This window comes from Lepisosteus platostomus, chromosome 19, assembly GCF_059453375.1.
Source record: "Lepisosteus platostomus isolate fLepPlt1 chromosome 19, fLepPlt1.hap1, whole genome shotgun sequence".
NCBI lineage: Eukaryota > Metazoa > Chordata > Actinopteri > Semionotiformes > Lepisosteidae > Lepisosteus > Lepisosteus platostomus.
Window position 1 is genome coordinate 3,022,076 of NC_142629.1, and position 1,127,554 is coordinate 4,149,629.

At 39.2% G+C, this 1,127,554-nt stretch overlaps 6 protein-coding genes and 4 long non-coding RNA genes across 50 annotated transcripts; 5 read left to right on the top strand and 5 right to left on the bottom strand.

Moving 5' to 3' along the window:
• The first annotated feature begins 2,477 nt into the window (after positions 1–2,477).
• Positions 2,478–32,645, top strand: gsg1l (gsg1-like). The gene is made up of 5 exons (XM_088612417.1): positions 2,478–3,271; positions 13,792–13,839; positions 22,040–22,192; positions 27,397–27,508; positions 30,524–32,645. Exons 1-5 carry the CDS (start codon positions 2,944–2,946, stop codon positions 30,822–30,824), a joined length of 942 nt encoding a protein of 313 aa, XP_088468543.1. The 5' UTR covers positions 2,478–2,943; the 3' UTR covers positions 30,825–32,645.
• Positions 32,646–58,716: 26,071 nt separating this feature from the next.
• fbxl16 (F-box and leucine-rich repeat protein 16) lies at positions 58,717–88,965 on the top strand. 4 transcript variants are annotated; one of them, XM_088613130.1, is made up of 7 exons: positions 58,717–59,065; positions 72,697–72,846; positions 75,654–76,310; positions 80,737–81,245; positions 82,137–82,221; positions 82,716–82,779; positions 83,114–88,965. In XM_088613130.1, exons 3-7 carry the CDS (start codon positions 75,660–75,662, stop codon positions 83,260–83,262), a joined length of 1,458 nt encoding a protein of 485 aa, XP_088469256.1. In that variant the 5' UTR covers positions 58,717–59,065; positions 72,697–72,846; positions 75,654–75,659; the 3' UTR covers positions 83,263–88,965. The 4 variants fall into 4 exon arrangements, with proteins under 4 accessions (XP_088469256.1, XP_088469258.1, XP_088469257.1 ...); XM_088613132.1 differs by having other exon boundaries at positions 58,717–58,946; XM_088613131.1 differs by lacking the exon at positions 58,717–59,065 and having other exon boundaries at positions 72,511–72,846.
• Positions 88,966–91,112: 2,147 nt separating this feature from the next.
• septin12 (septin 12) lies at positions 91,113–184,109 on the bottom strand. Of its 2 annotated transcripts, none has more exons than XM_088613129.1 (11): positions 184,088–184,109; positions 168,885–170,225; positions 125,227–125,427; positions 113,998–114,126; positions 104,872–104,953; positions 103,817–103,954; positions 101,136–101,253; positions 99,287–99,382; positions 98,618–98,714; positions 93,796–93,847; positions 91,113–92,661 (listed from the first exon to the last, which is right to left on the bottom strand). In XM_088613129.1, the coding sequence occupies exons 1-11, from the start codon at positions 184,092–184,094 to the stop codon at positions 92,502–92,504; spliced, it is 2,421 nt and encodes an 806-aa protein (XP_088469255.1). In that variant the 5' UTR covers positions 184,095–184,109; the 3' UTR covers positions 91,113–92,501. The 2 variants fall into 2 exon arrangements, with proteins under 2 accessions (XP_088469255.1, XP_088469253.1); XM_088613127.1 differs by lacking the exon at positions 184,088–184,109 and adding an exon at positions 183,664–184,025.
• Positions 184,110–205,023: 20,914 nt separating this feature from the next.
• Positions 205,024–240,623, top strand: LOC148644903 (cytoplasmic phosphatidylinositol transfer protein 1-like). Its single transcript, XM_088612167.1, has 10 exons — positions 205,024–205,515; positions 207,934–208,118; positions 217,897–218,045; positions 224,207–224,295; positions 224,772–224,779; positions 225,941–226,012; positions 226,160–226,255; positions 228,493–228,648; positions 231,577–231,640; positions 237,616–240,623. The coding sequence occupies exons 2-10, from the start codon at positions 208,071–208,073 to the stop codon at positions 237,879–237,881; spliced, it is 948 nt and encodes a 315-aa protein (XP_088468293.1). The 5' UTR covers positions 205,024–205,515; positions 207,934–208,070; the 3' UTR covers positions 237,882–240,623.
• LOC148644904 (ectonucleotide pyrophosphatase/phosphodiesterase family member 7) lies at positions 240,579–251,511 on the bottom strand. Its single transcript, XM_088612166.1, has 6 exons — positions 251,188–251,511; positions 244,594–244,739; positions 243,400–244,026; positions 242,853–243,105; positions 241,996–242,113; positions 240,579–241,740 (listed from the first exon to the last, which is right to left on the bottom strand). The coding sequence occupies exons 1-6, from the start codon at positions 251,444–251,446 to the stop codon at positions 241,680–241,682; spliced, it is 1,464 nt and encodes a 487-aa protein (XP_088468292.1). The 5' UTR covers positions 251,447–251,511; the 3' UTR covers positions 240,579–241,679.
• A 16,109-nt stretch (positions 251,512–267,620) lies between these two features.
• Positions 267,621–912,372, top strand: rbfox1 (RNA binding fox-1 homolog 1). Of its 32 annotated transcripts, none has more exons than XM_088613235.1 (17): positions 267,621–268,048; positions 377,436–377,468; positions 457,575–457,628; positions 587,593–587,640; positions 700,433–700,474; positions 840,916–841,158; positions 862,868–863,011; positions 863,735–863,788; positions 865,482–865,574; positions 867,289–867,349; positions 871,109–871,162; positions 885,649–885,781; positions 890,768–890,810; positions 894,298–894,362; positions 894,988–895,037; positions 908,758–908,833; positions 910,436–912,372. In XM_088613235.1, exons 1-17 carry the CDS (start codon positions 267,812–267,814, stop codon positions 910,482–910,484), a joined length of 1,479 nt encoding a protein of 492 aa, XP_088469361.1. In that variant the 5' UTR covers positions 267,621–267,811; the 3' UTR covers positions 910,485–912,372. The 32 variants fall into 32 exon arrangements, 30 of the variants coding, with proteins under 30 accessions (XP_088469361.1, XP_088469369.1, XP_088469359.1 ...); XM_088613233.1 differs by lacking the exon at positions 894,988–895,037 and adding an exon at positions 900,504–900,556 and having other exon boundaries at positions 267,623–268,048; XM_088613240.1 differs by having other exon boundaries at positions 267,625–268,048; positions 910,358–912,372.
• Positions 860,868–862,874, bottom strand: LOC148644906 (uncharacterized). The gene is made up of 3 exons (XR_015928573.1): positions 862,787–862,874; positions 862,606–862,676; positions 860,868–861,049 (listed from the first exon to the last, which is right to left on the bottom strand). It is a non-coding gene; the product is annotated as an uncharacterized LOC148644906 (long non-coding RNA).
• A 187,455-nt stretch (positions 912,373–1,099,827) lies between the features above and the next one.
• LOC148644907 (uncharacterized) lies at positions 1,099,828–1,102,263 on the bottom strand. Of its 2 annotated transcripts, XR_015928449.1 has the most exons (4): positions 1,102,214–1,102,263; positions 1,101,485–1,101,535; positions 1,100,188–1,100,697; positions 1,099,828–1,100,083 (listed from the first exon to the last, which is right to left on the bottom strand). It is a non-coding gene; the product is annotated as an uncharacterized LOC148644907 (long non-coding RNA). The 2 variants fall into 2 exon arrangements; XR_015928448.1 differs by having other exon boundaries at positions 1,099,828–1,100,697.
• Positions 1,102,264–1,112,307: 10,044 nt separating this feature from the next.
• On the top strand, positions 1,112,308–1,114,672 carry LOC148644908 (uncharacterized). 5 transcript variants are annotated; one of them, XR_015928374.1, is made up of 8 exons: positions 1,112,308–1,112,431; positions 1,112,571–1,112,623; positions 1,112,829–1,112,885; positions 1,113,274–1,113,356; positions 1,113,516–1,113,560; positions 1,113,656–1,113,783; positions 1,113,991–1,114,042; positions 1,114,431–1,114,672. It is a non-coding gene; the product is annotated as an uncharacterized LOC148644908 (long non-coding RNA). The 5 variants fall into 5 exon arrangements; XR_015928373.1 differs by having other exon boundaries at positions 1,113,274–1,113,337; positions 1,113,991–1,114,046; XR_015928371.1 differs by having other exon boundaries at positions 1,113,274–1,113,337.
• A 710-nt stretch (positions 1,114,673–1,115,382) lies between these two features.
• Positions 1,115,383–1,119,150, bottom strand: LOC148644909 (uncharacterized). The gene is made up of 4 exons (XR_015928500.1): positions 1,118,413–1,119,150; positions 1,117,120–1,117,248; positions 1,116,344–1,116,394; positions 1,115,383–1,115,662 (listed from the first exon to the last, which is right to left on the bottom strand). It is a non-coding gene; the product is annotated as an uncharacterized LOC148644909 (long non-coding RNA).
• Positions 1,119,151–1,127,554: the final 8,404 nt, after the last annotated feature.

The window sequence follows — 1,127,554 nt, forward strand, 5'->3', positions numbered from 1 at the left end:
TCATAATTACGCAATGGGGAAAATATTGTAATTGTCCGCACTTTCTTCTGAAGACGTACACTACTCCAACCAATTAAATGTGTATGCATACAAAATAACCAAATTCCACAGATGTCAGATACATCTCCATTTTTATTAATAAACTAGATTTGAAACCACTTGCCGCGTAAAAGAAAATAAAACTAGGCTTTGGCAAAAAAAAAGTGCATTTAATAAATACTAATCCATTTATGAACACTTTTCAGACGCTAAAGTAAAATATCACATGCCGTATGTAATGTCCATGACAAATAAAATTAACGAGAACCCCATGCACATCACACATTACTGGCCTAATAAAACCACTAGTGGAACTGAGTTATACATTAAAAGCTAAAGGTAAAAGAGAGATCTTGAAAGGAGTTCTGAGAACATCGACTGTCAGAGTCTCTAATGGATTTGGGCAGTGAGCTCCACAGACATGGTGCTGCACGCCAGTGACTCCGTTGCCCATAGTGTTGAGTCTCGTCTTTTGCAGAATGAGAAGACCTAAATAAGCAGATGTCAGATTAAGAACTGGACGATGCTCATGCAATAAGTGCCTAAAATAACCTGGAGTTCAACCATTCAGTGTCTTGTACATGAGTATGAAAGCCTTAAAGTCTTTCTACTCAGTTTCACAGTGAGCCAGGACAATTTATAGAACGTAGATGCTTTGTGCTGGCGCAGAGTCGTTTTAATTAATGAGCTGCAGCAATCTGGACATACTGAAGCCCATCATGTGCTATTAAAATACCCCAATAAGTAAGGCATTACACTAGGCTAATCTTGGTTAATAAAGACATGTATCAGATAGGCTGAGCAAGGATCTTATCCCAACTTTGTTGTGATCACAGGTGAAGGAAAGATACCTTTGTAGTCAACCTAACATGCACTTCAAATGACAACAAGGGCTCAAAAATAACATCAGGCATTTTTAGCTTCCATCAGAGGCCTGATCTCAGCAGTTTCAACAACATCACTGAATCCACTAACCTCCGCCTCGTCAGTTTAACGTTCAAACATTCTGCTGCATCAATATCTTAATGTCAGACACCCGTTTGCAGAAACTGCAGCAGTGGTATCTGATTGGGTCTCTATGTTCACAACACTGCAGCCAAAATAAAAAAAAACAAGTGAGTGATGGTGAATAATCGTGATTTATGAGGCACCATGCAAACACAGTAATAACTGAAGTGGAGCACCCTCAGTAAGTGAAGTAACATCAGAAATAAGACAGTCGAGGTTTACAGATTGGCTCCTCTTATCCAAAAGGAGAGAAAGGAATTAAGACTTTAAACTCAGACTTCAAGCCTACAAGAACATCTACATCTTCTACCAGTGAGCCCGAGACTTTTTCGTGCAACACAGTACGATGCTGGAACTGGGGATATTGACAGCTGTGCTTAGCTCCAGAAGGAGAAAAACAACCATCAGCACATTATAAGCTATCTTACCAGGGGCTAGCTCAGGACTGTGTCCCAGACTAAACCCTGACTCAAAAGTTTTAAAGAGCTCATTAGAGGCAAAACTACCACAGCCTGTTTCATAATTTCTGGAAGAGAAGGAAAGTGAAAAAACGACAGAAGTTAAGTGCTCAGTGCTGCAGAAGAGGCTTTTGTAACACAGGTGTAATAGCAGCAGACGTCAAGCCTACAAGAACACAACTGAATTTGATGAGGTTAGAAACAAATGACCCAAGAGCAGAGACACTGGCTTTGACTGAGGGGTGAATAGACTCAAGGACAGGGATAGCACGGTTCATTTTGGCTTACAATAAAGTCACATAAGCACCATCAACAGCAATTAATGACACATTTTCTTTCATTTTAAAGTGAAAGTGGTGTCGTTTTTAGCCAAACCAATATAAAAGATAAAAGGAAAAAGATCTTGCGGGCAAAGAGCTCAGATTGATCGGAAAGGTGAAATATGGCCATTTATGGCAACTTAATTAAAACTGAACAAAATAAATTGTTAGAAGCCACAAGCATCTGTGATTATCGTGAAAATGAAGCCTAAAAGAAAACCAAAGATTTCATGCATGATAATTAGATTTAACAATCTAAAAACAGCTACAGTAATAATAGTTGTTGTTAGCGTCTTAATTTTGATTGTAACTTATCTTTACATTCAAGCAAAAAAATGATTATATATACAGAAAAATACTATAATCATAACGCCATTCGGATATTCACAGAGATGTTGTTTTGTGTTAAAATCAACGACGATAAAAATGTTTTCAAAACTCTGCTGTAACTGTATAAATGGAGTTTGTTTCGGATCGGGCATAATGTATCCGATTCAAGGTCTACTGCTGCAGGAAAAAAAAAAATCTTCCTGCCATTTTTTCCTAAACCCTTATTCTCGCCGGGACTTGAATATACCCACAGGTGTCTTTCGGAGTGAAGTCACTGCCCCCCTCTGTCACTGTTTGTCTAATGCAAGCTGATGCCGGCTCTGTTAAAGCGCTATTTAACAGACACCGCATGTCTGAGGCTGCGAAGACAGTTTGAGAGGGAGAGATCGAGGACGAAGAGAATAAGGATTGCGCGCAACGCCAGGCGAAAGGATTCCCAATCCTGACAACTTGAGGACGAAGACGGTTAGCGCACGCTGGCTCTCTGATGTCCTGCTTTCGTCCAAGAGACCCTGAGCTTTTTTTTGGTGGGGGGAGGTTGGCTTGTTTCTGGACGGTTTTGTAACGAAGTACAAAAAGATGCGAGTACCGATCACGCACTGTTGCTTCTCCGCTGTCGGCTTTCTTTAGCGTTAACCGGTTACTAGTTATTCCCCAAGGGCAATCATGCTGAGCAGCAGCAGTTCATCGTTAGCGTTCCATCTTCGTCTTTTCTTTACAGTGATGTGGGAGGAAGGACATATCGAGAGCTTCTAAAAGATTTATCTGTCCGTGATTTGATCAGTTGGATGAACTCTTCACTCCATCTGCAAAGACTTTCTTGGACAATGAAGACCACTCGGAAATGCAGGGCGCTGCTGTCCGTGGGCTTGAATCTGGTGGCTCTGTTTTTTTCCACTACCGCTTTCATCACGACTTACTGGTGCGAGGGCACACAGAGAGTCGCCAAGCCGAACTGCAGCAAAGACCGCCTGCGAAATTGCATCAACTACGGGGTAAACGAGACGGACCAGAGCAAGGTTCACTACAGCTGGGAGACTGGCGACGACAGGTTTCTGTTCAGGCATTTTCACACCGGCATCTGGTACTCGTGTGAGGAAAACATCAACGGAGGAGGTAAGAAGTCTTTCCCCCCACCTCTCTCTCCCTTCATCTGCCCAGCGCAGTCTGCGAACGGTTCAACTTCTGGCTTCTTATCCGCATCTCTTCAGCAGACGCCCCGCATCCACCGCCGACAGCAAGCAAGTATAGAACTCGCTTTTCTGCTCCCAGCGCAGTCATTTTAAATTCGCCAATTCCCCACGTTTTTCTTAGACCCGTCTAAAAAAAAAAAAAAGAAATACTTTGCGGGAAGCGTGTGTTTCATCGCTGACGGTTTCGTCTGTGAAATGGGATCAGAAGTAACACGCTCTGCACAGCCCCGCAAACCAGTCGAGCATGCTGAGCTCTTGAAGGTCTCAGAAGTGCGCAGATGTTCTGAAATCCTATATCATTACAAATACTGGTTCTATTTTTTCCCCCCACTGTATTTTCTTTTTTACTTTCACGTTTTTGAAAATAACCCTTCGGCTAAAGCGTTATCAATTAAAGTGGGGTTTCTTTTAGGGAGAACTTTATCAAGAGGGGCAGTGTTGCTATGGTCTAAGAAGATCGGGGTGAAATGTATGGCTCACAATCTCTAAAGTTATGCTGCTTCATATTAAGTCTCACATACTATAGAAATACATTATGTACAGAGCTATTTTAATTCCTTTCTTTTGCCTGACTTTTTTTTTACAAAATTTCTTATCAAAGCTAAAGTTGATTCTCTCCGGGTTGTCTTTTAGTGTGGAATCGGTGTCGGCAGTAATTGCGAGTCAGAAAGTGTGTGATGATTTGAAACCAAGTGAAGAGAAGCACACGCACACACAACACAATTAAACTTACAGCACACAAGAACAGCAGTTTAAATGATGAGACAGTGTCTATACCAGGGCTGGTCCTGGAGGGTCTGCAGGATTTGTATGTCTCTTTAAAGCATCAGTGCCCGCAGAGCTGTGAGATGTTGTTAAATTGATCCAATTAAGCCAGCAATGAGCTGATGTATATTTGTTAAATATAGTTGGATTGAAAATCACTAGACGCGCTTGACCTAGTCTCGGAGGAAAGCTCTGGATTAGAATGATTCCAATCAGACAAAAAGGAATATATTACTACTGCCAAGCTGCAATCAAATAATGTGACATTCTGAGGTTAGTGAAATCAGCAGGCAGTTACACCTTTAGGAGTAGCCAATAGAGTCTGCTGCTGTACAGTAAATATGCTTGCAGCTTACAGATAAACGGTCTACAGTTTCCTAAAGGAAAATCTATGGAATGGTATGTAGCTTGCGTGTCAAAGTCCTACTTCTATGGGTTACGATCTGGCACGTTTGGCACTTTTAAATGACCGACAGCTGGAGATTTTGAGAACCTGTTGAATTGGCCCTGTGACGTTACATCATTCCAGTTAGGAGCTCTGGCGCACTGAGCTCCTACCTGATGCTTGCAAGGTCTGAATCTGAGGGCAGATGTTCTCCAGCTCCATTCTGGAGTACATGCCCACTCCAGATTTCTGATATGATCCGATACGAATCTGATTCATTTTAAAATGCTTCATTGTATCTGCTGCATCTCAAATACTCACATCCCTCACCTATTTTAAAAATCTAGGATATGCATGTGTGTGTTGCTGCGTGACGGAAAAAAAAAATGCAGATTGTAAAATACGTGCGTGGATACTGGTCACTTAGGGTCTGTACCTGGACTGACTCTGCTAACCACATATATAAATTACCTGGAGAATTCAGGCTCTTTCAAAGGCAGTGCAAATAATTCAACATTATGAAGGAGATTTCAAGATATTTAAATGTCATGTTGCTGTTTGGTGTCTCTCTGGCCTTGGTGACCCGTGGGCTCATTCGAAGAAGGGGGCAGAGTGGGCTTTGCTCCAGTGTGAATCAGTAGCAGACTGAGGGCAGTGCTCCTTTATAAAGGGAAACACAACCGAGCAAAGCAAGCCTTCGTGAAAGAACTGCAGTTTGACTATGGCGCATTTTGATGACATGGTCCTGTTGGTCCTGTTTCTTGACCAACCACTTGAATAGATCAGGAGATGTAAAATGTGTCCAATCTACAGTACAGAAATTGCCTGGAATTCTAGTGTAAATAATCATGCCATGATGCATAAGTCTTCAACATGCGAGCAGATTATTTTGAATTCTCAACATTAGCTATGAAAAGCCACTTAATCGAAAGTAGGATCAAATCCATTAACCTACAGTTTCCTCTGAAGTAGCAGCAGACTGAGCAGATAATACTACCTCTAACTTGCATACAGCTAAGTAATTTTACCGGCAGAGGAACAATCATGCTGAGATCTGGGTGGTCACAATCATTCATTAAAATATCGCAGTCTTATTAACCTGTAATGAAGGGGAGCAAGTGTTTTCATCACTGTGTGCAGCTGAATGGAAAATACCTCTTCCTCTTCTTGGGCCAACCAGAACAGCAGGGAGGGGTTAAGTTAAGGCTTCACCCTGTCTTTTCAATTCAAATAACCCAGTAGCATGTGCCCTGTTGTCTTTGTGAGGCTGTTCCATGGCAGGACGTCTGTATTTCAGTGTGAATGTCTGCTGAAAGCTCTGGGCTTCTGGATAGAGAAGGCAGCACTCATGTTTCTGCCACCCTTACTACTTTGCACAGAATTCATTCCACCCCTGCAGCATCCCTGCTCCTTAAGGACTGGTGCCTGACACCTATAATAAACGTCAACAGTGAGTTCTGTATTTAGCCACACAAAGGATTCATTGTTCTAAAGCCAGGTTAACCAAGATAAATTCCTCCTTAGTATACACAGTTCAGGTGAGGGATAGAATATAGCTTCCTTACCATCAACTCGGCTCATTGTTACTGTATCTTATTACAGTAATCGCAGTGACAGTAGTCAGTAATCGCCAGCGATGGGATTCTTGGTCAAGAGCCCACAAAGTCCTTCCAGTTATTTTTGTCATCCTTTTTTCCAGTCCCAGAGTAAAGCCTTTGCTGATGATATTGTGTTTTTTAAAAAGAAACAGGGAGAGGATAATATCTTTAGGTGCTTTAAATATCCTAAAAAATATGTAGATCTGGTAAAATGAACTAAAAAGGTACTTCCCTGAAGGAACACAACTAAAAGAAAACACTTTTGGTCTGCAAATACAGCTTCCATTGGAAATTCTTGAATAGACTTTAGTAGCAGAGTATCGTTGTGCCTTATTACTGCTCCAACAGTCCTGCTGAGCTACAGAAATTGGGTAGGGGCTGGGAGAGAGATCAGTTTATTAGGGATTACATCAAAGGACTAAATGAGTTTCTTTTCCTTTTTTAACCAGATGTTCCTATCCAGGCCTTCCATAAACATATCTGTATATGTGAAGACAGATGTACCAGCGGATAGACCATGCATGGTATTTGCAGGACGGAGGATGAGCAGAAATAGATTTAAAAAGCTTCTGTGTTGCAGCACACAGGTGCACGTACTCAGACAGAAACATATGCCAAATTGAAATGCATAAGCTGCATATTTAATAACCTCGACTACCACCGTACCCATATGCATGCTTAATTTAAAAAAGGGATTTATAGACAATAAAAAGATCAAGGAAATGAATTAGACGGTCTTGGCAGAAAACCCTCTTTAACAAGCTAGATACAATTTAGGAAACAGTTCAATGCATGGTATCTGGTGCTTGTGTCTCCAGCTTTCCGCTCTTCTGTCTGAACTACCATGCATGTCTGATAGAAACATGATTGATTTTGATTAAGAATTCTGCCAATTAAAAAGCAGATGGAACCTTGTCACATGTAATCAAGCCTCAGATTAGCTGGTTTTGTTTTATTTTAATACAAGCACCGTTTCTTCAGTTTCTGTGGATGCCATTACTTCCAGTAGTTGCAAGACATATTTATTTGAACTTTGATTCCCTTTATTAAAAAGCCCGAAGAGAAAACACCTTTTTTTTTTGCAAGAGCAAGAAATGGACAGATTCTGAAGAGTGACTCCAAGTCTTCTACTTCGGTAGTAAAGCAGGCGAGAGGTCTCTGCGGCAGCAAATCCTATCTCATGCTGTACACATTTCTTTCTCAGTTGCTCCATTGCTTTCTTTCTGATGCTCATAGTGTAATTCTGAAACATGAGTGTGCTGTTGCTACATCTGGTGCCCTACTTTTAGATTAACAACCAAATTGAATAGTCTGTATATAAGAAGGGAAACAGAATCTTCCAAGATAAATACAGTGTGCCTTTTAACCTCATTTTCTGTTTGTTTTAACTGTGATCTCTTTATGTTTCTAGGCGGTCCAATATGTGCAGTCTCCTATAAAACATAATCTAAACTATTTTGCTATATAAGAAGAGTTAGAGACCTGCCGCTAGACTAGATGTAATTTCTCAAGAAGTATTCTTCAAAGACTTTGCAAACCTAAGTGATCAGTGTGAGGAACTGTGGTTTGCATCGGGCCAGGGTTGGCTTTGAATTGTTTTAATTATGTTTAATTTTAATTAGGTCTGTGTAAGGAAAGCTAGTTGGAGGAACTATCCAGCTTGATATAAAACAGTGATACAGAATTCCAGTCCTGGAGGGCAACAATCAGAGCTAGTTTTATAATACAACCGACAGGTCTAATTAGGCAAATAAATCATTCATTTATTCAATTAACCTAGAATGGAAATAGGAAGTCACTGTTAACCCAAGGTCCACAGCTGTGCTCTCCTGGGTTAAAAATGACTCAGAAAGCTGTCCAGTCCTGATCCAGGAGGACCTGTGTCTCTGGCATTTTTCATTCCAGCACAGCTCTTGATGAACTAATTCAGTTCATTATCAGAGTGATTGAACGACTTCTTCCAGCTCTTCAGATACTGTTGCGTTAAAGGGATTGTGAAAAACCTGCAAACGCACCAACCCAGAACCAGGTCTGCATAAGCATGTTATTTGATTTCACTGTCGTGATCCATTTTTTTAAATGAAAAAAAGAATGCCTTAGCACGCTGTTTGAAAAACCTTCACATCAGCTCTTTTGCAATTTACCAAAATTTCCAACTATTGGTAGTATCCATATGGAATTCAAGAAACATTTTGTTGTGAGATTTTTTGGGACGTTAAAGGGTTACTGTAACACTATTTTTATATTCTAGGGTTAGAAAGAATGATTATCGATGAGCGCATTTAAAAACACTATGAAAGTAAAATGTACGCAGTAACTTGTAAAACCTTCAATTAAACCACAAAATAGACACAATTTCCCGATATGAGCAGCACCTTCATTGTCTGCAATTCAGAAAGAGGCAACAAAACGTCTGGCGACATGAAAAAAACCTTATTAGATTGTAAACAAGCAGATTTGTGAATACATCTCTTTAAACCAATAGTAATATGAACACTGAGATACTATTACTTAGTATTTGTCAGCAAAACCGTCTAAAATTAGTATTAGTACTATTTCAGTATTATGCCAACAAATACACTGCTGCATAACCTATACTTATGTGCTCATACATCCTATTCAATTAGTCATTGCAGTGACTAGTGAGCAGGAAGGGCCGCATCATGTCACAATTCGCTTCAACTCTCACTCTCACCCGTGGAGAGACCAGCGGTTTGTGAGACTTTCACAAAGTTCACCATTTCGTGCCTGATTCAGAATTTGTCAAACTTTTTGATACTGTTAATTAATTTATTTGGTTACAAAAGATTCAATTACGGGTCTGTGAAATTGAGACTGCAGTCTCCCTTAAACAAAATGTTTAAGTCTAATTTTAGCCATAAATACAGCCTCATTAGATCTTTCTACACTTCTGGTAAATGTGTAGACATGACCATGAAAACTTTACTTTCATTTAATAAGTGGACAGCATGTTTGCATCGTTTGGAAGGACTTATGGGCTCCCATCACAATCAGCTACAGATGCGGTAGACAAGCTAAAACGGCAGCTTCGAAGTTGCAGCAGCTGTCTTCCTGTAATGCTTAGGGGAAATTCTGTGTGGCAGCCAGATAATTGTTTTGTGTCCTTTTCATCCAACATTACAATCCAATTCTCTGTGCAAAACAGGTGAAAGAACAAATACGTAAAAACCCCAAATCAGTTTCAGTTTCAGACAGCTTAATTGTTCTCACAGGAGTCAATGTGATCGAGCTTGAAGGTCTTCTGCTCTTTGGTAGGTATTTTTCTGTTTCCCAGGCTCGTGTTCTAATTGGACTTGATTTAATGTCGCCTTCTCGGTGCAAAACTAATCTAAGGAAATATCCCATTTCCTCTGCCTGGAAAAGGTTTGCCACCACAAATGTGCACTTTTTTCCCCATTTGAGATTTATTCAGTTTTTACTTAGTTTGCTTATACTGTTGCTCGGTTTAACTACACTTCTGCTGCGTTTCACTCCACTTTTAATGACCAATGCAAGGGTGATCTGTCCATAACATGTAACCTTCAGGCAGTGATTTCAGATGAAGTCTTTCTGCCTTTTGTAGCTGTGCAGCGCCACTTTGCAGATTCTTAAGAAGGACAGCTTTAGTGCAATTTTCATTGGGTTTGAAAGAAATGAGCCGCAGGGCTCCTTTATCTTGGGAAGAGCGCACTTACTCTAGCTCCAGGCCTAGCCCTCAAGTCAGCTTGCAAAAACACCGAGCACAGTATATAATGAAAAAGGATACACAGGGAGATCTCGAAATGCAGAATTAGTTGCTCTTGTATTTCTACTGTAGCCGTCATTTGCCAAGAAATGTCAAATTCAGGCTCCCTGAGTCCTTGAGTGGTTCTAAAACCACGACTGGGCTGCACTGACAGTGAGGATGGCCGACGATAGTGACTGCTTTGTGTCCTGGCTGGCCTCAGCTTTGCAACTTTTCAGCAGCTGCAAAATGTGATCTTCGGCGTGGACATGAGCATCCCAGAGCAGCTGTATGTTCCATCCTCCATGAAAGAAGCCAATTCTGTCTTCAGTTATAGCTGCCACTGGCCCACCAAGTTAGGATTTCACACTTCACTGAGCAGGGTGCAAAACTGGTGCAAAATGTGATTCTCCCCTAATCCTCTTGAAATGAAATTCTTTCTTTTTGGTGGAAGGATAGAAGACTTAAAACTGCCAAATAAAAAATGTCAGGCTTCTTCCATATACAACATTATGTGCTGAAGCATATACATATTTACCAGAACTGTTGTAGTACTCAATACTTTAGGTATGTTATTGCTTGTACAGTAACTGCTGCTGTTTATAAGTAGTTACTATGGCTCCAACAAGTTATTGCATACGTCTTGTGTAAAAAGTTTATTAAATCATTAGTGGGTAAGTCATTTTCTGTTGCTTGTAACCCCCAAACTGGAGCACATTTGTTAACTGAATGAAGGGTGCAGATCTGCCCCTGCCAGGATTCAGCTTGGGCTCAGAGCTCACACGGTGCTGCTCCCTAGATTGCTGAGGCCTCCACTACATCCAGAGATCTGGTCTCCTGCTGTAGGAGGGACCTACACATCTTTTTGCTTCCTCTTGTTTCTTAAGGCCCCTTTATGAAAGCCAATACTGAACTGACTTGCCAATGATGACATCATTCTAAGGATGGTTGCCCATAATTTATACGTATTTTGTATAAAACCTAAGATATTAATAATAGTATGGTGTACCCACAGCAATTCTTAATTAAGGTGACTCCGATATACAGTAGCCCCTATAAATTTGCGGCAGCAGTTCAATTATCTTGTAATCGTAGGGTGTAATAATTTCTTTTGATCTGCAGCTGAGGAGTGTGAGGTATTCAGTGTAAAAGACTACACAGTTTTGTACTGACAGTCACATGAGGCCTTTGCAGCCTGTGTAATGACAGAGCCTGATGTAGTATTCTTCATCTTTGGACCATTATGCATTAAAATCTTCTTCATTCAATCTTAACGATTCTAAGTTTTGTTTCCAGTTTTTACTCTTTTATATTTGGCCACAGTTTCCAGTACTCCAGTAAATCCAATGCAAGACATTAAATGGGGGGGGGGAAGTTTGCTTTAAGTATAGCTTAGCCTGCTAAAAAAAAAAAATCAATCCAAAATTAAATGCTTTAGAATGAACTCAGCTTATATTTGCTTTATAATTGTGTTTCCATCTGGCGAAAACGTGCAGCTTGCTCCCTTCTCCTTGTACAGTGCATTACACTGGTGAAGGTTTCTAATTTCTAAAGCTTCAGAAGCACAAGAGTGCGAAACTATATCTGACATGCTAATATGTTGTTGTAGCTGAGAGAAAAAAAATAAAATTGTAATTGCATTCTGTAATCAGTGCCTTCCAGTTGCAAAGCACTGAAGGGTCTACTCACTTTAAAGAGCAGGGCAGGCAGGAATGTTATTATAAATAGAGCCATCTAAATGTGACAAGTTTTGAATTATAGCAGATGTTCTGCTCAGTCAGCTATGGTATACTGTATTCCACTGAATTTGATCCATTCTTTAAGTGTCTGTGTTGCATACGGGAACATAAGGTGACTGAGACATGGGGTAGCTTGTTAAGGCACAGGGATCTTGCTGGCTGTCAGTCTGATTTGTTAGATACAGGCATGAATTTACTGCAGTGCTTTCTTCAGACAGGGTTTTACTTCTGCAGTGACAATCATAAGGGCAACAATTGTGTTTATGCTGGTATTGCAGCTACCACAGCTTTCTTGTTTTGTTTTGTTTTTTGTCTAAAAGGTATATTTGAAATGTATATTCATCTGGGACTCAAGTGCACAAATGTGTCATTACTCTCCAGCAACCCGGTAGTGGTTAAAAAAACTGTCTGCACGATATTGCAACCTAACGTCTGACTGAGGTACTCGCCTGGCTCTTCTTTGCTTTTCTCTGACATTTCCTGAAGACTTGCAAGGCAAATACAATAGGAGTTAGGAAAGCACAGCATTACATACAAAAGTACAATAAGGCATGATGCAAACTGTGGAAAATCAAAGGGATGTGTAGCAGATTCATGGAATATAGATGGTAAAAAGAGATGAAAACTGGTCAATTTGGTCAAAATTTAGATGGATCTGAACCATTGTCTGCCACTGTGAATTTTCAAGTTATGAGGTTTCGTCAGTCCATTTAACTGTTGTGCCTTTTTAAACTTATTTTGAGATGCTCCATTACGAATTCTTTTCATCTTCCTCTCATCTTGCTGTACCTCAGCTGCTTCATAAAAAAGCCCAGGCAATGTTATACTTCTGTGCTGTAGCATGTCTCACAAATCAATGCTACAACAGCGCTGGCACCCTCGTTAGTGAAGAGGCGACCTGTAGGTGAAGGCAGACAAGATATCTGTGTTTTGCACAGGATGGATGCCCACTTGGTTTCATGGTGCCAATCTTCCATGTACTAATCTACAGAACAGCAGCTGGAAAAATACTGAACTTGAAAAAGCACAAATGAACTGAAGGTCTGCTCTGCCCACCGATTTGCTTAGGGATCATACCAACATGTAGTTCTTTTATTTGTTTCTGACGTGCATAACATAGTGCATGTTTTCTTTCCAAATGTAAGTCTTTTTCATTTTCCACTGATGCGAGCTGAACATAACCACCACCGCCTGATGGGTTTTTGATGTCAAAATGCCTCTGAAAAACACCATGTCCTGAGCTAGGTGATTCCTCTGGGAGCTGCACTAGAAAGATTTCTTCAGCCCTGATTGAATGAGATGATCAAAAAAAGATTCAGAATCTCTACAAGTCACAGACAGAGCTCAGCTCTTATATGAGCATATTCCAAAACCGTGTCCTGTTAAACTGTCAATATTGAAGGAAACACACTCCGTCCATCACTGATGAGCAGCTCCCACCTAGTAGACATGCAGCAGTGATTTAGTGCCACTGTCATGCCCTCTGCAGCCAGAGGGCGCTCCTTCTCTGTCCTGTCTCTCATTTCCAGTTCTTTGCTGTCCTTCCGGTGTTTCTCTCTCTCTGGGGCTGTATATTTCTGGGTCTTTCATTCTGCCTTGGCTCAGCATTTACGTTCGGATGTCCTGAAACCCGCCAAGCACCAGGCCGCCCCACGTCTGCTACCTGAGGCCATAGGTTTCTATATGGCATTCCCTGAACAGCTGAGCTAACCCCCGTCTCGCTGCTACACATAGGGTCTTTTCGCTCTCCTGTCATTCCACGGCTCGTCCTTTCCGACATCCGTGACAGCCACTACACAGTAGATTACTTGTAGTGAGAAATTGCTTTACCAGTTAAAGGGGATCTGTAGTTAGAGTGGGATTTAGTCAACATCTTATGAACAGCACAATGGGATGTTTAATGATCAAGCAGTCAAGAAGATCAAGTAGTCAGAAACTTTATTTAATGTCTCATCCATTGGTTTTAAAATTCAAATCCAGCTGGTAGAGTGACACCTACTGACTAGCACCAGCATTGCTTGGCCAAGGAGGTCTGTTGAGATCAGGCTATAGGCTGGAAAAGGTGCCATCCAGCCAGGGGTTTTAGGGAAGAAAGCTGACTCTCAGAATTCCTATGGAAGAGGAAGAGAGAAACTAACCAGAAACTTGGAGACCCAGAGTTGACATCTTAGCCCGCAGAAATGTACCATTTCTCCCAAACCTTTACTCTGCTGTTTTCCTGTGTCTTTTCAGGTGAGAAATGCAGAAGCTTTATTGATCTGGCCCCGGCGTCGGAGAGGGGTGAGTAATGATTATCATTACGCCGGCTATCAGCCCTGTCTGACAGCGGACACAGGAACTTGTGCAAATACCAGATCTGTTGTCCTTGTCAGTTTGCTGTTCGGTCGGCGTATTTATTATTCACTGGGATTGAAGGTGTTCATATCTGAAAATGGGACTCACATCTCTGCGCAAAGATATTTGTGTCGTCTCAAGTTTGCTGCCAAATTAGTTTTAAATGAGAGTAACCTTTATTTGCATTACCCATAAGTTTGCCTCAGACATAATATGGTATTCATACAGTTTTTTTCTCTTTAATGATAATGCAGGTCATACACAAAGAATGCAGTGTTCAACAGACAGCATTCAAGTGTAGGCAACACCAATCCTCAAAGACCAACTTTGTTTCTGGTTTTCATTTCATCTCAGTCTGCAATGACTTAATTGAACCAATTAAGTGGACAAGAAGGGCTGAAGAGTACTTAGATTATAATTCTAAATGATCTCTAAATTACTTAATTGAGCAAATTAGCCAATCACAGTTAATTGTGATTAAGTGGAATTGTTCCATGTCTTTTGCTGTATAATAACCTGTTACACACTGAACAGCCCACATGTTTTTTGTACATATTCATTAAGAGCATACATTTAACAGTGTTGAAGAAAAAGTGAAAAATGTTTACCAGAGCTTTGCAAAAATTGAATGGAAGCCTGTAATGTAGTTCACTTCACTCATTATATACGTAGGGTTTAATGCTTATAGAGGAGAATATGAGCCAGAGCCTATCTCCACCATATTGGCTCTGGGTCCAATTCACAGGGCAGAGCCAAGATGGAGGACATGAAACACACTGGCCAGACACAGGTGCAGAGCATCATGTAAACCAGGAAGGGTGAGAGAAACTGTTGTCTCGGAGAAAAAGGGCCCCTTGAAGCAGGTGAGGCTCGCATATAAGAACATGAGGATGTTTAGAAGTTCTTTCTTTGGAACGTCTATTTCTTATGATCGCTGAGCAAGCTTTTAAAATTTGTTTGGAGCCCTTTTGTGGTGTGGAAAGGGATAAGATGAGAAAAAGTGGAGATCTTTGAATTCTTTCCTTATCGGTTTGAGCAAAGATAAATGTACACCATCTGTAAGACGTTTCTCCGTCATGACTGTTGAAGGATGCACCGGGCTGGAGAGCTTTTTCTCCCCCCAACCAGTCAGATCACAAAGCCCAGGGAAAAGACAGTGGCTTGATGGCGGTTAGCACACCAGTAGGAAAACCCATTTCAGAAAATCTCGGTCCCAATCAGTGTTGCTTTTCAATGAAACTCCAGAGATAAATTATTAAGGGAGAGCCAGCGCACTAATTGAGTGCCGCACTGACATTCTTCTGGTTTATACCTTCACTTTCCAAGGGTTATTGAAGCAGTATGACTGCTTTGAAAGCCTCTTTCTGTGCAGATGGGCGCATTGCTTTCTTTCAGCTATCAATCATTTTTTTTATTTAGATAATGTTTAAAACCTCTCTTTTCTCCCTTTTTTTATTCTTTTTGCAAGTACTGGAGCAATCTGTCAGTATCTTTCAGACGATGTAGGTTGTCCCTGGCAACAGCCTGTATGAATGCATTCAGGATTAATACAATCGGTCTATTGAATTTTCTTAGTATTATGCTGACAGTAAAATGATCATGTTTGTTCAAATTGTAATGCATCTAGAGAATATCATTTAGCCCTTTTGGTGCATTGTATTTCTGTTTACTACTAAATGCACTCTGCTGATACTTATTTTACTATAATTGGGTAATTGCAGTATATATATTTAATTACACTATCCCCGATTGATTTGTCTTAGTTCTCTGTTGTAGGTTTCACAAGAGTTGTCAAGTGAAACAGCAGCAGCAGTGAACGTGACTGGCTGTGCTTGCAAGTGGCGATACAATCAGGTAGTTAAGAAGTCATGAAGGAAGCTGACATTCTTAGAAACAAAGGGCTGTTCCTGAAGCCTGTTAAGCCCTCTCCCTGCATTTCAATGCACTCTGGCAGACAGGACTACAGCATGGCCGAAGCACACTAAAACCTCACAAGAAATTTTGCACTGCACCCTCCATGCCGGCTTTGATTGTCCTTGTGTCATCATCGCCATAACTAGGGAGATCCTTTCTTTAAATTGAAATAAGTAGGTGCCGCTCTTCGGTATTCTTCATTCAGGTCTCATGTTAACAGAGATCATGAAGAAATATGTAGTAAACAACATTAAGTTTCAGTTGGGTTGTTTCTGTGGAGGTAAACACAGCTCTGGTGTCAAGCACACACCAGTGCCTGGGACTAGATTTCACAAATCCGTTCAGCCTGAATCTCCATCTTGAGAGCACCGGTATAAAATGCTAGAAGGTGGTTCTTATCAGTTATTTACCATTGATTTCTCTTCGTTCTGTATCATTACAGACTCATTTATTCATATTGAATTGAAATAAATATGCAGAAGGTAAGAAAGCTAGGCCAGCCTCGCTCCTAAGCAAACGAAAAAAACATCTACGATCATGAGCTGCATGTTTGTGATTGCAGTCAGCTTTTGCTTCGCTCTGAAGAAAAGAGAGCAATGACAGAAGCCAAGACCTGGTGCGATTTTCATTAACACTTCAATTAGTAAGAAATGAGGGTTTTCTTTATGGGAAATGCTGCGTTTATTCACTTCGGGGGGATATTGCTCCTAAAACAATTGGATTAAATTCCTTTCAGTGCAACAGTTCATCTGAAAGGCTTTCCGAAGGAAGTTCATCATCTTGCAGGGCAGCTTCATGTCCTGTGGCAACAGCTGCCTCATCCTCTGTTTTTGGCCTCTTCTTTCCGAGCATCAGCTTCTGCAGTGACTGCAAAACATAAGGCTTGTGGCACAGGTGAGAGAGAAAGAGATAAACTAGTCTGCCAGCTGATGAATTAGCGGTGCACATTTCATAGTAGGAGTGAGCGAGATCAATATCGCAGAATTTTATCTAACGTTGGGTAACAGAAGCTGAGCAATTTCATGCCCAGCCGAGCTTGTTTCTGCAATGGCTGGGATGTTTGCTGGGGATGCTTGCAGACTAATTATCGCCCTCCACCTGTCATGCAAATCCGTAGCTATGAGTTATCAGCGCTGAAAATGAGCAGCTTCAGCTTGAGGCCGAGTACCAAATCACTGCCTCTGTGGTTGTGTTTGTTCTACACGAATAAACTGAAAGTAGAAGCTATGAAAAAGACAAAGGCTCCTCTGCTCACTCATCTGTGTTCCTGTCCACAACATGTGGGGAAGGCCACTAGACAGCTTTGCTAGAAAGACAGCAGTGATTGGGGGTCCTGGACTTGTAACTAGAAGGTTGAGGATTCAAACCCCTGAGTGAAACACTACAGCTGAACCTATAAGCAATGTTCATCACCCAGATGTCTTGTAAAAATACCCAGCTGTATAATTGCTGCAAATGTACAGGAGGTTGCATTGGATGAAAGCATCAGATAAAAACAACTGGTAGTTAGTAATAAAGAAATACTTTCCAAAGAAATCAGTGTGACCAGGGTCTTGGATTGTCTATGTTATAAATAATCTACAAACGCATGGAGAATAAATGTTGCACCGAGCTCAAAGACCTAAAGAAAACACAGTTTTATTTCAGGTTAGGTTTATTCCAGGGCAAGAGTGGAGTGATTAGAAAAATAACAGGATTGATGTTTGCTTGCTACGCTTCTGCGGCATGACATCTGAAGGCATAAGCATCCAGCCTTTACGCCTACCAGGAAAATATAAAGGATCAGTGAGAAATGAAAGAAAGGTTTATTTGAGCAGTTAGAAAATATCTCTACACAGACAAAATCTTAGAATGTTCCGAAGCAGGCTTTAACAAAGTTATGGCAATCCTTTTCCTGAAAACTTACAGACTTATCCATTATACAGTAAATGCATTAATATGTTATTGATATTTTAATGACTTTGTTTTATCAAATAAGAAAGATTTTAGTTGCTATACCAGGGAGCATTGGCTATTATATTCCCTGGCTATTCAAATTGTGTTACTTTATACTTTTATTACGTCTCTGTTGTCATTGAACAAACTCTTTTATTTAGAAGGACAGCCGGTCACATCCCATGATCTCCTCCACCAACTTGATCGTCCTCCCTGTCAGATTTGTTCAGGATGTGGTGTGAGGGACTGAAGAATCTAGACATGACCTCAGGCAAAACAGCCCCTGAAACTCGACAGACCACACAACCCAAACCAACATACAGTTTTGCCCATGTGAACTGGCAAATAATAAAAAAGACTGCTTTGTCATTATGCAAACTTTTCCTGTCAGTGATTGCAATTTATCTGTTGCTCTGAAAATGGATGTCCTTCGTCACAATATGTACCTCCTTTTTGTAGTTTGATAGCAACTTTCGTCTGTATTTTCTGCTTTTCACGAAGGAGCTTATGTGCCTTGTTTTCCTGTAGCTACATATTCTCAGTGTCATCCATCAGTCTAACTGCCTTTTTTTTTTCTGGGACTTTGAAAGGACGTTATTCAGTTTTGACAAGACAGTTATATGTGCTTCATGGATGGTTTTGCCATGGCAGCTCAATTCATACGGAAAGCATACCATACAAGTGTGTGCAAATGTGAGAAAGATGAATTGCCTGTAATTAGTTTATGATACAAAATAGGAGAGATGGGATGCCATGTCTTCTACGGAAGGCCAAGCCTTAATTAATTGTGTAATTATGCGGCCAAAAAGCAGTCTCTACAGAATGCCAGATCTTAATTAATTGTGTAATAATTATGGGGCTAAAATACTGTTTACAATATCTGTAAATGAGACCTCAGTGTAAATCTGATTTTGAAGTCTACGTGGCAATACCAGACTTCCAAGCAAGCAGACAATGGCCGCAAAACACAAGAAAACAAATAAAATCTGAATTTTGGCCAAGGCAGGTCTCCTGCAGACAGGTCTCTTTCCTGCCATAAAGTGAAAAATCAATATGTGGTCACTTTCCTTTCCATTTGAATTTTGGAACATTAGAGTGCAATTTATCCCAATAGCCAAATGGGGGAAAAGGGAAGAATCATAGAATCAAAGAAATTTAAACAAAGAAACACGTTCATTTTATTTTAGAGACGCAAGCTTGAAGACAACTAGGAAAATGAGTCCATCTGTTCAAGTCAATGTCCACCTGTTTGAAAATGCTATTAAAATTGTTTTCTGTGAGAGCAGATGAAGAATAATTCTCAATGCCAAGGTATGTGAAGTGTTTGACAAACAGACACAGACAGAGGCCAGTGCATAGTGCATCCAGTGTATAATTGAATGGCACTAATACAGATGGACTGTTCAGGTTTATATCCTGATAGAGCTCCAAAATCTGCAAAATTAGTTAGCAGATGGGGCCAGGTTTAAGATACATTTTCTACATATAACAGGCTATCATCTGCATAAAGAAATATGCAATGCTAAGCATTATTAAGGCCAATAGGGGTAGAAGCAGCAAGTTTATGAACAGTCAAGTTGGAGCTAGATGTTCCAAAGGTAAGGCAACCAATGGTGGTGAAAGGGGCATCTTGGTAAACGACCCAAGGAAATAATAAATTGAGAACATTTGTTGCTTGTTAATACTGTAGCTGGAGAGTTAGCAAATACCATTTTTACCACTGTGTTGAAATTTGATCCCAAAGCCATTAAACCCTTCTGTATGATCCAGATATGACCCTAGATATTTCCACTCAATCCTGTTTTTTTTTTAAAGCTATTATTAACTTCAGCCAGAATCAAGGCACTCAATATTAATCCCATTTGCTGCAAACCTGACATCCCTCCTACATGAACTAAATTATGACAATAGTCTGGACAAGCAATTTATATTGACCCTCAATTGTCACTGCACTGCAGCAGAAAGAGCTGTTTGCCAGTTAGGAAACTGCAGATGAAATTAAAAACAAAGTTCCCAGATTTATTGTTATTAAAATGAGTAGCAAGGTGCAAAGCTGTTTATTTATCAAGCGACAGAAGCACTGCCTGCAATATTTCTTTGTCTGGGGCAGCTATATGCAGCAATGCTCCCACAACATTCCTCCTGATGAACGCTTTCAAACTGAACCATTCATTTTGCTGTCAGCTGTCTTTTCAACAGAGGTTTCAATAAAACATTACCACTTGTGATTTGTACCAACACATCCTTGATGAATGGCAGAAGACCCTATTGCCATTCTTTTGAACAGCTTGTGTGATCCTCCAGTGTCTGTCTTCTGGTGTGCAGAAAACACCATGCTGAAACACCAAACAGTGTATTGTTGCAGTGTGGAAGGAGATTTGGCAATTACACTGTGTGTAAAAACATAAGTTTAAGAAATGTATTTTCAGAATCTAGTATGTGTTGCTGAATTATTTGATAGTTGCCACTGGAACTTAGGCAGAGGAATTATAGTTGAGAGATACAACAGAAAATTAACCTGTGATTATGATATAATCAACTGTTAAATCCCTTTAAATATTTCTTATTACCCTTGCACCTACGTTTAGCGCAACCCCAAAAATATTGTGTAAATGTGAAAATAATTGGTAGATTCTCAAGGAAGAACCCAAGTGAGTTTGACATCCATAGCAAGTTAATACCTTTAAAGAAAAACAAAAACAAATCTATGCACTTAAAACAGTGGGCTGGAAAGGGATAAAACCCATAATATCTCTTTCTTTAAACAGACACATACAAACCGAGTGTGAGAGTTATTCGGGCAGTGGCCATTTTATTTTCCAAATGAATTTTAAAATGTCCAGGTCTGTAAAGAATTGCAGTTGCCGAGATCTCTGCTCATTACTGTCCTTCAAGGCTTCGCAATGGCCCAGTGCCCAAGTGCAGCAGCAGCTGTCCATGGTGCTGAATGCAGAGAGCTGAGAGGAGATGAAGGGATTGGAGGGTAACAGTATTCTTCTACAGTAGCTAGCACTGGGGCTTTCTTGCACAGGTGTACACTTGTCTGTCTGCAATCCCTTTCTTCCTCTGGGAAATCCATTTCTGACAAAGCTCAGAATCTTTAGATATCACAGGTAAAAAATCATGATAAATGTCAGCTATTTCTCTTGTGCCTTCCGTACATCAAAACATTCTAACAGTGATAACATAGTCAATTTCAAATTGCATAGGCATATTTTACAGCAGAAATCCCAAAACACTACTTTTGCAACTGAAATCGCCCCTTGATAATTAAGGCATTCTGCGATGTGTGAGCTTTTGTGTTTCACGTTTGAAACTCATAAAGTAACACAGGTCGACATAGAAACAGAAATGTAGAATTTGAAATGTTCAGAGGTAAATTCTACAGGTTAGGTCTGGATTTATATATTTAAGTTGTATGCCACAGGTCTATAGAGGATATGCAGTACAGAGCGTTACCAATGTGTGAACATGTTCTCGGTCTCGAATGGGATAAATCCAAATGTTTTAATTTAGAATTACCTTTACTTTCTATCAATAGTAAAAAATAGATGCTGAAGCTGCACTGTGATTGTGTGATAATCAGCCGTCTGTCTCTTCTGTGCTCTGTATGGCTTTTTCATTTTAAATCATTAAACAAAAAGACGTGTGCTTCACCAGTGGTTTTGCAACAGGATCAGAATGGGTTCATGCACACACTGTACAGTCTATAGAACAGTCTCTTTTTTTATACTGATAAACTCCATGATGCACGTATTATAAGTCTTTCTAGGCCCATTAACCAGACATTTGACAAATAAAGAAAAATCTATCACATTTGTCTTTCAAAAAAGACCATTTTGATGTGTCTTAGGGGTTCCACATTCAGGCAACAAAGACTATATAATGCTTTCAAGAAAAAAAATGCTGTCCTTATTGCACAGAATATTGCGGCGCTAAGACTTGGAGAACTTGGCAAGGCCAAGAGTCATCACTGTATTTCCTGCGGACATTTTACTTCCAACCTTCACAGATCAGGTGGTCCTTTTCTTTCTGCCTTAGCTGTGGAAGAATAGCTCTCATGAAATACCCCGCCTCTCCTCATGTTCTTAGAGGAATAAACAGCTCATGAAAACAGTTAAAGTTGTCCTTCAAAAGTCAGATTTGGTGCCAATGAAACACTAATCGCATGACATTCTGGCCCCAGTGAATGATTGTATTTATACCTCCTTCTGTGACCATGTTAATGGCTCTGAAAAGACAAGAAAATATGGATCCTGAAACAAATGTTAAGTAATGTGTCTGTCTTGTACTTCAGGTGTCCTTTGGCTGTCGGTGGTGTCTGAGGTGCTATACATCATGCTCCTGGTCGTTGGCTTCAGTCTAATGTGCCTGGAACTCTTTCACTCAAGCAACATGATAGATGGACTGAAACTGAATGCCTTTGCTGCTGTTTTCACTGTGCTCTCAGGTAACGTGCCCTCAATGAAGAGGCTTTTACTTTAGATCTTATTGCTGAACTTAAAATGAATCAAGTCACTGTTTTGGTGCTATAGAAAAAATGCTTCTGGAAAAGACTCAGCAGGCCACGTTATATATAAATAAGCATGCAATTTGTCCACAACGTCTGTTATCCTTACAAAGTTTGACTGTGTTCATTTCAGATATTGTTTCAGAGGGACAGTGAACCTTGGAAAAAATAAGATTAAATGCTTATGGCCAGAGTCTTCCAAGATGCTGTATTTTTCATCCTGTATGTGGCTGTTTTTCGCTACGTTAATATCACTGTATACTCTCTGTCAAGTCTTCTAATCTGATACAGCTATGCATCTCTCTTTCTTTACCCTGGCAAAAAGTACTTGCAAACAGGAAAATATTAACGTTATCTTCAACAAAAATGTAAAAGCCACCAATCTGTAAGTGTAAATCTGTCTGTTGGAAACCCCTCTGTCAATAGGGATGGAAATACAACGGAAAATATATTTTACAGTTTATTATAATCCATTTTATCATTGTCTAGGACCAGGATCTAGATATTAATAGATATGGCAGCTGCTCTTGCTTTTTTTTATGAAAAACAGAATGGAAACAGAACTGTAGTAAAAGCACAAATATGACCTGTCTGTTTTTTATCTTCTGGTACAGGCTACATTGTGCTTAATCCCAGCTGTCAAGAAGTCAGAACAGCTGCCAGTTTCAAATTAAGATTTGTTTGTTTGGGGGCCTACAGCACTGTGCTTTTTATCCTGTAAAGGCCCTTTAATTCCAGTCAAGCATTAGGCTAGACGTGGAGTGAGCGTCTCGGTCTAATTTGTTTTCCCCGCTCTCTTTCTGGATGAGACTCATGGCAAGTGTGACTCTTGAGTTTTTCTGACCTGCAGAAAGAAAATGCCCCCCCCCCCCCCCCCAAAAAAAAGCAATCTTTGCTAAAAGTGTTGTTGGAGATTCCTAAACATTCCAACATCTCTCATACAGTAGGTGCTCAAACAAGCGGACAGATTATTTTCTAAATTGCCATAAATAAATGTGGGTATTCTATATTGTTTGCATGAACCATCACATCGCTGTCTCTGCACACAGATACACTTGGTGAAGAAAGGGCACATGCCAGCCCCCGCTATGGGCATCTGTCTTATTCTGGCATCGATACCTTTCAAGCTGATGCCACTGCACTTTGTACCTCATTTGTGAAACCCATTTGGACCCCTTGGTCAGTGTTTTGTTTATTTTGTTCTTCTTAGCAAATACTGTAGCAATCAGTAAGCAGTCCAGGAAAGGAATGAAGAAATATCTGTCTGTCTGTAAATCAGGCTGGTGGTCTTCACATCTTTGTTCCACCCTGTCCATGTGGCTCTCTTACAGACGTGTAGGCTCCTTCACTTTTGTCTTTCTGTTTTACCCCCAGGGACCACCTCTGACTACGTAATGACTAGCCCCCCCGGCTAAATAAAAATTAAACATCATGCTGTTTTACACAGTAAATGGACAAAATTCATTTTCAGATTTGAAAATATTCATATGCATTCTCTTGTATCTAACCCCAATTTCGGCTTCTGACTATTAATCACAATAATGTGATCCTACACTCTTGGCTCCTTTTTCCTGATCTGTTATCAGGGTGGGTTGCACAAGACTTCTCTAACCTAGACCTCTTATTAATCAGAAGGGAACCTTTTCCCTGGAGGAGGCTGGCTATAATTAGGAATGACATCTATCCTTCATGCTCTGGATTAGAGTGATCAAACTGTATTGACTAGGCTGTCAGGAGCAATTCATTACATAAACCTGTGGCATTATATAAGTCTGGTACAAGCCATGTGTTCAATTAATCCCTCTGATGCTCTATAACATCCTGTCTCCCAATCTTAATTAATGTTTCTGTCTTTATCTCAACCAGAATACACTCCACTGCAGATACAGTATATATTGTACAGCAACATACCCTTCTGCTCAGATTTGCACATAGTTCACCAAATTCTTGTTCATTTTGGAAGTAAATCTTGCTGGTCTGGAACCTGTAAAAAATATAATGATCAGATTTGGAAAACGTTTTATCTTTCATATGAAGTGTTTAATTGGCCTGGCTGTCAGCCCTAAAGCAAAGTAGTTTTGTATAAGTTATTAGTAGTGACTCCTCAAATAAATACATCCATCTCTCAAGATCGAAGAACTGCACTCCACTGTCTCATGGTTTGTATAACTTTAAAGTGATGTTATACAACGACACTATTTAAGCATTCATATCTTCACCTGGCTCATGTTAGAGACTCATCACAAGGAAGTGGGAAATGTCTCTTCTAGCTCTGTTCCTCCAGCTGAAAGCTCCTGTCGTCTAGTTCAGACCTTTTCCAAACAGGCAGATGGGTGCATTTCAAGGGGTCTCCAAAGTCTGCCAGGGCTCCTTGATTTTATTTTAAAGAACATTTGGCATTTTGTTAAAAATATATATTTTTTGACAGATATTTCAAATTTCGTCAGCTTTGGAGATACCCTTTGTGAATTGTTTAAAAAGTGACTGAATAGTTGTATTATTTTAGCATGTTTTCATTTCAACCACAAGGAACATCACGTTGTGCTTTCCTAAAACTCTCAGGGAAAAAAATCAATTTCCAAAATTTAAGTTTTTTCATTTTTTTTAGGGTAGCTGTTTAACAAATGTGAAGAAAGCAGGTTTCTCAATATCCACAGTATTGTGGGTGGGAGTGAGATTTTTCCAGGGGAGATATGCTGTACCATTTAAAGAAATTATTGTGCTGAAAGTATACGTTTTCCATACTTTTCACCCATTTACATACTTCTACACTTTTAATTACTTTAAAAAAAGACTTAAAGAAAAAATAAACAGTAAACTAAAAACAGCTTTACACAGTATTTCAGGTTTAGAATTTATCAGAGATTAGTATTTGGGAATCAAAAAGATATAGTTTCTTAAATCATCAGTTTATAAGTCATGATTATCAGCCATACACCTTTAATTAGATGAGCGTCTTCACTTTGTCTGTTAAGCAATTCATTTATTTATGTTTCAATGTATGAACATTAGCTGTAAAAGTGTATTTTAGCTCCGTCTTTCAAGCACAGCCTGGTCCATTAACTGTGACATTCTCCCAGGTGGCACATTAGACTCTTACCGTATTGGAGGTAAGATAAATCAAATTGGAAAATTAAAAAGTGCAGTGCCTCAACTTGGTTGCATAAACACGAATGATTAGAAGAAACACTGGGATAGAAAATTTCCAGGTTCCATGGCCCAGGCCAGTGGTAACATCTGTCGTGCTGTTCTTCACCTCTGGAGTGTTCTCCAGCTCTCTCAACAACCCCACCAACATCCCTTTCCCCTTCCGTGAGAAGAGAGTTACAGCAGGTTGGCCTAATGGAGAGAAATGGGCTGATTAACAGATAGGAAACTCTTTACCTATCAGTAATAAATGGGTTTTAGGGACCTGAATCGTTAATGCGTATTTAAGTAGTGGTATTTCTGAATGATGTTGGATGTAGTTGCTGTAGTTACCAATGTTTTTTTCTTTGTTTTCCTGAAAGGGATTTCAATGAATACAGGAAGACTACATCAATCAATCCATCAAAGGTTAGAAGTTCTCAGGCCGTTATCTTACTGTGCCAACAGAGATTTCCAAAACTGCTCTTCTAATTTAGTCATGAGCGATAGACCCATATATTGTAGCTTATTAACAGACAAATTGTTTCTTCTGTGTCACATTGGAGCTGTACATATATAGGGGAAGAAGAACATTACGTTTTTATTAAATAACTGAGTTTACTACACAGCCTGTTTTACTGGACAATGGCAAGACTCCTATTCCCTGCTTAACGTACACATTCAACAGCTGACAATGTGTAAATAACCACCCACCCCACACACACCCTGAGAAAACAATTATGAATAAGGCAATAGCAGCTACAGTAGATAGACTTGTAGTTTTAAAAGCTTTAATATCTGTGATATTCTGTTTATGCCATAGTTACAGTACAAATACATTCAGACCATCTTAAACCTTATCTTCCTGGGCAATGCTAAAACTGAAGCTGTAGAAATTTGTACCAAGTGAACAGACATCTTTGTTCAGGGCTTGACACGATTAGTTGGGTAGAAAAGTTTTTTTTTTTAAAGATACCTGGATTCTATTTCTAGCGGTCTTTTACTTTTGTTCTCTGTGTTAAAAGGCTTACAATCAAAAGGGAAGCTAGAGAGCAATGTGAAATCTTCAAGTCATGATTAAAAGGTGCAGTTAGCCACTGTGATTGAACAGAAATAAGGTAAAGGAGAACAAAATGTGATATGATATACCAGTACACTGAAACGGGGTGCTTTGATAAGATAAAAGATGGTTTAATTAGATCTCCTATTAAAAAGCTATTTGGTTGAGTTATGAGAAGAAACACATTCTTGACAGGATCCTACTCTGAATGCAATTAAACCCGATTATTCTTACAATGCAAGTCATAAAGACAGACTTGGGAAACCAAGAAGATGAAAAGAGCTGTCTTAAGCGTCACTTATTTTCACAATGAGCATGTGAACAAAGTCATAATGAATAAACAACGTCAATTGGAAGAGGGAACCTGTTTTTTATGAGGATGTGGGGAAAATGTATCACTTTTTTAATAGCTGATGTGCAGTTTTAGTTAATTTAGAAAGTGTCTTGAACACTTTCATTCTTCATTAAAGGTCTTATTTAACTGATCAAGAAAGAGTTCTCCCACAGCGATATACTCAAATAGCTCTATACGGTTTTCGTTAATGTTGTTTTCTTAATCTTACTACTCTTTAATGATTCTATGTGAACTTTGATGAAAAACGTTCTGTTTTAAAATGTCGTGTCCTTGTCCTAAATACACATTTATGGTGCCACAAGAGGCTAACTGGGGTTGTGCGTGGTTCCTAAAAAGCCCTCTGAAGTGGAGAATTATGTAAGTGGGTGAGAAGCATGGAAAACCTGATACTTGGTGGGTTGGAACAGAGCAAAGATACAGTACGTCTGCTTTGCTCTCTGGTTGGCCATCAGTAACGAACTTCCTTCAACACTGCACTGTGCTATGACTTCTTACATCCCTACAGCAGTGTCTGAACTCCGTAATGACAGATGAGTATTAGAGGAGTATTGTCATTGCACAGAAGCTGTGGAGTCATCGTGCCAGTGTGTGGTGTTTTTTTAGGTCTCCTGGGGATGGTGGCCCACATGATGTACACACAGGTGTTCCAGGTGACTGTCAGCTTGGGGCCAGAGGACTGGAGGCCACACACCTGGGACTATGGCTGGTCCTTTTGGTCAGTATGATTGCTTTTGTGTTCAAGTTTTGATAGAATGCGTCCCGGGTTGGTCAACACTGAGGTGTGGCGACACATTAGGAAGTCTGGACCTGATCCTGGGCTTCTTACAGAGCTGTGGTCTACATGCAGAGAGTGGCCAGTTTGCACGGTTGCCCCATTCTTCTCAACCTGTTTATTCAGGGGTGCCCATAGGTGGACTGGATGAAAGATCAGTCTCCATTTCTAAGAGGAATGTGACAAGTTGTGCTCATATGAATAGAGAACAAAAATACTCTTCTTCTGGCTCCCAACCCTTATTCTAGTGCAACAGTGTGTGTGGGACATGAACACAAACATTTCCTCTTAAATTAATTCAGATAGTAATAGTTCCCCCCTCAAGCAGCAATCCATGTTAATCACACTTTAATGGGTTCCGTATTAAAGAATGAACAATTTGCTGCACAATTAAAAGAATAATCCCAGAAGAACATCAGTTGTGACCACAGCATGTTTTATAATGACCTCACTGAACCCGTGAAAGAGCTTAGAATAAGAACAGAGATTTTGAAGACTTAATTAATTCATAACTTGCTGTTTCTTAGTCTATAAAGATCATTAATTAAAATGTAAAAAAAAAAGTTTACTATTAATGATTAAATCTCTTTAAAGCATTTCTTCACAACAATGAAGTAGACCATGACTTATAGCAGGTGGTATTTCAAGAAAAAAATATACTTTCCCCAGTCTACGGCTTCTGAACTCGAGAAATAAACAAAGCTGTTCAGTGAGAACTCTGTGACCCCTGCAGTGATTTTCCACACAGCTCTGAGTGCTAATTACCCCTGCGATCCAAATCTAAAGTCTATTCGGAGTATATTACCATCGCACCATAGGCAGTTTTTTTCAGCACTGATTGCGGACATCCAAAGCTCTCAGTCTCGTGCTCTCCCTGTGAAAGACCCTGATTATGGAGGATTATTTAAACTGGCACAGGAGCTATGATTAGCCAATTCTCTTCCTTTTAAACTGTGCATGATCAGAATTTCAGAATGGAAGTAATTCTTGTTATCAACAGCCAGTCCATCAGTAAACAAAAACTGATTCAGCCCCACTGCTTCAAGTCGAAACCTGTGGGATATGAACTACAACTGGCTTTTTCCAACCAAAAACAAACTTGACTGTGAATTACTGCTTTTAGTAAGGACCAGTCTGCTTTCACCAAGGCTGTGATTTTAGGCTCTGCTTGTGTTTTGGTTATAACTTTAAGAAATAGAATGCGTTCAAGAGCTAGGGTCATAGAAATTAATACTTTGAATGTGGGTGTGCAAGTAATTACTTCCTTTCACTCTTGTTTTTTTATTATGATAAACAGCTTGGACTTTTCATACAGTTCTCCTGTGGAGGACAAATGCCAGCTGAGGTTTCCATAGAAACGAGCTGAAAGAAGAATGTCGACCCTGAGAGTTTTGTAAACAGGCATAATATCAGATAATAGTAATAAAAAAAATAATCATCTGCAAGTGCGTGGAGCCCGGATTTCATAGCATGGGTCTAAGAAGTGTTCCCCTCTTTTTCTTTGTTTTATGTTTTGCTGGTTATGGTTTCCTTGGAAATTGCACCAGTCATAAATGTTTGAACAAGCAATCTGTGTTTTGTGAATTACTGCGGAGACTATATTGACTTTGACAGCAGTTGAGTCAAAGTAGAGGTTTCTTAGGAACAGAGGGGCCATAGAAACAAGGATGTGTGTCATTCACTGATTTCCATTCAAAACCGAATGGTTTTAAATCCACTCCTCCCTCTGATCTTGAGACCGATTTTCAAAAGCGATTTTTGACAAGCAATTCTCTCTTCGACATTACAATAACATTTTTTAAAGGTCTGAAACATCATGAAATAGTGATGCGACGTGATATTGGCTCATTAACCTTTGAAAGGGAGTTTTACTCACTAAGCTATGGACTCACAAAAAATAAGACTGAGAAATAGGTGCACATTTCCCCCTGCACCGTTTCGGATTGTAAGCTTCCAGTTTGTTTTCGATCTTCAGTTTATTAACACCACCCCAGCTTGTGACCCTAATTCAGTTAAATCTGAAGACTGTGGCTGAGTGTCTGGATTCTGTTCACAGAGAGGTCAGGGTGGTTTAGTGCTGAAAAAGTATTGTCTGTAAAGAATGTTTTTTGTCAACTCCAGTGTGCGAGCCAGAATATAAACACAGTACCATCCGGTGGAATTGGTATTCAATTTTTTACTTGTAAATAAGCTGCACTTGTCCGGATGATCAGGACAAAGAGAAAATAGAAAATGAAGTTTTGTTGACACTGATATTGATCAATTGAAGGACAATGATCATTTTGTTATGATACTTGTGTACGTGGATATGTCATGAAACACCTTCACAGTTCTGACTGCGCAGGCCAGGAAGATGCTATTTGCAGTGGCTGAATTATAGAGTTTGCCTCATCGGTGATTTTAGCAACAAGCTGCAATTGCTTCATTTTGTCCTCAGCTGTCTGCTGAATTACTTTTCTCTGCCTGCCTGTTGCAGACTCTGAAAATAACTTCTCATTGGTGTAGCTCCTTTCCCTTAGGCATTTAAAATTTTGGAAGCTTGTGGTTTCTCGTCAGTCCAAGTCATAAAGAATGCAGAAAAATGTAAGCGGAACAGTGACTCCTGATCAGGTGAAAATACCATTGCTTCCACCTGGACTGGTGAATCTTAACCCAAAAAATATTTTTGTCAAATAACGTGAGAAAGCCTATGTGGAATCTGAAAACATACAAGGAATATTGGCATTGGCGTTAATTAAGGTTATAATCCCTGTTTAAGACCTTTAAGATGAACGGTAAGTCTTCACCTCCCTATCAGTGAAGTCAGTAAAGTCCGAATTCCCACCTTCTTTCCTGTTAGAGTTGGAGACATTGCCTGTCATTGTCTGACTCTAAATGTAAAGAGTTGTGAGGTTATAGACAGCGCCTCCAGGTCACAGTCTGACCCTGTTCCTCTTTTCTTTTCCCGTCTTCGCTCAGCTTGGCCTGGGGCTCCTTCACCTGCTGCATGGCTGCCTCCGTCACCACGCTGAACTCTTACACAAAGACTGTCATTGAGTTTCGGCACAAGCGCAAGATGTTCGAGCAGGGCCTCCGGGAGGAGCAGACTTTCATTGACCAGGAAGCTCTCAGCTACTTCCGGGACAGGTCCGTTCAGTCCATCTCCAGCTCGGTGGAGGTGTTTCCGGGCCCAGGGGCCAGTGGGGGCAAACCGCTCGGGCCTGCAGCGTCTATGGACCTGGGAGAGATCCCAGAGTCCCTGGGAGAGGAACAGTGCTGAGGGCCGAGAGGGGCAGAGAATGGAGATCCGCTCATTTCCAACAATCAAAAATTCCAAACCAAGCACGCAGAGGGCACCTGTGATACAATCTCCAAGACCAACGTTTCACAGAACGTCTGATGATGGACTTGCATCTCACCAGCTGTGCTTCTGATCTGGAGGTTCCCTTTTCTGGCTTGATGTGTTTTTCTTGGGCCAAATATAGATCAGAATTTGATGTTCTGCTTCTTTATTTTCTTTTCTTATAAAGTACAGTAGACAAGATCCATTTTATTCTTCAGTACTCAAGAATGGGTAGGTTGGTTTACCTGCTTAGATGGACTTTTGAACATACAGAACGTTGGTAATTTTCCTACAAGACCTGTTCATTTGTAACAAGGTCTGTTACTTTGGTTGTGGGTGGAGTTTCTAAAAACGGAGAACAGTTTACTTATGTTTTTTTTTGTAATTATTACATTGTGAGGGAATTTGGGATAGGAAAAGCAGGGGTCATTATGAAAAAGAAGTGGGTGTGTTGGTTGTAATGATTGAGATTGTCACTGCCCTTACATGGTAATCATTTCAAATGGCTTGAAGTGAAAAAATTGCAGCACATCCATGCAATGCATTCATCCAGCTTGACGCAATGTGTACTATTTCAGTCTGTTACTGTTTAAGTGGATGATTGGCTTTTGTCAGTCTTAAAGCAGACATGACTAATATAATAAGACATAAGGCATAATATTTGACATCTCTGGGCAATTACTATGAAACATCACTGATGTGAGGGTATAGAGGCATATTATTAGGAAATTTGGTGTGTGCAAAATACCAAACCATTCTGTGTGATTGTATACGTTTAGAAAATGCATATTTTATGTAGATAAAGATAGTGTCTCTTTTTATATCTGTAAAAGACATGGACGAAAAAGCAAATTTACATGTACGTGAAAAAAATTACAGTTAGACTGACAATTACCCAATCCATACTGTACGTTAAGACTGCTTTATTTACAGAGAATGCCTTAATCTGTTTGCATTTGTACAACCATTTCGTCCTTGTTTAACAAAAAGGCCTGTTGTTTACTTTAGAAACAATCTTTAGTTAATGAGGAGCGCGTAAAACGCAGCGCAGTAAAGCTGAAAACATGCTATGAAGCGGAGGGATCGGGATGCACCCATGTATGTTGCACAACACATTTCCCACAAGTCTTCAGCAATCTTTGCTTTTCTTTTCCTTCTGTCGGGAGTGTCCCAGACTCGGAGCTTTATTACGAGGTGGAATATCTTCAACCAGGAAGCATGAGCAAAAGACTTGCCAATAAACAACTTCGCAATCATGCTTGAGCAGGAAAAATAAATGACATTCACAGTCTTGCTAGAGTTTCCATAGCATATTTGGTGGCCCTCAGCTCCCCTCGTGCCTACAGTATATTTGCATACAAATCCAACTTTCCCCATACATGCTGCATCCACTCTTATAAACTAATTCATAGACATGGCTTTCATATCACGTGAAAGATGTGGGATCCGTAACTCAATATCTGTGATACACATGTAAGTGAATGTGCTTTTCATTTTACGGGAAGAAATAAAAATCCATGGCAGGATTCAAGCCTCTGCAAGACTACGGTACAGAAAGGAGATTAATATCCTGTGCTCCTCCATGCAGTCTGCAGCTTGGATAGAAATTTGCAGGAGAGTTGTGTGATGTCCTGCACTGTTTCTCTCTCATTGTGATGTTCATAAGGTCTCAGTCTGTATTCAACAAGCACAACGCTGGTTTCCAGAATCCTATTTTCATTACGTACAGTGTAAATAATAAAAGAAAACTGAAGGGAATGGGACATGGCTGTTTTGCTTCATTCAAGGCTAGATCGACACTGTAGGTTTATCAGGTTTTATAATTCCAGCAAGGTGTTCCAACAGGACAATCTCACTCTTTCTAGGTTGCAAAAGCTTAATAAGAAAGACAGGCAAAGTGATATGATCAGTGATAAATTGCTTTTAGAAACAGGCAGAAGAATCGTAACCCATCATAGGAGAAACAGCAGAAAATAAATAACTTTAAAAAATAAACCTCTAAACAAATCCTCACTCCCTAGGAAGATTAGATACAATTTCAATTCTTTGCAATATTGCATTTAGTTAGTATAAAACAAGTAATGCTTACTGAATTTAAGAAATTCCACAGAAAACATGACCAGAGAACATATCTTAAAAATAGTTTCATTTATTTGGAAGGGTACTGTCACCTGTTTCCAGTTCCTAAGCTCTATTAATTCAAGGCCAGACAGCAAATACTGTATGCAAAACAGAAATAGTACTGGTTACATAATACTGCTGCAAGTTTCTTTTGTTTCACTTCTCCATTAAAACAATTTCACTGCATGTTCATTAAATATTCCACAAGGGTTTTGAACTGGACATCTCAAGTCTGTTTCTCTTTATCTCTCCTGTACCTGTTTGGTAAATTCCAACAGAGATGGAATTTTTTCAAAATTAAAAATAGAAGGTATTGGAGCTGTTTTGGCTAATTTTCAGCAACCGATGCCAATAGAGTTTCAGCAGAAACATCTCCAGACATCTGGTAGTCAGAGTTACTTAGTTTCTAAGCTGTAAATTCAAGATAGCTTTCGGAACCTGAAAAAACCAAGGCACAAAGTCTCAATTTTCAAACACATTGACAGCCCGCAAAAAACAAATTGCTCACTGAAGCAAATAACTCAATTTGCTGTTTTACAGTGGAAAAAAGTTGGATCAGCAGGATGCTGGAATAAAACTTAAACACTTTGATTAAAATCAGTCTAATTGCTCTGAAAGCAAAGGCAAGTGGGAAAACTTGAGTGGAAGCTGATCTAGTACTTTTCAAAACTAAGTCCTGCTGGCAGGCGAGACAGTTGCAGGAATCACTTTCATTAACAACACAATTGCCCACATTTACAGTGACTGATATTCAATCTGTTCCTTAAATATCCTGAAGGAAAAGGTGTGTTGTAAAACGCAAACCTAGACTGAGGCTGTAGTGTCAACTTTATAATAACAGAGAAAGTGCGTGACCCTTTTCCTTTGAATTGGTGTCATTGTGCTCATTAAGAAGCTCTTTTCAAAACCACCAGCAGACAACAAAATAAACCTTTTTTTTCTGGCAAAGAGCAAATTAAAACTTCAAGCCATCTTTCAATCATGAATTACAATCCTGGTTGCAAGCTTCTATCCAAGGGAAACTTGGAAACCAGTCCTGGTCTTGTGACTTGCAATTGGAGTGTACATTGAAAGGTTTGATTTAATTCTGATTTAATTAGTCGTCTTTGCATATGAAACGAACAAGCCCCTGCATATAACAGGGATCTCAGCCACCTGGGCTGAGGGAGGTCTCCTTTAGCTCAGCTGGCAAGTTCCCTGTTGCACGACACCGGCGACCTGGGTTCGCACCCAGGCAGTGAGGGACGAACTGGCAGGGCAGAAACCTCAAGAACAGGATGTACAGGATGGCCCTTCACCGAGGACGGTGAATTAAGCAGGGAGAGAATGTAACGAACATATCCCTGCATATAATGGGGATCTCAGCCGCCTGGGCTGAGGGAGGTCTCCTTTAGCTCAGCTGTCATGTTCCCTTTTGCGTGACATCGGAGACCCAGGTTCTAGGGATGAACGGGCAGGGCAGGAGCAGCAAGGGTGGAAAACCCCAAGAACCATCACACATAGCTTGTGGCATCAGAGAACAGAAGCTCAATCAGAGAAAGATGAGTTATTGAATGTATTTCTTGCAGCTTTGACAATGTGAAAACAAAACAGATTGCCTTGGCTGAATCCTTTTTGCTGTTGTCTGAAGTGTCTGAAAAAATGTGGAACCTGGGTAGGTAATGAAAATGTCAATGTGATTCATACACCTTTTACCTTTCTCTTCTTTGGTTATGTGCATCCTTCTTCTGTAGATATGGTACAGGATGAGAGGCGGCAGCCTGAGTTAAGACAAACACAAACCTGCTTATATGAGATGTGATTAACAATTTAGAAAAGCAACTTGTAAGGTGAGCAGCATCTGCAAGACAGATCCATCTTCATTTGAATTTGTATTGAGTAAATTTACTTTACAAAAAGCTTTCACACTTAGGGTACCAACAGTACATTTGTTGTTCCAATACAGTGAGGATACGCAACATATAGCCCTTTCAAGCAATTCTATTGCCGACCTTATTAAAACCATCTCTTTAATTATTCTATTGATCCTCTACTCAGTTTGATTGAATAAACTAAACAAATCCAATAACTGAAGCTAATTGATGCCAAACTGTCTAATGGAATGAATGACCACTGAAAATAACAACAGTAGGGTTTCTATAGTGCCATTATAAAGCATGGAAGTATGGCTTTAATTCTAAACATACATTATTTCTCTATAATCTTATGCCTTTAAAAGATATGTCATGAATTAAGGAAAACTAAATCTTTGTGTAGCAATTTTCTTACATAATGTAGGATACTATAAGGTTGAGCTTTACCTATTTACCTATTACCTATATCCAAATTTAGGATAATGACAGCTTTGAAGCTGAGATAAACTGTGGTTGCCAGTAAACCTTGCCATGGATTTGCAAAGTAATGGCAATATTAATTTAATGCTTCCAAAGTAACATAGCACCTTTAAGCCTTTGTTATTAATTGAAAGGAAGATCCAGTTTTTACACTGTCAAGTGAAATTCCTTGAAATATAACAAAAGGTGCTGTGGCAAAATGGGATATCAGGGTTTATAAGCTGAGTAAAATGTCTCTGAGAGAAAGTGATAATAACAAAGAAGAATTGACCTGAAAGAAGAAAACCACAACTAGCTTCACAATGTAAAACATCAAAACCTTCATTCTACTAAATAAATCAAATAAAGCATTTATGAGATGATATAAATATTCAATTGATTAGCCACAGAAACCTAAGAATGGGCAGCAAAAAATGTTTTTCGTACAGTTGCTTTCCCTAAACAGATTCCATTGTTCCGGTTTCATGTCATCATTCAGTAATGAAATTGGCCCCTAATTCACAATATTCCTAAAGATTCTATCATAAACTGACCTATCCTGAGAAGAGCTATACTGCAGGTGAAAACACCACAGTGATAGAAAAAGTAGGTCGTGCTTTCACAGTTGCAACGAGGAGTGTATTATTGACCTTTCTGCAATGAGTAGTACAGTTACCGTGGTACATTAAAATCTACATAAAGCAAAATTTAAAGTAATTAGCTGTCTGCAACATGTTGCACACAACTGGATGTGTTTGATAGATTCATGATATACCTCAAAGCAATGTGCATCTGGTGCTGTTCCATAATACAGTTAATTATAAGCTCAGTTTTATGCATCTTTGACTGAGAAGTTGCCATCTGCTCACAGGTCTAGATAATTCGTAAGTTTCCAAAAACTGTTTTAGAGACGTGCCACAAGCACTAACTCTATTTTGACACTTTGTATAGGAAAAACTTATCTCCTTTTTAAAAATAAATGCTGGCTCTTTTCCATTCATCAGCATTTATATCAATGGTCAATAATTAAGTTTCACATTCAAATGGCAAATGTTTTGTTATGAACAAATTAGTTATTTTGATCACAATAACGATGCACTTATTAGACAAAAATGAGAGTTTGAGCAAAATTCTTATGTAATAGGTTATTTTATGCAATAGGTTTCTTTGACATTTTATACATAAACATATATTTAAAGGTAAAAAGTAATGAATTCTGGGGTCTAAGATATAACATTCCTCTTTTTCAGCTAAATAAATGCCTTTAGCTTACATAATGGCATACATTACAGTACAGTATTGGTCCTCTGCTATTACTAAACATTTATCTTTTCCAATAATAATAACAGTCAAATACATATAGCTCACACCTTCTGGGAGTGTATGTAAAATGTTTTTTAGCTAAAGCTTGAAATCAAGAGTTAAGCTTTGGCGAGATGAGCCAGACAGTCTTATCAGTCTCTGCACCAGGAAAACAAGTAAGCAGATCCACCAGCTAATACAATGCAACAGGTCTGTGAAGCAGAACTATGGCATAATGAAAATTATTTTTTGCATGCATTTCTCTGGAGCATGATGATACTAATGTTCCCTAATAAATGTTCTAATAAAAATACAATTCTTAATCTCTTCCAGGAGGACAGGACAAGCAGGAGAAGCTAGAATGCCCAAGTTTAATTTAAGTTCTTGGTATTATGCATAATGGAGTGACATTTGAGCAGAGATTAATTGGAAGGTTTTTCAGGAATGTTATGAAGGAGGCTGGGGGAAGAATTAAAGTGCAGTCATCACTAATTAAAGTTAAGCTGTATCAAGCGTGCTCTAGGTCATCAGGCTTGTGATTGGCAGGGCTGCAGGACTTACTGGACCAAACCGTCTGCACTGTAAAGCTAGACATACTGTAGAAAGTGGTTACATCTAAAAGAATAACCTCAAAGGTTAGAGACTAAAATTTATTTTCAGATCACTGGTGCTGTTCTTTGTCATCAGGTTATGATTAATGTTTCCATCATTGTGGTAATTGTTTTGGAGAGCTTCCTCTATTTCAGTCCAAGGCTACATAAATTCAATTGGTAAAGGTTCTCCTGCAGCAAAATGTTAAAGCTGGAAGCTCAGACGCTGGCAGAAAGGCGTTAAAGCACTTTCAAACCAGCCTGTTGACAGGCTGCAAGCAGGGGCTTGTATTGGGCAATTATGATCAATTGAAAAAAGGTTCAGGAGATTCATAGATTTTTGGGTGTTGCAAATTAAAAAATGCCTTCCAATAAAAACACAAGTAACAAATTAGCTGTATTTAGCAACAATTTAGGGCTCACAAAGCATCCCCACCTAATTTTGGGGTTGTTTTTGCACTTCAGTCTATTTAACACTCTTTTGTAACAGGAGGAATAATCCATACCAAGATTGTACGGCATTATACCACATAGAAAACACAGATTAAAGGCATAGTCTGCAGCACCACCTGAAGAATGTGGTAATATAAGAAGATCAACTAGTGTCTAGTGTATTCCGTTAAGAAAAGTTCTTTTTGAGACTTGAATTAAAATGATTAGAAAATGACACAGGAATCTAGGTGACTGTTGAATTCAAACTGATCATCTAAAAAGAAAGTATTCATTTCTAACCCCATTAAGAAATCCTGCACTTTTCTTCCTTGCACTCTGTTTTATTTGAGATGCAACCAGACGGGTTTTCTTCTTTCATCAAATTTCAAAATGACAAACACGACAAGATATTTCTTGATTTAAAAAAAAAAATCAGAAATGTCAGAAAATAGCTGACAGATTTGGTTATACCACAAACAGCACAGAATAATGAATGCAAAGACGAATCAAATCAATAAGCCAGCATCACCAGTGATTCTCTGGGTACACATCATTCCCAATTATCAGTATTCGAATAATAATAGTTATATGTGTTGGCTTTATTTACTCAATTTATCGTTTAAATTAACATATTACTTAGTTCAGTCCAGACCAATCCGAAATTTCAGATTGAGCAATGAACAGATTAGGTTCGCTCTCTGAAAGAAATGTTGCTCGTGCCAAGAAAATTCAAAGAAGAGTGTTCGAGGGTGGGAGGATTTAAAATACTCGAGTCACAAAGAGAAATGAGTATCTTTCTCCTATTTGCAGAAACTGTTGACAAATATGCTAACAAATTACCTGCCTCTGCTCTCAGTACAGAGAGAAAAACAGAAAGACCCCCCCACCACCACCCCCAGCCAGTCTAATTCACTGTTGCTATTTAAGTGCCCGAGTGCAGGGAACACTAATAGATTTTCTACTAGGCTGTTCATTGTCAAAAGGAATAAATTGGGCTTTTTCAGGGTCGGACAGCAGCCAAGAAAAAAATCAGAAAGTGTCAGGAAGGCCAAAAGGTGGAGAGAGGAAGGGTAGGGGTATGTGCTCTTCTCCAGAGAAGAAGATGAGAGAAAGGGTTCTGTGCTTAGTGCAAACATCTGAGACTCCTTTTTGAAATGTGGAAGCCAATGAGATTGTCATGATAGAAGCAGTGCCTTAGGAAGATGCAGGTATGGTGCTTTAAAACACAACAGAAATGAGGGAATATAAGGTCACAGATGATGGAATTAATACTCAGGGGGAGTGAAATTGCATCTGAGGGAAAGGAAAGGGGGTGACACAGTCCTGGGTTTAATTCCTGGGGTGCTACAGTGTCTGCGTTTGTATGTTCATGATGGTTTCCTCCACGTGCTCTGGTTTCCTTCCTCCCACAGTCCAAAGACATGCTGATAGGTTTATTGGCTTTGAGGAAAACCGTCCCCGATGTGAGTGTGTGTCTGTGCCCTGCGATAGACTGGCGTCCTGTCCAGGGTGTACCCTACCTAACGCCCAGTGCTTGCCAGGATAGGCTCCAGCTCCCCCACAACACTGAACTGGATAAAGTGGTCATAAAATGAATGGGTGGATGGATATCTCTTTGTGCCATTAGTCACTTCTCAGGGGTAAGTAAAAGGCTTATAAATACAGCTGGAAGGAAAGGGGTTCTTCTATGTCTAACCTCCAGTCTAGAAGAAGGGGGTGTGAAAGATACATAGAGTAGACCTCATTAGTAATGGATTGGGATGTCTGGGGGACTCTGGGGCTGCTGGAGAAGATACAGTTCAGGCTGTACTGAAGTATATCACAGGTGCTGAACAGACAGGCTCACTAGGAAGACTCATGAGTTTACCCGAATCTTACCGTGGTAGCTGGAAGAAGGATTGTGGTTGACTCCTCAAAAGACCAGAGAAGGTAAGGTGTTTCACTTCAGGTGATTCGGAAGATGTCTATAGGATAGACTATCAATGTGTTTGAGGCTTTTCATTATTTGGTTCAGTTCATTATGGCTGCCTCTGTAGGATGCCTTTGAGCCCAAGAATATATACTGTATATATATACACAGTATCTGGTAGATCTGCTCTGGATTGATTCCAGAGAAGCAGCATTATGTATTGATATAATATACACTATGTGTTATGTATAATAGATCTGGACACAACACCGCAAGCTCTTCTCTACAATAAGGTAATTCCTCCATTGGCATTTTTTCTTCCCTTTTTCTGCATCATTTGAGCTGGATATTGAAAATACGCTGTCCTCAGTGGCCTGCCCATCATTTGAACCCCTCACCTCAAGCTCCTCACTAGTTTTAATGAGCAAAAGTTTTAAGCAACAAGACTCTCTGAAGCTATTCTTCAAAGCAATTTGAATGCAGAGACAGAGTTAGAAACACAGAAGGGCCTGCATTTATTTCCTTTAAGCTTAAAAGACTGACAGCCTGGGTTAATTTAAGGTCTTTCTATCTAAAGGGATTCTCAAACTGTTAATTAGTTAGAAATCAAGAAAATGAATATCTAAAGTTATCGATAAAAATTTAATTGTTACATGTCCCTTTTAGCAATTCATTTATAAACATCCTTATTAAAGCAGTGTACTGTACATTATGAATTTTAGGAAGTCGTGATTCCTACACACATCAGTGCACTTCACGAACTGCATAAGATATTACTTGATCTTAATGGATATTACATTTTCACCAGACTTATTGGGCAGGAAAAAAGAGCTGCAGATTGGTAGCACTTTGCATTGATTGTGAACATCATAGTGCAGCAGGAGTCTTCTCTGGTTCTGAGCACTTTTGAGATTATCTGTGACAATGTATCACCAGTCTCTCTCTTCAAAAGGGTTCTTCCTTGATCAGTCCAGGGGGCGGAAAGTTCACTGTAAAGTGCCACTTCCTCAACAACAGTAGGGTTACGTTGTGTCTTGAGGATTTTAATTACCAGTTCATTATTCTCCTTCCTCTGTGTCACCAGAGACTGCAACAGATATCGTAGTACATTCAAATAAAAGAAAATGCCTTTACAAACTCTGCAAATTATTGCGGCTTAAACATCATTATTTGTAGGGGTTTGTCTGCAGTGTCGCTTTGAGGTGTAATCAGTTCTTAAATAGGACCGAGTTACTAAGAGACTTCACTTGTGAATTAGAGGGACATTTAGATTCTGTTTTTTACTGCATCAGTGACCATTCTAATGGATCCCAAAGATTTATAGTTCAACATTGAATAGACCATTATTTCCTTTCCTCTAGTGCCATACGGCAGGCAGTGACTCATCCTGAAATTTAAAAGCCTGCACGATTCAACTTTATTAATGCAGCATTATAAAGTATTTATTCCCGTGGAAGCGATTCTGAAACACCTACTCCCCTTCTCATTCACTGCCCTCACTTACTTTCTTATTTATTCCCAAAGAACAGATTAATGAAAAGTCTTGTCAAGTGCTGAATCACCTTGACTGTCCAATAAATAACAATAATAAAAAAAAATGTTGTAAACTTAATCATCACCTGTCAGAGCATCAAGGTGTCTCTGCAATATTTTGTTTTCCAGTTATGTTTCAGACAAGCTGTAGATGAGTAAATTACTTCCTTAAGTAACAAGTATAATAAAGGTACCAGATCACAGTGGACAAAGCAATCAGTGATCAAAGCAATTGTAAAAATCGTCAAGGATGGAGAGGTATGGTCAAATGTGGTACAAGACAAGGACAACACATGGGAAAACATTACAAAGATACATATTTGCTTTGGGAAATTCTCATATAGAAATTGCTCCATATTTTTATTTAGTAGCATGTTGTACACATGAGTATGGCACTACAACTAAACATGATCTCCTGTTTGTACAGCAGACAGCTTGTTGAAAAACAAATAGATAACAGATTCTTGGATCTGTTATGTTTTCTGTAAGCAATGGTGCTAGAGCATGTTTGTCCTAAAGACGTCCAGAGCCATATGGAATTCATAACAGACTTTTATTGGCTTTCCTTTAGTCAACAGCAACAAAAAATGAGAGAGATTTCCATTGCAATCCAGTTATTTTATCACACACCCACCCTGCAGTCTTTAATAAAGAAATTGTCTTGTGACCAAGAGCCAGCAGATATCAATGGGCTTGTTTGCGAAAAAAATTCTGTACAGAGTGACAATATCGGGAAGTTAGCCAAAGCAAGCAGAGGGCCAGATACAGGTGGTGCATGAATGAAGGGAACAGTGATCCAGGCTCTGGAGTTGTAACTGGAAGCTTGTGGGTTCTACACTGCTGTTGTACTCTTGCACAAGGTACTTCACTCCGACTGCTTCAGTAACATACCCATATCTGTATAAATGGGTGCCAATGTAATTTGCATTAGATAAAAGTTTCAGCCAAATTGATAGTAAGAATCAGGTTAGCTTTGGAATCAAACAGGACAGAGAATAGAAGATTGATCAGACCTGAGGGGCTACACATGTATTTCCTTATTTCATCTAATCAACAGAAATAAATCAGTGATTTTTGAATACAGATACAGTGGGCATGATTAGCAAGAAATTCAGATGTTGCACGGTTTACTTGATATGACACGACTTATGTGTTCTGCTTGTAAATGACAAACAGCTGTTTCAAATGTGTGAGTAGGAGGGTGCTCACTGGGATTTAATTGGATTCAATGGCCTTACAACTTGTAAGCAAGAAACCTCATCAAAACTCACATTAATACTTGAGAAGTATTGGTAGGTTGTGGTAGGTGGGGGTGTATTTTATTATTATTTCTCTACCCATCCCTCTTCTTAACTGTTTAGTCCAGTAGACGGTCACAGAGGAGCCAGAGCCTAATCCAGGAAGCAACAGGTACAAGGCAGGATGCAACCTGGATAGGAACCCAATCCATCAGAGCGCACACACAGACACGTACACTCACATTCACACCAGGGTCTATTAACTATCTGCACCTCTTTTGATTGTGGGAGGAAGGAAACCAGAGTACCTGGAGGAAAACCAAGCAGACACGGGAATAAAAAAAAGCGAACTCCACACAGATAGCCCCCCAGAAATTGAACCCAGGACCCCAGCGCTGCAAGGTGGCAATGCTAACCTCTGCCCCATCATCCCATATCCCACTCTCTGCTCAGAAATTCTCCAGCGCACGATCAGCTGAATTTAATCTGAACTCCTGACGTCTTATTGTAAAACCAGAATTTCAAAGCAGTTTTCAGAACCGGATAATAACTGCAGCTGCATTTAAACTCTTCACTGGTGCGCAGACCAATAGATCACTGGAGGCTGACAGATATGATTGATAAGTACTTCTCCTTAAGTAACTTGAAAATAAAAATAGAAGACACATCTAGACCGTATCTCTCATCTTCCACTTCAGATTGTTCTCTTTCATTGTTCACATGCAATGGAGAGAGTGATTTATTGTAGTCCATGGGAAGATGCCACATCACTGTTATGGCCTTATCTGAGGCATGAGGCAAGAGAGCTGCATCAGGAGATTAAAATGAAGAACTTTGGCCCAAACGGTGCGTCTTATCTAATGGCTATCGCCATGACTCAGTGGTGTCTTGTCTGGGGACCAGTCAGGTTGCAGTGAACAGTATCCGTGCGTTACAATATGTCCTCAAGGTCCTGTTGGAAAGCTTCCAGAATTGACAAAACTCCACAGACTGGCAGTGTGAGGAGGTTGTCTGCATCTCTATGAGGTCACTGGAACAAGGTATTCTAGTGGCCCAAGTGACAGGATCCGAGAGTTTCTAATAATATACTGAATTACTAATACTTAGTAAATATATATGATTTATATGGCATATTTTGGCGACAATATCTTTTACAAATTGCTTGAAGTTATGCTAGTCTGTCTAATTTTTGATGCTGTAATGGATTTATTGATTTAAACTTTTTTAAACTTTTTTAACTTTTTTAAAGTGATCTGACAAATGGATCTTCACTTTAATGTACTATGTAATTGAATAATAAAGGTTATTTCAGTCTAGCTCTATGAGTTGTATCCATTGAAAATACCTAATTTATCAGTCTTCTGGCAGTCTGGCCACTCTGTACTTTCTTCCCGATGATATCAATTCTCTGCACATAGCGCCCCAGAATGATTCAGTATATAATACAGAGAGATGTCCATGCTGTTACATCTGTGTTGTCGATGTGTTCAATTTTTATTCATTCTCATTATATTAAAGCCAAAGCAAAATACATCTCGTCCTCTTAGACTGGGTAATTTCCTGCAGTGCCATCCTCAGTGCTATTTTCTTCCAGAGGGTGCTTCCAATCAGCGAGTCATCTGTGTGGTGTAACAGGAAAATACATTTCTCATAATGAAAGACTCGTATTGGCAAAGCTATTGCCTGCGGGTCAGGAGAGAGTCAGGGACACAACCCCGAGGCTAATTTTCACCTGTCAGTCTGATTTGTACTCCACTCCAAATAAAAACGTGTTACAGAAAACAGGGCCCATCAATCCCCCACCTGCAGCTGAGCATCGATCCCGACCGCTCTTAAACATAGCCGTTCCCAGTCAGTGGGGCTGCAGGCCCTGAGAGTGGCTGGGACTTACTTTTGAGGGACAAAAAATAAACACTCATCACCCTTCCAATTCTGAATTTTTCAGGTGTCTTTCTATGGAAACCACATCTTAATCTTAATTGGAGAATGGACTTGCCATTTTAGCTGTTTTCCCCAAAGTTTTGCAAGCATTTAATGTTGCATCATGCTTTACTATACCTCTCTATGCTTTATTGCGCATTTGTATAGTTTTGCAGAGCTATGTTGCATTTTCTTTGGTGTTTGCTGTGGTACTGTAAAGTTAAGTTAAAGGTAGAGCAGTACGTTTTGTCACAGTTACCAGATTTTAAAGGCCCAAGAGTCATTCCCTCTTTCCAGGGGTCTCACCATCGAATCTTGTTTGTTCTTTGATGGGTTTTACCAGTGGGACACCCGTTTGATTTTATCCTCAGCATTTAAGTGGGAATTCTGCAGGGTGCCTTTGTTATACTGAGCAATATGCCGTCACCTAGGGAGCGATGTCACTGATATCACTGCAGAGGTCCTGAAAGAATAAGATTCAGAAGCACTATGTGGCTTCTCACCTCCTTAATGTAGCTCTCTCATATATACCCATTTTTAATTGATGTACAGTACATGAGAAAAAGCAAAACAAGCTTTTTTTTTGGAAGCAATTTTATCAACTGTAAAGACATTATATCAGTACTTACATAGCCTGCACCTTCTAATTTTATCTTCGGGCCAGACTGTTGGCAGAGTCATTACAAAATGACAGCCGTTTCAGTTCTGTGTTCGTGCTGCGAACCTCTAAACGAGCTCTTTCTTTGAGGTGAAGGGGTCAGAGGGGCTCCCAACTGGAGAGTAAAATGTGTCGATGGGCTGAGGCTTGTTTCCCCAGTCTGCTCAGCGCCCTCAAACCCTATCAGCACTTCCAGGCTGAATTGATCTGTCAGCACTCCCAGGAGAGCCAGTGTCCATTCACACATTCATACACCATTCGCTCATGTCTGAACGCTCTAACAATCAGCGATTAGAAAGAGGTAACAGCCTCCTGCACAGCAAAACGTCTTCAGCAACTGCAGTCCTCAAGGGTTACCAAATCCCCTGATTTCTCTTATTCCCCCTCTGATCTTAATTACTTAATTGAAGTAATTATTTGGATAGTTTGTAGTCAAATAGCCTGTTCTGCCAGATCTTAATCTGTTGCTAATTGAATAGTACAAGTAAAACTGGCAGAAATAAGGCTCTTAATGACTGCAGTTGACTACTGCAGCTCTAAAGGATCAGTATCTTTAATGAAGCTGAAAAATCTAACTGAATACCTCTCTGTTGGCTGGTTTGCAATAATTTGGTTCACTCCTAAATAAAAGAATGCAGCCTTTTGTTGATATAATAAGCATTGTACTTTCACACCTCCCACTTCTCTTTCCTATCTCCTATCTCACTATAGTATTGCAAAAAGAGAAGAAAATGCAGGAAGACATGTGGGTCCCAGAGACTAAAAAAAAAAAAACTGTTTTAATTAAGACCTTGTCCTGAGAGAGTGTAAAAAGCAACTTCTGCTTACAGCGTGCTTGGCAGCAACTGACTCATCAGTAAGCAAATACCTTGCTGGGCCTAACAGAATCATCATTAGGGACTGCATTCTCCCAGAATACATGTACAGTTTTAACACAAAGCACTGTTCATCGTGAATTTAATTAATTAAACCTTATACAGTATAAGCAGATTTAGGATTCTTTGGGGTATTGCTCTGTATAGCCTCCCAGCCCAGACTCCCTCTCGCCGATGAACTGAATTATTCCGTGAGGGCGTCAGTGTAGCATTACACATTGGCCTTGCTGTGAGACATGCCCCTTTTGGCATTACCCTGCTTTGGAGTGGGAAGGGCAGTCCTTGCAGCAGGGTTTGGGTCCCTTATGAGGACCAGTGGCATTCTGGTTAAGGATTCAGGATGGACAGGTACATGGTGCTCGTTCAATCCCAGTAAAATGGGCTCACCTTGTGGTTCTGTCCCAGGTGACTGTCCGTAAATAAGACATCTGAAGGGCATTTCCAACTGACCTAGTGAATGAAATCACAAACTCAGGCTTGAGGCCTTCTATAACAAAGCAGCATTGCACTGTCTGAACATTTTAGCAAAATGCAAAGAAACTGCTTGCTTTGTAAGTAAGGGTGGATGAAATGTTCTTTTTGTCATTAATTAGGAGAGATTAAAATATGGATGCCCATATGTCGGATTATCTAACGCACTCGAGACAGTTAGTTTAGACCTGAGATGGTTAATTTGCTGGCATAAAAAAGTACTCGCTTGCTAGTGGATGAGTATAGAAGCAGTAACAGGGGTCTCTATGTCCACAGTGATCTGAGCCTACTTTCTCTGCAACTCCAGCAAAAAGGGAGTGCAAGGAGACTTCTAAATTAAATATTCATGTCAGCTATTTGAGCAATCTGCTGGAAAAAAGAAGCAATTAAGTCTCCTCAGCACAAAACAGCAGTGTCTTAAGTAATCATGGGATTAGATTAATCTGCATATGTTATCGTGAAAAACATCACGTTTATTTTAGCTTTTTCAAAATGAAATATAAATAATTACCTGAGATGATCTTACCCCTCTCAATCTCTGTGTTCAAGATTACAAAGGTTTGACTATTATCCTGTCATTGTAAGATACTTTTTAGAGGCCAAGAACTAGCATCTTTGTAGTGATTCCAGTGCTGTTATGCAGTTTCTAAAGTGGGCAAAATTATATTCCAACTCTTACTAATATATTCAGTAATGGTGACTTGCATTGTTGAAACTGTACTCTGCCCACACATTTTCAAATCTTATTTTCATACTGTAGTGACTCCATATGTTGCTTACATAAGGTAATGAAGATCTAAAATAAGATTTTAAATTGTGCTAAAAATAATCTTTCGTTTATAGACAACCACATCACTGGGAAGGAAGTGATCAAATCAAGTATATTAAATGGCTGTGGTTTAATACATAATGCATGAAGCTCCCTGGAATTACATCAGTTCAGATCAGTCAGCTCTCATTAGGATCTGTAACTCACACCAGCAGGAGAGACAATAGATCAAATACAGCACAATGCCAAAGATTATATAAATCACAGCATTGTAATCACACTTGAGGCGTGTTTGCCATCTCTCGATAACACCGGAGTCCCACCCTTCATGCATGCAAGGTGTGAAATCGTCTGTCTCCAGGCCACACCCAAGTCAAACGACAAACCAGCGACTTCCCTGCGCCATCTTAAGCTCCACAACGCACAACCCTGCACCTCATGGGCGGAGTTTTACCCAGAGTGCTTGGCTGACCAAACTATTTCCTTAATTTAATTAATACAAGCTCCTTCTCAGACACGCATCCCATCTTCTTGGAACAATTTAGGACATTATCTCCAAGACGGAAACACAAACCAAACCGGCAAAAGTCAACAAAGGCACAGAAAACAGAAGCTAGCAAATTAAAAATAGGCAGGAAAAATGAGGAGCGCATTCATCCGACGACAGTATCATCGTTTTCTCATTGCTAAAATGTAGTCTAGCGGTTCCCATTTTCCAATGGAACGATTTCTGAAAAATATGCAACCGAATGGAATTTAACTGTAATCATAATATGAAGTGGTTGCAGTCACATCTGCAAATATGAGCATATCAGATTTTAAATTTACACACCACTGGTGTGCATTTATCCTGCGTTTCTGCTGGTCCAGGAATACAAGAGTACATTACTTCTTTTGTTACTGTTCCACACGGCTGATGCTTTGATCTAAAGCCACTTCTATTTCTCCAGCCAGAAACTCTACTGGGAGTGTGGATCTATTACCTTGATTAAGGCTACAATCACACCTGTGTCCCGTCAAAGATATGAACCCACAACCTGCAAGATATAAACCTCGAGTCCCTAAGCGATATACTAAACGACTGTTGCTCCGGCCTGCATGAGTGCTGATCAAACATTTGCAAAAGATGATTGTCGAGCGTTCCCCAGTTTCACCTGCATGTGATCTCTGGAATTAATTAAACCCAGTTGAGAGTGCCTGTGGAAGCGGTTTATTCTGAATTAGACACTGATCAAGTGAAATTGTGAAAGAGCATTGCAGCCCCTTGTCTTTAAACAAATCATTGAGCTGTGTTATGACAAAAAAAAACTAACAACAAATACCAACGGACAATGCAGAAGACCAGTGTCTCACGAAGTTCCATTTTTGAATTTAGAAAACTTTGTTTCAGCTCACAGATTGATGAAACAGATGCTGTGCCATATTGTTCTTGCTAATGAGCAGGGCAGCCAGGTGAGGACAAGCTGCCTGCATTGGCGATCCAGTTTAATTATGGTTCCATTAAAACAGAACACACAGTAAGCCTCACAGCCAGGAGGAAAAAATGATTTTCAAAAAGGGGTAATTGACATCACGTTAAAGAAACGTCTAGCCACTGGTGTCTTGCTCTGCATCCTCTTTGTTTTGTGCCAGTCTGTGCTGCTGATCTTTATTTACACTGCTGATTTATACCATCCCAAAAGGGATCACAGTGTACAATCATGCTGTTGTGGTGACACCAGTTACCCACTTACTAACTTATGTTAGGAGCATTCAATTCCAAAACCCAGGGACTGATCGCTTATGACACAGATGGTTTGATGCCTGTCTGGACTGTGAGGACTGGCAGTACATCAGTAGCAGTGATTCAATTGCAGGGTGTCACTGCACATGCTAGAGCATACTGGTCCAGCGTTCAGTGTTTAGAGCTCCAGACTGCAGGACCCATGGAACTGGCTTGTACTTTGGCAAACAAGGTACCTCACTCAGACAGGTCTGGTCAATACTCTGGGTGTCCAGGTTGTCATTCTAAATGCGGACCTGTATAATTGCTTTATGTGATAAAATAAAGGAACAGAAAATGTTCATAAATCAAAAGTAGTTTTGTCCCCCAGCCTCTAAAAATACTGAAGTTCCAGCTAGAAGACCTGAGCTTTGCTAATCCAAAAACCAGGTAGCTGCTTGTCAATCCTTTTGAGATTTTAAGACTCATTAGAAATAGTCTTAGTGAATACTCAGTTGTACTCATGAGTCAATTGTCGGTTGATCTGCAATTTCTTTTTCTTGACAGAATACAAAGCTCTATAAAAATGTCAGTAAAACTGCATCGTTGAGCACCTTAAGCAAGCAGGGAAGGATACAAATTCGCTCCCTTGCGATCTGTCTCCAAACTGCCGTGCTCTGAGAATGGAGTTGGGAGCTTGGCTTTAAAAAAAAAAACTAATTACACGCCTTTCCCACAGACAGATTACTGTACACTATACCTGTATACAGCCTCTTCCCCCAAGACAGTTGGTCAAATGACTATTTAGTCCCTTCAAAATAAACCATCACTCTTGCCTGTGCTGACAGCCTAATAATATTCCCATCGAGCCAACTAATCTCATTATGCTCATTTAGGCAGAAACTGCAACAGCTGGCAGATGTAATGAATATTACAGCAAACCAGATTAATATTTGCCCTAATTGTTTTCAAGTGCACTCAAATTGCCATTGGATTTTGCTTCGCATCTATCATTGCATATTTTGCTTTGTTTAATGCTTTCCATTTGAGTTTCCCTACTGGTGCACAGACTAAAACAATGCAGAGAGTTGTCTCCTGTGAAAATACAGCACAGCTCGTAATGAAGGAAATGGTCTTGAAAATGAAGTTGGCGATTTCCCTCTTCTGGAAAGTGCAATTATCAAAGGCTAATGCAGAAAGAAAGCAATAAAATACAGTGCTCCCCTTGGGGGCAAAATGTTTCAGCACAATAGGGAAAATAACATACAAGGATCCTAAAATTAACTAAACGATAAAGAGGAAAGTTTAAACTGGTAAAAATCAGGCATAAAGGGACTCACGAGAGGTTCCTGTAGCAAAGGTGCTCATTCAGAAAGCAGACAGTCCTGACTGGGCTGTGGGCCCTACAGTGTGAGGATTTTATTCAGTCTTTGTCTCTCCCTTGCCAGTTTAAAGGCTGTCTGTAGCAGTAAGCTAACTGGTGGAAATTCCAAACTGGGTGATACAAAGAGGAAAAGTAAATGATTTTTGGAACTGAGTTCATGTGGGTTTCTGCTGGGTGCTCTGGTGTCCTCTCACACTCCAAAGGCATGCTGGTAGGTTCATTGACATCTGGGAAAACTGGCCCTGGGAGTGAATGTGTCTGTGTGTGCCTTGTGATGGACTGGCGTCCATCTTGTGAAAATCTGGCTGTACTGGATAATGTGGTTAAGAAAATAAAGATGCATGGGCTTTCAAAACTTTTTAAAAAGAAAACCCCGATACAATACTCAAAAACAGAAAAGAAAAAGGATGTTGTTGCACTTCAGAGACATACAGCAGGTGCTACACCAGCTATACAGTTTACCTGTGTGTCCGTCTTCAGAAGGAACTAATTACTGACACTGTCTGCCACGAGAGCCTTTGATACAGAGAGGCTTTAATGTTGTCAGAACTTCAGAGGAAACAGCCGGTGACCCATATGGCCTCTTCCGAGGAAGGACGTGAGCTGTAAGACACCTGCACATCTTGCCACACACCTTCAGACAGATTCACTTGCAGTCCAGCAGAGACAGTTCAAAGAAAGGAAGCACAGCCCCTTGATCAAGTACGTTGCTGATCCCTAATTGGGAGATTTCCAGGGGGACCCTCTCCCCTCATAGGAAGCCAAAAGGTTGCAAGGGAGTCAGTCCCAATTGAGTAAGAAATCATATAAAATGACACCAAGAGACGCTATAGACCTGAACAGCTGAGCACATGTGGTCCAAGAGGCTGGTTTGTTAAGCTGCTTCTCCAGCACACTGTACATGCCGAAAAACTACTCAGACTTCCTGTGGAAAACTTTAGGAACACTTGTTATTCCAATATGTTCCTGTTTCTATGTTAAAAAAAGAGAGAATAAGAGTTAAAGATCAACCCCACTTTTTGCTGCGCAGCACTAATATAGCTACGTTTCTGCTGCCATCTAGCGTCAAGGAATGAGATCTCCGTCTCTCACACATACAATGAACCCGCACTCGTTTATTAAATACTTATAAAATCAGACTGTGGCACGACAGAAGGTATTGTCTATTTACAGAAGAGCTTTGGTTGCTTAAAAAGAAACTGCTGTAATGTGGAGGAGTACGAGTTATAAAAAGTATTCTGGATAAGCATGTGACGTGAAAGGGCAATAAAAGGGTATTATTACCAGTAAAATGCCAATGAACATGCCAAATTAAGCTTTCTGCATATACTATGGTATGCCAAGATTTCTTGGAATGGAAATCGAAGTCTGTAGAACAGTAAAGTTACCACAAGAGGGAGCCATACTGCCATGAGCTCGACCACATGAAAATTCTTTGCGGAATTCAAATGGGTTCAATCACGAATTTTTTATAAACCAGTATTGTAAAATCCACATTTTCTCACATAGGCCTGCTTCAAAGATGGTTTTCTTAATAAGTGTAATGTCCTTCAGCACAGAAACACCCGACCGAAATACATGATTTTTAATGCTTGTATTTCCCCTATCTACTGGGCACTGAGACCCTGAGGTAACTGAAGAAAAGAGCTTGTTTTTTTCTTTAAGGTCTGGGTCCCGGAACTGAATCAACAGGGAAGACTCCTGCACTGCCCCACAAGATTTACACACAAACCTTTTTTCACATAAATATGCTAATACATGTGAGCTGTGTATGGTTACTTCATACAACTACATTTCACTAGGAATGACAACACCCAAGATGAAAGCGTCATGGAGTGAAATTGTGGCTTAACCCAGTTGGCTGAGGGCTGGCCTCCCGGGCAGAGGACAAGGAGACCAGGACCCCCATGATGGGTGACCAAGGAGCAGCTGCAGAGGTGGAGGTGGGATGCACGAGACGTGCAAGAGAGAAAGATAGGGATCTCGTTGGTATTTATAGCTTTTGGGAGAGGAATGGATTATCAGGAGCGATTGCTAATTACTGAGGGCTGAGTCTGATTGAGCTTGGTTCTTGTCATCCCTCCGGAACTTTTGTTAGAAACTCCATTTAACAGATCTGTCTTTAAAATGATTGACCGTATTAAAAAACAAAAATCTCAATACCAGACTGAAGGCCCTGAGGTTTAGAATCTAATAACATGAGCTGCAAAAGCAGACGAACATGCCCCTTATTTCATGAGTCAAGCGAGGCAGAATCCGAGTAGGAAGGTGAGTAAGAAAGCTGACATTCAGCAGACCCGTAGAACGGCACTCGGAGTATCACACAGCTGGGTCGTGCACTCAAACTCTCGCCCTGACTGCGAACACCAGGCCTTTCATGTGCTAAATTTAGTTACGAGATTGTGTTTTTGTCCGTGTTCATTTGAATCGAGTAGGCTTTCACACTTGAGCACATGAAGAGCAGAATTCTCATTCTGAAGTGACCTTTAGCTCCCTTGTTTTGTTTTTAAATCCTAATCTAGCAGTTTGATTGAGAGACTCATCTAAGTCACTAATCAGCCAACTCCAAGACTCCCGGAGTGCTTATATCGGTGTGTGAACGGATGACTTCTATTTTTCTTTCAATTGAAATGAGGGGATTACAAACTGTGCTCCTGTTTCCACTGAGTTTTATGACAACTAGACGTGTGTATGTGAAGGTGGGGGGGGGTGGGGGTGGTACTGAGAGTAGCAACAGCATCTACAAGATGGAAAATAACACAAATCGGGCTCCGATTCACTCCCAGGCACCATTCACTGCCTGCAGTGCTGTGCTGCCACAGACTTCCTATCCTCATGAGCTCTAGACCCACAGACCAGATGATCAAGTAAGATAATCACCCAGGTTTATGAGGGATGCTGGGAGACAGCATGTCAGCAGTTGCTGTTTCTACTGTAGTCCTGCGCCTCATGTAATGTACATTATTTTTGCTCCATTTTGTAATCTACCAACTTACCAGTTCATGGATCACTCTGCTTAACATAGTGCAATTGTATTTATCTATGGATATCATGTGTAAGGAGCTTTATATATGGAATACAGTTATTAGAAATGATAAGTATCTCAGACAGCAGAACACATTTACATTGTCCATTTAATTCAACATATGCGTTTGGTCTTTCCCTCGCTCTTCTCCTCAGCTTCCAGTGAAACCCCAGACATACCAGCCATGCATGAACAGGGTCCAAGCACTGAAGAGAGTCTGCAAGCTAAATTCTCTCTTTTCATTGATTTACCGGATGAATGGCAGATTGCAGACTTATTCAGCAAGGGGGGGGGGGGGGTGTATTTTAAGCAATAAGGACAAGCATTTTGTTTTGTATGCCCAGCACACAGGTCTGCACAAAAGCAAACACTGGTTTACATGCAAATGCCATATGTAAATTCCCATGCAGTTAAGTATCTTATACACTGCATACGAATGGACCATGGAAGATAAGAGAGATTCTGAAAACCGAGAGACGTTCCCACAAAGCACGCCTCTTACATGGTGAGAACAAAGAAGGGAGAATGGCATCAGGGTGACATTTACCATGTGTGCAGTGAGCTGGGTCCTGTTAACAGGCATGAGCGATATGGCATTCTGAGCAAGAGGCCCTGCCCGGAATAGTGGCCCGCAGGCTAACTGGAGAGGCAGACAAAGGCCAGCCTCCCTCCCCTATCCTCCCCCCTCCTCCCTCCCTGCCAGTAGAACATGCTTCCTCTTGGGCCTTGCGCATGGCTGCCTTTGATCTGCAGTCCAGTCTGGGCCCCGTGCGTCAGCGCTGACGTCAATCCCACGGAAGAGGGGCTCCTGCCGTAGGTGGACAGGGCTGTGGGTGGGCTGGAGCAGGAGGCATGAATGAAAAACCAGCCAGAAAAATCGCAATTGTCAGACCGGGGGAGGGGGGGGGGGCTCTGCCCGCATCACACTGCCCTTTGTTTACTTGTCTGTTTGAAAAGAATGGTGCCCGGCTCTCTGAGCATTTGCCCTGTGTGCCAGGGCTTGGTTCCAAAGAGCCCCTCACCCCACCGCCAGGGGCAAGGGAGACGGCCCAGGCGAAGCTGTTTATACAGGGAGCTCTCCGGGAGAGGAGACTGAGAGGGAGGCAGGGCTCCATCCCTCCGACACAAAGCGAGAAAGCCCTGCTGGAGCTGAGCATGCCTGCGTGGATGACCTTTCAACTGCAGACCTGCAATTAATTACACAGGCCCACAACCCTTTCTGCAAAAGCGTTCTCAGTTTCAGACGCACTCCCCTGTAGCTGCCTATTGTGTCCTCTGAGCCGAGGATTGCTGCTAATTCTAGGGACCAGTGGGTGGATCTGGCAAGTGTGTTTGAGGATTTTGAATACTTGAGGCCAGGTCCCTTTATAGTATTTTTTAAGAGATTAAAAAGGCTCAGATGTTCCTTTAAGTCCCTGAATGTATCTGGTCGGTCTTCCCTGGATTAATCCCAGAGCAGCAATATTTTTTCCCAGCATATAATGATCACAACTGACACGATATTTAATTAAAGTAACATATAGGATGGTGTCATTTTACAGTGAACCCTATCAAGAACACATCCTGGAACTATCAGGAATTTACTTTTAATTATCCTCTGAATAAACTGTCACAGAGAAAGAAGGCCATTCTGTCAAGTTCCCTTGCAGAGTATAATGCAGTCTTTAAAAAGCATCCAATAGTGGTCTAGTGAGAAGCTATTTGATGCCTTCGGAGCGTGCTGCTTCCTAAAATGACTCCAATTAATATCTGCATGCCTTGCGTGCACGTGCTTACTGGAGTCAAAGCACCTTGTGGTAAGATTGCATCGTTTGTGCACAAAATGTTCATTTCAGGCCGAGAACCAACTGCTTTCTGACTCTGCTAAAAACAGACTTTCCAGGAAGGTTCTCTGAACTGAATCAGCTCTCTTCAAGGGAAACAAGTGAGAAAATAGCCCGGACATTGTTCTACAACGAGGATCTAAAAATAAGAGTGTCTTGTGTCCAAACCAGTGGAAGTAAAATAACAACAGGCACACTGAGATACCCACACACACATATATATGCAGTTACCTGGCAACCAGAGTTACTAGGAGACTGTTTGCAAAGGAAGCTGATCTCCATGGCAACGGCTGTGTCTGAGTCATCCGCAGTGCAGTGTGTCCTTGGAGCAGCTAGCTGAATGGCTTTTTATGTCATGGCCAAGACGCTTAGCGAAATAAAGCAAACTGCTATCATGGCAGACTGGGCATGTTGACATGTCATCGAGGGATCCAAATCAGGGTTATAACAGCAAGGGTAGAGTAATGAAATTCAGAGAGTTGAAAAATCGGGCATGAAGACATCAGGGTCAAGTAGCAGATTGGACTCATGGAGGCGTGAGATGCAGAGTTTTTGCACAGTTTAAGATGGCTGCCATCACTCTGATCTGTATCTGTTTGCTTAATAAATTGTGCATTGAGCGCCCACCACATGGTCAAGTCAAGTGGTTATGGCTGTGGACCAGGGCAATACCCCTTCCTAACCAGCTCTCCGAGCTGGGCGGCAGACTCATCGTGTCCCGTTCCTTCCTCTTTCTCGGCTGCCGACACCGCAGCCAGGGAGAGCAGTGCCGGGGCATCAGTCCTGTCCGCGGGCAGCCACCCTCGCCCCTGCTTGCCCGCTGGGCTTTTTCAGCAAGTGAGCACGGTCACAGGATTCAAGAATAAATCAAGCCAACAGGGGAAAACAAAAAGGTGCCGGCCTCTTGTACAGCTTTCAAAGAAACAAACAAGGGATCACAGTGCGGGACTGCAAAACGACTCAGACAGAAAACACGGAATCCTCACAAATCCATAATCGCTTCCCAGTTGTTTCCGGGAGCAAAGAAGCAGGGTGAAAGTTTGCGAACGAATGATGCGTTCGTGTCCAGATGGTCTCCCTCACCGCCATTGCAGAAGAATGTTACAGCCCTGGTTCAGATTATAGTATAATCAAAACCAGACGATGTCATTGATAAACAGAAGATTTTGCAGGGGAGCGGATGTAGGAGTCGCAGCGAACTTATGTTGGAGTTCAGGACAACCTCAAAAATGTCTTATCTGTAGCCCGGAGACAGAGAAATAAAGCAACTGCATTGGTTTTATTGACTAAACACTTTATTAATTAAGTTATAACCACTGCAAGGAAGTATCCCCTGTAACACACATGTTATTGTGATGAATTCCTCAACATTGTTTTATGATGCTTTGAAACTATAATAACAAGTAGAATTAGATCCGGACTCAAACAGCTTGGAAAACCGGAATAAATCTATTATTGCGTGGACAGCAAAACTCTTTAATAACATTGGAATAAAGTACAACCATATACTTCCTAGCACAAAATGAGTTTGTGCGTTTCGCTCTACAGATGAACATGCACCTCCCTTGAAAGAAGCGGGCTTAGCGCCCTATAGTTTTTCAAAATGGCTCAATGCAGCGCGTTGAAATTTGGATTCTCCTCACAATGTGATGGCTCCTGGCATGGTGCTCATTTGACACAAACATGTCCTTTTCACCAGAAATACAACCGTGCCCCCCCCCGGTTTCACAAACATAGAACGGCACACACATGCAGTAAAGAAAGCACACAGCCGACCCCTCTCTTTCAGCTGTGCCAACTAAGGTTCCAGTCGGTCGTGAATTATTTAAAAGGTGCAGTTCTTCTCCCCTCTAAAAAAAATCCCTCTATTATTGATGCTGTGGGACTGAGAGCAGGACTCTAATAGGCGTATAGGATTTCTCAATCTGTTGTGTAGCACTGCCCAGCGAGAAGGGGGGGAGGAGAATGAACAGACTGTGTGAGCTATAAATAGAAAGCTCTGTGTCTCTCGGCCGCTCTCTGGTTCTCTGTGGTGAGTGTTACAGGATGCTCGCTGCATACAAAACAAACTATGTAAAGGTAGCCCTGAAGGATTCCAGGGTATGGATTATTGCTAGCAGCAGGTAACCAGGCATGTGGAAATGTTTTCCGGGAATCTGGGGGAGGGACAAGGTGGGTAAATAAGTGGCATATTCAACCCCAGGTTATTTAATCTTTAGATCAAAGCGGAAGTGTGGATGGGCTATATTTCTGCCTTCGTCTGGATTGGCAGCAGAGTTCTGTGCTATAGGATTTAAACCATAACAAGCCAAGAAGAGGACATTGCAGACATCCAAGCTATGGGCAGGAATAAGGGGCCACCACAAACAGCCAAGGAATTCTGTTGCACCCTTAATCTTTGTGTATGAGGGCTTCTGGAGCCTCAGATAGTCTTAAAAATCACACAGCACCAAAATACACTGATCTAACAACAAAGGCGTTGGTAGGCCCTGTAGACGGCCAACTTCAAGGCTCACATTTCTTTATCAGGATTCTAAAAAACTGCTGGCTTTTACGCTTGTATATCGGGGACATGCTGCATGATGTTTCAGAAGAGTCTTGCTGTTTTAGGTGAACATTTCTGAGCCATGACCCTTCCAAGATAGTGGAATGATTTTGGAATGGAATATAAACTATACTGAACACACTTTAGAGTAGGGGTCTCAAACCCTGTTCCTGGAGAGTCTTCTGGTTTGTGTTTCACCCTTAGTCAACATTGCATAGTTGGTCTACTTATTTGATCAGCTGCATAACTGTAATACTTCTAACCAGGCTGCAAGTGATGTACAGTATAGGCAATTGTACCTTCAATGAAGTGAATGTCTTATGTAATCAACTGTAAAAGATTCCAAGAACATTCTACATGTATCCAATGTAGAAAATTAGCTTGAGTCCCTGGTTTCTGAAAGTGAGGGGTGTGTGAAGGGTTGCCCAACACTTTAGGAAGTCTGACACTTTTGGTACAGTCATATGCCTCATCAATACCAAAACCTGCACTGGTCCAACTATCGCTAGGATAGAAATACTATTGGTGTTCTACATCATAAATATACTGTATATTTGCATTGGTGCTTTGGGACGATCAAGTGAAAGAGAGAAAGCAACATCACAATCAGCGTAATCCTGTTTGTGTTCTGTAATTCTTAGAGATTATAGGTGACACACCAGCAGAGATCTCAATAATAGTCTGACTCAGGAGGCTGTATACTGTAGTGTCCTCGAGAGTGGAATGAAGCAAATGCACTCTGAAATTAAGCAACTCAAAATTTAAGCAGTCTTCTACTGAGATGTCTTGCAAGTATTACTACACTATAGCATTACACAATGTTCCATGCTGCAGAGCCTGCATAAATCTTTAGCCCTGAAAGGATATGGATCTTCTCAAGACAAGCAATCATGAGACATGCGAGGCCATGATTAGAGATTTCATATGATGAATCCATTTTGCACTATCAGAGGACAGCGTTACATCTGTAGCCATAATGCAGCCTTTAAATATGGTATTTCAAATTATTGCTATTAAAATGTAATCTTTAATTGGAATTCCTATTTTAAATGTCATGTTAGCAAACTTCTACTGCAGTGACTGCCAGGGAGAAGGAGTGTGTTATGATGTTAAAATTAGTGCAATTCCACAGCACCGTGATGTAATTCAATAGCAAGATGCCCGAAGACATGAATTATTGATATGAATGCTGGTATCTCTTTAAATGGGTTTGGTCTGTTTGTGTGCGTGTGTGTGTGTGTAGGAGGCAAGCTGTGTGCGATGGAACATTCAATGAATAGGAATTAGATTTCGTTATTAGGGCTTGATCGCCGCATGTTGTATAATCCCGACATTTCAACACTACTGTATGTACAAAGAGAACAGACAGTGTGTTCACTCCTTCCCCTCCTCCTTTGTACTGCTATAGGATTTTTCCACTCTTTCTTCGATTCTGGAAGAAAATAACGGGGTGGGTTGTTTGTTTTTTGTTTTTACCAAATGCTAGCTCTGCAGGGTTGTGGAAAAACGTAATTACACCTCAGAGATCCCTAGTACCGACGATGGACATGCGTTTATTTTAACAGAAAGGTAAGAATGATGTTGGTCTTTTAAACACAAATTCTGATGTTCCAAAGGATGATGTGCGGTTTAAGTGAGCTCCTACATGAAGGCATGGTCTTAATATACAGTAGGTAGCCCAGGAATCGAGATGAAATTAATTCAACGTTGTCAAGTGTTTGGCGCATCACGGATTTGTAAACCGAATAGAGATTTTAGAACTAGACCCCCGAGGTCTTTGTGATGGGACTGGCACTAGCCTTCTTCCATTGAAAAAAAAGAATTGTGACACCTCTGTTTTGGCGATGCTGTGAATGTGTATATATGCTGCACACGTCTTTATGTTTTATCAAACCTTACGCGATGGTAGGTGGGATGAAACATTACGCGATTACCAGTTAAGCGCCAATGATGTAACCTTTTAGTATTGCGAGTCCCTGCTCTGTTCGCACCACAACAAGCGAGCTCCCCAGCGAATTCTATGGATGAACCGCTGAACAGAAGTCATTTGCTAGATGAATCCCCCTTCGTCCTCCAGGCATCTCGTGTTTTTAAAATGTACAGTATGTGGTCCGTGTGATTTACTGCATGTCAGGGGTGATGCAGCCATTCACAGATGTTTAGCCGTGCGTTTTAAAGGGGTTGTAAGTTAAGTTGATTTAAAAAAAAACACTGCAATGGATTCGTTGAAAGATGTACCTTGAGATCTACAGTATGTTCTTCGGGCTACAATTAATAGTGCAATGTATGACTTTCGGTGCAATTTATTTGCTTTTTGGTGGAATTCCAACAAGTTACCGCCACAATATTTTAGATCTTGTTAAGGAAAATGCCAGCATATACAGTAGCAATTAAAATAATCTTTAATTTGTGATGCCTCACCCTGTTTCAGTAAAGAAAGTTGGAGTCCTGCTTTGCTTATCCTCACAACTTCCTCGAATGATAAGCGACTTGACTGCAGTACATTGGGGGTAATGTAGCCTTCGGACATCTTGCTGTTGAATTACATCACGCTGCTGAGGAATTGCACTAATTTTAACATCATAATACACTGCTTCTGCCTGATAGTTATTGGTGGAAACTGCAGTAGATTTGTATACTTACAGAATTACTCAAATACAATCCTCAAGAAAGATGCTAACATCATTTAAGTTGTTCTAAGAGAAACAAAACCATGGGTCTTTTAACCTTATTTATTGCTCATTGTCCTGAAATATGGTCATGAACTAATAAAATGAGAAAGGTCAATACCATATAATACCAAAAAATAAAATATATTTAATCCCAATGGAGAGTGGCATTTTTGTAGTAGATATGGTATGAAGTACATTGAAACAAAAATACTATTTTATATTCTAATAATAGAATCATAGATTTATCAATTTTTCAACTATGTGCAAGACCATGTTGAATACCAAACAGTACTTTACATACTATAATTTCAAGATATTTTATGAAGAGGGTATATTTAACCCAATTTTCAGTGAAGATGTTCTCATTTCAGAACCATACAGTATACTGTATATCAGAGGATGTTATGGTTCCTTCAGTAAAAATACTATAAACCAGGTCTTCACACAAATGTAAGTGTCCCATTAAGGTGCTGAAGCATTAATTTTATAAGATCCGTTTCAGATTTAAAAAGTTAAAGATAGAGGGTGGATTTAAGAAAACATAAGATCAAGAAGTCTACTTGAACTTGAAGAAAGCCACTACTTCTCTAATGCCTTATATGAGTGAGTGAAAAAGAGAAAATTGTTTAATGAAGTTGTACATCACTGCTCTTCAGGGTACTGTATTTCATCTCCTCTATAATCTCCCAACAGCGAACTAGATCCTTGAACAATTACTCTCATGGTCCTCTTTGGCTCATGTGAACTACAGCGATATCAGAAATGTTCGCATGAAGAAGTCCAGCTTTGATCTGGCATAAATACAAATTTAGGGGTTGACCCAGTCAGGCAAGCAGGCTCACTGAGTTTAGCCTGAGGTCTGTCAGCTCTGGGCGTCTGCTTCCACAGAAAGAGCTGGACCTATAGGAAAAAAAAGCAATTGCACACTTGGAAAATTCCCATTAAAGTAATTTGCAGATTGTCTTAACAGGCAGCAGTTAAACACAGATTAACTGTCTAACTCTTTCAAGCAGTTAAAGGGGCTTCAAACCATCTAGTTAGCTCTGTCTTTTCGTTGTTTGTGGAGATCCTTCTTTCCACAATCACGTGTGAGAATATGAAACAAGAGGTGTGGCCATGTTGTCAAAACTGATACCCTGGTTTCTTTCAAGACATTTGAGAGAGTTTGAGAGCGGGATGGACTGGGTGTCATACGTACTGTAAAGTTCCTCATTTACATTCACTCTCGGGTAGTTTAACACCTGTCTGAACCTGTTGAAATCATAGTCAGATAATTGTTAGAACTGATTGTTCAATCAGGAGCTGTACGAAGAAGTGAAAACACACGGTACACTTTAGGAATATTATATGAAGTATATTATGTGATAAATAGATGAAGGTCACCCAGAAGTAACATGATTATAGTGCCCAGGACTAGACCCTGTGGCACACTGCTGGTAAATGATTTTCTGAGGAGACCTAAATGAAAGAGTAACAGACATGATCAATGAAGTTAAAGGCAGCAGAGAGATCTAGGGGGATCAGAAGAGTCAGTATCACTAACCAGTAAGCTGTCCCAGGTCACCCTTAAAAGGGCCATTTAATGATGTTTAGCCATATATTGGTACAGAAGACCTTCTAAAAGTTTGCAGAAGAGAAACTGACAGTAATATTTACTCTGATCCACTGGCACACTGACGAACATTTAAACATGCTAAATATTTTGCAAGGCAATTCACCTTCATCAGCCAGTGCATGACACTCACTCTCTGAGCCCCAGGACTATGACCTGTGACTGTGTGAGGTCAGGTACGCTCTTACTACAAGGAAGACAGTGCCAAGCCTGTGAACAGCTGAAGATCTACTGTACTGTAAACGTGGCAGAAGCTCCATTGCTTGTACAAAGACACTGATATTTCTCATTGTGGTGAGAAAGGAAGGCCAAAGCATTTGAAGAAACCTGAAAAGCAGCCACATCCACCAGTATTCCTCCCTTGCTCTGCTGTCATTGTCAGTGTGCAGGTGGATATGTGCCGTGTAGCCCAAGAACACTGCCACCCTTTAAACGTTTTCATGCAAAATTCTTCAAAGCTTTTTACTGTTTTTTTTTTCCCTGTGTTTGCATTTGCCATCAACCAGCGGGTAGCACGAACATGCAGGGATTATTTGGCAGCAAGAGGCAATATGTTTGATGGTCGTTACAGAGTCCTCAATAAGTGCTGGTAAAGATGAAGAATGAGGACTCACTTTGGGAAAAAAACACCCACCTAATGGAGCCCAGTGGCTTTAGCGCACTTTACAGTAGGATCATTCCTTCTGTAAGCTATTGAGCTGATTTACAGCTTTGTGGAAATGGAGTGACTGGTGTACTAATCTGGAGAAAACAGTGCCTCAAGGAGACAGGCAGGAGGAGTGAGTGATAAACCAAGGACAGACTCATAGGCATTTATTGAAGGGGATTTCTTTTGTTTTAGTGTGGTGTCTTGGGCTATGAAAAATATACAGTATATCACTCACGTCTTCATAATTATGCACTTACTCAAAGCAAGGGATGGTGTTACAGTGGGTGTTATCATCAGTGACCCCTCCTCAGAGAGTTTCTACACTTTCTTCAGGCGGGGTAGCAGACTGGCCAGTTTTAGATTTTGTTCATGTCTTGTTGGTGTCCGGAAAAAAAGATGAAACATTGCCTTTTGTCACATGGACTGTTAAGCATGATGAACAGACATTGAAATTGAAACCTATTATACAAGCAGGTTATAATATATAATAAACCTATGGTACATTCTATCCGTTTAAAGCACGTCTGTAGCCAACCTGCCCAAGTGTGCTGAACAGGAGAAGCCAGGGAGGGTGGAGATCTGTCAGGCCTATAGGGTAGACCACAGCGGACAAAACATGTTCATGTTGACACGATAGTAAAGAGAGGCAAAGAGCCAGACTCACAAAACCAAAACACAAGGAACTGAAGTAGCAGTCAGAGTTGTAGCTAAAGAACTAAAATGTCTGTACAAGAGATATTTCACAACACCTAACGCAAAACATAGAAATGCGCTGGGTTCTAAAGACAATAATAATGTAATACATGCATATGCTGTAGGACGGAAAGTGGCAATTCAGTTTCTTGATGTATAAGTTTTGATGTACAGCCCTGCATCCAAGAATTAGTTACTTTTTTCTAATCATCATTTCTATCCTGGGTGGGTCAGTGGTGTGGCAGTTAATACTACACATCTCCCAGTGTTTCCTCAGCCTGAATCTAGTTTCCTCCTTCCTACCAGAGATATTGTCCCTGGTACCTGGTCCAGGGCAAGGTGCTGCCTCGTTCCCCAAGTCAGCTGGGATGGCTTTTCGGAAAGAGCCCAACAGGCGTCGATTCCTATGGGAATCTCCAAAGAGATACTTTCACTTGTATGCAAAAGTGATGTCTCTTGTTGGACTGGTACATTGTTTATATACACATTATATAATCTCCCTTGTAAGGTATATTACTGGAACATCATGAAAGATGTTGGAGAGCATGAAAAAAAAAATGGACCCATGCGATAAAAATCAGTCAAAACTAAATGTAGGGGTTCCGCTCAAAAGCATCTGAAAGTGGGAATAAAAGAGAACAGTGATCTCATCCCGTATAAGTGAGAGCCTCTGCTGCCATTAAAAAGCTAGTTCCTCTAAAAATAAGCCTGAAATCCTTTTGCCTTCCCACTCCCTCCAGGGCCAGTGCGATCCGGTACAAACATGCGTCACGCCACATGCCACTCTCCTCTTAGGAGAAGGCTTACTTACCAGCAGCATGACCTAACGCCTGCAATGCTGGACTAGAAAATAAAAATTGTATACTGGCTCTTGCATGATTAATGCAAACATGAAGCACTGTTTGGGGGCAAGGTAGCTAATTGTATTGATTCGCTTGGTGGGATATTTTCTCCCCCCCTCGCTTCCTGATAGAACACGCGATCCCATTCGAACGTTACGGACGAGTGTGGGATTTTGCGTGCAGCGGGAGTCTCTTCAGGGTCTGCGCTGGGTAAATGCTTCAAGCCCATTGATTCTCCCTCGCTACGACCACTAGGGAGCTAAAGAGCCTGATGAGGTTTTCAAGAAAGCAACGGAAAACAAAAACATCTGCCATGGGGGGGTATGGGGACTGGGGCGGGGGGGAACCGTGACCAGCCCTCAGTTTGACAGCGCTCTGCTTTCTGTTGGTTCCCCATGTTTCGTGCTGTCAACAGTGAATCCTAAGCTGGCTGTGAGCGGGGGCCTGACCCCAGCAGGCGGGCTACACCAGCTGGTAAAGAGGCAGAGAAGATGGGGGCACACGGGGGGGAATCCTATACACCCCCCTCTGGGCAGGCTTCCTTACTCCAGCCTGCCAACAGCTCTGGAAACATTTAATTACGGCTGTTCTGCCACTCCACTGGCACAGAACAGTAAGGCAGTTTTACAAAATTGTTTCAGCGATGATAACCTGAACTGTCCTTTCAATTTAGCAAATGAATGTCAAAGGTTTGGGCTTTTACATTAGCCTAGATTACAATAGTCAAGCTCCTGCATTAAACGACATTTGCTACACTATTATGCTATGTACAGTATGTACTGTAGGTGATGAACAGTAGGAGGCTCCGTCTATAAAAACTTACAGAAAACTCTCTGGACACTAAAATATTCATCATTGGTCCAGATCAGTGAAGAGTTTCTCTAGCAGAGGCTGTAGAATAGGCCCTGTGTCTTCCTTGTTATCTCTGGATTTCAGTGGGCTGTTTCCATCCTCTGCAGTTGAAAGTGCTTGTGCTTGAGATATTTTCCAGATTCTTCAGCATGATATACTACCGATAGACAATCCTGAGTGACAGTCGTCACACAAAAGACTTCAGAATGAACGGCCTGCAAAACATTCACAGACAAAGACAATAGTGTTAACTAATGTTCCGATGCCAAAGACCTGAGATTTAATGAGAACATCAGACTATAGACAAGGTCAAAACTTCTTGTGAGGCTGTAAAAAAATCAAACCAGTGTTGTGAAAAGTAAATACCGTAGCTCCTGTCTGTCATTGAAGGTGGAAGAGATGGCAGGAATGCATTTTTCCTTTAACAAATTGCATTAACGAGTCTGATCCTAATAGCAATAAAGTTGAATATTTTCATATTGTTAGTAGACTCTAACATCTCACATTGAAATGGTTGTAAAGATGGCACAACCAACCTTTCTAAATTGTGAAACGTAGTTTGTTCACTGAACTGTAATGCTACATTCAATAAATACAGAATTGATCTGGATGCAAGTCCTGAAGCCTTTCCTGGTTTTGCCCCACCTCCGGTCAAAGGTCAATATGGCCGTCACTGCAGCACCCCTATCCCTAGAACTGCTCAGAAAACAGGCTGCACCCACATTTTCTCTGACAAAGCTGGGCAAGCTTTTCTTCTGACGGAGGAGCTGAAACCGTGGACATCAACATGCGTCACAAACACCAATGTGGAAAGTTGAATGCTGGCACACCTAAGTATGCATGTACCCTTACTGTATACAATCCACTCCCAAAACACTAAGTTTTTTAAAGCATGCAGCATGTCTTTGCAATATGCTTATGTAATTGTTTCCGCGTTTAGCAGTATTTTGTGATCAGCTTTTCAGTACTCCCACCATGTCAAGAAAGCGCAGAAGTGACATATGGTTTGCAGCCTGGACTGTGGCCACTGTAGCACTGCTTGCTCCCTGGCACTTTCCCTGGAGCTGTAAACTCACATCTGATGCTGTCTGGCTAAAAGATTTGGACTCATTGCGATTTGGTCTTGTACGTACTCCCTCATATTTAACACAGAAGATCGAATGCATGCTTGTTTTTGCATATACATGAAGCAATCAGCACTGGAAAGCAACACCCATTGTATTTTCTTACAGCTGTCTAATTGACAAACGGTGTTGGAGAGTACCAGCCATCTCAGTTGCTCTCCTTGGTCCTGAAACTGCAAAGACACATTTCACCAGCTCTCTCTTTCACCCCATCATGTTGTAACCCCACATTTCCTTCTCAAGCACTTCCGCAGGAGACCAGAACTCATCTGCTTAACCAACTTGTAAAGGACTTTTCAGGTCAAAGATAAAGTAGATTAGCGAGATTAGTCCCGGACCAGTGGAAACATGATGAGATCAGAGGCCGTAGGAGGTGCAAGGGCAGAGCTACAGTCGGACACTGTGTCTGCTTTCTGATGGGCGTCTTTACAATGGGTTCCTTTGACAGAATTGTGCATGCCTTTTTAAATTTAGAACCCGAGGAAGAAAATAAGTATTCGAATAACAGTCTCCACCTGCCTTTTAACTTTGTTATGAAAGTGATCCCTTGTCATGGAGGCGTTTCTATGAACAGAACTCTTGACTGTATTTCCCTGCATGGCTCATGAGTTCAGTTTCCTTTCTGGTACAGCTGAGATTAATTGTGAGACGCAAACTATCATTATGACCCTACTCAGCCCCAATCGTCTCCACCTGACCTCAGCACAGAAGGAGAGCTGTCAGGAAGGGCAGCATCAACTGCATTCAAAGGTAGAGATACATAAAAGTAAGAAAACAAGCTTGGTTTGGTAGACAGATTCTTCCAAACACCTCAGAGGTAGAAATCTGCTGCTGATTAATACATACTGATTGGCTATTAAAAGTCTGTAAAAATCAGTTTTTACTAATACTATACTTATTCTTAGGCCATTACTCGTATTCCATCCTGCCAAACCCTAAAACATAACTTCTTTTTTTTTTTTTTTTACAAGGAAGCCAAGAGATTGGGCAGAAAATCACAACTGTAATTCAGAGTAATGAGGCATTTAACACCCTTTGGGTCTTCTCCTGCCGCTGTGCTCTTAAAACGGTTGTTGCTCTTGAAAAGTAGCATCAATTAGACACTCTGATCCTCAGAAAGAGCCAGTTGTTTTCTTATTGACAATTTTTATCTTTATCTGTGAAACCTGAGTGGAGTGCTCATTGCAAAGAGATTTTTAAAGCCTTAGTTATAGTTCAGTTATTTCAAACTGCATTTTTACATGCACTAGAAATATGTATGCATTTCAACACTGCAATATGAACACAATTACATATAACATATGCATCTGTCCACATGCCAAAATATTACTTAATATAACTTGGTCTCCTGCATTACTCCCCTGGAACTGCTCGTAGGTGGAAAGAGCTGTGTGGGCTGAAGTACTGAACTGCAGAATGTGGATCTTTCAGCAGCAGTGAATGCTAGATTTTCAGCACCTTATCCATAGAGCTAAGGAGCAGGAGTTAACACTGGGCTGTGATATTTTACGTTTAGAGCAAGTTTTTAAATCTACTAGTTGAGAAGCCTGGTCAGGCATAAGTTGGTCCGGCTGCATCTTCTAAAAGAAAGGGCTCCTGTTGCTATCTTTATGTTGGACCTTGTGAAAGATCCCCCTTTCCGATCGAGTGGCAAGGGGTCTTTCACATGTACTGTAGCGGTCTAATTCCCCCCCGACAGCAGTGGCAAGAGCCTCACTCGGTCGAGTCCGGTTGGCCAGGTGCGCTCATTAACCGTCTTCTTGTTTACCGGCGTCCTGACCCGGAGAACGACCAAGGCCGCTGCCAATATCACCCAGCTATAATCTTTCTGCAATTAGTTGTACAGGGCTCCCCCCCCAACCTCCATATCGTCCTTAAAATGCTCACAGTTTTTCTCAACCATGAGGGTCTGTGTAAAAGACAGCCTCTGACTGCCACGGAAACTGCTTTTATAGGGAGCGGTAGACTCCAGGTGCAGCTAGCTCAGTGATTTCCTGGTGAGAATGTGAAGAATGTGGTTGGCCCAAACGAGATGACCCCGCCCCTTAGAGATTCATCCGTACTCCCAGCACCTGCTCTGCTACCAATCTGCAAGATTAAGTTAAGGAGTCCCCATGTCCCCTTTTTTTTGTGTATCACGCTCAAAATGTAACAGGTGAACCATGCATCTAGAACAGGTTAGGTTTGAATCCTTCCTTTCCTGTTCTCTGCTGTTCACCTGTCCAAAGTGTGTTTTCAAAACACTTGCTATGCTCCTCCCAGCAGTAGTTTGAGACTGTGCAGTTTGCAGTGGGTTACTCCAAATTCCACCAAAGCATCACGCGTGCAGGGGCTGCTGGCTTCCATGCCAGGAATTAAATCCTCCAGGTAACTATTCAGATGTGCATCTTGCCTAAGACTATTTCAGAGGAATCCCGTTGTAACTGTGGTGTATGCAAAGGCTGACGTTCTCAGGCAAGGCCTTATCACTGCATCTCACAATAGACAGGGGCAAATCTGGTTCCCTATGAAGGAGCATGGAAGGCTTCTCAAATAAGAGGAAAGTGGCAGTGAAATAAAATGTCTGCAATCACAAAATCAAAAGAGAATTGCTGTAAGAGACAGTACACTCTGTATTTGAGGTAACGTGCACATTATCTGCTCCTGATTTTAGATTCTGCACTGCTGCAGCAGGCTGCTAAATATAGACTTGAGTAACCTTTCAAACATAACAAATCCAACAGATTTTATAATTACGAACAAAACAAGATATGACAATGGCAACAAACAGTCAATATCAATCTTCTGTATCCTTTGGACACCACTGAATGGAAAACAATATTGTAAAATCAATCTGCAGTGCAGAAGAAGCTATATGAACATGGCAAGAAAATCAGTCTGTTGCTTAATTTTATGACTTGGCATCATAGATAAATCTTTTCCATTTTATCAATATTTTTTGCCTGCGAAGCTTCTATTTCTTAAGCGTAGTTCCTGACATTTACTCTAAGATAAAGAATGATTGTCCCCAACTTCTAAACTAATACCTGTTAATTTTCTTATTGCCTGGAACAGAATTGCGTTTTTTCTTCTAGGTGAGAGGGGGGTGTCATGATTCATTTTGGTTATGATGATTACACATGGAGTAAACCTCCGACACTACATTTCAAATCTCATTTGAGCCCTCTGTAGTTAACACCTCCATCCTAAACACAAAGTGTGTCATGGGTTTTATTGTTACAAAACAATGATATGCATTTCACTCTGGACCTGCTCACACTGCTGGAGCTGTTCTGCACAAATTGAGATTAATGATGGCCTGAAAGCTGTTGTTTGATGGTGTTTAGTTTACAAGTTAGCAGTAAAAGGATGAGAGGTCCTTCTCTGCTGTTAAGTGGCTAGCCAGTGTGTCTGCACAGCCTTCATCTCTCAGCTGTGTGCGCATTGCCAGCTTAAAACAGCGGCAGTGTTTTAAGCAACTACATTGCAGCACATATACTCTTTGTAGTTTTTCTTGCTGAAGCCTGCTCTGAAAATGTTCAAATCGTGGACATTTTTAATCTGTTAATTTAATTTGTCCTGATACTTTTTTACTGTATCTGCCATTCACTGTATCTGCAACAGATGGCTATTTGTTCCATCACAATATAGCCTAAATTTTTTTTGCCCATACTTGACTTCACTTGTTAATGTCCTAAATTTCCTAATTTCCTTAATTTCTGGAAAACGGTACCGGGGTATACACACCAAGACCACCAGGTTTCATAACAGCTTCTTCCCCCAGGCAGTAAAACTGCTCAACAGCCAACCACAACAGACGCCTGCAGTTACCCAAACAGCCGCGGGCGAATAGGCAACCTCCTTGAACTGACAGGTGCACCGGCGCCCTCCTGTCACTTGCACTCTCAGGACACCTACAAAGAGCGCTAAATACCTCCTATCCTTGTGTTGCTGTCGCACAATCTGTAAATTGTATTGGAAATTGCAATTGTGTAATTTATTGTATCCTAATGTTAATCTAATCCCTATAAATTCCTGTCCTTCAACTCTTCTATCCCTCTTAACAAGCTCGCGGACAAATTATTTCACTGATGACAACCCCGCTGTATGCTGTACTGCTCGTGCATTGATAATTAAACCACGATTGCTTGATTGATTGATTGATTGATTGATTGATCCTAGTAACCTTTGAGAGCACGATCCCCTGAATTGGTGCAAAGCATAATGCCATTTTAGCACTGCAAACGTTTGCATGAACGCATATTCCTTTCACGGATGCAAATGTGACAAAAGCAGATGAACACAAATGCAATTTGCCTTCTCAGGTATCGTGAGCTCTGGTGTCTCTATGTTTGGAGTTCATTATATGTCATTTTCACCGAGTAGCAGTCGGCTCTCCAGAGAGCTGATTCAGTTAAATACAAGAGATGCAAGATGCCCACACTGACGTCTGTTCTTGTGTCTAAGATACAGAGAGCCTGTACACCTGCCTGGAAGCCTTAAGGGTGTACAGCACACTGTGGAAACAGTACCAGACCTCAGTATTATCCTCTGCAGAGTTGCTTTTTGAAGCCTGATGCTTAGGGTTTCCAAGAAAAGCACTCAAACACATATCTTTCGTATGACATGGCCTCATGCCATTGTGCTATATTTGTGGTCTCATATACAGATGCACAATTCATCCCAATTGCATTGTCCAGGATCTTTTTGAAATCTATCGCCACAAAAAATATTGGTGCTTATGTACTGTATTATGTCAGGGTGCAAAAAACAGACACACACCAGACCCAGTGTAGTATTCCATAAATATTATTAATTTAATTGTCAAGTAACCCCTAAGACTGTAATGTTTTTATACTGGATCCTGCAGGCCTCTTGAAAAGTAAATAGTGCATACTTTACAAGAACGTTTTGCCTCAAGGAGGCTCATGTGAAAATAGATACTGTTTAAATTTGACATTTCTTTTATTTCTTAGGCTTAGCCTGGTATTGAATTTTTTCACTCCTTCAGGGACAGCGAAGTGTGGCATACATAGTGCTGTGAGCAGGCGAGCTTGTGTGGACATTCTGATATTTGTGCTCCACTGCAAATTCCCACACAGAGGTCTCTGCTCATTGTCACACAGAACATTCTGGGACAGTGGGATGAATATAAATGTTTTCTGCAGGGGTAGAAACAATGGGATTTCAAGCAAAGTGTTGTCGCTGGAATTGATTGTTTTGAATAGCTTTTGGACAAGTGTCTGGTGGCAATATTCCATGTGTTGTATCTCTATCTGCAGTATCTGAACATTATAAGCTGTATATATGTACTGTACAAAAGTCTAGATTATGGATTGTGGGAAGTGTCTTTCAGATCCAAAATGTTTTATAAGGACACAATATTGTTCATTGTTAGATTTTACATGCTAAACCTAAGACCTTCAGGTTGTAAGTGGTGGTAAGTGGTCATGATTTTTCTTGTACGCATATCAAGCCTGCCTTTTAAAATCACTTTTCACTTGAGTGTGGCAATGTAATGATTGACTTTTTAATGGGAAATTCAGCCATGTACAGTAATTACAAACTGCTTTTACCAATAATGCGTCTCAGTTCACAACACCTCCTGAGCTTAAATCAAGAGCCCATGACTAGTTTACTACATGCAGAATGTCTTCTCTGTAGGCCTGCATGAATTTCCAAATGACACCAGGCATTGCCGAGGTATTGTGTCGTGCACGACATCATGATCTGGATAGTGTAATGAGTTTTTGTACCAAGAATGGTTCAGGAAATAACAACAGCAAAGTTTCACAGTGAACAAATATCTTCGGCGCTTCAGTTGGGAGATTCCTGTAGGATAGGAGGTAAACCTCTTAATCACATTCCCACTTTTTAGGAGTACATCTTCAACTGATGCAAAGTTAAAGAACAGTTTTGTTGCTGTTATCATAAAGTGAATATGGGGAATGCAACCATACATAACTTTGCCTTCTGTTGCACCTTGATAGCAGACTTAAAGGGGTTCTCTAGCTTAGGATGTATTTCACTAGTGTACACTGGTTATAGTGAGCCATCCTCTTGAGTCTGTGGTTTCAAGAGCTGTAAGGTTTGAATGTGGCACTGGATATTTTGTCTGTGGCTACAAGCTAGAGGTTCTGTCTTATTTAATTAGAGAAATAGAGGATAAAAGGTGTTATTTACCTTTCTTTGGTTTCTAAATCTAAATGCAGAAGGGGAGACCCGTGGAGTTTGATGTTACATGTATGTATGTGTACAAAAAGCCTGGCAGTCATTTTAAATCACAAGCGGACGAAACAGATCATATGATCATTAAGATAGTTTGCAAATGCTGCGAATATAATACTTGTCAGCAGAGCTGCGTAAGAACGGCTTAACTGAAATTATAGCCCAACGTTCAGAACCCGTTCGAAGGAGAATAAACATGGAATTGTACAGTTATTTCATTTATTGTGATTCCGGAGAGTTTTTTTTTCCCGTCAGCATGTCAGCATGGGTAATGAAAAATATAACAGACCAATGCAAGAATAATACAGGCGGGTTCGGTTTCGGGAAGCCGTGTTTTGGTGGAAGGGAATACTGCAGCTTTAAGAGTGGGCTGGTCAGTGTTCGGCTGTTGTCAATGGGTTGGGTTCGGCTCGAAGCCTTTTCGGGAATGAATGCTGCTGCTGCTGGATTGGGATGTATTTTAGAGGCTGGAAATCGGGCAGTGTGTGTATGCAGTGAGATATCCATTGTAATTATTTGCACTTTCTTCCCCGCTATGCTTGATTTCAGCCTCTCCCGTTGGATGAAACATGATGAATAACATTATCCCCGCTTTTCCCGATGGGCGCCTATAACATGGCGATTTCGAATCGATCTAAAGGCAGGAGATAAAAGATACAAAACTCATCGGACACCGGAAACAAGCGGGATATTGTGAAGGTAAGGGATTCGTGTAATTTCCACAGTTTGCCTTGCAATCAATCCCAGAATGGCTGCTCTGAGGCTTGATTTTGAAGAAGCAGCTGCTGATCTCGGCGCTGCGAGTGCAGGACATCACCTCATCTGTACTGCTTGGACTTGAGGTCTGTGACAAAGGGTAAAACAAAGACAGACCTATTTCGAATACACCTCTAAGTCATGAAGGTGACGGTCTTAGCGACAGTATGGAGACACGTCTGTCGATGTTTTGCTGTGAACGGGTTAAGGTTTGTGTTTTCCAGGGGGGGGTATGCTTTCTGTGATCATAATGACATGCTGTACCAATGCGGCTTCGATAGACTCCAGAATTTCATGTCATTTTCCGCTCTGTTGGTTAATGTATAGATAGGAATTGCAACTCGGGTTAAGACAGCAATCTAGCAAGACATTTCCAAAAGAATAAAACGTGGATGTTCAGCGTGCATGTGCCCACCTTCATATGTATTGAAAATGCATTTGGAGCTGTAATGGACAATGTTTAAACGGTACTTCAGCTGCATTATGTAACACCAATTATGCTAGCTGTTTTATTCTAAACGTGAAGATACTGTACATCTCTGTACAGCTAAATTCGAGGCTGGAGAAGGGACCATTAGGTAAAGCGTGTTTCATTTACCAACGCGAAAGACATTTAAATCGGGTAATTATTGTGCGCGTAACGTCGCCCCGAGCAAAAGTGTATACGTTTATTTTTCAAATAAAGGTTGAATTAAAGCGTCCAGTTAACTATCTGCCTTTAGTCTTTTTTTGCTTGTAGCGCGAACCGAGCGTTGTTTCGCCGCGAGCAGGCGGATGTGAAAATACACACGATCCCTAAACCAGGCAGAACTTCTGTGTTACATAATTGCAGATGGATTGTTACGATCATCCCCCCCCCAGAAGATACACTATCGGCAAATGAGCTACCAGGTCCTAGCGGACAGTCAGAAAGGTGAGGGAGAAGCTCCCAATTGAAATGTGTGCTGAAGATCAGTGTAAGAGCGAGTCTCTTTATTCGGTACAGTATACAGTACAGTATGTGTTCTCTAAAATAAATCTCTGCATAAAACAGTCGCATTTCTTTATTGCCTTTTCTTTTTTAAGCTATAGAAGCATTCAGCGGAATGCACAAGGACCCTGGTTTAATTTTCAAAGCTCACAATTGTTTTTTTTTTCCGTAAACTGCACCTGCTTTGCATTAACTTCAGCTAACCACATATGTGGGGCATGCAAAGTGTCATGAAAATGAGATTTTACTTTTTTGTATACAAGCCATATATGATTCTTCAGCATCCAGATCAAAGGTTCCGCCCGCAACACGTTCAAGCAAAGTTACTTCCATGACATCCCCGAGTCATGTGTGTGAATGACTTTCAGAGGAGACTTTCGAACCTGCGTTTGCCCCAGGGCAGGTGGCTGCGTTGCTTTGCAAGATGAATAGTGACATTATACAGTTCTTACAAAGAGGTGCGCATCTTTGCATTGATGCTGAATTGGAGTGATTCCCAAAAAAATTAAAAAGACATACAATCATAACAAAAAAGTATCGCCAATGTACAGTATTTTACCACTTGGTCCTGGAAAGTGCAGTCCCTGTGCCCTCCTATGAGAGATGAGTGATGGACTCGGCTCTCTGCAGTATTGTCCTTACACCAAGTGGACCCAATCAGTGGAAGGTACTGTGGTACTGGCACCGGGACAGTGGTGATCTCTGCGGCTCGTTACCCAGAATTCCCTTTCCTCTTGGGCTATCCCAGAGTCCATTGTGCTCTCCCGGAGGACTCCCAGCCTGGAATGCTGATCCAGGCCGACTGTCTCCCCTCACTCTGATGCCCTCTTGGAACATGGCTTTAGACTTCTGAAGCCAATGTGCCAGTTCGTCCCATCGGGACTTGTGTAGCTGGAAACCCCCTCCTGCCCCTTTCTTCTGTTTTAAAATCCAAAATGTTTTTTTTTTCTTTTTCTTTTAAGAGACAAAAAAGCACACATTCTCTAGGAAACATGGAAATGAAAACACAGAATTCTCCTCCTTTTGTGTGCTCTTCGCCGTGTGGTTTAAAATAGGATGAGAGCTAAATTAAGAAGCAGTTCTGCATGTTCCCATATGACCACTTACTGTATCATTAAAGTCTGTGCTCAGTAATGCAGGCCTTGCATTGCTGCAGGACTCTGAGCTCCTGATATTCATATCTTCACAACATTTGCCTGCCAGTGTGACAGTAAAGACGGACTATTAGAAGTCATTCTCACAACGATGCTTTAGCCAGCCTGTCTGTCAATCAGAGAGAGCTCTTGGCAGTGCCACCCAAAGACTGGTGTGTTCCCTGGTATCAGGAGCTCTCACCCCCTCTGGCTCCTGTCTTTCATTTGTTTCACAAGTCCCTAATGCTGACAGTTTAATCACATATGGTGACATTGATTTGGCCATTTTAGATGGGATTGTGATTTTGCGAACGATTGAATGACACGTGGGACTTTTTCTATCTTTACATCCACCTATTTCACAGACCGGCCTTAAATAGGCAGGTTTATTTTGGTGCCGGCTTGAGCTGGGATAGCGTGCTGCCAGAACAGCAGACGTCACTCTCTCCCTGTCCTCTGAAATCATCCGGCCTGTCACGTTCGGTCTGGAGGCTCCTCAGGAAGAGGCATCCAAACCTGGGGGTTTGATTTCCCGTTTCTGGATGTTTCTAATCTGGAATCTTAAACCTTTTGCAGGACGCCTTGGCTCCTTTGGGAGATGCTGTCAGCTGACCACTCTGCCTGTGCACTTTCTCCCCTCTCTGCAGCTCTCCATGCTGAAGATGTCCACTCCCAATGATCTCAAGTCACCCTGCGTACCGAGGAACGGCTTGGTCAAGCTCCCCCCCAATGGCCTGGGGTCTGCCAGCATCACCAAAGGGACGCCTGCAGCCAAGAACCGCCTGTGCCAGTCTTCCTCGGTGCCCACCATCCTGCCTCCGCCCAGCCTTCCCTACCACATGGAGCCGCTGTCCACCGCGGCCTCCCTGCTCAGCCCCGACCCCGACAGCGGCTCGCCCACCTGTGACCAGCCCCCCCGGCGGAAACTGTCCAAGACCTGTCTGGAGAGGCAGCTGGTGTTGGACGAGAAGGTCTTGAACCGGCTGCTGTGGTACTTCACCACAGCCGAGAAGTGCGTCTTGGCCCAGGTGTGCAAGACCTGGAGAAAGGTGCTGTACCAGCCCAAGTTCTGGGAAGGCGTGACTCCCATCCTGCACGCCAAGGAACTCTACACCATCCTGCCCAACGGGGAGAAGGAGTTTGTGAGCCTGCAGGCCTTTGCCCTGAGGGGCTTCCAGTCTTTCTGCCTGGTGGGCGTCTCCGACCTGGACATTTGTGAGTTCATCGACAACTACCCTCTGTCCAAGAAGGGCGTCAAGTCAGTCAGTCTCAAGAGGTCCACCATCACAGATGCAGGTCTGGAGGTGAGGGCTTCTAATCAATTATTGTTCTTTTTAGAAAAAATGGAAAATTGTTTCTTGCTGTGTAACCACGCTGTTTGGACTTGCCGGTTTTGCCTCTGAGTTCCTGTGCTCCTGTCCAGTGGCTCATTCATGTCCTCATCAGCTTGGACTTCCTCACTGACTTAGAGGAGGAGCAGTGCTGGTCTGAGGAGCAGCGTGCCCCTCACTGATGTCACTTCAAGCCTGCGGGCATGCAGAAGGGTCATGGGGGGGTTCTGCCAGCAGCTATATTAACCTGCAGCTCACAACTGGCAGCCCACTGGAGCTCAGCAGGTGTGAGCCTGGTCAGTACCTGGATGGGAGACCTCCTGGGAAAGCTGAGGATGAGGTGTTAGTGGGGCCAGCATGGGCACTCACCCTGCGGTCTACGTGGGTCCTAATGCCACAGTATAGTGATGGAGACACTGTACCATAAAAAGGTGCCGTCCTTCACATGAGACGTAAAACCGAGATCCTGGTGCTGTGTGGTCAGTAAAAATCCCAGGGCGTTTTCTTGAAAAGAGTAGGGGTACTGGCCAAATTTCCCATAGTCCTTACCAATCATGTCCTCCTAATAATCCACATCTCTGAACTGGTTTCATCACTCTGCTCTCCCCACTGATAGCTGGTGAGTGGGGAGTGTACTGGCGCACTATGGCTGCCGTCACATCATCCAGGTGGGGATTGCACACTGGTGGTGGTGGAGGGGATCCCCATTACCTGTGAAGCGCTTTGAGTGGAGTGTCCAGAAAAGCCCTATATTATTATTATTATTATTATTATTATCCTGTGGGAGTTCTTATCCACGAATCACATCCCTACCGCTGGCAGCCTTGAGCCGGGTACGACACCCATAGCTAGCTAGGGCTTGGAGCAAGCACTTGTACCAGTGGAGCCACTCAGGTGCCAGCACCGATTACAGGTTCAACCACTGTGGCATTGTTTTTTCCATTCAGAGGGATTTGCTATCGTTTGCCTGTTTGGGAGAGTTTCTATCGGGAAGCTGAAGATTTAAAATAACAAGAATTACAGCTTCCTTTTTACCATGCAAATAATGGAGCAGAATGTATTTTCTAGTTTGAGAACGATTTAGTTTGAGAATTCGGTACTGCGATAGCTTCAAGGGAACATATGGTTGCAAGAACTGGAGGTACTGAAATAATGGTCTGTGTGGAAAGACTTATATGACAAGGAGTTCCCCCTGAAAGAGTCTGAGGGTTTAGTCTTCACTAGAATTGTTTTTCCGTGCATGTCTGAGAGATTTTTTGACAGATCAATATCAAACCTTCTCCCTTCCTTCTTGTTTCTGTATTTTTTTTTATCGATTGCAGTTTTATCTGTAGAGGCGCCCTTTCCCTGCTCGTTAACACAAGTTTCAGCGTCCAACCGTGGCACCACTTCCCCACATCTGACGGCTTGTCTTGCTCAGTAAAGTGAGAAATGCTCCGAAGGTGCTTTGCGTTCCCTTCTGCAGTTTTGGCTGTGGCTTGTGTTTCAGTAAATAGGGATGATTGGAAGGTGCCATGGAGAGCCAGCTGAGACCACAGATGCAATCATTAGGGAGGAGTTCTGTCAGCATTTGAGTAGCATTCAGTTTCATTTGCTGTCAATCTGGTCATGCTTGAAGTCAACACAGATATAAAGAAGACTTACCAGTGCCATAGTCAATTAATATACTGTATCTATACGTGCATGTGCTGTATATACCCATGCAATTCTGAATCTTTTTTTCTGCTACGTTAAAATGGATTGCTATTGCCTATCTCTTTGACAGTCCTTTGAATTCAGTGATATTGCCAGAACTCAAGTCCTGTTCTTGTTCGTTTTATCGGCTTTTTGAAACATAGCCCTGAGAGTGTGCATAGTTAAGAACAGAGACTGGAGTCTGGGATCCAGGGAAGGCTGGGTGTCTTCTGGCTCTGCTGAGGTTGTGCAGGGGAGGGGGGAGCAGGTGAGACCCCACAGGGTCCTGGAACTCCTCCACATCAAAAACTGGCTGTTAAAAACTGGTTGTTCTCTCAGGCGTCCTAGCAGAGTGGCTGTGCTGCAGCGCTCCTCCTGTCCAGCAGACAGCTAATACCGAGCCGAAAGATTGTTGGCTTGTGTCTGCTGTGTGTCATATTCCTGCAAAAAGTAACTTTTCTGAGCTCCTGCTGTTGCACCAGGAATGGCTGGCTTGGGTATCCAATGGAGAGAGCACTCGATCACAGGATAAGGAAACAAACGGCCAAGCCGGGCCTAGAAAAGTCCAAGGCAGCAACTGTTCCATTGATTGATTTCATGTTAGTTATAATTGTTTTTAGTGAACACGATATATTCAGCATTCTTCTCCTTAGTAGCAAACCTGGAGTGCAGAGGTTAGGTGTGTAATTTGTCATCAGCCATATGGGAGTCAAATGAGATCATGAGTGTGTCGTTTACCTCATCGACAGTCAGGGTTGTTTCTTCTCTTTGTGAGCCTTGGAAGCTGGACCCAAAGGATTTCAGTAAGATCTTGGAAGTGTCCTAGAGATAATATATTCACCTCGGTCCCTTTACTGACAGACCTCTGGGCTGTTTGAGAGGCATGAAGTACTAAATACCTGTAACACAATGATGTGAGCATTGTTTAACTTTAATATTAAAGTTAACTGACAGCCGAAATGCCAACTGTACGTTTAATCAGCCTTTGTGCAACTTTGCAAAGGCTTACCTTTTTCTTTCAAATTAAAAAGCAGTTCATTGAATTGAATAGAAGCCGTTCAGTGAAAATCTATTTCACATATTTTTATCAGTGACTATTTTAATCCTAGGTAGTGTAGATTTTTGCTGGAATGCTATTTCTAAATATATACTGGCGTGTAATGGGCACAGGGAATTGCAGATACAGAATTTGCTGCAGGCTAGCTTTTTAATTAGGATTAAAACAATCCCCTCGCATCTATGCTGAAAACATCATTATGACTGAGGCTAATCGTGCCCCAGCTTCCTATTTAAGAGCACAAAGATAAACAGGAGTCTTTTTTAGATGTTTTTTTTTTCAATTTCCTGCTAATGAAAGATTTTGCTTTCAAGCAATGATTTTTTTTTGTTACTCCAAGGAAAAGCCATCTCTGAATGCTGTCATTCTGAAATGAAAGATAAGTTGTACGTCTTTTTCCTTAAATTCAGTCCTATTTAGACATTGCAATCTCGATTCCTGCTGTTCAGGGACAGAAAAACCACGTTTTGAAAGAAATGTATTGAACATTACTCTATCAATATTACTGGGGCTAAGCAGTCCCCACCCAGTTAAGTATAGAAACTGTATCCTATGACACAGTGAAGGCTGGGAGTCTTTTGGCTCTCCTCAGGTCCTTCAGGGGGGAAGCAGGTGATAGCCCACAGGGTACTGGAGCTCCTCAAAGCTTTTGTCAGGGTGACAATCAGACCCATCCATTGATGCATGTCCCCAGCCCACAGCAGTCCGTTTGCTTCATGCCCAGTACTGCCTGCTTTAGGTTTGTCAAGTCGATGCAGAAGCGAAGGGCTCAGTGGGGCTCGAACCCACCCTGCCTTCACACCTCTGCATCTCTCCTCACACCTGGCTGTCTCCGTTCACCTGCATCTATTTTACTTGATGAATACCAAATATCAAGAAGCGAGGAAGGAAGTCTTCTCAAAGAGATGTTTAGTTTAAAAACTACTGCACTGTTCTCCAGGGGTACAGCTTGTTAGAAGTATGAATATCCAACCAAGAGGTGTACAGTGTGCAATTTTTCTTATACGTGATGTATGTAAAAAGACTGTAGATATAACTAAAATAACTCAATCTTGGTTGTACTCATATTGGTGTAGCATACTGATAAGAGATTAGCTCATGTGTTTGTAGTAGATAAAAAATTGTGCCATGACAAGCATAGCCTTCAATGCTTCTTACTTCAGTGTGTTCCACAGGCAGTAATTACTTTTTCAAAAGAATTGACTTAAACATGAAGGTTTGGAGGACCGAGTGCTGGTGTCTTTGCTGCTTGAGACACGGAGGTGAGGATGGGAAATGCATTTAGAAACAGCTTGAGGAAACAGGTGTGTTTCCTCCCAGAGGCTCTGGCTTGTCTGATTGTTGGTAGCACGAGCGGTACGAGAATCCATCACAGGGTCCACCGAGAGCGAGATGTACCTCATTTCTCCTCCAGAACAGAAGGAGCAGCTTCACAGTGGCACTCCAAGACTCCCTCTACCCTCACCACCCTCTGTGTCCTCAATCTGAGCCTTTGAAAGTACCATATAAGTTTTTTGCATTTATGATTTGGGTTTTAAATCACAAGTGATTATCGTTTGAGCAGATATTCCATAAATCCCAGTAGCAGTTGGTAAAAGCAGCAGTAATGTGCCAATGCCTTATAACTGAGTGGGTCTGCCTTGCCCCTCTGTGTCTGTCCCCATGCAGGTGATGCTGGAGCAGATGCAAGGCCTGGTGCACCTGGAGCTCTCAGGCTGCAATGACTTCACGGAGGCAGGGCTGTGGTCCAGCCTGAACGCGCGTCTCACCTCGCTCAGCGTCAGCGACTGCATCAACGTGGCGGACGACGCCATCGCCGCCATCTCCCAGCTGCTGCCCAACCTGTCGGAGCTCAGCCTCCAGGCCTACCACGTGACCGACACTGCCATGGCCTACTTCACTGCCAAGCAGGGCTACACCACGCACACCCTGCGGCTCCACTCCTGCTGGGAAATCACCAACCACGGCGTGGTCAACATGGTGCACAGCCTGCCCAACCTCACCTCGCTCAGCCTGTCCGGTTGCTCCAAGATCACCGATGACGGGGTGGAGCTGGTGGCGGAGAACTTGCGGAAGCTGCGCAGCCTGGACCTCTCCTGGTGCCCCCGCATCACGGACATGGCCCTGGAGTACATCGCCTGTGACCTGCACAAACTGGAGGAGCTCGTGTTGGACAGGTGAGTGAACTGTTGCTGCAGGAGGAGCTTGTGTTGGGACAGGTGGGCCAGCTGTTACTGCTGGTGGAGCTTGTGTTGGGACAGGTGGGCCAGCTGTTACTGCTGGTGGAGCTTGTGTTGGACAGGTGGGCCAGCTGTTAGTGCTGGTGGAGCTTGTGTTGGACAGGTGGGCCAGCTGTTACTGCTGGTGGAGCTTGTGTTGGGACAGGTGGGCCAGCTGTTAGTGCTGGTGGAGCTTGTGTTGGACAGGTGGGCCAGCTGTTAGTGCTGGTGGAGCTTGTGTTGGACAGGTGGGCCAGCTGTTACTGCTGGTGGAGCTTGTGTTGGACAGGTGGGCCAGCTGTTACTGCTGGTGGAGCTTGTGTTGGACAGGTGGGCCAGCTGTTAGTGCTGGTGGAGCTTGTGTTGGACAGGTGGGCCAGCTGCTACTGCTGGTGGAGCTTGTGTTGGACAGGTGGGCCAGCTGCTGGAGGAGCTTATCTTGGACAGGTGGATGGACTGTTCCGGCTGCAAGACATAGGTTATAGAATGCATCTACTGTACATGAATGTATCTTACAGAGAAGACCTTTCAAGCTTAGGGTTAGGGTCTGGGGTGTTTTGCAAGAGCATGCCATCACCATGAATTATGGAATTGGACATTAATCAATGTTTTCCATTTCACAACCCCATTAGCAGTATAGCATGTAGATATGCATATTTACATATAATCTCTTCTACCTCCTGGGTTTGTGTCATTTTATGTTAGTGCAAATGTTAAGAAAATACAATGGAACATTGGAAAAAGAAAACAGTGTGGAAACTTAATGAATCTTTATTTTGTGCTACACAGTTTGCACTTCTCTGCAGAGTAATTGTCTTCTGGCAGGCTGACCCGTGGTTGTCTTGGCAGGTGCGTGAGGATAACGGACACAGGGCTGGGATACCTATCCACCATGTCTTCTCTGCGCAGTCTCTACCTGAGGTGGTGCTGCCAGGTATGTCCATCAAGAACCTTTGTCCATCATTTCAGATAGGAAAGCTGTCCTGCTCGTCCAGTCTTCCTCAAGGGTCTTCCAATTACATGACATTCCCTAACTGCCAGCTGAGGAATGCCATGTGATTGGAAGACCCGAACTGACTGGATATGTTAACTGCTCTACCCCGCAGTATTGGCAAACTGTGCAAACATCCCATTCATGCAGCTGATTTAGGGCCACAGTGCTCATGTTTATTTAGATGGATACAGGTATAAAGGCAACTTGACTTTTTGATCTGCACAACTGGAAGGTATGTTTTTTTTCTGTGGCATTCTCTCATTTTTTCATTTAGTAATTGATTTGTATTATTTTCACCATTTAAGATGGATGGGCAAATGTAATACCATTCTCTGTCAGACAGCGATAAATTTTTTTTTGCCAAAAGTCTGCCTTCTGTCCAATTTAGGGTTCTGTACACAAAGTGGTCACCACTCCGTTTTCCTTCTTTTCAGGTGCAAGATTTTGGTTTGCAGCATCTATTTGGAATGAGGAGTCTGCGCCTCTTGTCTCTCGCAGGTACGTTTTGCCTCATCTGTGTCTCATCTCTGAGCTTTCAGGGATGAAAGACTCGGCCTAAACTACCTTTTTATCCCTGCAGCGTAAAGTACCTTCGTGATCTTTTTTTATATGAAATTCTAGAAAGAAACCCTACAGATTTTATGGATTGTAAATGGCAGAACTTCCTTAGAAAACCCCAAAATCTTACTTTCAAATTGTCTTTAAAAGGCCTTAATGCGTGTACAGAAGTTTGCGTAGGAGGAGAGAGAGGTTTCGTTCTTAATTGCCTCAATCTTCGACGTTCCTCAGAGGGACCCGATTTTCGCAAGCTCGCTCTTCCTTTCTGTCTTAGGCTGTCCTCTGCTCACCACGACGGGCCTGTCCGGCCTCATCCAGCTGCAGGACCTGGAGGAACTGGAGCTGACCAATTGCCCTGGGGCCACGGCTGAACTCTTCAAGTACTATTCACAGCACCTGCCTCGCTGCATGGTGATCGAGTAGCCAGTGGGGGGCGGCACTGCGCCACGTCGCCCAAACCTTGTCCTGCAGTCAAAACCGAAAGCTGCCCAGCCAACTTCATTCAGATCCTGAGGGTGGAAGGACGAAAGAGGGAGCAGGAGGGAAGGAAGGAAAGAAGGAAAGCCCAGCCTGATCTACTGACAGACGGAGGCCTAAAAACTTTCCGAACGGAGGGACGGACTGCGGAGAGGAACGCGAAGAAGGGAAGGATGAAAATCAAGACTCCACACACACACACGCGCGCGCGCACTCACACATGAACCATGCAATTCCACGAATCCTGAGAACTTTAGCTTCGGTGTGACATCATTCCGTGTTTTTTCAAAGGTTGTGTGTCTTGATCCCCTCCGGCCACCTCGCGTCCTGGTCCCGGGTGTCCGGTGCGAATGGGCGGAGCAGTGGGGAAGCGAGAGGAGGAGGGCGAGGCAGGCAGGGGGGCCAGGCTTCGCTGGGAGCACTGTACGGCACGTTGTGCCGGCGTGGGTCTCACGCACTCTGTCGTGCTCTCCGAGGTGTTTTTCTCCTCCACCCCCCCCCTCCCCCCATGTCTGTGTCTTAACAACCGAAAAACAATGGCTAAGTAGATTTTTTGGGGGGGTCAGAGCTGCACGCTTACCCGCTTGTTGTAATGCTATTTTCTTAAGTATTATTTTTAAATCTTAATTTCTGAGTAAGCAAACAAAAGGCTCGACATTTGTGGTAAGCAATCAAAGGTCTCGAAGAAAGGGGACCCACGGTAATTAAAGGGATGACACTGAACGGGGACGCCGCTTTAAAGTTCAAGTTGCTCGCTTTGTGGGTGGGCGAGGAGCCAGCGCGATCTTTTGACCAAAGGATCCCGTGGGGGTTGTGATTTCAGAAATGGCTCAGGGGTTGATGAGGGAGGGGGTGTGCCACGGGGAAGAGGGTAGTTAACGAGCTCTGATTGGTGGACTGTGCTGTATATACGTTAGGTAATACACCCAGCTTGGCCTTGTTGTGAGAACTCCTGTTAATTTGAGGTCAGGTGATGTTGGTGGCCTGCATGCAGGTTTGAGTGTCTGTCACAGTTTAGCAGATACAGGAGGTAAGAAGGTGTACGCTGAACTGCATGTCTCCAGCGCTCTTGTTACCACCCCTGTGGGTCAGCGAAGTCAGCCCTGGGGCTCTCAGTAGCAGGAGATGTCGCACGCTGTCGTTACTTATGATCTTATGTTATTTGCATTTGCAGTGACACTGTATTAGAAAGGGCGTGACAGCCCACAACTATCATAGACATGGAAGCACTCGACATCAGTCATATTCTTCCAACAACAAGTAAAGCAGCACTCTCCCATATATGCTTGTGCGTGTATATAAACAAACTGCTGTATTAGTAGCGTGACATTTGGAAGTTTCATAGACTTATCTCAATAGCTATCCCGCACGTAGAAAAGGATAGCCACCAGTGGAGTGTGCTTATCTCTGTGTCCAGACTGGACTGAGCTCTGGGCCAGGTATAAATCTCTGGTAGAGGCAGGACCCTTCACCAAAGTGGAGTGGCGTCCCTCCTAGGCAGCTCTCCTCCTCTGCCAGACCTGCAAGGGGGCACTCTTGCTCCTCATTCCATTTCACTTTATTTCATCTCCGTATCCCAGCAGGCCCAGCTCAATATAGTAACAATTTTACTCACTTCTTTGTTTTCTTGATCTCACAGAGATTCTTTGGAGGTTTTTCTCCCTTTGTTTCTGTTCTGGAAGAAGCGGCGTTGGGAACCCTGGGGCTTTCGCTGTCCCCGGTCTGTTCCCTCTTCTCTCGAGTTGCTGATTCAGGGGGTTTTGCAGAGCACAGCAGTTTGCCTGGTCTCAGGTTACAGCTCACCTCAGCTCCTGGGCGCCTAGCTGCGTGTAGCACTGTGCGAACTGCAGAAATACTGGAGGGGCAGTAGCTTCCCATTTCAAATCAAATAGAGGTTTAATAAAAGGATAGATTTTGATGTTTCTAACTAGGTATTGTAGTATGGTAGGCTGAGTTGTGGGTCCCAGGTGTTGTTAGCTGGCATTTGACCCAGGTGGACTTTAATACAAACTCCTGTGGGATTTAGGTTGGGTCACAAGACCTCCGAATTGCTGTCAGTCAGATCGCACCATGACTCACTGAATGGGACTGGATGGAAGACTTGAGGCGATAAAAATTCAAAAGCAAAAACTGCTAAAAAAAAACTCGTTCCATTGTCTAAATACATATGCCAAGATTTCTTAAATATTGGCTGGAGTCGCATGGCTGGTGCGTTATCTTCTACCTGGTACATGTACAGATCCATGACTTCTGTAGTGTAAGATTCACATTCCCCATGACAGACACGTGCTTCCTCTGATGTCGACTGCAGAAGAGGTGGTTCGTTCTCTGTACACATTCCCTTTACCACATCTTAGAACATATTTCCATAACTTTCTGAGGAAAAACAATGCCGTTTGTTTCAGGACCAGTGCAAAAGATCTGTAGTTCATGTTGTGTTGTTGGCCTGCTCTGGTGTTAATGATATACAATTTAAACTGGTTTCCACAAGGGTGATGACTTAAGGTAGCTTGTGGTTTCCTGACCAGGCCATAAGTACAGTACAGGGACACAGTGGACTTGTTCAGTCTTTTGGTTCTGGAAGCATAGAGCCTGACTTGATTTGTCCTCTGATTTATGATGGCTCCTTCTTGAACGGGGATGTTTTTTTTTGTAAGCAGGGAACCCTCTGAAAATATGAGCTGGACAGTTTAGACATTACCAGCCTTTTAACCTCTGCAGTGTGAGGTTCGGAAGAAAGGTAGGTATAGTTCATGCATATGTGAGTTTACGCAGGTGTTTGCCCCAGAGCTGGGAAGAGGCTGTGATGGATTAGTGGGTGTATATCTCCCAAGCGCCAGAGCATAAATCCTCATTTGCCACTCCAGCATGAAGGTGGTCTAGAGGAGGCTCAAGCCCTCTCTTATGCTTGCTTATTTATTTTCTATTTATTTTTTATTTATGTATTTATTTATGAAGAAGAATTCTGGAAATCTGAAATGGCCCTCCGGTGTGCTCAGCCAGAAATGGTGAAGAATGAGAGCAGGACAGACTTGGGGGCTCTGAATCTGTTCTCGAGGCTGCACATCCCGTTTCGAATCCAACACTGCTCCATCTGTTGAGTCAGCTGGACTGTGTGCAGAGGCAACAGTGTTAACAGTCAGAGCTTCTGCAGGATTCTTCTCTTCCTTGGCCACTGGTGGTTTAGGGAGACCATGATGGACGTCTGGGATTATTAGTTCACTGGGGGAGGGGGCCAGGAGTTACACCACCATGTTGCTTCCATGACACAAATGTTATTTGGGGTCGGGACTGTAATGTGTAGTAAAATATTACTCATGTGCAAAAATATTTACTGTATGCACCATGTGACATTAAACTACAACCATATCTGTCAGACCTCTTTCTATAGGATGCTTTTCATGACAACTACCCATAGGCACTGTAAAAAAAAGAAACCGTAAAGAAGTAAATAAAGTAAATGCATTGAAACACAGCAGTAAGTAATTAAAAGTCCACAAAAGGACTCTTTAATAAGGTTTTCTAACTGTACTATACAAATTTAAATTTGACATACTGCAGTTATCTGGTTGATAGAGTGACTCTCTGGCCTTAGGGTAGATGAACCCTGGTCTGTTTGACATTCACCTGCATAGTCTTTGCAGTCCAAGCCGAGATCAGCAACTTTCTGAGGTATGGCAGGAAATGGCTGGGCCTGGGCCCGCCTTGCTCCGAAGGACAGACGGTTGGTGTTCTCTGCACGCATCGGGGCTGGGTTCCATTCATCCAGCCTTTCACCCGGGGCCTGCTGGGACTTGCAAGTCCCGCCAGGAGGAAAAGTCTCGGGCTTCCAGAGGAGGAAGCGGAGATGTTCAGTGAGCATTAGACAGCCGAAGCGAGGTGGGCGCTGGCCTGACTTTGGTCTCTCTAACACCCAGGTGTGAATATTAGTTTAAAGTGTGAATTTATTCTTCTTTTTTTTAACACAGATCAAAAATCCAGGCCATAAAAGGGTTAACGGAGAAAAGACCTGGCTGAGGGTCGGGGCGGGAGGGGCAGGACGGCATTGTGAATACATTTGGCTTTTTTTATTTGACCGGAATCCACCTGAGCTTATTAATATCCATTGAAAGAGAAAGATTCAGTATATATATATATTAAGTATATATAATGTGTAAAATACTCATATTAATGGTAGGGGCATGCATGCTGGTTGAGGGGTGCTTCTCCACCCCCCGTGTTGGCTCCTCCCCCCCGGCCGACACTCCAGTCCAGCTGTACAGCAGGGGCACGCTCAGGCGCGGCCTCTCTCTCTCTCTCGAGTTGATTTAATAGGGAGCGTGGAAGTCAACAGAAAGGAGGTTTGGTTTTCCCTCCTTGATTTGTCTAACCTTTCACGTGCAGATACCCATCCCCGCTCACGACCAACGAGAAGTTTGTTTTCCGCACATCTTCCCAACTAGTGTTTCTTTAAGACCTGCACGTGGTAGCAGTATTATCCAAACACACGCATCTGCCCCCGTCTGGATAACCAGATCTGCAGAAGCAGGGCTGCAGCTGAACTGAAGAGTAGTGCTCTGGCCCTGGGGAATTACTGATAATCGCTTTCCCTGGACACTGTTTAGTATCCCAGCCTGCTTCACACTGTTTCAACAGGGAGGGGATTTCAGGTGGGAATACAGCTGTACAGGCAGCACTCACTGCTGGGTAATATCACTCCTGGGGAGAGAGCAACATGCAACAGCAACAAAAAAGCTGTGAGATACTGTTTCTGTTTGATAAAAAACGTCGTGGGCGTCTGTCCGGCTGAGGTTGTTTTATCTGCTGTTTATAATCGGCCTATGGAGTAGCGAAGGAGTTGGCTCAGGAGCGGCTGGGCCCGGCTCAGAACTCCTTTCTGTTTCATAGACTTTCACCAGTGAATCCTTGAATCATCAGATAGGATTCATTACAGGTAATTAGAATTACAGCAAATCAAGTGTGGTATGGAAATAGGAAATGATTCCCTGTCGTACCAGATTTGCTCTCCAGAGTTGAAATATAATTCCTCCTCTTTTTTTTTTTTTAGCAAAAAGTTGCAATGCTTTTAAGGATTTGTTTCAGCCGTTGCATAGCAGGTTATGCCAACATGTTGAAGGTTTATCGGATTTAAGTAAAGTCTGGCAATATCATTACTGCAGGTACTTTGCATTTATAATGTTTACTCATTACTCTTAACTGATTTAAATAATATTTTTAAAATAAACTGTTACTATAGGGTGACAGCTTTCACCCATTTAATTAAAGAAACTAACAAATGTTGGAAGGCCACTGGGCCCATCTAAACTGTATGGTTGTTCAAAGCTTATTAAACAAGGCTATGTAACGTTTTTAAATATTCAAACATTGAACATTGAACTAAACACAAAACTTGAACTAAACACATCAAAAACCAGAAGTTAGGGGACCCCCTAGACTTTATATTGAGTTCCTTCATGTTGAGAAAACATCAAAACAATTGTTTTTTTTTTATTTGGAAGTTTTTTACTAATTAAGAAAGTTTTATTGTAACGCAAAAATAAATTTGAGCTTCATCACGTATAGTACATATCACATGGTCACAAATTTCCGCAACCAGTTTGAATGCCTCTATGAATAACACTGGTTCATATAGCTTAGGAATAAGGTAGGTCTTAAAAGCTGCACACTGATTATTATACAAATATAATTCTGGTTCTTTTCCATTTTTTTTTTTAGTTATGACAAAGTCATGAGTTTTCTGGCAGTTTTTTCCTTCTGTAAATAATGATGTGGTGACATTTATTTGACAGAAACGTTTTTAGTAATTTTATCTCATGGCAGCAGTGCCTTGTCAAACAAGCGTTGTCGTTTTCAAATGGTTTGGTTGCAGTCTGCACCGTTTTAGTAAAAGTTGTACAAAAAAAGAGGAGGCTTGCTGTGTCTTTTTCTTTAGCATTGGTTTTTGACATGCCTCATGTTGTCTCCTTTCCATTTTTTCCACTTATCTGGGCAAATGGGAAAGGTATTATGTCCTTTTTAATGAACAATGCAGCAATACCCTAGTTGTGAATGTTCCTTCTCTTGATTATGTGGGGCATAAGCACCATTTCTGTTTGGAATATCCCCACCCACATACATTTATGAAAACACATGTAAAATTTTACTGAAGAGTTTTCTATACAAAGAAATATATATTTATTCAGATTTCCAAAACCAAAAGCATCATTAGCTCGCTGCATTGTATGTTTATGTCCCTGGCATGTTTTTAAAATTTTATTTCCTTGGATCTTTTTAAAATATAGAAAATGTAAGTTCAATGGAATTTTAAACAGTGGCTTCTATGAGTAAAGCTCAGTGAAATCTCCTGGTTCTTATATGCCCTCTGTATGGAATTTTTGCTTTTCAGTAAATTGCAGATAATATTTGATTGGCATCTTTTCCAGTAAATGTCCGTGCCTGCTTTTGTCATAATACAGAATTAAACATTTTAATAAAAAATCCCTATATTTCAGGGAAGCCCACAGATGATTTTACAGAATGACTTATGTTAAAGTATCTGGAGTGTTAGTGTACTGACAAAGAGATGCAAGGCTTTGAATACTTCTATAAACTTATAGGTTTAGCTGTTTTTTTTCCAACAGTTGTGCTGTGCACTCCAAAGATCTTTCAGTACAAGTTCATGCACACTGTAATAAAATGTGCAGCGGCTGACTGCAGTTCCTCTATAAAGGCATGTGGAAGCAGAAACTGTCCAACACTGCCACCTACTGCCTTTGACTCAAAAGGGTTAGCTGTCAAAAGAACATCCCAGATGCGAGTTTCTGTTTCAGGGTTCATTTTCATACGACACCCCTTTACAAGTTCTGAGAGTCATTTTGGTTTGATCAATATGAATAACTTTGAAACAAGGTTTGTTCCCCTCGCGACTGAACTACTTGTTTTGAGTTTATTCTACACAGGAACCTGGCTGAGAGGTGATCCCAATCCCTTGTTTCCAAATCTGTTTGATTCATGCTCCACTCTTCTGGAGAGCCTCATTTAGCCTCCAGTGTGTCTTTTGCATTTTGGTTGCTTTTGAAACACACTGTTGTACAAGAGATTTGCTAACAACTGTTAATTAATGCCATTTAATGTTATTTCAACATGAAATATCCACATTCTACTATGCAGTTCCAAAAAAATGCAGCATTTAAGCTTTTATTTCTAAAACTTAATTTCTAACCCTGTACTCTGAAATGTACAGGATGTAGCATTTTACTTCCTCCTGCTTAGACCCCAGAATTGACTTAATATTCAGTAATTAGTTTAAAGTGGGAGCTATTCCCTGAAAGCAAACACCAAAAGTGGGAATCTCTAAATGTAACCTGTACTACTTAATTTCCTTTATTTGACTGATGATTTTGTCTGTTAGCAACTGACATTCCCACTCATTTCTAAAGGGGGGGTATTGTACTGGAACAATCTCGGTGAAATACCTTGCTCAAGGCTACAAGATCAGTGGCTCACCCAGGATTTGAACCCATAAGCTTTGAGTTTATAACCCAGAAACCTAACCACTCTTTCATACTGCTCACTGAACATACTCATAGAAAAGGAGGAGAATTCAATTATTGACCATCATGCATATCAAACCACGCATCAATGAGTCACCATATGCTGCAGCGGACCAAACTGCTTGTGTGGTATTTGCCTTTGGAAAAGACGCGTTTCTGCTCAACCAACCCTTTTTAACATATAGCTCTTCCACACTGATATTTATGGTAACTTTTACCATGTTTCATGGGAATGTGTGCTGAGTTAGTAAAAGAATTACATGGTTCTACAGAGTATGGTAATTTAATCGCAGACAAAGGGTGTTTTATATGAATATTCTTTTTTAAAAAAGAGAATCACATTTGAGCTGTTAGTACAGTACAAAACAACAGAGACATTAAAAACATTAGTCTGTACATGGGCTGATACGCAAAGGGCAGAAGAAACTCCAGGCCTGATCCACTGCAGGGCTCGGAACCGGAGGCCACAGCGAACCCTACAGGTGGGGGCAAGACTCTGCACAGCCTTGGGGACAAACAAAATAATTTGCTTGAGGTGAGGCAGGCGATCTAAGTTAAACATAAGAACGCAGCTGCAGTCAAGCAGAATCGATCTGTTCTGATGGCAGAAAAGTGCTTCTGCTGCTTTTCATCTCCCTTGACTAACCCCACAGAGGGCTGCAGTTCCTCCACATGGACACAGGCGACACCGATGTTCAAAAGTGTTAACAATATGCAACAGTTTCTTATAATCCCGAACAAGCATAGAAAAGACCTGTAAATCCTTTAAAAAAGCCCCAGTGAAAAAAGCAGAAACCCTTCTGAGGGTGTAATACAACACACAGAAACTTAACGGGCCTTGATGTCAAGCCAAGGATAGGTTCTATGGAAGGACACAACAATAAGAGAAAAGTCTTCGCTGCTAGTTCATACATTGTCAGTAAGACTTCCTTGACTGCCCCTGCTACACCTGACTCTAAACATTTCAGTCTGCTTCACAGTCCAGAGCAAAACTTAGTCTAAATATTCTGTCAAACCTTTAAGAAAAATGTCAGCGAGCCCAGCTGCCCACCGCCAGGTTGTTGTTTTTTTTTAAAAGAGTCCTGTCATTTTGCAATACTGATAACATCCCAAGCAGAGGAACGTCTAAAGAGCAGACCAATATATCCAAAAAAAAAGCAAATGGATGAATGTGTACCAAGGAGTAGCTGGTTTTAAAAAATCCTCCCGTCTTATTGGAGTGAAACGTGTCATCGCCGCTCATGGGTATTGTTACAGTGGTATTCTGTGTTACAGAGAAGTATTCAATGTTCTGAATGAGCTGGGATCTGGGGGCAAAAAGCGGAGTGAAGATCTAAGCTAGAGGTTTAGCCTGTGCATTCTCTTCTGTCCTCCCTTGAGAATTCAGCACGTTGCAGATACCATTTTTGTCAAGCTACCAGAGTCACAGAGCCCCCTCTTTGTATTAGTAGAAATGCTTTACTTAGTGGTAACGTCTGCAGGACAACAGGACTGTCCAAGGTGTGGTCCAGTCCTGGAACATTTCTTAGCAAGAGAGGAGTAGGTGTTGGTACACAAGGGTCTTCCTGCCGTGCTGAAGGAAAGGACAGGGAGAAAGTGAGAGGATGAACCTGGATTCATCGGCGTGGTTGTCCTCTCTTCCCCCATCTCCCCTCAGAGGTGACTCTCCGCCTCGCTCTTCCCCAGTGTGCCATTCACCGGGGTCAAAGGTGAAAGTCCCAATCCGTTCATGTTGCTTTCGTTGAGCTTCCGCACTCTGTAGGTCTCGTAATGGATGTTGTGCGTGACATCTTTCAGATCCTGTAGGTGGGACCTTCAGAGAAACCCGGAAAAAAAATAAACGATGAATGAGTTGAAGGTCTCAATCAAGGGGAAAGCTGATGCCTGGTGAAGAACTTCCACTCTAAACACCTTTGAGAACAACACAGTGGTTGTTAAGGAACCATGTGGCTCACAGAAGACAAAGAAACTGTTGTGTTTTACTTGACATCAATGGGCATCAATCCATCCACATGTCCAATTTAGGCTAAAATAAATGAATTCCATCGATGAATGAGTAGTCTTTTCTAACCAGCAAAATAATAATATTTTTCCTTATATATTTATCTACTCTCCTTGAACCAGGGTATTTCAATGTTAATTTGCTGTTTTAAGTATTCTAACTCTTTAAGACCTAATCTGCAAACCTAAAAAAAAAAACAGAGGTAGAAATGATGGTTATGGTGACTTTGAAGCTGTTTCAGAGCAAATCAGGCACACTGATAACATCAAAATCTGTTGAGATGTTTTGAACAGGTCTATTTCGCATGGGAAATCTCCTGAATAACAAGAAGCCGAGCTATTCAGAAGGCTGTGCCTCAGGGCCTTTGTATGACACACCAGGAGGGGTCACAGAAAGGTGACTGCTTCACCTGAGACAGACTGAGGTGGCCTGGCATTAACCTATCCACACCTCCTGCTCCGGGATTCCAGGGGACAATGCACCATTGTGAAGCCATCCTCAGTCACCGAGAGTTCACAGGAGAAATTATAGTCTTAAACTCTGCCTCTAGTCCAGTTCATTCAGCACAGGAAGCTGAACTCCCCATTACTGATAATAAACTGTATTCTGGGATTACTCTTATGGTTACGAAGATTACTTTTGGGGGTAAACATTGTAAGTCGATGTGGTGGTGAAAGGAGAGAAAACGTATTCTGCACAATTCTATGTGGGTTAGAAAATGAGCAGTTCTCAAAAATGCATAATGCTTTTATGTAAAAACCCCATACCTTCTCACCTTTATATTCCTGTAACTTGTCTGAACTGAGTTTCTGAATTGCTTGCGTCACACTATAATCTCAGACAGAAGTGCCTCTTAGCTCTGGCTAAAGGGTGACACTTCAACACAACTGATAAAGAACACCGGCTCATGGACAAGACAAAACCCAGCAACCACACTGTCCCTACCTGATAAGCAGATCCCTCAAGTTGGCAAACTCGCAGTGCGCAACATTTTCAACTGTGAAGGAAGCACAGCGAACAGGCATGTTAAAGCTGACAGCAACCATACAGCAAAGCAGATAACAGAAGGAACCTGTTGACAGAGTTCATTAAAACATTTTCCCACTTTAAAACGACATCCTTGGCAGTTGATTTGAAGCATGAAATTTGAAATCTTTGACCAGCAGACGTCTGCTTCCCCAGAGGTGACGCAATCATTCCAGTACGCAGGAGGCACTGAATTTATCTTAAAGTGTTCTGTCACAAGTAAGATCTAAATGAACCAGTCTGACTTTTTTATTTAATACTATGGCACACAGGTCATAGAACGATGACCCAGTAATGCTGAAAACCGTTAAGTAGAGTCTACACTTGAATTGTTTATGATGTATTTTTCCACGTCTCACATCTGCTTGCTACTCTTCATGTCCTTCAAGTGCACAGAATTTCTACTCTTCTGTTTACACTTGGTGAAGTGTAAAAACATCTAAATCTTGTACATAATGCAATGTAGATTTTGTATTTTTTCATCATACCATCCCAATATGGTGTGCCAGTGGCCCACTAGTTCCCCAGAATTATAGGGTGCTGACAAGCCCAGTTGCTACTAGTTTCTCTGAGTGGTCAGTTGAAACCTTGCAGCTGTAGATGACTGGTTGATAAAGTCAATATCACGAGGTGACAATGAGGTATCAAACCTCTTGGATCCTGTTTTGTTTTCAGTAAAAAGAAACATTTCAAGACTCATTTCAAAGATGAAAGATGTGAAACTTAATCCGAGGTGGAGCACAAAGTAGCCCCCCCCCTTCATACAGTAACATCGCAACATATTTCTCCTGCCACCCTGCAGAGTACTGTATTTAACTCCATCCATTTTCTAATGGCTTCCTCCAAGTCAGGGTCGTGGGAGGGGGGAGCTTGAGCCCATCCCGACAAGCAACAGATGCAAAGCAGGGTACATCCTGGACAGGACGCCGTTCATCACACAAATACAGACACTCACACCAGAAGCCACTTAACCTACCAGTATGTCTTTGGACCGTGAAAGGAAACCGAAGCACCCAGAGGAAACCCATGCAAAACACAGCGAGAACATTCAAACTGTTTTAATTATCTACATGACAGAAATATAATGGAATTAAGATCTGGTCTCTTTAATTAAATGGTATAATCTATTATAGTTATAGAGTATCTTGTCCGCTTACAGCTTCATCAGTATCCGTGTTACACTGTTGAAATGGCAAAGAAGTTGAGAAGCTTGTGTTATTTACGTAACGGGCGATGGAACGGGTTACTCTGTTAGACTGTTAAGACTCCACCACTTGTGTAAAAAGTGCTGCACAGACAAAACGCAGACTTGTCAGAAGCTGAGTGGGCAGCTTCTTCAGGTTCAGAAAGTAATGATCTCTGGGGTGCATGATCTCCTGCAGGGATTTCTGCTGTGACTGGAACGAAGGAGGAAGACGCACGGTTTGTACCCATGAGTGAAGTGGCGAGTTTGAACGTGACCAGCTGGCTAGTTGGCCAGGCCGAGGAACTGGGAGGCCGAGAGAGCCTACACTGACCCAAGGCTCAAACTGTTAAACAGGTTGTCTACAGGGGTCAGCTCACTCCCTGGAGAGTCAGTGTACTCCTTTGGGACAGAGGTGGGAATTCGTTGCTAGACAAGAAGCTCCATGCTGTCCATGGTGAGCCTCGGGAAGCCTTAAGGGTCTCAAACAAACAAGGGGTACGCCGAAGGCCAAACCACTCAGCCAGCACTGGTCTTAGTGAATCAAGTCTTAGTTCAACGGTGCAACAACACTGGTGGTTCGTCTACAACATATTCTTTCTTAGGTACTTGCAAGTACACATTCACAGTGAATTGAGGATTTTTACTTAAATTTATCTGGAAACAGAATGTGAAATAATGTGGGACTGCAATTTAGATTGAAAGTCTATTCATTTCTGGAAACAGCCACTAGATGGCACGTTTGTACATTTGTAACTTCATTTGTTAATAATTCCAGACATGGCATTTTATCTCACTTTAATGGTATCTGTGTGGGCTTTGTCGGATTCTCCACTGACATTCTGCAAAACCTCTGCTTGGCTCGACGAAGCCTTCTGGTAAACAAATTCAGCTGGTTTCCGAGTTTTCAGAGCTCCTCACCCAAGCTCAGATCCAGCCTGTGGGGTGGCAACAGCTGCTTGGAGAGATCTCTGTACGTACTGTACAGTACGTGCAGCATCAGCCCCAGGTAGGAGACAAGGCTCATGGACTCCCAATATAAAAGAACCTTCTAATTAGATCATCTTAACAATCTCTACACTTCAATGTGTCTGCTCTTAGATTATTAAAGGGAGAAAGTGGCAGCCGAGCACTTTCCATTCATTCTGGAGTAGTCGGCTGTCAGTGCGATCTGTGCTCATCACCTCCCAGTGCTCTAACACAGTGTGAAAGCTCACCTGAGCCTCTACAGGCTGCCTCTTATGAGAGCTCTGTCTGACAAGTGAAGCTCCCTGTTTTAAATAACCCCCAAGGGCTGGGGAGCTCATGGAAGTGGTCACCCTGCCTCAATACCTGTCCATGAAAAGAGTGACTTGGGTACACCTCTCTACCTTAACCTGCATTGGGACTGCACGTGCTGACACACACACACTCCCCCACACTTTGTCCCCTGAGATACCCAGATATGACACTCCATGTCACATAATTATAATCCCAATGACATTTTTAATGACATGCGTGCGGATATTGAAAAAGCTGTTACATTCCCAGTGAAGGCTCTTTCCTACCATATGTCAGGGGCACTACAGCTGAAGAATATTTGTATTTCGGTAGTGTCATAAGGCACCACAACCTCCCAAATGTGCCGGGTTTAGTCGTTTCTGGAAACAGTTAATGACTCCCTCCACAGTGATACCATGAGCAAGCTCACTTCCACCGGTCCAATTTCATTCACTGACAGGTGATGAGAAAAACAGGTAATGAGAGATTTTAATTTGTTCCCTGCAGCAACCTGGCTTTTTAAAAATATGTATTTAACGACCGCTTATAAAAACTGAAGATGATCTAGAGTGAAGTAACAACAAAAATGTGCTGTTGGGAATGTATGCATATTTTCTGCTTGGATGTCATATTTTCCTTTGATGGTTTCAAAAGAATATATTAGTTCCAGACCACCTCCTTCATCAGACGGCTCATCAAGAGAGTACCTAGATATGGGCGTAGAGAGATCTGCAGCAGTGCCATCACAGGAAGTCTGCAACCTGCAGTTGGCATGACTTTGTCTGGGGGTAAAGTACGTACTGTATGTACCGTGGGTGGGCAGTGTTCAAGTGAGAGGAGAGCACTACAGCACATGGGCTCAGTTTTTACATGCATGTGTCATGGTCTATACTAGAATTTCAACATAGATAGCAGCTCAGTGGCTGACACGTTTCTTTCTTAATCACAGAATTCCAGACCCTGGGCTTAATCCGTTAGTCTTCCTTGAATCAAAGCAGCCAGACACCCCCACAACAGCTGCCTCCCATTAACCCAGAAACCCTCACCCTCTGTTTTGTGATGGGGCTGCTGTGAGTCCCCACTCATTTCTGTTCTGTTTGTGAAACAAGCCAAGTACGGTTTTAGCTGAATCACGGACTCTCCCTCACTTGTAAACTGCCGCCTTCTCAGTGCCTCTCTGAAGGAAGCTGCAGAGATTTCCAGGTCCTTGTCTGTGCTGCAGCTGCCGTATCCCAGGGTAGAAACCCCAGCAAAGAGCCCTTGTGAGACAGCTCCTGATATCAGGCAGACTGAGTGGCTACTGGTGCAGAGGGTAGCACTGCAGTGTGGTAGGATCTGTGAGACCTTACAGCATTGATTTAAAGCAGCTGCGAACCAAGACAAATTCCTGAATTTTTCACTGCAAGGTCAATGCATTATGTGGGACTCGGGATAATGAAGACAGCAGATGTTTGTTACCTGGCCTTTAGAGTACTCTATGAAGCCCACTACAATATGCATGCTGTGTGATGTATAATCCAAGCAATCTTGAATGTCTGTAGGGGTGAGGCCCAATGACATGGAGTGAAATGAACCAACGTTTTTTGTTCAAAGCAGCTTGTATTGCATTTTTCCACATGGGTGCACATGATCCAGTCCATAAAGTAGCAGTTTTGAGATGGTATCCTGATCCCCCCCCTTGTGGTTGGTGGTTATGTACTGAGCTACATTAGGCAGTGGGTTTCCTGGCCAGTGTAAACACTGCTGAGCACTGCTACAAATCAGATAGGCTAACCAGCAGTCTTTATTGCACAGCCCTGGGACCAGGGGAAAACTGAATTCTCTAATTTTTTGGAGAAATTATTACTTGACATTAAAGAGCAAGGTCTGGAGAATCCCTACATTAGGTGCCCAGTGCTACACGACTCAAACACAGAGACAAAAATGAAGCATCCTTCTCTCCAAAGACTCAGACTGAAGAGGCTATGCTTTGGACAATGTTAACACCGCAATGTTTCCAAACACCCCCCTTTCAAATGTCCCCCTAATTGACAGAAGGGGTAAAACTTGAAGGCATTGCTTTTTTGGATGGTAAGTACAGACATCTGAGCTGATTTCGTCAAGCAATGAAAAGGCAATATGTCATAAAGCTACAGCAGGAAGAATATATAAACACCGTATGTATGATGGCAGATTGGGACAACACAGTATTCCCTCTGGGCAGATGTGGGAAGATGTGGTTTGGGGATAATAGGCTCAGCTCAGAGGCGGACAGTGTGGGATTTCACTTCCTAAAAGATCTCCAAAGCCAAACCTTACCTTCAATGATCCCCCATTTAGTCTTCCTGCCCAGGACCTTGTTTCCATTCACCTGATGCTCTTTGTCTGTGCCCACCACTGCAAACGGGATCTTTTCCTGAAACGAGAACGCCACCATAACCATTTCAGATCGACCGTCATGATCAATTAAATCCAGGTCACTTCTGGTAACCAGCAAATCAATCAACAACTAGACTCCGGGCCCCCTCAGCCAGGTGAGCTGCACCAATTAAACAACTGATCTGTATCATGCTTCTACTTCATATTAATTATGGATTGACCAAACTACTGAAACTATCGCAAGGGATATGATGGGTTTTGCTCAATAAGAAATCCTTTAAAAATATTTATCTATGAACATTGTAACATCGTACAGTGATTGTAACATTGTAACATCGTACACTATTATCCAACAAGCTTCAGTATCAGGTGTGGCTCACATTAAAGCTTTGTTTTAACCTGCCTTTCATATTGAGAAATAGGGAAACACCCATAATATTCTTCCCATGAAACTGTATAACTCCTCAGAAAGCACATTATGCAAATATTGCCAACTGTTTCAGTCAGAATCTTTCAGTTTTTCCCTATTTGTGAGGATAGAAAAACACGCTATTAAAGAAATGTTTTTCACTGGGCTGGACAAAAAAAACAAAAGAAACAAGGTCTTACCCTGATTTTATCATTCAGTATCCTGTCCTCAGCATCCTCATCATACTCCCGTTGTGGAAACACTCTGATCCCATGGGTCTGCAGGTCCTGCCGGATCTGCGGGTTAACAAATTCAAAATTGTTTCCCATGGAGAAACAGACCATCTTCGAATGGCAGGAATTGTGTAAGAGACTGATTAATGGTTTGACAAGGATCTGCAGCTGTGTTGTACTGTCAGTACCAGGCAGGGATTGCTTTGCTGTGCAACAGCTAACTGTCATGATCTTCTACAGTCGCATAAAAATGCAAACAGAAGCAATTAAGGAAGCTCTCTGCTTCGGCTTGATCACAACCAAACAAAATCTGAATTTCAGCACAGCAGCCTTCCAACCTGAACGGTTGCACAAGGTGTGTTGCTGTCCAAGAGGGAAAGATTTAAAGAAGTTTGTTGATGAATCTCCAAATACAGCAGCGGGATTTCTTGCAGTGACACAGATGTGTCGGAGGCGCTGTTATGAAAAGCGGATAATGCAATAATTAGCAGCAATGTCTAAACCCTTAATTAACTGGCAGTTAAAATATGTTTAGGCCACTGGAGACTTTAGATCAATTCAGCGAGGGCAAGCTGATGTCCTGTTTGGAAAGAAAAGATGGCAAAGGGCCAAGCAGGAGGGCCAGGAAGACCATGTGCTTTGCTTATTGATCCCAGCTGAATACTCTGCCAGCAGTCACACAGAGGCAGTATTTGTAACATTATAATTGCCCAACTGTGGTATTTGTGCTTTGTGAGCGAGGTCAAGGGTCAAGAGTGCTTTGACCGGTAGATAAATGCAGAATCACACGGACTCCTTTCAAGAACTATCCGAAGCAAAAGGGATTTCAAGTGCTCCATGCCCCCGTCTCCCGCCCCAGCCAGCTCCATGGTAATGATTTTCAGCATTATTTAACTTGTGGAATTTGGAAATTGTTCAGTGGCAGTAAACAATCAGCTTTAATAAGGGATTAATTGGGTGTGTGTGCGGTTGGGGTGGGTGTTTATTTTGGGGGTTGAAAGTCAACCGGAGGCTTTCTGAAGATCCCAAGTTCTGCTAACGACAAAATATGATTTTGGTCAGGCTGTAAACCTGCCAGGAAAACAATCTTTCTCTCTCTTCTTGTGAGTCAATAAATATAACTGGAATTATTATAATAAGGATGCAGCTTGATGAAGCACCGTGGTTCCCAGCCCTAGAACTGTTTTCCTTCCACCTTAACTGTAAATCTTCAGCACTTAATTGATGACTTAATTGATCTGATTTCTTGTTAAGACTGTTATTTAATTAGTTTCTTTGGCCAGTCGCAAATACCTTACTTCAATGGCACCATATTCAACAGTTTCTAAAGACAGAACTTTTCAGCCTGCTTGACATTATCTCTGACAGAACAGCTGTGGATCAATGTATCAGACACAATGGGTGTTTTTCCCCTTCTGCAGAGGTCCTGTTGGCTACATTACAGTTCTGAAGCTCCGAAATAGGTACAGGGTTGAAACCAATTAGATCCCTGTTCACTTTTAAGAGCTGAAAGCACATCTACAATTATTATCCCAAACAGAAAAGTGAAATCTATTAGCATTAGTAATGCAGAACTTGGCAGGAGACAAAAAAAAACACAAGACAGAGTGTTCTTCCAGCATCGGGGTTGGGACACGCTGCTCTAGCAAGTTGTTGCATGATCACTTCTGGTTGTGGAGTAAACAGTGATTCTCACATGGCTCATACCGGAGCTACAGCTTCAGCTTGGGCTTGGGGTTTGCTCCTATAGCTGTCTAGCTGGCCCCTCTGCCATTCAGAACCACTCCCTGTTCTTGCGGGCACGCCTGGTACATACCCGTTGCTTGAACTCCAGCCTCTCTTCCATGGTGAGTGTGTCTGCTTTGGCAATCACTGGCACGATGCTCACGATTTTGCCCAGTCGCTTCATGAACTCCAGGTCGATGGGACGCAACCTTCAAAAGAGAAGTGACACACTGAGCATCCCCCACGATACTCCCGATATAGTCCAATAGAGCACCATGCTTTTTAAATTAGAAGGCTGTCTCTGAAGCGTCCATGGCTGAGTTATATATAGCAAATGTGCCCATTAACCTGTCGAATATCTGTTGCTTTATGTCAGGGTAATGAATCAGATTTCTGTAGATGCACATGTCCTGTCTGAGCACGAACCCTGCCAGTCCCCTCCATCAACCTCGAGACCCGGAGTGGGAAACTCTGTCAGCTCTCCCCCTGCCCTCAGACACTCTTCGGCCAGCCAGCTTGAATTACAGCTTTATGCTGGTCATAAATCAGTCTTGATGATTTTAAACAAATTGTTTTCTGATTTGTAAATGGGAGGAATGTCACCGATGATTGGAAAGCCTCAACTGCCAGAGAAACATGAAAAAACTGAATTTATGTAGAGCATACATTTTTCTTCTTTTTACTTTTTTAAAACAACCGCCGCTGGCAATAGCAACTGCTACATGTCTGTAAACTAAAATATCAGTAATGCAGTGATGTGGTTTACACCACATAAAAGAACAAATCTCTGCTGCTGGAAGAGCACAATTATACTGTTCTGAACAGCGATGGACATATCGTCTAGGGAGTGAACTTTTGTGCTGCAAATCATTGCTGCTCAGCAGGCTAAAACAACAGATGCTTTAGTTTAAATCCTTCATCACTGCAATCCCTGTTCATCCAAGCTGTTTGATGTTTGCACCCCAGGCTATCAGCGGCGTGATTATATTTTGTCCATCCCACATTGACACAAAGCACAAAACAGCGGAAAGCAATATGGCACAACACAGGTGGGCTGCACTGCCCTAAAATGAACCTTCCATGCTCAGTGTCTCACATCACAGAAACAGCCATGATTCGGTGTTGCAGAGAACCTGAACTGCCGACTGCAGTAAAAGCGCTATTGGGCCCAGCTGGAAAAAACTGGGAAAAAGCTTGTATGCTCTCATTAAAAAGGCCCCGTTGCATAACTAAAACTCTGTTCCTTTTCTCGTGTCAGGTCCACCTTTGCTCAACATTCCGTTTAGCTAATCCCATTATTGAAAGTGACATGGGCATGTTAGCTGTGTTTTTGTTCAACACGGGGTCTGTGACCTTACATTTCTAACCACAAATCCATCTTTGCTGCATTTTCCTCTGACTGATCACACAGGCAGAATGATCCGTGTCAGTAATGAGAGTGGGGGCACCAGTTCAAAGTCTTCCAGGGCACTTTGTGCTTTTTGTAGAGCACGACAGCTGTGGAGGCAGTGTGGCACACAGATCCCTTTCTCTTCTCAGCTGCCTGAGCAGCCAGTAGGTCCATGTGCTGCCCATATAGAAATCGGACCACAGATTAACAGAATGTGTGATCTACGTTATGGGAAAAAAAGGGTATTTGCTGTGCACTCAGCACTGAAATTTAGTGCAAACTCTTAAGACATGCTAGCTCTGTTTGCTACAAAATTCATGGATTCACAGCACAGACATGCATAAGATCTTAAACTGATATTATAGAACCTGTTGGATTCTTACTGTCAGGCAGCAGCTATAGGCAGCAAAAGAGTCATAAAAAGCAGCAATCCTGTGTTTCTCCTCTGAAAAGCTCCACTCAATTCTTTTAACAGCCTTGATGGGAAGAATGTGAGACATAAGTTGGGCTGAGATAAAAACATATAAGTAAACAGAAGGCCTTAACTACTTTAACCTATTTGAATCCTTATCTTGTGTCCTTTACCTGTTTGTCAGGACTGAAGCATTACCGGCTGATGTGACTGACTAATGCATAATATAAATTCAGACCAATAAAGTTTCTCCAAGATAATTTACAGTTAATGAGCGTGAATTTGACTCCTGGACCTGGGTCAAAATTCTAACTATGTGATTAAGGGGCAGAGAAGCAGGAGCCCGAAGGTGTTCCTTTCCCATTGGGAATAATGTGGGAGCTGGCAGAGGTCATTCACTAATGATCCCAGGCACTTGATAATCTCAAGAATGCACCTTTTACTTCTCCTCTCACCTGCACTCATACCGTTTGACCTCCCCCTGTGTTGCTGCAAAAAAGCCCATCCATCATTTGGAAGAGCATCTCAAAAACTGTTGCTCACAAGAAAATTGGACATGTCAAAAGCTATCTGGCTCTGAAGTTAATATCTGACCTCATCACCCAGGGGCTTTGTGTTTTGGAAAGCACTTACTTGCCTGAAGAGACAGAATTTCAGAGGGTTGTAGTGGAGCTCTTCTTGCATCTTCACAGGGCTCCCAGAGCACGTGTGACAGGAGACCCTTGTTTCTTAGGCGTTCTTGTACGAGGGAGGTCATGAGGTCAAAACTGCACACTAGTACACAGTCCCTGCACAAATATGTATTCTTTCTTCTGGTGGCAAAATATAGTGCCTTCTGGACCACTACAAATCAGTGGGCCGCCAATAGTAGAATTGATTAACTGTTTCAGAAACAGACATGGAAAAAACATAGCAGATCCCCAACATGTGACGCCCCGCACCGAAATGCACAACAGGTGAACCAACGTACCAATGGCCTGTCGGCGGCACAAAGTAGACACAGCAGTGGATCCTGGTATCCGGGATTCTCCTTTTCCTGTTGATGTTGAGCTCCTCCTTCAGGTATTTCTCATACTGCTCGTTGATGTACTTCACTATGGGCTCCCAGCTGAAGAAGAGAAGGCGAAAAATGGCACCCTGGCTCCGTCTCCATGTGCTCCAGGAGCCCATATAGCCTGCCAGCTTTCTACCAAATCATGCATTTGGTCCACACAACAAAACATTTACAGAGCCGTAAATCTGCATTGAACAGAACCAGCTTTGTTGTTCTCTACATATTTACTTGTAGAATGTGATCAATCCTTTAGCAGAGTTGTGGTTTAATTCAAAGACATATGCTTTATATATGAGATACAAATGAGATATTTCTTTCTGACTTTGATTTACATTTCTTGCAAATTCTATTTTAGCTTCAGACGTCTGCAGACACACGTTCACACTAGTGGAGGATGAAGTGGAAACTGCCTTAATGAGGCTGATTAATAGGAACCCCGATGATAGCAGACACAGGCCACAAGATGCTGCAGGATAAGCGCAGCTGAGAGATCACCCATATTTAGTCATAACTGGTGTTTCAAGTCACCGCATAATGACACATTTCTGTTTACTATGCTTTTTAAAATTATCCAAATGGTGAACATCTTATTAATGTTGTAACACAGCATGGACCAGAAGTTTTAACCCATCTGTAAAACCAATAATGAATTCAGTCTTTGGCAGCATAATACTAAGGGGCTCAGTTGTGTAACTGCAGTTAGTGATTTGGCAGATGCTTAGATTGAATCTAGACCTGTTGCATCACCAGAGCAGTAGGTAGGACTTTAGTATCATGATTTGTGTGGACTGTTCATCTACCACCTATCCCACCTGGCAGAAGCCCAATCCTGGCTCAGGGTAGAAAGAGCAGGAGCAAAAATGAAGGGGCTCACATGAGCAGGTACCCCCACAAGCCCTATTATTGGATGAGCTCCTGGCAGGACGCTGACATCATGTAACATGTGTGCAGTTTTGCAGTGCACAACTTACCAGTCCTCATTGTTGATCTGGTCTCCAAACCCTGGTGTGTCTATCACTGTTAGCTTCATTTTCACCCCCTTTTCTTCAATAACTGCAAAAAAGAGAATGAGAGCCAGGTTTTTTTTTTCCACTTGTGTTGATATATGGTTTCTGGAACATCTGTTTTTGAAAAAGTAAACTCAGAAACACATCTGAAATAAGCCCCATTAATAAACAATAACATACCAGCATGAGTAATTATAATTGGACTCGGTTTTGATTTATGTAGCATTAGATTTTCATTGTAAACAGAGAAATGATCTCATTCTTCATGGTGTCCTCTAACGGAACAACACCACCTACAGACTTGATGTAAATTCAAGTTCAGGTCTTCTTTTTTTAAACTAACCACTTGGGGGCAGTTTTGTCTAGCAGACTGTTCAGCATAAAACAGGCTCAAGGCCATTCTGTGTGGTTGCTTTTACAGCTGTTATGAAGATTTTCTGATGTTAACACAGTGTTCATAAACATTTGATGAGTGTATTCAAACCCACAGAGACAAACACTCTTTCTTTTACTCAAACATTCATCTTTTATCTCAAAAGGCATTTCCCCCTTTTTCTTGAACTGAAATAACCACCCAGACTGTGCTGTTATAAAGTCCAAGTGGTTCCAAAATATGCCAATTGGGGATTGGGGCTAAGATTGTATATTTTTCAGTGGACAAACAGTACATAAAAAACAGTACCCCCAAACAAAGGGGGAAACAGTGATGCATTACTCTGAAAATAGCAAACATCCCATTTTTTTGTTTTGTTAAAAAAAACACCCCAGTGAAAGGGAAAAGGCCTGCCTTTCGGCTTTCAATTCTTGGCTTGACAAGTCTATAGCTCAGCACTGACCTCAAGAACTAATCAATTATAAGATGAAAGAACACAGAGTTTCAGCTGTGGAGGTGCCCGAGGTCTAAACCCTTCTCGACGTCACACCTCACTGGGCAAGCTCAGTGGAGAAATATTTTTCATTTTTAGGGGAATAAATCCTGAAGTCATCCAGTCTACATATTACAGGTACAGGCTGTGAACAAAAAATATCTGCCTTCAGCACTCTCTACTCTGGGAGGCAGAAGATGTTTTGAAGATTATTAATACAGCACCACCATTACACACCTCATAGTGTAAACCGTTCAGATACAAACCCATGGGTCTAAACGATTAAGACACACATTCCTTTGTTTTGGCCAAGAGAAACGTACAGTGATTGCTCCAGAGACCCAGAGTCAGCATAGCTGATGCCTGCAGGACTTGATTTCCTAAAAGTGGATATTCACTTATTACCCACTCAGAACAGTCACTCCGAGTGGCTTCAGTAGCACATGAATATGGCTTGAACATGACGAGACTCCCACTGGATTTTGTCAGAGAGAAACAGCCCCAATTTCTCAACGTTTCAAAAGCAAAAACTCACAGCTTCCAAAAACACAGATAATCGTTTCACGTTTGGATAAACATTTGTTTTTGGTCTTCCCAGCTGTGAAAATTCTTAAAGCCACTCATCTGTATCTATTGCTGTGAAGTTCTTCAGAGGCAGGACAATAAATAGACAAAGTGTGCTGTGTGATTGTGCTTACCCCTCTCTTTCACTTTTCAGTCCCCTGTTTGCACCTGAATCGTGTCTGTGATTCGGTCAGTTCTACTACTATAGAGCTGGAGGACTGAAGTAGAGACACAGGATGGGCTCGTGTGGGCCGAAATCATGAAAAGGAGAGAAGGGGGTGCTGCAGAAAGTGAGTTTCTTGTTCCTCAGTGTGAGTGAGGCCTGGAGTTGGTCAGTTTTTTGTCCCTGGGACAAATTACAAATCCTATGCTCGACTAATTTATGTTTGTCAGAGCCTTTCTCTCTCGCGACCAAACGGAAACCACCCATCAAGTATTGGGTTTATAATTTACAGCTGGCAGGTGGTTCGAAGTGTTGATTTATGTCTGGCCTAAGTCTGCTGCAGTCTCAGAGCAAATGTGAATTAGTCAAACGGCAAATCCCTGTGTATTCCTCAACATTGGGTCCTGTGATTTACTCAGTAACGAGTCATTATTTTTTCTTCCACATGATTATCTGCACTTTATGTAGCAAGAAAGCAGTATCGATGGTAAAGGTGAAAACACCTTCTGCCCAGAATGTTATCATTTCGAGCCCTGGCTGCTGCAGTGAGTTAAGGTCGCCACCCCCAAAAAACATTGTAACAAGCAAATTCCTAAAATTAAATAAAAAAAAAGAATTTTGATATATTTTACATAGATATTTGAATCTCAACAAAACTGGAGTGAAGTGATAAAGAGTCCGTGTTGGGATCTCCTTGAGCTCTGTTCTTTAATTAGAATGTCAGAATGATGTCACAAGGACACCAGAATGATGTCACAATGACATCAGAATGATGTCAGAACAAGCTTCTTGTTGATGACTGCAGGAACAGGAATAAGAGTGTACTAAAGAACTTATTATGACCATAGGACTTTGACCATGTGTAGAGGTACTGGAGATTTAAATGAAAATCTTCAGAAATATCTGAAAAGGCTATGAATAAGCTCTGAATTTGCAGAGCAATTTCCAACAACTAAATCTGTAACTGCAAAACTGTGACCTCTGTTTTATCCAGTAAAAGTGAGTGAACAGACAAAGCAGCCAGCAACTTCAGACTTTAGTTAACAGTTTACGTGACAGGACAGCATGCTTATTTAATAGCACTGTGCCTTCATCTTTAAATTACTGGCAAAATTGTGTTTTAGACTTGTTTTTTCATTTCAATGAAAAGTCATTTTAAAGTCATTTAAATGACGTGTTTTGTTTCTGGGTTAATCAAAACCACACTTGAACTTGCATGATTTCTGACACAGTGGTTTTAAAAACTAAAGTGCTTCCTTATTCTTGTAAGTTCCTTTTTGAAACTATATGCTAAAAGTGATGAGGCCTGGTCATTAATTGCTCACTCAACGTCTCAATGTATATTATAATGTATAAAGTTTAATTTCTAACTTTTTATAAATCAAAGTAGAATTCTAAAGTTAACTTTTCTGGTCAGCCTCTAGGTGAACTGCTTTGGGGATGATGAATAGTTATTTAGAGGGTGAAATATCTGAAAAATTATGATGGCGACCAGTCACAGTTGACCTTTTCGATGATTTGATGGAAGCTGTCATGACTCCAGATAAAAACCTCCCATCTCCCCCTACAGTTCTGGTAAGGATGGTGCCCCTACCTGCATGTCAGGTTTTTACTGCATCACATAAATCTTTTGTAATAAAAACTGACAGCTCAGCTCCTCTGTCAAAAACTCCAATTTTAGAGGATGCACTCTGCTCCCTCTGCCTCAGTTACCTCCCACAGATAAGTTATTTACGGCTCCAAAACTGCACCGTTGAAAAAAAGGGTCTAAAACGCAGAGGAGCACAAAGGCCGTAGGACAAATTTCTCAGATAAATCTCTGAGGTCCTGCAGGTTGAAGGGCTGTTTGCATTGCACCTGACAGATGGGGATTACACTGATGAACTCTTTTCCTTTAGTTACCATGCTGCAAGACTAGAACTTACTGTACAGGATTTTAAGGATGACCAGATCACATTAATTCTTCTAGTCCGTGTGACTTATTCCTCTGTCTTGTGCTTTACTTTGAAAGATGTTCATTTATGAATTACAAAGACAAAGGACTTGCAGGTATGTTTTGTACCTATCCCAGGTGTGACAGAGCATCTAATCTCTGGCATTCTGGACTTCAGGGAACGTAATCGAAGTACGCAGCATCCTGCAGAGTCTCTGTCCTGTCACTGCGAGCTGGACGAGTTAGACATTGTGAAAGCAGATGTGACTCTCTGTGCCTGAGCTCTACAGATGAGAAACAGGGAACTGGAAAGGGGAAAACGGAGGAGGATCTGATGCCTGCAGAACTAAAAAAACAAACAAACAAACCATGAGACTTCCTCTAAACTGGGATGCTGCATTAAATATAAAATAACTCGAGGCAATTCTAGGTAGCCAGCATCAGCATTTCTGTCTGGAATATCCTCACAACAGTCTGAAGCAGCTTTAGAGAAATAATGTACGTTATAGTTTTTTGAGTTACTTCATAATTTGCTAAAGATAGGAATATTTTAAAGTGATAATTTCAATAAATCTCAGACGATTTGTAAAGATCAAATATCTGTTCATCATGAATAAAATAATTCAAATTTCACTCAAGATGAAGAGAACACTATGGGCATTAAAAAATAAAAAGAAAGTTTATTATGCTTTTTTGTAGGATAATCTGAATGATTAAATTATATATATATTTGAGTGCTAATATAATTTCTAAAAACACAGATGTGCTTTAATATCCTAGAACAATTTCACCACCATTTTTTTTATTAAGGTGAATAACAAGCCTAAGCAAGCTGACTGCTATGTTCAGCACTGAGGGCTCCCTGGCTGTGGTCTGTGGACCCTCTGGTGGTCTGTGAAGCTACTACAGGGAGTCTGTGGAAAAGAGCTCAGAAATTCTGATGTGGAATCAGAATCACGGTCATCACTCCAACCTGACAACCCATCTTTGAAACCTGCAACACAGCACATCTCATTAACCACATGTTCATGCACACGCACTGTTGTGCTTCCCAAAGATATCTGTTGAAGCGATGACTAGGAATTTCATAGAATTTTGTACATTACAAATGTTTACAGAGTGTTGATTATTATTCAGTGATGATGTTAGATTTCCATATATAACATAATTTACAATAATTGTAGCATGTGGTGGTCTCTGAAATTGTCGGGGAGTGGAAAAGGTGTCTGTGCTCTTGGAAGGTTTGGGAACCCGTAGTTCAGTCACTGCTGCACTGTACCCTGCGCTGATTCTTGTGACTTCTCGAGACAAACGCTCCACTACCAGACACATGAATGGTGATCTGCAGCCTCAACACACACTGTATCCTTTGTTGTCGGATGAGCATGTGTCAATACCTTGGCTAGGGCTCAGACCAACAGACCAGTCATCAAGGCTTTCCCATTCTAACTGGGCAGCAAAGACCCAGTGGCGCTGCATGATTCTACCGGTGGCTTAGTCAACGAAAGGCAGGATTTACACTAATGCTGGCTGGCACTCCTGGAATCTAAGGAAAGGGACACACCTTTGGGTGTCACATTACATACAGGAAACCCACAGCCAGCAGAACAGCCAGCTCTCTGTTCTTCAAGCCGCCTTTCATTTGACGCGATGCAAGGCCTAGTAAAATGTTTCTGAAGCTCCGACTACAAAGCAGAAGCAATTATACTGCTTTCAAAAGAAGTTAAGGCATGTCACCATACAGGAGGGATAGCGCGTCGGAAAGATGAACCAGACTTTAATGGCATCCCAGTGTAAATGGTCAAACACACCCCGTTGCGTCTGCTTCTAATTGTCTTACACGTCTTACACAAGCACTCAGCTGTAGCTTTAAACAATAAGACCAATGCATTGCTTTTATGGTGGAGAACTTCATATGGGGTTTTGCAAAGTCAGTACATGGTCATGCTTGGTCTCGTGGCATCACTCTTGCACTTCTCCAAATGTTTTATTCCCCCTGCAGCCCTCCATCATCAAGCAAACAAACAGCAGCTTCATCTTCTTGTTCTATCATAGATGTGTTCTGAGATTAAACCTCTTGTCAGTGTGAGGTACTCTTTCAACATTCACACTCTTTCTTTCGGGTTGATTTATTATGCCTTTTGTCAGTGCTACCAAGGGGCTATTATCTTGTTACACACCAATGATCACCCACTCACCTGATCACACTGATGCAAATTAATTCTCAAGCCTGCACAACTTTGCAGGAGATAAAAATGGAAGGCAAAGAGATCTCATTATTACTGCGAAGGTAGGAACCTTTATGACAGTATATGTTCCTTATATCGTGTAATGAAAGCAGGAAATGAGAATGCATGTCCTGCATGTCTGGTAGTCAAGACAGCTAGAAACTAAAGTATGAAGACCTCATTAGGTAACTGACTTTTTTTAATGACAGACACAAAAAAATTGTAAAATAAAAACCAATTCAGACTGCAAGACAGAAAGCACAGAAAGCATTCAATCACTGTAAGATCTGAACCAGATGGTTACAACACCAAAAATACACACTAAGCCTCTTTGTCAACAAAGAAGAAATTACTTTGTTACCCAAATCCCATGTCTTGGCCTGTAGCCTTTTCAAAAGAGACCTATTGAATGATGAATCACATGCACTGCTATCGGTTTCCTGTTAAAAGCAGGCAAGATATTTTTGATTGGTACAAGGAGACACCTCTTTAACTTGTCAAACGTTGACTGATGATAAGTTTCAACAGCTCCTTTCAGGCCTAATAAAAGCCATGTGTGTCCCAAAGACAGCTCAAGTGGTATCTCTTCCTCTGCAGGCAACTGAGACAAGTACCACAGCAAGGTCTCATACCCTCAATAACCTAACACATACGCCAGTCTGACCAGACTCTGGTCTCCTTTTCCATTCAGGGGTAAGTCAAGAGCTGTGTTTGGTCCCAAAACTGTGACAGGAGGTACATTCCTTAAAGGGTGCACTACCACCCTAAAAAACTTGAGAATCCAGTGCACCTCAGATTCGGAACATATGCAAGAGGACAGAGAGGCCATCTATACTTGTGGGCGAGGCCATTGTGATGGTGTCAAACATAGGAAAACAACATGCAAGAGCTTTGAGATGTAGCTGTACATTCAAAACTGAAACAATAAGGCCATTTGTTGTTGCACGTGTGCATCGTGCAAGCATATTTACAAGGAGAAACTAGTAATCTAGGAGTTGCTGCCAAGTACTTGTTGGCAACTACCCCTAGGAGCGCGTTGCTGGCAAGTGACAGGACACCCCTGCAGACACAGGGAGAACATGCCCATCCACGCAGACACACAGAGCTGCTGAGCTCAGAAATGACCCCCGGTTCTAGCACATGGGAGGGTGCAACAATACACAGGGGCAATGCTCTGCACTCCCATGTCACACAGAATACCAAACATCTCCAGGCCTGTCTTTGCAAAACTAAAGAGGTACCCATGTTAGATGTGTTCTATTTTTCAAAGAGGAATCAAGACACTGCAGATACTGCCATTGCCACATGGCAGTATCACAGAGACGCATGCTAGAGGGGTCTATAATTTGGAACAGTTTCTAACAATATTGTGATCCTGCATTCAAAATTGAGACTCCAAGCCAATTCTCACACCACCCAGGTCTCACACATCCAAACACTATTTCCTTCTTAAATACTTTCTTCTATCTCCTTCTTTTTAAATTCCTTAAATTAACATTAATTAATTGCACTGAAAAGATTTACCACCTGCATTATTTTATGGGCTTTTTAATCGCTGTCTTTTGATAATTGTAAAACTGTGATAAATGTATTAAAACTAGTTCAGTGCACAACAGCACAACAGGGCAATCTGCCCTTATTAATATTGCACTACAGTCACATGAGACCATTGCTTCCTAATAGTACTGCTGTGAAAATGTGAAAATTTGCTGGAGGCTATTGGAATCGAAGAGTTAATTCAGCGAAGGACAGATTACAATGCATTGGCACCAGAATGTAACAGATATGTAATATTTGTGGAATCTGTTACAAACTACAACACTTATAGGGCAAAAGGCTTGGTACCAACTAATGAATGAAGAATGAGAATGGACAGGATCTGCCTTGACACTCTTCCCCAGTTGGCCATGGTGGTGCCTGCAGAATGTAAACTGAGAGCCAGTGTGTGGTGCTGTGCAGGGGCTTGCTGATTGCAGGGCGTAAAGCTCACACTCAGATGTGCACTGTGGCAGAGAGCATTAAAGTGCTAGGAATGACCCTGTTACACTATGAGTCTCTAAAAAAGTCTTCATTTCCTTTAGAGCAAGGAACCAGTCTTTAGGTATATAGGGGAAAGAATCAATCCCATGAATCATATGGGCTGTGTGGCTTGTGTGCTCACTGGTGATTGTGCTGAGATATTTCAAACCCAGAGGCTGATCACATGTGCTACCTGTAATACTCCTTGGTAATTCCCAGAGCCTACAGGCTAAACAGAGCACTGTCTTATTTCTGACCTGCTGACTTCTTCCCTTGATATATTAGGCATGTGTGTTTTTTATCACGTGAAGTGACATGCACACACTAGATGCTGTCCCCTCAAACTAAAATAGACAATCTAGAAAACCAGTGAGCAGGCCTAAATGCTTAAGAATCACCTAGTGGCTTAACTAGGTGATTCTTAAGCAAGATCATAAGAATAAAAGATGACAGGCAAAACACTGTAAGGATAAAAATAATAAAAATGTTATGAAAGGAAAATTCTTATAGATAAAAGTATTACACTGCTTGCTACCTAGGATAATCAATCATACATACAGCCACATTTTATGACCTACAGCAGGTACACTAGATTTACTGATGACAGAGAAAGGCAGTCTCAGACAAGAGAAGGGAATGATTGACCATGCTCACATTTCCAGGACAAATCCCCACAACTGCACTGTTAGTGTGAATATATGAATTAAAGACACTAGTGGATAAAAGAGCTGTGCTTTCTCTTGGAGCTTCTCTGGCAAGCAGACACAGATAAAGCTCATTTTGATAGCGTGGCTCCAAGCCAGCAGACCTGAGTAATGATAAGCCGATCTCTTCAAGCGATCAAAGCAAAACTCTTCGCACACAGAGGGGAAGCTGCTGGATCTCTATCTGTTCTAGCAGGATAAACTGGGATGTGGTCATAGCTGTTTTATTTCACAGCAGAACAACACATCATAGCCAAGAATCCTTCCCTCTCTCCAGAAGGATTGACTGCCATCATCATTTTAAATCCCAGAGCTCTTAACACTTCCACATCTGACAGCGTTTGCCCTTGACTGTACCTCGTTCATTGCATGAACACTTCAGGACCCCACAGGCTGCCAAAACTCGCTACCAGATCTATAACATATGTTGGGGTACAGACAATGATAATTGATCATTACAAAATATCTACCATTTTCATTGAAATCTTTCCTGGATGTTAACTTGAAAGTTTGTGTATGCAGCTTTATTAGTTTTGTTTTTTTTTCGTAAATGAAGTGGCAAAGATAACTGGAAATGCAGGTCTTATGAAGGCGACCCGTGTCTGTTACTCACCATGGCTGACTGACTGCAGGTTCACCGTCTTGGGAATCTTCTCCTCATAGTTGGGCGTGCATGACTTCCGGCTCACCTTGGATTTGAACAACGTATTCACCAGCGTTGACTTGCCCAGACCACTCTGACCTACAGAAGGAAGAATCGGACTCCGTGATTATTCATGTTGAGATATCAAGAGCGGCTCATTAAGCAAACCACTGGACCTAGTACAGAAACAGACACTTTCAGTGCTGATGCTGAAACTGTCTGTCACGTTTTCCTAATTGTTCAAGCTTCTCTGTAAGACAAGCTCTTGGAGCAGGAACTGAACTTTTTGCTTGCATTCTATTGCTGATCCATGGCCCACAGTGGTACTGATAATCCCATTTTTCTACACAAATTGTGTTGGTGAAAAGGTGAAAAGGGCATTATCAGGGAGTTATTTGTACCTTTTCATTTAGCTCTGATTCAGCAGCAAGAATAATCCACATGTCAGTTTAGAAGTTAAGACAGCTGAGCACCGATACAACTCAAAAAAGACATATCATCATCTGGACTAGAACTGAAAAGCAGTCAGGGGAACTGAAGTGCTTGGGTACATTATTTGGCAATTGTGCTTTGATGTAAGCAGACAAGTTCAAGCAAAGGCATAGCGTTGTACATTGCCTGTTTTTCTAACAGGAGATTTGGACTTCTCAGAGCAGGGGGGTACGTCTGCAGACAAGCCAGAAAAGGGAAGACTGTGATCCACACGATGCTGCTCTTGTTGATGGATCCAGAATCCAGACATGAACTGCTTTAATGTGGAATCTACCAACAGATGGCTTTGTATAGCAAGTGTATAACTTTAGATATTACTGATACATAAGCCACATGGAATGTGATCTTCTATCCCAGTGCTCCAGTCTGTCCTGAAAATCCCCAAGCCTTCCGATTTTAGAGTAGTTTCTAATTATTCTTAAACCACACCTTAGTTTGGATAATTTAAACAAATGTTCGAAAAAACAGAAAAATCCTGCAACTGTCCATGACCAGAGCTAGGCACCCCTGGAATCCCCTTATAGCAGACTTCTAATAGCATAATTTTCCCCCACAAACCCAATCCCTATCGTTTTTATTTCGAGAATGAGAAAGCTCAGTAGAAGATATTTTGTCTGGTATCACAGGCAGAGAAAGTGGTCTTTGTGTGCAGTGGCCAGAATTTGTCTTGCAAAAGACAGATTTTGTAGAAGTATTAAACCAGAATAATTGGGTTCCTAGAGGTCCAGTAGGTATGGTCAAGGCATTTAAAAAAAATAACACCTTTCACAAACTGGAAGAAACAATACGTTTGTTTTAATTCAATTACTGACCTAATTATTCATGCCAGCTCATAAAGAATGTTGGGGTCAGAGAAAGAATCCAAAGAATTGTTTAGATGTAATGATTGGATCATCAGCAATCCTGCCAGGTATCAGTTTTCCACAGAAGAAAGCTCATGAAATGCCATTTATTGTATGCTGAAACATTAAGACATACATATGCTGAACTTTATGTATTCCATGATAGATTGATATAACCTTTAAAAGGTCTGCTAGAGAAACACACACTGTATCACAAGGATACATTCATAAGAACTTTTGGAAATTACTTGCACAGCTTTTCCAACCAAAGAAAACTCAAAAAGCAAGAGTAACTTTCCCTTATAGACATGGCTGTCTAATGACAGGAGCATTATTCGCTCACAAAGAACAAATTTATTAAACCACTGTGAAAAAGTAAAAGCACGAGTAAATACCAGTACTACTTAAAAACCACAAAAGAGAATTTATCATATGCTCTTAGATCATGCCAAGCTCTAAAACATAAGGGTGTAAACCCATTCTTCCAGAACCACTTTTTGCTTAATTTCTCTCTCTTTGATGAAATTATGTGTCCAGTGAAAGCAGGGCGAGAAACAATTTTACCTTTATTACTGTGTAGACTACACATGATGGCAATTGTAAGTGACTATGGTACAAAGGATATTAACTACATACCACTCTGATCTAGTCTTGGTAAGATCCTGGTAAACCACATGAAAGCTGAAGGCATGAAAGGGAACAAGAAATATTTTAATCTGCTGATTTTACTGAACATTCTGCAGATTTCAATGAAGGATAAGATCAGAAATGAAGAAATCCGTAGACGATGTAGGGTGGTGGATGTGGTTGAGAAGATGCGAGAGGCGAGGTTACGGTGGTATGGACATATCATGAGGAGGGACGTTGAGGAAGTAACAAAGAGGGTAATGGAATTTGAGGTGGAAGGTAACGGAGGAAGAGGCAGGCCTAGAAAGAGATGGATAGATTGTGTGAGAAAAGATATGGAGGTATGTGAAGTGAGTGAGGAAGATGTGCTCGACAGAGACAAGTGGAGAAGAGCAACCAAAGCAGCTGACCCCAGGACAGTCTGGGACTAAGGCTGTGAAAAAGAAGAAGATGATTTTACTGAACATTTAGTGTTTGTACCTCTGGTACCTCTTGTGAAGAATTTATTTTGATAGATTTTGTAGAAGTTGGCTGTTGATTGGCCAGTAAGAAACAACACCCAGAAAATAAAAGATGCAGAGAGTTAATAAAACATTCTCATGACTAAGCTCTAAGAAAGAATTTGTTTTTATTTTTGAGCGGTTTCCCATTGATAAAAGCAGGAACATTTTGGTCATTTCTGCAATGCGGCAGAGGGACAAAATGGAAAAAGCTGAATTTCAGCGATCTGTTAGTGTGGAATAAATTCAAATCCCTTCTAAAGGGAAGCAGTTAAGTAAAACTACACCCTCCCTGTGGTTCTCTCTTGGCAGGGAAAAGGTTCAGGAAGTGTTACTAATGTTTAATATGGGAGAACGGAAGAGCCACTTAATTATCAGGCATTAATACCAGGTTATTATAATCATTTCCACACTGCGCTGAGACCAGAGGCTGAGATGCTATCTGGTGAGGAGCATGGAGTTCTGAGGGGGGCAGGAAGATGCAGGGAGTGGGAGGTCTTGCCTGGGTTTGGCTATCCCTGGCCGCTGAGCACATTGCTTCCGTGTGTGTGTGACTCAGCCGAAGGCCCTTCTGCCCTGCCCTGCTGGGGAGAGACTGCAGGACCGGCCCAGGTGACTCCCCTATCCTGCAGAACAAAAGAACTTCCTTGTCTCCCGCGCTACAGCCCATACGGCCATTTCTTCACACAGGGACCCTGCCCACTGTCCCCTGGGGCTTCTAGAAGAACATGCCATTCATCCTTCTTTTCGCTGCGAAGATCTGAAACACACGCTTTTTTATTCCATCCCCACATTCTGTCCCCTTCCATTTGCGGTTCAGCCCCAGTAGATGCATCGGAGTGTTAGGTTGAGTTTAAATTGGCAAGCTGTGCTTATTTATATCTATATGCTGACGGAAAAAAGAAACGCAACACCTCCTCCTCTACACTCTGGCCCCCCTGTCTGCGTGGAACAGGCTGAAGAGTGACTCGTCCGTGAGGAGGACCTGATGCCACTGATGACGAGTCCATCGCAGCCTCTGTCTGGCCCAAGCCAGTCGGGTGTGAGCAGAGGGCCCCTGACAGGTCGCCTTGCTCTAAGGCCAGCAGCATGGAGCCTCACTTTCCTGTCAGTGATGTGGGTGTTGTGTCTGCCGGCAGGTTCAGCAGCACTATGGGTGGCAGATCTGAAACGATCTCTCAGATGGACCAGTCTGATGTGTCGGTCCTGCTCTGGTTCGGTCACTCAAGGCCAACTGGATCTTGGACGGTCATCTGTCCCGTCGGTCTGCTGACACCTTCTCTGCAGTCGGAACACAGTGGAGCGGCTCACTCCATAGTGTCTGGCAACGCTGGAACATGGCCCTCTCCTTTGCTTCTGGTGACATTCAAGGCATTATGGAATGCACTGGAAACTGACCATGTGTGGCCTTTTCCTTGTAGTGACCGAAGCTTTGAATTAAGGCCATATTAAAGGTGACCTGATCGGGCATTGTTCCACCTGGACCCTGTTGGGTAAAAGTGCACCTAACGAGCTTTCGTGTGATTGAGAAGTTGCAATGCCTCACTGCACAAGCTGTATTGCTGGACAGAGGGCTTAAAACAAATTGACAAGTTTTTGTGAAAGTACATAAGCTATAACTATAGTATTCTCATTCCAGAAAATGTTGCGTTTCTTTTTTCCATCAGTATTTTTTTTTGTTAGCAAGTAGATGGATGGCTAAAGAGCTAGACAGAACATTTAATCAAGACAGACGGGAAATTTCGATTAGTTATTTTACGTGTACTACCAAGGTCCACTCTGAATCATTAAAACAGCTCATGCAAATAGATACATTTCCAGAACAGCTGAGTTAGGCAAGAAATGATGAGAAATTACTCACATACTAAGTTATTTTCTTCCATACCATTTACACATTATATGTTTTAATTTTTAATTCCATCACATCACTTCCATTCTGAAATCTTTTGCATCTGTGCCATTGCAGGGGATCTGACAACGATGATAACACAGCTGCAGTATTTAGTAACCCTTAAAGTAGCTAGGTTTTGCTCTACAGATAATGAAATACCAGCACTCTTGAGTAAGCACAAGTAATTTGCACTTAACGTCACAACGAGTAACATCTTCTATATTGTAATGTCATCCAGACTGTGTGATTTGTTGATGGACCTGTTTAGTCTTGTTGTTAGTTTCTCACTAAATGTGAATCAGGCTTCGTGTGGAAAACACTATGGCTCAGTATACTAAATAAGAAAGCAATCACTGGGCTAAAAAACAAACAAATTCAGATGTTTTTGCTCCCTCAAGACTATAATACAAAACCTTTATTGTATGTAGATACACAGATCCACGTTAAGCACTTCCTATGAGTGAGATCTTCTCCATATGGATTACGATGATTAGCACATTGTATTAATATGAAGGAATTGTTACTGTGGGTATTTTTAAAGTTTTCCAAATGACCACTGTGTATTTGTAGTGTGACTTGCACGAGCCACATGGGGCGTTTTCTACACTGAGTGCTTCAGTGTCTTCTTTTCATATTTCACTTCCACTCCAGTATTCAGGTAGTATGTGCAAAACAAAATAAATGAAATGGGACCTGGGCTGCCCATTCTTAGTCAGATCAAATGTATACAACACCTGTGTCTGCTGATCACCCCCCAGCACAGGAAAAAGTTCTAGCCTAGCTCAGTCCAGTTCGGTCCAGCACAAGTGCGACCATGCCAAAAGGCAGAGAACCTTGCAGCCTCCAGAGCCAGAGATCTGCCACCAACATGGCAGATATGACCTTTGGAGCTGAGGGAAATCACCCTCTAAAGCACTGTTTTATGTGGTTTATAGAAATGTCCAAGAACAGTAAATATCTATAAATGTCGTGTTAATAGTATCTGCCTTGGCCACACTGTAACTGATCGGTCATGTGAATAAAGCTCTTTGATTTTCAATTTGAATTTATTGCCCAGAAAATACTGCCCTTATCTTATTAACTGCAGACATAAAAACATGTTTAAGTAACACACTATTTACAATTTGTACAGGCATTTAACTTCAAAGGGTGCCTCTGCTGATAAGACACAAGCAATGACAAAACACTCTGCAATGAGACTCCAGGGAAAAGCGGACAGGAGTTATTCTGTTAATTTTAGCACTGTGTTTCTGCTGTGAAAAATGGGATTTGGAAAAAGGCAAAACTCAGAAGCTCAACTATGTGTAATGGGCGAAGACGTCTGGTGCACTGAGTCTGGGTGAGGTGAGAGAGAAGTTATTAGAAGGGAAAAGCACATGCACATTTTTGGTAAAGACTGTCCCTCAGGGGCTGTGATTAGTCAGAGAGCTTTTGATGTCACCAGCAGACACACAAGAGGAGCAGGATTTCGGTCTCCAGGACTGGTAGAAACACCTTAAGGAGTCGAATTCCAGATGAGACAGACAGACGCCCTGGAGCCCATGTGAAACAAGTGACCATGCCAAAAGGGAAGGAAGGAGAAAGTGTGCGCACACAGTGGAGACTGAGGAAAGAGCAGAGAGGATGAATTTTGCATCTTTGCAGCATATTTGTGTGAGCTTCTTGCAGAAACCTGATCACTTGATAATAGAACTCAGCAGAAAGTCATGGCATTTCTTCAAAACAAGAAAGAAAACAAATGAAAAAAGTCCTAGCCTTCCAAAGATTCTTGGCTTCCTAAATGGTTAATACAATAAGGCTGTGCAGTGTCTCTGCAACTTGCAGGGTTATTAACTAGCAGAGTGCACAGAGGAGAAGATTATAAATGCCATCAGGCTGCTCTCCTGGCACTTGAGCAATAAAGATAATCAATCACACTCAAGACAGAGTTTCGCAATTGTGATATGAAACTAGAAAAAACAGAGCCTATATCAAAGGACAACGGCCAATTACATGCAATTAAAGATTTTACAGCAGCGTTCTTGCTTATGATACATATCTCACACTCAGATTAAGCCTAAGCATTTCGCTAACGATCCACAATAATATTCTCTACACTTTGTGCTTTGTTTAATCAGAAGCAGATGCACCCGCAGCCTGGAAAACATACATGATATACCTTTTGTTGCCAAAATACTGTAATCCTTTGCAATCATGCAAAGGGGCCCCACAGGGGGGTTCTGAAGTGTATATGGATCTAGATAAAGCTCTTTGAGTCACTGAGTCGGATTCATACAGATTGGAGAGATGAATCAAATCGAAAGACACTAAGTTCTGAGCAGTTACAGTGATAACTCCCATCTACTAAACAAATACATAAAGACCTAAGGCTTTTGTAGGATACAGAGCTGAAAAGGAAACAGCTGTCTTAAAATACAACTCTGCTCATTACAACTGCTGCCTCCTGCAATTAACTGAATGGTAAGTAAGCTTTTAGAAATCTGCCTCTCCCTTTCTTTGGACTGGTTGTAAAAACCAGAGGGAGATTTTTTCTTTTTTTTTTTTCAAATTCACATTACTTACGACAAGGCAGCTCAGGAGGTTCATTTTTTTGCACGGTTGGAAAAATCTGAAACAAAACTGACGAGCACAGGCCTGTTTAAAATACAACGGATGTGCCAAAGCACAGGAGTTTCTGTTACACACTGCGGTTGTAAACACTGCAAAGCCAATTCGTTTGGAAATACGTATTCAGAGACAGGTTTGTAAGTATGCTCAGAAGAAAGGAAGAATAATCAGACCCAAGAAGAAGGCTGTGACACTGTGAATTGCAGCAGGGAGCAGAACAGGCTCTGCTTTTCCACATTTCTCAGGGACGGATTAAGTCTGCTATTGCTCGTGTAAGTGGCACTGCAGGATGCAGAGGGCAAAATGATGAGCCATTCTGCCACTGTGGGATACAGGACAATGGCGCAGCAGAAGACAAGAAATCAAAAACCCATTTCATTTACTAGAGGCTTCTGCTCTCTTTCCGGTTGAAGGCCAATAAATCAATTCATCTGGTCTCCCAACAATAGCCAGTGTCTAACGGTGCCAGACACTTTCTGACCCTCTAGAACAGAATGCAATTGATCATCGGTAAAAGGCATCATCATGAAAGCTTTGACTGCTTATCTTCACGCTCTTTAGAGAATGTATATCTTTTCCCCCTTAATTCAAAACCATATGCTAGAGCGTTTCTGCAACCGGTTGAGGTCATGATCAGCTCTCACTCGGTTACTGCAAACTTTGCAGCCCTCCGGTTTTCCATTTCATAGCTTTACTGACTGTTGCCGAGCCGGCTGCTTGTGTTTTCACAGCCCTGGTATCAGCCTCCGTCACTGCGCATCCCTGCTGTGCAGAGAAGAGTTCATCTGGTCTCCAGAGCCATGACTCACACACGGCTCCGGGGTGCCCTTCGATCACGGCTCCGAGAAACTGCCTGCGCCTGTGCCGCTCCGGTTCACAGGAAGTGAGAAATTAAGACAGGCTATCGAAACAGACCTTTGCGCTACACAGCCACGCGCACACTTTATCTTTGCAACGGCAGTCTATGAGCAGCAGCCTTGTTATTCTAAAGCTCTAACATTTCAGAGTCAAACTTGATTCGAAAAACAACAACTTTATATGAGCCACAGAACAGTGCAAACCAACCTCTGTAGCCTCACCCTGGATGAGTTCCGTGTGTTTTTTGAAGAGCACGAATCAAGCACTGTCAGTTATAGAATTAAAAAACAGTCAGTTTTTAAATGTTTGGTAGTTTCTTACTGCTCGTTTTAATGGATGTAAATCACTCAGAATAATTTGCAACATGCTGGCGGTTGGCTGCCCTTATCCTTGTTTGAACTGCCTTTTAATTAAATCTGTACCCTCTGGATTGTCCTAGGCCACTAATGGCAATGTCTTTTTGGCTTTCATCACGACTGCTCTATGTGGCATGGGCCAGCTATTTTTTGACAAACTACAGCATCATCAAATGCTAACAACCCCAAAGCCAGACTTCAAAACATACTAAATAATATTTATCATAGCCGACACATGCTTTGGACAGGAGAGGGAAGACTATTAATGGCATAATCGCATCAGGGCTGGAGTTCCATGCTGTCCATCAAGCCAGTGAGAATAGCAGCTGTTGAAATGCACAGAGACAGCTGGCTCTCTCTGCAGTTCACCCTCTGGATTGGTTAAATTAACCTATAAGGTTGAACGGATTACAGAAATAATATTTTAGATCAGCCTACATGGAGTAACTAGTTGATATATATTTGTTCATAAACATTTCACAGACTTAAAAAGCAGACATTTAAAGTCAATATTCAAATAAAGGCAGACAAGATGTGGCTGAATCCTACCAGGCTCCATATTTTGCATTCTTTACTGTAATGACACCCGCCATGCTAATTCTGTTGCAAGCTGCTTGGCCTACTTGGACTGCATGACATCCAAGAAACTAACATGATATAGCTGGCACAGTTAGGAACACAGACTGCTTGGCAGCAAACGGCTACATTAGCTTTTGCCAAATAGGGCTTACATAAAACCACCAGATCAACCTCTGGTACTCCTTTCCTTCAATTGAAGAAACTTGCCCAATTTGAACGACCCAGAAACGAACTCCCAAACATTTGCAGTGACTGAAAGTGTTTCTGTCGTCTTGAACAAGAGGTTCAAACTGGCACGCAATTACAGTAGACCAGAAGTGCACATGCTTACAAACAATAATTGTACACAGGACCCCCCACCTCTGTCTTTCACGCTGAGAGCAGATGGTGTGTTGTGAAGAAACAATGCAAGCATGACTGCATGCGCTCTAATTGGTCAGGCTGGAGGGGGTGGGGATTGTCAGACAGGCAGGTGGCTTGGTGAAAGTTATTTGGTCTTCCCGGCTCAGACAGTCATAACACCCAGACTGGGATAAATCCACTGAAGGAAAAGGCTCCTATCCTAACAACAGGGCTTCCAAATGAAGCCCACAGCCACCTTAGGCAACATCCTTTTGTTTATATGCCTTCCAGTCCAATATTTTCCCAAAATCACCTGACTAGAGAACATGAGCAAAGCTCACCAAGAATGACCCTGTGTCTTATCTTTCCTGCTTAGTTAACATGCTGTTCTTTCTTTACCAGAATCCTTTAGACCTCAGCAGTTCTGGCACCTAAACACGAAACCTCTTCTGTGAAAAATGATCTGTTGAAAAGTCCACACTTTCGCAAAACTGAAGAAGTACTTTTTAAATGACCACATTTTTAACAGAACACCTTCATAGCATTAGAAAAAGAGATAACCTATATACTTCACCATGATGTTCCTTCACATGACCCAGTGGGCTACACAAGATTTCAAAGCTGCAGCGCAGGCCTGCTATGTGCTAAAGGTGTGCAACATTCTGCACTAAAGGTTATTTACTGGCACACATCTACCAGAAACCCGAGACATTCTGCACTTCAGTCTAACAGTTTAACCTCTGATCTACTTCCACAAGGCGCAACAGTCGCTTGCTCTTGGGCTCTAAACCTCCAGAGATTCTCCAGTAATTCTAACTCAACCTTACAACTCTAAATCCAACCATGTTTGATAACCTTTCTGCTTATTCTCTATCTAGCTCTGTAATAACCACCAGAGACACCTGAAAACCTCAGTTCTGCCTCTGTAATCTCACTGAATTCACCTTTATGATTAGCTGCACATGTTGAGGAAGATATGAGCCTTATACTCAAAAGACACTTAAACTCCTATTGTCTCCTATAGGAATTTAAGCTTCTAATTATTTTGATATACGGGCTACAACGCTGGTGTCTTAAATAAAGTCAGGCTGGTTGTGCTATCCCTCAGATACATACAAGGCTGTATGCATTGTACACTCAGATAAAATACAATAACAGATATAAAACATCTCCAGCACAGTAATTTGTAAGAACTGACGTCTACAACTTTGTCAAAAGCTGTGCTTCATCTCTCCAGCTCCTGTGGAGCAGTTTCTATAGTTACATAAAACCTCCTCAGAGTGAAGGAGGGAGACACTGAGCGGTTTGTTTAAAATATACAGCCTGTTGAATCCATACTAATTAAAGTAATTAATGAGCCACCCTTCCCTTCACTGCAAGCTTCCGATCCACACAGGAGTTGACGATTAAAGGAGAGGTGTTAACACCAAGGAATATCTTATAAACCCCTGACGACGCTGCTGGATTTTCAGAAGAGCTCGGAGTTCCGCCTGAGTGAGGCCAGACTGGCTCCCCCCTCAGACTCAGCCTGTGAGCAGGAGGCTCAGAGTGAAGTGCTCTCCACTCCCTCCATCCTTCCTGTTCACCTGTTGCCATTTCCTCCACGTGAGCCCACAGCTTTCCACCTGCCATTTTAAATACAGCCTTGCAGTCAGCCGCCGTCCACAAATCTTGCACAGGCGACTCTCGCGTCGCACTTCTGATTAATAAGACACACGCCCTTGACTGCAGTTACTAAACGTCCAAAAACGGCAAAGAGTCTCAAAACAGTCTGCTCGGTACTACCCTAGCTTTACAAGGCTCTCAAAAAATGTTTAAGTGAATTTTTCCGTACCACTAGTGACAAACAGGTTAGCAGAATGCTTTTGTTCATTGGCATGAATTGGGACAGTTGCAATGAGCTGTATTTAATAACAGTTTCAGACAGATAGGTATGACATGGCTGCTGTTTAGACACAGTCTGCACACGTGGAGAGGGGGCGTATTTCTAATTGTGGACTTGGCGTATTATAGTCCACCAGTTGATATAAAGTTTTAGACTCTGAAGTGGGCCAGACTTATTTATAAGGACCGTGGAGAAAGCCCAAGCCTTCCACGCTACTTACCCACGACCATGATGTTGAACTCAAAGCCAGTCTTCATGGCCTTGCGTCTCATCTGGTCCAGAACGGCCTCGATGCCCACATATCCGAAGAGCTCGCGGCCCCTGATGGGTCCCTCCGGGGCCAGCTCGTTCTGGTGCTCAGGCAGCTGGTCTGGCTCTTGGTCTGCCATCTGGACTCTCGGCTCCAGCCCTTGCAGCGCGTCTGGGGGGAGACAGAACAGCAGGCTGTCAGAGCCAGGACTGGGACTCTTTACAAACTTCACTTTTGCAGAGGCTCAGCAAATGGCGAAAGAATAAGAGAACATGAGAATGAGGGGAAAAAAATGTCAATAGCAAATACAGTTATATTTCTGCTTCTAGATTGGCAAAAAAAAACTGAAAGAAAGTTGAGCTGGCCCTAGAAAAAGAAATCTACTCCATTTGTTTTATTTGGAACTACTCTGAGAACAAGCAATAGTATGTATTAGGACTTGGAAGGAAGCTCATTCTTTCTCATTAAACAAGAATAGTCCTAGTAAGTGTGAACTACTCGTAAACTCTTCCCTAAAATACTTTTTATCTATTTAATTCTATTGCCAGATATCTGACAGGGAGGAGGTCTATGTAATTATTATCCTTAAGTTTCTAACATTTCCTGTTAAATATAGAAATGTGTACTTTGTTCAGTGTTTGTCACATATCATTCATTTTTAAATTAGGGAAGTTACAAAACACAAATGAAGCAATTATTAGAAAAGGCAGCTGCAACTGTAATTTCTGTTGTCTGAGCAAGCCAGGCCGGGAGTGGTGCAAGTCTTCCTTTAGACTAACAAACCGCCCAGCCTTCAAAAGATGGAATCACATTTCTACAACAAGGATTGTTGACGTTTATCATGCCAGCCAAGGAGGAATAAGTATCATATTCTTGTATTTCAAGTTACAACTTACAGTGGAATACCCTCCAGGTTGAGAATTTCTCCCATTTTTAAATTTGGCCACGTTCTGTTGTTGAACAAAAGCATATCCACCCAGTTCCTAAACCTGCGCAATGACTCATCTTCCTCGCTGAAAAGGCTCAGCTGCAGAGTTTCTGCAGAGTTTCCCCTCCTTCTCACAAGCTGGGCAGCCATCCTGACTAGATTTCTGGATTTCATTCTCTGGCTTTTTTTGTTTTATGTTTCATTTTCGGTCAGCATGTATTTTCCAAGCTGGGCAAACATCTGACAAAGAACGGAGCACTGTGGCGATGATGGTTTAGGATTCGAAGAGGAATAACTGAATAAAGCTGCATTCATTAAACGTTCCAGTGTGTTTGAAATCATTTAGCACAACAAACGTAGTTCCCTATATGGTTCACTTTTAAAAGGGGAAGGATAATATTTTGTGAGTTCAAGCTTCTTTTGCCAGAAATTAAATGGAAAGACTTTATTTGAATGCATTTCAATTAGTAGCCAGAAATTACCATAGTGCTTGGGGCATATAATTAGCTACTTTAATACTGTCCAGTAAAGATGTATTAACACTGCTGTAGTGGCATGCAGCGTGGGAAATACAGGTTAGCTCCAGTACAGCACCGAATATCTGAATAGCATTGCATCTGTCTATGTGCTGCAGGCCGCCATGAGTCAGAGGTGGCTGTTACTGGGTTAATATTCAGTCCCACCTCACTGAATGAGTAATGTAGCTCAGAAAGGCAATGCAGGAACAACTCCGGAGTGCTGTCAGGTTAAAAGAGGATTGACTGGACCTGACAATCCTTTTAAGCAACTTATCAAAGGCTCTGTATTTCTATCACATAAACTGTGGCTTAATTGTATTATGCCTTACTAAAATAGCCTAAAGGTTTCTATAGAAATGTCCCATTTCTTGAATGTATCTTGTATCTTGGAAGATGCAGCAGACCACTGAAATATCATGAATTTCTAATGTATCAATATTATTATAAGCAGCACTATATGCATGAGTGTTTATATCTCAGTCTCCTGGAGATTCCCCCTTCAGTGGGACTACTTTGTTAGTGTGTTTTTTTTTTTATAGCAGTGCAGTGACGAGGCAATTTGAAGCTACATGAAGATGAATGGCGATGTGAACATTCTGAGGACGGCAGCATTAACAAACACAGTTGAGCTGCGTTACAGCAATCTATCTGCACAAAATTCTCTGGCTCTGTATAATAAATGACATGATCTTCTAATTTCGAAAATTAGCTGTGATAGCTAGAGCAGTGTTCTGCAAGAGGTACATCTCCCTGCACTATAAAACTGTCCTGCTCCTAAACAAGACGCGTACAATCCATTTCATTTTCAATAAATTGAAAGATACTTCACCACAAACATAACTTGAAGTTAAGTGTTTGAGGGGCCTTGGTACATTTCAGCAAGAAGACACATCCTCATTGATACAAATGCAAAAACCGCAGCTGACTGTGCCACCTGGAATGGATTTCAGAAGGTATCTAGCACTAGGAATTCCAGAAAGAGACTGCAGCACCAACCTTTTTAATAGGTCGTTAAAAATGAAGTCATAAATCAACCAGACGCTTTAGCCCAGGATCATGCGGGCTGAGAGCCCCTCAAGCCTCTGTAAATGTGGTCTTAATGGAAGACACATGGGGAGCTGGGCCATGGGGATCCAGCTGTGTTTGGGTCCCTTGCTCACCATGGGGCTGCCCCTGAAGGAAGCTGTGTGAGGTTCACTCCACTTCTTTCTCGGAAAACCTCTACCAGCTTCCCCCCACAACCACCCACCCCCCCCCTCATCCCCCCACTTCTACTGTCTGGGAGCAAGATGCCCGCAACGGATCAGAGCTCTTTCTTCAGGAAGGAGGAGAGACATGCAGATCAGGGGGACCAAGTCTGTGCTTTCAAAGAAAACCTGGAGTCAAATGATAAGAGCCCCCCCTCCCCACCAGGAGAATGACATTTGAGGAGAAAGCAGGAAGAACAGCATTGGCCAAAAACTAGGCAGAATTACTGGTGAAACAGTCAACTTCCTGTTGGTAAAAGTTCTTATGAGTCCTGCCCTCCACACGCACTATTGTAAGAGATCAGGCTTCGGATTCTGAGTTCGCCTCCTTGGTTCAAAGACACCAAATTTCCAAGATCATTTCAAACCCTTGCCATATGACATTTGCAATCAGGTATCATGTAGCCCAGAGCAGGATTTCCTTTAAAACAAGTGCTATTTTTATCTGCATGAAAGATTCACGGCCCCGGATCCTTTTTTTTAAAGAAGGGTCTTAAGAAGAAAACCAGCCCACTCTCCTTGCCAGAATTGCCTTTCTGCTGGTCGCACTCTAAATCGTTTTTCATGCTACATTCTTCTGTAGGACTCTCAATGATCGAGTGACATGGTTGCACATTCTCACTAGGGATGCAGGATTTCTGAAGCGGGTTTTACAAGGAGAAAACAGGGATTTCAACTAGCACAGCATTCTGTCAGGCAGAGGAATAGAAAGAAAAACAAGGAACAAGGACTCCAGGCTGGACTCAAAACATGACGATGACTGTGTGTTGAATTTAAGACCGATACCCTGTCTGCCCTTTTGGGTCAGGAAAGAGAGATCAATGCAGGCCCTCGCACCAACGATTAAAAAAAAATCTATGAACTCCAATTAGTACTGCGGCTAGCTTTATCTTGCTATCGAAATGAAGGACCATTTTAATTTCAGCAGCCATTAACCTTCCGGCTCAGCTGGATGATCAGTTGAGGCCGAGACGAAGGGACGGATCTTATTGGAGGTTCAGTGTGGTGTTGTTTATCTTTGAAAGTGAAGTGGTTTTAGCAGTACGGTTACAGCAATCATTCTAACAGAACTTCTTAAGTAACAGGCGAGAGGAAATGAAAATAGTACAGACAACAGCTGGTTTATTAGTCAATGCTGGGGTGAAATGTGATGGTAAGTTACCAACATCATCCGTCCCGAAATACCACCGCAGGATGAACCTGCTTTTGTGAAATGCAGTACTGTACCACTCTGTTATACATCCTTCAGGAATGGCATGCACAGACCGCAGACCAGACTGGGACAGCAGTATCTGAAATGCAATGGCTATTCTGCATAACAGCCCATTGAATTCAGATACAGGGAAGTGATTGTTTTAAGACAAACTCTGTATAACAGCAGCTGGAATGCAAACTCTGTAACATTACCATGAAAATAAAGAAAGTGTGTGCCTTTTCTTTTTAGTTCTGAATGACGCTTCAGGCAAGCTGGTGCATTTGAACTGAATTTCAAGAGAAGTGTCTGAAATCTTTCTAGTATGAAAAAACACGAATTTCAAGAAGATCGGTGCAGCTAAAAACTACAGTTGGCCATTTTTCGGGGCTAAGATTTAAGAGGCTTTGCTTATCTGGCAGCCAGGATGTCTAATAAGCCCTTCTAGTTTCTGGCCTTTTCTGTGAAAACTGGCCCCAGCAGAGCTGCGCTGGGGGGTGGGGGGTGGGGGGCTGGGACAAACAGTCAGGACAGGGAGAGGGGGAAGGGAGGCCTGCAGCACAGACACTCCAGCGACAGCCAATCCCAGAAAATAAGCCATTAAGGGTTGGCAGAAGAGAACAAAAATGTCAGACAGACAGGCCAGTGAGGCTACAGTAGGGTTTTTCTCTTAAGTACAGAAAACTGACTGGCAGCCCCTCCCCCTAGCTTAGCTGCTTTGGAAGAAATTAATTCCTTTGCAATGGATTTCCATCCGTAGTTTCTCACTTTACTGCCGTGCCATGCCATGGGCTTTTAAAGATGCACCATCTGCAACTTAAGGAGCGTTCGCAGCAGACTTTATGAAAGGTTACCGCCTGGCTTACCTCAGAGGCAGTGCTCAGCAGTGATGTAAAATAAAGATGGCGTCATACCATGTGTAAACTTTGTGCTTGACCAATACCGATAAAGGCATGCTCATGAAGGAGATACCACTATCCAACTATGATTATATTGTGGGGATATAGGCAAGCCATCAGTATCAAAAGTTAATAGTTTCAGGAACATAGCAGGGCATTAAATGTGGAAAGGACAGATTAAATGTTCTTGCAGATTAGCTATGCATACTGCACAGGTGTGCAGACACAGCCGTCAGATCTCGTATTTGAAGGTAAAACTAAGAAGGTGCCTGTGTTGAGTTATATATCAAGATATATGAAGGCACGAAATTAAAATGCTTAACTAGCAGCCAGGAAAGAGATGGGCAAACACACTGTGGGACGCAGGGACAGAAAATGAAGATCTTTTTCCGAGGCATGAGAAAAATAAACAGAGAACACGTGTTGAGGAATGGAAGAGGGGGGGGGTAGAACTGCGAAGAAAAAGAGAAGTAAACTGTATCACATTTTATTCAGATTAGAAAGAGAACCACTGATTTACTGAAGAGGCGGAATGACTGCCCTTCAGTCAGGCCTGAGCATATTTGAAAGGGGACCTTTCAAAATAATTTATATCTGTTGGTTCACACATTCCCTTTGTGCAGTGTTTAAAAAACACTCTGCCATATTGTGCACAATCAAGCTGTATTGAAGAATCCAGTTAAAATTGGGATTTAGAAGTCATTACAAGTAATAGTTTATCTTTCTCTTCCTTTAGATTTGCGAAGAGGAGGTTACTGTTCATTGACACACTACAGTGTGTGCTTAGTTTCTGGTGTAGAGCTGTGAGTATTCATATTTAGTCACCTAGACCCTTTCATATCATTGAATGGTCAACTTAAATGACTTTAGAAAGCCATCATCTTCTAGTGTAACTGAAGGGTTAATAATTCCCTTTAAAACAAAGTAAGAGTTTAGGAAAGAGACATCACCCAATGAATATTCATTTCCCTAATGTCAGCTCCCTGACTGTTCTATTCTCATGCCCTGTACATCTTAAAGCTGTATTCTCACTTACTGTTTTGCATAATGGGTGTCTGAAGGGCTAATCACACACAGAACACATAACCCCTGCAGGTCAGCATCTGGGTGTTGGTGACGTCATTAGGGGGGAGTCAGTTCTTTGTTGTTGTTGCTGAAAAGGGTTGGTATTGGGCTGCCAGATGTACTGATTTCCTCTGGATCTTTCTAGCTTGGGGTCTGGGAGTCCTAGGCTGCTTTTGAGTGATCTGAATTTGGACATCTGCCTGTACTACTAAACTAACAAAAGAGTTTACCACAAGTTTCTTTGTAGGTAGAGTATGTCCACTTTTGGTCACTGACTGCTAGTCAAGGATTCAAATATTGAAAATGTACTTTAGTCCTTTCATACCATATTCTTCAGTGACTTCCTCCATTAAAAACAAAATATGCAGGATATTTCTACAGGTTGTCCACAGCAAGTATTGTGTGTCATAAGATAATAAAAGACAGATACAGATACAATTAGAAGCTGACTTCACAGTGTCACAATTCAGAAAGCATGACTTAGTAATATATATTACTATATAGAGTATATACAGTACATAGTAGTAACATATAGCAATATAAAGCAATAATAAGGGCATGGTTGTATTGTGCAGTACATTAACAGCTGTAAAAAACTGGGAATGCCCAGTTTAAATGAAGAGCTAAAAATACCTGAAGCCCAATGGAGTAAAGAAGTGATTTATCATCTAGCACCTCTTCACAAATATTAGTTAAGTGGATCTCTGGAAGAAGGCTTCACTGAGCATAGTCAATACTGTTCCACTCTCTGCTGATTGATATACTCATCAATTTCCTCTAGCCAAAAAGCTAATTAAATTAGGCCTGGGACTGATAAAAGGCAATATCACTGACCACTCCGTACTGTTCTCTCTTTTTAGTGCATTCAGATGGAATCTCTGCATTTGCTAGTGTGTTGCAGTGATTCTCATGAGTGTTTGTTGAGTGTTTTATCTGCTAAATGCATTTGATTTTCCGTTACCTGGGTATGGCTATTTAAGCAAGTGTGAAATGAATTCTTCAGATGCACTCTTTAGAAACTCTAAAAAAGGAGCTCTGTGTAACCAAGTTCTCCTCAAGCATACACTTAAACCACGGGAGTACGACCCATGAATTCACTTTAATATGGCACTCTCTTCTGTGTCATCACTGCATGCACTGAGTCGATGTGCCTTAGCCTCTTATGCAACTGTAATGGTCTTAGTGGAGTTTTCACATGGATGACCTCATTGGCTTCCATGCACATCCGGCATTATGTCCTTACGTAAATAATATACTGTACATCCCAGGCTGACACAAGCACAAGACAGGCACTGTTGAAGCCAGTGCTCAGGGCCATATTGCACACAGCTGACAGTCCAACAGACTTACAGGCTTTCAATAATAATCGGCTTTTATGTACAGTATATATTTTAGATTTTTTAGTAAAACACAATCGGTTTTTAGTACATAACTTCATTTCACTGCTTAAGTTATGTTTCTCATCAGCCGCTAAGTTGCTGTTGCATTTGATTGATACATGAATCAAACAGCTCTATCATGTCTTAATGACTATGCATTTTGGAAAGTGGAAATGCTCATGCCTTTGTTTACTGCAGCTTGCAGAACTTAATGTCAATTTAACGATACAAACTGTTCCTTTTTTCAGCGAACAATGCCTCATTCAAACAAGTTCGTAGCAATCTCAAAACTGGGATTTATGAAAGTGTCAAATTAAAGACTTGCATTAAAGCAAAAATGGGTTTTTGGCTTGTAATTACATGCAAAGCACCATCAGGCTTGTTATTAAAACCAGGAACACTAAGTAAAGCAATTCCCATGTGAACATTTCAGAATGAGTTAATTAAGTGTGTTCTGGGTGCACGCCAATTCCTCACTGCCCTGTTTGGGGTTGCCTTGGGTGCTACAAGGGTGCTTTTGTGAGTTTTAAACTGTTGCATAAAGTACTGTACCCTGCAGTTTTAAAATATTGAACACAGTTGTTTTCTTAAACAAACACAGCTCATTTTCAAGCCTCGTCTCTAAAGAAGAAAGAAGGATGGCACTTCTGCCTTGCTGTCAGAGTGCATGCGCTCAACACATTTAGTAAGCACATGAAAACAGACAATATGAAGTACAGGCCCTGTAATACACCATAATATGCGTAGTGATACTTTAACTATAAACAAAGCTATTGTTCACATTAGTTTTTAGTGCATCCTAGGAAGAATATAAGAAACTAGACAGGCTGGCATAGGCACTAAGGAAAGTTTTGAACAAACTAAAGGCACCTGAGTAAACCAGAAGAAGAAAAAAAACATTAAAAAGCAAAGCTTAAGATCTTCCCCTGTATGAACTCCTCACCACTGCAGCTGAAATCCATTTCACACCCATTGTTCAAAAGAGAGGCTCTGGAAAACCTTCCATTCAACTGCACAGCAAACCGGTTCCTACCTTCTCTCATTCACAAACTGTCTTCGCCCTCAGCCCAGCCGGAACTCAAATCTCCTGCCACCCGATGATCGGAGCCGCTAAGTTTAGAAAGTTTCTGGGATTTATTCTCCCTCCTTCCCCTCCCCGGAGTCTGCTGTCCAGGAGGAGCTGCGACTTGGCTGATAGATCGTGCCGAGTGGCTGTGTTCTCTCCCCTCCGCGTCCCTGTCTCTGCCTGAGCGAGTGAGCGAGTGAGGAAGCGAGGGGGGACAGCACGGGCTCTCGCACAGTCATTCACATGCAGATTGGCAAGGAGCTTCCACTGAACCAGAGTACTCTGACCCAGCCTCCCCACACCCCCCCCCCCCCACACACACACACACACACCTCCTCCTGTTCAGCAGACGAATTTACACATGAGTGGAGCCGCAAGCAGCCAGAGGTGAGAGGCACCCCAGCTGAAGAACAAACTAACCAAATAACTAATCTATAAAAACGCAGTTTGGGAAATAGGCAGGGCTCCACGGTGGCTTCTTCCTGTTGGCTTTATTAACTTGAGGGAGAAGCTGCTTCACTGGAAAGCAGGAGGGTTAGGCCCTGGTATATAATCACAAGTTACAAATGTCAAAATACATCTGGCAAAGGCCACGGCTGTGACGCAATCTTCCTCATCTAGGGCTTCCTAACATCACCTCAAGCAAAATGTTCTTTTAACAAGTCAATTCAATGTTCAAAAACTCAAAACGTGCCGAAAAATGTTCCCGGATCCAGGAATCACTGCTGTGGTACTGTCGTCATCTCATTCCCTACCGAGAGACGCGCTGCCCTTCCTTTCGGTCGTTGTGGGTGTTGTGTAACGTAACACTGCGTATTGGAACATTAATTCGTGATGAGCCGTTGCTGTTGTAAAAGGCTTGTATTAAAACTTTAAAAGCAGAAGAATTGACTGCTCTGTACAACTGACAAAGTAAGCCAATAGCGTTTTTTCCCGGAAATATTTTTAAAATCAAGAACTGGAGGCACGTCTTTACACAAATCCAGTTGGGTGCTGCACACTGGTAGTGGTGGAGGGGAGTCCCCATTACCTGCTTTGAGTGGAGTGTCCAGAAAAGCCCTATATAAGTCTAAGCAATTATTATTATTTACAAAACGGGTTGCAGGACTGTGCAACACGTTACCCAGACATGTCGCTGAAGGTGATACCCTGCTCTTGTTCAAGAAATGGCTGGGTGAGATTCTTGGATCAGACAGCTGCTGACTGCAAAACGACTGAAACGGCCTAAATGGCCTCCTCTCATTTGCAGCTTTTCGCATGTTCCTACCTCACTATTCATCTTCAAGAAGAATACTGTTAGTCACAAGTCCTGCTTTGATCAACGGGTGTTGACATAATTTCACTTTGGCAGTGCAAGCAGGCAACCTGATTGGATGTTTTTACACGTGACTTGCTTCTGAGGCTGCAGGTCACTGATGACCACTTTCTGCAATTATTTCATGGTACAAGATTTTCATATTCCGGATGAAAACTACTTTTCATCAAAAAGAGCTTTAAAAACGTAGTTCTCTTAATTCTCAAAATGGCACATGTGGGTTCTAGCAACCATTTTCAAAAGTCAAATGGTCGTTTATGAATGAAATCCAACCCTTTGGGAGAGCATTTAATAAATGCCAGAGCAAAGACTTAAGTGATATTTTTGGGGGTCTATTTCACTATTCTATTTCACTATTCCACTGTTTTATTTCACAGGGTATAATCAACTTTACAACTCAGGGCACCATTATCAGTCCGTTCATTACCATAACATTGCTCATTCCTGGCCAGGAATTGGTGTCCCATTTTAACCTTGGATGGGACGTCAATGCCTTGCAGGGCATGCACACACAATAGGTGCCCCAGTGAAGAATTAAGTCAAGAACCCAAGAGGCGTGAGACAGGAACACCAGCTGCCATGCCACTGTGTTGTGTGTGTATCACAAAGCACTCGGGCTTACGAGCTGCACTTATCATACAATCTCCTCTTACTTCTGCAGAAGTCAGCAAGCCAGTTCCTGTTTAAGCTCCGTTGCTGTATACAGATGCATGTAGAGCAAATAATCCAAATAGATCTTTGTATTTCCCTTAACCTAGAACAGGGAAATCAAAGATGCAAAAGAGAAGCTCCTGCCTTAATCAGATGGTATCATGCAGGTCCTCTATATCGTGAGGTACCATGCAGTACCATAAAGTACAGAGACTGTTACATATACTATTTTATTTCTTGCTTTGGCAAGGTATGACTCTGCAGCTCAAATAACTTAAGATGATGCTGAAATGTCACTTGTTGTAGAGCAGAGTGAGAATTTATTTTTTTTAATCGAAAACGGAAATTTATGATTAGACATTCAGACCTGAGAAGGCATTAAAAAGGTGGAAAACAAGCTTTTTCGTGCAGAAAGAACCGCTTTTTAAAAAAAAGTAGCCCAAAAACAAATGCGTGTAACACACTTTACCGAAACCCATGCCTTCCAGTTTGAACATTAGTCTGCGTTAGTGTGATATATCAACCGAAGGAAACAGTGCTGAGTTGAGGCTGCCTACCCATTACAGAGTGATAGGTATGTACAAAATAAACCTAACCCTGCCTGCATGACACGTGGAAGAAAAGAGTGTAGATACCCATTTCTTACCTAGATCTGGAGGAGACAGCAGAGGAACCCTGGAAGTGCCTGTGCTCTGAGTTAAGGATGTGTGCCCCAGCTCTGCTCACACTGAAGGGGTGTGACTTGCACTAACCACAGACATTGGTGCGAGGGTGATGCGTTTCCTCGCCTGCAGGGTTTGCACTTCCTGTTTATAGTCTGCCACTACCTTCAAGTCAAAGACTTTTATGCAAATCCCCCATTTCCAAAAAGCCAGTGTTAACACCAGTGTTAACTCCATCGCCCTCCCCACTTTAAGGATTAGTCCTCTGCGCTGGATGTGATATAAAAATTCAAGAGTCTCCCAACCTTCAGTTTCCTGTGATTACAGCTGCAGTCACAAGTTATTGATATTTTACAAGAGACCCAATCCTTTCTCTGCTTTACGAGTACGGAATATTGCTCAGCCAATTACAACCACTGAACTGTTCGGTCATTAAGAAACATCTTAGAGCCCGATATATTCTAACTGTGACACCTGTGGGAGTTAATGTGCCAGCATCTGTTCTGATGACGTAAGCAGAAGGCTGAGACTCGTTTGACTTCTTCAAGAGAAAAGACTGATGAGACATGAGAATTCCTGACTCTTTGCATTCTCATCCCACAGTCAGTCTGATCTCACTCATTGCCTGTTAGGACTGGCTGTACTGGGTGAATGCATGACTCTGTTGTCATGTTATTCTTTATTTAAAAAAAAAGAATATTATGATTATTTTAATTTAAAAAGCCTCCGCAGTAATGAAGAAATCTCCAATTGTGCTCTGATGAATCACAATCTCCTTTGATAGCTCAACCCAGATAGAGCTCAAAGCTCCATTGACATTCCTACTCTTCCACAATACAATCTTCAAGAACATGAGTAGTGTTAGCTTGTGTCAGTAAAACAAGAAGTTACGTAACTTACAGATGTTCTCTTGACTGGGCTACAAAGTAGCTTCTGTTCTATGATAAGTTTGCAATGATTTATAGTATTAGATGATTTTCAGACAAGGAAAGGGAAATTATTATCCTTCCTTTCAAAGCAAGAAAGAGAAACTCAAAATTTCTCTGTGCTTTGGGATATGCTGACCTGGAAGTCACCTGTGTGACATGCACTTTGTGGACCTACCGGAATAAAACAAGAAAGTCAGGGAAATCAGGAGAGAGGAATAAGACAAAGAGCGGGAGGTAACTACCAGGAAAGTCCACTCCAGTCGAGGACAAAAGTGAAAGACCAGACCTTTCTCAGTGACGCATCAGGAGCAGGAAGGTACGTTGTCTACTGATACTGAATTGGAGTCCAGAGGATTAATTTCAACTACACTGGATGCATTCTTTCTATGGGATGCAGGGCTCTAGCTAATTAAGCTAATAACTCATTAAATTATTTACTGTAGCCCTCAAGGTTGTTTAGGGCAGAAGCCATTCAGCTCCCTCTGAGCCCACTCAGCTCTCTTCCCAGGAATCACCCCTGTGTCACCATGCTGAGACCTCCAGCCCCTGACTCACTGGTACTTCAACTATCTGTTCAAGATCAGTGATATTAGCACGTACATGTAGAAACATGTCACAACATAAGAACGTAAGGTTAGTTACAAACAAAATGAAGCCATCCTGTCCTTCTAATTTGTTTAGCTGGTAGTAGCTGATTGGGTGGAAGATCTCATCCAACAAGTTCTTGAAAGAAATGAGAAGCTGAAGGCTGAAGACTGCATAGCTTGTTCTAGACCCCCACAACTCTTTGAGCAAAATGTTTCTCCTGTTCTGAGTTTGAAATGTACTTCCCATCAGTTTCCACTAGTGTTTTTTTGTGTTTCACAGTTGGCGATGAAAAAGTCCATTGGGTTGACTTTGTTAATGACTTTGAGTATTTTCAACACTTAAAAGGTTCAGCTATTTTAGCCTGTGAGAGTAGGACATTCTTTGGAGCCCAGGAATATAACCGGTTGCTCTTCTCTGAATTGATTCCAGATTTTTGGTGACCTATTCTATATGAGGTCTTACAAGTGAATTGTAATTTTTTTACATAACATTCATTGATGTAATTTTAAATAGTTTTTAACAATATCTCCTAATTATGCTAGCCCATTTTGACCCCCCACAATTTCTAGAAGATGAAAATGATGGTGTTAATTTAGGATAATAATATTGTCAATATAGAATACATTTTTTCATAGATAGGCCTTTCAGTCTTACCTTATATCTGTCACTTGTTTTTGCTATCTGTATGTAATACTCATTTGTCTCCATTAAATCATATGCCAGGTGAGTCACCCACTCTTGATCTTCAAAACTTTCTGATTTTTCTTTGCAGCTTCTACAAGTGTTTGCTGAATGTCCTATTTTGTGAAATACATACACACATGGGCATAAAACCCCCTGTCATTCACTCAGAACTCTTTGTCTTCTGGAATCGACTGTAGCGTGGGCTCAAAAATCAGTGTACTGGCTTTCCGCGTTTCAAAAGATGACCTCTGCAGGCACCTCTTTTGTGCGGGCATCAATATACTGGCGTCAGCATCACCAGGTCAGTACCCAGGATGTACTGTATGCATCTTCTAGATCATCTGAAATGTGGTTCTAATTTTGTACTTAACAGTTGCCGGGAAAGTACAATTTCATTAATATCTCCAGGGTTTTCTGTTTTAAATGAAATTGAGTATTTACACACAATCACAGTATAGTTTCCTTTAACAGCTTCATGAAGACCCTGTGCTAGCCTGTGTGAGCCAGTGTTCAGCTCTATAAAAATGCCTTTACAGCTAATGGAAAGCTTTATTGTGAACCAGTGACCGCAAGAGGAAAGTGCTGATGGAGATAATGTTATTCTTAAAGCGGGGGATACAAATGGGACTTACTTGAATGTTTCAGAAGGAAAATGTCTTTACATTATGATGTCTGTTTTTGAAACAAGCAATTTAACAACGGTTAGACATCTTGCTGATCCTGGTATTTGTGTACAATTATCAAAACGTGACCTTATGTTCTGTATTTGGACCACAAAGGGATTGTTTCAGGTATCAACAAATAATGCAACAAAAACTCACACACAGACTAAAGGCAGCTCTCTCCCCACCAGCCTGCAGTCCCCAATCAACTGGGACAGCCCATACTGCAGAAGACAATTCCACATTGAGACGCACGGCCTTCAGCCTGAAGAAGAAATTTCACATCATTCTAAGCTCAGTGTATTCACTCCCCCAACAAAAGATCTAAGAATCCGAAAGCTATCTGTTGTCACGGAAACAAGATAAATACGTTTGCTGCCAATGTCATTGCTGCTGATGAAAGCGTTTTTCCTTCTTGTTAATTGTTCTCTACTGTCCTATCATCCAAAAAAAAGCACACAAGTCTATTTCTTTACTCAACAAATTACTGAGAGGACACCTGGGAAAGCTAAAGCACTCAAGGACCCTGCTCAAACAGCTGAGATCCAGAATTATATTAAATGAGAAACATTTATATGTTGAATCACAAAGGTGCGAGTGTGTTCTGCCACAGGGGCCACTGAAATGCCACTGAACCGGACTATCGTTCTGCCTTTAATTGAAAACACATGTCAGAACAGCTGTGATTAACATATTCACATCACTGCCAAGGAAACTTTAAATAAGATGCAGGAAGTATCAGGTTTCCTAATAGACTACAGCCACATACGGAGTGGGGTCTTGCCTTGGAGGCGACCAGCATACCCTGCGGCGTCAAAGGGGTTAATTCAATTATGGGTGCTTAAGACTCAGTCACAACAGGCCTCAGAAATGTGTGAGGAGAGATCGCTGGGTGCTGGGAGACTGACCTTGTTGTTTCCAGGTCTGTTTGCGCTGCTTCAGAATGAATGCATTTCTTACAGAGAGCAGAGGGAGTGTGTGTGTGAGAAAGGGGGGCTGGTTCAGACCCAGTGACAAGGAAACAGCCACACAGGAACATCTGTTACCAGCAACGCAACAAGCTGCTGAGAACATGGACAGGGGTAAAGAGGCCATGGTGAAGGGGTGTGTCAGTACAGAGTGCAATCCTAATGACAATAAGATCCACTGGTCTTATGGGTCTATCAAGAAGCGACTCCCTGACTTTGAATTTGTTTGCACCACTTTTTAAAGGTGGTTTTTGCTATGGACTCCAGAAGAAGCCATCCAAAAGGCGGAACTAGACCATAATAACAGTGCTGATAAAGTCTTGTGAAAGCTATTTTTACTTTTTTCTGATTTATAAATATTTTAGTTGCAGGAAAACACTGTATATTTCATTGGAAACCTATGTCAGATGGATGGCTTCCATCTTCTGACTGCTCCTTTTCTGTTGTGGGAGCTTTAGCATGGACTGAGGCTCGGAAAAAAGGTGCAGAGCCCTACAGGACAGACCGATGTGGACAACGCCCACTGATGCTCTGTAGGAGTTACTCAAATTTATTGTGCGTTCCATTCCTCAGACCTAGTAGGGCTGGTCACACAATTACCACAAAGCCTTCAGCAGCTCCGCACTCTGCGTTTGATTTGGAATAGTTTATTCTGCCAGCAATTATCTCTGCTTTATACAAGAATGCTACGGTACAACTACAAGGAAGGCAAGCAGAGGAGGAGATGTCACATGCTCAGAAGGACAAGGAATATAAAGAGCCTCTTAAAGAGCTACTGCGAGATAGTTCACACGCTTGAGAATATTCAAACTGCATGTTGTCTTCCTTTCTCATGGAGATGCTTATCTCCCCAAGCCCAGGCTGCTGGTTCCTATTAAATCTCATCAGAAGCATCACAATCTCAGAGCCCTGTCTGAATGGCCTCCTTATCTCCACTGATCCACAGCACTGTGTCCCTGACTACTCATCCTGTACATCTGCATTACAAAGTACTCTTCATTACCACAGGAGGACACATGGAGGCACAGCATTGCTCCAGTAGCGAAGATGTACAAAGATTGATCTCTACCAAGGGCCACCTGCAACCAACCAAAGCGTCTGCCTGGACAGCTTGCTGATTCGTGGTGAAGTCCCATTCTTAGGAGGCCTTCACCCTGCAATAATCTTGACCGTCTCAGAAGCCATCTAAATCCCCGATAGCCGAAATGACAATATGATTCTGAAAACAGAAAGAAACTAGAGAGGAGGAGCAAGAAGAAATCCAGTCCAACACTGTCAAGCACGATTTTCCAGGAGCACCTCTATCGAGTTTCCACATGCCAGCCGTGCCCTGTCTTCACACATACGGGAAGCTGGCGGCAGGGCCTGGCAGTGTGCGCGGGACAGCAAATGACGAGTGGTGGGCACACAGCACCCTGCAGTTGTTATGGCACCGCAGTCTGGGAAACAGATTGTCCTGCAAAATCCCCTCTTGCTTGCTCAATTAGCTCCCAATGCGAACAGCTAATACACTAGCTGCCCTTGTCTTCTTTTGGGCTCTTCTAAATGGCTGTGCTTTTTTTTTTTTTGCAGTATCGTTGTGGTTTTCAAACAGCAGTCTCTGAATCAGAAAGGGCCTAGGCTGTAAGTCCTTGCTTCTAACTTGTTTTAACTTGCTCCTGGCCAGGTCCCCATTACTAAATAGCAGCAACACTGTCCATGAACTATAAAGACCAAAATCTGATGGCAGGAAAGTAACAAATACTGACACTCCTACCGAAAAGAAGCCAAAAAGAAAGAAAGGATTTAAAAGGAAGTCAAAAGACTTTATAGTAAAACCATCATGTTTACTTCATCACTGTGATGACTGACAGTAATAAATAACTGATGGAGCACTCCTGCTCATCAGAGGATGAGCAGGAGAACACAAGAACACTGGATTCGGCGATTCCTCTCGCTAACTGAAACACTCAATCACATAGACGAACTCACCCCGCGGTCCTGGAGAGAAGCACTCACTAGACAAGGCCTACCGTCGCCTCTCTCCCCGAGTGTTTGCCGCTCGCAGCGCCGAAGGAGAAAGAGCCGTGGCTTCAGCAAGACCAGCAGTGAGCGCACACACACAGGCCCCCCGTCTCACTATCAGGTTCACAAAAGAATACACCACCCAGAGAAAGGGAAAGCCGCAGCAGGAAACGGCAAGCTGTGTGTGGCTGTTTGTCCAGGGAGGAAACAAGGGCCAGCCTGCAGGACACACACTGCACCGATTAACCCCCCACGCTCACTCAGCGCTGACACTGCTGCTGGGACAAGACCTCTCCCTCCACCGCCCTCCAGCATCTGTTCGCGAGAGAAGCTCTTTGGCTGCTCGGAAACAGAGATCGCAAAGCGGGATAGGTTTTGTAAAAGGACAAGCACAAAGGGTGTAAGAGTCAGCACCTGAAAAAACTTGACAAGACTCTTTAACATATTTAATACACAATTATATATACACATAACACACCATTACAAGCATCCAATCCAGAGATGGATAATATAAAGAACAAAACTGAAGAGAGCTATCCTGACAACACTAGCTAGAGCCCTGATCCTCATCTCCACAAGAACAGAAAGAGAGATGTGTATTGTTCACTTCCTTCATTTTGAAATAAAGACAAACCGAAAATTCTGAACAGATCGTTTGATTCCCTGTGGGGGCTATATCAAACGACATCAAAGTATGTACGGTGCGATGCTTTTTCTTCAAAAGACAAATCCAGGATAATGGCCTAAAATTGTTTCAATTTAATTTTACCTTATTGTTAGATGTTGTAAGTAAGCTTTGAGCACAGAGTAAGCACAAACACCTTTATGGGCCATTGTATTAAAAGGTGTTGCTTTGTTTTGGAAAACATTCACATTTTTTAAACTTTTGTCTTGCTGTAGAATTTTATCGCAGAAAAGAAGTACCAAAAGGAGTTACAAAGACTCCCCCCTCGCACAGATAAGGTTCTACCGACCTTGGTGAGGGTTAAGAGTACAAAAATCTGTGTTTTAGCATAAACACGTTACTTTAAATCTTTGGTAAAATAAGATCAGTATTTAATATTCGAGCCCTTTGATTTCAAGTAAATTAGCAGGCCAGTACAAAATCATCACAGATAATCTTGTTCAATATGGATCAGCTGATTCGTGTGGAGTTAATCTAGCAGGGAGAATCTCTGCAGGAAGCTGGGACACCTCTCAGCCCTTCTGGCAGAAAGGAAACCTTTTCTGCTCATCCCCTCCCTTCCAAAGACTTTCCTCTGCCCCCTGCCTCTCATTATCCTGACCAGCAAAAAAACTGTTTCCAAGTTCCCGAAAAAATGCAGCATCTGGCCCTGAATCTCTGAGATAATCTTCTAACAGAGGCAAAATGGCACACTCGTGGGGACTTGAATGGAAAACAGGGCTAATTCTGTAAATGAATATAGTGACACACGAAAGCCATGTGTCATTATGCATTGATATCACCATTGCCTTTCCATCACAATAACACTTAGGGCTAATTTGGCCCTAATCCTTTGGAGACAAGCTATACTGCTTTGGTTTCAGATTTCAGAAAATGGATTTGATTTAATTGCATTAGTCCTAGATTAAATAAACCTGGACAGAGCAAATATAATCTAAACATGTTTCCAATCAGTCAAACCACATTGCATGCGTTGTGGATCAGTTTAGCCTAGAATAACTCTTGCTTTAATATCTTCACTGTTGTTGGAAATTGATTGCATTTAAATGAATTCTATAATATATGGAATGATTTATAAAGGTTTTCTCCAGAATTGTTTTATAAGATTCTCCTGTTGCATCACAGGATCTCAAAATCGTAAAAGACAGTCAAAGTCAGCTCCCACAAGGCACGTGACAAACTTTTCATGAGCCTGTTAAATTCTATGTACTTTCTGTGAAGAGTCACTGAGAATAACAAGTGCTGACTTGCTAACAAAAGTCAGAGATTGGGGGAGGGATCTGTGAACATAGAAAAAATATGTCCACTTTCCTTCCAGAGGATTCTGGACATCCATTTTTGGTTTGCTCATCCTGGTGACGGTTTCTGGCTTTTGAATATTATTTTGAAAAAATAAATGGGATCCAAGCAGTAGCTGATTGAGCTACAATATGTCATTATGATCTCCTCTTGTATTTTTTTTAGCCTCATCTGCAGTCTTGTTCCCTCGCTGGATAAAGGCCTCAAAGCCCTACTCATGCTTAAGCTATTGCCAATAAATTCCTCTCAGCATGACAGACTGTGTACACTGAAGTCGTTAGCCCATGCAGAGAGAATCGAGTTACGTTTCTGTGTACAGACCTCCAGTGCCTATATTTCCATGTATGGAAACAGGCCCATTCTACATGATGAAATTCAAGTGAAAAGGATTTATTCCCTTACCCCTGTTTGTTTTCTGATCAAATCCCTTTGTGTGTGTCTGATCTGTATTTGCTGATCTGCCGATGCAATGCAGCAGTGTGGAGAAGCCTGTGATTTTCCTGCATGGAAGCCCCGCTCTCCGATTTGAAGCTCATATTTTTTCATGTTGTGCGTAAGGGTGGATCAGAATGTGGCAGCTGTCAGTAAGCTCAGGTATAAGAAACGTAAGAGCTGGTGTGATAAAATAGGCAGCACTGTATTTAGGGATTCCCCATTGGTGACACAGGTAACTTAACTCATTTACAGATGGCTTACAGCAGGGAAAAATACATAGCTAGGCCTGACCCCTGAGCCATGAGTCCATGGAGATGTAATTAAATGTGAAGCCACTTACACAGACGGATCTTGAGCGAAACTGAGACCAAATATTTATTCTACTCTCTTCATCAGGACTAAATAAAGACTAAAAACAAAAGCCATTTCTTTAAAATTCCTGTTTCAACCGCTCCAAAGATGTAAAATGAGAACCGCTTGATAGGGGCACACAAATAAGGGAAATTGTCTGTTGTTCCTTTCCGTAATGTAATAATAACTGTGTAATTGTAACACAGAGGGGATATGTCATCAGTTCTTTCGCTCATTGGCTAAAATGTAATAAGAAATTTTTAGGAGCTGTTACTATAGCCTCAATATTTTATTTACAGGCTGCCCTATACCTCTGATAGCAAAATCTACAAAATTATGTTAGAAGTTAATCTCTGCGTAGAAAGTCTGTTGCCACTCCCCCAACACTCATCCGAATAAATTAATAAAACATTCTGCCACTGAATGGTGCAATTACACATTTAATTTACTGTTTCAGCTTTTTATTAGATTTTTCTGATTTATAAGATTTTCTGCCTGAGCCTGCAAATTGAAAGTTTAACGACTTTGTACTGCTGCCACCTTGTGGTTATATCATGAACGTATTCTCATCACTGTACAGCACTGCGCAAAGAGAAGTGACGGTTCTTGGAAATCACGGTTGATGATTCTTTCAGTTAAGGAGATATTTGTAGCTATACTTGGCTAAAAAATTGTTTTCCCAAAGCTTTTCCTACAACGTCTCTCTTTCCTATCTCTTACCTTCCTTCCGTCCTGTGGTAGAACTCCCTACATTCTGTGCATAATTTTCCAGAAAAGTTGTGAAGGAGGATGTGCTCATCTTCACGGCACTCAGGAGTAAACAAAGTCAGTAAAAATGCCTGAATTTTGCCTTCCCATGCAGGAGATATTACTTTGCCCCTTTGTCTGCCTGTCTTTGTCTATGCCAGCTTTCCTCTCAAGTCCTGAGCAAATACTGTTGCCTGGTGATACTTGACTGTGATTCATAATGGCACAACTGCCTAATAAGGTGTCGCCATGGAGAGGCTATTGTGTGCCTGTTCCAGGTGATGTCGCTAGCAGGTGATACAATGTCTCTCCAGCCTCCTGCTTAATGCCAGGTTACAGCCTCACATGTTTCATTCCCACACCACGATCAAGATCCTTACCAAGTGTGGCAAATGTACTGAAAATCTGAATGCTTCATATTTTCCAAGTGAGAATTAAGGACCACAACAATCATGAAAAGCTCACCTCAGATTTCACAGGTAATACTTGTGTTTTCAAAGAAGACATACAGTATAAGAAGACTGATATGCCATCAGAGTAAAGAACTGTATTATTTTACTCCATTTTGGGAACAAAAAAAGCTCTTTTGAAACAGATTATGGTTGTTAAATAAAGAAGAATATAGAAGAATAAAAACAAATTACATAAATTTGGATTTGTTTCTGCACGATTTAATAGATAATGCACCTGTGGCTATTTCTAATATTCTTTACATTTTCTTGTGGGTTTACTACCCTTTTAAGATGCAATTTCCTCAAACTAACAAGCACATTTTTCTGTGTTCTTAATTGCAAGTTTGGATGAGTATTTTGTGTTTGTCTCCTCAGTTGTCTCATCTCTACTTTGATTTCTTCGACTGTTGAGGCCTGCCCATGTTTACGCTGAACATTAATTTGTAGTGTGAGTCACAGACAGGAATGCACTCAGTAACATATATAAAACAAGAAAAACAATCATGCACATCTGTCTGTAACTCATCAATCTACCAGTATGAAAGATACAAGGTTATGAAATGCACTGGGATCGGAGACGCAGCTGTAAGAGAAGGGCCCTGCACAGTGAATAATGTAGAAAGGACAGAAATGATTCTTACACAGAAAAGCTGCTCTATTAATTCACTGTCTGTGTTTACATCAGCATGAGAGAGACACATTTCATGCAAGGAAATGTGAGGATGTTGGCTTAAGTGATCTAGGAGCATAATTCAGCTTCTAAGTGGGTTTTTAAATTCAATTTGCACTCACACTTCATTGGATTGGTCTGTTTAGGAATGAACAGTACGAAAAAGGGCTTAGTTTTCTTGATATAAATACATTTAACAAATATGCCGTAGAACAAGAACACTTCAAACTGATTAGAAAAAAAACAGTTAGGATAATCCAACTTATTCATTTACTGCACAATTGCCAATAATTAATTCTCAAAAAGAGTGACTTCATGTCTACTGTGCTGTGCTATCATGTTTTATAAACTCCATGGATATCCCTTCTCTGTGACCCTGCCAAGTATATAACTTTGTGGTTTGTTTGTTTAGTAGGAAGCACATCTGGTATCTGACCTATATTTCCTCGAGTTCATGCCAGCAACTGGGAAGGACACAAAAACGACATCGTGTTTCCAGTGTGTGTTTATGCGCGAGTGGTTTGGGGGGGCTGGGGGGCTGGGGGTACAGAAGGGTGGGAATGGTTTAAATAGACCCCACTCACACACCCCACCCGGTTTTCTCTAAAGGTCACTCAGCAAGTTCAGCAAGAGGTTGGGGGCTTTTTCCCAGCGTTACAGTGGTAACCGCATGGTCTCGCAGGTTTATGAGGCTCTTTTAAGAGCTACATGTTGTTACAGGACAGGCCAACTGGTGTGTGCCTTTGGAGTCCTGGCTTGCGAACCACTTGCAGAATAATGCCGGCAAACCCGCGAGGAGATTTCAAGGAATTGCAATGTGCTGTGAAATCAGATCCCCCCAACACGGGAAACGATCTGAAAATGAAGTCACGAGATTGAAGAAACGTCTATTTTCAGACTCACCAGGCACCCGCCCTTAGTGACCAAGGCTCGTTTCCGACCGGAGCCTCTTCACACGTTTGCGGCCCTGACAGTACTCAGTCTCTCCCATTGCCGAACTTAATTTCACCCAGACATCCTACACCACTTACACCATGCAGCCTTTGTGGCTTTAGAAAAAGAATCGAGAGTGGAAAGACGCCGCAGTTTCCCCATATACGATTCTTCATCTCATTTCTAAGCCCTGCATTAACAGCTGAGGAGTTGGGACATTTTCCAGTGCCAAGTGCTGTGTAGCCGCCGATCTCTCCTCCTTTAAAAAGCCACAGCAGCAGGTAGGCAACACATGCAGTTCAGTTCTTCAGATAGAAATGATGCTGATCGATTGCTTCAGCAAGAGGAACTGTGCTCACTCCTTTGTAGAGCACATAGCTGTATATATAAAGATTTATAGGAGTTAGCAGGACTATGTGGATGAGACTTGATTGGCTGCCACTGTGCGACTGGTGTGGACATCTTTCATCAGAGCTCTCAAGGGCACTTAAACTCTCTCCGGCAAAGGGGCCAATAAGAACAGTTACAGATGATAAGAGGCCACTCGGCCCATCTATCATGTTTTATAGTAAGGAGCTCGCTGAGCCAGGGATCTCGCCCAGCCTTTTCTTGAAGGAAGCCGGGGTGTCAGCTTCATCAACACGGCTGGGTAACTTTTTACACCACCTCCCCCATTTCAAATGCACCTCCACTTTGTTTCCGCTTCTTTCAGTGCTGTCACCAATGCTTCAGGTGTAGTCAGTTTGGCACCTATCTTGACTCTGCGGATCTGGTACACTGAAACAGCGGATTGAAGGGTATCCAAGTGCACTAATCCCACACAAGTGCGTGAGCACCTCCTTTCCTTTCTAACTGATCTTATTTTCCTGTCCTGTCGGCTTCCAACTTCTTTTTAACTTAAACCCGTGTGCTTCACTCTAACTGGTTCTGAAAATGGAAGATGGCGTTTTTATTTTTTAATTTTCTCCCAGGGACGTGGTTCATCACTGGTGGTAACTGGAGGAGATCCAACCTGACAAGCCATCAGTCTTTTATCTCACATTATCCCAGGGCTGCGTGCCACGAACTGATGTATATATTTGATACAGGCCTTCAACAAAAATGTACTACAGTTCCAAGCCAAACTCAGCTTTCTTCTGTTCAGCAAGTGAGGCTGATGTTGATGGAGTAATCCCGAAATCCTGAGGCAGACAGAGGTGGGATCTGTCAGTTGCCTCCTAAGGCCCTTGTATAAAGCAGAGGTGTGAGTGAACTGAAAGACATTGACTATCAGTTCCTACTTCCCCCCGCATTCCACGAGCTGCTCGGAGAAAGGAGGAGGTGCACTGCTCAGGAGATATAGAAGTGTATTTTCTGATTAATAATCACCTCTTCTTACAGTTCTCATTAATTATGAGTTACAGACATGTAACGTACCCATGACACTAATTCCACTGTAGTTGTGTTTATGTAAGGCATTTAAAATGTAACTTGTAACCTTCACTTTCACCCTAAAATTCAAACAATATGCAATCTCTTAGTGCATTTTTTGTAGTTTTAAAAATATCCGTCTCTTAAATGACGACAACTGCTATTGGATCACAAGCCTTTTTACTTCATTAAACACTTTTTTAAAAAAAATATTTGACAACGAAAGAAAACCAAACAATAAAATAAAACAGTGCACCAAAACTCACTATTTCCATAGCTCAGCTGATGAACTATGGCATGACCCGGCAACAAGCTGTCCGTGTTAAAACAATAACAGGATCCGTGTTAGCCTTACACACAGTGTCCATCAACTCACGGGAGTGTCCCTGTTTCAATAGATTCCTGGCCCTGAGCCGGCTGATGCGTCTTTCCACCAAGCAGAAAGAGCATGAGATCCAGCACCCAGCAGATGATCCCTATCTTATCGGGCATGTCTCCCATATCTACAAAGAATTTATCTACAGAAGGTGTGAGGGTGAAAAGACATATCCAAAGAACAGAAAAAAAAAAAGATGTTTTCTCATGAGAAACAGGCATTTGGTTGAAAAATTAGTTAAGAAAGGCCATTAAGACTTCAGCCTTCCTTAATATGCTGCAATTATGCTGTCTGGCAAACTGCTTGCATGAAAATCCAATACCTGCAGACAAGCCCCCGTGCCAAGTGATCCAATTTGAACAAGCTGTCAGGGATTCACATGAATGACAGCCTCTCTACAAAGACGAGACCAGCCACAGCCCATGAGAGGAGCTGTGCATGTGGCAAACGTGATGCTTGTTTCATGCACTCTTACTTTATCTGGTGTGATAAATGAGTTTACGTGCTCTTGAAGCTTTGTCCTGTAGAGTCCTGATTTATTCTTCAAAAGCCAGTGATGACAATCTGTGGGTAAGTGGGCATAGTTTTATATGTCAACAGATAAATGAAGAACAGCAGTTTCTATACTTAAACCATTAGGTCAGTGTGGCCTCAAATATTTAAAGAGGATCTATATTGCATGTTTAGCCAAAACCTACTTCCTCAGCCTAAACAAAGTGCTTTCTGAGGTCAAGCTAATTAAGGACATTCCAGAACTTCTACATCCAAGAAGACCAGAATATCTGTAGTTCACTTCAGTGAATACAAATAAAACTAAACATTAACACAATTTACAATTTATTTCATCACCTGACCAACATTAACAGGGAAGAATAAACAAGCTTGGGTTGAATGCATCCTTTTAAGTGCATGTGAATTTGATGAACAGATGCTTCTAATCCAAATCATTTCACATGCTGTGTGTTTCACGAGCTGAACGTTTTAGTCCAAGTCAACAGCATGCTGCCTGTTCTTAGTTGAACACATGCTCATAGCTCCAGTACATTGATAAAAAGCACACAGGTAAAACAATCTTTCTGGTAGATTACAGAAAGGACCGCAGTAATAGTCTATTAGTTATTAAGGTTAATAATTTAACCCGAATGAACAGCTGAACCATAACTTCATTCCAGAGAGGTGAAGTGTACAGGATCCAGCCATAACCACTTATGTCACATTTTGCATTTAAGTTAGTCTTTATAATTTGTGCTAACCAGGAGGTTATGCGAAGTCCACACTAACAATTTAAGACAAAGCCTTTTGATTGCAGCCCATGTCTTATCTTCCAAGAGCACCTGACAAAAAGAGATCAGGCTCAATAACCTTGTGCAGACTGTGTCTAAAATCCATGTTTCTTATCGATTGCCGCAACAAAGGGGGAAATAATGTTAAGTCAGTAGAGTTACAATGGGTTTCAACATGGAAATCTAAAAAATGAGTTGCCCCAAGAAGAATCCATCCAACCAAGATTAAAGAAATATATCAAAGCAAAATGTCAATTTCAGTGCTCTTTATGTTTTCTTTGCCTTTTAGTCTGACAGATAGCTTTCTGAAGTCAGGAGCAGCTGTGCATTTTCAACACAATTAGGAGACCGTGTGTGTGTTGGGAGGTGGAGGGTCTTAGTGTTTAATGCTTGGTTATCATGAACACTTCTGCACAATCTGCCTCAGCTACAAATGGTGGAGGTTTTTTTTTTTCTACCCAAGTGTGCAGGCTGGGCTCAGTCAGTGCGTGGGTTGTCTGTGAGTGTTCTGAGACGCAAGCCAGTTGGATGTATCACTTTTTAATACTGTACCTTTAGCTCAGCCGTCAGTCTGTCCAGACAAGGAACCATTTGTTTCTAGCAACGGTGGTTTATTCCCTAGTACACCATCGTACGCGTTTGCTTGAGTGAACTTCCCCAGGCGTACCTTAACGAACCTTGGTTTGTTTTTCTGTGCGTTTTGAAATTATCTTCCCACTCAACAAGTCTTCCAGCCTGGTACCTGCCTTCCCAACTCCCCCCCCCCTCCTGTTAAAGCAAGACCTTTTCTAGACAGCAGGGAGCTGTAATGGGATAACCCTCTGAAAGCTGGATAGACAGGAACTACGTGGTGTGACAATAGCGCTTCTGTCAAAGCAAACTGGGAAAAAATGCATTTCAGAATTCCTTCCCAAATCCAGGCTGTCAGTGAGGATACAGATCTGTATTGGGAAGGCTGTGGTCTCTGAGTACAGTCCTGCTGTGACTGTCGTGAATGGAGTGCCAAAATCATTTCCTCCCTCTCATTTCTTGACTTCAGAGCTCATTCCTGTAACCCCATGGGATTAAGTTATCTTCACTTTATAAATCTCCAGGTAAAAAGATAATGAAACAAGAAACTGTTCTGCCCTGGATAAGCATAAAAGGAGACATTTCAACACAGCCTTTGAAAGATTTGTATACAGATCTGTAGTATTTGTATCATGTAGTATTTCTGACAGTTCAGAATTCTTTATCCCCTTTTCAGAAATACTAAGAAATAGGTAATGAGAAAGACTGGTTTATTTTCCGCACTACTTAATTTATCCATGAGAGATTAAAAAGGATGATAGCAAAAAAAACATGTTTCCTAATAGAACCCCAATGCAAAATCCAGTGAAGGACAATTCTGATCCAAATTAATTCCAGAGCAAAGGACAAAAACCAGGAATGTTACTCCAAACATATCAAATGCAGGGATACTATTGCAAGGTATAATAATAATAATAATAATAATAATAATTGCTTACACTTATATAGCGCTTTTCTGGACACTCCACTCAAAGCGCTTTACAGGTAATGGGGACTCCCCTCCACCACCACCAATGTGCAGCATCCACCTGGATGATGCGACGGCAGCCATAGTGCGCCAGAACGCTCACCACACATCAGCTATCAGTGGGGAGGAGAGCAGAGTAATGTAGCCAATTCATAGAGGGGGATTATTAGGAGGCCATGATGGGGTAAAGGCCAGGGGGGAAATTTGGCCAGGACACCGGGGTTACACCCCTACTCTTTTCGAGAAGCGCCCTGGGATTTTTAATGACCACAGAGAGTCAGGACCTCGGTTTTACGTCTCATCCGAAGGACGGCGCCTGTTTACAGTATAGTGTCCCCGTCACTATACTGGGGCATTAGGACCCACATGGACCGCAGGGTGAGCGCCCCCTGCTGGCCCCACTAACACCTCTTCCAGCAGCAACCTTAGTTTTTTCCCAGGAGGTCTCCCATCCAGGTACTGACCAGGCTCACACCTGCTTAACTTCAGTGGGTTGCCAGTTGTGAGTTGCAGGGTGATATGGCTGCTGGCACCCATGGTTTAGTGCTTTATTATTGAAACACAACTTATGGAGTGCTAGGAGATGGCAAAAGCAAGCATATGTATTATTTATTAGTGGCAATTAATAACATGTGCTCAACTAAGCTGAATACAGGAACTATCCACTCTTTAAGCGCTAGTGTGTCTTTCACAAAGAACTACCACATTACTTACAGGTCACTCTTTGCTATCTGCACTCATCTACACTGAATTCAGGTTACAATGAGGTTGTAACCTGACATTATCAGAGAGAAGTGTTGTGAGTCAACGGGTGAAAAGCTGCCTTATCAGATTTCAAAAAACAAAAAGTACAGGCTTAACAAGGGGTCATTTTAAGGCTCTAAACATCAGGTCAGATCCAGCCTCTAATTTAGAATGACTCAGTTTTTAATGTTGTCTGATTCAGATTCAACACCAAGCATTCCGGCATGTTTTTCCCGTAAAACATGGTACCTTTATGTTTTCAACTAATCAAAACGCTGCACACCTGAGTCATGAACTCACTTCTACCATACCATTTGGTTGTTATCGTTTTCCAGGTGCTCATTTGGAAAGGGGAAAAAAACTTTAAAAGACATTAGACACATGACAGGAGGACACACAGGAGAGCCTGGTTTCTGAGCAGGCTGTTCAGGATTAGGAAATACCTTGGTAGTGCACGTCTCACAGAAACTGGATCTATACATTCTACAGTATGTCTACCTACACATTGATGTAATACTGGCTGACTGCAATGGGAGACATTGCATTGGTTTGGCAGATGTAAAAACAAAAATTAACATATTATCCCCATTACATAAAGGATGATAAACATAATCTCATTGTCCTATTTTTCATAGGCAGAGACTCCTTTAGAGTCTTCATTTACAGAAGAACAAATACACTATTGAATATGTGACTGTCCTCTTGAAATAGCACTAAACATAAATGAGGCTGCAGAGCTGTCACGACAATGTCCCCAGGGCATGGTATTCCCTGGAGCTGTCCTGCACATCTTCCCTTGAAGGTGTACATTCTTCAGGGATTATACAATGAACACTCCTCCGACCATAACAAACAGAGATTAGTGGTGAAAGAAAAGCAAAGTGGGCTGTGACTCACTGCAGTGGAATGAGTTTCTAACAAGTTGTAACTGCAAGGTCTGAGCAGCCACAAGGTGCTCATCCCAAGCTCATCCCAAACTGACCGTAACATAAGCACCCCTTTTTTAAACTGCTGTTTGAGATACTACTGTCAGCCTTTGCCAGCTCTCTGCATGTCACTATATTCCTCTTGTCAAATCCAGCAGCAAACAGCTCGGCAGATGAAATTCAGAGCTGCTATCTCTCACACGATGGGTGGCTCTGCGGGTGACCTGCCACAGACAGACATGAAGGATAGAAATATATGGTTCACACATGCAAACACAACCACTAATTATCAGGAGGGCAACAAAGCAAATGTATGCACCTTTAATCTCGGTAGTGTCAGGTTAAAAAAACTAAACAAAAACAGATTTGCGTTTCCTAGATATTAAACCAATTTAAGAAGTTCTCAATTAAAAAAGATAAGACAGTATACAACATATTAACTAATAACATGACTTGAGGTGTCCAGCAGACTAACCTTTTACTAATCTCCTAATCTTTGATTCCTGCTTTCATGAACTCTGTAATCAGGATTCAATCCCATGGGCACAGCCCAGGAAGTTAGCCACATTTTAATTTCAGGAGCCCAGTAGCCCTGCTACTCCTAGATTTCTGAAAAAATAGATATAGCATCTTCTGGGTCATTGTTTCTCCTCAGCTCATTGGACACCCAAACAATTTTCTTCTCTTCAGATACAGTAAACGCAGAAAGAAAAAGTCTACTTCCAATTTACATTACTTGAAGAAATGAAGAGTGGTTATCAATAGGCTGCTACTCTCGCAGTAAATGATGTCCTTTTGCCCTATCAGCAGTACATCTATACATACAAGGAGTGGAGATACAGGCCATTAGTTGTACTAATGGCCTCCTTGGCTCTCAGTGATCCGTGAAACCTTGGGTTCCCTTGCAAAGAACACACACAGGGGCTCCCCAGACTGTTTGTCTGGAAGCCAGGGCACCTGGTGGTATAATCAGAGCCTGAAAGCAACACTGGGAGAAAATCCACAGTTCTGTTTTTCAGTTGTTGTTTTTTAAACCATACGCAATTCTTAAAAATTCCTTGGGCGCTTGCAATTTTAAAAAAATATATATAACATGTAGTAAAACAGTAAAAACAGGACATTCCAGCAATAAAGCAGTGACAAAGAATAAATATAGAACTTCAGAAAGAGAGTGTTTATAAAATTCTTCTAAATATTATTATGCATATTTCTGGCAGGGAAATACTACTTTAATGTGCCATAAAATATCTTGAGTGGTGCAGCGCTTAAGGAAGGGCTATAATATCCAACAGTGGCTCTCCTGTTGGAATCTTGCTCCCAGCCTGTGCCGAACGACTGTCAGCCATGATAATCGACCTTGACACCAGCATCCCCTGAGCCAAGATCTCTCATCCAGAAACCAGCCCAATATCCCAGAGGCAAAAATTCTTTTCCCCGAGAACAATTAATTCACTTCCTTAAATAAGATTTTCTCCCTGAATTACCGGGTTTATTGTGAGACTTGCCTTCAGGCAGCTGGTTTTTTAGTAAAACCTTGTCAATGTACGGAACATTTTTTCCATCTGGTAAATTATATAACTTTCACCCATTAAAAAGCTCACAGAAGCTTATTAAACTTTGTGCATTGTTCCCAGATTTGACTAGGACTAGGACGCTTGTTCCAGAACCCAAGGTGTTGGTTTAATAATAGAGCTGGTATTCTTGTTTCAGACAGCTTGAACCTTTTTGTGACTCCTTACTGGTCTTAAATGTGCTTCACCTTAGTTTCTACACGTGTCCTTGTTTTGTGTTTCACTGTTAATTACAGCATATAGAATTCCACAGGGTAGACTCTGCTAATGCTCTTGTTTACCTTAGAATTGCTGCCCTCATAGACCATGTGTTTTCCATCACACACACGACAAGATTGCTCTCTACAGCATGTTATTTAGTTAAATGCATACTTCCAGGGACTCTAAGGACAACACAGACTAGTGTCTTACATCACAGATTATGCAGATATTGAGATAAAAGCTCAAGCAGATATTGAGATAAAAACCAGGCTCTCACCTTTCTATTAAAATGCAATCAAGAAGATTGCATGCATGGCACGAATGTCTGGCAGGAGGAACAATTCTGCATCGTCTAGTTTCGTAGCACAGTTACCTGCTACTGAGCTACTGGGCCTCACTTGGCCCATTGATGTTTGCTTATTACTGACAATATATTTTTCTTTTTTGGCTACTGATGGGACACGGAATTTAACCCCAGATGGCCCCAAGGGGCTTTTCATTCCTGGAAAAATCAGGATCCGCAAATGCCAGCTGGGCTTTGGTAAATGTTGTAATACAGATATTACTCATCAACAATGCGTGTAGTCCACTGATAGCTGCAACACATTTACAATCACTAGTGGTGATGATATACCTCAGAACCAAAGCGAAGCAAGATACCTGTAACTGAAGCTCAATGGTTGGAGATCATGAGGCACTACAACATTACAATCCCACTTTAAAGGAACAGGCTTTCTGGGCTGATAGAGAGGACCATCCAAGGATGAATCCATCTTTATCCCATCAACCAGGCCATGCCTCATTGTGGATTTACCTCTGTTGAAGTTACTCAGTCTCTTTCTTTGTTTCTGCTTTCTGAGTGCAGCTATTGTCTCTCATTGTGGTGCACTGACCACCAAAGTGCCTCCAAACAGATGCTGTAAGGCCAAATATTGTACAAATGTAAACAATTAAGTAATCTTGCAGTAATTTGTGGCTCTGAAGACAACACACAAAGACACGCACACGAAAGAAAAAGAAGATTTACAAGAGAATAGATTTCCTGAAGGCAAACCAAGGCAGAAAAAATACAACATAATTACCATGCATTTTCCAAAAAAGCTGTACAATTAAAGAGTGCATTCAGGAAAATGTCTGAAGCAGAGGGACAAGGTCAAAACCACACCTACTTCAGAGATTTTGGCCGCACAGATTGCAGTCCACCTCAAAAAACTGCAGAACTTCAGATTTTTTTTTGGGGGGGGGGGGGGTGATTTGCAAAAAAGCCTTTTAAACAAAGCCTAATCAAAATTCACAGTGATCACACAAAAGACACAAACCCAGGCCTTCAGGCCTCTTAACAGTTCTTAGAATATAATCCTACAAGCCCTCGTACTTTCACGAGGGATATATGCCCTGACGAGACCATTACACACCTCCTTCCTCTCTTAACTGACAGGGTTTTAAGGACTCAAGCTCCTGCTTGCCTAACTGTCAAAATAAACATGTTGTTTTGAGGCCTTTTTCCTTCCCAGTACAGACTGAAAAAATCCACATCTCCTCTTGCACCAAAACAGACCTCTCTTTGGAAAGCTATCAAGTGCTATCAAGCCACTGCCGAACAGTCTAAAAGCCGTGTTTGGCGAGAGTCATTCGCATTCGCAAAAGTGCTCCAGCAAAAGCCAGTCAAGCCCTTGTTTCTTTTCAAATTCAAGTCAAATTTGCTAATGTGCAGCTTTCAAATGAATAGATTTCATAAAAAAAACAGCAAGGATTTAACAGGAACACACCCATCGGCCCTCACCTTGACCCCCTTAGGATAAACCCCATGTTTCGTCCAAGCACCTGTTCTGAACTGCTGTTAGGGGGGTGCTTTTTACTTCAGTTAAGCACACATTTACAGCAAAAACCCTCACGTTTTCTTCCCCACTCTGATGGAAACGGAAATAGTTTTGAAACCGAGGAAAGATGACGTGCTGCTTAGCTTCTAAAAGGCAGACTCTGCGCCTGACCGTGCTGGCACAAAGCATTCCCAGCAGGACTGAGTGCTCAGCGTTCAAGCTTCTCCGTCTCCCTTCAACATTGCGAAGCCGGGGAGAAGACAGACAGTGTTGAGGGTGGCTGAAAGCAGGAGTGCGTTGAAAGGGAGCATGTCAAAATGCAGCTGTGAAAGAGGTATTGGGAGATCAGCGCTAGTGCTTTGTGTATAAGGATGCACACGAGAAAAGCATGAGGCCTGAGTCCTGGTGACTGGTGTGAGCTGTCAGCAGCACAGCACTACCCGGCTGATAACAGCACCATTTCCAGTCCATACCCTCCAGCTCAGCACCTGCACAGTTACCAGTGGAACGCAAAACCTGACTTTGCAAGATCTATAACATAAGACAGACAGAATAAATCAACGCAGTGAAAGGAAAAGGAATATGTCAGGAAGTCAAATGAGAGCTTCTGTATCCTTCCAGGCTCTGTAGCTCCCTAAATGTGCACAAGATGGGCCGGGTGGCCTGGTCTTGTTTATAGCCTTTCTTTATACAAAATGAGCAGCCTCTTGACATGAAAAGCTGTCCTGCCTCACTTTTCTTAGATTTCTTAGAAGTTTGGGAAATCACATTTCAGTGCATTCTCTTTTTAATGAAGAAGAGAAAAAAAACCTGCAGTGGATACGTGTGTACACGCCTCCACCTTTCCTACACGTAAGTTTTCGAGATGGGCAGCAAAGCTGAATTTCAACACAGTAAGGGAGACAGCAGTTATTGTGTTTTTGTTCAGCCAGCACTCCTATGTCTCCTGGACAGGCAGCCTGTGGATCTATACAGAGCCTCCTGTGAGGGATCCATTTCTACATACCTGCAGTCATTCACACTTGCCTGTGAAGTACTGCACTGTCCTGTGAGTATCACCCCAGCTCTTGTACTGACCTGCAGGGTTCAATTAGCAAGCTTAGATGCATAATTAACAAGCTCCTGCAAAATATCTCAAAGGGTAAAAGTGAAGAAGAGACAAAGAACTTGGATGTTTGACAACGTCAAGACAAAACCAAAAACCTAGCAACAGAGAGCAAACTGATAACCCCCGAAATTCTAAAAATAAACTCATTCAGAGCATTGTCGAATTTGCTTCTAAAGGACAGTTTGTTTTACTATATGAATATTCCAGCACATTTATAATGAATTCCAGCAGAATACTGTACACTGCCCAAGGAAAAGCATTGAGCATACAAGAATTTGTCTGTGTTTCAAGCCACAGTTTGAAGCGTTATTAAATTAGGATACCAGCGATAACTTCTCAAACATGAAATGGTGCCCAGCTGTATAAAGAAGAGCCTAAAGTCATAATAATCCCACAAAAAGAGAAATCATCTTTGAAGTGGATGGTCAATTTCCAAAAAAGGTTTATGAAAGAGTAAAAGCCTGCCTGTTCATTATTTTTACTTTAAAGTCCATGACCCCAGATTACCCACACGTCAAAACTGCTGGATGTTGCCACACTTTATTTGGTGAAGGCAATTTAGAAACCAAAAATAGCGCTTTCAATAAAAGCTGTCATCTATCCAAAAGCATTTCTGAGATTTCTACTGAATGAAAAAACACACCACTGTGTGCTAAATGTATAAATCATTTTTACAACTATTAGTTATAAAAAACTCTAAATGTTAGTGGCTATGAAATTACAGTATACAACCCAATGTGTTCCAACACATTCAACCATTTTTGACCATCAAAACCTTGATTGAACTGATGAATAAAATGATGAGATTTTCTTCTACAATGCATTTTCCGAAACCTAATAAGCTAATATTTTCAAACTGATGTTTCATTCAGGGGATCCCAATTCCTGGGGTCTGGATCCCTGCTGGTCTCTTTAACTTATAAACATCTCTGCACCAGGGAGAGAGGTTAATTTGATCCAATTAAGGCTTAACTGGACCAGTGTAGACCTTTCTCACAGCCCTCAGCTGGTGATAATTTAAAGAGACAGAAAACCCACAGGACTGCGGCTCCTGAGGTCTGGACATTAGGATGCCTAGTTTAGTTATTAATAGGAGAAAACGTGTATTTTGCCCTACACATGCCTGCTTTGGATCTGTGTAGATTTTTGCATTTTTCACTTCTACAACCACACCGATCATCAATCATCGGCTCATCGATCCAAAATAGGATATGCTTTACGGATATTAAAAAAGAATCAAAACAAACTAAAAAGCCACACGCTGATTAATAATAAGAGTTTCCTGCCTTGTACAAACACTGCTGCAACAGAATGTCTTCAACTGAAGCTGCTTGAATATTACCAAGAAGATCACTATCTAGGGCCAGAGCTCACTCTTGTGTAATGACAGCTGATGAGACCCGAAGCAATACAAGCTCATACCAGAGATGCAGAAGGAGGGAATACATCCAGAAAACTGAGAAATGAGATCTGATTTACCTTAAAACACTGCCAAAACAGAAAATACACAGGTATGAACCTACAGCAGCCCGGACCCACACACTCACTTCTGCTTGTATTATATCTCTATAATTACAACAAAATAATGATCTGCAACAGCCCACTGGAAATACAGCAGATGTAAATCTGAACTAAGATGTTCAACTGTAATCTGTTCCAGGTAATTCACTGCTAAATGTTTTTTTTTAAATATATATACGCAGTAATTTATACTCCTCAAAGAATGATACTTGAACCCAATGAAATGATATATGATATATAAAATGATATCCCTTAAATAAAGAAAAACTAATAATAAAACCCAAATTATACAATGAGCTGATAGTTTAGACCATATATGAAAATGACGCCATAAATTGTTTCAATTCGAGCTGAGAACATTAAGAAAATCTGATTTTCAGAGAAAGAAAAGCTATTTGAAAAAAAAGTTCCCAGAAAGAGTGCTGGAACTGAAAAGGTTAACAGGGGAGGGTGACTGAAAACATCTGCTGGCGAAGAATTTATTCCCTCAATCACTGTAATTAAATCCAGAATAAATTGTGCTCCATAGGAGAGTGCAGAACCTCCTGCCTGCTCTCGGCAAGAGTCAACATGAACCAGGAAAGCAGGAGAGCTGTGAGGAGACGCAGAAAGAGGAGGTGTGATTGGGAGAGTGAGACCAGTTCTGGGCTCCATTCACACACAAAGGATAAACGTGTTAAACTCATTCACACAGCATGCTCACAGCTTTGATTCTGAAAGTGAAAATACTCGTCTCTTTCTTTTTGTTTTCCAGCTGGGGTTTGCTGGCTGACTCCCATTTCACTGTTTCAGCATACGGTTTGCACAGTAAGCAACCGGTTAAGGGACAAAAAGAAAGTATCATCTCAAACAAACAAGACCGCACCACCTGCGACTGAGACTCAGTTTCTTTGCCAGACTACAAACCAAGCTCAAATTCACTTCTTGTTCATAGAGGACTAGGAGACAGCCAGCTCTCTGCAGTGACTGATCACCTAGAAACTACCGAGTCTCAACAAATAAAATGGAATCGTGATAAAGTGGGACTGAGAAACCACCAGGTATTTGGTGCCCCACTAAAACCACAAGGGTGCTTTAAAATACTGCAAGCGTATGGGACCTACAGCTCCAGACGTCTACTGTTTCAAACTGGAAATTTAGTAAATTAAATATTTTGCTTTTGCTGGCGAATGTCCAGGCAGTTTTTTACGTGATTTCTAAAGTTCCCCCATGTAAACACAGGAGTTTCTGTCAATCCTGTAGGTTTTCCTCCTTGTGTCCGGTTCAGAGATTCGGAGAAGCCCAAGCCTTGTTTTGCTGACAGATCTGGTTTCGGTCAGTAGATGCAAACAGAGGAACAAATGGAATGTGGCAAGCGAGGAGAATCTCCATCCAGGATGTTTTTCTGGGGAGATGGGTTATTTTTCTGTGAAAGGAAACAATTAGTTGGAAACAACTGAAAAGACGCTTAATTAAAAAATGTGGCGTCTACGACGCAAATGTGGGATCAGGGTTTGGTCAGAGGAGACTTGTGCTGGAGCACAGGCAAGTGACAGGAACCACTGTGGTTGCAAACTATTGTACAGACAGGAGTGCTAATTAATAACAGCTTTCCTGTCAGCTTCAGCAATAATATTTGGCTTTCATTGGCAAATCCAAACGGTGAATAATGTTTTAATTGCTCATGATTTTTTTGAAATTATATTAAAAAATGTCTTGGAGCAAGCCAGAAAGAAACCCCACTGAAATGCAGAATCTGGCAGAGTAAAAGGCATATTTTTACAGCTCTCAGCAGCTCCCTCAAGTTCATTTCAATTAATGTTACAGCCAAATTAATGGTGTGGTCATGGCAATAAACAATGACCTTCTCCCCTCTCAGGAAGTGATTTCAGTTGCAATCTTCTCTGATACAGGGGATGAAAATACGACTGTTTTTTCCCCAAAAAAAGTTCTGCTCAGAAAACATGTTGTCATGTTGAAAAAAAGAATGTCCTGACTGGATTTGAACAAATCCCCAAACCATTTTTTTTGCAGTCAGTCACTGCCTACAGAGAAAGCATGCTGTAAATGTTGTCGACAGTGTACGCCTATGAAGAAAAAAAAATTTTTTCTAGATTTTAGGCTTTAAAAACCATACGAGAAGGATAATGTCAAGACAAAAATGCTCTAACGGACAAATGAATGTACGATATTCATAAGGAGACATTGGTATCTCATTTCCAATCCAACAGTTCTCATTGATCAAGAATCAGCTCTGAGCAGCTGTCATTCCTGGAACTCAGCAAGAAAAATCTCTGACCTCAACCAGATTTTTAAGGAATGTTAAGCAGGAAAGGTTTTTTAAATCATTTTTCATTATATATAGGTCAATTCCTTGCACCAGATGTGGATTTCTGAATATTTGCAACGTCCAACACTTTGTGTTAGGCAGACACGGTTTTTAGCTGATGTGTAAATGAACACAGGGGTACAGCCTGAAAATTAGAATAAGCTGGTGATACTACGGAGCATATGGAAAAACACCATGACCTCTATGTGACAGCTTTTATGCAATGTTTCACACTACAAAAGACACTGTAAACTAAGACACAGCATCATACTTATAAAGCATGTACTGACACCCCTATCATTTTTAAATTAAATACAATTTAGATTTAAATGAAAAATAAATGTTTAAACAGCCACCAGTAACACAAACAATTGCATGATGAAAGATTCGAGTGGAATCACACAGCTTCATTTTTTCTTAAAATATACAAGAAAGTTTGCCGACAGGAGAAAAAATGGTCAATTTCCGTTATTATCTACATATATTTCATAGTACCTCTTACATGCCACTATTTTAATGGGATTTATTCCAGAAAGAATAAACATTGATTTCATGTTCCCGTTCACTGGTTTGATTAATTTGCAAAGAAGGTATCAAAGGCAGATTACATACAGAAGCACTGAGCATTTTACATTTACTCATGCTATTCACCAGATGATAAGAAAGATAGCTTAAAAGCAAGGTTAAAGAGTTAGGTATAGCTTCTTAATTTTGATAAGTCCATCCATTTTCCTGGTCTTCGAAGTCATTGAGGTATGCACGCATTCTTGCTTGAAAGATAAGAAGTCATCGATAAACAGTTGAAATTAAAATTGCCCAAAATAACATTTGGACCACAAACAATATCCTCTTAAAGCATGCGCGCTTCTGTCATGGTTCATGTTAACTGAGACACAAACCTCCTGCGAATCCGAGACTCAAGATTCTTCAGGCAGTTCAAAAATCAAATACATCTTCAATAGCCGTCAGACAAACTATGGTCGTGTAATTACAGGGAAAGGAAGAATTTAATCCCTTTCAGGATTTGACAGTGTTCACTACCTTTAAAATGCCTTTGAAGAGAAGGCTGCACCTGAAGACGCATATGAACTTTGTGTAGTGTTTGAAATTGGCATAGATTAGCAAACAGGGCAACACCTTAGTTTAGAACTGCAAAAATAGTTTTATCTTCTGTCCAAATGTATGGTAAAATGTTAATCTGTTTGTCCTGGCCAATTTCCACACTTCCTGGACAGAGTATCACAGTACAAGGAAACTTTCTAAATGTTTAGGAAGAACGAGTACTGCAAGATTTTTAAAATTCAACACTTACATGATGGAATGGAGCTCCTGATAGATGTGGGACTTACAAATATTAAATAAAATACGTCACCACATTGTTACGGTAAATGCACCAAAGATTGGCAAAGATTTTTTATTTTATAATAAAACCTGATGCTTTATAGACCATATTACTGTACTTTAGTATCCCAGGGAGAACACATGGACCTCATCAAGCAATTCACAGTTAACTAAACTAAGGAAAAACAAAACAAAAGAAACAGCTTCATCTATGCATGTGGCAACTTTTTCCTTTCGGGTCCAGTCACAAGAAATAGGATAGACACAACAATAGTTCTAAACAAATTCCTGATTCCTAATCTATTGAATGAAAAACCAGTTTTAAAGAGGACTGTGTGGAAGAGAAGTCTTAGAAATTATTGTCTGCATCCTGCTTTATGACCACACAATCCTTAAATTCTATCCTTCAAGGCAATGTGGAGCTCCACTGACATCTTTTAGTCTGAATACATGAAAATAGAAATAGAAGGTGCCCTTCAATCCAACCAGATACTGGCTTCCTTTGAAGTGATTCAGAGGGTTTTGCACTGTAATTACTAGTCCTATGATACATCCATCCATGTGATCCTTATCGCTATTTACTGGGAAATAAAAGTGGTTCAGGCAGGAATGTCAAACAAAAGAAGAAAGCGTTCTTTGCAGGTTTATGAAAATTGAAAAGTCCTTTGGGTGCTAAAAACGCATCAGCAACAGGGTAATTCTTTTAGCTGCATGGCTTAAAAATATACAGGCTGAAGAACTGAAGAACTTCTGCTTTCAAATGAAAGAGTGTTAAGGAAATGTTACAAGCAGATACTCCTTAGTTAAACAGTCCCCTCCCATTTCATATTAATTAAAATAATTTCTGATCAGCTATTCCATTAATAGGCACAAATTCACTTATGTCAAAATTCAGATTATTATTATCATGGGACGTCTTTGTTTGGGGAAAAATATTGGAAAAGATCATCGCAGACCTAAACTCTGCCCAGCAGAGGCTGAGAGAGAGGGACTGGAGTCACGGGTGTAGAAATACCAACATAGAAAGCTCAGGCCTTGGCCAGGACTAGGAATTTTAATTGAAACAATATAAACCTGCTTAGCACTGATTGATTTACTCAAGAGGTGAGCGATTAATAAAAGCTGAGGTCTCAGTGATGTTTTGGCAGCTCCGTGCAGTGATAAGCAAAAAGGATTACTGCAGCAGTCCACATGAAAGTAATGAAACTATTTTGTTGAACCTTCCAGAAGACTCAATTCCAATCATGGAATAAACCTGTTTTCGGGTAATACCAGTCAGCAAGAACAGCAGAATAAAAAACACAATGGACCTTTCCCAAAGGTGAAACGCAATGTGGGACAAAGAAAGTGTGCCTACAGAGAGTTTTTGTGCTGGATATACAAACATGTTCTTGTCATGCTAATTAACTGCCAGAGCTTTGTAATAGCTACTATTGTTTCTGATTGGTGATTCAATCATACAAAATAGCCTCCTTATCCAGCTAGATTGTCTTATTGAATTTCACAGTCACAGGACTTGATGTCTGGGGAGTTTGAAAAAGAATACACAAATCACTCCACTTACTCCTTCAATATTCAGTGATTAGCCTTTCTGTGAAAGGACGCCGGAAAGCCACACTGTTACTCCTAACGTGCGATTCTACTTCACGCATGTCAGCTATTTCAGAATCTGCAGCCTTATTTTTTCTGACTTAATTATAATCACCAGGAGCTGAGCACTGGTTAAATTCACTTCCTGGTGAGCATTTGCCGTCATTGCTGTGTTAGAGCAGTGCACTATTGTTCTGTTCTGACGTCACTCCTCCAATGTACTCTGAATAATGCAGGCACAGTTAGTCACAAGCAGCTGTATAATTAATTGTGATAATGGGTATTCTTGAACACGTGGAGACAGATATAGTAACCAGGATAATTTCTGAAATTCAATACTATCTTGTTCTGAACTCAAATTCTCCCTACGTTTTGCACTGAAGTAAACAGTTGGAACCAGTCACATTTTCTGCATGCATCTAACTGCTATGATATATCATTTAAGGAGAGGCAGCATAGTTACATATCATTTGCAGTGGAATACTCTGTCCTCCAAGTATTTTAAACTTTATTAATGCAGCGCGGTTTTCTGCAAACTTGAGAAGAATGTTGACAGTGATAATGAGGAACTGCATGAGAAGGAAAACCTCAGAGCTGTGGAGATATATTAATCTCCACTGAATGCATTCCTCTGCCTTTGCCAAATAATGTTGTGGAAACAGCCATGGTTCACTTAAGGGTTACTATTGTTTCGACAAAAGCCGCAAGTACAACGTGGATTACTGACATGATTAAAAAATGCCAGGTGAATGGTGCTGTGGAACAGGCTCGGATTCAGTTACAGTTCCCTGTACCTCTCAGGTGTTCCTGACACGTTCCATTTCTTTCACTTCAGTCTATCGGTATCAAAGTACACACTCCTCTTTAAAGTGAAAAACGACTCAAAGACAAAAAAAAAAACAGAAAACAAAATATCCCAGTCTTTGTCGGTATTTGCGCGGCACCCTTTTTCAGTGCGTGACATCAGATAAGTGGTATTCCCAGAAAAAAAAAATTGTAAGTCATCCCATGGCGCCAATTTAATAAAAACAATCTTGACGAACAATGCAGCACTGTCACACAGTTAGCCCTGAAACATGCCTTCCAAAATGATCAAGTAACCCAGCTCACTGTATCTTTATCTTAAAATCCTGTACAATGCTGGTAATTGGTAGAACTCAAACACTGCCTACAATTCTGAAAGATACGTTTACATAACAGAGGCATTGTGACTCCTTGTTATTTTCCACTGGTTTGAAATATTATTTATAATAATGGGTGTTCCTCAATCCCTTGAAAATTGCATGAGAATCTCAGATTGTTTGCAGATATTAAGTTGCTCCTTAGATGTTTAATTGTTTCCTGTAAACCTTCATTCCCACAGCACTAATCACCTTTCTTCTCAAAACTAGTGAGTTGTATTTACAGACTCTCATGGGTTATACCTACTGCCCAATAAAGAATAATTCTAAGAATTTTTGTTCTTGCACAGTGTACCTTTTTAAGGGTGTTTGTTTTAATGGTTACAATTAGTTATTCACTGATAACGCCAAGCACAAATCATGTTGTAAACAGGGTTTTCACTGCTTTGCAAAACATTTAACCTACCCTCTAGCTGCTCCAGAACAAAGATAACTTTTATATACCGTAATTTGTTGCAGGTTTTTTAAATTAGAATAAAATAAAAATGACTTTTCATTCAGGAATCTTATAGAAAATGAGTATACCATGGGCTAGACATTAACTGTACAGGCAATAGCAATTCAATTGAATTGAGTATGGCAAAAAACATACTGAACATCTTCCAGATAAAATGGGTAAAGAATGAACACCCTGCATTTTGCAGTTAGCAAATAACCAATATTTCATTTGTGGAGAAAAACATTCAGCTTCTAAATGAAGCTCTGTAAGAGCACATCATCTTCATCAACTGGAATGACCTGACCACCAGCACCGTCTCAAAGCACCTTCTCAGACCTCAGGCCCACCGCCTCTATCCCACAGGAGGAAGCAGCTCTTGAAAGACAAGGACAATCGAGCCCATTGAGGCGTCGGCTAAGATAAATGAGAAGTGAGGGTTTTTGACAGCACACAAGAGTCCCTTCAGCTCCATATAGCCAAGTTAGCAGACGTTCCAAGAAGCGTTCCGGGTTTTTTTTTTCCTTCCTGCCACTTCGAAATGGTAAATTGCACTCCGTAAAAAGGGCTGGCTGGGATCCAAGACTAACATTCCAGCGGGCATGAGGGCCACTGCTTGCATTGCTGCACGTGACCCTCCACACTGCTATCACGGAGATCACCTCTGCCACCCTGCGCTGGCCTGCTCTCAATAATCACTCCTACTTCCTCCACAACATGGCTAATCTTAATGTGGAACTGGGGCTTCTGCTGTTCCTTTGCTATATGACCAAGGATTGACTTTGCCTCTTTTTTACTTCAGTGCATTGCCTAGATCCACTGCCTGTTCTCCACCCTAGTGGTTCAGACAGCGTCTTCAGGGAACCGCCTAACTAAGCCATTAACTGAACTATTTTCTCAACGATCTCATTTCTTTTTTAATTGTTTTGCTCCTTTTGTCCTGGGTTTCATAAGTACCATTAAGTAAGGCTGAATTCTGGCCAAGGCAGAGTGGGTTCTATCTTAAACCTGTAAGCACAGACTCAGGGGTGTCCAAGAATCTCCAGAACTTAGTAACGAGATACTTTGGAATTCTAGTGTTAAAAGATGAAATTACTTGTGAATTAAGGGACTTTTCAACCAAATCGTGGTAGTTTAGAACTCGGCAGGACCAGAAAACAGAAAGTAAAGTGATCCACAGAGACTACAGCGGGGAACTGCTGCTCTAGCACGTGATTATCGGTCACAAAAACAGGAGACCTTACTTTAAGAACAGAGGGCAAAGAGCACAGTGTAAAACATGAGTAAGAAAATGAAGAACGGTTTGAATGGTTTGAAAAAAAATCTAAGGACTTTGTTATTGCTATTGTTATGTTTAGAAAGAACGGAAGTAAGAAACAGAATTGAAGACTGCACTGATTTTGCGTAAGTGTCTTAGGGAACAAAAATGTCATGGGTTCACCTGATCTTCGTTTACAGGAAACGAGGCTGGAACTGCTGAGCCGGGTTGGAGGAAACAACTTGGCTGTGGCAGTTGTGTATCTCATTGCTGGATGTGTGGTGATGACAGGCAATACAACGTCATTACCACTGTCGCTGTGTTAACAATTTATAGATACAAGGGGAATTTGTCCTGTTTTTTTTTTTTGTAAAGCATCTGCAAGATGTTAAAAGCAAATCACGATGACAGGATCACATTAGCCCGAAGAAAAGCACACTGTAACAGAAATCTGCTGCAGTGTGCCGGCCCGTTCGTTTAACTAATGGTCTTACTGAAAAACAACTTTCCCAGTAAAAATATCACAATTTTTATTGTGCCATCGCATGTACTGACAGCAGCTGTTAAGAATCGGAAGAACTGCTGCTACTGCCAAGAAAAGAACTCCCTTCCCACTGCTCTTTAAGGGCAGCACATCTTCAAGAAGCTCAGAGCCCCACATTAGGATGCCTTAAATTGAAGTTCTTACCCTCCCTCCTCTTCATTCGCAGGTCCTCCTGTGGAAATGGCAGCTCCTCTCTCTCGGTCGCCTTGTCATCGTGGTACTTCTCCCCAGGTCTGGTCAGGCTCCTGTTGTCAGCTCGTGAGAATGAGGCGATCCTCTGGAGGATGGAGCCCACACTCTCCTTTGGCGGAGCAACTGCCTGGGAGAGCTCACTGCTGACCGCAGGATTTTGGAGAACCTTCTGAAGGGCAGGCTCTGGCAGAGACTCGGGGCTTAGCAGAACAACCTGTGGCTGCGAGACGATTTTAAACTGGGGGGTCTGGGGCGGGGAGAGGGGAACTGGAGATGCACTGACACATGGGACAGGGAAAGATCCTGGAGGGTGAACAGGCACTGTTTTGGCCATATTACCATAGGGTGATGCCCTCTCTATGTTGTCTAAGCTGTTTAATGCAGCAGGGCTGGAAGAACCAGGGAGGCTGTTCAGCTTGGAGCTGGATCTTGGGACAGCTTTGGGCACAACCTCGGGAGGAGCTTCTTGAGGCCTGGCCACCAGGTTATCCAGATCCAGAGGGAACTTGTTGAGCCTCATGGGCTCCTTGGGTTTTGGAGCCCGGGTGCTGGAGGAGAAAGACGGCTCCCGTTCAAGTGGAAAGGAATTCTGTCGGTGAGATACAGAATTCCAGGAAGGTCCAGTGTTGCCATACCTTAGGCCTGGAGAGCTTGCACTTGTTATCCCTCGACTTTCAGCGATGTGGAGATCCAAGGAGGGCATGGAGCCATGGTTCAATCCAATCGGCTCAGCAGCTAAGACCAAGGGAGGCTCCACCTCGGAATGGAACATGTTTCCATGGGATGAGAACTTCTTCAAGGCAGGGCTGCAGAGGCGCTGAGTCTTGTAGTCGCCTACACCCATTGGGCTTTGGGGAGGGCTGGCATAGGAGGTAATTTTGGAAGAGGTTTGATATTCTAGGCTAGAGGAAGAGCTATGAAGGCTGTCATTGTCACTCCCCGGACCTGATGAAGAGGAGAAGCCATTGGGGTTGAATTTAGTCTGAAAGGAGGAGACTCGAGTAATGCCGGAACCTGCACTACCGTTGGTTTTGGCAACGGCCATTGAGCCACGGTTAAAAGACAAGCTGCTGACCATTTTATTCTTCAGAACTGGACTCTGGGCGGGACTGGAGCCGATGCTGATCCGCGACTGGTAGGATGGAGGAACATGGGTTCCTGGTCCTCTGCCATCAGTGGTCTTGTTTATGATGAGGCCAGCGGGGGTGGGACTGAAGGGAGAGTTGAGTGGAGAGGTGGGAGAGAAGGTGGGGATCTCATCCACATCCTCAATGTCGAAGGACCTCTTCAACGCTGTGAAGACAAAGAGGCACACTTTAAAGACTGCAAAGGACCAGAAGACAAGCAGTAAGGCCTTCAACCTCAATAGAAATTTGAATTAGAATTCAACACTGGATAGGAGGTCCATCTCCAAACCACACTGCCTCAGACCTACACTTTGTTCTCCTGTACTGACACTATATGCCTCCATTTGTTTAAAGCATTGCGTTTCACTCACAGGCCCACACAGTGCATACACAGAAAAGTCCTTCAAAGAACTTTCTTGTGTCTCCATCATGAAATGTCTTAAGCAAACTGCATGGAAATTAAAGTCATGTTATGTTATTGGCTTTGATCTATCAGGACCAATGCCAAACCATTCGGAGAGTAAATGTTTATGAAAGGATTAATCTAAGATCTTGTTTCATGTAGAAGCACAAAGATGAAGCTACTAGTGAAAGGGTTGAGTAATTTGGATTCCCCAGTGCGGTATATTTTCAATGAGCATGGAAAAAAACCCCAATGATTTTGTAATCACATTTCTTAAGACAACATGATGCTGTGCTCACAGATGTTGATATTGTAATGTGAGATTTATTTTACATTTATTTTAAGAAAAAGATTAATAACTATTAATAAATGAAGAACAGCATTATGGATTCCGGGTGACTCAAAGTTTATCCCTTACTGAATAGAAATTCCCTGGGAATGTAGATAATGTGAATGTAAGCCTTCAGTGCTGCTTTCTCAGAAGCAGTGTTAGCAGTGGAGTGATAATTATAACCATGACTATTTGATCTTTCTTTGAGGTTTGCATGACATTACTGAACAAAGGCACACTTCAGTCCTGGAGACAGGTTGGAAAAAAGAACTGATCTGCAGCCTAGGGCAATGAATGAACCCTATTTTTATCAATTACTACACAAACAAGCTAACTGGATGACTGGTAAATGCAACCGTTAACCATGTTATTGTCAACACCACAGAACAAGGTCTAAAGAAGTGGTTGTATCCAGGTGGTTTTGTAATTGAACACTTTGGTGTAGCACTTGAGGTTTTATTTGTCTTCCTTTGGCAAGGACTTTTTAAAAGAGGTGCACAGGCAAAGGCAAATACCAGTGAGTGAACCACTGTCCTGTTCAGATCAGAGCATGCTTGTGTTTACAACCACAGTCAGACTCTCCGAGTGAAGCACTGTAGTTGAACCTGGGCCTAGCTACTCAGTATCTCACTACACCGTGGTCTAAAAATACCACGATCCTTGCCTTCCAGACAGGAATACACTCACAAAACACATCGAAAATTAAGAAACGCCCCATAATCCTTGGCTTAAGCTTCACTCGTGCAAGACAGAATCCCGCATTTTCTCTTCTCTAGATTGCTAAAAACCACGGCTGTTTAAAGTCAATATATTTTAGCGAATACAAACTGCTTTTTTCAGGAAATAAGCAAATATTAAAAGACAGTTCAAGTGGGGAGTGGCGTCAGCATGCGCAGGCTGCAAAGGAACAAGTAGTAGGTTTATTCCAGGCTGAAAAGAGAAGAAAGAAAACACAACGTTTCGGCTGTGGAGCCTTCTTCGGGTATCAACCGGTGTCAAGGCCTCACAGGCTCCACAGCTGAAACGTTGTGTTTTCTTTCTTCTCTTTTCAGCCTGGAATAAACCTATTACTTGTTCCTTTGCAAATATTAAAAGACGCCCAACTCTTCTTTTTCAGTTTTACCAATTCCCAAGGTCTGGGAGCACTCCAAGCAATTATGCTTATTACTTTAAAATGTTGTGGATGTCAAGATGTGCTCAACATCTCTGCATTTGAACAGATGATTGCAAGTTCATAGCAGGACCCAGCCACTGACAGAAAGAGCAGTGTAGGAGGCAAGCAAACTACGTTACTGTGTTGGCTGCCCCAGGCTCCTTGGTAAAGGAGATCTGTTGTTCTAGGCCGGGTGACTCGAGCAGAAAGAGGCAGGGGCTGGCGGAACACAAAAGCCATATTATCTAAAAACCCTAACTGGCTGAAGGCATGTGTTGAGCCCTGTGCTACCACCATCAGTACCAGTAAAGCAGGTGTGTTTTGAATCACAGCAGTTTTCCAGTTAATCGTGGTGTTCACATCAGGGACTCATGCACAAGCATTATGAAGCATGTGTTACAAACAGAAAAATCAGTCATCTCTAATCGGAGTATGACTACAGCATTATTGTCTTTCATGTTTCAATTTTAATTAAAAATATTTTGGCAGGGGTCAATGATGAGAACAACTGATTATGTTTTAGGTTAGGTTGTGTAGCAATTAAACATTCCACTAAAATGTATAAACATTGATTTACAAACTGAAACACTTAAATCATTTTGCTTTATCAGAACTATAATGCACCAGTCTTTTCATCTATGGTAGAGAATCTACATGAATGAGTTTAAACTCCAGTCCTTTTTTACACCCATCCATTAGCTGGTCTTCCAGTGTTTTTTTTTCCCCAAGTCAAAACTGATCTGCTTTAGTTTACTTTAATCCTCCTCGGCTGTCACTGCGATGCTACAGTTGTTATTAGTTCACATCCTGTGCGTGTCTGCAAAGTGTGCCGAGGGGTGGTCTAGCCCAGCACTTGAGCGAACAGTCCTAACTGTGATGATGGATCTCAAGTGTTTCTGCTGGGAAATAAAACTATAAAGGCTGAAAAAAAGAAAATGGTTGAAAGTAGAAAAGGTGTGGATAAGACTTCATTTAATAAAATGTATATCCAATGCACTGTAATCTAAACACATTTGAGGTGGTTTAGTTCTTTTTTCCCCACAAATCCCTTCAAATGTGGTATTGTCAAATTCCATTTGAGGTCTCTCATCTCTGTAAGGCACAGATTGAAAAAAAGTCTGACACGTTCCACCTGCTTTTACTTTAGTGTGTACACAGTATAGTATATCTAAACTGAGATTCTGAGTTTGGCAATTGGTGATTAAGGCACACACACAGTGCATACTGTGGCAGGGTGAGTTGCTGTATGTTCCTGTAATAAATTAACCAAATTGCTATGGTGACTGCTGATTGCAGCTGACTTGTTGCAGGATTTAATAAGACAGTATTGTTCACACTATCACATACGTTAATAACACAGCAAGTTTGATGTATAAAATATGGCAAGTCTAATCTACTTTCAGGTCATGTGCTATATCATTAGACTCTGAAGCTATGGTCTGCAGCTAAAGCAGCATTTGGCTTTCACATTTTGGATTCAGTTGATTGCTTTCCAAAATGGGAATGATTCCCAGAAGACCATGTGCACATACAGAACATTTTGAGTCTCAGAATCTGAGGTCACAGAAGCTTTGAAAGGAAACTAAGAAGGGGTTTCCCATATCCCAGATCCTGACTGCAGCACAAAACCATGTGGCCAGGAGCTCCGGGGCTTGGGTTGAGGTGGCTGGGAGGGAGAGAGCAGACACTGCCTGCTACAGCAGGGTGCACCCTGTACCTCTCTGGGCTGTCACTTGTCCTCCAACTGGCACCAACAGCCTGACCTCTGTATTCAAGGTGTGCACTAAGGCAAAAAAAAAAAAGTCTCCAGGTCCTCTCAGACAAGGGAAAGAGCCTCTTGCTCAAAGTTGGGTGGAATAATAAGTGGTTGGTCCAAAACTGAAGGGTAAAAAATATTTGTGAATAAAGTAACTTTCCATTAAAATGTTTCATGAAATCAAGAGAACAGACTTCAACAGATGCTGTTCAATACAGAAGCACTGTAATATGGTCTTGCTTTTCTCCTCCTTTTTGCAATGCAATTAGCCCTGGCCACCTGTTGGAGCAAACCTCAGTCGGCACATGACTGGACAATGTTAGAAAAGCCAGGCAGCAGGCAGGCTTGTCAGGGCTGTTGTGTGGCCTGCTCTCTGTGCTCCCGGAGGAGAAACACCCCAGCCTCTCACCGGAAATGGCCGTTCTTCCTCTCGCACAAAGGCTGAATTCACAAACGGGGGATCTTCTGGGGCTGTGGGCGGAGGTTCAGATTACGACAGCTTGCGTTTTGACCCAGAATTCCAGAGCTGAACAATGACAGCAGCTCAGCGTATAGCTGCCTGTCCCTGCTGGATTTGTTATGACATTCACCGTGAAGAAATAATCCTGAGGAGGAACTAGGCCTGTGGGTTTTGTGCAGTGAACAGAGGTCCCTAACAGACCCCAGGAAAAACAAATAATGGCACTTCTTTATCCTCGCAGAAAGGAGACTGCTCTTTTCATCCATCTCTGTCTCGGGACTGTCCATCTATTGATATAATAGCAATCTACTCCTTTTCCAACATTACCTCAATGTGACAAAACATTATGTTTGCATTCAGGTATAAATATGCTTTTTAAAAAGCAAACACTTTTAGTAAGCACTGGCCAAATCTGTACATACTGTATCGGAGCATCATGCAGCATTTACTCTGCCTGACCTCTTTAAAAAGCTGTATTATTCAAGATAGGGAATACTGGAACAGAACTGGCTTCAATGCCATATTTTTGCATGTTTTCTGCAAGGGTGCATAATGGCATGGAAAGAAGATAAAGTGCTGATTTTATCAAATGTTGTACTTAGACTCACCTCCGGTAAAGTTTTCATCAGAACTCCTGTACTGTACTTGATACCACAGATTAGAGCACAGCACATCACAAGGCTAATGAAGTCAGTGTTTAAATTAAGAGCTCTTCCCTGTTTTTTAAACTTCCATATGGTACACATCTGTAAGACTTTAATAGCTAATAAAATCCCCGCACGGTGTCCTGTCACATTCTATACACATCCATTCCTGTTTATCAAACAAATGCTTTAAGTTCCAACATTATTTCCACAGCAAAGCTGTAAATTTGTAAAAGTGTGCAAGTAGCATCCAAGACATCTGTCCATACTGACCTAGCCTGCTGCGATTTAGGAAGTCAAGGTAACTGAGCACTTGTTTTCCTATCTGCTGAAAGCGAAAAAGTGCAGACAGTTGGCACGCAGAAATTTCAATTTAATTTCCAGAAATGAAACACTGTTTCACATAACATGCACTTCCCCAGTGCAATAATTCACACTGATGTAAGGAGGGGTTGTCTTTACTATGCCTGGCATGTCTTACTAGTGCCTTAGAATGAGAAAAAAATGATACCACCTCATTAATCTCAGAAAGTATAAGTCTTATTTTTTATGCCTTGGCTGACAACAGCATTCACACAGGAGAAGACAGCAGACTGTAAATCACTGCCCTGCAGCAACAAGAAAACTTGACATCGATCTAATGGGTACTTCAGTCTGCCTTCTGTAACTTCGCCAGGGGATACGACAGGCCAACAGAAAGGCTGCAAGTAGCTCTAGACACCTTTGGACTTGCACATGCCAGCTTGCAGCACATTACCAACTCCGCATTTTGAGTCACTTAAGGTGCCAAACAGATTTAAATAGCCTTAAGGCTAAACAACACAGGTAGACAATTTACACTCTTCTTGGGTTGTGATCTACAGTGTCCTCCAAAAATCTTGGGAGGATGAAGTCTAAACTGGGATTTTCACTATGAACTCTACAACAATCACTTCTCATGAAAACAATCATGACAGAAATGTACAATACATATTTTTGATCAAGTCCATTCAGTTTTACCGTTAATTAAACAACCTGAAAACTCTGAACCTCTTTATTTCGAAGGAATGTCTGAAATGTATTGGGACAATTGGCTGACACGTGTCTCCTTGGTCAGGTGTTTGCTGTTGTGTAACTAGGTACATAAAAGAGCCGTGAACGTCACAGCAAACTATCTTGCTTTGATTTCAGCAATGTGGAGTTTGTTGAAGATCAAGAACAAAGACTTTTCTGTGAAATATAAGCAAGCAATTTTGAAGTTGAAAGAGTAGAAAAAGTCAAGAAACTGCAGATGTTCCAAAGAATACTGCTTCATCTGTGAAGCATGTTTGAGGTAAATGTCATGGCCTGCCATGGACACCTGGAACTGACTGGCTCTTCTTTCCTGATGATGTAACTGCTAAAGACAGTGGCAGAATTAATTCTGAAATTTACAGAACAAAATGTTTCTGATTTTGCAGAAGAAAATGCTTCCATATGCCCTCAAGAGGCACATCAGGCAATCAAGGAGTTTAACAAGAGAAAAAAAAGTGGAAAATATTAGATGGGTCAAGTCGACCTCCAGGTTTAAATTAAGCTGAGCAGCATTTCAAACTTCATATATACTGAAGCAAAAAGTCAGACTACCACAAATATAGGCAGGAACTCAGTGGTTACAGCGAAGACTTAGCAAAGCATCTCAAATAATCACACAAAGAGTTTGATGAGCTCAATGGATAGCAGACTTCTAACTGACTCAAAGGGCTTTGTCCCTAAATACTGACTATCACTTTTTGAAATGTATTTAAAGTGAATGTGTTTTGCTGCAATGTGAACCAATGTATGCATGGAATTACCCAAAAATAAACTGCATATTGTCCCTGTAATCTCATGACTGCAAATACAAATTGACTTGACCGTAAAGCAAAGCTGACTTTGCTGCTCCAGTGTTCTTGGAGGGCACTAAGTATTGTGTTCTTTATATGAGTGTATATATATATATCTCTAAAAAATCCCACCTTTCAAAACAGAATGGTGCAAAAAACAAATAAGTGCACATGTCCTTCACACAGAGGCACTTGTAGACTAACCCAAGGGTCAGGCCACAGAGACATGTGATAGCCTACCTTGTCACAAAATGTTGATTTAAGGAAGTACCATTAAAGCGTCGCTGAAGTAATTCAAAACATTACCTACAATGCCACCTTAAATAACCTCAGCACTGACATTTGACACCACATGTGCTTCTAGGCTGGAGACCCAAAGTGGATGACCCCTGGCTTCAAACCTACAATTCACTGCCAGATGTAACCAGCTCTGACCAAAGGAGCCAAACTGATTGGTTAGTCGAGCTGACCGCCTCAACGCAGGCCAGGGTAGGGGCACCACGGGCAGCTCTGAATGAAAGGGAAACACTCAGCCAATTCATGAAGGACTGCTCTTCCAGGCCACCAGCTGTTCTCTATATCTTGGGCAGGTGATATAGTGCGGTAACAAAAGATCAAAAAGAAGATCTCCAAAATTCATGTAAAGCTAAAAGACTTGAATACACTTGGAACTGAAAGAAGCAAACTCTTAAGCCTCAGTGGTCTGGAACGTCACTCGTACCACACTCTCCTCAGGTGAAAGTTGGTGTTCCCTATCCCCAATATGGCTGTGTTCTCAACAGGCAGGGACTTGCTCTGGACAGTTTTTATGCCCTCAATCCCTGCATTCTTCTCAGGTATTTACAGAACACCCCACTGCTCCTGCTGTTCACATCAGGTGTGAGCTGTTTACCTGTGGAAATGTCCTTCCCACATGCACATCTGGATCCAGAATTCCTAGCTGCCATTTACTGTGGTGTAACCATGGAGACAAGAGAGCCCAAGTACCTGCCTGAGGCCTAGAAAAATCTGACAGTATTGCCAATGTCTGGCTTTAATTTTCTTTTTCAGAAACTATACCATCATTTTCAAGTCTCTCCTACTGGAAGTGAAATACCTCATAAATTAAATGAAGCATTTCAAAATGATTAAACAACATCAACATATGCTCAATTCTTACCATAATAGCACTTTTTATAACTCATATAGTTTAATATGTGCATCTTCACAATTGACCTCTCATTTAAAAAATACACTGTAGTATTTGTATGACACAACTGACAGTTTATGCTTTCTTGTGACTTTATGTTTGAAAGCATTATGCTTGTTTAAATGAAAGAGAAAAAGAAAGAAAAACACATAACCAAAAACAAGTTTCGGCCTCTTAAAATAAAAGAGCAGGGCTGATAAATAATCACCATTTTCTGAAAGTTATGCAGCTCATTAAGAATATGCGGCTTCAGGCTATTTAAATACCCGATTGTGTCATTCAATTAGAAAGTCTTTGCCAAGTTGCCTGTTGTGTTGCCAAATATTTGTACTGTGTAGCTAGGAGTACTTTTCAGGAGTGGTATACAGTGTCTGCGTGCTCTCCAGTTAGAACACACTCCACATTCATTCAGGTTAACAGCAGAAAGAAAGGTTTTGGAAACAGATGCAGGCACTGGCTCCCATAAAGCATACACAATAATTACATAGCACACTTGGGAAAACTGCAACATAAATGCTGTGGATGAAAAGGGTAAAAAAGCATGACCTTTCAAAACAGGAGTGAAGCTTTTCTGTCCATGTCTGAGGAAGCTGACATGTTTTGCTCTGCTTAACAAGCAAGCCCGTTTAAAAAATAAAAAATAAACAACTGCACACAGAGGCAATTATGAGTGGCGAATGCAGCCAGGTGGCCACTGGTGGATGTGATGAAGGAGTTAAAAACACAGCGGTGAAACGCGCACAGCCCCCCCATCCCCTCCCCCACTAACAAGTCTCAAGCCCCCAAGCCCAAAGTGGCCTTAGACCCGCTGCTTTAAACCCAACTGGGACACCAGTGTCTGAAAGGAACGCGAGAGAAGGCCTGCAACCCGATCCTTTATTTTTATTTTTTGCCACTTGTCAGCAAACAAATAGAAACATTCTCTCCTACCAGTGTGCCAGTGCAATGAGATCACGAGGCAGCAATTAGAATATTCTAACTACATGCCTTAGATCGACTGAGCCCCTTAACTATGGAGGTCTTAAATTACATAATACCAGACGCCTCTCCCATCTCAGTTACATTCACCCCATCTCCATTGCAGCCAGCTATTCCTGTCCCTTTGGCCTTCCCAGTTCCTCTGGTTTAATCACAGGCTGACGTTAGCTCTCACCCATGACAGCTTCTCGACCCGTTCAGCTTCTGTCCAGCTAACGAATCTGGGACACCTTTAGATTGAGCCTGGCTCTGACATTTCCATCACAGGGGCTGTGCGCTGCGCCTGGCAGTTGGTCATTTATAATCTAGCCTCTAACAAGAGCTCAGTGTCCTTATTAAGACTCCCTGTAGCAGAGGTCTCCAATCCCGCTTCTGGACAATCGCTGTGTCTTCTGGTTTTCATTCTGGATGAACTCTCAAATGTGTAATTGGACCCCCTTACTTAGCTTCATTAGCCGAGACGTTTCACATGGATTTTTGCCACTGACTGAATTCAGCCTCACAAGACTGAGATTCTCCAGGACCAGAGTCAGAGACCCACAGAATACAGTTATTTGCCGGGGGACTGGTGCAGCTGTCTTCAGATCGCAACCTTAGAGCAACATTGCAACCTTTGTCTAAATCTCATTTGGAGCGGTCATACACGACGAAACCCCACTCAAAACATGCCTTCAATCTGCTCTTGTGTTACAGTACAACTGAAGAAGAGAGGTTTACAGCTTGGTATTCTTGAAATACCTCCAGATGTATATAAAAAATATATATATAAAAAAGAGAGATTAAGAAGCAGAAAACTTTTAAATTAAAACTAATCAACTCCAAAGCCTAACCACAAAGATAAAAGACATTTTCAATGCACATGGCTCATGATTTGTGCTGGATTCTTATTTTGTTACAAGGCAGGAGGATCACTGATGGCATTTAATTGTCTGGCATTCATTTAAATTTGACATTTTCTGTACCAATAAGGATTAATAGGTCGCAAAAGCCCCTATTAAAGCCCTTCATCACTAAACAGTCACAGAAATAGTGCTGCCCCCTGGATCTCCATGTGTCTCGCATATAACAGGGTCCCGCAAGATTTAGAAGTAATTTAGTAATTACAGCAAAGACCGCCACTTAAGATTTAATGCACATAAGCTGCAGTGGTGCTTGAACATTCTTACTTTGAGTTTTTTCCTCCAATTAGAAAGATGCTGCACACTCAGAAACATTTGCTGAAACTGTGATCTGTACCTCCTTGGTGCAAACAGCTCTGCAAAAGAGCTAACTTTTGATTGAGATAAATTTTCATGTAAGAAAGCAAAGCGGAAAGGAAATGAACATTTAGTTTTTATTGTACATCACTGGAGTTATGAAACAGTGTGGACACTTGAGATGGACACATTCACTCAAAGACCAAGACAAAAACGGTTGATCACTGGGGCTGAACCAATTGCTCTTCCTCATTGAATTTTACACCTTTTAAAACACACAGATGTTACGAATCTGATACTATTCTTCCCTGCTGGGTCTCTGCCTGTGACAAATTTGCTGTTAAATTTTCATTGTTCTCTCTAAATGCAGTCCGATGAGATATCAGACACGGGAAAGGAGTTCTAAGGGACACAGATAGGTTTCTATAAACAGACTTATTTGGCTTGCCATGCTGGGAGGTTCATTTTTATTCAGTGTGTAGCAACAAAGGAATGCAGGATGTCAATGACAGGCATCGCGTTACAAACCCTTCTATTGGTACCAGGGTTTTTTTCTTGCCAACATGAAGGTGGTTTCAGTAGTGTAAAAACAGACACCAACAAACAAGTATGAACACATCTTAGCTGGGGAGCAGAGTGGCAGGTATCTTGTCATATTCTAATAAATGCTTTTTAAGTTGCCAACATCCTTGATCCACAACAGTTTTATGGCAGTAGAACAGTGAGTAACATGGTGTGCTCTTGCTTAGCAAAATATCAGGGGTGGTCGATGTACCTCCAAGCAACAATACAACTTTTAGTGATAATGCTGGTAATAAATTATTTTAGGTTAAGATAGGAGGAAAGAAGTCCTACACACATCTCCTGAGCATCTTTATATCAGATGTTCTCTCTCTATCAGCATTAAAGGTGGTCTTAATCCCATTCCATCTTAAAATCATTACAAGCTGCAACATTGGTTTTCCATTTTAGTAAAAGCTTTGTTTTTTTTTACCTTTCAAGTCTGTTTATTTAAAGTTTGCATCTGATTAAAAATGAGGAGTTTTCCAGAAATCACAGACTCTGCTCTGGTGGCATTTCTATATAAGACACATACTGTATACCCACAAGCACGCACACTCTAATAGTTTTGGACAGTCTTTAATGATTGTAATTATTTATTTCAATGGAAGAGTCCTCTAGCCTTCTAGGCTCTACTCAACTGGACACATAAAATGTCTCATTATTCCTATGATGGCATGATGACGGTGCTCCTCAATGCAAACCATTTAGTGTGTGTTTCTATGTGGATATGTAATCAGAGTCCAAGCAGTTCATTCTCTCTCACCTCTTCAAGCCCATTCCTGGGAGTGAAAATAAACAACTAAGATTTACACCCATCGACTGCCAATCAACAGGAGCAGTACGTTCCTGGAAAGTGATGAACCATCCCTATCACAAAAGTCCCACACTAGCCACTCATGATCCCAAATTCTAGGGGAAACTCTTGACCTATTGAGCTATGTTAACTGGATCCAATCCATTCCTTTTTGTAGATCCAAGAACTAAGCCTCAGTCTTTCACACACATGTGGGTAGGTTTAAAAAAGCAGTCCCTGGGGGTACTTCCCTCCATTCTAGGTAGGACTGCATAATTTCACAGTTGATCAGTTAGGGGTTGCGCAAGGCTGGCTCCTCAGATGATGGGTGTCTACAGTTATTTTCTGTATTGTCAGAAATCAACAAGACAACCATTCTGAAAGTGCTTTACTACCTAAAGGTAGCGCAGCTTCATTGTGCTTTGGGTTGTAGATCTATAGGTGTTCTCTAAATAAAAAAAATAATAAGTGCTTTTAACTACAGACTTGCACTTAATTTGAGGGATGTAAGAGTTCCTCAAATGTCCATTTGCTGATCATTCAAATCACAAGCATCTAAAACATTCAGGAAAGGTTTAACAGGATTCTGTTGGATCCAGCTGCATAATGTGTATTTGTGGTTACTTAGTATGCATTTCAAGAAACAAAAAAGATTTGAAACATCATCCAACATCTGAAAGAGAACCTTTCCACATTTAAGTGTCAGCAGGCTCCATACTCATCAACTACAAAGCATACTCTGCAAACAATCTTTTTTAGGTTTGCCTAAAATAATACATTATCTTTAGTTTGTTTTCAAGGGGAAGACAAAGAGCACAATTTGCTTGGAATGCAGCTCTTTAAAAATAAAGATTTGCATACTGTCTACCAGGCTTGTAACAACACCTATTTTAAATAAACAAAATGCCGATTTAGTAATTTACTTAATCTAAAGATAATGTAACTGTGTCAAATGGTACTGAATAATAATAAAGTGTAATAGGAGATCAATAGATACACTCTCCCTGGAATTCCCACTCCAATAAAATGTATTTCCTGTAATGATCACACAACAAAATGTTTGAATTTAAAAAAAAGCATTACATCTAAAACGTAGCATCTCTCAAAGTTAAATATTTATGTGTGTCAGGAAGTCTCTTACTTAGGTAAATGGAGTTACCTAAAAGCACAAAAGGCCAACAACTAAGCAGAGAGAAATAATGCACAAATAGGATTCCTCCATGATTAAAACCTGATAATAATGAAATAATTGTTACCAGCTTTCATCTTGACCAAATTGAGCAAAATACTACCATATGAAGTTGACATTTTTAATCCATATCATACATTTATGTCTGTATATAAAGCTTGGAGCGTAAAATCTTAATGGACATATTTAACTGTCCACTATTTCAATGTCAGAGTACATACTTTTCCCCCCGAGTCCTGTCCTCGGGGAGCACCTGTGTCTATCGAAACTGTATGATTCAGACCAAGCCGCAGGGGTTATGCGCTGGTGTGCAGTTAATCTACCGGCTTTAAAAGGATGAGTAAAAGATTCGTGTAACCGTTTCACTAAAACCTTCGCTTCGTGTAGGAGGCAGGTACTGTATGAACGCCTGTCTACTGGGATCAGTTAGAAGTTTTTTCCCCCCCTGTAATGAATGGGGCATGATCGAACAGCCATTTGTTGTAGAATAAAAAAACCAACCCGGCCATTTTCAAAATAAAGAAGAAAGGAGCCGTACCTTCGTACCTTCAGCCGGAATGTAACGAGAAAATACAATTCCAACAGTTTATATATCTCATGATGGCCTTTAAATCTCCTCACAACAGACAGGATTGGCTGGTGTCGGTCGGAACTTTTAAAAGCGCACTTGGTGAAAAAGCTCCGTTGGTCGTATTGCACTAAAGAAGATAGATTGTGTCTCGGTGAAACAAAAACTAGCTTCACCAAAGTTAACACTGCCAACAAGCAGTGCTCACTCAATGCTCCGTCTCTAGGCTGATAATTTGGACAAAACTCGCGTTTATATTTACGATTTGAAGCCGTAAAGGCAGTTGCCAAACTCTAAGGTTAACTATAAGATACACTTCGAAATACCAGCCATTCTAAATAGATATGCAGCAAGTTACAGAGTTTCAATATAGCAGTGTAACACAACGGTAACAGTCCTTCTGAACAATTCAAACTGCAACTTTAAAGAACGCACTTGTTTCCTATGTCATCTGTTACGTTTTTGGAGAGCTTTAACCGGGTTACTTATGTGGTGTTGCTTATTTACACCAGTTAGATTATTATTAAAGTACATACCCTCAAAATCTGACAATATTCCCTCTAGATGATCATTCACAGACAGGTCTGACATCCTGACAGTTCGGTTCCAGTGAACTCCAAGATAAAAGCGCAATAAGCACGAGGTTTTAGTGCTCCGGACTGATTGACGTGATTTTTAATTGTTGAAACGTCTCGCAAATTAGAATTCTTCCCTTGCACCAGCAGTTCTTAAATGAAATCGGGAAAAGAAAATGCGCAAAAAAAAAAAAGTCGCAGGAGCTGTGAGTGCTTGCGTTATCCTGTCCACATCTGAAAGCGCTCAGCGGCACCGTCTGTTTCACCCGCTCAGGCTCGGCTCGGTGAGAACAAATGGCCTCTTAGCCTCCTCCCCTCAACAAAACTCTGAAACAGCCCAGCCCCAAAAGGAGATTGGCTGGATCACACTTCATGCTTCACCTACCCCTCATTTAGAAAATCCCTTTCTCCCTCTTAGAAAAGAAACGGGTCTCCCCTTGCTACTTTTCTGTACACCTTAGAAGCATCTGAGCTCTCTTTGCGTAATAATCCTGTTTCCAGGGAAACATTTCTCGCAGGTGAGATTGTCGCCATGTGATTATCGGAAGTATCGGAACTTTATTCCCACAATTGTCGCCTCCCTATACAGAACAGAGACTTTCATCGGACCAGGGCAGAGTGAGAGAGGGAATGATTTACCTTCTCGGCGAAACTGAACGCAATGCGAGAGAAAGCTCACAGGTCCCACAACTGGATCTTTCACAGGTCCTGGCAAGGCTGTTCTTTGAGACAGCTGGAGACGGATCGGGAATTAACACCTACCCCCTCCCCTGGCAGCGTGTGATCGCGTTACTAGAGGGTTCTGCAAATCACGTGATTATCCCGAAAGTGTTTCATGATGTCCAGTCAGGTAGCTTTCACTGCACTTCACTGTGTCTGATATTGCATGTCCTATCCAGTGCTGCAGCATTGTAAATCGTCCCATTACCGACTACACTCATACTTTTTATTAATGCAGCCTGCTATGGTTCTTCAGTCTTATATTCTATGGTATTTTATAGTTTGTGAGACTTTGTAGCCCAGTGCAGAACATAAGAAAAGAGAAGAGACCATTTAGCCAGTCTAGCTGATGCAGTAGTTAGTAGCTGATCGATCAAAGGATTCTCAACCGGTCATTTCTTGGAAGAAACCAAGGTAGTGGCTTCACCAACGTGACCTACCCCTTTGGGTAAAGAAGTGCTTCCTATTCTTGATTTTTAACCCACTTTCAAATAGCTCACATTGTTCATTTCCAGTGACGAAAGCTTAAAAAACCCTAGAATCAGCCAAGTACAGTACATGTTCGTGAAAATTAGATTGGAACAAGTCTGCAAACATCCTAAATGCCAGCAGAAGTTCAAAAGAAAAGCCGAACTGAAAGATTGCAGCTTCTGAAGTGTATTGTGGCACAGACCCATGTGTTTACCCAGTGAATTCCTCTAAACACTTTGGAAGCCAGATACAGAGTTGTAAACTCGCTGTTTACAAAGAGAGATGCTTCAAAATGAGAAACAGCCACCTCTGGCCTTGTTTGTTTTAACACTCCATTTGTCTGCCGCAGGTTGCAGATTTAAACTGGCAGGGATTGTTTAGTCTCGTTATGTCTGTGGTCCCCGAAGGGAGAGGAGGAATGTAGCAGAAAGCTCCCTGGTCAGACCAAAAACGAACCATTCCGTTATTTTACCAGATGCTCCAACGGAGAGCAAATTCACGTTTACATTCGACTTTACCGGAACAATCTTGAGTGAAGTACCTTGTGGAGGGGCATTGCCGCAGTGTCCTATCCAGGATCTGAACCCACAATCCACCGCTCTGAGCTCCTCCATGCTCCTGCCTAGAGGGGGTCGTACCAGTACGGTTTGAGGACACAGAATGGTTTTTAAGAGTTTCCAGAGAGAGAAGACCATCTGGTCCAGTCAGTACATTTAGTTTCTAGGAGCTCATTACTCCCCAAAACACGTCCAGCCTGTTTTCAAAGGATCCCGGAATATCTGCTTTGCCCCTGATGCCTATGACATCTTGATTTCCTCTCCTGACCTGTGCTCGGCCTCTCCTGCACCTCTTTCTCTGAAAGCCATGACCCATCCTTTTTTCCAGCTATATGCAGCTGCACATTGCAGCTCACAGGAAAAATATTATTTTTTCCTCGTTAAATGTCCATAGGGTGTCATGGATCCGAATCCAACTATTATCTCGGACACCCGTCCGTTTGGATTTTCACCTTTCCCGAAGTCTTCCGAAGCCGACCACCTAGGTCTGTGTTGAATCCTTCCTGCTAAAAGCCCTGCACAGTTCATATGATGACTCTGTACTAAAGCTACTTCTTTTTACTGGCGCTGAGGCAGGTAATTAAGAGTTTAAACCACCCTGAGAGCTGTGCTGAAGGATTAATGGCAATCTCTTTTAAAAGTTTGGCTTTGGTTCGAACAATCTATGAAAAGATTGATATGCTGCTGTCACTTGTACTGGAATCTAGATGATATTCTCCTACACAGGCGGTAGTGAGCCTCCCTTTGTGCAGCTGGTGGAACTAAATGACTTTGATAGGAACAGCTTTCAGACGGAACTATAAAAATACCACCATAATGGAGACGTTATATACAATTACAGTGTACCTGGCTTCAAGGGTTTTGTTTGGGAAAACAAGTGTTTTGGATTTTATACACAGCCCGGGAGGCAGGAGGGTGATGGAATCCAGGACTTTCGAAGTGAAGGTCACCATGCTTGCCTGACTTCATGAAGTCTTGCATTGCTCTCTGATCACTATCAGCACTTTCCTGTATGACTGCAGCCACCCCCTCTCCTATTTTCCTGTTCCTTTGTCCAGTTCCTGTTTTTTGCCGTTTTTAAAATAGAATTCTTGTGCGTGTGGTGGGGGGTTAGGATCTCCTCTGTTTAGAGCCCATAACTGCCCGCAGGTTGTGCAACATACCCACACTGAATTGATATTTTCTTATGGCTCCTGCCCCCGTTGTTGTCTCAATGTTTGGAACATACCTCCCCCAATCCAGGAGATATAATTTACATAAAAACATATTTGGAGCCTGCTGCATGCATAACAACACTCTTTCTGTGTGTGAGAAACGTGCTCTGGAAAATGTGTGATTGTGTTTTGGGCGCAGATTCTTTCAATTGATGTTTTTCTCTTCCAAATAAGTAATACATGAGATTAGAAGACTGCTGCCCTTATCTAAGACATCGGTTAAAAATAGCCGAAAGTGGCAATCACACTGAATAACTATTGAAAGCAATGACAAAAGGCTGCCTTTTCGTGACTTTATTTGGGGAGTTTGTTTTCTAACCATGGCTGTCGGGACGATCATCCAGAAGAAAAGGAAGCAAGATTTTCGATGCTTCCTTTCCATTCCCATCTGATGGCGATAATTATTGTAATTACCCCCCAATGCTCTTGAGAATTGCCCAAGGAGGGGGGTGGGCACTGGAGAGGGTTTCTACTGTATTGCTTAGGCTCCCTGCCAGGATGTCGCTGTTTCTCGAAACAAATTCCTCTGGAGCTCCGCGTCTCACTTTCAGACTCCGCACAGATTAGGAATCAAGTCCCCAGGGGTGAGACACTAAGTTCTATATCAAACAAACCCTCAATTAAAACCTCTAGCTGCTGTAAATCATGTGATGGGTTTCCCAGGCTTGTGCTGCTTCGGCCTCATACTGTGAAGTCAGGACAGGATCTCTAAATGCTCTCATTAGCTGTGTGGCCCAGGCACAGGGATTAATGTCATTAGCCTTTTATAGTTACTTCTTAATATTACTGTATATGGGGTGGTGTTAGAGGGACAGGCCAGGAAAGCTAATTTAGGCCTTTTCAAACAGAGTCGAACAGATTTAGCAGCCCTGAAGGAGATGTACAGATTTTTCTATGTGTTTCCTTGCATTATACCCCTGTTCTAAAATAAAACTTGCCAGGAAGTGTATTCTAATTCTTGGCAGCTGTAGTTTATTAATGGGTTCCATTCTGTGATATTAAAACACCAATTAAGTGCTTTGAAGTGGAGTTATGTGTAAAGGAAAAGGAAGTTCACTTCCCAGAGAAAATAATATTCTGTTGTGATTGCTGAAGTATAAAACGATGGTTATCTCTTCATTGAGATACTTTTTGACGTGATCAGCAAAAACACAAAACACAGCTAAACAATGCAGAAGAGCACTGAGCAAGAGCACAATTCCATGGTTTATGCAATTCATTTGGTTCTCTTTGATGACTAGGACTTAATCGTACAGTGGAATTTAATTCAGGTGTGACACCCTTGAAGTTCAACAAATAGTAGAAATCCTATAGCACATATTAAGGTGTTCATTAATTTAATAAGCTCCATTCATTTTCAGGAGCACTGCTAGTGTTTTCTAGAACTATCTAAAAAGAGTAAAACCTGCATATGCATTTGAAAGCAGCTATGTTTATTTATTTAATAGGATGTTTTAAAAATACACACTCAGAGCAGAGACATTTTATCCTCATTAACCAATATATTTTTATTTTCCAATATGTTTTTTTTTACTTTATTCGACCTGCCTTTGCAAGCTCCCAATTATTGTTTTTTTATTATTTATTTTATTCTGTTTTAATGTTTCGTTGTCCAGCAAAGGCCAAAGAAATGTAGTTTCACAGGGGTCATTTGTTTGTTTTGCTAATTCTAGGTAAGCCCACATATTGCAACATGTTTCTCTTTTTGTTTTGTAAAATGGAACAGCAATAAACTTCCTTTTTCTGGAAGCTGGAGTGGAGAATTAATCCTATGCATGTGCTTTTACTGCCCATTACTATACTGCTGTGGGCTACACTTACGGTAGATTGCTACTAGTGCTACGGTCCAAGAAAGGCTGTTTGGAGCTTCATAAATCAATTTGACCACTAGTCACCTGTTTTGTGTTGCTTATGGTGAGGAGATGGTACATTACATTTGCCATTTTCTTTAAAACAGTCTGAAACAGTAGTCTTTGAAGAATCAGAGAAAGCAATACATTTAATATCCATTCAGTATTCCACAATATTTCAGGGTACATCACACTTTTGCAAGCTGCAGCACAATTTGATTACACACTGCCTTGGATTACCCCACGTAAAAAAAGCCAAGGATGATTTGAGACCTGATAACATTTCAACACATTGTACTGTACATCCCAGGGACTCTGTGGCTCCAGTGACCTCCTGGGTATCTGCAGGCTTGTAGAGCTGTCCGCAAGGAGCCTGTCCCTCTTCCTATCCGTGTCATCGATGGCTTAAAAAGACGAGTGGGTCAAGGGTGGGCACGTCAGAGGAAGGAGTCTGCCTGGACCTCCTCATTCTCCCCTGTGTGAGGTCGCAGCAGTCACAGTTGTGAGGTGAGGCTTGAAAAGTTGCGTTTGGAGGGGGCAGATTGGGTGGATACAGGTATACGTTTTATAGAATGAATTTGGGGAGGGGACCTGCTTTGAGTAGTCAACAACCCTTTAGATTTCCTCAGAATCAAGAATGCAGCATGAGGCAAAGGATCCAAGTGGAAAGAGAACGTGAATTTATAACACTTCATACACAAGGCTTCACACGTGTTTGGCACGTGCTACCCAGCCATGTTGTTCATACCCTGACTTCTTTCAAGATGTGGCTGGATGAGATTCGAAGACCAATTATTTACTAGCACCTAAACAAGCTATGTGTCCAGACTGGGCTCCTTTTGTTTGTAACCATCTTATGCTTTAATATAAACTGGAAAGATATTAAACCTGCTGTTTATGAAAAAAAAACCCACCATATGTCCTTATTTCTAAAACACACTAGCCCATTTTATAAGTACGAATGCAATCCTACGCCCTGGACTTGCTTCTGGAATTCCAGAATAACCAGCACCTGGTCTTTTTCGTATTGCTCCCGGAATACATGCACTTTGGCAGCTGTCTTAGCATTTCAGATAAGACAGAATTCAATCAGGCTGTCAGATGTACATTCCTTATACAAACAGCAGCTCTGGTGCTGAAAAAAAACGTTTTCTGTAGGTGAGGCCAGAGTTGCTGGACAATGTGTGACCTTTGATGGTTGACCTCACCTGCTGATGGGTGAAACTGGAGATGAGTGGTGCTCATTGAAGTATTTGCCCTGTAGGTGCTCAAATGGCTATTAGGCTTCAAGTTGGTATAAAAGGATGCAGTGGGTCAGACAGCTCAGAACTAAGGGGATAAGTTCCCCAGGAGCCTTTTCTATACGATCTGTCATGTTCCATTTCTCTGCTGTCCATTAGATGTCAAGTATTATTCTCATTTGCTCATTCATGTAGGCTTACCGTATGAATGTCATAGAGTTTGCCATCTGTTGCTTAATTATATGAAGGCATATGAAGGTATTTGATCAAGATTTTAACTTTTCCAAATCATCGTGTCAAGATCAGTGGAAAACTGAAATAAATGTTGAAATAAACCTATCATCTGTATTCATATCAAACACCTGCCATCCAAGCATTGAGCCACAGAGGCAGATTTATATAATGGACATTTTATAGGATCAGAGCATTTTATGCATGTTCTGAGCCACTACTTCCGAATGGATTAGAAATAGAAAGGAATGTTAAAAATGATTCATTTTTACCAACTTCTATATTTTTGAGTGATGTTTTTTTTTCCGTAATGTAGTCTATTTGAATGGTAGAAAAGGAGAAAGCGTTTTCTTGATCCTAAGACATACAGTGTGCACAGCCTACACTGAACTTGATGACGACTCCTGATCTTGGCCAGTCAGAGTGACAGCTGGGAGAGACTGTGCTCTGCCCAGTCTCCCGGCTCTCATCATACACCCTCTTTCCAAGATTACTAAGCTTTTGATTGTCAACACCAGGCACCTCCTGCATCTTGCTGGAGCACTGAGGGATACAATGGTCAGAGGTTAGAGATTTGAATGGAACACAGGGGATGAACCTCCTTAAAAGATTAAATGTTAGAATAGGGTAATTTCAAGTCAAGCCAGACCAAAATCATCTATTATTTGTGTCACAAAATGAAGTCATTGCAGATTTACTCTTGGATGTTGATAAAGTAGAAGCAAGCTGAAAAAATACATACAAAGTTTAAGAAAAGCGAACTCTCTTGGCATTGCTTTGAACCCTCAAAACAATATACAACAATACCGTTATATTATAAAAATAGCCCAAATCCTTTAAACTGTAATTGACAACAAATACATTTAAAGTTTATGTATTATTTGTGTCACTTATGGTATATCTGTCAATATCACCCCCTACAAGTTACAGGGTAATGTTATGCTGTAGCAGGACAGCTCCTTTGTAGCTACACTTTGCTGAAGGTAATTAAAAAACCATTAACCACACAGTGTCACTGTTAGCAGTTCCCTAGACAACAGACTAACAGTAAGAACTTTGTCATCAAGGAACAGCAGCTCACTAGCTCTGTGAGAAGTCTGTTGTGCACTCTCTTGTCTGCTCAAAATCTTTAATTAGAGCACAGGCATCAAAACGTTTGCAGTTCTCAGCAGAGGCTCCTTTCAGAAGCTCAGGATCACCTTTGGCTGCTGTGGGACAAAAGGTTCCTCCAACTCCTCTTCTAGAGCCAATGTGTGACCATTCTGCAGACGTGTGTGAGCCACAGATAAATGCAGTTCTGCAGGTTGGTGGCAGCAACTCTCGGGCACAGCAGCTAACAATTTGCATACAGTAACACAGGACATCGTACCACAACATCACTTGCAGGTCCTCAATATGTCACCAGTACTCAGCCCTGCCCTTCCCATTGACTCTGAGGTCTTCCTATCAGGTTTCGGAAAACACTAAAACTGTCAATTTAATCCTCATGCCCCTGCATTTCCTGGCTGGCCAAACATGTGCTCTGTTAAATCTGGTTAATCATTTTCGGTTCAGAAAGCTCTAAATTCCCAATGTACCTTGTGCATTCTGTTTTTGTTGGTGCTCTGCTTCTTATAAGTTATTTTTGTTTCTTTGAATTAAAACACTTACTGTATATTTCTTCAACCTGTATTTCAGGTACTTTTCAGGGTAACAAGTTTTTTTAAGAGCAAACAAGTTGCTGGGAATTATTGGAATGTTTCCAAATATTAATCTCTCGCAATTTTAGAAAGAAGAACTATGTGAAAAAGCTTTTGCATTTTCTTTGTGTGAATAAAATCAAAGTTAGCAGCTCCAGACAGGGATTTCTCCATTCTTAGGGATCATGCATGTGACATAATTTTTCTTTGAGCAGTGAAATAAATAATAACTTAGCTTTGACCATGTCTTAAAACATTACTCAAATTGTCTACCAGTGTTTTTTACTTTGACTATTATAAATACAGCAACATCTGGGTGAGAAGAACTCAAAGTTGTCATGTAGCAATTTTTAATTTGTATTGATGAGAATTTTCAGACACTTCGTTACACAACCTGTAACCTACACAATTATGATCACTTTTACAGACCAAACATAAGCCTCTTACTGTCATGGTGTTCCTCATCAAAAATCAGGGTTAAAAGTTCAGGGCATGATACAGTAGTTATAAGAACTGTGTTTCAGCATGGAGAAAAAAAAAAGCTTAATGAAAAGAGTAGAACATATAGGAAGAAACTGATTCTCTCAGCAGCGTGTTTGACTGCAATGAATACAGAATACAACAGCTTAATAACTGTGACCATGTTTTGTAAACATCTGTTGTTATACAGAGGTAGGTTATCTATTGACTTTTCTGAACTTTTAAGATGCACAGATCCTGTTACAGGCGTCAGATTTCCACATCACACATACACATCTTGAAACAAGAGCTCGATTGTCATTAACTGAAGGAGCAATGCACTCCAGATACTCACAGGAAAGTTCACTGAGTGATCAACATTTCCAAATCAATATAACTTTTACTGTATTTATTCTAGTGGTCTGCAAGCTTCTTTGCCTTGGTGCCTTATCACACATGCGTTCTACAGATCCTAGCAGCTGTGAAATAGCTTGTGTGAATCTGCCATATGACAATAGATACATCATGTCAGCCTGTCTGAGATTGATGTTTCTCTGAAGTGCTACTGTAGGATTGTTTTTTTTATTTTATAGGGGGAGACTTTCAAGAATGGCCAATATATCCCAAGTTCCTTTGGAGGACCCTCGACAGAGGTGTTTTCTCAAGAAACAAACTAGGGTTTATGTTGTAGGGATCAGTGGGACTGACAGAATAAAAAGGGCTCAGTGACTGGAAAAGTGAAAAAACACAATCCCCCAAATATTGACATATTCTAACTCCCTGATGGGTGTGTGTTTTTAAAGGATTCTGTTTCACTACTATTTCAAAGGTCATATGGCAGGCAGCAGTCCATCAACATCTTGAATAAAGAAAATCAGGGGTCTACTATTTAGTCACACTGGATTTCCTTGGTACAAAAATATACATTTTGAATATGAATATTTTGCATTTTTATTTTGAGTCTATGATATGACTGTGGATCTTCGGACATAATCTGACATTTTTCTAAGATCAGCATAAGGGGAAATTGGAGTAAAAGTTCAGTGCTGGACAACTTCATGGTAGGAATGCACAGCTCTGAAGAACAAATGCTCGTAACAACTCCTTTCTTTTTCCTTTTCCTTTGATTTTGTTATGTTAATTCTAAACAAGGAAGGCGAATAATTGGACCAAGCAAGTACATGTTCGTCAGCTCTTTCAATAAAATAACGCACACACAAGGCTTTAGAATCAGGGGTTTAGTACAGACTACCATCTAGTGGAGGAAAAAGTACAAGCAAGTTTTAATTGCTACATAAATATCCTGAAGCTCCAGTCTTAGTAGTGTAGTTAAATACAGTACACAACAGCACTGCAGCACTGCTGAGACAGTAAACTCTTGATCCTCCAAATATGGGTATTGTCATATACCATACAGGGTGAAGGCACGTTTTCAGTGTAGTATCTCCAAAAATCTGTAGTTCTTAAAGGTTTTGATGAGACAACTAATGGGCTAAATGCCTTTGCAAGAGAATGTACTACCTTAAGGTGAAACTGTAGTTTGTTTTCACCTGAAATTGGTGTCCTTGTAGTCTCATTGGCTTTGGTAACAATGCCTACTACAGTACAATTCACTGTTAATATACCTGCTGCCCCAATCACCTTCCTTCTGTATCAGAGCCTAATTAAATGCATACTCTACCCACCTTCATGAGAACATGCATGTATTTAAGTGCAGGATTATTGAGGCACAGCCCTCACGAGGATAGGCAGCCTGAAAATGGGTGGGTGGATTGTTATATCGAGTCTCACAAAGGAGCTAAGTTTCACATTTGCCAGCAGAGGGAGTGGAAGCAGCTCTTTGCTGCAATTAGGAATGACCACCTTACTTAATTAGGATTTTGTTTTTACTTCCATGACTTAAACATAGCACTTGTCTTAATTAATTATAATAATGGTAGTCACCGTATTTATTTTTAAATGTTTAAGTGGCATTTCCTAAACTCTTTCTAAATAAGTGTTAAACAGAAACTACAGTATAATAATCCTGTGAAAACTCTTTGAATTACAGGGATTGTGACACGAGTAAAGTGGTTGGCCTTCTTATTAGTCTTAGGATGGAGAAAATAACACTATTATGGACCTTTGCAGATTTACGGATCATTATGATACCATTATATATTATATTTATAAGAATTTAATATGTAATACTCATATTGTGTAATGAAAATGTGCCATTTATTATACATGAATTATTAAAACCACTCTTGGTTTTATTTTTATTAAAGCAGCATAAGTCTGACTGCACTCTTTCTTTAAGATTAGCTGCACGGATACTTGATCACAGTGAAGTGCATGCCCAATTTCTTTGGGCGGATTTTACTCGCATTAAATAATTATGTAAATTAAAGAAGTCGTCTTCCATGTGATGTAAACCATCAAGGCCAGTCGGAAAGTTATTTTTCACAATTATGGTTAAGAGAATGTGATGATAGGTGTCTTCTAGTGTTTCCAGGGCTACATGCAGTGAAGCTGTCTGTGCGCTCTCTGTGACTGACCTCTGCACTGATTCCAGTTAGACCAGTTTCAAGTCTGTGGGTAGATACAGTCTCTACAGACAGTATGTTCAAGAACACAATAAGGTGAACAGCAGCCAGGACATGCTGACCAGAAGGAACACCTGTTTTGCATAAAGGCAAACCTGTTGTTGCATTATCATAAACACTAATCGCGTGGGATAAATAGAGTTTTACGATAAGATAAGGTAAGATCATTTTATTGGCCATATACAATTTCTTGTATTTGGAATTTGTCTTTTTGCATACCCCATCTTGCTCTCCATGAGACATACAGACAGGGAGAGAAGCTTTTGCTCTGGGAAAAAAATGTGCAACTTTACAGTGTATCTACGCTATAAAGACCTGGTTCTCCTGGTTAGTCATGCCATTCTTCAATCCAATTTTTAAACTTGAAGATTCAGAAAAAAATAAGCAAACAAAAACCTTCTACTTTAATGGCAGAGCTTGGTTATAATTAGCTGGTAATTTACAGCTGGAATGCAATCTCTTCTGGAGTAGGGATGGAATGAAATGACTGCATGAGCATACAGTACATTAGTGTACTAAATACATTTTTTTTCTAGATGGCGAAAACTGCTGTGGTTTAATGATACTAAATTTATTTTCAATACTATATTAAATGTACAGAGAGTACAACTGATGTTCTTTATGCTTGTCAGTACAGAAGGTGCATTGCTTATCTCAGTTGTTGCACATCTATCCTGGCTTTCTTTTCATACAAGTTAAAACAAAAATCAATTATAAGGAAGAAAATGCTGTTCTGTATTGAGATGACCTTAGGGGCTGACTCTCACTTAACTGCTGATATAGGACCAGAAGAGCTTTTCACATTCTCAACAACCGCTACACTTAAGGTACTTCTGAAAGAGCCATAATATACGATTATTGGAGAAAAGCAAACTATAAATTTGTTGTCTATATTGTGTTGGGGTTTTTTTTACCCACTAGATGAAGTAAATAAAACGCCTTGTACCAAGTTGAATTGGACAACCAGCCAGTAAACGTACTGTAAGAGGATTTTGAAGTGAGGGGTTTGTTTGGATCTAATATAGCAAACTGCAGAGGCTCCCCTTAAACAGATCACGGCTGGAACTCTGCTGAGCTGCTGACACAGTCCTTCGCAGTGAGAGTGTCATTCTGAGAGCGTGGAACGCCCTTGGTCTCTGCCACTTGTAAAGGACTCCCTCTCCTGCCTCTCGGAGGGAAGTCACAGAGACACTGGACAGCATGATTAATGGAGTCTGAGTGTCCGCGTCACTAGGTATTCCCCTTTAAGGAGGGACATTGACATTGTCGGGTAGGGGGGTGGGGTGGGCAGGTGATGAATGGGTAGCTGGAGAGGTTACACAAACCTAACTGGAGAAACATTTAGAAATAGCAAAAACACAGATGGCAGGGCAGGGCTGTGTGCAGCAAGGGAGGCTGGGAAGCCTGTGAAATACTGGACCAGCTCTTGGGTTCTGAAGATACCCCATAGCCAATGTGGAAACAAAACTTCTCCTATGCTTCCTAAACAGTGGAATTTAAATTACTTTAAATCATTGCGAGACTCCAATCAGCATCATTTTTTTTTATTAGGAAGAAGGATGTTGCACAATTGGTGAAATTCAAACACTGAGGTAACAGCCTTTGTGTTCAGTGTGCTGTCCAATGTTTGCAAAGGCCAAAGGTGGGTTTCTTGCAGTTGCCATGCCTGCTTGCTTCTCTGGATGTTCCAACTGCGCAAGTCCTGGATAAACATCCTTGAATTGAAAGTGCCGAACATCAGGGGCAATGTTCTTGAAAACCATTACCTTCCGGCTTTCTTGAGAAAGCAGCTCCTAGGTTTGGCAAAATTGTGAAAGGCTTTAAAAAAACCAAACTGCCTATGGGTACTTACCTCTGACATTTAACAAATTTGCTGTGTTGTTTTGTATTACAAAAACATATGTAAACTTTACAGTATGTGGTTTTATGGCTTAAAGTGTCCAATGTCCATATCTTTATATATTGTATGCCTACCCCAAGATTTTCTTTAAATATGTTAATGCTGTCGCTGGAGGTGAATCAGAGCTCACTGGGTGCAATTTTTTTAAAGACACAACTCTGCAAGACAAACAAATCAGTCCCAGATACTCTGAAGTTATACATTTCTGTGACCCTATGGTTGCCTGTTTGGAAAGAGTAAGATTTACACACACGAAAAAAAACCTCACCGCATTTCTTAATGAAGACTTTAAACATTCCACTTTTGCTGCTCAATGTATAAAGAGGTTTAGTTATTTTCCAAGGGGCTGTAGTGGAGGTAGCCTGCACTTGAAGGGGTTAAAGATGGCGGACCCCTGGTCATGGCTGCAGGCCAGCTGCCTATTTATATTCATCAGTCTGGTTCAAAACACCAGGCTTCCTCCAGCTCTGCCCAGGTGACAGCACGCTAGGTCACAGTGCTCTTATCCACCGCTGACAAATCAAGACAACTGTCTATCAAAGATTTTTTAATTATGTCAGCTACCTACCTGCGCATTGCTTAAATCAAATTGTATAATCTCTTTTGTTGCATGCAATCAAGATTTATTGTATCCACTATTATCACAATGCGCCCCCTCTCTAATTTTCTGCAGCAGCAGAGGTACAAATCCATTAGTACAATATACATTTTCTCAAATCTACATACAGAGTTAATATTTATAATACACATTTCAAAGCTGTGGTTCTATCTGTTTTTTGGACGTCCTCCTGCCCCTCAGTCGAATAATGAAAAGCACATTTAGTTTGAAGGTACCTGAGCAGTGTAAAATGTAATGGTAAATGATTGTTTTTATAATATCATGTGGGAAGCATTTTCATTAGACAAATCTCTTCTATTGTCTCTTTCTATATGCAACAAATTGATCTCCAGTCAGAAGTAAGAACCAGACCCTTGATGCTTCGTGTAACATTTTGCTTCACTACACCACCTACTCTTTGCTTCCAGAACCATGAATTCAGATCAAAGGAAGACATACTGAGGCAATGTAGCAGCCTAGTATTCCATTCTTGGCATTTTTCAAAGGGATCTTACTGTTGTGGAAGAATACAAAGTGGAGCAATGTTATGAACACAGATTAGGTAAATCAAGAGAGCAGGCACAGCTCCTTTTAAATGCATTGAAAAAGCTACCCTGTTTTCCCAGCATGCTTCACACAGAATTAGTTTACTATCTGGAATGACAGCGTTTTTTTATTCCACATGATACATTTATTCAAAAGCATTGGATTGCTTCCAAATGGACAGTGAAACATGAATCATAAGACACGAATAGGAAATATGTGGAAGCTCATTTAAAACTGAAAAGGGGATGCAGTTCTTTACCAAAAGGACAGTAGGAGTATGGAACAAGCTATCCAGCTATGAAGCTGGATCTCTCTCTCATCCTAGCGCTTATCCTGCATCAGCAGGGTCCGCTTGTCGGCACGCCCGTCTCCATTTGGTGGTTTGAACCAAAAGCTATGAAGCTGGATACCCTGGTTTATTTCAAGAAGAGGCTGAATGAGATCCTTGGATTAATTAACAACTAACTACCAAAGGGGCTAGATGAGCCAACTCACTTGTATCAAATGCCATTCATTTGTAACCTTAATGCACGTCCCTAAATTCTATTATTGCCAAGGAGTTTCAGTGGAACAAGAAATCAAGACGTTTTGATCACAAACGGACAACCATTCAAAAAAACCCCAGAACATAATGTAGACTAATAATGTCTACTTCTGCTGACAAAGTCTGTCTAAAAACCCTTAAAATAAATCTCTAAATAATGTTAAACATTTTCAGAACAAAAGATTCACAAGGGTGGAAGAGGCAGGAAATTACTTTATTTCTCCAGTTACTCTTATTTATAGGGCATGCTTGAAACATAGCCACACCATTTCTGCAAAATTACGATTCAACCAAAAAGTCAAAAGCAACAAAACTCCTTTCCATTTCAAGGCCTTATGATACAGTGTTACTATTTTTACACCTAGGCTTGTAGCACCAATTAACACTTCCTAAATTCAGTGACTGCTGAGAGGGAGTATGCTTGAGTTGTGCTTGTATGGGGGGGTGTTTCGGTAGTTGACATACAGTATATGGTAACATGATTTCACCTCAATTCCCTTCGGTACTAAATCGCTTATTAATGAGGTTTTATGATTTGTTTATTTTTAGATTACATTATTATCAGGGATCTGCATCCTGGAAAGGAAAAAAAAAAAATCTGACAGGAAATTCATAGCCAGTTGGGCTGCGTCATTTTTTCCGAATATTTTAGCTAGCTGGGGTGCAATCTTAATTTAGTGTTCAATAATTAAGGCGGAGAGCAACAGAGCTGTGGAGCTGACAACACTTTGTCAGAGATGGAAGAGACGGGGGAGGGGGAGAGTAACATATTAAAAAAGGTGTTACTGGCTAACGCAATTTGATTAAAATATATGTCACGCCAGCAGGGAGACAATTTTTCAAACTATGTCCAATACCAAGGAGTAAAAGGGCCTTTTGGAGTGAGAGGAGTAACTTGCTTGATTTATATTATTGTGGATGCTCCGAGACTGAGAAGGAGAGGGCTCAACATGGAACTGAAATTAAGGGGGAGAGTTATCTTACTTCTTCGTGTGTCTCCTCTGTTCTTCTCCCTGTTGTCCTGTAGACGTGAACAGGGCACGAGCACCAGTTTGTGTGAGTGTTGTCGCTGTCGTAGTGTGAAGCGTATGTTCTCCACGAGGACCTTATCTGGGAGACTGAAGGAGCAGAGAAGCTCACAGAGAGCAAGAGGGCTGTGTTGTGGATAAAGAAGCAGCTAATTGAAGGAGCCAACCACAGAATGTAGCTGACAATGATAAAAATCACATTTGTTGTACTTTAGAGATTGTGTTTAGTAGTTCAAGATTATTTTGTAGGCAGTAGAATTGCCACCTTGTAGCCAGAGCACGGAAGCTCAGCAAGGCTGGGCCCAGTCCATACTGGGATGGTGAGACTTCTAAGGAAATCCAGCCTGCTGCTGTAAGTGATTCTTGTGGACCAGTATGTAGCATTATTCTTTCTAGTCCAGAATTTCCAAATCAGCACCTGGGGAAACTGTAGGAGAACCATTCTTTGGATGAGAATGAGGCCCTGGTCATTTAAAGATTTAAAGATCCTATGGCACTGTTAATAAAAGTGAGGGTGTAGGGGTAACTATTACTTGGTTATAAAGTGTAGGAACTTTAATCCCATTGCCCTGGCTATAGTAGCACTCTGGGGTACTCCCCCTCAATTCAAATGGGACTTCTTTACCTCCTGTGCAGCGAAGCAATTTGGGATCCTTTGGGATGAAAAATGCAAGGACATATCAATCAATGGTAATCCAAAAGAAAAGTGATTGAAAATGTAGTGCACAAATTAAAGGACAATGAATGGCATCTTATTAGCTTTACCTCAAAGTCCAAGCCATGCTAGATGTCGTCTCCACTGGTGTGAGTTTGGTGCTGTGCATGAGGGCAGGGGTGTCAGTGTGTTAATTAGGATGAGCTGTGAGGGCGACTTTATCAGACTCACCTATTCATTAAAGCCCTCCAATCTGAGCGAAAGATGTTTTATTTATCAACAGCCAGAGGCAGATTCACCAGGACACCTGCATTGCATTTCATAGTCCTCTGACTCTAACCTGAGTCTGTTGCTCTTAAGTTATTAGAAAAATAATCAGAAACGTTTTATAACAAGGATATTTTTTGATGCAATAAATTTACAAAATAAAATACTTGTGCTTGAAAAGAAAATATAAATTCAAGTATATATAAACCTATACTTATATAAATATACATACAGAAGGTCTGAATCCTTTGTATGAATATAAGAACTTTGTCCCCCTCCCCTCTCAAGCTCTGATCCCTGACTCCCCAAATGGGTGTTCAGTAGCTGCACACTGACGTCAGTACAGGAGAAGTGCACCAGTTCTGCCTGGAAAAGGCCTGGCGCTCATTAATATTCCCGGCTCCAGTCTCTAGAGTTCTCTTTGGGAAAAAAAAATCCGATCATTAATAAGAGAGAAGAAGGTTCCCCATTTTGAAATGATTGTTTCGTGACAACGGTGAAAAAAAGGAAAAACTACAATTCATTTCATCTCCATTTTTAAAAGACACAATATTAATAGCAAGTTGGTAACTGATGTTTTTAAGAGGAATTGTTATTTTTTCAGCTCCATTTCCACTGCTTTTGAACTTCAAACACGTGCCAACAAGTGACCTGAGGGTTCTTCGGTGGATGTTGTGTGTGTTAACAGACCCTTTAGAGTTATCTGAAAGCTGCCTTAAAGCAGAACTTCACTCCCTTGGTTACATTTTCCAGAGTTCTCAAGCTGTGACCTTAGGACTTAAAAGCATTTTCCACCGACAAACCCACAAGATCAGTATAAAACAGACGATGCAAACTACATTTGTGCACCTGTCTGTAACATTACTAAAAGTACACATTGAAGTAAATGCCAGGAGGACAGAAATGGGCAAGCAATTGGTTTCTTAAGTTAAGGTAAACAAGAGAAAAAAAAACGAACAGACCGAGTACCAATTCTGAAACCCTCAGGCTTAGAGTTGACGCCAGGGCTGTGTTTTAATAAACACCTCAGAACCCAGCAGCGACCGAGCCGGATGCCATGATCACATTAACACCAAACTGCTAATCTTTTTGCCTGTCACAAAAACAGTAGGCGCTGCTTAGCCAAATGGGCCAAAGGTAGTTTTAAACCCCATGTTAATTCCACAATGCGAATTAAAATCTTGCTTTGCAGGAAGGATGAAGTCATATTCCAGACTGCTTGTAACTAAAACGTCTAAAAAAACTCCCACCCACACTGGTCCTGGCGGTACATGTCTGTCTGTTTTCACTTTCTTCCCAAGTCGCTCTTTTATTTTTACATCTCTAGATGCAATCGTTCTTCCCAGTCAGTGTCTTGCTGCCCAGCCCGACAAAATAATCAGAAGAGGTGCATCCCTCTTTGTAAACGGTTATTGAGAGAAACACAACAGCAGCTACAAAATCAAACATGAAAGTCAGAAAAATACATCTTTCACAAGGACAAAGAAGAGGGGGGAGAGCGATTTTAGACATTCTCCATTGATAGACAAAGTCTGAGTGCTCCTCATCCAGACTAAACTTTTGCAGAGATTTGTAATCCCCGACTGATGCAAACTATGGTGTGTTATGTTTGATAAAAGCAGGTTTGAAATTTGCATGTTGATCCTGGTTAATTTGTATTTCAAGGTATATATTGTGAATCGTATGTTCTATTGTCATCTTTAAGAGCTGCTTGCATGTTGTGGAGTATCTGTGCAAGTGCTTGCTGATAGATAGAAGCTGGCCAGGGTGTGAGCTGCTGTTTATCCCTCATGTGCTGGTGAATGGAGGGACTGCAGCCTGCAGGAAACTCAGCTCCTGATTCTGAGTGCCAATGCCCAATCAGGGTCCCCTCGCTCTCATGACCAACAGATAAGGTAGGAGTGCTTATTGCACATTGGCACTGCTGAGTCTTGAAGCAGTGCCAGGACCTCGCGGTGCCCCGGTTTTGAATTTTTCTTATTATTTCCCCAAATGTTGTAATTTTTTTTCAGTTTTTCCCTTTACTGCAGTGGTATTGATTGCTGTGCCAGTGTTTTCTCTCAGGAGGCTGGAAGTGTCACTTTATTGATTTACTTGCTGCATTAATTTAAAACGATTCAGTAATATTTCACTCAGCCTTTCTTAAAGAAGAATAACAAGAAAGCTCTTTCCTCCGGTAGTCTCACAAAGCAGACTGCTTTATGCAGTGGTCTGGAGTGAAAGGTCACAGTGAAGTCTTTCTCTCCTGGGAGGATTAAAATATATTTTTTCTGTACTTATATCAATGTGAACTCAAAGGCAACTCTGAGCTGAAACTGTTGAAAACTATTTCCCAGATGATGCCTCAACAAGTCATTATCTTAAAGACAAAACCAGATGTAATTGCTTATTTAGAAATTTGAAACACAGTCTCAACCTCCTAGAAAGTCAAACAGACATGCTGTTGGTAACCCCAAACCTTCTATAAAGCCTAACCTGGAGTGAGTATCTTCTCAGTCCCAGTTTGGGTAAGTGTTAGCTTCCGCTTCAAATTAGACATCCAAAGAGATTATATTTGCGTATTCCCCATAACTTTAAAGATAGTTTTGAAGTTAGTTTATTTCAATCTCCCCTTTTTTCACAGACTGATTTTGCACGCGTGGTGATTAATAAACTCTATTTAATTTTGAAAGTTTTATACTAAAATGTAATTTTTACTGTTATAGCTGCCCTTTCTAGATTCAGAGTGCAAAATCTGGATAATTCATAAACTTAGCATCAGAGCAGTAAGAAGCACAGGCTTTTCTGGAAAAGTCTTTAAGCCACAGACAAACTCTATTACCGTCCTTGTACTGGCTAGACTTTTTTATGCATGGATTTTTGTATGTATCTTAAAGAAATGTTTTAAAGTCTCTAAATAATCTGAAAAGACGAATCCTTCTTCTGTTTTGGTTGGTTTCTGGTTTCTGGTCCCTGCTGAGCAGCGGGTGTATGTATCAGACTCTGCATCAACCTCCTCTTCAGTTGGCCTATGGATTTGGTACAGTAGCTCCACTTGGATGGAGATGCACAGCAGGGTAGGTGGTGCTGTGGGAGATGATGTCATTAGTACTTTTTTTAGAGGCCGAATCAGGATGTTCCTGAGGCTGTCCAGAACCACATGATCAGCAAAAGGTCAAGTGCACAAAAAGACGAGAGCTGCATTGTGGACACAACGCGTTAGGAGGAAGGTCATCTGAATCCATTGTTCCTCACTGCTGAATTTCCATTTCTGAACTGCACTGGGGGGCCTTGATGAATATTCTCCACTGCGACTGTGTAGTCAATGACCTTCAGTTTCTTAAACAACCCTGAGTATTGCTGTCCTCTGGCGGATCACGGTATTCATCTATCTTAGGGGTATTGTGACTTTGTTCTGTACTAAATGTGGGCTAAAATTATCATTGCACATAATTCTGCAAGGACCACACTATATCGATGCACCTGGAATGCACACTTATAATTTAACTCTCAAATGCCATGTGAGCATCTTGCCTGAAAGAAGAGGATCACATGCATAAGTTGGAGCCTCAATTCCCTGTTGTCCAGAAAGCTCCCACCAATATTATTGTATTATTATATTTGTTGAAACTGGAATGGCCACCCACCCAAATGTTTTTCATCGTAACAGATTACTTGTAGCAAAAGCATGAAGGGAACCAGATGAAGCTCTTCAAGTCACACTCCTCAGTCATTATTGGTTGCCAGAAAACCAGTTTCTGCCACAATTAACACAGTGCCTGCGATGGTGTCACAGCTGGATCTGTGGTATTAGGATGTCTTACTCCCAGAGAAAAGGCCTTAATGCACATTACTACCTGTAATGTGCATCTCCCCTTTCAAGCTGAACACCATGTTGTTTCTTACCTAAAAATGGAAGAAGAAAAAACACTTCTATTCCAATGTCATATTTGGACATTTATCCTTTTTTTGTGCTTTATGTGCAGTCAAATGGTACACTAGTACATCATTTACCTTCTGATCAGTGCCAATGGGATCTGCATATAAATGATGCTAAACAAGACAGCCTGTACAGTACAAATTGTTAATGATCTAAACATAGAATATCCATCCATTCATTACCAGAAAGTTGAACATTCCTAGTCAGGGGGACAGCAATCAAGTCTATTGCAGAAGCATGAGGTGCAAGACAGGACCCCACTTTGGATGGGATACCAGTACATTGCAGGACACTCACAAATATACAGGGACAATCCGGGGGCACCAGTCAATCCAGTCTGCATGTCTTTGAAAGGGGGAAAAAGAAGAGAAGTTCATGCAAACCTAATGAGAACATGCAGACTCCCCTCAGAAGGTGTCCCAAGCTATAATAAAACCCAGGGCATAGGAGTTGTAATGCACCCATCGTGATAGCTCTTTACAGTGCTTCATGCAGTTCAGCTAACAGTTTTAATTGAGCTATTTATTAAAGGATCCATGGAAAATAGGTTGTCATTTTGAAGAATAAACGCAGCTGCTCGACAATTAATTCTTCGGTGCGAGTATATATCTCATCTGCTGAATCTATGTACAGTCGAGCTTGTTTTTCATGTCTGATCGGAGACAAATGTTATTGTAAAAAAAATATACAAGGAAGACCCGTACAATGATTGACGATGTCGCCAAGCAGACCTACCTGCCTCTGCAAACTGATCATCATCATCATCATCATCATCATCACCGCGTGTCACCTTTCTTGCCGATGAAGAGTTAAAACAATGATTTTTATTTGCCTCTAGAGGTCAGTGTGGAGAAAATTTAAACCTGAAGGGTTGGGACTAACATAAAGACGGAGATACAGGGAGGAGGGGGGTTTGATAAAGAATATTCGTCTCTAGTCACAGTAACTACACATGACTTGAGCAGTTGTAAGGTTTTCATCTTCCTGTTTCTCCCAGCCACGCGCAGTAAACCAGGAGCGTGTCAAAAATGCTCTTTTATTTTCGGAAGAAATGGTGTTCTGATATAAAGTATTAAGTTTTAAGGCTACGGGAGAAACGGAGAATAACCAGCAGGGCTTTAGAGATTGAGGTGGGATCTCTGGGGCTCGCTATGGAGACGACCTCTCAACGCTGGCTGAAGTGAAGGAGCAGAGCACGAGTTTTCTGCAGATAACCATTAGCTGAAGTTTGTTTAGGGTTAAGGTATTATTTTGTGTTATTTTTGTATCGAGTCGTTTGTTTGCGTTTTTTTTTTGGAAACATTAGTGAGTGATGGACTCGTGAGATGGGAGCTGCACGCCGCCTTTTGGTAAGTTTCCAAAGTGTGAATGTCGCTTGTTAAATTAATCTGTATGCCCGGTAATGTGTCCTTTCGTTAAATTGTTTTCCTTTTTCTCCGAATAGGCTGGGGACTAGTGCTATTCTTTAAAACTAGAAAGGAAAAACAATATCTTTCTTTTCTATCCGAACGTAGTTCTGTTGGTTTATAATGGAGTGATAACTTGTGTAATAATATCTAATTTGCCTGTAATTTCACATTTGTTTTCAATGAAGTTGAAAAGAGTCGCGTTTATCGTTTTTGTTTTAGAAAGTCTGATTTTCTAAATAGGTCCTTGCAAAAAAATGCCCCTTTAAAATACTAAATTGTGTCTTGTGTGAGAAATAAGTTACATTGAAAGCCTTCCGGTCCCTGTTACTCAGCTTTGTTACTAAGCACAGTACGTGCTGTATCAGCAGACCAGGAACATCTGTTCTGAGATATTTAGCCTACTTGTTTAATTTTATAATGAATATTTATTTTATATCTCTGCGATATTTGTTAATTCATCTGATCTCATCTAGTTTTTTTTTGTTTCTCTTCCCAATTCTACCTGTAAAATTGTTACGGAAATTATTTTCATCCCTGATGTTAACCCCCCCCCTCCAAAAAAAAAACCGTCAATTGGACGTTAATGTTTGCTTTCTGCGACTTCACTTCATATTATATTCCTAATGGACTTTTTCTTTGGCGCGACAGGATTTATCTTTGCATCGATTTTCCAGCTCTTAATGTTTGCTAAACACACAACTTGTACAACAGCTGCGGAGCTGAGGAAATATAGCACGTTGGCTTCTGTTTGTGCAAGAGTTTGATGCTGGTGACTAGCTGTGATGGTAGCTGCAACATCTAAGCCTGGAACGCCTCCACTTAGCGAGGAACAGCAGAAAGATATAGTCAACGCACTGTAAGTGTGATGTGTGCGGTGTATAGAGACCACAGATAAGCAAACGGATGAATACGTTAGGCAGTGACATCGGTCTGGTTTGGAACCACAGACAGTATGTGTGTGGTTTTGTCTATTGTGTCTACTGTGTAGATTGTGCAATTTTCTTCAGCACATCATCACAGTTGCTTGGGGGGGACTGCAGCCTGTATTGGCCACAGACTCGTGTCCGATGGAGGTTCCCTGTACCTGTTCTTAATGAACCGTTTTTTCTTCTGGCACGGATGTCAGCAGACCAGGACTTCTGGTGGCCTATAGCTGGTCTTGAAGCTAGCTTATTAAATGCAGTTGTGCTTGTCATAAGATTGGAAGACTGTGTGGCTTGAAATTCACATTGTGTACCTTTACTTAAGCCGATCTGTATTGCCCATATTGTAATATTGATGCAAAAAAAATGGATCAAGTTAATCTGAGTATCAAACATTACTGACCTGGAAGTGTTTAGTTTCATGCTTTTATTTCTATTTAGATGTTCTAAAATGTGTTAAGCCTGTGGTTTTACAGCAAACACCACACCTTGAGTAGATGGAACATACACATGGGTCTAGTAAAACAGCAATTGGTCTTAATACACTTCCTCGTTTGTGAGAGAAGGTCAACAAACTTCTCACAACTGGCTGGCGTTTCTCTGGGTTGGCTTTGTTTCAGTCTGTACCCTGTTAATCCAGAACCCCTCACGTTTGTCTAGTGGGAATACAAAACATTAATAATGATAAAGATCTGTTTACACTGCAGCTGTTGAAAGAGCAAAGCAAAACCTCTTTTGGAAGCCCACTAACAGCTGTGATGAACTAGTTAGTCATGAAAGATTTGTTTGCACATTCATTATGCAAATTTCACAATGATGTGTGTAACCTGAAGTGAGGTTGGAAAATGTCTGTCATACAATCCTTTCTTAAAACCTAATGACCTGGTTTGCTTAATGTCACCTGGAAGAGATAAGGGTACTAAGGTGAAACTATGAAGATTTCAAGAGAAACACACTTTCATAGTACACCCAGCCGGAGAGATTAGCCCAAAAGGCTGCTGGCCATCTAGTTCAGAAAATAATTTATTGACCTTCTCTTCAAAGCCTGTGTGTTTATGTGCTTAGAGTAATGAGGTGCTTTTCGAAAAGACGGAAATTAACGCTTAAAGCCAAATTTTTTAGCTTTAAAAGCTAAATTTTTTTTAAAAGAAAAATTCAGGACACCATCATGTCTTTTGAAGCTCTGTTATCGGTTATGTAACCAGAACTGCTTCAGTGTGTTGCAGAGCCCTTTCTGTGAACCTTGCAGTATTCTCATGAAATGATGGATCAGTTTGGCTTGTGTCTTTGCAATTAATTTACTGTTAAACGTCCTGTCCACACCTCTCAGTGATTCCTGATGCTGGAAGAGTCTGAACAGCAGCAGGTCTGTCCTCCCAAGAGCCGTGTGCTGCCCCGTGCAGGTTTTGACTCTGAGGCTTGTGTTCTCTTTCAGAGTGTTCAGGAAGTCCATCCAGCAGCGTGTTGATCTGGCGTCTCTCAAGTCCAGGGTCTTGAGTCTGCAGTAGTGGTCTGCTCAGGCAATTCAGTGCCTTCGATTCATCTGCTAGCTGCCACATTGTCTCAAAAGCCATGCTGGTGAAAGAATACCGGATCTGCATGCCACTTACGATGGAGGAGGTAAGGCATCTAATGTGATCGATTTGCTCTTCTGTATGCTGCTGTGACATTACCATCACTAGTTAAAATATATATGTGAGCGAGCACGCAGGAGTACTGGCTTTAGTTGTAGCTGACATTTTGAATAGTGCTCTGGTGTAGCTAATGTAAATCTCTTTATGCTGCTCTCACATCAGGGCACTAATCGCAAAGGCCTGATGCACAGTAAAACATATTTGGGTGCACACTGACAACTGTATTAGCCAAAGCAGTAAATCTGTTTGATCTGCGCATAATTGCTAAAAGCGGGAATGAAGCCCTACGGACCAGATATTTACAAAGGAAAGTGTATGCAAAATTCTGTGTATGGCATCAGTTGGTGTTGTGGCACACAAGCGGCCCTTAAGGAACATTGGGATTGCTCCATTACACGTCCGAAGCTTCAGGATTAACAGTTGCTTTCATTGTATTCTTCTGTGTTTCTGTGTATTAAAGAACTGTCATGGCAAGTATTTCTAGAACTCTCAAGAAAAAGGTATAAAAACCTCAAGAGAAAGGTTTAAAAAAACTCACTACGTTGTTTTCAGAAATCCAGAACTGGTCTTGCCTTTCATGTTACACGCGCATTTGTGATGGATATTCTTTCAAACGTCCATACATTCTGCATGAGCCCAGGATCATTACCCTGTGATAAAAAGTTGGCTTTTGTTTTTTGTTTTTTTCAAGTTAAAAGCAGCTTCCCTTGCTACAGCATTGTAGCTTGGAGTATCGGTTAAGGTGGGAGAGCAGGCCAGTGTCCAGGATTGCTGGATATTATTTGTGGTCACTTGCAGTGCCCGTCCCACTTCGAGATGTGAAAATAAGAGCCCAGGGCAGGTACTGACATGGAAATGGTAGCCCCTGCTGCTTGCTGCTGTCCATTCCTTCCTCCTTCTTCTGTAGCAAAGGGAAGGACCCTTGCAGGCTGTTAGCCAGCTTGGAAGGCAGGCAGGCAGGCACTTTGCGGTTTGAACGCAGGATGATTCCTCGCTGAGTCACTTCCTCTGGAGCCTTTCCTCCTGGCAGTCCCGTGTTCGCGCTATGTCAGATATTGCTGCTCTGGAGTGAGACTGCCTGTCCTGTCAGAACACCCGGGGGCATGGTGTTAAATACAGAGCCTCCCAAGCAGGCTGTGGGAAGCTCCCATTTCTCTGCGTCTTGGCAATGGAGACAGTGGGCTCCGTGCATGGTGTGGTGGGGTGCAGACGTTTTTTTCCCCTCTCTCTGCTTCATGCTGTTGGACGTGTTTTGGGCTTTTGGTTGATACTTTTATTATGACCATGATGATGGATATTATTACTACTAGTGCTGCTGCTGCTATTCCTACTTGGTCCAGTAATGTTTATTTCACTTTATGAACTGGTCTTGTGGTGTAGCTAACCTATGAACAGCAAGAGATTTCTGGTTCTGGCGATTATAAATAAACATACATGAAAATTATTTTACATTTATGTTACAATATGAACCCTATTCATATTTAGGGATCTCTAGTTTAGGTAAACAGTGTTGGTTATTACGCTACATTTCTTGTTCTCAAATTGGCGTCCTGTGTAGAGGTTTGTATGTTTTCCAGGGTGTACTCTGCCCTGTGCCCATTTCTTGCCAGGTTAGGCTCTGGTGTTCCCTGTGACCCTGTACTGGATAAAGTGGTTAGAAAAAGAATGCTTTCTGTCTTCTGCCTGTAAAAAGTCTCTCCTGGAAAGTGAAAAAGTTTTTTTTAATGACATTGTGTTTAATGTACTCTGTAAAGATTTTTACCGCTCTTTTAACTGAAAAAGAAGCCTGTAAGGTCTGATAAACTGAGATTGCTTTTCTGCCAGTGAAACAATGAATGAGGGATCATTACTTAGTGAACTCATGTGGGTGGGGGTGTTATTTAGTCCAAGGATTGATCTGTCCTGTTTTACAAGTTAATGAGGAATTTATCAGATGGAAATAAAAACAGTTGTTAAGACTGGTGAGAAATTGTTTTAGCACAGAAAGATCAACTATGGCATTTTTATTGTAGTTTGTACAGTACTATTAGAGTCATTTTACATCTCTATATACAGTACATGATCAAAATCTATTTTGGCCTTATTAGTACTAAACTGTTTTTCACACTATATTGAATGGACCGGTTTACTATGGAAAGAATGGGATTTTACTTAAGTAGAGGTCAGCAGTGTCTGTTTTTAATAAAGCTCTTGGCATCAGTTCTCCTGTTTGCCATTTGAGTGACCATAGACGGTGTAGGAGTTGAAGTTCGGTGCTTCTAAGGTGTTTTCAGTAGGTTTTTCTAATGTGATTCCAAGATTCTTATTAAACAGCATAATGTAATACTCTAGTGTTGCTCTTATTTCATTTTTCTTTTCTCTATATAAATCACTTTGAGATGTTCCAAGAGTGAATAGTGCAAATAAAATCGATTTATTACATGGGTTATTATTCTCATTTAAGAAGAAAACCATGAAAAGCAATAGAAATAATCCACAGCTGACAAGCTCTACCGGATTCTTGAGACGGAGGCTGAAATTCCCAGGAATTTGAGCTCAGTCTGAAAGTTGTCTGTTGTCCGCATGGCTGGTGGGTGTTTGACGTCAGATGTGCAAATTTTTTCCTCTCTGTGAAATTAAAAACATGTCTAAGGATATTATGACAATAAAACTGAGAGGAGGGTGAAGGTTCACCAGAGATATGTTATGCAGTTATGTTTTTATTTTATTTGAGTTAGATTTTATTTCATAATTTGCTTTCAAAAGCCAACTTTTTAGTCTAACAAGTTTTTAAAGCTGAAATATTTCAGTAGTATAGCATTATGCAGTACTGTATGTGCATTTGCAACTAACATTAGTGATCTTGGAATAAATGAGTCATGTGTGCTATGAGATTTTAAACTTTGTCTAAGTCACAGTTGGCTTTATGTCTAAAACGCAGATGTAGACATTTAAAATCTTTTGATTAAAAGGAAGAGGGTCTTGTGTTTCTCATTGTTGTTTGCTATGCTTAGCAAGGCATCGTTGGGCACAACACTTTCTCTGAACGAAATGGTTTCAGAGCAGAGCGAGCCATGTGAAGCTACTTCTAAAGTCAGGATTGTATAATTCTCTGTAAAAGAGGCACAAAAGTAGGCAACTCGCATTTGTATTCCTGTCAACAGCAAATCATACTTATTCAGCAGCAAGAGGCACTTCACAGAATACAAGTTTGCGCGTAGGTGTGCATTAACGTTTCTGAATATCCTGCCTCGCATGTCAAGGTGTAGTCACTTTTTTCCAATGAAGATTTCCTATTGGTTTCTCCATTCCCTGTGCAGTCCTGTTAATGGAGCAGTGTCTTCACTAGACACTGTTACAGACCGCATTTAGGATGTGCACGCTGATTGATTGATTTATTTCAATATTTAACGTGCAACGTCGCGGCTCCGCTCCTGGAGAACAAGACTGCCCAACCGGGTTTTGGGCTCCGACTTGTTTTAAACTCCATTGTCCGTCTGTGGAAAGCTAATGCTTGCCAGATTAATATCCACAAGCTCCTGTTGGCTCCTATACACAGAGACCTGCAGCTGGTGAGAGTGGAAACGGCTCAGGTTGCTGTGCAACAGTAGCCCGAGACCCTGAATATGGTCCAGGGCTCTACATGGATTTTTTGGACCCATCTGTTTTTGCTTGAGCTCCTGTTGCACTGTTGGGCACTCCAGACCACGCTAGATACAGAAGGGCTTTCTCATTCTGGAATTAGTGGCTTCTGGAAGGAAAGCAAGTCTCAGTCTCTGTGGACTGTATGAGGAAGTGGACTTAGTTCAAATGTATTGCGTTTTAATTAAAACTCTGAATTTTAGTTTGCTTTCTGTAAGCCCGTGTTATTGTAGTTTTACTGTTTTCACATCACATTTCTAAAACAAAATCAGTATGCATAACAGAGCATTTTTGCTGGATTTGATGCACTTTTTATCTTTGCAATAAAACTTGAATATGAAATCTGCTTTTCCCTTGAAATTAGGTTTCCAATAACGGGATCGGGTCATTTGATATCACCCATTTTAATGTAAAAAATCTTTGTGACACAATTCCCACATAATTGATTTGAGTGCATACTTGACATGGACCTTGAATTTCATACTAAAATTGTAGGTAAGCCACTACAGTGATCACCATGGAAACTTAGTGACTATACACCATACAGTTGTCTTTTTCTAACACAGCAGGCTCTGTCATCTGCAGCGCTAAATAAAAGAATACTGAGTAAGGCACCTTGTTTTCATCTTTGCTGTATTCATCCAGGTAATTTGTTTTGTGAACAATTAATGGGCCATTCTTTTGTTATGAATAAGAAAAAAATAGACACACTTGCTTTTGTGTTCAACTGTACAAAGTGTAAATGTACGGCAGATTCCCTCTCAGGGAAAAGAGGTAGCATCACAACAGTAGTGAGAGGGTTTTTTCTTTTTATGCTTGGCACAAGAAGCAAGTATTTCTTATACAGTGGAAAGCCCTATAACAGTAAAGTTCAACTGATTCTCAGAATAAGCTTGTTCTTAATGTGGTCGGGGCCTGTGTTGTCGGAAACGTGAAATACCCGATTTCCTGTATGTATTAACAAGGTACAGTATGTTACCATAGCGATGTTTGTCATCATGGAAAGTTCAGTCCATCTTGATTCTGGCAGGCTGAACTGTCTGATTGTTTAAAACAGGATTTACTTACTCTTGAACCTGAGGAGGTATGTGTATACTATCCCTGTCTATCAACTCTGCTCTACAAGGTTTCCTTTAAAAGGGCATGTGTCATCTTTCACAGTTGCCTTGAATTAAATCTCTTAACTTTCCAGTCCTTGATATCATGTGTTCATCTTTGACATCTAGATCCATTTCAGATGGGAGAAGTCCCCTCCCTGCACACAATTTAAGATGATAAAAACATATTTCCCTCTAAAATTGAATCAAGTACCAGAACAATTTATCTTGCATTCAAATGGTTTTCACTAAAAAGAAACCATGCCTGCCATGTTACTTATTTTTAAATGATTGAAATGAATGTAAAACCATCTGAACCACTTTTGGAGGCTGCTTTCATAGTTTTATTGGAATGATAAAGCTTTACAATTGAGGAGGATAACTAAAATAAATGTTATTTTTGTATTTCTTTAACAAGGCCTTAGCCTCAGACCTTAGCCTTGCACATGTTTTTAAAACATTAAATGAAGATCCTGTACAGATGTTTGTCTGTGCTGTTTGCTGAAGAAAAATACACTAAATGTGTTTTGCCCCGTTGTTAGTCTGCAGGTAAAACCAACAAAACAAACTCCACCAAAAAGGCAGGGACCCAAATGTCAATAGAATTTAGATTTAACAACAGGTGTTGGGAAATACATGACAGCATTGTATTCCAAACAGGTTTCCCTTCATAACATTGCAGATCATTAAATTATAGGCCCTTTTATTGAACGCAGGCTGTGGGCTGTGTAAAGGCGAAAGCTGTCTTTTATTAAAGATTTTGCCACATTTATTCTTTGGTGGCTTCAGAAGCACATTCACCAGAGTTGATGAGTTAACTAAAATTTCACTGGCTATTACAATTTGGAGCACAGTTTAAGAGCAGACTGTTTTTGACAGTCTGCGTAACGTTTGACCTCAATTAAAGCAAACCTTGAACCAACCCTTAAATGATAAACTCGGTACTTGATTGGCTGGACTTTGTCTTGCCAACAAATCATTAACAGCAGTTTCCCAACTTCTATTGAATCAATTTGTGGTACATGTTCTGATTCACCCTAAAGTTTACAATTTTCATGTGGGTATTTAGTACAATAAACCACAAGACATTTGCACAGAGATAAATTATGCATGGTTCTGGCACTGTGAGAGAAGCTTTCTGCGTTTGATAGAGAGGACTGAATGAGGTCCTTGGATCAAATAATTAGCCACCAAACGAGTTGGATGACTCAGAACCACCTTCCAGCAGTGCAAAGTAAGAGCAGAACGCAAATAAAACTTGATATCTCACAGCACAAGTTAAAGCATTTACTTGTATCATCTGTTGGCAGTGAAACAACTTTCAGCCAGTGCTGAAATCTTCCTATTTCCCTGCAGGGTTTACATGGTAACGACCTTTAGTAAAAAATTCTATTATCTTAAACTAGACTTTACTGATTCAACAATATTATAAAGGAACCAAGGAATACATTGGGTTGGCTTTTTATTAAAAAGTATTTCTGGTTTCGCAGGGCATTTCCCTGTGTAGGAGAAAGGATGAATTTTAAAATGTCAAAATTAAATTGCACTTCTGTTTCACTAATAAATAAAGCCGGACTGTTTCTCAGAGCTTAGGGTTAGGAAGCTTTGGTAGCAAAGTGCATTTTGATTGGCTAATAAGATGTCATGAAAACATCTTGATGATAGAATCTCTTTTTTTTTGTCACAAATGCACTTTATTTAAAGGGATCCTCACTCAGTAAGTGATAAAAAGTGTTTTTATAAGGTACGGGTAATGGTTTTTAGTGACTGTTATTCAGTTCTCACAAAAAGAAAGTCTTATTTTGTTAAAGGAGGTAGCTGCATCAGCATGTGTAGGCTGCAAAGGAACAGGTTTCTTCCATGCTGAAAAGAAAAAAGAGACAGCATGTTTTGGCTGTGGAGCCTTCTTCTGGTGTGTCTTATTTTGCCTGCCTGTGATAGACGTGTAAAGCTGTCATTTCACTGTTGTGGTGCTCTCCCAGCTCAGTCAGCTGCTTCTCAGTAAGGGCCCTGTGATGCCTCTGGGCTCCTTTTCACTGGATCAGCCACTGTGAGGTCAGCAGGAGCTGATCTGTAAGTACTGTATGCTGAGCTCTAGCACCAAGGGCGTCCTGAATACATTGCTGCATATTTCATCTAGTCTTTCATCTGCCCAAGATCCAGGGGCGATTTCTTTGACTTCACTACCTCTTCTCACCCACCCTGCAGAGGACTTAACTCGGCACAATAGAAGAAACATGTTATGTACAGCGGACCGGGAGTTTTGGACTGTAAGATTGTATGTGCTAAGGGCAACTTCAATGCAATTGGTTTTATCTGCCTTGTGAAATGTCATGCTATCGGCACTCGGCAAATCGGCAAATTTGTTACTGCCAGTTCTGTAAGGACGTTTCCTCCCAGCTGCCAGAATCTGACTGGTTGCTGTTCATTTGATCTTTTGTGTCGGTCTCTTGTTTTTTAGCGTACAGTTTGAGACCTTTTTTTAGTGCCACTGCAGTAGGTGATTAGTGTGGAGTAGAAAGTGCTGACGATGACACTGACCTCTTTCAGACGGCAACATGCCACCCATCGCACATCTTGCCTGGTCTTTCTTCTCGAAGCTCGCTTGGTCTGTTTTTAGCGCTGCCTCTCTCTGCTGCCCGAAGCTCAGGCACACTGGTTAGCTTCCTGGTCAGCTGACAAGGCTACTGAGCGTATGTCTCCTTTGGTATCCTCTTGAGTCAGGAGTTTGGAGGACAGCGATTTTAAAAAGGTTGCTTGTGATGCTTCATTTTTAGTTTTGAGAGAAGTAAGAATGTAAAGCATCACTTCCTAGCTCAGTAGACGGATACTACACTGTCCACTAGTGCTCTCGTGGTTTGTCATCTGATCCATGCTTGTTTTCATATTAAACACTTGAAGGTTCCTAAATATTGAGAGCTTCCGTTATATTCCTGCCATTTTGAGGAAAAGGGTCTTAGAAACTTTTGTGACTCTTTAAAAAATCTGTCCTTCAGTTGCTTTTTCCCCTTGAAATGATTCAGCTGTTTATACCCTGTGAATAGATTTTTTATCTTCTGAAATACTCCACAGTGTTTGTGATAAACGCCGAAAAATTGTTTTGTTTTAAATACTGTGATGGATGGCCCCCTCTCTTTCAAACACAGATGCTGCCTCTTATCCAGAACAAGTGTTTTCTTCATTTTATTGGAGCATGGATGTCAGTCCTGTTTATTTTTGTGGTAAGACCAGTAAAACGTCTTTTGGAGAATTTTTCCAAAGGGAGGTGTGTTCATATTTAGCTTTCTGCATAACCAAGTATGTCATTGTGTGTAGTAGCGTATTTATCAGGAGAAATAAGGCTGAAAAGCACTGTGGCAGCTCTGTGAAGCAGGTTTTGTGATATGAGGGCTACCTGATTAATGTGATCTTAATCAATGGCGGCAGACCCACCCCACTCCGTAGCTCCCAAGTGATGATGGATCATTAACGGCTGCTGTACTGCTGCTATTTTTAGCCTGTCCTTGACATCAATCTGACGTCAGGACCTAAGTATGAGATGGTGATGTATCGGCTCCTAGGGTTGGTGGGGGTTCGAAGTGGGGAGTAGGGTGGGGGTACACTGAGATCCGGTCCGTAACCCTTGCTGTGCTGAACTGAAGCCTCTCGATCACTTGTGGAGGAATGACTCTTCCTTTGATGCACCTCTGTGGTGCCACTTGTGGGAGGAAGTGTTGGTTCCTATGGAAACGCAAAAGCGTTAAAAACAGAGGAGAAGAAAAAAATATTCCTGTATAACATGCTATAATGGCTTAATATAATAAAGGACAGTTTGTGTTAATGCTGTCAATGTTAACTGGTCTGCACTGTAGAAAAGACTACAGCATCTTTTATGCAAACTTTTCACAATGGCTGATCATTAGTAAGAACCTATATCGTTCACTTTTTGTTCAGGCCTGCTTGCTCGGGAGAGCGGTGGAAATGGAGATGATCAGGTCCGTGGACATGTACAGTGTTCAACTCTGTTGGCAGATCTAGTCACCGGTTGTTTTCGAGACATTCTGGGGATATCTGGTTTGGACCTGCAGTCTTCATATTGCCTGTTAAAACCACCTTGTATTTGGCGCTTTCCGAACAAAGAAAGGGCGGCCTGCTTAGCAAATGTCTTGTGATTAAGAAGCCAGTGGGAAGGGAAAAGAAACAGAACATTTATTTTAGATTCATTAAAACCTCACCTTCTGTCTATAGCACCTCTTTTTAATTATAGGTGGTAATAGAAAATCCTTTATTCCAGTGCCCTGTTATTTGCCAAGGTCTACAAGTACACCAGATGGTGCTTTGCGCTGCGGACTAATTAATAGACTGTAGACAGTCTGTATGCGCTAATAGCTGCTGAGAATTTATAAAACGGGTTCTGGTCTGACAGGCATGGCAGCTTCGGACTACATATGGGCTGGATTTCAGTTCTTGTGTTGCTGTCTTAGATTGAGGAGAGTGTGAAAGATTTGGAATAAGGATTTATCTGCATGCAAGTTTCTATCAAGAGCAATTCAGTTGATCAGCTTGATGACTGTAAAGGTGGCAGGCAGTTTGAGGGTTATTAAATGCACGTGTCATATCAGTGTCTTAATCAGCAGAGCTGATATAGTTAGTTTTTTTTTATAATTTCCAATGTATTTTCGCTCATAACGAGTGATTAAAAGGAGCGCCACCTCTCCTCTCCATTCTAATGAAAACGTATCCTCTCCTGTCATACTGTACTACTGCAATTTCAAACATGCATATGGGAACTCAAGATTTTTGGTATGGAGTTTTTGGATAATATGCTTGTAGGTCCGTACACTTGTTGCCTGGTTTTCAAGTTCACTCACCCTATATTATCAAATAATAATTGCTTTTTGAGCTTCTATCACCCCAAGTTTGTTTGATTTGCTTTGAAGAGTTGGTGCTCTCAATATATGAATTCACTAGGGTGTCGACGCCCGTTCCTCATTTGTCCTAAGCTTTCCTGTGCTCATCAAACCTGATTCCAAGCTCCTGTCATTAACGGACTGTCTCTCCCTCCAGTACAGGATAGGGCAGCTGTACACCATCAGCAAGCACAGCCATGAGGAGAGTGACAAGGGAGAAGGGGTGGAAGTGGTGAGGAATGAGCCCCACACTGATCCTGTGCATGGAGAAGGACAGTTCACGGAGAAGAGAGTCCATCTGTCCAGGTAAAGCCAACAAATGCTGCGGTACTAGATGATGAAGCATTTACAGTAGGACTGATGTAAGGAGACGGTATTGAAACAACCCCAGTGGTTTGATTCAGAAGCAGCGATGACTCTCGTTTCTTTCGATTAACGGCATCGGACTGTTCTGAAATTCAGTGAGTGGAGTTTTAGATTCAGAGGTTCTGAATTCAGCATGCTGGTTCAAGCAATCCTTAAATCCTGTCTCCAGTTTTACATATGCTTTATTGCATAAAACTAGTGTCCCGTGTGCTGTTTCATAAGTCATGGGAAGGGAATAGTGCAAAATATGATATTTTGTTGAACATGCAAAACAATAAACTTTACTGTGAGTTTTGGATGCATAAGCTATTAGGAGACAAATTCTCATCACGCACCACATAATGAACAAAGCACATTTGTGGTGATTACAGCATTCTGTTTTATTACATTTTAATGGGTTCACTGTCTTTCACCGATAACGGTAACCAGTTTCTGGAACTCGGTGTTCTTTGAGCTGTAGCAATGGTCATAAAAGGGAAGCATATCAGCCTCTCATAATATCTGTGTGTTGTAGGAGCTTGTTTGTGCATTATTACTGTGAGGCTGGCTTTCCCTTTGCCTCCAGGGAACGTAATGGAGATTTGTCCATATTCTAATTTTATCTCTATTTTATCATGCCTTGTTTGTACATGCGCGTGTGTGTGTGTCTATATACATTGTTTTCAAAATGCTGGATGAAGAACAATCAATAAAATGTTCTAGAACAGTATAAATCTGGGAAAATCATTCTTCCCTCTGGCACCGATTCTCTCGTATTCATTTACCATTTTTGCAATTTGAATAGATTAGCTTGAACCTTTTCATACATCCATCTCCAGATTTATTCACATCCCTGCTACATTATAAATGAAAGTTGGTTTTAACAAAATGAGCTCCTGTGGCTCTCTTGCAGTGTGATAGCTACTCAAAGGTAGTTGAGTTTGACATCCCCTTAATGTGGAGCCCTCGCCAGCGTGCGTGCGTGCGTGCGTGCGTGCGAAAACTGGCTCTTCTTAAAGTGGAGGCATACAATTCCATCTTTGAAACAGAAAAAAAAACTGACCTGATGAAAATGAGGGAACATGTATAGATTTATTCCGTGCCGAAAAGAAAAGATACAACATTTCTGCTGTGAAATGGCTGAAGCATTGTCTCTTCTCCTTTCAGCTTGGAATAAACCTTGTTACTTGTTGCTTTTGTAGCCTATGCATGCTGACATAGGTACCTACCTGGTGAAAAGGAGTAATAACACATGCACACACTAGCCAAAGTAACAATAACCCCTAATGATGTACTGCTCTTGAGGAACGTGAGACTGAATTCTATAGTCTTGGCTGGTCAGGACCATCCCCAGGTCTCGGTTCTTTACAACAGGTGGCTCAGCCTGGCTCACCACTTAACTTCGTCCTGCAAGAAGATCGGGACGTCCCGAAGAGGCTCTCCGAGCTGCTGGTTGCCCAGTACTGTATCTGTATTTTGCATGTACTGTATAATTGAAATATGCGCACAATCAATATTTTACTAGTTTTATTGTGGTTCCAAAGGACTATATTTATGATTGTGCTCCGTATTCTTAGGACATGCAATTTTCAGATTGACTCATTCAACATGGATATTGCATTTTGGAGATCATTGTCGTTGGCTGCTGGGTACCTGCGTTATGTGGAGCAAAAGTATCAAAACAAAGCGGCACACACTTAAAAATGATGATCTCATTAACTTTTCATGTATCTAGTGCTTATCCATCTCTCAGAGCAGCTCTCCCACAGTGAGCCGGCACGACTTAGCACTGATCCCCTCTCCAGTCTTCAGCTACACCTACACCTACAGCACCCGCTGTACGATGTGACATGAGAGGATTTGAGCCATGACAAGTGCAGTAATAAGAATATATTCGCCCCGGTTAAGAAGTATCCATCCATTTATACAGATTTCTGTCCGCCTATTCTTGTTTTTCTTTATTTAAACCAGTGCTATGTAAGTCTAAATACTCTTGAAAGTGAATATGCCTAAGAAAAACATTGTCGTTACAGTATCAGTTATCAGCAATGTAGCTATCGGCTATCGGCCACTAAAAACCTACAACTGCAGGCCTAATTGAAATTAATAACCTGTTGGTGTGTGTAATCCTGATTGACCACGAAACTCCTTTATTCTGATAAATTTATTCTTTTATGAAAAGCACATCACAGTAGGTGTTTTGGAAGTCGGGGTACATGTACAGTAGAGTGTCAAAGATGCTATCAAATTGGCATGACCGATCTAACAGCAGCAGAGTGGCCGTCTGTTCTCAGATGTCAAGCAAGGCTGGGTCTGGTCAGTATTGGAATATGAGACCTGCGAGCAAAACTGGGTTAGGTAGATCGATCGGTAGATCTCAGTCTTTCCTAGAATCCAAGATTTCCATACCAATTCCCTCGTATGGTAACAAGCCATGCTGCGCTATAGGAAGATCTATCCTTGGGGAGTAGGAGAAGTGGGTCCCCTCTTGTGCGTGGAGTTTGGGATCCTTGGATGAAAAAGAGCAATGCAAATGCAAGCGATCCATTTTTAATTCTGATTATCTGTGTCTGTCTCGTCCTGCAAAACAAGCTGCGAGACTCGCTTGGCTAATTCTTACGAACTCAGCCAGTTGCAACATACTTTTTTAGCCCTGAGTCCATTCATTTCCAGCCAGGATATTACCTCTGGCTTTTTCATCCCACCTGTTCACTCTCTTTAAGCTGCTTGCTTGATGTAACCACATCTTTCTCCTGGTATAGAATTTTTGTATTGTGCAGCTCCTGTTGCCAGGCAACCCTGTGTGGCATGAACTCATGTTTCAGTTTGTTCTCGAGATGTTAAAGCAAAAGGGCCAAATCTCCGAACTGGAGCTATTTTTACTACCCTTTCCCCACACGCCTTTGTAATGAAGTGCATTTTTAATAAGCTAGCTGTTGTTGACAACCACGTTTCTGGAGAGAGGGCTTGATTGAATTCCTGAATGTTTCATTGCCCCTCCATAAGGGAACAACACTGCTGCCATATTGTTACAGAGCTTTTCATGCATGTAAGAAGAGTTTAGAGCAGTTTTATTTACTATACAGACTAATGAGCAAAGTATATAGTACTGTGTTGCTGCACAATTTCAAATTTCTCACTTGCAGTTCTTTATACTGTGGTCTTTCTCTCTCTATCAGATCTCATGTTGCTGAAGTCTTGAAGGGGGTTCTCAGGGTGAGCGTTCTTGTGCAGACTAGTCACGCTGATGAGTTTGGTGAAAAGGGGCCTCCAGAAAAAAATGGCGCGTTTGAAAATTCCTGCACGGTGGATGAGGGTCGAAACAAAAAAAAAGGAAGGAGAGAGAGAAAAATGTGAGCATGATGCCCTTGAAAAAACGAGAAATCATTAGCCGAATACTTCAGATTTCCCAAGTGTCGTGCTGCAAAAAGTCCCTGCCTTTTTTAATAAAGGAATTACTGCTATGCGCTAATGCAGGCATGCTTTGCTTTTCTCTTAAATATTTTGGTGGGCACGTATCAAACCAATATCCCGATAGAAAGTGATTTTAACTTGGGGCGTAATGCCAAAGTGTTGCATTTTTAACCATAAATGGCAGAAAAACCCCCAGCTGATCTTTCCCATCTGAACTAACATAGGACTGACACAGAACGAGCTTAGGCACCTCCTTTCTGAGCCCGATTCCCCGCAATGACTGCTTTACCAGACGTCACAGTGGGATAGATATTCTATTCGATTTTTGCTCCCTCTCTCCTCCTGCGGTGCCTGTTTGATGTTGGAAGCATCTGGGAAGCTAAAGACTACCCAGCGTGAGCCGGAGCAGCAGCCACTGAGCCGAGCAGAACTTGTTCCTCTCGCAGCGTGGGAACTGATTATCCCACACCCCGAATTAACAGCTCATGCTGCACTGTAGGCAGCTCTGCACACTCCAGCTCCCCGGGCACAGGCTGAGCCACAGACCTGCAGGTTGCAGGAGGGCAGTAGACGCTAACAGGGAATGAGGCAAAGTCTTTTCTACACAGGGAATTTGGATTCCATAACTTGAGCCCCATTTTCATATGTATTTAAATTCTCGTTCTCGTCTTTCATTCTTTATCACACTTTTTAGATAATATAGCATTCCATACGTCAGTAAAGTTACATACCCTGAGCATAATTAAATCTAACTGGTGCTTTTATTCATTTAGAGTCCAGAGTAGTTGTATACCCACTGGAGTCTCAGGATAGTCTGTTGATCAAATAAAATGACTGGTGTTTGCCATTTGGTGTTAAAAGGTGGTAATGAGATGCAGTCCAGCTACAATATGTGCTAGAGTAGTAGATGTCTTCCACCATTGTCAAGACTTTCTCATCTTTAAAATATATTTGAACATGGCTGTATGAATAGTAGTGTATGGTTATTGTCATCCCTTATAGCCTTAAAAAGAATGATTTTATTTGGTTTTGTGAATGCATAGATTTTTAATGGTCCCAACTTAACAGAATTCTCATGCTTTGACCTTGGTCGAAGTTTCCAAAATATTTTCTACACCTCAGTAGATAATTGAATTGTCTTTTGTATTCTACTAAGAGAATTAATCTGTTTTCTCCGTTTTCATTAAAAACAGTAATATTTTCAAGTCCTCTCTTGTTTTCCTTGCTCATGATTTCAGGTACTCACAGAGCAGTTTATTCATATAGAGTATTGGTGCAGTAATGGAGACCTTTTCACGCTTTACAGAGAATAGACCTGCTTAGAAAGAGAAGTTATTAATGACAGGTTTAAAGGCTACTTTTTAAAGGCTTACTTGTCAGGTAATGCATGAAAAAAATTTTACACCTTATTTCCTTTTTGTTTTTCCAGACACCGATTATAAAGTAATTTTGCACGTTTCAGTCAGAATTTTAAAATGGTCATTTGACCAATTTCCTTATACAGACGTATGTTTTATTTTAAAAACTTGTCTGGTTAAATCCCACCTTATGCCCCTCTGTGTATACCCCACAGCTCTCCCCTGGCTAGTGAATTACTGAATGACGGCTGGAATATTATCCTTTTCAGAAAAATGGTTTGGTCCGTTTCAGAAAGTGCCGTTTCATAAATTATATTTGACAACCTGCCCAATAAACTAGATTTGAGTAAGGTTAGGATCATTGATGGAATAAACAAGCTTTCATTAGTGCACAACTTTTGTATTTCTGGTGTGGCGTCAAATACCTTTGGCGTAGTGTGACCGATTTATAATGCAGCTAGAACACCAGGAATATTTGATCTTGAAATACCACAAGAAATGAAGAAAATCTAAGCCTCTTAACAGGATGCTGCTGATTAAGTCATCAGTACCTTGTCAAGGTTTATTGCTCTGTTTTTTCATTGTCCTTAACACACATGAAATGGAAGGTGATCTGAACGCTGCAAATATTTCACCTGACAGACAGCACAGCCATGCCTTGTTTTTTAGATGCAGTTCTCAAAATGCTGCTCCTGGACTTTTAATCAGAGTGCCAGTACTCTAGGTTAATAACCAATCCAGTCTCAGCCTGCCAGTAATGGTGTGGCTTTTAATCACTTCTAATTGGTGACACATACAGTACCTCACTCTCCAGAGGCACAGACTCATCTAGCTGTTGAAAATAGTAAACCAGGATTGACCGCCAAGTCTATTTATAGCCCCGCGCACTGAAAGGATTCTATTCTGGGAAACATTGTTATTCCACCTCACCCTCCCTTGGGGGAGTTGAGGCAGGGGGGGTTGATGTAAAATCAGAAGCAAGCGTGATTGGATTTTCTCCTCCTTTTGTAATCAGAGGAGTACTCTGCCTGTAAATGACTCCACTTATCACCATCTTCCTTTTGAAAGGCTCAAAATATCATCCTTTTTAAATCAATTTCCGACATGGTTCGCTTTTGCTTGCAGCTTTAATGGTATGTACAGGATACCATGCATTTTCTGAGCAAGGAAGAAAGGGTTTCAAATATTTTGGACATAATCAGTGGACTTGATAAAAACAAATAATCTTGGATGACAATCTCGTCCCTAACAATCTACACTACCGATTGATACTTGAGATCTGACCAGGTTAAAGAAAAGAAATGTACAATTTTGTAATCTTAGTTCAGACTATGCCTGCCTATTTTTCAGTAAGCTTCCAAGCTGGGCTCGTGCAGTGGTGCCTCGTATATTTTACATCACAGAAAAGGCCTGGAACTACTACCCTTACACAATTACAGGTAAGATAGCTACTGCACTGCATCAGCTTGGCCCTGTGTACTTGTGTCCCTAGCGCTTATGGCATTGGAGAGTCATTAAGTTACAAAGTTAGAAAGATCTGGACGTAGTTCAAGTTATTATTCATTCCCTTTCTGTTGGACTGGTGTCTCCCTCAGGGTTTTGGGGTAGTTGATCTTGGCACCTGGATTCCAGACCGTTGCAAGATGTTGCGCCAGTAAATCTTTAATTATCAAAGTGTCCTGCAGCACCTGATTTAATTAGGACACAAGGATCAAAGACATTGGAAGGTTCTAATCACTGTAATGGTTCCCATATTGGATTCTGCTCTCCTAATGGCTATAAGAAAGGACCCAAGGGGGAGGAGATATTTAAGGAAAAAAATTCACATTTTGTATTCTGCCATTGGTTTTTGTTTGTACTAAACTTTTTTTTCCCCTTCTTTTCATGCATTCTTTGGAACACATTTTGAATATAGAATACACGGTAAGTTTTTATATTCATAGCATTAAGAATGAACCTGCAGCTCCTAAAATCCTTTCATTCACCCGGTCTCATGTTAATACACACTGCTTTGTTGCTTGGTGTGATCCTGAGCAAGAAATGCCTGCTCGTAGACAATCCTCAGAATGCTTTTATAGTCCTTGCCTCTTCAGAATAAAAAAAGGTTTCTGGAAAAACTTCCAACACAACCTTTTTGCTTTAGCTTGCTGCACATCTGAATCTTGCAGCCGGCGGGAGTAACTTCAAAGCATGCATTGTTCTGTTGTGTTAAATGGGGAAAAAAATACATACCTTATTTCATCACATAGTAATGAATCGGAAACGGTGTGGAATATCAAGCTGAGCCATGTCTCTAAGGCACTGTCTGGTCTAATGCTTAAATAAGCCTTCATCGTAAAACGGTTCAATTACAAAATAAATGAAAAGAGAAGTTTAGGCGCTGTGCTCCTTTTTTGCTTTCAGTGCCCTCGTCAGATCTCTTTCCCATTGCTCTGCTCATGTGTTAATGTGAAACTATGTGGAATCCAGTAATGAGGGACCAGTGCAAACTCATGGCTAGATGGCTGTAATAGAGCTATGCACTGGAGCGAGATTGCAGGAGTGTCAGGGCTGCGTTAGTGATGCGTTCGGCTGCCTTTCATCTTACCCCGGAGACTTTCAGCACAAATTAAGATCATAGCTTGAATGGAGAGGCGAGAGAGGCAATAAAGTGATGCAGTAAGCGTGTAGCTTTCTTTTCGTCTTGTTGAATTGCATCGCCTCTGCTGAACAAGGCCCAGTATGCGTGATTTGTTTGTTCCGTGAACTGGATCCGGGAAGAAGTCAAAGTGCTTTTTGAACACCCCATTTTTGTCTTTCATTCGTCTCCCCCTTTAGTTTGCAGTTTAATAAAAGAGCCCTGTGACCCTCTTCTGTTTTAAAGTGTAAAATCTCTTAAGAGAGAGGCCACATGCCCTTTTCTGGGGTGGTGTGGAAAAATTGTTTGACCAAGCATAGCTAAATTTTGTGGCAATGTCAGTACCAGCGGGATTTTTAATTAGGGGCCCGGCAACGAGCAGCTTAATCGGGTTTCCTGCAGCGGCTCCTACAACACTACTTTAATAGTACAATTATCTTACCTCGTTCTTTGCTTTCTCCTTTCAGTGCTCTTTTTTGCCAAAATTCTCAATCCACGTAGAAACAAAGTATGAGGACAACTGTGGGAATAATGACAATGTAAGTTAACATGGATCTTTGGCATTTTCCTGAAACACGTGAATATTAATTCATTCTTTGCATACTGTATGTATAGTGAAGTAAAGCGTGTACAGCACATCCCAGGTGAAAAAGTACATTGAACTTTTTTTTTTGCATTCTGTTCAGATTTTCAACATGGATAAGAACAGCTCAGACACAGAGGTGTGCTTTCTGGATATCGCATATGACGACATCCCAGAACGACATTACAAAAGCTCAGAGGTAAGGAGGGAGTTGAATTCTTTGGGGAAACTCTATAACCAGACAGAGGGAAGCAGTGGAGTGCCGATTTCTCTTTGTTTGGTATGACAGTGTCTTGCTCTCATAGCACCCGTGAGAAGTGATGGTTTCACCCCAGTGCACCTCTGTTCACCACCCCTTCAGAATCTAACAGCTAAAGACAGGTGCCACTACTTCTCTCAGAACTGGTTGGCTTTACAAGAGAACCTGTATGATGATGACTGGCACCGGTACGGCTGAAACAATCTGCTTGACTGTTATGCTCTAGGAATTAAGAATGAAGTGTGTTGAAAAATGTATCAGTGTTTTAATCATGGGAAATCTGGCTTAACCAGGTTAAGCCTGGCCGCAGGATGAGGAAGCTGGGCCCCATCCAGTTTGAAGAGTGTCCAAGGGACAGCTGCACAGGTGGAGATGGGAGGGAGGAGTCAAATGCAGAGGAGACGAGGGGTTACATACAGTTCAGTTTTTGTTAACTTGAGCAAATGACATCGGGCCGATCGAGCTTGGCTACTGTCATCCTATCACTTTTGTTGCAAATTCCACTCGAGCTAAAATAGCACAAAAATCTAGAAGAGGAGTCTCAAAGACACGTACTGTAACAGTGGTGCTGAATTTGCAGGATGAGAATTCTCATGCGCTGCCTTTTCAGGATGAAGCAGGAGCCTCAGACTCTGAAACCTTTGCCTGACTAATCTGTTGTGATGGAGCATTTTTTAAATGAGCAGCACAAACACGAGCATAAAGCAGAGAGAGAAATTCTGCAGGTTTTGTATTCAAGGGACTATTTGCAGATTTATAAACTGGGTGTAACAGGCAATGAACTATACTCAGAGGACTGTTGCTCTTCACATTTAATTAGACTATAAAATGAAAACTACCTGCAACATGAGTGACAGTTGGATTTAAAAAAAAATCATCTGCAGTTTTCCTGTCTCAGGGTCTTTGAATGGGCTTCGTAACATTAATCTTCATGGCTTTTTTCTTAATCAAACTACTGAGTAAGTTTGAACAAAAACTGCTGAGAGAAAAATATTGCAGGGATTTGTCCAGTGAGACAGGATTGTACTTTGCGTACTACTCAGTCTATCAATTTAAAATATATCAAGGTATAATCAGCCTAATGTATTGTGCGTCGTAAAACGAGGAGAACATTCACCCTGAGAATACAATTACCTTGCCTTTTGAGCAGGAGATCCAGAGAGGTTTGTTTTTGAGGCAATTTAACACACAGCATTTCCATTGGAGATGACTAGTGGTAATAAGCATCTCGCAGCCCAGTCTGCCTGTTGCTTGAATTAGTAAGTAGTACCTAAAATAGCTCTTACGGGATAAGTCCAGTCCTCTATCAAAGAGCATCATGTCTCTAACCACATAATAAGCACACAGAAGAGACTCGTAAAAGCTGCTTTGTAGCTTTAATGAAAAGTACTCTTGAAGATGGCCAAAACATCTTTGGATGTGCGGTGATTTTAAGATTTGTTCAAATGTTTTTGCACAAAACAGATTTCAGAATAACATCATATCACAGCTGAAGGACGAGAGAATGGATTTTTTGCCTCTATGTGGCTGCCTTTTTTATCACTTGCTTTTTTACGTATTGCTTTATTTGAAGTAACAAAATATCAGCTATATTGCCTGTAAGACATTTGCTTCCATGCTTAAATGCGGTATGCTGGGTTATAGTTCTGAGATGGGGAGTAGGAATTAAAATGATGTTCTACAATTTATAATAATTTGTTACATTTACATAGTGCTTTTCTGGACACTCCACTCAAAGTACTTTACAGGTAATGGGGACCCCCCTTCAACACCACCAGTGTTTGGCCAGATGGGAATGGGAAATTTGGCCAGGGCACTGGAGAAGCACCCCTACTCTTTAGAAGAAGTGTCACCCTATAGAACCAATCTAAAACCAATCTGGTTCAGTATTCTACTAAGGAGATCCCAGTATCTATAAATATCAGATCCGTAGTTCATCGGTGGTTCAATGAGTTTTGTGTTCTTACCACAGCAGCTTCAGATTGTCTTCACTGTGCATGATCCTGACGCAAGAGAGCGATTGATCTCCTCACCCCAAAAGAGTGATACCTGGGGTGCAGAAGATTCTATCAGTGGATTAGAAGTGATTTTAGTCAAAGGGTAATCTAAAAACAAATATGAGGGCTTAAAGGCTTGTTTTTTTTTAAATGATCACTGAAAAAATCCATGTCTTCCAGGACCTCAGGTGTTTCTCCTCTGTGAAAACTGGGCGGGGTCCTTTGAAGGAAGGCTGGAGAGAGAGCTTCAAGCCGGTGATGTGCTCTTACAAACTGGTGGGAGTCAAATTTGAGGTGTGGGGTCTGCAGACGAGAGTGGAGCAGTTTGTACATAAGGTACTGTACCTTTTCTTGTTATTTTGAATGTTTGCACTGCATCGTAAATTCTTGACTGCGTATCTAATTTTTTTTTTCGCCCTGGGAGGTCTGGACATGTTTCATCTGGATTGATGTAGCAAAGTTGCCTTCTCCTGTCTAGACTTGATGGTTTCACAACAGAACCAGTATTTGTTGTTTCATCCTGAGACCTGTGTGCCCTAACAATCTGAATATACACAGACATGCTTTCAACATTTTACCAGTACCCTGTGATTAATAGTTTTGAAGTGATACATGAATGTTTCTCTGAATAGAAATGGTGCTTTCTCTGATGCATTGATCCAATAATATCGGTTTGCCTGGATTATCGGGGTTTGCTGCGTTTCATCAACGTTTCATAGGCTAAAATGAGACTGCTGTGGTTGTGATCTCTGAGTCAGTATTTTTTTTTTACTTTTCCCAGCTTCTAATTTGACTTTATTTAATTGTGCCAAGGATGAGCCCACGGATCTTCCAAGTTGTGCTGTTAAAATCTTTTTACATGATATGAGTGAGGGCTTAGATTCCTCAGTAATATGTAGAAGGAGAAAGATGGTTTGTATACACGTTTCTGTTTTTTCATGAGAACTTCCAGGTGCTGCAAGTCTTCAGTTGTGAATAGAGACAGACATAATTATAAACTGATTTATTCTTTTTAAAACAATGGAGACAATCTTTAAGGACTTGAGTGATCTTTATAAAGAAGAGCAATAGAGAGTCTTTTGCACGGTGGAGAATTAACTCTTCCAGCTACAGCCTGATAAACTTCTAAGGTTTCCATGGCTACAATGGCTTGTCTTATTAAAGGCACATTTCATATTTTCACATTTGAAATGCAAACAGGCTTTGCTCTTTAAAATGAAAAATAATTGGAAAAATAAATGGCAGTCATATAACCATCATAGGTAGACTCATAACATTCCTTTAAAAATCTGATGTATTATCTGGGGGTTTAATATACAAATAGATCATTTGAATGCCTTTTAGTGTTTCTATTTTAGTCGCAGTACACATCACAGGCTGACAGTGAAGCAAATGTTTAGCATCCTCCAACAAGGAGCCAAGCTGCTCCTGAAGTGAACTTTAGTCGTGATGAAGTTTACACAATTTCCAATATCCTCTTAATCAATTTTAGGAGGCAAACATTTATGAGTCACATAATTTTATATTACTGTGACAGGCAGTTTGTGGTTTATAGTCCAAATGTGACAAGTCTCCAGGCGGAAATTAGTACATATTGCAACAATAAGTATAAAAAACTGGAGGTGTATTCAGGCCACTTAGATCAGTAACCAGTTATTTTCAGGCTAGTGAATCTCCCGACTCTAGGAAGCTCTGTATTTATCCGAGGAGCAATTCTAAGCACTGCTTCACACTAGGTACAAGGAGAGCAACAGGCCAAATGTGGTTTAAAGAGCTTGTGCTGTCTCCACCAGACAGAACTGAGGATGATCGCAAGACCCAGCACTGGGGTAAATGGAGAGTTCAGGTGTAACAGCCCAAATGGCACTAACCACGGCTACTGCCTTAGCTAACAAAATGTTACGAAATCACTGTTTTTTTCTTTGATTTGAATATGCGCTTTTAACTGTTGTCGCACACACTTGAGAGATTCGAAACATGTTAAAAGTTTGCCCTCTTCTTATAACCTTTGAAAAACAAAGAATGCATGTGCAGTACCTTTTTGGTAATGAAGGCCTACAAACCCAAATAAACTTAGAATAATGAGATCCGTTTTGTAAGGTGAGAAAAGACATATGATTGCACCCAGAAAAAGTGTGAGTCACCGCCTGGCCTTTTCCAAGATAACGATGGATGGATGTTAATCCGGTTTGTACCAAGACTGCATTAGGACAATTGGATTGCAGTGTGAAATAATGAGGGTGCTGTCAAGGTGTTCAGCTTTGCAGCCCTGCGTCATTTACTCTGGCTTGTGGGTGACACACAAAACTGCTCAGAGCCAGATGTGTGACAGAGCTTTTAGAAGATTAAAACCTTGTGTCACACAAGGTCCTTGTTAGGTGTTCAGGACCAATTAATTTGCTTTGTTTTTTTATTTTCGTTTCTCATTTATGCAGTGGCATATTTGTGAATTTTTGTTATGTACAACACTAACCCCCAAAGAACGCTTTCTGATCATATTGGTCAGTCTTATAGAAGACATTGCACAAATACTCACCGATTTGTACAGCCTCGCCTGTTGAAGGTGTTTTAGCATTTAAATGCTGTTTTAATAACCTGTCTTTAACAGGTGAGCGCTCATACGGTGTTGCAAGTCTGAACTAAACATCTTTTGCCTGTGCTCGAGTTGTAGGGAATGAGAGACTGGGAGCAGTCAATTCCCTCTCGGCGTGCTTGTGTTTGTTCAGGTTTCGCTTCAGCAAAGCCCTTGGCTCGTCTTCCTCTCTTGTTTTCGAGCGCTTTTGTCCGCCTCTGCCTCGCGGGGAGTCAAGATCACAGGGCCCTGCCTCCCTCCAGGGGTCACAGCTTCCCCCAGCTCAATCATCCATGTGGGCGACCCAAAACAAGGGAAGGAAACTGATGACATAAATACAGGAAAGGCGAGCGCCTCCCAGTGCGCTGTGTCTGGAAATAGAAACCTTTTAACGCTGCAGTTTGTGTCACAATGAGCCCCGACCACCGTTCTGCAAGGAGGTGCAAATTGAGGGTCTATTTATAGCTCTCCTGCCCATCTCCTGTAACCTGGCCAACCCTCCCCACTGCTGTGTCTGAGCTAAGCACCGCAGAGCCCCGTGTGAGCTCTTCACACTCTGCACTGCAGCAGAGTTTCTGTGCACATTAGATAAATGCACATTAAGAGGTGCTGCTGTTTAACATAATTGCACCGAAGACAGAGCTGATTAGCAGGGTGTCACTAATTAATGTGGTAAATGTTTCCTCCTCCAGGTCATCAGGGACATTTTGTTGGTGGGACACCGGCAGGCTTTTGCTTGGGTGGATGAGTGGTACAGTAAGTACTGTAGCTCTTCTACTTTCTAGCCACTTTCTAAACTTTGGCTGGGATTGATTTTTTTCAAAGTAGAGGCAAGGTCATGCACCAGGGTAAACCTCCATTCTTCTTGCCTTGCATCTTGAGCGTCCTTAGAACTCAGTCCCCCTGAGGTTGCAAGTGAAATAGGAATAGATTTTCTCTTCGTTCGTTCTCTTTAACTTTGGACCCCTATTGGTTAATAGTCTGTGATGCAAGGTCAGCACACAATGGCTTGCGATCTTAAAAAGAAGTCCCAGCAACGGACTGTCGGAGCAGGTTTTCAGCTCGGTACTGAAGTACGTGTGTGGTGCTGTGAGCAGAACCACCTGCTGAGCTTGTTGGAGGAGGATAGAAAAGTTATCCGTCTCATTTCAGAGGCATTCTGCTTCATTTGTTCTGGGTTTGCAGTAATTCTAAACAAAAACTAGATGGCACCCAAAATAAGATAGCGTCTAAATAAGAAATCTAAATGAAGTATAAAATGTTCATCACTATTTAATCATCTCTTACCTGCTTTTGCAGTCCTCTGGGGGAAATGCCTCTTATTTAAAAGTTAGTCCCAGCCACTGTTAAACTCAGTCTGTATGCCTTTGGCAAGACTTTCTCTTTGCTTTACTACTAACTCTACTGAGGCATCACATAGGCAGTTGGTGCTTTGTTTTAATTGCATGCTCTAGTCACAGTGTACTGTAAGGGCTGTGCTAACCATACTAGTTTTAGCCCTTTCCGTTTATCATTTATTTATCAAAACCTTTTTTTCAGGTTCACCTTTAGGAATATCCATGCCGGCAGTTCATGCATTTCGAGTGCATGGTTTGAGCAGTGGCTCGGCAGGTGTCGTTATAGTGGGTGATTTTGGCCTTTACCTGAATGCTCTTCCCACAGTATAACTGCAAGTGTCAAAAAAAAATAAAATAAATAAGCACAGGACAGCCAGGATACTGGCTCCTACAGGCATAGTGACAACTGCGGTTCTTGTGCAGTTACTACAATTCTGCTAATTACAGTATTGTTGACAATGAGTGTTTAAGACCCCAAACTAAGGGAGATGCGCTATTATAGTGTAGTATCTCACATTTTTGTTTGCCAGTCATTAAGAATGTTTTTTTCTCTTCAGGGGAATACTGACAGTCTAGGTGTAAGTAATGACAGTGTGCTGTGTTCTGTTGCTTTCTGAGTAGTCTTTCTAATGGATTGTTTTGGAAAGGGTTAAAAGGTTGCAGTTTTTTCTAACTAACAAGAGCACTGGGGTGTGTATATGTTTTTCTTCCCTGTACATCATTTAATATCAATGACAAGACTCTCTTTCTGCACTGCTCATAGATTGGGCATATACACTTATTTAACTTAACTGCATTTTTTCTGCACCTGCTAACAGTAACTGCTAATTGCTTTACTCACAGTGCATTCTCTGCTCTTAATGATCAAAAGTGTTCGGACTTGAATGAAACTGGTTGTATCAGAGGTGACTGCTGATTACAAGGAAAAGGGTCAATGTAAAGACTAACTTGTGTGGAATTTGCCGCTTGCAGATCTGGCCAAGATTTTTGTGAGTTAAGAGACACTATAGTGGATTTTTCTTTAATTGTATGTGGAAATGCCAGTGGTGTACTCTGCTCTTTAGCTAAGATCAGATCACTTTATTGGCCATATAGGATTTCATGCCTTAGGAATATCTTTTCGTATACCCCAACTTGCTCTCCATGAGCCACACAGACAGGGAGAGAAGCTGGGAGTCAGAGCGCAGGGTCAGCCATCTATACGGCGCCCCTGGAGCAGTTGGGGTTAAGGGCCTTGCTCAGCGGGCTTCGAATCAGCACCCTTCCAGCCACAGGCCCAGATCCTTAGCCACAAAGCCACTGGCAGCCCGTGTGGCATTAGTTGCAGATGCTGCAGAAGGAGAGAGAAGGAGTTGTGGTCATGCTCTTCTGCCATGACCAGTGGCACAGCAGCTGAATATGGAGCACATTCCCAGCTCCACAGACCTGAACAGAGGAGTGGTGTTTCATGTGTGGAAATCACTGCAAGAAGCCACTTTTTTTTTGTCATGTGGCTTGGAGGTCTCAAAATTTAGATTAGTCTCCCACAGCACTTCAGCTGCTCTTGAAATTCTGCCTTGCTAGTCACGCCTCCTTAGATTCTGCTAGCTTGAACAGCAAGAGTAAAGTTTAATTTAATTTACTCTGTTCATTTTAACGGAAATGTTTTTTTCCGTCTAAGGGCTTAAATATCTAGTTCATCCGTAGAAGGTTAAATCAGACAAGGAAGTTGCTTGGGAGAGAAGTATTGAAGGGCGAAGGCCTAGGAGACAGTGATAGATCGCGCTTTGTATTAGAGTGTGCAGCTCCTTTTAGATTATCTAATTACGTTTACAGCAGAAGCGAGCGAATGATTTACAATAGGCTTTTTTTTCCCAGAACGCATCGGAATGGCGCGTGTCGTACCGGCGCGTGGCTCTTTAATCGGTGCAGTTTAAACACCACTGAAGTGTTTGTCTACTGTGAAGAGAAGCCTAGCGCGTGTCATTGGGAAGTAGCTGATCATATCTCCTGGGAAAGTGCCCATGGCAAGATGTTTGCATTCAGTTTGTTGACAGGTATTTTGAGGGTAAAGTGATACAACCACTGGATATGTAGTGGTCTGGCAGGCAGATGTAGGTCAAACCTGGTAAAAAATAGCCTCAGTGATAGTAGTGGGGACAGGCCCCACAACAGCTGCTGTGGCGGTTAACCTTGGCTTTCTTTTCTTCACCACAACACTGAAGCTTTTCACTCTCCTCTTTGTTTTATTTTAACATGCACAAGTCAAGCCTTTATGTCATTGATAAAAAAAACAGTAGTGTGACAAAGTTACAACTTTCAATTGGCACACAAATGAAAACAGTTCTGTTAGCTAAAGACCATGTTTTTGACTTTTCACATTTCCCCGTCATTCAGCCTGATGCTTTTTAAGACCTAGAACCTGATGTAGAAGTCAGGCAGTGCTCAATTAAAAAAGGTTGTGTTCCTCTCCGCTGTCGGGGCCATTTTAATGTAAAACCGGTTAGAAAACGGAGCCTTATGCTGTTAAATTGATTAGACATGCATCCGTTTAATCTCACAAAAAGTAAAACGTACGTACTGAGGATCAAAAGAAACTATCACTCATTTTAAGCTTGCAGGCTCACCAAGCCTGGTGAAAATCAAGAGAGAAAAGCGCAGAGCTGGACCAATATGTCCCAGTAGTCAGTAGAGCAAGACCTTCATGCGATCGCTATGCTGTGAGGGCACACTACTTCAGTCAGCAGTGTAGCATGTGACAGCATAGCTGAACATTCATTAACAAGACTGATGGCCACACAGGGGCCCAGACACAACACAGTATGTGTGGGTGAGCAGCAGCTTGGCTGGACTCGCCAGCAGTGGAACCAAGCGAGTTCCTTGGCAGTGAACCAAGGTTTTGTGCCGACCACCTGATGGATGCCGGTGAGCATGATGCAGTGCGCTGGTGCGCTGGCTGTCGGGAACAGTCGTGGAAGTCCAGCTGCGATGGTCTGGGCAGGAGTGTCTAGTTGCCACAGAACGCTTGTGATGATTGATGGCAGCCTGGCGCTACGTGAGGGACCTCCCTCGCTGCTCTTCCCGTCTGTACATCCTGGCGTAGCAGAAATTCCAGCAGAACCTCATCCTCATGCGGCCCATGAAACAACTGCTGTCCTGTGAGATAAGAATGAGACAGTTAAGCCATGGATGTCTTGCTCACCAGATTTGAGCCCCATTGGACATCTGTGGGATGAGCTACAGTAGGATGACGTTGCATCTAGGGCTCAGAGACCAGTGACCTGGCCCATGCTTGTCCAGGCTCTACAAGACTAATGGCACAGGATCCCACAGTTTAACATCTTATGCTAATGTTGGCTTTGTCTGTTGTTTTGGGGATCTTGAATATCTGAGTAAGGATTACCTTAGTCTTCTCTTGTTTGAGACTGAAAAGTTTTTACCCTGTCAGTGTAGGATATTCCTTTGAGCCTGGGGAATGTATCTGGCTGCCCTTCTCTGCACAGTGTAAATCAGCCTAATGGTTTTACTTGTCTCGTGTCTGTGCAATAAAATGTCAGTGCTCCTGCTACAGTTATTTTTAGTTTGCAAGACTTGCACAACTATATCATCATGAAGTTATAAGTGATGTGATGTTTCTTTTGACTCTCAATATATTAACTACATAAACGTGTAGAGTGGATTTAGAGGTTTGCGGTGTAATTTCAGAAACAGTGAATGAGTCCTTGCATGCCAAAAACTTCAGCACTGCTTTACAGTCAATTTGACAAATTCCTGTTGCTGTTCGTAGTTTTTCTTTCAAAGGAAAGGGCAAAGTCAAATCAAATTCCGGGGCAACCCAAGACTTATATGCAAGCCATTTTAAAAAATGGAAAGTGTAATGGAGTCACTTTAAAAAGCATCCCTCCTTTTTAACCAGCACTCGCAAACTGGTCGAGCTTCCTGTAGCTCGGTTCTGCACTGCCCTCTAGTGGAATGGATTTGTATCCCAGCCTTTAAAAGTGCAGTATTTGTAGTACAAAGGCGTGCCCTGTTTTTGAATTTCAAAGGGTACACAAAAGTAAAATAAAGGCTTGACTGTGACTTTCTTACACCCTTTAATGTGAAATGGATAAGCAGATAATGTGACAATCTTCACAGCAATGTCTCTGGAGGACGTGCGTAAATTCGAGAATCTGATGCATATGGCCACAAATGAGAAACTGGGATGCCAGGAGACATAGCTGACACCCGGCTGATGTATGTTTTCTTTCCTTTTAATTTTTACATTTTATTTTAAAGTTGTGCTTTAAATTTGTGGATCTCACCAGACTGAATTAAGGGGGTGGCAAGAAGACAATCTACAGCCATGGTACCTTGATTGTCTCGTTCTCTTAAGAAGCCAGTTGATTCATCATCATTATCATTGTAATATGGCACCTCATGGTCTAGTTTCAAGACTCATTTACTAAAATCTGAAGTGATTAGTTTTAACAAACTTAACCCACCATCTGTTTGTCTTTTGTGGTAGGCCTCCCCAAAAGTATCTCTCACCCATGATTGTGTGTTATGTAGTAATTCTTTGCATTTAAATAACACTTTTCATATGGTAGGGGAATCACTTCCCCCCACCACCGCAGTGCGGCACCCCCCAGGTGACACACAGCAACCATTTTGCACCTGCAGCCCCCACTGCCCAGCAGCTCAAGTGCAGAAGTGAGAACGTGCTTCACCAGTTGAAATAAGGGGGGAGTTTAGGGAGGAGAGAGAGTGCAAGCTAAGAATGAGGAGTGTTATTTAGCCAGGACCTCGGGGCTAACACCCCTGCTGTTATGAGCAGGGCCAGGGGATCTTGGCTTTGGATATTTTGATCCCCAGGGAAGTGAGTCACAGGACATACTTTACCAACACCTCTCACAGTGGTAGCCTTCTTTTCCCTGGAAGTCTGCCATCTCACTACTGACTGACCTACTACTGACCTGGCCCAGCCTGGCTTAATTTCACAGCTCTGTCAACAATGTGGTAATGATGCCCTGTCTGATGAATGCTTGACTATTTGTCTAAAGCAATTTCAAATTGTGTTTTGAAATGTTGTTGTTCAGCCTCAATTATATATAGGCAAGCATGTGCTACTTAATTACCGTATCTTTAATTTTTACTCTTAAATGAATTTGTAAATGATGGGAAAAATTGTCATCTACTGACAGATTTGCCCATTAAAAGAAAATGTCATGCATTTATTGGCAGCAAGGCAGATTTTTTTTCGTACTGAAGCATTTTAAGCCCTGATGTAAATTTCACCCATGGTCTCCAGTTTTCAAGCATTTTCAGTGGCACGGTGTGTTTCCCCCCCCCCCCCCCCCACGAAGAAAGTTTGCCCTTCTGTAACAGAAAGTGACCGAGAACGTGAGCTCACCTGGCGTTTCTCCTCCCGGGCAGACATGACGATGGAGGAGGTGCGGGAGTACGAGAGAGAGACGCAGGAGGCCACCAACGAGAAGATCGGCCTGGTGACGCCCACCATCTCCATTCACGAGGTGTCCAAGCCGCCGGCCACCCGCAGCGCCCCCGCCAGTGCGCCGTCCACCCCCGTCAACGGAGACCCCCCGGACTTCCTGAACGTCCCCAAGGACCGGCCCCGCAAGAAGTCCGCCCCCGAGACTCTCACCCTGCCAGAGCTTCGAGAACGCGCCCTTCCCAAATAGCATTTCCGCGGGTCTGGACTTACCGAGAAAATGTTCTCTTTGCCGTTTTTAAGAAAAAGGAATTAAATCTCTCTATATTGATGGGGGTAAAACAATAAATGGGTTTAAAGGTTGATCTTGACAGCTTTTTTTGTTTATGTTGAAAGATTTTAATCATCCGTTTTGTCCAGATTCGGGTTTACATGTTTGTTTGGTAGCGGAGAGACAGTGTGGCTCACACCTGGAAATGACACGGGTGCCTTCTGTTTTGCTTTTCTGTGAGAAGGGATTTTTCTGTGAGAACTTCCTTTTCGCCAGAACGGAACATAAAGTTCGTGCAGAAGCAGGCGCTTGTGCCAGTTGTGTTTGTACTGCCGTTTTGCACAGGCCCCTGAGCAGGCATCTTGGCAGAGCTGCAGAATGCAGATACACTTACATTCTAACTGGAGATCTGGAAATGAAATGAGCTTTAGTTCATTTAGAGTGCAGTACTTGCTGGGTAGCAGACGTTAATTTATTTTTTGAGTTAATCACACATGATTATTTTACAAGCATGAGCAGGGCTTTCAGATCTGAATGCTGGGAAGTGATTGGAAGAGCCGAACGGATGTCCTTCCACTATCATGATACAGAAGGGAGATGGTTTTGATATTACTTCTCCTAATGACTTTGTAGCATATTCTGGAATTAGACTGTTTGGGACTTCAAAATACAGTTCCCTCCCTTAGGATACTAATCCAAAGACAGTAGGAAGTTCAAGGGAAAGAGCTGCAATATGTTTTTAAAGGCCTTAAACAAAAGCTCCTTTGTTATTGTGAAAAGTAGGCGATGCATGCTTTTTTTCTGGAAAGGAATTCTGATATTTAGGGTCTAGTTTCAAACTAAATATCATAGTTGTCTTTTGAAAAGACTGAGTGAGATGCTACACTGAAATGCATTCTGTCCACAGTATGAAACAAAGAAATGCTGGTCTCTCCACATGTTGTGGATGCTAGTCGTGTTAATCTTAATTGCAAGTCTTTGGAAACTTTTTTTTTGTACTTTCTGTATGCTTCTTGACTTTGTTAAACCATTGATTTCTTACCAAGTATGGTGATTTCTGAAGTTGATCTTTAAAATGTATGCTTACAAGTTGTAATGTTTTTCCTTCATGAATGGTTTTAGAGGCTCCTGAAAGGTACAATGTACAGGCACTTCTTCAGTGCCCTTGGTTCACTGCTTCACAGCCTGCGTTGCAAGAGAACTGGACTTTTTTCGTCCCCTGCATGTCAAGAATCTGTTTTTAGTTATCAGGAAGTGCTTGTACAGTGGCAGAGGCATATGTAGTAATTCTGCTATTATGCTATTTCTTATATTGACAATAGAATCAGGTATAGAAAAACTTGAAGTTCTCATTCTGTTGCAAGCATCTTTTCAAGTGATCTTTGATTATTTAAAAAAAAAAAACTCTAGCCAGACTAGCATTGTCAGTTAAGTTAATTGGTCAATTAAGTCATTATTGACCAACTAAATGAATGTAGTACCTGTTGAATCCATGTGCTACAATGGGAGAAATGGAAGAGACAAGATATGCACCCTGTAATATGACCCTCATAGGCTGAAGGTTACATTTATTGGCTTTTTAGTTACTGGCACTTGAAGACCACTCAGAAGGACTGAGAAAGGAACAATGTCAGCTCCTGTATAATTGGATTTCATCTCTGCTTTTCCTTTACAGCAGGGCAACCCTTTACATAGCCCTTGGGATTTACTCCTTTGTAGTAGTTTAATACAGTTAAAGTTAGTTATATCTTGCTGGGTTAGAAGAACTGCCCTCTTATTGTTTCTTGCACACACAAGAGCAGGGGTGTCATAGTCCAGTCCCGCAGGACAACAGTGTCCTCTTTTTATCATCCTAAACTATGAATTGCTCTATCTGTCGGATAACTGGATATTTTTTACACTTTCCAAGGTCTTTTACAGCAGATTGAAGATGCAGCAGCTAATGAAAAAAAATCGAAGCCTAGAAGAAACGCTACATTTATCCAGTCAGTCAAAGGCGCAGATCACTGAGGATAACAGGATGGATTGGAAGCAGCTGCAGCTCTCGGGGAGTGAGTGTGCCGTGCCTGTCACTGCCCCCCCCAGAGTTGGGAGCGCTACCCTCTGCAGGGCTGTCACTGCCCCCCTCAGAGCTGGGAGCACTACCCTCTGCAGGGCTCTAACCTCCCTTTAGAAAAGAATTGCCTAAAACCCAGTATTTGTTCTGCGAAGGAGACAAATACATTCTGTACCTCATTTCTGTATATTGTGCTGAAATGGCCAGATATTACAGATATCTGAGTCCATTGAAAATGTGCCACAGGATTTGGGGATTTTTGTTTCTTTTATTTGCTTTATGTCAGAAGAGTTCTGAGTATTTATTCCCAATGCTGTTTACATGCAACACCCTTGCTTCAAGAGCCTTTTTGCTGGAGCACTCTGCTAGGTTTTGTTTTCTGTGCAGATGTGACCACTCTTTCGATTGAGTGCAGCGAGTAACTCCTGTCAGTGTTCACTGCGTGATTAATAAACAATCTGCTTTCTATGGCCGCCCCATTATTAATTCCACTTCTGTTACCTTCAAATTCAAATCCAGTGGCAGCTGCATGTGTGGCCTCTATGAATATCTGTATATAGGTGTTAATTCTCCATCTGTGGCATTGTAGGAGGCTCTTTGGTAGCAGGAGGCTATAAAAACAAACTGGAATGTTTTTTATTAAATTTTTTCCATGCTGTACAAAAGCTCTCTCGTTGTGTTTATTCACAGTTTGTTTTAATAAGTAGCATTAACTATACAATATTTATTGTGCTGAATATCACTTAAGAGAACCTTAAAATCTATAGGATTTTGCAATTCTACCTTATGCATCTCTGTGATCCTGAATCACCAGTTTAAACTCCAGCATCTAATATGGCTTTTATGTTAGGAATTTTTAGGCTCAGAATGTTTACACCAGTATACAGTGGTATACTCCTGTATTTTACTACAGAATATTTTGTTAATTTTCAAGTGGATATTTTTGCACAGAACATCTTTTGCTGATGTGCACAAAATGAGTAGTCCTTCAGAAGTGGTTTGTAGCAAATAAATGGTGGCGAGTTTGTACTTTCTCTTGATTTCTGAAGAAATATGGAAATGACCATGTTAGGTAATTATTTTAACTAAACAAACCTCACAGACCACAGGAAAGACTGGTGTGTTGAAATACATGAGTTCTTGCAATACATGTAACATAGGATTAACTTTGGAACACTGCCATTTTCAGGTTTTGCCCGGGTTTTTTTTCTTCAACGTCATTTGGAATAAGATTGTTGGTTTCTTAATGTTTGCAAAGCTTCAGAAGATGATGATAGTATTGCTAAAACTTTGAAAGGGAGGACACTCCAGCTACAATAACAAAGTATTTTACTTTGATGCTGGTGGCTTTATTCTGATATGCAGAGGAAAAAGCACTCTGGATTGGTGGCAGCACTGATGGCGTCTTAGGATTTGCGGCTTGATTATATATGAAGTTCAGGAGGGGAGCTGCATCAGCATGCGTCGGCTGCAGAGGAACAGGTAATAGGTTTTTTCTATGCTGAAAAGAGAAGAAAGAAAACACGTTTCGGCCGTGGAGTCTTCAGGAGTCTTCACACCTGAAGAAGGCCCCACGGGCGAAACGGTGTTTTCTTTCTTCTCTTTTCAGCGTGGAATAAACCTATTACTTGATTATATATGTCCTGGTTTTCTTTTTTCATGTCCAAGAGGATTATCTGGAAGACAGGTCGTTGATCCCAAAGGCTTGCCAGGTTACAGAATCAAAACGAGGTGGTCTTCTTTTCTTCATTCCTGGGCTTTTCTTCTTTTTGGGGCTCTGACCTGATGAATAGGAGCAAATATAGTCAGCTTTTCAAATTTGAATCATCTTTTACCTTTAAAAGTGTTGCACGCTTGTATTTGTATGAATTGCCTTAAAGGGGATTGCTTCATAATTGTTTTTTTATTCAGAAGAGGTCCATGTTTGGTTGAAATAACACCAGCGTTATCATTTATTTCACTGGATTCCGGGAAGTGCACCATTTCTTATATTTGAGCATCTGTGGTTGTTTTTCTATTCCTGCACAGTATACTCACCCTTTATTTCTTTTGTAAACAGCGTGCCCCACATAGGAGATAAATAACAAAGACAGGACACCAAGGAGTGAACACAACATGATGAGTGCCACAAAGCTCGCCGACAAGGGGCTTCCTTCTGCAACAGAGAAACACAACTGTCAGCTCGAAGTTCCTCTGTGAATCAGATTTGTTTAGTCCTCTGAAGCAAGCGTTTCCTGCAGGGTTTTTCTGGGATTCGAAAATGTTGGTTCCAGGAAAGCGGCACACCTTCAGTCAGAAGAATCTGAGGGCTAGGATTTTTTTCCGAATATTATCGGTTCAGAAACCAAACCATCTTTAAGTTATTTACTCTTAATTGCTATTTTTAAAGTTTCCTGTTATCATTGCTGAATTATAATAGCCCTAATTTACATTTAATTAATGTACCACAGGCACAGTGAATATTTTCATGCTCAGTCACTTCAAAATGCCTGATGGTCACCCTGTCTGGGATGGGTCCTCATGTGTAAGCTGTGTGTTCACGATAACTCGGTAACTTGTGAGGCAGTTTGTTGTTTTATGTGTGCTTTTTATCACAGAATTGGCTTCATATGTCTTATGGCACACAACATTTATTTATGATTAAGTGTGCTGAGAATATAAACAATGAAATGGGTACCCCTTTGAGTACACGTAAGTCAGTCTTCGTGAGGATGTGGTACAATTCCAATTTATCTCAGATGAGTCCCATTTGTTAAGATTCATCTACGGTGTCGTGACTGGGGTTGTTCAGGGGGGTTTGGAATGAGGTCATAATGAACTTAAAACTATCCTCTGTGGTGCTGTATGCTACAGAGCTGCAGTTGAGCTGTCTTTCTTTATAAAGCCCCCCCTACCAGGTTTTACAGGGCTGGGGTCCAAGTCAAACTTCTCCACCAGCATGCCCTCCGTGAAGGCCAGGGAGCCGTTGTTGGGAGCAGGGGTCACGCCGAGCAGTTTGCACATCAGTGGGTAGATGTTGACGCTGTCGAAGGCCTCTGCCAGGTAATTCTTTTTAAAGTCTGGGCCAAAGGCTCGGAAAATCATTTTCATGTCCATTTCTTCGTTGCTGAAGCCATGGTCTCCTTTGTTGACGTAAAATATTACTCTCTGTGGACAGTGGAACAGAGATCTTATTAAAGAGCACAGTGCTCTTTCGAAAATGAACACGCTGAGCTTGAGTATTTGTTACATCAAGATTATAGAGTTGGCAGTACAATAGGACCCTTACAGGAACAGTTTTTCTTGTGCCTGGTTTATTGAGGCATGAATCTAAGGTGTCACTGGATTCGGGGAAGAAAACAAAACTAAGTTAGAGATTATCTTTTATGCAGAATGTGGTAACCTGCCAAAGACTATTTTTAATGACGTACTTTAAGCAAAATAAAAATGATTACAACTTACAGAGTTCATATTGTACCCCAGATCTCCAACAACAATAATTGGTTGTATTCTGTCATGCTTAGCCAAATGGAAGCTCTCAGGAAGCTCAGCTTTCTTGTAGACTCTCAAGTGCGGGTGAACATTCTTTAGGGACAGATAGACTTCTTCTTCTTTGCCTGCCTTGGGTGTGATCATCCCAAATCCTCCATAGTCCAGTAAGTCAAAGTGGACCAGTTTAATGAAGCTCATATAGTTGGATAGCTTGATTTCCTCCACCACTGGGGCCTTCTTGATGGTGGTCATACCGTGGTCAGAGGTTATGATGACATTGAGGCGGTCCTTCAGGTTGTGTCTCTCTATGGCCTCCAGCAGAAAGCCAATAGTCTTGTCGATCTGCCGGATGATTGCACGACGTTCCTCTGTCTCAGGACCTTTTTGGTGCCCCACCTTGTCCGGCTCTCCGTAGTACAGCGTGACAAAGTCAAAGTCCTCTTTGGAGAACCAGTCCATGACTGTCTCAATGTTCTCTCGCCACTCTGTCTCGTTAGAGTCGGGGTGATTGTACGACTCCACCAGGGAGCGGTAGACAGACTGGCCACTATAATTGGCTCCTCCTCCAGGATAGTGGAATGATGCGGTCTTTAGTCCCTGGGAATATGAGCAACAACAAGGGCATATATAACCAAAAACAAATATTTAGAATCATCAGGAGTGATGGAAAGGAATATTGCATAGAGTCTAAACATTTTCTTCAGTTCTACAACAGTAAAAGAACTGTAAAAATACTGTAAGTCGTTGAGGAGGCAATAGGGGATTAGTAATAGAAGATGAAAAGGTTAAATTAATATTTCATGCAGTCATGAAGACTGCTTCAGCACTAGATAAGACAATCATAGGGCACAACAGTTGCTGCAAGGCTCTTTAGTGTTCTAAATTCAGCTTTCTTTTGGTTCTTGAACAGAAATAGGAGGAATATAAAAATACTGGAAAACAAAGTAAATTGTTGTCAGTCACTCTTGGACAAAATATCGCTCAAAGCAAATGTATGCTCTTTACCTTGCAAATAACCGGATACAAGTGTCAGGCATCAGCCTGAATTATCTTCAGGAATTCATCCACAACATGCACATGTATTCACAAATAAACACATTTGTAGCCCCTATCCCTTTGCCGTGTTCATTGAAATATGACAGGGAAGAAGACTTCAGGACCCACCTGATTCTGTGCAGTGATCCACAAAGGCATGACTCCATTGTCCCACCACTCTGACCTGTTCTGAGTGGCCTTGTGGGATAGCTTCAGAAGAGTCTTAGGGTTAAACATCATGTTGTGAACAACACCATGATCTTCAATCCACCTGCCTAAAATCAAGACATTTTGAAAAGAGCAAGTGCAACATTAAGACTGGCTCAGAGAGTCATTTGCACCACTTCAGAAGAATGGGGCCCACTTCATTTTCTTGCCACAGGGCTGTTTCTTCACAGGGCAGGGTATTTCGTTTTTTGTTGTTACGTTGCAACCAGTACCCCCAAAATAATTTCAGTTTTAACAGTTTCTTTCGTAATTCTACAAATTAGTCCAGTCCTGGACCTGTAGGGACCGTGCGTCTGCACGTTTTCTAGGTCCCTTGAAAGCAGCAGCTCCTGAAAATCTTGCAGTTAAATTGGTCCAATTAAACCAGTAACCATGCAAATGAGCTCATGAAGAGTTAAGATGGCATGCAAATCTGCAGAGACACTAAGCCTCCAGGAACAGTGGACAGGCCTGCTTGTATCATGGTCTTTACACAAGAATACTGTACGTGCAGCACTAAGAAGTATTTTGCTGTAGGTTTTGTTGTAGTTACCAAGATTTAGCTGCCACAAGGTGGCAGAAAAGGTCAAGAAATCCATGATGTTTTCTGTCGCTAGGTGGAGCAACTGAAGTCAAACTAAAAACAGTGTTGCACGTCATGAATTACTAAATTGAACATTTTGGGCTCGTCTTATAAAACTGTAAGTATACATCATTATATATGGGAAAAAGAGGAAGTATCTTATTTTATTTTTGGAATTCATTTATTCATATGCTAGGTGTGTAAGCCTGATTCTCTTGATAAATGTAAAATGTGAGTATATGTATGATATCTTGAGTGTTATTGAACATTAGGAGACATCATTGTACACTTTAACTTCTATAGCCCTGAAATTTTAAAAAGTGAACTTTACAGTATTTTGTGAATACCATAGAACAATATATTTAATATGAAGGGCTAGATGACCATTTCTGGTATTGATACTGGATTAAAGTATTAAACAATTTCCCCCAGTTTTAAAATGATTTTGCTTTTGGTTTTTCAGGTGTTCTTTTTTTCTTATTGTGACACATCCCATGAAAACCTTCCTTGGGTTCAATTTGGTTTCTTAATTAAATTCAGAAAAAGCTGTTAACTACTATATAAGGATGTTTGTTATTATCTTCATTATCCTGATTGAGCGTCGGATTTTCTTCTACCTCCTCCTTAATTCAAATGCAGAGCTGACACATGACGTTAATTGTTCATCCCTGATCCTATTTTAACTTGCATTTCATTTTTGCAATTGACTAATTTAGTGTCTAGTGGGATCTCTTATTGTTCTGCTTTTTATTTTTTCTCCAAAGCTTAACAAAAGATGTCGGATACATTTTCATTGCAGCATTAAGTATCCATCATACAGAGAGCTAATCTTAAATTTAAAAGTCCATAGTTCTACAGGATAAAATAGTAGCTTTATACTCACAGCACTCAAAATGTCCCTTAATTAAGATGAAGGAACAATCTACAATTCAGTAAAATGTAAATGAAATTAATACCTAGGATGCTCAAAGTGGTTATGTATTTTGCAAACTGATTTGGGTGCTACTTTTGCAAAGTATGTAGTGTTCTGGTTCTGATCCAGAATCCCCTGGCTTATTACAGTACATCTAGAGCTCTACTGAAGCAGAGGAGCTACCCATGCATGCTCCACATTTTGTTCATCATAATGACAGACCAAGACGTCTGAGCTACTAACTTCCCACATAACAAAGTCTTAATGCTGCTAACAGTCAGAAAAAAAAACATCACCTTGCATCTACAAGAAATAAAAGATAAAAAAGAGCACATGATATATAATATATACATACTACATGATCTATATTACGCAAATCAGTCAGTGTGCAAAGTACCCAGGTGGATTGTTTCAAAAGTCAATGTGAGCTCCAGGTTAGAATTTATGGATGAGTCGGCTAAAATATTCACTCTGCTGTGCACAAAATAAGGGTATCAATCTGGCAAACTGCTTTAGAATGCGTGATGTGTAAGGCTGTCTTCTTAATGACCCGCCCCCATGCAGCACATATACAATGTAGTGCAAAAGGTCAAATGTGTAGTTTGCACGTTTTCTCCTTACCTTTCCTGCATGAAAGTACTGTGTATGCGGAAGTATTGTCCTGTTTCTTCTGGCCAATTCAGGAGAAGAGAAATCTGACTTATTGAGACTTTCTCTTGGCTGTAAGAAAACTTACAGCAATCGAAAGCACAGCTGAACTCTTCAGCTACATACTGTAAATCCATTTTGTTAATAAAACTCAGGGCTGAATCTTAACTAAGCCTATACATGTTACCTTCAAGAAAAAGTCCAGAAAAAAGTTGGCCCAAGGTAATAGCATCTGTCTGGGTACCATTTCCTTGTGTACTGGTACGGTATCTTTAAGAGTGATTTTTCTACCAGTTGTTAGTTTGTTTTCATATTAAGAATCGAACACCAAGGTTCTTTGGTATCTATTTAAGTGAACATGTTTGTGCTGAATCAAGGCTGTGGTCACTGCCAAATGGAAGACCAAATTGTGACACCCCTGACTTGAAGGTACCCATCGAAAATCAGGCATGAGTTCTAAATCCACTCATCTGTGGATGAGCACTCTACTAAACTACAATTCCAGATCTTTAGGCTAAAGTGGGTGATTCTTGGTCATGAATTCATAGATTCAGACAGGAGATTCTATGTATGCAAAAATTGCAGCAATGGTGCTATTCAGATGGTTTATCTCAAGCATATTAGAAAACTTCCAGTGCATTAAATGATCCTTTCAGTTATGCTGCCCCACAATCCATCTTATTTCCTCTTTTACTCTACTAATAAACATGAACTAATCCCCTCTTTTATTCAAGAAGCTCCACACAGATAAATTAACTAGTACATACTGGTTGCCTCAGCACATTGTAGGGGTGCCCTGTGCTTACCCAGCATTTGCAATTAAGCCCTACTCAGCACCTGCCTGTTCATTTTCTGATTCTTCTTTATCTTTCTCACACATGTGAAGCCGAATAGCTGATCTGGGAAAGGGAGCTTGCAATTAGATGGGTGAGACTCTGTGTGCAGGGCTCTGCACATGTAAATGTGTTAACCACAGAGCTCTGTCTTTCTGCTGGCCTGCTTTTATCTTTTCTTCCTACCAGCCAATGCAGGATAAAGGCTTTTGCAATTAGGATCCCAGCAGCAGCGTCTCCAGGATGTGCAACATTTTTCTTGGCAAAATAACGGGGGAATACAGAGTTTCCAGCTGATCTAAGCATTTCCTCTAAGCTGCTTTATGGCTTCTGCACCATCCTGGTCTGCGTGTGTACAGTCTCCCGTGTTTTGTCCCATTTCTTGTCTTCCATTGATTTCTGCACCTGTATAGTCTAATCTCTCTCTCCCAAGTTAAGGTAGCATTAAACTAATTGGACATCAATTTTTTTTTAAAAGATCTTGCTTTACCAGATACAGTCACGCACACACACTCCCAATACACACTAAAACGCTTTCCATTCATTTTTTTAGTACAGTATGAATCCCCCTTACTGATGTTGTGTCACTGTTGAACAAACCAGATTTGGGATTGATTGTATTATATAGTCTTCCCAAAGGATTTAAGAAGTGCTAATTGGCTGCCTTCAAATACACATATTACACTTACAATGTGAAGAAAGAGACATTAAAAACAATATATTTTTTTGGTTCAAAGCAGGGCTTTTTTTCAGAGGTAGATAAATATCTTTAAAAGATCCAGTATGCTTCAGTACTCTACCCGCTATTTGTGTATTTAATGTTAGCTGTTCATCTATACCACAAGGGCGTTTAGAATTCAGTTCAGGAAACGGACCAGTTTAATGCTGATGTAATCCTGTTGGTTCTCTTCACTCTGCAAACTGCCTCTCCAGCAGTGTGTGCTGCTCAATCTGTTTAATGCTTCAGGTAGCAGTGCTTCAGTAAGCATTATTAGCTGATAATTTGTGATCTTGGATCTGAAGACCTTGAGATGATAGCTGGCTGGTCAAAGATCATCGGTGAAGGCTAAGCTCTGGCTTGTTGCCAAATGGAATTTCCTTCCAGGAAAAGAAAAGCTCCCTACAGGATTCTGTTTTCAAGCCAGAGTTTCATGACAAAAACTGAGCAGTGAAGCATGTGCAGGTGTAACCTGCCCGATGATGAAAAATGATAGTTTATATAAGGTGTCAGATGATATGAGCGATCACATTGCACTGAAGTTTAAAACCTCCATACACAAGCTCCAGCACATCAGGGGACACTGAGCTATACTGTAGCTAAACAGTGTCACCTGTCAAATGTAAATCTAATGTGAAAAGAATAGCGCTTACAGCCTTTAATTTTTTTTAAATGCATTTCAAATACAACTCTATTTTGCTTTCGAGTTATGAAAATATGGTAGACATAAAGTTTTATTTGACTTTCTAGCTTAATTGCCCATAACATGATCTCAATTAAAAGCAAGAATTGAGTGTCCATCTGCGTGTTACGAAGTGCAATGGGAAATTAAGGACTCTGAGGCACTGACCATGAGAGAAGAGGAGTTCTTTTCCAGCTGAACCCCGAGAGAGAGGTGTGTGGAAATCCATGTCATGGATGTGCAGTATGTTCCTGGAAATGCCCGGACAGAGGGTGGTTGACCTCTGCTTTTATGTTTGACAAAACCAGGGCACCAGCTGAGGTGCCAGCGCCTCATCTGAGCTGTCCTGTTCTAGATAAGTCCGCCTGGGTTTTTGAACCATATGTGATACTTTGGCTAACAGTAAAAATACACACAGACACAACTGTGCTGCTTTGGCTGAGTAAGTCTGTTTTTTTTTCTTTTCTTCATAGACACTTCAAACTACCCAAAAGAAAATTATAAAATAACTAGAGATGTGCTGGCAGTAAACCAAAGCTTTTTACTGCTCCAAGGGCACATTCAGATAAATCTTGAATTCACTCAGAGAATCACTGGAAATAGGATTTTCTATGCTGCTCCTGTTACTTTTACTTTGCAGTTCTGCAGGTCCACATGATGTTATTTGCTGTAGTAGGTTACACTGTGTTATGATTATTGACCAGACCCAATTTTTGATCAGCTTATCGTATTCCATTCTTTCGTCCATAAAGCATAAAGCTTCCCATTGCATGCTTCACAAGAAAAGGACAGGACAGACACTGTTAGAAAGCAGGAAGGGAAATGAACCACCAATTGTCAATGTCTCAAAAGTAGCAGCAAGAATTTTTAAAAGCCTGTCCTTTTGCCTTAAAAGCCCAGTGTGGAGGGATTTCTGGGCTACGATGCTCTGTAGTTGTCTGTTTATAGACAGAAACTAAATTTATTATAAATGCGTCCATTTTTTCAATGTCAGGATAATTTGTTTATAACGAGCTCTTGCTTGTTTTCTGTTGGCCGTCTTTATTTGAATCTGTGGGAAAAGCTCTGATATTGGTTAGCATTTACTCTGTAATTGTGCTTGTAACATTTTTAGTAATGTCAAGTACTATATATTGCATTTTATAGAGGATCATCACCTCAAACACCGTAGCTAATGTAGTGCTATTGAACCAAGTCTAAAGCAGTATCCCTCCACTACTGACTTCCCTCACTGTAGAACAAGCACATGGTATGGTAAGCATGAGCACTGTGCATTAGTACACATCACAAGAAACAGAGTGAATATACAGTATATAATCAACAGTTTATATAGTGCTATGCAGAGTATACTGCAGGAGGTCATATTACTCCAGAGACCACAGTGTAGTCCCTTTACACTTTTCTTTCTCAGTAGTTCTGATGCTTTCAGAGAACTGGCAGAAAATTCTCAGTAACAGGTTATCTGCTGTGGTGATACTGTAGATTGGGAATCTCCTGCATCTTTTACTTCGTAATGTTCAGTTTTTCCTCAGGACAACATAGACTCGTCTTTCTGTAAACTGGTGGCACAAACTTTGCAGGGGAGAAGTGTTTATGTGCTCTGAGTCCTCAACAAACCTACTTGGCTGGCCACAAGTTGTCCTGTTCTCTATTTTTTATATTCGTACCCCATTGTACTGTATGTTAATGGCATATTTTAATCTATAACTCTGATTTAAACTGAAAGGTTCACAAAGTAGGGACCTTTTTGTGTCCTAATACTTAGGTTTTGCTGTGCTGTTACAATATCCCAAATGTAAAATAATCTCAAGCAGCAGCCTGAAAAATATTCTATACTTCACTAGAGTTCACACATTTTGAAAAAGGTGCAACACGAACAGGGCAGACAGGAGTCCATCACAGAGAGTGTGTTTGAATATATGTGTTCTGAGATCAGGCACGCTGAGTCAATGTTCCTTACTTGACAGCAGTACATTACATTAGCTTTGGCAAACTCATTACATGCATGCGAGTGAGAATCAGCAAGTCAATAAAACAGTTAAGCAGGTGGTTCTATAAAGATATTGCAGTGTGTGGGCTGAAAGGCCTCCAAGGTGAGTTGCTCTGTTCTGACAAATCAGTGTGCCCAGAAAGCCTTACCTGTGATGGTGGTGAAGTGAGATGGTGATGTCATGGTGATCATTGGAGGGGTGATATATTTTGCCTTTACTCCCTCGTGCACCAAGTAGTCCAGGTTAGGCGTTTCAACATCCTGGTCATAGTCCCATCTAAAGCCATCGAAGGAAATCACCAGCAGCTTGTTGAAGGTCTTCCGTCTTGTGCCTGGTACTGGCCTGCCTTTCGCTTCCTGTCCAAGAAGGACAAGTGAGAGGAAAAACCACCTTGAAATCGTAGCCATGGGTGTGAGTGTGAGATGCGAGGGCTCAGAGAGACCTTGTCTGTCTGCCTCATGCCTTTTTATAGCAGGGAGAGGGCAGGAAGATAAGGTTATGTGTCAGAGTCTTAACTCCCCGAAGTGCTAAAACAGACCGCTGTGAGGTCTGGGGATGACCTTTGAGCTCATTTCTACATGAATAATATTCTTCAGATGAGAAGGTTTTCTTACAAGGATAAATATGCAGCGCTTTTCTTCTTTAATGAATCTTATTGTAAGTTTTAGTATACGTTTATTAGAATGTATTAGTACCCAGTAAACATATCCTATCTGCTTTATTTAAAAATGACTGAAAGTCATGGGCTCTCAGAATACCATAATGGAACATATAAATATGCTTCAATTTTAAAGTCCATTTTGGCTTTTCCTTAGATTTTGGTATAAAACAATCAGATCAGGTTATTTATGGTGATATCCAGTACTGACTGAATGACCGGTGTAATTTTTTCATCTTCATCCGCACTGAGAGTGTTCCATTTACAAGAACTCCTTTTATGAAACACCTGATCAAATGACCTTGCAAAGCTGTGAAGAGTGTAATTCCAAGGCCGCTAGTGATGCAGTATTCTGAAACTACAGACTTGAAAGCGAATTTGTCATGACACAAACCACAGGGTTGTTCAAAATCTACCACAGAAACTTTCAAAACTGCATCTATGAAAGCAGAAAATAAAATCCTTGCAAAAGGCTTTATAAGGACCCTATCTATATGACTTATGAAACTGATGCCCAGAGACTGGGCCCTCTGTAATTGAAACATTGAAGAATTCATGGATGGATAGATTCAAGATGGATTTGATCCAACAGGCAGGGGCTGAGGGACCTGGACAGCACACTCATTACCTAAGGATGACAAATGAATATCTTCTTTTATTGACACTTGGAATGGCAAAAGTAACTGTACATTTGTAAAAACAGGCTGAACATGGACATGAATTCTGACTTGGTTTTGAATTCATTTTTAATTTGATGCATTTGTAGAATATCTCAGCATGAATAGGATGGTTTCAAAACAAACTTTCTTCAAAGCTCATATCCAGAGCAATTCAAGTCAAATAAAGAAACTTGGACCAGCCAGAAGTTCTAGCAGCATTTGTGTCCTTAACATCTTGAGCCACTATGATACTCAGACTGTTATGGACATAAGACATTTTATATGGCTCCATTACAGAGATAACTTATTGGCTTGTATGAAAACATTTGTCTGTAAGTTATATTGGCCTAAATATTTCATGAAATATACATGCTGAGCAGTTACAGCAGAAAGTTCAGGATTACAATATTTACTTCTGTCCTAGTTCACCAAAATATAACCACAGTTGGAAATTTTGTCAATAAGATGGACTTTGCACTGTATTGTGTCAATTTACCGCATGTGTTTAAGGTAATACGAATGTTATCCATGACGGGGTGGAGGAAAAGAAAGGGGTATTGATGGGAAGGGATGTTATGTTTAGATCATTGGCTATTCCCTTCACGTTCATTTTCCAAATGATCGTTTTGGAAGATTTCTTATCGCCAAGAAGAAAGACAGTGAATTAGGAATGCTGCCACACTGCAGTATAAAAAATAAATGAGATGACAAATCTAATGAACAAAACCTTCCTATCAGTCATGACAGCAGCTGCAGAACAAATAAGATGTTTTGTGACAGCAGGACTGTTTTACACCATGCTGCATTCATTCTTTAGGAATAAATTATGAATCAGAAGGTCACAGCCCCATATACTGTATATCTGGGATATATGCTGAGAGAAGGAGAGAACCAAGTTGTGTTTTTTTTAGATGTTTTTCAGAGATTCATTGTCAAGATTTGGAAACCCGGGTCATAACTAAGCAGAGAGGCAGCAAAAGTTGGCAATAGTGTATAGGTCCTATTGAGAAGATCTGCATTTACTGGCCTGAGAGTCAGGGTATCTGGGTTACTAAACTACAGTACTCTTCACCTCACTACCTTCAGCACCCCATCCAAGTGGATCCCTAGGTCTCTTGAAATCATTTCATGCTTTCAGCTTGGAAAAGGAGTCCATCTATAGCATGTCCTCTAGCTAGGAACCAGTATGTGAGAGGACTAGGCAACCTGTATTTTAGTCCTTAGGCTCCAAACTGCTGATGAAGCCTCCTTTTTAAGCCACCAACTGAGCAATCATTAAGCAATTTCGTTGCATTACTGTACTTCAACCATCTTTTTCCTTTTTCACAAGGCCTGGGTAGAAGGTGATGTGTCTGGAAGGGTGTTTGGCATTGACATACAGTACCAAGGATTCTATCTTATCATAGAGTACAGCATGCCTGTTCAGTTGTGCTTCTCACATGACCTTACACAGAAAAGCAGTATTCTTCTTGGGAAGGGTTTAAAAACGTTTTGTTTTGCAGTCAGTGGATCCGGAAGTTAATTGTCCAGGGGCTGTTATGTGGGCCTTACAAGTCAAATGTAGAAAGTTTGCCAGCAGGCCTTGAAGGATTTCATTTGTATGCCTTGACCACGTAACCTATCCAGTCACACTGTTAACATTCCCTCCAAATTCATTTACATGTTTCACAGCGCACTGTGACGCCAATGAGCAAATCACAGAATGCAGATAAAATATCTGCTTACATATCATTCAGTCCAGGGGTATGCAATAGTCCTTATAAAACATGCCAGATAATCTTTGTAAATAAACGACATGAACAAATTTTGCTGATTATTTACTTCTTTATTTGCTTCTGTTCACTCATCACTAACTATACATTCAGTTCCAGAAGTTCTGTCCTTGAATTTTCTTGTGCAAATAAGCAGTTTTGAGTAAATGTTCTATTTTCAATGGACCTAACGGAAATACCCCCAACATATTACTTTTTTTAAAGAAATGCATAGGCCCTGTCTGTAGCAAGTTATCTGTTATATGTTGTTATCCTCCAGACCCAACTAGGGAATATTCATTGGAAAGAAAAAAGAAAACTGACTGATGACTCAGTCTCTGTTTCCAAGTGTTGGACCAAACTTGTCCACTCAGTCTGTAGTGTGAAACCAGAACAGATGACATTGGGTGGCACTTTGCAACCTGTTTCTCCTCAGATTAATGTTTTACCGATAAGATAAAGGATATGAGTAATCCAAGCTGTGATCTAATCACAGCTTCTTTGAAGACCAGTTTGCTGCAGTTTCCCTGCAGTAATAACCACATGTAAATTCTATACACGAGGCTTCTCTTTTCCTCTTGACATGGCCATTCAGTCACAGGCCTGTTTACAGAGCACATGGGCATTGCCCCTGCTGTGTTTTTTATTATTGTGTGTTGAAAACGTAATTAACAGATAATTGGGCTGAGAGAGACAGCTTATGAAAATAAAAAACAAAACATTCTTCCTTTAAAAAAGTATCTGGTTTAGGCCCAGATGTCTGAGCTACCCTCAATCAAAGGCTCAAGAGCAATATTCCAACTCCTTATCACGGGTATCGAGCGTGTGATAGGCTATAAAGTGGTTAATGCATTTCAAAGTGGAATATTTATAGACCTCGTCTTATTTGCTTTCCTTTAAGTCAGTCTTTCCTCTGCCCTGCATTGGAAATCTGCTCTGCAAAGACTCCTTTGCAAGGCTAATGTGCTCTCTTCTTAACTATATTGTTATTAACTTTAATATAACACGCCTTTCATTATCGCTGCTCAATTATCTGATACACAAGGACAGCATTATAATGAAGACAGAATGTCTTTTTTATTGGGGCTGGTGAGAGAAATAGGAATTGGTGTGCGTGTGTGTGTGTGGGGGTTAATCAACGTGCTGAGGCATGAATAACAATTGAAGGGTGGTGAAGTAACTATGCTGAATAATTTTTACTCCAGAAACCTGTGTGGTATTTAACACTGACACCTTGCTTCTAAAAGTGCTTTCAGTTGTACAGCAGACTGAATAAGGCAGATGGTATAAATACACGATCTTGTCTTCTGAAACAATTTACAAACCAGTGCCATTCATCCCACCTAGCCCTGTGGTATCTAGTATCTGTTTGACCTGAGGGTCCCATCCTGCTGTTTTCTGAAAGAAGACAGGGTATTGGCTTCAATGAAATTGGCTTTGTTCCTAACTCCGACAAACCTTTGAATAAAAAGTACCTCCTGTTTTTAACTTTAAATGAACATTCCCTATCGTCCTCATATTACACTGTTGACCCTGAAGGCACCCATTAGATTGTTTTTTGAAGACCCCTCTGAGTTTTCTCTGTTCAAAACAAAAATGATTCAGTTTTTTGGTAGCCCGTCAGTGTAGAAAATTCCACATAAGCCTGGGAATATGGCTGGTTTCTATTTTCTGGACTGATTTCAGAGCACTGACGTCTTTTTGTAACACGATGTCCAAAATTGAACACACTATGCTAAATGAAGTCTAAGGCATCATATAATTTGAACATTATTTGATTTAAAATGTATGATTTTAATATCTCATAACTGTATGCCTGTTTTTACAGCTTCCCGTGTTGTTTACATGCAAATAATTTGGACATTTAATACTATTTTATAATTAGGTCCTTAAAGCAAGTGTTTCCTATCTGATATCTTTAGTTTGTCACTACTTCTTAGATTTACTACTCTGCACTTCCCTACATTGAATGTCATCTACCCGATTGTTACTTAGTCTTTAATTCTACTTATTTTTAATTTACTGTACTTTGCAATGTCTACAGTGATGCTAACTTTCTCATTTTTGTATTACCTGCAAATATTATTTAATGTAGCAGCTATAGCAACAAAATCATGCATTAATGTAAGTTTGGAGGAGTATTGATTTTAACGGTGCTCCTTGTGGTACTCACCCATTATTAATTCAAAGCATTATTTACATAGGTTCTGTTTTTTCTATACATTGAACATTTCTCAATTTGAATGTGATTACCTAACAGCTGTAATTGGACAGTCGTTTATGAGAAAAATGATCAAAAGTCCTCTAAGATTATAATATTAAAATACACGTTTAATTTCTTCTCTTTTCAGCATGTAATAAACCTATTACTTGTTCCTTTGCAGCCTCCGCATTCTGACACAGCTCCCCACCTGAACTACTTAATAATATTAAAATGACATGATGTACAGGGTAATCTTTTCTCTCTGTCCTCTGTAATGTTTTCTATCATGTCATAACTGCTATCCAGGATTTCAGCATGCCAGTTCTGCACCTGGCTGTAATTTCACAATGCGCAGAGTCCCTAGGATTCTGTGAGCCTTACTGAAGCCTTTTAAATGTATTTTCTTTTTATTATTGTAATAATGCATAGGTTTTCAAAAACACAATTTTTCTTTCGGAGACTGTCTTTTCTTTTTCTTCCGGGCACAGAGCCATTCCCCCTCGCTGCTTGTGGTAAACAAACTGGGTTGTCCTTACGGTGATTATCTCCGAAAGAAAGCAATTACCGCAGTTTATTGTTCACAAGTCCAGTACACATCAGATAATGTACTGCTTACTCTTCATATTTTCTTATATGTCATCTGAGCAGCGATAAGGCCGAGCTTATCGGGTGTAATTTCCCTGAACATAGTCCCTGATCAACTGATCTTGACTAAACACTTTGGGATTCTTTTCTTTATGTTTTCTGCGAGCTTGTGTGAAAATGTTATGCTTGCTTTTTCCGAATTCTTTGGGGGTGGCCATGGGCTGGTTTTGGCACTGAATAAGAGCCTCAAATCTATTAGCTGCTAGTAACGAAATGACTGGGTGACCTCCTCACATCCCTAATCCTTCCTGCATTCTGTCTCCCTGCTCGGTGTTCATCAGTGTGATACCAGCCTGGCACCAGAGAGACAAGTTTACACAAAGGCAACACCTTCTGAAACAGCATGTAGAAAGTGTGTGTCACTCAGGTTTCTCAATGGCTGCTTTTCATTGAATGCATCTTTTTTCTTAGGTTCTGGTTCAAACAGAGCTGTTGTGCCTATACACATGAAAAAAAAAACACCTTACAAACAGCTTTTGAAATGGATGTCTTCTGTAATACATCCCTGTATCCAGCAATCTCACACCCCCATGGCAGTACGAGCACTTGCTGTGTCATTTACAGGTACTGTATGTGCAGCACACAAGATTGGCAGATTCCTCACAGCAGGGGATCAGTTTCTCCTCCCAGAATAATACAGTGAGAGCATGCGGAACGTAACCTCAAGAGGTGAAGAAGTCACTTACATTTTAGAACTTCTCTGGGTCTTTAATCAGAAAACACGAGGATCATTTCAATAATTAAAGCTGCCTAAATTTAAATCTGTAATGTCATTAATTTAATTTAGGACTGTAAATTGGATCTTTAAACATGGCTGCCAGGGTTAGAAGAATTCTGAATTTCATTAAAATTAAAATAACCTCAAATTAATTTGTGAAACTTTGAGAAGCTGCATCCTCCGGCTATTTACCTGTTAAAGGAAGTCTATAATTGCCCAGAATAAAATATTAGCATACGTTAAGTAGATCTACCTCAAAGTTAAAGATTTGTGTTAAGAAGATCTTATCAATAGTGCAAGCGTATATAGTTTGTGAAGAAGAATTATAATTGGTTTAACTCCAGACAGTTGCAATTCTTACAGTTAATATAGAAAAAGCAGAAATTCAGGAACACTATGAAAACTCTTGAAAAGGAAAATTCAAATGTTAAATGTTATAAGCAAGCAAAGGTATACTGTACAAATATTTGAAGTGATAGTTTCAAGAAGTTGAATAGGGAATATTTAATGCGACATTAGTGGCTTTATTGTCTTCTATGAGATGACAGATGTGCAAGATTGATCTGAATAAGAAATTCAGAACAGAATGAGCCTCTTACAGTAAGTGTGTTAGAAAAGCAAATTAATGTTTTGGTATAGATTAGGAACAGCTGTCTGAATCACAGAGGCAAAGAAAGTTAAAGTTTGCACCCACTGTGGGGATTGATGAAGAAATTTATTAGAAGCCTATAACTTATATCTTGCATTTGAGAAAAAAAGTTAGACTATAATTATTTTCCCATTTTGTGTATATGCTATTATATTTTGTGTATATAACTATCTCCAAATTGGGAATTTTATAATCAGTTGGGAATTTTAATTTTTAGTTTTTCCAAGGAACCAAAAATCATTCGTTGCCTTATGCCTAGCAGTGTACACTACATACAGTAGCGGATCCAAGATTCCTAGCTGCCTTCTTCCAAAGTAAATGAACTAATTGATTAAGATGGTGATCAAGGGGATATTATGTGATGCTGTTTCTTTAAACATGATGTTTTGCACATCAATTATAGTGTCCCAGTTCACAGAATAATTGGTTAAAGCTCCTGCCCCCCCAACTGAAAACAATTTTCAACTTGACCTCCCAGCAATCATAAATGCAGCAGCCTTCCCATGGAGCAAATGTGCTGACTGCAATTATTATCCATTATTCTCAAACACTCCAAATAATTGCCATGGAGTCAGGCATGGAAGTTTCTGGGGAGTGTTTTTCAAGAGGAGAGTTTATGGTGGGTGTAGGTGAGGAGAGGGTGCTGAGAGAAAAGAAACGTGTTTACTCCCAGTTGCCTCACTACGCTTGCCTGTCTTTCTAAATAAATATGTATTCAATAAAGAAAGCAGGCTGATAATTTATTTTGAGGTCTACTTTTACTGCATAGGTTGTTGTTTGTATAGGATAAATCAATCTGATTTAAGTCAGGTTAATCAAGGGTCTGGTCCTGTTGGGCCTGATCAGTACTGGGGTGGGAGACCTCCAGAGGAAACCAGGTAGCTGCTGCAAGTGGTACAACAATAGGTGAAGCTCTTCCCTCTGAAGTGGAGTACCACGGGGGTCTGTATTAGGACCAAAATGATCTTTCTGCTTCGAATCCATGATCTAGATTCTGTTATAGCAAGCATACTTGTAACAAATGACAGGAGGGTTGGTAAACACTGTAGAAGATACAAAAGAAAATCAAATTCAAGACTTGGCCTACACGTGGCACAGGACATTTAATTTATACACATGCTGGGTGTAGTATGCAAGAAGGAAAAATACAAAGTTTGAAATACTGAGCTTGAAGTGTCCAGTGACTTAGGAAGCCTTAGGTGTTTATTTAGACACACCATTTCCAGTGTTGAACAGAGAAGACCATGAGGGTCCTCATTCAAGTATTTAAAATCCATCAAAGTGTTGACAAAGTCAATCTTATGCAATTCAGAATCAAGATCATAGATCTAACTGGAAGTAGTTTTGAAACTGAGAACAGGAACAAGCTGCCTAGCCATGATATTGAAGCTGATGTCATGTTGTCCTTCAAGAATTGGCTGTTAGGCATCCTTGGATTGGTTGGCTACTAAATCAATTTCAGTTTTGCCTTTTTTGTTTCTAAAACAATCTTACTTTATGACCTGAATTTCCAAGCAAATGCCCCCTGTGTGTTGTCCAGGGTTGTAGGAGGTGCCATCTTTTGGATTAGTCATTATACAAAGATCCTGACTGCTTGATCATTAAAGAGCTCATAGCACTGTTCATAAGATCAAGGGTGTTAACCAGTTGTCCAGGCTAAATTCCTCTGGGCTTGCCCCATCTGGAGTACCTACAGTTCCCCCAGCTGTAATGCAATCATTCAACTCTAAATATTCAAGACATTATTATTGATCTAATTTATATGTTGTACGAATTCTCCTCAGAACCACAAGGTTCTGAAAGGCCATCTTGTCTTGTCAACACTTTAACACTTGTTTCATCAGCAGAATGATCAAGGTGTTTTCTTTGCTGTTGGGTTAATACCTGCTCCTTAACTCTTCATGCCAGCAGAGCTGTGACCCATTCACCTGTGATTTCTCCTCTTCCACATGATGCACACTGAAAACAAAACGTAGTACAATGACAGAGAACAATGTTGCCACATCTGTTTTCATTTCCCCATGAATGAACCTTAAACACAGCCTCCCACGTCCGCCTTCTGCAAAGTACATCAATAAAACAAGTTCCTTCCTGCTCTTAGTGTATTCAAACATACAGAATTAGCTATTTTAATTCCTACTGCACACAGGTTAATTATACATTCATTCCTAGCTCAAGGTAGTTAAGATTTCTAGGTGATTCATAAACTAAGATTGTGTGTAAATACTTGTGTTATGCAATACATACTGTATGTAGAACAAGCATTCACATGCTGTGTCTGAGGTTTGGATTTATTTGATAAAAATTGTTATATTGACAAATGAGAGCTATGTTTACAGTATATAGTTTATGAGCTGAAATTGACTACTACTCTTCAAAGTCAGACTGATTAAGTTTCACTAACTGCATCAGGCCATTCTCATCGGAGACTGTTGAGACAAGTAGCAGTTAGCATCACCCTGCCCTGTGATCTTTGCATTAGCTAAGGACTGTACCATTTCATCCCATCTGACCTCATACTGTTGAGCAGTCTTCTGGTTCATTCACCTATTAAGCCCACGACACTCACAGCCTGCAAAATACTGTATGTGTGCAACCACTTCTGGCTTGGATAAATAGATTATTATTTTAACCTGGACGCTTGAGAGCCATAACTTCATTACATCTTTTATTACTCTCTCTATTTGCGTCTAAGAGCCTCAACAAAGCAGGGTAAAATTTATCATTTCATGCCACTAGACAAAAATAAATATGAATGTTGTAATGGTGTCTTCACACAATTACTTCACAAGTAACATTTTATCCCAGACCTTAATTTAAGCATTGCTTACTGATTAAAAAGAGCCATCAAATACACAAATATAAAATGCTAAACTGACAGTCAGGATTGGTCTACTGATATGAGCATGTAAAAAAAAAGAATAGAAAAGAAAGAAAAGAGGAAAATTCTTTAATGTAATAACCTTATGAACCACAGCCTCTGAGTCCTCATAAATACTGGCACTTTATTGCTTACTTTGAAATACATCTGCCATCTCAACTTGGTCTTTGCACAGGTTTATTATTCAGATAAAATGGGATTTCTAAGCTTGTCTACAGTACATTATTACTCAATAAATCAATGAGGGGGAACTCTTGTCTTATACAAAACCCAGAGTGGACAGTGTTCAGGGCAGTCGGTGAAAATCAGGTTTATTTTTTGTTTGGATGCTTTGGGCTGTAAATCAGCACCAGATATGTGCTGTGGAGGACGTTGAGACTGAAGGGGTAATTCGTGTAGGCGGTTTCAGTTTATAGTGAATGTAAATTCACGTTGGAGAGCAGATTCTCAAAACTAATAATGTCTTTGTGGCCCAGTCTAAACTTTCCATTTCAGTTACAGCAGACCAAACTGTTAAATTAGAAAATTACACATCATTGAAAAAAGCCTATTGATGGCAATTTGGTGATCAGCTACCAGAATAGTTATAGATCCACTCATTTAATTAATTTTTTGCAAGTCTGTACTTTTTCGAACTCCACAGACATCATTTTATCATCAAACCTATAGCAGGTTAAGGAGGAAGACTGTAACAAGATTTTGTATATTTTCTAAAAGTATATGATAGTGTGATATTAGTAGTAGCTCTAGTTTAAAAAACATTAAAAGGATGCTAATTAAAAAAGCTGTGCGATGATAGGGACTATTCTGTGAATATTCTCACTTTACAAACGTTAGTTTGAAAGTTGTGTTTTCCTTACCCAGAGTCATAAGCAAGTGTTGACTTGGGGGTACACACAGTCTGTCTCATCAGTATACTATAAGTACCACAGTTTAATTCCATTTAATTAAAAGCTTCAGTACACTAGTTTCATTATTAAACATGCATCCTACTCCTCAGCTAAACTCTGTAGAAAATTGCTCATTTTTCTCAGTGGAGCATGGATATTGTATTATTAAATACAACAGAACTGAAGGCTTAATTTGCATGTGTATGAACCAGGAATGCTGATGTCAAAAATTCTCTTTTATAAGATTAATTTTCATTTCAGGGATAGTTCAGATGTGAACACAACACCATTCTCAGTTTTAAGCCTGAGAAAACACACTCATTGACTAGTCTGATGTGTCTTAACAGAAATGTTCCACAAACTCTGAAGCACTTGAAAATACAGAGACCTTACTCATTGATCATAAACCCAGCAGTAAACACAAAGGAAGCAACAGTAATGTCTCTGAGAATGCATCTTTAATTTAGTGTTGTTAATCTTTCTGTGGTGCATTCAGCACTTTACATATCGAGCTAGAAAATCAAATTTAATTCCAAAGCAATTCAAAGGATTTCATATTATCAATGTCTGTTGCTCAACACAAGTGGCAACAGAAGCTCAGTATAGAGTACAATGGTTGTGGAAAAAAAAGTAATAAATGATTCAGCAGTTTCATAGAGTGTCATTTTCATCATATTGTGTTTCTCTTTTCTTAAAATACAATCCTTTTTTTAACTGTCCAATCCTGACACTGGGTTCTAAGACTGGTGGCGGAATTTCTCCAGAGTGTAATTGTGTCTCTGGTAAAACTCAAAACATTCATCGTAATTGCTTTCTATTTCATTTATTGTGTTATGGCAGCTCCCACACAATCTAGCCTCAGCCTTTCCACACCTGGGAATGGCAGCTGAACTTCTGTGCCACTTTCTAATCTGATTAGATAAAAAGGTTGCCAGCTCAGTTCTTTGTCTTCAGAGATGCATTTGGAATTTTGCTTACTTCTCAAAACTGCACACTAGAAAATCTTTGTTTTTTAGATACCCCGAAGCACAGTTAGAAAACCGGGCAATTCACAGCTTCATAATATACAGGCCTGGAAAAAAAGAGTATCTGATGCTAACAAATTAACCTTGTGCCAGCACGTCAGCATTGTACAGCAGGTTAAGTCTTAGATGACATATTTTCAAGAAACAGCATTTGAGATCATTAAATTAAAATCTGTTTCTTGGAGTTGGCTTTTTGTCCTAAGTTGGCCATGTTACTTTGTCAGTGGATGTGAAAAGCTCACACTTGTCTCGGATTCAGGTGATGGTTATGAATGGTATCCACCTTGTTCAGTATGCAGAATCGATTTTTACTATATTGTGGCCGTACGCTTTCTGAGTTTCAATATCAGTAGTATGCATGCAGGTCGCTGCTCTGGCCTCTGCATCGGGGAGAGGGGAAAGGAAATCACACAGGGACTGGGACTGCTCCAAGTCAGGTGGAGTGGCAGTCGAGCTGATTAGAATCCATTAATGAACCCACCTGTCCCTCTTCTCCACTTAGCCGCAATGTCAAATTACAGGGATCAGTGGTTTAAAATGATGTGCTTAGATCATGTTCCTTTTTCTTAGAAAGTAGATCTTAATTAATATCAGGTGTTGGACAAGAGAAATCAAGAAGTAATTATACTTCATGACTCATCTGCTTGTTGTACAAAAAACTAGTTTGCACTCTCTTTGGTAAGAATGCATTGAAAAATCTGCTAAATGAATATAGAGGCAACATTTGAAAAACCTTTTGAGGACATAAATCTGAGCTCACACATTATACTCGAATAGTCAACAGCAGATTAGCATCGCTGATATGGGTTCTCAATGCATATACTGTATCTTGAATTAGTGGGTGTTTTTTAAAGCATCGCTCATTACATTTGGCAATCTAACAGACAGGCTGACTCCTGGGGCTCAGACAGGCTTTTGACTCACATTCATACTTGTATTTTCGGGACTGAACAGTCTTGTCACTGTACATTGAAGCTGCTACACTTTCTGTGATGGTTTAACCTTATTATCAGAGGGTAGCTGATGTTTTTTAATTACATATGTGCGCATTAGTCAAAGCAGAGCTCTGTCCCCTTTTCCTAAATCTCTGTCTTCAAATGACAATTTGTTGCTGCAAGGGATTTATTGATTTTTGAGGAATACCTGTGGTACAGGACACACCAGCTAATTAAGGAAATAACAACAGACCGCCCAATTCAAATAGGCGAGAGACAGTGATTCATTGCCTTGTAATTGGGAGGGAGTGTTTTCATAAACTCTAACCATGGCTTACCCAGTCATTAGGAGAAGCTGCATTCAGTGTTCCTTCCCTTTATTGTAATTAAATATTGTGTGTTTTGTGCTTGTGTACAGATTTTAAATGTGCAGAAATGTTCGTATTAATTTACATTTTCAAGGTTGTGCTGCCATTAAGGCTAACTCTTACCATGTCAAACATTGACATTTTTTGTGATCGCATTGCTCTTGTCACTTATGGTAGTATAGCCCCTGTGTACAAAATGTGCAACAAAAACAGTAAAATAGTGATTACTGAAGGACTGCAGAGCTGGTACTTTCTGGAAAAATTAAAAATGACTCATTTCAGTGCCGGCATTTAAAACTTACCATGCTGTAAAACAACACTAGGGTGCCTCTTCTTGGCCAAAAAACCATGATGCTAATTAATAGTTTTGAAATCTGTATCCATGCCTTGATATTCAGATTAGAAAGCTATAGCACTGAAGTGCTGTCCGTGGTGCTGAAATGTGCACAGCTTTCTAGCCGTTGTTGATGCAAATTCTAAGGGAAGCCAGGGGCTGTTTTTAATGCTGATGTGTTTGAAACCACAAATGTATTTCTCTTTTAAAACCCCAAATGTGCCTCAGTATCATTTCATAATGGTACAAGTTATTTTCAAATAGGCAAACACTGGGTTTTCAGGAGATCCTGAAGTAATAGCACATCATCTTTTATTGCACAAGACCGCGGAGTCATGCAGGAGCAACACAAAAGAACATTTTTTTTCCTTCTCAGTAGTTATTATGCTTGTCAGATATGAATGACAAGAGCTCTCCCCGCTAATTTTCTGATGCTGGTATTTTCCATTTTTTTACTCCCTTTTCAAGACACAGAGTTCAAGTCGATTTGTTCAATAATAATAATAATAGTAATTTGTATCTGATAATATGTCAGAGACTCTTAGAAATTGTTAATAACTGAATTTTCTTTGCCCTGCTTATGGAAGCATCAACCATAAAGCTGAACAGATGACAGAATACATTCTTTTTCAGTGGCTGCTTTATCCTTAGAGAGACATGATGAGCTGGAGCCTAACTTAGCAAACACTGGGGAGCAAGATGGAGCCATACCCTGGACACTATGCCAGTCTATTGCAGGGAACACTCACATGCGTTCACACTCATACAGGAAGCTATTTAGAGATACCAGTTAACAACTGTGGAAGGAGATCAGAACACCTGGATAGAAGTCCTGTAAACACAGGGACCGGATTTTTACAGAACTCTGGGACGGTGAACTGACAGTACAATCAAACCAGCATATATTTTCAAATGCATTTGCTTTAACTGCAATTAAAGGTGGACTTTTGTGTGTAGTAAACAGATGAAAATCATTTTTACAAGGCACATTTCTTATACTAGGCTGGTACACATGTACACATGTATAGAAATGATTCCAGCACAAGTGAATTTAATTTGTCCAAATCATCATTATTACTTTATTTCCCAAACTGTCTCTCTCTCTTCTCTGCCTGGGGTGCTGTTCTCGTGATATAGCTGCTGTGTGGTTTGTCATTGCACAACATCTGCAGTGTTCCACCTCAAAGGTGACAGCTTTAGGGGCTAATTGCTGGTTCTGCTTTGGTTTTTTCATTGAGTGATTTGCGATTAAAAATGCTATATGATAACTGCATGAGTGTGCTTTACTTACTAGATATCCTGAACCATGCACTGCAAATTCACATGCTATGCTGTTCTTGAGTGTAACCTTGGTAGCAATAATGCACACACCCTCTACACTGTTAGTCTACTCTAGTGAGAATTAATTGAATAACAGCCCTTTGCTGACAGTGTACTGTACATGCAGTACATTATTTTCAGACAGAAGCCATGTCTTTTTTCATTGCAGGAAATGTTTGTTTTGCATATTGCACTAGTCTCTTCTTCAGTGAAATGCAGATTACAAGATTAAATTAATGCACAGAATTAAGCATTTTCTTTCATTTATTGCAATAATATTACTGTTTGCCTATTGTGATTTCACAAACACGTCACAATAATGGGAAATTCACTTGATAATCATTTTGAATGGGGGTTGGACAACTGTCAACCGACAAAAGACAACTGGTCTTGAGTGTTTTCAAAATTCAGCACAAGCGCAGAAACTTTCAGGTGTTACTCCTCTGATATTCAGTGAGGGTTCATTATAAAATTGAGGGAATCATTTTGAAGTTTTCTTAAGAACTATCACTTTAAATATAGCTAGTCGCTTGCAAACTCCTATGGTATGCTAAAGTTTATCACGATTTCGTATGTAGAGTTTTCTGGTCAGGGTAGTTGAAAATTGTGAATATTACCTTTTTATTTTGCACTTAGTTTAAGGTACTAACAGGAGAACATGCTGTGCTGGTACAATAAATGACATTCTAATTTTTTTAATGCTGCTCAAACCAATATTACTCACAGACCTTTAAGTAACTGATTATATTTTTACCCCAAATCTATCATTAGTACTCAAAAGGAAGTCTGATTCATGCTTAAGAAAAACAGGAGGCTTGTTCACACAAAAAAGTCTACTGTATTTACTGTTCTTCTGCTGCTTCATCAATGTCCATTTGCTCCATTTTTAAGACAATATCAACCTGTAAATAAAAGCCATCAAACAAAACATAAATGGTTGTTATGCAGTATATTAATATTTGAACGTTTTAAATGATACTTTTTGCATGGAGTAATTTCCTCATGGACACCCACAGTGGTGCAATACATTTTACCTGTGTAAGACCAACCCAAATGCCTCTTATTGATGAGCCTGGTGGAGCACATGAATCAAAATTGAAATCTGGGAAAGAGGACAGTTGATCTCTTGGGGATTATCGTCTCTCTAGGCTACCTTTGTAAACATTGAACTGAATGCACATGTCCCATCTAGTACTTAAAATCAGTCAATGAAAAAAAAGAGAAAATTAAAGCATAACGCGTCAATTGGAATTGAATCGTTATTGATAACACAAAAGAATATGTTTCGTTAATACCAGTCAGTCAGTCTATCATTTAAACCCGAATGACGGTGTTTAATTAGAATTGATTTCAGCTGGAGCCCCTTAGCCAGGCTGGTCTTGTCCTGAAGACGGAAGATACCTGGGTATGCAGTCTGGCCACCTCAGGAACTCGCTTTCAAACAGGTGAGCACGGCTGGAACTTCACGCCGGTCGGCGAGCGCGTATGAATTTGTATTAATAACATATATAAATGTAAACCTGGAAGAGAGAGTTCGGTATTGCTGACGCGGCTACAGAACTGGGAGGGATTTCATCAGTTTCAGCACCGAGATAAAGACGGCAGCAGTACACGTTCACACACACATTACAGTACAGGCTCACCGTGGGGGTCTGGGTTACATTACCTCCGCCGCACCTCACGATAAAGCCAGCTAGCTGCTCAGGAGTTAATCGGGAGAGAAAAGAAATAAGACAATGGCAAATCTTTCCTGCAACGCGGAGGACGCGATTCGTGTGAAAGCGAGGGATGTTAAGCTGAGGAGGGAGGACATAGAAGATTCTCAGCCTGAAGCTAAGAGAGTCAGATTGGAGAGCAGCGAAGGAGGAATCAGTGTTAACGAAACGGAGATTCAGTGTGCTAAAATGAATGGGGGTCAGCCGTTACAGATACCAGAGGAGACAAGACTACAGCCCGCTGGAGATGCACAAACCGTAAGTAGCTGACGATATGCATAAAATAAATTATGCGTAATTTTACGTCTTTATTTCCATTTATTTTGACAAAGATTTTGTGCTTCTTTGAGTTAATTTTAAACGTATCCCTAATTAGTGCTAATGTATGTAAATAGGACACCTGGTTAACAAGACTGCAAATATCTCATTTGGGTTACGTGAACACTTTTTTTTCCCCCTACGAGAAGAACTCATTTTTGTTAATTTAACCAGAAAGTAAACCACAGATACGTTGCTACAGATTCAGCCTTGCATTAACAGCGTGTTTGGCGTCTTCCAGGTGCTATGAGCTTCGATTGGTTCCCAATTTGCTATGTGAATCTCGTTTGTCTTTGACTGTGCAACAGGGCACGCTGGATGGGATGCAGGTCGTTATTTTGCTGGTCACTTGTGCACTTGTTCTGTAGGGTTCTTCACCAGGTTCAGACAATAAATCTGATGAAAACAGTGCATGGCTGGTGTTTCTTAGTCGATTGATGTCGGAGGTTTGTGGAAGAAGCAGGCATGTCCATCTGTGATAGCATTAACTTACATCTGTTTGTTGTAATACTCATCAGGTGCGCTTGATATCGGTGCATCAGGAGTGCAAACTCCTCTCGGGGAGCTAAGCGCAGATGCTGCTAACTTCACGCCCTTCCTGTGTTTTTTACGCTCTCTTCCAACATATGCTGACAATTGCGAGCCACCATTCTCATTCAGAGAATATAGACTGGATCTGCCTACAGCCCATTTGATTTATCGACACGTAACATATTGGCTGGCTTTATAGTAACCCTTGGAAATCTCCCTGAGTGGTGTCAGCGCGTTTTAATTACAGATTTAGCTAAGACGCCACGAGAGTCGCCTCTTACTCGTGAATACCCTATGTGGGCAAATATACCCACTCTCATTTGCCCAGGTTGAGATGTACAGTAGAAACCGTTTTCAAAAGAGAGGAAGCACAGAAATAGTTTTGTTCTGCAAGTTTTTAAATCACTTTTTAGGGGTTCCTTACAATGTTTGATGCGGGGAAAAATGTATGCCCCATGTAAAATCGCAGTGGACCATAGGAATGTTTTGTAAAATGTTTCAGACTAAATGTGAAGCCAGGAATTCTTTATTTCTTCACGTACAGTACAGCACATTCTTCCATAACTGTAATTTGGTCCTGTGGTCTTGATCTGGTCCTGTATGGGGATTTGAAGAAAGAGTGTGCTTTCCTTTCCTTCCACACTAACTTCAGCGTTTGACACTGCAAGGTGCAGTGAATGAGGAACAGGGAGGGGTACACCAGTGTGGTACACTGCCTTCATCTCCAGTCTCCACTTGCTGACTCCAAGATTTTTTTTTTTTTTAACTGCAGCAGCATCACAAGCTTCCTAAAGTTCCCATTGCATTGGTGTACACAGCTGGGCATTCACATTTACACAGCTTCTCCAAAACTCTTATACTGTACCTATTTAATTAACCCCCTTGTATAAAGTCTGTGTGAGATAATCCAATGTTTTTTTTTTTCAGCTTCAAAAGTGGTTCCTCCCGTGATGAGAGCTACAGTACCAGTCCCTTTTCTGACATAAGGACGAAATGTATTGGTTTATTTCAGCTCTTTTTTTTTTTTTTTACGATACAGCAGAGCAATGGGTGTGCAGTGGTTGTGAAGGTTGTTGTAAATTGACCTTGTTAAAGAACAATCACTTTTTATCACTTTAGCACAATTAAATAAATTGACTCGGACACATTCTCAGCCCTTTTAGACTAACATAATCAACCGACAATTGATTATTTGATTCTGCTGTGGCCCTCTAATCTCCATCTTTAGTTACTTTTGAAATGGAATGAATTATGAACCTGGAACCTCCAACATTACACTCATACATGTGGTAATGCAAACTGGCATGTGGGGTTTTACTAATCCATCAAGCTAAAAATGATTTTTTTTCCCCCCACAAATCAAGTACTGCCACTTGAACCGATGTGCATCTACAGCTCCCATTGCCGTGTAAGGTAACTTGTCTTGGAATTGATTAATGAAGAAGTATTAAGGTTCACGTGGCCTGTATTTACCTGAGTAATATGCACAGAGGTGATTTTGTAGTCTTGCTTTTCCAGAGATTAACTCTAGATTGTCTGCTGTAATGTGAGGCATTTGGCATTGTGAGTGATGGTTCTTTGCCTCTTTGTAGAGCCTGGCTTTTAATTGCATTGGAATCGGGTGACACTTTCCAATAAGTTAGCTGTTTAGTGTTATGGGCAACATAGTAGCTCAGCTAGATTGCTTTAGAAGCTAGATTGCTGCAGTGATAACCTACATTAGTGCTGCTTACAAATCATATCTGACTGAGCAATTACTCAGAAAGACACTTTATACACTCATAGTGCATCTAATTCACACTTAATAAGAATGGATCTGTTTCCTACCCCTTTTACATCTTTTGCAGTAAAGTGTTTAATGAAAAATTTAATTGAGTAGTTATTACCAAGAGCTGAGGGGGGGGGGCATTGTGTAAGATTAAACAAACTCAATTGTGTTCAAATTCAAGTTTGAACTGTACAGTTTTCTAAAACTGTATTGTGGTACGAATTTGGATCCAGGACCAGCCTCTTTGTAGAGAATTTGCTTTGTGAACTCAGAGATAACGTGCAGTATTGTCACTTGTTCCTGGTCTGTCAGCACCTGGATGATTTTTTTCCTAATGCGATCTTGAGGACAGAAAGGTTGCATTTCATTTGAAATCAATACTGACTGTATTCAGTTTCACAAAAGCTGACAGGATGCTAAATTAATGTTGCCCTTTGCATTTTCCACTGAATGAATACACCTAACTAATAGAGCCTGAAGTTTAACTGCTGCAGAATGCAGTTTAACTTGCCCCATTTTGCTTATATGCCCATTTATGAGAAGTGATCGGTTTCTCACATTGCACAGATTTAATCACAGAAGTGCAACAAATAGCATTTTATGTACATGCACATCAAAAGGGGAGAGTTCATAAGAGTCCATGCAGCTCCCTGCAGGGTGGGTCTTTATGTGGGGATGTCAGACAGCAGTTTGTCTTTTGCATATGGTTCTTATATCCACTCTGACTTCATGCGTACTCCCCAGTGACAACATTTTTCAACTTGTGCCTTAAAAGAAAAATACCTTCAAAATGATGAGTTTTGATTCTACAATATGCACATTTAAACTGTACCTCACAAAGGTTTGTCTACTCTGGGGATGAATGGAGGAGCCCCTGAAATTACATGAACTGTTTGTTTAACGGTTTGGATTCAGCAGTACATAAGTTTCCCCCTTGAGCCCAGCTTTGTGTGGAAATTGAATTTCAAACGTTCTCTACGTACATATTAAAAGGCACAATTACTTGTGATTGCAGTGAGAAAAGCCAGTTTTCTAGTGGTCACCTACACTTGTGAGAGCCTTGTACCCAAATTGATTCTCGTGTTACTGTTGCCAGTACCTTATCCTTTTGTATTCTGTGACATGCATGTCAGTGTGAGAAACCTAAAGAGATGGCAGTATTTCAATCGATTTGTGAATTGGCACTGATGTAGTCAGGTTTTTTTTTTTAATCCAATGATGTTCTGCTTAGAGGCAAGACTTGTTGTCAAAACAGTCTATTTTAAATGCACAAGTCATTTCCAAAAGGGGCAATTTAAAGTTGAGTACATCTCGCATCCCCACTCACTTTTGACAGCTGCTTCCCAGCAATTATCTGTTTTACAGTCCTGTGTCATGTGATCTACTGTATTATTAGATGCTTTGTTACAGTCCAGGTTGTCTCCATGTTTTCCTCGCACACTGCAGGGTGCGCCCTGCAGGTTGTATTCCATTCCAGTTGCTGTGGCGAACTGAGTTAGGTGAACGCAAGATCAATGAAGGCTGAGACCTTGTAATATGTACAGGGATGGAGATAATGTGTTGCAGAGTCCCAGCGATGTTATGCACTATATAGATCAAGGTTTTTTTTCAATAGTGAGTGTGAGGTAAGCGTTTGCAGTCATGAGTTTGCTGTCTCTGCATTGTCTCCTGATGTGGCTGGCCTGTTTGGGGCGGGGGGGAAATATGAAGCAGAAGAGATTGTTAATCGCGTTCCATCATGGAGAAGGAAAGGGGAAAGTGATCTAAATTACTTTGGCCTTCTTAATGAGGCAATTCAATTCACACTTGACATCATAGTCTGTTTTGCACTGTATTGCAGTGCGGCCTTGTCTGTATTGAACACTAGTGTACTGTAAAAGGTATCGGGGTTTCTAGCCTGGGGGTATACAGGAATTGGTCCTGTTTGAATCTGTATTTTGTGGTCAATTGTACTTTTCCTTCTTGCAATGAAGCCTGAGATATACATTTAGTTTTTTTTTAAGAGGTGGGTACAGCATGAGGTTGTTCAATCTGATGGGAGTTCTAACTGAACTATATGACCAGAGACCAAGTGTGAGATTCAGATCAGGTTGTAGAGGATCGTTTTCTTGTCTCACCCAGCTGCTGTGGCACCAGTGTGGCTCCTGGAACTGCTCCAACTCAGTTTTGTTTAAAGGCATAACAATCAAACTAACTTAGTGTTGCAGTTTGTTTGATCTTTAGTTTGTGCACGAGGAAGGTGGGCATAATGTTCTCATTAACTTCTCTCTTTTGAACAGTATTAACATGCTTTCTGGATTGTTCAGTTAACGTCCAAAGTGCATTATGAAAATGTTCCTTTCAGTAACAATGCTCCAACAAATTGACATTGCATTACCATTTGCATCAGCTTTGCACTGTGCTCTCACGTAGACAGATACTTAAGGTAAAGAGTTTTCAAGAGACTTGAGTTTTTATGTTTGCTTAAGAAATCAATACTGAGCAAAGATTTTCAGTTATTCCTCTGGTTTGTGATTTTTTTTAAATTGTCTGGGGCTGATGGTACAAGCACTTCCGTGTTTCTTGGGTTCTGAGGAACATTTAAAAAGGAGTATTTCAAGCCCCTTTGGCCTCCTAGTCTTTGGCAGGCAGCAAAGGACTCTCTTGGCTTCACTGATGTTAGTCGTTGTGATTTAAATTGTAAATGGCAAGAAATGAAGATTTTGGTAATAAATTGTATAGGAATCTGGTTGTCCATTGCATTGCTGGTGTTCTACAGCAGTTCAGGAAGTTCCTTTCTGTAAGGGTATACTACACCAGCTGCAAGAAAAAGAATGAAGCGTACTGTTAATGTCTCATTGTGGCTGTGAGTTCACTGTTGAGATTAAAATGAAGTGTTCTGCGAGCTGATGCACTTTGAGCTCAGAGAAAATGGGCCAGTGCTCATCAGGGGAACCTTTCTAAATCAGGGGACACTGATAAGCTAGGAATGAACTGCAAATCTTGAAATAATGGGGAAAAATTAGATATTGGCAGCGGGAATTGTAGCCGAGTCTCGGCTCGTTTTACTTAACTAGCAAGATGGATTTGCAAGGGCTGATGTTACACCTTGGATGTTCTAGGGAGTTTGAAGGAAAGATGTTTGCTGGTACAGACCAGTCACTAATAATAGCTGCAGCCACTACCTGCCACCACAGCAGACACTCTGGGAATAATACCCAAACCTGGGACTTTCCTAAAGGGTGAATTGACCTTGTAATATGTACAGGGATGGAGATAATGTGTTGCAGAGTCCCAGCGATGTTATGCACTATATAGATCAAGGCTTTTTTTCAATAGTGAAATAACCACAGAGTTTCATTACCATTAATCTTTAAGGAATTTGTGTGGAAATTCAAAGATGAGGATGTTTATTTTTAAGTCTTTAATGTTAATATTGTGCATTTTGTTTAGGTGCAGCAGGCATTCAGTTCAGACTATTATAGCATTTTAAAAATGAGTGTATTGTGTACAATATAATCTGAAGTTGATGGAATGGATAAGGAAACTGAAATTGTTTTGGTTTATTTTTTAATCGATTTTAAAACATTTGAAAAAATGTTCAGAATGACAAATCAATTTGGAATCAAGGTAATATTGTTGTAAAATGCCAAGAGATGAACAGAAACGGATTGAGATGCTGCCACGATGAAGTGGTGCATTTTAAGTCCGTTTCCTATTTCATTCAGTGGTTGCTTTATTTGCATGAATTACACTTTTGGTAAATATAGGGGCATAATCATTTGCCATTTTGAAGCCAAGTGAATGTCTCCTGAACAATCTCTAGGAATAGAACACAATTGAGTTCCTAGGAAATCAGCTTTAATGGAGATTGAAGTGGAGTGCATTAGGGGTGTAAAGCACAGGAGTGTGTTTGATATGGCCTGTTAGGATATAATTGGGATATAAATGCTTGCTCCCTGGAGATGTATAGCTATACAAGGCTCAAAAAGTCCTTTTTCAGAAACTAGGATAAAGCTGTCCAACTGCTGTTACCTTTACTAAAGCCGCCTGTCATAAAGACAAAACAATTTGTAATGGCAGGAGACCTGGCCATGTTTGTTGATTCTTATTAATTCTAGATAATTGAATTTAGCGGAAATTGGTTTTTATAACTCCTCACAGCTAGCTGTTACTGCAAGCCCCAGTAAGTTATCGGAAGCAGTACATTGTTTGCTTGCAAAATTGCTTCAAGGAAGAAGAGGTTAATTAATATTGCCTATCTTTAGCGTGCATGGAACAGTTAAGAAACGCCATCGGCAGTTTGCAATACGTCACCCACCCACACAACCCACCCCCTCCAACAATAATAGTAATTCTGCTGCATGTCATTAGCTTGCATGGATTAGTATAAGGCACCTCTTCTTTTTAACTTTCTTTACCTTTTAAAAATGTGTATTTTTTTAATCTTGCAGAAATATCCTTAAAAAAACATACAGCGGTGGTTCTTAACTCTAGTTGTAGGTAACCCGTCTTTTGGTTTTTACCCCAGCTGAGTTCTTAATCACAGGCTAACTTATTTTCAGGTTTTAAATCGGCAAAACAAGATTTGTAATGGGTACAAATACGAATACTAATTAGCTAGTTTTAGGACTGTCCTCATCCAGGAGTGTGAGCTAAAATATAACCAATTGGGCTTAAACAGAAGCAATAATGTTGAATAGCTGTGGCAGTGTGAGACTGGCATTCCCACCTGTGTCAGATCATCAATTGATCACCTGTTAAGAGCTGTACAGTCAGATATTATGGAGTAAAACCTTAATTACCAAGATTAGGAGAGATTGCAGAAAGGTCAGTGTGCTGAAGTTACTGGAAATTTATTCTGGAGTGCATTTTAAAAAAAAACTGAAGGCTGAAGTGTAGGGGGGGCCTGAACCAGCAAGCATAGTTTAGGAGCCAATTAGCAGTGGTGATTAAAGAGTTGAGAACCACTGATATATACAGTAGCATTAAACCATATCTGTCAGCAAGTGCTCTTGATTTTAAATTTTGAAGGCTGCTGAAGTCATTGGAGGCTAATCATTTTAAGCAGAACTGCTGAGCATGAAATGAAGTGTAAACATGTGAACTGCTCTAGTTTAGATGCATCTTAATATTTATAGCAACAGTAATCGGACAAATCTTGAATGGATACTGAGTGACCAAAAGAGGAGAAATGAGTTTGTTTTGTCCAATTTTAAGTTTTTCTTTCATGACTGTACACCACAAAATCTGAATATACAGTACATTTGAATCAAGTTATATGTGAATTGAGTTTCAGTGCCCAAGGTTTGAGTGTTCTGCAGTCTTAAACAGAAACTAAAGAATAATTGGGCATCGTTGCTAAAACAAATGGATCATTAAAGATTAGCTGTGAGAGCCTTTCTATTCTAAATGAATCTCAGGCATATGGCTGCAATTTGTTTCCATTGTTTATGAAGTGGTTTCTGGGTAATCACTATAATTTTGTTGTCTTACATTTTAAGGAAACCTGTTCCTCCTGTTAATGCATTGACTTCTGCAAACGTTCTGCAGAGCTCTAGTCATCAGAGAGATCACCTGTGCTGTCAAAATTGACGCACTAGGAAGGCTTGACATTAACAATCTCAAGTGACCTTTTCATAGAATACATTTTTTTTCTGAATTCTTAAAAGCCTTAAATACACTGTTCTGTGAACCATAAAAACGAGTACTTGACATTATGGTTCATTTCTATATTGTGCTCCCTTGACATCAAGTAACTATGCTTTTTTAATTGTGACAGTACCACGGATACATTGTCATTTACATTGAACATTGATTTCATGGTGGTTTTTGTTGTGCTTGGATTAATTAATCAGGGTGTGGAATTCTCCCTCCTGTAACGGCTAATAATCAGGTAATTAGATCATAATCCCCCTCCCCGTAACATAACAGCAGGGTGTCTTTATTAATACTGCAGTGTAATGGGAGGTGTCAGATGTTAGAAAATGTTTGTTTTGGCTGTCTTAAATTGACAGTGAATTGCTAATTTTCCAGAAGTTATAGAAGAATGTACTTATAATAAATGAAAAGACTAAGAACTACAGTGTTTACTGGATAATTAAAATGCAAAAGGTTATGTTCTTGGCACTTCAGGACATAAATTTAGTAAAATGCCTCGCTACAAATTTGTTGCTGTAAAGGGAATGAGTAATGGTAAACACCTGAGCTTCTTTCTGCTGGGTTGTATTATCTTTCCTTTAGTTTTTATTGTTCAAGTAGTCAGCAAAAATGCCACAAATCCAAAATGTTTTCTACTACAGTATAATCCAGACCGGTTTGATAACTGAGCAGCAGTTTAGTGTCTTCTGTCAGAACATCAATGTCAAGGAACGACCGAAATCTTAGATGCCTCGTGGCTTTTGGGATTAGTTAGGGACGTTTTCCACATAAAAAGACGGGGTACTTTTAGAGCTGGCAATAAGATTCCTCGGGACTCTCTGGTGTCTTCTGGGGTCCTTTCCCCTTGCTTCCTCAAGTACTCAAGCTAAAAATTAAACTAATGAGACTGTTTTAATTTCTTCAAGCAGTTGGAGCTTGCAATTTTTTTTAACCTTTTAATGTGCAAATTTGTCAGATTTAAAGGGTTTAATTTAGCAAATGGTTTCAATTGGCGAACCGAGGGCTCATTCGAACAGAACCCAGTGGTAAACTGGGTTTCCGGGGCTGGAATGTTTCTGTTGGTCTGTGGCAAAGGGAGCAAAGCAAAAACCAACTGCTTTTCAGAAAGTCTTGTCCCCACTTATCCAGCAGTCCTGAGCCTATCCAGAGAGCTGGGCGAAGGACTTCTCTGCCCTGGCTGAGAGGGAGAGCCATCGAAATGGTTGAGGGGTCCTCGATGTTTCTCAGAGGTGTGGGGTGACCAGGGCTTGCCAAGGAAACTCATGCACGTTTAGGGGAGCATGTGAAAAATCCATACTGACCGAACTGAATGCAGGATGCTGGAGGTGTGATTAGCATGATACTGCCCTTGTGGCATTTATCTGCTTTCCAGGGAGGTATCGCTGATGGTAACCACTGGGTGGCTGAAATTTCGTCTCCACAGGTTTCTGGACGATAGCTTATATACAGCATTCATTAATTTTGATGTTATTTTTAAATGTATTATTTATGGATGGGTGCATGATAAATAGCCGGACTATGCAAAGCTGAGTAAGCACCCTTCATGTTTAAATAATGCCATAAATCTGTTTTCCCTGCACTAAAACTGACAGACTGACCTAATGAAATCCTTCCAGCTGTACTGATTTGGACAGCCCGCTCCTTACAATTGGGTAGATGCACACCTGTCTACCTTTTTTTAGTCTTTTTTTTTTTTAGTGCTTGCCTTTCATTTCATAATATTTGTCCTTAGAATTTTCAGGGGTGATGGATATAAAAATTGTGAAATACTGTATACTGCCCAGATTGGTGACCACTCCGTGTTTTTGTGCCAAGACTTCTGAAGGTTAGGCCAGCAAAGCTCAGCAGACCTAATGTAGCATTGTTTCAAGTGGCCTACATATTGATGTCAAATAATTATTACTTCAGTGCGTGTGCTGTCAGCATATAATAAGCCCTGAGTTGGAGTTTGTGCTGTGCAGTGAAATGAGGTGAGAGAAGAACTCGGCACTGGAAACTTCGCAGACTGAAAGGATCTTATTAAATGAGAACTTTATCTTGCACTCTTCCCTGCGCAGCGCTGTAGATAATTAGCACTAATGATCAGCGCTAAGCTATTTGGTGTAGTGTACATTAATATGAATGGATTCTGTTAACTAGTTGCATACAATGGGGAACCACAAGTGTCGTTTCACTTGGAAAGTGTCTAGTAAGATAGTGCTATGTGATGGCAGACTTGCAGCACAGCTCTGGTGCTCATATTCAATTTATTTTTATGTAGCGCCTTTCACAACAAGGTTGCCCCAAGGTGCTTAACAATGCAAGTGATCTAACATCTTGTCAATACAGAACAGAAGACCTGGAGACAACAGAGGAGAGGAACCAAAAACTCCTTAGTAAGGAGAAAAAAAATCTCTAGGGGTCCAAGGTCACCTGGCTGCCCAACCCCTTTGGGCATGCTAACATTATATAATTAAAATAAAAAAGGAAATGAATGAGGGTATGAATCCATCCATCCATCCATCCATCATGTCTTTTGTGTGTTAGTACTCCATGCAGATCTCTGTAGACCGCTAAACGATCGCTATATCCACGATGTCTCTCTTGGGTACATGGCAGTGCTGCAGCATCCTACCTGGACAGTGCCCAGCCCGGGCGCCGGGGGGGGGGGGGAGAATAGGATAGTTTGGTCTGAACAGATCTGGTGGGCCAACATAGAGACACAATGGCATGTACAGCAGCACCAGCAGGCTATAATATACAGTAAGGGATGGGCGGTGCTAAGAGCTGGAGTCCCACAGTTTTGCACTGAATTTTTCTTTTAATACAGAAACGGTAAAAAGGTGCAGTTAAGGCTTAAGGTGGAATGACACTTGGGCCAGTCCCTTCTGATCACCCCACCTGCACCCACCTGCAGGGGAATACAGTGGGAACAGTCCCTCCTTAGTCACTTGCCAGTGGGTGCTGTTCTTGTAGCAAGGGAGCCTCAGGCATCGGCAGGGTCCTTGCTCCTGGCTGCTGTGCACTAGGCTCTGGACTCTGGTGGGATGCAGGAGGGTTTCTCAGGATCTGTAAAACGCACGTACAGGTCACCTCTAGCTGGGGTTGGTAATAAACGAAAAACTGCTTTCGGTAATCGGTTGAAAAAAGAATAAATGCTCATTCTTCTTTTTTTTAAAAAAAAGAGCAAAATCTCATACGCCAAAACCTGTGTCCCTGTGCTTGTTACATTTACACAGGCTCATATGAACCCTTTAGACAAAGCAATTGGAATATAAATGTAGTGCAAGACAAGCAGTGGCCGTAATGGCGGTTTTTACGATGAAGGTTTGTTTTCCATAAACCCTAAATCAATCTGTCACTCCAAGGACTGGTAAAAAGAGTGAGAGAGATTAAGGCAGTGTTGTGATTCATGGACAGAACATTATGGCTTTCTTTTAGATGGGTCAAGAGCTGGAGTGGAATTATGGTGCTGCAGACCTACTTTTAATTATCTTCATTTACAAACTCTGGAAAGAAAACTTCACACCATCTGCATATCCCTTAATTGTAAAAGCCTGCCTTGTGGTAACATTTTGCTCGTCAAAGCCTTCTTGATCCTGTCCAATGGGAATGGAACTCAAAAAGTGTTGAGCTTTGCATACAGCTATCGCTTTAAAAATAGATGTTTCAAAGCCCTTTTTCAAGATCTTTAGCCCCCTAAAGGAAGGCCCCTTTATGATTCAGTGCAATTGCAAATGAACAAGAATGACTCACGGAATTCATTGTTTTGATTAAAAGACTTTGACTAGATTAATTTTCTGTTCTTGGACTTCAGAAGCATCAGTATCGGAGTGACAAACGAGGATAAATATTTTCCTTGAAAATAGACTGCTTATTTTGTCAATATATTTCCTTTACTTGGCTAGACTGAAACCTGTCCTAATTCAAGACTGGGCTGCCAAAGAAATCTGACAAACGCCACAAAAGACTCATCTAAGAAAAGGCAGAGATGGGGAAGAAGAGGGACCCACAATTACATTTAAGTGCCTTTTGTATTGGTTTGTGGTTTGTCTATTTTTACAGACGTTTTATTTTGACTTGGAATCGACTTGCTCATGCAGCTGCAAGAAAGATATGTGTTTCTTACCTTTTTTTTTTTCTTTCTCACTCTCTCTCAATGTGTCATATGATTTTAGCACAGAGTAAGAGGTCAGAAGTTTAAATGCTGCCAGGGGAGCTCTGGGCATAAACCATCTGCCAGTGTCCCAGCATGGGGTGTATCGAGTCATCGAGTCTGGGGTGCGAGACCGTGTGCAATGTGTGTGCGCCGAGAGTGATGACATGCTTGGGATAAAATGTCAAATGGAGCTTCCATCTGCTCCTTGATTATTGAGAACTTAAGAAACCTGAAAAAAAAAAACATTGGCTGAGTAGCATAACTAAACAGCCAATTTGTACTTATTATAACTTATGAAAATATTTTCTCATGCATGCCACATAGTGTCCTAGTAGGAAACGTAGTAGGAAGTTCTAGGCTGTAGAAGGGCAGTTAAGTCATCTTAAGACCCCAGATTATTATAATCAAAGAGTACAGCATCATTCATTTAGAATTTGCCTTTTAGTAATGGGTGTGTATATTCGAAGGAGCTGCAGTAGTGCTAAAAGATGCAGTAAATGTGGGGGAGAGCCTGAAAGCGATGGTGTGTAGGGTGGTTTTTTTTTTTACTGGGAATGACTCCCAGACAAGCTCCATGTGTTAGAGGCTCTTCCCTTTTGCCATTTGGGCTTTGCCAGCTGATTTGGGATACAGCTCGTCCCTCTTCCGAGTTAGTTGATCCCTTACAAATGAGTGCAGCAGAAATAGTGTCTGTAAAAGCAGCAGCAATGCCCAACAGGAGAGAACGCCAAGAGTGCTTGACTCTTGTGTAAGCAAGCTTCTCTTCAAGACTTTTCTAAAGACACATTTTTAACCTTAACTTTGGAAATGTACACACCGATGTTAAAAGTTAATTGTGAACATGTTTCCATCTAGCCTTAACGGTGTCCTGTAAAATGCATGTGTGCAGAGCCGATGGGGAAGGGCGGGTGTGGTACTGTTCACGCTTTATCACTTTCTTCAGGAGTCTCCGGAGCGGTGCAGCTTATGTCGTCTGGAAATATTGTGGTGAACAGATAGCAACACTAATTGAGAGAAGGTATAGGTGGCATTTTTTTGGTTGGCTCTTGCTTCCTGCTCCTTTTAAAAGAAAGTTCAAGTAGGCAGCTGTGTCACCATTCCCAGGCTGCAAAGGAACAAGTAAAGATTTATTCCATGCTGAAAAGAAATGCAATGTTTTGGCTGTGGAGCCTTCTTTGGGTGTCATCTTTTCTTCTCTTTTTAGTATGGAATATACCTTGTTCCTTTTAAAAGAAATATAACAAAAAAAAATCAATGCTGTATCTTATCTGCAGTTACCAAAATCAAATACCAGACAAATAAGATATCTGTCTAGATTAAGAATCCATTAGATCCCACTTTTCCAATATTTACTTAAAACATCTTTAAGAAACTTTCAATAACTTATTCCAGGGCAATATTGTCTTATGCACATTTATCTTGCACCTTCCGATAGTGATAGTGTTTTTAATTTTATTCCGTGACCAATAAAATAGTTTGCTTCTGGGTGCAGATATTCAGCAAAGCGCAATTTATTTCTGCCAAGCCAGCTTTGAATTGAAAGCATGGGAGAGGCACTTGTCCTTTCTGTGAGGAATGACTGCTGGAGAATATAAATAAAGCTGGAACTTGCAGCGAATGTGCTGTATCAAAAAAAAAAATACTGGTTAAGAGGGCTTTTGCCTGTTTCCTCTAAACAATAGGTGGGTAGTTAATTGCTTACATTGACTTGAGTGGTATTAGAACAAGAGCCACAAGAGATGTTTGGAAATTTAAGGGGAAGAAAGGGGGCATTTCTTAACACAAAGGGGAATGGGAGTATGATACAACTTACCCCCATGTGGTTGGTGAAGATGATTTCCTGCCTTCTTTTCTAAAACATGCTTGCACGTGTTGTTCAAATTAGCTACTTACTCCCACATGGGCTGAATTGCCTCCACTAACTCTCATGCATTTGTAACTAAAGAAATCTGAAACTCAGAAATCATTGCTAGATGCCCCAAAAGCAGGGTGAATGCTTAACTGAACTAGATGCAAATGACCAATACATGCAAGTGTAATGCAAAACAAGCCCACCGTTGCTTCCAGTTCCATGAAAACTTTCACTTCCATGAAAACTATGAAAAAAGGTATCGTTTTCTTATTGACTGTATCCCTGATGGCTCCACTCTCTTCAGCTTGCATTACTCAGCTTCCTCCCAGCGTATTGACCAAAATGAAAGGACAATAACCGCATCATTAAAATTTATTCCCCAGAATTTCAATTATTATTCTCGCTCATTGAATAAATGGCTTACGGAGATGCAGAGTCATGGTTTCCCAGCAATGTGGTACACAAAGCCTACAAATTCCCTCTCTGCTGTGACATGTTGCCCATTAAAGATGTAAATACCACGCTCATAGAAACATTTATTATCTCTCGGTTCTCTCGGCCACTTTCTTTCATACTGTTCCTGTAATTTTGATTGCAAACGACAAGACACACTTGACGGTATTGCTCAATTCGGACTAGATGTGTGGTACCCTGCAGTTTTTGCAAAGCTGTTGAGTTCGCAGCTCTTTTAAACATAAGTTAACCTTGTGTTGAGCTTGTACTCGAACACGATGAGCACACAAAAAGAAAAACAACTTATTTTGCACAATGTGCTCCTGCAAATCTGTTCCCTTGGTGGTATCGGATAATTTCCAGTTTTTCCAGTGGTGTCACATGTTCAGTCTTCATTATGAATTGGGTTTTCTTTGGGTATCTTCCAAGATGCTCGTTTCATTTTGGTACTTAATGAAAAGAAGGTGGAGTTTTTTTTTTTTTTTAGTAGATGCAAGGCTAATTGGTATTTCTACAGTTCAAAGTACCTCAGCTGGTCCGGGAGACACTGGCTGCAGGTTTTTGCGAGTTCTCAAGTCTGCACCTTTTGCCAGTTTCTAAATTTTCTTTTGAGCTCTACAGATATTTGTCTGACGCCTGTTGGTACTGTATATCCCTGAAAGGCTTTTCGGTTTCCATGGTGCCCAAGCCTCTTCAAAGTGTAGCTTTTGTGTGTCTCCACTATAAAGGAACTTTATGTGCTTGTCATAAACTCTCACACTCATTGTCCACCGAGACCTCGTAAAATCCTGAGGTGAATTAAGAAATGCATAAATGCTTAAATTGAGTTGTAAAACTGCTTCTTGTTGATATTATAAAAATGTACATTTTGGTAAGGATTAATAAAACATCTGTTCCAGTTATCATATGGCACCTGGGGGCACAGAACTGCACCAGTTAGTGGTTTTTATTTTTCTACTATGTTTGATTGTGGTTCCTGTGTTGCTACACTTTGATTTTTCTGAATGCCCTCCTCCACTATTTTAACAGCAATTAGCAGCCATTGAGTCTTCACTAGATCCCAACAACAATAATACTCCCTGCCTTCAGAGCTGAGGGTTGTCTTTATTGTATATAGTAATTTCAAATATTGTGCTTGTGCACTACAAACAATGCATGTTTGGATATCGTAGTTCAGGTGGGGATCTGCATCAGCATGCGTAGGCTGCAAAGGAACAAGTAATAGGTTTATTCCATGCTGGAAAAAAAGAAGAGAAAATGCAATGTTTCAGCCATGGAGCCTTCTTCAGGTGTGAGCAATGTTTGTATTTTTGGATATATATCCAAACAATGTATGTTTGGATATCTCCTTCTACTGTTGTTGAACACCTAATCCCCGTTTAGCTGAGATGCCTGTTTAGGTGTCTGTAAAACAAATTGCCAACAGTTATAAAACTATTACACACCGAGTATATTTCAAGCTGTTGTTGGGACTGTGGCTGTTATTAACAACTTAATCTACAGTAGAGGCTAGTTAGTGTATTAAGGTTTAGATGTATATTTAGGAAATGTTCATGTTATTTGCAGCCCCTAATCTTAAAGCAATACCAGAACATCCACTCTGCACTAAACTATCCGAATAGTCCGAATACCAGAACATCCACTCTGCACTAAATTATGAAACTATGGGGACCTAAACATGAGTAAAACATCGACTCTGCTTGAGGGGTTTATTGAAACAATCGATTTATGCACAGTTCAAAAGTCTGTGCTATGACTAAAATGAAACTACTGTATGTATTGCACTTGCTGAATATTTTGGAGTTGCTAGGAAGAGGTTTTATTTCAACTTGACCAATGAAATCTATAATGCAGCAGCAATGAATTATAAGTGTACACCTAGATGACTTGTATACTTTGATAATCCATATACAAATTGTGGCGACAGCTGTCAAGTACCATGTCAGTCAATTACTACCTATTATGAAACTGTAGCGATACATTTTCAGTATGGTGAAAATCAATATTAATAAAACCTATTAAATTGTTCAGGCCTAATGGATGGATATCTTTTTCTTGAAGATCAATGTCACAAGGTAACTGTATAATACAGGGCAATTTTATGAAGTCATATTCTTCACACTGTGCTATTTGTATGTAAACTGAGTTACAGAGTAGTGAGTTTTTTTTTGTTGTTTTTTTACTAGGGTGGATCAACTATGGTTTCCTCCCACTGTCCAAAGACATGCTGGTTGGTTAATTGGCTTCTGTAAAACTGACCCTAGTGTGAGTTTGTACTGTATGCATCGGTGTTTGTAACCATCTACCCAGTGATGGACTGGTGTCCCATCCAGGGTGTGTTCCATCTGGTGCTTCCTGGGATAAGCTCTGATCCATTGGGACTCTGGTGTATAAGCAGTTATTGAAAGTGATATGATGTGAGAAATGGGATCATGGAAAGCATACTACCTTGGACAAGGACGGTGTACAACAGAGGACACCATATTTGTCTAGGAGTGCCATCTTGTGTATTTTGTGTACAGTATGTATGAAAAAGGAAACAGCAATAAATTCTAAAAATGGGATAGCTGCTTTCCCAATTAAGGATCTGTAAATTGAACCAGTGAAGCATTTGCCAAGTGTACCGAGAGCCAATCAATCAAAGCACAAAGATCACAATGATGAGTGTGATGGCAGCTGCCAGTGATAAATCTTATGGCAGACATGTATGATATGTCCTCACACTTCCAGAGAGCTTTGGAGGCTCTTCTGTAACGTGGCCATAATTCAAGATGGGAAGAAAAGACATTTGAATCCATGCACACCTAGAGAAATAAGATTTTGATGCAATTAAAGAAACTGGTCTAACCATGATTTTAGCATATATTTTTCTTTTCAAAGGCATTGTCCAACCGAATGCTTAGATATTCCTAAACTGTGCGTTCCACTTTTTAAAAAAAACTGTAGTGATTGTTTAAGCTGCTCAAAATACTGTTTTATTAGTAGCATACATTTTTATTTAATCAGATTTTAACAGATTCACAGAAATCCTACTGAATCCTTTTGAAACCTGCAGTATTGACCAATAGACTTTCCTCCTTAGGGTTGCCTGACCAATAGGATCTCCCCCAGTGGGTAGGTTTACTAGCAATCTCACTTGCACTCGTGGTGGAGTTTGTCAACATGTTTGCTGGTGCTTTGTGCCGAGACTTACATTCTCAGTCTCAAAAGAGACCAGTGGGCATGGTTTTGCATTTAAAGATGACATTAACACGGCAAGGAGCAGTGCTCTTTTAATACATGTATATTCATCAGTCAAGGACGCATTTTGGAGCCTTATTTAAATTCACAATGCATGTTTCTCTCATTTTGCTGAAAGAACAGGCACAGTTTTATTGAACTAGAAAAATCACACATGAAAATGAGAATTTGGAATGAATTGTGGGGCGGTTTTTCCTTGGTGGCATGGTATCCTATCTAATCAGTATACTTTTCTGGATTAAAGAAATACTTCCATGCTAATTGTTAAGCCTAATGTGAAATAGTGATTGCGAATGTGCAGTGAGTTAGCTTTGAAATCAGTAAACATCCTTTAAAAATATAAAGTATAAGGTTAATTGAACCATAATGAATTGACCATGAGAAAGAGAGCACAGGAGTTTTGGGTGTCTATTTTAAGAGTCCCTGTTATAGGTTTGATTTTTTTTTTTTAATTTAGAAATGGATTTAATTTTTGGGGATTAAGAGCGCAAGGAAATGGATGTAATAAAGTGACAAGAGGCTTTAATCATACTGACCTTCTCATTCCTATGCCATGATTTTCTGCCAGTAAAATCAACTTTCATTCCCAGAGAAGAATAATAGACATGCTCTGCACCTGATTCTGGACTTATGCAGTGTTTCATGACTATATCAGCTGATAGTAGCTGGCAAGGCATGAAGGAAAGAGCAACTCTTCATGAAGGGTGTGCTGTAGGAAGGCAACTCAGGCCTGTATTCACAAGAGCTAATACAGAAAGTGAAGACATTTAACAAGTGAGAACAAGCAACTTAAGGCAGTGGGTCACTCCAAATGTACAGTAGGTCATTAGTTTGCACCTTCTGGAGAACTCTTGCAAATTTGCATGGGTGCTTCAATAAAACTGTTCTAATTCAAATTGGTATACAGAGCAGTTTCATTTCTTAAATTATTTATCTGTGAATTGTTTTATTTCAACGAGACATTGCTCCCGATACAAATGAATAATCGTCAAAACAATAAATGCTGTTGCATTAGCAAGGAGTCCCTTGCTAATTTTTAAATGCGCTGAGGGTTCGTGCCTCAGCATTTTAACAAAAGCCCAAAAACGTTTGCTCTCTGGGGCAAATTGGAGAAGTTGGATAGTTTTAAAAGCCTTTAATTTAGCTAAAACATTAAGTACCACCTTTCTTATGTTTTTCTGCAGAATTTAAGTACTTCTAGCTTCCCCCGTTTAGGAAGGGGGAGACCTGTTAGTAGGGAAATGGCCACTTGGAGGCAGTTCAATGTATCTGAAATGTTTCTGGGGAGAAACATGACCTTCTCTATATTCCAGGAATAGAGAATATACTTATATACAAAGTAAAAGTGCAGTGATTAATTCAATGTACACTTTTAAACTAGTCTAATTTAACTTGTAGCTTTTATGGGTTATTTTCTCGGCTACCAATAGCTATTTTTGATTTTTAACATTTGCCTTAATTTTTAGGTTGTATATTTCTTTTTCTTATGAAATAAAACAGTCGCATGTTCTCCCTGTATCGGTGACCTTTTTGTTGCCGGTTACTTCAGACTTTCCAACCTCCCCCAAGATCTGCTGCTCTGTCTCGGTGAGCTTGTGTGTTTGTGTGCCCTGCAGTGTCCTGGGGATCCCAGGTGTATGTAGTTGTAGTCTGGCCTTGGAGCCTATCCTGGTAACGCAGGGTACATGTGTTTAGAGCCTGTATTGGGAAGCAGTGGCTTGCATAGTATCTGTGTTTACTGATGGTTCCTCACTAGGGCTAAATTTGTTGTTCAGCACCAGCCTTGCTGTGAGTACAGGACATTGGGGATTCGGAATCTACTTTTGCTAAAGTCAAATTCTGGAGAGTCAGAAGGATGAAGAAAGCATTAGAAACTAAGGATTTAAATCCTAATAATCATAGATGAAGATAACAGGGGTGTCTCATTATACTATACAACACTTGAGGACAAAGTCTAATCTTGAAGTGCACGGTGGGAGCTAAATTACCCTGTGTGGCGAGTGCTTGCTATGGTCACTCCATTGACGGGACGCATTTCTCATTTACATTTTAATCCGATTAGACACCAAAACAGCCCTTGTTAAGAGATTGACTAATGCTTGGAGAGACAGCAGATTGATTTTTTTTCTGAGTCTGATGAAAGCCAACAATGAAGCCCTAAACAATTGAATGTTATTATGAAAGCCCAATCACTTCGATACAAAACTGAATGCTCCCCGCTGTAATTACATTAAATAGTTAGGCAGCAGTAGGCCAACGTCTGCCAATGCAGTGGCTTGATGGGGGAGAAAAGTGCTTTGTTCCTTTCTTGCTTTTTCTATAGTACAATTGCACAGAATTATATAATTTTAAGCCTAGCATTTTGGTTCTTGAAATCTCTTTGGGAATATGAGATACAAGGTTGGTCTTTTTAAACGGGTTAATGTTAGTTTTGCACATCTAATTGACTGTATTGCCAGAATGTTTTCTCATAACTGTAATTCATTGTATAGTTTCTCTTTGCTTGGGATACTCTCCTCTCTGGTTGGGAAGTTCAGAACAGACTGGCAGAGTTTCAAACTTGCCATCTGTTTATTATGGTTCCAAAATGGTTGGTTTAGAAATGTTTTTAAGTCTATATAGTAGCTGATCAAATTCTGTTTGTGTGATTTACTGGGTTGTGTTGAGAAGTGTGCCAGCATTTCCACAGAAGAAGAATCTGCACATGTAAAGTGTACTTTCAGCCTTTGTCTGGTTTCCTCTGAAAAGAAGTGGTTTGCAAGCCATTTGGTACCTTCTGACCTTGGAGATGTGTGATGGAGCAGCAGAAGTGTAGAAAATTTTAGATTTGACTCCTCTAATTGACAGTATAACAGTTACTCCCGTTCTTACCCATCACTTCTTCTGTAAGAACATGGTTTTGATGTTTAGTGAGTAGAAACCATCTTGTTTGACTTCTTTGATATTTTAATGTTAGAGATGCACCATGGAAACAAGAAATTTGATACATAACCACATGGGGCCACGGCCAACATGCCCAATATACACTGAGAGCACCTCTTGTGTACAACTAGGATCTATGTGTGCAAGCAAAGCACTTTTATGACACCTGGAATATCCATGGAAATCTAATAAACATTGAAATGGGCCATAATATTGCTCCACAATGCCTTGTCCTCATGTCCCAGTTCTTTGAATAGAGCAGAACAGCTCCCCAAACCCATAAGGCAATCGGTGTGTTGAGCTCTTGAGACAAAACATTTTTGCTGTGTCAAAATTGAGCAGCTTCCTGTGTTAACAGAATCGGTCACTGTCATTGCCTCACTATACCTCACTATACCGGTGTATGACCATGTGAAATGATTTTTAGCTCTCATTATAATACATTAACATTAACATTAAGCTTCCTTTCAGGGATCTCTTTATTGCACTTTCTTGCTGGGGATAGAGGTTGGAGGCCAGTTTATCTTGACTTTATCAACATACGTTAGTGATGGCTATAAATAAATATTGGAATTAAATACCTCTGGTATTGAGCTGAGTGTACTGTTTGCTTGGCTGTTTAAAGCTGCTGTTTACAACAGATATTTCAATGTAATGTGTAAACTACTTGCATAGTTTGAAGTCTTGTTCAACCTGTTCATAAAGGTGAGATCAGTCACAGCCCATCTCTTTCTATCCATTCGACTCAACCTCAGATGTTCATGTTTTTCTCAAACCTTAAAGATGACCTTTTTGATGTGGTAGAAATAATCGAACATGAGAGTTAGAATTGACTTGGAGGTCTTGATCTAATTTAATCTGGGCTGAATAGACCTTCCAACATTTTGAACAAGTGTTGGGGAAATGCATCTGTCAGGTTTCCAGGTGAGCCACTGTTACTGGTTTTTAGGAGCCATGTTGTACAGTAGTTTTGAGCACAGGTTGAACAGCACTTTACTTCAAATACTCCCATGTTTCAGCCCAGTTTTACAATGCATATTGCTCATGTGCATAACAAAAGTGCTTTCTTTAAAAAAAAGTTTTCTTCAATGCAGTTTAGTTTATAAACCAGACTGTTTAAGGACTGAAGGTGTTTGCCTTTGCCTATTAGAAACTTTAATTCCTGATTTGGTGGAGATATCGAATGCCATGTGTGCTCCAGGCTGGAGAGGGGCTGAATGCAGCTCAAGGGATTTCAGGAGGAGTAACTTAATTCATGCTATGCTGTTGAAAAGCAAACCTGCATACAAGCTCGCATTCACACGCCGTAGTTTTCGATTATCGTATTACCCTGCCCATCACTCTGGGAGGCTATGGAACTGTAGCTGAATTTAAACAATCTTTCTCGGACAGGCAGACTTTGGGTGGTACTAATCAGCTTTGTTAATGAATTTTGTAACCTGCACATTTTTAAAATGACACTCCAAACTATAATCTACAGTAATATCCTGCTTATAAAAGGTTTGCAAGTAAAACGGATATTGGGGACATTTACGATTAATAATCATCTTTTTTTGGGGGGGTGGTGGGCTGTTAATTCCCTGTAACTGGTTCCTATGCGTTATGAGGTTAGCTTTTATTTAGCAGTCCCTTTCATCACTGAAAATAATACCAGATTGCCGACAAAGCAAAAAGTATTTTCCATGCAGTGAATCCAACCAATGGTGTACAGTATGTTGCTTTCTTATGCAATGAATATGGGCAGGTCAATCCCCTGATATTTGATGCTGGTGTTTGCCCAATTTCAGATCAGTGCTCTTTTGTACAGGACTTCTCATTGCAGCATATTGATGTAGATTTAGGGCAGTGAAGACATTACTAGACTCTTGTTTAGTCACTGCTGCAATCCATTGAATTTTCCATATGTGGGAATCCCCTGTCGCCACGTTCTATAGCACAGCATCATCAGCTGACTAAAATGCACATAATGTGGAAAACCTGCACTTGTGACATTGTGAAAAGAGGAGTATGAGGTTTCACAGAAATAACAAAGGCAGCCTTCTGCTATAGATTCAACTCCTTCAGGCTACACAAGGTCACTAAAAAAGCAATACACCGAAATCTCAGACTAAATGGAAAGCTTGAATATAAAGTATCAGCGGGGATCTAGTCAGATGAAATGATACCTTGATATTTTTAGATGTCAAGGGAAGCCAGCTTCTGTTTTGAGAATCTGACCGTGGTTTCACTGTTGTAATAGGAGAGTTGGTTTGGTCTGAAGGAAAGAAAAGGGGCGAGAGCCAGGAAATTCTGTCCTAGGATTCTAAATATGCTTCTGACTTGAGTGCCCTTGAGCGGGGATACTCAAATTGCCAATGCTCAAGAAGGAACTGTTGTTCCAGAAATAGGTTTTTTTTTTGCATCTCTGGAAATCGCTCCCGTCTTCCAAAGATACAGAAACTACTTTGAAAACCTGTCAAGCTCCTGTTTATAAAATGAGAAACTTTACTCTTTTAAAAACTATCAAGCATGAAGACCTAATGGGGGGTCTCTTCCCATATTTCTAAATTTGAGGTTTTTAGAATGTAATTATAATGTTGGTGTTCTCAAGTGTGTTGGTGAAAATGCCTGTTAAATGATCATATGCATTGTTTAAAATTTTTGTGGTAGCAATTCGGTACTTTTAATAGTTGCATACAGCGTCTCGGCACCTTCATTTTAATTCGTACCATAATGTTTGCCAAGCCCTTTAATTATTGAGCTAAGTTTAGAACAGGTTGATTTAATAGACTTAATCTGAATAAAATAAAGGTCCAAAAAGTCTGCAAGAAACAGATGTGGAAGAAATAGCCTGGGGACTAAGGTGTAGGAAGGCAGCCTGTGATGTGAACTTGTGCATTGAGCTACATCCCTGTGGCTGTTCATTCCTGGGAATGTACTCCTGAAGGCTCCAGCTGCCGATTCCAACAATTAGTATTTCAACATGTCAATGTATTTCACAGTGCCTGCATCGGGGGAAATAAACCATCAGCCATTGATCTGGACATCCTGGTTCACACATGGTGGTTTTGTCTCATCCATGATCCCCCGGATAAATGGGATGGCTAGAGCTTGGGCAAGAATCTCTGTGAACAGCAGAATCTTCTGCAACCGTTTTGCATATGACCACTTCAGAAGTCATAAAAGCCCTCGGTGAAGCCTGACACTGTGCCAGCTCCCTCCTCGGATGTTAGACGTGCCGTGGGAAGGCTGCCAAGCTGCACTATTGAGTCTGTCACTCAGTCACACTCTCGCTTTGCCCTGATGGCTGGCACATCTGACGCCTGCCCGTCAACATGACAGCTGAAGTGCCTCTCGGTGTCAAAGACTGAGCTGAGCTCAGAAGAGAGCAGACGCAGAAGTCTGACACCGGGGATGTGTGCGTGCACTCCCTTTTGTGTCATTCATTTGTGCAAGTCTGGCCCCTTTCAGTGCGTGAGTGACCGTCTTTCACACCCTGGGCCCTTGAGAATAAGAAATATCCACATTTTATTTTTACTATCGCTTCCTAAAGTTCAGACGGAGCCCAATGGTGTGTGTGTGTGTGTAAAATCCTGTAGAGGTACTGTAGGTGTACAATGGGTAAAATTGCTTAAATAAACATCTTAGGAATTAAGCTTAAAAAGCCTATAGTTTAGACTGGAGCATTACCTTCTGTTGCTTGATCTTGGAAGCTATTTAAGGCTGGGCTGGTCACTACTTCGATGAGAAACCTTCAAGGAAAAAGCATTCTTACTTCAAGAAGGGTGTCACTCTTCCCTCTGGACTGCAATTTTGAAACCATGGTAATGGCCTTGGGACAATGTGCTGTTGGAGTTCTGTCCTTCATGTGAGATGTTAAACTGAGATCCTGCCTACTTCTGCCTTTAAAATCCCACGGCACTGCTTGTAAGAGTAATGGACTTAAGATTAAGGATTGCTTTGGCAATGCTGTATCTTATTGGTCATGCCAGCAAGGTCTTTGAATTTGCCTTTTCCCTGGACTTGTACAAATTGTTCATCTCTACCTTAATTTTAACTTGAGAAGCAGTTTCTCACTTCTCCCATTGTTCTGCTTTGTCAACATCCAGATAGATACTGTTTCATTGGTTCCCCCTCCTATATCTAAAGTGCTTCAGGATGGGGGGACAATACAAATGCAAGGTACTGTATTAATTATGAATTATTAAAACAGCAGCTACATGCGGAATAGACCCATACTCTTCATTTTGAACAATTCTGCCCCACCACTGCAAAACCTTCAATAATGAGGCAGGTTCAAGCCGTTTCCAACTAACCAGATCCCCTCTGGTACATCATAGCAGGTCCCATGCTGGCTGAGCAAGGTGCTGCACTGGAGAATACAATCTGATGAACATCTGGAAGCTTTTATTAAAATCACACAGGACCAACCTTAGAACTCTCCCTCCGTGAAAATCCATACAGGATCCATGTGACGCACACTATTTTGTGGTACAGTACTTTGGTGTGTGTGCAGTTTCACAATTTTGGGGCACGGACTTTAGCTGCCCACGCCGGAATATGTTTCCTGTGATTTTCTGCTACTGAATGTAAATTACACTATGGGCTCTAGTTATTAAAGCTGTCCATCTCTCGACAGAACAGAACAGATGTCTTTGATTTAAGAACTCGGTTCCAATTTCCCAGTATATTCCTGTCTTTGAATATGGTAAATATTTAATAAGACTCGCTTCCTAGAATATTATAAATGATTACCCTTCATGACAGACCAAAGAAGTCCACGCCATTGGAGACTAATGGCTGCTAACAGCCAAGTGTCTGTCCCTCTTCAGGTCTATTAACTTCATATTTATCTTCATCTTTTACAGAAAGTACTTCTGTACAGGTGATGGAATGGCTTCATAATTCTTTCTCTCATTGCTCAGGCTAGTGCTTTAGACCTAATAATAAGGCTTCTTGATCTCTCCCCCCCCTTCGCCAGCTAAAAGCTATTTAACCCCTTGCTAGCCAAAGCATTGTACATGCATGACTGAATCTGCATCATTGAAAAGAAAGGGTATGCATGCATAGAGTTTGTAATGCTAAAATGTAAACAGTTGTGTGTGCGTGCATACACCACCTGTATACGCGAAGAGATGGAAAAGAGTAAGATAAGCTGTGAATTCAAACCAACAGTCCTTGAAGGATTCTGACACTGATTTTGCCAGACTCCTTGCAAATTGTAAGTAAACTTAAATGCATCTGCAGTCTAGGATGTTTTCTTTAAAAGCTTGGATTGCATGAAACGGCACTGTTTGCAGGATTAGATGCAGATGGGGGGGGATATTGCTTAAGAACAGTTTTTGGCTTATTGGAGTACGAGGCTGACATGATGGCTTCAAGACCTTGCCAATCTGAGGAAAAGTGAGAGAAGTGGTCACTCTGCTGATATCCTGGCAATGGGTTTTAGGTATATTGTACAGAGTATCTACTGTATTAAGACGTCAAAAAAGGACGGTCCTGACACTGTTCAGCTGGCTACTTCTGAACTCTGATTCATAAACTGGAAACCCTAGGAAATGGCCTATTGGAATACCAGAACTTGTTTTGCGATGTAATAATCCCAGAAATCCCGCAATTACATGGCATTTAGTCATACTGTATATTCATAAGTTCTTATTGTTGAAGTTGGTTTAATTTTTGAGAAGGAAAATAAGGAAGAAAGTCTGTTTTAATAATGCTGCTTTCATACAAGTTACATATGAGAAGAGGCTATTTGGTACATATAACCAGGGCATATTTAATTATGTTCTGTTTTTCTATATCCTTTTCAAGTAAATAATCCTATGTTATGGTTTTGGATCTCCTCTGACTCCGGTACTCCAAGATCAAATATTAACATTGAGGCAAACTCACAAATGAATATAACATAAGAGCAAGTAAAGTTTTTTTTTTCCATGCTGCAGGGCGAAGAAAAGACAATTTCAAACACCTGACGAAAGCTCCACAGCTGAAACATTTCTTCCCTTTTCAGCAGGGAATAAACGTTAATTTTCTTTTCCAGCCTACGCATGCTGATGCTACCACCTACTTGAAAATGACATTTCCTCACACCCTGTAGTCTTGTTAAACTTTAAAGATTGGCATCATAAATGTATTTGTGACTTTTTTTGTGTACTGTTCTGGCTGTGAGTAACTCTTCTTAGTGCACTTCTCACTGTACTACTGTAAGTGTGTTGTATCGTTCGTTACACTGTGCTGTGTTGTTGGTGTTAAGCTGCTGTTGCACTGCAATTTCCCTCACGGGATCAATAAAGTATTTATCTTGTTCAACAACTGCATACAGTAGTAAGTTTCTCTTTATGGCGGTTGTGTTTTCTACATTGTCCAATTGTATAGTGCCTTGTATTTGTTGGAATGTACAGTAATTATATTCAAGGTTGGCTTGGAAGTGGTTAGTTTTGTTGCCTCCCAGTTCTGGGACCCTGTATTGGGTTCCTGGGGTGCCGTCTGTGAGGAATTTGCATGTTCTCCCTGTGTTTGCGTGGGTGTCCTGGGTGCCTTGATTTCCTCCCACAGCCCAAATTCATACTGGTAAGTTAACTGGCTTCTGGGGAAAATTGGCTCTAGATGTGAGTGTCTGTCTGCCCTGCAATAGGCTGGCATCCTGTCCAGGGTCTACTCTGCCTTGTGCCCATTTGCGGAGATGGTCACAGGAGAGCCGAAGTCTCTGAAATGGAAGAAGCAATTGGAAAATGACGGGATGGGATTGTAATCAAAATGCATTGGTATTCATAGTTGACAATCCTAAATAGCCATAATAAGGGGTATTGTTCCCAATATTGTTGAATAATTTTTGGGGGACTTTTGAAGTAATTTGAATTATTATACATCACACACACGCTTTTCTGGACACTCCACTCAACCACTAATTTGCAGCCCTACTCGGATGATGTGATGGCAGCCAAGGTGTGCACAGTACGCTCACCACATACCACCTCTTAGTGGGGAGGAGTGCACCCCTACTCTTCGAGAAATGTCCTGCAAATTTTAAAGACCAAAGTCACAACCTCATTCAATGTCTCATCCGAAGGACAGCACCTTTTATAGTACAGTGTCCACGTAACTATACTGGGACACACAGACCACATGGTGAGTGCCCCAAACTGGCCCCACTAACACCTTTTCCAGCAGCAACCTTAGCTTTCCCAGGAGATATCCTATCCAGGTACTGATCGGGTTCACGTCTGCTAAGTTTCAGTGGGTTGTTTAGTTGTGAGTTGAAGGGTAATATGACTGATACTTGGTAAAAGATTTTTAATTCTCCTTGCTGGACCTTCAGTAGATTTTTAAAAAAGCATGCTTGCTGTTAAGGCCTAAATTTCAAGTAAAGATTGGAAACGGGTAAAATTTTTAATTTTGCTGTCGGCAGGTGGATGCACTTGTAGGATGACGTCTGAAGCACCGTTTCAAGGTTAATAAATGGTATGCTGGCCGTTATTTCTTCAAGTTTTACTTTTTATAATCTAATTGTAATGCTGGTCACTAGATCCAGCACTGTTTTCAGCTAGCTTGTCTTCTGCCATATAGGTTTGTTTGTGCTTGGAATAAATGAGCGACATGCAGGCAGAGATGGAAATTTTGATAGAGAGAAACTTTTTCTCTCCTTCTCGGTCAGCGGTAGTGTGATGCCTCTGCACACTCCAGATGCCACTTCCCTGCAGGGGGGGACAGATCAGGCACAAGAGGGTGGCTAGTTACTGACAGGGGCCTGCTCAGCAGAGCACTGACAGCTCTATTAACTCGGGGTAACTAAAGAGTGGCTGGAACGTGCTTTGACAGCCGACGCACGCCGCTGAGCACAGCTCTGTGGATAACAAGCTGCTTCAGTGCCGCGGGCGAGGGAGAGAAAACTTTGGGACTCAATTGTGATTTGCTGTTCGGAGCCGGCACACTGTGACTGGATTATCTCTTGCTGTGTTCAAGTTGACTTCAGTCACCCTGCTAGATTTGCCTCGGGTGACTGTTGTCTTTAGAAGCATTGCCTGGGGTGCATGCTGAGCGACTTCATTTTCTAAATAAAGGTGCAATTTAGAAGATGTGATTGAGAGAACGGGTTTCTTCTTTTTTTTTTTCTCACCTTTTCAGATGTTGGGCCGCGTTTGTATAAAAGTTACCGACCTGCTATGATGACGGGATAGGTTTATGACTTATCAGAACACGATATCTGCCAGATAAACCTGTCCGAATTTCACCGTGTTTAGCAAAGTGGAAAGCACTTTCTGAATCGGGTTTTGAAAGTTGAATAATTAAGACTGGTCTTTGATTGCCCTTGTGTTCACTGTGACAGTGGCTTGCTACTTCTTAGAGGACACATTTACAGTATATTTAAATGATCAGTAATCCCATAAAACATGCAGGATGCTTAATTAAAAATATCCAAACAATTGCTTGATATATTTTCCAGTGCAAGCCCTGATAGAAGACTTGATCTAGGTGTAATAGGGAGATCACATAAGAGCCTTTTTATGGATTGTTTCAGACATTTTGCTAATGTCAGCAAATTAGGGAGTTAAACTTGTTTTTCCATTATGTTGCCATGAATGGCTTCCTAGTGACTAGACTTTGACTAGGTCAACCTAGTGGATTTCTTCTTAATGAACAGTGAAACATGAACCAGATGACACGTGGACACGGAGTTGTATTTCTAAAGGAATAAGTCACCTAAGATTGTTAGTAGGATATTAGAACCCCCATGCAAGTTAACCCTGGGGAAGCCACACAGGTAGCTACACAGCTTGAGAGAGGAGCTGTCTAGGGTGTTTGTTTTGGAAAGTGACATCACAGAGAACCAAGAATAACCCAGGTGAATGAGATATATTGGTGGTGGTTACACTTCCCAAACATTCATGAAAATTATTTAAAACCAAGAACAGGAGGCACCACTTTGTGTGGAACAAGCTACCCAGCTCCTGTATGTCCTTGAGGGCGATACCCTGGTGTCTTTCAAGAAATGGCTGGATGAGGTCCTTGGGTCAATTAGCTACTTACTAATGAATAGGTTGAAGGGCTCTGTCTCATTTGCAACTTCTTAACTGGCTAGCCTTCCTCTGCAGCGTGTGGCTAAGAACTGCTTTGAGCTGGGATAATCGCATGCTGTCAGTAATGCGAGATGTGAGATTTTGCTAGATGAAATACTGCAGATCCAGCTGACATCCACATAGTAGTCAAATTGTTTTTTTCATCCCAAACTGTGCATTAAGAATTAACCCTCAATCTGAGTTTTATTTCTGATGGTTAGGGTCTCAACATTTTAAAATCTCCAGGCACTGGTGTGAAAAGAACCCTCCCGTGTGCGTACAACAAGGCATGGTCAGAGGAGGCTGCTTTGACTGCTTCGACTGGAAGAAGGAAATACTGCAAGCTAATTTTCTCAGTTTTTTAATTAAATTTGCTCCATTATCTTACAAACAGGTGATTCCCCCCCATTTTAAGAGTTTTTAGAATTGACAGACTAGCCTTTGCTTCATGTTTTTGCTGTACCATAATGCCAAGACGTCACGCGTTTCCCAAATAGCTGCATGAATGTGCCATTTGTTATTGCAGCTTTTGCGTTCATGGGGAGCTTGTATCCTGATCAAAGTATGTGAAAACAATGTGCCAGACAGGTAATGTGATCTGTAATTTGATTACTAATATAGCTGATCCAAAGCCTGAATTTGATCATTTTTGTTTTCTCGGATAATTTGGGTTCTTCATGGACTGGGATTGTCTCCACAGTGTGACAAAAGCAGTACACCACTTAAAACAAGACCTCAAGGAGAGGTCATGGATGGTCTTAACTTTGTGGATCCAAAGTTGGTCCTTGTTGTGCCTCCATTAAGTCGGGTTACAGAGCTGGGACCTTCCTTCGTTTAAGTGGAGGCAGCTTGTCAATCAAGGGAACTGGAAGTGGAGCTTAGGGTATCCTGGAACTGATGGTGGGGAGTTTTGTCTGTGTGGAGAATACTTTTATTCTTTCCCTTGGTGTTTCTTTAATGGGGGTACCCGGAGACTTCTATTTATGTATAGAACTCTGGTGAACTTTTTTGTGAATTTTTTTTCCTGCTAGTACTGTGTTTTTTTTTTAATGATCCTGTGGCTTTCCTGATGTACTTGCCGGGTGGTGATTTCACACAGGATTGATGATGGTTTCGGCTTTTAGCAAACGCCACCCGTATTAACTAGGAAAAAGGGGGCTTCTGTCAATTTTTAAATTATCATCCAGACCACAGATGCCATTTAAAAAAAGGGGTTATCTTATCTGACTAAAGATTTTCCTTTTGCCCATCTTCCCCCCCCCAATCCCAAATTCACTTTGTGGTCTGAAAGCATTGATGGTACTACTGGGAAGGACAGCAACTCAAATATACAGTAAATGGTGAAAAGGACATTTCTCAGGGAAAAAAAAAAACATCCCCTGGGCAATAGCATGCAGTGCCAATTTATTTTGAGTTGTTAGAAAAGCAGGACAGCAATAATGGATCATTATGGGATCATCAGTGTGATATTATAATGCTACCTGTGATGGTTTACCAGAACCATAATTCATCAGGCCTGACAGCTTTGGGTATACTGCGCTCTCCCTCTCTGGAGCGCAGTGTGTGCTCGCTGGCACAGGCACAGCGATATCTGTGCGCGGGGGTGGTTAAAATGAGATGGATGGTGCAGTTCACATCCGATGGATCCTGTCATCCTTCACTTCTCTATTTCTGTACCCTTTCTTGACTCGAGAAGCAAGCAGGTCTTAACAACTCCTCACCCACCTTTGTTCTGCCTTGAGTTTATTTTGGCCGGCCAAGTTAAGCACTTGCTTAGTGGACTGGGTAATCCCTTGTTACTGTAGCTGTCAACAGGTGCAGCTCATCGGTGAGGCATTGGCCCAGGGGAGGAGCCAAATCAATTTTTAAAGGGTCTGTGGATATTCGCAATTTCTCGTCCAGTGACTGTGGAAGCACGTTTCCTCAATCAAACCACTGTGACAAAAGGATCATTTCATTTGATTGCCACAGAACTTCTCGGCTTAGTGATTTTTTTTTATTTGTTTTTTTACCAGTCTTCAAAAATGTGTGGCACATTGAACAGGAGCCAGCTTCTCCATAGCTTCAAACATTCACCTCATGGTTTTCCATAGTTTTTTTTTTTATTCCAGAGCGTCTTAAAGATGTTCTTAAACCAGAGGAGTAAAAAGGATAAATACAGGAATGGCGCAATTATACAACACATTGAAATTTTCCACTTACTTTCTCTATCAATGGTAACCTGTGCAGAATTTCCACTCTTCATGTATGGCGATGCAAGATACTAGTTTCATTTCTTTTCACCTTGCCACAAGGCCTTATAAATATTCTGGCCAGTGGAATCCTGAAATGGGACTTGAAGGGAATTTTATAGGAAGTGATAGTAAGCAGTAAAAAAAGTACACTTAAACATTTTCAGGCAACTGGTTGTTTTTTATTTGAGTTTCAGGTTTTCTAGATTAATTAGCCAACATAGCACATGACTTCTAAAATTGTGATTTATTTTGAAATTGAAGAACATTCATCTTCTTTTTTTATTAAAGAACAAGATGACTGCACTGAATAATGCATTACTGGAAGAGAAAAGCTGGGAGGTGAGGCTGGAATTAATATCTTCTAAATCCAGCTGAACCTCGTTATTAAAAACAAGTAAGATGAAAGGGCCAGTTCTGTCAGAGATTTCCATTATAGAGGTTCATTAAATAGGCAGTAAATCACATTAAGAGGTATTCAGGGTATTGATCCAAGGAACTGCTTTACAACCAAAATGTTTGGTCTCGGTTACTATGCAAATATGCAAAGCATTTTGTATTTATTTGAGTCGGTGCCCTTAAGTTATGTTCTATAGACACTTGTGTTAGTACAGAACAATTGCTTTCTATTGCATCAGCTACAAATGCAGTATGCTTGAAATGAAATTAAGAGTAATGCTAACAATCTTGCATGTTTACTTGTAAAACTGCGGTGATGGATTTAATAGTTCTTATACTGAGTCGGCAGAATAGCTGTTAATGAATAAAAAATAGATTAGGGTGTCTGTGGCATTTGGCTGCAAGCACTTTGTCGTTGGGGGTTTGTATATAATTTAAAAAGCAATACTGTTTTTTTTTTTTTAAGGGGACTGGTCAATTACAGCAGTAGTTCCCATCATGCTCAGCTGCATTTTGGACGCCATCATTGGAGCTCTGACTTGGCTGAACCTCACAGATGGAGCTGTTTGCTTAAAAAAAACTAATGCTTTGGAGAATAACCCGGGATATTCACAGCGTTTCATTACGCAGTAGGAGGAATTTTAATGATACCGATAGCCCCATGTGTGGTGGTGGTCTTGTTAGTTCTTAAAAATGAAAACCTGTCTGTTCATCAAAATTGAACATCTTTCTCAATCCTTCAGCTATTTATTTCTCAGCCGGGCCATCTCGGTTAACATTGGCTTGTTTATGCCTGGTTTTAATCTGTGATAACCAGGCGCTGAAAGTCGCGTCAAGATTTTACTACTCACTTGTGAATTTAAGGGACCAAGGCTAGAGAGTGGGTAGATAAGCGAGTCTTCTCCAGCTATGTTCTTGGATGGGGAAAAGGAGAAAGGGGGTTATCACCTCAAAACACTTGTTGCACTTCTGTTTTTAGAAATCATGATGACAGTTGTTTGTGAGCTGTTTAATTATTTTTGGTTTATTTAGTCCTTTTTAATAAACGTGGTCTATGAAGCAGAAAACAAATCTGAAGAATTATTCTTTGTGGACTTTCTGCACTTTGTGCTATTCTTGTCTGTATGGGGACAGACAGCCATGACTCAGTAAGGGCATACTCATGCCTCAGGATACTGAGCATCTTCCTGGAATGATTGGTGGGGGTCGGCGGTGGCCTGTCTAGTGAAGTTGTCAAGGACAGTTCAGAATCCTTTAAGCGCTGATAGTGCTATTCTGGGACTGAGCCACAAGTCTTGGACAAACGAGACTCAAATGACCTTTGGTTTTAACTTCGCCTTTTGTCGTCTCCTTCCTCACGGTTTTGTGATTTTTATCTTCCCTCTGAAGTCTCTTATGGCTTCTGCACTTGGAAAACTCGCTTTCCTCCTCCTTTGTTCCATTCAGACAGGGTATAACTTGAAGGCAGACATGGGGTCAGTAACGGAATGATTTTTAAATTAAGTATATTGGGGAAACTGTAATGCAATAGCGGTAATGATGTTGCTGTGGCATGTTCTTCAGTAATAATGGACATCCCTTGTGTGCTTTATGGCAATTACAGACTCAGGAGATCCTTTATTATCTGCAGCAAAGATCCATTCCCTCTTGCTTCAACTCGGCCATTCCGGTATCTGTCTTGTTTAATTGTTTTCCCTATGTGGACAGCATGTGATGCATCGTGAGACTGCGCAAAAAAAAAATGAAACCTTAAAAATCCACATGGCATTTCATTAGGGTCTTGTTACAGTCTGCAGCATTTTCTGGTGCGGAAAGTCTCTGTGTGTGCAGCATGCATCTGCTCGAGCACTGTGCTCTGAAACAAACTCATCAGCAGGATCGATTTACAAAGATTAAGTCCAGCAGTGAATGCAGTGGGACGCATGACAGTTTACTCACTAGTCATGCACCTATGACATGTCTGGATAAAGTGATCTGCTTGCAGAGGGAAGTGCTTTCTCATTGCCTTGAGTGTGGGCCATGCAGTACTTATTCTTCTTGATGTGGATGCAACTGGTAAGGAAGAGGTGCGTCTGCATTACTGGAGCTGTTATTTCAGTACTGGTGTGTACTGTGACACGGGCTGCTTGGCTAGAGATCCCACCTCAAGTAAACGTGTTAGCATGAATCTTGAAGAATAACTCAATTAAGTGTTGAGGATTATTTCCATTTCTAGCAATGTTCAGAGGCATAATCAACTGGTTGTACTGCAGAGCTAACAGATGTACCCGCAATGTCACTGGCAGGATAAGCTAAACATTTAATTGTCTAGCAGGACAGAGGAGTTAGGACATCTCTGAAACGGCTGTGCCAAGGCAAGGATTTCAGGCAGGGCTTGTGCTCCGTGGCTGGGTTAATAGGATACAAGCAACTTTATTTCCCCTGTGACTGCTTGAAGAACATTTCAAATACCTTTTATTTCACCGTGTACTCTAGGGAAATCTAGATCCCTATACCTACTATTGAGCTGGTGGATGCATAAACAGTCCTTCTACCTCAGGGTCTGTATATGAAAGACGGCCAAATGACTTGCACTCTTTAACCTTCTGTTTCTGCAGTTCAGAAGGGCTCAAAAAGCTGATGCTGTGCATGAAACTTTCCACTTGTCTCATTTCAAACTATTTTGCTTTAGAAGTCTTGTAAGTTTCTAAAACAAAATGCATTCCTTAAATTCTTTTGTAAGTGAATTTTATAATTCAAGTCATTTTTGTGATCCTCTAATGTTTAAACTAGAAATATATGTATAGTGCAACATCTTGAGAAAGAAATGTAACAAGAATGGCTTGCCTGCAAAGAGTTATGTGATGGAAGAGCTAGTTGTAAATACAGTTCTAACTTTAGATGTTTTCATCTTTCACCAGAGTCTTTAGTTTCTCCTTCCGTACCCAGAAATAGACTTGGCACATTTGAAATGATAACCACACTCCGCTTGTAGGACAAAAGCATTCATTGAAGAAGCTTGGCTACAGCTCTGTCCTGGATGGCTCTGTGTGAAACTTGGCAGACACATTAATAAGGCCAAGGTTAAAACTGGTGTGCGGTGTTTGTGATTTACAAATAAATTGGTATTTTAAGCAGCTTGGTTTCTTGTAAAAGTATCTATGCCAAATGGACTGAATCCCACTTGTACTCTCTTGGTTCTTTGTTGTGCACAAATCTGATCCAGCCTTAGAATTAAAAGTCAGTGTTTGGCATTACAATATTGCCAGACCACCTAAAAGCATGTTTTCTGTAATGTTGCCACGACCGACATGCTCAGTCAACATTCCACCATGAGCTCATCTTGGCTGCTGAACATGCTCAAACTAATGCTCAGCTCCACACTGTTAATTAAGATGTAATCAATCTGAGATTGTGTTCATTAATAAACGGTGGATTAGCTGTAATTTCCATCTACACTGGTCTTATTTGCTGGTGGCAGAAATCAATAGTTGAGACACGCACAACCCCGTCTCCTGGGGCTGGGAGAATATCGGCAAGATATTGCGGAGTTGAGTCGAGGAGAAACTTTATTTATTGCTGCACAACAATAGTGGGATTTGCTTTTGGTACAGCAACAGAGCACTGATGAAGCACACTATTTAAAACTGAATACAAATTGAAATGACAAGCCCAGCACGATCATAATTGCATGCATACAAAAATATTAACTTACATGTAGCAAACAGGATTGTAAAAGAAACTCTCACAGCAGGCTACAGTACATAGCTGAAGGAGAGTTCTCTTTGTATGGCAGTGGGAAAGCAGGTAACGGCTAAGCTTGAAGTGGGTGGTTCATTAAAGCATTTAAATTATCTTGTAGGAATGGGCGAACCCATATGGACAAACCTTCTGTGTGACAAAGGTACAGTATGATATACAGGTATATAAACTGCTTGTATAAGCAAATTTGGTAATCTTGTTTTAGTTCAAGTGGATCTTCAGTCAATGCTTCCCCCTTAGATCTTATCGGATCCATCCAGATCTCCAACTATTTCTATAAACCTGTGTTATCGCGACATAGACGTACAGTACATGAGATTTTTGTTCTTATTTTGCTTTGGTTTCAACCACATCAAAGACTAAAGGCTGTCCAGGCTATGCCTTTAAAAAAAAAAAAAATCACCACTGTTGTCACCCCCCCCATCTTTCCACACAAATAAAAAACGGGTAAGAAATCTTCAGACTTTTTGTTCTGAGAAGAATGAAATAAGGCCTGTGAATTGGGAGGGAGAAATATTGAAGACTGCTATAGATGAGGAGGAACAGATATTAGCGCTTGGTAATATCGAATAAACCTTGCAGTGGGACAATCTCGTACCCCCTTTGAAAACGTTTGGAGAATAAAATATTATCATGGAGTTGGCAATTCAGGTTTATGGGAAGAGAAAATAAATCTGTTGGCTTGAGGATTCAATATCCTTCTGATATTATAGAGCCCCAGCTCGCTACCCCACCACTGGTTTTCAGTAGTCACGGAGTAAGAAGTCTATTACAGAGGGGCCCGACCTCTTTGGTGACTCATCTCAGCTGATATTAAAGTCCTCACCTGCTGAGAAAGCAGTGTTGATAGGCTTGTTAAAAAAAAAAAAACTGAGATTATTTTTACGTACTGAGGACACAATTTTGAAGCAGCTCTAAAGGTACAGACTATTTTTACAGTGAAGAATAAAAACTGTGATCTTCAGCCGGAAGAAAACTTGTTAAATGAATGCTTTAAGTATCATTCGTCAACGATTTCACGTAGGTGAATAAGTACATTGGAAGACCTGTATATGTTTTCCTTTTGGAATGAGAATTGTTTCTGAAAGGTTTCCATGTCATATCAACAAGAAATATTAGCCGTGAGTATCTTTCCACAACAGAGGAGTCAAGTCCCTGAACGATGAATGCAATTGTTCTCCATTGCATTGTCTCCAAGTGAAAAAGAAACCAAGTTTGTAATGTTAATGCTAGGAAAAATGTAAGCATGATCAGCTTTATTTAAGTCATTTACACATGACTGCACTGATGATTCTTATACATTTATTTAAACGTTTAGCATCTCCGTATCCACCCCCTGAAAACAGTGCTGTCTAAATTGTATTTGCAAGTCAAGGTTGTTGAAATAAAGATATCTTCTGTTTTTCACAACTGAGCTTTTCCAGCTGTGACTTAATCCTAATTAATGTTGATCATTTGTGTTTAATTCCAGGCATCGATTTACCCTGTGGCTATTTCCATAAAGGATTTGCATTTATCTAAGTGTGCCCCATAGCACAATCGGATGAACACAGGACACGAACAGTGTAGTGGATGTGACCTTAAAGCTAATGCTTGTTTGAGTTGGACAAAATGTTGCTCTTTGTTAATGCAGGGTTTTCCATTTTTGTGGCAATTATGGCAATGTTAATCACTTCAAAAAAGTATATTAAAAGGAAGCTTTGTATTTGGCTCCCAAATTAGTTTATGACCAGTTGTTGACATGGCCATAATCATTTGGGAAGCATTTGTACCTGCTATTTTAAGGTGAATTGTAAAGACTGGTTTTTTTTTAGGTTTCTATATCATTTTTGAAAAATGAAAATATTGACAATGTGCTTCTGAGTGTTTTGGAATTCCACACTTGGGCTGCAAGAGGGACCTCATGTGTGACAGTTCATTGAGAATTGATCAAATAAACGAAGTAAAGGACGTTTCCAGGCAACTCCTCTGGTCACTTTTCATCCTCATCAACTGCTTTATGTCCAAGAGCATCAGCTTCCCAGAGAATTCCGCAGCTCTGACTGGCTGTGAATCAGCTGCTTGCCAGTGCCTTTAGTGCCCCATATGAGCTGGAGAGACAGGCTTGGGCTGAATCATATCCCTGGCAGTGCACTGTTCTTTTTCTGCTTCATCTTCAGAACAAAAGGTCAAAAGAGCGCTGCACAGTCTAGGTCTAATGTGTGTATTTAGGGGTGTAGGCGAGTTAGATATCCATCGTCTGAAGCGCACGTCAAGTCATTTTTATTCAGTCAACCGCCTATAATTGCACAAAACAAATCCCCTGAGGCTTTCTTGTTTAGAGTCAAGTGCAATATGCTTTTCATTTTAAAATGATTCCACAAGACCGTGCTCGCAGAAATCATTGGGGAAAATACTTAATAATGACTGTCCTCATTAGAGCTTTGGAATTGCCCTTGTAGAGCCTTTATTAGTGCCCTTATTAAAAGGAAACACTTTGTGGGTTTCACACAAAATTTATAAAGTATTTGGAGCCTGTACAGGATGGCATTTTCACTACCTGGTAGCTGACCTTAAGATTAATTGCTCATAAAAGCTTGACAAATGGATAATTTGGTGTTTTATCAGTTTATTTACTGTGCATAGTTTTGAACACTTTTCTGCAACTCTTAAACTGTTACAAATGTAGCTTTTTTTTTTGTTTAACTTGAACTATTTCAGCGGGAGCACATGGCATATAGAGGACAAATGCAACATGCAAATGGAGTTGTGCCAACAAGTCTTGGTGTCAGGCAGTGCGATCTCTGTGATCCAATGAGCTTTCCACATCTGGCGCGGACAGGTTATGATGGTACAGAATACTACAGTACATCATTATGTTAGTCAATAGGTCAAATTTAGTTATCAACAATAACTAGCCTTGACATTTTGACTATTTTTTTAGAGCTACATTAGAAATAAGACAACAGCCTTTTTTTATATGCTGATTGGTTCTTTTAAGCCTATGTAACCATTCAAACCATGTGGACACAGTAGTTTGAAATGTCTTTTCAAACTGTCAATCAAAATTTCATTGACTCAAATATTTTTTAGAAAATACTAGTATTTGATAGCCATCCTGTTTTTTTCAAAGCCTAAAAAGTCCCTTCCTTCTCACTGTGACTAAATTAAATGGATCAAACGGTGAGATTGTCCATTTCACAAATAATCCTGGAATGCGCACATGCAAAATTTTAAAACCGCTAATTGACTTCATCGCTATAAATGGAAATGTTCCTCAGCCACTGGTCAGACCAAGAAAGCAATAAGCAGACATGAAATTCAGATTAAAACAGTTAACTTTAAAAGGCAAAGCTTTTGAAATGGTATTTTGTGCTCAGCAGAACTGCAAATGTTTAAAAGTACCTTGCCAAATATTGAATTTGTGGGTGCACACACAGGTGCATCTGATGAGACGGTGACAATTCTAAAGTAGAGAGGTATGTACACATTACAGAGATGTGCATCTCACCCCATCCCTGATTTCATCAGTTCTTATAAAGCCAATCTGTACAACATTGCACTGCTGACATGCAGGATTATGAATTTCAGAGTCCGTCTATTGCATTTAATGTCATTTTCTTGCAAGGAAAACGATTTCCACTCCAGAAGTATGAACCATGAAGTGGGTCGCTGTCTTTAAGTAAAGTGCTTTGGGGATCCTTTGTGATGGGAACTGCTATACACATTCAATGAATTGTCATGATTTATGTTATTGTGGAAATGCAGAAAATGACTCGTTTAGAAAGGTAAACAACACCCACACCAAGTGCTGAATGTACAGTAGGTGATTTTCTAAAACTGTCTCCATAAAATACTGTACCACGAGAGGAGTTAATCAAGTCGGAGGCGCTGCCGTTACTCCACAGCCTTATCCTCATGGACTCGGTTCCCAGCTGGAGGGGCACCTGTACCTGTCCGTTTGCTGTTTGGATTTTTCCAGGTGCTCCAGCTTCCAAAGACCTGCTGGTAGGTTCATTCCATGAGAGAGATGAGATTTAGCACCATTTCTGATTAGTCTGTTTTGTGTGGAGTAACTCTTCTAGAAGCCCAACTACTGTACATCGTTCTCGGGGTAAGCTTCAGTTGGCGTTTTTGTACTCCTCGTCTCGCTCATCTGCAGCCCTGTCTTGTACGAAGCTAATTTGTAGAGATACACAAGGACTGCATTTGATGCTCAAAGACTACATTCAAATTCTATTAAACACTTTCAGTGCGGCTAGTGTGCCTGAGTTCAGTGGAAAGTCACAGTCTCTATACATTTTCTGTTAAACTGCCATTGACGTGACTTTTAAGACACCTGAGCGCTAACTTGTTTATTTTAGAATACATAAATATTGTAACCAAGAGGGCTGTCTGTGGTAATGTTAGATGCATTTGCTCAATCACGGTTCCAGAGAATTCACCTATTTGAACTTCACATGAAGTAAAATGTGTGGGTTTATAAAATGCTGTGGTGGTTAGATTAAAAACTCAACAGGCATTATGGCTAGTTTATTAGTTTGTGATGTATAGCTTACAGTATGTGCAAAGATTAAGTCAAGAAGTCTGTTTTCAGTAGCACACAGCTACCTTTTCCAGGAAAAACTGGTCTTCAAACAGACCAGCTGGATGATACTGTAGAATGCTACGCTTTTAGAATCCATGCATTGAAAGTTATTTAGAAGCTCGGTGAATGGGAGAAACAATAAGAGATAAGTGAGTTTGCTGCTTTGCCATGAATAATGAAGTGTCTACTTGTGTTGTGGGGTGAGTACAGTATAGATTTGAGACGATACTGCAGCCTGGAAACTTCATTTTCATTCCCAACATGAAAATGTTGGCCTGCATCGCCTAGGTGTCTGGTGATGAGGTAGATGGAAGGGGGTGGGTGGGGTATGTTAGGTGGTACTCCTCTATTTTCATTCTAATGTGTTTGTTGTCTTTGCTAGATCAGAGTGTATAAGGTCATGGACCAGGAGGAACACTGTCAGTTTCTCAAATTCATAAGACTCAGTGCAGTTTGTGAAAGCATTGTTCATAGTGTCGTTGTCCTTTGTAAGTGGAGAAAAGCAATGTAGGTGAGCTTAATATCTAACTGGATCTTTAATGTTTTTTGGGATAATTTTCTAATCTGCACTTATTAAAAACATGCATTAAAGAGTGATTCAATGCACAACAATGTAATTCAAAGTGACTATTGAATACTTTTTCTGCATTAAAACTAATTTTTATTTTATTGCAATAAAGCCTCAAATTTCTGACTTCTAAAATTGTCTATTTATCTATTGCCACCTGACCGGTCAGAATTTACCGGTGCTGCCTTAAGATTGAGACCTGGGGGGGGGGGGTATTTTAAGTGATGGGCATGCTTAGGGAATTTAAACCTTTAATGAGTTTAGCCTTTTGACTGCAAAAAGTCTAACCTTGGCCTTTTAAAGTGCGATTACAAAACCTTGACAGATGTTGCAACAACACTGAGGAAAGAAAATAAATTAAACAGGTCTGTCCTTTATAAACTGCTCTTATTAGGAAAGTTTTCCCTGTGAGTCTAATTATTAAGTAAAGTTGGATCCAATTATTCTGTCTTCTCAGCTGGGCTTTAATAATCTTGTTCCCTCTTCAATCAAAATAGATGCTGACTAATCTAGACTAAACAGTTAGATTTACTCATTGTCTTTGGCTCCGTTGGCATGTTTTTTCCACATTTTCTACTAGGATTAGTAATAAAAGGTTAATGTACTATATTACCTTTTGTAAGATTCGTAAGTCTCCCAGGCTAGTTTAACCCCTGTCACTTGAAGGTGCTTGCTCCACTAGATTGAGAATGATAAAGAAATGCATCTATTCTGCAAAACCAGCTAGAAAATGTTATGAGCCCTATGGTGTCTGATACAGTAATGTACTGGACAGTGGATTTCTTGTTTCTAAACTTTGCAGGCCTTTATCTAACAATCTTAACTTGTTTGTGCAAAGGGCAAATTTACATTCCACCTCACATACTCGGACAATCATATAAGCTTCATGCGTTTCTTCATGAAATAAGTTTTCCCATTTCAGCCTTTGTTCATAAATATTGTGCTATTGTGTTGATCATTTGCCTTAGTTTTTTACAGCAAATTATTACCATGGGAAGAAAAATACATGAAAATTTTAAAAGGAAGAAAAAGCCATGTTTTGTTTTTGTTGCCTCAGGGCTAACCTACAGGAGCTTATAAAAGACATGATCTCTGTCTTCATGAGCTACAGGACAAGGGGTGACCCTTAGTTTGAGCCTGAGCACTATATACTGTAGTTGTACATGTGGGAAATACACACATCCTGAGCAAGGTGCTGGGCTTTCCAAGAAAGAATAGTTGTACGAGATAAAGATACAAAAGTGTAACTGTTGTTTTTCCCTCCAGGGAGGAGAGCTGTGTGGGTAAGAATGTGCATTAAAATAGCTTTACAAGTCTCACCCTGAGAAGGGGGGGGCCTATTTTGTCCCATCGCACATTTTCTGTGTCCACCGCTAAAAAGGGTACTGCAAACTCGACACTTTCTTTCCTGTGTGTTTATGTAGATGGTTTTATCTTTATTTACAAAGGATACACCATTTTGGTTGGTGTTGCCAGGACCATGTCATGAGCCGATTTGTGACTTGGACACATGAACAGCTGGCTAACTGGGTCATAAGGGCTTTAGTTGGTCCAGGTTTCCAAATCTTTTGGTGTCTCGGCAGCTCCTTGAATCTGCTTTCTAGGACATTGGTGCTGCTTCACCTCTGCACTGCTGAGGCCCTGTGCACACACGACCATGGTTCCAGGTCCGGATTCTCCATATACAGTACAGGGGCTATAGCTGCAAAGCCAGATTAGTGTTTGACTGTCCTATTTGTATACCCAACAGGTTTGAAATGGGGAAAATAACTAGTAATTTTGAATTTATAATAGTTCATCTACAGTATAAGGTCTATAAATATGCATAAGGAATTCTTGCTATGCTTGAAAATGTTTTGAAGTTTTCCAATCATCCTATTGCTGTTTTGAGATTATTGCCTGGGTTGTGTTTACTGTGAGGGGAGGATAAGGTTACGCCTGAAAAACTTTAAATCAACGAATTAAATTCTAGGCACTAAACCAATTGTGGGAACAAGCTTCCTTGGAGAGATGCTGTACTACTGGAAAGGCTCGCTCTGGTTTGGTGGCATCTTAGACTTGCAATTTTCTTGCATCTGATAAAAGCCAGATCCATTGCTTCCTGCTGTCTTTTGCCGAGTATGAGTGCAAAATTCCCACTGTGCCACATGGGCGGAAGATTTGAAGTGATGGGGTCAAATCTACAAGGAAATTGCACTCGTATTAGTATGTACATTTCTAATTAGACAAGTCCCTGCCTTCCAAGCTGACCTTTTGTGAAATTAACATATCCCTATTGCTCCCCATTAAAGAATGGCTGCTAACTTCCTGAATCCCTTCTAAATATACAGCTGCTTGTCAGAGAGTGAACGCAACCGACCCCATCTTGACAAAAGCGGTAGTTGACATGAGCCCGTTCCATCAAGGGGTTTCTTGAGCACTTGGACACTAAAGTACCTTTTAGTAGCCATGCAAATCCAGGTGAAAGTCAACTAAATCAATTCACTTTCTTTAACATTGTGATTTTTTTTTCCCCTGAGTTAGAGGTAGATGGAGGCTGTGGGTGCTTGAACCACAGCGCTGTGTGGAAAGTATCCGTGTTAGTGACAAGTATAAATGTATTAATTGGCTGGAGCCTGTAACCTCTCATTCATTTTTCTTCAATCTCAAGCATCACGCAGCTTTTTTTCCCCACTTGTATCTAAGCTCAATGAGGTTTTCATTGCCTCTCCTTTATTTTTGTTCTAACGTCTGCTGGACAGAAGTTTTGTACTGTATGTCAGGATTTGGTGTGGTTTTAGGGTTATGCTTTTTACTTTGGGATTGTTTCCAAGCTGTTTAACACTTTGAAATACTGCATCACCAAAAGCAAATAAGCATTATAGCTTTTTGCCAGCTTAACATTGTTGAAGGTAAAGGTAATTAGTTTATGAAGTGCTTGAAAATAAATCTATGAACATTTTATCTACTAATGCTTTGGTAGATCAAAAATGTTACCACTGGATTTCATCAGTTGCAATATGTTAATGTGTAAATTAGCCCTGTAAAAAAAAAAAATTCTGCCGCAGCACTTGGTTATAATTTACTGTGTTCTGTGGCAGTTTTTGAAGTACAGATGAAGCAATTATATAAGCCATAGCTCAGCAAATGTATTTACAAAGTTGCAACCTTAAGAACCTTGATGTTAACAATGGGAAAACTGCCTCCAGATTTTACACCTAATGTATTTGCAACATTTCAAATTTAGACTAATGCTTGCCGGTTATCACACTCTTAGGATAAGACCTTTGTATAGGAGTGCAACTCAAATAGGTTAATACTCAGTTTTGTTATGTCTTCCTAGTTACTGTACATCAGTGTTGTTCTCCTGTCCTGGCTGTCTGTGCAGTCTGGCCAAACACTCTGAGAGCTGAGAGGAAGCAACAAACTTTGAACCCTAAACAGAGCTTCACACTGTTTCCCCACTCATTGGCTGGAAGTGCTTTTCTTACAGAGCCTGTCAAGTTCCTTCTCAGTCAGCAGTGTTAAGACTGATTAAGCTCACTGGGTGGCAGGAACGTCGCTGCCAACAAACTAAACAACTGGATTGGGTGGAATTTCCCCTTAAAGTCTCATTGTTGAAGATGCTACAAGTATTGATCCGTAATGGCGATGAATGTTTCCTATCTCTGACACGCACTTTGGTCAGCTCCCTGCAAGTGCTGTGGGAGAATTGTTCCGTTATGACAAATTTCACCTCTCGGCCCAGAGCAAACAGTAAACATTACCTGAAATAACATGTTTCCACATGTCAAAGCATATATTTTCCTGTCATGCTTTCTGTGAAGGAATCGTGAGACCACTATATCTGGCAGTAGCATTCTAATTTGAAATTATGCAGGGAAATAAAGATTTTAGACCCTACATATACTGTACCAGACTTATTATTATTATTATTATTATTATTATTATTATGAGCATATTTGTTGGTTTAATGTCAGATTGTGATTTTCATTTGGGTGGTACTAGACCCCCTTCACTTTTAATTCAGTGTTCCCCACCCAATGACTCTCCTAAACAAAACTGATTTTAAAATATATTAATGCAGAGAAACTGTAGTGCTAGAAAATAAATGGAGCCAGATGGCATTTTGTGGTTTATTCAACAAAAAACTACGGACATGTATTTGTGTTCAGAAGTAGATGGATTCATAGATGAGTTTAGTCACTGTAAATCTCCCATAGTAATTGGTCTGGACATTAATAGTTGTCTGTCTTTTTACATGAAGACCGGAAACAAGAAACTGATTGGAGGCGCCCTTTTGTGTTCTAGTCCAGGGATTGTCAGTCCTGGTTCTGGTATGTTTTCCAGCTGGGCCCTTAAACATCAGTGCTAATCTGTGCCTGTGACTGATCTGTTTAATTGTGTTAGTTTAAATCATTTCTGCACCCAGATTTTAGTTTGAAAAAATACCGTAGTTATTTACATTACATTATTTTCTGGCAATGTCAGCATGCAGAACTTGATGCAGTCGCTTCTCTACTTTCTAAATAAGAGACCAAATTCTTAGTTCCAACTAAGGTCATCAATGGATGACACTCCTGCTCCTGAATGAAGACAGTCCTGAAACTGGCTAAATACCAACTACAAATCTCATTTAGCTTTTTAACACGTATCCTGTAAATTACTGTGAATGAGGACTTGGACAGAGGGTAAACAAAAAGACACAGCTCCAGTTCTAGTAGAATATTTTAATGGGTAAACTGAATCTGCTATCTCTCTGCTGTTGGCCTACTACCCAGAGGAGCCATCCTTTTGAGCACTTCCTAGAAAATATTTATTTTTCCCCTTTTAATTCTTTCAGCTTTTCATCCCCCGTCATGTATATATGGTATAATAGCCTCCAGTACTTTCTTTATCTCAGCCTGTAGTGGATCTAGCAATGCTTATTGTGTAGAGTGTTTGAAGCAGGGAGGTAGAGTGACCTACTAGGTAGGGATGATATTAAGTTTTACAGCCTGATGCCAGAAACTTTCTCCTTCTGTGCATTCCTGACCCATCTAGTTGTTTTTGTACATAATTATCCAGATACTGGTGCCTTAAAAACTGTGAAAATATTTTAAAGGTCAAGCACCTAAACAAAGCATTTTAATGTTTCTGTGCCTCGCATTGTGTTTACGTAACGTTAATTATGTGGTTCACATACTGAAGGTGAAGCTTTTTTTTTTCCTCTGGTGAAAATAAATTATTCAGCCTGTGGCTAATTAATATTACTTGGTAGAAACCTCATTTTAGAGATGTTAACTTTTTTTAGGTTGGATATTTTATGAATTTACGTGTGACATTAGCTAATACTCTTTTTTTTTTAAATGTGATTCATCTTAAAAAAGAGACTTGTAAGGGCATTGCACTGTTATTTAACAAAGATGTTTATAATTTATTAGTGCACTGAGCTGGCATGTCCCATTGATATTTATTTATTCCCCTATTGTGTGATCATCCCTTTTTTCCTTTTGTAGCTTCAGCAAGGTTCTAGTTTGGAATCAGACTGACAGTGAGAGAGGGTGAATGTCCAAAGGTATTTATTCATTAGCTAGTAACAGCCTTGGGGGCAGATATGGCAGCTTCTTTTCATGTTCTTTCACTCACAGACCAAGTCACTCAATTTTCCCTAGTGTTGTAAGCAAAGCAATGCAGAGTGTTTTGGCGTATCACAGCAATGGGGCATGAAGAAAAATGCAGGAAGAAGTGTTTTGTATTGTTCCAATCTTTTTGCCTTAAACACTAAAAGGGTACTTCTGCACCTGATTGCATCCGGAAAACCCGTTTTACAGATGTGCTTGCAAACTAAACCTTGGAGGGAGCTTTTTAAAGATCTGGGAATTATTTTTTTTTATTCTTTGTGCTAGCACGTTTTTAGTAAATGTCTCATTTTAGGCATGTTCAAGGTGGATGCTGCACATTGGTGGTGGTGGAGGGGAGGCCCCATTACCTGTAAAGCGCTTTGAGTGGAGTGTCCAGAAAAAGCGCTATATAAGTGTAAGCTATTATTATTATTATTATTATTATTATTAGATATTTAGCAATGTAGTAGATTATCCGTCTTCCACTGATTTCTTTTTCTCCTGGCTGAGACCTTTGGTACTGTAGGTACATGTTCAATGCCCTCTTCCCATCAATGAAATAAAGTAAAATGAGAAGCATCTTTAAAAAGTCAGAAAAGGTAACAGGCCTCCCTGTAAACTCCATGTAAATGTGGATCTCCATCACAAAGCTGTCACCTTCAGTTTTTGTTTTTCTGAGCAGTGCTCTTAAATATTTATCCTGCCACCTCAAATAAATATTACAATTCCGCGTGCTCATGTGGTTTTACATTTCTCTGCAACAGTGACGCATCTGATCTTTCCTGACAACAAATATCTTTCTTCCAGATATGGGGTCATTGTTCCAAACCAAAAAGCTTGAAGAGTGTTGGATTTCCATCATAAAAATAGCTCCATTCTGTGGGGTACATCGGATCTAGAGAGCTTATCGTACCTTGTTTTAATGAGCACTGAGAGGCATCCAGCTGGTGAAAAGGACAGAATAATAATAATGGGTAACAAATTGGTAAGAGATCTGGCCCTCCAAAGCTAAATTTTTAATGTACACCATTTTTAAATAGCTTTCTGCTTGGACCAAGACTCTGTAGAACTGAATCATGCAGATTGTGAGCCCTGAGGCAATGTAATATTTACTGATCACAGCTCTACATTATTGTGATTTAATGAGGGACTAATATAATTCATACAGTAGGAAGACCACAGGCCTCCTACTTATCTGAACTAAAATGATATTTTGTTAAAGATTAATTGGAGATGTAGCCTAGTTATTGTAGTCAAATCTAAAACAGTTCTTGTTCTGAATAGGTGGGAGAGTAACAGTGTCCTGTACAAGTATTTTACAAGTGGGAAGTTCTTGAAGTTCTGTATTTAAGTGTCACGTCATTCCTAATGGGTATTAAAACATATGGAAGAATCTGATGGAATGCATGTGTTTCTTTGAGATGTATGCCGCTGTTTACATTTTTGATGGTTGTTATTGAGGGAGGAATTAGTAGCCATATCACCCTGCAACTCACAGCTGGCAAGCCCCTGAAGCTAAGCAGGTGTGAGCCTGGCCCTTCTGGGAAAGCTAAGGCTGCTGCTGGATGAGGGTTAGTGAGGTCAGTAGGGGATGCTCACCCCCCATTGAAAGGATGGAGTTCAGAGTTTTACTCATGTACACACTGTTAGTGTTGTAGTAACCATCCTGAAATAGACTGTGGTCTACTGTATGTGGGTATAGTGATGAGGACACTATACTGTAAAAAAAAAGACGCCATTTTGGAGTCCTAACTCTCTGTGGTCCTTTGTGTAGATATGACCGGATTCAAATTTGGGCTTGGTCAGTAGCTGAATAAAACCAGGTCTCCTCCTTAAGCCCAGCTTGATATTAGTATTGCATCTCTGAAGGTAAGACCCTGTGGCTGTGAGGGTTTTCTCCCCCTCCACCTTACTGGCCCTGTGGATGATTTGGTGCATATAACAAACATAACTCTAAAAGCACAATTTACTGTTTATACAAGCAATGAGGAAAAAACTATGTATGAAGGCTTTAGAAGCGATGTAAGTAATTTAAAAAAATAAATCAATATACTGCACACTGTCAGTGACCTTTGCAGCAAAATAATTCATGTTAGGTTTATAATGGACAGTTAAGTTTCTTTGAGTGTTTTCTAAATATATTGACAAACCGAAAGATGAAAGAATACAACTAGGTTTCAGTATTGACATTTTATTAATGTCTAATAACCACAATAATGGAGGTCTTATCAAGTAATGACTGACCGAGTCAGCAGATTGAAGTGAAAAGACCAAATGGAACTTGGAAAATGCATTACCGGTACTACAGATGGCTGTTCATTTTTTAATAAATAGAAGAAGGAAGAAGCAAATGAGCTTTAATGCTGTGTAGTATTTCACTGGATAATTTTAACACGGAGAGACATGAATTTTTAACAACAATTACAGAGAAGTTATAATAAGAAAAGGGTCAATTTTAGCAAAACAACTTTTAGCAGAATGGCTAATTCTGCTGGAAGGGTCTCCAAAACTTCAAAAAAAACTCAGTTAAACTGGCAAGTGTTTTCTACTGAAAGTGCATTTAAATGGGCTCTATTGAGAGAGCGAGAGGAAAAAAATTGAGAGTGATCCTTTTTTAGTTTTATTGATCCAGAGTAACTTTCAGAGACCTGGGGGCTGTTTCACAAAGGTTACTCGGTTAACCGGATAAATGTTGACAAAAGCCTGGATTTTCTATTTTCATGAAGCAAGATTGAATTGTAACTGGTTAAGTAACTATAGTAACATATCCTCTATTCTTAACCTTTTCCAGGCAGGTTAAGTCAAACTTAGCCTGACTTTGTGTTCAACAGCTTGACTTGCAGATCAGTCGCCACCCTGAAAATGTCCCTTTTCTTCAGGGAGTAGAGTAGTTTATAGCCATGTGTACAGTACATGGGATCCTGCTGGCAGAACTTTGTTGAAAGAAAGATCACAAGCTTACTAAAGTTTTTGAATTTTTTATTTGAAAGGTACTATGTATTTCAGCAGATGAAGTATATGGATTGTAAAGTATCTGTTAAGCCCATATATTGTAAATGCTGCCTTTTGTAGCTCAGTGTTAAAAGAAACTCTGACTCATGGGGCTGGGATCCCTTGTGACTGGTGCAGTTTTTTTTTTACTGTGTTGGTAATTTGGAGAGCTTTGGTAACGGTAAAGTGGTGTTTGTACTAAAACCAGTTTTTGTGTGCATTCATAACATTTCCCAGCCATTCGTTAGAATGGCTTCAAATGGGTTTTATGAAATAGCTGTAAATGTAGCTACAGTATGTACCTAATATGCATCTAAACATTTCTTGTAGCATTTTCTGATAGGTGCTCTGGACTTCACACACCTTCATTAAAGCCCCCATAGGGCCAGACAAGTTTTTTTTTTTAACAGAATATCCGTATACTTCCCATTGAAAGGATGGAGTTCAGTCTTTTGCTCATATACACATTGTAAGTATTGTAGTAACCATCCTCTTTCTGTGAAGCTCAAACTGTCTGAAATGTCATTCTGGGATCTGTGCAGCACCTCTGACCTAAAAATGTACTGTAGACCCATCTTTCCTTTCCTCCCTGATGTAAGAAGATGACCTCAAGTGGCACCTGCAATTCTTGGGAACCGTCATTTTAATTTTTAGTAGGATTACATTTTTTTTGTTCATTTTTACTTGTGGTCAGCTGAAAGAATTGGCGTAACGGACTCCAGTGGAGCGGGCTGTGGGCCAGAAAATTCTTCCAAAGCCTTGTCAGTGTGGAGGTCTCCCTTTTAAACTGAAAAATAAACTGTTATTTTTGCAAACAGTCACATTCACATCCTGCAAGATCTCCGAGACTGAAATAGAAGTCGACACTACCTTTCTCTGGCTCGTCTTTCCAGCTGTCAGGAAGAATATGTGGGGGAAAATGCTGCATCCGTCAGTATTTTGTTTGGCTCCTGCTTGCTTTGTTTTTCCTGCAGGCCTTGGTCTCGGGAGTGTGAGATGAGTAAACCTGCCATCCATTCATTTAGTTCCGTTTTCTCAGCACACTTTGATTGAGGTGCTGCGATATCGGTCTGAGCATTGATTGATATTGTTGGAATACTTTGCACCAGTGCTGAACACGGACATGGCCAGGTAAAAGCAATAAAAGCTGAGCGGCAATGACAATTCATATGTGAGAAGACTGATAGAATTTTATTTTCTCTCCTTTTGCATGACCTCCTTGATAGCACAGTATGCCTGAGTGAGTCTGTGTCAAAACTCAGTTTTTTTTTTCAAATATAACACCGTTCCCTTGAGGAAGGGAACTTGTGACTATGATGCTTGGTTACTTCATTGTTTATTATAGCATGAACAGTGTAGTTTTATTCGATTTCTGATTTTAAGGCACAATTAACAGAAATACCTTTAAGGAATGTTAACATCTCAGGTGTTCCTTCAAAAGCTGAAGTGACCATAGACATGGGGTAATAGAGTACTGAAATGTCAGTCTCATGTTAACCTTTAATTGGAAATTGGGGAAGTGCTCTAAGTGCTTAAAGCTCCAGACATTTTGAGCCTGATGGTGAATCTTGGCATGTTCCATCTGCTCTCCTTTACATTTATAAACCATGTGAGACACTTTTGAAAGTTCATTAGCCTTACTTCTATTAAACAACTTATAGAACTAATTAACGAAGAAGCATTTTCAGATTGCACAGCCTCTTGAAACTGACGCACCAGAAAGTTTATACCAACAGTTTCTTCCCCATTGTACTTTCTCAGTCTGCCTGTCCTACGGGAGTTAGTGGTTAAAACGATCTATTTACATGAAAACATTCCAAATTCATGCAGCTGAGCAGCTTGGCTACAACCCCTTCCTACTGCAAGGGTTTTGCAGTAATGTCTCCACCTGTGGTTTCAGCCCACAACCCTCAGGTCAGTCCTACTGTATGTAAATTTGCACACCTACCCTCTCTCCCTGAATGCATCACTTAGATGCATTGCTTGATGAAGCCTTTAGCAGCTGATCTAGAATGCTGCTCCTGCCTACTGGTTTTGGAATCTAAGGCATGATTATCTTAGTCCCCCCAAAAAAATAAAAAGGCTGGTGGTGTTTGGCAGTGCAGCTCCTGGCACTCTTTTCCTCTGCTGTTTTGTGCAAGATTTTCTCATGCTTCAGTTTTTTGTCCTCCCAACTACATATTGGCCAGGTTAACTGGTGTCTCTAAGTTGTGCCCATGTGTGAAAGTCCTGTAATGGACTAGTATCCTCTCAAGCACCCTGTGCTTCATGCTGCAGCAGCTCATACAAGGAATAATCAGCTGCCTGATAATGGATGAATAAATCCAAACCCGCCAACACTTTTGTGTGAAACTAGCACTTAAGTGACATGCCGTTCAATCTGGTGTGAATAGTCCCTGTAATTAATTGTGTTGGAATGAGAAATACAATTTAATCAGGACTTCTCCAAATCAACTTATCTGATAGCATGAGAACTCCTTTCCTTTAAGCTATTTTGGGATTCACAGGGGTACTATAAAAAGAGAAAGTGCTTTAACAGGGTGTAAAAATGCCCTACTAGCCAGGAAAACATTTCTAACAATGGATACCGTTATCCTTCCCAGGGCTATAAGAATGATATTTTGTGGTTCTGGAAAGAAAGTGGCAATCATTGATGAACTCTGAAAGTAGCGTTACCTTTTTGAATATATTTTCTTTTGGTTGCTGCAAAAAATAAAACGTGTGCCAAATGCTTAAGATGTCAAAGAAATTTCGTACCACTGGGCATTACCACAATTACATTTATCACTTTGGAGTGAAAAAAGTGGTCTAGATCAGCACGTCCTAAGTTCTCAGTCTGTTTCCTCAAATCAACAGCCTATAGTATGGCAAAATGAATTTAACCTAGTTAAACCCAGATTGGATAAATTTAACCTAAGCTTTCTGCCTGTACTTTATTAATGTTTTATATCTTGCGCCATTCCTATTCCATTTATGAAATGATCTTCCTCTAATGCTCTGGAACTTTTTTGTGGGATATGTAATGGAGGTGACCAGTCCTGGTCCTGATGATTGGTATTCCAGCAGGTCTCGCAATATACCCTTAAATCATTTATAGTAACTAATTAGTTCAATTATGTTTACTACATTGATCAGGAACAACCAACAGTACCCCTCAAATGAGAAAGTAAAATTTATTTAAAGGTGACCCGTAACACCAGGGGTGATGGGATTCTCCAGGATCTGGTAAGGCCAACTAAATTGTACTACAAAAAGTTTCATTGATAGATTAATTTTTTAGAGCTTCCGATTTCGTGGTTTCGCCTAGAATCGGTCCGTCTTCCGATATGTTTTTCTTTTTTTTCCCCATAGTTCTTTAACTTTTGGGAGAACATAACCTTTTCAAAATTGTTTTGAGTAGTGAACTCTGTTTCATAATCAAACCCTCATCAGAGATGGCAATTAACTACTGCATTTTCATAAGTAACATGAGATCTCCAGCTTTTAATTGGACAAAGTGTCGCAAAGGCTCCCACCTAGCAACTTTCGTTCAATTGAAGCCCAGGAATGAAATCCAGTAGGTGTGTGGTTTCCAGGGGTCTATACTGAAATATACTTTACTCACAGACCAGACAGTAATAAAATCTTAATCGTGAGCTGCTTGGATATAAACAGTACTTGGTCTCCTAGAGATGGCCCTTGGATTCCTTTGTTCAGATCTGTGATGGACGAAAAACATAAAATATTAATACAAGGAGCCTGTTGGTGGAGTGAAATTCTCTGCGTTCTTTATTAACTGACTGATCCTGATGGATCATTAGCCTTAAGCTCATGTCTTGACTGATGAATTAGAGTCCTGAAGACCTCTATATCCACCCCGTTACAAATGCTACAACCTCTTCAGATTTGGAATCGATGTAATTACCCTCTTTCCATCTTTAGAAAGAAATGTACTGAATTTATAGATTGTCCTTGTGTGTGCAGGGCCTTCTGCGCTGCAATACTTTACTGTTCTTACATTTCAAAATGTCTTTCCCGAAGACTTTTTTTTCATCTTTGCAAAGCTCCTAACCTTTTTCCCTCAAATGTCTTGGATTAAAGTAATTATTATAAGTCTTTTGTGCATGACACCTTGCAAGATGTCAAAGCGAATGAGAACACTTGGCACTAAATCAAGCATTACTTAGATATGCATTTAAGAGCTTATTTTTTGTTATACAGTCACAGTCATACTGCACATCCTAACAAATCAATAACTGGACCCTGGCAGAAGCTTATCCCATAATTTCTAGTTTTTCTCAGGAGTCTTGTTTTCTTTACTTGAAATTAAATATTGGTCAGAAGTGTTCTGTTTTTTTCCTAAATGGGTATTTCTTCTAACAGATTGACTGATTAATCTTTTATGATGTTCTGCTTTTGGATTGTGGCGTTTGCCTTTGTCTGTGTGCGATAGAGAGATGAGAGTCTTAAACCTGTGTCCAAAGACCCTTGTGAAGCTGTTGAAGATTAGGATACTGGCAGAAATAGCACAGTTTGTTTATTGACATTTGCATAAACCTCTCTGCTTCATTTCCAGTGCGAAGTTCCAGCTGCAGACAATGGTGAGCTCTCTGAGGCTTGCCTGAAGAGTAGAGCCTCAAGTGAAACAAATGGAGCTTGCAGAGGCTGTTATTAAAAGTGTTTAGCAGACACTTTTTAGAGGCTGTGATGTGTTGATATTGGACCAACTAGCGTGTATGAGTTTAAATTGTGTATAATACTTTGCATTGCTCACAATATTATGGAAGAAAAAACGGGTAATATCTTCTGTTGTACAGTACATTGCTGCTGTTTTTTTATTACAATGTTTTACTATTTTTTTTAAAGCCTTTAATCATATGGGATTAAACATTAGATTAACGGTCTCTGCATTTAGTCGGTTATAAACTGGAACAAACGAGTTGGAAGTCGAGTGTTTAATTGATTTGCCAAGTTTCTCAGGCAGAAGAGAAGCAGTAAAAAGCTGCCACTTGGCTTTCCTCTAGTCCTTTGGTTTTCACCTCTCACTGGTCACAGCCATAATCCAGCAAGCTCTATAGGTCATTCTCCAATCCTCAATTTTTAAAAACCTGGCACACGCATGCAATTGTGATCAATTTATAAATCGGTTTGTTCAGTTAAATCGGAGAGAGCCAATCTGGAGTCCTGACAGGGTTTTGTTTTATTTTAAATACAGTATGTACTGTAAACTACAGTACTTAATAGATGACAATTATTTACTTAAGTGGTTAAAATTAAATTCTGAAACTGCTGATCTATAAAAACCTGCAGGTCAGGGACTCTCCCCGGACCTGGTTTGGCCACTATTGGACTAGACCGTTCATTAAAGCTTATGCACTTGTAACAAAAGAAGCCACATCACAATCTAGAGTGATCCTTTATCTTGACCAGCAAGCTAGCTAGCTAGGGTCCTGTCTGGAAATGGGCAAGTCAGGTTTGTTTGAGTCCTTCGGACTGAAGAAGCTTCATTATAAATTCTTGCCTTTTCTCAGGTAGCAGTCTTGCCAGCTCATTGGAAGAAAGAGTGGCAGGCTGGGAGCTCTTTCATGCAATGTGAATGTCTTTTATTCGAGTAAATGTGTGAATTATCCTAAAGTGCAGTGTGCACGCAGTGGAGACGGGGATATTGTGCCTCTCAGGGATTTAGAGAGGAATTTGCTGATTCAAGCAACAGTGTGTGAAAAGTGTGGTGAGAAAATGCAATTTGTTACAAAAGCTGGATATTTAAAATGCATAAAGTATAGTATATTTCTCTGATATGCTTAGGTCTGCAAAGTAGAAAGGATAGTGACTTAACCGTGGTTTCTCTAACCTTAAAGTAAATTGACCCAGAAACTTACCTTTCCCAAATGTAAAAACAACCGAACAAAAAAAATCCTCTGAGCAGATTTACTTGTTTAATTTTTGTTTTATATATATGAATTTGTAGCTTTGGGGGTGTCAGCTAAAATGGTTTTCTACAGTGTATAAGGTGTTTTAACACAGTGATGAATATGAATCGTTTTAACAGTGCTTGATGGGATAGAAATCGGTGTTCTCTACCAGTGAGCAGTTCAAGCCAAATACAATACAAGAGGATTTGTCCATAATTAGCTTAGTTTCCCCTCCCCATGCTGCATAATAAAATGGGAGGTCCTGAATGAAGTCCATTCTCTTGGCTCTCTGATTTTGCCTCTTTGAATCCCTTTCTTGCATCTATTGCTCAGTGCAGTTCAGAGAGGCCATAAAGTAGGATTCTTTTGTGTGTGTGAACACCACACACAGCAAAGTGACTGAACAGCCAGACCATAGCAGGGATTACTGAACTGTTGCTTCAGGGCTATCAATAAATTATTGAGCACTGCTTTGTTTCTTTAATGTACTGTAAGTAAAATGTGTTTCTGAGTATTCAGCCTATAGTTTATGGATTGCTGAATAGTTTGTGACTGAATGCGTGTCAGGCTTTGAAACTTTGATACTGTCCAGTTACTGTTAAAGCACTCTGTAATTTGTTTTATGATTTTCTTCCTGAGAATAAGTTGTCTGTTGCTTAGGCCTCCCCATGATGATAACTTGTACTTTGATAAAGCAATATTGCAACTTGACTCTGGGCCAGTTATAATTACAGCTCTGGGTACTGCACTGCTGTTAACACATTATAACTACAATTGGAGGTACATTTTGTTCAATTACAGTGGTCTATGATTACAATTACCACCATAAGAAGCAAAGCATGTAATTCTTATTGAGCAAGAAGATCCAAGTATACTGTATAGTAGATCATAAAGATTTATTAATAGAATTTAAAATGCTGTGGAAAGTATTGTTTAAGTTACAAGCAGTCTGTAATTGAACAGATGTATAGGTTAAATGGCACAGGCAAGGTTATCTAGTTGTGCCAGAGTTATACAGTACTACAAATAGTTTTATAACCGTTTGAATAAGTGCCCTAGCCTTGAAACTTGAACATTATAAAGAAACCATCCTCATTTCAGAGTGATTGTCATTTGAAATTCATTACCCTTTTCACCTTTTTTTCATTTTGTATCTTAATATTTTTCACCCATTTTATCAGACTGATGCATTTAAAACATCTTGCTAGAGTTTCATTCTCTGGAATGAACAATACACAGGTCACGTTTTTTTCAAATACCGATCAATAACTTCAGGGCTTATGTCTGTGACAGGAAAACAAATTTATTTCATTAGCAGTGTACTGAATGACTCCTGAAAAGTCAAGATGACTAAGGAAGACCTAAGCAGCACAAACACTAAAACCTTGATGTAATGCTAATTACTGTCACAAAACTGATAATTTATAATCTTAAAATTGGCAGTGTTCATTTGTTTTCCTTGAACTTTGAGTTGATCTGTAAATTTATCTCTGTCCTTCGTGGCCGTTTTCAAAGAAACAAGTAATTATTATTTTTTGCATCTTATACTAGGAATAGCTTTCAGCGTTATGGAGTCTTTTAAAAAGTGTGGTTGCTATGGATCATGGGAATGCCTAGACCTATCTCGTTTTGCCATTTGTAATGAGATGAAATGGGATCTCAGCTGCTGTACATACTGTGTGCTGTTTTGTATTTTAAAAAATAGCAGTTTTTAAAAGTCAAAAATGCTCTAAAGAGGTGGAGGCTGAGTGTACTTTGTACACTAATTCACTGAATAAAATTATTTCAATTGGCTCACTCCATGATATGGAGGAAAGACTAGCAAATCCACAGAAGTTCATATGAGTCAGTACTGAATTTCTTCAAACTTGGCCATAATTTTGTATTAAAAGTACTCAAAATCAGACTGGGGAGTCTCCTGTGTAGAGTTGGCATATTCTCCCTGTGTCCACATAAGTTTTCTCCATGTTACACTTATAGCGCTTTTCTGGACACTTGACTCAAAGCCCTTTATACAGTAGGTAATGGGGACTCCCCTCCACCACCACCAGTGTGCAGCCCCACCTGGATGATGCGACGGCAGCCATAGTGCGCCAGAACGCTCACCACACATCAGCTATTAGTGGGGAGGAGAGCAGAGTAATGAAACCAATTCAATATGGATTATTAGCAGGCCATGGTTGGTAAGGGCCAATGGGAAATGCGGTCAGGACGCTGGGGTTACACCCCTATTCTTTTCGGGAAACGCCCTAGGATTTTTAATGACCACAGAGAGTCGGGACCTCGGTTTTACGTCTCATCCGAAGGACGGCACCTTTTAACAGGTATAGTGTCCCTGTCACTATACTGGGGCATTAGGAGCCACATGGACCACAGGGTGAGTGCCCCCTGGTGGCCCCACTAACACCTCTTCCAGCAGCAACCTTAGTTTTTCCCAGGAGGTCTCCCATCCAGGTACTGAGCAGGCTCACACCTGCTTAGCTTCAGTGGGCTGCCAGTTGAGTTGCAGGGTGATATGGCTGCTGGCTTACATGCCATAGACAATAGACATAGACAATATTAAAAGATACCTCTAAATAGGCTTGCCTGAGGGAGGGTCAATGCATGGGTCCATGAGCCCCACAATGGACTACAGTCATTCCTGAGGTGTGATCCCACTTTGCACTCTGTGCTTGCTTGTTCAGATTTCAGCTCCCAAAGGATAAAGCTGCTGCCAGAAACGGATGGATTGGAGTACTGAACATTATCTCTGTTTGGCTTCAGACCTCTTTCATGTGAACAAATCCTGTGAACCGTGTAAGCACCTATTTATATAGGTGGTAGCCTTTGGACTGTGTTCCAAAGACTGTCAGGAAATTGATTCTGGCTCGGTCTAGCCCTTGGGATGGAGGGAAAAGCGCGTCTGCTGATAACACTTTGAAAGTGTAGCAGGTGCGCGAAGAGGACATTAATGAAAGGGTTAGGATGAGTTCCGTCTGCCAGGTGTTGCCCATTCAAAAACGGTACACAAAACACCCAATGAGGATGTATTTAGCTTCATTAAAATGTTTTTAAGGGAAAACTCCTCGAGGAACTTGTAAAATGGCTTCTCGTATGCATAAAACACAAAGTAAAAAAATAACTCATCCTGGTACTGTAGCTTGATGTTATCAACTTAAGGGCAATTGCTAGGGAAAAAAAATGTCCTTTATAAATGAACTAATTACAGTTTGTCAGCCTTGATCCGAGTAGACCTCTTTAAGCCCACTATTTAGAGAAACAAGTTAATTGAAGTTATCTCTGGTAAATGTCGCTGCTGCAGTCAGAAACATGTTTCAACTCCGGTTCCTTTGTTACATCCAACCTGGCAATGAGCTGCCTTTTATTCTGCTTTCTGAAGATGGAGTCTTTGAACATTGATCAATAATAAATGGCTTGTATTTGAATATTGCAGTGTTGACTGTTTTTTTTTAAAGCCAGTAGACCTGAACGAAGAAGAGAAAATGAAGTTTTTTTGCTTTTATCTGGTTTTATCAGATGTTCAGTCCTTTGTGGATCTGGGCTGTGACGTTCTTACTATGGTTCAATCTCATAGTCCAATAAAAGCTACTGTACAGTAAACTGCGGTGCTCTCAACATCTGACTTGTTCCTCTAATTTTATACAAATACTTTGAGAGAAACTGGTAAAATCATTTTAACCTCCCCTCCAATTTGAAATTTTCAGTGTGAGTGGAGATGAACAAATGACTACAGTGCTTTATGGGGTTTGGGGGTAAATAGATACAAACTCATTGGGCAAAATTACATAACTTTTATAAAAACATGAGAGTTTGGCAGCCATCTTATGTCTCAGTTTAGGTTGGCAAAAATCATATCTGGGAAACATTCCCACACCCTGTGAAATAATTTTTCCTGTTCTATCCAAAAAATGATTTGTTTTGAGGTACAGTAAGTGAATCTGGGGACCCTACTGTACATCCTAGAGAGGAAAATGATTTACTTACTGTATTTCTGAAAGAAAAAGGGGAAACATTTTAGCCATGACCTTTAAACTGATAAGCAGATTTCAGATGCCATGATTCTACTCTGCTAAGCACATTTGCCTCTGTAAAACAAACGGTGAATGAAAAGTGGCTGAATCCCGTCTTTGGTTTCTTCTTGAGGTCGTCTGTTTTGCAGTGCGTTTAAGCATGCTTTGATGACAGAAGGGGATGATGTTTGGTTTGCCAGGTGAGACCAACATCTCCTCGGCTGCTGTGAAGTAACTCGTGGCCTTGTCCTCCATCAGCGGTGTAGTCGCACTGAACTCCCTCCTCGCTCTGCTGGACCTGCCAAGCTTCAGAGGATGAGGCTTGTGTTTCAGCGTTTGTTTGTATCCCTCCTGAGCCCAGGGATTCAAGCTGTCAGCTTGTTAAAGATTAAATGAAACTTTGTTCTTTTGGCTGCATTCCCTAAGGACAGTAGTGTGGTTTTTTTTTTACTCTCCCCTCACCCTCTTTCTCTCTGACAAATATGTGATGACAACAATGTGCCCTGGCCTCCACTATGAGACTGGAAATTTGAAGAGCAACAGCGTCGGTCCCAGTCGGCTTTCCTTAGCTTGTCGTAGTTCTCTGACTGGGCAGCCAGGATCAAATCCCTTTTTCTTTATAAATCATGAGTAACCATGTGGCAGTTTGGAAATCTCGGCACGCTTCATGACTGTCAAATGTCAAACCCAAAACGCTTGCCGTTTTAAAAAAAATCTTTCTTTAAATTTTATTAACGGAAACATTTATTATTCAAAGCATAACTAATGCTGAATATTGAACCCTGTTTTGAGAAAGCTGGTGCACAGAAAAAAGAGCAGCCTTTTGTGGGGGGGGGGTGAACAAGAGCTTTTTGACAAACCCAAGTTCCTCTCCTACAGTTCAGAGTGCAAACCAATCTGCAGCCATACGCCAAGTCTCCCGTCATCTGACTTCTCTGTTTTTGGACAAAATGACTGGAAACAATTGCATTGTTAAAACCATTTGGTAAGCAAATGAAACTTAATTTTCAAACAGACCAGGAATTAAACAGTCTTTAACCTGATAATGAAAGAAATTAAGTTTATGGTTCTCAACCTCTGGAAGCAGAGCAAGAGAGAGAGAGAGAGATCTCATCCACAGTACGATCCCGATGTTAATTCTGTATGTAACCTTCTTGAAATGCATTTCAGAAAGCATAGTTGGGCTGGTTGGAAATAAGTCTGCTGATAATGTCTGATAAGAGAAGAATTTTTTTTTCTGTGGGTCCCAGTCTTGGAAGATCATTTATAAAGAGGCTTCTGGATACAATTGTCATGCACAGAGACAGTTCATGCCATAAGAAGCTGAAATGTGTGCAGAAAAGGTCACATGCAAACAGCATCTGACAGGTCTTTGCTATGTACATGGCTAACAGCTAGGCATTCTCAGAGATTACCTGCTTTTTTGAGCATTTCCCAGAAGAAAAGGGATATGGGAAAGGTATCCAAAGGGCAAACATTGCTGTGTTGTCAGTGATTTTATAAGTCAGCTCCTCATTATCTGAACCTGATTTTGTCACCTGCCATCTATCCGTTGTTAGATTCTATTAAGCTCTAGGATTCCCCCTCCCCCTCCTTCCTGCATCACCTCCTTCTATACTGATCTCAAAAGCTAAGCATGGCTGAACTGGTTCCTGAAATGGGAGACTCGCAGGAAAACCTAGTTGCTCCTGTAAAAAGTGTTAGTCGGTGGCACTCTTCCCGGAATGGTAGGGGTTTTAACCCTAGTATACTAGTTAACTTCTACTCTGGACCTGGACAGTCCTAGGCGCCTCAAGATTCCCTTAATTGGGAAGTCCAGTTTCTCACTTCCTTACCTAATTTTCACTTTGGAGTTGCTGGTGCATAATGGCTGCCGTGGGGCTGCAGATCACTGGCGGATAAAGTGGGAGCCCCTCCCAGATGCAAAGATCTTTTATGCTTCTTTGAGATGAAAACAATTATATTCATACAACTAATTAGCTGCATTAGAAGGTAATGGTAATTTGTAGCAAGGTCAGAAAATCCGTGGTCTTGAAATAGTCTTGTTTATGTAACAAGATGGAATGACTGCACTTGGGATATTGAGGAATCGGGTCAGGATTCCCAATATGCAACCTGTGAGCCAGGCTCTCGCCATGGAGTCAGACTGTTTAAGTGCTATGATACTGTCAGGGAATCCCATTCCTCCTTATGCAATTGTGACCAATATAGTTACATTTGCATTGACGTCCCTGGAAGCTTTTTTTCTTGTCATAACATAGAGGGTGTAGTCTTTGAAACAGCCTCTCTCCCTTTAGGATTGTGTTACGTAGGGAAGCACTTCATGTGCTTGTAAGTGGGTTTATTTTGGGATAATCTATATTGATGCTGCTATTTCCGTACTTGGTGGCAGCCTTGAGGTGACATTAGAGCTCATCAATCAAGGGTTCTGCGTTTGCTCTGCACTGCTTATTAGTTTGACAACTTCCTGGATTTGTCTTGGCAGCTCATGAGGCTGGAATCTGAAGGTAAAGACCGACTGTGCAATGAGGCTGATGATGGTGGCACCCCCAATTCTGTTGTTGGAAATTTTGTGTGGAATGGTACTCTCCTTGAGCATGGTATCAGTGTTAAATACGTACAAAAAACTTCGGCAAAATCATTACTACTCCACACTTGTGCATTCGTAAAGTGTTTGCAATTTGGATTCAGTCGGATAAGTGCATAGTAGTGGAATGGTTGTATTTCTAGTAACCAGTGAAATTTACACTTCTGTATTGCTACCGTTATTGTACAGTATGTGTGTCCTATTTCTAACGTGCTAAATTTTGAAGCAATATATCTTCATTTTATCAGTCATTCATAACAGCAGGTGGTAGTTAAGATGCTGTAGCCAATTCACAAATTTAGTATATACAGTACCTGTAGTATTATGATTCCAGCGATTGTGATAAATAGTTCTGTTGAGGCTTTTATCAAACGTTTTTCACTCTGTCTAATGGTCTAAAAGTCCCAGAAAAATTGAAGGGAGGGCAATACAGAAATATTAGATTTCTCCGAGCTCAATGAGAAGTTAGTTGAGTCCACTGGCTGCAGGATTATTTGGCCAGTTCTGTTGTGTTGGCTTATGAGTGATGAGGCAATAATCCTTAGCTATGAGCAGGCAAGAGGGCATCACTGAGTGCAAACCAGCAAGATTCAGTCAGAACAGCAAGTAGACTTTCAGGATTGATTATGGTATGTAGACCATAAATTATTGTAACATATTACCTTGAGTGTGGGTAGATCACGATTATTTCAAGCAAAAATTGCTTGGTTCCCAAATCACAAAATGTGGTTGCCATTTCTGCTGCTCTTACTGTGTGTCCTTTCTCAAAAATGGAAAGTAATCCTGATCACTTCGAGCCTGCATCTGTTTTTCTGTAATGTCTTTTGTTTTCTTAACACCAATCATCCTTCACCATCTTTTTTTTTTTTTAGTGTACAGGGGCCTGCGAGACCTGTTAGTGCAGGAAGTTGAAGATTAGTTTTATTAATGGAACATAACATACTCACAGATATGAGCATTGTTGTCCTGTCATTTGATTGCAATTGGTGTAATTGTCACACAATACCACATGATGCATCGTACCTGGATTTTACGGTGAAAAAAATGTACTTGAAAATTAAGGTGAAAGCATTGCAATACAGTAGGGTTGGAATCGAGATGTCCCAATGTAACAGGTCTGAAAAAATTAAATACACACTTCGGTATATGACGTTTTTAAAATACTTGTAAATGATAAGGTTATGTTGCACATCTGTAATGGAAATATTTAACCACGAGAATATTTAGTGCCTCTTGGGAATACAAGACTGGTGACAAAGTTTTACAGTATGATTGGCATACAGTAAGTGTTTTTTAGCAAGCGTTTGAACCACACTTTTTTTTTTCCCTCACCGGCATTGAATTTTAATGAAAACTGCAGTGATCACAGGGGTTTGCTGCACATCCACTTATTAGTCAGTTTGTTCTTGTATCTGACACATTGCTGACACCCTGCAACAGTTACATAAGCTTGGGGAATTTGCTTGAGATTAAATTTTAAAATAAAACTTAATATGCATTTATTGTTTATGGGAATAGTAATTTCCAATTTTAATAGAATCTCACCATTTCAGAGATAATGATTTTTACGTGCACATTTTAAATACCAGACCTGTTCAGCAACAGTTGCCTTTCCAATTTGGGAACGAATTGACGGTTGTGCGGAGCATATTTACATAACTTGTTTTACATGAATGTATGACTGTGGGCCTCAATCACCAGTGAAGTTTACCTTCTCATTTAGACCAGCTTGGATACATGCATTAACAAGAGAGAAAAAGTCCATTAATATCTCAGATTGTTGATGTTTCAAAGATGTGGCTTTAGGTTTCTTACTAATCATTCATTTGAATGATTTTCTGGCATTCTTATTCTCAAGCAGCAAACTCGCTGACTGCGTTCCTTCATTTGGTTGTGCTTTGCAACAAAGGATAAGCAGACAAAAGTCGGGTCTGATCTTGGGCACTTGTGGTTGTTCATCAGTTTGCTATGCAGTCTAGCAGATCATTAGTTATGGTGAAAATTACTGTAGGACTGTTTTATATTGCTACAGCTAACACCTAGTTCTAAAGAATTTCAACATGTAAAAGTTTTTTGTGCATTTGTTTTCGGCGCTTATTGTACTGCATAGTTGTATGTGATACTGTGCAGTATCTTACACTGAATCTGTTTAAATGATACTGGACAATGCTGTGGAATTGCAGAGTACCTTAAGTATCATTTACAGCAGTTCACTTGGGCTCAACCTTGTTTTGTGCCTCTTAATTCACATTTTTAATTGATAAATGCATGCAATTAAAAACTAGTTGCAAGAAAAAAAATGTTCTATCCAGATTATGTAATGTTGCCAGTGAATGTCTGTTTTTAGCTTCTCAGTAATAGTGTTTTATAACACTTTTGATGCAGAAAAGCTCTCAAGGGAAGCTGTATCGCACAAGCAATGTCTAGCACTGTATTTCAGGAATTATGCATTACAGGAATTATGCAACACTTTGACTGGCTGGCCTAACTCTTAAGTACTGTATATTCTTGTAGTAAGATCATGTATTGAAAAACTGAGAGAAGAATTTGCCACTTGAAAATGTGGCGATTAGTTACCATTATAACTAAAAGTACAAAGCTTTTGAAGAAACTCAGATGGCACCTTATTTTTTAAAATGGATATTTTGCTGTTATTTCTTCACCTTGTTAGGTGGACAGAGTTTCATGTTTTAGGGCTGGAATTTTAAATTTCTGAACCTCATACAGTGCTAATATACCAGCTTTGTCCCTTCTCAATTTCATGGCTTGTCCTACCTTACCTATTTTTGCATAGTGAATATAAACCAATTGTCTGAAATGGTGTGATTAATCTTGGTGGCAGTGTTGTCCTGACTGTGGCCCCTCAGCTTGGTGTAGCCATGTCTTGATGGTGCTCTTGCTGCTGTTTTGTCCTTTTCAGCTGGCAGCTCCAGTGATTGTTCAGGATGAAAAAAAGATGAGAGTTGAGCATCAGACAAGTTTGTAATCAAAGGTTGCAAACTTTTGCGTTTGGAAGAGCATGGCCTTAAATAGTCACGGGTACTAATATTATTCAATTATGAGACCAAAAGGCAATTGCAGCAGGCTAGAGTGCTGGAAAAATGAAACGTATAAGGCAATGGCTTCATCTTATTCCTAGCCCTATGAATAAACAAGCAGTCAAACCTTTTCAGCTTTTGTGAGCTCCAGGGAAAGTCCATTTGGAAGCTGCATAAAGAAAGTCAGTTATCAGTGATTATACCGCTACTGTAATTGTTCTGTGTAGTCTTCCTGTTTTGTAGCACGTGCTCCAAGCTTCTGTGTTTCTTCATAGCATCTCCTTGTGCTTAGTCTGAGATGTCCTGAGAAGTCTTCAGCCCTGGAGACCTTCTCCTGTCTCCTGGGGTCCACAAACAAGGATAAGGGATTGGGTGAAATCCAGTCTATAGTAAGGAACTGACCAGATGTCTCTCATCTGGCAACAGAGTATCTTTCCCCATCATACCATCCCCTCCTATTTCAAAATCTTTGTGATGTAGTATGTCAATCCTCTTTTGGCTTTTAGTGAGAAACCTTGGAAATGTATCACTCTCCTTCCTTCTCAGAATCACAGCTTTAGTCAGCATAGCATGTCAGTTCACACTGTCAAGGGTGTGCGAAATATCTGCTCAGCCACACTTGCCGTCTTTGCAAAGCAGCAACAGTGTGTTCAAAGGTTTCTTTTTATGCAGCGGAGTGCTTCGCACTTATTACTGGTGCAGACAGGTCTCCTACTGGACTCACAGGTGCCTTAAGGGAAACGTACTGTAGGTGTTCCTCTGCCGGCGTTGTCGACCATCTTCAGTTGATGTACAGTAACTCCTCAATCTTGGGGGTTGATTTTTTTTAATGGTTTTCAAATTTAAGTTTGAATGTTCCTGTAACTTCAATAAGTTGAACCTCAGTGCTCTTGGTCTGCATTTTGTCTACAGTATATGCCCAACAAACGTTTTTAATTACAAGTAGAAAGCATGACACTTTAGTTCCTTCAGCTTCCTAAGCAAATGACCAAACATACAGCAGAAGCTCATGCTAGAAACTCATCTTGCGGTCTGTGCAATAACGTATTAGACCCAAGTTCACGTGCAATGAGGGAGGTGGCTCTGGAACAGCCTGAAGCAGGTGGGGGCAGTGCCAACACGAATTGCTCCCCTGACTTTGAAGCTGCCTGGAGCAGACTCGGGGCAACTGACATCACTTGTCACTCCTTCAGGCTATTCCAAAGCATTTCGGCACAATAACTGACGAGGATGATTCCTGCAAGCAAAGCGCCTTCACAAGGCCGAATCATTGAAGCACCACTTGGAGAAACTACATTTCTGCTTTTGGTTTTTGAAGGGGTGGGGGGGTTGATGAACTTGGGATTACAGTATATCATCATGAGTAATGAAGATTGGTTATGACTGGTTTTAAGTATCCAAATATGAAAAGGTTACAGTATATATATATAATACAGGAATGTACCTCCCTCTAAAGGAATTGACTTCAAATTAAACCTGCACATGATTATTCTGGTTATTCAGAAATCCCACCATAAGCTCTTGAAGCTGATATGAGAGGTGAGGAGTAGGAAACAGCTGCCCGCAGATTACCATTTCCTAGAGCTGAACAGAAGTGTCAAGATGACCCTCCAGTGTTGATGAGCAGATATCTTTTTAACTAGGGTGTTTAGCTGTGGTAATCTTCCAGGGGCTTAACTTTCGGCCTGAAGCGGCTCTTTACAAACACTCGCAAGGCGCTGCAACGCCGCCTCTGGAGTGAGTGTACGTGTAGCAAAAAGGGTAGCAGGTGTTATTTAGACTAAATTGACCTTGAAATTGATTTCTTTATTTTATGACGCACCGAGGAGAGATTAATAATTCTCATTTTTGCCAGCTGACACAATTTACATGGTAATGGAGGTGCTATCCAGCCAAATGAATCGCTGGAAAGTAGCGGGGTTTCATGAAGATGCATTTTACCTGCACGGATTTCAGAACCTGAGGGGGAGAGAGAGGTTGTTTTTAACAACATCTGGGAGCATGGGACAGAATTTATTTTTCACTTCAAAGGTGGAACTTAAGAGCTTAACAGTTAAAGGTGCCGCAAGGAGACTTTTAAACTTCTTATGTTGAAGGCCTGAAGCCATTTTTGTATATCTTAACCTTTCCAGTAAAAACCAAGGTTCCTGGATTTTGCGCTTTTAGAAAAGCGCCTTAAACACTTTCATCTAAACCTATTGCACCTGCCGAAATGTCTGACTCTTAAAACCTAAAACCTTTTGTAAATGGTAGTTATGTTAAAAACGGCAGATCTTTTGGGAAGCATGTAAGAGCATGGAGAATTGTTTGTTTATATAATTGATTCTAACTACATCCTTCCTTAGACTTCTTAAAGTGACCCCACAAAGTTCACAGACAAACTGAAGTAAGAATAAATTTCCGTTGAACGGTAACTTAGTTTTTAACTGCAAGATTTTTCAAAACTGAAAAGAATAGTAAGGCAGAAAAACACGTATCCAATTCATTTATTTGCAAGAGGCTGGTGTCGATCGATAAATTTTCCTGCTGGGTGAGAAAACTAAATTATCCAGAAAATGTCTCGCCGTCAGCTATGTATATAATGTAGTGTTTGACATTAAAGCCACCAAATGACTTATTGATACCTGTTTGTCAAATTTCAGTGTGTTGAAGCTGTTCGGGGTGGAATGTTCTACACTGTAGCCTTTATAAAGAATATAAGTCATGGGATATTAAAATGCTTTGATCAGTGTATGTTTTATTAATGAAAAAACATTTACTCAATATACTGTATATGCATTTGATGCATTGCCTCTTTTTCTGATTTCTCATTCTTCTGTAAGTAAAAAACAGGAGCTATCAGTCCCCAGAGGGAACTACCAATCTGCATAAATTATTGGCGCTGTACAGGATCTTTTATTTATTTCTGCACAGCAATCAGGATGTACATTGATGCTGGAGTCGGCACTCATGGATTGCATCATGCAGGGCTACTGAAATTAAATGTATTTAAAAAAAAGTGTTGAGACAGAGGAAACTAATTGTGATTCTGCATTATACTCAACATACTGAACACTCTCTCTTCTGGGACAGAGTGTACTGCATTGCTGTTTTTTAAGCCGGAAATCACATTCCTCTCTAAAGGAACAAGTAATAGGTCTATTCCATGCTGAAAAAGAAGAAAGAAAATGCAACGTTTCGGCCGTGGAGCCTTCTTCAGGTGTCCCACACGGCCGAAACATTGTTTTCTTTCTTTTTTTTCAGCATGGAATAGACCTATTACTTGTTCTTTTGCGGCCTACGCATGCTGACGCAGCTCCCCACCTGAACTTCCTCTCTAAAGGATGTGTCTGAGGACTGTGAGCACAATGCTATGAGTCCTTTCTGGTACTTGTAATACCGAGGACAAACATGTCTGACCTCTACCACTCAGCAAAACCAATTTGTCCAGGTCATTTTCCATTTTAGTGCTCTTTAGGGCTTCAGGTTTTCATTGTTGTCTTGGTAATATAGATTTAAAATCGGGGAAATGCAAACCTTTCTTGGTTTACTTCAGGCTGCTGTGAACAGACGCCGGTGTATGTTTTCATTCTATCTCGGCTCTTAACCACCTAAACCAGCTGATTTTCTTCAATAGGCCACTTCTCTCATCTTGGGTTACTTGTTTAAAGATATGCCCCAGCCCTCCACAACTAGGACTGCCCCCCCGGTTCACTTTCTGGGTTGAAGTGATTCTCAAAGCTGCAAGGGGGACAGGCACTGCCTGTGTATCTCCTGTGGAATGCAGGGAAATGTCTAACGTGATGTCAAAGTGCCATCTAGTGACAGTTAAGAAGAAGAGAATGTTTGAGAATAACATTGAATACCATTTAATGTGGTAATATGCTGATTTATTGTGTTGGAAATGCTAGAGGGAATTGAAAGCAAAAAGATACACAAAATAATGAATGACTCAATGTTTTTCACCATTATCTTAAAGCAATTAAATGCATTCAGGATCATATTTGTTTTTCCTGCCACTGTTCATGCTGTCCTAGAAAAATAAATCATATTCTAAACCTATTTAGAAAACTGAAGATCCATGTTTTTCTTAAACCCAAGCTGCAAAACAAAAGCCTGCTATTGTAATGTTCTGCCTATGGGTGTATTCCTGACTTCTGGCAGGTAGGGGTGATTGATGAAGGGCAAGTGAACAGGGCTGAGAATCTGCATCTTTTTAGCTGGGGAAACACTCGGGTAAATGTGAAAACATCTGAGGACTGTACCCTTTTTTCTGCTGAATCAGTATTTGCTTTGCCATTAGGAAATGTATATCTCTGAAATTGTGCTTAGGCTGTGGATTATTGCAAGACAAAAAAAATAGAACAACAAATTGTTAAACCAGCCAAAAAAAAAATGATTTGCTTTGATAAATATCTTTCATTAGTCTCGGGTATGAAATCCTTTACTCGTAGATGCCGAATTTCTTAAGCTGCAGGTACAGTAGGTAAGATGCAGGAGCTGCGTCAATTGGCCATGCTTATTCCAGGTCTCAAACCAAGACAGGCTTTACATTTTGAAGCATCGCTACCACACCAGCTACAACTATTAACTACGATTATTGCTGCAGCTGCAAGTAGTCATTCATCGGTTTTATTCTGTAATCCAGTGCCAAGAGGGGATTTTCAACGTACCTTTTACGGAGGTGGTGCTCTCCTCTGTTTCGAGCACCCCATCAAGGTGAGCACTTTATCGGTTGGCTTTCTCAATTAGTAGGTACTTGAATAAAAGATATACGCATGCTCAATAGCATGAGTAAATAGCTGTAGAAAGCTAGCTCTTCTGCCCTATTGAAGATGTGAATGAGAGTCCATTCAAAGTTGCTGCTTTATTTGCTGTCTGTGAGGCAGGTGGCGCCCTTTGCAAGTCAGTAAGGGCTTAGCACACAAAACCGCACTCTGTTAGCTGGAAGCTGTGATCCTATCAAATGGGCATCTTAATCACTTCCAAACTGACTGTTTGTTTTGATCTCTTGCAGAAGGTTCTGTAATGATACTTAAGATGAAGAATTTTTTTTTATAGATTCCAAGCTTATGTACATTTTACTGTAGTCATTTCCCCTAATTTTGAGTACTGTTAAATGTTAGATTGAAAGTGCACTAAAGAGGGTCCCTCTCATGTATAGCTGTTAATCTGTGGAACATTTTTTCATTTTCTCTTTCTGAGCTGTTTTTTTTTTTTGCAGTGTTGATTTACAACTTCAGCATCACATTGCATTCTGCTGTGTATATGCCACGTTTTACTACATTTCTAGCATAGTTCTTTGACTGTCACTTTTTAATCTGATTTACTAAGCCCTCTTTGTTTATCTGCTACTGCTTTTGTGCCGTTGTTCTCAGTGGTTCTTTCCTGCACTTCTGTGTTTCTGCAGCGGTGCAGAACAGTACACAGGTGTCAGGGCAAATGGAAAGAAAGGCCTTGTTGAACATCTTCTGTCTTCCCTGCATAAGATTATGATACAGCCCTCCTAGCTTGAAATCTTCAGCAGGCAGTAGCCCACTCAAAGGCCTTGCTTTTGGAGTTGACATAGCCAGCGTCCCTTGGGCTTTCAGAGGGGAGGATGAGGGTGGTGATTTATCAATCACTGAAGATTTCCTGCAAAGCGATTAGTGATCTCTCTTCCTCCCTGAGCTGGGAGGCAGATATCAGTGTCATGGACTACTCTCTCAAGGGCTCCAGTCTCCCGCTGTGTAAAAGCCCTTTGTCACATGGCACATTGCTGTAGCCCCTGCTGAGGTGCTTCAGCCCTGATACTTTTTAGCTGGTTTGAATGGAGGTGGAGGGGGGGTAGGTTATTAAGACTGGATGATTTAACTTGGGTTGTAGTCTTAAAAAAAAAAAGCTTTAAAACAGAAGTTCATGTTGGTTAAAAATCTCAGGTTTTGGCTGCTTTTTGTTTTGCTTCGAGCAGTACTTAGTATCCTATTTTTATCCCGAATGTTTAAATGGCATTGTTCAGGTCTCGGAGCAAGCCTGCCTCTCTTGACACAGTGAGTCATCAGGTATAAGCAACAGGGCTGAAGTGTATTTGTCCATTTATTTTCATTATATTTCAAACTTTTTGTTGTGCATTCATCTCATTTTAATGATTTAGAGGCTTCTCTCACAAATGTATGAGTATTTTTCTCTAGCTCTGGTCTGTTTTAATTGATCCCTTTTGGATTGTAAAAGTGTGAATTGAAATTTTTTAATCTGTTTAAATCCCTTGGAAATTTCTGCACGGCAGGGTTTTTAAAGGATTGTGAGATGGGGGGGGGGGGGTGAATGAGCCACACTATTTCAGTCAGATATTTTATTCCCTGGTTCAGTATGCTCCTAAGAGTGTTTGTCGATTTGAGTATGATACTATTGGTCAGTACCCAGTCTGAATATTTTATTACATGTGCTGACATGCTTGTGTCCTTTTAGTAACTAAGATAAAGGTAAGTGCTCCAAAATCAGTTATAAAATCAGTAAATGGAATGTATGTACTTTAAACTGATTTGAAAAGTCTATGGATCGTGTTTAATGATGAGCAGAACATGGAAATGCTCTTTTTATACTGAATGTATATGTTGCTCTCTCCCTGAAGCCTGCTTTTCTTCCTGTTTGCCACTAATTGAGGTGGCATTCTAGTCAGAAAAAATGCTCTTTTAAATGGTTTGCACAAAAGCTATGTTGTAGATGTTAGCAATGTTTCCCTACAGATCTTGTTTTACATACCCTGTTATAAATGCAAGTCTGGAGAAAACAGGGACATTTGTTAGAAAAAGGAATTGTGAAACCTTTGATCTGTGTTGTTTATTCCCATTGGGAATGGACTAAGGAAAGGTGTTTTCAATCCTGAATCCAGTTAATTCTAGAGTGGATGGAAAAATACTTTAATCTTTTACACTATTTATAGCATGACTGTTGTGCAGCAACATGACAATAAGATCAAGATATTAACCCTTCTGGACAATTGGAACATTAGCATGGTTCAGTGAGTCCGAATTTGAAATTATATGAACAGCACATTTCAGCTGATTTTTTTTTTTTACATTTGAAGACTTGTTTCTTGTAGATTAGAGCTGAATAAATATGCTGGGGAAAATAGTGTTCTCAATGTAAAATGCTACAATAGAAGTGATTATCTTCTGCGTCAAAGCTGAAAGCCCTTAAATTATGCTGGGCAGTTTAATTTACCTGGGTTTCAGATTATGGAAATCATAAGGAAAAGAGATAAGAGAATGGAGAGTCAGGGAAGATACGCCTGCATAACAAATGTCAGCTTGAGAGTTTCTTCTAATGAAGCACTCTTTTAATCTTTCAGGTTAAACCCTCTTTCATTTTAACAAGATTTTATAATTAATATCTTCCTGAAAACAGCATACGTAGCACTGTGCTTTCCTCCCAATATCAATACTGACTTTTCTCTATCTTTTTGCTCCTACATATTTAAACCTTCTCAAATTCTCCATAAAGGGAGACTTTTATGAACTGACAACTGTGGTTCCTTACATGTGTTCATTCCATCATGTATCGTTGCCATTTGGATGAAGATGGACAATACCCAGCAAACAAATGCATATTTATCCACATTGAACTATTTATCAAACTGTGTATTGTGCTGAAGACCTAAGGGGACGATCTTCAAAAAGGTGATTACCCTAAATTGATTTATGAAAATAACCTTTAGATTCAGGTTTCTGTAGAGAAACATGGAGCAGTTCCCCTTGTTGTTCACTAACTTTGACCTTCCCTTTTTAGTGAGAGAATTGACTGTACATTCCACTGGTGGTTCATTCCATTAGCTTGTTAATGGCAGTAGTCATTAGGTAGACTGCGTCCCAACAGTGTTTGCTTGCCTCAGTCAGGTGAAGTGGCAATACAAGCTCGCAAACCCGAAGAACGATGGGTGATTGTGCTTTGAGGGAAAGCCTGAGGACCAACATTAAGTGATTGGGAAGGGTTTTTAAAATCACTGTCATCATTCCGTGCAGTTGTCCAGGCAGCCCGGGAGAATGATTGAACTGGATGACAGCTCTACTTGGATTGGCAGCTCCTATTATTTTTCCTGGCATTTTAGTCAGAAGCATGCCTCTGTGAAAACCGATGGTTCCTATTGATGGTAATAAATGCGAACATTCTGCGGAGGTCAAGAACTCTGCTCTGCTACAGTATGTTGCCTCACAAACGGTCTGATTTTTCCCAGACCCCGAAACATTTAGCGATTCCTTATTTCATTTCTTTTGGTTCCAAATTCCAGCGTTTTCTGAAGGAAGGAAAAAACCAAACAATGATTCTCACAAAACAAAAACATCATTAAAAGACAGCTAACACCATGTGTTAAACTCTGTATCCTGAAAAGATTGCATGTGCAAGTGTCGCTATTGTTTTCTGTTTGCTATATACTGCATGCTGCATATAATCAAAAATATAACCGAGTACAGTACCTAAAATCCTGTTGGGGATTCTCTGCTTTAGAAAAATAAAAGTTAATACTAATCAGCTGTGAGTATGTAGATCTGGTTGGCATGTACAGTTTCTACTTTTAATCATGTTCCAGAATTACTCTTTGCCACAGATGTTTATGTGAATATGTTCCTTTAAGATCGCTAAGTATAAATTACCATCAGGCAGAATTTTGGGTAATCTGTATAAATGGAAAGGTCAAGAATGTTAAAAAGAGAGATGCCTGAGTAACAGTTTGATTAAATACTGTATTTAAAAATGGAATATCTTATTGATTTTACATTAGCTTTTTTTGTTAAATACAGTACGTCATGTGTGGCAAGTTATGAAAGAGTAAGAATGTTCTGTTCTGAGAGATTCTTTGGCATACAGGCAAGTGTTTTAAGTTGTATTTAAGTTTAAGTAATGCAGATGTAATGGGAATATCGTTTTGTAACTTTAAAGTCCCCTTCAAATTTTAAAAGTAAAAATCAGAAATTAGCGATAGTCAGACTGCCATCTTGTGCATGCTGGGGAAATCTTCTTGAAGTGCATAATTTTTTATCTTCAGAATGATGATTGTTTTAATACATGCTTATATTAAATCCCTCTTTTTGGAGCCAGCAGACTGCAAACAGCTGTCACAATTTATGCCCTTAAGAAAACAGCATGAAAAGTGATTAACCTGGAATTTAATTAAACCCTACTGCTGTTACCCAAGTGGCTTACTCACAAGTTCTTGCAAAGATTAAAAGATACTTGTCAATCCCAGATGCTTCAGCCTTTCATTATTCTTTTTTCGTGATGAATTTAGCTTTAAAAGAATCGATCACGTTAAGGGCTATAGGCTTGGTGTCTCATGGTCTCGGAGGCAGCTGAACCACCATAAATAAAGACAATACTTTAAAATCAGGTTGTCTCTGGCATTGCCATGACTCAAAATTACTTTCACTGTGTGAAACATTACTAGTTTAGCTGTAGTGGTGAATTCACAAATAGACTCCACTTTGACAATAAGATGTACTGTACGTCTTTACACCAAACCTATTTTGTTGGTCTTACATGATGTTGACCTTAGTTTTCAAATCCTTGCTTTACAGGGAAAATGTTAATGTCCAGACTCATGATTCAGTCCATGTGGTCCGGAGTAGAGGAAATGCTGCATTTAGTTTAAGAAAACTGGTGAAGGTTATCCAAACATGCATATTAGGGTCAACAAGAGGAATAGGACCATTGTGTACCAATGGATAATGACTGCAGGTGTGGACAGAATATAGGAAGAGATGCATACCTATGCTCTTGCATTTAATTTGTTCCAGTTCAGGAAGCAGCTTGACGAGGATGTAGGGTCAATGAGCTAACAGGGCCCGGATGAACTGGATGGGCTGAATGACCTCAACTCATTAGTGAGCTTTTTCATGTCTTTGTACAGTAATTCTCCTTGGTTCTGGAAGGCAATCTTCACATACTGTATGTGCAGTTTGGCCAGCACTGTACATTTAAACAAAGCAGAGCTGATTCACGCTACTTGTGTTCAATCCGTTACGATGTAAAAACTATCAATAAGAAATGCATATGGGTTGTTCAAAGAAACTGGTGGGAGTTGCTTAATTAGCTGTTGTCTGAAGCTAATTTAATTTATCTATGTGCATCGGTGTGCCGTGGATGCATAAACAAGGACAAACAGGAGTCAAACACAAGTATGTTTTTGATTATTCTATTAATATACGTTTGAATTTTTTTTAGAGCCTCTATGGATGCCATTGTTCCACTGAAAGTTCGCAGATAGGTTGATCCTTGGGGTATTCCTTCAACAAATAAACAGCATCTCAGAATTTTAATCTGTCAGACCCACTGTACATCACGATCTACTGTAGAAAACGCATGTCCCTGAGTGGGAGAAATGACACAGACCCATGCAGGCTCCGTCACGTACAGTACTTGGTGAAAGTATTACTAGTTGTCAGAAATGGTGACCTCTAGTACTGATCAGATGCATGGTACCTGAGGTTTAAAAATTAGTGTTTGAGCCAGCTATGCTATCAATCGTTCCACTGGTTTATTTTAAATATCGCATTAGAAGTGCTATTTTTCCATGTATGAGAATCTTTTTATGAATGAACAATTCTGTGCACTTGGCCCAGATTTCTGTTAATAATGAAACAAGCTTAGTTTTAATGTGCATGTTTTTGGTAATTCTTAATAACATTCTGTTATACATCATATTTATATACTGTATATATCATATTTCTAAAGCAAAAAGTAGAGACAAATAGTTTATATTGCAAAATAATTAATTTGTTGTAGTGTTGTTTCAAGAGCTTCTAGTAATGGATTATCCATTTTGCAATCCCCGGCTACACTCCCTCTTTAATAGCTCATTCTGTTGACTGTTTGAGGTTCCTTGTGTTGAGTCTACTTTCAGTGCGGAGTGCTTTAATTTGTTTTAGTCTTGGGTCATTAAACCTGATTGTTATAAAAAGGTATCAGTAAGATTTTAATGTGCCTTTTAAAATCCATCAGAATTACTGTAGCACCTTTGTGTTTTTGTTTAGAAACTTTATATTTAGAACATGCAATATAACCCAAATGCACAAAGTGAGCCATGCTTAGACTTGGATTCTTTGTGATTTACTGTGCATCAGGGATGCACAATTTCAGTTCTGCAGGGCTGCAGTCCAGCATGGTTTCTAAGTCTTTCTTAATCACTGATGAAATGTCAAAGTGGACCAGTTGCCAATAATCTAATGGTAAAGAGCTCAGGTGGGATGAAAACCTGTTGTCTCTGTGTTCCTGCTGTATAGAACACTTCTGGGTCTTAATATGAAAAAAGATTGCAGCTGGGTTCTTGACAATGGACAGTGGAATACGCATCTTAATTTGCATGTGTGGGTGACTGTTTATTGTAGTGCTTTTCCAATCCAAACTGAAGATGAATTGACTTCCATCACAGAAGTACTGACAACAGCCAGGGCAAATCTAATTGGCTTTGCAAAACTGGATATTTAGATTAACGGCAAACTCCTATAAGGATTGTCCTTTGCTTGGAAGTTCTGAAATTTCAAAGGCTGGTTCATGTTTTAATATAATGGGTGTTATCAACATTGGCTTTCATCCAGGAATATTTTTGATTTAGCTGTTTCTTCAAGTCTTAACCCTTGTGAGAAACCACACAGAGTTCATTGTTATAGGTCCTGACATTAGTCTTCTGATGTGCTATAAAAGAATTGTCAATTCCATTTTCATTTTATTCAGTTTATGCAGTAAATATTTTTGCAGACCAGTACATTGGTTGGACCTGATACTTGTGTAATGTTGAAAATCATTTAATGTTTGCATTTATCAAATGTCTTGGTGGTTGAAGTAACGGTTTACTCATTTTGATTTCTTTCTACATTACGTGGCTCCTAATCTTCTAATTTTGAAAGACAACCCCATTTTTCTTAATTGTACTGATGCATCGATTAAAACGAATACAAATTGCATTGCCTCCTTATTAATGCTGCTTTCAGCATTTCTAGTAAGACAATTAGTTGCCTCTACAAGGGATGGAACTAATATTCATACAGTACCTACAGTATAACTCATTGCGACTGCACGCTCTCAATATGCCCAAATTTTGAAGGGTGTTCCTTCTATCTATTTACATCTGTGATAATTATCTGATTTCTGTAACTGAGCTCTTACAAGTTGTTCAGAAAAAGACATGTAAAAAACAAATGCCAGATCAGTGTATACCGTGATTTTAAAATTCTTTGCACATCTGTAGTAATTAACTGTTATTCTGGAAGATGCCCTAGAACAGAATGTTAAATAAAAAAGAGAGAGAAGGAAACTGCTTGTGGAGTGATGAGTCCCCAGACCTCTGGGTCACCGTAAGCACAGAGTTAATTAGGAAGACCGAAGATTAATCGGTCACGCATGGTTATTTTGAACTGCCAGATATGTTTTAATCTCTGTGTTCTGCCTGAGGCCCAGGCATCATTATTTCTGAAGGAAGAAAAGCTGATTAAATGCCTACTTTTGGCATCGTCTGTCCCTAATTAGGTGGTCCAGGGGCCCAAAGTGCTCGACCACTAAGCACAGGAGACCCATTTAGTGGCTGTGCTCTTATTATAAATTAAGGCAGTTCTGCAATTCGTTACTAGCAGGTATTTGCAGTGGAACCAGTGAGGTTATTAGTTCTAGAGGCCTTCGGATAAATAATTTCTACAACTGCAGTAAAAGCAATTACTGTACTTCTAAATATTGCTGTATTAGCCAAGGTTGTTCTCTATTTAATTTCAACAGAAATAGCCTGACTCTTACTTTCCATAAAAACAAGCTGCTGAATTTAAGAATTTCAATGGCCTTTATAGGGGAATGTGCACAAAATCCTGTCTAAATTCCGCTAAGAACTATGAAACTTTGGAAGTTAAATAATTCAATGATCTTCTGGCTGCTACCAGATGTGAAATAGGCTTACAAAGCCATAAAATATCTGATATTGTTCGGCCTGTAAAAGCAGAATTTTTCTTTGACATCTCTCCACCTACTGTATGTCTGCCTGATGTCTTTTGAATCCTCATGCTGCTGTTTTTATATCTCCAGATTACAGTAGATGGTAACTGGTGACCCCATCTGTAGTCCACTGTTCCTCAAGATGTACTGTACTTATTTGCACGTTCAATAATTAAGAGTTCACCCACTAGAACAGTTTTTATTACAAATTTTGTAATTTTAAGTATATAATTATTGAATGCTGCAATATCCAACATAAATAGAGCAATCCTGCAGTTGTTCTCTGAAGCCCCCCAATCATCAATTTGAGAATCTTCCTCTAATTAAAAATATTAGTCTAAAACATGAAAACCGCTCTTAGATATTTAACGTCTTCAATTATTTGTTTTCCTTTGAAAATTTTCAATCGGATGAAAAGTGCTGTATAGGTAGTGTTGAACAGGGCTTGCATTTCAGGCCAATGTAGGGTTTGGGTTAGAAGAACCATTAAATGTTGACTCCAGTTATACATTCGTTTTGCACATTGTGACTAAATGAAGTAAGTTTATCCATTAGAACAGGTTTTCTTACAAATTTTGATCTATGTCCGTTTAAGAATGTAATTATCGCTGCAATATACTGTACTGTACAACATACAGTAGGTAGCCAAAAGTCTCTTGAATAAAAGCTGCAGATAGAAGCATATTGTCACTTGTCCTAAAGTTCCCTTGCAGCCCACAATCCAGCACTGAGTCTAAGTAGAGTTGGAACACTAACCCTAACCCTAGCTGGGGTTTAAATAGAGCAATCCTCCAATCATTCACTGAAACCCCCAATCAGATTTTGAAAATGTTCCTCCAACCAAAGAAATTTGTTAAAAACCAACAGAACAATTGAAAACAGCTCTTGGATATTTGTCTTCAATTTTTTTTATGCAAATGTTCAATCAGCTGAAATATGCAGTAAAAGTGGTCTTAAATGTAAGTGTGAATTTCAGGCCATTTTAGGGTTTTGGTCAGATCAACCATTAAATGCCGACTCCAGCTACTGTATATACAGTACTGTAGCTTCACACTTGGCTCCACTACAATTCATATCTAATTCTCATTAAAAGAAGATGGGGCTGTGGGATAAGCTGTTAGGCTGATTGAGTTTGATTGAAAACAAAGCATTCAAAGACTGCCTCTTTGTTAAAGAAGCATGGCTATGCTAACTAAATGGAGAAACCCTTGAACGGAACCATCTTAAAGTTCAGGACTGGAGAATGTAGGCTTATGGGTAACATTTTATTCTTGACTATATGGCCAAATTAAGCACCATAGGGTATTATCTTCCCCTTGCAGCCAATACATACCTTTTTGAGCTCATTTTTAACAGCTTATTTTTTTAATAAGAAATTTCAGCAAATTGAATCTGCTCTTAAGAGACACTAGATGGAAACCAAAAACTATGACCCTCGAATTCTTTCAAGATGTTTGTTGATATTGGCAATGCAAGCTTGACAACCCTTATCTGAGAGACTTATTATTCCCTCAGTCTTTCACAAAGTGTAATAACATCTGGAACAGTGCAGACTAGTGCTGTGGAAAAATAATTTTAGAGGCTCCCCATGTCTCTTCCCCTGCCTGCAGACTGACACCTTCCTTTGACTGCTTAGCAGGTTCTTTTCTCATTTCCCATTCTGTCCTCAGTTGTCACTGTGCAGGTCAGTACATCATCCTGTCAGCAGCAGCACCAAGTGGTATTACGCTGCTCACTTTTTCAAATCACTATTTTATCAAGGGAAGTAATACATAATCATTTATAACTGTTCTTCTACACTTGTACCAGCCTCAACTCATGGATAAAAAAAATGAAAGACTTGCTTTAACTCGAGTAGATAAAATATTTGAGACCCTTTTCTTAGAATGATAAAACTGTTCAAACTCCATGTGGTAATTGTACAATTACTGTCTTTTGTGATTCTGACAGGGATTCACTTTGCAATCAAGTATGCTTATCTCCTTTGCTCTCTCCACAACACAGCGGCCTTGTCAGTTTTCGGTGTTAGCAGTAGATGGCAGAGTATTGTTTTCTAATTCCTCTCAACCCTTCTCCTCTGACTCCTTCAACAGCAGCCTGGCTAGAGCAGCTGCCAGAAGCGATTTGCTTTAATAAATGTCCCACGTTAGCCTGGGTGACATTTAAGCATTCAGAAGGTGATAGCGAGGAACCCATTGAGCTTTGGTCTTGAATGAAGTTTGAGAGAATGCCATTTGACAGAGCCGGCCTTTCTCTAATCTCCCACTGAGGTCCCGTGCAAGGGAAATTATTAAAAACACCACCCCTGTACACAGGAGGACCTCCGGCGTTGTGCGAGTGCATCTGCAGACTGTTTTGCAACCATATAGCATCCTGCTGCGGCTGGCTGGGGAATTATTCCTTCAGAGACTTCCGAACATCTGCGTCTTTTCTCCCTTTCAGACACGTACTGTGGTAAACTTGCACTGAAGCACTTACTCGGTGATTCACAGAAGATAAGGAGCCATGGCGAAGCAGAAAAAATGAATGTGGGGAATGTGGCAGAAGGGCTTTCGTGCCGTCAGGAAGACACTCCTAGTGAAACCCTTCATGGCTTTGTCACGTGTTCTGCTGGATGCACTGGGGAATCCATTCTTGGAGTTTTTTTCGGCAGATTACAATGCTCTACATTCCCCCTTTACAATCAGTTTTATCAGTGCTAAGAGACCAGTGACGGATACAAAGATTGTTCCGTCTGAGCAGGAATCCTTTTTTATTTTGGGGAAAAAAAAACAGCCTTAATAGCAATGGAAAACCAAATACTCAATCCCCTTGGATATCGAGCATAGAGGATTCATCGACAGCCCATCTGGTGGAGCCGGGAGGAGACCCTGTGAGGCTGTACAATGACAGAATGATTATCTGTCCTCTCCAGTGTTAAGGGTTAGTGTGGGCCCTTAGGACACGACCCACTATTGAACCCCTCATGGAACAAGCCTGCAATTCCATAAGTACATGAGAGACCTGTGTATAACTGAACTGTGCAGCTAAAATTTAAAAAACAGTAGCAACTGATTTGAAAAAAATCAGGTCAACAGGGACTTGATTCATTTGTTCTGTCTTGGTATTGGATCTAAAAATAATATAAGAGGTAAAGCCCAAATGCAGATATCCCCAAAATGGGAAGTGCTGGTCTCAAGTGATTTACAGTACTTGATAACTCATACTTTTTTTGCAGTTTTTCCAATAGGGATTACAACAATAAGAGGCGATATTTAAGGTCATGACATCAGAAAGGATCAATATTATGTAAAAAGAAAATATTGGCATATTCGTACTTGAAAATTCCTTTAAGTCTGACTGAGGTCCTGAAGAATGTCAATTGTACTTTTATGAACTGCAGCTAGTTTACAAGACCTCAGAAAGCACTGCTAGCACTAATGAAGTAAATCTTCACACCACGCTATTTAACCCTGTGGGGAAATGACAGCAAAACTAACCCTGCTCTTCACCCCAGTTGAATATCTTTATCCACTAGGGGGAGACTTCAAGCAGCCTGCGCCTGTCCAGTCCAGTGTGCACACAAAACAAGTCCTCGATTACATCGCCGGCGACTACATCTACAGCAAGACAGGATGCCAGTCAGCGCGGAAGATCTCAGTGTTTCGCTTCCATGAATTAGTTAGCCACGGTGTCCAGAAACAACCGTGCATAATTTCAATCATCTCCTTCAAAAAAAAAAGAAGGCAGAAGAGGGGGAGAGAGGGGAAACTGGGAAAAATAGACTATTAAGGATGTTGCTGCTGGCTGTGATAACATAACTCATAATGCCACCCTAATTAGTTACATTATAGAATCGTCAGGACTAGAACATTTGGTCTCCCACGGCAGCTTGCCAATTAATCTTTTGCTTTTTTTTTCTTTTACCAGGCGTCATCTCAAGTCTAATTGCCATATTTCTAGACTGAAAGAATGCTGATGAAGCACGCAGAGGGGGAGGAGGTTAAGGATTCACAGTTGTGACATTTAGCTGTGGCATGTATTCTTTTGATGTTCTTGGGACTTAAACGATGTGTTATAGGTAAGGATATGAGCTTTCATGACCTCAGAAAATGAAACAGAGAGGCTTTCTATGAGCTTTTGTGTTCCTGTGCTTTAATTGCATTATAAACTGTTAGTAGAGGCAGTGACTGAAGGTTATCTGGCTTGTTCTAATGCCGTGCATCTCAAAATGCTCAAAGTCCATGTATTTTAATAGCTCCTGAACCCCTGACTGATAACGCTTTCCTCTGTTTATCAGGAAATATTCATTTCAATTGACTAACTTTTGTTTCTCTGATCAACGTATTTGTAACCTAGTTTCCTTTTCAAAGCCTGAAGTAACCGAAAAGGCCACCTGGCTTGGTTTTTCCAGGCCTCTCCCCATGTGACATAACTGCCAATTCAAACACCTGCTTTCAGCCTCTTCACTTTGAGTGGAAATTTAGCTCAATTCATGGCAATAAATCTCAACACCAACATGCTGTTGAGTTCTGATTTTCTTTCTGGAGTTATTCAGCAGTTTACACGATAAATACTCTACCGATTCTGTAACCAGCCTCACAAATCAAATGCCACCCACTGGTAAATAGATATAATAATACTACGAATGTTTTCCATGCTTTATTACATCTCCTATTGCTTCTGGGTGGTACATTATGTGCAGTCAACATAAAAAATGCACCTCTTCCAAGAATGTTTCATCAGGCTTGTTGCTACAGAAATGTAGCAGAATTTCCAGTGTCACTTCTGCACCAGTTTGCAGAATTAATTTTAGAATTTTTACCCAATATTAGTTAGATACAGTATAATTGATCACGGGGGTGCTTTGCCAGGCTTCTGCCCTCTTTTTAAGACATTAACAATCTTAGAATCCTGCTAATTAGAAAAGTGATCATGAAACTGAATTATTAACATCCTGGTATTTATACTGCTTAAGCAAATACACGGTAAAATGACAAAACATTACAATGATAAAAAAACGAAAGTGAGAAATGGGTTTCCATCTCCCCATTGTCACCTCCTATTTTCACAAGCTCACAAAAAAGTAGATTTTCAATTAATTACGTTATTTCACAGGTTTAATTGTTGTTTCTGCAGAGATAAATGAGGTGGCTTGCTATAATTTTTCTTCATCTAGTTCTTAATAAATTCTCTTGTGGTCTGCTGAGAAATCTTATATAGCTTGAAAGTCACTGTCATGATTCATGACATGGACTTGCTTTTCTGTCCCCCTCCTCACCCTCAAGTGGGTTTCCCCCCCCTATAAATACATCAGTTTAATTAAGGAAAGTAAGAATCTGCCCATTGGATAAGGTGTGCCTTATGTCTGGGTACATCAGTGAGCAGAAAGGCAATTGTACAAGCACGTTGTACAGAAGTGCTTCATGCCAGGACCTCAGCAGTGCAGTTGAGCTACAGTACTTGAGATCTGATCTGAATCCTCTTTTAAAAAGACCGATTAGGGCTTATCTAGCCTTGGGACAGGCCAGCGTTCACACTAACAGTAGTTGTGCTAAAGACTTGTAAAGTCATTTGAGGAAGGGTTGTACACCGTTTTTCCAAGCTGCACGTGCTTCGTGAACAACTCAAACTCTGCCTTTTGCTATATAATCTACAGTATATATTCATTTTAACTCGGACACAGTTGTAGCTAATGCAGCTCATTCCTTTCATGGAGTGTCACTTTGGTGAAGGTCTCTCAGAACAGAGCACATGGTGCTCCTGGTTTCTGTCCATAAGAACAGAGCTTACGAATTCAGTCATTTGTCTCTGAGGACTGTGAAGCTCATCAAAATTTCTAAGGGCCTTGTTCAGGCTACTGCTGAGTCCAAGAAGCTTCCCCCCCCCATTTTCAGTTTTCAGTTTTCATGTGCATACAGTTTCTTTAATAAACAGGAATGTCATAACACCGGGCAGCTCTTGATTTTATATGGACACTTGAAACAATATGACAACTTGAACAATTTAGTCTTCTACCCTGTCAATTTGTAAAGTTCAGTGTGCTCTACTATTTGAGTAAAACTAGATTACCTGAGTTGTGTAACTGTGTTGTGCAGGAGGGACTTAAAAACTAAATCTCAGCTACTGGACTTAGTCTGGTTTCAGCAGTCATGAATTGATCACAGTGCCTTGAAAATGATGTTTTCTTTCCTCAGAATTAAAGCAACTGTTCTGCTACTTACAGTATGTGGCAGCTTGATTTGTATAGTCCAATTTATAAACTCACATTTCCTATATATCTGTACATTACATTTTGATTTTCTTTAAACTCTATCTCTTTTAGCTTGCGGCTAGACAGTTCTTTACAGGCCTCTCCAGTCAAATTCAGGTATAACATTTCTTACACGACCTTATGCTCCTTTCCAGTATTACAAGATTTATTGCTGTCTAACCCAATTGTTGCTATTATTTTGCCCGGAATAATGCAAGTATAAATAACTGTTCACTGGGTGTATTAAGTTGCCTGCTTGAATCATCATGAATGGGTCACCTTCAGTGGCTCAGGCAGCTGGTTATTTCTGAAGCTCATCCAATATGGAACAGTTGGATATTTAATATATGCCAATATATTCTAGATTTGCATGCATCAAAACTAAAATCAGTTCCTCGTATGTCCAAACTCATGCTGAATAACGGCTGATGAGACTTGACCGAAAATGCTGCATGTTTAAATACTTATACATATTTATAGGATATCAACATCGATTTACGTTTTAAACTGGACGTTGGTTTTCCGCCAGTAAATGATTCTCCAATTGTCATCACTTGATGTGAAACGCGTATGGGGAAAAAAGTTAGAAAACGTCAGTTTAGATTAAAAAAATATCCAAATGGCACTTTTGTCTTCAGAGTTGCCTAACAAAGCTGACACGTATAGCTTAATACACATTTATATATTATAGCAGCTACGAGTAACTAAGCAAGCTTCCATGAACCGAATGGCCTCTTCTGATTTGTAATGCTTCTGTTCTTGTTAGAAAAAATGAAATCATTACGTATAATTGTCGCCATCTGAACTGACATTGATGATCCAATTCGGCTGCAGCTGATTTTTTTTAAAGGAGATGAAGAATTCCAAGTTCAGGGTATATGAAAACACTTTTTGAGTCCTTATGACATGTTTATAGGCCTAAACACACAGTGCAGCCTGCAGAGAGGGCGACCAAACCATTACATAAATACATCTGAGAAGTGGCCGTTATCGAAAATATAATCCGTGCGACTGGATGAGATTTGGTTCGATGTGACTGGACGTGATATGGCGCATTAAACCGCTTTACAAATATATCGCGTTCGTGCAGCTGGGCTTGCATGCTTCCTCAATCAAGGGCAGCTTCCCAACCTCCTTCCAGTGACCTTGTGTTAGCTTGCGCTACCTTTTGAAATAAAGCAAAGTGGAATGAATGTGTTTGCTGCAGTGGTGGTGATGCTTCAGCTGAAAGACTCCTGGTATTTCTCTACCTTCAAATGTGCATTATTGAATCCTAGGGGGCCCTGGGAATATTATTACAGAGAAATGTGACTCCATTGGGTGCAAGCAAACCTTAGATGAAGAGGAGAAAAGACAAATAACAATTGCATTAATGCCTGCTATCCTCCAGCTACGGTGGTGGCTGGATATCTTTCACTGTCGTCCTCCAGGGAAGGCAGAAGGCAGCTCTCCTCCCTGAGCAATATCGCTGCAGTATGAAACATGATATTTACTCTGTAAGGTGTAGACAAACAAGTTGGTCTTGACATTTTGAGCAGTGTGTGCACTTTGAAAGTAATCTTTGTGTCTCTGATAGGAACCCGAGTTTCCGGTGTGAAGCAAATGCTACGGTTTCCATCTCTCTTCTTTCGACAGTCTTTCAGGTCCGTACAGCCTGTGGTTTTGATCTCAACCCCTGCTGCCTCAGTCATTTCTTAGCGCTCTGGCAGGACTACATACTGTGCTGTTTGGCGTGGGTGATTTTGCCAAATGAATTATAGTAATCATTAGTGTTTTTGCTTTTTAAACTAGCAATCACTTTTTTGTATCTGTATTCCAGTTCTTGAAGGCCTTTTAATTTGTTTTCTTTACCCTAAAGTAATTTTCTAGTTTTCAATAGGAAGACATTTTCTTGTGTACAATTTCTAATGTAATTTCTTAGTCTACAGCATTAGATTTTGATCACTGTAAATGACCTCTGCTGTCCCGTACTGCTTTATGATAATTTTTAAAGTAGTTGACACTTAAGATTTGTATACATTTTAGATTTAGGAAAATACTTTTTTTCCATTGATTTTGCATTTAGCTGAGAACCCCCTTCTAATTTTTCATTTTTATATTTTAATTAGATTTTTATGATTAGAAGCTCGTAGAGTTAAGGGGAATTAAAACAATTATTCTTTCAGAAATACAGTACTATTAATATACCGTTTTGAACAACCTGGAATTTTATAATTACCAAGTGGCAACAGAGAACAATGCAAAAACCCTCTAGCAGCTAAATTTTCTCAAGGCTGAGTCCTTCTGTAAATTTAAAGCGTTTTGAGATGAAATCTGGGGCATGACCCTGCATGTTGGGTATTAGTAGGGATTGCAGTATTGCTGCCATGTCAATTACAGTACTTTGTCATTTGGGAAATGAACAGCTTTTGTCTTGAAGCTGTTGCATAGTCTTGATTTTTCTTATTCCCTTTAAGATATAATCACTTTATTGGCCATATACAATTTCTTGCATTAGGAATTTGTCTTCTCGCATACCCCAGTTTGCTCTCCATGAGACGCACAGACGGGGAGAGAGAAGCTTGGGGTCAGAGCGCAGGGCCAGCCATTTATACGGCGCCCCTGGAGCAGCTGGGGTTAAGGGCCTTCCTCAGGGGCCCAACGGAGTACGATTCCTCTGCCGGCCGCGGGATTTGAACCGGCAACCTCCCAGCCACAGGCGCAGATCCTTGGTCACAGTGCCACCGCTCCGCTCTTTGTAGAGGTAAAGGTTTGTTGTGAACTTCTTGACATTTTTTTTCAACATTATATATCCTTTCCATCCAACTCTCTTCAATAACAGTATAGACTAAAAAAACCTTAGCGGTGTTTCAGATCCCCCACCTGGCAGATGAGGGGCGCAAGATAAGATACTGTAGTTGCTGAAGGGGAGACCTGTTCTCACAGGCATACAGTATGTACGGACACATGACGTTAACCTGAACAGCATGCCTCTGGACTGTGGGAGGTAACCCCCTTTGGGAATGGAGAAAGTCAACTCCACCCAGAACGCATCCCAGGCCAGAATTGACCCCAGGACCCACAAGTTGTGAGGCAGCTGTGCCAACTGTCACACCCCTGTTCTATCTACCTGTAATTCCTGTATGCATTTCTACAGTATATCAGGAATTGTTTTGTCTCTTCCCTACACATTTTATCATTCTACATACGGAATAAAAAAAAACCCAAAAGGCCAAACTAGCAGTCAACGCTTAGTAGAAATAATACGAAACAACACGATACTAGTTCAGTTAAAAATAGAAGGTGAAGTGTGTTACCTGAAAATTCTGATTAAGGATCTGCGCTTAGCAAGCGTACGTTTGAAGCTGCATTCATTGGTTTACAATAAGGTGCTGGCTTGAAGGAAATCTGCCTGCCATTATGTGTAAGTGTACTTGATTTTCCCCTGCAATTATCCTGCACCACTCCTGGCAGCGTGCCTGTGTGGCAGGGACAGCCGCTGTTAGCAGTGACTAGATAATCCCACGCACGTCCCATTGACAAAACCCAACTTTTTATTTGCCACTGGAGATGATTGTTGTATCTGCCCTGAAAGAAAACGTTGACAGTTTAATTCAGTCTGCCTTCTACGTTTAGTAGCTTCATTTTTCATCAAATGTGACAATGTCAGAGTCCCTTTTCCTAATATTACATCTACCAGAAATAAAGTACTTTCATCTGTAATGGTACACTAGAACTATTACACGTTGATATGGAATTGATATTCAATTTTCTTTGAAGACCATAAAGTATTAACTCATGGTGAGTTACTGTAACCCCTCTTTAGCTCTTAAAGAGAGATCTTTTTATAACCAAGACAGAATAGAAAAGACATTCCTATAATTCAAAGACTTATAGTACATACTCAGAAATAAGTGAGGAAAACTAATTTCATTATTTATATATTTTGTAATTATATATTTTGTCCAGTATCTGATACAAAGTGCCTGTTAATGTCCGCTAGAATATGGGAGATTTCAGGGTTTGATACCAAGTACCAGGTGGACATCTTGAGAATGTCCTATGCTGAACAGCAGCTGAAAGTTACAAAACCAAGCAGTGCATACAATATGACTGCACTTCCCTTGTTTTAACATTAGCTCATTACAGAGCAATCTGTCAGTCAAAAGCAGACTCGGCTTGATTACTGCCGGTTAATCTAAAGCATCACAGTACTTGCTTTGTAAACATGGTGCGAGTGGGGCCAGGTTCAGCATGGGGAGACGGCGATGTTGGCTGAGGCAATGCTTGCCTGCCTGTGCAGGAATGGTTGGAATGCTTGAAGCTTTATTTTTTTTTTACGAGAAATAACATGTTTACCCTCCTCTGATTGTAATCTCCAAGACTGAGTATCCACCTTTCCAGGAAAGATAAAGGTGTATCTAAACAGGCTACATTACTCATGCACGTCCTTTTAAAAAAAAAAGCACATTATCCTCAACAGTATGCTACAGTGTATTTGCAGCAAGTGATTTCTTTCTGATGCTGACGGAGGGTTACTGGTGAGATTCAGACACTTTAATATAGTTCAGATTATTGCAGACAGTACACTAGACACACAAGCATGCTTTTAGATGTCGTGCTCTTGTTGCTGTCTCTAGTCAAGGGTAGCATCAATTGGAAGCACTCAATGATCGTTTTCAATTCCTGTGTTATGACATTACCTTCTCATGCAACACTGGGAGGTGCTTTATAATAGCAGACCTAATAGCTGGTCATTCAGTTCTCACTGCCTCGGATAGTCAAGCTAATGGCTATTAGCAGTCTCCAGTGCTCACTGATGAAACGGGAGCTGTAATGGACTGCCGTACAATTGCTGTGCCTTTTTATGAGTCTCCAAGTGTGATAAACGTAGTCTAAACAGCCTTACTATGTGGCTGGCTACTGCAAGCGTAGAAAGCTACTGTAGCATTACTGTTAAGATCATGCCAAAGAACTGAGTATGGAAGGTTCCCAGTAAAATGCCAAGAATTGTTTCATCCACAGGGAGGTCAATCATTCATTTTTGCTGTGGTAGAAGTCTGTTTGAGGTAATCGTAACCAAGTAAGGAATGAGTCAGAAACAGTCTTGTCTAGAGTAATGACCATTGAAGAAAGTCGTTTAAAACTGAACTTTCAGTCTTTTAACACATGTACAAATGTAGCTGTTCTGCCCATAGACAGTGTGTAATTTATTTTCAGATGTAGTTTGTTTAAGCGACATGCTAGAAACTGTAATGTTTTTTTTGGCTTGTTGAAAAATAGCTTGCACTTTCAGGAGTTAATATCTTCCCACTCTGTATTCACCGTGCTCTAAACATCTCGAAACAAAACGTTTTCACAACTGGATACTGAAATACAGTAACTCATGCTTTCATGAGTATTATCCGTCTTTTAAAACCGTGAACTTTCAGAATCGTCAGGGTTTAAATATCACCAGCAAAGATTTACATTCTCTGTTGAAGTGCCTCCATCAGCTGTTTGACATCACCTCTCCTTCTCCATTGGACAGAGCCAAACTGCCTGTCTAATGTCTCCTGCTGCTGCTGGGTGATATCGGGGACCAAAGCCAGACCAAGAGGCTTATCAGCCATGGGGATTGGGGAACTTGTCTCAGAGCTGGCTCAAATGGTACTATATGTGGACCCTTCAATAAAACCTTGCTTTGAGAGGCTTGACAGATGCATGTCTGGCTGTTTTGAGCTTGTTTAAAGTGTATGAGTCCCTTATTACCTATACTGATGGTTTTTCTTTGAGTCTAGCAGTAATTTTTAATGCTTTTTTAAAACAAAGTCAGCAGTAATGAATGCTGCCCTTTAAATAACCCAGGCGATCCACAGTCCTACCCATATTGCAGCGGGACCCTTATTAATGATATTGCAGCCCTGTATTTTATCACTGAAGTGCCGTTTTTATCGTCATAAAATTCTGTTGTGCTAATCATAAAGCAAGCAATCAATCAAAATAGCAATAAAGTCCCCCAAAAGCTAATTAGCATAGGTCTTAATTGGCATGTTAATGAATTTTTAAGCACTTTTCATAAATCTGTGCAGCAGCCTTAACAAGAACCTCTCTGACATTCACTGGTAGTCATTTAACAAGTTGGAATGAGATCCCAAAAGTGTACTTGCCCACCTGTTATGTCCAGTGCAGGACGTAGGCCCCAGCTTTGCCAGCCTTCACAACTGTTTTGGTTAATGTTAAAAGTGCACTTGGTGCGGGATCTAGTGTCGATGTATGCGGTTTCCAAATGTTCCTACCAGTATGATAATCTGGAACATACAGGGAGGTGAGCTTTAGCAAGACCTTCTCTCTGTCCCATGTGTGTGTACATCTTTCCAGTTTATCTGAAATTCTGATGATTACTGACACTTCTTCTCTGAGGCAGTTGAATTTATTACCACCCTGAATATTCTAATATTTATAAGCTGGTAGATACATACGGTACAGTACTCAGACTTCTGTGGTATAGATTATCATCTTTTGAAAAGCCAGCAAAGACCTCATTTAATGAGCATGACCTTACCCTATTTTTACAATTTCTGCTGTCACAGCGAAACATGGCACTTTGCTCTTGAGCAGTTGCAAAGTAGGTACAGTAGTTGCATACAAAAAAAAAACTTGATAACATTGGAAGCTGAAACCAATGTTTTTCTGCTGAATTTTATAATTCATATACATTTTTGGCCTCTTGTAAAAGAATGTGGTTGGCTAAGCACAAACAAATTAATAGTACACACGCCAAAGTTTTGTCATTCGAAAATGTTCATTTTTGCAGCACCCTGAAAAATACTAAATTCTCAAATATATATTTATAATAAACCAGTTATGTGTCTCATACTATATGCACCATACAGCAGGTTATAGCAGCCTGAAGCTAAGCAGGTGTGAGCCTGGTCAGTACCTGGAGTGGAGACCTCCTGGGGAAAACTAAGGTTGCTGCTTGAGGTGTTAGTGGAGCCAGCAGGGGGCGCTCACCCTGCGGTCCATGTGGGTCCTAATGCCCCAGTATGGTGATGGGGACACTATACTGTAAAGAGGCACCGTCCTTCGGATGAGACGTAAAACCGAGGTCCTGACTCTCTGTGGTCATTAAAAATCCCAGGGCGTTTCTCGTAAAGAGTAGGGGTGTAACCCCGGCATCCTGGCCAAATTTCCCATTGGCCCTTACCAATCATGGCCTCCTAATAATCCCCCTCTATAAATTGGCTTCATTACTCTGCTCTCCTCCCCACTAATAGCTGGTGTGTGGTGAGCGTTCTGGCGCACTATGGCTGCCGTCGCATCATCCAGGTGGAAAATACCAGTTCGCAGTACCTATAGGCCACTTAACTACTGCAGTTTAGTGCTTAACTGGACATTTTAGACATGCCAGTATATTCTAGCCTGTGTATTAGACGGAATGTGGTACATAACCAGCCTTACTGACAATTGTAGTCAAAGGTCATCTCAAACGTTAAGTAGAAACTGTGAACTTGTGTTTCCATGTGTCCGCTGTGTGTTCAGCGATTTCTTGGGGCTAGGTCTAGGGCAGGCCCTTGAAGGTGCTGTCAGAGTAGTTTGTGTGCTCCGTTAACAGTAAGGCTTCTTAAATCCCTTTCTTATCACCTGCCTGAGGATGTGTCCATACTTCTGCCCTTTAGTTTTCTTGGTCTGATTTTATGAAGTACAGTGGCTGGAAATTTTTTTTTTTGCTTGAGCCCTTATACATGTATATTTAGCTGAAAGCCCTTTACTGGCAACCCCCTAGCAAAAGCAGTTTCTACAGTATATACACTATACATTTACTGCATATGCATGTAGATGTGCGATTTGTACTGTATGGACTGCATCTTTTATTAACTTTTAAAGCATACCCTTAAATATTCTTCTCATAGCCTAAAATCATCTGCTTTCAATTCAGATTAATTTTCTTTTTTGAACCTTCCTTTTTAAGATTCTATTTTCAAAGGCCGTTTGTAAGGAGGAAACAGTTAAGTGGGGGGAAGCAACATTTTATGGCAAGCTGTTAATGGTACTTTACAGCCTGCGAATGATGCAGACCTGAGCATTATCGACCTGCTCCTTGACAGGATTCAATTCCACCTCTAAAATATTATTGAATGAATTTCAGCTGGGTAAATAAGACCAGATTGTTTATTATTTACCATACTCTCCTTTGTCAGAATGCCAGATGATAATCAATTAAAGAACACTAAAACAGAAGGGTTTGTCATGTCTGGGTCTTTTCTGTGCATAGAAATGGGCCTTCATTAAATCTGTTGATCTGAATAGAAAATTTTGAATACATACTGAAGGTGCATGTTTTTTTTTTTTAACCGCACCACTTTGATCTGTTTTGCTGTAAGAATGAATGGATCAACGCTTTGTAGGAAATCCTATTCTCCGAGCACGGAGAAATTCCGTAAGCAGTGTGCTTTGGATCATATCTGGGTTGGAGATTGCATGTGCTTGCTGTGTCCGTGTGGGTTTCCTTCAGGTGCAGAGCCCAATGAGAGGTAGCACTGTTTCAAGTCTCTGCACCGTTGCTCGTCCACAGATTATCTCCCTTGCCCACCGTACGCCTGATGAAAAGAATAATCTGTGCAGCCTCTGTCATTGTGTATGTTCTATTTGGGGAAAGTTAATGGTTGATGCAGTGCAAAATCTTTGACACTAATTACCTGCACTGTAGGAAGAGAGCTGCAACACTGTGATGAAATTTTAATATCGCAGAGTAATGGCCTTGGGGCACTCTTGCTCCTCATGAATCTCTGATTTCCAAGTTGTCATTGTATTGTTCCTAATATACAGCAAAGCGGATGTACTCTTCTGAGGTCAAACCTTGCTACTTGGCAGTGTTTTTGACCAAATTTATTCTTGCAATGTGTTAATTTAAGAATCATAGCACGGCCTTGAACAGAACTATCCACATATCGATTGCTGTCTAATGCGCCTAAACCCAGACGTACCCCCTGATCGCATCGCAAAGAAGGTGCCGATTTCTCAGAACAGAACATTGCTGCACCATAACATCTGTCGCTTGGTTTGCTCTGTTGCCAGTGTGTGGTGCACCAACTCAGCAGGTGTCGCACGTGCTGACCTCTTGGAACTTCTCTTGCTTGATCTTTTAGACCCAGCAGTTGTCTCTAGTGCCCAAGGCAATTCATTCGGTTGCTTACTTATTTTTTATTGTGATACCGGTTCAGGTGTGTTGCTGACCCCCCTGTTCTTTTTTTATTTGAAAATGCAATGCTTGTGGAAAGGTCAGAACTCGTATCCTGACTGTTGCCAATTCCCAGCTGGTCAGGTTCCCCCACAAAGCTCTGGAATGAGCTTCTGTCCTAGCCAGAAGCAAGGTCTCTAGAGCAATGAGGAGTCTTTACATGTATATGGAGCATTCCAAAGTGCAGCCACTCAATAATATAAAAAATATATTTTGAGCTTAGTAGAATGGCAGAATAGGTAAGAAGCACAATGCATTTAAAGTAAGTATTCAACAACAAAACATTCTAGGCCAAACCTGAAGGAGTGAACAACATGTTTTGTCGTCTTCTGAAAATAAAAAAAATGCACTGGTTGGTGGATAAGACATCCTGAGGCAGAAATTTCAAGCACCTCGTCCCTATTCCGATGAGGAGCTGAAAGTTTCAGATGGTGAGGACATTAGGGTTCACCTTTGGAGCTCATTCTAAACGCCAAACCAAGTTTTCCCAACTTTTAAAATAGTGTATTGATTTTCTTTTCAGTAAATGGATATCCTTTTATTTACCCTAATAATCACCCTAATTCAACCACTTAGTGGTCTTCATGATAAATTTAAGAAGATGATGAAAGCAATAAGTCAGTAAGTCTTAAATGTCCCCCCCAAGCCCTATGTGAAATGTTTTTCTCTTTTTAATTGCGTATGTTTCAGTTATCACATCCTTGAATTTTAGTTAAGGGAACTTTATTGAATAAAAGAGGCAGTAATTGAATTATTAGGATTCTTCAAGCATCCCTCATTTGTATGTAAAGGATAAATCCACATTTACAATTTGAGTAATGCAATGAGATTAATGAAGCGCTTTCCCCTTCAGCATTCTCGTTGTGCAGCTCTTCCTCCAGCACCTTCAAGACTTTTATAAGAGACTGCACAATGAAACGGAGTCTAAATGTATCCGAATTGAACGACGGTAGTTCTAACTACTATCACTCCTATTTGTGGACTAATATTAAAATGGGAATATCTCTTACCAACAGGGATCCTTTCAATAGTTTCTCGTTCCATGCTCGGCAGCCTATCACTTTTAAGTGAGTAATGTTTGGCCTCCGTAATGCTGTGAATTTGCTCACATGGAAGAAATTAAAAATGGAGTAATGAAAGTGTGTTCCTCTGGTTTATTAATTTGAAGTAAATGGAATTCCTGATGGTTGGGGAGAAACATGAATCATTGTATTGTGTGGAGTTAGGATTCTTGTGTGCAAAAATAGTTTGCTAATAATGAAAGCGTTTACAGAGACAAACAGCCCTTTGATTCAAGCACAATGTAAATGGAGACTTAATAGAGTGATGGCAACAAGACTCTTTTCAAGCTTTTCATTAAAGCTAAAATCACATTGTGCGCACACGCTTCAGTGTTTTTGGAAAATAGCATAGCTGCTAGGATTATGTAATGGGGGGGGGAAGGTTTATGTTTTGCTCTGGCTATGTTAAACTGGAACCCACTCATGTTTGCATGCTTATAATAGTCCAGTGTCAGGGGGTGCCAGAAGGAGCTGATTATAAAGGATATTTATTGCTGTCGAAATCATAAAAAGACATGGATTTATGTCCCATCTTCTTTATAGACATATCTCCCACCAGGTTTGGACAACCCAAGTTAAAACATCACTTAGTGACGCTCCAATTTGTTTGTCAGATAACCTAGGTTAACATAGTGGACAATGTGATCTTTCTTGGCACATTATCATCAGGCCATAGATCGGTTTGCCTCATCCCTCCAGAGCCTCAACATGGTTTAAAAGAGACTGAAATTACAGTACATCCACCACGAAACATGGTGACAGACTGAAGACGTAAAACGTAAAAAGAGGGGGGAAAAAACACTGCAGAAACAGGTTCTGCTCCTATAGGAAGCCCCCAAGGTTACTAGAATGTGTGGAGCATAATTCAATTGAGTATTTTAATTAGGTTTCTTCAGTAGCAAGACTTGCCCTTCTGTACCTAATTAATTTATATTGCTAATTATAAATGCAGCTTTGAGACACTGTAATAAAATTAGACCAGAGATCTGATCTATGGAAATGGTGACAAGTCTTAAAGGTATATGGCCATCTTTGCAAGGCTAACTATTATTTAATAAACAGGTTTTTAGCCGTCATGTTATTTAACAAACTACTAAGTATCTCCTACTGTATGTTAAGAATGTATTTTATTATTAGGTAAAATGCACCTAACACCTCTTTGCAGGAAAAGTTTCATTCTCAGATTATATTATAGGAAGAACAAATAACTAATGAGAGCTGGCCTGGAATTCTAGGAATTGGCAAATGCAAATTTTTCCTGTTAAAACAGTCTCGGCACACTTGTCATTGTTTTCCGCATGTGAACAGATGGAGTGCCCTTTCCATATTTGTATAACTACTGTAATTTTTTAAATCAAAAATGCTATTTCCAGAATGTCTAGTATATACTGTACATTGCTGTACAATTACAGATAATTTCAAAATATTTATGCTATTTATGTACAATAATGAGGCCGAAGTACCAAAGCAAACTTATGACTCAACCATCTAGCAGAAGATATTTTTATTACATGCTTATTTTTGATTTTGAAGCTCTTTGCTTGTGATTGGAGATGGTATCAAATCCAGGTCTCTGAATATTCCCAGACCTGAACTTCCTATGGGGATGTTCCATGGTAAATCTTAATTTCTCCATTTTTGCAGTTTTCCTGTGGGTTTTACAGTACATTGATTATTTTATGGATTCACCTTTATAGTTGATCTCCCATGGTTTATGAAATGCCTTCCCTCTCATCCTGTGTGTTGCCATGTTCTATTTAACTACACATTTTTATTCTGCTTTTGTTAGTAGTATACTAGTAGAGAAAGTTTTTAATAAGTTTGGTCTAGTCAAAGATTACCACAGGCAATGGTAATACTGTATAGCTGAAACATATGGTTCCTGAGAGGCAGGTGCCCCCCTGTCCCTTGAAGATCTTGTTCATCATGTGAGAGATTTGATCATCCAGATGCATAATTAACCAAGCCGCAGTTAAAAATATTGTGGTTATACTTTATGGTTTCTGCACTGAGGATGCTCATCTTAGGAAAGCCTTTTCTCTAGCAGCTAATGACTCAGCAGACGGACATTAAGATTGGTTTTATTCTTGGGTGGTTCACGTGTTCCTTTAAACTTTTCTTGGCTTCATACCTTTACCAGTCCCATTTGTTGAGATGTTTAATGATGAACAGTTCTTTCCACAGCAGCGCATTGCCCAAGCAATGAGATATGGAAAGATCTGGCATGCTCTTTCCTACAGTATGTCTGTCTGTAAGCAAATCCTGGCTTTTGGAGCTGTCCCTGTTTTGCATATTGTTGGCTGCAAGTAATCTGAGAGTTTGATAACATCAGTGAACTTCCATGTTTTTGTCACTCAAACTTGGCCCTCATAAAGAATGAACTGCAGTAGAAGAGGCTGACAGACGTTTCCACTCAGGTGTGTAGTAAAGAGGCAATAACGAAGGCAAAGTCCAGTCTTCTGGCAGGAGCAAAACATTTTGGGGACCTGTCATCTATCAGTGCAATTTTGCTTGTCTTCATGGCTTTTCCTTCATATAATGTGTATAGTGATGCACATTTCGTTTATTTGCAAGGGAAGAAAACATTATGAATTATGGAGGGCTATTGATCATTAGGCTGAATCTAATACATTAAGTTAGTATGGATTTATGATTGAAACATCACAAAAATAGTTGTCTGGATATACTGCTGGCCACCACTTACTGGAATGAAAAGGTTGAGCGATTTTAGTAGTTTATTCTTTATAAACTCTTAGTGCAGCAGCTCTTTTCCAAAGTGCAGCAGCTGCTTTAGAGTCTAGTGGAGAGTTAGGGTGAGCTTTATTCAAAATTCACAAACATTATGCAAATAAGTCTTTCTAACATGCTGTTCGCGTAAAGTGTGCTCCTTGCAAGTAAGGACAGAAATAACTCCAGTCTGGGATTTGCCAGGGACATGAGAGCAAATCGCATGCAATTGCTTTGGACAAAATAATAAGCCAAAGCTAAAAATATACAGTACTAAAGCCTTAAGAAGGCGAATGAATGGGTTTGTTTTTACCCTATTGAAATCTCAACTTATTTAAGAGAAATAAATGTAACTGTGATATTTTCTATGTATACTTTATAATTTTATAAACACTATATACAGTAGTACAACATACAGTATAACATCTTTGAAATTATGTACGGGGAGTCCCTTAGACATAAGTAATATACTGTATATATTAAAATTACTCAAGCATTTTAAATCCCTTCCAGGTTAACTCTCACATGGTTTCAGTGGTATATTAGAGGACAATGAACAAGATCTGAAATGCTTCAGCTTGATCTCTTCTGTCTTGTATTGACTGTTTTTTTTTCCCCCCAAGTATGCAGTTTGTCTCTCTTACTTGTCAGGAGATATAGTTGTGACCTTTCCATTTCCTGTTGTCTGACATTTTTGTGTTGGAATCTACAGCACTGCATTAACAGAAACCCTTTGTCTTCCCACTAAACTATTATCCAGTATTTTAAAATGACAGAATCCCCAATGTACCAGATACTGTATGCAGTCTGTTCTTCCAAATGACCAAACAGACAATCATTAAAACAGAGATGGGGGTGGGGGAAGCAATATAAGATGCAACTGCATTTTTCAGTTGCACGGAACACGCTTAATATTTTAAAAATACACCATGTGTTCGTTTCAAACAATTTTCCCTAAACATGCATGTGAAAATGTCATACCACTGTCCCAACTGTTACTTCTGAACACGGTATAAGTAAAGGGCCAAATCATTACTGAGATAACCACAATTTTAACATGGGGAAAGCTTTTGTTTTTCTACTTTGCCCAAAACACCAACACTGTGAATATGAGCAGAGTGGCTAATCTTTTCCCACTTATTTGTGATTGGAGCTGTGATCTGGCTTTGCATTGTTCAGATATTTGACAGATGAATTGCTGATTATGTTGAGCAAGTGACAGCTGGAAACAAGGTATGCTGTTTTGGACGGTTCTAACACTTGCTTGGCCACAACTGTTGGCCACTCCTGGCAGGCTGTGAAGGGAGCCCAGAATCCACACTAATCAAAATGCAGACAGACAGCCTGCAAAAAGCAGAACAGATGTTGCGTATTTTAGTATTCTGTCACTTGGGCTCGGCCCAGTTTTCTCATGAACATGGTGTCACGTAGTTTAAGCACCTTAATTAATGTACACAGCAAAAAACACTATTGAAGTTGACATGACGTCAGGGAGTTTCTCAACAGAGGGAGCAGGTTGTGCCATCAAGCTGAAAGCAGTAGAGGGCAGTCTTAAGCAAAACTGTGGATTACAGTGCGCAGGGAGTTTAACTTGCATAACAAAAGGAAAGCTTGCGGGGTAAACAAGTTGTTTAAATCAAAGTACTTATGCTTGATTTTAGAAATGTGCATCTGTTGAAATACACTTTTCTTCCGTTTATAACCATTGAATAAATCATGCATATTTGCTATACCAGCAGTCATGAATTAAGTATTGTATTTGGAACATGAGAGAAATAATTATATGACTTAGTTATCTAGTCTTATACACTAGTTATCTGTAATTATGCTCTTGATTTATTTTACAAGTTGGGCATCCGCCTTTCAATGTGAGGGAACTGACTCGCTTGGTACCGACAATATCCCCATAACTAAGGGTATTTTAAAAACAAAACTCATTCAATTGAATTTTGCAGTTTTTTTCCATTTGTCAGTTATTGCTTTTACTTACTATCTAGCTAACTGCTTCTGGAAACATACCTTAGAACAGAAACTGCTCAATGCAGCATTCAGAGGTTTTTATTTGAGAATCTGCAATGTATAATGAAGTTAGTTTTTGAAAGTCATGCAGAAGTAATATATAATGAGTTTGATGAATCCTGGATACAAACATGGACCTCCATTCCAGTCATCCACGAATTCACACCCTCCTGCTCCCTATTCCGTAGTATTGACACTGCGACCCCTTAATCTTGTGGGATCCCTCACCTTGGCCAACCGGTCACCCTACCCACCTGTTATCTTGTGTGCAAAGGTAGAATGTTGAGTTGTTACATTTGGATTCCTTTGTTTGGGGCTCACTCGGTTACTGCTGCATCCTATCAGTTGGCCGGCCAGCCAGCCCTCAAATGTCATTGTCATCAAAAGTAACTATTTCATGACTTCCATGTAAGATTGTGCACAATGCATAACATTATTTGCCTTTTATATAGGGGCTAAAGAGGTTTGTCAATTGTCGAAGTAGAATTGTTCCTCAGTTAGACAATAGTGAGCTCTAGTCATGTGAAATGAAAATTAAATTGTGGTTAAGATTGTACATAAATAGCCATTTCAAATAGATTTGTCACTGCAGGAGTGGTGAAATATATTGCCATGCCTGATTCAGCCATCTTTCTATATGCAGTTTATTTGATTTTGTGTGTTTTGGGCATAAAACGTCTGTATCAATTTATAGCGTGTCAGTTTCTAGCCACCGGCTGCAATTCTGGGTTGTAAATTCTGCCTTTTTATTATTGGTAAGTGATAGTTCTGCCTGCCGTGTGTATGCTGTTGAAGTATTCTGATCTTAAGAACAGCAGAACTGATGTCATAATTACAGATGTTCGGCTGCTTAAACTTGTTTTAAATCTGTTTCAATGGGATTATTTAGCTAAATAGACCAGATAAACCCAAATCGAAGGGATAGGTTTTATGTAAACCAATGATTTTATTAGTGAGGATCACAAATTTTCCCATTTTCTTACTTGAAAGCCTGAGAGACTCTTGCACTTGCAGTAAAGAAATCGTGAGAATGTTCCAAACGGCAATTGGAACAGTACGAGTGCATGATTTGCATATTCTTTAAAGTGAAATGGTGGCATACTGTAGGTTAGTATCTGTGTTATACTGAGGAAACAAAACACCATTAATAATAAGGGAAACCTTTGGGAACTGATCCCAACAGTTTACTGTGCCTCTAAAGTGCCTCTACTCCTTGTAAAATACAACAGCATAGAATATCTACAGTAAATTTGACAGTAGAAAATCATTTCTTTGACTTGCTTGTTTTTTAGGAGAATTTAGTTGGCAGAATTGGAAGCAGTTTGGGTGCCCAGACAGTTTCTCCTAGTGTACAGTACTTTTTTAGAGCTAACATACAGTACCTTGGACAAACCATTACCTATTCAGATGATGAGCTGTAAAGAACTTCTGTTGCACTGTGTAAAATTTTCAGTTCTTTCTCAGTACATGTTCTGTACTGTGAGGGAATATGCTTTTTCGGTTTATATTGTTTTATTTCTTGTGTTCTTGAGGTATCTAAATCGCCCTTTTTCATTCTTCTGTTAGCTGTAATTTTGCTGGGAGCTTTAGTCTGCCCTGGTAGGCATAGTTAACCTAGCTGGGTTGCTTTCATTTAACACAGTTGAGCACATTTTTCCAGAGAGATTGTTGGTTTCCAATTAATGTCTTGAGAGCACTTTTAAGGAATAAATTAATTGTCATGGAAATTGACCCTTGAGTTTTTGTTCTGGTATCTGACTCCTGACTGTTTTAAAGGAGAGCTCAGCTTATATTTTATACTTTGAGAGTACTTTATAATCCATATTCAAGATTCATCAATATGTCTACATTTTGACCTTATGATCTCCCAAAGGAATCTTACACATACATTCAGTATTGAACAGCAAGATCATGTTGATACTAATAGTTTGTAATCAGAAACAGGTATAACTCAATGCTTATGCATTTACAATTTACTGTGAATATGGCTGCTGTGACATGTCAGTGCTGCAATTCTGTAAGTAGAAACAATGATATTAATGTAGAATACACTGATGGTGGGGGGACTAAATTAAACCAGTAACCAGGGTTTTGACATTTAAAGAGATTTACTATCAAATTGATTCTTTTATGTATTGTCATAAAATAAATCGTTATTAAATTTAAGACAAGACTCATCTCTGTAACGCAAACAACTGATGGTAAATTTTGAAGGGCTGAAAATAAAACCGTTGAGACACATGAATAGTAAAGTTTGACAGCCTTATCCGCGAACCGTCTTCAAAGAAACGTATTCCATTGATCTGAGCAGCCAGAAATGTAGTGTGCCATTGAGGTAAATGGAATATTCTTATTAATGTCAGACTATGGTAGGTTTCATGGGAAAATGGAAATGTGAGTGCTTATGTCATAAATGATGATTTTTGAATTTGACATTTAAAAGTTTGGGTGGCTGGTAGGGGTAGGGATATTAGAATTACAAGTATTTAGACTGTGCTTTAGCTACCATATTTTCATTCATAATTTGTTGGTGGGTCTTAGGTGTAACATTGACAGCCAAGTTCCAAACAATGTAAGTGCGAATACCTTCTTCAGAGCCCAAAATGACAATGTACATTTTAGTATGTTTTTCATTCCCTGATATGGCCCAACAAACATTTGTTTGAGGTGCTTCTATTAATTTCTTTAAGCACTGATTGACCCACTGATCTCAAACCCTTGTCCTTGTGACAATCAGTGCGTTTTCCCCCCTTGTATGGCCTTTGGAGCTCTCTACTACAGAAAAGGCCAGTGCTTAAGATTACACTCTCTACAGTTCCAATAGGTCCACCACGTTCTCAGCCTCGTTACTCACCTTTGCAAATGGCTTAATGAGACCCTTTATGTGTCATTAATTCTCTTTTGATTGGCCACGTTGATTTAATCCTCTTGTTAATGACCCTGCTTAAATGTGCTTTCTCTTGCTTAAAGAGCTTCATGCATTGAGTTCCAGCTATTTATGTAATTTGTCTAATGCAGTGTATTAAATTGTGTGAGCCGAAGAACTCGGCTTCCTCTATATTAGCTGATCAGATTATTTCTAGCATCATGGAGAGAAGCTTGCAAACACTGCTCTTCAGACCTTTTAGTGCTTCTGACCTAAATTGCCCACCTCCCTACTGGGTCAGGCAGGTATCTTCAAGGACAGAATCTTGAGTTCCAATAAGACGAATGCAGTTTGGTGGTGTATTAGCTAAATTCTGAGCTTCTGTATCATGTCAAGATGTCAGATCACAAATCAGATTACAAAGGTCGGGATCAAGGTGAATTTCCCTTTCCTGGTTGTATCTGATATTGTTTGACTGCAATTTTTATTTTTGCACATGCTATATCGCCACGCTGTCTTGAGTTCTGTTGGGAAGGTGAGTCACTGAATGCACAAAACATTATCGGGGTTTTTGACCTCGGAGTTGCTCTGCAGTACACTCTACTTCTGTTCAAAGTCAGGTGAGAGGAAAATAGAATTTGGCGTTTAAAACAATCACGCAGGGAGGCAGACTTCATCCAACCCTCTGTAGATGTAGTCTGAGAACCCATTCTAAAAATGTTAAATTTTTCACATTACTAATGGTTGCCTCTTGTTTAATTAATATACTTACCAAATGAATTCTTGAATTGGAAAAAAATCCATTGTATTTCAAGGGCAATGATAAAAATAAATTTGACTAATGGTATTGGGAAAAGTAACATTCAGAGATGAAATCTAGCAGCAAGATACTGTATGTAAGTAATGTATATTGTCCTGAAGCAGAAATAAACCTTTTTGTAATGATGACAAACCCAATGTGTCACTCAGTTCCCATCTGAAAAAAGTAGACAGATTGTAAGTGACAACCTGGATCTCAGAAAGATGATGATCAGTCACATCAGTAAAAGCACACCCTGCTGGTCCGTTTTATTCTTGTAAGATCACCAAGAGGCTATTTGAGGGACCTCGGTGAGCTGGCCAGCACAGTGTGGCTTGTTGCTTTGCTCCATAAACCCACAAAAGGAGAACCGAAAAGCAGGTAATGCACAACGCACGATGCATCTGAATGACTGCTTTCCATCACTAGCTTTTGGGCAGGATTTACTAGTAATTAATCAAACGGATTTCAGCGAAAATTGAATTTCTTTGTATTGCTATTATCCTTCTTATTTGAATGCAATGTATCTCTGACAAGAAATAAAGCTCACATTCATGATTTTCTTCTCTTGCTGTGTGGGGAAAATAGAAGAACAGTAAACCCAGCTGACAAGCAGTCATTTTTTAAATATTTTCTATTATAGCCGTGATCAAAAAGCTCCTTATTCCTGTGGAGTTTTGCTTGAACCTGAAGTTTATCCTGGTAGCTTAGGGCACAAGGTACAGTAGGAAAGCACTCTGGGCAGGATGCTAATCGATCAAATGGCACGTGCACACAGGGACAGTTCACCTGAGATGCCAAAAGGGTAATAAAACAACAATACTGTATCAACAGAGCTGTTTGAAGTGGTTTAGAAAAACCATAAGATGGTCTGAAAAGTTCAAATGCAATCTGTCTGGCTCATAAAAACTAAAATATCAAGTGCCCTCAAAATGACTCAGTTAAAAAGGCATGACAGATCTTCATGAATTGAATTTTTAATCTTATTTTAAATTGACTTTCATTTAAAGAAGAAATACAGAGAAGCTGGGCACTCCCACAAGCACAGGGTGCGAAGCAGGGCTAGGTGTGCATGAAATGGGTGCCTCTGAGGTTACAGTTGTGAGGTCTTTGGCTTAAGTGAAAAGTTATTAGCATGTTAATTTTTTAGCATTACCTCAAAAATCTATTACCCACGATATTTGAATAACAAATTTATTTTGGAGGTGGCGGGAAATCCAACAGATTAGAAACTGCATATGGACTGCAAAGAACTATTGCAGATGAAGGAAAGCTTCTGCTAATTGTTTTTCCAGGTTTAGTAGAGTCCATTAAATAAACTTTAGTATGGAGGACCGTCAGGCCTTTTAAAATTAGTCCCAGCTAATAGTGACAACATTTTGGAAGTAGGACATTATGAATGTTTTAGCTTCTACGACACAGAAACCTAAAAAATTGAAAACTCCAAAAATTCCACTGTATGTGGACAATGAAGTACAGTACATTCTGATACTGAACTGGTATTTCAAAATAACCAGTATCTACATCCACACATGCTCATGCACAGTAAAGATACATGTTTAAACTATAAATGGTTAAACTTCATATTATACTGTGTTCGAACACTCTCATTTCTAAATGTATGAACCTAAATACCCATCTAGCTGAGTCTGAGTAAGTACTTTGGCACTACATAAACTTTACATGATGTCATTGTGTATAATTTAATGACATTATCATCCACAATACATTCTTTAGGCAGAACAATACCTGCACCCTCTGTCAATGATTTATCATGGGCTGTGAACTATTACTTTGTATGCTATATTGTATCATTATAAAAACGGTACTCTGTGACTTTTAGAAAGACTAAATGACTCAACATTCTGTGTTTCCCTGGAGACTGAGGACCTACTGTATATAGTGATGAGCCTGAGGTTGAATAGATTTTTCCAAAAGGAATTATAATGAAGAAGAAAACACTTTGACAACTGCTACTGTAGATTGTTTCCTACTGGACATGCCATTAAAATGGCCTCAGAAAATGTAGCTTTTGTTCTATTCTGTCTTGGGAGTTAAAACTAAGCTAATGTCTAATGAATATGGAGTTCTTCATGTATATTAATGTCTGGCAAGGAGACAACAGCATGTTCTTAGACTGTCATGTATGCTGAAAGTTTGAGGTGCCTTCATTAATTTGATAAAAAAAATACTTTGTAATAAGTTACTGCACCACAGCTGTGACTTACACACTGGAACAGTTTTCTAACCACATTTAGTATCTTAAAATCAAATCTCTAGGAAGCCTTTTGTGTTCTAGAATGAAAAGATTAATTTCTCTTTATCACTATAATAGTCACAAATTTATAATTGAAAAAATACTTAGTTAAAACAAGGAGTAAAATATCTGCTAATTTCTCCATGCTTACAGAACAAAAATATTGCCTCAGTGAGTTTTATGAAACAGGTGAATTCTTTAAGAATACATTTGTTTAAGCGTTTGGTTTTTAATGGCAGTACAACAAGACTTTAGAGCTTATATATATAAACTGGGATTTACACAGACTGCAAGTGAATAGGTAAGAATAACGATAAAATGGGAGTAAGTGGCTCCTTGTTAGTTGCCTGGCTGTTAAGTGTTGCGGTCTGTGGTTCTGTAACTGGGGAAAAAATGTTCTGTTATGTTCAGGTATTGGAATTTCTTAATTGTTGTACAGTATAAGGGTATTTCATATACTGTAGGTCATCAACTACAGTCATTATCCTGTATTTATAATTAAAATGTTTTGAGGACAATTCCATTGAAAAAGCTTAAGACATACTGTATGTTGAGAAGATTAAGAGATTCTTTCTTTGGCTTCTTTTTAGGGACATTGTGGGGCATGTAAATGGTAACATGGACAATGACAAGTCATTATTTTTAAATACTTTAAGGGTGGACAGAATAATTTCTACAAATCCGTGTGGTGAGGTTTGCGTGTTACCTTTCCTGTAACTACGTTTCCATGACAACCAACCCAGTCTGCACAGGAGAGGGGAAGAGCTAAAGAGGTCTCCAAGGACAAGTGTTCTTGTCAACAAGCATTCTCTAGGTTAAGCATCCACTGAGAAAGCTGATGGCTCTTGAGTCCTTACACCATGATGGCATTGCAGGTGCCTGGCTGGAGAGGGGTAGATGAGCATGTTTACTCTGATAATCCATGTTAAAACACACTTTTTAAACCTTAATGACGGCCCGCTCCGATCACAGGGCACTATGGCAGAGTCTGTCTCTCATCGTCTTTGCGTAACTTTGTGTGCTGTTTATGAAATGTTACCTGTCATGTTGCATGCCACTTAACTTAATTAACGTCACTTGGTTTCCTTTAAAACCAAGATTTCCATTCTAATCAGAAAATAGTCCCTAAAAGTCCCTCAAGTCCAAACATTTAAATAACTGCATATACTTCAGATTTGTTTCACTGAACAGGAAATGAAAGCACTGTTTTACTAGGCTTGTCCACAGTAATTTAATATCCTTGGAGTGTTTCCTGAGGATTCCCTTAACCCTTAGGAGTTACTGTAATAGCATGATTACATTTTTCTTTGTGTTTACAGTGTATTTACATTATGTACATACAAAGTTTTATTCCTTATGTACCTTTGGTACTTTTATTTTCAAAAGACTCTTTAGACTACAAGCCTTGACATACAGTACTGTAGCCTACTATGTTTGATGGTAGGACTGAGATTATGTACTGTTAAAATTCACTTGATTACTTTGAAACTTTTTTCTGTGTTAAACTAAAGCTGTTTAAACATTTTTTAAGAATGGTTTCATCACATTGTTCAAAATTAATTCTCACTCAACCTAAAATGCCCTTTCAAAAGTATGAAAACAAACTCCTCCTCGGAGATATCACACTTATGTTGTAGACAAAATCATTTCTAAATGATACAGCTGCATGTATTTGACAAAACCTTTAATTAAATTGTACAGAAGCTTTTTATGAGAAAATAATGAAGCAGGAACAAACTGCAGGCAAATTGGATAGGATAAAATTAATTGTCCTAATTTTTTTCTTCATTTAACTTTTTGATTGGCCTATTTCTTTTGCATACTCTGAATTAAATGTAATGTTTTTGTAGGATCCAAATTTTGTATGACCTGTTAGCTGTGTGCACAAATGCACAACAGCTGTGTGGAGCAGGTTGAAACAAGCCAGAGTAGGTGAAATCTTTACCAGTGAATCTAAGAGAAAATAATTTTTTAACTTAAGTAATTACGTTTTAATTTCGTTGCCTAATTTGGTTCTGAACAGAAGGTTACAGAAATGCCTTTAGCCAGAAATTTTAAACAAGCTCCATGCAGTGTTTTTATTCTTTTTTGACTGATCAGGGTATTAACAGCTGTTTTAATTATTCTTAACATTTTTGTTAGTGAGGGGGGGAAAAACATCTTAAGAACATGATCATAAAAATGATATATAAGCATTTATTAGATATCCCCGTAAAATATTAGATGTTAACCTTTCATATGCTGCGAAGCGTACATTAAAAAGCAACAAATGACTATGGAGAAACCAGCTGTTTGTTGCTTTATGACTATTAAGTATGCAGTATATGCTGGTTTAGACTGAGTTGCAGAATGCCACTGAATCAAGCTTGCACAACACATCCATCCCTACCAGTCAATGTGCTGTTTGGAAATTGATGTTTGGAGACCGGATTAAGTTTGAAACCACACATACTGTACCATAATCTTCTTGTTTGTGAAAGAGACTAAACAGCAGTGTGACAAAGCCGCTGAGCTTCATTTTCATTCAGGATAGTAGCGCCCTTTTAAGCACTGAAATAAGTAAATGATATAATAACAATATTGTGATGCCTATAATAGTGTTGATAACATCATTAGTTTAGCATAACATCTGTGCTTCTAATCTCCTGTACATAGTGGGAATTGACTGATTTCACAGCAGCACTCAGAGGTTATCACACCTTTTTCAAGGTGTCATGGGCCTTGTGATTTCCAGCTTGTACTTCATGTAACTTTCACCTTTGTCAATCCATTCATTTGCTATGAGGTAATTCCAAATCTATCGGTATGAAATCCTGCATACTGTAAAATGATATTTGTATTCCTCTGAGTTTTGAATGACTTTTCCTTGTACAGCAGAAAGAGTTGGATGATTCCCAACTGTCTTTTGCAAGTTTGTGCTAAAACACATCACTGCACAAGCGGGCGATAACAATATAGTGGGGCTCATTACAATGAGGTGATTTGAAAGAATTGTGAAAACAGTTAGAAACTAATTGGCATCTCTCCCCACTGCTGCAGCGTCTCCATTTTGAAACGACAGGATTAGAACAGCTCCTTAACTACAGCCTACACCTTGACCTTATTCCTAAGTGGATGCCAAGGGCATTTACAGATGCACACTGGTGTGATAGAAATTGCCCCATAGTCCTTTATTACCATACATCGTAGCCCCAGTGATCATCCATTCACAGACAACTGGAATGAGGTCATCATAGCTTTTGCCAATGAGAATCAACCAGGTTGGTGCGTAAACCTAACTAATTCAAAAGTGATGTTGCTCATTTTCATAGCATGTATGTGAAATATAAAAAAAGCTAATGTATACTAAAAGCACACATAATAGTAAGACCGTATTCATATTAGACTAAAGAGCTTGGATACGTTTTCAGATGTTTATTAGTGACCTACTGTATATCATTATGAATTAAGAACACCAAAATATTTTTGTGCAATATCACAATTTTAGTTATTTTCGGCATTTCACCCTTCACCCCTCCTGGTGTCTGTGCCTGCTTATTGGGACGAGTGAAAAAGGCATGTGATTTTACCTCAGCTGTCCTGCTTGACTGCTGTGGCAGTACCAAAAGGCTGATTTTAGTATAGACCATATACTGTAGAAAATGTATCTGGCAGCTTTGGCCTCCTTAGATTAATTTTAGCGAGCAGGCCAAAGGTTTTTTTTTTTTTCCGGTATATACTGTATCGCAGATAGCAGAAAGTTCTGTGTCTTTTCTGGTTGCTCTCGTCTGCAGTTACAGTACATTGGCCAAAAGCTTGAGTTGTCAGATACGGGGTCTAATGCTTCAGTAAGGTTTGCCTGCTGTTAAAATCACCTACACTGTACACTCTCTGAAAGCTAAGGTGAGAAAACCCATTCAGTGAGATCAGTGATGTAGCATATGCCATAACTACTCTTAATCCTGATTTCTGAAATGTTTTCTACTAAATTTACAGGAATTTAGTAGATCTTATTTGATTATTTGGGATTGCTTTCTTGAAATTGTATTTTTTTCCCCCCTTTTGTAGGTTTTGACGAGCTTACCCATAAGCAAGAGTCAGGTAAGAAGGCAAATATGATTCTTTCTCTGGCTGTAAGTCCTTGTATAAACTAATGCCGATGTGTTTGTTGAGTGGATTGGTTCAAAGTTGGAGCCATTTTGTCTTTTATGTTGGAGTTCTTTCGCAAAGCCATTTTTCATTTTGATATTAGAGCATTTCACTTAATGACATATCACGTTATTATGATGATTTATACGCTGACATTGTTAACCTGCGATGGAGCTGAGACATTTAACTAGCATTCTGTCAGTTCAAGGCAATACTTCACAGCACAGACATCCATCAGGAATAACAGGTGTTGTGATGTGGTCCGAAATGATGATATACTGGAAGTAGTTGGGACTCTTTGGCATGTTTGCCCTGTAGGTGTTTGATATCTGTTCTTTTCACATTCCAAGATCTTTGCTTTTTCCACTTGTTTCATGTTGTAATTGAGCTCTTTGTGTGACATAGTAGAAAATACTGATCAGCTCAAAATGTTATCTTTTATTTTTGCTCTCTTCCTGTTTTGTTGACATCTTTAGTTTCCCCTCGCTTCTCACTAGGTGTTGAAAAAGAATGCTATTGGCTAGACAGTCATTGTATAAAATGTTACAATCGCTGACAGTGATTACTAAATGAAGTTAGAACAGTTGTTCTGTATGTCTGTTGCTGAATTTCAGAGATTGCTTGACTTATTTTTTACGTCCTGATCAAAGAGATGTTTCCGCAAAATTATACAATATTATACAAACAAGGTAAGATAAATCGCCAAAGCTTAATGTTTTCAACTCATGTTGCAGCCTCATTCCAGAAGATCTAGATTTCATGATGCTTTTGACTTAAATGTATAAGAACAGTTTTTAAATGCACAGGAGCTTTCTGATTTTAGTAATGAAAGCATATGGTGATGGACACGTGCAGCAGAGTTATTGGAAGACTGTGCTCAGGAAGAAAGAGGAAGTAGATGAATGCAGGTGCAAGTACAATTCCCTAAATACACTTAAGGGCAGTGGCTTTGCCTGTGCCCCATCTTGTTGCCTGCTGTTTGTCTGGCATGTCCAGAGCTATTCCCATGGAATTACTGGCTCCCCCTGGGATGAAATGCATGAAATAACAAAAGCTGCGCTACATAGTGTGTGTGTGTGTGTGTGTACAGTAGGTAGACATCTGAAAGCAACTGCAGTGGAATGTCATTGTCATACATAATACAGCTCATCTCTCTGGGGCTTGGAAGTTCAAAGTGGCAACTTCTGACCATTAAATTCACTTACTTGCTGTAGCCTTGTACTTTTACTGCAACATACAAAACACCCATCTTCTGCCTTCTGCGGGGTTCAAAGGGTTTTTTAATCTGCGAAACAACACCAATGCAAAATGTTCTGAAAAATGCACATTTTTTCTGTAGTCAGTACAACATTCATCTCAAGCATATTTTAAAAATTGAGAAGGTAAACAAAGACCCATCTTTGCTTATTTTCTATACGGTAGCATCTTTAACTTGTTTCTTATTTAGCATTCAGTAGCTCATCATTAAATGTTTGTTGCGGAGCTGGAAGAGGATGAGAGAAACAAATATTACTCAGTTAAAACGGTCTATTCTGAAGCTGACTCACAGGTTCCTAAAAGGATGGCCCCCTCCATTAAAGATAAGGCTGTGATAAGCATACTTAATCTGTTTTGATTAGCATATGCATTTGGAGGAGCAAAACGTGCTGCACCCTAGTAAAAGCATGCCACAGAAATGCTCAAATCCTATGGGTACAATTCTTCTTTAAATGAAAAGAACTCCTACAGTGGCACGTTTTAGTTTCCTCTCCCTTCCTTATTAAGTGGCTCAATATTCTAAAAAGATTTCTGCGGCTTCAACCCGAGACGTTATCGGCCCCCTGTTGTATTTCCACTTGATGCCAGGTGGAGGATATTGCCCTTAATGATTTGTAGCTAAACTTTTTTTTTTCCAGGTAATTGTTATTACTGAGCTGTATCAGTTCAGCAAACACTTTCAATTTATGCAAATTGGAAGACATTGAACTCGGCGCTTTCTCCTCCATTTATCATGTGAACAAGTTAATTGGGTAATTCATCTCCTATATTGTATATGAGAGCTCCATGCTCCTTTTCTTGTCGGTGGTTGCTGTGGGGGAAATTGCCTTCAATGAGATTGCTACCAGACCCCAGAGAAAGCAGATGCTCCCATGAAATTGCCAAAGTGTTTTTTCCGATTCTCGTTCCTACAGGCAGGTGTGGCACTGGTTGAACTTCCCTTCCGCTCTGTGTAAAATGTCGCTCGTGAGCTGTTTCTGCAGCTCATTTGTAAAGAATGCTGCACGTTGCACCTCTCCCCCTCTGCACACATGCTTTTTTTCCCCCCAGTCTTGCTTCAGCCATTGCGAAAATGCCGAGACACGAGTTTTAGAGTGTAGGATACAAAACCTGGGCAGGATCATTTGTATTTAAACAACTTTTTTTTAAAACATTTGAGATTTTCGTAACCCTCATAAAAACCTTAAAGAAAAGTTTTGATGTCAAGTGACACAGCAGTATAAGTGACTGGGTTTTGTATTATTATTAAAGAGCCCATGCTAGACTTGTCCTCTCCCATTGTGTTTCACCTTCGCAGTGCAGCAATGCCTCTTTGCATGTTTTCCTCATGGCAAGTGGGAACAGCTTGTTAACTACATGCTCTCCCTGATCTAGCGTGATTGAAAAACGTTCCCCAGGGTGGAAAGGTGGGTTCCTGTATATATTACATCGACTATAATCCTGCAATTACTGACCCTGGGCCAGGTAAAACAAAATAGCACTGCCTTTTCTTTTTGGAAGCTTCACACTTGAGAAGAGACATCCCTGAGGTGCGTGAAAGCAGTCAGTCTACAGTTTTGCGGTTGAACATCTTGCAGGATGTACACAGTAAAACAAAAAAGTACGTGTGTAAATGTTATTTCCAAAATTACCTGCTTATGCTGGTTTCTTTGTTCTAAATGTTTTTTTTCCCCCTTTGTGGAAACTGCTAGAGTTTAAGTATCGCAGGAACAGTATGTTTTTGCAGTCTACACCTCTTGGATACTCAGCTTGGCGTGACATGAGGTAACACTGTGCTAATGACTTTAGTGATAAAATTATCCTGTCCGTACCCTGATTAGCAGAGGTAAGTCTTAATTTGTGGCAGGCATCATTTTCCAGTATTGTGTGTGTGTCGAGTAGTTGTTTTAGAAGTCAGTTCATTGTGTTAGCCATTTGACGAGTCATATTTCTCATCACTTTTACTGGCTGTGAGACCTTATTCTTAACTATTGCCAACTAAAACCATGCTATTTCTATCGCACGCCACAGCTTTTTGTGCAACCTTTTAATTTGACGATCTCCAGGCTGTAAAATACCACCGTGAGTGAGGTGTTTATTTTGTTTCACTGTGGTAATGGAAATATTCAGCAGCCTTGTGCCTGAGCAGACTTTTATTCTGTTCATTGATTCTGCATTTGTTCTACCAGTCATACAATACCTGTGCATAATCTTTGCTGTTGTACTGGAACTCTAGCAGAAATAAAAGACATGAAAAGAAATGTGATATACAGTACCTGTTTCAGAATAGCCCCATGTCTCACTTATTTGACATTAAGTGATAAAGTGGTGTAATGTTTCTCACCCTGTATCTGAATTTCAGTGTCTGTGATTCTGTTGTGTGTAAATCACCTGATCCCTTGTGCTAAGATGTTGCTTTGCTGTATCTGCAATAATGGCATGGCTCCTCAGAGTGTGCTTCCTTTAATTTTACAATGCTCCATTACAGCAGGTGAGCAGCATTCCTAATCCCATTGTAGCGCAATTGGTTTTGGAATATTGCTTCTCTAGAACCACATCATTGCAGCTGTAATGTGACTGTACGATGCTTTCTTTTCCCATTTCAGTGTTTTATTGTGAGGCAGGCTTGGCATTTTTTAATGTATGGCCTCTTCCACTATAATTAAATTTCTCTCTCAGCATTATCTCTGCCCTCCTGTGTGACATCATGGACCAAGTGCCTCTGTCTAATCAATAAGAATCCCTATGTGCGTTCCAAAAGATTTCTCTCCTCCCTGTACTGAAATTTGGAGCCAGATTGTCTCTTTCAGACTTGATCCATAAACACTAGGAAGCTGCTGCTAAGTTATGACTCCAACAGAAGCAGCTCCCTTCCATACATGTTACGATTTCATTTTCAACACTGCTTCCCTTAGTGGTCATCTTGTCCTGAGGGGCTCATACAAGATAAATGTTTTCTTCCTTGCATTATGCACAGAAATGTACAGCTCTCCCTCCTGATGTATATCAGAGGCTGTCGTTTAAAATAAACGACAATAGGTGTTTAGGAAGTAAACTGCATCAAGGATGGAGTTTGAGCTGAGGGATCTGAAGGGGGTAAATATATGAATCTAAGTACTGGTAGCTGCTCATGCTCAACCTCTCAAGTTTAGTAAGGGCAATTACCTGCATGATGTAAAAACATAAATATGGAGATGGAATCTCAAGTATGTTTCCTTACCCAGCATTTGCAGGCGTGTATTATACTATTACACTTAACCCCATGTGGTCATGAAGGAGATCATAGCTCCTCAGTGTGTGCAGTGCTCTCCATAACTCACGGTAACCTAAAACCAGCCAATGATGAGAGAGGACAAACACCCACAGTGTGAATTATGGGTGCAGACTGCAATGCCCTTTTTCATTTGTCTCTTGAACAGAGACATTGTCACACAACGAGGTCACTGCGAACACAGAGGCTTGTTTGGTCTGTTGAACTGTTACAAAAGAAAAAGGCCAAAGAGGGAAAGAAGCAACTCATTATGATTGCACTTATTTTTCTTCAGCAATTTACAAATGGTAATGAATCTTCAAATCTCTTCACAGTTTAACTGAGATATGTTGAAAAAGGGGGAACTAACACACTGATATTTTTATTACATTTCATGTTAAACTGCACTTTGAATACTTGTCCGACAACTCTTGTGTTCCAGATCGTTTCTGAAGTTCTAACATCTGGCAGTAAAGCTTTTTGTTGCCATTTCTATTGTTAGCATAGCCACCAGGAGCTGTGTATTACTCCAAACTGTTGTTTTTCCTTCAATTACAAAATGCCCAACTAGACCCATTATTATGAGAAGTATTCAACATTTGTACATAAAGCTTTTGTGAAATACTTTCTTGCACTGTTAGAGTGCAATACAGAAATCTGCACTCAATGTAACAATACGAGATGCACCCAATCTTTCAACCTGATGCCCCTTGTGAGTACATGTGCGTACAAAACGGGGATCCTGGGCCTAATACAGTATGTCCAAAACAAAACCACCATTAACTTATAAGTAGTATTTCCCGTGTGCTGATTTTCCAACCAAGATGCCAGCACTGGATTTTGCGTGGCTTGAAAGGAGCATGTCAGAACTAGATCAACCGGTAAAAGAAGAATTAAAGTTATGCCCCATAAGCAAACAAGCCCCTTCCTTTCAGAGATCGCTGCATCCCACGTTAAGATCATTGATTGCAGTAACAGTAGGGTTTTGAACAACCCCTAATCCTTCTTGCCCTGTGGCTGCAGCAGAATACTGAAAAAGACAGAGCGAGCGCTGTGGGTAATGATGGGAGAACGCGTTAGAAGATGCTCAGCTCTGGGGTGCCTCTGGCTTTATCAGAGATAACGAAGTGACTGGGGAGATGGCAGTGTGTGTGTATCTGGGGGGGGGGGGAAGGGGTGGTTGAGACAAAGCTCTGTGTCGATAAGGGAGAGCGAACAGCTGAAGCTAAAATAAAGCTGTATCATGGCATCCATCGCGAGGCAGTGTGGAGAGAGGCAACTGTCTCTGGGATATCAGCCAGCTGATCGCTCTAATGCTGACTGGCTGAAGGGGTAATGAGGTGGCTTATCTCTTTGCAAAGGCCACTGCATTTAGAGTTAAGTTTTGGTGGCCTCTTAAAAGCCAGTAATTAATGGCTCCTGAAAAGATAGAAATGTTTGCCGCTTAGACAGCAGTTGCTGCTTACTCTGTTCTGTGTGTGTGTGTGTGTGTGTTGGCGGGGGGGGTGTAGTAATGGCAACGTGTGCCCACACTGTGGTGTGAGCCAGCAGTAGCATCAGCTGTGTGCCAGCTGGCACTGGGATCCCTGGGGCTTCGGGCCCAAGCCTCCTGGAGCCCATGGGTAAGCTCTGCAACTGGGTCCTCCTCTCGGTAACCCCATCCTCCCCTGCTCCATATGCACTTACATCCTTTTGTCCTTTTAAAAAGGAACGTGATCTTTCCACATATCAAAAAGGAACATACAGTATAGACTTTTTAATCGTTCCAATTTCAAAATAGAAAAGATGAATACCCAAAGCCATAAGGAGTCATTCTAACCTGGCTAATATTGCGGATTCAGAGCATGGTTTGCACTGGTTTTTGTTTGGAATGCTGAAGTAATTTACTGGACCCTTATTTATTCCATATGTTGTAAAAAAAAAATGTATAAATGAGCAGTGTAGTGGATGGCTCTGGATTTTCAGTGCTGCAATGTATTTTGATTAACTTTTATTGGAATGCGAGCTCATTTTGCCAACGGGTTTTATCTGGTTTTGCATATTTTTTATTACAGTGCATAAATGCAGTCATCTGTCTGTTAAATAACACTGAACAGTCATTATCTGTTTTAAAATAGGTTTGGCAAGTGCCTCCCATTGTAAAACGGTGACTCTCATCATCTGCAATATTACAGCTCATTTGAAGTCCGGCGCTTGGGATAATGGGAGGTCAGCAGTCGTGTGTGTGACAGTTTTGGCAGCAGCATGCAGGACATGTCACAGCCTGATTGGCTAGTCACAGGCATGACCAGAACAAAATCACCCACTGTCTGGACAGTGGGAGCGTCGTGTTTGTTACAACAGTTGACAGTTTTCCCGTACAGTGCCGAGCTTTTTAAAAAATAGCAGCATTTACATGGCCAGATACATAACATGCCATTTCCTCACTGTATTTTATGCAGGTTTAAAACTTTGTTGGCTGGGGATTTGCGCTTTGCTCACGTTAATGAGGAAAAGAGATCCAGATTTCAGCCAGCCAAAGTCCGTCAACTCTGAACCGTGGAGTTGTCTGCATGGCTGCAGTAGAGCTTTTTGCTTTCATTTGGTGCCAAGTCTCCATTTCAAAAAGCTATAAAAAGAGGTTTCTCGTTATTTTTATACAGTAGGATAAAAACAGCTGAATTTGAAACCTGCTTTATTGATGGAATTCTGGGAGGAAATTGAAACCTTGACCTTGCAAAATCACTCTATCAAAGTCACCCCCTCCCCACCCCAAGACCTCTTTTATTAATTCTCCTTTGTACTGTTCTCTGCGCCTGTTAGTGTTTGTCACATCCTCACAAATATTGACACTTCTGTAACCAGCTGAGTAATCTTAATTAAAATTTACCCCAGATAATTCCAAAACTAAATAGACTGCATTTATTTAGTGCAGCTGTGTTGGAATTCAACCGCTCCCCCCTCAAAAATAAATGAAGCAAATTAACATCGTTGCCGCGCCTGGGTGAAACTGAGCCCGTGTCTGTCTGTGCCTCAGAGCTCCCAGATTTGATTCCTAAAGAAGTATCAAGGCACTAAGAAGTGGAGCGTTTAATCGTACCTCTAAATCTCCCCAAAGTGGTGGTGTGTCCATAGCTTCCTAATGACACCTGAGCCTTACAAAGTGCCTCTCAACCTTCTGAAGAGGCGAGAGTCTAGGCAATTGAACAGGAGGGTGTCTCTTTAGCCTGTACTATTTATTGTTTTTTTTTGGCCCTTCAAACCTTCCTGCGATCAGTGTTAACCAAAAACCTTTCTCTCTGTGGGGGTTATGAAAAGCCCCTTAGAGAGGTGCTGGGTAAACCAACACTCAATCTCATCTGTGCACTCTGTTAATTTAATCTCAATTGGGTGGACAGAACTGACCACATTTAATTTATAAGCACATGGTATTCCAGTTCAGTTCTTCTTTAATACGCTAAATCATTTTTTTGCTAATAAATCACCCCTTTATGCATTTTAGATTTTTTTTCAAAGCTCTGTGTAGTGGACCTGTTTACATCCATGCAGTAGATTTGATGAAGGACTCTGCAATTTATCAGTCAGGTGGAGCATAACCAAGCATGAGAGCACCACATTAAAGGTTAGAAATAGGAAGCCATTCAGCCTCTCCTGATCTTATGGTTGTCAAACACTTATTTATCCCAAAATCTCGACCTGCAGTTTTTTTAATGGTCTCAGTTTTAACAACTTAGTTGGATAGCTTGCTCTAGAAACCCACAACCCTTTTTCTAAAGAAATGCCTCCTGCTTTTATTTGTGAGCTACGTGTCTCTGTTGGTCCTGTAAAATAGGGTGACCACTGCAAATGGACTGAAAGACCTTCAATAAATAGGTAGAAATACATCCCTTATACTTCAGTTATACTTTCAAAAGGATCTTGTGTGTAAGGCTCAGACCTGTGAATTAAATTCTGTTTTTAGAAGTAGAGTGCAGTGAAAGTTCATTATCCACACAGTGTTGTATAAAGCATCTGTCAGTCTCTGTAAATACACGTCCTGTGGCATCAATTGTTTTGACTTTAAATGTCACAAATGACTTGCAATAACTTTGGTTCTTATGATAATTGATTACACAAATATAATTTACAAAACAGCTGGTAATACCCAATTACAGAGACCAAATGTCTTTTGTAATAAACCGTTCATAAAAAATACTATGTAATGTATTTATGTGATGCATATGGATAGACTGTTGGTGCAAATGTTTTGCAGTAGATTAACAGCATTTGCTATAAATACACAGAGCTGAATGACACCTAATAGTAATAAACTGATGCTTAGCATTACTTTTTCTACAGCATATAATACAGCTTGTGAACTACATGAGCAACTACAATTCATGTCCTACCCTGTGTATAAAGAATAAGGAGCTGTATCCTTGGTGATAGTGTAGATGTTATTCACTTGGAAGTTAGATCTGTGTTTAATTTTTTTTTTATTGACTAGCAAAATTCAGATCTTAAAACAGTTATTTTCCCCACTTGTGTTCCATGACAATACAGCACATCAGCCGCTGAGCTGCTTACAATTATCATCTGTATGCCCATTTTCCACTTTGGTGACCTGGAGCAGCTTTCTCGGACTATCCAGCAGTTCTGCACAAAATGGTCAGACTGTAACGCCTTAAAAAATAGTTGTGCCAAACGGAGGGACTAGAGAGAGGAACTGTGGCTTAATCTGCAAGCTCATCCTGTGCTAATCCAGCCTATAAAAAGTGCTAGAGATTTATTTTTCTTTTACACAGAGGATCTTGTCCTTTACTCCATCCGCTGGCTCTACATGGGCTAATGGAATCAAAATTGCCGTAATTGGTCACAGGTCGCAAGAAACACAGCAGATGCCCCAGTGCTTCTCTTGAACCTCCCTGGATCATACTGGTGTCCGTGGCCAATGCCTTATTAGTATGCACAGTTTAATGGAGCTTTCCCGAAGTAATTGGATCATTGAAATGGCGGCAAAACCCCGATGTATCTCCGAAGTCTGAGTGGTGATTAGATAGTGCCTGTTCATTCTGACGGGCCTTGAAAATTCTGCCTGCTGTGAAAAACTAATTTTCTGCAGGGGGAATGTATTAAATAAGCAATCCACATGCCACTTTACCTTTTTAAATATAGGCACAGGAATCGAAAAACATTTTTCCTGACTTTGACGTATGCACTTAGTGGCTCTTTTTATTTCATTTTCTTTTATTATCTGTAGTGTTCAATAAAAATTCCAATATGTCTCTGTAGCTTGGACTTCACTGAGGTTTATAATAGTTGGGATCCGGGGATATTCGATGTATATATCGTATGCTGTCCAAGTCACATCTGGCCAGAAAATGCAACATCAATTGTTAGTTTTTTCCGAGCTGGTAATTAAGGTCTCATTCAAATTTGATGCTCACATTTGTTTTCATCTTCGTCTGTATTCGAAGGTTTAGAAATGTTCTGCTTTTGTTAAATATTTGCACAATTTGTGCATGCCCGATTTGAAGCAGCCAAGTTGATATAGCTGCACAACCCAAAATGAACGTTTTGAATTCTTGATATCACGCTGATACGCAAGTATGTCTTTTGCTGCCCAAAAATACAATTAGGGATTTTCTTTTGGTATTTTCACTCGATATATTAATGAGCAAGTGATTGCAAGCCATTACTGAAAATCACTTTTAATTTTGTTCAGCACGGTTCATTAACTATTTATATATATATTATGAAAGATATTAACAAACATTGCCTGCAATTCCCCAAAGAAAAAATATAATTGATGTACCTCTACTCCTGTGCTTATTGGAACTTTTCTCAGTGGTTGGAAAGGATGCTCTTTGCTGAATATCCTGATGTCCTCTGCTTCTGTCTTTTTGTTTTGTTAATGGCCACATCTTTAATAAGCTGGGTTGATTGTGACTTTCAAAATCATTCAGTGAAGCAGGCAGTGTTGTAGACAGTGTTAAGTTAAACCCAGTGTGACTTCTGTGTTTCATGTGATGGAGCAGCAGTGCCAGAGCATGTTAGAGAGAGGGTGCACCAGTGGAGTAAAGATTGTGCCATCATGCTGTGATACTACTAATGCACTGATGTGTGAAGAAGAGGGGGATTCGAATTACGTTGAATTTGCCCCAAACCCCCTCCAATGGGAGGTGGGACAAAGTTGAAAAGGTGACTGAGAACTGAAGAGCAAATGTAGTTTCAACAGAGAAAATTAACTTTTGGAAAGGCGAGGGAGGTAGTGTAGAACTTGCATTCAACTCAGCTGCAAGACGGATAGTTTTGCAGTGTGCCATCAGCTTGTTTACCAATAGTAGTCACAGGATGTTTCAGATAGGTTAGGATTCATATATTTTGTTTTACTTCCGATAAGGATTTGAAACTAGCCTTACATCCCATTTTTTAAAATGGGAATTCTCTTAGTTGCTTGTGATATTGTTTTTTTTTATCCTGAAAGTGTGCTTCAACAAGCTGTACTTGGTTAGCATTGCTGCATATGCCACAGATGTTATGTTTTTGATTGCAGCCAGATACATCTTCAACTGTGACAAATGACAACATCACAATTTCATCCGCTTCATTCGGGGAAGCAATTTTTTTTTTTCTGAACACCATTTTCAAAGAAGTTATCTAAATCGTGTTCAATTTTTAACAGGAGGAACAAAGCAGCCTGCCTGTCAGAAGCAATTTAAACATAATGGACATCTCAATTGTAAAAGATGGGCCATGGTTCTATAAAGTGCCGGCGACCAATAGCACTTGAAAATGGTGCATTATTTTACAGGCATGCTGGAGATTATATGGCAGTATAAATAAACTGAATAGGAAATTAGTGAGACTTTTATGTGTTTTATATCACATCCCAGTCACAGCATCCCTTTAAGACCTTTCAGTTTGATTTCACTATGATTCCATCTTCATTTTTTTTTTTTTAGAGTTCTCAGGAGTGGGAAGCCTGACAGCATTGAACAACACAGCTCAGAAAAATCATTAAAAATATTAATTAAAATGCAAGCATGAGGCCACTGAGCACTGCAATCTATTGCTTCAAGGTCATGAGTTGCCAGGACTGAATGTCTTGAGTTCTGAATCTCGCTCTGTACATTCTCTTTATTTGAGCTTGGTTAAGATCCCGATTTGTTGATGGCATGAGTGCTGACAAGGTCGCGGAGCTCGGCTCGACACCGAGGGGTTTTTCTCTTTACTGTGAGATTCAGCACATCTAGTTGTGCTTCACCTGGTTTCTGAATTCATGTGCCAGTCGGAGTAAGTGGGGAGTGATTAGTGACAGTAACAGAGCTTTGCTCTTGTAAACTGTAAAAGCTGCAACATGGAGGTGTGGACTAGTTATCCAGCCAGAGCACACATGGCCAGAATGCTCTGTCTTCTCTGGCTTTTTTTCATTCCCTGATGTTCATTCAATAGAGTCTGCTTCTCCCTGCACCAGACTAACTTAGCCTCCCACTGTGAAAACTTACAATGAAAAACATAACATGAAAATGTTTGATCATGCTCAGATCTGGTTGCTTTATTGATGCACTTAATGGCAATGGGAGGGTTCCGATACTGAGCCAAGATGCAAAGTGATGTCATCACCTGGGCAATACTGTTGTGGTAATAAAGAAACCAAGTTAAACTGTCTTGTCTATGTAAGATCACTTTATTGGCCATATACAATTTCTTGCATTAGGAATTTGTCTTTTTGCAAACCCCAGCTTTCTCCCCATGAGACACACAGGCACATAGACGGAGAGAGAGAAGCTTGGGGTCAGAGCGCAGGGTCAGCCATTTATACGGCACCCCTGGAGCAGCTGGGGTTAAGGGCCTTGCTCAGGGGCCCAGCGGAGTAGGATTCCTTTGCCGGCCGCGGGATTTGAACCAGCAACCTTCCAGCCACAGGCGCAGATCCTGAGCCACAGAGCCACCACTCCGCCCTCCGCTCTTCCCCAAAACTGAACTTCTTTGGTAACGTAATTCTTTCTTCAGTTGGAATGTTGCTATAATATTTAGAGTCTGTTTTGTCCTTACAGAGAGAGAACTTTCTCACCTGTGCTTATTAAGGCCATATTTTTAAGTTGGGCTGTGAAAGCATTAAGAATGCATGTCTTCATTATGATAACTATTGTAGATAAACAGGTAATAAGAGGCAGCTTTATATATTGAAATCAGTATTTCAGAAATATCAAAAATTGGATATTTCTGATTAGGCTTGTTTCTAAGCATCTTAAGCAGGAACTATGGATTTATCTGTGTTTTTTTTGCCCTCGGCAAGGCTGTGGTTTTTTACTACGTCTACCAGAAGCCTAATAATGCTAATTAAAGAATGAGAACCAAACCGTACCTACTGATATTATAACTACTAATCCAGTTCATACTGCTTCACTGTCTCAGGCTCCTGTTCCCCCCTCTGTTTGCCATTAGCAGTTTCAGAGGTGAGATTCTCTCACAATCCCTCCACGTTCTCCTTGGGTTTAAAGGATTAGACAGGTGCTTCAGCTGAAACTGAGAAAGTGTGAGCTGAGAGTTTTACATTTAGATGGAGGTTATGCTGTCCCCATGGCCAGGGCTGCTGTGATGCATTGGGAACAGATCCCCTGGGATGAGAGCTCCCAGTGGGAGTGGCGGCACGGAGGCAGAAGAGCACACAGCCGTTCAGTCTCTTCATTCTTTATTCCCCCAACCCCCTCCCCCCCCCTCCCCCCAAAGGCGTTTCGCGTTGAACCCCCCGAGCTACGATATGCTGGAGGCTGAGAAAAATTGCGTTGGCACATTTCATATGCGTACAGTAAATGAGCTTGAAATACACAGATCTGTGCTTGCATTTGTGTAACAGTGTAGGTAAAAAAAAAATCAGAGTCTTGTGCTTGATTATTTATTCTACTAGTAGTTACTAGCAAACCCACCTTCAAACTATTGCATTCAATCCTATTCATCTGCACCTTGAAGTGACTGCGATTCACGTCGTAGACCTCCCATGGCGTACTAAGTTACTGGCAGTCCTGGCTTCCACAATTAAATTCAACTCGACCTGAGGACCTCACCATGTTAAGACCTCTAAAATCAGAATGGGATATGAGCTATCTGCAGGATGTCAGCACCTTTCAGCAGTCGAGTTTTGTTGCTCCGGGCCTGCGTCAGTTCCTTACATCAGCATAATTTCTCGATGGCAGTGGCATTCCCTCCCCTGGCTGGCATGTCTTTACCTATTTCTGCACGGCACTGTCCTCTCTCTCTCTCCCTGCAGGGGGGGACGTGGGCTGACACATTGCCACTTGAGTTCTCTCCCTGTCCCCAGCCATTGCTGTCACTTCGGCAGTTTTCATCGCTGACCTGGCTGTCAGGTTGGGTCCCCGTTCCGTCTGCCACCCACCTTGTTTGTCTTTTCAAGAGAGCTCAGGGATGTGTGTGTGTGTGTGTGTGTGTGTGTGTGTGTGTGTGTGTGTGTGTGTGTGTGTGTGTGTGTGTGTGTGTGTGTGTGTGTGTGTGTGTGTGTGTGTGTGTGTGTGTGTGTGTGTGTGTGTGTGTGTGTGTGTGTGTGTGTGTGTGTGTGTGTGTGTGTGTGTGTGTGTGTGTGTGTGTGTGTGTGTGTGTGTGTGTGTGTGTGTGTGTGTGTGCCCGTGCTAGGAGGTAATGATGGGGGACAGTGGGAAGGACACCAGGGCTGTTTCTTCTAGGTCAGAGGCCCATGGTGTTAATCTCCCAGAAGCTGGATTGCTTCCCCCATATTTCTGCTAGATCGGACTGGGGTCAGTTTGTTAGCACACACAGGACACCTGTCTGAGCTGTCTGCGTTTCTGTTTGTAGTGTCTTGGTTGGGTAATTAACAAGAAAACACAACCTTTTCATGGAAGATGGTTTGTGTCAAGAAGAAACATGAGACCGGATGCGTCTGTTTTGCAGCAGCGTCGCTTATTTCAGGCACTGATTCCCTCCCCTCCCTCCACAGCCTCTACACAAACTCTGAAACCTCCTTATGTTTATTTAAACACTGCACCTGCCACAGCTCACTCTACCCAGGTGGTTAATGTTGACTTTTTTTTGTCCCTCATTTGGTATTTTGAGACAGTTTGAGTATGAAGGCCCAGTGACCTCCAAAAGCCCAATGGCAGGAAAAGTGATGTCCTCTATAAAGGTCTGCTGCTGTATACCACTGTAAAGACACAGCAGACATACAGTAGGGAGGAATGGTAATGTAGGATGACAATGGTGTATAGGCTAAATATAAGAACACTGCAGACAAAACTGGAAACAGAAACACAACCGGACAGTGAATTTTAATAAGCATTCATAGGAAGCATAGTTAAAATGCCACATGTTCAGCAGATATATGCAAGTTTTTCATAGCTGGGTTTAATGCACAGGCATACTTTTCAGTAGTTGCAGAATACTCAAAAGGCCCTTAAGTTTGTCTTTCGTTTTAAATAAAAATCTAGTAACTGCTTTTTCATAAGTGGAAGACAAAGGTTGTAGATAATAGTGGGATTTATGGTCATATTGCTGACCTTGGGCTATACATTCATACTAGCCTTTGGCAAAGCCTCAGGGTATGCCTTCTGCATCGGTCAATTATCTGGTTTTGGCGCCTGTGCTGAAAGACTGCATTACAATTAAAAATGTTCTGCTTGTTACAGCAGCCAAAAAAGACCACTCCTGCCTGTTCAAATGACTCCAGGTTCGGTGGATTTTGCGAGTTCACTCTACAGTTCAATTAAAATCGGTTTTCTTCTAATCAAATTGAATATTTGGTCTTTTAAAATGGAAATAGAAAATGGCTGCCTTAATTTAAGTAAATTTATTTTCTTTACCTTTGACTGCGCAGCCAAAAAAGTAATCTGGTAAAGGAAACTTTCATGAGGAGTTTTGAAAATGGAATATTAACAAAAGTACTCATGACGCACTGAAGGAAAATTCTATTCAAGTTACAATAATTTTAAACCATAGCTTGTACTTAATGGGTCTTTTATTTAAATCTGTCAATCTGCTTTATTAAACTCTCACATACTGTGCACCTGCTGTTAGTGATTGGGGAAAGTTTATAGATGTTTCTGCTTGGCTACACGGCCTTGGTTAATTCATCATTAAGTGGATTTTAGGTCTTCAGATCAGATAGTCCTCTTGGAAACTCTGCATTAAGTGTCCATTAATTAACCTTTAATTAATCTATAATTACATAATATTAAGCTTGTTTAGTTGAAACTGATGTGCCTTTGAAGTCTGGAAATGCACTGATTGGGTAAATCAAATCTTGAGTAACATTAAGCATTAGGTAATGTTTGGTTGGCTACAATACATTGAAAGGAAGTGACAACTAACACTACATACAAAACTAGAATTGCCAAAAGGACTATTACAGCAATTTGTTCTTCATAAAATATTATTTTGAAATCCATTTGGGTAACTTAATATGCTTCTGTGTATCTTCAGTTTAATTGCACATGGCGACAAATTTGTATTAAACAAATGTAATTCTGTAGTTCAATTAAGTAGCTACAGCATAATCATCCATAAAATTATAAGTTTGCTCGAAGTATGTAAATTGAAAAAGGAAAAAAAAATCAAATGAAACATTTGTTTATTTCTGTTATCTTTCATGGCCACTAACATCCACGGTGCGGTTTGTATTTACATAGCTGAGCTGTCTATCAGACTGTGCAAAAAACGGTTTGCTTCCTTGTTCTGTGGTACGTTCAGATTTTTTGCTGCATTTATTAATAGCTTCAGTGATTTTAGATTTTAGAAGTGCATGCTTGTGCGTGTGAACACGTGCCATTTTTTAATTCTTTCCTACCACCGTTTTAATGTTTGATGGAACTTTTAAAGGTTGTGAAACACAATAATTTGACGAGGTTAATTAAGAAACGCAGAAATTATTCCTTGGATGGAGGAGCCTGTTTTTCCCAAGAAAACAATCCAAAATTGATATTTGAGAGCTATTGTACATTAGAACACAAGTCTGCTTTGACTGTATTCTCATTTTGATAATGATTGTTATACCAGTACTTTTCCCAGTGAGCAGACCTGAAAATACCAAAAAGTGGAACAATACAGGGGCTAGAGATTATAAGTGACAGATCATTTCATGTCCTCTTTCAAAAACCTTTGTGCACAAGCTTAAATTCCTGATCTTTCCTTGATGTAAAGATGGTTTTCTTGCTTACTTCTCCCCCCCCGATTTGTTTGCAACTTGTCCAAGAATGCAAGATTAATGAAACAAAATAATCCACCAGAGGAGGTGATGTCTACTTTGAATGTCAAGCAAATGTCTCGGTAGGAACAGATTTCTGGTCATGTTTGAGCACATTGATTGATATCCAGGTATCTTGTGCACTGCTGGTCTTCTGGAAACTCCAGACCAGTTTTTTTTTCCCTTCTGTCACTGTGGACCCCATAATGAAATCCTCTTGCCAGCCCCCAGCCCTCACTAGTCTTGTCGGAGCCACATAACCCTGTGTTCACGGCCAGGCTCGAAGATTGGAGCCCCATTAATTCCGAGCAGCCTCCCTTTTTTTCTGCTTAGCTAACAGTTGGTGACACACCTGCTGTGGGCAGTGTTGCAGAAAGGTGAGCAGGACCTTCACAGACAGGCCAGGAGCAGCACACTGCCGAAGTGATGAGCGAGTGATGGATGGGCTCTCTCGTGCGCACGGCGCTGCCGAGCGAGAGAGAGGGGGCTGGGGGAGGGGGGCGAGGAGTGACGGGGAGTCGCAGGCAAAAAAATCGGAACAAAGAGAAAAGGGAGATAAAGGAGACAGCAGATTGAAATCAAAAGGAAATTAAAAGAAGAGTCGGACAAAAAAAATTTTCCCATCAAAGAAAAAAGTAAAAATGTGAAGTTTATCAAGCAGTGTTGTGAAGTTGTATGTAAATACATTGAAGAAATATTATGGGGTTTAAAATGAACAGATTTCTATACACATAAGAAAATACTGTTCAACTTCTATCTAGGCACATAGCCTAAAATTTGGACAGACGTTGATTTTAAAGTACAAAGTAGTGCTAAAGGGATAATAAAATGACTAATCTTAGAAATGATTGTTGATATACAATAGATATCTTCCTGTGCGTACGTTGTCATTTTATGTAGTGTCTTGGTGTAGCCACGATATGCCTTTACTATTAATGACTTTAATCATTGAACCAGAAGGATCACAGATGAGCCCTGTGTATATATCTACACATTCTGATGACTTTGAAAAGGCACACGTGACCACAAAGCCTGTGTTTAAAAATGCTTTATTTTTTTTTCAGAGGTTTCAGAGCTGCGGTTAATAGTATGTTCTGCATGATTCGTTTCTCTAGTCAGTGTCCTGCTGAGTCCTCAAGTGTCCTCTGTCCCTTCTGTGTCCTCAAGTTTCCCTGTTCTCTGCCGCTGTCTCAGGGGAGATCCCCCATGGTCACACGCACACAAAGCACGTGCTGACTAGCAGAATGGAGCTTCAGAACAGCAGCTTCACTCAGCTGCACTTGTTGAACCTATCTGAATTGAAGTCTACTCCCTCTCCTTGCAAAGAAGTTTTGTTCGTAGGTCCTTATTTTCCCCCCATGGGCCCGCTTCCCACTCCATTGTTAGTGAAACAGTTGGGCAATGTGCCCATCGGCCCACTGGGTAATCTGGGCCTAATATGTCAAATACACAGCCAATAACTTGGTAGAATATAACACTACAATGACGTGGACATACTGTAAGTATTTTTGTCTGCTGTTCACAACTGTGAACATGCAGTACATTGCTAGTCTGTTTCTATCAAGAATCCTTTGTAGCTTGTTCATTTCTCTGCGTTTTTTCAGAACACTGTGATAAAGGTTACTGTACTACAGCAAGTTTCATACATCTTTTGTACAATAAACAAAAAAGCAAATTTTGGCCCCTTAATGTGTCTGTCTTCTTATTATGCACTCCTCATCACTACTACAATGGAAGGAATGATTGAAGGGTAAAACTGTGAGCTGTCAGATACGCTGAAATCCCTTCAGTAATTACCAGGCCCAAGAAAGGAGATCCTGCTGCAAGACGTGATAGCAGACGTGCCGGACATCACCTACTGTCTTATTGGAGACCAACTTCACCCTTATTATATCCGTGGGGGGCCAGATGCCTGCAGTGAATTTTTGAAGTGTAATGTAGGTGATTGAGATGGGGGAACTGTGCCTTGGAGCCGAGATGGAGCAGAACAGCACTTCTAGTATAGTACCGGACATCAGCAAGAAACGAGAACTTCCTTTCCTGTGTCAAAGGTGCAGGTACAATGATACCTCATAAAGTGGCAGTTTAATATACAAATTGGGACCAAAGTTAAATGAGCGATAACTGTTCATGGGCCTGTGATTTTTGTAATACTTTTGAGCCATTGGTATGCTCTACCTGCCTGTGCTGCTACAAGGTGTGGAGATGTATTAAATACATGAGGGGGTGGGGAATGGCATGGAATTTTTCAGAACTTTAAATGGGTCAGTTTTCATTCTGTGGTTTGTTTTGGAATCCAAATATCCTCAATGTGGGATTAATAAAGTATCCAAAGCCTGCGGAGCTCTTGAGTTTGTTTTTTACAGCCACAACTAAATCCAGGAGAAATACGGACTGAGGTAGAGCTCTAATTTATTCAAAGGACATTTTATGAAATGGTTTGCCTTCATTAAAAAAAACTTTTTTCCTAATGAGATAATATGCACACTGATATTGTTAAGCATATGAAATGTCTGCCAACTTGGGTATGTCCTTGGTACACCTCATGATTGTTATAGGAATCTAGACATCACTCTCTAGGATAGTTCAAATTCAGTGCTTTCAGGCCGTGATGGAACACTTAGGTAAAAATGAGATTTTAGTAATTGTGGAAAAAGCAGAAAAAAAGCCTGGGCTTGAAAGAGCTGAAGGGGGTTAAGTGTTTTGCAGGCTTGGCTGCCAGTGGCATAGATGAATGACTGGAGCTGTCCTGGTGGGTAATGAAGGAGTTGAGGTGACTCTTTTGTCATTGATTATGAGGGTACAGAAGGGGCTGTCTGGGGGAGGCAGGGGCGCCCGGAGAGCACACCTTTGGCTGGGTCCCGAGAACGAGGTGTGCTGGCGACGGCCAAGATTTGACGGATCGAGGAGGCAGTGTGCGTCTGACCTGTCCTTCTGAAGCAGGACAGTTCAAATCGAGCCCGAGGCGTGGAGAGATGCTAGATGTTGAGCTGCGTCGTCTCAGCCCCGAGCTTGTCCGTCTTATTCTTCCATTTTTAATTTAGTTTTTCATTACTAACAGCCCCTGCTGTCCACTTTCTCCATCACAGCAGCCGTCTCTATCTTCCCATTGCCAGCCAACGAGAGTGATGGAGCAGATGTTGAGTGCTTGCACATAGCAGCAGCTGGAGGCTGTTCTTGTAAAAAAAAAAAAGATAAGACTGTCAGTCTTCTTACCTCAGTGTTTTCTCACTTCTGGACTGATACTTATCATACATGTAGACTTTGACAGTGAGAGTTTTATTAGGCAAATATTCCTGAGAAACTCAGACCTCATATTTAGAAATAAACAGCATTGTGTGGTTTATTTTTAATATCCAGTATTTTAATTGAGAAATTGATTGATTGGGCTGACAGATCTTTAACACCTCTTGGGAAGATTCTATACCCACTGTCACAATTACAAATTACTGACACTTATTTAATTTTCCTTCTATTTCTTGCTTTGTTTTTCAATTGCTGTTTAATTTTTAGGGTTTTTGTTTGGGAGGCGGATATAAAGAAGTTGTACTTTTCTTACAGATTTGTCAACTCCAAATCTGGTTATATTAAGGGAATTCATAGTCAGAAAATTTTAAAGAATATTTAGAATTATACATACTGTACATCTAACCATAAAGACACTTTATGAAAGTGAAAAACATTTCAGAACCAGATTTAAGTTTTTAAAGTTTATTTTTCCATAAAATATTTTTTTTATGTACTATAACGTGTATCTTTCACAATAGTAAGGAGCATGTCATGGTAGAAAGATTAACATCCGTGATCGTTTGGTTTAGAAGATTACTGTAGCCAGAGGCCACAAAAGAAAATGAAAAAGGAGAATCTGACAATGACTCATGTAGCAATAAAATACAGGGGTTTCTTTAGAAGTCAGTTTCTTCAAAACATTGCACACCCACCTGTCTCTCTCAAGCACAGACTGCAGGAAGGCAAAGGAAAAGAGGAGTCTGAGTGATACAGTGCATTCCAAGATTGTGTGTCGATGTGCTGTGTGTATTAAGCACAGACAAGGCTAGTGAAATTCTACAGCTGGGTTTCTCACTTAATACTTCCTCCTTAGGCCCTGGGTGCTCTGTATAATATTAAGGAGGGCAGCCAAAGCACAAGGTGTCTTCTGTTATTCTCTCTGGCTCTGCAAATTGCTCTTCTCACATTCTTTAAGATCCCTTTATTAGCCATTTACAATTTCTTGCATTAGGAATTTGTCTTTTTTTTTTTTCAGCTCGGCAATAGTTAATGGAATTATTTTTTAGTGCTGGTTAAGACCAGGCTAGAAATAATCAGAAAGACCGCGCACAAAGCAGAAACTGCCACAAAAAAAATGTCCGCTGTGCCCTCTGGGTCTTTGTACTTGTTCACAGGAGGGTGCTGACCCTCACGACACAATAGCAATACCTCCTTAACTTCCGACTCGTCCCTGTCAGACGACTGGACATTGTGCGAAGCTCTAAAAAAAAAAAATTGAAGGTGGTGATTTAAAAAAATGAAAAGAGTGATGTATTGTTTGAGCTAACAAATCATCAGAGCTTGTGGTACCTTACCCTTGGTAAAGGGAGTCACTGAGAGAGAGAGAGAGAGAGTAAGAGAGAGAAAGAGGGAATGAGCAACTGACTAAAGTGGATCCTTAGACTGGTGTCTTGAAGGCTTGGCTAGGAATCGGGGGGGGCTAGCTTTTTTTTCTCTTCTACCCCTCCCACCCTTGGCTCATATGGTGAGTTGAATCATTTTCAGTTTGAACGGTTTCTGTGCTGCGATACAGAAGAGCTGATGTCCCTAGTTTACTGTGGAATGAGCTGGCGTGCTTTTTCTAGGGAGGTGGGGAGCACTGTGGGCAGAGGTGACTAGAGGGTCCTAAAGATGGCAAGCCATATTTTATCTGGGAAGATGCGCGGTATCTCTGTCGCCTGCGTGTTTCACACGATTTGATTGTGCAGGTTTTTTTTTTTTTTGCAGAGTGGGCCATTTTGCATCATTTTTGTTTCAGGCTTCAGTGATCTGAGAGCAGTAATGTGCCAAGCAGTGCAAACGTCTCTGGAAAGTGCTGCTCGAGAACGATTCACTCTCAACATTATTTGATTGCATTGAGGTTGGTGAACTGACAAAAATATTTAGCATGCTGTCAGTTGCTTGCTATGTGCATATTATACAGTGCATATTTCCAGTTTAACTGTGTGAACATGATACAGGATTACATAATTGTAGTTTGATATTACATATTGTATGAGTCTCCGGTATCTGTGGAGTATTGTACAGTACTTTGGGACAGATAAACCGATTTACTATACTATATCTCCATTTAATAATTTGCTTGGTGCACCATCATATAGTTAGTATCACTATCGTTTTGTGTTTTTATTTGTATAAACTGGGGTGAATTGCACAGTCAAAGCACAAAATAAACATTGTCTTTTGGTAAAATCTAATTAAGTCTGTATACGCTATGCATTCAGGACTAACTATTGCAACTCCTGAGGACTGCATGACAGAAGGAATTCCTGCTGTTAGCAGCAGTAAGTGTCATCCAGCAGGTCTGGTGCGGAGAGACTGCTTATACAGTAAATGCTAAGAGTCAGGATGTGCCAGTCTTTGACAGGGAAGAGTCTCACAACCTAATTGAGGATGGATAATCCTTGCAATATAATTATAATTAATATAATCAACATTAAGTTATGAACAAACCTTCAAGAAGATCTACGTGTTGCTTTGTGTGTTTTTTTTTAAAGACAAATTGCAAATGGTTGACCACAGCAGCAAAAATAAACTAACACAGTTGTCCCTCTGCCTGTAGTGTGCACTAACACTGCTTACTGAGAGGCACCCCAGGGATTGCAAGGCTCATGTTTATTTTGAGCTGGGTGCTATCAATGAATTACCAAGACAGTGAACTCGGAGCGAGTCATGACTTCAATTACATTCTAGAGACATGCATAGTTATCAGAGCATCTCCCTCTTTGCTCATTTGCAGCCCTGAGCTGTATGCATTTCTGAAAAGTTTCTGATTTGCCATTGTGTTCATTGTGTTGGTGTCCAGCTGAATAAAAAATGAATGTGAATGTGAGGCCCCTGGGAGTTTTAGAAAGTAAATACTGTAAGCAATTCTATGTGCACTATACAGTATGTACTGTAAGTCTGCATTTAACCTGGGTGATTTTCTAACCGACCGGTAAGCTTCAATACTGCAAGCAGTGCAGTAAATTATAGCCTGATTGCTATCCTGATATTCCTTAATGCAGTCGAAGTGCTCTAATATTTCTACAAATGAATTTCTTAAACATCAGAAGCTTCATTTGTTGTATGATAGGACTGTGAAATATGTCAGCACAATAAAATCTTTTCTGTTCTGTCCAGTGCGATTTAGTATGCTGAGCTCTTTTGCCCACACAACCACTGCTTACGTAAATGTCCTTTTCGAAGTGGAGTGTGCCACGGTAGATCTCCTTTTCTTAATCCTTGATTAATTAAATGCCTCCATTCATTAACTACTGTCCTTTCAAAGCTCTTACACAAGGTAAGTATATTCTATACAGAGACATCCATGTAGCTAATGTCTACTGAGCCCTGGGACCTTGATACATGGTTACATGTACAACACTGTTTCTTTAGAATACAGAAGTCACAACACTCGGAGGTGCTCATAGCTGTCCTCTTTTGTGAAGGTTTAACCTTAGATTGGAAGCATAGGCATTCTTGAATCCACTGCCACAACATGACAATACCTGTCCTTGGAAATCGCTCGTATTCGTATGAGATGCCTTTGTTCCCTACTCATTTGCTTTAGTGTACTGCTGCGACAGCACAGAAAAAGGACAGAGGAGCAAGACCATAGCTAGCTAACCTGCTAACTGGATTGCTTACCATGCTGTTATCTCAGCACAAGATGGTAATATTTGTAAACACTGGTCGATGGTTTGGGTATACTCATATCTCCAGTAGAGTGCCAGAGGAAAGCAATAGAAGATAAAGTGCAGTCTGGTGCAAGAGCTGCAGAATTAAATTGTACAAGTTCACGATTCATTTGGAGTGCTGATTGCAATATCGCTGTTATGGGAATCAGAACAATATGATACCGCAAACCTCTGTGTAACGAAGCAACATGCCCAGGCTGTGTAATAGGATTCATTAATCAGTTCATTAAATTCAAATAAATATTGCTCCAGATCTGGTTTGTTAATTTTGCTTTTGTTTTAAGTGATTAATGGGATTGAAATCTTAGTTAATAAAGGATTATTAAAATTAAGTCTAATTGTAATTCTTTGTGCACCAGTATAAACTTTATTCAAATACACATGCACAGATAAAATGACATAAATACATTAAGATAAAGACACGGCAATTAGAGATCGTGGGAGCTAGGTTACCTATGAATGTATTAGCCTGGAGATTTTCCTTATTCTTACAGAGTGACAGTTCATCAAAATTTATATTTGTTATATTCTATGGATTTATCTAGCTGGAACAGATTTTTCTCATGCACCCAGACAGTTACAGTTCAATCAATTCTGTGAGTTGTTCTTAGTTAATTGCAACAATGATCGGTCTGTGATACTCAGCCCCAGTTTTTACAAGAAGAGCTGCCTGGTGTTAAACACCTCTAAATAAGATGAATAGGGCTTATATTACCATTTCAAATGTACCAGAACAAAATCAATAAAGCTTTTTCAACTAAGAAATTAGAACTACTCTGAATGTGTTGTGTATTTGTACTTCTTGTGCTACCTTGACCAATTAAGGATGTTAATAATTCCTGGTAAGCACACATTTCAATTAAAGATAAGTGGGTTGCATTGACTCTTGACTCTGGTCCTGACTATACAAGTCTCATTCTGATTAATTTAGAGATGAATTAAAGAAAAAAACAGAATATTAATGGTATCCTTTACTAACAAGAAAAAATAAAGATTACGTACATATTAATCCCGTATACGTTTGAAAAAAATCCACCGACCAGTTTGTGAGATTGGAAGTCTGGCGTTATGGAAATGGGTTAGAACTTTTGGTCCCGGGTTTTCACAGAAAGTATTGGGCATCTCTTTTAAGATGCTGTTAAATTATGACATAATGGCTTATTTTAGTGCTGTCTATCAGTTTTGCAACTGAAAAATCTTGATTGGTACCGTAATAAAAAAAACGTGTGGTAAATGGTGGCAAGTTAGCATTGCTGCCTCGTAGCACTGGGGTTCTGGGTTCAATTTTGGACTTGGGGTGCTCTCTTAGTGGAGATGGTATGTTCTCCCCATGTTTGTGTGGCCTCCTCCAGGTGCTGTGGTTTCTTCCAGCAGTCCGGAAACATACTTGTAGGTTCATTAGCTTCTGGACAATTGGCCCCGGTGTTAGTGTCTGTTCTGTTCTGTCCAGGGTGTTACCCTGCCTGGCACCCATTGCTTAAAGATCCCAGTCTCCACCACTACCCTGGATTGGAAAAGCAGTTAGAAAATGGATGGGTGTTAAAAAAAATACCTCTCGAATCCGCATTAAGAATTCTTAAACTTAACATCGGCCTTGTGACTGCTGTATGAGAAAATGGATCCACATGCTTTTCTAAGAAAGACATAATTCAAAGTCCAAATCAGCGTTGATATTGTTTTCTTTTTTCTTTGTATTTTGTAAACACAGAATGGTTTTCAGAATTTATACTGGAGAGCTGTTACCTTTTTAGACTCTTGGCATCAGTAATGTTGCTGCCATAGTAACATGTACCTCAACCAGATGGCCCGTTTGCTCCACACTTTTCCCAGTAGCCTTTGTTCTCACTTTCTTGCTAAATACCCAGTTTTGATCCAAACATCTCAATATTTAGTTGCTACTAGAACGTGTAAATATTATATTCCGTTAGAATTATTTCTAATCTTTCATGATTTACATTTTATCAGAATGTGCATGTTTAACTTTGGAATAAGCAAACATTCGCCTAAACCATCTATTTTGAGGCTGAGATTCTTTCACACTGTGTATCAGATTGTAACATCATGTTCAATTCATATTAAATAGTAATCAAGCTGCGTAATATGAAATATTAAAGCTTAAATACAAGTTCATTAGCTGTGGTTGTTTGAGTTAGCTGGTGCCTTTTAAAATTTAGTGCATTCAGTAGACTCGTAGCTTTAATAGACTTTGAACTTAATGACCCACAAACCTATAAATATAAGACATGACAGCAGCTAGGCCATTTTATCAGATTTCAGAAGAACAGGAAAGCAGGACTGCGTTGGTAGTTGGGTGGGAGACATCATAATAAATTGAGCTGTTGGATGAGGTGTTCCTTGACCACAGAGTAGCTCCTTTCCTTCTGGACCCAGTAGTTAAGCCAAGGTCCTGTCCACCACACAGGCATTAAAAATCCCTGTGGCAGAAATGTTCCTGAAAAGCAGAATGAAATTGAAAGTCATCCTAACTAAAGACTGCTACGCAAAAAATACAAGCAGCACCTCCATTATTTTCTTCACGCCATTTATGAGTAAGAAGTGTCCAATCGCTTGCAAAGAATTCATTTACTACAGGCACCATCCTGGTGGAAACCAGCTTCGCTCAAGGCCATTCATCATCATGTTTTTCTTTTCCACAAAGATCTTTTTGTTTTTACTATAAAAATGCGAATTGACTTATTAATCTATCAGTGATGAAGCTCCTGAAAAAGAATCCTGCTATCTTTTTTTTTAAGGGTTTAATAGTGATTAACATTTTTTGGAACACGGAGGGCAAAGGAAGGAGGAATGTGAAAGCAGTAAAGAGAAATGAGAAAAGCAGATATCTAATGCGCTGGAATATATTTTTCTGATGGTATATGTTCAGTGGAGCCCTCTGTTGCTTAGCTTTTGTGTACCCCTCCCCTAACCTTATCTAATTCATTGTACAGAAACTAACCCTTAGATCACAGAACATATTTAGAAGATGGCTGAAGTAGTTCAGGTGGGGAGCTGCGTCAGCATGCGTAGGCTGCAAAGGAACAAGTTAAAGGTTTATTCCATGCTGAAAAGAGAAGAAAGGCTGTCACACCAGAAGAAGGCTCCACAGCCGAAACGATGTTTCCTTTCTTCTCTTTTGTTCTGTTCTCCCCAGACCTGACATCATAGCCTTATAGCATGGCTGTTGGACAGGCTTATGGAGATGGCATTAAGTCTTGGGCGTCCTTGCTTTTTTATGATTTCACTTGCCGTGCTTCCTTGAAACATCCTTCAACATTCATTAAATCAAATATAAAGGTAACACCAATACACCAAACATGCAGCCAGCAATTTGTAGGTGCCTCAAAACTTTGATTTAAAGAGTTCTTACCAAACAAGCTTGTGACTACATGTGGCTGTCTCTCAGCCCTTCTTTCCAATGAGTATAATAGTTGGTTTATTGATTGTCGCTATTATGCCATAACAGGATAAGTCCTTCAATTATTTGTTTTCCATATCCCCCCACAGAATTCTCCTGATGTGTGCAGTACTACAAGTTTCTTAATTCTGGTTTCCTAGAAGGTGCAAAACCCATGCGATGTGACTGTAACATCATTTTGAGCCCAATTACCCTGTGTGTGTGCAACAATACTTCAATATGGGAATTATAATGAAGTTTACGTCTTCCATTACAGTAAGCGGTCGATTTAGTAGTCCTTATCAGCTACTTTACCCCCAACTGACTTACACAAGAAATCTCGGCTACCTGCAAAATTAAGTAAAGACTTTTGTAACAAATGTGTTTCAGTAATGTAAAGGAATTTACAGAATGAGCGTGTTACAGGCTCATACAGTATATGGTTTCCCCATATGCCGTGGTTTTGGGTTTATGAAGGCAAAGCAACTTTATGGCAGGGGTTTGCCATACAGCAGTGGAGCCCAGTTTGCCTCTGAAAATATGAAGACACAGGCCAGCCTCAATGCCCCTGGGTTTTAAGTGAAAGGGTCCTGGAGCTGCATGAATTCCTTGGTCAGCCTGACAAGCCCTTTCTTTAGATCAGTGGCTGATAAAGGTGAAAATAAAAAAAAGGCTGCGCAAGACATAAAATGTAGCATCCCTGCCTTTCTAAGAAGGTTTTAGAAGAACTCTCCCTTGTGTAAAAAAGAGAAAAGGGAAATAGTTTTTCTTTTTTTTAATTACACCAACAGCTTTTGATAAGTGTTCTTTTTGAAGTCCGGTACTTCCTAATTGTCTCGACTAATACCTTTGGACCCCTGTGCTCTGTTTCATTATCGGTGACATTTGATTTAGTCAGCTGTTCCTTTAGAGTCTGCACTCTGATGGGTTTAAATGGATGAAAAATTAGCAATAAAAAGGGATTTTTTTAATGGGCATCATGGGACTTCTGGAGTGTGCAGTCAATTTGTTTGTGTGCTTATCAGTGCTGCGCTTGAAGGTTTCCTTGTTAATGGAGGCTGTGTTAACATAACATAACATAACATCGCTTTATTAGCCCTATACAATTTCTTGCATTAGGAATTCGTCTTTTCGCATACCCCAGCTTGCTCTCCATGAGACGCACAGACAGGGAGAGAAGCCTGGGGTCAGAGCGCAGGGTCAGCCATTGTACAGCGCCCCTGGAGCAGTTAATGCTACAGTATTACCCATACCTATCTTGAGTTAATAAGACTTCATTTTTTGTTTCTGTTACTTATCTTAAATTTTAATTGTCATAATTTTTTTCCATCTACGACATAGTTCTGGATAATAGGACCAGGTTACTAAATTCCGATTGATCGAAACGTAACCCTGTCCTTAGATTCCAGGTAGACTATTCGTGTTGCTCTGGTGAAACAGAACAAATTAAACCCGCAGCAGGTTAAATGTGTTGGCAACATCTAGGCCAGACGGTGCTTCTCCTTTAGGAATGTAATTTTAAATTGAGCAAAGCACTCATTCCTGGATTCTGGCCACCTGAAAGGGAATGCTGCAACACAACTTGTCCTCAACTTTGTCACAAATGGCTCTTCGTATGCATTTTTTTAATTCCAAGGGTCCAGATGTTTGTACTTGTCTGTGTATACGGCTAACGCAGAATTAATGGATGTTAGGGGACTGGAGCCCTGACATATAGAGACCGTTACTGGCAAAGCTTCAGAAGATCACACAGAGAGAGGGAGTTGTAGAGAGAGGGAGAGAGGAGCTACAGATGAAGGGCACCCACTGTTTAGAGATGCACAGGAGGGAAGAGGTATTCTTAGTATCAGAAGGGACAGTGGAGGACATGCCATGACTGTGAAGGGACAAGAAGACTAATTAATGAGCCTTTGGGAGCTGGGGCCAGTTACGACAGCCTTAAAGCTGCAGTGCTCTGCATCTCAGCCTGGGCTTCCTTAAACATGCTGTACTGTATGTAGCCTTTTGTCTGAGTACTTCTGTACTACACTACATATGATATATAATATCAATGCCAAATGTTAGTGTACCTTAGGAATAATCTTCAAGGTATCTTTATTGGGTAAAGAAGCTTACACTTTGAAGTGTATACTGTACATGAGACAAAGTAATGAATCATGCTCTTTTTATTATATATATTTTATTGTTCAAACATCTACTAAACAAACCCAACATACGTTTCTTAAAGTTGAACGTCCTTCACTTTATGAAATGAGCTGGCTCTGTGAGGGTGAATGCTATTTCTAATTGAGCTCATGGATGTACCCAACACTTACACCTGAACCCCGGATCATACTGAATTAACACTGGTTTATAGTATAGTAAATACCTATTTCTTTGTCTCCTTTTATGGTCTTCAAGGTTTAGTTCTTTGTATTATATGACAACATTCTTAGTGCTATTTGATGTAATATGTGGACAGGAAATTGACAGTATATAAACGACCTCACTAGAAATTCTCCTTATAAGATAATTCACAATTTGGCAAATGAACTTGAACTTTATTGCCATATCTAACCGGTACATGTAGTAGTACGATGGAATTCTTACTTACAGAAATTCTCTCGATTGTAAAAAGTGTAAAACACAAAGTGCAGACAGGGCATTAAGACAATACACAAATAAACAGTAGGCAATATACAAGTAAACAAGCAAACATTTTGAAAGTAAGCAATGCAGCCATGTGAACCATGACTGCAGATGCACAATAAATAAATAAAATTACAGTGAGGTAGATGGTGTAGGTGTGGGCTGAGGTGAATGACCAAGTGTGTTCGCCAACCACACCGCTTGTGGGTAGAAGCTTTTAAAGAATCTGGTGGTAAGTGATTGTGAAACTCTGCAAAGATAATTATGGATTTAACGGAAACGTTATGACTATAACCTTGAGAAAAGAGGTTTCCTGTTGCAACTTTGTCTATTTGTGTTGTGTTCGCTAAATTGAAAATTCCAACTCCTAAAGCATCGAAACACCAAACACTGAGGTTATTAAAAACTACTCCTGCTCCTAGAAATCCATAATAAGAAGCATGTTTTTAACCCTAACCCAATTAGATAGAGGTCTCCTCCTGATGTGATTTTGCCCTTGACAGATAATAGATTCCTTTTGTGCATTTTATCTGCAATACGCAGGTTCCAAAAGGAAACAATGTCTAAAAATAAGTTTAGAAAAGGAATAGATCTGCAATAACCATGCTAAGCATTCAGTATGTTAAGAGCACTATGAAAGCATCCGAATTCCTTTGACTGAGCTTCACGTTAACTTAAAGAGCAAAACTGCTCCAGTTAATTGGAAAAAAAAGATTTTAGAATTCTCCCAATAATTTTTTTTTGTAAACAAAATCGGAACCGCTTTCAGTTTCTGCCCTCTACTGGCCATTGGGCGGCTGCAAAGCTGTCCTGCGTTTCGGTGTCCTGTATTCTGTTGATCAATAGAAGCCTGTTCTTCTTTTCGGAGGTTTCTGACAGGCCTCTAGGCCTGTCAGTGATTTCCGGGAGGTCTGGCTCACTCGTCAGCCACATTGCAACATTGATTTAAATAAAGACGTGTGAATAATGTTCCTAATTAGCGACTAGAACTTGTCATCATTAGTTTGTTTACAAAGGTAACACAGGCCTTGATGCTAGCAGATGCCAGTGCTGTTGGTAGCTTTGCGTACAGGCACGTGGAGGCAATTAGTGGGATGGAGAAAAGCATCTGCTTTCTTCATGTCTCAGAACCACTTCTTGGGGTAAGCTGGGCTCCATAAAGAGATACCATCTTCATCTTTGTGGTCTGTTACCCATCTTAACTTCCTCTTGTCGGGTATTTGATAGCCATCATGTTGTGTTGAGAAATATTGCAATATTGAGAAAATGTTTTGAAAGGAAAAGGGAGAAACGCAGTTACTGTACATCGAGCCCTGTAACTGCATACACTGTACAGTACATAAAGTAAATGTCCTTACAGTATATAGCAGTTCCGCTGCATAACTGTGGGTGTCATGCTCTTAAGACTCCTAACACAATTTAAAGTTTCCAACCAGGGTTTGCTAGAAAATGGTTTAGAGAGACGTGTGACAGTACTGTATTTGCAGCACTCAACAGTTCTTATTCTTAATTCTTGAGAATTCTTACTCTTATTGCAAGAAATATACCCCTTTATAAAGAGATGCATTACCTAGTACAAAGAAATCTATGAAGGAAAGAATTGCCCTCTGTAACTCCAAAGTAAAAGTAATGCCTTTTTTGAATGGTTTTCTTTGTCCCCATCTGGTATTGTGCTACACTGTTCTGAGAGCTACTGTATATACTGTACAGAAGAAGGCCTTGAAGTGACACAATATTTGAACCATGTTATTTTGGGCCTGAGTGGTTTTTTTTTCACCCTGAGAGACTTACCTTCTGATTCCAAAATAATCTTTCATGGGCATTGATTGATGAATTGCTGAGCTCTTCGGCTGGTGCAGCGTGAGTGTTTGTTCACTCTTGCGCTGTCAGAAGACCCATATGGAGTATGTTAGGACAGCAGTAGAGTTAATTCTTCCCCACTGCTTGTACAGGGCAGGCAGTGGCTTTAGCAGGACAGATGACTACATCAGAACATGTACAAGAAACAACTGAAGCACATTTCATTAGGAATGGCAGGATAGCACTATAGTGTGCGACAGTAAAATGCCGAAACACGTTGCTGCTCTCTGAACTTGCTGTATTGCAAATGTGCTTTGAGTGACCATGATACATAAATACAGTGGAAATTGATAGCTTAGCTGGTACTCAAGGTTTATATTTTGATGGTATCATTACTGAATATTATGAGAGCTTCAGATCAGCTTTGATTGCAGATTTTGCTGTTTATTGTTTTTAAAAATACTGAAAACTGTAAAAGAAAAAAATCAGAATCACATAAACTGACAACACAATATGTCTTAGAGATATCTTAACACCACACAACGAGACTTCAGGGTGCATCTCATGGTTCTTAGCATGAACCCCAAAACTCAAAGATGTAGTTTCTTGGAACGTGTGTATTCTTACACTATCATCAAAAGATGGATGAGCGAGCTGGGATGTACTGTCATAGAGATCAGCAACAGCATAGAAGGTTATGGGCCTTTGGTTCCTGTCCGCAGAGGATGCTGTCGAAGACACTGGTTGCTGCCAGTCAGTGATGTACATTGCATTTTTCGAAGGTCTTCTCGATCAACTCTGTTTGAGAATACTAAATTTGATTCAAGTATCAACACATACTGTATAAATGCAGAGATGGGGGAAACCCAAGTGCTGGGTGGCTGGTGTGTCTGCATTCCATAACAGCTCTCACCAGTTCCTCAGCTGATCGGATCCTGTGCTTTGAAGGGAAAAAAACCTGCAGAATACCAGTCCTTCAGGATCAGGATTGCCCAGGTCTGTGTTAAGGGGTAATACAAAGTCAATAATGATTTACCTTTTGGTCTGTTTAGCTTTCTGATCTCAAAAACTACACTACAAAAAGAAGACAAATTATGCTAAAAATAAGTTCACGCCATCACTGCCTTTTCAAATGTGCAAACATTTACCATGGGCATTTAAGATAAGTAGAAAATACATGGAATGTGGAGAAATGATACAGAACTAAAAGAATCATTTTATTTTTTACAGCCGCAGGTATACAGAATACAGATCCAACTCTTACCTAGGTTTTTGGCCTTTGTTTACTCTGATGTTTAACACAGTGCAGAACGAGTTCATGTGAATTTAGACTCTGCACCAGTGGAATTCAGTGTTGTCAGAAAAGCCACGTTGAAAGGTCACTGGTCTAATTGGGCCCTTCTGCTGACAGATTCAAATTAACATATTGAAATTACTGGGGCTGAAACCAGTGCATGCGTCTTGTCTAAAATAATTTCCTTCCTTGGGTCACTGCAAAGAAAAAGTAAAAATATAGGCTGTTGTCATGCAATTTGCACAATGGAGCCTTCGTCTAATTTAATGTCTGGAATATGCTGAGCAGTCCTCTGTGAGTCACCTGTGACAAGTGACTTCCAAATGACTATGTAACAAAGCAGAACCTATTAAAGTTTCGGTTTCCCTTTTGTAATTTCATGTTTAGTGAGGAGACTTCCCTTGTATAACACGAATCAATTACTATATGGATGTCAAATGTTTTTGATAAGTTCTTTCACAGGGCCAATTGAATTGTTACCAGATTCTCAGATCTATGGAGAACCTTCGGAATTTCCCATTATTTGGAAAAGTCATCTTTCACTGGAGGGGTCCTGTAACCGCCAGCTGCCAGAGGTCACTCATGTTGAGGTCCACTGGCTATTGAGTTCACGTGGAGGGAATCTGCTGATTGTCCCAGGCTGTGGCTGAGGGTCTCCACGGGCCCACTGGCTAGAAGTCATAAAGAGCAGCTTCAGAAAGCTGAGAGTCAAAAACTTTCTTCAGTTCCAAGGAGAAACCCTTCAGCTCTTAGATTTTTTCCACACTGAAAAGTCCAAAAAGAGCTCTTCCTTTCCTTCCGAAGAGTCCATGCTAAAGACTAAAGCTAAAATGTTTTGCTCTAGATGTTTTAGTAGCCTGTTTTTGTATCCCAACGAAAAAGTTTGAAATGTGCAATGTGCGATCTTCTCCCTCTTTTCTCTTTCCATCCCATCAGAACGTGCAGTAGAGATGGCATAACATCTCCTGACAATGATATGACTTCATCTCTACCGTATGTGTTGGCTGTAGCAAAATCCATAAGACTATGAATCTGCTTCCTGGATATCTTTCACATTGCACTCAGTTTTCTCAGTGTTTCTCAGCATTATTGCATCATGAAAGAATCTAAAACCATCATCATAGCCTTCATGCATTCTAGTTTTAATGCAAGGAAAGAATGTCCAAGCCACGTGTAAAAAGCCATGTAAAGTTTCATGGAAAAGACAAGTCATTTCTCTGACTAAAGCACACTGTATACAGTCTACATTTAGAACGCAGGATCCGTGCTTATTTTGGCCTCAGAGATTAGCCAGAAATGTCAGGACACGTTAATCCTCTCTCAACTGTTTTGCATTCACATTCGCACCTCAGTGCTAAACATCAGACTCCAGAGGCAGTTTGCTCTCTGTTTTACTCCCTGTTTATACCAAGTTCTTCATTCTTGCTATTCTCCAGTCTCAGTGGCATAGTCACTGTCAGTGCCTGTGACGTCTGAAAATCTGGAAAATGTACTGTATTTTTAACATCAGAATTAGAAATAAAAATAAGAACAGAAGATCACAACAGTCACATTTTTATTGTTCAGGTTTCTTAAGAAAAATAATAAACATAATGTAGCATCACATTTCTGAGTTATAAAGGGGCTGAAGATAACATTGATTGCACATCACGTTCAGGCCAGACAGACTGGAGATAACACCTTTTTGACACATCTTCAGCTAAACTGGCTGTCCTGCTCTGGGTCTAACAGCACAGGCTCTTGTGGCTCAGAAGAACCAAGATGCATTCAGGATGCCCAGACCTCCACCTCAGTGTCCAAATCAATCATTGAAATCTGTCACTTCAATAAGAAAATAGCTGAATGAGCTCAACACAACTGGGGAGTACAAAGCTGGGTTCACTCTCCTTTGCAACAATAACTCCACTACACTATCTCCTAGCAAGGCTTTATAGTACTTTCATCTGGTGCCATTTCTCTAGCAAAGTTTTAAAGTTAAATGTATTAAATAGCAATGAAAAACAACTGAAAGCACAAAAATGCATTTGGTTACAGGAGGTAAGAAAACACTTGCAGTTTGGGTAGCAGAGAGAAGTCTGAGAAACAATGTTGAGACAGAACAGATGGAATGTAGTGGAACACGGTGGAAACTGTATTCATGTGCAGTGAAACAGGACAGCAGCACAAGTAATCAATAGATGCGTGGCAGAAAGCAGATCGTGTGATCTTGTTTGAGCTAGTCATCTTAAGCTGTTGCTAATTCTGTATAAATACACATTCAGTTTTTTTGTTTGGGGGGGCAATAAACAGAGCTATAACCCCCATCTTGGAATTTCTGTACTGTTCGATGCTGGCCTGCATAGGTACTGTAATTACTGGGAGTGGGTATATTGATTTTCCTTCTGTTGTCAAACGTATCAAAATACCCAGCAATTAGCTAATCATACGTAGCCTTTAATAGATCAGTTAAGCACTGATTAGTTTTATCGAATCAAGTAAATCCTATAAAGTGAGGTTTCGTGATCTGTTTATTTCGATTTTGTATGCAAATCAGCTTTCCTTGTAACTGATTACATGTTACAATGACAAAACCTACACCATGTTTAATTATATACGTATGTCATACTCACAAAGTTGACACTCCTACAATCATTATAAATACATGGTTTGTTGGAGATTAGGCAGAACTAAAGGGGAACTTCATGTGAATTCATTATTGCTCCACAAACAATCAAAGTCCTCGTCAATTAATAATTTGTCAGTTCTTCCATGGTACTCATAACATTATACATTTCATACTGAAAAGTTATAGTAGACTAGAGATGATGGATTTCCAGCTGATAGCCGTGAAGGCCTGGTGCCAAAAAAGCAGCAAAACTTTGGTCATTTAGATGCTGCCTTTCAGGACAGACTGATCAGATCAAGAAAGATTCCTAAAAAGTTTGAGAAAATTCCTCGAAGAGGGTAAAATAAATAATGGGACTGAGGCAATTTTAGATGAGTGCTCAGGGTGATTTTGTGTGTCATTTGTGTATGGCAAATTAATTGAGGTTATTTTTTATCATTAGTTCCAGAAATTGTTGAAGTCATCCGAACTTCTAAAAAACTTTGATAAATAGAAAACAGCTGTATAAATGTTTGAGGCATTTTTGCCACCAAAAGATTTTTTGTGTGTGTGTGCATGTGAAATTTCTTAATTGGGCTTTAAGTGACTGAGCGCAGTGCTGTATGTTGATTGATTTTCAACATAGAGAGGAGGCTTAAAATGTCATTTCTAGCTGCCATTATGTAGCAATTTGGGATCAGCATGCTGTTCGAACTCTAAGGGAGAGTAAATGAGTTAATGAACCATTCACTTTCCAGTAATTTATGTGCTGCACTTCACTAATTGCTGAGTCAATTAGTCAGATTGTGTTCGTAAAAGAAAAGACGAAACCTAATGTTGTTAGAGCTCATTTTTCTTCTGGAATGCGGTTTTCTATGGTGTTTGCTCCTCTGCTCTCTCATATTTGTTTTAGCGTGCTATCCATCCCCGCAGCCATTTTTCACCAGCACAGCAGCGAGATGCCGACGGAGAAGCTGAAAAACTCACTTGCTCGGGGTGTCATGTTTTCACAGGAACTGGGAGCCTGATTAAATGGCTGATGTTAAAGAACAGGTTAAACAAACCAAAGACATGAATGTTGAATGTGGCTGTTCATCTGGCCCGAGGGAAAGTCTGATGCATGCATATATAAAGGAACAGAGCAGAGATTTGAGATGAACAGCCAGTTGCAGGCTGACTAATAATTAGCAAAACCCAGGCCTTTTATAATTCAAAAGCCCAAGGGCTTTCATAAAGTATTCTAGAACGGATTAAAAATGTTTTGTGTGTTTTAAACCACTTGCACCCTTTATTATTAGTCAAGCCTTACTGTTGTTTTAAAGTAAATAAAATATATTATCCTGTTTCTGACACGGAATGATGAAGAACCACTTATTAAAGCATGATGTCACTGGGAAAAGATGAAAGATGAAGATACATTTTTTTAAGAGTGACTGTCCAGTGAATACAGTGTCCCTGCAAAAGAAGCCTTCTAGGAGGCGATGGTATGTACCATTAATACATCATTTGTAACAGCGCTGTTGGTAACTTTATGAACCCCTCTTGTTCATACAGTCAGCACTGCTCTTCCCTAGGTATAGAGAAACCTACTGTATTTTGACGCTGCCACACAAATATGTGTATCTACATTTGGATGTGTGTGTGGAGACAGAGGGTCATATGGAGAGAACAAACAAACTTAGTTGTCATCCTCCAATTGTCATCCATTGTTTAACTAGCAAGTGCAAAAGCTGTCTCATCTGGACCTGCTTATGCTGCGAGAAGCATCCATGGCTTTGATAGTGTAAAGATTGCACCTGGGTGGGTCCACTTGGTTAGAGAGGTGTGACTCCGCCCTGCTAGTTCTGACAGTGAAATGACGCACTTGCCTATGGAGCCAGTAACCTGCGTATGATACTCTGCCGATATAAAAATCCGATGAAAATATAGTAAATTATGACGGGAGTCTTTGTATCATACTGTATTTCAGATGTCACTTTTTTAAATTAGCCGAGTCCCTGCTGGCTTTCAATGCTTTCTTTAAAATGATAAGCTACTAGTTGAGTACAGCTGAAAACAAACTTTAACTTCAAAATTCAGTGCTTGAAATGTTTCTTACGGTGAAAATTAGATATTTATTCAGTTAACAGTATCACTGCTTTTGTCAAATAAAAAATATGAATTACTGAGGCCCACAATACCCACAATTTCTGAAAGTTTACCTTTAAACAGTTCTTCCCGTTCTGTGGCCCGATCTATAATCACATCTCCTCATCTCGCTGGTCATGTGATTCATCTCTTCTGGCTGACAACACTCTGTAATGAGCTTCCGTATTTTCTCCTTTGAATTTGAAATGGCTCCTCTTTGTACAACGGGGCTGGTGAGCAGCTCTGTTACTATTCAGGGAGCTCTGCCTGCATCCCGCTGTCTTCGGAAGAGGACACCTGTTAAATTTCCACCATCGTCTCGAGCCGTCCTGACCCTTGTTATCATTACGTTCTGATTGTTCTTTAAGCTGCATGTTATTATTGTCAAATCATACGCTGCCTTGAATGCTGATTATTACTTTTTGCCCTTCACTGCCAGGTGCAGTAGTGTGGGCTCCAGAGAGCTGAGACTGTGCTAACGTACATAACAAAGACTGCAAAGTAGGGCAGCCAGGTGTCGGGGAGAGGGCTGCTTCCAGTTTTCCTTCAGCTGTTCAGACCAGTTTGGATTCCACCATAGTCCGATTGTCTTTAGCTTTTGGCTCTGCAAATGGTTTCTGATTCTAATTTTAAAACCATTTAGAACGTTAAGAATGAAAGAGAGATCAAGCCCCCTGCAGCCAGTGAGCACAGTATCAAAACTGTCTCGAGTCATAACCCGTCAAAGTATTGCTTCCTCCAAGGGAAATTCAGAGAGTGCTGAAATACAGTTTTGTTCAGAACTTTTTTGGGGCACATTTTGCTCTAAAAAAGATTTCTCACTTAGGCAACCTCATAAGAAGCAAAACGTGAATGTATCAAAAAAGTTCCTTTCACATAATTTGGTGCACTAGATTTGTTTTGGAAAACCAGTATCGGTGAAACTAATAACAAAACAAATTCGGAAACCTGCAGGAAAGACATTCACCGTTTGAAAAGGGGCAGAGATGCGCTTGACCAGAAGACTATATCTGGAGGCTGCAGAGTGGATTTATTTTCTGCAGGTGCTGTGTTAACCTTCTGTGCCTCTGGCTCGCATTCGGCAGTGAAAACAGAGAACATCAGCCAGTCAAAGCTTTCTCTTTTACGATATTTTATGATGGAACTTGGATGATTGGATTTATGATGGGAAAAAAACCCCCAAGCATAGTCCCTCCTCTGAGCAAGTCCCAGGACACGTAAACAAGTGTGGTCGAAAATCAGACCATCATTACCATATACAACTTACAGTATGGAACAAAGGAGTATGAAACATTTATTTTGGCCTTTTAATTATTTAATGAATTTCCTATTTTCAAGGGTTGTGCTTTTTTCCTTCATTGCATTAGTAATGGAAACCTGAAAGGAGTTTATGCTGTCTCATTTATGTGCATTTAATTAAAAAAAGATTTGATTCCAAAATGTGATTTCTGAACATTTTTAGTTCTACCAGGGGTCCGTTTCCCATAGGTTAATCTATCCGAGTGCGCGACGAGATATTTATGTAAGACTCGACATGGAGAAAGCATGTCCGTTTTGAGAGAGGTCTCCGTTCTCTTATTCGGAAGTGAGAAAACTGCAGGAAGCTCTCCTGCTGCCCAAGATAGACAGGTTAATCCTCCTCAAATGTGGAAGCCTGGCTAGGAGGTCATGTTATTTGTTTGGCCCCTCAGCTCCTGCTGGTCAGAAGGTGGAAGCTGCCAGCACTGTAATCCCATCAAACACAGCACATGTGTCTCTAAGGAGCAACGCACTGCTGGACAGCCCATCTGAAAAGTGAATTCAAAATATGCAGCGATGGAGAACATAGTTGTGCATGCCACAAAGAAATATGTGCTAAATATGTGAAACACAGACAAATTAATAGGCCGTCTATAAAATTTTAAATTCCCCTGCTCTCCATTCTCTTTAGTGTTCTTTTTTATTTTCTCCCTTTGCTCTTGATTGCGTCTCCAAACTAATTATATGGAAGTAGAACATCTGGAGATTTAGATATCAAAGCTGTGTACGCTAGCACTGTTTTGAACCTCATTTTATTTATAAAAAATAATGTTAACAATAACCATTAGCTTGGAATGTCTGCCATATAACAATTATGTCGAAATATTGTAGTTTCTGGTCAGATGTTGTCTAGGTGCTTATTTCAGAGAGTTAAATGAATAATATGGAGATTTTTCTCCATAGGGAGTCAGATGGTTTCATTTTTTAATTTTGTGGAACCACAATGGAATATGTCAGACAAAAAATTCAAATAAGGAAATAAGACTATTTCTATTTTCCATTATCTACAAAATGTTTATATGTTGCAGGCAAATTGTGAAATCTGCCTTTGCATAAAATACTTAAAATTTTCAGGATTTTGTGAAATCACTGAGGTGCATCTCATTACACTTACCCGTTTTACTCAGTCATTTCACGAAATGCCTAAAGTGTCTGGAATAGTGCAAAATGACTGCCAGCATAAACAGTTTATTAAGTATCTGAAGGTGGGTTAGTTTAAAATATGAGTACACAGTTTTTCATATTTGCATTCAGACATTTAAGAATGTTGACTGCATTCCAATGCATATTTTGTAAAGTAGTGATATTGGTTTTTAATGAGTGATGCTTCTCTCAAGATTTGGGATTCAGCTTGGCAGCCACAGCTTCCTAGTCACAAAGAGTCCTGGACTAAACACACAGTGTTTAAGTACTATAAATACTTCAAATATATTATCTATTGTATAGCCAAATACATTTCTACAAAAGTATTTGAATTCAGCACGTATTGAAATACATACCCGTTATCAATGTAGTTTCCAGATCCTTTTGAATATTTTTCCCTGTATCTCTGTTAATTGCTGTTTGATGGCCACTTGCATGAACAATGTCAGAAAATGCAATTAGAGTCAATTGTAACTGATAAATTGTGGGAAGTAGTTATTCCATCTGCTCGTTTATGAGTGAGGTAACTGGAGATGATAAAGTGCAATCAGCCTTCACAACATCAACCAACAAAGTCATCCTATCATATCAAAAGCATTACTTGTAAGTAAATCTCCAGTTTCGGTTTCACATATTAGACTGCAACCATTTTTGTTAGATAAAATATGTCAAAATACTAGCCATTAAATATGCTTAGACGGTAACAAAGGAAGATAATATGGACTAAATCAGTCTACCCTGATTTGACTTTAAAAGTTAAAAAATGCTCACCTACTTATTCAGTTACTCAGTGGACAAACACTGATTCACTGTTGCCATGAACACTTTTGTCTCTACCTGCTTCAATCAACAACAGTGCATCACTGGAATTTGGAAAAAACTAAATAGCTTGTAAAATAAACTTCACATAAAAACCTGAAATACACCCAAATAGTGTTTTTTATTGATGTGCTAAAATGTCATTGTCAAGCAGCTCTCAACAGGTTAAGTACCACTCTCCTCAAGGCTTAGATAAAGACAGGCAGCAAAGCTTTTGCAGAGTTTTACACATATGGTCAACACTATGGCTTCTGGGAAGTAAGGTTCATGTGACAACAAAATAGAGATCAAAGGTTTAGCTAATGGAAATGCTTTAATCAAAGGTTTAGCTCTATCTGGAGATTGCAGTCCACTTGGCCTACTGTTGATAATGGAAAGTAGTTGAGAAGAAAACTAAAACTGTCCAAAAGTGATGCAAAGTTTGAGAGGAAATTCTCATATATGAGGTGAGACAAAAAAGTAAAGAAGCAAAAGGTTTCAGGGCAGCTACAGTGCATGCCTTTGAGACCATTTTCTGCTAAGGCACACCTTTCTGCTCTTCAAGAAACATTATTTCATCAAGTCCTCCAGTATTTGCAGCACAGCTGTTTTCATGATTCCCAGTGTACTAGATCAGTACAGTTCCTGTCACATAAATACACATGGACCTTGATATATGCTTAAGAAATAAAGAAAAGTGGAAAATAAAATAAAAAAGGATGAATTAATAAAATAATCCATGTTATTGCATCGCAAGCAAATGTATGGCTATAAAGAAAAATGTCTATTTTAGGATCATATAACACTACACTCTAGAAAGCTCCCAAGAGGACGTTACTGCAACTTTGTCTCCAGATCCTTTTTTAGAGTATCAATACAAACCTTTTGATCAAGTCATGAGACCTTTGGATAAAAAGAAGAAATAAAGGGTACACATTAATGCACATTCTAGATTAACAGAACCTAAATGGGCATTACAGCAGAATCACCGATTCTATAAGAGGTTGTTCATACCAATGAACAGACCACTAATAGCTAAAAAGAACAATATTCAGTCTTTGGAGGCACTGAAGGTTGTTATCCTTGCTCAGGCTGTATTAGGATGGTCTTCTACCTAGAGTGCGTTTCAGTAAGCTTGCCTTTTCTCCCACCCTGTCTTGAGAAACACTCTAGAGTATGTTTTTTTTTATCTAATTACACCAAATTGCAAAATAAAACATTATAATAGTGTACTATTACAAGTCCATTGCTTATATTACTTGGAGGTCATAATGAAGGTTTATGAGGAGGACAAGCAATACTGTCTTCCATTCGCTGGCTCAGCCACTGGCCTTGAGACTATTATTTCCCAGTGTCTATTACATTAACCCCCAACTCTACCATCAATGCAGAAGCCTCTTGGTTTCCCAGAGGAGAGTTCCTTTCTTCATCCGTTTTGCAGCTGGTGGATGTCCTTCAAACCAAGAAGGTTAAAGCCACACACTGTCAATATCTGGAGCCTTGCTGCCATTGCATTATTGAACATTTTGTATTTTATGAATTCAGAGAAAATTAAAATCAAACCTTTTAGTTGATAGGTTTTTTTCCCATTGATTCTTCAATTGACTATTCTCCAGTTATGTTTCTCAATTTCCCTAAGCCCCTTGGTCTGATTTATGACTGTAGCTCATTAAATTATTTTGTATATAGATTATAGTATTGCTATTTTGATTACTACAAATTATCTTATTTTGATTTAAGCATGTTTCTTGTTGCAGTACAAAATTATGCAATTATTTCCTTTAGAAAAAGTTCATGTATGGCATAGCATGTCTTCAGACAGCTGGGGATTTTGGTTCGAATTCAGCCATGAGACAATGCGATCACCACTTCCAATCTTTTATATTTAATGTTTCTTCCCTGATCTATAACTTGAAAATAAGCTTTCAGTGCTACCATTGAGAAATCAACATTTTGAGTGGGTTTCCCTTGTGAAAATGAACCCTCAAAATGAAGTTAGCTGTATTTGTTTTGATCTACTTGAGTTGTGGTACAACTTGCTTGGGACCTGTAACCTTGTCAGTGTGCAAAGTCCTTATATACCAACTGAAATGTCAGATTTTAAAAAAAGCAGTAAATTAAAACCCAGTGGGGGAAAAATGACTCCAGCATAGAGCTGGCTAGCATCTCCATTTATCTCTGGCTTCAGCACGAGTAATGTAATCCACTAGAAGTCAATCAATGACTATTGGTCTTTGGCTTCATTCATTAAGAAGTAAATGAAAAATTAGACTAATTGGTTCCACCTTAGCATTTACAACCTGCCTGCTGACACTGCCTTGCGTCTAATGATTCCCATTCATGTTGCCTAATATATATTCCTTGGCACATTAATATTTACATGTTGTTTGCCAGTAGGCGAAACTCACAGTGTGTGACTTATGCTAATGCATGGTAATGTATGCAATGAATTAATAGGGTGTCAGGCACCGGCTTACCTTCTTTGTTTGCTGAGCAGATTGTAGTATCATCACAGCCATGCAAAGGAGCTGGGCTTTGACAGGGAAGGAATTGTACTTTCTGCAGGTAACCTTTTTAGTGACGAGCACAAGTGTCTCAGATAGCCAACTGCCCAGCGTAATCCTGTTATGCTTCATCTGTTAGCCCCATTATTGGTGCTAAAAACTATATGAAAGTGACACATTCTAGAAATGTATTCCAGCAATCTAATCAACTGGATGTTATACTGACACATTGTAGGAGGATGATATGGTTGTTTTACCCGTGTGCACACAAGCTAACAGCAACAGCAAAGAAAAGACAAAAACTGTCTTTTTTTCTCTGGAATTTGAATACTACACCTGTAATCACCTGATATTCTGCTCTGAAGTGATGTAGAGTTATTTATATAAATTGCCATTTAGCACTTGATGTACATACTGTATAGTGAAATCTAGTGGTCCAAAGGATAGAAAGGGATTTCTAAAACAAAGCAACAATTATTTTGTACATTTACTCAGATAAACAGATAGCTCATGGATTTATTTTTAAGATGAAGGTATGATGACGTGTCCAAGGAGTACTGCACAATGTCTTGCAGCTGTAGCTCTGTTGCATCACTGACTCCACCCCCAAGGCTTCTGGAAGTTTAAGGCGATTTAAGACATGGAGGCCCCTCCTCTTCGTTCACCTGCAGACGTCGGTGATGCCTTCTGGATTGTGCTGCAAGCCATCTGCACATACTGTACCAGAGAGAGACTCTTCTTTTTAAAATCTACTGTATAATTCATTAAAACCAGGTTTCCAAATCTGAAAAAGTTCACAAGGGCACAGATCTTTAACTCTGCCGGCATGGTATATAGAGTTCTGCAGCTTGATCTCACCTCACCGTCTCTCACCTCTCATATTGCCGCTGCATATTTCCTGACAGTCTGGTAAACCTGGAAATGAGGAAGAGGATTATAATAATTGGGTCCAGTGCTTCAGAGCACAGAAATAAACCAGAAGAAACAAGATTAGCAGAATATCCCTTTGAAACCATTAGAAAACTTCTGTTCATTAAACTAATCGATATCAAAAACATTCTTCAGAGGTAGAGTAGATAACGAGGCTTTTTACGTAGGTTGGGGCTTTTTATTTTGATAGGAACAGGTAATGAATCTAGATTCTCCTTGTGGAATAAAATATACCTTAATAGCTCCACTAAAGCAAAATTATATGAACTGGATGATTTGGCCTGAACACTGCAGGAAAGCCTTGATCTGACTGAATTTCAGCATGTGATAAATGCATGCCTAATAAAGCTTTAGCTCAGTACTGTCTCGCTGGCTTTGTGTCTCAAAAGATTTGGCTTTGGAATACAAAGCTCTGACTCAAACTATTCCATTGGCATTATCCAGTCCAGCCAATTAGGCTTCCAGTTGTACGATACGAGCCAAACCATAGCAGCCAGATGTGGAAATGCTGCTTCAAAAGGATTAACAACCAATCTCTCTCTCCCCTTCTCTAAATATGCATACAAGTGTATGTAAGAGTAGTGTATGAAGTGGCCCCTACTGTAGGAGCCACTATTTCACTGTGGTGTTCTGAAGAGAATGAATCCAAGCCCAGTTGGCACGAATTGAGAAACAAATGGAGAGATCCACTCACAGAACCACTCAAGGAGCAAAGGCACCAAATGAGAGGGACTCATTCCAGAAGGTAGAGGAACCAAAAGACTAAATGAGAGAGGCAGAGATGGGAGGCGGTGGCGGACTGTAACCGGAAGACAGCTGCGAGGACAGATAGCGTTGAGCGTCAGACTCGGCCAGCTTGCCAGGCAGGTTCAGCCATTGCAGCTTGTAAAATTCCATTTGTTTTCCCGACGTTTGTTGCCAAACGGGCTGGGGTGGGGGTGGGGGTTGGGGGGGGTGATTGCAGCAGCCTGTGTTCCCTCAACCCCCTTCCTGCAAACGTTAAATGCAATTCCACCCCCTCGATCTTGTAATGGCTTCCAAACGCGTGTCCCCCGCTTTCATCGTTCTGTTTGCAAACACAGCGTGCAAAATAGCACACGGGGTGTGTGTGTGGGGGGGACGAGGAGGGAGTGAGTGGGCGACAGCGAGAGACACTGCAACTAGATTAAAGAGTGTAGATGCTGCCTTTTCTCCGTCTTGCTTCAGCAACACGGAAAATTGGTATTTGCTGTGGCAGGCGTATGCTGGAGATAAGGGGGTGGGGGGGAAGGGGGGAGTCCTGCCAGTTCCCAGTCACACAGCAAAAGAAGATTCTGTTCATGCTGGAACCTGATTTTATTTTAAATCCCTATTTTCGTTTGCGATTGAAACCGGTTCGTTTGTTGCTCCTGGAAGCCGGCACGTACTGTATGCCACAAAAGAAGATGGAGCAGAGGCAGGCGCTTGTATGAGAGCTGTGAGAAAATCGTTCAAGGAGCTGTCGGACAAGCCTGTAGGATCCCGAAGTTGTAGATGCTCTCTTTTGCAATCTTCCTTAAGTCCTCATGTCATTGGTTTTTGTGCTTATTTCTTATGTAATATCTTTCCATTTTTTTATTTATTAATGCCAGATGAACTCAGTAATTTCCACAGCAGGGCTTTCAGTTGATTGAAGAGATAAAGTGAACAATTGGGATAGGATCAACAGTTGTGTACCCAACCTCTAGCTGTCTGGAGACACCGTAAGGAAAAGGCAATTGCTGCACTATACTGCTTGACTACTTTCAAGTCATAATGCAAAGTGCAAGAAAGTTGTTCACCAAAGTGGCATATGCTGTAGTTAGTGTTTAAGACCTTACAGTTGTGCACCAGGGGGAAAGAAATAGCCCTTGTGACTGAGGGGTCCCAGGGAGATGACAGCTCTTTGCCATTCAGCTAAGATAATTCTGACCTCTGTGAAGAAAATCGATAACTCCCCAAGGACATGGGAGATGCTTAATGCGACTTGTCTCAAAGATTGTCTGCTTTGCCTGCTGTATGCAACAATCAGAAACGCTTTCTAATAAAACCAGCTATTGGAAGTGCCTGGCCCGGGACAGGAGATCAGTGAAAACTGACCCTGGTGTAAGTGTGTGTGTATGTGTTTGCGTCAGTCTGTGAGCCCCTACAGTGGAATGTTGTCTCATCCAGGATGCATCCTGCCTTGTGCCCATTTCTTGCTGGGTTAGGGTTAGGTCTGGCTAAAGTGACTAGAAAATAGAATGGCATTACATTACAATAATTTACTACATTTACAGTAAATATGCTTGGTTTTAGTCTACCAAAGTGGGTTTTATGCAAAAAGTATTTGCAGAAGGTATGTCTTGAGTAGGCTTGCAGGGTGTTACTTTAAGCTCGCTTCCTAGCACAAAAACGTTTTCTGAACATTAACACATTACTTGCTAATTTTATGACTTGTCTTTTTACATATTAGTAACTAAAAAAAATCTACACTTACCTCAAGCACAAATGTTGCCTCTACATTGTTTTAACAGTTGCATTTGACATTTCTCTGGGAGTCAGGGATCCCAAATCTGTGCTAAACGTAGAAAATTGTTTTTTTTTCCCATTGTTTTTAAATTGTATCCAGCCAATTGTTAAAGTCAGCATTCAAGTTGTTGAGCCCCCCAGCAGTAAAAGGCAAGACCACTGGGCCTTCAGCACCTCTTATGCTATGCAGACGTATTTGGTTGCCATTGAAAACCAATCATAGTGATTTACATCTAGGTGTACAGGCCCATTGAAAAAATGCTGTGAGATTTATCTTCTCAAGGTGCAAGAGAACCCAGCTGCAACACTGGTTTAACAACAAACAGTGCCTTCTGAAGCATAAATAAGTCAAATTCAGTGTGGTGCAGATAGTACTGTGTGCTTGAACAGCTCAGCAGTCTTGATCACAGCTGAGTCTTGGTATTTGCAATAGGGGGGATATTTCAGAGTTTTCATTCCGCTATGGCAGGCACATTTCATGACGGATGACCTCTTCCTTATCATTTGGTTCTTATCACAGATAGAAAGTACCTCTGATTTCAAGCACTTTATGAGCCAGTGAATTTGGTAAACAATTTACAAACTTCAGGAGCTTCTTGGAAGGCGTTCTTGGTTATTTAACCCTTGGTTAAATATCCACAACAGACTAAGTGGAAATATTTGCTTCTTGATATTTGGGCGCTTTGAGAAAAATCATTAACTGCACAGACGAGTGTATTTCAGTCAGTGGTGATGAGAGGCCGTATTCAGTACAGCCTGTGCTTTCCGAGAAAAGATGCAAGTGAAAGAATTAAGCTGCCAAACACCCGAAGAAAAAAATGACAGCAGACAGGGTGAAGCTACAGCGGCTAATTAAAAGGGATTTAGAGAGAGTGTTGCTTTAATGAAAGCTTGCAGCTGTGTCAGAGATCACCTAATAATGCATCCCTATCCCCAGGTAACCATGGGAGCCTCATTCCTTCTTCGGTAGCACCTGGCTCATTTTTATTTGATAAGGAAGTTTGAGAGAGGTCATGCAATCTGAACAGGACACGTACACCGAGCTGTGGCTCAAGAAAAAAAAAACCTCAGGGTCTGTGGTGGAGAGGTGATGTTTGGGAATGGGATTTATAAGGGCTGAGCAGGAAGGAGAGGAGTTCATGATTCCGAAGTCAGAGCCCCACCAGGGCAGTTTCATTTGTAGGTTTTGAATAGATTTTTTTTTTCCTTTTTCTTTAGCTCGATGCTGAGAGGAACAACCTGCAGCTATCAGTCAAAAGAACAACAACAACAACAAAAAACAATACATACTGTATGCCTATGAGACAGAAAATTCACAGACATAGAGAAGGGCTCAGTCCAGAGACTTATCCATATTCATGTATTTGTTCTATTAACATTAATGTAATTAGCAGAGGCTTAAACAAAGGAAAGGAACAAAAGGCCATTCGCTTGCAGTTGCAGGGTGCATTTACACAGAATGAGTCTTCTGGGAAAACAAGGTGTTGCAGGGTTAGCAAAGTCCCCTGTCAAGATGTTTTAACAAGAAGGTCCTCCACCTACTGTCAATTTCATAGTGCTGGCCATTGTTTTAACAATTGAGCATTCAGGTTGTGCTGATGCTAAATTATCAAGACAAAAATTATTAATTAATTTAATAAAAACGACTTTGTCTCTGCAAATATCCCTTTATAAGGGCCCCCTTTTTCTGAACAATGGGGCTTCTGTGTATGTTGATTGGTATTAACTGCAGATAGAGGTTTTAGGAAGGATATTTGATTAATTTTACAACAATTCCGGTCACGATTTGCTCTTTATTTTCTTTCAGAATTGATGGCATTTTTTTATCATCTCTCAGCTACAGTGTTCTTACAATGTTTGTTTTTTTTGGTAAAATTAAATGGGATGTCATCTTTTTCCCCCAACACGAGTAAATGGCTGTTCTGTACATTCTACATGACGTTGTGTTGAAATTGTAGTAATATTTAAAACATAACATTAAAAGCGGGAGTTACGGAGACAATGGGGTCAATCATTTTTGACAATATGAGTTTGGATTTTATTCCTCTGCAGAAAAGATTTCAGAGTAGGGGTTTGTTCTGTGGGAAACGTAATTGCAAAAAGAGAGCATTAAACAAACAGACAGGAGAGGAAGACAACCAGCCAAAGCCCTAGAATCCCCCTCCTCCTTGAAGCTTGGATTGGAAGTGGTGTGGAACACTGAGAAAATAAAACCTGAAAGAAAAAAGTGTGATTAAATTAAGTTGCCCTTACTCGTTAGGTTGACAGTGGTGTGTGGACAAGGACACTTTTTTTTCTGTAGCTTTTATAGGAATGTGATCATACTGAAAAACCTTTGAAGGGGCTGTATGTGAGATGGAGTCTGTTCAAATTCAGTTAACACGCTGGTGTAGAAGTCTTTCATTCGTGTCCTCTGGTTTGTGGAGGGCAGTTATATCCAGAATTTGTCACAGTGTCAACAGTCTTAAAATACTTTTTTTGGAGTACTTTTTTTGTAAACATTGTTCTTCATTAATTTCTGGAAACTCCTATGCCCTGGCCAAGGAATCTAAAGCACCTTTGTCAAAATTACATTAAAATAATGACAGTATGTACAGTTGTCACAATTTATATTTAGAATTGTTTGGTTGACTTAAAATCTGTTAGTAATAAACTGTTTACTAGTGATCTTTAATATTTTTCCAAGTTTAAGGTTAATTTTAGCTGTTACATTATAATATAGTTGGTGGGGTTTTCCTTGTTTTGTGTTTCTCTTGAGACAGTTTATAAGAAAAACGCTTAATAGCAACTGTGTTCTCTTGTCAGTGCTCAGCTGTAGTGCCAAGATCAGTATAAAAGAAAATAAATAGAGTACCTGGAGCAGCTAAAGTTGTGCTTTAAGAGGCTATGAGTGCCCGAAGGGATTTTGTCTCCTGGGACACTACAGCAAGCCTGTTTGCATGATACATAATCAGAGGCATGTCTCAGCTGGATTGATATGAGGTGGTCGATTCACATTAACCCAAGGAACGAGTCTTCCTTTTGAATTATTTTTTTATCCCATGAGATAAAATGTTACATGGGTGGTGTAAGGCTGTAGGACTCAGATCTATGGCCTCACACAACACTTCCATAAGTAAAGCATTTCGGCTGCCGTGAGATTTGAGGTGCTTGTCGATAATGTCTCCTTGTTCTCGGCTACAACCCTCCTGCCTCGCACTTTAACCATCTGATCAAGTGAGTTTTGTTTCTCCTGAGTGTGCCATCTTTCTGAAGGGCTATTCTTAAAACGGCCTTTATGTGATGTTTTTTTTTTCAGTCTCCTGAATGCAATCCAGGGAATTCAATATTCCATTTTTAGAAACATTACTTTTACCTGATACTTTAACTGGCAAACTGATTTTTGATGGAAAACCACCATAGCAGCATTGCAGAGATTGGGCAACTTGGCTTGTATTTGTATTATGAAGCACTGATCACAAGTGGTTGAAAAAAAGAGAAAATTAAATTATGTTTTACCCTACAGAGTAGTCAAAGCTTGGCATGGTGATTTTGAGTTTAACCAATATAGGGCCAGGATTCTGAAACCTGGTGCTGTGAGACTGCCTGCTGGTCCTGCCAAGCTGAGTTAGATAGTTGACCCATTAATGGCCTTAATAATAGAATTTGAACTGTATGACTACTTAAAAAAAACATGACGATGGCAGCCTTTTAACTATTGCTTTTCAAAACGGCTAGTAAAATGTTTTGGAGTAGGAAAACGTTGCAAATAGTCCAATTAAGCCTGTTTTTAGTTCAATCAAGGCTTCAGTTAGGTAATTTAACTCAGCTGGAATGAGAATCAAACAGGTGTTGGGCCTTCAGGACCAAGGCTGAGATCTCCGGTTATAGAGGAAAGTAACAGCAAATAAATGCCCCAGTGTTTATATCCCAACTTTTGCATTTTACACTTAAACATGTTGTGGTGTCTCTTTGGGTGTTTCCATTCTCAGGGTTTGCTGCCCATGTGTTGAGCTGTGTCATCAATTCAATCTCCAGTTTGGGGGTTGAATGAGCTAAAACCTTTTTTATTGTTTGTTTACCTCTGTAATGCACAATCAGCTGTCAACAATGTTTTTTAGCATGCCAATAAGCTTAACATTTTTAATTTTCATCTAAACGGATTTCAGGAAGAATTAATAAACCCCATTTCAGCTTAGATGTTAATTTTATTGGGAGAATTACCCCCCCCCCCCCCCCCCAACACACACACACCCTTATCACACTATGCAGAAAATAATTTATGCAGTGGAGAATAACCAACCATAAAGTTTAATTTGGCTTTTTTAATTGAGTTGTTAATTAGTACCCCCTCCGCAATTATATTCTATATGAGTAGACTTCAGAGTTGCAGCTTTCTTTTTTGTTCGTCTCTAATGTTTGAAGTTTCTAATCTATCTTCTTTTCTTTAAAGCAAGTATCTCTATGAATCGAGCAAATTGGTGATTATCTTCCAACTGTGCGGGGACTTCAATGAATGTTAATTACTTCATTGCTTAATGATCATGCATACTCACTTCGTATCACCACAAAAGCAAGGGTTGTTCTGGTTATTGTAGTTCTGTTCTCTTGAAGGTGACCTGTGCCCACCAGTGGTGACCGTGACCTGATCTCTGGCGCGGTATTATGTTTGAAAATCAAACCACTAACTGCTGTAATTTATAAGTTCAAAACTACTTAATTGCTGGCATTAATTATTCAGCTGTTCTATAGTAGTTGCCACATTAATTAACAAAACCCATTATCATATGTTATATCTCCAATCTGCTGCATAGTCAGTGTGAAATTGCATTGTATATTTCATGTATTAGGAGTTAATTACACAGACTAATTTATACAATATTATCATATGCCATAGCTGCAAAGCAGCTGCAGGAAGTCAAAGGGCCGTGCATTGTCATTATTGCTGTACAAAGCAAAGTGCAGTTTACAAATTCTAATTCAATTGAGATATATATGAATGGGCCTGCAAAGCCCAAGCCAAGGACATGGTAATTGGCCAATAGAAATAATAATTGTCTTTTGTATCCATGTATTTATTCACCAAACCAGCTGTGCTAAAAAAACACACACACACTAACAATGGCAACTTGAAAAAAGTACAAATTGATTTAATCAGAAATAATATAAAATTACAGGACAAAAATGTTGCATAGATTAAATGCATTGTCTCGCTTGTGTGATAATTTATGGCTGTGCATTAATAGAGAGACTATAGGTTTTGGGAAAACCAGAGTGGTTCTGATAAGTGTCTGCCACAAGAACCTTGACACCCTGGTAAGAGTGTCTGCCATTAAATGTTTCCTGTGAGAGGCCTAATGCCTTTCACTAATCTAGCCCCCTAATGCTGCACGAACTTCACAAAAGACTGTGTTTTAATGGTAAACAGTTGTAAAGGGGCTTTACTGTTAGTTTAGCACATTACCAATTCACAATCGCTGTGGGGATTTTGGTACTTGACATCTTTGCTTTTCTCGAACACATTAATCTTAACAGTCTTCATTTTCAGAGCTTGAAAAGCTCGCACAGACAGCCTGTTGTGTTAACATGTCTCAGAGTGTGCTACCATGAGTGTGTGTATGGGGTTTTAACCCTGCATTTAGCTGGCCAAACCTGGTTCTGTCGAATTGGATTCGCTTAAAACATAATGTCTGCATGGCTCACACTCTTCATCATTAAGTGATTCTCATAGTATCCTTTTACTAGTTAAAGAAGTGAACAGATTGTTGCAATCAGGTGTATATTGTAAATTTGAAATACACACCAAAGCTTAAAACAATTTTGCCCTTCATATCCCCTCCAGTTTTTAAAACCTTAAAAAAAGTAGTTGTAATTGATTTAAAAAACAGCGCAACGTTTGCTGCAGGGATCTGAGTGAAGTACCTGGCTCAAGGGTCCCACAGCAGTGTACCATCTGGGACTTGAACCCACAACCTTCCAGTCAGGAATGCAGAAATTATTCGGAGGCTGAAGTCATTCCTTTCCAGCTTTTATAATTATCTTAGCCACCCTGTTCATTTTGAAATAGTTTTTCACAGTTTTGCATGTTTTGCTGTTTGGCTCCTATTGGCTTCAGACTTCATCACATTACTACTGCCACCTAGAGGTAATTACTGATGGCTGCCTCTTGGAAATTTAATTTCGATGTCTCAAATCATATATAAATTCATTCATAAATTCCCCTTTTGTTAAAATATAAACCCAAACTTAGACTTCATATTAAAACTATATAGTTATTTTCTTTCACCTATAATAGGAAAAAGCTGCTGGTCCATCAGTGTGCACTCTACATTTTCAAATATTTCCATTTAAATGAAGCGATTTATCTAGTGCTGGAGATAAGTCACCCTATTCAAATGCTAAGAGAGTTTTCAAACCCCCTCTCTCTCTCTAAAATGGCAGAGGTATTTTGCTACAGCTCCACAAGTGATCTCCATCATATTTGGCTGCTCATATTAGTAGGCAAAAAAAAAAACCCTGAGAGAGGACAGAACTAGTGACCCTTCCAGTCTAGTCCACTTCAGGATTTTGATATAACCAGTAGGTCAGTTGCTATGGTGATGCAGCAAGGTATAAATTGAAAGAGGGCACCATAGAAGAGCTCATAAGGAAAGTAGATGGGAGACTGTGCAATTTCACACTGACTATGCAGCAGATTGGAGACCCATTGTGAAAAGACCTTTGCTAACCTATTACTAAACAGTAATCCCAGATCTGGAATTCCAGATGATTAGGCTCCTTGTACTTTTTGACTAAAACAATAGCTGTATGTGTGTTGTCCAGCCTCAGTTTTAATTTGACGGGTAGCATTTGAACTAGATCTGCACTGAAAATTTATCTATTTTCAAAACTAAGACCTTTGAGAATGAATGACTATAACATGATGGCGGGAATCTCGATAGGAGGCTTCACAAACAAATTAACTCATGAGATAAAGGAGGGTGCACATACACTGGACAAAAACACTACAGTTAGTAACCCAGCAATAACACAAATCTTGTCTTTTGCCAGTGATTGCAGTAAAAAAAAAATCGAAGTGCATTTGGTTTAGAAGAGCAACTTTCTAATTTTGACCTTTCTGCCTGTGTATGACTCACCACGTGTTTTAGATCTTTGCAGATTCCTAGCACATGCTGATGCTGATTACCTCTGTTAAAAACTGAACACAGGGCTTACAGGAAGGGCTTTGGTCAGTATTAATAAGTGTTTCCATTACACATGTAACTGTGGCAACTCCAATGAACAGGTGCTGCCAAATTGCAACTGATCCAACTCAATCCAGGTTCACTTTCTGTGTGACAGAAAGTAAAACAAGCCAGAATGTAAACTGTCGAAATTAAGTCCAACAGACGCACTGCTTAGCCTAATATTTTAGGTCTCCTTGATATCTATAAAAATATGTGCTCTGATATGCGACTTTGAGTGCCTGGCAACCACAGAATGTATAGCTCCACATCTGTGATCTGAGAGTGAAGAATTAACTCCATTGGAGTCTGTGTGTACTATTCCAGGGCTCTGATCTGTGATTTCTACAGTTCCAGTGTCTATGTACAGCTTCAGGGATCTGATCTGTGTGTACAGCTCCAGGGCTCTAGTTTGTATGCACTGCTCCTGATTTCTAGGTTCTGTGTACAGCTCCAGGGATCTGGTCTGTGTATTCTTATCCTGAAATTATGTCTCTTATGTACAGCTTCAGGAATCTAGTCTGTACAATATGTACTGCTTCTGAATTGAAGTCTCCATGTACAGCTCCAGGGATTTGGTCTGTGTGTACTCAAGGGTTAAATTGCTGTCAAAGGTATCCAACAGGAGTCCCTAAGGTTAGGAACCTTACAAAGCACATTTGTGGTCGCTCGTTTAAGTATCAAAGCTGCTGTACCAAAGAGCCAATCCCCTGATGTAGGGGGAACCATGCCTGAGAGACTGGGGCAGTGGTGCCACTATATCAGGCTCAATAAGCAGCAGGAGCCCTGTTCCAACACAGCATGCAATTACAGGACCACAGGTTTTAGTTACTTCACTAAAAATATTAGTGTGTCTTAACTCAGGCATGTACATGTTCAGTTAACACAGAAGCTGCACTTAGTGGACATATACAGTAAGTGGAACAAGTAATAAGTTTAATCCAGGCTGAAAAGAGAAGAATGAAAACAAAGTTTTTGGCCATGGAGCCTTCTTCAGGTGTGAGCCACCTCACACCTACAGAAGGCTCCACTGCCGAAACGTTGTGTTTTCTCTCTTCTCTTTTCAGCATGGAATAAACCTCTTACTTGTTCCTTTGCAGCCTACACATGCTGACGCAGCTCCCCACCTGAACATATACTGTACAGTAAGTGCACATTAACAAAATGTTATACTTTAGTGCATCATTATTGTGAGGTGCTGAAAGTGAGTTTGTGTGATTTTTGTGGATAGCATGGGTGGATTGTGAACAGCTTTAGCAGGGCAAACCGAATAAGGTCTGACCACCCACCTCATTTGGTATTTTGGTGCAAGAGTTTTGTGTGTCCTGAGTGAATCCCCACTGGCATTTGGCTTCGCATTCATTCATTCATCTACAGTGTGCACGTTATGGTGCAAAAAACTGGAATGGGAACCTTACAAAGAAGTTTCCTGACTTTCTTAAAAGTCTTCAGGAGCGGAGAAGGAAAACACTTCATCATGCTGAGCCTTGCCTGTTTTATTCATAGAATTCCATTGTTTTGTATTGCTTCTGTGTTTTTAATTTCACTGGAAACCATATCCTATAGGGCTGAATAATTTATATGGCTGACAGTCCAGCTGTGAGTAGACAGTGTAATATTTCTATTGTGTTTGGATGTTAGTTATACTAGCAGGAAACAAAATAGTTGCCATCTGTGCTATTGTGCCACAAGCAAAAACAAAAGAGGAAATTTAAACCTTTTGATTGCTGGCAGTTGTCCAGGACAGGTCTAATTTACATGCCATCAGTGCTTTCCACTCATAATTTATGTGTAAGTATCTAAACACACAGGCACATGCAGTTGCCAACAAGCACTAGGTGAAAATGTGCTGAATTCAGGGGAAGGGGGGCTCATTTAGACTGTCAGCAGGATATGGTATATGCTACTCAGCTGGTGATTATTTAGTCATTTACACTACTGTACAGGGAGGCATAATGAGCTGGAGTGGAAACAAGGGAAAGTGAAGAAAAGTCTTTGCGACCGGCTGAGTGAGAGACTCAGCTGTCTCTCGGAATCCTCTAATGAACACTGACATGCTACCAGAAGTGGCAGAGCTTAAACCCTATCAAAGCTGCCAGGGTGAACCACCTTTTGAAACATTTGATGGGGTTTTACATGGGTGTGAAATGGTTGTTTTCCAGGTTTAGCCAGCAGAAGCAAAGGAAGCTGGTGATTTTGTTAATGAGACAGATGCCACCACTCAAATGTGATGATGGCGGCGGGAAAGGATGGCTATTATAATTCAGCAGCAGGTGATCTGTGGTTTTGGAATAGCAGTGCAATATGAAAGCAGTTCATTCGGTGTGCTGTTTTTTTTTTTAAAACAAATTTTGAGAAACCTGGGCCATAGTTTTTGCAAGCCATCATAACAGAACTGTTCTGTCTCGTCATGGTTAACACATATATCAGCCTGAGGAAAGCAGTCACAGCTCTTTTCAGTGAGCAGCTGGGACACATACAGTACAGCACGGAGGAGTGTAGAGGAAGAAAGTTAAAAAGCATCTGCAGCATACTGTAACTCCTGGGCCCTGTCACAGGATCTCAAAAACTCATGCAACATCATTCTAATCAACAAGCTTTTAATACCAAATAACACTGGAAGCCCATTAAATGCATAATGAAAACCTAATTTAGCTTGCTGTCACTCTGCTGAGCAGTAAATGGGTTCTAATTTGCAAAAGATTGAAATTGCATTGAGGAATTACAGTAACTAAGCGAAACACTCATCGGATTTTCAATTTTCTGATAGCGCTCCTTGTAATTTCTTGTAAATGCATTTGTAGCTGCACGCTCTGACAAATGTCATGGCTCATCCTTGTGCCTTTTGTGCACTACGTGTCTGTGCATGGGTGTCACTTTTTATCGCAGCACAGTTAAGAGTTCAATGTTGTAACTCGCACCACGATTAAATTATAGGAGAGAAAAAGAGAGGGTTGGGGGAATTGAGTGCATTTGTTGGAATTCACATTCGGAAACTGACATGACAAACTCTAGTTGTGAGCTTCTCCTGTTCTCCCCGAGATAAAAGGCAAGTATTATGTTTTCACACTAGAGCTATGGATGTGTATATTCTTCCTCGGAATTCTTTCATGTATTTATCATAATTTAAAATTTATGAAATACTGTCCCTAGAGGGTTAGTGAGCTCAAAGAGAAGCATTTTCTGACAATTTAATCCTAATGTTTTAGGGTCTGAGAGCTTAATGTGAAATTGCAGTCCAAATGAGAAACCTATCCAGTTCAGATAATGGCCCCTAAATTGGATACAGTACTTTAGCAAAAGAAAATTCCATGTTCCAGCCCACGAGATACAGTACGCCATTTGTTTTGTGAAGTACCTGAAGGCTGTTGGTGTCCCATCACAGTTTTTGGGAACACAGTCATTTTTCAGAACAGATTGAAGACAGGTTTTCCTTCATTTACTGCATTCAGATATTCACTTATATTATTGAGTTGTTTATCAGTCAAAAACACAACAATAAACACTCTCCTTTATTCTGCAAGATACTGGATAGAAAAGCCCAACTATAAATTGTAGAAGGGAAAAGGTGACTTGTACCTTTTCTTGTTTGTTATTAATATTATCAGCTACAGATTAGGTGAAAATTGTCCACTTTCCTGGTTTGTAAGATGTAAGATACTGAGTCAAAAAAAGGTTCTGGAAAACACAGAATAAGGTAAAAATGCGATATTCAGAATAGCTCATGGAAAATGACGATACGACGATTGAAATGAAATAGATAAAAATGAAATATTCTGGGTAGCCATGGAAGATGATGATATGAAGAGAATGATGTGAGATAAACACCAGGCTACTGTGTACTAATGCTGGAAATGTTCAAGCTAGAAAAATATCAAATATTGTTGTGCCTTGAACACCTGAAAGATGAGTATCAATGAGATGGGAGTGGTGATGGAGGTACATTGTCAGTGAAACGCACAAAATAATGTCCTGGAAAAGTCCAACTGGATTATTCATGAGAGAGTAATAGCACCCTGCTATCAGTATCTACTCTGAAACTCAAACATGCTCTGATTGCAAAGGTTTCTTTTTTTCCTAAGTTTCCTTACTTACTTCTCCACAAGCCCACGTGAGCATTTAGCCAGTGCTTTTTTTCCCCTGGCTGGGGTGAAAATAAACCATGAAAATGCCAGCACAGACAAGTCCACCTCAAGCACCAACTGCACTCACGCCTTCCGTAAGAAATAGAATGTACAAAATGAAGACTTTACCACTAGCTCATATAAAGTCAGTTTTATCTTCTGCGCCTTAAGGATTGATTAATGTTATGTCCTCCGTCAGCACTGCCCTGTATTGATTGATTTTGACATTATTACAGTAGCAACCCATGATGGCAGTTTAACGACTGCTACATTAACCTATAATTATGGTGTAGCAACCTGCAAATGTGACTTTGGAGGACTCTCGGTATGTATTTCCTGGGACAGAATCTAGATGAAAGGCTTAATGATAACCATGCATTAGCAATACTTATTGTGCAGGTATTGGAGCACGAGCTCTTACTTTTGATGTCACAGTTGAGGATTAGTAACAGATATACCATTTACTAATTAATGGAATACATGACAGAGCAATGAATGATGTGGTTATAAGAAATCTCTAGAGAATAATTGTGAAGTCTACAACAGCATTAATGATTTTCTAATGGCAATTACAGAGATTCATTCTGGACTCACAAGCCAACACTGAAATTTAATTTTTTCCAACTTGATTTTGCATGTGCATTTGTTTTGTATCTAATATATACATAATTGCACATTAAATATTTGTAAGGAGCGGGATTTCAGACACTAATGTGATCTGCACGGAGCACGCACGAGAGGGAGGTGGCAAGGGAGTGGGCCAGCAGGTCTGATTCCCAGGCAGCTTCTCTCGGGAAAAAGGGCGCTTTCAAAATAAAATTCCAGTAGTTTCCCCATGGGCAAACTGATCAAGTGAGTCAAGAATAAGGTTTGTTTTTAAGTCATTGTGATGTTGTCATGTAGCTTGCATGTTGTTTTTAAGACTCAAGTATTGTTTGACAATGCATATCTTTATGTCCCAACTTGGGTGTAGGGAAACAGCTGGGGCTCTGGGCTCCTAAAGGGAGTGTAAGGGGTTGATGTCACCACTGCAGATGATGCTGACATAGCCCTGGGCAAGGTTCTTACTCCTGTGTAAAAGAGTACCTGCACTGCTGGAGGTTTCTTGCCGTCCATGTGCTGTCGTGTACTTTCAATCACTTAAAAAGTACAGAACTATTGGGTAGGATCCATTCCTGGTGAACCACAAGAATCAAGTATGGGCTTTATTTTACTCCATGAAGAAGTGAAGATTCTGTAATATTGCCCACAATGACAAAAAATGTTAAAGCCTACACTATTACACTATTAAAAGATGTAAGGTACTGAATGTTTCCAAGTACCTTAACATGCCGTGTTCATAAAACTTATTTTCCTAACATTTTACATTTTTCAATACATAGCTTATTTCTGAAGTTAATTTGTGTCCATTTCATTTTATACTGTAGATTTAAAAAGGAATGTTTAATTCTGGGATTAACTGGACATTTAAATCTCCCGTTCACCTCCCTCTTCTTAAAAGTTGTGTACTGTCCATACATCTGCGTTGTTATATACCAATTTCACATTTTATTCTTAGGGAATGCCTTTAAGGACAAGCAACTCACAGTGTCCTTCTCATTCTGGAAATGTAACAAGCCCCAAACAACAGGGCCATAGTGTGTAAACACTAGGAAATTAAGACTTTTGATTTTTGATTGCTGTACATCAAAATCCCAGAACACCAAGGGATGAGCTTGGATTAAATTCTAGCCATACTGCCTATCTCCAAGCTTGTGATGTTCTCCAAGCAGGCTAGTACAGTAATTCCACTGAATAAATAGCTACAGTAAGGAAATCAATCAACTGCACACAGATACAAAAAACAAGAATCTCAAGGAGATTAAATGCCACTGAGCCTTACAGGCAAATATTTCAACTCTGTTTGTGGCAATACGCAGGGCAGGTCATGCAATCAGAAAGTAGCCAAGCTGATTTTAGTCTCATCCATTCCTACTGAGGTCAAGAAGTATTAAATGTCCACCACCAGTCTAGTCCTATGATGCCTCATCCTTGTGCTAAAGAAATGTAAAAGCAACAGTTTGTGCTGAATGTTTTTCCTGTTTACAGAGCATCAGTGCAGCTGTTTTTTAAATGTGATTTGTTGTATAGTATTTACCGATTAATTTTGAAACAATAAAGCTTTGCAAGGCCCTCAGAAGCTTCAATGTTGTCTTTTCTTTGCCCCAAACAAGATTATTTCAGCTGTTGCTAGGAGAAACAAAAACAGCAATTACAGAAAGCATTTCATTATGAGTTGCATCAGTGAATGAGTGTTATAAATTCTATAGCCAGACACCAAACAAAAATAAAACTTGCCTCTCCACTGAAAGAAAAGATTTTTTTCTTGTGTAAAAAAAATCAGAAAAAAAGTACACAAATGTGGACAGAAATTTCCTGAGACATCTATTAAACATTTTGTATTACCCACACAACACTTTGAATAAGAAAAGAGCGCTGTATACAGTATGTTGCTTTATGTAAATCAAATGTATAATACAATATCAAACATTTAATACATGCATGCAGAAATCACATTCATGTTTATCGTGGTAACTAATGATCTGAAAAGCACTCAATCTCTTAAGTGCAATACATTGTTTAGCCAGTGAATTGTTTAATTGTTGCAATGTCATTACTCATCCTTTATACACAATTATGTAGTGAGTAACAAAATAAACCAGAGCCTTTGCCATGTTTCATCACCATTGAGTTTTTAATTGTATTTGTGAGGAACACCTTTTTAATACAATATCGAACAGATCGTGACACTTAAGGAGGAAAAAAGCTTATTGCAGCCCAATGGTGGAATGTGGAAATCCTTACAGTTGCCTGATTGCAGGAGTGAGGGATGCCAAGAGAGAGACAAAAACAGGGCCACAAGGAAATCGAGGATTAGCTCCAGATAAAATCTTCCCAGAGGACATCAGTGTGTGTAGCCTACAAATGATAAATTCAATTTGTATCTTGCTGAGAAAGTCTCACAGGCCCAACTGTACAGCCAGGTCTAAAGAGAAAATGTGTCTTTGGAAATAACAATCAAATAGACAAGGCCCTCTTTACTGGTACTCACGGGGTAATGGGAAAAGAAGCCTTTAGCACCTCTGTTCTCCTCCTTGACAGGATGCCGGTTGCTCTGGTAGGAGTGAAACTCAGCCTCTTTGGAACCGTGGAGTTTCAGTACAGGAAAGCACCCCTCAAGCAGAGCGGTGAGCTGTGGGCTCCCCTGAATGTCCACCTCTGTTATGATAAAAGAAGAAGAACCCCAAGGCTCTGGGAAAGCCACTGGAAACCAAAAGAAGCATGGACAAAAACTTGAAAACACTGCATCTTAAAAAAATGCTAGTTTTACTTTCTTTAAGTGCTTGCGAGCTTGACTCTCTTTCATCTTTCTATATTATGGATCTGTATTTAAATATTTAAATGTTGGCGGAATATGACCTCTTTTCTATTAAAAATATAATCTAACATCTCTTATTTTTTCAGCTTTCCAGTAGCACAGTGCAAGACAAGTGGTACTAAGTCATCTTGGAAATATAGAATACTGCAAGTTCTTTGTTTTGCAGATGATTTAAGAAGGGACTTTGTGGAGGAATAAACTTTTATAACCATCCCTCCAGCAAAAATATACTTACTACAGTTTTACAGCAAAGCTGCAGAGAGTTATAGCTTTGAATGAATTAAATGGGAGAATAATGTTCCTTATATCCAAGACTGCACAAATATAATGGCATGTGAACATTGTGACCCCATGTAAAATGTACATACACTTCAAGTGGGTAAGATTTACAGTTCATGGCAAACCTAACTTGTCTTATGACTCATTCTTAATGTGCATTAGCATGGACCATTTCAGAGAGATCTGAGGAGTTACTCTTTCCTGTTGCCTCTAATGAGAGCTTGTGTTAAATATTTCTTCTGGACCTACTGAAGTAGGATCATCCTAGGTCAATATTATCTCTTCGCTGTCACTGTTGTAATTTGGTAATTGCCTTGTAAAGCACAAGGAAAATTAACCCAGATGTGTTAATTGCCCCAGTGCTATTTAGGTCAATATAAAGCAATTTAATAGGTCCTTTAAAGTAAATAGCAAACCCCTTATCTTAATCAATGTGTGTGTATATATTATATAGAGATGTTTGAATGGAGAGATGTAAATGAGTTTTATTTCACATTCAGAAGGAAATAATAGTGTTTTTGCAATGTGGCATTCTTTCCAGATGTGTGGAGGGCAAAGGGAGAGTCTCTATAGTGTATACTAAGGACACAAGAAAGATTACAGAGGATGAGGCCATTCAGCATCTTAATTGATCCCAGGATTTCAGTCAGCCGTTTCTCGAAAGAAGCCAGGGTATCAACTTCAGCCACTTGGCTGGTTAGCTTGTTCCGCACTCCCACTATGTAACTACATAAATGGATTTACTATGCAAATCCACGGCAGAATTATCAGCAGTTACCATATTTTCTGTGCATAAAATTGTTTTATTTTTGCTAGTCAAGTTGTTATTCCGTTCATTCGTTTTCACAACTTTCAGAACTCTTGAAGTCATTTCGTTTGACTCCTGGGAAATACGGTTCACTAAATCACAATTTACCATGATTTCACACTGGTTTCCTGTGCTGTAATCATTGCATTAAAATGGCAGAACTCCAAGACTTGTGGCTGCCTAGTTAATGATGGCAGAGTTTCCCTGCAATTTGCTGTGGTGGAGTCGTTTTGAAAATTTCCACTTCCAACCAGGAATCAAGTCTCCTGCCCCGCAATATTTCACACTTACCTGCAGTAAATATGAATCAGTTCCTTTGGCCTCTTTCCTTGCCAACTGAGGAATCCTATCAGCATGCCATTATTGGGCTCAGCAGTTAACGTCAGGATCACTTTAATAACCTTTCTATACCTTGTTGCCGCTGATAAACAATCAGCTGGCTGGGTATGACAAGCAGAGTGAGGAGGGGGAGAGAGAAAGTGATTTCTCTCACACGCCTGTGACAAGATGCCATCAGAGATCAATGTTGGCTCTTTCACTGTTATTGTATCACCATGTCTCCCATGTCTCATTTCAGTTTCTTCATGCAAGTGTTTGAAGCCTTATTTCTCAGGGATGGGGCTTTAAGTCTGTTTTTGTTAGATCTTTGTCCGGCCGTGATTGAGAACGTGCTTCTAGAGTGCTTTTACATTTGATGTTGTTTCTCCCTTGTAAACTTTTTGATCCTGGTAGCTGTAATTGGAAATATTTGTATTTAGGAGACTTCACTTGCTATTAAGTAAGCATTTTGGCTGTAGCCATTGTTTTTGTTTTAATATTACCTGCTAATCTAATTAAAAATAGTGTTTTTTTTCTGTTTTACAATTCATATAAGAACACAATTGAGTGCAGGAACAGTCTGTTAGGTACTTTGCAAATTTGTTCAAACTATTTTTGGATGTTTCATTAAACAACCATGGTGTGTTTCACACGTACAGTACTGGATTGCTGTAGGGCAGTCTGATTCTAATCTCTTTCCCTGCCCTTTTTGTGCACACACACTCCTTTAAAAATCCTCACATTCAGATGACCTGTTCAGTGAGGTAAAAACACACCAGATCCACTGAGAGATAAAGTAATATTGCGGGTATGTAATTGCTTCTCAATGTCCCTCAACCAATAAACCTAATGATACTCTCCATTGTCAGCATAATAAAATCAAATTAATGTATAGAACTCCGACTCACATAACCTACAGTATATCCACGTGTAGTTCCTGTAATTGAGATGTGTTTTTAGATGACATGTTCTGCGTCCCCTCATCTTACCTAACTTTTGCAAGAGAACAGCGCAGAATGGTGGGCCATTTGACTTAGTTAATTCACACAATCTGCATAGAAAAGTTGGAAAGAGCCGTTTGTAAATGTATGTGACCCCTCTAATTGCATTTGATTGCATCACCCCCACCTGCTGGATATGATACTGCATGGCAATACTTCTGATTTTGCTCAGAACTCGAAAAACTCAGAAGTTTGCTGCCGAACTGTTGGAACATGTAATAGACTTACAGACATAAATGCACATCACCTGTGCCTAGAGTGGGAATTCACATTTCAGAGGCATAGAAATGTGAGTAGTTTTGCAGCACTTATTGTTTTCATGATCTCTTCCCTTAAAGGCTTCCCGTGTGAAGACTGGTGATATCACACTGTTTAAGAAGCAACCAAATCTCTAAATGACAGCATTGTGCATGTAGCTAGAAAAGGTGGCTATATCCAACTTTCATTGCACCTTTTCATTTTTTCCCTCATAAGACCATTTTGTGCACTGTTCAGTATGTGTCACCATCATGGAATAACATTAAAAGCAGCATTGTACTTTGAAGAGTATATTGGATTAATCTTGCTAAACAAAAGGGCTATTAAAATGTTATTAAGGGGGCCTTAAATGGAAAGGGCATTAAGTTTACTGCTGTGAGTTTTAGCATTAGTGCAATCTGTACGTGCTGTCTGCAGTGCTGCAGCTCATACTGTATGTGGGTGTCTCCATGCAGCCTTGTGCATATCATCAGAATCCTGAAGCTGTATCTTTGGCAATAGTAGGTGTGTTAGCAGAGTTAGGATCTGTGTAGATGTGTCAGGCATCTTTGAGACAAAGATCCTGCACAAATTCAAATGGCACTTCTGCTAGGATGATTGATTTCATAAAAGCACCAGTGGGTTATTTTCAGGGATTTTCTTAATTGTGTCTAGAAGCGATAGAGGAGGGTTGATTAAAGGAAAAGAAAAAATATATTCATTCAGTGCGTGGCATTTTGCAGCTGTCAAGTGTGTGCTTGCCTCCTTCCGTCATGCACTGGTACACCCTCCTTTGTTTTTTGTGCTGTAAAAGCATGAAACCTGAATGCTTTAACTGCTTGGTTTGGATTGAAGGATAGTGGAACTGCTTTTTAAAAATAAAAACATATACATACTGTACCAACCCATAAACACAATATGTTTCATTGTGTGCTATTTCATGACTAATCCAGTCTTCATCAGTTGGCGTTTCAAGCATTCTTTTGACTGGTCTCTTTAACATCTTTTTAATTTTTGATATTCTCTTACTTAAACCAGATTCTCTGTTTTTTTATTGCTGGGATCTGTCTGAAGTGACATCATCGCAGTACCTGCAATAAGCTTTTCAGTGGGTTTTGTCACAACTCTAGGAAGCAGCTGGTGAGGATGGCTTCCGATGGCGCTCTGCTGTTATGCAAATGAGCCAAGCTGTTGTTAAATCACTCACTTTTTATCTGCATTTTCATGTACTTACCTCCGTGTCTGTTGTCAAACTGCATCCCTAAGGATCGGATACTCCGCCTGCATTATGGAGGTGAATCAATCAGGAACCCCTTTCTATCTGTGTGCAAAAAATCAGTAAAGTTGATCAGTGATCAATGAAGATGACAAAATGTGATTGCTCTTATCTAATAAAACCAATAGCACTAGTCCCTTTCTTTTTCTATTAATAATGTGAATAGCACTTTGACAAACACTTGAAACAAGCATGATTGTTCTATGAAGTGTATTGATTGGTAAATCAAACCTGCTGCTCCTATATAGGAAAATGTCTCCTGTTTGTAAGACGTGATCATACTACAGTTTCCTGTATCAATACAGCTACAATACAGGGAATCTGAGGTGTGTGAAGAAATATACCTGAAGGTAAATAAACAGTATGGCAATTTATATGTGCGAGAGAGAAAATAGTTTATTCAGCACCAGGGACAGCTCACCATCACATTTTAAGAATCATTTCTTTAAAGGAGCTAAGGTTACAAGATTATTTTGCAAACAGCAACTATATGGAGTTCAACAAATAATCATAGATCATTTTTAAATTAGCTGTGTTTAAGTAGAGCAGAGCATTTGCACATTTTGTAAATTAAATTTAAAGTTTTAAATTTTAAATTAAATTTACTTTTAAACTTTATAACATAATGTTCCAGAAATGCTCTGTAATATCATTTATTTCCTACCTTCCTGAAAACAGCCTTGATTTTGGGCTCTTTAAGGCCATTGTGGTGATTATCCTCCTCCCCAAACACCCACACACACAGTGAGTGACCTTGAGCTAGCGTTCTGCAATAAGGACAAATTAAGATTAGGTGTTTCCTTATTGAGTCAGGGAGGTCTAATACAACACATTCGCTTTTTACACTTTGTCAGTGTCACCAAAATAAAGAAGAGAAGGAAGGAGGAGGGAGGAGGAGAAAGAGATGGAGAACAGACCTGACATGGTGTGGTAATGGAAGAGAAAATTGTTTTGTGAAAGTGCCAAGAAGCGAGTATTAAACAGAAGATCAATACTCTCGCTCGTTCACGTTGCCATTTTCTACAATAAATGTTAGTGAGTCGTAATGACTATGAGAGCAGCTGTTCAGTGTTTAATGACAGGGGCTGATAAATGGGCTCAGATATGCCGATCAATAGCCTGCCCTTGTAATTCTCTGTCCTAACTTCACATCCGTACCACTCAGAGGGAGGGTCTTCTCCCCCATTACCTCTCTCCAAAATTCTCTTCCTAGCCCCAACAGAAGCAGTAGAGGCAGGTATGGCTTTGTAGCAGTGCAGTTGTTTCCTAGATAACATACTCAGAAATCAGAACAAAATGGAAGTTTGAGGGCAAAAGGCAGAAACGTTTAGGGTTAAGAATTTTAAGAAGATAATAAGTTCATATCTGGGGAAAAGTATTAACTTTTCTCTTCATTTAACGTCCGACACCTTTCAAACCTGTCCCTGCTCAGGTCAATATTGGTCCCAGGAGAACTCATACAGCACTTGTCTCTCTGTTGTATCTCGGCCTTTTTATTCACATGAGCGAGCATAGGAAAGTTGGCAATGAAAAGGAAGCTATTTATCCTGTTTTTCATCTAGCCATCCCTTAAAAGAAATGATGGCCGTCAGGTTCAACGACATGTCTAGACAGCAAAGCCACACTCCCAACATAATTTGTGTAAAGAAGTGCTTCCTATTCTGTTTCAAATGCACTTTTCCTTTCTTTCTTCTACTGTCGTCTGACTCACGTTTCACTGATCCTGAAAATATCTCCTGTGTTGGTTTTGTCAATGCCTTTGAAAATGTAGAATTCCTGAAATGAGGCCCACCATTGTCTTTTCTATGATAGATGCTGAACAGAACTCTAGTAGTACTCTAAATTAAGTCCTACTATTGCATTATAACATTAAACCCCTTATTTTAAAGTCTACAATTTCAACTATGTATCCCACATTTCTTTGGCTCTTTTGTTGCACACTTCATCTGTGGTCAGACTTTACCTAATCTAAAAAAGCTTCTTTAAACAGCTTTTTGTTTTTCCTCTGCATGAAACCTGTCCCTAGAAAATGATAACGGTATCAATTTTCTTCAATTTGCAACCCAAATAATCCTCAAACAAAGTTAAAAAACTGTAACTGATTAATCCTTCAGTTTGCTCCAGCTCTATCATGTAATTGTAAGTATATTTCTTATGGGCTCTTTTAAATCTGAATAAATTCTGTGGCAATGGTCCCTTTATCGTCTTCAGCTGTAACCTTTTCAAATAAGTCAAGGAAGTTAATTGGACAGGACAGCAATCTTCTAAATCCATGCTGGTTATCTCACTGACTTTTTGATTGCTCTACAGCTGTTCTCTCAGCTTGCTTTCCCCTATTGATTCTATAGTTTTTTACTGAATAGCATCAGGCTCACTTCTGTGAAGTAACAATTTTCCACTGTAACCTAAATTAACATGCAAGGTCTGCAATCCCAATTAGGTCAGGAGATGAGCAATCGTGACCTTAAACTACAATGTGAAATTTTGTACTTGTAACCATAGAGTGTTTATTTAAATTTTTCTGGGAATGTTTGAGGCCTCTCTTACACGGTTTCGGACACAAAAAAGACATCCGCCCCTTTGTCATTCTCTTATAATACAGAACAAAATTGATACTGTATGTCTTTGATTGAATTGACTAAATATTGTAAAATATATTTTAGGGGAATGTTTGAACTTTTCCAGTAAGATTAAGAAGCTCTTTGTATTTTTGTCATACCAGCTTGAACTAACAAAGTTCACTGAGTGTTGAGTCTCATCGTCCCAAAGCTCCAGTGCTTGCTCTGTGAGTTACTCAGTGACTGGAGTGGCATGTGCAGTGGATGTCATTGCCTTCGAATGGAAACCTAATGAAGGAGCTGTTGTCAAAACGAAAGTTTGTATTTAGAATTAATTTTCCAGAAAAATAAGGACCTGCTATACGAATATATAGTATATTTCCTGTCTCAACTAAGATAATATTTCCATTCCATTTTTTCCCCCCATAAATAATATCCCACTGTGCCATCTGCTATGCATGACATCTTCAAGGAGTGTGCCATTTTCTTTATTTACATTGGTAAAGTACAATGCTAAGGTTAGGAAATCTTGTCAACACAATGGAAAAATTAAAATCTAAACATCACAGGCAGCTTTCCCCCCTATCCAAGCATTCTTAGGCTCATTCTGTGTCTCTATTTTAATGCTATCACTGATGCAGTTCTCTACACTTTGCCTACAAACTACATTAAATCCCATTCAAATCCCCCTCATTAAAAAACATCCTCCTCATTATGGAAAAAGCAATTCTAGATTCCCTTGGGCAGAGTTAAAATGATGAATTGCATTTGATTCAAGGGCTCTGTCAAATGTATTGGTTACTGGTGTACATAATCTTCTTTGTCCTCATAAATATAAGGTGTTGTAGTTGCACAACCTAGAAATTATAGAAGTTTTTATTAATAGTTCTTGTGCATACAGTTCTTATTTCATGTCTTTTAAATGACACTATTACACTTTTATTCGGAGTTTGTTGCAGGATAGTGGAATGAAATAATAAGTGGAATTCAGAAGACATCTTGAATTTAAAAGCACAATGTCACGCCTGCTTCACTGTCTACTTATTTCTATGTGCAGAAAATAAGCCTGTGTTGCTCATGATGGCCTTTAATATTTCTCTAAACTCTATTTTGATGTTTTTAAAGTCCTGTACGAGAAGGACACTTTTACTGCTACTTTACAAGTCAAATTGAAAATATCACTTATTTGATATCATTTGGGATTTTGTTAAAATAGAAGGAAAAACAGAATAATTGTAAATGAATCTACTGTAGTGGCATCATATTTAACTCTTTGCTAAATTAGAAAAAATGCAGAAAATGGCCTCGCTTAAAATGAAGCAAGCAGTAAAGTCTAGATATTTTGTAGCACTTTGATCTTCCGTACAGTCAAGCCCTCACAAAGAGACATAAAATAACCTGTATTGTAAAATAGTATTTTACAATTATGGAAGATTTACTGCAGGATATATGTATTGCGCAGTAATTACATTGCTAACACCGAGCCATACTTTACGACTGGGAACGAAATTGCATAGTGATGGCTTAATAACCGAAAGTCTATAATGTACTGTTAATCAATATTGCAGTTCCTGTAAATCTGCCAGCTCAATTCACATACCGTGTTACAAGTAATTCAGGGAACAGTACAGCATCTCTTGCTCCACATTTCATAAAAATAAAATGTTCACAGAGTAGGTGAGAGAAGTCAAAAGAAAAGCAGATTTGCTGTTATGAGTCCTTTTCCTCAGAGTCTGAGAGTGGGAGGGATAGGGTGTCTGACCCTTATTTTCTGCTGCAGGCCAGTCATGACCTTAACTTCTCATATTATTTGATATACAGCGCAGGGCTCAATAAAAGACAGCTGAAAATCGATCACTAGTTTTCTGTGAAATTTTAGTGACATTGAAAAAGTTTTTTTTTTCTTCTTCAGTTAAACTTTTGTTCCCAAAATGTTTCCATTATCTCTATAGAAGCTGTCATCATCAGGGTATTTCTAAGATGGATGGCTCGGCTTAGTTAAGTGATCTCTTTAAATAAATAGCATTTTAAAGTGACTGTGATATCTGCTAGAATGTGTGGGCACCAACATGTGCTTGAGGGTCAGCCTAATGCACAGTGAATGTTCTGTCTTCGCAGAAAGCACCATGATGAAGCCTTAAAGGAAAAAGCTGTAAACCCCATTTATTCTGACTATATTGTCTTGTAGCATGTTTTAGAAATTTAATTTTTTGCATTATTTTAACTTCTGTGACTCGTTTGTTTTATTTTTGCAGCCAAAGACACAATTTAAAAGGCAGTACTTAACATTTGCACCAGATGGATTTTATCCATTCGTGGTTAATGTGCTGTTGCCACAATCATGCACAATTGAATTTCACTTGTTGTTCTTATTTAGTATTCATGTATGCCTTGTGTATTTGTGTAGAGTAGTAAAATATTGGAAAATTATGCTCTTGCAGATGTTTTTTGATTTAGCACCTTTAAGTTTTTGTGGGTCATCTGTGGAACACATTGTCTTTTTAAAATACATATACAGTATCTCAAAGGGAAACTCTCCAAAACATATATGGTATATCGAAAATCTTCCTGCCTGATTTCAGTTCCAGAACTTGTCACTTGCTCACCACATCAGTAGTGCCCTGTTGAACTCTGTTCCATCTGTAACATCGAGACCAGTCTGGAGACAGTAACAGCTCTTTTGATAGGCTAGTCTGCCTTTCAGATGCACTGAAGCACCTCAGGTTCCACAGGTGATTCTCAGTGATTCTTGACAGAATCAATGGCACATCACTGATGTGTGAATGACAGATGCCGGCTCCCAGTGCTCGCTGAATGAGGTTAAACAAATTGAGGATTCTACCCAACAGCAATTGTCTTTCTTTTTCACAGCATCTACTGAACCTGCTTTCCTAACATGTTTTGTCTGCAAACTGCAGAATGTAAATGCACACCAGTCTCTCAGTTCATTGCATTTAAATGCCTCGTTTGTCTGGATCAAATCATCGACCGAAAGGCTTAAGGAAGACAACTGATGTCTTTAACTATTGTCAAACTCTTCAGAAACACCCCAACCCGTACCCTCAAACTTATTCCCTGTTCTTCAAAGGTTTATTCCATCTGCTACCACATATTTGGCATAATAAACATCTGGGTAAGCTGTTTGTTCACATACATTTCACAGGAGAAAAAGCTGCAAAGGACCAATTAGCAAAATAAAATAACAGTTGTCACAAGCTCTGCCAGCTTGAAACTGCGATGTACACAGACTTTCTTCCCTCTGAAGAATATCTGTGGTTCCTATTGAGTTCCCCAAAAACTTTGTTTACAAGTTTTTTAAAAAAAACAGTATCCTAAAAGGTTTCACCGCAGACCTTTCTGATGGTAAGGTCTCTGAATTTTTAAGATGCACTTCAATTGAAAACCTTTAAAAACCCTTTTTGATGGCTGATCTCAGGTTTTGCAATCATGAATCTTTTGTGCCTTTGTTTTTATGGCGGCTATTTTCATGTGGTTGTAAATCTTAAATCAGACCTACTGTAAATGTTTAGCAGATCAGGTTCTTCGTGTATAAAATAATTGCATTTGAATCAAACCCTATTAAGGGAGTTGAAGTGACTCTAGTAGTAAAAGCACCTGCCTAGTGTGGTGATGAGCATCACACTCCAGGTCAGGGTGGGCTCATGCTATCAAACAGAGACCAGAAAGCTACTCTGCCATGTTGTTGAAGCAGTTGCCCTGGTGTTACAGAGGTGCTGTCACTTGGGTGGGGGGGGGTTGCCAGGTATATCACCAGAGTTCAGTGTACTGGTTATAGGGCAATGGTCTGGAAGGTTGGTCTGTTAAGTGCAGGCATTGGCATGTGGTTGCAACAGAGCATTGTGCTGCACATGTTGCAGGTTAAGGTCTATTTAAATAGGTGATTGTAGACTCCTGAATAGATCAGAGGCTCTGAATGGAGTACTTTTTCTTGGCTAGCTCCCCCAGGTAAGACAAACCGTTTAGATTGATTTTTATTAAGGTTATCTGAAACAGGATAGATTTTAGACACTGATGGTTCAGATATAGATGTGTGAACGGAGTAGGACGGGTGGGTTGTCGTAGTGGTTATTTCTAGCAACTCCCAGGGATCACTAGAAGATGACACGTCCACAATGGAAGGTTGTAACAAACCCCACCGCTGCTGTGTCAGAGGTGCAGGTTTGTGTTATGGTAAAGTGCCCTGGGCAAACAAGATCCACTAGGTTAAATTCAGGTTATTATCAGTTAAGGTTATAGTATAGGTTACGGTTAGGTTTAAGAATGAGAGGGACAGGCTGAGTTTTCTTTGCCCAGAAAGGAGTTACTGTTAGTTATAAATCATGGAGAGGATGATGAATCGGTCCTCCTTCTATACGGTATGTACAGTATAGCGCTTTGCAAAGCTCTCCGATGATTGAGGGTTAATTAGTCTGATAACATTTATTTTGAGGACTTTTACATTTTGCACTCTGGATCAGGATTCCTTTCAGGAAAGACAGTCAATTTGTGTAGAAAATTATTCTTTGGGAAAGCTGTTATAATGTGAAGTTATGACATTTGAGAATGTATCTCTAGCCTGAAACCTGTTTTCTGTACTGTTGCTGTGACCTTTAGCCCTCTGGCCTGAGGCACTACTTTTGCTGCTGTAGATCATCTGCCTGATTACAGATCTTCAAGTTCCTTCCATCAAACCTTATGCTGGTAGATGCCAACTGGCTCAGAAAATAGTTTTACTTTATATTATTCATTCTGCTTTTGTGGTTGAGTTGTATTTTTTTAAATTACAGTTCACATTTTCTTTTTTTAAAGAACTCACTTTCAAATCTAATAATATCTAATAATAAAGATATGGAATGGATTGTTGTCTCATCAGTATTTGATTTTGGCAATGGTTGTTATTGAGGACCAAATTGCTTTGTAAATACTATGTAAATATGTAGTATTAAGCCTTCACTTGGCTATTTCTCAGTAGAAACAGGTTTTAAATCACAGATTTATAATCATCACTAGATTGTATGCAGTTGATCCTTAATGTGGTAATTACTAATTTATCAGTTAAATCTGTGCGGTAACATATAGTTAAATAAAGTACCGTAAACTTTTATTTTTGCTGATCTTTTCTTCTGTGTGATACAATGAGTTTAACGTTAAAAATATCAAAAGTTCTAAATATACAACCAATTCATCTATTAGGCAAACATTTTCAGTCTCTGCATTATGTTGCTTTTGTGACAGTTTAATTAATTGGTTCTGTTTGTGCAAATTATCAGGTTCACTTTCTTAAAAGAAAATAGGGTTGTGCCTTCTGGCAAAATCAAAGTCATACCATCAGCTTACAGTTGGTAGTTCAAAATCACTTTTGGCCCTGAGGGGAGTTTGAGTCGAAAGCTTTTGATAAATCAGATTACCACAACTGTGCTTGTGTAAACACACAGAATGTGTGAAACCAGTTCATTACCACAGAAGGCTAGGCATCGATCTGGTGCTTCAAGTCTTTCAGCCATCTCCCCGTGCAAGAGGTGATCACCTGCTATTTGCAGGATTTTGCGGAGACGGATGATGACTTCAAAGCTTCTCTGGGTCAGCGGGTCAGCTCCCCTCAGGCTTGAATCGCAAAGCTGTAGTAATCTAAGGGCTTCCAGAGAAGAGTGAATGTGCATTCATGCCTGTAGATGTTGAGTCTGACTGTGAACTGAAATGACTTCAGGTAGAACACTGTGCAGCTTTATCTTCATAAAAACAGTGTCTAAATTGCTTTGATAAATGGGAATGGATAGGTTTTAGGGGGGTTACCTTCTTAAAAATGACAAGAAGGGGTTCCTGTAACGTTTGTTTTTTTTCCCCTTGATGAAGTATTCAAAGTATGTCAAAAATTTGTAAACCCCCCAAAATGAAATTGACTCTTACCTCAACCCCTCCCCCACTACTGTCCCCCCTGCCTACTGTCATCTTGTTAGATATACAATATCACAATTGCCAAACCAGTGCTAACAATTTCGCTCATCGCCGACTTTGATTGTGTCCTTGTCCCTGTACCATACAGTCATTGCAGTAATGCGAATGAGATAAATAACAGTGTAGCACTGCTAAGTGTATAATTATTCCTGATTTATCTAAAAGGAGTGCAATTATGTGCATGAATCGTCCTTTGAAAGATAGTCCATTCTAAATCAGGCTGTTATTTAATTTGCAATCATTCAACTGTAATCTCAGTCTCGTCTTAAAAGTAGGGGTGTTTCTTGAATGTAACATTTTATCTTTTAATATTACCACACCACAAGCATCCACTTAGAATATAAGGTGTAGTGAGGAACAATTATTGATTAAGAGCTAAAGATATGTAACGAAGAATCAGTGAGATTTTAAACCTTGAGCTACACAGTTACATTAGTATCTTATTTGAAAGCTGATACCAGTTACAGATGTATGCAAGCAAAGTCCAAATAATCTGCATAAAATATCAATGTTTATTTCCCAAAAATAAGGATTCAAAATTCTTTGAAAAATCTCCTCTTAAATATAAATACTGTTTCTTAAGGTCTTCAGAACTGCATGTGATTAAGTGACTTCAGCCAGCGCACTTGTAAGCATAAATATGTTTTAAAAACAGGATTAGACGAAGAATATGTTTGGAAAAATAAGACGATTATCTAGAGGAAGAAATATAGTCGAACTGAGACTTGAGATCTTCAGAATGTCCAGCACTCTTTTTATCAGAGGGCAAAGAGTTCTTTATATAAAACTGCCTGCTGCGCTTCTGAGCACAAAACTTCAGATATATTGGCAATATTGAGTTCTCAATGTCCTTAGGCGTTTGAGGGTTTTTAAAGGGCAAAGGTACTTCGCTGTCATTTTCTGCCAGAGTACAGGGGGAGCCGGGGCGCAGCCTTAAGCTGCGGAAAACAACATTCAGTATCAGAGGAGCAAGGCTGGAGCACAGGCCACACACGGTGAAGTTAATGTATGCCGGTAATATCGAAGGTCATGGCCCCATTGAGTTCAAGGTCATAGGCTCTCAGGGAACACTTAAGAGTTATCTTGATGAGACTTGACAGGTAATAGAAGGTGTTACAATTCAGCAGGACAGGGATTTAATCTAAGTCTTCCTGGGCAAAGGTCAGGATTGCCAAGGCTATTGTATTGAAAGGTTCTGAAATGACTATTCTTGGAGCCACCTTGCAAAAACCTATATGCAATGTCTTCTGTGTCATTAAATGACTTCTTTTTTCCTTGCTGCCCATACTACTATCCAATATGCTCATACTTGCCTAATTTAATAATAATGCCTAATTTCTCAGAAATTTGTTTTGAATCCAAGCAGCTATGTTTTCTGCTCACAGAAATCTACAAAAAAACATACAATCAGTACAAATAAACACTACATGAAAAACAAGTATATGTTGTTCCACTCATACTGTACTGTACATAGTCATTATGCACCATTCCTACAGAAATCCCCATAGTGTACCAGAACCTGTAGGTTTTTCACCCCATACAGTCGACTCTAAGCCATTATAATTTCATGTTATCCCTTCATTTTTTTTTCACATAGTCTGCTGATTGCACTTGCCCATAAACCAATATGCATTTATTGACTTGATTGATTGAGCTTGATTGAATGTGGGATAAAAGATGTCCTCATTGAATTAAGTCTGCATCAGTTAGTTTTCTTGATCATGCAGAACATGCAAGGGATCAGAGGAGATATGGACAGCTCTTGATGTAAGCAGCTAATCTTACATCAATCAAGTAACTGCCCCACTGTCTTAAAGCACACCCTCAAGAATCTGGACATCTTGGCTTTTTCGTTTCACAGAGACTGTTATCTCAGATGGTTGTTCCATACTGCATGACGCTTTGTACCACAGCACTGAAAAAGAATCTGACCTCTTGCGCCAAAAACCCAGTTTAGTAGTGTTAGTAGTCAACAGAAACGTGTACCAATAGTTGTGTGAGTCCTGTGCTAGGCAATCTGTAGAGGGCAGCTCCAGGCAATTGACACCAAAGGTTTTGTGGTGGCACTGTCTACCCAAACACTGTATGCTACTTGTCAATAGAAATGTTTTTATATAATTAAAATAGATTTTAATTTAAAGAGAATGCTTTGTTTAACATTCAGAATGTAATACTGATCTCAAAATGAACCTACTCCCAGGGGCATACTATACTTGGTATACAGTACTCAAATTATGCCAATGTAATGTGTTTATATTGACAAAGTGTGTTTTGTGTTCCGACTGGGATTTTTATTTCACTGTACCACAACAGTGTTTGCGCATCTGTGTTTGAAACGCTCTGCACACAGCACTTCTCAGAAAACTTTATTTTCTTCAACTTTTCATTTTTGTGGACTGCTCTTCAACCTCCTTTGAAATGTTATGAGATACAAAGCCCATTATTTCATTATTGCTGGGGCACTGTGTTACATAAAAGAAACCGGAGTCGCAAAAGTACAAAGCAAATCCTCTTTCTGTTTTGGTAGTTTCAAGTAAAACAACACCAACTTTTAGAACAAGGGGTTTTTCATAGTGTTTATAGAAATATGGATGAACACAGTGCTGAAGCTGTGTTTTTAGCTTTAGATATGCTGATGCTCACTTCCAAATGTCCAAATATTCCCCTTCTTTGGTGATGTCTATCTTTTCACAATGTCACGTCAACAGCCCTATTAGTGGGATCAGTGACCTTTTTGGGTTGTTTGTTTTCCCTCGGCCTTCTTCCTCTTTTTTTTGTCTTTATGTCAGATGGTCCTGACCTTTTCTCACTCTCTGACTTTCAGAAGGCTGGCACTTCTGGGAGCGCACTTCTCTCTTCAGGTGTAGATTGATAGACCGCCTGAGGTCCATATGGTAATGTCTTCAAACAGAGGTAGATTTAACCTGTGCCCCGAACAGGTGGCCATTGTGTCTCCATCCTCTCATTTAAGATTGATGGCTGCACTGATTAAATCCCATCCGCGAATGCACTCCTGACCTCCAGCTGCAAACACTAACTCCTTGATTTAAACTATATGCATTTTTTATTTCTAATAAGATGGTCCCTGTTTCCTGTTTCACTTTTTTTTGAAGGGCTACACTAAATTGACATTGTTGTTGTCATTTTGTTTGAGTCAAGAAAAGATCAGAGGTTTTAATCTGTCGGTGTAGGACATTCCTAATTATTAGGCTTGGGGCAGTGTATGGTTTCTCTCTGGACTGATTCCAGAACAGCAATAGACAAACGTGAATAATAAAAAGGAACAATGTATATGAGATGATATCATCCAAAGGAAACTCTTAGTAACACCATATGCAAGTTAAAGTATGCTGATTTGTAATGGGAAGGGTATTGACCCTGTAAGGAGCACAGGGGTAATTTAGTCAGAGCTAGGCAGAAGAATAAGAAATCACAGCTGGGCTTTTGTATGTTTCTGCTGTTCCCAGGGGATTATAACAAACAGCAATATTGCATCCTAAATGTGTCAGCCTGCTAAAATATTTAGCACAGGTGCTTTATAAAAATCATGACTGACTAACAAGAAAGAGAGAGACTCTAATTTGGCCCTGGAGGTTTTGAGTTTTTCTTTGCTATAAATATTAAGCATTAAGGCTTTATTAACAATTGTATCTTCACCAACTGCTGTCTGAATGCTGTCAGTGAATACTGAAGGAGGAAATCATATACTGTATATGTATATATTCATTAGAAGGAACACACTTCCTTTTTGCGGTGTGTGTTAAGAGCATGCAGTGCAATTGGTTGTGGGTATTAATATTAGTCTGGCATGCAGTCCCAGTACTACTGGAAAGGAATTTCACAGGACTTCCTAAATTGTCCATCCTAATTCTGAGATTATTTTCACAGTCTCTAAAACCGTTTTTTACCTTTAAGTTGTGATCCCTGCTCCTCAGTACAACACTTGTGCTTTATTTGACCAACATTATTTCAGTACTAGGCATATTTCAGGGTTAAATAAACATGGCATTTCTGAATTAAACCACACTTCTTTAACCTATTCCAGAAATCCATTAAATCTGGGCTGAACAGTACAGCTCTTCCTTATTAAAATTCTGTCTTTGTATTACTTTGTTTACTTTTTTGTAATCCAGATCTTATTTACTGCTGACAGCATGACTAATTGCCAGTAAGCCAGCGACGGCTGATGTATTTGACCAGCCTTAAGATCTTTGTGTTGATACCTAATGTGTTGGGAGCCATTAACTTAAGGTTGCCAGCAGACTTTCATATTCCTTCTGACACCCATCCAGCCCTCTCCAGGAAGAACTCTCGGCAACACAAACAAGCACACAAGAGCAAGCCAGAGAGACAGAGAGAAAAGTCAGAGGAGGAAAACAGGCTATCAATCCCGCTAAAGAAAGTCTTATCACTCTTTTTAAGTCAATTGGATATTTATTTCTGACAAATGGCTGGGGAGGAGACAGGGCTCACTGTTTCGGTTCTCTGTCTGTGATCTGATCAGATTAGACCTGGCCTGCGAATATCCCATTTGTGCCCTTCATTCATCTAGCTGAGATATGTTGAGCCTTGCTAATTAAGATTGGGCTGGGGAGAGGCTGGGATTTGGTTTATTGGGTATAGTTTTTTTTAATGCAGTGATGCAGGAGGGAGGGAGATGGGGGATGGAGGAGTGGAGGTGGGGGGAGGGGCTCTGTCTGGGTGATAACAGAATCGATCAAAACAAGCTCTTGACAAACCTTCGGCGCTGCCTTTATGGCCGTTTTCCCTCCTGACAGTCTTTTGTTATGGGAGCCTGGGAGATATTTTTTTTAAGATGGTTTGAAACGAGCCGCAATGCCAGCAAATTTCTGTTTGCACCACATAATGAAGTTCCACTGACAGCATTTTTAAGAGTGTTAGGGGTAAAACAAACATTTTATCTGCTAACCATTTGGGCAATTTAATAAAGGGCAGAGCCACATCCACAGTTTCAGCAAAGGGTTTGTGCTGCTCTGAATGGGAAGAGGGCCCGGAGGCTGGGGTTGTGGTGCAGGGCAGTGGTACGTGCACAGTTCAGGTTGGGGAAAGCCAAATCTTCAGTTTGGCCAGGATCAAAATTCGCTGCTGGGAAATACCTCACATCGAGACAAGTGTGACAGGCAAACTCCGTGTCTTTCAAACAGATCTGCACTTGCGGCACAGACTTCCGAACGCCAGTGCCCAGCTATGACTTATAGTACATCTCCAGTAGGTTCCCACACAATAAGAAGCTGAGCTGGGCTTTTAAATCACATGTCTTTCAAACACAGACGCAACATATCTTTCTGCTTGTGGTTCCCCTTCACTGCCAGTCTTAAATCACAAATCATCATACAGAGGTTCCCAGGAGACCAAAAACCACCAAGATACTTCTGCAGGACCGAAATAGAAAGAAAGATAATGTTAGAAGAGGGGGGAAGACATTAAGTGCCCTTCCCTGAGGTCACAGACATAACCCTTTGGGGAAGGGGGGTCTATTGACCTGCATGAAGTGTATGGTAATACCTTGCTGCCTGCCTACAGGCTAAGCCATGACTTCGCACTTTCCATTACAGAGCACTCTAGAGGGTCATTATTTCACACTGCTGACCTCACTTAGAGTGATTAGTTGCATAGTAGCTCATAATGAAGGTCTCTTTACAACAGAGCTATTTGTATGATTCCAGGCCCTTTTCAAGAAACAACTGGAGAGCATATCTCAGGACGATTCAGAGGTGAGGATGAGGTGAAAGGTGGGAGGTTTCTGAGCGAGCTCCCCATATAAATCAAGGTCAGCTGTGATAGCCTATGCCCAGTTCAACTTCTCAAAACGCTCTTTTATTACCTGCAGTAATAACAGTAGTAGTAATACAGTAACTTTAATACAGGATTTTGGCTCATTTTGCTGTATTTTTAAAATCCACTATTTTCCCCCCAAAAAAAGAAAAAAAAAAGACTTCACTAACAAAATTCAGCCAGTTATTTAGCAGAGACAAGCATTGTTGATTGAGACTATTTAAGCACTCATGGAATTAATCCAGGACAGTTTTTTAATCTATATTAAAGGTGGAGAGATGGGTTAGACATCGAATTCAATTGAAGTAATGCTCTGGGACCCATTACATATCTACTTAAGCAGTCATTCAGTCATTATTGCTCTTCCACGTGGCATTGATCAGTCTGTGAAATAACCTTTCTTTGGTCAAGGAACGGTTATCATGCCGTCTTTCTTCAAGTGTTTCAAAATATAAACCCCTTTTTGTTTCAGATTTTAATTGGAGTGTCCTCCGGGTGCAGCAGACAGCCTGAAGACTCTGTGGATGTGAGTTCAAGTTGTGCTTGTCTTTATGCTTTTTGAGGTGAAGGTCCACTGACGTCATCATGACACCCGCGCTGTCAATTTAAAGAGGGCGGGAGAGGAGGCAACGTTGTCACACAGAAATACCATGATATGTGAGCTCATCTATTAATGTGCGGCAATTTCTCTTCATTTCTGGCCTGGGATGCATCTCACAGGCAAGAAACGTCCCTGGCCATTTTGAAAACGTAAGCACAGTTGGTGTAGCCTTTGAGAGCTCAGAGGATTGCCAAGTGGGCCATTAGCTTTACTGGACATGCCGTCACTGACAAAGTAAATCATATCAGAAACAGTTGTTTTCATATTATGGGGAACTCTGCAGGCTTCTCCAGACAAACCAAATCATGTTGGAAGATATCCTTTATGATGGCGTGTGTAGGATAAAAGGATTGCTAACATTATGAGTGCACATCCAGTTTGAAAATTGTACAATTTGATACTGATTTTCAGCTCATCACTCCTACATCTGCCAGTTATCTGACATGTTCATTTTTTGCTGCACATAAGTAACTATTTGTGATCAGGTAGCAGTGCTCTGTGTCTAAGGCTGCAGTGTGTCACCCTTCTCAATAAACAAGAAATTCACTTTTTTATGAGTTCCTATTTTCTCCAGCTTGTAAACCAAAAAGGTCTGAGAACATTTAGTTATACATTTCTAATGTAATACCATAAAAAGGAATTTGAGCAGGAAATTGCTAATAGCATCTGTGATACATCCTGAATACAATTTTAAATTGTGCCTCAAAGTTAGGTTTTTAATAAAATTTGTAACATAAAAGACTTTAAATCATGTAATGCTTGGATATCCTAAGTTTGAAATATAAAATAAAATGTCTGCTACAGCTAGGGCTGGTTTAAACCTTTTCAAATCCATTATTAAATTAGTTTATTGCTGCTATGTTATTATATTGTGTAAGTAAATTATTTGTAGTATGCAATGTGTGTAGGATGGATTTTTCAGCTGCTATCTTCCGATTTTTTGTAATTAGAAAAATTATTGAATTGGTGTCCAGAATGAGCTATTTGGTAATAATAATACAGAGGCAAAATCACATTTCTATTTGTCAGCAGGAGTGACAGGAACAGTTTGTTGTAATGTGCAGCAAAGTGGAATCAGGCCTCTGTCCGTCACAAGAAATTAGGTTGCCAGAAATCCCTCACTCAGAATTACAGCACTACGTAGCTGCCTGAATGGTGAAGTGTACTTGCAAATGGGTGTAAGAAAATAAATGTGATTTTTCTCTAAAACTTGGATTATGTCCCAGCTCCACAAATAAATTTCCATTGAGGACTTCTTCCATGATGCTGAAGTTGCATGATATTTATGAGTGACAGACTTAACGTGTTTTTGAAACTGACTAAATCGATTAATTACCAGATTCATTTAAACAGTTTCATCTTCACATACTGTAGTAAACATTATGTGGAGTGCATAAAATTGTGAAAGCCATTTCTAGTCTGATGGATCATAAAATGTTCCTTAGTGTGACCAGTGCGTGTTTTATTCAAGTGAAGTTCAGGCCTTACAAAGGAAGTACCTGAGGGCTTTTCTTGCTGAGCTGGTCATCACATTTGGTTTAATCCAGTTCATAAAGAATGCCACTCAAATAACAAAGACCACTTTGCATTGCAGTGTCAGAATGTTAGGAGAAGTTATGAAGTTAGCTAGAAATGTCATTGGTGATTGGCTCTTCAGTTAATTAATGTTCACAATTACTGTACTTTTATAGGAGCAGGCAATTTTTTTTGCCTAGGTATATACTGTATGATATATATTTAAGGGTTTTCCATACCCGGTGCTTTTCAGAACAGAAAAAACAACAAAAATGTTTTTTACCAAAACATCTTTGAGTTGAACATTTATCTAATAAAACAAAGGAGATCTGTTCCAATTACTTGTTTCTACTAGTTTTGATGACAAAGTTTGCCATCAAACTACAGCTTATTCCATGGATGTTGGAAGTGGTATAACGTTTCATATATACTGCAGTACAGAACAGAAGAAAGATTACAAATGAGAGGCGGACATTTATTTGGTTGCTAGTCACTATGATGTGTCTGCAAGGTTTTTCTTAAAAGGAGCCAGTATATCAGCTTCAGCGACATAGTTTGGAAGCTTGTTCCACACTCCCACAGTCCTTTGAAGCTACGATTTATAGCCGGAGTGTGATTTAATGTTTTTCTTAAATGTGGCACTTCAAAAAAGCAGTTCCTGTTCCTAAATGTTTCTTCTGGGTGAAATGGTAGTTAACAATGGCTGTCAGACTCCATGTTAGCATTTTCTTCTAAAGGGACCAGACTTCACCATAAGCTGTCAAATTCTTAAACTGCGAATTATTGCCTTCTAACTTTGTCCTTTCATAACAGAAAAAGTCTGGTTATATGTGAATGCAGGTTAAATGCTGTGAGTAGAGTCCAGAGCTTTTGAAGTAATTGGGAATGCTGTTTCTCCTGAAGAATATAATTCCCCCCCCCTCCAGAGACAAGTAGCATCTTATACTAGGATTTCCATTTCAACCACTGTTTGTATATATATATTTCAGCAAATTGGTGGTTGCCATGTGAACATCAGAATAACACAATGGTCTGAAAGTCAGCAGTTTGCAGATGATTGTCTCTCTTTTCACTCCAACCTTGTTTGTCAGCCTTGATTTTTTTTTTTTGAGTCAGAAAATTTAAAGCATTCTGCAGACAATGTACGTCTTGACCTTTGTTTTGCTTTTCTGTACCCATGGTTACACATGCTTGTTTTTCACTGTCACAGTAAGACAATTGGGCAAAGCTATCCTCCCGAACAGTGCAGAGTAGGAACCAGCAACGTCTCTGACATGAAATGACAGTAACAAATTCAATTCCGGGATGAAAATCAAAAATAAAAAAGTTGGTGAAAGTGTACAGGCGTGCTTAAAATTGAAATATATAGCTAAAACCACACCATATCGGATGACTCAGTTGAAGTTAGAAAGGGATGTGCTGATACCAAAATTGTGATAGGTGGAAGTGCATTTATTCCACTCTTGTTTCACTCTTTTTTGTATTCCTACTGTTACTGACCAGGACATTTGTTAATTAATTAAAATTATTTTCACTCCACACAGTATTTTAATTGTGATATTAAGGCATTATAGACAATCTAGGAAAAATTGCTAAATTTAATTGCTGCATTGCTGAATAATCATGAGTATCATATTGTCGGGAATGGCTTTTTTTCTTCAAATATTAAAAAAAAAAACAGTTGCTGGCCTTGGGGTTTTTACTTATGGCTTGAGCTATTGTATTTTGCTTCAGGGCCAGAAATACACATTTAAGTTTTATAATTAGAAAATTTCCCTGGCGTGCTCCTGGATAAAGCACTCGATTGTTTTGAAGGCTGAGGAGCTGAACTGTCTGGTGGGATATGGGAAAGGAGATCAGTTTTGAAAGTATTTGGCAGATAGCCTTAAAACAATTTGCAAACAAATGTGTTTCAGAAATACTGCGTGATATATGGCGAATTAAAGGATTAGGGAAATGGATAAGAGAGAGTTACCTCAGCTTGGAAGTGTTTTGTAAGGGAGTGTGATGTGATGTGTGTGTATATATACAGTATATTAAAACATTTAGAAGTAATAGGTTTATTCCATGCTAAAAAAGAAGAAAGCAAACACAACGTTTCGGCCGTGGAGCCTTCTTCAAGTGTGAGGTTGAAGAAGGCTCCACGGCCGAAACATTGTTTTCTTTCTTTTTTTTTCAGCTTGGAATAAACCTATTACTTGTTCCTTTGCGGCCTACACATGCTGACGCAGCTCCCCACCCGACCAAAATTAACACATTTACTGTATTTAAGCAGCTGACTGCAGAGTGCTGCTTTAAAAAACGTTATAAATGAATTATGTGCAAAAAACATCTACTGCAGAAACTTTGCCCGATTCAGAGGAATGGGATATTTCTGCTAGCATGGACACACTTTTGAAAACCCATTAAAATAGAATGACATAAAAAGTAAAACTGTCTTAACAAACAAGCAGAATATCACTGCACCAACTGATCTGTACACTTGTAATAGGCGGTATCTTTCTTAGAGTTAGATGTTTAAAAAACAATTTGTACGAAGAACACTTTTTAATGTCTTCTCGGACAAGGAGGAAATTAATTTACAGAATTTGATCAACTGAATTTCGTAGCCCATACTGTAGCACTTTCAACACCAAAGCAGGTTGTCACATGTTCTCTGAAGAAACCTCTTTTCATGTGAGGATGCTCTGGTCTCTTGATTTTTAGGTTTAATTACAATACACAAGGTACTTAAATTGACTCGTCCTAGCAAATACCTTTTATAAGTTGTAGGAGTAATGATTTCATGAGCGTTCTCTAAAGGTTAGTAGCTTAACCGCCTTCTAAACTGTTTTTGTCAGAGTTAAAAGCCTCATTCTGGTCAGTATTAGGATGGGAGAAATCCAGGTTGTCATTGTAACTGGCGCTGGTGGACCAGTAGGTGGGACTCTTCTGTCTGGACCGCGGTACACAAGTTAATTGGTCATTAAAGATCCTAGAGTGCTGTGCAGAGCAGTAGGGGTGTCCGGGCTTAATTCCATTCTGGACTTGTACATCTGGACTTGGACTTGTGCATTAAATAGTATTCTTTGTACATGGTTTCCCCATAAGTAAGTTGGTAAAGTGGTTTCTCATTTCCCAACCTGGTCTGATATGCAGTAGAACAGCTGGTATGCACTAGCTGATGAATGTCACCCTGGTGGGGCCGTACTCTTGATGTGAGTAAAGGAGTCCCTCTGCTCTATGTGAAGCACATTGGGATTTCTTGGGATGAAAAGCTCTGTATATGCAACATATTGACTATGAACCTAAGATTCCCTGTTGTGTAATTGCATGTGTTACATGCAGTATACTGTATATTACAGAAAACCATACCATATTTTTTAATGAATCAGAATTTTTTCTCATGTGCTAAAGACCTTAGGGACCTTCCAGCTTTCCTGCAGTTGTAGTAAAAATATAGCTCGTCATGAAAGGCAGTTAGCATACCTAGACAGTGAACTTTATATTCCATGAGGGCTCATCCTGAGCAATCTGCCCTCTCCATAGTAAATGAATTAGGTGGGCAGTCAGCCTACAGTTTGTCCACGGGGTTTTGCATGTCCCTGGAGCCTGTGAGTTTAAAAAGACAAGATGTAAAAGAGCAGTATTTGTGAAAATTATTATTTCAGTTCCATTTGTGTACTGCTTCATCTAGATTATAAGGAAACCATGGTTTACGACCGGCATTCCTTAGTTCCTTGCAGAAGATTCTAAATCTATTTGTGCACATTAAATGTGCATAAGTTTTGTAGGAAGGAGGAGAAAAGAAAATTCAACTGAGACATGCCCTTTAAATGTACCCATAGAGTGCAATGATATTATTGCCAAAAAAAGTGAGTCCCTTTTGGCCTTTGCAAATTAGCCTAAACTGATAGAGCAAGGCCGAATCATGTTAATATTAAAGTGGTGGAACAGTAGATTCTATTATCTCTGAAGGTCTGTCACCAGACTCGCTCTATACCCCCATTATCTAATTATTGCTGCTGGAATTGCATTAGAGCCCCAGCGATTTGTCTGCTATCAGAAGAGTAATTGACATTTTGGTTACCATCTTGTGTTTAGTAGAACTTGCCCAGCCAGGTAGTGAAGAGTTACCTCTGTCAGTGCGCATTAACTTAACACAAGGCAGAAGCAAACAGAGCAGCAAGGCTAGACAGCACTTGCAGTGAAGCTTGCTTCCATTTGGAAAAAAGCTTAGAAAATTACAGTCCCATTTGTGTCTATCAGTAAAATAAATGGGCTATTTATTACTTTCTCTTATTCATTATATGCCACTATAGTATTATTGAGAAGAAGGTGAAAAAAATCCACAGCTACCAAACTCAATATAGAGGTTAACACAATTTACAAAGTGTATTTGGTAATTCAGCTGTTTGTACTTAAATGATTAGACCATTCTCATTCTTTTTTTTTTTTGCCTCTCTTGATTATGTAGGGGGCGTTAATTTCTTCTTTTTGAAAATGAAGATAAAGACAGTTTGCAGACTCCACAATAATTGTACTCGGCGGTTAACCTCTTCGGGAAAAAAAAGTCTTTTGTAAAAATGTAAACAGTGGAGGATTCATCCTCGGTTAATTTGATTGTGTCCTCTGCCCTACATTTTTAGCAGAGCATGCATTTCTGCCGTGGGTGAGAGTCTACTAAAATGTGTAGGTGCGAAGAAAGCTCCTGTTTGAGTGATTTAAACTGCAGCGGTCCTTGGGTTCACTGCTGTTTGGGAACCTGGAACAGCTCCCTGTGGCACAGTCAGTATAATCTTCACATTCAGCAGATAGCTGCTGACTGCTTTTTCCTTTCCTTTTCTTGTCGAGGAAAACAGGATCAGGCCCCCTGGTTCTCTTGTGAGTCTTGGGCAGAACTGTCTTTCTCAGACCAGCACACTAGTGATCAGGAATGTCTGACCTGTTCTGACTACACCAAGCTCATCAATATTTATTCTCAGTGTTATTTCAGTGATCTTTAAAGACAAGCTCCACAAAAGAGCTTTAAAGTAGCAATAGCCCATAGCAAACCATCTCATTTTTTATGTTATTAAATCTAAGAGACTAGTGTGAGAGGAGGTAACATTTTCTGACACAATCTTCTATGTCCTCTTCTTCTCTGAATCCAGACCAGCAAGCAGACTCATGATTTGACAGAAAAGTGGCTTCAAAGTCACAGCGTCCTGTTTCTGTGGGTAACTTGTTTGGCAGTTTTAATAAAATTGTTAATGTGCTGAGATGTGACAGACAGCTGCCTCTTACTATTTTTTCTAGATATAATTCAAATATGCTGTACAGTAGCTTTTAGATATATCACCAGAACAGCAAGGAATGCTGTCTTCACTTCTTAATAGATTATCTCACTTGTTCTGCAGCCTTCAAATAAGATCTGCACTGCTATACCTTAAATTTAAGATTAGAAAAAAAGTGTTGTGAGCATTTAGGAACAGAACTTGAAACCTACTGTATGCGGCCCCAGAAAAAAGCGAACATCTTCAAAATTGGAGGGACCCTTAGATAAAAATCGGTAAATTATATCATGGCATTGCAGTTGGGGATAAATTCTGAAGGTTGTAATGGCAAGCCCCAACTTGAAAATAATTAGAAATGAGAAATTTCCATAATTAGAAAAGTGAAAAAAAAGACATAGAAAGATGTACATGATTTCCATCCTTAAGAAAAGCTTAGTTATTTTGCCTTCTTTGCCTTTGAGCTCTCAGATGTTAGAGAACAAATTGTGAAGTGACCTTTGGTATTGCGAATGTGACCTATTTATCAAAAGACAGCACTCTGGGAGCAGTCATGCACTCTGCTCCACCATTGCGACTTGATGTATTAAGAAATATCTAACACAGTCCAACAGCATGTCGTTTTGAGCGTGATATTGACAGGAACTTTGTGTGAACCTGTTGTTAACCCAGACATGATAAAAACCAGTCTGGAATCAACAAAAAGCAGAATCAGCAAGGGTGCTCTCTAGCATGTGAGTTCTGCTTTGTAGTCAACCTGCGTTGGACTCAAAAGGGCATATCTGCATATGCGCAGTGTTTCCTAAGTTAATGATTGTATCATTAATGTTGACATGCCACAACACTCCACTTTTGAGATAGACCTCATCTTTCCACCCTGCTGCTGTTACCTTTCTTGTCAGTTTCATTTACTTGAGCAGGAATCATATCCTGGGAAGCGCACACTAAAGACGTCCTTACTGAAGCCAAGGACAGTCTCTCAGCATGCCAGGTTTCTGTTGTGGCGAGAAAGGCTAAGAAAAAAAAAACAGCTAGAAGAAGGAACCGTCTTAAAAAGCTGCAGTGTGACACAACTGTGACAAATAACTTGTATTTTACTATTCTCTCCTCTTTAGACTGGTGGTTTTAGTTTGAATCTTTTGAGGGGAAATTCTGTCTCTTTTGGAAAACCAAATTAAGAAAAAACAAACTATTTCCTTTGAGGATGTCCCACTGGAAAATAATATCAAGAACGTTCTAGAAGGTTGAGCTTATAATATTGACTTTAAACAATCTTCCCTTTTTTTTGTCTTTTTGATTTGATAAGCTCTGCTTTCTTTTTTCCAATCTATTTCTCACTCCACGTGAAGGATCCTCTCAAATTCTCTTGGACTAGTTTTCAAGCATGTGTATTATAATTTCCATTTTGGGATTGCTGTAAAATAATTATTCTAAATACCTGGCATAGCACAAAAAACAGAACAAATCAAATGCTCAAAGTTCTTATTGCAAGTGATACCTGAAGCCAGCTTAGATTTCTCAAAGTAATATTGTCCTTAAAATGAGATCACATCAGGTGCTCATTCACTAATCCGAGTAGAATGTATGGGTTACCTGTTTTCCTTCCTATGAATTTTCAAATATCTTAAAAAGTCTACAATTTTTGCTTTATTCTGTTTGCCCAGATGTTTTCTGTGCAAAATGGTTATTGGGGTTAAGAGTGCTGATCTTTCAGGAGAGAGACTGTGTGTTGATTGTCATTGAATTGTTTAGTTCGCTGTCCCAGTCAGTCTTCATTCACCCCTGGCTCAGCCAAGGCACTGATTTAAGTGTCTGGTCTGATCGTGTACTCTGCACAGCAGTGTTTCATTCAAGAGATCTTTGATATTTGATATTGTTATAATATTTTGCTATATCTAAACACAACGCCAAAAAAAAGTGCAAATTAACTGCAAGACTAAAGATGCAATTCTCATGTTTTCAAAGTGTTCGAAAAGAATGGTGAGATGAGTGATTGGTACAGTATGTACACCTGGTAAGATATAGTTATATACTGTATGTATACAAGTTATATACTGTATACTGTATATATAAAATATAACATAGTGTTATATTGATCGTATGATAGTAACATTAATGCAAATTTTTTTAAGAAATGCTTTCCTTTTTTGAAGGAGTCTCCTCTTTTTTGAATGTTCAAATATGGTAACCCTCCAGTAACACCAACCTCTTTTCATCTGAAAGTACATTTGAGCTCTTTAAATACATTATCTGCAGATTCAGAACGTTTGCTTCTGCCTTTAATACTGTATACAAAACTCAAGAGGGTTCATTCTTGTTCTGTAGAAGAACTACAGTACTGTATGTACAGAAAAATGCACAAAAACAGGTACTGGAATCATCTGATATACTGTTTTGTGTTTGTAATTTTTTGCACATTTTTGGCAGTTTCTCTTCAAATCCTATGGCTGTTGAACACACCTACTTGATTAATTTCCAACAGAGCAGACAGCATGCAATTCTTTACCATTTGTAACAGCTTATTTGCTTGAATATTGATCACACATTCTTAACACAAAAACTAGTAACAAAATGAACTTAAGAAAAGTAAAATTGTGAGATCAGTTAGTTTATCTGGAAGTCTCCAAGTTCTATCCCGTGCAGTATTTCAATCTGTGTTGCCCTAGGGTATGATACATTCCTCAACATTTGATAAGCCAGTGCTATCTTGATTAGCTTCTGTACTGTACTATCTGTTCTCATAGGCTCTCTGGCAATAGCCTAATCCTCTGATCTTTTCTTTATTTTTGCATTGTTTTTTTACAATATTTCCAACATGGCAATGTTTACAAAAGATACACTTCTGCTTCTTTTCCCTTACTTAGTCTTTATGTTGTAACATTTTGCATCTCTTCCATGAAAGACTGCAGGTTTACTCATCATCACTGTAAAGATGATTTTTTAAATAGATACAAGTAGAGGTGAATTCCACGCTGAAAAGCAATATTCCAGATGGTTGTAGAAGATGGCTCGTTCCGTTACAGATCACACGCAGGTGCAGCTCCCCCACCCAACCTGTTTTTTTTTTAACATTAGATTTTAATGCGAATTTATTTTTTTTAAGTCACCAAGAAGACAAATAGCCTATCCTGTCGCATTATTCAGGGTCCGCGTAAGCTGACAGGTTCCCCGCTGTGATTACCCAGTGGCTTTCTTCAGCCTGATCACCTCTCACTGTTCTGCAGATCCAGCTTGAGCTAAATTTGGATGGGCCATCGTGCTCAGAGAGAAATCCAAATTCGGAACAAGCACTTTGAACAAGATTTTCCAAGTAGACGGTGAAGAGTCCATATGTGGGCACTTCTATTTTCAGCCCCCAGCTAAACCTTAGATGGCATTTGCTACATATTTAATGTCATGTTTCATTTAAATCAAAAAAGACGTCTAAAAAAAGGACAGAAAAAACAGTCATCAAGACATTTTTAGTTCAGCACTACAAAGCTTTCTGCCATTTGAATCAGCCACCTAGGTTTAATGTTGTTTAGGGATGGAAATGTACTGTAGCTTAAAACAGCTAGTTAAAATGTCCAACACTTGTTAACATCAAACTCTGCATGTTGTCTTTGAAAGAGCTTTTGCACTGAGAACCATTTGCAGCCTGCATGGAGCCTATACTTTTTAGAAAGCAGTAATGAAAGGACCAGCTGAGTGGCAGTTGAAAGCACTAAGAGGTCAAGGCAACAACAGTACACTGTATTTATGCAATGTTTATTACATATCTCCTTTTGCATTTTAACTCATCCTTAATAAGACATTGTTGCACGCCGTAGTGTGGTTAAAAATTCACTGAATGCAGTAACAAGAAGAACACTTAGGAAAATGGACTCAGCAGGCGCAAACGATTGAGCTGCAAAGCATGAATTTATTATGTTGTAATTAATTGCAGAAAATGCTGCAAAAGAAAGGAAAACGTCCCTTCCAAAACAAAAGGGATTGGGTGAAAGTTTGATTTATCTTTGTTTGTTCCATATTTTGTCTTTTTTTAAAAAAAAGTATGAATTTTAAATGTTTCAAATATGGGACAGGACCTCTTTGAAATGCTAAAAAAAACAAATGAATATTGCATCCTAAGAAATAATTAATGAAGGAAGAAGTTGCTTTTAGATTGACGGCTCCTGGTTTGCTCTAGGGCTAAATTATCCTGCTTCAGGAGGATCCCTCCAAGCTCGGCTGGTTTGGGATCCTGTGTCCATCTTTGCTATAGCCATTCCAGCGTGGTGCGGCCAGCGAGAGGTTTGAAGCACCGCGGAGAGCTAAATCTGGGGCTGGGGCTGCCAGCAGTGTCTGTGAACACTCAGATCTGAAGCTGAATAAGGCCACTGCTCTTTTCAGGGTAGGGAGTGTACAAACCCAGCTAAACAAGCAAAACAAAAAGGGATCATTTGCTCCTAGCTAATCTGCAGTTTTTTACGGTATTTGATTGGGTTTGCATGGAGCTTCAAGAGTAATGCATGTGAGAGCTAGCTGCAGGTTAGAATCCCAAGATAGAGGGAAATGTTGGCCATCGGAGAAAGCAGTAACTTCAAAATCACCTTCAACCTTGTGGAATGGGACTCATGTGTCCGTGTTACCGTGACATACCCTTTAGGATCCAGAAAAAAGTTGACTTCTCTTGATGAAGTCTGCTTGCAGAATCTGTATGTTACTCTGTACCCATGTAGTGGTAGGAGCTGTGAACTACTGCTGAATTCGTGTGCTAAACTCGAACCTTCACGCTTGCTTTAGCTCAGATGCTTCTCCCTCCCTGTACTGAACTCCCGTCTTCTTAAAAATGTTTTAAGTGCTTTCTGAGTCCTGGAGTTTCTTGAGAAAGCTACCTCAAAGACAGGAGGGGGAAGGTGTAGAGAAAAGTGTACATAAGCTGTGCAGAGCAATCTCTGAGCATTACAACAATAAGCCTCAAATGTGTTGTTCCTTGTATGCATACAGTAAAGCCTAGTTTGACGAATGAACACTTCAGGCTCGAATCTCTTGGTTTCTACACTCCTAAGGTGGGAGACCTGGTCTTTTAGCGTAACGGCTATCTTGCTGTCTGGGGAGAGAGTCATATGGCTATCCCAGCAGGGGCAGAGCTGCACAGACCACTCTGGTGTTGCCTGGTCACTTTTATAGGAGTTGTGGATACATAGAAAAATAAAACCCAAGCAACAAAATCAATGTGTTCACTTTTCCGTAATATGCATTATGTTTCTTTTTTTTGTGTAACAATGCTTCTTTTGTTTTGAAATGTTTTAACATAGATTGATTTAATCTGTGGAGTCAACACATTTTATCCGTATCTGTGAGGTGACTAGGTCAGAAGTTTAGTATAGCTAAGGCTATCAAAGCTATCACGTACTGCTAAAAGACAGCTGGGGAGTGTAGGTCTGGGTATCCTAATTTATTGAAAGAGACAAGAAGTGAATGGAAAAGTTCCATAATGTATGGATATACATTAGGTCCATAATTTACTGTATATGCACTGGTGTGATTGTACATACTGTACAGTTGGATATGGTTGGGTTTATCAATGCATTTTTCAGAAATGTAACTCGAATTTGTTTATTACACAGAAGAATGTCTGTTCTGTACGTGTTGCTTTCAAACCAATTAAAATGACTTAAGTAACATGATATACAGTACTTGTAACATTTGTTTCTAAAAAATCCATACTTGCAAAGTGATTTTTTTTCCATTTCCTGGCAATTATAGAATTGTATGCATTTAAATGTTGCAATGTAAATGCCAACAATGAATGACTGTAACCTTGGCTGATTGGCTTACAGCCCCATGACACAAGGCTGACTTATTTCAGGTCTTTTATATGCATTTGTACTTTCAATTTTAAACCTTTTTTGTGTTTCTTTAATGGACGATCTGTCTATAATTGCTCTTTGGATGTCTTTTCATTTGTCTGTTGTTGCTGTGGTCTTTATTTTCAGATGCACAGCTACTTGGGGCCATGTGTAGTGTTTTATTTCAGAAATGCTCTTTGTTCTATGAGTACAATTCTGTCTTTGGCTTTTGTGAATACTTTTGCTGTTCATCAGGGTAGCTGTCTTTTCCAAGATACAAAACAGAATCAGGTCTTCCAGGTGTGAGGGATATCTTTCTATCTACAGGATAGTGGGACTTGTATTGAACATTCTGACTTCTGTGTAGTTCTCTAATTATTTCTAGTCATTTTGCTTTCAGTTTTGTGGGAATTGCTCTGCTGTGCTCTGTGAGGAAGATGAGACACACTGTGCATTCTAAGAGTCTTTGAAGACTCTGTCTAAAAATAAAACATAAACGTTCCATCTGTTGCTATGCTCAACTTAGTTCCCCCAAGACCTTGGCAGCCCTATAAGCAAAATGTTTTTCTTTTCTAATTATGTAAGTGTCCAGACATTGAGAATGGCTATTTCTCATTTTCAATACTAGCCTGCAAACAAACACATTACATGATAAATGAGGATCCAAAAACTTCCCTTTGGACCGGTTTTGCTCTCAACTGGTCAGCAAAAAAAAGCACAGTACATTGTCTTATGTTTTTTTGATTATTATATTTGTTTGTTGGCACAGAACCATTCACACAGTATTGTTAACTGTAGTTCTCCTTGCAACTATAAAATAAAGTTGATCTTTTTTTTAAGTGTTCTATGCATCTTTTTAGATATTAAAATATGTGTAAAATATGTGTACGGAATGTGTCTTGTTTTATGAAAAGTGGAGTAATCTTCAGACTGGGCCACAATCAAACGAATGATTAGCTTATCAGCTGACCGCCTGCACATTTGTCCTAATCGCTTCTATATTTTCATTGTCATGACCGATGTGATTGCAGATTAGAGGGCATTAATGAAAACGACATGGTGCCTTTGCCCTTATCCCAACCTTCCTTTTCAATCCAGCACCTGCCCCCCGGCCCCCCATCCCCTGCTCTCCTCTTCTCCTGGCTCTAATTTGTACCCGGATCAGCACTGAACAGCGCCACAGCAATACGCTTGAAATCGGGAGGGCTAACTGGCTTTTGTGATTAAAGAATTTACTTTTCCGTGGATTACTAAAAATGAGAGGAAAATAATTGCCGGCATTATAATGAATAGTTTAATGCTGCCACAGTTTGGGTTCTGTGCCTCTCTATTTCACTGATCTGTCTTTCCATCACTGAGGGTGAGTCAGCTCCTTTCTAATTATGAGTGATCAGCCGCATGCTAACCTGTGCTATGGATGCCTAAAACTTTTTAAACAGGCTGTTTGTTTAAAAAAAAAACAATACTTAAATAATGATGAGTGAAAAAGTAAAACCACCCTTTCAAGTGTAGCACTGTCAGATGTTTTAGAAAAATAAATATTTCTCTTGCACAAAACAAATGCCAAAAACTGAGATCCAATTGATTTCACTGATTATTTTAAACACGGATCTTGAATGAAATCACAGTAAATGGAGGCCATAAAACAAATCAAAGAATAATGAAATGTTTTTAGTATGACACAGAATACACTCTCAAAAATTTTACAAGGTTAATATTTGAAGTAAACTCCATGAACATTACCACAATCCTGTCAGCCCTGACACACAAACCTGTTCTCGACCACTCTTCCTCTGCTACGATGATTGGTTCAAAAGATATTCTACTGGACTCGGGTGATAAAAGGAGAAAAAGCTTAGTATGGCAGGCTTTGGCTTTGATTTCCTTAAATTGGGTTTAATCCCAGCATTGTGTGGTCTTGCATTATCCTGCTGAAGGTTTGATGTTTGTGGATTGACTTGGAGGAATAGCAGAACTCTTGGCTCAAGACATTTTCAATGTCTCACATAAGGCTACATCAGTCTGCACCAGAAGTGTTCTTATGTTAAAATAGATTTCTTCTTCATATTTCTACCTACCCACCCATTGTCTAGAATAGTGAAACGGTCCAAATAACGCTCACCACAACCTCTCCACACACCTTGAATTAAACGGCACACAAGCATTCAGTAATAATAAGACTCTTCAACATTTTCTCTGGACCTTTTCTCTGACTGACTGAAGACAGTAATGTTACTTTTCAGTTCTCTACCTCTGAACAGCCGAGAGGTATAAGCATCTATAATGTTATAGATCTATATTGTCCAAACATCTATATTGTTATATGCATACAGTACAGCGTCATTCTACTGAGGCTAGGTTATTTCCTTCTGGAATTTCACTGCCATCTGATCTGTAAAAAGATTATTTAGATGGATGATGCAGATATGAAGGTCCTGGGTCAATAGGGTGACCTTCTGTCTTATTGGACACGGACTTGTCTGAAGATGCAAAACATCTCAATAGGCATCTCTATAGGCAACCTGTCTCATACAGTACACAGGCCACATTGAGTCATGATGATAGCAAATAGGAAATCTTCATTACTCAAGATCCTTCATCGAGGTCATGATCGTATCTTTCACTGTTTTTGCATCCATTAATATAACGTCTTTTGGCTGTAATTGCACTAATCAACTCATTTGGCGATTGTAAAATACCAAACAATGAGCACATGGCATTTCATGGCAAAATCATATCACTTGAGCTCGGAATTTTGTCTCACAAAGCAAAAACCTTTAAGAAATCAACAAACCTATCTGCTCACTATTCAAAGTAAAAAGTGATATGAATGTGCTTAATAAGCTTCTGGTGAACATCATAATCTATTGAATTTTTATTAGGAATGAATGTTTTGCAGTGCTGGAAAGTTCCCCATATGTGTCCCACGAAAGAATACACAAACGTCCTCATAAATGTATTTCAAACATCCTCATATGGTCTGTTCTTGTCATAGATCTCCTTATTTCAGGCGAAAGGCACAATGATATAAGATTCAGATGCTTTAAATTGATTAATCACAAATGACTGAATTAATTGATGACATGGATTTAAAAAGTTAAATATTAATTAATGAGAGTCTGAGTTGTGTTGTTGAGCTTTCTGGTGTTGTCAAACTTATGTCTGTTTTTACAGTGATGGTTAGATTGACATTATAATTCAATTTTAAATGCCGTATAAAATGCAGAGGTAAGAATTAGTAATAAAAACTTTTAAAAAGGATGTTCAATTTACGAGGGTGTGACTCATGCTGTTGTAGACTCATTGCTGATTTTGAAGTCTATGAAATAGTTATTTTGATTTTTTTTTCTCAGAGCTGAAAAGGAAGGTTAAATGAGACGTTAACAAAGGAGACAGCTTGTGGGAGCCCAGTTTTTGTCACCATAAATGTCACCCTGTCATCTGCTTGTTTCAGTATACACGATTAGAACTTACAAGGATTCCCAATTGGTATCAAAGATGAACAGTGAGTAGGGTGCAAAAGTATTTCAGTCAAAACTCAATTAAATCATGAAGGATTTTATTTTAAAATTTTTAGACATGCATGCATGTGTTAAGGGGCTCCAGCTGAACTTGTCCTTGTCCTTTTTCTTTTTCATTTTGAATGTTTTGTTAGCCTGAAACTGTTTCTAAGCACATTTTCAAACTAATCATATTCCAGACTTTAGTGGCCCAGTTATTTACCTGAGGTCTTCTTCACAGAACTTCTTCTTGCTTGTAATGTTACACATTAATGTTACAAATTAAATAAATTGCCCTTTCAGAATCAGTTCTTCTATGTGCCTGTGTGTAGACGTTATGTGACTTCTGCTTAAAATTGCATGAAATCTCTTTCATTTTCAATAAAACTGAAACAGACGTTCATATACAATCGTACTGGGGAAGCAGGGCCGCTTGAGTTATAGTGAAATTGCATCAAAGAGCCACTCTCGGACATGTGCTTGTACTACTTTCACCATCTTAGCAGAACCAATGATTATAGTAAGCAATTTCATTACTTGAGATGAAAGCAAGTAACATACCATGTAATTTTGTATTTCACCTTGGTTTCAATTCATTTAACACTCGCTTTGCTCCGGTATAATTCCATTGTTTTATATTTAATCATGTTGAAAATACAATTAAAGAATAGTAGGTTAGATCTTTCAATATACCTCAACTTTGCTTTGTGAGCACCTTGCTTAAAATTAAAATCACTAAAACTTTTAAAATTCTACCACTGTGGCAATGAAAAACAATGTCCGTTTAGACTGGAAATGTTTATACTGGGACGATTACTTTCAAATCCAGGCCCAAACATGGACTTTATAGTAAGAAAGAGTCAATGGATGATATTAATCCAAGATACAAAAAAGGCAACACTGACTTTAAAACCTACAGTAAGTATTCCCTCTCTGTGACACATCTGAGATGGGAAGTTTACCTCAGACACCCAAGGTAAATCACAGAGAAACATCAGAATTCCTGTTAATGATAGATGGAAATGAAAGGAGAATGCAAATGAAGATTGACAGGCTTATTTAGAGCAGCTCCTGTTTTATTACTGCTCAGACTGATCTCCTCCTTTCCCTGATTTAAAGGGTGAAGGTGGGGTTCAATCACCAGCGCACTCCTGTATGGAAATCAGTAAGTCATGGGAAGATGTGGGAGGGAGCTACAGTATTTGCGTGGCATCTGCCCTTATTCAGAAGGTAGCTACGCAACCCTAGGGCTAAGAAGGTAAATGCTGGTACCTTGACCAGGCTCTGAAAGCCCGGCAGCTTCTTTGGGGAAAGGGAATAAACAGCTGGAATCCCTATAATTCCAAGGAAATCCAGCTTTAATACCCTAATGTATCGTGAGGAAAAAAAAAGGAAGGCAGAGTTGTCAGACAGGGACAATGTGGAGTTCACAATTTTGCCCATCAGGAAGTTCAAAAACAAATTGTAAATGAAACCTGAAAGTTCTGCCATGTCTGAGTCCAATAGCAAAAAAAGGTCTTTTTTAATTTCTCTTCTGTGTGAATGAGCAGTATTATGTTTTGCTACCAGCGATTTTTGCCTGAGCTCACAGGCTAACATAATATTTCGTTTGCTTCCTCTTGTCTTTGGCTGAGACAAATTTCTTCTTATCCCCCTCCTTAAATTCTACACTTAATCCAAACCTTGTCTTTTCTTGAACCGGAAGTTCACTCTTTTTTCTCCATGAAGGATTTTATTTTGGGGACTATCTGACATTCTCTAGATTTATTTATGGCTTCACAGTTCAATGTATTTATCCATCCAGGCGGTGTTAACTTATTTATTTTGTTCTGTTTCACTTTTTGTTTCTTACAGGTCATTTATTGGGTCACCAAAACTACATTCTTCTTCAGCATTATGGTCTGCTGCTCAGCAGCTGTGGTGTCCTTACCTGAACGAAGTAATCAATTAAACTGCGATCCTGCTGCCTCCTTTTATTGGTGTGCACCACAAACAAGCGAAGGGCAGCCGAGCGATGAAATGCACAAATTAAAGTAATTGATCACCAGCAAATACCTTGATTTAAATAGGCAGCTTATTTCCATTTGAAAAGACTGCTGTTTTTATTGTTGTGTCTTTTATTCATTAATATCCTAAAAGCCAGACTGAAATGAAATCATTTCAGAGAAGGTGGTATAGTGTCAGCTTGATTTAGAAAAAAATATATATTAGCAGCGCAGTGTTCAGTGTAGATCATCTTTTGTTGTCTAAAGTTTTACAGCATCTGTGTATTTTAAGAGACATGCCATGTCAGTTGCTTGAGAAACAAAATATTTCAGTGCCTCTCTCCATTTAAAAAAAAAAATATTTTCAAGCTGATCATTATAGCTTTAACATAAACTTCGGCTGGGTTCCTTGCACAGCAGTCTGTCTGGGTTCTTAACCAAGAACTCAGTCAGAATTAGATCTGCTCTGTCAACGTAAGTAATGCTCATCCTGGGTGAGAAATGAATGAAAATCCTTTGTATGTTTTGGCTCTCTGTGCCAGAGCTCGCTCAGCTCAAGCACTAAAACCCAGCTATGCCTTTCACAGATTAGAAAGCTCAACACTGACAACTCTTACAATATGCGTGTATTTTTCTTCCACTATCTCAGAATAGCACTGGAGTCCCAGAATTGCAGTAGGCAGGCAGAAACTATTTAAGCATTACTTAGTAACAGTACTTTACTGAAGCATGTGAATTCTTCCATATAGTTTCAAATAGGAATCTGCACTTTCTACCAGCATTACTCATGCTTGTCTTCCTGGACTTTAGGTCAGGTTTTCACACTGTCCATCATGGCATCCATCTGTACTGGATAGAAAATTAACTATGGATCACAGGTGCTTCCCTTCCCTGGTTTTGCTTTTTTGGCTTCTTGTAGTAAAATGTGTAAATCTTGATGTTGTCCTTATTGCTCAGGATGTTCCACAGGGTTCTGTGCTGGGACCTTTAAGATTTATTTACAGTGCATGTTGCCAGTATGATGGACATAGAATTCACCACTATGCTGATGACATTCAGATTTACCTGTAGACCAAATCAGATGCTACTACTTTGCAGGTCTAATATTAAGATGCATACAGTATGTAGCAAAACTTCCTTTATCTCATTTTGAGTCAGATTGTGCTTATACAGTAGATGACTGCTATGTTGTTTTTGGTTCTGAAATCAAATCCTCTATAGAAATTAGAAAGTCTCGTGTTATTTAAAGTGCATATTAGGAACATCACATACGTGCCTTTCTTTTATCTATGTCACATTGCACCTCCCTGTCTGATGCTGAAATATTGGCACATGCTTTATTTAATTAAAATTAGACTACTGTTATAGCTTATTGGAGTATCTTCTAAGATACTAAAGGCTTTAGTATATTCAGACTTCTGCAGCTAATGTCCTAATTAATAGCACTGTACATCAGCAAGTAGCTCCCATCCTTTGTAAATTGCATTCCCTGTGAAATTTAGATTAGAAGTTAAGGTTCTCCTGCCTGCTCTTGTGTAAGGCACTGAAAGACTCCAGGTTAAGGACTTTTTCCTTGACTATAGTCCTGTTATTAATCAGAGATGTACTGAAGTTCTTACTTCTATCATAAACCAGTTTCCACAATGTGCAATAGAGTCTCTTGCAGCACTAAATCTGTGGAATTCATTGCCTGAATGCATTTAAACTCCAAGATTGTCAATGTTTTCAAAACGTCTTTTCTTTTTAGTGAAACAGACCCCTTTCACTGAAGGTTTTAATATATAATTTAGTTTTATGTTTGGTTTTACTGGTCATCTTGCATTGCTTTTTAGCTCTTGATTTTTGTTGGTAAAATGTATTTTATGTGTACTGTATGTGTGTTATTGTACAACACATTTTATAAAAGGCCTTTAACTGTACCTATAATGTAATATTATTGCCACACACCTAAAAAGGTAAAACACTGTGGTTTACCTTTTAGCATGGAATTCTGCTTGTTACTTTTCAGTTTGCACACTAACACAACTCTCTACCCTAATCTCAAGGAAGAATTTCACAGATGCAGCACCGCCTGTGCTGTACAGATTCAGTAAGAGTGCTTTTACTAGGATGGTTTCATAAATGGCTCACTGATGGTTCAGGAGGTCATGCACCAGGGTTTAAGCAGCGTGATAGGGAGTTAGATTGGTGATATGAAAAATGATTGGAGTAAAGAGCTGGCTTCTGTTGTGAATCATGGACGCTGCTCAGATGCATGATGAAATACTGCTTTGGAAAACAGCTGGATTTTCCCCCATCTCTTCTGCCATTTACCTTTGGTGTATAAACTTGTAATTCCTCTTGAGAAGACTGGATGCTCCTAGTTGTCTATTTTGTGTACAACTTGGAAAAATGAGATAGCAAGCAACAAGATAAGGTTTCTGGGCTGTTGAATTAATGTGCCACTGAATGCAATACTGTTTTCAGCCCAGCAATGTGAATTTCATGCAGACTCCCTGTGCAAGCTGAAAGGAGAAAGATGAAGAGTGTTTTTATCATTTAAAGGAGTGCTGTTAAGCACCACCATAGAACTAGTTTTTTTATTACTTAGTAATATTGTTTGTGTCTCTTTTTTATTTTAACGAGAGCGCAATTTGGAAAATAAAGGTCCCTTCACGTGAACACAAAAAAGAGGTTTTTTTGGATCTTCACAAAAAGTATTAGCGTTGTGTATCTGAGATGGGGGTTCTTTGTGGGTATTCAATCCTGATGCTCCATTAATGGTCCTGATCGAGGACACAGGGGACAGGTATGATGACAAGAAGTGACAAGCTCCTCCTGACAGGAGATATCGGACATAGCATCATGACTCACTCTTTTTATCATATATGCAGAAGCACTGTTGTTGTTTTCATAGTTCTCAATGACTAGTGTTTTAATTCATTCATTTCCACCTGAGAAACCTACAGTATCATTGACAGTGACCAGGAATATGTAATATATTACACTGAGTCTTACACATGGGCAATGCTAATCAACAGATACTGTATGTTAATAGAAAGTATGGTTATGCAGATAACATTTTCTTATTATCTCAGAACCCCCAATTCAAAACCTGTAAAAATACCTAGTTATTAGATTTTGATACCATTTTGTCTAATTACGTTTATTGTTACCACATGAGATAGAAAAATTCCACACTTATCCTGACTTAATCATTAACTTCTGCTTCATGAACATCTTGTGAAGGAATATTATACGTCTTTTCATAAGAGAAGGTCCTAAAAACTTTGAGATGTCTTAAGTGAGGTTGTTTCATGTTGCCTTTGTTCCAATAGTTCATGACACGATTTACTTACAATAATTAATTTTTTGGCATGGGTATTAGTCTCTTGTGCCTGTAGCCAAAGAAATGGTAGATGAAGGTAAGTTGGTTACAGGAGGTCTTTTGTAAAGAGTTACTTAACTGGGCACTGAAAAGGCAGGTGCATTGTAGGAATTATTCCCCTGGTTTGTAATTCCATGCACAAATGCAGTCAGACAATGTCTTTCTGCAGTAGCTTTCAGACATGCCTATATTCCTAGCCTCAGGAATATTGGATTACAAAGCCAAAATGCAGTTCTGAACAATAACCTTTCCCCTTGTTCTCTTCCATTGCCATCATCATCTATAATTGGCTGTGTGAAAAGGGGACGAAAAGCCTGTGTTGCTGTTGTTTGATTCAAAGAAATGTTCCCTCAGCCCCCCTCCAGTCTCACACAGGGAACATGAGTCTTTTCCTGAGTGAATCTGGCTCATTGAATTTCCACTCTTTTGAGTCACCCAGGCTAATAGTTGTCAAATTGTATTTTTTCCAAATCGTCCACACTGAAATTGAGTTTTCAGTGGTCACAAGGGGAATGTGTTGTTGCACACCTATTTTGTACATTTCTTATGTGTGTCTCTCTATATGGCATTTAACCCCATTGTTGCCTATTCAGCATTGCTTTCAAAGCCAGTTATGATGCTTTTCAAGTGAACGGATGGTAATTCTTTTAATTTTCATTAGCTGGGTGTGCTTCACCGATCTGGAGACAGAACACATCTGTTTATCCACAGCTCATTTCAGAGAAAGATTCACAGAGTACCTCAAGGAAGTGCAGCCACAGGGAGATTGTATCAGATTTTCTTCTTATTAATAGCATCCATGTTCAAAGTTAACATTCTGATGAAACAAACTGTACAGTATACTGTATACTATATATACAGTATATTAAAAATTGACATTTGTGGAGCATTTCAGTCATTGAAGAAGCAAATCAAATAGTTAATTAAATACATATTTAATTCATCATTCAGTAAATGTATGTAAATGTAAATACATTCATTGTAAAGTATATCTGTATTATAGCTCTGTGAAATACTTATTTTCTGTGGGTGAGGTTGTCTGCACTGATAGTGCCAGCAGAAATGCCAGTTACATACAATGTTGCTTGATGCCCATTCACTTGGCCTCCACTACCCTCTATCACTGTCACATTGGGAGTTAACCTTGATGGTGAATCAGGCTGCATCCTTTATATAAAGACAGATAAATACAGGGATAAGGAATAATCTATAAATGGAGACTTGGAGATTATTGTGCTTGTGGAGCAAAGCAGGTAAATAGCCAACGTCCTGAAACTCCAGTTTAGCTCCTTGTCTGCTGTGATATACGGCTCTGAAAAGCCCATAAACTCTGGGAGATTGGATATCTTGTTTAAACCTGTTATTTGCAGTGATTTGCCTGTGAAGTTTTTACAAGGCAGCTTCTGAAAGGGCTGTCCACAACCCTTTTTTGCAAGCCCTGCCACGCTCCACCTGCCCCTCTTTGGGCCTCCTCTCCTGTTATCTGACATGGTGAGCAGGGTCCAGCCCTGTCCTCCTCCTGACCAGAGATGTTCAGACTCACTGCTGCAGCTGCAAGGGCACAGCATTCAGTCTGGCTGCCCAGCCTGGTATCACCATTTGCAAAGAAACACGTGTCCTCTTTTCCTTGCAAATCGTATTTCCTGCATAATTTGAAAAGCATACCACTTAAACAGCTGAAGAGCTGAAATGAAAAGAATGCAGGGGACATTTTTTTAGATTTATAATGAACATGACTCTAATCGTCAGAGGAATTATTTATAACCTGTAGTGTTAATTGAAATTGACAATCTATCTAATGCAGTGTCTCTAAGGGACCCAACAGAAGGCAGCCATAACCATGTTTCTCCCAGAAGAAGAGTTTATTTTATTTATAGGTTAGTTCAGATGGTGATTTGCTTATATATCTCATCAAAGTGTTTTACAATTAAAGGAAAAAAAAACTGTTTGATGTCAACATCTTAAGAGATATGTATATTTATAGGTTTGGGTATCATAGTGCAGAGCCTTGAACTGCTTCTCCTGCTGAGAGCAATCTATTGAAGACACAGATAGCAGGACCTAGGTGGCCTTTCCTGTGCCCTAGTGAGAAGTATTTTACAAATCCATCCAAGCATTTTGATATAAGGAGTGGTAGTTCCACTCAGCTCAGAGCCAGTATGTTAATAACAAGGAGATGAGTGAGTAGGGGTACATGTGCGAAAATATAAGGTCAGTAAATCTTGGCCGCTTTCATGTTATAAAAATGCACTGTATGTCAGTGTCCATTGCTCCATTCATGAAGCAGAAAGTACTCTGTATTGAATTATATCATATTTCCATCTTTCTTTGTCATGAAATTCACTTTTTCTTTTTTTTTTTTTACTTGATAAAAAAACATTCAGTCATCTCCCACTTGCCCGGTTTATAACCAGAGCAGAGCGTTGTAGAGTCATGTCTTAAAATATCAAGGTCAGGTGCAATTGGGTATTGCTCTACCTGCAGTATCCTTGTATGCAACATACAGTACAGTTAAGTAGAAATAGAAGCATGATGAAGCTCCTGTTATTTTATGTGTTGTGAGAATATAATTTGGCTGCACTTAGGCACTGAGTGAGAATGACAGCCTCCTGTTTACAGGGGATGTGAACAGATGGACTGGTTGTTGTTGCTGAGAGTTCACTTTCTGAGCTGGTCAGGTGGAACCAGACAGAACATACTCACCTGAAAGTGAAGGGGGAATAATTAGTTGAGGCACAATGCTGAAAAGTGCTCTATTTTGAGCTATTATGTATTGCAGTTTTTAACTACACATGGGAAGTGATGTTCTTCATTTAGTGCCATTGAGTACATTTGTGCATAACAAAATACCAAAAGTAAAAATTAATTATGATATACGTGGTGGTGTAGTCCATTTATTCCTATTTCTAGCACTATTAATAATCTACAGTAAGTACATCTGTGCATGCTTTTTCTCAACTCATACTTATTGAAACTTATTGGCACGCTCTATCGTGCACATCTTTAAATGGGAGATAATAAAGAGCCGAAATAAACTTATCAACATAACTGAGATTTAATTAGAAGACTAGATGGCAGTTGATTGGCTTCAAAGCGAGTTTCCATGGTGATTTCTCTCCATCCTGAATAGTGACATTCTCTTGCAAGCCACCGTTCGGGAACAGCAGTCAGTGGCTCACACAGACGGAGTCAGAGCCAGCGTGACTTTCCTGTCAGCCTGCCAGGGAAGGAAGGCCGTGCCCCAGGCCCCCACGGGTAACATCCATCCTTGTGTAAACGGGATTGGCTTCAGAGTGCCTAATATGCTTGGTCATCTGGTGCCAGGTGCCTGAGTGCCACGTCTGTGTATTTACCCAAGTTCTTGCCACCATTGTTACATCACAGAGTTGTGCCATCTGTTCTTTGTAAAAACTATGGACCAACTTGAGAGAAGACCCTTAAAGCTGCAGTTGCCTACAGACAAGCTGTTGACAGGCTAGTGATCAGCATGAGAATCCTGTGCTCTGTAGATGCATGTTTATTTTCTAAACTATTAGAACGGTTGTCTGTTCACTCAGTTTGGTGCTGTTCGTCTTGCCTTACCTGCTGGGATAAGTATTATTTATATGTTATCCGAACTGCTGGGGTTGCTGAAATACATTTTCTAGGTTTAATACAAACATTGGAATATGTATTCTTGGACCACATCCTTGGAACCCAGACTTTATACAATCAGGCAAATTCCTTGGCATTACAGAAGTTCAGCTGTGCTTGAAGACCAGTAGACTTTGTTTTCTTTACCAAAGTACATGCAAAACCACCTCAATGCAACCTTTGGCCACAGATATCAAAACTCATTTAGTATGCTAAAATGGTTAAATGCCTCAGGTAACGTCTTCCGGAACTGTCTTCTGTATGGATTTGCTTTTCATCCTTCAGGTTCATGAAATAGATGCTAGTAGGATATCCTTGTGAAACGAACGTTTGCAGCTCATGCTGGTGTGCAGCTCACCGCATTTATTTTTCCCTGAGAGGAGAAATAAAGCTGTTAACTGTGAAACGTGCATCCCTTAGAGAGACATTCATCTCACTGTTTATTTCTGAATAATAATCAGACGTTGAAATTATTTCTTTGCACATTATTACGTCTTGGTTGTGCAGCGGTAAACCTTCATTTTTTTTTCTCAAAAATGAATTGGTTCTGGTTCTGCACATGTATAGAAGAGGTGTGCAGATCAATAGCCAGAGCTGCTGCTGATTTTAGCACCTACAGAAATGGCTGACAGGGGGTGCAGGACAGCAATGGAAAGTGTGATCGGGGGTTGGAGCCCATGGGGCTGCAGTGCTTGAAAACTGGAGAATTGACAGACAGACTCTCTCTCTTCCCTGCACGGGGCTGCTGTGTTGCATTCTGCGTTTCTTGAAGACAGCCTCACAGCACGGCCATCTGTTCTCAGATTGTGGGAGCCTTTCGCTGTGCGCACCTTTGGTGACACCTCTACAAGGGAAAAGAACAAGGCTGGAGCGTTGGGCAAACGACTTGATATCTTAATTTCTCTGCTCTTCTGTATAGCGTGGCTTGACTTGTCAACAGAGACACTGAACACTGAGATCCAAGCGTGAAGGGGGAGGAGCACCTAGTGATTCAGAGCCACCAAAAGCTATACTGTAAATGCTCCTTGATTTGTAATATATACATATAAATGAAATGGGTGCACAATGAAAGGGCAAAAAAGTGTTATTATCAGTAGTTTATTTTAATATACTGGAATAGGACACTAAACACTATTAATATTAAAATAAAAAAAACGTTTGATTTTAAACATTGAGATTATCCACATGGCCTATCTGATCATTTGCTTTACATGGCTGTAATTTTCCATAAAAAGTCCCATTTAATGTGGCGTTTCTGTTGCTTTAATGCAGACCAATCAGAAATTCATGTTGAATGAAACTGCTTACTCCTCTTACATGTTTCTCAGTGCATTTTTCATATTTTCTCTGATCCACATAATCCTGTTTTCTCCAGTTATATTCATATCTGAGCTCCAGGCAGGCCTCCACATAACCTACTATTTTCCACATGCTTTTTCAATTCCAAAGACACTTTTGCAAGGTTGACTGTATGCTAAGTATCATTGTCATGCTGAAATTGGATGTTAGGATCAATGAGCCGAGTTCCAGGTGGCAATGAAATACACAATAAAATGTGTCTCTGCCTTGTAGCTGTCAGGGTCCTATTGATTTTGAGTATGTTTCTCTCCAATCCAAAGAGAAAAATGCTCACCTCCTCCATCTTGCTAGAAATGAACAAATCCTCCACACTTTTTCCTGATAATGTGCCGCCATTATTGTTCTCACTAAATTTGGATTCTTACTTTGTGGTTAAGAATAACTTTGTGCATCCATAATGTACTGTACAGTACTCTGTTCATATCTTTTAGCGAGCAATAAGTGTTAAATGGTCTTGTGGTTATTTACTGTAGCATGTACAGTAGTTGTCTAGTTTGCAGTGGTTTAAACAGAAAGGTATTTATCAACACTATTGAACATCTCGGCTGGTTTGCAGAACTTTAATGTCCAGGACATATGGTGATTTTCATTAGCCTCTCACAGGTAAGCTAAGTATGTAAGAATGTGTAACAGGGCCCAGCGTGCAAAAGTCTGTTCCAGGAAGTGATGTCACCCCCGTCTCCCCCCAGACATCTCTGTACAGTGTGCAGTGGGGAATTCTCTAACTGCAGGAGGGCCGCCCTTGTGGTGTAGCTGAGTTCAGCACTGTCTGGGGCATAGTGGGGGATCCTATCTGTGCCTATGGCAGCCGTGATGGGATCTCCAGCAGGTGTAGAGCTCCCTCCTCACACACATGCTGCATGTAAGATTGCAAACAAGAGGGACTCTTCCTGCCTCACCCTGATGGGGTAGGAGTGTTCCTGTTACCTTGACAGAAATTAAAGTTTTATTTACCATATTTTCACAGGGAAAGAATGGCATCGTTTTTCAAGAAAGGGATCATGTTTAAAAATGTAAACTCTGATGTAGTTAGCAAACGAGTTACGTTTGCAGATGATAAAAGTTAACATGCCAAGAGATTCAGAAAGTGGGTATATAACCTACACATATTGCATGAGTGTTTCGAAGCAGCAGGGAGCTACACACTAAAGGGATCTGAGAGTTTGTGTAGATTCTTCTATAGCCTCATCAAAATGTGGAGAAGCAATCAAAAGCAAACAGAGTGCTAAAGTTTATGGCCAAAGATGAGAAATTAAAATAATGGAAACACTTAAAGGCTTAAACTATACAGTGCACTAATAACATGTTGCTGATAATGTTGTGTTCTGCTTTGGTCACCACACCACAAAAAAGATACTAGAAAGAGTTTAAAGGAGAGCGATTGGAATGATTCTTAGGATAATTTCATCTGTAAATCTTTTCAGTCTACAACAAGTGCGACATAATTCAGTACAGCATGAAAAAAATGGAACATACTGTACTTAGGGTCAGTCCAAGGGAGTACTTCCTGATAATTAATGAATTAAAGACACAAGGTAACAATTGGATACTAAAAGGGAGACGCTGCTTTAAACAAAGAGGTTTTGGTTACTAAAACAGGCTTAGCAACTAAGTGTTTGAGACCCAAATTCTAGGCTCCTTCAAGAAGTTTCTGGATAAAATCTTATGTACTGTATGTTTAAATGGGTCAAATGGTCATATCTTATTTGCGGCCATTAGTATGTTCTTGGCTATTGTAAAATAAAAAGTGCAATTGAACTAAATTAGGTCAATGAAACAGGCCTCTGAAGGTAAAATCCTGTTAAAGCCTTTATGGGTTATATGGATCTTGAAAAGTCAAGTCATGTTCAGCAATTTGCCTGGGAGATTTCTCCTGGAGACCTTACTTTTATCACTAGTACAACAAGGTCAGAGTCTAAGAATGGCCTTACCCTTACACTAATCAAAGGGCTAGGAAACATAAGAGTCAAATTAAACCGGCATGGAAGTGAATAATTGCCCTCTGTATTTGCCAGAACATTGCAGAGGCCTTGTACAAGATTTGCAAGTTCCATGTCATCTAGTTAAAAGTGATTAACCCTGATTACTTTCACAAGAAGAATCCATCACTCCATTATTAAAATCTCATAAAGAATTCATTAATATTAAAATGACTTTAATCTCCTGCTGCACAAATTAACAACTCCGCATAGAAACAACACTGAGTGTCTATGGGGAGTCAGCTACTGTTTGTGGCGCTGGGTAAGTGAGTATGGGGCAAGAGAATCCACATGCATTTTGTCACGAAATTTGGAAAAAAAACATCCTAGATGATTTCTAGCTCTGTAAATAAACATATCGACATCCCAGTTTTTGTGAGGAAGAAAATCTTATAATTCTTTCTGATCACTCTTGCTCAAAGGAAAATGTACTCTACAAGGGTAATTTAATATAGCCACAATGGAGTGTCAGTGGAGCATTCCAATGAGTTTCAAATGGCTTTAATTTCCTTCTATACAGATAAAGAGTGACAACGCAACAGGAAAACAGAGCAATTTGAGAATTCATTGTTTAGTTCCCTTCACAGTACATTGTTCGCAAACACCCACTCTGGCTTCCAATAGACTTGGCTTAGCAGGCTGAATGACTTGTAATGTAATAAAGTGTAATAAAGTCATTTGTGTAGTGAATTTATAGCACAGTTCTTACAGTGTCTCCATCCTCTTTTTTTTGTATTTGTACACATTATTGCTTTGGGGCAGAGAGGTGATCACCCTATGCCTCTGTTCTTGCATTGCTTCTAATATCAAAGTGGCACAGTCTCCTGGCAATTTTACATTATTTGTTTAGTACAGGGTGCTAAGCAGACACACTTCCAGCTGAGTTATTACTTCATTATTCTCCCTGCTGCCTCTAAGCAATATTTCCCCCTTTTCCAAACTGAGCTGAATCCGACTGGCCTGAAATAGCCTCAAGTGTGCCCACATGGTAGGCCTGCTGATGCCCACCTCTCTTCCATATTCAGCTCCACAGCTAATCCAAACAGCAGGAAACAAAGCATTTAACACCACAGCTCTGAGATCTCAGAAGGCTGCAGTGGCATAATGGCCAATCCTTTGGATTTAGTTTGAATATTTCTGAGCCATTAAGACGGACAATTAAATTAGCTGGGATGCTGCACATTAGTCAGGAACGGTCCTGGTTAAATTGGCCTACATCAGTGCTCCTGCTAATCAAAATGCAATTTTGCAGTTCCCCGTCTTCAGATGCTTGCTCTTAACCATGCTGAGCACTTAGCAGTTATGAGTCTACTTCTGAAGCTGTTATTAACATTAAAAGAAAAGATTTCCCCAGGAAATAGTTGAAAGAACTCCTGGAACATCTTGAAAAACCCGTTAGGTTTTGTACAATAATATCTAGTATGTTTTATTTTTTATGAGAAAAATATTTGTTTGTGAAGGAAGGCTGGTAAGGCAATGCTAACTGAATCAATGGAAATTAATGGGTTTATTAGGATCCCTTAACAGAGTAAAATACATTTCACATTTTCATTGCATCTCTGTGCTATTTTATATAAATTCATCAGGTCAGTGAAGCATTTAGACTTTAAAATAATTGCCTTTTTCTTTTTTTAGGTAGGTTCTCACATTTGCTTGCATGTTAGAGACATCTCCTCCCCTGTCTCCAGTTATGTCCAGCTGCAATTCCATCGGTTCACATTGTGGAATAATTCCAAACACAGGAGAAAAGCAGCTACATGTGTAATAACTGTAGAATAAATTAATTCTTGTGAAGTACTGGAAAATTGCAAATGCCTGCTCTTACACTTCTCAGTCACAGAGGTGATATTTTTTGCATGGCAGTAGAAGTCATGAAGTATGTAGCTGGAATTTGTGTTCCAGGACATTCCTCTTTCCTCAGGTTAAATACTGTATATCATCCACGCCACAGTTTTGCAGTTGCTAGCTCAATGGCTGTGTGCAGCCTGTGATCAGAGCAATAAAAGTTAGAAGAAACATGCTCACTTTTTGCATTCTTATATGCATTAGAGTCAATTTTGTTACATTCATTTCAGAAACCTTGCCTTTGTCCTTGAGATTAGTGGTATTGAATATTATTCATGTAATATAAGGAAATACAAGCAGAAATGTCCCAGCCAGTTTCGCATTTAAATACTTTTCTTACTAGTACAGTATATATTACAGTATTATGTCTTTATACTTTCAAATTATGATAAGTGGAACTTAATAAAAATTGCTGTTGTTGAGTACGATTGGAAATAGTGCTTAGGAGAGTCATTGGTAAAAGCAAGACTCATCCAGAGACAGGTGACACTAACATTGTGAACTCAAGTCTCTATTCAAGGAGTATTTCTGAAGTCCCTCACTAATTCATATATGAGTTAAGATATGTTGGTATGCATTTTTAAATTAATGATACAAGAGCAGTAAGATGAAATGAAACTTTTCTTCTAAAATGCTACAAAGGTATCCATTTTTTACAATTGTAGCTAATATTTTTAATTTTCCTGTTAATTGGGGATTTGTTTTTGCATGTATCCTTTTTCTTTTAATTAGTATTTCAATCTAAAAAACAAATTAATCATTTTTATCAACAGTGCATGTACAAAAGAAATTTCTGCCTAGCTCTTTTATTATCAAAATTGCAACAGGAAAAATATTGTTTGATTTTCGTGTGTCTGACTATAGTCTTTGAATGGTCTAGAACACGGAACATTTGGACAAAACTGGCAAAGTTAATCCAATAGAGGATTTCAGGGTGAACACTGAAAGAAATGCCTCGGAAGACAAGTGGAAATTGTCAGGAAGGGTGACAGGTTGTCTGGAATAAGCTATTCTATCCACATTGTCTGTTCCTTGCGATCTTCAAAGAGATCGCTGAGTGAGATCCTGAGATCTTTCTGCTTGTGACCAACTGAGCTGGTCTGGCCAAAAGCCAGGTTGATCTTAGTTCTCAAACTGGGAATGTGGGAAAATAAAAGGGGAAATGATACATCTCAGGAAACAGAGGCTGAAGTTCTAGGGTCTGGTGCATCTGATTGATATATTTTTAATTACTCACTCTGCTTTTTTTTTTACCTTTGGATGTTCCTTGCCCGAGTAGATCTCACTTGCCTCCTTTGCAGGTTTAACAATTAAGGGTGATCCTAATGACCTCTTCAGAAAAGAACTGACAAACCCTCTCTTTTGATTAGCCCAGCTGTGGTCAGAAAATTCTGTATCATTACAGAGACTCCGGAAACAAAAAAAAGTTGTACTTTTTAATAGGTGTCTCATAATTCTACACGAGGGCAAAAAAACAACAACAACTTTGTACTGGCTGACCTAGATCTAAAATGTTAAGGGCTTTAAAAGAGTGTGGTTTTATGGCCTGGCTTTAAGTTAAGACATCATAAAACAAATCAGACACATGGGCTCTGACGTCCCATGATGTATGACAGCGACTCCGGCCTTTCATTAGCCACTTTTCAGTAGGAATTTAATTTGTTCTGTGGTGAAGATTCATCACAGGAGATGAAAGCAGAATTGATTTTTATAACTCCTCTCACTTGCTTCCCTTTTGCCTGTATTAGCTGTATTAGTTTCAGGGAGTGTTTATGGGCATTATAAAGCATTTAAATCTTGATGTATTAAGGTACTTGAGTGTCTCTCAAGGCATTAGGAGAGGAATTATATGGGGATTAGTCCTGTTATCAATCTAGCAATCTGGCACCTAGCACAGAACAAGGCCAATTGTATTCTCATAAAACCCATAAATAGAGCTTCATTATCTGTGTCTAGGTGATGCAGGAGCAGTAAATGGGAAAGTGACAGGATGCAAGGCAATTGTCCTTCTTCTCTGTCCAGAAACATGCTGCTGTAGTGTTCTGTCACGAAGGTCTCTGGATGTGATGTGATATCTGAGCAAAGCTTCTCTTCAGTCGTCTCCCTCTTCATTCTAAAAGAAATCTCTCGGCAAACCTAAACATCTGGACTGTCCGGACCGCGTAGCCTGTTTGCTCACATCCCAGCTTTGAATTTGATCCTCTGTTGAACTGGAGTTCTGGGAAATATTTTCTTTGTTGCGATTCGGGTATCAGAACAATTTGAATGTGTTTCATTCGCGGCATTGATAAATCCATTTTTATTAAAGTCAATTAAGAAACAACAAAAACTCAACATAAAGTAATGCTTTAATTACCTGTAATCTATGCTAAATATTTAATTGATTTGGATCAATTTGTAGGTTTTGAATTAACCTTTCAGTTTTGCACAACAGGTAGTGACAGGTAGTGTTAGCAGCTATATGGAGTAGAAATTAGGGCTCAAATCCTGGATAGGATTGACTGCTGTTGTACAGTACCTCTGAGCAAGGTGCTTGACCGATTGCTCTGATAAAAGCATACGTTGCTTTGGAGGTAAGCGTTGGCCAAATACGTTTATTATCATTGATGCAACTTCAGTGAAATCAATCAAATTTAAATAAATGTGAACTGGCTGGATAGCCTGTGATGCTAGTGATCACATTACAAACCCCACTCCAGGCTATCTGCCTCCCCCGTATTAAAGGAAAGACTGAGATTATTATTACTGTGTTTGTCTCCTATTTCCTTTATCAATGGTTTGGACAGTTTATTAACATTAGTTTTTGTTTTACTGTGAAAAATACATAATGACATACTGTACAATATAGTACTATATATCACATTAATGACTAACATTAACATGATATATTGTAAGTAAATTTAATGAGATATGAAAAAGTATGTCTTTTCTATAATTCATACACTATATGACAAGTTTTACTAAGCACTTAACATTTTTCATTTAGATGCCATGAAGATTCAATAAAGTCATGCACAGTGTACAGTGCTTAGAATGTTTTGTTTCTTGAGGGGTAATGTTCTGCTTTACACAGCACGCATCCAGATTGTAGAAACTGTTTTTATTATAAGTCTTGTTGATTGACTTACGACACATTGACATAACTTCAATGTCAAATGCAAAGACGTACAATGTGTTCAGCATGGGAAAAATTAAAATGAAAAACTTTTAATTGTATCTAATTGCCTGAATCTTCCTGTATGTTCTGGGCCATTTACCAATGGTAATAACTCAGATAGGTGGTAGATCGTGCCATTCTTAGCAATTATAATGCTGTTTATTCTTATTATTTTTTGGGGTGGTGTGCTGATACATGATATATGCTGGGAGTTAAACTGTCCTCAAGGGTCATTATACTACAGAGCAGGCTGAAAACATGCCTGCACTTGGAAATCCCTCAAATTCAAAACCTTCATTTATAATAATGTGTACTATAGCTGTTGAGCTAGGTGCTGTGGTTGGATTGTTATATTGAACAAAACTTTCCACATCTACCTGCATTTAAGCTGCTGAAAACACCGGGAGTAGAACACATGAGTATTAATCTGAATTCAAAATAATCGTAATAATTTGTTGAAAAGTATAGTATGGTACATGCAGACCAATATTGCATTGTCAGCATGAATTCATTAGATGTTAAGTAGATGACATGGAAAGCAGTGTATGTACAGTATAAAAATATGTTCTCTGCTTCTCTGCTAATGTTGTCAGTCATTTCTTTCTCAAAGAAAAGGATGTTCCCAGTTTGGAATCTGTGTCAGATATGCCTGAACTCCAGATGTAATCCTTTCACCAAACACTACTCATGAGCTCCCTGATAAGAGAAAGAGAAGTAGCCCATTGGGAGGAAATGTGTGCGTTAGTTCCCCAGTGATGGCTAGATCACTGAGATGAAACAATTTGCAGCATTCTGATTCGCAGAACTAGTTATATTTACATTACAGGTTTTAAAAAACAGGCTTTAGCATTTTAGAAGCGAACTCCCCTATGTGCAATGTTATGCGGTTGTTAGTAATGTATAATCAGTCAGATCTTGTTTGCCTTATTAACTACTGCTACTTAAACTGTTCAAAAGCCAGTTCTGCTCTTACTTGATTTATCTTTCCTTTTATTTTTCATTAATTGTTTTTCTTTTTAAATCCGTGAGGCAGAAACAGAAGATGTTGGGGAAAATATGTTTTAATGGGGTTGGTGAGACAGAGGGACAGTAATTTGGTCTAGAACAGAAATCAAAGCTATGCCAAAGTGTTTCAAGACTTGATTCAAATCAACTGCAATCATTCTTCATTCTTAAAACCAGACAATTATATAACTGTGTTTTGCTTCAAAATCACTTTCTTGTAGACCTGCTCAGAATAAACATGGGAGAAGCTTACAGTTAAAGCCCAAGTGAAGGTCAGGACAGGATATCTAAAAAGCAGACAAGATGCCTCCTGAGTGCCAAATGATTTTACTTTTTACTTCATTCTGTTTTAATGCTGTGCTGGATTAGCAAGGTGTCTGTGATCTTTAAAGAAGGATGTGATTTAATTTTTTTTTTCAAGTTCTTCTGAAGGTTATAGTATAAGCATTCATCAAATCTGTGTGCTTCAGCTACATTCCAACAGAAAGATATTCTGCCACCAAAGAAATGACAGAAAGCTCTGTGTGAATTATGTATGTAATATCAAAATATCATATTTAACATTGAGGATAACTCAGACAAATGTGTCTTCTTGACAGTATTTTTAGAAGTTTCCTCGTTGTATTTTAATCACGAAGAGTTTTATATCAATACACATCGTAATCCACGAAGTTAAAAAAGATCGGTGCACTGCACGTCAGTCTGTCTTTGCTTGTGTATCAAAAAATGTATTTATGTTCCAAAATGTGCCCTAGTATGTTATTCAGGTCATGCAAGAGACGTATCTTAAATGCAGCGCTCTGTGTGATTTGTGAATGATGAAGGTGGGTAAGTGCAAGATGGCAAGGTTTGGACAGAAAAAGAGCTGAGGCCATGTCTGAGTTGGGTACTTGCAACTTGCAACTTGGTAAATTGCAGTCAGTGTGAGTGGAATCCTGATTTAGATTGATACAAAGCCAAGTTATGGGTAAATTACCTTCACCAATCTCATCTGGATAAAACACAGGTAAATAGCTAATAAATCAAATTTTCATATCTACCTTAATTAATAATGGTGGCTGACAGCTTTTTTGAATTAATCATGTAACTTTAATCTGTTATAAGCAATAAAATCAGTAGTTACCTTTGTGTGGTGCCCAGGGACATCTTACAAAACAGCCAGTTTTTCAGTCCATAGCTCATGAAAAAAAATGCCAACTGTTAGATACACACAGGAGTCAAATTTGCTTTCCCACAGTACTTTCCTTTGTCTACAGTGTGTTGTGCTGAATGTGATGGAGAAGAGTATAATCTGGAATAATTGTACAAAGTGTGTCTTAGAATTTCTCGGCGTGCTCAAGAATTGTTCAAGAATCCCCAGTCCGTTCTTCTTGTTTTTGTCTCGGTTGTCGTAACGCTTTTTAATTTTGAGTGGGTGATTAAAAACTTGTGTGAAGGCGCTTTTTTATTTGTTGTCATGGAAACAGCCAACGATAAAGCCCGTAGAAACGTGACAGAGTTTATTGAATTATTTTTAGTTGTTCTACAAAGGGCTTTACCCATGAACATGTTGGTGCTTTTTAGGCAGAATGTTATTTTAACGACATCCTTTGAAATTCAAAGCTATTCGTTCTAAACGGGAAAGGGTGCTGGGGATCGGTCTCTCCTAGTGTCTTCCTCAATCCAGGATCCTCGACTAAACTGCTGTCAGAATGAAACACCTTGATTGAGTTTGTTCATTGCTTCATTTTTGCATTAGAAAATCTGTGCATTTTTTTTTTTTAGTTTTCCTTGACTGATGAAATGACATTACTAGCTTGAATATGTCAAGTTCTTCAAGATGTAAGAATTCATTCTGAAAAATTGTCTCAGACATCATTTCATTACTGGATGAACGTTTCTGACATTTTTTTTTTCTGGCTCATAAACCAAAGCTGCAGACTAAGGAACGGCTGGAGTAAAGTAACAGGCAAAAAAAAAAGCTGAAGTGTACAGATAACACTGAAACAAGCAGGTTGGAAAAGTGCATCTTTTCCCTGACACTTTATCTGACATGCAATCAGTATTTAGTATTCATTAGTGCAAGGGCTGAAATATTTTATTTTTGAGCCATGATTTTTTGCCCAGTTGTCTCAGGTTTCATGCAAACAGATGAAATATGAGTGCCGAGTTCCCCCTAGACGACAATGTCAGTTAAACTGTGCAAATGGATTTAAAATCCCCTGTTTAGATATAAAAATTTAAAATAAATGAAAGAATGAAAGATTTTGGTTATTACTGTTGTATTCTTTATAAATTCCACTATGTAATGAAATCACCTTGGAGAGTGAGGCAGAAGATGAGTTCAGTTTTTCTTTTTCGCACGATAAAGTTAAGTTTTTTTATGATATTATCATTACAGTAGTCAAAAGATCTTTATATATCTTATTATGTATTACCATCTTTCCTGAGAGGTGCAGTGCTGCAAGAGCTCTGTGCTTTCTGGTGTGAAACTCAACAGCTCTGAGCTGGTGTCTCACACTTGTTAGCCGTCTTTGTTTCAGTGCTTCTCTAGCCAGTACATTTCAAGGTTTGGAGAAGCATTCGCTCACTTTATGGAAAGGATCACAATCAGCTCAGGAGCACGGAATATGAAGGCTAGGAATTCTTTGAGGTGAAAACAAATAAGCAAGTAGAGGCTGTATAGTGGCTAGCAAAAGTATTCACAACCCTTGCATTTAATTCAGATTTTTTTTAATTCATCAACACAAAACACTCTATAATGTCAAAGTGAAAACAACGTTCTACAGATCCTCCTTAATTATATAAATAAAACAGAGAATAACTGCATACAGGTACATATTAGTTGTAAAAAAGGAGTGTGAATACTTTTGATAGCCCCTGTGTAAATACAATGTGATATTCAAGAGTAACTACACTCTTTAAAGAATGAAGTGAAGGTAACTTATTGCAGTTTTGCTTGTTGAATACAAGAAACCTTGTAGCAGCAATAAATGTTCTCAATTTTCTATTAAAGCAAATTGACCTGACTCACTTGCACATGGACACAGAACAGTAGAACTACGAAGGTCTGAGCCGCACAACAAGTTTCAATATGTCCAAGCTGGGCAGCCGTCGGCGTGCGGATAATAATGAAAATAAGCCGCAGGTTGGCAGTGTTATTGAATCTACTACTATAACTTCTTTCAAGAAAGGATGAGATCCTGAGATGAATTAGCTCACTAAAAACAAACAAGCAAGGTGGACCAGACAACCTCCTCTTCTTTGTAAACTTTAAGTTATGTTCAGTCCGTGCCCCTGATAATAGCCCACTGCGGCTGAGAGATCAGATAGCTTGGGCTGATTTTAATTCCGTGGAGGTAGAAGCAATGCGTTTTACCTCTACGATAAAGTTGATACCTTGATTAAAACCAATGATTTCTACCCAGAAACAACTAATTACATTGACAGCGCATTAGCAGAATGCAGAACCTGGGAGAAGATGAACCAGTAAATCACGGCAAGTAATTATATAAATTGAAGCATCTTGTATAAACCTGAGATAACATGTTGCCTGAAAGTGTTATTTATATGGGGTCAAGTTAATACTGTAAAAGCAACCATTATGGCAGGTAAAGTGCAGGGAGGGTTTAATTGGATTTGGCTCATCAGTGGGGTGGGCTGTGCTCTCTATGAGCCTGAGCAGGGCCTTAATGAAGGTGTCATTAGAAACTGGCAAGTCTAGCGTGCATCACCTCCTCTGCGTGCTGCGGAGTTGCACAATGGGCACACTGTGTCGTGATTTCTTCCCTCCCCAGGCCTGGCTGTTAGCGCTGCTCCTCTTCCTTGCAGTTGTGTGAGCTGCTTTACTAATAACCGCCATGTCCCTACATTGCGCATAACAGAGTTTAACAGCACACTTGTGGCCCAAGTTCAAGCTCTTTTCAAAATACTATGGCCTCCACGGATTCCTCTTCCAAGCTGATGACAAATTCCTATATATACTGTAATACAGTATATACTTACTAAATGGATACCAGATATTCTATGTGTAGAAAACAAATCTGCAGTCATAAAATAAAAGTCAATTTACAGGTGCTCCAATAAATGTGCACAAAGAGTATCCTGAAAAGAGACGCAAGGAATTGATTAAAAACTCAATGTTGGCAATTAGAACTTCTATTTTACTTCAGTACAGTAGCTACCCAATTCCTCACCAGGTACATACTGTATGACTTTTAAAGTTCCAAGTAATATGATTCAGAATTGGAAATCTAACTTTTTCTTCAGTATTAAAGTTAATAAAATGCCTGGCATTTACATTCATAACCTGATCTTTTTGTAATCCCCCAAAACACAACCCCACCATATACAAATCATATTTGTATTTATTAACGTATTTGTTTATCTAAATAATGATACTGCTAATCCTACAAAGATATGCATCTTATCGACGGCCGCAGAGTTTTAATGCAATCCCACCACACAAACAGTATGTTCAATAAAAATTACGGGATTTAAGGCTTCAGGTTGCAAATTGATGGCAGCAGCAGACATCCGATTTGAGAAAGCAGCTTAGCACTATTAATAACAAATGAGTCTTTTCACCAGGAACTTCTTTGCAGATTATTTTAAACAGATAGCAAACCGTTTCATGCTGGAAGAACTCGAGGGAGGAAAACTGAGCTCCCAAATAGAGAATACATAAACACGATATTACAATGTCATTAATTGCTTTGCTCTCTGCTGAATGTTTTAAAATATCTGTTAAGGTCCAATGTCTACAGAAGGGAATGTTAAAACAAAGGGACCATGAAAGGCTAAACATTAATGATTATTTGTGGTAAATTTAGCTGCTCATCACCTCCCTTTTAACTGCAGTGATCCTTCGTGGGGTTTACCTTGGGCAATTTAAAAAGTATGGTATCTGCAGATCACAAATCCCATTCTGTTTTTGATTAGATTTTTGGAAAGCCTAGTTAGTGTTGCATATACTGTAAGTGATAAATTGCACTTAGGCCCTTTTCCCCATTTTTAATTGATTACATAAAGGATATTTATAGGCACTAATAAGAATCCATCTGTTTGCGAAGTTACAGTACATAACCAGAAATGGTTGGAGGGGAGAAAGGTTCAAAGACCAGGCAATGAGGTGAATCCAGAGAAACAAGGATTGCAGTAATGTGAGGTTTTGAGCCCTCGGCTGTTTCCATGACACCTCCTTCACTGCGCAGTTTGTCAGCTTGTTTCTCTGACCAAGCCCTGTGAAGCTCTATCACTTCTGAAGGGGTTATTTGATCCTCGTATGCGCACATACTACATGTAATCGTTATGTACCTAATGTATAACTTCAGCCAAAGATGAATTTGCTTTTCCACCAGATTATTTTTTTAATTCCGTGAGAAGATGTCTGCTCTTGACCCAGTGCAAAGTTTCTGTTGCTTTTTTTGCCATTTGTCATTTGATATGTACTGTATGTGGGCTTTTATATATGTGGAACCTATGTGACATTTCTGTACAGTGTCTTAGCTCACTATGAATAAAGAGGATGAGGTCTTTAGTCACCTGAACCTCATTCAAAGATTTTTTTAAATGAAAGTATTTTGTTTCCCTAGTTGTGACATTTAGCATAGCTGTCCAGTGCCCAGCCCGTTGTGTCTGTGAGCACAAGAAAAAGTTTCCTCCTTTTGTAAGTGGTGACATAACAAACTGTCGACAGCAAATCATGAATCACCTGCATTTCCTTTTGTACAGTATATGCTGTTTTTGTACTGTAATACTGAAAAGGAAAATCGTATTCAGGCAAAACAGAAGAAAGCAACACTTTCCTCGTTTTATAACTTTAGAGAACCACTAATAATAATAATAATAATAATAATAATAATAATAATAATAAACCACTAGCCACTGTATTCCATGTGTACTCAACAGGAAAAAAGGAAAATAATATGTACAGTAAGTGATGTGACCCGCTTTGAATGAATGAGGACGAAGATAATGACAAAGATCAGAAAACAGCCCTGTGGTTCAAATGCTGTTTTATTGCTATTTCCTGTGTGGCATCGAGTGGCTCTTAATGCAGCTTCTCCTTTTCTTGACACAACCATCAGTATGTTGTGCAGTTCAGGATTTCGAAATTAAGCTAATCAATTTTGTTCTATCTCATCCCAGAGAAACATTTGTATCATGGCAAAATCAGCAATGGTATTTAATTCTATAACTTTTTGTTGTTACTGCTGTTTGTTAAAAATGGTGTGCATTACTCATCAGTCTCTTATTTCCAGAACAAATCTTTTAAAGCCCTTTCGGGAATTTAATAACTCCCGTTATATGACTCATTCCCCTCGTGAAGAATCAATGGATTAGTGAACTAAAGAGGGGTATACATGCATTACTGCTGTATTTCACAAACCTCAATATTTTTTACAGAAGGCAGTTCACCAACAACCTCACCCCCTAAAAAATAAAAACATCATTTAATAGCAGTCTGTGGCAGCACTGCTACAGTATAATGAGATTTTCTGTACTCAACGTTAAGTTCAGTTTGACATACATCTGTCTTTAGTCAATACAAGTTAATTCTATATAACTTTCTTTAATGCATCAAATCTAACGGTCATCTACAGTACAGTAATAACCTTTTTTTCTGGAATAACTTAAGTCTATAGATTAATCTCTACTTTAAATGATAAAGAAATCTGACCTCCAACAGTTTTAGGAAAAGAGGCTGTTGATTTTCTCTGAATCACTGCAATATTCATCAGTCTGTTAATATAAAAAAGCAGTGATCTAAAATCAGGAAGCTAATAAATGTCTAGTATAGGTAGCAAGGTCACAGATGCTGATCTGTAAATCAAAGACTAAACTGGGCAGTAGGAACTGATTTGCAAGGCAGAATCTGTCTTAGGAACTTAAAAAGTGACAACTTCAACTGGGATAATTGGATTTATACATTTTCTTCCTTCTCAAGTATTTCCTGTCAAGCATTTAAAATGTCGTTTGAAACAACATCCAATTGTGTGGTATTTTACAGCGTGAGTTAACATGAATATTGCATTGCAGGAGCAGGAAATCCTTCGAATGGCAACCAAAAGGCTTTATAGATTTTAAATAAAGATTCATGATACGTTTTCAGAATCAGTGTGTATAGTGTGACTATCTGCCTTACTTTTGTAAAACCCTGTGTGTAGAAGGTTCACCTCCTCAGAGTCATTTAATGCTCAGTTCTGAATCTGCCCTGTCTTTAGATGAATTGCTGTTGAATTTAAGTAATCTTTGACTTTGAAGCTCTGACAGGCATCCCTTTTTCTATTGTTGGGGGAGTGGGAAATTTTACTTAAAAAAATACTTTCACTTTCAAAGGCATGGATTTGATCATGCTAGCCAGATAATATTAGCAGCATGCCAGAGAATAAAACCACTGAAAAAAATGTAAGTGACCTAGATTTTCTTCAGGACTAGGGCTTTTAATTTGTATTTTGGACATACAAAATTGTTTCAGGTCGGCTTCTAGTAAATATGCAAAGTGAAGAGCTAGCAGACCAGCTAATACAAACAGAAGCTTATGGTTTAAAGGGGCCAGTAGCTACATGACATGACACTAATATATCAGCTGCCATGTGCTCCTGGATACTGATGGGAATTTGCATAATTGCTGTGAATTATTATGAAAATGCTCTGCATGTCATGGACTTGCACATTTAAAATGCTTTGCTTCTAAATGCTGATGGGACGCTGCTATTTCTGCAGTCATCCAAAAGAAGTAAATTAATGGGTGGTCAAACCAGGGAACAGATACATAAGGAGGTAGCGATTTACATATTGGGGCAAGTAAATAATTTCCAGACCTTAAAGATATAATAATATATCTAATATATATATTATAATATTATATAACTGTAATACCGTTTTCCACTTCATGGCTGAAATTTGGAGTGAATTCAAGTGTATATTAAAAAAAGAAGAGAAACAACAATTATTGTTTGCCTTTTAAGAATTTACTTTAAAGAAGCACCCAATTCTTTTTATTAAAAAGGAACCACATTTGAGCTTGGAGATTAAAAGGATAAGATCATAAAATTAATAAAGGAAAAGTAATAGTTACCTGACAGCCAGTATTTAATAAATATATACCGTACAGTGTATTGCTGAGCTTGTAAATCTTTATCTTGAATATGAAGACATTTATTGCCTCTATAAAACTCTTAAGACCAAAACTTGGTTCCTGGCAGAATGATGGCACCTTTTTAATGCACCTGTGCTATTCCAGTTTTACTAATAAAATGTTTGCATCTGTTTTTAAGCATTTCGTGCACTGAATGACTTGCTTTGTGATACGTAAAAAAAAAATAAAACATGGACAAGTACTTTTTAAAACTAGGTAGATCACTTGGTTTTTATTTTTGACTTCATCGGTTCATCAAGAGTTGTAAAGGAAACTGTAAACTGTTTTAAATCCTCTGCTACGCTTAACTTACTCCCTATTTACAGTAATTATGATCAGATATCTTATAAAGCAGTACTTCACTAGATGCACAATACCAATCTAAATAAAACACAGGAAATTAAATGTATTGAGAAGCTCACATATGTGTTTATCTGTAATGACCAGGTTAGGCAAAATCCCAAATCTGTGTCTGTGTCACAATTTAAGTTTCCAAGAATAGATGAACAACTTGCACCTGCAATAGGTCTGTGGAAATGCTACAGGTTGGACTTTCTCCCTGTCAGTATCAGTGTCTACAGCAGAAACTTGGAAAGTAAGTAAGTAAGATTTGTGGTCCGTTTTTGTTGTTTGTGTGCTAGATGTTGCATTTCAGGTTGTGTTATTGTGTGTACAGAAGACAAACACAAGACACAGTTTGGCATCCCTTCCTGTTTTCAGGGGATTTCCTTAAGCATTGGCCTGCTCAGAAGAGTACCTCAGCCTACCTCCCTAGCTGGAAAAGAAATGCTTTGCCTCCTCTTGTCACGCCCTTGTTATAAATCTTTCCCAAGCTGGTAGGTGACAATCAAGAACACAAACTCTTAATGTTAAATAATTGAATGATTATTCAGCTTTCACCTACATTAATCCTTTTAAGTATCACCTCAGAACATTATTAAGAAACAGCTGCTGGGAGTTCAAGACTTTCTATGCAGTGGTATAGATCCATCTTTGGAACAAATCATACATATCCTGCCATATGTCACAGCTTGATCTGAGCTAGCTGCTCGTCTGATATTTGAATAACCCCAGTCTGTATGAAAGATTCCTGCCATAATGTTAGCATTATCCAGTCTTAAACCCCCCAAAACCCTACCCATCTGTCTTCACAACTGCCCGGATACAGTAGGTCTCAATTCCCCTCATTCGCTGGTGAGAAAAAGAAGCCCCTCAAAGTCTTGTATTTATTTTTACCAGGTCTCCTTCACACTGCCTGTTCCTTGAGATAGCCATTACAAAAAGGATGAGATAGACCAAGAGACAGATAGGACCCCGTGAAGCTCACAGAGCTTTGGTTTCCTGGCTTTGTATTCCTCGGCTGTCCAGCAGTGAATCCATGTTATTACAGAGCTTTATCCTCGGCGTGCTGCCTGCAATCCACTTTGAATATTAAGTGTCTGCCACGAAAAATGCTTCAGTCATGGAGAGTGCTGTGGCCAGCGGGTTCCTGTTACTACCTAAAAGCCTTCAAGCTCTCGCTATTGATAATGGCTTTTATTTCACAAGTGTCAGATTACCAGGTCGAAAAGCACTGTCTCGTGACTGACAGCTGGGTTACAGTATCCAGAGTTTACCTGTGTCATCAAACAGCTGAATGAGCGGGACTGGCTCTCAGGATGAACCGGAAGCTTGGTAGACCGGAAAGATAGGGAACGCTTTTGTCGCGCTGTGAGGTGGTATCTCCATATCATGTGTCTTCCCGGTTTTCGTTTACTACCTCCCTTGGCGTAGTACTCTCCTGACACGCAGCCGGACACAGCCTTAGGAGCCCGGTATCTTTTTTTCACATCAAAACTTAAGCTCAGCGAGGTCTGCTGGCTGGTGTTACACATCCATTAAGCACTTCAGATGGCTCCTGGTCCCTTTTCAGCAGGATGTTGGGGATGAAGTGTCTGTTTCAAGTCCCAATAAAGGCCTTTCTTTGTCTGCAACCATTAAAACCTACCTACCCTCGTGCGCCAGTGGTTAACCTTCTCCGAGTACATGCATTAAACTCGCTTTCTTGACAGCTTTGACAAAAGGATAGGTCAGAGTCACTTTGCCCAGACACGTCAGTCAAGCTAATTCATTCAGGGCTTCAGCAGGATTAACATCCGGCGATAGCAGAGGACAGACAAGATGTATGAAGTCAGTGACATGCTCTCCACACCAGTCCACAACTCCTGTGGATTGATGGGTGAGACTGACTTGACATTTTATTTAGCAGAACCTACTCTTGTGAAAGTTAAAGCCTGCTTCTCTGATTCTAATGGACAGGGACACAGAAGCATGATCTGAACAAGAGGAAATAGTTACAGATAGTTAAATGGCTGCAAATGGTAGAAGTGTTTTCCAGAGAATAAAATGCAAGCACGATAGCTCTGTTTAGCTTCTAAAATGTGTAAGAGCTGATTTATGATCCTGGGATTATGACTCCTTGCCCTGGAATGTTGTAAATCAGGATGTGATGTGTCTGGTGAAACCTGCACGGTGTATATAACATCTGTCAAGATAAAAAAAACACGAGAGAAGACTTGAAAATTTGCTACTATGGCAAAACTAGTTACTAAATTCACTAAAAGTTTTGTAATTTAAAATATTTTTAATATGTTCTTGTAATATATTTTTATTAACTGCATATACAGTATAGACTATAGGTGTGTTAGAAACTCTGACCTATACAGGTACTTCTAATTTGAAACTTTGATACTCATATAGTGTCAGTCGTCATGCCTGGTCATGCCTTTTTAGTTTCTTTGTTCATTTAGTCTGATTCTGGGCATATAAACACAGATTAAGCAGTTTAACATTGCCGGTACATCCTCTTGGGCTGCAAAAAGCACCAAGAAAAAAGAAAAACAAGGATAATTTATTTTGCCAGACATCGGATTGACTCTCTGAATGTTAAAGAGGCATATTTTTTACACAGAATACAGTATGTAAATAAATAGGTTAATTAAATATTGAAATAAAGGAAGCGGCTTGAGTGGATTGGCTTCCCCGTAGACTTCCAGTTGTTGCTTGGGAAATTAATCTCTCACAGAAAAACAGAAAGTCCTTAAAAATGACTGGACCGCAAAACCTTGATAAAAGAACGCAAGGCTCAGTAAGATTCCACTGGTGCATTACAATGCATCAGTCACACACATTGCTGAACCCCATAAATCTGCCCTGTACAAGGCACCTGCTCACCTCCAAGTCTACTCCTTCCTAGTTATGCATACATGTTTTTATGGTGCATCCTGAAAAGTACACTTTTCTCAGTGCTTTTGTGAAGGGATTTGTTTACAACTGCCCTGACCACAGGCAGTCCTTTCATTAGGAATCACTTTGTCTACAGCACAAACACTAGCATTTTGTAATGCTAACAAGCAACCCAACTCAGATGTGCCAGAGCATAAATATCATGGTTTGAAGGATAGAGAGCTGGTTGAAAACTGGACAACAGATCCTGTTGCTGACCTCCATTCACTCTTTTCTTCCTCAACATTTGAGGTGTTTTGGGGTGGGGCTTGTCCCAAAAATACAAGGGACTGTATATAAGAGGGCCCGACCTGTTTTCAGTGGTTTTATACAGAGCACATGCTACATGTTTTTTAATACATTCAACTTGCATCGTCTGCACATTTGTTTGTTTTCATGGGACTATTGTATTGGGGACCATATGGCTTATTATTACACATACCTGCAGTCTGTGTCCTCATCCCTCTCCCCGACCTTCGATGGGCAGATGAAGGTAACTTTTTCTACATCACCGCTATTAAACTTGCCCTGACCTCCTAAGGGATGCACAATAACAATTTCTTGTGTTTGCCCTAGGAAAAACTGCTTTTCCATATACCCAGGACAATTCTCAGCCCAGGTTTATTGTGGAAAGCCAAAGCACTCATGTCAGTAATACATTGAGACTATAGCACACTAAGAATTCCCCTCAGTATTTCAATGTTTACCCGAAATGCATTTGAAATGCTTTTTCTGCAGACCAAGCAAGATGCATCGTACCAATGTTAAGTATTATGTAAAATGTTAGATCCCAAACGTAAGCTTGAAATAATTTATTATCAGATAATATCACCAACAAGGCAACCGGCCTACTTCTAACTAGTTTCGTTGCACATTAAATCGCAAGATGAACACATACTTCTTAAGAGCTGTGTTTCGATTTTAGCAACTCTCAATTCAATTGAAATAATTAGCAATTCAAATCATTTGCAAATGGTCCATCTACAGCCCACCGGTCTTAAAGACAGCCGCAAATATTGAATGAAACATTGTGAAACGTTGTCACTCAATATTTGAGAAAATAAAAAACATTCATGTTCTGACTTTCTGTGAGGCTTTTACAGCACCTTTTGAAGGGTCTTCCTTATTCTTACCCATATACTTCATTGGCACTTTTTGTACTCTTTGGCTTTTGGCATTTCCTTCTCTGAAATGACACTCTGAACCCCAGTCCTGCTTTCTGCCTCATTGCTACACGACTGTGGAATGATCTTCCAGTCCATGTACTGTAATAGCTTGCAAATTAGTCAGCACTTGCAAAAAAAAACCTGTCTTGAGCCATTTGCACAAGCTCTTAATTATGAAGAGTTTGCTGTATCAATTTGTGTATACTGTACCTACTTTCAATGTGTTTGCCTTTTTTATTGTAAAGCTCCTTGAGATAATGTGTCACAATAGGCACTAGATAAAGATCGTCATCATCATCATTGTTGTTCCACGGGCAGAAAAAATAAGACAGTGGCCAGCCCTGGGACAGTGGGATCGGACACATGGCCATTGGCTTTTCACTTGCTGTTAGGGGGTCTTGGTCACAATTACAAATGGCAGCAACTCCAGACAGAGCAGGATAGAGTCAGAAATAGCTCTGGACCAGTGGTGCAGCATGTGAGGTCTGCCGCATTGCTTATTGGAAATATTATTGTTAATCTGCCTGTGCTCTACAGCCCGGGCACAGGCATTTGGCCCAACTAGCCTGTCACGAAATTAGAGGACCTCAGTCCCCAAACGTCAATAAGGAGACACAGGGAAAACACTGTGAAGCTAATGATGATTGAGCCCTGGCTGCAGTGGAATAGGTCACAAGGGTGGCAGGATGCAGCACTAGGAGAAGACAGCAGCTAATGATGTCAAGCTGTACTTTAAAGGTCAGCTGAACTTTTGTAGGCACCGCGGGGGGATGCAGGAGACAGCTGTAATATCAGGATAACATGCATTTATTATGGAATCGTTCCTCGTAAACCTCAGGACTGCATATTACCTGGCAGTTCATTAATAGTGGTGGGGGAGGGCCGGCAATTGTCTTGGGAGAACATTTATTTGCATTTTTCTAATTTGATGTTCCGAATTACACCGTTAGCACAACGGGTCATAATAACAGCCTGGAAAAAAAAATATTTGCTTTCAAAACAAAATATTACTAACCCCCTCTCAACCTAGAATGAACGGGTTAGTGCTGATCAGTTCATGACTCATCCTGAAGTGACTACCTGTTACATTACACAAATAAAACAAGGAGAAACTTTTCATTTGGTGTACATGTAGTATGCTGTATAGCAACTGCATTGTAAATATTATAATTGCCATTTGTTTGTGTATGGACCCTTCCAGTTTTGGAAGTTAGAATGCATTGGTGTTCAGAGATTTATACAGAACACAGGCTTTATGGGACTATTCAAATATTTTAAGCAAAGATATTGGACAAAGTCAAAAAATATTTCTGTATGGAAACTAATGGCAAATGAAATGTAACAAGTCAATATAAAAACATATATAGAATAATAGCAGCATTGACACACAGACCTGTTCAGCCTATGATCAGACTGATGTGGGACAGTCAACCACTGCAGCTACAGACATGGCATTAGTGACTTGTTCCCACAGATGTTCTGTTGGCCTCAGGTCAGGATCAAAAGATGGCCACAGCATGACTTTGATATCATTTTCTTGATGTCATGCCATTGTAATCCCAGTGGTCTGTGTGTTCTTGCATTGTCTTGCTGGAAAAGTAAGACATTTGGGATTGGCTTGCGGAAATGGAAAATGTTTTGCCTCAAAGACTGTGTCACTGCATTTCTGAGCAATAAGGTTGCCCTCAGGGCACCCCAAAGGCATTCATGTGTAAAAGTATATTCTTTCTCAAATGATCTCCTCCTCACCATTGGCTTGGCCGATGCAACGGTCTTGCTTTGTGTAACTGTCAGCACGACATCCCCATACCAATTGTCATCCTGCAAGTCCGTCAGAATCTGGCAACCTGGATGGGCATGGTTGTATCTTTTGCTGTGCTTGCATATTTTGCATCAATATTTATATTTTTTTGCATTTATACATCAACTAATTTGGGTTAATGTAATTTAATTTGAAATGCCCAGCACCTGATTTGTTTATAGGATCTACAGGACTTGAGTGTTTTGTTACTTTTCAAACAATCTGCAAATGCATGGGCTCACAATTTAAAGTTTAATTTAAGATTGCATGTAGCACGTGCCAAGTGAACTATTGATGTATAACACAGAGTGTTACGATTCCCTTGTGTTTAACTACAGGTAGGCAAGTGCACTCTCTTCTTCAGTATGGAGTTCAAGCAAAATGTGCATAGCTTGGAGCAGAGCATTTTGCATTTAATCCTGTAGGACATGATCCTTACTGTCTATAAAGTCCAAGGATGCTGCATTTCCTTTAAAGCAGTTTGTTATGGATTCAGTATGCATACGGGAAAGCCATTTGAACCCTTCTATTGGATGCGATCCAGTTGCTTGCACATTTTTCTTCACTAGGTCAGTGGGCCTGCTACATCGGCAGACTGGTCTATGAAGACAGTGTCACTTGGCAAAGGCTATAACACATCACAGTTAAGGTCATTGTTTATTGGATTCCCCTGAACAGCAGAGCTGCTGGGCAGCCTTTGGAGACAGAGGCTGAGATTGGGAACATCAATAATAATAGCTGTAAAGATAATGGAGCTGAGGGTGAGGAAAGGAATAGAGATATACAACTGGATGCTGAAGTATACAGTTTTAATTGCGTCGGCTGCCATGATTTTGTCACACCTAGTATAAGTCAGAATTTTAGGATATTGTTCTCCCTCTGGCACTGTTGAGACCTTTATTGGTGCATGATTTATTTGAATTTTGCCATCGGTTCACCAGATCGCTTAAGTATTTTCTCCTCCTGGGGTTCTCCCTTTGATTGCCTGACAAATATTATTTTGTTAGGGACAAACAGATCGTGGTTTCGACCAGCTTGGAGGAAAAAAAACCCCCAACAGCAACAAACCCCAATTAATCTGAGTTCACTCAATTAATATAATGAGTTCCTGCATCTCAGTTTGGAAGTCAGCGAACGGGATCGGCGAGTGCTTAGTGAGCAGGTATTCATGCCCCACCGGCCCTGTCTCGTCCAATTCCTCCAGCTGTGTGCCGGGCTGCTAGATTGAGGGTGAAGCTCCGGGATCCTGCTAGCTCATTCAGAGCTCAGTGCAGTGTGGAACCCAGAGAAGCATGACACATGATGAGCCCAGGAACTTCCATTCTCCTTGTGCAGAAGCAAAGAAAAGGAAACGGTGCTGTAAATGTTATACCAGGGCAGTTGCTGAACCAATAAAATCCAGAACCATGGCCATTATCATTAGCTAATGACCGCGCTGGGATCATAAAGTGTTCTGAGGCGAAGCAAAGACTATCTGAGGATCTTGTTTCGATTATGAGCAATGTAGAAGGCTGAAATTAAACCATTATAATTTTCTGCAGTTTCTGTTATGAGACTTTCATCTGTGTTTTTGTTATGCTGTATCTCTTTTTATGTATTTGTGTGTGTACGTGTAGCTTTTCCTCCTGTTGTGAGCCCTTGCAGGGGAGCACTGCAGGCCTGATTAAGACCTTTGAGAAACTCACTGGGTTTTCTTTGTAACCTCTGTCAGGCTTATCATCTTAAATTAACCACTGATAATGTTTCTCCTGAATAGAAATGCTGTGGTACCTCGTTTGACTGTTGAAAATGATTATATTCCTGAAATTACTCCTTGTCATTCTCTGATGGATGCAAAGGCATTTTTAATCACATTAATTGCTGTGATAATTCAAGGTTTGTATTGATACTGTAAGAAACCTACCTTATACAGTAGCACATTGGAGGAAGAACTGCAAAGACTGACCAGGTGCTGGAATACACAGTGGGTTTTTCTTATCAGAATATTTGATATGTAAACCATACTTTTGGGGTTGTGTTACTTACACATAATACGTTTAGTTACTGTTAATTTAGAGAGATTATATGAGTTGTTAGACAAAAGATAAAAGCGGGCCTGGCACAATAATACCATCTGGTGTGGAAAGATAGCCCGATGTATCTCTTGTAGAACAGCATTGTGACGAGACCCAACAATTCTCATGTCACTCATGTGATGTTTTACAGTTGCTGTGTGTGCTGTATTAGTTATTGAGTGCACTCTGCCAGTATTTCATGATCTTGCATTATAAATTTTACACATGATTAAAGCCGAGTTACTAAGGTATTTGTAGTTCTAATACTTATTGTTACTTGGTAGACTTTTTCTTAGAAGACACACTTACATTTCAACATCGTTCTCGACGATTTTGCTTGATTTACACACCCAAGCAAGTCTGCATATGTGAAGCATTGAGCATCATGGGGAAACGGGCAACTGCAATAATGTAGTCTTAATAAAAACAAAGCGCAGCTCTGAACCAGACAGATTCTTCATGATCTCTAATTGGCTGCTTCGTGCTTCTAATGTCACTTCTGAGATAAGCCTCCAATATAACATTCGCACTGCTGAAGAAATTAGAAAGTATTAGCTTTTCTTTAAAATCCAATCCTCCCACTGCCTCCCAATAAACTGACAGCAGATTTCATTTCGTCTTCACCATTCGAGATGAAACTTTTGCTATTATTGAATGTCAGCCTAGGAAGAGGTGATAACTTAAAGCTTTTGCCATTGCAATGCAAGTGTCAGCTCTGTGTTTCTGCAAACAGGTTGGACTGCACTTAACTAACTCAAGTAAGACAAAAAAAAATAGATTGCAGTGTCTAATATTTGAGGAATAAACTCTAGCTATTAAAAATAAGTATTTAAAATTAAATTACTTTCATTGGGCTTTTACCTCTTGGGTGGCATGGTGGTGCAGTGGTTAGCATTGGTGCCTCACAGTGCTGGGGGCCTAGTTTCATTTCCTAAAAGTGCTGTCTGCATCGAGTTATGTTCTAACCATGTCTATGTGGGTTTCACCTGGGTGCTCCGGTTTCATCTCACAGTCCAAAAACATACTGGTGGATATTTGGCTTCTGGGAAAATGTGAGTTGTGAGTGTGTGCGTGTTTGTGTCTGTGTCTCTACCCTGTGATGGGCTGGTGTCCCGTCCATTGTTTACCCTGCCTTGTGCCCGTTGCTTGCTGGGATAGGCTGTGGCTTGCCTGCGACCCAGAATTGGAAGAAAAGGTTGAAAAATTGATGGATTGATAGTCTTTCAACTCATTGGCTCTGGAGGGTTAATTCCCCAAAAATGCATACTGTAGTTTTTCTCATCCAGGTGATAATTTTAGTTCCAGCTGGGACTGATAATAATTGGACTTTTATTGCCGATCTGCTTGTAAAAACAGTTCATTTGTCTCATTCTGTGATTTTAGAAACAGTCTGGCACACAAACCTCAGCTCTCCATTGACTGGTATTTTTTAGAGTGGGAAGAGCCTGCCAAGTTACAGTACTAACATCAGGCTTGGTGTGAGTCTTAGATGGCGGGATTAAAGACACATACAGTGTGCACATCATATCTGCTGCAGCTGTCATAGAGAAGAAATTAACCAGAACAGAGGGCAGAGTGGGTGACTTCTGAGTTTGCTTGCGAATTCTGTTCCAAAAACATGAAAGTGACTTACCGTATAATCACACCCGTATCTGCTTCTGCAAAGTGAAAGTAAAGAGATGATGGAGTTGTTCAGGGTTTCCAGATCTAATACTCAAAGCAAGGGTTAAGACAGACACAGGACAGGTTTCAGTTGCAAAAACTATTTTACAGACCATAAATCTGTACAATGTTGAATTAAACTCAACTTACAGTATTCCTTTAATTTACTCAATTCATTATATAGTCTGCAGTTCTGATACAGTTTATATCTGTCCCATTGCTACTAGTGGTTGTATGAGGTGAGAAGGCAGACTGAGCTAGCAGTTCACATAGAATATGATTAGCGAATGTACTGTTATACACCCACAAGCCTTAATATGATGTTTATTTGTATTATTTATGTATTATATTTGTTGTGCATTGCTGTGAATATGGATGTGAGCTTTATGCACTATACCAATTGTACTGTTTAATTCAAAATTGTCCTTATGCCTGGTGTCCTAAATGCAATTGTAGCATTAAAAAAGTGAATTATTGCAATCTTTATAACAATTATGTAATAATTGTGTGAAATTACATCAGAACAATATTGAAACACTTTTCCAAAGTATGCATGATATTGCCATTGATAAGCTTTGCAAGAGCTTTTTTCCAGTATGTCCATAAAGGTGCACATACAAAAAATCCTTTTTACTGTGGGTTCACCTTTCTCTTCATGATTATTACAACTCCACTGGGGCAATGAAGCCTTTCTTGAACAAGACAGAGTACTGAGTGCAATTTGTAAAAAGAAGAAGACAGAGATTTGTGTGCAACCAGCATAAAATATAAAAGGTCTCTCTGGTGCTGGTCAGAGGCTAAAACAAAATGCGTTTAGTCTATTAGTCTCACATTGCGCATTAAGATTATATCAGTGTATTTTAACAATTGTGTAGTCATGAAAAACATCCAGTCATTTGGAAACCATGTTTGTAAATATATCTTTGCCATTTATTCTACAAAGCAAGTGTTTTTCTTTTTCCCTTTGTAGCTGGGCTCTGACTTATAACATAATAATATGAAAACGTTTTGAAGAGGCAATCTGACAGTTGTGTGAGTACTGTATATATATATAGTATTATACAATCCATTATTGAAAAGCGTGGTTAAGGTTGTTTTTAGGATTAAGATGTCAACCTTGAAAGTCACATTTTTTTTGATTTCTTGAACTTGAGGCTCTTTTTGTTATAATATGAAGATCTTTCTGAGTAAAATGATTTCTAATCCGACAAGTACGCCAATTTAGGAGTGAATGCTTGACTCAAAGGCCAGAACAGATCCCCACAGATTCCCACAGATCACATGCACAGCTTTCCTGGGCTCACAATACTGAACTGGCTGTTCGGGTTAGCTATTTGGCCCATTCTGTTTTTAAAAATGTATCGGAAAAGTGCAGGAAAACAAATATCTGAAACTCCAGCCTTTAAAGATTGAGAGCAAAAAAATAGGAGAACAAAGGGAAACTTAACTTTAAATGTGAAAAGCAAATGTTTGCTTTTGATCCCACTGAAATCATCTGAGATCTAACAGTTTTATATACTATAATAAGTCTAAAATTGAGACCCCAGTATGTGGGAATTCTTCTCTGTTTGGTAAGACAAAAGCTTTCCTTCCACACTAACTGTACAATTGTACTGTTATTATACTCCACAGAGCTTTTTGTCTTAGTTATTCTATCAGATACAGCTGGCCTTTTACTTTGACAACCAAATGGTACATTGTTGGCGTTTTCTGTAGCACTTGTATATTAATTAGACTGAAAAAGGTCTTCTTTATTATTCTACTTGTCACAGTATTACAGGACTAATCTTACCTCTAACTATCCTTGCCATCAACTGCTTCTTTTTGACTAATTAGATGTCTGTGTCCAAGGCTTAAATCAGCTACTGTACACTTTTCAGCTGTGCTGTAGCCAGATCATTTATGTATCCAGGGTAGTGTGTCTTTCCTCAAAAAAAGTACCATTCAAGAGCTTTAGAGATTTATTTCAATAAGCTGTTATCTCCAAACAAAACTTTTGTCCAGAGACAGTCTCTGCTATTGAACAGATGTTCTATTTTGTTTCACATGTGTTTTGACATTATAACCACATGAGAGCTCCAGTATGAATGCCGTATGAATTACTAAGACAAAGAGGATTTCTTTTTTTAACGTGTTTTTTTTTAATTAAATTTGCAATCGCTTGTTGTTCTCTTTTTTTATGCCTGCCCAATACAGAATTGGCAATTTTGTCCCATTGCAAGGCCTCTATTGCAGGGGTGATTAAGGGCCTGTGGATGCACTTTCCTGACCCACCCACTGTTCAGAGCCTTGGCCACTTGCCATCTGACACAATGCTTTCCAGGAGGGTGAGTACCAGCAGGAAGAGTGGCACGTCTCTCACTCTTACTGCAATATCACAAGTGCCAAGCAGGTCCAACGAGTTACTGCCCCATGACCAGCCGAGGAAAACCTGGCCGACTCACATCCACACAAAAAGCCAGTGTTCTTGGCTGATGGGGTCATCCTGGTCGCCCTCAGCTGATTACATGATTCTAACTCAAAGTGGCCGAACCAGAATTGTAGGTCTCAGGCCGTCCTCTGTATGCTGAGGCACTCAGTGCGTCCATCAGATTAAGAGGGACAAAACTGGATTGTGTAGGTGTGTCCGATCATATCATGCTAACAAGACTAATAAAGTTTAAGAAAATGTCAATTCATTTGAAGTTTATTCGTTTGAATAAAGGTGAATAATTCACGACTGGAATAAAACTGTTGTCTGTCTCCAATGAGGAATCCCCTATTTCCTTTTCTCTTTATTAATGCAGCTTTAAATCTTTTTCTTCAAAGTGAGAGTGCAGGACCTTGTCTTCAAAGAAGCTCTGGCCTTGTAGTCGAAAGGAAGCCCAGGAGGGTGTTTAAAGATTTTCAAACTTCTGGACTTCTGCAGTATGATACTTTATTCATTCAATTTAGAGGCCTCCAAGTCCACTATTATATGTCAGCCACAGTTTATGTCAAACTCACTTATTTTCTTTTGAACGGCTCAGAGACATTTAAATTATTGATCTATAAAGTATAAAAGAAGCCCTGGGCTCTGCTGTACCCTAATATAAACTTGGGGCAAAGAAATGAGTCCAATCCATTCTCGTGAGCTGCACAATAAGGGATGACTGTATCCTTTTGAATACTAATGACACTGAATTAATTGTAAATAAATGATGTAATGTGCATTTAATAATATATATTTTCTGTTCAGTGAAAACCGTTGCAACATAGCTCCTGTTAGTAATGGGCTTTCATACAGGATATTTTCCTCCACTAGCAGTGAGAATAACAATACAAAGTGCATCAGCAGGCTGCCAGTGACTTCTGCTACTGTATGTGTTCTATTATTACTATGTGAGAGATAAAATTGGGAGGTCATTATAAATCCTTTGGCTGCAGGATATTTTCACAAAAATTCAGTATGTGACTCATACACATGCTTTTGCGTGTTTGTGCACAATTTTTAATAGTTGACTTATTATCCTCATTATTAAAGTATGAGGGAAAGCTCTCAAATTTTAACCTAAATTTGCAATTTATTTAAAATGTTGGTGTAGCTGCTATAGTGCATTCTAAATGTCTTTTGTACCAAATGAGTGCTATTCCACAGAAGGGTTAAGTCACCCATGCATTAAATGTGAAGTATATGTACAGTATGTTGGATGTACTGTATGCATTCAGGTTTTGTTTTAGTAAGCTATTGGATAGGATCAAATGAGTAATGTGCTATTTATTCACATTTCTTCAATTGGTGTTTACAGATACAGGTGTTTACAGTTTCAACATAAAAATAAACATCTGGTAAATTAAAAAAATGTTTCATTTTTAGAGATGCATAAGGGTGTTATTGACTTCAGGCATTGTGTGTCATTTTAATTGTATTAGAAACTGTTCCTTTTCTATAGAATTTCTCATACTGCTGCTATTGCTGCCTCTGCAAGTCCGATGCAATCACTATTACTCAAAGAACAGCATATAGCGTCATCTTTACGTACACTGGATGAACAAGAGCTTTGTGAGTGGTATGATGGAGGAATAATAAATACGTCTACATAAAAATTCTCTAGAAGAGCGGATGCCACAACATCCTGTTGTTTCTAAGGCAGAACCTTGGATGATATTCAATTTTTGACAATGCTGTTCTCACCTAGCACAGCTTCTTACTGCTGGTGTCTCAGCTCAGTTCAGGGCTTCATTACCTGGACTGCACAGCAACCAGCAGCTCCTCATCATCCTGATTCTGTAGGAGAGTCGACGATCACCGGTGCTGAAATTGTACTGTCAGTCGGAGGATGGACTTGTTCTGCTTTGTGTGGTGAGCCTTCAAATAGCTGCTTGCAGCTGTCTCACACTGTATCTCAGCCAGATACAATTGAGCATGAAGCCTTTGGCTTGACCTTGTCTCTTTCATTCCAATTCCTACACTTTTATTAATACTCTGTAGGATTTTATACATGAGAAATGTATCTTTGGTCACTCTTTACAACCTAAATTGAAATGAAAAATGATTGTGCATCAACTTAACATTTAAAATGGAGAAGATGAAAACGAATGACCCCCCTTTTTCTTCAACAGAGATGCATTTGACATTCAGATAGAAAAGTCACAGATTGCTCCAACCATTAACTGACACTCCATTCGTGAGCTGCACCATGCAAAGTGGATTTTGTTTGCTTGGTTGGTCAAGTCTATTATGCGGTGTTCTATAGCCCGCAAAGACGTGCCTGCTGCTCAGTATTGCAAGCCCACAAAACATTTGTAACATTCTGGCAGCTGGCAGTTGTGTTGTCTCTGACATTATGTCTGGAGCAGTGCATTTCGGCAACCGATATCTATCTGAAAAGATGACAGCCATCAGCCATGGGCTACTGGGGATCTATTTGTCTTGTTGAAAATCAGCACTCATTAGTTTTACAACAGTCAGCACTTCCAGGGCTCAGCAAATCAGGATATCTGTCGCACAAGACAGACCTCTTTTGCACAAACTGACAACTCTGAGCTGTGCAGAGTGTTCAGCTCCAGTGCAGGACTCCAGCTGGCTTTCTGCTCGCTGCCTGGTGAAGCATGTGAGACCAGGAGAATATTTTTGTCTTTTGTTTTTCTTCCCTGTGGAAATTCGGTGGAAACACATTTCCTTTTCAAGGAGCTAAGCTCAAAAATGGTTAACATATTATCAGATGTGTAGAGTATACTCGGAATTGTGATCTATGCTGCTATATTGACAGGGAAACTAAGAATGTCAGAGCCTGCTCAGGCTGAACTGTCTCCATGTACTAAGCAGTTCAGTCAGTGATAATGGATGAGTTGGCTTTGGAAGAAAATTTTGGATTTACAGTAGTTGCATTTTGCTGGTACTCAGGATTTTGCAGTCTGTCCCATTCAAAGGTGGGTCGCTGTTTTAGGGTGAAAATTACATTTTGTGAGAATTGGCACAGATCTGAATGGACTTACAGTAACATCTAAAATAATACCAAGTTGAATAAAAACTAAATAAAACTGCATAGTTCATTACAACGTCTGCATGCTTTCCATAGTTTTTAGGTTGGCATGCCCTGATTAGTAGGTGAAAATTATTTATTTTGTTCATCTTTAAAAGCGCTCACCAGTTTATTTTCTACTCCCTGCTGGTAGCTTATCCGTCTGTTTTTCAGAAGAATGCTGCTTTTTTGTTTGTTTGTTTTTTTTGCGAGGCAGTAACCATGGAAACTTGCAATTATATGGGGTGGTATCACAACAGCAGAAACCGTCAGTGCAGGGAGGCCAGGCAGTGCTCAGGTCTGGGGTGCTCAGCAGAATGCTGGGCAACTTTGGTTTGGACTGGCTTCTGGAAGAACTGACTGAGAGCTCAATGAATTGTGCATAGCGGAAGACAGAATGGTATAAATAAGTAAATATGAATCAAAGGCTTCCTAGAAGCTACACAGAAGGTGAACTACTGATGTGGTGACTGCTAATTGGAATAAAGGTTTTGTGAAATGGGATTTCATGGCTGCCTTAAAATACACCATTTGGAGTTACAATATTCAGAGCTGCTTGTGGTGAGATAGGTGGGGATCTGGGTGCATGGAGTTAGTTCTTAACGAAGCGAGGCTAATGAGCAATGTAGGCTGTCAGTTAGCTAAGCTCAACTGACAGTCGTGCTGCTCCAGGAAAGTTTCTTTGACCTTTCGAGAAATTCCTCCTTCGCTGCCAGTGGCTCCATAGGTCTGCCGGAGCAACACGGTAGAGGCAGCCAGAACGTTTTCCCAAATTGTGTAGCGAATGTTGACACATGAGTATGGGTACTTCTGTCGCTGTTTTGGGTGTGTGGGTGTAGGATTTTTCATTTTTTCCATTTTGAGACCCGCTTATAAACAAATATTTAAGCACAGTATTCCGTCAAGTGGTAAATGTTACGTTTTTAATTATGCCAATGTCATTTTGTTGCAAACAAGCACAAAAAATAATGGGAGGAGGGAAAAGATCAGGAGAGAGAGCGTGCATTATTTGTGAATATTTCATGGAGGTTATTTATCATATGTATGATAAAATGATGCATAATTCAGGAGTGCATTATTGGATCCTGCTGTTCTTATATAGCTAACAGCAGTCTTCATAAAAGCTGGGAAATTGTCTATCAAGCCATTGAAAGGAGTATTCAAGCATAAAGTATAAGCTTCTCCCTGACTTCTTAAAAGATGTAGTCTCATTTCATTTTGCTTGGCAGAATAATAGTTGTGAGACGTTTTTTTTTTCCTCAACTGAAATAATACAATTTGCTCAGGAGAGGGGAGTTGACAGCCTAAGTATTTAACAGTGTGGGGACTAAATGCATTGACATTGAGCTCTACTGCTTGGTTTATACTGCTGGTTGTGTGGATTACCCTTTTCTCCAGTGCGGTGTGATGAAACAGTGAAACAGAAAATGCCATTTATTTACTTTTTATCTGAGCCACTTTTTATTGGTTTTAATTTTTTTTTACACAGAACAATAGACTACAACACCACTTTGTGTCAGTCCTCTCCATTGGTGGTACCACCCTCCGGCTGCCACCAAAAGGCCCCCTGAGGCACTGATTTGACTGCATCGGCTGCAGCACTCCAAGCCTACATCACATATTCTGTCACATGGATCTGAGCAACAGAAACACCATAGAACTCCTGTCAGAACAGGAGAGGATCTCACGCATACAGGGCAGGGCATGAGGAGGCTCCCAGTTTAGCACCAACAGTCTTTTAGCTGCACTGAGACTCGCCAACCCAATCTGATTCTACCACTGCGAGGAGCCAGGATATGAGGAGCCAAATCACATCATGCCATAACGCGACCCCAGGCTGTAGAATTTCCAAAAGTGAAAACACTGAATCTGTGAAAAGTGACAGCATTGTACCTCGTATTGCTTTGCCTAAATATCTGCAGAGCACTCATTGCTGCAGAGTCCCGGTGCAAATAAATGGTGGCTACCACTGCAGTAATAATTCTGCCTAGATCTATGTATGGGAAATGGCGGTGTGATGTCCAAGCAACAGATTTTATCTGCACATCCAAAAGGTCACAAATGAGAAGAGGCCATTTGGCCAATTAAATTAATCTGGCCCTATTATTCTACAGTCCCTTATTCCCATAGCTAATACTATTCGTACTGGGATGCCCTCCCACTTGGTTATTAATTTCTCTGGAAAAAAACAACAACTATTTTCTAACAAGGTTGGTTTCCAAAAAGTAGGAGCCTTAGAAGAAAATGTGTTGTCGTTTAAAAATGCTGCCTTTGTTTCCAATTCAGTCAGTTTGCGAAGACGAGACTTGCACTGCTGCGAGGTGAATATGCAGTACATGTAGGGGATCCTTTAATGAAGCCTTTTTCTATGCTTTAAAATGCAGGACACATCAGCTTAGCCATGGTGAAATTCAATAAACCCCTCACCTGAAGGATTCAATTGATAAAAAAACAGTGTAATCCAAAGCATCCTAAAACAAGTTTCAGATTATTAAGTGTTGTTTTATGGTATCTTTGACTATATAGAGTACCTACTGCGTATTAACTATGTAGTTACTGGATGGCAAGTTGTGACCTTTCCACATTCTTCATGCTGTTTCTTTCAGCTTTTGTGCTGAAGCGCATACTGTAAGAGACCACATATCTTAATATCCTTTAGCTCATCATTCCTGCTCACCATGATGACGTTATTTATACTGTGGAACTGACAGAATGTACCTTCCTTGCTTTGGGATGCCTTCTGCTTGTCTATACTTTTGTCAGTCTGCTTGTCCTGGTGAGGGTCGTGTCAACGGCATCTTTTTCAACCGTGACACATTCCAGCTCCCCCTGAGGGATTCCTGAGTGCCCCCAGACCGTGTGTGGTATAGTCCCATCTGTGTGTCCCGGGTTGGCCAGGCCTCTGCCTTGTGGAACCTTTTCAGTGCAGCACCCATGCAAGCATCTTAGACAGGCTTCCTCACTAGGTACTTGAATCACCTCAACTGGCTCCTCTCAGTCTGGAGCAGGATCCATCTTAATCCCCACCATATGAAAGAAGAAGAAAGCACAAACACTGTACTGTAATGTCACTGATGAGCTTAGGTTTGTTTGATTTTTTTGACGAGGGAAATTCAATCACCCATCTTTACTTAAAACGGCATGTTTAGTTCAGCTGTTCTTAATTGCAGTCTGGTTTCATGTGTATTGTTGCTTATATGTGCTAATACCTCAGCCTGTTGGATGATGGAGAGTGATAATAAGCTGATCTGATGATGTGTTACAAAGTAGGTGAGCCACTAATGACTCTGGTATGAAGTTTTAATATGTTTAATGTGAGGTGTTGTTTTACCATATATGTTGGTTCCAGAAAAGGCATATTGCACAATAAAAGGATACTTAAACAAAGTATGTTACACAGAATTAGCATGAAGATCTGTGGTAAAAGCAGACTAAAGAGTAGAAATTCATAGTGAAATCATTGGAAAACGCAGGGAGGTACTGTATGGAAATAATTACAAAATGTGGGTGCAATAAACTTGAAACAATGGGAAACCTGTATAAATGCCACACTGATTTAATGTCAAATTAACACAGATTCCCTGTAGCAGCGGGACACAACTCCGGTCCTGGAGGGCCAGAAGGCTTCTGGTTTTCTTTCCACCTGAGCCCTTAATTACCTATTTAAACTCATTATGTGCTGAAGTGGACAAATTGAAGCATTTATTTGTTCTTAAGAAGCTGGGGGTTTGAAGAGAGTTATAAAACCTGCTGGACAGCAGCCCTAGAGACTAGAGAGCTGGCCCACTGCATCCCTGCAGGATGACACACAGGTCTCTTGAAGTTTGTTTTTCATGTCCTTCTGCTCCCCGATGTCAACAGCAGACGTACCCTCCCCCCCCCCCCCTGCTCCACAGCCCCAGGGCTTCAAAAATAAAACTTTCATATCTTCATCATGTGAATGCATGTCTTTTAATATGCTATGGCACCATCTCTGGATGACTGCTGAAACGTCATCCTTCAGAAAAGGTTCTCTTGAAGTTAAATCTTTTATAAATCTTGACAGGATAGTTCATTGGATTTTACTATGACTTATACAGTACAAAATGGAGCTTCTTTTGTGTTGAAATTGATGTAATTCCTAGCTTTATTCAATATCTTTGAAATCGTTCCAATCAGAAGACAAGCAACACTAAATCACATTCTTCAAATCATGCTTTAGAAAAAGAAATGAAAATAGTACAGCTTATCTTAATCTAAAGATAAATTCAGTTTTAGGTACTAGTTTAAATGTTAAAAATGCTGGAATATTGTTTATAGTGTATAATACATTCTTCTGTTTGGCTTGTGCTTCTCACAATAGTCTGTCACAAAGTATTCCTGCACAACTGCTTGTGGTTACATGTGTTGTTAAATATCTTCTAAAAACAGGCATCTTTCCAACGTTTTGCCATGATTCTCTGTCTCCTTCTGGAAATGCATGGGAAACCTGTATAAATGCCACACTGATTTAATGTCAAATTATATGTGTTAAGATATTACAATTCGACTGCTCATTATTCTGTATTGAAAGGCACATGCTTTTTGAAACCCTCTTGAGGGGTTAACCCTTTTAACTCTAATGATAATGTTTTTACTTCAGAAAGGAGAAAGATGAAAAAGTCACACAAAGAGGGAAATATCCATATTTATGTCACAAGGTCTTAACTAACAAAGCCCCTAGCCTTTCTCAATTGCTAGTTACATCAAGAAGCTACGTGGACGTATGATAAGAGCTCAAGTATTATCTAGAGAGATAAAGATACTATCTGTTTTAACTGTCACCACTTATTTTGCTGAGCTCTAAAGGCAGCCCTTTTCCTATTTGCAGAAGCCAGATTTTTAGAAAGCTGTATGCTGGAGGAATTATAAGAAAGCTCTGAAGATAAAATACTTAACTGTTAAAATATTGAAGTTCGGATTCTGCAGTGAAACAGATAAAAAAGGAGCATGTTGTAGCCTCAGATCTGCAAATGCAGGTTTAAGAAAGAGTAATGTAGAGTACCGACATGAGTGTAAATCTGTAGATTTGTGAAATTTGAGAGAAAAAAAGGTCGTGCACTCTTTAAAATGCTGGCTCTGACGCTCTTACATCAAACTGTTCTTTTTCAGAATTCAATGCACCTGTATAAGATGGAAATAGTGTAGAACAAACTTGAACATCCAGGTCTTTTTATATTGCCCTTATACTGTATATACCACCGGCAAGGGTATAATCCCTTTACAAATTATGTACAGTATATCATGCATAAGGATTTCCAGCTGTAGAGCACTGATGCATCGTATGGGGGGAAACATGGAAAAACACTTTTAAAGATACAGTAAAGATGCATTCAGTTACTAAACAAAACCTAAATGCTTTACTATTCCCGTATATCCTACCATCACCTGAATGTTAATTATGTGAGGTCACCTCCTTGCTTTTGTGTACTATTTCTGCTGCTGTTTTCGTCTTCTTGGAGGAGCTGAATGCCCTTTGAAATACTCATCATTGAGTTTTAACGTGCACGGGGGACTGTAGGATAGTGCAATGTGTAAAACAATTAGATACCTCGACCAGCGTCTTCCCTTTGTCTGTAATGTCTTTGAAAAGGGTGGGCCATGAGCTGTTTTATCCAGTAGAACTCATTTTTTTTTCTGCCACAGTAGAGTGGGATTAACTAGGATAGCTCTTTACTTTGATAAAAAAAGGGTGAATTATTTGCAGAATCTCTCAGAACATCCCACTGAAATCCAGCCTCCTGACCAGGATTGGACAAACAGAACATTTGCTGTAACAATCTTTACTCATAGAGAAGAGAGCTTTAAGAGCAAAGCTGCTCTAAGTGAGTCTTACAAAGAGCTACCTTTTAAAAATAGTGATTTGTTGAATACATTGGAAACGGGGAAAGAGAGAGTGCAAGCGGAACCGGTTCTTTGCAGCAAAGCTCAATTGTATCCCAATAAGTCAGAATTTCTGGCTGCACAATCTGTGGCTCAGAAATGAGCTTTGTTTGCTGATCACTGGAATATTGTTTGGAGCACTTTTCCCTTCTGCGGCTTGTGATTTTTTTGGTTAATAAATTACTTTAGCAGGAAGGCAAAAATGAATTAATAATAACTTCCATATGGTCTCCCATAATCATTGCCTTTTCTTGTAAATTTAATGACAGGGCACCCCAGAGCTTCCTTAGCGAATCAGAATTTCCCTTTCATGGCAGTAATGAAGCAGGCAAATGAGGTATTCCACATTAAATTGAGGGTAGAACTACAGACGGTCTTAATGCAGAGAACCCAAGGTCATTTTGGATAGAGGCATTTAAGCCTGATGCTCTGAGATCAACCACATAGCTGCCTGTGACCACTGTGCAACAGTCACCCCTCCCCCACCTCAGGTCCATGGTATTGGATTCAAACCCTTTGCTGCAGATCTGAGGATCATTGTTCAGCAAACACAAGAGCATATGGATGCTCAGCACCAGATGGTTGGGACTTTTGAGTCCCAGGTGAATGAGTCAGGCTCCAATTTGGGGCTCAAGAGACAGGGTAAAAGAGAAGGTTACAGGGTAAGGAGTTGCTGGGCAGATTGAACAGGCAGTAGATAATTTAGCTGTAAGTGTGGAGTCAGATAATAATCTACAGGAAGTCAATATTTCACATGCCACCTAACGTACTGTATGCCTACAAGTATTATTCAGTGAGGGACAGTGTGTGATGTGTGTCTGCTTTCTGCAGATGGAGAGGTACTTTGGAATGTGCTTGATCTCTTTCTGTTCTGCGGGTCATTTGTGCAACTTAAATCTCGAGGCTGGGTTTTGTGTCTTTGAACTCTGACCTACAGTATGCACACGCAAATCATGATAAGGCATATTATTGATGACAGTATCTCTTGATATCAGTCTAGAACTTCAGGAATTAGGAGTACAGTGCATTTCCTGCATTTTCTCTGTCTTTTGATTTACGCTTTACGATTTACTTTCATTATCCAATGCACTAACCTTTCATATTTTAGTAGCTATCCAATGCAGACTGTATTTTTAGGATTACTTCATTCTTTAAGTTTTGAATTTTAGGTTGATAATGATTCTTTAACCCTAAGGTTCACTTAAGCGATTGCTGCCCAGCAAATTATCTCCAAACCTGAACGTTTCACAAAGCATTGGAGCAACTAGAGTGTGATACAGTGGCTACAGAGTGCACGTTTTTGGCAGCTTATGTACACTACACATTTATCTTGATTTCTGCTAAAGCTACGTTTATCAAGGTAGATAAGGGGATGAAGCACATATTCAGTAATTTTCCAGCTTCTCAGACATTCTTTCCCCATCTAATATTTTGATAACCAAGCACACGCATAACTGCAGTCTGTTGAGATAACAGTACTCCTTCATTCTTTTCATACATCAGATCATCTAATCACCTACCATTCTGGGCCACCTCAGTTGTGATAAAATATGATTAAATATTTTTCCTAATTTATGTTTTTTGTATTGGTTGTCCCTTCAGAATCTAGGTCTCCTCCCAAAAGAACTCTCGTCAAGATTAAATCTTCTCTTTGCTTTTAAACATCAAATATGTATATTATTATAGACAGAAGGATATACAGCTCTGAGACCGATTGGTACCACCAAATGGGAATTTGTTCTAAATTTAGTTCTCTGGTTAAACAAAGAATTGATTGTTTGAATTCTGCAAACACAGTGGTGTTTAATGACTTGGTTTAACTTGATTTTTGAAAGGAAAAAAAAATGTTTTTTCAAGCAAGTGTTAAAACAGATTTTGAGGGGATCTGCCAGTTGGCGTTGGTTTGCTTGCTCATTATGTGTGGAAGAATGCTTGCCAAGTGCATCGGTCTGAAACTAACCAGCAGTGTTAGAGGAAACCGAGAGCCCTGATCAAGCAGATGATCTGGCAATATGAACCAATTTGTAAAGGAGATTTACAAGTTGGGGGGCATAACTTAGGTTTTCACCTTGATTTGAATATCAAAGCGGAAATGGTTTTTATCAAGCATTACTGCAGTTCTGTAAGCAGGGTCTTACCGAGGGAGGTCAGAGTACACGTGTAAAAAGCTTCTATTCTGCTGTCCTTACAAGAAAGCGCTGAGCTGTAGACGCCATTTCTCACATCGTGTTCTGTTGCTCCAGTGAAAATCCAAGGTGGAGATCCCAGAGAAGTACCTTCTTACTGAGGAAGTGTTGTCATTTATTTTAGCTGATGACTGCATCTTAATTCCTTGAAGAATGCCCTAATGGAAATGCATTCAATGAAGGTAATACAAATCCATACAACAGGGTTCAAATGTGATATTGTGTTCCAGGAAAGAGGGACCAAATCTCTAATCCACTGGAGTGGAATCGAGCCTCAATTAAACCGTATCTATCTATAACCCTGCACAAATTCTATTTTTGAACAATGACATTCAGTAAAACCCATTACAATACTGAAATACTGTACTTGCAAAATTAAAAATAAGTGCTTATATTGTAATATACAAAAATCAATGTCTGCCAATATTTCCCCGTGCAGAATAATGCTCAGAACAAGGGCAGACAGGTTTTGTATTTGTCAATGTGACATTTGTGTATCGGTGTCTATGCAAAAGTAAATGCTCAGCTTGTGCAATGTGTGTTTGCAGAAATACATAAAAGAGGTTACAAACAATAGAAAGCTGATCGAGGGGTCTGGGGTCTAGAGAGATCGATACTTAATGCGTCGTGTATTGTACCCTAAAACAAGAAAACAAGTTCTGTTTGATTTCTGATTTTGTGATAAAAATGTTTTAGAATTTCGAGAGTGTGATAAGTATTACTCCAATAAAATTGCAGTGTTTTGAGTGCACAACCTGAGTGCTCCAAAAATCTTCTCATTATTAATTATTGCACTTTTCGGCGATGCTGTGCACTTTCCGTTAAAATCTCTGGCGTGAAACCTCCTCAGTGGCCAAAGTGGTAAAGGAGCAAGCTGGACTCTAAGATCACGGGTTCAAGCTTGAGCTGTGGTGTACGCTTGGTTGAGTGTTGCCGAGGGTGGGATCAGTTGGCCAGGGCTCTCTTGGCTCTCAGTGATACAGCGCCCCCCTATGGACTCCCAGAGTCTTGCAGATTTGTAGATGCTGCCAGTGAGAGCTGTGCCTTTCCTCCAATGGCAGACTCTCCCAGATGGGGCTGCTTGACCTGTGGTTTGTTAAAAGGCAACTGGCTTGAAGTTGCATGGGTCAGAAAAGTAGGCCCACACATCCTCATTCCCCACTGTGTATATTATTAGGTATTACTAGGTTTGTACCTGCAAACCAAGATTGAACAAAAAAACACAATTGGCAAGTCCAAACCAAGAGGACATTGCAAAAGTAACTAGCAAATCTGAATTTTGAAAAGAAAGGAAAAAATGCTCTGTTTTCTCTGGGACTAATTTTCCCAGACAATCTCATGTCAAGGATGGGGCTTGTTTCAACAAAACAGTGTGAAATCGGTCCACAACATTGCTAAACTGAACCTGCAAAAAGCACTGAGTCCTTTTTTAAAGTGAACTATGTTTGTTTCTTATGCGAACAAAAAATAACCAAGTTCTTTTCTCTCGTTTTACTCCAGCTTTACTTTCCCAAGCGAACAGAGTTTGGCAGCCCAGACCACAGTGCTCAGGATGATGCAGATGCACTCGATTAATATTTTCCCAAACAAAAATCTGCCATTATATTTCATTTAGTTTTTTTTTACTCCGCCTCTGTTTTGAAATTCATGCTGCGCTCTGGAAGAGTACAGAGGTTTTGAGTGATGTTAAATTACATAAAAGGGGCCCTCCTGCAGGACCCAGAGAAATTATGCTCACCTGCCCCAACTTGTGCTACACATTACATATGATTGTTACAACACACTCAGTACAGGAATTAACAATATAGAATTTACAATGGCTAAATCCATCAATTCAAATTACATGAATTGAAAAATTGATGGTTTATAGAAAAGATCATTTAGATAAGTGCTGTTTAATTCTGCTTTGAGTAACTTTAGAAATGAATGAAAACTAAGGGAAAAAACAACCCTAAATAACTGAGAAATAACATTCTACATAAGATATATACTGTATATACTGTGTAAACCTTTTTTGATTGTGCAGTCTTCTTTAGAAATGTATGGGCTGCTCAGATAGGCTTCATGTACAGTACTGTAAACAAACTTGAAAAGCAGATTAAAAGAAGCTGATTACATTTTCATCTACCATTTCCTTGAGAGATAAATATGAAACGAAAAGAGAATGATCACTTTACTTTTCACACGCACAGATAAAGGCTGGAAATTAGACTACAAGAAACAAGAATTCCTTGGTGAAGCTTGTGTGCAAGTGGAGAACATTTTAATAGCTTCTTAAGGTACTTGACTTTTTCTTGTCTGTGAAAGAGTGCTTCACACTGTGTGCTAAGTTATGTCTTATAATGACATACATTTTCCACTAGAGGCCAGCCGTCTAAGAAAAGGAAAAAATCCCCAGCATTTCAAACTTAAAACAGCACTGAACTTCAATGCACAGTGTATGTACAGTACACTTCTCTGCTTATCTCTTAAACTAATTCTCTTGATGATGCTGGAAACCTTCTTCGTGCAGAAATGTAGCATCATGCTGAGTTTGGAGAAAGCAATGAAATGAGACGACTTGATTACAGGGGTGTCCCAGAGGGGTCTTTTTCAGTGGGAAGATTAACACAGATCCATGTAGTGTGCAATTACAAGGATTTAAATGGTTCAGATAACAAATGAATATACCATTCACTGTGACGCACTTCTCATGCATGTGTGTGGATCATCAGAATTGTTAAACCATTCAGTCTTTTCAATTAGATCAACACTTACCTGTGGCATTTTCTTGCCTTTGAACAAAGAAGAGTCCAAAGTTCAGAATCGTTACGTGTAAAGACTGAAATAAAGGGATTATCAGAACAGTATTATTTCCATTACTGATATGGGGAATCGGAAAGTAAAACTGATTTTTGATAATGACTAAGGGCAGTGGGGATAAATGGAGACCTGTGACTGGAAATGCGAAAAGCACTGCTCATGTATTTAAAATGTATGTTTTCGAAACGGTATCAGTTCAGCTAACTGATATGTATTTATTGGTAAGAGACTCACATATGACTTTCCCCATAGAACTGTTCATCTCAGACTTAGTCATGACTATTATTATTATTTGACAATGAATATAGATTTACTGCTAGGAACAATTGATATGTATATTATTACCATACTGATAACTATTGCTATTCCTTTTAACCAAGGGGAAATATAGTGAAGGAATATTTTTATGTCTTAGTGGATTAAATTTTTTTGCAACATAAAGATTATTTAGATTATATAGATTCATTTCGCTGCATTATTTGATAACACAATATATTAGAATTTTATTATTATATTATTATCCAATAATAGTAATGCATGTGACCCACTTCCTGGGCGATCCCTTAGCAATATACCGCTGAGGTATAAAGAGCTGAATTCTCAGTGGAGCTCAGAGATCATTTTAGTTGCAAATTTAGTTTCAATGTGGTGATTATTATTACATTCAAACTCTGCTACAATTTACAGTAGCCCTCTATTAAAAACTGCTTTTTGGTCGAGGTAATAAAGAGACCATGAGGTTGTGCAGTTCAGTGCAAATACAGTGCAAAATGGGAGTCAGGAGTCGAAGAAGGAAAATAAAAGCTATAAAGTCTTTTTAGAGGTTTCTGATTTAGAGGGACAAAGTAATGTTTTTCAATATTTATGAAATCTGTTAATGAAAGGATATGCCTTTCCTTGCGTGCTCAATAGAACCTACTGCATGTCACATTCTTGAAAATGTTGAAATGTCAATTTTGCCATATGGACAGCAGAAATATCGAAAGCGACACCAGTTCTGAGCTTCAGCCAACATCTCAGAAAGATACCACAAAGGGCAGCCACGGTGATCAGGCTGAAAGAATAAGAAAGACCTGCAAAGTATTGGGTTTTCCTAGGAGATCTTCCATCCAATTACTTGGATAAGCCAAATCCAGCTTAGTTTCCAATATTTGACAAACGTGAGCTCTGAGGTTGTTTTGCTGTGGGCAAAGTCAACATCAATAAGTAAGTCTATTGCAATATAGCTTTCATAAGGCTAAACACTGTAACATAATTATTTTGTAGGAGCTGAGGGGTTTGATCCCACAACAGATTCATCAAGTGCTCTCATCCAGAGATGAAGGGTATAAGAGAGAATATGATAAGCAGTTATAATACTCAGTTATGTCTCCTTTATGTTCGTTTACTGTGCAGCATACTACTTTCACTTGCTAGCTCATAAAGAAACAGTGTGTTCCTTCCACGTTCAAGATACAACAAACAAATACAGCGTTGATTTGCAACTTCCCAGTATTTAATAAAATGTACAAAATGATCTTGGGATCTATGACATTTAGACCATCCTTCTTTCCAGAAACCTGCTGATTTCTACATCTGCGGGTCTGGGTTTTTCAGTGAGCACGCTCACTGTGGAAGACTAAAAAGAAAAGATTTCACAAAAATAAGGATAAACGATTAAGTTGCAGAGGCAAACAGGAAACACTAAGGTTTAAATAAGAGCAAGGGCATACAAAATACCGTACAGAGGTACTGTATGTAGGCAGGAGATGCTGTTTATATCCAAAAAGTGAAAACGCAGTAGTGGTCAGTGCCACTGTGAGTGCAGTGCAGAGCCTCAGAATGCAGGCCTGCCTGTAATGTGCTCTTCTAGAGGGAAAGCCTGAGTTGCATAAGGACAGCCACATGGTCTCCCACAGCGGTGAGTCACAGTGCCAGAGAAAACACAGCGACAGGGTTATGAAGCATGACCAGCCCAAGACACAAAACATTAACCCTGTCTGCCTCCACAGAACATCCAAAAGTGAATCATTGTCATTTTCCTTGTACATATTTCCTGGACGCCTTTGCATACGTAAGGTCTGTCATCATCATTAATTAATAAGTACAATGTGAAAAGATTTAGCACTTCCCTGTCTACACTTCACAGTGGAGCTAAACTGTAAGTTTAACATTTGTTTTCCATTTTTCACACATCTTATATTCCCTGATCTTTTTCATGACTTAATGCTGCGGTTTTTTTAAATGTGCGTGTACCTTTTAGAGGAGAAAATGCTGGGTGTTTGTATTTTTTATTGCTGGATATTTGTATTCTTTCTCTGTATAAGAAAGTTGTAAACTTTACTATGCATCATAATTGAGGTAAGGAGTGTGTGAATACAGCTGCAGCATTTCAGAGAGGAACAGCTACAGGCTTGTCCTTGGAGATTTAGGGGCCTGGCTACAGCTTCTTGGAGGAGGACCCCAGAACCCTCTCAGATTTGCCCTCTTGCTGAAAAGAATCACAATAAGCATTTGACTTCTCTCTGAAAACAGCTTTAATATTGGTGTCCTGGTTGTCTGGTCTGGGATAAAATGCACTTAAATTATTTATACTGTTACACTGTAAATCAAAATTATATTAAGGTTAGAACATAAAATACCCCTAGCAGTGCTGTTCTCCACTTACAGTATACAGCTATAGTAGGTGGACTGTATCTGGGACATGAACCCAAAACCTGTCAGTCATCAGACCAAAGGCTCATCTATTATGGAATACCACTTTGATAATGTAATGTATTACTGGAAATATTTGGATTACAGTTTAAGATTTGCATGGAAGACAAATGTAATATATACCTGAAGAGAAAGTATATTTTTCAATAATTCATGTTGCTTTGAGATTAAGGTAATGCTATGGGCATTACAACACTGTCCCTTCTCCTGGAAGCTAGCAGTATCTCTGCTGACCATCAATAATGCATCACTGTCAAAATCCACACAGTAAAGCCTAGACAAAAGTTTATTAGAGTTTCCAGATAACTTCAGCAGAACTTGAAGTTCCTTATTTCTTCTTCCTCACAGTGAAGCCCATAACTGCCTTCCAGGCACTGTCTGCCCATATTCCATCTTAAATTTTAATGCTTCAAATATCAAAACAAGACGTTCTGTTCTAAATAGAATTAATGTGGCTAATTATAGAATATAACATTAAGGGGCACATAATGCTTCTACTGAGATAGTTATTAAAACGAGTTTAGAGCATTAAATCCTACCAGAGGGACTCCAGGGAAAATCAGGATTAAAAGATCTCTTACTGCATCCAAGAACTGGGAAATAAAATGTGCTTCATAATTTATAATCTGCTTGGTTCCATAAACAAAAATAAAACTTTGCTTGGCTATTGATGTTTTGAGGCTTTAAAGGGATGGTTATTTTCTGTGAAAATGCTATTTATGGTGTGGACCTCCATGGGGTATCCTCCTCCCAGTATCCAGACTCATCCCAGAAATAATATTGCGTGACAGCAGGAAGGAAAATTGAATGCAGAGTAAATTGTCGGGAGCCAAAGGCCAACGTAACCTTTACAGGAGGAAGAAAGTCTTTAAAGTAAAAGAGAATTTCAGCTGCGGTTATGCTGAAAGCAGTAACCCCAATAAAACTGTGAAGGGAAGTTTGATGATTTGAAATTGTGCTACAGTAGGTAAATTACATCTTCTGTCACAGGATTAAAGAAATAGGCTAGTTACTGAATGACCTGCATCTTCTTTTTGGGGGGGGGCATGTATGTGGTTTGCAATAAAATGTAGTGTTGGGAAACCTGCTTAAACTGGAAAACATACTTATTGCTGACTCTACATTCCTTCTGCTATGTTTATAGTACATAGCCAATAGCTATATTATGTAACTCACATTTCATTTAAAGTCAAAACTGATGACAGTAACATGTCTGATATATTTCATTTTTCACGCCCTTGGCTCAGTAACTGAAACACACTAGGAATTTGTTCTGCGTTGTTTACTGTACATTCAAATATTTATCTTCTGACCACTTACTGTATGCATCATAATTTTTGGTGATTATAATTTCCACTGCTGTACGAGTATTTGTATTTTTTGAATGATTTTAATTTTTCAGCAGGGACTCCAGTCAATTATATATGGTACTGGACTGTGAGCATTGCTTACTGCCAGGGATTGTAGATTTCCCACAGTTGGCTTTGTCTCATTTAGGAAAGTTTTTCTCCCTCTGTAAAAGTGTTTGTGCCACAGTGTTAAAGAGTGGGCCACTATTTACCTGAGAGAAGGGCAAAACTATTTATAAACTGTGTTTTTACATTTTTACAAAAGGGTTTGAGGCGTTTATGAATCATTGCATCTTTTTAACTATTTTTTTTTTGCTTACAAGCTTCTTAATTAGTTTACTTCTCAGACTGCTGTCAGAGTGTTCTGCTGACCTATATTTTAGTGATGAAATAGAAAGTGATACAAAGAAATATGTTACATTTAACACTGTTCTAAAAAGGCAGACATTGCATAACATCATGTTGCTTTCACCTTTCATATTTTTCAGATACAAAATGTGACCTGGAGGTTCTGAGGCTTACCTAAGACCTAAAACAATTTAATTAAGTATAGTATACCTTTAAAAATCCCCTTTAAGTAAATAAGGAAAAACACAACATACATTTTTCAAAACTTAATTTTTACCACCCAAACCTCATTGGACGTTACTCATAATAACAGGCTGAAAATGTAAAAGTGTAATGAGAGAATACTCAGTTCTTTGTCTAGTGGTTTCTTTCGGTGAATCATTCTGATACTGGTTTGAGTAAGTCTGGCTTCTCTTCCTTGGGGGCTAAAAATAAAAACAATCATGAAAATTAAAATTCCGTCTTACTGCAGAATGCCTGCCTCTCGCTTTGTGCCTTGAAAAAGGACCCCGTTTCTTTTCACAAGCTCGACAGAGACTAATAAGAATATATAATAAATAATCACCTAAGCAGGCAGGTTCAGAAGAATGACAAAGTAAAAATAAAAGATTGAGCACCTGTTTTACTTTGTATAAATGTATAGAACAATAGCGAGAGTGTCATGAATAAATTACAAACTATTACAGGCATTATGCATTATGTAGGAGGCTAATAAATACGCATAAATGGTTTTAGGAGGACTATTTCAAGTGTACTTTTTTCCCCATGACTGTCTTTCTTTTGTGCAATCTCCATCCTCCTGTCTCTCTCCCCCTCTCTTTCCCTTGCACTTGAAATTGGCTGTCATGTGTGGACACACAGGACTATGCAAGGTGCCCTCTTCTGTCATGTGGTACATATTTAATGCTTGAGAGAACAGGGAAGGGGCTTGAGCTGTGGTGTGCGTGCACGCATATATGTGAGACAGAGCTAAAGAGGTAAAAATGGACATGTGACAGAGTAAAGGATACTTCTCACTTAATAATTGTTATTGCATATGTATTATATATTAGATTTATCAGAAGTGAAAAGAGGGTTTTTTTTCCTTATTGCCCCTGCTGGTCTCAAAGTTGTTATTCCTGTATTAGGTGTTGAAACCGAAATGTGTCTCCAGCAACCATTTTTAATTGGGTCTGCTGTCAACAAGAAGAATAACATAAAGTGTGCAAAATACTCCCATCTGTAGACACTTACAATTGGGATACCCTACCATTATGTGGTATTTAGTTCTTTAAAAAACTTGCAAATTCAAAAATAATCATTAAATTGTTTAGAACAAGCCTCCTCCAAATGGAGGAATGGACTATGCTTATCTGAATATCAGTGAAATTGTGAAATGCAAATGGACTAAAAAACATTGAATTTCACACTGACGTTGAATTACCATTGTCCACATTTGGGTCCACAAATCTGAAACATTACAGTCCAGCTCATGAGTGAAAAATAACATCAGAAATTCTGTATCCTAATTTCTCCTGTTTCGGGTATTTCTGCATCATACTGTTTAAGCCCCATGCAATGAGTGTCAAGTATCATACTGCTCAATGTATAGAAAGCTAAGCCTATTCAGGTGTTCCACCCAGCAGATGCAGAAATCAGTATCAATGTAAGATACGTTTCAAGACAAGTTATAGGAAAAAGGTGATTGCATTTTTAAAACTATTTTTACAGTAACCATTTCACCTTAAGTCATAAAAATTTACTACCAGAATCAACTGCATGCTTTAATATTCTGCCTGCAAAGAGCAGTCTGATTTCTGTTCGCAGTACAGATCTGCTGCTTGGTTATGATAATGCGAGAGTGGGATGAGGTGGGTTATAAACATCTCCTCTTCCAGCACTTCAAACCAGCAGGAGTGTTGGGAAACAGTTGAGGTCCCTAGTGTTAGACAAGTCCTTTAGTCTGCCTGTGTCTGCTGCTACGCTGTGGGAAATGTTAACCCAATTTATGTAACCTGTCACCAAGCTGGAGCAGCAGATAGAGCTTTCCCATTGATCTACAGAAGCTACCTAAGGTTCCTTTCTGACATGCTTTTCAGATTACCTGTGTCACCCAAGACCTAAACACGTTTGGCCTAATACCTGTCAACATTTTAAGAATGCGGACAGAAATGGATGCATGTGGTGGGGGGAAAAATACCATTTCAGCTGCTGTGTACAATGCACCTCACAAATCTATAACAGAGCAAGCCAGAAGTTTCAGATTGAGCTGGCCCTCAGACACTTCACCCTGTGGACAAGGGTAGATTACAAGTTAATGCATGAAAATATTTGGCTGCATTCTATTGTTCAGTGGTTAAAATGACAGGAAGGAATGAAACGACATCTGCTAAGCCTAGTGTGATATTAGATTAGAGCAACACTGTACATGGGTTAACCTGCCGCCCGAGCAAAGGGAGAATGGTTACAATAAGCAAAGACACACATGCACCTGGAGGGGATGAAAGAGGCAGTTCAGACTGTGGAGGAACCGGGGGAAGACAAGAGATGCGCAAGCACAGCGAATGGACTCGGCAAGCACAGTGACAGATGTCTGTAGTCATTTATATTGGCAACACGTGGGTACGATTCTCCAGCTTCCACTACCTCTCGCTCTGCTTCTGCTCGCTTTCTCTCCCTCTCTCTCTCTTTCTCCTCGCTCTCGCTTTCCCCCCACCGAGAAACAGGAGGCACTTTTTTCTTTTTTTTTTTGCAGTCCCGACCACAATGAAATCTTGGCAGCTAATTGCAGTCGTGGGAGATGCCCTTCAGGTAAGGCGCACACAAGCTGGGGGAGAAGGGAAAATAAGCGCGTTGTAAAGAGGAGGATTTAAAGGAACGGGGGATGTTTTCAACGCGCTTCTGTGTTAATTCCGCGGCTGGCGTTTTTCCTTCTTTTTCGATAGCACCTTCTTACTACATAAAAAAGGTTAGTGCTTCTCCGCGAACGGTTGTTTTCTCGCCCTGATACAGTATGTGCGTGTGTGTGGAGGAATTCTGTTGTGATGCTCTGAATGGGAAGCTGTCGGCAGGGATGTGGTGGAGCACTTTCCAGCCAGGTGCTGCTGTACACGGTCATTCTCCTTAGATATTTAGCTTTCAACCAGCTGGGTAGGTGTCCGGGGTAAGGGGATAGAAGGTTTGATAGTGATGAACGCTGAAAATAAATGCTATGCTTTTTATTTCTTCGGCTTTTGAAATGCAAAAATAAAACGGGCATTTAAAACATTTCTTTTTCTGTTCTCTCTCTCCTCGGTATTCTTTCCAAATGAAAAGTGTCCAGGTCAAAAAGCTTGTCCTTTGTTGGGCACAGTTGGCAAGAGAGCTGACAGAGAACAGAATGCCGTTTCATTGTTTTACGTGTTTGCAACTTTGTAGTACCTGTATATCCTGTCCACCCCACAAGTACCATAAGATTCGCCACTTCACTTCAGTGCAATGTGTTAACTTTATTGGAAAGTTAAATTAGAATAGAAAATGTATTTTAGCATTACACGAACAAGCTGCCTTGCGCGCATTTGACGTTTTTTTGTTTCCATATGATATCACAAATGTAAGTGGTGTGCATGAAATTGTCAATTACCCTTTTGCGTAAAAAAAACGCAATTGAGCCATTTTTACATGCAGTGAAGTGTGAAATTCCACATTCGAACGACACCACGCATTTCTAAAATAAGACAGATATAATGGGCGTATTTTATACGTATAATTATACGACCTGAGAGCAATGTCTTTTTTTTTTTACACGATGTGACTTCACTCACCCCCCCAGCTTGGAGACAGTTGTCATTCGGGCCCGGAGAAGTTGAGTTCCGTAGAGACAAACACGTATTATTTAAATACCCATCTCTTACAAACCTGTACCATTTTCTTTCTGATGTCCCCCTGCCCGATCTTAACGTTAGGAGTTGCGTGCTGCTCGTAAGCGCATGGAGGTGTTCGGAAGAAAACAGACGCGGCGATGTAACATGTTTTCTCTGCGCAACGTGAACAAAATGGCCAAATGATTAGCTGTAGCTGTATGAATACTTTTTAGAAAGGCAAAATCTCAATTAACTCATTCTTTGGGGGGAACAATTCGGTAGACATTTTTTGATCATGAAGATGCTTTAGGTTCCACGACACGAATCAACTGTTATCTTTTGATTGGTGAAATTGTCTACAATACCTCAGTTAAGGGCTTCAGCCGTGGGGAATGGGAGTTAGCAATGACAGTGTATCTCCTGTATGGTTAAAAATAATCGGGACACAATAACTATTGTGACGTTTCTAATTAGCATACGTCTTATTCTCATTAAATCTTATGATCCTAATATCACCTTCTGCTGCCGTATTAGGGATTAGGTCCTATAGTTCAAGCAAAGCGTGATTTTACTCGATACCTCCTAAACACAAATTATTTAGCCTATTATTTTTCTGTGGTTTCATGTGAGAGGATATCTGTACGTGCATGGAAATGTTTAGTTCCAGCATGCCTTTTTATTATCCTGGCTAGTGGTAGTAGAGTTGTTAAATCTGCCCAAGAACATAGAATCACTCTTGTCCGCTAATTAGAACTGATTATAATAAGAACACGTTGATGCTCCTAACTTGATTTGCATTGTGTCTGTGATTCCTCATTAGTCTAGCGGTGCAGCTGGTCTTCATCTCTTCGGGTACTCTGTGCATTGTGCGCGTTCCTATGCAAAAAAAAAAAGTAGTAGTTTGGTGGGGATAAATCTACTGTATACTCAGTGTTGTTTTTTTTTTTTTGCTTGAATGTACACATCTGCAAATCATTATCTGGCTTTCCCTACAGCAGTTTGGAACTAAAAAGTTTCCCACTTTGACAGAGAAGAATGCTCATCCTGCAACAGGGTGTCTTTTGAACATCAAACACAACATCCCTACGAGTTGTTAAAGTATCTTTGCTCATTGATGCACATTATATGAATGCTACAATGACCCAGATTTTTTTTGTCATTTTTACCCTGCTAGTGGAATTTCTAATATAAACTGTTCTTCAACGATACGATTGGGGATAAATACACAGAGCACTGAAAAAACAAATCAAATACCTGTTTAACTTCACAGATGAATTCATCATTGTTTTGAATTGCATGCAGGCTTTCATTTTATTCTTTCTGCCATTTGAAACCTTTATCAGCCATTTCTGACTGGCGATATTTCCCTCATACAATTAGAAAAGTGAGGGCCTTTGTGTTCTTCAACTTTTTGTGAAATGTAGCTTTATGACCCTAGATATTCTAACACATTATGGCATGAAGAGGATGGGGAAATATTCATTCTCTTCCATACGAATGTATGGATAATTTTAGTAACTACTTTTGTTAATTCTCCCATATGCCATTTGCAAATATAATAAAATATAATTAATTTGAGTTGAAGCAATCTCTCTTATTCTTAAATGTCTCTGCCAAGTAATTATCTCTGTAATGATTTCATGTCTTTTATCCAAAATGAAATAGACATATTACCCATCTCTCATTTCAAAGCAGTTGCATCAAGAGGCACTTTTCTAAAATTAAAAACTGCTCACGGGTTCAAAACAGTAAGATCCACTGGCACTGTTACAGTTTACATGCAGCTTTGGTTTAATCACTTTATAATTGCCAGAAGAGGTATAGATCGAGGTGTCCCCGTTACATTATTTCAGTTTTCTGGGTTTTTTTTTAAACCTCCAATTAACGTGGTGATCACATCAACTGTGTATTAAGCAAGCTGTGCTTCCTATGTTCTGCTGTACCAAAAGATTATATGAATAAAGATGATGTACAGTATGTACTTTACAAATTACAGTACATACAATCATAAAAAAATCACTTTTTTCTTTTCCTTATGAGCAATACAATGTCAATATAATAATTTTTAAGAGAGTATTTCATAAATGCAAAGCAATGTTCTTAGTATCATTTATTTCAATCTTTTTGAATTCTGAATGTTCTTTCAGAATACACTTTTCACTGATAGAATCTATCCAGACGTCTTTCGAGTGTTTAAATTGCAACAAAGTGGCCTTGAGGGTTTATGTCTCAGAAAATGAGTACCTTTACAGTACTGTATGTGCTACTGTATATGCCTTTAGGAATAAGTTTCTCCAGTCATGCTGAGAAGGGTTCTGTGTTTGTAAGGTTACATTTGCTTGAAGGTAGTAAATTTTACACTTACTTTACAGTTGTTACATGTTTCCAGTATGACTATAAAAGTGGAATTACAAGATGGCAAAGGGCCCCATATGTATGTTATGATGTCTTATGTAAGATTTAGCATTTATTTTATTCATGTAATTAGACACATGAAGGATAAGAGTTTGGGGCATTATTTTTAAACAAGAATATACAGAAGAAAGGTTTATGTATGTCATGCATTAAAAGTAGGCCAGTTATGCATTTATGTAATTATGTCCAAGAGCATATTTTCTTTAAAACAAAAACAAGCTTTAGTCACTAAATCCTCATTCTGCAAGACATAAAAAAGCAAGGAGGACACAAAATGCCTGGTTACTGTAATTGAAAATGGCTAAATACATTTAAGTTACTTTTTATTATTTATTTATGACAAGTAAAAATGAATTTATTTTATCTCTGCTTAGGGAGCGAACGTAGAGTTAAATTACTATGTTTAAACTGTTGATTGTCTGAAAATGCAGAATATGTACAGTACATATGAATGTATGTGTGCATACTGTATATTGAGAATGATAAATTTAGAAATATGTACCGAGAAACGAAAAAAGGCATATTTTTATGTTATGCACGAGATTTAAATTTAAAAAAAGAATTGATTTCAGGATGCTGTGGATACGATACTATCTTCAGTTGTTTACAAAGAAATGTAAGTATAGCGTTGCAGGATGGTTGCAAGAGAAATCAAGTTAGCAACATGTTTCGTGTTTAGAAGCACATTTTTACACAAAGGTTTGTGGGAGAGTGGACCAAGCTAGCCAGTTAAATTGTAGAATCTGGTTTCTTTTAAGAGACAACAGGACAAGATTTTCAGATCAAATAGCTACCAGAACCTAACAAGCTGGAAGGGCTTAATGTTACAAATCCAATTGTTTGTATCCATTCTTGTTGTTCATACTCCATTGTGCCTTTTCAGTTCTCTCTTGTTTAATTCATAAGGCGTATTTTTTGGCATAAATTACTAACAACAAAGCAAAGCACCAGTGGTTACTGAATTTATGTAACAGTCAATTATAATAAATTATTTCTTGGTGTTAATTACATTTGGTGTTGTTGCTTTTACTTATCTCTGTTTGCATTTCAGTGGCAGTAAGTGGCAGAATTCCTGCAGATACACTTCAAAGCACACTTCTGTTACCGTTTGTAAAACCCTGGAGGACGTGAACATCCTACCCTGTGATCCTTTATCACTCTTTAACCTGTATCATCATTAACAAGAATGCAGAAAAGGTGCTAAGCCGTTCGATAGTTTGTCACATCTTTGCTATCAGCAGAGACTGACGTTCATGGACAATGACAAGTTGCGAGTACTCGATGCCCTGTTCACAATTTGGCCAGAGGTCTTTCTGCTGTCCCAGTGGGAGTCTGTGTTATTTTTGTACTGAATCAAAGCAGATATCCTCTTCTTCAAAACTGCTGTATTTGGCACTCTTTTTTAAAACTAATGGATTTACACAGCTTTGGTCAGTCTCTAGGAAACTGTTGATATGAAGAAGAAAAAAGAGGTTTGCATTGAGTTTTCCTTACTTTAAATATTTTCTTTACCTGCCAGGCATTTGTCCATTGCTCTCCTGAGATGAAGTCATGCAGTCTGGTGCACTGCCAGAAGTACTGAGTGGAATGAATGGCTCAGATGCTCAGAGAAGACCTTGGACTTTGCAGCTCTATTAAGCATTCCTGAGCTTTGAAGTTTTCAGACATTAATACAGGTGCAGCACATGTAGTGCTTCAGAGAGGGTGTTAATTCTGGCTCCACGATAATGACCTGTCAGGTAGAAGGGGGTTTGGTTTAGAACCCTTTAGCACACCATTTGCTTCACTAAAACTAGGCACCTGTTTATGAAGAATCAGTCCACTGTTATTTCTCTTGTTTACATATTCAAGTGAGTTGAAATGCTGGAATATGAATACAAATTTGCATTTGAGAGTGAGAAGTGTTGGGTTTGCATGCGTTCAGTGTAAAGGCCTGAGCTGTGTCCTGTTCTGTGGTTCTGCCCTCCCTCGCCCGTGTTTAGTAGTAACAGTTAAACCGAGTACCGTCGCGCCTGCCTTGTGTTGTACAAAAGACACTATTAATAATGTTCATTAGCAAGGCGTGCGATTCCACTTACTTTCTCTTTGCAGCAATGGGAATCATTACCTGAAGGAGCAAAAGGAGTTTCTGTGCTCTTAAGTGTCAGTGGCTCTGTATAGGCAACACCAGCAATGGAACTGTACGTGTCTCTCTCTAGGCATGTGAGTACGGAGACTGCCACTGTTAGCTGAGATATAAAACACTGCTGGGAATTCTAAATTGCATGGGTATGCAATAATTCTGGTTTATAAGAAAAACTGGTATGTGTGCGTACTTGTGTATCTTGTTTATTGAAACATGACAGACTTAAAACAATGCAAAACAATTTCCAGTCTAAATCTTTAGCTTTGGAAATGAAACATCCGAGGATTTGATTGACTGTGCAGGAACAGGAAATGCCATTAACTCAAAGTAAAGATGATGTGCTCCCTAATGCACACTAGATTTTGAGAATGCCCCCCATAGTCAAATGTACACACCCAACTTCAGTTTGATATTAATTAAAGGAGAACTGCAACGCTATTTTCATATTTCGGGGTTAGAAAGAATTGGCATTGATGAGTGCATTTCAAATCACGATCAAAGTAAAATCTCCAACCTGTTTTTATTCACTCGTACTGTAGGTGACATTACATCAGTCATTACGGAGACTACTAAAGAGGAAGGGCAGATGTCACATGTCACAAATTGTGGAAACTTAATTTCGCTTTTACTTTTACAAAGTTCACAATTTTGTGCTTACTTTGGATTTTTTTTAAATATAATGTCAGTGAATTTGTTACCGAGATTTAATAACTGGGCTGAGAAATTGGGTCTGCAGTTCCTCTTTAAAGCAGTTGAACCGATATAGAAATTAAGAAAGGGAAAGCACTGATGAAGATTACATGTCATTGAAGGCAGTCATTAGTGTGCCAGTTGAGTTGATCTAAAGATGCTTCTAGTATTCTGTTTCCACTGTTCGCTAAACACTTACCAGCTGCATCAGACTTTAAAACGAGCTGTTGACTGTAGTGCAGACTGTAAAAAAGGGATCGTTTCTACTGCCGGACACAATCCAGTGGGGCTCACCAGCCATAAACACTGGACATCTTTACTATATGATACATCCTGGCCTGGCAAAATAGGCTCTGCATGACCAATTTATTAAGGATTAGTGTGCTGGGATGTTCAACCAACAGTGGAATAGAGAATTGGGATATTACAGTCTGCTAGTATTCAGGGATTTTTTCAGTTGGTAATGTAAAATTGAACAAAAATTTAAAGCTAAATAAACTTTGCAGCATGTAATTAAATCCCTATCACTTTCTCAGGTGATTCACAATCTGACTATTTTGTTTCTGATTTGGGTCTTTCAGCTCTAGATATTGCGGTTTACAGCCTATTGCCACGCAGACTTTAATATTCTTTGTGTCAAGTATTTCAGAAAGTTTGGTTCAGCTGATTAATTAAAAGAATAATGTACCTTTGAAAGTAGTTTGTTAAAAATAAGTTATTTGACCTAGTGTGATTAATGACAATGTCGTATTGATTAAGGACAAGATATTTTATGTGTCCTTTACTACAGGCACTTGTGAAATATCAGGGGAAATAGTGTTGCATAGACTGTGCTAAAATCAAAGTGCCAATTGGACCTTTGCAAAACTTTTTTCACAGAGTTGGTATGTGATAGCTTTATTTCTGATAAGCTGTTTATTCAGCAGGAATTGTAAAAAATTATCAATGATAAACTTTCACAGGATACGTACTGTAAGCACCCAAGTCTGTCCTTTGTTTATACATTCATTTTCTTTACAATCTTAAAATCTTCTTAAAGGACAATCTTAAAATCCATGTTTTAAAATGTCTAGGATACAATACAGTCATAAGCTGGCCATATATTCAGTATCTATTGCTAAGAGCACTTTTTCTGGAATGAACCCAGTTTCTTTAAAAAGTATCACAATATGAATACACCCTCAGTCAGGAATTCCTGCCCCTAGTCCTAGAGTTTCCATTCAAACAGAACTCTTTAGTTCATAAAGTCCTTAATTTAACTAATCTGTTACTTGACTGAATCCTTTGCAACTTTCTTTTACTCAGCATTTGGTGATCCTAACTTACATATGATACTGTACACTGTACCTAAAGAGCAACCTCCAACATATTGAGCAACTGAAAACAGTCAAAAAGACTTCACATTAATGTTATTATTGGTCAGTTAAGGGTTCAGTTAAGTATCTGAGAGTCCAACTGGAAGCAGAAGTAATAATAATTATTGTTATTCCTTACTCTTATATAGCACTTTTCTGGACACTTCACTCAAAGTGCTTCATAGGTAATGGGGACTCTCGTCCAGCACCACCAATGTGTAGTCCCAGCTGGATGATGCAACGGCAGCAATAGTGCACACAGTACGCTCACCACACACCAGCTATCAGTGGGGAGGAGAACAGATAAATGAAGCCAGTTCAGAGAGGGGGATTATTAGGAGGCCATAATTGGTAGGGGCCAATGGGAAATTTGGCCAGGATGCCGGGGTTACACCCCTACTCTTTTCAAGAAACACCCTGGGATTTTTAATGACCACAGAGCGTCAGGTCCTTGTTTTTACATCTTATCTGAAGGACGGAGCCTTTTTACAGTATAGTGTCCCCATTACTATGATAAGGAATAATAAGGACTGGAAACCCCTGCTCTGTGCAATGTTTTTAGTGGCTTAAAATGGCGCCCCAGCTTGGCCACATGTGGGCAGTGGAAATATAAGATGAATAGCAGTAAAAAGCTTTGCTCCTCTAATGAATGGGCCTATATAGAGTCTCTCGTTAATTAGACACCCGCCTCTCTAACAAAATCCCCTCGTTTCTCTTTCCCTACAAAATGTAATTGATTTTTTGTTGTTTGTTCTTGTATTACACAGGGAGCACTGGAAGCATTTTTGTGATAAGTACACATACAAATGGGTATATTGTAGTGCCTGCTGGAATAAACACATTGATGCATTTTTAACAAAAGAGACTAGTATATGGCTCTTGGGCCCTGGATTCGATTTTGCCTGTGGCAGCTTATTTGAGAAGTTTGTTTGTTCTCCCTCTGTCCATGTGTATTTTCTTTGGGTGCTCTGGACCCTTTCTACCTTCTAAAGAATCTATGCCGCTTGGTAATTGTACCCATGTGCTTGTGTTGTGTGTGTTTACCCTGTAATAGACTGGCATCCCATCCAGGGTATACAGTAGTTCGGAGTTATGCCGTGTGCTTCAGGAATTAGCTCTGATAAAGAAGGACAGCGGATAATATATATATTTTGTTGTTATTGGCTTTATAGATTATATCATGATATCGTATAAAGCAATTTACAGTATAAGAGAATATCTGCTTGTTTAATATGTTAACGTTTTTCATGAATGAAAGGTTTTCATGTGTTTGTTTTGACAAGGAGTCCTTGTAAATAATTGGGTGGCGATAACATTTATTCCATAGCAGATTGAGTGATTGCATGATTTAGTTTGAGCTTAATTAGCCACACAGTAGGTAACTACTTCAGATGTGTTTATTAATGCCTCGCTTCCATATGCAATGAAAAACAAGGCTTTAAGTCAGGGCTTGATTCTGAAACATGAATGAGGGCAGCTCTCAATGTTTCTTTGCCATGTCTTCAAGTATCAATACCTTACAGAACTTGCACCTGTTCTTATGTTTTGGTTATCTGCAATATTTCTAAAGCATTTCTGTTGGTCCTAGGACTCTGAAAGCATTGAATTTTTATTTTATTTTAAAAGGGCATCTTTAAAATATATCCCTTTTAACTTGAAAGTGGTTTGTTTGGTCACAGCTGTATGTGTACTCTTGAGAAGCTCTCAGGTTGGTTTAATGTCTTTACTTTAAAAATGTCCCTTATTTTTTAGAAACTGAAAGGATGCTCCAATATTTTGTACTGTGGCATATTTGTTTTTTTGGTATTTACAGCATACAGAATATCTTCTGTGCTTTCCTGTGCCTGGATGAAAGATAATCAAGATTGTAAAAATGCTTTTAGTTTGATTAAAAGGCTGTTATTAAGAGAGGTCATAATGTAGCTCTCAGCCATGAAGATTTGAATCTGCTCCATTACTGTTCATGTTACTGTTTAAAGCAAGCTTTTAGGTGCTCATTTTGTGGCCTTTTAACCTTTAACTTTTATTCTGAGGTAACTGAGAAAGGACCATAAACTTGTCCATAAAGTGTTTCTGACCTGCCCCTTTCAGACAAACACACATGAGTAGAAGGTCTTTCACCTTCCAGTTATTCATCGGGACCTGTCTCCTCTGTAGGTCTGTTTACGAGTTATGTAAGGCCTCCCTGCAACCTGGCACTTTTTCTTTCACTGAGGCTGATTCAGTTGACATTTCTTGAAAAGAAAAGCTGTTTTTCCTTGTCAGTTTTCAGGGCAGACTGTGGGTCTAGCTTGTTGTCTTTTAGTTTGAGTTTGAAGGTTAGAGTGACAAAGAGCATGAAACACTAGAGGAGTGCATTCTGCACTGGTTCTGTTATTTTACCTGATGAGATGCATAACAATATGTTATGATGTCCTATTATAACTGTGTTTCATGGGCTAAAGCTAATCAGAGACATCTTCCCCTCTTTGTTTTTTTCTTTTGGATAGTTTTGCCATTTTTTCAGACAAAGCTGCATGTGAAACTAATTTAAAAATGTAAGCTGAACAAAAGTGTGACTGCTCACACAAATTCTCTAGACTATTTGCACAAGTTATGTGCTAAAAGCCTTCAGTGTTCAGTCCTTCATGTAATATCTGTATGAAGAGTATGATTTACAAGAGCAGAGGTAAAAAATAATTCACCACAAGTTACCCAAGAAACATGTACATCAGTCAAAGATCAGATAAAAATCTTGGATTGACATTTTGTTATTAAATAACCGTTGCAGTCATGTACACAATTTATAATAATTTAAAAACAGGCAGGCAAATACCTACTATTTTTGCATAATAAATTCTAAAAAATGTTTTTCAGTAGTCTTAATAACATGGCACCGATTTTTTCAGGTGTATGAATAATCTCTAGGTCATTGTATATGTAGCCTGACAATCAGAACTTCTGCCACGGACCGTGATTCAGACAAAGATAAAAGTCAAGAAGTGCACTTAGATTTTGAAGATGATATAATGCGAGTATGAGTGGGAAAATGTGTAATGTTTTGCCCGGTGCTTGGTGATTCATTGCTGAAGCCCTGTACCGTTCATACTCTGACAAAGCCGTGACAAAGCTTAAATAGCTTTTTTGTTGTCTGTTTTTCCAGAGCTTTTAACTATGATTCCCTTTAATAAACAATTCAGAAAAACCTTGGCATTTGTCATAATTATTTGGGATCTCTTCATTATTTTTCTTTCCATAATTAATTTCCCCAATCTGTGAGGCCCGATTTTCATGTTTCTGAACCCCATTGCTGGAAGCGCTTTCTAAAAACCAGATGTCCAATTCCCAGCCATGCAGAGGATAGGGCTAGACTTATTTGGTCTTCATTAGACCTCTTCTTAAATCGGTTTTTATGGCTGCCAAACCATCTGCTTAAAAACTCTGAGGAAAATGCTCGTAATTGTGATTACTGCGATCCATGCACATGAACTGTCTTTTAGGTTAGAGTTATAACCAGCAGTTGGAGCTAGCATTAGGTTTAGAGTTATATTGTACAGTAGTCAGAGTTATGGATACAGTAAGTATTCAGGTGATAGGGTTGGACATACAGTTAAAGTCAGAGCAAGAGTTAATCTTGGTTTTCCAAAGTCTTTGGAATGGGGGATCAGATTAGAGTTAGATTTGAGGGTAGGGTTATAAGGGTAGTTACAGTCAGAATGGGTGTTAGGTGATGGGTCAAAATTTAAATAGATGTCGGGTTACAAAAGGGCTTATGGAAAGGTTGGGTTTTTTTGTTGTACAAGATGTGTTAAGATCACATTTATTTATGTGTCATTACTGTATATTCAGTTTTCAATTGAGATTTGTTTTGTTATGACCTTTGTAAAGTAGGCATTTACTGTAGTGTTTCTGATTTTTTTTTAAGAGCATTTGGGATAAACAGTGGAGATGTATTGCAATGGTCTTGAAAAACTGATAGACACACACAAAGCATTGTAGAACAGTTCACACAATAAAAATAGAAGCTAAAACATTGTCACTGCTACAGTGTGAAAACAATTAGCCAAAATGAATCAGTTTACCACTACAGGATGGCGATGAATGAGTAATGTTCATTTGTGACATAAAATCCTTAAAATTCAGTGCTTGTCTTATAGTCCCTATATATAATAGTATATACTGTATAATAAATAATAATCTGAATGTATTTACTGTATTTAAATCACAAATAAACAGTCATTCTCACACTCTCTAAAGCTGCTTTTATATTTAGGCTTTAGTGTGTGTTAAGTCTAATTGTGTGTTTGCTGCAAATGTTTCTCCATTAAGAGAAGAGTATAATTTTGTTTAATTCCCCTAATAAATATTTATACACCTGGAATTTGCATAACCTGAGCTAATATTGTAATATAGTGTAACATAATCAGTAGCTTGTTCTCGGCAATACTTTTGTACCTTTTTAGCTTTCTTGTTGAGTTTAAACATTGTCCTCAAAAAACGTCTTGAAGCAAAGCATTCAAACAAAACTTTGATGAGCTGATGTTTAATATTTCTGTAAATTTTGAACTATTAACATATACTGGGATATCTTGGGAATACATTCTCTTCAGCAGAATGAGGCTTGGTTACAGTTACAGTTGGCTTTGACCATACAGTTTATAGTGGTGTAATTGCATTATATTGTAAAATCGTGTTTTTTAAAGTAAAAATAATATACATGTTAGAGTCCTTAATGTGTTTATTAAAATCTAAAGTATTTTTGCCATAGAATGAGTTATATTACACTCATCTTCAAATTAACAAGGAGAACCGTTTCATTTGCAAAACTCTTGGTGTGTAGAAATGATCACGCACACACACTAAAGCCATCGTCCATGCACAAACCACATGCAAACACTCCCCAACAAGTCAAACCTCATTGAGCTTATAAAGTATTTAGTGTATTCTGCTCCCCTGTACAGCCATCTGTTGTAATGACAGTACAAAGTGTTGGAAACAAGAACAAATGCATGTTTATGAGAGCACTCTATAAAATCTTAACGAAGAGAAGACACCAGACACAGCTCAGCTAGTGGTACTGGATAGGGAGCAAAGCTAAACCATGCACGACAAGAAACATGACAAATGAGAAAATCTACAGTAGCTTGTCTGGTAGCTAACTGATCCGGGGATCTTATAGAGCCAAGTCTTTAAGATGCTGAGGTACTGGCTTCAATTGCATTGCTGGCTAGATGGTCCCCACAGCCCTGTTTACAAAGAAGTGCCTTCTCTCCTCAGTTCTAAAAGCACTTTTCCATGGTTTCCACTTGTCTCATCGGGGTCTTGTTTCACTGTTTTTTGGATTTTGATTTTGAAGACGTCCACTGTGTAGACAGCCAGTAGCTTTTCATGACTTTTGGACCTCAGTTGACTCGTGTTCAGCACAGTAGCTTTTGATACATCTTAGATGGAAAAAAACGGGAAGATCATTTTGGTCTGAACCTAACATTGGACAAAAGCGATAAAAGACCCAGATTCCCAGACATTTACAGTATAATAGATTGTTGAAGCTGAATATGGGTATATTTGTCACTTGGAGTTAAATGATCAATTAATTGAATTTTCTTGGTCACTTGTCTTTTTTACACATTAACTGAAGATAAAACTAGGGAATATAACTTTTATGCAGAAACGGAATGCAGTGCTTGAGTTCTCATTTCAGTGGGGTTTGATGCACAGTGTCATGTCTTCTATGTGTGTTGGTTTGAATGTACTTCAACCCATGGTGCAAGCATATGTACCCATAAACCTCTTGTCCCATTATTTCACCATTTTGTCTGGAACAGATTCACAAGAGGTGTGATTATGATCCCCATGTGGCTGTGATTTTGCAGCAGAAGCTTGTAATTTCGAGCAGCTGGGATGATGCAGGTCTGTAATCGATAGGGTGTGATGTATCTGGAGTTCTCATTATTGTAATGTACCGACATCTCTTCAGTGACCTGAGAGCCCCGAGCTGGCTGATTGGACTGTTGATTTATTGCGCAATCTTGTAGGGCAAACTATAACTTCGCTTGGAATAAGAAATTGTACATTTATGGTGGTTGTTCCAGTCCTAGGTCATTAAGACCTTCTGATGTAATCGATAGTCGTGCTTGGTGATGGCTGGTGAATGAAGTAGTCAAGCAGAATATTAACAGATAAGAGAAATAAGAGCTGGTTTAGTGACCCCCTTGAATTAATGTAATACCTCACAGATGATTTAATAAAGGTATTGATATCCATATTTCTTCCTTGGCTGTCATTCCTTTATACTTCCATTGTACTTTTTCAGTGCAAGCTTTTTCATTTCAATTTGAGTGTTTTCTGTCTGTACATGGATTAATGCATAAATACTCTGATTTTTGTGCCATGTATCTCTAGGAACAGGAAGAAATATTCTGCTGAAACTTCAACTGCAAGTAACTTCAGCAGTCTGACACACTCGTAAGATTATGAGCCTGGTTAGCTTAGGAAAAAGCTCCAAATCCCTTCATTGGTCACCTGGATCAAACTGGTGTTTATGTAGTGGCAACAGCACGTAGAACATCATATCCTGGGCATTCTGATTCAGGAGTGTGTAGCTCTTTGGATGAGTATCCACCAGTGCATCAAAACATTCTGTGCAGCTCACCCTTCGTTCTCTGCGCATACGACTCAATCCATTTAGACAAAACGTGCTCAGAAAAAAGATGTATTCATTTATTCCTTGCTGAGTAATGAAAGGCGATGAGGTTAAAGTTGAGCATGCTCCATTTTCCCCTTACAAATGTTGGTTTTGTTGTACCATTATTGCAGTGGTGATTAAATAATGAGTGTGCATTTTTTTTTAAACTCAGTCCAATTAATGGAAAAAATTAAGAACCTCTTCAATAAGCTGGTGTAGCTTTGTCCCAGCAGCAACTTAGACAGAGGCATTATCTGTTTTATGCTCCTTTGTTAGTTATCTTTTAACACTACTATACCTTTAGAGCAGTACAGAGTTCGACTAGAGAATGGGTTGGGGTGGAGGGGTTTTAAAGGAGTGTGACAAAAAAGATTCAGTGCACGTGGATATTTTGTTCTGGAGCTATTGTTAGGCGAGACGAAAATAGCCCAAAAAATTTCATTTTTTGAAAGGTAACTTGTAAATGGAAAAAAATAGCAACAATGGGCTTATAAACAGTGTTATCAGATACCAGATGGGGGAAGGTCATTTCTACCACTGTTTCGGATAGTGTTAATAATAGATATCTATATATGCCATTTGCCTCCATACTGAGTTTATTTCGATAATGTTCAAGAAGAAAAAGGTCATGCAATTTGTGAACAAGACTTGCACTTTTCCATTGTTCAGAACTTCAGATCAGTTTGCCTTCTTATTTGGTATAGTGGATGGGGGTTACCTTTGACACAGGTAGATCCAGCAACTGGCGCCAAGCATTGGCTAATTATAAAGACAATGCTTTGTTTAATGTTTTTAATGTCTTTTAATGTTAGCAAATGTTTAAAAAGGAAGCTTTATTGCATCCAAAGTGAAGTATTTCTATGACTTAATTTGTTTGTTAGGATAGAGATTACAGTTCCTAGCACACTCATTTATTTATGGATTCACAAAAAGCACACAACAAAGGCTTGTCTTCCTTGCAACACACCTTGCTCTCTAAGAAGACTTAGAAAGACATTTCAGAGTGTTTTTCTTCATTACATTTATAGGAAATTCTTTAAGTTTATTGTCTGTTTGTTGCACCAGCTGCTTATTAATTCTCTTAGCTTAAGCTACGTCCCGAAGACAAGCAATTATATTGAAAGATGCTTACAATTCTCACTTTGGAGTAGGCAGTTAAGTATGCAAACATTTGGTTTTGTTAAGCTTTAAAATGTTCATTGTTTGAAAGTTTCATTACAAAAAATAGCTCTAAAATACCATCTATGCAGTAAAAACTTTTCCAAGTCATTTTGGTTAATGCATTGATGTCTTTTAAAGACAGGGAGACTGGGTGCAACAGCAGTGTTAAGTCATCACCTCAGTGCTGGAGGCAGTGTCTTATACCAAAACAGTGATTTTAAATGAAATAAGAACCCATGAAACAATATATCACAACTGTTTGTCTCCCAGTTCAAATGGCACCTGGTGATATGTTTGAATGAAACACAAATTGAGTTTTTATATAGTTTTAATAGGAGTATAATCATTCTTACAGCAGAAAAGTGAAGCTCAATAGGAGTATAATCATTCTTACAGCAGAAAAGTGAAGCTCATGCTGAAAAACAAATGGCATTACTTCTGGAAAAAGGGACTTTGAATTTGCTGGTCCTGGAATGCGAGCTGAAAAGACAGATAGGTAACAAAGTTGGCCAAGGTATTTTAGCCAAAACATGGTGCTATTTCTGTCATGAAGCTGAAGATGGCATGCAGGTATACTTCATACTGGTGGCTCAGGGAAATCAATTTTGATTTGTAACAGAAAACATGATGCATAACAAAACATGAATGTAAGTTTCTGGTGTATTTACAATTGGAGAATGGGGGTTCTAGACAAAAAAATAATCCTAAAATACTGAGTATTTAAAGATTGTTGCTAATGTAAAAGGAACAGCTCTCCATTACAGGTAAATATAATTGAATTTGGGCAGTGCTTGTGCTTGTACAAATTGAATTTGTACTGTGCAGCAGGTGGGATTGCTGGATACACTATACAGTGTGATTCAGTCGAACGTGCGCACTTTGGTAATGTATTGGAGAGGCCAGCAGATGGTGGTAAAATATGTCAAAGTGTTGAATGTTAGAGGTTTAATTGTGTTTTAGCTGTGCCCTAGACAAAAGGCCTACTCTTCCAGTGGTGAAAGCAACTGTATATACTGTCCTTGCAAACTCCAGCACCTTCCATCCTTAAACTCACAGCTTCTAACTGGAGCTTCTAGATGGATTTGGTGAGGTCTGCTTCAAGAAGATAGCTTCTTTTTTGGGGGGGGGGAATGCAATTAAAATTACCTAAATAATAGAGTGCTAGAAGGCAGATGAGAGTTGTTAAAGTATGTAACTGTTATCTGTGCAAGTCTTTATTTGAGCTCATCCTTAATTATTTATTTAATCTTAAGTAGCATTACCAATTAATGCTGTACTGCCCAATTTAGACTATTATGACGATATATTGAAGTCTTGGGACGAATGGAAGTAGTAAGGTGCCTTATCTTTGTTGGAACACACAGTCTTCCTTGGGCTCTAAAACATTTTATATTTAACTTAGTGTAAAAGACCTATCTACAGCATACTCCTGCTGTACAAGGCTCTGTGAAAAACACTACTTGTTGGATACAGTATGTAGAGTCTTCCATAGTGTGATCAAAGGTCTGTATGCATGTCTTTGTCATGATATATGTGACTATTAAGCCCATCATATGTACTGTTTGAGTCAAATTTCAGGGACATTAATGGTATTTTTAAGAACCTTAACATTCTGAATTTTATTCATGTTACATTTAAATTGGAAGAATAGTGTTTCCATGGCATTGTTAATACATGCATATACAGGATAAGCTCCAGGAATTAATTTAACTGAAGTGTTGCTTCCCAAAAGATAATTAATTAATATTGAATTAATTAATATTGATGACTTTCTTAAATAAATGAAGACAAGTAGACACGTTTAATATGCCATCATTTATGAAAAAAAGTAAATGATTAGTGAATCCCTCAAAAGCTGTCATTTGCTCATAACTAATATTTCATTTTGTATTGTGTGCTCTCACAGTTCAATCAAAAAGCAGCTTAAATTCCAAAATCAGAAAAAGCTATGTCTTTCTCTCCAGCATCTAAGGTTTACTGCGTCTTTACTTAACACCAGCAATATACGTTTTCTCCACTCATGAGAACTGCAAAAGGTGATAATTTTATGGCAAGTACAACAGCTGTGATCTCCCAGCTTGGGGAGAATGAAATGAATTATATTCGGTTCAATTGAGGTCAGCATTCCACTTGCCGGTTGAGTTCGTGGCTTAGAAAGTAAAGCAAGCTTGTTGAACATCATTGAGAGATTGGCAAACGTATGTGGATTGTACTGGAAGCCTTTAACAACATGGCGGTTTAAAAAGTCTGGTTTTGTGAAGTTTAAATGTATCTGAAATTTGTTCACGAATAGCAAGTTAGGAAATATATGTGTCTTAAATAAGATCCCTAATCTTGTCCTCTGGCACACTGAAATAGCCAGATGCCTTTGATTTAGTGCCGCTGGTGTGCTTATCTTTGCAAAGGTTGGGACAGAAACCCCTAGCCTCTGTTTAATAATAATTGAACTGTTTTAAATAATGCTTTTAACTTTTGCGCAGTCCCATGGCCGACAGCCCTTTGATGACTACAAAGCGAGTGCTGAAAAAAAAATGGCAATAATAAACGCTGGGCCAAAAGATGGCTTTTTTCTCTTTAACTTTGTAGGCATTAAAGCATGGGGGCGAGGGGGGGCAGGCGTTACCATGGCTGCTGTGGACTGGGGGACTCGCGCCTTTTGGTCTGAATCCATGCAAAAATGTGTTGCTTTGCCACGCTGCATTTCTGTAATGTTCACACTAAAATGGCTTCTGGGATTAGCAAATTCTGTATTGTCATTTGTCCTGTCTTCCATCTGACTTTAAACATCCCACCCTGACATTAGAACAACCTGTTCTTTTCTTGTTAAGTGCTTAAACTATGATTCTGAGTACATATTTTTATTGCTGGTTGTTATATAATCTGTCAACTCCTGTAGTCATAAACGGGGTTATTACTGTATACTCTGCATGCTGTTCTAGGCTCTGTCTTTACTTAATTTTAAAGTTAAAGAGGTGGTGATTGTAATTAAGGAACACTCCTCTGGGACAGCATTTCAGGTAAAAGCATTTGTTTACTCTTTAATCCAACAAGGCTGAATCACTATTTCATTATGATATAAATGTAGATTGTTTCCTTACATTTACATAACAATTACTGTGTACAGTTTGAACTGAAAGTCCTTTCACATTTTCAATAGTGCTTTTATCACTCTGTGCTTTTTAGCTCTCTGTGACCTGGCAGACCCACACTAATCAATCACTTCTCAATCCCATTAAGCGTTTGTCCAGCCACTGCCTGAAATTCTGTATAGGAAACCAAACTCAGTACTTCACCGCTCATTAATCATGAATAGAAATATGCTTTTCTCTAAGGATTACAGAGCCACGGAGTTCCAGAGTTTATTTAATAAATGTTATTGCAGTTTCAGTTTCTTTCCTTTGGAAAGAAAGAAAATTCAGAGTGTGTACATCCATTTATTTCACTGAGGTTTATGGGAATCAGAATGTGGTTTTCCTAAATCTCTAGAGTTTGAAAAACTGTATTATAGCCTCAGGATAAAAATGTTTGCTCTAGCCACAGCATGCTTCTCTGCGTTGTTGAAAAGAGTTTTTCATCTGCTGATCCAGGCGGCAAAGACAGGTGGGCTCTCAAAAATTGCTACACCTGAAAAATGATATTTCTCTTTGCACCATTTATCATGTACATGTTGCATGAGAGTGCATCTCTGTGCTGCTGTAGACTAAGGTGTTGTGTTTGTCATGATAATTGAGCAGAATTAGCCAATAGACAGCTTCCAGCATACAGTACATACTGTACAGTAGGCATTGTATACATAACTCATTAAGAATGGTGACTGAAATTATTTCCTTATTGTCACCAGTAATTCCTGTCTATATCTGCTCATTTAGGAGGGCGTATATAAAATGGGCACATCCAAGAACATTTTGATCAGATCACTTATGGGATACAGTAAGTGCTTTAGCACCTCTCATGGCAATGTCACAGGAAAGCCTCTCTGTCTCATCTGGCCACTTTTTCTCTTTGGGTTTCTGGGTTTTTATTTAAAATGGCAAAATAAGTAAGGACATCAGAGACGAATGTGAGTTTATGTAGCAAGTTGTAATGACAATGACAAATATTTCTGTAATTTGCAGGTTAGTGGCCAAATACTTACAGTTCTGAAAATAATAGCTGTTGCTTTATTATTTAAGAGAATGCATTTCCATTTTTTACTGAATGTGAGCAAAAAAGTACTGGCGTTGTTTGTGAGATTCTTAATGGATAACATGGGCTCTGATAAAAGCATTTTTATTTATATAATACGAGAGCCATCTAATGTGGCATAAAACGCAAAGAAGAAGGTGAAATACACATAACGCTGCAGTTTCTCCCCAAAATAATGCGTTTGAATAAAGTACCACTAAATATGTGTGGAGTAAAATGAGCAATTAGGTTTTTTTTTCTGTGCACAAATATACTGTACATTTACAATGTGCGGGTTAAAAAAAAGTAATTGAGCTTTTCTATTTTTGTAAGCAATCCCAGCCGCGTGCTTTTTTGTGAATAAGCAAAGCATCAGTACAGAAAGGAGCTGGCATGGTTTTTACTTCTCAGACAACCAAGCTCTCAAGTACAACTACAGAAAATTTAAAGTGGAAGACTTTAATATGGACTTGTATATAATATGTTGTGTCTGGAGGGCTGTGGTCTGATTTGTTTTTTTACCGTCTACAGTTGTGATTGGACACAATTGTGTATCTCCTTTACTCGGGGCCAGGAATTCCAATACAATTTAGCTTGTCCACAAGATGCATTGAGCCTGAGGTTGCATATAGCTGTGACTTTTTTTTTTCCTTAATGATGAGGTTAGTGATTACTCTCTTGTGCAGTGAAATTAAAATTGATCCATGGTTGCAATGATACCAGACTGCTGAGCTGAACTTATGTTGTGGTAAGGCTACCTGTGGGTATGCTTCTTACTCTTGCTGGTGGTTTCAGCCTTCAGTTTTTAAAACATAATGCTGGATGTATATTAAATCAATATACGGGACACCCACCACTTCACGTCCACAAAATCCCATGTCCAGAAAATCTCCAACAAGACCACATAAATAAAACACACAGACAGCACACAAATTGTGTGTGTGTGTGGAGGGGACGATTATAATTCTATTCTATTCTAGATAGAAAAACATTGTCCCTGCCCCACAAGTTTTTAGCACCAAGACCAATCTCAGAACATCAAGGCTAGCCATTCTGGTTCCAGGTCCAAGCCACACACAATTGCCATCTAGCTAACTACAGTAGCTGCAAGATATTCATTTATGTTACGTTTATGCCAGTAGTGCTTAAGAAATTTACTGCAGCAGGGCTTTTACTGGTTTACCTAAATAATGAAAGAATCAAAGTGTGTTCATAACGACAATGAGAACTTTGAAGATAAAATTGCTCTAAGCCTCAGGCTCTCTAGGCTTGATTAAGTTTTAAAATCGTTCAATCACAAAAGAAAAAATACAATATTTTAACTTGGACATGAATGACCACTTGCATGGCAATTGGGATGGAGGATTTCTAAATGTATTTGTTATTAAGGTGCTGCTATGTTCTCTTTAAAAGTCTAGCATACCTAAACAATAGTGTTTAGAAGTCTTGAAGAAATAAATTAAAAGATAAAAGGACACATTTAAGATTATAGTGTTTCATCACATCACTTTCAATAACTACTTTTCCAGTTCAGGCTGAGATTGGCCTGGCGCCTATCCTGGAAAGCATTGAGTATAAGGTGAGATACAACCTGGATATGACACCAGTCCATTGCAGGGCAGACACACACACACTCACACCAGGGCCAATTTTCCCAGAAGGCAGTTAACCTAGTAGTGTGTTTTTGGACTGTGGGAAGAAATGGCAGCACCTGGAGCAAACCCATGTGAATACAAAGATAACATAAAGACCCCACTCAGATAGCAACCCAAGTCAGGGCTTGAACCCAAGGCGCCAGCGCTGTGAGGTAGCAGCGCTAACCAGGCCACCCCAAGGTTAGAGTAATCAATGAGAAAAAAATTCAATTTTTTGTTTCTGCTCCACATATTGTGTCTTATACATTTGCCAGTCACAGACACACTGAGCAAAAGAAAAATCAAAAACATAGCAACATTCTCATTTTTCTGTGAATTATGTTGGCACAGTTTGTAATTGTAGTTCATAATTTCTAAAATAGGCATGGAATCGATGGTCAAAATATGTTATACAAGTCCATTTTTAAGAAAGCACACGTAGTGTTTAAAAATGTAAATATCTTCTCATAAACTAGCCACCCACTGACTAAATCAGATTTTTTTTTCATTAAACTCCTGGATTGCTTCATGAATATTTCCCTGTTCAGATGGAGTATGTGCTCAACATGTATTGTTCAAAAGAAGAAAACTTTATGAATATATTTGTTTTTGTCGAATTAAAAACATGGAATGCCATATAAATTAGGTCTGCTCTTTACTGGTGCACATGCAAATCTTCTAAGCTTCTTTGTTAAACGTCAAAATAATCAACTAATGTTACCTCAAATGATGATTGCCAAAAGGATGTTAAAGTTGTTTGATCTCAGGATTTATAGTGCAGAACACTCCTTAAATCTTATGTATCTATGCTTCCTTATATGAATACAACAATGCAGCATTTGTGAAGGAAGACGGAGCCTGGCACTGTGCACACAAGCCTGACAATCTATGATTTCTTCAAAACGTTCCAAGAAGGAAAGTTTGAGCGACAAATCTGCAACTACTTAATCAAAATATGCAAAGCATCTGGGGGACTTCATCAGATCTCCTTGTTTTTTGAAGATATGTTGTAAGTGTAAATTGGAGCAAATGTTTAGTGTTTCTTAATTGCAAATTGCTTATGTTTAGTGCAATGTTTAGTTTCTGCAACTGTATGTTTTATTCACTGTTAAAGGAGGATATAGGCACTCTGCTACAAAAGAGCTCTAAATTCTGACTTCTCCTCAAGCTGTGCACCAATTATTGCGTGTTGTCTGTGCCACTGTGCCTTTTCTTATCTCGCATAGGAGGAAGGTCTACAACTGGTTATCAAAATGCTAATGTGTGAGAAAGGAAACATTAGTCATTCACAGTAAAATGTTATTAAATATGGTCTATTTAATCTTGTAAAAGTGACACTATCTCTCCAGAATTACCAGATGTTGCTCAGCCTGTGCCGTCTTCATCCCTGTGTGGAGAGGATGCCAGAAGGTGGGGGCCACTGAACGGAAATTGTGCGTCGTCCTCAATCAATTTAAGTAAAAATGATGGGGAAAAAAAAGAATCGCAGCCTATGGACATCTTTAAAATGTTTTTCTTTTTATTCAGCACAGGGGTCTGGTGCATGTGCTAAGAGTGGCTATTGTGTTAAAGGTTTGAATGAAATGTTCAGAATTATTTTAGAAACGAGCACTCGAGTTTAGCAAAAGTTTTGGTAAACAATGTGCTATATTTTCAGAGTAATATCATTTATTGTACAGTTATCCATTGGACTTGTTCTGGATGTGAAACACATGCTCTGCCTCCGTGCTGCAGGGAAATACACACCTCGATTTTGTTATCCTTATTTTCGAGATGGAGATTCCTGGAAATGGAGAGAATAATGAAGTGATTACTGAGGAAGAATGCCCTGGAAAAGTTTCAGCAGAACAGGACCCTGTCATGCTTAAGGGAGTCCTCACTCAATCTTAGTCACTTTGCTTGTCTTTCCAAGCTGGCTGTATAAATATTATCCTGCTGTGTGAACTGGTGTGTGTGGCCCAGCATGATGCACAAAGCCAGCAGTCAGATACTGTGGTGATGTTACTGTCTTCTCCGTTGGGGGCTTGCAGGTGTGTTACAGTCAAAGCTGCTCATCTTAATATGGCTGTGCTCTGCAGTCTCTGGTGAATCAGTTTGCTAGTTTTCATTTTGCGGTTGCTGTGTGTATGTAATTCTGCAAATGTAATTCTTCGCATTTTGCCTCACTGGAATGGGTGACAGCCAGGGTCAGTGTCCCTTGGTTGTCTGGGTCTGTAACCAGGTATTATGCCTTTGTTGGGGCCAAGAAGTCTCATCTTCAGGTACTTGGCCATGACTCACTTGTCTTGCCAGATGGGGTGCTTGAGTTACTGTACCTCTTTCACTTCAGTCTGGTCTTTCTCTTGAGCTCTCACTGCTTGGTTGAGCCAAGTACTACTTCTTCAGCACCCTTCAGCTCCTACCAGCAAAGCTGAGGCTGCAATCTGCAATTTCTCAATTGTACTTCGCCTTAAATGTACTGTATGAACTGTATAACTTGTATTCCTAACTGAAAACTTTCAAAACAAATTTTAGATATGCACCTGTAGTCGTGATCTCATTTTGATGCTGGTATAAACTTAGAAATCTAATCCATTTGACTGCTAAGATATTAGAATAAAGCTCTTTGTCCTCTTGGCATACTAGATCTGTATATATTTACGTATTCCTGTTTAAAACAGCAGGATTGAAGCCCAAGGGTTTTAGATTTTAGCTGTTCTTGTAGATGTTTTGGAGGTCAGTTAGATCAGGTTTCTCACTCGGTAGACAATGAGTCACAATATACTCTTTTTAATACAAATATTTATATTTTAGCCCCTTTGCTTGTGATTGATACTGTAATAATCCTGCACATTACTGTAGTCTACTTTCTGTGTACCAGAGAGTTTGCTTTAATTAGTTTGCAAGCTGTCGATGATGCAAGTACATTCTTGTAACCAAGCAATTTCAGCATGTAGTTTTAGCCTTCAATAAATACACCGGCTTAATTAGAATTGTAGAGGAATTGCTGCGCAGATGGAACATTAGGGTAAATGTTAACGGAGCAAGCAAAACTTTATCCGCAAAGCTTAAAATTCCACTCGTTGCTTTGTTAAATGTGTAGGTGTGTTGTGCTTAAGACCCTTTTACAGGACATCAGGCTTTATATATTAATTATAACGTAGGCTGAAAATGTATTGTATTATAGGATGGGAAAGTGTGACCTGCTCTGTGGTGATGAGAAACCAATTTCTCTGCTCTGTTTCACACACTTCTCCAACATGCTTTTGTTACCCTGTCGGGGTCAATTGATTTTCTTTTACAACCCATGGAAATCCAACATGCTACGTTATGCGCTATGTTTCCTCCCCTCAGAAGCATTCTGAGGGTAGCGTCTTCTTTTTTTTCGCTGTCTTGGATTTATCTTCTGAATGTGGAAACGTGTTCTGTGAAAATGACACAAGGAGTGTCTGGATGTGTTGAATCGTGTTAAATGTAGTCTGTCCACAAGTAATGGAGAGTTGGTTTCGTTGATTGTTCTCAATGCCAGACTTTGCAGAGTGTTTGAATAGTCCTAGACCTGCTTCATCACAGTTCTTGAACCAGTATTGTTTTAGTTTTGGCCCAAGTTAAATGCTGATATAAGCCAAGGTAATACAGTATAAGCTGCCATTTTCTTTTCTCTAAATGTTTAAAACAACAAAGCAAAACTTTGTAAGCACTGCGTAACTGCTACATGTTCATTTCTTTAAACATGTGTCTAGGACTGGCAATCAACCGGTCTTTTGACTGTATTAGTTTTCCGGAGTTTAGACCATTCTACCATACAGTGGCATTGGAGAGTGAGGTGTTGCATAGATGGCAACCCCAGAGCCAGTGTGTGTTTCATATTGAACAGTGGCCATCCAGACTTTAATACCTTGCCAAGGTTGACATTTTACAGAAATGTGACTGAAGCAACAAGACAAGGAGCGTAACAAAAAGTGCTTTCTTTCCTTGTTTTATTTTATCTGGGAACTGAGAATTTCTTTTAAGCAAAAAGTCTAATGTAATCGATATTAAAAAAAGTAAAAAAAAACTAATTGTAGACAGTACAAGACAAATCTTTCAGCAGTATTCATCATTTTTTTTATAAACACACCCTTTTCTGTTAAGTACCATAATGCGTTCTTGCTGTAAATGTACTGATTTAGCAGTTAAAATAAGCATTGGAGACATTTAACATTTTTCTTTTCCTTGGTACTGCAGATGTTTAAAATATAAATATAGGCTGGAAGCTTTTTTTAATATTGGTATACAGAGAAAAATCCATTGTTATTCATTGAGTATGCTGAATTGAGCTTTAGAGGTAGTTAACTTGCAACAGTTCCCCTGCATTGCAAATAAACTAGCTAAAAGTGCTCACAATGGACATCCATCATGCCTGACAGTGCACTAGATAAGCTGAGGGATCAAATTGAATTAAAAGTGTAATTTGTCTGGAATGTCTTGCTTTCCTTTTTTCTCATAATGTCACTTCTGCCTTCCTTGCACCGTAACCTTTGTATCTTAACACAGTACCGGTATTGATGTGCAACTAAAACACAGCTCAGCAAAGCAAAGAAAAAAAACATAGAAAAAGTGAAAGTAGATCCTTTGGTCTCCTTGGAGTGATATTAATACTCACTGTACTCACTGCATTCTGAAGCAGCACTAATGTATTCACAGTCCTGGGAATGGCCCATATTAATTTAGCACAGTCTTCACAGGACTTGGACAGAAAGTAAATGAAGTGGCCAGCGTTGTAATTGAATGTTCCAGCTAGTAGCCTGTAGCCGGTTTCGACCGCAAAGCAATAGCATTCACAGTCCTACGATTAGAATGCAGCAATGGGCTAGTATAGCCCATTCAGAGCTGATATCCCTGTGCATCTGGTGCTTTAATCAAACCAGAATTATGTGTTAACTACAAAAAAGCCTGTTAAAGACAGTTACACATGCCTACTGTAGAAAGGAAAAGTAGTCTTTTAAAAGGTGGGAATTTATTGGAAGAATTTAATCCTACCTTCCTTTGAATCACGAAATGTTTTGTTCAGCTAAAATACTGGGTATTGTCAATACAATTTCTGAGTTTGAATTTAACCTCAGAACTGAGATGCCCAGCAAATACATGGCTTAAATAAAATGTGCTGGGCTCAGGTGAACTTCTTTCATTTTATTTTTACCTTTACATTAATGCATAACGAAGCGCATTTGCTGTAGGCAAAAATAAAAATACTTTAATATGACAAAACAGTTCTCAAAATACAGTATTATTTAGGACATTTAAATAATAGAATAGTCAAGCTGTGATTTTCTTCAGCAGAGGTTAAAAACATGCACTTTTAGGGCCTGCTAGATTAACAAAAAATGCCCTGTTACCACCCTTGCAAAAACCATTATCCCAGCCTGGGTGAGATCAAGTTGGTTTCTCCAGTGTGCTTAATTGCTGTAGGCTCATCTTTTTCGAATTCAGAAGCCTCTGTTTTGGTTGATTTTTTTTTTCCACATTAGAGTTGTTGCAATGCCCAGCAGAGCAGAAGTGTGATTATTGTGCAGCTTCCCAGCTTGGCAGTATTGTAGGTTTTTCATGCCTTGGTTGCAACTGAGAAAACATTAATGCCGTTTCCATAAGATAGCCAGTTTGAAGACAGATATCAGTGCTGGTAGGATAAATAAATCAATTAAAGGCAAATGAATTTAAGTCTTAGAGATTATCATAATCTTTGTTTGCAGCATGTTCAGTTTGCTAGTGCTATTTGTGTAGAATAATACATGAGTATTATCTTGTTTTGTTATATATAATTGCAATCAAAACTACTCCCTTGTTATTTAGGCTCAAACAGCATATGAAATTCAGTTTTCATTTCCGAGTTTGTACTGGAAACAAATTTGCATTTAATGACTAAAGTTATTTTGGGGCTGTTCTAAAGGAGGACATTCCCCTGGGTATTCCCTGCTGTGTATGTTCCTAAGTACCTGAAAACGTTTTCACATCCTGAAATGCAATACAGGTGACCATCAGCACGTTTGTAGGTTAAAGACCAACTTCCTGATTAAAGATCATTACAAACTCTCTGGAATAAACAGTTGAACTCTACCGTGAGTAAAGGGCGGAAAGAAAAGAAAATCTTGCAAGGGAAAGAATCTTACAAAGTTCAGAAAAATATCCTACGGTCAGTTGGAAGAAGCTCATATTTAACCTGCTGATTTCAAAGAAAGGTGTTAGCAAGTTTGCTTTTGTTTTGTTTTTTGCTATAGTTTCCTGAAATTCACGTTTAAAAAAGAAAGAGTTTCTGACTTACTGTACTAGCATCCTTTAGTTCTCTGAATAGCTGAACACTTCATAATTATAGTGTGTCCTCTCTTCAATAACTACATTCTTCAAATAAATGCTTTGAAACTAGAAATTTGGTCAATAATACCCTAGGCCACTTTCATGATTGTTGATAAGTGTTGCCTATTTTATTCCAACCCAACATCAGTGAGTTATCTCAGATCCAGAGCAAAGATTTTAAATCTAAGCATGAAGTAAATATTATTGCATTACAGAAAAAATAAAGGAACATAAAAGTTTCATGTAATGGGAAAATAATTTGGTGTGGGTAATTAAAGTTCTTAAAATGTTCACATTAAACAAGATAGGAACATTCATTTGAACTCCGAAGTACAGCCAGCTCCCAGTAGTTGTTCCATTATAGTATGTTATTTGGACTTAAATAAGCATTTTTTAAACCCTCTTCTTTCACTTTGGGTTATTATCAAAGTAACTAAAATACTCAAGAGGGTTACAAAAAAGGCAATTGGAATATCTCCACAACTGTGTCGATGTAACTCTTTGAGTTTCTGCCATGTCATTTTAAAACAATAGGATAGTAGGATAATGACTATTAGTTTTTCAGAAATAAGTTAAGCATATTTAATCTGTAAACCTTTCCTCACTGGATGGGGGCAGTTCCCCCTGTCTTTTTAAAGAAGCACAGTTAATTCTGACCTAGGCCAAGTTCAGCAGTTTCTCTTTGCAGAAAGCTTTTCACCAAATACAAATCTTTTGCCTTCCACAAGCATTGATGTATATTTGAAGAATGCTAATAAATGTTGCAAGCAGGTTTGTAGTCCCATCCCTTAAGGAGATATCTTTGCTTTAAATAAATTGTCAGTTATTGTACTGTATACTACATTTGTGTACTGTTGATCTGCCATATCCATGCAATGTGAAGGCAAACTTATACAGTAGGTGTCTATAAACGCTTGTTTTGTAACCCCGAGCAGAACAGGCAATGCAGTCTGAGCTTTTTTTGCAGCCTTTTCAGGGAATTACAGTTCACATTACCTGATGATCGTGGGTCCCTGAAGCCTCAGTTTCTGGTCAAGAACCATCACCATTGCCCACAGCCTGCCTAATACGTTTGCTTGCCTACAACCTGTATCAAGCTTGGACAGTTCATCCATCTCAAAGTTAGAGAGGCATGCCCCAAATGCACAGCTGCTCCAGCTTTCCAATAATGTAATTAGATGGTAAAATATGTAGATTTAATTGAATGGGAAAAAAAGAAAACTATAATGAAAGGAGGGAATATTGTGACTGCTTTGTTTATGAGCTTTTGACATTGACTGATGAGCCTCAGTTTAACACTCAGGTGCTTCTGCGTCACTGTAAAACCATGACCCTAATTACATTAATATTGTTGATAGCATGAAAACACATTTCATTTAACTGTCACTCCTGGCAGCCTCTACATGTAAGCTTTGGTATTGAAAATACTTAAATCAGATACAAAAAGGTCTCAATTTTGTAATTCCTACAATATATCGTGATGAAAGTAAGGAAAGGCCACACCGATCTTCACAAAAGGTTGGCCACACCTCTGATCACGTGGAAACAGAGTGAAATTTTTAGTTTACATTAAAAAATAAGTATACAAAATGCATCTGAGAGATATATGTACTGTGTTTCATTAAAGTTTAACAGAGGTGGAATCAATTCAACCTTCGAAGGTCAGAATTTACACTGGAAACAGAAGCAAACTCTTTGTCTGTGGATAAACCTCCCGCCTTGCAAAGCTGCCCAATGAGTCATCATCTTGCTCTGACAGAGTCCACACAGATGGTCAAGCACAGGTACCATGTGTTATTTGTCAGATTGATTACAATGCTATATCATGCTCCTTCCTTATTATTCAAATTGTTCTGATATCTTTTAATTTCAGCTGAACACCTTTGTGTTCCTTCCCCAACCCGTGAAGTGACAGATTGGGATTTTGATGTCATTTTATGCTGAGTATCTCCTTATGGTGGGGCTTAGCTAAACCTGCGGTCCTGATCCCACACCTGAGACACGGGAGGGAAACAGTAAAGAAATCACACATCAGGTTTGAGAAGGATTTGAAATTCAAGCTACAGTGCGTGTATCTTAAAAAAAAAAGATCAAATCTGTTTTTATGACTTACGTTTTTAGGAAGAAATTCAGAACTGTTTCCTGACAGTGGCTTGTGCAAGAGCACTGAATACATTAAGTTTAAAAACAAAAACAGGCTGCAGATTAATAGAAACAAAAGTGGGATCAATAGGGGAGGTCAAGTAGAAAGAATGACATGGTAGCTGCCGCCCAGACAGCCTCCTCTACACTAGCTTGTTAGAGGCTGTCAGCACTGCTACATAAAAGCATGACCTTTCAATGCATTGGATACCCTGGCAAGCAGTTGCCTGTGATCTCTAAATGAAACTCACAGGTGGTGGGGAATACATGTGTGAGGATATTTATTTGAAAACAAGCTTTGTCATTGATCTGACAGTGTGAATAAGACCCCCCCACCCAAGTACAGCTTCTTTGTTTCAGTAACCATAGCGTGTTGTATTTTTAATTACTCCTCTGAGTTTGTGACGCGTAGTTTGCACGGCTGGCGAACTGAGAAATGTTGAATGGCTTGCACGTTCGGACCCCAATACGACTTGAGAAGCCACAGATTTGCCACAGCACCTTTGAGCATAATTATTTGCGGATGTATTTCTGTAATTTCTCGCAAGGTACACTGCGCAAAACTTGACAGATGGGGAAATAAACCTCAAGGGAGTGTATGTGCTATATAAAACTTAGAATTGTGAGGATTTAAGGTAATAAGACTAAAGGTTTTATTTTTATTTATTTTCTCATGCGCTCAACTTCAATGTGCACCAGGTCTGTGGAAGTTCAGAAGCACATGCAAGCCTCACACAACCAGTGTATTGAGAAATTCAGATCCCTAGTGGCCTCCCTTTTCTAAACCAGCAGACGAGATAACATAAGTTATAGCTCTGGCATCCTAGGCCCAGTTGTCACAAGTTCACTTGCGGCCCACAGGGACCCTTACCTTATCCCTTGTTTTCAAGACCAGGCACATTTAACCTCATTTCAGAACAGAAAGGGTTCATGGTTCACTTTGCTTCAGGTTGTCTACCAAGCTTAAGATGGAGAATAGTCTTTTGTAGTTTAGGTTTTGCATTAATCATTTTGACTATCCATTCCCCTTAGTTTTGCTTTATTGGTTTCCTGCTATAAAGATCATGCAAATAGCCTGTTATACAACCATTAAATCTTCTGCAAGGCTGTTTTAGTCAGGTTGAGATGTAATGAGCTGTAGATTTAGTGGCTTTTGATATGCTTTTATAGACAACCCCCTCCCCACCACCCCCAAACACAGACATGCACCTCTCTTCTGCTTCCCACATTCATCCCCAGAGAGAGATGTGGCTCTATCCATAACAAAGTGTTGGAGTAAATGTCAGATTGTGGGGTTGTGGTGCTTCAGGCAGTCCTTAATGCCTGTGTTTTTTTTTGTGAGACAGACGATGGAGGCTGAGCTGTAGTCTTTATTGAAGTAAAAATTCTCTAGGGGGACTGCAAAGTATTGATCTGCACTGAAATGGTGAGAAAAGTCAAAACGACTGACTTCATCTCTTTCACTTGCATGTTCTGTGAACGGCTTTTTTTATTTTTGTTTATATCCTTATCTTTTTAAGTAAGGACTTTGTCTAAAAATGTGCGCAGTGTCAAGCAGACATGCTGTCTCCTTTAAAGAATGGCAGTGCCTGTCTGTGTTAACAGTGGGAGTTGAGTTAAAGTTTGTTCTGTAATTTTAATGTACTGTACCTTTTTTAATACCTTATTGTGCTTGGAAGTACAATGCTAACGCTCACTTGTCAAACATAATGTGAACTGCGCACACACAAGATGTTCACTCAATGAATTGAATTTCTTTCTTCAAGATTCATTGTTACCAATTATTTCACAGACAATCTCACTGGTGCTGTTGAAATGTTTTTTTAACTGCTAATTGCTAGGGAAGCATGAAGAACAATATGCAAAAAGCCTCTTAGTAATTCAACATTAACTAAGCATTCCTGAGGAGAAACCAGGAAATTGTAATAGATTTCACAATAGAGTAAATAAAAACTGGAATCAAAAAGGGAAACATGGGGAATAAGGTAAAACTGTGTCTTCATTATTTTTTATTTTAATTAATGTTAAGAATTGGTGTATTCTGTTTAGACAGGGTTTTTTGGCCATCCACTCTGGACACAGTTCCTCGTGTCAGAAGTATAAGTATTTGTATTTAACAATGTGAAAGCATTTATTTTAATGATGTATGCAATGGCGGATTAAATATTAAAGTCTCTGCTCTTTAAACTGTATATTGATCCAGATGGTTTTATTTTCTTTCAAGGGAAAGTGCTCGTCCTCTTATTTAATGATGTGAGGAGAAGCTTTTAAGGCATGTCATGTCCTGAGAGCAGTGCCAAGACAAAATCTTAAAAGGATAGGGAATTCATGAATGTTCTAAATAATCACCTTTCTTTTAAATATCAATATAAACTGCCTGTTTTTACACCCTTCGAATCAATAAGTAATGCATTTTGCATTAGTTTATTTAATAGAGAGCACCACCTGTGGATTTAAAAAATTGACACATGCAGCACAGTAGCTGGGATTTAAGGGCTTCAGCGTGACAACTGTACAAAAACATGGTTCTACATTCTTCACAACGTGGTGATCCATGGAAATCATCAGGTACTGCACTCTGCATTTTACAATTGTAACATGCAAATTACATGTTATGTCCCTGTGGACACGAAAGGTCAAGACCCATCAGCTCTTTCACTAAAAGTAAGGTTCCTGATCCCAGTGTCCTTCCTTTACTGAACTTCATTCTCACTTTCAATGCTGAATTCAGCTGCCCACACTATCTGCTGTGTAGCGGGAACTACCAGTGCAGAACAGCAGTTGCAAGATGCCCAGTTCTCCGCTGCAGTTTGGTAGCTGATAAGATGGGTTCCCTCCTTCATGTAAAGGATCCTATTGCCTGTAAAGTGATGTGCAACTTACAGTATAAGGTTGTTGCTGGATTGTAATGACTAAACACTCTGTTTGAGTAACATTCACTGCTCCTTTCCTGAGTTCAATGATGTCAGGGTGCGGAAAAATGATTAAAAGTGGTTTGTTTTAATGGGTTGTCCACCACAGTGGATACTTCCTTTTGATTTTCCATATTCAACATTGCATATAGTTTCCTGTTAGGACTGAAACTAATTACACTAATGTCTGCAAAACCAGAAACACTGGTTTGTGTACTGTGGGTAGACATGCATATCTTCCGGATAAGAAACAAATGCTTGTATCAGAATGATTGATAAGCCGTCACATGAACTGCTCTGGAGAGCTGAAAGCTTCTTTTTCCTAATCAGTTATTAATAATATTTATATAAATACTTTGAGTAAAGAAGTACTCCTGGAAGAACAACACAGTCAACTGGAGATGTGAAAGGAACACATATTCCGATTCTTAAATGTAAACACTGTATTTGTGTTTTTGAACAATTTTCCATCCTTCCTCCCATTATCGGAACGTTCATCGTCCTGGTCCTAGCCCAGAATGGCAGAGAACAAGCACAGTACACAACTCTGAGTGTCCACACAACCCCTGCTTTTATCTTCCTACCAACTCTTTGCCATCTGTTGAATTTAATTTAATTACCACAATGGAGAATTTGACTTGTCTCTTTATTCTTTAAATGCAAATAAAAGCAGTGTGCATATTTAATTTTGTAGATTTTATTTTTTCCATAAACTGTGATCTAGAGACCCCTTTTCTCTGCAGCCTCCAAGGGGGACACAGTTCTGCAAAGAGTCGAAGAATAAGATAGAAATTGAACAATTGTCTAATGTGGGGGGGGGAGTTGTCATGTTTGTCTTCATCTTTGAAAAGGTTTCCTTTATTCAGCTAAAAGATTACATAAATATTTGATCTTTGGGGCAATTCCAGAAGTATTCAGCATTGCTGAATGCGTGTTGCGTGTAGCTCAAAGCAGGGGCTCCAGACCTCTGCCCTCAGATTAGAAATAACATTTGCTGTCTGTGAGAAGTGTGATGCAGGGTTTGTCCCCGATATGACGGACTAAGGCTCGAAAAAACTATTGGAATGGTTTTCCCTGCTGGGCTGAAGGTTCTGTCCATTGTCTCTGCAGCATTGAGTGTGACAAGCGGTAAACATGTGGAGGCTGTCTACTGTGATTGATACTCTCATCTCCCTGATTTCACATGTTTCTTGATAAATGGGCATTTTCTTGAACCGCATGATTCACTTGAGAGACAGTTGCCAAGTATTATATTCCGCTAGCACTCCAGCTGTGCCGTGCGGCCCAGGGCCACAACTCCTCCCTGTCATATTGTGAAAGAATTTGTATTCTGCAGAATGATTTGCAGAGGCAGTGAAGTGAAGGAAACAGTTTTTCTTAAGATTCCTTGCAAACAGTCTGCATTAGCTTTATTACTATTACGGGTTCCTTTTCTGTTTTTCTTTTTCATATTGATGATATTAATGGTGATGTTTATGATAACGACATGTCTGTTTAATTGTGGGTAATTCATGGTTTCTAGACAGCACTAAGTGCAAGGTTGTTTCATACTGACAGAATTTTTGGAATATTCATCAGGATGTCATATGAGACTGTGAAATTAAAGTTCATGCAGGGGTTCTATTACAATTAGGCAAAACACTGAGCTACTGTATTTAGAATAAAGATCAAAAGAATATTTTAAATTCTACTCTAATGCTGTATCTCTTTATAGTTGCTCGTTACCATGAAAATCGTTTGCATACGAAATGCTATTGGACTGAGTTAAGTTTTTGTTGTTTTGTTTAGTTATTGATATGAATGTGTGCACTCCTTCCCTGTGTAGTGAATCTTTTTCACAGCATTTGACAACCTGTGAGGCATTTCTTAACTCAGCTGACAACACTGTGTAGTGAAACATAAAACTGGTCATCTGAGAGTGTTTGTGCGGCGAAGTGTTGTGAAGTGTGATTTATGAATGAGAGACATGTAGCACCTGATAAATTTAACAATTGCAGTCTCAAAATATGAATTTGGATGATGCTTTGTACACAGTAAATATTTCTGAATGCGAAAGGTACTTCTAGCTGAAATCTTATGGAAATAAACCCATTTCAAAATGAGAGAAGCAGAAGGCAGTCTTCTGAATGATTATTTTTACTGTAGTCTCCAAAGTGTGTTCCATCTTTCAAGCAATATAATGGAAATTGAACTGTCCTGATGTGAAAGAAAGACTAATTTAGTAATGACACATCTTAAAGCTGCGTAATTAACTCAGAGCACATAGAGTAATTTCCTGCCGTAAAACGTACATTATAAAAATAAGCAGTCATAGCACTTTGTCTCATGTCCATAATGTGCTTCTTGTACCCACTTGTCTGAGGTATTCTCTACTAATGGTTGGAAAGAGCTCTTTAATAAGGACATTCAGATTGAATCCTGCAGAAAAGAAGAACGATGCTTATCGGCACATTTAATTATGTTTCTGCGTTCATCCATTTAAAAGTACGTGTCCCTGATAGTTGGAAGATAGTATTCTACCTTGAAGATACAAAGTGCACCTTATTTTAAAATCATCGGTAATGATTTTTCGTAGTCTGATTATTGTGATTCAAAAGAATGAGCTCACTTCTCTTTCGTAGCCTAATCTATAAGGGAGTTATTTAAAATGTTTTAATTAACCACCTTGCACATGGAGTACAGGTTTTTAAAATATGAGAAGTACCTGTCATCACCAAACTGCAGAGTAAGATGAACTAACTGTGGCTCTGGAGTGTAGTTATGTATATCTATCTGACTGGATTGCGACTGCAAAATGTTCAGTTCTCAGGCTAGAATTCTTTACTATGTGGACAATGATGCTGTGTGGCTCTGGAGAGTGTAGCAAGGGCAGAACTGTATACTTCAGCAGGATGTGTAATGGCTGTCAACAGCCGTGACCCACTGCTATGTGACAGCACACCTGTTGGGACAAGAGTCTGTTTGGCACTCCTTTATTAAACATCTAAACCTAAGATCACACATTATTTATTAGCCATATACAAGTTCCTGCATTAGGAATTTGTCTTTTTGCATACCCCAGTTTGCTCTCAATTAGACACACAGACGCACAGACGGGGAGAGAGAAGCTGGGGGTCAGAGCGCAGGGTCAGCCATTTATACGGCGCCCCTGGAGCAGCTGGGGTTAAGGGCCTTGCTCAGGGGCCCAACGGAGTAGGATTCCTCTGCCGGCCGCGGGATTTGAACCGGCAAACCTTCCAACCACAGGCACAGATCTTTAGCCACAGTGCCACCACTTCGCCCAAACCTAACTTCCCAACACGGATTAGAACTTCAAAAAGTCCAATCCAATGTGCAAAGTGCCAGCATTCAAATTTTGGGAAGGGGGTTTCAGCTTCTCGGAGGGATGCTCAGTCATATATCCAGTGAGAAAATCAGACGGTGATCCTGATCCACTCGTGTCCCCTGGTTGGTGTTTCAATGTTGATTCTGAGGAAATCGACTGGGTTGACTTTGTCAATGCCTCTTTGAATATGGAATGAAAATGTATTTGTGTTGTGAAAACAAAGACGCCTGATGTTGAATATCTGACCCTGGGTTTTATTACCCATATTGTTATTCTTACAAAGTGAAATGTTTTACATAGGATTGTATTACATACTGTACTGGTGCTGGATATAATATTGTTTTCAGATCACTGGCACTACAACCTGTGCTTGCTGCCCTGACATGCAGTTCTTGAAGCCACTCTGAATTATTTCTGCTATTTTTGTCCTGTGCTATGCTATTAGTCCTGTGCTATTCTTCTATTTATTCCTGTGCTATCTGTAGCTCCCAATTTTACCATCACATTACCACAGGCTTTCATCTGCGCACTGAACTAGCTGTCTTAATCTATGTTTCTGTTTGGGCTGTTTCAATGATAGAAGTGGCTGACAGAGACTTTAATTTATATTGAACCTTTCAAAAGTTACACGTTCAGATGAAAAAGGCTTTCCTGTGGTGCATTAGTTCAAGAACTTATTAGTTTTCTTGACTGCTAAAAAAAACCCCAAGTAAAATCAATAGGTAAATTGAAGTGACACACTGGCAAGTATTTCATAGCATAAAGATATACTGTACTACTAATGACTTCTGTGAAACTCCCTGTAAGGCTCTTCCTTGGTACATGTAACTGCAAACATACAAAGATGTACAGCACCATTGCTGGAACTGCGAGTAATCACTTTTTGTCTTGATTTATCGAGGGCTGACTTTGCTGTAGCCCTTCTTTTCTCTTTTCACTTACAGTAGGTTTGAATGTTGCACTGCAAAAATGTTTTCTCTTTGCACACCCGCAGTAAGGATTTACTGTGAAATGGCTGCCAAAAAAAAGCTATGTAGTGTAAAACTAGATGTCTCTAAGCAGCTGCTCTGTTGAAAAGCATATAACTTTCATCTCAACCTTTTGGGTATTGACTGAGGTTTTACAGGAGCTTGTCTTTTCTGTAGCCAGGTTGTTATACATGATATTCCTACACTTATATAGCAACGTGTCTGGGGATAAGCAGTGACTCCCAAAGAATGGGCAGTGGGGAGTCTGAAAGTAAAATAAAGTATAGATAAGATCTTAAAGTTAAGTGAATGTACTGTATATAGACATTGAAACTAAACTAAAGAGTTCACATTGTCTACAGAAATGCTCTCACTTGCAAATCTTTGCTGTGCACAATCTTTGAACAAAGTGCAGTGCAAACTCTCCTAGCTCTTCATAGAAAGTACTTTCTATTACTCTTACAGAGACACAACTGAACTTTGGACCTTTGTAACAGTAAATAAGACTGGACGCAGAGCAGTTTTTTAGAACATCAAAAACCAAGATTGAAAATGAGTGTAATTTATTCTCAAGAGATTTCTCAGAGGTGCACAGACCTTAATGAAAATGAAATAAGTATGACAGTATATAAGCATTCTGGAATGTTCTGTTATGTAACTCTGTGCTAAAATTCAGACAGCACTTTCAATTTGAGGGAATCTCACTCTTGTTTGCTGTTTGGGTCCAAACCACAACACTCAAAACACTTCAGTGTTCAAGAGTTTTGGAGCTCCCTGTCTCCCTGAAAGGTCTGGTTAAATGGTTTTAATTTAGTCCAGAGAGAAACATTACACCACTATGTAATAACCATTAAAGGCTGAACTGTGTTGTGGTTTTGCTTATCATATTTATTTTGAAATTCAGTGCTATATACTGTACTGTAAGAGTACTCCTTGTAGTGCTAATTTGTAATCAGCCCCTCTATTTGTGTGGAGGAAAATGACTGTTTTTATCTAGTTAATATAATATTTCATCAGGACTAAATTATTCTGTAATGGAAGTGAAAGATGAATGATGACACTGAAGCAAGTGGTTTTATTGAGGGTCATCACTATTATGGATGGGTTAGAAACTTCAGTAATTCAACAGTGACCTTCCAAACTCAGTCTCTAAAATATGGCAGTGCAGATGTAAATGAATTAAAATCTGTCTCACAGGTTTGGAAGGAATACATGTCTCTCAGCCTGGTCTGTTTTGCATAAAAATGAGCTGGCGTTTCTAGAGATAAAAACACTCCTGAAGGAAGTTTTTGTCAGGGAAATCCATTTGCTTGACAAAATAGTCTCAGTACATTCCCTAGTTATCTACAGAAGAGATAAACATGACAAATTATAACATTCAATTGTTCTGTAATTCTTATAATAATCAAGATCTTTCATTTTCTGAATAATGGCATTGTTTAGGAAGTCATCTTCACCCTCTAATACAGAGCTGTCACATTTTAAACCTATTTCTTGGATATAAATGTACTCTGTCTCAAGAGCAATGTAAGCCTTCAATTTATCTTCAGGGAGATGCCCTACTATAATATCCAAGTTCAGAATATGAAATGACCACTGTGTGCAATTTACAGATGCTACCTTTTCTTGGCCAAGTTTGAAATTGTCATCCACTTGGATCCACATGGCCAACACCTTATGACTGTACATTGCTTTGAAGAACAAAGTGCATACTAGTACCTTGCCTCAGCAGTCAGGACCCAAGAAAAATGAACCAGTTGGAGGCCAACTGTGAAGGACTCTGCTGATCCATGACAGCTATGTGACGTGTATTTCCTGAAGGGACGTGTGCATTTATCACCAGTACTGTATGTCAGAGAAAAAATAAATAAAATGAACTAAATTTACAGAACAAGTAATAGGTTTAAGAAAGAAAACAACATTTCGGTTCTTCTTCAGGTGTGAGAAAGACAAGGCAGTAGGCAAAGGTAATGTAGCGGGAGAACAAAGGCTGGGAGAGAGGAGGAGCGAGAGGCGGGAGCAGGGGACAGAAAGAGAGGCCAATCAAGAGCTGTGAAGTCAGAATAGGTGTAGAGAGGTGTGAAATGAAACCTCCAATGAATGGAGAAAATTTAGAAGAAAAGTAGTCTGTCGTTAAGAGAAGGGGGAAGGTGTGATCCTAGCTGCAGGATAATTTTGGTTTCTGTAGTCTTTCTGATGTATGAGTTTGGAAAACTGTCTTTGACAACAAAGACGGAGAGATTAGAGTGGTCGTGGCCGTCAGAGGTGAAATGAGAAACAATGGGCTTGGAGAGATCTTTAATCTTCACAGCTTCTCATGTTCTCTGAAGCGGTCTCTGAGTCTCCTTCCTGTTTCTCCAATGTAGATGGCTGGGCATTTACTACAAGAAATACAGTAAATAAGGTTGCTGGAGGTACAAGATGCCATCTGGGTGATCCGGTATTGTCCTGAGGGGCCTTGAATGAGAGTGGTGTTAGATGTGTACTTGCAGGTGATACAGCGAGCTCTGTTGCAGGGGAAAGTGCCTGGTGTGGATGGTTGCTGAGGGCGGTCGAGGGAGCTGTGAACAAGAAGGTTGCGCAGATTAGATGGTCAGTGATATGAGATGATGGGGCGATCAGAAAAGAGGGCCCCAATGGAGGGATCATCCTGTAGGATGGAAGAGTTGTGGTTAATAGTCCTGGGGATAGGAAGTGTGTTGGTGTGGTAGGGAAGCACCAAAGGAATGCAGTTGTTAAGGCAGGAGTTCCTGATTGAGTTGATGGTCCGAGGGGTGTTTTTGGCTCGGGCAAGGGCCCTGTCAATAACACTGCTGGTGTTGTACAGAATGTACATTGGGGATTTTTATTAAGTAATTGAATGCAGTTGTTAAGACAGTTAAAGGGGCTCGGACTGACCCCTTGACCTGATGCAAACAGCATTGTATGTTGTACATATTACAGTAGATTACAGTAGATTAGTATTATAAAATTTAATATTTATAATTCAAAGTTCTGTTAATCTTCTACCTACCCCTGGGGGTAGAGACTTTGTCTTTTTCTAAATTGCTCAGTTTTGATTTTACTACTAGTCCTGTCCCGATTCCTTGTCCGTTGCACCATTTTAACACCTAGAAATCTAAAAGCTGTCTACTGTAGTAAAGGTCACAGCCTGAGGCTTCTCTGGTTTCATGCAGTGTCGTAACATTCTGGCCTCCTCGAGTTGAACCTTTGATTTCAGCTAAATTCCACTGTTAAAGAAAGTTCACTGAAATTGCCAAGTAATTTAAAGTTATTAGTTTTGCAAGGCCCAAGAGTAATTAAAGCTCCTGAACCTTTGTATTTTAATTAGAATAATGCACGAATTCATTATATATAAATTAAAGCAACTGATTCATGACAGATGATGTCAAAAGCCCTTTCTGTAGGCTGCACTGCCTTTCGTTGCTTTTTCCATTTTTTGAAGAGCACTAGTTTGTAATCCTCTTTTGGCAGAAGACAGCTTCTTTAAGACTCGAAATTTGGGGTCAGACAACATGGGCCAAAGTGGTAAGGGGTCATAGTTTTTAAAGATCTTGTTTTTTATCATCAACGCTGCAGAACTCTTATAAAAGAGGACTCACTTTCTTGGTTATAGAGTGGGAAAGGCTTATTGCTGAATTCACCTTTGGCCATGCTGGTGCTAATTTCGGGCACTGTATTTCTTCTTCCTCTAGCTGTATTTGCACTTTGTGCTTTGCTCGCAGGGTGTTAAGATTATCCATGACTTAATCACCATCAGATTTTTTTTTTCAGTTGTACATTTTTTTTTATGGCAGTTGCATCGCTTCAACATCCCAGTGGCAAGTAAATGACTGCATTTGCTTACCACAGAGGAAGAAAAAGAGATCTAGAAAGCAAGTTTCCGCATGCTGTGCTGTACTGTACTGTATGTCAGACACAGAAATCTAGACCCCCAGGTCAGGTGGCTGTCCTTTTGCTGCAGTGCTAACAGAACTTAAAACGCTCCATTTTCGACTGATGGATGCTTTAAACTCAAACTCAGCGGCAGGTGGACATCATGGCAGCAGTCACTTGCCTCATCTCAAAGGAATTAATGAGGCTACCCAATTCACTGCACTCTCGGCCAGATTTCTTACCAGATTTAGATGCGTCTCAATTTTATGTGCTCATACAGTATTTTGTGTCCTGCTTATATTGCTTTTAGGATCCGCATGGGGACAATGTTGTCCTAAATAATTGCACAAACAACAGAGGGTTACTCTCTCAAGATCAGGGCCTGCTGTGAGTTTGAACATCACTCTTTCTCATGTCACCTTGATGGAACAAAAGGAAAAAATGTTTTGAGACCCACAGAGGAGATTTTATTGACTCAAAGAATGATGCATGTTGGTGGGATTTGGACCAGATTATCGCTCCTACCACCACTGTTGCCTTTCCGTATTCCCTGTCTGCCTGTTGAATGTTGTTCCAAAGGTCTGTTCTCATGTGTTGATGTTATCGAGCCATTTTGCAGGAAGTCTTGTTTTTGTGTCACTGGATACAGCTCAGGATTTTCTTGTGCCATGATAGTTCTGGCCCACCGCCATTAAAATGTCTCTTACTCTTTGAATGATGCCACATGCTCTTCTTTTGAACCTACTGTACCTACTTTCAAGTTACACACAGCTTTCATGATTCTGTGGGACAAGGTTTCACACCCTTTTGGATGAATATTTTACTTACCAGTGGGCTCAACTACTTTGAAGCAGCCAAATCCTTAATCTTCCACAAACACAGCAAACAGAGCATCTATAGTATTGTTTCATTTTTATTACTATACATACATTATGCACACACTTCGCATATGCACAAAGAATCAAAATAAGCATAATATACTTGACAAAACGCACAAAATAATTTTACAGTATTGTTTTAATTTAGCCATTTAATTGATCTTGGAGGAATATACATGGGTGCGACCCAATAACAAATGAGTGTATCTGAAATTTAATTTCTCTGACAGCGGAGGCTTGTGGGGGATTTGTGCTCATCTCTGGGGTTGTTTGGTGGCATTGGACAAGAATTAATTATCCACAGTAATTTGCTGGGTACGGAATGTCAAGTAAACGGCTGAGCCTCGGAGACGTCCAATAAATGCAGATTAAAAGGAAGTAACAATCCATTTTCTGTGATATTGTTCAGATGGATAATGAAAAAGGGGCACCTGCTCTTTGTGTGATTAGGGACACTGATTAAAGATCTTTGTAAAAAAGGCAGAGCTTAAATCACGGTAGTGAATGAAATTATATGCTCTCTGCCATTGTTAACAAAGTCTACTGGGGGATGGATATTACTTTGTCTCGTCATAAACTAAACAAACTGTGCCATCACCACCACCCCCAGGGTACTGTTTGGGACATGTGGCTGTATGTGTTTCGTCGTCCATGAAATGAGGTTAGAGCACTGGGGACTAAGGGGGTACATATGACTGGAAATTCAGATGATAAATTGTTTAAGGTTTTCTTAAAAAAACAGTATGATTCACTGTTAAAATCAGTATTGTAGGTGAGGCATTATTTCTCCTTTATCAGTTCCCCAGGCATCACTGTGGAATATGGGAAACTGCTGGAAATCAAAGAAATGGACTAATGTCGATGCAGTGCCTATTTTAAGTCACTTTTACAGTAAATAAGGTCTAGTTAAGCCATGTCTTGGCTTGTGGGGGTGGAGCTGTAGGGAGAGGTGCAGTTAGGAAAAAGATCCATATAAACCAGCATCTGCAACATGAGCCACTTTGTTTACTGGAAGGGAACGTCAGCCGCACTGTGAGCACATTGAAGCTCAACAGGTGTGCACTGTGGAACCGGTCAATCGCCTTGGTGCCAGGTGTCTGTACATTATATTAAAATGTGCTGTTAAAGGCAAACACAGCAGCACCATGCAGGCTGTGACTGAGGCTTAAGACAAGAAGCATGACTTCATTGTTACCCATTTGAAAAAAAAAGGGTGATATTTAGATGTTGTTGCACCTCTAATAAGCTGCTATAAGGTTGAATCATGTGTTGTAGTTTAACTCAAGCACCGGGGCTGTAGGCAGCACAAATTCAGATCTTGCGTCAATTTTATGGCTAATAATCTTGTGGTTTTAATTTGAGCATTTTGTTGTTGACTATTTGAACTGTAAATATGGTGATTGGTGATGACATGCCAATGTTACCTTTGTGAAATGTTGCCACTTTTAATCTCCCGGGAAAACAACTGATTGAAGAGGTTACAGTAGTTAGGCTTTAATAGTACAAAGAAATATCAGCTCGAGGGCACTACGATGTCTGTCTCATTTATTTTAACTCAACACATGGGCCGTCAAAGTGTGTATGACAGTGAACTTTTCTTTTGCAAAATAGGCAAAGTATGAAGGAAACAGCTCTGGCTTCTCTGCGCATGGAAGTGATCCTTTAACGTAAGGTCTTCACCACTACTTTGACAGCTGCCATCAGTGGGCATGCCCTCTGTTTGCTCAGATTCCTTTCTTGTATTTTCCTTCCAGTTTTGCTTTCTTAAACAATAATAAATTGTAGAAAATAATAATTTAAAGAGCTGTTTGTGTGGCTGGAGCAATCTGTTTTACATTTTCCGTTTAGTTTTATGTTGTTACCACTCGGATTTGGACTCTTTTCAACAGAACTCTTGGTTCCCCTGGGACTAGGTGGAAGAAAGAGGGAAAGAAAAAAGCCCTGCCTTCAATGTCATCACTTTGAAAAAATCCTGCAGCTCCTTTGGACAGGAGGAGTGCATTAAAATCCCCTTTCGAACTGAGCTGCGGAGGTTGACATCTCATTATGGGGCTCAGCTGTTTCACATTCACTTTCACCCTGCTAATGAAGGAGCTCGTTGAATGGATAATTCAGAGCTTGATTCCCCCACTAGTATTATCGAGGGGCTTGGGGAAAAAAACATTCCGTAGGGTTACTTAAAAAATGTTACTTTGACCTGTTTAGGAGTCATGAGCAGTGAACTTCACAGAAGTTGTGGCAATGATCGGGAAGATAGTGTCTGAAGTAGTTAATGCACTGTGGCTTGTGCACTTGCTATGCTGTAGCATGGTGTGTTTGTTGTACTAAGGCATTGATTCCTTCCATATTTGAAGGTCATTTGGCTGCTGCCTGGCATCTGCAATCATTGACGATCTGAGCTCGCATGCTTGGGAGGATTTATGTTAAAAACACATTACATTCTTTGGTGGGATCCCAGTTTCAAGAAGGCAGGTTTTTCTGTGCCTCATAGAAAGTGTTAGCTGCCTTTTTTGGTTTTCTTTCGAACATATACAGCTTATTTTGCTCATTTATTTTATTTAGGAGTACAAAGTCTGCAAGAAGCAGGTGTTTGTCATTAATAAATCAGCGTTGCAGGATAGGTGCAGACTGAGGTTTCTCCCCGAGAACATTTACCGTATATAATGGACTGTAAGTGGTGCTTTGGGTCAAAATACAGATTATGTTTTTGTCTGCAGCTGGAACACTTCCTGATGGGGTATTTTATGTGTAATTTGAAATTAGTTTTTTTTTTTTGCTGTGACAGAGTTTGGCCTCTTCAATAGGGAATTCTCTGTGGACTCCCCTTGCTGAAAGCACCTCTCTCTACTGCAGGTGGAGACTTGGAGGTGAACTAATAGCTTCCCACCCCCCACAGAAACCTTCAGCTCTCGGTAATAATAATGCACACATTGTCTCATATAAAACTTTTCTTAATTTCGTTAGATGTGCTACAGTAATACACAATTTTTTCTTTCCTTCTTTATCTGCAGGAGAGCAGGGAAAAATTTTTGCCTAGTTGTGTTTTTTTTTTTCAAATACAATCATTTGCATTGTAGAATACAAACAACACAAGTTGGGAGTGTAGTCCAATGTTCTTCAAGTAATATTTTGTCATGATTAAATATGATGTATTTATCTATTTGAAGCGAAAAATCAAGAAAAACAAAGAGCACCAGCAGCATAAATATATTTTTCAGAAGAAAATGAATCTGCTTTGTGGTGTACAAATGTTGAACATATCTGTAAAGATTGTGCCACAGCTCTGGGTTTGAACCTTTAACAATATTTACTATATAAGTCAGTTTGTTCTATGTCTTGAGAATGTTTCTATAATAAGTCAAATATTTGTTTTCCAACTGTTGTGCTTTTTTAGGGTTGTATTCAAGGAGAATCCTTAGTTATAACCTCCAGGTGTCTGGGAAAGTGAGCAAATAAATATTTTCACTTTCAATAATTTGAATAAATAATTTCCCTTTGATCCCACTGGGTGTCCTCCAGTAGATCGTCAGCGAGCAGGAGAAATGAAATTGAGTATTTTCCATTCAGCAGAATTCTCCTTCCTCTCCATGTGGCCTTGCCATCTTAAACATTCACACTCAGGGACCATGGAGAAGAGTGTTTGTTTGCTCGATGGCAGTCTCAGCAATTCTATATAAAGGCATTAATGTCTAATGTTTGCGTTAGATTTATATTCAGTAAATGTTTTCGGACATCTTTTTTTCCCCAGTTCATGGCTTTTGTTCAAAACTCAGAGGAAATATCTTATCATTCCACTTCCAACTATCAACAGCAGTGAAAGGTGGCAGCTATTTACTTTGCTAGTGGGTAAATACCAGTCTCCCTGTTCACATTTACCCAGCTCAATGGCATTCAATAATATTTGGGTTTTAGAATTTGATTTTTTCTAAGCTGGTAGCGGATATTATTCCTTGTGCATTGGTATTAATTGCTTTTTTTTTTTAGCACCGGCAAAGCTAGACAAAATGATAAAGGCAACTTTTTATTCTTTGGTTTTTACAGTATCACTTGCAAGGTGCCCCCTTAGGAAAAGCCATGGACTCTTCTATGTTGATTGTGAAAATGTGTTGACAATCCTGTTCATGGATGCCCAGGGAGTAAAGCATTAGAGAATATGCATTCTTTTCTCACCCATTCATTGATAGAAAACTGCTTAAAACTAGTAAATGACTTGGCATGCCAGAGCTTATTCCAGAAGTATAAGACTGGTCTGGATGGAGATGAAACTACAGATATGGCTTTCATAATGCGAGTTGACATTTTTGTTATTAGATGAGAATCTGTCCTTTGCTATTCTAAAAGAGACAAGTTAATCGATGAGTGAGCTATAAAACCAAATAAGATACTATTGGAAAACCAACATGTTCATAATGAACTCATAACAATGGACACACAAGATACTATTAACACTCCAATTCCTTTTTAATAGTAAAAGTTAATCATGTGGTTGACCTATTCTAACTGTTAATGATTTTTTAAAAGCACAATCTGTTGATTTCTGAGACATTAAATTGTTAATTCTTGATATTATTACCTAGTAGCCAGAAGCTAAGCAAAGATACTCCTGGTAAGTGATTTGTTACAGTGATATTTATAATTTTATTTTAAATACTGCTGAATTTAGTTCGGAGAATAATTAATCCAAGACAGTCAAAGACTATTCCAATGTGCTTCCCATAACATGCAGTTTAAAAAACTGTTAAGTGAATTTTGACAAGTAATGAATACAGGATAATAAAAAAAGTTCTCTGACTTTTTGGTTTCTGTAATCATCTCTGAATCTTTAAAGACTCAAAGAATAGGGCTACTTTTGATAACTCCCTTATCAGACTTGATGCAGTCTGTAGGTTTGTTTTCCCTAGAAGCTTACTTAAACGTCTTTGAGTAATACTTGTTGTAAAAGGAATATTTTTATGCTTTATAGTCTGGGTTGCAGCTGCAAAAAACAGTTGTCCACAGCATTGAAATAAATATAAGAGGGCTTGTTTATTGTTAATTATTAGATATATCTATAGATAGTATCTAGCTTTAACATAGTAACTTTAAACATAGTAACATTGTAACTCTCTTTATAGTTCATTTGAAACTTGGGGCTTCTGCAGAAGTTAATGGAAGTTACTGTATAATTATTGCAGGAAACTACTTACATCACTGCAACTGCAGCTCTTTTCATGGACTGATCTGGATCCAAAGGTATACAGTAGGCCATTGTGTGAATATCAGATTCCATCCTTGCTCACACTGAAAGGACGGTATCACATCACATACTGTATGCAACATACTGTATGGATCTAAGAAAGTTTTAGGCATCACGTTCAGAAGATGTGCATTGATATAAATTTAAAAACAAAACATAATAAAATCCTCCTGGTCTCAGCACGTGTTTGTCTCGGCCCATCAGTCAGTTTCCTGAAAAACGAGTTGCGAGCTTGTCTGCCCCAGCTGATGCTGTGGCACCAGCTATGATCAAGGCAGTCTTCTGAATGTGTTGAATAGAGCAAACACAATCCTTGTCTAAACCCAGCTAACACATTATTGAAATATATTTAATGTATTTACAATGTCACCTTTGGCATTAAAGGTTTACTAGAGCTGGTTTACATTCTTCAAACATCCAACAGCCAGGGCCTTACTGATATTCAGTTTGGGAGAAAGCAAATCTGCAGATACTGAGGAGTTCTCTGCAAAGCCATGTGTTTGAAGTCTGGTTTCATGGCTCAGTCATCTGCCAGTCTCCAAACTGAAGTCTTGCCTCAAACAACCTTCAGCAAGCACAGCGTGCGATACTAGACTCAGGGGAAAGAGCTGGAATTCAAACAGCCAGAAAGAAGTGGCCGAGAGTATCTCCCTTTTCGTTAAGGAGAAAAAAAAAGAATTTAATGTACCCTCATTAACTTGAAATGACCCCCTTACTTTCCTCCTCAAAGCTCTGCAAACAGTCATTTTGAACTTGCCTGACTTTAATTACAAATAACAATCTGCCTCAAACTTTTAAGAAATCTCTTCATCTTACTGCTAGCATTGATGATTATTCTAGTGCTAGTACTACCATTGATACTGATATTAAGGTATGGCAGAGCAAGGTAAGGAATTGTAATAGAAAAACTAGCAATCGCTGTAAACCACAAAGGACCATTTTTCAGTCCCTTGTTGTTCATGGGCTGGAAGACAGACTCAGGTTAATAGGTAAATGTACGTGGCCAGGAATGAGTACAGCACATGTGCTCCTGTTAGTCCTGATGTTCTGTGCTCATTAACGCTGTATCTTTGGGTATCAGTTACACAACCCCAGAAGCCATCATCTGTGTACTTGTAATGTTACTCTGTTAGGTGTTTCATTGCCTTTGAGACAAAGCATGGCAGTGAAGTCGGCCTTGTTTGTATGTGCTTTGCAGCTTTCACTGTTGTGTGGGAGACACACACACACACGTTATCAACCCTGTCCCTGGCAGCTTGCTAATTCCGGGCAATATATTATTTCATTCGGCTGCAAATCCCAAAGTAGGCCATCGCAAGGAAGAGAAAAAAAGGTCTACTGCCGCATTCTGTAGAGATCTGAAGTTTTATGAAATTGGATAGCTTAAGCTGCATTAATCTTTTAGTCTGTCATCAGATGCCTACTGCTTAGGGCTCTTAGATGGCTTTTTACCTGCCTAATTTAAGCAGTTTATTGAATGTATTATTTAGTATGTGATTTCTCCATCACCAGTGGGATGATGGGTTGTAAAAAAGAAAAAAAGTTGGGATGTAATTACAATCGAGTTCTCGCTTGAAGGTCTTTTTTTAGCGTTCCTATTTGCTCTATACACATGGGGTCCCAGCGTCCCAGGCGTGAGGGAATGTGGGAATTGTGAGTGTCATATTGGCGGCACGGTGTCCATGACTGGGCGCTTCTACCCACAGCTTCAAAGCGCTTTGCAAACTAGGGACTGAACGGTGTCCAGGACTGACGTCTCGCACACTCAAGGCGTTTTCACCATCTGTTCGAGTGGACACGTGTGGGAGGCAGGGAAGAGGCACGTACTGGACAAGGAGCAAAACCAGAGAAAGAATCATCTTAGCAGTTGGGTCTCCAGCAGTTTGAAGTCTGAGGTACTTTGGCCACAAAACCTTCTGAGAAAGGAATTTAAAAGCTTCTCTCTGCCGATCTAAAATCCCCCTTCATCATTTAAAGAAAAGTATTCTCTTAATTAAAGGATACACTTACTGTACGGAACACGTTTTGCGTCATCTAGCATTCCAGTATCTAAAAGGTAATATTGAAATCATACGATTTTAAGAGTATGATTCAAATGAATCCCAGAAAAGTTCTCTTTCAAAATGAAATGTGTTATTCTGGGTTTCATCTGCAACACCTTTGTATAGATGGATGCTTACTTTCAAAATATTAAGATTAATTGCCTGATTTTGTTCAAGGTTCAGCACTAGTTTGGGGGAAATTATTGCTGCTACTACTGCAATTGCATTTACTATTATGTGGTTAATAAAAAAGCACTAAGGTTTAGTTTGTCAGCTGCTCAGAAGGTTGTGGTGTTTTTGTCTCACCAGAGCAGTGGCTGGTATTGAAGGAGCTATGATCATGACGCAAAACCAAAATAAAACTGGAAGAGCTCAGCTCCAGGACGTACTGTACATGTAACATTTATTCCATTGGGATAGAAGTTTGCTTTCTAAAGGGTATGGTGTGATTTTCAGGAGATTAGTAGAGACTAGATGAATATTAAAAACTCAAACGGCTAAAAAAATGTGCAGGATTAGAGAGAGACCTTGGAAGTGTGAATGCAAAATAAGATTGGTGTCATAGATCAAGTCTGCATGTGTGTGGGTGTGTGTGTGTGTTGGAATGGGATGTTTAAAGGGCAGCAGGCAGATACAATCTGTAGAGTGCTACTGGAAGATTTATGGCTATGAAGACTTTTTTTTTGTCAGGGAGAAAAGTTTGAAAATGATCTGGCTAATTTCTATGCTTCCTGAATAAAACACATTTTAAATAACATAAAAAAATCAATACATATGGTAAATTACATGAACACGGGCACTGAGGAGACATTTTTCTTTTCTGGTTACCAAATACATACTGTAGTTAAAATGGCTTTCTGTAGCGTGGTGATGTAGCTCACTCCATGCGTCAGATGATGCGTACAGTGAAACTGTGTTTAATTGAAATGTTGGCAGGTGCAGGGAAAAAATCTTCAGCTATTTAAAGTTATTATAATTTGAGTTGAAAGCCACAGTTGGTACAGTGCATTTAAAATGATAAATTCTATGTGCTACCCGTGAGTTGTGTGTATTTTATCGATGCAGACCTATTAAACAATCTAGGTGTTTGATATATTTTGTAGCATTAGCACTAGTGACAGGTAATAGCATGGTAAGTTTATAATAGGTATTTAACATGTGTGTGAAATATAGGCATTACTAACAGGCGCATTTGAAGCATCTGCTTTTTTGAAGTCTTGCAAGAAAATAGTCTCTCTAGTGATTGGATTGACCAGGAAGTGCTGAGTACCGTCTCTCTCATATTAATGAGTTACAAGACACTTTCCATGCATCATGAATTCACGCAGACTAAATTGATTCTGTTATTGATCGTGTTATATGAGGTGAAAAGGACCAAGCATATTTTTATAGGAAAGTGCATGCTCAATATACTGTAAAGCACATAATAATAGCTTTGGTCTTAAACTGCAGAGTCCAGACTCCCCCAGGCTTGTCAGTAGAATCTCTTCCTCTGCCTCCAACACACACATTTAATGTTCACAGCACACAATCTTTGAAATGCTTTGGTTCATCCTGTAGCATTTATCCATACTGCTGTTCTCCAAAGAGCTTCTCTTTATTAGGTGCCTTAAATGGCACATTAAAAGATATCTTTACCAGTTTCTTGTATAGTGTATAACTAAATGTAAAATCCATTCAAGAATATATAAAGTGAATTTTAAAAAGCATCTTAATCTCACTGAAATATGCATCCTTTTGTGTAATCTGGGGGAAAATGGAATGAAAATGTAGGTCTAAATGAAATTATGAGATTGAAATTTATTATTGGCATGGATTATTGTGGTTTTAACTATAGTGCTAGAACAGGTATTTCTGGGTTTTTTTTCTGACAGAAGCACTTAACAGAAATGTTCTGTTTGTTCATCATATGGGCCTTTTTATACAGTTTATACAGTATAGCAGACTGGAGGATGGACCAGCTTTGTTGATGTTAAACTCTGGTTTAGGTGATATTAAAGAACAAAAGCTTGGATCTTTTAACTGCTATACAGGACATACATTGGCAGGTATTGACTAAGTTTCTAAAAGAAAGAAAGGGACAACGTACTTAAGTGGCTTTCTCAAAACAAAATACACATTGAAGTCACAAGCATGTGTGTGTCATCTTATAAATCGTAACTGTTTATCTACTACTCTGGCAGCAGGTAACAATGCTGCCAGGCATTGTTGGGTTGTGCTCTGTGTAATGACTGCCATCTTCTGGCCAGGTTTGGTCATTACACTGCAAGGATCATCTGCTGTTTTTGTTCTCAAGACTTTGTCTTGGCTTGAGAGAGGCAACAGAGGAGGTCACACATGTCTTAATCATATAGCTTGTCTTTAATTGAAGGACTGTCAAGTTCTTGTTTAATGCGCTTCTACTCTCTCTTTATTTGTAAATTCCGAAGATGTGGTATCCTCATACCTCAGTTCCCAGTTAGTCAAATAGTTAACCCAGTCACTAGTCTCTGGTGATAATCCCAGTACTGAGCAGTTGCTTCTGCCAATCAGAACATACCTTTCAGAACTGGGTTTGCATTTTGATGTTGGCAGGAGAGTTGAAATTCTGGTGTAAATTAGGTCTAAGACTTACACATAAGTATGGAATATAGAAACATAATGTGTTTCTGGTTCTTTTATGAGGGCTGTTCTGAAGCTGGGAGAGCTGTGAGCACAGTGACTCAGCAGAGTGTAAACAAGTCTAGTGGATGATGATATTCCATCTTTTGCTCTGTTCAGAGTGACAGCTCCCAACAGCCAGCCAGTCACACTCATACAAAGAGAATTTATGCTACTCTCCTCCATAGAGAGCTGTGCAGAATTAGAGCACAGCCAAACAGTTTAAACCACTATAGCTGCACGGGGCAAATACTGAAATGCTCTATCACGAGAGAGACACTTGACACTTGTCTGCTATCAACCCACACCTTTCAAACTGACCTTCACTTGAGCAGTTTCCATACACACCATGCATTTGGACAGCATGAAGCAAATGTTGCGAAGCAGTTACCCTTCGCTGTTCTTTGTACTGTCTGTTTTTACTGTTTCTGAGCTGCTAGAGGAGGGTGCTACCCATCAGAATGTGTCTGAAATTAAAATGCCACCTATGCTTCTTTGTAACCTATTGGTCCACGTTTTTAATTGAGTCCCTCACGAATGCTGAAAACAATGCGAGGTGATTTTAATGTTGTTTTCCAGTTTTTAAAACAGAGCAGACAAGCTCGAACAAGGGAATAAGCTAATAAAAAAAATACAGATAACAGAGAGAGACTCATCCTTTTTGCTCAACGAGAGAGCAATCTACTGTAGCTGCACTTCCTTCCACAAAAACAATTTCTAAAAGTGAGTGCCTTCAAGAGCTGTTTTTTGAAAGGAATCCCAGTTTCCGCCCCGCCTTGAAAAATACATTTCTGAGTTATAGATGGACCTGTGCCATGCCTGAAGTTAATGGCAATCATATCCGAAAGCTCATTAGTCAAATATACCCAGAACCTGGTGTACATCATCCAGGTGGGGCTGCACACTGGCGGTGGTGGAGGGGAGTCCCCATTACCTGTAAAACGCTTTGAGTGGAGTGTCCAGAAAAGCGCTATATAAGTGTAAGCAATTATTCTTACTACAATTCTGATCAATGGCCTTTAAGAGGTGTGTTGATCTAAAGACCCTGCACTGTCGGAGATGTTGATGGGTGCTCCCCTAGCACAATCCATGCCTGCTCAGATGTGTGAAGCACAGACCCCACCAGGGGATGTGTGAGTGACTCCCCCACCTGCTGGCGTGGGCTTCGCCTAAACAGCAGCCAGTCCTCTCTGGCAGCCTCTGAGCTCCACCTCTAAGCCTGGGTTTGCTTTATAATTTTCTGCCTGTCTGCTCCCCTCGTTCTGAGTTTAGCTGAGGGTGTGCGGACTAATTACTTTCTTACGGTGACAGGCTGGTTAGGCATAAGCTTGACTTTCACTCTGAGCGTCCCGATAGGATGGTGGCTTGTGTTAAGGCAGAGCTCTTTCACACACTGGTGTCTTCCTTTAACCTGCCTGTGGCCTCAGTCTGACGGGCTCTGTCATTTTGACCTATAACAAAGAAATGTCAGTAATCGTAATTGAAGTTGGATGTGCAGGTTGTCAGGCCCTGTGATTTTGATCGCCGCAGCACCTCCAAACATCCGGAAAATGCCGACGATGAAAGGGCTGCTGTGTTATCTTTGCCACGAGAGCTTCGTGTTTTACCTTTGCCGAGGTACTCTGCCCTGCTGTGCCGCTGTTTTGAGACTGTCTCTCCTGTTTTGTGAACAGATTAGTTTGGATTGTCTGCAGGAATTCCCCAGGCCGGTTTTGTACCCTTACGCTCTGATTGTTATAATGCACGTTGGGTGTTTTGTGCAGTAGTCATGTGCAGCCCTCTCACGAAAACAATGTGATTTGTGCAGGCAGGCTGAGCCCATCTTCCTTGCATAAAAATGTAGATTCGATTGAGTCTGTATTGTAACTAGTACATTTAATCGGTACCAGTTTGTCAGGAGTCTTTGAGGAATAAGTTATCAGCTGAATGTGGTGCCTGTGCTGCGTTTCTAATGCCTTAAAAACAGCTGTTGATGTGTAATCCGTCACAATCCAGCCACTGCAGGCATTGCCTTCTCCCACGTTACAGTGAAGTAAAAGGCCACTGACCTCTGGTGGCGTTTCGAGGAACTTCAGTTTTGTTTTTCACTTTCATGTGGTAAAGATTGTTTTAAATAGCAAGAATACATTTAAGTTGTGTGCTTTGGTTATGACCCTTTCGCCATTTCAATATTCTTACCTTAAAATGACGTACAGGTCGCCAATCTGTGTGGGTTGAAAGATGATGTAAAGACCTTTAAAATGCACATAACATATAAAACAACTAACAGGCAATTCCTCTCTTCCAGGATTCTAAAGCTGAGTGCAGCAGCTGCATAGATAAGGAAGACAGCACTGTGAGTAGAGGCCAGATTTTACACTTGTGTGTGCTCATTGTCTTTCATGTATTCAGTTTGTTGCGGAGGATTAAAGCCAGGAGTCTGTGAATAGCTGATAGCCTGGCAGGTGTGCAGTGTGAAGCGGAGGATGTTTTTGGCAAGAATAAGAAATTCTGTGGAAAGGGAGCTTTCACCTTATTCACAGTGACTGGAGTTTACATCTCTCTGTAACAGGGACAGGGGCTGCTGTGACCAGCTTTATATACTGACTTCTGTTTTGCCGTCTTTGAAAATGCAACATCATAAAATGAAGGTTATTTAATTTAGTATATTTTTTTAGGTTTTTAACAATCTTATGTCCCTTTGAGTTTTTGTTGGTCTGTTTAATTCTTCGTAAAGCCTGCGGATGCTTTGGTGTTTCGCGCTCCATCGTGCTTCCTGGTCTCAGTGAATGCATTTCGCGTCTGATGACTCCTCGGTCCCCTTGCATCGCCATCGGTATTGATCACAAAGTAGTACATAACATCGACACTAGATGACGCTGTTAGATGCTTTGTATTTTTCCCATGACTGTGGCAAGTCTGATCTTCTGCGTCAGTGACATGTAAAAGATAAAAACTTGACAGACAAATATAGGATCTCTGATCCGAAGCCTGTAAAATATATTAGTATGTATGTAAAATAGCTAGTATGTTATTGCTTTGCAATTTGTTAATGCATTGTCCCATTTTCCTTTTTTTAACAGGATTATTTTAATCTTCCTGCAGCAAGTGAAAAATGACCATTTTTTTAGAACAGTAATGTAACAAATATATCAAGGACTGTAAGCACCTGGCATAAGGCATGAAAACTTGGTTTTAATTGTGTTTATATTTATATGGTTTACCAGACCTCAGAAATAAGGTTTAGACAAGCATTCTAACTTTTATTCCTAGGAAAGGAGAACCGTCACTGACCAGCACAAATGGTACTATAGATGGAGTAAATATTGAAAGACACTGACTGTATATTACATTATAGTACATTATATTATTACAAGGGAGACTCTGAAAGATACAGATTTCATTCCTCGATCAAGGATCAGAAGATTTGCAGAAGTATTCTTTTGCTTTGTGCTCCAAAACCAAGATTGAACCATAAGTGTTAGGAGAAGAAGAGAGATAATTTACAATATTGATCAAAAGACGTTTGCTTTGTTTCACAAATCAATTAAAGATGGGAAAAACATCATTTGAAAGTGAGGTCTATTTCAATTTTTTTCTCCCTCCGTGTCTGATGCTGTGATATTTCCAGTGTCATCTATATTGTTACATGTATTGAAAGATGACAAAAAATAAGCTTTTGTCAGGAAAGTTCTGAATTTGGGAATAGCTACAAGTCCATTCAAAGCTTGAAAAGCCTTCTTGAGCTGTCACACTGTGTAGGCTGATGCACAGTAGAGGGCTCAAGAGAGTCCATCTTCTAGTTAAAAGGATAATCGTGCCAATCATATTACTGTATACTTGTCCTCCCTGTCAAGTCTTTTACTTTGACATATAATTACGCAGTTTTACTTTTTACAGTGACAATCCTGCTTGAGATGACTGATCTAGTGTTTGAAGCAAGCCAAACTAGTAATCAGTCTTTTTGCGAAAAAGGCTTGGAGTGACTGCATTTGACACACAACTGAAAACAGTGAGCTGGACCTCCGTTTGAAGTGTCTGTTTAGAGAGGCCTGCAAATAATTCAAAACACAAATATTTATAAATACTTAAAGGTGAACGATTTTCTGCTTCCACAACACATGCAATACTGTAATAAAATGCCTTAAGCTGCACAGTTTAAAGTTCAGATGTGCATGCATGTAACCTTTATTGACACACATCAAACTACCTGGGTCTTTCAGTTCTTATTTTTTATTTTAAATGATTGAGGGTCTGCAAGAGATGAGTGGCTATCCCAGTGTCGAACCGAAGAGCTACAGGCTCAGGTGTCACCTAGACTGACAGCAGGCATATTTATCTGAGAAGCCTCAATCAGGTTTTTAGCTTAAAAGCAAAGGTCATACTTTTGGAAGGAAAATTTTATGGTATGATATTTATTTGATTTTATTTCTCCTTTTCGGCATCAGAAGCAAAAAAGAGAGCGAGATGGGATATTTCACTGTCCCTGTCATACAGTCGCCTTTCCCACTTAAATTGAGAGCCTGCCTACAAAGACTGCCTTCTCCACTGCTGAACATATCATGTTTGTGTGTTCAACACCCATAATGCAAAGGCCACCTGTCAATAAAGGTCACACATTCCCCCGTTCTTTGGACTGAGGTCACAGTATAATTATGCAGTAAAACAGTGAAAATGTCAGGACAGTGACAGACCAATTACAGCTTTCAGTGAGGATTCTGCTTTCTGTTTTGTGCCTGCTACAAACTTTGGAAAATGAAAAGAGAAATATATTTCAGAATATCAGTCGTACTGTGTTGCTTTAAGCATTAAATGAATGCCTTGATTCACTTTAAGAAATAAACTGAAAGGGTTTGTAAACCTTCACTTCACTTAATTAATCTCTGCATACATCTGGGTTTATATCTGTGCCAATTAGAGAAGATGTGTTATAAAGAAGCAATGAATGTTATTGTGTGGCTTGTACAATTAGTAGCTTAAGAACTTAGAGGACTGTACTATGGAAGAACATCTACTTGAGCAGTTTGATGAAAAAGAATAATTTGAATCCTTGGATTTTTTGAGTGATTTATAAATAGTTCAAAATCTGAGCTTTGATAGGCAATTGGAACTCCTAGTGTTTGTGACTAATATCTTTGGGGGCTCAGAGCATTCTTCTGAGGGAGCTATGCGCAGTGAGGACACTGGAAAAGCACAATGCTCTGTATTTCATATCCCGCAGATCAATACAATTTACAGACAGAATGTTCTAGATCTCATACAGCCTTGGAGAACATTGGGAGGGTTAACCTGACTGATACACTGATGTCTCTGAAAAAAAGGGCCCACATTGGACAGGTGACAGACGTTTACTTCACTATGGCAGAATCTAAAACATTTTCTCTCTTTGCCACAGATATTTCAGTATTTGGTGAAGGTGGACTACCTATAGATCTGCCAGTTAAGGAGAGGATAATGTTTTAACTCCTAGCTTAGGTTTCGCACAAACAATTTTTATTTCTGATTCTTCTTTATTATGTCCTCTACAACAGAGGCTAGAGTGCTTGTGTACTCATTCTCTCAGTAAATAATTCCTCCATAGGGATCTTTTACATTTTTACAGTTGACTTTTTAACAAATGGAATATTTTTAAGGTTTGCGCTTCAGAACTAAGAGGAACAGTAAACATACTTACCACCTGAAGCTCCTGTTTTCATGCATTTTCATAGGATAATTCCCCATTAATTTTAAACGCAAGATAAGAAGTTAATTTTCATGCAAGCAAATTCCCTGCACTGTCCCTCCCCTTATTTTCTGTATCTCTGTTACTTCACCTGACTGATTGTCTTACTGTCTTCACTTCTCATCACCCTTGATGTTTTTGGGCTTGGTCAGTGCACACAAAGGCTATTTAGCGTGATTTGATTCAGCTCGTTATTATCCATGAAGACATGGTCATCACGGTTGAAACAAAATGTGACTTCAATAAAACAGTTGCATTTTTTTCTGTTTTGCACACATTGACACGTTAAATCTACTGATTAAAACTCTATGATTTAAATGCGATGCGTTTCTTTAAGCTCTTACACAGTAGTTTTTCGGTAGTGTTTTGTTTTGTGTCTTCCACGCCAGAGCCAAGACATCTCTGCTCTGTACTGTAAATAAATTAAACCCTTCTGATTAACAAACATCTTGCTGTTTGCTAGCTATCCCAGAGTATTACTTGTCTGATTCTCTGCCACCCTTTAAGATCTGCCAGCGTTTTGTATGCGAGCTCTCTAATATCCTGCCCATATGGCGTGCATTTCGTCTGTCGTTTTTCACAGGGCACTAAATGAAAAGCACAATAAAGTTCTTTCCCTCATCATAATTGTGAAAAAATGAGAGCCATATGATACTGGGCACTTAGGGGAAAGTTTTGTCCACACAAATTGGTCTCATGGGGAGCACAGAGCTGCTTGATTAGCATCAACACCATGAGAGATAGTGCAAGCTGCAGAACTGTCAAGTGTCCAAAAGCCAATTAAAGTAAGAGGCAATCCGGCTGGCAGCAGGGGTATAAAAGCTGTGTACACTGAGATGTTTCACATGACTGCTGGTCTCTCCTGTCCCCCTGAAAGGAAACAAAGCGACAGGGAATATGGTGACTTTTTTCATTATGTCTCGGACACAAATTATTAGAAATATAATACCACAACTAATGGGATTTTTTTCCTTAATCCTCCAGCGTATGTGGGGGTATTTGGACGTGTGACTAGCGTATGCCTGAACACAGGGGATCGGGGCTGGTTCTCTTCTGGGCTGCGCCCTGTCACAGCCGCACAACCCCATCTGGTGGGTTAATACGGCATCTGTGAGGGTACACAGCAGAGGGACAGGTCAAGGCGGATTTTGTGTTAGAAAGTAGTAGCAAACACCACATCACACAATGTTTCAGTGGTGGGGGCTTCTGTACACTTTCTTTCTACTTTTCAGCGTGAAATTAACCTTCATTTTTCCAGATGCGCATTCTCACTCTGTCCTCTCTACATGAAGTACACCTGTATTAGACCTTGCTTATAATCAGTGGAATATTCACATTCATTAATACAGGAGCAGCATTGGGGACCTCTTGCTATTTTGCCACAGTAGCCTTTATTGCAGGGGAGGTAGAGTATCGATGCCTGGAATAGTTCTTCTTTTATTTCTGACCACCTTACTTTTTCTTCCCGATCTCTCTTTTAAAAGTGCCTGCAGCAGCCCGGGCTAATGAAATTCCTAAGGAGGCATGTACATTTGTACTTGTATTAAGATTGTGTGCATGCTGGGTGTTTGCTGCTTTTCAACAATGTAGCTCCTACAGGCCCTGATTGAACTGAAGCTCTGGTTTCCTTCTTGTCTGAAGCCACTGTTAGATGTGAGTGCTTAAGGCAGGGGGTGTGGGGGTTCAGGCCAGCAGTATACAGGATTTCTTTTCCCCGCAGAATCCCCCACTGTATTTCCTCCTCTGTGTTATTATCCAAGAAGAAATGAACATCAGCTACATAAATAACATACTGAGAAACAGAAGATACCGGATCACAGAAGTCAAGGGAAAGCTCAATGTAAAAGGAAAGCAAATGCTAGCGCAGTATCTTAACTTTATCGAAACACTGGATTCTATATTTAAAACACTCTGTAACTTGGGTAAAAGTCTACAAGCTTCTGACTGCATGAGCAGAAAATCTGAATCCCTTTTCGCCATTTTTAAATGTTACAAATGCATATTTTTCCATGTTTAATTTATAGGTTTTAAGATTGGGGTCTGCCCTCTGCTGGTAAAAGCAATTATAATTACTTATCAAGGTTTATCCCGTTGCAAATAATTGAAAAATGAACAAATTATATTACTGTCTCACCTGTAAATCTTAGCTATAGGCATAAGTACTTTTATATAAAAACAGAAGAGGTCTCTATTCAGACTCCTCCTCCTATAGTGGAGATAAAGAAAATTAGATTTGTTGAAATTAGATCAGATGTTGGATAAACATATCTAGGCTATTTATTGACTTTTTGAAGGTCCTTTTAGGTCCCATTCTAACTCATCATTTCATGTTGAAATGTGACCTCAAAGACATTCACAACGATGGGGAATTAATGCTAGAAATCCAGGATATATCTATATGGATTTTTATTGACTGTAAGCAAAAATACAGTACTTTGCTTGGATTGAGTCGAGAGAAGTTGACAGCATCTGGCAGAGCAGAGGGTGAATTCCAGGAGCTCTTGTAATTTCATGTCTCATAGCAAGAAGACTGTTTCATCTGTATTTTGAATAAAAGTTTCTTAGGTGCCATTCTGGAGTTTCATTCATGTTTGGTACTAAGGGCAAAATAAAAAAAAAAGAGTTCTTTAGAATGAGCAAGGTTGTTCTAATGTGTCAATCATCGATGAATGTAAAACACCCTGCTGTATGACAGACACGGTGTTGTGCAATTCTCAATCACTATTAAAATGTTATTGTTCTGTAGTTTAAGAGTATAGCACAATGCCTTGTTTTACTGTGTGTTGAAGTCAGCTTCTTTCTAACAAACCTGGTCAGTAAATATCTTCTCATGATCCTTGTGCACACTTGTGCTCTTTACAAATTCTGTAGACTGCTGTAGAGCTACCGTACCTTGTGTTTAATAACAAACAGCTGTCCACCCGAATTGGTCTTTACTTCCTAGGGAAATAAGAGTAACACTAGCTTGGAGTTACATGCATGTTGCCATTTACTGTAAGTTGAACATACAGTACTCTTGTTTCAGATGATAATGCTTGAGGTGATATTAATTGCTTTTGTAACAGTGTTTTCATTATCTAGTGCTTCCCAGGACTCTCCTGGGTTTTATTTCTGTGGAGGGTTTTCAGTAAGGAGTTTTTTTTATTTAAAAAACAAACCAAATAATTAATGCTGCACAAAAGTACAATCCCTACTTGCCTGTTTAATACTGGGACTAGTCTTTTTACTACCTACAGTGCTAATGTTAGGGAAAGGGGACTTTTAAATAAGCTTGCCTTGCTGCCTTAAAGTGATTATGACCATTTGTTCTATATGACAGGTTATCATATATTACAGTATGCAATATCAGTGCTAATGATGTTGATTACTGACATACAGTATGTATTTGTGATTGTAATACAGTACGTTCGATTTTCAACCTCACTCCCTAATTAATCAACCTCTGGAGGTTGTTCAGTGTTTCCAATACCTACTGTAGGAACAGTAATCGATGAGCATTTAAACTTTACCGCGAATACCAATTTGCATTTTTAAGAAGACGAGTCAGAGTATTTTTCAGTCAGAAAGCTGAACTTTTTGGGGGCAAAACATTTTAGAGTGAGTTTATATGTGAGTTTTATTTCGAATGTTATTAGAAAACATCCTTACTTTTGCTATCACAGTGTGGTATGGTAGTCTAAGAATTAAGAGCAAAGGGAATTTGGCTACAATTGTTAATACTGCTAGTAAAACAATTGGTGGACCACAGAACCAATTTAAAGAGCTGTAATATATTACAGTTCAAAGGAAAGCTCAGCTTATCATTAAAGGCCCCTTCCAACCTCTATAGTCCCATTTCCAACTGGCAGGAAAAAAAGTACAAAAAATCCTTTGTTCCCTGTGCAATTGTTATATTAAATGCAGCTGAGTGCCTGTTTCCTGTTGAAGCTATCGGTTTAGTGTAATGCTAGTGTGTGTACTGTACAGTATCTGTACAGTAAATGTATTGTTGCATTGCTATTTTTTGTGTGTGTTTTTTTATGGTGATGCCAAAGACAAACTCTCACCCTTTTGGATGGACAGGAAAGTTATTTTAAAGATGTAGAAAGTTGAGAGAGTTGAGATATTTTGTTATACCATTTCTACTTTAACATACTGTATTTGCATCATGATCAGGGAGTGACACTTTAAGAGAAGACTTGTAGTCACTAAAGTTTAGGGTGTGCTGTAAGACACCTTTCAGTAATAACAATAGCTTCTTCTCCTGACTAAGATAAAGTTTTACACCTTCACTACAGAATTCCTTTGTATGTTCTTTCATCTTTGATATCTGTGAAAAAAATCTGTTTGCATTACCAGGGCATGTACATTAATTGCATAAGTACACTTCGGAAAATGACATAAGATTTAATGAGATTGTTAAAAAATAAAACAGACTGAGGGGGAGTGAACAAGCAGAGAACTGAAGCAAGGCTGAATCTCAGACAGACAGACCCTCATGTCTCAATTTCCTTCTGGGACATGGTGTGGGTTTCACATAGCCCCTGGGGGAGCAGGACCACGATAGTCCTGCAGGCCTGTATACCTTCAGACCTATTTAAATACAGTTAATGTCTAGAAGACATGAAAAAGGTTAGAAATTGAATTAAATACAGTGCTCCAAAGTGACCAGGCTGTTCATTAAAGCCAAAAGGCACAAATGTCATTTTGGTGAGGCTTTCCGATTAGACGACGAGTTTTAGCTTCATAAAACTTAGTTCTTTTTGCAAGCCATACAAACTTTTAAATAACTCTAAACGTGCTTAGTGAATTAAGCACATTAATAAGGGTTTATTATGCAGCTAAATTGAGTGGAAACAACCCCATTATGGTGACAGATGAAGTATCTGTGTGAGTGAAAGATTGCTAAGGAGCAACATGTTTGGCTGAACATTGTAATAGGATCACTTTGCATTGATGCTTAATTGGTTTCCAGGCTATGAAATTGCACACCCAAGTGTGGGCATGAGAGAATATTTCTCTCTCTCGCTACGGAGAAGTTTTCTCAGTACACCCGCATTACATAGCGTTAGATGAATATATGAATATAATAATAATTGCTTACACTTTTATAGCGCTTTTCTGGACACTCCACTCAAAGCGCTTTACAGGTAATGGGAACTCCCCTCCACCACCACCTATGTGCAGCATCCACCTGGATGATGCGACGGCAGCCATAGTGTGCCAGAACGTTCACCACAAATCAGCTATCAGTGGGGAGGAGAGCAGAGTAATGAAGCCAATTTATAGAGGGGGATTATTAGGAGGCCATGATTGGTAAGGGCCGATGGCAAATGTGGCCAGGACGCCGGGGTTGCACCCCTAGTCTTTTCGAGAAACACCCTGGGATTTTTAATGACCACAGAGAGTCAGGACCTCAGTTTTACGTCTCATCCGAAGGACGGCGCCTGTTTACAGTATAGTGTCCCCATCACTATACTGGGGCATTAGGACCCACATGGACCCCAGGGTGAGCGCCCCCTGCTGGCCCCACTAACACCCCTTCCAGCAGCAACCTTAGTTTTTCCCAGGAGGTCTCCCATCCAGGTACTGAGCAGGCTCATACCTGCTGAGCTTCAGTGGGGTGCCAGTTGTAAGTTGCAGGGTGATATGGCTGCTGGCTTTAGTTCAGCTGACTTTATTTTTTGAGAAGATGTTACATTTACATCTATATTAAGGAAAGGAGGAAAAATATAAATGTCTGCTTAGAACTGATGCTTTTGGTCTGATGATAGATGTTTTATTAGTAAAGGATTTGAAAGCTTTTTTAAAAAGAACAAAAGCAGAAGTCAGAAATCAGCTCCCTGCCTAATATAGTGAAAGAAAAAAAAAGTTACTGCCTAGTTGTAGACAAGGAATGCAGTGTGTTCATTAAAAAATAAAACGCAATGAAGCCTATTGCCTTTTTATGCTAAGGTATGATATATAACTACCAAAGAAAAAAGTTCAGAAAAATAAGATGGGGGACAAGGATTAACAAATAAAGTGGGAAAGTTCTTCACAATGTGTGGATTAATGTGGATGGAGCAGGATAAGTGCTATTGACAGAGATGAGAGAGGCCCATTTGAAGTGCAGACACAGAGGAGAAGAAAAGGAGAATAGTTAAACTGCTTGTGTTTATCTAAGAGGTTTCACTGGAAAAAAAAAAAAAACTCAGCCCGGTCGATGTTGGCAGCATGTCAGTATGAGATGAGATGGCTTTGATTTCCAGCCTGCACTATGTGAACTGCGCTGGTCAGGGCCCGTGTCACTGTTAAATGTAGCATACTTGCAGTAAAGCTGGTCCAGGGTGCAGTGAGCAGACAAGCTACGCCCAGTAGGGGGCGCAGTGAGCAGAGAAGCTGAGCTGGGGTGCAGTGCAGGGTGACTGGAGTGTCCTCTTTTATCTTGACTTTACACAAATCTTTGAGTGATCCCCTCATTTGATTAATAGGGCTTTTATATTGTACTATAGATTGACACTGATCTCCCTGCAGGAGGACATGTTTATCTTTAGGAATTCCCTCATGTTTATTATGTATGCATGGCCTTTAATTTGCTATGCCATAGTCCAAGTATATTAAAAAAAAACATAGACAGCTTTCCATTAATACTAACTATAATGCATTTTATCTCTAAGGGGAAAAAAAGATTTTTGCAATTAATCCCCATTAATAAAACTGTAATGTGCCCATTCCAGACAATAATAAATAATATGCATATGTATGTATCATAATCTTAATTATTTATAGCATCTGAGTAGTACTCTTGACTGTCATTGTTCAATTGAACACATTTTCTTTTGACTTTCATGTTTGCATGAAGAAACAAAGGTCAGGCTTTTCTATTAGGAGCAAATTAACTCAACTCAACAGTGTTTTCATGATTTATATTATGTGATATGTGGAATGAATAAGTACTATGGATGTTTTTTTTTCTTATACTGTATAATATGCCCTTATGGGATTGCATTGTGGAATTGTGTTGAGTAAAGCACAATAAAATATAGAATATTCCCAGAGGTCTTTTGACAAGCTACAGCAATGTGCCGTCACTGTGCCCGCAGAAAGAAACTATACAGTACCTTGTTTAATCAAATCTGGTCATTGTCTTTCAGCTCCCTCAGCCATCAGATGGCACTAGAGGATAGTACATAAACAAGACAAAACCATCCGCAATAAAATTAGTTAAGAAATACGCTAATCTGACTAACTGGCAGACCATTTCCTTTCAGCAGGTAATGTAATATTTATACACTATCATAACACAAAGATGAATCTTGTGAAATGAGATTCACAATAAAATGTCACTTAGTGATATTTAAGGTGATCTGGAAAAACAACTACAGTGCTTTATTTCAGTGGGATCACAAATGTAGTTTTAAATGGTGATTGTGAATGTGTAACCCAGACACTTATGGGTCTAAAGTAGTTAAAATAATGGAGAAAAAAAAAAGAAAGAAAAAAAGACTATGTTTCAAACTTTAGAAGCGCTCTTTGATCCAGCATGTTTCTCCTGTGGGTATATTTATCTGTGAGATGGCACCACCAGAGTTCGCTCTCATGTGAAGACTGTTAATTATTAATTGTAGCTCTCCTCTACAATAAATTGCTGGGAACTCATCCTGAAGCCACTCAGAATCCAGAATGCGGTTTTTCAATTGTGAGAAAGATAAAGTCTACACATTCCAGGATTTCCTGCTTGGAGTACGGTTTCCTCCCCATCTTCAAATTGATATGGAGTCTCTGTTATTGCAAGTCTGCCAGTTGGTTACAATATTGAAGCATATTTCAATGAAGGTCATATCTCTGAAGTTACTGCTTGGGTGATATTCAATAAAATGTGTAAGGGACTAAAACTAATGATGATAGTATCAAAGCAAATAAAGAATGTGGACAAGACTTCTAAAAGCATTTGCACAGTGATATACACTATCTGTGCAGCAGCCGTATGTTTCCTGTTGTATTTTTGTCTGTGCCGTTAGCTGCTATTTTACACTGGAATGGCTGAATTTAAACCCACAGGAGCATGAACGAACTGGCAACCTATATTCATCTCCTGCTTGGGAGGGTTTGAATGCATTTTGCATGATCTTAAAGATTTGTATGATTAAAAACTACAGAGATCTAAAAAAATGCCAAAGCACAGATGTTAAGCATACAGTATGTGAGAAAGGTTAAGGAAAGAACAGTGCTGTTTGAAGGAATTCTGATATTACTTCAAATAATCATAGGAGGCCCAGGTATAAAGAGTTAATAATTCCATATCTGTCTCTTTTTTTGTTTATTAATTTCTCTGGGGGGTCTGGGACAGTCTGGATGGTTTGTATGTTCTTGAAACCAGCAACCATGTCACCTTGCAACTCACAACGCACAGCTTATTGAAGCTCAGCAGGCCTGAGCCTGGTCAGTACCTGGATGGAAGACCTCCTGGGAAAAACGAAGGTTGCTGCTGGAAGAGGGCCAGTAGGGGGCGCTCACCCTAAAGTCTGTGTGGGTCCTAATGCCCCAGTATAGCGACGGGGACACTGTACTGTAAAAAGGCGCTGTCCTTCGGATGAGACATAAAGCCAAGGTTCTGACTCTCAGTGGGCCTTAAAAACCCTGGGGTGTTTCTCGAAAAGAGTAGGGGTATTTTCTCGGTGTCCTGGCCAAATTTCCCATTGGCCTTTACCAATCCTGGCCTCCTAATAATCCCCATCTATGATCTGGCTTCATCATTCTGCTCTCCTCCCCACTGAGAGCTGATGTGTGGTGAGCGTTCTGGCGCACTATGGCTGCTGTCCCCATTACCTGTAAAGCTGTTTGAGTGGAGCTCTTTTAAGAGCTACATAAGTGTAAGTAATTATTAATTATTATAAACCAAATGTTTCTTCAACAGCTCTTTTATAAAAAATCCTGTTCATAAGACTTACCCTTATTTTTTTCTTTTTCATTTTCCATCCTTGTGGAGGATAAATGTGCTGATTGATGACAAAATACAGTACGTGCACTTGGCCTAAGCAAAGCAGCACCAGCAAGCACAGAAATGTCCAGAAAGAAGTTGCTCTTTCTGCATTTGACTTCAGTGGTTCATGGCTGGTTCTGAAACAGAAATCAAACACTAGGCCATTTAAAAGATCTTAGGCCGAAAACCATAAACCTTGAATGAAAAAAAAAACCCTTAATGCTTCTTTTTCCTTTTTTGTTTTCCTTGGGGTAATAAAAAATGAAAAATTGCTTGTAAAATGTCAAAAACATCATAAAGAATAGATCTGAGGGGTTGATTAATGAAAACCTTTGCCCAGTGGCATAGCAGGGTTGATGTGGCTGCCGGCATAGTGCAACTCCGAGTGGTAATATCTCATGAACGGCGTAGCATATTCCATCACAGGGACCTCTGCTAATTTTCCTGCAGCCAGCACGCTCTTCAGCTCTGATACATATACACAGGGAAAAACAGAAGCAGTAAAGCGCCCATAACACCTTTCTTATTCCCTTTAATGTTGTCTGCAGGCTAAAAGAACACAAAGATTAATGGCGGAATCTATCTTGCTCAGGCAGCAGAGGAGAGGGGTCCCTGTGAGTCGGCCGTTAATGGAAGAAGTTCAGAATCATTTAAATGACCACCAGGATAGGAACCAATTAACCTGGACTCCTTAGCACAGGGTAGCAGTGCACTTATTTCAGCAGGACACTCCAAATCCAAATCGAATCAAGATAGCCTGCACTTTTCCTTTAGGATCTGCAGAGATTATGTTCACCTTTTGCACTTTCACACGTGCCTTGTGGTCTTTGGTTCATGTTTACTTTGGCCTGTTTTGAATATAGAGTTATCTTGTAGTTGTGCTTTAAGGAGTCTATGCAGTGGCTCTTCTCAAAACCCTTTGCACGGAAGCATTTCTTTACCATGTGTTTTGTTTCTCTGTTATTACTTTATAGTATGTGTGAGGTACTGTATAGCTGTCATACATTAATATAGTATAATTGATGTTTAATATTTAATGATATTTTTAAAAAGCCGCATCTATTCTTTATTTTTCTTTTCTTGAATTTTTAATATTCAGAATTATTTTCCTTTTGTTCTGTAGATGTAGGTGTACAATACTGATCAAGATCAGCACTTTGCCTGTTTTCCGACAATCCTTTAACTCATTTCTTTTTGTTTTGCGTGTGAAGTGTGTGAAGACGCCTCAGTCATGTGTCATTTCAAAATGACAACTGGAGAGACTTGTTTCCTCAGTGATTTTCAAAAAGGGGAAAATAATTGCAGGTGAGAAAGATCTACAGTAATGCAAACTGAGTATCAAGGTTTGCAAAAAAAACAGCAGGGTCTCAGGATGTTAAAACTTGAACTTAAAAATGCTCCTACATGACAAATGTGTAAAACACTGTGTTTGCTCCTAAGGGAAGGACACAATAGTTTGTTTTACTTAGGTGATGCTATTAACATTAAAGTGTGTATGAAGGACTTTTCATGTTCACCTGTACAGTCCTTTCAATTCGGGTGACTGATATTAGGAATGGTTTGCTAGCTAGGAGACATAAGATACTGTAGAACTGATTTCGGTACACAAAAACCACCCCAGTGCAAACCAGTTTAAGCAATTTATCATGTACTTCTGGACATAATAAGGTAAACCTCAACTAAACTTGACATCTTTTATAAATGAAACCTGCACGTACAAATAGGAAGCAAACCTAGAATATCTAGAAATAAATAGCATTAAGTAGGTCTTCTGGCTGTTACATTGACTTCAAACACCAAACTTCCATAAATTCTGAGTAGACTTTACTTCTAAGCATTTCAGTAAGAAAAAGGTCTACCTGTGGATCCAAATTAAAGCTTCTGTCCTTTAATTTACTGACAAAGTAATGCAGCGCTGTTTCATACCAGTAAAGTTACATTACTATATTCAAATTTATTCAGCTTTCTTGAAGTTGAAAGAAGTCTAGGTATTAAACTGCAGTTATTCACACTGAATTATTTTGCCTTGAAAGAGTCCTCCAAAGCAAGCTGTTATTCATTTAATAATAATTCAGTTTTATAACATTGTTGTTCTAAGTGGCAAATGCCTTAAAACAAGGAACTGCTTTTCTGCTCGGATGTTACTGAGTTTAACGCTGTTGCATGTTAGACAGATTATAAATTGACCGGGGAAAATGTGATCATCATTTCAAGTCAGTTTTCAGTAATATTCTTATTTCTTTACAATTAGCTAAGCTTGGTTTTCAATAAGTTTGCTATTCCCTTATGGGCAGCTACATTCCTTTGCAAAGTGGCTGTTACTAAAAACAGAAACTTCTTCTGTATAGCGCAGCATCCTGGCATTGCCGTGCTGTGTTGGAGATGAAGATAAGAACAAGAGAGAAATAAAAAATAATACAACTTTTTTCATGTTGATGAACCTACCAGAAAGCCCAACAGATGTAAGAGTTACATTAGCATACGCTTAATATACAGGGGGTATTGTGTACAGCCTGCAATGCTATTGTTCGCTTTATGATCAAGTATTGAAGCATGAGACTAACATTGCGCTGGTGGCAAATTTGGGGGTGGAAAAGGATGCTAATAAGTCCTTGTGTTTGTCAGTTTGTGGGAATATTCTGTTATCGTAGTCCAGGTGGGGAGCTGCGTCAGCATGCCTAGGCTGCAAAGGAACAAGTAATAGGTTTATTCCATGCTGAAAAGAGAAGAAAGGAAACGCACCATTTCGGCTGTGGAGCCTTCTTCGAGTGTCACACGAAAGGAAACATTGTTTCCTTTCTTCTCTTTTCGGCATGGATTAAACCTGCTATTTGTTCATATTCTGTGATCTTCTTACTTTAAAAGATATTGAGTTCTGTTCCACTGTCTTCCTGACCAGGGAACTGTAGAGGCAGCTGTTTCCGTGTCTTTCTTTTGTTTAAGAAAAGATTTATCCCTCCTCTTCTGTGAGACTCTCACAATGTTAGAAGCTGAAGCTCCGAGCTGCAGCAGACGTGAAATCCTTGTGTTGACCCGTTCGTTTTCCATTAATGTTTCTGAAGGTGGAACTGCACTAGCCGGAAGATGAGAGCCTGAACAGTAGGGGGTGTTGATTTCCTGTTGAATGGAACTGTGGCTTTCTGCTTGCCACTTGCCCTGTTCCTCATTTGTTTTGCTTCTGTCCCCCAATTCAAACAGGACTTGGGTGGGTCTGAGTGAGATTGATGGTGAGACAGCTGCAGACAATCAAGCATAGGTAGAAGATGCCATCTGTCACTGCCCAGATGAGATGGGGGAAGCGAGTCACTAACGTGAAACACAGGCAATATAAACAGGATGTCCGATTCTTAAAATTGAAATTGAGCAGCGCCTTGGAAAACTGTATTGCAGAGCATCAAGTGGTGCAACTAAAATCAATACATCCTCTCTTAGAATCAGTCTAACATTAGGCCACCACGGTCAGCCTAGAAGAAATGTTTGTTTTGATGATCGCTCGAAAACAAACATTGTTTTTTCTTTCCAATTGGGAAAGTCATCTTTTTGAATACCCAGCTGCTTCCCTGTGAGGTTTGCGAAGTGACGCCCATGACTTGCAGGCTGTATCAATGGATCTGCAACTGATTGATGCGCTCCGGTCAGTGGCTAACTCTGCCAACTCTGCAAGGATTACAGATCTAGGGCTGAAACTTGGAAAACATCTTGTTAACCACTGTAAGGAGGAGCCAGGATTGACCTAAAGCATGACAGTACTGAGCTCTTCATCACAGTGGATCATTCTTCTAGAAAGAATATTGATCCTTATAAATTTTAGATTGCAGAGTACCAACAAACAGTAAAAAAAAAAAAAAAAAAAAAACAGCTTGTACTTCCAGTTTAGCAGCACACGTGACTGTCCTTAGGGATCTTCCCAGAGCATTGTGTCATTATAGTGGACACGTTTTAATGGTATGGTCTTAGACATTATAAGGACTGCTTGATCTACAAAATTTTCTAATATTATTTACCATTTTTAAAAAGGGAAACTTCTTAACTTATCTTTGCAAATTGTTAAATCATAAGGCAGAAAAAAGTCTTTATTAGTAAAATAACAGATGACAATGCTAGGGAGTTGGGATTTTATTTTGTTGGGGGAGCTTTCTTGTCTGTGATGTAAGTTTGTGTGCTTTGCGGCGATCTTTCTTTTACTTTCTTTTGCTGGGGTGGCTAGCTAAGACGTTTGTGCATTGTAATATAATAGAATGTAGTAGAATATTGTGATTCAATGTACACGGTCAGCAAAATTCCCTGTGATAATATTAAAAGATAGGTAAGAATTCTAATAAATAATAATTAATAGATGCATTAGATAAAAAGGGCGGTTTTTGCTTATGGATCAATTAGTTTGTAACAAAAAATAAATAAGTATACAAGAATCATTGATAGTTGACAAGCCCAACAGCAAGGCTTCTGATGAAGGGTTGTGTAGTGTTATGACTTAAGTGATACAGTATATTTGCTTGGACACTGTAGATGGATGGAGCGGGTATGAAGGGTGGGAATTAGACTCTTTACCAGATAGATAAGGTTTCAGTAAACTTGATTGCACCATATAAATGTGTTGAGACCTGATGGCTCAGCTGATTGTGCCTGGACCTTTTTAACAGCTCTCATACCACTCTCCTGTGGCCTGGATTTCCGTATAGGGTGTCTCTTAAAAACTTGTTGTTAGCTTATTTGATTAACCATGAGATCAGGCCGAACGTATTTCTCTCTGCTGTGTGGGGGTTCTCATGCCCTGCCCTTGTCCATGAGGGTTTTCTCCAAGTACTTTGGTTTCCTTCCACTAACTCTCTCTACATTCTTATATGTACTATGTATATGCCCTGTTATGGACTCTCCAGGGTGCAGTCCTACCCTGACTCAATTCTTCTTCTGGGAATAATTAGCTTTCTGGTAATGGAAAAAGTATCAAGGGGAGTCACTAGTGACTCAACCAGTAATGATGCTTGGAGTGCATGTTGAGTGCTGTCACCCAAACTCGAGTGCTTGGTCACCTCCCAGGTTTGGACTGGCATTGGGTCTGCTGATTACCTGTGAGCTGGTTATGTCATCAGTGAGAGACTAACTCTTTTGTAAGGCACTGAGTGCTTGCAGCATGTTGGACAGTGAGTGACACGTGATCATACTGTGGTTGTAATGGTGCACTGGGAGAATAATATTGGGCTAAGCTGTAATGGTTTGAAAGTGGTCGTTTTATTGTATTTCTTCAAAGACCTAAAAAGGCTTCTCTTAAAATGGAAAAGCTGTTGCACTGTAACACACTAAATAAAAAATAAAAGTATTTTTCTGTACAAAAAAGTACGAGACTTTTAATTTCTTTTAAGTTACCCTAGAAATTACACTATTGTCCAAAACTAGAAAAGCAAGCATACTGTATCTCAACTGTCATGCAAGTGAAATGAATTATGGTTAGCTTTCTAATCTCAGATCTCTTATTAAACTCCAGGCTGGTATCTGTTCAGAGAGATCGAGTCTCTTTATGGCGTTTAATCCTCTGCTGGGCATCAGTCATCAATGAGACGTGGAAGAATTGTTTATTTGATTTTTGTAGATCTCGTGGATCGTTGAGATTGAGCACGGTGGCGTCAGTCTTTTGTGCTCATCGAGATGATTGTCTGATTTATTGCAATTTCAATATCATTTCCCCATTTCTGGTTGTGGCTCTAATTGTATTATAATTAGCTGAGGTGAGACAGGGCATCGTTCCCTGTTTCTCCTTCCGAATGAAATCAATGTGACTAGCAGTAAGAGTTGCTGTGTAGGATGCCAAAGCAGTATCCCTGATTGTCTGTTAGAGTTTTTATTTACAGCCTTACTTTGGACAGCTGAAATGGAATCCTGTCTAGGTGTATCACATGGATTTGTTGTTCGGCTTTAAATGTTTGGCCATATTGTTTAGTTTCAGAACAACATGCAAGTAGTGTCTATATGTTTCATATTTGTATTCCATTACTTGGAGTGCCACTGGTAGTTGATACCGTCACAAAGGTTGAGAGTCTTCAGTTCAATTATCTGTATGGGGTGTTAATTAGGTGTTCTGTTTTCCTCCCTCCAACTCTAGGTATACAGGTGAGGTTTGATGGGCAGCTTCTAGTACAGAATGGCTCTGATTCTTCTCTCTCTTATTGCCATTTCTACAATCAGAGAGATTTCATCACCAAATATACTGTACAGAGCCAGTGTAGAAGCAGCTGTGATCCAATATGAGTGCAAGATTCTACTATACAGGACTTCAAACAGCACAAAACAGGCAATGGGTTTTTATCTTACGTTTGTGTGCAGTTAACCTACAGTATGTCTTTCCTTTTCCGGTTTCTTACCCATGGAATAAACTGACCAGTTTTGTATGCACAATTGCAACATACTGTATGAATTTGTGATTCAATTCTGTTTTAATTTATGTAGCCATGTATTTTAATCTCATTTTAATCCAACTCTCTGTTCTAACGCATTCTATTTTGTGGATTTTTATCAAGGGATTTAAATGTTTATCTCTTTTCCCTGAGGAAAAAAAAACAGTATTTAATTGCTAGCAAATATTTCTGTTCTCATGTTTTCATGTTCTTTTCTTCATCTGGTAAAACAACTTATGCAGTGAGCCTGAATATTTTGTACTGGGTTTCATGGTATACTGGAAAGCAAGGGAAAAGTAAAACACAAGTTTTCTTTTTCGGGAGGGGTGGGATGCTGGCTGTTGAGACAGAAGTGCTCTGAATACCACAGCAGGATTCTGCCCTTGGTGCCACCACCGGCCACCTCATTCACAGCATCATTTGCTTTGAACTTGAGTGGGGAAACTCGGCAAAGGCAAATGCTTGCAAAGCAAAAAAAAAAAAGACAAGACTTCAAAATTACTGAAGTTGTATGGTTCACAGTATTTTTATGCATTATGTTTACTGTATTTTCTAAAGCAGACTTGTGACATTTGCATTACTGCATACTGAGAAATATTCTGTTGCTCTGTTTGAACCTCCTACAACCTATAATAAACAAATTCCTAATACAGGATAAAAACATAGCCTCAGTTGTGAATGCCAGGGTTAGATGTGTTTGGGCAATTAAGATGAAATAGTGTGGTTCGTACTGCACAGTGGAATTTCTGAAGCTGTTGGCAGCACGTTTTATAAGTAGTTATTGACAAACAGGAAAAAAAAGAATGCTTTATTCTGTTCTGCAAAAATCACTACCTGGAAAAATGAGTTTGGACATGATGTGTCTGGTATCCTGAACACTCCTGCCTCGGTAGTTGGCATCCCTGGGCCCAGAGGGAACCCTACATAGCTGTGGCCTCCTGACTTCCCCTCAGTGGAGGAAGATTCCTGATTGACAGCTGCATTGACATACGAGTTATAGCCCTCCCACATCCTGCTGACATCTTCATTCTGAAGTAGAGACCTGTGCGGAAAAAATCTGGGCCAGGTAGCACATCCAGACCTGGTTGGACCACTTCAATGTATGGATTGACAGATTGATCAGTTGTTGGAATGACAGATCGATGAAGTGACTCGTGGATGCCTGCATTCTTGCAAAAAGCTGCTGCTACTTTTGAAGTATTATCGCTTGGCAGCGATGCTTGGAGAATCTGAATTAATCTGAAGTAACACTCCATACTTTCACAATGCCCTCTTTTGCAACCTTGTGGACATCTAACAAGTTTTGTGAAGTTAAGAGTGGATTAGCTTTAGCTTTCAATGAGTCAGAAGATATATTTAATATGGATTTACTGTGGGCTCCTAACCCCATAATGGCAGATGGTTCTTGTTCTTTCACTATGTTGCTTAACTGGGTGTTCATGTCAACATTGGAACCATTATCTGTCTGTCTGTCTGTCTATCTTTACCAATCTTTATCTCATGTTCCAAGGAGAATTACTTTCTATATACGATTGTTACTGCCACAATTTCATGGGGAGCATGTGTTTTATTTTGTTTTGGAAAATGAGACTGGAGTATTTAAACCTGCCCATGTGAGAAGCAGCTGGACTGGGTCTTTTATCGTACTGGCACATTAGCTCTTGAAGCTCCCTCTTGCTGTAAGGATATAATCATTTGTGTGACCCACTTGGCTGCACATCCCCACTCCATCTGAGTTTTGAGCAACGAGGGCAAGAAATTTTAATTATTTATAGGACTGGGAGATTGCTTTATTTTGTTCTTGCTCCCAAGCTTACTGCTCCTGCTGCAACTCAGAACAAACATAAGGCTAATGGGCTATTTTAATTGTTATGCTCCCCTTGCGTCTTCTCTCTAATTGTGGGCTATCCCTTAGTGTCCAGAGATTCACTCCTTTCAATTTCAGTTACATTACGCAGTAAGAAATCAACCTGGCTATTGCATTGACTTTAACATTAAATGATTGACACGGGCTCTTCCAGTGTCAATAAGTGATTTGCCTGAAACACTAGGTCAGGCTGTTGCCTTACATTGGTAATCATGGGGGTGTTTCTCCTTTGCAGTGCTGTTTTATAACAAGCAAGTTCTATTTGCCAAATAGAACTGCAGACTGTGCAGTTGTTCCTTGCAGAAATCCTTTGCTTGTATTCTTTATTGTGATTGTGTACAATGTATATTAGACAATGTATACGTTGCCTGTTTATACAATATGACAATGTATATTTATTAACATATTTTTTAAGTTATATGCAATCAGCCAATTAAGGTTTAACCATACCATGCTTAATATTAATTAAGCTTATCCCATGGCACCACAACTCCAAAAGACAAAGGTCTGATGCAATATTTCAATAAGCAATAATAGAAAAGGTGCTGTAATAACCCTGAATTTTCAGGACTGTCATACTGCAGCTAGTCAGTTATTTGATACTTTATGAACTGTCAGGTATATGGGTGGACAGACAGCCTTGCTGTTTCCTTCGTCTAAGAGAGCTCCACATGCCACCTTCATTGACATCACAAAATGTTTTGGATCTTGTTACCCTTTATTTAGGAGGGGTGGCTGGCTTCAAAAAGGAAAAAGAAAAGAGGGGAAAAAAGCAGCTTGCTTTGACTTTTTTTTATTTTCCTTAAGGCAAGGTTTGTCAGTGGGGGGTCTTAATTCTACACCACCCACACAGCAGAGAAATCGATGACGGGGAGAGCAGACCCCCTGCCAGGAAGCCAGCTTTCCAGCGGTGCTTTCTGAACTGGGCTGTTTCAGGACCACACTAGCTCCTGCTCCTCGGCGTTTCTCCCTCACCGCACAGAGCAATCTAATCAGTGTAACTGCTAAATTCTCGGCAGCAATAAAGCTGATCAAATGCAGAAGCAGTGGTTATACAGTGGGAGTGAAATTAAGTCTCTCTGTTTGCACACGGGTTTTAGCCATTTCAAGTTTCACCAGCTGCAAGCTGCAGACTCTTATTACTGTACAGTATAGTTCAACAGCTATTGCTGGCTCCCTTGAATTCTGGTAAATTGACATTTTTTCATAAAACATAAGGTTACAAATATTACATAAAATAAGTTTATTTATATTTGCTGCTGCTACGTGAGAACAATCGACAGTAAGAATCTACAGCTCATCAACATATACTGTAAATGGCCCGAAAGCTGTGTAGTTGGCACCCTTTTGTTTGCTTCCTGTCTGCAGCTTTTGGAATACTCGTGCTAATATAATCTACTTTAGTTTCTGGATTGACAGCAGTAGCTTTTATCGTAGTTGCCACCAGACATAAGATAAGATCACTTTGTTAACCATATACAATTTCTTGCATTAGGAATTTGTCAGCTCGAGAGCACTACGATGTCTGTCTCATTTATTTATACTCAACACATGGATCATCCAAGTGTGTATGATGTGAGTAAAACATTTCAACAGTGAACTTTTTTTTGCAAAAAAGGCAGAATATGAAGGAAACAGCTCTGGCTTCTCTACGCATCGAAGTGATCCTTTAACATAAGGTCTTTACCGTTACCTGATCACTTTATAAGCCCTATACAATTTCTTGCATTTGTTTTTTTGCATACCACAGCTTGCTTTCCATGAGAGACACAGACAGAGAGAAGCTTGGGGTCACAGCGCAGGGTCAGCCATTGTAGAGCGCCCCTAGAGCAGTTGGGGTTAAGGGCCTTGCTCAGGGGCCCAACAGAGTAGGATTCCTCTGCCGTCTGCGGGATTTGAACCGGCAACCAGACATTGTGGGTACTACTCCTCATACAGGAAGTGTATTCAGCATGCACAACAATAAGCTGTGCAGTGTTGTGCAGGGGTCTGATCTTCTGTGCATTAAAAATAGGAGGGAGCAGCTATTAAGACATTCAGTTCACAAAACAAAACCTGGAAATATGTTTGTAGAAAGACACAAGGGAAAGAATATCTTCAGATCAAACAGACACAGCAGTGCTCCAAAGAGTTCCATCTGCCATTCTTGTTTTTTAATAATTTCTTTGTAAAATGTCAATCGGTGATTGAAGGGCTAGATGCCAGAGCCTCTTCCTCAACTCCAACCTTACCCACTCAACATCTCTCCCATTCCTGTAGGGGGCAGTAGATAACTACACAAAATGGTTACCCTAAAATAAAAGAAAGATAATGAGCTTTTCTTTGCACAGAGGTCTTGGTCATTTGGGGATACTGCACTATTTTCTGGGCTGTATTGTATGTTTGGAATCATCAGTAATGCTGAAACAGTGAAATCTCTTCTTCGGTAACCTTTCTTGAGAGACCAAATAATCCAGCACAGTTCCACAAGTGTCAGGTTGTTGCAATTATTGGGAGCAAAAGGGTTTTTTATGTGTTGTTGTATGTGGCAGGTTTCTGTGGGAAAAAAAGCCAATTAACCAGAGAGGTTTTTCGAAAATTTTGTGATGCTCCAAAACTTTTCTGACATTTAGAATACATTTATTTCGCCCTTTGCGGCTTTCATTTCTTTATTGAACATAACCACAGCTTTTGCTTTCATTCTTAACTGAAATTTCAGCTCTGGTATAGAATATTTGGGACACCTGAAGGAAAGTCGATCCCGTGCTTAAGAGTACAGGTCTGCAGTTTTATGTGTAAATCTCTTCTGCATAGGCTCTTCAAGGGACCAGTGTCTGTGGTGGATCTCTGTGCCAATCAGCCTTTAGGAAATTCAGGGCATCTTAAAAGCCCTGTTTGGTTGTTAGAAAGTGACGTCATACGTGTTGAACCACTTGCAAGTTTTTAAAGATGTTAAGACCGTTATATTATTATATTTTATGCTTATAGATTTAATTATATAGTTTAAGCTACATAATATAAACTTTTCCTAAATATTTAAGGAACAAATTATTTTTTAGGACTACATTTATTCTCAGTTTAACAATACAAAAGCACATTTTTTAAGTTTCTCTTTGGTACAAAGAATATTTAGATGTTAAAGAATTTTAAAACTTCTTGCTTTGATAAAATATAGATTTTTTTAGGCAGTTTACTTCATAGGTATCTCACATGAGTCTGTAATAATTTAATGGCAGTTAAAAGTACAGTTCAACCACATTTCCTTTATTCTTGTTCTCGACTCGGGGTCTGTTTGAAAATTTTGCATTGAGTCTCTCTTGAGGTCATTTCTGGTGAACAGTGTTTGGAGTAATTGGAACCAATCACCTATTTTATACATCATTCACTGTGGTGGACAGAGAAAGCCATGATAAAGCAGTGCTATACAGTGTGATGGAAACTTATTAGCTGATAAGTCTTATGAAAAAAAGTCTTGGTTGGCTCTTAGGTAGTCGAGTGACCTATGAAACTATTTCAGTGTTGAGTAAAACATAAAACATTCCAGCAAATAAAAAAATGTCATTTTTATTTTAGTTTTTTAACATTATGATTATTGGAGTACAATAGTGTGTTAGAATTCAGTGGACTGTTGTATAGAATAGGTTTAAAGATGAACAGATTAAAGTATCTGTCACTTTTATCCATATCAAACTGAAAGATCTTACTAAATTCATTATTAGACTCTAAGGAATATTTTGAGTTCTTTAAATTAAAATAGCCACATTTATGTAGTTAAATTTTAAGGTGAGTTTTCTCTCACTGATGAATGTTCTTAGTCCCAGCACTGCTTTTGAGCTACTAGAGATTACATTAAAAAGAAAAAAAAACATTGGTATTATTCTAGTATTGTTCTTAAAGGTTAAATGCACATCTCCATTGGATATCCCAGACGTCCATGATCACTAGAAGACTGTAGCTACCCTTTTTTTTGCATAATTACAGAAAGTCTCCAAAACACAAGAGCTCGTGCCTCATTCAACACTTTATCTTTTCAGACAATTACATTCTGTAAGATGTGATGATGATAGTTTAAAGTCAAATCACTTGTGAAAAAGTTAGAGGGGAAAAAATACTGTAAAAACAGTCTCCAAATGCTCATTCTAGCTCCTGCTGCTCTGAGATGGCACAATATCGGTAAGTACAGTATAGCAGCGTCTGGCACGGACTCTTTTGTTTTTAAAAAATACCGTTGATCGTGCCTTTCTACGAGTCTCCAGAGGGTTGCCATTCCATTAAACTGTCAGGCACAACTTTTTGCATCTGCATATTTCTTTTTGAACTTCTGGATGAGATCCCCCGGAATGCATTAGAATGAGAAAATATTAAAAATATTGATTTATCATTCATAACTCCACAGTGATGTATTGATAGCAAAGCTGGATGGTTTCCAGCCCCCCAATATGTCTTACAACCTGGGCTGCCACAGGAATGAGCTCATGCAGGAGTAATTAATGAAAGCAGGTTTTCAGGGGAGGCAGACAGAATGGACCTGATAGACAGTAGGACTGTGGGGGGGGGGGGCTTCTCTTAAGACACTTGTGTTCATGGGCTTTCATGAAGTTGGGGGTGGGGGGTGTCTCCATCCACTCTCCTGTCTGCAGCCTGACTCCTTCTGCACCCTGTCTTCCTTGTACAACTAGGCTGCAGAACCGAAAGAGTCACTCCCACTGCCCCTGGTATCCTGAAGCCACTGGCCTCAATGCCTCTGGTGTTTCTCCCTGCTGGTTCTTGTCACCCCACCCACGAAAAGCAGGCCTATCCTTGTTGTCCGCCATGAGGCCCTTGGATTAGGAGAGCGAAGTCGTTTGTATGATGGAGCAGCTGCAGCAGGTACAGGAAGGGAGGGAAAGGCACTCCACTGCCTGGGGGCGGGGGCGGGGGCGAGAGCCCAAGATCTTCTCAGAAATGAATTAATATCAAGGACATTGATTTCAATATGCGAGAGAAACGGCTGCAACAAAAATGCACTGAGCTTGTATAACCTGGGCAATTTATTATAGCCACTGTAGCAATTCACTAGTAAAATCCCAGAGAATGAATGGTGTCTTCCAAATGGTATTTCTGGGCCACCTTGGGTTTATTAAAACATTTTTTAGTGTCAGAAATAGGCTTTTTTTTCTCTAGCAATTGTGTTTAGCGTAATAGGAAACAGTTGAAGTAGTCTTATAGACACTTATTCCCTCAGTGAAGACCGTTTAGTTTAATTTAGTCTTTTGATACTAAGACACCCGTGGTGATGGCAAACAGGCAGAATAAATCATCTTGATTTTATGGGTAGAACAGTGTTTCTCAACGTGAAATCCACATTAGATTTAAAGTGTGTGGGGGGGAAGGAGCTGTCCTCTAGGTCATTATTTTTGAAAATGAGGTCCTGTAAAAGACCTGAGGGCTGTTGGAAGGTTTATTGATGTCTTTGCTGTCACCAGAAGTGTGAAACTGCTTGCTTGCAGATCCTTACATGTGTCTGGCTTTGCACGCCAGGACTGCAGGTACAGTACGTTGTGGGCCATATCGTTCATCAGGGTTGCCAGGTTTCGTGGCGACAGCTGGGATGAAAGTGTACCCAACCATGGGTCCTTTAATAACAATTAGGGTCCAATAATTCCCATTGAACTTCAAAAGATTATTTGTGAAGTTCCAGGTGAAAGACCCTGTATGACATTTTAATTTTCTTTCCAAAAAAGGCATCATAGCATTTATTTTATTGCGAAGTTCTAGTAGAAATGGTGTCGTATAATATCCAGTCCAACTGCATGTCACTTTCTAATGTCAGTTCCCCTGGCAAATTCATCTTCAGCAAGCAAAATCCACACATCATCTTACTAGAATACTGATTTGTATTTCAAATCATCATCAGAGACAAAAACATCGTTGTTTGAAATATTTGTGTGCAAGAATATAAAACGACGTGTACCTCCTGAGCTGCCACTGAGACGAAAATTGAATTTCTTAATTTTGTTTTTTCTTTTTTTTCCATCTGATATAGATCTTATTCTCCTGTAAATTGAGCAAAGGGAGGAAAGGACAGGGCTGACTAGAATTTTCCACCGCAATAGGTTTAAATAACAGATACGTGTCTTCATTGATTCTAACACGTTTAATTCATTTAATATAGTTCATTATTGAGTCACACTTTTGAAATTTAATTAATTAATTGGCATAAATGCAGGTTATTTAATATTTCAGTCAAGCAAGAAGAAGAAGCCAATTTAATTGCCGCTAAAACTGTATAGGTTCCAATACATTTAATTTTAAGTACTTCTCCTTGTAAATGTAATTAAATTGTGATTCTGTGTAAAAATACATTACAGTAGATCTCTTTGATACTGGCTTTTTATTCTATATAAAAACTGTGTATGTCCTGTATGTTTTATTTAGCATTTAGAAAATGATGATCTTGCATCTGCTGTATAAAGCTCAGGATTTGCCCGGTATAATTAGCCTGATTAAGGAAAGGGGCATTGCAGTGTTGGTGTAGACTGAACACTTGCAGTCTCTGGAAGTGCTTCATCACATGACCAGAAGTTGGGCCAGAAATTCAAGTTTGTAGGTCTTCCCAATTGCTTAGTAGTTTTGAAAAAGGACGGAGAAAGATGCCACAATGATGAGGTCATACAAAACTGTGTAGAGCTGGGCAAGATTATGTCTTCAGTCATGCAGTGTTAAGTAAACCTCTCATGGGTACTGGGTATGGCTGGGGTATGGCTACATTTTAGCAGCAGGTTGGCTTTCATTTCTGTTAAAAACACACAAAGGTGATTTTATGAGTGCCATTCATCTGTATCAGGATTTTATTCTTAGCTACGTGACTGTGTAGATGTCTTTTTAATTAAATTAAATATGAAGGAATGCCTTAATAGCCTAAGGTGTTTAAGTTATGATGCGTGTATAGGCTAGTCATAGGGCTTCCCCTCTTCAAGTAATCATGAATGATGCTTAAAGTAAACTGGGGCTGTACTGCTTGACACTGGATTTGTGATAACTGAACGGGTCCTTAGTCTTCTGCTCCAGCTTTCTGAGACACTATGTGCTGCTTCGGACACCTCGTGGTTAAAGGTCTTCCAGGCCTATAAATCGGCATTTTGTTTCCCCGCATGTCTAAAGTTAATGGTGGAAGTTGTGCTGTCATGATGCTGCTGCAGAGCCAGGAGTGAGTGAACGCTTCTATCACTAAAGTTGCCGTATATTTCAAATTGATTGAGATTCCTGGGCTTCAGGGAATTTTACTGGGCTGGGTTTTTATGGTTGATATGCTTTTGGTCATTTGTCATAAAAATCATGGCAACCAAGCTGTTGTACGGGGGCTGAATGCTTAATTACTGCAGCAGTAAGGGGTGAAATTAGCTTTTTCCCCCCCCTGTTTTTCTGTGCATATTCATGTGGAAACATTTAAATGCTCTGTGAGTTTCCCCTCCTTATGTTGCTAATAATGATTAACTAAATTGAATTATTTCTGTATAATGTGCACAACTAGATTGAATATAGATAAAGGTGTAAGGGATTTTTTTTTTGGCTGCAATGCTGTTATTAGCTGTTCCTACAGTGCGTGGTGCTATATTTGGAGTCCTGTATTTGGTCCTGGGATGGTAACACACACTACAAACGTGTAGTCTGAATCACGATTGGTGTCAGAATTTCTCAATTAAATGAAGCCAAAATGGTTATATATATATATTATATTTTTTGGTCATTTGAGTTCCCATTTCTAAATTAGAGTATTTATAGAGTGTCCAAAGCCTAGTTTAAATTGCCTCTCTTTTAAAGATTTATTGCATGTTTATTTTAATAAATATCATTATGTAATAAGAAAATACTTTTCTTCTAAAGTAATATAATACGTAACTGTGTTCTTATCTTCTTTCTTATGTACATAAGTGTCATTTGCATCTCCTGAACTGAGATCTTTCCTTTACTTTAACATGAAATTCAGAGTCTGCATAAGTATTTACAAATACGTTAATGAGATTGCAGACGAGAGAGGGCCATTTTGCTAGCAGCTAATTGGTTCAAGGGTCACAATTAAATTGAAAGCAAAACAGTGTATCATCTTCAATAACACGGCTGAATCATTTGTTCCAAGTTCTGAGAAACGTACCTTTGAAGCTTCTGCTGTTTTTAAATTTTCTGCATAAAATATTCCATGTAATTCTGCCAATTCTTATACGACTGGGGTCACAAGTAAAACTTTTTTTTTTCCAGATCTGAGTTTTGCTGTAAGCTGATGTGACAAAATCGGTTTTGTGGCCTTGGGGAGAAAAAAAAATGAACCAGGAGAGGAATTCTCTTCTGTGATATAGATACAGGGAAAGAAATATAGAGATCATTAGGTGTTGTGTGAAGTTTTGAAAGTCAGTGTTTTGGGAGGAAAGAGAGGGGGGGAGTACATATTCTAAAACAGATCAGATGAGGTGCTATTGGTGACCTCTGGAATGACTCAGAACTGCTAAGGTTAAAGTAATCTGGCTACTTGAGGGCTGGCTGGAGGCGAAATTGACTTTTTCAGAATGTATTACTAAAAACTGCAGTGTGGGCACTTTTTTACAGGCAGAAAGCAACAAAGTATTGAGAATGAAAGGAACAATTTACAGCTAGTTGTTGAATTCTCCACTGAGGTCAGGAATCAAAAAAGTTCAATAACTGTCCACTTCTGCAGTCACCAGAGCCTTGTTGAGTTTAATGATGTCAAATGAAACCCGACATGAAGGAAATATATATACCCAAAATCTATTATCATTTCTTTGTGCCTTTTTGAAGTTATGTGCTTTAGACAATTGGTCAGTAACAGGAATGCATCAAAATGGAAATAAAAAGTTCTGTGCAGTAAACCCTTAAACTATTATCGTGCAAAACAATCTTTTTATCCAGGGACAGCACTGGAATGCACCCCCGGATGCTTCTAGGCTCGTGAAAGTTGCTAGATTGCATTAGCATGTACAACTCCATTTTAATACAGAAATAGGATAGGCAGTATACTGTGTACAGTATATACAGTATAGGCTGCAATTCAGATAAAAAATATACAAATTAAGAATATAAAACAAAGCAAACCTGATGCCTAAAATTAAGAAATGGCTGTAATACAGTGATCTTCCTAACCCGTTCATATTTAAAACCGATATGGGCTGTCCAAAACATGCGCTACTGACTTTTTATTTGTGTGATTGTAAATATACCAAGGTTATGATAAAGGTAATGTGGTATGGTAATGCAAAAAATGCATTTTGTTATTGCTTCTGAGAGATGCACAGGTATTCAACTGGCCACACAACCCAAACAAGCAGCGGGCATGGATTAATGTGGCAATCCTGGGGAAATACTAATTTATGCATGAGATACATTGCTCATATTTATAATTTTGCTTCCTTCTTTATTATATTAAGGATTTGTTTCACTGTGTTGGCAGTAAATCTGTCTGTGTATTAGTTTAGAAGTTCTTTCTTGTCAAGTAAGTGCTTTACTACCTTTGTTTCTCATAAGCTGCATCCTATAATTTTATCACAAATGTGCTTTTTAGCTCGTAGAAATGTTTAAACCAATAAGGTATGGATTGATATTAATATTTCTGGAAGCACCATCATTAAAGGTAATGAAATAATAGAAACATTTTACAGCTTTCCCCTCCAAAATAGAATTACATATTGATTACTTTGTAATGTTATTTAATTCAGGCACAGCATTGCACAACAAGGATTTAAGACATATTAATCAAGTCGCTACAAAAGGAATAGACCGAAAAAGATGTCAGCTGAGTTTTCTCAGTACAAAGTGCCTCACGGAATAGCAATGGGAATATTTTATAATTTTAGAATTTATCTTCTTTTGCATCTGGAGCGAACTGTGTGAAAATGCTGGATTGCTTGTGTTATCTGTAAGAAAATATATAGATTTTGTGTTCTTTCAATTCAGTTCCCGTAAAATTAACTTTCATTTTGGTGCTTCCTAATGTTTCTAATCATTTCTTCATAGCTCAGGTTTTATCACTATTAGATGGGTTGCAAGTGTGCTTTCACAGAGTGTTAAAAATGTTCACGTACTTCATAATTGAAAATGATTGAGCCTCAGAAACTGAAACGTTTTGGCTGTCACAGTCCAAAGAGTAAGATGACAGTTAAAACCATTTTTTCGTCATGCTTTTTCAAAGCATAGTTTTTCCTTCTGCGCGTCCTCTGTCATTCTGTGGCTTGTAAATTGCATTACATTGCCGAACTGAATAAGGGTTGACTTTGTTTAAGTCCTTTTAATTTTACAAAAGGTGACACTATTCTAGAACAGTAGAAGAGGGGTTCAGTGGTGCATGATTAATAATACAAAGGATTAGGACGGACTTCAATTTGAGCAGCTGGCAGACAGGTAGACCAGGTGGGCGACAGAACAAAGCCTTTTCCTATAGTCTGACAGTGGGAGTTGGGCTTGTAAATGAACGTACACACAGATCTTTTCTCTTGCGAATGAAAAGCAGGATTAACATATAATCTGCTGTGGTGTTTTAGAATAACATCCCACTTGTTTCTTTAGAGCAGCTAATAACCACGGTGTATACCCAGTTCCAAACAGTAGGACATTGTTGTAGTCTTAATATCGCCCACCCTGAAGGGCTAAAAAATGTTATCGATCGTTCTTGAACCCTCGGAGTCTGCTTTTCTGCCATGCCTGAGTAATCATGTAGGATGCTCTTTTTCTGCCATATAAATCTGAGTAGTGTTCTGTCCCCCACTGATATTGCCCTTTCTTTGTGTTTTGCTTGTTTCAATATTTTAGTCTTGTTTAAAAGTAATTGATCAGAGAATTTGAACATACCTCCTGTTAAGGCTCTAGAAAGATTCAGTATCAAAACAGAATTGCTGGAGGTGTTAGTGATGGGTGGTTTTATTAACAGAGTCTCAGCCCTGTGCTGGGAAGTTCATTGGTGTCGCACTGGCTCCCTCTTCTCTTTCTGGTCCGTTTTGCCTTGAAGAGATGAAGTGAATGATGACTGACTGCAATACCATTATGTACTGTACATTAAGCACTTTTGCTGGTGAGTAAAAACGTTTTGTTTCAGGATATCAGACTATATCAGGATATCAGCCTGTCTCCTATCGGAGTTTAACGTCTGTTATCTTCCCTTTTGTGAACCAGGCTTTAACTTTTCAAAAAGTAAAAGAACAAACCGCATAAAAGAATAATGGAACAAGACTTCATCCCAAGTACCCCCCCAGCTCTCCTGCTGGTGATGCCACCCCCTTCCAAGTCGTCAACCACCAACTCCTGCAGAACAGACAGACAGCTATGATAGGGAAACCATACAATACAGATTTCACCACAGTGACAGGTTCACTCTAAGCTACACTACTACCATAAATCCCACCCTCCAGGACCTTGAATATGAGCAGCCCAGTGATATCAAAAAGAACAGGATCCAGTGATGCCAGCAACAGAAATGTAGAGCATTTCACTTCCTCTTCCAAGAAGTCAAGTCTTGAAGTTCTTTAATAAAGCCTGTTTGATTGTGGTCTACTAACATTGTCATGTACTGTAATCTCCAGTTGGCATGATAGCACCTTAGCATAATATCTCAGCAAATCAGAGAGTTGGGGTAATGGGAACAAAGCTGTACTGAAAGATTGTGGGGGGTTAGTGAAGGCTGGCAAAAGGAGCTCGAACCCTTATCTCCTGTTCCACGGTATGGTTTACATTACAGTACATTCCCTGCAATTTCTCACTTTTTGCATGTCTTTCTATGTTATCTGAGATTTATATATGCATATGAATGTGCAGGCAATTATATGCATTGTCTGAGATAAATAGAGTTTGCATCTAAAAAAAAAAAATCTAAAATTCTGCACTGTTCAATTACCTTTATACAGTTTTATCTTTTGCTGATTATGACTCTATTATTCATCATTCCTCAAACCATGAAATTTTAAATTAAGATTTTTGCTTCCCTTGAAAATTAATCTGGCAATTACTCTGCTGATATGACATATGAAAAGTACTCTCCACTCTTATTTATACAATTAAACTAGTTCTGTGTTTTCTCTCAGTGTATTTGTAAGCATAAACATGAACAGTATTCAATGGTGCGGTAAATTAATTGATGTTCTCTTCTAGTTTACCACAGAATCTTATGTATGTGTGCATTTTTAAATGGCTTGAGCTGTATGTGATTTGCATAACATATCAGTATTCATTTTTGTTGGTGGAGATAAGGGAGGGGTTGTTATATGTAATCTTCACCAATTCTGTCTCACATTTCAGTGATTAATGATTTTTTTTTTACTATGTCTTACAGCTCATCAAAACTTTTTTTGAAGGTTTTTTAGAACTGGAACAGCTGAACATTGATCGGTTTTGATGTAAACATCAATATTATCAGGTAGATGCAAACTGTTCCACCTGTCTCCATTTTACATATGTTTTTTTTTTTTTTACAGAGGCAGTCCTCTGGCTGTTTAACTAAAAATGTAAAAAGACAAGAAAGAGAACTGGTATTCATTTACAATGCTGTAGAATGTTTTTCTAAACTATACAACACAAGTATTTTCCCCCATAACCGGTTTTCCTTTAATATTCATCAATTTCAATTCTTCATATGAATACTATTGAGAATAGTCATAAACAATATTCATATCCCTTTCTTCTTTAATTTTTTGTGAAATATATATACAGTATATGTAAAAGTCTTGTTTCTCACTTCTGAAGTCCTCAGGTTTTTGAATGTTAGAAGCCAACACCAGCCCAGAACTTGACGTCTGTCGACTGTTAAACAGATTTTGGATTAATCACGTTTTTTAAGCATAAAACAAAAACACTCCAAGAGGTACTGCACACAATGCAGGAGAAATTGTAGATTTCACTGACCTCCATTTCTCTATTTTAATTAATAAATAATATAGACTATTTAAACACCTTGTTTTTTTCATATAAAGCCAGAGAAAGACAGCTGGAACTGTCTGGATTTTTACGTATGTTTTTTTTACATGATCAGGGAATATCTCCTCTGTGTCAGCCTCACGCTGGCTTTTAAAGCCTATTGTCCAGACATGCAATTACAATTACAGTTGATGCTCAACACAGTTCACTAAGACGCCCCTAGTGCAACAATCTCCACTCTTGGCCCTAGATTCCATTGCTCTTCACTCTACCTGGTCCCTTGAGAACTTAATTAAGGCACTGTTTCACATGAGCCACTGTATATTACATCAAACCTTCCATCCACCCATCGGTTGAAATTTACAGGACCAGTAATTGATGTCGGCTTTCAAGTTGGACAGAACCAAGAAGCCTTTGGAAAACAAACAGCTTCCATCAATTACAGTTTTCGTGAAATTATGACTGGTTGGATGATCAGACTGTCTACAGTATTTGACCTGAACAAAAAAATGTCTTAAATTACCACGTCTTTAACGACTGAAGATTTAAAATCATCACTAAAGCCTGCCAGGCTATCCAAGAGTTAGGGACATTGTCCCAGATACAAGAAACTATATCAATTAAATAACTAGTAATGTGGGTAGAAAGTGAAATTTAGTTGATTCACTCAGAAAGAAGGCATGAGTAAGACTCAAGTTCAAGTAGGGAGCTGCCTCAGCATGCATACTGTAGGCCACAAAGGAACAGGTAAAGGTTTATGCCACGCTGAAAAGAAACGAGACAATGTTTCAGCTGTGGAGACTTCTTCAAGCGTGAGCAGAAATGTTCCCTCTCTTTTCTTTTCAGCACGAGTAAGAAACATGTCCTCTGCATTTTTTTTTCTGATTTCTGTGATAGGCCATAATCTCCCATCTTTTATGAATTCACTTAAACAGGGGAATTCAGATACTACCACTGCCCCAGTGAGGGTTCATTTTCAGTTTCTGGGATTTCCTTCACCTAGTTAACTGATTGATTAACTGGTGATTACTCCAATTTCAGAATTAGCTAAAATGTGACATCCCTGGTCCTACATTTGTGTAATTCACTGAATACACTGTGTAGGTTAAACTTTAAAATACAAGTATGTAGTTCCTAAACTATTTTAGGCATTTTTGTTGGAATCTGGAAGAACTGATTTTAATACATGCTAATGGTGCAGTCTCTTATTTAATGGGCCTGTGGTCCCTCATATTACTTTGTTGCCTTTTTAACCTACCTGCTGTTTTGTTGTTTGGTGCAGTGCCTGGTGACTGGCACTTTTTTTTTTTAAACCCTTACCCACAAGAAATGTATGTTTAGGCATTCATGCAGCAGTAATTAGTAGGTGACAAACTGTCTGCAGGAGATGTGCTTCCAGTCTTTCTTGTGTGGTGTTCTTCGCCCAGTCTGCGGTACAAAACAGCAGTGATAGGCGTGGCGCACATCAGTACAGCAGCCACGGTTTCTGAAAGAAAAAATAACAAAGTTGATTTGATCTGTTCTGTATCCTGCTGCAGGGTTGATGGAAGCTCATTTACTGCAGTGTGGCCTACTGTATGTCAGTCCTATAGGATAACTTGCAAAACCTATTGGATGTTATTGTGTAATACAATTGTGTGAATTAAGTGTAATGCAAATATATTCTTACAACATTGGACAAAACAACCAGAACAAATAAGAAACAACTGTCACAGCTTTGATGTTTGCTTCATCAAGATGGTTTAGTTCTTTAGATCCAGGCTTGCTTGTTTTTTTTGTTAGCGCAGTTATTTCCATCTTTGTACATCTTTATATTTCAGAAGACTCAATACATAAAATTTTAACAGCAAATGAATTAGCTTTGCTTGTTATAACTGCTTTTCTCAGCACTGCATTTGTTCACACCATAAAAAAAAATCTTTGTCAGTATTGATTCATATGTAAAAAACTTCTGGCTTTCGAATGACTTGCCATCAGAGAGCAAGATTTATTATCTACAGAAACTCTGGCTGCCGGAGGTCAATGTATTTTAGGAGTGACAATTGACATAATAATTTTCAGAAAGCAAGAAATACAACAGCGCCAGTAAATAAGGAGTGGGGATGTACAGTAGATCAACAAATGTATTGAATGGCGGATGAGCATACTAATACTAATTGTCTCTTAATGGCTATTACAAAAATAATTGTATTTTTATTTGTGGGCAAATTAAAAGTATGAAAAAGAGCAAACCGCTGTGGGTACTTGGAAGCAGAAGTAAAAATGCCCACAAGCTGGTTTTCTCTGCCTTCTAATTGAACTTGCTGAATTATTTGCAATGTGTTTGTCCAGCAGGCTGCTGTACCAGTCTACAAGGAAGAAAATGGGGAGGAATTTCTTTCAGTGATTTTCTTTCTTTCTGACTCTTTTTTCCATCTAAGCAAGCTGACCATCCAGCTCAGATTGGATTAAACCTAGCCAGCCGCTGTGCCCAAGATTTCCTCTTGACTGTTTAAATAGAGAAGTTCCTCTACTATCAGCCTCAGTCAATAAATTCAAGCTAAGTACACAATAGGAAAATTGTGTGATTGCACCAGGCTGATAGGACATGTGCTTCTAGCTTCGGGAGGGCAGGACATCATATCATTGCTATTAACTTCCAGCTGCACTATGGCCCACACTGAATGATGAAATGAGCAAAAAGGGATGAATGATTGATAAGCTCCAAAGGTTCCACCAGATTGGAACAGGAGGCCTGGATGCTTTTTTTAATATCATACTTTGTATACAACCCTGGGTCAGTCCTGGTGCAGAATATATGATGCGCAGTCTGAGGCACTGCAGAACTATTGATTCTGCTCAAACTGCTGGCTACATGAATGATTTATTTATGCAGCAGAGGCAGCTCTGTGGTGTTGGGGAGGTGTACTTGAACTTCGAAAGCCTCCGCTGGCTTTTTCAGGATCAGCCCGAGATGTGTGTTATAAAGGCATTAATTAAGCCCACTGAGGACAGACTAATGAAACTACAGTATATACTGTACATATATGTGTGTGAATCCATCCTTCTGTTCATTCATTATCAGAAAACTGTTTATTTCTGGTAAGGGTCTCGGCGAATCTGAGCTGGATCAGGAAACGCACAGAAAGAATACACCCAGGAGAGGATGCCAGTTCATCGCAGAGCTCCCACAGGGGGGGGAGTTTAGAGACAATAGTTTACCTGGCCAACATGTCTTTGGATAGTCGCAGGAAACTGAATTACCTGGTGAAAATACCCACGGACACAAAGGAAACACGGAAAACCCCACTCAGAAGGCGCACTAGTCTAGATTAAGATTTTTTCAGGTTCCATTGGTCATAAAAATGCAGTTAGTCTGCATTACGGGATCTTGTGATCAATTGACTTTAAAATAACAAGTAATGCACCCCATTAAAAGTTTTTACTATAACCTCACGGTTCAAGAAAATGTTTTCTTTACCTGAAAGGCAGCAGTGTGGAGTAGACGGTAGGTCATAATTGTAGAGTTGTAGTTGTAGCACTACATACTGTAATTGTAGTGCTTTCAAATTCCAAATGAGGCACTGCTTTCGTACAGTACCTTGAGCTACAGTAGGTACAGGTATTTCACTTTATATAAATGGGTTCAAATATACGTTGCTTTGAATAATGTATAAACATCGACCAGATATGTTTTTTTGTATTTTTTTATTTGTGTTTAGTTCTTTTTAAATGTATGGGGAAATTAAAGTCCCAAGATTAGATAGAAAATATCTGTTTTAAACTTTTAGAAATTTCTGACAGTCATTTTCAGCATAAAGCCTGCAGCCTTTCTGGAAAGCTGTTGTTGTAATAGCAAATTATGTCTACCCTGGCAAGAGTTGGGGTTCTTCTAAAAACTCAATTATAACCACTGGAGTACATTTTCAAAGTATCTATTCTCTATGGAAAACTCTGTCTATACACAGGTGTTCTCAGTTCTGCTACATAAGCGTTTGAAAACTTTTTTAAAACATGATATAAAATAGTTTACAGAACAGGGGCTAAAGAATATTTTATATATATTCTTTATATAAGAATATTTTCCCCTCGATAATAAATTCTGTTCATTAAACTACAGTATTTGAACTGTCACCAGTTTAAAAAAAAATGTGACTGTTTGTAAATCATGCTCATTAGTTATTTTAATAGTTTAATGGTCATAATATCTTTCTGTTTTCTTTTGGGATTTTTGTGGCAAAATCATGTAAACTTTGAACATATGTCTATTTCATGGTTTATCCTGCCTATCAAACAAGCTACATCTTCCACAATTCCATTGGAATTGAAATACGCAACACAATATTTGAGGTCATCAGGAAACTTGTAAAGGATGGAGAAATAACATTCTCAAGCAGGTTTCCTGGAACCAAAAAAAACTAACTCTCCTTTTATGAAATAATTAGGTTTTCACCGCTAGGCTTCCTAACGGCTTCAAATCTTTATGGAATAAATTTCCCATCCTGCAGAAAAATTCTCTCCAAGGTTAAGGATGCCCCTGGGAGAGGGTGTTGCTGACTTGAGGAACACTGATGTCTAAATATTTAAATTTGTGTTTCTGTGCTCCATGCTGTTTACTAGCAATTTTGTTAATGCACTCTTGTCACCTTCCAAACACTGCTTCAGTCTTGACCACACTGCCTCTCTTCCTTTCAGCTTTTGTCTCTGCCTTCTATTGGAAAGTATATTTGTTTGGAAAATTGTACATACTGTATAGTGCGTTTTATATGAGCTTAAATGAGATAGCTTCGATATCTGTGTTATCGAAGGTCATTTTGTTTTAAGAACCCACTGCTGTGTCTTGGATGCGGGGGTTGTGCGGGCAAGATGGGCATTTGGAAATAATTCCAAAAACTAAAATGCAAAGCCATTTAACAAAATAACAAAAAAGTTATTTTTTTGTTGTTTTCTAAGAGATGATTTGTTATTCTTATCAGGAAAAAATGCTAAGATGATAGAAAATTCACAAGAATTTCAGCAACAGAATCCAGTTTCCTGGCATGACAGTTTCTTAAGCCCAAAGACCTTGATGTTTCAATCTAATGAATTTTGATAGTGTTTGATATTCATAACTGGTGGGTTTGATCAATTTTTAACAAGGAAGTTGAAGATGATAGAAAAATCATAAGAGGTACTTTGCATTTCACACCTAGCATTCTGACTTTCACATTTAATTTTCACATTTTGCACTGAGCCCTGTCCTTAGAGGAAACCTGGCCCAAAAGACTGCTTGGATCCTTATTAACAACAATAACAAAAAATGTTCAAGGTTAGTTTTCATCAGCTCTCGCTGAAGTTCAAGGTGTTACAGTACGTGGTTCCATTTGTGCAACAATATTGTTTTTCAAATAGATTTCTTTGATCGGGAATGGATGGCAGATCTCCTGGCAGTGTTGTTTTAACTGGAAACAGGCATTATTTTTCCTTCACATTGTATCGCCGTCACCTGTAGCAGCAGGCAGATGTGTGAAATTTTAAGTGAGTGGGCTAGTGATTGAGAAAAGGGCTCAGATAGAGAAACCTCATACTCTGAGAATCTGCTTTAGCAGTGATTATGCATTAAGTGTCAGTGAGTTTTGGTTTTAGGCCAGTCATCTGAGTAAAAAATGCATTAATTTATCTGATTTCTTTTCTTTAAATAAAGTATTGATTTGGTTTTAAGATGTCTAGTAGGTTCTTTTGTCTGCATGAAGATGTTTTGTTCATCTTATTTATTGGCTTTGCACTCATTGTCTTCTGTAATAATTTAGACTCCATGTATCCATGTCAAGTTGATCAATTACAATATCTTCCCAACATTTTGGCTAGCTACTTATTATGTTTTTTAAAACATTGATGTACAGTGTTTGCAGTGAATTAAACTAATACATAAGGTCAAGACTAATATATAAAGTGGTTCTTACTGGGTCAATACTGCAAATGTCATTTGTATTGGATGCATTTTAAAGTTGGTCTTTTGAAGTTAGTCATTAACTGTTTCGGCCATCATTATGAAGTCATGGGGTTAAGGGATATTATTAAAAGTAAAATGAGCCTTAATGAGATGGGTATTATAAGAGCTGGACTGGTTTGCCACATTAGACTGAAGAAATAAATAAATGAGAATTAATGAAGAAAATGAGACATTAATCTCTTGGCTTTAGCATTTGTTAAACTATCAAAGGTGACGTGGATGAAAGAGCCCAATTCACCGGTACATCCGAAAGGAAGATTGGCTTTTAATGTCTGCATATCTAACAACTTGGTACCCAGCAGCTCTAGTACAGAGTCTTATACTTGCACAAGATGCTAGTGATGTTTACCCTGTGCCATTACTTCTTTTGAACGTGTTTTAATTTAATCAGTTTTTATGTATTTGTAATATTGTTTAGATGGAGTTTCTGTGCATAATATGAAAGATAGGAAAAAGATTATTAAATGTTACAAATGTGTTCTGTCAGGAAATATAAAATTCTATGCATTTCTATGCAAGAGGATTCTGATGTGCAAATAACTTTAATATACTGTACAAGAAGAGGCTGTGCCCTCACCTCTTGTGTAGGTTGTTTGCAAATTGCACAGTTAAGGACAACATTATGTACAGTATAGATACATTAAAATATATGCTGAAACTTGTAATGTACTCTGAGGCCTGAATGAGACTGACTGAAAAAAGACAAAGTGGAAGGAACTTCAAGGCTTTATTTTGACTGATTTGTTTAACAAATACTCACTATCAGCTAGATTTTTTTTAAAAAATTAAATATTGCAGCTTTTAAGAGAAAACCAAGCTTAAAATCCATATATCATACAACCACGCAAACCTTCTCTAATAGTTTTTATACTAATTAAATAATTATTCACCCAGTAATATTAAAAGATGTTAAGCTTATGCTGGCATATTTAAACACATGACAAATTCGTATGAAATTGAATAATTTAAAATACATAAATTTAATAGTGAAAAAGAGACAGAATGATTTAAAATAGCAGCTAAAATTTAGCAAGAGAAAGAAGCAGCACTTTTCATAATATGTTTAATTATTCAACATTAATTAACTTTATTTAAAAATAATTGGTCATTAAAAATCTGTACAGAGTACCTTCAGGGTCTAATTCCCCTGCACCAGTGATGGAAAGGGCTAGTTCTTCCCACCTCTTATACAGCTGCTGGAGAAAATATGGCCAAACTGTGCAGAATAATTCTGTGTTTAAATCAGATTTGTTGATAGGTCAACTGATTGGTTCTATATTAATCTATTATTATGAAAGTCTGCAATAGAACATACAGTATATTTACCTACAGTATATCTTAATTTCCTAATTATTTCATTAGATGTGCAGCTTGTACACTTCCTAGAGGCATAAACATCATCGTCATCATCTTCATCAGTAGTAGCAGTAGTGTTAATATTGGTGAACTGTCTTATCCTACATAGGATCCCAATTCAGTTCAGTTGAAAGTATAAATTCCGGAACTTGCTGTGTGCCTTTATCATGTAGAGGGACAGACAAGTGATGATGCTATTACTATAAGCCATATGGTACCATTTCTTTCTATAGCCCCAAACTCATTTGCATTGCCTGGCAAAACTTACTGAGGATCAGCTTTACAGAGACAGAAGTACAGCTGTAGTCTTCATGCCTCTGAAGAATCATGTTTTACAGAGTAAGGCTTGTGCTTGTTTTAGGTGATAAGGTTATTACTGTACTGTACTGTATGTATTTACACGTTTGATGGCACAGCTATAATTAATTAGCTTAATTATTTCAGCATTATCACTGGACACAATGTTTTTCTTAAACATATCTGTATTCACAACGTGGATAAAATGAATTTTCTGCTTCAGTTAAGGCAGTCTTACTAGACTCTTATCCAGACAAACAAACCTGCATTTGATACAACATAATCAAAATGAGAACACAGTAGGAGCTATTTGAATATCAGGTATCACTTTTGCACTGAGAGCACCATGCATACTGTATATGTAGAAATTGTATATGGCCAAAAAAGTGATCTTCTTCTTCAAATGTAGATGAAAGTGTAGCAATGCACTGTTTGTTATTTCTCATAAACCGTTGTCATCTATGAGTTATTAATACTTCAGAAGCTCCCGATATTAATAGTTACTCGATTTGCAAACGATGTACTAGAAAATGCACTCTAGTGAGGTTTTAAAGAACTGTGCATGGACATACTCACTGTGCCAATCAAATATTGCTACTGTTTTAAATTCCTGAATTCCGCTCTGTAACGATGTGTAGGTCAGGACCCTATGCAGACGGTATAATCCCGAAGTAAGTGAAACGGACAACGGGGAGGAGATGACGAGGAACTGGGCAGGTTGACGAACAGGGGGGCGTGGCGACTGTGCACTGGTGCTCGGGGGGGGGGCAGGGGCGTGGCCAGGGCGAACAGGTCCAGAGGAGTCCAGGGGGTAATTCAGGGAGAAGTCCAAAAGTCCAGAGCTGGGTGATCCATCCAAGACAAGACAAGACAAGGTTTAAAAACCGGAACGGGATCCGGTGCAGGGATGGGGAATAAAAGCACCGATGGTCAGGACGCAGTGGTAAAGCTTATGCCTTCGGGTCACTCCAGGACCCGCTGGTAGGCGGGCTTCTGGGCGTCCATCTCCCAATGCTGAGCTCAGAATAGTGAGAGCGTCTGGCTTAAATAAGGAGGGTCTGGACAGGAGGCAGGTGCACAAAATCAACTAAAATGTGAAAGAGCCGGAGTGCCCTTAAGAGGAGGGAGTACGATCATGACACACTCACTCTGTAGTTCAATAAATAATTGGCATTTCGAATGAAGTATTGATTATATTTTAGTCAGGGATTCATTGAACCAGCCTGAAGAGAACCCATCTACAACCTTGTTATTACTAGGATAGAGTATTAGCATAATCAACTGGATGTTTTAAATACGAAGGCATGCCTAAAGTTTAATGAAACACCAAGAGAAACGACCATATAAATATCAACTGTTACTTCTGATGTAATTCTGAAGACAGTTACAGTAGCTAATATCATATTAATCTACATTGTAACCCGGGGTCGTGTAATACCAGGATGTAGATTCTAGGCACCAAGAGCCGAGTAAGGCTGGCGTGAAACCAGATGAGAACAAATCAAGTAATATTAATTGCACATACACCTATCAATGACATTATCATGTTGGTTCATTAGCCAGTTAATGGCGCTTAACTCCAAAAATCTATACAAATAGAACAAACTGACAAAATGGTCATAATTACAGAATTACCCAAGGAAAGCATCTCCAAATGCGGAGCATTTATTAAGAATCACGCTGGTAGCCAGTTATGATTTGCACAGAGATTATGTTAAACAAAGTGTAGCGCCTTGCATCTTAATTTTTGTTCCCTCAACTCTCTTTTCATCGGTTATAACCATCATCAGACACCATCATTTGTAATACCAACATTTAGATTCGTTGTTTGAATCTACACAACTACACACCTCAAGCGGTGTTTGACGAGCAAGGTACTGGAAACACAAGACATTGTACTATTACTGTGAATTTACGAGGCTGATGTTTTTTATCAAAAGCAACTTACATTTGCACCCATTTATTTATTTAATTGTTTTTTTTTCTCGTCTTAAGTGTACCGTATTTCTGTCACTGTGTTCTGTTTTAATTACTTTTACCTCATTTACTTGAAACACTGTGGTTGAACATTTATTGAAACAATAGTATGTGCTTTCCTTTTTGGATTGCGCAGAGCACAAAGAAGAAGATATTGCAGACCTGGATGGGTCTTGTAGACATACAGTACTCTCTAGCAAGAGATGCTTGTCGAAACTCAGTCTACATGTCGATCACATTTCTTACAATGAGTTAGAGTTGCAATGGGAATGTCACATTTTGTTTCTCCTTTGGCTTTTTATCCCAACTGTAAATGTAATTTGGCCAGATGTCTTGTTACAGTAAAATTCCCACAGAATCTGTGATTAACATCTTTCAATCTGTCGAAAAAACACCAGAAAGCTCTGGAATGCTTTTCTTTGAAAGCTCAAACAACAAGCTGTTGGCAAAAGTGCATTCTTTTTATGCTTAAGGCTTGGGTTAACAAGTTGTGAAGGGTATATAGTTGAAGATTTCTGAAACTTTGGAAAGTTTTCTACTAAAGGTACAGTATGATGATCTTTGTATTATCTCCAATCAGATCTTTATGAAGGAAATCGAAGAAGCACTCTTACCAAAAACTTTCAGCTACTTGCGAAACAACCTAATAAAACACCATCACTGACATTCCCTTCAGTGAAACTAAAAAAACTGAATACTTCTTATAGCTGCTGCATGGTATCTGAAAAAGTATCCAGAGCAAAAACATATGATATATTTATATACAGTAAAGAGTAATTGCATTTTAAAACTTTATTTTTATCACTAGCTCTAACTTTAGATTTTCTGGAGACGTAGAAATATACATAAGACTGTTTTCCTGAGATCCACATTTTCTATTGTTAATAAAATGAAATAAAATGTTAAAAAATGACATGCACATGGAGGGCAGCATAAAAGTCATTTTAAGGTACAAACCTGATGATTCCAGGTTTGCTAAGTTTTGTTTTTTTTTGCTTTCTGCAGCAAATATCTTTAATTCAAATGCGCATCTTTCAGCTGGGATCTTGGAACCCATACGTCTTCATTTAGATATCCCCACACCAGAAATGTGACAGAATATTTCATTAAAAGAATCCCATGTGGAATAATAGCACCAACATATTAATCCTTTTGATAAAGAAATGTTATTTAGCGTTGCTGTTGAAGGTTACTGTATACAAAGTCCTAGTTCCATATGACATTAAAGAAGTCCACGGGAATGCATATTTCTTTAATTATTACTGATTTTTACAAACTTTAGTCAACTTTCACTAAATTTCAGATGTTTGTGATTTAAAAAAAAAAAACTCAGTGAGATCCAAGAAGTACAGATTGTGTTAAACAGCATTGCAGGCAACAGACAATGGACTGATATCTTCAGTATTCTCATGTTCACACTGAGAATCACGACATGACCAAAGCAATTAAAAACTGGACAAATCATTGCTAAGACATAATATAGGAACAAAATGACCTTGAGGAGCATTAAAAAATACATTATTGACTTGCATATAGATTCTTAAACTCAGCTGATTTAGGGAAGGTCAAGCTTGTATTCTTATGTCTCCCATGTGAGCTGACCCAGGCTGTAAATCTTTGTCAATAATGGTTACCCCTCGCAGTTTTACTTCCTCATTCAACATCCTGCAGTTGTTCATGAAGTGACACATGTACTGTTGTAAGCTAGCACACTCTGGCAATCTTGCCCCTATGTCGTACAGCCCTGGCCTTTTGCTTTCCCTCAGCCTTGCACCCTGAACAGAGGGCTGGAACATGACATTAGCTTTAATATCAAGAAACATGGGTATAGTTTGCAAATCTGAACTTTTACCTGACAAAGGTCTACATGCAGAGCAGCTACAGTGGCAAATGCAACATGCCTATGTAAATGTGGCTATATATTTTCTTGCATTACTACAAAATATATTTTCTTGCTTCTTTCAATTTTTGTTCCCATCCACCTCTGGACATGCTGAAAGTCAAGCCGTTGTGCATTTCTGCTTTGCTGAAAGAAAGAAAAGCCAAATACTTCTGTAAGGACTCAGCATTTTAATTTTATCATGTTTCTTTTTTTTTTGCTAAGAAAAAACACTTTCTGAAAATATGTAGAAACATCTGTGTAACAGATTGTGTGACTGTCTTACATTCTACAGTACATAGAATTCTCTGTTTTTGCCTAGTATTTACTCTTAAAGCCTGGAGAGTAGCCTGGTTAATATCACCTTGATGCACAGGGACCATTGTTGACTTTAAAGGGGTTGTGCCTTCCTGTAACAGTACATGACAGCAAAAAAGATGAATGATAATTTAATAGCTCACATTCACCTATTTGTGCATAATCACCTTATACCTTTTTGGAAAAGTATAGATCATAATTTTGTATGTTTTTTTTAAACATCATCTTTTTTTCTCACCCTCTGTTTCATCTTGAACACAACTTCTTGTTGCATTACTTCAAGTTTAAGCCACTCATTTGTGGCTTTGATGCCAGATTGAGATCAGCGACAGGCTTATCAGCATTTATTTTAAGGATGTCTTTCCTGGCAGGCAGATTTGAAGTAGAGGCAGAGCATAACCGACATACTGTAGCAGGGATTCATCAACATTACTGTTACAATGCTGTAATGTTGGTGTTATGGTACATTGAATTTGGGTTTTAAGAAACATTGGCTGTGATTTAATCAAGATAGTATGAAACAGGCTATGTAAATGTTTAAAATAAACACAATAACTCAAAATCAATTAAGACATCATGCTGTAGGTGCTGTTTATTTTAAGTATACTATGAGATTTGATCCCACCTTTAATGTGATCTACTTGATCTGTTAACATTACTTTCATTTGACATAGACAGTTATTTTTTTTATCTAGTGAGGCCTTATTAATGGCATTCTCTGAGGTGACTACATTTTCTTTGATTGTTATGTATAATTCAAAACCTTACTTAAGCACGCTGTGAAAGAAAGTCTTACAGACTTTGAGAACATACGTTGCTCACTGCATTGAACACCCTGAGCAGTCGCCTATCCAACACTGGGAAAAAAGAATCTGGAAGAAAAGAAGTAAAACTCCCAAGAGGCAGCAGGATCCTGTTTTATCAAATTTCAGTCTCTGTCTCATTTTCAAGCTACTGTCCAGAAAGATGGACAGTAAGCCTCTGAGTTAACCATTGGCATGTACTGTATAAGGCTGTGGACAATGGCTTCTGTCAGATTGTATGAGGCTGTCTGATTGTGAATTTATTCCTAGCTGATTGATTTGATGATCAATGGTAGTATCAGTGTCAAAATATGTTGTCTGTTTCAAATACTGTATGTAATTCTGGGACGTAATATTTTAACCACAGCTCTCATCTCAAGGAGCTTCAGCTGCAAAATCAAATTACTCTTGTAGAATATAGAACACCAGTTGGATCACTGTGCATCGCAGAGTCTAGAGACTTGGGAAGCCATTTGATACGTAAGATTGCTGTGTATTTGCATTTATAGAACTAAGAGTGTGATCACTACTTTTTGAGACACCGTAGTTATTCGACCCTTTCTGTGGCATTGTTATTCCACAGCTCCACACATGGTCTGATCAAGTTGATGTAAAAACAGCTTTGCTTCCCTCAGCATTCAATATCCCTGTGTAATAGCCATTCTCTCCTCGTATTGTGTTTCAGCCAAAGGTAGCTGTAAGGCTTCCCAGCCCTGGTCCTCGTGATCACAGTGCCTTCTGGTTTCCATCATAGCCAAGCTCTCAATGGTCTAATTAAAAGTAAAAAAGTTTCAAATGTCCATAGATCTTTGTAAGTGGATTTTCTGGTCCTATTAGTAGCAATTTATTTAGGCGCCTCTGAATCTTCTAAAAGTTTGAAAATAGTTCAAATGTGTCTACTGTCTATATCATATCTTCAGTGGATTAAAGGTACGATTTTTTCATTGAGCACGCAGCAGGAATGAAGGACAATAGAAGCTGAGGTCATGATGTTAACATTGGGAAGCTCTGATTCACAGGATTGAAGATTTTAAATCTGAGGAATAGAGTATTCTGTGATTCAGGATTGTACAAAACTGTAAAGCCCAGCTATGCATATCTACTGTAGCTTGCTTTACTGCACAGGAGCACTGTCAGTAGTTTATGGTGCACTACATTCTTTCCTGCTTCTTTTAGGAGTAAATCCTGACTTGGTAAGAACCTCAGTAAAGCTCCCAATGTATTTTAGTTTTTAAATAATAGGTTATCGGTACCCTAAAGCCTTACTTCTTTAAATGTGTTATTCATGAAATGGATAAATTATAAAATGCCAACTCCACCCATGGGTATTAATTGACATGGCTGGGAGATAAAAGAAAAAGTAAAAATACTGTATGATTTATGCTTTTTACTTTTCCACCAATTTCATGCAGGGAGGTGATAATTAGAGTACTGATAAACTCTACTGTGTTTAGGGTGTAATCTACTAATTTACGCTTAATGAGGAGCACTTGGGGACATCACTTTGGATCATCAAATGTTCAATATGACTAACATATGGAGACAGGCTTCATTAATAAGGCAATAATCTATGTAAATGTTCTTTAAACTGGGCTGTTTCATTCCACCCTGAATGATTCATCTTCCGAAATTCCAATATGTTTCCTTTCAAAAAAAGCAATAAATAATTTTCCTTAAACTTCAAAGTTTTAAATCTGAAATGTTCTGATGCACATTTTTTAATTTAGAATTTGAAACTTTTTTTATGTGCATCAAAATCAGATTATGAATGAAAACAGAAATTTGTTGTGATTAATTTTTTTCATTCACAAATGTATATATACAGTACCTGTTTGTGTGCCTACAGTATGTGGTTATTGTGAGCTGACACAGGCATCTGCACCTGCCTTATTAATATATTTTGTAGTGAACCCCTGGGTTGGGCAGATTAGTTAACTGACAGGCATGAGAAATTGAGGAATTCTACGCTCTCATTGACTAATCAGTTAATTAATCAACCAGCTGGGGCAAGCGCCACACCATTTTAAAGAACTAAAATGCAAAAAAACTTTGTGCTCCTTTCTAAACTTTGTATTTTTAGCTTTAGAATACTGTTTATTTTGGATTAGAAATACGAGGTTGTAGGGTAAATTGGCTCCGTTTACGAAGTTTGAGAACTATGTTTTTTTTTTATTGCAACAAATTAGTATTCACGCTCACAGTATCCACATACCAGTGTCAGCCCTGCAGTCTCTGCACATATGGTCTAATTCATGGATCAGGCTCATTTGCATACCGAAAGAGAGATTTCACATCCCATTGGTCTAAATTGGTCTTTTCCATCTTGGGTTTTTTACATAATATCCAGGGTTTGTTTCAAGGAAAATACTTCCTTGGGGGGCTGCCAACATCACTGTAGACCTATAAAGAATCCACAGAGAGCTGTGAAGCCCAGACTCCTACCTACCATTGTACCTTCTCTGCTCAAGCAAAGCCCATAAATCACATAATAAATTATATATCGGGCTTAAAAGCTTTTGCTTTGCGGGGGACGGCTCAAGGAAAACCGGTGCTCTGTGTTTTAAATATAAAAAGACAAGATCTTTCATTTTAAATAGGAGCATAAAAGAAATGAGACACCGCCTCCTTAGTTTAAAGTGTTATCTGTGACAAATATGGAGATTCTAAAGAAGAGAAGATGAAAACAGCTGAAGGGGGTTTAAGTGCTGCTCTATATCTGAATCTCTTCAACGATATATAAAGGTTAAACAAATTTACAGTACACAACAATAGATGACCAGATTCTAAAGATCAGCAATATTATACACTATAACATTTATTTATTTTTTTACCTGAATCCATTAAGGGTTAAAATGAATAAGAAAATGTAGATGACTAAGGTTTATTTTTATGTACAGAGCATTTTTATATAGAAGTGCTTTAGTGCTAATCCTTTATAAAGAGGAAGACCTTGTTTCCACCTGAATACAGCCCCTTGTATCTGCAGAGAGTAGATAGTTATTGCTTATTAACCTGCACAGATATCTGATAGCTCAGCATGACTTTCTAAATCTTGGAATATGCTCTGCATTCAATCTTTTTTTAAAACAAGATAACAGTTCCTTAGATGTTAGAAATTCTGTGCATTAATGTATTTTAAGATGCCTCTGTTGCGATTTTTGTGCAGTTTCTTTTGTCAGTTTTTGACGACTGCTCTCCAATGCAAAATACATGCAGTTATTGGCGATTGCATATGCTGTCCAAAATACAAAGAATGCCTACGATGCAGGAGTATTGTTAGTTAACAAATAGAAATCCTTTTTTTTTTTTCAAAGAAGCAAATAGTTGTCTGAAGATGGTTTTGTATAGTTTCATCAAAATGCCTAAAATACTTGCTTCACACTTTTTTCTGTTTCCCTTATGAGACATAATATTTGAGGATCAGTGTCCTAAGATAGAATTGAGCATTCAGAGATAGACATAGATTGGCAAAGTGATATGGATAGATAGTGAAATAGAGTTAAAATGACTTTCCTCCCTGAAGAATGAATGAAACAAGACACATGGTGAAGGACAATCCATTACTTCTCTTTCTAGGGAAAGGGGAGGCCTGTGCTGCATTTATTATTTTTGTGTTTTCCTTACTGTTGGATTTGTACTCAGATGGGTATAAAATGTTGGTTTGCACTGTGTGGTACAAACAGTACTATACTGGACATACTTCCACCGTAGAACAGGGAATCTACTGTATGTATTGCTCGACATTGATTCATAGTTAAGCACATCCCCAACTCAACATCGTATTGAGTCTAATTTGTGCTCCCTGTAAAACTGCAGCCTTTTACCGTTTATCAGGCATCCTGAGAAGTGGATGTTATTCAATAATAGTTGGAATTGAGTTTTAGCTTTAACTTAGCTGGCGATAAAAAAAAATGAAAAAGGGAGTCCACAGTCTAAAGTTGTCAGTGTTTACCATAATACCATTTGGAGCCTAAGTGCTTATAATGGATGACACTAAGAGTTCATTTGTATCGTATTAGACATAGACATGGCATCCAAATGGCTTCATAATTACCATAATGTTTCTGATTTGGAGCTACTGGCTCCAGTCTGCAGTCTCTACAAGCTATAGCTGAAGAACAATCTAATCCTATGCAGTGAATGTGTCTTGAAGGTGTTGGGAGAATTTATCCATTAAAAAAAAAAAGAATTCAAAGGCACGCCAGAAACAATAACAATTACAAAAGGGGAATTATTTCTGATCCTTACCTTTTCGCTGACGAGATATATAATTTGACTCTGTGAGATAGCATAGTACACCCTCTGTAATGTCCTCGGAGCCTTTTCAGACACTGTCTGCGCTTAGTTCATTGTGTTTGGATATCTAGTTTATCATCTTTGTCTTTTTATTATAGTTTGTCCCCATCTGAGTTTCTTCAAGGGAAGATGCTATACTGTACAGTATATAAAAAAACTGGTTGTATGCTATTTTTGTTTTTTGATTTAGATTATCGCTTGCTTGCTCTAGCAATGGTAGATCAGATTTTTTTTGGGTTGTTTGTTTGCAGCAATTCTGATGTGACAATAGTTGAGAAAAAAGTCCCTAAAAGCAGAGAAGCAGCATAATGCAGTAAAGCAAATTGAGCGTGTTTACTCAGTGCTTCTAGTTGCTCCTGATTACGAGCGCTCTGCTCCTCTCTCACCAGTGCCAGTTTGATGAATTATAGATCTATCCATGTGGATAGTCCTTGCTCAGCAGTATTCCCAGTCCAGCTCCTCAAATCTACTGCTGACCAGCACTACTCAACCTACTGTAATGTCAACGAGGGAAGTGAAATTCTATTTTCTACATGTCAGTCAACAGCCTATTTATTTTTTGTTTTGGTGTTGGTAGGTGGAGAGAGAGGGTGTGCAGGAGAAGTCTTCTTTCAGCTGTTGGGGTCTCATTTTAAAATGTTTATTTTGTTGTTGTTGCTATCATTGTTTCAAAATCTAGAATGATTCCTTCTTGGACAGTAGGTTTGGAGATGTCATCAGTAGTGTTTCATTTCTACTTTCTCTAAAATATAAAATCATCTAATAGATTATAGTGCATTTATATTGTCTGAAGATGTTTTTTTTAATGAAGATTTAAAAATGGGTTATTGGTTAAATGACTTATTGCATTTTGTAGGTTCCCTTAATAAAATATTCTGAGATGCCTTAAAGGCAACTTTGAAAGTGTCATGACTTTTCATAGAGGTTTCTGTTCAACTGATTTAGATTGCGATTAATCATTTTTATTATAACATATGTAATTAATGTTTTTGCTGTACCAATCAAATGAGCTTAAATCTTTGTTTTGTATCTCATTAATTCTGTCCATCAAAAAGAGGAATTTTTGAAGATGTGCTTAGTTAGATCTTTTTAAGACTGCTCAGAATGCATCACCTTCAATGTCTTTACATGCTGTTAGATAGTCTTTCTCTTGATGAGGCCCTGGTTAGGTCTAAATGATTTGGTATCTCTGAGTTCTGTCTGTGTGCCTTGAGATAGACTTGTCTTGTACCTTGGGTTCCAGGTTGCAAAGTCACCTGGACAGGAATAACAGGAATAAGTAGCTTTTTGATAAAGGATGGATATTGCCTCTTTAGACTTCTGCCATGAAAGTGTAAGTTACTCTCAAAGACTAACTCTGGAATTCTCCTGGTTTAATGATTTTCTGTGATTCTAGCTCTCACATCTGCCTCTGGCCAAAGACTGTCTCCAGAGGCCAAATTATAAAATCTGTTAATGATATCTTGTAAGGGTTTCGTGTTCATTTATTATTCATGGCCTACTTTGACAAATTAACCACATATAAATGAAGGTGGTGTTCATTTTTCCTGATTTTAAAAGTTCTTGGCCTCAGCGTGTTGTCTGAATTCGAACTCAGCTCCAACACTCGTATCTAATTATGTTGGTTTAAAACTTGAGAGACTGGAGACGCTAGTGTAATTGGCTTATATAATTGAGGTTTACTGAAGGCCAGATATAAAAATTATCAACTGACGGTGGCACTCACACAAGAAAAATATTTAAACAGGTTCTAGGTCTCTAAATCTTCTAGCTCTCTTAATTCCCCTCTCTGGCTGATGTGTACCCAGTTCACAAGTGGACTGCGATTGGTACAGGATCTGTTAGCAGACCCAGTGAATTGAGGAGTGGAGTATCTAGGGCAGCGTTCTATTCTCTGAGCAACGTGTGCTCCAGGATTGACATTCAGGGCACTGGGGTATAACTAAGTTCTTGCTTTGAGTATAAACTTACTTCAGTTTATTTTCAAGACATAACAGAATACAGGCAAGGGCTACCAAGGACACAGAGAATGATGCATATTAAAAAGGAGGTAGGAAAGGGGGCCGGTTGAAGTTTCCCTCCCTCACTTTCTTTATATCCCAGTCTCTGGAGACAAAGCTCTGTTTTCAACTATAAAAGCCGGAGGAACAAAACAAGACTCCCCCAAAGAAAATAACAGATGGTTGCCGTTACGTAATGGCAGGGCTGTCAGAACCGTTCTTTTCTGAGTCTCACAGAAAGGTATCAGAAGTCAGGCTTGTCAGTTAATTTGGAGACCATCAAACATAATCACAGGACATGGTCTGATGGCACCCATGGTTAGCTGGGGTTCCTGGTGCCGAAAAAAGATTGTTATACCATTTTTTTTGTCATTTTCTTATTTGAACTAGAGGACTAGGTCTCATTGAATGTGTTAACATTAGTTTCCACTGGTTGAAAGTATGAATTTTGACTTTGCCCAGTACCACAGCAAGACTGGTATTGTCACATGTTTGTGAAACGTTTAGTTTTTAAAGTTCACAGAGGACAGACAATTAAGAAACAAATTGCATTGCCGAATTTCCTTGAAGAGTAGAGTAGGAAGAAAATGTACGACGGCCTTCTTGTCTAGCAGTACATTCTGTAGGTGCTGTTCTAAGAATTCTTTTATCTTCTCCTCCTCATTGGCTGCCGCTGAATGAGAAAAGAGATCTCAGAGGAAGTGCAGGAAGGCTGCAGAAACAATAATGATTTTAGCTTTGTAGGTGAGATGTCGAATAACCTGGATCCAGGTCCTGAATGCATTTGTACAATAATGCAGCAAAATGCAGATTTCAACTTGGAGATAACGAAAGACTATTAAACTATTCAAACAAGTTACAGTCGAAGGTACAGGTTTTATCTTAACTGTCTCTTGATGCTTTTATGACTTTATATTTCAAACAAGTTTAATGTTAGTTCTATTTACATTTTAAAGGGAAAATGCGACTGACTTGTAAAGGTTTAATATTGAAGATGTAAGAAAGCAGGCACGGAGAAGGCGGTGTGTAGGGAATGATGGACAGAATCAGGCTAGGTATTATCATTTTTTTTTCTAGCTGAAGCAAATAGATTGGAAGGGTTTAAAGTCAATTTCAGTTAACAGTGGGAATCAGAATTTTCTGTGTTTTCACACCGAGAGGTAAGTACAATGGTCGATAAGTATGGGGATTTAAAATAAATAAAGAGGTCATAAAAATATAAAATCTGAAATTGGATTGGATTTGCATAAAAACGCACATTTATAATTTGCACAACATGCTTGAATGCAGTGCATAGAAAACAGAAAGCAACTTATTGCCCAGTGTTAAAGAGGCATCAATCTTCCTAATACCACTGACAGAGCATTGTGCCCATTGTGGGCATAGTGTCACAGTTTTCATTAAATATACTCATGACCCTTTTTAAGGCCTGAGACTCACAGATGTGATTGATGCCAGCACGATTTTTTAATCGCCTTGGCAGTGTGTTATGATAGTGAGGCAAGCAATCCGTTCACAAAAGTTTCAGTGTGCAAGTTACTTTGCGATACCATGCCCACTCAGAGGAGCTCAACAGTCAGTGAATGTGTGGGGTTGTGTCAAGTGACTGCCTAAATGCCAAATGTCAAAATGTCAGCTGGGAAGAGAAGAGAAACTCTGCTGGTTCAAAGATAACATAGGAGTCTTTGCCTCTCCAATTCCTACTGTGACAAGGCAGGAAAGGTCAAGGCATGAGACGATTGGCAGAGAGTTGTGAAATGTAACCAACACACCTTTATCCTCCCATCATCGTTGTCAGGATACTGCACTGCCAACGGTCATATGGAATAGAACAATTTAATATCCTATCTCACCCCATTGTTGCTGTACAAACAGTCATAAACTATACACTGACTCCTGAAGCCTCTTGTGATCTCAGAGTGTGGTGTGTGATGTCCACTCTGAGCTTTTTTTGTTGTCTACTATGCAGCTTCCCCTGGTACAAAACCTCAACTGCGTTGGGCAGTCCGCTCCTGGCTTAATACAACAAAAGGCATTGTTGAATTGTGTTTGTTTTCAGGTTTAGTTTTATATTCATTTAAAGTCATGGGTCCTTGCTTTTGGTTCCGCAGATTTGTTTTTTTATCTGTACTATTTGAGCATTGTATCAGTAAAGTAGTGAAGGTCTAATAGCAGGTTTGGTATTTTTATTTTTTCTTCTTTGCCCTCAGTTGTGTGTGGGTAAAAATCTTGTTGTTCATGGCTAAGGCTTCTCACATCAGCTATGAGCCGAATACATTTTCCTTGATCGAACTCAATAAATTAAACAGAAATTACGGCACTGCTTTTGTTTCAGCAAACCGATTTTACTTAGAATAAAACTAGACCCATGAACTACTCTGAGTTCTAAGCAGTGTGATTCTTTCCTATAGGATGTGTAACTCAGAACATAAGAATGTTTGTCTAAAAGCACCGCAGCCCTGGACACATTTAAATTGATGCAGCAGTAATAATAAGCACTAATATTAACCTTTTTTGTGAAGGCTCCTTCCTTATTGATAGAGGACTTTGTAAAACAGCTAGAATGTGCCATGCAATTTCTCATCATCTGTGAAACACTTAGCAATACCTGATTGATTTAAAACATCTTAAACTGTGGGGATGAACATTATTACACATCTCTTTAGTGTTCAAAGCCCCAAAATATCAATGGCAATTGTGTTAAATGTGGATGGCAGTGATCTAAGCTAGCAACACTGTGGGGTGTTATTCTTTCCAGATGTGTCCTGAATGTTTCATATCTGTCACTTGTGAGCTGAAGAAAAGGTAGGGGTTTGTTATGATAGCAGTGAGAGCAGGGCGTGTGTGTGCCATCACACCAGATCAACCCAAGTAAACAACTGCAGTACTTACTACTTGATGAGATGTAGTCTGCACAACCACTGTTACAGGTGATCTAAGAACTGGAAACTATTTGTGAATGGATAAATCACATAGAAGTACCACTGGCCTCAATCCAATACAGCAGGCACACAGTATTGATTAATGTTTATAGATATATAGTAGAAGAAGTAGTTTTATGACTGGAGTGAAACAAGAAACATACTCAAAATGCGTGGGTGGTGCTCCAATATTTATTGATCAGATGAGTTATTAAAGAGAAGGGGAGGCATTTGGTAGATTGCCATGGGGATATGTGTACACAATGTCAAATAACTAAGATGTTGAAAGCAGGGTATCAGGGACTGTTCACTGAGTGCCTGCTGCACCCCCTTAAATGACAATATGTTAAGAATGGCACCCCTCTATGCAGACTGCTAGCAGTGCCAAGAGCTGTAATCTTAGCAGTGCCAAGACCTTGTAATGTACAGTATATATTTAGCTGTCAATCCTACAACTTGCATCTAGTTTAAAATCATGCAGGACAACATGGAAACCATAGATTTAAAGCTGAAGAAACTGCAGCCCCCTCTTTCTCTGAATGCCTCCCTTGAAAAACTATCATATAGAGAAATGTACTGTAGATAGAAGTATAAAAAGGCCCAGTGCTTGTAATCAGCTCATCATGAGAACGTCATATATGTCATACAGTATATAGCCTGGACTTCTTCAAGAGTGTTATTCCAAAACATAATTGCTTAAGTTATATTTTTATCAGTAGGATTTAGTAACATTTTTGGATGGTACATTTGTTTTGCTTTGCTGAATGCATGAAGAACAGTAGTATCAATGAAAACATTGTAATAATATGTTAACGTGCTGTTAAAAAAACTGTAGACCATGATTAACCTTCAGAAACATTCTTTTATGACATTCTTTTTCATTTGATGCATTTGAACACGGAGAGAGTTGTTTACTTGGACCGTTAGTTTACTTTGCAAAGGAGTGTGATATTACAAAAAAAAGATCAATAGTAAACTGCAGCCAAAACATTCAAATATGTTCTTTTCACAATAGCTGTTTTTTCTTGAAGATGTTAAGTCTGCGCTGTGTCTGTATACTGCACATTAACAGTATGTTACTTGGGCTTGTAAAATATCCTTCACGGGAACAATCAGACTGCCTGGCTTTTAAAATAATGTTATATCTGCATTATCTGGTAAGAGCATGGTGTTTTCTAACCAATTCAACACTTTTACGTTAGAATTTCAGCTGCCCTTTTAAATTTTGATTTTTTTTTATTTTGCTCTCCCTCACGGTCTAACCCATATGAAATGTTTGTCACAGCTGAAAAATATTTGTCACATCACCAGTACATTATCTTAATAAACCTGAACTTTTCATTTTATAATATATTATTTTCCTTCCTACTGCACCTACTGTACGTTTCTCCCACTACTGTCAGAGCAATAGGTTTATCTTAAAGGTTTGACTTTAAGCCCTGCTAAACCTCTCCTCAAAGGAGAACCACAAAAGAATGACTTAGAAAGCACAATCTTGCCATCCTTGGTCCTGTATACCAATCTGTAGTTGATGGAAGAGTTAACTGTTTTCTATTTACATGGTTTATTTCACACGTGTCCAACTCATTGAGCATAACCAGCAGACTTAGATTACAAAATGACTCTTTGGTCTTTTTTTTTTTCCTGTTGAGTACAATTCAGCACCACTTCAAGCTTCCAACATTTAATCCAGCTCTTCACAGAGAACATTACCTTTTATTTTCAGTGTTAAACTGTATAAAATACCCCTAAGGCTACATCCGAGCTCGCTCTCCATGATAAGAGCTAACCGAGTGTATCAATTGTTCATGATTTCCCATTCTCTGCTAAATTGGGAGAAGCAGGAGGAGGCAGTGGAATGTGAATTCCGATCCCGTCAGCATTTTTCCCAAGCGCTAGCTCAGCCGATGCTCATTTAAGTAATTAATTACAGAATGTTTGTGCCTCTTCATTTTGAGTTACCATTTAGCTCTCTGTCAGGGCAGGTACGGCGTGAGCCTATCGCAGGAAGGTGTTTTTTTTTTTAATTTTTCAGAACCCCATCTGTACTGCAGATCTGCCCAGAATTACAGAACTGTGCACATTCAGCTCTGATCTGCTGGTGCCAAGAAGATGGATCTTTAATGTTGTACTTGTTGTGTGGCTCGCACTGCTCTTGGCAGTTTAGCTGCGAATATCCCTGTCTGCTGTTCTTCTTCTATTTCCAGTAAAACTCACACAAGATTAACAGTTTTACGTTTTAGTATGACACATTTTGTAAGCATATTGAGATACTGTAGGGCATTTAGTGTAGAGGTTTATGCACATCAACTGTGCTTTGCATGCAATGGTATATTTACTGTTATAATAATTAAGGAGAATCATTTTATGTAATCATTTAAGTAAAGTCGTTGACTGTTGTCATAAAGTCAGCAGGCAGGGCTTTTGGATTTTAGAACAGGTCCTTCTATTCAATCCTATACAACTCCTATCTTCCATCTGGGATGTTCCCTAAACAGAAAGCTTAAAAAACCTTATTATTTATTTTATTTATTTATTAAACCTTATATTTATTTCAATATATGGGTATACTGTATATACGAAACGTACAGCTGGCATTTTGTAAATGCTACCTAAATCCTACACAGAGAACACAGTGTTTATCCTACATTTAAATTCTACACAGAGCTCTGTGTTGTGAGCTGGCACTTTTTTCTATACAAAGCAAAACATGCATCTTCTGTTGTTTTGGGTTTTTTTTCTGCACCAGTCTAAGCTCCAATTATTATCTCACATTTGAACTTAAAATCATCTGTATCTTCCCGTTCATTCAAGAAGCCAATGTATTTTATTATCGAATTGCATTTCAGACTGCGATTTGTGATGCCGTTTTGTCCCCTAAAGCAAGCTTTTGCTGTTGTTTCCTTTTAATTAATGACATTAAATACAATTACAAATGTACTCATGTAAAAAAAAAACCTCAATGGACAGATGCCAGCCTGTCGACAACTTAAACATTTTCATGTGATTAATAATTAATTAGCTGTAAATATCATCCAAATGTCTTTGAGCCAGGGAGAATTGAATTAGATATATAGTTGCCAATATTATGTACTTTTGTGTGTACAGAAGGATCTGTACTGTTCACATCAAGTCTAGTGATATTTGAAAAAGCGCCGATGTTAACTTGCATATTCTTTCTGGAGTTACAGTCCAGGAAGGGCGGGGAGTTGCTATGGTGTTTTTAAAGCATTGACCTCAACTGGTACTTGAGGGTCTCGGTTATGATGGGTTTGGGAAAATGCCACTGAGTAATGGAAGCAAGCTGGATACATTTACACAACATGGAAGAACATTAAGACTCTTGAGTGTTACAATTAAGAGCTAATTCAATCAAAACTTTGACCCAGCAGCCATCACAGATTCCAAGCTCAATACTTGAAGACATTAAGTATTAACAAGAAACTTCTGGGAAGCAGAAAGCCACGGAGTACTGAGTTATTAAGGTGGGATCTTGCTCTCCAGTTATGAAATATTTTTTGGCAGATTATCAGCATATCTTTGATTTCTTGTGAACAAAATCAATACAAAAATAGTATTTATTCTTTAAGACCTTAAAACATATCAGGTATTAAAACCACAGTATTTGTTTATAATTGCAACCATCGCTTTTATGAATTTACTCCGTTGTAGACATGTCTCACTCAATTTTCTGTATTGCGGAGGTTACAATGAATCGTAAATCATGAATACGCCCAGTGAATGCAGTGTCAGCCAGACAACCTCAATCTTAAGTAACAATTCTCTGCACAGTGCTGTGAGATCATGTGCTTCTAACAGCCTGGGAAACATGCAAAACAAACTATAGCAGTACACGTGGTTAGAAAGCAAGTACTGTGTATTATAAAGCCCGATAGGAGTAATTGAATCCAGTTTGAAGTGAAATAATAACATGATGTAATCCCACCACAGAATACAGTAGGTGATCATTTCTCAATGTGCATCGGTACCTATTACACAAGCTCAACAACAGAAATATGAATAAATAAAGAACCAACTGTCATTGTACACTTCTTACAATGCAAAATTAGATACTGCTTTTAAATAATGGAGGGTGCAGGCAAACGAAACTTGCATCTGACAGTTGTGACTATTTTAAGCATCTGTGCATAGTGTATGTAATAAATTCTCTTGCTTTTTAAATGTGGGAACCCTAGACCATATGTGTGCTGTCTGGAGAGGGGATGAAGCTTGTGATTGTGTGACATCTGAAAATGATGTGGCTTGACAAGATCAAAACTTTCCTTTTTATTGCCTGGAGGCCAGCACAAAACATGAATTATGCTGCTTATTTAGATGTGTATATGAAGTCTGAAGCAATGATACCCCTGACCTCATTGATGAAATAAGAGAGACCTCTCATCACTTCCTCTGGCAGGGATGGTGGCATCATTCTTTGTTGTGTGAGAGAAACTCATGGGTGTATCATTAACCAGTCAGATGAGTCCTTTCAGCCATTACTGCGTGTGTCTGTAGCAGAATTATGATCAACAACAAAAAAAAAAACCTGGGCTCCGAAGCTGGGATTTGGAAATCTCAGTAGGGTCTTTTCTTGGTTGATCTTTTTTGTTACGTTAGAAACAAGCAGCTCTCTATAAAAGTCTCAGCTTTCAGGTTCAGATTCATGCTATCAACTTATTTTCTGTATAGTTATTCTTATTTTTGGACAGTATATTTTGTTGTACTGCAAAGTAAGGGCTGCAAAACCTCTTTTCAAATAGAAGAAGTTTTTAAAATTAATTTAGATTAATATATTTTCCCACCTTGTTTTGCTTTCTTTTGTTTCAAATCGTACAGTACATTTTCTCAGAAGACTTCAGATCAGGGATGTCAAACATACCTGCCTTATGTATGAAGACTGTCCTATCTTTGTGCATTTAAGACTAGCTATTATATAGTATATAGTATCATATTATATGCATTAAGATGAGCTATTTCCTGTTCATAAATAAAGAAAAAAATCATTTTTTCTGCCACACTATGCAGAAAGGAATGGAGCTCATCAACTATGCCTTTACAAAACGTGCCACAATACAAATGCATATTGCAGAGAAATGTGTAAATCTGGTGTGCTCTATATATAGGTGTGAATTGTTTGGTCAACTCCAAGACATGGAGCTTTTTAGATACCAGCTCAGCTTCATCAATTGTAAAATTGAATTCACACCTTTGGCTATGAATGGAAATTGATTGCTGCTTGCCCGGAAAAGATCTCGGGTGTGATCGAGGGCTAGCTTGACCTGGACTCACTCAGATTTTATCAGGCATGAAATGAAAAAATCCACTCATCCCTGAATTAAATGTAGCTTTTGATTTTTCTTTAGGACAGGAACGAAACCTTTCATACCTGCACTTCCTTGATCTTCGGATGCCTTCAGTCTCCGTGTGGTCACAGGAGGAAAAGGAAATTAAAAGGAAGCATGCAGATATTTTCAGATATAATTCTTCTAGATCCTATCCATACAGTATGTTTGCTTGTGTGACCCATTATACTGTTTATTCTAATTAAAAATGCATTTGGTTCCCATCTAGGTGCTGCTCTTGCAGTTGTACAGTTTTCGTTGCTTTGTTTGTTCAGTGGAAATTGTGGGGGACGTGTTGTAGATATGAGTTTGTACTGTATACATACTTAACACTGTTGAAAATGCAAATACCGTACTGCAGTTTCTGTAGATATTGATGCCTTGTTGGAGCTTTTGTAGTTTTGACTAATTCCTGCAGGGACTATAGATTCTGTTTGTATTTCCTACTTATTGCACAAACTGTAGATGTTATTGCTGTAACTGTAGATACAGAATAAATACAGTACAATGCTGTAGTTGCGTAGGTATTAACCTGCTCTTGGAGACACAGAAGGTGTTGAATAGAGAGGCAGATTCTGATCTTGGCCACCTACTAACTGGGAACCCTGATTTCCAGCAGCACTCTCTGTGCTTATCTCTGCAGTTTTTTTTTTTTTCCGCTCCGAGGCTCTCTGGACATGCTGACTCCCAGTCCTGAGATCTTACCTCTGGAGTATACAGCCTCCCAGTTCTCATTACTAATCCAAGAGGCCACATGGCTTTAGCATGGCTTTCATTAAAAAAGAAAAAAAATAGTTGCTTTCGTTAAGCATAAATCAAGAGCAGGAGCCATATTAGTATGTCGGCAGTGTGCTAATGAAGTCATGGGGCTGGGGGCGCATTGCAAGGGAGGGGAGTTCTGAGGGATTGTTCTGTGCTCTAGTCCACTGGAGCAGCATATTGTACCTTCATCAATAAATTATACATTAATGCCTTCTTCCTCTATGCTAATCCCTGGCAAAAAGCCATACGCTTTCAGTCCGAAGCTGGTAGAAAACATTCTGGAGGTCGGACATGCTTGGTAGATCTGAAATAATTAAGCTTGATTAAGAAATGTACAAAGAAACAGAAAGCCCCGAGTCACCCTATTTTTAAAGAGAATTAAATAAAATATATATCAAAGCTGCAAATCTTGGTACAGAAGGGTGGGTTCGGAATCGCCATGATAGTGCATATTTGACAGTGTCTGTGCCAGCCTGCGTGATCTGTCCAGAATGTAATTACTAACATTCTCATTCCACTCAGATTACTGACAGTACAAAATTAACGAGGGCAAAAGGATCCAGTGAAAATAACAGGAACCCCTTACGTTATCTCTCTAATTACTAATTGAAGGGTTATTCTGAACTTGAAGTACACACTTTCTCTGCCCACATTTGAATGTGAGGACTGTATTTAAGTTTTTGCACTACCATGTATACATTTTCTTGATGCATGATGTCAGGTCAGCGTTTTCATATTAATGTTGAAGCAAATCTATAACAAGAAGCAAAAAAAGCAATGGAGAATTAAAGCAAGCCAATGTTGCCATTTTTTGGAACATCTACAGAATCCAACTCCGTGAGGTACAGGGGATGTAGCTGTAAAGCTGGGCTGATGGCCATTGGGTGCCTCCATATTGTTTAAATGAAAAAGTCAGCTGCGTGTGGACATTCAAGATGTAGTTCACACGTGAAGCAGTTTAAAAGTAAATTTGATTCAAAGGGTCAAAGAACAAGGCAGAGGAAGTTAGCAATTAATGAGCAAGTCATGAGAAAATGTCCTTTTCTGTATGAGAGGATGAAAGAGACATACTAATTACCTAAAACGTAAATTCAGAGAATCCATCCATTTTAATTAACCACTTAATCCAATAAAGGGTCACTGTGTGCCAGAGGCTAACCTGACAGAAAAGACAGGATTTAACCTGAACAGGACACAAGTCCATCTCTGGGAGTAGAATAGGATAATGTACATTAATGCAGATGTATAAAGGTTTGATGTAATATAGTTCATCAGAAATTAATGATGAACTTAGGTACTGTATAATACCTGAGGCCATGCTACAAGCTTTGCTGTACCTATAATTGCTATAATTTAAAACTAGTTAAATGCATTAAGGGTTAAGATGATTGAATTGCGTACAGTAATCATGTGGCTTTAAAGCTGCAACTCTTGTGTGATATGCTGGTAATAAAGGTCAGTCATATTTTACTCACCTGAGCCTTTGTGTGGCATAAACAGATGTGATGTTGCTGGTAGTTTGACGGAGGTGAGAAAATAATTTCATTATTACAAATGTTATTTCACCATGTCTGATTTGCTTTTTCTTTTCTTTTTTTTTTTGTCTGTGATAATTTCACAATTTCGTTGACCTTCAGTAAAACTGCGTTGTTCCGAAAAGCTAAAATTACAGTAACGCTGTTTGTAGGTGAAAGTCCAGGGTGAATTTGAATGGCACTGTATTTAAAATGCGGCATAATATGGGGTGAAAGGGTTACTGTACATTTGCAAGGTGAAAAACATAATCAGATTTAGGGCACTAAAAGTCATTTCAAGATGCTTTTCTTGGTCATTTTTCTCTTCTTTTCTAAGTAAATGTAAACTTTGTGGAAGATGGATTTATTTGGCAGTTTAATTAGGAGAGCCTGCAGAGGTATTGATTATTTACTAGCCTGGGGGCGAAGTTTTGCTTTTTCCTCATAGTCATTTATCGGTCTCACTGTGAAAGAGATTGACGTTTACAGCCTGCCTGCTCAGTTAGACTCCTTCGGCGATCTGTGCGGAGCTGTGAGGTACTTTTCTACTGTACTTCACCTCTGGGTGGAACAAGGCACGCACTATTTGAAGACGACACAGCATCATTTTATGGTCCATGATATCTGTTTTTTGTAAAGCGTAAATAAGCAAGTGTCATAATCCCAAACCCCTTACAGTGTGTCAGGTGAGACACTGACTTTAACTTTTACCTCGTATTTACAGTACAGTACATCGGCCAGACTGCTTGATTTAGGTGTACCTTATGGATGATTTTGGAAAGCAACAGCTTGAAATTTGAGGGATGATAAAAATAAAGTTGAACCCAGTCAAGTTTTAAAGCTGTTAGAACATTATATAAGACCTGATTGGTGGAAATTTCTCGTCAATCGTTATTTATCGTCATAATCATCAGTGCAGCAGTGTGAACACGCTCCAGTGTGTTGTACTGCTATTCAGTAAGTGAGCAGTACAAGGAGTTGTGGTGTTAACTAATGGATTGACAGCCATTGTGCCTGGGGCGCCTGGTTTGTGCATGATCAGTTGCCTCACAGTCAGCTGTTGTGCAACATCCCCCAATTTGTACTACCACTGCACCTCAAAGAGACCTCAAGGGACTTTTGCCTATGGTGTGAGGAGGGGTGGGAAAGAGTTTTATTTGTTTTGCCTTGAGCCTTTTTGAGCACATGCTGTCAGTGGTTCTGAATTGTACATTGTGATGCATGTCCACTTGAGACTAGGATCTTCAGCATATAACACTTGTTACTGTCTATAGCTTCACTGATATCTATCGTCAAGAGTCCAACCCAATCTAACCAGCCAAGATTATAAAGCATGCTTTATAGAGCACTGCTGTTGTGTCTGCAGTAGTGTGACATTATGGAACAACAACTTGTAAAATATTTCAGTTCTTGGCACATCGGTTGAGCCACCAGCAGATTAATATATTGGAACATTCTGTGATTCACTGAGGAGGATAATACTGTATATCGGGGAGAATTGGGATGAGCTAAATTTTATTAGTGGTCACAAACCAGCTGCTTTTGAAAGAATCTAGTTGCTTTTAAAGAGAGAGAGAGAGATATTGCTGTTGTTCCTCTGTTCTCAAGCTGGCATGAGGCAGCCCAACAAAATGCTTTTGCAGAGAACGCTGACAGCTCCACTAAGTTGTTCCTCTGCTCCACGTTCACATGATGCCCGCGGGAAGCAAATTCATCTCATCTCTAATTCAAATTTGCATTTCTTCTCTTCCCTGTTTGGTGAATGGTTTATAATCTTCTCTGGAATTGATTAATGTGCTTTATCGCAGATCGTTATGTGAAGTCTGGGGTTCTCAGAGTGAGTGACGTATTGTGGATCGATGCCTTCGTCTATGAAAGCCTTTGCTTCGCAGAGTATGGGCTCTCACTTGCTGCGGTGCAAGGCGGATCCATCCTCTGGGCAGCGCTGTAGGAGCAGTGGGGCTCACGTTGTGTGAAAATGGCAGATGGTTTGACAATGTTCACAGTTTTCAAATCCTGATTGGAGGGTTATAAAAAGCGGAAAAGAGTGGGAGAATGAAAAAGAGAAAGAGAGCATGGAACCACACAGCCATTGGGTTAAAGCCCATCTCATACTGACTTTGCAGCAGGAAATGTTTGGATGAGATTGTGTGATCAGTAAGCCGAATGGCCTCCTCTCTTTTGTAACCTTTCTTGTTACTTTGGCAATACCTAATGAAGAAAAAATATCACTTGAGTGTTGTATGTTATTAAACTTATCATTTCACCATACCTTAGATTAAAGATGACAGTTCTTTCCTCATTATATCAAGATTTAATGTATAGCCTGTTTTGGACATCAGAATTTAAGAAACATTATAATGAGAACAGGGCCTTCAGCCAATCAGACTTTTAGACCCCAGCTCCATATATCACACCCTGTGTTTTAAGCAGAAATATGTACTGTATGAAGCAGTATAGAATTCCCTTTGGAGGTAATATGAAATGCATTTCAATCACAGTGTGTTCATAGGCCATTCATTTGACTTGCTCTATCCACCTTGAATTTAGTACGGATGACCACTGTTCGTGAGGGGCTACCTGAAGTTCAAACTCATAAGCATGAACTAGAACAGTAAAAAAACATGGTTTGTAAAAACGGTACCAGTTATAACACGGACAAAAGATACAGATATTGAACTGAGCAGCGGCCAAGTAGTCAGACATTTAAAACTGGACTTTTGATTGCAGCACTGATGGGATGGCGAGGTCCCAGCACTTGTTATGATCAAGAAGATTCCTCTTGTTCCTTTTGGGTCCTGCTGCTCTGGCGCCAGTTACTGCTGCCTGTGCTCTCTGTGGTGGCATAGGGGGACTTGTACAGCGCTGCAGGGCTGCCTGTAATTGGCACCTGTCCAGATGTCACGCTGTCCAGCAGTGAGTTAAGCAGCGGCTGATAGGAATTCTGGTGCGCGTGTGAGGATCAGAGGTGAAATGCGCTGTCACAGTCTCGCAGTTGTTAGGAAGGGCAGTCTATCAGCCCGGAGAGCAGGGGAGCTTCTGATTGTGGTGTTGATTGAGAAAAAGAAAAGACTCGCTTGTACACAAGGACAGGCCTGAGCATCGAGAAACGTGTCAATGAAGACAATTTGCTTGCTCTTAAGATTCAGCCGCAGCTTGGTAATCTATCTAAGCTAAGCAGCAATTCTGTCTGTATCACTGGAACACTTTATGTCTAGATATACATCTGATACTACATTGACCCTTTGTGCTTGATATAAAATCCTTGAAAGTCATGACAGATGTCAGACACTTGTGCTATTCAATAATTTCAAACAGACTGGCTTGTTATGTCTGAAGAGTTTGACTCTGACTCTCCATTTACTGTATGTTTTTACTTAGTTTATCGTGGCAGTTTGATTGGGTAAATTGCCATGCAAGCCTACAGTAAATACTCAGAAAGAACTATTCCACCTGGTCCCAGTGTTTGTATACTGTATTTGCAGAATCCTTGTCGTGATAATATAGGTGATGTTAATTAAACATATAATAACTGATTTTATGTCTTTATGGTCCTGGCTAAAATGCCGATTTGAGTTTCTGAATTTTACAGTGATTGGGCAATATACATAAGCAAGGCATTGTGGTAAAGGAAATGTAAAAAATTAAAATTTAAATAGCTCAAGTTGTTTGTATTACAATGAAATTTCCCACTGACTTTAAATTAAACCTCAAAGAGCTTTGTCTTGAAAGTACAACTGAGTTAGGTAAATAGGTTCTGAACTATTTAAATGAACTAAAGGACCCACTGTCTTCATTGAAGTGACAATGTGCAGACTATACTAAGCCTGTGCTCTGAAAAAGCACCTTCATTAGTAAAGTGTACAAATGAACGGTAGCTATTTGGCCTATTGGTTGATCTACTAAGAAGATAAATAGAGCTGCCTTAGTTGTGTTTAACCAAAATACATGAAGAAGAAACAGAAACCAAAAATCAATCTTGAAATTGTCTTGCCAATAAATAACCACAAGTTATGAAAGAGATAAAACTGATGCCTAAAGGTTATTGATGTAACAATGTTAATTGCTGTGCTGCAGAGTTTCTTTATAGCGCTTCATAAATGAATTCATTTGGATTCAGAAATCGTTTCATAAAGGCATACGGTATGTGGTCCCTTGATGTTGTGTAGTACTGACTTTACTTTTAGAACAACCAGGTGTGTTTCATTAAAATCAAATTTTAATCTGAAACAGCTTAATTAGGACCTTAGGAACCAAACACATCAGCGAGGTTAAATTACAGCAGGGAGAAATGCTCTCAAAATTAGTTATAAAACCTGAATAAAGTCCAACATTTCTTAAAGAAAACTGAGTTTAGTTTACCTTAAGAGCACTGTGATAGTGATTGGTTGTGTGCGATACCTTTTTGTTATGTTTAATGGTCAGGTTAAGCCATCTCTTAACACCAAAAATGATTCCATCATTCCACATTAATATAGTCAGGCAGGGCGTATTACAATAAAATAAGCCATTAAATTGTCTTTTGTTTAGAGCACAAATGTGTTTCTGCTGAGGTAGGGAACTTCCCTTTACAAGTTGTCATTCCAGAGTCATTTTTCAAGCACTTCTCAAACACTGAGCAGGTTACAGGCTTTGATAATCAATTAATCATCCTGCCAGAAATTAATTACTGTGTGTTAGTCAAGTTTTTGAGACTGAAAATCTTTTTCACTGCAGTAATCAAGGTACACTTTGGAAAGTTTCTGTCAGTGGATGAGTGATAGGGGAAATAAATAATAAAGAAGGAACTTTAGATTTATGTTTTAGCCACAAATTCATTATACTATCTCATGTAAAATTAATTTGATTTCCCCACTGTGGCTGTAAGCAAAATGTGTCTTTTTACTGTTCTGGAGTGAGTCCAGTCATATAGGCAAGTTTGTGTCTCTGTTCTTAAAGTCAGTAGCCAGACAGATATATTTGTGTGTTACTGTCATGAATATACATTGGGCAATTTTATAAATATTTATGAATGCTATAAGTAAAAAAAAATACAGATAAAGGATATTAAAACATTCAATGACATTCTACAAGATGACCACAAATGCACTTAAGGGATATGGAATTTTATGGTGCCATGTTAAATTTTCTGACATCAACATGCCTGTGCATAACAGTATATTACTATAAAAGATGGTATTCTTTAAAAAGAAAAAGCCTTTTAAGGCAATTGCAATGTTGGAATTGGTTTGCAGATTTCTCTAGAATATCAGTTTGGAACTGCAGAGTGAGTACTAAAGTTTAAGAAGAAGGAAAATAGTTTGGATAGTCTTTGTATTTCTGCATCTTCTTTTTCTTTGTCACTGATAGGAACAGAGACTTTCAACAATGCTGGACAACAGAGGATAAATCAGAGATTAATGTGATTTATTTTGATGGAGGTTAGTGGTACTGTATCTATTTATCTAACCCTTTGCTTGTGTGTTAAATATGTTTGTGCAATATTTTCAGATCTACTCGTTGTTGACACGTTGTAATAAAAAAGCACTATTGCACACATATCTCACAAGTTTTTAATTCCTCTAGGCTTGCACCAGAAGCGGGAGGATGAATTTGCGATGAACAGATTCATTCATTCATTCAGAAGCAGTGGGTTAAAGGCGTTAATTAGCATATAGGAATCATTCACTTTCTACAGGCCTGATACAGCCTGTAGTGCTGATTTACAGCAGAATGAGAAAACTAAGGGAATAAAGCAAAGGGTAAAAACTGACATTTAACTTGGAGGATCCTCCTGTAATGCCTGTGGGAAAACCCATATAAGAAATGTTTTGTCTGTCTTTTTTATTTATTGTTTTATTTTTTTAATTCCTGTGAAACCAGAAAAAGTCCAGTTCGTTTTGACCTTTGACCTTTCATCGTGATTGATTTTGCTTTCTTGCGTTCTTTTTTTTTTGTGTACCCAGTTCTCAACCTACTGCTTTAAAATTTCCAACAAGAGTACCGCTGTTAAAAGCCTAAATGCAGACCCAGTGCAAAAAGCAGAGGTCCTGTCATCAAATCCATTGATTATGAAAATTAATTGCATATATTTAGCACTTTTCCACACACGAGGGGACACACTTCGACCCCCGCTATAGTGGAGCTCTTTTCTGGGTGACACACAGTAACCAGTCTGCATTAGCAAAAAGCCACTCTGCCCAGGAGATCAGGGGCAGTAGCAAAAGACTGCTACACCAGTTGAAATAAGGCTTAGATTTAGAGACGTCAGGCTGTACAAGACCGGGGTGGAATTTAGAGAGGACGCTGAAGTTAACAGTGCTGCAGACTCTTTAAAGAGCAAATAGTCAGCACCCAAGAATCGCTACTGTATGAGCTTATCACCCTTTGTCCTACCTATGGAAGATTGTACAATGAAGTCCATGATATGGGTTTGTTTCACTTGTTTGAAATTCAGTAGATTGATGATGTATTAATGACTGGAGGTCTTGCCATACATTTCCGTTTGGGAGACTACAGGCAGGTTTAGATTTCAGATGACGTAACATTGTGTCCTAACTCTCATACTCATGACACAGTGCATTACTTGTAGCCCTGTTTCACTTTCACTTCTACTTGTACAATCTTTTGTCTGTCTTTTTTATTTATTGTTTTATTTTTTTAATTCCTGTGAAACCAGAAAAAGTCCAGTTCGTTTTGACCTTTGACCTTTCATCGTGATTGATTTTGCTTTCTTGCGTTCTTTTTTTTTTGTGTACCCAGTTCTCAACCTACTGCTTTAAAATTTCCAACAAGAGTACCGCTGTTAAAAGCCTAAATGCAGACCCAGTGCAAAAAGCAGAGGTCCTGTCATCAAATCCATTGATTATGAAAATTAATTGCATATATTTAGCACTTTTCCACACACGAGGGGACACACTTCGACCCCCGCTATAGTGGAGCTCTTTTCTGGGTGACACACAGTAACCAGTCTGCATTAGCAAAAAGCCACTCTGCCCAGGAGATCAGGGGCAGTAGCAAAAGACTGCTACACCAGTTGAAATAAGGCTTAGATTTAGAGACGTCAGGCTGTACAAGACCGGGGTGGAATTTAGAGAGGACGCTGAAGTTAACAGTGCTGCAGACTCTTTAAAGAGCAAATAGTCAGCACCCAAGAATTGCTACTGTATGAGCTTATCACCCTTTGTCCTACCTATGGAAGATTGTACAATGAAGTCCATGATATGGGTTTGTTTCACTTGTTTGAAATTCAGTAGATTGATGATGTATTAATGACTGGAGGTCTTGCCATACATTTCCGTTTGGGAGACTACAGGCAGGTTTAGATTTCAGATGACGTAACATTGTGTCCTAACTCTCATACTCATGACACAGTGCATTACTTGTAGCCCTGTTTCACTTTCACTTCTACTTGTACAATCTTTAAGACGGAACTGCCTTTAAAATTATACCAAGTTGATTGTAAGTTGAGCTAAGGGATCATGCAAACTGTAAAAAGAAGAAAAGGCCTTTTCTCAGTCAAATACTGTACCTGAGAATTGTCAGTAAGTGATTTCTGAATTGGCTTTTTTTTTAACCAGTACATATGACACACATGGCAATTATATCAAATAAATGTCCTGATCGTTTTTACATTTTATGATATCCATAAAGTTTTTCCTTTAACAGAAATATTTCTCTTTTTAAGTACACTGTTCCAAAACTGAAGAGTGGATCTGATATTCTGTCCATGTCTTTACATGTGTGGTATCATGTACACATTAATACTTTTTTTTATTTATTATAATTTGCTCATCAGATGCTTTTATCCAAAGCAACTTTTACTGGAGGACTTGTAAACGGACTTGGGCTTTTAAGAAGAACAACATGTGTGAAGCACCTTTCTCAGTGTCTCATCCAGGATCTGCATCCCTAACCTTCCAGTTAGAGTCCGGAGCCCAGGCCAATTGCTCGGAATACATTCCTGGAAAAGACAAATGCTGTCAAATAATGTTAGAACTAAGTCACAGTTGCGTCATTCACTTATCTTTAGACCTGTCGGAGGGCTTCAAGCCTCATTAAGTATACAAACACTACTGGCAGGACAGCCTTAGGCTTGGAAAAGCTGCACTGTGGATATTGCAGTAAGCGACCACTCTACAGTATATCTCATACTGTAGATGTGTTTACCTTTGGTCTACAAAAAAATCAGAGAAAAAAAAATTGCTTCTGAAAGAAGTCAGTCCCAGTGCATCTTGTCAATCCAAGAAAGCAAACAATGCACTTTACTGCTGTATTAATACACCACTGTGGCAGAGAACATTAGTTCCTGTATGTCGGCCCCCATGAGACCAAGAGCTACGATACAGCGAGTCGAATTGAACAAAGCTGCGTGCTGTCTAGTTCATGTAGCACTGCTCAAAGGCCAACAGTGAACACCAGGGGACTGAGGGTGTGAAGGTTCTATACTCCAGTGTCACACCTCTGTTGACATACAGAGATATGGGTTATAGCTGTGCTGCCCCTTCACTTTCCCACAGTCACACAGAGAGCTGAGGATTCTGACAGCGAGCTGGTGGCGCTATTAATTGCATGAACGTTTAAAAAAAAAAAAAGAAAATCTCGCACAGTGACTCAGGCTGACACAAGTAAAAGAAACTCAATATTTTGTGCTGTGAACGTATCTGAACTTGTGTACATCCTTCCAGCTCAAAGCAGTTTAGATTTCCTCAGCCTTGACCTGGGAGGAACCAAAAACACAACCACCCATTTTGAGTCCGTCTGGGAAGAGATCTAGTGCAAAACTAAAGAATAACATGACAGTGCTGTTTTAGTTGAGATTTAAATCTGAACACTTCTACAATACAACCCCCCCAATCCCTAGAGAATCTAGACATCCTAAGAACCTTCCAGGTTTGGACGAGAGAAAACTTGCATTTTTATGTCATTCCGGGCTGAGTTAAAGACAAAGAGATTATAGTCTTATAATATATAATGTTCACTTTGTAGGCAATTTAATCTAAACCAGTATTTGCAATTATTCAGGTTTACCTATTTGTAAAAAGCCAATGGGACAGTCTGCAGTATAATGACTAGATACAGATATTCTGACTGTTTCTGCTGCAGAAAACTGCTTTTGAGAAGGTGGTTTGCCAAGTCTCAGAGAGAAGCATCTGGTGTGCCAGGTCAATTAGCAGCTGGTCTCACTCTTTAATGAGAAGGCATTAGCTTCTTTTTTCTGTATTTTGTTGTATTTTAGACATGCTTAGAAAGCTGCTGTCCCAGCTGATACCCACATGTTCCACTTCAATCTGCACAGCAACATTTGATGGCAACAGTAGCAGGGGCTACAACAGCAGGGACTAATTTGAAAACTCGGTGTCCTTGTGTTATGTCTTAGCAAGAGTTGCCCGCAGTAGAAATAAATCACCATTCTGCATCCTGATTGCTAGTACACAGGACAAGTGGAGCTATGGATACTTAGGTAAATCCTAAATACAATGGCAAGTGTCTGCCTTTTCCAGTTAAATAGAAAATCGAAAACGTGGTAATGTGCATTTTGAAATATGAAACGAAACATCTTGTTTTTTTTGCTGAAAGCTGTTGTCGCTAAAATTCAGTGGATAGTAACACAAAAAAAACTGGTACAAACGGGAAGAGCCTGTGAATTTATGGAGAAAATGAAAAAATGTAGATCAGTTTGAAGAAAGAAGGAAATGAAACAAACCACTACTATCCTGAAATTGGACAATTCCACTTCATTAGAAAATGCCTCTTTTCTGTGTAAAGTGGATTGGAAAGTCCAGAAAGAGAAAAATACCTGACTCCCCTGTGTCATTCATTGTTGGAATAACACAGCAAGTTTGGCACCAGCTGTGAACATTATAATGCCTGTGGATGCATTCAGTATCTTCTAATTTACATGACTTCCATCATATGTGTTTTTTCCATCTTATTTCTAAATCTTCCTCCTGAATAGAGCTGATAATAAATGTTCTACAGAGAATTCCTTAGTTCTTCTTGTTTTTGGCTTAATAATTATGATGCATCTAAATTGTCCAGATATTATAAGACAAACCCACTCTCAGAGACTTTGGTCAGCCCCGCACTGTGAGGTGATACTGCAGTTAACCGTCAGCTTCTTTCACTGAGTGCTCCTGACATAATGAAATATATTCGTTTTTGCTTTCGGTTCACTCCATAGACACTGAGTTTTGTTTTGTGCTCAGTCGAATCAGTGATATTTTGAAGTGTGTCTCAGAGTGATATATCTTGATTTTTACTGTGGTTGGCTGAGTGAGCCCTCTTCATTCTGTGAACATGGGTGTTTTGGTATATTAACAATAGCACTGAATCTAGTGCTTGATCTCTTACAGGAGAATTCTTATCATTCTTTTATATGGTGTGTAGCAGTGTGAACTCCTTGTCTTGTACAGTATGTTCCCAGACAAACTAACATATACAGTATATGAAAATGAATTCTCTCTTCACTAAAATAAATCTTGTGAAATTAAGATGTTATCAGTCTTGTTACATAGCATGGACATTTATTGGGAAAGTGTGAATTCCTTAATGTCACAATACTGCAGATTAAAACAGGTGGATTCAAACAATATAAAGAATTTCTGAATATCACCAAAATCAAGCCCCATGTTCTTTTGCATTCTAAAACTGAGCAATCAGTTTAGCCCATGAAAGACACATCACACACATTGCAATGATGTAGATACAGCACATTTTAACAATGTTAGCCATTTGTGGTGGGCGGTTGGGATGCTGTTTTCTTTTTACTGACAGTATAGCCTATAATTACATTTGCCCTTCGATTGAACACTGGGACCTGGAGGGTTAACCTTTTGACCCTTATTAAGGGTTAAAGGTACCTTGTGAATGATTATTTTGTTTTACCTTTTGCTTTATACATTCAAGCATGAATAGAGGTGAAAAAGGTTCAATACTGAGAAAACCAGGGATCTATTCTCCTGCAATCAGTTCATTGCTGTACGTAATGTGCTTTATTATTAATGTTGAACCTGTTTTGACAGGATCATTGAATGTGAAATGGCACCCTTGTACAGTCTTTGACAGCAGATTCACAATGAGGCAAAGTGACTGTGCTGTCTCCCCCTATCCACCTCCTAAAATGAGTCACTGAGTGATGGGCTGGAAATTCATATGGGGCTCTTTTACTGCTTGTCATCTCTCCTGGCCCTGCCAGCCCAGGTTTTAATGCTGGTCTCAGCCTCTGCTTTTATGACATGTGCTTCAGAAGAGCTGAAAGGCTCTTCGTCCTCCTCCACGCAGTTAGCTTCCTTTCTGAACCGTCAATATCTGATCCAAATTAGCAGCTTCCGAAAAGAACGAAACTATACTCTTTATCTAAAAGATGCAACATGCCTCCCCCCAAAAAAGCGAGATTCAATGGAACATCTGTTTTTTTAAGAGAGCTCTGAAGTAGTGAATGGCTATTACGATCAGCTGACATCAGGGTCAATCTCAAGAGCATATCTTTTTTCATTTCATTTTAATATTTCATGAACTGGAAAAAAGACTCAAGAAAAATGCAGATCCATGTTATACTTGTGTGATTAAAGTCATAAAATAGAAAAGGTGTTAATGGTTCACTGAATAATAGCATGATCCACACCAACTATACCATTTCACTTGTAGGTTCTACAGTGGGTGGGTGATGATCATTACAACTTTACTTTTTAGTCACTGAGCCTCTCACAGTGTTTTTCTATCACTGAGCCAGGAATTTGGCAGTCCAGTCTGAGGGCCAAGCAGCACAAAAGGGATCAATTTGTCATTCTTATATTTCATTATAAATGCATTTGTAAGAAATATATTTTCTTACTAAGTGCACATATTAAAGGATTTCATTTAGCTTTCTCCCTCTCCTTCCCCACAAAATGAGTGCATAAAGCATTAATTCAGTTGTTGCAGGATGAGAGAGTGAGATCCTGACTCCCTCTCCTACATTGTGTGTTGGAAACTCCCAGCCTCGGCAGGCAAGCCTTTAATCAATACCATGGTGGAAACCACTGTCAGCATAACTGCTGTTAAGCTGCTGGTAAAGACACAGGGAATCTTTATCTTACAGTATGTACATATCTCAAGAATAACATTTCTGATGACCTCCATCTCTTTCCATTCAGTTCATGCTATTTCTCTCCTCTTTTATTATTGCATACAAAATAAGTTAATTGTTACTTTTTGCCGTGTTTGATTGCTTTTTACTCTTCAAATAATCTGTAAGTTTGTAAAATAAAGAGAATGTGTTTGGATGAATGCTGTCTCAGAATTCTCCTGCTGCCTGCTCTGAAAATCTCTCTCTGCCGTTCCTGGGCTGCTGTGAGTTTGGCCAGTTACACCTGCTGCCTGTGTGAATAAAGCATTCAAACTGGACCCTTCCAGATGTGCAGAACCCCAGAGAAACAGTCTGCAGATGTGTAATAAAATGCTGGGGTCTCATCAGTAATATTCAACACTCTAAAGTATACCAAAGGGTTCTCTGATATACAGTATAATATGCCATGTTTTTTAAATGTATTTACCATATACCAGTGAAGGAGAAACACTTAATCTGAGTCTGCCTCAAAGAACATTATTTATGCAAACATTTGGAAACTTTAACTTCATTTTCTAATTTCATTGGTCTCACTTTTTGTACAGTCAGGAATTCTAAGGTCAGAATACAGTTTTGCTGCTTATCCAAATTTATTCCTGTAATTTTGCATGAAATTCAGTAATATGGAAACTATTACATATCATCTCTTAAATAATGCATAGGTTTGTAATGCCCACTAGCAGGACTGAGATGTATTTCCTTCTATCTGCATTAGAAACAATATTGTTCTATTAGATTAGTAACTGTGCTTTTGTATTCTCTGCATTTTTTGACATAATATTCTTAGAATTATTATTGAACAAATCAGGCTTTCAGCAGTCTGAAAATCATTCTTATGAGCTCAAATTACAAGGAAGAAATCTGGCTGGTGTCAATGGAATTTAATTCTTTAGAAAGTAATGCTGCCTCAAATGACTTTTTTCACATTACAGACGTTTCAGCCTGAATGTGTGGAAGTGGGATTTGCGTTTTGGTTTTGTCACCAGGAAAGGGAGATTGTGGAGATGAGAACATGAACTCTTTCTCTCTTACCACACTAATAGTGAATTGCAAATCCAATTTGCAACGATGCGATTTTTTATATAAAACGGAGAGAAGTTAGTGTGGATGAAATTACAGAAGATTTCATATCACAGTCATACCAACTGCACATTAGTACAGCTGTCTGTCCATTTTTTTTCCATTTTAACCCAAGCTTACTAAACACATTAATGCCGCAGTAAGTAGGACCAAAATCCTTGTTGAATTCTTATGGGCTTTCTGTGTGTATGGATGCTTCTAGAATTAATGCTTAGAGTTTCTATTTTTTCCCTTTTAATTTGGTTGGAGTTATGCACAAGGTTCTTATCTTTCAGGATGATGATAATATATTTCTCTGTCATTTTTTGTTTCACATTTGTGCATTGATAAATGAAGTGCGTCTCTGGTCATCTGTTATGTGCTCTATAAATATATTTCAGAATTCCACTTGTTTCCAGTGTTCATGAAGGTTTCCCATGTCTGAAAGGGTTTTTAGTGTGATACTGTCTTCACAGTTTCCTTTTCATTTCACTTAGTCTTCATGATCCATCTATCTCTGTCTAGACCTCCACATACCTGTTGGTCTCTCGGGTTTCGAAACCTGTATTTGTAGAATAAACATGATATCCCAGTGAAACCCATTAGATTGTATCCCCCTCTACCTTTATTTAGATTTTCTGTAATTAACAGAGCACTGTCAGTGTCATCAAGAAACCTGCTTTTTCTTATTAACTGTTTAGTGTTTGTCAAGGTCACTCTCTCTGGTATCTACAGTACACAAAAACTGCAGTTTGAACATAATGACAACAACAGGGGTGTATTTTTCTTTTTTCAATGTATGTCTTATTACAGTTATAGATATCAAGGATACATTATGGGGGTAGGGTCAGTCTAATTATGCACACTGCTGTGTCTTTTGGGGGGACAGGTAAACCTCTTTTTAATTAACTGAGGGGAGTCTGCAAATAAATCTTTGTTCTCAGCAGCTGTGGAAGTGGACATGTAATGTGTTTGCGATGTGCTTGTAAGGGGAGGCGGAGAATGATGTATTTTAGAGTTAACTGAAAATGTCGCGCGACATCCTGTGTTCAAGCAAATTGAATTCTGTTCTGACCAGACACATGAAGAAATATCTTAAGGACAGATGTGCATATTAGTAATTGCAGTGCCATGAATATGACACGTTTTTGATTAGGTTTGTGGTGTATTTATGTATAAAATCAGTCTTTTTGAATGTGTGTGCAGGCTGAGATGTGTTTTGGAGGGTCCTTTGTTGCTCTGTGCTGTGAGAGACATGGTTCCTACTGTTGTGTTGTGTAGGGCCGCCCAGTTAATAGTTATGGTTTTGTGTCTTGATCAGGTTAGTCAGAAAGGATAATATTAAGCACGTAATCCACAGCTTTTTTTCGTGTTTTTCCAAAACTATTTCATGTTATTGCGTAGCTTGAAATGTTGAGAAATTAAAGAATGAGAATAATATTGCATTTAAATCATTTTTTTTTTATTGTGAGTTCACAAGGAATTCAATTGCATTTACAGTAAATCGTTTTATTTGATAGTGAGCTCACAAGGAATTCAATTGAGAAAGGCATTCAAACAGAAAGAGTGTCAGGGTTGTGTTTTTCAGATTCAAGAGAGTAAGATTTCTGTCCGAAAAACTGATAAGCCACTGATGATGCAGTTGGCAGTAAAAAAGACAAGAAATTGACAGATGCTGTTTAGTATTAACGTTTCTCTGCCAAACCTTGCCCTGCAACCTGCATTTAATTTTGTTTGTTTTTTCCAACTTCGTTGACTCAACTATTTTGGCTAACCTGACTGTAATCATCATATTGAATATACATGTCATAATTAATTAAAACGGCAAACAAAAAAAAACAGGCTTGTAGTTACTCCAAAATATATGACGTGTAAATTTAATAAATTCTATGTAATGGCAGGAGCTGTGTTCTGAGCACATTTTGATAGATCTGAGAATCTGACTGCCCCAGCAGTCTTTTTGAGCTTCAGATTTTGTTGTGCTTTGTTTCTTGACACGATTCCACACCTGTAACATTTTGTTTTTGGTGATTTAATCCATCAGAGAAAGGTCTGCCAAGTTATATTTCTTCAACTTCCAGCTTCACCTTCACTACTGTAAAAATGAAGAAAATTGCTTTTTTTGCCGTTTTTGGGGGAGCAAAAAACTATGCAATGTATTATTTTTTTTCCTTGTTACTCGTCTGGGTGAGGCTCAACACAATTTTGTGACATTATGTCACATTCTGGAAATCTGTGGTGATTTGATTTGACCTGAAAACAGTAGACTAAACCATTTGAATATGAAGGGTTGAAATACAGTATGAAGGATTTTTTTAATATCTGAGAAGTCTTCATAGTCAAAAGAGAGGCTGATCATCAAAGAACTCAACCACTTTGGAAAGGTACTGTACAGTATATCTACTTATCTTTGATTGTGTTAATCGACTCTCTTATTGGGCAAAGGTGTGTTTGAAACTTGTATTTTGTAAGACTGTGCAGGAAAAGAACCTGGCTATTTATAAAGTATAATCATTCACATACATAAACACCTACTCCCAACCCCTCATCAGCTTATAGAGAAGAAAGCACCTTTTCATTTCTGTCTGAAGAAGCGTTTTCTTTGGCCAGAACAGCAGGCGCTTTCACTCCTGAGCCTGACAGAGACATCATCAACTGGGTTTCGCTGGTCACTGTTTGCAGAAAGGAGTGAATCATGATTGATCAAGGTGTCAGTCCCCTTGCATTCATCGTTAAAACCATTTACATTTTAGAAGAGAGCAGCTCCCCTGGACATTAAAAATTCATCACAAGGAGGCAGTGTGCGGGAGTATTGATCTTCTATCTGCTGGCCTTCTAACAGCATTTGCTATCTCTGCAGATACCTCTCAAAATCTGAACATGAACTCTTCATACTTGCTTTGACAGTTTCAGAGACTTGCGTGCTGAGAAGGCACGCGGGTCGGCCATCTTCCTTTATGGAAACTTATCGTGGAGACAGAGTCTTAGATTTAAAATTCGGGAAGATAATGTTATTAACATTTTCCAGGATACGTTTCTTATTCTGCACCTTGGACTTTGAACAGGAGTTTTTCCCGTTTTCAAAAGCCAATGTGGATTTGACATCCTGAAAACAAGGCCCCATGCCTTCAGCCGGGGCACCTTTTTAATCGCAACAAAAGCGTGCGCCTTGCCAGATGCTTGTAGTACTGTTGTGCAGAAGAAATAAATGAAGATTAGCCCTCAGTGAGATTCCCTCCCACTATCTTAATCTGCTGAATGGTTTAATACGAGGGCTAGTCTCTGATCCTGTCGGACCGTGCTGTAGTTCTAAATGACTCATACAGAACGTGAGCCTGGCCAGGAAGGGGAGGGAGTGCACAGAGCTGATTCTCCGAGACTTCCTCAGGGCGAGTGGAGTACAATGGGGAGAAGCCATTCTTTATTGCTGTACTGCATGAACTTTGCTATTAAAGTGATTCATTTACCCTTGCATTAAGAGATTTATACACAAACAAATAACGGACATCCCGTTGTAACTCTGACGGCAGGGGCTGTCTTTATTTTAATAAAGGGAGAATCACAGGAAGAAGTTTACAAAGCTTTCTTTCATTTGAATTCGTTGGGTTTTCACATTAAACTTGCGAGAAAGGTGAAGACGGCGGGGTTGCCATGGAAACGTGCTACCATGGCTTTCATCTAGTAGGTTGGAGGGCTTTGGTCTGTCAAACCTGAATTCACAGATATTTTCATGTATGTTTTATGAAGCTCTAATTGCTGTAAAGTGCTTTTAATTTTTAAAATCTAAGTAAAACAGAAAAGTTAGATTGGACAGGAGGCTAGAACCACCACTAGAGGTGAAAATAAAATCCAGCCTGTTTCACGTTAGTGGGGCTGGAAATGAAACATACCCACATCTGTTTGAACAGAAAACTCTGGCACACTTCAAGCGTTTTTGGGTATGGCTGAAGAGCCTTTGACTGTTGAAATTGGAATCATGCTTGAATGGAAGAATATAAGTTTCTTCCTTCAGAAAAATCTTCATTTTTATCATCTTAAACAGTAAACACAATACACCATCCATTTTTTTTTTTGGTATTGTGTTGCGATATTTTATCTTTCGACGTACAGTTCCTTATAAACATTTCTAAATATTAATGTGAAGAAAACTGAAGATCGATTGCTAAAAAGCGTGGTGGTGTAACACTAACATCTTACCAATGGAATTATGTCTTTTTCTTTTTTTCTTCTGAAGCCTAACTCTTGTTTCTAGTTCCAAATCCCTGTCTTAACAGAACCATGGCTGTTTATGGGCCTAGTGTTTCCAAATCCTATTGACAAATTCCAGGATGTCTGGGAGACTCTTGGAGATCCTGACCAGGAGGTTTGCTGCAGAACTAAGACAGGCATCTAAGCTCAAGCAACTGCTGCTTTGATCCTGGTTCATTACGAGGGATCCTTTTTCAGTCTGCTGAGGGATTAGGTGTGTCAGCCTGAAAACAAAAAATGGAGCACTCGATTAACTACCAGTCTCAGGGCCTGGCATGGGTCTGGGTGGGCGTTTGCTGGGAATATATTAATTATAGCAATTTTGGAAGGATTGTTTTTTTCCGCCTGTCCCAGATCAAGATACCCCTTGGCTTTCTTAATGACTACGCGTTATCAGGGCTGAAACAGATCATCCCTAATTGTCTCTGCCCACCCATCTATGCCACATTAATTATCCTCTCACTTTCACATCCCTCATCTTAACTCCGAAATTGCATGCAGATGTAGGACAGGAGTATCTTGGCTGTTGATAAAATAGCTGAAGAGGAGATATCTGAGGTCTTGGGTCTTCAACAAAAAGCAGGCAGTTGCTGTTTGGACAGCTACTGTAAATGTATCACGGTCTGTCTACTACTGCATTAGTAAAACAGAAATAGGTCTTACTTTTTAGTAATCTACTAAAATGCAGTATCTCAGCCATTTATCGGTGCTATTAGAAAAAAAGAAATGAGTTCACCTTTTTGTGATATCATTGCTATTTCAAATAAATGTTCTCACTGATGGAAATTTCCATTTCCAATCTGAAATTTTAATGTGGCGCCACCTAAGCTAAATGCAGCCAGTATCTCCAATACGTGTTTTTTTTAAACATGTATTGATAATGGTATCTTTTGCATGGTCTTATTTGTACAGATCTAAATTGATTCATTCCTTCCATTTTTTTTTTTACAAAAAAAAGTTAATGTCTCTGCAAGTACCAAAAGTAGAAGTGCAGCATTTTTTCCAGTAAGCTTGACGGTCTTTGCTGAGTTTTGCAGTATCTGGCCATTAGCAGGCCAGTCAATGCATTGCTTTATGAGGCAATTATTTCAGCACACTCAATTCAAAATACACATTAGAACTTAACCTTCTGAGTCCTGAAGTAGCATTTTTATTATCCAACCTCAGAAAAGAGACATAGTCAGCAATCCCTCTCCCCCCGTTTATGATCTGGTATCATCAATAAAGAATTGTGAAGAGGAGCTGTGCCCTGTTCTCAAAGATAATTTGTGACACAAAAGTGGCCGCTGTGTTACAGAAGCCTATTGACTTATTAAATAAAAAAGAATCACTAGCATTTTGAAGAAGCGCTTAAATTAATGGAAAATGTGTACGGGATATTACTAGATATGCATAGGCAGGAATGGTACACTTATATAGATATTCTAATTAGGGTCACATGCAAATGAACTCTCCCTTCATGTTAGTTTTATGCCGCTTCAGAAATTCTTTATCATATGCTTAAAAAATTTATGGAGAGAAACATTAATGAAAATGAGGCGTGAATCTGAAATTGTGTCATTATGGAGATGAGAGTGGCTGTGCCCTGCCTGATTCCTAAGGAGGTGTTCTTTATTGCTGATTGAAATCTGGCAAATGATACAGATAAAATGAATGGCTAGGCAACACCTGGATGTGTCCTTCCTACCTACAGGGGTGCTCAGCTGTGTGCTCAGGCCCCTGGGTTAATGAGAATTAAAATGAGGAAATCAAGAGCATTAATAATACTTGGTTGTAATAATACTACCCTTGAAACTGAATGTCAGATGCAAGTCACACTTCATATCGGTACAGATACAGCATGTATACAGCAGTTGCCTGTGACAGGCTCTGGGGGGTGCTGCCGTGAAAGAAATAACACTTGCTGGATTCATCAGACTATTAAAAATAAATTAATATTACCGCAGCGATCCTTGTAATAACTTTTATCAGGACTTCAGCGGAAAGCAGTTCCCCTTCTCTCCCCTCTTGTCAGCTTCCTAGCCCTGTGTAAGAGGAGCCAGACTGCAAGAGAATACAATACTCCCACAGCCTTGCTCTGGAAGAACAGAGGCAAATTTATGCAGAGTGTTGCGTCTTTACTGGGAGGACTTTGAAGAGTTTGCTGTGATCTGTTACGTCTTATGTTTAAGGCATTGCTGGTTCTGTAGTATGAATGTTTCGTCTTTCCTAACCTAATGGGATTAATAATCAGTGCCCACTGTGTTTTATTCTAAAGTGAGGGAAAGCTAAGAACGCTAGTGTAGGCCAGTCAGAAGATTTTAACCTTTGTTATTATTAGAAGTTGGAGCAGTAACTCTGCTTTTCTAATTTAACAGCGAGACACCCAAGATTTTCATTTTTTTAGCCGGCCCCTTGACTTTTATTCATTTCCTGGCTCTAAATCAAAACTATTTTTTCTGTGCAGAGATATAACTGCAATTCAGTGGTAGACCTTGTAGGTTTTCACCTACAGTGTTTCTGTGTAGGTATCTGTGAACCTTCTGAAAATTCTCCAGGATTTAGTTAAGGCAGAGAGAGAAATTAAGACAAATAGAGGTGCAGACCCCCCTCGAGAGTAAAGACTTCAGCTTTTATCCTGAACAGTTCTAGCAAGGATGTGGTTAGCAGAGAGAGTATTGACAGTCTATTTCGACAATAAGGTTTCAAGCCCTGAATAAGTCTTTCTTGGCCGCTGTGCCTTTCTTAGGGTTGCTCAAATGCCAGGGCAGCCAGAGGGGATTAGAAATCACAGGGTGAAACATTGGCAGTTCTGCTGAGGGAAGCAAAAATGGTGCTATTGTTCCACTGTTAATTGAGCTCATACTGCATGGTAGCTACACACACTGCTGCGCTAGTCAGTCAGCCCTCAGGACAGTAAGATCGTGCGAACGTCAGTCTCATCTGGACAAGAGATGCAGTGGCAGAGGTGGTCAGGCATCGGAGAGGTTCATTGTCTTTTAAAAGAGGAGAAGGTCCTTTATTTCTGTCATTATTAACTCCAGATTTGTGCAAAGGCACTAAAAGGTCAAAACAAAACGATGTTAAATTTAGCACAAAGGTCTTACTTCTTAGGAAAATTATGTGCCGCTGGATGAAGAAATTGTTGTTCAACTGATTATGGCAAACCTAAAGTAAGATGCTGCACTATATTTTGCACCCATTTGTTTTGTGTGTTGAAATCAAAGAAAAAGGAGTATGATTTTCCTTGCATCATTCCTCTCCTTTTCCTCCATGATTACAGAGACTTTTCACTTTAATGAATGTCTCTGACTTGTGCTCTGTAATTCCGCTTCAGGAATTTCATTATTTCATGCTGATACACTAAAATCAATCTCTTGTTGTTTTTTTTTGTTTTCTCCCATTTAAAGTCTTTCTGGAAAACAAGATATATAGTACACCCATCTGTATGATTCACACATTATAACACACTCACTTTTAAGAATATTGCACTGCTCTGTGACCATATTACAATGAGTAGATTGCAAACATTGATCTGAGATCTGAGAAATTGCCATTCCCAGTCAGTTCTGTTACACACACACTGCTGGGTTACTTTTTCTCAAGACATCCAGGGAGAACTGTATCACTGATACACTCAGAAGACCACTTAGTTATTCTGCTCTGTTGTGACAGTGGATATTTGACCTTTAAAAGTAAATGGAGTCATTTATGGAGCAGATACAGTATGTTTAGCATGGATCTGTGATAGGGGAAGAAAAGTCCATTGCTTGTCCTTATTTCAAGCAGCAACCATTGTCCTGTCTCTTCTAGTGGTGCTCACTGAATAATGAGGTTGGATACCCTCTCTCTGACAGCCTGATCTGACCTTTGCTTTTGTGAATGGCTGGATTCGAATGGCAAAGGCAATCGCACTGTGCTATAGTCCTTTTGATGGGGACATTGCTGACACAGTATGGAGTGTGGAGAGGGGAGTCACTAAAGCACATACAGTAGAGAATAATGAGGTGGATGTGGTTTGAGGTGGAACTTGGAACTGTTGATTGAAAGTAGCAGACAACTGAATGTTAGTTGCTGTTGGGATCTTAGCCTAAATTGGCTTTTTTTAATTTTAGTTGACGATCTTTCGAATTACCAATGCATGATAAAGAATGCAATACTTTCCTAAATTCGCCAAAGACCCACTTTCCATGATCAAGAAGCAAAGACTGATTATGTCAGAGTGTTAAGTTCCAAAATGGCTTCTTTTTCTACAGACCTGGCTTTAATGAGTGGTATTTAAATTTTTATGATTTTATCTGTGTTTCATCATTGAATGTGTGACCCCAGGTTAGGTTGTAAAATATATTATTATTCCAAAATTGCTCAGAGGCTTCGGAGAAGAACGTCTTGGATCCTTCAGGACCTAGTCTCCTTTAGACATTGTAGACCAGCTATGCATATTACTACTTCCCGAGAGCCTCAGGACTCCCATTTTTTACTTCAATTGTACATGATATGCCTCTGCATTACTATAATTTCTGTGAGTGAGAGTTGCGGGGTGATGGCTGTCCAGAACCAAGTGAAAATTGCTGCTTTTGGTAGTGGTGTCTGAATCTGTGGATTCTGGCCTACACTGGGCATTGATTGTTTGCCACCACTTCAGTTCCTCAGTTTTCACCAATAGTGTTTAATGCTGTTTAAAATGTTGTCTATCCCAGAGGTCTGCAGCCTTTCAGAAGGGCGGTGGTAAGAGTTAGCTCATGTATTTGTTTGTACAGATTTGCATGCCGTTGATACTTTTTAATGTTAATTATAAAATAATATTTAATCCAGAATTACTTTCAGATTAAAAATAATTAAAAACATTTGTAATAATATCAAAAATTATTATACACATCTTAGCATTGAGTGTGATTCTTTCCCTTGCTTCACACTTTTTGTACTTTGAGCTGCATGCAAGATTCATGGTGTTGAAGTATTGCATGCGAGGGACAAAGATCTGACTTCGTGTAAAACACCTGTTTGCCAGAGATATGTTGATTGAAATGCTGAAAATGTTCCCATATTGAGCTCTTTTAAACACCAGTGGTTTGAAATCCTTGTATTTTCTTTGTTAAGGTCATGACATCTTTAACATTGTGACTTAAAAATAAGTAGGTTATAAAGTTAATAAAGCTGTTAATAAAGTGAAAGTTATGGGAAAAATCGAAAGTCACCCTCAACAAAATGCAAGACGTTTGACATCTCTAGATGGTTTCGTTAGGACACGATTGAAGATCCAAATAAATGAAAATCAAGCTTATGTCTAAATTCAAGCTGAATTTACTGTGCCGCATTTCAAATTTCTCAACACCCATCTACGGAAGGACTGACAACTTCATGTCATTAGTATCAAGGCTGACTGGTTAATTCAGAAAAGAATCTGACAGAAAATTCTGATTCCAGTTCTGGCATGTACTCTACACTCCAAAAAATGTCAAGTTTCACAGGGAATGCCTTCCACGTTCTGAAAAGACCCATCGAAGTTAAATCTGCACTCTGTACTCTGATGGAGGTATGTTCATTCATATGCTTGGTGATGTCAGCAGGAAACATTAGTTTTGCAACCCAGTTTTCATTGTGCAGTTCAGGATAGTTTTGACCTTTTTCTGAATAAAAGATTTTGATGGCATCAAGACAGTCCGCCAAGAGCCCAAATGTTTCCATGGCTTTACAATGTTTGCCTTTACACTTGAAAAATGTTATTAGAGGCACAGATTACAGGCTTTGCTGTGAAAACAATAGACTAGCCCCGCTAAAATAATGCAGTAAATAAACCACGTGAATCATTTTTTTCCTACACCAAAGAGCTTTCATTGGGTAGCATGTTGTAGAGAATTATAGCATAATAAAGCATAGCATTTATCACTTTTTAACTTTGTGACTTATTAGACTTTTATTGCACATGTCAATTTCATTGCACGTGCTGTTAAAAATCCCCTTGCCTGCCAATAATGGCATGTGTGCCCCGGTCTAACCTATAGCTAGCACTAGAGAACTGAGATAAAAAAATTGTGAATTGTATGATTGTGTACCCAATTTTGAAATGACTTCTAAGACACTGATTTCACAGCAGTTGTCACGAATTGATAAAATCAATAATAAAAGTGGAGAACATTGATAAAAGGTGATCTTGCCATGATTCAGCGGGGGGAAAAATGTTGATTATTTGGAAAGAAACATGGTGATATGTATTTATTCTTACAGAAATAGTGCCTGGGCTCTTCCAGCACCACACGATTCCGGCACTGATCCTTTTTCTCCTCTTTTTTCCCCCGTTTGCTGCATCAAGTTGAAAAATTCTGTTTCATCATGGAGCGCTATTTCTGTAGCCCTGGCAAGTGAGATCCGACAGCATACTGAGCAGCATACTGCCTCTTGTCCTTCATGACCTTGTTCCCTGCATCCACCATGGCTCTCTTTGAAGATGTGTTCACCTTCCATTCCTAAGTAACGTGCGCCTCTTTAAGATCCGGTCTGAATTGAGATGAAGAATCCTCATCCAACAGATTCAGATCCTCCTGTGTGTCTTTGTAGTCTTTGTTTTCATTGTGGATCATAAAAGAGGGTCTACCTGCCTTCTCAATCAGCCGGCCTTTGCTTTTGCTCCTATTGTTATACACCAGGAGTGTGTCATTTATGTTAATTTATTCAAAGCTTTTCTCCAAAGTGACTTAAAGAAACACACCTGGCTATGTCAGAGAATTGCATGTCACAGCTGCGAGGAATATAAGAGCTTCAAAGTTAACTACAGCTAATGCCCTCTTTGGAATTTTATCCGAGGTAGATATGGTATTTTCTCCATGTTACGGCAGGCTTTTAATTGATTTATTGTTGTTTGCAGAACATATTGGAGCTTTTGGAGAAGAACTGTACCACGATCAGCACCTGCTGTACCACCATGTACTGGTGTCACTGGATCCTCTGTTAACCTCGTGTAATGGTAGCTTTCTGATCACCTCCAAAATATTGGAGTTATAGTCATCAAATCTTCACTGCACACAGCCTATCTCGTGGCTATCGATACTGCTTAGGGGTCTTTTAGGTGTTCATGGGGAGAAGGTACCATCTGTACTATGAGTTGATTCAGTATTAGACCATTCTATTCTGCAATTGTGTTGATTTTCATATAAGAATTAAACTGCAAAACAAAAGCTGCCTCACCAAACTGTTTTAGTTAAAATAAAGGTGTCCATCCTTTTTACTGGATTATAAAGGTGTTATAATCCATTTTATTTTATCCAACCTCTGAAATCTGTCCTCCAGCACTTTATACAGGAAGTTGTAAATCTGTGGTGAGTAGCTTTTGATTTTCTGAGCTAGAGTGCACCCTCAGGGCACTAGTCCATGTCCTAATTGTTGGACATAAATGCCAACGTAGATGCTGATATGTGTACAAGGCATGTTCATATGGATCGAGTGTGTATATTCAAATACATTATCCCAATGTGCATAGTTTAAGCTCCTCTGGCATATAGTCGCTTTAATATCACTGGACATTTCACATAAGTCACTGTCTCATAAACAATGTCCTACATCCCGCAACCTTAATGAAGGCACCAAGTGCCAAAAGAGAAAAACATTTTCTAACAAACTAAAAGCTAATAGGCATGTTTTGCAAAAATAAATGTTACAAATCACATTGCTTTTGTCTGGTGCATTCATACCTCAGTCCAGCACCAGTTCATACCTCAGTTTGTTCTGTTACTGGAATCACACGAAGCACAGCATGTTTAAGTGTATGTGTGTAATTGAAATAATTTAAACCTGAGATGAATTAACCTGCTTGCTTTTTGTTAAAAGCCATGCTTTTGGATATGTGATGCGTGTTTTTGTACATTTTACTGCAGTTAAGTCACGGGTTCAACAAAGATAAAAAAAATGCCTGAAAACATTCAGATGAACAGATTTTGGAAAAACAAAGTATCTTGATGTAAATTAAAGTCCTAGAACATGATTCTGCTGAAAAGGCCAAGACTTTCCTTAAGGATCTGTGGGCTGACAGCCTCTCAACATAGAGGAGATTCTGCAGAGGAGCTCTGGAGAAGGCAGTGGGAGTCCACACTCTGAGATCCTGCACTGCTGTTGTAGTTTTTTTTTCTATTTCAAAACAGAGCATGTTCTAAATTTCTGTTCATAAAGGGTAGGAGAGAAGGGGGGATTTCTGATGATTGATAACAATCAATTATATCGATACTGTCAATTGTTGAGACATGGTGTTTGTGGATTGAACTACTGTAAATTGTGGCTGCATTTTCAGTAGCTTGAAGACAGTAATTTTCTCTTTAGTAAGAAACCTTTTACCACCTTTGAAAGAAATGTTTTAGAAATTATAAGAGCTCTTCTGGAAAGGAAAGGGTATTTTATTTCTCATAGCAGTGTAGCTCTTCACTGTGAAATTAGTTAAGTGTTTCCTCTTTAAAATACTCGCCATTCAGTCATGTGACTGGGGTTAGACAATAAAAACAGACTATCGATACTGTTGCACATCCAAAAGAATCTCAAGACCTAAGTCAGCCACCAGTTTGTCCCTAGGAGACTTCACCTATTGTCAATTCACTTTCAATGCAAGGCACTGAAAAAATGCTGAGAATTATTCCATTTTTTTCTGTATGTGATGCAATTATTGTTTTTAAAAAACGGTTAAAACCTGTCATAAAATAGTCATGATTCACAATCATACAGTATCTTCACTTTATAATAATTGTTAGTGTTCCTACATTTTATTCCTGTGATTCGTACTGTCTGTTGATGATTTATAGCTAATTAATATTTACTATTCTATTAGTAGCAATTATTTATTGTATCTTACATATTCATTATTTATCACCAGTACTATTACTACTAAAATAGCTAGCCTCATTTCCATCATAATGCCAATCCACTCATCTATGTTAATGTGAAGGATTCGGTCTGATGGAAATCTATTGCTCGTTCTTTGGCATGTCAATCAACATTTTAACACTGTCTCTAGCTTTCTCCAGAGAGTAACTTCACAAGGAACACATACAGCGAAATGAAAAACACTGAAAAAATCCTTCAAGGACACCCCCAAGTATTATGACTTTTGCTTTCATAATAGTATTTTTATTTAATTGATAGCTGCCTTTCTGAGACAGCAGTGAACATACTTGCTAAAGAACATTAGAACACATGAAATATTAATTCAAGATCTGTCTTCTACTTTTTTTTAACTGAGAACTGCAACATTGGCACCAACTTACAATTACAATGTAAGACAAGGCTTTGCACGACTCTTTCACTAATTAAATAGTATTCAGAATGATCATTTCTTTTAAATGTGTTTTTAAGCAAATTTCTCAAGAGGCTTTAATGGTAACCTACAGTAGACCAATGATCCTGATAAAGGGATACTGTAGGATATGCATCACTTAGTCCATTTTAAACTGGTATAGTACTTATTTTCAGGTTTCTCATTAGTGTATTTAAATCAGTCTACATGCTTGTCAGCCTGTCTGTCAGTTTTGTCTCTTCATTTGCTTGGATATTCTGAACAGATTAAATTGCAGTTTGCTATGCTAACAGAAGTATTACAATTAGAACATGGATAAGGTTTTGGTACAATTAAAATAAATCATTTATTAATGAATCATTTGCTTGTATAGTGATTTTTCCCCCAAATGGTTTAATTACCTGTGTGTAGATACAGTATATTGGAAACAGTCCAGGTCACCTGTTTGGTGATATACAGTATTAACATTATCTCAGATCCGCTGAGAAATCACTGGGGCACAAAGACATTACAATAGATTAAAGCAATAGGACGTCCAGGGTAAATATAAGTGAAGTAAGCAGAAGACAATTGTATTTTTATTGCACAAGTCTACAATAATCCTGCAGCAAAAACAAAATTAACACATTCTCTCTGACATTTCTGTAATGCTTCACTGCTGTTTACTGTGTCAGATTAGTGTTTTATCCTACCGTGCAATCTGTTTAACTGCATCATTACTTAATTAAAATAAAAATAACTTGCAATGCCTCTTCCTTTGTCTAGTATGTATTATGCTGTAACATGTCACTGCATTTCGTGCCGAAAGTGAATCTATATGCATTTTTAAATCTTAAGGGAGGTCTGAAGGTGAATAACACGCTAGTTGCCTTGCAAGTTTGCACAGTACGCCGAGTTATAGCATTCTCTGACTTGCGTCATTTACTTTCAAAAGCTTCCGTAAAAAGCCGTGTTTAATGAGATTAACTAACAAGCTAGCCTTTACTCCCTTCATCTCCCCGTCTTCTCTGCCTCCCCTGATCTCAGTTTCACGTGCCTCTGTGTTCTCTGGTGATCGGAACAGTTTGTTATCCAAAGTTTCCATGCTGACAGTTCCAGATGCTGAGCCTGATGCCTGGGATGTAGCACTGCCTCTGGATGCCACTGGACTGACTACCTGATGTGTTTGGCAATACAAGGAAGGTGGTGCTTCTCCGCTCCACTAGCTTCTTAAGTACCAGAATGGTGCTGCTTCTCCTGCTCCAGTCCCAGTACAATTCATCTGAATTTCGGAGCATTACGATGTAAAAGCAGGCCTTCGTCTGAAATATATGGCAATTAAACTGACCCTCCTTTAGGGAGACAGAGAAAAATACAGCTCGTGCTTGAAATGGCTGCTTCATAGTAATTAGCGCGTTAATTAATGATGTGTTCATAAATGTTACCCTTTTTAAACTGATGAGTCAGTAATTACTATACTGCAATAAAGAAAGTTATCGCAGACTTTCTTTATGTTATTAAAGTAATTTGGAATTTAAATATCAGCAAATCTCAGCTTGTTGGAATAAACTGCCAAATGTTTAATCCAATTGCGTATGCATTTAAGCGGAGACTAACCATTCCTAGTGCTTTACCTAGATAATTAAAATTACGTTAGAATATTTGAATAAAAGAAAACAGCAGAACAAAGCTTGTGTAAGTATACTCATTAGTTGCAAATCTATATAATGAGCAATCATTGCATCTAGCTGAGGACAAATATTTTATTTCAGGTAGGTTTAGGAGCTGATTATCGTTCCTTAATAAAATACCTTTTGTCAAAAAATAAATTTCCAAAAATGTAATCAAAAATGTCTGTGAGTTTAATGACCTCTTTTATGAGATCATTAATGACTGTTCTCAAAAGGTGCCTCAAATTAAGTTTTCAGATAGCAGAGATAATGACAAATATACATGAAGGCAAAATATGCGTGTATACAGTATGTGACTCGGAAGGCATTGTTAAGCTCTTGAAAACATCAGTTCATGCACATCTTATTTTATTTCAAGTATCTTGAATCAGTATATAACATTTTGGATATTTATTACAGAGATATCCTCCTAGGAATCAACACTACTCATTATTAAGCTGATGCCTTTATCCAAGACGAGCTGTAAACAAACACAAGTAGTACAATAAGGTACTGTGTAATAATATCATAGCCTACTGTAACCGAGTCTCATAGTGCAACTAGTAGAATGATAAAATAATATTACAGCATGGGATAATAAAGTAGGAAATGCAGTGAAATGAGGTCCAGATTCAGTAGTATGACAATACGTTTTTGTATACAGAAACAGCTAACGTTTGGTTCAGAGCAAAACAAAAGCAAAATTTACACTTCCAACAGCTATATGAGATCTGGACCAATGAGCTTCTGGCAACCGAAGTGACATGGGGGACCAAAATGTCTCCCCTCACTTTAAACCTTTCTCACAGGCTTAGAATCCGGAATACCAGTTTATTATGAAGATTCTGTCTTACCTAAAACATGATTGCAATGCAATCATTACACAACACTGACAGAGGCAGGTTACAGCCTAGTTTGTCTTCAGAAAGCCTGAAGCAGCATTACTGTCAAAAAAGGGCTTTAATCTCTCCAGATTCCTTCTGGATATTACTGCTTAATTTGTAAATTCCCTGCAGTAGATTTCTTCAAAAGCTTACAGAAATATATACTGTATATATAAACACCTATTTTAAAATGGCTCTGGTTTCTAGCACAGGAAACTAGGCTATTCTGTTTTTGGTGTTTTAAAATGATTTATGAAGAGATGTGCAGCAGCTGGATTTGTATTTTGACTCCAGATGTTTCCACCTCAGCAGTGCACTGGGATATGTGCTTTTGCGTTTATCGGAGTACTTGGAGAGCCCTACTGGTTCTAATGATAGGGTTTAACCATGGTCATTTTAAGAATTTCTTTGGAAACTGAAACAATCAGCCCTCCTCCTGTCTCCCCCAAAAGAAAAACATATCACCTGATTAACTGGTACAAAATTACTTTTTCTCTCGCTACTGAGAATATGATGCCCTAGAGAGGAATCCTATTTTCTTTCTATATATTTTCTATACTAAATCCTGTACACATTTGATCCAGCAGTGTAGCTAGTTAATTAACTCCTTCGAAACAGACTCTATCCAATGGAAACAAATTATCTGAGTTTTCTGCTCTATAAAAGATGTACGAAAGCTCCTTTGCATACATATTGCTATGTGAATTGTGCATTCCGATGCCCTTCTGTCAAAAATTTGTATAAATCTACTGGCTAACTAACTTTGCTATTGGTGGTTAGACATTTATAATAGCGGTATTCTCTTACAGAGATTAGTGTCACCAGAGATATTTTTTTCAGGTTCTTGTGCCGTCCGCTGTACTGTAAATACTAAGTAAATTCATTTTAAAAAGTGTTATTTACTGTAAATAACACCTTGAAGCAAATAAGGTAATTTGTACTTTTAAACAATAATGACAAATAATAAAATTAAATAATTTATTCACCTTATAATGGTCCTCATGAATTAAGAAGAGGAGACTGCAATTTATGACATGTATTGCAATAAATCTCTAAATATAATCTAATTGTTGTGTTATACGTTATATTGATAAATATATATTTATGATAAATGTATATTAACAATGCGATTTGGAACAGAAATGATTTCTTGTTTTAAAAAAAAACATTTGAGATTTTTAATGCCTCTCAGTACATACCTGATGATTGGGAAAACGTGTTCATTGTAAAGTGATATTTTTTGTTAAGATCAGCATGTCATATCTAGAAGAAAACCAAGAGAAGTAAAGACATTAAAGATATTAGGACTTTTTTATAATAATATTGAAAGAGCAGTGTGGTGTAATTATCTGTTTGTAGCCCCACTGTCAGCATTTTTCATCAGCTTTTAATAAGATTAAAGAGAATGGAAGAAGAGCTTGCTTCAGCTTTTACCAGATGTAAGCAATTTTGTATTGGTCCTTACTATGAGATAATGAGAAAATGTATGGAAAATTTAAAAAGCACATATTTTGTATGCATGTCTATGTATATACTGTATGTGGAGTACAGACATACTTTAGGAATGCAACATAAGAAAATCAGAATCTTTACTTAAATTTATTATGACCCCGCAGTACGAAAATTTTCATTATTATGTAAGCACTTTTACAAAATAAAATTCAACCTTTTGAAAAAAGACCCCAAGTGCCTCTGAACCCAGCAATAAAATTCCCTTGAGTTTACTTCAGAATCCCTGTTGTCCAGTACAAACTATATTGTTTTCTTGTGTGTAAGCATTATAAACATAAGAGGAACAAGACACATTTTGCATGCCACAGCATAACCTAATATTATTATTTTTTTGATTGACAAAGCTTTTTTTCATCATCTTTTATATATAAATTCACCAAAACATTTCCAAAAATACAGAATTCAAATAAGTTTTGAATTCATGAAGGATTTTACAAATATAGACATCTGCTGAGTTCTGTTAAAAAAAAAACACTTAGCCACATAGTGCATGTTATGTGTCTCTGTATATCTGTAGTGATAGCTAAGCTTACATAAAGGTCAGGTCTGATGGTATCAATGCAAATCGGAATCTTACATAATAGAGTGGATCCCACATTGCAGTGAAAACAAAGGAAGAAATGGAGAATCAGTTTCCTTCCTATTGTATGATTGGTCCTTCAATCACTTCCAAGTAAAAAGAGATCACAGATGAGTCAACATTTAGAGTTCGATTTAGAGTTAGAGTTTCATTGCAGAAGAGCAATGAAATATGTACTGTACCACCCAAAAAGCAATTGGAAGAGATTCAAGGTATGTTCGATGTGGACAGCAATGTGGCCTTTTTTGGGGTGCTACCTGTGGAAATAAATTAACTCGGTCAGCTGCGTGCCATTGAACAGCATCCCCAATCTTTGAATGTGTCAGTTCTCATCGTTTAGGCTTATCTGCAGATGTATTTAAACTAGCGTGTACTGTTCCCATGAACTTGAGCCTGGGTGATCGATGAAAGGTCAGCCATGATTCGCTGGAGTAACACTGGCAGGGATAAGCAGTCATCAACAGAGGACGGGATTCACACTAGAATGAATGGAACTGGGCAGCACTCTGCTTTCACGTAGCCTTCTTACTGTACAAATGCACAACTACTGTACATTCCTCTTATTTTTTTTTACTACCAAAATAGCTTAAGAGTTTTGTGTATACTGCACTTTTTAGAACACTTAATTCTGAAGCAACCCCAAAAAGCTGTATTAAATGTATATATTGTAAATAAAACAATCATACCTGTATTTTAATATTCAGAACTTGTGTCTTTTTGTATTAATAGTAATGCATTCACTTGTAAAAATATTACAAAACTCTCAGGCTAAGGGATCAGGCTGAGGTCTGCAAAGCACAAGTCTGGTTTTGATCACTTTCAGTGAGAAGAGCAATGCCTAGATCTCAGTCTTCTGGGAAACTGGTAGCATCAGTAATATGTAGAAGTCAATCCTACCTACACTATCCCTTATCACAGTTTCACTTGAAGGAGATGCCACTGGAAAGCGAAGATTAGTCTGGGCTGTGAATATTTCAGAACTATGGGGAATATAGATTACTATACAACCAATTTCACTGCTCACAGCATTATTGGATGGGAGTTCCTAATATTTTGGACAGTGTGTACTGCTGTAGTAAATATTGTAGTTTAAGTATTCCTGTTTCATAAAGGTTAGCTTTAGTGCTTTGAAATACATTATTTTAAGTTTGTCTCTTTGAAGCAATAACGATATTTTGACCTTATTCATATTTTAATACAATTGGCCAGTCCTTCGTTCTAGGATGCCCCGTCTCTGTTTTTTTTTCTGATCCTGACAGATTTTTTTTTTTCCTCAGACAAGGCAAAGAGGCTTTGAAAAAGAAGATTTTTTTTTTAACCAGTAAAGATGGAACTATTTTCTCAGATGATAAATATAAAACCGGCTACGAATGCCCAATCATCACTGAGGTGTTTATTATTTTATTCTCTGCCCGGAGCTTAATAACAGCTAACCCTGACAGCAATCAAGGGACAATCAAATAAATACCCCATTCCTCTGCGACGCAAAAGACGAGAAAATGGAAATGAGAAAATATACAAGCTCTCAAAGTAATGCATAAGGGCAAGGTAAGGTCCCTACCTCCACATTTAACCTCCATATCGAGGCAACATCGGTCTAGGAGCATATGGAGAGGCCCGGCCATAATTGACAAGTGTCTGCTTAGTGATTCCACCTCCTCCTTGTTATTTGCATTATTTAGCATTTGTGTGCATTTAGGTAATATATTTAATGCTTCCTGTTTCAATCTAGTTTATGCTTTGTTTGGCTGAGAACCAGCACTGTGGGCACCTAGTAAGCAAGTGCCATTAATTTGACAAATCTTATTGCTGTTGCATTTGGGGAAAAAAAAGTAATGATAATGAAAGGAACTTTTTGCAGAGCCAATAGCCAGCTTGCAGCAAGTCTCATGACTGTTGTGCAGACTAATACCTCTTGTTCTGAGCAATTCTCGCCGGGATGAAATTAATGTATCTCATATCGTATTGATTGCAGCTAATAATTGCCTGAATGATTCGATCTGAAGCAGAGTGATTGTGGAAAGAGAGGAGTGGTGACTGTGACAGCGGGGAGGAGGAGGAAAAACGTGGGCAGAGTTTGGATACATTACAGGATGAAGTCTGCAATCCATCCACCCCTGTAGCAACAACAGCACGCCCCTGCTCTCTCTTCTTCCTCCACCCCTGCTGCCCGCGTTCTCTTCTTCAGCCCCCCAAAGGACTTAACAAATAGGCCTAAGTGCACTTAGCCATTCCTGACATCTGTTGAAATGATATCTGCTGGAGATGTAGTGGGACCGTGGGAATTGAAGTAGCTCATTGAGAAGACCAGGCAGTCCAAGAAACTGACTGTCTGCAGGATGAAACCGACGGCTTGTCTGCTCTGGGGCTGGATTGGAAGGGGGAATTAATAATCTATCTGCCTTTTCTGATTATGTATTGAAAAAGTGTATAGAAACTGTAATGTGTGGATAGAGTGTATTGGAATGCACAATATGTAGAAAAGCGTGGCAAATTCACGAATGCAGAGACAGCTGTGGCAGAATGGGATTTGGCCCACGGGCAACCATGGCAAAACATAAAGTACTGTAGATCTTTTTCCAGCGTGGTAAAACCGTAGGAACCTGATAAAAATTCCCTGCAGATTTACTATGGTTAGCTGTCGTTACTGTATTCTTACCCTCAGAGTCAGCGGAGTGAATTAGTACCTAGAGTTGCAATCAGTGAATGAGAGGCCATCAATTAAATAGGGAGATGTGTAACATGGAGCAGTTTTTTCTAGCATTCTTACCTGTGCAGGTAGAGCCACATGAGGGATTGTGTTCAGGAAAACAGGGGGTACAGAGGCGATCCTCTGAAAACAATTCCTAGAAGAGCCTTCACAGATCATAGTTCATATTCACCCCTGCTCGGAACTGTGTGTAATATCTCACCCTTGATGCCTCTCCAGTGACTCTTTAGATGTGTCGTAACAGTTTGACTTAATATCCTCCAGCATGTGGAGTATAAAAGCCATAAAGGAGAGCGGGGTCTTACCCACTCGATTTGTTTTAAATGGGACAAATAACGAACAAGATCAGAGGGGAAGCTACAAGTGACCTCTCTGGACAGGACACTCACAAAAGTAAATTATGGCTGCCTTGCAGGTGTCTTTAGACTGTGCCTTCACCATTCCTGTTGCAAGCCATATACAGTTAAGTGTTGCATTAAGCTCAATTTCTTCATCAGCACAAATGTACAGTATTTGTTTCTTTGTTTGAGCTTATTCAAATTCTTCATTCCACTTACCAATTTTGAAAGAGCAGCACAAACCATAACCAAAATAAAATGGGCTGTTATGTAAGGCTGTAGTAACCAGGTTATTATGGAATACAATAAAAAAAATACTTTTACTGTCTACAATTAAGTGTTTAATTTTGCATCATCTGCTTTGCTAGTACTAAACACTTAACTGACAAACTGCACTTGTGTTTTGCATTATTCACACAAAAGTAAGCTACTGTATGTGCACAACAAACTGGAGCACTGTCTTGAAAGTGGGCCCAATTAACTACAGTAATTTTGCAAAAGCAAAAGCATTTCCAGCCATGATACAGTTGTCATCTGAGCTGGTTCGCTTGGGGGCTTTGCCAGGTTTTTATCAGCGACAGAGGAAGAATCGGTTCAGTTTTCAGTCTTTTGGGAACTTTCATCAATATGTGACTGCAGCCAAAATGTGGTTACATTGCACGTTGAATATTAGAAAGTGGAAAGAGTGGTAAGGACATTAATGCCCTCAGTATGTACTCTCTGTTACTGGCATGGCTTACTCTTTCCTGCTGAATAATAACACAGCAAGTAACGTTTTGGCAGTATTTTTTTTAAAGGGTCCTATACTGTATATCCAGAATGGATGCTTGACTATACAGTATATACTGTAAATCTGTTGTACCTATACAGTGAATATCTGAATAAGTCAGCCAGCTGGTACAGGTACATAGTGGTCGGGGGGTTTATGTAAGATAAAGTTATGTGATTTGTCATCATTATGTTTGTTATAATGACGAATCATAGTTAACAGATTTCAGTACAGAGCTAAGAAGCACCTTTTCAGTGCTTTACTGCTGACACTGGCCGTGAATAATGTGTTTTAGAGTTTTTATGGGGATACATTGTGGGTGCAGTGCCACTACAATGAACGCTTTCCAAGAAACGCTGAACTTTCTTCAGATGTTAAAACCATTTTCTCCCCCTAACGAGTCCAGCAGTGTTTTTTTTTTCTTTTTGTCTGAAGCTTATTGTAATTCACTAAAATTGCACAGCAGTACTGATCTACTCTGACTCCAGATGTAATTTATTTCTTAGACTAAAAAGCACAAGATGCACTTAAGAGGTTCATAGGAACATAATGAATAAATTAGAACTATGAAATTACCATTACCAGGAAAGCATGTTATGATCCTTGTTTGTAAATTATCACTAAATGTGTGCTTTAGTAAGAAAGTAAAGCTCCCTACGCAGACAGCAGGCGGGGCTGGGGGATGAGCCTTTTCATTGCATCTGAAGGTAAGGTAAAATAAGAAATTAACAGAGTTCAACCAAAGTTTCTCTCGGTTAACACTGATGACAGTCAATTTTCTATTTGAAAATAACTCACTCCATCTGAGGAGAGGAGGAGGCTGATTTAATCATTAAAGGGAAGCACACTTCTTGTTGCTGTGATCCCCTCTTTGTTACATTCAGGATTTTTGGCCGCTGCCACACCCTGGACCAGCACTGGTGAGGTCTGGACTATAGAGCTAGACCTATATTCCAATGAGGTCTTTTACTGGTGAAATCATTCAGGTGCTGCTTCCCGAGAATGGATTTTATACCAATGGAAGCCCAAGAATCTAATCCTTACAACACATAAGGTAAAAGGTGACTTGAAACACCTAAATAATAAATCCCAGTGTGATTGTATAAAAATAACGAGGCTTTTTGGAATCCTTTTGTCTTAACATGTTCTATTTATGAGTTTTCCAAACATTAAGAATTGTTTAAGCACTCTACAGATGTTGCACACAGTACCAAGTGGTAAAAAGGATAAGAGCACACACCTTACATTTTCCCAGGCAGTAGACAAAAAGAAAGAAAGATGTTATGTTTAAAAGAGGACTTGTTGAAAACATACTTTGTGCCGGATATTTTCAGCAGTTAAGCTCTCCTCTGCATTCTATTAGCCTTCTTCAAGAAGATCTTCTTCAGTCAGCTACTGCCAGGGTGAACCAGAGAATAAAAGCACTGGATTTATTCAACTGAATGCAAATAAGGCAGATTTTCATACAGTTTTCGTAGCCAGGGATAATTATACAATTACCCTTATTGGCTTGTGTTATTGTCAACCGCTGTTCTATTACACTGCTAAACAATGAACAAAGCACTATTAAAATATCACTGCTGTAATGTCAATAGTGCCACTACATTCAGATCAATGTAATTACACACACTAATTTATAGCGATGGCAAACATCTGTGTTCTATTATGGTGGAAAAATAGGAAAAAAATGCCTTATTCCATTAGCTTACCGTATATAAAATTTGAAATAAAAGTGAACACATTTAAAGAGTGTTATTTCTGTTGGGGTTTTAAAATAATTGTACAAAATCTATGCCAACAAAGGGATTGTCTGAGTAAAGACATTATTTTGTAACGCAGAGCAGTTTGGTGAAGAATGGAGTACATTTTTATGGTAAGAGCATAGGAAAACTGTGAAAATACCCTGCAATACCACTATAAAGTCCTATCACCATACTGTAGTTAGTGTAGTTCTATAAGGGTTCCTGATGTGGTCTTTCTTTCATACTATAATTCAGTCTCTTTGTTGTGTTACTTTTTACATGGACACATCTCTGCAGGTTAAGTTAGTTTTTTTCATCTTGAGCCCCATTGTTTATTATATTTTATCTGTTTTTGAATCATAAACCTCCCATCTCTCTTTTCAGTCTAGTTTATATAAATTCCAATAAGCTGTTATTTTTAAAGACACTATAAATATTGATTAGGGAAGTGGGGGTTGCTCATCGCCAGAACAGTAAATTCTTTTCCTGTAAGTTTTAAAGTTTGATATAAACCTGTTACCCTGTGAGAGATCTCCGTAGTGATCACAGTGAGAGTTAGGACAATATAAATCCACAGAACTTTCAGGTGCTCCATAACACCAGTAGTTGGTTTTTTTCTCTTTGATGTTACTCTCCTGGGCTGGAGTTATGGCATAAGTGTATGCCAAGACTCTAGTTCTGCATTTTAAGATTGATTCCTCATTGCTCTCCAGCATAAAAAGTATCCAGGGTAAAAAAAATATTCAGAAGCATGGCTTCTCAGGGGTGAAGTCCAAATTGAATTACTGAGTTTTAAACTCAAAGATTCTGCTTATCTTAAGAGATGTACTTTACATCGACAAACATACGAGGATGACTAGAAAACCTTAGAAAAATTATTATTTTAAACTGCAGGTTAGGTTAACACAGAATCATTACATCAGATTGGTATGACCAGTGTAAATATTTATTTTACTGTGCCAATCAACCAGCTCATCCTGGTAATCTAGAAGTCTGTCCATCTATGTTTGCCTGTAAAGAACAGTATTGCAGTAGAAAATCACTCTGCAAATATTTGCTTGTATGAAACATGTGAAATGAACCAAAATCAAGAAATGTAGAAAATACAATGCAATCAAAATGCGAGACTTCCCATAACCTTCCGACATGTTGTTTGGCATGTTGTTTTTTATAGCCAGTTTATAGCCAGTTTGTGTTTGTTGTTTAATGCATTTGACATGCCTTTGTTTGCTTCGTTAAAATATTTATGTGGCCAATGTTATGCAGAATAATAAATGTACTACAAAACTAAAATAAACATCAGTGGAACTGTAACACTTTTAATGAAAACTGGAATGTCTTTTCCGTTCCTGTGAGGAGGAGAAAAGAAATATGTGTTTTTTTTGTTGTTTTCCATTAATATCAATGGTAAGAATTGTAATTCACAAGCATCTTCTATTCGAGCACTTGACGGGACTGGGAGCTCTTTAAAAAAACCGAGAGAGGCACGAGTCGCAGGGATGACAAATCTTTCGCCATGCCTATAAAACACGCAGATTGGTAGCACAAAGCCATAAGAATATATTGACTGCGGCCCAAACTCATCAGAAGATTGATCAATCCAGCCTACTTGCATTAATTGTGAAATAGAAAGAGCGATGCGATCAATGATGGGAATGAAAGTGCAGCGGTAATGATGCCACATCTAGCTAATCCAATAATGGAGAAACTGATGTATAGTGTATTGGAATTCCACTGTTCGGGCCCTGTCACAATAAAGTATATCCTACAATTATCTGAAAAAATTGAGCAGCTAGCAGCCGGGGCCAGCCTAATCAGGCAGTGCCACATTCGTTTTTAGTGATTAGACACTAAATTAAGTGGCACTCCAAGGTTCTAGTCGGTCTACATTGTCGAAATGAGGTGTTTGGTCTTAAGGGAAAAAAATGCAGATAGTCGGTAATGGAAACAGAGCCTTAGCAGTTATGTTATAATGCATCTTTTAAGTTGGGGTTCCAGAGGAAAAAAAAAGCTTATTAGATAAAGTAACTGAGTTTTCCTTTATCAAGGATACATGGTGTGGGTGTTTTTGTTTCTGTTTGTCTGCTTTTCAGTAAATATGATGATGAGGAAATTATTTTTGACAAATTAAGAATCAGTGTCTGAAACTTGCTCTTTATGATCCTCAAGATCAAAATGCTTTGTGTATTTCCGCTGACTCTTTCTACAGAGACACTAGAGTGCCAAAAAAAATACGATAGCGCCACATTGTTGGGAATAGTTACTATTTTCCGATTTCCTCTGCACGTGCTAAATCAAGCTGTGGTAGGTTACAACAGGATTTCGAAAGAGCTTGTACAAGTTAATATTTATTTAATGTTGTGTGGACACTTAGCACAAAGAAGGTGACCGCTAATTTGCCATTTTGTGCACATTGGGTTTGAAATAAGCTCAACGATTGAAGGTGGTAATCTTTGAAAATCAATGGAACAAAGACAGCTCTATCTGTTAGTCTTATCTCTCCAAGCCTGGTTTGGTAGGGTCCATTCATCTCCAGCTTTAGAAGATGAGGAGCTATTGGATTGATGAGCCTTTGGTCTGTCTCTGGTCTTTTCAGAATGACCCTCATGTATTGATGCTGATGCTTTCAAACTGAAACTCAGCATTCCAGGGGTGATGTTCTCTTAACAAGTTTAGGAGAAAAATATTGTTTTGGAAACAAATTAATGGAGCACTTCAAAATGATTTGACCCTTTCCCTCCTCCTAACAAAAGTAAATAATTTGAATATGTGACTTCTATTAATTTAATTTGTAACTTATTCTGAAAACTATCCTTTATTAATAGATTTTCTGTTGGTATATGACCAAGTATAGGAGCTACAGACATAAATAATGATTGAATAATTCTAATGATAGAATGTCTCTTAGGAGAAGCCAAGATCATGTGTTTTAATTAAAGTATTCTGTTTGCCTCTCAGCTATTTGTCAAATTTCTAGTCTGCTTATAAATAGCTAAAATGAGGAAAATATGTTCTTTTTTTTTTAGACAAAAGCTGTCCAAAAGGTTTTGTTGATTTTTTTTATCTTTAGAAGTCCTGTGAGGAATTTTTTATGTTAATATGACTAGAGCCTAGAGTGTCTGTTTTAAAAAAACCCGGCAGTTATTTTGTCATTTTTACTATGAAGTGTGAACATTTTGTTTGACAAAACTCCTGCAAAGCAGCACTTTGTATTGTTATCGAGGTGGAGCTGTAGTGATAAAGAAATCACACGTACATCCCCATCTCTTCACAAACTCCCATCTTGGATTTGGAAAGCAGCCCAAAGGGAAAGCTTAAAGGAGACAGCAGTTTTGACAACTGTAAAATGCTCTTTATTTTAGTACTGATACATAGGCAGAGAAGTATTCTCTTGTGGAATAGAAAAACAACCTGGAATCAGGTTTAAGTAGTCCAACACAGGTTTTCCTTTTTATTTCATTTCTGTCCAACTCTTTTTATTGTTAGAATTTGACCTTAAAAAACCTGAACAGACACCAGGCTGTGAAGGGTGTGATATGCCCCCACAGCATCCATCCCTAGCTTAATGTGTGCTGTACAGTATTTTTGTTTACAGGGTAAAACAGCAGAACCCACAGGCCTCTTCAGGAACTCTTCAGAGATTAACAACACAACTGAGAATAAAATGCAAATTTACCTGCAACAAAGTCTCCTTTTCTTTTGATGTGCTCTTTGATTGGAATCACTCTGTTTCTCTTTGTAAAGTCCCCTTACGGTTATCATCTAAAGAACAAATCAGACACAACTTAATTTGCTCTGTGTATAACACCAGATGCAAAATAAGAAATATTGTAAAATGTCCCCAGCCTGATATTTTCCTCTTGTTCTTGATTATGTAGATTAAGATAAAGTGAGATGCAGAATAGGGGCAAGGTGGTGGGATTGTTAGCACAGCTCTTGGGTGCTGAGTGGGCCTTCTGTGTGGTTTTGACATGTTCTTACTATGCTTGCATGGGTTTTCCCACACTATAGAATAGCCAGTCTAGCCCTGCCACTACATCTTTCTTCAAGAGCAGGAATAGTCATGTGCACTCACCCAGTTAGCCATGTCTGCACTCCTGTGCTTCTGGAACCTGAACTGGGGAAGGCAGCTTTCTGATATTTTGAATAAAGGATGGATGGAGATGCTGGTTTGATTTGTAAATTGCATCTGTGATTTAAAATGTTTGCTTTTTGGGGATGAAATAACTGTGATAGGGCACAGGCAGGCTTTTGGTCGGTCTTTTTATGCTGCGAACTGTTTTCATTATCTTGTATTTAATGTTTATACCTTGGAATGATGGTCTGATTATTACAGAGCTGCTTGAAACTGACATTCTAGAACTCTGCATATCAAAAGTCCAGCTTCCCTTCTTGCTAGACAATGTCACTTTCTTTAAAGTAACTATTGCATTCTGTCTGCGTCTGCCCATTCCATCCATGTGGCTATTTTCAGTGAAAAGAAGTCTACTAACTTAATGAGAGAGGCATCAGGTAAAATGAAAATAAATTGGTGGTGGAAACCCCAAAGGAAGGAGTCTTTAATAAGTGCAGAGTCCTGCTCTGTGAGAAGGTATTCTGACTGTACCACTCTAGCTTCTCCTGCTAATGATACGACTTTACTGTATCTGCCTCATCGTTGCATTTACCTTCTTCCAATTTATCTGCTGCATGGAAAACCCCACCAGCATGCTAGAAGGAGTCTTGCAGAACACTTATTAGATAGACCCTTTCACAGCCTTTCACTGTCTCAAAACCTGCCTGTTTCCCTGTTGAGTCTCTCACAAAATCGTGCAGAGAACGAAGAGAGAAAATGCCCCCCCCCCTGCACAATTAGTCACACTGTGCTTAGTTTTTGCCGTGTTGAAGATTACTTGTCTTGCAGTTTTATTTCAATTTGATGTCAGAAATATCGCTCAGTATTTTTCCTTTTGTGTATTTGTGTCTTCATATTGGTCTTGAGGCCTAAGAGGGATCTTCAAGACAACATGTTATAAAAATTCATTTAAGTTCGAATTTTAATATGTACCTGTGCATTTTTCCTCTTCTTCAGGCAAATTGCTCTGTCAGTAAGGGATTAGTAGCCTTTAAGGTCTAAGCAGCAATTAAAAACAGGTGTGCTACTGAAGGAACATGCTTGTGCTGGTGTCTTATGTAAGTCCATTACAATGAATTACAAATCCCACTCCCACTGCTAATGACATTTAAATGGAGACAGAAAATAAGTCTATAAAATCGTAAAAGTGAGTTGTCTGACACTGACAAAAAAGTTTCTAAAGAACTGAGTAGCTAATAAAATGCTGCTCAGCATTTATTTATTTTGTGGTGTATTCTTATGCAGTAATGACACCACATTAGGCTTTGGGAATCTGTAGTGTTTTGCTTAATCACTAAGTAATATTCTAGTATTTTTATGAGACAGATGTTTAATCATTTGTTGGCAGCATCCTCTTGTTGTGCTCTTGTTGGTGCTTTTAGTTAATAAAGCCGACCAACTCTTACAACAGGGTGTCAACATCAAAACCTCAGTGGGGACACTGGTCCTGTTTTTTGTTTGATGTATGTGGCAATATGAACAATGTGACCCTGGAACTTCTGAGTACCTGAGCCAGTAAAAACTCTCATTTGGGGACTCAGCTATGCCATTAGCCAGCTGCCACTAGGATTGTTCAGTTGGTGGAGCATCATTTGGCTCAGGCCTCCGTATTTGAGTTAGGCCGCGTGGGCTGTGTTGTCAGGCGCTTACTGTAGAACAGTTTTCCCTTGCCCCCTCAAGCACGCAGGAGCTCGTATATGGTGAGTGATGGCCACCTCATCCGAGCCATCAGTGCCAACTCCACTGCAGGCCCTGAAGCTCACAGGGTGAGAAACACTGAATGGCTCCACAGTTTTCCTAGGAAAAGTCTCTTTTCTGAACTATGGAGGGTCATAAAAGAGCAACATAAAAATTGCCACGGACAAATTAAGGGAGTATAGGTAAGTAGTTCCATATGTGACAGATTTGAGCTACAACTGCTCATTGGTCAAGAGTTTATCCTGGTTTGCGTAGCATTTAGCAAACAAGAAAGTACACGATCTCCCCATCGGAGCAACATTGCAGGGCCTAGACCCCGCAGTGCATGTCTCTGTTCATAAAGCTGGATGGAGGCTGAGCATTTGGAGGGAAAGTTTTTTGCTCAAGATACAACACTAGTGTCTGAAGGGGAGACGGGGTAACCCGCAGCTCACCAGTCCAGATGCTTACCCACTGCACTACGTTATCCCTTTGGTAGCATGAAAAAAATACTTGGAAACTTGGCCATCACCTGACTTTGACTTTAAGGTACAGCCGGAAAAAATATTTATCATATCCATTCATTTTCTTCATTTATTAACATAAAGATAATTGTACAAAGGCCTTTTGAATTCAGATTTGTAATTGCCATATATGAATGGGGGCAGAAATGCAAAAAAAAAAACAGTTGCAGAACACTTACATTACCTGTAAGCAACATGCTTTATTTCCTTGCCTTATAGTGACTCAGTTCCTTGATGTTGTAATAAAACAGGAGCGTGAAAACATATTCATGTCAGCAAAATGCTTACAAAATAATGTTTTTTTATTTAAATCTAAACCTGCAATTTTTTGATAGTCTTCATCTTAACAATCCTTCAGAGACCTTAATTTTTTAGCTTGTGTTAATGCATTTTTTGTAAAAGTGCACATAAAGAATATTTTGCATATAAATTGTTTTTTTTCCCCCCAAATTGTGTTTTATTTTGATTTATCGTTATATGTAACTCCTGCGTGAAGCACAGGGACAAGCAACGATTTCTGTAGAAAGAACTAAATTCCAGGGCTTTTGTATGCAGTGTAGGCTGTTTACCTGAGGTTTGAGGCTGATAAGATACTCTCCAAACAGGTTATTCTGTTCAGAAATAAAGAAATAAACGAAATCAAACTAATTTAACCCTGCACTATTTACTTTTCCAGACTCAGAAGCAATAATGTTTCAGCCTCTTTGTGGGTTAAAAAAACATGCAAGACCAATATGAATTGACTTTGATCATTGGATTTTGTGGTTTCTTTGAGGGCTTTAACTTATTCATCTCGAAATCTTTGTGCTTTCTGCTATGAGTTTTTTTTTTAATTTAATCGTCTTTCATTCAATAATACACTGCAGGCTGTAGTTCTACAATTTAAGCTGCATCCATTATGGAATTAGCATTGTTATTTTCTTTTCTTAAGATTGTTAAAAGGAAAATGCCAGCTCCTTATTCAGGCCCCCGGAATAAACAGAATTCTTCATGCAAATGCTTGCCTTTCCTCCTGACTGACAACAGCATCCATCAGAAGTGGGGCACAGGCCACAGACAAATGCTCAGAATGTTGCTCTTTCAAAGCCTATGCTACTTTAGTTCCAAAGTGTTCATTGTCAGATTTCCTCCCTACAAAGACAAACGTGTTATCTTTGTATGTACAGTATTGCTAACAGGCGCCTGAAGTAAATAATATATCATGACAACTGATAAGGAAACAATCACTGCTCTCTATGAGGTGCTTTTCTTTGGTGTTTCCCAGCTGACAGCATAGAATATCACCCACAGAGGCCCATCTGCTGAGGTTTATGAATAGTAATAATTTAGCTGCCCTTACATTAAGCTCCTTGTGTAGCTGCTCGCTTTAAGGCATAACCATTCCAAAGACTCTGTTCAAGATGATTCCTGAGGAAGTCCTGTCACATGAAAGCTAGGGACTGGTTTTCATGTTGGTGGCCCCAGAGGCATCAAACTGGAACTCTCATCAGTCACAGCACTCTAGATTGGTAATGCCATGCTGGTAAGGGCATGTGTGATCTCTGATTCCTCAAAACTCCTGTCTCCTAATAAGGTAGAGAGGTTGATTAAAGGCCAGGATAGTGGAGAATATATTTTTCACAATTGTAGCATAAATGTTACGATGTTTCTGAATGAGTGTAAAATTGGATCATCTCTTGAACTCCTCTGTAACATACGCAGGGCTTCCTGTCCTTTTTGTTAGCTTGGAGAGTTTGGTGCTCCATTTGCAGTCTGAGGACCAGCAGTGAATCCTATAGGCACCCCCACCTTTTTATGTATAATCTGTTGCTAGAAATGACCTTTTTGTTCTGGTGTTTTTAGAAATGTTGTGCTGTTGCGCAATTTATGTAGATTACATGCTTGTTCATTATGATATGAAATGGCTGGTGTTTACTTTTTAGATATATAAGAACAGAAGCTGTGCATGAAGGAGTTGAGTGAGGGAAAACTTCACAGGCACCCCTTATTTGAGTTGTGTAATGCCACACTAATTGTTAAGGCACGGCTCTTTAACTACTGAAGAAATGCAAAGCTCTCCCAATTAGTCCCCACATGACACTTCAAGCTCTCTGTTCTGTCAGTTACAAGCATAATCAAGAGGTTTGGATATTGACATGTGAATGGTAATTATTCTCTTTTCTTTTTTGCTTTCACACTCTGAGGAACACCAGGAATTACAATACACTGCTCTAGTTTTTTGTGTCTGGAGTGCTGGTAGAGTGCTGGTTTTCAGGGTTCTCCCAGATCTTGGATGATTAAAGGACTCCCAAAGCAGAGATCCTGCACACAGTCCCAATAGGTTCACAATCATAATTCTGCCCTGGTTGGGTGAGAACTTGCTAGGTGAAAGAATGGCTTTCACCAACATGAAACTGAAATGTATAATTTAGCTCAAGAAGCCAAGGCATCATACCAGTGATTATTCTGTTGCTTAATTCTGGCACATAATGTAACAATTTCAATGCATGAAAATATTAATGAATGTCACGTTAGAGGAGGGTTATTATTAGAAAAGGCTATTTCTACTTAAAATAACGCATTCTTTAAAAAAGACCAAGAATGGCCAGAATATTTGAATGCCACCTGTAGTGGACAGTGAATCTACTTCTGTGCAGTGCGATGCATTGAAGATCATACAAGACAACACACATATTTATAAAAATGTGCATATGTGAAGGAAGCAAATAATTGCACCATTGCGTATTTTGGTTTTTGTTGTTGGAACAATGGACTTTTACTCCTTTTACAATCCCTCTGTCAGTAAGTGGAGAACAGTGTAGCCTGTGAAAATGATAACATCTGTGTTCTTTAAAAATCTGTGTATAATACAACATTTTTATCTTGTGGGTTGTATTCTCCTTTTGCCTTGCTGTTTTAATTGATTTTTCCCTGCTAAAGGATGTTAGTTTTGGTACCTGAGGGATGCCTTCATTTCTCAGGAACTGTTGGCATTTTGTTCCAGGTTGTGGAAATGCCATTGGTTAATTTAGAGCAATGGACCCATCTCACTCTGCAAAGCCTTGACTCCAGGTTATCTTATTTTTTGCTGTGCAGTGACCTGAGGAACTAAGGGAGCATCTACTGCGTCCTGAGTTGTAGAAGCCTTTCTGGCCCTTATATTTAAATATTGATCATAAGACTTAAAGGCATTATCTCTGACATCCTTTACTCTGCACTGTCTATGGGCTGTTGTGCTGGCTCAGCCAGTATTGTTCCAATATCATTGTTTTATGTTTCAAAACATCCCTTACTGTATAATTCAGAAAGCTATCTATTTAATTAGAATCCTTTCAGAATCCGATGCCAGTTTTAATTGGATTGGGTGGCTCAAGTTTTTTTCATGAATATAAACCCTTTTCACACCTCTGTTGTGAACATTAGACAGGGAAGGTTCTGTAACTCTCGAGAATCAATGTAAAATAAGCTCAAATTTGAGAAACGTAGGGAAAAAAAAACGTGTTATGGCAAACTAGTGCAGTGACCCCTGGAAAAAGCCTTCTCTATCAATTGTTATATCTGTTTAGCTTCAGAACAGAGCTTTGAATGAGCTTTGTAAGCAGTTTTGTATTTAAGGAGTAAGATGTGAACAGTACTTGCAACACACAATGTACAAATGGCATTGTCTTTTCAATGCACCTCTTAGCCAACAATACTGTTGAATGCACTCTTCTGCGTCAGCTTAATATTCTCATTCTCCACGGCCTCTTCTTTTGCCTGTAGTCAGCAGAGTGCCACTTAATGGCATTTTTTATGCAGCCTTCTCAGGCATGCTAAGACATCCAGCATCCAGTGATGGTGCTTCTATGCCCAGCGCTCTGTAGTCTGGATTGCAGTAGTATCCCATTGTATTGCACTGAATCCTCACCCATTCAGGGTTTCCCATGAAGCTAAATTAGATACCTGACCTTGTGACATATCAGGCTCTATTACACACATACTACAAGGGCAAAGAGGTGCAGCTACTGAATGTGAAGTCTGCATTTCCTACTTACTCCGTCCTCAGCTTTGTTTTACTCTAAAATGTTCATGAATTGTGTATTACTCTTACAGGATGTGGCCAAACTTGCTAGTTTGCAAGTAAATAAAACTTTACGAACCCCATAAAATATTTAAAGGATTGAAGACTATTGTTATTGATTCATTTAAGCTGCTCACCCTTAATGTTAACCCTTAACCCTGTTTCCCCCACCAAACCAAGGTTTCGTGTGTTTCTGTAGACCGATGCAAAAAGCTGTTTACATCAAAAACATATGCCCCCTGCAATACAATCAAACTATTCATTTTCAGACATACATTCCAAATTGATTTTCCAGGTTCTCAGTAAAGTAGAAACCAGCAATGAATGCATACATGAGTTTTAATACAGGATACAGCTTTGTTGTTGCTGTCTGTACTTGGCATTAATTAGCTGAGAAGCTGAATGCTTTTCTTTTATGAAAACAGACTTTAAAGTTGGTTGTTTTTGACAAGCATTAGAGGTTATTAAAAAGCCTAGCTTTACATATGCAACTCTTTCCATAGCCTTTACAGACATACATAAAACAAGGATTGATGTGCTGTGCATATCCATTTACTTTCTATCCTTTGGAAAGCAGTGATGTTCATATGATCATGGCATTTTAAGCACAAACATATTGATTTTGTCATTAGATAACTTTGTTTAGTGAAACGCGTAATCTTAAATAACAGCCAAGCCGTTATTTGATGTGGGAGTAATTTGTAAAGCCAAGGTTAATGTGTCCATTCTTGCCATGATCACAGAAAATATGAAGATTTTCTTTTTATTTTTTCTCCCTGTCTTTGAGGTCATATAATCCTCTTTAGGGTCTCTCCATGCTCTCTCTCTACAGATGACTCAATTACAGAATTGTTACTCTGTAACACTATATTTTTTTCAGGAAAAGGTGTTAAAAAGTCAAACCAAATGGGCAACTGTTACAGTTAAAAAGCTAAATGCTTTCTTTGAATTAACAAAATAAACACAATGATATGGAACATAACAGCAAAGGTTTATGTTCAGATTTCTATAATCTAGACATTTTGACATTGTAATACTTGTGGACTATTGACATAATAGCTTAATGCATAGAAAGATCTCCTAAGCTGTTTGAGTCTTTATGAAAACACACATGCAGGCACCAATGATGTGCTGTCCATGCTGCTATAAAGTCTGACTTGTAATGATTTGTCATTATGCCAATTACTGACACTTGCAGTCAGTAGTAAAATGTTATACAGTACTTGAAGTAAGGAAAGATCTAATGTGTATTCAGAACATTATAAGGCATTGATTTTAGAGGTCAGTTTAAACACAGGTATTGGATAATCCTTCTACCACAAGTAGAAAACACAGCTGTTTTTTTTTTTGATTGGTGATTCACGTTCATAAATTTGTCAAAGAATAAGTTGCGTAACAAACATAAGATATATAACAAGTGAATTTTCAGCCAGCATTTTTCAACAGAAAGCAAACTAGAGAATTACATAAAAGTGGGCAGTATCAAACATTAAATGTGAGCTAAAATCTGCTAAATGGTACAAGCATACAAGTCCTATGGGGATGATGTGGAAAATGTTTCAGTAACGTTCAGTTGTCGGAGTTTATATAATGGAGTATCAGATTTTACATTGTGTGAATTATCATTCAAGTTTAAAAATACTGAACTTATGACAATTCTATTTTTAATTTTTTTTCTTATTTGTAATTATCTCTTCTTTTAAAAATTCTAAAATGTATTCTAATGTAATGGATGCTTAATTTGACTAAAACTGTGTAAATGTACTGTACATTTTTCAACAGGGAGAAGAAATAAGGGAAGGTATTTATATAATGTAGATCACTAATTATAGTTAAATGTATTAATCCAGAAACATAATAATGTCCAAGCCTCAGAAGTATAGCTGGAGGAAATGTGGAATCACTGAAGTGATCCAGTTCTGAGAAATTGAAATTATTCTTAAAGTTGCGATTGAGTAATCACAGTGGGAGCATGAAACAGTTATTACCACAAAATAATGGCATGTACCAAGGTCAAGCTATAAGATCAATATAAGCTTTTTCATTCATTCTGTGCAAGATTTTAGTACTGCAATTGACACAATTACATAAAGTCATCTGTTCTATATTTGCAGTATTTTTACAAAGTTGTTTGTATTTCATTACAAGTGGATGGTATACAGTAATTATCAGATATGATATTTGTCTGCCTGCCTGCATTATCAATTAATCGACTATTGACTGCTTCTATTCAGCAGTACCTTCTGGTTTTTATTGTCTTCACTTCCAATGTTTTACAGTTTTGAACTTAGTCTTCAAACTCACACATGATCCCTGCTAAGCCCTCTTGGGCCTCTTGAGCCTCATCCATTTTTAAGTGAGAGGGTGTTATCGTGCAGTTTTGGAAGACCAGTGTAAATGACATGAGAACAAAAGATCACAAGAAAGGTTATATAAAAAAAGAAGCCCTACAGGACATTATATGAGCTACAGTATGTTGTGGCTGGAGGTTTAGTTATCATGAACAGCAGTTTTTGAAGAATGTGAAACTTATAAATGTCCAGATATAGTGCTCCACTTTTTAAAAATCAGGTGTTTGTTACTGGTCTGTTTATTGCATCTCCTCACAAAGAAATAACAATTTTACAATGCAAGGCTTTCCAATAAAGTATACTTAATAACCAGTGGGGACTTTCAGATATACTCTCCATTGAGAATGTAATTCTAAGTGATGCTGTATTTCTTTTGACAGATTCCCAGACAGCAAATGAGCTGTGACAGAGAGCAACTAAGGGTAAGTTTTTTCTTCTTTTTTTTTGCATTAAATGTTTGCTTTTGCCAAGGGGTATATAAACCCAAGCCGCAGTAAAAGGGGCCAGCTTGGGTTCAAGGCTGACCATGAGCACACCGTCATGTTTATTTAAAGCACTGAATATGCTATTGTTAGTGACATCCACAGTGCTGTTTTTCAGGCCACTAAGTGCTACGAGGTGGCCCTGAATTCGAGGGAAGATGTTGTGCTTTCTTTGATTTTAAACCAATGTTGCTAAGGTTTGTAGCTCAGCAGTTTCTATAAAATAAGCAAATGTTTTTAAGTCAAACACATGCGCACTGAAAACTTATATCTGCAAAAATAGCATGCTCGAGGTTTTCACTGCGTCTGCATTCCGAATGGTTTTGATTTTGTGCAGGAGTTTTTTTCTAGATCTTTTTGAAGTAATTACCAGGGTCTTTGAAATCTTTTACAAATGCATATTGATAGGTGCCCTCCATGCAGCTGGTGTGGGTTTGAGTTTGGAATTTGCAGATGGCGGCTGGGACTAGGCTTTGATTTGACTCCTGACCCAGTGTTGGCTTGAAAGTGAGGAGCTGTGGTTTTTACACCAGCGATTAATGTTAAAATGTTTGTGGAAGGAGCTGGGTTTTTCTCATTAGGGCTGATTTCACAGCCCCAGAAAGAGTGATACCAACTTTCTATATTCTCTTGGTGAACAACTTTTGGAAGACGGCCTCCAGGGTAAGAGTTAGTGCTCCAGGGTATGGAATCTGCTCAGGTGGTATAGCTGGGTACAACTGGCAATCAGTGGGGTCCTGAGATCACACTGTTCCTGCTGTTGCAGTGTGCAGACAGCTCTGCTCACAGAATCAAGCTCACAGCTCGAGCGATGATGAGGCTTCTGTGTAAATAGGACGTACTGTATAATGTTCCTATGCATTTATTGTTGCATGCTTTTCCTGAAGGACTGTGGGCTTTATTTTAACTTGTGCTGTAAACGTTTCATCTGTACTTTTTTTAAATCTCCATCTGCTTTCTTTGTGTGACACACTAATACGGACTCACATGCTTGTCAATATGTCTTTGTTCCCTTTTAGAAATGATGCAGCAAATCTTTTTCTCTGTAAAGTATAACCATAATCCAAACATGTCTGGTGGGAGCACAATGCATAAAAAAGAAACACTGAATTTTCCCTCTAAGTGTTTTTTTTTCTTTTTTACTTGAATAGTGGATTTCGATGAAGCAAGGCAGGGCTGTTTCCAATATCCTTTAAAATTTAAATCACCCAGCAATTACTACATCTTATTGCTACTTTTAGTGTAGGATAGATCTACGATTTCAGAGTGTGCAGGTTAATTTGTTTAAGAAGTGATCAATATCGGGTAGAGCTAAATTGCATCTTTATACATATTTGTAATTTAATAAATGGTTTATTTTAAAATCTTTAAACTGGCATCAGTGCATGGTAACTTATTTAGGGGCTAAAATGATTAATGCCCTGATGTATCAATTCGTGCAATGCCATCTAAACAGTTGCTCCTGCATCTGCTGGCTTGTTTGTTTTTAATTCAGCTCAATGAGGATAGTTGTATAAATGTTGCAAGGAAACAGATGGATGTGGCACTCTGAGCATTACCGTAGATGTGATATCATGAGCAGCTTTTGGATTCAAAGGTTTTGAAGCATCAGTTGGTTATTGCTTCGTTAACTATATGCAATCCGGCATGCTCCCTGATGACCTAAAACCATTTCTTCTGGTGATGCATCTTGTTTCAGATTTTTCTTCAATTCACGTCTGTTCAGTCTAGGGGCTACATGCAATTCTTCTTTTTCGTTAACATGTGTTAAGGTGCAGGTGCAGGATTTGTCTCCGGTGACAGTGCTAAATATGCTCAAGAAGTATAAAGTATACAGTATGGTGCTTTGAAACCTATCTACAGTATGAAATCTCAGTATCAGAAAATGCTAAAGCAAAGCAATTTGACAGCAGTATGTTTTAAGGTTTGCAGTACAAGCAAGGTACTGACAGCAGAGCAAAAGGGAAGTCAGGTGACCGTTCTGGTTTGTGCAGAAACTCAATTTTGCCTCACTATGATTACTTTTTCAAAAAAACTCATACCTCCTAAGTTTAGAATGAATTAATCCAGCACTTGTTCTGATGATGAGCCAAGTTAAATTTATACAAGTTATATCTAAATTAAAATAGGCTTTTATCTATATTGTACAACGCTTAAGTAAAGTGAAACCATCTAAAAAACTTCTGCATTTAATATCATAAGCCCGCACTGTCCACGGCGCTGTTACTGAAGCTCCTGTTTTTTCTCCAGATAAATTCACTGCAGTGTGAACTGTATCAAGTGATTCATCAACAGCAGTCGCCATTTGCAGGAGTACTGCTGTTTGCAGATAACTATTGTTGAAATTCAAATGGTCATCATCTGCAGTATTACGTGAACACTTGTTTTTCACTGGGAGTTAATGCCTGTATCTATTAATAAGCAAAAACAGGGAAAAGTGTAGTTTGGCACACATATCTAGATAATTTATTATGCTCTAATGTGGGTTATTCACACCAGAGGCAAGGTTACTTAGCAGTGATATATGACAAAATATGAGATAAACACTATCCATCTTTCATAAAATAGGACTAGGGGAAGGTAGGGAAAACTGGTTCAGGCAAAGGAAGCCAGATGTAAGCTCTATTAAATATCGGCCAGGACAGGAACATCTGGAACACCACTTTTTATGAGAGCATAACCATTGAGTTAGCAATGAGTACAACACCAAGAGTTTGTGTTTGCCATCCTGCGATATTAAGTGTCCTTCAAAATGACACATATTGAACTTGTTGATAAAGCTCTCAAGGGTTTAAGCTTTGCAGAATTTTTTTAGTGTTCTTAAGCTTGTTAAAATGGAAGTCTGGGGCATATAATCAGTCCTTCTTTTTCTGGTTGAACTTAAGAAAATTAAGTTCAACCACAAAAAGTTACAAATGGAAGGCATTTAAAGTTGTGTCATTTTTTTATATTATTTGTGAAAATGAAAGACAAAATCATTAGCTGTATCTGAAAAGAGTGGAGAGCAGGTTGTCTCTCACTGATGATGTCACAGAGAGCTCTGCAGTGCCTGACATGTGAAGCAGCAGTGAGTGGAGGAGAAGGTCGTCTCTCACTGATGGTCATCGCGAGTTCCTCACTGCCTGACAGCTGAAGCAGCAGAGAGTGGAGGAGCGGGTCATTTCTCAAAGATGCCATTGTGAGCCTGCAGGCTGCAGGAATTGCTGTTGTGTTGAATGAGGAGAATTTTTTCAGCCCTATCTTTCCCTATTTGTGTGAACAGTTTGGGATATTCTGGTCATGACTGGCTGGTGACAGGACCCAGGCTCATCCTACTGATCTCAGACCAGTAATAACAACTGAGCCCATACCGATTGAGCCATTCAGGAGCCCTGCTGTATAGTTCTAAGAAAAATCTTTTAATAACAAGAAAATAAATTTCTGCCTTTTATTTTGTTGTATTATATTGTTTATGTTTCCCATTGTAGCTTTTAATATTTTATGTTATTTATCTTTGTTCTGCGTATAGAAGTCTGTTGTGTTTGCTGACTCAATAAAATGTTAGCCCTTGGAAAGAGGGTTTAAATATTTTAACATGACTTGTCTGTTGAGGCCATTTTTTTATTAAATTGTTAACTACTGTAATTATTAGGTATTGATATTATTGCCACATTTCATTTTACTTCTGAGAGGCATTCATTACAAAATCTACCTGTGTGTGAAACTTGTCATGTTTTGAAAAAATAAAAATATTAATATTATTCGTACAACAAAGATGCACAAAATATTTGTTAATATTCCAAATCTTTTGCATTTGTTGCATAAAATGTTTTGCATAACTGTATCTGCATATGTAGGTACCCTACATTTACCAAGGCTAACATAATTATTTATAACTACTACTAATGATAATGATAATAATCTCAATGCATCAAACTATCATCCTTACATACAGTATGTAATCCCTAAAAAGCATTGTTACTGTTCTGTTTGTGGAATTTTAATACAGTAGTTCAACACCTTAAAAAATCAAATTATTTTTGTTCTCAATTTTCTCATTGCTGACAATGCAGAATTAAGTGAATCTATTTAATATTACATTTTTTTTTAAATCAGTCCGCTGTAAAAGAAAAAAGGAAAACTGAAAATGTCTAATATATAACTTTCATGTGGTGGACTCTGAGCTGGGTTAAATCAAGTATTATCATACTGTCCCTAAAGTATATAGTATTTAAAGTATATTGACACATAAGCAGGCCTTATTCAAAAGGCCTTTTAATTTTAAGGACTGCACATTTCTAATTTTAAAGAGCATAGTGATGTAAAGTATTTATTGTTGTCCCACATCAACCTACGAAATGGGTTTATAAAGCCTGCTTTTCCTTATAGGGACTACCCTTTTCAATAATTTTTATTCATGAATGAATAAATGCATGAACATTGTGTACATGTGCATTTGATCAAATAAAAAACTCTAAATCATAACTTCAGCTCATATGCAAATTAAAGATGACAAACTCTGAGCTGGGTGGCAGATTGTCATCAGTAGAGATTTCATCTCTTTACCCATCTGCAATTACAGGATCAGTGGTTTGCTATTGTTCTAACCAACTGACTTTATATTTAATCCCGACTTCAGTATGTTCGATAATGAGCATAATACTAAATATAAGTTTGAATCTATTATATGCTTTTGTGCTTAATATTTGCACGCACGGCAGTCTCAATATTCGTAACATATCTGAAAAAATGTGTCCTGGGCAACACCAGGAAACAAAGATTGTAGTGTCTTGTGCTCCGGACAAGCTGCAGTGCAGTACATCATGTCTTATTTTAGATTTTTCTTTATTTAATTTTGCTTTAACAGGGCTGGAAAGAGAGATGTTAATTAAAACCTGTTTAAATGCAGGCATAAATAAAATTGTACAGTCTAATGAGACTTATATTATGAGTAACGACGGAAGAGGAAGAAGTATATAAGTGAGGTTAAGTGAAAAACGTGAGGCGAAATTAGGAGAAAAAAGGAAGGCCACACTGCTCTATAGCGTATGAATCCTGGTGTGCACCTTCCAGGATTGATGGGCCGCTCGCTCCTGCTGCCGAGCTGCAGAGCAAGCTGTGCTGTTCAGCAGCAGTAGCACCAGAGAGTCAGTAGATGGCTGTAGAAAAGTGTGGTATGCTGAGCAGTTCAGAGTTAGAGCAGAAAGACTGGGGAGGCCTTGACCTGACTGGTTACAGCTTTTATCTGGAGTGCATTTAAAGAGATAACGCACAAGCAGTGTGCACTGCATGCTCTACACTTCACCGTGCATTTGGACTGAGACCATTTTCCCGGGTTTTCCGCCTTTTTTTTTCCCTGTTTCAAATCCTTTTCTTCCTCTCCTCTCGTCACCTAGTGGGGGTCGTTTTATTTTCGCCACGGACGGGACAGGGGTTTCGAGCGGTTGGCCAGCTAACGTCGCCTGGCTGGGAAAATTGTCAGGCATTTTAAAAACAACAGCAACGTAAAGAGCTGTTCAAGGATCCTGCCTTGCTCATTTATTCCTAAAAGTGGAGCTTTTCTGCTTTTGCAGGATTCCCAGCCTGCTGTCAGGGGGGTTGTGTGTTTATATATGTGTATATATGTGCCGTGTGAGCATGTGGATGTGTATCTGAGTCCCCCCCACCCTCTCCAACACCACCCCTTGCTTACTTTTGCTTGCACATTTGTACTTGACTGCCTTAGTGCACGGACCTGCTCATTAAACAGACACGCCAAGAACTGTTACCTAAGCAAGGCTGTCAGTGAGAGGAGAGGAGGGGAAGGTGGGGGGGGAGAAAGACAGAGTTAGAAAGAAAAAAGGGAAGAAAAAGACAACCAGAAGCATTTTTTTTCCCACGCGCCAGAAGAGCTGCTGAACAAGTGTCATTCTAATAAACAAAAATTTCTTATATAAAAAGAAGAGAACTGTGAGCACTTGACAGAAAAAGGCAAGAGCATCTTCCCACTGGTTTCAATATCATAGCTGAAGAACTTGATAAAGTAAGGAGACTTCTGTTCACTGTCGGGAACCCTTGATTCCTCTTTCAAGATGATGATGTATTTGTGGGTAGGTAGTATTTATCTCCGTGCCTTTTTTTGTTACAAAATTATTGACTATTGGTCATAGTGTTTTAGGTGACAGAAGCAGGCATGCTTTCAGCTGCTGGGTATATTAAGCTGTACAATTTTATGACTGCAGCTGCAATAGTAGTTTGCCATTCACATTGGGGTGCTCATATCCCCTCCATTTCTTCCCTTTTCTGTAAAGAGATTGAAGATTGAAGTGGTCACACATTGTGTTCCACTAGTCAGAATGAGTACGTGCTGATGTTGTCTTTGATCAAGCCTGTATTGCTGCTTTGCATTTCATTATTTTAAAGACTGACCGGGGTGTGACAAATAACGCCAGATTTAAAGTGTTTTGTTAGTACTGTGTGCCTGTAGCTCTGTTCCTGTTCTTCATACTTCTGCTGTTTTTGCTGTGTTTGCATTTTTTTACTTGATTTTTTATATGAAAAAAAATAGTATTTAAATAGAAAGCATTAGCAAAAAAAGACTACTTTTAATTCTTTTGAAGTACATAGATCAATATAATTATTTACTACAAATTTGCTGTAATAAATAGTTTAATTATTTTTCTTTTCATTTTTTACCTTTACAGTACGTGTTGGTGAAATTGAAGTGCATATTGTAGTTAATTTTATGTTAATCTAAATACACATGTAAATGAGACTTTCAGAGTCCCCAAAACCTGAATGTTCAGACTACTGCTGTCTGACAGACCATGTACTGTAGGATTTGTGCAATATAGGATTTCCTCTAATTTGTGAGAGGCTATGATACTGTATACATTTATTTTACTCACTGTACAGTACATCAGTTTCTGAAGAAAGCCACCCAGCATAAAGCTGCAGAAAATATAACAAAAAATGCCTTTAACCTTTGGATTAAGCTGTAAGCACTCCAGAGTGTAAATGCCTTAGTGGGCATCATCTTGTAATAGGTACCTGTCACACTGGAGGGGTACATTTGACTGAGATTACAGTCTGAGCGGTAGTGTGGTGGAGATCATTTCAAGCCATTCAAAGGGAAGAGTGCGAGCATTTTTTTTTCTAGAGAAACCAGTTTAATAATTCTCTGAAGGTTTTGCATAACTTTCCTGTGACCGATAGAATATACCAGAACTCTGAAATGATTTATTGATTGATAACTGCAGGAGTAAAGGGTAGAAGGAAGCTTTGGAGAGCCTGAGTAAAAAGGGTTTTGGCTTCTCACTATTTTTTCCCTGCCATTATCACTAAATATCATTCTTACTTCAGAAAATTCTGCATGAGTTAATTGGTCATGCAGTAAATTTAGAGCACCCAGATGACTTCTTCTCTGAGAGAACTCTCAGAAGATGAAAGCTAATCGCTTTGAACAAATCTAAATTAGTCCACTGGCTTAATGTAAGATGGGCCGTTCTGGCTACAGAAAAGCTCGAAGTGGTCTTGTGCTTGCTTTGCATGTCATATCAGCATCAGGGCTTTTTAATAGAATTTTATTCCATTATCGCAGCCTTGTGAAACACCTTTTCGTTTTATTTTGTTTTGTTTTGAACCACCATGATCTCGCGTTTTGAGTTTTTACTGTTACTCTTTGAAGGGGAGATTGTAAAGAAGTTCTTTTTTTCTTTCATGTTCTGTGAATTTTACCCTTCAGACAGTTTCCCAAGCAACATGAAACAACTGCAGGCAAAAAAGCTGATGTGTGCTCGCTTGCGAGCGCAAAACAAGGGTATGAGATGTTCTTTTTGCCAATGCATTTGTTTTTAGAATTCACCAACCAATGAAAAACAGTGAAGTGTTTTCAGAAATCTTCGAGGCTGTGATATAATAAAACAGCAAATGAAGATTAGAATAAAGAATTTCTGATTTCGTTACCTTTGACGATGAAGCACCAGTATACTGTTTATTCCCTTTTTGCTAAAATGCCCATTTATTTCCTTTAATAAGTAAGAGTAGCTTTTGTTTAGTTTTAATTGGGCAAGCAAATAAAAAGAAATATATCAAGTTAATTTACTGATATCTTTCACTAAGCTTCAGGCTGGTTGCATCTGCTTTGTTAAAAACGTAACAGTGTGTTTTTCCGTTGAGTGACACTACAGTACATCTGTGACATTGATAATTTCATAGAGCTGGCCCTTTTTTAATTGACATGTGGTTAGTGTGATAGATTTAGCAGTAACGATACACAACGCGGTTACATAGTATGTACATTCTGTTGCAATCGCTAATTACACCTAACTTGGAATGAACAGCATGATAGGGCAAACTGAATTACAAAATTTCCGACGAGCAAGAAAATCGCAGCTTCATTACACATCTTTGTAAGAGGAAATGTTTATTTTCACATTGTTGATGAAGCCATTAGATCAGAAATGTTACTTCAAAAATAAAGGGAAATCTCTTTTGTTGATTTTTGGCTACAGGTGTAGCCAGAACGAACTAAGGATGAAATTGATTTATTTCATGTCCTTTTTTATTCAGTCTCCTTACTCTTTAACACAGGTGCATATGAGAAAACAATAACACTTCTAAATGACATTTTTCTGCTATTGTGCTGGAAGTCGGGTATTATTCTATCTGTCCTCCCCAACAAACTTTCATAAAAATTATATATTTTATGTAGCACCTTTTTAAAGCACTAATTTCAAAGCGCTTAAAAGCTTTTCTTTTGAAATGCTTTTTGTTACAGCGAAGAATGTTAGAAATGTACTTTTAAGAAGGGATTACGGTTCTTTCAGAAGAGCCACTGTGTACCCCAAGCAGGGCGGCACAGCACAAAGCTCAAAAGCAGAGTAAAGAGTGTGAGTTGGGTACTGTTGATTACAGCGTTCCCTGTAACTACTCTTAAACTTGAACTAAACTGAGCAGGTGGGGCTTATGATGAATCCACAGGTAAATTCTGTATGTGTGTCTAGGTACTGTATGTCTTCATGTCATACAGTACCTCACATTGGAGTTTCAATTCTGGACTCCTCTGGCAGAATACAATGGTGTTAAATTAGGTTTTAGTGGTTATGTTGACAGTAATGGGTTCTAAAACAAATGCTATTAAATCTGATTCATTGCTCTAATAATTTTAAAGGGACTGTGCATCATAATTGCATTTTTTTGGATGATGATTTCAAAGTTTCAAATGGGTATGGCTAAAATTATCCATTCTTGTTCTGGAACACAACCTGTTTCCTAATGCTGATGAAAAGTACAGTAGAATCTAATTTCACTATTCTTATTACTCCTAGTAATAGACATACTGTAGTAGATGCATTAACAACAATAGCATTACAGACATGCTTAGGATTTTTTTTTTGCTGAGTTTAAAAATAGTGTCCTTATAGAATAAGAGAGGTCACAAAAAGGTTTACTTTCAGTGGAATGAAAAGACTATTATTTATCTGTTCTTGATGTTCATTTTCTGTGAGAACCGTAAAATCTTCAATTTTCGCTTAGTGTATTCTTCATATTAAGCAGTGGAATATAAGTCACTTTGAGATACGGCTTGCTTTTTTTTTTCCCAGGATGTTAAAAAAATAGAATACATATTTAATGAAAATGACAGTTTCTGGTAAGGAATGGAGTTGGTTCATTATGTATGAAGGGCACTAGTGCAAAATGTGCTTTTTTTATTTTTTAGAACGGAACATTATGCTGACATGTTTCCGTATTAAAATTTCTTTGTCAAAAATTTGAAAGTTTGGCATTCTTTCAGGACGACTGCTTTTTGTCTTAAAGAGCTGACATTAAAATACAATTTTTATTATTATGATTATTGTTGTTGTTTTTTATCTGTATTATTGTATGGAGCTTTAAGATGGGTATTTCACATCTTTATAATGAAAAATATAATATTGACTATAACTTTACAGTTAAAATATTTTAACATTGTTACCTACACTTGAAGTTATTGTAACATTGTGTCATTATTAAGCTCCTTCTTCGTTAACATTTTCAGACTATCTAAATTTATCGCACAAACAATTTGGCTTATAAACTCCTGCTGAAAGCACATTAAATTGGTTTTGACTAAATCTCAGTCAAAGTACACAGAAACACAAATTGAATTTTTTTTTATTCAACAGTCTGAAGATAATTGTGTGCAAAAAGAAATTCTGTTTTGACAAGTTTTAAATGAAAGGCTTGTGAACACGATGAGAGGTAGTGTATGCATTCTCAGCGTGTATTAATGTGACATTTTAAAATGCTGTAAATTCAAGAAGGAAATGGATATTAACAGTTCATTGTTTTCGGAAATGTGATTCACAGAACTACGTAATTATATCAAACACGTGCAGTTGATGTTTGCCAACACTTAGCATTGATTTTATCCTTACAGTATTCAAAGAGTTATTGGATGAACAAAGAAATGAAAATGGTTTGTCACTTTAATTAAACAGTAAAAGGGCAAACCAGTAAAATAAGCTTTGGTGGTCGGATCTACCCACTGTATGTACTATATTTTTAAAAATCTGGGATGTGCAGGTTCGTGTTAATTGTAGCATTTTCAGGGCAGTTAAAGAAATTCTGCTGGAATAATTAATCATGCCTTAATGCATTCATTAATATTAACTAGTGCCTTAATAATCTTCAAAAGTAAGAATGAAGCAGCCTACCTTTCCCTTTTTACTTATAGTACAAGGTTTAGAAAGGTCTGCATCTGTTCAAGGTGAGGCGCTCTTATTTCGTAGGACTTGATGAAAGACGAAGGTTTGGGAGTTTGTCAATATGATGGTGTAGCAGATACTAAAATGTCTTGCCTCTTTACCTCAACTAGAGCCTTCTGTTCCCCCAGCCATTGGCCACAGGCAGAGGATTTTCATTTACTGCTATAACATGGGATGAAAACAGACCCAAACCAAGTATATGGGGGGTTACAGGCTTAAAAGAAGCCATCATTTGGTTAATAAAATAAAGTCATTTATAATCCATAATTTGTTTGTCAGGTGTTACTATCTTTGTGGGGACCCTTTCCTAAATTTTGTTCCCACTGCGCTAGTAAAATGCGTATCGCAGCGAATCCTTCTCTGTGTGGTCCGTCAGCGGCCCCCTCTACAGCAGCAGGAAATCATGCTTTGTGGCATCAGCGCATAATTCTGCTGACCAGTTCATCTCTAATCTGGGCAGTCCAATAGATCATAAATGATTTAAGATATACATTTCTTTTTTGTCTGGTTTTAACTGACTTCTTCCTGTCCAATAAAAATAATGGAAAGACAAAATGAAATGGGCATACAGTAGGTGTACTGTATATAGTACTTCTGATAGTGGAAATTACAGGACTGTTCTGAACTGTATACTCTATGCAATGTAAAGACGGCAAGAAGCCAGTCTTCAGTGACTCTGAAAATCTGTGTTCGGGAGTCAGTCGCGTCTTAAAAGAAAGTTAAGTTGATTTTAAAATACATTTATTTCGCTTTCTTTAATCAGCATCATTTTTTATGGTGTATGCATAAAAAAACAGTTCCTTTTTATTTGGTCATTTTCTGAAATGAAAACTGTAAAAGCTGCATGTGAATCTGAGGGAAGTGAAGGTATCGTTTCATCCACAAGCTCGTTTGTAATGAGAACTTTCACGATTTGGGAACAATTTAGGTTGCGAATAAGACGAATAAGAAGTCGTTCACAACTGTATGGAATTAGCGAATGCTAAAAGCACTGGGTGTTCAACTAAGTGGTCAATCAGGTCACAAACTGGCAGAGATCCTACTTGTCATATCATCATAATTAACGGCAAAATCTTATTTTAGATACTGTTAGTAATCCTGTTCCGGCATGAGTTCAGTTAACTGGTCTTATGGGAGGATCACCAGTAAAAACCGGGTTGTTTGATGGGAATAGTTTGGAGATCATTATGATCTCTGTGTAGCGGCATGGGTGCAGTTACCACTTATTGATTATAACACTGGCTGATTTTTCGGTAAAGGATCTCTCCACAGCCGGGCATGGCTCCTATTCCTTTATGAGCTGACTGGCAGTGAAAGGTATCCAAACACTTTGTTTAACTGATTGATAAAGGGTGCCCTCAGCGCTAACCCGTGCGTGAAGTGCACTGCGGTTGAATGGCCAGTGTGGTGTCACCCTGCACTGTGTGCTACTGCTGTGGGTGTTGACGTGCCAAGCTCTCCAATTGTCTCGAGGGTTTGTGAAGGGGAACCACTTATCCTCTGAACTCAGGTCATGTTGTTCTTTCTTATTTTCTATAAAAAGCCAAAATTTCAATGAAGGGGGTTTTATTGAAGAAGTTCTGCCATTCAAACAGAAGCCGGGATTTAATAACTTGGTGATTTTATGTACACTGTAAATAAAATACCCCTTGCTCCTTGTCAGCTGCGATTACCAACACCCCTTAATTCCTGTGTTCGTAGGGTGCAATTTAACATGCTTGTAAAGACTTCAGAATGAAATTACGATTTTCGTCTTATGAGATATTTGAGAAGAGCAAAGAACTATAAAGTATAATCAAAACCTTTTAGGAAGAATTGAAATGGAGTGATACGTCTACTTCTTTCTACATTTGTTTTTGGATTCCATTCCTGTCTTTTTATTTATTTTTTGGGGCTCTTCTGGAGCTGCTGGATTATGAATAATCCCTTATAGTTAGAAGAAGACTAAATAAAATTATCCTTTTATATGGGGAGAACTAGTGGATGTCGAGTGCTAATTTTCTTTTAAATCACCGTGCATTGCTCATTTAAAGGAAGCAACCGTTTTTCTAAATATGTTGATGATTTCTTTTTGAAAAAAAAGAGCTAAAAAAAAAAGAAAAGAAACTGTGTTATCTCTTCATACCAGAGCAGTGCTCGTAGATGCACCATGTTTGGCGAAGCTGAACTTTCAGTACATTTCTTCAGGTATTCAGTTAATAGAAATCTCTTCTAAAAATGCCTTTAAATTGCATGTGCCTTACAAGCCTCAATGATCCTCATTCTGTTTTCCACAGGGACCCTGAATAAAACATGTATCTTCCTAATCTGTTGCCGTCTGCACAGCTGCTGATGCTGAATAAATATGTACCTTTTATTATGAGCTCTCACACAGCCACCCCAACGCACTTCCTACAGTACATTCAGGCGTAACAAAATGCAGAACAGTTCTATAAAGGGTGGCGCTGATTTCAATTTTGAGCACCTTCAGGACTTTTTATTTTAAAGAAAAGGATGGATACGGTATGTACTGTACGGTTTATTGAAGGGACGGAATAAAGACCCCATGATTGTTCAAATGGAAGGTTGCTCTGGTTGGAAAATGAGAGAGCCTTCGGGCATCTGCCAACCTGAACCCCCCCCCCCCCCATCTGTCACGTGTGTGGGATGTCACTGTTCCAAAGGTCACCGTTTTGGGGGGCTTGTAGAGAGAAAAAAAAGAGGTACCGTAGGAGTGAAAAGCAGAAGCTGAGTGAAATGAGTGATAATACCTTTAGCGAGTTACGGCAAGGATGAGAGATTTTTCAGGCCTGCGACAAAGAAAGCAAAGCATTACATGGTGGCAAGCAGCCTGGATTAAGCGTCTCACTTTATTGAGTGTGTGCATGAAATTACAGTCAGTGTGCCTTTGCATACAATGGGGTGGATTGAGTCTCAGTTACAGCGCCCCCAGCAGTATTAGAGCCACACCTGGGAGTGCGATTTGTAATCGCAGGAGATTCCCTTTAAAATTTTGCAGCTCTGTCCTACCTTTCCCCACATTCATTAGACTTGTGGTTAGGCTTTGTTCCCTCTTTTGTTATTATAACCCTACATTTAATTAAATTACATTAGTGTCAGCAGAATAATCACTAACGCGCGAAGTAATCAATTCAAAAGAATTCTTCACACTAATTCAGAAAATTAACAGAATATTTTCATTTACGCAGCTTTTCTTTGCAGGAATATAGGAGAGGAAATTAAAGCATTATTGAGGATTTTTAGGGTACAGGTAATTTAGATATATCTTGCCCAACATTTTTGAAGTGGACAGAGGAACTGTATCTTAACAACATAAAAGCTACAAATGAGAGGAGGGCTATTTGGCACATCCAATTCATTTTGTTTCTAGTAGGTAATTGATCTGAAGTTGTCATCCAGCCATTGAAGGTTATTTTAAAGTATTCTCTTTTTTTGAGTAGAATTTGGACCAGAACAGCAAACAGTATAAAAATGAGTTTGAACGTTGGGGGTTAGTGATTTTCTGTCAACTCTACCTCCAATCCTTCTGCCAAAACTGCCTCTACTACAATTCTAAAAATATTGTATGTTCGTGTTCTGAAGACGGTTTTTGTGCTTTAGGAATGCGAATAAGAAGTTTGGCATGAAATATTTATTGAAATGGATTAAAGAAATGTCAAAGGGGGCACAGAGCACTCCTGAGCTTCTGCTTATAAAAGTCAGAAAAACATTTCACTGTTACGTGCTGTACTAGAATTTGTTACTCAAAAACAGCATTTTGAATAATAGTAATAATTATAAGTGTAAAACTTAAGCTAAGTTTATATTTCAGAATGGTCAAGAAATGTTCTTTAAACACTGATAGGAAAATTGGACACATAAAGAAGGACTCAACACCTGTAGTCATGCCTGGAAAAAGTCATCATAGTTTCTGCCTGAAGTGTAATGCTAATATACTACCTTTTCCTGGAGTGGTTATGGGGAAATCTGATTCTTAAAGAGGTAGTAGATTTAAATCATTAAGTGAGAGTTAGAATAGACTGATTTGTAAAGGTTAACATTTGTCTTCTGTCTACTTTCATCTAAATGTAAATGCTAGTCTTAATTATTATGTTATCACATTTAGTAATTCCTAAAGGTCAGTTTTGTCTTAAAATTGACAGTCTGGATGTGACTTCATTAATTTCAATTCACATGTGATTCACAAAAGCTTAGTGCATTTATTACTGCCTTTAGGATTAACTGGAGGCTACCTTTAGGACTGCAGTTATGGATAAACCATGGATAGCTCCCATTTACAAAATGACACCTTTTAGAAATGCTTCTCTACACCTATTGTGTAGAGAAGCTTTTCTAATTTCTTCTAAACTGTGATAAAAAGTGAAAATAAAATTCTGTGACATTTTGTTCAGTAATCATTATATGAGATCAGGAAACAGATATCCAGTGATATAAAAAGAGCTTTTTAATTAAAGTATCTTAAAAGAAAGAAAACATCATAGTTTGTCTCAGCCTTGCTAGCACAAAGAATTGATGCCTTTAAATAAGGTAAGAATGTCGGTGGTTTTATACAAGGAAATATTTAGATTCTGTACATACAGTATGCAATCAAAATACGGTAGGAAGCCTAGTTACTGTATGTAAACATTTTAAGTTTTTAGATTTTGTTTTTTAAAATGAGGAAATGTGTGAAATGAGGTAATGTGATGAGCAACATTCATTTGTACAGCACAGAAGTGGACTCTTAACAGTGAGATGTGCATGAGTGCATTCCATTTGGAGTTCCATCACTTGAGGCTGCTAAAAACAAAACTCTGAATTCATATAGAATGCTTATGCTTTTGAACTCCTCAAAACAATACAGTATGTGCATGGGCAGGCATTGTGTTTTTTTTGAGTGAATGCGTGTGACTGCAATGAGCTGATGTATATTTTATCTGTTTGTTGTGAGTCTGTGGGACTGGTTGACTATAGAGAACATAGTAATAGGATTGTATGTTTATGCATCACAAAACCTTAACAAAGGCTGTTGATACAGAAATGCAGGAAGCAAACTAGATCATATTATTGATGTTCTTACTGCATGATTAAATCCCCCTTAAGGACTGCATAATGGGTATAGATCATTTGCAATAATAATTATGCAGTGATCGATTGATTGTGTCTGTCTGACATTGTACTTCTCCCTCTGAAATGTAAAAATCTTTTGTTTTATATTCTTTTGTAATAGGTGTAAAGCTGTATTTGATCAGTAACCACCTTTTTTAACATGAAACAGAATAAATATAGTGTACATATTTGTATTGCACATATTTCAGAAAGGAAATGAAAAGCCTACTTTTTTCTGAATGAGATGTAAAAAGGAATTAGTTTATGAAGCACTTTATACATGTATCATGTTCTTACTTTATTTCTTACTTCTTATCGTGTTCTTACTTCATTTGCAAACATCTGTCCTTTACAAACGTTTTCAAACCACCATCCCTACTACATGTTTTTTTTTTTGTTACTGCATACTGTACAACACAAATGACTTTTCATATGAGTCCTAAACTGTTTTGCATTTATATTTGAAAACTGACAATTTTACCCTTTGGGGAGCATTAGAATTATATTTGACCTGCTTTCTGTTAAAGACTGCAAATGTAATATTCACAAATCGGTCAATGATGAAGAAAGGTATTGATGAATCTGGTATTGTAAATGAAGCAATGCTGCATTGATTTTAAAATTACCCTTCTGAACGGCTTTTACATTGTATGACAAATCAATATATAACATTTTCATAATGAATGGATTTGGCATTTTAAATGCTTGTTCATATGTAGGCATGGTTGCTGACCTGTAACAAAAATCTCTGTCATATCTGTCCTGAATGTCATCTCTCTCATCAGAGAAAACACTTAGCTACTTTTTAAAGAATAAACTGTATATACTGTGCCTGTCTGGAGGACCCAGTTTATTGGAGGTCTTCATAATTTACACAGTCTCCATAACCCTTAAAGATCTTTATCTTTCTGAACTGAATAATTAATAACAAGTATAGTTAAAACATATTAAAGGCTATTATTCTGTGTGCAGATTTTTTCATCTAAATTTTGAGAAAACCTGTAGAGGCACAGCAAAATATTATTTTGTTGATCTATACGTAAATAGATCTCTGAGAAGTTGAAATCTTACTTAAATTATATTTAGGAAGCATCTACTGTAGATGGTAGAGGAAAGCAAAACCCTGACTTTGGGCACAGTATGTACTCCTCACTTCTGTAAAATGCTTAAAACCTACGGTACACTTTGTAACTCCATGCAACTTCCTTTCCAGTTGTGAGACTTTGGTCCAAGTTTGATTTTTGTAATGAGTTGAGTTGATTTGACTACGTTAAAATCTTCTTCAGGAATTTTTCCAAGCAAAGTTTTAAATGTTCCTCAGTTTACTTAATCTTTAGGTGTGTTCATATTAGACGGAAATACCATCAAACTACAAAGAGGGTATTTCTGATAGTGCTGCTTGTAAAACCAAATATTGGAAAATTACCAGACACCTGAGCTTTATTTCATGGAGGAAAGCATCTTATATACTTGCATTCACATCGAATTACCTGGTTGTGTGTAATTGCACTTGTGCCTCTATTGACAGGACAACACTCAGGCAGACACCCCAACAGATAGCTAGATTTTCAGTAGTTGCACTGCAAACTGTTTATCTAAATGTGAACTATTCATTATGGCTACTGGAATACTGTCTTGAGCTATGCCAAGACCTAGCTTTGTCAATATGAAGGCATCTTTTCTTTCAAACCTGTGGATAAACATCTTGTCGTCTCATTCAATGAACCGTCTTCAGCGACGCAAGTAGGGAGCTGCATCAGCATTCTTAGGCTGCAAAGATACAGGTAAAGGTTTATTCCCTGCGGAAAAGAAAAGAGACACAACATTTCGGCTGTGGAGCCTTCTTCAGGTTTGGCCACTTGAGGAAGGCTCCACAGCTGAAACATTATGTCTCTTTTCTTTTCAGCATGGAATAAACCTGTATCTTCAACAATAGTGACTGTGACAAAAATCACACTGTTTAACCACTTAATAAGCTATCACCTCCTTAGCTGCACTCACACGTGACAGTATATTTTCAAGATGAAACATTCTCTTTGGAAATTGTGCGAGTCACAAGAATCCAACAACGGTTGGCGTTTTCTCACGTCAGCCGAGAAATGCTTCGATTCCATATTGACTCTGCTGGAGAGGCCATATGGTTGAAAGCAGACAGCCCAAGTCTCCCGGATCTTCTGGGAGTATCCTACTTATGACATCCTCCCTCCTTGAATTAGCATATAGTGAATGTGTACCCTATATTGTATATTACAATTAATATACAGTACATATACAGTACTAATAGGATCATAGTTAAATATGCATGCAGAATAATTGCAAGTTTATATGTAAGTACTGTACATGTAAACTTCCATGTGTGCTCCAAGCTCTCTTTTCCTGGAGTTACATCTTTATTTAGCAAGAGGTCTTCCTGGTCTTGAGCCTTTTCATAAGATGCAGCAGTCAACATAGATCATCTTTACAGAAAATTAAATCCAAAGCAACTGTTCATTGATCAGAGGAGACTGGGCTTTAATAGAATTAGGGCCTACTGCCTGGTGTCAACAGACACTAAAAGCAGGTCTTCCTCAGAAAGCTCAGAACCAGGAAGCCTTACTGATCTCTTTCTGCTGCTTGGGATTTGGGTGTGATAAAGCATTGTGTGTGACAAAGAGGACTGAATATTTCTTTTTTAAAAGGACCTGTTAACTGTAGAGCTGCTTTGTGATCCGGGAATACAGCCCCAAAGAGAGACAAAAAAAAATGTAAATTCCCTTCAAAGACTTGTGAATATAACTGGTTTGATGTTTTATAAGACAACTGTATGAATATATCCAAAGCTTTGAATAAAATATATTTGTATCTCATTAGATAAGAATATATATCAAGATGCGTTATCATTTTTATAGTTCAGCACACATTTTTTCTGAACAAAATCTGACCTACCTAATACTTAAAAATTGAGAAGGTCATAAATGTTTGTTGGCTGACATGGTGTTGTGGCAGTTCTTGGTCAATATCTGTCCTGAGGCACATGGGCTTATTCTCCTTGTACTGTAGGTTCATGAGTTGCTCTAAAATGTTCTCTATGTGTGTGCCTTGTGATGGACTGGCATCCCTTCTGACCTGTCTAAATGCTTTAGCTCAACCCTTGACCCTTGACCTAATGACCCACTATAAGATGAAGCAGTCTTGAACCATGAATGAGTGACTAAATTACTGATAATGGTACAACTTTACAGTATCACTGTATACTTCATCAAGGTAACACAAACACAGCAGAAGTACAGACAAATAAAAATGACACTTTTTCCTATGTGTATGTTAGGTACATAACTAGTTTGCTATAAATTAAATAATATAGATTATACAATTTAACATTGCATGCATTGAAGCTGCATTTATAGCAGTTGGAGGCAGATAGATACTACAAATAGTAAAATTGAAGGGTTCCAAGTATTGATGTGTATTGGTGTGTGCACATATAAAATGCTACTGAAGGAAATTGTGAGTATTTACAAATTACAGATCTTTCTTTCTCTTTGTAATATATTTATTGTGTCATGCACCTAAGATGTGTTATGACAAAATAACTGTGTTTGTATTTGAACCTTGAATGGAAAGTGGATTCTAACAGCAGGGTGACCATTTATCATTCTGTGCTGCATTAAATTAAGCCCCAAAACATTAATGGTCCTTCATAGTAATTCACTATTTTTGCCCTTTGAAAAAAAATAAAAATAAAATCTGGCCGTATCAGCAACAATCTTTTCAGTTTCATTACATTAATTCGTAAGTTACGGAACTGCACTCCATGAAAATAAATATTTTAGGAGCTGGTGACAGAATTATGAGCTAATTAAATTCTCAGCAGTGAAAAAGCATTGCCATTAGCTCAATTCAGAGAGCTGTGAAGTGTGGGTTCACCTCACTGACACACATGCAGGTTGAAGATAGGAGGGGGGGAGCGGTCTATTAAAGTCACAGTGCAAGTTTTGGTTGAGGGAACCTGTGTAAATTTAAAGGAAGTTCACTGTTGGAACAAAAATAAAAGAGATAAGAGATAAGATCACTTTATTTCTTGTATTAGGAATTTGTCTTTTTGCGTACCCCAGCTTGCTCTCCATGAGACACAGAGAGGGAGAGAGAAGCTTGGGGTCAGAGCGCAGGATCAGCCATTTATATGGCACCCCTGGAGCAGCTGGGGTTAAGAGCCTTGCTCGGGGGCCCAACAGAGTAGGATTCCTCTCCATCATAGGAGATGAGTAGGAGCGTCACGTTTAAAAATACTCATTGTTAACGTTTAATTAATAGCATTGCAATTTTTGGTTTGACACACTCTGGATTTGATACTGATGAGCTGAACAAGAAGAAATCTCATTTAGCGTTTTGTTTCTTAAACCAGTAACACATACTGTAAGTGATGCAGTACAGTGCACAATCCAAATCTTTATTTTATCTAACAAGTGCAGCATATGATGCATTGCAAGTCTATGAAAGTACCTTTGTGATCATTGTCCACATTCAGGATTTTGAGGGTCTGATGTGTGAAGAATCATTAGTGCAGGTCAGGAGATCTGAACAGATTTTGTGGGATTTTATGTGTGTTCAAGGAAAACCAGGCATGTAGCTTCAAATGGGGTTTTAACAGAAAAAGATCAATGGCTTCTTACACTGGCAAAAATTAAACTGTCAAGGAAGTCATTTAGTTAATGCATCTTAATCAATTCCCTAATGTAACAGCATGCTAAAAGAGAGGGTGCATTGAAACTACATTATTGAATTTGTTGACTACCCCCATTTTTATTTTTAGAAATAGAACAAACAAAGATGGCTTTCCTTTGTAATTACTTTCTCAGTGTATTAAAAAAATGTAGATTAGGTGTTTTCAGAACCTCTTTTAAAGCCTTAGAATTGAGTTCTCAATAGTCCGCATGGAAAAAGCCCAAACATTCAAAACAACTGCACATGTTTTTTGTATTTCTGCTACAGTATGCATACATGGTGTTGAATGAAGCCTACATTGCGGCTTATATTATCGCTGTTTACTACAGCATAACTGAACTCAAACGTTTTCTTTTGTGTTTACTTCCACATCAAAATCGATCATACGTACAGTATCTTAAATCTGGGATTACTAAAAAACAAATCTGCTGCATGTTCTGAAAATTACAGGTTGAAATTACTGATGCCTACATTTTTGTTCTCAGGGGAGCCTTCATCAGCACGTTCAGACCTCCCTAGAGGGATGAAGACATTGGCAATCGTAACCTCAATCTGTAATCTGCTGAGCATGTTGCGTAGAAATGCGTCATGACCATCAGATCACTTCTGCACGGCCATTGGCAACACTTGTTTTCTCAAACAAATGGGGCTTAGACAAAAACGAAACCTCTGTTCACCTTTCCTTTTGACTGGAATCCAAAATACAAATGTTGTTTTCAGTTTTTGTTTTCCAAAATGCTTACTTAAGATGACTTAAACTTGTGAGCAAACCGATGTTCTGTTTGTCTATGCATCTGTCTGTCATGCTTTCCAGCCAGAGCTAATTAATATCCCCGATCTCATAATTCATACTTGCTTGCTCTTAAGTGATTGGTTTGCTCTTAAAAACATCATACAGCATACCTGAAAGTCTCCTTGTAAAATACCCTTATGTGTGTGCTTCTGTGGACAATGTCAGCTATGTCAAATGAATATGCATTAAAAATAAGAGTGAAACAGTATAGTAAGTTGCCTTTGTATATGCAAAGCAAAATCAGAATAAGTCTCTTTAGTGTATTCTGCTTTTAAGTGCTATGAAACAGTCTAGGCCAATAAGAATTATCATTAACACGATTTGTTGTGACTGCCTTGCTCTTAAAACGTTATCCTGAAAGGTGTTTCTAAAACATTTGTCTGTCTATTTGTTTTTCTTTCTTGTTTTCATCCGCAGGGCTCTTCAGGGAGTCAAGAATTATATCATAAAGTCTAGACTTCTAAGTCCATTACCTGCATCGATCCTGGTTTGGGATTTATAGGAATCTATCATGTTCCCGGAGGTTCTCAGCAGTAATTTGGTCATTCCCTGACCCGTGGACAGAACCCTTTAAAGCATGTAATTTACCACTTAAAGCCATTTTACTGCTGTGAATAATATGAATTCTAATAATATCCCTCTACAGCACAAATTTGTAAGACAGGGCATTGAAACACCTTTGCCCCTTCAGAACTAGTAAAGGACATATTGGAATGCGCTTAAAATCACATTCGCATTTGTAACTTTAGGCCGTTATCCGCTGAGCAAATTGTGTAAAAATGATGCATCTGGATCACCAAATCACTGGAACAATCCAAAGATTTCTGTTTACTGGCTTTTTGCAAACAGCAGAACACACATCTTCCTGTCTAATTAAACGGAGCCTTCACACTTGCGTGGTTTTTGTTTTTTATCGGTGGTATCAAATGGACCACCACATTTTAAATCTATGAATATATCTATGAATAAACAGTACCTGTTTACTTTGCGTCAGCTTTAAAATTGGCTGTGCTACTAAACTGAAAGTTGTTCCAGGTTTTCCCAAGAAGGCAATAAATCAGTAATGTGTAGAAACATTTTTACCGATTACTGTTTTTTGTTCTTTCTCTCCTTTCGCTTCTGTGTAAATGTACGGAAAAACGCAGACTCGTTCAAAGCCAGGCAAGAGCCACAATCCTGAGCAAGAAGAGAAAGTTGGGTTTATCAACTAGCTTGACCTGAAGTAACATCAAATGTCCTCAAAAGACATTGGGTGGATTTCAGCGAATCAGTAGTCAACACATTCAGTCGTTTCCATACTTCCAGTAGTCATTTCTATTCTAGGATTTTAATGAAAATGTAATTTTTACTGATATTTTGTTACTGCTTCGTGAAATGAACTTAATTCCCTGTAATTATGCATCTTCACATATAGGTAGAAACTAAGGACCCACTGGAAAACACCTGGGTGATACACAGCAGCCATGCTGCTAGAACTGCACAGTACTGGAGTTCAGGTGGAGGAGTGAAGAACTGATTCACTAAAAAAAGGAAGGAGGCGAGTCTATAGGAGCCTAGAGTGGAATTTAACCCACACTTAACATCCCTACTCTTACAAACAGTGCCGTGGGATCTTGAACAACCAAGAACTCAGATCCTTGGTATCATTTCTCACCCATAGAATGGCACCTCCTAATTTACAGTGTCAAATGGCAGGATTAACTGCTGAATTCCCTTAAAGTTCTGAAGGCCCTCAACTAGATTCCCTGGAAACTTGCTATTCACTGACTACAAAATTCAGTGAAACTGTGATGGAAATATATAACCATATGGTGTAATAATTACTGCTTTTACTGGTAATTACAGATGCCTTTTTATTTATCTAATTCATCATAGGTTCAAAATAGCTTCTAAAATCAATAAAAACTGCAATGCAATGTGATTGCTGTATTTATGTGACAATTGCAAATTTGAGCAATGAAACAAGAGTTTAACTAGTTTTACCCAGCACACCTCCAGTTGTTGGATATGACTGTCTGGTTGTGGAAAGTAATTTAACTTAATTTAAAGGAGGATGTAAGCATATTCTGAAATAAGATATGAATCTCCAATCTATAGGAATAACTGGCTTTCTACGTTTTGTTTAAAATTAAGACATTATAAGAATGTGGGGAGATGAATAAAAACCACAATGTGTATGAACAGAGAATTGAAATGTTTGTAAGAGACGACTCCTCTGTTCTTAACTGCAGAATACTAGAAGCCAGACGGTGAGTTTATTGTGATGATTATCGCTTTGGTAAAAGCACTCATTTCTATTGTTGCTACAATAGATATATTTCTTTATAATCTGTTCTTTATCAGTTGCTTATAATTGGCAATCATAATGCCTTACTAGCAGATGAACATTTTATTATTCCTTTCAATACCTCTGTGGTTTCAACAAATGCTCCTCCTATACCATTTCAAATTCTTGCAAAGCAGTTTTGCACCTATTCGATTTTGTGCTGGTAATGCAAATAAAATCTACAGAGCCAAAACACTATTGAGTTTATTTCAATTTTGCACCCCTAATGCTGAAAAAACAGATATTTTAGGGAGCCCATTCAGACATTAAATATGCAAACTGAATATTGTTTAAGCGAAATGCCCAGATACAAGCAGCTGCGTGTGGAGGCCCTTTCGTGAATAAAAAGGCAGGCTTAGTTAATATTTCAGTATATTCGTCGGGCTGATAGCATTAGGTTCACCTGCATTCAATTCCAAAGCTTGCAATATTTGAAGTTTGATATTGTGGTTCACAAAATTCAATACACACACTGCAGAAATGCAGGAAATCACTTTAGCACTCAGCAGTTTGTTATTCTGGATAAAATTGACTGCCCAGCAAATACAATCGTGATAATAAAAAAAAAACACTGTCGGTGGGGGAGTGTAATGCATTTTGTAGCTTCAGTAAAGGCCCAGATGAAATTTATTGAGATTTTTGTCATTCTGCGGAAGATCAATGAAGCTTTGTTAATAGTTCACTGTAAGAGAACCGCTGGGGATATGGCATTTACCTACAGATATCAGCATTGAGTTGAAACAAATCAAGCAGCCTTCATCTACGGTGAGGATGCTTTTGTTAAGATTGAACACCCCCAAAAAGCCATTTAGACAGGTTCTTGTTTTAACCGTATAACAGTCTCTTTGCACTGAAATACCATGTAAAATATGTTAAGATGATATATAAGAAGGATATTTTGTGGACGGTATCTTTCTGTGGTGCAGGGCTTGTCACTCTGTCATGTTCTTACTCTGAAGCTTTCATCTGTTCTCTGGCTGTGATATAATAGAAAGTGAGAGGTTATTTGATACACTGCTTATCAACCTTCATTTTAAAACAATGAATCACTGTACTTTCAGAATCCATCAGCACAGTTGAATAGAACACAAACTGTTTTCTATTTTTTTTTCTATTATCTTTTTTATAACCTCCTCTTTCCCCCTTTAGACACCCAAAATAACATATCCGTTTGAAACCATTTACTGCCATGTAATGGCCATGTTTATAAGGCTCTCCTTTCTTTCTGGTACAGTATTTTGTTTATAGGAACAAAGAGAATCTTTTGAATGCTTGTTATAAACATTTAATAGCTGGCACATTTGTTCAGGTGATTTGTAGAGATTTTAAATTGTGATTAAGTTTTTTAATTGTCATACGGTTTTTGATGTACATCAACATTTATTTCTAAACTGTTCGTTCACTGATCTAAAGCAGATTATTTCTCTGACATACAGTATTAGGATAGATATATGTTGTGATCTAGCTTGATCAAGCTTGTGTATGCATTTGAGATTCAAAATATGCATTAGCAGCAGTTTGCATTTCACATTTCTCAATTTTTAAATAAGTACTTAATGAACATGTAATTATTTGCAGAATGTAGCAATTCTGCAAATAATCACTACAGGAGCAATTATTATTAACAGGAGATCTACAGTTTGTTCTGTAGATCTCCTGTTATTTCTTTGCAGTTTATGGAATTTTATGAGACAAAGCTTTTTCCTTTTTCTTATGGGGGAACGTTTCTGTTTATGAAAATGAAAGCGTATCTTTTTTCTTTGCAGCTCTAGTAGAACTTTCCTTCCTTTCCGGCTCAGAGAATTGATAGACATTATAGATTGTTTGTGGGGAAATGAAAATTTGTCAGCACTTTGCAGTATGAACACTGGGACTAGGTACAGCAGAACAATTTATTCTCAATGAGCATGCACAAAGTAAGATTTATGACTTTTGTAGCTCTGATGACATTTCTTACAGCAAATTAAAGGGATTGGCCAGTACTATGGGGTGTGTTTTTGTAATGAGGGAGAAGAGACATAGGTAATAAGAAGATAATTAAGGTAACAACTTGTGAAAAATTAAAGTGTCTCTGTCTTTCATTTTTCGAATCTCAGAGCATAAACTTTGTAGTTGTTAATTTAATTGCTGATATTCTCTGAATCCCTGAAGAATATTAAGGATTAATCATCTGGTTCATTCCAACGAGAGATAAGGCCCTAAATGAATTGCACTTTTACGAATTTAACCCTGTCTGCCCCTGAATATGACAAGATTAACATTTTTCAATTAGTGATACGTAATTGCACTGTGGACTCTGTGGCCTCAGTTATGTCATTAAAGGGACAGGGTCCATTTTTAAGGGCCAAAATGATTATGAATGGAAATTGACTTCAGAATGAGCTTTAATGCCTTAATAGAGGTGCAGAATCATAACGATTTCAAGGCAATTCTAAACATAATGATAAACATAAGAATGATGTTTCTTTTAAATGTGAAATAAAACCTTTGTTGTAATTCTTGGAAGTGTTTTATTATCAACGGTCGTACTGTATGTAAGTTATACTTACTTGTATGACAAGTTTTATTCCCAGTATTCTTGATAGCATATTAAAATATGCCGCCACCTCTTGAGAGCTATCGGTTTAGTAAAAGAGAAACAAAGGACCATTAAGCATAAGAAAAAGAATATATCCAGTCTCCAGTCAATCAGAAGCTGAGTAAATTCCGTGTCATTAAACTGTCACAGGTCTGGGAGTCGGTGTCGTGAGTCAGTGAGTATGTCAGGTACTTCACTACATCAGCTGCATAATGTCTCATGGATGAGATGAATTACTATATTTAATGCAGAGTTGATTTTTCCCCTACAAAAACTTTTTTCCCTCATGTCCCTTGTAGACAACACTGCTTTTCTGTGGTCCGTGCTAAGTAGATATTTTTTATCTTATTTTAGAAGCATTAATCGTGGTGTTTTCTTTTAATCAATTATCGTCCCCATCCAGACAATGAATTGATTAATCTACCTATTTAGTATGTAACTGTCAATATTGGGTCTTTGATAAATACTCTGCATTTCTGTGTAATGCAGTCACGTAGCCTTTATTACATTATGGGAAGAAATGTTGTGACAATCCTGATAATGCAGCTGTTTTGTAAGCTGTACACTTCTAATGAATGAGAATACATTCCTTGTTGTTTTGCATGCTTTGTCACTGGGTCATATGCAGAGATTCTTGTTCTCTGGGAAGGAGCACCCCTGAAGTACAGTATGTGAGCTTTCTCATCACGAAGAGATTCCTTCACAGGCTGTGGGCTCTCTTCAGCACTTGCCGTTTCTGGAGAAACAACCTTTTTTTCCCCAAACCACACTACTGTATACAGAAAGGAGATGGTAACACTATGAAAGCACTGTTGACATTTTTACCTATGGCAATTCAAGTGGTTGTAGGTCTTAGGACGGAGGCTTTAAAACAAGTTACAACGTTGAACTGAATAAATGCATTGCAAGGTCTCTCTTTAAGAAACTTTTTAAAGCAGTTCCGGGCTGCGGAGAATCTGTACAGATCTGTGGTGCTACTGCAGGATGTCAACCATCTTATCTTGAGGAACAATACAACCTAAGAGGGCAATGTTATTCGCACAGCTATTTGTAGCTTTTCCCCTCGATTTGCTCACAGTTCACTCACACTACCTATCGAAGTTAAGTAGAATTCTATCACTCTGTTGTCTTTGTCTTTCAAGCTCTGCCACTGTCTGGATCTTTTCTTTTGCATGTGTGTGTGTGAAAACTAATTGATTCAGAATAGTTTAGTTAAGTAATTCACACAGACAAAATTAATTGAGCAACCTCTGTTTTATTTAAGTCTCTATGTTTTTCCTAGTTAAAAGAAAAATCTGTTTTCAGAAATGAGGGTTAACAGCTACAGGACACAGTAAAATGTTGGGCTTTCGTCCGTGTTGTAGATTATTTCTACTGTACGGTACATGTGCTGAAATATATTTGTATTACACCTCCTAATAAGGTTGTTTTACAAAGCTTTACCTTTGAGAATAAAGGAAATCATTCTGGTTGATATTTTACATTTTTGGAACTTAGATTGTGAAACTAATCAGCTTCCTTCTGGAAATACTAAAAAGTTTGTGTGAATTGCTTGAAATTTACTGTTGAGTGCACCTCTAAACATGCCCTGAAATCAGCTCATTTATGTGCACTACGTCCAAGAGACAATTGCAAGTACATCTTGTTCTAAGTACATCCATTTATTATTTTCTTTTCATTTAATAGTTGTTAAACAGATACATGTAAATTTAATATAGTTGAATATAATACAACATTGTTTAAAATGAGTTTGACTGTATCAGTGCCAACAGTATGCTATAATCTACAGTAGTTCTAGAGAAGACCTACTGTAGCAGTCTCAATTTAACATTTCTAATATCCATATTGTATTCCAATTCTGTTCCATCATTTTTCATTAATAACATGCAGACAGATGGCAAAGTTAACATACATTTAGCTTGTCATTTGTCAGAGGGTCAGTACAACTGCTCAATTAATGGAACATCTTTGTTTGTTTTTCACAATATTCTGCTAAGTAAGGAGTAAGGATTGAAAAGTGGGTTGAAAAAAGGGGGGATTTGAAGCTGACGGGAGGGCGGTTGTAGACTTTCTTTTCAGTCTGAACCTGTTTATTTGCCAAGGTATAAAAATGTGCTAATAAAGGAAAAATAAAATTAGTTCTATTCAAAACATGGTGTAGTTAATTATGGTCATGGCATCTGAAAATGATAATAAAGAAACAACAAAAATGATGATGATGATGATGATGATGATGACGACGACATATTGAACCTCCACCCTCAGCAGATGGACTGTGGTTCATTTCTGGATGGGTTCCTTGTAGATACTAAAGATCTTCAAAAATGGAGGCAGAAGAAGAACAGGCAATGGGAGAAGGGAATTATATTATGAAAAGGTTTTTTTGTGCAGCTATTTCAAGATGACATATATCAAAAAATCCTTTTCTTCCTTTTACCATTTGTACCACAGTACAGTGCTTTCTGATGTCTATGTGGGAGGGTATTGATTTAATCAGAGATCAAACCTGTTGAGGAAAGGCAGGAGCTACAAGAAACATAGCTTTCAGGTAATAGGTGCTTCAGATTGACTCTTATGAGCTGTTAAGGAGAACCTGTGTAGATTCCATTGACTATAACCTTCTGACTAAGGAGGGCAATACTCTTTGTATTTTTACGATAAGTTATTGATCTCTCTCTGTTAAATTTGTAACATGTCCAGCATGTTTAGATTAGGACAGGCAGGAATGCTCCTGCATGTCAGTAAAATTAATTTTGACTTTCCTGAAGTGCATTCACTTGGGTGAAGTGCATTTAAAACCGAGAAAAGGCAGAGCTAGCAACCACACAAGCTAGATATAGTGACCTGCTCTCATTAGTAAGCTTTCTTATGTTTATGCTGTATATTTATTCTGAACTCTCGCTGCATTTCGAGTATTGCATCTGCTCGTTTAAAGATACATGATGTAATAAATGTACATCCTCCAGTGGTGGGAGGCCTGGCCTTTCACTATAGTGGAATTCACCATTGTCTGAGGAGGTGTTGTGTAGCTCAGAGGTGGGAGTTTCCAGAGAAATTGAGATGAAGTCCTGGCAGGGTCACAACTACACAAATCACACATACAGCTTTTTCTTCGGCTGCAGTTTTTATTATTTCTACTTTTGTCTGTTCCCACTGCATGCAGTCATGCCTCCTCTGACATTTGAAGAGCAAACAAAAGGGTTTAAGGAATGTTAATTCCATTATTGTGAAATGTATTGTCAGTGATACTTTGTATTTTACAGTGAGAATTCTTTTTTTAATGGAAAGTATAAAAAACTGAAAACTGAGCTGATGTAAAACTTTTTTAGAAAGCTAAGCAGGTGCCATAACGTTTTATGTTTTCTGTCATATATACATATATATATCGATTTTTGTGTAACTTTACACAGCCCTTGAACTTGCAACTTAATAAATGTTCAAGTCTCTAAACTGTCCTTCTCCTTTAATTGCAATTATTACATAAGGCTATTCATTTTTATCTTTACTAATTATGCTTGTTGTACACCAGTAACCTTAGCTCATCTCGAGTGTCTTACCATTAAAATAAAATTTAAAACAATCAAAGCTTCTCAATGATGACCACATTACCCTTCTCACACCCTCAGTAGAAGAGCTCAGTAAGGTTAAACAATGAGGTGGTCTTCAATAACAGGTAATGCACAAGTATAATAAAAATCAATATTTTCAGTCGAAAGTGGACTTAAATGTATGAACTCGCTTCAGAGAGGTCAATAAATATAATTAGATTTCATTAAATATTTTATAATTTAAGTAATTGTAATTGCTGTGTCATTATTGCTAAGGCCTGTAATTGACTTCTGTAAACCAGAAACGTCACTAATGTGTACAAAAGTTCAGTATAAGTCCTTCTCTACCCTTGAATAAAAATATTTTTAAACAGAATTGCCAAAGAATATAATGTTTTTCCTAACGCATCCACAGTGTGCTAGAACAATTATTGTAAGATATGATTCATACTATTATTGAACAGTCAACTGAAGAGGTGTCAGTTGACAAAGCTCCCTTCTTTTTCATACAGAAAGAAATGCTGGATATGAATGTCTCACAGCATTTCTTTCTTTATTGTGTGAACAGTCTGGACTATTTGCATCATTATACATGTTAGTGATGCAAATTGTTTGGTTTCTGATTTCCTATATTTTCTTCGTAGTATTTTTCATGTAATTTATTTTATCAATGAATTTTATTGTTTGTGTGTAATTGTAAAGCCCCTTGGATAAGGGTATCTGCTAAAAAAAAAAAAAAGATTGCGTCTGTAAACAAATCAGAGGAAGATTCTCATCTCGAGGGTCAGCTGTTGTGGTGCATCGCCAATGAAAAAGTCATTCTAAAAATGCTATATCTTTTTTTTTCATCTGTTATTCATTTACGTAGGCCAACACATAGTCCGACCCAGGATTGGCAGTGCTGTCTCAGGTACCTCCATATGCCTGATGAACACAGCACAGCCCAGGCAAGCATCAAACGCACTGTGTAAGAAGGCCAGCCCCTCACTGTGGGGGAGTGCAGGAGGTGACTCACACACCATAGGAACTGTTCCATATGTATAACGCTATGCGGCGGACACGGCGCTACTCTTTATATTTGAATTGTGCACAGCAGAACAACGAAACAAATCAATCATTTTTGAACAGTGACATTTTTGTCCACAATTATATTAATAGGCAGGTGTGTATTTTAAATCATGGCCATGGACTGAGAACATCCGTGCTGCTTTGGGGGATACAATTTGAAAATCCTTTCCCATCTTCTGTGCGTCATTAGAATATGGATATTCTAATACTGTCCCGAATCCGTGATCGCGTGCACAGCAGAAGCCGACTTATAGATTTTTATTTCCACAGGAATGCTCGTTGTGCCATAGGAAATAAAAAAATCTCCACCCTCATTATAACACCTTCCCCAAAAGATGAGTAATTTCAGCTCTGTAATGAGCTGGCCTTTATGCAGCATAAAACTGGGAGACAAGGAAAGCTAGCCTTGTGTCAGAGACTGCACAAGAACTAAATGCTTTATAATGAGAGTAAAGTGTATAATATTGTACACTGAACCTGTCATACAGAGTAAATATGGATTATACCTTAATTATATGCCATAACTTGATTTGCCAGTAAAACATTTCTTTTTTTTTTTTCACTTTCCATCTCTGGTGACAGAATTCTCACTTTTTCCTTCAGTGCAAAGTAAAGAAAATACAGTAGATGTCTTCATAACTCTGCAAGAATCATCCAACATTATTGTCTGAATCGCGTCTTGCATTTCAACAGGTTTCTGGTCCACCATGAGGACTGGAGAAATCCACTGCAGGGAACTTATCCTCTGCAGAACACACCGGTTTGATTAAATCTGGATGGCACAATGGTTAACATTGCTGCCGTGCAGGTTCAGTTCTAGGCATGGGGTTCTGTCTGTGTGGAATATGTACAGTGCTGTGTGTTCTAAGGGGTGCTCCTGTTTCCTCCCAGAGTCTTTAAACATACTGGTGGGTTAACTGGCCTCTGGGAAAATTGGCCCCCGGTGTGAGTGTGTGCATTTGTGTTTGTGTCTGTGCATCTGCCCTGTGACGGGCCCTGTGTCCAGTTGGGGTTGTATGCGGCCTTGATCCTGGTGCTTGCTGGGATAGCCTCCAGCTTCCACGCAACCTGGAATTGGAAGAGGCGGCTACAAAATAGGTGGATGGGTTGTAGGGGCTGTACGGTACAGTAGCATTGTCGTTTCAGTCCGGAAATACTCAACACTCGAAAAGCAACATAGTGAACTGCAACAGATTTGTCGTGACTTTGTTTTAGCATTTTTGACTTCCTCCATGAAGAACTTCAGAATTCAGAAAACGTACAGTACAAACAAGGGGAGCCCTTTTGGCCCATTTCTCTTGTTTTGCTGGTGCAGTAGCTACTTGTAATTGATGCGAGGATCTCATCCAGCTTTTTATTGAAACAAGCCAGGGTCTCACCTTCCATAATATGGCTGGGTAGCTCCAGACGTCCACAACCTTTTGGATATAGAAGTGCCTCCTGTTAACAAAAATTAGATATTTTGTGTAGACAGTATGTTACCAGTAGTAGTAGTTTATTTGTTATAATGAGTATTCTTTGTTTGAACCACATAGAAAATCCCCAGGAATTAGTGTAGCTGATCTTGTAGGGTACATCAGTGCTGCTTTGTTAGAAATTCATGGCTTAGTTTCATCTCTCACATCTTGCTCAGAAACACACACAAAAAACAACCAAGTTTACTGAGGAAAGGACAAAAAGACTCTGAACAACATATTTTCACAACGCCATTAGTGACCTAAGTAATATGTTGTACCTTGTTGGGGGAGAGGGAGAAAAAAAACATTTATTATTCATTATGTTCAGCAACAAAATTGAGACTACATCCCACCGATTACAGGTTTAGGCAGGACAGGTAGATTTACTGCTCTCCACATGCAAGGTAAAAACCAGTGGAATATATCACAGTGTTAACGATGGTTAAAGAATTAAATTGACTGCAGTCTGTGGAATCCATCAGAATTTGCTCATTTGCAAATGGCAGGTGTTCCATTCACAGTAGCTCTGAATTAATTCCTTTAGTGAGAATGTCCAACCTAAGAAAAACACATAGTATGACCTGGGCTGCCTAAAGCAGTTTTGGTGTGTTTGCTGAGTCCTTGAACGTCCAGGTGGAACAGACAAATGAGAATTCACTAGTGCAATGATGTAAACGGAGCAATCATCTTTTCAATATAGCAGGTTGTGTAAGAGAAGCATCATTTCCTGGGTTTTTTAAAGCAAAATCTGGCATACTCAACACAAAAACTGTAAAAGAATGTTGTTTTAATTTAAAAACAAATCAGAATGTGGTTACTTACTGTATGATCTTCCACTTCTGTGATATTTGGATTGAAAGATTGGGCCTTTCCCTTACCAAACACCCCCTACCCTCCATGGTTTCACAGACATTGACAGCTTTCTTCATGGAACTCAGAGGCTGAATTCATTTTATTCTTCTGTCCTAGGTTTTGTTCTTCACGATTGCAGTTTTGATCTGTTCTCTTCTCCAGCTTGGCCATTGTTTGAGTGACCAATTATCTGGCCATTCCCCACAGTGATGACAAAACATTACAGCAGTCAAGGGCTCCAGTTCTTTTAAATCATTCCCAGAGTGGCTGAAAAGTTTTCTCCAGCTTACACATCCTTACACATCAGCGCTTCTCTGAGCTGCAGAGCCGATCGTTGGCGTCAGTAAAGGAACTGTAAAGGTTCTGTTTGCAAAGCTTAAATTCTTATTTAAATTCCTCTGGCAGAAGCAAATCACCCGCTCATGCCCTTCCTTAAAATTAATGAAGTTTTATTTATTTTTTACAAATTTCCATTTCAGCAGACACAAAAGATCTAAAGATCTAATCTTATCATTTCCATTCAGGAGATGCATGGCTAGTTAATATCCCCCAGGTTCTTTGCACATTCTATAAATGTTAGATACAAACATTGTCTGGGTTAAGAACTATTGCCCCTTCAGTTTTACATTAGCAGGGATGTGCTCCATTGATCAAGCAGACAAGTGTTTAATGAAAATCAAAGTAAATGGCGAGTCTGCTAATGCCTGAGAATGTTTGTTCCACTGGACTGGGGAGCTAGAAAACCAGGGGATTCTGGGCCAGAGCATGACCATCCACAGGACAGCAACCTAGCAGGGTCCTGTGTGGCACAGAGATAAAAGGATGAGTGCTGCTACCTTTATTTTCCAAAATGGAGAATACTACAAAGTATGTTAATAGAAATGGATTGCCATCATATTTTTATGCTCAATGCTTGTGGTAAATAACCAGGATTACTGCAACTGACAGGGATTTTTAAATAAATGTGACACACTATAAATGATGAAGCTCTTTCTTATTCTACATTGAGCAGAATAAAACTAAATTCCAATAAATCATTGAGAACAAAGCCTTTAAGAAGAAAATCTTTTCAAAATGTAATTTTACATAAGCTTGTGCAAACTAAGACTCAGTTTACAGGTAATTATTGGTGTTTTTGTGCAGAGGATCTGTGTGGGATGTGTTGCCGTACAGCGTCTGTTTATCCATTTCCAGTGGTGCCTAACGGAGGCTCGGCTTGCCTTTAGAGTGGGAAACTGCAAATGGAGCCCTGTCCCGCAGAGGCAGTTCAAAGGTTAAAATTGATTTTTTTTTACAGTCTGTGACACAAGCAGTGCAATAAAGATCATCTTCTCATCCAGGAGAGGTGGTGTATGTGGAGAGTGCAGTTTCAGTAATTTACGAGCTGGGTTAACAAGGTTCCTGTAAAGGTGAGCTTACTAATAAGTTATGTGGGGGTTTACTAGTTTAGTTAACAAGACTATAAATGTTTCTTTTTCTTTTTTTTCCCCACCACTGTCTTTGTTTACTGTTGCCAGTCGCTGCTCGCTATAATTTTCTTTGGCAGCCCATATGGAGGGCGATAAACTCAATAATAAACCTGCCACAAGGAGCAAAAAGTCTGTTTTCATTTTTATGACTGCTTATTTCATTTGAGATATAATTAATACATGCAAAAAAAATATTCCCGAGCTCTTTTTGTCCACAAATAAAGTGGTATTAATACAGGCACGGTTAGCTTTTGTTTCGTGGACTAACTTTTGTTTTCAGTTTTGCAGATGTTTTAATACTTTTAGGTCACGAGGCAGTAACAGATTTCACCCATTCACTGTTAGCACTTTCTTCCCCATTTCTTCTGCTTGTCAGTCACAGTGCATAAATGTGCCTCTTATTGATGTTGAATGGCATTAACTGTGTGCAACAGTAAAACAAAATATGCTTAAGGAGTCATGATGAATTGGGCTGTTTATCCTGATTACAAGGATACCGCTACAAATAAAAAAAACATTGAGAGGTTCTTACTATTTTGTAGCTTGGAAAGCTAAAACAGTTTCAGAGGAAAAATGTTGCTAGAAGACCTAATGTGCTAAATGTTGTGAAATGTGGCTTCCCTACTGAAAGCCCTTTAGGCTGAGAGTCACTGCAAAGGCAACAGGAGTTTATCAAAGTCTCAACATCTGCATGAGGAAGTCACCTTTTAGCTAGCTTCATTTTCTCCTTAGTGTTTGTATTTTGTAAACCAGATTGGCTAGGTTGTCACTTTTGTGTTCCTGCATGATAATTCTCTTTGACACAGCTGGTGCAGTACATGTTTCTGAATTTACCTGGAAAAATATGACACTTGCGGTTGACCCCTTATTTGGCTAAGGATCTGTGCCTGTGGCTAGAAGGTTGCTGGTTCGTATCCCGCGGCCGGCAGAGGAATCCTACTCGGTTGGGTCCCTGAGCAAGGCCTTTAACCCCAGCTGCTTCAGGGGAGCTGTGTAAATGGCTGACCCTGCGCTCTGACCCCAAGCCTCACTCCCTGTCTGTGTGTTTCATGGAGAGCAAGTTGGGGTATGCAAAAAGACAAATTCCTAATACAAGAAATTGTATATGGCCAATAAAGTGATCTTATCTTATTAGCAAATTGCTCTTAACCTCCCAATGGAATGGTACCACTTCCACAGTTCAAGTGGTAGATTAAAGATAGAATGGTTCGTGTAGAGTGAGTGAATTTACACAAGAGGCCATGGGTTGAAGCAAGGTTTCCTTTTCTTTCGCTCTGAAGGGTAGTGAATCTGGTAATGTCTGGTAATTTCACTCCCACCACCAAAAATGACTAGTAATGCATCTGCCTGTATGGTTTAACCTGTGTTTAAAGCACAGGTATATTGCCATTAATTTGAAAGTAAGGGCTGCTGGCATTTTGAAAGCCTTCTGCCCAAAAGCATTTTCTTAAAACCACTGTTTTTATCAGTCAGGGAAAGCAGTGAGTACGTTTGTTTTAGCCATGGAGTCTCAATTATGTGCAGTGATAACTGATCTGGAGTCCCCCCTGACCTATTGTCTATTATCAGAAATGTTACATTGTCTGTACACAGAAGCCTATTGAAGTATGTTTCTTCTCACTGGGAAGCCCATTTCCCCAGTGACCTAACAGAGTGCAGCAGGAGTGTTCAAAAAAACATGTTTGTCGGAAGTCTGAACCATGTTTATACGGTTTATATTGATTCATCCAGTGGACTCTTTTGTTGATTTTATTGGGTAGTGTTTTACAGGCTAACTGGCGAGGCGTTACAAAGCACTGTGACACTAAGATCTTTAACACTTCAAGGTGTAGTTTGAAAGTAATAGCATCCCACTTTGCACCAAGGAAGGGGAGGGGGTTATTGAAGGCTTTATGTTGGAGATGTAACCAAAAAGGGTGCTTAGAAACATCCCGTGGACATTCATTTTTAAAGAATATTCAAAATAATCAGCAAATATCAACAGCAAATGAGCCCTGCCTCTCACCCCCTAGTCGTACACATACGCCGATTCACACCTCAGTCTGTTGTTGTGTGTGTGATAGGGTTAATTATTTAAAAAGACAGGAACACACAGTCTGTCTCTCTGCACAGATGGAGCCAATCTGCTCCTCTCCAGTCCATATATTTTGCCAGTATTTACCTGCCAGAGCAATAAATTGATGCTGTCTATGCTCACACTCACGGTGCTGAACTACAAATGTGTCCATAGGTATCTTAAAGTGATTAAAAACAAAAAACCATTTACAGCCATTATTGCAGTCAAACAGACATGAAATATTGCAAGGAAGTATGGGACCATTTTAACTGCCAACATGTTTGAGAACATACTGTATCTTTTACTGTGCTAAGACTTAATATGTGTGATTAGGTTTGGGGATCAGTCATTCAGTTCTCTTTTGTGAGAAAAAAGAAATATTTTAAAACTGTTTGTCTACGTTGAAATGTGCAAGAAAATACATGTTTATTGAAGTGAGGAAATTGCAAATGTGGTGTTCAGTAAGAGTACAAAAAATAAAAGGGCTTTCATATCTTGCCATTTCTAACTTATTAAGAAGTCAACATGGCTAGCCTGACATATGGATTGTTAGTAAGAAATGTTCATTTTAGGAAATAGCTGAACTAATTGCAAATAATCCTTGGTATGTATTCCCTTTTTTTACGGAGGGAGGGGATGGTTCAGAGGGATGTGTTGGGCTGGGTTAATTGGAGAAGGAACCTGAGACTTTTCATCTAGAACAGGGCTTTGGTTTCAGCCAAACCCCCTTTTGATCAAACGCAGTTTAATCCTATTCTAGCACTGCTAAATGACTTCCTTTCACCTCCTCCCTGGAGTTGTACTGGGCAGATATTCACTAAAGCACTGATTGTCACCTGCAGGCAAGCTTCCCGAGAGGGCTGGGATAAAGTGAGCATGCAGGCTGAATAATCTCTCTCTCCCTTTGAGTGCCGTCCCTCCAGAGAAGGGTTGAGTTGTGTCAGCGGTGCAAGTGGGAAAAAACTTGCCCTGCTGGATTCTGTGCTTTCAGTGCAGCACTTTCCACAGGCTCGGAATTAATCACCGGCTTCCTTTTTTGTATCCGTTATCATTATGTTGTGCACGGGTCACTTGACTCTTCTTTGGATGTTGTCACGTTGAGAGGCATGTTTTCATTACAGGGGGCTTCGAAAGAATCTTGGGAAAATGAGTTCAGCTCTATTCAAAGTCCAGAGGAAAACAGCCATGGGGAGGTAGTGATGTTTTTTTTTTAACACAGATTTCAGCTCCTTCTCAACGTGAACAGAATAATGGGAAATGTTCTATATCTATGCCATAGATAATGAAATATAATTTCAGCTCTCCAGCAGAAACCCCCCTTTGATGTCCCATGCCTTCCTTTTTTGCTTTATTCTTTTTTTGATAGCTTAACATTAGTCCTAATCTATTTCAAGTGCAAGTGGTCACACAGTTAATGTGCAGGAAACCCAATTGAAATCTGTTTCGCCTGGCTTTACTTTCAGAGACTTTTTTTCCCCCATGTACCCTTGAGCATTTTTTCCTAGTTTGTGTTTAATCACAGAATCTCGACCATGATGTTTCTGACAGGTAATTTCCTTAATGCGGCTGACAGAGATGGATTACATGGAAGCCTATTGGATCCCATGCTTTTGTCTGGAAGTGATAAGACTAGATTAGGGTTATCTTGGTATTAGTGCCTGGAACGATATAGCTACCTAATAAGTCCCTCGATAATACAGCCGTGCACAATGGGAACAGAAATGCATGGCCAGATGGGATACACTACCCTGCGAAAAAAAAGAGAATAAAAAAAAAGAATTTTATTGCACTGTGTGCAACATCTGCTGTAGGAGAATATATCATTCAGTTTAAGATCACATGGGATAGAAGTTAAAGATGCAGCAGGGGATCCCAAATTCTATTCAAATACCCAATAACAGTCTTATAACTCAGCTATGATTTGTTTTGGTATGTTTTGTTTTTCTGGTGTTGGGGAGAGGGCTTACTGGATTGGTCTTTAGATGCACAAAAAAAGTTAGCCGCTGAATATTGCGTTGCTCTTCAGCCACTCCTTGGTTTGTTCAGTGATTCAGTTCATGAAATGTGCTTGAACGAAACAGTGGACATACTCCAAGTATTTTAGAATCCATCATGATTTTCATCAATATATAGTTTATCGTATCAGTATAAAATATAAAATGCTGTACACAAGCTGATGCATGTTATAACAATCCAAAACTGTTTTTCATTATTTATTTTCAAAAAATCCTCAAACATTTTTGTTTAGATTTTTTTCTATTGCTTAATAAAAGTGTAAATGTTGTAAGTACATTTTTTTAAATGCTAACTTCAGATACCAATGTATCCAAAAGAATTGTTCTTGTTGATTGGTGAGCATTAGCTAAAACCTATGTCTTTTTACTTAAAAAACATCAAACAGTTCTTGACAATCTTGTCATTCTTATATATCTCATACAAAATGGGAAATGTTTGCTTTATTAAGAGCTTTGCTTTATTATCACCATGTGAAGGATTTATTCTGCCTATTAGAGTAAATTTATTTTATCACTACATTTTAAACTTTAATTTAAATTAATTTAAAAATAATGATGCCCTACTCAGTGACCAATTCCTTGTCATCTTTGGAATTGATATTTATGTTTGTATTTTGATATTGATATTGTAATTGATATTTAGGTGCTGTAAATGACTTCAATTTCTCCTGAAGAGCTGATACAAGTAGTTTCTGGCACTGTCATTTGAAATTAAGACTTAGTGTTCAGTAATTGTTCATGAATTGATAAAATGCTCTCTGAAGCCAATGCATTCTTGTGTCACTGATTTGATAAATAATATTATACAGTAGGTAATTTAAATTGATCACTATACACTTGCAAGAACTGTGAATATACAGTAGTATGTTAAAAAAACCTATTGCAAAAGTTTACAACATTTCAATTAGTACCAGACCATATGAACAAGCCAGGATCCTAGAGTGCAGAATTCAGTTCCTCCACATTCTCCAGAGATGTTTAATGTCCAGAGCTGACATGCCCTCATTGTGCTTTCTGTCTCTTAGCGCTGTTGATTAGTGTGAAGTCTCTGTATACTGTGATGTATGCCCTGTATGAGTTCTTGTGATTTAGCATTGGAAGACTTCATGTCTGCCTAATCTTGAAATAAGCTTCTACAGTACTTCTAAAGTGAAAGTCTACACATCCCACCACATGAGAAAATGAAAACTGTGCCCTCGTATGATGATCAGTGTATTTATATCCTTCATGTGCCTTTGCTATTAGATTTCTATCACTGCAGAACTTATAACCTGTGTCTGTTTAAGCGCAGCTCTAATTGAATATCGAAGCATATCCCTAGACAATCAGCACCTCTTTTTGCCAAGTGTGCCCTGAGGGTGAGACATCGTGACTGATAATACTAACAAACATTGCTCGTGTGAGAGTGTTAAAAAATGTTTGGCGTCCACCAGTTCACCCACAATGGCTCAGTTGGAATAGAGCCCTACTGTAGGTCTTTAGTCTATAATATGTGGTACAGAAAAAAGGAGTGAGTATACTGTATAGTATAAAACCAGAAGCACTGAGTGTACTTTAAGTGAAAAGAAATACAGCATTTTTGTAACTTTATACAAAATTTCTCTCATGGTTTTTAAATGCTGATTCCTGTCTGAATACATGTTTGATAGCCCATCTACATTTGAGTAATGAGAGCTTTGTTAAAATTATACACACTATATGCATACTGTACTGTATATTTTTCTGTGTCTGAAATTCATTTACATTAGTATCCATGAATATGAAGGATGATCATGTTTTCTTCATAATTGGTCAATCTTGGTAACACAGGAGAAATAAATTGTTTACTGTGCAATGTTCAAGGATATAATAGATGTTTTCTCAGTGCGATCATGATAGCGAATACAAAAAGACCTTTACGCCATGTCTGTACTGCAAGGGGAGTTTTTGTTCTTAGCCTGTTTTTCATTTCTTCAATGTTTTGTGCTATTTTTAATAGACAGTCATCTTGTTCCAACAATTTAACACGTGCTGCAGTTTTGAATACTTCATTTAATGAAAATGCAGGGTTTTCACAGCAAGTCTTGCAAGAAAATACACACTGTGTATTATCAAGACACCCTGTGAGAAATGTAACCAAACCCAGCACAAGATAAAGTGATGTATGAAGAGGTTTGGTTGTATCTGAAACCCTGGCATCAAAGAACCAAATCTATTCATACATCACTTTTATCATCACAGATCAGTGATCACCATTTCCCCAGTATATTAGCACATTCATGAGTAGCTTAGCTGTACTCAGAAACTGAGGAAGCTGACAGAATGGATCAGCATTCGTCCCTTGTCTAGTAAAAGAGTTACTTTACATTTATTTAGTTGGAAAGCTTTGCTATATCATGTGTCTTCACTTCGGCTTTTGAATGATTTAATATACTGTTCTGTGCATTGAAGGCCGTTAGGATGTTGCATGCTGGAAAATATCTGAGCCATCAGCAAGGGGTGACATTTTTGGGCCCAGACCTTGAGTGATATTTTTTAAATAGTTCTTATCAAACATTTAAGAATATTATGCATATTCAGACTTCAAAGCAAATAGCTCTGATCAGTTCTATTCAAAATTTAATATGACTCGACATATTGCACAGTATACTGTATGATACGTACAACTAACTTGTTTACTGATGATTATAAAATGTTCTTTTGAGAAGAAATTGACATTTTTTAGTGGCTGAGTGGAGCTTTGTACATAATGATGTGGGAACCCAACAACGGCAGCCCTCCGGAATGGAAAAACGCATGTGAAACGAGCCCGTTATAACAATGTTTTTCGACATTTGTTTCCTCGTTAGCTTGCTTCTGTCGCCGTAATGAATACATTCGCAGCAACAAAACTAATTGCATAAGAATTTGTAACATCTTACAATTTCACTCAAACACAGCGCTTGTCAAAATGAGGGAGTAAATCTTTTGGGCTCCACATCATAAAGAAATCTTCTCCCCCGAGAACAGCACTTAATTATTTTTTTTTTCTCTTGCGTGACAGTTCACATGGTTAGATGGCCTTTCTGAGCCAATTTAGCTCTTTGCAGCTCATCATAATCTCATCCTTCATCCCCATGATTTCATAGGCTTTATGGAAATACCATGCAGATGTGTATATATGCCTTAGCATAGCTGATAGCAAAGACTCCAACAACCCCATCAATCTTAATGGCGTTCCCTACCTGATCAGCAAGAGGGTTGCAATTTATTTCCTTTTATAGTCCCTTTATTACCGTTTTTTCTCTTACATGTCTGCCCATTTACATGTATATTGCATCATCAAACACTACTTTATTATGGGCTTCTGACCGTGCTAAACTCGTTCATTCACTCAGCGTAACCTCAAGTTGATCAGCCTCTTAGTTCAGACCATATGCAGTGTGGCACCTCATTATTTTCCCCGTCATTTTTCAATTCTTTTGGCAAAATTAGATGTTGTGTTCCTGTTAATTTGTAGTTTGTGTTAGTTTGCTCATGCGGGGCTCCTGTTCATGCAAAGCAATGAGGTTGTCCTTATGAAGGGAAAGGCAGGCTCAGACAGTGGTAATGGGCTTTTCCAGTGAACTTGAACAAATTAATATAGCATTTCTCTTTGTTGTGACCTTTCGGTGTAGATTAAATGAGAGCCGGACTGACATTTCTGTCCTCCTCCTAACAACCGCAAAAGTGTGTTTGGAAGAAAACAATCAGCATTTTGTTTAGATATCAGTTTGTTACGGTTATTTTTGTTTAAAAGGAATAGGCTTTTGAATTTGCCAGCGCTGACAGCACCAGGCAATGATAATAATTTTATTAGAACTGTATGTGTCTGTAGTGGAATTCATGCGTTTTACAGGACAGTTAAACACAGAGATTCTTTTTGTACCCATTCAAAACTGTTTATATCAAACTAATTCTTGAAAACTAAAAACGTGGCAAATGGATCTCTTTCTGTCTATCTGTGTTGAGGGATATCCGTGCAAAGATCTTTTTGCCTTAAGGTATCTTCCTTACTCCCATTGGGTTTATATTTTAATGTAAGGCAGCCTACATCTAAATGCTGTTGGTCTACAAAGGCCACTTTTTTTCTTGGTCCCAGGGGTATCTATTATATTTTTTCTGCACTGTGCAAATTGTCCAGATCAGCCTTTCAGCAGCTGGATAATACTGCGTTATGTATTTGTAAATAAATAGGATTTAGGTTTGTCTGACAAGACATGTTTGAAATTGCTTGAAACACTAGACTGGGTAGACATTTCAGGAGCTTAGAGGAATGCATCCTCACAGATTGGGTAGGATTGCAACATACCAATGAAACTGGTAGTTATTCATGCTACTATGAAAAGGCATCATAAATTCTTCATGGATACAATGCCTTTTAAAGTTCACCCATAAGGAAGAAATATGCTGTGTATAATAAATGTGTTAAATATGTAAAAATACATAGTATAAAATGTGTGGATTGCTGCTCCCTCCACTTGCACAAGTATAATTGACACTTTGTAGTGTGTATTTACTTAAGTAAGTTCACAGAAGGGTTACTTTTGTAAACCATTTCTAATAAAGCAGATACATATTTTCTTACCAACATCTTTTGGGAAAAATGCAAAGAAGATAAAACTGTAGAGATGGTATATAGTGCTTTAATGCTGTCTCCTTAATTCCATCATTTCTCACATCTCTCCCTGATTTTATGAACCTTGCACTGTTGGTTGTACTCAGGCCCATAGCAATTACCCAGTAGCTGAAGCCTTTTTTAGCAAAATGCCCTCTGCTCAGTTGCTTTGGGACTTTTTTTTTTTAATTTGCCAAGGCTTTCGTTTGAACAGCAGACTTTGTTAAGTCTTTCCTGTGGTGTGTTTGTGCTTTCTGATTCATTCTCAAGTAATGGCACTTGTTCAGTTGTCTCTCCAGAGTTGCACTGTCAGTTTTGTCTGAAGTGAAAATGACAGAGAAAGCTATCCAATTTGCATGGCAGTATTTTTTTTTTCAATTTTATTTTCGGGTCTTAAAAAACTGCAACAGATATTAAAGATGATTTTTTAGTTGTTAAGAGAAAAGATTCACCCAGTTATATGATTTATCAAGTGAATCTGTTCATTGACCTCTGATTAACGTTTTAATCTTGCATAATTTAATAAGTGTTGATTTAAAGAAGGACAAGATTTCTGTCCTAGAGAACCTGATTGTCAATAAACAGATAATGTGACAGATAATTAAAATAGACCACAACATTGTCTGCCATCAGCTAATGTGTTGCTCATTACAAAAAAGCAATAGCTCAAAAGTGTGGTTATTCCTTATTCAGCTAATAGGGGATGAGTGTGAATCTGTGTTATGTGGTAAGTGATTCTCTTGCACTTTTCCATGATGAGATCAGTAAAGTATTCTGTTTCATCTTTTTCAAGGGGAGGAGGATGTCCCTTCTTTTATTTACCCTGTTAAATTCCTGTGTTTCCAGATCCATTATCTCCACATTATAGTCGGATTTATTGCCTCTCCGCAGAGAGGTTACTCCTGTTTACCCCTGGAAATTCTGGATGGAAATCTTTTGGTAGTGACTGCCAAGGGGTTCCGGATAAATAATGTACAGAGCACTGGTAGCCTTCATTATACATTTCTCCTGCTCAGTGGTGTGCTGGCTTTTTGTCAGCCACATTTTGAAGCCTTGTTAATGCGCCACTATGAAAATGGAAGTTTCATATGCATTGACATAATTAATGAAGAGGCAGGCGGCATGCTCCACCAATTAACACCACAGGGAAAAGTAAAATTGGCCTCTTTTTTGTATGTTGTGCCAGAGTTAAGGACCATAGCATGCAGCAAAATAAATGGAGAGGCTTTTAATGAGCTGCAGGATTGAGCAGAATAACCCAGAAAGGATGTTGTGTAAACATTGCCAGCTATTTAAACTGTTAAAGGTAATTGATGAGCTTAGTTAAGAGTTCTAGAAAAGAAAAAAAAGAGATCGTTAGAGAAGTACAAGATGCGCATTTATTAAACTCTTCTCCTTTTAGAAGAGCTGTATAAAGAATGGTATCAGCTTTTATGGATACAGGAAATTGTTGGCTTTATGACATGACAAAGATGTTTTTGTAGTATATATATGAATACTGCAGACACATGAAGGAGTAAATAGATTTTTTCTTCCATTATATACCCAGTGTTTTTCTAATATTTGAATTTGCCACTTATTTGTACAACCCCCTTATTTCTAATCAGAATTTGTCCATTAACTCAGCTCACTGCTACAAGCCTCTTCCCAGCGGTTTCCTCTGAGATGCACCTGTTGAGCTTCCTGCTCTTCATCAATCTGTGAGCCCTGCGATGCCCACAACAGATATACTGTACTGTAACATTGGCTGGAGGTGTAGAGTACCTCTCAGTGATGCTGTGAGCCTTCTGGTGCCCTGCAAGTCCTGCCCTGGAAATCAAGAATATCCTGACCTGCTCAAGACCTCCCAGGTCTAGTTGGGACTGGGGGAAATGTGATCTGCTACCTGGGGAATCCTTTTTTCAGTCATATATACAGTATATATACCTCTCAGTACATCTCAGTCTCATACAATGACACGTGAGCCCTGGTGTCCTGGATTATGGGCTTTTGTAGTTTTGATTGTGCAGAATAAGCCTGATACAGGGAATTGCACACTGTCTCAAACAGAGAAATTTGTTTCAGCTGGGAAAGCAATTCAAGGAAAAAAGACTGACGATAAAGTATATGCTAAGTACATTGGATTTCATCCAGGTCAGTAATCCATTCATTCTAAAGTTCAACACTTGTGAAGGTGATGTCACAAGTGACAGGGAAGAGTGTGTTTGCAAGCTGAGGATGGAATCCAGGGCTGAGAACAGGTTTCTTAACACCATTTGGGGAAAATAAATTGGATGCAGTTTCTTTCAATTTTAAAGATTAGTTCTCAAGGGTTGATGCAGGAAAATTACACATGGAAATATTTGATTGTCACACACGCCTTGAAAGAAATGTTGAAAAATGAAATGAAAAATGGAAAAAAGATGTTTGATAGTGCTGTTGTTTTGACAAAGATAAGAATTTATACAGTAGCTGCAGCTGACATGGAACATGGCGAAGGTACCAGAAGTGATACGTTTATCATGTTCTGCCAATGTTCTGCATTGAAAAACGCCTTGTTTCAGTTCTGATTTATCAATTTGATTTCTACTGAGTTGGACAGATTATGGATTACTTAGCATTACAGAGTAAAGCCAAGAGTGAATTTTCTTTTTCTACATGGTTATGGTGAAATGTGGATCACAGTCCAAAATCAGTGTGAGACTAATAATCAATAAATTAACCAGTTGGTGACATCTATTTTGCTTTTAAAAAGAAATAAACTTTTGTATGTAGTGTACTGTTATAGAGACATTTTTTTAACTGAGCAAATGCAAGTTTATCCAAAGTTAAGTTTCAGAGTTAATTTTGTCCTGAGATGTCTACAACAGGCTCTAAAGAATTTATGTCCATTTGTAAAAATCTTGTTTTTTCGTTGTACTGTGTCCCAAAATCAGTTTAGATGTGATAGCACAATAATAATTAACACATCAATGAGGGCGACGGTGATCTCTTCTTTAATGAAACTTTCTATTGAAATAGAACAAAGCATCTTTAATATTTTCACCATGGATTGTTCCTGTCTAAACATGAGATTTTACTAATTGTTACAGTACCCTGGAGCACCACTAATTCAGTGAAAAGACTGGGAAACTGATCTTTAAAAGAAGGCATCTCTTGTGCTTCACTAGTTTTGCCCTTCTCTGCTTAGTGACTTGATATTTGTTCATAAAATCTCTAGCTACACATTACATTTAAACAATGAGCTTTTATGTTGCTTCCAGAGGCAACTGCCTACCACAACCTGTTCTGTTTTCAGTTTTGCATGGGAGATTGAAAGGTGTTGTTTTGAATGCATTGAAAGTTGAGAAAACTCAAAACGTTTCAGCTGTACAATCAGCCGCTTTTTCCATTAATTTCGAAAGTGGAAGGACATATTTTTTTAATAGAAAGTAGTACGTAAAAGGTCTCCCTTTTGGTAAGATTAAACAGAGGTCGGGGGGTGTTGTAATGGAAACATATTACCTTTACAGCACCCAAGGACATGCAATATATATCATCTGTACATGTAATGAAATATAGTCAGGTTTATTCATGATTTAGTTTAGGCAAATTCTATGGCATTATTGTTTCTGACTGCTTTTCTTGCAGAGAAGGAGCATGTTGAATGTATTTCTAGTGTAGCGGTACATCACTGATTATATCTGATATTTGATTATGTAGTAATGTAGTGCAAGAAAACCATTAAAGTTAGTCATTTGGTATTTATTAATTATATACATTCCTTCATGTGGAAGAAATACACTGGCCTTTGCTTGGTAGCCCTGTCCTTTGCTGAATACCAGTGTGTCAATAAACGTCGCACTTTTGACAGCTGAAAAATGTTACTTCCCCACATGTTTTTCAGCTAATTAATGAACTCCTGTCTGCTCACCTCAGCTGAGCCTGGGTAGGATGTTTTGAACGCCGGCCCCGATCACTTCTGGATCCATCAGTGTGGATGGGTTTCCTGTTCGTCCGTACTGAACCGTTACTGCATGTGACAGCCTGCGGTTCTGTCAGAACGAATCACCCCCCCCCCCCTCGAAACCCCTCTGCAAAGGGAAGTGACAAGTTAATGGAAGCTAAAGCACTCTAATGGTAGCGCCTGGTGAAAGCAGGCTAAGTCATCCGCAGCGCTTGCCCTGGCTTTTGAAGACGTCTCTTTGCATTGCTCTCTGGACAGGAGGCCTGGAATCGCTGTGCTCGCACCTCTACCCCCTCCCCCGCAAGCCCATCGCAGGAATGACAGGATCAGAGGAATCGGTTCTCCAGCAGCATGCGGTTCATATAGCGCACAGCAAATAGATGCTCTAACGCCGAGAAATATAGGTGTTATCTCTTGAGTGCCGCCGTTTGCATTGCTGGAATCCCAGAAAGATCAAACATACAGTACAGGCAAGCAGGCAGGCAAGGCAAAGAGCTATGGTGTCTAAACATATTCGGTGGCTGAAGAGGAAAAGCACTGTAGAACATGATAGCCGCTTGATCGAAAATCCGTATTTAAAAAATCTGCAGTAATATTCCTCTTGTCAACATAATTGAATGGGGACACCACTTTCTGTGAAAAAAAACTGCATTTTCTATCAGGCAGAAAATTCTATTTCTGTAAAAGAATCCAGTTACATAGAGTACAGGTAGGAGCTATTGTTATTTAACTGACATTAGGGTTGGGATACTGTGATTGCTCCTTTTCTTTGTAGCATAAACAAATAGCTCAAAAGAGCTTTTTTCTTTTCTTTAGGCTATAGTGAAAAATGTGCCAAAGGGAGTTGTTGCATTAGCGGCAACACAGGAGTTCTTTAAGGATTTATTTAAAAGCCATAAGAGCTTATCAGGAATGTATAAACAGGCACTGTAGGGTTTGTCGCGGGTCAAGGAAACCATCATTGTGACAAAAAAAAACTTCCCTGTGAAGTTTCTCAATGTGACACGTTTGAAAGAAAGAAAAGTTTTAAGACATACACTGTTTTTTTTTCTTTTTAATGTTCTGAAAAGAAAAATAAACAGAATTTCAAGGTGCTTTGTGAAGAGTAATGGGTTCCCTCATGTGAATCTGATTAGTTGAAAAATGCCTCCCTTAACACCGTTATTAATATTCCGTACTTGAGGTGGTATTGGTCTCTGTTTCCAAGTTTAAATGTTAGATTTTCTTCTCAGTACCACACGAAGGTAGAATGCATTCTAATCTGTATTATCAGCTAGTATAGGGAGGACCTTATTCATTATAGCACTGCTATTTTTTTTCCATTGAAGTACATTCATCATATGAGTGACATGATTAATATGAATATTGATTGCAATCTGAGTAACCTAGCTTTTAGTATTCCAGTCTGGACATAAAATTTCAATATTAATTAGAAAAAAAAAGTAATTTGCTAAATGCCAGCATACTTGATTTCTGAATGGAAATGAAAAAATATATAAATGGTTTATTGATTGGTTAAAAGGACCTCATTCACAATACATCATCTGCACAGTAATAGCAAATGCTATAAGTTTATTATCCATTTTCATGCAATTTCAACAGCACCCAGGAGTTCCTTGGCATTGATCTCTAGGATGCAACTTTAGAGAAAGCAGATTCCTTTTTTCTAGCACTTTTACATGAAAGGTTTTTTCTTGAGATGAACAACAGCAAGAGGTAATGCTGTTGGTCGTGGTAGTAATTAAAGTGACAGCATGTGCTCTAAGAGTCTCTGCAGTTATGCAATAGATGTAGCTCTGGAACATTGAAATCACAGCTGTGACTTTTCAGCAAACTTCTTTTATTTACATATATATATGCTTTTGGGTATAGTCTCTATATTTTTTTATATTACTAGCTTCATAACACCTCAAATAAGTAGATTGGCAGAGTCCCTAAAATACACCACCATTACTTCATACTGTAGGAAAGCTTCCTTTTAATGTGAAGGACCTCTGTACTCGATATTTTAGAAAAGTGAGTTCTTGATTACCTGCTCTCTCTGCAAACAGCTATGGTTTTCAGTTGCTGAATTTCTTGCCACTTTGACTGCAAAGCAACAGGTTTTTAACTCCAGCCCAGGGTTTCATGATTATCTGCTGTTAATCCTGTCATGTCAGCAGAAAAGAGTATGGTTTTGTACATAATAGCAGACAATTCAACTTATGTATCAGCCACTCTGGAATTTTAATTAAGATGGAAATGATGTAATGATTTTTGCAGCTACTGTTATATTCTGTTATATTTTATTCTATGTGGGTGGTGTTTCCTGTAAAGAGTTAGCTGTCTCATTTTATTTTTTGAAGTACAGTACTTACTGTATTATATTACAATGCAATACTCTACCCACTGTACTCATGATCCCTTCAGCCAGCTCCTCACTGACGCATTAAAGTAACCCATTAAACAGTCCAATACACTGCAGAGACTTCTCTGTTTAAGGTAGCAACTTTCAGTTTCTGTTTTTCCTCACAGACTGGTACTAATTCTACCTGACACATTCATTGCTTCACGTTGTTACACTGAATAGGAAGAACGTGCTGTAATCAAACTCTTTCTTCACTTTTGGTAGTCTAGTGTAATAAAGTAGAACACAATGTCTGTGTGAATTAAGATACAATACTTTACAGTGTGTTCATTCACCGTTAATTTCTTCGTATTTGTACCTAAAGAGCACATCAAGCAATTTAATTTAGACTAAATTTAGAAACCGTATGATCAACATGTTTGAAATGAATGACATGAGATGAATCAAGGGCTTTGGTTTGAGGCCCAGTTCAGATATCATTCATTTTAAAATCTTAATGAGAAGGAAGAAGCAGAAGAGAAAATGAGGAAAGTAAAACCAGCTTTATGGCCTGCTTTTCTGGAGGTCAGCTGAGGACAGTCCACACATCGGTGGGTTTGAAAACTGTGCAGGTTTACATTTCACATTCCCTGTATTCTAGTGAGAATGAACACTTTCTTGATGGAAACCAGCAGGTTGCAGCCGGGGCAAAAATGCATACTGCACAGTGCTGCCCTCTTTGTACAAAGGACCATCAGCACAGATAGGATTCTCTCCTTAGAGACATTTCCCATGTAGTGTAGCAAATCTGACCAGATCAAATTACACTTGACACCAAAGCTGTATTGTTCTCTCTGTCTGGTTGGATGAGTTTATTTGAAATGGCTTGCTGAAGTTTTTGTTTGTTTGTTTGTTTTCTGCTGGTGCTTGGCATTTTACAGAAAGGACTGTAACTGGGCTGCTACAGTATTTTATTACTGGATGTGGGGTTGTACTGTGGTGTCCCAAGTTACACAGTGGTATAAAAACTCTACAACACTCAATCTTAATCAATTTGCTAGCGTGTGACAGACAGCTATAACGAATTACATTCCTATAGTTTCCACACGAGGAGAAAACTGCTCCCATGCAATCTGGCACTCTTCCTCAGTGCTTCAAGACTCACAGATGTATTTGTCCCATTGTCTACATGATGCCACATTGCAGCTCGTGTCCCATCTGTTTGAGTAATTACTGTCATGTAAACTGGTTTTCCAAATTGTGCACTGCATTGTGGATACATCGTCGCTATATGGCAATTCTGATTAACGGGATTACTGGAATAATTATTGGTATAGTGAAATCAGCTGAAAGACTAATCTTTTTGTGATCCTAATAAACAGTTTCAAAGAAATCAGTATGAGGTTGTCCTGTAAGAAGAGATGGCTTAGGGTGGTAAATGAGACAAGTGTGGCCAATGGACAAAGGATGAAGCAGGTGTGAACAAGACCTGTCCTCGTTCTAATCAATAGAATAAATTTAAAGACATGTAATGTACAATAGAATACATTTATGTCTATATATTGCTTATTTAAAAAGTTCAACTTTATTAACTGTTCTACTCTATTTCACATATTACAACATATTATATGAAAAAATGCATGTATTGGAAAATCCTTTAACATATTTGGCAAACTTTGTACAGCCATCCAGATGAACAGGATTCTCACAAACTCCGCCCAAGTTAGTGCCTTTAGATGTTGCATCTTCAACACATTACTGCACCAATCTGAAACTGCAGCAAGATTACATAGTTTACAGAGACAAGAACACAGAGCACATACAGTAGCTTTCATTTTTGCTGGTTTAGTAAAATTCTGGCCATAAGCTGGAGAAAGCGTATGACAGACAGTCATGTCCTTCAAATGACTCGCCTAGACTTCATGCAAAGATTGTTAGGCGCCCAAGTGCTCCGCTGTCGTCTGAGCCACGATGAAAGCATGTCATGGGACAGAAAGTCCAAGTCCATTCTCCATGGCCTTCTTAAAGGTTGCTCCTTCTTTCAGTTGCTACCTGAAACTTCAGGCTCATAGGCTGAATGCCTGGAGACTGTGACTGATAACAAGTGCTGAGAGGGCAGAGGCAGGTCAGAGCTCTCAGAGACCCATGGACAAGCCAGGAAGCTGTTGTCTGCAGTACATGCCTTCCACTGGCACCTGATCTATGTGAACTACAGGAGAACCTGCGTTTACTGGGCTGACTTCCCACGTCAGAGCCAAGCATTACTCTGAGTGCCCCATTGTTCCCAATATGCAAGAAAATGAATTACATGTACAGTAGTTATTACTTTAAAAAACAAAAACTATCCCCTGCACATCTAATATTTGAACAATTTTATAAAGACATTAATTTAACCTTAAATACCAGATACATACTTTATTTCTAAACATGTTCAGTCAGTCCAATGGCATTTCAACAGCGTATACTCAAATTCCGCAGTGCAATCCTGCCAATGGAAATTGAATAAGCTTTTTGCAACACAGGCTTGAAATTCTTAATGGCTTGAGAATTAGATACTTGGTTTCACAGGCATCCTCTCAGGTAAAAATCAAATTTTGCAGGTTTGGTCCTCATCCACGGATTGTAAGGGGCCTTGTTTGAATGTTACAAGTGTACCATGAACTTCAATCTCTCTATATAGTCACAGCAGAATCCCTACTTCAATAGTAATTTGTCACAAAGAATACTTTTTTATTCCCTTTGTATGATGCGATGTTGAATGACAACAGCTACTGTTGGTGCTGTTATGTAAGCTTTTAAATACTCAGTCCAGTTTAGCTTCATGGAAATATCTATGCTCCTGCCATCTTATGCAACCGTTTTTAAAATATTATGGACAAATGAATAAATATTCCCTTTATGTTGCTCTTAAAGGAAATATGGATAATTGACTTCAGTAGTATGTCTGCCAATCCAATGTTATTGAAACACCCAGCACCATGCCCTGTATTCCAATCAAGAATATTAGACACATACTGTGCAAACAGTAGTGTTATTTTATGTAAAATGATACTGAATATATATATTTTTCATGTCTTGTCTGGCTGAACTGGGTTTATAAACTATGGCATTGACTTGTGGTGTCAGGTGTAACCTACAGCTTGAATAACATAAAGACTGGCTTCCAGTCCCCAAGTCTAACCACTAGGCCACACTGTCTCCCTTTCCTCATTGATAACACAGAAGGAAGACCTGCATGCCGTACTTGTACCACAATGGGAAGACAAATTCAAAGGGAAAATGGAATTTCGATCTTGAATCTTTGGGTGGATTGAATCTTTCCCTTTCTTATAAAAAAATGGTTTATTTTATTAGAACAGATTTTTTTTTCTTGAGAGGATGCATTTTAAAACGGAAGGCAGCTGTTCCCACGTTAAAAAAAAATCACTAAAACCTCAGTTATCAGAACTAAAGCAATAGCTCTGTACAGTTTTAATAATCGTGCTTTGTGTTTTGTGCAAACGCTGTTGTGCCTGTGACATTTACAAAGAGACATTTACTGTATCTCTCTTGCTTCTGCAGGAACCTGATTTAGATACATATACAGTATAGAAAGAGAGCATACAGTATGAACATTAAAAAAATATTTCCTCTACATAATTGTCACTCAAGACTTGTTCAAAACCTGATTATAACATTCTTATAACTTGCACTTCCAAAACTAAGATATATTGATCAGTGGGGAATGTTAAACTGAAGCACTTACTCATGAAACTACAATTTAGGGCTCCTGTTGTACAAAAAAAGTTATAAATAATTTATACTGAGAACAGCCATAGTCAGCCACCTTTTCCACCTCGTGGAATACAATTGCTGCAACATGAAGGGCCCTCTTTTTAGAAATACAGTTTGATTCAAATCAATAGTTTGCATGTTTGTGAAGTGATGGTAACCCAGTAGTTCCTTGAGGTGCTAACTGAGGTTCAAAAGGCAGACAGTGTTTTAAGTAGTAAAATACACAAAAATCTATATTTTAAAGCTTAAGGAACCTACAGTAAGTATTTGTTCTTCCATGCTAATTTTACCATAAGACCATAAGACATGTTTTGCAACTGCTGTATTTGCAATGCAGACAAATGGACTGACAATGTTATTAGCTCAAGCTGTAGTTTTGTAAAGGAAATGTATCTGAAAGTGAGACTGAATAAGCTTATTACTGAAATTTTGAATGACATGGGTGCTTCTGTCTTTCTAATGTAACACAAAAACTGAGGGATGTTCTTCTTTTACATCATAACTGAGACCTACAGCTGTTTACAAGGATGGACTAAGTGCTGTAGTCTGGAATCAATCACTAAATTGAGGCTTGTTTCTTTAGTACTGCCTTTATTGTTGTAATTACACAATGTGCTGGAAAATCCTGTGGTACGGTAACTGTATTAACAATGTATTTGCTAAAGTTTCTTTAAGCTGCCTTTTGTGTTTTTCCTTAGCGTTATTTAGGTAGTGAGCCCCTCCCCCCTGTTTGGTTATACCCAGCACAGCATGGTTACACACCTTCTGCAGTTTGGTTTAAATCTCTTACAAGAGTCATTTGTCTGAGCTGACTGTGAGGTCTGGGTACAACCCAGTTATACCAGTTGTGAGCGGCTGTGAATAAGGTGAGCGTTGCTCAAAGGTTATTACCCTGGATTGAACACATGGGAAGAGTGTTGAGGGCAGAGCTGTTGGATCGCTCTCTGCTTGCAGCTGTGTAAGAGATGTCTGCCCTGGGTAACACATATGCAAGTCTGGGGAGGCTGCACAGCCCCAGACATACAAAGCACTTTTGAATTATACTTAATACAGACGCACTTCTTCTTTGTTTAGGAATAAAAATGTGTGTCTTCTTAGGGCACGGTTACACTACTGTTTGTTTCTCACACACATATTTCTTATTTTATTAAGTCACAGAACTCGCGCATGAAGGTTCTGTGTTTTTTTTAAATCTGAGATTGTTGCTTAGAATTTTTTTTTTTATATAACAACTTCTCTGGCCACAGTAAGGGTTAACTTAAGAAAAGTCCCCATGGACTTGCGCTGCGAAATATTGGAAGAGTCAATGGAAATAACACTGTACTTAATAGACAGAGAAAATTAGCAATTCTCTTTTGCCCTAGGGTGAGTGTAGGCCTTCATAATGTCTTGATCTTTTTGAAAAGAACTAGAAAAGAAAAGCAGTTTCATAAGAAAAAAAATCTTAAAATGGAAGTGGGGATTTTCGTGACGAGCAAATAGCAGAGGGGTGATTGGCTGTCACCTGAGGAAGGCAGAGTGACAAAGAAGAGTCCCTTTAAAGGCATCCAATTATTCTTCCTGTGCACATTTGCCTCTTTTTATACCAACGCTTTTGTGGCCATTAAAAGGGGTGTGATGGTTGTTAGTATTTGAGAAAATTCTTAATTATAAAACTGTACAGCTTCCCTTTTTTTTTTTTCCACTGCTCCTTATTAAGCGAAAACATTTGTGGATTTCTTCAAACTGCTACAGTGGCAATTATCTTCAAGGTCATTAACTGTATAATCCCGAGATTGCGTCAGGAGCAGGACTACTGTTCTTTGCAGCCGGGCCGCCGGTACATGTAATGGTGTGAGCTCTGTGCTTAGGGACTGCTTCCACACTGGCACCCACATCTTAGGGAAAATAAGGAAACTTAGCTGGAGAAACACTGAAGTTCCAGTCGGTATTCTGTTTAAAATGATTGAGGAAGATTATGTCAATTAATTTCTCATAGCATAATTGATCATATTTTATAAGATTGTTTATAGAGGTAGGACATATTACCTAAATTAAAGTGTGACCCACATTTTTCAGATGTAAAATATACAGTACTGAGGATCGTGATTCTCTGTCGAATTCATGATGACAATGACATTATTAGTATTGTTGTTGGTGTTATTGTGTTGATGGTGAGGATTCACATCCATTATTGTTATTCTTTAGTCCAGCGGCTACCTTTTTGTAAGTCGTTTACAAATTTGTAGCCACAGAAATATTTAGAATTCCCCAAAAAAGCACAAAAAAATAGACGCGATTCTTCCTGTCTTTCTCTGCTATAAAACAGCAAAACAACATTTCGCCCTTGTCGGTTAGACCTTCTTTGTATCCAAATGAAATATTCATTCTTTTGCTGGTGAAATAATTTGTTTGATCTCTTTTAATGTGTCTTTGTGGAGTTTCCGGGCTAAAAAGGTTAAAGAAAGGGTTACAGGAATTTGTATTGCAGCTTGAGAGAGATTTCCTGAATGAGCTTCGGAGTACACCCCTTTGTTGTAATTCAATAAATTATTTACTTTAAGACTCTCCCCAGTTCAGGGAAATGGTCTTTTTGGAAGCAGCAGCTACCCTAGGAGAATAGCTAAGTTGTCTTCTTAAAGGTATTTTTCTTTTAGCTTAACTGACGTTTTCAGAGCAGACCTTCCTTGTAAGGAATTAATAATTGATGCCTTTCTTCAAAAATAATTTGCTTGATGTTGTGTGCGTGTGCCGATCTTTTAGAAGAGACAATTGCCAGGAGATCTCATAGTGGGTTGGTATCTTTGTTACAATTCCATTTCTGTGAGGAACGTTCGACTCCTGTCTGCCAAGCAAGCCCTTTGTAAGTAAATAAATTTTTAATGCATTTAATCACAGGTTATTTACTTACAATTGCAGTAATTTCTCACTGTTTTTCATTTCATTTTATTTTGAGTCAAGGGGATCTATTAGTTAAAAGACTTTCTTGAAAAATAAATAAATGCACAATTTCCATGTGCACCACTGTGAGGTATTAGGACTGATTGCTGATTTGGCAGGAGGTCACTGCATTTTGAGAGTGTTTTTAGATGGAAATCTTGAAACAATAGGGGAGGGGGAGAAGTATGTTGATTGGGTGTTGAGGTTGTATAGCTTGTATAGCTCCATTTAACGCTGCTGCCGTTTTTGTCTGTGGATTCCTTGTATTTTATTGTTATCATTCAAAGCCCCTCAAAACATTCATCCCAAGAGCAGCACTGCAAAAAATAATCCTAAGTATTTGTTGCACTTTAATAAAAAAAAAATCCCTTTTTTATTTTAAAAACTTCACAGTGCAATGTCGTTTTTTAAATTTAGATTTGCACGCAATTAAGAAATTATAATTCATAATGAGTTGCCAATCCGGTCTTCTCTTATTTGTTTTTGAGACAATCCATTTCCCTTTTTTTTTTTCTTCCCTATGTCAGGTCATAAGAGGGAGGTATCTGAATGATTATATCAAAAGGGCAATTCAATTCCAACTGGACAATGGCATTAGTTTCCCAAAAATCTCAACAGCTATTTGTGATTCAGTGCTGCCCTCCCCTCCTCCCCCTCCCCGGGGAATTCAGAAATGCGGTATCTGAATTTCGGTGAATGGAAAAGACTCTGCCCTAGGACCCATTTGACAAATGAGAAGCCGTACAGCATCAGCACCAGTCGAGTGAAGCCCCAGCAAAGGAGAGGAGGCAGTCTCTCTCCACTAGTCAGCAGCTAACTGCTCACTGCATTGCCTGAGCCTTGAACTGTCAGGGAAGTTGCATACACCCATCGGTAGGCTGCAGGCTCTCTCTTCTCTCAATGTTCCATTTGCAATCTCTTGAACCTGCTGGGGGGCCTTGACTGAGCTGGCGAAGTGAGCTTTCTAAGGTTTACACAGACACTCTCTCACACACACACACACACACGCATACATATATACACGAGCCTACAGACGCACGCGCTGAGGCACACACACACACACACACACACGTTCCCGTTCTGCTTCGAAACCTTAGCTGCTGCCAGCTCGACAAGCAACTCCAACAAGCAGTGAAACTCAGCTGACAAGACAGGACAAGCGTGTGTGCATGCAAGCCCCTTCACTTGTTCTACGTAGACTTCAGAGAAGCACAATGCAGCATCCTCTTACGGGTGCAACGTGCGTCGCACTGCCCAACGTGGGCATGTGTCCTCAGCTTTCCTGTGCCTTGACTTTCATGTACTTACAGCAGGTAAGTGCACCTCTCTATTTTCTGCACTGTGAGAAATGCTTCTGTTATTCTATAAAAACTGTAGGTGCCTGTGCTTTGTATTTGAGATGCTACAGTTAAACCCATGAAAGAGGATTTCCCTGCTTTTCTGTTTCTTTTGTGTTTGGGAATGAGTGTCGTGCTCCTTTCAAGTTCCAACTCTTATCGTGAGGTTAGCCTATAGATGTACGTAGTCGATTCCTTAGCCAATGTAGAAGGCTGCCTTTTGTAGCCACTACACAACAGTTTTTTAAAAAGTGACGCATTATGAAATATGCAGCAACAGAAGCAGCCAAACTTGTTAAATTATTGACTGCAGCTGTGCTGCTGCCAGAATTTTTTTAAATTATAATTGTTCAATTGTTTTGGAGTTTGTTTAACTGGAATTTGGTGAGTCTACCCTTGAGATTTAGTGTAATTGTCCTTTAATTTGAGTAATGTGCTGCATTTTGTTATTCATTTTAAAATTAAGTTACAAAGAAATGGTGAGTGTATTCTGTGGGTGATATGGTGCATCTGTTTTGCATTTATGCTGGCAGTCGTTCTGTGAAAAAATGCAGTAAATAATGTAGACTAAAGAGTTGTAGATTGTTAGCATTGGAACCAGTTAAGGTGTATTTGCTGATCTAGGTGGAATATAGACAGTGTATATATATATATTAATCCCTGTTAGGTGATATCCTTCAGCGATATATTTTCCTTGCAGTGTTTTTTTTTCTGTAAATGTGTTTTGAAATATGAGATGTTAAGTACAGTATTTGTCGGAGACAGAGCAATAAAGTCCCAAGCATGGTGTCTTTTTGATGACACTTTCTTAAAGGTAATATAATTATATATATATACAGTAAGTTTTGTCTGAATCATTTTGTACATGTGAAATTAGTTTTAATGTGGTGATTGAAACTCTAATGGAAATGATTAAAGCCAATGTAACTTTGGGCAAGGCTGGACTGTTTTTACTCTATGAATGGTGATCTCATTTTCTTCTATTCTGTCACACTGAGCAATCATTAACCTTCTGTAAGACCTCTGACCTTTATCTTATCCATCCTAAATTGCATTACATGTTAATTTAATTGCAAATGCTCCAGTAAGAAACACATATATTTTTCTCTGTATATAAAGACTAGCTATATTTTATATGCATGCATATAGACACTTCATTGTTACTTTTAATGTTGTTTTGGATATGTTTTGCTATGTTAAGGTAGAGCTAAAAAAAGCCATACAGTATATGTACAGTATAGCAGCATAGTGTGTGCTCTAATCTATCCATAGGCTGTAATCTATCCATTTTCAGATTCAGTGTTCCCTGACTAGATTAATATGGATTTTAAAATTGCCCTCGTGAAAACTTGGGAAGTGATCTTTTTTTATTTCAAAATGCAAATTCTGTCTTAAAAATTGATATGGATATAAAGTACCAGCGTGTTTTACCTGTGCTAGAAACGGATACCATTTTCATTTTTCCTAGCTGGTGGTACTTACTTGAATTCCAATTAATAACCTATACTCCAGTTGTATATAACCGATTAAAATCAGATCATTTCGTTTTTAAATCAATCTAACGCTGCACAAGTGGTATATGATAGGGGTATAATATGCTGTGCACACAAGTGCGTAATTTTGGTCCTCGTGAGGCAGTGTACAGTTGACATGGAGGTGCCACTCAAAGACTGATAGAAAAGTCATTTCATGAAAAAAGCTTCACAGGAAATCGACTTGGAATTAGAGGTGAAATGGTTCCTAATGGATGAGAAAGGGTCATAGTCATTCCATCTAATAGGTTTCTGACTAATATTCCAATCAACGTTGCTAAGAAGACACAGGAAATTTCCTTCCCTACTCCTTAAGAGGTGTGTCGTAAATGGGCTACATATGCAGTACATACAGCTGTTAGCAAATAAGCAAATCCTTTAGAGTGATAACTCCCCTGCAAATTCTTTATAAATGTTCATGGAGATGCTGAACAGAGAGTCTAACGCACGTCCGCTTGAAAGAGCCAAGGTAAACCATCCCTTTTTTTCGCAGAGATGTGTTGCTTTGCTTCTTTCACCATAACCCATACAACCCCCTCTGCCAATTTAAAACTCTTCAGTGTGGACAAGCTCTGGGTGGAGGTACAACCAAAAACTGTACTTTCACTTAACAGAAAGGGAAAAGAAGGAGCAAAATGTTGCTGCTGATGGCCTCACGCCTTCTCACGATGCATACAGTAGCTGTAGATTTTTATGAGCTGTAGTCTTTTTATGCTACAGTACATCGGTGGCAGAAACGGAAATAATGGAATACTTCTTGGCCTTATTTGACTTTTCCAAGGTCACCTTTTTTTATTGAGAATTTTCTATTGTTTTTAAAAATGTTTCTTTTTTTTTGGGTACCATTAAACGGTGCGTCGTTGTGCCCTAGAAGCTTCAGCACACAGTGTGATTAATGTTGCTGCTTGGCTTGTTCTAATTTACCATTTACCAGAAGCCTGGCAGGACTGCTCCATTGTGGTGCCAACAATTGTTTGATTCATGCGATTCAATTATTCATAGTAGCAGGTAGAACTTGATTTAATTCTTTCCTCTGCAAGCTTCCGTGTGTCATGTCCAGCTTTACCTTACAAGTTCATTTAATCTAAAATAAAAGAGAGCTGCCAGTCTGTTTGTCAAGATCTCATCTTTCGAGACACTTGTAGGAACTCATTCTCTAAGTACCACGGCTTTGCATTTGTTTTTTCCTCCAAAATAAAAACAGGATTTGCTTTGAGGTATTTTAGAGCTAAAAAATAATATTGGAAGACTTTGTTTTCTTTCTTTACTGAATGTATCTTCATTTGAAATTCAGGTTTGTTACCGAGATGTACAGTACCAACATAATTAACTTTTAAAATAAATAGAAAAGATTGTTATAGACAAAATGTTGAATACTCTATTGTCGTTCAAGTATTTGATTTTGATCCTGTTCAAATTACACACATTTTAATATAAAACCTTCAGATATAATCTTTTTTTTTATTTCTTACAGCAGTAGGTTTCATTATTTTTGTTGAAATCTTAATGAAGAACTGGGAATTCTTTAAACAGTGATAGCTACAGCATATAAAAGGTTCCATAAAAATATAATGCCATATACTGTACAGTGCATGTTGTGAATGAAGTTTAAAATGGTATATCTCTTGAAAATAGCCTGTGCGTCTTCTGCTATTAGGAAATGGTCATTTAGTTACATCTGATGTTGTACTAATTGATGTTAAAATGCTGTCTGCCTGTGCACACCTAGTGTATATCCGTTCTTAGGTGTCTATTCGTCATCCTACCTGCATGGCTATTTATCTAGCCATCCTCACAGCATGAGCTATCACATAATCACTGAAGTGTTTTCGATACGCAGTTTACTGTATCGCTAATCTTCACATAATTAATGCCATAAGTTTAGAAAAAGCATTCTAATCAATCACGACTGGCAAATATATGGCCCATCACTTTGGGTGATACGCTGTGCAAATTTGACTTGGTCTCCTTAGGTTCATCTGCTTTACTGACTGACCCCTCCCAAAATCATTTCTTAATGTTTTTCCCGGAACATGTGTCCTGTTTTGCTGGGCAGCATGATTTGGACTCTTGGAAATCTTGCTGTATTTCAGCGGGGTGCGGTTTGGACCTATGACCAGGGTTGTCTGTCCTGCTCTGTGAAATGTGTAGTAAAGACTTTGTTGTGGGCGTTGAACTCTGAAGGAAGAAGCGGGTCTGTGTTTGCTTCCTTTCTGTTTGTCAGTCTAAATCAGTGTGCACTAATAGCAATATGTCAGCTTTTAGTCTGGTCTGTTTTAAATACTAAATGTATTCCATCATAATCATCATTATCACGATTTTGTTTTTAATTGTAACCCTCCTGAGATTATTGTCAGAAGGTTTATTTATGAAGTGGCAATACTAATATTCAATATTATTTTTTTAAGAACCTCGAACAAATTTGAGTCACCAATTAACAATTTATTGTTTCTATTCAATAAAGATTGTGTATCTATTGTAATTTATTGCATTGCTTTCACATTTATTAAACAATGTACATTGTCATTAAAATTCAACATATTTTGTGGAAGGCTCATGTATTAAGCAACAGTATTTAAACTCATCTATGGCTTACTGTGCAGCATTGAGGTGGTAATGATTTTTAAAATTATCTTTAATAGGTGAGAGCTGAGAACCGAACCTTATTGACTGTCCTTGGGCCTTTTGCTAACAAACTTCGTTAGTGAATAAAGACAGATTGACTCATAGGGTTGCACCTGTTGAAATGAATATTCATTCTTTTCAGTGTTAAATTTGGAGTTTTGATGTATCTGTATATTTGTCTTTTTAACTTAATCCTTCAGGTTTCAGGTTGATATTGTCAGTGCTATAGCTGTAACTAAAATATACAGTACATCTGAATAATGGGTAAATATCCAACTCTTTGGACTGCTTCCCTACATTTCTGTTATAAATAATCAGTCTTTCTCATATTCTTTGTAATGCATTTTTTAAATTAATTTAGTAGCATTTCCACTTCCTAAAAAAATGCTTTGCAACTTTCATGTGAAAAATTGTCCTTTTCAGCAAAGTGCACATCAAAGTCACATGTTATTTAATCTTATCAGGACTGTTATAGTTATCCATAAGGACTTGAAAAGCTCTGAAGTATTTTCTTTCTTCTGGCCTAAATAATTGTAAAGCAGCATGCACTTAAACCAATAGGTAATACTTTAGACTAGGGGTTACAAGTACCACTTGAATTCATTTTCAGAATGGAACATATTAATAAAGTATTAATAATAAAGTATTAACTGTGATGATAACCAACCTCCACTACAGATCATCTGCATGCTAGTAACAGCACTAACCATAGCCTGAACCAATCCACTGACCCTCATACTAAGATTTAGGCTATTTAATTAGTTTTAGAGCATCATTAATAATGGGTTATTTTAAGACAGTTATAATGGAGAAACCAAACTGAAGTACGACCAGCCTCAAGTATTATTTTGCTTTTCATTTTGCCATTCTTGATGCTTGCAGTGTTTCAGGCTGTAACCTCCCTGGCGTGTTTAGGTGGTGTGGAATAGAAGGCGGAGACAGGCCCTCTAAATATTGTACCATCTGCACCGCCTCTGTGTCTGTGGGCACGTGTGTGTGTAGGTGTGTGTGTAAGTAGAACATGCTCATGTTGATAGTGCCGGCTCTTTTTTTCGTTGTTGACTGGAGCGTTGGATCGAGAGGCTGATAGCTCCCAAAAGAAGCTATTCCTCACTCGGCTCAGGTGCAGTTCTGTTACCTCTTGCTGGGTTTCAATTAGAGATCAGGGCTCTTTTTAGACCTTGTTGTGATGTTTATTCACAAAGTCAACCAATAAAGACAGCCAGGGTTTGACTCGACTTTGCTGTTTCAATCACCGTAGAGCAAGGTTATAGTGCTGTTTATCAGAAATTAGAACATTTAAATGTTGTTTTACCCTGCAATTCTAAAATGAAGATATTCCGAGTGAATAAAATTTAGACCGCCTTATATTTTTTCTTCACATTAAGAAAAGTCCACCTGTTTTTTTCACCACAAGGAAGTAACTGAAGTACTGTATATGTTGCTTACCAATTGATACTGCCCAGTCTTGCTTCTCAGTGGGCTGTTTTTATATGAGAACAATCAACCATTGCTTTGCTTGCATGACTTACAAAAAGGTCCACATTACTAATGCTCACTCACCATCTGTTTGTCTTACAGCTGGTTCTGAGTAATTGTCCAGCAGCTGAGAGACTTGGGGGGGGCGATGTGTTTTGAGCTTTAGAGTTCAACAAACCAAAACTAACGAACATCAGAGTCCTCTGAGGGGGAAAGGCAGATCAGCAGTTACTTATTTAAGCACAATACCTTACTGTCTGATGGGGTCATTTCAGCTGGATGGGTTTTTCCATGTGCAAAAAGAACGTGAAAAATAACACCACTGTGAGTTCTGGGCTTGTGCAGATCACCTTTCATTGTGTCTGGTACAGGTAGATCAAAACCATTGAGCTATCCAAATAAACAGTTTTGATATCAGTATTGCACAAAGGTTTTAAAGTAGAGGAGGTATTAGCTGGTAACTCTACCACAAAGACTGACTGCATTTTTATTTCTGATTTCATAACATGATATAAATAAGAGGTGTTGATGTTGCAGTAATTCTCATACCTTTTTGTTTTTGTTTTTTTTTTGCCTTTTTGAGTTCTGTCTGAACTCTGTAAATTAGTGAAAAATAGAACTATGAGTGCTGGAGACAAAGAAGCAGGCTGAAGCACTTCTGAATTGTTCTGAATTGTTCCCCAAAAGATTCACAGTCATTCCTCAGGATTCTAAATAGATTGTCTTGCCATCAGTTTTAGATTCAAGTGTTTAATTTGGACTCTCCTGAGGTGTTCTGTCAATTCTCTCCCAGCATCACTCATTTACTGCTGACTGAACGCAACCCAGAGCTATTGACTTACTTTACATATCCCTTCCCCTCCTCCCCTGTCAAGGTAGCAGTCTAGTGAATTTAATTAGAGAAAAATAGCATACTTAATGTCCACACCACACCAAGGTGGCTGTAGCCCCATGTTTGCTACTGCAGAGCTTCACCGTGAGGAGAGATCTCCGAGCTCTCTGATCCTCAAGTCTTTTCTTTTGCTTCCTGAGCTGACAACAAATGCAGACCCCATATTTGTCAGTGAAATGTGGAGGGGCACAGATACAGAAGAGAAGATACTGCTCGCTTGTCCCCATCCGGGTTAGGGTGATGTGCTGATCCCCAGCTGGCCTAAAGGAAGGAAGGAGATGGGTTTGCCCCAAGATAACAGGCACTGCACGAGCTTAGAGGTGAACACCAGAGAGGAAGTGCAGTGCATAGGCAGTAAATTCTTCCAAATGTTTAAAGAAAATAAATCTGCTTAAGATAACTGGAGGAATTTGCAGTTTTCTAAATTGTCCTGTTGACTTATGTATTGTTAGTCTTTGTACACTTCATTTGGGTCTTGTTGATACTGTCATCTATGTACTGTATAAAGGCTGTTTATACAGTACAGTATGTAGTGGGAGCAGAATGTCCTATTCCTTGCACTGTGGATGCCCACCCTCTCATTAAAACACATACCACTGGGTACATTCGCCTGTCATATTCTCTCTCTCACTCCCTGCGCAAAAGCTGGACAAAAGTTCTCATAAAATATCCTGCCTTTTTGAATCAATACGAACAGCTGAGAAACAGGGACAGCTGAGGCCTTTGTGAGCATCTTCAGGGCTGAGTTTGGAACTTATACTGTATAAAAGGGTTGTGCATGAGTTATTTTTTTACCTCCATTTCTTAACTAGTGGAAAAGGTCTTAAATGAATATTTGATCTGTTTAAGAAAAGGAAAATGGGAAATAACAGATTTTTGTATAAATTTGTATATTTTGTAATTGCATTTACAAAAGTAATGGAGCCTTTTCTGTAGGTTGATTGGTGCACATTAAATCTCTATTGCACATTAACTGAAAAAGGGTAAATAAGTGGTCAAAAAAAAAAGAAAAGGAAGGAAAAGATCATAGCGGGTGGTCTGACTGTCGGTTGCAGTTTACCTAAGCTTCGATTTGCCCTGATCTGCAATTTGTGCTGCTAGGTCGTAACATGGCTGCGTAGCTCAATTAATGCTGTGTGGCAGCAAGAGAAAAAGAGGTCGTTTCTTTCATGTAGGAAAACAGAGTTAGATACTTTCAAAGCTGACAGCAAAGCACTGTGGGGGCTTCATTTACTTCAGTTGGGAATGTCATTATCATGTAATGTGGAGTGACTTCTGCGTGCATTTGTAGGCTCATTTTTATAATCCTTATGTTACCGAAAGGCTGCTTAAATTTCTGCTGCTATGCTTCTCTTTTTCTTGACCGTTGATTCCTATAATAACTCTTAGATATTTTAAATAGCATATTAAAGGTTCTGAGAGGTCTTTAGGAACAAAAGCTGCCTGTGGAATTCCTGACTAGAGTACTTCTTTTGGCATCAGACCTTGGGCCTACTTGGTTGTAAGTATTCTGACATCCTGTTGGTGACTTTATTTTAGATTCGTTAGCGTCTGTGACGTGCAGCTTATGTCAAACTATTTCAGTCTCTTTAAGCCAAAACCTTACATTAGATACCGTGTTCTTTCCCTTGAAGCACAATATTCCCCACATTAAAGTAAAATGGATATTTTTTGGGAAATGTGTTTCATAGATAAATCAATTATTTCGATTTCAAGCTGTAGTTATTTCAAGTTCATTTTTTCTACAGTTTTTTGTTAACTATGTGAAAATAGTTATGTTTAAAGGCATATATTGATTACTGTCAGGTATTTAGTGATATTGTGACTTTTGACTTGATTTATTTTAGAAATGATTGGTCTGTATCGCATGTCATGGTTTTTCATTTATTCTGGGATCTTTCTGTATTGTAGTATGTTAGAAAAGATTAAACGTAAATCCCATATTTGTTTATAAGATGATATTTGAGTTGTATTATTATTCCTAAGCATGAAATGTATTTTCCTTATTAACCCGATCTTAAGAAAGGCGCAAATGTTGGATGTGCTGGAAAATTAGGCAAATTCCTGTTTTGCGGTGGACTAAAATCATACATACGTAAATTCTCCTGGTTTTGGGAAACAGGACAAGTGAAGGTCTGTAAGGATATTTGTGTAAGCATGCATTTTTTTATGGTCGCTTTCTGTTTTGCTTTCTGTAAAAACCGGCATTGCAGAACCGAGCAAAGGCAGAGGGAAATACAGAGCAACAGAGAGAGAGAACAAAGCGTCAGGCATCGTGAATGATGGAGTACACTTCACAGCAGCCAATTCCAGGGCTGAAATCCCTGTAGTGCGGGGTCGGCTTTTCAAGCTAACGCAGCAAATTCAGCCTTTGCACATCACAGTATTAATGATTTATACACATCTGCACCACTGCTTTTGTTCGCTGGTGGGGCCCGGTTCTGTTAATAAAGGAATCTCACGATTGGTCCCAGCACTCTAAGCAGTTTTGCTTAATGCAGTGCCTGCTGTCTTCATAAATCAAAAGGCAGAAATGAACAAAAAAAAAAAAGCTCAGCCTTGCTGCATTTATTTTCAAGTGGTGGAATTTTAGGGACAACAAACTAGATTCCAGCCTCTCCTAATATGTGGAAAGAATGTTCTCCTTTCTGATGAGGAATAAATGAAGAGCTGAATGTGCTGTTTCGTCTCAGTTAATTTTTATACTTTTTCCTCTGAAGTGGTGCTGTGACTCGCATGTACAGTACAGAAATAAATATGCAGAAACATTAATAGATGTCCTCATACAGTAATATGTATTCAGTCAAAACGTAATGCCGTTGGGATAAAGGAGTACTGACTGTATTAAACATTTTTATTTCACAAATTGAACAAAACAGCCAACACGTAATTCGCCTTGACTTAGTTTTTGAATGTGGATATTAAATTAATTTTGCCATACCGTGGCTTAAAAAATATTTGAAGGAAAAACTTCAGGGGGCAACATTCATCTTGAATTGTGATGACAGAGGAAATCAACCCGTTTTAAATGATTAACTCCATCTTACCCTTCCATTTAAAATGACGTTTATTTTTCTACTGTTATTAGATAATTGGACTTTTCAAGGGCCTTATTAAAATCAGTGTCGCTCTTCAGCTCGATATTTTTGTTGTGTGCATCCAAATGCCTGACAACTCGATATTTCCACAGGCAGGAGGCAGATATTTAGCAACCTTATGATCATTTTTATTTATTTATTCGTAGTAGTAGTATAGTTATAATTTTAATATTTCAGTATTAAAAGCAAGCCCTAACCAGACAGCACCAAATTGAAAAGCTGTATTGAGAGTGTAAAGGTGCTTGTTGAGAGACACTGTTTTTTGTTGTGTGAATACAGGAATGGTTTACTGGGCACGGGTGATGCTGCAGCTCTCTTGTTTGTAATTTCCCCATCGCTCAGTATAATTTATTTTCCTTTTAGCTCAAGTAAGCAGTGAAACACAGAATGTGATTGTCCGTCTCTTCCACTAAATAGTCAGTCATAGACCAGCTGTGGAATCATGGGATTTCACCTGCCACTTTCAAGATTGTGTCTTGGTATTTGGACACAGTTGCTAAGGGAATAAAGATAGCTCTCGTTAATGATGAATCAATAACTTTGGAAAGAATGACACTGGATTGATTTGTTTCAGACAGAAAAGCCTGAGACTAGATACCTGTACCTACTTTGCCAAAGTTTGAGTTGGAATCTCCTGGAACACTGTTATGTCCAGGATAGGGATATCTTCTCATGTGAAAAAAACAGTGGGGAGTGACATTTTTGGGATGAGGCCCGACACGCTTAGAGGACAGAACTCGGGCAGGTCTTGGTTTTGCATTCACCAAGCATCGCTGTTTCGTAAACAAGAGCATGTTTTGTTTCTTGTATTTATTTGTGTTCGTAGCTCCAAAACCATTTTTTAAAATACATTTGCTCAGAAATATAGAAATGTTTGTTTTGTTTTTCTTAATAATTTCTTTTAACATATTTGACATTGTCATTGAAGAACATCTGAGGCTTGTACTGTAGCTTGGAATTAATATTATTTCTTAGACTGTTACATGTTTTGGAGGCTTGGTCATATAATTAAACATATTATTTCCCATTGGTTGTAACAGATGTATCTACCCATCCCTGAGTAAGGTCTAGGTGTTAAAAGAGACATTTTGGTGAATAATCATTATCTGTGCTGATGAATATGCCTGCTCTCAGAATCAGGTAACTCTTTTGGGAACTACTATTACATACTGTATGTAGACAGTTGTGTTACTATAAAGAACTCCACAATTTTTAGCCATCCGAACTATAAACTCCCCTGCTTCCAACAAGTCACACATTGAGTCTACAAACACTACTATACTGTAGCTCTACAATCATCTATGGGATTCATGATTGTGATATGACGTGTGTATTAATGTAATTTTTTGATTCCTTGGTTTAGGTTTTTGTATAAAAATGTCAAATTAATGTCAATGCTAATTTAATAACGTCCTTAAAAAGTGAATACAGGAACTGTATACGCTGTAGTATATAAATATAAATCTATAGGTATGTTAATTTAAAAAATAGGAAGTGATCTAACATTATTATACTGTACATAGTAGAATGAGCATCAGGTGTCAGTAATATGCCAGACACCTTAACCAGTTAGAAGGGGAGAGACCAAAAAAGTGTTCTGGGATGCTCCCCGTGTAGTCTCATGTTCCTTTCTAATCAGAACTGTTGAAATGGACCATCTGCAAACACATATAGGACAGGAGAAACACCAGTTCTAGATCATTTCCCGTGTAATCAGGGCCACTCAGAGTTCTGAAATTAAAAACTGTTCAAGTAGAAAAGGAGCTAGCTGCAATCATTAAATGTTGGTTGGTGCTGCATAGGGAGAATTTTAAACTTTAGTCCTTGAGACATGCAATTGTTTCTGAGGGTTCAGGATATGCCCATTTCAATTTTGTTAGCCTCAAAACCTAGAAAATAACAGCAGTACGCATCCTCAACAGCTAACTGCAGTGCCTCAGATTCAATGGATGTCTGCACTATGGACTTTTTGCATGGTCTACCAGGGTTCTCACTACTAGATATTTATTGTCCCACAACATATTTATTATTCCTGTTGTTATTATTTATTATGCTTGTAGTGTACTGTCTACATTGGGTGGTGTTGTCTGCTGTACTGTGTACTGTATGTCCAGAGAGATCAGCGCAAATAAGAATTCAAATGCACATGTACACATGGCAATAGACTCCTCTACTCTACTCTCTGTTCTCTTCTTAATTTGAGAAGTTACTTGAATTTGTTTTATGGATAAACAGATAAACCTGATTATATATTTACTTTTGTTGTTCTGTAATGATTTGCTCTGTCACCTTCTCAATTATTTACATCTCTGCACACATCAACAAGCTAAAAAAAAGACTACTTTTTAAAGTCCACAACAGCTGGGAAAAGGGGCTATTGTTTCATGACTTCATACTAGGTTTGACAAAATAAATTAAGTGAATGTTTAAGACAGTACTGTTGTTTCTCAGCATTTAGAAATATGTTAGTTGCTCTATCTCTGTGTGTTTCTGTAGGATGTTCATGTTAGCAATCTCTGCATGGGTGCTCTCCATGGCTGTGTTTATAAACTGGAATGTATAGTATATTATAGAATATCCAAGACACATAGAGAGGAAAAAATAAATGGAATCATCCTTTGGTAGAAAATCAGTGAGCTCTGCATATTTACAGCAGTCTCCTTTTATAGGTAATTTAATGAACTGCTTTATCAGAAAATTACCCACCTCAATAAATTTAGTGCTTTCGGTTTCCAGAGATATAATTATTACAGTTAATGGACGTAACACATCTAAAACCTGGGTTTGAGTAGTCCTTGGAGCGCTGAATAGCAATGCTAACCACACTGGATATTTTTGTGTCATTATTTGCTAGATATTAGTTACAGAATTAACAAGAATTTCCCCTATATAGAAGACATAGTTGTTTTTAATTTCATGCACTCTGAGAGAGCGTATTACATGAGGTTCTCCATTATAAACAAATGACATATAGATAAAACACTCAGCTCATGTTTTTTTCATATTTGTATTCTTCCCCTAAAAAAAGTAACCGTAATTTTGGAAAGGACAGGACTGCACTGTAATCACATTGGACTTCACCTTTTCAAGCCTGGATTTGTCTGAAGCTCTATTCCCATATTAATCGAGTGTGTTGGATTCTGCTGCGTCCTTTTACCCTCCAAACACAAAACCATGCCAAGTTCTGCATTCTCACCCGCTGAAGCAGTGCAAACAGAATTTACCACTTTCTTGTTTGTTTATTTTAATTGTTTACAGTGACATTCAGAGAGACCAGCCTTGCCGTATGTTAATAGATCGAAATGCTAAACCCCATTATTTTTACTGTGCCTGGTTTTGCTGAAGAAGGATTTTCTGTGCTGTTACAACAAAGGAGGGGAATGAGCTCCATTGAGTGCTCTCTGGGTATACTACGGACAGTTGGGTCTGCACCTCACGGGACCTCAGAAACCAGAGCAGTCTTCTTGTTCTCTAGTAAAGACAGATCACCACAGTCAAGACTCAAAACCCTTCACTACTGTACCTTTATGTCATCAATGAGGAAAGCACATTGGAAAGTCTGGATTCTCTTGATCGGTTCCTAATTTTATTTTGGACCTCATTATGTTTTTTTGTATTAGTAGTAGCAGTGTTAGTGGTAGTAGTTAACTGGATTTGTATCACGCCTATATGGCCTCAAAGCACTTCGTGTGCATGCTGGACCCACTTTATTCAATATCTACCTGGGCAGCCATTGAGTGCCAGCTGCCTCAATCAACTGTATAGCATTGTAGTTCATGAGAAGCATTTTTTTCAGGCTCCCACCCCATTCACACCACAGAGGGTACCTCTCATACCTTTTACCATTTTTTTTACCGCTCGAAATTTGACTTACAGTAAACTACGTGAAAGTCTGAGTATACTGTGTGTGATTTAAGAATATGAGAATTTCATTGCAGTATATTTTATCTCATATGGCCCTTCCCCCTTCATTTCCAATAAAGGAAATTTCTTTCCCAACAGTGTATTTGAGCCTTCAGTGCTCGATCCCGCACGGCATTACATCTCTGCTTTTTTTTTCGTCTTTCCTGCCGGATCATTATAACAAGCACCTCATTAAAACACACTCTCCTTCATGGCATCCAGTACCACTCATGCTGTCCTAATGAGGATGGAGGATTCTTGACATCCACAGTAAACAAAAGACCTGTTTTATAGAATGTCACAGTGCTCCTTTTCAGGTGAGGGGTTAGGAAACCACTGCTTGTGCCTTTCACCTCTCATGGTAAAGCTCTCAGGACTCATGTTTGTAGGGCTTATTAGAAACGATAAAAATTTCTCAGCATATTATGTAAGATCCACGAACGCTTTAGATATCTGTTGTACTGTATTTTAATCATTGCTTAGAGATTGAACTATATACAGTAGGTTATGTTATAAAAGTTTTTAAAAAGTAATCCATCGATCTGTCCACACCAATTCTTTTCGCTGCAATCCCAGTGTTGTTTTGCCTGTGAAACGAGACGCTCGTGTCCGTTTCTGAGCAAACGGCACGAGATTTCATCGAACTGATTGCACCAAGGTCTGGAGTTGGTGGCTGAATGAGAGGAAGATGGAGCGAACCTACTGTACGGTGATGGCTTTCAATTTCATTCAACGCATGGAAAGGGGGGGTAGGAGAAAAAGAAAAGCAGAAAAAAACATGCCAGCTGTTGTGCTGCTGATGTTCAGTAGCACTGCTGGCTTCAGAGAGGTTTTGAAATGAAACACCATTTGCCTGGTGCAGAGTTCTCTTTTGTGAGAGGGCTCCGGTTGTTTGAGTGCGTGCATATGTCATTGTGCTCTGCTCTGTCAAAAGGTATAGGACAGTCTGGACAGCTGTGGCATTGTTTTCTTGTTTACATATATCCCAACGCAATATTGAATTCTAAAGCAGACGAAGAAGAGGTACAGGATAACAAAAGACGGTAGCATAGTGACTTTTCCTGCATGCTGTAGCTCACAACAGCAGCTGGTTCGCAGTGTTGAAGCTTAAAACAAATACCGTGTAGTGTTAGGCGTCGGATTATGTAACCTGAATGACTAAAAGCCATAGGAGTCGTTTTTTCATTTCTTTATTAACTGCTTCTCATAGTGCAGTTTCTTTTATTTATTTTTAAATAAAGAAATACAATTATTTATTTAAATAATTTATTATTTAAGTAAATTAAATATTTTATTGATTTTAAATAAAATATTAAACTATAATTTTGCAGTTGATAAAGCTCATTACGCTGGAATAAGCTATTGTGGCAGAGCACAACAGTGTAATTTGGTTATGAATGCACCTCCAGTGTGAGCTCAGGGTTGTTGTTGGAGTGGACAGTGTCTCCTGTCTTCTGACATTCTTCTGATGTTTTTTTTAGTGGTTGTGAAGAGGCTGCTCAGTTCATTCCTATTTTATTTCTAACCCTTGGTGACTTTTCAGTAACCTAAATTAAAAATTACAGTGTACAATAGATTAATTCAAACCAGATTTAACTGCAGGTGTTTATGCTCCCCTTACCAGAAAATGACATACAGGGCGACTATAAATGAAAGCACACTGAATATTAAGTATCTGGCACTTGAAACTTTATTTCATGAACTACCACTTCTTTCAGCTGTGTTTCTAAAAAGTTTATCTTTTGAACAGACTGAATGACGGAGCTCTGAAAGGAATGAAATGACAACCACCTTACTAAGCAGTAATCTAGTAGGAAATGGAGAAGATTACTGCTTTCAGTCTGAACCTAGAAGAGACTGTGCTGTACATTTAAAGTGAGGAGAGAATTTGTACCAAGAAATTGAGCTTCATAGCTTAATGTTACATGACAACAAGAAACATAAATTGTGAGTGTATAAGGATTTGTGTCTTTTAAAAACGTAAAGAAACATTCTTTACACCAAGGTCTGATGATAAGGAAGTTATCACACACATTTGTGAGTCTGCAATGCAAATGACGTTGCACATTATCTACATATTGCATGTAACCTCATGCTGGGCTTCAGCCAGCTCCATCTTATTCATAGCTTTCGAGTTTGCTTTGCTGAAGAAGAAGGAAGGAAAATGCAGAATCCCAATGAAGTGCACCATGTGTTCTCCCTTTCTCCCAGCAGGGCAAGTCCCTGAGGTGTGGATCGTAATGTAGCGAGGAGCGTTTCAGGAGCGAGGTGTTAAAAGTGGAATTAAATGGAGGCCGATTTAGGGTGATTGGGGCGCATGCCGTACGAGACCCTGAGCCGCAGTGCACTACACTGGGAATGGAGCAGTCCTCTGTCTTCCAGTGCTTTCCTGCTGGCCTGTGCTGGCAGCAGAGGTGTGCTGTGAACAGTTTGCTAACATGGGGTCCCCATCTCTGGCTTCTGTGCTTCGTACAGTATGTATACATAGCTCAGTGGCAGCAGCTAAAAAGATGAAACAGGCAGGTGTCTGACACTCCGTTTTGAGCTTTACTGCTGCAGCAGCCAGTTAAGCCTTCTGCTCTCCGTGCTCCACCATGCCTGGGGCCACAGATTTAAGCCTCTGCGGGAGTCTTAAACTCGGGATCAGAATTCAGTGAGCTTTCATATCTTTGATTATATGCAGTGCCGTGACTATAGCAAGTCAGACAAAAAGAACATCCCTCCGAGAAAAACATTTTGTTCTTCATTGAATGTCCAATTCTTGTGGGGGAAATAAGTTATAAAGAGGGAGCCATCTTAGAAACAGGTAATTATTCTCTCCTGCTCTCCTTTCTGTAGCCTTGGAGGTATAGAAAAAAACAACAATTGTGAAAACCTTATCATCTCTGCATAGCTCAAAATGCCTTTGAAAAAATATCAGCAAATATTTCCTTGAACCCTTTAAATCACTGTTGCATTTACAGTATGTGTTCATTTTCACTTGTGTAAAGGAAGGTATGATGTCAGAGATATCCATTATGTAGCCCTTTCAGCCAGCACCAGCTCAGTATTTTGATAATACCATCTCTTTAATTGATACAGTATGTTGATCCTGTCAGTCATCATTTAAATAGTTAAGGAGCTACATTTTTCAATGGAGTGGATTTGAAAAGCAGTACATTGAGTATTCCTGCATTATATCTTTGTATCTAGATAAAAAAAACAGCTAAAACATTTGTTTATTAATGTACCTTGTTTATATTTATCAATCTAGTTAAGAGCATCAGCTTGGGTAAAACTGTTTTGTTTTCAGTGTTGGATCTGATAAGAGTAAACACATTGATTATGGTTCAGTGGGCAGTCAGAAAGACTTTATCTGCTGTGAGTATTCAAATGCTGACTCCTGCTTGCCTAGGCATTAAACGAGATAATGTCAGGCAGGGCAAAGCACCCTGAAACTGTAAAAGAAAGCACACCTTTAATTCACATCTTCTCAGTTGTACAAAATAGATGTTAAACATGTGCCACTTTATGGCGTTACAACACATAAATTTAATTGCTAGTGAGGGTCTGATTATTATCAGCAATTGTAAAGCACAGCAAATGTAGTTGTACTTTATTTTCCATGCACCTTACATGCATTCTGAGGATTTCAATTAAACTTCATTAAATGAGAAATCCAGCTCGCAGAGCAAGCACAGAGCTGGCAAGAGCACCACTGCAGCCATCACCAGCCACTGCTGACTCCTGGTAGATGGCCAGCATTTCTGTTGGCAATCAAAGGCTCTGTGATAATTCCCCAACCTCCTGAATCCCCCCATGTGAGACGGAGATATAGAGGCTGAGATCTATCTGAGATTCACTTTCACAACCTTGTGGTGAACCATCACAGAGAGCCACTATGTCTGGCAGGAGGGACTTTCAGATAAATGTTTGCACTCTGGCCATCTAACAACCCAGAGGTCTTCCGTTAAGAATGTTTTTTCACACAGAGGTGTGTGTATGCTGGAGAGGGAAGAGGGTAGTAGGTTTTTTTTTTCTTTCTCAATTAACAGCTTTTTAGACTCACATACTTTTAAGTTTAGGGAGAGTCCAAGTGTTTTACATGACTAACCTTTTTTCTGTTTTTATTTTACCTCAAATGCTGAATGATATTAAAAGAAATTAAAATGTTATAACTGGATGCATAACTTGAAATATTACCGTTAAAACGTGTTGGTTACTAGTCAACTTCAGACTCTTCAAATGGTTGAGAAGTAATTGCATATAGTGTATAAATGCAGTAGATTCAATGGAAAAAGTACTTCAGTATGAAAATGTGTCTTCTTGAATTAAGAGGTAGATACGAGAGTCATCTATTTACAAATAGAACCATTACCAAGAATTTGATGTTTTTTCTTTGCAAAATATTCAATGCAATTCTAGGATAAAAAATCAATAAATCGAAAGATAAAAATGTGCCAATAAATGCTCAGGATATAAATATTATTCTGGAACTCACAAAGGCCATGTTGACATTAACATATATTGTATCCCATCCCCATTGTTTAGATTGTGTTTGTGTATCTTGTAGTAATTGTTTTGGTGCTTTCCTTGTGCCAATGAGAATTATTAGCACAGTCTTCTCAGCCTTCAAGCATGTCTTTTTGTGGAGATCAAAATGTTCATAATGAGACAAACTGATACTGAGTGTATGCTCCCAACAAAACGCCTGTGGGAACACCTACAAATTTTGGTCCACCAGTGCTGTTAATGGTTGTGAGAAAATAACAAGACAGACGTCTCACAACCTGGCTGTGGGTGTCTGCATCTCCCAATAAAAAGAGATCAGAACCTGAGCATGACAGCTGTTTGCCATCAGTTCTTCTGCAGTTCCTGTGCAGTATGCAATTTTCTTTGAGGAAATGCTTAATGCGTCTTCTTTGTTTTTAATTGGAATACCTCATTCCATGTGTACAGCAATCCTCATACTTCTTACATGGATTCAGGATAGTACAGCTTTAATACATTATACAGTATTTCTGATCTTACATTGAAACAGTTAATCTTTTTTTCAATTAAATTGTTTTGCATAACTAAAAATGTATACAATTTAGCAGTTTATTTTTCTTATGGCAATGGAATATTGCCACTCTCGAGCCTACAAGAGGCCTCTCACCTTTGTTGCACTTGGGTCCTTTATTGCTGTTGCAAGTCACATTTTCATACAGACCACAAACACAACATGTTTCCTTGGCTTGATAATAGCAACAACTGACTGACACACAGTACTGATGGATATCTCTACATTTTGACAGTAGCTGCCCATGCAAAGAGGAACTTACTGTAGTGTAACTGGAGCTAGAATTGCTTTTATTTTAGAGGAACTAGCAATTTGCCCTTTAAGGGCTAAGGAAACAAAGGTAAAAAAAAATTGTATTCCTCTGTGACAAGCTGCCCCTACCTCTCTCTGCATGGGATTCATTGTAGTACTCTGGAGTCAGGATGTGATGGTAAGGATTTGTCTTAATGGAATGGAAATTCACTTATAGAAACTGGTAACTTGTTTGTCTCCTATCAGACACTATCAGACACTAAAAGGCGCCAAAATGATTATATCTGCATTTCTTGATCTAATTTACTTTGATTTTTGTATATAAGCATTGTAATGTTGTACCCAATTGATATTTTTGTATACTAATGACAGCTTTTGCACATGAAGGTACAGTACTACTACTATTATTTTGAATTGGTTTGAAGCACAATGCTTAAACTGACACGTTTTTGATATCCACTGTCCACCTGTTGAAGTGTTTTAACAAGTGTTATGTTGCGTTGTTATTATGTTTCATGCCTTACGTTTATTCACGAGCTGAGAAAATGAGCTTCCATGCAGGTATGCAGTGGAGGAATATTTATGGCCATGTGGCTCTCAGGTGTGCGCGGCATGTGATGTGTTGTGTTTAACAGGCTGTTCTCCAGAGCACATTCACTAGAGATGTCCTGTGTATAGAGTTGCCAATGGCTCTGTCTGACCTTTAGCACGTTACTTGAGCTCAATCTGCCCCTGTCTTTATCGGCATGTCTTCTCAGTGGAAAGTGAGTTGTACTAGTTCATTTTCCCTAGTAAACGGGTTTGAAATCAACCTATCCCACCATAGTGTGAGCTAAATATTGAAAATAACTGGTGTCTTTTCTGGAGCTTGGCAAATACATCATTCCTATTCCTAACTGCCAGCCACCATCTGAACAGCACAGAAATGCACATACAGTAATTAATTACTAATTTATTTTGCTGACAAAGCAACTTACATTTTCACCAGTCTATTCAGCTGGGTATTTTAACTGGAACAATCTGGGTACAACAACAGTAACGTACTGCCTAGGATTTGAACCCACAGCCTTCCAGTCCCAAGTCCAGAATCCTAGACACCGCTCCACCCTGCTTTATATATAAGTGTAAGTAGCTGGTTAGAACTTTATTTCCAAATTCTTTTCATTTTCGTTGTTTTGGAGAAATCACCTTACTGTTGGGAGGAAAAGAGACAGAATAAGATCTGTTGCTTTCCAGGTGTTGGACCATTATCGCCACGAGTGTGGATTATTACCGAGGTACCTTTGACCTTTTGCAAGGTCTGGGATGGATGTAAGGAGTGCTACCACTGTCACCTGATACAGTCAAAGCCATGCTTGGCATTGTTTCAGCAGTGGGCTGTGCAATGGGACTAAAGTTAGACACTTGTTATTTTGTCACTGAATGGGGTCAGCAGGCAGCTGCTGAAGGGATCTTGCTGTCATAGAACAGGACTGCCCTACATGAGAAATAATTGCTGCCAACCTTTAAAGGTGGTGCAGTCTGCACTGTTAAATAATTGAAAAATCATGTCAAATCTTCCTTTTAATTAGTAGTCTGGAGAAGTAATTAAAAAATGAGGCTCAGGAAAAAAAGGCTTCTTTCATTAATGTTTCCAGCTGATACAGGTATCTTTATTATTTTTATCTGCTCAATTGAATTTTTAATTTTGTTTTTGAAGACTTTTTTTTTTTTGCAGAATGCCACAGGAACATCTTTGTGACTTGTTTCAGTTGACATTATCCAGTACAGAGCAAAGCTGAACAATAAAGAACAAAGGTGTCACATGAAATGAATTCCCTAAATTATAAAAATGTTTATTTTTATATTGCTCTCTCTCTCTTATATAATATATTATCTGTATTTAAGGGCCCCTCTATTATAAAGATGTAATACTGAGTCATAGTATATAGGCCTCAGGTCTAAATCTGAGACCCCGAATTTAATTCATACAAATATTATTTTTGTCTGAATTATTTTTCACTCTTCACTCATGTCTGTCCACGATGATATCAAATGCCATTTTCTCTGAAACAGAAGGTACCCAAGGCTGTTTTTCATTCTCTTTTATAAATTAAAAAACGAAAAGCATATTATTAGATTGCCCAAACAGCCATACGGAATGTCTCATATACTCAAGCAAAAGCAAACAAATCCTTTTAGTGTGCATATGGCATTAATAAAGAAAATATACTGGATATACAGTATGTTTAAAGAGAATAATTAGTGAATTAAATCTTGCACATCTTTGATATACAGTAGATGCCATTTTTTATCTAATTCATCCATTTCTGACGAAAAAGTAGCTATTTGAAGAGAGATTATTTTCTGGTCTTCAGTGCTTTTTCACATTTGTTGTGTGTTTCAGTATCCGTAACCCAGAGAGAGACAGATTTTTACAATTAAATTTTCTTTTTCTCCCCCTCGTAAGAGTGTGAAGTCAGGCAGCAGGGATCCTGTGTTCTCTGTACACAATGAGAAGAAAATAAAAAATAATGAAGAGTATTTGACTTATCCCATGACATGCTGGTACAAAAATAGCACGTTCCTATTTGGCGCAGTTACCCGTGCAGCTGCTGTGTTCTCTATCTGAGAATCTTGAAAGAATTTTTAACACTAAGTGGTGCTGACTCCGAGCTTTTTCCTTCACTTTAGTTGTTGATGTTCCTGTAGTCCCGTAAGAACTTATACCGATACTGCTTTTGCCGAGAAGGTATTGATCCTTACATATTTATTTAGTATTCGATATCATCAAGTTTTTGTGTAGAGTAAAAAAGAAAAACAAAGCAAAACAATGCTGTCATCTCAAGGAGTCCTTCTTCATCCCTACGGAGTTTCCATGATTTTACCGGCCGCGCCGTACTTCGCTGGAGTTGTTCAGGTAATGGAAGGCCACTTCCAACAAGCAACTTAACGCCAGTGCACTTAGAGTAATAATTGGAATTTTTATGGTTGAGAAAGCAAACACTTTTAATACAGGCAAAAGCCCTCATGTAGTCAGGGAGAAGACAGTAGGAAATCAAAAAGATGGATCACCCTAATCTGAGTATTGACATCTCTCATGGTTGAACAAATGGTGTAGTTGAGCTATATTCGCCTGTATTGATCCTGCTGCTGCTTAACATTCATGTCTGGGCTTCTCGAGGTTGACCACAGGGCAGAGGATTTGCTATGCACCCCAGACTTTCCAGAGACTCAGCACTCTCACAGCAATGCAGGAGGCGAAGAAAATGATCATGATATTGCTTAGAGTTAAGGGCTGAGTGTGGGAACTTACCAAATACAGCTGTGTCTGTGTGTGCATATACTGTACCTGTATATACTGTACCTACAGGAGAACAGCTATTAATATTTCTGTCATATAATTGTAGCTGTTGCTTTTCCAGATCAGGATCTGCCTCTTAAAATATTTCAGTTTTTCAACTCTGTCTACAATACAGATTTAGAATCATCGTCTTACAGTTGGCTCATCATGGCTTTTTCCCCCTTTTGTCTTTTAAAAGAATTCTTTATTCAGAATTTTCACAAATCAATCTGAAATGTATTATCATTCTGGGTGATAGTAATATTGTCACAACCCCATGTCGAAATATTGAGTGCAGGATTTGAGTAATATAATAATAATAATTAATAATAATAATGCATCGATACTGCTTGTATGTTTTATTAATGTCATTAAAAATAGAAAAAAAGAATTGAACTTGTATTTTGCATCTTGATAAAATTTGCAATGAAATAAGTTGTTCATTTTAAAAGTCATTATTTATGTGGTTTTCTTGAATCATGTTTGAAATTTATATGCAACTGATAACTTATTCATATCTTCAGGGAAGAGGTTTAATACGGAAGTAATGTGGAATTAATCATTTAAAATGGAGTAATGTAGTATTTGGACAAGATATGACCATGGGGTCATAAACTCCCTGAAAAGAAAATGCCACCGTGCATTCAAGCTTTTCTTATGTGTGTCATCACTGTTTTTGTGTGCAGGTTTCCCAGGGAAGAATTCATAAATAATTAATCATAGGGGTATACATCCTGTCATTACTACATAGTGAAAATACTTTACTTTCAAGGGATTTCATAACAGCCTTAATAGTGTAGTTTCTGTCTGCAGGAGTTACTGTATATGCTTAGTTAGAGTGTGCAGTTATTTGCAATATTTGGAACTAGACACAATCAAAAACACATCTGAATGTTGCCATTAAAGCTGTTCATTGTTTTGAGTTACATAGGTGATTGGATCTGATTGTTGCTCAAAGGTGTTCACATTTGGGAATTCCCCCTTTGAATTAACATATAAGTTATCTATTCTTTATACAGTGGAATTTATCTAATTAATTTCAAATATGCATGTCGGTTTTGCCAATACAATTGTAAGACATTAGATTGCAGTAATGGAGTCTTAACCTCTGCATAATTAATTACAATGATTATATGATTAAATTTGATAGCTTTATTAGTGAACTGTCCATCCCTTTCCTAATGTTGCTGCAACCAATGGAAATCCGTTTTCTTCTTTCTACAGTTTTTAGGCAAAAGACAAGTCTAATATTTTCGTATTATAAATTAAACCTTTAATTATACTGCTCACCTGAGTAGAGATACATATGCATGATGCTGGATGGTATCGATCCACTCTTCACAACCCCATTGTCAGTATCAAAAGCTTTATGTGCTTTTCATCTAGTGTCTTAAGGAACAGGCTTTTTTTCTTTTACAATGTCTATGTGCTGTGTCTATGTGCTGAAACCCGTCCTCTGTTTTGTTTTGTTTTTGGTGTTATTTGTGGGTGAAGGTCAGAAGACGGGGTGCAGTCCGTTCTCTGCGCCCCTGTCCTATAAATAATTACAGCCAAATCGCACCTTGCATGCTATGTTGATTGATGCTGAAATTGCTTTTGAAAGTTCTCATAAGTTCCTTTTATAGATTAAGTGCCTGTGTAGGAAAAATAACTGCACCCAGCTGAAATGGGTGAATGTAATCAGGTTTAATGGACTCAGGAGCTTGTTGGGAATTAAATAACTATCGATTTGTTGGAATGTTCTCGTCATTACCAAATGCCACTATACGCACATCACCAAGGCAGATGAAATTGATGTAGGGCCTTTTTTAAATTTGGGACGTTCTGCATTAACCCTGTAGGAACAAGGTTGTTCTTTGCTTAGGAATAGACAGCAGCAATACTGCAGTACGTCCGCTCACATATACAGTATATTTACTCTGTAAGGCATCAGTTAGATACAGGCCAAATTCTTTAATGCTTATATAGTGAACAAGTATTGTAGGTGCATATCCCAAAACGTTCAGAGGGAAGCCAATTTTCTCAAGTCCCTCTGCAGAAATTAGCTTTAAATAACATCTGCCAAGGAACTCCCAGCTCAGAGAATACAAATAAGATGACACCAGCTACAGAGAGATGTGCTTGACCAAGCAGATGGTGTTCATGTCCAACCACACAAGCGGACAGGTTTACATAGTAATATCTGAAGACATTACCCAACCTTATTGCTGCTATTTTTAAGTCCATCAACACCTTCAGTCGGGCCGTATTAAGAAAAACAAAGCCACTGTCATGTGATCTGCAGATTGCTTAGACTCCATGAGGCTTTTATATGGATTGCTGATTTTAATTGAGGTGACAGTATTGCACTAATTTTGAACTTTGCAAAACTGTGAAAGCTTTATTTGGCAAAGTATAAGTCCATCAGTGTAGTATTTCTAATATTTGACAGCATGTCAAAGTAAGTTTGTTTCTCCTTTTGTAATTGTTTATGTTTCCTGTTAGAATCTAAATATGTTGACAACAAATGGTGATACACCAGTTGCTACAGTAGTTTATTCATTTATTTCTTCACTTTTGACATTCAAAGCACATCTACCATTTAAAAACACTTTAGAGACCAGATATGCCAACCTCAGGAAATGATGGGTAATTTGGACATGTAAGCAGTCAGTGATTAGGGTACAGATAAGGTCTCTAAATGACCTTGGAGACCATTAATACTGAGTCATTGTTTGATAGTGGAATCATGCAGGAACCTCCATCTTAAATCTTGGATACAGTTTGTTTTGTGCTCAAAAACATATTTTCCTAGAACCTCAATGTGCTCCTATAATTCATAATCGAAATTTGGTTTCTCTCATAGTTTGAAATGTTTTTATTGTACATCTTTTGTGGAATACCTGGAATATGGAATATGTACATCCGTACCTACAGTACCTGTGGCAGCTATACTGTACACATGTTTTTGCATTACTTTCAGTGAGGTGATCAATCACCCATTCTGCTCTGGTTTATGCCTATGCTGTCTCTAGCTGTCTACAGTATATCCTGTCTTGTGCCGCCTTTGCATCTGTGTTGGATCTGTTGGATCCGGGTTGGAGGGTTTGAGACTTAACCCATTCTGTTGCACAACTTCTTTAGTTATACAGTACCTGTGCTCAAAAGAAACATACTGTAGCAGCAAAATCAATTAAAGCAAGGAAACATTAGAAGAATGGTTAATAAAAACGACGATTTGAAGAAGAAAAAGAAGGTGCAAGCCGTGATCATTTTTTTGATCCACAATTTGTAGAAAGGTTGAACTAATTCAAGTAACAATTTTATGGGTGGGGGGTTATTTGCAGTCTCTCTTTTTTCCCGTTGTTATTTTCACTTTGCACTTTAAAATGAGTGATGAAAAATGCATAGGTATGAGGCACGGGCATTTTTCTTAGCATTCTAGACCTTTTTTTTTTCAGCTGTGCAATAAAAGTTGAACTTTAAGCCTTTGCCAGAGCAGACTGTCAGAATAATCTTGGTTGATGAGAATGGCCAAAATGTGGCAGGGTCAATATAAAATGTAGCTTGAGTTGCGAAGTACAGATGGAGCTTTTTGTCAGAGAGCCGGAGGCAGCAAAACTCAAGGGTTGAGTGCACTGTGCAGGGCTGTTACAGGGGATCCGACTAATGTACAATTTATTTTTGTCACTAGCCTGCATTCTGTAAATAATAAATTACACGTTTTTATAGAATGCCCATGCATATATTGTTAATCTTTCATTTGTAACAGGTTCACTTCTGAAGAAAGGATGACCATTTTCAGATTTATAGAGTTCAGTGCCAGTTAGCTTTTAAATTCCCACGTATTCGGAAGAAATAAAGTAAGACAATTTCGGTCATTTGTTCATGGCAAGTTTGTTTTCTGGTTTTGTTATTATCTATAAGCAGAGGGGTGCAATGTCTTTAAGCACGGTATTTTAAGCATTTCATGATATGCAGCACCTGAAATGAGGAAAATTGTGTTAGAGTTGCAACATAGCTGTTCTCGTCATGTGACTGTTGCTAGAAATAAAAAAAACATCTCAGAGATGCTGATGAACCAATGTTCCTCCATTTAAGTGTCCTTGGAAAGGTGAACTGGAATTTACTTTTCGCAGAATTAAGATCAAGCTGAAACACGATATTGCTAAAAAAGTGAGCCATAAAAGCCATTGAAGGTGTCGCCTATAATTTGTGTGTGTGAAACAGGTCATTCACAGGTCAAAAAGAGTAAAGATAAGGATTGATCTAACCAATGAAGTCTTAGCTGTGGAGGCACCTCGGTGATCCCATAGCTTGATGGAATTAACGATCCTTGATATGAGCCCACCCCAGTCAGCTGGATTTCAGCTGAGGGCAGGAGTATGGGGAGGAAGAAAAGGGCAGTGCGGCCAACAGTTGGCCAATCACTCTGTTCCACTCCCTTGCAAACAGCCCCTGTCTGTCCATTGGGCTTTTTCCACTTGTAGTCGTCTCTGAACAGTTCAGGCCTAGGAGGGATACAAAGTAAGACAGATGGTTTTCCACAGACTTTCCCTCCAGCACTTTCATCTTTCATCAAACTATTAATTCATCTGTTCGGGTGGATACATTTGCGCATAGAACCAAGATGAATATTAATGAGATTTTTAATAACTCTCTACATTTGCATTCCCAGTAACTCTTTACATGGTTCTAGCTGATTAAAACGAATCATTTACATAATTAACATATGGTTATAGTGTTGCCTTTAATATGCTGATTATCTCAATACTTTTGTCTGGAGTCAATTGGATTCAGACCATCATGATTGTTTGATGTAAGAATGGTTTATTCCTATGAGGATGCCAAGTGTTTGCCCTAGGGCCTAAAATAACTGTTCCCAAACAACTCTTGAGTGTGGTAACATTAAATTAGTGTTTTGCTACTGTTGTTTCAAAGCCTCATAAGGTTATCTTCCAGTGGATTTCATACTCTGCTTTGCCAAAATATGTGTAGACATTATAGATGAAGGTTTCTGAAATGCCATGTATTTTGTATCAGTGTTCACACAATGATGTGAATTAACCATTCATAAATTATGTGTTCATACTCTTCACTGATCTGGAGATAAATACAGTATGATCTGGAATTAAAAATACAGTATTTACAATCTTAGTGATTAGAATAATAGCTTTAACCCAAATCAGTACTCTTTCCATCACATACTGCTAAAAAGGTTATATTCTTTCACATCAGTCACATTTTAAAAGAGTAACTGTTAACAGTGATGAATTCCTCTGAAAGAAAAATATGGAGAGTTTCCTATCTGAGCTAATGATGGCATTTTGCCTATCATTATTTTGTTTTAGACATGATTAAATCTAAAGAGCCTTGACATTTTATCCCGAAAAAGCTGGAGGTCAGAGTAAAATAAAGAATGATGGTTGCCACAACATCTCTGTGATGAATATCAATGTATTTTGACCCTAAATAATTATTGTGGTATTTCCACATCACCAGTAAAGGATTTGTGAGAGACTGTGTATCGCATACTAAGCTGGTGCTTACATTTAAGAACACAAGTCCTGGATATTTGCAAATTATAGCTTAAGGTCCTCAGAAATTGTTTTTGAATTTTATAAGCTGTGGATGTGAGTGTGTGGTCTGTCAAGCCATTAAAATGAAAGACATGTTTATGTTTGTATGTTTTCAGGAACACTGGTCAGGGCAGCCGGCTGGTTCACAAAAGGCTTGGAGACTGAAGGGATATGTAAATATAATAAAACTAACAAAATTAACGATTCAAAAAGAAGATTTTTGTTTCTTGCAGTGTTGTGTCTTTTATTTGCAAATATGGTTTTAAACTGCTCTGGTTGCACAGCTGTACAGTATTGTACAATGGACCTATTCTGTTTGAGGTCAAAGATTGGTTTGTTTATGCCTCTACTGTATATTCAAACAGACAATTGTTCATTTTAATAGTACCGTGCATGAAGCGATCATATCATATAACCATCATAAAGGTAAATATTAGATGTAAAGTTCACACTAATGCTCCCTGTTCAGCAGAACTGTGAATTTTGTGATGCTCTCTTGGGTCTCTGAACCATAGAGTGCTTGTGGCTCAGTGGAAGCATGAAGTGACAACTTCCTTGCTCTCTGGGGTTCTTTCTGAGATTCCCTGAGGAGTCTTTTACAGAACTTGTCACCTGGGAGACCCAACACCTAATGCTGCATTTGTCCATCTCAAAAACAGAGCCTCACAGGTTGACTGTCCAACTGAGAGGATAATGAGAACACAGTGACACAGAGCAGGTGAAAAGATCATGATAGGGTTTACATTTCTACAGCTCTGAGAGGGCAGATTACTGTACTGTATATGGCATCCCCTGGATTTCTGCCTGATGTGAGAAATAACATAAAAATATAATAACAATATTGCAAAGAAGAGACCATTCAGCCAGTCTCGTCCATTAGATAGTTAGTATCTAACTGATGCAAAAAAAATTATGTATCTGTTTCTCGAAAAAATCCAGAATATCTACAGTAGCTTGTCATATTTTGGTTAAGACATACCCCCTGCTCTAGATGTAGTAAATGAACTTTCACATATTTCACTGGTGTCCTCTGCTTTGTATGTTACTTTTCATCTTCTCTCGTCATTCACCATTAAGGGGTTTAGCTTTAACTTAGTAACTTAGTCTTTGATCAGAATTTAAACTAGACCTTAAAGGTGTCTTCTCAGATCTTCAGAATATTAAGTAATTTAGCCTTTAAGAGTAAATGAGCAATAGGTTCTTCTTCTCCTGTGGTGTCTCCTTTTGTTTGCTTTTCCAATATCATGAACATCTGCTGTTAAGTGGCTACTTCTGATGTAATTTGTCTGCATTAGTGATGACTAAAACTGGAAAGATGGGGATGATGGCTCGAATCACAGTGTTTACTGTTGCAATTAGTTTTTTATGCTTTCCGTCTTTGTGAAAGTCATAGCTTCAGATGTCTAATATCATGCTGTAAAGTCTAGTGCTCCTGAAATGCACACCGACAAATGCTGAAAAAAAAGTTATCCTTGAAAACAAAACTCTTGTGGAAATATTTCGAATGTGGGGGGAAACTGTTCTTTGAGAAATGTTTAGAGAATTTTTAGTGTAATTTAAATACAACCTGAGAAATTGTTGCATGCCCTACAGTACCTTCCACCTGCCCGCTGTTGGAGAAGAGACATTCACAGCTAATCAGGTATTTGCATAAGGGGGATGTGATGGTATTAATCTGATGGTAATAAATGCTGGGCAGGAGACAAGAGACTGCCAAAATACAGAGTGTCTGAGCAAACCTTAATCTTTAATAAGGTGCTGTTCTAGTCTATAACTGTCAGGGAATGACAGAGTAGCGCTGCTGCCTGCCTGCCTGCTCAGAATAGGAAATGTTTCTTTACATAGGGACAAACAGCCCTTTGCCTCCTTCTTCTGTTGGATCCCATGATATTTGTGAGAGTGGAATCATGAGGTTTAAGTAAGGAGGATGAAAGGCCAGCTTCTCAAATTTACATTCTTGTAGTTGCGTCAAAATATGTTAGGAAAGGACCTGTGGGTACAGCAGTCACTCATTCCTACGTTACGCAGTTGTAGATAGTACCATGACAGGTCAACGCAATCTATTCGTGCTCAAAATGGAATTTCTGAGAGTTAGTCAGTGTTATTTTCAACTCGAACGTTCATTAGGCTCTGCTACATTTGTTCTGGTGATACACCAGGTAGTTTTAATCATGCTGACCTTAAGCTAAGGATTTACTTCACTGCTGCAAATGCAATGTTGGTACTCTAATTCCAAAGTCTAGATAAAACACATATGAATACAATTTAATTATTCAAACACATTTATAACAGCCTACATGTACATTATACAATGAACAATATAAGTGCATTTGTGGAGCATAAGACTCCTCGAAAGTAGGAGCTCTGAATTGAGTGTTATTTATATTGGTGAGGGGCATTATTTTGCCAAAACTGAAATGTAAACTGATGTGAATTAAAAACTGTACTTGTGAAGTTCAACCCCCTCCTTGCTCCCCAGCAATCGGATGGAGCACAGCTGTTCATGTGCCTCACACCTTGTCATAGTTCAGGATCAAAATTAGCATTTGTTAATCCGACCTTGATTAAACCCGTGCTGCACTTTTCCTGGTTTCATGATTACTACAAATTGCTTGAAGGAAAGCACTTAAATATTGGATAACATGCAGTAATTTAATCGCATGTTGGAGCTGTGTATTTGTGGCCCAAACAAATTACCAGACAACTAAGTCAGTAGTTAAACAGAAAGGCATGTTTTGCATTCTTAATTTGTTGTTATTAGTCATACACATTAGGAGTTCTGTGTCACTAGACACCATTAATCACGTTTCAAGAGCGCTGTTTTTCTGTTTCAGAACAAGCACCCTCTGCTGTTTTGGAGCCTGACTAACGTGGCAGGGGGTAACAACATAAAAATAGGGCTTGTTAAAGTATACTGCGCCCTAATGCAGACACTGCGTTTTGCGTTCGTATTTGAATATATGTATAATTCATTGACAAGAGATGAATTTCAGGAAGGATGTTCGGTCTAAGTATTAATTAAAAATTTGCATCCTCCATGAAGAAACAATAAATGTGTAAGGGGGAGAAGAGGAAAAGAAGATCTTTGAAGGACCTATGGCTACTGCATGCTTTTCCTTGAGAGTAAAATCCGGTTTTTAAATCATATTATACGAACTGAAAAGGTAAATTCCATACCAGAGCCTCAGCGGCTCACCCCGAATCTTGATGACCCGCCTGCAATACTGGTTCCCACAGCTGGGTCTCTGGAGCAACACTTCACTCAAAGTGTGGCTGCAGGAATCCAACCCACAGCCTATCAGTTATGAGCCCAAATCCTTGCCCACTACACTAAGCTGAACCCTTTTTACTGTTATTAGATTTGTTTCATGTTATTTTTACTATCATTTGATATGTATCTGTGCCCAGTGCAGGTTGAAATGCACAACATTGAAAGTGTTTTGACAAATAAAGTTATATATTGTATACTCTTCCCTTCTAAAGAAACATCTCATGCTATGTGCAAGTGTGATGTTTAAGGGTAATAAATACTTTACTGTGTACATAATGAAAGGGGATTCTCCTTAAAATGTTAACATATTGGGAGTTTCAAAAATATCCAGTTCCCAGTAGACACAGAAAACCTTTACCATGGTATCTTCAGCAGATTGCTCCATTGCAAAGTTAATATGTTATAGAGACCAGACAAGCACAAGCAACAGCTGTAATAAATACACACGGCACGGTATATGTTTTAGTGTATTTAGACCTCCAGAAGGCTTCTGATGAAGTTCCTCATCATTCTTAAATTGAAGGTGATTGTTATTCAAAGTAATGCATGTACAGTACATAGGGTGATTAGTGGAGTACAACAGGGGTCTGTATCAGGACCACTGTTCTTCATAATTGAAATCAATAAGTTAAATCTCGTTTATGGTTAGTAAACCAGTTAAGTTTAGAGATACCAAAATTAAGGATTAAATACGGTAGAAGCAGCAAAGGAAATGTCCAAGAATTTAGAAGGGATTGAGGACTAGGCAATCACCTAGTAAACTGACATTTAATTTAGACAAGTGAGTGTTACACATCAGTAGAAGAACAAATAAGTGATAAAGTTAAAATGGGGACAAATTGTCTTAAGCTACTTATAAAAACGCTTTAGGTGTTTAACACTACATTTACATCTTCCACACAATCTGAAAAAAAAAAAGGCACACAAAATGTTAGCATACATACTTAAAATAGTACAATTAAATCAAGGGGTGATATGCATAATAAACTAAAACCTCTTTTATGATATTGTGTATAATTTACTTAACCCAGTGCAAAAAAATAGGGCTGGAATAATCTAGAGAGAGGCAACCAGATACATTGCCATCTTAAAACAATACCTAATACATTCCTTCCTTAAGGTAAGTTCCTATTCTGATCAGCAATGGCAACTGAGAGTTTTTAGCCTTGAACAGAGAAGACTAGGAGAGGACCTGTTTCAACTATTGAGAATCCTCAAAGGCACTGACAAAGTCAACCCAAACAAGTGGCGAAGCCCAATCTCATTGACACAAGAAGAACCTACAAGAAAGTGAGTGCAAGAGGCACATTTTTATACAGAGGGCTGATGTAAGCTGGATGAAGCTGCATATTCTTGCTGGGAGAGCTGACATCCTGTCTACTTTTAAGAAACTGGATGAGCCCCTCAGATCAATTGGCTGCTAGCAGCCATGGGCCACATAGCCTCCTCTCGTTTGGAACCCTTCTTTTCAAATGCGATTTGGATGATCTGTTTTTAGAAATCCTCTGTACTGCCCTTGCAGAATAAAATGAGCTTCTCTACCATGTATGTATATAAAACACAGGGCAAATCTTTGAGCTGTACAGTAGGTGCAAGTGTGATATGGTTTGCTAAATATTTCACTTGGGTTTGCCATGGCATTGTATCTTAACAGTATATATATTCTTTTATATTCTAAAAATGTATTGTTTATATATATATTTTATTTTTCTACCCTTATACATCGATGTTCAGGTTTATTCCTGAACATGTAACACGATTTTCATTGTCGATAAGGAACAATTAAAGGATATATGATGGGTGGGAATGCCACTTCATAAAAACAGATGTACCCAAGCTCTTTAAAAAAAAGGAGAGACCTTAACAGAACCTGTGGAGCCGACCCTCCACTGAAGGAGTGGTGCCAAGAAGTAGATGAACTTGAACTGACAGATGCTTAGCTGTCAGCACCGATAGATCATGAAATGAATGGACACCTCTGAAGACTTTCTATATACATAGAGCTGCATGATGTCCTGACTTCTTTGCACCATTAGAATCTTTTTAGATGATGTCAGCATTCTGAACAGCCAATGAGATCTCAGCTTTCTCTGAATGTCATCAAAGCATGCTTTTTGTATTTGAATCCCAGAGGTACATGATGCAGTGTTTTAATTTATGTGTCACAGCAGATTCTTCACAAATCAGCAAATTAATGTTTTACAGTTTAAATATTTCAAACAGTCCCGAGATACAATATCACATGGACATTTTTTAAAAAATAAATTCAATTTTACTGACACGGGAAGGAATGGCCAACTAATATATTTTTACTTTAAGAATCCACATCTTTTTCCCATGACATTAAAGCCTGAGGATGCACGAGGGGGAAAAAAAACCCTAGAAAAAACACTGCCTGTGAAAAATTCATTTTCCTCGTTTGAATATTAAACTGCTTTTTAGTCACAGAAAGTGGGGCTTTGCAGCCAGAACTGCTAAGCTCGGCAGGTTTTCTAAAATGGTCCGCTACTTTAACTCCCTGGAATAATGTAAAAAAAAAAACCAAAATGCTGAGGTTAGCAGGATCAAATATATGCTCATAGTTATTGACCTTAATGCTTACATTTCTACAAGTGGCTGTGTGAACACTTAAGTTTCACAGTGCTACAGCAAACTCAGAGGAAGCATACAGTACTTCTGTTATTATTTGTCTGTGCTAGGCTCACTAAGCTCAGCTTCTGATGGGCCCTTTACTGGAGATCACTGAAGTGTACAGAGATGCTGACCAAATGCAATTTAACCAGAAGGGATTTTTTTCAGTTGAAATGAGATGTAGATAGTCATCATGTGTCACAGAGAATTAAGAAGAAGCTCTAATTCAGCCTCTGCTCATGTGTTTTAAAAATATGTGCCACAGGCTATAGAAAACAACCTACAAAACTCTGAGAAATTACTTATAAGCACTCACATCCTGCAATTGCTGTAGACAGCCAATGTAATCACCATATGCGGAACCACATTTAAATGCTAGCTTACGCCTTTAATTAATTTATTTTTTTGACATCGGACATAAATGTGCTAGCTTCCTTCCCTATGCTTTTTCAAATGGAATTAAGAAATTACACATTTGAAACAAGATTAAAATGTTCTTATGTTGAAGGAACCAGAAAATCAGGTATCGCTGATCACGTACTGTGTGTTAGAGCATAACTTTTCAATTAACAAATTAATGTAATCTAGTCCTCCTTCATTAATCACATAAATATTTGAACAGGGTATAAATAAGGTTGTGAACCTAAATAGAAGTCAAATTCAAATTGACATTTATGTTCCCAAGAGAAATTCCCCTCTTAATTTCAAAAATTGACTTTGGGTACTCTTCAAATACAAACAATTCTGTTTACGCTTTATAGTGAATATATTAGAAAGCAATTCATCTTAATTATTACTGATTACATTAAGTGACAGTATGGAGCCTAATTTAATCAGAGCACACTCCAATACAAGTGTTCTGCAAGTTGAAAATGTGTTCAGAAGAGCTGCAGCAAAACTGCAGTATATCATTCATTGCTTAGTCCTGTTGGAGGCTAGTGTCTGTACCATCTACAGTACCTTGTGAAAAAGAAATAGAATAAGTGCTGTAATTTACATTTAGTCAACATGTCAAGCTATTTAAAATATATACAGTGAAGATGTATTCACAGTATATTGATGTGAGGATGCCTAGTATATTCGTTCAGCTTCGTGCATGATAGGTTGTATTTTTTTATTTTTTCGTAACTGACAAGTAGACTTCAATCATCTAAAAATAACCTATTATAACCCATATAACCTCTGAAAGGCGTGTGTGGCCTGAAGGACAGAGTGAATACTGTATTTATCACTAGACCCTGCCTTGGTGTTGAGCTGTCCATGGTCCTGAATGAAATACAGCACTGTGACGCTTTTTCATATCCGACACTGCATAATCTCCATGCAAACTGCATCCAGGAAGGAGGAATTGCTCTTTTTTTAAGGATTTCTCATATGTCAGTATGTCTGTAACAATTGTCGTTATTTATGATGTTTGATGATGATGTTATTTACTCAGTGCACCTCACTGTAACAGACTTTAAATATGTTTTACCATGCACAAGTCCTCCAGTGCTTTTTCATGTTTAATTTGTAGGCAGAACTTGATATATATCCAGAGTAAAACTTCCGTGAGTTTTATTACCTTGGTATATATTGAAATCTCACCATCTTAAAAACAACGGACTGACAAGGGATTAGTCAGTGCCCCAGGTCACTGTCCCCTAACACTAGAATCATCACCTGAGTCATCTCAATATTAAGCTTGCCAGCTCCAATCCACCAGCATGAATTAATGGGGCAGCAATTCATCTTCATGGCATCAAGTGTACATCAATAAATACTTCTCCCTGACACTTTCTCCAGCTTCAAGACAGTAAATTTTGATGTTTGTACAACAGTGAGCATTTTAAAATCAAAGGCATCATTAAACAGTTGACCCTTTCCCTTCTGAATAGCATATCACTACTGGGGTTAAATGAGAAGTAATACACAGATGTACTTTGAGAGTGATCAGATGTGCATGGATTGTCAGAGTGAAAATTAGTTTTTTGCATTTTTGGGGGGGGTAGTAATGCACTTTTTTCTTCTCTGTGAAAGGCATTCAGTGAAAGACTCGCTACAGATCAAATTACATATTAGAGTGACAAGACAGAGAACAGAGGAGCAATTTTAGCAGTAGACTGTTGTCTGAAGGTAAAAAGCAGATTTAATTCATTGTATGTGAATTTAAAATGTAATATTTTTTGCTTAATGAATTTACACACGCTACTCTTTGGCGTGACAGAAGGGCAACCATTTAATCAAACAGTTCTATTCATAAACCTTTCATTTGAAGGTTTCAATATACAAATTTAGTGCTGTAATTAAAAACTAATCAAAGACTGACAAGAAGTCATTATTGTGCGTTCAATAGCCAAAAACAAATGAAAAGATGCCTGCAACCTCATTCAGAAATTAATACAACTACTGTAGTTTTTCTTCTTCATACTCTTATGATAATAAGAATTGTAACAACAATGTTTGGTTTGCTATGGAATATTTTCATCTCTATTCTTTATTTGGGAGAGTACACGATGTTTTCCAAACCTGTGAAAGATTAAGTTATTTTTTAACATCTACATGTCTTAAGCTAAGATGTGATGTTATAGTATTTCAAGTTATTTACTGTATATATTTCAACAAGGTTGACCTTTCCTCAGAAAAAAATAATCCATTAATTTAATTGAAAAGCTATTTACTCTTTTGCAAGCATTGTTCATCTTCTCCAAATATTTTTATATATCAGCTATACATATAGAGGTACAGTTGATTTAAATGCCTTCCCCTCAACATTCATCATTTCTGATTTAATGTATAATCTATGCCCCATTTCACAACCAGTCATACTGTCTTGAAATGCTTCAATGTCCACGTATTATAGGAATGCAGAAAATTAACTTTAACTGAAACATGCTTATGGTTTGTGTTTAATATCTTTGATGAGACTTGTTAGCCTGCAAATGACTCCTTGGAGAATTGTTCTGTTTATTTCTTTGAAACATCAAAATGCCCTCATGTCAGATAAATACTGGTTGGAGAACATAACTCAGAAAAAGTATATGCTATGTTTGTATAGAGCTATGGATTCATAAAATTACAACACAATCTCTTTTGTAATTCCTCTGTTTTTAGTTGTACAGTAGGTTTCTTTTACAGTCCTTACTGTATACGGTATATGTGGAAAGGTAAATATTATTTTAAAGTCTTTTTGAAAGCTATTAGTCCCATTCCCCTTGGTATAGAGACTAGAGACTGAATCAACACTGAAACGATACACGGTGTGTTGCTTTTTAATGCTGAAGTAAAAGCACAAAATGGAGAATTTCTTAAAGCAGGAATAAATGCCATGAAAAATAGCATCTGAAAAAAGAAAATAAATAGCTGTGTTAACCTCAGAAGAAGAATGGTTTTAGTTAAGATTGATTACTACCTAAGTGTCTAGGCTCTGAAATAAAAGAGCACAATGTCTGACCCTGTAAACTTGCTGATTTCAGCATTTCATCTCAGAGGAGGACAGGAGCCTCATATATTGTGTAGCCTGGCTTTCCACTGTATTCTTGACAGAATCTCTCAGCACACCTACAGTACTGCAAACACACACCCACTGCTGAAAACAGAAGACTGAAATTTCACTGATCGTGCACCTATTTAGTATTTAGAGTGAATCGAGCAAAAAAATCTTTATTTTAACAATTACCCTTTCAGGTCCGTGCCTGGTAGAACAATAATGATTTGAGGCATTATTGTCTAGTATACTTGCATAAGAATTGCGCCGATTCTGTGAATAGCAGGTTAAAGTGTTGTTTGTGCTGTAGGTGTTTGTTGCTGTTGGGTAGAAATAAGTAAAGTCCCCTGGCTACAACTAAACAGAGCTTAACATGTTTAGGCGAATCCACTAAAGTTCTAGACATTAGGCTTATTGCCAGTCCAGAGGGTTTATATTGCTAAGGCAGTCTTACTTACAGTAGAATTGTACAAGATTATTACAATCAAATATTAAAAATGTCAGTAATACTTGTATCATTCTTCATGAATAATACTAATAATAATGTATCAAAAAAGCATAAACATAATTTTAATAGGTAATTGCAAATACATGTGTTCGTCAATCAAAGACACACTGATGGAGAATCTGAATACCGAGAACTTTATGTTTAAGTGGATTGTTTTATTATTTTGTTCTTTTAATGTTCGTGGTAATCCAAAATTCAATTGTTAGAGGTGTATTTAGACAAATCTAGTAAACAGTTTCCCTGAACATATTCTAAATGTGATAATTTAATCTGTGAAATAAGAAACACACTACTTGGTATGTCGGTTTGCCTGCAAAGACATTACAGCTCCTTTTTCTTAATATGGACATGGCTTTAATCTTGCTTGCACTTAATCACTAAAAGGTGATATCTCATATATTGCTTTGAATAAAGTATAAAGCATTCCTTGAAACTAATACCTTTCCTAATTTGCGTTGATGTTGTTGTCCCTGCTTTTTATAACACAGATGAGGTACTGGTTCTAGACTTCTTCCATCATGTTCATATATTTCTTTCCAAAGAAGGAAATTCCAGTGATGAAGCATTCTGAATATCATACTGTAAATACTTCTTTAATACAGAAAAAAGAAAGGGAAAAATCCATTGCAAGTCTTATGCACCCGAGCAGCCACATTCCTGAAACAATCTAGTCAATTAAAAATTGATTTTTGTGCTAGGCAGCGTAGCGGTAATGTAGTGGGGAGACAGTGTATGCATTACCAACAGAGCTGAGATCAGTTAAGTGATATTTAGGTGATCTTCCATCATGGGGGAAAGCAGAGCAGTTGATGATCTTTGCTGCTGAAGAAGCTAAATTGAAGTGTCAGATACCAGAATTGCATTTTATTTCTAATATGCTGGGCTGCCAGCTTTAGAAAAGCTGTGTAAAGTAACTGAATACAAAGGGGGGGGGGAATCACTGTTAACTTGTCTAGCTGTTAAGAGGGTAGAGGATGCTATAAAAACACTTCTGATCCTAGAGGAGATTTAAACTTAATTCACAGGAACTTGGTGGTGGCGTACTGTCTGAGTTTGCCCATTCTGTGACTACTTGAAGGGATTTTGTCTTTGTTCATAATGTGGGAAAACAGCATTATGTCGTAGTAGGATGATTTTAGATTTGCATGATTATTGAGTTAGATGCGCTTTACATTTGTTTAGAACTTCAAGAATGTGGCCAACTTTCAACTACTGATGTCAGTCCAGTTTTGTTTCAATGTAAAGATCTGCCCATAGTAACTGCAGAAAGTCTGGACCATTCCAGCCTCTTTCCTCTGCCTGGGAGAGTTGCTCAATGGCATGCCAGGAAGACAAATGAGGCATCCGCTTAAGATTATCCAAAGTATTCAGGGTAGATATTCATCTCTGGGGCAAATTATTGCTTGGCCCTGTGATAGATATCATGACTTGGAACCCATAACCCAAGGTCACTTGCATAAAGACATAATAAAAACATTAAGTATTCTGAGGATTAAATACTGCATTGTTCATAGGGCATGCCTTTTCATTTTCTTTATGACACAAGATGAATTTAAAATTATGTCACATTGCTGTAGTCAGAAAGCAAAGGTTTTAAATATTCACAACTTTATTTACTGCATTGTGTTTTGGAGGGGATAGTCAGGGATTTATAATCGCCCTCTTTAAAGATGTCGTTGCCTTCTGTTGCCTAAACGTTAATGCTATCTCTTTGGCTTGAAGGTGTTACTGGGATTCTTGTTTTAAGTGTTTCTGTCTGAACTGAACCAGGATACATTTCTGTACGCTGCTAGGAGATCAAGAATATATCCCATCTCTGCGCTAAGAAGATATTGGAACCTGTGACACTATGACCCATCCCCAAATAACTTACCTATTGACTGACACTCTTTTGTTTCGGGTTATGTTGCTGTGATTTTTGCTTGTCTTGAACAGAATCCATCCTGTACTACTGCATATTACAAGTCCGGGTGTGATATTGACCCAAGTGCCCCTGCCATCTTTTAATTATTTCTAAAATGTGACTTACTAAGGAAAAGCTTTCCTGTCTCCACTGTTTGAAGAAATACAATACTCTTACACTAGGCACAAAGCAAAAAGATTTCTGACCTTTTTTTTCCAGACACCAAGATAAATTACAGTTCAGACAGGATAGTGTAACATGTGGATGCCATGGTCTTGTTATTTGAAATACTACTCATTTGGGCAAAGTGAACAAATTGTGTTTAGGATTTAGGCTGAAAAGAGGACATGGACATATGAGTAATGATACACTAGAGTGTTGCTCTAATGCTCATCAAAAATCTGCTTACCTCACCTCACTGCTTTGCCTAATACATATGTTTTACACTTCATAACACAGTAGAGTGTTTAAAACTGAAATGCAATGTGCAAGTTGAGTTCTCAAAAACGTTTTATTATATTGAGGGTGTGGGCCCTGAGTCATCATGGCAGCAACAGCATGCATTGTACTCTATACTGTAAGTCACTGCTTCCTGGAATACTTGGTTGGAATGCTTTAAACTGTAGCCCTGTGACAGAGGATATGGGATGGTTCTAGAAATATCATTGCGTTAGGGTAAAACAGTTTGAGCCTCCACAGCTCAGAAGAATACAAACTGGACTCAGTGCTTAAAAAAATACTTAGCCTGATTTGAATACAAGTGGCTTAGTCTGATAAGTATGTTAGACTCCTGTCTGTTAATTATGATATTTCATATGTGACTAATTTGCCAGCCATAGGCATATAATATGCTAAACAGTGGTGACATTGAAGTATGGAGACGCGTCTTTCCCATGTGAATTTCACCTGATACAGTTACAGTTTTGTAACTCTTCACCAACACAGCATACTGGCCTGCTATTTATTCTGAAAAATTGTTCCCAGCAAATAATTAAAACGAAGATTTGAGAGAGTCTGTTGACTTTATCTTTGAACTTCAGCATCAAAAATAAGAATCACTTAAATAAGCACTAGGCTGGCATTAAAATACGAATTAAGATAACCCATCTTCATGCTTTTACCTCTTCTGCTGACATGCAGTGTATCAGTGAATGTAGGTATAACTAAAGTAAAGGGTTCATGCTATATTTAAATGATTAAGGTTTCATTTTAAAAGACAGCTTTTAAAGATACTCAATGTTTATACTGTATTAAATAATAGAGAAACGCTCTATCCCTACTCTTTAAGTTACAGACAAAGTAAGAGATTACTCATGCTTTATTCTATTAAATAAATGGCAGTGCTCACAAAAAGTCATGTTTTGGATCATAGAGTTTTATGAATTTATTTTTAAATATGTCACCTGAACGACCTCAGTTATCTTATGCTACATGCTCTAGCGAGGGTAGTAAATCCATGAAATTTACTGTATCTTGTCCTTCTGTGTTCACTGTGCCAGTGCAATTATGTATCATTCCACCAGGTGCTGCCAGAGAACATTGTGTCTAAGCCGAATGCAAGCCTTGCAACAAGTACTCGGAAGTATCAGAAGTGCTGTATGTTTCTGTGTGAAGCACACTTCATTCGCACCCTCACAACGTCACCGACATCATACAGTACATGTAATCTGATAACCCATCAGTACAAGAAAATGTCTGATAATTTAGTTTGGATGCAATTCTATGCCATGCCTGTGCACCTCCAATTGCACCTCCCACTGTGTTTTTTCTCCTTTATGCCAAAATATAAATATATGGTGTGTATCCTACTGACATTTTAGTTTTTTTTTGTTTTAAACTAACAGTTAATCACCCTAGATCTATATGTTTTAGTACAACAAGGAGCCTTTTAGTTATATGGATGTGTAGAGAGCAACAGATGATGTTGACGATGAGGAACAGCTGACAATGACTCAATTAGATTTGATTCGTAAATGTGATGCATCAGCTACTATAGATTCTTATTAGCTGCCTGTGTATAGTCCACCTTGAGGTTTTGTCATCAGGTTTTTAGTTGTTGGGATCTGTGTGAAATAAAGCTTAGTTTTACCCAAGATAAGCTGAATTAATAACGATCAAAGTTGTTATAATAGTAGAAAACACTACAGGAACCTTTGAGTAAATTGGTGATGCATCTATCATATAATTAATAATATGTTCTGTTTCTGTCCTAAATGACTTTTATATCATGCTATATATTTTAAAAATTGCCAATAATCACAGGGACATTAAGGGGTCTTCATAGTGTTATGCAGATTTTTTTTTGTGCCAGTCCACTTTAGAGATCTGCTTTTATTTGAATAGAACAGGAAAGTCTGATGAATACGCCACACAAAACTGCAACTGCATCCTATATTTTTGGAGGAAGCAAAGGGTACCTAATTCACACGCTGCAGAGTAGAGCAAACTAGCGCGTTCTTCCTTTGTTGTCACCTTCTGCTCTCTATTTACAAGATCTTCAAAGCTTCATGTTTGTTCTTACTTAAAGAGCACACTGCGCTCTAGTCTCATGTACTGTCCTCAACACAGTCTGGTATCTCAGATACTTACTTCCAGTCCTTGGCTGTTGCAAATAAATTAAAATATATAATATAATTCTCCTCAAAACCTTTTTGTTTATACACCCGTATATTTTGTCTATGCCGGTGAACTTTGTTGCGCTGAACAAAACAAAATTTAAATTTGATCTTGCACAATGAATCACAAAATCATATATGTATCATGTTTAAATAAATATCAAATTTTCCCTTGTGCTGTGTGTACTTATTTATGCATTTCACCATTAGTAACTTGTAAAGAATGGTTTGAATATTTATTGCCTTGCCTGCTGCTAAAACCTAATTGTTATGCTCCATTTTAGAGTATATTTGTTAGGAGCATTAAAAAGGTGTCAGACTTATAAGTCAGGTTATACACTAGCTGTCTTGTCAGCTCCTCCTTTGGATTAATACTGTCAGGAATATCCATGGGAGTAACAGGGTAAATACCAATATAATCAGGGTACATCGAATGAACATGCTGCTTGCAAGTTCTTATTCTCATTATTCCTTCAGCAATTTGGGAGGGGTTTGCAAATGAGAAACAAGTGTGATTACACCTGGGGCTGTCAGCAGAATTATCGATAATTTTTTCAATATGGTGATATACATAATGTGGCTCCAATTCACCTTTTAACAAAGCTTCAGTCAGCATCACCTTGGAACCTCATTTCTAAGAAGTATAATATTTTGGTCTTGTCCAAACCAGGAAGGAAGACAAGAAGTGGAAGTCTCCACATTGCTGAAACTAAGTAAATCATTCAGCAATGGCCTGCAGAGTTATTGTTGAAAACGTTGCTTAAAAGCAATAAACAAGACTTAACTATGTCCACTAAAAGACTGCAGGGGATCCCAAGCCCTGTAATGAAGGAAATTAGAAAATTATCATCCCTTTTCACCGACATTGAAATGTGTTGTTAAACCAGTTTATTAGGAGACAGTATAGTTAATGTTTGCAAAGGAACAAGTAATAGGTTTATTCCATGCTGGAAAGAGGAGAGAGATGGAAAACAACATTTCGGCTGTGAAGCCTTCTTCAGAAGTCTAGGTGTATAGTTAAGGTTTGTGTTGCTCTTTCTCTTCAGAGTTCTTGATAAAAGGGCTCTTTAGTACACTTACCACACTCCAACTAAAATGGCTTTTAAATGCTCTGCAATAAGTAGTTTAACTTTCCCAGAATGTCCCTGTGTAGTGTGCCATCACTTTGGGTATAATAATTAAGCTCCTACTGGGGTCTGGACAAACCACACACATTCCATTTTGAAAAAAAAAAGTTGCTTAAATGCAAAATATAAAACAGAACCGGGGGTTATATTGTGGAGTTGACCAAACCCAGAAAATTGCCACTTTCAGTAATACCAAAGAATTTGAAGCGCTTGGTATTTCTCTCTGCTTCAGCCTATAGGATGAATCTTTCAAACTCCATTTCACATACTTGCTATTTCAAAGTTGCAACAAAGAAATACATATCAAGACTACGCGGAGTTAATAATCTTCAGAACAGCGTTGGTGGAGTTTTTTTTTCGTCCTAATAAAAGTTAAATGAGTCCTGTGAAGATAAATGCAAATGATTACCCTGCAGCAACTCTTGCCTCTGACTGCAGTTTGCAAACAAGATGGAGATTGTGCATGGAAAGTCTTCTCAGTGCTCTGCGCCAAGTACTACTTAATCACAACTTAATGTTTTTTTTTGCTTCGATTCTGTAGGTTGAATACTTGTGTGTTCACAAACAGCTGTTGACTGTTCTGGAATAAATACAGTGAAATAAGAAAGAAAATACAATTTAATTTTATTGCACAATTATACAAATTAACTGTTTGCTTTCAGCATATGTGAAATAGCTGTAAAGTACTTTCTGTCTTCCACAGAAGCAGAAGTGTTTTAAGTGTTATTTGATTTCAGTTTTTAGCTAGACATCATCCCTTTGCTTTGTGTGAAAACTCCGGAGCCAGTTCACAAAAGTGGGTTAGATATATCCCTTTGGTCATATTGCACTTGGTTGGGAAAAACAGGCCCTGTGCGGTTTAAAAAAGCTTTGTTCTTTTCATTGTATTTTATTCCCAAATTCTTTTTCAAATTGTTGTAGTACAATAATACATGTGCATGCAGGGTCATGTGAATATTTTCCTTTTATCCATGAATCTCTTTGTCTATCTGCGCACACACATGCATATATTTTTATTGTGCTTTAGTAGCTTCACAGAAATTGTGAGCAGCTAGACTGGAGCTGAGGAGTTCAGAAGATTACGAAGGGCTGAGTTTATTGCCAGTGGGCTTGTCTTAGTGGAATTCAAGAGCGTGAAATTTCTCTTTAGTCCCAGCTCTTTGATATGGCACTTGCCCAGCAATCAGGAAAATTAAAAGTGTGGAAAAGATTGATAAAATTCAATGTCTTAAAATTAAGGGGCTGAAAAATTAAATTGAGTTTATGATAATAGGGAATTCTGATGTAAAGCCCGACCCTTGTGTTGCAGCTCTCTGATTTTTTCTTTCTTTCTTGCGTGGCTTAGGGAAAGGTTTAAAATATGGTTTTGTAGTAAAAGAGAAAAGGATTCCATTGCAGTCTCTTTAAAGAATGATCCTTTTCTAACCTGTACTGTCATTACAGGAGTCTCATGGACCTTTCTCTTTCACAGGATGATAGCATTCTATTTTAATGTTAATTCTAATATATTGTCCCAGTGTTAGACTTGTTTAATTATCTCTTTAAAAGACATTAAATATTCAATAAAAAACATGGAATTACTGGAGAAAGAAACTCTCTTATGTTTTGCTTATTTGTTCTGAAAGCTGCTTATGGATACAGTATGCAGCATGAGGCCATTTTGTGTTGGCTGGTAACGTCTGTTCATTGTGTGTGTTTTTACCATTCTGTTCCTAAAGCTCTAAGGTTTTACTCAGGTAGATCAAAGTTCTGAAGAAGAAAGAAATCAGCCATGGTGAAATCTCCAAGTCACCTGTAATAAACTTGGCATCAATTACGATACTTCTTCCACATCAAGAAAAATTGTTAGGCCTGTTGTACACAGCAATTTTTTTTAAAATTAATTTGCATGCTAGTCATCTCATAACACCACGAGTTCAGATTTATTTGATGAAAAAGCAAATCAGAGAGATGAGAAATCCTGCAGCCAATTAAAAGGGTTTTCTAAAAGGTGTCAGCCTTTTAAACTACAGAAACACTTTAAAGAAGGAAAGAGCACGGTTTGGACATGAAAGAGAGCTTCTGCTTTATTTTGTATTTTGAACCCTGCACATTATTCTGGTAACAGCCAGCTATGAAGTAAACAGCTGGTCACAAAGCTAAAGTGAAGGACGTTCCGGCAGATTCCCGATCATTTGTGTTCACAGACATACCTTTTTTGGTGGTATTGTAAGAGTTCAATTACTGAACACGCATGAAGATGTACCAGGTACAAAGATGCATGTACAAGCACACATGAGGGTATCCTGTATGCAGCTTCTGAGCGATGCGAGGAAACAGTAATGTCCTTGGTCCTGTATCTGGGCTCATCTAGTTTTCTGATCCACAAAGGAAGCTGGTGGTGAGAAAACTTAACAGCCAGGCATTTAATAACCAGGCATTCCACAAAACGTCTTCCTGATCACCAGGCCAAATATGAAGTGCGCTGATCCACTTCTTGTGAGAGGACTTTATTCAGCCACAGTTTTTAAATCGGCTTTTTCGAAATGGCAAATTGCAAAGTGCACCCAGCTCCCCCATCCACACGTGGCCTCATTGTTTTAAGGAGGGTGCAAGCCTGATTGCCGGCTTTGCTTGCAGCTCCTATATGAGACCTATTTGTTTATAAATCACATTACCCCACATTTCCAGATCATGACCTCAGGCAGAAAAAAGAGCCTTTTTATTGCATCCTTGATGTCTATTCAGAGGAATGGCTCCCCTGGACTGCGGTTAATTTGGCACTCCAGTCCTTTATTGCAGCACTCTCCTTTAACCTCGCTGTTGCTTTGTATTCAGCAGGGCTGTATTATTTGTCCAGTGATGAGCCCTACTCAACAGTGTGTTAACTGAAATGGGAAGTGACAGACTCACTAAAGGAAAAAACTCTGTGCTGAAGAAACAGATATTACTCCTTGCTCACACATTACTGTACGGCCTGGTAGAGCTCCCTGCAAGCTCACAAACAGGCCAGAGAGTTTATTGATCTGTGTCAGCCTAATGTGATCAGAATGGAGCCCTTTTCTGTGCTCTTTGTTATCTAATAGTGGAAGGCCAGATGAAGAGATTGAGGGGAGGTGGAGGAGGGGGTGAGCGGTTGGCGTGATTGAGGAAATCTGAGATACAGTATTAATATAGGGGGAAATGGGGAGGGGGAGCTCAAATGGTCACAAGTTATTTTTTATTATGCACTGAAACATCTCAGGTTAATTTTAACTATAATACAATCTCTATTTTGTTTTTATATTAGACGCTCAAATGAAAAGCAGGTTTAGAGGCTTGTGTCGCATCTCTGTTAATGGTGTATTCATCCACGTAGCACAATTTAAGCTTATCTTATACCTTGCTGCTTAAATGCACCATCAGTTTGCACTATAAAGCCTTTTGCCTTAGGCATGCATATTAAGGTTGGAATCTGATCTGTCATTTGCAAAGGTCTCACCTCCATTACTTTACTTTATGCTGGCATTCAAAGACTTTCATTGCACCACACACCGGTCAGTGTTTTGTTGGATCCTAGATATTCTGTCTTTAGTAGGGGAATGGTGATCAGGAAGGGGTGGCTGTATATTGATCTATTAAAAGAAGTAGAACCTGTTATATGAGTATTCATACATGGTACTGTATCACCAACTGCTGCTGGAAGAAAAAAAATCAGTTTGGGAATTTAAATTTAATGGCATATTAATTTTTCACAGTAATGGAGAAAGGGAAGACCAGTTCCATTAAATATCATGGAGTGTTCATTGTTGCTTTCAATTAGGTTGTCAATGGGATCTGAGCATAGTATGAGATCTGATTGTATGACATACTGTATCTCTATCCTCCGTGGAGAGCTCACATCACAATTGTCTAAGATATCTGGAGTGGAGCACAAAACCAATTACAGCTCCAACTGGGAACCAAAAAAAAAAGAAAAGCCCTCAGGTTTTTTTTCATATTATTGAAGACTGCCTTAAAGACTTCATGTAAATTTTGTGAAATGGTTCATTGGACATTTAGGCAATATTTACAAAAACACCTGGCTGTTCATGTCAGGCAAACAAAACACTTAAGTATTCAATTATTGAAACAATTAGATTTACTGGTAGTACAGCACAGGGTGCAGTTCCTGCTTATTGTTATTGCATTTTTTAAATCTTGTATAATCTTCTATAATATCACAATGCGTGTTTTTTGCTTTTATTAGTGTAACTGTAAACTGGTAGCAAATGTGTTTAATCCACTGAGAAATGTAAGGCTAGAGATGATTTCCATTGGTGCTGGGGAGAAAAGTGCCCTTGGCAGGACAAGAGGTGAAAGGTCACTAAACTTGTGTCAGTGAAGAAGGAGGAGCGGAGCTAATTCAACTCATTACTTGTCGGCCTTGTGAAGGTCACATCTCAAAATTCAAAGCTAAATGGATGTATGCAGAATATATTTAGAAACAGGTGCCTCTTTTCATGTGGATTTTTTCACCTGTATCATCCATAATTTTTTTTTTCAATTTTATGATGAATAATAATACAAAAAAACTGATGAAGGTTTACAGGATACTGTTTGATTTTTGCATTGGAATAATAGAAAAGGAAGTCTGCTTACAATAATTTTGTAATTGATGGCCCCTTTCTTATCAGTACAAGCAATTTCAAGTGCTTTGTTTGTGCTTTTCAGTACAAAATTATAGTTTACCGTTTTTTTTAGAAAGTTTTACTTTTACTGCGTGCACAAATATTGCATTGCCTCTAGAGTAATTCGATTGTATTGCTTCCAAGATAAATTATTTGCAATTTCTGTTTTCTCCACAACCTTTTAATGTTCTAAACATCACATCATGTAACAAGTCAATTTTCAGTGTAGGCAGTGTTTAAAATGACTTAACACAAGAGAATAAGCAAAGTCAAGTTAATTTCTCCGTTTTAATCTTAACCACATATTGCACTGAGAATTTGCTATTAAAAATCCAAACAAAAACAGCACAAGGATTCCAATGAGAACCATTTGCATTTTTATTTGGTTTCGAAAGAATAGTTGGGGCTTCAACATTAGTGTTTTCTCAAGTGCAATATTTCCTCACACGTGAAATCAAAGTCTGATGGAATGTGTGAGCTTCAGTGAGGGGATTATTTATTCTCTTTATTATGGCATGATACTGTTGTCACATATATGAATGCTCTGATACAGAATTTGCTAAAAGGCTTTCCAGAATCAGATCATAAACTTAAGTAAACCCACTGACCACAAAATGCTGTATCAGTTTCATTTCAACCACGAAATGGAAAATTGTGAGTAATACATCTTACTTCTGACAACATAATTGATTTTCTATCGACGCACTACCCAGCTGATGTTATCCTAATTCTATTATTGAATTTAATGCCAGATATTGTCAGTATATTTTTCCTACATTTACCCCTTTCTGTTCTTTCATTTTATTTTTCAACTCCACCAAGCTTGATAAATATTTTTTTCAAATCTATCGACTGTGTCTCTTCCTAGATATACTGTGATATGTTCTCCAGTATTATTATTTTTATTGGCATTATTTCATTGAGAATTGTGCTGAAACTGGTAGAATGACGTTAGTCCACTCTCCCCAACAGACTATTTAATACATTCATCTCAGTTGATTTTTTAAAAGTATTTTTGATAAATCCATAAAACGCATTATAATGTTTTATATATTAGTTGAGAAGCCATTACTTATTGAAGTCTACAGCTATCCAGAGCCGAAAAAGAAGAGTACGGTTTAAAATGGGATGGAAAAATCTCTCGAGTCCTCATTGGCTAATTCTGGTCCTGAGAGTTACGTACAGCGCCAATACCAGAGCTCTTGACACATTCATGTCCTCAGAAAAGCGCTAAATTTAGACGTCGTTGGGCTTGCCTTGTTTTCTTTCCTCGGAAGTGTTACATGACTTGCTGTTTTGGAGAAAAGACATCTGGAGGTGAGGACATGCGACACCGGTTCTGTCGAAAAGTCGAGTACTCGTGGTCAGGAAAAACAAGGCTGCCTGCCTTCCTCCCTCTGCTTTGGAAGGACTAAGCTCTTTCATTTCTTGGGTCCGAGGTGTCACAGTGCTGCTGCTGTCCTTTGTAGGGGCTCTGGCCTCAGATTAGTGATCTGTATCAGTATGGAGAAGCAGCCCAAGTTTGCGATTGCAAAGAAACAGCTTTCTTCTCCACCCCAGAGGTGAGAGCCTCTGTTTTGTCCCTTTTAGTTCCCTTTTCCACCAGTGTTTATTCCACACCTCGGTGTGGCTGAATGGCAAACCCACTTTGTTACCAGTCTTGTGCACGTTTGTCTTTTGTCTTTTTTTTTTTTGCACTTGAATAATACATTTGATTACAAAGGCAAATGTTGCTGTGTGTGCATGCCTGACTGTAGTACCTAATTAGCTGATGATAACAAGGCAGGAATGCCCTCTTCCCTTTCACATGCAATCATATACATGACAGTTCTTTTATCTCGCCACAAAATTGACTTGCTCCTCTGACCCTCCTGCGGCTCCTGTTTTCTGTGTTTCTCTCTGATGTCTTTGCGAGAATGTTAATTTCTCGTGGCGTTTTCTAAGCAGATATAATTAACTCCTCACCGGCTGAAGAACAGAGCCCCAGCTCACAGCTGTGTAAGGGGAGAGGATCAAATGCTTTTGTCTGGAAAGTAAGACATTTGCATACAATACCATGATATGATCTGGTAATAATTCCGAGTTATTGTCAGTGCTATTCATATTCCAGTCCATTTGTATTTTTAGAATAATTCAATAATGGCATGCATTGAAATAATTTAAAATGTATATATTTTTTTAAATACTTATACATGTACTGTATGACTGATAGATGTTTTACCTGTAAATTATAATTAATCCATATTCAGATCTCTTTATACTGTATATGCATCTAATGTATAATTTACATAGTCATACTATATTATATTTTTTTCGAACAGTTGTGCAAATATTTCTCCTAATTTAGCTAAACCAAGCATAATATTCGATGCAGTGTATAAATGGATAAGGACTCATAGTAATCTTTGGTCTCATCTCTTCGATAAATGCTGGTCACAATTTTTTTGAAGCGTAGTATGTCCAGAATAAAAATACGCGCCGATAGATAAATCAATCAATGATTTAACAAGATAAAGGCCAGTGTTTAATAAAGATCAACTTGCTAATAAGACAATAGGATTGAAAGGTTTCTGGGTATTGCAGCTATAAACCAAGAGGACAGCAACTGTCTTTGTGGGAAGCTTGGGTTGGAATAATAACAACAGAATTGTCTGAGTCGATATATCTCTTGTCAGATTCACGTCTGATGTTTGAATCAGCCAAGGCCTTTTTCAGCGCAATTTTCCCCCAGGAATATTGAATTATTTATTATTTGTATCTTTTCCATCCTCTGTGTTGTTGGTTGTTGTTTTTTTTTGTGTTTTATTTTTCAGAGTTATTGAAATCTGTTTTGTGTGTCGCCAAGGATCAACAACATCTGCTCTTTTGATAAAGAGCAGTAATTGGTGTGTGACAGAAGTCATGTTAAAAATGCACAGCTTCCCTTACACCTACAACGATAGAAAAAATAGTTTCATATTGATTTCTGTTTCTTCTAAGTTCAGTACCAACACAGCCTGCAGTACCTATTAAAATACAAAAAAAATGACTGATGAAATGAACGGTTTCCTTTCATTGTATTTTCTTGTTTTATGAAAATAATAACAGATTCTGTTCACAGTTCTGTTTTGAAATAAAAAAAATATTTATTTTAGCAAATTAGTATTCCAGCTGGAGTTGTGTCAGTCAAATCTTTTCACTGCACAGTGAATTGTACAAGATTCTACAGTACTTCTGCATTTTCTGTGTGACCCACTATTCCTATAACACCATTTAACGTATTTAGTTGCTGTGAATAAAATAATTAAGAAAATCCTCCTTTCACCACTTTAAAAAGTATTTTTCCCTTCTGCCACATAAGGCTATTTAAGAGCTTTGTTGTCAAGCGGTGTTGACACAGATAGAGACCTGTCCATATAGTATGGTCCAGCCTGGCATAATTTCTGTTTTCCAAACAAAAAAAAAAGATGTGTCCCAAAGTTTCTTCATAACTTCAGAAAGTGTGTTGACGGAAATCTCATTATGCAAGGCTGGGCTTCACACAAATGCAGGTTTGAGTGTGATAGATTCTATAGGTGTATTAAAAGAATAAGCTCTACATTCCAAGATTATAAGATTCTCTTCTTATAAAACGTGAAATTGTTTCTTTATTTTACAAATTCTTCTACCCAGCTTTATATCTTCATTCATTAATACAGGGGTATTGGAGGCCTGCAGTTATAATGTTTAGCTGTACTTTGTCTTTTCTGTTGCCATGAAACAGTGCTAAGTGTAACATATAAAGTGATGTAAGGCCTTCAGATGTTTGTCCATGTCTTAATTTATATCAAAAACAGTAACACGAATTTTAAAGCTTTTATGGAAAATGTGTTTCTTATTTGAGTGTGTGAGTAGCAGTGCATTACTGGCACAATGGATTTCTTAGCAGCAAAATGTACAGTAATTTGTAAACATCCTAACGATAACACACAGTACATGGAGAAGAGTCCAGGAATATTAATAGTACTAGCCGTTACCCCTCCCTAGAAAAAGCAGACTATAAATGGATGGATGAATAAATGGTGGTGATGATTTTTTTGTACATTTAAAAACAACTGCTAACAGTGGCATCAAATGACCAAAGAAGACAGAGCTGATATGTCTGTGAGCATTTTGTTTCCCCTTTGAATTTGACTTATTTTGGTAAACGGTTGTGATTCTGCAGGATTGTTCAAGGAGGCAAATCATACTCATACTTACAGTTAATGATACCAAATTTAGACATTAATGGCAAATCACTTCACATACATGTTTGAAGTATAGCTTCCACGCCAGTCACCCCACTGTACACCAGATCAGCTACAGAAAGGAGCACTTAAGCGCACTCCACCAACTGAATTTAACACGGCTCGTCAGCAAAGGGAATGCAGACAGACAAGCGAACTGATACGTAGACGGAAACAAATTATACAATTTATTTTTGGTAGGATTAGGCGCGTATTAGATGAGATGTTTTTTATTTTTATTTGAAAGCATGCTTTCAATCCTCTGCGAGAGCCCCAGAAATCAAATCACAAGTTCCGAGATACCTGCGTGCCCCTCATTTCTAACTAACAGGCTTGACAAAACTGTCGTTTCCACCAGCTCTCAGTGATAGGCATCCCTCAATGATGGAAAAGGAGGGGGGAGGGCGGGGGGGGGGAGATTTTATTGTTTTATATTTTCTTTCATATCATGTAGGTGTCTATGCCATACCACCCACACAGTAAAGCAAGTGAGCTGTGAAATATATTCATTGTTAGAGTACAGGGGAAATGGAGGCGCATGGCAGTAATAATGTACGACAGCAAGGGGAGCCGACCGACATCACCTGCATTATTTCAGTTGCCTTTTTCATTATAGGTTTGGGAAATAGGCAGCAATTCGATTATGGTGTGATTTGGGGTGGAATTGCTCGCCGTTCGCTGACCCCATCGCGAGGGGATCAAATGAGAAGTCAGCTCGAATAAAGTTTATAGTGCATTAACTGGACCAAGCACTGCACAGCCTGCGAGCACAATTCTTCATCCTGCTTGGGCTCTGTCTGCCTTTCTTTTTTTTATTCTTTTTTTTATCCCCCCCCCCCATCCTTAAACTGCTCTGCAGCTATATTTGTACCTCGAGGCAAAACGGGGATTGGCTGCAATGTATAGGAATGAGCATTGCTGTCCAATGGAGTGTGCTCCTCGCCCCTCCCATGTGCAAATCTCAGCTCCTCTGTAGCTTCTGAGAAGCAGCATGATTAATAACACTGAGGGAACCTGCCTGTTGGATTATTAATTTCCCATCCCTCTTTTGCACTCTCTCTCTCTCCTCTCTCCTTTTCTGTGCGCATACCCCTGATGCTTAGCTTTTGAGTTTTTTTTTTGTGCTTCTTCTTTTTTGCTTGTTACATGGAGCTATTCTCTAGCCACTGCTAACACTGTCTTGTGGCTATCCATCCTCACAAGAGCTTTTGCTGCGCACTGGGGTGAGTGGGTATGTATGAAAATCAAAATTGTGCAGTGGAACCCAAAGTGTATTAGAAAGGAAACCCTGTAATGAAATGTTCTGTCAAACTCTTTCTCCAGTTGCCACCGATAACGGTGACCTGTGAGGCAAAAGGGAATTTCTCTGTGTTAAGTGAGCTTGAGTGTCTTTGCGCTGGTGTGCGTCTGTCTGTGTGAGGGAGAGTGAGTGTTTGTACTGTGTCTCCGTGTGTAATAAACCTTCAGACTGTGGGTCGAGCTGCGTTGCAGTTAAACGCTGGGCTTCTTTTATCCAGCTAATTGAAATTGGCCTGTTAAATCCTGTGATTGTGCAGGGAAGGTGTAAATTGCTTAGAAATGGAAGTTAATGATAGGTAATTGCACAAGCTGCGATTTGCTTTTTCTGAAACCAGTTGCTCATTATTCTCAAATATTGTTGATCCTCTATAATGGTTATATTTACAATAATATTAATTTTTTTCAATAACATGGTAGTAGCCATGGCAAAGCTATAAAATACAGAACTATGCAAACTACCATATGATACACAGCAGTAATGTTCAGTGTGTGAAGTTTATAAAGGATATATGACTATATATAGTAGAATGTGAGTGTGTTAAAAGGTGTTTTGAAAGTTTTTTTTTTATCTATGTGTCTTGTGATTCGTTGACCAGGTCACATGTCCACTTGCCAGGAGGAAGTTCCTGAAATAGAAGGCGGGCTTAAATGTCAGACTTTTTCTTCTATATAATACAGCAACATCAGAAACGCATTTGTTAATCTTATTGTATTATGGAATTTTATACAAAAGTAAGAACTTTAAAAAACACAATGTTCACATTCATATACCTTACCTGATAAGATCGAAGGTTCTTTTTCATCAGTTTTGTGTAAAAGTCATGAAAGCAGAGATACTTCAGGAAGTGGGTGCTTGTGATTCTGAGACTAATAAGCTGTAAGATGGACCAAACTATCTCCTCTTGTATCTAACCTTTCCTATTGAACTCTCAAGCGGGTCATCTATAGACCTTTAATAAGGAATTTGTTTAATTCTGATAATTTTGATAAAACAATATTAAAGGTCATTTTATTGTGAGTTGTGAAATGCTCATATTCTTTGATTTCAAAGATTGGTTTCTGGTTAATTGTCAGCATTAAACAAATCAACACATTTGAGACAGATTGAGAAAAGAACTTAAAAGACGTTTCTTGTGGCTTTAAAGCCTACACACATGTAAGGTGATGTGTAGTATAGTAACTTTGTTTTTATCTGATAAAGTGTATTTATCATTTACAGTATTTGAAGCTCTGAATTGAAACTCCTGTGTTCTGTAATCCAGTAGATATCAGCTTGATTTAATAAAAAAAATGCAGAGATTTGGTATGCGTTCTACCTTTAACAAGGGTGTATTTTTAAAAGAATTTTGTAATGCATAAACTGAATTATAACATGCTTTAACAAACAGGTGTGTAAAATCAAACTTAAATCCTGATCATTTAATATAATACAAAAAAGACTTTTTTTTCTTGAGTGTCATATGTTAAACACAAAGAATCTTCATTTATCTAAAAAAATCCTTATTTTTATATAAAAAGAAACTGCAACCATCTTTAATAACTCTATCATGCACTGAATAACATTCAGGAATAATTCTCAGTTGTTAATATTTGCCTTTTATTTATTTTTTTAGAAAAGCTCCAGATGAAGCCCTTTTCATAAAATTTCATATATCGACTCTCTCGTGGAGTGCAAAGAGATCCGTTTATTATGAGTGAAATATGTTTCAGAAGTACAGTGTCAAAGAGAAGCATCCTTACCCATAATGGCTCAGAATGTCTGGATAATAAGGTCTTTGTAGTGGCCAACTCCATTGCCATCCTTAATTTACAATAATTCTAATATGGAATGTCTCATACAATGAGGATGAAATCCTAGTGACTCAAAGAAATAAAGTGCTCAGTAGTTAATGAAAAAGACTTCTGCTTTACGCAGTGTCTGAATCGTCAAGAGATTTTTTTCAGGGAGCTGATATACAGTATACTGTAAATGCTGATATATTGCATGTTAGGCCAGGCCCTCTGGGTACGGTTATTTATAATCAGATATCAATGTGTTTTTGTAGATTGCCAGCAATTCAGGTGTGCGCAGTATCAAAATTTTAAAGAGCTCTGCTTCTTTATGTCTGTTGTTTTGTCCGAATTTGTGCTGTCAGCAAAGTGCATCAGGAAAGGACATTTTTCTGTTTCATGACACTTTTACTGATGTGAAAAAATGTTTTTTTTAATAGATGTCTGTTTGCCAAAAATGCCAGTGCCAAGTAAAAATAAAATTAAAAAAATGTTTGCAATTAAAAAGGCTTTATGTTGAATGTATGAAATGATGAATGTTTATCTTCTATAAATGAAAAGGCCTGAATTTATACAAGTACGTAATGGCATTGTTTTTCTTGTTTAGAAATACAGCAGTCACTTCAAAGTGTTTTCTAACGGTTCCCAAATCTTTGTAAATAACAAAACACAAACTAAATTTGCATTTCAAGGTAAAGGCAAATAAAAAAAAAAACATTGTATGTGTCTTTGGAAGATCAGTTTCGTATCTGCAGAACATACTGTGCACTGCTAAAGATGAAAACAGGTTAAACTAAGAGATAAAGCAACTGTTTCACATGATTAAAAAATAAGGGTGATGCCAAATTGGCTCTGATGCAGAGTCTTGCTTGGATTATTTATAAAGGGTGAAATAAATGCAAATCATGTAATTAGAAACTCTAGAGCCAAGTATTAAAATAAATAAAAAATCCTGAGACACGTGACGAACACAAACAGAAAATGTGTGCATTTGGTGCGAAACATAAAAAATAGAAGAATTCAAAAATGCAAATTGTGTTTTTATTACCAGATGCTAGTTACCTTTTTAATCAAATTTTGAGTTTAATTTGCATGTCTTGAAGAGCATTAAGGCAAATTACATTTTTTTTTTAAAATATGATGCAGGGAGTACTGCAATTTAAATTTCCAGTGATTTAGAAATCATCTGCAAATCTGAACAACTCTTTCTGACATTGATTGAGTGATGGAAAAAAGTGGCTCATTTTCTTCATGGAGTCATTGAATAGTTTGACATTATTTAGATAAAAGAAACAAATTAATTGCATATATTTCATTTCATACTGTTAACAACCAAGTTACAGTAATTCTATAGCAGAACTCAATTATATATTTTCGTGAACTACAGTATATTGGTCATTTTAACTTGCATGCCATAATTTTCTGTACTGTAGTTGTAGAGGGACAGTCACCAATATGCTGCATATTTGTACCTAGAAATTCTCCAAGAGATTTTTCTGGGGTGACTTCAGCCTGAACACTTTTTATCATTGAAAAGGTTAGTTGAAATACTAATGATTTGCTTTAATCATAACCATAAGGGACCAACTCACCAATGTAACATCAAGCAGCAATCCCAAGTTTAAACGTTGTTCCTTAAATTTGTTTATTAGCGTATTCGCGTTACTATTAATTGTTGAATAGAATTGATCTTTAGTTTATAACATCTTAATTGCAATTTATTTTTTATTGAAAGTCATATTAAATCATTTATAAATCATTATAAATCAAGCCTGTCTGTTTTGCCATGCATTCTAATTGACATTCATTTCAGGTGCTCATGACTGAAACTTCATGTTAAACTAGAACATAAATGCCGTCTCCTCTACTACTCTGTGAGTCTTATTGTCTGGTTTTTTTTTTTAATTGTAGTGCTGGTCACAGCTTAAGTAACTAGTAGCATCACTTTTTAACATAGAGAAAACAAAGATATTTTTAGAGGCGGACAAATTGTAACTGATAAATGAATAATTGAGTGGCTTCAATAAGATAAAAAGTGAGCATTCTTTCTCCTGTTTTGTTCTTTTCTCAAAATACCATCTGCAGCTTAAAGTACAACAAATATTCACAAAACATCAAGACTAATATTTTATTTAAAAGGAAGCAATTGAAATGCATATGTTAAAAACAGTGTATGCAGTCAGTTATCCTAATGGCAGCATAGGTAAAACAGTGAATAATTTATATGAAGTTACTTGCAAGGATGGCATATTAGTTGCCAATAACGGTTATCCTTTGCAAACTGTTTCCAAGGTGCATAAAAATCTCATTCACTTAACTGTAAATATTTTATGATTTTACTTCCAGTGCACTGAGCAGGATTTGCGACATTTGTTTTTTAAATGTGAACCGTGTCTTGTGTACTGATTCAACATCCAGCAGGCACTGGAAATCTCCAGCATGTGATTACAGCTTCCTGATTGCTCACAAATTGAGTCTTTCTGCTGCCTGACACTGATCCTGTGATAGTCTCCCCACTTAATCCACGCTACCAATTTGCCTATAGTAGCAGCTAGCAGCAGGTGATTAGGGGGTGTTGCCTGCAGCTTTTACTTCTACTGTAATGGCATAGTAGACAGAGGGCTACTGGGGCCAGACAGTTTTCTCTATTACAGAAACACCTCCCTCTCTGTGTGGCCATCTGCATGACAATAAAAGCTTGCAAAGTCAATGGTTTGCCCTATAAAATCTCAGAAATGTCTTTTTTTTCATCTGGTGGTGGTGGGGGGGGTCTGTCAGATCTAAAAATACACAACGGTATTTTTAATATCTGTAGCCGATCCACGGCACGTCTTGGAAACTATTCTCTCTTAGGAATATAATTATTATCAAGAGCCACTTCTAACGTGAGTTGCTTTTCAGTTTTTGAACAACTGCACTTATTCCATGTGCTGTAAACAGCTGTTAAAATTAAATATCGGTTAAAAATGAAAGGAAAAACTCAAATGTTAATTGTTGAATAAATGGATAGGAAAATTCTTGTAACATTTTGAAAATATACAAAATAGATCAACAGATTATGAAAAGGAAACGCAAATGGTAAAGCAATGACATTTTGTGTAGTTTAGGTGTGCATGTATTGCTTGAACTCTGCAGTGTACAGTGGTCTTGTAAAGTGAGTTTGCATATACAATACAGTACAGTTGGTGTGTACAGAAGTTTACAGTGGGCATATACAGTACACTGGCTGTGTAGAGTACAGTGGTGGGTATACATTGTCTGGGTTTGCAGTATTTTAGTATATTCTTTCCGCCTGTACCTTGTTTGGATACGCATCTCATATTATCTCCTTTGTTTTAAGATGGGGTAAATGTCTTAACCATTACTCTCCCTAAGTGCTCATGAACTGCAGTTAGAACTGCAAAAAATAATTTTCCATTCTCTACTGGAGCTCTGATTATTAGCCATTAATGGAACAGGTAAGGGATTATTCCACGCTGAAAGGTAAAGAAAAGACAAACAGTGTTTCATTTGTGAAGCCTTCTTCACAGGACACACCTGAAGAAGTTTCACAGCTGAAATGTTGTGTTTCTTTTCTTTATCCTTCAGCATGGAATAAACCTTTACCTATTCCTTTGCAGCCTATGCATGCTGACACAGCTACTTGCTGAAATGTCATTAGTAATTAATCTTGGCAGAGTTGCATCAGCCTCAGTGTGGAGCTGAATGGCCATACAGTATACAAATCATAAATGAGGAGCTTTAAGGAGAAGTTGTGGAATAGATATTAAGATCCGATTCCTCGCAAAGGACCTGATGAATGAATCATCCTTTGGATTTTCTTTTGTCACAGCAATTTACTTTGACACACGTTTTAATATAACTCAGCAGTGACCTAGCCTTCTCATTCTCTAAATTAAATTTGCGGGCTTTGCGATTGTAAGGAGCATTTGACAAGATCAACAGGCATAAAATATGTTGGTCTCTCCAGTGACAAGAAAACAAACATTTCTTTGTTCAAAAGTGATGAAGCCACCTTGTGAAAAACAGTAAGTAAATCACCAAAATAATATGTGATCTCAACTGTGTTTTCGGAATGGTTGCAAATTGACGGTCCTTTTTGCTTTTTGGAAGAAAAGAATATTTGCTTGGCGGATATTTAGTGTCATGTCCTCCATGTGCTTTACTTGATTAATACAATTAACCTGTGGGAAGCCTGGCAATAGATATAAAAATAGAGACTACAGAGATTAAAATGTTGACAAGTGAGAAGACTTTCTGTCTTCGTGCCCCTTCATTTTAAATCCCATCGGATTTCAAGATATAACTTTATCTCCCAAGTGCTCAAGGGGGTTATGGGATTGGAAACCAGGCTCAGTGAGAGATCCAGCTTGTAAAAAAGTATCTATGGGATTTTAGGATTCCTACTTGTTCTGCCAGGCTTTGTTGTAAGTTGGACAATACAGAATTCTAAACAACAATTCACTTTATCTTCTTTAAAATAAATATTTTCTTGTGCAATTTCATTCTTTTTACTTTTTGTTATACTTTTTGATAGATTGGCTTAATAATTGACTGCTTGGTTGATGAATAATTGACTAATTGGTCCAATTGGATTATTTGATCAGATTTATTGATCGATCAGATTGCCTTGAGTATTTTTTCACATCTAGTTTGTATTTATTTGGAAATCTTCAGGACTGGCTGGTGTTCTCTAGGTACATCCAGATGAATTGAACATCCTCTACAGTCTCAATCTTATAGGTCACAGCTGAATGGCCTTCGGTTTTATTTACTGAACAGATAAATCAGTTTGTCAAAGGCTGTACACTCAGCAACTTAAAGGACAAAATCAACAAGGCAAGATAGATAAAAAAAAAACTTTTAATGAAAAAAGTTCTTTGCCAACTTTAAGATTCAAAATCAGTTTGACTATGTTCAATTATAGCAAACAGTTTGTAAAAGTATCTTCCATCCATCGATTTTCCTAACCTCTTTTTGGTCTTAAGGGAGCCAGAACTAACCCAGCAAGCAACAGGTACAAGGTAGGATACACCCTGCACAGGATGCCAGTTCATCGCAGGGCACACGCAGACAGGAACATACAGTACACACACTCACTCCAGGGCCAGTTTTCCCGGAAACCAATTAACCTACCAGTATGTCTGTGGGAAGAAACCAGAGCACCTGATGAAAACTCACAGCAACATGGGAAGACATACAAACTCCATGCAAACAGCAGCCCTGGAATTGAAAAGAAAAGAAACACAATGTTTCAGCTGTGGAGCCTCCTTCGGGTGTCTTCACTGTTAATAATAGAAGTCTTAAATCCAATTTATATTTCTGCATTAGGACTGATAACAGTGATTCAGATTAAGATATTAAAAAGGTTGTGTGTGTTTAAAGGGAAGTAATAATCTCAAGCATCACAATACAAATGTACTATAAATACACAATACAAGTGTTTTGTTGCAATGTGATGTCAGTGTTTAAGCATTTGCTAGAGAGAAATTTTAAAAAAGGGAAACTAAATGACTATTAAAATGCATGTAGTGTCTCTAATGAGGGCTAAGATGATACAGAAAGTTCACTGATTAGTTTGATTTGTTCTAACTTTAAAGATGATTGCTGATGAATTTCAATTCGTTTTTAAGACATGGGTCAACTCATATACAGGCAACTCATGCTCTATGAATTTTGAACTTTGTCATAAGTAAATACTGTATATCATTTTAGCATCAGCATCATCTACCTTTTGAGAAAAGTTATTTTTTTCTAAAAAGTGGAAGTTTAATCAATTTTCATTTTAATGTACCTATAGCTCCTTTGTTTTGTAAAAATGGCACAAGGTCACAATGCTGTGCATTGGAACCAGGTAATATAAAGACTAGTTCAGTGCTATTTTACTTTAAGTTATCATCGCAAGTGCTGTTATCTCAGAAATTAATAAAGCCTTTTTTTAATCTTCAAAAGGCCACAGCTTGCTGAATATGACTGTGGTTCCGCCACAGAGAATTTGATCAATCTAATGAATTCTGTTACTGAATTTTCAAGCCGAGCCATTAAAACTCTTTTAACATGCTAAAGTAAGCTTGTGAGAGGTTCTCCATTTCATCTTTATTGAGCGCAGGCAGAAGAACTCAATTCCTTCACACCAGAGCGAGGGGCTGTCAATAATTCAATAGATGTAGCCTTGATGGGCCAAGGCCTAGATTAGACTTTAAACAGTGGCGAGCAACTTATCGAAGAGTGATGTCCTGTCAGAAATGCGGGGATCTCTTGTTGTGTGGATTCCCAGCCAGCATACTGATGCAAGCTTGGGAATGTAGAGAGAGGGGGGAAAATGAAGAGTGGATTGCTTGAAGCGGCACAGAAGGAAACACCTGTCTTGTAAAGAAAGAGTTTTGAGAATGAAGAGCCATTGGCTCTGAATTAAATTCTGAACTTGACAGCTGTTCTAAGAGCCGACCAAGGACTGGATAGCATGTTTTACATGAGAACTCATAACAATTTCATTATGTATAGTAACTTAACCTACTGTACATATATAGGTTTATACTATATTTATCTGTACATAGGTACCGTAATATAGGTACAGTATAAACATAATTGCTTTTAATTTTCCAGGTAAAACAAATAGTAAAAAAGTAAATGGCATTTCATCTTAATATCACCATCTTATATTCCCCTATGAAAGTGCAACATTGGACTAAATAGACAGAGCTCACGCACAGATGCTCCGAAGGTCCTGATTGTTTGTACTTGCTTCCAGTCTTTTAACTCATTTTGGGAGTGTTCTGGGGCCTTTCCCCCACTGTCGGTGTGCTCTGTGCAGCTCCAGGATGCGAGACTGCAACGGATCTCCAGTGGAGCAGGCTGCAGTGAGTGGGCTGTTGTGTTATGTAATCTTGCAGGCAGAAGTGCTTTTGGCTATGGGGGAGTTTTGACAGCGAAGGCCGGGGGACAGGAGGTAAAACACTGAATGTTTCCTAAAAGTTCCTGAGGATATAAAGAGATTATCATTTCAAGCATCATTAAAAACATTAATCCCCACACTTACATAATGTTCTTCTGGGCTGAGAAGCCAGAAGTTTTACATCCCATTAAGATGTGCCTAATTAAGAAGATGCTAGTAGGACTTAATAAAGTTAAAAGGCCAATTATTATTATTCTGCAAACAAACTTTATTTTCCATTGTGCCTAAATATATTGAACCGATTGTTGTTTTTCACGTTCTTGCTGTTGTTGCATTCCAATGAAGTCCATCTTATCAAGTTATCTTTTTTTTTCCACTCACATATTCTTTCAGAGTCTTATCCAGAGTATAAACCCTTTAGTTCGCTGTAAGAGAGTGCTTATTCAAAACAAACCATTAGAAATAACCAAGCTAACATCCGCACTCAAATTGATTTAAGTATCCTTAGGCTGCAGTTTTCAGCATTATCTTTAATTCAGCACCCAACCTGGCACCAGGAATATAAATGAAGGAAATAATATTAGCTTTGGCAGTGGCATGGAGCTGCCTGTTTAGAGCCTGTGTATTGATAATGCTGGCTTGAAAAACAAGCCTCGCTCAGCGTATAAAATCATTAGGCTTCTATGTTGGGGATGTATGAAGCACCCAAATGGCTGGTGAACGTCTAAAGAAAAAAAAAGAAAAATTCGGAGCTCTCTCAAACCGCTTTTGCTCCAGGGCTGGTTTTAATGAGGCAGTCCCTAATGAGTTGTCCCTGCAACTAGCTTCAGGCCTAAACAGATGAGGCAGGGATTCTGCTAAATTTTTGATGGGATTTGTGCTGGTTTTTATTAGAAAGCCAGTGGTAGAAAAAATTGAGAGGGAAAGTAATAGGTAGAAAGAGAGATAGTGGGGGGAAATGAGTGCAAAGTTTTGTGTTACTGTAAATCTTTCACTATCCAGGACTCTTGTGTGTCATTTTGTCTCAAATGTACACATTTGAATGAAATGGTTGCAACACGAGTTACAGAAGCAGGACACATTCCATTCACATGAACAGGTCAGGTTGTTGCATTTCAGTACAAAGACAATTGTGTTAATGCTTAAACATCACAGAGGTGTAAAGATCCATGCAGCCCATGTGCATCTGTGAAACATTGTTCTTCCCAGGTTTGTTAATCCTTAAAACTCTCTCAGCGGTTACTGTTTCACTCCTGTGGTTATGGACTTGTGATACACTTGACAGCACTCGAAACGATGTGCGCTTGCACTGCTTGATCGACAAGTAACAGCTGAAAACACTTTGTTTCATTATAGACAAGGAGAAAGTTCGGTTGTTGTTCCGAAAACAGAGAAAAGCAGCTCATCCACAGCATCTGCGTGGCACAGGGGGGGATGAGGGCATAGCTCCTACAGTACATGACTCCGCACAGCAGAAGCTTTTACCTCCCTGGGTGCTTCTACAAATGAGTCAAGTGCATCGGGTTTTCTTGTTTTGCACACCACAGAAAGGCAACAAAGGAATCCGTATTAAGGAACCAAAGATGGTGAAAAAGAGCTTAGCAAAGACATGTTGGAGTGTAAAACTTTGAATCTCTGCTTTTGCTTTTGAACTGTCTCTGGAGTTTTGACTAAGATTTTCTCTACAGTGTGATATCCTGTACAGTAGATTTCCTGCCAAAATAATGCCCTCGTGTTGTCATGCCGAGCTGTGCTGTTTCACTGGAATGTTCGGTTTGCTCTGATTTTATTTACAGAAGCGGTGTGTTTTTTTAAGAAGGTGCTGGTGTAAATTTATGCAAACAAGACTCAACAAAAGTTGACGGTGAATTTGCTTACAAGTGTGTATGTGGATTTAATTCTGAAATCTGAAAATGTATAGGCACCCTCAGACACAGGGAGTAATAGATCCTGTTAGGCAGTTCCATCTGAAAAGCAGTTCGCAACCTGAAATGAATGAAAGTAAAAAAAATTAAGTTGGTGCAGTTGGTTCAAGCGGTGCTTTCCGAGCTCTGTGGCTCAGCGTCAGCCTGCCGTGTAATGGATTAGCGTGGAACCCCCTTGGCTACACTGTAGTCTGGGAACAGATGACAGTTCCGCTTCAGAGACTCGGGGAGCCCAGCAGAATTCCTGCAACATGCTGCCGACAGGCTCTCCACTGAGGCAGCTGCGGGGGCATCTGTGCGCATCACTGCGGACACTGCTGGGCAAAGCCAGTGCCCCTGCTTTATGGAATCATCTTCTCTTCTATCATGTATAACAGTGTTTTCTTTATTTAGTCCCCTCTTAATTACCTTTCTCGTCTCCCAGATTGGGTGTAAAACACAGCGAAGTTGCACAGCCACCCTTTTACATTCGTATCTTCCTGGAGGTGAACAGCTCCTCTGTCTGCCCTTTTTTGTCTGCAAAATATACTATTCAAAATGATCTTTTACAAAAAGCCTGCTTGTTTTAACATGCATTATGCAGGGAATGAAACTTGTGCGCATTAACTGTTAAATTATTTTTACAGATAGCTGACTCTTGGATCTCCCTTTTTCTCTCTAGAGCATTTCTAGCGAGCGCTCTTGGAAAAAAAAAAAGATTAAATTACTTATGTTTTAAGTGGTCCTGATCTTGACGATTTTATGTTTATCAGCGAAGCTGTAACAGCCTTTGCAAAAAAGCCATCCAACCAATATTGTAAAACACATACTGTACCAGCTTCCGGTTCAGGTGAAAATGATCCACCTAAACCAATCTTAGCTCAAAAGCCCTTAGCAGTAAACCAGAGCGGTGATCAATGTGCTTCTGTAACCACTGTAGACTTGTGAAAAGGTTTTCTACAAGACTTCAGGATAAGCCTTCAGCCCCAGTCTTCATTTTTTCAAGCCGGACGAACTTCATAGGGCACCTTAAATTAAACTACAGGTTACTGCTGGGTTTGCTTTATTGGAACCCTGTTCCTGACAGTTCAATTACAGAACTGTGTTCAGCTTGCATTAGTCCATCAGTACCCTTGTAATCTAGAACTGTAATATGCAGGACATGCTGAATACTTATTTCCCACAACTCAGCTGAGACGACTGGCCAGCCCCATCACTTATTTCCCAATTCCCTAATCTAATATAAGTCTGTGGGGTTTGTGGGGGTTCGTTTAAGTGTTAGAAGCTGCTCTGTAATTGTTACATGTGCCAGCAGCAGTCTACACCATCTGTGTGAGAATAAAGAGAGCTGATGCTACTGTGGAGGAGAGAGAAAAGAGCTGGATTCTATTACTGAGAGCAGATATAATTCAGTGGTGGTCAGAGAGCAATTGGAAAAGCTGAGGAACAGTCGGCGGATATATTTGTACTGAAATGTCAGGCCGTAATGAAACAAGGAGAAGTGTACTTTTTTTCTGCAAGGCTGTGTGGGCCTGTGTCTGATCCTAGCTGAGCTGCTGGGAGGTGGCAGCAGTAAATATGTATATAAATAACAGCAGGGAGAAAATACTTTTAGTCAGGCTGGTGAAAAAAAAACACTTTGTAATGTCACAAGTTCACAATGTTTTGTGAGGGGAAACAAAGATGTTTTGCTGTTCATCCAACATTGCTTTTCATGAACATTGCTGTTCATCTTTTCATTGCTTAATTAGCAGAATGCTTAAATTCGACGCAGGTGTAAGAACCTGAACTTAATTTGTTCTTCACATTACAAGATGAAAAAATACTAAAAGGCTGATAGGGTCATTTTATATGGAGTTGCCTTGGACACACAAGTAAAGTTACGGTTTGTTGAATATTCAGGTTAAACTGGGTTTAAACCAGGCCGTAGAGAAATCTCCAGACCATGGGGAAAAAAATAAAGCTTCAAATCCACACTTTGTTGCATAACAAACAGGATTCTGTCATGTGTACTGTACATACAGTATATAGCTTTAAGACATTGTTGACTGTAAATTCCATTTACACTGTCATGCTTCGGGTGAGGACTGAAAAAATTTCTACAAAAGCTGTACTAAAGATGGTTTAAGTTTTGTATTTGGCATTATGCAAATAAAAGACTGGGCTTTTTTAGAAGGCAGACCACTATTGGCCATTCATCGTGGTTTATCATTGTTGTCTTTTTTTTTTAACGTCTCGCTGGGTTGTGTCAAGGTTCTGCAGCAGCGGGGTCTTGCAGGTTATGTCAGGAGCAGGAAGAGGTGAGTGTGAGTGAAAGCAGTAAGGCCCAGACCTGTGGTGGCAGAATGACTGAGAACATGCCAACAGCTGGAGAAAAGATGGCGGCGGAGATATTCTGCAGCTTCAGGTGTTTCAGACCACATGCGTTATTGAAGTTTCAATGGCTTGCAGTACAGTATGTTGATGGGATCAACCCCAGGGCAAATACCGAGCACTTGGCTGAGGAGCATAAACCCAGATGTCATGTTACAGCTTGGCATAGTAGGACTGAGCCCTGCATGTACCCCGGATATTCACAGTTCAACACATCCATGTCCTTTCTGTTAATGCAAATTCTTGTCCAGCAGCGGTTTATAGCGACAAAGGGTTACTGTCGGAACTCACTCTGAATCCTAGCAGGGCTCACAAGCTGGGTACTCTATAAAATCAATGAATTAGTCTCTCAACAGGTGAAAGGATTTAAGCAACAGGCTCTCATTTAAGTCTTCTTATCCAATAACTGTTGCGATTAGGAGGTCTTTCGGCCTCAGCTGCCTGCTTTGAGTCCTTCTCTTTGCCCATTGTTCTTGTTGTTTTTACTTGCAGAAGCCATGGGGGGATTTCCGAGATAGGAATCCAACTTGTTAGGGGTGCTGGCGAAATTGTAAAACTGGCAATTGTTGTTAATACGTCCAAAAAAAGGCCTAGCAACGTTATGGAGAAAGTAATGAACCTGCCAACGCAGCATCCAGGCAGTGAAACTCCCTGCCCTAGTGGCAGAAAGAGCACTTGCACATAGTCAGCGGCAGTGGTTCTCAGAGATTCAGCACAAGCGAGTTGAAGGAGTGTTTGCACAGCCTGAATATTTCTCGTGTTCTTGTAGAGAAGCTTATTTTTACATTTTGTTTATGATAGCTAATGATTGTATGACACTTATAACTCATTTTAAATATTGCTTTGGAATTGTAAAGTCTTAAATTGCAAAACACAATAAGCCCTTCCCAATGAAAATCATGACGTTTTTTTACTCTGTGGGGAAAACACAGGCACAAGTGGCTGTGACATGAAGATTTGGAAAAACAATTCGAGTTCCAGTCTTTTAGAGGTTGTTGTCCCAGACATACTGTAGAATACCCCCAATATTCCTTCATTACTTGGTCACTGTGTTGTTTTTGTCCAGGTCCCCAAAACACTGTCATATTTTCAGATCTAAGAACTAGATGTCATGTTCTGCACGTCCATATCACTGTCTCACTTTTTGCAGGAACTATGAATCTTGGGAGAGGTTTAAAAGAGAAATAGCGGTGTGTTCGTTTTTCTCTGGGACTTGTCTGGGTGTTTCAACTGCATTGTGACACTAAAAAACACCACTTCTGTTCAGTGCTGCCTATGAAACTGAAGGCATGGTGTGTCACTGTTTACAAATGCTACTGCTCTCATATACCATGTTGATGTGTTGTGCTTCTACTACTGCGCAGTTGAAGAGTGAAAGTGAAAGTCAGCTGTCTTTAAAATCAAATTCCCTCTGGCTGCTGGTGAACATTCTCGAGTCTTCATTCTCTGGCTCATCCCCTATAGCAAGCAGTCACACAATCTATAGTTAATATTATTTATACGGTACGGTAAGCTACTGTTTTAAATAAAGAGCTTTAAGCTGATGCTTTTGGTCAAAGATAATGCTACTCTGAATATTAAAAATGACATTTATACTCATTTTTAATATTGCTTTTGTGAAGTGTTAAATTGGAAAACACAATACGTCCTTCCCAAAGAAAAGTAATTTGACAAGAATATGAAAGTTTTTTAAATTCCATAGAAGAGCAGCCAAATACATACAGTACCTGGACTTCAAGGAATGTGCTACTGTATGCTGAATCGTTTTCCTTTCAAACAGAGAAGACTTGAAGTGGACCTGATTCATGCGTTCAAAATCCTCACGGGCATTCACAAAGTCCACCCAGTGGACATCTCCTGAATTAGTAATGAAAAATGAACCAGATGATACAAATGGAAGCTGAAGGGAAGTGCATTTAAACCTAAAAACAGGAGGCACTAGTTTACACAAAGGATTGTGGAAGTCAGCCACAACCTACTGAATCAAGTTGTTGAAGGTGATACCCTGTTTTTTTTTCAAGAAAAACCTGGATGACATCTTTGGACCAATAACCTCGTAGCAAACAAAGGAGGTAGATTCACCAAATGGCCTACTTTAGTGTTTCGAACAAGAGATCTCTATGCAAAAAATGAATGCTATGAAATTTAGAAAGTTCTCCTTTATGTGAAACAACATGTATCAACAACCTTTAAATTGAAGGCAGAGATATTTCTGTTCAAAGCTGGCCTGTTGCCATAAAGGTAGTATTTTCAGAGAATCCCCTTATACCGGGGAATCCTTGATTCCTTTTCCAAAGCAAATCGCTTCACTTCATGATTTCTTCCTTACTGCTGTGTGATCCACTTCCTTATTTCATGCAGATGTGCTTTGAACAGCACGGTAGAAAAGAGCTATGTCTATATACCGCCGAGATTTCCACCCTTTCTCACAGTTTAAAACTCCTGATCCTGAAGTTTTCAAAGCGCTCGGAAGCGAAGGTTCTCAGCCCCGCGAAAGGATTATTTCTTTTTTTTTCTCCGCCTGTTCCTCATCGCCTTTCCTCTCGGCATCTTTAATAGGACTGCGACTCCCATAGCCCCTCGCTGCTTCAGCCTCCTTTCATTCTCCGTTTCCTCTGCAGGCCGGGCTTGAAATTGGAAATAAGAGGGGCTCCTCGGATTCAATAAGTCTGGTCTACGACACCTATTTAGTTACTCGATAACACCTCAGTAAATCAGTGGAAAGGGAGCAGGGGACAGCACAGAAAACACTACTTTATAGCTGGGGAAATTACCTGCCCTCAGGACCCTGGGGGGGGGGGGTGCCGCTGAGGGTGGAAATGGGCCTGGCAGTTTATAGAGCTTTATAGAAAACATCTCGTGAGTGATGGCGGACCTGATAGCTGTAACCCCTTATAACCCTCATGTAAACCCCCCAGGATTGCACACGCCACGCATTTAATTTCCGACACTTCCAGTGCTCCTCGTTTTCAGCGGGCTGCTGTTGAGCATATCCAAAGGGATTTAAGCCATGAGGCACTTGGGGATAGTTACCGTGCTAGCAATATGTGTGTGAGTATATGTATATGCGCGTACGTGCCCAGCGTTACGTCTAGCAAGATGTTGCGCGCTTTAAAAATTAGTCTGGGTTTTGTACAGTAGGGCGGCGAATGTTAGACGGGAAAACTGTTTTAGGGATAGGAAGAGCCTTTTATCCCTGAAAGCTGAAAACTCAAAAAGCATGGTGCAAGAAGGCAGAATTCATAGCAGAGTGGGCGTGGCAAGTGTGGGACACTTGCAGTTGACATTATTATTATTATTATTATTATTATTATTATTATTATTATTATTATTATTATTATTATTAGTAGTAGTAGTAGTAGTAGTAGTAGTAGTAATGTTTACTTAGAACAAATGGTTAATCCCTAGAGATCTTTATGAAAATGTATAACATTTCAATATAATGAACGTACATTAACATATTGAAGATTTTTATTTAAAATAGCAGATTTTTTAAGGTTTTGCATATGAGGTTTGGGACCTTAATTTCCATTTGTTCATCTGTGTATGTAAAGTTTTTTTTTATATGGTATATTACCCCAGTTATCTAAAAGTTTTCTCTGTCGTTGGAGTGTATATTTCAGGTAATGGATCCTGATCTGATCAGCAGAAACTGATCGTCACATGTCAGGCAAAGACATATTTATTACATGGCAAAATCCACTTATGCATTGATATTTGCAAAGAATAAACTTACTGTATGATAATCTGTGTGACAGCAGAAGACAAGCTATAAAAACGTAAATAGTACTCAAACAGAAAGACTAATAAGATGGCTATTTCCTAAGTAGAGTGGGATATAGAAAATATTCATTTCAAAGGGACAGATGTGTCTCCCACCTTACCGTATGTGTAGAATTAGTTCTGATTAGTTATGTCCACTGACTACCTGTTTGGTTGCTCCTGGTCACGCTTTTCAGAAGAACTCTTTTGAACATTTGTCATGACATAATCATGGGAGACTCCACAACATCTGTTAACAATTTTGTCCTCTTTTTCTGTTTTCTCTCTTTTTTTTTTGCATGCAGTAAAAATAGCCCTGGTCTGTGATCAAAGAATTTTATTGTCTGGGCGCTCAGCTATCTATTGATCTGCAGATAAAATATAGCCAGTGCTGTTTGAGGGAGCTGGAAGGAATTTAAGAGTCAGCTTCAAAGCTGAAGATGGTTCCACTTAAAAGCCACTGAACTATAAAAACCTGTAATATATATTAAACCATTCTGTTGTTCATAAGACAGAGTGCAGACAGCACTGCTGGAGTAAATGACATGATTCCAAGGTCAAGCAGGATATGTGATGAATGTCCTTTCAACATGGTCTCCAAAAAGAAGAGAAAACAAATATTTAACTGGCCAGTATGATTTTTCTGATGGACTTTCTAGACATGAAATTGCAAAGCACATGTTCCCTGCCATGAAGTTTGTCCTGACTCCATACTGCAACAGCAGTGCCTACACTCACCTGGATATAAGCGCTGGGATGGCAATGGTGTTTTACAAGTGGACATTGTTATAAGAGCAACAGTGCGTTAGACTCACATATTTTGCTTGTACATCCATGGCATCACGTTTGTAGATGTTCAGTACTTCTGCTGTTGTCCGTGAAATATCGCAGCATTGGTATGTCTCATTTTTTCCTGGGGAAAAAGATGGGTGCCAGAGCAATGAAGAATAATTGGATTTATATAAATCTCTGAAATCTACTCGGAAGGAAATATGCACCAGTAATTGGTAATTCATTAACCTACTGCCTAATCAGTTGCTTTCCACAGCAGTACGTACAGTAAAACAAAGGGGAAAGAGAACAGTGTCATGCAGAAGGTGCTGAACGGTGCTCAACAAGCTCCTGTAGCACAGTGTTCCTGGTCACCAATGCCACTGTGCTACAGAAAGTGCTGTCATTCAGGTAAGACATTAATCCAAGGTCCTGACTATGGAAACATTAAAGATCTTATTATATTTCATCCTTTAAGAGCTTAGTCCATTCAGATTCAGAGAGCCTCACTCAGCAGATGGGTGGAAGGCAGGACACATCTTGCCTTGTGGACTGGGTGGGATGCCCAATCACACACACATGGACATGGGCGATGGCTTAGAGATGCCAGTTACTCCAGCCAGCACAGCTTTGGGGTTTAGAGGAAAACTCAGAAACACCCGGAGAAAATGCCCTTGGAAATCTGGGAGCTACTATTCTAAATTCTGAATGTATTGTATGATTATTACTTTAAAAAGTGCTAGTAAACATTTTTAGTAGTTAATTCAACGATAAAATGCAGGACAATTAGGAGATCCAGTTTCTAATTCTTTGTTAACATTATGGATGGTGACAGCTTACTGTCTGCAAACCCTGTGTTAAGTGATGGACGCCTGTGTTATAGCAGATTTATTTTTTATTGCAAATCCTAGATGTCATTACACGGTGTTTCATCTGCATCGTTCTTAAAGTACTGTATGTAACTATTTTCTTTGTACCTGCAAAAATCTCAAAAAAGAGTTCTTACACTTATTGCAAGTACTAATTTGGTAAAATAGCATGTTTGATTGGTGCCTTTGAAAACGAAGTTCTGCCAACTAGTAACCTTGCCCTCCTTCACTTCTGAAATGAGTTCTAGCCGGGTGAAACTCAAGGAAGACAAAAGGGAAATGGACTGTTTTCTCCAATTTCTTGGGCATATATTTTAGCTTTGGACTTTAAAGAACATGCACTGGATCTTCCTCTGAAAAAGTAGTCTAGTGCACTTCTCCCTTTTCTTCCAACCTTTGCCTGCGGACCCTTACAGCATTCTGTTTATTCCACTTCAGCCTGCCTGACTGAGTCCTGAAAGATAAAATCCACTAAGTGAGTTTGACAGTTTCCAGGCTGTCTCCATATGGCAGGGACTCTGCTGCTGCTTCACTATCTGTCTGGGGCTGGCGAACAGCTCTCACCTTATTAAGATGGCAGTGACTACATGTTAGTGCAGTGCACGGGGGGCTTGTATCAATTTTATTGGCCTGCTCCTGGGACCAACCCACAGACCACAGTTTAGAAATTAGACAAAAACGTTACTTACAAATGACCTTGCTTTACGACACTTTCATTAATGAGTGGCACTGTGAAGTTCTGGAGACTAGCTGTTTTACTTTGGCAATAAACCATCAGCTGCAAGGGAAGCTAACCGCAGGAACCGAATTAGCAGGGCGTACCCAGCATGCTGAACTCTTACAAGTTCAGCGCAGTATAACATTAGATTTCTGCCACAGAATATAAAGCAGATTTGTTCCACTTGAGCTGAAGGAGAAAGAGATGGCTGCTGATCTGTAGATGCATATACACTCCTAATCTTCTGCTGGTTCTGAGAGATGTTGCAGTGGTCAAGATTGATGTCTTTGCAAAGGCGGTGTGCAGGAACAGCTGGTACTTGAGAGTTTGAATCTGTACTTTATTTCAGGGGGCCTTTATCTGGTTTGACCGTCGGAAAGCTTCCAGTCATACAATTCGCAGAATTACACTAAAAAGTGGCCTTGAAATGCCCCCAAAAAACCTCTAAATACACTAAGGCCATGCACTTATTATAAAACATCTTCCAAAAGATCTTTCTTCCTTCAGCAGCCTCCTCACCTGCATTCCATGACATTATTCTGATCAAAGATGCTTGCTGAGAATAGACAAGCTGGCCTTATATGGCTTTGCACGCTCAGATTTTAAGGTGATTTTTGTAGAGCAATGCCTTGAGGTTGCTTACATTGCTGTAGTACTGCTTATTCTAGAGGCTGGTAACTCTGTGTGATCCTGCAGTGAGATTTCTTCATTTATTGGTTTTGACTTCACAAGATCAGCATTTGTTACAGTGTATATAGTATCTTAATCCAGATTAGCTTCTAATTCTAATTAAACTGCTTCGGGACAGGCGAGTAACCAGCAATCCACAAACAGGATACATCTGTTTGCTGCCATGTTGTCTCAAATCCCTTGACCTAGAGATTGCATCTGCTTTATTTTTGAGAAGTAAAGCAAGAACGTTTATCTGCTTTAAAAAAGCCAAAAGAGGAAAAAGAGAAGCATTATTTAGAGCCCTCTTTCATCTGAATGACATACCTGTAGTTTGCATTGTCCCATCAGGTTGCTGTTAAGCTCATTAAGGCTATGCAGATAGAGAAGCTATTTGACCCGAATTTTGATCATTCTTTGGCTGACACTGTGCACAGAAAGGCTCGTGCTTATGGGAAGGCAGAGAGACAGAAAGGAGGAAGTAGGGGGGTGTTTGTTATATGGCAAATGGCTGTACAGCCTGTAGTTTGCTGCAAGCAGCGTTCACAAGCATTTTAAAATGATGTTTAATTAAAGAAGCACTGTGACAGGAGGGAGACCTGCGCCAGGCCAGAGAACTAATCCACTTGCTTTGCACGCTGTCCCCATGTGACTGTGATTGATGAACTGATTCCTCTTTACATCTTCATTTGCATCGCACACTAATACCCTTAGGCAGAGGTGCTCTGTATTACCAGATGAGCACTCCCTGCTAATGCAGGCTAATATGGTAATGGGCGGGAGACAAGGTGAGGCTCTGTGCCAGTGTTGCGCCGGACCTGCCGATTAAGCGGACGCTGTTTGTGTGTCCTTCCAGGCAGCCCAGGCAAACCCAGGAGGGTTTTTATTAAACAGCTTCTCTGACCCTTCTTAACCTGAAGCAGATAAGCTAGGAAAAAAAAACAGACAAGGGGCTTTGCCTACTAGTTTAAATATTAAAGCACTTTACTTCCTGGTATTTATTGTCTGTTTTTAAGGCCTGCTTCTTCCCACTTTTTAGTCTTTTCACTTTTGTTTTTAAGGAAGCGCACCGCAGTGCTCACTTGAAAATACACCTTCCCCAGTTTTTCTAGTCAAAGGCGTTTAACATCTGAAGATGTCAGACTTCTAAGCCAAGAAGTTCTATCACTGAGGCTTTCTGATTGTAAGCCTTTACTCACTTAATCGTAACACCCTCAAGGTTTTTGTTTTTGCAAAAGAGACTCCATGGGATCAGGCAGGAAGTGGACATTGCAGAAGGCATTAATGCTTTAATGGAATAAAATGTTGTTGAGGAAGAAGGGTTATATTTTTTTTTTAGCATTTGTACAGACAATCCCAATGTACTGTATGCTTGCATCAAAAGACACTGAGAAGCATTTGTGAAGAAAAAAAATCAAAACTTTCTAAATGGAGTGGCATTAGGAGGACACAGGTCAGTGGTCTGGTCTTGTTGACTTGAGTCCACTTAAGAAGCACTTAAAAAGACTTTCATTTTTCTGTTTCCTAGTACAGCCTCATCATAGAAGTCGACAGAGTCCAGTCTCCCACCCCCAGTGTTGAGTAGCATAGCTTCACTCATTACCCAAAACTTCAAAAACACAGGTCGACCTTCTGCAGTGGAAAATGAGATGAGGCAAAAAGGGGGTAGCTTTCAAAAAGGACAGAAAGACATGCCCAGAGGTGGACATACAGTACACTAATAACCCAAAGTTTAATTTGGAAGCCAGCAACAAAAGAAAGTGACCGTGCATGAGCTTTGCAGGCATTGACTCAGCTGAATTCGGAATTGGCTGCCAGAGTCGATTTACCAGTTGCTGCGTGAGGGGGAAAGAAGGACAGTGCACCCTCACCTCTGATCACCATTCGGCTGCAGTGCTTTCCAAAGAGGCTGCTCGAGAGCCAGAGGTCTGCCTGACACTCGTGTTCCCACTGGACCTCCTCAATAAGGAAGTGAGCTAATTGTTCCCTTTCTTGGCTCTGTCCAGCGCTTCACTGAGATCTCGTGCAGGTGAGGAGAGATGTCACCCCTGCTTGACTGAAGCCCCTCACAATCAGAAGTGAGGATCCCTGTTCCACTAGTCCAGTGTCCATCTCTGTCTCCCTAGCTTTTCAGTCAATTACTGAGAAAAACAAAATCCCAGGAGCGGCAGAGCTAATAATGTGTGTTTGTCCTTATCTTAGAGCTGCATGTACTGTACTGCCAGGGAAGCCAAACTATATCCCTAGCTTATTAACGTGCTGTAATTATGTTGGGGGGATTAAAAATAAAGGTAGATACAGTCTTGAAATGCTGGCGTATTTTGAAGGAGAAATATTACAGAAATCCAATACCAAAGCACAGACAAAATAACTGTGGCTGAAAGCTCTTTTTTGTTGTAGCTGGTTTTTGAAGTCATTTTTAAATCCAGCTATTACTGCGTTCTTGGACCTCAGACAGATGCACCACAAACATAGTAACCCTTCTCAGCAGTTTGCATTCCACATGTAACTCATCCTTTTCACACGGAAGAGAATTTTTTAATTTGGTCCTTATCCAGTTTAATGCTTTGATCAAAAAAGAGCAATGGGTGTAACTGTGGTTAAATCTTAATTAACATACCTTGTGTAAACAATGCTTATAATTAATCTATGTAGTGAAAGAACAGAAACAATGAAAATGCAGTATCTTAATGTGTAGGAAGCATCATATCCAACTTTGGATGTTTTTTTCCTGTGGCATTTTATATTAAAATATACAGTATATGCATTTATTTTCATCGATCTTATTGTTATGTTCAAGCAAATGTTTTTAAGCCTCTCTGCGCTGTTTATTTGTGTGTTACATTGGTAATTAAAGCAAATACATAGAAATACAAATAGAGTATGTTAACGGTGTGATAAAATACCACAGTTGGATTATTTACTACACTATAAAGATAGGAATCTTCAGAAATGAGATAATTCTGATGTTATAATTATGCCTCATCACTGTTTCTTTTGTGCACTCCTTTTTTTTGCTCTTGTGTTCAGTCTTTTAAAGTATCCAATTATGTGTCTGACTATATATGCCTTCTTTATGGTCTGTTTCGGTGTGCTCTGAAGTTCATGTCAGGATATCTTTAATTGGTACACCTACTGTAACCTTCAAAAAGCTATAAGCATAGCAATAAAACAGTTTTGCTTGTTAGTCATATCTGTGCCTTAGTGATGATGTATTTGGACTGGACTATACAGAGAGCAGCAAAAAACAAGAAAGGTACAGTAATTTCAGTGCTCGCTTTCACACACAGTCTTAGTGTAGTATGTAGTAGTACAACAGAGTAGAACAATGTACATGTATGCCTCTTCTATACAAATCACCATTCATTCATTGCTTCTAAAATACGTCTTCCAGAGAATAAAGCAGAGCGAATTCTGATTGGTTGCAGCTGTCAGTCATTCTAGGTTGTGACCTTTCACCCTTTATCTGTGTGGATAATAGAGAAGAGAAGCCAATAGAGGAAGATATGACGTTTAAGAGCAGCAATCCTTGGAATTGCAATAAGCAAAGAAAAGAGCAACAGATCCAGAGCTTTTTAAAATACAATGTTTCCTTCGTGTTACTCTGTGCTTGATTTTTGAATGCAAGTAGGAGAAGAGGTATTCTATCCCTTGTAGTGTTTTCTTGTGGTAGTGTCACAAGATCTTATCTGCAGTCAGCGAGGTTCATCGGATCGTTTTACGATTCAAATTATTTATGTTCTCAGGCTTTGGTGTGTAACGTATTTGCAAATGTATTATGAATTTGCTGGTTGTGGACTGCTGCAGTTTGTAGCAGGCTGATGTGTATGCTGCAGTTTAAAAAGACTCCTTGTTATCCAAAAATGGAAAAAGCTAGGATGAGAGACACACGCAGCTTGACAGCACGTCGGTGTGTCTAGATTTCTTCTCTTCAGTTTTTATCAGTGACCACACTTCCTTTCATTATAAGTTAGAACAAAAAAAAAACTGCACCTCCTGAACTTGGATTTGGAAGTTTTTATACTTTGGTTTTGCTCATACTGTGCATTACAGTAGATCAGCCGAGAAGGAAAGGTTTTCTGTTTCGCTTTACTTTATGCACAGCTAAGAAACATCTTGTGTCCTGTAGCATTTTTTAATCACGTCACATTTGTGCACAACGCCAACATGTTTTCCAATTCCAGCTTTCATGTTGCACACTGCAGTTCTTATAAGTGTGTGAACAGGGCTTCAAATAATCTTTGAATATACGTTTTAAAACTTAAACTTGTAGTGTTCGATTAGTATGCAACAGTACTGTTTCCTCTTCCATAGGTCAAACCTGATTTTGAGGAGAGGGGAGTGTTTCAAGAGCTGAGTTTCTGGGGGGAATGGTAGTAACACTCAGCCTGTTGTACTGTCTGGAGGGGGCAGGGTAGAGAGAATGGCAGCTGTTTTTTTTTACAAGCTCGTCCACATGCATGTCCACTGAGGACAGAGGTGGTGTGCAAAAGCACTCTCTGCATATTCGTTTCTGGTACGAACTTTATAAAGCCGGTTCACAAGCATATCTGCTGATTGCTTCTTGGAAGATTTGTGCAAATCTTTTAGATCTTTTGAATCTAAAATAGCTCACTAAATCAGTAAATTTGTGCTGCAGTTTAGAGGAGACTAGAGGGAGTTCTTCTGTGTTACAGAGTTAATGCAGGCCACTGCCACCCCCGTTCTTGAAGGGGGATTAAATTTCACAGTTGATATCAATGGCCCCAGGTACAGTTGTAAGATTGGACCATTGGGAAAAGCTGCTCTGGTCACAGATCACAGATCAGGTGAGGCCTGCAAGCAGAGGATTAGTACCTCTCTCTCCTGCACACTGGCCTGTACTGGCCTTTTTTGCAGCAGCAGACCTCCCTCTGCCTGTCTTACAGCACAATATCGACTCTAACAGATGGTCCAGAATTTCGAAGTTTGCCGGTGTTTTGTGGAGTGATGTAGGCATATAAATTTAGGGTTACACAAGTTACACAAAGTCTATGACTATATATCTTGTAGTAATTATTTGTTCTTGTTGATGCCCAGTTATCTGCTTTAGGATTAATACATAATGCATATAAATGAGTTTTCTGTGGATAGCAAACTGAATTTGCTTAGGAGCTAATGGATAAAAAGGAAAATCTCAAGACGAAAAGGATTGACATGGGTGCTTTTAGCAAATAATGACTTTTCGATAGGATGCTTTGTAGAGCAGACCTGTCATCCAGAACTGACTAATGCCCAGATGTCAGAAGAATCCCAGAGTCGAGTTCTTTTACCTAAAACTAAATTCAGTCATCACAACTCCGAACATCCTTTAAGATGCTGAAAACACTAATAAGCTAATAACTGGACTGCAAATATAGCTCATTGGAATTGCTTGACTTTGTTGAAGTCTAACGAGTATTATTAACGCATATATTCATATTTTTATAGTATATATAGCAAGAATACTAGTACATATAGTATGCACGCGAATCCCTGAGGAGCATGAGCTACAGTACATGCTTCAGATGTTTTATGTGAAGCACACAGTATGAGATATTCTTCTACTTCTAGCATATACATATATTATAGACATTTTTAGCTGGACCAATGATTGTGCATGTGCTACAGACTTTTTTTTCTAAAACAATAATTTGCCCAAGCTTCATTTTCCCTGAAATGAGCAAGTACAGCATCAAGAAGTGCAATATCCTGGCTGCAGAGCCCGTTAACTTTTTTAGCATGCTACAGCAGTGCACACTCACTTCCACCCACCAGTGCACAACCGTACACACACCCACCTTCATTTAGACACAGTATATTAATGCAGCCAAGATGTGTCATTACTCTATGCTTCTAAATGTCTAGGCCACTGCTGCTCCACACAGTATCTGGTAGTGAGACAGAAAGGAGTGGCCTGCTGTGATTAATGGGGCAAGGCCCGCTGAGGAAAGAGGAGAGGGAGAGAAAACCGAGGAAGCAAGGCAGGAGAGAGTCCCATCTGGATGAGGTTTGGGGGCAGTCAGATGTAGGGAGAGTGGGAGGTCAGTAAGTGCTTGCGTTCGCTCCCCCTACTTCAGCACCCACCCCCCTCCCTCCCTCTCCACACTCTGTCTCTCTCTCACACACACACACACACACACTCTACACACAACAGTGAACACACGCCCTCATCCATAATTGATGCTTGCTTTGGGCAGATGCTGGAGGGCCTGGGACTAGAGCAGCTGCTAAGTTTATGGAGGAAAAAGGGAGCAAGATGGTGCAGCAGGTATTATTTCTCCCTGTATTTCTGCTTTCTTTTTTCCTGTGCTTTGTGGACGGGGAGTGAAGGGCAAGCCTTGTCTTCGATTCGTGTGTGAGTGTGCCTTGAAGAAAGAGGGAGCCCCTTGTGCAACTGCACTCGAGCTGAATTAGGAGCAGCTGTTTTTCTTTCTCTCTGTCTCTCTTTCTTTCTCTCTCCGTGCCTGTCGTACTCTGAGCCTGCCTGGTGCTCTTCTTTGACTTCACCCTGGCTGCAGCGGTAACGTTCAGCAGAGTTGGAGTTCGCCAGTTGTTTTGTATTCGTGTAATTTGTGTCACAAGGGAAATGAGCTGGGCTGTAGCTTGTTCGTTTGTTGTTTTTTTAAAATGAAACCTGCTTTAGAAACACACTGCTGTCTTCTCTCGTTGGCGTTTTCTCACTTTCTCAGTTGCTGACTTTTGCGAAAGAAGACTAAATGCTTTTTTTTTTCCGCCTCCCCCCTGGCTTCTGAACTGCCTGTACTTAAAGGAAAGCTTTTTCTTTGTTCCCATCTTGTATCCTGTTTCAGTATGAAAAGGTAGTTAAGTGAAGAGCTGATGGGTATTTGACTGGTCAGCCACACCGTTGTGCACCGTTATCGGCTGTCACAGAAATCTTTATTAGAAGGCCGGAGAAAACATTGCTGTTACCAAGGCTGAAAATGATTTGCTTGAGGCTCTTTACTGGCGAGGTGGCTTTTTTTTGTGAACCTGACTAACTAAAGTGCAACTTCGGGGGGAAAAGGGAAAAAAAAGTTGCTTTGTCTTCTTCATTCCTCTAAAAGCGTGCCATCTTCAGTGACCTGTATCAAATTAAGATATTTTTGTTCAGTTCTGTTACGAGCCGCCTCAAAGCCGAGAGCAATAAAGTAGCGGATTTCATACACTGCCACGTAAAGCATATTTCAGAGCTCACAATGTGGTTTTCATTAGATTTGAGGCCAAAACATTTAGCTAAGCCTGACTGTCTGCCATCCTTTGTTCTTCCTCCGTTTGCCAACAACTATTTTATAAGGGACTCCAAAAACCTCACAGCAGCTTAAGGAATATAATGACTTCAGTGAAACAGTCCCAGCAGAGTCCAGGCACCAGGACTTCACACTTTGCTTTCTGCTGGGCTAAATTAGTCCTAAGAGTGACACTTTTAAAAAAAATGTAAGACTTACTCATTGTAGAAAGTGAGGGAGAGTTTAGCAGTCTTAATTAAATATTAGCAGTAATTATCTGAAAGCATGCTTGCTTAGGAATATTAATGAAGGCCCAGTGCAAAGTGCTGATGGTGTTAATGAGAAACAGCATGCTCTCTATAACATCTGTTTAAGAGCTCAGGAGGAGCAGCAGGGAATTTTACAAGGATCCCTTTTCCCGGGCCCTGAATCACTCCTTCTCGTGTCGTCTGTCTCGGCATAATTTTTTATTTTATTTAATACTCTTCTCTGCTCATTAGTATTGCTCCTGGTATTACGTCTGTCTAATGATGTAACCTATATACTCTCTGTGGGCTTGCTGGTTCTTGTCAAAGGGGCCTTTGGTGCATCTGTTGCAGATGCTAGAGTTATTTAAAAAATATTTTAAAAAGTGTCGAAAAGAGGAGAAAAAGAACTACACAGAAAATATTGCTTAGCAATTTCCTCAGTGCCTCCTCTGCCAAAAATGTGGTTTTCTGTGTCCATCAGAGTGCTGTGTGATTTGTGGTCTCCTCTTCTGATGACGATCCATTTTGTCGAATGGCAATTTAAGACCAGCAAACTCAGCACACCATTTCTTTTCATACTTGGAGTCGCCTGCTGAATGATACATCACCTTTTTTCAGAAAGTTTGTTTTTAGTGTTAGATAGGTTTTCTGAATCCTTTTGCATGTGGCTTTAATAAATACCATACATACTTGCTTATTAACACTACTGGAATCTTGTAGTGGAAGGGAATAGGATGATTTGAGTGCTGTACATATTTCATTGCCAAAACCTGTACATCCTCACACCTGCTTACACGGTGGATTTTCATGTAATATGAAAATGTTTTATATTGGAGCATACACAAATAAACACCCCCTTGCCTCAAAAGGTTTATGAATTTCCAGCTCAGAGGCTGCAATAGAAACATGCAGTTTCTCTCATTTGGTATAATTCTCAGACCTGAACTGAAAGCCTCAAAACCTTAGCCGTAGGTGTGATTATCTCAAGTTTAAAATCTGCTTATTTTATTAGAGATTTCATATTGAGATATTTTGACCTTTCCATGAATTTTTCATTGCAAAGATTTATTGTCTCTGTAATGAAACCGCGTGCTTTGAGTAATATATTGAGATATTATTATTATTCTGCTAATGCAGTATAATTAATTAATGGCATGTGTTAGTTTGCGTAGCTTCTAAATTAGAAAGCTTGCTGCAGTTCAACTGTAGAATATTAAACGGCTTTTTCTTTTGGATTCAACAGATCTCACTCAAGTTGTGTCTGATCAGAATTTGGATAAGACGTGTCCGATTGGATCAGTGGGCTCTAGAATGGCCCAGAGACTCAAATAGCAAAGGAGTTTGTCTGGAATGTAGATTGAGAGTCACCAGTTTGAGTCTGGACTTTGTCACTGACTGAGAGTCCAGGAACAGTGACACACAAGTGGCCGACTGCTCTCGGTTTTGGCTGAAGTGGGTGAGGGGATCCTTTGGTTATTATGCAGTAGAAACTCCAGGAACTTGTCAGACATGTGAGAACTTGTGGCATTGTGAGGCACGTCACTCTTCATCATTCTGATGCTAGCTCTGCTGACAGTACTGTGGATCTAGCAACATGAACAGAGGCCAAAGTCTTCAATGGTGTATGTTTCAAGAGAAAGTATGTGGGATTCCCAGCACTCCAGTGCAGGGATCAGGGTCAGAACCCAATTCCAGTTTGATAGGGTGTATCATAAATGTCAAAATGATGAGCTGTTAGGTTTTTAAGGCTCTGAGCTTTTTTTTAGGTTTTTAAAAAGTGTGTGTCACTGTTGTTGCAGTCAATGATGAACTGAAACAGCTCTGATAAATACCTGGCGCAGAAGTTGAGGCATTTGCTAATTGTGCACTTCTAACTCAAAATTTTAGTAAAATACAAATGCTTCTCATGCATTGAACAGGATAGGGAGATGTGTTTGTCAGACTACCCAGCTATCTGGAAAATTGAAAGTTGTAAAGATTTTAAAATGCTTTGCCCTTTTAATTCCCCCAATGATGTCATGTGGTTAAGTCATTAATGCACTGCTGATCTTTGAAGGTTGCCCAAAACAGAAACTGAAACATCATGCTTTTGGTTTATTTCAGGGATTGCCTCAGATGCTTTTCGGTTTGTTTGTTTCCTACTGGCTTCACCTCCCGCCCCTCCCCCTCCAGCTCTGCAATTAACTCTGAAATAAACTGATCTCCTTCTTCTTCTTTTTCCTCCAGGGTAATCAGGACGCCACAGCACCTCCTGAAACGATGGCACAGCCTTATGCTTCAGCCCAGTTTGCGCCCCCGCAGAATGGCATCCCTGCTGAGTACACAGCCCCTCACCCCCACCCTGCGCCCGACTACACAGGCCAGACCACAGTCCCCGAGCACACACTAAACATGTACCCCCCAGCGCAGACGCACAGTGAACAGACCGGCCCCGACACAAGCGCACAGACTGTCTCTGGCACTGCCACAGTAAGTAACTCTGCTGCACTCTTTTTATGCCACGGGGCGCCATTTGGGTTTCAGTGCTCAGCACATGGGCTTGCTCTGGAAAGATCAAGATGTGGAAGACTGATGGTCTTTACAGTAACTATGATTGTTCTCCATGGGCGGTGTGTTTTCATTGGGTTTCAGATGTTGATTGACTTGTTGCCAGGTACTGTTGTTCTCTTCCTCTTGAGGAGGACTGTAAGGATATAAGAACAAACATTTAAGAAATAAATATATAGATTAACTGTTGTTCTGTTTCCTGCATCTTTCAAATACTGTTATTGGGCATATATTAAAAAAACACAAAATATATTTAATGGATAAGGAAAAATAATCATGGTAATATAATAATAAAATATAATTATAATATTAATTTTAATTATAATGATAATACTAAGTTACATTTACCAGACTATTTTGTCTAGTATAGAGCATCTAAAAATGGCCATCAAGTGGCATAAGCAGAGTTGGCATTTCATTATTTGAAACAGTAGGTTTTCTTTCGATAATTGATTTTAGGGAAAAAGATAGAGAAAATGCTGCCTTCTGACATCTGGAAATGCCATTTCTGTTTCTTAGACCACAGCATGGAGTGTAAGGTCAGAAAGATCTAAATTACACCGTCTTTCAGAATAATGACCTCACCAGGAACTGTTTGTTATTTAAAACTAAGTCGTCCTTTTGCCCTGCTATTTCTATGTGTAATAGGAACGGAACTCAGTTTCTCCTGACAGTGTTTGCAATTAATGTAGTTAGGACAGCCATCCTCCTGACTATACTGAACTTTTTAGTGGTCTTCAGTTGTACATCATATAGAAACATGTGTAGAACAAATCAAAATGGTAAATATACAGAGCATCAAAAGATCACTTTATAAAAGGTTCTGATTTTAAATATTGATTACGTGTTTTTGACACCATTTTGATGAATCAGTCATTCATGACTGACTGGGATACACTTGAGTGACTATGACAGTTGCATAAGAAATACAATCATCTCATTAGTGAGAGCTGATTGGGCACAGGAGACAAGGTGATTTAACCTGTTGGGTGTCAAATTTGGCTAAAAAAAAGAGAAAAAAACACAGAAAAGAACCAATAAGTTTTTAGTTACCAAAATAACAATGCCTTTGTGCCATCAGTATGTTGGCAGCTGGACTTTCCTGCACTAGAGCCAAGTACACTTTAGAGATGAATCCAGGTCTTGTGTAGACACCTCTGGATGGACTTCTGCCGACCTGCAGAACAATATGCTAGTAGTTGTGTATGTCTGACCAATCAGTGGGTTGGTACAGCTGTGATGGCTGAGCTACCTTGGTAAGATCCTGGGACCTCTCTTGCCCTGCTTCTTGCAGGCAGAGCAGCTGTTTGTGAATGGGCCATCTTTCATCATACCCTGTGCAGTGGGGTCAATGATCGTTTCTACACCTGCCACTTTTGCAGCCAGCTTCCCTGTTAGGTATGGACACTCTATACAGATAAAGGCCTTTCTTGATCTGGCCAGTCACAAAGAAAATATGTGGTGGTTGGTAGTCTGCCTGCTGACGCCTCATCTACTGCCCACTAACCTGCAGAAGAAGCTTTCCCTTTCATCCTTTGCCTGCTTTTAATATTTAGTTGGATAGAAGATGCGGTGGTGGCAAAGAATGATCATTTATTGTCGGAACGTATGGCCCATTTTCTGAGCAAAATGTCAGTTTAATTGCCTGTGTATTACAAATTACCCTTAAGTAGGTTTAGTTAACTTCCCCTGTATCCTTGCTGACTTTCACCGTGGGTGGCGTTTATGTGCACTCTCTGATGAGGGCGAGGGGAAAGAACATCAGCGTGTGTGAGGAGATGCGAAATGGGACCTGAGGTCTTTTCTCCACACTACTGTAAGCGTGCGCGCCGCTTACTGGATCATTGCGTATAAACCGCCAGTCCTGCTTCTCCACATAATCCTTTCCGCCGGCTCGATTACAAGGACGGAGGCCTCGCACTGAAGGAATATCGGCTTCTGCCCTGCGCAGCTCGCTGTGTTCTCTTCAGGGCAGAAACAAACCTGCAGTTCCAACCCTCCAGTCTGACTAACTTGCCCGTCCCTAATCCTGATTGCTCTAATCATGATGAATGGTCCTTACAAACAAACTGATTTGTGCCTGATGCAGTGCCAGGGTCAGAGGTCAGTCTGAGTAAGCTGTTCAGTATTGAGCTGCTGCAATTCTGAAGGGTGTGAGTCGGGAAAGTTAAATCTAGTCCTGAGCCACTGCTGATTTAATTTCCTTTGACTACCCATTTTATTGTCACTTAGAATCATTTTTCATGTGCAGCTCTTGCAGTTCCTGGTACACAGGTGCTGTCAGCTGAGTATTTTGCATGGACTGTACTGTGTTGCCTGCAGTACTTGCATACATTTTAACGCACAATATTACCGGTATTACTTTTTGCAGTTACAGTGTATTTTGATTTGACACAATTTTAAAATATCACATGCAGTAATGGAAATGTATTTTTTTTTTGTGTGTACATGAACAAAAATATTCTATTGCTGAATATCAAAATGTCTTCAGTAGCCTGAAAAAAGAAACATATAAAAATCGGGATATGATTTATAGATTTGAAATGTGTGTGCTTCCAGTACCGCAGCAACTAATGAAAAATATATCAGACTCATCTATTCTTCTATAGTACTTTCTGTTACTCTGGCAAATCGTATTAGAAAATATGTTTTCAGCTGGAGTTATGGGCTCAATTTTCCAATGAGAAAGTTTCTACACTTAACTCCAATCCTTTGAGTTGGAGCTCAGATTTCCTTGATGTAAGTAAGTAGAAACAGGGAGACTGTGGAAAGTATTCTATTTTATGAAAAATAAATGAGTAATAGATTTTGTCAGGTTTCCAAGCAGGAGTGATCAATATACTTGAAAGTTCCGCTACATCTCTAGTTTAGTAATTAATGTCTGCCTGTAAAAAAAAAAAAGTTTTACAAAGGAAAGAAGTTCTAAAGCTAAAGGCAGAAGCCCCAGTCTTTGAGCTGTAGTTGTTTATCTTTTGTAAAAAGAGAAATAACCAAGAATATTTCTTATTTAAAAACTATTGCTCATTTTATGCAGAGTTAAATGTACAGTAGAACTTTAATAGCATCGTAATAAGCATTTTGGTGACAATTAGCTGAACATTACGAGAGTCAGCCTGTGTATCTACAGTATAGTTTGTTTTGAAAGAAAAAGAGGCAGTTTGACTTGTAACGGGTGAATTGGCATTTATTGATTATTTCTGCCAGGCAGACGTATTTTATTCTGCGAACGGGACCCAGATTTTCAGATGGGTCCTTCAGAAAAGCGCTGGGGCAGGATCAAGGTGCCAGGCATGCAATGAGCCCATTAAAGTCCTGCGTTTGAAATGCTGCTCAGTCTCAAGGCTGTCGAGAAGCAAAAGAGCAGGGAGGACTAAAAGAAGGTCAACCCTCTTTTCAAGCCAGGAAAACGGACCACCGGCAGCCTGTGAAAACGAATCGCACAGCCGGCGTTGACACGTGGCACCGAATTCCCTATTACAATGGAATGAAAAAAAGGAGGGGTTCACTAGCCCTCCGCTATGTTCTGCACTTCTGTGGATAATAGAAAAGCACTGACAGCTAATCCAGCAGTTACTCTCCCTCCAGCAACTTTGAGCTCCTCGATAATTCTGAGTGCTGAGCACCGCAGCCGTCTTTTAATGCTGTCTGTCACCCCTGACCTTGGCAAGCAAGTTAGTGCAGAACGGGTCACTTTCTGCCATGCAGCTGGGCAGAGCTAAAGAAGAACAAAAAGTCTCGCTAATTAAAGGTTGGGCCAGTTGTGACACAGACTTTGTTAAATAAGATGGGTTTTACAAGCAGAGCCCAAGTTTAGAAAGCTGTGAATAGGAGTGGAGAAGTGTGTGTCAGAAAATGTATCAAATACTGTATAATTTCCAAAGTCAGAATTTTAGACTCTGTTTCATAGTTGCAGTCTTCGGTATGTATGATTAAATTAAAACATCGGTAGTATTGTAGTGAATCTCAATTTTAAATTTTGGGTCAACTGAGTTATGCTACAGTTTACTTTTGTTTACAGCTGTTTAGACTCTTGTGAATATATGATTTGCTAAAGTAAAAGAAAGTAAAGTAACACCATGCATATAATGTGAAACCTGCGATATTGTGGAAGACAGCACCCTAGGATGATTGTCATTGTGTTATATTAAGGTTAGATACAGAGCTGTGATGGGTGAGTAAAAATCTATATGCATGTGACAAAATAATGAATCTGTACTTTAACCTAACACAATGAACGAAGGAAAATGAACCATTCAGTTCCTTAAATTGTTCGACACCTCTATAAAAGATAAATTCATCTCACACCTATCCTATTTTTTCTCTTCCTCAAAGAGGAAAAAATTGATGTTGCAAGGCATTCTTAAATACTAAAGCTAAATCCATAAAAGGAGAAAAAATCTACTTATGTGGCGTTTGGGAGGGCAAGGGGAAAGAAATGTGAGACAGGCGATAGGAACACATTAAAGACACAGATAGCAGGGTATGGATTTAATGTGTGACAATGGGAATGCATAATCTCTAAGAACAACATGCTGGGGTCCCTCTGGGCAGACTGTGAAACCTGATGCCCTTGCAGTTTTTGGAGCTGAGAGCCAGTTGCCTCTCCATTTGTCTTTCCTTTGTCTGCCATTTATGGAAAACACCCTGCCAGTATTATCAGTCTAGGCACTATAGTAAAAACGCTGTTCAAGAGCCAACAGTATTTCACAGCCTCACAGTCACCCTGGATTTGATAACTCAGTGGGGCCAACTTTTTTCTTTACATTTTGACACGTCATCCAATGCAGAGGATATATATATCTAGCAATGTACAGTGTGTGAAACTTTATTAAACATGCTTCCCTGTAAGCACTTGATAGCTTTTGCCTCTGATTAAAGCTGGTGTGGTAGAAACATGACACCCCTGTCTGTAGTGACCTTCCCAAAGACAGAGAAAGAGGTCCTCTGGTTTGGCAGTCAGAGCCAACAGAGACGTTGCAGACCCCAGTTCATATAAACAGTTAACTGGTTGAACCAAGATATCTGCCCCTGTGTTCATTGGCATGACTACTGTAATAGACATGGGTATACAAAAACCTGTAGCGTACTGTGAAAGTCCCACAGAAACTGTATAGAGATTAAGGAAAAAACAAGCTGTTCTTTCGGAATGTTGTTTTGGCTTTTATTCTGGTAAATTGAGCAGTCTTGATCTCCACTCGTTTAGTGACTGGTTCGTTGAGCTTTTGAAAGGTATCAGCTAGGTAGTTCAATAGCTTTTGCTCCACACAGATTAATGAATTGGCCCACACAGCACCAGGTTATTTTTCTTTAACACATTCCTTTAGATTAGTTACAGCAGAAAGGCTAAATGTGTTTTTAAAAATGTAGTTTGAGTGTTTTTAAATTGTCAAATACAAACTGATTTCAGATTTGTTTTCTTTGGTTTCATTGTTTATTTGGATCTGTTTTAGAAATTGTTCCTATATATAGCCCTCCTGTAATTACCATGCTAGTACATAAAAAGTAAACTATAATTTTCCTTCATTTAAAACCAGAGTAAGGCTACGTTAATTGTTTTACGAACTGTGATATGAGAATATTTCTAGGAGATATTGTTGTGTCCTGGTTAGACGAGAAATTTTAGACAAAGGCTTCCTGTGACTCCTTAAACACAAATTACTGTGTGGTCTCGTCAGAATCACACAAGTCACTGTAAAACCAGAAGGATGTTGTCAGGCTCAGTCTACTCTATGTTACAGAAAACAACTACTTTATGTCAATATACCTGATTCTTACAAGATGCTCCTAATTTTTCTGCATCAGTTGTGTATACTGTACTGTATATCCTATATAGCAAATGTTACATTTAACTGGATCAATGTATACACAATAAATAAAAATTCTATCAATGTATTTACAATGTATAGATATATATTATGGAATGTGTACCTAATAGAATTCCCCTTTGATATGTCTAATTATAATTTAAAAATAAACAATTTTGTCTAAATGGAGCTTGGGAAGTGAGAGAATAAATTGAATTACAAAGCAGTCTTTGTGCTTCTGCTGTGTTGTGTACAGGGTTTCAGTTTGATAAATACATACTGATGAGGTCATAAATACTTAGGTACAAAAGGTTAATGTAGTGTGAAAGACTCTACCTCCAACCTGCTACATTGTAATGATACATTAGCTCCTCTGTATGAATAGAAAAGACTGATGTGGTTTGCAAAGTGGGATCCTCACTAATGACTCTGCTATCAGGCTTTCCAGTTTTGGTTGTATATTTATAGCTTTTGAGAGGAAGTGTAGGTTTCTAGTGGGTTAACAGCTTGCACATCCGATTTATGTAACATTGTGTTTACAGGTCCCAAATATTTTTCAGATTCAAATAAGCATCTTCTACTGTAGAATATGACTCACAGACTACTCATTCACTGCTGACACGTTACAAATAAATAAGAACGAGTTAAATTTGTTTCCTATTCAGCATACAGATGACCTTTATATTAAATCTGAGATTGAAAAAGTGCCAGAGGCTTCAGAATTATTAGAACATTTATTTTTTTAGGCTGTTACTTCTTATGTTAGCAGGGCTCTTCCTCGTTACTTAAGGAATAGTTGCAGCCAGATGTTTTTTTGGGGGGCCTGTAGTTGTTGACAGCGAGACCTTTGCAGTCCTCAGAGCACCCTTCCATTGAAATAAACATCACCCTCCAAAGTTAAGCATAGCCTGGAATTTTCTGATTAAATGCTATAATGTCAAAAGAGGCTTGGACAGAACTTAAAAGTTTGCGCCGACTCAAGATATTTTCATTGTATCAAATTTAGTACATTTTCTTCTGTTGACTGGTACTTGGAATAGAGTACAATCAGGGTAATTTTCCACTGTTGGTTTTATTTGTTTTTTCCCCCAGACAGAGGTCTTGTCAGATTTGCTAACTTGAGTGGCAGATGAGTTTTTGGATATGAAAGTCCCATTATAGCACCTCTGAAGGTATGAGGCAGGCTGTCTCTAAGCAAATCCCTGGTATCAATACATAATGCATGTTTCGCCTACAGCATCCTCCACATACAGCTGTTCCACTGAGTGAAAAAAGAGCAGTCATTCCTTTTGGAAATGAGAAATATTGAAGTGTGCCTTATTTTACAGTTACAAACAAATCAACACTGCAGTTATATTACCAGGAGAATGTAAATCACAATTTTTACTGCCCTAGTTATTGGGTTATGAAAAAAAGATGTTATTAGGACTTAGAAAGGGAAGATTTGGGTGAGGAGGCCTTGAAAAATCAAGCATTTTTTTTTACCAGATGTTTTTTCAGAAGTTCCAGCCAATGTTACAAGACAAGACTAAAATAATCAAAAAACACCTAATGATCCTTATACAGTATTGCCAAGTAATCATTTGTTTTTTTTCCCCACATTCTCCATTAAGCAGCTCTGTTTTTTGGCAATTTGTGAAGAATACAGGAAGGAACCAAAAAAATAGCACTTGTTCTTTTTGTCCACATTGAGGCAAATCAAAAGATTGGTTAACTATTTCTATATCATTTTAACAGCTTTCCATTGTTTCTGTTTTAGTCTACGAGAACAGTATTACCAGTACTTTTGTTTTGGACACCATTTTTTATATAGCAGTATGCTTTTGCAAAGGGTTTACTTTAAAAAAAAATGTTTTAGGAGCTGCCTATTAACCATGTGCTTTTAAGTAAGCTAATGAATGTTGGGCACATCCTGTACAATACCTGTCTAGGCACTTATACCTGCGACCTGTGGTCACTTCTGAATAAGCAACACGTACCCAGTTGTGAAGCATCTTCTTGCACTCAGCCAGCTGTGTTTCACTAATCAAATACTAATGCATGTCTTTCAGCTAACCCCTGAAAATAAAGAAGTCCTAACAAAAGAACAAATCAGTTTGGTCATTTTTAATGAAAGGAGGATTGGAAAGGGGAAACACATGGAATGAGACCACAAGCACGAGTGTCTTTTCACTGCCTGTCACCTTTCATTCCCCCCATTAGCCAGCGCTCACCGATCTCTCCCAGCATGGGCTCAATCTCTTTCAAGCCCTCCACAGCAGTGGGCTGTGTCAACACAGCTCCAGTCAAAACGCACTTCCTGTAGAGTACTTGCCGCCACTTCACAGACCCTGCTCAGATCATAGCGGCCCTGGCTGTTTCCGTGAAGAGGGCTTTATGTTGTTAAGAGGTGTCATATTGTCTCGCTTCACAGCTGAGCTTGGTGTATGGATTAGATGGAAGGGACTGTAGCTGTGATTTAACCTTTAGTGAACCTGCTGTGCACAATGGTTTTGCGACCTTTTTATTACATTTATACACACTAATTCGTTTTTGGGAGGGGAAAGGTTTATTTGCCCCTCAAACCCAAGCCATTTGTTTCCAGGCACTTAGGAATGTGATTTTTTTTTCTTTTACTTCTGGGTCATAAGCAGTCAACTGCCTGTGGCTCTGGTAGTCTTCTACTCGTTGAGAGTGTTGCCGGGGCACATCGGAAAAGAATACCGACCTCTTGTAAAGGCACATTACACAATGAGCACAGAAACAACATCTGCTGAAAAGTCACAACCTGGGAAGAACAGGAAAGAAAAGCCGTTACATGAAAAAATATCCCCGGTATAAAAGGAAAAATATACACGTCATTATCCGTTTCAGTGCTAAAGAAGGGACAGCACACAGTATGAATTTTTAACGAGAGGTCTGAATCTTAGTTAAGCAGGAGACCCACACTGAATGCTGCTGTAGGTTTGGCTGGAGACACAATAGACTTACAGTAGGTGGGTTCACCTCCAAACAGTGAGCAGATGAGAAGCTGCAAAACAATGTCCAGCACATACTGTAGGTTTGGTGTAATGGGAGCGGTCCAGACTCCTGTGAAGTGTATTTCAGGACCCCGTGCAGACAGTATTATCCGTAAGTGAGTGGAGAAGGACATCAGGGGAGGAGACGAAATGGAGCAGGACGGGTTGATAGACGGGGGGGCGTGACTAAGGTCATCAGGTGCTCGGGGGGTGTGGCGATGGCAAACAAGTTCAGGCAGTCCAAAAAGGGGGAATCTGGGGCGCAGTCCAAAGTCCAAAACCGTCCATCCAAGATGAAACAAACACAGTTAAAATCCGGAACTGGATCCAGAGCAGGGAGAGGGAATAAAACGAAGGTAACGAGGCCAGGCGCTCCGAGCCCCGGAGTCAGATGGTCAGGACGCCGTGAGGAAGCCGATGCCGTCGGGTCTCTCCTGGAGCCACTGGTAGGTGGGCTTCCGGGCGTCCATCTCCCAGTGCTGAGCCAGGAATAGCGAGAGTGCCAGGCTTAAATAAAGAGGCAAACAGGGGGCAGGTGCACATAATCCACTAAAATACGAAAGGGATGGAGCGCCCTTAAGAGGAGGGATTACGATCATGACATTTGGTTCATTTGAAGTGACCAGGCAGTGTAAACATACTTAGAGAACACTGGGAACTGGAATGGTGGCTCAATGCTCTGACCTAAGACGGCGGCGGCAGTGCACAATATGGGGGGTGTTGAACATGATTCAGTCTGTCAGCCCAGCTGGTGGGGGTTCGTTGAGTGTCCTGGGACTCGAAAAAACAGGTTCACCCCAGATGCATCAAATGTCTTGTATTATCACAGGAACCGCCCACAGAGAAGTCAGACGTACAGTATGTTGCAGTTTATCATGACGAACATTTCGTTTTTTAGCAAACATGGGCCGATATTTTGTGTAATGTTTGTTTTATAATTAAAACATCCACTTTAAAATCGTTTTGTTCTTAAACAATGGGGTGGAATAGCCTCTGGGTTTTCTATACCCTGTGCCCACCAATGTTGTTTTCTCATGATGCCCACATGGTAGAAAAAAACAATAATTTCCTGCCTCCTCCACCCCCTACAGAAACCAACCAGATTCTGGACTGTTTCCAGAATCACACATTTCAGGAGGCAGACGAGCTAGTGCAGTAACAGTCTATTATAGTGTCCACTTTTCTTCTCATCATGAAAAACAACTTGTAGAGGAGATACTCTATTTAGATTATTTAGGGACTTGAATGAAGATACAGTACACATCTTGAGCTTGTTGTGCTATTTTCACAACGGAGTCTTTATATATGTGTAATTACGCATTCTCAGTGGGTGTGTTTGAAGTGCAAACTGTCATAAAATAAAAATAAATTAAACCCATAAATTACAAATAGTTTATAAGCTAGCTCATTCCTTGTTCAGCCAAGTTATAATGCTTTCCATCAGTTGTCTTTTACCCCACTAGTAATGTGATACAAGCAATGATGTGCTTGTAGATACTGTCTTAGCTTTTAAGTTTCAAGTTTGTGTCACTTCTGTGTGTATGGTGCCTAATATGGCACTGTTTATATAGTGGTGTTCTTTCCATTTGTGGTGAGTGTTTTTCCTCAAAACATTGCTTCAATTTTAATACTGTTCAATCATGTTTCTCTGTCTACATTGTTTTATTCTTTCTAACCAGCTTAAACAAAGTCTTACGGACCATGGAATATGAATTTTACAGGTATACAGTAACCTTACAGGTTACAGGTTTCCTACATTGAAAAATGCAAGATAGAGATACCTGTGTTTTGGGGATGGCAGGTTGCACAACATAAATCTATAAATAGAGAGATCTGAGCGGCCAGATGCATCTGTGTGCGTTGGTTGCAGAAGAACAAGTAAAGGTTAATTCCATGCTGAGAAGTAGGAAGAAGAAACACAACCTTTTGGCTGTTGTGCTTTCTTCAGATGAAGGCTTGACAGCCCAAACAACTTTTTTATACTTTTCAGCTTGGAGTTAACCATTACTTGTTCATATATGAGTATATACTGTTTTGTGCCCCAAACACAGCTCTCCTCTATTTGTAACAGCTTTTTATTTGTGCAGCTGTAGTCTACAATTCTGGTGCCAATGGAGTCTTCCAGAATCAAGAGGAATGTGTGGCCAGGGAACAATAATAACCCCACTGTCTGAGCTGAGGTCTTTTAAAACGGTTAACAGGGGGGCAAAGACACTGTCCGCTTAGTAGATAAGAAAGAACTTTGGAGACACCAAAAAAATAACTTTCTGTCTTGTGTAAATGACATATCTCTGCCTTTATCCCAATGCATGCTGTCTTTATCAAAACAGAAAAGCAAACATGTTCATGAGAATTCAGTAATGTGATTTGCTGCGTCTGGGTGACTCATGCCTTGTTGTAGATAATGTAATCCACAGGAGGTGCTCACCCATTCAGGTTGGAGAGATCATTTGTGGGCTAAGGCTGGCTGTCTTCCCCCTGAGCTCGAGCAGTGAGAACAGGGGTGGGTGAGGTGGGGTGGGCTTCAGTTTTGTCTTAGAAACAATCGCTCGTTTTAGAAACAAAGTCAAACAAGATTCTGTTGTTTACCTCTGTCACTCAAATCAGTAACGATGCAATTGCAAATTGGTATTTCAGATCGAAATCCATATGCAGTATATATTATTGAAAATCACATAAGAAAGTCATACATAAGGTATAAATAAGTAAAAAGTTAGAAAGCCAAAAGATTTTCAATCTTTTAGCCTTGCGTACAATGCCAAAACATTCCAATGCAACCTGGTCTGAAGACATTTGAAAATATTCACATACAGTATATACAGTACATATGTTGACCTACAGTATATTGTAAATTGAGGTGTACATTTTGCGTAGAGTGTCAGCAAACAGATTGAGAATGTTTTTCTAACAGGAGTATTTGGAACATATATTTATATTTATATATATATATTTGCTAAAAAAAAGGTCTCTGTACATGCAATACCATTTATAGATTTTAAACATTTTAAAACACAAGTAAAAAGGGTCAGTATTAAATTACTGTGTCAAGGTACCTCAGAAGGAGTTTGAGCCTGTCCCCTTTCCACAGGAGTGATTCCTTGACCTTTGATTCCTTAGATGTACTGAGCTTGTTGAAAGTCCAGGATAGTTTGTTTAAATGACATGTTTTAATTGAACATGTCTAGTGTCAGAGACGAACTGCCTCAGAGCAGTTCGACAGCATGAGCCACGAGCCCATCAGGGAGAGTATACACGTGCGGATTCTGTATGTTTTACTTGGACAATCTCCCAGAATTGTTTGAAGAAGGAATGGAAAATATTCTCTAACCTGGTAACTAGGTTAGGGGTCTGACTGAGGTTTTGGCAGAGCTGTGTTGGCAGTGGTCCATTCTTCTTCGTGGCGGTCTTTTTTTTTAAGCCGACTGCCTAATATGGCACTGTTTTGTAGGTATTTGCTGCAGCATAATGTCTGTTAATTAATAGTAGACTATTGTTACTTTTGTAGTTGCGAAATAAAGCATGTCTCCTTAGGTTTTTGCTCTCTCTGCCTCTTTCTTCTTTCTCCTTTGCTTTCTCTTGTTCTCAGTCCTTCTTATTGTCTCCCCTCCTCTCTCTCTCTCTCTCTGTCTCCCAATCTCTATCCTTCTCTCTTGCTCCCACTTTCATTATTATTCTAACCGGCAAATGTTTTTAACAGAGTCAGCTGAGGCAAGCAAAGCGCTGGAGCCTTGCGTGTATCCAGAGAATAGGGCTGGATCTGTTCACGAGGCCATTTTCTCTGCCATCCCTGCCATATGGAAGCCCCTCTCCAAGCTTTTTCACTCCAGTGCCCTTGCTTATGTACACAGAGAGTAGAAGGCAGTCGTTTCTCTGTTTGCCTTTTAGAACACAGCGTGAGATCAATGAATGGTAAACACTGATAATTGCAGTGTCCACAGTCAGTGTGAAATTGATTAAGGTTGCGGGGCTGATCCAAATTCCATCAGAGCACAATTGCCTTAAGCTTACAGTCTTTTAGTCTCTCATTTCCATTGATGGTTTTTTTTTGTGTGGACTTGTTACTTTTTTTTTTGTTCTTAACACATAAAGTGTAGCCTTGGAAGTTTTACTGAAGATTTGTTTGGTTTTTGTTCTAGGTTTTCCACTTCTTTTGCCCAGAAAAGTACGCTTTGATAAGTAACAAAGCTGTTACTTGTTTTGTCCCCTTCAGTCTGCCGTTTGTTTTCTGAGGGAAAAACAGCAAAGCGGGCAGGGGCAGGAAGGTGCTAGCGTTTAAGATGAAGTGTAAGCCTACCCGAACCAAGATGGCTGGAGCCACACTACTCTTTGAAAGTGAAATAACAGTATTAGCAGCATCATTGACTGGTTAAAAAAAATACAATGAATGTGTTGCCATTGTTTTATATTGAAAAACACAATTAATTAGACTTCAATGTAATGTTTTCGGCACATTTGCTTTGTTGTTCCATACGCTTGAATTACGCACATCTGCTTGTTCTGATCAGTGGCATAAGAAGTTCCATTTCCTTTAACAGCAAATGATTAAGAAATATTACGCCTTCCAAACATGTTTACTGTGTCTGTGGAGGCAGAAGAGTGGGAATGAATCTGAAATGTGCTGCCTTGTCTCACAGAAGAGCTGGTGAAAGGCAAAGCAGAAGGTCTGTGTTTTCTGTTACAATAGCTGCAAAAATGGAAACCTGTGAGGGCTTTGTCTCTCCTTTTTAACACAAAAACAAAGAAATGACAGGAGGGTTATTTTACAAAAGTGCTTTAGATTTATTCCCTTCTTTCAGCGCTTTGTAGCCTATTGATCAGTTTAGAAAGCACAGCCTGAAAGCAAACAGAGGGGCTGGTAACTGATCCTAATCAATTAATTGATCCATCACTCTGACCCTGTGTATGGAGACTGAAGGGAGATCCATAAGGTCCGGCATCAGCTGTCTGTGTGCCAGTTCATTGCTGAATCTTAGTTTCCCTCTTCATTTATTATTATTTATTAAATTATCTTTCATTTTCATAAGCATGACTGCCTTTCAAAACACACAGCAGTTGAAATCTACAATGAGTATTAGCAAGAAAACAATTATTACATTGTAATAATAATTCTGAGCAATTATATGATGACTAAGTAGATTCTGTTAGAACCGCAGGAAGCTCGAGAAACTTAGCGTATGACACAATGAGTCTCACTTGTAATGGCAAACATTGGTTCTGTAAATTAGTTAATAAACTAGATTGAATGTATTATATAATATTAATGTGTGCAAAGATGATTGAGTTATCAAGTACCATGCAATCAAATGGTTTATGTATTATAATAGATTTTTAAATGCTATTTTTTTTTAGACCAGGTCGTTTAAGAACCGTACATTCTTCATTTTCAGAATCTTGTTGCATTAAAAATCTTTAAGCAAGAAAATATTAAGTCCCAGTTTTGTGAACTTACAGGAAAGAAGTACCCCCAGTAGTCTTTTTTGAATTCTAAATCTGTGAAACAGCAGAATTGATACACAAGACTTTCATTTTGAACTCATGCAAATACAAACTTCATCTTACAACAATATGTGGATTTTTAATTTCCCCTGGGTGACTTTATAAGTCACTGCTTTGTTCTTCCTGTAATGTTTGAACCAGTTATTTAAAAAAAATAATCCTGGCAGGCAGTCTTTGAAAATAGCACCACAGCAGAGATAAAAGACCCAGGTGCTGCACCTCTTCATGATACAACATAAAGATGGAGCAAGTGGTGTGACACTAGGAGTTCGTCCAAGTGTAAAAATAGCTTTGGGCTCACTCGAGTACACAAACACACCTCCTTTTTGGCTACCCAACTACCCAGAACAGAAACCAAACAGCCAGCACATAAGGAAACAAAAGCCACATTAGAGCTCAACAGCGGAGCGTGCAGGGCTCTGTGACCCTCAGCACCAGACTGCCTTGCTCCTGGGTACGCTGACCAGGCAGCCAGCCAGACTCCACAAACAGGCCTTGCAGGCATCCGAGTGTCAGTTCCGCATGGGTGGATGGAGAAAAGAGACGTTCGAAAGAAACTATTTGAATGGCCGCAAACGTGCTTTTAGAAGAAGGTGCGTGTGTGTGAGTAGCATTTTGGCTTTGGCTTGCTTTCGGCTACTTCTTTTGGGCGTGCAGATCGAATTGCGTTGCTGTATGTTGAAGTGGGGTCGCGTGATTTTTTTTGCTGCTTTTAACAAGACCTTCAGAACGTGGGCTGCTCACAGGCTGTGTTACAGGCTGAAGGCGCAGGTTTTTAAAGTCAGCGGGTTCTAGACAGGCTTTTAGGGAGGATACATGGGAAGGAACAGGGAAAAAGCTTCTGTCCATTGTGCGATTCTGTTGAGCAAAAGGAGCCTCCCAGAATGCTCAGACATCGCTTACTTCCTGTAATAAAGTATCAGTATCTCAGGGTCATGATGTTACACCCATGGCACCCCAAATACACACAATTTATCAGCTCACTAAAGGTCTGTTCAAGCACGTTAAAATAAATTCTTGCATTTAAGAAAAAAGATGTAATCTTCTAAAGTACAGTGCCTAATTTGAGTCTGTATATTCCAGCTGAGAAAATTGCGTGAGCCACAGAGGATATTCTTGTCTCATTTTCTTAAAGTATAGCTCAGCCTGGTGACTCGTCTGATATAGTCACCACTCCTTTTGGCTGAGGAGAAGCAGCCATAAACAGCTTTTGGCTCCCTGGGATCAAAAAAATATACAAACAGACAAAATAAAAATCTTTTAGATCTTTTTTCTTCCTTTTTCTAAAATCATCACAGTATGCTGCAGAAGCTGTGTCCTGCCCAGAATGGCTGCACTGCTAAATTCTGTGCCGGATTTAGTAATACATGTCTTCTTTCAAGAGTGTGCTTGTTGCTTTTCTCTTGTTTGCACATTCGGGTGTTCCTTGCAAATCTTTTCCTTTCTTTGGAAATCCTCTGCAAAGTGACAGACACACTACTGACTGCACTGCCACAAGACACATTGCTTTTAGTTTTGGTCGTTTACTGTGAGGGTGCCTGCGGTTGTGATCTGTCAAATGTTTGTTCTTCTGTCACTGACAATTAAGGAAACAAGTATGCGGACATAAAGGAAACAAGCAGGGTAACATTTGAAGATTCATTTTCTTTCTTTAGCCCTTATTATTTTCAATTGAATATCTTTCTTCTACTTTTATATTTGGATTGCCATGCCAAAGGAAAAAAATATGATTTATTTAATACAAAATGACATTTTAAAGAGTTAAATTTTAATTCTGTACCCTCAGAAATCCCGTTCTCTCAAAAGACACGCTCAAGTAACAAGGCTCCATGTTTTTTGGGAGAGTTCCCTTTATTCAGCTATTTAGATGTTTGTTTTTGAAAACTAACAAAGGCGAGGTTAACTAGGGTCTTTTCTAACCCAAACCCTGCTTGATATCCTTATTTCTAGGCTAATTCATGGCCTGCTTGTCAAAACAGTGCTTCTATTACCATGCTACCATGCATGTGCATGAATGTGCTCTTTCTTTAATCACTGCTTAGCTGCTCTGTCAAATCTGGCTGACAGTGAGAGTGTCAGACCTGTGCTACTACACCTGAAAAAAGAGATACAGTACCACTTACAGGTATGTGTAGTGCTTTGAAATACAGTACGAGGACCCTCCCCTGGAATTTCTCTCTGAGCATTGCAATGGGATCACAGATACCCGCAAGCAAATAATAAAAAAATACCAGTAAAATGGCCATTTCCATCAATTAAATGTTATCTCTATTATTTAAATATATTGATCATTCTAGCTGTGTGTTGTGTTGTATCACATTCAACAGAATTATTTTGAGATATGTTTGTCTTATTTGGCTTTATTTTAATTTAAGGGTTCTATGCTGTATGAAAAGATGGTGAATTTCCATATGATATAAGACGTATTTACGTAATTATCCATTGACTTATCTCTGATTTATCATCTGTCACAAAAGAAAGAATGTTCTTACTGTACTTGTTCTGTATGCTGGCAACTGGAGTTTTTCACATTGAGAAAACATAAGTACCCCCACACCTCCACATTGCATCATAGTAGTGAGATTTCTTCGCTGCATAGAGAATTTAGGGCTTTTTAACTCATTCGAATTCTGCAAACATGGGCTTAAGTTTTTTGGCAAGATCTCCGACTACATTAAAATGTATTTTGAGTCTAAACCAGAGACTGGAAAGCACAATTCATCATTGTTAGTGATCCCTTTTTCAAATCTGGCGCTACCATCTGCTGAATATTTAAATTCTGGTTGTATTGCACAATGCATTAGAAATAACCCAGTAGCACAAATTGGGTTGTTGCAAAACTGTGTTTAGCAGACAAGTTATTTCAATGTGGTCCTAACAAGACTAATAAGACTTTTGGCAATGAAAGATCTGTATACGGAGCATGTGGTTTGTTTTTTTTATGATGTCCTTGGAGAACAGAAACCAAAGCCTTCCGAAGAGATGACTGTCTGATGATGAGAGATAGATCAGTGAAATATCAGTCCTTAAGCTTTTGATCTGATATTAAAATATGATCTCTGTCAATTGCCATCTTAGAGACTGTTACAATAAAAAAAAGGAAGCAGAAAATAAATCAGCTTGTGAAGGAGCGTCGCTTACATACTGTATCCTGAAAGAGGATGCAGAGCCGACACTGGGCATTTCTTGTTTTTTCCACTTTCCTCTGTCCTCACTACCAGAGGCAGAACAAAGTCCATTCTCTTCCAGCTGGTGTGATGCAATGGAACCCAGCCAAGAGGTGAGCTTCACTCACCATGGAGTGGTCTTCTGGCCAGACAACGATGATGATGCTTCAGCAACATACCCTGCCTATCCATCCTTAGCGACACACTTGCTTTACGTTGGTGCATCTAAATGAAACGGCCTTTACAGTCACAAATGTGCTCAACGTGATGGTCAGGTGACAAATCAGGATAACTCTGATGCAAAAAAAAAAGATCAAGAGTCGAGAGTGGGATGTTGATATTTCGTTGTTATACAAAAATAGAGTTTTGGGCAATGGGTGCTTCCCGTCAGCTGCAGTCATTTTCTAATTGCATTAATTTGCCTTTTGGTTAACTGTCCTCCAGCGTGTAATCGATGGGAAGGTGATTAAAAATGAACATTTGCAGCCCGACATCATCAAATAAACTCTTTAACCGTTCCTTTGTCTGTCTTCAGCCAATAACGGCCATTGACTAAATGCACTGCAAAGGGTTTTAAAGTTTTTCCCCTGAAAGGATACAATATGATGATGATAAAATAGTCTCAACATGTGAAACATTTTTAGGGTTATATATAAACATATATACGTTTGAAATGTTCAGATTTAAAACATGCCATAATGTTTGAGTACTGAAGAGGAAAAAAAAATAGCACAGGATTGTCACTCCTCACTCTGCACTCAGCAACCTTACAACTACAAAGTTATTTGTCAAGTGCCAGCATTTGTCTTGCCGGTTCACCTCTGTTTCACTTTTAATCATTTTATGATATGGGACTTCAACCTAGAGGAATTAACACTGGAGCTGTGTTTAATAAATAATAAGCACTAGTGATACAGAAAGATAAACCCACCTTAGCTTGAGCATTACTCAGTTAATTAGCCACTCCACTGAGATAATGGCATCTCACGGGCTTCATGGGTGTGTATGCACACATTTACACTTTCAGTCCTGTGAGAAACTACTAAAAAGATACAATATTATGCCCACTGCTCTCCACTTACTGTATTTGCTACCTGATAATTGGCCTACTCTTTCTAGTGTGAAGCTTGCGTGGAGTTCACTGTGACACTATCACTGTAAGATCTGATGAGAGGAAGACTTAAAGAAGGTAAATGTCAATAACAGGAGCATCGCTGCTGCCCAGCTCTGACTAAGCAGCCTGTTCGTACAGTATGTTGACTTCCCCCACATGCACTTTGCTTTCAGCAGGTGCTGAACTCTCTACCCTTGCACCTCTGGATCAATGAGGAGCTAACAGCTAAACAAGCCCACTGCACTTCTCTTTCTTCTTACATCTTGAAGAAACCGAAGCACTTATTTCATCCGGTTTGCCTTTGTATTGTCCCATAAACATCTTGTTTCAGTGGAAATTCACTGAAAATGGAAAACACACAATCTGTCTTTTTAGACCCACCCCTCACCCTGTTTTGGAAGAGTTCAATAAAGAGGTACAAATATTGTCTGCACAGCTCACTTGTTAATTAATCAATAAAAGTCGGTAATTAGTAAGACTGATTACTGAGCATAGTCCGCAGGTGGGTCGATTCATTGATTCTCCTTTAATATCATTATTCGGGTCTTGTAGCTTGTAAGCAGTGGAAAAAATGATGAGTCATGTTCAACGTTTTAAGCAGCTACGCCTCCATTGAGATTAAATGAAATTAAAAGACAGGTCCATGACCTGTGTTCTTCTTGGATAAAATAAGAACATTATTTTTGATGGACATGCACAGTTTGCAGTCATGCAGTTTGATGAAAGTGAGAGAGCGTGCTTGAAATCTAGTTAATAGAGTTAATATATTAATAACACACTCCTCTTTCTCCATTTGAACAGATTGGTGCCATGTTAGATAAATTATGTTTTTGGTTGCACATCAAACTTTTTCCTCTTTTCATTTTTCTTCTCGGATGTACTTCAGTTCTCAGAACAATACAAGTGTGGTGCCAACAGACAACAATCTGATTGATATCTAACACAGCAGATAAGATAGGGACAGAATTGTCTGCATTTGCGAACATGCTGACAGAGAAAATAGTGGTATAATGAATGCATAATAATAACAACAACAATAATAATAATAATGTTTGCAGCAGGTGGTTTTATTGATTTATATTGTAGCTGTGCGAGGGATGATGCTGCTGTCAGCCTTTCTGCTTGTGTCTTATGGCAGAGGAGGCCTGCATTCAGAAAGCAGACTTGAAAAATCCAGCATCAGAGCCGGAGAAGAGTAATAAACGGAGACAGCAGTCAGATTTCCATGGGAAACTGTGGGGGGAAAAAAAAGTGTTACGGCGGAGGAAAGCACAAATGCTCTACCCATGGGCTTCTATTATATAAGTCACAAACTTCAACGTGATTAATTAACTGGTATCCACTGTTATCAAAACCACCCACGGTGCTTTCTCGAAAGTGTTATTTGGCTAAATATGATAAATTTAATTTCCAGCTCTATTGACGTAATACTATTAATAATTTAATGTGCCTTAATCATAATCCTTATAATTCATAATTAGATTTTATTTAAATGGATAAATCCTGTTGTTGTGCTGCATTCCATATGGAACAAATCTTGTTTCCAAATTGAATTAACCAAAAAGAAAGAGAAGAAAGAAAAAACTTTCAATCGCTGCACGTACTGTTAATTATCAAAGGCAAATATTTGAAAGTCATTATGCATCGATACATTCAATAATGTTGCCATCTTTGTTTCATATAATAGGTAGTCGAGCATTTCCTTTCTATATCATTCAAGAGTCGATACGCTTCTTTATGTCAAGACCAAGTGTTTTCATTTTTTTTCAAGAAACTCCTCCAGCAAATTATTCTGCATGCTATTATTGTAGAGAAAGGTGAATAGATTCTCGTTCCTGTAACAGTGATATTTATTCAGTAGGTCTTATGTCAAAGAGTGATATGTCAGCTTTTCAGAAATCGCGGCATTCCACCGATGTTTCAAAGAAGCGTGAACAAAATACAGTACTTGAATATGTAAAAGAGATGATTTTCACCACGCACTCAAATTTGCCTTAAATGAGTGCCTTATCTAGAAAGATGACATTTTGACTATAAGGTCTTCTTCACGTCAAGATATTTTTTGCTCTGCCAGAGAAATATGTTAACACGGGCTCCACATTTAAAAGAAAAATAGGCAATCATCTTGACATTATTCCACAAATCAAAATTGAAATAGCCTCCCACCACCACTACGTTGGTCAGTCAGTTTGCTAAATCTCTCAGTGTGGTTTGTTTAAAAGTAGTAGTGAATTAAGACCAATAAACAATAAATGCATAGTTTAAGCCTGTCCACTTATTTCCTGGTTTCACTCCAAACCAAGCACTGATGCATGTCTGTAATGTCATTGGACGTACTTTGACTTGAATGTTTGCTGTCCAGCCAAAGTCTGACGCTTCAGTGGAAAACAGTGTCCACGTCTAGAGGATGAACGGGACCTGGGTTGAATCTCAGAGAAACAGCATTGCCAAACATGTCTCAAGGAGAAGGCTGGGTTATTATTTTGTACATTTGGTCAGATACTTCAGAAGATTAGCTGTAACAAAATCTACTAGAATGTAAAATGATCCTCTGTGTTTGATTGTCTTGCTCTAAAACAGGTCATTTTTATGGGATTTAACATCAATAAGTTCTGTGTTTCCAGAGCCAAGCCCATACATACCATAAGGGTGTTTGATCTGGGGACTCTATATCCACACTGTCTGTAAGCAATTTTAGTTCTTACAGTTTTCTCAGAGAGATAGCACTTCAGTTCTCTTCAAGTTTGTGCTAGCATTATTGTCATTTTATGTACAGTATTTACTCTTACCTTACTGTATCTGCACAGTTGCAACTTGTCCTTAGACTTGTCAATGTGCATTTTCCGTATTGAGTGTTGCCCTTGAAAAGGACATAACCTAAGCAAATAAATAATAAATAAAATAAAAAAGTAAAGCCCACAACGCACTGAGCTGCAGCTGGGATGTTGCTGCTCTTCCTGAGCTACGGACCTGAGGGACCCACAGAGTTCCGAACAGCAGCTTCAGAGAGACACACTGTTCTCATGCTCCTCTCACCTTCCTCTTCACCAGCAGACAGACGATGCAGCACAGACCGACGGCCAGCAACAGACGCAGTCCTCCGACAACACAGAAAACAAAACACAGCCCAAGAGGCTCCACGTCTCAAATATCCCCTTCAGATTCCGGGATCCGGATCTCAGGCAAATGTTTGGCGTAAGTACACTTCACACCAGCTCAGAACATCCCAGTCACTTTTTACAGCTAGTTTGGTTTTACTACTTCAGATGTTCAGCTGTTTATGTTCTATACGAAGAAAACAACATTCTTGGCTTAGATCCTTTATGTATGTTCGGTTTGTTAAATTCAGATTTCTAAATTTTGCAGTGCTGCAAAGCAGGGTTAGGTGGTGCTATTCCATTCTTGCATTCAAAGTTCAAAGTTGCTTTTTAATGAAAGTGCATTTGGTTCCTGTGCACCAATAGCTCAATACTCTTCTACTTCTGTTGAAAGTCCTTTCAGCCACAAAAATAGTGCTCTCTTATTATGTGTTCGAGTTCCCCTTTTGCTCCATTCTGAACATAGCAAAAAGTAGGTTACTGACACACACTTTGTGGGACATCCTAAAGAAACAGTTTATTCTGATAAATCTACTAATCTCTTTTAGAACAAAGAATAACAGCAGTATTTGCCCTAAGTAAGTTTTTATTGCTAGTTTTTGAAAGCAAAATGTGAATATTAAGGTATCTAGGTATATCGGCAACATGTTACCTTTAAAGAAAATTTGGCATATTGTTTAAAGACTAGGAATCTTTAATTGTTTCTCCAATGTCACGATAGTACCATGTTTTGTACATCCTAACAATCCTAATTTAGCTCAAGATGCTAATACAACAAGAACACAGTTTTAAGGCTTGTTTTGTTTTTCTTTCTTTACAGCAATTTGGTAAAATCTTAGATGTTGAAATAATTTTTAATGAGCGGGGATCTAAGGTAAGCATGCCATTTTATATTTCAGAAAGCCTTACAATAGTTTGGCAAAAATGTATTATTTAATTTGCAGGAAAGCACTTTATAGAAGAAAAAAAGTAATATAGTAATATATAGTACAAATGTAGTTATTACGTTCTTTATGTTTGTATTGTATAAATAAATATAACTATTTGGGGGCCTAAATCATTAATAATGGAATATTTTTAGTTAATTGTACATGGTATTCACTTAAAAGTACTTCAAAAAGTTATTGACTGTTTTTCAGTTTTCTCTTTTCTATCTAATGTCTCAATAAAATGTATATACAGTACTAAAGTGCATATAAAACATTAAAAATTCTACACATGCAATATATACAGTACATAAGCAGACATTTATTTTGACAGTTCTGATTCCAATTATTGTTAATCAGTCACAGATAAATAATATTCCATTAATATTCCCATTCCCATAATCCAAAAAGACCACTTTTTCTTGAAAAACACCATAATCTTCCAATGTGCAAAGCAGATTTTTAAATTATAAATTTGAAAGGATGGTTAAATTAATCAACATCTTTCAAAATATTTGGGCAAAAGAGGCTCTCAATTAGTTTAAATTTATTTCAAGTTAAAATTAATATAGTGCAAATATTTAAGGTGAATATCACTTCTGTTTTAGAGAATGCAGTTTAAATCACTAAATGAGATCATAGCGTACCCTGGCTTTTTCAGCCATTACTTCTAGATCCTAAAGGTTTCTCCTGCCATTGAGCTGAAGGCCAGTAGCAAAAAGGCAGACTTGAAATTTAGTTTTTATTTGGAATGGGAAAACAGTGTGTGTGAATTATTCTGGTTGAGTAAGAACTGCAAGTTGTGTTTTTTTATTAATTTGTTAATGCTCATTTTTATATCTGTGTCATGTTTAGCATTTTTTTAGTTTCCATTTGTAATTAAAGCCTTAGCTGTTAATAAATTGTTTTGATTTGTTCTCACAAGTTTAAACTGAAGTTTGACAGAAGAAAAAGCTTTGTTAATTTATATCCCTAGTGTTGCATGAAACATATTCTGAGGATAACCACTGTAGCATGAATCAGTCGCCAAAAGGCAATGTTCTACAATATTTTGTCATACAGTATGTTGTCAATTCTGCACACAAGTGTTTACTTTCTTATAAGTAGATTATTTTGTTCTGGTTGGGAAAATATTTACGCATGTAAGGGGCTCACTTTTTTTTCCTCATAATTCAGTCTCTCTCCTTCTATTGTTTCTTTTTGTGTGAAGACACTTTAAATTTATTTTAATTCCATTTTTTCAGTAGATTTATTTTCTTCTGTTACAACCTGTTTGAGGTATTTTTTTTTTAAATATATGTATATGTTTTGGGGATATTTCTATCTGTTATCTCTTGGGCGGGTGAGGGTTTGTCTCTAACTCCAGGGCAAGATATTGTTCACGTCTGTTGTTTATTTATTGCACATCTCAATGCTGTTATTTATTTATTTTTTTGGGGGGGAAAGATTATTTTCTAATTTGCATGTTAAAGAACCGAAAATCAAGAAATGTAAAAAAAAAAGAATAAGTCAGACACACACGAAAGAAAATCTTTTGGAGGGGGAAAAAATGATTTTAAAGTAACGGGACAAAGTAAAACTTTGGTCAATGATTGAATGAATAACATGCATGTTGTCTCCCCTTCTCCCGCCTGCATGCAGGGATTTGGTTTCGTAACATTCGAAAATAGTGCCGATGCGGACAGGGCGCGAGAGAAATTACACGGCACGGTGGTAGAGGGCCGTAAAATCGAGGTGCATGTTCCAAATATTTCCCTTCTCATCTCTTTCTGAATGTCTGCTTCACTCTCATGTTGTTGTTTCAGATACATCATTTGTCTCTCCATGTGCTCCTTCCCTCCCCCATGTTTTTTTTTTCCTTTATTTTTGAAAAAAAATCTATCTATAGAAAACTATCTGTATCTGCTCAGGTAGATCTTTTTACCTTTTATTTATTTGTTTGCTTTAAAAGGCCTGTATGACCTTTATCTCATTTAGTTATTTGATTTTGTTATTATTTGTGTACAAATAATAGAGAGAGAAAACTCTCCCCCCCCCCCCCAAACCCATATGAAGCTATGATTTCCTATGTTGAATTATGTTTTTTTAACTTTTTTAAAAAAAAAATGGGTGCAGTAATTTCCAAAATAAAGCTTAAAAAAAAAAGGAAATTGTGTATTTATTGAGAATAACTATGGTTAGCTGCCATACTGCAGGGTTGATGAGGGATATGCGGTGGCCTGGAAATAAATCAACAACATCCAACAATTCTGTGACCAAAATCCAAAACAAAACGAATTCGGAATGTCTTTAGGGTGCTGGAATACGTTGTAGCAGACCAAAGGGGCGAAATTGGGGCGTTAGTTGACCTAATGTGTCTAAAATTGTGACAAATCAGTACCTGCAGAAGTAAACGCTGTGTCACCACTGATTCCCACTCAACACTGCCATTGAAAGCCTGTTTTTCTAGAGTCATTCCGATATTAAGTGGTGTCGCCTTTGAGTAAGATGTTGCATATTTTGCCTTTTTATCCCCCCCCTTTTCAACGATAGAGCGTAGGGCCCTCACCAAACTCTCAGTAACCACGGTAACTGTATACATACACATGCTGGCGATGTGCCGAATGGTAAGTGGAGAAGTCCATCTGCCGTTTCACGTATTAAGCGCTGATACCACGTGAATTTTTTTGACTTGTTGTTATTAAGTTTCTTGATGCTATTTTTATATTGGTACGCCTGTACTTGAGTGTACGTTTTTTAGCCGCCTGAGAGGCACTGATTGGACTGAACTGACTCGTGCACATCTTACTCAGATTGTTAACTCCATATTGTGTTAAATAATGCACCCTCTTTTATCCTTTGTTAGCTGTGGTTTAAGCTTGAATGATTTTTTTTTCTTTTTCTTTGTTTAGTTTTTATTTTTTTATTTATTCTTGCGATGAAACAAAGGCTCTTGTTCCAAGTGTTGAATGCTAAATGTTGCTTTTTTTTTCCAATGGTATTTCTATTCTCAAGGGTTATGTTGCACACTGCTAATCTTGTTTGTCTTTCTTTGTTCTTGTACCTTGTCTCTCTTCCCCTTCTCCACTGCATGTTCCTTCATATATGGATATTTTGTTTGTTTGGTTGGTTGTTCTTCCTATTTTGTTTTTTAATTTATCATGAAGTCTTAAAGCATGCTTTCAATTTTCTAAATGAAAATATGCAGTTACTTTTCATTTGCTTTGATGTCTTTTTCTAAACTGATAAATGATATTGCTTTTTTGAAATGATATATAAGATAAACGTAATGATAAAACTGTTTGTGATTTTGTTATGCATTTTTGTATTTAAATACAGATATATTTATTTGAATGTAAATACAGTAATGATAATGCATGTGTTTTTATTAGATGAAGTAAATTAATGTACAGTATGAGGACACAGACACCATTCCAGGGTATACTAATTTTGTCTTCTTTGTGCTTAGGTTAATAATGCAACAGCACGGGTAATGACAAATAAAAAGACAGTCAACCCTTATGCAAATGGTAAGTCAAACTTCAACCTCTCAGGTACTAGAGTCTGCTGGTGTGCCCCTGTGCCTCACAACGTGGTTGCTGCATATCGTCTATGGGCAAATAGCTTTTAAAGTCTGTATTACAGATGCAAAAGCTAGCTACTGAACGTATGAAAACTTGAAGTTCTTCTATGGCTGCCTAGCCTGTGGTGCTGTTAAAGGCTAGTAAAGAGAAAAAGGTGTATCCGGAGCCCCTCATACGCAGATGTTGAAATAATAGGATTTATATTGTGCTTTTCATCCCAGAGGATCCCAAAGCACTTTACATGTACAGTACAGTAGGAGGGGACTCTCTCCATCCACCACTGCAGTGCAGCCCCACCTAGGTAAGGCACAACAGCCATTCTGCACCTGCAGCCCCACTGATCAGGTGCAGGGGCGAGAATTTGTGAACTGAATTGGCCAGAGTGGAATTTAATAAGGACGCCAGGGTAAACCCCTATTCTTACAACCAGGGGGTCTTTCATGACCACATTATTAAGGACCACAGTTTAATGTGTCATACAAAGGGTAGCACCTCCCTTCCATGCTGGAGTGCTGGTTTGTAAATTCTGGCCCAAAAAGAAGGACACCACCCACTGGTCTGCCAGGTGTAAAGTTTTGGACTGAGCAAAGTAGTGCTTAGCAGCTCTTTCACTCGCCCTTCTCTATAAACATGCACAGCTCACAGATGGAAAACCTTAGAGAAATGGAGCACTGAAAGATCAGGGGAGTGCGTCTTAAATCTTTCACACTTAAATGTTCTTCTAAGTGTGAGGGGTGAGGCGCACACAGCAGTGACTGTCTGGAGAAGAAATAGGAAAGGGCTGGATTTTCTCTCAAGCTGCAACATAAGGTCCAGCACTTGCCTTTGCTTTGAAAAGTAACCGGGCATTTAATGGTGAGAACTGACAGCTCTGCATTCCGAGTTTATAGGAAATCAATGAGAAGTGCCCTGGTTTAAAATACCATATGTACAGGGAGCTTTATAGCGTCACTCTTGGTTAGCTTCCCCAGATCAGGAGCTATCTGATTTGCTAATGGCTCCCTTCCTTATGATCTCATGATTGTTTGGAACAAAGGAAGGCACAGCTCTTACATTTTTCATGGCAAAGTAAAAGTGTTAAAGTTGCCAAGCTGTAAGGGCATACTGTAGAGATCAGCACAGTGCTGCTATTTCGTACATCTTTAATTTTAAACATACAGGAACGCGTACTATGTAGGCCCGACTTGTACAATGCCATAATTTCACAGTTGCATTTATATGTTCTTCTGTTGTACAGCTTGGCAGAATCTATTAAATTCATCACCATCTGTGATAAATTAACATCACAATAACAACCAACATCAACAATTGTTCGATGTGTGTGACATTTTGAGCTTCAAGGCACACCAGTTTAACCTACTGTATCTAATCTGTCTGTGTACAGTATCTGGACCTATATGTCAATGAGTGTATCCGTCTGTCTGTCTAGCAGTATGCTTTAAATATTTTAAAAGAACAGTGAAAGCATCACACATTGATGTGAGGAAATCTCTTAAGCAATATATAGGCAAGCAACTGTCTGTTCTTAAAAAAAAATGCCAGTCTAAGAGAGCTCATTAGTTAGGTTATAGAAGTGCAGAGAATGCAGAATTGGGCAGTCATACTTTTAATAAATTGCCAGTTTACAGCACGGAGGAATCAGCTCACTTTTAAACTTGGCGTCTCATAATTAAGCCAGCCCTCATGGCCTGAAAAAGTCCAATTTAAACACTAGAAAGCAATGAGGCTACGGCAGACAGGAATCTTCCTCTGTGACACAAATGAGCAACTGTCAGCTGTTAAAGGCAGGGGCCTGTGTTCAGAGTAGCAAGGTGCATTGTAAAACTGCAAATTGAAATCATGAGTGGGTCAGGACACCATTTATAATAAAACAAAACTTAATGCGCTGTCAACGACTTTTATGGGCATCACATTGGTGGGATCAGTTTGTTTTAATTAACTCTAGCTTTTCACATCTCTGAGTTTACAGCTGCATCGTCAGAACATTAGGATCGTTTTGTGGCCTTGACATGACAGATGACATTTTAAAACAAACAGTGCAAATAGGGCTATTTTTTATCATGCAAAATGGAACTGCTGGGGACAACCCAAGATAAAAGATCATGGATATAATAAAAAGATAATTGATTTTTATTAGCTTTGCATTTTTACATATGGGTTGCAGACAGCAAAGGTGGGCTGGAGCTAAAGTGATGTTTGACAGTGGAGGAGATATATAAGATGGCAGTGCAGAGATGAATGGTTTCAGGAGAGGAGCAGTATAGCCAGTATAGCCATGTCTCACACCACCTGCTAGCAAGCATTCATTCATTTTTTTTTTATTTCCTATCAATTAAATGAACGTTTCTTTCATGATAAAGGAGCAGAAAAAATACAGAAATAGAAATGGCAATGCAGCAAGGTAATATAGATAAGAAACAGTACACCTCATTACAGGAGAAATAAACTGCTTCCGAAGAGAGCTTTTGATCATTTTAAAAGGTCAAAGAAGCCAAAGTTACTTGAGACCTGTCTGTAAGCGTTGATTAAAAATGTAGCCAAATGGCATGTAAAATCTCCCAGAATGCATCAAAAGCTCTGGACCCCAAATGAAACGTAAAAGCCTCAAAATGGTGCCCAGTGTATCAGCTCCTTGGTCAGTCAACCTCTGTGTGACCCTGGAAAGTAAGTCACTTGCCCTGCTTGAGCTTCTTGTTCACACAGCTGTCAGATTTAAAACCAGGGCCAACCTTGATGTCTCATCAGTTTTGGTACGGTATCCTACTTCAGTCTAATACAAAATCCCATTCTTTCAATCCAATATACGTATTAAAATGAAGCAGTATGGGCATATGTGAGTTAACCTGCATGACTTGAACACACTTTAGATTAGCTTTAGATTGCATAGTTGCTATTTATTTTAAAACACTTTCAGTTTTGCTAAGCTGTAATTTATGTAAATAAATCCCCAGCCTCTTGGCAATCAATATTTTCCAGAGGGCCTGGCTTGTTTTCCTCTGATGGCTTGAACCAGGGTACCTCGGCAGCCCTGAGACTGCTGGACGTTAGCTCCTGTCACACATGATTAACCCACACAGTTATGGGCTGCCACATGACTCGTAGACGAGACAAAGTTAAGTTTAATTGCTGTTATTTCCATGATAAATGGAAGTCTTGGCTTCGACGGCTCGGGAAAGTTAGACGATGCAGCCATCAAGAATAGGGAGTGGGAGTTCAGATGAAAAATGAGACAACCTTTCAGCTTTAAGCATCGACCAGCATCTCGGAAGATTTTTCTCGGACAAACTGAGAAGCCATTAGTATAACTGAAAGTCTGTCAGAGCCCCTCCACCCACTGTCTCCTATACTGCGAGACTGGCTGAAGGACAGGCTGGATCGAGCCAGCTCAGTGGAGACCACTTCTTGACTCGAGACGCCAGTCACGCTTTGTGACTCGTATTGGGAGTAGCTGGAGCCGATGCCAGAGGATGGAAACTTTGTTCTGCTGTTGTTTTAATTATTCAGTCCAAAAAAAAAAAGATTTTGCTGTCAGCAGAAAACATAAAGGAAAAACAGTTTTGCATTTTCAGAAACCTCCTCTAACCTCTAACCCATGCGCAATTAAATTTGCACCAGTAAAACTCAATATTGCAGCTGTGATTGTTTGTCATCTTGCCAAGAGTAGGAGAGGAGTGCGGTCTAATGAGGTGTCTCTTTCCTTTGTAGGCTGGAAGTTGAATCCAGTGGTGGGTGCCGTCTACAGCCCAGAATTCTATGCAGGTAAATGCACAATGTGCAGTCATTAATTGAAGGATATCATTGAATCCTGTTTGCTTGCATGTAAGTTCAGGTTGAATGTTTTATTATGATTTATTTTCAGTGAAATTTTCTCCTTCTGCCAGGGTTTGGAAACACCTTTTTTGAAGAGCAAAAATAATGAGAATTCAATGAGTTCCGTCTGCTTGTGACAGTGTCTTCTCAGCACCTCACTTTCTGATGTCGTGTGGCTATGGAGCCCCGCGTGATAGATGGGCTTGTAATCGCGTGCTCTACACGGCTGGTGCTGAAATGTGGGTTTCATCTGCTCGTTGTCAGGAGTCCAGTGAAAAACTCTGAGTTTTCTGAGGAGGTTGTGTCTGACACTCCTCTCCCATCACACACACACACACACCAGATTTTAACACAAGCATTTCAATAAGGGATGGAAAGCCACAGGGTCAGCTTTATCACTAAAGCCAGAAGATGGTAGTAGAGACAGCCAGCTTTTCCATGTCCTTAAAAGATTACCATAAGGTGAGGATTTACAGAAAGGCTGGTAACATGCTCACTAAAGGGAAAATTAACGGCGGCAAGCAGCAAGGCCGCTGGGGGAATCCACGTTGATTTGAATAAATAAATAGAGAAATCACTGTAATATCCTGTCCAGATTTTTGTGAGAGCTAATTTAGAAAGGAGTATGGGAGGGGGGGGCTCCCAGGAGAGGAATATTGTGCTCCCACAGTGTATAATTTAAAACCTGGCCCGGATCTCTGTGTTGCTACTAAGCAGGCGCTGGCATCACCTCGGAGGCCTGGCAGCCAGTGACTGTTTATTCCAATTAGCCAGTGGGTCCTCTTGTAGCTGGATGAAAATGGCTGTCGGCCCACAGACTCGCACTCACGACTCACAATGAGACAGATCTTTCAAACACTGTCTGAACACTGGGGAAGACTTGAAGGCCTCTGAGGTTCCTCTGGGTTCTGATATCTGAAAGCAAGCACTCCGGTCATCTTTCAAAGTGAGCTCATTGTTGGAACTGGAGAGTCCCAGTCCCGACCCTCTGCACTCCGCCGTTATCTTTCCCATTAGGAGGAAAAATATTGCTGTTTTATGGTAATTGAAACAATGCGAAGAAAAGGAAAAAAAAACTGAAAGTCTCCTTGTGCTGGGGCACGGAGGGGTTGGAATATATTTTGTAAATTAAAATCAATACTTTCCATTTCTTCAAACACTAATTTTCCTAATTCAGTGCACATTCTGTTAATTACAAAATGGCAGACTATTGATTTAGTTTCGTCTCACCTTTCAAATCTCAAAACACCTTTCTTCCTATCTGAATGCAGAGTAGGAAAGCTTTCTCCCCTTTTAGTTAATGAGAAGTTTAATTAGAGTATGTGCTGCATTAATATGTTATGATTCTGTTTGCACAGAGAAATTGATCATTTTGTCTCTATAGCATTTGAAACTGATTTTGCCAATTTATTAATCATGGTACTGTCAAGGTTTTGGCATGAAAATAGTTAAGAATATGTATCAGCTGAAGCATTGAAGCACGTTGCTGGACAAAACAATTGAAATCAGACTGTAGTGACTTCTTTTACAAAAAAGCAATACATTAATGTGGTCCATTTTAAAAAAAATCTGTTTCTGAAGGCTGTTATAAACATTAAGCAAGGGATTGAAAAAAAAAATAGGGATTTTGCAGGATTCCCTTGGCAAAAAAACAGACATGACAACCCTGGCTGGCTAATTTTAAATAAGAAATTTGCATATGTATTTCAGTGGTCTCTTGATTTATGAGCTCAAGGTCTAATACTGCAGGGCTCACAGAGGCTGCAACTTATAAGAGGTCAGGTGCTCAAATTATCCCAGACCAAAGTGGGGCCGACAACAGCCCTTAGGTGAACATCCTCTCCTTCAGCTGGCCAAATGATGAAAAATTCAGCCACTTTAGGTATAAAGATGATGTATCTGAGGAGAAACTGTTGATTTAAGGCATCTTTAATCTTCATAAATAAGTAAAAAACAGAAGGTTATACAAAGCTGTCAGGATGGCACTGATGAATGGCGAATTCACCAGTTCTCAATTGCCGGTGAAGACACACGCCGCAAGGCTGAACCACGTTGTACATCATGTCTGCCAGCTCATTTCTATGATTAAATATTCCGTCAGAGTAGGCTATAACCCTGTAAAGCCTAACAAGATTCATATGATGCCCCACTCGAATTTACATAACTCACTTCTCCCAATGTGGAGCATCCCCTGGTCCGCGAGAGGGAAAGAAAATGAGAATTGAGTAAAATTACTCTGAGAGACAAAATCAATAGCGAGAGAAGAAAGAACGGAGCCCTTAATGTGATGCAAATCTGAGATATAGTTATGTCTTGACAACTTGAAGCACAGCTATTAAAGTCAGAACTGGTGGAACGCGATGTAAATCAACTGAAAAACCTTCTAGCAAAATGAGAGAACCGTCCGGAAGGGATGCTAACGATGTACATTTGTATTTTATTTTGTTTTTGTTTTTGTCAGAAAGCTCTCCCTTTTCATGATTTTTTTGGAGTTTACAATTTCCAGATTTCGTCTGAGACAACTGAGTCTCACAAGCCAAATGGGATACCTGCCATCTTCCATTTATACTGACAGCAAGAGAAATTCACATTTTAATGTTTCCGTACAAAGCAGGGCAAAGTAGGCTCCAGAACAGACGAGGGCTTTATGGGAAAACTTTGATAACATTCCTGTAACCTAGGTAACTGCAAAGGAACAGTGTTATTGAATTTGAGATAAAACTGCAATATCTTTGTAATCACATAACTTCCCTGTGAAGTTTATTTTTGAAGAACGGCTCTACAAAAATGATATGAGTTGTGTGTCCTATGTAATTTTCTTATATAAGAGTTCATTCATTATCATCCATCTGAAGCCCTATTTCAATCCTGTAGAAGGATACTCTAGTATTAATCATCTTGCGGGCTATTGTAAATATCGCATTATATGCTTTTTTATGAGCCATGACTTCCCTAGTTACACCTGATGCAAAATTTCTCTTCTAAGAATTATTACAGATGTGCTCTGGACCATGTAATGTGTCCCTATGAACAGTCTGGTTTATTTGCCCAGAAATGTTGCCTTTAATATGAGCTGGTTCATGGGCTGTGAGTGACTTCACAAAAGTGCGCAGCTCGAGCCCCATAGTCCACTCCTTGCTGGTCTGAGTCTGGGTTGGAACATTAGTTCCCTGTGGGACTCCGCACTCTGTTGCTGGAGCGTGAATAAATGTTAATGCTTTTGCCATTGTTCCAACTCAATACTACTGTTAAATCCCCACTAGTTATACAAGTTTAACCGAATGGAATAATGCTTTAATCCTGATAGCTTTAGAGTCTTTAGAGTGTGTTTGTTTTGCAAGACCTGGTAAATGTTACCAGGTTATACAGAAGATATAGATATAGAAGATATGTTTTTTTTCCAAGAATGCAAAACCACTTTATTTCACAAACATCCCTGGAGGTGAGCCTCTAACTCCTAAAGGTTAGATGAATATATGGTATAACCTAGTCAGGAAAGATCAAAAAGGTTATTAATAACTGTTGTCAGAGGAGCAGGAGCCTACCCTGGCAAGCAGTGGGTGCAATGCAGGGTATGCCCTGGATGGGACACCAGTCCCTTGTAAGATACAGAATCACTCTCATACCAGGGCCAGTTTTCCCTGGAAGTTAATTAAACTACCAACAATGATAAGCACTGCACCACAGTGTTACCCAGTCTTCCTTTTTATTTCTAGATTAAACAAAATTCTCTTAATGGAATTTAAACTATTAAGTGATAATTCATGATGTTATTCTAGTCTTCCCTCAGGCAGTAGCCTAGAAGGGATTCTGTCTTGGGTAAAAGTAAAGATATCGTTAGAACACAGACTGCAGAAGAGATCTTGCACAGACAATATTAATGTCCTCAGCACATTTGCCCCCCCCAAAAAAAATCTCCTTCTTTTTAACTGTTAAAACACAATAAAGCAAAAGATTTTTGCCAGCTAAAAATGAAGGAGCGTACAGTAACTCTAAGAAGGAATATCGAAAGAATTGCCTCGAACTGTACTCATCACATAGTCTGTCTTTATGTTGCAAGTGGTGTTACGTTAAAAACAGTCCTGAAAGGAGCCCACATCTAGATCCGTCAGCCGAGGGCTTCTCTCCTAGAGCTGCTTTGCCACGATTCTCTTCTACAAGCTGTGATTTTCCTTCAGAGAGACCAGGCTGCATTTGACAAGTGTCCATACGCATTTTACTGTGTCCATACAGATTCTGTCGTTTTCTTTAAATCACTGCCTGCATGAAGCATGGAAACAACTTCACGTGTCGAGTTTATCCACTAGCTAGGCTAATTAATGAAATGAAGATTTTTGTTTAACAAGCGCATTCGACTGCAGCATTGAGATGGACACTGGACAGAGTTCATCCCCCAAAAGCTAGATTTGAAAAGAGGCCTACAATATACACTAGGAGCTCTTCTCACATCTACAGATGCAGCCAGTCAAAATGCACGGTACAACCCCTTACTGTGCGAAATTACGCACAGTTCACCGCGTTGTACCGCGGTACATGATTTGGCTGGCCAAAATGACCGACAGGGGCACTCGCTGTGCATTGGTTGTTAGTGAAACTATTTAATCATTTAATCTCTTTACTGTGTATGTTTTAATCCGCTTAGTATTGAATATTTATATGGAATTTTACAACTAAAGGGAAATTTTAGTAGCTGAACATAAAAAGAAGAGGAGCATAACGTGTCTGAAGGTCATAAACGATATTATTGTAGGTACATAAATATATTATGTACAGTAAACTATATATGGCTGGTATTGGTAGTTTAAATAAAAAATACACAATGAAACGCTTGATGGGCTGTAATTCTACACATTCGTAGGATTGTTCTCCATCTTCATCTACAGTAGATTAAACAAATTAAGAACTCTTAAATTAGGAGTTCTGCCACTGTGCTGGCTATTTCATATTTCATATTTCATATCTATATACATTTTCTGTTCAAAGCAGCATAGTCCTGTTTAGGAAGTGCTTCAAAAACATATGTACTGTAGTGTATGTGTTAGATGGCTCCATGTTGGGTTGGGTTTAGCTGCACTTTGAAAAGAAGAAGAGGAAGTGGTTGTCAGTTCTGCAGGGATGCTGTGAATTGCATTGCATGTGTCCCAAAGGAGTCCGTGTTGAGAGGCCAGCACACAATGATTGGCCATTGTCAAGGGATGTGTGTGTTTGCTGGTATTTCTGCAGCCTTAAAGTTGCTGCTCTGTCCTTCTGTGGCCCTCATTAAGGCTAAGGCTCAGGAACACTAGAGCTTGTTATACAGGCCTCAACTTCAGCATGTGATTTTTATTTTCCTCACAATTAGCTGGGAGTTTTATAGCTTTTTTCACAAAGGCATAGTACAGTACATCACATTTTTCCTTAGACTGCAGACTCTACGATCCTTGAAACAAAATGCAGTGTTTGTTTATTTCTTTATGATATGTGTATGCTGTATGGCTGAGCATAAGGCTCCTGAAAATTCTGAATTGAAAATAGCCTGCATAGGCACTTTTATTGAAGAAAATAACAGGGATCCTTAATTTAAAGTTCCAGGACACCTGCCTTCTGGGAGGTAATAGTTTTTGGAGATTGGAGTGGGTGGAATGCTGCTGTGCTTTATCTGGAATTAGTTACTCCATGATATTGAATTAAGCTTATTGCTATAAAACATTAATGTCTTGAGACAGTGTTTTCTTCCCTCATCATGGGAGAATGGGAGAGTCAAACGTTTACAGGTCCTGGAAACACTGCGGTTACTTAACCATCTGGGTAAAGAAGTGTTTGCTCAGTGTTAAAAGCGCTTCCACAATCTGAAGAAGTCCACCGGGTTGACATTTAATGTGTCATGTCATGACTTAATCACAGTAGTGAAGCAGTCTGGTCATTTTGCAGTCTCAATCCAGTTTGTTAACAGGACTTCAGTCTGAGAAAAGAATTATGGATTAACATTTAAATACATGAAATTATATTAATATGATATATCTAAAAACAACATTCATTTATTGAAGTAAAAATAATTAATAGATTTTTTTGCAGTGGACCGCAGAAAACACTTATCACTGTAAAGTGCAGCATAAAATATGATACACCGATCTGTAATAAAGACCAGCAACCATTGCTAATGCAGGATTAAGTTGGTTGATATGCTTATTAATCACCCCATATTTTTCCTTCAATGCATAATTTTCTGATAAAATTTCCATCAGCTTCTTTAATTAAACTAATGGTTTAAATGAGGTTCCAGATCAGTAGTTATTAATCCTTCTAAAGAATTTCACAGAAGCCTAAGTTTTATTAATTAGCTAGGAAAAACTTGATATTCAATTTAAAAGTTAAAACAACACTTAAAAGCAAGGGTATTGCTTTATTGTTAAATGGGAAGTTTCTGTGACTTGACATACTGTACCATATCATGTGTCTCATGGAGAGCAAGTTGGGGTATGCGGAAAGATAAATTCCTAATAAGAGAAATTGTATAGGGCCAATAAAGTGATCTTATCTTATATCATATTCACAAAGCATTCGGCACCTACTGTATTCTATAATGCTTTGTTCTTGTTTTAAAACTACAGTGAGTCTTATTCATTTAAAACCGGAGCTCCCATGTTAAAAAACATTTTTTAAAATATTTTTTTCTTGTACAACAACAAGGCAAAATACAACAGATCACCTTGTAGAAGCACAGTCCCGGTGTAGAACTCTCTGTTTCTTGGTGCCACTTGTTACTGAGTTTCTGCTCTATAGCCGGAGAGTTTTTGCACAGTTGTCAGTATCTCTGTCTCTCAGAAGTTCCCCTCAAGGGATGGGAAGCTAATACAGTAAATATTGGTCAATAGCTTTTAGTAATCTTTAGTAATCTTTTTCGAGCTGTTCTACCACAGTTACATTTCAAACCTATTTTTTTCTTTTTAAAACAGCCTTATCATGATTGCCATTCAGTTTAATTTCATTAACTTCATACAATAATTAAAAAAGGCAATAATGAAACCCTCCATCAGATACAACCCACACCTGAATAAGAAAAGATAAAGAATCAAAAGATCTTTGTCAGTATGCAACACATTTTGTTGCATCATAATTTTGGGTATAGTAAGGCAGAGAAGACAGCCCTTTTGCAGCCTTGAAGAATGATCTGTGTTTGGTTATTTTTACCTTTGTCCAGCAGTTGTTGTCCAAAAAACTTGTGACATTGCTCTGGTTTGGCTTTTTTGAGCTGGTTTGTCATGGCTACCATGCTGACAGATGCAAGCATATCATTTATTCATACGTTTTATCTGTAATTAAGGATTCTTCTCCTTCATTCCACTGTTCATCTTTATTCTGGGCCAGGGGTGGAGTGTTAACCCACAGACTGGCATGTTTGTGCCCATGCTGGCCTGTGTTTCAGATTAGTACATTATTCACACTGTGAGAGTGTGCCTATCACCTGCACCCTGCACAGAAATATGGTCATCTTTTCTGCTCAGATGTAAACATGTTTTGGAAGGTGCCTGAGCTAATTTGCTGCTGTTACATTAATTGCTCTTGATAATACCTCAGAGCACAGTGAGCCACTGGCTTAATACTAAAAGTATAAATAATACACAATTAAGAACTCTAATTGGCATTTAAAAAAAGGTAAATACAACTACACAGGCAGTGAACACAGTGGAGATTGTTTGAGTTTCCTTTTTATGTTTGGAGGTAAATGTGTGATTGTGTGCTAAAGCTTAATGTCTCTTAACGAGCAAATATTGGGGTCTTTGACATCTCTGAAACATCAGTCCTTTTATATTTCTCGGAATATTGTTTTGTAGAAATACACAGACGGCAAACAAACTGGCTGTTCAAATTTTGTGCCTGATACATATTAAAACGATAAAATATGCTGTCCTGGGATTGGATAAACAACAATATGGGTATGACTTCTGAAAGGTGAAAATAATTTTATTGCGAGTCCTTACAGATATTACAGTTCCCATCCATTACAGATCCATTTAAACACTTTGGACTCTCAGATGCTCACAGAATGTGATAAAAGCAGTGGGATTTATGTTAAAGGTCAGTTCTTTATCTTACTGTTTTTGCTTGACTAAATGATTCTTTGGAGGATTTATTTATATAAAGTTTTTGACGATTTATGAGGAACACCCTTCTGGTGTTCTGGTGTCACTCTAAAATCTAGGAATGGATGTGAATTATCTCCGAACATTTCACAACCCTGAGAGGTACAAAACCATCTGGACTTCAAATTCAGCTTTGCGTTTAGAAGTCCAAGTCATCTCAGATGTTTCGCCCTTTTTGATGGAGCTCTTCACCATGTTATGCTTAACTTTGAGCAGTGAGATGATTGTATATATACAAACTGTATAGTGTACAATATATAGCAAGTGTACAAAACGCTCCCTATAAATGGTTTATCTACAGTATATAATACAAGATGACAGTCATATGACATATTAGATGTGGGGATGCATTTATAAATTATTATTTATATTATTTATAATAGGGATTATAAATCCTTCATAACCTGCAATAGATTAGCAGGCAGGGCAGTGTATTCATAACCTAGTTGTAACCAGTGTACCTACCAATGATCAATAACATGTTTATTAACAAAACTCAGCTGTCAAATATAAATGTTTAATTAATTGACAATTTACTATTAATTGCTTGTTATGAACTAAACTGTGTCAACTGCAATTCCTAAACTAAATTGTTACCAAAATGTACCATTTAAATGTGTGAATGCTGTAACCAATCTGGGTCTTAATGATAGCTGATGACGACATCAGTAAAATTGCGAACATTTCAGCTTATACAAAGTATAAACAAAAGTTATTTTGAACAGGGTGAAAAAAAAATCTAAATAGCCTGGCTCTGAAAATCGACTCTTTTTAACAAAAAATGTTTGGTCTTGCGTGACACTTTAGAATAATCAGCTTATTTACCGGAAGGAAGGCAGTATGTGCAAGGGGATTCAATTACTGCACATTCTGTTTTGCAAGCAACTACCTCACATAAAAAGTTAATTAATCAGGGCTGTGTCAATTTCCCTCTGCCTTGTCATTTTGCAGCAAGGTAATTAATCACAAATTGCCCAACACGCAGCGTGTAGGGAAGACAATCCTAGACTCATCTACTGTCTTTCCCCCCAAAAAAATGTGGGAAGATGAAAAAACGGCAGTGGCGCATCGGAGAAGGAAACGCAGCCTGCCTTTCATAATGTTTTTATCGAGTCTCGTGCATATCGTAATAGAAAGAGGCAACAAACAGCTGTAGCCTGGAAAAATGAATATTAAAAGAACAAACGAGAGCAGATTTATTGGTCCTTGCTTTGCTGTAATGTCAGAGTGGGAGATTACATAGTGGAAATGAACAATGAAAAATTACCCATACATGTGTAGAGAGGTGATTAAACTTGTACATTAATTACGCGTTTCTTTTTTTTAATGCATTGCAAAAGTGTGTTTAATGTGTGATAAAGCGCGTGCGGATGATAAAGTATCAGATGATGGAACAGAAGTCATAGTTGGCCGTTGCCTTTAAATAATATTTCTAAGCCTTGAAAAACAAGAGCTACACAGGTTCTTCTGTGTCTCTCATTTTCTTTTTTCTTGCTTTTGCCTGCAGATGAAAAGCATTGCATCCTCACAACAAACAAAAGCTTAGCAATGCACTGTTATCTGCATTCCTTTGGGCACAAATGTATAAACCAATTATATACTAGAATTTTGTTTTAGAAAGACAAGCAAAATGCCAAATACCACACAGGATACCTAATCCTGGCTGCCCACTGCTGCCTCATGGTTCCCTCATTATAGTGGTTGGTGGAGATGTATCTGCAAGCTGCCCCTTGCTTCTAATGTTCTGTTAAAAAAAACATCAAGCACATTAATAGTTGCTCTCCTGTACAAAAATAAAATGCGGCTCAATAACAATATAACAGCAGTGTCACAAATATAATCCTAAAAACTGGACAATATTCCAAAGGAAATAAAAAAAGCTTTCTACAGATCTCCGATCTGATGAGCCAGAAAATGGATTGTTTCTGGATGGGGAGCATGTGGAGACCAAAATATAGGAGGCCCAGCCTATTCTCTGTTTCTTTTTCAGTCATCCATCCTTCCGCTGTGAGAAGCTCTTTACCCTTAGAGAGCCATAGCCCTGCCTGGCAGGTCCAGGGTGCAAGACAGGGCTACACTTTGTACAGGCCGCCAGACCACCACAGCGCACACATGCATGCAGCAGTCCATTAACCAGAGTGTGGGAGCAAACCACAGAACCCAGAGTCCTGTTCAAGGACTGCAAACCAGTGGAGCCCATTGGCCCATCTTGTTTGTGTGGTAGCTTAGCAGCTAAGTAAATTGAAAATGTACAGTATCTGGGTTTTTCTTGAAGGAGCCCAGAGTTTGGGCCTCAGTTACCTGACTGGGAAGCCAGTTTCTTGCAACTCTTCCTATTCCAAAAGTGCTTCCTATTCCAAAAGTATCAGTTGTAAATGAATTGCTTTTTAGCTTTCAATTGTGACGTCTCATTCTTCTTCTTCTGCCCGTGAGTGTGAAATAGTACTCTAGGCGTGTTGGGCACCTGATCTTCCTACACGACAAAGAATCCCAATGGAATCGGCCCAGTGCCACACAGAGGATGAGGCAGCTTTATTCTGAGACTGAATGCGTTTACGCAACGTGACCGATTCCCAGGTGTAACCCGTTTTATTTCTGTATTTTTATTGTAGAACTTGGGGTGTAACCCACACCAGAAAAAGCGGCACAAAACCCAATGGATTATAACTGTGGGTCGGTGTTTTCTGCTATTTCCCTTCTGTCTGGTCTCCTGGAACAACGCCGAGGAGCTGCACGCAATTTATTCCACATTTTCCCCTCGTTTGTTGTTTTACAGCATTGTAATTCGCGATAATCTGCCGAGAACGACCGCGCCGCTCTCTAAGAGGACCATATGTCCTAGCGGTGGTGGCTGTATCCGTCTGCGCTCCCCTTCGCGACTCCGAAGACGAGCTGAGGGGGTTGCCTCTGTGACTCAAGCCCAGCACCGCTCGCTCACATCACTTTTATTATCAGCCTTGTTAAAACTGAAGCGGCGCACAGTAAATTTGTTCCAGAATATTTCGCCTAGCTGCATGCCTAAACGTTTACTTTGTAAAATAAATGTTTAAGGGTGTCTGATTTTAAAGAGGGGGCTGCTTGCTGTGAGATTGAGGGGGGGGGTCGCGGCGTCTTTCGGCAGTGATGGAGCACCTTTCCAAAGGCATATGGGCCCTCTCCCTCGAAACTGTAAACGGGAAACAAATGAGAAAAATAATTATCCCATAAAGCGGTTGTATACTTTTATGACTTTGATGCAGAATCTACCTCCTGTTGGGCCCTGCATCTGCTCAGCTGTAATCTGTCCCTCAGCACTAAAACTTTTACGGTTCTGTTTTCACCCCTTGCAGTCTTTCCTGCTGCACATCTTCCTTCCTGCACTAGGGGAACAGTTCGCGCTTAGCGCAGGAAATGGACGAGCTCGCCTCCTCGATCTTCTTCTTCATTACTAGCAGATTTATTTAACTGATACTGAGCGTGTGTATCAGAAATGTTCACGGACACATTTGTGGAAAAAAAACTCTATGAATATAAGAATAAAATATAAAATGTAAGAACATAAGGACAGTCTGCAAGCAAGAGGCAGCCAGTTGGCACATCTTACTCCTTTATTATTTCAGCGTATATAATGTATATGTGCTATAAAAAATAGATTTAAAATATAGAAATGTATGCATTATTAGATTTTCTTTGAATGTTTGAAAGTCCTTTGAGGTAATTTCCATGTAATCATTTCAGATTAATGTGTAGTACGATTTATTTTTCTTATTTTGGTCACAAATACAACCTTGTCCCACATGATGTTAGTCTCATTGCAAGAGCATTTTGCTTAATAAACAAGCAATTCACGGCTTCTTATCGCTTTTACATGTTTAACTGAAACAGAGCTCCAAAGAGTACGCACTCCAGATGGAAAATAATTCCAAGAATCTGGCTGAGATGGAGAAAACATTTTTTTTTCCGGTGACATTTTGTATGCAGCTTTCTTTGGTGTCTGCCACAAATTATCGTCTATTTACTAAGCAAGTGAAGGCTCGTGTATGGGTTTTGTCACCTGCTTATTTAGAAGTAGAGCACAGCTTTGTGTTCTCGTGTGCACTTCTGCTTCAAGGCTGTATCTCAATATCTAAATCCAGACAGAGTTGCTGTGAGAACCCTGCTCATTGCAGAGAAAAGGGTTTTTGTTAAGCCGGAGGGGCTGAATACCGAGGTGACAATAGATGGGACAGATTAATAACTGCATTCTCCTTTGTGAGCCAGCAAGCCACTTTCCCATCCTTCAATTTTTCATCAACTCCATTTACAATACAATGTTTCTATTAGAATTTAATATTTAAACTGATGAAATACTTATATGTGTAATTGAAGTACATCCCCCCACCCCCCGCTCCCCAAACCACTACTAACCGCACTCTTGAATTAAGCTTCTTAAGTGTCATTACTAACAGTCATCACCCTATTAAGATTAACTGGCTGATATTCAGCTAGACATATTAGTTTTTTATACAGTAGGTGGTTTTCCTGACTTCACTGCATTTTCTTTATTGCAAGTTCTGCTTTTCCACTCCAGGGATATGTCAATAGTAAAAATCATTAAAAAAAAAACATTTTAATTTTCATTGCTCCCTAGATAGTTATTTGGTTTTATTTGTTAGTTGTCTGGCAATTGATTTCTGTTTTGTCTGGAGAACAGGTCTGTTAAAGAAAAGAATATCTAAACCCTCCTAAGTGAGTGTTCAAGGATGCAATGTGTTGCCTTCCAGTGAAAAATCTGGGAAACCAGAAATGTTGTGTGATAAAAGTGTGATGCACTTAATCTTAAAGGTGCATATCATTAGTGAAAACATTGCTACATTGTGGCATGATCTCATCAGATCTTAAAAGCTAAGCAAGGCTGAGTATGGATAATACTGGAATGGGAGACCTCAGGAAAACCAGTGGACCAGTAGGAGCAACATTTCTAAACCAATGTCTCAGTATGTTAAGTGGGTACTCTGTGCTAAAGGAGGTACTGTACCATCATTTAAATGTGTTATGGGATTTCAGTGAATGCAGACCAGTGAATGTTCAGGCACATTATTGAGCTTTAAAACAGCTGCTGAACTAAAGGGTTTGCAAGCTTTTATACATTTCTTTAAACTTACAGAATACAGTATGTGACATAAAAACTGTTGGGTTTACAAAAGACCAGATTGTAGGTTACTTAGTACAAGCTGATATCTTAATTTCACCTAAAACAATTGCAAGCCCCTGTTCGCAATGGAATCCTCTGGGATGAAAAGCATTATGGAAATTCATTATAATTATTATTATTGTGTGCTGTTGAAATTCCAAAGATACAACTGATTGTGCTAGGAGCATTGGAGCCTACAACAACATTCAGCAAGCTCAGGATCAGGCATGGCAGAATGTCTTTCACTGTGTGGGCCTGCTTTAATTTTTGAGGGAAACCCTCTTATTAAAATTATTTCAGAGCTGTTCAACTATTTTGGCAATTTCACAGGACAGTTGCTAAGTCATAATTAAGAATAACTATACAGTATATAGTCCTGTAATCAAATCTAACAACACAATAAGTCTGAATTAGGGAGCTGAGAATTTAGGTTTTTTTTGCTGCATGATATTGGTTTGTGCACAATAGTTTTCTTCAAGATTTAGCACAATACTTTATTATTATATTTTTACATTTTTCTCCAAAAATGCAAAATATAACTTTGATACTTAAGGAACATTTCCTGTGTAAAGAAGGAATACAGTATATTCTGAGAAATCCAGATCATTGTTAGAGTAGATTCATGAAAGTTACTGCATTTGGTCTAAACTAACTTTCTCAGTGTTTCTGAGAATAACGTGATAGTGAAACTCCTACTGTTGTAAAGGGAATGGTGCCTCATTTTCTGTAATAAAGTTATTACATTTTAAATGTGCATTATGGTTATAGAAACTGTAATGTATTTCCTCTCTAGAGAAGACTGCCCTGCTGTTCAGACAAATGTCTTGATCACAATTTTTTGTTCCAGGAAACAACATTCATTTCAGTCCTTAATGTGAATCTTGAGTCATTTTCTTTCCACAGAAGAACTATGTTTATGCATATTTGAAACGGCACATAAGAGACTGAGATGGCGTAGAGAGTTTTCTGTTCCCAGAAAAGAAGAGTAAAGTTAGAACCACTAAAACACAAACCTTTCTGAAGCACCTTAAAGATTGTTCATGAGGATATTCTGGCTGTAAATAGCTGCTGTCATGTTTTTATCTGATGTAACTGCTGAGCAGCAGTCTGGGGGAGTTTTAAGGTTCAAGTTCCGTACTCTTTTCCCTGCTCTTTTACAGTGCCAGGCTTCCCATATCCTGCTGCAACTGCAGCGGCCGCCTACAGAGGGGCCCACTTAAGAGGGCGGGGGCGCACGGTCTACAACACGTTCCGGGCAGCTGCCCCTCCACCCCCCATCCCAGCCTACGGAGGGTGAGTGACACACCAGCCAGCTCGCTCATTAACACCCCAGCCCCACTGACTCAACGCTTCTGCGGGTGCGGTGCAGTGCATGCTGGTCTTGCTTCGCCACGGAAACCGACACAGCATGCGACCAATCCGAATGCCTGAAGATGTGCACCTTGCACAGAGTAATGAAAAATGACTGTAATTTGTACTGTCATGGTTGGTGGCTTTAAGCATTTTATATGTCACATGTTGTTATGTAAATTCTCTTAGAGATTGAATGCTGTGGAAAAAGAAACCCTTTAACAGTTGAATATTTTTTTTCTGTTGAAGACTGCAAGCATCTGGTGCTTAAGGAGGCTGGGTAGAGTTCATTTTAACCAAACCATCTCTCTGCTGTGAGCCCACCTAACTTCTTCAGTGGTTATATTTAGTGAGAGTGAAAAATACAGATACTTTAGAATGCTATCTATATATTTTCGAGTAGTTTTTCTTCTTGCTATGTCAGCAGTTTGGGTATCGTTGTGCCCTCAAGTGATTTTATTTCTGTCACTTCACAACAAAGTTTTCAGCCCTTAAAGGAAATAAGGAAAATTTTGATGGCTGTTTTATTTCAAACTAAACTATGTGGAGCCCATCAAACTGCCACGGGCATAAGATCTCTGCATGTGCTACGAATAGCCCCTCTATCTCCTTTCTTCCATGATAAATTAGACCAAAAGGCACACATTTTACATTTTTTAGTGAGGTTTCTGATATTTCCATATGCAGTAAGGGTTCTGATGTCATAAAGAAGTTTTAATGCTGACTTGAATGCCTACATTTTCTCAGTGAATATATGTGAGAAGTTTGAAAGTAACTAAAACTCTATTTTCAATACCTCAGTTCATTAACTGGCTGGTGTAACGTGTGAATTCCAGCTCACTGGTGGAGGCTTCAGGTTAGACCAGGTTAGCAATCAGAGGAACGCTTTCTGCAGCCAGGCACAGCTGTCAATTCATTTAATTAATTTATCCGATGTAGTCTTCCAGAGAAATCAAAAATATTTCAGCTCCTGTACAAGTCTTTGGAAATAGTATTATTAATTAATCAATCCTCACATAATTACGTTTTGTTAAGCTTTATTAGAAGGATGTATTTATAGTTTAAAAGGTCACAGCACACAAGCAAAAGAAGAGCTCTGAATCACATAAAAGAAAATTGATTCATTTCTCACTTTGTGGCATATTTATATCGGATATTACATTGAACAGAGAGGACAGTGATTAATTAGTGTGCAATCATTTTAAAACAATTTAACATTGGTGTAGAATAATTAATTTTCAGTTTTGAACATGAACATGGAACTTTGCTTGATATTGTTTCCAATAAGTTGACAGAAAACCTTCCACTATGTAAGGTATGCCATCAGAATCCAAGCCATGTTTATGAACACTTCAGGAGATACAGTAAAGCTCTGCAGAGTTCTGTATCATGAATACTAGAGCTTCTGGTGGCTTTATGGCTAGATTGGCTAGATGGGTGACCACCTGACCAAAGGGATGAGCTCCTTTGGCCTAGTTGAGTGAAGTGAGCCAGGGAGCTCCTGCAAGGCTGGGGAAGACTTGCTGGGTAGAGGAAAGATCAGATGTCTCGTATTAATGTGGAGGAGGGTCGAATCTTGGGGTCTTGTCCTTCTCCTGAACTTTCATCGCAAGCGGTTCTTACTTGTACTGCTCTCCCTTTGCGGAGATGAGTCTCATGGGTGGTAGACTCTGAAATGCAAGGCATACTATGCCATTTCAATGGGTTTGAATTCTGCTGTCAACTGCAGGCTTGCTCGGTGGACCTGAGCCAGTGGCAATGCGAGACCAAGTGAACAATTTGTATCTCCTATGTTGCTGGATTACTCCAGACCTGTAGTTTTCAATCTTAGTCCTGGATAACCCCGGTGACTGCTGGATTTTGCTCCACCAAAGTCCTGAATCAATTGCTAATTTACTTCATCTATTTCTATTCTACTTTTGGCTCTTAAAATGCTGAGTAAGGTTTGTAAATGGGAGGTACATTGTGGTGATAAGTGAGTTTCAGGACTGCCTTTATTCAAGCATGGTACAGTAGCTGAAATATTACCATTTAGACTTAAGCAGAAGAAACAATGCTGACTCACTGAGGGAGTGAGTGATACAATGTCATTGCCACCTGTGTCTGTTCATCATCAGCTGATCACCCATTAAGAGCTGTTTAGTCAGAAATAAGGGAGGAAAGTCTTAGTCAGCAGGTTGAGGGGAGTTCTGTGTGCAAAAGTTGTTGGAAATAATGCACTTTAACTGGCACTTTAGCAAAGTCTGAACTCAGAAAAAAGTCTAAACCAACAAGCAGATCTGTTACACCACATCACCATATCCCTTCATATTGGCCACAGCTGTTACTTAACTTTAATAAAGGGAGATGGGAGAACTCTTTTACAAGTGTTGCAACATTTTGCTGTATTTTTTACCATGCTTTCACTTTTCCCTGTCACCAGCCCTGGAGCGGCGAATTCCCAGCCTCCTTACCCACCTGTGGAATGTGCTAGGATTTCTGTCCACTGTTTCCTTCCCTGTGTGTCTGTTAGCCACACTAACCCCGCGGGGCAGGGGTTGTTGGTATTTGCATGGGAAGGTGCACTAACCTGGATGTTTTTCTCTGTGTGTGCATCTTTCCAGTGTTGTGTACCAGGATGGATTTTATGGTGCAGATATTTATGTAAGTATTCATGATGTGCATGCTGTCCATGAACATTACCCCAGCCATTCCTCTTACAAGTTTGCTAGGCTGATACAGCTCTGCTGGCTCAATTTGCCATTTCTGGTCTGTCAGAAAGAATCCTGTGAAAGATCTTTTATTATGGAAGACCTTTTTACTTCACTCCATCAGTTGGCCACCCAGATCATACAAAGTCTCTCTGAAGCGAAAGGTATTTTAAAGACTTAACAGTACTTAACAAAAATGCATTGTTGTCATTCTTATGGTTATGGTTTATGGATATTTACATTTGGAAATGACTCTTTAATTCTAGCCTTTTTAAATCAATACAGCTATTTAAGTAAGCTTCCCGGATGCTTCATCAGTCAGTTCATTATGCTGAATTTTAAATTGTTTTTTCAAAATTTTTAAGCTTAATTTGCAACTAAATGCAAACAAAAATGCAATCGCCATTTTTGCATTGGACTCCCATATTGCATTACATTAATGAAAGCAAGCAAAGCTGCACTTAGACTGAATAAATTAACATAGTAATCAATGTACAATAAATATTCGCTGCAAGCGTTCCAGGTACAACGATTGTGTGAGTAGTCAAGCATGTAAAATAAGTTGAAACAACAAACATCCTAAAGATTTGTATAATTATATTATTCAGTAAATAAACACACATCAGGATGTATTCTAGTTATTTTAATCATATGGGGAAAGAGAACATTATTTATGTGTAACACACACATACAGTACAGTATATATACTGTATATATATATATGACAGAGTGAAGATGTCTAGCTGTTCTGAGAGTAGTAGTGACACGAATGCATTAATGCTCATAAATAGCAAATGCCAAAGATGACAGAGACAAATTAACTTGAAAAACAAATCTTCCTACTGTAAATGGACTCAACTCAACCTGATTATTAAAAAATAGCTACTTTGGCATTAGAATTCATTGCAAGTCCACTGTCATAAGTTAATGTGCTTCTGGCCTGGTGGATTGATTATTGAAAGTAACATGAAATAAATATCAATATGGGAATTGTGCAGATGAAGAACTAATTTCAGCACACACTGTAAGTATTAGAAAATAAACTGTTCGGGTCAACAATAAGTTAAATGTGCACAGTGCAAATCTCCTGTGGTATTTCACGGTAGTATATCCAGTTTCGAGTTTCTTTTGATGTGGGGACTGCTAACTTATCCTTATACACAATCTGAGGATAGATGAGTAAAAAAATGAAAATGTAACCAAAACATCTATTAAAATGAACAGTCCTGGAAAAAAAAATGATATCTGCAAAATAAGAAATACACATTATTGAATAATATATATTCATATATTTAATACCGTAACTTTATCTACTGATAAGATTGGAAATCCCAAAAGAAGGAGAAAAATAAGAGAAGCAGCTTCTTCTGTATCCTTCTGTATCTCTCCAATGAACTGCTTAGGAAAGAAATCTCAAAGCCAAATGTCTAAAACAATAAACACATTTAAAAACAGCATGACCATAATATGTTTAACTAATGTCCCCTTTCTACATCTGCCAGTAGCAGGGTACCACTGAGGCTTGAATTGATTGCTTCAAATTGATATAAACATTAAATATTCATTAGAAAGTATTAGAAAACATTACTTATATTTATTACAAATCATTCTTTGCTGAGCGTTCAGTTAAAAATTGTAAATTTTTGATGAGGAGAGGGAAATTAAAAAGTGACAGTGTAAAATGAAGGAATATAGATTCTAGTCCTGACATCCAATGGGAAACTAAATTTAGATGTGTTCCAATCTGTGACACGTATTAAAATAAAACCTCTTTGCAGATGAAGCATAAATATTGAGGTTTAGTAACAGACCTTTAATTATTTGTTGTTTCCCCTCGCAATTCAAATACAAAGGTATTTCACAAACGATCTGTTACATTTGATCCAATGTTGGGTACAAATCTGATGAAAAGCAATGATTCCCTTTAGAAGAATAATCAAAAGACACTGCATATGCAGTTGTGTTGTGGTTATTTTTAAAGCATTCTAAATGAATCCAAACAAGTCTTGAAAATAATGACACGTAACTCATAACGTTTTGTTCATAAATATGTTATTTTTAAAAAATGGCTAATGATGTTTTACTCTTATGTCTAAAGTGATGATTGGAGTGGCCACTGTACAATTCATTGTGATTTTGAAAATGCAATTATACTGAGCAAGCTTGTATGAGATTGGTCTGATGGGTTCATTGTTTATTCATTTTTTGCATTCAAATCATTATTTCTGTTTCATTATAGAGTAGTTATTCAAGAGCCTGTGTATGGCAATAAGTTACCACAGGTATGGATTAGTGAATGGTTAAAGGACTCATCACACTGAATGTGGATTGCTGTGAAATCATACTAACAGATGAACTGCTGGGAGATTGTTTAATGAAAACAAAACAGCCAGCTCTGAAATTACCCCTTAGACATCTGCACCTCATGTTCATCCATAGCCTTGAATGAGAACTTGTCACACTAGTGGAAGACAGCATCAAACAGAGAAGAAGTATGAAACATCTCTGCAGACCTTGTACGAGACATTACCAAACCGCTGTAGCAGAACTGATCATTAATGATTTTCTTTCTGCAAATTAGACTATAGATTTTATACTCGCAGGAATGGAATGCCTGTTTAGCTCCAGGTTTCAAAAGCATCTATCAGATTCAGTTACCTGTACCTCAGCAAGCCAGGAGTCCAGCCAATGTAAAGTGACTCCAATAGGAACTTTAAAACATTCAATCTCAGAGATCAGAATTACTATGGGGAATGTTCTAGCCGAATAAGCAAGGAAGATAAAACAATGAAATCTTGCTTGGGTATTTTCATTTGTTTGAATAAAAACATTCGGTTCAGCATAGCCATAAAAAAAAAACGTAATTAAAAACAAAAGTTATAGAAAGTTAGGAACAGACTACGGTAATTGAAAGAGAAGGTAGATGTGACAATGCAGTGCTTTGCTGCATCCTTTGTGACGCACACAGTAGGATTTCGAGGTGCACACAGTCCCTGGCTCTGACAGGCAACGCAGGGCTGAAAGGGAGAAGGATGCCTTCAGTCACATCCCCTCCCAGTCTCCCAGCTGCTGTCGCAGAAGAGCTGGCGTGCGCAAGATCGCAAAGAGCAGCAGTCAGTGAAGGAGCTTCAACGTTGCGCATGGTCAGAGGGGCTGTTTTAAATAGGAACACTGCCTTTACTCTCTGCGTATCAGCAATACAGAGTAAACTGTGTGAACCCAATTACATGTCCTGAATGAGACTTTCAAATATTTGGAGTGGTGTTGTCTCCTATGGGGCAGGTCTTATCTTCAGTTTAAGAACCCAGTGCATCATCGTCATCATTAGTAGTGTGAGAAACAGCAGTAGTACAACTGACAGTGAAGGAACCTCACACTAACATTGACACTTACAGTAGTACATGTGTACTGATATACACTGACATAACCTACCTGTATAAACCTGTAAATTTCAGAATAAACTGAAATGCAGGAAACATTAAAATACCATTATATAGAGTAATCTGATTTATAGATTCTTTTTAAAGATTGCAGGTTAAATATGTATTATATTCTTAGTGTCTCAGACAATGACAATTGGGCACTTTCCTGTACTACGTACCCTCAGATCCAGAATTTTTTAAAGAGGTCCTAATCTATTAAGCTTTATGTTTAACTTTTAATGAAAACATGCAGATGCCTAAGAGGTTTTTCTCCAGATGACAGCTTGTGGTGAATGGTGACCAAATGATAAAGAGCAGAGATGATTCTGTCTGCAAGATTGAGTAATCAGGGGATTTTTCTATTAATATTCTTTACCCAGTTTGTATCACTAAGCTTGCAAACATACACAGAGCAGGCTGCTGTCCCAAAGGATGATGGGGCATCAGGTTCTAATTGGAACGTAAATAGTGTTTGCGTTATCTGTGGAGACCGGGTTCTGTTTGTTAATTGGCATGCTGAGATCTTTTTGGAAATGGTTGATGTAACACTGTGGTCCATTGAACATGGAACTCTGCTGTTTTCACAGTTTGATAATCAATGCATCACTGCACACGATTCATTTCCAACGTGCGTTTGTTTGTCCTGTTTGCTTAATTGAACAGCTGCTGTTACTGTTACATATGATAAAATTAGCATTTTAGAAAACCCTATTTCTTCTGTAATAGCTGCTTTACATAATTAATCCTGAATTTTATTAACATCTCAAACAAATGCACCAGTGCAATCCGAATGCTAAGCTGGCAAAGCCTGACGATATTTCAGCTTTTCAACATTTCATTTTTTTCTACAAAAGTATAATTATATATACTGTATACACATTGTGTGTACATATATCTGAACTATATCACACTCATTCTTGAAAGCTACACATTCAAAGCTATATGCTTGAAAGAAATTCCTTGGAATTTTCATGTATGATCTGTTATTAAAAAACACTCATCAGATCGCCTGGCAAGTGCTAATTTATACACACTTCTGTTTTATTTAGGTTCTTGTAAATCAGTGGCAGAAATCTGCATAAAGGCCCTGGGAGAAAAAAAAAAGAAAAATCACAGTTTATCTAGATAGTATGGTTTGCATAAGCAGAGAATTTGTGATTAATGCAGGGAGACACTCTCTCTCTTCTCAAAGATAAAGAAGGTTCTAATGTTGCCCTCCATCCTGCTGGATGGGGTTACAGTGGGGTCAAGGGGGTGTGGGTCTTCATCAGAGCGAGATAGTAAGAGGGTCCCACAGTGTGAGTGAAGGACTCAAAACCGTTTTCATCCGCGGCCAAGGAAGCCTGCAAAAAGATTGCCTGACACAACCAGCATGCAGACTGAGAGGACTGAAGAAAATTGATCATTTGGTTTTGACCACATACTGCACCACATGGAGCGCAAAGAAACACAAGCAGAAGAGTGTGGTCCCTACAGTTTGGAGGCATCATCCAATCTTCAAACACAGAGCGAATTCCCGCAGGGCCCCAGAAATGGAACATGAAGAAGCAATTAAAAAGGCAATCAAAATGTTAGGAGATGTAGTCAACAGACAGAATTAAATACATGGGATGGATGTCATGTTAAAATTGTTCATACAATAATATGGCCTCATTTAGAATATTGTGTGTAACTTTAGTCACCAAATTATTGGATTAATTAGCAATTACGAAACACCTAGATGGGCTGAATGGCTTGTTCTATTTGTTACTTTTCTTAAGGTCTTCTGCGTGAATTTTTTAAACGGTTCAGTACCAGGTATTTTTTAGCCGTGCGACCATCTGAAGAAGAAGAAGGAATGACATTTTCATTCCTCAAAAGCCGTGCCTTCAATAATTGAACGTTTTCAGAAATGCTATTGAGATTTGTGTCCAGTATATCCATCAATTATCAGAAAGCCACTTTTTCCTGACAATGATCTCAATAGCCCGGAGCTCATCCCAGGAGCCCAGGGTAACAAGGACCAGGACATCTTAGGGCAAGCACACGCCCACTGAGAATCTTGCCCACATGATGGTCGAGCATGCAGACTCGCCATGTTTTAACCATGGTGGCTAAGATAACCGCCTACCTAATTTTAGAAACATACATAATATTATGTAGCCACGTCTTTGTGCTTTTTGTGCAGCATATATATATATATCAGAACAGGAGAAAAGGCAGCTGAGTAATACCTCTGCCTTCCTTTCAGAAAGTGTGATCAGGTAAAGACTCAGAAATGTTGAAAAACTGACAAGGATTGTTTCAGAAAGAAAGCAGAAGGGAAGACATTGCTCAAGCCCGTCTTTGTCCTTTGCCTTTTTTTCAGGGTGGTTACGCTGCCTACAGGTACGCCCAGCCAGCCACTGCGACTGCAGCTGCCTATAGTGACAGGTAAGTCACTAGTCCACACTACGCACCTCACCAGCAGACACAGGGACACAGTTTCCAGACCACTCCACACAAACCCACACAGCTTGTCCTTACGGTTGTTCTCACTCTGTTTCAGACTGCTTACCAACCTTCTTGTGCACCTGCATTTATTCCATCCTGGTTCTTTGCTTTCAGTTGTTTTGTTTTTTTCTGGGGGGGCGGGGTACTTGAAAGGCCATTACACTAACTCTGTTCCCTATCGGGATATAATTGGCAGATGAGGTCAATTAAGATGATGCAGCAAATATACAGTAATTGACTAATATACAGCCGCTGAATAGTGTAACAGCTGTAACTGGCTAATTAACAGTGATAGACTTAATAGTTCTATAACTACACAAAGGGTATGAGGATAAATAAGGGTGTTAATACCATGCAGAGCAATGTAAAAAATATTTTATTGCCCCCATTGCATTGCCCAGCTGAGAATTACCCAGAACATACTGACATTCCAATTGCACTGGCTAATAAAAAAAAGTACAGTATTATACATATTTAAAGCAGGTTTTGCATATGGGCAGCCTTTAAGTTGAACTTGTAATCATTTTTGTGTTGTCTAAATGGTGTCAATGTCATCACTTTGGAGGAGTGGTTCGAACACGCATATACACTTGTGTATGAGGGGCCAGCACTGCTGTAAGTCAGACAAGCCTTGCATGCAGGAGTTTGCAGCCAATGAAATCATAGGGTTTGGTACAATCTTGCATGGAAGATAAGCCAGCCAATCTCAGGGGTTTCTAAACATATCGGAGCACTTCCCAAAGTATTAGGTCCAATGAGAGCCTGACTCTGGTTACCAGCTCCTATTTCTGGTTCCACCTCTTGTCTTCTCTTAATTCCTGTGATCGCATTGCTGAAATCTGTGTCTACCGGACTTTATTCTCCTCCTTCTACTTGCTGACTTGACTCACGTTTCTGCTTTTGATGATAGTGAATACACAAGTTAGAACATGGCAGGAACGGTTCTCCTTATCCCTTTGTTTTAGAAAAAATAATATGACACAGGCTAAAAGGTTGCTTAGTGATCAGATGTTAAGTGAACGTACAAGAATATTATTCCTGTTTCGTTATGAGTTACACAGTCATATGTTGCTTATAAGATATAAAATGAATTAAACTACATTATTTTTTGTATCTAATATAACTGAATTTAATTTTATTCCAATGACTCTATTGTATGGATACAAGTGCTGTTCCACATATGGAAATCCTAAGAATTTGTATCTATATTCACGTTGATTGGTTTTATTTATTTGCTGTTGGAATTTTTTTCCTTTCAAGAAATGGGAAAAAGAAGGTAGTGGTTTTAATTTAAAAATAAGGAAGCCTTCAAGGTCAGTTATTGGGTTGTGTACAGTGCCATGTAAGGTCAGAAAGTCTGAAGATTGGCTTTGGTGTTGCATGCAAGATTCAAAAGCCTGACACTTAGCTCCCACATTGCATGCAAGAGTAAACGTCTTGCTGGTCAGTTCTCATCTTGCATGGGCAGCTGCTGATACGGTATATTTCTGTTTGCGAGATTAGGAAACCTAAAAAAGGTGTATTGTTGCTTTTGATTTTTTCTTCTTTTTGTTTCTGTGCATGCAAGACTGTAATAGATCCTTGGATTTCATTGGCTGTAATCTTGCATGCCACATCAGTGTCTTGCATGCAAGTTTTTGAGGAATTATGGCGGTGTTAGCAAACATTTGTATTTGACCCACCTAATAAAAGTGCAGTGGTGTAGATTTTCACTGGGAGATCTGTGGTTCCAGCAGTTAATGGATAAGATTTCCTTCAAAGCAGAGGCTCATTAACTGTAACTGTGATCGCAGTTTTTTTCACTATTGTATCAACTACATTTTTCCAATATAGGGACTTTAAGTACACAGTTATCATTTACTTTTTTTACAAGAACAAGATAGAGAATTGTAGAACACCATTATTATGTTCATTGTAGTTTTGTAGTTTCCAAGTGTAAAAAGGTGCTGTTAGTGTAGCTATCAATCAAAAATGTGTACTTCTTTTGAATTGCTATTCATTTCTTTGACTTCCAAGTATTGTAATTAATTTGTCCGTTGTGATTTTTTTGGTTGTATTAGTATTGTTTTTGTGCATTACTGGTGGGAGCTGCATTTAACTAGTAGGACTTTCATGTACTGAGCTGTAATGTTGGTGCTCATTTTTCAGGGATATCATTTTATTTATTTTCTGTCATGTTTTTTCTTAATACCTAGCAAAACTAGGAGCTTGTGAGACACCCTCTATTGGTGTAGCTCAGGAAGGAACACTTGAGTTTTGGGCAGAGGAAGTTGCAGTTTAATCACTTTTTCCTGCTGTTAAACTTGCAGACTGATTTGCTTGATCCATGGCACACTAGTGCAGTCTATTCAAGCAGGAGAATTTCAGAAGTGTTTCTCTGTGTTTAAGTCTGGACAACACAAATGTCTGCATGGAAATTGCAGTTTGAACAGTGACCATTATAGTTCAAGAACCTGCACTAGTTTCAATATCTGGCATGCTGTTTTAGTCCAGTTTGCAATCTAATACGTAAAGTGTCTGAAAATGAGATGACAGCATCTTTGATGGTCTATAAAATGCTTTAATTGAAATTTTCTGGATTTAATTAAGTCAGGAGCTTTATCAAAAGTACAATTTAGGTAATGGTTCCTGTAAGCAAGACTATAATGCAGTCCGTAAAAAGGAAATTAGTTCCAAGAAAGTGGCGTAAAGTTCAGATCCCTGATGACAGGCAGACTTCATGGACTTTAAAGTTTAGATCTGAGTTGCAGAGTTGTCCTAATAATCTGTAAGGTTTCTGTTTGTGAGAGATGTACTGTGTGTGAATTCTGGTTGTCCTCTGAGCTGGACAGTAGAGATCAGGTAAGTTATGGTTTGGGTACCCTGTGAACTGTCAGTCAGAAACACACTAAGGTCTTTTTATTTCCTAGAAATTTAATCATTTTTATTACATTTACCTTTATATGTGTCTTATAACTTCCTGGTATTATGAATGTCATGTCAGTAGCTGTTTCTGTGGTTTTCGTTCTGCTGTTTGGTAGTTTTAAAATCACTTTTACAGTTGTGAAATTGGGGTGCTGAAATTTGTTCTGCCTTCAGACTTTATTGGAAAGACACTTCCTTGTTTTCAACATCTCCTTTCTTTGTTTTTACTCTGACCTGATTGCTCCCTAAAAAAATGTTTAATTCAACTGAAAAGGCTCTTTGTAGATTATAATGGCAGAAATGGTTTGAGAGGGAGTGTTCAGAGACTTGTTAGTTTAGAGATTGCATTTATGAGCTGTGCTAAAATTAGGTGAAAACTTTGCAAGCATCAAGGTTGGATTAAAATCTTTAGATTCATAACACTTCATGTAAATTACAAATGTCAAGTGAATCTTGCTGACCTGTATAAAAATATTAATAATTTTGCTTAATTTGGCAAATGTGCCTATTGAGACACTGTGAAAATGCCTTAATGCCCCCGTCTGACTGAAAAAGAGGTAAATTGAATAACCTTATAATTGAGTGATCACATGTACTGTATATCTCAAAATAAAAGAAACTGTTGAGCAGACTTGCGAATTGTACAGAAGATTTATACAGTAATTAGTTTTCTTCTTTATGCACTACAGGCTACTTCTCTCACAGCAGAATATATAAATTCAGAATTACAGCTCCATTTTTACCGATTGTTTTAATCGAAAAGCAAAAGGTTCTTAAATCTAGACTGGCCCACCGCAGAATGTCTTTAGACTTAAATATTAAGTTCTTAAAACAAAGCAAGACTGATCATACTGTGATGTCAACTGAAAGTTGTTCTTATATGCACATTGTGCCTTTTGGCCTATGTACAGTATATACAGTATTCTGTAGTTTTGGGGATGTTCTGTGGATGCATGTGAATGCATGTCTCAGAGAAAAGCTGGCCACTACTACACTTCTCCTCAGAAAACAAAAGAACCGGAACTGTGATCTCCATGAGATACATTTGTTGTTATTTGTTCAGTATTTGACCTGACAGTGTCTGAATCAGAAATCTGGAATCTAGGAAAGCAAACTGCCATTGATAAAAAGAATGGACACAAACAAAACTCTCATGTGCCTTAGTACATTTGTTTTCAGTAGAGGGTCAACTTTCAGTACGCCACATAGTTAAACTCTTATTTACAATGACATCATTTAAATTCCTGCCTTACTCACGGTGAGATTCTAAATGATTCAAAACTGAAACAGCACGGACAGGCAATAAAAAGAGAGTGATGCTTTCTAGGAATGCATTAACTGAATTACCCGGGGAAAAAAAAAAACACAGCTGGTATTTCCTTTATTGTCTAATGGCCAAAAGCCATAGCTTCTTGTTTTTCAATCAGACGTTTTTTTCAAATATTGTTGACTCACCTGCCAGGAGGTAATGCCAAACCATTGTATTATGGTGATTGCAGATGTTCTTTCAAGTAGTCGACTGAACCACACCAGTTGTATGTTATTGCTACAGTATTTACTGTAGCTTAAAATCGTAACCTTCACGCATGAAAGTGTCTCATTATTAGTTTTCATAATCAATAAGTTGATGGTCAAACATGTTTTTTCATCTGTTTAATCTATGTTCGCTATGATAATTATGTTTAATCCTCACTATTATGCATGCTAAAATGAACATTTGTACAGAGACAATTTTACAGCAGTTGGAAAAAACAGGAACATACTCATTGTTATTGAAGACAATACCAATATCAACCCTTTCACAGATTCAGTTTTTGCCTGTTTGTGAGATTAGTATGTGTTTTTATTTTGTAAACTGTTCTGCATCGTAGATATTGCAATTTTCCTTTTTGACAGTGTTGGCATTTTAAGAATCTTGGATCCTTATCTAATCCAGTCGAATGGAGTCTCAGGCACATGCTTTTCTATGAAACTTTTAAAACTAAATATTTCATTGAGCAGCTATGGAAATAAAAGAGCTTTCAATGAAAACTCTAAGATCCCATGTGCATTAACTGTGCACTACTATTCATGTAGGATCCCAGAGGTACTAAGTGATGTTCAAAAGGGTCCTAAAACATAGTTCAAATACTGTACCATATAGCAATCATTTAAGTCACTCAGTGTGAGCAACGGGCTGTGCATAAATCATAGCTTTAAAAACCTTGGGCCTGGTTGCAGTCTCACCTGTTAATGTGAAAGTCATGCAGTTTTATAAATTAAAATATTTTCATTACAATTAAATAAGACAAAAAGTGCTCTTAATATCAGTATTTTTATTAGATATGTTGGTATTTTTTGTTTTGACCAGACAGATAAAACAACCTATTTTTGCTTTAAAAAAAACAGAATGCAAATGTTATGTATGAACATATTTTTAATGTTACTGTACATAATCAGATTTTAGCATTGTTCATAGACACATCTATGAAAACTAATCACATATGTACAATCATACTTTACTGTATTACTATATTGTGAGTTTCAAACACTGAAAAAGTGCATGTGTCATATGGCTAAGGTTTGTGTTGTTCCGAGTATCAGACATGACAAAATGTTTAGTGGAGTCTGTCAGTAACCTGTGAAGACCCTCCCATTATTAATCATTCAACCGTAGGTCAGTGGATCTCAAGGCTGTTTTTTTTTCTTATTTGAATAAGCAATAAGCATGCACTCTTTTAAGATGCATGGATTCCTTTGTGCACATAGCCTTTTTATCATAGTTTGCGCTGTAAAATGCATGTGTGCATTAAACAGTCTTTTGTTCTGTGCCATAGATGTGTATTTGTAGGATTTCAGATTGTTGGTTTTAAAGCAGCATAGAAATTGTATAAGTGAGTCACAAGTAAAACACAGGTTTAACCGTGTGTAATGTGCACAGCTCTTTCTTTCTTTTTACCATTATATTTTATTATTTTTTTCTTTCTCCATGCAAACAGACCCAGCATGTTTTTGATCCATAGTGCTTTGTGGCCTCGTATTGTTATGAGGCTGCAGTAAGACTTGAGTTCTCTTTGCTCGAGTTACATCCATTAACTGACACCCTCCCCTCTCCCCATCTTCTCACATGCACTCAGTCGGCACACAGTGCAGTGCCCAGTCAGCAAGCGGTATTGTGAATTTTATCTTCTCTTGCAGAAATCAATTCGTCTTCGTTGCAGCAGATGAAATTTCTTGTAACTCCTCTTCAGGTAAAAAAATAAATAAATAAAAAATCGCTGATATTTTTGTGATGCATCCACGAGGGAGCCTACATTTTCTTTTTTTTGTCTTTAGAGCACTCAATATCGAGGGCTTTCTGACTCAGCTGTAGACAGCCGTGTTATTATTTATGGCCCTCGACAAACATGTTAATTTTATTTGGGTTTTTTTTGTGCCTTTTCCAGTCAAAGCTGTTTGGAGCATGCATTGTGAGAATCAAGATCTGCTAGGTAGTGCACATTCACACTCCATTTCTTCTCTCATCCATCTGGCAGTTCCAGAGAGGCACAACTCCTATTATAGGGAAACAATCAAGCACCTTATTTCCTGTTAAAAAATAATCTTTTGTGCTGGGAAATTCTCATATTGCCATATTTTCAAACAAATACGTTCTTCCCTCTTCCCTACCTTTAAAACATACTCATTTTTTTTTTTGGCTTTAAGGGGTTGCTATCACTTACTACGTGTTTTTCTACTTTACTCCAAAAAGGCTTAGGGTTTTAATTTATTAATTTTGAAGTACGGTATTTTCATGCATCAATGTCATTTCATTTATCGATTGCCTTAAAACGGTTTTACCTCAGTGCTCCAGACTGAATCCTCCACATAGTGGGCAGATACTGTAGAAAAAGCATTTGTTTTTCATTTGTGAGTTTTAACAATGAGCAAACTGAGCGGTAGCTACATACCTGTCTATACATCAGTAGCTTCAACAATACTAGAATAATCAAACTACAGACATTTAAGGGCTATGAATTTCTAACCCTTTGTTGAAGAGCTCAGAATGACTAGAGCAGATTTGGAAAGTTCACGAAGAGCAACTTGTGCTAATTGGCAGGTCGCAAGATTTACTTCATGCTTTGTTCCTGCCATGGAAATTTAACTCTTTTAAGAAAATGCTTTGACAAAGAAGAAGTCAGAATGTTTTATGATTGAACCAAGTTGAATGAACTGAGGGAATGAGATAATGTTTCAGTGATAATTCCCAAAGCTTTAGCGAGACCCTATAGGGGTCGATTCTGAGATAATTCTTGTGTTGGGGCAGGAGTGTGGAGCAGTGGTTAAGGTCCTGGACTCATAACTGGAAGGTTATGGGTTTAAATCCCACCGCTATTGTTTCCTTGAAATGTATACTGTTCCCACATTGGTCCAATAAAACACTTTTCTGTATAAATGAGCACTCTAAGTTGCTTTAGATAAAAGTTTCAGCCAAATACATAATGATACATTGTGCTGGAAAAATACATGTAAACTATAGTTGACGTAATAGCACTAAATGAACAGTACTGCTACTAGTCTGACTGCTACAGTTTCTAATACCACTACTAATAATAGTACAATAACTAGGACATGTTTACAGAGGTTCTTTTAAATTCTGTCTGAAGGAATAGTAGCTTTCTTTCTGAATTAAAGTCTGCACAACTGCTTAGCATCAAACCTCTCAAGACATTTTCTTTGCTTTTTATATAACTATAAAGTACATCAGCACATCATTGCTCCACTTTCATGAGTTCTTAATAATATATGAAAGAGGTGGAAATAAATAATATAGTTTGTGGGGAGGGGGCATGGAAGGCAGTCCCTAAGGTTCAGCCATTTCCAAACCCGTTTTTGTATTAAACCTCAGCTGATCCCTTGTGTGTTAGGGCAGTTTAACCCCAAATATCTGGCTTTAGAGAAATTGATTTTCTGAACCCTCAGAAGACCTGTGCAAATGCCAGGAGGAAAAGAAAAGGGCATCGTCTGTAAACTGCAGCACAGCACTGGAGGGCAAGGGAGCTGGTATTAGAAATGTAGTGCTGTGAATATCTAATGGCATTATGTCCTGGCAAAGGGAATGAAAAGGGTACAAGTCCTAAACCCCACACACGCTTCTTAGGATCGTTGAGTCAGGTGTGATTCTGCCTGCTGGGATCTAGAAGGTGATACAGGTGAGGAAACCTGAGTCCTGTACATCAGGTGATTTCCACCAGGCTAGCAGAATCGGAGGTTTCCTGGAAGGGAGATGACCTTTTCTCTCTGGGCCACTTGCAGTAAAATCCTACTTTCCCAGCAAGCGGCATTCATTAATTTTTCTTTTTGGGTAACACTGAAGAACGCAAAAGGAGATTTAAAGTTGCCATCTGATATTTGTTACTGATTTCTTAAACTGTTTTGAATCAAGACTTTATAACGTAATGCAACTCAAGGAAATGGATGCTGGCCATTATTGATCTCATCTTTCTTTTGATTCACAAAAAGTCTATGCAGCTTACATGTAGGCAATATGGTTAATGTCTCACTGTTTTGAGAGTATTACATTGTTTTAATACACGTAAGAAATTTGTGAAGAAATGTAATTTCCAAGGAAGAGTACATTTTTCAAAAGAGAGCTATCAAGATGGTTATTGTCCATTCACTCTGTTACGTTTAGTGGCTTATTTGAGCTGCTCAATAGAAGACATGACGATATTTCAGTTCTTTAACAGCATATTCGTTTTCTTGAAATTGATGCCCTGTTATATTGCCTAACTAGCAGGGGAGAAACAGGGTTAAAGGCCACGATGATGGTTAACTAAAAATGCATAGCAAAGCTTTATCTAAAAAAAAAAACTGACCTTTTTTTCAAATACATGTCGGAAAACCTTCTTCTCGCCTTTTTTGTAGCATGGCCAGCAGAAATTAATTTCACATGTATGAATTCACTTTCAGAAACGTTTATGTCTTGTGAAATAACATTAATGTCAAGCTGCTTTCCCTTTACCATGGTGATGTAGAATTTTAAGAATTAAATGGTGTGGAGTATCTCATATTTAGACTACATACAAAACAAATTTTTGTGTGCAAAGTTCTTAAATAATTTTATTGTATACTATGAGGCTTTAAAGTGCATTTCCTAGCTCATATTACATACTTAATCCTATTTGCTTTTTCTGCAATTTAATTATACATTTTCCCTTAGGTTTCCAAAAGAACTGTTGGCTCGACTATTTATCATTCTTTACACTCGTATAACTGCAATATTTGCTATGTTTCCCACCATTTGTAACCTTGGAGTCACCTGTTCGGGCTTCGAGACAGTACCGTTTACACATTCATAGTTTGATCTCTGAATAGACTTAATGCAAACTAATTAAAACTGTCCCTGTAAACAGAGATAACGTAGGTCAAATAAAGAAGACCAGGATGGGCAGTGAAGTTAAAAAAAGCAGACAGTACAGTGAATAGCACTTCATAACCTAATCTGCTGCGGATTAGCTTCTTAATCAGAGTGAGCAAGTAAATATGTAAATGAGATACTTGACAGGCAGCATCCTATTTTCTGATTGGTTCTTATCAAGTCCAAAACCCACAGCCACCTTTGTTAGGCCCAGAAGTGCAGATAACCTAGTCTGGTTTATCACATGACCTTGTGGGACCAGCTCCTTCCTGCCAATCATGCATTCTGAGAGCACAGAATGAGAAAGCTGGGTTAAGTCAGACAGCTGAGGCAATTGTGGGCTTTTATCCTCTGTGTTAAGGGAAGGGATGTTTGTTGTTCTTGATGCCATTTGTTTTAATTTGAGTTTTTTCTAATATAGAAAAAATAACTTTTCTTGTGATATTTCACCACCCACTCTTTAACATCTGATTCATATTGTAGTGTGCCACACAATTTGAAGTATTTGAAGTAAGTAAAGATAGGCAGACATTTATAGTCCCCAGTGAAAGAAAATGTCCTTCATGCCTCTTAGAGATATCAGGTGTGTTTAACAGGGCACAGGCCATGGATACTTTGGTGGTAGTTATATTGTTTTGTGAGGGTAGAAAGAGACAAAGGGTAAGCTGAAATTTCACAACACTGCTTCCTGTATAAAAGAGGTGTAGCAGTTCTTAACTGAACCAATGTTCAGTTTACTGTGTCCCATTTCAGGAATTTTATACTGTGCTTTTTATTCATTCTAACAAATGTAGAAAGGATTCTGGGTGCAGTAATTGAGTTTCAGACAAAAGAATAAAAAGGAATCCGTGGTTTCATAGATGGCTGCCACATCTAATATAATAAAACAATATTTATCAGACTTACCAGATTTGTGAATAACATTGTTTCAGATGACGGGTGCCTATGAGCCATGTTTCTGTATATAAGAGGCTTTCCTTCAACTGTCTGTAGGTGCACAAAGCACAGGAAATCAATGGAAATCAGTTCACTTTGTCACATTTTGAAAAAGAATAAAGGAGAATTAATTCTAGAATGAAGCATGCTGTATTTTTATATAAACATGTTTCTCATAAAGAACTGCATCACTGCTGTTTTTTTTTCTTCAGCTGGTGGCTGCAGTTAAAAGAGAAACAAAAGAGAGACGATCATCACACCTTGGAATCAGTTTAATAAGATCTGTAAACACGTGGATTAGCTGCGTTCTTCCCCAGCGGCAGCCTCTCCTCCCTGCCTTTCTTCTGAGCCAGAGAAAACAGTAGCAGCCTTCTCCCAGTCTGCCTGCCATTATCGTTCTGACAGCTTGCCCACCTTGTGCGAACAGTTTTAGGTCATTTCACATGGCCAGTCAAATGTGACAGCATGACAAGATTAAGCTGAGCCGGGGGGGGGTTTATAATTTGTAAGTACAAAATGTCTGAGGATCTTTTGATCGTGGCTGAGAATGACGTATCATCCGCGGTAGTCATGAAAACATTGGGAGTGTGTGGTGATCTGACTCTGGCTTTCTATAATTAGTGGCTGAAAGCACTTGCAGAATGCTATTGCACAAAATTCTGAAATGCTAAATTAAGTCACGTTTGTTTCTTTTTTTTTCATGGTATTGATGGGGATGTCCAGCTTCATATAAATAAAACATGTAACTTTTCTGAGATAGTGTCACGTATTTCAGAAGCAGCACACCTAATTTTGAGCACAGAGACATGAAAGCCTTCCTTACATCTCTAAAGTTTATGCTTAAGTAACACTGAGTGCAGAAGTGCATAGCTTCGTCTTTACATTTTAAGTTAAAAGAATGAAAAAAAACTGGTTTTATGTGAGCATACTTTACAAATGTTTTATCCTGTCTTTTTTTTTTCTTTTTTTTTCTTTTTTTTTTTTACCTGTAATGGTATAAAAAGGAATTTGGATTTATTTATTTTTTATTTTGGTTTCCCATTGAAAATTTGTTGCACCAAATAGCTGTGTTAAAATGTTAAATAATGAAAAATAATCTTAGCAACACAAATTTAGTCATTACTTGACTTTCATTACCATTTTATCATAGATTCCTTATGGGTATCTCTGTTTCTGCAAGATCTGACATAATCCAATATGTACTGTAATTTCCTTTAGTGTTCAGCATGCAGAAAAAAATGAAATAATCTGATCTTTGGCAGTAATCTTTTTGTCCAAAGGGTTAGCCTACTGTGTAATAGCAGCTAAAGAGAAAAGTAGCTTCAAATAATAGGTTATCATTGCAGTTTGAGATAATGTATTTCCATTTGAAGCTTTTGTTGCACTAAACTGATACCGTTTTTTTACATCGTCAGTTTTACAGAAATCAGTTGACCAGGCTTCTTTTGTAAGAAAGTTACTGTTATCAGCTTATATATCTCCATAATATTGCTGTCGTGTTCCTCGAATTTTATTTTAATACCACTAAAAGCAGTAGTCTTTGGTTAGCGAATTAGAAAATATACAGTATGATTCGGAAATTGCTGATCTGGACAACATTGAGTTTGAGGAAAAGAACATATTTCAAGCTTCTAAAAGCTCTTAAAATTGAAACAGCATCTCTTGAAAATCAGATCTGTCTGGAGCAAATACCTTTACTGCTTTAGGGAAGCAGGGCTGGATGACACAAATCACAGTGACACTTCACTTTTGAAACAGATGGTTAGTTTCATCATAGAGCGTTGTAAGAATTAACCCATAAATGTTAAAAAAATTATGTATGATTTGCAATTTGTATTGCATACTTTGTGCATTTTGTGTGCCATGAATGAACTAAAAGTTTAATATAGAGATATAGTCTCAGTAAATAGTTTGACGTTTGTTTTGACTTTGGGTGTTCAGTGGACAATAATGAAATTGAGAGCACAGAAGAAAGTCTTGGAAGAAATAATCTTATAATTAACTTCTGATTTGTCAAATATTTTTGCTCTCTTAATGGCCCAGACCCAGGTTTATGTATTTATAGTGTAAGGTTTCTGTTTTCTGGAAGTCTGAAGATCATTCATTCAAGTAAAAGTTTCTATGAACTCCTGAAAAATAGTGAATCTAATTAGCCAGAGTGATATATATCCATTTCACATAATGTTACACGCAAAGAAAGTTACTTTCCCAGTTGCTTTGTCTCAAAGATAAGCATAATCACACTCGGTTTCCCAGTCCACTCCTTTCATGTTGACCAACTCTGCTGCTGAGTGCGTGGATTATCATTAACACTTTTTTTCTTCATGGTTCTTAAATTGGTAAGAGAGAAGAGAAATGAGCTAAGGTGATGTTGGGTACAGTATATTGTAGGTATAGTAGATTTAGGCCAGCTTTAGTAACAGTATTCTTTAAGGTAGTTATAGACCTTTAGAAGCAGGAGACCATTCATTAAGATCCATATCTTTTTGAAGCAGGTGATTGTGACTAATAGCTTAACAAATTGGGTTCTTTGCCTGACCCCAGTATTAAAGTTGCATCTAGCACTAATACCATATGAATAAAATGTTCCCTAATAGAAATATGTAAGAGCAAAGAAAGTCAAGACCTATTAATTAAAACAAGTTCAATTTAGCATTTGTTTGTCATTTCAAATAGTTTGAAATAAATGAAGTCTGCAAGTCGTCTTGACAACATCAGTCTTGACCCTTAATATGCCAATGGTTACAACTACATTGTATGAACATCACATACATAGATGCTGTATATAGAAACCACGCAGTCAGAAGAAGCAATTCTATTTTCATGATAACAGAATGGATTTATAGGTAGGAGGCTTGTAATCCAGCTGTTTCTGCAGTGTTGTTGAGAGAGGTAGCCTTTGCAGCAAGGAACTGACTGGGAGGAGAGAGCCCAGCGTGAGAGAGTGGGCTTATGAGGATGTAGTCTGGACTCATGGGGTGTTGACATTCCTCACTGCTGTACATATGCAGTCACAAATGGAATTCTCTCCCCAATATTTGCTGCTGTAGCTTTACTGGGGGAGTTTGCCTGGTAACTGAGTAGCAGTTCTGAGTGCAGAGAAACAGAAACAGAAGCTCTCAAGAGTGAATGCTGTGCTAAAAGGTAACCTGAGGACTATTTCTTTTAAGTGAAAGGGAAGTCAACAGCTGTTGGGTATTAGATAAATCTGTATTTAATGTTTCATGGTAGTACTTCAGTGTAGGTTTTGCTGCTACATGCATCCAAATAAACCAAGACTTTAGCTGATCAGAAGTTGAAAGTTGTATTAATTTGATGGTTAATTGTAGTTTAAAATACTGTCAGACTTTGTACTTCTGTGGACTACTGCTGTTCCTGCACTTTACATACTTCAGTAACATTTCTTACAAAACCACTTCTGAAAACGTTTTTGTTTCCCTTCATGTCTTTTTCCTCCTCTTTATTCTTCAGTTTTGTTAAGTAATCCTGCCGCCAAGCTTTCACCGCTGTAAGAAACAACATTCAGTACTGTTAATTTCGAGTTACATTGCACCGAAATCTCATGAGACATACACTTTGGCGCTTCAGACTAAAACACAAATTCAAGGGTTTTGTGCAAGCAAGCAGCGAGACATAAAGAATGAACTTCACCTGCAAAGTAAGCTTAAGCTACAAAAGAAATCCAATACATCTTTAAAGATTAAAACGTTGGGCTTCAAGTTTGGCCTTCTTTTTCTAGAGCCTTGAAGACCGAGAGAACACAAGAGAAGCTATTGATAAGCGGCGAAAGTCTAGACCTGACCCGATTCCACTCTGTTTCACCTTGTCATTTCTTGCACAAATAACCCTTTGATTTATAAAACATGACTCTCCCCCGACCTTCCTCAGCCTCTGCTCACAGCTGCATGATAGTGGAAGCCATACTCTTCCCTTCCAGCTGCTTTGAATTGCTGTCAGTGCGGTCATCAGACACCGTTTATGCTTATGTGTCGGCCGTCCTGCAGTTTGCTGCAGTGTTGGGTAGTTTGCATCGAGTGGCGTGTTTCTCTCTGGTGTCGGCGTGCTTGGCTGGAGCTGCTCCTGAGCGCGGTGCCCTGTGTTCTGCTCTCTCCACAGTTACGGACGAGTTTATGCTGCAGACCCCTACCACCACGCACTTACTCCAGCAGCCACATACAGCGTTGGTGCCGTGGTAAGCCATCATGGTCTTCCTGTCAGTTCCCGCCTTTTTGTGTTCCTGCTCGGTCTGGCTTGCTCTCTGTCTCCTTTATTGCCTTTTTATTTTTTTTCTCCCCAGCATGGATTTTATCACAGCTGACGTCTCCTCACTTTAACTTAATTGAATTTGTCTCTTGTGCTAACGGCAGCTAAAATGCCACATTAATCCTCCCAGTAAACTTGATAAATGTCTTAATTTCTTGGCAATGTAGTGCATGTAAGTTATTATATTTCTAATTTTGTGAGTATCACCTAGCTGAGCGCTTTCCTTAATGGAATAATTAGTCATTTTGATAATTAAATCCATCACCTAAGTGGTGCAGTGGCAGAGCAAAAAGGGAAGGAAAAAAAAAAACGAGGAGAGGGAAGTCTCTGCATTGCATGGAGAAGGTTCTAGATTTGGGCTTCAGCATTTTATACTGATTATGTTGGATGTATCATTCTTGCAAGGCATTCACTGCATCATTGCTCTGAACAGGATGAAGTCTGCCTGGCTGCCTCATTTCCATAAATGTGCCTATTATTGGTTCCTCTCTGAAAAGTCGAGTGCACTGGCTCGGATCTTAGCATTCACAATATTTTTCAAAAGACAATTTGTATTTCAGTACATGACATATATTTCCTGTTGTTACTCACGCAGACAGACTGCGAAGCCAGCGAGCATACGTTGCTGATACATTTGACATTTTAGGACCACCATTTCACCCTGACAGCCTTGGCGCGGGGACTCTGTAGTTTTATTTTAAATCGAACAGAAACCTAACTAGGGAAAACTCCAGCTGCGCATTTCAGGTGAGGGTAACGTTACTGCAAGGCAGAGTATTGTAAGGTATACTGTACATACGAAGGGAATTTCAGGAAAATTCACTCCATTGTGGTTTTGGAGCCAGTAATTTACTGCACATACACAATATTACAGAAATAAAGCAGATTATTGTTCAGAAAATTTGGATCTCTAACAAACAGGATTAACTTGGAAATACAAATGACAAAAAGAGTTTATTTTTAAACTGCATAGAAATTAAACTAGTTGTTATATCACTTCTGTCCCACTGTGTAAATTATACCCAATAGAAATCAAGCCTTCAGAATGCAAGATAAAAGGTCTTTAAGTAATTAATGATCAGTTCTGCATTGAACGATCATCAGACTAGATATTTAGCTCAATCCTGCAGTAATTACATTTTCTTTATAATCTTTGTTGTCAATAGGATGAGTGTAGCTCAGAGGAGTAGGGATGATATGGAATCCTTGTATACTTTGTCACAAGCCCTGATGTGATATTTTGACACGCTAATTCAAAAAGATCTGTGAAGCTCAGATCAGATGTCCGGTGCCCTCCTCTTTGCGTCTGTGCCTGTTCCTCTGCTATGCTCTGTCTGCCTGATTGCATGTATGTTTCTGGGACATTGCATCGGGGGTATATCATTAGAGAAATCGAAAGTTCTCCAGCCAAAAAAAAAAATTAAAACCCTGTAAATCCATCGCTTTGTTTCAGAATGCTTTTGCACCCTTGACTGATGCCAAGACTAGGAGCCATGCTGATGATGTCGGTCTCGTTCTTTCTTCATTGCAGGCTAGTATATACCGAGGGGGATACAGCCGTTTTGCTCCATACTAAATGACAAAAACCATATAAAAACCTTCCAGTGGGGACAAAAAGAGAAGCTTTCCGAGGCCTGGGTATTGCAATACATGCAGTAGTGCATCATTTTAGCATCTCTAAAGAGAGAGGAAAACAAAATGACATTTTTTATCTTATACCTCAGATATTTTGTTCTGTGTATTTTAATATTGTGGGTCTTTAATTTCTAAAGGTTACATAGATTGTTGGCTGTAGAAGTTTCTGTGGTGATCTAGAAAGCTGCTAGATATAAAACAAAAAAAAAATCTAATTACAACTCTTAGGGCCACAATCCAGAGCGCTTTATCATGTAAATTAATTATATATGATAAATATTAAGCTATTTGGGGTTATCACATGTTTTGTAAGAGTGTAAGTGACTATAGTAGTCATGTTGATTTCTGCATTTTTACATTGCCTTTGTTTTTAATTTGATTCTATTTTTGGTTTGTTTGAAGGGAAAAGGGGTGGGGGATTGGTCAGGGATGGGGTGGGGCCCAGGAATTTAGGCACCAGGGTTGGGGGGGCAGTTGGGAGGAGGGAGGGGGTGTTATTAATCCCGAAAAAAAATTGCTACAGTGTCAGAAGGGGTCACCACTGTACTGACTATTATCAGCTGTCTTAAATCATTCACTATTCAAAGCCAAAGGTTGTGTTCCTGGGGCGCTTTCTGACACTAGTACATTATGATTTTTTTTTGTAGAAGATGTCAGAAACGCCCCAAAAGATATTTCACCAAGGCAGTATTTAACTGTTTAACCATTACCTAGTTGTTTAATCAAAACCTTAACTAGTTTAGGCCATTTAAAAAGCGTTCTTTTTATATTACTTCCAGTATATAAATTATTGATATCATTGCTGACTTTTGTATTATGGGAGGGAAAAAAAGACAAATAAAAACATTAATAAATAAGGTGATAAAAGCACTGTTTCTATTTTTTCTTTTTGTTTTTCAGAAGGAAAGTAATAAAACTAGAATTCTTTGTACCAGTTAAAAAAAAAGACAACAACAATGTATAAAATTTGAACTGTGCAGTGGAAATGTTCTGTTATAGAAAATACACAACCTATGATGTTTTAGATTTAGTCTAGTAGACCAACTGTTAGAGAAAGGTGTATCATTTTTATGGAATTACATGATAATCATATTCAGGTTTATATAAACATTTTACAAGTATTGCAATCATTATGTAGAGATAATCATGGTATTTTTGTCAGCTTGGTACTTTTTAGACCTTACTGTACTGCACACACAACCTGCAATTTTTCCTCTGTTCACAGCTTGTGATACATTGTTTTGTTGTTTGTATGTTTGCTTTTCATTTGATTATTATTCAAATTGTTTTTAAAGCAAGATCCTTTAGTTATTTTTTTAAACAAGGCCTTTACATGAAGGAACTGATTTGTTTAAGGAAAATATTATATATATATATAAAATTCAGTCTCTCCGAGTTATTTCAGACTGCCACACGAGCTGTCAAGGTGGCTCTTGGCTCTTTGTGAGCGTTTCTGAAGAATTGCAGCTTGTCTGTGCATATGCTAAGACTCTGTTCATGTTGTCCTGTTTACAAGTAAACCTAAGTTGAGGTGTTTGTCACAGGTCTCCTTTTTGTATTTATAAAAAAAAGAAAAGAAAAAGAAAAAAACTACAACAAATACAAAGCAGCTTAAAGCTGTCTCGCTGCAGATCTTAGTTATATCCTCATGTGTACTGTGCGCGTCACACCGCACAACTCAGTAAATTATCTTACCCACCGCTGTGATTCTACTATAAAAATTCTGCTTTAAAAAAAGTGTTGTGACCAGGCGTTCTCCTTGTCATCGTATGTGCATGCCGTATGATCAGCTGAACAATAACCATCAATAAAGTTTCACAAGATAAGGGGAAATTGTGGTTGTCTGTTCTTTTATTTGATTCATGTGTCACGTGTCATTGCAGAAAGTTATAAAGTGGTTGGGTTCAAGCTTTCAAAAACAAGCTTTTCTGTCAAATAACAGATTATTTCTGCCCTGTTTTGATCAATCCTGTTTTTATGTGGCAGTGAGGGAAGGTATAGAGGAAGCCAGACAAAACTACAGCTCAGCTAAAGTGGTTTTACACCCTCACAGAGACATTGAGACAAGACTCTACAATTAAGTAAAATCTTGAGTTCTTTGTGGTCTGGATGGGACTCAAAAAAGATGACTGTCAGGTCACCCGAAGTGACCTTCCAAAGCAAAGTTTGTTTTGAATTCAAAGCTTATCACACTCAAAAGAGTTCCTCACGTCTCTTCTGGCCTGGATTACCGGGACACTTTCCAGCTGTCTTTGTGCACCTCAGCTGAAAAGAGCTAAAGTATTAATTGGCCTTTTGCTCATTGAGTAAATCAGCAGACCACTGAGCGCTCAGATGGAATGAAAAGCAAAAAGACAGCAAGTCTCTGCAAGGCTGTGGTTGAGGGGCCATACATACATTTGGGTGGAGCCTTGTACAAATGGTACCAGTGAGTTTATATATTATTGCTGGGTGTTTGACTGAAGAAACCTGAGTCACGTGACTTGCTTACGGGAACAACAGCACTGCCCCATGAAGAATATGAACCACAAGTCCAGCTACAGGTCTAGAGCCCTAATAACTGTACCACACTGCTGTTAGGCCCATAGTTCAGGCCACTGATTCAGAGATTCAGACCCCTCTCAACTATTCTATTTACTGTAATTCCAGGACCCTGCTGTCTTTAATCCACTGTCCCCTGACTGATTTATGTCCCCTCCACCTGCTCCACACTGTGCCAATACACCCAGACATGGTACAGTACATGCAGGGTCCTAAACACTAGTTTAGTCTCCCTTACTGCTTCTCAGCCTGGCACTCCCAAAACAATTGCTTTATTAGAATTGCATTAAGGTTGTTTTTTTTATGTACACTTATGCACAGACTCTGCGACAGCAAGATTCCCAAATTTGGAAAGGACATATTTCAGCAGTGGAAAGCACTTCCAAAATATGTGGCCTGCCCTCTATCAACACGATCTCAGTCCATTCTGTACTCCAGTGTTGCATTTCCCCTAACTTATTATTATTATTATACAGTATATGGTACAGCCTGTGCTGACAATGAGTTGCAATTTTCTGACCTCATCAGCACAATGCGTATTGGCACTATACATATTTGCCAGCCCTGAATACTAAATAGTCAGTTTTCTTTGGCCAAACCTCTGTCCACTTATCGTAGAACTGTACAACTGGGCCTTGTTTGGGACAAGTCAGATCAAACATTCTGAGATGGCTACAGAAATTCTTCTCCAGAATATTGTTTTATAGCCTTGATGGCTCTAAAATAACAAGGCTCTTGGTTACCTCAGGCCTTTTAATTTTGTTTTTAATCCTCAATGAAAAATCAGCTTGTTTTTTGTTGTCCAGTTCTTCAAAGCCACGAAGATCTGTTTTACTATCTGCTCTGTGAACCGTATTCCTTTGGATGAGCAGGTAAGTCGTTAAACCTAATGCAGCATGCACAAAGGAACAAGAAGTGGCCGCCATGGGGTTTTGGGTCTGGAATCACCTCATTCTACAGCAGGTAATAATGTTAATGTTCAGCATGGAACTGTGGGACTCAAACTAGAAAACATGCCTTATTTCTACATAAACTGATTAAAACCGACATCGATTATGTGTTTGTCGAATCAGATTTCCCCAAACTTGTCAAAATTCTCCCCAAAATGTCAGTGAGATCTGCCAAAATGATATTAAAAAAGACAACTTCATTGCATTGACACCCCTCTTCTACAACGTCAGCTTCACTTTGCTCGTTGAGCACCAGAATTCCAGCCACATGGGTCTTACTTTGATCTGTCGTGACATGCCAGTAGAAAAAGCGGAGAGGTGTAGCAGGTGATCCACTGGGAGGCTGGGGTTCCTTATAGTTCTCATTATAGTTCTCATCCAGAAGTCTAACCAGATTTTATCATCAAACCAAATGGTGCAAATCGTATGGCTTCAGTGTGCCTATGCAAAGTTCCAACGGACGTATAGCAGAAATCTTTTTATCATCTTAAGGAAATAAGCAATGAGCTTTTAAAAAATAGTCTTTTCCAAAAGGACAAAGCGCAATACGTCTCAGTTACTTTTTCAGGGTGACATGTAATGAGTCTGAGCCAGAAATGGAGCTTGAGCATGGAGTTCTGTTACACAACCCTTGGTCTAATGACCCCTGATCATCCAGACACACACACACACAGTGGATAACTAGTCAGAGTGCATTAGGATACATAATTAATCCTTTTGCCTCTTTTGTGGTGCTTCTCGTTTCTCAATGGGACAGACCATTTCAGTCAAAATCTCTTGAAAACATCTCCATTCACACTAAGAGGTGACTTCCTGGCCTTAGAAGTGTGCCTGAGCTCAGCAAAACCGATTGGATTACAGTCATTTTGAGTTTATATATTTTTTTTCTCCATACCTGTGTGAAGGTCACATTTGCCTTGGCTGTAATGAAATATCTCAATGCTGCCATCCAAGATCAATGATGTAATTCCCAGTCACATATCAAACTTCCTTCCAAAAAGCTGGATGTTCTCAGTGCTAGACATGGAGAGCAGCCCAGCAGAATTAATCCGGCATGTTACAAAAACAAAAATCTCCCCTTTGAATTGTTTGTACTGTATGTTCCTCTCATTTATGTTGTTTTCCCTCTATTGGATGCAAGGAAAGATTTTGCAGAGGAAACCTTTGAAAGACTGCTGCACATACAGTAAACTTAGTTTCTGGCATATTTAAAAATTGTTCAGGGAATCAAAAAAGAACTTGTCTACTATAAGTTAAAATTCAAAGAGAGTTTCAGTATTTTTTAAGGAGCAGCGTTGTAAAATTCCCGAATGACATTTGAATCGTTCACAAAGATGTGAAGACCTGTAGCCAGTTAGATAGTGGCTATGATACCATCGAACGTTTGAAGAAGATACAGTGTCAATGCTGGTCTGAATAATCCTAGCATCAGGAAAGAAGGGAGCACTCCAGTCATGCCCCTGCACTGCTGAGTCCAGAAAAATGCTCAAACCTGTGTCTGGGGCAAGATGCCTTGCATCTAGGAGTCCAACTGTAGGTTAGGTCCCCTTTCAGGCCATCAAGGCCCATGAGGAATGGGGGGCAAGGGCCATTGACCATCCAACACATGAAGTGGAGGTGATATGGTCTCAAATCACACTCCTGCCAGCCTAATACCCCCGGAAGGATTAACTCCCAGGACTCACTTGGAAAGCAGGCTGAGTGGACCTGGGAGCCATCTAGAAGGAATAAGAGCAAGCTACATCACTTTCTCTTACCTGTATTTGAACCCAGGACCTTCCGGTCAGGAGCTAGATGCCCTTGCCATCTGAGCTACCACGGCTCCAGTCCAACTGTAGCCCCTACCTATAGTACACCCCTATGACCTTGTGTCCCAAAGATGAGGATTCTAATTAGCTCTGTAAGGGATGGTTAAGACTTTTCACCTCCATCACTTATATTTCCATCTAGAATGGCATTTCAGCTTTAAAGATTATTAGTGCAACCCCTTGTCATTTACTTATTCCAAGCTGGCATGATAAGTTAGCTATCTATTCTTTTGTTCCTGTACTAGGTCATTTGTAACAAATCCTGTTTCTTTTTAAAGGATAATAATTGGAACTATTAAACATTTTGTTCTGAAATTCTCAATTTGAATATTTCCATCCTTGGCTTTGAGCCATTTGCTATGGAGATACCACAATATCCTGTGTATTTGCTCAATCAAATGACTGTGATAGAAGAGATATAATGGGGGTGTTTCCAATAGATTTACAATAGGACAAGTAAAATTCAATTTAGTTTTATTAAGCTCCTTTAATAAGCAGATCCTCTTTTTGAATAAATGGAAATGAAATAATGTTAATAAAAACTATGCCAAAATGAAATCTGACAGTATGGTATTTGCACAGGAGGTCATAGTGACCCTGAAACCATGAAACTTTGAAAGTCTTATTATCCACAGGAAGTTTTTATAATGTTTATTTAGAACTTTGATTTGGGAGGTGACATAGTACATCAAATACAGTGTATTTTGTTCTCAATTGGTCAGTCCTTGTGCAAATCACAATGAGATCAGTCAGAATTCACCCGTGTCCCTGCTTTGCATAACCTTTTTCTTTTTTCTATAAACAACAGACTGAAATACAAGCTGAATTCAAAACAGCTTGCGTGTTGCAAAGCTTAATTGCAAAAAAAGTACAGGTTGTGATTAATGAATATACTGTGCCATATCGAGAATATGGCCACAAGTTTCACCATCCATTTAATCATTCCAGTGGTGGCAACAGAGAGGCTATAGCTTGGTAATAAAGGCTCAAAACAAAATAGGTGAAGAAATTAATTCTGAATTAATAGATTCATTCATTCAGATGTTAGTCACATCCTGCCTTGTTGGTCTAATTCTAGTTCTTTATTTCTTGGGAGGAATGATTCAGTAATTAACAGGCCGATAGGACTATGATTTAAAAACAATGAATTCTGGTGTAAAAGTTCCTCACAGTTCCAAAGTACAGTCAGGTCCCTTTCCCAGTTATACTGGTTTGATGTCCAGTCGGATTCCTCATGGAAGCATGGCTTAAGCCTAACACATACTACACTCCCTTCTTGTGAGTAGACCGGCTTGTCAGTAATAATTTGATTCATTTCACTATATTAAATCGTGCATTAATCATGTCACTTTGGTCTCTTTGCTCAGATTGATTTGCAGTGTGGGACTAACTGATAATAAATGTGTGATTGATTATCCCACAATTACGCTAACTGTGTGGATGGAGTCTCCTAGCGCCACCTCTCTTTCACTGTGTTCCGTTGAGGGCCTGAGCCCAAGACATTGGCTGCACATGGTTTGATTTGGCTCCAAGCAGATCCAAGTTACAGGCAGCAGCCTGTCAATACTGAAATAAATGGCACTGCCACATACCAGAAGCCAACAACCCCAGCACCTTTTTATTCTCAGATAATCTTCTGTCCTAAAAATTGCAAAACCCACTAGTGGTTTTATACACATAATACTCTCAGATGCAGTGTACTGATATAAGGGTGTCTTCTGTTGCGCTTTCTTCAATATCTACCTATTGTCAATGACAAACAATTCCCCGTTAGGAAATTTTACATGCCTGAGGTGAATCATGTATAACAGTGAAAAACATCCATCAATTACCAAGTTCCCATTTTGTGACATGGGGACAAACAAGTTTTGATTTAATGGCGCGCGTATCTTTCAAAGGCCTACTGTACAGGTTCCCAGTACGACCTATATTACTATAAACCAGTGGATCAAAACTCCTGTGCTGCAGGTAGGGAGTCACAACTGACCTGTTTGGCCAGATCCTAGGAGGAAAAATACACACACACACACACACACACACACACACACACACACACACACACACACACACACACACACACACACACACACACACACACACCCCCTTCAGGCTAGTAGAAAACTCAGACCCTGCAAGTTGTAAGGCAGCAGCACAAAAGACTACACAGCTGCAGATCATTCTCTTCAAGCAAATGCAGTCTGAACATCCATCCCCTTTCAGAAGCAGCTCTGTGATTGAAATCAATGGGCATCACCTGAATTTGTTGCATGCTGATTAGCTTGAATGTAAATAGTGGGAAATACGTGTAAGATTACATTTGTACATAAAACAAAAGAAAATCAACTCTGTTTTAAGTCTACATTTTAATAAGGAAAACACAAAATTATCAATAAGGTATAAATATATCAAGAACATAAGCAAAGCAGAGATATTCTCCAATGATTAGTTTGTATATATACTGTATACTTATTTTTTTAAATAAGTGATACCATAAATTAAATCAAGATGTTCATTATGCAGTTTCAGAGATGAAATAATTCCAAAATAATATTGCATGAACAAAGCTTTTATTGTACCTTTAATTAGATTATTTGGAGTCTTCAGCTTCTTTCGTAGAAGGGTGCTAATTGCTTATCCAGAAGCAATTAACCAGCAACAGGTGTGGGAGTCCTGTGTGCTTGAAGCTGTGAAACACTCATGAGGTTAGAGGTAAGTTTTGCTCTATGTTGTCTAGATTTTTAACATTTCTTTTTACTTTCCTCATGATGTGTGGAGAAAATACAACATAGTTGCATTGCACCAGGAGCATAAAATGCTCTTCCATGAGTTCAGTTTTAAACTTGTTGGTCAGTTTACAGCTCAGAAACTGTGTCTAGTTTTATTGAAGTCTCTGAATGAAAACAACTTGAAAGGCTACTGACCCTAACATAACTTTGTTTCACAAAAAGCTGAGTTTTGATTATGTATGGATTAAAAATGTTTAGCATCTGCAACTTTATAGCATCTCAGCAAGAAGTGTGACCAGAAAAACAAATGCTTTTGGGGTGAAAGGGACAATTTTCCACCTAGTTGGTTCCTACTGCATTGCTTCATGCTTGAGATCATACAGTATGTCATGAGAATAGGTGGCATTATAAAGACAAAGTCATTGCATTAAATATGTTGACCTACTTTTTTTCTAGACTCAAACATCATATTACACTTTAAGGTGTCCTCTCTAATGGAACTGAACAGCCAGGTGGCAGCACTAAGAAATCTGTCTCACATGATACTTTTGTTACAACTCTGTTGAAGGACTGACGTATTTTTCGGATCTGATTCCTCATTTCCTTGTTTGCAGTTTTGTTCTGCATATTTGATGTTCATGGCCAAACAGTTCAAATCATGACAGGTATTATAAGACATGAATTTGCACTAGTATTGATGAGATTCAATATCATGTTCTTCTTTTTTTATGGAAATTGGCTAAATCAGTTTCCTGAATGATGGCGCTAGGCATGTTAAATTTGCGCGGTGCTTATAAAGTTACATGCGAGTCGTGGTGTGCCTGGCAGCGCGAGGGAATGTATGTCACTATGTCATGCCACTGCTCTGATTAAAGTGTCATTTAATTTGCTGTCATCTGGCTTCAGGAATAAACACTGTCAGGCTGTGATGATGGGTGTAAAAAAATGTGTTACGAAAACTAGGAGAAATAACAGGATAGCAGTGGCACAAAGGTTAATCAGCTCTTAATCAAATCTGTTCTGCTCCTCTTTCTCCCAGGGAGTGAGAGATAATAGACATGTCTCATCAGGGATTAGGCAGCAGGCCTGTGCCACTGGGATTCTTTAATATTGCTGCCAACACTTTTAACCACCCTGTAGCAGAGGCAAAACCATTCTTCTCCCCAGAGAGCACCCATCACCTTTTCTTTTCATTAATGCGGCTTTTAAGTCAGGACCTACTAACCCTTGGTGTAAACAAGAGGAACAGTGACTGGATTGCACCTCATTATTTCATTTTTTTTTTCAATGAAACTATGAAACGTAGTGCTACTGCAGTCAATCAGAGCCCCTGGTGTTTCACTATTCATACCTGACGTGACACTGTAGCAATCTGCTTTGTTTGCTCTGTTGATTAATAGTAGACACTCAGCAGACACAGTGCTTCATGTTCTTTCTGTAAGAGATATAGAGCAGGGTGGTCCAGGCATGTCAAATACTGCAGTATGTGTGTGGATCTCGCTAAATTACCAGTAATACACTGGAAAAAGTTTTCAATATAGTGCACTTAAGAAAATAGTTAATAGAAGTAAAAAACTTAGTAGCAGAGCAAATAGCAGAAAGACTGTACAATAGAGACCATCCCCCCCCCCCCCCCCATACACCCCCCCCCGATGCTTTACATTTTTGGCAACAGGCGTTGCCCTTTGATTACTCACAGAGTAGCTGTAACAGCAACCCTTGCAAATTCCAGACATCCATGTAATGTGCCTCAGATCTATCATAAAAGGAAAAAGCCGATTGTAGTATAAGAGCTGGGTCTGTTAAAATAACTCCGATAGCGTAGTTGTACAAAATACATGATGGCTACTAGATGCAGACTTTCCAGTTGCTGTTGGCTGCATTTTTGTCAGGATAAGGGCATTGTAAATTAGTCATTTTTCATGTCGGAGATCTTTTTGTTTTAATGATATCTTTATTTCTAACTCTATTGAGAGAGCAGTGCTTTCTTCGTTACTGTTATCTAAGAGGTCTTGCTTGCTGGGTCCTGCGTGGATTGACAGATGTACAGAGGAGTTGCCAGCCCTAATCTCCTTCTACTTAGTGCAGGGCTTTTACTGTAGGTCTTTGTCACCACAATAAACTAGATACCAAAGTTTCTGACTGAAAAATTACTTGCTTAAAATTATGTACAATTGCCTCCTGTTCTCCTTTGACATCATCTAGACCTTGATTAGCAGTGAATATGTCCCCTTCTCTGTAAAGCTTGGATCTTACTCCTCTTTCATTTTCAAGCCACCTGCATTGTGGAGGACTTAAGGGGAGTTTTCTTACCTTGCTTGAGTTAACACCCAAGAGGCAACTATAGCTCTTCTACAACTCCATGAAACTTTTACACCTCTGATACAAGGTTTAAACAAAGGAAGGTTTTGGTCAGAAAATGGTTAAACGACACATCTGTAGCAGTTGAAGGTACGAGGATGAGACAATAGTGATGAATCAAACCACTAACTAATGTCTTAATATAGCCCATCTGACGGTAATGGATAACATCCTGGCCTAATGCTCTGGTCTGTCAGCACGGGAGTAAAATGAGTTTGGTGGTCTATACTTCGGTCCCTTGTGAGAAGCAGTGTCGTCTTGCAAAACTGTCACATAATTTGTCATGCCTGCCATTCTTTACTCGAGAGACTGGGGCATTAAATTAAAGGCAGAATCGGAGATCTCGCGTTGCCCTTGGTCATGCCACTAGTGCGAATGGTACTAGGAAGGACGCAGTCTTCAAGATGCCAAGACTATAACTGTATTTAAACAAGATAATTACAGTCTATAAACAGTGTACTTCATATAAACAAAACAAATTATTTGTTGGTTTCACATCTTAACTCTTAATCCATGAATCATTCAAACACATACTGTATACAGTATATTGGCATTCATGTCTTGCTGTTTAAAAACAATCTGCCATTCTGCAGTGTAAGAAGGCTACAGGATATTTGTAAATGGGATGGTTTGATAGTGGCTGGAATTATGCTGCGTATGGTCATTGCACGAATCATCAAGAAGGTGTCTAGGGTATAAACTGCCAGCAGTGCGATGGATTGAGATGTTTAATGGTGAAAAACTTATCAAATTTCCAAGTCAATGTGTATGAAATGGTTATCATGACACTCTTCCAAAAGCAAGGAACCTGCTACCCGATAGACCGCCAGCATTTTTCTGCGGCAACAGTGTTTTGGCAAGGTATAGTCCCATGTTGTGCCCAATGCTTCCACAATCCACTTCCATTGGCCACAAACCTGTGTGCCAGAAGTAAACAGCCTTCTGATACCGGAGGGATGTTTTAAGATTGTTTCGGAGTTCTTAGAACTGAACCGTCTTCGAAAGGTCAAATATTTCAAAAGACGAAAGACTGGAACATCGCTTCTAGGGAGCGGCGGTCCACTTAAACTCTCCGACGGGATCAGTCTGGCACTACAGGTGCTGCCTTCTGTGGATGCCATTGAGTCTCTGGGAAGATGGGAAGAAGAGAGAGGCGACCCACCCCCACCCCACCCGCCCGCAAGCTGAATATGTGCCATTTCTTGAGACTCTCCTCCTTTCATCAGTGCACAGCTTCAGAAGTCAGGTTTCATTATTCTCCTGTTCTTTTGTTTGCTTTGTTTTCCTTCTCCTTCTGGCCCCTAATTGCCTTTCTTTGCGCACCAGAGTGAGGAGCCCACTTGTCACAGCCTTCACTTCCGAGTGACGCTTCTCTTTCATGTTTCTGATGTCTAGTCTCTTCCGTTTGTCCCCACCCCCCCCTTTCCTTTCTTCCCCCTCTCCTATTCCCCAGTGCTCCCCATATGCTCCTGTTTAATATTTAATCAGGTCCACCTTGTCTGCAGCATTGTTGGCTTCATTAGATAATTAATGGCTGCCTGCATCTCATTTGCCTGGGTTGATGCATCTGCAGCCAGTAATTAGAGCGAGAGTATATTAGCAGCAGCGGCTTCGTTTATTTGCAAAGCGCTCTCTGTGATTGAGGCCACTGGGAACGGCGTGCGCGGACAGACTGTCTCTCCCATTAATAGTCCCGCTTTGTTTACATTTTTACTACTAGTTTTGCAACGCTGCACAACCTGGCGGTTCGGGGAACAGTTGGCGCTGCAGATTTGACTTTTATAATTTAGTAAATAATTAGGTAATTCACAGCAATAATGCTCCGGCAGAGCAGTCGACCAGATTTAGCAGAATCTGGAAGGGATTTTTATTAGCCAGCAAAGGAGGGAGCTGGCAGATGAAGTGGCCTAGTCGACCCCTTGCTCCGTTTCCATCTCTTCCACCTTTGGAAAATCCAGCATCAATCCTGTTCGGTCCCTCTATGGCCTCTACATACAGATCTTGAAATAATCCCCTCACGCTGTAGGCATGTGGACCCACTCACTCCTTCGCACTTCAGGTAGCTTGGTGAGCTGAAGGCGTCCTGACATCAGTGGTATCTTTCTGTGTTTCTTTCCAGACCAATGTGGTTTAAGAAACCTAAATATACAATAGGCATGATATTGTTTTTTCTGCAAAAACATCATCTTTCTTGCTTCATTTTTTTTTTGTCAATTTAAATGTGGCACTTGAAATGGGTTAGTCTTTCTCCTTGGTTTTTCGCTTTTTCTCTCTCCTTGAGAGGAGGCACTGCAAAGGTGTTTGGGAATTTCCGCCCATGGTTCCTTAGTGATTGCGGCGTTAAGGCTCTTCTGCCTCGATCCTGAAGAACAACCTTCTCTCTAGGCCTCTGACTTTTAAAAATATCTATCAATGATAGTCTTTTTTTATTTTTCCACTTAGAATTTTTAAAGAATGATTGGTATTTATACTAGAGGCCTTTTCCTTATAGGATCAAGAGCACCTGATGCTTCCTTCATTCTAGCTCTGAAAGAGAAGATCTAGATAATATTTCCTGAAGTGCATCAATGGTTTTGAGTTTTTAAAGAATGGTGAGAACCAAACTTGCATTTTTACATTTGCAGATACTGTATGTGTGTTTGTTGGGGCCATGCTCCAAGGTGTTTGTGCAATGTGAGCTTAATCCAGGGTCCAAATGCTTAGGACGGTTTGTTGTAGGTCAGAGAAAGGACTGAGAAAGGACGATCTAAATAAGGCTGGTGCTGAAACCCAAGCAATGTGTTAACTCATCTAATTCAGGTCAGTGACCAATTTTGAGCATCTGGGGACGTTGGAAGGCTCTTTTTTGATAGAAGGTCATATAGAATGACTTCCCAAGAGCAGCCCTGTTATGATCTGCAAGCTACAAACTGAACCTTACCTTGTTATTACCTGGAAGCCTGGCATACCAAAAGAGTACTTTTTAAATCAAACTGCTGCAAAGCTGCTTTCAAAATGTTAGGCGCAATTGGATAAGGTCTTCAATGTTATCTATTTTTCCCTCCTATTACTCACATTATTGAGGTGGGTAATGTGTTGGGTCACCGACACTTCAGATAAAAAGGCCTTGGGGGACAGCGCAGTGTCTGTTCTAATTTCATTGGTCACAGCAATAATATCAAAGCAGATGGATATAAATCTGTTGGAGAAATGAAATTGCATGATTCATGTGCATTTTTTTTTCCATTTGCACATAATGTGCAGAAAATCAGGGTTTGCCATGCATCTCTGCAAAGATGAAGGGGAGCTGAAATCAGTTTTGTGAAACAAAAGAAAGCTTTTTTTTCCTCCTAAGTTTCCAATGCCTAAGCTTGTGTTTAAAATGCAGAAGGCTGGTCTGTGCTGGCATGTTGGCTTTTTCAAGTAAAAGTTCTCTGACAACAGTCAGCAGGATAAACATACAGGTCACTTGGTGGACTGTGTGAGTGGTTAACTCCACACCCCCCAGTGATACCTGTGGCAATAGCAGGATGTTCTTTCATACTACAGGGGAATATGGCCGTCTTGAAAGCATGTCGATAACTGCTCACATTACTTTAATTGTCTTGTCACCAAAGGACACAGTAAGTGGAAGCTCTCTTGTCAAAAAAGTTTGCAATGCACTTTGTCATTGAACCAAACTCACATACAATAATTAAAATACTATATTGTTTTATTGATATTTGGGGAGCATATGAAGGGAGTGACCTGAATATTGCTTTTATGGGCACAATTGGAAATCAACTGTTTTAAACCCATTAGATACATCGGTCCTTCTGCAAGAGACCTGGAGCATGCCTGGATATCTTCCAGACATGGCCCTCCTTACGCAACATCTTAGCTTTTCAAATACCCGATAAATTGCATGCCTCCGCCCCCATGCATAACTCATGACACAGGCTTTGGTGGATTAAGTTCATTTCCTGCTACTCTGAATGACAATTCCTAATTCTGTTTGTTATTGGAAGAGCACTGTATGCACATTGGAGCTCTCATTGTTTCACAAAAACACATCTGAAAGTACACAGCGGAATTGGAAACAAGAAACAAAAAGCAGGCAGGATGTCAGAAAATGAGCTGTTTAACTAGAATTGACTTCTAGGTCTTTAGGTGAATATGAACAATTTATTTTTATGTATGATATTTTGTAGCTTTAAGAGCAACCGTAATGATTTATGTACAGCAGTCATTTAAGACAGATGTATCATCCATGAAAGAAATGGAATTCTACATGGAGACTGCTGTTTTTTTTTTCATCTGTCATTGCAGTTCTTTTGATTTCTTAATATATTTTTCAAATCAACAGGGAGAGAGATTTTACAGGGCGTAACACCATAACAATAACAGAGAAACTGTACTGTGGGGAGCAACCTAAATACCTCATTTTTAAAACCACGAATTGCTGCAGCTGTAATTGAGAAGCACCATGCATCCACAGTCCAATCTGAAATGAGATGAAGACGCCAACAGGCAGTTGTTTATCAGTATAAAAAAAAAAAACCTTTATTTTTTTGGTGGTAAGCCGTTAGGATTGGAGCCTTGAGTGATAGTGCTTTGGAAAGCTAAGGCTGATCTGGCCTAGAGAAGAGCTCAAAGACCTCCAGATGTCAAGACGCCCAGCAGCTGCCACCAAACAACAGGGCAGACCTGGCAGAGGCGTTGAAGCAGCTCTCTCCCCCCTCTGGGTACCTGGGCAGGCAGAGCTGCAGGTACTGAGAGCTGCTTCCTGGCGGCTCTCAGATCTTCTGAGCATTGAGAAAGCATTGGAGCTGATGGGCATAACAGGGCATAGATTTTTCCAGTCGGTAAGACCCTCCTCTCCAAGTGTTGTTAAATTTGCTGAAAGGTTAATTTTACCTAAGAAAATCATTGCTGCTTTTGAATACATGCTCTTGGGGGAACAGTTTAGTTTAAAATATTCGGAGTATTGATTGAGAACTTGCTGCTTGCTTTTTTCGCCTCCCCTCTCATTTACCAACCCCGGAGGGACACCAGGGTGGCAGGGTAGTAGATACGTAACTAAACATCATTAGTTTTACCTGTCAGTCACAAATAATCAGCCTTCTATTAATTTCCATAAATTTTAATTTCCAATATTCTTTCTGACAGTTTCCCCCCCTTTTGACTAGCTTGATGGTCTTAAAGGGCAAGTTGCTAGTAAATTAAATCTATAAAAAAGCTATTTTAGTTCCTGATATAGTACAGTCTGCTCCTCTTGATATTGGATCGGGGTGATATTATTTGCAACAGTTTAGCGATATTGTGAGATGTTGAAATGTCATCAGCTGTTGCTCTTATCAGGCCAAGGTAACATATTTTGATTGTGTGAATGTCTGGCTTTACAGTTTCACAGCAAAAACTAACCACAGGATAGCATAAGTGAGTCATATGAATAGTTTACTTCAGACAGTGCAGACGATGTACATAATTCAAAAAGAAAAACAGTACTTCTTTTCTATAGCTTATCAGAAACATTGCATAAACACTTCATTTATTATCTTGAGCTTGATATTGCTGGGCTACTATTTTTATTTAAAAGAAAAGCAGTAGATATTAAGCTTTCCCACACATAAAACCTAGACATCATATCGCTGTACAAGTGTGCTGTAAAAGTACTGAAGGCCTGAAGTTGTCATGATCATATCCTTTCTTTTCTTTACTGCCGAATGTGTACAGCTGTTGCCGGATAAACTTCTGAATCTTGGTTAGATAAAATAAAAGCGATCTTTATGTAAAAAAATCATTACCTCACCAATACGTTGTGGAAGAATACTGTCCAGCCATGTTGTTAAAGTCAGTACCCTGGTTTATTTCAGAGATGGCTGGACGAGACCCTAGATTAATTAACTGCTGCCTACAAAGCGGGCTTAATGGGCCTATTGGCTCATCTCATTTGTAACCTTTCTTTTATCCCCTCAGCAATTACAAATGGTTCTGTAGGAGATTTATAGTGTATACTCCCCATGTCCAGTTGGGCAAGTGACAGTCTTGGTTTCACCAGTACATTTTTGAGGCATATTGCTTTTATACAGGTTTAACAGGACATACAATGAAAGAAATCTAAACTGTGAGGTGGGCTACTGTGGGTTTAAATTTCAGTGAGCCATTTTGTGGCTTTTAATCAATAACATATGCATGGTTTTTCTTTAACAAGGTTAATATTTCCTTATCCCAGTGGCTTTGGCAGGCTTCTTTATTGTTGCTAATACATTTTCATCCTCTTCAAATGATTAATTAACTTCCAGCAACCAAACAAGCTCCATGGCCAATTGGCCTCTACTCATTAGTCACCTTTCTTGTCTTCAGAACAGGAGAAATAGGAGCTCAAACCGGCCCCCAAAGAAATGTGTCAATATTTTCAGCCTATCCAGTTGGAAGCACATTTGAATAATGTTTTACTCAGGCCAGCATGATTCTTAACCAAAGGCAAGCACACCAGTGGAGAACACAAAGAGGAAGGTGGGCTGTGAGGTTATTCTCTAAGTTGCTGAGATGCCTCAGCTGTATTTTCAACAGAATAACTAATTTTGGCACTGCCTGTGCAAAACTGGAACTGCCTTGGTGAACTGTTGATAAACTGCCTCATCTATGAGGTTCATAAGGACAGATGGACAGTGGTAGTCAAAACACCATAGTGATGAACTTGAAATTAAACTCCTGTCCACCTTAACAAAAATCTCTACTAGAAATATAATTCATGCAGTGCCTGATATAATAACCATACATCATCTGAGACAGCACTGGATAGCATGTCACTTAATAAAGGGAAATTGCAGGCAGTAGCTGACGGTTTAAAAGTTAGGTATCTTAAGTTGGAATCAGGAGGTGGTTCTCCAATTTTTCCATTTATTTAGCTTCCTTTGAGTTGTGAGGCAGTCACCCACAATCCATTAGTCATTGGAACAATTGTTCTGCACTGCAGTAATCTCAGTGGTTTAAAATCTCTTTTTTTTGTGAATTTTAGAGTATTTGCACACTTTTTCAGTTATTTAAGAAATGTTTTTTTTTGTGTGTTACTGCCTGATTTTCAGGATTTACATTTAGAAAAGTCTTTTGCCTTTCACCTGGGCAGAGTGGTGGCACTGTGGCTAAGGATCTGCGCCTGTGGCTGGAAGGTTGCCAGTTCAGATCCTGTGGCTGGCAGAAGAATCCTACTCCATTAGACCACTGAGCAAGACCCTTAACCCCACCTGCTCCAGGGGTGCTGTATAAATGGCTGACCCTGTGCTCTGACCCCAAGCTTCTCTCTCCCTGTCTGTGTGTCTCATGCAGAGCAAGATGGAGTATGCGAAACGACAAGTTCCTAATGCAAGAAATTGTATATGGCCAATAAAGTGATCGTATCTTATATTCTCCATGATATTCTGGTCATGTGGCTTTAAGGATACTGCTATGAGCACATTTATAGCTGTGCTCTTTTGTCAGGGCAGATTGACACACTGCAGAACCACTCCCAGCTGGTATGTAGAATGAGCTGGTGACAAAAAGAAGACATGTGAGCGAAGCTTTAACCTTGACGTGTGTTGATGCTGGCATGAGCACTGGAGATCATTTCTGTGCGCAGAACACAGTTCGGCTGCAGGTCACACACTGGAGCTTCAGCAGGGCCACTTCTGAAAGCTGGGGCTTTCGGGCCAGCTTCTGCATGCATCCTCTGTCTGCTGCTAAATATTTCAAATTAGTCAAAGGTGTCAATTATTTAGTTGGAATTTTGGTTGGAGCAATGCCAGACATGGGGGACAACCACGTAAAAGGTTTAACATTTTCTATGAATGCATCTACAGTAACGCAGTCACCTCTCGTGCCTAAAGCAGATCCTCCTGATTGCACAGTCTAGTGACATTCATGCCTTCTGAGAATCTGATTATTTCACTGCACTCCAGATTTAACTAAGAATTTGTGTAGACATTTCAAGTTCTTGCATAGCAAGACATTTAAGATTTGCTTTTATTCTTAAGGAACTTGAAAACTGTTGAATCTCTGTACTGTAGGAGCAGAAAACAGAATGGACTGTTAGTGCAGCAAGACTCTTTAAAGCCTTAAAGCCTCTGGATTTTCTGGTGCCCATTCTAAGACCTCTCTTAATCAAATGAAGACTGTGACTGGATGGTCATTTGTTATTTTTTTAATCATACAATCTGCGAGACTTGATGTCCAGGGTGATCTGCCTTTACTACATTAATAGGTTCTAGGTCACCCCTACCCCTGGAGGACTGGCTGGCTATAGGAATTGGTCCTTGTTCATATTCTGGGTGACTATATTTGGGAGCCAGTAGTATTGAAGCCAGACTGGACTGAAATAATAGATTAGCTGTCCTGTTAGACTGTGGGTATATTCTATGCCCTAGCAAAGGGTCCTTAAGTTAATTCTGAATATTGATCAGCTGCTGAATTAAAAAGATGTATATAAATAATTTTAATAACTTCCTCCAGGCTATTGTCACTGTTCTATGACAATTTTTTGGGGAAATGGGGGTTACAAAATATCTAGCAAATAGAGGGTGTGAAGGCAGAGAATGCAATGCTCACACAACATACAGTACAAGATGAAACCTTCCAACATCATTTAAAGCGAACACATTTAACATTTGTTTCTAAAATAATTTTCTAACATTTCTTTGCTTCTCTAAAAACACTTTTGTCTCTCTGAGTTTTGTCTCTAACATGAGCAGGTTTAATGTTAGTTAATTGGCATACTGATTGCTATATACAGTAAAATGGGGTGGTGTTACTTGTACGAGCAAGATGATAAAGAGTATACCGTACCTGTATGTTCTATAAAGAGTAGCAAAGCATTATAGACTCTTATAGAATCTAAGATTAGCATACCTACATGCACTAGTAAATGCATAGCTTAAATGTGTTGCAAGTTATTTGGGGTAAAGGCCATCTGCATCGCACAACAGCTCTGGGAGACAGCACAGAATGAATTAGATATTGTATGCAGGCATTCAATACAGCATTGCACTTCTTTGATCTTAATCCAGAAAAAGGCTTCAAGGAAGTCTGTGCAGGAGTTGAGATATGTAGGCCTTTGACACATGGGAGGCGGTAAGATTCCATTTAAATATTAAAATTTCTATATTTGTTTATAAGAGAATTTTGTTTGTGCTAAGTAAACATCGATGTTCATATTGGGTGTTATGGGTGAAGTGACCAAGGTTATGCTTTTTTTTATCTGCTTTTAAAATTGATTCCGTTGTAATAGTGCATGAAAATGCAGTGATCTAGCAATGGGAATCGAAATGTCCATTTCATTGATGTGTCCTGCTTCTTTAGAACATGAAGCTGTATCACACATTCATGCTTAATAATGCAAACATCAGGGGAAGAATAAAATCAAAATACTACAGTATATGGTTTATCTTAACTGATAGCAGCATGCACTTCTGTATCAATATTCTCTCCTAATAAGCACAGATTGGCACTATTTAAAATGATAGGACCCCTTTGAAAATTGAATACTCAAGGCTTTTATTAATTGTGTTTGGAAAGAGATCATATATCTATTCGTTTTGTTTTTTCTTCCATTCCATTTACTTTTGCAAGGTCTCATAAATATTAATAGAACTTAAGTATTTGAAAGATGAAACATTAGGAAAAACTGTACCGTGTCCAACACATTACAATTTAATTTTCACCTTTAATATTTAAGTAAAGCAGCCTTTTGCCACCCAGTAATTAGACTAATCCATAGTCCACCAACAGACATGTGATGAGCACATTTCATCTACGTAACAAATATTTACATTCTTCTGCTTGAGGTTTTGATTCTAAGAGCTATTAAATACTATGAGAGTGTCCCTTTAATGTGTGAAAACTGTGAAAGCGGAATAAAGTAAAGCACTTTAGCAAGAGCTGAATCGTGGCTGACATGAGGCACATAGTTTGTTTGAGATGAAAGCCCACTGCTGCATTAACTAGCAATGCATGGTAGCATAACAAATGTGAAATTCAGCATGCACTTTCTTTGGTTCTAACCCATTGATTCTTCACTTTTATTACTTGCACAGTAGTTAGTCTACTAAAAGGAAACAACCGATCAATATGGCTGAATCTTCAAAGTGTCTACAGCTGTAAAGGAGTTTGTTTAGAGCATGGGATGACCTCTATAGGCAAGACGCTGTAGATTTGAAATTGAATTTAGACTTCGTCTTAATAGCCAGCTGTGGCAGGGATACCAATAAGAGACCAGACATTCTTAGACTAGGCTGTGCGGACTGATCTGGCAGCCTTTGAGCCTGTCGTGTCAACGTGGAAAGTTGAGGCAGTCCTCCACTCTGTAAGAATTGCAGTAAGAAACAGAAGATGGTTAGATGGTGCCCTTCAGGAGAAGGAGTGCCCTCTGGTGTCCTGTGCAGTGATCCCAGTTGATTGTCAATTGCTTATTTAGAAGAAGAGTTTGGATACAGACGTTTTGATGATTTCAATGTGTTTGCAAAATGAAAGATCTAACTATTTGAAGGGTTACAATAGGTAGTTGCATAGAAATTAGATAAAGTAATAATTAGTAAAATAAATGCTGTTTATTTGTAGCTACCAATGTGGCTCTAACTTGATGACAATGCAGAGCAGTTACAAAAAAGAAAAGCAGTTACCCTAAAAGAAACTATTATGACTTTATTCTGTGTTACAATATGTCTCACCCCAGGTTACTTTGTTAGAGTTTGTGCTCTTTTTATACTAATATTTACATTATTTCAGTTGTAGGTAGGTGTCCATATGACAACCTTGTCTCCAGTGTACATTTTTAAAATATTTTTTTACTTTTGTTTACAGTTAACCAGTTTGTTTGATGCATACATTAATCATATTGCATGAAATATTCACTAATTGTATCATTTCTGAACTTTGATCACTACTGATCTCCAGGCTAGCATAATTCAAATAGAGCATAGATAATTATTCTGCCAGATGGTTTAAATTACTTTGCTTTCACTGCCAACAATCAATTTTAACACCAGATATATTGCAGTGCACTAACCTGAATGTACCTGGAACATTCTTTTGTAGTCTTTGATAGTAGTCTTTAGTTTGTTTTACCCTTCAAGTAGCATGTGGCTTTGTGTATGTAAATATGCAATAGCTTCTATTAATTGTTTGTCATTGAGCTGTAGAATTTCCATTTTTTTCACTAAAAAGTTGACCTATTTTTTAATGCCTTAAGTTATTGAACTCAACACACAGTAATAGGTCACTTTTCAAACATACCACTATGCTACATAATGTCAAGTCGTCAGTCCTGTGTGATTCATCCATCATGTGCTAAAACTCTGAATATGCAAAAACACAGGTTACATTTCCTCTGAACAAAAAGATTTGGGCTTGAGGATCAGCACTGATGTTGTTTCCAAGCAGAATGGAACACCTTCATTTTCCTGCTAATGTGTGTTAAATATGTAATGAGTAAGAACAGTATAATGCATCTGGCAGGTTCTCCATTATGCAGCTAGCTTCAGTCAACAAGGGCAGTACGGCACTGAATTCTCCCAGTGGCCAGCTGTGCGGCTGTCAATGGGCTCTTTTCTGCTGACCTCAGCACTTTAGCAAGATTAGAAAAGGCTGCTTCTGCTCGCTGGAGCTCTCCTCTCAGAAAGATCCATCATACCTTAACAGGAGAATTCAAATAAGGGAACGATGGGAGCGCAGTGCCTTGTTATTTCATTTTTTCTTGTCAGAGCATCTCCTGACCTTTTTTTGGATAAGCATTTCAGTTTGGGCAAAAAATGCTACTTCCCCCCCCCCCCCATCTACCTACTGTGCTATATTCCATATCAGTTTGTGTAAATAAAGCTGTTACTTTGCTGTCTACCTACCAATCTACCTGCCTTCAGTATTCCTTGTTTTATTGTTTTTGTAAAACGTGTCATGTTTTAGGCTTTAAAAATGATTGAAACAGCTCCGGCTCTTTGCCAGTATTACACGGCCAGTAAAACCGCGAGATGTGGGCAACCACTAGGCTTGATTCCAGCATACTGGGTCTCAGCCCTGGTGGTATCATTTATTGTCCCAGACTGTTAATAGGAACCGTTTGTGGGCAGGGACGTGGAAGTGCTGCTTTTTATAGCCACCGTGCTGGAAGATGATGTACAAATAATCAGCCATGAAAGACACCTGGCACATACCGAATTGGCTTTTGTACTGGTTATTGTTACCTGTATATAATCCCTGATGTCAAGCTGATCTCCAAATAACACTTTAACAAAGGAGTTTCTTAGACGAGGCTGCTTTATTTTTTTAACGCGAACCTGTTCCTAAGTGAACTAGCAGAACAAGTTCCCCTTTAGCGAACCTAACTCTTTCTGTAGAAGCCCAGCCTGATTAGGTGTGCATGTGTTGTGTAACTCGAAGACCTCTCCAGTTGCCGTGTGTTTTGTTCCGCTCTCATTATGTACTGTACATGTGGGGGAATTACAAATACAAAAGGAACACCCACAGTACAATAGGTCTCTAATTGTATTGTGTAAGTAGTAAGAGCAATCAGATGAATTTGTCAGGTGAAAGCTTTCTTTTTTTCCTTTTGTGTGAGGGTATGTCTGCAGGACAAATGCATAGTTAGTCAGATTTAAAATTATGTTAAGTTCTTTAATATTATCACTTATCCATCCATCATCAGAAAGATTAATACTGTTGATGATTTAAGAAGTTGCTTGACAGTTGTTTTATCTCCTAGAATCTTTTAAATACTTTTTGCCACGGTATATTCGATTGGTTAGAATGTGCACTTTTCTTGAATACGTATGCAGCAGAAATTTCTAAGTGTTACAAGGTTTTTACAATAAATGCTCAAGCATCTTTAAGGATTAAAACTAGAATATTTTATGTAAAGTATTGCTACAGATTCCCATGACTGAAAAATTGATTTGTTTTCATTTATGGGAATGTCTAAGGAGGGTAGAGTAGCTTTTAAAATTTAAAACATTTAACTTAGATGGCATTATATTAAGACTATCTATTGTGTGATTTATGCTATTCTAAAGGAGCGATTTCAGTGCTTCAATATATGTCTGCAGTAAAATTTGTTGGCAGCAGAATGTATAACTAATAACCAGCCATATGTCACATTGTATTAAAAAAAAAAGTGAGTTGAAAGGCAATGCAAAGCAGGACTCAGTCGATATTTCTTGGCCAGATGAATTGCCACTTTGATTCCTGGCTGTGTCACTTATTTCTTTAAAGGTGAAGAGCTGTCAAATCATACATTTTGACCTTTGCAGACATTTAGAAACTTCAAAGGAAAATAATATACATCTTGCCATAGTATATAATTCATGAAGATTTGTACTGAAGAGCTTTTTTTAGAAAAAACGGTTCCTGGGAGCCCTAACTTGATGGCAGCAATGTGGAGCAGTGGTCAGGGCCTGGGCTCTGGCAGGGAGGTCAGGGTTTAGATTCTGGGTGGGGAGCTGCTACTGTCTCCTTCAGCAAGGCTCTTCACTCTGTATGCCTCAGTAAAGTGCCCACCGGTACTAATGGGTACAAACTTTGCTTTGGATAAACATATCAGTCGCATAAATGAATAATCATAAGCCAATTCGCATATCTGTAGCTCTGTGACAGTGCTGCCATCTAAAAAAGACATGGGTTGCAACATGAACCAACCAGAAGCAAAGTGAGAAATTGCATCACCAATTGAATTGAGACGGGGGGGACTACATTACTCATGCCAGAAGTTTTAGGCACAGTTTTCCAGTGCTAAGGGATCTTTTATGACCCACCAATCAGGACCTTAGAATAACATCTTAACTCAAGGACAGTACTTCCTATTGTAGAACCCCTGCTGCCATACTGGGACACTGGTCTGGAAATTCAAGGAATTGGTCTTGGAGATTCCACATTGCAGGCCCGAGTCAGTAACACTCCTGTTAACATATTCACAGACTGCTACGGAAAGGGTTAATCCCCTCACTGCCCCCACCGCTGCCCCCACAAACCCTTATTTTGATTTTATATTTCCTCAAATTGAATTTCCGACTTTTACCAGCTCTTCATATTCCTTGAAACTTGCTGACATACAGGGGTGTATGGCGCATTGATCTAGTCTAATATATGATTTTAATGTTTCTCATTTTCTAGACTTGTCAAGCCACATCCATCATGCTGCGCTACATTTAAGTTCCCTAAATTACTGCTTTTTAACTTTTGTCACTTACCCAGCACAGAGAAATGTGCTGTATTTCAATGCTTGGCTTGCTGTAGGAAGATATTTTAATATTAAAAAGAGAGTGGGTGGGTGGGAACTCTCCCATCAGAAACATCCTTGTAAGACCTTTTTTTTTTTTTTTTGCCTAGAAAACATAAAGATTTTTTTAAAAGTTAATGTAATTGCTAGAGATGTTCTATTTGTTTTTCCAGATGTGAAAGGGAATTAAATTTGGAGATGGAAAGCAAGCCGAAGGGTGCAGGCAGGGGTGTTATACTGTCCAGATTTCAAGAGCCAGCTGATTTTCAACACAAGCTTTTTTTCTGTTGTGGGTCTTCTTGTCTTGTTGGCGTTAACATTCAATTAAGGACAGATAGGCTCCCCCCTCCTGCGTTTAAGACCACCAATTGCTTCATGGAACTGGTAACGTTAATTTCACACTGGATTACACACTTTGTTGTTTGAAATCTGGAGCTGGCAAACTATCTCGCCATTCCTCGATGGGTCCTCTTTCCTTGATTTGCTTTTGAGCACCTGGGTTCCTACCCAGCTGGAGGAGTGACATGGCTCTAACTCCGCCAACTCTGGTGCCTGGGGAGCCACAGGGATCGTTGCACATGACCATCCGCAAATACACACACCTAGTGAACCACACAATTCAGCCCGCCTTGGTGGCAGACGCCAGAGCCTTTGGAATCGTTCAAAATCCACTAATGTCACACCCCAGAACCTAGTCAATTATATCTGGACTGCAGGACGCAACTGGAACACCGTACAAGTGATGAGCTACTGGGAAATCCAGTGACTTTCTTTTCTGAATCTAGAAATATTCCCTAAAAATGCTTGAATTCAGGCACATGTCCATCTTTAGGAACTAGTTTGCACTGTTCATTACAGATATGCACTGTGGTATTGGTCATTTGTAGCTTGCCATTAGGCTCCAGTAAAGCACACTGGTCAATATATGCAGAACAGCTGCAGGCTGCTGTGTCTTCAAACCAGAATCTTGCAGTTCCTTGACAATATTTAAAAACCTAACAACTAATTTTATATTAAAATCATTAAAAGAATAGGTGTGACTGCACCGTGAGCAGCTCCTGATTCCAGACAGGTTTTGGTCTTTACGAGGTTGCTACAACGTGTTTTATGAATTCGTGATAACCCTTGTATTTTGTAACCTACAGTGCAATGTCGTTAACTATTTCACTAGAAGGCTATGAACGTTGTTCCCTGGGTAAAAACTTTGCTCTCAAATAAAATAGACTCTTAATTTCATATGGAGCAGATGATAAACCTGGAAATGAATGGGGTGGTTTTCTGACTGAGTGGAGTCAAAAATCATAAAAGGATCGTAAGCCACTAATAGACGGCTAATAAACTTTTAATGAACACACATAATTAGCGATCTCACACTTTGATGGATGTGACAGTCAGCAGATTTTTAATTTCAAATTAATGTCTTGATTAAACGGAAGGGTTCTTTGAAACACCTAAGTGCCTTTTTAGTGTTTCCAGTGTGTTAAACAACTTATTTCCGTTTAACAACGAATGACATACCTTTTTAAATTATTGTACTTCTACAGTACCTCACAGGGGAAGAATACTTAGTCTCAGTGTTTTCGGTTTGTAGAAGAGATTTTAATGCAGCTTTATTTATGAGACCATTCTCTTAAATCTCTAATATCTGACCGACTTGCATGACTCGATCATACACAGTTTTGTAGTCTTCATTATCATATACTGTCGATATAATCATTTGTACTTTTATTGTACATGCAAACTATAATTTTTGTCTTTTGCGTGTACTAAGACACAAGAAGACCAACTGCTGTATAGGAATGACTGACTCTTTTATCTAATCATGTATTTTTATTAGTCGGCTGGTAAGGTCACTTTGCTGCCTTAAATTTCAATAATTCAGACATTAGTTCGTTTATTGTATGGGTCGACATTATATCTGGAACTTATATATAGTTCACTGGCTCTCTAAGGCAGTGATAGGATGGCCTACCAATTTAACCAACCCTAAAATGACACAGTATGGTCATGAGGGAAAACATCTGCCTTCAGTGCCATCCATTGTAAAACGAAATTTCTGCTACTGATATAAGACTTTCACCTTAATATGATGAGGCAATAAGATTGGATATTACCCTTTCTAGGCTTTTTGGCTTCCAAGGTATACATGCTCTCCTGGGGTCTGTGATGCGCACTGTCTGTGCTGCCCGTCCTGTCTGTGGTTAGGCTGGGATATCAGAGATGCATGTGCTGGATGTTCTCTAGATCAAGATATTTGTAATACAATAAGGGTTTCATTCTCTACAGGCCAGGTCATAATATACCTCAGCACAGACTTTTAGATTTCTCTTTCCTCTGCTTGGTGGGAAAAAAACAGGTTTCTGGGTAAACATGATCTCCAGTATCCTTTGTCTCCAACAGCAATCTGAACACCTTGTACCCCAGCAATCACACTTCTGTAACATGTTGTTTCACTTCAAGTGTTGACCTTAATGCAATTAGTTTTAGGATTTTTCAGTTTTGCACAAATAACAAAATATGATTTGCTCTGCTTTTTGCTGACTAGGCTGGATCAATCCCCTAATGCATCAGTTTCCTTACTGGTTTGATAATGAAAGGTGTTTCTCATGGGCAATATGACTGCTGACAGGTGCTGTAGTGACAAGCTGACTAAATGTGGTGTCCATACTTTTTCTTTTCAATTTTGTGGGCCACATGAAACAAACAAAATGCAAAGGCCGTCATCCATGCATTAGCAAGAATACCTATAACCAGTTTTAAAAAATCCCTCCTGGAGCTTGAAATATACCAGTTCCTAAAGAGATTTTTATTCCTGGCTAGACATTTATTTTAATCTGCAATCCAGCTGAATGAAGATTCACACACTTGCTATCAAACTGGGTTACATATCTTGGTTAAGACGTTCTTGCCTACTGTTGTAACAACTCTTATCAATGTCCACTTAAATTAGTGAACAAATCGGCTTTATTTTATTAACCTGAAAGGTTGCATTGCTAGTTGGATCAGAATGAGAAAGAATGAGGGAGAGTGGCTTATTAAAAAAGTGCTGGATTTTTTTCGGAATGTGTGTGACCCCAATTAAACAAGAATTTATGACGCTGAGAGAAAATCGCTGTGATATAGAGGTCATATAATAAAATAACTGGAAAAGAATCTATCAAAGGAGTGAATGGATGGTTAACAGGATAACTAGTGTAAGAGCACAGCTAGTCCCAACAAGATAGCAGTTTTGTCTGGACCACATGCTCCAAAAGCCTTGGAAGGAATGAGCTTCTGCTCTTGGTCAGCTGACTGGTTGCAGGAAGACAATTGGTCATCTGACAGCATAAAAAACAGGAAGTGGAAGACTTTCTGGCTCAACTAGTGGAGGTATCTGCTCTCTGGTGGCTGGGATGCTTTTCATCAGAGAGAGAGAGAAGTACTGACCAAGAACAAAAGCAATTGTGAGTTTTTGGGAACTCTTTGTAAGTTTTGAGAACTTTGAGTCTCAGGGAGAGACAGAGGTACTGGGATTGTTTTGAAGACAGTAAGCAGATAAGTTGCCCAATATTATAGTCAAGACTTTTGTGACTTTAGAGTTTAGTCAGGTGCTAAAAATAGAGCTCGGGCTTTTGTTTTGGGTTGTGGTGTATTTTGTTTTTCCTATCTTTAAACGAAGGAGCACTGGTGTTTTTTATAACCTTACTGCTGTGTACTGTATGTGTGTGTCTGTTGTCCTATAGCAGTTATGGCAAGTCCACCGGGCTGTCACACCTGTTGCATGTGAAAATGAGAGAATCTTTAAGAGCAATTAAATAGCTCAAGCATAAAAAATGTTTGACCATTTTAATAAATGTATTATTAGTGAAATTTGGGGGATCTTTATCTCCATCCTTTAAACTATACAGTTCACACTCTAAAGCTCTGGACTTTCAACAGGTCATCTAGAGCCAGACACTGCTCATAAGAATAAATTGTATCCCCTCTTTTGGAAATATATCGATTTAGTTTAGTTCCAAATTGTCAAAACCATGGAATATGTTCTGCTAAGCAGTAAAACTGCTCTTTCATGTACAGTATATTTACATGAATTTCTATTTTTATTGTTAAACACAACCCTGTATATAATTCTTCTCAAGCATTTTCTTCACACTAGGGAACTGAAGATGATTTTGAGTGCCTGTTCGTTGAAAAAATATTCTTCTGCTTTACGTAAACAAGTGTTTGTTTTTGCTCTCAAAGAGATGCATGTGTCTCTAAACCTGCATGATAGTGTCTTAATTGCTTGCTGAAACCCAAGATCAATGCTTTCGGTATTGTACACAATGCTTGCTTGGGATAAGTTTAGCCAGTGTCTGAAAATGCAATACATGGGCAAGGTTACAGTTATAACTTAAAGTCCGACAAAGTTTTAATTCTGCACAAAATAAACTGTATAACAGTTAAAATCCATTAGTCACTTTATGTATAATGCATAAGCAAAATGTACTGTAGCTGGACTTTTCTATATTCGAATTTGTCAATTTAATGACTTTTGGAAAGCGCGTGATCACATTTACTCAAACATCTAGTTAAGCACATCGGTAAAGAGTTAAAATGAATTTTAAGTAGTGCCCCTTTGCACTGGGGAATTCTGTTTTGAATTTCACACATTTAATGTATCTGTAGATTTTTCCACGGACAGTAGTATTTCTGTTCGATAACATTTAGATCATTATTGTGCCCCCTTTGGGAGAGATATAGGAATTGATTGACTGCAAAGTGTCGCTAGCACCATTTTTAGCTAAAAGCAGAAGAACTCCAATTAAAGTTTCAAACTTGAAATGAGAGTTTAACGAAATCCAATTGAAGGGTTTTTCTGTATATCGCTTTCTCGCTTATTTCCAGCTTTGTTTCTTGGAGATGTTTCTAATAATGACATTCTGATGCTAATGACATTTTACAGTATAATTCTTTGTGGTAACTCAGCAACACACACGTTTGTGATTCTATTTAAAATAGACTGATTGCTTGGAGAAACAATTTAATGATGCATGGCTTCATATCTTTGAATACATAACAAACTTCACATACTCCCACTTTATCTTTAGTGTCACGTAATGAATTTTTAGCTCCACTACAAACAAAAATAGCAAATATGTTCTCTACATTCTTTACTAAGACTACAGAAGCATCTGACTTTGTTTTTCTGTTGCTTTTTCTGCAAATTCATTGTTGTCCTTCGTATGTCGGAAAATCCTGTGCCAAAACTGCACAAAAAATAAGCAAATCAGTAGCATCCGCTATTGGGCAGTGAAGGCCAAACGCCACCATCTGTGCTGCCAACTGCTGTACAGTGTTGGCCTCATTGAAGATGTGTGAGGCAGGTGTGGTTCATGTTGGCTCCATCTCCAAGTGTTGAATAGAATGATGACAGTCGGGATTGCTGTGGTCATGAGAGAAGAGAGAGTTGGGTTTTGTAAGTGAGGGATTTACTGCGTGTGTTGCTAAGTGCTGCTTTTTAATTCCATGATGTGGCCGTACGGTCATATTTTCTGGGGGGGAGACATTGTCTTTAATTGCTTCAATTTGTGCTCTGAAATAATGCCATGAACAGGGATGGAGAGGCACAGAATGGCCCTTTTGATACAAACAGGCATGATGTCCTGTTGAAACACATAAAGATTCTAGTGACTGCATCTTAATGGAAGGAATATCTGCAAATTTCCTATTAATTTAGGAATGTATTCTGGTTTTAACATGGAATAAAAACATTAAGTGAGATATCTACAGTATTGAAACAGTCACACTGATAACCTATAGACGACGTTACCCTGCATATTGTAAAAGCAATAAACAAATTTAACAACCAGCTAAGAACTGTTAATTATTGCTTCCAGATGATCCACAGCTATCTGCTAATATTTTGTTCTAATGGTGATGGAACAGGAGGTGTGTTCTTTCTAGCAGCAAAGCTAACTGATACAGACTTGGTTTCATTTCGCCAAACAGAATTAGTGATAGCCTCCCCTTGCTGGAGGCTAATCAATGGAAATTGATAAAGCGTTAATGAAAAAGACAATATAATTCTTCATTAGATGCAGCAGGAGATGATAAAATAAAATGTTATAGCTAGGTATAAAACCAATCTAACGAATTGTTCAGTATATGAATAACTAGATAAATTTCATTACTACGCTATTGAGGGGCTTGATAGCTGGAGCTGATGCTTTTAAAAAAAAAAAAGTCCTGCGAGTCAGGTTATGCTGACTATACAGTTCAATACATTAATTGCCAATAAATTCTGTGTGCCTATAAAAAGCACTTGACTAGTCATTTTCAAGATGGTCATGATTTTTATGATGTGGAACTTTTAATTTAGAGGGATGATAAAAATAGATTTACTTTCAGCCACTAGTATTTTGATTTAATTACCTAATCAACTATAAATCATCTTCCATTGAAAACGTAATTTAATTGCGATGGTATTTTCCAGAGGTTTTTTTGCAGTTGCAAATAAGCTCAGAGGGTAGTGATGATGAACTTTTAGTTTTCTTGAATTTTCATTAAGAATCAAATTTGTAAGGTAAAAACAATAGAATATTGTTCTCTTTCCATTTGTTCCATCACAGAAAAACAAAAATGCCAAGAAGTTGATACACACATTGACTCACTGCAGTTTTGTTCAATCCCAAACTCTTAGTGCTTTATTTGATAACATGTTTACGCTGGGTAAGTACCTGAACCCTCTGGTTATCAGAAGATATTTCCACATTTGATACTGTCTAGATCCTGATGATTGTGCAAATGTACCTCACCGTTTCACAAATCAAGCGTTAACCTCATGTATCCAAGAGTGAAAGATGTTCATCTTGTAATCCTTTTGTTTAATGTCACAAAATTATTAGTTGTGTGGCTTTCCAACCTTTTTTTTCCCCACGTTTGGAACGTTGGGCTAGAAGTCATATGACTTTGCTCTGAAGCGATGCACAGTCTTATTAGTGATAATCCCACTAACTCTCTGAGGGTTTGTCCCTTTATCGAGATGCACAGAGTGCTGGGTTAGTGTGTGTGCAGGGCCAACAGAAGAATGCAGTTTTCAGACAGCTGCCACAACATGCATCAAGATTTGCTTGCGAAGCTGAAAACGAAAAAGCAAGCGAGCGAGAGAGCTGTTCTTAGAACAGAACTTCTTAGCTCTTGCCACATTGAGCATTGTCAGTCTGGTTTCTGCTTGGGTCTGTGTGGAATTTCTGACGTGTACAGGTTCATAGTTTTTAATAATCCCCTAAATTTTATTTGGCTTATGGTCTGCCCTGATTCATCAAAAAACAAATCTGTGTGAGTCAGGCTTATAATGTATTTAAATTCACTGTGTGTTTTTAAACCATTTCATTATTAAAAAAAACAAACATTTACATCCTAGTTTCTGTTGTAATTGCTGCCACATGTTTAATGCCAACCTATTCTGGTAAAAATCTGGACTTCGCCTGAGCACAGCGATAATTGCATGCATATACAAGCTGATAAGTAGGCTTCACTTCATTTTGGGCATAATTGCAGCATTTGATAAATTCAAGAAAACAAGGGTACCGGCAGTACAAAATGAGAATTCATAATGTGTGATCTTTTTATCAGCTGCTTTCACAATTGAAAAGATAATATGCTTAGCAAATGCCTTTAAGTCCGTGGACTGAAATAGAAAACTGTCTAATAGTCATGATAATTCCTATCACACAGAGAGAATGAAGCTGAACAAGGAAAAACACTGTAAAGAAATGGTGACTGGTTTTGGAATAGTATTATTCTATCGATTGTGGATGAGCAAATGGTATTATAGCTTTTCTTGGATTACTTGGTGTAAAGGACTGTAGACAGCCACTTAGACAAGTTACCAAAATATACAGTACTGGATCTTTCACGTTTTATGGATGCCCTCAAGGTTCCAAGACAAATATAGTATCATTGCAAAATAATTGTGCTCATGTGAGCCAAACCACTGAAAATTAGCATTGTGGATAAATATGGTGAACCTGACATTTTGAAGTTAATGGTTAGATATAAATACAGAGACACTGTTACAGTTTTCTTCTCTTTTTCTCATTTTCCATTAGTACAATAGCACTTGCAGACACAATGCAATGAATAGAGCAGAGATATCAACACAGATTGGAACCGGATTATTCTGATGCTCCTAATGCATAGTAAATTACATGGTAAATTTTTAGCCACACTAAAACAACTTGGAAATAAAACAATTTCAGTAAAATGTCTTTCATAAGTTTGGCTAGTTATTGTTTTTCAAGGAAGTTATTTTATAGAGGATAGCAGGCATTTAAGCAAAAAATGGAAGGAATGAGATGGCACCTGTTTTACATATTGAATGCCCAAGGTAATTTCAGAGTATTCCACCAGAATTGCCCAGTGTAGTAGTGTTGATCCTCTGCACAGCCTGTGTTTTTTCTTTCTAACATTGCAGTTCTCTGCCCAAAGTTAGTTTCCTGGTCTTCAATTAAAATAAACATTACGACGGGTGGGAGTGATACCCTCTGGAGCGATGATTCTGTGCTAGTTTACACTTTAGAAACAGCCACGGGGCAGCACATTGCATATGAACCACTGCTGGAGGAGAGAGGAAAAAAAAGTATTTCCTCAAATTTACGTAGACAGTTGTCACTTTTTTTTTTGCTGTTGCCGTACTAGATTCAGGGCCTCGTGCACGGGGCTCAAGGCTTTGAAAGGCGCTTCAGTGAAGAAGGCGGCTGCTAGATAAGAACGCTCTGATGTCGGGGAGAGCGGCAGAGATGGCGAGCAAGTGGAGTGTTATGATTGAGAGCGCTAGCGTTATCTGGGCTGACTTTCAGGATCAGATGCGGTGACAAATTCTCTGTGGCCGCCCGGTCGCTGTGGCTGTGCTTCTGACACAGATGATTGGTAGCTGACCAGCCGAGCGTCGCCTATCTGTCTGCGAGCTGACATGCCTCGCCTTGGAGCTTCTGTTTACTGTTCTGTTTCAGCAGCTTGTTCATGCTTCCCTTAGGTCACCCTTCCGGGGCCGTGTGTCATGTTTTTTCATTGTTACCTTGTCAAGGGGGCCTCGCAGCCACATCTATCAATACAATCATCGGTGCCTTAATGCGGAGAGGATGGCTCCCCTCGCATTTTTCATTACCCAATAATTTATTAATATCCTCCTGTTGGACACTACATTTATCTTTATAAAGCTCCTCTTTGAGAAGGGGCAGTGCACGTTGCCGAGGCGCAATCAAATTCTCTCCAGCTTTGGCGGATTCTGTTCAACACGGGCCTGCCCTCTCGTCTGCTGCGGCCCAGCCCCTGCCCCCCCCCCCCTCGTATCTGCTCTGCACCCGGCATCTCTTACAGCACAGCACAAACCAACAACCTTTCCATCACGTCGCGCGCTTTCCGGGAACTGGAGGCAGTCCATCATTTTGATGAAACCGACCTATTAACCTCAGAAGTGTTACCAGTTGCAATGCATTGTTCCAGTCCCCTTTCCTTGCCTCGTCTGCCACAGGAGAATGAGAAGAGCCGCTCACTGGTGTAAATTACCTGCTGGAGGTTTCATAATGCTTGATTTTTTTTTTTTAGGGGATTAAATAGCAGCTGCACACCGGCATTCATCTTTTTTTGTCCTAACTGACTAGCTAAAAGCGTTCTGTGTTTTCTGTGTATAATGGTCAATTTAATACTTAGTTGGCTGCAGTTCTTCCTGTGCAATAACGCTACACTGTTCTCTCTAGCGTGTATAAATAAATATTCCTGCGCTGATTTGCCATGTTTCCCAGCTCCGCGGCATGCAGATAAATTAAAGCGCAGGAGGCTCCCAGCTCCAACTGCTGGCAAATAACTCCCGAGGTGGACATAAGAACGGGGATGTATTGGGAGAAGCAAGAGGCATCTGTGCAAGTTCCATTGTCAGTGATGCAGTACAGCTAATTTCATTAATTGTGTTTCATGGTTCGTTTCTTCCGATTACACTTCTAAATCAAAGCTGCATTGTTTTCAGAGGTTTGCCAAATGAAAATGTAAATTTGTCGTAATTGGCTCCGTTTTTTTTTGTCGCTTTAATTTCATTTTTCCATCCCCTCTCTATTTTAACTTTTGAAGTTTGGGAGATCTTTTTTTTTTTTTCTGTGGAGCTGGGTGCAGGTTTTAACATTTTTTGGACTCTTGCAATAAATATTTGAAGGTCATTTTCTGACCCTTCGCATGACATGGGTACATTTAGAATCCTGAAACAGCCATTGTCACCTCATGACAGAAGGCTCCACGGCCGAACCGTTGTGTTTTCTCTCTTCTTTTTTTCAGCATGGAATAAACCTATTATTTGTTCCTTTGCAGCCTACGCATGCTGACGCAGCTCTCCACCTGAACTAATTGTCATCTAATGATTGACGAACAGTTCTGACCCTGTGTACAATGCCTGGTAATTTTGCTATTGCTTCAGCATCACTTTTATGTCATATCACATCAAAATTAGGTTTGTCACTGCTACACAATCTGTTTTAGACCAAGTGGATTGTTTTGGATTGTTCCTGCTCCAAGGGTTTGATCAGTCTCCCTGGCATTCAAATTCTATTCAGGTGAAGCTATACAGTATCTTAATCTTGCTTGAGGGGAAAGTATTGATTGCAGTTCTATGTTTTCTCTGTCTAATGATGACAGGACATTTGAAAATGATGAAAAGCAAGGCGATGCCCATGTATTGCTTTTTTCACTTTCGTGGTGTAGGCACACTGCAGTATTAATCACTGCTTTTGGGGGGAAAAAAAAACAATGGAACAAAGCAGAATAGCGCACAAGTTCGACAAAGAATACTGCAGCTCTTCAGTGGCCTGACCAGTCGCTAGGCATGAACTCCATTGAGTACCTGAGGGTTACCCACTTAACCCCCTCTCTAGCTTCCACCATGTGTATGTGTGCCAGAGACTAACTGCAGGCCTACAGAGAAGACATCCATGCAGACAGGCACAGGTACCACAAAGTACAAAAAACAGACAGTGGTGTACTTTTCTAAAATACACTTCATTCTATAGATACAGTATAAAGTCTGCGAGTCTTCACACCCCATCCATCAGAATTCTCAGTCCCCTTTTTGCTTTGATTACTTGGATTACTTCTTTTAGCCTTGTAAACGAGTTCTGGCATTTCTCATTAGGGATTTTTTTCCACGTTTCCCAGCTCCTCCAGATTACACATCTAGTTTATGCCTGTTTTTCGTTAGTTCCTGCCCCTCATGCTATATTGGATTGATGAATGGATTGTAATGGTCGGTCAAGAGCATTGGTTTTAGTCTTCCTCAGCTAGTCAGAAGCTGAAAGTGTACTCCAGCTCTATTATCCTTCTGAAAAATTTAATTGCAACCAAACATGAGCTCCTTGCCTACTACTAAACCTTTGAACCCATCTGATTCTACAGCTCTAAGTAGGACTTACCTCTGTTATCTCTGTACTCCTTTACTTAGAGAATGAGAAAAATAAGTTTGATGCAATAGAACAGAACCATTTTTAGCCATTTGAAACATTAAGTCATTTGGATAAAAAAAAATACCTCTTTTTCTTAAGCAAACATGTTTAACTAAGAAAAGTTCCACCCAGTCTAGGCAGGCTACTAAGGCCAAACCATTCCATTCCTGTCTGCAGCGGTTACATATTGCCTTTTCTGGTTAAATTATAGAGTTCAGCAGATAAACCATCTAAAAGCTCATCGGAGACCTGCATTCTGGGTTGTAATCCTGCTGTAAATCATTGTTTTAACAATGTTTATCGGGCAGAAAGTAATCATCAATGCAGGAAGGTGTTTTGTTTACAATGTACGAGACCTTGACCACCGTATAGATTATGGGCAAATAGTGTGTAACCTGTTAATTTGCCATTTAATGTTTGCAGTAAAGCTTTATAAAGAGACCTATGGGTGTTCCGTAAGTGACTGATTTATTTTTCCCTTCATTGTTCATAGGTTCTGGATGTAATGACACTTATAATTGCACTTCACAGGCTGTAGCTGCTGACTCCCCATCTAAGGATGCTAGGGTTACAGGTTGGACCAAGAGGGGCCAATCGAAACACCCCTGTTGTGTTTCACCTCGGCTGCTTTACGCCCAATAAAGATTGATGCTTCTCCTAATTGGATGTGACTGCAGAACTATGCTGTTGTGTAACATCCTGCAGCTTGACAAAATATGACGGGGACAGAGGACTCCAAAAAAAAAGATGTTTCTCTTGCTTTGCAGAGGAATGTGCTTCTTTGAAAGAATTGTGGTCCTTTTTAAAATATTTTCTATGGTAACCAAGATTTGGTCATATGTATATATCCTAATTTAGAAGGAATGCCTTGATTAGAGGATTCACACTGCAGCTGTGGTGCTCTGATAAGGGGTTTATGCTTAGACCCTTTTGCACAACTACAAAAATGAAGAAAATCCTTCCTTTTTTACATTTGTCTTCTCCTTTCTGGGTCCCGCACAGTAGTGCAGTAGAATAAGAACATTTGCTTTGACGTTTTTTTAATTGTCAGTAACATTATTTTGAGATGAATGAGCCTAACCAAGCCCATGACCTGTAGCCTGGTGAACAGCACCTACTGTAGCTATTCTTAATTGCATCATTGGATAGCTGGGAATCCTTTTCCTCAAAATCCAAAACTCTTGGCCCACCCTGAGAAAGCATACCAAGTCTCTTCCCAAGTTTCACGGGCACAAGTACATACACAGCCACTACTTTCTTAATTAAGAGTCAAAACTTACAGCCATGGTTTGAGAGAATTTAGTACTACTATGCAGTGCTTATTTAAACTGGCACTCTGAAACATGGCATCTGCCCCTATCATAAGTGGAACAAGTGTATCAATTGCTCCTTTCATTATGTTTTGTAGAGAAATTGGTTCACTGAATGTTATTGCATTAAGACTTTATGGGTTATTAAGACTACTGCCAGTAAAGGACTTTTAAAAGATTTCAAATACGAGTTCCATACCTAACCTAGAGATTAGGACTGACTTAAATTAGGGCTACAGAATGTTTGCAGATTATGTTTGTATTGGAAGAAACAGTGTGCATCTTAATTTCTCCCGGCACAGGAGTTACAGTGCTATGTAGAAGGCAAACAATTTCATGTGACCAATAATCAAAAACTCAGTATAAGACCCTACTCCACAACATCTGCTCATTCACAGGGTGATTACAATTATTATATTTTAATTATTATTTTCCTCTTAAGTATCCCTCAAAGGTTGTAATTTTGAGTAGTAATTGATTCATAAAGCAAAGAGATAATTGATCTATCTATTTAAATCAAAATGAGGTCATAAAATGCAAGCTGTAAAGGGATAATAAAGTGAGTAACATTTTTTTTTTGCTGGTACAGTTCAAATAATAGGTAGTGGAAAAATTGAAAAGTTGAAAGTTTTAATCAACATTTGATGGGGATATCATTTTTTTATATATTGCTAAATTAGTTGCCTAACAGCCCTTAGCTTCCATTTGTTGAACATGCATTGAAACAGAATTGGAAAAGATCGTCTTTATTACATTCTGAATGTTCAGGTGTATGGCTCTGGGTATAACTCAATGGACAGAGTGGACTGGTTACATGATGAAGTGAAATGTGTGCCTTTGGAGGGGACTTTTGCAGTCTGCAGAATGAAATGAGCGGAGTCAAGGTGTCGTATGTCCCATAATGTAGTCAGATCAGTTCGTCTCATACAGTAACTCGGGCTTTGTCAGAATTGGAATCATCGAGAAATCAGGGTGGTGGAACTTTAGCTAGAAACTGCTGGGTACATGAAGAAAGAAAAAGGTAGACTATGAAGGCAATATAAAGGAACAGTGCTTCTGGGTTACACAAGAGTCCTTGTGAATGAGCAGGTCAGTGTAAGAAGTTGTTTTTATTTCCTTTCCATCCTAAGATCTCTATATGCCTTCTGGCTTTTTTTTTTCCAGCAGGAGCGCTTGTATATGTACAAAATCATTACATAGATTATAAAAGTCAAAACACAATCTGTCACGCATCTCACCAGACAAGGGAGAGATTAAACATCAGGATAAAGAAGCTGTCACTTGAAACTTCACAACAAATGCACTTACACACCATGTGTCATCGTGATCCCCACCTTTCGTCTCTGTTTTCATGCAACGTGCTCTGTACACTAGCTGGAAATGTTAATCCTTTCATTTTTTCCCCCCTCTTCTGTCCCCTGCACGTTAAGAGAGGCTGCAGATCTTTTCAGAGCTGACTGCTTAAATCCTTGGCTTAGATGTTCCAAAACCGGAATCTTGCCTCCAATGTTCTCTTGCCACGAAGAAGTCAGTGTTTATGTGGCATTTGGTTTCCACTAGATAGTTCAGGCCCTTTTCACACCACAAAACATGCTAAGTCAATTAAGGTTTGGCATAAAAAATTTGAAGTAGCTATAATGGTTGAAATAACTTTAGAAATAATAATAGGTATGGTAGGGCTCTACAATATTATTTGGTTGGATTCACTGGAAAATGTTCCCAATGGTGGTAGCTTGTTTCCAGCAAGATTATCCAGACCATTTTATTTCATGTTGTGCAATCTTTAAGCAAGAAATTTGCTTTGACTATTAGCCTACTATATTCTTTTGTTGACAAATTTATTATGCACATGATTTTCCTTCTCATAATCTTCTTAACACATATACTTAATTTACTCTCACAAGAGCAGATTTAGTGGTGCAGGCATAGAATCATCCCTTACATAGGCTAGGATTAGCAGATAGCACAGATAACTTCAAAGATTATCAGGAAATGCACTAGACACTGGAATAATCTGTAATGGAAACCTTGAGCCACACGAACTGCCTCAGCGCATAAACTCAAGTTTTTGCTCTTTAAAAAGGGCAGATAATCCCTTTTTAATTTTCACTTTTAAAGCACGTTATGGAGGAAGTGTCTGGAAATTGGAGGTCGACGCTATCAGTTCAGGCCTTGGTGAATTTCCCATGCATCTTATCACTGCAGACCTCCCTGAGGCATTTTATCTACTGCGCTCTTAGCTCTAGACACGCTGGTCGTTTTTTTATTGATCTAGAAGAGTCTAGTACTAATGACGGCCAGCTGATCTCAAGCATGTGAATGAAATAAACAGCATTAAATGAAAACCTTCAGATGAGATGAAGGAACTTAGATAAAGGAGAGTGTCTCACCCCACAGTTGTTGATGAAAATGATTAGCTATTTTCATCCAAACCTGGATGTAAGAGAGTTTCAAAATTCAACGTCTTCAAAAACTTGTGTTGTGCGCTAAATATTTAGCCTATTTTATTATTTGAGACAATTGTCATTCGCAGTTTATGCTTTGAATGCAAACCACCCAATTTTAAATTAAAGGTGTGAACGTCTTCTGTTTTTAAGTGGGTGTGCATTATACTCCCCTTAAGCTTTAACTACAATTATCAGGATTTGTCTTTCCCCATTATTTGTGACTTTCCTGTTAGCTCCTAAAGGATAGCCTTTCCATGAAAATAAATGTTTGCACCAAATGTTCTGCAAATAGTAGATGGGATTCTTAAGTGCAGTGGACAGAGAAGTGTTTTTGGTTTCTGAAAGCTGAGCAGTATAAGGCACTGGAATGCAAGAGGAGAAAAGGAAATGAAAGACTTGTGGCAAGAGGTTTATAAAGTCACACAGAAGGCAGATTAATTCTCTTGACCAAAGCTATGAAAATAGAAACAGATCATTTGTTTTCCGGCCCAGTCCTGGAGACTGCTTTTTGTTCATTTAGATCATGTTCGTGTATATCACAGACTCTCATGCTTAACAAGATTAAATTGTGCCAATTACAGTATGAGATACATATTACTTCTGCCACGTCTTGTTCTTGAAGTTTAACATTTTGCTTTTATTACTTTTGTTAGAAGAACCATCTGAGGAATCTACACATTGTGTTGATGTTCTGCTCCTTTTAAAAATGTAATTTATTCCACGGGGATTTTCAATTAACTTAGAAGGATATCTTCTGAGTCGTTTCCATTTCATTATCCTTGCAATGTAATTAATCTGTAAAATAAAAATGAGAAGACTTAAAAGAATGACTAAGGACTGACAGCCAGTCTGGAAATAATGGTCAAATATGTTTGAGTCATCTGACGACAAAAGAGCAGTTTTCAGACACTGTTTTGATACTGTTAAAGGGTAAATATATGAAGAGAATGTTATTTCTAGTACTAATTCTAGAAGTGCTCTATCATTTATAATAGAACTGTTAATGTCTCTTTTCTGTACATGGCACTTTTGAAAATTAATAAAATCACTTTTTTTGGTCATTATGTAAGCCCTAATTTTTGATGTATGGAAAGTCTTTGTTTCCAAAACAAGAACTCAAACTGGAACATTACATTTATATTCAGTTCATGCTATAATTTTAGCTGCACTTTACAAAATGGAAAGTAGCCAAACACACCTTCAAAAATAGTGGTTTCGTGTTCAAGAGTTGATTGACTGTTTGCTTCACTCTTACAGTTATGTTTAGTCTCTCTGCCTCTCAATGCTTTGTCACAGATACTAATAGCAACTAAGGCTGTCCCACTGGTCATGGACAGATTAAATTAAATGAATGTTCTGTGATTTAATTTAATATTGTTTATTATGAAACTGTGCTTGTAAATCCTTACATTGATATTAATTTTATATTTAATGAAAATATCATTGAACATCGAATGTCCATAAGCAAAGTAGCTAAGATATCAGGTTAATTAAATTAATTCAGACAAGGATAGCATTATACTGCATATCCATGCCCATGCAGAATTTGTCTGCTGTCCCAAAACAATCCTCAAATGTATAAACTTTATAAGCAATGACATTTAATTAAATATTTTTTAATTTTTCTTAACTAGCACTTTAAAATAAGAAGTGGCAGTTCTTTAATATTTGACTTCTTGGGGTATGAAACATTAAAAGGGAATGAATTTGAAGTTGGTTTAAACATATGTACCAATGTATTTAAGCCAAATCAATATTTTACTCTAGAAATGGATTTCCTTTTTGTTATTTTGCTTAGCAATGACGAAATAACCGTCATTTTGTTATCCAAAAGATTGACAAATTGAGGTAAACTGAGGAAATAAATGCTAAGTGAATCAAGGTGTTTGCTTTTTAACTGTTTTTCTTGAAAAAAAGATGTTAACTTTATTCATTTATAACTTTATAAACTTTATAAAAAGAAATCTTCTGACATGCTTTGCAAGCACTCACCTGCATACTTGGAACTCTTGTTCTGCATTTATCAGACAGCTTTTGCCTGTAGTTAACTTTTGCATGCGCCACATACAGTATCTCCTCAGGGCAGATCAAAACTTCATAATTGTGTTTTCTCCAGTCCCATCACATTGCTTTGGTCCATCAGTACTAAACTATGGATGAAAAGATGTTATAGAAGAATTAGATTAGTTCCTTCCATTTCCCCTGCAATCTGTCATATGCTTCTTTTAAATTTCAAATTGGGATTGCTATTTTTTTTTTACTCCTAAATCCTCTATATGGACAACTGTTAACCAACTTAGTGATTCTTTTGATGGAATGCCAAAGTAGAAAAGTAATTACTCAATCTATCAGGAAAGTTTTTAATTTTTCAGTCAAATAGCATCGAGAAGCATTAACAAAACCATTTTTTTGTTGGCCAATTAATCCTGATGTCATACAGAAGAGAATTACAACATGACGCGAGAAAAAACGGCAAATTAATTGCAAAGAAAACTAATAAATTAGTTGTTTTCCACCACCACTTTACCTTAAGTTAAGAATTTGTAATTATGGCCATTTTTGCCAAGGAGGACTGATAAAGAACATAAAAATGTCCCACCTAGCTTGTTTAGTAGTTAGATCCTTATTGATCCAAAAGTCTCATCCAGCAGTTTCTCGAAAGAAGTAGCATAAACATGGCTATGTAGCTTCCACCACACAACCGTTTTAAAAAGATGTTTGACAGGGAGGATCCAATCACAAAAAGTACAAAAAAAAAGGACACTATAAGGAATAAAACCAATTGTGCCAAGTTACAAGGCAATATCCAGGTTTTATCTATTTTACACCATCCTAAAGCCGAGTTGATTGATCAGCTCTCTTAACCTATCGCCATTAACCAAATGGCTACTTTGAAAAGGCAAGGGACTGAAGGCAAGACAGATAGTAGACTGTGATATCAATCTTGAATACTGGGTTGTTGCCATTTTTATTCTCTCGTTAGGCAAGACCCCTGGGGCCCAACAGTGAAGGATAGAAATAGTTAGAGAGGAATCTCTAGGGAGCGAACCTGTTAGCTCTAACAAGTGACACATGTTGGGGTGGTATACATCCAGTTTCCAGCTCTTTCTTCTCCCAGCTAAATTAGCTCTCAAAGATCCAAGCAGTGCTGATGGTGAAGAGGAATGCCACATGAAAAACTCTCTTGGGGTTCAATTTAGGTATGACATTCTTTATTTGATGTCAGTGGTGGTAAGGAAGGAAAATGTCACCTATCAGGGTAAATTCTATTTTTTGTGTGTTGGGGAAAATGCCAGATGAACAGTTCAAGAGAAGTAGAAAAAAATAGTTAATGGACTTTTGTTTTTAGCAAACCAATCCTTTTTTGTGCACCTTGTCTGTGCGATTTTTAGGGTAGACATTCCCTCACCCAAATGTTCAGGAACTCAAGGCAATAAGTTACAATAATTTAAACAACGTTTTCGGCATTTAGTTTCTTCCCATAGTCTGCTCGAGTGAGAGAAACAGAGAACATTTATAATAAAGGAGAGAGATTTGCTTTTTGAATTCTCATTTTGATACTTAATAACCTTTAATTGCATAACCTGCTTTGGTGCTTAGATTTGGTAAATGGAAAATCGCAATAAATCCAGTTGGCAAATTCATGTGTTCAACTGAATATCAGTTCCCAACATCCGCGTATACTTCTGAATGAAAATCTTAAGCATGTCATTCTTCAGTTCAAGAACAGTTTATGAAACATTTATCATGAATGCAAAGGTTCACTAATGCAGAACTAAGTGTGAAAGACCATAAGACATACAGTATTGTTTATTATTACATTTTTTTCCATCAATATTAAAGGTATTGATATCACAACAGCTGTTGTACATGTTAACAGACCTGTTGTTGAAAAGATGATGAGATGCCAGTCTGTAGAGAAAAATGAAGTTATTTCAATACAAAGCAGATTTGAGGTTATAAAATAATCGGTTTCCTATTTTGAGATTCAGCAATCACAATGTGAAACTGACAATTCATGTACTTTGTGTAAATACTTCTATGTCCTAACTTTAGCTGCGCTTCATTTACAGGACATAATTCTGGTCCTGACCTCTGTGTTGAGTTTGAAGGAAAATCTGGACGAATTTTATCAATCACATTCCTCTGAAGTCTTAATTTGTGCAAACTTAAATTTTTCTTGTATGTACTGCATACTCTATTTTGCATTTGAAGCCGCTACCATAAATTAGTTTCCTGTGAATTTCAGCAGTATCGCTGACTTATGAGCAATTGCCATTATTAACCTAAGCAAGGCAAAACAGATGTGAGGCTTGACGTTGCTGCTCTGTCACCCTTGTCTGGCCCATTACCTGCCACTGCTTTCCAAACAGCCACCTTCAGAATCATCTAGCAGAGCTGGCTGTTATGGCACACTTTTTTTTTTATTCAGCCAGAACAGAGAAGCTCAAAGGTGGTGCTGAAGTGCAATTAACCCACATCGAAAGCTACGAGCTGGGAAGTGAAAGTGACCATTATAGTTGAAAAGTGCTGGAGCAGAACAAAGGGTAAAACCTTAGGGTTTCCCGGCCTTTCATGTTATTTCAGGCTGTGCAGCCTGGCCTTCCCTTCTTATTCAGATAGGCAAGAAACACAAGCAATACAAAAGAAATAACTGAAACGTAGTAATCCTTCACATTTAACATACAAACAAGTTTATTATGCCTGCACGCAGAGCTTTGTTTTCCTTTCTATAATGAACTACCATACAAGGGTATTTGATCATGAAACGTTGTCTACAAATCCATTGACTTAAAATACTGCAGAGGCAGTTAATCTTCAAAGGGGGGGAATTTTGCAGGATTTACATTATAGCGCGTGCAAATTTTCACTGCCTTCGTTTTAGAAAGCAGTACATTTATAATCACTTGTATATTCTGTATACTGTAGCTTGTTGGCGGATTCCTGAATTCTGCAGTAGGAGGTTTGAAAGACCTTGGACTCCAAAAGAAAAAGTTGTTTCTGAGAGCGCAGACGCAGCCTAGTTGTGGGGGCACAATTGCCACCACCAATGGCTGAGCTGACAAATGTGTCTATCAAAGCAGTCTCTTGGGTGTTCCTAGAATAGAAACTCTATTGGAAAATCACCAACAGGGAGCAAAACATTGGTCACAAATGGATCATGAGTGATCGTCCCTTCAGACTTGAGCAATGCATCATGACAAGCTATGCTGGACCATATCAGGAAAACCTTGAACACTGGATAGAAGACATCCAATTCTGCTCAAACAACAAAAAGCTCTGGGCTTTCAACAGCCATTCTACCATTATTTCTTGTCTTTTGTCTTTTAGACAAAAATATACTTTTTTCCTGCATAGTGATGAATGGTAGTGGGAAAAAATCAAAAATTGTCCCAGGTTAAGAATGGATGTTTTCAGGGGTTCCTGCTCTATTTTATACAATGAATGATCGTTTATCTTTCACCTTTAACCCCATGACGTTATCTGGCTGTTGAACAAGAACAAAAAATCCCAGCAGGGGTTCTCACCTGGAGCTCAGGTTGGTGTGAGCATCAGAATCACTACGAGAAAAGATCTGTCATGTTCCCACACTCATATAGTCTGAAAAGAAGCTGTGTTTACATGATGAAGTGATTATAATAATGCTGGGTAATATGTCTTGAAAATAAAGTTACTGTTGCAGAAAGCTGATTTTTTTTGAGAAATGCAAGCTCAAAGATTTGTACAGCCTTGGGATATTTTATGGGACTTGGTGCTTTATAATTTTGGACCTACTGTATATTACAATTGAATTACTAGTATAAATGTCTATTGCTGAAATGTAATTTTACCTCTGTTCATCTTTTGGAAAAAATCAAACTTTGCAATGTTTGACAAATTCTAACAAGCAGTGTTTCAGGAGAGCTCCTACCCATGTATTGCATTCAGTTTGTACTGTGGTGGGAGACCTATATCGTCGAAAGAGGAGACATTGAAAAGCATTGATCTCCAGCCTACTTTAGAGTATAGTTTCCTCTTTTAAGCACAAGTTTAGCACCTCTGCCCCTGCTATAGGGATCCTTGAGCTGAATCCTGATTGGGGTTCAACTCAGAACAGAGCTTGGGCTACACATATCCGGGGTTTTGCCCAGTGGTACGCCACAGTGTTTGCGATTAGCAACATAGCCTGCTATCTAGTGGACTGAAATAAAAATGCACTTCTAATTGGCTATCCTGCTGGCTGTGGCTTATGATCGCAATGACTAGTGCTAATAACATCATGTCATTCGAAGAAATTCTAAAGGAAAGAAGATCGGAAGAGAGATGACGATGCCTGGTATTTGATGTGGGACTGTGTGCAGTGCCTTGCTTCAAGCACTATCACGCGAAAGCAAATTACTAGTTGTTTTGCCGGTGTTGTATTTGTCAGTCGCAATGTAATATGCATAATAGAATAACATAAAAAATATACTGCTGCACAATAGAAAAGCATCATTTACACAGAGCCACTAAGGAGATTAATGATCAGCTAAATTACAACAATTCTTTACTGAGTGAAGGTTCTTTAGGGGTTGCAGTGACATTTCACCAGCACAGAAAAAATAAAATGACAAAGGTTCTTCAAAGTAAATTATTGTAACACGTCTAGCACAAAGAAATCATAAGGAAATTAATGCCTGCTCACTGCTGCAGCATGCGCCAGCTACGGCTCACGAGCTAAGGCGTGTGTTATGAGGGCAGACATTTGCTGAGAGAGGGCAAGACTCCTTGACGTGAAGAGTGGTGGGTGTCTTGAGCAACCTGTCAGATTATTTTTTGAGGAATGACTCCCTGGAAACATTCAAGACATGGCTCCGATCCTGTTTCTGGGTTCGGTTAGCTGCTGACTAACCCAAGAAGTAAGCCAAGCCAAATGGCCTCTTCATATGTACCTACATCCTCTCCTTTGTTCTTGACAAGAGCAGCTTGAGTCTAAATTTCCAAAACATTTTCCGTTCTTTTAACAGCTCAGACTGTGCAAAATGTTTTGTGTTTATTATAGTAGTATTGAACAGCAAAACTCTGCGCTTTGTCTGGACTGACAACATACAATTCTTAGTGTTTCTAATAAAACCCCGTAAGACAGGTGTTACTTATCTTCGATTTTTCACTATGCTCACATTGTCTATATTTGTGCAACACGCATTTTAATATTACATACATGATATGATGAATGCAGGTTTTATTAACCGTGACAGAAGTCATGGTGCCTGGAGACCTTTCTAGTTACAAAATTGGTAGATACTGTATGCATTTCAGGGAACGTCTCATAAAAATCTAACTTGCCTGTAATCCGATCTCATTTTTTATATGGCAGATACAGAAACTAGGAATATAACTGTCTGTAAATGTAATGGATGTAACATTCCATATTGCATGAACATCAGCCACTGACAGTTTTAAAAGCCTGACTTTATTTCATTATTAATGTTTATTTACATATCAAGGTGGAATTGGGACTAAAAAGCTAGGGACGGCTCTCCACTTTGTGACTACATGACAGCAAAAGTACGTTTGGTATTGCAGTGAATTCTGAAGTCATATGCATCACTAAATAAAGGCGCTATCAGTGAGCACCAGACTAGCATCCAGCATGCTTTACCGGGCTGTGAGTTATTGCTGTGGTCAATAGACCTCTTTGCTGTAGTATTCTGTTTGTGTAGGTGATAAATCTCGCAGTCTTTTGGGAACAGGGTCAGCCTTCTGCAGCTCGGCCCCATTATTCTTCCTCTGCATCATTTGGAAATCTGTTGGACTGCTCCGCTTGTTTTGTGATTTTTTTTCCCCTCTCTCTTTCTCTTTGGGTTTTGAACCTCCTTGTTTGTGTTGCAAACCTGGGCATGTTGTGCTTTGGAAAAATGTGCCACTCTTGCATGTGTGCACTAATGACTCACCCATGCTATCTGTTGTGCAAGTCGTAGGGTTATCAATTTCCATCACCTTTAAGTGGATATTGCTTATTGGTGTGCATTTCAAATCGGTAATTGCAGTTTGTTTTCCCAGCATTATCTCTGTCGTCAGTAAAAAGATTTTGTTCCGTTTCTGTATTCTGCATTTTGCAATAAAGCGTCATCTTTGGAACGAAACAGTCTCTGTACACGTAATGTCTCTGTGTTTATAAAAATGTAGTGTGATCATTTTTTCTTTGTTTTGTTGCTACCCTCCATTCCAACATACGTGGACAGGCGTGTGTAGGCCTGGATGGATTTTAAATGATCCTCGGGACTGAAGCAGCATGTTTCCTGTCCAGGGAAGGAGCGGTTTCGTGCCTCTGCCTTGCCTTGCCTGGGCTTGAGGGCCAGGCTCTAGGGGTTGCTGCACGTCTCGCCAGGAAGAAGCAGCTTTCACACAATGGAGAGCCTGTTTCTGAAAGAGGGGATTGGTCCTGCGGCCCAGTTGTGGGCGCATCGGAATTCCACATGGCTTATCCAGGTGACGTCCCCAGGGCAATGCGTCAGCTGCCACTTGGAGATGGGGAAAGACAGTGCAGAGATCTCTGCTCTCGGGCTCCTCCTGATCAAACATAATTAGAGCAGAGAGATGCTGTGTATAAACCCCCTTCTGCTTATTTTCTTTGTCTTGTTAGGACAGTGATATTGGGGGGACTATTGATGGTTGAAAAATAATTGCACTAGGCCTTAAAGCCCAGAAGATTTCTATTGACCTTGAGTAAATTTCTCATCTGTTGCCTCCTACACGAAGGGGCTTTAATAAGCCTACAGAGACTGTGATCTCCTGGGGTGGGGGGGAGGTACAGCTTCTGTCCCCTGAGTCGGGTTTTCGCCATTCTCTGAGTTTTTGTTCTTGCGTCTTCTTTTATCTTTCTTTTTTTGGGGGGAGGGGGGGGGGTCATATTTATTAATATCTGTGCTTAGCTCTAAGATGGTCCAACCATTTTTGAAGCAGGAATGTTTGGAATGGGTTGTGTGTTCGTTACAGAAGTGCTGTGTCTTCTGTTGGGGGAGATTTGTCAAGAAAAGTAACGAGCCTCGCTTTGTTATCCGTAGTCCAAAGGTAATGCTTCCTTTTTTAATTTGAGAACTCAAAAAAACTTTATCCCTACCAATCCTCATTTTCAATTATATATGAAAGATGAAGACATCTTTCTTTTAATATATCTTTTAATAACATCATTTTTTAACATTCTTACTTGCAGTACAAAGTTTGTTTTCCCCTGTAGGCTTTCCTTAATGTGGAATTTCTGAAACAATAAATATGATCACACAGAGGTTTCCGACACAAGTAATACATTGCATGAAAAAGTGAACAAGCTGAATATCTTACGACTCAACGAAAGTGTATAAAATAACAGAATTGTGCCTTAGTGGTTATTTGGCACATGGGTAAATCACCACAACTAAGCACGGTTTCAACATTAATACCTCATTGTGTTTATTATAAACTGCAGCCATTTCCATAAGTCTGTATGAGGTCTACAGATTTCCTTTCCTAGTGAAATAATTTCATTGAATTTCTAATCCACTCAATACATCCATACCCATTGGGAAAGTAATTAAAATGCCATAACGTAAACAAAACTCTAAAAGTGTGTGTGGGGGTTGGGAACAGGAAAAGAAGTGCTGTCTGTTTTTAAATGAGCTTATTTGTATTTCCTACTTGAAAGCAGGCAAAGCAATTTCCGCTGTCTGTCAGCTCTGCAGCAGAATTTCAGAAACTGCAGCGTAGTTAAATAGTTCCCATTAACAAGAAAACCTCATGCTGAGACGTTGAAAAGTAATCTTCCAGCCCACCCTGAGAAACATCTGTGCAACCAAAGACATGCACACAGGGCATCACTGCTGATCCCAGGTGTATCTTCCAGTTTCTCAAGCCTGTACGCTGCACCTCTGCCGTCTTCTTCCTTTGCTTTACATCAATGCAGTATTTCAGCATCTATTGAGGAAAAACCCATAGACTCTATATTTCAAGAGCCACAAGTTTTAGCTTTAGAAAGTTTCTGGAAAGTGGTTTCGATCAGGTAACCTTCAATGCTCAACTTAAAGTGGGGAGAGATTTTCACGGAGCAACTAAAGCATAATTTTCCATTCCGACTTTATTCTGTACAGAATTTTCTTTGACTGACCGCTGGCTTTTTGTATATTATTTCAAAAGCAATTAATGTGCAATTTGCTTTAAAAAAAACATACGCTACCTGGAATTGGAGACGTACAGGAATGAATTTTTTTTTTAATGTTTCTTTGTCCTGCTTCCCCACTCACATTTGTTTATGACTAGCCTGACCTCACTTTTCCTTTGTGCCGACTCATTCTTCATTTTAAATGCAGCCCATTACTTGTCATCTTTTTCCAAGTCAGTGATGACTAATTGATGTAGGCAGAGGGCTCCCAGCTTGGAGGAGGTGGCTCAACCCCAGTCCACGCGCTCCCTTCACAATTAATTCACCTGAGCTTGACATGCAGGTGAACCACATGCACTATTATCCTCAGATTACTGTCAAGACCTAAAGTCCTGACTTCCCAACACCTGTCTCTTTTTATATTTATATACAGGTGTGTTGTATAGTGTAAATATTTACAGTATATACTATATATATATTGCAACGCTACGGGGTTCGAAGCATTACAATATTATATATAAAAATACAGTGCACTACATACAGTTTACCCCTGAATCCACCTAGTCCACCAAGAAGTAATGGAATTCTAACAAAGGTGTAATTGAAATTTGGTAGAAATATTGAATCCTGATTTTGCACATTTCCATTTGCTTGCATACATTAAGTCTCGCTCCTGGAACCTCCTGTAGCACATCTTTTTCATACTCTGCATGTTACCTATATTGTGTCCATCCGGGAACAGAATCCCTCTCCTCTCTTCATGCTCAATGCTTCACTCAAAAGACAATCTGCGTTTTTCTTTCAAGTCTTCTGATGTCAACAGGCGTCCAGAATCTCTGAGCATCTATGGCAGCTACTCCCTCCGCTTTCTCCTGGCACTCTCTCCCTCTGTTCTTCTCCCTTCCCTCTTCCCTGTCTGTTTCTGGTCAAACGTCCAATTTACGGCACCCACTGTATGGCCCCAGCCTATATACTGTATATATTGTATTGTCTCTCCTTTTTCCCCATCCTTCCTTCTTCTTTCCACTGCCATCCTCATCCTAATTCCCTCTCCTGGTCACCCAGCACCTTCCTCTGTCCATCACTTCCACGTCACCTACTGTACTTCTGCACAGGCGGCTCCAAGTCACCACGACAACAGGCACCAACACAATGACGACATTGTTGGAACTCACTCATACGATATCCTGTAGCTGGAGACCAGAAAACCAAGAAACCTGTCCTTTAGCTTGTGTTCTGCTACCCACCACATACATGCGTCTGAAACATCGCATCCACACCCACTTGCTCATACAAGTGCAAGCCTCAGTTTCCTCAAAGTCCACTCAGTTCCAGCGAAACTGCAAACTACTCTTAGATTGCTGTTCTGAACTCTGCATCAGCAGGGAGAGCTGTGACAAAAATACTCTGCTTATGTTGACCCTCTCTCACATTAAGTAGTATCTAACTAACTATTGAGAAAAAAATATATTTCAGATTAAGGAAGAAGGTTAGATCCTAATCTCGAACACTTCTGCTCGTCTGTATACAGTATATAAGTTTCACACCACGGCCATCCCGTAGTGCTCCTCCCTCCTCATTACAGTGAGACTGCCAATAGCTTCAGCTTTTCAAGCTACATTAAATATGGTCATTCCCTGGATGGGAGACCTCCTGGGAAGCTAAGGTTGCTGCTGGTTGTGTTAGTTTGTGTTAGTGGGGCCAGTATATCCCAATTAACTGTAAAGCACTTTGAGCGGAGTGTCCAGAAAAGCAGAAAAGTGCTATGGAACTATAAGGAATTATAATATTATTATTAGTCATAATAAACATACTCTGCATATCTCTTTCTCATTTAATGAGGATCTAACCGTACTAATGAAATGGACATTCTGAAGTGGTGGCTCAACTTGGAACTACACTACATTTAATAAAAAACATTGACCTTGCAATTGCACAGCAGGAAAATAAACCACTAAATGAGAATGTCTCCAGTAATCTGCTATAGACCCCTCTCCTAATAGTTCCAGATTAAATCAATTAATTTTATCATTCGAGGTTCTTTATACAGAATGGTTTGGAACATGTAGTTTAAGATCCACCTGCATACGTATATGCATTCTTATATTAGTTATGGTGTTTGCACATCTTGTTGAAATGTTTGGAGCCTTGCCTGTATCCCAACATAACTACCGCACTGCAGAAAGTTTGAAGTTTTACAGCTGGAGAAGCAACACTTCATTCGTGGCTGTAGCAAAAGCGATACAAACATGTGGCACACGCTGTGCCAGAGAAACTTTGTTTTAATCATCTGTGCAGGCCAACTGACACCTCTGACAGTTCAGTAAATTTAGATACAGAAGGAGATGTCACGGATTGTGAATGGCTCCCTCAGGAAAAAGTTTGTCATGCTTAATTCCACTAATACTGTTTATGCTTTGCAGTTTGGGAGATACAAGCAATTAAATGCATAAATTATTTCATATAGTGAGTGTGTGCTTAGAGCATACGGACTCTATGAGAAAGCAAAATGATTCCTTATACTGTACTCTCTCAAAAGGAAATGTTTCTCAAAAGTCATGTAGGAGGAAAAGTGATTTTCATCTCGCCAGCTCCAGAATCTCCATGATCAAGAATGTTCCCTTCCCTGTTGATGGGGTTATAGTACATCTCCCTACACAGCAGGTCAGGTGTAGAGGTGAGAAAGTACTTTAACTCAATAAGGATGGACATTTAGGGAGGCCAAATTGTCCACACTGAGTGGAATTTAACCTGGATCCTACATGTAGGGTAACAGTACACTCTTCATTTCACATTTACACATTTAATATTTTTTAGTTTGGCTGCGTTTTTCTCCTTTTAGGCTTTTTAAAAATGTCTTTGGCTTTTTCCTTCTTCTAAATCCATCGCTTCACTGTAAATTTTGTCATAATTTAGCAAGTTTCTTCTGCGTTCCCAAAGTACCTTTCAGAGGTACTGGGATGGCCTCAAAATGCCGAACTCCGGCAGGATTTATGAGTCAGAATCAGCAATTTTTAAATTGTTGAAACGCTTTATTTGTTAACTTTACAGCAGGTGATTTATTTATTTTTTGCCATTCAGAGATCATTTGAAACCAACATGCCAGTACTCTCAAAAACCACCGTTGTCCATTCCGGGCTTGATTGAATCCATACATTTGCTAAATGAATCAAAACACACATCTTCCAAGTCTTTGCAAACTAGATAACCTTCATGCATTGCTGGATTCTAGCTGCCCAGTAATAGGGTTAGACACCCCTGTACTGTGCACTCCACAGCTCCGTTAGAGCTTACACGAAACCTGTTATTTGTATTAATTCCTGGACCTTTACTGTGGTGCCCAGTTTCAGTGAGGATGTCAGTTGTTAGACATTATGGAACTTTCCAGGATGCCCAGCTCAAGGAGAGTTGCTGAGCACCATGTGTGCCAGACATTACAGGAACCATCAGGCCGGCCCTGTCTGTACACTGCTGGCATGAAGGAAGCACTCTCCACAGATAAAACGGAAAACGAGCATCCAGGAACACTTGGATGTTACGACAGCAGCTCAGGTCCAAGTCGTGATGTATAGACAATTTAACTGATGCTAGCTGGAAGTAAACCTAGTCCATCAAAAACCGATTGAGTGTCAATTTGTGCAATGGCACTGATGGAAAGTAGGAATAAAGCACAGATGTTGTTTCCTAACACGTCTGGACCTGCAAATTTAGCAGCTGGGCTACAGAAGGCAGTTGGTTCTGAGAAACGGTCTGACGAAGCAGCTTAATTGCACCGTTTGTATTGTGCATCCATTGCAATTTTAGTTTTGGTATGCGTGTGTGTGTTTGTGTTTAAGCTTTATTTGATATTTTTACAACTTTCAAAGAGTAAAAAATTAGAGTTGTAAATGTTTTGAAAAGCTTCAACCATTAATTGCTTAAATTTGCATAATGAGCCATTTACATAATTTGGGCTCTACCAGGGCCAAGAAACTGATGAAAAATTCACATTGTGGAAAATGGTTTAAAGTTAAACTGAACTGCTACAAAGAGCAACTGTTTCTTTTCAGCATGGAATAAACCTATTACTTGTTCCTATATTACTGTATGTATTGTTTCCTGAGTTGTAATATTCACGGAATTCACTGTATATATTTAAATGTGAATGAAATTTATTTTGTTTAAAATGAGGAAAAGCGCGTAAATCTTAATGTTTGCAAATAAATCAAATGTGTATGTAATTTTATTTCCCTTGACAAGAAGGGTTATTAAGAGAAATCAACACATTTCTTGTTAATTTTTTTTTAGGAAAGATACAGTATGATGGTTCTGTTTTGTGTTCTTATCATATACATTATATATGCAAAAGCAGTGAGGCTTCTGAAAGTTGAAAGTGCATGAGGTTGGGAGACAAAACGAAGTTTACTTTTAATTAAAGTGAAACATTAAATTGTATTAAAGACATTAAAGTCTTCTCGCTTTAATTGGTTCAGCTGGTGAAGGAATGGTAACTACAAGTTGTAGTTGCAGAGGGAGTTTTTTTAGTAATACAGATTGCACTTTGGCCTGAACAAGACTGCGAGAATAGAGTTTTGAGCTTTGGTGCTGTTGCATGGCCTCTCAAAAGGATCTCATTTAGTTCTCGGGCTGAAATCACACTTTCAATCTTTTAGAGAGCGATTCTGGCATGGTGAGCTGTACTTTAATTTGGTTTTCATTGGACCTGCAGACTCCCCTGTAGTGATGCCCTTTCCAGAGACCGGGAAAGGTGGTAATGTATGTTTTATCCAATATGGTGAATCTGGTGCTGTAAGCTTTGTGTGTCCCAGACGTGATGTCGTAAACACTTTTAAACTTCCACTGTTACGGCTGTGATTATGAATGCAGCTCCTTTTCAAGGGAAGACAGGTTAAGAGCTTCCAATATTCAATTACAGATGTCTTTACAGAATCTTATAGGAAATCCATATTTTATTTACCACTAAATTAGTCTAAAAGTAAGTATCCTCTTCATTCTGGTACTGCCTGTTCTGAACGCCCTGTGGTTTATTACATTAAAGTCGGTCTCTGTGTACATGATAATTGAATCTGCACACTGTTGAGTTCGGACATATCTTGTATATGCGTCAGTCCATGCTCACCTCTCTTGTTGTCAAAAGCACGTCTTCCTATTCTTTGTCTTTCATAAATATGCAACTTTCATTCACAAATTCCATAATTGCATTCTTACCTTATTTGCATTGGAACGCCATTCTTTCTGGTGCCATCGAAGTTTGATGCAACTGCCTAATATGCAATATTCAGCTACCAACTTTTCAAGCATGCGAACACCAGGGTACCAGTCATACCAGTGGACTATGAGAAATTCTTCCCACTCCTACCTCCCATCTGATTCTGTAAAGAGAACTAGGAAACTGCTTCTTCAGTAATTGGAATGCTTAAGTCAAAATCTTTAGTTTCTATTTCTCTCTGCACTGATTGGCTACAGTATCCTTATTTATGTATTTCATATTAATGTAATGGATGCCTCTGGGGAAGCAGTCATTTTTGATTTAGTAAAGAAAAATAGTTATGAACCACTCGCCCACTTTGATTTTTATTATTGTTTATTATTCTAATAAATGTGGGATGCCCTGTGCCAGTGTCGGTCCTGTCAGCAGTAACTAATTGAGGCAGGCACAGGATCTGCAGTTTGAAGGAGGTGACATAACACCAGTTTGAGTGTTCCTCTCACAATTAATCCAAGTCACTGTGACACCTAGTTGAAACAGATGTGCTGCTACCCACAGATTACTGTCAAGATATATATCAAGTCTTTGCCTTTTGTATCCCTGTCAATGTTAAAGAAGCGAGATGTAGGATTCTTAAAGTTCAAATTATTTCGTTGCAATCATTTGAGCTGAATGGAAGCTTGACATCTAAGCAGCTCTGGAGATAATTGCTTTGAATACACAAACCCTTCAAAAACAGAAAGGACAGAATGCAGCTTATCGTTCTATAGAACAGGGGTCTGACCTTGTAAATTAATCATAACTATGTGTTTTGTACTGTTGTTTTTAATGTTTGCTAAAAATGGATAGTGCAAAATTGGACCATGACAGTAAAAAAACTGACAGCTGTTTAGTATTGCAAAATCCTTTGCTACTCTGGGAAAGACATTTTAAAAAGAGACAGTGGGAGCAAAACTTGATGTTGATGTTGCATTGTTAAAAATTATTTTTTCTCATTATAAGCAGGAATTCTATGCTTAAAGGAAGAGGTACTGTATTCACACGGGTGTTAAAGCTACAGAGGACAAGGCACCTTTTCTGTTCCAATGTAGGGAAAATGTAGGGTTTTAGTCAGATCCTGCTATTGTTTTAACTACAAAAGAAGAATATAGCATGTTATCATTAATATGTGGCCTCTATATGCTGTCCAATGATAAGATAAGATCACTTTATTAGCCATATACATTTTCTTGCATTAGGAATTTGTCTTTTCACATATCCCAGCTTGCTCTCCATGAGACACACAGACAGGGAGAGAAGCTTGGGGTCAGAGTGCAGGGTCAGCCATTTATACGGCACTCCTGGAGAAGTTGGGGTTAAGGGCCTTGCTCAGGGGCCCAACGGAGTCGGATTCCTCTGCCAGCCATGGGATTTGAACCAGCAACTTTCCAGCCACAGGTGGAGGACCTTAGCCACAGTGCCACCTCTCCAGCCCAATGGGCTTCAGACACAATGTACACAATTTATCCTGTATATTGTTTTTTTTTAAATAAAGAAATCTGCCATAGTTATTTTTCCAGTGTCAGTTACTCTTTTTATAATGTTACATTGAAAACGTAATGCTATAATGTTATCCAGTTTTCAAAATAGTAAATTCATTGAAATCTTATTTTTTTTAGAACAGAGGCCTAAATATAGAATGATTTTTGCATAATTGATTATTTTATAAGATATGTGGTTTGTTATTGCAAACACTCCCCATTCATTATTTATATACCTAGAGATGGATGCATTTTTTTTTAAAGAAACATTGCACTAACCTGCCTCTTCAGACCCCTGTGCTTTGAAGTTTAATTTTAATTTTACACCTACTGAGGCTTTTATCATTAGATAATTAAACAATCAAGAAATATGCAGCCCATTTCAAAAACCATATTGTTTCTGCATTTCTGAACAACAGAGCATGGCTCTTGTTCCGAGTATAATTATTTTTTTCCTGGGACCTTTACATTTAAAAGGATTTCATTCCAGAAATTAATCATTCAAAGTGAAAATTGATTAGTTTGCAGCTCATATCTCCATGTAAAATTAACTGTTTGGATTTGCTGTGCATGTGTTAAAATGACATTTTATCTACAATTGCTGATAAATTAATAGTTAAAATTATATTCTTTGCTACCTCTGACTCACCAAGGAGTGTATGGAAAACAGTGTCCATAAGATTCTTTAAATACACTTGTTGTCACAAGAATCACCTGCAGCAGTTTCAGAGATCATGGAATATTTTAATACTCCCTGCCCTCTTGCTGGCAATAAATTTCTGTTTTTCAGATTTCAAACTTGTGCTTTAGTACAAATTAGGCTCTAGCATTGAGAGCAAGTAAGCAACTTCCATCTCTTTTGTGTGCAGGCTAAACACATTCCACAAAAATGTTCTGAGATATTGCACACGTCTGATCTGGTTCTGCTTGCTTAGTAGCCTAGTAGGTCTTGATTATATATTAAATTAATTGGCTTTTCCCTTTAGAACTACAAAAATTTACGTCTGTCAAAGTTGGATAAATCAGATCAGAAAGAAGAAAGGTTTTGTATATTTATCAAGAAAGAGAACACTAAGCTCTAGACCGAAACATGTTCAGTAAATAGAATCAAATCTGAGAGTGCACTAGACACCTAAGGAAATCTAGAATAAATAATGCATTATAAAAGCATATGTATCTAATTTATTCTTGGCACAGTAACATAATCAAAAGAGGTCTAATCTAATGAAATATTATGAATGGATGTGGGGATGTGAATGCATTTGAATTTTTCATAAAATGTTTAGAGGTTGAGGAACACACAATTATGAGCTTTATGTAAACCATAGTTCAAATTCTTTGCATTTAAATGCATTCAGGTTTTATGACCCATGTTTCTTGCTGCCAGTGAAGTTTGAATATTAATGATTAGACATGCAAGTGTCTGAAATGTGCTCCTGGATGCAACATTATTTAAGAGGCGGAAGTGAATTTTGTTCTCTCCTTTTCAATTGACCAAATTACAAAAACAGTTCTTCTGAAATATGAAATAAGGGAAATGTATGTTTCCTAGTGCTATGGTTTAATGCAAACATTTAGATCAAACTTTAGCTCTTTAATTTTTGTTTGATACGGAGCAATGTATAATCTGTGAGGGGTGTGTAAGGTCTGCAAAGAAACAGGTAGAGGTTAACTTCACAATGAAATGTAAAAAAAAAAAAACAAATTAACCTCTACTTGATCCTAAATATCTGTGCAATTCAGGGATTTTAAAGTGTTGACGGCCAATAGCTGTTCAAGAAGGTGCGATTGTGTTGGTTAACGTGTATGATATTAATCTCACACTGCGGTGTGAGACATAAAAGAAACTATTGAGATGATATTGTATTTAATGTTACATACCGTGGACATACTGTATGTATCAGACTGTGAATTGCATCGACTGTGACATACCCAGTTTACATTTAATTTGCTTAAAGATCTAGATTGTGGTAAATATGGAGTGATTAATGGTGTTTATTATCATTATTGGAAATACCTATCAATCTACCATAAGTGATATTTTCACAACTCTTTGGTGATATTATGTCTTAAAGTTGAAAGACATTTGTAATAACACTGTCACTATTTGACCAATCAGCAGACATACAAAAGTGAAAAATATAAATTCACTAGCTGTATTTTGGCATTTATTTCCGTGTAAGTGTATTTATTTCAAGTAGAAAGCCCAGTAGTAATTTATCAAGAGACAATTCATTTTTTCTTGGCACTGAAGTCTGCAAAATCCCCATTTTTAAGGCACTAAATCTCCCTCTACTGACAGGAGTAAGAAAGCATTAAAAGCTGTGATTTAGCTGGATCACACAAAATACTTTCTCATAATTATCCCTTTGGATGATATATGCTTGTCTTTTTCTTCTTATTAAACCTGAGGCTCTCATTTTTCTTACAGCCACATTACTAAATTAAATTGCCTTTGTCACAGTTACATCAAGCACTTTTGCCCTGAGCCTTTTTCCTTTACAGGGAAGCAACAGTTATTAAATTACTTAAAGGTACTCAAACTCCCCGTAGTTTTATTTTAATAGCAGGTGCACACATGATATGTATTCTTGCTGCTGTTCACTAAATTCAGTGCTTTGTTTTCAATCTCTGGTGCATTGCCTCAGTAGTTTGCAAACAAGTTGTCCAATGCTGTCACATTCAGAAGCGCTCACTTGCAGTCAGGGTCAACCTGAGAATTTGGAAGCCCTGTCTTCACACTCTGAAAGCTTTAGACAGTCGTATTCATTTTCCTGACTCTCTCAACTGATAGCTGTTATACAAGAGCCCACTCTTGATTCTAATAGTCACCTCGGACTTCATTCCTAGGCGGAATGAAGTCACCTTCCTAGGTGTTCACATCTCTAAGGACCTCACATGGACACTCAACACCTCCAGTCTAATCAAGAAGGCACAACAGAGGCTGTACTTTCTGAGCAGGCTGAAGAAAATACGCCTGCATCCTCACAGATCCTCACCAACTTCTACAGAGGTACAGTGGAGAGCATACTGACCACTCTGACCCCACTCACCCCAGTCATAACTTGTTTGTCCCCCTACCATCTGGCAGAAGGTTCCAGACACTCCAGTCGCACACAACTAGACTCCAAAATAGCTTGTTCCCCAGAGCTGTCAAGCTGGTGACGCCCCCACTCCCTCCCATCATACTATGATCTCTCCTAACTTCTTCCTGTACCCACAATGACTGTAGTCCAACACCACTACATACAAGACAACTGAACGGAAGCCGAAATTGTACTTAAAACTGTTGTAATATTTATTTGTCACCGTACTATTTTTGCCACTGTTCCCCGAATTACTTTTGCACTGTTTTTATCCTGTTGTATTATTTTCTCTGTTTGCGTATTTGGACAGCTTTGATTACGTTATGTTATTACACTGTTATTGTTATTGTTATTGTGTTACTGTCTATTGTCTTATCTTCTGTTCTATTTCTATACTGCACCTGAGTGACTAATGAGAAACACTTTTCACTATACTATGCACCTGTGTGACAAATAAAGTTGAATTGAATTGAATTAAATTCTCAGAGTATCAGCCCACTTGTATGCTTGTAAACCACTGGGTCACAGTAGTGGCAGCTTTTTTGTTTCACTGGGTGTTTTGCTTCATCAAGTTATAGAGTTTTGGTGCTTTGAAGGAAACATGAGTCAGACTCAGCGTGACATGCACAAAATGTTTGTTCACATCCTATGATCACAAAACAAACATTTCTTTAAACTATGAGAATTGTCCAATATCATTCACAGATGACAACAGTTCCTTCTTATAACCCTGAGATCTCAAATTAAACATTTGTGATGCTCCTCAAAGGAAATACGAAGTATAGACCAGCTAGGTCTGTGTGTTATAAAAAATGTTTATAGCTGAATATACAGAGTATTGGAAAAATAATAACCACTGACATAGCAAATGACATCGCACTATACCAAACCTCTGTTCAGCTGTCTGGTTTGTTTGCTGAAGTCAGGACATTGACAAGAATTGGCCTCAGGGCATCCCACCAAAACACACAAGAACTTTAAAGTAATAGGTAACCTCACACTATTTGAGACCTTGTCTACAGCATGGTGAGAATAAACTTCTGGAATATTATGTTAAGAAGGAAAAAATGAGCTGCTGTTCATCAGTTACACACATTGTTAGCAATTACATTTTACATCTGTAATTATTTCTTAGACATTACTTTTAATACCAACCCTGTAACTTCAGAAGCTAATTGGTAATTTTAGAGGTGTCTGTGGTGTGTAGTTATGTATTTCTTAAACCTTTCTTTTTTAATTGCTCACATATACAGTACATATTCTAATATTCTAATATTGCGTTCTGGCGCACTGTGGCTGCCGTTGCATCATCCAGGTGGATGCTGGACATTGGTGGTGGTGAAGGGGAGTCCCCATTACCCGTAAAGCGCTTTGAGTGGAGTGTCCAGAAAAGCGCTATATAAGTGTAAGCGATTATTATTACTATTACATGTAAAACAGATTAATGCTTCTTTGCTCTGCCATTATAACCTTGTTCTAGCCCAATATTAAATGTGAAAAACAAAATCCAGTATATTTTTTTCAGTAAAGTAAAACAGGAAATTAATCGAGATTTTCTTAGCACCTTTTTTTAAAAAAGAAACAATTGGAAGATAAAGATAACACTTGGGGAAAATTGTAATGTTTTTCAATGAATGTAATTCCTCTTGTTCTTGCTTGATGAGTCTTCTCTTTGAGTGGAACAAATCGTTATAAAGGAGATGCTTAAGATAGATGAAAAGCTATTTGTCATTCGTAGATAATGCATACATAATCAAACAATTAGAAATGGACGTTTTTTGTGAGCTATAAATTACATCCTAGGATGTATGAATGCAGAGAGACTACACTAAAAACCGATTTTGGTCTGCTTGAGTGTGCTGAGTTGCTGAGACTGTAGTTATTTTTGATCAGTATCATTTACATTTATTCAGAAACGCTGCACATGCATGCATGGGTGCGTGAATGTCATATTTTTAAAAAATGGTTCAAGGTGATTCATCTCGCCACTCGTTGGAGCATGAGGCACCTTCCATTGCAGTGAGCTGTGGGCATATGACACCATAGCATACAGCATATGACACCATAGCATACAGAGCAATACTGCAGTAGAAGGGAGCTAGAAGGAAGAAAAGCCAATTTGTGGTAAGGGAATCTGACAGGGGATTTTCAGCGTCACACCTCAACTTTCAAATATTGTTTTCCTGTGTGACTCGAAACTTACGCATTTCCACTTCACTGCTGAATTTCAGACTGCTCCCCTATGCCCATTAGTGCACACCACAAAACAGCTCATTCTGGCATTCGTCTGGCGCGATTGGCAGTTTGTGCTTCGAAGAGGTCTTGCTTTAAAGAAGGAACACATGGAGATTTAATTACCCACTCATTCCATTACAAGGAAGTCCCATGAGCCCCGAGCTGAGGCATACTGAAAGATTAGTAGAGGGGCCAGGGGAATATCAGGTTTTCTGGAAGGGCCAAGGCCTCTGGAAAGGAGATGCACTAACGCCAAGAACTCCAGGACAGCATCCGTGTCTTACGATCTCAACTATACCACAAAACTGTGGTTTCAGTACAGAAGAGGTGTGTGCTTGCAATCATACTGCGCAAGCTCTAAATGACCGCTTTTCAAAAGTGAGTCAATACGTGAGCAGTAAAATGTTAAAACTTATACTGCACGTTTTTATTCTCTGACTAATATTTGTGTCAAAAAAAGGTTTTCCGGACTGAATTCTAAAACCCAGTAGAGTGAGAAAAGCTGCAGGAGATGTAAGGGTTAATTAAAGTTCATATTGTTCTTTGGTCACTTCAGACCTGTTCTCTTTTTAGTGATCAATAATGTTGTCCTCCAAGGAAATTGAATGGCACAATGTAATATCTGCACAGCGTACAAGTTTAGCAGAGATTTTGAAAATGAACCGCGTTAATGTGCAGAAAGCAGGGGGAAGGGCCCACAAAGATATCCTGAGGGAACACCAGTACAGAATAGTAACCCTATTGATGATATGGTCTGCATAATGATGCTTTGTTCTCCCGAGGCAGGGTAATATCTAAACCGTTTATGTGTAACATAAAAAAAAAAATCTGCTCATTCAGGTGTGGGGCAGAAAAGTAGCTCACTCCAAAATGTCTAGTGAGGAGGCATGTCAAAAGCTTTAGATACATTAATAAAAGAAAAAGCTAGAAGCATTAGAGTTTATTAATATTGCAGCATAGCAGATGAAAATAGAGAAGAAACATCCTCTTGTACATACAGTAAGGGAAGGGGAAACGGCTTTACTTAGAAGGTACAATGTAACTAGGTAATGGCTCTATAAATAGTCCCCATTGCCCTGCCCACCACAGCAGAGAACACACTGTTCGGAGATTAAATGCATTGCTACAGTCGTCTAACTATTGCAAATCGCAAGTTAGTTTGGCATCTCATTGCCTTGGTGCTTTTAGTGCTCATCTTTTAAACTTTTTTAGGTGTATTTAACTTCCCAAAATATCATTTCGGGTTCGTACCGAGGGAGAGGGATGATCTTCCCAGATTCCCAAAACAGGTCGGCGCTGGAATTTCTGAACGACTGCTCGTGTGGCTGCCAGGTAGCTGGTACTGTATGTCGCATATTACCGTGTGAAATCCCTTTGAAGAGAGAGAATTCAAATGATTCCAAAACCCAAAAAGGGAATATGTTACATGACTTCGATTCCTAGATAGACAGACGTCCATTGAATTATAACTGACAAATTGTCAACTTGAAGTGTTTGGAAAGGAATGTCAACAGAGATGGAAGCTGGGTTTAGGAAAGTAGATCATGTTACATGTTGAAAGACCTTAAAAGAATGCTCATAGCCACAGATTATCATGCTAAAACATTGTTTCCCGTCTGTGCTGGTTTAGTCAATTGTGATTTATTTCTTTCTGTCTTGTTAGTATGGGGCTGAACTATTTTTTTCCACACCTACTGGAAATAACAGGAGCAATGATCCCGGTACATTCCATCAGCACACCTGGGGGAATTAGCCTGAAAGGTCTAGAAAGTGGAATATAACTGGGTTATTTAGCCGACGCTGGGATTGTCTTTAAATTATTTTGAAAATTTCTCAGTCTGTTGCTCCATAGATGTTTGAGTCTCTCCAGCTTCCTGTCGGAGGTATCGTGTTTCCAACTGAGTGCAGAGTCTTGCTCTGCTCCTCTCTCTCTGCTCTTTAAATCACCAGGGCACTGAGTTAAGTGTCTGGATTGTACACGGTGAGCTACAGTACCAGGGCCATATACTGTATTACTATCCAGCTATATTGCTACACTGTCAAGCTCTTAACCTGATATTACAGATGCAGCAGCTTGTCTGACAAAGGGAGGTGTTGCTTTTTATTAGAGATTTGGAGAAATGTAATGGAGTGTTACTAGGCTTCCCAGTGGTTTAACATTTTCAATAAATTTAAATGCAAAATGTCTTCATATAAAGTATATCTTACAGGCTCTGGATTCTGTTTCGTATAAACATCTAGTCTTGGTACCTAGGTAGGCTTCTTAATATTGATGTTCAAATGCAGTGCCAGTAGATTGAGTCTCCAGAGTAACTCAAATCAGACAATAGCACCCCTTTGCAGATCTGATCTGGGCAGTGGGTTTGCAGTGCAACTGGTCACTTTTTTAATTGGGCTGTAGGAGTTTGACCATTTGGGCACCTGTGAGCTTGTAGTATGGTCAGAGCTGCAGGACACCTGCTTCGGCCACCATGAGGCTTGAAGTGTGAGGAATGGTAGACAGATGAAAATGTGCATGGCTTAGAAGAAAGTGGCCAAGGTGCTCAACTCTTTCATGCTGCTACAGGGATTAGAATTAATCATTGGCAGTTCTAAACTAATAAACTGGATTCATAATATCTAGATTATTATTAGAAAGGGCTCTTGATATTAGGATACACTTTTGGCTTAGCTGCAAGAGGTGTCTAGAGTGGGAAAGCTATAACAAGTTTGAATGCAATAGTTTCTATATTGTGCTGACACTCTTGACTTTAAATGAGCAGCCTAGTGATTTATAAATTGTAATGTGAAAAAAATAGTCTCTACCAATAATTCAGTCGGGATGATGCAGCAAGTCTACCCATGCTTTGTTTTAACCTTAGACAACGATTGAGAATATTCTAAACTTTTTCTTTGAACTGTACTGGAATTAGTCTGGCAAAATGCTTTTTAGACAAGTCTGAGAAGGATATTCATTTCTTTTTTGTATCTGTTGTTGGCAGGTTTATTACACTTTTCAAAAACAGGAGCAGTAAACAAGAGAAGAAAAAAAAAGATTTTTAGTTTTCCATTACCATCTTCGAAAGCTATGAAAGATAAGAGGTAATGTTTTGCACAAAAAAAAAACTGGTAGCCTTGTGAATTTTTTCATCCATGCAAAGGTGTCAAAAGGTAAAATTACCAACTTTATCCCTATCCACAGCTTGAAGAATCGGAATGACTATTTTCTGTAGAAAGCTATAGAAATAACTCCCTTTTGAGTATTTATCCCTCAGAGTGCTATAAAGCTGATCAGCCAAAACGTCAAACTACTACAGGGAAATTAACTGCAGAGTTGAAAATATATGTCCCTCATATTTAGTGGATATTAAAGAGTTTGGTTTGTGTATACCACACACTCTCAAGAGCCCCGCACTTCAGAAATATACTCGCCGGTTCTGGCAACATACGGCACTAAAAGTACACAGCGCCTTATTAAAATTTAAAATAAGCTTATTAAAAATAAATTCTTGCATTATTGTGTTTTGGATGGGTTATTGTTCCCACGTGGCTCCCTCTGAGTGCCTCAGCAAAAAGCGGTGCAGCCCTGAACCCGTGTGATTAATCACAGGACAGAGCAAATGAACTTTCGGGTTGGGTTGGCTAGTCAGCGGACAGTGAGGAACACCAGTGTGGAGGTGCAGTACCGCTGCTCGTATTTCGGAAAATATATGGCTCTGCAATAATTCGAACACGGGTTTTTATGAAACCATTTTTCTAGTGCAGTCTTTCTATAGACTTATGCATATCCCTAAAGACAACAATTAACTTATTGTAAATTAATACATTCCAATCAATTAGAACTTTTTAAAGTGCATCCTGCACCCCAGGCTCAAACGCCTTGAATTTTTAATATTTCCAATACCAGGTTTTATTTTCTCCCAGGGTTCAGTGGCCTCAGTGAATGATTCCTCCAAGAATGTCTAATGTTCACGGCGTTTTTGAACACCATCAATGGCTGAGAAGAAGGAAAGTAATTTTTAGCTGAGAATTCAGAGGTCCAGTTAAAGTAGTGCCAACCCACCTAAATGCCATATAAGTCAGAAAATCAATCTGAATCATAACGTTGACCTTGAGCTATCTGCACTGTACTGTTAATTTAGACAAGCCTTTTGAAATCAGTAGCATGACAAATACTCGTGGGACAGAAGGTGGAGATAGAACAATGTGCTGTAAGGAACTCTGTACCGTTATACTGGCTATAAATATAAGTAGAATTCATTCATCTTCTCGCCACCTGTTGTGTTATTGTAAGAATCGAATTATACGTTCGTATTTCGGCAGGCTCTTCACTTTTTGCCACGCGCACAATAAACCCAACGTTCCCTTGCCAAAAGAAAGCAGGGACTGCTTTTGTGAAGTTACCGGACACTGCGATGAGGCTGCTGACTTGGCAATGCCATCTTCCCTGTCTCTGTTCAGGATAGTAAAATACAGTACATCCCATAACTGTACATTTTATCCAAATGCCTTTTTTCCTGTCCATTTCTCTCAGGAATAATGAATGAACCAGTGCCCTCTGGGTCTCGAAGAAATCTGTCCTTGAATGCAGATACTCTATATATTGATTATCAGCCTCTCCATCTTTTTCCCCATTGCCTTCATGGTAGTGGAAGAAAGGCTGAGAGGAAGTGCAGAGGAGATGGATTTATTCTGGTAAAGGAGAGGCCCCTTAGTGCACAAAGAGAAATATTTAAGAATCACACAAAAAAACAATGATTTCCTCTGGGCACACACTACAGGAGCACAAGATGCAGGCAGCAGTTAAGTGTTCGTTTGTTTTATGTATTGTGTTAGAGTCGAGTGCCACATTAGCATGTCTTTCTGTTTGTTTAAAAGAGGCCAGATAAAGTCTCCTGCTTATCATGCAGCTCTGAGTGCATAAACAGAGCTGTAGGAAGTCCCATGTTCAGAGTTTTTTTTTATTAAAAGACAAGCAGACAAGACTCACTGATGTAAAATAGCCCATCAAATCACTTTACTTCAGCTCCCGGTTCTATAGTGAGATTGGAATGATTATTACATTTATACAGCCCAAAGTACCAGCTTCACTCTTCTGTTACAGCCAAGGTACTGTATGTAAACATTGGGTATTGTTGGAGTACTATTAATTGAGAAGAAAAAATAAAAACAAACCTTGGCCTTCAAAAAACTTGTGGATATACTGGTGTGCCCCTCTCTCTCTTTACCAAGCAGTCCGACCCATCTTTGTCTGGAATTTGAAATTGCTGTGTAACTATGAAAAAGAGTGTAAGACTGAGGTTCACTTTCATTTTTAATTCTGTAAAAAACATGCTTCATCCCTATAAGAAAAATATTAGTTTTGATATAAGGAAGCCAGTCAGGCATCGGCTAAATATCAGTCTTGTCCATTTTTGCTAGCATTACTTAAGTTTCTGAGAGCTGTCTCTTTGAACTAGCATTTGAAAATCACAAATGCAAGTTTTAATTCGTTGATTTGCAAGATCATCTGGTTTCATATTGTATACAGATCAACTTTTTTCGTGTCTCCTTCAGTCCATGCTACAGAGGATCAGGTTTTAAATTCTTAAAAAAGTGACAAGGAAGCAGCTAAACTCATTTTTCATTCCGTCTGCAAGGAATTGATAACATCTGCCTAAAAGATGCTTAGTAAGCATCATTAGTCCTAAAAGCTCCACCGTCTTTGAGTTTCTCCTTTAAGTGCTCAGTCTCCTCACTGTAGGCACATCTTGTGCTGGAACTGTGTCAACCAGGAAGAAAACTATAAGAAGAACAAACAAAACACCTGTCCCCCTTTAGTGCCATTAGAGGACATTTAATTGTGGATTGGATTAAACATAAATATGTATTAAATGCTATATTTAGCATTACCTGTCAAAAGCAAGAAATGATTGTTTCTTTTTGCCAATAGCAGTGACCACAATCCTTGCTGGTGAATTAAACTGGAGCTCCTGTCACTATTCTAATTTGAACTGGCTGTGTAAGACATTACCTTATTGTGTTGTGTGTAATGTTTGCAGCTTAGATCATGGTCACTCATGGACAACCCCAGCTTCTGTAGACAACTTTGAATTCTGCTACACCAAAAATGGGGTCTCCTGCTCAAAAGTTTGTGCTATCCAGACTCCAAGACAATGATGACACCTTATGTAACAGCTCAATGTCACTAGGCCCTGTTGTCATAGGGTTTTAAATGAGCTACACTGGAAATCTAACTGGGTTAGATGAGTTAAGCCCCTTCAAACTTTGCCCATATGAGGCTGTACCTATTCTGCACAGCAATAGGGCAGATTTGCCTGGGTCCATGGTACGATATGTTTCCTCCTCATCAAGGCATTGTCCTAACTGCTGTGAAGCTGGCTATAAAGTGGCAGAAGACTTAGGCTAGATGTCGGAGAAAATCACAATCACCAGTTCAAACCTGCTGCCTCAGCACATTTTTATTATAGAGCTACTGGTCTACTCCTGTCCATCTGGTGAAATCTGGGGAAAAACATTGCACAAACCTGCTGCTCACTGTCTGCATTGTTAAACAAGGCCCTGTGCTTGTTCCGCACAAGTTTGTTAACCTAGTATCTTCACTTCATTATTTTAAATGGGACTGTAGGTTCTTGCTGCGATTCTCTTTCGTCTGTGTGTATTGGACAGGTATTGCTGAGGGAGAGATCACCGGTACCTGTAAAAGTATCCCCTGCTAGGCAAGTGGTGTTCTCTCACTGTAGATGACTGATTTAAAGGAGCTCCAGCACTGACAGTTGTAAAAGCAAGTTCCAATAACCTTTGCTGACCTGTTTTTATAATGTATTATTATCCAGAACCCCTACAGGCTTCAGTGAAAGAGAACTGTAGTGTACGCTCTTTTATTGAAAGCACTGTATGCAGTATTAGATTTCCAGCCAGGTTCTTGGGTGGGGAGGGGGGGGGTTAGAATTTTAGATAAACATGGCTTTTAAATTAATAATTATTAATATACTGTAGTATGTGACGATTTCAGTGTAAGATAACTATTGGCAGATTTTGTTGAACAACCAGTGACTGTCAACAGACAGAGGAATTTAAGGAAGACCTTGCTAGTTTACCATTTTAACATGAGCTTGGGGGAAGAGTAACCGCTTCTTATGTTTTTATCAAAGGTAAACAGTGATGTCTTCATTAATCCAGTTACATCTACTTGTAGCACAATACCAATATTACATAGTGCTCACACTTACAATAATCTATAAGGTCTGTAAAAATGCATCCTGACTAAAACAGAAAATGTATATACCGTGTATTGAATATAGTTCTGTGGCCTAATTTCTCACTTAAGTGCTATTAAGGAAATTGTGTGGACTGGGAAACAGCACAGGTAGAATTGCAATTATACCATCTAGACATTTCAACTTCTAATGAAGCAGAATCTGTGAACCCTTTTCTGCCTTACTGCTGAATGTTTTTTTTTGTGCCTGTAGGAGTTTTTTTCTATTATCTGAAGAGTACGTAATTGAATGTTCAGAGATCATGGCCACAGAAGCCTAAGGCATAGCCTCTGGATTCTGTTTTATATTTAATGTTTAATTAGCCAGCTCCTCCCTCGTGGATATAAGGGTAAGATCTGTCTTGTTTGCCTCAACTACAAAGGAAAAAAGATAATTCATTGCTCTCATGTTTTTGGCGGGAGGTGTTAATCTGTTCTGGCATGCTTGCTTCTCTTGTTCTGAAGCCAGTTGAAAAGTGATGCTGTAATTTTAAATCTGGATCATTGCTTCTGATTCTTCTAATGAAATCCAATGCTTCTTTTCACCAATTAAAAAAAGTTCTAAAAATTTCCTGCATATTGTCTTTTTAATTACATCTTGAAACTTTAATTATTTTTGTCACGTCTGGAGTGTGGGTGTTGAACAATAGTTTTAAAAGTGTAGTGTCTGATGTGGTCCTCTGGTGGACCAGCACAACAGATGGGTTTGTTGGCATCTGAAGCCATTTTCAGCTAACAAACGTTTGCAGTTACAGTAGAGAGGTTAGAAATTGGGCACCACTCACATTTCACTATACGACAATCTTGAATCGCTTGAGAAGCAGAGCTGACCAAGAGTCACCACTACAAATGCAGTGTAGGTTATTTGATCTCGATAAAATTTCACCAACTTCAAGACACAAAGCCATGCTAAAATGGTGAACACTGTCATTGCTGAAGCATGAAGAAAATTCTTATGTCAAACTAAAGCTTTTTTTTATGTGCTACTGCCAAGGACGAGGCATTTAAGAAGACTTTAAAATTAGTTCAGGATTAGGATTAGAAAATTGTTTAAAATCTCGAGTATAGTGAGCATGTGTAGTATAGCATTGTGCCTTCTGTCTTTCATATAATACTTTGGTGTACTAGGTAGCAGAAAATCAAACCAATAGCACTGCAAACCCATCTTTTGGTGACACGTTGACCCTAAAATTAGGCCCTTCCTAAAATAATTCAGCTCTTTTAATGCAGCTATTTAGATATTTTAACAGATCCTAAGGCATAATTTTATTCTTGTAAGCTGATCTTTACCCATAAAAGTAAAAACATTTTTTTAGAAAAATGCTTGGCATGACAAATCTTTCAGCGCAAGTTAACATACAGTAGCTACCTGAGACCATAATGGAGTAGCTAGATGCTCTTACAGCAAGTCTCTTACAGAAGTCACCACTACTTCAGTTCTGCAGGGCAAACCTCATTAGGCATCTCAAAATCCCTTACATTCTTCTGACTGTTCACAAAATGGTAAATGAAGGCTTTTAGTCTAGAGTTGGCCCTATTCAATAATGGAACTATCTGCTCACCCTTTCCCAGTTCATCATTAAATGAAATTGCATGAGAAAAGTGTGGATGAGATCCTTAGGTCTATGAGCTACTAACCACCAAACTGACCATGTGGGCAACCTGCCCCTCTTGGGCAACTTCCTTCTCCCTGTTTTGATGTGTTTGTCCCCAGTGTTGGTGAATTCTGCTGCAGCCCAGTCCGCCACCTCCAGCTTGGGTAACAGACAAGGGGGTGTGACCTAACTAAGGCTCTGTTACTCTGTCTTCGTCTGCTTCATGTTCGTTCTCTTCCCCCTTTTTACAGAATTTCCCACCAAAGCTTGACAAGCCCAAAAGTTATTCAAATTAAGTTATCTGAGAGGAAAGTACTGTAGCAATCAGTCAAAAAAATAATGCTATAGGTTTTTGAAGCAGAAAAATTGCTTGACAGAGTGGTTCCAAAAAATGTGTTCAAAACAACTAGGAGAAAAGGTAACTGCTATAGTTAATCCTACCATATCTTATCACCTGTGGCACAAACGTGCATAAATCTTGATTTCAAATTTAATTTCAACATTTTACGCAGTGTAGTTTGTGTGCTCATGTTTGTATGAAGAAAATGCAAAACAAACAATAGTAATAAAGGTAGAAATTTGTGATGTCATGAAAACAGAAACTACAATTTCAGCTGAACTGTTACCACCAGTGATTTCCAGAGAGAGAAAATATATTTTCTGCACATTAGCAGAAATACAAAAACACCCAAATGAAGTTGAAGTAAATTTGAGTTTCGAAACAATACAATACCATGTTTTATTTTCCTCTTTGTTGTCAGAGCTACAGACTTCCTATTTTGATGTTTTCATTTAAGGACGCTTATTATGAATTCTAAGTTCAGCTCCACGCAGAATCTGAAGTGCACGTACAGTATATTGCCTGCACACATTCTAAGCTGTTATTAGCAACAGTTTGTAGCCTCATGTTCTTAAAATACTGATGGATATTCACCTTCCTCCCTGAATAACCCAGGGCAATTTGAAGATCAATTTCAAAATGGCTACAAAAAGAAAAATGCAAGTGAATTAAGAAAACGCTCAAGCCCAGCTGGGATTAAGTTTAGCTTTTAACAGTGTGGTGTTCAGCTCCACATGATCTATGGTCTTCTCTTGTGTGACAGAAGATCCATTGTCTTGTGTCTGAATCTGGTTGTAGGTATGCCCAGATCAGAAATTAAACAGCAGGATGCTGTCCCGGATTCTGAATATCACTAAGAACCCCTAAGCAGCTCTTTAATTGCACCGTATAAAATTTTGTGCTCTTGAGGCCCATTTATCACTAAGCATGACCTTTCCCATGAAGCTATTACCACTGTGAAGTATCTGTTCCTGCAAAAGAACTTCCTATTTCTCAAGTTAAGCCTCCACTCACCGAGCCCCTGGAAAACCTCTAATTTCTAATAATCCAAGACAAATCATCATAAAGCTCATAACTACTCTCCCACATGAGAAAAGCACAGGAAATCACTGAGTTTAAAATGTATTTTTGTGCATTGCTTTTTGTTGTAATTCCACAGTCTATGTTATTCTGGGCAATTATACAGTGTTCTTTGTTCAGTACTTTTGTGTTTTTTTTGTTTTGGGTGACCAAAGGATTTATTATATAAGAATAAAAGAAAGGTTGCAATGGAGAAGAGGACATTCAGACCATGTACCGTATGTTGTTTTTCTGTTAGCTAATTTATCTGAGAATGTCATCCAGCCAGCTCTATAAGAAGCCAGGGTATCTTTTTTGGCATCATGACTGGTTAGCTTGTCTTTGACTCCAACAACCCTTTGTGTATAAAATTACCTCTTGTTCTCAGGCACTTCCAGAAAGTCTCCACTTGTATTTCATTGTTGATTCTGAAGAAGTGCACTTGGTTGACTTTATCAATGTCTTCAAAGGTTGTGCATACTTGAATCAAGTCCCCTCGTATTGTCTCAGACTAAAAAGATTAAATTATTTTCACCTCTCAGTGTTCAATATTCATTTGAGGCTGGAAATTTGTGTGCTTGCATGTCTTGGGATTACTCCCAGACCAGATTTATTATTTTCTAATGTGATAATGAATAATTAAGAGCAGTTTTAATACAAGCCCCCTTGTTTCCAATTCTACCTTTTTAACTGCATATCCTAACATCGTTTGTCTTTTTAATTGTACCCAGTTTTGAATGTTTTGTTTTTAAAATTTCCATTGCAACTCTTACAGTGTTAACTAATCTCCCTAGTTTGTTATTATCTGCAAATTAAACTACTTTGTTAGCTGTAGCACAATCTAGATCACTACTGTACATTAAAAGCTATATTGGTACTAATACAGATCCCTGTGGTACCTCACTAATTGCATCATCCCAATCTGAGCTTGCACCCCTTTCTTGTACTCTGTCATCTATTCATTAAACAGTTCTTTATGCAAACATATGTATAACCTTGAAAAACTGCTGCCTGCACATTTAAAATTAACCTTTTTAGGAGGAACTTATCTAAGGTGTGACAGAAATTCATGCCGGTTATTCATTTCTGGACCAAGGTCTTCATAAAATATGCTGCTTGTGAAAAGAAGTGCTGTCATTTGCAGGTGAAATCTAATTAAGTTCACACTAATTATGACAAATTCACAACATAATGGCAATAGAACTGCAGGGGGGATAAGAATCCATGCTAAAATACAAAACACTTTGTACTGCTCGACAACTACAGTAAATGCCTGGTTTAATCAAATGCGCTTGTTAATCAAGAACGGTCTTTGATATTTACCATTAAATAAGGACTTTATGAGAGTGTACATAAATAACAACACTGAATTATGAAGGAATCTTACTATTTCAGCATTCAGTTATCTGCATCAAAATACAAACATTATTTCCTTTGGCGGATTCTTCTGATCTGATTAAGATTATCTTAATCAAATCTCATTTATACATCGAAAAAAGACTAAAGAATAAAATGAGATATAAAATACTGAGGAATGTATGTTTTTATGCCAAATAGCTTTTCTTTTCATTTAAAAATCTCAGGTTATTTTCTGTGAGATTAGCTCAGTTTGTTGTTGAAAATTAAATTAAGATAACAAATCTACAAATGTTTCTCACCGATGTGCAAAGTCTTTAACAGTACAACATTAAAATTGATTTGTTTTCTTGTAAATGTATTCCTGATTGCTCCTTAATTAATGCAAAGATGTGCAATTAATTGCATCAATTAGCACTAATTTGCAAATGCATGAATTTATTACTATAAAGCACTCCCCTCTTTAACATTGGGGGGGGGGGGGGGACTGATGATAATCGGTCAGGAGGATGTTTTGAATAATCAGGGTCATTAATTTAGACAGCAGGGGCACATAATTATGACACTCATATATACGTAAAAGCATAGTGAAATAAAACAACAAGGAAACTTATTTTTAACTTGACATTATTCCTCACCTCAAAGAAACCAATGTTTTCAGCTTTAAAGGCTTTTCTAAAATGGTGTTATTTATTCTAATTAGTTTCTCTCCTTTGGTTAAAATAAAGACAAATATTGAAATGTTTGAAAAATGCCCTTTTGATACTGTTGCAAGAATAAAGCAGCTACAAATTGAAGAACCAAATTTGATTTTCTAAGCACATTTCACATAATTAGAGTCACAAAAGTTCAAGTGTGTCATTAAACACCTTTTGCATCACAGTATGCATTAGAAGTACTGTAAAGCGGATTTCTCCAGAGTAAAAAAATAACAGTTGTATTACAACCTGCAAAGCCATTGGACTCTATAGCTGGTTCAATTTTGCATCAAAGGGGGACTGCAACACTATTCTTATATTTTGGGGTTAGAAAGAACCAGTACCGATGAGTGCCTTTCAACCCACAATAAAACTAAAATGTACACAATAACTTATATAAATTCACATCACAAAATAGATAACATTTCCAGGTATGTTCAGCACCATATTCTGTGATTCAGAATGAGGCAACAAAACTCCCAGTGACATTGTAAATGAGCAGGCATATGAATACTGTACATCTCTTTTAATCCAATAGAAATATAGCTCTCAATTTCAAGATGGTTTTGCCAACAAATACTACTTGTTAACTCTGCAGGCAGATCATGCTGTAACACGCTGTGTTGAAACCGTATTCGCTCGTACAGTACATCGCTTTAGTAATTACAGTGAATGGCGAGCAGGAAGAGCTTCACATCGAAATTCATGGGAACTATCATAGAGTACTTTTACCAAGTTCACAATTTTGTGCTTAATTTGGAATTTGTCAAATCTTTCTATAACGTCAATGAATTTATTTTGCTACTGAGATTTAATATCCAGTCTGAGGAGCTGGGCCTGCAGTTCCCTTGAATTACCATAGAGGTAAAAAGATGTGCTCCTCGTTTCTTGCACTATTCTCTTATTTTTTCTGTACCTTAGTCGCTTGAACTGAAAATGCTATTTGTTCATTTTGAATAATCGAGCTCAGTCTCAGAGTTTTGCTTAGATCTGATGGAAAGAGACCACCCAAACCCAAGACCTGTGACTCCCATGGGTGCTGTCCACCACACTGGGCTCTGGAACTGTGAAATATTTTAAAAAGCAGTTTAGAATCAGGAGTTATTCATTATAGATGAAGAGTCCAGCAGTCCACATAGGTTGAATTCCTGTGGTTAATTTTTATATTTCTTTCCAGCATTCCAAATATTGGGACTTGTTTAAAGAAACGCACTAGAAAGGAGGAGCCAACTACTTAAGAATGTGGCTTCTAAAGACACTCAGGGCTGCTTTCTCCCAGACAAAAGTACTGTAAGAAGCCTCTGGCAAAATGAAGGCTGCCACGAAGTACCAGTTTGTTTTTATTTGCTCTGGTGGTTGGGACTAAGTTTAGGTCCCGTTACGAGCGTGAAGGAAGGGTAGGAAAACCCCTTCTAATATAAATTGCATTTTTTAAATCCTTATTTAGGATAGATGGACAAGCCCCCATAAATGTTGGTTTTAAAATAATGCATTGTTGTTCCGCCAAGGTCTGGGTACGTGTTTCTGTTTTTAATTTCATTTTCATTTCACTATGCTAACATTTCTCAAAGAGGTAATTTAGTCACAATAGAGTAAGTGTTCTCATAACTAAAACAATATAATCTCCGTGCCATGGAGGAGCTCTGGCATGTGCATCTAGATTCACAGACACAGAATAAAACAAGCCAGGAATAGCAGTTGACCTGAATCTGTGGCATGCTTTTTTGAATTTGCTGGCGTCACAGTTTCTTCAGAGATCAATGTGAAGGAAGGCCTTTTTCTTTGTTGTACAGTCTTATAGTCATGGCTGCTTTGAACATGTTAAATACTTTTTGTAAATAGTGTTTCATTAGTCATATAAATTGCCCCTCAGAGCAGTGCATGAGGGTGGGGTGGGGGGGTTAGATTTCGAAAAATATTATCAACTACAGAGTTTTCCAGCTCAGGGTTGTTTCTTTTTTTTCTGTGAGGGGTTTGACAATCTGACAATCCAAGGAAACATGGCTACTTTTACAATAATCAAAAAATGAAGACCTTTCAAATGAGGGCTTGTCTTTATCATGTACCATGCTCAAAACAGGATCATTTTTTTGTTCCCTGACAATTTAGCTACAATAACATGTTGTTTTAGTCATCTTCTGCAGTGTATACGGTATAATAGATATGTTTAAGCTGACTAGCAATTGCTTAAAGTCCTTTTAGGTGTGATTCATAAGTACTTATGCTTTTGTTCTTCAATGGGACACTCTCTTTTTAAAAGGACTCGGACACAGGCACCTTGCCAACACAATTATTTCTGATATTCTCTCAGTATTGCTTCCGTATATGCAGATTGGCATTTCAACATCGACATCCTTTCAATATCCTGGGATGGGAGTAATTGATGGATTCAATGGATTGAATCTATTCTTTCAGAAAAAAATAATCAAGAAGACATGGTCAGCTTTGACTCTGTGGTACAAGATACATTGCCTCATACTCCGTTCGGTCCAATGTAATTCAGTTTACAGGCTAATGAGGGAACAGCAGCGGCTTGAATTGGGCTTTTCTGAAGTTTCCACAGACTCTGAGGGGTGGTGGGGGGTTGAAGTGTTAGGCAAAATGATGAATGGACCACTTGTACCAAGTAAGGACTAAAGCTGCCAGTGCTGATGTCACCTCCTAATGGGAAACACAGGTGTTCCTTTACTTCCTGTTGGAATAATTGCTTAATTCCTGGCAGTAGGGCTAATGAGAACTGGCACCTGGGAGCTTTACTTACCTTTGGCACAAGAAGGGGTTTTTGGTTTCCTCGGCTTATGGAGAGGTGTCGGTGACATTCTAATTATTTCGCACCTGGCCCGGCATCTGGGACTGCTGAACTTTGCCTCACCGCTCGAAGGCCTTTTTGTCAATCGTGACTCCACCCTTGATGGGTTTTCGCTGCTGTCAGAAACCGGTGCGCCATGCCAACGCCACCTCTGTCCAACTCCTAACGGCTCAGTGCCGGGATACATGGGGCCCAAAGTCTCTTGGAGTGGATCCGCTCTCCTCCCCTTCATCTGGTCTGCAACATGTTTTCACGTTTGAAGCCTTCCGAATTTCCAACGTGGTCTCCCCCAGAAAAATAGCTGAGGATTGCAGTTTAAGTGGCTGGGCGGGTTCCAAGACTGGATAATGCCCATCCTTAATTTCAGATGACAATAAAAATGCATTCTGCTGAATGCATTTAAATTTACTATCCATCTGACAGTCCTAAGCATTTTGGAAAAGAGGGACTATATCAAGCTTTAATGGCATATTTTGTTTCTGTTTTATCTAAAATTGATCGTTTCTCCTTTCCATACCTAATTGATACTTACCTATTTATGCTGTTTTTGCTGTGCTGTACTGTTGAAATCCAAACCTTATTCGCAGCAGCTGAGCAGCTGTCTTCTCCTATGCTGTGGTCCTAAACAGCATTTGTGCCAACAGGAAGACAGTTGCACAGGCCCAGTGAAGAGTCCATCACCCTGGGAGACTCTGGAGTCACTGCTGCACTTTTCAAACATACAGTACACCACCCAGCCAATACTACTCTGCTGGGAATACTTGGCTACAGTAATTAACACACCCTGGAATATTAACCAGAGATATTGCTGTTTTAGAATGTCTTAATATTTATGTGGATGTCTATATCGGTTTATTTGCCTCACCATCATACACTTCATATTCCCCAGAATAAAACTAAATTCAAATATTTGTCAAATGATACTGTAAATGCCTGCAATCACAGAGGAACAGGTGAAGTATTGTTTGAAATCATAAATGCTGTATTCAGTATGTGTCTCCATTTAGAAATGCAACAGTAACAAGTGTGTGTTACTAACTGTGTGTATGAGACTATCTGTATCCAAGAACTCTGACTGTGCACACAATTGTGATTCTAGGTAGTTCATAAAATCAAGCTGACGCCTCAGACTTTCTTTAAGGCTTATTTATCTTGACTATTGGTTTTCTTTTCTTCCGCTTTTCACCCATTTCTTTTTGCAATGTTAAAAGTGTAAAAAAAGCTGACTGCTATAAACAAAGGGAGAGATATAGAGAGTGACACTGATTGAATAAAAGCTGAAAACTGACAGCTGAACTGATAGGCTGGGAAACCAGAGAGGAGCAGCCAGAATGATTAGGTAAATGCAGAATGACAACAGAGAGCTTTTCTTTTCAATTAGCTTTACATAAACTAAGGCATGAGATCTGCCTCTCACAGTAGTTTCATTAAAACATTTTTCTAAATGTTTTTTTTTTCTAATGAAAGTGAATGATCTGAAAGTGGATTAGCTTTGCAGTTACTGTGTCGTCGTGTGTTGTGTCTTTATGCAAGAGCCTGGGACTGAACTTTGGACAAGTGCATCTTGCAGCGAGCGCGCAGAATTGTGTTTAGGTTTGCACAATTTGCAGGGGCCAGTGTATCCTCCAGAATCTTAAACATTTATTTTACCACTAATCCATTGTTACTGAGTTCTGTGAAAATTCCCAGTTAAGTGCAACAGGTGTATTGCACAGTTCTAATCTCTTTTAATGTTTCCATTGCCACACGCCGCAAACCAATCCAAGTGAGAGAGGCTTCAGATGAATAGAGATGTCATTGCATAAACTGTGGCATTCAAGTGCATATCTACCCAGAGTATCTTCCCTCCGAAACAACCTGCAGCTTAACACAGATGGCTAATGATTAAAGAACGCCTCTGATTTATCATACTGCTCTTAATATATTATTCCAGAGGTGGATATGAGGTACTGCTCTGGTTTACACTGACCCTGGGCTTGTGAAATAATTAGTACAATAGTGCAAATCAGCCATTTTGAAGAGAGTAATTTACTCAGTATGCAGCCTCTCAGCAGGGCTCCTCATTAATCAAAGAAGGCCGTGCACATCAAAGTGTTCCTTTCCCACTACAGCAGCATCCATCATAGCGCTATTAAATGTGCCATTGCAATGCTTGATGAATATAATGTCTTTGATATGCTGCTATCTCTGTGTATTGGCATGTGGATAGGAGTCTTAGGATACTCTAAGGGATAACGCTAGTCCTAAATAACAGTGAAGCACACAATAGGCCACAAAAAAAGGCTCCTGATGTAAAAGTTTTTTTTTCCTTTTGCTTTCTTGCATAGTTGCTTATTTAACACCAGCCTGTAATATTTTAAGTAAAGCTTCTCATACATAGAGATAATCTGCAGGAACACTGAAGGAACAGCCTTAGATCAGCAGTTCTAGGTGTGGAGGATGGATTTCTGTTCAAGGTTTGAGCCTGGCCGCTCAAGGGAATATGTTTTTTTCTAAGATGACTCGGTCTAAGTGTAAATGAGAGGCAAGCACGTTTCTTAAGCCCTTACTAGACTGGGTTATCCCTATTTATTTCCTACAGACCTACCAAGGATCTGCCTCCAGTATGCCAGATTCCAGTACCTTTATATTTCCATGCCACAAAACACTTGTGCTTTCATATTCCTGTAATGCAGTAATATTAAATCAGATAAACATGATCTCTTTTGGGGGCCTAACACAGGTAGGGAGTGATTTCGGGCAAGAGCAGCTGATAGAATACTGTTTTTGCTGAGTGAGCAGTGACCAGACCCCAAGCTCTGCCTGCACCACTGGGCACAATGAGCCAGACAACTGCTGCAAGGAAGAATGGACTGGGCAAGCAATGTGTAGAGATGAGAACTGGGGGAAAAGTGTTTACAACATACTGTACTTCTTCCCAGCTGGTCATGATAGACTCGGACCTCTTGCTAATTTATACACAGCCGAAGCAATTACTAAGACAGATTGAATTTTATTTGAGGGAATTCTGTTCTCTTCAATGAAAATACAATGCTTTCATAATCCAGTGCAAATTGAAACACTGAAATAACTTTATAGCGTCCATTCCTGGATGGAATTGTCTAAAAGGATCGCAATGTGTAATGGTGAAATATCAATTTTTCTATGTCCCTGGGACGTTTGACATGATGGGTTTGAAACAAGCAGCTCTGGTGTGTCTTGGGGTGCCCATGCTGTACAGAATGGGTTAGATTTCGACCATTCTTTCTTTTTTTCCCCCACTTGTCCAGATTTCTCAAAGAGATCAGATTCAGGACAGAGGAGTGTTGACAAACAGGCCCGAGCCAAGAGCTAGGAAGTGCTACCCTCAAATGAAAATCCATTCTGGTTCTTAGAAGTAGATATGATCTATACATTACCGCCGATACTTTCATCCATTAGGAAGGTATGACTCCAGAGAAAAGTGCTCCTGTTGACAGAGGTCTGGGGACACGGATGTTTGCCATGGGACTGACCGCACAGCTTCTGTCAGATCTTCTCACACAGCGGCTGCCTTAGGGAGGGGAACTCGGTCGTTTTGCTGACATACAGAGGCTGAGTTATAATTCAGTTATACCCCCAGACAAGTGCCATTTTAACCTTTCAACAGACCTGTCAGTTGGCGCTGTAGGATTAAGGTTGACAAGGATTGAATTATAATTTCAATTTATCAATTTGGATTTTCCCCGCAATTATTTTACAAAGCAAGTAGCTCATTCTTTTCTTTAATGTAAAAAATATCCAGCACAATGAGAGGGAATAGTATAGGCAACATTATTCCTTTTCCTAGTCTAAACTGTATAAACTGTACCATTCAGAACTGGTTTTCTAAAAAAAAAAAAATCCTATAAAATGTCTGTATATGTGCTTATGTTTTTCAAGTCCTGTAATGGTAAAGGACTATAATGTGACTGTGTACTTGTATCTCCTTGTCATTGTTGCTGATGCAATGAGCCTGCCTGCATGAACAGAATGTTTGTTCTAATCCTCTCATAGATTATCTTTGCCATGCAGTACCTGCAATTACAATGCAATGCTCATAAAAGCACAACAGAACACTTCTACAATATCTTTAAACCCCTGTTTATAAAATAGACATTAAAGAGCTTGACTTTATTAAGATGGCTATAATTAGACAGGCTTTCATCTACCAGTTGCATTCAGTTTTAATGACTACTTTTGCTGTTAATGTGTAGCAACTTGTATGAAGTACATACAGTACAAGTGTCTACCGTACATCTTAAAAATTGGCACTGGAGAAAATGTGACACTCGATACCTGTTTATATTTTTTGTGAATTAGCTGTCACTGAAGCCATAGTGAAAAATATCTTAGAGCAGCTCTTAGTTAATTGTTTCTCTCTAATGGCACAAGAAATAATTGCAACAAAAATTGGCTCAACCTGAATGAGTTTTTATTTTTCATAACACACAACTTTCCTGAAGACTACTGTAGATCACAGGGAAAGTCTTCCTTAAAATACTTGTTAATGACCGAGGTTGATCCAGTGCAAAACTTTAAGCCAGTTTATAATGACAAGATTTATGCAGAAGACATGCCTGTGTTTTATGTGATTTTTAATTTACCAAATTATTTTAACCACGCATTATTTTGTAAATGTCCTATAGATTAAAGGTTATTTTAGAATATATAAATTGGGAAAGATACTTTAAAAAATCTTAATTTCAATGCCATCTGCTCCAAAAGAGATCTTGGATCCTTCAGACAGAGAGAGCTTCCACAGACACGATTTGGCTAATTTATTTTATGAGTAAAAATTAAATCACATGTCATCTGCTAAATACCAGCAGGGTAAATGAAAAATCCCCAAAGACGTCTTGCAAGCGATAAATCATTTTAATAAATCTCTGATTAAACTGTTTAAGCAGACTTAATAGGATTATAACGTAAAGGTTTGCACTTGAAATTATTAATATTTCAGATGCAATTGGGCAGTTTTAATCCACGTTTAAACCCCAAGCCAGGGTCCTTTTTGTGAAATTTTACTTCGTGTAGTGAAAACAATTTCTGTCTTCCTTTTTGTTACTTTTAGTAAAGCTGCTTATCAGAGGAAGAAAACTGAGCTGTTGCAGTCCTTTGGCCGTTCACCAATGATCCATGAACAAAAAAGCCCTCTTTTTCATTCCACTGTGAGCAAGAGATTTCAGAATCTGTCTTCCTGCTAAAACTATGTAGTTTATAGAAATGTATTTAATATACAGTAATATTTTAACCTTTAAATTGCTACTTCATAAACGCATATAAAACATTTACATAAACTATTAACACTCATTTTCAGGATGTAAGAGAACGGTTTATCTCTTGTTAATAACATGGGCATAATTAGTGGATGTCTGTACCGCCAGGTTAGAGATATTGTTTTTCTGTTCCAGATTCTAAAGACCTTTAAATGTAATTTGCATTGCCTAAACCATAGTTTCCTCAAACCAAATGTAAAATTGTGTTTTATATTTATTGTTGTCTTTAGCCGTTTACCATTTTACAGAAGCAAGGGCTTCTCAGTGGTCTCTACACTTGCCAGTGAAGCTTATCTCCCAAAGCAGCCGGAGAAGCATGCTTAGTGAACTTCAGTTTACGATGTCAAAGGCGTTCGATGCACCATGTACTAGTTTTTGAACATTTTTCACCCTTCCCTCTCTCTCTCCTTCACGTTTCTCTACGCAGTCAGGAGTTGTAAGTGCAGGAGTGAGGCTGCAGAGTCAAGTCGTCGAACAGTAGATGGCTGTCTGAGAGTGGGAACAGCCCGAATCAAGCAGGCTGGTAGGCGGTGTTTAAATTCCCTTGGGGAGAAGCACAAAACACAGCTTCTTAGTTGCCAGCTTGAAGCAATGTTGTACTTGAGATGTCAGACTTCGCCAACAGGCAGAACTCCAGCTAAAATTCCCTCCAGCCCTTTTTCTTCCACTGTGTTTTTAGGTTTTCTAATAGGACACTCCTCCTCTTTTGTGTCATCACATATGGCTACCAGAGTGTAAGAGAAGGATGTCTCTCATTAGATTGTGTGTCTTTGCTAATTGACACTTGTGTTTGCTGAGTTTGTTAACCTTCTTCACTGGCTCAAATCTATACGCTCACAGGGAAGAACTGGAAGATGGACACAGCGATTTGTTACCAAGAAGCAGTAAGACCTTTGAGAAACATTGTCTCTTTTTTTTTTACTTCCTTTAGTTCTCTTATTCTTTATACTGTAGTTAGGTAATATGATTTTTTTTTCTTATCTCTTGTTTCCACATGGAATCAGTCAGTAAGGATTTGAAGGTGATTTATAGAGAAGCAGGTTGTAATTTGAAGTAAAATCTCTTTATTAAAAGTTTAATCTAAACAAAAACACATCCCTGTGCCTTGAATTTGGAACTTTTTTTGCCATTTCATTTCATTGCAAATGTAAATCCCAGCTGTCCAGGTCCTTTCCTAATTCCTGTTTTCCTTACTCTCTGGTGCTTGTCTTTGTCTCTTTACTGAACTGGAAATGACAAGCACCATTTCCAGTGCAGGTAGACTCACGAATTGCAGCTAACAGTTCCACTTAGCTAATCTGAATGCACCTTTTGCTGTCCTTATATACAATCAACAGAAACTACTAGAGGAGCTCCAGATAACTGTCTGTAGACATGCCTGATCCTCTCTTTTACATACCTTTCTCACACATTATTCTAAGGAACACTGTCCTTAAGGACATTGCCTGACCCAGTGATTGTGTACAACATTCTGTATTCTATCAAAATGCAGGCAATGTTAAAATGCATGATCCTTGCTATGATGATATTTCAGAATTCTTGGCGTTTTGGTCCTATACTCCTTACAGTCTGTTTGTAGCTTTGGCACAGCACCAAAGTATAATCTGTGATTTGCGTGATCGTTGTAAGCTAACAAACAACATACTGTATCTATTAGTTTGTTATAGAGACCAACAAGTTTGTTAGAGAACCTTAAGTTGATCATCAGGTTTATCAGTCCATCACATGTTCAGCACTACCAGAGATGTACTGTACAGGAAGGTATAAGTGTGCTTTAAAGTCACTCTCTTCTTTTGGGATTATTTTAAAAAAGTGCAAAAGGAAGGACGTAAAAAAAGATTAACAGAAGGAGGTCCCACGAGGCTCAGTCAAGAAAGTGCTGGTACAACCTTCTAATACAGATAGAGCCTGGTCCCTAATGTGCCAATAGTCAGCCACACCGGCTAGCCAGTGAGTGCTTTGTAAATACCGTTAGTATGAAATGTCAGAGTATCCCTGCTGGGCAAGATACCTCTTAAGGAAGTTCGGGTGCTGCTCTCACTATTTAAAAACTGTCACTGTTTTAAAGTTAGCCAGTCCACGGCACTTCTCTCTGACAGTTTGTACTGATTCATGAAGGGCTTGCACTTGTACAGCCACTACTTATTGGTTCGATATGGTGACTAATTTGTTGGGTTTACAGTAATATGGTGTTTTACCATTAGAAACTCAATGTCCCAGCACAAAGCCCATGCTTCATTTTTTAAACATATGTCTTTTCTGGGAAGCACATTCGTTACACGCCAACAGCTGTTGAAGTTGGGCCTCCTCAATCACAAGGCTCCAGTGGGCTGCCCCTCGGTCCCCAGCCTCTGGTGGGAATAGCTTTGCAGTGTTAACAGCTGATCTCCATTGTTAAGACACTGTGATAAATACCAAGATCAGGATGGCTGGCAGCCGTGAGGGACATGCTATTTCTCCGGGTTCGTAAAAGTGTATTTTCATTGTGTTGTGCTTGTTTTTAATTTTTTAGTAATACGTTTTTTGAATGGACTAAAGAACTACAGTGTACAGTACAGAAAATAACTGTCCTTCTTTTAAAGCCTTTGGGATCCAATGCATACCTCAGCTATCAGTTATTTCCAAACCTCCTCTCTGAGAGTTTTCACATTATTCGTGGGCTTATTAAAGGTCCATTTGAAGTTCAAAATGTTGACCCACAAAAGTGTTAATGTAATCTGTTCTGAGGTGGGACGAATACATTTCAGACAAGACTAGAGGATATTGGATAATGTACAGGAAGTGAGGTACAAAAATAGGCTTGCACATGCAGTACATGGGGCGATGGAAAAACTATTTCAAGAGCAAATTTGAAGTTTTGCATCAGAAAATTGTGCAATGAAGTCAGGAGTCTAAATATTCCACAAACCCTATTGTAGTATTTAAAATTATCCTCTTGGATTGTTAAAGATGCAATGTAAAGCTTAAATGTCCACAGTATAAATGATGAAGTCAGAACTTAAATTGATTTGCAGGTGACATGACATGACATGACCACGGTCCAGTTCTAAACAGTTCTCATACAGAGCAAAACACATTCCCAGGTAAATCCAGAAGGAACAGGAACTAGTCTGAAAAGTTCCTGCCGGAAAGCAATTTTGTGGCAAAGCTTTGATTTGTAAGGCAATTTAATACTGACACGAGAGGACATGTTAAATAAAATTACCATCCCAAGTGTGCTCAGATCATGGGTGCACACATCCCGAAAGCATGGTTTTAGAAATGTAAGATGGGCGGATTTTGATCTTTACACCTTAGCAAAATGGCCTTTCATTTCCTTTCATGCCTCTGCCCCTCAGTCACTGAGTTACAGAAATCCAAGAGAGATTAAAGTGAGCAGATAAGGTCAACTGCAGTTTGCCTGGTGAACAGTGGAGAACCCTGGAGCAGATAGGCAGTGGACTGGAACATAGCATGTGCCCTCCTTAAAAGCTGTCCATGTAAAACCCATCTGTATTAATCATTCCCTTGCTTTTGTTTGCTCATATGCAGTTGTTGTAAGATTATTTTCTTATGGTCCCTCTAGTGCTGCCGTGTTTACAGGGCTAGCGCCGTAACCTCTGCACCCCCAGGCTCGGGCAGAGAGGGCCACCCAGGCAAACGTAAAAGCATGTTAAAAAGCCAGCCTCCTTTATGACAACCCCAGTACCTCTGAGAGTTAAGACAAATATCACAGAAAATGCAGGTTTCTGCTTATTGTTTTATGGTTGATGCATTATGTAATATTCCTGCTAGTGTATGAAAAATCTTTCACCAACATTGACCCCCCTGTTTCCCCCTTCAAGAGTTATGATGCAATGAATAGACTTAACCATCTGCCCTGACCTACACAGCACTTGGACATTACAGGACATGTATTGGATCATTCTGACAGGCAACTTTATCATCTGAGACTACGCTTCAGCGACCCTCAGTAGTTGGAGGATATTCCCTAGGAAATCAGGTAGAACCTGCTCCTACCAAAGGGCAGATATGAAAGGCCAGCAGAGCACCGCACAGTCTGAGACCGTCTCAGACTCTTTCAGCAGCGTTCGAGGCCTAAAAGAGCCCACACTTATTCACCTGCCTGGTGGTACTGGTAGCTTGATGCCTGACAGAAACATGCTGGAATGTTTTTTGAGCCATCACCCTCACCTCTCCACTGAGGGGGAGAATCGTCTGAAGTGTTTGTAGTATTGCATTAGGTATGGCCATCAATGAGGCCAAGGAGAACACACCTAGGAATCACTCTACTTTGTGTTCTGTTTTAAACCTTACGTTTTTATACATGCATTGGCTAAACGTCCAACGCAAAAGTAGGAACATCAAGTACCTTTACTTAATTGGCAAACAAAACAATTGAATTTGAGCAGCTCAGTTTCTGCACTCTTTACAGCTGAGGCTCACTTCCCTTTGTATGAGCTCTCCTTGGTTCTTCTGTGCTCTTACCCACAGAGTTCTGATGTGAAACGTGTCTGGGGCAACACCAGACCCCGTTTTGACTTTCAAGACTTCAGTTTTATTGTTGCAAGGAACTCGCTTATATACTTACGTGCGCAATGCACAGTAAAAACATAGGTAGTGATTCTTGCGCTTTTTAATATTTTAAGGGCTCATAAGTGTGTTGCCAGATTAGAAGGAATCAAGTGGGCCCCGAGTGCACAAGTCTTGTCATGTCAAGGTGATTGTAAAAAAAAAAAAATGGTCCTTCACACCTTTTGTCATTTTTTACCCATGCGTGAGGAAAGTGATCTAGTTTGAATGTGACAGTTTGCTATTCTGCTATTCCGCTTTAAACAGGTTGCTTTCCTACCTTACCGTGTCTGCTGTGAGAGAAGAAGAACAGTGGCTCCCCATTATTCACCACATTCTTAATCTTGATCCTTGGCTTCTGTGATATGTTAGAGCTGCAGATTGGAATTGCTTTGGGAGTACAGCAGGTGCCTGAGGGCTAGAAAGCGGCTCCATTATGAAGGCAGGCTCTGATGATTAATGGCAGGATACTGTGTACTACTCCTGACTTCATTGGTAAATACAACATTGTTAATTTTATCATTATAAACTCCAAGCACAATGTGAAAGTCTGTCTGCCTCAAGGATAGGAAATTTGATAAGGAGCCTCTCTTACAGGATTACCTGGCAGCCCTGAAGCACAGAATTTGGGAGACCAGAGGTGGGGGAGAGCAATTTGTATTTGCTTGATGTGCTTGCTTATTCTCGGACAGCCTCTTGTCTTGTGATGATTTCTTAATGGGGACTGTGGATCAAGGTAACCATTTTAACAAACCTTTTAAGTTACAATGAATCACCTTGATCATCACGTTAAAAAGGCTACAAGCGCCAATAGTTGTTTAATGTTGTTCAGCACTGCTGTTTTCTTATGCACAGGAAAATGGCACCATTTCATTTCTATTACACTCTCGTGTTAGGAAAGTGTCACTGTGACTCAGCTAGTCAGGTGTCCAAGGCCTCAGCAAGAACATCAGCTCATGGATTCTCAGTAAAACAGAATTGTTTAATCCAAAGTCTCAGTTTATAGATATCAATTATGTTGTCTTGGTCAATTCTCATAAATGGTCAATATTGTTCATACATGTTCATCTGACTTACTGGCTGCAAATGTGCTTTCAGAATAAGTTATAAACTCATCATTATCATTTTATCTAGATAGAGTCATGATCATTAATAACAGCTTTTCAGGTCATTCTTTATTAAATTTCCTCTGTATTCCTCTAGTATTTAGAACATTGCTGAGACTGTTGCCCTTGAATAGGGATCTTGCAAAAGCCAGGAATTAAGACCTAATTAAAAATGGTCTTGATTTAATTCAATAATATAATCATTATCTTAGTGAATCAGTGCAATAAAAACATTTAGTGATTTTTATTTTCTGTTTAAAACAGCAAACTACTGTAAATCTCAATACCTCATCTCCTTAGCATCCCTCATTCATTTTTGTTTCGCTTAACCTGAAAGTGTGTGTGATCCCTGTTTATAACAGTACAGTATGGTTTATTATAAGGGGATGAACTGAATCTAAAGTAACTTTCATGTATGGACGGTTTATAATTATATGGAACACCAAGTGGACCCAAATAGTCCAGTGTGATGGCAAGCATTAATATTTTGTTATAGTCGACAACCTGTAATTGCTTTAGTCCTTCATTGTGACACAATAGTGTCTCCTGGCTTTTACTTTGATAGATCTGATTACGTGGCTAAATATGAGAAAATAAAATGCCAAAGCCCATTTGCGTGTTATCTCTAGGTCAAATTAACATTCGTGCTTGGAAAGAGAGGCCTGTCCCTAAGAAATTGCCACACACCTGTTACAACAGTAATTAAGCGAGGGTTGTTGCAGCAATGTCAAACAACTGGTATCTGCCTCGCCAAACTGACGGCGAGGGATATAAAGGAAAAATCCCTGACAGTTGCTTAATATGCAGTGTTTCTGAGGTCTGCCTCTAAATTAGAAATGTTTCACTTAAGCAATTACAAGCACACGTTTGCACATTAGTGTCTGAGTGCCGAAAACACATCTTAACAGAATGCATATAATAATCTGTTAATGGGGTTCAAACCTTCTGATGAGTTAACACTTAAGAACACCCCACAGATGCCCTGCTGAGGTTATTTGTTCAGATTAATGTTTCATGGATTCAGACTACATTGAAAAAGTTACAAATAAAAAAGAGAGAACCAAAAGGCATTTTTTAAGTTCCTTCAAAACAAGTGTGAAGGAGCTGAGGGAGCTATAGTTACTTCAGCAATTATACAGTAATATATTGGATCTAAAAATCAGATTTGCCTACCATTATGGAAAAAAGAAAGAAATAGTCTTTTTGGAGTCTGTACCAAAATATTTTAAATGCTTTACAGTGAATTCCTTTTGTCATTATTTTGTTGAAATGCATCGGCTTTGAATTCATTTGAATAGTGTAATTACAGTACTTGGTCAGTTTTAGAACCTAAAAAACCAACAGACGTCGATTGTAAAAATAAAAAACGAAATAAATAAAATCTGTGATCTGGACCCCTCCTGATATAAATACAAGATGGGGAGGGGAGTTTTATTGATTTGAGTTAAAAGCTCCAAGGAGCAATTTAGCAATTCACACAATTTCAGTTTTTTAAAAAAAGTTGTAAGTAGGTCTAGGAGCTTAGGAAATTCAGACGTGGGCTTAGAGATCAGCTGTGGATGATTGATTCTTGGCTTGCTTGCTTTTAAGTCAACGTAAATTCTAAAAAGTTCATAATGCTGCTATTAATTCCTTTACCAGTGCCAGCCATTTCAAGCAGAATACAGTAGCTTTACACAAATAGCTAGATATTCCCAAAGGGTTCATTCTAAGGGCTGCATTGCATCCTTGTATTTGTTCACAAGCCCCTCTCCAGACTTTCCACATATTGAATTAATGCTTTCCAAGCCCTGAACAGAAGTATGTTTCTCTTAAATTATACTCTTTACACCCAGTGCACTGCCACTTGTGGAGGAGGGAAATGAAGTGAGGGATTTCTGTAGGCATTGCAATGATGCATTCTCAACTGGAACTATAGAATGTCAATACAGGGATGAGTCCCACAGCTCCATCTGTTTGCAGATGTTCCGGTTGATTCAAACTGCAGAAGGGAAAAGAGGACAGCAATTTAGGTTGTCCTGAGAAAATTGTTTGCTTGTTGAAGATGTTAGCCTGTTCAGTCAATTAATATATGCAGTGTATAAACTATTGATTCTGATACCTATTTACTAGAAAATATTTGTGTGAAACCCTGGTATGCCCATGTAACAAAATGGAACAGAATTTTAATTTTGAGAAATACCGTAACAAGCTGGTCAGATTCCCATTAGCAAACATTTTCCCGAAAGGTATGTTCTGTGTAATACCCTGATCCCTTGTCCTTCTTCTGATTCTTTGGTTAAAACAAGTCTGATATTTTGTTAAATTTGATTGTCCTTTGTCTTACAGAAAAAAAAAACTACCTTCAGGTTTCATATTGTACATATGAGCACAGTGGTATGTTGCAGCCAACGCTATATGAATTGTATGAATTTTAAAAATTCATACAATTTTTCAGACAAAGAATGGAATGAGTTAAGCATATGATAACCAAAACACCCCTTGATTATATTTAATTTATAATTCTCATATTTCTAGTGTTAGTTTGCATTTCAAATCAGTGGGCCCTACAGTCTTCTTATAATAATAGTTAATGGATAATCAAATCCCCATCCTCGCTCCTGGGAAAATAAAACTCTCTTTAATTGCGTGTTAAGGGTAAGGTTATTTCCCATTATGATCAGTCTCACTGTGAGTTCTTTTCTGCATCTTCACTATTAGAGTGCTGCTAAAAACATTTAGATTCTATATTGTATATATCTAAAGCATTTTGTTTGGTCACTATATGGGCTGTTTTGTTCTTCTTGGATATAATTAAATAAAACAATGTTTCAGAAAAACAATATGCAAGCATAGGAGTAACTGGGCCTGAGAAGGGGGGCATCTTTCCGTTTTGTGCTTAATTACCTTGAAGTCTAATTACATTGAGTCTCCTGGCAGGTATTAAATCTTGGGGACAGAGGCATAGCATGGCTGGCGTAGGTAAGAAACAGCACTACTTTCTTGGTAATTAAGTTACTGCCACGTAGCAAGTGGGGGTTAAGATGAAGGATTGTTTCACTGTAGTCATTCGGCAAATCATTGTTACTGAAATAAGGTGAAGGGATACTTGTGAAGTCTACCCAATGGGTGGGAAAATCAAATTCGAAACGATATCAATTATATAATATCAAAAGATAAATGACTCCGATTTTCACAGGGGATCTTATACTTGTTGAATGTGGTAAAATTGCACATTTTCTTTTTTAGCATGTAGGCCATCAGGTCTGACAGGACTAGATTCAAGGCCCACCTTCCTGCAGGAGTTGTGCAAGTTGTTTGGGGTTTGAAATAAGGAAAGGATCGAAAAGCCTTTAGAATTAAGTGGCTTTTTTCAGCAATTAGGTACTTGTGAATACCCCCTCAATACTTTTTTTTAAGTTGAATATAGCAAGTACTTGAAAGAAATTAAGACTTTGTCTAGTAGTTTCAAACTCAATACCGTCCTGCCTGCTAACCCATGTGCTCTTGGAATTAAGACTAGAAATGGTGATGTATGCTGTAGGTATCCTGACATGTATTTGAAATAAGTATGATGTATCACAACAGATAGTGGGCAGCAAGCTTCCCATAAATCACATTGCTAAATTCTGCTGGAAACGTGTCATCTTTTGTAACTTCTTGAAATGGATGGGCTTTTGTCTGGTATGTAAGCAGATACGTGGTATGAACAATATGGTGGGGAAAAAACTCAAGACTGCAGGGGTTTGTTATTTTACAAACTTTGTATGAAGTTCCTTAAATTTGTTTTTCTTGTTGTAATGAAGATGAAAAGGCAGGGAGGGAGTGGACATGAGAAGTTCCCAGTTCAGCCTTGGTGCTTGTACAAGGAACAAGGTTCCAGTCTTCCCCATGAAACACTGTTGGATTCAAACTCTTATCTTTCCTATTGCAGGTTTATTGAACTTCTCTTATTACAGACTTCCCTTGCTCCATTGAATAAATTCAATTTGGACATGAAGAAACAAGTGTGTTGTCTTAATTTGATTAGGTGAGAGCTTGGTGTATGGAGATTAGATTTGTGCTGTTAACCTTCATGTTGTAAATCACAGAATGGAATTACTCTAAAATTAATGACGCTGAAGTGTGTTATATTTGATTACACCTCCAACTATCCACCCGTTAGCAAGAACCTGCTTATTCCTGATGAGAGGCACATCAGCTGGGATTCCATTCCCAGGAGATCAGGTGCAGGATAGGAATACATAGCAAGCATGCAGACACAGGACTAAGGTTAAGCTGTACTGAAATATATCAGTGTAAATAGTTTGACATAATTTGAAATTATTTGAAATTTGAAATATATATATAAAGTATTATACATACTTAACTGAATAATATTATGTATAATTAACAGTACATATTATAGTAGACTGTAGTCCATGCTGAAGTCCACAATTGGAGGTGTTAACCTAATGTTGACATTTGCTTGTTGGGCATTTAAGGCTGTCTCTAAAACCTGCAGGAGTCTGGGCCTCTCCACGACCACAGTTACTGACCCCAGAGTATGTGAAGATGGCACAGTTCTTGGCAAAGTGGATCCATCATACAAGCAAAACAAAACCAGGTGGATCATGTAAGGATAATGCTGGGCAGATTTCCTCTTGCAATCCCTTGTGTCAACAGATACTGTATTATCCAGGTTTTACAGGAGGAAAAATGAGTTAGAACCTGGTGTTCATTTGATAAAGCACTGCTAGGTGTTAGCTATTGTTTCTGTGCTCTTACTGTATACCTGTTGCCTTTATTCTTAGATATTGGTGTTGGATTAATTGATGAGTTGTGAATGGGTGTGAATTACACAAGCACTTTTTACCTTTGCAGCAAGACAGCAGCATGCTGGGGGATGCCAACATACCCTATCTACCAGCTGTCAGTAATGTTTCACATCAGCAGGTGGGTTGCTGTCCTTCAAAGTGTTTTGTGCTGTTTTACTCTTCAGAGGGAAAGAGTTAAAGCTCACACCAGTGTGATTAGCAAATTGACTGATCAAAACAAGAGATGCCATTGTGCACTGCATCTGCATCAATTAAGGTGAGAACCTCGTTATGCAGTAAGAACATCATTAATAATCCAACAAATCATGTTAGATTTCGGGCTATTGTTCTATTTCCTTTCTTTCTTGCACTTCCATTCTGTTAATTTCGCACTTGCTGTGTTTAACAATTGAACAATGATTACCTTGGTAAGAATTACACAGGCTCTGACAAAACAAACCCCCAGTGGCATCTCAATCAGCAATTTCTATTCAAAGAAATAATTTGTATGGGTTTAGAGCATATCCCATGTAATGCAGTGTGCCTCTGTGTGTCCTAATGCTTAGGACTAACTTCATTTGACAATAGGGTGAGTCTAATGCTCTATGGTATTGTTTACAGAGTTATAAAAACATGCAATGATTTTAAAAACTTAGGTAGCTTTATTTCCACTTAAGTGAGTATACAGTATACTGTACATACTGTACATAAATACAAGTATGTGACAAAATGGTTTAAGTGTAAAATAAAAATCAAATTGCAAAATATTATTCCTTTAGGGGCACATCCATAAAAAAAAAAATGGAAATCACAGTATTTAGCATCTACAGAGCAGCTCCATCCTGGCTAGGTCTCATCCTCATCAGTGTAGCACCATCATGTCTTGACTTGATTTAATTATTTATTATGAGGAATCATCCATGAAGGATTACCTGCAAAGGTACAACATAATGCACCTGAAATTAAGCAAAACTAAATTGTTCCACAGCTTTTTAAAATTCTCAGGTTTATCGGTACACGGAAATTGCGGTCAGAAAGGGTGGACTAAACTCTAGTGAAGTGATGATTCAGGCAGAAATGAATGCAAAATCCCAGCAAATCAGTGCCAGTTACTTCCCATACCCAGTACATCGTGTTACCAGAAAGCATGTGTTTATAAGTCTATAGGCACATCAAATGAATCTCCCCAGACATCAGTTGCTTTCTAAACTTTCTGTCCAGGGATTGCCACTGGTCAGATATGCTAACTTTACGAAGTCTGGCTTTTAGGCACCATCGTTCAGAAAAGCTCTGCCCCTAAAGCAATGATGCATTGCAGTTTATTAATCTATTCACAGACGTTTCCTGACAGAAGTGTGAAAGACACTTTGAAAGATTTCACTAGACTGTGAGACAATTGCTCTTCCATCAGAAGACTTCCCCTAAAAAATGCTTAAATCATTTTCATTCCTGACATCCATCTTTAATTTAAGTTGAAATTTTGCTTCTAGTCATTTCCAATCTCAAACTTCTATATCTTGAAGATTGTAATTCAAAGCTAATACTTTGCCCGAGTTTAGATATTGATGGGTATTCCATTTTGGTCACTGGTGTAATTTTAATTTCTCAGAGATGCTAATAAAAGACTGGCCAGGCAAGTCTGCTTTAGGCATTGCTAGAATGGAAGACAGTTGATTAATTTAAAGACATGTAATTTTGTCACAGCGGACCGCGATCAGACCATCAGGTCGGAAATGAAGCCCCCCGGGCTGGGGTAATTTGTCTTTGAAGAGGGCAGTTGAGATTCACTTGTTTGGTGCAAGTTTTGGCCTAAACGTAAATGTATGTCACTTCTGCTGATTATACCATTTTAGTGCAATAGTGGCATAGTGACAAATATAATTCTTTTTTTTTTTACTGAAATTGTTCAAACTAATGTCAGAGCTGAAGTAACAAAAGGACACAAAAGCTCTGAGCAAGCAGAATTTGGATCCAATTAGCCCAAGATTTTGTCAGACGAAGAACTTAAGGTCCAATCATCTGCTGGAAATTCGTATGACAGCTCTGTGAATTAGATTTAGAAAGGATATTGCAGCCGCTGTTTCCCAAGCTGAATGGGAACGGTCTTATTTGCATCCATTAGTGAGTTATATTTCCTTTCTCCGTTACCTGGAAGACAGGGGCTGTTTCACTGGTAATATCTATATTAAGTGTTAGTTCTAGTAACTTATTACACATAACTATTTTTACAGCAGCACCACACTCAGTATTAGATATGAGTTATTTGTTTCACCTTATTTGATTATGAAATAAAACAAATTTGCTGCTTTCTGCAATTCTGAGGTCTCCATTAAGTATTGTCATTGGGGGAGAGGGGTTGACAGCATATTCTTTCTGTAGTTGTTTTTTTTTTCTAGAAAAGAGGCAATCAAGTCATGTGGTAAAGTCACGGACTTACTGAGGTGTTATTCCTTGTGATTACTGAGGCACGCTGAGGATTTCTAATGTACAGCCCTTATCCCTCTGTTTGTGTTAACAGAAAAACGCAGACAGATGAGCTGCAGTTCATAGCACATTTCTTGTTCTGTTTGGAATTTGGCCAGTAACCTGACTTTTGAGACCAATCACAGTGGAGGCTCTAGTTGTAGGGTGTTTAGCCTCGATTGTCTGCTGATGACTGGTGCAGTTGTACGGCCACTATGGCCCTGTAAACATCTTGCTCAGCTGTACAAAGATTTTGCAGCGTGCCCGTGAGAGTAGCAGAACTGAACTGGTTACATGTGAGTGCTTTACAATAATAAGAGAAAGGGAGGTGGGGGATGTGGCACTATACTGCATGCCAAGTGTTCCTTCTTTATAAACGAATGGCTTATTCGATAGGTCACTAATCTACAGAAAATTACACAGTAAGCCTCTGAGGAAGGCAATTTTCTTCAACATGAATATAAGCAAGGGGGCTGCTCCTACCGGCTAAAGCAAAAAATGGACAGCAAACATCAATACCATGGGGCGAGGCAGTAATGAGAAAATGGCAATGGGTAGAGTCTGGGCGCCTGTAGGGGATAATAATGCTGTTAAAGCAGACAAATAAATGAGTGGGTAGAGCCAGTGCTTTAAAACCATTCTCATCAGTGTTATCAGCCTGGCCTCCAAATTGCTTTCCTCCCCCCATTATTTCTTATAAACAAAACCTTTAGCACAGATAGCTCGCCTCTGAATTAAGACCCGGTATTAAATAGTATTTTGCTTCTGTCGGGACCGATTGTGTGTTTGTGCAGATAATGATGTCGAAATGCACCAGCAACGGTCAACGAGTGTAAATGAACTAAACTGTGTGAAAAGGGGGCCACCGCTATCAGATTGACTTCCAAGAGGCTTTATTCCAAATTAAAGCTAGCTGATGTGTATTAGTTAATCACAGGCACAGTGCCGGGTGCTCAGGTAATGTCTTCATATATTATTAATTGTGATTTAAAATTGCCAAGACATGCAGATGGAGTAAGTCTCTCTGCTGCTTGACTCAAATGATCCTCATGTTACTGCATTCCTCTCTCTCTCCATTTTTTTAATCAGCCAGCTCTCTCCTGCCAGTGCTGTTTCCCCAAAGCATACTTCCCTTCGCTCCAGCCAGAGCTGCATGCTTTTCATATTCGCTCCATGTTAGCCGGCTGTAATAATTGCAGGCACATTCTCGGCTTTGCCACCACACTTTAATTTACCACACTCATAAATATCTTTGCACTCCTTCGTTTACCTTAACTCTGACTTTGTGTAATTGCTTCTAATTTATTTATTGTAATATAATGTTATTTAGTATTTGTTTGTACCACATTTCAGTATTGCCCGGGGTTACAGCATGCGTGTCTTCCAGGACACAAACAAGATTTGTTAATCTCATTTAAGCCGTTTTTTTCCCCCCCTAGCCAAGCAAACTAATACACTAACGGGCAATGAATCTTTCTGCCTGGGATTGCAACAAAAGACATCGCTGCTCTGCGGTTCTCTGTTTAAAAGAGAACAGATGTCACACTGGTGATGTTTCCTATTGAGAATACGAACTGATAAGCGTTTCTAAAGCATGGGTTCCTTATGCAATAATGTGGAGCAGTTTGTAATCCATTTGCAGTGTATGCCTGATATTAGACTCTTCAGTCCCATTGTGATGAATTATGGAGCTCATGTTACACAAATAGTATGGGTTTTTTTTTCCATTCTGCGTGATTGATCATTCAGATAGTTATGACACCAATCATGGCATGATCAGTGGAGCAATTGAGATTAAAGTGTTTTCAGATAATACAGGTGAGTTCGTCATCATAAATATTGGACCAACAGTCTGATAAATATCAGCCACCTTCCTTTTGGTCATTCAGCCCCCTCTCACATGTTTGGTTGAAGTTATATTGTTACAAATGGGGAGGGGGTTACAAAAATGGCGAAACTCGGGAAATAAGATCACTTTATTGGCCATATAGATAGACTTTATTAATCCCATAGGGAAATTTATACAATTTCTTGCATTAGGAATTTGTCTTTTCGCATACCCCAGCTTGCTCTCCATGAGACACTCAGACAGGGAGAGAAGCTTGGGGTCAGAGTGCAGGGTCAGCCATTTATACGGAGCAAGGGCCTTGCTAGGGAAGTAGGATTCCTTTGCCAGCCGCGAGATTTGAACTGGCAACCTTCCAGCCACAGACGCAAATCCTTAGCCATAGTGCCACCGCTCCGCCCATGAATCCAAATTGTAAGGATTTTGCCATGAATATACCTGAGCAGTTGGTATAGTTAGAGGCATGTAAATTCTTTGTTCTCTGGCATGTTTTTGGTGAAAAGAGCAATAATTCAGGCACACTTGGTTAAACAAATATTTATCAGCAACGACAACCCCCACGCTACACAAAACAAACTTTAAACACACATTTCCCTATGTACAGCAGAAGTTTAACAAGGCATTCCAGAGACCCAGACTAATCCCAGACTAAATAAACCAAACAGCATACAAGCTGTGGTTAAATCTCTCTGTCTGCAAACCCAGATGCCACAAAATAAATGAGAACTTGTCTCACTATTCAAAAATGCACCCACTAAGCAGGAGAGGACGTTTTTAACCAAGGGATTCTTCACTCGGGAAATCCAGGTTCTCTAAAAACTACGGAATAGCAAGCTCCCTTTGCAAGGTTCAAATATTTCGCTCCAGTCGGGTCTTTTCAGATGATCTATAAGAAGGACCTCTTGCCTGGCACACACTTTACAGTATGTTCTGCCTCCTCCTGACTCCCCTCTCTCATGGTCTGTTCTGTCTTGATCGGAACTTATATGGTGTCTCTCTGGGCTGTCGACTCACACTTATTCATTTACCCAGAACCTAATTAAGTTAAACCAAGGTAAACTTTACGATCATTTTGATCAATTAATCTGGACCCCATAAATTTCCCTACGGGATTAATAAAGTATTATCTATCTATCTAAATCTCAGAAAACATCCCCTTTGCTTTGAAACTGGAAATATTGACAGTAGCTAAGCATTACACATTGTTTCTAGATTCTTTTATACATATCCATAGTCACCTACAGCTGTGACAATATATTTCAAAAGGCTTGAGGTGGTATCTGAATGTACTCTAATTCAGCTCTTAATGACCTAAATCAACTCGGTATTGGCACAAGACCAATGTACCAACTTCACCAGTTCTTCAGCTGCAGCCCCTTTAAAGAAACACAGAAAACACCTGCAAACACACTAGTTCTCCAGGACCAGGACTGAAGACCACTCATTTACAGGCACCAAGGATCTGTCCTAGCAGTCTGAGGAGATGGGTTTTCAGAAGGCTGCAGAAAATGGTCATAGAAGCTGCATTTACAGTAGAATTATAGTATAAGTCATTTTAACATAAAACGTTAAGATGCAGCTATACCGTACGTGTGGTCACGTAGACCATGGTTTCCAAACCTCTAACTTCATTGCATTTAGATTAGCTGGCACAGATTTGTTTCAAGGTCTAACAACTATTATACACCAGTACTTGGGTATAAAAATTTGCTACAGTGATGTGAATTATTTAAAAGCTAGATCTCTAAAGGATTGCTCAGGGTGATGTATAAGAACATATTCAAGTCATGCCAACAAAAGGGAGTCCCTACAGGACCACTAAAATGTAAAGATAAAAAACATGATTAATGAAACATTAATGGCATGCCATGAGATGACTGGGAATATGATGTCTTTCTTTTTAGAAGTGGTAAACGTCATTCAGATACAGAAGCCTTTTTATCCTCAATCAAAAACATAAGCTCAAGATCCTCCTTAAAATGTGGTCTGACCTTCTAACTAATAAATCGTAGAGAACTTGGAGAGTACTCACAGGTTTTTCCAGCTGCATTTCAGATTTTGCCACAGCTTTCGAACAATTTCAGTCCCTTCCAATTCAAAGGGCAGGGTGACATATTTAGAGCCTAAAGCCAAGTTGTTATTATGCCAGAAATCGACGCAGAAGGCCAGACACAAATGTTTTCAGAACGGCTGAAGTTTAATTTAGTCCATATCAAGTAAAATACCTAGCTGGGGTTTTGGTGGATGAACAATCGATCCCAAAGTCCTGTTAATTACAGATACAAGCTGTGTAAGGGTTTGCGGGAACGATCATTGCTAGATAGAGCAGGTCATATGACCATACCCATGACATCGCTGATCGATACCTATAGACTTCTGTTTTTATATCTGTGCAAAGTAAAATGTATTTCAAATCTGTAGCCAGTTCTTGCACATATTTTAATTAGCCTAGTACAGTATGTGTTAACTGTATTGTTCCTACTCACATCTTGATTTGTGTGTACACTGAACTGATCAGCCTCTTCCTGCTGGTTGTTGCATGGTTTGCTAGTTATATGAATCTGTTAATATGGTTTCAGTTTACTCCTACAGGAAAGCCTAAATACATGTAATTCAGCAAACACAAGTTGGCTATATAGGAACTGACAGGCTCTGAATCTGGAATCTGGAGTTCGGCTAATCACTGGATGCACATCTGTATTGAGACAACACCTACAGATGTGCTCAAGCAGCAGAGCAAGATCCTCCTGGATTCCAACAGGAAGAATATTTTCCATTTGCTTACCTCATCATTTAAAATGACACGCTAGTTGTAAGAAAACCTGCAGATTTTATCATGTATCGTATTTTCTTTTATTTTCTTCATTTTCAGCATGTTTCACTGAATAAAATATATTTAGCCTTTAAAATAAATCCTATTAAAGCACTTGAAATTGATGCTTACGTTAGCAATGAATGCTGTATTTTCATGTCTGTAGTTCCTGCGGTAAGGTGGAAAAGAATATCAGGACAGTTGGTGTTTGTTTGAAAGCATGATCACATTATGACTTATTTTTGTTTTCTGTATTGCTTTCATAGACTTTCAGACTAAAAACAAATCTGAATACCTGTATAATTTGTCTGAATGAATCCAATGTGTGTTCATCAGGTCAAGGTAGACCAACTACTGAAGACTAACATCAAATGAATATTGAATCTCTCGTAACACTATTTGTCTGCAAAGGTTTTTGAAATTTTAACGCTTGCAATTCAGATATACCTGAGACATTATATCCCATCTCATATCAAGCTTTTACGTGTCTCTGAAAACAGTTGCTTGAAAGGCTCAGTGTTAGAGAATTCATTCTGTAAGTGCCAGAACAAATCTTTTGAATTTTAAATTTTGCCTTGTCTATCACATTGTTGTGTTCAGTTTATTTTATCATATGGGTTAATTTTTACTTATGATTTATAATTACTGCCTATGAAGAATCCTCACAGCTGATTTCAGCAGCCTGCTGTACAGCACTCTGAAGCTCATCAAGGAAGCTCAATAGACATCAGACTGAGAAGCACTCACCGTTCCTAGTCTTGCCTCCTTGCATGCAGCTTTGAAAAAAAGTTATATATGTGGGTATGTTGAATATTAAGAAATCTGATGCAGACAGAGCAAAAAAGAAAGACTACAGCAATGAAATTGTTTTATTATTCTGAAGATTAGCCTACTACTTAAAGCGTTCGGCAAATCAGCTTTTTATTACAGCATAAACTTAGTGCTTGGTAATTGTGAAACTCCACCTCCACCTCAAGAAGGTGCTGTGACCTTTAATAACAAAGCCAAACTGCACCAGTGGAAGAGCTTTTTCCTGTAGCTACTCATTTGCAATGGGCATAAGAGCAAACAGGCAAGGATTAAAATATAATGAGATTCACTGATGTTAACATCTGCTTCTAATTTGGCAGAAGTAAAGCAGTGATAAAAAAAGAAAACGCAATAGCTACAATTTCTGTTTTCTTTCTGTAATGCAGACAATCGTGTTGAACCTAAAAAGTTCTGTCCGAGACTTTTTTTTTAGGCATACACCTGCTTTCTATCAGTTTGTTACAAAATCTAAAAATATTCTAAGGTCTCTATAACATAACAGATACCCTCTCAAAGGAAAGATCCCTAAAACCAGGGGGAGGTGAATGTGGGCTCTATGGAGACAGAAGAAAAACAACACTTACAGTATATCACATTTTCTCATTCAGTCGAGCACAACAGTGATGGTCTTTACATCTGCTCACCCAAACATACGTCTATCCACATTTAACCCATTTCTGAAGACCAATTAACTGAAACAAAATTAAAATTTAGCATTTCATGTCCACCACAACCATACTGTCAAAAAGAAATGATAGCTGGCCTGCACAATAGTCCATCTGTTTATCCACACTCTGTGTATTCATACTCTTTGTCCAAAACTGGTAACCAATTTGTGAAGCTGATAACTCAAGGCAAACCTTCTTAATCTCAACCTAAAAGAGGAATTACTGTGATAAAAAAATTGTACAAACATTTCCAACCCTGATACAGCTCTTACCATGCTTTTAAAGCAATTATACTGAAGTGGTTTTGCCATGTCATTTTTCTTTTTTAACTCAGCAGCGATTTCACCATTAAAAGATGTCCCTTTGTGTTGGCCACCAGAAAAATAAAAATGTGGCACTAGCTTTCTACCTCAGTCCACATTCATAAGTTGTGTTTTATTTATGCTCCTCAGTCGGGAAATGTAACAGAGCGTGCATGATAAAACGTGACACAGTCTTCCCGGGTTAGTCAGTCATCAGCAAAGGTGCCGCTCTCCGAGAACTCCAGATGGGGATTAGCAACATCTGTTATCTGTTTAAAAAGAAAAAAATGAAAGCAGTGTCTCTCTCTTAAAGTACAGCATGTATGCCTCAGACTAAATCAGGACAGAAAGGTCAGCAGACACGCTGGAAGGGAGGTGGGAGTTAGCGTCTGGTACAACGCCACCACCTGGGCGCCTTCTGTGTCACGTATTTGTCCTCTGCTGTAGTTCCTCACTGTGCCTTCAACATGTTTGCTGCCACTTGTGTCTGAGATACGATGTGCACTGTGTGAAAGCTGAGGAATCCCTCTTATGTTCTATTAAAAATGCACTGTGCTGCGGGAGCTGTTAAATACATCACTGAATAGGCCTTCTCTGCCAAACAATCAGACTATAAGTCTTTGAAGAGGAAACCTTTTAGTGTTATTAAGTCTGGGGTGCAATGTCTGTCACTTCAGCTACAGATCAATGAAGGTAATGCGTGTGGCTGCTTATGATTTTTACTGGAATGAAATAAAGAAAGAAGCTTTCTGATCTCTTCAGTCCATACTGGGAGCTTGCCCCTTCTTTCTTTTTCTAATGTTTGGGACTCACACATATTCAACAGGGTTAACCTAATGAGAAGGCGTTTTCCTTTAAGTGTGACCGTATGTTTTGTCTTTGAGTGAGATGATGAGGATGAGTCCATTTGTGCTGGGGACAGGCCAGTTTTCTGTTTAAGAGAGGTACCCTTCTTACAGCCCATTAATCTTAAATCCATCTAGCCCAGACCTCAAGTCCAGCAGGTTTTTTAGGTTCTTCTTAAATCATCAGTGTCTGACCTGGACAGGAGAGTTTAATTTGCCAATTTAAAGCCGTAGCTTCTTTGTGTGGTCTTGTGCGTCTGATGATTGAAGAATATATGTATTGAGAGAGAAAGTATTTTTGTGGTTTGTCAAAAATTGATTCAGATTTGAATTATCACCATAAGGATTTATCCATGTGTAGGATTCACAACATTTATTTTGCTGCATTTCAAAGCACAGTGTTCTACACACACAGTCTCCTGATAGTCATTAGGGTGGCTTCATTGTTTCCTTCCCTTCTAATAAAGAAGATTTCCCTCTATTGAATAGCTAGCACCACTTCCATCAGCATAAACATCAAGGTCAAAAGACAGCCTATATATCTTGTGGGTACAGACAGGTTGCATGCCAGCAGCAAAATCTATTGAAAACTTCAAAAGTGCTTAGCACTCAGAAGTTCTCGTTCAGCTGAAGGCCATGTGTGCTGTTTTGGTTGATGGTGTTCAGAAGGAGCACAAAGGGCCAGAGGGTAGCAGGGGATGTGGAGGAAGGCTTCCTTTCCTCCTGAGGTTGTCACTTACTGTCCCTCCAGATGACTGAGTGTTGCATAAAAATGACAGTGCCCCCTGCACTTCACAGGAACGGCTTTTTATGTGGGGAGAAGACATGCATGTGTCTGCAAGGTTTACTGAGCCTAGATATTTCTATTGCACCTATTCTGAGCTCTAACAAGCAGGAGAGCAGATTTGGCTTCTTGCAGCTGGAGGCCAGCTGCACTTTATTTGCGCTCACAGCCACCAGACCAAGAGAGTGTCCAGGGATCCCACCGGGCATTGCAAGCTTGTAGTGATATCCCTGACAGATGCACCTCTCTGCTAGGGCTCCATGGCTGCACATCAAAAGACGAATCGGTCTTAACCAGTTGACAACACTAAACTGGATGCTGTGCAACTACAGTATGAGTAGTTTGCATGATAGATAAGGCTATAAAAAAGAAAACCCCAAAACATTCCTCAACAGTTTAGAACAATATATGTTCTAAACTGTTCTATCTTAGATGCATTCATCTAAGATAAAGACCAAGAAGAGGTTGAGACAGAGTTAAGTGCACAATCGTTCAGCTGTGGAACATTCTTACTTGTATGGGGTTTCTTTCAACTTTCGAGCAAGAAACCAACTTTGTTTTGCTTATCAGGCTGACCCTGATCCCGACTCCGGCCTCTTGATTGAAAGGAATTGTTCATAAGCCCCACCCAGCGGAAAAAAAAAGAATTGCAAATTAATTAAAAATGCGGCATGGGGAGCTGCAGGAGTGTACGTTGGCTGCAAAGTAACAAGGTTAACAAGGTTAATTCCACACTGAAAATTAGAAAGAAATATGTTTTGGCCTCTTCAGGTATGACCACAATTAGTAACCTCAATTAACCTTTATTTGCTCCAAAACTTATTTACACATACTTTACATTCACTAATATTCATTAAGGACAGTACAATTTATGAACACAAACAGTTCATGCGTCTGATATGAATTGAGGTATGAGGCACCATCCAAAATGCTTTTTCTTTTTAGTGAACTCGTAGCCCAAACACCAACACAAGCCAGAACTGCCATGCCCACTGCCATTCTTTTATTCACTTGGCAAAACTCGCTGATCAAAAGACAAATATTGTCAAAAACTAATTCAAATAAAAGCATCTTCTAGTGATTTGGGTAAAACAGCACGGACGTTTAAATTACAATGTGTGTGAGAGGTGCTGCACATTTAAACTTTCTGTTCGCTGACACTTCATGAATTGTTCTTCAGAAAACCTGTTTAACAATTTGTAGAATAATTTAAAGAAAGTAAATTTGAACTATACATGGTTTTCATGGCATTAACATACACTAAGACTATAAAAAGCCATGAAACATTGCTATAGAAATCTTTACTACTTATGATATATTCATACTTCCATAATGTATACACATAGATCGACTTAAATAAATTCACCCCTCTCTGTAATTTGTATAACTCTCCATTTTCAATTCTGTATATTTCCAATTTCAGAAACTGGATCTTTGCCCAGATCTTTCTTTTCCAGGTCTTCAGGCACAAACCTTTTAGCAAATACTAAATACTAGTCTAGAAGTAGACTTTAAAATGAGCAAACTCATATTACTGAACTGACACTTTTGTCAACTTTTTCTGGCTCATTATTAAAGAACTCATAAATGCAGAATTACTTTTCATATTTTCAACAATAAATGGGTGAGACTGGAGAGAATTAACGTTGGATTAACAGTCTATTTTATTTATTGTTCAAAAAAGGACAAGGGAAGTATTTTATTTATACGATGAGGATTAAAAACTAATCGTGTAAGAGACTAATGGGTTTGTTATTAAGTTGTCAAATACACATTCATGCGTTTTACTAGTTTTCACATGCTTGTCAAGTGCTAGCAGAAGTGTCTGCCATGCTCACTAAAATGTGTTCAGTATCTTTGTTTGAAGAGCTGTCGTTCTCTTAATCTTCATTACAATGTTAGAGAGATGCTTTAAAAAAGGGTTGTGAGTAGAGTTTTAATCATTTGCAGATGTCTTATAGAGAAGTCACAAACTGGATTTTTTGTTCTTTTACAAAGTGTGATGGTACAGTATGTCTTCTGATAATGCTCAAAATCAAGTAATTACATCAGAAATATTTTGGAATACCTAAATAGTGGCATGTAGCACCAAGTGTTTAATTCTGACTTATTCACAGCTTGTACGGCAGTGAAATATAGAATTCAATTTTAAATCTAAAGTATGGATATTCCCTGAACATAAAAGTTCAAATAATATTTTATGAAGGTATTGATTAAAAATATGCTGTGCTTGATAGCTTGGGACTAGCTGTCAAAAAACAAAACTCTGCAGCTAATTAAAATGATTCACATTCTAGACAGATGTAAAAGCCCCTGTCTGACAGCCCAGCAAAATGTCCTCTCATGTGTAGCTGGCCTTGGCTATACTGTATAAACAGACCAAAAGTTGTTCATTTCAAACAGTTGAAAACAACTTAAGAGATTCAGATGCTTGTATACCATTCGTTCATTATGATGTCATAGTACCCCTTTAGCTTATTTTAGAAGGGTTTGAGGAACAACAGCTCACCAGCAAAGCATATTAATAAGTATACCCATATTCATGCCATTGCCTGTTATTTTCTGATCCTCATTCTTGCCATGCCATTCTTCTATACCATAAGCGTTCCAGACCACAAGCGATCCAGAATTGGTTTGCTTTCGAAATTGCAAACAAATGTAATAGCAAGAATATGTTGCCATGTTTATTTGTACATTGATTACAGTACCAATGCTAGGACGCTGAAGTATTAATATAAACCCACCTACTACATATTATGCAATGACCAAACCTTTGTGCTCTACATGGGCTCACTCCAGCTGTTCATTGTAATATGTAGTAGGTTAAAAATCTACTAAACCACTAATATTGTGAATTGGCACTAAAAATGTCAACAGGAGATAATTATGAAAACATTTCTCTCCTGACTCCCTCTCTCCTTCCCCTTCATGGAACATTGTGTAACTGATTTTTTTTAAACTGTGGAAGAAGAGAAGGATTTATCAAAATATAGTCAAGTCCCTAGTATAACATCAGTTCAGTAGAGGGGAAAAAAAAACTAATTCCGAACCCCTTTCCCCAGTGATAAATCTTGCAATCCATCAGTCGAGCAGGTGAGCTATGTTCTTTTCACCCCAACACTTCACGATAGTCTGATGAACCATTTCTGTAACCAAATCTGTAGGGTGATCATTATATCCCTCCTAAGGATGAATTATTCAATTTGTTTCCTAGTAGGTTTTTTAAAAGTTCAATGATGTTCGAAGTCTCTTTTACTTATTTATTTGATTCTTTTGAAGTGCAGGCCGACGTTATTTAGGGAAAAGCATACCACTTTCCATTTGGGAGGTGGGTCAGAGTTAATCCTATTGATGTTCATAAATCCCAGGTCCCCATCCGAGAGCAATCATACACAAAGCAAACTGATCTGATCAGATGTCCAGACACCCGTGACTGGAGAAAGGCCTGGCTTTTCAGAGTGACCTGTAGGAAGGAGAATGCAACCACAGTGGAAGAACCTGAATGGCTAACCCTAACAAATAAATTTAAGAGAAGCTAATGATTTTGGCTTGTAGCAGATATTTTCAAACACTCATCCTTATTTTTTGAAGACTTCTCATATTCCTTTTTTTTGGGGGGGGGGTTTAGACTAGTTGCTTAGCTGTGATTTTCACACCTACTGCAGGCTACTTGCTTGCACAGTTCAGCCAGTATACAGGTACTGAGCTCACTACCTGCTGTCATGCTTTAAGCGTTAAAGTTCTGTACAGTTCAGAAAGCGAGGTTTGCTACTCATCAGTGCCTGCGGCTGATCTCTCACTAAGGACGTTTATTAAAGCAATTAATTAATCGTATTTCATGATGGCTGCAATGAATAGCATTTCTTTAAATTAAGTCAGATGTTCCTCCACCTCCCAATTAACTAATAAATTGATTGTTTACATGATTTTTTTTCAACTCTCTGTGGGTTTCACTTTGTATATTTGGGTTCTGTTAAAACAGAACTGCCTGCTGTGCAATAGAAGACCTTTATTTCATGCATCATTATCTAGTTCTGTGTTGTGCCGGATATAGAGCAATAGAACGATTATTTTCTTGAGTGTTTTTTACATGCAGATTAAGTCATTTAAGTAGGATGTACTGTATGTTTTGAAATTACAGCCAGGGTGAGACCTGGTCATTTGAGCCCAATAAATAACCCCCGGGACATCTTTATCATCAGATGCTCTGCAGAAATTGGAATCAATATGCAGTGATCATAAGCTGTTGTTTTTATTTTTATTTTATAGGTTTTGATTTCACACCCAGAACACAGCAATGGCCCTTGTAATGTTCCCTTGTTTTATGTATGTTGTAATATGATTGATATACTACCAACCATGTTTATTAATACCATACATCTTGCAGTAAAAGTATTGCAGACACGCTTCTTATTGCTGGTTAGGGAATATGAAGCCTGGAACCAAGAATGCAAAGGATTGTGAGAAATGCTATATTTTATATTTAAAGGGTTTTAGATTGTATTTTTATCTCTGTCATTCGCTTGGTTCGAAGTAGACTTGCAATGCATATCAATGAGAGAAATTTATTCCTGGGGTTTTCTTTCTGTAGTTTTCTTTGCAGTGACCAGACAGAACTACACACATGGCTGTTGGTTAAGCAGATGTGACTACATTTAGCACCAACCACAATCCTTATAGTGGGAATAAATCAGAAGGTACAACAGCCAACTGCCTCAAAGTTCACCGACAAAGTCTGTCTTTATTTGACCCAGTGAAAAGTTCCCAAATTTTCTTCCCACTTCCTGTTTCCCAGCACATTTTCGGAAAGCGCAGTAAAGTTCCTAGTATGGCTGTGTTAAAAAAAAAAGTATCAGATTTTTCCATTTCAATTTTGGTTTTCTTTGAGAATTCAAAGACAATAAAAATATTTCTGGAGCATTTCATGATTTTCCTTTATCAAATCACCTTTGAAGAGTAATTTTGATATGTTTCCATGTGGAATTAGATACCTGACACTTCAGACTTCAGCTTGCAATTCTTGTAAAGGAGCATGAATAATTCCTGGACTTTTCCAGCTTCTGTTTTTGTCTTTGCATCAAAACCACTGTGGATTCTTTGCATGGAGTATCTCCTGTGTAGTTCTGGGGCACGATATGTTGTTTTTCAGTAGTTGGTACGGCCTAATAGATTAAAAATAATAACTTATTTAAACATTTTGACCTGCGGCTCTTGGAACCTTGAGGACCAAGTGCCTTCTAAGATCAAAACTGTTCCTACACCTCTAATTGAAGATTCAGTCTTGGGTTTTTGTAGAACTACACAAAATTAGTGCCTGTTTAGATCCTGTTTGTTCGAGCTTGAATATGCTACAGCTTGCCTGAGGCAATAGAAGTAAAAAGGGCCGTTTCTGCCGATAAATATTTCACACAGACATTTTTAATAAAATATTTACTGCAGTGTAGTTGTATTCATGTACATGGAATGTTTGATGCAAATAACCACATTATCAAAGATTAAGAAATTAAAAAGTGTAACCTAGTTATAAGTGTTTATTACAACATATTCAAAAAGTCCCAGTTTTGAATCCCAAGTCATCTTTGTACCATCCACAACTCAAGAATACAGTATGTTACACTATCCTAACAATGCCATTTTGTATTCAGAAATCAACCATATTTTAGGCTTTCTTCACCCAGAAGACTATTATAAATTTGATAACTATGTCACATCACAGTTCTGTATATCGGTGCACAAAGACGTACAGTACTGTAGATACTGTATATGCTTTTCTACTCAAGTAATTACAGTATACTGCAGTTCTACTTCAAATAACATTAAAACTCTAGTGTTGTAACCTCCTGTGTGAAGTCTTTCCTGATCTCAGTCATTAGAAAGAAAATGTATTTTTATCAGAGCTTTATGATTTCCAACCAAGAAGAACAAAAGAGCGGACCTCTTTTTATTTGTTAAAAAAGACGAGTTATAAAAGCTTGCCCAAAGGCAAATACATTACTGATTTGCAGTTCTAGCCTTAATTAGGCCTGTGGCTGCAAATTATTCCCAATTCCCCTCTTTGTAGTTAGCTGTGCATAGTTCGGAGCATGTTGGTATGAGGTTGGGGTTTAAAAAAAGTACTGCATCATCTGCAGTTCAACAGCCTCTGCACGTGTGCTAAAGTTATGATAAGTGTAAGTCAATTTACATCTGTCTAATGGTGCTCTGCCATACTCAGAGATCATTGGAGACAAATAGAAGCCTATAAAGAGGAAAACATATGAGATGAGATATAAGAGTCAAATAAGCTGCTTGACATCAAGAAATCTTTTGGTTGTCATCGTAAGCTAAATTGCTACTGTATTTGTGGTTTACCTACTGATACTGTATTTTGACTTTCAAATCAAAATACCGATTCACGTTGAAATGCAAAATCTCTGTCCTGTTTTGAGTGCAATAATTAGAGTTCTTGTTAATTTGCTGTGTATATACCGTGGAGAAAGTGTGCCACATACCTCAGGACACTGGTATTAATTCCCATCTTTCTAAGAGATCATCTGGATTGATGGCAAAATCCATAGGGACTCTAAAGGTCAGGGGATTAGAGCAACAGATTAATAGTACAAAGCAACTGTTTGCAAAGTAATCACCTCAGAATTAAATCCCCATTTATACTAACTCCAGCTAGTAATACCCTCCTGATAGGAACTCAATTGCCCGCTTCATGAGAAGGCTGTTCATGTTTTAATGAAGAAACTGCAAAAGTTCACATGCTGAGAATTACAGCAAATGATCCAATTGGGAGCAGTGTTGGGGCAAATGGGGTAATGTATGTGTTGCAATCAGTTGTTACCCTCTATAGCAGACAATAAAAGGGAGACGACGGACCTTTTCTCACAATGCATCACAAGAAATCAGCCCTCAGACCCACCCCCTGTTTTTATATGATGGTCAAAAAGTTTTAAAAGCACTCTTCTCCCCTATTTAAAGTGATTGCTGTTGTGCTACTAAGTCGAATATTTTCCTGAATTATGTTAAGAGACTCGATGAATGTTGTTGGTAATCTGCCAGTGGAAACTACCCAGCTGTGAAGTGCCCTTGAAGTGGTTTGCTTTAAATTGCTCTCTTTTTTTAGATTGCAACTTGAAGTGCTCTTCAGGCACTTGAATGGTGCATTATATCTCTTCACTCTCTCCCTCTCAGGAGTTCGCAGGTCTCTTGTGTTGGCAGGATCAGTGATGGCTTTTCTTCTCCAACAAAATAAGTCAACTATCAGTTTATCTTGCTGAGGAGGTGTGTAATTGTGAAGTTAAGAAACCTGGAATGCCGTATAGAAATGATCCCACATGAGACCAGAGCAGGTTTTGGAAGAGGGACTGGTGCGAAGCCCTGAGTACATTAAAAGTCGGTAGAAGAGTTAGACAATTGAAAAAGCATAGGAAAGCTTAGGGAAGTCTGATACCACGAGACGAACATTTGAAAAACATGGTTTAGGCACGGTGGCCACTGAGACTATACAGTACCTTCCAAAGCTGTCATTGTTAATCTTCAGAACAAACTGCACACTTACAAAGGTCTTTGCCTGTGGTTCTGGGATGTTAAATTTTAAAAAGAAGGCACACAACCCAGGAAGTCTGCAAATGCAAAGGACAGAGATTGATGTGCATCAACATCATCAGTTGTACCTCTCGCAGTCAGTATCTTGCTCACGTTTTGGCTTCTGGAACAGATACATTCTGAAGGCTGATAAAACACTATAGTGGTAACAGCCCATTGTCGCTTAGACATCCTTGTAATTCTGTTGAGAATCACAGGAATAAGCCTAAACCAACCGTGGTGCCGAAGGAGCCATACAACATACTGGGGTGTTGTTCCTGTGGTTTTCACTCAGAATGGAATAAACTGCCATTACACTGAAATGCAACCTCCTCGTTTTGTTCTGAAGAAAGATACAGGTTGTTAACTTTAAGTCCTTTCTGTATGAAGATTAGACTTCTAAGCAACAGGTGTTTATGGCAGGAAAGGGAGAACTGATAAGGATTCCAGATGCCAACTAGAATGCCCCCAGGGACTTAATCCCTGACCAAAGAGCTGTAAAATGGCCAAACACGTGACCTCCCCCCTTTACCATAATAACGAGTGACATCAGAAGCTGCAAGGAAGGGCTATATAAACTCAAAGTTTGTACCGGCACTTGGAACAATACTTCGGTTTTGTTGTTTCTTGCGGGAAACAGGACATCGGTTCTATTGTTCTTTGCATGCAATAAACTCATCTGTTTAACTTCATCTCGGGATCCAGAACCTTATTCTTTCTATTACAACACTTCCTAGCTAGCTGTGTACTCATCAACTGATACAGATGTTTCTTTTGGTTCAAAACCAAAAAAAAACAGGTTTTGCTAAAGGAAATCTACTGCAGAACCTTTCCCCCTTCAAAGATATAAAATGCTGAGCTGCATGCTCTCCCCAGAACAAACGTGATTTGATAAATGACTGACTTGAAGTGGGGAAACTTTGATCCAAATATGTCTTTTGAGCTTTTTTTTTTTGGAGCGCTTTCTGTTCGGAGGAAGAAAAAAAGGCAGCCAAAAATCGCAATTTCAGTTTTTCTTTTCTTTCGTGTTGATTTTTAAGTTCATTTATTTCTCACTCTCGATTCCCCCCCCCACTCTCCCAATTTCCATGAGGAGACTCCCACCTTGCCAGTTCATAGCAGGCCTGTGTGTGTGTGTGTGTGTGTGTGTGTGTGTGTGTGTGTGTGTGTGTGTGTGTGGAACTCCCTTGCGGCCTATGAATACTTCAGGAACCTTCTGTGTGAGTGACAGCGAGGGATCTGTGATAATTTTCCGTTTCTCTTTTCCTTCCATGCAGAGGGGAAACCACTCACTTTATCTCTGACAAGAATGACTCTCCTGCCAAGCACAATCCAGATTCAGAAAGAAATACATTGCATCTGAGCTCAAATCCCAGCCTGGCTATCAGTGATACCAGCTACATTACTGATATAAATGATTTACTATCAATTGAAGACCCACAGGGTGGATCACAGGAGGTTGTATAGCCTCACAGAAATAGTCTAGTTATTAGCATGTTATAAATGGCATTAGAAAAGCATTCATTCTTTGTGTTTTAAATACCTGTTAATAGGTAGGTGTAATGGTCAATCCTTCTTCATTTTGTTAATAAATAAGCTTGATGTGAAATGTCAAAATAGATGGATTTGAGATTGCACTGGAGATACCCTTTTTAATTGAAGTAATTAGCGTGGGTAAATTGTAGACTTGTGAGCCGTCCTGAAGTATATAGGTTGACAGTTCTTAGAATATTTTAACTTTTTCCATGTAAAACTGAAAAAACAGAGCTGTGCATCTACCAACGGACTGAAATGTTAAATGCATAAGGTAGCACAGACTCAGACTTTAAGATTCTGTCATCTTAAAATGACAGATAATAAAAAAAAGTATTTTATTATTATGTTTCTTCCAGGGGTACATGTGTAAGCCAACATTTGGAAAACATTTAATTAGAATACTATCATTTTTTCTGTGTCTTAGCTTTAAGTCATTGGGTACAGTAATATTTTTAAAACAACAGGGTCTCATGCTTTTGAATACGTGCTTTTGATATGGAAGTTGTCATCCTGTTTTGAGCTATGAGGCTATTATAGACTCTTCTAGAATGAAGGTGCAATTTTCATGAACACAGTCAAGCACTGAGCACACTTTGCTAATGGACTGACAGAAGGTGCATTTGTTCAGCGCAGTTTCCTGCTTTATGCCCGAATGTTTCTGTGCACACAGAGAAGTGAGTTATAGACCTAGCTTCTCCATGTTAGTTTAAACAGGGCACCATATATATTAATTGTGATCTTTAAAGTATATTTAATCTACAATTATCTTAAGAAAGTAATTCAGTTGGGATCATGAAGAAAATGTTCATTTTTATAGTTGTTTTAAATGTTTCAAAATCAACTACCTAGTTACTTCACGTTTCAAAGCATTCAAAAGCATGATTGCTCGCACTATGTGAAATACTGAGGTGTGCGTTAAATCAGTATGCATATTATCTGTCCCTCAAAAGTGTTAGCCCTATTAAATTCAAAACTTTTGCATGTCAAACAAAATACCAAAATCATCAATGAGTTAACTAGAATTTTTTGTAAACCTATTTCAGTGTATTAGGCTAAGCATGAGCTGTGTTCGATTGAGACCTATTTTATTGCTGGGCTATAATAGTTTCCTAGACAAGAGAGCTGAAAATCTTTCAGGTCATGTTCATATTGATTTTCGCAGAATATTAATTAGACTGAGCTGGAAAGATTTAGGGCAGTTTGATCAGAAAGCAGCTGTGGACTCTTCCCATGGGACCATAGATCAGTTTATTCCATCATTTAAAAAAAAAACAATTGATCAACATCCAAGCCAATGAGAAACCTTGAGCTGCTCTGCTCAATATTAATTTGTTTCCAAATTTTTATTGCAGTCTTCATTTGCAAACTCTCAGATGGCCTGTATTTTACATCTGGGCTTTTAATATTATTATCTGTGAGAATATTATTTATTGTGTGTGCTGGAGTTTTATAAGCTGGATCAGAGCCTCTTCTGGCTGCTCAGAAGTAAAGTAGCCATTAAAAACCTGAGACTCTAAATGCATAATGGTATTAGTCATCAGTTTACCCTACTAAATTATACTGTACTGATTAGAAGAGTCCATTTTTTACCTGATGGAGCATGTAATATTTTTAAAATCTGAACTCTTTGTGCTTAGATACTCCAAACACTGATCAGAATTTCATCAATAAAGACTCTGACTTCATTTGCAGACTTCATATAAAACTTAAATATTTACATTTAAAAGTGTTTTGCAAATATTCAGTTTTGAATTTGTTTTTAAATAGCCTATAGCTATTCTAGACGTGCTTCACATTTCTACTGTTTATTTCCAGATATCTGTATTTGTTTATCATTGCATTATTTTCGGCACATATTTTGTACCCTTTTTAATGCCCAGTCACATTTCCTCCTCACAGTTCTACGTGTACATATAATTCCTTTGGTGTTCACGATTATTATATTGAAGTTATTTAAACTAATATCTCTCTGCACACTCTTCACTGTAGGAGGCAGTGTCGCTCAAGTCAAATCAAAGTCTGCTTCATTTTCACTTCTTTATTTTACCAGAGAACTCTATTATAAACAAATTCTCATTTGCTCATGATGACCTGGAGGCTCATTTATATTTATACGACATGTCGTTTTGCTGCTGGAAGAACAGTAGGTCTGAACTGCGCTAAACCACTGTCGCCGACAGGGGAGGAGCAGCAGAAATTTTCAGACTCCGTCCCCTCTGTCCTGTCAATGTAAGGAATCAAGCTAGTTTGCTGGGTGGCCGGTATTTGCGAAGTGCAAAAGCACCTTGTAGAGGAAACGAATTACTCACTGCCTGCAAAGTCAAGGTATTATTCACAGATGCTGCTTTCAGTGCCTGAAGTGCCAAAGAAGATGAAAGAGAGATGCTCACTGTGACAGGATATTGGTATGAGTGGCCAGTGTCATATATACATAGCATAGGTTACTTGCCAGCTGATCTCAAGGAAAATGGAAATACTGTAACACATGGACCTAGGTAGGCCAAATTTGTATACATGTCAGCATGTCCTCTCATTTTTCTTATGATTGCTTGCCAGTTACCATGCTGAACAAATGCTCATAAATGACACATGCAGGCAATACTTAATGAACGCCATGTTGCTCATCATTCACTTTTAGGCACTTTTTATTTCCCAGGCATTGCAGAATGCCGGACTACTGTGCTTTGAACAACCAATCCAGTGTGTGTAAATGGGTACTTATTTTCCAGTAGTGCCTGAAATCCTTGCCAAAAGGCGTACATTCATGCCAGTCATGTAGACAACATTTTAGGACTATGAAATGTTTTATTTGGAAAATGAAAACCTGGGATTTTGAGGGGTGGTAATATTCTGTGCGATAGAGGGCGTTTATGCCTGGCTTTCTGTATATCTGAGCTGTACATCCAAGCAGCTGCACACATTTCAAGATGAATGTTTTTTTTTATCAGTCATGCTCCGCTGGCATTGTGGTGTGTATTTTATTATTTCACTTTTTTTTTAAATGTTTTATTCAGAATTTTTATTAGTAGTAGTAGTAGTAGTATTGTTGTTGTTCTTGTTGTTTCATGTTGAAGAAGTGGAAATTTAAAAACAATATTACAGATTGTGGGTTTTTTTTTATGTTTTAGCCCTGAATTAATTTTACTCGTTTCTACATTAAGAAGTCTATTAAGACAAAGCAAAGAGATTCTTAATGGTTTTTGGAAGTCTGGTGGACTCAATACTTTATTAATACAAAATGTAACCTCGATCCATTAGCAGCAATCTTGTCCTGATGACTGTCTGGTACTTTAAACTTTTAATGTGGATCCTGGTCTAGATGGATTGGTATCTCACCACTTCTGTGAGACAGACATTCCATATACAGTGTAGTGTTCATTCACTGTTGACGTGTACCCATGTAAGCTCTTTTGTGCCATAAAAGACTGAAAATGCGTCACAACAGCTTAACTGGAAAAATCGTTTTATGATGCAGCAAAATATAGTGGATTATTACTGTTTCCATTGGGTTACAAAAACATTTAATGGATAGTTGATGGATACGTAGTTTGTACTCAAGTCATTTTAAAAGTTCTCAGTTTCCTAGGACTAGTTTCAGCTAAAAGGCAAAAGTAATAAAATATTATTAATTGAAAGCAAAAAAAATGCATTCTTATGTTGTTCAATCTTTTTCAGGTTTTAATGCTTTATTACTCCTAAAAGTGCCCCATTAAGAGATCATGCAGATAGCTTTCAAAATTGTAAACTGTACAGTTAGCGGGGTTTATTTTGTGTAGGTAGGAACTTTGAGGGTGTTTTTCTTTGTGGTGTAGTGTTGCAGCTGTTTTTTCTCAATCACCAGCTTCTACCAGCTGAAGCATTAGGATGTTGTGCAACCGTGGCCAGAGGATATAGTTTTTCACCAGTATTTGTTTTTCTCCTTGTATACCTACCAAAGAAAACCTTGAAGCAGCCAACCGGGGCAATGTTATTATTTTAAATAAATTCATTTTGTTCCTGCTCCACTGGCCGAGAACAAACATTCTGAGCTCCAGTAATTTCAATACAGTTTGTCAGAATAAGTTTGCAACTTCAAAATGAATTTTGTTTCTTGTCCTGTTTGATTACTTGTACTGATTCTCCTCTTCTACAGCGCAAGTTATATGCAAGTCTTTTTGAGGTGAGAAGAGGAATTAAGAAAAAGTGAGATCAATGATATGTTATACATGACTTTGCATGCATTAAACTACCAGTCAAGCATGTTGTTGAATGATTTGATGGCTTAGAAATATATACATTTTTTGTATGCATGTGTACTGTAAAATATTAAAGTTTTCTTTTCTAATAATAGTATATGCTTAAAAGTTTACTTGAAATGTAATATGCATTTTAGAAAGGCCAGTACTTGAAAATACTATTAATAAATGCAGTTCTATGATGCATATTCACAGCATATAAATCAAATCCTTCAAGTGAGCATTTTAATCCTGTAATCATATTTTATACATAACCTCTGAAATGGATATTATCCTTACTGGAAGAAAAAAAATAGCCATCCTTATTACATTTTATTTGGGTGCTACATAGCGTTCTGCTCTGTTAAATTTATAAAACTAAATGCATTCCAGAATGTGATGGCCACAAAGCTTTTTAATATACGGTATGTAAAATACAAATATTTCCAATAGGCCTTTCCAATAGAAAAACATTGTCATCTTCTGGTGAGGGGGTTCATGACTTTAAAGCACTACAGCACAAGATGCTGTGACTTAGGACTGACCACTCTAGCTTCAAAGGCACAACTGAAAGGTAGTAGTATGAACTCTTATGGAATTTCCAGCTGACTAAATCCAATTTCATTCATTGCTTAGTAGTTAATTGCACCTAGTTTTTCAAACAATATGTTCCTGTTTCACTACATTAGAGGAGAGGAATCTTCACGCTTTGAAACTCTCCTTGCAAATTTAATTACCTTTTTTTGTTGACCATCAAGTAAGAATGTCTGCAGCCTGACACTTTGATTGGAAACAAGCACAGTGCCTTAATTTCTGCCACTTCAGATAGAACGAGGGAGGTCTGAATTCAGAACTTAGGTTATTGAGCACAGCCAAAGAAAGAGCACAGAAGAGACCATTAAAAAACAATTCAGATCAAATATCTTCTACTTCTGCTTACAGAGCTGTAATTGCAAACACAACATCACCCCTGTTTTCATCTGGATTTCTAATTCTGTTTCTGTTTTTCAAGCCTTTTACATTAATGGTCTCTAGCATGTGTCCCTGTTGTTGAAGAAACAAGTACTGTAACTTAACTGCAGACATCAGGGGGCTACCCTACCCTCACCTCTAATGAAATCCCTTCTAGTTATTTGAACTGTATGATTCTTCACTTTTTCATGATTTCCTCGTCTGGTGGAAGCTTACATACTCTATAAGTTTTATCTTTTGTAGTAACATTCTGGCAGAGCCAAATCCATTGCAGTGAGTAAGTCTGTTCATTTTTCTTTTAATTGAATATAGTCATTACTTTTAATCATTTACTTTCTTAATCTTGAATGAAGAATGCATGTTACATATCATATTAAGATATATTACATATTACATATCACACTAAGAAACAAAACTCTGTTTTGCATGACAGGCTAATCCACACAAAAGCATTAAGAGCACTTAAGGGCTATAAACTAATCACCTCTCAGACCTCTTAATTTATCTATTAGAGGCACAGTCCCACACAAATACTTATACATACTGTATGTATATGCCAAGCACAAGAGTTTAATATTCCCTTAATTCATAGAGACTGCATGATCTTAATGAAGCTGCCATAGATCATTCACCCCTCTCCACTTTGCACTTCCTGAGTGGCCTCTCTGCCCCTCCTGCCTCCTCCCCTCTCCCAGCTTGTGTTCTGTGCTATTTAATCTCAGCTGTCTGCCCTGTCTTTCTCACACCTGAAGAAGGCTTCACGGCCAAAATGTTGTGTTTTCTCTCTTCTCTTTTCAGCATGGAATAAACCTTGTTACTTGTTCATTTGCAGACTACACATGCTGACGCAGCTCCCCACCTGAAACAGTTCATTGTAAGCTGTATTTACACACACACAGGTGATCAATGCTTCCAAATGTCTGTAGACCAAGTAGAGGGAAATTACAAATGCAATCAGGAAATACAACCGGCAAGGGTTCTCTCAAAAAACATGTATCTCTTGATGCTCCCAGTTGTTATGTATTCCTGCATGCTTGTCTGCGAAGGTAGTGGTAATACAGTACTTCACTTCACAGCTGACAAAAACAAATGCTCTGGCCCATGTCCTGTCTCCGTGTGTTATGTATAAGTCAGGGCAAATTATTCCTTTTTTGTGTTTAAATCTTTGAAGACTTGGAATAGAAGCAGTGTTAAATAACACTAGCTGCCTTTTCTTTGCAAAATATGTCCCAGATCTTTCAGTCCCATTGAAGTGGACACTAGCTGGGCATAGTGGAGGGGAGAGGTGCTCCGGACAAAGACAAAGGAGAAAGGGGAAATTTGGAGGCCGGAGTGTGAAGTGAAGTGAAGTGTTCTGGAGACGACGCTGGGTTGGAGAGTATCTGGCAAAAAGCACTTTTATTTTCCTCTTTAGCCTTTCACAGCAGCACATGATACACAGCACCTATCAGAGTTGTTAGCGTTGCAAATTTATTTGAGAAATAAATATATAAATACATACAAAGGTTTTGTACAGCTAGTCCCCGAAATACCCGGAGCTCCTAATCCCAAAGGCATGCAGGCTTTAAGATACTTGAAAGACATCTTCCTGTGTGTTCTAGCTTCCTTTTCCTCACAAAGCCTGGCATTATATCGCTTTCTTTGGATGCTGAGTGATGCCGGTTAGGATAAAATCAGGAGCTTGTGGTGTAATGCAGTAACTGCTTATAGAAATTGGTGGAAACTGGGAAAGCAGCAACTAATCGGATTAAGGGAAAGTCTATCAGAGACCAGCTGTCTCTGGATTTTAGCAGATTTTTTTTGTTATCAGTGTACTTGGTGAAGGTAGATTACAGAGAAATCTAATGAAAGAAGTTGAACTAATAAGCAGCAGGAGGAGTGGATCTGATAGCCCAGCTTTTGGGAATGCATTGGTTTGCTCATGCCAAGAAATTGATTTGAAAAATGCATAAATAAAACATATATTAAAAATCTACTCCTCGGAATGCCTTGCAGTGGTGCTACTGAAGCAATTGTATTTTTTCTGCACTTGCACTAGCTGTGTATGAGTAGGATTACTTTAAGCACATTGCTTTGATCGGTCTTACAGATCCCCCCTGGTGAGCACATTTTTATGAAGGTGGCAGTGCCATTGTCCTATTAACAAGTTACAATTGTCTTCATACCCCAGTTATGTGACACAATTGCCTTTTGACAAAGTGGGTGTAAGAGTTTGATCTTGAACAGTGTCAGACCATTGAAGTCTGCTTTGGCTTGCTCTTGTGCACTGAAATCCCTGCAACATTTATCTGATATTCATTCTGTTCTTCTGTACATTTAATTGATTCTGTATTCTGTTCCTCCCCATTTGCTGCATGCTCTCAGAGTACTTATCAGTCTAGCGCATCAGCCCCTGCTGTCCAGAGAATAGGTAGACATCAGCAGCAACAGAAAAAAAAGAGAATGCAAAGTGAGTAATGTGAGCAAAATCAATGCATATCAATTACATTTCTCATATACTGTATAGACTTGAACGTTGCATGACTTTTGAGTCAAGCAATAGCTGATAAAAAGCATGATAGCTTTGTTGGTATTGTTCTCCTACCCATCTGCTGTATCTGTTTACAATGTAGACTTAACTTTTTTTTAAATTCTGCTTCCCACAAATTTACTGTAAATGCTTCAAATATCATTTTTGGAGAATTTACACCTTCATACAGTACCTTCATTTTGTTTTGGTTCTTTATTTTTGCTTTTCAACTTGGAATTCACCTTGACTTCTCGCTTTATACGTTTTTGCAAGCCTCAGCAATCCAAAACTTTTGTCAAAACTAAGCAAGCAGTATATGTGTTGACAATTAGACTAGACAATTGTTTGGTTTTTTTTCCTTAAAGCAAAATAATGTGCTTGGCTCACTTTTCCTGAATATATATAAAAAAAACTTTCTTTGTAAGTTATCGCTGTGTGAGAAGTGACTCACTGCTGCAGCTCTCTTCCACTCCTGCTGAAATGTTAATGTTCCACCTTGTTTGGGAATTCAGCTCCAGTATCCTCTTGACAAACTGAATCCCACCAAATCTCCCCACGTCCCACCTCAGTGTCCTGACAGAAGACAAACAGAACCTGCTTCCTTTTCTTCTGCTGCAAGCAGTCAGCCTCTTAAATCCTACCTCCACCTGGGAGACTGGCCCGTTCTGAGTCAGTGTGGGGATTACACTCTTTGCCTCTGTCCAAAGGCACCTCTACAGTTCAATGGGCCATTTGCTTGGCAGCTATCCAGATACGGAAACAGTAGTGCAAAACCAGCCATGAATGATGATAAGAAGCTATTTTTTTGGCTTATATTATGAATCAATATTTGCATCATTAGTCATTCCCCACCCAACCCCCATTAAAATGACAATTTCTCCATTTCTGTATGAGGGATGACATTTTGTCATGCTAACATGTTAACAAATCTGGACACTATTGGCAGATGTCTTGGATGCTTGACAAATTGGCTGAAGCTGAAAAAGGTCTATATCCCCCAAAAAGGAATCATTTCAGACTACAGACTCCAAAGGTCTGCTCAGGTTTATAAGGGACCTTCAGATTTTTAGCTTTCTAAATGTTAGGGCATCTGAGGCATACATTTGGAGGTCTTTGGAAATTCTCTGTGAAGTTTTCAAAAATTATTTTCTGATTAGTGCATATTGTTGATGTTCCAGTTGGTCAACGTGGCTGATCACGTCAGCCCTGTTTTCTACAGTGTCTACTGTAATCCATTTAGAGCTGAGAGAATGAGCACCATGCAATATGAAGTGTGCATTGAAAATATGTGTTTTACTCCAAGTGGGAGAGTTTTTAAAGTAAGGCATAATTGCTGCACTTTGTGATGGACATGTTAAAGTTATTTAGTACAACCATGAATGCCACCTCCATGATTCAGACAATTTGTAGCACAAAATATTTTGTTCATATAGTGCAGGATGTCTGAAATTAAATAAAACAACAGAAACATAAATAATTGTGCAAAAGGATTTTTTTTGTTCCAGTAATTAATACATTCATCTATCAAAGCAAATACTAGATTCTGTGCATAGCACGTTAATATTTACTGCAGGTAGCTACAGGTGCTTTACAGAGTCATGCAGTAGTAGCCACTGAGCATTCCTGCCTTACTAAACCACCCAAATCTGCCAGAGGCTCGTCCTCTTGGGAACCTTAAAGTTAGCTCTTACAGGCTTTGCCAATCCAACACTTACAGGCTTTTGCTACTCCAACATCATGCAAGAAACTGTAAACCACTCTGAAACATGTGAAATAGAAGAATCCATCCTGTTTTTAGTCCTCATACAGGCTTCAGTATGTCCAGACTTCTGTGGCCCTTGTCGTAAATGAAAGTCTTCCACATCAACGCATATCTCCCGCTGTTTGTACTGTGCGCTTTCTCCCTTTGTTATAGAGCAGACTTTCAGGTACAAGGCACTCACTCAATGGTCTAACTCCAGATTATTTTAAGGATGTATTGCATGAGTACAGGCCAGATCTCTGCTGATTGTGGTCTATTTACACTGCCAGAGTACCAGGCTCACTTAGTGGATGACAGAGAAATCATCCACTCACCACCACATCTGTGAAAGTCATTGCTCAAATCCATGAGGCTCTGTGAGTTTGGGCATTTTCTAAACAATTTTTTAAGCCGTGTATTTTCACTGTAATGTTTTTTATATATAATTTAGTCTTACTTGCTTTCCATCTCTTTCTTAGGAAGTTGAGATGGCCAGTCATTTCAGGAAGATTTCTATAAACTATCTACATGATCGTTGTTCATTTGGTGGGGTTAAGGTAGTGACACATTGACAGAGGGCACCAGTGGAAACCTGAGGTGTCAGTGCAAGTGAGACTTATCCCGAAGGTTGGGGATATAAAAGACAAGAATGGGAAAAGTTATGGATGTAAAGAAGAAACTCTGATTTTACTTCGACACCTGATATGCAATTGGCGAGGTTAACAGTGCTGTGATTTGTCCCTTGGTTTTGTGAAAAGGTTCTTGGTTCTGTGAAAAGAGACAAATCAAACACACTTTAGCCATCTTGGTAAGATGAAAGAAATGCCAAAATAGCTCTGTTACCCAGCATGATCCAAAATGTCTTTTAGGGTTTTTCCATGAATGGGCAGATTACAGAATGACTTTTTTTATCATTATCATCTCTGTTGCTATTAAGATTTGAATTCCCCAAATTTATAATGGTACATCAGAGAGCCTCTGTGGAATCAGATACTTTATTTAATGATGTCCAGTATGATCCTGTCATCCCAGTGTACAGCTGGTATAAATGCTGTGCTTTCCACACAGGATCTTGTATTCAAATGAACATCAAAATACAAATAAGGAACAATATCTCAACTTGACTGCATTAAGCGTGGCCAGGAGAGAACACTGTTTTATGTTCATCTGGACCTCAGAATTTTGCATTATTGTCATACACCATTCATAATCCCCAGCTGAAGCAAACGTTACCAAATTGAGAAGTATCAGGAGATCATTAAGAAGAGTTGAAAAACTTTTAACAGGATGTTTAAGGAACCTGAAACAAAACTGGGATTTGCAAAGTCAGTGGAAGTCTCAGAATCCAAATGCAATGTCATTCCAGATGCACAGGGTACAACATCTACTTATGACCTGATTTTCCTTTTTAATAAAATTGAAAGCAGTTATCCAATCTGTCAAAGAGTATCGTTTTTGAGAACTTGAATGTAGCTTATTCAGTTAGCCCAGGTTATATGTGTAAGGCATGTGCCACCTTGTGTTGGGATGTAAAATCACAGATCCCAGCGTCCACGGTACTGATCTGTGCTGCAAGACTTCTTCAGCTCTGGAGCTTTTCTTTAACCTTGGAGAAGCCAGATGCCTTATTATTCTCAAAGGAGCAAGAGATTAAAGGCAAAGCTGTATCAGAGATCTGGGTACACAACAGCATAATAGCTTTTACCCCTACCCTACACTATCAAATAACAGTTAAACCTATCAGCATGCACATAACCTTCTTCCTCTTATACTGTCAGCACAATGTAATAAGTTTTGAAGGTTTTGAAGCCGGGATAGAAAATAAAGGCCATACAGTATGTACCCGTTTGAAACTTTTAATTGAAAGTAAAAATATTTTAAATAGTAGCCGTGTTTTTAAAAAGTCTGTGCTTGTTTATTTCAGCTTATACTGCTTTACAGTAATTGTTTCATGCAGACAGTTCCAACACATGTCTTCCGGTGTCAGAGTAGTTAGCAGCTACAATGACCTGGCAAAGCAACACGAAAGTGGTGTCTCTAATTGAATTTACAGAAGAACCGACAATAAGATGAAACATTCTGAGGCAGGGTATAAATTTCATAATGTCTACAGTTTGAGTTTCTCTGAGAAATTCCATTAAAACAGCCCTGACTGAAGGGCTCTCGGGCTCCTATCTGTCATAGTTACCTGATGACAGCTGTGAGGTAATAGAGAATACAGTTTGCCTGTGTGATGAATGTGAACAGTTACGGGTCACTGTCAGGTAACACAAAAGTGCAGTGTGTCAAGGTCAGAGCAAGGAGGCACTGCACACGGGAATCTTCTCTTGCCGGTTTTGGAGTTATAAAAAAAATGTAAAAAATGGTTTGGGTTTGATTGGAAAATGGGCTCCATTCCACTGGTGAGATTCAGAATTGCTTCAGAGCCAAGAGGTTAAAAAAACAGTTTCATTGTTAGAATGGCGTCGATCAATAGTATTCTACACTCATTCAAAGGGAATCTGCAGTTGTCTTTTCAGGAAGATTATATTTTTAAACATAAAAGTGAAAAGCGGAGTTTTTACCAAAAGGCATGTCTAAATTCCCCTGTAAATGCTAGTAATTCCCAGTTTACAAATTATCAGTGAACATATGCTAAGCGTTTGAGCAGATCGCCAAATGTTACAAGATTAAGACTGTTTCTTGGATGGTATTTCCAGTGTGAAGAGTAACAGTGCTGAGGTGTGTATGGAGCAGAAATGGGAGACAGAAAAATTCCCGGCAGAGTGCCCGAAACGTCTTCTCTGCCTAATTGGGTCTCCAGAGCCCCAGGGTGAAAAGGGGTGAAAGCAGATTGCAATTCAGAAATAGCTGAAATGCCCCAAAAACCAAAAGGTTACAGACTGGTGTCCTATGAAGGTGTAATAGTAAATGCAGCTACTGTACAAGGACACCACCCTGTAGTCTAGACTTTTTGTGGTATTACCAACCCAAGTTCTGCTTCTGCTTTTTTTTTAAAGGCAAGAAGGCAATCTTTCAGTTTGTGCAAACAGGAAGAAACCTGCAATTCGAAGGATGTAAAATAAACATTAATACTCTTATGTTTAATTAGGATTTACATGCAATTAAAAATTTATGTACAAAACTCCCATGGGCTTCCTGTGGTATCACACGTTTGCGTAGGTGTTTATTGTGTCTCTGTGGAGAAATTATGGTGGCCACACACTTAAAAAATGTGAAGTATGGGAATGGCGCATTGCATTTTGGTGTATCGATCTTTTATTTCCGTTCTTCTGGTTGTGCCTGGGTTCACAAGTGGATTTGAAGGGCCTTCTCCCCTTCATAACCTTTCTTATGTCCCCGTGATGTGAAGTTAGCCAAAGATTTGAAAAGCTCTGTGTGGGGAATGTTCTTTTGCTTGGATCCATTTTGCAGTGTAATCAGCACAAACCTTTTCTTCCAGAGTGCTGGGCTTACTTTGCAGTATCATCCAATTTTCGAATACTGTCCTCTGAACGTTCTGCACCAAAAAAAAATCTAGCAGGAGCTCTTCCATATCAAACCACGTTTTACAATATTTCTGTACAAAGGCATTAAGGCTGCATTGTGTTTTTAATTCCAAGTGAGTGGATCTGTAGACAACGTGAGAATTGCCAGGCCAAATATATGCAACCTGCAATTATTATCTTTACCCCAGCCCGGGGCATACTCATAAACCTTGCATTTTTATTTTGTAAACATCGCATTCGTTTCATTCACCCAGCGGCTGAATAAACACATTTCGGCAGCTCATTTTCATCCCCACCCCCCCTTTAAAACAAGTTGGAATCATTTTGCTATCTCTCTTTCCTCCCTGTCGGGCACATCAGTGTAAGCAGGGATTGCCATGCTGTACTCGTCATTTGTTAAGAGGAACTCAGGCTGGTGAACATTAACATCTGCCATAGTGAGGTGTCGTGAGGAAATACACACATCGCAGGTGAGCCTGGGAATTCTGTTGCGGTGTATTCTCATGTTAGTTTTAAAGACCCCTCCCTGCATATACCTGTACACCACACACACCAGATACTGCTTCTAGCACCTGGCCCGCATTTGAATCAAAGCTGTTTTGAATATCGGGTGACACACACAGAGAGAGGCTTCTGAAAAACTGAGATGTCCATCATAAACTGACCTTAAATAAGTTCAAGTAGGTGGCTGCATCAGCATGCGCAGGCTGCAAAGGAACAAATTAAGGTTTATTCCATGCTGAAAAGAGAAGAAAAGAAACACATATTTCAGCTGTGGGGCCTTCATCGGGCGTGACCCCCGAAGAGGGCTCCACAGCCCGAAACATTGTGTTTCTGGCCTTAAATAAGCCGCCTTTCTTTCCAAAAGAAGTGAATCTTCCCTCGTATCGTGCAACGGCAGCCTGTCTGTCACAGTGGCAGGTGCTGTGCGGGGAGGAGCCTGTGTCAGGGCTGCCTGGTTGTCTCAGCTCTCCGTCAGCGCTTGCTTGACCTAATGCGATCCCCTGTTTAGCACAAGAGTAAGATGCTTTAAACTGGGTTAAAAAGGCACTTTAAAGGTCACCCTGCAGGATCGCTGCGTGAAGTGTAACACCCAGAGAGCTGGGGGTAAGATAAAAAGTGGATGCAGCAGCTGGCCACAGGGCCTCTGACCTGAAACTGTCTGGATTTTAAGCTGTACTAATAAAATTCAGCTTGAATAAAGTAAATGTTTACTGCTAGGCCTGGAGCTTGTCGTGTATGTTGAAAATATTAGAAAAATAACCCAAAATGTCTCAATTTGATACAGATATGTAGAGGCCAGCAAAAGTGTAGTGGCTGGAGTACGAGAGATCAGCATCAGGCCCCTGCGTGATGCACAGCAATGACAGGGGTGTTGTGTGTCTAACGCCTCTCCTTGGATTTAAAATAAGAAAACTACAAGCAAATTATACAGGGGAAAAGTCAGAATTGCAGATACTGGATGAATTGAAGTAAAAAAAATAATAATTTTAGAATAAATGGAATGAGGTTAAGTTTATCTGGAACGTTAGAGGATTTGACAAACTACACATTTTGTGTGGCTCCTAAACAAAACAGCCTTTTCATAATCATTCCAATGTTTTGAGTACCGTGAGGCAGTTATCCTCTTCTTTTTCCAGGAAGATTAACTAGAGTTATTTTATGCTAGCAATTCTCTTCTAATGTAGCTAGTTCGTGACACAGAAGAAACTATTTCTGAAGTCAGCTGTTAGCTGGCATAACGCTTGCAACGGGACAGCTTGTGAAATGAATCAGAGTTTATTACCATTGGAACTCCACTGGCTGTGCATTAAATCCCAGCGTATCTTCCCCTCCTTGTCAATCCCTGTGGCACACTGACAGGTGCAGAGCAGTACTCCTTCAATTATACAAAAGGCAGCTGTAGGTGGCAAGGAGGGGCTCTCGTTAGCATAATAGCATAATGAGTAAAAAAGTTTCCGCCGAGCAGTTTCCTAGGAGTTTGCTGCATGAGACTTGCTGAGTGCAGCTCACATCGCCAGCCTGGCACCTCAATGCTCTGGACAGTCAGCGTGTCGGTGTGTTCCACAGCCACGGGTGGCAGGATCACCGTATGAACGCATTTGTGCCTGCCTTCATCTTTCCTGGAGTGCTTGACATGGGCAGGGGCTCTGACATTAAATGGGGCTTCTATTTCTAAAGAAATGTGCATTATTAACACTATTCAGACAATGTTCCTCCCTCAGCGCAATGATAGCATGACAGTGACACTGTCGCATTTTCCATGAAATCAGATGGGATGTCACCCTCCACTTGGGAAATTAATTTGCACATCAGCACATCCCAAAGAGTTCCCAACAGTTTCAGTCGAATTTATGTCAGGGCTTTGGGCAGAGAAGAGATTACATCTTTTTTTTTTTTGCATCATGTTTTCATCGTGTGAGTTTTTGCATTGCTATTCTGGTGAAAAAGACACCTTTGCTTTTCCAACCGATCTTGAAAGAGACTAATCTTCAAACGTGATTTGTTCTCTCAGCACAATCTACCACTTACAGCGCCTACAGTACCTTGTTTTCCTTGGTGGTCTCTATCCCAGTTCTGACCAGGTCGATCCTTGCTGAGCCTCTGTGTTCTGTCAGGACCAGCATACAGGCTGGTAATGCTGTTCTCAGTTCTGAGCTAGCCAGTGTCAATGGTGAAGATGGAGGATGTCAGGACACCACACACAGTCATGCAGTCATGCTCTCCATGAATATCCTCAGATTACGCAGCTTGAATCAAGAAGCACTAAACAGTGCACTGGCTTTATGCTTTTTAGTGCTTCCTGATTCTAGCTGCATAATCTGAGGAAATTTTGTGCCGTTGCATAAGGAAAGAAAAGTTATAAACAAAAGGAGAAAATTACTGGTACCAACTGGTTGATCTAAGAATCTTGTCCAGATGTATTTTTCAGGAATTCCATAGAACTTTAACAACATGTCTTTTGATCCAGAATCCCACAACTCTTTCTGAACAGACATGTTTCCAGCAATTCCTGTGATTTCAGTCTTGAATGCACCGCCTATTTTATTTCCACCTGTTTCCTTGTTCTATTGTCTATCTTTGCATTTTTAACTTTGAATCTGTATATTTCATCTGTTGTTTTTCTTGTCTTTGTATCCATGTAATCATACTTCCCCGTCTCACATTTCTGTAATCTATGCAATGCACATGAAAAGTGCCTTTAAGTTTATTTTTAAATAGTATGACAGAGTTGCATAACTCTGCAGCCCTCTTTTCTGTCCCTGCCCTTATCTCTGGTGTGCATAATTCACACTCTACTGCTGTTACAGCCTAGCAAGCTGTTTTCTCTCCCCAATTCTGCTTTCATCTCGACAGCAGGAAATAAATCAGAACTGGTGTTTCATTCTGCAAAACAAGAAAAGTTTAACACATTAAGCCATCATACTATGTAGAAGGATGAAGAATTACTTTTTTTTTCATGTCGGTATTATCAATGATCATCTGCTATTTTGGGGAAAAAGTTATCCAGAGAGAAAGACCAGGACCAATGTCCCCCAACCTCCATTTTGTTTTATGTTTACTCAGATGCTACAGCTGATGTAGGGGAGGGGTGACTTGGTTTAATGTGTGCTAATTCCCTTTTAAGGAGTCAGGTAATTTAAAATACACTTCTAGGGAATAAAAAATGAATTAAAATCTGATTGTAAGAACACGTATCTGGATTAATTCACTAGGTTAATTTAGTAAAGATGGCAGGACATGTCAGATACAAACACAGTTCTCTCTAGAAACACTCTACAGTACATCTCTGGAACGTCCAGCTGTTTGTGTTCTGTTTTTACTGCTCCTGTTGTTGGTTTCTGACTAACCCTCCAGTGCCAATGGGGATTACTTGAGGGCCTCAGTGTGGGTATTTAGCCAGCTAATGAGCAGAGTGTGGTCAAATGTTACAGACATATTCTGAATGGATGTGCTAGCTAGGCCCGTCGCTGTGTCCAACAATGTGTCACGAGAACACATTTCAAATCGTGGATTCCCTGGACTGAGGCAAGCCTTGCCGGGAAACAAAAGATACCATTTGTTATATTAGCATCACCGCAATCGTTGAATGACAGTCTTGCTCTGCTTGTCACCTGTTGGAGAAGCCAAACTTTCTCATCCTTTTGCTCCCGGAGAAAACAAATCCAGAAAGTAGAGTGTCCTTAATAGATTAATTTATCCTAGTATGGTTCCGTTTTCTAGATTCTCTGCGCTTACTCCCTTTGGTTGTGGGCAGAACTGAAATGCTTTCACGATGATAACAATTATTAACACCAACCTCCCTTTTTACAGCCACAGTAGGACTACGTATCCAGCTTATTACACCTTCCCCACATAGTGCTTTTTGGTAAACCCCTTTGGCACACAGAGCCTTGGTACAACAGCACACAAGCTTTCCAGACAAACTGGCATTAATACAGAAGTATCAGAAACACTGGGGACATATTTATTTTTCTAAGAAGCGTAAGTTTTCAATTTTTCCAATTTAAATACAGAAAAGGTACTTCTCACTGATATCAAAAATTACCATCTCTTCGACTCAACCAACGGTGCCTCTGCAAGCACTTACCTGAGGCAGAAATTTTAGAATCGCACACAGCTTCTCTCTCCGCTCCCAGTCTCTGGTATTACTTATATTAATATTGTCAAGATGCTGGGCTGAGGTTTGCAGCTTATCTTAATAAGAACTAAACCTGTTGTAAAGTTATGCACATAAAGGCAGAGCTCCCATTTTTTATAAAGCAACAGGAAAAAAAAACGTTTTGTATGCAGAGGCTGCCGAGACTGAATGGATCACAATAGAGGAAACTTTCATTTCCTATCACATTTTAGCTACTTTGTCAGTCTTGCATCTAAGTGAAAGTCATGATTTCTTGGCTAGTAATACAATCTTACAGTTTGCTTACCTTTAATTGATTTGATTTATGTAATGTGTCTGCTCGGTGCACAATGGAAACCTCGGCTGCATTGTTTCAATGCATCATATATTAAACTGTCATGTTCCGAGATTTGGGAAGTTGATGGCAGTTTTGTAGCCTTGAGTAAATAGGGTTTGGGCACATGTTTGTGTGGTTATCAGGCGGAATCTGAAAAAATGCAGGGAATGCAAATGCAAAGTTGTCGTCAGTGGTGATGTGACAATTTATGATCGATGGCTCCCTGTTTTTTCCAAGGTTAAAGGAAGGCAAGATGGAGACAAGACCAGAGGTTGGGCAGATCTAAAACACCAACACGGAGTGCGAGGAGGCTAAAGGAACATGACTGAGCCTCGGAGCTCCCTGCTTTGCGTCTGGCATGCTCACAGCAGGGATTTCAATAAAGTCCCTCTGCTGTCTGACCCAGACGCTGTTTGCACAAAACGTATCCGCAGGAAGCCTGGCAAAACAAATGCAAAATATACATTTTACAAAAACAACATGCTCCCTTTTTCTCCTTACAATGTGACATGCAATCCCTAGACCTTTGCCATCACCTCCTGTGAACAACACACAACACGTACGGTAGATGCAAACCAAAAACTGCACAATTAGAGCACAGCCAAAAAGGGAGCATTTTCTTTTTGAAGGTTTATTTAAGTGAGAAATTATTAAAAACCGGTCAGTCATGGCATACGATTCCTCCCCACCAAACGCACAACTTGGCCTGGACTCTGATGTCATGCCTCGAGCTGACAACAGTTGGTCCCTGGCTGGCATTAATGCATTTACTAGACTTGAGCTGCGTTTCTGCTTGATGAAAAGACACATGACCTGCATCACTGTGTTATGAAATATCAAGAACCATAATGCTGGGAAGTACAGGTAGTAACCAGTAGCTACTTGCGTGAACTCAGACACTGATTTTACCTGGTATAGCAAGAAGGGCAATCTGAAGCTTCTCAGGTGTCAGGGTAGAAATGCTGAAGCAACAGAAAAGTCAGACCTCGCTGTGCAGCCAGAGGCTCCCCAGCCATGGTGCTGGGCAGCGTTCACAGAGAAACATATGGCGAGAGAAACGCATGGAGACTTCAATTTCCACTGACAGCTTGCTTAAATTAAGAAGCAGCCACTGAAACCGGGACACATGCTAAGCCGGGGAAAGCAAGGGGGCGTGATTAAGAAAACGATCACATCCGTGCTGCACACCTCCACGTACACAAATTGTTACATTTTGTTCTGCCTAGTACCAGAGCGGTTGAAAAAAACCCCCCAAAACGTCCAATCTTTTTTAATAAGACATCCGGCAGAAATAAGACATGTATTGAGAGAAAATGAATTACGCACCGCAGCTACTCTCACAGCCTTCCATTAGTAATGCGTCCCTTAACGTTATTCACGAGGGGACACGTCACATTGTGCGTTGCAGTTGGTGGTTTTCTCCTGAAGCGGTAAACTGGGATGGTGCATACTAGAATGTGCCATTCACAAGACGCCTCTACCTCGTATCTCCAGGAATTGACATTGACAATCTAGTGGAAAATCACAGCAGATCTCGGTCACATTATTGAGCCATGACAGAACCAGTTAGGGTTATAGACTGTAAGCAGTTTATTTGGAAATAATTGACACCATACCATATCATGCTGGAGCATACTGTCCCCCAGTACATGGATCCAAGACAATTACAGTCCTGTTTTAATTCCCTCTGTACAGATCACATTTACTTAAGCTTAATACCTTTGCTCTTCATCTGTGATTCACAAATCAGATTTCTCTTGATTTTTCCTTCTTTACCATCAAATGGAGAATCTAGAACATAGATTTTAAACAGCTGCCCTCTATTGAGTGAATTGCCCTTAGCTGTAGTGTAGGTCTTTAACCAGTTGCTCGTATTATAAAGCTCATTGTTCAAGTATGAAATGATGACTGGAGGATTGATCTCTCCAGGAATTTCAAGAGACTAAGTCATTTTGGCAGGGATAGCTTTTGTTTCTTCATAATGTGAAACAGATAAAGTAGGGCTGGCTGCAATGACAAAATGCTTTCAATTAAAGTGTCAGAACAGCATTCAAAACATACTGCCTTGAAAATAATACTGAAGTCTTCAAAAGTTATTTTCTTTCCAGCAAAAATAGATGTGATACACAGCTAATGAAATAGAAATGTTTTCCATTTCATTCAACTTCAGGTGAGCACAGACAGTGAATTTACTGTCATATGATCTTCTTAAAAGCCAGCTGTTGTTCAAGTTGCATATTGGAGATTTACAGTGGTAGAAATCTTCAGCCCTATCTGAGCCAAAGGTTTAAAAAAATGTCTAGCCTTCTGCTGAAAGACAGCATTCACTTTAATTTAAGTATTTCTTAATCACAATAATGTAATGCGCAAACAAATCTGATAACCACACCTTGGGTGTGTGGTGTACAGTACAGCACACTTAAAACCAATTGTTCACAGCTTTGAGAAGAATAAAATCAGATTTCTGGACAAATATCAACAGAATTTAGAGGTGGGAAAAAATCTGTATTTGCTGATAGAAATCAGATTTCTAAAGTATTTCTTCCATGTTGAATGATGTTGTGCTGTCCATGTTGAATGAAGCTATGTAAGGCATGTTAGAGTTTCTTTGGTTTTATTTGATACTGTAAGTAAAACATCTGTGGTATCTGCTGGGGAATACAGGATTTTGAAATATACCTTTAAACTATTTTTGTTTAGTTTTTGCTTTATGTGCATTTTAATTCGTTATGTTCTTACCACTGGTCCAAGGCCCCTTGTGTTGTGATCAGAGTCAGTGCCACAGAGTACAGTATGCAGGCATCAGCTGAGAGCAGTGGACTGGACTTGTAACTGGAAGGCTATGGCTTCAATATACCAGTTGGGACCCTGCTGTTGTACCTCTGAATACTTCCCTTAGATTACTGTAGTAAAACACCTAGCTGGGCAAATGGGTACAATTGCGAGCAGAGTTGGATAAAAAAAAAACATCAGCCGGAATAAATTATATGTGCACCTCTTTTTTCAGTTTTGCTCTCTTAGCTTGCTTTGAGCACATACCCTATGGCAGTTTGGAAAATCATGCTCCCAGAAGGTGACAACTTTAGAGAATAGAAACTTCCTACCCCTAGGAGTTGGGTCCCTGACAGAAACAGAAAATCCTTGAGGTTCTGTCCACATCTTAAAACTCAGCAGCCTTTCCATCTTGGTATCTTGAATTGGTAGTGCTGGGTTAGTGCAGTTAATCACCTCCATTCTGCACTGTGACTGCCTGTGATGCCCCTCTCCTGTGCTTCTCTGGCAGAACCCAGGACTGTAGGGGGGTCACTGTCATGCATCAGATCCAATGCCCTCCAGTCTACTAAGGTCTCATACAGTGAAAGAACCCGTGCCTAGCTGTAGAATAAACCATCTTCTATAAACATCCACTGCTGATGAAGGGCCATAGGAATGATTTTTTCTGCAAACCATTTTTTGCCAGATTTCACAGCTGGGCATGGGTATCTATATTCATGCAGATACAATATTTACGGCAGTGGGGTGTTTTGCGATTGCTTGATTGACGCGGTCCTTTTAACTTTCAGCAGTTACGATTTTGACATTAAATCCTGCGCACACACTTGCTTCGGCGTGCCGCCATGCGCGAGCTGTGAAGTCCGTCTGAAATAACATGCACTGTGCGCAACCCGATATATGCACCCTGCAAATGCCATCTGAGCGCAGGGTCTTCGACACGAGTAGCAAGGCGAATTTCAGAGCACGCCATTGAATTTTTGAACATGCATAAATACTAATGAACAAGTTGTCATATTTCAAAAGGTTAGCAGAAAATCATACAAATTAAATGGCATTTAAAAAGTTCAAGGTCTGTTTTACAGCCACCAGGGACAGATGATGACAAGGCAAACTCCTCAGATCTTTGTGCAAGGTCCCAATTACAAGAGGTTTTTGATAAAGGGACTCGCTGAGTAATTAGTTACAAGAGTACATTCCTTCCGCTCAAAAGATATATTGAATTCTTGTTTGCATCCTTAACTGAGTTTACATTTATGGAGTTGTAATTTCATCATCGGCTAGTTAGGGTAGAGAACTACTGTTTCTAATCATCGCACAGCAGAGGCAGTTTAGTTATTTCATTAATATTTATACAAATCACAGACATATTCATCATATTTGTTCACCAGATACCAATCATGGGACGTAAAACTGTATGAAAAAGATAGAATTCAATATAGCCAGAACCATTTTGTTAAAGCATTCAGCAGGCAAAAGATTATCACCAAATGTACACACATTCTTTTTGTCAGAATGTTATTGAATGCCTGCAGACAAAACAATGACACTGAATGAGATTTAGTCGTAATATTTTTGCCTCTGTTTTTCAACCTTCCAGCATTCTGGTTAAACACATAGTCTAGGAACCTTTGCTTTGAAAAAATAAGACCAACAAAACTAGACGTTATCCATAAAGGAATATTTAACTGGCCCTGAACAGCATAAAGATGAAAAAAACAATTTATTCTTAATGCATTCCACTCTCTCTAGTCAATACTGCTGTAATCTATAATTGTCATGTTTGCATGTTTTATTGCTTCCATGCTACCCATGTCAGCAGGGCACCCTATGATATATCAGTTATAAATATTTAATTTGAATACATAAATAAAGCAAATAGATCTAAAACTGTTTACAGCTTATTTTTTTTAGATATTTTATGGTTCATGAAATGAAGTGGGGGGGGGGGGGGTTTGAACAGGGTTGAATCATTAAACATTTACATGTAAAAATATTTTTAAATGGTAAATACATCATGACTATATACTTTATTGTGTATTAATATACAGTGCAGTTTGAGCTAGCCTTTAGTGTCATTGCATAATGAAACTAAAGTCTCACTACAAATAGTATTTAGCAATCTTTTGCCCGAATGTAGAAGTGATCAATCTAGTTTCTTCAGGTAAGACAAAGAGGAACTTTTTAATAAAATGAAAATGGTTTAAACTCCTTTCAAGAGAGAAAAGAGAAAGAAAGACTTAAAGAATGCACTTCACAGCTCTCGGTGTGCACTCAGTGTATTATACCCAGTAAAATGGTAAATACTCTATTTTGGAAAATGACTATTGGAGCGTTTTTATTTCTTCATAAGAAATGCCCGTATTTATTTAACATGCATCACACCAGAATACTGAAGATGACAGAAATGCCTTTGTTCCAAAGACAAGGTAGGTAGTAAATAATAACAAAAATAAATAAACAAGGCTAGCCCTAGCAAGATGTACTTGAGACACGTTGCTGTGTGCAGTGCAATTCACCAGGGCCTCGGTTCTCAACTCGAGCACATAAATAAAGCATGCCATCCGTCCGGACCCGAAATATACGGCATTCGCGTTAGTCTGAGCAGTCACCTGATCTGTTTATCTTCTTTCCCCAACTCTGCTCAGAGCCAGTGCCGCAACGCACGTTAAAAAAGCCATTAATAGGAACGAGGTGCTGGATGATGAATTAAGGAAGCCTCTGTTAATTTTTCATTTTGACAGATTATTGCCTGTCACCCGGCAGAGAAGACGCCTCTTGTACGCAGGGCTCGGGAGCTTGCTCTTTTTAACACAGACTGATTTTTTTCGCATGAATTAGGTAGCTGCTCCGTAGGATGAAAAATTCATGACAATCTATAATTTACACAGCGGAAGATAAATAATGTACTAAAACCTGTCATCAAATTGGTTCTTTTTTTATTCATCTCTCAATGCGCCCAAGACCAATTCACCAATAACACCCCCCCACACACACACACGCCTCCCCCCCCACCCCAACACACACACACCAAGTAAAAGCCTATTTATAAATTTGTCCTGGTGCCCAATTCAATGCTGGTTACAAGTGCAGTGCAACGTAAGACTTCAAGAGTTTCATTTCCCTCACACACTTCACATGACCTGCCAGTTATATTTACAAGAACGCACATGCATGTTTGTAGATGTTACTCTCTTCCGCAAAGCAAATTTGCAATCCTTTTTCACCATCTCTGCTTAATATCTGTTAAGAACCATCTGCTCCAGGGGTAGAACCCTCATTATAGGCCCTGTCAGACAGGCTCCTCACCACATATACAGTAGCTAAATGGCACAGAGTCTAGCCCACTTGCTGAGGTTATATCCTGCTGCTATGTACTGTATAGCCATAGAAAGTTGTAAATGCAGATTTTGTACTTAAATATTTTTTATTCTTGATCATTGAATTATCTCATAGTCTCCAACAGCTGGTTCTGGATTATATCAATTCTTTTGTCAGAATTTTATTTTCCCTTTCAGTCTTGGTCAAGCTACATTTCACAGAGAAATGTGGTAGCTGTGATTCTTCCAGTTCCTCCCTGCGTTAAAATATTTAACAACACGAAAACATGGCACGTATAAACTGCTATTTCCAACAGCTGGCACCACATCCTCTCTGCTCTAGAATATCCCAGACTAGGCAGTTTCACCCACAGCAGAGTAGCTTTCTAACTCATAAAATTGCAAGACCAAAAGAAATGGTACGAAATGGCCTTTTGCCCCATCTAACTCTTTTGGTTGCTATAAGCATCTAATCCGTTCATTTTATCCGCTTCAATAACATGTCTGGATACAGAAGATACAGCAGCTCCACACCTCCACAACCCTTTGTGCAAAGCAGTGTCTCCTGTTTTCATTTATAACTGCCCTTTCCTACACTTTCCTGTTGTATCTTGTAGTTCACATTCCTTTCTTTATTCTTAAGGAATCCACTGGGTTGGATCTGAGAATTTTGAATAAATCAGCCGTGTACAGTACGTTCCTTTTAAAACAATTCCTATTGATTTTTTTTTAAAATGCCATTTTTTTCTGTGCCAACAGTTCAAAATCTGTCGAGCTAATTTTTTCTATAATAAAGTCATTCTCTTTAGTTAAAATATAGGCATGTGCATGCACAAAGTTCTTAATCTCCACCTGTCTGAGTTGGGTTTTTAATTCTCTGTCATTAAGCTGTCAGGGGTAGGTTTTTCACGCCTCTCGCTTCTCTTCAATTGTGTTGTCACCAGCATGGTCTTTAGTTTCTTAAGCAGCTTAATCATTGCACCTTGATTCAGTAGGGGGTAAAAGGCTTTAATGTTTTTTTTTCCCTTCTTGTTTAAATTGACAAATTAGGCAAATTTAAAATGAATCATAAAGAGCGCTCACAATTTTTAGCATTTATTCTCAGCTGGATAGGATCTATCAGCCATATAAATCTCTTATTTACAGATGTCAAGGCATTTTTTTTTAACTGTGACATATACCGTGAGGCACAGTGAGACACAGTTTTGGGTTTGAATTTCATCATTTATCAACAATTAAACTGGGTATTTTTAGCTACTACGTATAAATGAACCTCAGGTAGTTACGACAGGTAATAATGACACCTGCCTTTGCACAGCTGAAATTAGTCGAAATGTTAAATTTCCTAAGCTAAGGCACCTCTGTTGCTAACAATGAAGCAAAGTGCTCCTGCCAAGCGAAACCATAATTGGTTGAACAGTTTGAACGTTTCCAAAAACATCCATTGTTGTAAAATCCAGTAAATTAAAGAAAACCTAGTGGCAGTCAGGTCATTATGGAATGGATGTACAGTAGGTTGCAAAAAAAAGTGCAGGAATTTCCTCTGTCTTCAGTAAACTAAGCACATTTGATTCATTTGTGCATTTACTAATCTTGGCTTTGGCTTTAGTCAGACATTAAATCATTTGTAAGAGTTTGTAGTTATATATTTGTTTATAGCAAGGGAGACTAACAGAGCTCTCAGAAAAATAAACTGTATTGTACTTGTGTATAATAACAATAATACTACTATAGATACTATGATATCTGACTGACTAAAAAAGAAATAAAATGTTGCATGTTGCAAATGTTATACAGTACATGTTGCAGAAATATTGGCCAGGATAGAAATGCTTTTTGAACAGCTGTTTTTTTTTTTCAATTTAATAACCATATACTGTATCACGACATTTTTACAATTATATATAGTAAATAACACGGTTCTACTACATCACCCAATTATTAGAAATAGTGCTGTAATCAATGAAGATGATAAATGGAAGAATGCTGTTTTACATATTGGTGTTGCATTGTTCCCTACCAAGTTGGAGTTAATTGGCTGGACAGTTTTTCAGCAACAGCAGCTTGAACTTTACACAGCATTTTGATTAAAGTCAGTGCAGTCATGTATTATGCAGGAACAGAGGTTTTGAAAATTTGAACCCTACAGCAGTGTGTACAGGTGATGCCTGAAAGACTTTGAGCTCACCGCCTACACTGGCTTTTGGCTATGGCATTTACGAATTTCAGAATAAGATGACAGTCAAATGGCCATCTTGGTTTATGAAGGATGACAAATACAAAACCTATTTACTTATTTACAGGGTTGAATTGGGTAAACAGGTTTTGAACAGAAGGATTTCAGAAAAATGTTGCTGTCTTCTCATATTTCAGATGTTTATGTCTGAATTTTATATGTGAAGTTTATAAGTGAGGTTTATACCACAATTCAATTGACATTAGTTGGTTTTGATGCATGTTGAGGCAGGTGTGGGTGCTACTGTTACTTAAGTTTCACCTTAATCTGTTTACTGGTTCTGAAGAAGATTTTGAAGTGTTTTATGAAATGTTTACCATAATGGTTAACAAATCTGGAATATTATTGTCATGTGTGAATTCGCAAGTACTTGAGATTACACCTGTTTGAAGTTGAAAGATGTGTGAATGTTCAAAATACACTGGTGAGAGATCAGGCAACCACCAGGGTTTTTACAGAAGCAACACTGTGTGAAAATATACTGTAGTTGGGTTTTCCCAGGAGTATAATCTGTCAAATTGTACAATATGTCTAAATAGGTTTTGATCAACACCAATGTGAAGTGTATGGGACAATTCAATGCTGTCATTTATGTCTTATGAAGAACCACAATTTTTTAAATTAAAATCCTGTTGTGCAGGGGATGTCTGGCAAATACTTTTAGATATAAAGCTTATAAATGAGCACATGCCAGTCATGACATGTAGCTCATTTGTTTGTTCGTATCTAATTGATACAAGGATCTCATCCAGCCTTTTCTTGAAAGAAGCCAGGATATCGGCTTCAACAACATGGCTGCATAGTAAGTTCCACACTCTCTCAGACTGAGGTAGTTTGACGTTTGAGAACACACTGGCAGTCAGGAATTCCTCACAATTTGAACCAAACACAGGAAGAGTTTGTGGTACAGTCCGCATACTGGCAAGAATTTGATGGCAATATGCCCTTGGTGTGGACATTTACATTATCACAGGAACCTTTGAGACGAAAATCAGAAGCTTATTTGGGCATTGATTACTGTACATCTGCTAAGTTTTAATTCAGTTAGTATAGTGGTTTGAGGCAGGACCACAGTTTTTGAAACATGGCAATTACACTACCTGCCACAGTTCAAACTTATCAGCTTGATGGTGTTCAGCACAGCTGGTCTGAAATTATGGAAGAACAAAGTGGACAAAAACCATACAATTAATAGAGACTTCCATGGATTGAAGCCATAGTAATAGCAAACTTACACTATCTGTGTCTCACCATGCCTGTGGTAGATAATACCAGAGTTTTCTCTGTGCAATAACATAATGTGCCTAGTTTGTGTTTTTTAGTTCTTATTGGTTAAAGCCAGATAATTCAAACGTGTTTAATGTACACAGACTCTGCACAGAATTCCATGTGAAAAAGCAATAACTTAATTTATGTATTTACAAAACATCAAAGTAAAGGACTGGGGCTAGTGTTGGCTATCTGTCTGAATTCTGTTCATTACTATAGACATAGAAACAGGCAATTAACCTCCTTGGATATCACTGTTAGAAAAAAATATTCAACAATATTTATCTCTCTTTACAAATGAATTTCTTCAAGTGTTAGTACCGTGCATGGTTAAATGACGAAATACATAAGTATCAGCTCGTATGAAAGTGACATTTCCACTGAACCCCATGTCACCTATGCAAATTCTTCTCAGCACACGCTGTCGAGCTATTGGATGCAGGCTCAAAGGACCACACTCCCTTTGTTAAGATGAGAAGTTGAATTTCCTTCTGGCTTAGTTGATTTGCCACCTTATACAGTATGTCCATTGAAGATTGTATTAGCACAGTATATTATAATTCTCCAAGATCATCCACAATTAAATATTCAGTAGGGAAAAAGTGGCTAACCACAGCCAGCTTCATGTTCTTTTAGAGGTTTTCACCGAAGAAGCAGCTCGGTTTGCGCTTCCAGTTATAAAATGTGTGTGATCTGTCGTAGCCTGACACATTTGTAAATGGGAGTTTCGCTGTGGTTTTACACAGCTTTAGACTTCTCTGTGCTGTACAGCAAGATACCAGAACTGCATCACAGTCATCCCTCTGTTCCCCAAAAAAACTGTGTATGGTTAAAAGACTGATGGAATTCAGTAATAATCCTGAAAAGGGAAAAAAATGGAAATCAGCTAATTATGCATTATCTGGTTCCAACATACAGCATACAATTAGAGGGAAGGATGGCCTCATTTTCATGCTCGTATTTGTCAAGTATTTGCACTTAACTGCCATGCCTGCTGGCTGAAGCCATTTCTTGTTATTGCTTTTAGCTTATAAGGTTCATTAAGCAAAAAAGGACACCTTCATACTTCAAGCTTTCTGTTTCGTGCACTTCTTTTATTGTTCCCCTGGGGTGTGTCTCTTTAACAATTTAATGCTTTTTAAGGTGGACAATATCTCCAAATGTCTTCAGAATATATCACCCCCCTCAAAAAAAAAAGCATTTTGATGGAAAGAAAGGAAAGCGAGAGTGGCACTGTGACAAGGTTGTAAGCCAAGCTGACCCGCAGCTTTTGGTGTCTGAGTTTAATTCTGAGGTGCCTCCAATGTGGAGGTTGAATGACCTCCACAGGTTTGTGGAGCTGTTGTCTAGTTTTCTCCCATCACTGCTGCCTAGGCTAAACTGCGCTGTGTTAGCTGTGCCTTTCCTTGAACCCGTGCCTCTGGAATGAGCTCCAGCTTGCCACAACCTCTACAAGGAATGAGCAGCTTTCTTTCTGCACAATATTAGAGAAGGGGAAAGAGAAAGGGAGGCAGTTCATCAGTTAATACAGGCAACGCTGATGTGTAGTGAGGTCGGTGTGAATTGTTTTGCTTTGCCATATAACCAGGTCTCATTGTGTAAACATGGAGATCTTTACTTCATTAATCAAGATTTCAGTCAAACCATATCAGTGTTAATTTGGCTAAACCAACAGATGTCACGGAGATTGTGGAAATTGCCTACTTGTATGTCCACAGAGAACTTTCCTAGACAGCTCCTGATGTGAGCTCCATATATTAAGTACTAAATGAAGTGAACCTCAGCAGAATCTCACAGCACCAGTGCAAAAAAACCATCACTGCATTGATAAGTATTCATCAATTCCTGTACATGTTAATTTGAGTAACTTCAAACACGATGGAAGTTTGTGAAGCATCTTAAATTCCGTGCGTGTTGTCATCTTCCTTCCAGATGCTGGAAAAGTGATTGAATTTAACAGCCTAACTGAATCTGACATCATTTCCTCCTTGACTTCTCCGTTTACAAAAAAAAAGGAAAAATCAGCAATATTTTGGCTGATGTTCGGCACAGATTGCCAGGAAATTTTTGTGTTCACTCATAACAGCAGAAAATATTAAATAGTTCTGCTTTACCTTCTGAGACAGATCCAGGACACTCCAGATCTGTACTCCAGAGGCTTTTCCACAGCCCAAGAGCATGGATTATTAATGCTGATATAATTTTATTCTGAGTAAGTGATGCCACCTCTTTCAATCTTTTTAAATCCCACTGTTAGGCTGTGTAACAAGTATGACTGTTACATAAACCTGGCCTTGTCAGTAATCAAGTATGGGATGCTTGCTATCTGAGCTTGGACTACATCAATCCCCCTTGATCAAGAGGAGGGAGAACACGTTCTCTTGGGTGGCATTAAACAGAACACATTTGTGCTATTGTTTGTGAATTTAATTTCAACTAATGACTTCATTTGTAACAGGCACGTGATAAACTTATGCAGCATTCATGCAATTCAGTGTGTTCCAATAGACAAGAGCAATAAACCCCCTCAAACTGTAGAATAAAATTTGCAGTGTAATATGAGCTGTAAGTTTACAGATTGCTCTAGCCTTCATTCTTTAGCTATTGGAAAGCTTACATAAGACTGCTGATGTTGATCTTTCCTGTCTGTGCTCCCCTTAATTATTTATGTGACTAAAAATATTTAGATTTATGGCAGCTGATTAGCTCCTATCTCTGTACCCCAGAGACAATAATCTGGCACAAATATATGCATATTCATTAGCTCTAAATTATTGATGTGTTATTATGCAACTCTAAAATCCAGGAAAGGCATTAATATACCTCTTAGGGCCGTGGCGCAGAGAGAGAGTAAGTGGGTGAAACCAGAAACAGCTGAATGGACAAGGGTGGACCAGTGGTCAGCTCGGGGAAGCGAAAGTGTGGAACCGAGGACGCTGTCCTGGAAGAGACGTCCACTTCTGAGATTGGATCTCTTTCAGAAATTGGTTTATTATGACTTCAGTCATCTCAAAACTGGTCTTGAAATTACTGCGGCTTTAGATTTTTAGTCAGAAAGACTTGTTTTTAGGTGCATATGAAAATTAGGATTCCCACAGAGGGCTCCTTACCTTTCCTGTCTACCATTGAAAAGTGATCAGCGAATTCCCTACAGAGAACAAACGTCCCACACTTTACAGTGACCAATCCCCATCAGTGGACATCCGAGCTATAAAATCCAGCAAGAGTAGGCTCAGCTTTGACAGTCCCTGCCTGGCCTCATGAAAGATCATTTGCTGCTTGAATTACTAACACCACCACCTTCTGGAGAACGATTTGCTTCATAAGTTTTGTATGGATGACTCCTGGCAATTTGTTTGCGCTGCATAAAACATTGAGGAACATCACAATTTCTGAATTTGTTGTAGAAACCTCAACCTTTAACACAAACCATAACTTTTTATAGTTGCCACACCTTTAGATGTAGAAACATTTATATTATTTACGTGTAATTTGATATAATTTCAATCATGCAGAAAAATTAACTAAAACAGAAAACTGACGGTCACTCTCACAATCTCTTTTGCTAGTGAGGGATTGGTACAAGAACTCTCCATCTCTAGCCAATGGGTGATCGTTTTCTTTGTTGCCATGGTCATAATAACCATAGCAACAGGAAAGACAACCATGGGCCATGAGTTGAGTGCTGTATGTTGAGAAGGACTTTAAACACCTCGTAGCTACTATTCTAGTATTAGAAATTAAGTTTCCATTACTGCTGTATGTGCTATTAATGTTATTATTGTACCCAATTTTGAGTAACAAGTGCTGAGTAACAAACATGTAACAGTGTGACACTGTATGTTATGCATTACCATCGTTAGCAGCAAGGATCTGTACATACTGAAATGTGATGCAAAATGTTTCATTCCAAACGACGGCAAGGACAGACTGGAAAGAAATAATGTTCTGGTTTTCTAGTTGTATGTTTTCTTGTTGCTGCTTTTGAACTAATTATCTAAACCAACCCTTAAAGCAAATACATATGTGCACACTGTCCATGTTTCTGACCCTCCCAACCCGCCACTTTATTAAACAGGCGGCTACAAGTCCTTTTCCAGAAACATCATCGTTTTCTTCCAGCCTTGTTTAGAAGCGCAAGTACATGAATACTTTAAAACCTGAACTAGCGCATGGACAACCTCATTTATAGTTTGCAAAGGAACAAGTAATAGGTTTATTCCATGCTGAAAAAAAGAAGAAAGAGAACACAACGTTTCGGACGTGGAGCCTTCTTCAGGTGTCACCTGAAGTGTCACCTGACACCTGAAGAAGGCTCCACGGCCGAAACGTTGTGTTCTCTTTCTTCTTTTTTTTCAGCATGGAATAAACCTGTTCCTTTGCAGCCTACGCATGCTGACGCAGCTCCCCACCTGAACTACTCATTTATAGTTTGACCCATAAGCCTTACAAGGCTGGTTATAACCTTCCAGCAGTAAGCCGGCCTGATGCATTTTGTTTTTCTGAGAAAGTGTCGTAAAGCAAATATTTATACTGCAAGCATGGATGCCTGCTGTAGAATACATGCAGCACAATGGATGGTGGGAGTAGCTCATAGTCACAAGGACACGATGCCACTGTGCATTCATTCTTTCATTCTGCATTCCCTCTGATCTCAATAACCCCCATGTTGATGGTGACCCTCCTAAGGCTCAGTCGTTGCTGGAAGGGGCTTATGCCTGTATGTAGGATTACTGACCTGAATGGGATACTGTGGGCCTTGCTTAATTCACTTCTTATATTGTTCTTTCTGTCTGACCCATGGTCTTTTCATACTGCATGTGCTATTGACCTTATTATAACACACTCTGCTGCTCTAACACAAAGAATGTTGCCCAGGCAATAAATCACATCTCATATTAGGTCCCCTAAAGCCCTTAATTCAAATCCAGCCCTTTTTGTTCGACTCATATTTTTTCCACTGGTGTTTGGAGGAATGTTTAGAGATGTGTACGTTTTGATGGATGTCTATTGCAGCACGCTGTCTTGCCAGAACACTTTTGAAAATTAGTTGCGTTCATCTCAAAAGCTTCTCTTTTTTTTTTCAGGTTAAACAATCCTTTTAAAAAATGCATTAGTCAGAGCAGCTGACATATTTTAAGCAGACTCCAGTTTGGAAGAAGAAAGATCACGGTCAATGGATTCGAACAGCGGTTTGTTCATTTTTCATTTTATTGTTACTTTCAAGCTTATTTATTTATTTTTTTTCTATTTTAACCTGACAGATTTTCTTTCAAAAAACATTTCTAAGCTCTTAGCAGTTATAATGTGGAGGTTTTCGTGTCTTCTCCTGCTATTTCCTTCAACATTTTTTTTTAAGCAGACACTTTCTAAACCCAGCTCTTGAGATGCTGAAGAAGGTAAGGTGACTGATGCACAGTTTTAATCTTTTGAATCAGATGGCAACCCCTGAGGGAGAGTTTCCTAAAGTATACTGTATCTCTGCATCTTGAGAGGATAAGGAAGGAATCAGTTTCCATTTGTTTTTCTTCGTTTCCTGCTCCTTTTTAATACCAGTCTAACTATTCCTCCTTCAAATTCCAATTTTCAGAGCTGAATTCCAGATCAAAATCCTTTTTTTTTTGTGAAGCTGGACTCCCTGATACTGAAAAAGTTTTAAAAAGACATGAGAATTGGAAGTGGACTGAGGAAGTGACTGCACACAGAAATTGCACGTAGATAGACTCAAACATGTACATTTCAAAGGAGCTCAGCTGATCTGGCCCCTCTGAGCAGGGCAGAGCCAAAGTAGACCTCCAAGATGCATAGGGTTTATAGGACAGGCGTTCCTGTCACTTATCTTGAAGGATGGGCAAAAAGATAAAGATCTCTGGGCTAAGTAATAATGCTCTTGGTCCTTCAACCATACTCTTTCACTTGCCCTGTGAGTGTCACTGGGCCCACAGCTTCAAAAACATCAGGCTGCCCTCTCAGCCTACAAAGGTCTTCGTCTTAGACTACCAACAAACTAATTGCCCCTTGTTTTGTCGTTTTGATGAGTACGTGCACTGAGGTGGTGAATGACTGATGCACAAGCATATATATTTACAAATATACAAATTAATTGGCTATCTGTAAGGCACTAGCTAAAAACCGAGCCCGTTTGAAAAGATCAATCAATTTAAATGCCCATGTTAAAGTTACCTCAGATGTGTTAAATCTCAGTGCTGCCGCGCCGCGTCAATTGGTTTTAGAGGTATGCATAGATTTTTCACCTTCAGGGGGTGTGCGAGGTACAAAATAACCATCACTGTTATGGGCTCAGAGTGTTTGTAGAGTCATCAAAATTGATCAGTTTAGGCTATTAGCTAAACCCAGAGAGAATAATAAGCGTGTTGATGTCTAAACAGCCTTCTCCAGTTATTTCTCTCTGTTAATGATGAAGCCTCGGTTCCCATTAATGGCTGTTTTTGTTTCTGAACAAGCCTGATATGTGGGTTTTGGATGTGTCATGTGACCACTGGAGAATATAAACAGTGACAGGTCATTAAAATGAATTTATTACTCTTCAAGTTGCCTTTCTGTTGCGTTTCACAGCTAGGTGCTCTCTGACAACCTTTCACCCTGTCTGGAAATACAGTAATGCAATCGTATTCTGCCTGAGAAAGGATCAGACTTTTTTTTTTTGCTTTTCTAAATTAAAAACTGCTGTCTCCCACTGGAATCCTTCACTCTGAGGGACAGTAGCTTCCACGAACATCCAAGACACCGAGGGCACCATGATAAAGCCTCTTTTTTCATTTCATTTCTGCCCTGTTTTGGTCATATTCTTTTATTCACTCTTATTAGTCTTAATCTTTTAAATATTAACACCATTACTACTTAACGATGATTAAATTGCCAACCCTTTTTTTCAAGCAACATGATTGCACAACAAAGTCGGCGAATTTGCAGTGTGCTGAGAGGCACTGTGAACGCCACTTCTCCCTAAAGAAGAATAAACAACACACAAATCTGTTCTGCAAGGTCCGTGGTGTGTGCGTGCCTTTGTGAGAACAGGGGTTTGTGGGGGATTTTCTATACTTGGAAACTGCCGCTCATCAAGGGTTTTCATTGTTTTAAGACTAATGGAGTACGTGCAGCCCATAACAGTGAAGAACAAAAGGGTAATTGGCATGTATAAACATCACAATCCTGCATCTTGTGTCTGCAGTAGATTGGCTGTTCAGAGAGAGAAAAATGTTTTTCTTTTCATAAATACCAAGCGATGCCCTGCAGCAAACTATGAAAATAACCACTGAATGGGATAGATGCATCTCTCCCTAGCCCAAAGCAACTACGAGAGTAAATCTAAATGTGATACGCTTAGCAAAGGAGCCACCAGGAAGCATACTAGAAATCCATTTGTTTTGTTTATCTGGTAAAATGATTCTATGCCACCGCTTCCCATAGTGCCAGTCTGCTCTCAGCCTGCGCTCTGCTCCTATCAAGTGTTCTCTTTTTATTAAATTAATAACTAAATTCATGTTCTAGCCTCATTGCCATTATCTTTCTTCCGTTTTCCCTGGAGAAGTGAAGGTCAGCGCTAATAATGTGTTAGGGAGGAATCGGAAGAGGTTCAGCCACTTCAGATATATCACTGGGTGATTGCTGTTCATCATAGACTATTGAGCTGCAAGACTAACATTAGAAGCCTCCAATCATTTCTCAGGCTGTGTTAATGAGTCTGTCTGTGTTCAGAAATTGCGTGCTTAAAAAAAACAAGCGATTCACGCATGGCATCCACTACCAGGACATGAGCTTTGGGTGGGGTGGGGTGGAACTGTCAAACTCTTTTTCAATATCACGCTTTCTTTTTGCTTGACAATATTAACACAGCTGTTGCTGTCAGTTATTGGGGCCAGCCGTCTTTGAGGTTTGCATAAGATTGTCTCGGGTTCTCGTGTGGCTCAGCAAAATGCAAGCATTTGCAACTCAATGAAGCTCATCCGAACTGCACTGCAATGATGATTTTCATGGGCGCAATGCTCCCAGCCTTTAAGCCGTAGTACAATGGGGTAGACGTTATTGTGAATCACAAGAAGGCTTTTTTTTGGGGGGGGGGGGGTGAGTTTACATATCCACAATGCCTACATTTATAAAGAGGTTATGTTAGAGAAAAAACTGAGATGGTAAGTAGAAGATTAAATTAAATATAATGTGCTGTTATAAGCATTATGTGGGAGTAGACTCGATAGGAGATGCATTTCTGTCGGTAATACTACGACCAGCAAAATGGATTTCCCTGGTGGTGAAAAAGGGGTAACACTGCAAAAACATGCATTTTAAATTTCCTAAAAAAAATTGCTGCCACAAAATTACATTTGCCAGGACACCGAGGATTTAATATGCCTCCTAGTATACGTCACATTCTTTTCTTTGAAGCGCAAAAAAGAACATTTGCTGAATTTTAAAGTGTAGCAGGAGGCACAAATGTAATTTGAAAAAGAAAAACACTAGACGTATCTGGACTGCTTGGTGTGGGCTTCAGAAAGTAATGTCTGGGCTTTATCCGTTGTGCTCTGTGTCTGGGGCTGAACCCTGTGTGATTTGTTCCTGTTTTGCGTGTGTGTGTGTGTGTGTGTTTGTGTGTGTGTATATTTTTCTAATCCTTTTTTTCACAGGTTGTGTATTATTCACCTGGGCAATCGCACAGACAGTCCAGTATTTTGCAAAACCAGGTCACTGCCTGAAGGAAAATGTTGGGGTTTCGTGTTGGGAGTCTAGAATTGTGAAATAAACACAGGACCCCAAAGAAGAAACTAGGTTTTGTTTATTCATATAGGGTGAAATGAACTTTGCTTTCTCTGTTCCTTCCTCTGTAAATAAAAGAGCCCAGCTACAGTGACCAGCGGCTCCAACTGTCTACATAGAGACAACATCTTGCATCATGCAAAGACTGTAGTTTCATTTAAACTTCATGTAAAAGGTGGCTGGTAATTCCTGGTCTTTTTCTCATGCTGCTGTCATCCCTGTATCATCTTTTCTGCGAGGACGGTGTTCTGAGGAGAGAAGCAGCCACCAGCTGGGTTCTGCTCAGTAATGAGAGCTGCCATCCAGAACCGTTCCTCTAATTTGTTTACAGTTTGGAGTTCCTTTTTTGTTGTGTTAACATGACCCTCTTTGGTTTTCACACATTTACCATCCATTTTGTCCAGGTTCGTTCTATCTTTCTTTTGTCTTGCACGTTGTCTTCTTAAATAATAAAGCATGGAGGGGGACTTGGGGAAACAACGTTTGGTAAATAATTGAGCGCATTTGCAGCGTTTCAACCGGGAATCTCATTAAAACGAGAGGAGCTCTGTAGTCAGAAGGGGCAAGTGAAGACCTTAATGCAGGTCGTGGTATACAAGCCGAGAGCGTTCTCACATTTAATCATCCTGCTTCAAATTTGTGTCAGTGCTGAAATGAAGATAATGCTGTCTGCCTGCTGTGACTTTTCTTGCCTGTCCCTTGGTTAAAGCAGGGAGCAGGAATGTCAATGCACTGACTGTACAGGGTGCACGCTCTGTGCCACTGACCTGAGATTGAGAGTGGCGCTGGTTCGGGAATCATCCTATCCCCTCCGGGGTAGAGCCTGGGCCTGGAGAGAGTCGGGCAAGGTGTGAGAGTGCAGCTCAAGAGCAGAGCAGTTGAGCTAAGGACACACAATCTTCTACCCAAATATGTGCCTTGCGGGTTTGCCTTGCCTGTGCTTGCATCCCCATTATGAACAGTAAATGCAATTATCAAAAGACACAATCTAGCATTTCACCTCATCACTTGTCTTTATCAGTGAATTAGCAGTACTTTACATCAGAAAAGGTTTAGCCAAATACTGGAGAAGGTTATCAGAACATCTGGAAGATGCTGACTTATCTGCTTAGTCTATCCTGATATGCACTCCAAGCTTTGATGTATATGTACAGTATGTCCTCTCAGCCCTGTGTGTATGATATATAGCATGTTTTGTCACCCTACATTTTTTAAATGTGCTCACTTTTTCTGCTCTCCTTCAGAAGAATTTCTTCTGTTTGCAATTTTGAAACTGCCATTGCTGTCCCGCCTATACACAATGAAAAATGGCTTCCATCTCTGAACTGCAGTATTTAGAGCATGTCAGAAGCAGAACTATAAGAGACAGTGTTCAGACTGCTGAACTTGCCATTCATCTGCTCCTAATTCACCACCTCACTATGGTACTGACAAAATAAATGAGGGCATGGACTATATAGGTTTACGTTCTCTGGAAAACCCACATGTTTGTCACATGTGAAACTGCGTGAGAAAGTTGGTGATTCAGCTCTGAATATGGAACTAATTACCCAAACTGGGCCAGCAGGCTGGTATCAGTTTCCAGGCCTTATTACTGTAATGGTTCTCAGAGAACTTGAAAGACAGTTTTGTAGACATTTCAGACTCTGTTTTGTTTGCTTTTATTTTCCATAAATGGATTTGTCTCTCTAATCCCGAGCACTCAGTGTACTGCAGGGACTCTGACACACAGAAGAAGTGACAAGATATTGCGGCCTTTTTCAATCTGATATTAAATTCTGAAGACAATGACAACCTTTATATGTAACAGACACAGTGCTAAATGTCCCGGAGGAGTGATACTGTGAAAATGGAGCGCCAGTTGTTAAAATTTAAAGTAAAACCCAAGTTGTCAAGTCAAGTTATTTCATACATTTTGTTGCCATGGCAATGTGGACTCAGAAAGCATCTGTGTTGTTCTTTATCAAAGGTGATTTAAATATTTTTGGAGGTCCCACGAATGTGACCTGCTGGCACTGAAATTGCTATAAATCCAATACTCCCTTTAAACGTGCGGGCTACTACAATATATATATATATCTTCTACTAGAAATTCAAAACTCCAGGGTTCAATTCAATAAATAATTACTTCTCTAATCAATTTCCATATTTGCCTGACCAGGATTTAGTTTAAGGGAAAAAGTGATAATTTTCTCTCAGACGAAGAAATTAGTAGTGTCAGTTTATTAATCACATTTAATTATTAATTGCAAGCCCCAAAAAGGCACGAAACAGTGATAGTTTGTAATGAATATTTTACTTTAGATGAATCATACATCAAAGTTGTCAAATAATGTTGAACTATGTTATGTGTGAAGATATAAACCTATTTAAAGTTTTACACTTTAGGTCTGTGGTGAGTCCTTAAGTCATATTAAATAGACTGTTGTTAATGAGAACAGATAGAGAATCTTTGGGCAAGTGGATAAAAGACAATGTCATAGCTGTACCCTCACTTCAAACATAATTAAACCTTCTTTAAGCCTAACAAATGGTGAGAAAGTGTCCTTTTGTGTTAATTACAAATTTAACCAGGTACTTAAAAAATCAGGGTCAATCTTCTCGAAGAGCCTGACAAGGTTCTTCTTTTCGTCTTCCAATTTTATATAAGTCTTTGGCTGAGTAATTAGGAGTGGGATGCGACTGAGTTCACAGGAAAATTACACCTGTTGATTTGGCGTTAGTTATCTAATTAGTTCACCACTGTGCTCGGAACTAATTGAGGCTGCAGAGGTCTGGAATGGACCAGCAGGATGTGGGGGATGAGTTAGCGCTCGTCGCTCTGCTAATGCAAGCTGTCTCATTAAGGCATGAAGAACGCAGAGCTGTACCAAACAAATATTGAAATATGGGTGAGATTCACCTCTGGAATATCACATGGATAGCGACAGAAAAACTTAAGCGCAGCAATATACCCAATTAACCCTGCTGATGCCTTACTGACGTCTCTCAGGAGCACGTACAGACATGTCAAGTGATCACTGGTATTGATATGGAGTGTAACGTGCATTGACCATCGGTTCACCGTTTTTTCTTAGCAGAATTTTCCTGCCTGAGGAAAGACTGGAATAGATGCAGCTTCAGTGATTTCCAGTGAATTTCAGAATAAGACTAGCCTAGAACAAGAGAGAAAAGTTGTTTTGGCATTTGCTTGTTTAAGATTGTTGATAAGATTTGTTAAGATTCTTAACGTTTTTAAGGATTTAAAAGTTTTATCCCTCGCCATGGATAAGCACAGTGAATCGATTCACGTTGTCAATAACCAAACCTTATTCTTCCTAGTTTTCAAAGCTCTAGGGCTTCCTTTCAATCATTTACTTTAATAGTTTATAGTCTATATATAAATGATCTATAATATATATATATATTACATAAGATATTTGAGAGTAAACATTAAAAATCCCTTATCCCTAGTAAAGATCCTGACAAGTCGAAGCCTACTCTGAAGCATCAGGTGTTACAACAGCACCAGGACACAGTTGTACACATGCACACAGAGTGTACACACACAGGAAGTACTCTAGTATAGAATTGTACCCAGGTCCAACAGCTTAAGGCAGCAGTCTTAACTGGTATGTCATCAACCGTGCAATAATCTGGATATGATAAGAAAATTATATACATAATTTAAAAATAATCTCAATGCCATCTAAAATCAAGAAGTAATATGCTGGTTTGACGGGGGGAAAAATACTTATCTGACAGGTGACAAGTTACTTGATCAATAAAGTTATGCCTGGGTCAGGCAACACTTGAGGCTGCTATATCTGACAAATTTGAGCTGTGTTCATTAATTTTGACTGGGTTTCACTATCGAGGGGTGCCATTCATTGCGTCTCCAGTCAATATCAGAGCTACATTAAGATCTCGCCTGAAGGAAGTGGAGTATGTTTTTTAGACAGCAAGGTTTTGTGTGTGTAAGAGACCATCAGTGATCCCCTGCTGCAGCATCTTCCAGCCAGAGGACAATGCCAAAGGGCTAACCTGTAAATTAGATAGACAGGATTGTTCATCTTCTAATTAGATTACACGTATAGTTTCCAGAGCTCAGACAGTGCTTTTTTTATACACTTAATTGTTTTTTTAATCTTGATCATTGAACATTGCTGGTTTGCTGGTTGCTGGACAGGTTTGGTTTGGATTGGTTCTGTAGACATGCCTGTGCATTTCGAAAAGTAAGTGGCACATCCCATCACTTCATGTGAAAAACATTTATTTATTTTACTGACAGTTCTATGTTTAGTCTCCAAAATCAGTGCAGTATTGAGCAGCAGTAGCACAAATCAGATACGCTGTTTTTATTCCTTGGAGAATTAATTTGCTGCTGGTGAGTTATCTATTTCTTATCGAATCCTTCCTTAGTTTGTCAACATTCTGTGCCTTTGCTACAGCTAATTAGACAGTCAAAAGCCTTAAATTGTAAAGAGGCAGACTTAGTGCAACATCTGCCAAAAAGTTCAATTTTTTCAATCTTGTGTGTTAGGACATTAAGTGTGTGTTTGTGAAGGGGTACAGATTGCATTTGAATGCTTAAAGCAGCACTACAATGATTAAACACATGAGAGTGGATTTCTGAATTCACTCCTAGGTCCTTCAAACAAAAGCTTGAGGGCTACTAAACCAATACATACAGGTGTCATTTTTAACCATTTGTGCTTCAAAAAGCAAGGAGAAGCTCCAGAAGTTTATTCCTTCTAATAATTTTCTTTCAATCACTATGTACTGCGAAGCACTGAGGAGAGGAGCTGCTAGATTCTTCTTCTCTGCCTCAGCAAGTCCAGTGGAACAAGCAACACCAGCAAAAAAGCACAATCCTGGTGGATATCAGGGCTGGCAAACAAAGCTTTCTGATGACAGATCGCATTTATTACAGTAATGTCTGAATTTTGCTTATTGTTTCTGCCATCATGGAGATATATGAGAGGGTAAGGTTGTGAGCAAATAACCATATTCTACTTGAAAGGCATGAGTGGTTCAGCTGAACTATTGAAAGCTCAGGGTTGCATACATTTTTAAAGATAGTTTTAATATGCAGCACATTCCATGCTGAGCTTGAGACTCTTATCCGGTGAGGCTTGGAGAAACTATTACATCTACAGGTCTATTTTTTTGCAGGAATACATCAGAATAACAGAAAACTATGCAGGAAAAAAAAGTCTGTCCATTTTTTTTCCTGTCTCGCTTCCTGAGTTACAATACTGCTTGTAGATAATATACATTAATCACTTCTTTTTGGCAGAAGGTACAGTAAATGCAGGTATCGAATCGCTGTTTAACTGCAAGTAGAAATGTGATTGCCACAAGTATTAAATCAGGGCACATTGACCTTTGGTTACTGGCTTTCCTGCAGAATCAAAGAATAAACAGCTGCAGTATCTTGCTGCTTGATAGTAGTAAAATATTAGATTACTAAAAAAATAGCTGGATTTAATAAATGAAAACACCTTGAATACACATTCTAACATAAATACAAATCTTAACTTCGGTACATGAAAATATTTTTAATATCAGCCGCAGATCAAGACTCTGCTGGTCCCATGCTTCAGTAATTGGGTAATTTTAGGTTTATCATGATCAGTATCATGGTTTATCAGTCACAAATAACTTGTTCTCAATTGGCCTGTTTTGTCTGGAAATTGAGGCCATTGCCTTTTGCATGTTGCCTTTGTTGGGGCTAGCTGTAACATTGTGAAAATATAAAATTCTTTAACTCCTTTTTGTTATGTTTTTAGGTGAGTTACGTGTTATGAAGGGGTCTAGTCCCATACATCAATTACAGGGCAGAGGGGAGAGAAGGATCCTTTCTGTACAAGACTGTGGGTATATGAGGTAGGAGACCAGCCATCTTTGTTATGGGGAGATACCCCAATAGCACCATATAAACCAGTCAGTCTAACCTAATATGATTAGATGTGTGAAGAAACAGAATCTCTATTTCTGGTGAAACGTGTCACTCTGTCCTTTAATGGTATAACTGGTATAATGACGTCACATGTTTCAGTGGAGGTCTGAGCTCTCCTTTGGTAGATGTGAATTTATTGGGGGTTGTGGTGTGCGTAATTCTGTTTCTCTTCGTAAACAAAAGAAGAGGAGCTCACAATCTGTAGATTCAATAGCACCAAGCAGTTGTTCTAGTTAGAGAAAGTGAACCCTGAAACAGATGCTGCCATGAAACCCAATACTGAAAACAGAAACTTGGACTGACATTGCATGTCTCCAGTAACTTAAGTCAGACATGCGTCTTGCCTCTGTATGTTATTAGGTAACATGCAACAAGGAGGAAGAGAAAGTAAATAAAGTCCTTCTCTCAACTCCTTAAAGAATCCAGATCCATCAATGTCACACACTGAGAAGGAGGCTGACCACTCCTTCCAAAGGAGAGATCAGGTAATTTAAAACGATGTTCTACACCAGTGTTGTGTTCTCCAGCATGGTGAGGGAGAGCTTTAAGCACTGTTTCAGTTTATGGACACGGAAAACACCTGGACTGAAAGGCACAGGAAGTATTCCGTCTCGAATCACACTCGGCAAAAGGCTAGATTTATTAGAACAATAAAGCACTGTAGAAAAAAATGTATTACCTTTTTTAAACCGGTAAACTCAGATTGCGGTAAAACTCCTCTCCCCCAATCCCCTGAAGAGCAGGTTTCAGTGCAGATTAATCTAACACGATCTCTTCCCAGCCGCCCTCAGGTGGAGTAATTGCTTTGGATGAGAGTACTGCTACACATGCGTTTCAATCTCAGGTAGATAATAACCAGCTTAAAGGAATTGTCTTGAGAGAAATTGATTAATAGCTTTGTTGAATACGTGGTTATTTCAAATTAGCTGAAAAAAATGAAGGTTGCCGAAAACATAATAAACTTTTTCCATTTTTCCAGAGTGTGGAGATGAATTGCGTTACTGACAGAACCATGTGCTTCGTTGTATATTTGGAAAACAGGTGTGTGTGGAGGTCCTTTTCTAATAACAAGTATGACTTTTAGGCCTTCCTTTCTCCATTGGTTATTGATTTGTTAATTAATTGGGCTGGAAAACTGTACCACTGCCGCATCTTAGGAGGATAAAAAATACATTTTAACTAAAGCCTAAAAGGTATCAAGTAAGTATCATTTTACAGTTAATTGAACACAAAAGCTTGTTAAGGTTAAAACAGTCACCTGCTGGGATAATTAATGCTAATTATCTGTGAGTGCAAAAGGTTTATTAGGTAAATTGCACTGCGTTTGTTTTTCTAGAACCTAGATTAATAATGGTATGAAACAGTAGTGTTTTTAACACATGTTTCATTTGGACAAGTATTATTTAAATTAAAAAAAAGAGCTTTACTCTTTTGGATTTTATACCATATTTTATGTTTTTTCCTTCAATGGAAAATCAAGTATTAATGGAGAGGTATGGTACTGTATTCTAAGCTAAATTTCCATGATGCCTAACTGACACCATCTGGACAAAACTAGGAACTGTAGCACATCCTGAACACGTCAAAACTGGGAGATGTGTAAATGTTGCTGTGAGAAGTGATAATGGCTGGATTATTTTCAGTTATTGTTTTCAAATAGTCTTTTAATGCATTTACAGTTTTAATTTTAAAAGCCACAGGAGATAGATGGTGTGAGAGAGAAATATTTAAATGATTTTCTGAGATATTTATTTCTCCTTAGACCCAAATAGGTGCCTCTGAGATTTTCTTTTATTTTCTTTTATGATTGCAATAAAACTGCATTTTTCCTCCTGGGTCCCTAACTTTAAATGAGTCAGTATTTGGAATAGCGCTCCAAATAAGGTACATACTGTAAATGGACATAAGCTATGAATGTCTCGTTTGTGCCTTGTGGTAACGTGTCTTTCAATAAAGTATTACATTATTAAAGAATTATAATAGAACAATATAAACATAAACAAAATGAATTTATATTGATTGATTTTAAATTACACAATTAAGATGAATTATATTAGCTGAAATATTGTGTGTCTTTTGTCTTCAGCATGGAATAAACCTTTACCTAATTATATAATACCTTCCATTTATACTCATTTTTCCATATAGGGTAGACTGGTAAAACCCTGAGAACAGTAAACAATTCTAAACCAATGGATGATTATAAACCAAGGCTCTGTAACCCGGGTGCTGGAGAGCCTCAATGCAGTTTGTCTTATGGGTGGCAGGTTTTTGAAAATTGGAAGCACTTGTAAGCTTTTGATGGATCAAGCCATCTGATGAATCTCTTCAATCTCCAGGACGTCCAAGATCTCCAAATTTAACAGATCACCTGGCAAATTGATTACAGTGGAGTTGTGCTGTGTCTTTAGAAGCCAGTGATCTAATGGTGATCTACAAAACCTGTTGGACTGTAGCTCTCCAGTACTGGGGATGGAAATCACCCTGTTACGAACAATGCACATTAATAGTACTTAATGGTTTATTCCCCCCATTCACACGATTTGGAACCTCTCCATTTTACACTGTGTGAATTACAGGTTAATTGTAGAAGCCACCAGCATGACTACAGTAACCCCAGTAGGAGTCTCCCTCCCTCCACTGCCCTCCTCAGAGTTGTTTCTGCTCTTCAATATGGCCAGCCTGGCCCAGGAGGGTGACTACCAGCTGTGCTCATCTTGTTCTTCTAGTGCTTCACCCCAGAAACAAAAACAGGATCTGAGAGAGAATCCTCAGCCCAGTGACCCAACCTTTTAACACAGGTCTGGAGCTTCCCAATGCTCCCACACCTATCTATACAGGCAGAAGATACTCGCTCCAACATCACCTCAGTCACTTACACCATTTACCACAGGTAAAATCATTGCTCACAAACACTGATACTATATGTCATACGCTTAAGGCACTCTACTCAATTCTACTGAATTCCTGGGCACATAAGGAATGGATAGTCCAGTCAGTAAAATTTATTCACTATTAAAACATATCACGACAGCGCCTAGAAGACACAGCAGACAGAGACCACGGTATTTCCCAGGTACGATTGTGGAGCTTACTCCACACTTTCACACCTCTTGGTTTCGTTATGCCTGGAAGTGAGGGAGTAAATTTACTCTACTAAAAAGCCTCACCGATTGTGAGAGAGGCGCATAAAACATCAAAGAAAAGTGCAATCAAAAAGATGCTTTCGAATATCATATCCGGACAGGTTATGTTTGCAGTTTTTTTACACTTGTACATCAATTCTTTATCATTTAGTCTCAGAGGTTTATTCTCTGTGAACAGTACTTCTCTTAACTTACTCATTGTATTTCGTATTTGTCACATTATTACACTTTTTAAGCAGTTTTTATATCAGACTTGGTAGCTCTTCTGGTTACGGTTTCAGATTGAAAGTTTCAGCTGTTCTCAAACTCTAGTGAGTGTTAGAGTGCACTGCAGGGTATTTCCCAGCATTCCTCCGTTCCCCACAAAGTAAAAAAAGGACGAGACTTCATGCCTTCCTGCCTTTTGCTTTGAAGTAACAAAGAAGATCCTGAAATAAGAAAACAATGAGGTTTTAATGTACCCAGTTGTTTTTCATTTCACACTGCAAAAGTGACCTGCTGTTGAAGTGCTTTGCCTGCTCTGTTCTGCCAGTGTTAATTATCACTAATAGTGAATTTAGATGAACTTTTGCAAAAAAGACTGGGAGTGATATAATGTCAATGAAACTGAAGTGTAAATCTACATTAAACATTAATTACTAATGAACTGTAACGTTAATTACTAAAAAAGTATTTTCACATTAAAAATTCATTTGAATTATCCTCTGGTAATATGGTTCTAGCAGTTGGTACAACCTTTCTCTTAATGAAGACGAGGTAAGGTGGTCATAGGTTGCACCTGTAGTACATTGAGTCTTATTGAGCCCAGGTGTGAAGGTAGCGGCCTGAACCTTTTTAAGCTGAAACCTAAAACAGGGGCAATACCTGGTGGGAGAGTCAGCAGACCAGGAAACAAGTCAGTTCTTTCTATTATTCCTTTTTTTTTTAGTTTCCTCTACTGAGATTTTGCATGAGCTGCATGAGAAAAGAGATGACTAATGAGACTATTTTTGGGGGAGCGAGTGGCTATGATGTGGAGTATTTCCACTTGTTTGCTACTTGGTGTGAAAGCTCCTTATAAGTTGTAATAAATGTTTACTGCTTTTACCAATTTCCACAGTTACTCAAGTGCAATTCTTGGAACTGATTTACCCTGTAACCTTTTTGCTGTAGACAGCAGGGCAGATTGTTACAGAACTATTGCCAATTTCAGCACTAAGGACCTTGTAGAAAGTTCAATTTTGAAATCTCAGGATTGCGGATAACAAGTACAAAAAGTACTTGAGGAGAGAGCTACACTTTTTTGGATTCCTAGCATATGGAAAGATACAGAGGTTATTTTCTCAGCTTTCTCAAGGACTTTGAAGGTCTTGGATGCATTAAGGTGTTCTAAAGCTTAACAGTTTTAGTTCTCTCTCAAATGACCATATCAATACTGTTTGACACTTGGCATGCAGTAATCCAGAAACTGCTGTCTGCTTCTGTCGTAGTGAGAGACCCTGGTTGTGCTTCTGTGTGGGGAGATCAATTGGCTGGTGAATTACAAGGTCTGTAAAACAAGGACAGGTCCAGAAAGAACAAGAACACCAAATTATAAGACTTAAGTAACCACGCAAAATCCGAATTAAAAATCAAACATTATGGGCATTTGTCATTGATTATGCAAAGCACCCATTTAAGAAAATATATAATGGGCAATAATGACCTACTGTATCGGTTTTTTTTTGTGGCTCCCTGAACTGACTTTAATCAGCTCCCATTAAATGAAATGGATCTTAGGATTCATTGTGATGGGAGTACCTATCATATATGCAGTTCTCATCAAACACCACCTCGTGTTCTTGTGCTAGAAAATGAGCCATAAGTGAAATGAATCATTTAAGGTACATCTAATTGTGTTGAAAATGTAAAATGTATGCATATGAGCTGAGTTTAATGTAACTGCAATTGATGATAGATTGGATGTTCTCATGTGAAACACAATTTGGAGATTTTTGGTATTATTTAGCATTTGTTTCTTTTGCATTTTACTTCTCATTCCAAGTATACAGACAGCTGAAGTTCAGAATGTGATTGGAAGGGAGTTGTTTTTTTTACAGTGGGCTTTCACTGTAACTAAACTCCTCTGAACGCCCATCCTGGACACGCAGTATTCAGAGGTTCTGAAAGTTTTCTGTTACTCTGTCAATGAAGAAATCTAGTCAGTCAAAACTGAGATATTTGCTCTAGTCCATCAAAATTCTTTGGTCTTTTAAGATTTTGCCTCAGTTCTGTTTTTTTAAAAGATCACGTAAGGACGATCTTTTAAAATAATATAATAAACCCCAGGGATGTGCGGTACATAGGGAGAAATACTGATACCCCCACAGTGTGCTGATGGGCTCTTAGTGATGGAAGGGCCACAGTGGCCTGGCTCTGAAAGAGAGTTTTGCTCTGTCTCAATAAGTGATGGAATGGCAGTATGTGCTTCCGGGCAGATTGAATGAAACTAATTACTTGCTGACTAACAGACCATGAAGGTGGCAACTACAAATTAACAGAACCTTGTACGCGAAACCCAAGATCTGATCTGAGTGGCCAAGCACTTTCAGAAGGAGTTGCTCATCTAGCAGGGTGTAGTTGTCGCTTGGTTGGTCCCACTGTTGGACTGTGTGACGGGTTTGCCTCACGTGTCGGCGAGTAGGTAAGGTTCTTAGACAAAGTGGATTAATGAATTCCCTTCACAACCTGGCAGGTTATTTTGAATTTCCAGGATCATACCATGCATCTTCCGATCTATCAACATGATAAATGCTTATTATGGACTCACTCTCATTTAAAATTACCCAAGGCTAGACATATTAGTGCATAGTCAGAAAGTGAAGTGTAATTGAACAAAACTCTCTCTGAATTATACCTCTGTCTAGATTCCTAGGTGCTGAACTCTTAGATTACCCCTCAAGCAGTTAAAGGTTCAAAATTCAAACATTAAATGCAAGTATTATGCATTCCTTATATATATATTTCATTCTGTGTTTGTTTTATTGTGTTAGACTAACATTTTCTGATGAATACACAGAAGATGTACATCACCCTTCCTACACATCAGCTGTCTTCCAGAAACCCGTGTTCTGGATATTTTTATTTTGGCGGCATAATTGATTACCCCTTCTCTAATAGCGTTTCTAACAACACATGGTACCGTTGTATCTGTAGTTTCAGCGAAAAAATGTAAAGCATCTATTGTTAATGCCTCAAGGCCGCATTTAAATATCAGCCTAAAACTGTTGTCTGTATAATGTTTTTTTCAGGCATTCAGCCTTAGAAAGCAACAACTATGGTGCCATTATTTATATAGTAAACCTTTTGAAGCCTAGAATCCAGAAATGTTTAAGAAACATCAACCTGCAGACTTTATGGCTTCTATTTTATTAATCATGAAAGGAAGCTTAAGAAAGAATAATGCACGTTGTATGATTTAAAGAAAATCACTGATCTCTGGACATGAGAAACTTTAGTATTTAATGACCTCTCTTATCCAGAGCAGAACAGAATCCTTTCTAAGATCATTTCTAACATCTGAATATGGCCTGCTGCCACACAGAACAGCAATTCTTTGATCAATTATTTCCATACAGAAATAAAATCTTCTTGAAATGTATTCTAATTTAATCATTCTCACACCCCTGATTCATACCCGAAGGAGAATGTAAAGAAATTCCCTAATAATTTGAAATCCCATTGCTGGTAAGTTTCATTTAATTCTTGATAACTTGGAAAATGTGATTCAGCAGTATGTCCTGATCAATGTCAATGATATACATTCTAGTATAGTTAGCAAACTTAGTTACTTTTGCATATAATTAAAAAAAACTAGTAGGAAAACAGGAGCAACATCAAGGGAATTATTAAAAGACTTCGACAAAATCATAGTAAGTATGAAACTATCAGTACAAGAAGTAGGAATATACACAAGATATAGTGATATTTTCACCCTTTGAAGCTCAGCAGGGCTGGGCCTGGTCAGTACTGAGATGGGAGAACTCTCGGTAAAACCAGAATGCTCCTGTAAGTTGAGTAGTGCTGGTGGGACCATCAGGTTATGCTGTTTCCTGACGTTATTTTCCAAAACATAACCCCAATGTGGTGACCTGGGACAGACTATAAAGGCTGCATAGGCTGTAGGATGTAGGCTGTAGTATGTTCATCACATCACCATCTAATGAGATTACACCAAGGTCCTGTGTACTTGGTCATTAAAGAACTGTTTGTAACAGTAGGGTTGTTAACCCCAGCGTCCTGGTTGCATTCCTCTCTGGGCACCTACAATCTGGCCTCCCTAAAGCTCCCCCTTAATTCAGCCGGTGAGACCATTTCACACTTTTCTCAGTCTGCTGTATAGCAGGGCTCTTGGCACATAGCAGCAGCTACACATCACCCAGTGCACTTGTGTGGCAGATAAAGTGGCTCTCATCCTGTTTGTAAAAAGGTGTGGGATTCTTTGTGAAGAAAAGTTTTAAATCAAGAAAAAAATCAAACAGGTAGAAATGTGCCTAAGCGATCCAAAGATCTTGTCCAGCCCTCTCTGTAAAGATAGCCAGCACATCAGCTTTTACAACATGGCTGAGTACAGTAGCTTGCTCCGGAATCCCACAACCCTTTGCCTGAAAAGTGCCTCATGTTCTCAGTTTTCTACACACTTCTCCTGTAGTTTCCATCTGTGTCCTCTGGTTCATGTTTCACTGTCAATTCTGAAGTCGTCCACTGATTTGACTTTGAGGATTTTGAAGAGTTCAAAGAAGCGCAGAAAGAATGATCGCTGCTCTCAGGGGAGAGTTATATACAAAGAGGTTAAAGAGACTAAATCTCTTTTGTCCAAGAACAAAGGAGATTGAGAGGAGATTTGATCCCATATATAAAATCCTGAGGGGTCTAGATAAGGTCTGCCCAGGGGAGTACTATACTCTCAGTACTGAAACAAGGACACAAGAACACAACTGGAAACTTAAAGGGAATTAATTTAGGACAGAGAATAGGCTACACTTTTTATGTTTTTTAAGAGTTGTGGGCATCTATAGAAGTCTTCCCAGACAAGTGAGCAAAGCCCAAAGTCATGCTAAATCTTATTTCAGATTCATTTAGCTATCAAACAACCAAATGAGCAATGTGATATTATGCATATTTCTCTTTCACAGCCTTTCTTATGTTATTTTGATATTATTCTCTGTCAGAGAAAACCAAAATGTTTTCCTACTCTTGATACAAAATAACAATCAATAATTATACTTTTCCTTATACTCAGTAAAAAAATAATTGTCATTTAATAACGGAAACACTTAAGGGCAGTATACTGTGATTCAATCTTCACTAACTAAACACAGAGCTTTCAGAAATTCATAGGCATGACAAATTCTAATGGCTAATGTTTTAAGTTACATGAAACGTGAATTTTCATTGCCATCCTTACAAGATGTTCATAACTACACTTGGATCCTGATACCACAATCACTGACTTGATCTTGATTCTGGAATGACTTTTTCCCCAGTTTTGACTTCATCGGCTGAACCAAAAAAGTTTTGTTTTGGTAATGTCTCCTTATGTACTTCCTGATGAATGTTCTTTTTCCTTTTTTTATAAAACTCTTTCATCAATCATTAATAACCACCCTAATGATATGGTAGTGTACACAGGAGTATACTAATTAAGTGGTAAAGCATCCAATATTGTTAGTTGTCTCTGCTTCTGTATCATTGGAGATAAAGGCAAAATGAGTTGTCTTTTATTTTTTCCAGTGGTGCTTTAAAGTAAATTGTGATGTATTGGTCTGTGTGTGTGGTCTGGTGTCCCATCAAGGGTCCTTGTGCCCGTTGCTTGCTGGGATAGGCTCTGGCTCGCCTGCGACCATGAATTGGATTAACCAATGGATTGTGCATTAGAAGATGGATGGTCTATCTTTGTTTTGTGATCATTTCTGGAGGAGCTGCAGTCAGGCACCTTAGAAGACATGACATACGTACTTTGTTGTCCACTACTGTGGAAATGTGTCTTTTGGCATCTCCCAGAAAAGTACACAACAACACGAGCAAAACAGAAAAGTCACATCAAATCACACAAAGAACAAGAAAGCACAACAACAGTATGCGATAAATAAATGGGAAAAATAAGTAGGTAGTGGGGGAACTATATTTGCATACATTCATTCAGCATTTTTATTGTAGAGGGGACAAAAGCCTTCTTATTTGTGTTTGTATTTGAATTTGGTACCCTGTACGGGCTCACTGATGGGAGATGAATTGAGAATGGAGTGGGTGTGTGGAGTCGGCTATGATGTCCCTTGACATTCTGAGAACTGTAATTATGATATTACTGGGATCATGATTATTCCTTCAACATCCTAGGTGACACAGGAGGGGGAGGGTCACAGGGCAAAATACTGGCCAAACCCTCCCCTCGCTTGTTAGGGATTGGTTGTGATTGGCTGGTCCAACAGAGAGCCCCTCACACTTGCGGAAAGATGGAAACTTGCCATCTTTATCGGAAGGCCCTTTCAGACATTTTGTGCTGCCGCCCAGGCTCACGAAGAAGTGGGGCAGCCCTTTCGAAAGGGCTTGAGAAGGATCAGGCACTCGTGGAATAGCCTCTATTTAACAGGGCTGATTCCTTGTCATCGCCAGCATAGTGACCACCCCTGAATTATACCTCTGAGAGGGACTGAAAGAGTGAAGTGACAGGGTGCCATCTGTAACGAGCCTGTGGCAGTGATCTCACTACTCCAGGTTGCCCTGTGTTCAAATCTCCCTACAGTCTGCATTACAGCTTTTCTGCCTGTTCCGTTGCATAGTGGCGCTGCCTGGGTTTCTCCTCAGTCTCTCGGCTTCCTGTGTGAGAGGCGAGGCTGCCAGGTTGGCTGCTAAGCTTAGGGATTTCTATGTAGAAATATCCCATGACACTGTTGTCAAAATATCGATTTTTTTTTTCCCCCGTAAGGACAAAACTGAATAATCCGTGTTGCGTTTTCAGTATATCTGCGTACAAAATGGAGAGTTGGGTAAGGGTGGCTGGGTGAGAGGTTATTTTTGAAGGAGCATCTTCAATCAGAAAATGGGATTTCTAAACAGTGTGCGGGCGCTCACACGCTGTTCCTGATTTCTGCTTTTTCAATAGCTAAAATCCCACAGCTGACCGACACAGCTTGGTGCCTTAAGTGCAGAGTGTGGCTGAAGGGCTTAAGAGGATAAACAGGACAGTCCTTTTTACAGGCAACAGTCATGAGGCCACCTCTAGCGAAGACACATACATCACTTCAGAAGCGCTTCTCCTTGACTCCTTAGAACTGCTGTTCTAAATCTGAGGTGAAAGACAGGAGAGCCAATTAAAAGTCATTCACATTCACAGTACCAGCCCCTCAATTGCCCTGCAGCACTCTCCTGCAGTATTTGATTTCCTTTGGGAGGGAACTTTGGATCCCTCGTGTTAATATACATGATACACTGGAAGAAGCCACCAAGGAGCTTTAGAGCAAACACAACTCAAAGCCATGTGGAAGTGCTATTTAAAACATAGCAGGAAGCGTTGCTTTACACACAGCTTTGTAGGAGTCTGGAACAAGCTACCCAGCCATGTCATTGAAGCTGACACCCTGGCTTCTTTCGAGAAACAGCACTCTCAAAACAAAGCTGCTAAAAAATAGTATTTATGGTCCACACTCACAGGACAGTTTTATTTCTGAAGATTGTATTCTTACTGGCAGGACAAAAAGGCTAAGAAGTGAATGAGTTCTGCTTAAATAAAGTAGAATTTTTTATTCCATCTTACTATTTGATTTAACTTTCTTATAGCATCAGAAATCAAAACTATTTTTCATATTTTGCCTTCCTGAATTGTGTTTGAGGAAACTGTGTACAGAACCAATACAATGAGGGGTTGCTAAAGCAGAATGAGAGGTGTTCTGCAGTTCTTCCTTGAAAATGTCTGCCTTTATCAGCCTGTAAATATTTCACTTGCCTTTTCTGCTCTTGCATGTACCCTGTTTGTGTCATCTAACAAAGGAATGAACTTCATTAATCAAGTTTGCTTTTGAGGATTTAATTTAGATACACAGTTGTGTTGCGTATGCTTGGTGCCCTTTCGGATTCAGTCAGAACTCTTAAAAAAGCAGTAGTGAGCAAGAACATGTAGGAAATGCTACTTTAGAGAAGGCTTTATCTTACTTAATTTAACTCTAACCAACCTCTGAACCAGGTTGGAGTTCAGTCTAAGTCTTAAAAGTCTCAAGGCTGGCCCGTCTGTGTAGGTGCCTACCTGTAACATGTAAAACCTGGATTGGGAGTTTTCTGTCAGGACACCGAGCATGTCAGCTTGTGAATCTGTGGCCTACATAGCAGGCTCATCCTGTCCTAATGTAGGATTGTGGGGCAACACTTCATCTTGACAGTGTGATGCGAACAACAGGAAATGGTGCACTCTTTGTGCTGGAGATGTCTCTGCTCTGCAACAAGATATTCTCTGAGCGTTTCCATCATGCTGCATTGAAAAGAATGCCAGTGATTTTTCTTTCAAATGAGCTCTTGTTGGGGCAGAACAATAGGTATCCAGAGAGCAGTCCGGGCATTCAGGATAGAAATCTTCTACATATGGACGCATTTTCCGAAATAAATGGGACCCAAACAATGGCACAGTGGAGGAAATTCCCATTTCCTTTTGAAATATATTGTAATAATTCCCTGCAAAGACTGCACACTGATTCCATCAGGAGGTGGCCTGAGGCCAGCTTTCAGAGAAGGTAAACTGTGAGTGGTCTTCTCTCTGCCCACAGACGACGACAGAGTGAGGCGAACACAAAGATAAGAAGCTGTCTTGAGATCAGTGGGGCTTGAATTCTGACACATTTTGCGGGTACTTTTCTGTGGGTTTCACTTCTGCTTGAACCTGCTGTTGATTCATGAGGCTTCTTTGGTCATTATTCCTTGTCTGAGATTGAGTTTACCTGCAACAGCATAGTGTTCCATTCGGAATAGTGAAAGACAGCTACTGTATCAGAAGTTATCCTTCACACCCATGAGCTCTCTGCTTTATTCCCAAGGAGACATCCTGCTGGTCGATTTTCCTGTCAGCAGCTTCAATATTTCAGCTTTGCAGAAACATTTGGTAATAATATTTTTTTTCAATAAATCAAGCCACAGAAATGTACGGGACACACTGACATTGGTCTCAAAATTCTGTCGTGATAAAATAAAATGAAACAAGACCACATTTCAGAATACTTATTTTTGGACAGTCCTTCTAAACTGTTACTGTAAATGACTGCCACAAAAAAACATTACATTTATTTTTTAGCATGCATGTAAATTGTAAGTTGGCTGACAGGAATGTCAGGATTACAGACCACAATTTTTACACTGAGCCAAGAGTCCCCTGCAGAGGCTAAGTTGAAACAGGGCTTCAAAAGCATTTGGATTAGCTGGATTTACAAGAGTATCGATTGCTTAAGAGTATATTTTATTTACATGCAGGCCAGCCTCCATGCAACAATCGTTTTTATGCTCAGTCAGGCTTTTATAGATTAAGGTATCACTTTCAGGGACTTGTGAAGAAATACAAAAGTTTAAGCACCTCCACTCCCCTTGAGATTCATGAAAGCTGGCAGACAGAGAAAGTTATTCCTTTTCTTTCCTGAAGAAGCAGCGAGATATATTAGATTTGGGCTTTTCCGTTTCACACACTAGCAAACCCTGGCCATACATCTTCCCAGTGTGCTTTATCCAGTAAAAAAGCAGGGATGATCAGTCTAATCTTAGGCCATGGTAATAAAAACACATAGTTCTCCCCAACTTGGAGAGTGCTCTCTCCTTGTATTGACATTTGTACTAGGCTGAAACATTAGCCTGGGAAAACTGTAACAGGTGCTGAATGCAATAATAGAAGTTTGCATTTAGACAGAACTTTTCATCCCAAAAAGACTCCAAAATGCTTTCCATTTAGAAGGGGAACCTAGCATCATCCACCACTGATGTGGTACCATCCTGGGTGACACGAGACAGCCATTCTGCACCAGCAGCCCCAGTACATAGCAGACCTGGTGGAGAACCTAGACATTTCTTCATTTCATTTCTTCATTTTTCATTTTTAGGAGGATGTTACAGAAGCCCAGACTGTTCAAACCTAGAGTGGAATTCAGCCAGGACGCTATGGTTAAATCCCCTACTTTTAGAAGCACTGGACCATCCTATGACGAGGTAGTCAGGACCACAGTTTTAGATGTTGTCTGAAGGCTGACAGCTCCTACAGCACAGCAGACGCAATCACCATACTAGGATGTTGGTTTAAAACACACCCATGAATTAATTTGGTTTCCATGGCCTAATTTCTAGTATGAAAGGCCTACTACTCTAGCTGAATTGTATTTATACCAGCAATGTGAACATTTACATTGTATAATTGTGTTGGGGTAGAACTTTATTTAAGGTAAAACTCCTGCTGGGATTAAAAAAGCCTATACTGAAAGGTGCTGAGCTAGGGTTAGGATTGGAAGAACAGTAAATCTTTGGTTATGGTTAAGCTGTGGTACAATTTGGAATCTTTGAGTTTACCGAATCAGATAAATAGATTGTGTTTTCCTTCAAGCCTAACATTTCCTCAACCCTTTCCTTTTTGAAAACACTACGTGAAACCGTTCTTGCTTTTGGTGTCTGCTGTGCTCTGCCACACTACTGTTCTATTTACTATGGAGTAAAACTCTAAAACACTTTTTTTGTGAATATTCCTTCTTATACTGTATCTCTTCTCTGTGATGTTTTTTGTCCTTTTGTAATACGTAACAGCCCCTTTGTTCTGCTTCTCACTCTGTAGTGAAAAACATTGCATTTCTTTTTAGATTTATTATCAAGCACAAACCTTGAACCTTCTGCAGTTTTGAATGCACTTGAGAGAGAGAGTAATGATTATTACGCAGTGTCATAGCCTGATCCATATAGAAATGAGGTACAGCGTGATGCAGTGTCTTTGACAAACTCTTTAGGCTCAGAAATGTGAATGATGAGTACCTTCACTCACCAGCATGTCTGGTCCATTAAACGTTCGCATGTCTTGGTGTGGAATTCTTCAAGTGGACTGACAAATGCAAACAGCATTTCATCTGCAGGTGTTATTTAGCTGTCAGGTTTTGAAACGCGAATTTGGTGTCACAAATGTAAATCACGTGAAAAGGGATCTTTTATGGCACAGTGTGGGGCGTTTTAATTTCCAAGCAAAGAAAAATGATAAAACCCACCCATCCGTAGGTCTGCACCAGCGTTGGTCTGGAATACAGTCCAGCTGTGAGCTAGCAAAGTATTGTTATTAAGACTCACATTTCAATCCTCTTTGCTTCTCAGGTCCTGAAATATTATTTATGTGCTGTCTTGACATTTCCCAACTACGGTAACACTGACTAATGTTAAATAGTGATCACACAGTCATTGGCTCTGACAGTCAAAAGGGTTTAGTAATCTAAAATGTTATGTTCTTGTATCATGTGTTTAGGGGTGTGATATGGCCTCAGATGGAGGTAAAATAAAACACATAAATGCATTTGAAATCATGGCTTAATAGGATGTTATTGTGTCTTGGCAAAGCTGTTCAATGCTGAGACAAAACTAGCTTGACTTCTGGGAGCTACACTGACCCTTATAGAAAGTGACTACCTACATTTATGATTTTAATGTACTAAAAGCACATCTCAGTACAACCTGCAGGGCTCAAAATAATGAGGAAACAGAATACAATACTCCCGGGGCTGCAGCTTAAATTGATAAATATTCAAGCGTGGCCTTGTACTAATGCAGTTGCTCTTGTACATAGCGAAAAATGTCAGAAATGCCACACTTCATAAGAGTGAGCTGTAAAACTTTATTGAAGACTTCCCTTCTTTCAAGCAAATAAAAAAATAAGCATTGCGAATAATAATGGTGGGATACGTTGTAGGTGAAGCACTTTTTAAATGGGAAGCAGAAAAAAGGCCTGGAAGATTTCACAAAAATGGTCTTTCAAAGGCAAACAGCTTAGAAAAATCTTCCTTATTTCCAAGAAAGCTTGCTAGCAGTCAGGGAGGGTTTGATCAACTTTAATCTGGGGGTTCGCACGGCCACAGTAGACCGTGTACTATGAAGCAGAAGGCGTGCACATGAAAAGAAAGGAACTGGTTGCCAGCCCATTAAACTCCAGAATCTTAAAATTTAAAATGACTGCAAATATGACCTTTTATAGACTGCAAAATATACTGTGTACTTGGACTTTGTGTATTAAAAACCGCATTGAAAACTAATGGAGTGTCAAGTTAGACTAAGGGCACGAAACTTTCCATATGTACATTTAATAAAACCAAGAATGCCTTAAAAACATCCTTAATAGTTGTTTTTGAACAAAGGATACACTTTTTGTAAGACTCCTTACTTCATTTGAAAGAATTTTGTAATTGGATCACCCTGATCTTAGTTCCGCTTAACTGGTTGCACGTATCAGTGATCTTGCATTTGTTTGTGAGTCTGTTGATGTGCTTCTGTGTCAGGTGCTGATGAAAGCCTTCCGTTTTCTTTTTTTTTTTTCCAAAGACGGCTTTATGAGGAGGATAGAAATGCAAATTAATATTTCATAAGGAAGTGCAAAGTCAGGTCAGCCGTTTCAGCGATGGCAGTCTGTCAAGTCAATAATTATTGAGATAAAGCTAAAATCTGCCCCGAGAGGGTTTAGCTTGTATCAGTGGAACTGAGTCCCAGGGAGAATCGTAATGAATTATGATGTTAAGAGGCATCCCTGAATGATTTAACAGTGAGCCCCTTTCCCATCCACTTTCCTTCTTCAAGCAATTGCTAGCACATTCAGCAGCTTGAGGCTACGACAGGAGTCTTCAGTGCAATAACTAAGCTTCTTCTGAGTTTGCTTATTTATTTTTCTTAATGGAAACGTGCTCGCCACAGTGGAGCTACTGTAGCATCGTACCATAAGAAAAGGTACGAATGGGAGGGGGTCATTCACACCATATAGCTCATTTGGTTAGAAGGATGTTGGTTATTGTTGCAGAAATGCTCGCTTGGCTAGAAGGTTTCTCAAAACTATGATAGACAGTGAGGAAAAATAATTGGTTTGGGTGTTGGAATCGGTTTTAATTTCTCTTTTTTTTTCTTGGAAACTTTTCTCTTTACTAATTTCTAAACTGACAGGTGGGGAAATTGACAGCGCAGGTCACGATGTATTAATTCTTTCTTTTCTCTTCGTTCATTTGTTAACTGACAGGATGGGAAGAGTGACAGTACAGGTCACAGTGGATTCGTGGGGCTATAAAGTGAGTATTGCAGACTGATGTGTCTCCAAAGAAAGGTTCTTTTATTGTCACAAAAGTCCCACTCAGCCTACACAACTGTTGCCTCAAATTATTTTCACTATTTTCACCGTGTCTGCAGAATTATGGCTTAGCTGTGGATACCTTCCTCTACCTTAGAGTATGTGTGTTTTGTCTCCCCACAAGGTCTCCCTGACACACTCTGACCTCTCTGGACAAAGTACTTGCTTAATTAGAATGAGCTACTCCCTGACAATTTATAGCTGCCTTTAAAAACGTCTGTCCTACCACACGCAAACAGCTTTTATCATGATAATGAGCGGGACGAGGGTATTGCTTAGTTTTCAGCCAGAACCAGTAGAGCTGGTCGGCCTGAATTATGGATGTTTTAGCCACGAAACGCACTGCCTTTCTCTTTTGGCCATAGAGAAGAAAAAAAAAGAAGTATATTTACTCAATTCAATTACAGACGCTGTTGAAACCATTGAAGAGAGTAATTTACCTCTTGGGGGACCTTGAACAAAAGAAATTCCCCAGTGAAATCTATTAGGACAACAACCACCCAATATGTAAAGCTCTATGCCTCTTTGGTAGATTATTTTTGTGGGGTCTGAGGTGCATTCTCTTGCAACATAGTGCACATCTTTTGAGAGCACAATTCACCCTTACGCCACAGGTACAACTACAGGCAGAAATCTCCCAGTATTCACCTCTGCCATGTCAGTATGGGTAAAGAGTTTCATTCACCCCTTTCAATTATAATGTGTTGAGCCACTGATGTTATTTTTACTTGTGGTAGGTAAACTCTTTGCTATACTGGTTATCGCCATTGTTCCATCCTCCATTTCTCCTCTCTTCATCCCCCAGGAGTCATGGCCTGTGTCTTATCAAAACAAATGTCACAACACTCTCCTCCCCACCACCCTCACTGGTGAGCTCGGTAGTTGCTCCTTCAAAAGCGGTTTCGAAAGACTTTAACTGAAGGAGGACGAGCTGCTTAATGGATTGAGCAGTGTGTAAAGCACCGATCGCAACTCATTGCCCAAAGTGAGGCCGTGTCATGAGAGTCCCTGAAGTGTAACTGACTGGTGCAGGAATGTCTGACAGGGTTGGTACGTGCCCTGCGCTATCGTGGTAATTAAGTTTTTAACGAATTTGAAAAATGTTAATTAAAGGAAGTATCAGGGTTTGAAACTACAGATTCCTGTAGCTTCTTCTCAATGTTACATCAGAGCATTGGTATATTCCGATCTTGAGAAGAACACAATATTGTCTAAATTATCCTGTAATTAACAACAGCAGATTGCTGAAAATGCCTGTGGCACCAAAGAACACAACATATAAAATCCACAAGACAGTTCTCTGTGGACCGTGTAACAAGAGAGTGGTTACAAATGGCCTGTGATACCCAATTATAAAATGCTGCTCTGTTCTTTTTATTTCCTCACCAAGAGGTCAATGATGTATGTAAGGTGACGATAATCTATGCACGCTTGAGAGCGATTGTTTATCTGGATTTTAACACAAAGAGTCAAAGGCAAAAACAGACATCACAAGACTAGAGATGCATTTTATCACAAAGGTGATTTGGAAGGCGCTGCAGGCTACAGATTAGATGTCAGCATCAGACCCTCCGGTCATTCGCATTCTAATCTGAGAAGGAACTGTATCGGGATTGTGGAAGTCCATCTGCTGCACCTGTTTCCTGTTATGTCTACAAATGTTAAGAAAGGATTGAATCCCAAAAGCAGCAGCCAACATGGCTCACTCGCCCCGTTGGGGACCTGCAACTGTAAGGCTGCCATGTCTGAATTAGATGATTTTCAGCCTGTCAGAAACAAGCAGTGTGCCTCAGGCGATGTGATTCACTGTGTACCAAGCTCACCTAGCTCTCTGACATCCGCGGTCTTCATCAGGAGTCCTGTGTCATAACCAACACGGCTGTATCCTGGACAAAAACCAGCAACAGCTAAAAACCCCACTTCTTTAAACCATGGCTTAGTAGCTCCTAAGATACAATAACAAGGGTCAAACTCTTTGTGAGTGCTGGGAGTCAATGGGTATGAAGTTCAAGTAGATGTGATTTCCTTATTGGTTTTCTGTCTGCCTTAGCATTTGTAACCTAAAGCAGCAGAGCGGAGAGGAGTCACAGATAATGAATCAGCCCTCTCCGTCAAGCTGGTGAAGATGAAAGCGCATGTCTTCAAATTCAAGATGGCTACCTGCTAGGCTTTGAGGATAGAAGCTGTTGAAAGAGATTCTGTCTTTGCGGCTGGGGATCTCTCTCCGTCTTCACATCTATCCTCCTCTTTGATGTTGGCTGTGACCCCTCTGTCTATCTGGATTAAGATAAAATAGAAGCTCTGTATTCTGCTTATCTTCCAGGAACTCGGGCTGACACCTCACATGTCTGCGAATATGTAATAAATGTGGAGTTCAGGAATGTCCTTCTCAGTGGGCAGCCTTCACATCCTTGTTGCGAGGTGTGTTTCCTGCTTCACTATGTTCTTGAGAGCTTCCTCCCTGTCCTTTGTGATTATCTGCGGGCTAAGTGTGGCATACTCTGCTCAAGCAAACATTATCCCTTGAAAAGAAACCTGTCATTCCTGTTTTTTTTGCATTCTTGTGTAATCAACAGTTCTGCTGGTCAAACCTTTTTCCAAGGTAATATGTTAGGATTGTAAATCCTGTGAACATTAAAACATGTAGCTTTTTGACATGATTCTAGCTCTGCTCTGCGGGATATTATATATATGAAAATACTCTGCAGTCAGACTTTCAGGTGTGCCAAGTACTCAAGTACTTTTAACCCAAGCTGTGCATTTGTACTTCATGTTTGCTGTGCTCTGAATGGGTCTGTTCTTCATCTGTGTAATATTGTGCATATCTGTTAACATTTCCCCCAGTCTGATGCAGAAAAGCTAAATGCATGCTTCTGTCTTTTCCAGGCTTGTTTGCTGCAATGCACTCCTGACTCTGTCAGTGAACGGCTACCCCCCACACACACCCACATGTCACTGGCCCTCTTCAGCCTAGCTGTCCTTCAGTTCCCAACATTAGGCTCCAATCACGTTCTGTTCGGTTGTGGAATGGTCTCAGTCCATATCTCATCTTGCAGGTTAGTCAGTGCCTTCACATCCGGTCGTTCATTTCAGATTAATTTACTGTTTGAATTCGTGTGTACCTGTCTTGTTCTGCTGTTCTGCCCCTTGGGGTGATGTACCAATCAAGAGGAAATAATGGTTGGTTATTATTACTACATGGCATGGTTAAGTACCACAGCGTAATTAACCTTGCTTAATCTAAATCTTAACTTTCCTTGTTGTTTAAAGGTTGTTGCCTTATTTTGTTATTTAATTTTACACAAACTCATCAAGTCACTGTGAGTCAGGTGAGTTTGACACAAACTACGAGTCACTTACTGAAAAGGGCTTTTCAGAATGAAGCTTTCTACACTGAACAGTTGCTTTTTAATATTGTTTAAAGACAAGGTTGTCTCACTTTATATTTGCAGGCAATCGTGTTTACTTTTATTTCTTTAATGCAGTTTATATTTGAGGTTTTTAGCATTTCTGACACTTGAGGCCAAATCCCTGCACTAGTATGAGTTGATCAAGTGGCTTAATTTGTTTCAGGTTTTTTTAATTAGTTTTGAATTAAACGCACTGGAATATATTTGGGGCACGTAATCGTCTACATGAAAGAGTTACCTGCTCTGCCCCCTTTCCTGGCAACAGTGAAACTTGCAAAAAAGCAACCAACTCCAGCTCCTTATCTGCCCGACTGTCATCCCCGCACTGAGAGCCTCCCACTCGCACACTTTCAGGTCGCCAGCCCCAGCTAGTGGCGAGAAGGGGAAGAACAGTCTTTTTTTAGAAAGAGTCAACCTTGCAATGTGCAAGACTTTTACACTCTGTAGACTCGGGGTGCAGTTTTAGACCAGTCCTGGCGCGGCGAGAGTGATGATGTCGGCGAGCGGCTATTGGCTGAGTTGGACTTGCCGGTGGGAGTTGCGCATTTACGCCCAGCCGGACATACTGTACGACTCCGCAGTGAAGTGAGAGCAAGCGCAGACGGCAGCAGGTGCAAGTCAGGTAGGGGAGCTGGTGTAGGCTCTGTCTGCAGCTGCAGTGTGCTGGTACTGATGAATTCAGCGTGGCCCTGGACTGTGCCAAGAAGACCAGGGAAATAAAAGCACCTTCGAGAAAGTGTTGTTTGGAAAGAAGCATTAAGCCTATTGACATTTATATGTTTTATTAGTAACGTACAATTTAATTTGAAGATCCCCTGGGCATACCCCTGGAGATCCTTTAAGGAATTTATGCATATTTAACAAAGTGCTCAGCCAGCAGTTTAGTCAGTACATCTGCTCCACTGTTCTGACAGTTTCTGCACTAAACAGGGCAGCTGTCGCTGTGATTGAGTTTAGGTGTTTAAGTAATTCATTTAAATTTGCTATGTGAATAATTTATTTCAATTTACATTTTAATCATCTTGCACTTTTTTTTTCTTTTGCAGTGCCTAATTTTACCAACAATTTTCGAACAGCATATGTTCTCACAATAACAAGGCTTAGGAGGATTATCTGTGAGCTGGGAACCAATGAACTCCAATATTATGCTTATACGGATAGTGATAGATCAGCTTTATCAGGGTTACACATTTCTACAACAGCCATGTTCAGTAATGCAGTAGTAGCTACTGTAGTGAATAAACTGATTTAGTAGTAAATGTCTCCCTTTCTGTCCACTTGCTTTCAATTCACCAATGGAAACACATTCAGTTTTTAATGTTTCTGTGATTAGATCCCTGACATTTGTAATACGAGACAGAAACAAAGATTAAACTATTTTGTGCCTGCACACCTGGTCATAGTAATGCCACTAAATAGATTCTTCAATATTTCAATTACAAACGCCTGATGTGGGATTTTGGAGTTTTAGGGTTATTTGAGAATCCAGTGTTTCCTGGACCTCACAGCTGTTGAGAGAAAATAAGGCCCGTGGTAAAATGGTAAAATGTCAAACTTAAGCACTGCGCCTGTGTTCCATAAGAGCTACCTACATAGTGCTTCTGTAACAGGTCTTGACATGGTGCTTTCCGGTTGTGTAATATTCACATCCACTGGAGAAAAAATCTGGGACTGATATTAAACATTTCACACTAGATTACTTTAACGAATTCATGCAGAATTCAAGCAGAATACTTTAACCCGTGTATTTAAATTATTTTATTAAAGCTAATAACTAATTGAATATATTTCCACAAGTACTGTTTAGCCTCGTGTAATTACTTAATATCTTTTAATATCCCAATTAATATTCAAAATAGTCATATTTGTTTTACTCGTTTAATACAGTTGTTAGAAATGAGCTTTCTCCATCTTTGTTCCAAGTAGAATTGTTGAATTAAAGTTGAAACAAGTTTGGAAAGGAATGAATGCATGAATGTTCATTTTGCTGTTTTTGTAAAGTGATAATCAAAAGTTCACTTTGTACTTAACTGCCTTTCCTATTAGCTTTAAAGCTTTGATTTATGAAAATCGAATCTCTTTTTATATTGTTTTGCACTCTGCCGTACTCATTTTCAGATCTTCAGAGAATAATGTGCTAAAAGTTAAACATCTATGGCCATTTATCAAGATTTAGGTGGTGTATTTTAGGAAATAAAACTACCTTTTGCCATTTGTAAAAGGATATTCTGCTTCCATATGTTATTTACTAGTCATTTTGTGTCATTATGGGAGAAGAATAGTGCCAGAGTCATTGTTAATACATTATTATGACAAGGAAGACATAATTTTTCAGGATGAGCTCAGCTGTCCAAATCCCAGATGGGCTGGGATGTAGTGAGAGCTGAGTTGTGCTGTGACAGATCAAGAGATACATCTGCACTGTTAAGTAAACATCTGTAACCTCCAGGAAAGATTACAAATTGCCAAACACACACACACACACACCCCCGCCTGATGAAATGTGCTCTGATGCACAAATGACAGCTAACATATCTGCCATCAAAGCTAAAATTGTCTGTCAGGTTCAAATGAGAGGAAACTTTCCTTTCAGATATTTCTGGTTTCAAAAATGAGATGTGCTAAACCTTTCTTGACTCTCTGGTCTGTTTACACATGAAATATAATTCCTATGATATGTGTTAGTTCTCTTTGAAGGTGCTGGATCTTAACTTTGACTTATTTTGAAAAAATTGGTCACATTTTTCGAACTTTCGAATCCAGGCCAACACGTTAGTGAGACTAGCAGATTCTGTGGATTATGTCTTAAATCATTAGCCCTCTTCAAACTACCAATCACAGCCCCCAAACCCCAGATCCCCAAATGATGCCATGTGCCCACAGAAAACAAAATACTGAGATTGAGGGCTAGAGGTGGAAACAAGAGATCAGGAGATGAGTCAAAATTTTGACTTAATCTGGGATTTAATTCTGTTACACAGCGAAAAAAAAAGTGTTTTTACAAAAATGAGCCAGGAAGGTCAGGTTTGATCTCTGAATTTGCTCCACATTGTAGTGGTTCACCATGCTGTGCTCTGCTTTCAGGGGACAGTCTTGTGGAAAATTCTGCTCAACAGGCTGAGGGGATTAAAAAAAAAACTTTCACCATTGCAAAATGACTTTCATTTACAATAAAAAGCAGAAGTGAGAATCTGTGTCCTCATCTGTGCCTGCCAGTCTGCAGAGCTAATGTGAAAGGCTTGAGCTTCACAGCGCATAGGTTTGGACATGGCCTCCAAACCAGATTAACGATATGCAATCTGTGAAGTCTCCCATGAATTCGGTGCTGAAATCATATTCTCGTCTTCAAAACAAGGATTTAATGATATAGCTCCCGGGAGATTAGACATATCCCAGAACCTCAAAAGTGCACACTGTAATTCAAAGCATAGTGGAGATATTTCAGAAGAGATTATTTACGTCTGAAAGCCAAACTTGTTGTGAGATGTACTCCAGGCTTGTGCTATAATGCACTCTAAAATTACTGCACACGCTCACATCATTTTTCAGATGGTTACTTAAAACTAATTGATTAACCGATCCCATCATTTTATGAATGGCCATCAGCTTGGGGTTATAAAGAATGCAATTAAGGTATTTCATCACGTGGTACCAAACTGCAGCAAACACTGTCAGAGACTAAATGTCATCCTCATAGTTCGAGTCTTATTGCATTTTCACATTTTTGGAATACATTTAAAGGGAAGCACTGTTCATTACAACACAGACATCTGAGAGCCCATTTGAGAGATGTACTATATAATTTAACTTGATGTTTTATTATGGTGACCTTTAAGACTGAATTTCAGTTATTATAAATTTGAAATGAGGTGTCAGTGCAGTTCTGTACTATTGGTATTATTCATTTAGATATTTAAAATTCATGGTGCATGCTCTATTTCAATATATTATGTGTCTTATTTTGCTGTAGCAGCTGTGACATAAAAAAAACAGAAAAAGGCAAACACTAATTTTCTGTGTACAGACAAACATTTTGTGTTTTTTAAAAAGGTGAAAGAAACCAACATCTTCAGTGCTTCATAGGAAATACTAAAATACTTTCAATTTTTTAACTAAACAGTTCCCACCTGACTACTTATAATAGAAAATGTGTGGTCATTCTTATACTTTGGAAATGTACAAGACTGGAAGTAACAGCTAACTATTCTTCAATGATGCTGGTAGTGCCCCTTCTGTCTGCAATTAAAGTTTTTTTTCACATTTCAGATCTTCATCTGTCTGTGAATTGTTCTTGCTCGGTTTGTCATTTAATTATAATTACAAACCAACCCACAAGGATTCAGATCAGATGAATACAGAGTGCAACAGCAGCTCTCTGACATGACCAGCCACACACATCCCTTACAAACACTTGACAACACTAAGTCAATTTGACACAGCAGTGCAGAAAAACACAACTATGGGCATCTACCATTTCAGCGAGGGCATCTCTAAATTTGTAAGGGGAGTTCTGTGCATAAAATAAATGATCAGACAGTCCTTTCTTGACTACCCTGTTTTTTGACAGAATGGTAAGTCATATTGTGTTAATTAAAGTCTGGGCAGTAAAAGGGGATCTTGCAGAGTGCTCACAACATGAGCTACAGGAAACAAAACCAGTTCTGGGGATGATGACGTTGTGTCTCCCAGTCAGCACTCCTTACCCCCAGTACAAAGCCAATCTGCTATCATGTGTGATTGGGCAGCAATATTTTATTTTTAAAGATAAGCTGAAGGAGATTCTGAAATACATTAAGAAGGAGAACAGACTCTAAACAATATACTGTACAACATTTTGAGCATTCTTTGGCGATAGTCCAAGCTAAATTGCCAGTCCTGAAGTTAGTTCTGAGCAATTTCTTCTGTCACCATATTTCAGAGGTTTCTCACCCTTGATGTGCCATCCATCAAAGGTAGGAGGTGGCTGGGAAGAGCCACCAGCGAGAGGTAAAATAAATCTTGTCCTCCCTCTTAGACCTGGTGTATGGAAAGGTGCAGGAAAGTCTCCATGTATAATTCATCACCGTCCTTTCGCTCACTTGTGAGGGAGGGGGTGTAGTCTAGTGAGCATCCCTCCAGCGCCACACGAGCCTTCATCCTTCTGCTGATCAACATTCCCTTCTGCATCCCAAGAACTGGGCTCCACCGCTGCACAAACTTTGTGGGGCTGACGTTACAGATCTCTAGCCTGTGCTGCTCGGCGGCTTCTCCTGCACCTGCAGAGAGTAGCCGACATGAAATCAGAAAAGACCATAAGGTGAGATGCAAGACTGAAGGGAGAAAGACCTGGCAATTAGATGTTCCTGTCAACCAGAGCAGGTGGCAGCCATTCAGTATGGGGCGAGCTCTGGCGTGGCGGGACACTGGAAATATCTGTGAGATGAGTCCTCTCTGCTTGTGTCCTCAGCAGTTCTGCAGCGCTTGTGCCACCTGTCCTGAGGGCACCGGGCGGCACCAGGGGCTCCAGCCCAGACTCATGCAGGAGACGCACAGGTATGGACACATGTAGGCAGGGACGCCTCAGGCGGTGGAGCCAAAGTGCAGGCAGACAGTGTGACACACAGCCTTTGTGTTGTTAATGCCTTTATGGTTTAATATATTTAAATAAATTATATCATTAAATTAATAGCTTAATATAAATTCATGTTTTAATTGAATTCACTAGTGTTTCTGAGTCCTGTCTGTACAGAACAACATCTGAGAGCAGGAGTTGTTCTTCCTTGAGCTCTTTCGGAGGCTGTTATATCTCTTCAACAGTGTGGTGACCAGACCTGAACACAATATTCTTACCAGTGTTCTGTAACCCTTCATCATAACTTGCCTGGATTAACTCCACTCTCTCTGCTGCAGATCCCAGCGGAGAGATCCCAGCAGGGCTGTGTGCTCTGGTGCTGTGTCCACAAGCTATCTTAATGAGGACAGAAGACTCTGCAGAAACAGATCCTCTCATGAGGAGCTTCCTGGAGCTCCCAGTGCCCCAGGAGAGATGTCTAGTGTGTGCTTCTGCCTCCTGTGTGCATCGCTGTGCCTTTATCACTGATGTGTCTTCACTGTCCTCATCAAGACAAACACCCTTTCTCAATTAGTCTCGAATACTTATGATATTAATTCCAAATAATAAGTTTAATTAAATACTTAAGATCAGTGGTGCACTGAACAGGGGTTAGTAATAGTATTAAATACTCTAGTTGATCATTTCTGTGATTGATGAATCAGGTAGACAGAGACAGACAGCTGATATACATATAGCCAGAAACACAGATTAATTTAATAGATTAAATGATGTTGAGTGTTCTGAAAAAAGAACTGCTTGGACCGGGAGAGAAGACTACAGAAGAAGGAGGAGGAGCTGAATGAGTTAACGTCAGACCTGGAGAAACTCAGGCAAGAAGTTAAAGCCATCAGGAATGAAGCCAAGATACTCCTGCATCTTTCAGAATGAACCTGAAAGATACAGGAAGCAGCTGGAGTTTGCCTGCAAGGAGCTCTCTACTGGGAGTAGAAATAAGTGTATGTGGGAGTAAAAGTGGACTCCTCTGCTTGGAAGAGAAGTGTGTGTGTGTGGGGGTGGGTGTCTGGGAGTGAGAGGTCTTGAGGGTGAAACACGAGCAGACAGGAGTGAGACCTGTTCCTTGGACAGAGCAGGTGTGTCAGACGAGGAAATGAAAATCAAACTGGCCAAAAGGATTGAGATAGGTTACAGCATTTCTCGAAAAGAGTAGGGGTGTAACCCCAGCGTCCTAGCCAAAACCAGTCATGGCCTCCTAATAATCCCTATCTATGATCCTCATCACTCTGCTCTCCTCCCCACTGACAGCTGATGTGTGTTGATCGTTCTGGCGCACTATGGCTGCCGTCGCATTACCCATGTGGATGCTGCACATTGGTGGTGGTGGAGGGGAGTCCCCATTACCTGTAAAGCGCTTTGAGTGGAGTGTCCAGAAAAGTGCTATGGAAGTGTAAGCAATTATTATTATTTCCTTGTATTTAGTGTTTGAGACAATAAAGGCTGTGTGAAGATGTCTGGGCTGTTTCTTTCCGTGTCCAGCGTGACTCACTGTGTGTCTGGTGTCTCTAGACTCTGCCCATTTGTGTAACCGTGTGCCAGTGCTCATTTCTCTTAGTGCCTGAGTCACTGGCTTCTCTGCTTTTGCTGGGAAGAACCTGCACATCTGTAGGAAATGTTAAATCCTGTTCACCCTTCTGATTATTTTACTTTAGATTATCCTGAACGTGTTTTGTAATCTCCATTTAATGTTCACTGTAAACAATTGTGTGGTATTTTACAGACACTATATGAAACAAGTCTTAGTTAAAGCATGAAGAAAATCAGTTTGGTTAAATGAAGTTTGGTGATCTTCATGCAAGGCTTTTCACAGTTGTATTCAGTTTCCTGGACAGAGCTAGTGTGACAATCTACAGTACAGTTTCAAATAAAAGACACTGTTCAGCACCTTGGACAGAGGCAGGGTAGTGTTCTTCAGTCCTGTACAGCGTTTCAGGTAACAGTGTCACCTGAACATTTAATGAGAAAGCAGTTGTTTGCACATTTTGGTTTTATTACAAAATCCACAAACATCACGTTGCATGACATATATATAATTCCTAAAATATGTGAGCTCCTAATTAAAATACTGATCCCAGCTGGGATGTTGTACTCATGAGAGGGGACTGACACAGCAGTTCTGCAGGATGTCTGCTCACTGTCCTCTCATCGAGTTTAGAGGTTGTAGTCTTGCTGTGGGATTGTTGGATTGTTGCATGAGGAGTCTTCTCAGTCCTAGAACGTGTCTGCTGGAGACTGACAGGATCTGATGGAAATATTAACCGAACAGGCTCTGGGACAGTGGGACACTTAATTTTCCACTGTAGACAAGATGTCCTAGGATGAAGTCTCAGGGAAGAGACATCCACTAAAAATGTGGTAATATTGAACACGTTTATGGACTAGGTGAAAAGTATTTTTAATTAGGATTTATAGCCAGTGGTCCGGGTGCAGGGGCAGTTGGTTGTTCAACAAAAGGAGACTGTGTTCAGGGAAATTACAGAGCAGAACAAATAAGATAATATCACTTTATTGGCCATATACAAGTTCGTGTATTAGGAATTTGTCTTTTCACATACCCCAGCTTGCTCTACATGAGACACACCGACAGGGAAGCTTGGGGTCAGAGCGCAGAATCAGCCATTTATCCCTGGAGCAGTTGGGGTTAAGGGCCTTGCTCAGGGGCCCAACAGAGTAGGATTCCTCTGCTGGCCGCGGGATACAAACCGGCAACCTTCCAGCCACAGGTACTAAGGTTTTTACAGGTCATGATCTCCACAGGCTGCGCCTCACCGATTTGGCAGCAGTCAGGAAGGTGCAGGAAGATTAGGAAGAAGTGAGACTATGACTCCAATATTCACAAGTACGATTCCCACTGCCCGTTTACTTGAATAATACAGTCTCAGATTATTCAATCCTGGCCAGATGAGGGTACAGTGAGAATACACTGAGGGTGAAGTTCCTTTTGGATCCCACAAGTGGCGCTGTGCTCCTAGTGCACCTGTTTCAGACAGGATGGCTGATGTTTAAATGTTAAAGACGCAACCAGTGGTCATGAAAAATGTTGTGGTGTTTGCTCTTTTTTCCCTGTCACGGACAGCATACTGATAGACGCCGTGAACACGTAAAATATCCGTTTGGTATGTAAGCATTTTATCTCTGTTCTGTATTTTAGCAAAATACGTGTTTATTTCGGAACATGGCATTCTTTGTTAATCTTTACACGTGTGATTTTTTTAAGGCTGAAAAGCTTTTTTTAAAAAGAGTGATCTCTTACTATATAAATACATGATATCAGCTGTCTGAAATTGTGAGCAGTTCTGGAGTTCCAATAAAGAGAACTGAGCTGCGTGCACTTTTTAAATATATGGCGATAAATGACATTCATCACTATTTTTCCATTACGGAACGGTGCATTTCCACTAGATTAGGAAGTTTGAGGAGGCAGCTGTGTCAGCATGCGTAGACTGCAAAGGAACAGGTAAAGGTTTACTTCGGGCTGAAAAGAAAAACACTAAGTCACAGCAAAAAAAACGCTCCACAGCTGAAATACCGCGTCTCTTTCCCGCATGCAGTAAGCCTTTACCTGTTCATTTCCTATAGATGACCACCAGGCGGCGATGTTTCTACCCGAGTGTATGGAGGGCTGTTTTAAAGAGCCAGTTACTTCATTCCTGCTGACCTTCCACAAAGCTTCCTATTATCTACCTGCTCCGTCCAAACGGACAAGGTTTGATGGAGGTTAACAGTCTAGAATGAAATTGGAAATCAAAGCAACTGTTCCTTTAATTATCTTAACACCCTGTTTCTGCTCTCTGAAATCGCTGCTAAAGTGGCAGTAACCCCAAACAGAGAAGGAAAGTGTTGCTCTCAAGATTACTGGACTGTTTGTCAGAAGACGACTCTGGGCCTATGACACCTTTGGACAAGTCTGTACAGAACCTTGTGATTCTGTGCTACTTTGTACCCGAGCCGAAGTTTCTTTCTTCCTTTATAGTGAATCGCTGTGCACAGCAGTTATGAATGTTTGTAAAAGAAATTAGAAAAAAAATAATTTATTTCAGACCAGTAGTTCAGCATTTAAACATGCATTATTTCAGTCAGAAACTGTTCTTTAGGTGGAGTAACAGAAGGGCTTCTGTAAAGATCATTCTTTTATTGTGAAAATTGATCTGTAGAAGCAGTAACACACAAGGCACCTGGGTGAATTAGTGGAAGAGAGGCCACAAACCTTCAGATTTTAGCCCTGCTGCGTTTCTCCTCTCTCAGGGCCACAGAGAGGACAGGAGCTGGACTCTCTTCTGCTTCTGTCCTCATCCAGAAGCAGGAGCTCAGAGGGGTCAAGCTGGGAGAAGGGAGGATGGGCTCCACTCCCCCCTGGTAGAGGGATGGAGGCCACAGCTCTCTCATCTCTGCTCTCCTTTTGCTCCAGCAGCTGCTGAACTACAACACTGATCCCGAGCTCATGCACTCCTGCCTACTGACAGATCTGATGGATTTTAGAAAAAAGGGATCTGAGGGCTGTAGGTCATGTTTAGAGTTTCATGAAAGGAGAGAAGATACAGCAGGTGTCAGAAAGTGCTGAATTACACCAATTCATCACGTTAAGTACAGAATCAAGATTAGACTTGCTCCATGGACATAGGGGCCAAGATCTGTTGGAAATGATATCAGTTAAAGGAAATATCAGTTAAAGGTGAGAGGACAAACTGACAAGTACTGCAAGCGTTCAGCACTAGTGACTGTTAACTCACAGCAGGCGTTGGGCATGAAACGGCTCCAGACGGGACAACTGACCTGGGGGATGAGTGTAAAAGCAGCAGGAAGGTCAGCAGCTCTTCCCTGGGGAAGCTGAGCCTCTGGGATGCCCTCTGCTGGGCTGGCAGCTCTAGACTCTGTAGACAGTCCTTCCTCTCTTTCTCCAGAGGTGCTGGGCAGGACACCACTGGGCCTCTGGGGCAGCACTGCCTCTCCAGAGCAATCCTTAACATATCCAGTAGAGGCACTGTCCCACTGCCACCAATCACACAGGGACGATTCTGGCTCCGGAAATGCAGAAAACTGTGAAACCAAAAGGACAATGAAAGATACATTTACAAGCTTTAAAAAAGGAACATGAATGAAACCAAAAGACTTTCGCCAAAAAGATTAAGCCTGATAAGGCAAGCAGGTGCTATCTGCAGCTTCAAACAGAAGAATAACGAAACTGACATTTGTGATGAGATCATAATTTCAGTCAGCACATCCACTAAACCCGTTAGCTTGATGAAGATGTGTTCAGGAAGATTAGAGAGTGAGACTAGTGTTCAGGCACCATCAGCACAACATCCCTCTGAGGCTCATTCAGAGCTGATGAGAGTGTCAGTCCGAGACTGGTGTCACTGTGGCTCAGGGCCAGGACCTGGACTGGATACCGATGATATCACGGTCAGTGGAATACAGCTGGAGACTGAAAAGGGCTCCATTAAAACAGCCCTTCATAGACACGTGTAGCAATGTCTCCGCCTGGCGGCCACACTGTTGCATATCGCCGTCTAACATCGCCTTTTACACGCTGCTACAATTTTAACTACCGAAATGTTACCGAAAACTAATTTAGAGGACCTTAAATTGTTTAATCTTTTGTCTTTCAAATACTTATCCTTGATTTGTTTCTGTGGTTAATACATAATGTTTAAGATGTTGTGTTTAAAGACTCGTGTTAAAAAACAAGTTATTAGTGTATTTGTGAATCATTATTCGTCTCCGTTCCAAGAAATACAAATACAGTTTACCATTGAATGTGTCCATTGGGGAGAATATTTGGATATTAAAGTAAAAACGTAAGAAAGCCCGCGTGTTAGTGAAATCTTTAGAAATAAAACGAAGCCTGTTGATCAAACTACAGTAGGAGGTAGCGATTCCGTTCTATGACCGCCAGGCGGCGGTGGTGATACACGAGTCTATGGACGGCTCTTTTACAGTGCGGAAGTGAGGGTTTGGTGCGATATTAAACACCTGGATCATGTGACTGGTGTCTAAACCCTCTTGTTTAGGAATGTGAGGATCTAGAGCCAATCAGATCACTGGGATTGAGTCCAGCATGTTACGATTGACGGTAAACTCTCCCAATTATAGACGAGACTTCCTCCAGTTGCCCAATAAACTCCGAGGTCCTAGGGAAGGGTGGGAATTTTAATTTTGCTGTTGCTCTTCTGCTTCTTAAAAACAGGAAGGATTTCTTTTTTCTTTAGCAAAAAGAAGCATTTAATCGTTGTCGCTTTTCATTGTTAAAAATCAGAGGCGGCCGTTTGTACTGCAGCTGTGAAATGTTGTTTTGTCTCGTATTTTGTTCATCTTGAACATATAAAATCACGGAGGTACGTTACACGAGTTGCTGTGGAAAATGTTTTTCTCCGAGTCAGACACGTGAGCTGTGAAGATCGTGAGGACCAGCTGGGCAGTCTGTGACACCACCACCCACTCCACAGGCCTGAGGAAGGAGGTAGGCAGGACAAGAGCTCATCTTTAACAGAAACTGCGATAATTCGGTATTTCACTTCATATCTTTGTTACTTTTTTCCTCATCGTGTATGTTTCTTATTTGTTAATAGCGTCAGGTTGTGTTAAATGTGCTGTGTATTGAGTTGAGTATTTTACCTGCTTGCAAAGCCAGGTAAGTTGTCGAGTCCTGGAGGGGTCAGTGTCTCTGCAGCAGGGGTGTCCAGTCCTGGTCCTGGATGGGTCAGTGTCTCTGCAGCAGGGGTGTCCAGTCCTGGTTCTGGAGGGGTCAGTGTCTCTGCAGCTGGGGTGTCCAGTCCTGGTCCTGGAGGGGTCAGTGTCTCTGCAGCTGGGGTGTCCAGTCCTGGTCCTGGAGGGGTCAGTGTCTCTGCAGCAGGGGTGTCCAGTCCTTGTCCTGGAGGGGTCAGTGTGTCTGCAGCTGGGGTGTCCAGTCCAGGTCCTGGAGGGGTCAGTTTGTGTGCTGCAGGGGTGTCCAGTCCAGGTCCTGGAGGGGTCAGTCCTAGTCCTGGAGGGGTCATTGTCTCTGCAGCAGGAGTGTCCAGTCCTGGTCCTGGAGGGGTCAGTGTCTCTGCAGCAGGGCTGTCCAGTCCTGGTCCTGGAGGGGTCAGTGTCTCTGCAGTAGGGCTGTCCAGTCCTGGTCCTGGAGGGGTCAGTGTCTCTGCAGCTGGGGTGTCCAGTCCTGGAGAGGTCAGTCCTGGTCCTGGATGGGCCAGTGTCTCTGCAGCTGGGGTGTCCAGTCCTAGTCCTGGAGAGGTCAGTCCTGGTCCTGGATGGGCCAGTGTCTCTGCAGCTGGGGTGTCCAGTCCTAGTCCTGGAGGGGTCATTGTCTCTGCAGCAGGAGTGTCCAGTCCTGGTCCTGGATGGGCCAGTGTCTCTGCAGCTGGGGTGTCCAGTCTTGGTCCAGGAGGGGGGGTCAGTGTCTCTGCAGAATATATAGGTGTTTTTATATCGGCAGCAACCGAAGAGACCAAACCAGATGGTTTAGCTCCAGTCTCTCTCCCTGTAGCTCTATACTGGTACAGCAGAGACAGACAGAGATTACTTGTTGACCTGTGTGTTTTGGTTGTTACATTATTTTTTTATTTTTTACAGTCTGAGAATAGATAAAGAGAGAATACAGATTCTGGTTTGATCTTTATTTAAAAATAAAGAAGATTATTAAAATATTCAATTGACTATTATTAAAATGTTTATCTTTTCAGACATGTCAGTGATTATTAATAAATGCATCACGGTTTGGATATCTGTTAAACATGTCTTGCTTTATATGTACCTGTACAGATCTTACATTCCATCTCTGTTTTATTGCTTCAGTGTGCTGTTTTTTTATGTTTGGATTGTCTCTGCCTGTTTAGTCTTATAATTGCTAATATGATGAGGGGTATTGTCAGTTGCTGTGTTGGAAAGGAGACGATCACTGTTGCCCTCTTTGATCCCTCTGTCTGAGTTGCTCCTACACTGCTGTGGGTATTTTCTCAGGGATGGCCTCTGTACCCAGTCTCGGGAATGGACACTGATATCAACTGACTGTTCCTTCATTCTGATAATTCCCTAAATTAATGTACTGTTTTCAACATATTAAAACGCTACTGATCCAAGTTTTAATCGTGTGCTTTTTAACTTATTTTTGTTCTTAAAAATGGGATTGTGAACACCTCTTTCAAACACTTGGGCTTTATTTCCAGTGTCTGTGGAGGAAACTGTACTCTTTGTGTTGATGGGTGTGCTCTCTCTCAATGATCAACTTGAAGAGTTTTGGAGAAGAGTGGAAAAGTAAAGTCTGATAATCCGCATTTATAATTCAAGTCTAATTCCATTATACTGTCAAACTCAGAGCTGCTCAATACAAGCAGATGGAGTCACACCGACTCATTGAAACAACTTTCATAGTAAAGCAGAGTCCTATGCTCTATGCAGGACTGACAACCTCACTGAACACTGCAGAAGCGGCAGCTACAGATCACTGCAGGATTCAGCGCAGCTACAGCCATCTTCAATATTCTCTCATATATATATATAATTGAAATTTTCATTTTTAATTTAGTTCATTTGTGCTGTGGTTTCCCCCAGTCCAGCTGTGCTCTTCGCCAGCAGAGCTCTGTCTTTATTATAGAAGGGTCTCCTACTGGTCTGCCGGGGGGAAATGAATCGCAGTTTTAATGCTTTTGTGTTTGGCGGCGCTTTTTTTTGTTTGTTTCCGGCGACGCTGAAGCCTGTCTTGAAGGGCGCTGGTCTGCGGTCAGGTGAGAGTGCAGGTTCGGATCTTGGCGTCAGACTACAGAGCATTTTATAAAACCCAAACCAAAGTAGATATGAAACTACTTTTAGAAATGCGAGAGGAGGTGTAGGGATACATTTTTGTGGTTTTAGCGGCATTTGGCCAGATAAGTATATCCAGGGAGTTACCCTGTCCGGCACGAAGTATAGCTCACTCAGCTAAACCCCTGGCTCTCATAAAACCCCTGCGAACCGGGTTCGCGTCCGCGTATCTCTCCCTGCAAGCGATTTTCTCTTGAACCCAAAGCGCCCTCTTGTGATCGGCTGTGCTCACACCCATTCCCCTCAACAAGCTGATTGGACAATATTAATGCTGAACCCCACCCTTAAACCTAGCCACACCCCCCCAATTTTAGTCACCATCCTTCCCTTACAGGGGCTCCCGGTTCCCCGACTCCCCGATCAACACGACGGCGGTGCCCGCAGGCTGTTGAACCGTGTCGGAATAATCAAACCAATTAACACTCACAGCAGTTTATTACAGCATACAAGGGTAGAAAGCATAAAAACAATTACAATATATAGCAGTGTTATTGTAGTGGTATCCAAAGTCCCAGCTCGGTCCCCGGTGTCTCTTAATTAGCTACCTTTGCCGTCCTTTTCTCGCTCACCAGGATTCGGATTATAAATAGGGGCCGTCCCACGCCGAGTGAGGGGGTGATGTTGGGGGGGAGAGTTCGGCTGTCACCCCGTTGCTCTGCCGGTACAGGCGCTTAGCTGGGCTGCCGAAAAAGAAAAACGCATGAAATGTTTCTTACAGATTTTGCTAAATCCAGCAACCGTTTTCTACGGGAGATTGAGCAAATTTAAATCTCTTGCTTTTAACCTTTCGGGCAGGACAGAAGCAGGTAGTGTTTTGGGAGCAGATAAGCGGTTTCTCTCTCTCTCCTCGCACCGTTGGAAACCGTTTTCTCGCCGGGTCTCACACGGCTGGGCTCCAGTTACCGCAAACTCAAGTTATGAGTTTCCCCCAGTTCAAGCTAAACAGAGCGGTCGGTGCGTCTTCATGCAAACCGCCTTCGGAGGATGAAAACCCAGCCGGAGCTGCAGGGCACAGTAAGGCCACATACAAGACTAACAGGACCGGGTCTAGTACCAGCGGTTTGACTCGCCTGGTCCGAGAGTCAGCGATACCGGTAAGAGTTACAACGCCACCCTGAAAGCGATCTTCAGTCCTGGAGGAAGCCGGCTTGAAAGTCCGCTTTGAAGAAGAGACCCGGACTCGCCTGTGAATCCACTGCGGTACACGAGTGGGTCTGCGATCAGGTCTCCACGCCCTGGAGGATCCGACAGCCGCCGATCAGAGCCCAGAGACTCGCCAGGATACAGCAGAAGCCTGGAATGCCAACAAAAAAACAGCGTCTTGTTCAGGTAAAACTAAAAAAAAACTAGCAGCTTAAAGAAGTTGAAGGCACAATTTAATGTTTCTCTTCGTCGAAGACGCAAAACCTACAGCCCGTCAAATAGCTCCAACAAAGTAAGTTTGGAAATCTACCTTTACACCCGATTTTATTACGTTTTCCACCCGGTTCGAGAAAGACCGAAAGGCTTAGCCCAGAATCCCGCAGCTCCAGTTAAACGGTACATTTTAGAAACTTTCTTTGCTTCCAAACTCGCTATTTAAAGGCGAAGATGCGATCCGGTCCCAGTACTGCTATAAAGGAGCGAATTGAAGTCTAATTGCAGACTGACCGCACCTGCCTTCTCAATCACACTCGGCCACTCTGCTGTTAAAGAGCGACGTGTACAAGTCCCATTGCATGACCAGACACTTGAGACTTCAAATCCTCTAACAGTGACTATTTACTTCTGATCCTGCTAATTAAACAGTTAACACATGAATAATGAATCCAACTCTTTACAGACTCCGTTGTTTTAATTGTTGTGATGCAAATTGGAAGCCAAAACGGACATTTATGAATATGTATTATATTCATAAATGTATTATACGCATCAAAAGAACGAAATAATTTCTATGAACAGCAGGCTGACAGTGTCAAAACCAGTTCTGTCGTGGAGAATTCTAGTATCGCCTAGTCTTCTTTTGAAAAAGTGCATCACGTTATCCAAAATATATTTCAATAGGATACCCGAAACGAATAATAAGTAAGGTTTATACTTACATTGATCATTGCAGCAGCTGAGCCAAGCGTGTCCTGCCCGAAGACCCCACACTGGAAACAAAAGAACGCATGTATTAAGACGACAACTTAAAGATCATTTAAAACAAACGTTTATTAGCAAACGGTGTGTTCACCAGGGCGGACAACGCAGAATTTATTCCAATAACAGACGTGTAAAGGAATTAATTAATGTTTATACTCCCATTATATAATGCGAATCTTGTCCTGCCCGAAGACACGAAACTGAAAACGCAAAAACCGCAGAATTCAACATTTAACTTAAAACGTATTCGTTGAAACACTTTAACGACAAATATAAGAACATAACCATACAACATACGCTGGAAAATGTACAATTCCCAGAAGGCTACTTTCGGGTTGGATAAATTCACAGGCTTGATTTTGCGCACAAAGTTCACGAATTGTTTGATAAAGATAACATGCGGAAAAATACGCTTTCATTCGGCAAATACAGCAATGTCTTGACTGCTACAACAGAGCTCTTCTTCGATGTAGAATAAATACATGCGTTGCCTGTGTAACACAAACGCCAGGTTAAAAATAAGCGAAGCGTTGGGAAAAAAAAAGACATTGGGGAAAAATGCTATTTAGCTCCCAACGAAAATAAGTATTTTACCCCCCCTTCTCCGGAGATGTATAGACTACATAAGTTACATTTCCTCTACATTCAAGTAGAGGAAAAATAATCAAAATGCGGAGCAAACTCACCCAGCTCCTTTCTCTCTCGCAGAACCCGGCGGACAGGTGCGCGGGGCGTGGCCTGCGAGCGATGTCATTCGAGTGGGCGTGGCTAAGGACTGACGGCGCGGGTAGCTTTTTCCCCTGGCTCCACCTGAAAAGGTGTGGAATAAATCGAGCATGTTTTCAGAAGCCATCTTGAGTTACAAGTTTCAGAATCATTTTTTTAGTCCTATGGACATCAGGGTAATCGCAGTTAGTACGTTTAATCTTTATTAGTATTTGAGAGTCACCGGAATTGAATGAAAGCATTTAGAAATATGTAGAAGAGCTGTTGGGTCTAAAGTCCTTAGCAGGACACTTACTGTTCTATAAAAGTTTATTTTAATGCTGCATGATTCATTGGAGGATTCATTCGATTTTTTCCCCCTGCCTGAAGCCCTGTTGATCACGTGGGAAGAATGGAGAAGCTTTTCAATAGGAATGGTGCAACCTCAACTCTGCATCTGTAATGTGGACCCAAGCTATTTGGTTTGTACAGTGATCCTCTGACCCTCTGTCATGTCCTTGACCCTGACCTTGTAACAACTGTATCATGCCTATGCAATAAAGTTAAGGTGTCTCTGGAGGTCTCTTTTGTATACATTCACTAAGGTCTATGAACTCTGTCCTCTGGTGTTGTGGTACCATTGGATAATCACTGATGCTTTTTTGATTGCTGTATCCTAACATGTAATAATGAGGGAAAGCTGGGATATGAACTGGTTAGGTTTTAATAGAGACAATTCACTCCTTGCACTAAGTAGCTTTTGTGATGCAGTTGTCACACCTGTAATGCACAGATTAAATAGCCTGAGACTTGCAACTGCAGGAGAACACTAGTATTGAACCGGACCAAGGCAGCACAGGCTCATCGGTGCTCCAACCAAGGTGCCAAGCTGGGGGAGAATTTCCTGGCTGGAATTAGTCTGTTACCCCCTCAACTGTGGCAATTTTCAGCAGCTGCTGTAGGGCCAAATTCAAACGTGTGGAGTGGCTTAACTGGCAATCGGAATTGTGTAAGGACCCTGCCCTGCATCCCCACCATAAGCCTGCCCAGGAACCTTCGACCCTTTGAAGACGCCTTTTCTGCAAAAGGCTGGGCTGGACCAGGGATCTCCCTACCTCTTCCTGGAAAAATGCCAATTGAGGTGGGTTTTACAAGTCACCCATTGTTTAACTAGGAGCACAGGGGAAAGCTACTGTGCTGTTAAGAAATTTGTTCACTCTCAAATAGGAGCTCCTTGCCTTGTAGGGTCTTCTGGTTTGTGTTGAAGCTCTTTCAGAAATTTACATCAGCTGCATAGTTAGTCCAGGTCCTTAAATAATCCTTGAATAGTTAAGTATACAACATGCTGAGCTCAGGCTCCAAAAAAACAGGGCTGAGAGAGTCTCTGCTTAATTGAGAGTTTCTAAAGTGCAGTGATAGAGTACATCTATTTCAATAAAGTATCAGATTTAATTGTTGGGTGTTCCTTGGCAAAGTCACCATTCTTCCTTAGATATTTTGTATTGCTACTTTAGATATGGCATTTGGGAGGGGAGCTGGGGGCAGGCATGTGTGTTTTTGGTAATGTAACATTAATACATATGCAGCCTTTCCTTGGAAATACTTAAACTGTTTGACAAGAGCTGTACCTGAGCATTTCAGGACCTAACGGTCTCGTCTTCATGGTTTGAAGATGGGGTAGTCATTTCACTACTGCATAAAAACTGAAGTACAAGACAAAGTCCTTTTGAGTGAATAGTGCTTTTAATCCTAAAGAACTTGACATATTGGCTGGAATTGACTTAATCTGTCACAGAAATGCAGTAATACAAAGTGGACAAACTGACACCTCTCCCAGGCAGAGAAGAGAGAAAATAAATGAGTGGGGAAAAAATAACAAGCCCAGGTTATCACTCTAGACTGAAATTTAGCCAGGAGTCTAAGGTTAACACCCCTACACTTTAATCTTTATGTACCTTGCTTTAACATCTTTCTCAAATGACTTAACCTCTCACTGCAAGGGATAAGATGGAAGAGCACCACCTACTGGTCTTTCCCACCCCATACACAACTTGTAGTAATAGTCTGAAGTTCCAGGTTCTGTACCAGTTCTGAGTAAGCTTAGACTTGTGTAATATGAGACCAGGATACATAGTCGTAATATTGTTGCTTTTTTTCCAGATCCACTTCCTGACTGAAGAAGTGAGGAGTTTTTATTGGACCAAGCTCAGAAACCAGATACAAGCTCTACTGTCAGCTGGGGAGCTGGAGTACCTGTATTTCCTATTGGTCAGTTGTTCATATACCTGTTTCTTCTGGACAATAAGCAGAGGCAATTCCTATTGGCCACATGTAAGAAGAGGAGCCATTTGTATAATTTTCTAGGTAGATAGTGACAATGCTAGATGATAATTTTCATATCACACTAGGATGGAGGATATGTTTGAAGTTCTTGATAGTATAGAACTGATAGGATTACAGAAAGACACATTCTAACCTCTGAATCATTTTTACATCTTCATCAATACTCTTAGCATTAAAATGACCACAAACAAGTTAGAGCAGAGCTAATAATAAGTATCATGTTTGACAACAGAATCCATCTTTTATAAACATCATTGTGTATATAGGCATGCAGATATATAGAAATGTTTCTTGTATCTTGTGTGGTGTTTATTCTGACATCTGTGGATGTTGTTTTTGTGCAAACTCGGAGGTTTTGGTTTGACTGCTAAGACTAACTATACATCATGTAACTGCAGTGAAAACATAAAAAGTGCATCATTTACAAGCTATGAAATATTTTAAAAGAATATAATTTGATTGCATTTCTACCCTTGTGTCATTGTTAATTGACAACAAAAAAACACATTTTAATGTTTTTAGCTATTGCCTAAACGTAAAGTAGGCTTTGCCATTCATGACATTCATGCAGAAATGTAACAGTTCAATAGATGTGCTGTAGCAATGATACAGCCACCGTACAAACACAAGACACAAAATGAAAAAAGTCCTCCATCAGGAAGTGTGAGTATAGCTTGATCTGGACATTCATGCAGAATGTCAACATTTGCACAAGAGCATGCAAGTGAGGTGAAAGAATTTAGGAGTCTCAGTTTTAATCGAGAGCTGTGCACTGTGGTTTATTTCAGACCTGAAGGCTTCATCTTCTTGGAAGGAGAGATCCTGCACACTGAGCTTGTTGGGGGACACAGCTGCCACAGTGCAGGTAGGAGTATCTCTGCTCTGCAGGCACTCACCCTGTGTCCAGGTTTGTTTGCACAAAGCACCCTGTCAAATGTAAAGCAGTTTGTAAAATAACAGCTCTTCCCTCATGTATTCCTGTCTCTGTCCTGATCACATGTGCCAGAGTCCTTCTGCAGCAGCATTTGGATATGAACTGGATTCTCTAGCTATAACTCTGTCCACTTGCTTCACTGGTAGAATGTGTGAATGTTCTTGTAATGGTTTATGCATGGAAGGTAAATCTTTGATGTTTAGTTTCTCATGTTTAGACTTCATTCTGAACTATGAATTTCTGTTTTTAAAACTTTTGTGATGCCACTATGGGCAGTGTTTTCAATGGGAAGTACTTAAAGAAGAGTGTCATAGTCCTACCTGCAGGTCATATATATTGAATCCAGAAATGACTGAGAGTAGAAACTGAAGCCAAGCTGCACACAAATTACATCTGACTGTATTTGGTGAGTATGCAATTTACCATTTGGAAAAGCACTTAGAGAATGTGTTGGGAGACAAAGGAAAAACAAAGACTTGTATTAAACTACACCATAGCGAAACAAAGAAAGGGCAAGGGAAGAAGAGAGAAGTAGAAAAAAAAGGTAAAGAAATAAGCAAGAGACCCGCAGATAGTATAAGATAGCGAAAGACATACTTTTTGATCTGACGTTTTGATCTTTAACTCACCAGGTCTGGAACTCCTGTCTGTTTCTTTAAGACCTAGTTACCTGCCGCAAGAGTTTAGGCAGGTGGTTGTAACTCTTGTGTATATACCTCCTGGTGCCAATTATAAAACTGCCTTGGAAATTATTTAGAATTATATTGAAGACCTTGAGTTAATATCAACTGATGCCCCCAAATTAATTTTGGGAGATTTTAATGGCTGTTTGCTGAAGCCAGTCCCCCCTAATTATTATGATTATGTAAAAGGATACAAGACCTAAAAGGATCTAGAGCATTAGATATGTTAGTTATAGAAACATAAAGAATGTCTATGAAGCTTTTATCAAACTACTGACAGGATGATCTGATCTAATTGATCTTTTTACTTATTACCATCGTACTGACAGAATTTAACAACACTGACAACACAAGACAAGAGTTGTGCATGTGCAGAATGACTAAAGTGTCCAGCTTTTGGAAATCCAAATGTCCAAATTAGAAAGTGATGTTGAGGATATTAATGACCAAGCTTGTGTTAGCACTTCCTATATACATTTTTGTGTTGAAAATGTGATCCCATCTAAACAAATGTTTATCTATGCAAACAGTAACCCCTGGGTGACCTCAAAGATGAAAATATTGCTGGTGGAGAAAGAGTTTGCATTCAAAGGTAATGGTAGATTGAGAGGGAAAGGGATTCAAAGGAAGATATAAGAAGAATTGAAACAGGTTAAAAGAGATTATAAATCCAAGGTGGAGAAACTCATGAATAGAAATAATGCACAGGTGGCATGAGATCAAAATTGTACATTGATTGGGCAGGTTCCCCATAGTAACAGCTTACTTGAGTACACACACCACCATGTAAATGAACTGAATTTGCTCAGTTAGAGAGTAGTGACCCAGCAGAACCCATTTTTACAATGTCATTGGGCTCACAGGTGTGCCTCCCTTTACTATGACATCTAAACACGTGGGGTGTGTGTTTTTGCAAATAAATACTTGAAAATCGACAGGCCCGGAAAATCTGAAAGGCAGTAATTTGTAGAAATGTAATGAACAACTTAATCCTGTATTCTGTAACCTTTTCCAAAAAGTCACTCAATGTATTTTCTGAGTTCTGAGTTTGTGGAAGACATCTGCAATGTTGTGTAATGGCCTTCACAGTGCCCAGGCTTGAATATTACTGAAAATCTGTGGGGTGATCTCACACACGCAGAGCATGCAACAAGACGTTGGAATATTTCTGAACTAGAAAAGTTCTGTAAGCAAGAGTGGGAAAATAATTCTTAAATTAAGAATAGAACGACTCTTAGCTGGAAACAGGAAACGTTTGGCAGCTATGATTTCTGCCAAAGGCGGTATCTCTAAGTACAAACTGACATATGCACATGCCATATTCTCTTTTATTTTTAATATTTGCAAAACTGTAAATAAACACTAATTGTGCATTAAAATTGGCAGAGAGAAATCATGTTTAGGTTTGTACTATACAAAGGTTGTCAGCTGCTTTTCATCTGTAATCTCACTAAAACACAATATGACCGGGGCGCCTGAATGTTTGCACGCAACAGTATGTGAATGCGCTCTGGGATAGTGTGAATTTAGCCTGGAGAAGGCCATCTCTCCTAATACAGAGAGGCGTTGGGCAGGTTGTTAAACTTTACTTGTGTGAAACAGACGGATTTTTAGGCTTATAATGATTTTCAATATCATTTCCTGTTCATTAAATGGTTATATAGCAGTTTTGGTTCTTAGTAGCCTTGTTACATAGTGAAATCTCTTTTCATATTTGTTGATGCAAGAATTATTGTATTTCCAATGATTTCTGATTGTATTTCTCAATTCTCAACAGTGCTGATGATCACAGGCCTTTCTCCTGAGTCCCTGAGCTGGGAGGATCATGAGGACCACCTGGACACTCAACACAGTCTGTTGCTTCACCTGCATGAGAGGTCATTCTTAACAGTAGTTTCTTACAGGTACATCATTAAGAGGGAGTTATGATGCATGGTTTTCTCTTTCAGGGGATTAAAAATATCACATTCCTAGTTTTTGGAACAAATCTTATAATAATAATAATAATAATTGCTTATACTTATATAGTGCTTTTTCTGGACACTCCACTCAAAGCGCTTTACAGGTAATGGGGACTCCCATCCACTACCACCAATGTGCAGCAGATCTTGACATGAAAAAGTTGAAATTGTTAAGAAAACAATACAGTGATCATTGTATCACTTGATACACATTCTCATGTTTCAGTAACATACAGTAGCACTGTGCCTGGAGTACCAAATGTTGAACCTTGAATCTCTTTGTCTCTTGTATTTCAAAGAATCAGTTCAGAGTTCAGTGTTTCGTATTTTGTTTAAGGGAAAACAGGAAATGTAAGCTGGCTTAGTAAGCAAACTAAGAATGTTTTTCTTTATAAAATAGATATTTTTTTACTCCAGTTTCCTCTTTGGTGGGCCGTACCATACATAAATTGATTTTTATATATATATATATTTGTCCTAAAGTAGTGAACAGTTTGTTTTGAAAACGAGCTCTTGAGTTGGATTTGGTTTCATGCACATTACAAGTTAATTCCTTCTTTTGTTAAAAATGTTTATTTTTTCTGTCACTGACTGATAGTTAAATGTTTGAGGAGTTTCCGAGTGTCTCTTTCTTTCAGAATATGCATATCTTAACTTTTAAATAATAAATTGCTTCAATTCTTGTGTCTGTACTCAAAATGCCTACTTCAATGTAGAATGATGGTCAGAGTTGTCGTGTTGCAAGGCAGAGTGTATGTGTGTGGTGGGGGGGTGTTATAGCACCCTATAGATTCATAATTAACCATGTAATGCTCTGCCAGTCTGGTTTGCTCCTACAGTACTGTGATCATTTTTCAAGGTGTGCTCAGCCACAGGAAAGCTCCTCTGGGATGAGTGTATTCCCTCTCAAATTTTTGGTAATGATATTAACTGCAAAGTGCTTTGAGTAGAAATATTTAATATTGCAGACTCCTGTCCTTCCCGAGTTTCTCGGGAGTCAAGCTCCAAACAGGACTGGAGTCTGAGATGAACCTGGCAGAAGCAGAGCTTGAGGTTGGAGCTGCTCTCCCAGATCCTTATTCTTGTCAGCATGGGTTTGGACAAGAGGGATATTTACTAATACAGGGCTGTGATATTAAGTAAATGTAAGTACATCTAAAGAGTTTATTTTACCAAGAGTAATTATGCAAGACGGCTGGTGGTAAGTAATTGCTTGGTCACAGGCTGCATGCCTTTCATTCAAGCAACAACTGAAGTTCTACAGTCCAGCTGCAGGAAAACTGACGCAGCAACTATTATGAAGGAAGAGGAAGCAACCTATATTCAAGAGGGACAGGCACCCTGCACAGACTGCAGGGGCAAATGCAACACGTGTAGGCTCATTAAAAGTAATGGTAGGATGATCATACGTGGAGACGCGCTCTTTGTAGCTGAAGTGACCCAGCTACAGGTACCCCGGCCCCAACTCTCAAATTCACTTAAGAAAGAGTACGAAGGCCACACAAGTTTATTGCAAGAACTGGACAAGAAGAAACCGTATAGCCGTAACCCGGCCAGCTGTTATTATCCAGTATTTAACATCGCTCAGGCGGCCCACTGTCTGGAGCCCCGGGAGAGGAAGCGCTCCTGTCAGGACAGCCGGCCGGAGAGACGGTGGGTCCCGGAACCGCGAGGTGAGTCCGGCTGCTTTCCGGGATCAACTGCTGCTTGAACAGGGGAGGAGAAGTGTTTCGTATTTTAATACTTGTAGTCAAGCTTTTTTCTAGCCTATACAAAAGGTAGCACCAGATTGGGAAGACGAAGTAAAGCGTTTATTCGCGCGGAGGAGTTGAGCAGCCGGTACGGGTAAAATACGGCTTCGCTCTTTTCCCCCGTGGTAATATTTCCACCTTCAGTTTAAGTTAACGGAGCTGTGGGCGCGGTCTAAATACGCTATTGTTTCCCATATTGAGAAAATTCAACTGTCATGAGAGTTCTGCAGGTGCAAACGCAAAGCTCTTTCTTTAAACTTGAAAGCAAGAGGCTCGATAACATAAGACCAGTTAGATTCGCTCACCTCTGAGTTCACCGCTCATCTCTCCAGTTTCACGGTACACGGGAGGTCCGAGCTTCGGTGTCCAGACTGTTGTAGAGGACAGGAAGACTGGGGAGCTGGAGAGGAGAAAGCGCATTAAATAACTACCGAAAAACAAGTAACAGATCTGACCAAGCATTCCAAATATAGGTAGCAATATTAAATCGTAATTGCATTTCGACCCATTTTAAGGTACTAAAGTTGATGGTTTAGTTCCAATTCAACTTTTCTTTGAAAGAGAGAAGGCATTTTCTGAAATCCAGTCAGTGGCCGCGACAAAGCCGCCTCCTTAATTACTCTGAAGCTCAGATGCCTTATCTTTAATTTTGAACTGTTCCTATCCTAATAGGAAGAAACTTGGGCTGGAAATAAACGAAACATCCCGCATTTTCTTTTCCTTGCAAGTGTAATGCTGCTATTTGAAATGCAAAAACCCCAAACGGTTCCCAGAACCATTTTTAAAGGAGATCAAATTGGTTGATTAATCAAACCTGGCTTCTGACTTTCAATTATTTAGAAATGTCTTAAACACGGACTGGATCCCGCCCGGAGTTGGCCGTCTCCGCTTTGAAAACAGCCTTTCAATCGCAAGCAATTTGGAGTACAGTCCCATTCCACGCTTTTAACTGACCCGCTGGTGAAGAAGCTCTAGTTGAACATTTAAGATTTGTTTTCTATTCAACTAAAAAAACTTCAGATCATGAAGAGTAAAAGGTTAGAAATTAGCGTCAACCTGGCGCCAGAAACAGTGTTTCCGAATTCCTGTCTTTAAGCTTTGATCAAGCAGAAAGAATTATTCTGTGAGTGTCTGATAGTTAATCTCGCCAGTGATTACTGTACTAGACACCACTCCTTGACAATGGTTCCCCAACGCTGTTCACTGTATAACCTGTGTATACAGGAATATTGATGCCTTTTTAAATTAATCGATTCATCATCTCTTAGAGTTAATGAGTTAATATAAAACGTCTAAATACCTGTCGCACACTGCTTCCAATAGTTCAGCTCCAAGCCGTTTGATATTCATAGACAATATATTCCTATCACTTTTCTGTTTTCTATGCATACACAAATTCACGTTCTTTTTGCATGCACTGCTTTTGATTTTTGAATCTGTTATCTGAAGGACTAAACTCATATATGGAACTTTGTCAAACGCTCATGGACATATAAATATATGATGATACCTACTGGTATCAAGGAACTAAAGGAACCAGACACCAGCTGGGGTATAAAACATTTAGATGCATTTAATCGCTGGTGTCGTTTTTAAAAATGTTGTCTTTGGAATCATTTCAGACATTTTGTTTAAAAAAAAAAGCATTTTAACCTCTCAGACTACGTCTGACACTGATCCCCTTAATCTGCTGCAAATGTTGATACAGTACTTTATTTTTCATTATTTTTTCAACTCAGAAGCCTTAATGCTTGAAAAGCGAGCGAAAAGGGGGAACCTTTGCTTTAGGCTAAATAAAAGGTTTATATGTGGAACATTTTACGTAGCCGGCCTGGTGGCTCCGCGGGCTAAACCATCGGACACTTCTAAAGTTCAGAAAGTAGATCGACCCGCAGAGAGTCTCTTGAGTTGAAGTCGAGCCCCGAGCCTCCCCGTCAGTCTTGAGATCTAAGCCCCGGGTGTAGCTCTCGTGCTGTCGGGGTGAGTTTGTGGAGGTGGCTGTTCTCTACCACGCCGGCCGTTTTGGGGGGTTCCATTTTCGGGGCCCTCCAAAACCGGGACAAATGGGGGGTTTAAGTCCTTTAGAAATGCATAGTTCGGAATTCAATTCTAAAAAGCAGCCCCTTATACCACTGTGACACCTGCAGGACAGGTGTGGCACTAGCAGTGAAAGAGAGGTGCAGTCCTAACTAGGAGCGACAGGGGTCTCTCTCCAGCACATTTCTCCTGGTTCTAGAGATCAACCGGCCGCAAGCTGAACGAGTCCGGCGAACAACCAGGGCGATGTCACTGTATTCGGGTGTCTGAAAGTCCTCAGCCGTTATATACATTATAAACGATTTGGTAAGTTAAGGCTTCTTTTTATCTACAGTACCGTGAGTCTTGAGCCCTTGTAACAGAATCCACAGCTGTCATTCAGGAGCCGGGCCCGCCCCCAGAGTGACCTTCCTCAGCGGACACGCCCCGTCCACCTGTTCCACAGGTGCGCCCGGCAAGATGGCGGCGGGGTGAGTGTCTGCGGCGTTAGGTGCGTTTGCGTTTTATTTCTAATTTTCTTATTTTAAATACAAAAACTCAAATTTTACTGTGAGGAAAGTTAGACAAAAAATGTATTGTTGTTGCAACTTTTGTTAATTGCATTTGTTCCTGTTCAATTTGTGTTTTAGGACGCCGAAATGAGTGTTCTGTTTGAGCGTGCTCTCGACGTTTTAGAAGTCATGTAAGTATGTTTTTATAAGATAAGGTTTGTTTCTTTCAACGAATAAAGGCTGAAGTTAACCTTCAAACATTTGCTTTCTAAAGTCAGTAGCTGTGAAATCTCCGCTTTTCGGATCCGGACTATAATAACGCTTTCCGCTCAGAAAATGATAAAACATTGTAAAGGTTTAATTGTCTAATTCGTATGTTTTTTTTTATTTCTTTAGGTGACAAAAGGATTTCAAGAACGGGTCTCCAATTATGAAAACTGTTTTTTTTCCAGGGCAAGTTCTATTTCTCCCTTGCACTATACTGTTTATATTTGTGCAACACGTATTTCCCAACGTTTTAACACCAGAACGGGTTTATACTAACTATATAACTTCTGCTCTTTTCATTGTGCTTTTGTTGAATAGAAATTGAACCTCTAAGGCCGCTGGTTCTTTTATTCATCTATTGAATCCATTGGGTAAAGATGGAAAATACCAACATATTTGCACGATGGTTTTCAATGCGTGGAGTTAAATCGAATATGATAAACGCTATAAGTGGTACTTTCTTTATACAGGCAGCTTATTTAAAAAGTGAATAGACCTCAGATCGTAAACTGAATCGATTCTGCAAATCCGATATCTTGTTAACTTGATTCTTTTTTTTTTTTTTTGCCTTCAGTTCTGCGGCTCCTGGTTGTCTGGTTCTCCTTTCCAGCTCCACTCCAGCAACTCGACGAGCGTTGGCAAGTTATTCTTGACAATGTGTGCTTTTCCTGTAATTTTGTTTCTGATATCCGTGGCTTGATCTGTTGTGTACCCTTTGTATACCGATTTGCCTTATTCTTAACCTGCATGTTTACTGTTGACTGCTGCTATTGTATTTGCTGTGCATTCTGCAATAAAAACTCTTTAATTTCACAGGTGCGCCTGGCAAGATGGCGGCGGGGCGAGTGTCTGCGGCTTTAGGTGCGTTTGCGTTTTAATTCTGATTTTCTTATTTTAAATGCAGAAAACTCCAATTTCACTTTGAGAAAAGTTAGACAAATGTTTTGTTGTTGCAGCTTTTGTTAATTTCATTTGTTTTTTTTTTGTTTAATTTGTGTTTTACGACGCCGAAATGAATGTCCTCTCTGAGCGTGCTCTCAAAGTTTTAGAAGTCTGCATTCGGCGTTCTTATACTACCTTTCATGTAAGTAGTTTTTAAAGACATGTTATATCTAGCTCTGTTTCCTTTAAAGAAAAAAGCTGTAATTTATCTTAAGTTATTTGCTGTATAAAGTTTTTAACAGTGTATCTCTGGTTTTTAAAATCTGGTTATAATATCGCTTTCCGTTCCGATACGATAATCGTTTGCAAATATTAAATGTATTAATTCGTATATTTCTTATTTCTCCAGTCGACAAAGGGATTTCAAAAACGGGCCACAAGTTATTAGTGTTTTTTCCGAGGTAAGTTGTATTCTTATCTTACGCTATATTTATGTATTAAAGACGACACGTATTTCACAGCATTTTAACACCAGAACGGTTTTATACTAATGTTATCACTTATTTTCGTTTAGTTGCGCCTTTGTTGAATATAATAGGAAACACTAAAGCGCTGGTTCTTTTTTATGGATTCTTTTGTTCATAATAGGCTGAACCTACTTTCTAAATATCGGAGAAGCGGGACTGGGATGTATCTGATTTCTCATGCTGTTACCTATTGGTTTCTTGTTGAATTTGAGCGTGTTTGTATGTTTCTTTATTGGGGCAGTTTATTTAAAAAGTTAAAAGACTTCAGAACTTCAAGTGAATCGATATCCTGTTAACTTGATCCTTTTTCTTTTGCCTTCAGTTCTGCGGCTCCTGGTTCTCTGCGCCCCGACGATCTCCTCTCCAGCTCCACTCCTGCAACTCGACGAGCGTTGGCAGGTTCTTCTCGACAATGTGTGCTGCTTCATTTTATTTTTGTTACCAGTTGCTTGATCTGTAATGTCCCGATTCAGTGCTGTATTTTATTCTTGACCTGCATGTTTAATGTTGACTGCTGCCAATGTATTTGCTGTGAATTCTGCAATAAAAACACATTTCATTGTCTGCATTGTCCTGTTTTTTCGAAGGTGCGAAGGGTTGTCTTGCAGTGTGCGCCACGCACCGCAAGGCGACACCCCATCGCACTGACCTGGAAAAGTGCGAAGACGCCCGCCTTTTTAGATAGTCTCTGGGGGGAAAGGGTCCCTAGGAGGGAGCGTGGGTATAGCCCCAGGGGGAGGAGAACTGAGGATAGCTCTAGCCAAGCCCCCTCACTCCCAGCAGGAGGGGAAGGCAGGCTGGAGATGGCCTCGGCCCGAGAGAGAGGAGGCACCCAGGGCGGACTCAGCCTATCAGTCACAGCTTGCAACTGACAGCTTTCTAAGTCCACACCCCAGGAGACCTGCCTCTCTGCAGGGACCAAAGCCACCACCAACCTGCCATCCTCTCCTGCCGGGAGCGAGTGGGCTTGGCTAGAGCTGCGGTCAATCAGCCAGCCCCCGCCTACCCCTCTCCAATGAGGGGGGGTGGGCGAGGCTCGGCTTGATTGCTACCACACCTCGAGAAAAACCCCATATACTAAGTTTTTTGGCGGGAAAATCTGGACACGCTTAAAAAGGGGGTAGCCTTTGACCTTTTCAAGTCAAAAAGCGATAGAGTGTCCCCTTGCGGCCACAAACTGTTATCAAAATCTCTCCGCCAAAAAACTCACCACCATCGGGTTTTTTCAGGGCCAAGGGGGAACAGAACTCTGCACAAGAAATGAAAGAACAAAATCAAGTTTCAATCGACAATTTATTGAGCGAAAACTGCATACAAAACAAAACATTACAATACGTCGGATGCACAAGGTTCGAAGTGAAAATGAACATGCATTTCAATTACAAAGTGTCAAAGCACGGAAACATTAACGCTAAATACTGTTTACAAGTCAACAGAGTAAGAAAACATTTGCAAGCAACTATGTTAAAACAGAAACATACAGCACGTTACTGTTTCTCCGAGGCTTCTGTCGAGGCAGCGACCAGAATGAAGCCTGGAACTTCGTTGCATTTCCTGCAAAACAACAGAAACCAGTATTAGTCGTGCTTTCTGTTACAAACAGGATCTCGAAATCATCCCAACTCATTAGATCGAGTTGCTGTGTTGACTAACAAGTTCAGAAGATGAAACGGTTTAAACAGATTAAACAAAGCTGAAATAAAGCGCTTAGCCTGGTGTAACAGGAAATTTTCCTGTTTAAAAAATTATTGAAGTACTCTTTGATTTAAATTGCAAGCATACCGAATGCACAACACAATCAATACAGCTACATGTGTATTTATTAGATAGAAACTACCACATTCTAATGAGATTTTTGTTTACGATTTCAATTTTGATTATCGTATTCTTTTCCTGAAACAACTTAGTAAACGGGCGCACATTGATTCCAAATTTTATAGGCTTAGTTGTTTTAATTGACTTGATGCACTGTGGAAACCAAAACGGTTTCTTAAGAGTCCGTTTAATGCGGATCAAAAAAGCTCAGTTTAAAGAGAAATTGCTTTCAATAAACAGCAGAACTACAGTTTTGTCGGGTCAGACTATTTCTGCCGTGGAGTCTAATCTATCACCACTTAGTTTGAGTCTTCTTTAGACAAGATGCATTACGTTTTCCAACAACAATTTTATACTTATTTCAATATATTTCAATTTTATACTGTATTTCAATATGATACGTGTAAACTTTATACTTACATAGATAATTCCAGCAGCTGAGCCAAGCATGTCCTGCCCGAAGACATCAAACTAGAAACACAAAAGTACATTTATTTAAACGGTCATTTAAAGATAATTTAAACCAACGTTTCTTAGTAGCACACGGCTTTTTCACTAGGACAGACAATGGAGAATTTATTTCAATAAAATACGTGTAAATAAATGAACATTTCTACTTAAGTTTGTACTTCCATTATTTCGTGTGAATTGCGTCCTACCCGAAGACACTAGACGTAAAAACGCAAAACGGCAGAATTTAGAATTGAAAAACCATTTAAACTAAAAAGTATTAGTTGCAAGAGAAATGTTTACCATGAATATAAGAACATCATCACATAACATACTCTGGAAAATAAGGGAAAAAAACTTTATAAATTCTAGCAGGGCTACTTTTGGTTTGGATAAATGCACACGCTTGATTTTGTGAACAAAGTTCACGAAGTACTTGAAAAAGACGGATAAAAAATAAAGAAACATAAGGCGACGTTTTCGTTCTGCCAATACAACAGTGTTCTTATTGCTACAAAAGAGCTTGTCTTCGATGTGAGAGAAAAACACACATTTTCTGTGTAAAACAAACGGCATGTTAAAAATAAGAGAAGCTTTGGAAAATAAAAAATTGCTATTTACTTCTCAACGAAAAAACGTGTTCTGCCCTTTCTCCTGCAAGGTTTAGACTACATAATTATACGAGTTAAATTTTATTTACAATAAAATAAAATAAAAATAAAACTAAAGACGCGGAGCAAACTCACCCAGCTCCGCTCTCTCTCGCAGAACGAGGCGGACAGGTGAGCGGGGCGTGGCCTCCGAGGGATGTCATTCCTGTGGGCGTGGTTACAGACTGACGGCGACGGTAGCTTTTTTTTTCTTCCAGCTGAAAACTTGTGGAAGAAATTGTTTTCAGAAGCCCCCATGAGTTACACGATTCAAAATCCTATTTTCCCATGGCCATCAGGGTAATCACAGCATGAGAAAATTATTCCGTTTAAACACAATAGTTAATTTCTGAACAATGCTGCCTACCACATTAATACTGTATATTGTATTGCACTGTATATGCAATAATATTGTCCCGTACAAAGTAGCATTGACTTTAACAACAGTGGAATATCGTCACACTGCTCTTTTTTGAAATAAAATTACGAAAGTAGCACGAGTTCTGTCTTTTGTATACATGAAGCTCAACACCGTGTCAATAAACTTTCCCAGATTAAACGCGTATTGTTTCTGTGACAAGTACAAATGTCACGGGTTTCCAAACGTATGTTCTCCTCAATGTGAAGCTGACTGTCAAGTAATGGTAAATGTATTCCGTTCAATGTTTAAAGAGTTTAAAAACCTATACTATACTATCCTATAAACGAGTTTTTTTTCTCTCCGTGGCTCTAATAGGCTTCAGAGGGCACGTACTGTTCTACAACCCAACTGATCTTAACGCTGCACAAAAAAGTCAGATATTTCATCTGTAAACGTTTATTACACACTCAATTCACTAACTTTCTACATTTGACTGGTATCTTTTTGGTTACTGGTATCAATTTGATTTCGTAATCTCATTGTTGCCATTGGTCGAAAGCAGACTATTGGGTTCTACAAAATGGCTGGGTCGTCTGTAACATTCTCCCACAACCCTTTTTTAAATTTTTAAATGCACTTCCCTGTGACATCCTTCCACGTTTCCCTTGGTTTGTGTCAAAGTAGTTCACACTGTGGCACTGCAGCTTAATTTTTAAACTGGTTAACTGAATAAACAGGAAGCACTTATTTCATTAGCATTGTAGTAGTGTTTCATTAACACTACAACACTGTACTGAAGTACCTATTATATTCAGATATATTCAAATATCTCAACCTCAGTGCAACCCCAATGCTAAACTTTAATCCTTACCCTCAGCATTAAGTATGGATAAAAGATCACGAAAGCTGGATTTTACCAAAGAGGAGCTGGAAGAATATTTGTAAGAACCCATAGAGGCCCCAGACTACATGACTACACACGTTAAACCAGCAGAACCCACCATTCCTTTTGAAGAGTCAGAATTTACCTGGTGGGAGATGAACGGTTTCCTAAAAAGACCTAGAGCAGGATCAGCCTCAGGTGGGATCCTGTACAAGGCTCACAAATACTGCGAGAGGCTCAGCCGTAGCCTCTGGAAGCTGTTGAAAGCAGAAGGGAGGAAGAACTTAAACAGGAAGCTGTCTGACTGCAAAGAGGTGTGTGACACCACAGGGGTAGTGACTGCCACTGCTGACAACAACAGGCATATCTGACACTCCAGACTCACGCCTCACAGCCTGCTGGGGAAATTTTTTCCCCCTTTTCTTTCCTCACACACACTTCCCTCCAGGTGTGGCGATGATTATGGCCTGCTACACCTTGCTATGCCCTGCTAGTTCATTTAAATGCCTTACCAAGCTGCAGGACCAGTTCAACAGTGAAAACATGAAGGAGGGAGTTTAACTTGAAAAAAAAACGGTTTGAAATCATCAGCCAATAGATGGCATCAAAAATACCAAAGGCAAATTATATTTCTCAAAGTAATACTTCAATCTGCTTTGTTAAAAGACATTACAACCTCTCATCAATCACTGTTTTTTTAGATACTAAGGACTCTATTCACAAAATATGTTTTCACAATAGGACTGCAGCACTGACTTTCTCCTTTGCTATGCATCAACTGAGAACATCATGCCAATCATAACACGCATTGACAAGTGTTCTGACGCAGGAAGAGAAATAATATTGGGCGCTGAAGTGATTTAAGAGTTAAAATCACAAATCGGTATATGCATAAAGGAATATTTATATAAACAATAATCAAATTATTATCTTTCTCTTCTGTTCTATTTCTGAAATAGATTTGGGTATGCTGAAAGGTTTAGAAAGAACACACTTCTAATAACATTCAAGGAAAATGTATTAAAGCAATGTCGTAGTGACCCTAGAAGGCTTCTGTAGAAACCTTTCATTTTGGCTCAAGCACCAGGCTGTGATGTTTCTCTGAGCCAAGATGGCTTCTGAGCAGGCAGGGATTTGGAAACAGGTGTGCATTACTGAGCGAGAACACCTGGCCGTTCCACATGACGATTCTAGGGCTTTGAGGATAGGTTCCCATGGAATTAGTCAAGCCCCTGTAATTAATGATGAGGCTTATAAAAGCGAAGCCTGGGTGGAAAACATTTAGGTTTTGCTTTGTGTTGGAGAAGACCATGAGAACTATTTATTGTGAAGGGTTGGAGGATCATAAGGAAAGCTGTATACCAGGAAGAGCCCATTTGTGCTCCTGTTTTTGGGATACAGAAACCCATCTTGACAGAGCTGCACAATTGGTGAGATGAGATCCCTACACTAAAACTCCAGGTAGGACACGGGTGTACCTGGCTGTTGAAATGGGTAGAAATTGAAGGTTGTCTGTCTTGATAAAAGCATCAGTCCATCACCCCAGTCCTCGTGCTAAAGTGAGCTTCCTCACTGCAGTATCTTGGCTAGACAAGTCTGTGGGATAGTGTGGATGTCTTTTCAATGGCTGCTCATGATCTGGGTAAGGTTGAGGAGCTCATGCTGTCCAAGACTGGGAGTCTTAAGTGTGACAGTTCTGGGTAGGAGTATTGCTGGTGTTGAGTTGTAGCCAATACTACATTGACCAACAAATTGTCAGGACTTGGTCATGCAAAATTCTTTCAAGAGAAAGCTGAGGCTTTTTTTTTTTTTTACCTGCCTGGAGACCTATTGATCATGTGGGGAAAATAGAGACTGGCCACTGAAGCTCCACAATGGGGCATGGGGCAACCTCAACACTGCATCTGTAATGTAGATCCAACTACTTGGTTTGTGTAGTGATCCTTGACCCTGATCTTGTAACAAATTAAAGATGTCAGATAGTCATTAACTTCTATGAACTCCGTTCTCTTTTGTGGTACCACTGGATAATCTCTGATGCTGTATTGATCTGAAGATCAGTGAGAGGACAGGTTCTTAAGTGGAGGGCAGCTTCTACTGCACAAACTGAGACCTCCAGCTGCACAACTCAATTTTATACCAACAGCCACATGTTCCAGCTGCTTTTTGGAGCCCGGTGTTTAGATCAATGCAATGAGAACTTAAAGGACCTCCATAGACTCGCGTATAACCGTCGCCGCCTGGTGGACAAATTTGGAAAATATCTTCTACTGTACATTGTTGTATAGTTCAGTTTCCTTTCCAATATTTCTCAATATAGCAGCGTCTAACGCTTTCAGTGTGCATTGACTTATTTCAGACCTGAAGGCTTCTTTCCCTGGGAAGGACAGATCCTGCACCATGAGCTTGTTGGAGGACACAGCTGCCACAATGCAAGTAGGAGCATCTCGGTTCTGCCAGCAAACGTCCAGTTTGTGCTTTGCACAGAGCACCCTGTCTAGTGTAAAATACCAGCTCTTCCCACAAATGTTCTTTAACACATCTCTAGGTTTCAGTCTCTTTAAAGTCAATTTGTTGGTTTATAATTCTGACTTGATGTCTTTATTAAATGTTAGCTGATTGAATCTTTTTTTTTTTCAGACCTGTATATGCTGTTTTATTGTGAAGCCAATGTTATTGCCCTGCTTGTATTAAAACTCTTCCTGTCTGAGTGGGATCTTCTCTGTCAGCTCAATGGCTGCAGCCCTGAAGAGTTTCAGGTGGTGAGGTCTGTGTGAAGATCTACCTCTCCTCATCCAACCAGTCTCCTTCTCTTTGAACAGGGACATCTTCCTTTCCATACTGACCACTGACATTGGCTTTGCTACTGTAAATCACCCCTGTGTAGATTGACCTTGTGCTTTACACCAGTACATGGTTTTGACTCAAAAGCCACATAGAGTATTGACTCAACATTACTTGCTGAATGGTAAGTTTATACAGTTTTAGGCTTCTAACACAATAAAGCTGCTTTTCCTCTAAAGTGTACTTGTAATTCTCAATCTATCTTCCCAACAAGTGCCCTAGTTGTTGCTTAGATGTAGCAGACCTGCATCAGCCTACTGCCTCTACCACTCTTGACAGTAGGGATAGTGTTTAGTGACTGTGTGATGTGGTGAATTGGATTTGCACCTGCATTACTGTGCATTTAAATCACAAAGTTCCAATTGTCTCCTCTAACTACACATGGCTGTGCCCTATAGTTACGGAGCCACTTAAATGTTTGAATAAACCATTGTTCTTGCACAGCGAGGTCACTCGGGTAATGGTGACAGTGTAAATGCGCAGACCTGTGCTAAGCGGGGGCTACAGAGACTATTTTCCACCAGTATACAGTATAAACACCAGGCGCTAAGTGTGCAGCGCGGGGAATATCACAAGTTCTAGATAATCGATTATCCCCTTTCGGATGAGGGGATTCTAAATCAATTTTCACAAACGCTGATCTCTAACACGCAGCACAAAGCTAATTCAACTCCAGTACTGCTCCCAGGACCTGCGGTCGTGCATTTATATATCGAGGAAGCCTCCGTCTTCATACTTCTAATCTTTAAAAAAAAACTGCACGTGAAAAGACTAACGAAGAAACAATCTTGGTCTCGAAACAATCGAATTAAACTCGTATTCTCCATCAGCACTGGAGACTCCACCGTACAAACTTTCCCAGACTACGGAACTTTAAGGTGAGAGGTCGACATACCTTAATGTTTCACACTGACACGGCGATGTATTTTCGATATGCATTCCGAAATACTCGCCATCCTTAAAACACTGCGCTGTGTTTCGATGATTCGTACAGTCTACGTCTTGCATATTCACACACCTACCAAAGGACTTGGGAAAAGGACCTGCCTCCAGGTAAGAGGGGCCCAGCGCCACCTGTGGGACCCAGCCGAGACTGCGCGCCCTGGCCTGGAGGAGACCCGGTGGACACAGCGCTGGATTTTAACTTCTCCGGCTGTCTTCTTCAATAGTTTAACTGCCGATTTTGCGCCTTTGCTTTTCGCCCCAAAATGAACCAGCATTTAGGAGAACTGGTTTCTTACTTCATCTCATTTGATCAAGTTAAGACAAAACAAGGATTAAGATAAAAACAGAATTGCAAACATATCCCAGGTAGTCTTAATGTTAACACAGAATGCTAATAAGTACGATAAAAGTGATATAAACAATTAAATGCCATGTTCTATAATAGAGCAAGGGTGTATATAATAACTATATAAGAAAAGCTTTTAAAGTGTTTAATGAAAGTCTAGAAAAGTGCTTGGAGGAAAATTCATCCAGAAGTGGTGTTTTAATTAGCTCTGATCTGTTTACCAGGTCAGGAATCAGAATATCGAATTCTGCTTCGTATTAAGTTAGAAGTCAGCAATGACTGACATCTGTATTGTCCTGATTAGGGACAAGATTAACATCGACCAGGGAAATTGATTTTACATGAAACTTTTTTGAAAATGAAAGCTCTCTAGATTAACTATTGATGTGTGTGTGTGTGTGTGATGAAGGTGTTACAGTATATCCATGTCCTGTACTTTTCACTGTATCAGCACAGTGTAGCCAGAAGATGAAATTGCAGCATTAAATACATTTACATAATTGAAAGAAACCAAGATTATATGTGATGGTTTGAATGCAAGCTCTGCTGCAGTACTGTTCACTTCTTACACAAATGACACTTTGTCTGAAGAACTGACTCTGAACTTTTTAATACAATCAGTCTAATTTGTATTACGTCTCCTGCTCTTGGCCACATGAGGACAGAAGGAGCTTCTCTGTAAGAAACACTGTAGAGCTCACAGGTGCCCTGAGTTTCACAGGGTGAAACACTGTAGGGCAGCTTCTACTGTACAAACGGAGACCTCCATCTGCATAACTCAATTTTATACCAGTAGCCAATTTTAGACATGTACCAGCTTTAATATATAAAGAACCTTTTAACAGTCTCATAGTTGGGAAAATGGAGAGAGTGTTGGTTTGGACTAAACCACAACTACCTAGTGCTTTAAAGCTTTTTGTAATTTAGAAGCAAAATTCAGAAAATTTACTGCAGCTGCTTTTCGGAGCCCGGTGTTTAGATCAATGCAATGAGAACTTTAAGGCCCTCCATAGACTCACGTATAACCGTCGCCGCCTGGTGGACGAATTTGGAAAATATCTTCTACCGTACATTGTTCTATAGTTCCGTTTCCTTTCCAATATTTCTCAATATAGCAACGTTTTACGTTTTCAGTTTAATATATACATTTAATTCTATATTAGTCCCAGCTACAGACTGTTTGACCCTCTACTATCTGGAAAACGGTACCGGAGCATTTGGGCCCGGATTACCAGACTCAGAGACAGTTTTTACCCCCGCACTATCTACCTGTTAAACTATTAAACTCCCAGCCTCTCTTACCTACGAGCTGAACCCTTATGGTGCCTTCTCTCTTTATCAAAACTCAAACACACATTGAAATCTACCTCTACCTCACATGCCAAGACATTTCCTCTCCATAATTTTGTATCCTTTATTTCATTCTGTTGACGTATGATTTTGCACAACTATTGTTGTTTTGCACATTACCTGTTGTCTCTGTCTTCTTGCACAATTGTATTGTTGTTTGCACTACTTACCGCCTGAGGGCTAAGCAAAAAGCACTTCGTTATACCATATACCTGTGTATGAGTATAATGTCAATTAACATGAACTTAATTCTATGATGTGCCGATATTCTGTTGCCAATATTGACATCCGGCGCTGATTGGATGAGAGAAACGTTCCGCGATATCCGCGATCATTGGGCGAGAATCCTGTCACTCACGAAGAATTACAGGATCTTCGCGATCATTGGACAACAGCCGCGTCAATCACCCTGAATACTAAAGAGCTGTTGTGCACCTATGTTGTTACTGTATGTCATATTGCGGGGACAGCGGAAGACAGGTGAATAATGCACTAGATGCAGTGGGTCCAGTGCAGTACAGTACATGTCAATCACTGCGGGAACCTGGATAATTGTATTTAAATGCAAAGAGTTATTATTATTATATTCCAGGCATCGTTGGACAAGTTGTTGACTGGAACAAGCAAACGTTTATTCCATGATGAAAAGAGAAGAAAGGAAAACACAACGTTTTCCTTCTTGAAAGATTATATTTGGAAATATATACAGTACCACATATTTCTAGATAATTCTGTATCCATTATATCTTAAAAATAGTAGCAGATGTTCTAAAATCTAAAGCATTTACTGCTCAGAGTTGTAATGATCTCTGGTAATAGATTGTTCTGAATCTTTCTTGCTCAATTTTCTGTTTCATATGCTTTTTCTCCCTTGTATGTTTTAATGTTCAATAAACTTGAAAAACAAAAGAAATTAATTAGACCCAACAGTCACCCTGAGCCCCTATGACTGCACCTCAGGACTTAATGCAGATCCACAGACCAGTACTGCTCTCCTGTCAGGCCACTCACTGAGTCGTCAAGCTGACTGTGGGATACAGGACTTCGTCCTCTCGTTACATCTGCACTGAGACACTCAAACGTCTGTCTGAAAACATCGGCTGGTTTTCTTCATGTAGAACACGTGAAGGATCAGAGGAGACACTAAAAACTCGTCTCCGCACACTCTTCCTGGAAGCAGTGTAAAGGCTCTGCTAAGGTGGTGCTCCATGGTCTTAGAATACATCCTCCAGACTCTGGACTCTAGTCTGTGAGCAGAACTCACACATCTTCCAGACTGTGGACACTGGACTGTGAGCAGTACTAACACATCCTCCAGACTGTGGACACTAGACTGTGAGCAGTACTGACTCAACCTCCAGACTGTGGACACTGGACTGTGAGCAGTACTGACTCAACCTCCAGACTGTGGACACTAGACTGTGAGCAGTACTGACTCATCCTCCAGACTCTGGACACTAGACTGTGAGCAATACTGACTCATCCTCCACCTGAAGAGGGCTCCACAGCCTAAACGTCGTGTGTCTTTTCTTTTCCTTTCAGCAAGGAAATAAATATTTACCTGTTCCTTTGCAGCCTGTGCTTGCCGACGTATCACCCTACTTGAAATCACATTATATCTTACTTTATCTCTGTAAAATAAGTCAGCACTCCATGATGTACTGTTTTCTTTTGTTAATTGCTAAAAAACAAGCAAACTGTACCGACGTATTAATTGTACTGGGAATTTAGTAGCACAAACAGGTATTTTGTCCACAAGATGGCGGTCACGCTCTTTCCAAATGGCAGTGGCCTTGGGTTCTCTTTGCCCTTGAGGACGTTTGACACCTCTGAGTGCTGTGAAACGAAGCAATCTGGGCAGACCGGGAACACCTGAGTTTCTGTGTTAAACCCTGGCGAGAGCTGTAGGTTGGGAGAAATTGTCCGTTTCATTTCCTCGGGTAGAACTCATGAATAACGTGAAAGCATACTGGAAAAAAATAGCGTTTGCCAAGGCTGTTTCTTTTGTAAATTAAATTTAAGACCTAGAGAAAATAAAATTGCACAATTGTGCAATTGTGTTTAGTTATGTACTTTAGCTGTAACATTTTATTGGCAATCACATGTATTAGTACGAACTCGTTGGTTCTTCAGAAGTTTGAACAATTTCAACTAATTAAAACTACAATATTTAAACTATTCTTTCTAACAAAATGAGAGGAGAGCATTTTTAACTTAAGCAAATTGGCACAAAAGGAGGTGTATCTGATAAATGGTTACTTCCTACTTGCATTGCTGTAGTTACCAAAACAACAATAGAATGTTATTTATCTGTATCATTTCATTCCATTACCCTCCTATTATAGAAAAGCATTTTAGCTCCTTTAATATTCACAGCATATTAAAGAACACAGAATACAGCAAAGCCTATCTCACTGGACATGACTCAGAGTTGCGATTAAACTAAATGCTCTAATATGAAGACCATTTGTTTTCAAGCCATTGTTTGGAATGGTGAACAGCGTACAAAATTCCTGTCCTTAGTGCTGGGCAATTAGGCTTCTATCGAAACAGGAGCACTGTCCTGAGAATGAACTGTCATAACAAGTGAGCATTTTACAGCATTGAAAATGTGTTTCTTCTGTCAGTTCACATTTGATCTCTCCTTTCGACCCTTTATGTTTGTAATATTGATCCTGACCCGTCTTTCACGATTCTGTCAGAAAGACTGCAGACCTAATGAAAATACCTGTCAGGCCTCATACAGTATGTGCATCTGATGTCTTCAGCAATAACAGAAGCCAGAGGACTAACAAATGTATTTTTGAAAGTCAGTAATTGCTATTGATCATCTGTTACCAACTCCAATTGTGCACTTTCCATGACACTTTCATGTTGTATTGGCTATGGGACCATGACATTATCTCTTCTACTACAGGCACTATGCAGAAGACACAAGTTTGAAATCGACACTGCTTTAGCTCTGTCCACTCATCCACCAGTTCGGTTTGTCAGTGCCACTCTGCTGTCAGGTAGCTGGTATTCAGTCTTGTTGTGACGCCCATGAAGCAGCTTCTGCCCATCGAGAAAACCATTTCAATTCATTCAGCCATTCAACCCTGAGCAGCATCTCGTCATTAAGCTGACACTTACAGTCACTGCACTTGTGTCTTCCATCACTTTCGAAATCAGGGATTTAATCACAGAGAGGGTACCCGCTGAGACCTTCTTCACAGAACAGCCTGCTTCTGTGATTAAGCAGGCACATGTCTTCAAAGCAATGCAGAGACTGAATAATGCATCCGTGTGGCGGGCACTACAGCAGATCAGCTCACAAAAGAGGTTTGGCTTCACATCTCATCCGAACGTTGGATCACAAAGGCATTCGGGACCTTACGCCGGGTATAATCCACAGTCAGCATCGGTATTAAAGTATTAAACCAGCAACGTCCGTATAGCCTTGTCAACAGGTCAGGGCAATCCGACTTCCTGGACACAAGTTGGCCTTGATGCCTGTTTGGTGGACAGTGACAGAAACGTTAGCTGAAGCATACACCACCCTTGTGTTTCCAGAGCTCAGGTTAGCCCCTTGGAAACTGCAGGATGATGGAGAACCCTGGCATATAAGCCACGATAGATGTATAAGGGGCCCCTAACCGAGCCTGTCCTGGCTGACAGCTCAGGGGAGCCTGGGTAAACGGGAGTGTGGAGGAGCAGGGAAGGTAGAGGAGGTGGAATTGGGCCGAGGTGAGTAGCAAATTAATCCTGCTTCATGATGCATTTGAGAGACTGACATCAACATTGTTGAGAGAGAGCTGCGTTC

Bases quoted from the DNA above. Each gene is read 5' to 3' on its own strand.
- gsg1l (XM_088612417.1), top strand. From the start codon at position 2,944: ATGAACTCTTCACTCCATCTGCAAAGACTTTCTTGGACAATGAAGACC. The intron at 22,193-27,396 runs GTAACGTGCCCT...GTGTTTTTTTAG, and splicing joins TGTTTTCACTGTGCTCTCAG to GTCTCCTGGGGATGGTGGCC. The intron at 27,509-30,523 runs GTCAGTATGATT...GTCTTCGCTCAG, and splicing joins GACTATGGCTGGTCCTTTTG to CTTGGCCTGGGGCTCCTTCA.
- fbxl16 (XM_088613130.1), top strand. From the start codon at position 75,660: ATGCTGAAGATGTCCACTCCCAATGATCTCAAGTCACCCTGCGTACCG. The intron at 81,246-82,136 runs GTGAGTGAACTG...TTGTCTTGGCAG, and splicing joins GAGGAGCTCGTGTTGGACAG to GTGCGTGAGGATAACGGACA. The intron at 82,780-83,113 runs GTACGTTTTGCC...TTTCTGTCTTAG, and splicing joins GCGCCTCTTGTCTCTCGCAG to GCTGTCCTCTGCTCACCACG.
- septin12 (XM_088613127.1), bottom strand. From the start codon at position 183,718: ATGTCAGACCTGTCTGTGAATGATCATCTAGAGGGAATATTGTCAGAT. The intron at 101,254-103,816 runs GTACGTTGGTTC...TCTCTTTTGAAG, and splicing joins GTGCCGCCGACAGGCCATTG to GTTGCGTCCCATCGACCTGG. The intron at 98,715-99,286 runs GTAAGACCTTGT...TTCTCGTTTCAG, and splicing joins TACTGAATGATAAAATCAGG to GAAAAGATCCCGTTTGCAGT.
- LOC148644903 (XM_088612167.1), top strand. From the start codon at position 208,071: ATGCTGGTGAAAGAATACCGGATCTGCATGCCACTTACGATGGAGGAG. The intron at 228,649-231,576 runs GTACTGTACCTT...TTCCTCCTCCAG, and splicing joins TGGAGCAGTTTGTACATAAG to GTCATCAGGGACATTTTGTT. The intron at 231,641-237,615 runs GTAAGTACTGTA...CCTCCCGGGCAG, and splicing joins TTGGGTGGATGAGTGGTACA to ACATGACGATGGAGGAGGTG.
- LOC148644904 (XM_088612166.1), bottom strand. From the start codon at position 251,446: ATGGCTACGATTTCAAGGTGGTTTTTCCTCTCACTTGTCCTTCTTGGA. The intron at 244,027-244,593 runs GTGGGTCCTGAA...TCATATTCCCAG, and splicing joins GGATCACTGCACAGAATCAG to GGACTAAAGACCGCATCATT. The intron at 243,106-243,399 runs GTAAGTTGTAAT...CACTGTCCACAG, and splicing joins TGGGGTACAATATGAACTCT to AGAGTAATATTTTACGTCAA.
- rbfox1 (XM_088613230.1), top strand. From the start codon at position 267,812: ATGGCAAATCTTTCCTGCAACGCGGAGGACGCGATTCGTGTGAAAGCG. The intron at 587,641-700,432 runs GTGAGTAGAGGC...TTCTTTTGACAG, and splicing joins TAGATAAGGAAGACAGCACT to ATTCCCAGACAGCAAATGAG. The intron at 865,575-867,288 runs GTGCATGTTCCA...CTTTGTGCTTAG, and splicing joins TAGAGGGCCGTAAAATCGAG to GTTAATAATGCAACAGCACG.